The sequence below is a fragment of the Gopherus flavomarginatus genome, chromosome 1 (assembly GCF_025201925.1).
Source record: "Gopherus flavomarginatus isolate rGopFla2 chromosome 1, rGopFla2.mat.asm, whole genome shotgun sequence".
NCBI lineage: Eukaryota > Metazoa > Chordata > Testudines > Testudinidae > Gopherus > Gopherus flavomarginatus.
This window is the reverse complement of record NC_066617.1, coordinates 28,434,078-29,558,369: the sequence shown is the minus strand read 5'-3', so window position 1 is coordinate 29,558,369 and position 1,124,292 is coordinate 28,434,078. Positions and strand designations below refer to the sequence as shown.

The window sequence follows — 1,124,292 nt, the reverse complement described above, 5'->3', positions numbered from 1 at the left end:
TGTGGCTGCTGCAGCACGCTAGTCTAAATGTCCTTCACTCCCCCCTTACACTCATGGTCCCTCACTCTGTAGAAACTCTGCTGTTACAACGCAATACAAGCCACCTCTCCTCCGCTCGCCTTACCAGATATGAACTTCTATTGCTGTCGGCCTCATATATCACCATAAAGCGCTGTTCTCAGTTAAATCCTGCCACTCTCCCTCCATTGTCTAATGACGGTGATCCTCATGACTGTCTTGCAACTGTCTCTATCACCATCCTGTGCTCTGACCTTTCTGATGTCCCTCTCCCTAACTCTGACCTTGTTTTGTTTACTGATGGTTCCTGTTTTCGAGACAACCAAGGTCGTCTCCTTGCAGGATACGCTGTAGTGTCACTCTCTGAAACCCTAGAAGTTGCACCTTTACCTTCTGTAACCTCAGCACAAGTTGCTGAATTAGTTGCCCTCACCCGTGCCTGCTTTTTGGCGGAGGGACGCTCCGCCACCATTTACACTGACTCCCGCTATGCTTTTGGGGTTGTACATGACTTTGGTACACTCGGGCAAGCTCAGGGTTTCCTTACATCTGCCGGTACCCCTATTAAGAACGGCCCCTATATCACTGCTCTCCTGTATGCAGTTTTACTTCCCTCTGCCCTGGCTATTAAGTGCCCTGGCCACTCGATGGCAGACACTGATGTTGCTAAGGGTAACGCATTTGCTGATGCCTCTGCTAAACATGCTGCTGCCATAGAATCTTCCCCAGATGCATTTCTAGGTTCCCCCTCTGTTTGTATACCACCACCATCCCTCACCGACCTCACCCTGCTCCAGGGCTCTGCCCCAGAAACCGAAAAAGGCTCCTGGGTTGCCCAGGGTTGCTCTCTACATCCTGATTCCCTTTGGCGTTCGTCCACTGGTACCTTTGTAGCCCCCTTTTCATTCTACCTATCGCTGGTTGCCCTGCTACACAGTGTTTCGCATGTCGGAAAGGAGGGAATGGTCTCTGCTCTAACTAAGGCGGGATGGTGGGCTCCCCATTTCAGCTCTTTTGCAGCTCGCCACTGTGCCGCCTGCACCACTTGCCAAAGCCACAATATTGGTAAACCTGTAAAAGTGGCTCAGGGATTCTGGGGCTTGCCCCAAGCACCCTTCTTGCATTGGCAACTTGATTTTGTACAAATGCCTAAGTGTCAACCATTTGAATTTATTTGGTTATGGTATGTTTATTTTCTGGTTGGATTGAAGCCTTTCCTTGTCGCAAGGCTGACTCGCTGTCCATTGCTAAATGTTTGTTAAACCATATTATGCCTGCCAAGGGAATTCCTGCCACTCTGTCCAGTGACCGGGGTACACACTTTACCGGACAAATTGTCCAACACTTGGATCGTATATTACATGTCACACACCTGCTGCACTGTCCCTACCACCCACAAAGTGCAGGTGCTGTGGAAAGGCAAAATGGTGTACTTAAGAATAAACTTGCTAAGATTTGTGACTCCACAGGGTTAAGCTGGTCAGCAGCTTTACCACTAGCCCTTATGGAAATGTGATCCACTCCATCCCAAAGGCATAAACTTAGTCCTTTTGAAATCGTTATGGGACGCCCTATGCGAACTGTGGCTACCATTACTCCAGTCCCAGACTTGAACTTGACTCACAGTACGCTCCTTCAATATTGCAAGGGATTAATGCAAGCTGTAAGTCACTTCCATTCACAGGTTCGAGCAGCCCGGCCAACGGAACCCACCTCTGACGCCTGCCACAGCCTTGAACCAGGTGACTGGGTCTACGTACGGCATCACCATCGAAAACACGCCTTGGAACCTCGGTGGAAGGGTCCTCATCAGGTACTGCTTACTACCCAGACAGCTGTTAAGCTATCTGGCATCGCAGCGTGGATACAGGCTTCACAATGTAAGAAGACACCCTCCCCGGCAAACCATTCAACACCTCAGGACTGCGCAGAGCCAGTTTTGACTCCAGAAGAAGACGTAGAGGAACAGCCTGCAATACCTTACAGTCTATGCTCTCATAAGGGTTGCCAGAAGCAGACGCCGACCTAAAGCAAGGCCCAAGAAGCAGCAGTACTGAGCCTAGTGCCTGCTGCCTGGTGGACATAAAACCGCGACTGCGGTTCCCTCAGTTGAGGTTGTCAGAACCAGAAGGGCCTTGCCTCCAACATGCACCTCTGGTGGCGCCTGTTCCTTGGCTGCTGATATCTTAAGATCTGGGGAGCCCACAATGACAGTTATTTTATCCAGCAGCAACTGTGGATAGTTCAGACTATTAATATTTCTAAATGCTGGGTCTTCAGCCACATCCCAGCCCATTCTCAAGCTGGTGTTCCTGTCCCGCCTATCCCACTGAATTCCCCAGACCTCACTGGAGGACCTCGTCCATTTAACAAAACATGGAACAGCAATGACACTTGGGAAGCAGTGGGAATAAATGTATCTAAATGGATAAGTGTGGTGGGGGGAAAAGTTCATTGGTATTGGGTGTGTAATGGGACAGGGCTGGATCTGGGAAAAAGCCGTTGCCTTCAGCATATTGTGGCAAATGGTGTATGGGACTATTCAAACCAAACTAAAGAGTGGCAAGCTGGGTATGGGGATATGAATTTTTTCTCAACCTGGGATCAAACAGAAAAATCAATCTCATGTTCCCCCTACAGTAATCTTAGTAAAAATAATACAATCTTCCAATGCCATACAAACACTACCACTCCTCATAAGGAGGATTACCCTGTGCCCTTTGGAGGATATTACTCCTCGTTTGTAGATACCTATGTAACAAATGGATGCAATCGACCTCTCCCCGGCCTTAATAGGCCATCATTGGGTTTGTGGAACCAAAGTTTATACTGTATTACCAGTTAACTGGTCAGGTATCTGTTATCCTGCCCAACTCTTCCCACAATTCCAGGTACTAGAGTCCCTCCCACGAGAACGCCTCCGTAATTTCAGGCGAAAAAGAAGGGACTTACTAGATGCCCAATTGTACATACATAACATAAGCCCCTTAACTTGGGAAGAGGCCATTGGCACTTTCTTTATCCCACTTGGGGGAGTAGTACACCACGCAAAAAGACTCCTAAGGTTACAAGCAGTGGTTGAAATAATGGCAAATGAAACCGGAGAAAGTTTTAAAACCCTGGCCAAAGAAACAGGGGTGATCAGACAGGTGGGCCCTCCAAAACCGTCAAGCATTAGATATAGTGCTGGCGGCCAAAGGAGGGACCTGTGCTCTCATTGGGAAAGAATGTTGTGTGTTTATACCTGACAATACCAATGAGGTAATAGATCGTGCTAGCCACTTAGAACAAATCGCATATCTTCCTCATGAAGAGCTGAGTTCTTTATGGAAGTGGCTAAGTAACCTGTTCAATTTCTCTGGTATAGGAAACTGGTTGTTTCAGGGAGCCCTAACTATCCTGTTTGGAATCTTAGTGATTTTTGTATGCTTTCAGTTAATCTCCTGTTGTATCCAGAATTGTGTCACCCAGATGACTGCCCCAAAACAGAGTGCTAATATGATGATTTTGAATATCACTGATGAACAAAGAGATAAGGAACGGTTAATTTGTGGAACCCCGTAAGGGTTGGTCATGGCGTACGCCTGACCAAAACGAGGGATTGTGAAAGTAGAATAAATTATATAGTAAGAATAGAAAGGATTAAAGAAACGTTGTCTGTACCTTTTAAGCAAAATTGTTGGAATGTTGCAACCAGGTGTCAGGAATACAGACATTAACATAGAACAATTGCACCGTTTAAGGGCAAATGATGAAGCATTAGCCTTAGATCGATAACAGTTAGTAAGGAAATAGGATATGCATGCTGTGCCCCAGGTGAATTTTACTGTTTTGCTTTCTTTGTCCCTTTGTCTAATTCCCGCTCTTTTATCTGTATAAATAAGACTGTTTGGGCCTTGCATGGCCACTCACATATTCTGAATGTTATTGGCGGAGCACTGCGCTAATAAACAGAGTGGTCTGACAAATTGTGAGTCCTGATTCTAACTTTGACAGAATAAAGCTGCTGAAAAGCTTGTTCAGAAGCACATTAATCATCCCCATCAAAAATGTAATGTAAATGCTTATGGAGCAAAATGCATATTCCCAGACCCCTAAATTAAATGCGTTAAGTATAACGTTTTCTTAAGAATGAAAGAAAATGTCACTTTGGAATCCCCTGTGCCCTACCTGCAGAAGCTTAAAGAACTGATGAGCATGCCCTATGATTACAAGCTCTCTTAATGAGGCTGTACGGAATTTTGAAAAGGGGTAGCCCTGATCTTAGTGACTTCTCTGGCCTACAATAACAGGCTGCTTATTGTTAGACGTTTCAGTCTTATGAATATGGTTTCTCAAAAGAATATATGTACTATAAACTGTAGCTAGGACCGCACAGCTGACTGTACAGCTGACTGTCTTGGTAAGCTAGTTAAGCCATCCCATTACAATGCTCCAGGCTTCTGATTCCATCATAGTCCCATTTTTTGTGAGCTAAGTTACTTGTTCCCAGATATGTAAAGTGTTCTTTGTGTTGAGTGTCCTCATAGAGTAGCTTGTGATTCACTGTATGAAGGAGACTCTCAGAAAACTTCTAACCTAAAATAGCCCTAAAAATGGATGTGCTTTTTCCCCTGCTTCCCCAGCCCTGACATAAAATATAAAATAGTACGTAAACTGAGTTGCTTAAGGTAGGAACCTTGTCTATTTGTCAAAGTGTCCATTACATACTATATTAATGATTAAGAATAATAGTGTCATACATGCCTGGGGTATAAATGGCAGGAAAAATCAACCGAGTCACTCTCTCTTTCTGATTTATACCCTCCCTTTTTTTGGGAGGAGGTAATAAGTGGAGTGGGTCAGTTGAATTATAGGATCATTAAACCAGTTTTAAAGTAAAGCTATAAAGAGCATAATGAATATACAGTTTAAGAATTGAGATGGTTGGCTGGCTTGTTTTTCTAGCCCCTGTGTTTTTATGAGCCCTGCAGAGTCAGGCTCACGTAAATGTATATACACTTGCAACAGTGCCTTAAGAACCAAAACTAGACCCCAGAGCCTTCAGATTGGAGCACTTCGTGGCTTCAGTGCTATAGCAACAAGAGCTCACCTCTTCAGTGTATGTTTCAGGTGCATTTTTCCAAGAGGAGCAAGGCTGATGCAAAGGCAGCTATGGAAGCTCCTGCAGAAATGGGATGGCTCAGCTGCTGTTCTCAGCTTGTCCATTGCAAGCCCCTGGCCACGCTGTTGACAAAAGCGACCAAAGGGCCTCTTTGTTGCCAATTAAGACTTTGAGGAAAACACCAGGCCAGAGACCAACCGTGACACACAAAAGGGGAGATCAGAACATCATAACTTGTGTGACCTTTTACTTCTAGGAAGCACCTGGCTTATCACTTTGGCCAAGAAGAAGGAAATAAGTGGATCTGGGTAACAGCTTATGACTGTCTAAAGCTGTATGGCCTTCTTAGACACATTTCCTGAAAGATCTCCACCCTGTTCCTGTTTCATGTACCCTTGCCTGAGTCCCACATCTGTAGCAACCAGGCTCTACCATTTACAAAGCTGCTAGCATTTCTAGACTCAAAATTGAGTCCATTGTAATGCTAGCTAACAAATAAGTGTTGGAATTATTCTCTGTGCAAGGAGGCTCCATTCCATAGAGGTGTTTGGGGGTCAGAGATGTACGGATTGTGGGAGTTTGTATTCGTGTCATTGCAATGGGGTTAATAACGGCCCCTTTTTTTTCCTGCCTATTTTCAGATTCTTGCCTCTTGTTTAAACTCATTCAGGGTGAACTGCCCGCCTTGTGTGGGGGGAGGGAGTCGGAAGGGGTGTTGCTGACTCCCTTACACTGTAACTGTTGCTCCAGTTAATGTGCATGAGCTACTCTTGGTTTTCCTGTGATGTTTTCTGGGGGATAGAAAACCTGTATTCAAGTTGTGAAGGTTGCATCTCTATGTGGAGGTTCCGTACATTCTTCAGACCCGACAGAGTCCTATAGACCCTAGTCTCCTGCTTGAAGCCTGAAGATTGTCTCCTGAAAGACTGTCCTTGCCCAGAGAAAATGGGTAGAGTCCCTATGAGGGAGACTTTTCACTGAAGAGTATCCATATCTCCTGTCTCCCAAGGCACATAATGACAGCCTCATTCCGCTTTACAAGAAATGTGACTCAGATTTATTGTAATTGCAGTTGTGAGCGCTAAGCATTCTGTTCAGTTAACCTCCCCTTACTGGTAGTACAGTTAACCTCTGGTGATTTTTAAATGGCCCATCAGCCCCCGTGTCTGAGGACCTCAGACACTCTCTGTTCTTTTTATAATGGATGGTTTTCTCCCCTTTATTTGTAAGGGAAGAGTTTTTCAATCTGCAACAGTCTTCTGTTCAAAGGCCCCTGCGTGGTGCAGCAGACGAGTCTGAGCAGCTTAATGCAGTTAGGGAGGCTTCTGTTGAGCTGAAAGGCTTGTTCGATTTAATCTACGCTGTTTATCTTTCATTTAAGTATTCAATAGCTGGTTTTTAAATATACTTTTTATTGTCTCCGATCATAGTGTCAAAACTGCTAGTCTCCCATTTGTCAGAAGCATGGAGTTTAGGAATCCAGTCTCTGATTAGTGGGGAAAGCAGCATCTCCTCTCTCTCCTCCAGAAATAATTTAATATTATCCTCCCTTTCCACCCCCCCAGCCCTCTTGCCCCAAAAGAAGAATTGGATCTGTTGCTCGTCTCTCTTTGGACCAAACTGAGAAATGTATGAGTTGGTGTAATTTATACTTTCTAGTCTCTACAATTTGGCTGGGACAGGTTTGTTTATTCTAATTTATTCACACCCATTTACTAATGTGTAATTATTTGCATTTCCTTCAGTATCACTGATGGTTTTGGCCCATGAAATCTGAAGTTACTCTGTTCCTGTGCTTTGGTCAAACGTGGAAGGGAGGAGGCAAACATGGCTTGTGCTCCTCATTCCCTAGGTCCTGCGTGCCCCTTTGCTGTAAGCTAGAGCAGCCTCAGAGAAAGGTAGTCTGGATGCCCTCCCGGAAGACTTGCTGGTGTAGTTTGGTGCACCCTAGTGAAATGTATAGGACACATTTTATAGCACTGGAGCAATTGGCCCCTGTATGTATACCTCAGGTAGAAAAGCTCTTCTGTTAAATTATCAGGTAAGAATGCTACATAGACAAAGCAATTTTTAAACCTTTGACTTCATTTTCATGCACTTTCTTCAGGAGTTGCTGTCCCAGTAACAGAAGCATCACTGTTCACCCATCTGCGTGCCCCAGTGTCCCTGGACACTCACAAATGAACACTCACAAGGCTTATAAGTATTGGAGTATGTTTTTAAAATCCCAAGTGTGTTGGACTATTACCAGGATTTTTATTGTGGAGCAGTGTGTATGCTAAAAGAATTTGCTATGGGCATGGTGCTTTTTTAACTTTGCTAACTGTTACATTGGATGTTGCCAGATAAATTTGACAATCTATGAAAATATTTTCAGTCTTCCACAAGTGATGGCACTTGAGGAGTACAAGAGAAAATATTATGGGAGGGATTTGACGTCTCAGGGGATGGACTGATGAAATATGAAAATTTTCACCTATTAGGTCACCAATTTAAATCTAGAATGTTAAGGTAGTTGTTAGAAGTTTTCATGAGACAGCTGTTTAGTTGCCTGTATGAAAGGGGATGTGGTCTTGGTCCATTTTGTCATGGATGAGTGTTCACACAAACCCATACCACAAATAGCAAAACTTGGAAAATGATCTACTATCATATCTGGAGGTGGTCCTTCCAGAACATGGATAATCCATTTTGGCTCGGTGATGTGAGGAAACCTCTGCTGTTACTGACACTATTTCTCTTGCTAATAAAGAATATTAGTCTCTAAAATGTCCATTCCCGCTCCCCCTTCCCAAACATTAAATTTTCTTTCTAAAACTATTTTCTTTAACCAAGGATGTGTGTGTGTCAGAGAGTTCCAGGTTACAGTTTTCCAGGTCTGCCCCTTGGAAAGAATAGAGCTGAAGTGTTCTTTTCTCCAGGGTGGAAGTTCTCCAGTCTGCAGAAGATGTCACCTTAGTTTAAGCATAAGACTGTTGCTGGTGTAAAATGTGTCAGAACAATTGTTAATTTCCAAATTTTCCAAGAGGATAAATTGGTGGTCTGAAAAACCTTGTGAGTACCTGTGAGTACGAGAAAAGAGTGCTGAGAGAAGGTCAGGGTGTGTTTAACTAACCTTGAACTAATCAGGGCCTTTTCCCTAACATTGAATGTATTCCTGTGCCTTTTACTTCAATTGAACTGCTTGACGTCTACCCTAAACATTCCCCTAGAATATGTTTGGACCTGCTCAACTGATGTTTTAATGTGTCCACACTAGGAAGAAGGTGGTAATTGGTTAACCCACCCTGATCTAAACTAGACCCATTTTTTTCAAGCCCTCTGTAGGTACTCATTTGTTTAAAAAGAAAAGACAGTGCTAAACTGCATTAATAATACCATTCTTCCCAAATATTTTGGTTGCCCCTGAATTAGTTAACCTCTCTCACTGATTAGCCTTTTGAACAATGTTACTTCAGGACAATCATCTGTCTTCGTAACAGTCATAATTCTCCACAGGGCAAAGAGGAAAGTTGCACTTATGTATAAGATTCTGCAGTCTTTTCTTCTGCAGACAAAAGCAAATGTTCAAGTTAAAATGAAAGAGAGAGCTGACCCCTTGCCTTGCTAAGGGGCAGCTGAATGTGAGAGACAGGAGATACCAAGAAGGGTTTGCTGTCTTTATATAAGCTCACTCATCCTCTTTGTGTAAAAATAACTTTTTAAAAATATATGAAAACAATGTTAAATTTACAGCCATTTTAGTACATGACAAAACTTCCCTGAAGACTCCTGCATTCATTTCCGAAGTGGGCACTTCCTGAGTTATAAGATCTGGGCCTGATCCTGCAAACTTGACACAGACACACAATCCCATCAGTCAGTTGGATGCTCATGCTGCAGGATTGGGCCTTCTGTGAGCAGGGAAAGTATTAAAATGCTGGCACTGTATGTTAAATAGCTGCTGTCACTGAAGCCAATGGTAAAACTTGTCTTCTTTTGGACTTACAATGATACCAACTCTATTCACAGCAATGGAGACTACCATTGTGACAGTTGTATCTTAAGACAAGTTATGCATGTTCAGCTTTTGACCCATTCTTTACAGTAAATATTTAATTATCTCATGTACTGGAACTAATTCCAGGGGTTTTCCTCTGTTACAATGGGTTCCTGCCTACAGGCAGGTTAAGACAACACCCTGCAGTGTGCCAAAGGAAATCTACTTTCCAGTGAATACAGAACTGCTCAGTTTGTAATGCTGTTATTCCGCTTCAATTGCCCACAATCACAATGCTTATTTGTTAAAAGATAGTGGTGGTGATACAGAGCATTCTGTGTGACTGTGGCAAAGGTAAATCTGTCAAGGTGTGTATTGACCTAAGATTATCAACACCTCTGCTGGAATCTGGTATTTTCTTGTACCTGATTTTTCCCTTAGTCACAAGCCTCGTACAATATCCTGGAGTCCTTATGATCCACTGGCAGCCAAGTATGACGTACCCTTACAAAGATTTTAGAAATCTTTCTTTAAATCAAGAAAACAGAGGACGATGATGACCATTTGATCTTGCCGTGTTTGACTGTTTTAGTTCTTTGAATGGCAGATGTTGTCGCATTGTGATTAGCACTGCATTTTTGGGGTTGGAGGAGGGAATCTTATAAAATGTCTCATTTAAAATACTGCACAACTCAATATGCTGCCAATTCACACTCAGAATCTTGTCTGTGTTTGCATTTGCAGTAGGGCTATATGAATGTTTGTGAACTTCATGATATTTGGTGAACTCCATTATGTTTCAGGGGCTCTACTTTGTATTATAACCTTCAATTTGGAGTGTGAATATCATGTTGTGTTGCAAAATCCTTTGTCAAAGCAATGTTGAAAAGATGTAAATTGTTATCCACTGCAGCTAATGAAGTTCCTAGTCACTGTGACCTTTCATGCCACTGGTCTTCAACTTCAGCAGCCAAGGGCGTAAGAGTGCCCCTGCACAATGGTCTTCTCACTTAAAAACAACAAAACAAAACCCTTGGCATTCAGGCATCACTAAGACAGACAGTTCTGTGGCGATAGGCGAGTGCTGAAGTGACAAGTATAGCTGAATACTGGGAATCATAGTCATAAACCTGCATGCAGGCGACCTGGGCCGCCGGTCACTCAGACTTGAATCCTGGGCAGCAAGGATGTTCAGCAACGCCCCATGTGAGTGAGCAGCCCTTGTTCAGGCCAGCACTGCTCAGCCAAGTAAGGGAAGGGGTTAGAAAAAGTGCCCTAAACATTGCCTCCCACCTTTAATCTGGCCAGGTCACTACAACTAGTGGACCATCCACACAGAGGTCGTTCTCTTAAAAAAAAAAAAAAAAAATCAAGAGCCCTCATGTGGGATCATGGAACATATGGATCCTAATGGACAGAAAGATCAGAAAAATATACATTGTTAATTGCAAGGGACTGTGCTACATACAGCATTGATATAGCTGCCCTCAGTAAAACCAGACTTGCAAATGAAGGCTCCGTAAAGGAACATCTACTTTTGGAAAAGGAAATCAGCAGAGGAAGACCAAATTTATGAGAGTGGTTTGCCATTAAAACAGTTTCCTAAAATCACTGAAGGACTTACGTGTGGGCAAAAATGAATGCCTAATGATTATATGACTTCCCACTGGAAATTCACACTTTGTGACTCTGACTCTTGTCAGGGCTTATGCACCAATCATAAACTGTACAGAAGAAATAAAAACTGTTTTGTTCTGATTTGGATGACATAATAAAGCTACACTGTAGATTTCATCTATAGTTATGGGTGTGACTGTGACGGGTTGGATCACAGAAACTCCCCTGGGAGGTGCCAAGACTACTTCTATCCCTGTTTTCCCGGCCAGCTCAGGACTTCAGCACCCTGTCTTGCTGAGCCAGACACTCTTGTCTACTTCAACAAAGGCCCAGAGTCTGAATTACCTGCCCCAAAACTGCAGGGTTACTTGAAAACAGCTCACAGAAGTGTGCTTGTCTTTAGCACCGACATACCCAACTCTCAATGGGGTCTAAACTCAAATGAATCTGTTTTACCCTGTATAAAGCTTATGCAGGGTAAACTCATAAATTGTTCACCTTCTATAACACTGAGAGAGAGAGATGCACAGTTGTTTGCTCCCCCAGGTATTAATACATACGCTGAGTTTAATAAGTAAAAAGTGATTTTATTAAATACAGAAAGTAGGATCTAAATGGTTCCAAGTAGTAACAGACAGAACAAAGTAAGTTACCAAGCAAAATAAAATAAAATGTGCAAATCTATGTCTAATCAAACTAAATACAGATGAGATCCTCACCAGTTCCAGAATGCTCCCTTTTACAGGCTAATCTCCTTTTAGCCTGGGTCCAGCATTCACTCACACCCCCTGTAGTTACTGTCCTTTGTTCTAGTTTCCTTTCAGTATCCGGGGTGGGGGTGGTGGAGATGCTCCTTCTTTAGCCAGCTGAAGACCAAATGGAAGGGTCTCTCATGGGTTAAATAGACTCTCTCTTGTGGGTGGAGACCCCCTTCCTCACTCTTATGCAAAGTCCAGCTCCAAGATGGAGTTCTGGAGTCACCTGGGCAAGTCACATGTCCATGCATGACTCAGTCTTTACAGGCAGAAGCCAATTTCCACATGGTATCTTGTATGTCTCCAGGAAGGCTTCTTATGTGGATTGGAGCCTTCCAAGCTCTTTTGTCTGTTAAGTGCTTACGGTTTGAGCACTCAATTTGCACATTCCTTTCCCAAGAAGTGACCAAATGTTCTAACTAAGGCTACTTAGAAATCAAGCAATTATACAGCCAATGTTCATAACTTTGAACACACAAATGATGCCTGCATACAACTAGGATGAACATAACCAGTAGATCATAACCTTTACATAGATATGTTACATGGCTTATGTAGCAAAACCCTATTCTAGTTATATCATACATAGATTTATGAGCACCCCCACCCCATAAAGCCTTATGGGGTACACTGTCACAATGGATTACTTTAACCAGTTACCCACCCCATGCTGAGGGTTTACACCTATGTTAATCTGTGAGAGTTCAGCCCCAAGATTGACTACAGTAGAGAAGTTATCAATAGAGGGAACTCAGTGGCGCACAACGGAAGATACATCATGGTCTTTCTATAATCATTACTTTTATTAGCCAGCCAACATACACTCACACTCACTATCTACCTATCCTGGCATCTCTCCCCGCTTTCCCACACAGGCATGCAGGTTGGGATACGGCTTTTGTAATGTGTTGCACTGACACCCACTGGGGTTCATACATATTTATGAAGGTTTTAACCCCTTTTCTTTATCTGAACTTCCACACCCCCACTACTTTGAAAGTGCTCTGTTTTTCATAGGCTAATTTGTTTGTTCCCCTTATATTCATTAACATTTGTTATCTTATCACTGTAGTAATAGGAAGTTTCTGACTTTTCACCCCAGCTGCCAACTGTCATCTTGTGGTGTCTACTGATATCTCGTATACATTATTATCCAAACTCAGCCATTATTTTCAAACCATCAGCATATCACAAACATAGACACAAGGTTAGCAGATTTATTAATTTACTTATCTTTATAATACAGCTAATTTATTCTAAGTTCAAAGGACTAATTTGGCTAAACTAAATATCTGACAAGCCTGTAGGCTTTGTGTTACACCAAGAATTAATACTTATATTTCATCTCTATACCCTAATATCTTTTCTCCTGGGCTACACCATCCAATGAAGACAAACTCATATTTCTGGGAGACTTTGGGTATATATACAGTTAAAACACTATTAGTGGCACTACTGTAGACACTACCTATTCCAATGGGAGGGCTTCTCCCATCAGCACAGGTAATCCACTTCTCTCTGAGAGGCAGCAGCTGGGCTGACCGAAGAATTCTTCCATTGACCTAGCACAGTCTACACCGCTGGTTAGGTAGGTATAACTATGTCACGCAGGGGTGTAGATTTTTCACAGTCCTGAGAGATATAGCTATCATAGAATATCAGGGTTGGAAGGGACCTCAGGAGGTCATCTAGTCCAATCCCATACTCAAAGCAGGACCAATCCCCAGACAGATTTTTGCCCCAAATCCCTAAATGGTCCCCTCAAGGATTGATCTCACAACCCTGGGTTTAGCAGGTCAATGCTCAAACCACTGGGCTATCCCTCCCAATAGCAATGTAAGCTCCTAGTGTAGGCCTTGCTTCAAATCCCAGAGTTGGAAAAGACAGTGAATGGTGGTGTAAGAAAGAACAAAGGAGTCAGAAAAGTGAACAGCACTGGTCTTCTACTCAGCAAATGTGATAAACATTAACTCATTATTACCAACACACTCTCTAGGCAAGCCCACAAATACAAAACTTCATGGATGAACCCAACATCATTGCTTTGGCACCTGATTGACTATATCATTATATGACAAAGAAACATCACGATCACCAGAGTAATGTGAGGAGCAAAGTGTTGGACTGACTACAGGATGATCAGAGCCATTTTCTGTTTACATGTTGATACTCTTCAGCAAAACAATGCTAAACAGTGTAAACCAAAATTGAATATAGTGAAGTTGAGATATCCATTTCATAAACAGAAACTGAGGGAAAACTTAAAGGAAAAATTTGACAGCATTACATCATCACCCTAGTAATGCACTTGAAAAGTAGAATATATTCCAAGCAGCCATCTTTCAAGTCTCTGAATAATCTAAGGCTTGGACCACACTACAAAGTTAGGATGATGCTAGTCACCTTGTGGTGATCTAGTTGTACATGTGTCTACACTCAAATTTGTCTCCCGCCAGAGTATGCACCCCATTATGGTGATGCAGTAAAATCACCTCCTCAAATGTGGTTGAACTGTGCTGACCTGCTGCCATTGACACAGTGCGAGTGTATGTTGACCCTAACATCCCTTCAGCAGCTGTTCCACAATGCCACATTCCCTGCAACTGTGATTTCTCTGGCCACAATTGTGAACTCCACTGCGCAGGCGCACAGACACCTGAAGCCATCTCCTCTGTCTTAAAAAACCCAGCATATTTTTGAAATGTCTTTTCCTGATTGACTTGATGAGCACACCTAGCAGCACTCCCTGGTTGTGTGCAACTGCCCATGCTAGCTCCACACACTCGCTGCATGTGTGAGGGTGCTTGAGACACCCAGAGTTAGCAACAGTGACCAATCACTACCTGTCTCAGACCAAGGCCTAGAAGCACAGGGGAATCCAGCAGTTAGACCCACACATAACAGACTGGTGTCTGGCCAGAGAATGAGATGGGGCCAATTTGTGACAAGCTTTGCAAAAGTTTTGTATGGAGCCTCCCTCTCCCACATCAGGTGTACTGTCACAGTTGGGCTGCTTCTGTCTGAGCATCCTTAACTCCATCCCTTAACCTCCTCATCCATCCAGGCAGTTCATTATTTGCTCTCCCACACCCCCTGAGCAAGTTGTGTAGGCCACAAACCTACCAAAACAACAGCCTATCTTGTGTGGGAGAGTGTCTATTTGGTATCCTCCTAAAGAATAATGAAAGCCACCTAGCCCCATATAAGATGTGCTCAGCAGAAACTGGGGCACACATTCTATGTGGAGCCATGTCCTATTTATTTTACTTTGGTAACACTTGTAAATAAAAAAGTCTGAACTTCATTGAAATGGACAGCCACCCTCTGCGTTCAGCTGGGAGCAGGGAGGGCTGCAGTCCGTATCCCAGCCTCTTCCCAGCACCCCATTTAAGAAAAGGAATATGTTTAGGCTGAGTACCTGGGAGAGAGAGCCATCTGACTGTGGCATAACCTCTCAGAGGGTGCTGGAAGCTACCTGGCAGCTAGGGAATGTAAAGCTGCAGTGGACAACTCTGCCCAAGAATGGTCTACAGAGAGGACAACTGCTCTGGCCTAATGTCCTGTCCTGCCCTAGTTTGTGACAGCCAGAGGGAAAATGGCAGCAAGAATATATGCAGTGCCATAGTCAGCGAATAGTAATGAGGAGGCCTCATCGGTTTGCCCAGCTCCTAAGAGCCTGGAGCTCCATTATATGAATCGATCAAATGTATATTTGGAGAGGGAAAGCAGGAGGAAGATAGAAGATGGCTATAGTGGGCCTATTTCTCATTTCCACTGAGATCTCTTTACACTGCTCAGGCAATGTTGATAGGGCCTTAAAATGGATGTAAATATAATCAGTATTGTTCAAATGTTCAACAATCATGAGATTGGCTTTAAAAGCATGCCATTGTGTAAGAGTAATAGATTTGGAGTTCTTTTTATTTGCCTTCTGCTTTTTGGGCAGCTAGGGTGTGCTGGCATCACATTTTGAAGCTTTCTCCACAGCCACGAGGGTGAGAAACTTACTTTTTCTTTAAGAATGACAGCTGCAATCATCACATATCCACTTGACTCCAGGAGCTGGGGCTTTAAGGAAAACAATAATTACCATGAGACACATAACAAAGTCATGAGAGTTGGAAACAAGGCAATAATGCACACACGTTAAGGCCCCATATGTTGCCAGAGTGGTCTAAAGAGTTCTTAGTGTAAATAAAAATCCGATCCAGTGACCTCTTGGTTGTCTGTGGCCTAGTTGCAGGCTCAATACCCCGTCTGCACCCACATTGTGCTAATATATTATATGAAGCCAATTGCAAGAGCAGGCTGAATAATAATCACTACCAATTTAGGCCCTTTACTTTCCTCTCACCCATGGGGGGCCTATTGACACCTTCAGAACCTGCTGCACCCTCAGTCCCTACAGTGCTGTCCATCTTGAACTTGCCCACCTATTATCTTCTCTGTGGGTCAAATCTTCACCCTTCTACCCACCTTGCATCCCCCACGCACTCCCTCCTATATCCTTGGTCTGGTGGCTCATGAGGACGCCAGATAAAGGAAGGGACATCCTAGCTGGGTAGAAAAGTAGCATATGATGCTGGCTAGGCAGGCAGAAGGTGGTCAGGACACGTAACTGTTGAGCAGGTTATGGTGGGGGATGTACAAACACGTAGGAAGAGACAGAATCATTCAGCTAAGCCCTGAGATAGGTAAAAGTAAACCAAAATTTCAAGGTAGCATTAGGATTCCACCCAAAAGTAGTATACTCATGTTACACTTTCACAGGGATCACTTGTTACCAAACTTAGCCAGTTTTCTGCCAGTGCAGCAGTAAATATTAATGGAGCTGGGTCCTTTCTACCTCCTACTTCTATATTTCTGAATAGATTATTTCTGCTGTGCTGCATTACTTGGGGTGCTGAGTGTGTACTTTCAGATAAATTGCCTATGTTAAATGTGTTGCCTTCCTGCATACTTCAATTACGCACGCTTCTAAAAAAGATTTCTTTTCTTTTACAACAGTTTTTCTCTTATACTGACAATAAGTGATACAGGACTGTATACAAACTATGTTACCACCACTGACTTAATGAAGGGAAAATTAATTTCACAACTGGCAGAAACTAGGAATCTCATCATATAAGCCAGCAGGCCAGAGCGTTTGTAACTAAACCCTTCACAATATTTTTAGCAACTGATCTATGAGATCATTTTGCTATTTTCTGTTGTTTGTGACTCAAAGTGTTCCAAAAGAACCATCCTGAGTTGGAAAGAAATATGCACTGCAGGCTTCCAGCCTAGGCATGACCAGAGGCTAAGCACACATGCATTATGCTCCTTTCCTGAGCCATGTTACCCTGTGCTATTCTATTGATAAAATCAGAGCATCAGCAATAGCTATAGAAGAGGCTGCCTATTGCTCTTCTGAGACAACTAGAGAGCAGATGCCAGCAATAAGGAAGATGAAAAGCAGAAAAAGTTTATAGAATTTATAGACTATCAGGGTTGGAAGGGACCTCAGGAGGTCATCTAGTCCAACCCCCTTCTCAAAGCAGGACCAATCCCAGACAGATTTTTGCCCCAGGTCCCTAAATGGCCCCCTCAAGGATTGCACTCATGATGCTGGGTTTAACAGGCTAATGCTCAAACCACTGAGCCATAGGCATGCGCAGCACATTTCATTAGGGTGTGCATTCAGGGAATTTTTTTTTTAAAGGCAAACATCATAAAGTTTGGGGTATGGGAGGGAGTGTGAGGTGTGGGAGGGGGTGCAGTGTGCAGGAAGAGGCTCAGGGCAAGGGACTGGGGCAGAGGAGGGCTTCAGGGTGTATGAAGGGGCTCAGGGCAGGGGATTGGGGTGCAGGAGAGGTGCAGTGTGCGTCAAGGGGGCGGAGTGCAGGCAGGGGGCTCAGGGCTGGGAGTTGGGGTGCAGGAGAGGTTCAGGGTGGCAAGGGGGGCAAGATGCAGGCAAGGGGCTCAGGGCAGGGAGTTGGGATGCAGGAAGGGTGCAGGGTACAGGTAGGGGGCTCAGGGCAGGGGGTTGGAGTGCAGGAGGGGTGCGGGGTACAATCAGTGGGCTCAGGACAGGGAGTTGGGATGCAGGAGGGGTGCAGCAGGGGGCTCAGGACAGGGAGTTGGGGTGCAGAAGGGGTGCAGCAGGGGGCTCAGGACAGGGAGTTGGGGTGCAGGAGGGGTGCGGCAGGGGGTTCAGGGCAGGGAGTTGGGATGCAGGAGGGGTGCGGCAGGGGGCTCAGGGCAGGGAGTTGGCGGGCAGGGTGCAGGAGAGGTTTGGGCTTCAGCCCAGCAACACTTACCCGCAGCGGCACACTCCCTGCAGGCCTGCCATGGCCCCATGCTGCGCTGCTCACCACATTCCAGCACGCCACCTGGGGGAGGGTACAGAGCTCCGCGTGCTGCCCTTGCTGCACCTCCAGGAACCTCCCCGAAGATCCCATTGGCCACAGTTCCCCATTCCCAGCCAATGGGAGCTGCAGGGGTTGGCGCCTGGAGCAACGCACGGAGCCGTCTGCCCACTCCCCACCCCCAGGGCCCCAGGGACGTGGTGCTGGCCGCTTCTAAGAGCAGCGCAGGGCCTGCGGCACCACGGGGGACAAATCCCGCGGGCCGGATCCAAAGACCTGAGGGGCCAGATCCAGCCCGCGGGCATTAGGGTGTGTCTGGGCACACCCGGTACACCCTGTGCTCATGCCTATGCACTGAGATATCCCTTCCCCCATCTTTCCTGCCTTCAAATCAATGTTCCTATCACAGCTAGTTTACTGGGCTTGGTTTATGGGGTGCTAGACCATACAGTATGTGGTGGGAATATAAATGGATTTGTTGCACCATAATAGTCAAGAGACAGTGAGTATGATCTTCAATGCTTGCAGGGCATTTTTGGTAGAGAGACCACAGCTATGGAACGCACTACAGCTTGAGCTCATGCTGAGTCCAAGTGTATTTCCACATTTAGCACAAGGTGGAATGCTCACTTCTTTGGCATTTCCTAATTGGCTATGACATAAGTTGCCCTGCCTAGGCTGTCTTGGAAGCTGGCTGCTAGGATCTGACTACTTGAATGTAATGGCTGTAACTGTCAGAGAGGAAGGGAGCTCTCTCATTTAGTGGGATAACAGTGTGGCTGAGTTTTGTAGGGTGGGTAACAAACCTAAAGAGCCCTGCACGTTTATATTCATTTTAGGAGATTTAGACTTGTTAGTGTATACAACTGCATCACACAGTGAAATGTTTAGTGACAGTCAGACTGGTGAACAAAACGTTCCTACTCCAGATGAGCAGAGATAGGGGGATATCAGCATTCTAAAATGGCATGGTGCAGGGGTTTGCAAACTTCTTTGCACCTTGACCCCCTTCTAACAACAAAAATTACTTCATGACCCGCCCCAGAGGGGGAACCAAAGCCTGAGCTTTGGCTTTGGCCCTGGGCAGTCGGGCTTGGGCTTCAGCTGCGGGCCCTAGCAAGTCTAAGCCAGCCCTGGTAACCCCATTCAAAGGGGGTTGTGCCCCACTTTGGGGTCCTGACCCACAGTTTGAGAACTGCTGGCATAGTGGTTTGAGTGACCTGAATAGTTGCTAAACTAGAACACACAGCATTGCAAAAGAATGAAAACTTGAAACAACTCAATGATACTTGTGTGATGGTTCCAGGGGTACCAAGGACTGAGAGTCACCGTGTTACCCCTGCCTCCACTGTGAAGGAGTCTTGCTTGGGCTTGGCTGGGTGTCAGTTCCCTGACACCAGCCCGTTGGTTGCTCAAATGTTGTCCTCTGGGCAATGCCAGCCCTTACTTTGCCTTCCAGGTAAACAGCAGGTGCACTTGAGTCCCGTTGAAGCCTTCCCTTGTGGTATCCAGCCCCTGTCACTGGCTACATGCAGAATGATCAGGTCTGCTGTTCCCAAGGGTACATTATACACACCAACCTGTATGATCCAACTCAGGGTCAGCACTTTGCTGAATATCACAATACTTAGATATATTTACAGTGAGAACAAAAATAAAAGTTTATTATCAAAGACTAAAGAAATAGTGAGTAAGGATAATGGAAACAAACAATTACATCTAAAACAAAAACCAGCACGTGCTTTCTAGAGATTAAACTTAACAAACAAGTTCCTCTCTTGTCTAAATAAACTTATCTCACCCAAAATGTTCTGCAGTGTCTTCAACCAAGGTTGGCTGAGATCCCATTTTCATGAATGTAAATACATTGCCCATTTACTTTCTAGATCCAGGATGCTTGAGTGTCATTTTTGCCCTCCCAGATATAACCCAGAAGTTGACTGTCTTTGCACACAGCCAAGACAATCACCCATGACTTCTTGTTCCTGTGTGCTGTTTCCCTGTTGACTTCTTATCTCCTTGCTAGCTTCTGACTTTGTATGTCAATGGGACTCCATTGTGTTACATCCTTACAATGAGAGCTATATTTCTTGCCTCTTGTCTAGAGGAAAACTTGTTTTTCACTCTGCCTGGACACAGACTTTAACATGTATTTTTGGTATATATACATAACTCCTTACATAGCATCTGTACATATATGTTACAATGCTATTAATGACCTGTGTAACCTTTAGCTTTCATTTAAGACCTCACATGACTTTCTTTGGTTAACCCCTGTGCCAGCTGACATTAAGGCATTCTTGAATCACAATTCTGTCTGGCCTTTAGACTTGCATGACTAGCATGACTAAATACCAGTATAAATAATTCATTCAATGATGTGAGAAGCTTCTCAGCCTCTGATTACTTTGCTTTGGCTATGATCCCATGGTGCTAAATCACAGTATGTTTACTCTGCTTGTCTGGGAATTTTACTTTCTGTTTGTACAGAATAATGGGGCCCTGATCCTGGCTGATACCTCTGGGCACTCCTATGATATAAACAAAGAACAATAAAAATTAATTGGATAGCAGTTCAGCAGAGGTTGTATCTATCTATAAAAGCCTAGGGCTTTCCTCAGCCAGTTTAACATGTGTTAAAACCACAATTTGCCTTGTCTACACTAGGATTTTAACTGATGGCACGTGGCATACAATAGTAACTAACTCTCAATGCTAAAAACGTGTCCCTTAGTTTAAGTTTGAATTTTTCTAGCATCATCTTCCAGCCATGGGATCTTGTTAAGCCTTTGTCTGCTAGGTTAAGGACTTCTCTCTAGTATCAGATATCTTCTCTCTGGCCTGGTCTACACTAGTCTGTTATTTCGGAATTAGCCAAGTTAAGCTGAAAAAAAAATGATTCTGTCCACATGACCAAACCAGCTTTTTCGATTTAAAGGGCTCTTTAAATCAATTTCTGTACTCCACCTCAGCAAGTGGAGTAGCGCTTAAATCGAGATCGCAATCCCGAGTTAAAGGTATTGTGGCCACAATTCAACTTTATTGGCCTCTGGGAGCTATCCCAGAATTCTTCCTTATGACCACTCTGGACAACACTCTCAACTCCGATGCACTAGCCAGGTGGGCAGAAAAAGCCCCGTGAACTTTTTAATTTAATTTCCTGTTTGGTTACCATCAGCACAGGTGACCATCAGTACACTCCACCATCACAAGTGACCATGCAGAGTCCACCATCACAAGAGATCACGCAGTCTCAGATTCGCAGATGAGCTCCAGCATGATCCGAACAGGAGGTACTGGATCTCATCACATGCTGGGGAGACGAGTCTGTTATGGCAGAACTATGTTCCAAAAAAATAAACGCAAATATGTACGCTAAAGTCTCCAGGGCCATGACGGAAAGAGGCTACTCCAGGGACACAGAGCAGTGTCGTACAAAAATCAAGGAGCTCAGGCAAGCGTACCAAAAAGCCAGGGAGGCAAATGGGCGGTCTGGGTCACAGCCCCATACATTCCGTGTCTACCGTGAGCTCCATGCAATTATGGGAGGTGACGCCACCACTACCCCACCACTGTCCGTGGACACCTGCAAGGAGGGAGTTGCATGGAGCGAGGAGGAAGAGTCATTGGAGAACAAAGAGGAGGAGGAGGAGAACATTGCACATGCGGCAAGTGGGGAATCTGTTTTCCCCACTAGCCAGGAACTATACTTAACACTGGAGCCAATAGCCTCCCCCTACTCCCAGTACAGCCTCCCGGATCATGACCCTGGAGAAGGTACTTCTGGTGAGTGAGAGCCTGATCGGAGCCACGAAGTGGTGGGGGGGACCCAGCAGCGCTGGGCTGTTCACATATAGTTTAAAGGGCTCATCCCTGCTCAGAGCCTGATCAGAGCCAAGCGGTGGGTGGGGGAGGGTGTTGGGTGTTGTGCAAAGTGATCATCCCAGAGAGCCCGTAGGCCCTCCTTTATAGCAAACCCACCAGACATTGCTTGCTATGGGAAAGGGGTCCCAGCAGTTTGAAAACATTGAAATGAATGTAGAAGAAGCAGAACCTCGCGTACCCCTACAGGCTGCCTGCAAGCTGAATTCTGTTGCCCTGCTGTGTGTAATGGGTTGCTCATACCAAAGTGTCCCCTTTGTTCTCCGAAATGTACATTTTAAAATACTACCCTACCTTTTTCTCCTCCCACAGGTGCAAATGTTTCAATGTGGCCCCTATCTACTCTGTCCCAGAGGCTGGTCCAGATTAGAAGGCGGAAAAAACAAACTGAGGAAGACATGTTCACCAAGCTCATGCAGTCCTCCCGCACTGATTGGGCCTAGCTGAATGCATGGATGCAAACAATTGCAGAGTCCAGTAAAGCATTACAGGACTATGAACAGAGGAGGGACGCGTACAATGAGAGCAAGCAGGATGCTATGGTCAAAGTCATGGGGAAGCAAACTGACATGCTCTGCTGTATGGTGGATCTAGTGCGGGAAAGGCAGCAAGACCACAGACTGCCGCTGCAGTCCCTGTATAACCGCCCACTGTCCTCCCAAGTTCCATAGCCTCCTCAGCCAGATGCCCAAGAACACAGGGGGTAGGCTATGGGGACCCATACACTCAACCCCAGAGGATCACCCAAGCAGCAGAAAGCTAGCATATGTGAACTTTTTATTTGGTTTCTCGACTTGTCCTTCCCTCCTCCTCCATCCCCCTAATCCAACCCCCTACCCCCAGTCTGCCTTCTGATTTCTCTCAATGTGTTGTGCAACAAATAATAAAGAACAGTTTTAAAACAATTTAGACTTTATTTCCTTTCTTATATATAGGGGGCGAGTAACTTCAAGAGAAACAAACACAACTGTCGCACCGTACCCTGGCCAGTCATGAAACTGGCTTTCAAAGCTTCTCTGATGTGCAGCATGCCCTGTTGCGCTCTTCTAATTGCCCTGCTGTCTGGCTGTGCAGAATTGGCCACCAGGCAAGTTGCCTCAACCTCCCACCCCACCATAAATGTCTCCCCCTTACTCTCACAGAGATTGTGCAGCACACAACAAGCAGCAATTACAATTGGAATATTGGTTGTGCTGAGATCTAACCGAGTCAGTAAACTGCGCCAGCGTGCTTTGAAACGTCCAGAAGCACATTCTACCACCATTCTGCACTTGCTCAGCTTATAAATGAACTACACCATCTGCTGGCAGAATGGTGTCTGCCATAGCTTTCACGGAGGGAGGAGCAAGTGACTGCACACACCTAGAAACACCTGCGAGAATGTTTTTGCCCCATCATGCGCTGGGAGCTTAACCCACAATTCCAATGGACGGCAGAGACTGCGGGAACTGTGGGATAGCTACCACAGTGCACCACTCCGACATTCGATGCTAGCCTCAGTACTGTGGACACACTCCTCCGAATTCACGCACTTTTGTGGGGACACACAACACCGAATGTATAAAATCGCTTCCGAAAATTCGAATAAAATAAGTTTGAATTAATTTCATACTGTAGATGTACCCTCTGTGTATTACTTCTGAACCATGATCAAGTTGTTTCATAACCCAATTGAGCTCCTTCAATCTCCCATTGTAAGGAGTTTTTCAGAGCTTGAATTATTCTTGTAATGCTTCACAGAACCATCTTCTGTTTTTCAACATCCTTTTAAAAATGTGGCTATCTGAACTGGACATAGTATTTTAACAGTGGTTCTCCAGTGTGATGTATACTTCTCTACTTCTATTCAGTATTCCCCTGTTTATACATCCAACGATTCTGCTAGCGGCCTTCCCCAAAGTATCACACTGGGAGCATATGTTTAGTTGGTTAACTCCCATGACCCTTAAGTCCTTTCCAGGGACACTGTTTTACAGAATACAGTTCTACTTTGAAAATTTACTTCTTACTCTGAAAATTAACTATAAAATGCGGGGGAGGGGGAAGAGAAGAGACACACCAATAATTTAACACACCAATAACTGAGTTAAAGGTAAGCTTCAATTCATTAAAATGAACTCATACCCCATGGTATGTTTGATTCAGAGTCTAACCTCTTATTTCCAGAGAGAGCAACTTTATTTGACAGATTGTTAGATAAACTATAACACGCCAGTAACTCTTTATAAGCAGTAGACTATAAAGCCTCATAAGAATCTTGAGCTGAAGTACAATTTTAAAAATCACATGGATCTGGTTTACTCACCATTCAGAGATTTATACTTTTCAGAGCATTGGTTTGACCAGCACAATGCATTGTGAGCCTTCCAGTTATGGTATTTTTTAATTGATTAGGTACTGTTTGTACAGCGCTTTGAAGGCATAAAGTTTTACAAAAGCCCTCAGTATTTTTACTAGGGAAAAAAGGTGAGGTTTTTGTTTTGTTTTGTTTTAATTTTGTAGTGGGAGGGAAGGACCAAACTGTTTTCTCTCCAGGGAAACTAAACTGAATTTTTGGGTGCTATAAAAGTTACTATAAAATAATTTAGGCAGTGAACAGCACTGGTTAGGAATTTTCTAACTAACCTATTTTTTTACCAAAAATAAAATAAAGTCATGATTTATCAAAACAAAATTGTTGGGGAGAAAGGGTCAGTTTTGACAAATCTCTCAATTCTTAAAAACAAATGTTTTTGAGGAAAATGTTTCAAAATTGCTAAAATATTCTATTTTGACATTTTTTAAATGAAAAGTTAATTTTTTGCTTTTAAACAACTTTATATTTAGAAATTTTAGTTCATTTACATTTTAAAAGGTTAAATAGAAAAATGGTTGAAATCAAAATGAAACATTTTGAAATTATCAAAATAAAATGTTTTAATTGACCTAATCTAAATTTTTTTTGTTTGCTTTGAAGTATTAGTTGGTGAAATTTTTTGAAAGTTTGTCTTTTGGGCCCAATTTGGGACAAGAAAAAGTTTCAAAATCTCAAACACTCATGGGATGGGAAAACTGTTTCCCATCCAGCTCTAGCAATGAGGTGGTAACAGGGATAGTATTTAGTATATGGTACATCATCTACATGTTCCAGAACAGAGTGGTGAATTATGCCTTGATAGTTATTTATTCCTGCAGATGTCTTCAGCAAAATAGACCTCATTATCGGATTCTTGCTTGGTTTAAACAATTTATGATTATGATCAGTCATTGTGGAAAGGCATGAATCTTCACTGTCTTTTGAGGGAAGTAATGTCTGCATAATAGCTTCCCCATAAGACATGTGTGTGATTGGGCGCCTGCCCCACACTGGGCTGTAAGTGGTTAATAGAGACCTTGGAAGGCTGTGCAGGAGGCAGCCAATCAGAGAGTGGCTGCAAGGAGCAGCCAGTCACGGCTGGGCTGGCTGATATAAGAAGAGCTGCAGAGTCGTACTGCTTTAGTTGTTCCCTGGAGCAAGAGGAGGGAGGTAGACTGGCTTTCTAGCAAGTTGAAGGCAGTGAGCACCCTTGACAGAGCAGTGCTGTAGGCAGGGACCCAGGGAGCTAAAGGTAGCTCCTTGCAGGCTACAGGGAACTGCAGGCTGAGGCAAGGGCAAAGAGGGTTCTGGGGCCACAGAAAAGTGGTCCAGGGAAATCTATTGAGGAATCAGAGGGGGCGCTGCAAGCAGTGGCCATCTTACAGGGTCCCTGGGACGGGACCCTGAGTAGTAGGTGGGCCTGGGCCTTCCACCCCTCCCCCTCTTGCCACTGAGGAAGTGGCTGAACTAAGGAACTGAGACATTTCTTCCCCCCCAAACAGAAGGGAGGAGCACAGAGTGTGGCACAGCCCAGGGGCTGTGTCACTGAAATGGACACTGTGGTCCTGGGAGTGATGTGGGTGCCACAGCAGAAATGATAGTGGCAAGGCACCACCAGAAGAGGGTGCACTGGCAAGAAGAGCTAATTCCCATGACAACTGGCAGGAGGTGCCAGAGTGGTGAGTTCCACCCTGTCACAATGTGATAGACATATATATTCATATATAACTAGAAATAGTGAAGTAAATGACATAGATGTGACTAGTTGTCTACCACAACTAGAAATAGTGAAATAAAATTACAATGAGTGGAAAATCTCAGTTTGGGGTGTGTGGTGGCTGGGTTTTTGTTTTTTTTCTCACATATTTTAATATGTATCACAGATGTTCTTGTATCTTCTTGGAGCCTAAATCCAACCGGGCTTTTTCATTTGTTTTCAGATTTTCTAACTCTTATCTTGCTCTGGAAACTTCTCCAATTTTCTCTCACTTCAGTGCTTCTGAATTCACTTTAATTAAAATTAATCACCTAAGTCAGCAGCTGTTTGAAGTTTCCATTTAAATGTGTTTCCTAATAAAAAGCAAGAACTCAAAGTGACACATGAATCACTATTAATCTCTGCTGCTTCCAGAAAACAGTGGACAATCTAAAAAGCCCAATTCATTGGGTGAATAAAGGCTACTAAGGTAGGCTGCTCCTGAAATCAGCCTAAGCAGAGAGTGTTCTGGATTGAATAATTAAAGAACATGCCTAGGTCTAGCCACTGTTACACTGAAGAGCCAGAACAGCCTGATACAATTAAACTTTAAAATGAGGGGAAGAGAAGGCAATAAAAATAGGAGAGGAAAGGTTTAGCCACCACCTTTTTTTACTCCATTTTCCTGCCCTTTACTATGAACTGAGTTTCACACCAGAAAAACACACACCAATGCTTACACTGAACTAATATTGAAAAAGGTGGGGGGGAGGGTTGTTTTTTTTTTGTTTTCCTAAAATACCAAAGGATTCCTCTTGTGATAAGGCTCTCCAGAGCTGGCAAAGTTAAGCCACTAATGTATGTATCAGCTGGTTGATCACACTTGCCTTTGGTCTTGCACTTCACAGCATACTTAAGATATGAATCAATGGCTCATTAAAGCACCATTTCTTGTATCTTATGGCCACAAAGACAATGACTCACATTCGCCTTTCATCCCCTATCAGAAGTTATAACAGAGCAGATTGTATACAGGTAGGCCCTTCTATTCAAATTTGTAAGTAACAAACTAATGTGCTGGGGTTTTGGCTGTTGGAGAAAACACTAAATGGTCCAACTCCCTCCCTCCCCCACCAGTGCATAAGACTTCCTTTTGTTATTAAGAGCTGATGATGATGTTTCAGCCAGAGGAGACCAAAAAACATTTTAAAACTAGAGAGACAAGGTGGGTGAGGTAATATCTTTTACTGAACCAGTTTCTGTTGGTTTCAGAGTAGCAGCCATGTTAGTCTGTATCCGCAAAAAGAACAGGAGTACTTGTGGCACCTTAGAGACTAACAATATCTGTTGGTGAGAGACACAAGCTTACACAGAACTGTTCTTCAGGTCTGGGAAACATGTTTACTACAACACTGCATATTTTAAAACTAGCCAGCCAGTGTATAATCAATGCAACCCTGCCCTGGATTGATTCTCTAGATGGATCAAGAGACTTATTTATTTGAAACCAGAAAACACACATTTCCCTCTCTTCTATTTGATCAGTTCTAGGCTGCTCTTGCAGACAGAATTATGTTTGGGCCTTTGACTGGAATTTATGGCTTTTCTTTAGAAAAGAACTGTTTTGGGGTTTTTTCACCCTTCTAACCTGGCACAAAGTATCAAAGAATGTTGGGCCAGTCCCCGAGCTGACATAATGGTTGAGAGGCTCAGCTGCAGTCATGTTATGTTTAAAAACATCTAATAAAGCTATTGTGTAGGAAAGGTCTTCAGGCTTTCCTGCATCTCAAACACATAATTGGAATGTCAAAATCACAAATGGAATACAGGGAGCTGAAAACAGCAACTAAATTATGCTGTAAAATAACATCAAGGCTGTCCTCAAGCCCAGTGGGAGATCTGAGCTGGCTCTTGTGTTTATTTTAAATATCTAAAGGGCCACAACTTTACCACTATATTTTACAAAAATTAATAAATAATAAAACAAACCATAGAACCAACAAGAAATGTGCCAAGCTAAACAAGTCAAACTATGTGGTATTGCTTCCTGCTTTCCTTTGCCTGCATGTCTGTTCTTTTGTTTTATTATTTGTCAGAAGGTACTTACTCTGCACATATACATTCTAATGCTATTCTACATAGGTTCTTTATTGTCCTCATCAGTGTAGTGTCTGAGCATGTCATGAAGCACTTAATGTGTTGTATAAATAATACTTAGCACTTGCTTAGTGTTTTTATCCATAGATCCTGGCAATTTCTGCATATTTGTTCAGGGATTTCCCTTATTCAGAGTTGCTAACTCTTGTGACTTTTATTGTGAATCTTGCAATATTTGGTGCTTTTCCTGAAAAGAACCATTACATACCTTCTAGTCACTGTGGTTCTTTGAGACGTTGTCATCCGTGTGGACCCCACTCTAGGTGTGCATATGCCTCATGCAGAAGCTCAGAATGTTGTGACTAGCAATGATGTTTGGGGACACACCAATGCAGAGCATGTCCTTGTGCCTCCACTCTGAGGGTGTAAAGGCAGGACAGACACAGCTGCCCTCTAGTTTCCTCACTAATGCTGAACTCTGGGAAGTGAGAATGGAGGGAAGGTTGTGGGATCCACACTTCAGGTGACAGACAATCCGCGTTCAATTAAGACAACCAGGACTGCTCAGTCCCACCTTCCAGAGAACAGTGATTGCAATACCGCTGTCCTGAAGCTAGCATCTGACCTTGCAGCTAGATTACAAGCACTGTGTTTAACAAAACTCACAGGTATACTCCAGTATAACTGCCTGACATATTTGTAAAATAGAAACATTATTGAAACTGACACAGCTTGCACTCTTCTGAAGTGAGCTTCCCCATTTGGGGGAAGTGGTGCATCAGTGATCTGGTAGGAAAGTCGAATGTGCTGTGTGATCTGTTCAGGTATTCTCTAGGAGGTTTGACACAAGCCTCTCCATGTGTAGAATGAGGGGGTTTTTTTTTGTTTTTGTTTTTTTTTTGCCCGGGGCTGGGGTGGGAATCCAAAACCACCTTAGGAGTAAACTCTTCTCCCTGTGAAACATTGTGTAACAGGGATCAGCCATACGAGCTTGAAGCTCACTAAGTCTCCTGGCTGATGCAATGGCAACTACGAAGACTGTATTAAAAGTAAGGTGGTGTAAGCAGAACTCTGCAAGAGGCTTGAATCAGAACTCCATGAGGTGACCCACACAGGGTTCCTTAACTGGTAGGTAAGCATGAAACAGACTCTTCAGAAATCAAGATAGCCTAGGATGTGAAAAAATTGAGCAGGAGTGTGTGTGTGTGTGTGTGTGTGTGTGTGTGTGTGTGTGTGTGTGTGTGTGTGTGTGTGTGTGTGTGTGAGAAAGAGAGAGAGACACACATGCTAATGAAATAAATGCTTGATGAAATTTGATGGAGTTGAATGACAGTCCAGACTATTAAATGTAGGGGTTATTTCAGGATCTGTGGTATGGAAGCCTCCACTGGGTCGACTGCATTGGATTCACCCATATTGAAAATCTTTTTGCACTTGGAGCAATAAATCTTCCTCTTCGAAAGCATCCTGTGTTATAGGAAAAGTTCTCACACCTGATGTGAGCAGTCTTTGTTGGTAGCACTCAAATAGCTAATATTCAGGCTTTCAGATGCAGCGACTTAGGTCTGAATGAAGTATCTGATCTCAGTTCTTTGATTTTACGTCTGGACAATCTGGAAGTGAAATGAGAAGCTATATAGACATCTGGAGAAGGTCAAAATTTTCTCTGATAATACAGAGCTATTAACAGAATTGACCAGAGGATAACAATTCTGTTTCACAGAATTTTTTGGGTTTCTAAATTTATTTTCATTCCACACTGGAACAAAAACAAAAGTATTGGCTTGGGGTACTTGGAGCCCAAGGCTGAAGTGACAGCTCTGCCTGATTCAGAGCAGAGTGTTTCATCCCAGATCACTCTAGCTCGAGCAGAGATTTGAATCTGGGTCTTTAACTTGGGTCTCCAACAGCCCACACCAGTATCCTTACCACCCACCTATAGCATGTCTTTCTTCCCCCCCAAAAAACCTTCCAAATGAAAGTTTTGTGAAAACCAATACATCTCTGCTAAATATTTCAGTGAAAATATTTCAAACTGTTCTAGCTATAAAAATTATCTTGGCTTTGTCCTGCCTAGACTTGCATGTTGTTCTGGGAAACAGAGGAATCAGTGCAAGGGTATGCATGAGTGTGGGGATCCACAATATGAAGAAGGCATTTTGTAGTGAGACTGGGTTCATGCTTCCCCGAAACAATGCTGGATGTTTCTCGGTGTCCTTTGGGGAAAACAAGTGCCCTTCATTGGAATATGAGATCTGTGATGGACCTCCACAGTGACCATTTGTGGCTGATGTATTGTCTGCTTAAAATGTGTGTTGCTGACTCCTGGAAGGTGGAGAGATGTTGGGATTATCTCATAACGATGACACCATGTCCATACTTTAAGATACCCTTGACACAGGAGTGATGAGCAAGTGCCTCCTTGTTTGTTTATGTGGCATTGCAGATGTGTTGTCCATCAGAATCTGCATGGTGAAATTTTGTAGAACAGTACAGAAACCATATACTAACCTTATAAGATAGTATGATCACTCCTAGCTCCAACACGTTTATGTGAAGGGTCATGTCTTTCTGGGACCAGATTCCTTGTTGTTGTAGGTATCCTTAGTGGGGGCTCCCTGACCTGTGCCTGATGCATCCATTATGCCAGCTTTTGTTGGAATGAGGGTAGAGACGAGCATCCCTCTTTGAATCTTCTTGTGCTGATAGTAGTGGTCCCACAGTACCTCCTGTCTTGCTCATATGATGTTTTGTAGGCGAATATGCTGACCTTAGCCAAGCTTGTAGGGATCGCAGATTAAGTCAAACAATGTCATGTAGATACAGGCTGATATGTGGTCTAGAAATGCGAGGCAACTTCAAACAGCCATGGTTGGGTTCAATTTAATAGTCAGTACGTATTGTAGTGGCCAGAACCTGTCTTCTGGAATATGTGCTTTCACTGACTTGGAACTGATCAAAGTTCATAAATTCTCTTGTCTGTGAGGGGATGACAGATGGTTTTTCATTGTTTACCAGGATACCTCCCTGGTTGAACAGCTGGAGGATGTAGTCACTGCAGCCTGAGACTATCTGTTGGGATCTGCTCTTGATCAGTCAGTTGTCTGACATGGGTAGACATGAATACCCTGTCTCCTCAGATGAGCTACCACCATAGCTAGGCATTTTATCGAGACCCTTGATGTAGTGGAGAGACTGAACAGTAGTATCTTGTGTTGGTAATTATTAGGCCCCCATGATAAACTGGCATACTTCAGTGGGCCAGGTGGCTGGCTGTGTGAGAGTACACATCCCGCATGTGGACAGCCACAAACTAATCTTGAGCCTGAAAAGACAGGATGATTGAGGCAAGTGTTGCCATCTGGAATCTGAGGAGGTATATGAATTTGTTCAGTGTCCTCAGATCTAGGATAGGACAAAGACCCCTCTCTTTTTGGGGAAAAGGAAATACTGGGAATAGAAACCTCTTGCCTTGAACTCTGAGGTAGTTTCTCTATGATTCCTAAATGAAATAAAGAGGCCACTTATTTTTTCAGGTGGCTCCTGCGAGAAGGGTCCCTGAAGAGGGATGAGGAAATGCATAGGTAAGGGGTAATGGTAGGAATTGGATAGGGTAGCCATGGGTGACTACGTCTAACACCCATCTGTCAAATGTGATGGCAGACCAACTCTGGTGGAAAGGGGCAAGGCAGCTTCTGAAGGAGGTGTTTGGTTCTGGAAAGTCTCTGCTGTTGCTCTTGACAGTCCCATCAAACCTGCTGTCTCAGATCAGGTGCAGAATGGGTTACCAATAAGGCTGATTGATAGGTCCCTAATAGAGTACCTAGACTTTTCCTAAAAGGATAATCGTGTGTGTGATGCTAGAGTTCTTGAAGGTATGCAATTAATCATAAAAACATAGGGCTGGAAGAGACTTTGAGAATTCATCTAGGCCTTTCCCCATATTGAGGTAGTAAACCTAGACCATCCCTGATAGATGTTTGTCTAGCCTGTTCTTAGAAGCCTCCTATGACGGGGATTCCACAACCTCCCTTCGAAGCCCTATTGAAGTATTTAACTATATAATTTAGAAAACTTTTTCATAATATCTAACCATGACAGGATAGACTAGGCCCAGAGACCCCTGTTGGAGGCTTCAGGGTCCTGCCACACCCATCCCAGGAAAGGAGCAGTGGAGTTAAGTCCTCCGAGCAGCCTAGAGTGGCTGCAGGAAAAGCAGCCAATCAGGGCCCAGGAGGGCCATATAAAAAGGAGCTGGAGTGCTAGAGATAGGTAGTTTCTTGCAGGAGCCTGAGGAGTGCTCCTGGCTATCCAAAGGGAACTGCAGCACACAGACAGCTCAGTGCTGTTAAGGACGGGGGGAATGAGAGAGAGCTCCTGTCTGGCTGCTGGGCCTGAACACAAGAGTCTTGAGGTAAGGGTGAAACACTAGTGAAGGCTGGGGCCATGGGGAACTGAAAGCAGTTTAATTAAAGGGACATGGTGGTGTCTGGCAATCATTCTTACGATCCCTGGGTTGGGACCCAGAATAGTGGATGGGCCCAAGTTTCCTCCCTCCCCTCTCCTCCCCCCAGTAGGCCACTGGGGAAGTGCCCTACAATTGGACAGCTATTAAACTCCCAGAAGGGCTCTGAACTACATAGTGGCCCATTTGGAGAGCTGGGGCCAGAAGGGCCCAGAGAGGGTAAAACCATTGCCTCCAAGCAGAAATCCCTGGGGGTCTGGCCTGATACCAGGGCTGGGACAGTTTAAAGACTGCAGACACACCCAACCAAAATGGGGTGCTCATGAGAGGTGGGTACCACACTGATACACTAACCTCCTTTGCTGCAGGTTCAGCTGATTACCTCTTGTCCTACCTTCCATGGATATGAAGAACAATTGATTACTGTCTCTTTATAGCAGTCCTTAACATATTTGAAGATCATCCATTCATTCACTGAACAGCTCCATCTCATTAAATGGCAGTTCTTCTACAATGCATTGCGTTTCTTTAGGGTTGCCCAAAACTTGCAGCCACGAGGTGGGTAACAGTCATGGCCATGGAACTATCAGTTGTGACAAAGGAATCCATGGCCATCTGCAGGAATGTTTTGAACACCAAATGGCTGCCTTATATTATGTTCCTCCCTGGTGTCTTGCAGGACTGCATCCAGCAACGGTGACACTTTGTCCCATGTGAGGAAACGATACTTAACAAAGAGGGCTTATTAGTTTGCAATGCCAGGAGACAGAAGAATATGCCTTTCTTCCAAAGAGGCCTAATTTTGTGGGGCCCCTCTCTTTTTTGGGACACTCTCTGCTGATTTAGAATTTTCCTGTACCACAGGTGCAGCCAGGGATGCTGGATTGGGATGATCATAAAAGAGCTCAAATCCCTTCTGTGGGACTGGGTACTTCTCGACACTCTTGGCTGTAGGAAGAATAGTGACAGGTGTTTGCCATAGCACTTTTGCAGGGTGAAGATTTCTATCATTTGTAGGGAGGGTTATCCAGGCTGAAGCTGAGGAACTCAGAATGTCAAAGTTTTTTGAAATTTTTCTTGAATTACTGAAGTCTCAGTATTCAGGTTCTTTGCAATTCTAGCCAGTAGCTCCTGGAATGTTTTGAAATCATCCAGTGCTTGTACCAGAGCTGGGGCCACAGCCTCCTCTTGCGATAATGGTTTCTTAGCAGCCTCCTCTTCTTTTGCTCCTTCATGTGCTGCTCTGTCCTGTGCTCAACTCACACTAGTGTGGGTGGTCTGGCTAGAGATGCTGATGGGGAGCGGGATCTCTTCTGCTTCCTTGACAGGGGTAAAGGGGATAGACTGTTGGAGGCATGGGAGGTGATACCCAAAAAGCCCAATAGAGCCAGGGGAGCATGTTGTACTGGTAGTGCTGTCCTGGTTGTGGATGACTAGCCCATGGCCATGTGTGTCAGGCTTGCGATGGGGCTCTAAATGAGGAGCCTCTGGTATTTTACATAGGGTCTCTTCCTGATCTTAAGGAAGCTGTTTCCATACTCAGTGCTGGTGAGAAGACGTACCACAGTGACGATGAGTAAAAGTATATCTTCCTGAGGGGTCGTGCTGGGACGTAACGTGATGTTGGTACTGGGATGATGGCGTGCACTAGGCCGACAAAGATCTTGGTACGGAGAGAGTCTGGTGGAGATGCAGACTCCTCTGCCAGTATATACCCTGATGAACTCTGATCAGTGTACACATCAGGATTTGTATTGCTGGCATCACGGTGAGTGCTTTGCCAGCACCAACCTTGCCGCTGAGCCTGTACCACCAGCCCTTGATATGGTGGTAGGTTTGTCTCTAGAGGAGAGGTGTCTTGAACTCTCTCTAGGAGAAACACTTAAAAACATGGCTCCAGACACCAGTACCTGTGTTCCAAATGTCCCTGACTCTCAGGACCAGGGTTGTCAATGGCAGAGCCTTCAGTTTCAAGTCCTTCTTTTATGTCAGTTTCTGTTTTGTTTCTCTCTGTGCCAGACCTCAACACAGCAGTGGGGGGATCCCACTGAAGATGACTTCTTAGGCACATTTCTCCTTATGGTGCTAAGTGACTGTAATCAATTAATCTAAGAGATGGAGTTTGAGATAAGAACTTCTCAATTCATGAGTCTGAGAGAAGAACAAGCAGCAGATGGAATACCAATCAATATGTGTGTCTCTGAGACAAACCAAGCATTGGCTGTGGCCATCAGTGAGTAGAATAAGGCTGCTGCAGCATGGACAGGGTCTGAAGCTGGAGCAATTAGTCTTCCATGAGGGATGATAGTGGCCCAGAACACCTAACGGTGTTGTACCAGGATTGGTTGTTTGTCTTTTAATGGTCCAAATTGATCAACAGGTTTGAATAGGATTCTTTAAATGTAGGTAAACAATTGTTAATTAACAATAGGAAATGCTAAGGGTTAGCAGGTCAGGCACTGCTGTTGCAGCTTGCTGCCATGGGCAGTAAAAGGGAACTGATGGAAAGTTACTGCTGTCTTGCTTATGCCCTCATAATGGAGGCACAAAGACAAGTTCTGTGCTGGTGCAGCCCCAATTGACAGGGCTATTCAAAACATACTGAGCTCATGCACAAGGCACGTGTGTCTAGAGTGGGATCCGCACTAACACCTGCTCAAAGAAGCAGCTTCAGCTTCTGGAATCTTTTGATTACGTGAGACTCTCAGCTATCATTTAAAAAAAAACCAAAAAAAGACTCTAAAAATTGTTCCTAATCCTTCTGGAGAATCTGACCCAAGTGCACCCTGGAGGCTCAAAAATGAAAAGCAAATAAACAGAACTCCCAATTTTAATTTTAATTTTTAAAACTTTCGTGGTTAAATAATCTGATGATTTTTGAATATTTTGGGTCGGCAATATTGCTCATTATGGTGAACATTCTATAAATAACAGAATTATTCTCTCACTTAGACTAGTGTAAATCAAGAGTAACGTTATTGAAGCAAATGGAGTGGCATTACTGTAAATAAGAAGGGAATCAGGCCCCTTGTATCACTCTTTTCTCTGTCTCTGTCAACAGCTCATAATCAATAATGAACTGTTTATGCCTATAGCAATTCCCTTCTTTTATATGTTTTAAAGAGAGTGTGAGAACTAGGGCTGTTGATTGATCACAGTTAACTCATGCAATTAACTCAAAAAATTAATCCACTGTTAAACAATAGAATGCCAATTGAAATTTATTAAATATTTTTGAATGTTTTTCTACATTTTCAAATATATTGATTTCTATTACAACACAGAATACCAAGTGTACAGAGCTCACTTGATAGTATTTTTATTACAAATATTTGCACTTCAAAAATGATTTTTAAAAATTTCAGTTCACCTCATACAAATACAGTGGTGCAGACTCTTTATTGTGAAAATTACACTTTCACATGTAGATATTTTTGTTACATAACAGCACCCAAAAACAAAACGTAAAACTTTAGAGCCTACAAGTCCACTCAGTCCTACTTGTTGTTCAGTCAATCACTAAGACAAACAAATTTGTTTACGGTTATGGGAGATAATGCTGCCCGCTTATTTACAATGTCACCTGAAAGTGAAAACAGGCATTCATGTGGCACTTTTGTAGCTGGCGTTGCAAGGTGTTTATGTGCCAGATATGCTAAACATCCATATGCCTGTTCATGCTTCGGCCACCATTCCAGAGGACATGCTTCCATGCTGATGATGCTTGTTAAAAAATGTGTTCTTTTAAATTTAACTGAACTCTTGGGGGAGTGAGACACATGGCTAGAAAGCGTTAAACATCCTGCAAAATAAATAACCCTCAGAAGACCTGGGAGATAATGTTTGTGTATTTACATATGTATGAGTAGGGTGGACTATGTAATCAACAGTTCCTGTCTATGCTGTATTCTGATAATTCAGAGGTCAAAGGAACATCCTATCATGTAAATGAATTGTAAACATGGGACATCTCAGTATTCATCTTTCTTTGAAATGTACTATGAATGGTGGAGGAACAAGCGCATGGCTTTATGTTAATTCATATAGTTAAGTACCAGTGATGGCCCTCCTTCAGTTATCTTAATTACTTTTTGTTCCCTGAGGAATTCCAACTTTTCAAAAGACACGAAATTGTATAAAAGATTTTTGGGTCCTGATTCTGCCATCTCAGATCCGCTTAGATTTCATCAAGGGTAGTTTGAGTTGCAAGACTGAGGTCCCAGTTATGCTGATATGCCCTGCATTTGAGATTTGGTCATTAGTCTGTCCTATGAACTGGATTCTAAAGGAACTCTTTGCAGCTACAAAGCTCATTATTTCTGCTGTGAATCTGAACCTCAATGAATTGAGCTCGTGTCTGTATGTATATTAATCTTTTAACCATAGTGTCTTTTTTTTAAAATAAATTTTAGTTTAGTTAATAATTGGCTGTAGCGTATATTTGGGTAAGATCTAAAACATTCATTAACCTGGGAAGTAATATGTCTGATCCTTTTGGGACTGGTAGAACCTTTTCTTTTCTGTAAATCTTATTTCTTCATATAAATTTTCATCATATTTGATATGGGTACCTGAATGGAGGCCTGAGGCTGGATCACTTTAAGGGAACTGTGTTGTTTAGACTTCTGAGTAACCAGTGAGGTAATAAAGAAGCTGTCTTATGCCGGCTTGGTAAATCTAAGTATTGCAATATCCACCAGCTTTATGGGGACTGTCTTCCCCATTCTTTGCAGTTCACCCTAATTGAGTGACCACAGCTGGCTCCCCACTAGGAGCCCGGTCACAGGGAGAAAAGTATGTCTCTAGTTCTGTTTTTACCTGCATTCTGCCATATATTTCATGTTGTAGCAGTCTCAGATGATGACCCAGCACATGTTCATTTTAAGAACACTTTCACTGCAGATTTGATAAAACACAAAAAAGGTACCAATGTGAGATTTCTAAAAATAGCTACAGCATTGGACTAAGGTTTAAGAATCTGATGTGCCTTCCAACACCTGAGAGGGACGAGGTGTGGAGCAGTTTTCTAGAAGTCCTAAAAGAGCAACACTACGATGAGAAAACTACAGAACCAGAACAATCACCAAAAAAAAAAAAAAAAAAAATCAACCTGCTGGTGGCATCTGACTCAGATGATGAAAATGAGCATGCATCGGTCTGCTCTGCTTTCAGTCGTTATTGAGCAGAACCCATCATCAGCATGATAGATGTCCTCTGGAATGGTGGTTGAGGCATAAAGGGACATATGAATCTTTAGTGCATCTGGCACATAAATATCTTGCAACGCCAACTACAACAGTACCATGCAAACACCTGTTCTCACTTCCAGGTGACATTGTAAACAAAAAGTGGGCAGCATTATCTCCTGCAAATTGTAACCAAACTTGTTTGTCCGAGCAATTGGCTGAGGTAGGACTGAGTGGACTTGGTTTTACATTGTTTTATTTTTGAATGCAGTTATTTTTTGGTACATAATTCTACATGTGTAAGTTCAACTTTCATTATAAAGAGATTGCACTACAGTACTTGTATTAGGTGAACTGAAAAATACCAGCTTTTGCTTTTTACATTGCAAATATTTGTAATTAAAAATATAAAGCAAGCACTATATACTTTGTATTCTGTATTTTTTTAAATCACACAACAGCCCTAGTAATAACTTGTGTCTGTAGTAAAACAAGCAAAACAAGAAATGTTTGCAGAAATAACAAAAAAATTGCCATTAACAATAACTGGAAATTTTACTATGGCAAAACAGCATCTGGAAACAAAACCACTGCTTGGTGTAAACAAGACTATTGAGTTATTTTGGTGGGGAACATTGATATGCCTCTGCAGTCAAATGCTACAAGACACTAAGCAAACTTTTCCTGCTTCTGATTTTGTTCAAAAGTTAAAAGTTGCTTAGATTATTGGTGAAAGGTTTGACTAAACATTAGGCTTTTTTCTAAAACCCAATGAGAGTACACTAAAACAAACACATGCTCCACCCCTGCCCAGAGGATAATTTTAGTGTGTGTCCCGTATGAGGCTATATTTTCCACTGAGTACACAGGAAGATCATGAAGAGAAACTAAAACTGAGCCAACTCCAGTACCAGGAAAATATCAGGTTTTCCAAAATTTCCTGCCAAAAGTAGTTTTGTCCATCAGTGGACTAACTTTCTGGAAGGCACCACGGGATTTAAGAATCCAAGCAGTTGCTGTCAAGTGACCGAACTATGAATCTCCGTCTTAAGAGCACTGGAAACGAAACTAAGTATTGATGGAAAACCCCTACTAGTTTCTTTCTTAGTTGAATCAGAACTAATTTTTCAGAACTCTGCATTTTGTCAATAAGAAGCTAGACATGTTTAGGGCTTGATTCTCCAGAGCCTGGCACCTTGTGTAGCTATTTACACTTGTGCAAAGTGATTGTAAAATGTTACCCTTCAGAGTGAAATAAAGGATGAAGCTTGAAGCTATTTTCAGTGAGGTCACATTTTTTCTGACAACCAGAAGAGGCTCCAACATCAACATTGTTGTTTCAAAAGTATAAGGAAATAAGTGATTTCCTGTTAGAATGTGTTTCCATTGCTCTGCACTTTGTACTATACTGTAACTACTCACTAAGCTCCATCCTGAGCAGTAACTTTTCCCAATCATACCATGCCACAGGAAAACCAATGGTCAAGAGAGGGCAGAAGCAGAGGAGGAGGAAAATTCCACAAGATGCTCTCCTGGAGTTCTCACTTCCCTCTAAATTATTCCCCAGAGGGTCAGAGTTTATTCTGGAGCCCTGAACCTGCGGAAGGTCCTCATGAGATCCAAGGCTGGAAAACAGTGCTGAGAAGGTGATTTCTCAAGCTTGTACACGCATCGGAGGAGTATGAGTCATATACTGTGATTTTCTGTGCCTGCAAATCTAGAGCATACCATTTGTCAAGTATAGACAAAACTGCACTGATGACTGGCTCAGAGTCCTGTGTTACAACAGAGCTGTCCCTGAAGGATGATTCAAGCAAGCTCCCATGGGAGGGCCAGTTCAAGCAAATGAAATAGAAATGGGGTGCAGCAGAGCATCTGTTACTCTGATTTCCCCAAGGTGCGTAAGTTAATATCTGCTGAGAGTGTTAGTTATCACAAAGCAACTAACACTACACATGATGTGGTCCTAGAACATGAGCTGTAAATAACCCCTTTAGCAAGGCTACATTTCAGTCACTGGTATTTTTAGTAAAAGTCAGGTCACAGACTGTACACAAAAATTCACAAGCCTGTGACTTGTCTATGCCTTTTACTAAAAATATCCACCCTGACTAAAACTTGGGCTGGGGCCTTGGGTGCTCTGGCAGGTGGCGGTCCAGGGGCATTGTGGGTGCTGGGGGAGGTGGCCCGGGACCCCTGCTGGTACTGGGAGAGGCCAGGCCATGCGGCCCAGGACTCCTGCTGGTGCTGGGGGAGGGGTTGGCAGGGCTTCCTACCTGGCTCCACATCCTTGCAGCTCCTAGGCAGCGGAGACAGTCAGGGGCTCTGCTGCCCCCACCACAAGCACCGGCTGCTGTAGCTCCCATTGGCCACCTAGGAGCTGCAGGGGGGCAACACCAGTGGGAGCTAGGGAGCCCCCCACCCTGAGGTAAGTGCCCTCCACACTCCCCAGTTCTCTGCCCCTCGTCCTGAGCCCTCTCCCACACACCCAAACTGCTGCTGTTGGCCCCGGGGCTGCCTGCCCCAGCCACTGCAGAAGTCATGGAGGTCACAGAAAGTCACAGAATCCATGACCTCTGTGACAGACTTACAGCTTTACCCATTAGAATTTCAATCTATTGGGGGGTGGTTTCCCCAAGCACCTTGACTGAAGTCACCCAGCCACTCTTGGTGGCTACAGAAATTGGGTTTGCTACTGTTCAGTTCATTCTTTAACTTTTTTGAATGAGACTTAAATATCTCCCATTTTGACCCATCTCTGTTCTCAGATACCCTTGCCCACCAGGTCCGGCTTCATTCTTATATATTAGAATAAATCATCACCAACATCGAGGTGTCTTACAGGCAAGTATGAAGACAAGGCCACTACCCCAAAAAAGCTTACACTCTAAACAGAGGCCAGCAATATAATTTTCTGCACAGTCTTCACCCAGGGATTTCTCCGTGTCCTCTGATAACACTGGTCTACAATTTTTGAGAAGTCATCTGCTTCAGAGATAAAATGTGATATTTATTATGTATTTTGATGTGCTGAATTCAAATATGACAATTAAAACAACTGGCTACTGTTTCTAAGATATTTAAGTTTTTACATTTTATGTCTATGTATATTGTGTAGATAGTAGAGTTTTAATCATAAATTGTAAACCTAGGTCATTTCATGTGTTTATGGTTGTTTTACATGGTAATATTTCACCTGTCCTGTTTATGTAACACTTTAAAAATCAGCAAAAGGGTTATATAAATATTTATTATGAAACAAAAGGCAAAAAACTATTATGTACATAGTTTAGTCCTATTCAGTGTCTACTCGGCACTTCTTGGCTTGTCTCTTGTATTCATTAAATGGAGCATCTCTTGTCACTGTCCAGCAATAGTCTGCAAGCATTGAAGGGCTCCATTTGCCCTGATAGCCTGCCAGGAGATTCCACTGCTGTAGTCTGGAGGCCAACAGCTCTGCCTTACTCTTGGGTAGTTCCAAATCCCTGACAAGGTCATTCAGTTCACCTTGTGTTATGAGGTGTGGTTCAGAGGAGGAGGATGGGAGAAAATGTGGGTCCTGTGATGTTGATGGTTCAGGACCAGAAGTTTCATCCTCTTCCTCTTCCTTTTCCTTGTCTGACTCAAGTGAGAGTGATTCTGGTGCATCAGGAACCGGCAGTCCTTCTCCTTGGGGTACTGGGCGTATAGCTGATGGAATGTTTGGATAATGCACAGTCCACTTTTTCTTCTTTGACACACCTTTCCCAACTGGAGGCACCATGCAGAAGTAACAATTGCTGGTACGATCTGTTGGCTCTCTCCAAATCATTGGCACTGCAAAAGGCATAGATTTTCTTTTCCTGTTCAACCACTGGCGAAGATTTGTTGCACAAGTGTTGCAGCATACGTGTGGGGCCTACCTCTTGTCCTGATCTCCAATTTTGCAGCCAAAAGAAAGGTGATAGGCTTTCTTAACCATAGTGGTTATACTGCGCTTGTGTGATGCAAAAGTCACTTCACCACAAACATAGCAGAAGTTATCTGCACTGTTCACACAAGTACGAGGCATCTCTGCTCACTTTGGCTAAACAGAAATATGTCCCTTTGCAAAATCAAACACTGACAAATAAGAGAGCATGACCCTGTATGATTTCTAGAGCTGATATAGGGCAGTTTGTTCAGCAGAGTGATGTAAGCTTCGTTATGATTACATCATCCATGACTTCTAGGAATAACATGATGCAATTCGTATCATGTATGACGCAATACCAGCTTCAGATTGCATCATTCATTGTTTTGCCTAAAAAACAAGTACTGTCCAAACCCAGTCATAGATTTATTCAAAGATGTATTTTAGTCATTTCTGGTTTAAATTGAGATCCCTTCCCTTTATAACTCACTTATCCTCCGCCATTCCCAAGTCAAGGGTCGTATATACTGACCCAATAGCATAACTTGAAAACTAGAGCCAATCAACAATTTTAAGCATCATTTTCGTTCTCAGTGACCCAGAATTAGTAAAGTTGGACTACATTTATTTCAGAAGCATTTTGGCTGTAGAGCAGTGTAATGAAAAACAACTGCCCCGGCTGCTTGCTTATTTATTTACTAGCATTAGGGCAGGCTTGCAGTGTTTCTTACCCATTGCACTCCCTTTCCAAGATCTTATAAGGCAAACAGGCTGTGTCATGTCCCAGAAGAAGTGGAATTTGCTTGTGGGCCATGTTTTGTATGCTGCCTTAAACATATGCATCCATCACTTTTTAAATAAACACCAGAATGTAAAAAACACACCACTGCCCATTGCATGCAAAGCTCGCAGCCATCAACAGCCACCTTTTGGAAAAACTGAAAGTAAAAATCAATGTGCCCTTGCACCAGTTCAAACAGGATAGAATTTGACCTTCTGTACAATGAAACAACTCTTGCAGAAACAAGTCTCTAATGACTTTGCAGTGCCACAGGGCAGTTGTGGAGACCACTGTCTATCTGAACCCTTGCTCTGCAGAGTTCCATGGAAAATCCTTTGTACTGCCAGCCTGAGGCCAGTGCCTGTGTTTGGTTCTGCTTTCTCAGCCTCTGTGCAGTGGTTGGCTGTTCTGAATTCACCTTGAATGGATTTCATACCTGTGCAGTGTCAACACAAGACCTTTGACATTGCGTATAAGGCTACATCTGCACTACAGCAGCATAGCTCTGGTGCCATAGTTACACAAATGTAAACCTGTAGAGAAGATGCAGCCTGTAGTGACCAGAAGGGGTTTTCTGCCACTGTAGAAACACCACCCCCCTGAGCAACGGTAGCTAGGTTGACTGAATCATTCTTCTTTGACCTGGCTGCACCTACATCAGGAGCTACGTCAGCATAGCTTCAGAGCTCAGAGCTGTGGATTTTTCACACCATGAACACCATAACGCTGTCGACCTGAATTTCAGGTGTAGACCAGGCCTAAGTCTCAAGTAATACCTACACATCACTGGTGTAGGTGTTGTTGTGCTGGCACTCTGCACAAGGGTGCATGCCACCCTCTGTGTGCTCCTCCACTTCAACTGGGACCTTTTCCATTATCTCTGGGGAATCAGTCATTGCAGGGTTGAGCTTCCATAGGCAATCACTGCAGTGTTGCCAACTCTTGATCATATCTCTCATGGTATGTGGTGGTCTTCTCAAAGCCCCAGCTCCTGGTGTCATGGGATTATGTGAAGATATCCGCTTTCATTAAAAGAGAAAAGTACATTTTTTTTTGTTTTCTAGTCCTTGTGGCTGCAAAGAAAAGCTTTAAAATGTGAACCCCAAAGGCTCAACAACCAGAAAGCAAATAAAAGGAACCCAAAACTTATTTTGAAAATCTCATGATGGGGTTTTGGGGGGAGAAGGTTGGCTCTTGACTTCTGTGAATGACTGGGCTTAGCACTTCTGCAGTGGGATGATTGAACAGTGAGAGAAGGTGGTACTCTTGGCCCTTGCTCTTTCCTTCTTCCTTGCCTCCTCCCCTTCCTTTTTCCTCTATTTCTCTGGGATTTTGTTTACTTGTCTGTATGGCTATCAATTTATAGATGCTACTGGAGGAGCATGTTGTTGACCGGTCATATGTGGTTGGAATCCTGGAGATTTTTCCAGTGTTACAAAATGTTTTCCTTGCATCTGCCAAGGCTGACAGCCACTGAATGTGTGCCAAGTATGCAAAGTTCCTCTGAGAGGAATGTCAGGGTTCTGTAAGTGTGAAAGAACACAGCACATTCAGTGCCAGTAGGAAAGAACTTTGGGCAGAACCATAGCATGTGACATAGAGATTGTTACATTTTCGTCCTAGAGGCATTGACTAAGAGGAGCAATCTTTGCCTGCAGAAATCTCCATCACAAGTGTCTGAGCCTCACATTTAAATGAGAATCTTAAAAGTAACAAGGGAGAATGTGGAAAGTATGGCATTTTTATACAGAAATTATGGCCCAGATTCTGAGGTCCAGCTGACCTGTGTTCAGTGCAGGACTGAGGGGAGAGGACAAAGGTGGCTTTATACCAATTTTGCAGAGCTAGTCAAGCCAGAGCAGTCTTAGGGCTCCTCTATATTGCACCTGGCTGCTTGTGACCCCAAGGGGCTGTTCCAGTAGCAGAGGGATGGCCAGAGCATGGATATGTTTTAGCTATAGCCACTGTTCCCCAGGAATGCTGCTGGGGCCAGAAGGTGGTGGTGAATAAATGCTATTCCAGCTCTGTGTCACCTGGGGAAATCCTTTGGAGGTCAATCAAAACTGGTTCCATGGCCCCTCGGCACTGCTGGAGTGTTATAGAAGGGCTGACAATCTGGCCAATTGTGTTTTAATTATATGTGTGGCACCTAGATTCTGTGGTAATGGGCACATGAGAGCTAATGCTTATCACAGCACTTCTTCATCCAGGGATCTCAAAGCACTTTACAGAAGTAAGTACCACTATCCCCATTGTACAGAGAGGAAACTAAGGTGCAGACATTTGCTCTCTATTGCACTGCAAGTCAATGGCAGAACCAGTAACTACAGAGGAGCCAGTAGCAAGACTTCCCTTCCAAGCCCTGTTTTCTATTCCCTGCTATCTTTTTACTGGAACAAATGCTTTGTTTGTGCAGTATGATAAATAGCTAATGAAATGGTTTGCACACTGGGATGCTTACAGGAAGTTTTATTCTGAGAAGTTGGGCAGCATTGCATTAAAGATGTTTATTGGCTACTTAGTCTAAAATCATGTGTACCAAATCTCTACCTCATAGCTTACACCAGGGTTTCTCAAACTGGGGTCACCGCTTGTATAGGGAAAGCACCTGGCGCGCTGGACCAGTTTACCTACCTGCCCCATCCACAGGTCCAGCTGACTGCAGCTCCCAGTGGCCGTGAATTGCTGCTCCAGGCCAACGGGAGCTGCTGGAAGCGGCACAGGCCGAGGGACATACTGGCTGCTGCTTCCAACTGCCCCCATAGGCCCGGAGCAGCGATCCATGGCCACTGGGAGCCGCGATCAGCTGAACCTGTGGACTGAGCAGGTAAACAAACCCCTATTTTGAGAAACCCTGGCTTACGCTATGTGGCCTCTGGGTTCTCATTGGTGAGGAGTTTTCGGAACCCCAACCATCCCACTCAGAGGCAGTTTTTTGAGCCTCATGAATAGAGCAGTTTTAACTCATTGGAGATTTTCATGGCTAGAATTATTTCAGAATTTTCATCTTTATGGACTGCAGTCGTAGAATAGGAAGGGATCAGGCAGACAAGACAGCTTCATTAGCCTGGGAAGGTGTCAAGTATCAGAGGGGCAGTCATGTTAGTCTGGATCTGTAAAAGCAGCAAAGAGTCCCGTGGCACCTTATAGACTAACAGATGTTTTGGAGCATGAGCTTTCATGTGTGAATACCCACTTCATTGGATGCATCCAACGAAGTGGGTATTCACCCACGAAAGCTCATGCTCCAAAACGTCTGTTAGTCTATAAGGTGCCACAGGATTCTTTGCTGCTTTAGCCTGGGAAGTGTCCTACCTGTTTGCTACTATTAGCTCTTTCTGGAGGACTCCAACGTTCTCCAGTGTCACAGAATGGGGCGGGGGGGGGCTCTAATCTCAGAGGAACACTTTACACCCTCATGTTCATATTTATAAAATGATTGTTTGGCATCTAATGCAAAGTTTGTCATTTTGGGTGTCTTCGGAAGGCTCATAATGCACTGAGCATGGTTGTTATAGTGATGTTATAGTAACTTACAATAATGTTATAGTAAGATTATAGGGTATAATTTCATGTATATAGTTATGAGGCTGAAAATGTATCCTCATGGCTTAAAGCAAGCCTATGCAAAAACTCTCCAAGAACAGAGAGGCAGTTCACACCTCATCGGGGCATGGATGGGACAAACCCAGGCCAGCCTCACAGGAACAATGGACACTGGCCTAGGCAGCAACAAAGAATCTGTTAGACACTCAAGGGAGTCACCCCCTGTCAAGGTATGATTCCCCCACTCTGAACCTTAGCGTCCAAAAGATGGGGCACCTGCATGAACCCCTCTAAGCTTAATTACTAGCTTAGAAATGATAGAGCTGCCACCACCCAAAAATATAGTGTTTTGGGGCACTTCTGGCCCCCAAACCCTTCCCTGGGGACCCCCAGACCCAAACTCCTTGGATCTCAAAACAAAGGGAAATAAACCATTCACCTCCTTTCTCCCCTCCCTGGGTTACACTGGGAGATCTCTGTGATTCAAACTCCTTGAATCTTAAAACAGAGAGGAAATTCACCTTCCCCCCCTTCTCTCCCCCTCCCAGACTCTCCCTGAGAGAGAGACAGTGATCCTAACACAGAGAGAAAAAAGGCTTTTCCTCCCCCCCTTCTCTCCTTTCTTCCACCAATTCCCTGGTGAGACCAGACCCCGTCCCCTGGGGTCTCACACAAGAATAAAAAAACAATCAGGTTCTTAAAAAGGAAAAGCTTTTAATTAAAGAGAGAAAAAAAAGTAAAAATTATCTTTGTAAAATCACGATGGAAAATGTTACAGGGTCTTTCAGCTTATAGACACTAGAGAGAAGCCTTCCCCCAGCACAAATACAAGTTGCAGCAAACAGAGATACAATCCTTCCAGCAAAATACACATTTGCAAATAAAGAAACAAACATAAATCTAATCCACTTTCTACCTATTACTTACTCTTTGAATAGAAGAGACTTTTTCAGAAGATTGGAGAGTCTGTATGCATGTCTGGTCCCTCCCAGACCCCAGAGAGAACAAAGAAAAACCCAGAAAGCACAAACAAAGGCTTCCCTCCACTGAGATTTGAAAGTATCTTGTCTTCTGATTGGTCCTCTGGTCAGGTGTTCCAGGTTTACTGAGCTAGTTAACCCTTTACAGGTAAAAGAGACATTAACCCTTAACCATCTGTTTATGACACCCCCTTCCTTTGGGCAGTTTGGGACTGTGATGAGGTAATGCTCACCTGACTCTGAAGGGCAAAGCCAAGAGGAAAGAAAGGACATGTTAAAAGGGAGAGACATTTTGCCATGCTGTCTCTTCCACCTACATCTAGAGAAACCACCACCACCAAGTGACTGAAGCACTGATCAAAGGGGAGAGCCTGACTGAAAAGTAACCAGCCAGCCTGTGGTGAGAAGCATCTAAGTTTGCAAGGACATTGAAAGTGTTAAGATCAACTTAGAATACATTTTGCTTTAATTTCATTTGACCAAATCTGACTTGTTATGCTTTGACTTATAATCACTTAAAATCTATCTTTATAGTTAATAAATATGTTTGTTTGTTCTACCTGAAGCAGTGTGTTTGGTTTGAAGTGTGTCAGAGACTTCCCTTGGGATAACAAGCCTGTTACGTATCAATTTCTTAGTTGAACTGATGAAATTTTATATAAGCTTGCAACGTCCAGCCAGCATAACTGGACACTGCAGGACAGAGGTTCCCAGGGTTGTGTCTGGGACCGGAGATATTGGCTAGTGTCATTTGCTTGCAAGTAGCTGGGAGCAGCTTACATGCCAGAGGCTGTGCGTGAACAGCCCAGGAGTGGGGGTTCTCACAGCAGAGCAGAGTAAGGCTGGCTCCTAGAGTCAAGGATTGGAGTGGCCTAGCAGATCACTGGTCCAGACAACACCAGATGGGAACGTCTCAGCAGGGAATTCCCTGGGAAGAAGGGGCAGGGGAGAGGGATGAGAGTATAAAGGTTGGAGAAGTGAATCTGATGGGCAGAGCTGGGCCATGAGAAGAAAGGAGGAAGTGGAGAAAAAAGGGTTGACTGGAGAGGGAAACTCAGACCTGTCAGGATTGACAGGCCTAATTAGGCTCCCTGAGTGGCTGAAGAGCCCAGTCAGAATAATTGAGAGCGTAAGAAGGTCCTGTGCAACACTGACCCTTTCCCTTCTCTCCTTTCTGCATCAAGGAGATGCCCCTATCTGGAAGGCCTTGTAGAGTGAAAAACCCATTTTACCCAGGTCTGCTTTGTCCTGTTGTGGCTCAGGCTACCTGCTGGGGCCTGAGGGAGTGAAAACATCTTCAAAACATTTAGAAATTAAGAAGATTCTCAGACACAAAGAGTGGTTATGCTGGAGTCATTTCTGCACAAAAAAACTTCCAGGAACATTGTACTTATTATTATTTAACCCAAGAATTAGAGGCTCTGGGCCTGCCTGGCAGGCAGCAGGGTGGAAGATTTTTCTCTCTGCAATATTGCTTGCTTGCTTCAGTTTTCTGCCAGGTTCCTTTCCCAAACTAACGAGTTTAAGTAGCTTTGTTTGCTCCATTTTGTCAAAGATTTTGTTTTCTTCCCACAACGTGGAAAAGGAGTGTGACCCATAGGAGTGCTGGTAAAGAACTGATTTCTATTTCCTGGCTCTTTTCACATGATGTGGGTCACATTTAAAAAGGTTTTACCCAGTCACATGGCAAGGGTCAATATCCATTTACTTCCCTGTCTACTGTTACACACATCAGGGGCTGAAGCAATCCTGAAGGGAAGTCATTAGCCTATATCTGCCAAAAGTACAGTTTGTGCTTTCTGTATCAAGTTGCATTTCTCAAAACCCTTGGTTTGTATCCAAAACTGAAAGTACTCTTTCATTTTGAAGTCTAGACAGGATCTCCTGAACTGTTGTCATGTGGTAGCACTTGTGCTTTATAGCTGTATTCAAATCTCTTAGGTCTACACAATTTATAGGGAGTTTTTTATTCTTGGTTGTTTTTTGCTCCTGGTGATTCTATCTTGAACCTACTTGGATATCTGAATTTTCTCAATAACAAATAACATATGGAGATATTCCTATCTCACAGAGCTGGAAGGGACCTTGGAAGGTCATTGAGTCCAGTCCCTTGCCTTCACTAGCAGGTATCAAGTACTGTCCCTGACAGATTCCCTCCCCTGGCCTCCAAGGATTGAACTCACAGCCCTGGGTTTAGCAGGCCAAAACTCAAACCACTGAGCTATCCCTTCCCCTTGACCCCCAAAACACCTAATTTGTTCTTCCTAGTTCATCTTTTGATTTATTTGTTAGTACTATTGGGACTTTAATTTTTGCAAACTGGATCATATATTATACTATTTTCAGTGCATCCCATTCCTTTAAACACTTCATCAGATTCTTTAAGAATACTTGGTGCATCCTGTTCTGTAGACAAACTATACATTCATTGATCATCTGCATTTCTAGACAGCTCTTCAACCCAAGTACATGAAACCTAATTTCCCACTATTTTAAACTCTTCAGTAAGATATTTGTGCTGTTTCAGAGATTGGTCTTTGTTTGTTGACTCGGCCTCATGACATTGGTTAGAATTATAAAAGGTTGTAACTGTTACATGGCAGAAGTCAGTATCCACGTTTCCAGTGGTTATTGTTACATGGATAAATTTAGTTGTAGAGCTGGTCATGTTATTCATTGTGAATATTAGTTACTAAAGTCCAATATACAGCCAACATCCACTATCGTGTGTGTGTATGTTTATCTGTATGTATGTATATAAAAGCAGGGTCTGAATGAGTTCTCCCCTGACAGCTAGCTGGGAGGGGGAGAGACTTCAGGAGCAAACTGTATTTACATGAACACATCTACTCTGCCAAGATATCCAGCAGATAGATCTGTGTTGCTCAAAGTGATCAACTTTAGCTGGTGTTGAGTTACAAATCACTTTAGTACTAATACAGGGGTAGTGAAATTCTGTCACCAATGTTGTTGTCTTTATTGTATGAATAAAGGGGAGCAGAACTGCGCTTAACCTGTCCCAAATGAAGGGGTCACCCTCAGATGAAAGGTACTCGTTAAGCCAGGGGTGTGAATGTCAGAGCCCTGTGAAAGTAAGAGGGGGTGGTGACAGGTGTCCCAGCCAAGTGGTGTGGACTCTCCCTAAGGGTCCACAGTCTGGTTTAACCAGTTCCTCCTTACTGTTCAAAGGTAGAGCTAAATAGGCTTCAGTATGAGCCTTTTGTTATGTCAAGTACTCAGTAAGAGCTGAAATCACTTGTGGTGGGGCAGTGTTTCTGCCCAGCTGAAAATCACTAAGACACTGACCTAGAGAGGTCACAGCAGAGAGGCAGGTTGTTAGGGGCTTATTCCTTCACTCTTTCACTTCCCTGGTCCTTCTCACATGAACAGAGAGCAACAATACCCGAAGTCCAAAGGTGCAAACAATTCAATGTTTATTGGGGTGAACTTCCAGCAAGCACGGTTCCAGTTTCCTTCCTTAGTGTCCCCCTTCCCAGCTCTGACACCACAGAGCCTTGCCTGTGTCCCTGTTCCTGTTCCCATCCCCTGTTCCCGTTTTCCTCTTTAGCAAGACATGATTTTAATTCCCCCATCCCCAGTCCCTGTTCCCATTTCCCCCCCACTTTCTGATTGACTGCAGACTATATAGTAAAACCTGAGTTTTGCTTGACTATTCCTTAACCAATCATTTTACTGAAATTTAACTAACCAATCCTAACATATTGTAAGATGGTTATTTAACCAATTATACCCTACCACCTTAATTGGTTTACACCCAACAAAATTAATTATACAGCAGACAGAAACAATTACAGAGCCAGACAGAGACCATGCAAATAAACATACAAAACAATACAGAAGTGAGGATTTCACAACTACATCTATACAGACATAAGGGTTCTCCAGCTGTGTCTATTGATAAGTAAGTTCTTGCCAGACAGGATGCGATCAAACTTAAGTTTCCTTTTACATCTTCTAGGCTCTTCCCTTTCTCTGGAGGTGATAGGAATATCAGGACAGGATTGTATTCCTAATAGCCCAATAGCACCTTATTTCAATGTGACTAGTTTGGAATGTGAGGATGTGACCATACACTTCCCAGCTTATGGCTGCCTAACTACATCTTAGCTGAAGGCCTTAGCCTGTCACAGTAAGAGAAGGCCATTTCACAGACAGTGATCTTTGATTCTTTCTTTTATACCTCTATAACTAGCTAAGTGATAAGAATGCACCTAAATTCTTAAAGTATAGGCCTTTGCAGACAGGCCTGAATATCTATATCCTAACACTCTATCCCTTTTTTTTTTTCTTTTGGGATCCTCCTGCCCAGGTATCCCTGGAAAAGCATAGTGACACACTTCCTGATAGGGCCAGGCATCAAGGTGGAAGGTGTCGATATTCCATTTGTCCCACTGCCCCTTGTGTAGTATAGTGCCCTGCACCTTCTCTCGTATGGGCGTACCACACCTAGTCCAATTAGTGTCCCAGACTTCTCATTATATTGGGCCCGAGAAGGTTGGGTCCAGGTTGTCTTGCACACTGCGGGGTGGGGAGGGCTTACAACATTACTTATAGGTTATGCATATGCAGCATAACACAAGTACTGTTAACAATATACAATGCACAGCAATACCGAGTCCTGACCGCTGCAGTATGGTCCCACGTCCGAGCCACGACCAGAACACTGTCTCTCTTCCTTCAACAGGGTTAAGATCTTAATGTGTCCAGTTGCTGGCAGTTGCAACAAGCTGCCCCTGCAGGTTTTACGTGCTTTTGTTCACATCATAAGTCCACTGAATGTCCACAGAGAAATGGATTATTGTCCAAACCAACTTAACCACTTGGTATGGAATCAGGCAGTATGCCCTGGTTTGATTATTCACCGCAGTAAGATTTACAGATCCATTTGTGCACCAGAGTCCAGATAGCAGCGTGTAGATGTGTGTAGTTTGGTTGGGGGCTGGTGTAATTGTACCCCCAGTAATATGTATATTTTTAGCAAAACACCTCATACACAGTACACCCAATTGTCCACTCCTTGCCATAGGCCATTGATCCTGTTCCTCCATAGTCATAGGAGAGGGGCACAGCCAAACATTTTGTTTGATTTATGCCCATTTTTTACACCTCTTCATTGATTGTCAGTGAGCTCCTCCCCTTCTCATTATTCGCATAGGGCTTGTGGGGCCCACCTTAGCTGCTGTTCTATTTCCAGGCACCATAGTAGCCATTACACAGGTGCTGGCCTCCTAGCTGAGCATTTTGCATTCCCATACACATCTTCCTTTCCCCCCAGGTCAGCCTTTTGAAGCCATCCCCCACCCTCGTCATGCTAGCAACAAGACAAACACCACAGACAAACAACACAAAACATAGATCCATGGTATTCTGGATTATTCTTCCGCTGGCGCCAGCTTGCTTGTAGAGTGTCTGAAAAACAAAAGAAACAATTTCCACCCCCCTAGTGGGGACAGATTATTGCTTAATAATAATACCAATTCCTTTCACAAATTTCCTCGCTAATTGCAGGAAAAACAAGAAATACCTCCAGACTGTCCTTATTTTGTTCTATAGTCAGGCTAGTGAATTACCCCACTCACTGGTCTTTTATGAAATTTATGAGGTTGTGTGCCTCCGTTTCCCCTCTTGTACAACAGACCAGGTTTGCACTAGTTTCTTTGCTGTACCAAGCTTTACGTTTATTCTCAGGTAATAGCTGAGAGACAGCTTTAGATTTCTGCTTTGTACACACACCCCTACACGCCTTAGGGTTAACCTGTTCCCCTTGTTTTCAGGCTTGACTTGTTTTTTCACCTCCCTTTTCTGGAGGGCCATAATTTGAGTCTTCTAGTAGCTTGTTTGCTGACTATATGTATTCATTATTCTCAGGTTCTTTGTGCTGCAAAGGGCAGTTTCCTCCTTCCCCCATCAGCTAGGTAATTTGCATTTACACAGAGGCTTTCTTGGCTTGCCTCTGGATTCAAAGCTATTAGCAGCTCAGAGACTGTTTTAAAAGGGACTGATTACTTTTCACTTTCATCTCCTGCTCCAAAACACACAGATCTGAAAAAGAAAGCACAACCTATTGTGGCTCCTTTTGGAGCCCTAACAGGATTTTAATTAAGTACCATGTTTTGTTTGCATTTCTTTCACCCCTTTTCCAATATACACTGCACATGTCCTGGGAAATAGTTTAACCTCAATTATATTAGCCATATTAATTTTACACAAGGTGTAACTGCCTTCCCCATGCCCACAGTTTTTATGCACCCCCAAAGTAACAGTCTGATCCTCCAGAGCCACCCCAAGGCTCAGTGTACCCATCATTGCTCCCCTTTTCCTTTTCCTGTGCGCACACACAAAATTCTATTTTGTCTGACATTCCTTGCACTGTGATTACTCTTTTTACACAACTGTACCCCGATTACACTCCCATCTTGTACAACCAGAAACAGCCAGGGGCAGTCAAGTTAAGTTACAATAGAAACCCCTGACACTCCTTTAGTGATTTTGATTACATTACCCAATAGCGAAATAATTTTGATCAGATTAATCCTCCACCTGCTGCCTGCAGCAGTCCCCTATAGACCATTTCTGGGGGGAAAGGGCCCATTTTCCCTCAAAATAGCTGTAAAGGCTTCTGGGGACAGAAGCATAGTGGTGGTAATAGCCACTTTACCTGACCCCCTGTATAATTTAATTACCAAGTTTCCATCCAATGTGACTGAACAGAGTTGCACATACAGTTACATTTATATAACTGGGTTTTATTATTAAACCAAAAACTTGCTTCTTGTAACACCACAACTGTTACCTGTACCATTTTCCAACTTTCAAATGTTTACTTTCCTCCAAACCATGTATTATCAATTTTTGCAAAAGGTATTTTTAACTTTTAACTTCCTTTTTTAAATAACTTACTCCTACATTTAGTTCTTTAAGGTAGTGCAATTTGTCTGTAACAACTCAGCCACCAAGTACAATTATTGCCACACAGCTGCCTTAACCTGTGCTGTCTTTACCCTGAGACTGTTTAATAAGGCAGTAAAACATTTGTCTCCATGGTTGCCCATGGATCTTTTCCTCCAAAAAATTCCAGTGGAATACAGCAGACCTGTCATACTTTGTCCAAAACAAAAAACAAACAAACAAAACCCAAAAACATTTCACATAAGTATCCAAAGTACCCTCCATTAAAACTTCAGAAAAACAAAGGTGTGGAAAGGCAAGGAGAGAAAGAGGGAAGAGTTGGAAAGAAACCAATTAAGTCTGTTAGGTCAGTTTAAAGTACAGGCTACCAGGAGCAAATTAAGTAAACTGAGGAAAAGAAGGAGGAAAGAAAGAAAATGATATAGTTAGCTTTGAACCAAGAGTAGGCTCCCCAGCTTGAAACAGCTGGGAACCCTCACCCCCAGGTTCTTATTCTGGCTCTGGGAGAAGAGTGGGGGTTGTTACCTGCTTTTGCAAACCCCACCATTTTTCACTTTGAAACCTCTTTTTTTTCCCCTCCATTCCCCCAGGACCAAGTCCCAGCTCCTGTCTCTAAAAGTGGTCTGTTAACTGTGCTTCTGACTCTAAACTCTGTTGTGCCAAATCATCTTTAACCACCCTAACTAATTTACAACACTTCAGCAGCCCCTGCTGAAACAGCACCAAACTTGAAAGATTACTGGTAGCTTCCCATACTGCTGCCCTTACTTCAAACCTCTCACAAGTGGACTGAAGTGCCTCCTTTCCCTGGAAGGCATCCAGTCCCCATGGGCAGGGACCTTCTTCCACTACCCGTATACCAAAGGAGGGTGGGCTCCTCGGCCACCCCTCATTCCTCGGGGTCCCCTAACCTCCATTTCCTTTTTAATCTCATCCCAGGCTGACCCCTGCACCTGGTATGGGCCCTGGTTCTTCCTTATCCAAAAAATCCTTTACCCTGGCTTGCCAGAACCCGCAACTACCATAACGAGAGTTCACTATACCCCCTCCAAGCAGCTGCGCAGACTGTTGGGGAGGGGGACTTACAGGCTGCCACTCACGTATCCGATGTGATGCATCTGAGTCACCGGCACCAAGATGTTAGGGGGCTTATTCCTTCACCCTCTCACTTCCCTGATCCTTCTCACATGAACAGAGAGCAACAATACCTAAAGTCCAAAGGCGCAAACAATTTGATGTTTATTGGGGTGAACTTCCAGCAAGCATGATTCCAGTTTCCTTCCTTAGTGTCCCCCTTCCCAGCTCTGACACCACAGAGCCTTGCCTGTTCCTGTTCCCATTCCCTGTTCCCATTTTCCCCTTTAGCAAGACATGATTTTAATTCCCCCATCCCCAGTCCCTGTTCCCATTTCCCCCCCACTTTCTGATTGACTGCAGACTATATAGTGAAACCTGAGTTTTGCTTGGCTATTCCTTAACCAATCATTTTACTGAAATTTAACTAACCAATCCTAACATATTGTAAGATGGTTATTTAACCAATTATACCCCACCACCTTAATTGGTTTACACCCAACAAAATTAATTATACAACAGACAGAAACAATTACAGAACCAGACAGAGACCATGCAAATAAACATACAAAATAATACAGAAGTGAGGATTTCACAACTACATCTATACAGACATAAGGGTTCTCCAGCTGTGTCTATTGATAAGTAAGTTCTTGCCAGACAGGATGCGATCAAACTAAGTTTCCTTTTACAATTTCTAGGCTCTTCCCTTTCTCTGGAGGTGATAGGAATATCAGGACAGGATTGGCAGCAAAGAATCCTGTGGCACCTTATAGAGTAACAGACGTTTTAGAACATGAGCTTTCGTGGGTGAATACCCACTTCATCAGATGCATGTAGTGGAAATTTCCAGGGGGCAGGTATATATATGCAAACAAGCTAGAGATAATGAGGTTAGTTCAATCAGGGAGGATGAGGCCCTGTTCTAGCAATTGAGGTGTGAAAACCAAGGGAGGAGAAACTGGTTCTATAGTTGGCAAGCCATTCATAGTCTTTGTTTAATCCTGAGCTGATGGTGTCAAATTTGCAGATGAACTGAAGCTCAGCAGTTTCTCTTTGAAGTCTGGTCCTGAAGTTTTTTTGCTGCAGGATGGCCACCTTAAGGTCTGCTATAGTGTGGCCAGGGAGGTTGAAGTGTTGTCCTACAGGTTTTTGTATATTGCCATTCCTAATATCTGATTTGTGTCCATTTATCCTTTTCCGTAGCGACTGTCCAGTTTGGCCGATGTACATAGCAGAGGGGCATTGCTGGCATATGATGGCGTATATTACATTGGTGGACGTGCAGGTGAATGAACCGGTGATGGTGTGGCTGATCTGGTTAGGTCCTGTGATGGTGTCGCTGGTGTAGATATGTGGGCAGAGTTGGCCTCGAGGTTCGTTGCATGGATTGGTTCCTGAGCTAGAGTTACTATGGAGCGGTGTGCAGTTACTGGTGAGAATATGTTTCAGGTTGGCAGGTTATCTGTGGGCGAGGACTGGCCTGCCACCCAAGGCCTGTGAAAGTGAGAGATCATTGCCCAGGATGAGTTGTAGATCCCTGATGATGCGTTGGAAGGGTTTTAGCTGTGGACTGTATGTGACGGCCAGTGGAGTCCTGTTGGTTTCTTTCTTGGGTTTGTCTTGCAGTAGGAGGCTTCTGGGTACACGTCTGGCTCTGTTGATCTGTTTCCTTATTTCCTCATGCGGGTATTGTAGTTTTGAGAATGCTTGGTGGAGATTTTGTAGGTGTTGGTCTCTGTCTGAGGGGTTAGAGCAGATGCGGTTGTATCTCGGTGCTTGGCTGTAGACAATGGATTGTGTGATGTGCCCGGGATGGAAGCTGGAGGCATGAAGGTAGGCATAGTGGGCGGTAGGTTTTCGGTATAGGGTGGTGTTAATATGACCATCACTTATTTGCACCGTGGTGTCTAGGAAGTGGACCTCCTGTGTAGATTGGTCCAGGCAGAGGCTGATGGTGGGGTGGAAGCTGTTGAAATCGTGGTGGAATTTTTCCAGAGTCTCCTTCCCATGGGTCCAGATGATGAAGATGTCATCAATGTAGCATAGGTAGAGAAGGAGCATGAGTGGATGAGAGCTGAGGAAGCGTTGTTCCAGGTCGGCCATAAAAATATTGGCATATTGTGGGGCCATGCGGGTGCCCATAGCGGTGCCACTGATCTGGAGATATATATTGTCATCAAATTTGAAATAGTTGTGTGTGAGGACAGGATTGTATTCCTAATAGCCCAATAGCACCTTATTTCAATGTGACTAGTTTGGAATGTGAGGATGTGACCATACACTTCCCAGCTTATGGCTGCCTAACTACATCTTAGCTGAAGGCCTAAGCCTGTCACAGTAAGGCCATTCCACAGACAGTGATCTTTGATTCTTTCTTTTATACCTCTATAACTAGCTAAGTGATAAGAATACACCTAAATTCTTAAAGTATAGGCCTTAGCAGACAGGCCTTAATATCTATATCCTAACACAGGTGGCAACAGAAGGTAACTGACAGGCAGCCAGCCAAAATGGCAAGCAGTTGGCTGGCAAAATGGCTACCCAGAGCAAGTGCTCAGATGGCAAAGCAAGCTAGATGCCTTCTTCCTTGTATGGGAGGTGAACTCACACAGATGCACCTCTGAACCCTGGGTCATCACTGACCAAGGACAACCACTGTGAGTGGGGTATAGTGAGGGAGCAGAGAGGGGCACAGTACAGGAGCTTTTGGTTGTAGAACTCAAGAACATGAGGCAGAAGACTGCCCTATGTACTCTTGGGGTGGGCATTCTGCTCACAGTTTTAGGTTTATGAATTCTGCTTGTGGCATTTTCCCTAATTAACTGACTTCCCTCCTTTCACATTAAAAGTTTCTTTTCTACACTCAGACTCTGTGCTTGCAAGAGTGGAAGTGTTGCCTCTCAGAGGCACCTTGGGGTGATGAGTAATTTTCCCAGGTTACTGGTGGGGGCTTGAGCCACTTCTGCTTTTATCATTGAAAAAGAACCCCTAGCTATTGAACCTGGTCCTGCTTGCCACTGGCTCCACCTGGCAGAGTTACATACAACTTGATCGTCCTCAAAAACCTTCAGCTTTTTAAAATCAGGAATATGTCATTTCAGATTCAGGATACTTCTCTACACTTCTGTCACAAATTGAAGTGTTTTAAAAATATCATTGTATGTTTTAAAATATTAGGTTTACCATATTCCGGCCTCTGTTGCCAACACTATTTCAAGACTGTCTGAAATACACATGCTATTTATACCCTCAGGTTGATGGGGTTGGTTTTTTGTTGTTGACATAACATTAAGTATTTAGATATTGTTTCAAGATAATTGGTCTTGAGCCCTAAAATGTTCTTCTTTTTTAAGTTCAATAATGTGTTAAGAATATTTTCATATGGTAGTAATAGTCCTGTTTGCTCTGGGATATCTTGGTTTATTTATGCCTCTGTGTCACATACTGTTTCGAAATCATTCAAAACAGAGACTACTATGCCAAAGTCAATAATATTACTCATAGCAGAACAAAACCATAAACAACATGACTTCATATTGATGCCATTAATCCATCCTTAGTCAATTGCGGGGATATCTATGATCTCAGAAAAGACAAACTAATGAATTTAACTCAGCTGTATAATGAAATTATAAATAAACTGCCAACAGATTTGATTTGAAATGCAGGGAATGTTCATAGCAATATCAGCCAATGCATAAAGTGGATGCTAAATTTTTTTTTCCAACCACCTGGATAGTATAAAGGTGCTTGGAGATGTTGGTGGCTTGGGATATGTAAGAGGTCAGACTACATGACCTGGTGGCTGCTTCTGGTCTTAAACACTATGATTCTAAATACATTAAAATGCAGCTACTTTCAAGCTTTCCTAGCCCAAAAAGCTAGTATATTATGAGAGGATATTTGAGGCCTGAAAGTTGTATCTGTGAATCAAATAAAAGTTATATAAGCCTTTAAGCTCCTCAATCTGTCTTATTGTGTGTGCACAGCACTTTGTACTAGGGAATAACAGGCTTGGATGGTACTTTTATGAACTACTGTAATACAAATAATTAATATCTACTTTGTATGAAGTTGCAAACGAAAAGGTATTATGCAGGACCAAATGAACAGATACAGCATGTGCTACCCATAGTGCATTTTAGAAACAGAGGGACACATCTAAAGTTTCTTAGGACCAAGCAATAGAGTAATTGAAGTACTGATTTCAAGAGCTAAAAAGAGACCAATTCTAAAAAACAAGCATATTTTAAACAAGCTTCTATTAAACTGCAATTTCCAGCCAGACCACCTCTGCCTGTGATCTTACAAACTAAGCAGAGTTAGACTTGATCAATACTTGGATGGGAAAACCCAAGGGTGCTGGTGCTATTTAAGGAGGTGGTACTCTTCTTTCTGACTCAATACTGATCCTCAATGTAATCTCTGGGGGAATGTTGTGATCTCCAGGTGCTGCCTTTTATATGAGAGGTAAAATAGAGTCTGACTGTTGTAGTTCTTAATGCTCGCAGGCTCTTTATGTAAGAATAGTGTTCTTAGCCCTGAAGTGCATACCAAATGCCAATCTGCCATTCTGAGTTCCCCCTGTGCTTGGAGAAAGATACCAGATTCCCCTTCACTCCCCTGGATATGAGTCAACAGTGTGCCCTTGTTGCCAAGAAGGCTAACGGAATTTTGGGCTGTAAAAGTAAGGGCATTGCCAGCAGATTGAGGGATGTGATCATTCCCCTCTATTCGACATTGATGAGGCCTAATCTGGAGTACTGTGTCCAGTTTTGGGTCCCGCACTACAAGAAGGATGTGGAGAAATTGGAAAGAGTCCAGCGGAGGGCAACAAAAATGATTAGGGGCTGGAGCACATGATTTATGAGGAGAGGCTGAGGGAACTGGGATTGTTCAGTCTGCAGAAAAGAAGAATGAGGGGGGATTTGATAGCTGCTTTCAATTACCTGAAAGGGGGCTCCAGAGAGGATGGATCTAGACTGTCCTCAGTGGTACCAGATGACAGAACAAGGAGTAAAGGTCTCAAGTTGCAGTGGGGAGGTTTAGGTTGGATCTTAGGAAAAACTTTTTCACTAGGGTGGTGGGGAAGCACTGGAATGGGTTATCTAGGGAGGTGAGAGAATTTCCTTCCTTAGAGGTTTTTAAGGTCAGGATTGACAAAGCCCTGGCTGGGATGATTTAGTTGGGAATTGGTTCTGCTTTGAGCAGGGGGTTGGACTAGATGACCTCCTGAGATCCCTTCCAACCAGGGCCGGCTCTAGCCATTTCGCTGCCCCAAGCACGGAGGGACTCCATGGGGGGCGCTCTGCCGCTCACCGGTCCCGCGGCTCCGGTGGACCTCCTGCAGGCGTCCCTGAGGAGGGTCCGCTGGTCCCGCTGCTCCGGTGGACATCCCACAGGCGTGCCTGTGGGAGGTTCACTGCAGCCGCTTGCCACCCTCCCGGCAACCAGCAGAGCGCCCCCTGCCACATGCCACCCCAAGCACGTGCTTGGCCTGCTTCTAACCCTGATATTTTATGATTCACTTTGTGCCCTAAATTCTTGTTTAATGTTGTTCTGCAAAACAGGCATTTTTCTCCCTCATTGCAGGCAGGGAGAATGCTGGATCAGGCAACATATCTGATTTGGGTTTGGTTTGGGGTTTTTTGCTTTGTGTCTGTCTCTCTACCCTTTCAGCTGGGCTGAGGAGACAGAAGCAAGTTGGGCCATGGAAACAAGGAAAGGTGGCAGAAACAAAGAATAAAGGGCCTGAAGATATAAAATTGGTCAAACTGTTGTTAAGTGTAGCAAACATTTTCTAAGTGGGGAAAATAGTGAGGAAAAAAGGAGGCAGGACTTTATGGAGAATTATAACAAGGCAGTAGAAGTTCAGGGTCTCTGCCTGTAGTCTCTCACTCTCACAGCTCTGCCTCTTCTCTGTACTTAGTGGAAGAGGACCCTCAGATCAGTTACTGGACAAGCAAACATGCTATTAGGAGATGTTGCCATGTACATCCTCCACATGCAGATAACAGATTACTTTCCAAATTAGAAGTGTGATTATTTTTCAGAGATTATTGCCAGACAACATAGGAAAACTTGAAGGGAGGAGTTAACAAACGTCTATAATTCATTACAAAAGGCAAATAGGAGTTCCTTAACTCAGTGGTGGCGTTAGTCACCTGCAAGCCATGCAACTGCAGGGAGCCCCAAAGCCGTGAAGGGCCCCTGAAAGCCAGCTAGGTGTCAGCTGCTCCATCCTGGTTAGTGCTACCCAGGGCTCAAAATGTCATCTCCTCACAGTGTGGCCTTGCATACATTGTATATGCAAGTTCTCTAGTAGGGGCCTCAGAATTGAGCTCTGCAGGGGGCCCCTCCAGGACAAACCTCACCGTTGCCTTAAATAAGATATTCTTTACTAAAGATACAAATTATTTACACATGGCAGGCAAGAGCATGCAGCTGGTGCAAGCCCGGGATGCAGCGACAGCTGTCAGTCAGTGCCTCTCTGAGGGACCCCTGGCAGTCAGTACCTCCCTGGTCAGGAAACAGACTAACTGGGGCTTTTTCTGAGCTGCAGCTTATCTGCTCTGCAAAAACTCTGGACATTGCCTGTTGTTCTTAAAATCCCCCTGGACAGAGAAAGAAGGCTAAAAAAAGATGCTGTGTAGGCCGGGGAAACCCTGGATGTATGGTCATTCTAAATATGGTAACAAAAAAACATTCTGATGTGCTTTTCAGCTGCACATGGAGAGGCAAGAGATCATGGATTAGGGAAGTGGTCGTTTTTCTCTATTTTGAATTTATGAGTCTGCCTCTAGAATACTGCATGCAGTTCTGGGTATCTCAATACCAGATCTCAACCACTTGGAAGGACTTCAGGGAAGAACAACAAAATGAATGAAGGACTGAAAATGTTGATTTTAAAGAAATCTTAAACTATCTTAACTATGCCCTTGTTAGCTAAATGACAGTTAGGAGGGGAGAGGGATAGGATAAGGGAGAGGTATTGTTTAGCGGGGTCCACCTAGAAGTTTTGGGATGAAAATGAGTGAAGGAAAATTTCCTAGTAGAGAGGTCTATTAGAATATGGACTAGGCTTTCAAAGCAAGTGATAGAAGCCCCATTGCTCGAGTCATTTAAACTAGACTAAGACTTTATATTCAGCATACATTCAGAACAACCCCGCATTGGCCGGGGCAGGGGATGACCATAATGGCCAAATAGATCTCCCATCTCTACTTTTTATACTTCTGCTTAACTCATTAAACATAGTGGCCATTTAGCTTTAATATTCCAGAGCAAGGGTAGGCAACCTATGGCATGCATGCCGAAGGTGGCACCCGAGCTGATTTTCAGTGGCACTCACACAGTCTGGGTTCTGGCCACCAGTCCAGGGGGCTCTGCATTTTAATTTAATTTTAAATGAAGCTTCTAAAACATTTTAAAAACCTTATTTACTTTACATACAACAATAGTTTAGTTATGTATTATAGACTTATAGAAAGAGACCTTCTAAAAATGTTAAAATGTATTACTGAAACGCGAAGCCTTAAATTACAGTGAATAAATGAAGACTTGGCACAGCACTTCTGAAAGATTGCCCACCTCTGTTCCAGAGGGTCTGAGTTCTCAGCAGTGCATCTCCAGTATTTTTTGTTTATAGGCTTAATGTGTGATGTAACCACAAGAGGGCACAGATACTCTTCCATAGGAAAGGTCTGTCAGTCTCAGCTACTGTTTAGCTAACTGAAGGTTTATGAAGGGGTCAGAAGCTATAGGTTGGAATGTGATAAATTCTTAAAAGATGTGAATGGACATTCAGATTCTATATCAGGTGATTAGTACTTTTTCTGTTTTCTTGTGGGGGGGGGGAGGGGAGGAGGTTGCTTGTAAAGAGACAAAATCTGCTTCTTCCCTCCAGGCACAATTGTTAACTTTCACATGCCCGATTTTCATAGTAAGCCAAAAATCAAGCTAGTCCCATGTCAAAACAAGGCCAAAATAAGCCAATCCATAAGAACCCCAATACCCTATGTGACTAGATTCCTGCCCCCGGTGTGCAGTCTGAAACTGTGGTGGGCCTACTGTGCACCCCTGAATCTCTCCCCCTCTTGCCCCTGCTTGCCTCCTGTGACCCCTGCTTGCTGGGAGCTGATTTTAAAAAAAAAAAGAAGCTACAAGTCAAACAAGCAACAAGCTAAAAATTAGCCAACCAGCAACTCACAAGCCAATTAAGCCAAAAACAAGCCCAGTTTCTGTTTTTTGTTCTTTGTTTTTTTCCCCCACAGGTTTGGCATGTCTGCCTACAGGTTGTCTTTACAGAATGTACAGGCTGCAACAGAATTCCATAACATGGTAATGAATATAATTTGGTCCCATCTAAACAGGCAAGACCAAATGGAGTTGTTACACAGTTATGGCATTATTGTGTTGATCTGCTGTGTGGATGGCTCCAAAGAGACTTTCAGGTTTCTGTTGTGGGTTTGTTCCTATAGGGCTAAATTTATCCATGGTTTAACTCGATTGATTTTGTTATGAGGGTAATTATATACAAGGACTGTCCTCCATGCTCTACACTGCCTTTCCCCAGAATGAGAGTCAAGGTCTCTGTCCTTATCTTCAAGGTGCTCAATGGCCTCGCTCCAGCATATCTAAAAAATCAGCGGAAGCACTGGGCTGAAGACCATGGTTGACAACTCTGATCCTCAGCCCTAACGGAACTTTCTACCATAAGGGTATAGCTTGTTTATGTAGGAAGGTTGAGCTTCCTCAGGGGCCAGTCTGGGACTGTAGACAGGGCTCCCTGAGGATCTAAGGAACATCATAACCCTCAGCACCATCTGCTCCAAGTGCAATGTGCACTTCTCTAACCTTGCCTGCTCTAACAAAAACCCAGAACATCATGTGCCTAAAACAAAACAAACAAAAATTCTACCAGAACAAAATCCTACGTAGCACATATCTTCTCCCCAGGGCAGAAGTGTGAGAGGAAGAACAAACCATTTGTGACCAATGTTAGTCATATTGCTTAATATGCAGTGGTGTTGTAGTCATGTCAGTCCCAGGATAGTAGAGACAAGGTGGGTGAAGTAATATCATTTTTTGGACCAACTTCTGTTGGTGAGAGAGAGAGACAAGCTTTTGAGCTACAGAAATCTGAGACCCGAAGAAGAACTCTGTGTAGCTCAAAAGCTTGTCTCTCTCTCTCTCTTTCTCTCTCAACAACAGAAGTTGGTCCAATAATAGGCATTACCTCACTCACCTTGTTTCTCTAATAATGTTTAATACAAAACTGAAAGGCAGTCAGATACTACTATAATGAGGGCAGTACAGGAATCAAAATGGAATGTAATAGAGATGACAGTACAATACACTAAAATTTTGACATTTCTGCCAATATTACCAAACAACAAATGAAGCCTGCTCTATACATATTCATTCCTGTGCTGTGCTAATTAGAATATAAGAACGGCCATGCTGGGTCAGACCGAAGGTCTACCTAGCTCAGTATCCTGTCTTCCAACAGTGACTAATGCCAGGTGGCCCAGAGGGAATGAACAGAACAGGTAATCATCAAGTGATCCATTCCCTGTCGCTCATTCCCAGCTTCTGGCAAACAGAGGGTAGAGACACCATCCCTTCCCATCCTGGCTAATAGCTATTGATGGACCTATCCTCTGTGAATTTATCCAGCTCTCTTTTGAACCCTATTATATTCTTGGCTTTCACAACATCCTCTGGCAGAGTTCCACAGGGTTGACTGTGCGTTGTGTGAAGAAATACATCCTTTTGTTTGTTTTAAACCTGTTGCCTATTAATTTCATTTGGTGACCCATAGTTCTTGTGTTACGAGGAGTAAATAACACTTCCTTTTTTACTTTCTCCACGTCAGTCATGATTTTACAGACCTCTATCAGACCCCCCCTTAGCTGTCTCTTTTCCAAACTGAAAAGTCCCAGTCTTATTAATCTCTTCTCATAGGGAAGCCGTTCCTTATCCCTAATCATTTTTGTTGCCCTTTTCTGATCCTTTTCCGATTCCAATATATCTTTTTTGAGATGGGGCGACCACATCTGCATGCATTATTCAATTAGACAATGGCTGGCGTAAGTTTCCCTACTGCATTGCTTCACTGCAATTACCATAATGCATGAAAATACCCATATTTGATGTATTCCATCCTTTAAATTAACAGTGACTGATATGGCCACTTTCCAGAGGCTAGTTTTAATAATTTAGGTACATGAGTGCTTAATTTGTGCCAGAGTTTGCCAGGGCTGAGTCCAGGCACTTCTAGGCTTGGCAGTTCATAGCCCCAGCATCTCTGGGCGTGGCCCCTCAGTTATGAAAGTAAAAAACTTGCTTGAGCCCCAGCACCTCTTGCACTACAAATTAAGCACCGAGGCACATCTATTAACACTCTTCCTGGGGCTTACCTTTAAGCTTACTTTTGGACTTACCCAAATGCTTCAGCTAGTTCAAAATGAGCAGGACAGACTGAGAAGAACATGTTACACCAGTGCTCTATACTGGCTGCTAGCTGTAATTCAAGGGCCTGGTCGCAAACTAAAAAGATTTTAGGTGTTTGGGTCCCCATTATCTCAGAGGTTGAGATATGTTTTTGGAGGGAACATTTTGGCTATCTGTCTCATAAGGGTGAGGGACAGGGCTTTCTCAGCAGCAGATTCTTGCTTTGGGAACTGACTTCTACTAAATATCTGAGTCTGAACCCAGCAAACTTAACAGCACTCTGTAAGATGAATCTCTTTGTCTTGGCTTTTCAACAAATGCAGTTCTATTAATAGTATCTACGTCACCAATTAGGTTTCCTAATTTAGGTTTCTGTATAAAATCGTGTTGCTTATGCTGAAGACAGAGAGTATATGTTGCCAAAATATCTCCAGGGGTTGAATGTAGGATTAGCAGAGGAAAGATCTTTTTTAAAAGTCACAGGGAAGTATCCCATGTAGATCGTCAGGACATATTAGTTAGCACATTCTTTGCTGGAGGCACCAGGCAGAGAGGTGTACAACCAAAGTTCATTATGGGTTTTTGTAAGCAGAGCTGAGGCCAAATGCAAAGGAGCCATTCTTCACCTTGGGACTTTGTCTACAATAGCATTTTTCTTAAAATTTCCCAAGGGTGGGAATATCTACAGCATTGCTTTAGTAACAACACTGGCATGCCAGGAATTAAACCAGCTCCAATAGAACTTTATAGATACTAACAGAAGAATAATACATCTACAATATCAAGCCTCACGTGCATTTCATGTCAAATGATCCTACTCTATTCATTTTTTGAGCTGTAGTGTAGGCACGTATCTCTCAAGGATAAGTACATCAAGTGATGACACATAGGGATAAATTAAGTGACTTCATATACTATGTTGTGTGTGAGAGAGAGTCATTATGCTCAGTGGCATAAGTGAGGGTGAATAGGAAGGTGCCAGACGAGGAAAAAAGTGAGGAGGCTGCCAGGCCAGGCAGCTATTTTTGTAAAGCAGGCAGAGAAAAAAACATCTTCATGGCTTCAGGCTTGGACTACTTCCAGGACCCAGTAGCGGCACACAGAGCGCACAAGCTCTGCATCCTTTCCTTGCATATGAGAAGAAACTCAGGTGTCCCTGGTGCCCGCTCCTGCAGCAGTCCAAGCCTGTGCCTGTGTAATGATTGGTTCTTCCTCCCTGCCTCCTGGCCTGGCAGCTTCCCCTTCTCCTTCCCTCCCTGGATGGATCCTTGTGCCTTTGCATGATAGAAACACACCAGTCATACCCCCCGAAGCAGGTAGGGTGGCCACCTCTGAGGTACAAAAAACTAGGACTTCCAGCGTTATTCTGAGCCTATAAAAATGGACAGCTGGCAGTTGGTACCAAGCACACTTACATTTTTCCCAGAACAGCTACCTCAGAAAAGGGACAATTCTGAGAAAACCAGAAGCATGGGATTTCAAACTCAAGGAAGTGTTGAGCATTGCATAGGCTACATTTGAGGGGGATTATGTTAAAGATTATCATAATTTTTGCCATTATTCTTCATAACTGTACATTTATTCTTCAGCAGAAGCTGCAGTTATAAAATCTTCTCATAAAGAATTGCCCTTTTTAAAAATGGCTGTCGTCTTCCATTGTTCTCAAAGGGACTGAAGCCACAGGCTGTTCTCAGTTAAGATGGTTAACGCCTCCATTCACCAGTTCCTCACAGAGTTCTTCTCCATCTCCTGACACCACAAGTGGAAAATTCAATTCAGCCTTACATATGGAGCTGCAACTTGTGCCTCCATAACAATAATACACACCTTATCTCCCCAGAAGCACAGGATTGCAACCCCTCTATTTCCAGGCAGGTAGTCCTCCTTAAGATGGAGAAGGCAAGGGACAGGGTAGTGGAACATTTACCCAGTGGACTGTCCCATCATGACTGCCTCTGCCCACTGCCCCACTTTTTGATTCATAACCAACAAAATCCAAATCTTTTGCTTATAGTGGGTCATGGGATGATTTTTTTCAGCTATTTTATGACTGAATAAAGCTTCTGAACCACCAGCCTTCACACCCATAGGGAGCCCCCTAAACCTGCAGTTCTCACACAGTCACTGGGCTCCAGCTGGGGCCTAAGTAAGGGAAAGAAGAAGTAGCTTGTTGCTTGCAACTCCCTTCTATAGCTGTGGCTACAGTGACCATTGCCTTTATTCCACTCCTGGTGCCCTTCATCCAGTCTGAGTGGGCTGTTATAGAATATTAGGGTTGGAAGGGACCTCAGTAGGTCATCTAGTCCAATCCCCTACTCAAAGCAGGACCAATCCCCAGATTTTTACCCCCAGTTCCCCAAATGGCCCCCTCAAGGATTGAACTCATAATCCAAGGCTTAGCAGGCTAATGTGCAAACCACTAAGCTATCCCTCCCCCCTAAATAGACTGTTCACTTTGCCCACAAGGTTTGGCCCTGAGACAGGTCTCAGATGGAGCTGTCTTTGTTACCCCTTGTAGTAGTGGCACTTTTCAACCCCTGGAACTGAATACTGTGCAGGGACAGGGCCGCCCAGAGGATTCCGGGGGCCTGGGGCCATCGGCGGCAGGCGGCTCCGGTGGACCTCCCGCAGGCGTGCCTACGGAGGGTCTGCTGGTCCCGCAGCTCCGGTGGAGCATCCGCAGGCACGCCTGTGGGAGGTCCACCAGAGCCGCGGGACCAGTGGACCCTCCGTAGCCATGCCTGCGGGAGGTCCACCGGAGGTGTGGGACCAGCAAGCGGCAGGGGGCCCACAGCACGGCGAAATGTCTAGAGTCGGCCCTGTTCGGCGGCAGGGGGCCCTTTCGTTCTGGGACCCGCCGCTGAAGTGCCCCGAAGACCCACGACGGGGGCCCCTCGCCGGTGAATTACCGCTGAAGTGGGACCCGCCGCCGAAGTGCAGCCCGCTCTTCGGCAGTAATTCGGTGGCGGGGGGCCCCCGCCACGGGTCTTTGGGGCACTTCAGTGGCATGTCCCAGAACGGAAGGGCCCCCCGCCGCCGAATTACCGCCGAAGACTGGGCTGCACTTCGGCGGCAGGTCCCGCTTCGGCGGTAATGCGATGGCGGGGGGTCCTTCCGCCTGGAGCGGAAGGAATCCCCCACCAGCAAAGAACGGGAGCAGAAGAAGCTCCAGGGCCCGGCTCCGCAAGAGTTTTCTGGGGCCCCCGAGCGAGTGAAGGACCCCACTCCAGGGGCCCCAAAAAACTCTCGTGGGGGCCCGTGCGGAGCCCGGGGCAAATTGCCCCTCTTGCCCCCCCCCGGGCGGCCCTGTGCAGGGAGAAAGGGAGGGGAGGGAGAAACCTCCCCACCCCAGGAATACCAACGTCTCCTTTACTCCACAAGCCACCCACCTCAGGCCAGCAGCCCCTCTTACCCCCATTCACTTAGGGCCACATCTGACAAGCTCCAACCTCCCCCACATTTTGTCTGACAACTCTCACAATCGCTGTGACCCTAACTCTACCATCCTTTAGATATGTCAGTGCTGCCTCAAGTGACAGCAGAGCCCTCATGCCCATAGAAGGGCCCTAACTGGCAGTGGGATCCTTGCACACACCCTGATGCCCTAAGCCTTTAAGCAACAGGGAGGCTCTCCCCACCCGAGTGTGCCCCGAAGGCAGCTCCCAGCCAGGTAAGTAGAAGCCTAGGAACAGGGAGGCAACTCTAGCACTGGGCGGGGCCAGCTGCAGCTGCCACTCACCCAGCCCCATTGTGAGGTGACAGTTGGGGTGAGGCAGGACTGGCTGCAGGTTGTGGCTGGGCGGGGCCTGGTCAGGCAGGCCCTATAGGGACCAGCAGAGGGCCCCTCTCTGGCTGCCAGCAGTGGGTGGTTTATGTGTGGGCTGCTCAAGCCAGGGGGTTGCTTGCAGGCCTCATTGTCTGTCTCTCCCTCCCTTCTTCACTGATCTTTCTCCCCGGAAAATGCTTGGCCTTCAAGTCAACCTCAGCTCGCTGCTGGAGCCTCTTGGCTTCATTAAGGTGCTTGAGTGGGTGAGTCTGGGGTAGGGGGAGCTGGGGGGTTGGTTTTTCTTAAAGCAGCTGAGCCATAAGGGAGTGAAAGGCCAAGAGCCTTCACCTCAGGGCTCTCCATTCCCCTTGCTGGTTTCAAACTCCCCTGCTGGGCTGGGCTTGTAGGGTAACAGCAGCCTCTTCTATGGGGTAGGGATGTTGATGAGGCCAAGTGCTTGCAGGTGTGGGCTTGGGCATGGCTTGGTTGGTGAAGGGTCTCCTGGCTCTCCAAGCTGGTAGTGCCTCTAAGAACTAGCCAAATCTATTATCCGCTAAAAGTATTTTCACCACAAAATAACTTCTTATCTGGTATTTGGGACAGAGCTGTGCCTGCCTCACTTGTTTAAAGACAAGCGGGTATAACTGCAGCATATTTGTACTGCTGGGGTGTCTGTGTGGTGGGTCTTTGTTTTGTTGGGGTGGAGAAGGGGAAACAAGGACTATTGACTAAGATCCATGTAGAAACTGCTTCCTGTCAGTGGAAGCCTTGGGCCTGTGTTTTTATTGTTTTTTTGGGCAGTGGAGGTTGGGAAGGGAATGTTAATAAATAATGTTCTAAGCATAGGTAGTTTTCCATTGACTTGAAGTTGGAGTTGTGGAGGGCTGGTATCTCTCTGAAGCAGGTCCTGTTTCTCTGGGTAATTGCCATGTGTCTTGCTATTTCACTGATGCAAATTAACAAAAGGCAGTGAAAGATAAAAATAATTCTCAATTTTAAAAGCAGGCCTCTCTAGGTGTGACAAATGCCTTGGATTAGTGAAACTAAAACTGAAAACTTGTTTTACCTTTTTGCACTCACCAACTTTAAAGAAAATAAAGAGAGTGAAGAAAAATAAGGACTATTAGTTTTCACTTTGGAGTTAAAGTTAGTTTCACATTTTTCTTTAGATTCTAGGGGAGTGCTTAAATCCAAACCACATCTCTTTGAAGTGAAAAGAGAGTAATTCTGGTTAAATGAATGACTGCACTACTTGTAGAAAAATGCTGTGGCAATGACCATACTCATTTGAATCAGAACATAGCTACTGGAGCACTATGCACTAACCCTTATTTGGGAATGCTGAAATCATTTAATGGGAAAGTGAATAAATGGTGTCTTCCCATTTTCAATTGTACTAGATTTCATACAGTCTGAGAGCACTAATATATTGTTTCAATTTCTATAGATTTTTTCCATCTTTGTTTTTGCCAGCTGTGGAGTTTATAAAGGTACAACTACAATTTTAGTTTCTTGTAAAGGTGTTGTGAACAAAACAGTTACAGCTGCTTTTGCTTATCCATTCAGGTGAGCCTATTCTTTTACTTCCTTGCTGTCATCACCACTGCCCACTAATTTTATTGGGTTCACTTGTTTCCTCCATATTATAGTGGTTATCATTTTTTTTAAGTGCATATCTTATTCTAATTCAAACATCCTGCAATGTATGGTCTGTTTTTGTGAAATCAGGAAACTGTACTGAAAGCATGTTTGTCTCCATCTCTCTGCAGGCTATGTGGATGGGACAAAAGATTATATTGCCAAATTGATATATATGGCTTCCTGATGACTGTCATGAGCTGAAAGCATGTACTTTAGCAGTGCATGAATCATTAAAACTATCTATAGACTTTTTTAAAAAAAGTTTACCCTTCATGTTATCTCAATATTACAGTATTGCTGATTCTTTAAACAGAATTCTAAGGGAATTCTAAAGTCTTTAACAGATGCTTTCTATTGAATAATTCTACTTCCATTGAGGGATCCAGTTTAGACATTTTTCCTTTAGGTATAGCATTTTGCTTAAGTATTGAATAGGAAAGCTCACCTGGCATTTTGTGCCAAGGCACCTGATTTCTATATGAATATGGTCAATTTAAGCTTGGTAGTTGCCCATAACAAATTGCAGCAAAGACAGAACAATATTTGTGTGGGAATAGAAAAGGGAGACCAAAAAACATGATTGGAATCCCAGCCAAATATAAACAGCAAGGTTAGGAGAAAAATAGAGAAGGAAGAAGAGTGAAGTTTCTCCCTCTTTCCCAGCATCCAGAAGGAGTCCTCATAAACATAGGCCTCAATCCTGTAAATATGCTCAACAGGTATTGAGGACTGTAGCTGTGCAGAGCAGGCTGTGGGACTGGTGCTTTAGCAGATGCTGATGGCTAGTATAAAAGATGCAAGACTCCTTGCCCCAAATCAACATCCAGAGGTGGTACATCTATTGTGCTGTCCATTCAGTAACCCAGGAGGGTTGAATTGAATCTCTCAGCAGAACTGTTGGGGAGCCTAAACACTTGCATTTACCCTACAGCTAATCATAGATTATTAGGGTTGGAAGGGACCTCAAGAGATCATCTAGTCCAACCCCCTGCTCAAAGAAGGACCAATTCCCTAAATGGTCCCCTCAAGGATTGAACTCACAACCCTGGGTTTAGCAGGCCAATGCTCAAACCACTGAGCTATCCCTCTCCCCCTCTGATGTAGTCCTGTGGCTGGCAAGCTCTCCTCTAACTGTTTTAGCTTAGGCTGGAAAACTTAAATTAAGTACAGTTAAATTAGGCTTATTTCCAAATCTGAGTGGCTTAAACTTCAACTTTCAGGTTCTGAGTTAGTCTTCATTTGTAACTTGTATTAAACAGTGTGGCATGTCTTGTGGAAAAATCTAAGTCTTTAAGGTGGGGAGGGGGTGTGTATAGAGAGAGTATTAAGCAACTTGATTTGCTAGTCAATTTATTCATCTAAAGAATGCCTTATGCAGTGGGAGTGTTGATGGCATTGTTCTCATAAAACGCTAAGATACTGAGGTTTCCACTTGTGTGACAAAGTCTTGCTATGGAAAATGCACTGTTTTTCCACCCCCCCACAGGTTGAATACAGCTGTGTTTAGTGCACCAGATCCAACACGATGCAGTGGCACTTGGACTGACTTTCACCTTGTGGGCAACTTCTCCTCTTCTGCACAGTTCTTTGTTACTTTTGCAGTCTTGGTATTCCTTTACTGTATTGCCGCCCTTGTACTATATGTTGGGTACATGCACCTGTATCGAAACACTGGCAAAATCCCATTGATTGTAAGTAACTAACACTAAACTATTTTAGTCTTTTTTTTTTTTTTTAAACCATTGAAAAGAAAAATGATTTCTGCCCAGCACAGGCATGTTTTAAATAATCCATTTAAACTTAAATTGTCAAGTGGTGTATAGTGTGGAATGGTTTTAAAATCACTTGGGTTTATTAAACCTCACTGATTTTTAAAAAGAATCAAGTTAGTTACTTCTCTGTAAAATTAAGTTGAAAACTGTTGCCACTACAACTTTAGATTAAAATATAAACTAAACTTATAAATGGTATGGCATTTTAAATGCTATACCATGTACTGGAAGAGGTTCTTTATTAAACTTCACAAAATGTAAGTGAAAAGGAAAACCGAAGATTAAGGCACAGATCCTGCAAACTCTCTAACTGGTGTGTAATTTACTCCCATGAATTCCTCTGACTTCAATGGGACTGCTCATGCTAAAGGCTAAGTACATGCATAAGTGTTTAGATTTAGCCTCATAGTGGCAGAAAATATTACTTCAAAACAAAATAGACTTTTATAACTTTTTAGTGCTGCCACTAAATCAATGACACTACTATGAATTTGGTACAGAAACAGGCAAACACAAAGACTAATGTTTGGTTTGTAAAGATTTGTGTTGGGGGAGGTGTCAGATAGGTAAGGGTTAATGTCTCTGTTACCTGTAAAGGGTTACAAGCAGTGAACCTGGAACACCTGACCAGAGGACCAATCAGAAGACAAGATACTTTCAAATCTCAGTGGAGGGAAGTCTTTGTTTTGTGTTTGTTTTTCTGTTGTTCTCTCTGGGTTCTGAGAGTGACCAGACATACCTACAGGGTCTCTAAATTTCTGTTCAAGTAGTTAAGTACAAGTAGAAAGGCGGTTTAGTCTTTTTGATTGTTTTCTTTATTTGCAAATGTATATTTTGCTGGAAGGATTTTAATTTGTATTTGTGCTGGGGGAAGGCTTCTCTATAGTGTCTATAAGCTGAAAGACCCTGTAACATTTACCATCTTGATTACAGAGACAACTTTTTTCTTTCTTTTATTAAAAATTTTTCTTTTTGAAGACCTGATTGATTGATTTTTTTTCCCCCTTGTTAAGGCTCAAGGGAATTGAGTCTGTACTGACCAGGGAATTGGTGGGAGGAAGGGAGAGAGAAGGGAGGGGGGAAGGTAGAATTCCTCTGTTTTAGATTCACGGAGCTTGAATCTGTATTACCTCTTGGGGAGGGGAAAAGAGGAGACAGGAAGATGCATTCCTCTCTGTTTTAAGATTCAAGGAGTTTGAATCACAGTGATCTTCCAGGGTAACCCAGGGAGGGAAAGCCTGGGAGAGGCAACGGTCGGGGAAAGGGTTTACTTTCCTTGTGTAAGATCCAGGGGGTCTGGGTCTTGGGGTCCTCTGGGAAGGTTTTGGGGGGACCAGAGTGTACCAGGCACTGCAAGATCTAAGCTGATAATTTAAGCTTAGGGGGATTCATGCTGGTACCCCGTCTTTTGGACACTAAGGTTCAGAGTGGGGTTATACCATGACAAGAGGGTGTTTGGTTCGTGGTGGGGGTTTTTTTTTCGGGGTGGCCAGGGGTAGTGATAAGTTACTTGGATGTCTTGTTTTAACACACCTAATAACACAGGTTGCACTGACTTCAGACTGCAAATCTGGACAAAGGAGCATAGCCTGGTCAAAGCATTTCAGATTTCTTGATTTGAAGTTCAATGTATTGAAAGGAGTTGTTGGCTGCAGACCAACTTTATTGCTTATCAATCTTGTCTGTGCTTATCACAGTAAGGACATTAGTGTGGCCCTGGACTTGTTTTATTTCAGTACAGATAAACACTTCTCATTAAGAGAACTTCTAATTTGAAATTCTAACAACTGGGAGACATGTAAAGAACTTCCACTCTTCCTTCTTCTCTTTTCCATTTTACAGCCTTTAAATTGCTAAAGAACTAACATGTAAATAAAAACTTAAGCCAATTTTAGTTTTAAATTATCCTCCTTTAACTGAAATCTTCTGACAGTCAGCTGTAATCAGGAATTGGCTTCAAATACTTTACCAGATTGGGAATCTTACTACAAGAATGGCTCACAGAAAACAGGCTTTCCTCTTTATTGCTGCAGATTAAATGACTAGGAATATAGGACCTTAATTTCTGCATTTGGGTCTACAATGGTGGCTGGCTGGAGAGAATGGGACTTTGTGGTTTCCAAAGTTCACATGTACATTCTGACTGCGGAATGAAGGCCTAAGTCTGCAGTGTGAAATGCATGCAGTAAGTTTGATGCTTACGTTTTAAGTGTGCTTGTGAAGGTCATCTTATCTTTGATCTTTGCAACGTGGCTATAATCAGACTTTTGGTTTTTGGATCTTGCTGCTTAAAGTAACAAAACTAGTAAATTAATACTTAGTTTAAAGGGTCACAGTCAATTTAAATCTAATTTAAATATGAAAATATTTCCCCTATTAGTGTTGTTTTTAACACCCAACGCTACAAAAAAATATTTTGGGCAGCTTGACAGCTGTCTGGATATTGTCAATTCTGCAGTTTCCTTTGTGCAGGCTTTTTCACCCTGCAATGCGAGACATGCTTTTTTTGTTTTTTGTCTTGTTAAAAGCAGAAAGATTTAGGGGTCAGATATACCACCTAAAGCATGGATGTTAAATTAAAGTTAAAACTACTTCTAAGTTTTACTACCCAAACTTAAGGCGCCATTTGGACAAATTGGAAACTGTGAGACACAGTGCAAGGGCTTGGTGGCCGGAGAGACTATCTGTAAAGGAAGGCCTTGTGGCTAAGGGCTAAACAGGAAAAAGAGCTATGTTAGTATAGTTAAATGGCAAACCTCCCCACCTACCTCCATATGTGAATGCAATTTTAACAGTATAAAAACACTTCTATAGGTATAGCTTATTCTATTTTGGGAAGTGAAAAAAGCTATATCAGTATAAGGCACATTGTGTTAACATTGTGCTAGCGCTTAAACCAGTATAACTGCATTACTATGTTTTTTTGGGTTTTTTTTGGTTTTTGGTTTTTTAAAAAATTATTATACCCCTAATTGACATGCTATTCTAAATCTTCTAGTGGGTCAGACCTGGGACTTGGCTTGGAACCCAGATATCAGCTTTTCTGTAGACTTTGTGACCTTAGGCAAGACACTTAGTAACACTCTTCCTGCCTCATGGGGATTTTGTGAAGATAGTCACTAATGTATAGACAATTCTCTGAATAATTCAGAGTCTACATATTGGACAACTTAAAAACTGCAGCACTTCAAACAGCAGAATGACATTTTTCAGCTCTGTGTACCAAGACATCTAATATTAAAGAGATCAGTACTGCGTTCTCAAGCATAAATTGATTCTCCTGAGCCTCTGTGCCAATTCTGAGTAGGGGTGAACGTTTAGGATAACTTATCACACCAAACTGGACCAAACATTCTGCCATGTTTTAAATAACTTTTTTGGAGTGCGGGCCTCCAAATCAGAGAGAAGTGGACTCATCCTATTTGAACTGTTGACAAATTGTATAGTTAATTGCCTGACTACATTTAGTTAGTTCATTATGAAATATACTTAAGAGACCAAATAACCAGTATCAGTTTATTAATGTAGTAGGTACAGGAAAAATGTTGTATACAACACCAATCTCCCCAGAACAGTCCCATGCGGCGATGTTATGTTCACCTTACATAAAAGGTGTGCTTCCCAAGTTGCACATTTCAGCTGGTGGTATTTGACTTTACATACTTCTTTACATGTCACTAAAATCCAACCCATCAGTTTGTTCCAGTTCCCTAACTTGTTTTGTTCCTTATTTTTCTTTTGGATTCTAGCATTTCAGGCACTGATCTGTGAGGGTATTTCCATCTCTAACTTGATTTTTTTTGACAAGTTTCCTGTCTGCTTATTCCAAATGCTTGCTTCAGCAAATGCAAGGTGTTATTGGAGACTTGGCATAAGTGAACAGGATTATGGTATAGGAAATCTAGGCTATATTACTGTTCCAGTATTTATGCATTAAGTGCACTCATGAGGTGGATAATACACGCTGTATTATAATATCTTTATATGCTAGCCAGCATATTTTAGTCAATAGCTGCTAAGTTAGAGGCGTATAACCTTTTTAGTATTGAGGGGTGTAGACAGTTCTGTAGTCAGTTACAGTACTGGTTCTGTAACTTGTATTATGTTCACAAAGAAAACTAGTATCTGAGACTGCCTAACTAAATTGGCTTAATATGTTTGCACAGGTAAGTCAATAGGTACAGAGCTGAAGAAGAGCTGTTGAGCTCAAAAGTGTCTTTCACTAGCAAAGTTGGTCCACTAAAGAGATTACCTCACTCACTGTCTAATTGCATATGTAGCTATGTTGTATCTTGACTGTAAGTCTGATACATTTTTTTTAAATTTTTTTCCCTTAACTGGAAAGTGTTTAATTCTGTTGTGGAAGTGGTAACTGACTAACAGTTGTCTTTTGTTACAGGACTTGGTTATTACTGTCATGGTTGCTTTTCTGTGGCTGGTTAGCACTTCAGCCTGGGCTAAGGCACTTACTGATATAAAAATATCTACCGGTCCCAGCATTGTTCAGGAAATTGCATCTTGCAAATTACCAGGATCAACTTGTTTGTTTGCTTCTGTTACCGGCATGGGAACTCTAAATATGTCTGTGGTACGTATGTTAAGACTTATAGCATCCTTACCTTGCTTGTATTGCACTTGAACTTGCAATACACACTTGATCTTCTCTGTAGTGCCTGTTTTTAGTTTTACTGAAATTCCATCATGGGATACCAGTCACGTATGCTATTCATCCTAAGGGAAAGCACTCCAAGGCGGATTAAGGTTTCCTAGGGCCCTGGGCCAGAGCAAGTGGGAAGGGGGGCCACCCCACCCCTTCCACCTGTGGTCTCACCCCTAGTCAGCACTCATTCCACCCCTTCCACATATGACCTCGCCCATGGCCCCACCCCTTTGTGTCCATTCCACCCCCAAACTACGGTCCCAAGACCAGAGAAGCTCTGTCTACCCTGCTGTGGCCCCAGGCTACAGCAGGGTAGACAGAGCTCCTCCAGTCCTGGGGCTGCAGCGGGGGTCACTGTTCTGGGGCTTCCCTTGCTCCCCCCCCAGCATCTGCTGGGGATGGGGGGCACTAGGTGCTTCCCCTGCCCCACACCTGGCCTGGCCACCAGGGAATGGAGTTGGGGGAGCAGGGTTGGGAATGTGGGGGTTTTCCCCCACCTGCCCAGGGCTTTGTTGTCCCCCAGGCGGTGGAGGCCCCTGGGCAGAGGTGCAGTTACTAATCTGCTGCTGAAAGCACTAACCAAAGTAACATTTGTTTCCTCTTAAACTGTTTTTGGCAAAGCTGTGTAATTTAACTTTCAGAAAGATGGCTTTAAAAGTCATTTGGGAATCTCTCTTCCAGGCACCTTTCTCTTAAGCTTCCACATCACTTCTCTCCATAGCCACTCTCAGCGAGTGCAAAGAAGCCCCCAAGTGGATTTATTTTTTAAGTTCATGTGTGGTGTCTCCAGCAGGAGTAAACTAGATATTGCCTGACTTCTATATCTAGGTGTAGAACCTCGCCTTTGTAGAAACTGTTAAACTTCTCCACATATCCCAAAACAAAGACTTAAGGAAAGCTTTTTTTAGGGCCTGGGAATTGCACAGTATTCTTGTGGTGATGAAGAACAAGCTTCTCCCCCTTTATTAAAGTATAAGGAGTGTGGCCAAGAGTACATTGTATTAAACAGTAAGAATCTGGGTTCAAAAGTGATCTTGCACTTGCTCACTAGGCCAGTGGAGATCTAGTATGCATTAAGGGATTAAGCACGTGCAGTTTCTATTCAGTAAATGGAGGAACTGCATAATTCCTTGCATATTGGTGACCGTGGTCCTACATCTCTATAATGAGGATGCTCATTAGCCATAACTCTCACTGCTAACTCATGGAGCAATTGGCCTACTAATGAGTAGATCCCTGTAGAAAGAGGATCAATTAACTTAATATTGAAAAACAATTTGCCGGTTTAAATCTCTAAAAGAGTGTTGCAAGCAAACAGTTCGGCTTGCTAGTTTCAAATTTGTGCTCCACAAGCGTTTAATACTATTACTATATATAATTTTTTTTTAAACCCCTGCTAGGTTTCTGGATTACTTAACATGATTCTGTGGGGAGGAAATGTTTGGTTTGTATACAAGGAGACCAGCTTGCATAACCCATCAAACTCAACTCCCCGAAGCTCAGGAATCTATCCACCACCAACAGGAATATAATTAGTAAGGTGATGATGATACTTCATAACGAACATCCATCTTGCATCCTGCTGCCAACAACGTGGAGTCCCTGCAGTCACTGCAGTTTATTTTAGTAGTACCAAATAGTTTAAACAAATTAGTGGGTAAACTTCTGCTCTGTACTTAAAGCATGTCTTCCATAGAAATATGGATGTAAATATTCAAGTGTCTTACACTGAAATATATTATGACTCTAAAATGAGTGCAGTTTCTTCATTTAAAAATAACATTGTTCAGACCCTCCTAAGTATCTTGGCAAATACTCCCTCAGACATACACACCTTTTCAGGAAGTGGTTCTAGTTAACATTTGTGGGAAGAAACTGATTTGAATTCTGTAATGTGACTGACTGATTTTCTCAACTGAAAAGACTACTTAGCTTAGGATTTTTGGAATTCCAGTATTAAATTTGTCATTCAGAGATTACCTGCTAATAACTTTGCACAGATAAGCTTTCTAAAAAAAATTTAGTCATATCTGGTAGCATGATTCTGGCATCATTCTGTAATTTTCTTGTATATTGTTGGGGGAGGTGGAATCTAGTATAGACACTTAAGAGTCTATCTGCAAGTACAACATTAGAGACACATTGGGTGTTTACATATTCACTGTAACTACTTCATAATTTGGGACAATCTCCAAAAACACTTAGTAAAGCTGCAAGTCAAACTCTTTTGTGGCATAATTTAAGAATAGACTTGTTAAGATATTAGGTTGGGTGGGGGTGTTTAAGTGCATCTGAGCTACAAAGCATTGTTGTAAGTTTCTGAGTTACTATAGACACTAAAGCTGACCCCATCAGTAAACTTATTGTTTTTGATTCATGGAAATGAGTCCAAGCAGAACAATGGGAGGTGCATAGGACTGTTATCTACCTAGTGACACAACAGCCGGAGATGTCTGCCTTAATATGTACAGGTCTTAGTTAACACTTGTTTAATAGTCAAATCTTGATCTTGGTAAATAGACAATCTTCCCATGAGAGATGTACATATTCAGACCCATCTGACTTACTATTACTTCATTTATTTCTCCATGTGAATTGTCCAATAAAGACATATGTCATGGTTTTTGTAAACTTAATAAATATTTAAACAGTTACTAGGGCTATACACTCCAAACAGCAAATATTTCTATAAGCTTTCTTCCTTTTAAAGCCAAGACAGGTTTAATAGTATGTACATCTCTTGATCTTTCAGTGTCTTGCCTTAATTGTCTCTTGCCATCTGTAAAGATTTTAAAACAAAAAAATGTTTACTGTTGCAAGAACGGTCTCTCTAATAAACATGGATTGCTGTAACTTTTAGTCTATGTACTCGTTTTTCTTTCTTACTTGCTTCTGTCAGCAGACTTCCCTCACAATTCTACCTCTGGCTCTGTAAAGGAGGAAGCTACCTGAAGGAATGTAGCAGTAAGAGCAGAAGGTTGGCCAGTGCAGGATAGGGTAGTGTGGTTGGATGGAGAGCGCTAAGTGGTAGACTTTGTATTCTTAATGTTCTTTTAAGCTAATACTACTTTATATGTTACACACACAAGTACACTAATGAAAGTTTCTTGCCTAAATCAAAGACAGCAAGTGTCAAACTAAAGTATAGGTAGTACTCAGTTCATACTACAAAAATACCCTGTGCAGTCTGAAAATTGTATTTGGGGGAAAAAGTGTCTTAAAATGCCCCCCCCTCTCTTCATGAGCCTATATACCCTGCCCCCGCTACACATGTAAAATCTATTCAGCCCTCATCCTCTCCCTCCAAGGAACCTGGACTCCTACATGAGCCCTGCAGAGCAGTGGGGATCTGGGGCAAAAATCAGTACTTGATCCTGCTAGTGAAGGCAAGGGGCTGGACTCGATGACCTTTCAAGATCCCTTCCAGTTCTGGGAAATAGATATATCTCCTCTTATTGTTATTACTGGCTCTGGTAAGTTTACATAAATGGAATTTATTTCTTGGTGAGCACTGAGAGCAGGGGTCCATTAGCCGCACACACTAGTGGATTGTAGGTGCAGCAGTACTACAAAAAGAGACAGTTTGAAGTCACCAGGACCCACCATTTCAGACTTCACAGGTTAAAAACCATGCTTTAACTTTCAGCTGGAGGCCAGGACAAATGGTGGGGAATAAAGTGGACAAGCTACTTTCTGCTTCAGCTGGAGTTTGTGAGTGGGCTTGAACAACAGTCCTGCATGGCACAGTAATCCCATGCAGAGGTGATGGATCATTATGCTAAGGTTCAGGTCCAAAAGTTACAACTGTCTTGTTGGGTATAGATAATAAAAGGTCACCTTGGTCACTACCACTGTTGCCTTGCCATTGCCATTGTGGTGATATATAAATACATGGCAAATTATGTGAAAATTGTGTATATTACAGCATACTCTTGGAGCTTAGATGGTGTTAAGTACAGCTTTGAGTATCTTTATTAGAATTAAAAACTCACAGCCAAATATTTTGATTATAAATATAATTGGACAATATTTTCAGTGCTCTAACTTCAGCAGGCCCCAAGAGCTCCTTAGAGATATGATTTCTGTGCTGTTGGGCTTCTCCTTCCTCACTTCACCCCTTCCACAACTTAATTTTCCATTTGCCATACTTAATCTAGCACCAGCTCCATTCTTTCCAAGCCTGGTTCCATTCCCCTTCATTATTCACTCTTTGATATTTCACAGATGATAGTCCTATCTCAACCATTTTATATATAGGAGAATGAATGAGAACTTGAGCAGAGTGTAAAGGAAATCACTTTAGCAACACAGTTGTGGCTCTTTGATTCACTAAAAGAAAGCTATTCAAAGGCCATAGTTATTTTCCCTGAATAGAACTATTTATTGGCTGCGGAAAACCCTAGGCAGACACTTCTCTAAATCAAACTGGGCCACATTTGAAGTAATCAAGCACTCCTACAGTCAAGTAATCTAAGCCAAAGAAGCAAAGAGTCCTGTGGCACCTTATAGACTAACAGACGTATGAGAGCATGAGCTTTTGTGGGTGAATACCCACGTCATCAAATGCTTGACTTCAACAGTTGGTATTATTATTCATTCAGGCTCACTGCCAAAGTTCAGTTCTATCACCACCTTTTCTATATATACACCCATTAAATGTTTGCAGGTTAAATATCCTTTTTCAACTTTAACCCAAGATCTCTATTTGTATAGATTTATATTTTAAAATCTCCCTTAACAAAGCCTAACACCAATGGAAAAGTTGTCATGAATTTACCTTAAAAAGATTCCAAGGGGAACTTTTTAAAAACAAATATTCCCCTGACATCTTTACATCTTAAGCAGTGCAGTAGTCTGCTGGTAAATGAGAATTTACTTCCATATTTTTTGCTTAAACTGGTAGATATGCACAAAGGAAACAAAGTATAAACAATGAAAAGTGAAGACAAATTTTTAAATTCATTGTTTTTATCCTGACTGTGTCCCTGTAAATTTAATCCCTAACATTTACCCAGCAAGGCCCCAAACCTGCAAACACTTACACGTGGGCTTAACTTGACCATAGTGAATAGTCCTGTTGAAATCAATGTTCACGATAATGTTAATCAGCATGATTACAGGACTGGTCACAAGGAAGTAGGATTTCTTAAATTAATGCATGCAGCATTGGCATTTTGGAAATAACCTGCAGGTGGAATTAAGCTGAGTGTTGTCCAGAGTTGATTCTTTCACTAAGGAAATATGGGAAAGAAACTTGCTGTAACTCTGTTTTAAAATGCTTCCCTAAAGAGTCACTACTGTTGTTTATTGTCAGTAGCACCCACCATTAGATGGGCACTTTTCAAATATAAGAGAAGCCATGTTCCAAAGAGTTTGCATGCTCAAAGATGGACAGAAAAACAGTAGAGGAAAAGGCTTAAATTATTTATTTTTTTAAAATAAATAGATTTTCACGAAGTGCCCATAACCTAGCCTTAATTAGTGGGTTGTGACAAAATGAAATAATGTTCTTTTGGCCTCAAACATTAACTGCTAAATATAAATGCACATTGTCAAGGAATCCCAGGCACCAAGTAATTCAGCTGCCTAAGTTGCTTATTTTATTTTTAAGAAAACCAGTTTATTTTTAAACTAATTACTTCAGGACACAAGAAGTTTTATACAACTAAATGTCAATAGGTCACAGCCCTCACAGATTTTGATTCTTGGCTGTAATGAAGTCTGCTCAGTGTGACATTTATTCCAGGGTAAATAAGACACGTTTTAACAGAGGCTTTTATATAACAGGGGTAAGTGGATCTGAGTCACTCTCTCCTTCCTAGGATAAACATCAGCTGCTTAGCTTTCCATGGCTTTCTGTTCCCCTTGCAGAGGGGAGTGGCTGATGCACAACACTGCTTGCACTGGCCTCTCTGGTGGAGTCCTGCAAATTGAGAAGGAAGAATTCAAGGCATCATGCCACAGTAGCAGTGAGCCTCTGGAGGGTTGCTGGATGGAAAAGGAGCTGCCCTCATTGGCCCAGAAAGCTCACAGGTGGTGGGAAGCCAGTCCTTGTCATTTTGCCTTTGAAGTTACATCACCTTTGTGCTGGCAGCTGTGAAATGTTTGTATGTCTTGTTTACGCACTTGTAAAAAGGACCCTTATTTATATTTTATATTTTAGCTTTTTTTCTGACTGCACAAGAAGCACTGGAACTAATAGGAAATGTATAGAGGGCCTGATTGTATCATTCTGACAGAACAAAAGAGCTGGAAAGCTGCCAGATCTCTCTGGGTGAGATTCTCTCAGCATAGGGTATGTCCAGCTGGCAGCAATTTCTCCAGCATCTGTCAGGGTAGGGAGGCTTCTTTAAAAACAAACAAAAAAAAACCAACAAGGAGTCTGGTGGCACCTTAAAGACTAACAGATTTATTTGGGCATAAGCTTTCATGAGTAAAAAACCCACTTCTTCCAGATGCATGGAGTTAAAATTGCAGATGCGGGCATTATATAATGACACATGAAAAGAAGGGAGTTACCTTGGGTTTTTTTGGTCAGGAGGGTGAAAATCCTCTTGCTCATCACCTTTGTTCCAGCTTCCTTTAGTGAATCATCATATTAGGGAACTAATGCTTATTAAGCACCTTTAAAAGAGTGAAACAGAAGATCTGAGGTATGAAAACACTTCGAAAGAAAGGGAGATTGGGATGACAGTTGTAGAGGGAAAAAAGAAACTCCATGGTCATTCATTAAAGATCTGGGAAATGATGGATAGTGTTATGAATGGTATCACCTGTTTAGAATGTTCATACTATTGATCTGAGAGCTGGGTCTGTCCCAAAATGATTAAAAATTCACCTGTGCCACTAATTGATTCCCAGAAAAGATCCCTGGGCCTGCTTCACCTGTGGGGCCAGTAAATCCTATGTCTGTAAATTGCTTGCTAAGATTTTTACCACCATGCTGCAGTCAGTGTTGCAACAGCTTAGCCAGGGAGATTTGGCAAGGTCAGGTTGCCAGTTGCCATTTCAAGGAAGTTCCTGAATGGAATGCAATGGGATAACTGTGCACTGGCCCCCAGCATTAGTCAGACCCCTTGTCCCAGATATATAGCAGGAAATTCCAAAACACCCAGCAAAAGGCTTGTGTTAATAGCAGTTATTTATTTAGACCTATTCTGAGTGGTGTTTCTTGATATAATGGTAAAATCATCTGAGCTTGGTCTACACATGCACTTCCACTGTTACTACTACCAGTGAAGTTGCAGTGGTGAGAGATTTCCTAAGAAAGGCTAGTGTAGATACAGCTGGGGAGGCACTGTACATGCTCATCTCCTATTTCCTTGCTCGTGTTGGAGATTGTGACTAGTCTCCTGGTTGGGAAAGCCTGAGAGGGTACAACCTCTTTCCCACGGCCCCTAGACTCAATCAGGCTTCTGCTGCCAGGGAACTCAGCCTTGCTGTGCTGCACTACACTTCCTGTGGGTGCACAGTGACCTAGGATTTGGCGCCTGACCCAGCAGCAGAATCCTGGGAAACTGAAAAGAGAATATACCCCTTGGGGAGGTATTAAGAGAAATCACTGCTGCCCCCACTAATGAGCGAGTCTAAGCAAAGCTGTTATTTCCCATTTAGGCATTCTGCTATTCCACTGAGTTTATTCTCTACTTCATTTCTTGTGTCAATATTTAGTCTGAGTTCATTTCTAGCAGTTTTGCATGGCCCTGTATAACCTAAAACAGATTAGTTATTGCCACATGTAAGGACAGTCCTTACTATTAATCATTGTTAAATATTAACCTGAATCATGATAAATCATGACAATGATTCAGGAAAATGTTTACACAGGAGCATTGTGTCCCCACAGTTAGGTGTTCCGTTGTGGAGGCGGTGTGCAGGTTCCTTCAAGTCTCAAAACCAACACTAGAGAATACGTGACACCTTTCTTTTTTACTGTATCAAGTATGTTTCAATGTCATTGGTAATGAATACACACACACACGTGTGTGTTCTAATGGTTATAACAGGAAACTAGGAGTCAAGACTTCTGAGTTCTATTCTGAAATACACCTCTACCTCAATATAACGCTGTCCTCGGGAGCCAAAAAATCTTCCTGCATTATAGGTAAAACCGCATTATATCAAACTTGCTTTGATCCCCGGAGTGTGCAGCCCTGTCCCCCTGGACACTGCTTTACTGCGTTCTATCCAAATTCATGTTATATCGGGTCACGTTATATCGGGGTAGAGATGTAGCAAGTTTCTTTCAGTTCATTGGATGGGGTGCCAGTTCCACAGGGTTTGCCAGAATTCATCAGGGCTCTTTCTACCCAGAAGTTTTGCTATACGTCACAGGTTTCGTTATGAAACCCATCCAGAGCCAGGAAACACTGCTTTAAAACCTTTGTGTTCATCTGGGGACAACAAAAGGCTTTGTTTTTAATTTCAACCACAGGATTACGGAACCCAAAAGAGTTGTATACTAAATTTAACTAGTTGCTTTTCCATTTCAAACCCCAAACTAGCAGAGCATCACATGAGCTGCAGTTTTTTGAAGGAGTCCTCCAGTCAGGGCCTCTGACCCCTTTTGAGACTGCTCTGATGTGTAACTGTAGCGAGTCAGTGTGGCTCCCCTCCTGCCAAGGGGAGGGAGCGCCCAGCCAGAGGCCTGAGTGGGCGGGGCTAAGGAGCGGTGAGCCCGCCCCTCAGAGGGTCAGGCGGCGACCCGGAAGTACAAAAGCCGGCAGTCAGAGCTCAGTCAGGGCCCAGCCACTGTGGGGGGTAGACTTGCTGCAGGGAGCTTGAGACTGGGACCCCTCTAGGACCCAGGGCAGCTGCCCTGACTGGCTGGAGCTTCCCCGTGCCTGCTACTTGGAGGAGCTGCCAGAGCTTTCCCGGGCATACTACCCGGAGGAGCCGCTGGAGCCTCCCCATCCCTGCTGTTACCCGGAGGAACTGCTGGAGCAAGCCTGGCCAGACTTCCTGGAGGAACTGCTGGACCTGCCACCCAGCCCTGGTCGCGAGGAGCCCATGCTGCTGGACTTCCTGGGGGGTGACCCCACAGACCAGGTAGGCCCTGAGGGGGAGGTCGGAAGTAGCCCGGGGGCAGCCAACTCCTGTCCGGCTGCAGACATGTCGGAGCCTATGTCAGTGTGTTGCGGGCAGGATCCCCACTGATGCAGCAGCGGACTGTCTGCTGCTGTTAGGGCCCTGGGCTGGGATGCAGTGGAGTGGGAGGGCCTGCGTTCTCCCTGCCACCCTTCCAAGGGTGGCAGATTCCCCCTCTTGTGGGCCTGAGGAGGCCTTTCTACTTAAGCCTCCTAAACTCTGTGCTTTGCTCAGCCCTGAGCCAGAAAGGCCTGAGCTTTGCCTCTGCGTTTGCTGCCATGCCCGAACTTAGGGCTGGGCCCTTTGAAATGGTATTGTTGCTCAGCCCTGAAACAGAGGGCTTGAGCCCCCTTTGACTCTGCGGTGTTGCTCGGCCCCTGACCCGGGGCCAGAGCCTTGTGCCTTCGTGTTTACTACTCCAGGACCTGCCCAGACCAATAGCGTGTAGGGAGCCGGTGTGGCTCCCCTCTGCCCCTCAGAGAGGGTTGAGCCCCGGTCACACATCTTTTACAGTAACAAAGAGGGATCTCCTGCTGCAAGAGAGAAACAAAATCATTACATTCCAGAGAACCCATTTTCTATAGAAAGGGGGCATCACACATCCCCAGGTACAGGAGGCTTGGGTAGAAATGGGCTGAGACAGAGCCTGATTCACTGTTCCCCTGCTCCTGGTGTGGTCACCTGGGTCTAAAACAGAACAGCAGAATTGTACTCTTTCTGTGTACTGGTGTAGATGACTGCATAAGGCACAGGGCGACTGACAATTGCTTTTGCAACTTTTATGGCTCATTTTGATTACATTTCACATGTTCTCTGTTTCTGCCAGGATAAATAGCTTCTCTTCTTCTTTTTTTATTCAATTTTTTTATATTATAGTTTGCATCTGTGAGATTCTAAAAATTCCCTATATGGTTGCTGGTGCTTTTTGTTATGACCAACGAAGATCTGTGGGATCGTTTTAAACCACCACTCATCCCCCCCACAGCTTCAAAAGCAGACATTTCCTTCTGTTGTAAATCAGTGGAAACCACTCATATGTTGCTTTGTTGGCAGATGCACCAGACTGCATGAAGATGATTTTGTCATTAAATATTAAGGGCCAGATCCTCAGCTAGTGTCAATTGGCATGGCTCCACTGATGGATTGATGCCTGCTGAGAATCTGGCCTTAAATATTCTAGTGCTAGCAAAGCATGAAACTGGGAAAGCAGTAAAGGAAATCTAGCAAGTAGCTGGAAAAAACACATTGTCTGATGCTGTGCAGTTTCTCCTGTGTCTATAAACTTGCTTTGAATAAGAGTGTTTCATCAGGAACATCCTTATTAGACCAGACATTCTGGTTTAGCTCCATCAGAAGAAATGTTATGCATGGAACTCCCTGTCTGAGCAAATCTGATAGGCCCTTGTCTATTGGATTTGTGCAAATCTGATAGGCAGCTTAGTTGTCCGAGCTGTATAAATAGATGCTATTATGACTTCAAATTAAAATGGTCATGTTCTTGCACAAACATCTATTATAATGTTGTACAACAGCAGCTACACAGTTCAGAAGGACCACCGCTGGCTTAGGAAATTGCACAGATATGAAGTAGTTAATAGTCTCACTGGAATAAGACATATTTTGCATCAGGAAAACAGCACATTATTAAACTGCATGTTTCGCTTTAATGCATATCAAACTAGATAACAGGGAACAATTCCCTGAAAGAAAACATACAGTTCTGAGAAGAGATAAGGAAGTAATACACTAATAATGGATTCAATGCAGAACCACAGAGATGAGCCCCTTTGAACTCTGGAAAAGTTCAGGTCTAAACTCCTGATTATGTTTCCAGTAGTGTCCTCAATGTGATAGGTACTTTCAAGACACATCTAACCACAGTGGGGAGCAAAATATCTTCCTCCTATTAAATGATCTGGTATTTGTACAGCCCGTAGCACAATGGGGTTCATTGTCCATTACTGAGGTGTCTTGGCATTATGATGATACAAATAACAATGACTCCTGAAAGGAACTCCTATAAATGCAGGAGATCATTGCTGTTGATGCCCACCAACACGTGATCCTTATTTACCTAATGAGGAAGAGGCAGGTATGAGCCAAAAGTACAGTTTTGTGCATTTAATCTGAATTTTAAAAATCTATAACTTCACTGCAGCTGTCTGCTTTCTAGCATGTGGCCTAATTACTGCCTCAGCTGTCAGTAGTTGCAGGGCCTCTGCAAACAAAGTGGATTCTGTGGCTTTTTTCTTTCACAGACCTTGAACCTATTGCACCGGTGTCCCCCACCAGGTGCAGATATTTACAGTGATTGTAGAGTGGCTGCAGTATGTTACCAAAGCAGAATGGAAGCATTTACAGCTACATTTCATCAGTGTAAATGATGTGTGAGGTACAGCGCTATGGGAAATCAAGCCCTTTGTCTGTAATATGGCTGACATCATGTGTAACGCTCTACTGCTACAGAGAGTTAAAAGATACATAATCTGCTAGGCACCAAGGTAAGACTCTGCAGAATTAATTAAGACTGAGTTCTTGCTGAAGGATGTAGAACTACTTTCCTGTTTTGCTGAGTGGATGAGTTTATACTGTTAGTTGTGGAGAGAAACTGTAATGCCCCAGTATTGTTATTCCCTTTCCTGATGCAACAATAGTGCATGATCCTCCCACAATCAAGTGATGTCACTATTAATTCAGCCCAGGCTGTGTGGGAAACCTCTGAGCATATCTGCCTTTGCTCCAGCTTGCTTCTGGCATTGTATGGATGAGTGTCCACCCCCATGTGCAGATATTCCTATGTCTATATTAATGTAATGAGACTTACTTTCCTTTTATTCCTCTCTCTCTCTCTCTCTCTCTCTCTCTCTCTCTCTCATATCTATCACTTCAGATGAAATCTTGTTTCTTAACAAAGATTTCTTAATACAGTGTAAGCTGCTGCCAGGTTTCTTCTCTGGGACTAAGGATGTTGTCAAGTGGCTAAATTTACCCAGCATAGCTAAGAGTTGCTGTTGAAGGTGAAACTGTATTTCCACAGATTAGGGAGGCATTGAAACAAGTTTAAATTCTGAGAAGCTGATTCACTGCAGCAGTGGCCATGCACCTTGTGCACTCACACCAGGGCAAATAAAGTGTAAAACACTCATTCAGATTGTGTAACATTTTACACATACTTTGCACTAGTGTAAGTGGCTACACAAGGTTGCAGAGCAATAGTAAATTAGGCCCTAAATCACTGTGTCCTCACATTCCTGGACTAAAACAAGAGCTGACTGGCAAGGTGATTTAGGACCTGATCCAAAGCCCTTAATGGAAAGACTCCCATTGCCTTCTGTGAACTCGGGATCTGGACTTAGATCATCCGAGTACGGGTTTTTATTTACCAGAATTTTAATTAACTAATTCTATGTAAAATGTCTGAGAAACTGATGGCCCTTTAAGAGGGTTACTGTGCACCTTGTTCCCCTTGCAGTGCCACAAACTGAAGTCAGGTGATGGGGATATGGGCTTTTTTCCAAGCGTGCTGGAAGGATGTTTGTTGTATTAGATTTTGAAATGTATAATATTTGACTATTCCTAAACAAAAGAGATCAATATTAAAAAATGGGAAAGATGTACAGTCTGTAAGAAGAAGGAATGCATGGTAAGGTTAGATCTTATGGTGACTAGTGCTCTAGAAATATCAAGACAGCTAAAGTCTGGTTCTCAACTATCTTTGTCTTGCTTAGGTTACGTCTACACTAGACCTTTTGTCAGTTTTCTTCCTGTGGTGGGGAAAACACCACAGAAGCCCAATACTTTAGCATTTATTTTCAGAAAGGGGGACTACACAAAAATGAGGAAGTTAGTGAAAAAGAAGTTAAAAGGTACAGTGCCAAAAGTGAAATCTCTGCAAGCTGCAGGGAAACTTTTTAAAGATATTGTAATAAAGGCTCAACTTAAAGGCTCAACTTAAATGTATCCCGCAAATTAAAAAACATAGTAAGAATCAAAGTGCCACTGTGGCTAAACAACAAAGTAAAAGAAGCAATGAGAGGCAAAAAGGCGTCTTTTAAGAAGTGGAAGTTATAGTGAGGAAAATAGAAAGGAGCATAACTCTGGAAGTATAAAATCAAGTGTAAAAATGTAATTGGGAAGGCCAAAAATGAATTTGAAGAACAGCTAGACAAAGACTCAAAAAGTAATAGCAAAATTTTGAAGTACATCAGAAGCAGGAAGCGGGCTAAACAACCAGTGAAACCACTGGGTGATTGAGATGCTAAAGAAGCACTTAAGGATGATAAGGCCATTGTGGAGAAACTAAATGAATTCTTTGCATTGGTCTTTATGGCTGAGTGTGTGTGTTTACACACACACATCTCATAGAGCTGGAAGGGATCTTGAAAGGTCATCAAGTCCAGCCCCCTCCCTTCACTTGCAGGATCAAGTACTGATTTTGCCCCAGATCCCTAAGTAGCCCCCTGAAGGATTGAACTCACAACTGTGGGTTTAGCAGGCTAATGCACAAACCACTGAGCTGTCCCTTCCCCCTAAGACTGTGAGGGAGATTTTCAAATCTGAGCCATACTTTTTAGGTGATAAATCTGAGGAATGGTCCCAGATTGAGGTGTCATTAGAGGATGTTTTGGAACCAATTGATATATTAAACAGCAATAAGTTACCAGGACCAGATGGTATTTACCTAAGAGTTCCTTCAGAACTCTTATATGAAATTGAAGCACTGCTAACTGTCAGTAACCTAACATTTAAATCAGTTTCAGTACCAAGTGACAGGAGGATAGCTAATGTGACACCAATTTTTGTAAAGGGCTCCAGAGGTGATCCTGGCAATTACAGACACTGGTAAACCTGACTTGAGTATCAGGCAAATTGGTTGAACCATAGAATACCAGGTTGGAAGGGACCTCAGGAGGTCATCTAGTCCAACCCCCTGCTCAAAGCAGGACCAATCCCCTGACAGTTTTTTGCCCTGATCTCTAAATGGCCCCCTCAAGGATTGAACTCACAACCTTGGGTTTAGCAGGCCAATGCTCAAACCACTGAGCTATCCCTTCCCCCCCTGAAAACTATAGTCAAGAACAAAATTGTCAGACACATGGATGAACATAATTAGTTGGGGATGAGTCAACATGATTTCCCTTTACAAAAAACATGCCTCACCAATCTGCTAGAATTCTTTGAGGGGGTCAACAAGCATGTGGACAAGGGGGATCCAGTGGATATAATGTACTTAGATTTTCAGAAAGCCTCTGACAAGGTCACTCACCAAAGGCTTTTAAGCAAAGTAAGCTGTCATGGGATAAGAAGGAAGGTCCTCTCGTGGATTGGTAACTGGTTAAACGATAGGAAAGGGTAAGAATAAATGGTCAGTTTTCAGAATGGAGAGAGTTAAATAGTTGTGTCCCCCCAAGGGTCTGTACTGGGCCCAATCCTATTCAACATATTCATAAATGATCTGAAATAAGGGGTAAACAATGAGGTGGCAAAATTTTCAGATGATACAAAACTACTCAAGATAGTTAAGTTCCAGGCAGACTGTGAAGAGCTACAATAAGATCTTTCAAAACTAGGTAACTGGCCAACAAAATGGCAGATGAAATTCAATGTTGATTAATGCACATTGGAAAACATCCTAATCATATAAAATGATCCGGTCTAAATTAGCTGTTACCACTCGAGAGAGAGATCTTGAAGTCATAATGGATAGTTCTCTGAAAACTTCCACTCCATGTGCAGCAGCAGTCAAAAAAGCAAACATGATGTTGGTAATCATTAAGAAAGGGATAGATAATAAGACTGAAAATATCATGTTGCCTCCATATAAATCCAAGGTATGCCCACATCTTGAATACTAAATGCACATGAGATCACTGCATCTCAAAAAAGATATATTGGAATTGGAAAAGGTTCAGAAAAGGGCAACAAATGATATTGGGGTAAGGAAATGCTTCCCTATGAGAAGAGAGATTAATAAGACTGGGACTTTTCGGTTTTGAAAAGAGACAACTAAGGGGGGATATGATAGAGGTCTATAAAATCATGACTGGTGTTGAGAAAGTAAATAAGGAAGCGTTATTTACTCATAACACAAGAACCAGTGGTCACCAAATGAAATTAATAGGCAGCAGGTTTAAAACAAACCAAAGGATGTATTTTTTTCACCCAAAGCACAGTCAATCTGTGGAACTCTTTGCTAGAGGATGTTGTAAAAGCCAAGACTATAATAGGGTTCAAAAAAGAACTAGATAGATTCACGGAGGCTCGGAATGAGTGACAGGGAATGGATCACTTGATGATTACCTGTTCTGTTCATTCCTTCTGGGGCCCCTGGCATTGGCCACTGTCAGAAGACAGGATACTGGGCTAGATGGACCTTTGGTCTGACCCAGTATGGCCGTTCTTATGTAAAAGTTTTGTCAGTCCCTCTCCCGCCTACATAGCTACCCCCACTGCTTGGTTTAATTATGCCAACAGGAGAGCTCTCTGCTATCAGCACAGAGTGGCTGCATGAGAGACCTTACAGTGGTGCAGCTGCAGCAGTACAGCTGCGCCGCTGTTAGATCTGTCATGTAGACTGTGACGCTGTGATCTATATGATTTTATAAAAATATGCTAACAAGTGTGAATATAATGTAACTGGAATATGCTTTATGCAAAAGGTCTCTTGTAAGGTGTTATTACAAAACTTAGAATCTACTGAGTGCAGTCTTCCTATTTATATGTATGTATCATTCTTGTATCTGAAACTAGAAATATGGAATATAACTCTGAGGGCCTATTGTAATTATGCAAAGTGTGGGCCATTAATGGTGGTTTGGAATTTTGATGGCTCCCATTAACCAGGACAATTGACGGTAGATGACTTTGATTACTTGTAAGTCTTCCTGTATACCTGTGTGCTGGCAAGTCTTACAGTGACGTGATCATGTCACCTGAACTGGAATCCATCTTTAACCTAGTGCTTTTCCATTTAGAAGGAGTGGTGGGAACCTGGAGAAGGACAAAGGATTTCTGCCTTGTGCAGAAGATATATAAGGGGGTGGAACAGAACAAAGGGGATGTGGTTGAAACCTAGGTCTGTGTTTGTAACAGGCTCAAACAAGGCAGGGTTCTGAAGTTCCAACCTGTCAAGGAAAATGGGCTCAGAGGTAGTCTCAGCACATCAGGTGGCAATTCCCAAGGGGGGTCTCTGTGATCCATCCCGTCACATAGACATTACCTAAGGCCTTGTCTACGCTACACGGTTTTGAAAACTGGAGACGTACACACTACAAAGGTACTTTTAGTGTTAAACCTCTGCTGTTTTGCCAACAAAACAAAACCATCTCGACGGAGGCATACAGCTTTTTACAGCAAAATTAAAGCAACTAAGCATCAGTGTAGATGCTGCTGTTTGTTATGTCACTATAACTGGCCTCCCCCAGTATCCCACAATGCCAGCCGTGACCACTCTGCTCACCGTTTAGAACGCGGCTGCCCTGCACCTCGCTACTCTGGCTGTCATAAACAGATAGCTAAGGGTTAATGTCTCTTTCACCTGAAGCACCTGACCAGAGGACCAATCAGGAAACCGATTTTTTTTTTCAACTTTGGGTGGAGGGAATTGAGTGTCTTTGTCTTTGTTTTCCGTCTGCCTGCTTTCTCTGAGCTTTGGAGAAGTAGTTCTACTTTCTAGTCTTCTGGTTCTAAGTGTAAGGACAAAGAGATCAGCTAGTAAGTTATATGGTTTCTTTTCTTTGGTATTTGCATGAATATAAGTGCTGGAGTGCTTTGATTTGTATTCTTTTGGAATAAGGCTGTTTATTCAATATTCTTTTAAGCAATTGACCCTGTGTTGTATCATCTTAATACAGAGAGAACATTTGTACTTATTTTTCTTTCTTTTTATATAAAGCTTTCTTTTAAGACCTGTTGGAGTTTTTCTTTACTTCAGGGAAATTGAGTCTGTACTCACCAGGGAATTGGTGGGAGGAAGAAGTCAAGGGGAGATCTGTGTGTTGGATTGCTAGCCTGACTTTGCATTCCCTCTGGGGGAATAGGAAAGTACTTTTTGCTTCCAGGACTGGAAACAGAGAGGGGGAGTCACTCTGTGTAGTTTCACAGAGCTTATGTCTGTGTATCTCTCCAGGAGCATCTGGAGGGGGGAAGGGAAAAAGGATTATTTCCCTTTGTTGTGAGACTCAAGGGATTTGGGTCTTGGGGTCCCCAGGGAAGGTTTTTCAGAGGGACCAGAGTGCCCCAAAACACTCTAATTTTTTGGGTGGTGGCAGCAGGTACCAGGTCCAGGCTGGTGGCTAAGCTTGGAGGTTTTCATGCTAACCCCCATATTTTGGACGCTAAGGTCCAAAACTGGGACTAAGGTTATTACATGAGTGGCAGCTGGTGGGATATAGACAGAATCCAGAAGCCAGTAGGAATATTATATTTTTCTTTTCTCTGCTAAGGGCTTTTTAGCAGAGAGAAACAGTTGGTTTTAAAAGGGAACCAGAGAGAATTTTTTTTTCTCTGCTCTCGCTGGCAGTTTGTGGCTTGCATGTTAAGCGAGAAGCATTAAGAAACTGTTGAGGGTCTTTTGTCATGCAATAGCCCTCCCATTAGGAGGCAAGTACCAGCACTTATATGCATGCAAATAAAGTGGTTTTTCTGGTTTCCCTTCATTGAACATTAGCTAGAGAGAGAAAAGGAAAAAAGCACTGTTGCTAGGCAGACTCCAGGAGGGAACAGAGCCTGCAGTTCAGAAGATAAACACCGGAGGGCACCCCAACACAAGAAAACAGGAACCATGACTTCTAAGGCAAAAATTGACGCCGAAGAACAAATCAAAGAAGCTGAACACAGGCGACAACTGGAAATAAAACAAAAAGAGATGGAGATGAAAGAAAGAGAAGAACAAATCAAACAGGCAGCACACAAAAGAAAACTAGAGGAAGAAGAGTTCGCCCACCGAAGGAAACAAGAAGAAGAAGAAGAGTTGGCCCACCGCCGAGAAATGGAAAAGCACCAAAAAGAGAATGAAGAGAAGGAAAAACAGAGAAAACATGAACTGGAGTTGGCAAAAGCTGGGCTGCCTGTGCCAGCCAACCCTAACAACCCGGCGCCAAATATTGCTCCACAGCACAGGAAATTTCCCACCTACAAGGCAGGTGATGACACCGAGGCCTTCTTGGAAAATTTTGAAAGAGCCTGTCTTGGGTACAACATCCCCAAAGACCAGTACATGGTAGAATTGAGGTCACAGCTCAGTGGACCTTTAGCAGAGGTGGCAGCTGAAATGCCTAAGCACCAAATGAATGACTATAAACTTTTTCTAACCAAGGCCAGATACAGGATGGGGATAACCCCAGATCATGCCCGTCGGCGCTTCAGAACCCAAAAGTGGAAACCCGAGGTGTCATTTCCCAAACACGCCTACTACATTGCAAAAAACTATAAGGCCTGGATAACAGGAAACAACGTTCAAACCTTGGAAGAACTGAACCTCCTCATACAAATGGAGCAGTTCTTGGATGGTGTTCCTGAAGACATCACACGGTACATACAAGATGGAAATCCCAAAAATATCGCTGAGGCGGGGGGAGATTGGAGCCAAATGGATGGAACTGGCAGAAAGCAAGAAAGCTACTGTCAAGGGGAATGATTAGCCCAGGGGGCACACAGACCATAAACCCTACAACCGAGGACAGCCAAAGACCCCACATACCACCCACGTAAAGCCACAGATACCCTACCCTTCAACCTCACCAGTCTCCAGTAACTCACCTCGGCCCAGTGACCCATCAGATGGAAGATGCTTTAAGTGTAATGAACTGGGACATATCAAGGCCAAGTGTCCCAAGAACACCATGCGAGTGCAATTCATTACACCACCATCACACCAAAGATCCCCAGGCCCAGATGCCTCTCAAATACCCTTGGAGCGAAGGGAAAATTTGAGAGTGGGCGGAAAGAAGGTTACTGCGTGGAGAGACACGGGGGCACAAGTGTCAGCTATCCACCAATCCTTCGTTGACCCCAAATTCATCAACCCAAAGGCCAAAGTTACAATTTACCCCTTCATGTCACCAGCTGTAGACTTGCCTACAGCTCAACTGCCTGTCCAGTACAAAGGCTGGTCAGGAATGTGGACTTTTGCAGTCTATGACAATTATCCTATCCCCATGCTACTGGGGGAAGACTTGGCCAACCAGGTGAGGCGGGCCAAGAGAGTGGGAATGGTTACACGTAGCCAAACCAGGCAAGCTTCCAGACCCATTCCTGTTCCTGAGCCGTCCACAGAGGCCCCGCCTGTGTTACCAGAGACCCAGACAGAGGTAGAGGACCCAGATTCCACGCCAACCACTAAAACAGCCACAGCATCTCCAGTCCCAGGCCCGGAACTGGAACAGCAACCAGCACCAGCAAGTGCAACTACATCTTCAAACTCAACGCCAGAGGGCGCCAGCGAGCCACAACTGGCAGAAGCAACAGACAGCCATACCCAAAAGGCTCAGCCAGAGCCTGAAATACCCTCAGGTGCACCAGCGGAGAGCGGTTCACCAGCAACGGAAACAACCCCATCACCTACATCGCTTCCAGAGGGACCAAGCCCAAGTCCACAGTCTGAGGAAGAACTGGTGACCCCAGCCTCAAGGGAACAGTTCCAGACTGAGCAGGAAGCAGATGACAGCCTTCAGAAAGCTTGGGCGGCGGCACGGAGCACCCCACCGCCTCTCAGCTCTTCTAATCGATCCCGGTTTGTTATAGACCAAGGACTTTTATACAAGGAAATTCTTTCTGGTGGACACCGGGAAGAATGGCAGCCGCAAAAAACAGTTGGTGGTTCCAACTAAGTACCGGGAGAAGCTCTTAAGCTTAGCCCATGATCATCCCAGTGGCCATGCTGGGGTGAACAGAACCAAGGACCGGTTGGGGAAGTCCTTCCACTGGGAGGGGATGGGCAAGGACGTTGCCAAGTATGTCCGGTCTTGTGAGGTATGCCAAAGAGTGGGTAAGCCTCAAGACCAGGTCAAGGCCCCTCTCCAGCCACTCCCCATAGTTGAGGTCCCATTTCAGCGAGTAGCTGTGGATATTCTGGGCCCTTTCCCAAAAAAGACGCCCAGAGGAAAGCAGTACGTACTGACTTTAGTGGACTTTGCTACCCGATGGCCAGAAGCAGTAGCTCTAGGCAACACCAGGGCTAACACTGTGTGCCTGGCCCTAACAGACATCTTTGCCAGGGTAGGTTGGCCCTCCGACATCCTTACAGATTCAGGGTCTAATTTCCTGGCAGGGACCATGAAAAAACTGTGGGAAACTCATGGGGTGAATCACTTGGTTGCCACCCCATACCACCATCAAACCAATGGCCTGGTTGAAAGGTTCAATGGAACTTTGGGGGCCATGATACGAAAATTCATCAACGAATTCTCCAATAATTGGGACCTAGTGTTGCAGCAGTTGCTGTTTGCCTACAGGGCTGTACCACATCCCAGTTTAGGGTTTTCACCATTTGAACTTGTGTATGGTCACGAGGTTAAGGGGCCATTACAGTTGGTGAAGCAGCAATGGGAGGGGTTTACGCCTTCTCCAGGAACTAACATTCTGGACTTTGTAAGCAACCTACAAAGCACCCTCCGACACTCTTTAGCCCTTGCTAGAGAGAACCTAAAGGATGCTCAAGAAGAGCAAAAGGCCTGGTATGACAGACATGCCAGAGAACGTTCCTTCAAGGTAGGAGACCAGGTTATGGTCTTGAAGGCGCAACAGGCCCATAAGATGGAAGCATCATGGGAAGGGCCATTCACGGTCCAAGAGCGCCTGGGAGCTGTAAACTACCTCATAGCATTTCCCAATTCCTCACTAAAGCCAAAAGTGTACCATGTTAATTCTCTCAAGCCTTTCTATTCCAGAGATTTACAGGTTTGTCAGTTTACAGTCCAGGGAGATGATGCTGAGTGGCCTGACGGTGTCTACTACGACGGGAAAAAAGACGGTGGCGTGGAAGAGGTGAACCTCTCAACCACCCTGGAACGTCTGCAGCGGCAACAAATCAAGGAGCTGTGCACTAGCTTCGCCCCATTGTTCTCAGCCACCCCAGGACGGACTGAACGGGCATACCACTCCATTGATACAGGTAATGCTCACCCAATCAGAACCCCACCCTACCGAGTGTCTCCTCATGCCCAAGCTGCTATAGAACGGGAGATCCAGAACATGCTACAGATGGGTATAATCCGCTCATCTACCAGTGCATGGGCATCTCCAGTGGTTCTGGTACCCAAACCAGATGGGGAAATACGCTTTTGCGTGGATTACCGTAAGCTAAATGCTGTAACTCGTCCGGACAACTATCCAATGCCACGTACCGATGAGCTATTGGAGAAGTTGGGACGTGCCCAGTTCATCTCTACAATAGACTTAACCAAGGGGTACTGGCAAGTACCGCTAGATGAACCTGCCAAGGAGAGGTCAGCGTTCGTCACCCATGCGGGGGTGTATGAATTCAATGTCCTTCCTTTCGGCCTTCGAAATGCACCCGCCACCTTCCAGAGGCTGGTAGATGGTCTACTAGCTGGGCTGGGAGAATTTGCAGTTGCCTACCTCGATGATGTGGCCATTTTTTCAGACTCCTGGCCCGAACACCTACTACACCTGGAAAAGGTCTTTGAGCGCATCAGGCAGGCCGGACTAACTGTTAAGGCCAAAAAGTGTCAAATAGGCCAAAACAGAGTGACTTACCTGGGGCACCAGGTGGGTCGAGGAACCATAAACCCCCTACAGGCCAAGGTGGATGCTATCCAAAAGTGGCCTGTCCCACGGTCCAAAAAGCAGGTCCAATCCTTCTTAGGCTTGGCCGGATACTACAGGCGATTTGTCCCACACTACAGCCAAATCGCTGCCCCATTGACCGACCTGACCAAAAAGACCCAGCCAAATGCCGTTAAGTGGACTGACGAGTGTCAAAAGGCCTTTACCCAGCTTAAGGCGATGCTCATGTCTGACCCTGTGCTCAGGGCCCCGGACTTTGACAAGCCATTCCTAGTAACCACAGATGCATCTGAGCGTGGTATAGGAGCAGTGCTCATGCAGGAAGCAACAGATCACACCTTCCATCCTGTCGTGTTTCTCAGTAAGAAACTGTCTGAGAGGGAAAGTCACTGGTCAGTCAGTGAAAAGGAATGCTATGCCATTGTGTACGCCCTGGAAAAGCTACGCCCATATGTTTGGGGACGGCGGTTCCAACTACAAACTGACCATGCTGCACTAAAGTGGCTTCATACTGCCAAGGGGAACAACAAGAAACTTCTTCGTTGGAGTTTAGCTCTCCAAGATTTTGATTTTGAAATTCAACACATCACAGGAGCTTCTAATAAAGTTGCTGATGCACTCTCCCGTGAGAGTTTCCCAGAATTCAGTAGTTAAAAAGTGTTCTTAAAATGTAGAAGTCTGTTAGTTATATACTTAGGAGTATATGTAAAGGTGTATGTGTTGTATTAATCTGTTTATTTTCAAGTTCTAGAAGGAAATCGCCGCCAGTGAGCTTCCCCACTGTCTGCAATTTGGGGGGCGTGTCATAAACAGATAGCTAAGGGTTAATGTCTCTTTCACCTGAAGCACCTGACCAGAGGACCAATCAGGAAACCGATTTTTTTTTCAACTTTGGGTGGAGGGAATTGAGTGTCTTTGTCTTTGTTTTCCGTCTGCCTGCTTTCTCTGAGCTTTGGAGAAGTAGTTCTACTTTCTAGTCTTCTGGTTCTAAGTGTAAGGACAAAGAGATCAGCTAGTAAGTTATATGGTTTCTTTTCTTTGGTATTTGCATGAATATAAGTGCTGGAGTGCTTTGATTTGTATTCTTTTGGAATAAGGTTGTTTATTCAATATTCTTTTAAGCAATTGACCCTGTGTTGTATCATCGTAATACAGAGAGAACATTTGTACTTATTTTTCTTTCTTTTTATATAAAGCTTTCTTTTAAGACCTGTTGGAGTTTTTCTTTACTTCAGGGAAATTGAGTCTGTACTCACCAGGGAATTGGTGGGAGGAAGAAGTCAAGGGGAGATCTGTGTGTTGGATTGCTAGCCTGACTTTGCATTCCCTCTGGGGGAATAGGAAAGTACTTTTTGCTTCCAGGACTGGAAACAGAGAGGGGGAGTCACTCTGTGTAGTTTCACAGAGCTTGTGTCTGTGTATCTCTCCAGGAGCATCTGGAGGGGGGAAGGGAAAAAGGATTATTTCCCTTTGTTGTGAGACTCAAGGGATTTGGGTCTTGGGGTCCCCAGGGAAGGTTTTTCAGAGGGACCAGAGTGCCCCAAAACACTCTAATTTTTTGGGTGGTGGCAGCAGGTACCAGGTCCAAGCTGGTGGCTAAGCTTGGAGGTTTTCATGCTAACCCCCATATTTTGGACGCTAAGGTCCAAAACTGGGACTAAGGTTATTACACTGGCATGTGCCCCTCCCCTTTCAAAGCTCCAGGAAGCTTTGACATTGCTTAGCATGGAGAGCTCACAGAGCTGCTGAGGATGCCACTCTCTCAGCAGCTGAGGAGTCTGTGGGAGAAATTGAAGGGAATCACAGAACCATTAATGCAGAATCCTGCTCTCCTGGCACTAGGAGCATGGAGGCAGGTAGAGCAGGCTACTGGAGCGGAGAGGGCTGGCAGGGGTGGGGGGAGAGACCACTGCGCTGTGCAGAGCTGGGTGTGGGGGCAGGCGGGTGTTCCCCTCCCGCTGTCTCAGGATTGGTTGCTCAGGCCAGTGGTGCCAGAACAGAGGGGTCCAAGAGGCCATGGCCCTCCTATTTTTGAAAGTGGATAGGCCTGGCCCCTGTCCCTCCTCTTAACCCCCAGCCAGGTCAGAAACTGGAGCCTGGCCTGGGAAAGAGGGGCCTTGGGGGAAAGAGGAGGGGGTTGGGCCACACAGGGGTTAGGACCTCATGGCTTCCCCCCCCACTTTTAGGAGAGTCCGTCAACCATGGCTCAGGCTGCTGTCTGAATTTAGAGGAAGCATGCCAACACACTCTCCCCCAACACACACACACACTCTCTCTCTCTCTCTCTCTCTCTCTCTCTCTCACATACACCCCTCCCACACACACAATCTCTCATGCATTTCCCCAACACACACACAGAGTAGCGTAGTTGGCGGGATTCAGCGGAAGCAGCCGCTTCCCTTCAGGCCAGCAGGTGCGGAAGCGGTGCCTGCCGGTCGGCGCTGCCCACCACACAGCCGAAGGAGCCGCGGGACGGCAGGCAGGCGTGGCAGCTGTGCCTGCCAGCCGGTGCAGACACAACCACGTGCTGAGACAGGAGCCACGGACAGGCGGCAGCGCAGGAGGGAAGGGAGTGGGGTGGGGGGGGTCCGGGCTGGGGGTGTGGCCAGACGGGGAGTCAAGGGGGTGTGGCCAGAGGGAGAGCCAAGGGGAGGTGCCTTTTTTATGTATTTTGCTCCCCTACGCTGAAAACCTGGCTACACCACTGCACGCACACACACACACTGTTTCTGTATCTCCCCTCCCTCCGCCCCCCACCCCCACACACACAACCTGTCACACACTCTCCCCCTTCGCCCCCCCATATACACTTCAGTTGAAAAGCAGTTGGCAATTTGGAACGACGGGATTGAGAAACCTGCATGATGTGATGCTATACCTTCCCCAAGAGGCATTGCAAACCCTTCCCAATGCAGCCTATGGCCAGTTGAACCACAGGATAGCTACTCACAGTGCACTGCTCTCTGTATTAATGCAAGAGCTGCTAGTGTGGATGAGCTCTGCCAACAAAAGGAGCATAGTGTGGACATGCAACAGCAGTTTAATTAAAGCTGCAAAACTTTTGTTGACAAAACTCTGTAGTGTAGACATTAGTCTTTTAACCCTGTGAAAATTGGGTGTGGAACACTTCCATGCTGGTCCAGTAGAGTTTTACACCTCCTTTACACAAACGATAAAAAATTAATTGGTGGCACATAGGAGGAAATCTTAATAGAATGTTGAGAAAAATATAAACACTTGCTATATCACATTAGTGAAGGTACCCCAGAATAAAGTGAATTATCTAATGGGATCACCAGTTCACGGAAGGCAAAGAAAGACTCTGTTTTACTGGCTGCCATCTCTTGGTATCCAAAGCCCCTTCATTTTTCCCAACTTTTTTTAACAGGATGATTCTAGAGATTTCAGCTCACGTGATAGCCATGGAAATCATGGTGAACCTACATATTCATCACTTCCTGCCTCTCCACCACCAGATGCACACCTTGGCCTTTCTTTGTCTCTCATTGGGTTACCTCTCAAGGGAATGTGTTACATGTGGCATGCCTTCCATATCTAATTTTACATCTACACATTCTCCTTTTTTAAATACAGGTCTGTCGCAACTTACACGCATTTAACATGCGTGATTTCCGCTTTACAATATAAGGGTGGAGTCTGGGGGGGCATGGCCTCAAGATTTAAAGGTCCTAGGGCACCAGCTGTGGCTGGGAGTCCAACGGCCTTTAAATCACCCAGGGGGCTCCCAGTTGCAGAGGTGGCTGGTAGCTCCTGGGGCGAACTAAAGGGCCTGAGACTCCAGCCACCATGGTGCTCCGGGCCCTTTAAATGCCAGCCCCAGCCCGGCTGCCAAAGCTGCGGATGGGATTTAAAGGGCTCCTCCAGGCTCCCCACCACATCAGAAAGCCCAGCGGAACCCTTTAAATCCTGCCCGCAGCTCCGGCGGCTGGGCCAAGGCTGCGTTTAAAGGGCTCCTCCGGCCTTCCCACAGTGGGGAGGCCGGAGAAGCCCTTTAAATGCTGCCCCGGCCCGGCCACCGGAGCTGCAGGTGGGATTTAAAGAGCTTGGGGATATACTCAAAATTATATGCAGTTTTCGCTTTACATGCTAACCCCGGAACAGAACCCCCACGTAAGATAAGACTCGCCTGTAGAAAAATGACTGATCAGTTTCTTCCATCATTAACCTGGTGTACCACTGGGGGTCACCAGTGTTCCATAACTTAAATCAACTCAGTATTTGTGGGTGCTTGCCAGTCACTTTTCCATCAGCATTTCTCATATCTCTGGCAGTACCACGGGCACCCTTGGGTTACAAATTAATTCCTGAGAAATGCTATGACTCAAACCACAGGGTTACTTCCCTCAAAATTTGTAAAGATCGTTCTGTTTCCTCCCCTTCTGCTTCAAAGAGCAGTACGTTCCCTAGAAGGGAATGAGTGCAGCAATGCATGCAGGGTGAGATGAATATGTTGGTAACATTAACTTGCTTTCCCTGAGGTTGTTGGGTAGTTCTATCATGAAGCATTTGGTGCCTGCTTAAATGCAGCAGGATAAATGTGCTTTTACACTGAAGTACAGAGTGAGGCACATCAGTTCCTTCCCGTATCTCATCTGGCACATTTGTAACCACAAAGACAATACATTCTGAGATCACAGTTCACCAGGTGGTGCTGCTGTGGCATTTCAAGCCTCTCTGCTTTCTAAATATCTAAATATTTTTCTTTACAATTCGTTCAGAACTGTCCATCAGGGCTGCCCGAGGGCGGCTGGGGACAAGTGGGGCAATTTGCCCTGGGACCCGCATGGGGCCCCACGAGCAGCTCCAGGTTTTCAGCGGCACTTCGGTGGCGGGCCCTTCACTCGCTCAGGCAGGGCCGGCTTTAGGCCTATTCCATCAATTCCCCCGAATTGGGCCCTGTGCCTAAGAGGGCCCCACACCCAGTGAGAATCCCTTCCCCGGCTAGAGGTGTCTTTTTAATTTTTACTCACCTGGCAATGCTCCGGGTCTTCGGCAGCACTTTGGCGGCGGGTCCTTCAGTGCCGCCGAAGACCTGGAGCAAGCGAATGATCCACTGCCGAAGTGCCGCCAAAGACTTGAAGCACCGCCCAGTGAGTACAAGCCCCACGTGTCTCTTTACATGTTTAGGGTTTTTATTTTTGCTTTTTTTAGTCATCTCTGCCAGGGCCCTGTCAAAACTGTTTGAACTGGGCCCCACACTTCCTAAAGCCGGCCCTGGGGGTCTTCAGTGGCAGGTCCTTCTGTGTAGCCAAAGCCTTTTCCGCAAGCAGAGGAGAAAAAAAAAAAGCCATGATTGGTAGCACTTAGGCTGCTCTACTGCTGCCGCTTCATTCTTCGGTGGCTATTCGGCAGTGGGTCCTTCCCTCCGAGAGGGACCTGCTGCTGAATTGCTGCCTAAGACCCAGCCCTGCCCCAGGCCCCCTGAATCCTCTGGGCAGCCCTACTGTCCATCTCCTGCTTGGAACAAGAACTTGGACTTTAAAATGTAGAGATGGGAGTCAGTCTGTGGGACATGGATGAAGAGCCTGATCCTGAAAGGACCTGGGCAACTGAAACTCCCACAGACCACAAAGGAAGCCACAGAGGAGCTCAGCACATCTTAGAGTCAGGCCAAACCGTAAAAAAGGCCTGCTACCCCAAAGGCTTTAGGGAACTACTTCCTTCAAAAGTTTAAGGAATTGAGGGAGGATTGTGTGTATGCGTTTGGCTAAAACAGTGCAAAGGATTACAGGATATAGTGTCATGAGGTGGGGGAGGAAGGTGGTGTGAGTCATGGGTGGGAAAAGGGTGGGGACACCTAAAGGGATATGATCAAGAGGTGGGAGGAAATAAAAATCTGGTTTCGGGGAAAAGTAATTTCTTGTAGATGAAACTCATTCATGCGGAGAGGGCCAGCCAAGGCCCAGGCTCCATATTTTGGGGTGTGAAATGGTACTTGAATTGTGCATGGACATTGGCTGGAGCTTTGCACAGAGGTGAATTACACTTCCCTGTGTTACTGGTAACTTAAGGCTTGTCAGGGCCACCCAGAGGATTCAGGGGGCCTGGGGCAAAGCGGGGGAGCTGCGGCGCATGTACTCACCCAGCGTTGGTCTGGGTCTTCAGTGGCATTTGGGCAGCGGGGGGGCCCTTCATTTGCTCCGCATCTTGAGCAGCACTGAAGGGCCCACCACTGCTGAAATGCTGGCCGAAGACCCAGACTGCCACAGGGCCAGGGCTTGCGGGACCCCTGCAGGGCCCAGGACCTGGGTCAAATTGCCTCACTTGTTCACTCCCCCGGGCAGTCTTGAGGCTTAAATCTCCCTCCCTCCCACACCTCTACCCCGGGTACATATGAGTGGTTCATAGTTTGCACATCAGTGCATCCATGGACAGCTACACTAGGAACCAGGAGTCCACCATGAAAGAAAATGCTGTGGGATTGGTACTGTGACACCTCCCCAAGTGGCCTTTCCTCCACTGAGTGCCTTCTGCCGAAGTTCCGCTGGTGGAATCTGGCCCTTGGACTAAGTTTTGAGACTGTCAAAGACATGAAGGGGATATAGATGACTGTTTCCCATTAATTTCCCAAATCCCCCATCTGGCTCTGAAAATCTTGGTCTAAACTAGAGTATTTAAGATCTCTTCCATTTATGCAGTATGCTTAATTTCGCATTTGACTCTTCTAGGACAACAAACCTAGCTGAGTCGATCTATATTCAATGTCATATCCCCGTGGCCTGTTCCCATGGGCTATCACAGTGCTGCAGATATAAGTTACTCCTACCACCAGGGAATGTTAAGCTCTGGGAGGTGAGGGAACTGTGTGAACTGAAATGTACTCTTTTTGAAAAAAACAAAACACAAAAAACCTTACGCATGTTTTTATTCAGAGCAGCTTTAGTAGTCCCCTTCTCGAAACCAAAACCTAACCTTTGGTCTTAAATGACTTGTGCGCATGTTTGTTTTCCCTGTAGTTCTAGTGTCATCATCAGATCTGATCATGGTTGTACTTATCTGAAAGAAACACCCAACAAAGGAAACAGCTGCACAGGAGCAAAAAAGATTTTTAGTTTGGTCAGAAAAACCTCTAGAAACCCTACCTGAAAAGAACCATGGCTAAGCCACACGAAATAAGAAGTGTCGCTGCTTGAAGAATGGCCGATGCTTCACCACTGTAAGAGAAGCAACTCTGCAGACCTCTGTGGTTTTTGCTTGGGGGTGGCTTTTTTGCGGGCAGGGGAGAGACTTGCAATGTTCCTCGTTAAATACAACGCTATGCCATTGCATTAAAACTCGCGCTGTGTCTACACTACAGCCATCTGCTGACAGCTGTTGGTCAGGGGTGTGAAGAAGTTTGTTCTTTGAAATACCCTTAGCGTAGAAACTGCACATTTACCAGTACAACCTGTTTCTCTCATGGGGGTGGTTTTGCTCTGCTGGTACAAAGCACATCCACAGTAGAAGCACTGTGCCAGTCTAGTACACCAGTAAGATGTTCCTAGTGTAAATATTGCCTTAGCAACCATCTAATTATCTCCACCTATAGTCCACTGAAAGGTATTGGGAAAATAAACAAAACTCTTCAAGTGGAGTATGGCCTTGACAAGAATATGTTGCCAAAGATCAGCCTCTCTTGATTCCAGTAACTTAATTTGGGACTCAGGTCTGATTTTAAACACCGGTTCACTGGGTCACTTAACAGTGGAAGGAGCATATGAGTAGTGGCCATTGGCTGGAGCATCCCAGATGGGTGAGGGAACCCCACATCAGACTATTTCGTAGCCCAGTGGTGAGAGCAACCCTCTGAGAGGTGCGAGATCCCTGTTCTTGAACCTGGGTCTCCCATATGCCAGCTAAGTCATCTGTCTGCTGGGCTAAAAGTTTATAAGATGGGTTCCTCTTCCAGCCATTTATTGTAGAGTGAGGCAGGCACCTTGCTCCTACTCACAAGAAATGACTTACGTGACTCACTCCGGGAGGGGTCATCCTGGCTGTGGATCACTAAGCAGAGACATGCACCTCCCTGAAGCCTCGACTTTGGCTCCAATCTCAGAGAGGACAGAGCTTATGACACACCCCTTTGGTTGGCATCTCCCATAGGTTAGTTTAGGCAGCTCCCCACATAGCATGCTGGCTTTTGTGGATTGCATTCGTAGATACCTATCTCTCCTAAATAGGGAACCTAGGCACTTAACTCAGGCTTTGGGGATGGTGTTCCTGTGACTTTCTAGATGCTGAGCATTGCCATGTGTACATCCCTTTGTGGAGCCAGACCATTGTGCTTTTCAGATGTGGCTTTCCTTCTATGAAGTAGGCCCCCTGATCCTTTTATGGAAAGGCAAGCTGAGCTACAACGAGGTTAAAATGACTTGCCCAACAATCCTACAGTAACATCAATAACGCTGATAGCCAGGCCTGTGCTCTAACCCCAAGGCAGCACTGACTGTGTTCTGCCACTCATAAGAATGTATTGCACATCATAAATGCTAGTTAATCTGCTTTTTGGCAAAGAGAGCTACAGAGTTGTTCTTAAGAGGACATTTAAAATTGCAGACATAGAAACAAAATGACTATTGCTGAATAAATCATAGAATCCTAGACATGTAGGGCTGAAGGGACCTCAAGAAGTCACTAAGACCACTCCCCTGTACTTTTGCAGGGCCAAATGAACCTAGACCATCCCTAACAGGTGTTTTTTCCAACTTGTTTTTAAGAGCTTCCAATGACTGGGTTGGACACTTGGAAGTCTATTCCAGAGCTTAACTAGCCTTATAAGAACATAAGAATTGCCATACTGGGTCAGACCAAAGGGCCATCCAGCCCAGTATCCTGTCTACCGACAGTGACCAATGCCAGGTGCCCCAGAGGGAGTGAACCTAACAGGTAATGATCAAATGATCTCTCTCCTGCCATTCATCTCCACCCTCTGACAGAGACTAGGGACACCATTCCTTACCCATCCTGGCTAATAGCCATTAATGAACTTAACCTCCATGAATTTATCTAGTTCTCTTTTAAACTCTTATAGTCCTAGCCTTCACAACCTCCTCAGGCAAGGAGTTCCACAAGTTGACTGTGTGCTGGGTGAAGAGAACTTCCTTTTATTTGTTTTAAACCTGCTGCCCATTAATTGCATTTGGTTGCCCCTAATTATTATATTATAGGAACAAGTAAATAATGTTTCCTTATTTACTTTCTCCACACCATTCATGATCATACCTCTAACATATCCCCCCTTATAGTTAGAAAGTTTTTCCTAATATCCAACGTAAATCTCCCTAGCTGCAATTAAGCCCATTACTTCTTGTCCTATATTCAATGGACATGAATATAGGACACTATAAAAAGGACATTGATCACTGTCCTTTTTATAACAGCCCTTAAGATACCGAAAGACTGTTATCAGGTTTCCCCTCCATCTTCTTTTTTCAAGACTAAACATGCCCAGTTTTTTTAATCCTTTCCTCAGAGGTGAACTTTTCTAGACCTTTTAGCATTTTTATTGCTTCCCCTCTGGACTGTCTCCAATTTGTCCACATCCATCCTCAATTGTGGCACCCAGAATTGGACACAGTACTCCAGCTGGGAGTACTTGGCAAGTGGGCAAGGTAGTTAATGTGATCATCTTTTTTTAAGATCAGCAAATAAATAACACTAGCTATGAGGTCCAAAAGGTCACTTCTCAGTAGACTACTATGGCCAGACACATTTCAAACAGACCATGGATAAATACAGTAAAGGCATTTTTGCATTCCTTGATAACTATAGTTATTTGGCCAGCAGCAAGCTGAGATTTATCATGTTTGTATTATAGTATTTGCATTAACCATGAAAGCAAAGTATTTATGGGTTATAAAACTTTTTTCCTCAAGAGAAAAGACCAAAAACTGCGAATCTGACCACAAGCAAACTGTAAATCCTCATCAAGAGAACTGATTTGTGTTCTTGTTAGAACAACATTTGCAACAAGTTTAATCCAAAGTTCTCAAAGCACTTCAGCAACATGAATTCAAGCGCACAATATTCCTGTAAGGTATCACCCTACTTACCTTGGAGATCAGGAAACAGAGGCACAATGACTTGAAGCTCAGTGCAAAAATATTGTAATAAATAGCAAGACTCCCATTGACTTTAGTGGGTGTTGGATCAGACTTTGTGCATGATCACAGCAAATCACTGGTCAGGAGCTCTGACTCCCATTTCCCACTATTCTAGCCATTAGATCCCCCTTCTTCTCGCTATAATGTCTTGTAGCTGCAATCAATGGTATCTGTCAGAAATAAATTGTGGCAGAATCTTCCCTCCACCCTCTTATACCATATCCATCACCGTATATATTAATAAATGTGTAAGGCCAAAAGCCACAATTACAATAATCTAAACTGACATCCTGCATAGCACAGACCATAGAATTTCACCCAGTAATTCCCACAGCAAGCCCATAACTTGTGGTTAAGCTAGAGTATATCTTCTAGAAAGAGACAGACACTCTTGATTTAAAGACTTTTGAGTGATGAAAAATCTGTCACATCCTGAAGTAAATTGCTCCAATCATTAATTAAAGTCATTGTTAAAAAATTGCACTTTAATCCTAGTTTGTTTGTCTAGCTTTAGCTTCCAGTCATTGGCTCTGTAGTATCTGAATGCCTCCCAAATAGAACAAATACAAGGATTAGTCCAATGTGTATACTAGATGTCTTCCTCCTCCCCAAAATGTGGCTAGAAGCTTTATTACATAGTGTATTGTATATTTTTAAGGTGTATACCTCTTGTCTTCATCCTACTGCCTTAGCCTTAGAACTTTTGCTGTGGCAAAGATAGGCTAAAGAATTGGATTTTCCATTTTTTTCCTGAAAGTGAGGAGACCCATGGTCATTCTCAACTCCTCCTAACAGGGAAAGAGTTCCATAGCACTGGGCCAGGTGCTGGAAAAAGCTCTGTCCCCTTAGCATGACGTTGACACTTTCATAGTCCCAGTGAAACTTAGCTCCTGAAGGAACTTGGGGTTCCTGAGCAAGAGGCATTTTTATGTGGCTTGGTCCATGGTCATGGAAGTCCTTAAAGATGAGGACCAAGTTGAAGTGTATATGGAGTTCTCTATGTGGAGCCAGAGTAGTGAGCAGAGTACTGGGATGAGGTATGTTCACCAACCATGGTGGCTAAGGATGTTGTATTCTAAAGCAGTTGGAGCGTTAAGGTCAGTTCACTCGTTCCCACGTACAGTGAGCTGCATGGGACTCACAAAAGCATGTCTTCCACTGTGCCCAAGTCGCGGCCCAGCAATATAGGGCCAAACCTCAAGCCAACCTCAGATGGTAGGAGGAGTCCTGGGAGCCATAGCTTGTAGGGGAGCTGCTGTTTCAGTGACTAAACCTTCAAAACATTTATGGCGTCCCACCAACACAATTCTATCTCGCTCAAGCCGAGTTTCAGTCTGCTGCTTTTCATGCAGTTGCTGATCTAGGCAATGAGCTATTTGCATGATGGTTCTATTAGTGGTGGAGGTAAGCAAGACAGAGCTTGATGTCATCCGTTTTGCTGTTGCAAGCATAATTTTTGACAATTTTCTCCCTAGAATGGAGGAGTCATGTGGTTCAGGCACAGGACTAGGCACCAGGAGAGCTGATTTTTACCCCCAGCTTTGCCACAGGCTTTCTAAGTGAAGTTAGGAGCTATTTGTGCCTCAGTTTCTCCATCTGTAAAAGGGGGATAATGATTCCCTATCTTCCAAAGGTGATGTGAGGGACATTCAGAAACTATAGTGATGAGCACCATAGGAATGCCAATAAGGGCAGACTGAGAAGTTCAGGCTGTCTTCTTATAATAAGTATTATGCAATTCATTTCTGTGAGTGATGAAGATTTTGAAGTTGCTTTATCAGTGACAGGTGTACCTGTGGGTATCTCCGAACCATGCTGATGAAAAGATAAGAGTTACAATGCCAGTACCAGTTACTGCAACACTTCTTATTCCACTGGAAAGCTGCTCATGCAGAAATGGGATGTGTTTTGTTTACATGAAACCACTACAAACAATGGTGGACTGGAGCTCTGAATAGGTGACTAGTAATGTTGGTGCTCAAAGGTCAAGCAACACTATAACAACCAGCACAGGCACAGTAACTGGTAACATGCCCAGACTGTGCAAAGACAGTGAATCACTCTTTCCTATCTCTAGCACTGTGGTATTAAAGATAAATTTGGGTTTCTAATTGCTAAGTGAAATGTTGTCATGACTGAAGAGCTTTTCCCTGCTTTCTTCTTTTCCAATTGCAGTTGGTGTTTCCTAATAAAATAGTTCATGAGCCAAATCCCTCCCAGGCCCTCAGAAGCAGTGTGCTAATGCAACACCACAAGGGACAGCCTTACAGTTAGTAGGAACCCAACCAATGAAGTTGTCATAGCTCTCCCACAGCAAGGGAATTGAATCAAGTCTTGTGTGCTTTCCCAGTCACTCCGGGAAACTCAGACTGTTACTAGATTGGGATCTGAAATAAGGGTACTTCCCCATAACATGGTACAGACTGACACACTGGAAAAGTTAAGATAAAATAAAATTAGAATTTAAGATCCTCATCTAACTTGAGCCCGAACATTTTCTGCTGCCATTGAGCTGATCAGATCGTTCCCGTTGTGTTTAAAAAAAAAAAAAATGCAGAGGATTTCTGAAAATTAATTCATTATTCATAAATATTTTTGTTTGCAAACTAGCAATTTCTTGCAATGATGTAACACTTTTTTTTCCTGTTTCAGTATTGTGCACAGCATAAACATCATACATTATCACACTGGACCAGTTTTGTAACATACATTATGAAATCATTTTTCTTCTGGGTATATTCAGCTTGATTTTGCAAAATACAAAAAGCACAGAACATGATGAAACTGAACAGTAATAAAGTTACAAAAGCAAAATAAACTATGAACTGTAACAGGAGGACCTAATACAACAAAAGAAGCTAGAGATTTTTCCATTCAAAAATATTTTCAAAACATATTCATTTCTAAGTCACAAAGGATGGGGTACAGATAAAAATCCTGTGTGAAAAGCACTTAGCTCTTACCAACAAAATACTAGACTATTTAAACTGAATGTGTAAATTCTAACTTTATGATGATGATTTTCTTTTAGCCACTCACTCAGTTTGGACAATGAAACAAACTTGTTCAGTTTCCTTTTTTTTTTTTTTTTTTTAAGTCAGCTTCATTTTGTGCTTTTCTGGCATTTTTGGATGAGCTCGCAGCTGTGGTGTTTGGGACTCCTCCGCCATGGCAGAGGGAAGTTCAGACACAAACTTGTTTCCACTTTAATTCATAAAAACTTGTGACAACCCTTGTTCACATTTACATCCCCAACCCCCCATCATTTTAATGCAATTCTGGGTGCAATTCTGCCTTTCAGGTACTGGCACACGGTGAGGCAGAATAGAGACACAACACTTTCTGAATCTCTCTCTCATACATGCATGTAACACCAACAGACCACTGTTGTTGGTGGACAGGATTGAACGGGGGACCTCTTGCGCTAAATGCATGAGCTAAAAGCCATATGCCCCTTAGCTAAGGCTGGAGAATAGACTCATTAATCTCTCTCTCTCTAAGTGGTCATGGTACCACTAGATGGGACAGATTATCACACCCAGGAGGTGTGTGGGTCACACACTCGCATACACGCACACACTCAGTGTGCCAGCGGCTACATGCCCTAAGAACATGTTCTAAGATGGCCATGGCCTCACCTCCCGCCCACCCTGCTGGGGTGGCTCATGCTTCTAGCTGCATTAGCCAACAGTTTTTGTGTTATGGGGAGCATGAGGATTGCATTTATGGTTTGGTCCTATGTGGAGTGACACACAGGGGAATGGAGAAGCTCATTGTACCCTTCCCTCCTTCCCCAAGTTCATGCATCCACACAGGCGCAGGGACAACATGGCCCTACATTTGGGTGTAATTTACATCGTTCTGTCCATTCACCACATCCCACACACTAAGAAAGGTGTTGAGTAAGAAGCACAAGCCCCTCTTGTCTGTGGAATCTGTTAATGTTCTAGTGACAGGGTGAAGGTTTTGGGATGGCTCCCAAAAGCTTCACACTACATTCTTTGAGGCTGGTTTTGGCTGTAACTGAGGGTATATTTTGGGAGATGGCACTGGTGACCTGCCTGGTGAGGATGATCCCCTGCCCCCAGCTCCATCTTTTGGCTTGTGTAATTTCAGGCTATCCTGGCTAGAAGTTTCTGCCTTCCCTTCTGAGGGCTTTGCTGCCATGTTATTCTCTGCTGCCAGCTCTCTGCCAGTTGTTCCAGCTTCTTGCTTGCTTGCAGTCCCTGTTCTGTCTTTCCCTTCACTGCTGTTTGCTGGGGCAGTTGAAATTACCTGTGCAAGCGGATCCTTTATTCCTGGCTCCATTGATTCCTTTGTATCTTTCCATCTTCGGGCCCCAGATTTTGAATTGTATTCATACATTTTGCCAGTGACTGGGTAGGGGGGAAAACACAAACAGTTAAACTATTTCTCCTTTTAGCAAACCAATGGGAGGAAGTTCCCCTCAGTGTGTCAATTAGCAAGGAGTAAATCTCATCAAAAGGTCTGGCAGCTCTGGTCAGTTTGGCAAGCCCAACTTCTTCATCTAAGTCCTAGATTTTCTATTTTAACTATACAGGTCTAGTAAAGCAGCAAAACTCCTCTACTGTGGATTCAGTTATAGAGGTGCAGAAGTGTAATTATAGGCAATGCCTCTTTTCCCCTGGTCCCCTGTCCACTTAACAAGTAAGGAGTAATTTAGACAATATGGTAATTACACTGGACACCAGGAAATTTCTCTACAGATCTGTGGAGAGTAAATGAGCTGAAGTAGTGGATGCCTGTTTCCAGTGTACAAGGGAAGAGTCACTGTTAAAGTCTACAGAGGGCTAGAAGTACTTTCTAACAAAGCACTATTGCACAGTGCACAAAAGTACCAGAGATTTGAGACTGCAGGATCTGGAACTATGAGTTCCCCCCAGCATGTAAACAGAGAGATCACATTGTTCCATTCTCTTTCACTGCAGTATAGAGAATCTGTCAGGGAAAAAGCATTCTAGGCAAATTATAATTCAGTGACTAGCCCAGATTTTGGGGATACCTGATCTCTGAGCCTGGGGTCAACTTGGACCCACTAACCTAAGTTTAAAGGTATTAAACGATGTCTACAATAGATGCCATGTGGCATTTCAAATTTGTTTTTTCAAATAGGTTTGCTATCTTAAAGCAGCTAACTATCACACACAGTCTTTCCTAGTCTAGACGATAGTATGTTTTAGGGCTGGTCTACACTACATCGTTATACCAGGATATGTACATCAGTTAAGGGTGTGGGATTTGATGTGTTTTTGTTTGTTTGTTTTATTTTAAACCAATAAACTACTACAAGCCCTAGTGTGGACACAGCTATAACCTTACAAAAGTGTTTAATACTAGTATAGCTTATTCAACTTCCTAAACCTGATGCCCGTCTGGAAATGTTTTTCAGAAAGAGGACTGAAACTATAAAAAGGAAGGACAAACACCCTAAGGCACCCCTCTCTGTTCCTGCCCATCGCATACATGGTACCTGAAGTAACAAAAGAAGCATTCATTGAGCACTAGGAAAAGGGAACCGGACCTAAGAAGTTTGATCAGCAAGACTGCTGAAAGCATGTGGTGAGAAAACTTTTTACTTTGAATTTAACATAGTTTAAGTTAGGCATCAGTAGCATTTTATCATTATTATTTTTTACTTTTGTGCCTTGTTACTTGTACTCAAAATCTTTTGTAGTTAATAAACTTCTATTATTATTTTATCTAATTCAGTGTGTTTTAAACTGAAGTGTCCGGGAAACTCCATTTGGGGTGTGTCTAAATTCCTTTTAAAGAAATAACAAACTTAATATAACTTTCATTGTCCAGGAGAGGGATGGGCAATATAGGGCATACATTTCTGGGGGGAAACCTAAGATTGGGAGTATATTGGGGGTACCGCACAGTATAACCAAAGCTGGGGAAAGCCAGAGTGTAACCCAAGTGTGTCTGGCAGGCTGCAGGTACATGTAGACACTCTGGGTGTGGCTTGCATGCTGGAAGGCTGTTTGTGAGTGGCCCAGGTGGGAGCTACTTCAGCAAGGCAGTGTAAGGCATCCAAGGTTGCCGGGCAGGGGTGATACAGCTGCTCATTAGTCTGGATTGTACCCTGGTATGTCACAGGTGGAGATTCCAGTACCGGGTTTACCATGGCGCCGGGCCAAAGCTCCAAAGAGGCCCTGGCCTGGCCGGCTTTTCTCCTCCCCCCCACCATGCAGGGGCAGTGGTCAGAAGCTTGGTCCTGCCAGCCCATGCTGCAGGGCAGACTCTGCCTCTTCCCCAGTGTGCCCACGTTCCTGCCCCTCCCCCTCCCAGCGCTTCCCCCACTGTCAAACAGCTGTTTGCTAGTGCGAGGGAAGGGGAGGAGCGGGGCTGCAGTGCACTTGCTGCTCTGGGGAGGAGGCAGAGAAGAGGCAGGGATGGGGCCTTGGGGAAGGGGTTGGAATCAAGGCATACCCCTTCCAACCCCCTGCCTTAAGCCACTCAGGGAAGGGGGCTGGGAGCACCCCCAGCCCCCTGCCCTGACTCCTGCACCCCCCCACATTCCCATATGCACCCCTTGCACCAAACAGGAGCTGCCCCAGGTAAACGCTCTACACCCCAACCTCCTGCCCCAAACCTGAGCCCCCTCCTTCACCCTAACTTCTGGCCAGACCCTGCACCCCTGTCAGCCATTCTCTGTGCAGACAGCATCACACCTGTCTAGGGCTCTGCAACAATCACACACCCTTATCCCACCACCTAGATACTTAAGAAGTGCATAGGGGAAACTTAGGCACCCACACAGTATTCAGAGAAAACATTAAGAACATTCCAACTTCATCACACTGGAGGAGGGGCAGCTCTGTGCAGAGAGAGATTAAAGAATGGGCTAGAAACAGGGAGGAGGTAGGTACCTGCTCTCTGTGGGCAGGGGGGGGGGTCCTGTTTACCCACTCCCCAGCCCTGCTGCGCTTGCAGTTTACCTCCAGCCCCTCCCTTGCTCCAGGGACCAACTCTAGCTCCTGCCCTGCTGTGCTTTTGCCCCCGGTCCCAGCCTTGCTCCAGTCAGCAAGGACTAATCCTCCCTCAATGCCCCACTCTGCTCATCTTGCCCCTGGCTCCTGCCTCGCACCAGCTGGGGACCAGTCTTCCCCCCCCACACCCTGCCCCGCTGTCAGTGGATAAAAATCAATTATTATTTTTTTTAATCAAAAAATCTGATCTTTTTTTTAAAATTTAAATCAGGTTTTTCCTCAAAAAGCATTTTATCAAAAAAATCCATCTAAAGGTAGTTTTAATTTAAGATACATTATAGCTTATCATGAAACAGGGATTATAAATTCTAATTCTATAGTATGACACAATATATTCATGTAATGTTTAAGAAAGGTTTTGTAAATGAATTCCAATAATTCATGGATTAGGGACCCAATCCTATGGGGTTCCACAGACTTCTGTATAGATTATTTAGGTTAATCTTTCTATCTACCCAATGGGACTCAGTGCTCAGTCTAGAAGATACTACCAGCGGTGCTTAGTTTTGCAGTTCTCAAACTGGATTTGTGTCTCCAGAGGTAACATGCTTGTTAACAGCAAAAATGTTTTTAAATAAATAAATAAATATGTAGAGGTGAGAAATAACAGACCTCAACTTTATTGTCCCTCTGCAAATTTGTGTACACAGAGTCAATCCCTTACCTCTCTCTAAAAGTGCAAAGTTTCAAAAAGTTCAATGAACAGAAGATTGTTGGGGGCAGAATAGATCTGGACAAGGAGAAGTCCTGAGATAAATGTGAGAAGCGAGGGACGTTTGCTTTTTTTGTTAAAATATTGTTTGCTGTTGAAGAAAAAAATCCAGAATACTTAACGTTGTTGTTTTCGTTAAATAAATAAAACATTTAAATGTCTGTTTGGTGATGTTCTCCTCCTAATACAGCATGACAAGAAGATCCTCCAAATATTAATGATTAACCTGTTGAATTGGAGATAGTTCACCTCCCAATGACTTCATAAATATCTGTTTCAATTACCTTTGGTAAATTAAATAACCAAATAATCATTCATTTTCTGATATAGCTGTAAAACTAATCTGAAAACTTTTCAAAATAAATCATTGTTTAAAAATGTATAGTGTGTACCTTCTAAAAATGAAACCTACATCTATCTCTGAGTTGTGAAGAATATGTATCAAGGTTATAACAAACAACCAACAAGAATGCACTTTTATGTAGAAAACCATGATTACATTGAGTCTCCCTGACTGGTGATTTAAATCACGATTTACATCAAATCCACCCTGCCTGCTATGCTCTTGCCCCTGGCTCCTTTACTCCCCAGGGGGGCCCACAAATACATTTGGCACCAGGCCCACAAAAAGTTAATCCGGCCCTGGAGCTTCCATAACCTTCCTAGGTAATTTGTTCCAGTGCCTAACTACCCTGACAGGAAGGTTTTCCTAATGTCTAACCTAAATCTCCCTTGTTGCAATTTAAGCTCATTGCTGCTTATTCTGTCCTCAGTGGATAAGGAGAACAATTTATTATACTCCTCTTTATGGCAACCTTTTACATACTTGAAGACTATTATGTCCAGGCTCAGTCCTCTATTCTCCAGGCTAAACAAATCCAGTTTTTTCAATCTTTCATTATAAGTCATGTTTTCTAGGCCATTAAACATTTTTGTTGCCTCCTCTGGACTTTATCCAATTGGTGCACATTTTTCCAGCCTTTCTGGGCATTAAGGTATAGACCTCACAATGGCCACTCGTTTAGGAAGATCAGTGCTACAGCTTTTGACTCATCCTGTTGCATCTAGCTTTTGCCTCAATTCTTTCAGTCTTCTTATCTGTTCTACTGTTTCTGAGAAGCAGCCTGACCCATAGGTTCTCCTGTTTTATACAGTCGGTAGTCCCTGGATGCAACGGCACCAGTGCATTTCTGCTGCATGAGATGAAGGTGGGCTCACAGCAGCTGTGCAGGAGTGAGACCCATTGACCCCTGCTGTGCTCCCCTGTGCAGATTTTGGAGGTGGCATCAATACATCTACTCCTAATCCACTAGCCCGCCTCCTGAATGTGGGGGAGCGGTGCAACTACAATCACAGTCATGGAGCAGTCCTGCTACCCCTCCACACACATGGGGAGGGGAAAGGAGGGGATTCTTTCCTCCCCACTCCCTGTGCTAAGTCCATGTATTCCTGTTTGGCAGAAGTGGCACCAATTCAGATATTTCCAGGGGGAAAGGCTTGGGGGGTGGGAATTCTGGTCTCCCCACTCTCACCCTCCTCACAGAGACTCTCTGTTCTGGTCCCCACTCGTCTGATCCCCTTCTCTCTCAGGCTAAGAGCCTCCCCTCGATCTTATCCACATAGTGCATAAGATGGTGCCACTAGGAGTCAAGTTCTCAGCGCACTCCCCTGTGCTCTGCTTACAGGAACACACTCCCCATATACCACGTACCAACAGCATTTGGTCCAGCCACCCCTCCATCTGTATAGAAGGGTGGGCAGGTCAATTTTCAGTGGTGTTGCCACCATGCAGCCACAGTGACTCTCTGGACCCCTCCAGCAGCAGCTGTACCGATTTATTACAGGACTACTGCTTAAAAGTGGTCAGGCCTTCCCTCTCCCATCCCCAGCTCTGCCACCTGTAGAACTTTAAACAAATGTAAAAATCTTGGGGGAGGGCTTTGCCCCTCCTGCAGCCCTGCCACCTGGTGCCACTGCTTGGCAGGAGGAACAGGAGTTGCCCCATAAAGTGTACATGCTTTCAAGATATTTAGATATCTTGGCTCATTTACAAATGTTACTAGGGCATTGGCGTGATTTTCATAACCTGTGAACATAAGACCAATGGTCCATCTAGCCCAGTATCCTGTCTTCTGACTGTGCCAGTGCCAGATGCTTCAGAGGGAGTGAACAGAACAGGGCACTTTATTGTGTGATCCAACCCCTGTCGCCCAGTCCCAGCTTCTGACACTTGCAGGCTTAGGATACCCTGCACCTGAGGTTGTATCCCTGAACATCTTGGGTAATAGCCATTGATGGACCTATCCTGTATGAACTTACCTAATTCAGTTTTTAACCCAGTTATACTTTTGGCCTTTATAACACCCCTGGCAATGAGTTCCACAGGTTGACTGTGTGCTGTGTGAAGTTCTTCCTTATGTTTGTTTTAAACCTGCTGCCTATTAATTTCATTGGGTGACCCTTTGTTCTTCTTTATGTGAAGAAATAATATTTCCGTATTCACTTTCTCCATAGCTTGCATGATTTTATAGACCTGTATCATATCGCTCCTTATTCATCTCTTTTCCAAACTGAAAAGTTCCAGTCTTATTAATCTCTCCTCATATGGAAGCTGTTCCATTTCCCTAATCATTTTTATTGCCTTTCTTTGTAACTTTTCCAATTCCACTATATCTTTTTTGAGACGGGGCGACCAAAACTGTATACAGTATTCAAGGTATGGGCATGCCATATATTTACGTAGTAGCATTATATTTTCTGTCTTATTATGTATCCTTTATTAATGGCTCCTAACATTGTTAGCTTTATTGACTACCACTACTCATTGAGCAGATGTTTCCAGAGAACTATCTACAATGACATCAAGATCTTTCTTGAGTGGAACAGCTAATTTAGAAGACCCCATCTTTTATATGTATAGCCGGGTGTATATTTTCCAATGTGCATTACTATGCATTTATCAGCATTGACTTGAAATGTAACTCCCATTCTCCTTGGAAACAAGAAGCCGTAAATATGAAATGTGAATATCTAACCAGGGTTAAACTGGATTAGTTACCTTATTTCAAGCCAAACATTTAAATTTACTCTCAATTTTTGTTTACCTGGATCTCTGGCTTCTCCATCAAAGACAGCGTTTATCTTGGTCATTTCCTATGAGGAGACACACAATGTGAAATCAGCCTGTAAAATAATTCGAGGAGGAGGAGCAGTGATTTGAACATTTTTACCTACATGGATTGAAGCAGATTTGTATAACCGCATGTTGCATTAGGGTGAGTCTAATCAGAACTGGCAACAAAAGCCATTGTGGATTATGGTGTTGCTACCAAATGTTCAAAGGAGAATTAATCGGTTCTGACATGCTAAATGACTCCCAAAATAATCACAAGAGGGGCATTTCCAGTAGAGAAGGGGTTTGGGAATTCCTTATGGCAGAGCAAAGTTCAGATCAAGATACACACTTGTTTCCATTCTAATTCATAAAAACTGTGAAAACCCTTGTTCACATTTACAAACCCCTCTCCCCATTATTTTCATGCAACCAAAGGGTGCAATTCTGCCTTTCAGTTCTGGCCCATGTTGATGCAGAATGGAGGCATGACGCTTCCTGGAGAGAGAGAGAGCATGAGTGCGCGCGCGCGCACACACACACACACACACACACACACACCTATCTATACCTACAACATGCCAATGCTATTTACAGATGTGTAGCGTGTATCCTTTCTGTGGCCAGGGGCTCACCTCCCGCCCACCCTGATGGGGTGGCTCATGCTTCTAGCTGCATTAGCCAACAGTCGTGTTGTGGGGAGCATGAGGATTGCATTTATGGTTTGGTCCTATGTGGAGTGACACACAGGGGAATGGAGAAGCTCCTTCCCCCGAGTTCATGCATCCACACAGGCTCAGGGAGAACGTGGCTCTACATTTGGGTGTAATTTACATCGTACTGTCCTTTTTCCCTCACACTAAGAAAGGTATTGAGTAAGAAGCACAAACCCCTCTTGTCTGTGGAATCTGTTAATATTGTAGTGCTGGGGTGAAGGTTTTCCCACGGAGCACACAGTTGGGATGGCTCCCAAAAGCTTCACACCACATTCTTTGAGGCTGGTTTTGGCTGTAACGGAGGGTATATTTTGGGAGAGGGCACTGGTGACCTGCCTGGTGAGGATGATCCCCTGCCCCCAGCTCCATCTTTTGGCTTGTGTAATTTCAAGCTATCCTGGCTAGAAGTTTCTGCCTTCCCTTTTGAGGGCTTTGCTGCCATGTTATTCTCTGCTGCCAGCTCTCTGCCAGTTGTTCCAGCTTCTTGCTTGCTTGCAGTCCCTGTTCTGTCTTTCCCTTCACTGCTGTTTGCTGGGGCAGTTGAAATTACCTGTGCAAGTGGATCCTTTATTCCTGGCTCCATTGATTCCTTTGTATCTTTCCATCTTCGGGCCCCAGATTTTGAATTGTATTCATACATTTTGCCAGTGACTGAGTAGGGGGGAAAACACAAACAGTTAAACTATTTCTCCTTTTAGCAGACCAATGGGAGGAAGTTCCCCTCAGTGTGTCAATTAGCAAGGAGTAAATCTCATCAAAAGGTCTGGCAGCTCTGGTCAGTTTGGCAAGCCCAACTTCTTCATCTAAGTCCTAGATTTTCTATTTTAACTATACAGGTCTAGTAAAGCAGCAAAACTCCTCTACTGTGGATTCAGTTATAGAGGGGTGGAAGTGATTATCTGGCTCACGAAGATGAGTAAGCTCTACCAGTACAAGGCACCTTTACAAGGTTATAGCTGTGTCCACACTAGGGTTTGTAGTAGTTTATTGGTTTAAAAAAATCCCGCCCCCCCCCCCCAACTGATGTAGATATCCTGGTATAATGATGTAGTGTAGACCAGCCCTAAAACACACTATTGTCTAGACTAGGAAAGACTCTGTGTGTGATAGGTTTGCTACCTCGAAGTAGCTAACTATTTGAAAAAACAATTTGAAACACCACATGGCATCTATTGTAGACATAATTTAACACCTTTAAACTCAGGTTAGTTGGTCCAAGTTGACCCCAGGTTCAGAGATCAGGTATCCCCAAAGTGCTGGGGGGAATTCATAGGTACAGATCCTGCAGTCTCAAATCTCTGGTACTTTTGTGCACTGTGCAATAGTGCTTTTTTCGAAAGTACTTCTAGCCTTTTGTAGACTTTAATAGCAACTCTTCCTTTGTACACTGGAAACAGGCATCCACTACTTCAGCTCATTTACTCTCCAGAGATCTGTAGACCAATTTCCTGTGTCCAGTGTAATTACCTTATTGTCTAAATTACTCCTTGCTTGTTAAATGGACACGGGACATGGGGAACTAGAGGCATTGCCTATAGTTAAATAAACATTATTTTTACCAGGTATTGTGAGACAAAAAGACTTGTAAGGATTGGCGAGAGAAGTGGTGGTTCTATGCTATAGTTAGTATCAGGATTAATGGATCCTGACACATTAGTGTCATTTGGGCAATTAAAGATAAAATTTGGATCTCTCCTCACATGATTTGTATGGCTACTTGCAGATTAGGCACTTTAGAATAGAAAAGAATAGGGAATGTCTAATAGCCCTAGATGTAGTTACCAGCACAAAAGGTGCTGAGGTGATAGCCTGAAAATGTGGATGGGGTATCATGCAAGGTTTAATTATTGCACCAGTGGAGTTTGAAGGACACCTTACCCAGCTCCTCTTGAGTCTGCTGAACTGAGCACTTATGAATCCAAGTCTTGCAGGTGGGATGTTGTGGCACTGTTCCCAGGATGTGCTAATTCATCCCAAAAGAGCACTCACTCTGAGAATAACCCCAGTCTGCATGGCAGGTCTCATTCTCACCAGCACACATGAGAAGATGACTTCCCAGAACTCTTCTGAGATACTAATGTCCCCATACACAGCCAACCTCCTCAAGGCTGCAGGAATGCGCTTCTAGGGTGCACACACATCTCTGCTGCCCCTGCAACATTGTACTGCAGCATAACGCTTAAGTCATGGCATAGCACAAATGTCATCACACTGTGGTGCATTTCAGATCCTCTGAACTCTGTAGCTAGAGCCTGAGCCCAAACATCTTTGTATTCGTCACCTTTAGATCCAATGTTTGTAGACGTTGTTCTCAGAGCTGTGTCAGTCCCAAGATATTACAAAGGCAAGATGGGTGAGGTCATATTTTTTATTGGACCAATTTCTGTTCGTGAGAGAGACAAGCTTTTGAGCTACTTGGGAAGAGGCAGAGCTCTGTGTAGCTTGAAAGCTTGTGTCTCTCACCAAAGAAGTTGGTCCAGTAAAAGATATTACTTCAACCACCTTGTTGCTTTAGAGCTAAGGCAGTCAGGAAAGGACATGTCATGTATTTGTGCACAATAGGTTGCAGGGCTGCTACAAGCAGGTCAGGCTCTTGTAGCAGATATGGACTGTCTATTGAACTTCCACCCCAGACAGACACATGCAGGGCCAGCTCCAGGAACCAGCGCACCAAGCAGGGGCTTGGGGCAGCCAATGGGAAGGGGTGACACCTCCGGCTCTTCGGCAGCAGGTCCTTCAGTCCCTCTCAGAGGGAAGGACCCGCCACTGAATTGCCACCGAAGAGGAAAGCGGCGGTGGTAGAGCTGCCGCCGAAGTGTCGCCAATCACGTCTTTATTTTTCTTTCTGCTGCTAGGGGTGGGAAAAGCATTGGAGCCGGCCCTGGACACATGAGAGGCATCCTCCATAAGATCCTTTAATGCAGTGCTGGCTATAGTTACTACAAGCTCAGATAAGGGATGTTACACATGACGCCACCTAATGGCTGAGTAGTATAATAGGGTTTAGCAGTCCATGACAACATGCATGCTCTTCTGCAGGGGAACAATTGGAAGTTGCTCTTATAGGTGCCTAATCACTAGTGTGCACTCCTCTGGGTACATTTCAGACCCACTGCTTTGCCTGCTTTGGTGGGCTCTCAACGGTTGTGCAGGAGTGAGACCCATTGACCTCTGCTGTGCTTCCCTGTGCAGATTTTGGAGGTGGCGTCAATACATCTACTCGTAATCCACTGGCCCGCCCCCTGAATGTGGGGGAGGGGTACAACTGCCACAGGGATTCCTGCAGCCCTAGCACTACAGTCGCAGTCATGGAGCAGTCCTCCTACACCTCCCACACACAGGGGAGGAAGGAATCTTTCCCCCAGCTTCCTGTGCTAAATCCACATAATCCTGCTTGGCAGAAGTGGCACCAATTCAGATATTTCCAGGGAGGGCGGGGGGATTTAGGGAAGAAAATTCTGGTCTCCCCACCCTCACCCTCCTGACAGAGACTCTGTTCTGGTCCCCACTCGTCTGATCCCTAGCAGGGCTTCCCAGGTCTCTCTCAGGCTAAGAGCCTCCCCTCTCCCTTATCCACACAGTGCACAAGATGGTGCCACTAAGAGTCAGGTTCTCAGCGCACTCTCCTGTGCTCTGCTTACAGGAACACACTCCCCATACACCAGATAGCAACACCATTTGGTCCAGCCACCCCTCCATCTGTATAGAGGGGTGGGCAAGTCAATTTTCAGTGGTGTTGCCACCAGGCAGCCACAGTGACTTTCTGGACCACTCCAGCAGCAGCTGTACCAATTTATTACAGGACTACTGCTTAAAAGTGGTCAGGCCTTGCCCCTCCCACCCCCAGCTCTGCCGCCTGTGGAACTTTAAGCAAATGTAAAAATCTCGGGGGAGGGCTTTGCCCCTCCTGCAGCCCTTCCACCTGGTGCCACTCCTTGGCAGGGGGAACAGGAGTTGCCCCATAATGCATATTCTCTCTCTGTATATTCAATGTACATGCTTTCAAGATATTTAGATATCTTAGCTCATTTACATTGTTACTAGGGCATTGGTGTGATTTTTCATAACCTGTGAACATAAGACCAATGGTCCATCTAGCCCAGTATCCTGTCTTCTGACTGTGCCAGTGCCAGATGCTTCAGAGGGAGTGAACAGAACAGGGCACTTTATCAAGTGATCCACCCCCTGTCGTACAGTCACAGCACCTGGGGTTGCATCCCTGAACATCTTGGGTAATAGCCATTGATGGACCTATCCTGTATGAACTTATCTAATTCATTTTTTAACCCAGTTATACTTTTGGCCTTTATAACACCCCCGGCAATGAGTTCCACAGGTTGACTGTGTGTTGTGTGAAGAAGTTCTTCCTTATGTTTGTTTTAAACCTGCTGCCTGTTAATTTCATTGGGTGACCCTTTGTTCTTGTGTTTATGTGAAGAAATAACACTTCCTTATTCACTTTCTCCACACCGTCCATGATTTTATAGACCTCTTATTCATCTCTTTTCCAAACTGAACAGTCCTAGTCTTATTAATCTCTCCTCATATGGAAGCTGTTCCACTCCCCTAATCATTTTTATTGCCCTCTTCTGTAACTTTTCCAATATAACTTTTTTGAGATGGGGCAACCAGAACTGCATACAGTATTCAAGGTGTCAAGTATCAGAGGGGTAGCCTCTGATAACGAGGTTCTAGACTGATTCTTTCCTGCATATTTATACCTGCCTCTGGAAATTTACACTACATGCATCTGACAAAGTGAGTATTCACCCACAGGAGCTTATGCTCCAATAAACCTGTTAGTCTATAAGGTCCCACAGGACTCTTTGTTGCTTTTTAGTATTCAAAGTGTGAGCGGATCATAGCTTTACACAGTAGCATTATGATATTTTCTGTCTTATTATCTATCCCTTGCTTAATGGCTCCTAACATTGTTAACTTTATTGATTACCACTGCACATTGAGCAGATGTTTTCAAGGAACTGTCCACAATGACTCCAAGATCTTTCTTGAGTGGTAACAGCTGATTTAGAAGACCCCATTATTTTATATGAATAGCTGGGTTTATATTTTCCAGTGTGCATTACTGTGCATTTATCAACATTGTAATTCCCATTCTCCTTGGAAACAACAAGCCTTAAATGAAATGCAAATATCTAACCATAGTTAAGGTAACCAATCCAGTTTATTTCAAGCCAAACATTTAAATTCACTTTTAATTTTTCCTTACCTGGGTCTCTGGCTTCTCCATCAAAGACAGTGTTTATCTTGGTCATTTCCTATGAAGAGAGAGACAATGTGAAATCAAACCTGTGAAATAATTAAACAAGAAGGAGAAGCAGTGACTTGGACATTTTTACCTACTGGACTGAAGCAGATTTATATGACCCACATATAGCATTAGGGTGAGCTTAATCAGAACTGGCAACAAAAGCCGTTGTGGCTTATGGTGTTGCTACCAAATGTTCAAAGGAGAATTAATAGGCTCGGACCTACTAAATGACTCCAAATATCATGTTAGACGTACACAAGTCTTTATTACCCTGGAATTAATCATGTCATTTTGCTGCATCAGAATGATCAGAACTAAAAGAATTAGAGCCTGAGCCCTGGTCTACACTACAGGATTAGGTCGAATTTAGCTGCATTGGATCGATTTTATAGCAGCCCCATTCCATTGAACTAAAGGGCTATTAAAATTGACTTCTGTACTCCTCCCTGGTGAGGGGAGTAGCACTAAAATCAACCTTGCTGGGTCGAATTTGCGGTAGTGCGGACGCAAATCGATGTTATTGGCCTCTGGGAGCTATCCGAGAGTGTTCCAATGTGACCGCTCTGGACAGCACTTTGAACTTCGATGCACTAGCCTGGTACATAGGAAAAGCCCCAGGAACTTTTTGCTGTTTGGTCAGCATGGGGAGCTCAGCAACACAGGTGACCATGAAGTCCCCCCAGAATCACAGATAAGCTCCAGCATGGAGCATGGAGCCAACGGGAGACACTGGATCTGATTGCTGTATGGGGAGAAGAATCTGTGCAGGCAGAATTCCAATAAAAAAAAAGAAATGCTAATATATATGCCAAAATCACACAGGGCATGATGGACAGAGCTACAACAGGAACAAACAGCAGTACCACGTGAAAGTCAAGTAGGCAAGCCTACTGAAAGACAAAGGAGGCAAATGGTCGCTCTGGGTCAGAGCCCCATACATGTCGCTTCTATGATCAGCTGCATGGCATTCTAGGGGGGACCCTACCACTACCCCACCACTGTCTATGGACATCTGCAAGGGAGGAGTCTCACGCAACACGGAGGAGGATTTTGTGAATGAGGAGGAAAAGGAGAAGGAGAATGTGCAGCAGACAAGCGGTGAATCCGTTCTCCCCAGCAGCCAGGACCTTTTCATCATCCTGGAGCCAATACCCTCCCAAGGCAGGATCCCCGACCCTGAAGGCAGAGAAGGCACCTCTGGTGAGTGCACATTTGTAACTACAGTGCAGGGTTTAAAAGTAATAGTGTCTAATGTTCAATTTGCCCTGAAGAATTGGGATGCATTCGCAGCCAGTACAGCTACTGGAAAAGTCTGTTAACGTGTCTGGGGATGGAGCCGGAATCCTCCAGCCCTAATGACAGCATTGTGTAGCCTGACTAGCTGAAGATTCCTTATTTTCAATGTCTGCTTTCTCAGTGTTTAATATCACACATTGGGCCAGATTTAACAGGTCACATTGGTTTTGTTTTTCCAATGTCACTAAATAAAAACCCTGACCTGGTTCACCTCACTTCCATCTCCTCATCCAATCCCTCTGTAAATCACAATTCTTCCAAAATGCCTTTCACCATAGTCCTTTCCTCAGGTAGGAAGGTAACAAGCTAGACAGTTGAAAATCCTTATCCTAAAGCCCCATAAACAAATTACAGACCTAACAAGCCCTGTTGTTTTAGAAGGGAAAATTGGGTTTCAACTAAAGCAAACACAGTTCATGAAAAATTTTGTTTCCGTAATATATTTTGACTTTTCCTTAAAACAAAAAACAAACAAAAAAAACCCCCACCCAAATATCAAAATGTTTTTGGCCAACACCTGAAAATGTTATATTCAGAAATCCCACCATGGTGCCTCATGGGAGTTGTAGTTCAGGTGCATCATGCCTCCATTCACCTCTATAGACTGGGCTCCCCAGCCAGACTACATTTCCCATCCACCTATATCAGACACAAGAGTAGTGGAGTCGCGGTGGGGGTCAGAAGGGAGATTATTATCCAAAGACCAAGCAGAAGGAGAACAACAAAAGGCCTATTTCTCCACTCAAACCAATTTTACACAATGTAAATACATTGACTTCAACAGCATTACTCCTGACCAGCAGCAGTGTAACTGAGAGGAGACTCAGGGTATGTCTACGCTATGAAATTAGGTCGATTTTATAGAAGTCGATCTTTAGAAAGCAATTTTATACAATCGATTGTGTATGTCCCCACTAAGCGCATTAGGTTGGCGGAGTGCGTCCTCACTACTGTGGCTAGCATCGACTCACAGAGCAGTGCACTGTGGGAAGCTATCCTACAGTTCCTGCAGTCTCCGCTGCCCACTGGAATTCTGGGTTAAGCTCCCAATGCCTGATGGGGCAAAAACATTGTCATAGGTGGTTTTAGGTATATGTCATCAGTCTTCCCCCACCCCTTCCCGTGAAAGCAATTGCAGTCAATCATTATAGGTTTTTATTCCTTGGTTACCCATGCAGATGCCGTAGCATGGCAAGCATGGAGCCCGCTCAGCTCACCACTGCTGTTGTGAGCATTGTAAACACCTTGCACATTATACTGCAGTATGTGCAGAACCTGGCTAAGAGATGGCAGCGTGAGGAGGACATGGACGCAGATTTCCTGAAAACATGGGCTGCTTCCCACTGCATCCTGTTACTCTCACTGTATTTTGTGTGTCTGTCTGGATTGTAAATCCTTTCAGACAGGGATTTGGGTGAAATCTTGGCCCCACTGAAGTCAATGGGAGTTTTGCTATTGACTTTAATCAAGCCTGGATTTCACCCCTCCTCTATAAAACACTCAGCACATTGTTGGTGGATAAGGAGCTTCATGCTAGGTAGACAGGTCACCAGACTGGGAGTGAAGACCTGCACCTATTTCCATCTCTACCACGGACCTACTGTGTGATCTTGGACACATCACTTCTCTCTGATTCCCTTCCTACTCTTTGCCCGTCTTGTCTCTTTAGGTTGTAAACTCTTTAGGGCAGGGATTGTCACTTATATATGGACAGCACCTAACACAACAGGGCACCAGTCTGAGTTGGAATCTGAGTGTTACTGTTATATTAGTAATAATCCTACAGTCTTTGTTTAGACCAGATTCTCATTGGCTGAGTAAGATCTGTGGGACCAGGATCTAATATAAAACAACTATGAGTCCCGTGGCACCTTAAAGACTAACAGATGTATTGGATCTAATATGGCATCATTGATCCACTTGCTAAAATTCCCATTAGTATTTCTAGTGATTGCTTCCAATTTTCCCTCTGTATATATGAAAAAACATCAAGGATAAGTCTACAATTAGAAAATAGCACTATTCAATATTTTTGAAATAGTGGGTTTGTAGAAAACATGTCCAGTGGCAGAAACAAACTATGCCAAGAATTCTATCTTGCAATCTCCATCATTGGCATCATACAAAAATCCCACAGGTTCTGTGACCATACTGTAGGACTGGTATGGGCCAAACACTTACTTTACTTTGTGACTTACAGTACTTACCCAAACCTCTTCTTTCTTAACTTTCTTCTTTTCTACAGGAAAGAAAATGCATATTCTAAGGGCTTGTCTACATTATGCGCAGGATCGACAGACAGTGATCGATCCAGGGGGTCGATTTATCGTGTCTAATCTAGACATGATAAATCAACCACCGAGCGCTCTCCTGTCGACTCTGGTACTCCACTGGAGCAAGAGGCACAGGCAGAGTCGACAAGGGAGCGTCAGCCATCAACTTACCACAGTGAAGACACCATGGTAAGTAGATCTAAATATGTCGACTTCAGCTACATTATTCATATAATGCATAACTTAGATCGATTTCCCCCCACCCTTAGTGTAGACCAGGCTTAAGAAATCAGAATTTTTTTGACTGTGACACGTAGATATTAAAGACAAGATTTTCAAAAATGACTAGTGAGTTTGAGACACCTTTAAAAGTGCCTGACTTTCACAGGATAGGTGATCAGAACTTTCTGAAAATCAGTCCGGTGTTTCAGGTTGGCCACCCAAAATTGCTAGTCACACTTGACAGTCTTGCCCTAGAAGTAGAGGTGAATAATTTGCCACAAATAATTTCCTCAATGAATTTTTCTTTCCATTGATTGTTTGAAAAGATTTAGAAATACACATGTATTCTTAATTCAAAATTACTCAGACTTTTTGACAGTGAATTATTTGCTTTGAGGAAGAAATTCCCTTCTGTGCAGACAGACAGCACTAGGGCTATGCATAGCTGAACTCCCAATCAAGCCATATTCTGAGGATTCAGCTGCTCCAAAGCCCTTGCGCTGGCCCTCTGCAGGAGAGTAAATTTTACCTGTGGGGAATATTTGAACTAAAATGTAGCTTTCATGAGTATTTTCACTTGTAAAGCTCGTGCACTTGCAAGTTCATGGAAGTCAAACAAGAAAGTGTTGCAAACTCAATTAAGCAAAATTCTGATTTGAAAAATGGATTGGATATTTACAATCTCCTTCCCCCACCCGACCCCCATTTTCACTCATTCTGAGTTAGTAGTGAGCATAGGCGCCAACTTTCTAATGTGCCAGGGGGGAAGGGTGATCCCTCCGGCTTCGCCCCAGAACCCCCCCACTCCACCCCGTCCCTCAAGGCCACACCCCATCCCCGCCTCTTCTTGCCCTATTGCGACCCTTGCCCCAAGCACGACCTATCTGCCAGTGGCAGCCGCTAATCAGCGCCTTCCCCTGCCCCCCAGCGCCTGCTGCATGCCGCAGAACAGCTGATCCACAGCGGCAAGAGTCACTGGGAGGGAGGAGGAGGTGTTGATTGGTAGGGCTGCCAGCAGGCAAGAGGCACTGGGGAAAGGAGGAGGCGCTGATAGGGGAGCTGCCAGTGGGTGCTCAGCACCTACCTTTTTTTTCCTATGGGTCAGAGTCAGTGCCGATAGTAGGGAGGCTGGGCTTCTTTACTGTACAGACCCATGGATGCTGCCCAATTTCAAGGGTGCATGCTGCCTCTACATTTCTGCATTTCCGTTTTTGTTCCCTCCTTTGAGGCTTTTTTAAAAATCTCCCTTCAAACAACACCTCCAGCCACCAACAGGCTCTGTTGGTTGGCATGTGATGGCCTAAAATGTATAATTACTACAGATGGGTCTGAGCCTGAACAATTACTTCAAACCATCTTCCTTTTCCCCTCACCGCTTCAACTTTTGGGTGCTCAACTTGAGACAACTTGAAGGAACCCAATTTTTCAGAAAGTACCAAGCATCCAGCCTCTGAAAAATCAGGCACCTCTAAGGGTCTAAAACCAGGCACCCAAAATCCTTTGTTATAGGTGAGAATCGTGACTTCCAAATTGGGAAGCCTGGTTGTGTATCCAGTGTCCAGAAGCTGGTTGTTACTGAGTCAGCTCAACCTGTATTTAGAAAATTGAACTAATGAAAAGTGCTGGTAAGGCTAATTGGAAAACAGTTAATAAATTCCTGCCCCACCATGCCAGAGCACTAGGCTACACCAGGCTTGTTCTTTACTCAACAATTTCATAGATTTTTAAGACCAGAAGGGGCCATTAGATCATCCATTGTGACCTTCTGTATTAGCACAGGCCATATAATTTCACCCAGTTATCCCTGTACTTGGATTATTTATCTGAAAATGGAATTACAAATTTCTCTGACTAAGGTTATGTCTACCCTACACGCTCGGGGTGTGGATCCCCAGCTTGTGTACACATACTAGTGCTAGCTCTCATCTGAACTAGCATGCTAAAAATAGTAGCATAGCCATGGTACCATGGGCAACAGCAGTAGCAACACCGGCTAGCAGTGCCAAGTGCAAACTCGCCTGATCCCCAGGACACACTCCCGGCACAGCTAGTCCATGCCACTGCTGCCACTGTCTAGGTTACTACAGCCACAGTACTACTTTTAGCACGCTAACTCAGATGAGAGCTAGCGTATGTGTACAGGAACTTGGAATTACACCCTGAGCTGCTAGTGGAGATGCAGCTTATTAAGTGGTGCACTTGTTCTTAAGAAGTAATAAAAGCATTAAAAAAAGATACATACCTGGTGTGTTTTTCCTGTAATAAAAATATAGTTATCAATATAGTTAATATATGCAATACCTGTCTACAAAAAAAAAATCATGTTCCAGTTCTAGCCCTAACAAATCTGTTCTTTTTTCATTTGGCAAATGGATTTTTTTTTGTGTTTGACCTTTTTCGGTTTGTTTCATTTGGGCATGTTTGTTCTGCTGCGCCTCAGCATTATTAACTACTGCTATTGAGCTACCAGGAGCAGTAAAACAGCCCTGAATATTGTTCTTGCGACTCCCAAGAGAATGGCTGTATATTTTTTAATCTTATCAGTAACAGCATAGTGGAGTTATACCACCCTCCAAAATTATACTTTAAAAAATTGCACTCCCCATCCAATTCTAGGGCTGAGCTAATATCTTTTAAAATATTGGAAAGGTTTAAAATGTGACTTGAAAATATCAAGATTGCTTTTTAACGTGGCCTAGTTGAATCATTGGCACCAATTAATAAATAATAACAATAGCCAGATTCTATGCCACTGTATCCATTTGTCATTTCTACCACAAATGGCTAAACTCCTTGCACACACCTCTAGACTAATAACAATAGCTTTCAGTTAATATTTTATTAACTGCATGTCTGTCACAGAGGTCATGGAAGTCATGGATTCCGTGACTTTCTGTGACCTTCGTGACTTTTGCAACAGGCGGTGCGACTGGCTGAGGAGCTACCCAAGGCAGCCCCTGGCCCAGCAGCAATAGCAGTGTGGGAGGGAGCTCAGGGCTGGGGCAGGAGGTTAGGGTGTGGGGCAGTGCTTACCTTGAAGGGGAGGCCCCCCAGAAGCAGCCAGCATGATCCTGCAACTCTGACCTAATCAGAGAGGCCAGGGGGCTCTGCACGCTGTCCCTGCTTGCAGGCACCGCCTCCACAGTTCCCATTGGTTGCGGTTCCTGGCCAATGGAAGCTGCGGAACCGGAGTTTGGCGGGGGAAGTGTGTGGAGCCCCCCTGGCCTTTCCTCCCCCTAGGAGCTGCAGGGACACGCAGAGCTAGGTAGGGAACCTACTTGCCCCACCAGCCCAACCCCAGCACCAGCGGGGGTCCCAGGCCATCCCCCCAGCACCCACGGCATCCCCAAACTGCACCCTTCCATACGCCCCAGAGCGCCCACAGGCCCCGGCCCAAGTTTTACTTACAGATAAATAGTACAAGTCAAGTATACGTCATGGGACATGAATTTTTGTTCACTGACCATGACCTATCCAGGACTTTTACTAAAAATACCCATGACTAAAACATAGCCTTAGTTATCTCTCATTCTGAAAGATCGTCGCACAATTTTGCCAGGATCCTGATTGGGACTTCTGGTGGTAAGAAACAATTATTATTTTTTCTGCTTGTGATGTTCAGCTAAAACATTTGACTAAAGTATCAGTAAATCCACCAAGCATTTCAATTTCATTTTGATTTGACTCTTGTCTCTTTAAATAATCAAAATCCTATTCCAACAACTAGTGAAGTTTATTACAGCAAACAACATATTGCTCTAAAATATTCAAAGTATAAATTCCATTAACACTCAGAGCATCAAGCTGTCTTTATAAGTAGCAGGTATTTCTCAATAGTAATAACAAAAAACTCACTCTTTCTCAAGAAAATTAGTGTTTATGTTCTTTTTTTGATTACTTACAGTGGTCTTTTATCTGCTTTGGGTTTTGGTGGACAGTAGGTACGGATATATTTTGCCAGCAGGAAGGCTAGGTATCCAAGGAGTCCAAGTAGTAGCATGCTGCCAACAGTAATGAGGAACGGCACATACCAAGCTGATTCAGAATAAACGTTTTCTGTTCTGATCAGAAGCGTAATGGCAGGCTTTGGGAAAAAAAATATAAAAGGTTCTTAAATGCTGCAAACTCTGAATTTTGTTGACACCTAGTATAAAAGTATGTTCCTGATTGTGCTCCTGTGTTTTTCTATTAAAACATGCATGCAGTGGTTGTGTTTAAAAATTCTGGATTGCCTTAGGATATGTCTGCACTGCACTCAGGAGGTGTGACTGTAGCATGTGTAGGCATATCCGAGTTAACTTTGAAGCTAGCTCAAGTAACAATATCAGTATGGCTGCAGCAGCAGGGATGGTGGCACAGCCCCAAGCCATTTAAGTATGTAGCCAGAGTCCTGAGTGGGGTGGTATTCGGTAAGGTAGCCTATCTTGGACTGCTGCCCCCTCCACTGCTGTTGTTACTGGAGCTAGGTTTGATCTAGCTAGATCAAAGCTAGCTCAGGTATGTTTACCCACGCTGCAGTCGCATCTCCCGATTGTGGTGAAGATAGATATACCCTTAGACAACTAGAAGATTCTACCTCACTATCTTTGTATATGGAAGTACAGGAAATACTATTCAGTGTTGAGGTTATAGTTTCCAGTTATCTAAGGCAAAACTGGAAAGTTTTAAAGCACTACCATTGTATGCAGTTCAATGCTAATGTAGTAGTAACACAATTCCCTTTCTAAAAATGCGTTGATCCTAGAGGAATCGGGAACATTACATAAAAATAAGTGAAACCTCAAATTCTCATGTGACATTCCTTGGCTCTAGAAAAAAGCCTAAACCACAAAGTTGCAAGCTATATCTGAGGTCCCCCCAAAATGAGAGGTATTCAGAAACATTAGTGTTTTTTCTCTACTGCGGTGTCCTTTCCGTTTGAAATTTTGCACTATTCATTTTCATTGCCTTTGAGTTTCCTATATCGTTTTTATAAACTTTTTAATTGGTCTCTGCACTAAATTCATTAGGGTTTCTGGCTATTCCTTGTTGACTGATATCTTTAAAATAACATTGAGTATCCACACAAAAACTGTCAGATACATGATTCTTGAGTAGATCTGGTACAATGTGTAGTTACTGGAAGAAAACATTTACAGTTAAAGGTAATCTTTTTCCATTATTCTTCATCATAAAGCTTATTAGCCAGCAGGGTTGGGCACATAAAATCTTCAAAGAAACTCACCAGCAATTGCCCTCTTTCAAAATGGCCACCATCTCCCACTATTCTTGATGGGACTGAGGCCATAGGCTGCCCTCATTTAGGATGATCCTAGGATACCTATTGGGAATGAGGATTTGCAGCAGTGCCTGCCCAATCTCCCGGCAGCCTCTGAGTACAGCTGAGCCACAGCAGGGCCATCCAACTGACCACCAAACTTCACCAAACTATTACCCCAAATGGACACAACTAATAGTGTTGGAAGCAGATGAGATAGTGCAACTCTTGTGATTTTTTTTGTAACTCGAGCGATTTTTGGAGTCAGGTTTTTTGTCTGTCTCATGAAAACATGATGAAAGGCACCAACTCATGGTGACCGTGTTGAATAAGGGACATTTCATCTCCTATTACTGTCAATGGGACTGAAACCAGCAACATGGCCACCATTTTCATACAGTCTATCTGTATGTGAAAGTGAGGCTGCCCTTAATAAAGTTGGCTGCAACAGTCCATTGTTTTCAGTTAGATTGAAGCATCACCCACGGGGAAAATGGCTTCCACTGCATGGTTCAGGGGGCTGGACAGGAGATGGGCTGTGAAGATCAGCAGAGACACTATCTCATATATGAATGATTAAACATATCAAAATTCTTTAATATGTGTAGTTAACCCATCAACCCTAAAAGAAATACAAGTTCTAGGTATGAGTGTGAATCATGATGTATTAATTAGATCAGTAGTTCTTCAACTACTACCTTCCAGTCTTTCTTTTGTCAAAGGAGATAAGCTAGGAGGGGAGAAAGTCAAGACAGTAATAGGGAATTGATGACAGTTTGTCTATCTTAGGAGAGAGAGAGGATAAATGGAGTCTCCATTTGAGCAGCCAGGGAGACGTATGCATTAAAGGTTGACTTTTCCATTAGCAGAGAAGTAGAGGGGTGTTAAAAAGTCAAAAAAGACAGACTGAAAAGCTTGATTTGTTGCTTTTTTTAAATCTCATAATGTGCGGGGTCTTACTCATGATCTCTGAAGGCTGGCAGTACTGAGTGAAAGTGGAGTCCAGGAGAGAAGATGCAGGAGTAGCCTAGTGCTGAAAGGCTGGTAGCATGAGGGAAGCAGAATTGAGGTTGTGGTATGTGATCTGTGGTGCATGGTAGTTTGTGGTAATGGTAAAGTGTGTGGCTGTGGGAGAAGGGGTAGAGCGCAAGTACCAGTAGGCAGTTTAACATCTGATTTCTATGGATTGGGCTGTGTGTGGCAATCTTAACTTTCACTACAGGGTATTTTTGTATATTAACAGAGATAGGAGTCAGTTAGGAAGTTTGGATCCAGGCATTTCCAAAGCAAAGCTCCTGTGATTTCAAACACTCCACATGTGAGATTCTAGGTTTCTGATCCAGGCCTGTCTCTACTTGGCTCATCTGTGGGTTTACTTAGGGCACAGCATGTAAGATTCCACTCCCTTGTCCACCCTCTGCAACCTCCCCGCATCTTGGCTCAGGTGCGCTGGGGAGAGCAGGGGCTGATGCCACCAAGCAGGGGGGCAGAGCAGGATGAAGAATGAGGCAGACCCGTGGCTGCACGCCCCTCTTTTTTAAAACACCAGCCAGTAGAGCTGACATGGTGCAGGATGACAGAAGCAATCTGCATCTGGTAAAGTGCTGGCACAAATTACCTCCCTCTGAGAGAAATGATGGAGACAGGGAAAGAATTGTGACTCTGAACCACAGTTCTTCCTGAGGTGGCTCGGCTATGGAACTTCCCATATTTACAAAAGCAGATTGGCCCAAGGACCTGGGAAACCTTAGAGCAAGTGGGATGCTCCTCTGCTTCCCTTCTGCCTGTGGCCCCACCCACAGCCCCACCCTTTTCTGCCCCTTCCCTGGGACCACACCCCTGTTCCACCGAGGGCCCCCTCCCATTCTGCCAGCCCCACAACCTGTTTGCTCTTTTCTGCCCCACCCCCATGGTGGCCCCAAATCCAGAGAAGCTCCGTCCTCGTGACATGGCCCCAGGCTGCAGCGGGGAGTGAGAGCTCCTCCAGTCCCAGGGCCGCAGTGGGGGTCCAGGTGCTGGGACTTCCCCTGCCACCTCCTGCACTTCTGGGGAGGAATAGGGTCGGGGTGCTGGGGCTTCTCCTGACCGGCATTTCTGCCAGAGAGCGGGGTTGGGCATAGGGGCTCCCCCTGCCATCCCAAAGCTTCTTCCAGACATGGGGTCAGGTACTGAGGGGGCTTCCCCTGTACCCGGCTTCTGCCGGGGTGGGGGTGGGGCACTGCAGGTTTTTTCTCCCATCCCGCATCTTCTGCCCGGGACAGGGGCAGGGTGGGAGAAGGGCGTGCTGTGTGGTTTCCCCCCATCCCGCAGCGTCTACCAGAGACACAGTCTGAGGACCCGGCAGTGGGCTTTCCCTATCCCGTACCTTCTGTCAGGGATGGGGTCGGGGATGCTGGAGGAGGGGGCTTCCCAGCCTCACCCATCAGATGGTAGAACCCCAGGGCCCCTAATTGGCCTGGACCCTGTGGGCCCAGTGACTAACTCCCACTGCATATGTAGGGCATTGATCAAAGACTCCATCCCACACTTAACATTTATTTGCAACTTTGTGTGTTTGAAACCCACGAAAACATTGGATGAGGGTGAGCGGGATATGCTAGATGTGTATAGAACAGCTTGAATTTTTGCAATGGACAGTCACTGGGTGTAATATTTGGGTGATACAAGTGATGGAGAAATATCCCTTCTGGCTGGCTGAAAGCTAGTTTTGTGCTGCCTTTTTTATTATTATTATTATTTTCACACACAGAGATTAATTTGTATTTTCTCATTAGAGAAACATACAGATGTGTGAGCCAGCCAAAGCAGTGTTTAGCTAGGAACCAAAAACCAGTCTCTGAGAAATACGTGAAGAAATATTAATATCCCAGGCAAAGGTTAACTCCTGCTCTCTCCTTATCAATGCAGCTGCCAAAGTCTATAACTTCTCACTTGTATGCTGTGCACATGAGACTCTGTGACAGTCTCCATGTGGTAGGCTCCACGACTCAAGCAGGGCCATCTGTTTTTTCAAGCTTGCAGGGAGAGTGGAAGTCAGAGGGGATGGGGTATAGAGCACTGGTTCTCAAACTAGGGCCACCGCTTGTTCAGGGAAAGCCCCTGGCAGGCCAGACCCATTTGTTTACCTGCCGCATCCACAGGTTCAGCCAATCACGGCTCCCACTGGCCACAGTTCACTGCTCCAGGCCAATGGGAGCTGCAGGAAGCAGTGCGGGCTGAGGGATGTACTGGCTGCCGCTTCCCGCAGCCCCCATTGACCTGGAGCAGCGAACCACTGCCAGTGGGAGCCGCAACCGGCCGAACCTGCAGATGCGGCTGGTAAACAAACCGGCCTGGCCCGCCAGGGGCTTTCCCTGAACAAGCAGTGGCCCTAGTTTGAGAACCACTGGTGTAGAGTATGCTGCAAATGGGGTATTTTTAATCAATTACACCTCTACCCCAATATAATGTGACCTGATATAACATGAATTCGGATATAACGCGGTAAAGCAGCGCTCCAGGGGGGCGGGGCTGGGCACTCCGGCGGATCAAAGCAAGTTCAATATAATGCGGTTTCATCTATAAAGTGGTATGATTTTTTGGCTCCCAAGGACAGTTATGTCAGGGTAGAGGTGTATTTTATTATGGACTGATGTTTTGACAAGGTGCTAGGCTATTTGGGATCCTTTCTTGTATTGGCTGTGATCTTAGGTGGCGGTAGGGTACCTGGACCTTGGGTAAGTGCCTTTTTTGTTGTAGAGAGTGAAATAAAAAATAAACATTATGGGTTTGTATACCGGTCCAATCCTGCAAGGCACTGAGCTTCCTGTCTCCCACTGACTTCACTGTAAGTGAAAGATGCTTACCCTTGCCCAGGATTGGGCCCACAGTAATTCTTGTGTTCTTTGGAGTGCACTTACCCTCAGTTGTTTTAATTGTCCCACACAGACCCACCCATGCAACAGCCACAGAATTAAGTTGAAGATTCAGAACTTCAGTGAACTTACTGTAGTAGTGGTGGTAGTAGTCGGGTTCGGGATAACTTTGATGCTTAATGTCACTGTCCCAGTTTCAATGAGGGCTGTAGCTCTGTTAGAACCCGACAGCAAATTGTCATCTGTTATATAGACGTGCAGTCTGTAGTCCCAGATTGTATCCAAACCACTGTCATAGTCAAATCTAGATGCAAGAATCAACTGAGAGATGTTGGAGCCAGCGCTTGGTGAAAAAGTGAAATGATTATTCACATTACCTAGAAGTAGAAGCAAAAAAATCAACATAAAACAGATGCACAAAACAATGTGAAAAGGGCCACCTATTTCACTTCTTTCTGCAATTTGTTACTAATCCATTATGCAATCATTTGGCTGTACAGCACTTCCTTCAGAAACCGCTGAAAGGAATGATGTGCTCTAGCAGCATTAGCACTAGTCTATTCTACGACATGGCTCCAGTTATTAGAAGTTGATTATCAGGACTACTATAGAAAATAATACCATAACTGAAGCACCAAAGGTAGGAAATAAGCACCTTTAGTGAAACATACATCTGAGAACAGACTTTTGCGCAAGGTTTAATGTTCAACATCTTCATTAATGATCTGGGTGATGGGATGGATTGTACCCTCAGCAAGTTCGCAGATGACACTGTGGGAGAGGTAGATATGGGGAGATAGGGGAGAGGTAGATATGCTGGAGAGTAGGGATACAATCCAGAGTGAAATAGACAAATTGAAGGATTGGGCCAAAAGAAATCTGATGAGGTTCAACAAGGACAAGTGCAGAGTCCTGCATTTAGGATAGAAGAATCCCATTCACTGCTACAGGCTGGGAACTGACTGGCTAAGCAGCCGTTCTGCAGAAAAGGACCTGAGGATTACAGTGGACGAGAAGCTGGATATGAGTCAACAGTGTGCCCTAATAGCCAAGAAGGCTAATGGCATATTGGGCTGCATTAGTAGGGGAATTGCCAGCAGATCGAGGGAAGTGATTATTCCTCTCTATTCGGCACCAGGGAGGTCACATCTGGAGTATTGCATCCAGTTTTGGGCCCCCCACCACACAAAGGATGTGGACCAATTGGAGAGAGTCCAGCAGAGGGCAGCGAAAATGATTAGGGGGCTGGGGCACATGATTTATGAGGAGAGGCTGAACGAACTGAGGCTTATTTAGTCTGCAAAGAGAAGAGTGTAGGGGGATTTGATAGCAACCTTCAACTACCTGAAGGGAGGATTCCAAAGGGGACAGAGCTAGGCTGTTTTCAATAGTGGCAGATGACCAAAAAAGGAGCGATGGTCTCAAGTTGCAGAGGGGGAGGTCTAGGTTGGATATTAGCAAACACTATTTCACTAGGAGGGTGGTGAAGCACTGGAATTGGTTACCTAAGGAGGTGGTGGAATCTCCATCCTTAGAGGTTTTTAAGATCAGGCTTGACAAAGCCCTGGCTGGGATGATTTAGTTGGGGGTTGGTCCTGCTTTGAGCAGGGGATTGGACTAGATGACCTCCTAAGGTCTCTTCCAACCCTAATCTACTATGATTCTATGCTAAGGGCTATTGCAAGAGACCCTCACAGCATCTGAATGAGTTGGTCTTAACAATTCTGCATAAGATCCTGTGCTACGCCTCCAACAGACACAGCACAGAACTCACAGCCTTGGGTGAGGGTTAAGGTGGCTTTAAGACATCTTTTTGTACCCTCCCAATCCTGAGCTGTTCTGGCTCATCGACTTAATTTAGGGCTCGTCTACACTTTAAACACTAGAGCAGCACAACTGCACCGCTGTAGTGCATCAGGGTAGACACTACCTTAACTACGCCACTCAGGGGTGTGGATTTTTCTGCTGATCTACTTTTCTAGTGTAGCCTAGGCCTTAAACAGCACCCCTATCACTGCACTATGGGTCTCAGCACTGCCTTGTATCTTTGCAGACCCACCAATTGACATGCCTCTTTCGCTTCCAGCTTCACCCTCTGCATGTCCCCTATACAAGGCTTTGCAAGGGGGTCCTCAGAACTTAACCTTACTGTTTTTTCCTCAGTGCCTGTACCAGGAGATTCCTCCCGTGGCCAGGACCAGGGCTTTTAGAGCCCCTTTATGCTACTCTGAGCCTTTTATGTTGCATAAAGGGGCTAGGGTGGGGGTGAGGCTCTCCCTCTCTCTGCTTAATATATTCGTCTGTATCACCTGTTCAATCATTACCCCATTCTCTGCCTCAAAAGGAGAAGTTTTTCCTAAGTTAAAACGGCTCCCTTTTTGTGAAATGAGGCAACACCAAATGTCACAGCACCTGGCTTATAATTGATTTTTGTGTCCAAGCACATGTTCTTACAAAGGGATTTTAATGAGCACAGCATGGAAGTAGGACACAAGTTTTGTAGAGTAGTTTTGAGCAGTGCCCCAAATTCCACTCTGTTACACTGAAAGAAATCTAAAGTACTGGAACTCCATTAAGTCCACTGAGGTTATTCCAGTTTACGCTGTTATACATGAAAGTACAATTTGTCTCTGTGTACAAGAGGAGTAGCAGTCTGGCTGGCTCCAGTGAGCCAATGTGAGTTTGCCATTAATTTAAATGGAAGCTCTAGGTAGCTAATCTTTAAGTTATTTCTAAAGTGCTTGTCAATCACCATGGTATTAAACCCTAGCCAATATCAGTATTAGCTTGTAACATGTACTAGACTTTTTTGTTCACAAAATCAAATGGACTGTCTATATCCAAGCATTTCCCCCATGCATCAGGCATGCAACAATGAGATTCAAGAGTCAAATTAGTGCAGTACCTGAATTAATGAAGTACCGGAAAGATCTGGGACTAGAATCGCGATCAACACACTCTATCCTGAAACCCTCAATGTTGGTCCCAACAGTTAGGTCTACCGGAATTGCCAATGAATAGGTATTGGCTGAACAAACTGGTTTTTCATCATTTACTTCAAGAACATTGATGGTTACCTGAAAGAGAGGCAGCTGATCAGGTGTGATTCTTCCATATGCTGTGCCAGAATATTGCCAGCTCTAGTAGCCAGTAAGATCTGTTGTTCTTTCTTTTGATTGACAGTAGTTAAACAAGAGTGGCAGGGAAGGTCCATTAATTTAGTTTTTGCCTTGAACATGTTAAAGTTCAAGAGATCATGATCTTATGTTGTGACCAATGTCCCTTTTAGAACTCCAATTCCTTAAGGCAAATTATGTTCTAACATTGCACTTTCTTTTATGTGGGACTTTTGATTTTTTTGAATTGCCTAAAGTATGTCATAGTCAGAATGGGAAATAATACTTTACACTTATTAGATCTAGCCCAGGGGCAGGCAAACTTTTTGGCCTGAGGGCTGCATCAGGTTTTGGAAATTGTATGGAGGGCTGGTTAGGGGAAGGGGTCATGGCCCAGCCCCCTTCAACCCCCCTGTTCCCAGACAGCCCCCCCGGGACCCCTGCCCCATCCACCCCCCTCCCCGCTCCCTGTCCTCTGACTGCCTCCGGAACCTCTGCCCCTAACTGCCCCCCACCACCCCATTCAACCCCTCCTCTCATTCCTGACTGCCACCCCAAGACCCCTGCCCCCATTCAACCTCCTTGTTCCCCGCCCTCTGCCCGCCCCCTGCCCACTCCTCCAAACTCCCCTGCCTTCTATCCAACCCCTCCCCACTCCCTGCCCCCTTACCGTGCTGTCTGGGTCACCGGCGGCTGGTGGCCCTATAGCTACGCCGCCTGGCTGGAGCCAGCCACGCCGTCGCCACTGCACAGCACAGAGCACCGGGGCTCTGCAGCAGCACTGCCCCAGAAGCTCACAGCCCTGCCGCCCAGAGCATTGCACCAGCAGCGAAGTGAGCTGAGGCTGCGGGACAGGGGGAACAGCTAGCTTCCCAGGCCAGGAGCTCAGGGGCCGGGCAGGAGGGTCCCGCGGGCCAGATGTGACCTGTGGGCCATAATTTGTCCACCTCTGATCTAGCCATTCAAGGTTCTCAAAGAGCTTCACAAATGTTAATTTAAGCTTCCCGACATTTAATAATAATTCAAGGACTGAGGTTTTTATATCCCAGCTTGACAAAGCCCTGGCTGGGATGATTTAGTTGGGGATTGGTCCTGCTTTGAGCAGGGAGTTGGACTAGATGACCGCCTGAGGTCTCTTCCAACCCTGATATTCTATGATTCTATGACCGTTCCATGCATGAAGGGAGCCCATGTGGAGATGAGGGGCAGTGAGAGGGTAAGCATTCTCCCCTCAACCCCTCTTGTTCCTTCACCAAGCAGTTACTGGCTGGGAATGGTAAATTGGGCCTAAAATTTGGAGATAATACAATTTTTTTGAATAGCAAAATCAAATGTAATGCAAAAATGGGGTAAACAGAGATGTTAACCACTGAAGGAAACAGTTTATATGCACAGAAGTTCGGTGTTCTCCGAAACATATGTGGAGTGAATGTAAGCTTATGTCTGCACTTAACAGCAGCGTGTACAGTACAGGTACTACACATGTAGGTATACACCACAGTGAAAGGCAGGCTGCATCCATACTTGTCACTGTGCTGTGTAGCTACATGTGGCAGTGAAAGGCTCCAGCAGTAAGGAAAGGCTCCAGCAGCTCCCCACTGCCAGAGTCTTTCACTGTTTCCAGGAAAGGCTCTGGAAGATGGGAGGCAGCAGAGAGAGGCTCTGGCAGCAGGAAACTGCTGGAGCCTTTCCCCACTGCTGCCAGCCTTTCACCATGATGGGGAAAGGCTGCTGCAGCAGGGAGACAGCAGGAGACTATGCTGCTAAAAATAGCCGTGTAGACATGGGAGGCATTGCTTGGACATGTAGAGTGTATCTACCCTAGCTTTCAGGAGTGCTGGACACTCTACTCCATTCAGTCAAGCTGTGCCTCACTGTCTACACAGCTCTTTATACCTGTGCTAGCTGGGCATGCAGTATCTGTACTCAACATGCTGCTGTAAGTGTAGACATGCTCTTTACAGCCTTTGTGGATACACAGAAAGCTCTCTTACTGCCCACCAAAAATATCAAGAATGAATAACAGGCAGATAAAAGATAGTGTTGAAAGGAAAAAACAACAAATAAAAACACTGCTTTTTTCTTCTTTTTTTTAATGCCAGGACTCCCTGCTCCCTCCCACTGTATCCTCCCTTTGTTTGAAATTCAGCCCTGCGTAGAGAGCCAGCCCACAGCCTTAATATCACTTCAATGGGAGTTGAGTGGTGCATAGGTCTTGGGATGACCGTGGTCATAGGCTAAATTTTGCCTCAGGTTGGGGAGACATTTGCAGAAGTGATATAGTTACTCACAGACACTGTAGCAAGCTTCTCTGTGTCAGAAGCTTGCACTGTGAGGATGTACTTCTGCGTTGTTTCATAGTCTAATGTTGCTATAATCTCCAGATTTCCTTCATTTGGGTCAATCCAAAATATATTTGTGTAAGAAAGGGTACCTCCTCCAGCTACAATAGAATATGTGATTCCAGTAAATGGTAAATCCTTGTCTGTTGCCCTCACTTCTCCAATGCTGGATCCAGCTGAAAAGAAGAGTCATGTTATTTTAACATTTAAAAAAAATTAAATTCAAAATGAAATGTAAAGACCATAAGGCTCCTCCTAAGTGAGTTTCTTAGTTGAAATGACGTAGGCAGATTTTGATGTAACTCTGATTTGGGACTTGTCTATACAAGTAGTTATTCCAGAATAGTCATTCCGAATTAACTGTTGGTATGGATGTTCTTTATTCCAGAATAATAGTCCCTTATTCCAAATTAGTGTAATCCATTTCCAAAGGTATTCTTATTCTGGAATGAGTGTGTTCACACCAGGACTTAGTCAGGAATAGATGCTGTGCTTGAAGTTCACATGCTACCTTAATCTGAATTAACTTCTTGGTATAAACGAGCCCTCAATATTTGTTTTATTTCTTTTTTTTAACCAAAAAAATTTTTAAAAAAAAAGGAGGAGGAAGAAGAAATACAAAACTTTCCTATATTTTGGCTGTCAGTTTCCCCATATATGATTTTTCATATGTGAAGCGAGAGTGACTTCTATGCAAGAGTTAATTTCACCCTAAATGCATATTTAAATAACCTGCTTTATATGAATTATGGATGTAAGCAGAGTCAGGATAAGCTCTACACTGACATCTGGTGGAAAGAATTTCAGAGAGTGTATTTGCATAGGCACGCCTACCCTATCCCAGACTCCCAAGCTGTGGGACTGCTTGGTGACAAATTGCTCACCCTCAGTTGGGTGGTACTGGCTGGACATGGGTTCCAAAACCCAGAGAACTGAGAGAGGCTGGGGACAGGTGTTTGTGCCTGGTGGTGCAGTCTCCTTGTGGAGCCAGAAGCACCAGTTGCACCCTCTCCTCTCTCCACTGTGGAATATCAGAGTTGATTTTTTTATTCCCTTAAGAATTTAAATACAGGTTACTGAGCTGAAATCACTTTGGGCTAGTGGTGCACTTGCACTGGGGCTCCCCCACTAAGAGCTGAGATCACTAAGAGTTGAAATCACTAAAGAGCTGAAATAACTGAGCTGAGAGCACTGAGTACTGTGCTAACTAGTGGGGGAGCCTGAAGATATGCTGTGGAACAGAGCGGCTGGCGGAGTGGAGCAGTTGTGGGGACGGCTGGAGCAGATCACGGGACAGCTGGTGGCAGCAGAGTGGCTGACAGAGCGGAGTAGCTGTGGGACGGGTGGAGCGGCCCACAGAGCGAGCGGAGCCGAGCAGTTTGCAGAGAGAACTGGAGCAGCTCATGGAGCAGAGCAGCTGGTGAAGCGGAGCAGTTTCTGAGGACGGCTGGAGGAGCAGCGTGGAGCGGCTGGTAAAGCGGAGCAGTTCGTGGAGAAGGCAGAAGCAGAACCCACGGAGAGGCAGGGCAGTTGGCCCTGGACCACGTAAGGTGCCCCTTTCTATCCAGGCTGTGGGGGAGGGACCTCTACAGATAAACTCTCAAACTCTGGGGTGGCATTGACCAGATACTTTTGGGTTGTTGGACTTTGGGGTGATTGGACTTAAAACCCTAAGGGAAAAAAGGACAGTGCCAAACGTACTTGGAGGTGGGGTTTTGTTTATGGTTTGTGTTATAACCCTGTTTGTGGTGTTTCTCCAATGGGATGCCGCATTAATTCCTTCCTTTATTAAAAAGATTTTGCTAGACTCAGACTCCGTGCTTGCGAGAGGGGAAGTATTGCCTCCTAGAGGCGCCCAGGGGGGTGTGGTATGTGAGTGTCCCAGGTCACTGGGTGGGGGCTCGAGCCGGTTATGCATTGTGTTACTGAAACGGAACCCCTGGATACTGAACCCGGCCCTTGTTGCTGCCAACTCAGAGGGGCAGAAGGGTTACATTTTTGGGGGCTCGTCCGGGATGCCTGGATCAGTACCCCTCGCAAGCACCTGTTGAGTGTTCCACTGTAATGGGAAATAATTGTGTTTATATTTTGAGGAAACTACTGTTTGTATAATGGCTAATATGTCGGGTTTGCTGGGCTCCAGTCCTGCAGCCTCTAGCTCAGGGGCGGCAGATTCAGCCTATGATTGGGCAAACGCACTGGGGCATATATTGGAAAAGATTGTGTTGGCCTATGCTACGTCGAACTCTTGTCGTAAGTTAAGGTTATTTGATGGGGAAGAGGAGTTTGAACTCTGGTCGGAGCATACTACTGAAATGCTGCGGGATTGGGCCGTACCCGATGTAGAAAAGCGACGATGTCTAATAGAGAGCCTTAGTGGCCCAGCATTAGATGTAATTCACACCCTGAAGCTCATTAACCCTGAGGTCAGTGTGAAGGACTGCCTAGAGGCCCTTGATAATACCTTTGGGAGCATAGAGGGCCCTGAGGACAGTTACTGTAAATTCATTAATTCCCAACAGCAAAGGGGTGAGAAAATTTCAGCCTATATACAGAGGCTGGAGAGACTACGGGCTTGTCTACATCAGAAAGTTGCAGCGCTGGTGAGGGAGTTACAGCGCTGCAACTTTGAAGGTGTACACATCTGCAGGGCATCACCAGCGCTGCAACTCCCTGTTTGCAGCGCTGGCCGTACTCCCGTTTTGTCTCGGGTGTAGAGGATCCAGCGCTGGTGATCCAGCGCTGGTAATCCAATGTAGACACTTACCAGCGCTTTTCTTGACCTCCGTGGAAGAAGGAAGCCTCTGGTAATCAAGCTGGTCTCCTTTCCCGGTTTGCTCTCTCGTTCCCGGCACCCCGAGCAAGCAGGTCTCCTTCCCTGCGGTTTGCTGGGTGGCTCCGGGAACGCGAGAGCAAACCGCGGCGAAGCTGGTCTCCTTTCCCGGTTTGCTCTCTCGTTCCCGGAACCCCGAGCAAGCAGGTCTCCTTCCCTGCGGTTTGCTGGGTGGCTCCGGGAACGCGAGAGCAAACCGCGGCGAAGCTGGTCTCCTTTCCCGGTTTGCTCTCTCGTTCCCGGAACCCCGAGCAAGCAGGTCTCCTTCCCTGCGGTTTGCTGGGTGGCTCCGGGAACGCGAGAGCAAACCGCGGCGAAGCTGGTCTCCTTTCCCGGTTTGCTCTCTCGTTCCCGGAACCCCGAGCAAGCAGGTCTCCTTCCCTGCGGTTTGCTGGGTGGCTCCGGGAACGCGAGAGCAAACCGCGGCGAAGCTGGTCTCCTTTCCCGGTTTGCTCTCTCGTTCCCGGAACCCCGAGCAAGCAGGTCTCCTTCCCTGCGGTTTGCTGGGTGGCTCCGGGAATGCGAGAGCAAACCGCGGCGAAGCTGGTCTCCTTTCCCGGTTTGCTCTCGCGTTCCCGGAACCCCCCTTGAAGCCGCCCAACAGCGCTGCAGTGTGGCCACATCTAACACCACTTGCAGCGCTGGTTGCTGTAAGTGTGGCCACTCTGCAGCGCTGGCCCTATACAGCTGTACTAATACAGCTGTAACAACCAGCGCTGCAAAATTTTAGATGTAGACATGGCCTACTTCAGAGAGCTGTTATGAGGGGAGCAGTGACTGCTGAGCAGATGGATCAGACCAGACTGGCTCAAGTTGTAAGAGGGACTCAGTATCAGAACCCGATCCTACTTCACCTCCAACTAACAGAACGGCAGGAACATCCCCCAAGTTACTCCCAGCTGATAAAGAAGGTCAGGGAAGAAGAAGAAAGGCAGGCGGCCAGCGAGTGTTGGGAAGCCCAAACATTGGAACCAGCCAGCACGATGCCACAGCCAATGGCCAGTGTACTGATGGTGAGCACCACAGAGGAACTTGCCAAACAAATGCAAGTCCTGACAGAACGGATAGCTGAGCTGCAAAGCATCATTGACCAAGCTAAGATTTCCAGGAATAAGGAGCCTCAGACTATGACGATAGAGAAGTCAGTATCTAGAGTCACCGTCCCACCTCGCCGAATGGGGAAAGGACAATTCTTTTGCTACCGGTGTGGTCAGGATGGGCACAGTGCTGCTAACTGCCATAAGGAAGAGAACCCCTCTTTAGTGTATGAAAAGCTGAGGATTAGTTGGAAGAGATCCAGTAGCTGTCAGAAGGTCCGGGGACAGAGACCACCTAGGCCTAGACGATTTGAAGATTCCCCCAGAAGAGACCATCCAGCTGGGATCCCTGCAGGACTGATAGGGCCTCGAGCAGAGGTCATGGTGAGGATTGAAGGGGCGGAGTGTAAAGCCGTGCTTGACACTGGATCTCAAGTGACTATTATATTTCAGTCATTCTATCAACAGATGCTTAGGCACCTGCCCATACAGCCACTGACTGGCATTGGTCTGTGTGGCCTCAGCATGGATGAATACCCCTATCAAGGGTATGTCATAGTGCACCTGGAATTCCCAGAGGAGGTTGCTGGGGTAAGGCAAGAGGTAGACACCGCTGCCTTAATATGCCCTGACCCGAAAGGGACCTCTGATGTGTCTGTGCTGATAGGGACCAACTCCAGCCTCTTTAGGATACTGGCCGATTACTGCAGACAGCAAGCAGGAGACCAATATTTGAACACCTTGGTGATACACACACACTGTGCCGCGGCTTACAGAAAAATTGAGGACACAAGAAAAGTGATGCCTGATTTGCCAGTAGGAGCACTGAGGTATGCGAGCCCGGTCCCTTTAGTGGTGCCTGCCATGTCAGAAAAGGAGGTGATTGTCAGGAGTACCTGCCTAAAAGGCAGTAAGGGAACATTAGCTGTGGTAGAGCAGCCAACCAAGGGAGGGCTCCCAGAAGGAGTGCTGGTTCTCAGTGGAGTCATAACCCTACCTGTTGAAGCCCAGGAGGAGGTGACGATACTGGTTGCTAATGAAACACGCCGTGATGTGTTTGTAAAACCAGGGCAGAAGATTGCAGACATCTTTGAGCCTGAAAGCGTTGTGAGACCCCAGTGTGAAGCTGAAGTTCCAATGATAGATCCTGCGAAGTTTGACTTCGGGGACTCACCGCTGTCTGAGGAGTGGAAGGATCGCCTGAGGAAGAAGCTTTGCGAGAGATCCAAGGTGTTCTCACTACATGAGTGGGACGTGGGATGTGCAAAGGGAGTGGAACACCATATCAGGCTACAAGATCCCCGACCCTTCAGGGAGAGTTCTAGGAGGATTGCCCTCTCTGAGATGGAAGACGTGCGCCATCATCTTCAAGAGCTGATCGCGAATGGTATCATCACAGAGTCACGAAGCCCCTATGCCTCACCCATTGTGGTTGCTCATAAGAAGAGTGGAAAAATCCGGATGTGTATTGACTACCGCACCCTAAACAGGCGCACTACAGTTGATCAATACACCATGCCTCGAGTACAAGATGCCTTGGACTGTTTGCTGGGAAGTCAGTGGTTCTCTGTGTTGGATCTTCGGAGTGGATACTACCAGATCCCTCTGGGAGAAGAGGATAAGGAGAAGACAGCCTTCATCTGCCCGTTAGGGTTCTACCAGTTCGAACGCATGCCACAAGGGATTTCTGGGGCCCCTGCCACATTTCAACGACTTATGGAAAAAGTCGTGGGAGACATGAATTTACTGCAGGTGTTAGTTTATTTGGATGACCTGATTGTGTTTGGAAGAACCCTGGAGGAACATGAAGAAAGACTTCTTAAAGTGCTCGATAGGTTGGAGGCATACGGTTTGAAGCTTTCAATCGATAAATGCCAGTTCTGCCAAACCTCAGTGAAGTATGTAGGTCACATCGTGTCCCAAGAGGGTGTGAGTACTGACCCCGATAAAATAGAAGCACTCACTGCCTGGCCACGTCCCAGTAACTACAGAGAACTCAAGACGTTTCTTGGATTTAGTGGCTACTACCGCAGATTTGTGAAGAACTATGCTACGATTGTAAAACCTCTGAATGATCTTACCAGGGGATACCAGTCCAACAAGAACAAATCTAAGACCCAGAATAAGCGGAGGCCTCCAAAGCCTCCTTTGCAGAGACACTATGGCCCCTTCGAACCATTTGGGCCGCGGTGGGATGAAAGATGTGAGAGGGCTTTTCGGGAAATCATTACTTGCCTAACTCATGCTCCCATCCTAGTCTTTGCTGACCCAAGCAAACCGTTTATCCTGCATACTGATGCCAGTTTGGAGGGTCTGGGAGCAGTACTGTATCAGGAAGTGGAAGGCAAATGCAAACCGGTAGCCTTTGCCAGCCGAGGACTGTCTGACAGTGAAACTCGCTACCCCATCCATAAGCTGGAGTTCTTGGCCTTGAAATGGGCCATCACTGAGAAATTTCGAGACTACTTGTACGGTGCTCAGTTCCAGGTGTGGACAGACAACAACCCACTGACCTATGTGTTAACAAGTGCTAAATTGGATGCTACAGGCCAGAGATGGGTGGCCGCCTTGGCTAGCTATGAGTTCAGCATTCAATACCGATCGGGGAGGAGCAATGTAGATGCAGATGCCTTGTCCAGACGTCCGCAGGCACCTGATGTCGCTGTGATACCCACGGATGGCGTGAGAGCTATCTGCAGTGTGAGTCGCCGAGAGCTGGAGGCCCCTGAGAGCCTTCATGGATGTGTTGCTGAAGCTTTGGGCCTGCCCCCTGAATGCGTGCCTTCTGCTTCAGTGAACTATATTGCTTTGGACCAATCTCCCTTGCCCATGCTCAATGCAGCTGACTGGCAGGAAGCCCAGCTGCAAGATGTTGACATTTGTGATACACTACTTGCCAAAAGAGAGGGGCGAGGCCCATCTGCGGTTGTCCCACCTACCCCAGAGGGTAAACTACTATTGAGAGAATGGACCAAACTGAAACTGATTCAGGGAGTGCTACACCGCGTGACCACAGACCCTCTACAAAAGCAACGGAATCAACTAGTGCTGCCAAAAGAGTACAGAGCCCTGGCCATGAGGGCCCTGCATGATGACTTTGGACATTTAGGGATGGAGAGGACCCTGGAACTTATCCGCAGTAGGTTCTATTGGCCTCGGATGGCCGAAGATGTTCGCAGAAAATGTGACACCTGCGCTCGATGTGTTCAAAGGAAAACTCCCCACAGGGGCCGCATATCTGAAGAACATCACCAGCAACAAACCTCTGGAGCTGGTTTGCATTGATTTCTTGTCCTTAGAAGTAGACAAGAGGAATATTGGGAACATTCTAGTAGTGACCGACCATTATACGCGATATGCACAGGCATACCCCACACGTGATCAGAAGGCCACTACCGTCGCTCGAGTACTGTGGGAAAAATATTTCTCAGTTTATGGATTCCCAGCCCGGATACACTCAGATCAGGGACGAGATTTTGAGAGTCACCTTCTGAAGTAGGTGCTGAGGATAGCAGGTATTAAAAAGTCGAGGACAACGCCTTACCACCCACAAGGTGACCCTCAGCCAGAGAGGTTCAACCGAACCCTATTGGATATGTTAGGGACGTTGCGGCCAGAGCAGAAGGCAACCTGGAGCCAACATGTTGCATTTCTGGTGCACGCCTACAATGCCACAAAGAACGATGCTACGGGGGTCACCCCATATCTCTTGATGTTTGGGCGAGAACCAAGACTACCCATAGATTTGTGCTTTGGTGTATCAGAGGATGGCGATAGCTATGAAACCCATCAGCAATATGTATCCCGACTACGAGAAAAGCTACGGGATGCTTATCACTTAGCTACGTCTGCAGCTCGGAAGAACGCAGACCGCAACAAACAGCGATATGATGCTAGGGTGCGTCTGCAAGAGCTCCAGCCAGGGGACAGAGTCCTGCTGCGAAATTTGGGTATTGCTGGCAAGCACAAGATAGCTGACAGATGGAAGGCAATACCTTACTTAGTGATGGAAAAGCTAGGAGACCTGCCGGTCTACAAGATCAAACCTGAAGAGGGTCCTGAAGAGGGTCAAAACCGTGCATAGAAACCTTTTGCTTCCTGTGGGAGAATTGGTAGGCAGCCCTTATGAGATGGGCCACAACAGGGCAACTGGGCAGAACGAAGGTGCTGTACCAAAGCCGCCTTCCAACGTGGACAGCCGGCCTCCTGCAGCTAACCTACCCCTACTCAGCACATCTGACAGTGAGTCTGAGGAGGAAGACACAACCATGGTGTATCCTGGGATGAAGACAAGATTTCAGTCTCGATCCGCTGAATCAGAAGAGAGCACACCCTCTTCCGCCCTAAACCCTATGGCAGAAGTATTTAGGCCCATTCCTGACACTCCTGAGCCACTGGTGGGACCCCCGTGTAATGACTTACACAGACTATTGGACAGTGGTGACATACAGATGGAGGATGTCCAGAGCTCCTGCGACCCTCCACTGTTAGAACTAGAAATGCAGGGGCCTATGCCAGTACCCGAGGGGAACTCACAGGAAACCTCCCCATCCGTTACTCAAGAGGATGTCCCCTCTACCATAGCAACAGAGATTCTCAATAGGCGAGACAGGGTAATAAGACCAGTGAAACGGTTAACTTACGATGCACCTGGGGTGATTAGTGAGGAGCCTATACATTTAGCACACAGGTTTGTGAAAGCTAAAGTGGGCTATCTAATGCCCTTTGGAGGGGACCAATAAGTTGGTATAGTAGGGAATGTGATTTGTCGGGACGACAAATTCTTGGCTGGGGGGAGGATGTAAGCAGAGTCAGGATAAGCTCTACACTGACATCTGGTGGAAAGAATTTCAGAGAGTGTATTTGCATAGGCACGCCTACCCTATCCCAGACTCCCAAGCTGTGGGACTGCTTGGTGACAAATTGCTCACCCTCAGTTGGGTGGTATTGGCTAGACATGGGACATGGGTTCCAAAACCCAGAGAATTGAGAGAGGCTGGGGACAGGTGTTTGTGCCTGGTGGTGCAGCCTCCTTGTGGAGCCAGAAGCACCAGTTGCACTCTCTCCACTGTGGAATATCAGAGTTGATTTTTTTATTCCCTTAAGAGTTTAAATACAGGTTACTGAGCTGAAATCACTTTGGGCTAGTGGTGCACTTGCACTGGGGCTCCCCCACTAAGAGCTGAGATCACTAAGAGTTGAAATCACTAAAGAGCTGAAATAACTGAGCTGAGAGCACTGAGTACTGTGCTAACTAGTGGGGGAGCCTGAAGATATGCTGTGGAACAGAGCGGCTGGCGGAGTGGAGCAGTTGTGGGGACGGCTGGAGCAGATCACGGGACAGCTGGTGGCAGCAGAGTGGCTGACAGAGCGGAGTAGCTGTGGGACGGGTGGAGCGGCCCACAGAGCGAGCGGAGCCGAGCAGTTTGCAGAGAGAACTGGAGCAGCTCATGGAGCAGAGCAGCTGGTGGAGCGGAGCAGTTTCTGAGGACGGCTGGAGGAGCAGCGTGGAGCGGCTGGTAAAGCGGAGCAGTTCGTGGAGAAGGCAGAAGCAGAACCCACGGAGAGGCAGGGCAGTTGGCCCTGGACCACGTAAGGTGCCCCTTTCTATCCAGGCTGTGGGGGAGGGACCTCTACAGATAAACTCTCAAACTCTGGGGTGGCATTGACCAGATACTTTTGGGTTGTTGGACTTTGGGGTGATTGGACTTAAAACCCTAAGGGAAAAAAGGACAGTGCCAAACGTACTTGGAGGTGGGGTTTTGTTTATGGTTTGTGTTATAACCCTGTTTGTGGTGTTTCTCCAATGGGATGCCGCATTAATTCCTTCCTTTATTAAAAAGACTTTGCTAGACTCAGACTCCGTGCTTGCGAGAGGGGAAGTATTGCCTCCTAGAGGCGCCCAGGGGGGTGTGGTATGTGAGTGTCCCAGGTCACTGGGTGGGGGCTCGAGCCGGTTATGCATTGTGTTACTGAAACGGAACCCCTGGATACTGAACCTGGCCCTTGTTGCTGCCAACTCAGAGGGGCAGAAGGGTTACATGGGCTAAATGCCAAAAGTGAAGCAGGGAGGGGGGGTTGGGGAGCTGTTGTCACTGAGGCCATCAACATTTCATTTATTTCTCCTCCTGGCTCTGAATTCCAGCCCTGCTGCAGATTGCTAGCTCCTAGTTGGTGTGACAACCAGCATGCTTTCTGCTGGCACTACCCCATCCCCTAAATCCCGTTAGAGCCCACATCTGTATTTTCTCCAAAAATGTGTGCTGTTTTGTAAAGGGTTTTTAAAGCAACAGTATTTAAAGGTTTACACTAACACTTGTTTAACTCGTATAAGCATTTTGCAGAATCCAGCAAAGCTCTGTGATGGACACAGAGGTTTATAGTCACACGTGTTTCAGAGATTTATTTAAATAATTACATTACAAAGGTCTGAATCACACAGGTGGGAGGAGGGAAGCACATGCAAGACAAGAAACTCCATGAGGTTCCCCATATCGTGCCTACAGAGAGGCTGTGTATGATGCCTAGCCTTACCCCTACACTATGGAACTAACAGGTTTCTCAAAACCAAAGCATTCCTGATAGCTGCATGAATCTACGGGGAACAGCTGAAGATCAGGGCCCTGGCTCTCTACATGGGGACCTGTGCATCCACACTTTGGGTATGTCTACACTACTCGTCAGATCGGCGGGCAGCAATCGATCCAGCGGGAATCGATTTATCGCATCTAGTATAAACGTGATAAATCAACCCCCCCCCCGAGCCCTCTCCCATTGACTCCTGTACTCCAGCGCCAAGAGAGGCGCAGGCAGAGTCGATGGGTGAGTGGCAGCAGTCAACTCACCGCAGTGAAGACACCACTGTAAGTCAATCTAACTACGTCGACTTCAGCTATGTTATTCACGCAGCTGAAGTTGTGTAACTTAGATTGATTCCCCCCCAGTGTAGACCAGGGTTAAGTCTCTGCTCTCCTTGATTCCCATCAGCAAATTGACATTTTAACTCCTGCATCAGAGGGGTAGCCATGTTAGTCTGTATCCACAAAAACAACGAGGAGTCTGGTGGCACCTTAAAGACTAACAGATTTATTTGGGCATAAGCTTTCGTGGGCAAAAAACCCACTTTTTCAGATGAATGGAGTGAAAATTACAGAAGCCACACTGCCAGGGAATACTAGCCAGCCAAGCCACCAGAAAACCTCTCTTCTGAGGAGACACAACTGAACCCACATCTCCTGAGTCCCAGTCTTACCATTACACCAGCCTTTGTTTTGCAGTTTTGCTTGAAAAGCCTGTTTGAGCATTGCTGAGCTCAAACAGGCTCTTTCAAACCACACAAAGCTTGTAAAGTTTCAGAAGCAGCCTCAGCATGTTCCCACCCCGAATGCAGGCCAGGTTTTGGTAGGTATTGCAGGCCCAGTCTTTTCTTGCAATTTTGCTGTAGGCCTGCATACTTTTTTCAAGTGAGGGTTCTGTGCATTGTCTTTTGTCTCCCTAAAGTTGTGGCCATCTTGAGCTGATATGACACCTTGTCATAGGGTATATAAACCCCACCCTGGCTGGGAAGAGGTTAATGGCAGCCTGTGAGCTTAGTCAGCCCCACCCTTTAAACCTGCCAAAGGTGGCAAGCCTGAAGGGAGGAGTCAAAGAGGAAAAGCTCAGCTCAATAGTGGCGGACCAGGACAGGTGGCTCTCTTGTGCTAGGCCCTTGATGGAAGGCCTGGCTAAGGCCAGAGGAAACCTAGAAGCTGCCTGAAGGAAGTCTGGGCTGGGACCCAGGGCCTGTCCAGAGCCTTCTAGATGCCAGAGCCTCCTGGGGTAGCCAGGGACCTTTCAATTTGCTTTGTTCCCTATAACTGATCTGAGACACAAGATGTAGACCAGGCCTTCCTTGAGAGGTCCACATCTCCTTCTGGTCAGTCACTAGTGAGCTAGACTCTTTCCTCTTTTAACTCCTTTCTCCAGGCTTGGCACCTCTCACAGGTGTAACAGCACAGGGCTGATGGAGCCCACAGGCTCTCATCAAATCCTTCCCAGCCTGGAGCAGCTGTCAGTAGGGGACACCAGCAGAGAAGACCCTGCTGAACAAGCTCAGCTATGAAGGGGCACCTGGTGGTGAGTTACCCTTCTGCTTTACTGTATATTTAGCCAGTGGGTAATGTATGTCTCAATGCTGCTGGGAAAAAATATCAGGTTTCACGGTCCCAATATGTGGGTCATTTTTTAAAAATGAAATATGGTGGTGGGGAGGGAGGGAAACACTACAGTGTGTGGTGGGAGAGTGGATTTAAATAGACTACAGCTTATATTTGGAGGATGAGGTTTTCTTTTTTTACTTCTAAATTTTTGCTGCCTCCAATTTAAGCCTGGTTTAATAACATGTTGTAATAGAAAAGTTCCATAGCCAAAGAAAATTGGCTGTGCTGTACAAACTAGGAAAAAACTGGCCCTTTAAACCCAGTGAAAATGCCTGCAAATGGTTGTAATTTCCATCTTTTACCCTCTCCCCTCAAATTCCTGATGAAACTCTGTCTGTTCCTCTCAATTACTGTACACTCCAAGTAAAAAGATTTAAAAAGCCAGAGTTAAATGCAGCTGAAGGTAAGGTACATTGTAAACACACAGGTGCCAGGCACTCTACACAGAGGAAGAAAACACTGCAGAGAAGTTGCTTAGGAATAATGCAGAACAAAAGGTCCAGTTAGAGCAGAGAAGCTGGAAGGTCCATGGAGCAAGGAGAAGTGGAAAAGGCAGTGGGACATCTCAGGGAGGCTGAGGCAGCCCATGTAAAAGAGGTGCAAAAAATTCTCAGATGGCATGAGTGGAAAAACTCATGCTTGAAAGTGTTCTGCAAAATTGTTTAACCTGCAAATTTTTGCTATTGCAAAAACAGGTTCCTCACAAGAAATATGTTTTCCCCCACTCCAAAGTGAGTGCAAGTCTAACTCTGTTTCCTTGTATATACTACTCTGCTAGGCGGGAGTGGATGATCTTGTGCTTACAGCATTGCCCTGGGATTCAGGGGCATGATGACACTCCACCCACTACAACAGAGGCTTCAAGGGCTCCTCAAAAGGCAGGTTTATGACTGTCATTCACAGTGCCAGATACAGGGGAATCATCCCTCAGCTGAAGCAAGGCTTTTTGGACCCATTTATGCTCTTTTAAGTAGTGTAAAGTGGGGAGTGAGGATCTTGCCCAAGAAATGTGTGTTCAGTTCTTGGTTCTACCACAGAATTGCTATGTAACCTTTGGCAAATCACTTAATTTCTCTCCCCCATTTGTAAAATAAATACTTACTTCCTTTCTCCCACCCTTTGCCTGTTTTGTCTATTTACATTGTAAACTCTGTACTATGAGGTTGTGCAGTCAGGCCCTGATCTTGGCTGGGGCTTTGAGGCACTTTTGTAATACAAACTAATATATTTTTGCTCCAAAATAATTATTTTACACTGTAACAACCTTACATCTATAGGATAGCCTTTACTTACTGTACCTCGAGTAATCTCTGAAACACTGAATACGTATGATGGGCTATTGAAGACTGGGAAGAACTCATTCACGGGAGTTATTTTGATGTAAATGTAGATATTATCTGGAAACATAATGAAAGATTAACTAATGATTAAGTATGGCTATGAAAACATGTGTTGAACATAAACGTATTTTGAATATCATTGCTCCTTCTATGCAGTAACAGCATAGGGAAAAAAAATCTCAAAGAAGAATAAAAGGGATACTTGCTAGTATAGTAAGGCTGGGCAATGTCTTGCACCACAACTGTCAAAGTATATTCCTCAACTGCTAGATTATCTGGATTTTCGAAATCCAGATCTCCAATCAACTAGATTAAAAAAAGAAAACTGTATTTATACCTCATTACATAAAGTCACAGCACACACCAAGCAAATTATAATTTCCAGTGTTCTGTCAATGTGCTGGCTAAACACATATACCACTGCCCTCTTTGAATTATACAAGCAATTAATAAATTACAGGTGAATACGCTGTCTGGTGTCTAGCTGTAATTCCTAACTCCACTACAGCCGAGAAGATTCTTTCTCCTTTAGCTAAACTTGTAGGGGCCCTGTGCTACATGTAGCGAAAGTCTTGATCTTTTTATCTTTTGAGTTCAAAGTGTGAGTAATATGCTGGCTAAGTGTAACAAGTCCCTTATCTCATGGTTGGTCCATAAAGAGGAAAAGAACCTACTACCACCACTACCAACAAACAATGTTGATCCTTTAGATCAGAGGCTCTCAACCAGGGGTCTGGGCCCCCCTGGGGGGCCACGAGCAGGTTTCAAGGGGTCCTCCAAAATAAACCAGAGAGCAAGGCCATCATTAGACTCACTGGGACCCAGGGCAGAAAGCCAAAGCCCAAGCAACTTAGCTTTGCAGGGCCCCAGGCAATTGCCCTGCTTGCTACCCCCTAATGCCAGCCCTGGTTTTTTATCTACTGGATATGCAGTGGCACAGGTGGGCCATGGAGTTTTTATAGCATGTTGGGGGAGTCTCAGAAAGAAAAAGGTTGAGAACCCCTGCTTTAGATCATGGGATGTAGGCCTATGCCGAAGGTCTCAGGTTCAGTCTCTGATGATAATCCCTGGAGAGAGTCATTACAAAGTAGTTGCCCAAATGGGGAATTAAAACCCTGTCTCTTGCATTGTGCCATACTTTGTAGCACCCTCACCGGGGTTGTCAGCACTAAAACTCAAGTCTCTACCATTTGAGTTAAAATAGTAACTCCTTCAGCCGGTAGCAGTACTAGGCTCTTATCCTCTATGAAATAGCCAATGTAGGGGAAATGGCACATTTAGCCAGAATGTTACATTATACAGCCAATGTGAGCAGAAGAGATTAGGACCATAAATTCCTGTGTTGTCATGCAAATGTTTCCTAGACTTGTAGATGAGGAAGTTTGTGGTACATCATCATCCATCATGCTTCTGCAATGTTCTCTTTTGAATGGTATAGCTAGGTGCTTGCTGGTTGGTATATTGCAGTTTTTTATCCACAAAACAAGCAACATTACACATGCCAAGCAACTGGATAGAGTTCTTGTAACTGCAGATCTGATATCGGCACAAGGAATCCATTGTTCTGTCATGTGAAATAAACAAGTGCAAATCCCAAGATGCATTTGTATGAAATGACCACCTTGAGTAGCTCTACAGTTCTTACCAGTGGAGTCAGGAGGCAGTTTTGAGTTGCTTCTCTGGTATGTCAGTCTTTCTTCTGAACAGCCAAGATCTCATGTAGTATGTTACAAACACTTGTGTGAATTGGGATTAGTCTGGCACTGTTTAAATTGCTGAGACCTGCCCCTTGTTGCTTTTATTATGCCTCCATATCAATGTTAAACAGGAAAGAGTTTCAAAGCACTATCTTGACATTCATTATGTGTCCTCACACTCCTTAGAAAGGAGATTTCGAACAAGTCTATGGCTTTGGGATTTTTCACCAATTTTAACCATTCTTTCAAATTTTAGAATAAAGAGCAATTGTGCATCATGATCTCTCGACTCCATAGAGAACATTGTCACCAAAATAAATCATGCACACATTTTATCAACAGGTTCAATAGACTTCACCCTAGCCCTATGTGAATAACAATTTTTCCTGAAAGGATAATGAATGTAGAGCATTGGAAGATACCTTAATTAGATTTAACAAACTGCCATCTTAATTGAGACTTCCTAAAACAAAACAATTAACTAACCACAATTCTTCCCGAGCCCGATGGATTCAGTGTGAATTTGTTACTTCCAAGTCCAGACAATCCAGTGAAGTTAAATTCATTATTTGATGGTTCAACATCTATATCCTGGCAATGATCTCGCAGGCCAAGGAGAAGTGTCCCAGAGGTGGCTGTTTCATATACCTCAAGTCTGTCAAAAAGAAATGTTTCCCATCATGCCTCTTTACAACATTGCTCTTAACAGCTTTTGAAGTGTACTGCATATTGACTTCCGCATACTTTTCAAACCAAAATCCCAGATTCTAACACCCCAAACTTTAGGAGCAGAGCTGGAATCTGATCTGTATCTTGTGGCTAACCCCTTTCTCTCTTCAATGGGCTGAACCAAAACCCTTAGACAAACCCAGACCAAATGCTTGGAACACCTCTTAACTTTGGAACTAGCATCAGGATCTTAGTTTGATCCACCTCTAATTTTAAATGAATATCTTTTAAAAATCCACAGTTCAGTACTCTATCTACATGCTGAGACATGCTAGTCCATTTGCACCTTAATTGATACTTGGCCTTGTTTTTTCTTTACTGAACAAAATACTTAAGTATCTGCTTAATTCTACTCATTTGAGTAGCCCCATTAAAGTTGATGTGGAACCAAAATCAATCAGACTACATGCATGCTTAAAGTATATGTTTATGTCCTTTGTTGGATCAGGGCCTAGGAGGGCATAAGATTACTTTCAAACACTGAAATTAGTTTTTATTCTTTATCTTAGGACAGCATGTGATTTATTTCCAACTAAACTAATTACAATAACCCATGATCTGTCAGCTGAATCTGATATACCTCAATCAAAGCAATTGTCATTCATCTCACATCAGTTTTGCAGAACTGAAGAGTCATTTTCTCCATGAATGGAATAGTAGACAACCATAAAGTTGGAGTGAGTTCCAGATGCTCTGTTGTGGTGATTGTCATCTTGACAACGTCATCTTCTATTGATGAAAGGCTCGGATACCCATATTATAATGCAATGTCAAGAACCTGATCCACAATGATTTTGCAGCTTTCTGCAATTCTGTTTCCCACAATATCTCCTCCATCTCCCTACTTCCTTATTGCTTACAGGGATGGAGTGGAATCATGACAGCTCCAGTCACTTCACTCAATACTCCTTGAGCAGCCTTATATATTTCAGGCAAGATGGGAATAGCTTGTGCTTTGTCTGAGACATAGATTTGTGGGGATTTATCTACAGGATGTGGGGCTCTATCCTGAGAAGCAGGGACCTTGAAAAAGACTGTGGGGTTATGGTGGATAATAACTGAATATGAGCTCCCAGTGTAATGCTATGGCTAAAAGAGTTAATGTGATCCTTGGATGCACAAACAGGAGAATCTTGAGCAGGAGTAGGGTCAACAGGGCTGGGTCTAGGCACCAGCATCCCAAGCATTTTTTCAAGGGGCAGCACTTTTCAAGGGGCAGCACAACAGCTTTTTGTTTGCTTTCTTTTTTGCTTCGACAGTGGCACTCTGATTTTTTTTTTTGCTTGGGGTGGCAAAAAACCTGGAGCCACCCCTGAGGGTCAATCTCCATATTTGCCACTGGTATGACCACGACTGAACACTGTGTCCAGTTCTGGTGTCCACAATTCAAAAAGGATGTTGATAAATTGGAGAGGGTGAGGAGAAAAGACATGTGAATGATAAAAGGATTAGAAAACATGCCTTATAACGATAAATGCAAGGAGCTGAATCTATTTAGCTTAACAAAGAGAAGGTAAAGGATGACTCGATCGTGGTAAATAAGTACCTACATGGGGAACAAATATTTGATAAAAGGTTCTTCAATCCAATGGCTGGAAGCTAACATTAGACAAATTCAGACTGGAAATAAGATATAATTTTTTTAACAGTCCAAGTAATTAACCATTGGAGTAGTTTACGAAGGGTCATGGTAGATTCTTCATCACTGACAATTTTTAAATCAAGCTTGGATGTTTTTCTAAAGGACCTGCTCTAGTTCAAACAGGAATTATTTCAAGGAAGTTCTATGGCCTGTGTTACATAAGAGGTTGGACTAGATGATCAAATGAGTTGCTTCTGACCTTAGAATCAATGAAAAATGTCCCAGAGGGCTACAGATTAAGGATCATGATGTTTAAAAACACAGGAGAAGGAGATACCTTATAACTACAGGATTTCTTCCTAACTGGGTGCTTCGTGCCATCCTTGGAACCTCGAGTAGATTATTCAGATCAATTTAATAGTTTCTCAATTTAGAGAGAAACACTTTCCTGTCACTAAACTACTTTTGCTGGGCTGATTTCCCATCTCACTTAATGCTATTCTGTTTTTTTCAATATGCTTTAATTGGAGAGCTATTCTCTCATTCCCTGAAGAATGACTAAATATCTAGGAGTTCAATCTAGTCAGAAGTGACTGTTTTTAAGTGGGTTTCTTGCCTATCACTCTGATTCTGTTATTTTTTAAAACTGTAGCACAGATTTAACGAAAACAAAGTGCTTCGGGCTCAATCCTGCTCTCAATTACACCAACTGACTTCAGAGGTGTCACTCTTGAATTCAATTGAGTTATACTGATATAAAACTAGATGTGAGATCAGACCCTGGGATCTAACTCTGGAGTCCTTGTTCTGTCACAGATCCCATTGACCCTCGCTGGAGTTTCACAAATAACGGGTTTCAGAGTAGCAGCTGTGTTAGTCTTATCCGCAAAAAGAACAGGAGTACTTGTGGCACCTTAGAGACTAACAAATTTATTTGAGCATAAGCTTTCGTGGGCTAAAACAGACGGGTTACAGGACTGGGTCTTTTAAATGTGAATTGAAAAGATTTGACAAAAAATACATCCAATGGGCCTTACAACTGGAGTTGTGTGAATAACTGATTTTTTGGTTTCCTGGCAGTTCTGAAAAATTATGGAATAAAATTCAGTTTGTAGCATACTGAAAAATATCAGCAAATCAAAAAATTTAGTGGCTGGGGAGGGTCTCACATCTCAATGAGTAACCTAATCACTGGGCTAAAGATTACAAGGGAGCTTCCTCCTCCTACAGCTGGTTTGTGAATGATGCCAAATCCTCCTTGTGAATCCAGCTCTCCTCCCCGCCCCACCAAATTTTTGATTAAAACTGGGAAATTCCTGTCCAATTCATGAATAGTTTCATGTTGCCCAAAGCTGCATTTTTTTTGGCAAATAAATGGTGTGAAAAATTTCTCCCAGCTCTGTTGACAACAGCACAAAAATGGAATAACACCGTGGTCAGCCCCATGAACTATGAAAGTTTCTAAATCCTTCATGACACAATCCCACCTATCCCCGCTCACCACCCACATGCAGTATGAATGGCAGACATCCCGAAGAAAATAGCAGGACTGATGGTAATTTATAGTGCTTGCAACAGCACACCAAACATGTATAATGGCAGACTGGTCTATGCCCTGAAGCATTTGCAGGACAAGAACGTGAAGATAGCAGCAGACAAAGAAAGGGAGTTGGGAAAGGAGAGGGCAAAGGTTAAAATTAATAACAACTGGAAGGATCTGAAAGTCAACCATTTAGAATGAACCCATTTAATAAGTTCTCATGAAATGAGAGGGGTGAAAAGTCTGCCCCTGTTATGGACAGAAATTATGCTATTTTAAATTATATACAGTCTATGGCCCCTCGAAGCTGTGGTGACTGCCATCTGAATGGGAGAAAGAGATAAATAAAACCTTGATTTGAAACAGATGTTTTGGGCCCAATTTTCAAACCTGAACCAACAGGATGTTTGAGCCCTGCATCTTAAGACACACAGTCAGCACTTACCAGTAGGAGCCAATAGGGACTGCCCATTTGAACACACACATGCAGGATCTAGGTGCCTAACTGGGGTGCCCTACATCAAATACTGGCCCCATCATATTGGTGAGAGACATTGTGAGTGGCTTAGTACCTGAAGTTGTAGAAGCTACATTCTGGTGGGTTGTCATTGAGATCTTCAATAATGACTGTTACCTCCATTTCATTCATTTGCCCACCACTGGGATTGTCCTCCACACGAATGACCAGTGAGATGTTAGGATGTAGCCGTAAGGGAGCAGCATCTCGATCTATTCGCATAGCCACGTAAATCACACCAGTGACTAAGAGGAAAGGAATGAGAGGTTAGATACTCACCACTGGAAAGGAAATGACAAGTATTCATATTTAAATGTATAGTTCTCCTCAAGGACTTGATGGCTCAGGGAACTGGTGGTAAATATAGAGCCTTCCCTACCTCCATGTCACAACTGTTTGTTTAGTGATCTGAAATAGACTGATGCATTTTACCTAACCCTTAGCAGATAACTGATGCATTTTATCTAACCCTTAGCAGATAACTGTCCGCAGCACAAAACTACCATAATGGCTGACAGCCTCAGCAGAGAGGCCAATAACTGACCAGGCATGGAGACTGACCTACCTTCTCACCCCTAGTAGGGGTCTTTGTAAGTCAGGGGTGAGGTACGTTGGCAGAGTAGTGTTGGAAAATGTGCAGTGCTAATGTTCATGCTGTCCCTGCCCTGTAGCTAAAGACAGAACTTCATTTTCTAGTGCTCTCAAGGTAGCTCTAGATCTACGTATAGTAAGAATCATTCTCAACTATGACGTAGTGTGTCAAGTTCAGTCTTCACTCATTCGCTTCTTGGTTATATGCCCTTTCATCTGCCATTGTTCAAACAGGATAACTTGTCAGCCATGTATTACTATAGGCAAAGAGCCAGAAGAGGGTGACAGAATGTGTTTATACACTGTCTGTGTTTCTTAGTGTACTAATGGGGAGTGTAGCACTGTAAGCCCGGAAGGCACAGGGAAGCCAAAGCATTTAGAAAGAAGAAAAAGAGTCACTGAGCCTGATTCTACACTGCCCTGTGCTTTGTGTCGTCATGTACAACTGTGCCAATCAGACTGAAGGTGCTACCAGTTCAGAAGGGTGACATTCACTGACACAGCTGTAAATGACTCGAGGAGAACCCGGTGTGCATGGACAGAAGGTGAATAGGGTGCAGACGTGTTTCTCTCCTGTTATATGAGCTTGATAAGTCTTCTGAGATGTCTCACCTGGGGGAAAAAATGGATTTACAGGCCTTCTGTAGGTCTTATCCTGGGAGGGGATTCAGCCTGCACCATGAAGGACATTAAAATCTCGGTCCTTGGCCCCCTGAGCTGACCATTTTGTGTTGCTCTCACGGCTCAAAGAGGCATAAAACTGCCCTAAGAAGGCAACTGAAGAGTCCTCTCGCCTAGAGGAATCCCAGGCTGGCATAAAGGTCTACATTACTCCCTCCTAGCCCACCGCTGGCGAAGTACGCATGTTGCAGGCAGGACTGGGGGTGGCTGGAGTGTGCCCTGAAAATCTCCAGCTGGCGCAATAGCCCGTTGGGGAATTTTGCAGCCAATGCAGATTAGGAAAATGGTGAGGCTACACTAATTTATTCTGAAGGTGCCGGAAGGAACAGCCCTCAGGATCAGATGAGTTTAAGCCATTTTTGCTGCCCCCCACCTTTTCATTTCCATGTTGAGCACAGCTCAGCCACACCCAAGGACCCAGCCCTAAGAATGTATTAACCCAATATAAAGTATGCTGCTTCTTCATAAGGGCAGCGACAGAAGGAAATAAAATAACTTAAAACTGGAGCCAAAGGAGTTTCTCAAACCTGGATTGTTTCTTGTCTTGTACCAAAAGGCACAGCTAGATTGAAGGACATATCGTATTTTTGTTTGTCTTACATGGATTTATGGAGAAATGCATATTAGGTGGACTGATGCTGTAGACAAGTGTGCTGACAATGCCTTCACCATCTGGATCTTTAGCTGTTATATTGCCAACAACAGTTCCTGGGCTGGTTTCCTCTGGAATTCTGTAGACTTTCTCTTTCCTAGAGTAGACCAAGAAGTTCAACAGAGGCAAATAAATGTTCTCCCACGCCCATTGCTAAGTGTCAATATTGCTTGACAATGATAGAATTGTAGATGTCGGAAATAGAAGAGACCAGTTAGATCATCCAATCCATCTCCTGCAAATGGATTAGCTGTTTTCATTCCATCCACATGCAGGTTAAAAAATAAAAATAGCGGCAGCAGTATAAGGAATCTTGCTATGGAATAAACACAGTCACTGCTTCCAGGACAATATTATTTTAAAGAGCTTGTCTCAGTGGTGCAATAAATTTTTAAATGACAGGGTCTGCTTTCCCCTGACTGAGCATGCCCAGAACTCAAGGCAACATTTGATTCACTTTATTTATAAAACTAGCTCAATATATTCACTCTGGTAGGGCTTGATTTCTCCTGAATGAGTTTATGACCCAGGTATTGTTTTACATGCAAATTTGCATGGTTACTTGTGATTATTGCAGCTGCATGTACAAATGAGTATTCGGATGTGCAATTGCAGTTATTGCGTTGCAAAGGTAGGCATGGCAGAGCACCTAAGTCTAGGCTGCAGGGAAGCACTTATCTCTACATCAAGATATCTCTACATATGTGCTCTATTCAATTATTTATCCAAAATGGAACAGCATCAACGGAAGAGATTGATGGAGCCACACATCATAATATCCCATAGCTCAGTGTTTAGAGCACTCTCCTGAGAGGTGTGGCAAACCTGTGTTCAAATCCTTTCCCCTCAATCAGGCCAGGGCTGCCCGGGGGGGCAAGTGGGGCCCCCACGAGAATATAGTATTGCAACTTTTTTTATGGAATGGGCCCCCAAATTGCTTTGCCCCAGGCCCCCTGAATCCTCTGGGTGGCCCCGACTCAAGCAGAGGGGCAAACTGAGCCTAAGTCTCCCCCATCTCAGGTGAGTGCTCTAACACAGTGGTTCTCAAAGCCAATCCACCGCTCGTTCAGAGAAAGCCTCTGGTGGGCCAGGCCAGTTTGTTTACCTGCCGCGTCCACAGGTTCGGCCGATCATGGCTCCCACTGGCTGCAGTTCACCACTCCATGCCAATGGGGGCTGCGGGAAGTGGCGCAGGCCAAAGGATGTGCTGGCCACCCTTCCCAGAGCCCCCATTGGCCTGGAACAGCGAACTGCGGCCACTGGGAGCCACGATCGGCCAAACTTGTGGACACGGCAGGTAAACAAACCAGCCTGGCCCATCAGGGGCTTTCCCTGAACATGCGGTGGACTGGCTTTGAGAACCACTGCTCTAACCACTGGGATACAAGTTATAAGGGAGGCACCATATCCTCCTGCTCCAGCTGGATTTTGAATGGCCCTGATCTGGCAGGCATGCTCAGGGTGTCTGCCAGATCAGGCCCTGCAGGGAAGATAGGCAGGTGAATGTCTATCTTCCCCCAGTTCATGGATCATGCTGGGAGTTAGGCAGGAGACAGGTGTCCAGACCCCTAGAAGAAGGCAGCAGTGCACATGCCTAGTGGCAGAAAAGTAACTAGGGAACTTTTACAGTAGATGTCTAGGTACCTAAAGGCTGCCACCTGAGCAGGGGGCTTATGAAATGCAGTGGACCCTAAAATTGAGACTTAGGGCCCAGATTCATAAAGATATTTAGGCTCCTAACTTCCAGTTAAATCAGTGGAAGCAAGGAGTCTAAGTACCTTTGTGGATCTGGACCATAGACCTTATTTTGACCTTCTGCATAGGGGTGAGTTTCAGACAGAGTGTATGTCTTTATGCTTGAATTAGCATTAAACACGAGCTTTGAAAATTAACTGTAATAACATATACAAAGATAATGGAAAGAAATGTCCAACAAGAGACTAATAATTCAAAACAAAATCAAAATAAATAGCTATTATAATAGTTATTAATGTTTGCCAGAAGCTGGGAATGGGTGACAGAGAATGGATCACTTGATGGTTTTCCTGTTCTGTTCATTATCTCTGAAATACCTGGCATTGGCCACTGTCAGAAGACAAGATACTGGGCTGGAAGGACCATTGGTCTGACCAATATGGCCATTCTTATGTATTATTATTTGTTTGATTGTGGCACCTCAGAGCCGTCATGCGGCAGGACCTCATTGTGATAGGCTCTGAACAAAAAGATAGTCCCTTCCCCAGATAGCTTATAATCTAAGTTTTAAGAAAGATGGATATAGAATCATAGACTATCAGGGTTGGAAGGGACCTCAGGAGATCATCTAGTCCAACCCCCTGCTCAAAGCAGGACCAATTCCCAACTAAATCATCCCAGCCAAGGCTTTGTCAAGCCTGACCTTAAAAACCTCCAAGGAAGGAGATTCCACCACCTCCATAGGTAACCCATTCCAGTGCTTCACCACTCTCCTAGTGAAAAAGTTTTTCCTAATATCCAACCTAACCCCCCCCCCTGCAACTTGAGACCATTACTCCTTGTTCTGTCATCAGGTACCACTGAGAACCATCTAGATCCATCCTCTTTGGAACTCCCTTTCAAATAGTTGAAAGCAGCTATCAAATCCCTCCTCATTCTTCTCTTCTGCAGACTGAACAATCCCACTTCCCTCAGTCTCTCCTCATAAGTTACGTGCTCCAGCCCCCTAATCATTTTTGTTGCCCTCTGCTGGACTCTTTCCAATTTTTCCATATCCTTCTTGTAGTGTGGGGCCCAAAACAGGACACTGTACTCCAGATGAGGCATCACCAATGTCGAATAGAGGGGAATGATCACATCCCTCAATCTGCTGGCAGTGCCCTTACTTATAAAGGCCAAAATGCCGTTAGCCTTCTTGGTAACAAGGGCACACTGTTGACTCATATCCAGCTTCTTGTCCACTGTAACCCCTAGGTCCTTTTCTGCAGAACTGTTTCCTAGCCATTCGGTCCCTAGTCTGTAACAGTGAATGGGATTCTTTCATCTTAAGTGCAGGACTCTGCACTTGTCCTTGTTGAACTCATCAGGTTTCTTTTGGCCCAGTCCTCTAATTTGTCTAGGTCCCTCTGTATCCTATCCCTACTCTCCAGTGTATCTACCACTCCTCCAGGTTCAGTGTCATCTGCAAACCTGCAGAGAGTGCAGTCCACGCCACCCTCCAGATCATTAATGAAGATATTGAACAAAACCGGCCCCAGGACCAACCCTTGGGGCATTCCACTTGAAACCGGCTGCCAACTAGACATGGAGCCGTTGATCACTACCCGTTGAGCCCGACAATCTAGCCAACTTTCTATTCACCTTATAGTCCAATCATCCAGCCCATACTTCTTTAACTTGCTGGCAAGAATACTGTGGGAGACCGTATCAAAAGCTTTGCTAAAGTCAAAAATCCACTGCTTTCCCCTCATCCACAGAGCCAGCTATCTCCTCATAGAAGGCAATTAGGTTAGTCAGGCATGACTTGCCCTTGGTGAATCCATGCTGATAGATTATAGAAAGAGGGAGAAGTACATGGACACAACGAGACATTGTATCAGTTAATGGCTATATTACAGAGTCTCCCAAAAGGTTGAACCAATGATGCTGGGGCTGAAAAGTCTGAGAACCATTTGTATTTTTAGGGTACAAAGTGAATGTTTCACTTACGTGGTAAAGTAAGGTGTTTCATCATTGATGTTAATGATGTTGACTATCACTGTCCTGGTAGTGCTCAGCCCTAGGCGGTCTGTCACTGTTACGTTTAACACATAGCTGTTAAATAAAAACAAAATCAAACCAGAATCACTCTGTGGATTACATGCAGTAGGTCTCTGTTAATAATGAACAACAAGAATGATCAGAGGATCAAAATGAATACTTACGTATGTGGATCTCTCTCAAAATCAAATTCTTTTGTGGAAGAAATGGTTCCAGTTTGAGAGACAGTGAATGACTCTGACACAGGAGTACATGAATACTGGAATAAAAGGATTGTGAATTAGCCTCTGTATCTTTTAAAAACATCCAGCCATTCGTTCACGGGCTTACAGAATGGATCAAGGAAACATATGCCCCACATATATAGTATTGTCACAAAACTCTGTGTAAGGAGATGTACAGGCATCATGGTCATCAGCAGGATCGAACCCAGGACATTCATCACCAGAAATACAAGCCACTGTCTCTTGAACTATAGAAGTAAGTCTGTGGGTAAACAGCAAGCAGGGCATGACAGTGGTCCCCATTAGAAAGAGACATGGTCACACAACAAGCTAGTCATTGTATCACATTTGTATCAGAATAATTCTCACCCCCTCTGGTATCCTAATCCATGAAAATAATGTAATTTACTGGCTAGTGTGTGTGCACCCGCCACTACCCATCTAGTGGTTGGGCAGCAGGAGATACTTAAGCAAGTCTGACATTTATCCAGAAGACAGCAGTGGTGCACAAATATTTAACCAGCACAGTATAACCTCCATGTCTCAGGTACATCATCTCTTTCTGCATTTAACTAATATTCTGTATGCCAGTTGATATGCTCCTCTACACTGTTACTAACAACACACCACCCAGGTCCTCATTTTGTGTAAATCAGCATGGATCTATTGTCTTTAGTGGAGTTATACAAGTGTTTTTTATAAACGTTGAGGTTACAGCCATTATCAAGACAGAGCAGATATGGGGAGGAAGGGAATCCATTGTAGGACAGGAGTTGCAAAGCTTTTTGCTCTTCATCTCTTGGAGGTCTGTGCAAGATAGATGGAGAGGAGAACTCTGACACACAGTGCAGTTGTACAGTGACTTTGTGTTTTTATTCAGGAAACTGCTCCCAGCTTGCAAATTAATTCCAGTGTGAATTAATCTACCAATGTGATATATGCCATCATGTGCCAGCAATGCCCCTCTGCCATGTACATTGGCCAAACCAGAAAGTCTCTATGCAAAAGAATAAATGGACACAAGTCTGACATCAGAAATCATAACATTCAAAAACTAGTAGGAGAACACTTCAGTCTCTCTGGTCATTCAATAACAGACCTAAAAGTGGCAATTCTTCAACAAAAAAACTTCAAAAAACAGACTCCAACGTGAAGCTGCAGAACTGGAATTAATTTGCAAACTGGATACCATCAGATTAGGACTGAATAAAGACTGGGAGTGGTTGAGTGATTACAAAACCTAAACTTAATTTCCCCAATACTAATTTCTCCCTACTTGCATCCGATGAAGTGGGCTGTAGACCACGAAAGCTTACACTCAAATTTGTTAGTCTCTAAGGTGCCACAAGTACTCCTGTTCTTTTTACTGATACAGACTAACATGGCCACTACTCTGAAACCTTTCTCCCTACTGTTACTCACACCTTCTTGTCAACTGTCTGTAATGGGCCACTCTCATACTGTTATACCAATATAATAAAAACCAGCAGAATCTTTTATTATATTGGTATAACAATACCACTTCAAAAGTTATTTTTCCTCCCTTGGTATCCTGCTGTTACTTGATTTATCTTGTTAGACTGACCTCACACTTGGTAAAGCAATCCCCATCCTTTCATGTATTTATACCTGCTCCTGTATTTTTCACTTCATGCCTCTGATGAAGTGGATTTTAGCCCATGAAAGCTTATGCCCAAATAAATTTTTTAGTCTCTAAGGTGCCACAAGGACTCCTCGTTGTTTATCCCACAGTGCAACTCACCACTGTCCAGTGCAGAGTCTTTTGGGAAGTTTTTGCAATGCCTGATGGGCCAAAACAAATTGTGGAAGGGTGAATGGGAGCATGGGGTCAACTTCCCATAATGCACTGTTCTCCATCCCATAATTTCATCTGCATACCATAATTTTCGTGCCTTCTTTTCAAAATCCTATAAACCCCCATATCTTCCCTCACTCTCGGCCATCACTGAGAAACGCATAGAGCCTGCACAGTTCTACGCTGTTGTCATGAGCATTGCAAGCATAAGGTGCGTGATCCTGCAGTATTGCAGAGCCTCAGTAAGAGCTGCAGGGAACATAACAATTCCTTGGAGGCTAAATTGCTGTGGGACATGGAAAACAACAATTGAAGATTCTTGGTGGCATTCATGGAGCAGCTGGAGATGGTAAATTACTGGTTCTGGGATCTAGAAACAAGCACAGACTGGTGAAATTGCATCATCATGCAACTTCAGGCTGATGAGCTGCAGAACTTTTGGATGCGCAAGGCCACTTTCCTAGATCTGTGCGCCAAATTTGCCCCAGCCATCCAATGCAGGGACACCAAAATGAAAGCTGCAGTGACACCTGAGAGGTGATTGTACCCTGGAAACCAGATGGCTACAGCCAGTTGGGAATCAATCTGGAGTCAGGAAATCCATCACAGAGGCTGTTGCCATGCATGCATGCAGGGCCATTAATCACCTCCTGCTATGCAGGATTGTGACTCTCGGCACTGAGCAGGACATAGTGGATGGTTTTGCAGCAATGGGGTTCCTGAACTGTGGTGGGGTGATAGCACACCTATTAATTTTTTTGGAGTCAGACCACCTTGCCAGAATACGGCAACAGAAAGAGCTACTTTTCTATGGTTAAGCAACCACTGCGGGATAACTGGGGACACTTTACTGTCAGCAGTGTGGGCTAGTCAAGGAAAGTTCATGACACATGCATCTTTAAGAACAAAGGACTGTTCAGAAAGCTGCAAACAGAGACTTTCTTTCCCAACCGGCAGATTGCCATTGGCACTGTTGAAAATGCCAATAGTGATCCTGGGAAACCTAGCCTATCTATCCCTTGCTCCTATGGCTCATGAAGCCATACTCCTGCCCCCTCAACAGCACCAAGGAGCACTTCAGCTACAGGCTCAGCAGGTGCAGACCAACAGGAGGATGTGCCTTTGGTCATTCCCAGGGTAGCTGACATTGTTTCCTTACAAGATTGGACCTGAGTGAGGAAAAACATCCCCATGGTTATAGCTGCCTGCTGTGTCCTGGGAAGCAAAGGGGGAAAAGTTTCAGCTGGGGCAGAGGTGGTGCAGCTGTCTGCTGAATTTGAATAGCCATATACAAGGGCTATTAGAAGAGTTCGAAGCAGACCTATATAGCTCAGGGAGGCTTTGAAAGACCATTTTGATAATGAGCCCGAATAGTGTGTGTTTGCTGTAGTGTGCTCCCCCTGGCCTTGCTCTTTTGTGGCCCAGTATGAATCTTGTAGTGATTGCTATGTCTGTAGGAATATAACATTGTCAATGCACCCGTTAATATTGTATATGAATGGTGCTATGGGTTGTGTGACACTGTGCAGTAACAGGTAATTGGTTGCTGTCCAACCTGCTAAGCACCAGCCAGCATATGTTGTGAATTAATGAAGATTAATTTTATTACAAAAAACAGAATTTTATTCTGTAACATGAATGGGGCAATTAAAGAATACCTTTTAAAATTTAATAAAAATTACTAAATTAAGGGAACAGAATTTATGATGTGGAAAAAAGTCATGTCCATTTTAGGCACACGTACACCAACCATGGCTTTCACAGGTCAGTGTATATGAAGCTGTGATTGTCTTCAATGTCCCCTGGGTGGAGTGATAAGGGTAGTGCACCAACCCCTGACGCCACATGGAATGTTGAGTAGAGACATAGGAAGGCCCGATAGTGAGTTCTCAATGGGCTGCAGAGGGAAGCGAGCATGGAATTGTTGAATATGCAGCCCCACCAGAGTCTGCAGCATCTATGTTTGCTGTCTGAGCAGAACAAGCATGTTCTGCTGCATGCCCCTCTCCTTTTCCTGCACCTCCCTCTCCTTTTCCTGCACCTTTCTCCTCTCCACTCTATCCTTCTCCAGGTTATCAGCAACGCTTATCCTCCAGGCCCTGTGCTCATTCTCTGATGCAGCAGTGGCTTGCAGGATCTCCAGGAACATGCCATCCTTAGTCCTCTTTTCCTCCTCCGTATCTGGCTCAGGCATTCCATGAGTGGGGATGGGGAGATCCTACAGGCTGCAATGGCAGCAGCTGCAGGTACAACACACAGAGGTGCCTATGTCAATATATTCATGATGGAAATTGAAACGTAAAATGTTGAACTCACTCCCCTTGCTCCCCAAAAGTTGTATGTGCTGCTTTCCCACTTTTGCTTGGGATTGATCGAGCATGGCACCAGCTATGCTGAGTATGGCCTTCTGGTGGTTGGGAAAATGAGAAGGGAATTACTCTGTTGCATAATTCTGGTTGTATAGGGCAATGGAACTGAATGCTGGCACCATTTCCCACAGGGACTGGTGATTTTAGCTGCTATCTCATTCCTGAGGGTAACAAAGGCAGAGAGAGCGCAGCTGCTGCTGGCATCCCGATGCCACCCAGGCCCATAAGCTGCTAGCCTGTGTACTACAATGGTGCCTGTTAAAGAGGAAATATGATAGACGTATATAAAATAATGAGTGGTGTGGAGAATCTGACTATGGAAAAGTTATTTACTTGTTCCCATAATGTAAGAACTAGGGGCTACCAAATTAAATTAATGGGCAGCAGGTTTAAAACAAATAACAGGAAGTTCTTCTTCACACATTGCACAGTCAACTTGTGGAACTCCTTACCTGAGAAGGTTGTGAAGGCTAGGACAATAACAGGGGTTTAAAAGAGAACTAGATAAATTCATGGAGGTTAAGTCCATTAATGGCTATTAGCCAGGATGGGTAAGGAATGGTGTGTCCCTAGCCTCTGTTTGTCAGAGGGTGGAGATGGATGGCAGGAGAGAGATCACTTGATCATTATCTGTTAGGTTCACTCCCTCTGGGGCACCTGGCATTGGCCACTGTCAGCAGACAGGATACTGGTCTGGATGGACCTTTGGTCTGACCCAGTATGGCTGTTTTTATGTTCTTATGAAGTACTCGCTGAGTGGCATGGGAAAGTGTCCTACTGTGGTGGAATAAATAAGGCAGCCTTCCCAGAAACCTTCTGCAGAGGATTGCAGATATCTCCAGGGAACTTTCATCAAGATCTCTCCAAAGGATTCGCAGGACATCAGAGTGCACATGAGTAAACTGCTCTACGTTCCCCCCTTGTCAGATCTAGAGGAGAATGAAAAGCAGATAGAAACTCTGCATCTCTTAGTTGTCTCACTACCTCTTCTAGCACAAGTAAAAAATGAGTAAATCAACAAATGTGTCCTGCTCCTTTGGGGCTTCCTTCCCTGTAATTTCAAAGCAAACTGCATACTTATTAGAGGTTCCTTCCCCTGCATCAGGCTCACCTATGCTTGACAGTCACGACTGGCTGGACTCCAATGGAGACAAAACCAGGTCCTGGCTCACTGAGCAGATAGATCCCCCAGTCACCTGGCCCCTATACTCCTCCTCCTCGTCCACTCCTCCTCACAGTTCATGGCTGTGATTCGGGCTCCTCACAAGTATCCACAGTGCTCTTGGGGGTAGTGGTGGGGTCTCTGCTAAGGATGGCATGCAGCTTTCTGCAGCTCAGCACCAGATTGATTGTTGGCCTCTCTGGCCTTCTAGTACTCCTGCAGCAGCTCCTTGGCTTTCACATGGCACTGCTCCTAGTCCCTGTTGTAGCCCTTCTCTTGCATCTGCTGAGCAACCTACTCATAGATGTCCACATTTCTGTGGCTTGTTCAGAGTTGTGCTTGCACAGCCTCTTCTCCCCAGAGACCCAGGAAATCTATCACCTCCTCTCCCCTCCAGGCAGGAGTGCGCCTGGAGTGTGTAGCCAGCATGGTCACTTGGGCAGTTGCACTCAACAGTGGAGAGCTGCTAGGTGTGCTCGCCAAGTCAGGCAATCAGAAAAAGGAATTTCAGAAATTCATGGGGCTTCCCATCTACCTGACCCCAGGGCAGCGAAGTTCACAGCAGTGACCAGAGCAGTCACTGAGGGACATTGTGAGATAGCTGCTGGAGGCCAGTAATGGTTGACATAAGTAACAGAGTGTCTATATTCACACTGCATCAGCCTAACTACAGCCTTGGCTACACTGGCGCTTTACAGCACTGCAAATTTCTCACTCGGGGGTGTGGAAAAAACACACCCCTGAGCGCTGCAAGATACAGCGCTGTAAAGCGCCAGTGTAAACAGTGCCGCAGCGCTGGGAGCACGGCTCCCAGCACTGCAAGCTAAACCCCATCAGGATGTGGAGCATGTGCAGCTCTGGGAGAGCTCTCTCCCAGCGCTGGCGCTGTGACTACACTCGCACTTTAAAGTGCTGCCGCGGCAGCGCTTTGAAGTTTCAAGTGTGGCCATACCCTATGTTGACCCTGACTCTATGTTGCTTGGGGAGATGGTGTTACTAAATCAGTGTAGTGGGGCACTTAAGTCATCAGGAGCCAAATTTAAGTGGAGACACATTACCAGCTAGGTTAATGTAAGGTGCCTTGAGTCAACCTAACTGTTGATTTAGTTGGGGATTGGTCCTGCTTTGAGCAGGGGTTGGACTAGATGACCTCCTGAGGTCCCTTCCAACCCTTATATTCTATGTGTAGTGTAGACCTGGCCTAACTTAATAAGTGATAATTCTAGAATATACAGAATCAAATAATGATAAGCCAGGTAATCAGTAAAGTCTTCTTTAAAATTCTACAGCCTACTCAGCTGGTGCTACTACTCTTGTGTTAGTTCTTGGGCTTGTCTACACTTACATTATATAGTGCTCTAACTTGCAGTCTCAGGGGTGTGAAAAATTGCGCACACACACACACACACACACACACACCCCCAGAGCGCAGCAAGTTTGAGCGCTGTAAAATGCTAGTGTGGACAGGCGCAGAGGGCTGGGAGTATGGGTCCCAGCCTCTGAGCTGTTCCCCCCCGTGGACGTGGAGCTCTCTCCCAGCACTCACCCTCGACCACACTCACACATAAAAGCGCTGCCGCAGGAGTGCTCCCGCGGAAGTGATTTGAACTCTCTAATGTAGACTTAGCCATGTGACAAATAGGAATGAAATAGAATCGAGTGTAACCAGAATTCATCTCCTACTGTGATATGTTTAACTGAAGTTGATGAAAAAGCAGCTGAGTAATCAAATCAATTAAGCTAACAAATTCTTGTCAATGGACCACTCTAGTTTTCCTGCTGGGAGTATTATTGTATTAGTATTATTGTATCACAGTCCATCATTTCTGCATTTGCATCTCCTTATTATGGCTGGGATTTATCACAGATTCAAAGACTTTTGCTGATGAAGAATTCACTGCAGTTATTTTTTTCTTTCGTTGGCAGTAATAATTAATCATCATCATAATAATTAATCTAGAGCTAAATCCTGAGGCCTTTACACCTTTTCTTATTCAATCAAACCCACATTGATTGCACTGGGAGTTTGACTGAGAAAGGAGGTCAAGAAAGCAGCTCCTAAAATGTAATTGCTCTTTTGAGTAATGCTACAAGCTGAAGTAACACCTGAAATGTCTGTCTGTGATACTGTTGTATCTTTCACCAGTTTCTCAGGTAAATGCACTTATCTTTTCCAGATCTGCAAGAAGTGACTTTTCAGAAATTCCTGCTGATACCCAGAACCTTTTCATATCAGCTAGTGCCATTTTTTTTAAGCTGTTGGCCACAAATCACACTGTATTGCTTTCCAGATAGCTAACTGCTGACGTTTCATTGCATGAAGAGTTATTTCCCCAATGTTTCATTTAAAAGAAACTTCATTGTAATGTAAAAGATTAAAAGCCCCATTTAACCATTACTCTGCAAAGGGGTTTTGGAGACAGTTTATAAGAAAGACCCCGTTACCTGCTATAGCTATGATGGGTCATAGCAAAACCCTGTCTCCAAACTCTGACTTCAGGGTGTTGAAAATTTAAAACCCACTCCATACCCCAGTGGTGAGGGATAGGCCCCTTCTTAAAAAATAACATTCTGCTGGTCTAGTTTATTTTTTAAAATGTTTCATTTCAGCTGACAATATACCTTTTTCTATATGCTCGATTAGTGAGCTCAGAGAAGACAGTTCCTGGGAATTCATTATATTTCAGATGCAGTGGATTGCATTGTCTCTCTATCGTTTTTCCTTTAATTAAACTTACTGTGAGTTGTGACTGTTCGGGATCAGATGCATCAATCTGGTAAATAACTCCAGGAGGCGTTCTATTTCCCTCCAAGATATAAATCATTACAGCTGGATGAATAAAAATATAATCAATGTTAATTCTATCTTTAAAAAAAGACACAGATGTACTGACTTCATCAGAACACCTGATGCATGTACTCACTCTGCAACTCAGTCTAATTCCAAAATAAACAAAATACCCAAACACACACCAAAACAACACACAGCTGGGGCAAAAGAACGTGTCCCCATGCTGTAAATAGACAACCATCAATATTTGTGATTGTGAACGATACATCACTGACAGACTGAGCCCCACATAAATCATATCTTGAACTGGTCATTGGTAAATGGCCTGGGCTAACCTGAATTTTTATGTTGTTGAGGGATTGTGACCAGTACCACCCACCTGCCTCACTGGGTGGGAAACCTGATGGAGCCAGCAGCAACTGGGACAGGCCCAGTTGAATGTGGGAAGAGAACATGTGTTAAGAGGATGCAGGACTGCCCCTTCCCTTAAAAGTCTCTAGTCACTGGTTGGCAGGCTTGGGGTGGAAGGGATCTGATTGGTCCCTCACTCTCCTCTTTCATTAATTTAAACCCTAGAGTGGACCTTGTGAAGCCTCTTGCTTTTTGCTCCATTCTAGCAGCCTCATCCTCTCTTCCTTGTACTAGCAGCCATGAAGCAGTGTTTTGTGGTTGTTGTAGCTCTGATTGTTTGCCTGTTTTGGAGTCAGGAATTAATTTTTTTCTTCCTGTAGGGGCCAAACTGGCAGAGGGCTGGGGAGTTTTTTGCCTTCCTTGCAGCATCCCAGGGGCACAGTTAAGTTAAATAAGAGCAGAGTTTAATAATTAATACTCAACAAGGATGTATTTAATCACAACTTTTGAGTGTGGTTAAAAGGATAAAAGGAATGGTTTACCGAAGTAAAAGACCTGCCATTTTACTGGCCTTGTGTTCATGGGATAAGGGGAGACTCTGAGGCCTTTGTGGGCTGAGGTCCCCCCCTTTTAGTACCCTTGGTCCCCCTTGGGGGCAGGAGTAGGACTCAGAAAAAGCTAATTGAGTCCTAGAGGTAAAAAGAAGAGAGTCTACCTGAGTTGTGGGTTATTGGGTAGGGAATCCCTTAGCCCCCACACTGGGACCACTTAAAATGCCTGGTAGGTGAGAGTATAGCACCCTGTCCATGTATTAAATTTAATAAAGTTGTGGCCTGCTGCTTTAAAATCCATCCCCTTGTTTGTCCTTTTTCTTCGCTGTGTCTACATCAATTCAGTTCATACCATGAACGCCTAGGACTAGAATCTCATATGCCAGCTTTCTTAAGTTGTATAGGAATTATTGCTAGCATGGGCAGTTAATGGGTAAGCGAACCTTTAAATCATTATTTACTGTAGACTTTTTTATGTCTGCTGTGTCCTGTGCTTATAGAACATTAATCTGTCCCGTGACCCTGACTGGCTGCTCGTGCCGTAAGTAGCAGCAGTAATCCCCAAACAGCAGAATGAGGATTCCTAGATGACAATTATATGAATATAAAGTTTAATGAGAAACAGACACATTTTAACAACCAGTGAATGTGCCATCAGTGTTAACTGCAGCTGGTATTGTTAACTAACCCCACCCAGTTAGACAATTCATATGTCTGTGTTCACTGATTTACTGCACTCTAGCTAAGTGTTAAACTGATAAATTTATTTTTAACAAGCTCCCAAGTACAGCATGTTTCATGCTGCGCCCATCTCCTGAAGTGTCATCATGTCAAAGCTAATTGTTATTTTTTACAGTCACACCCACAATGTGCTAGGCACTATCTATGCTCAGAAGACCCAGATCCTTCTCCAAGGAGTTTATTTTGTCTCTTGTACAAAGTATAGTATAGAAGCAAGAATGTCAGGGATGCTTAAATGTTATTTGTTAAATTGACTCTTTTTCAACTAGAAATGAGCCTGAACCAAAACCTGCACAGGCTCTTAATCCTTAACTTTGGCAGCGATCAGTATTTAAACTTAGATCCAAACTTCATCCCTGGCCTCTGCCAGTGAGCCAAAACCCTGAAATAACATTGCCATCCTCCCAGCTAGTGAGGTGTTCCTAAGCCAGAGCTGGATCCACATTTTGTGGCTCTGGCCTATCTGTATTTTTGGGTAGGAAAAAAAAATCTTTGATCGTTTAATGATTCATTGCTGTTCCATACAAAAAACACACAGTGTTAGAACACTGAAGTTTCAAAATGAAACTCTCAAAAGTCAGGAAGTGACAAAATTATGATTTCTCTTGTAACCTTAATTCTGCCCCTTTGTATGTGTATATGTTATACAGCCTTCAGTTACATGATGTCATGGTATAAGTTCTGCAGGTCCCTTCGTTACTGAGTGAGCTAAATGGGTGCTCAGTGAGCCAGGCAGTTGTTTGATATTTACTTTTATCCTCTTTGAGATGTGGGGCCACGTACTGAACATACACTGCTCTTCTTCCAAACCCCACCCTGAATGAGGAAGGAATTCTGTGAACTCCAGCCTCATTCTCAACACCCTGACCAATTGCTGCAGCAAATGAAGCAGAGGTGTCCAAGTTCCCACACATTGCACCCCTTACACAGATGGGCCAATATCACCGATCACACAGAGGTCACACAGAGTATTTTTTGGAACCCTGCCTCTTTCCTTATGCACTATCACAGATCATGATCCCCATGACCTTACATTTAAAATTGATTTCCCACTTAAATTTCTCTCACACACATGCAAATTCACTGTACTGCTGTGCAACACAGGCTGAGCACTAGCTTTATTGTCTTTCAGAAACTCTTGCACATGCTCAAAGTACATTTATTTAAACCTTTGTTGCTTCTCCAAATCCAATTCAGTTTTCAACAAGGCATTAAACAGTATGTCCATAACCAAGTGACTATGCTTGGTTCCATGAAAGACTGTAGAGACACTCAGCATCACAATGCCTAACTTTTAGGTGCCTAGAAAACACAGGAACAACAATGCAATCTGAAAGGCCTGGGTTAGCCACTGGGCTCCTATATGAGGATAGGGATAGGTGCCTTAGAATATGATCCACAAAAGCCAACGGGCTAGGTGGGGATCTGCCTAAGATAGCCAATGGGAGATGCTGTTGGGGGGGTCGTGTCCTAAGCCACACATCCCCAGCTCAGATGTCCATACCTAAATCTGCGCTGCTAGGAGGTGCCTATCTTTGCTTGTGATTCACAAACTGGGAGAAGGTGGGTGTTTGGCTACCTAAGTCACATGCAGGGAACAATCAGAGGCTGCCTAAATCCACACACAACAGGCAGGCATGGGCAGGAGGAGGAGCTCCCTTAATATTTAACCCAAGGGTAAAGGTATTTGCCTGGGATGTGGGAGACCCCTCGTTCAAGTGCCTAATGAGGAGAAGGGATTCAAACAGGGATCTGCCATCTCTCAGGGGGGTGCCCTAACCAGCAGGCTATAGAGTCATTGAAACTCTTTTTCTGGCCCAATTAATATTTAATTGTTCAATTATTTAAAGTGGAACAACTTCAACAAGCGAGACTGAGGGAGACTGCGTAGCCTAGGGCACTCACCTGAGAAATGGCAGATCTCTGTTCAAATCCCTTCTGCTCAAAGGCATCCATTTTTCACTTTTCTGGGTGGATGCTCCACCCCCGCTCTACCCAGAGGCCCCACCACTTCCCCCCAAACCCCATCCTCACTCTGCCTCTTCCTGCCCCCATTCCGTCCTCTTCCCCCAAATGCCTTCTGCCCAGCCCACTGCCAAACAGCTAATCGGCGGGTGGGTGCTGAGCACCCACTATTTTTGTTCCGTAGGTGCTCCAGCCCTGGAGCACCTATGCAATCGGTGCCTATTCTTCTCCTCAATGCCCAGAGAGAGGACTTGAACTGGGCATTGCCCCCATCCCAGCTCAGAACCCTAACCACTATGGTGAATGTTATAAGGGAGGGCCTCTTTTCCTGCCCCCACCCCAGCTGTTTTGTGTGGAATAAGGCAACCTCTAATCAGGCCCCACCAATGATTTAGGTGGCCAAACAGTTTGTCTTTCCCCTGATCTGTCAATCACTATGGGGCTTAGGCAGGAGATTGGCACCCAGATGCCTAGAGAGATGCTGCAGTGTGTATGTTCAGATGCAGGAATTTAGGTGTCAATAGAGTTTAGGTGCCTATAGGGTTAGGCACAGCCAAGGGGAGTTTTGTGGATTGCAGTGATGCCTAAAAATGAGACACAGATGTTTATGTACTTTTATGGATCCCACTCTACCTAACTCAAATGGGAAGTCTCTAACAGCTGCCACTAAGGCACTTCAGTAATAAAAAAAAAAGGCTCATAAATATTTCTAAGCACTAGCACTGCTTTCTTTTCACTCTTTTGGTATTTGAAAATGCCTGACCTACATTTAGCAAAAGTCTCGGGGGTGGGGGGTGTCACTCCCTGCATGAGATCAGTCACTGGATTTCTTCTAAAAACATAAAACATAGGTGACAAACAACAGTGACCCTCCAGAATGGAAATATTTGGCCAAACTTAACTATAAGCATTGCTAGGCATTCTGTCTATAACATTTAGTGGTTAAGGTTTAGTTTCCCAATGTTGTAATTTCAAGCATTAGCCTCTTTTGTTACTTCCAAGCAGTTCTCTTACTTTGGTCTGCCAAATTGCCACGAAACACAGGAGGTTCATTAACATCTGTTATTTGGACAGTAAGTATTTGAAGGTCACTTGCCCCAGCTGTATCATTAACATAAATCTGCAAATCAAAGCTGTTTGGCATAGTTTCATAATCTAGAACAGGATCTCCAGTGGTAACAACCTGAAATGTAACAAATTATTAGTAGCACAGTATGCAATCAAATCTGTAATTATTGTATATAGGAATAAAGACATATAAAAAGGTGCCATGTTGGACTGGTTAAAGACTAAGGGCTACAGGAAGACGCCCCAACTGAGGAGGTAGTGCTCTAGGCCCCTGTTGGACTATTAAAGACTGAGCAGAAGGAGGGCTACAGGACATTGTGGACTGTATCCCCCTGAAGGGCTTTGCTTGTTTTGCACATAGAGAGCATGTGACTTGGCCGGAGGTTCTGAGTCACTGAAGCCCCTCTTGACAAGCACAGTGGCTGACAGGGATGGCCGTGACCGGAGGAAAAATGGCAGGCATGCACACCCTCGACCAGGGAGCACTCATGGGAGGTGGGTGCCACCCTGTCACACAGTCTAAATGAGAATCTAGATGTTTTTAAGCAGATTGAGTCCTGCTTAATAGAAATATACCTTCAATTCACAACAGTTGAACACTTTCACTGATTTCATGAACAGTGTGTTAAGCTACATATTCAGCTTTGCTGCTGCTGTTTTTTAGATGCCTCTCCAGTGAATAGGAAGGAGATGCTCCATTGTCCTTACAGAGCATGATGGAGAAATACAGCATGTCATATGGAGGTGAGCTGGACCACACTCTGCATCTCTGAGCAGGAATAATTCTACCTCCAACTACCGATTGCTGCTGATAGCAGTATGTGCTCTTGCCAGCTGTGGGCTTGGAGCAGGGGAGACCAGATATACTCTTAGCTATACGCTGCTCAAAGCAGGAGACTTGATGCATGGGCTAGCATGTTCCTGCATAATGTGTGAGGAACCCGCTCCGCTGCTTTTGTTCTGTGGGTGGAGGGTAGGTAAGAATCTCCCTATGCTTTCCTCCCGGTCTCACACCACTGCAGCAGAGGGCAGTGAAAACAGAGAACAAGTATCATCACACCACCATCAAGGGAGCTTCAGCCAACCGATAAAGTTTTCAGTTATTCCAAATGTCCTCTGCTGAATGGGAATGTTCCCTTAAGACTAAGGGTTTGTCTGTGCAAATAATACGTGGGCAAGCTGGGGTGTAAATCTACACTAGCATGCCATGCATTCAGTGTCCTGGGGGACCTGCTGATGCACACTAAAAGCTCAATAATGCAATTGCACTTTGACCTAAGCCTAAGTGAGTAGTAATGCAGACTACTTTGACTTTAAAAGTGTAGCCTGTAGTGTGGAAAGGAAATCAAGCAGGAATGCTACACATAAAAGCGGTTCATTTATCAATGACTGTGGCCTCCTCAGAAATTCCCCAATAAATCAAAAATTTGTTATCATGGTTTTAGGACTGTTGCAATGGGAGGAAATGTGCTTCACAAAGCAAGGTTCTAATTGTCAGCCCCAATAATTCATGCATGAAAACAGCCTTTCCCCATATCTCAGCAAAGAAAGACTCTAATAGAAGAGTAAAAAGAACAGGAGTACTTGTGGCACCTTAGAGACTAACAAATTTATTTGAGCATAAGCTTTCATGGGCTACAGCTATTCTCTTAATTAATTTGCCTCTTACAGTTGGTATGAGTACTTCCACCTTTTCATGTTCTCTGTATGTATAAATAATCTTCTTACTGTGTGTTCCATTCTATGCATCTGATGAATTGGGCTGTAGCCCATGGAAGCTTATGCTCAAATAAATTTGTTAGTCTCTAAGGTGCCACAAGTACTTCTGTTCTTTTTGCTGATACAGACTAACACGGCTGCTACTCTGAAACTTAATAGAAGAGTGTAGTTCTACGGCATCTCAATACTAAACATTCATTAGAATACTACACAATAGCATAAATAATTAACACTAACTATGCTTATCAACTAAATAAGCTAATTACATTTGTGCTGCATCATCCTAGCTTTTTAAATCATGTTTGTTCACTTGCCTGCTAGTTTGCAGAATTTAGTAATTCACAATGGAGTCATTGGGACAGATTTCAGGGCACATCTACACTACAGCAGCACAGGTATGGTTCTGCAGTGTAGATGCTTCACACATCAACAGAAGAGGGTTTTCCCTTTAGGGTGACCAGATAGCAAGTGTGAAAAATCAAGACACTTTTTTCAGGTGGTGGGGGGGGTATAGTTGCCTATATAAGATTAAGCTCCTAATATCAGCATGTCTGATCACCCTATTTTCCATCGATGTAGGTAATCCATCTCTTGGAGAGGCAGTAGCTAAGTTGATGGAAGAATTCTTCTGTTGATCTAGCTGCATATACCATGAGGATTAGGTCGACCTAACTACATCACAGAAAGTGTGAAAATTTTCACAGCCCTGAGCGATAAAGCTAGGTCAATCTATTTTTTAGGGGTAAACCAGGCCTCAATCTGGCGTTGCTTCACCTTTCTGCTTTAAGCTAACATGTTGTCCCTCAGATCCTGCAGCTGATCTGTACTGCCCTCCAGTAAGTTAGGGAACCCTGAGAACTGCTCTAGTTTGTTCCAGTTGTGCTGCTGTGCAGAACCCCCAAGCAGGGCCAGCTCCAGGCACCAGCGAAGGAAGCAGGTGCCTGGGGCTGCCAATAGAAAGGGGCAGCACTTCTGTCGGTTGTTGGGGCAGCACATCCCAGTCTGCAGCAGCAATTCGGCGGCACTCCTTCCTTCCTTCTGCTTCCTCTTCTGCGGTAGCTCAGTCACCCAGCTTTAGTCTTTGGCGGCAATTCGGCAGCTGCTCAATCAGGTTTTTCTTTTTCTTTTTTCCCTTCCCCACTTGGGGTGGCAAAAAAGCTGGAGCCAGCTCTGCCCCCAGGGGCCCTGCCAGTAACTGAGAATATCTGAGGCCCCAGCTATACCTCCCTTCCCCAAACATACCATCTGCATCAGCAGCCAGGAGGGTGGCAGACCATCCCTATGGCAGCTCTATGCTGCCCAAGGATTCCACAGTACTGAGGAAGCCTTCAAGGGGCCGATTAAACTGGATTCAGTTGTTAAGTGAGGTTGACAATCTTCCCATTAAGATGAGTTAGTAAGATTCTGTTATAGTGCAACAAGCTGGATTCAATGGGGGCTGATTCTGAATTTACATCACCGTAATCCACACCAGGGTAGGTAAAATCAGAATCAGGCCCCAGGTGCTTTTATTCACCTTAGCATTTTTTAAAACAATGACTTCTGTAATACATGGAACAAATGTGGTGGGTTTTTTTCCCCTACACCAATCAAAAGGCTGGATTCACTATCATCTATTCATGTGCTATAAGAGTTGAATTTCCTGTAATAAATATCTTGATCTGCTTTTGCAACTCTTGCAGTTAAATGATACATGAATAAATACTGTACCAATATCAGGTCTCAGTAATCCAAAGAGTAAGCATCAGTCTACAGACTAAACACATTGCCCAAGCTGAATTGAAAACTTACCTTGTAAGTATGTGTAGCTCCAGGATCAATCCGAAAAGCTTTTGTAAGTGGATTTGAGTTTATTATTAAAGGATATCCTGGAGCCACTTCAGAAGGTGATGGTGATAAAGTAACACTAAACGTATAAACCAAAACATAAGCTGAAGAATTTTCTGTCACATTGCCCGTAGCAGGCAAGCCATTAAGTGACAGCGTTTCCCTCCCTGCAAATTTGAAAAGGAAAGTAAAATTACACTTCTGCAGTGATTTCCCTACACTCCCCTGAATTTCCCCAACATCCCCCTCCCCCTAGTTTTGTGAACTAATTACATGCCAATCTAGTGACTGTTTAGAAATTTGAATTGAAATTGAAATATTATTACACACTTAAAGCGTATACAGTGTATCTGAAAAAGTATAATAGATTTGAAAAGTATGAACTTAGGCTAGCCTCCTTATACAGCTGTTGTTTTTTATGACAATGTCAGTGTATTCATTTCAGTGATATTGGCCAACCTAATAATTTCAAATGATGATTTGTAAGCGAAATCTAAATGAGCTCTCCCTGACAGCTAGTGATGAGCTAGGGGTGGGGGGAAAGGCTTCAGGACCAGATTGTATTTACATTCACACCTAATCTACCTAAGTGTAAGCTGGGGAATGGTCCCACTATTGTGGGGAACTTTCCTGGCTTCTGCACTACCGCGGTGAAGTGGGCTGGCGAAAGGATCTGAGTCCTCGCTCTCAATTCCATTACCCAGAGGCCTCCCTGCCCTTGAGGACTCCCTTTCCACTCTCCTGTCTGGCAGAGTCCTTGAAACCCCAACAAGGCTGGGCCCAGGATTCCTGGGGGGCTCAACCCCCAACCCTGTGGTCACCCAGGACAGGGGCTAGGGTGTCCCCACTCCGGAGTACTTTCTTTGCACTGCGCACCTCCCTGACCCACTGATCACATCATACAATTTAAAGCAAATACAAGTTATTTAATTAACAATTAATTTTAAAAAAAGAATAAGGAAAATTGGGAAAGGTTAAAGGAAAACACATCACCCCACCCATCACAAACAGTGCCTCTGGACATCAGGGCACTTCAGTCTGTTCCTTGTAGGTCCCAGGCTTCCTTCTCAGGCTGTGCTGCAGGGACGCTGTGGGCTGGACACTTGCTCTGGCGGTGGCCACACACTCTCAGGCTCTGGGTGGCAGGATCCTTCTCCCCAGTGTCACCCCCGCTCCGTCAGGGTTATGATCCCCCTCCAAGTCTGGCCTGCAAAGCCTCTTGGCTAAGGCATTTCCCTGTGCTGGGCCCACTGCCCAGGGTCCCCCTCACTCTCCCCAGCTGCTCAGCACACCCAGCTCCGGACTGCTCCAGCCCCAGCCCCAGCTCCAGCTCCAACTCCAGCTCCAGCTCCACTCTGCCTCAGCACGGCTGCTGCTGCTGCTCTGCCTTCAGCTCCCTGGGCTGCTTCTCTGGCCTCTCTGGCTCCAGTTGCTACAGCTCCGCTCCCAGGGCAGGTCTGCTCTGCAGGCTGCTTCTGTGACTCTGCTTTGAGCTCTCACCTGCTTCCTGGGCTGCTTGTCTGGCCCCTCTGGCTCTGGTTGCTGCAGCTGTCCTCCCAAGGCAGGTCTGCTCTCTCTGGGTTGTGCTCTGGCTTTCTGGGCTGCAGCTCTACTCCCAGCAGCTTAGCTTGGGCCCCTGCTCTCTCCTTAGCTTGGCCCCACTCCATCTGACCCAGGCAATTTCAGCTCACACGGAGGATGGGACCCACCCTGGCCTTCTGTCTCTTTGATTAGCCTGCCCGCCCTGTCAATCAGGCTGACCTGGAGCATTGGCCTCTCGCCATTGTTCCTGGGGACTGTCAGTCTCATGGTCCTGTTTTGCCATAGATCTCTCCCCTTTTAGTGCTGGGAGCTAGCAACCAAACACCCCCACTGAATGTTAGTAAGGGGATAACAGTCCCCTTAGATAAGTATCCAGCAAACAGAGCTGTGTTGCCCAAGTGATAGATTTTGGCTGGGGTTGGGTTACAAATCACTTGAATGTGGGGGGTGGAGAGGGATGAAATGTTGTTGTTCTTATCGTATGAGTAAAGGGGAGTAGGACTGTTCTTAGCCTGTGCTGATTGAGGGCATCAACAGAGAGGGTGGGGACCTAGCCCTCTCCACTGTTTAAAGACAGAGCTGATTAGGCTCCATAGATAGTCTTTTGTTCTGTTAAGTGACCACTGCAGCTGAAATCACTGATAATCATGTCTAAGTGCTTAATCCTGCTGTGGGGACAGTGTTCCTGTGGATATAGTGTTTTTGTGTAAGAGACAGCCCAGACTGCACTAGCAGCAAGGTTCCCCCACTGAGAGCTCAGCTGCAATCACTGAGAGCTGGTGGAACCTCAAGAGATCAACTTGCAGAGGTCACAGTGGCAGGTGGCAGAAGAAGGTAACTGTGCAGGGCCTTTGGCAACAGAGTGGTGGAGTGAATGGTGGCAAAACGAACAGCCATGGCCAAAGCGAACAGTGAGCAGCTGGAGAAATGAGCAAAGTGCCTTCTTGCCCCCCACCTGGGAGGTGTACTCATGTGAAAGCACCTCTGAATTCTGAGTCGCCACTGACCAAGGACAACACCGGTGAGTGGGGTGTGGTGGAGGGAAAAGTGAGTGGCATGTTAAATAAACATTTGTTTGTTGGACTATATTTTAGTGACTTTACTCCAGAATGCTAGATTTGTAACTGGGAATGGAAACTTATATAAATATGTTTCCTAGTAGGCCAAGATTTTTAGAATTATTTGCCAAGGTTGTTATCCCACATTGTTGCTATCTTGAGAGGTCATTATGTTGGGGAGTTTCTGTACTAAACATTATTATTATTATTATTATTTATTATTATAATTAATTTTTATATAAGAATGGTCATACTGGGTCAGACCAATGGTCCATCTAGCCCAGTATCCTGTCTTCCGACAATGGTCAAGGCCAGGTGCTTCAGAGGGAATGAACAGAACAGGTTCATCAAGTGATCCATCCCCTGTTGCCCATTCCCAGCTTCTGGCAAACAGGCTAGGGACACTCAGAGCATGGTGTTGCATCCCTCCCCATCCTGGCTAATAGCCACTGATGGACCTATTCTCCAGGAATTTGTTTAGTTCTTTTTTTAATCCTGTTATAGTTTTGGTCTTCACAGCATCCCCTGGCAAAGAGTTCCATGGGTTGACTTTATGTTGTGTGAAGAAGTACTTCCTTTTGTTTTTTTAAAACCTGCTGCCTATTAATTTAATTGGGTGACTGTTAGTTCTTGTGTTATGTGAAGGATTAAATAACATTTCCTTATTGACTTTCTTCACACCAGTCAAGATTTTATAGACCTCTATCATATCCCCCCTTAGTCGTCTCTTTTCTAAGCTGAAAATTCTGTCATTTTAATCTCTTCTCCTGTTTCATACCCCTAATCCTTTTAGTTGCCCATCTCTGTACCTTTTCCAATTACAATGTATCTTTTTTGGGATAGGGTGACCAGATCTGCACACAGTATTGAAGGTGTGCACGTACCATGGATTTATATAGAGGCAATATGATATTTTCTGTCTTCTTATCTATCCCTTTCTTAATGATTCTCAACATTCTGTTTGCTTTTTTGACTGCCGCTGCACATTGAGAGGATGTTTTCAGAGAATTATCCACAATGACTCAGACTCATAGACTTTAAGGTCAGAAGGGACCATTATGATCATCTAGTCTAACCTCCTGCACAACGCAGGCCACAAGATCTCACCCATCCACCTCTATAACAAACCCCTAACCTATGCCTGAGTTACTGAAGTCCTCAAATTGTGGTTTGAAGACCTCAAGCTGCAGAGAATCCTCCAGCAAGTGACCCGTGCCCCAAACTGCAGAGGAAGGTGAGAAACCTCCAGGGCCTCTGCCAATCTGCCCTGGAGGAAAATTCCTTCCCGACCCAAAATATAGCCATCAGTTAAACCTTGAGCATGTGGGCAAGACTCACTAGCCAGCACCCAGGAAAGAATTCTCTGTAGTAACTCAGATCCCATCCCATCTAACATCCCATCACAGACCACTGGGCATACTTACCTGCTGATAATCAAAGATCAATTGTCAAATTAATTGCCAAATTAATTAGGCCATCCCATCCCATCCATAAACTTATCAAGCTTAGTCTTAAAGCCAGATATGTCTTTTGCCCCCACTACTCCCCTTGGAAGGCCTTTCCAGAACTTCATTCCTCTAATGGTTAGAAACCTTTGTCTAATTTCAAGTCTGGACCTTATCCTTATGGAACACTGTGTATGGGGAAAGATCTCTTTCTTGAGTGTTAACAGCTAATTCAGACTCCGTTATTTTGTATGTATGGTTGAGATTGTTTTCCAATGTGCATTACTTTGCATTGATCAACATTGAATTTCATCTGCCATTTTGTTGCCCACTCACTCAGTTTTGTGAGATCCCTTTGTGAGTCTTCACAGTCTGCCTGGGACTTAACTATCTTGAATAGTTTCGTATCATCTGCAAATTTTGCCCCCTCAACATTTACCCATTTTTCCAGATCATTTATGAATATGTTGAACAGTAATGGTCCCAGTACCGACCCCTCAGGGATACCACTATTTATCTCTCTCCATTCTGAAAATTGATAATTTATTCCTACCCTTTGTTTCCCATCTTTTAACCAGTTACTGATCCATGAGAGGACTTCCCTCTTATCCCATGATGGCTTACTTTTCAAAAGTCAATTTAAATTAAATACATTTTTTTAATTTATATTTTTTTAGAAATCTAGACCTGTTATGTGTTTTGGTGTAGCTTGCATTATCCTGATGTTAAATTTGCATTTTCCTAACAAAACATTTACTTTATTCATATCTCTTTTGTATGTTGCATGTCAAAGTGAAAATGAAAAGACAAAAAATAATACAACAATTTTTCCACTCAAAGGCCTCAAAAACTAACTAAGGTGAAGAACACATCAAGAACCAAGAATATATCAACATGTCATCTGAAGGTTCAAGTGGTGTATCTACATCTGACCAGCCCGAAGCACAAGTACAGCTACCTACTGAAGAAACAGTGTCTCCAAAACCTAAAGGCAGTTCCCGATGTTTGTTGGCCAAAGTGTTCCCATTTACTGAAGTTACAAAAGATGGCTACTGGTGCACCTCTTGCAAAAAAGCTTACAAAGAAGGAAAGCTTTCCAGTGCTATAATTGGTAAAAGTGGAGGAGCTTGGTTTGTCAAACCAATCAGCAAAGCCAATGCTGACAAACTACGTGAAAAGGCTGCAAAACACTAGGCCACTGGAGTGCATCAACATGCAGAAAGCTGTATAAGCCCACTTTAGAAGTACTTAATGAGGCTGTTAAGAATGCTGGAGACACAACACAGTTCAAGTGAACAAACATGGTTATAGCATCTTACTTTCTGTTTAAGCAAGAGATACCACACACTACAAACTGGAGGCCAATGTTAAGTGCATTGTCACTTGTTCATCCTGAAGTGAAATACTGGTTCTGAACAAGACGAGCAAATGCCCACTATCTTTCTTCAAGAAACTCAATTGACTGGCTAGAAGCATGCAGTGCAAGAGTAAAAGACTCAACAGTTGAAAAAGTAAAGAACTCTCTCACCACATTCAAAAAATTTGCATACGTGGCTGATGAATGCACCGATGCAAATGGGCATCAAGTATTAAGTCATTGTGTATGTTATCTTGATGTCAGTGGTAGGCCAGTAGATGTATTTCTTGACGTTCAAGTTATAGAAGACACACATCTCAGAAGAGTTAAATGCTTGTCAATTGGACCGCAAACAGATGGCTGCTTGTGCATTTGATGGAGCTTTAAACTTCTCTGGAAGACATGGTGGAGTACAAGCTTTGGTCAGAGAAAAGTGTAACCCTAATCTCTCCTATATACACTGCAGAGGCCATCTACTCCAACTAGCACTAGTACAAGCTGAAGAATCTTTAAAAGACATTTTAAAAGCTATATATTTAATGTCTTCATTATATTCTTTTTTCAGCAGGAGTCCAAAAAGACTGAATATCTTGGAAAATATAGAAGATACACTGGGACTGAAGTTCAAATTAATCCAACCTGGGAAAACCTGCTGGCTTTCTCATGAGTGATCCTTGGCTGTTGTCTTAAAATTACTAAAGCCATTATTACTGGCTTTGGAAAGTATCTACCAAGATGGGATGGATCTAAGTAGTGAGGCTGGTGGATTACTTTTGCTACTATGTTCAGAGAAGACTATTGCCATTCTCTCTCTCGTAAGTCTACTGTTGAAACCACTTGGGTCATTAAACAATGCCATCCAGGCATCTGCTACAACAGTAGTAGATCTTTGTCCAGCAATAGAAGCTACATTTGGATCAATCAGAGAGCTATCCATTGAAAAAGTACTGGAAGAAGCAAAGACTTCAGTCCAGAAGTTGACTAATGAAGGTATTTCTATTGAAACCTTAAGTGAAGAAGACAAGAAGTGTTTGCTAAGACAACTGAAAAAGTACACAGACTTGATTCTTAAAAATCTGCAACAGCAGCTTCTAGATTCTACTCAACCTCTACCTAGCTTTTACAGATGCCTCAACCCGATCTTTGTGTTCTGTTTCCTGGGATGAAAGAGGTAGGAATTTATCTCTTGCTACTCCCAGTCACAGCAGCTATGGTTGACTGTTCTTTTTCATCACTGAATAGAATTTTGTGTTCTGAAACAAGTTGCCTTCTGCCTGATCATGTGAATGAACTAATGAGCCTATCAACTGAAGGAATGGAAGTACCGAACACACGAGAAGCCACCTAAGATGAACGCATTGCATTCAAGAAGTTCATTAACAGAGTTGTGCAAAATTATTACAAGAAACCAAGAAGGATGTAGACGTAGTGCTTCATAGAAGGCTTGAGTAGCCAACTTTAATTTGTGTGATGATTTTAAAACATGAGTTAAATCTAATAAAATGGTCATGAAACATTTTTCAGTTTTTACTATGGTGCCATACAGCCCACCTTCACTCTCACAGTCTCACCCCTCATCGGCCCTGATACCCCCCACTGTAAATTCAAACACTCTGCCTAATTTCAATTCCTGGGGAAACCACTGCACTTCTGTGAAGCTGTCTCTGTGAATATTAGCTGGGACACAGAGCACACACCTTCTCCCACTGTCTGTGAACACAAATGACCTGATTTTCCTCTCATGCTAATATGAATTGTGATGTTACACAGCTGTTGAACCCATGCAAGTGAAAGGAGACTCAAACCATCTATTTTCTGTTTAAATGCTGTAGGTGCTGAGCAGCTCCTGAAAAGTTCAGAGTAATCTCAACCCCTCAGTGTAGTTAGCACCTTGCAAGATACTGCTAATGTATTGCAATCCGTTCAGGGCCAGGACCTGGGCCAACATTTAAAAAAAAAAAAAAAGTCTGCAATGCCATACACCAGGTCACAATGCCACTCACTCAGATTTTTTTTTGGTGGGGGGAGAAGGGGGGTATGGGAATAGGGGCTTCTGGGCCGGGGGGGGGGGGGTCAGCCTGCTGGTGGCAGTTGAGGGCATCTAAGAGGGGAAGAGGAGGCTCAGGTTGGGGAGGAAAAGGAAATTTATGTCTCTCCCCACTTTAAATAGTGCTTTAAATAGTGCTCTTCAGCCCTTGAGTGTGTTACATGTCCCACTCTCTTCCCAATCCAATGTGACTCTATTGCAGCTCTTGTCTTGAGAATCTGGATCAAGCTGTGGAGGCTTCTGCTTTTAGCTCTGGAGGTCCCTTGTTCATGCCTTGGTGTTGGCCAAGATAGAGGCTGTCATAATGGCCAGTGCAAAATGTCTGGAATGCTTGGAACTAGCAACGAACAGTGATTTGGAAGAGCCCCATGTGAGCCCCTTGTTAATGGAGCCAGGCTCTGGGCTCTCTAGGGATGTGTGCTTACAGCTGGGGTGCTTTTAAAACATATGTTCTAATACAGAATCTGACAATGACTGTATCTGACGCCTGGTCTACACGGGGGGGAGGGGGGGGATCGACCTAAGATACACAACTTCAGCTATGAGAATAGTGTAACTGAAGTAGATGTATCTTAGTTCAACTTACCTCGTGTCCTCACAGTGCGGGGTTGATTGCCGCGGCTCCCCCATCGACTTTGCTTCTGCCTCTTGCCGAGCTGGAGTTCAGCAGTCGACGGGAGAGCAATTGGGGATCAATTTATTGTGTCTACATTACACGTGATAAAACGATCCCTGATAGATTGATCGCTACCCGCCAATCCGGAGGGTAGTGTAGACGTACCCTTAGTACACTTCCTTTAAGCACACCACAACTTATAAAGGAAAAGTATTTTAAAGTAAGTGAAGTATTTATAATGTTTTCTAGAGTGATAGATGAGTTCCTACATTTATATTAACCTCTTACAGTTTTCATGAGCTGAATAAGAAATGTTTATTCAGGCATAATTCTTTTAAATCAGGGTTAATCAGATTTTTCAGACCACATTGCAACAGAGTGTGGTTACTCTTTTCTTATTCATGATCCTCCTCCCTCCCCGTTTAGAAACCAATGAACCACCTGCTTCCCATTTAGGAGCACAAACATCCCTCTGACTTTGCCTTCTGATTTCTGAGCCTTTACGATACACTCAAATTTAACTCTCTTGAAAGCTGAGATCCTCATGCAATCTACAGAGTAAAGCAGTTGGGACTTACAGGGGAAAAGTATAAGGAGACTCATGAGAGTTGGCAACACTGTTTTTAAAGCAATTTAGTGACTAGAAAAAAGGAGGAGAGCCAGCAATGTGTGACCAGCCAGCTCTCTGCAAGCACCAGCAAGTGCTTAATGGTCCATGGACAACAGTTTAAGAAATCTCTGCTGTAAGAAATCCATTCTTCTTTGCTGCTTGCTAGAAGGTTTATCCTTTGTGTATCTGTAATGCTTTCATGCTGAACCCAAATACTGATATTGCCAAGCTAACATTCCATGGTCTGAGTTTTGTGGGGAGGTTTTTTGGTTGCTTGCTTTTTAATTCACCAACTGTTAAAGTTACCACTAACATCAACCTAGAAAAAAAGTCTAAATTCTACTAGCCTGATTCATATCACTTTGCACCTGGTACAATCATTTACATATGTGCAGAGTGGTTATAAAACACTACCAGTCTGATTTTTAGTATAAATGACTAAATGAGTGTTTAAAAAGCTACCAGATCAGAAGAGGGTATAAAATGTTACCATTTACACAAGGTTTAAGGTGGTGGAGAACTGGGCTTTATACCTGTCTTTATGGCAAGGTCTTCGTAAAACTTGTTACGAGCAAAGCTCAAGTTCATGCAATTTTAAAAACTCCTCCAATTTTTTTTGTTTTTTTTTAATTCAGTTAACCCACAAATGAAATGTGAACAAAGCCTGAAGCTGCCTAAAGTGAACTGACTTGCTTCTTTGAAAATTCACCTGCTTTCCCACCCCAATACTCTCACCTTGAACAGTGGATTTTATTTTGGAGCGCAGCATCCAGCATAATATTATTGTAATGGTATATAAATCATCACAACGAGCTGAAATCTCCTGACAGTTATACTGATGCAGCCCCATGGCTCAATGCAGTTCAGTAACAGAACAGCTGTTCCTTGAATTCTTTTGTCAAAAAGTTCTGAGCTCAAAAATATAATTTAGGACCCTTAAGAGAAACTAATAACAGACAAGAATGATTTAAATTTAGCAATTGAATAAAACTGTGTTCTTACCAGATATTCTTCCTAACAAAACCAAAAGAAAAAAAATATTCTGCCTCTTCCCTAGAATCCTGCCATCCATTGTCCTAGGATGTGAACTGAAGGAAGAGCTGGGTCTTATTTGCCTCAGTCTGCTTCAGCTCCACCTAAATTTTTCTTCCTTGTCATGCTGTCCAGTAAGAAATCAAACAAAGGTTCTGCCGTATCTAAGGGAGTTTCTAAACACCATCAGCCTGTTTGCTCTTCAGTGGACTGCTCCTTGCTGACATACCATAGAATAGCCCTTGAACTGCAATCCTTTTAGAAGGACAAAGAAGGAGGGGATCGGAATAGCTAATACAATGCTGGCTTGATAATTCTAAGAAATGAGGTGCTCTCTCTAGAGACTAGGGACAATACTTAGTGCAGCATTGCATGTTTCCCCATGCTGACTGTGTGTTTCACATGTGTTCTGGAGTGTCAGAGTCATTTAGGACTGGTCTACACTAGAAGGGTTTTGCCACTCTAGTTATACTGGTATATCCATTCTCACAAAACCCTCTAGTGTGCACTCACTTGTATCATTATTGCTTATGAGAGCACAGGGCTTTTTCCTTGCCTCTGTTCTGCAATGGCATGAGCAGGTCCCCCTGTCTGCCTCCCCCCGTGCTCTGTGTCATAACTTTTGTCCTTTATTTTCTCTCTTCTTTAAATATATATTTGAACCTGTTTGTTTGGTTCTTCCGTTGTCTGAATGCCCACACAGATCCTGTTGCCAACAATAGCTCAGTGCTCATGTGCACAGTTACATAAATCAGACTTCTCCTCATACATCAAACCTTTCATTTTCTGTGACAAAGAAAAGATAAGAGTAACCTGGTACACACCTTTCAATGAGACAATCTAGTCTTGTGGTCAGGGCACAGTATTGGGATTTGGGAGACCTGGGTTGGAATGGAATCTGGTATATATATTATATATATATTAGGGCCTTCCCTCAGGCACAGTGGCAAATTAATGTCTCCTGGGTTCCTGGGCCAGAGCAACTGGGGGGGCCCTGGCACCAGAACCATGGTCCCATCCCACCCTTCCGCTTGCTGACCCTCCCCTGTCCTGCCCCTTCTGCCTGTGGCCCCACCCACAGCCACACCCCATTCTGCCTCTTCTCCTGCAGCCCCACCCTCATTCCTCCTACAGCCTCATCTCATTCTGCTCCTTCCCCCACAGCCCCACCCCCCGCTCGCTCCTTTCCACCAGTACACCACTGCGGCCCGAAGACCAGAGTAGCTCTGTGCCCCCAATGTGGCCCTGGGGCTATGGCGAGGAGAGATTTTTTTCCAAGGGCCCCAAATTTACCAGGGCCCTTGGGCCCCCCATAGGCAGGGCCGGCTCCAGGCACCAGCACAGCAAGCTGATGCTTGAAGCAGCCCATGGAAGGGGGCGGCATGTCCAGGTCTTCGGCGGCAATTCAGTGGCGGGTCCCTCGGTCACTCTCGGAGGGAAGGACCAGCTGCCGAATTGCCGCCGAAGAATGAAGCAGCGTGGTAGAGCAGCCGTCAAAGTGCCGCCGATCACGCCTTTTTTTTTTTTCCTTCGCCGCTTGGGGTGGCAAAAAAGCTGGAGCCGGCTCTGCCTGTAGCCCCATGCAGTAATATGCCACTGCTCAGATAGGCCTCTCCTCAGTGCAGAAGCCTATTATTTGAATGCTTTGTGAAAAACAAATCCTTGGGTGGTTGGTATTTGTTTGCTATTTCAATATGTTTCTAGGGTTGTCATTTTGTCACTGACAAGCCTCCTGGGACAAGTGTGTTTTGAGCAGAGAATGTGAGTGTGGAGAAGGAGATAGGTTAATGAGCAGGGAAAGGAAAGGAGTGCAAGTACTGGGCGCAGTGTGGGACTTCGTGCAGAGGCGAGTGATGGATGGACAAAAGAAGAGGTCAAACACGAGGAACATATGCAGGAGGAAATGAGTGAAGGTGATGAAAGGAGAAAGTGTTGCCTTATATAACAAAAATGTATACACTTAGACTGAGGTTGAGATGGAAATAGGAGACAGACTTGTTGAAAGGAAACTACAGACCAGTTAGTTTAACTTCTGTGCCAGGGAAGATAATGGAGCAAGTAATTAAAGAAATCATCTGCAAATACTTGGAAGGTGATAAGGTGATAGGGAATAGCCAGCATGGATATGTAAAGAACAAATCGTGTCAAACCAATCTGATAGCTTTCTTTGATAGGATAAGGAGCCTTGTGGATAAGGGAGAAGCGATGGATATATACGTAGACTTTAGTAAGGCATTTGATACAGTCTCGCATGATATCCTTATTGATAAACTAGGCAAATACTATTTAGATGGGGCTACTATAAGGTGAGTGCATAACTGGCTGGATAACCGTACTCAGAGAGTAGTTATTAATGGCTCCCAATCCTTCCTGGAAAGGTATAACAAGTGGGGTTCCGCAGGGGTCTGTTTTGGGACCGGCTCTGTTCAATATCTTCATCGACCACTTAGATGTTGGCATAGAAAGTACGCTTATTAAGTTTGCGGACGATACCAAATTGGGAGGGATTGCAACTGTTTTGGAGGACAGGGTCAAAATTCAAAATGATCTGGACAAATTGGAGAAATGGTCTGAGGTAAACCGGATCAAGTTCAATAAAGACAAATGCAAAGTGCTCCACTTAGGAAGGAACAATCAGTTTCAAACATACAGAATGGGAAGAGACTGTCTAGGAAGGAGTATGGCAGAAAGAGATCTAGGGGTCATAGTGGACCACAAGCTAAATATGAGTCAACAGTGTGATACTGTTGCAAAAAAAAGCAAACGTGATTCTGGAATGCATTAACAGGTGTGTTGTAAACAAGACACGAGAAGTCATTCTTCCGCTCTACTCTGCGCTAGTTAGGCCTCAACTGGAGTATTGTGTCCAGTTCTGGGCACCACATTTCAAGAAAGATGTGGAGAAATTGGAGAGGGTCCAGAGAAGAGCAACAAGAATGATTAAAGGTCTTGAGAACATGACCTATGAAGGAAGGCTGAAAGAATTGGGTTTATTTAGTTTGAAAAAGAGAAGACTGAGAGGGGACGTGATAGCAGTTTTCAGGTATCTAAAAGGGTGTCATCAGGAGGAGGGAGAAAACTTGTTCACCTTAGCCTCTAATGATAGAACAAGAATCAATGGGCTTAAACTGCAGCAAGGGAGATTTAGGTTGGACATTAGGAAAAAGTTCCTGTCAGGGTAGTTAAACACTGGAATAAATTGCCTAGAGAGGTTGTGGAATCTCCATCTCTGGAGATATTTAAGAGTAGGTTAGATAAATGTCTATCAGGGATGGTCTAGACAGTATTTGGTCCTGCCATGAGGGCAGGGGACTGGACTCGATGACCTCTCGAGGTCCCTTCCAGTCCTAGAGTCTATGAATCCATGAAAGTCTGTGGGTAAGGATAAAAGGGGTAAAAACAAGGGTGATGTCATGGTAGGTGTTTACTACAGACCACCTATCAGGAAGAAGTGGTGGATGAGGCTTTTTATGAAAAACTAAAAAAAATATCCAAAGCATGGGACTTGGTGGTGATGGGGGACTTTAACCACCCAGACCTCTGTCGAGAAAATAACACAGCAGGGCATAGATTATCCAATAAATCCTTGGAATGTATTGGACACAATTTTTTATTTCAGAAGGTGGAGAAAGCCTCTCCTCTAGGAGCTGTTCTAGATTTGATTTTACAAATAGGGAGGAACTGGTTGAGAATTTGAAAGTGGAAGGCAGTTTGGGTGAAAGTGATCATGAAATAATAGAGTTCATGATTCTAGGGAATGATAGAGGGAAAACAGCACAGTAACGATAATGAATTTCAAGAAAGCAGACTTTAGAAAACTCGGGGAGTTGGTAGGTAAGATCCCATGGGAAGCAAATCTAAGAAGAAAAGCTGTTCAAAAGAGTTGGCAGTTTTTCAAAGAGCCATTATTAAGGGCACAAAAACAAATTATCTCACTGCGCAGGAAAGATAGAAAGTATGGCAACAGACCACTCTGGCTTAACCAGGAGATCTTCAATGATCTGAAACTCAAAAAAGTGTCCTACAAAAAGTAGAAAATAGGTCAAATTACAAAGAATTAGTATAAACAAATAACCCAAGTATGTAGGGACAAAATTAGAAAGGCCAAGGTACAAAACGAGATTAAACTAGCTAGAGATAGAAAGGGTAACAAGAAAACATTCTACAAATACATTAGAAGCAAGAAGAATTACCAAGGACAGGGTAGGCCCATTATTCAATGAGCACGGAAAAACAATAACAGAAAATGTGGAAATGGCAGAATTGTTAAATTATGTTTTTGTTTCAGTTTTCACCAAAAAGTTTAGTAGCAATTGGACATCTAACCTAATGAATGTCCGTGAAAATGAAGTAGGATCAGAGGCTAAAATAGGGAAAGAACAAGTTAAACATTACCTAGACAAGTTAGATGTCTTCAAGTCACCAGGGCCTGATGAAATACATCCTAGAATACTCAAGGAGCTGACTGAGGCGGTATCTGAGTCATTAGTGATTATCTTCAAAAAGTCACGGAAGACTGGAGAGATTCAAGAGGACTGGAAAAGGACAAATATAGTGCCAATCTATAAAAAGGGGAATAAGGACAACCCAGGGAATTACAAACCAATCAGCTTAACTTCAGTACCCAGAAAGATAATGGTGCAAATAATTGAGCAATCAATTTGCAAATGCCTAGACGATAATAAGGTGATAAGTAACAGTCAGCATGGATTTGTCAAGAACAATCATATAAAAGCAATTTAATAGCTTTTCTTGTCAGAGTAACAAACCTTGTGGATAGGGAGAGCAGTAGTAGATATGGTATATCTTGACTTTAGTAAGGCTTTTGATACTGTTTCACATGACCTTCTCATAAACAAACTAGGGAAATACAACCTAGATGAAGCTACTATAAGGCGGGTGCAAAGCTGATTGGAAAACTATTTCCAGAGAGTAGTTATCAGTGGCTCCCAATCAAGCTTGAAGGGCATAACGAGTGGGGTCCCACAGGGATCCGTTCTGGGTCTAGTTCTGTTCAAAATCTTCATTAATGATTTAGATAATGATGCAGAGAGTACACTTCTAAAGTTTGTGGATGACACCAAGTTGGGAGGGGTTGCAAGTGCTTTGGAGGATAGGATTAAAATTCAAAATGATCTGGACAAACTGAAGAAATGGTCTGAAGTAAATAGGATGAAACTCAATAAGGACAAACAGAAAGTACTCCACTTAGGAAGGAACAATCAATTTCATACGTACAAAATGGGAAATGACTGCCTAGGAAAGAATACTGTGGAAAGGGAAATGGGGTCAGCATAGTATTGGCTCACAAGCTAAATACGTGGCAACAGTGCAACACTATTGCAAAAAAACCAAACATCATTCTGGGATGTATTAGGAGGAATGTCATAAGCAAGACATGAGAAGTCATTCTTCTACTATACTTTGCACTGACTTCAGGGACAATGTGGCAGGAAAACAAGGTTTAGCAAAGGAATTTCTTAACCACAGTCACTTTTACTTTTGAGAGCATTAGATAGTTCCAGTCTTTGAAAAACAACAAAATTCTGAGCACAGCCCACTCGCCCCCCGTTTTGATTTTACCCCCCAGGGCGTTGTGCTGAAATCCGGGGTGGAGCTATGCTCTGGCACTTCAAAAAGCTGTTCTCCAGCAGCTCTGCCTTGTCACTCTATGAGCCTCATGGTACATCTCTGATAATAATGATGCCCACACTCCCCTCCACTCCCTCCTGCTCTATCAGCCCCCTGCTGTGATGGGACACACTCCCATACCACTGACAGCAAGCCTAAGAAGCGTCCCTGCACTCAGGTAGTGCCAATTAGGCAAACCTGTAGCGGATGCTCCTCTTGGAGAAGGGGAGCTTCAAAAGGTGAAGCAGGTCACAGACCATGTGGGGCAGTTTGCCCAAGAAGAGAGGCTGCTGGAGACCACTAGGGAGCCCAGCAGCCAGGGGAGTCAGTCCAGCCCAAGGCAGTGACTAGCTTTTCCCTCCTGCCCCCTCTCAGCATAGGGCAGACAGACACTGGAGCCCTGAGAAGGGATCTGATGTCCACTCTCTGTTAGTGTCCTGTAGCTGGACCTGGGGAGTGTTGCCAGGAACAGGAGGTATTTAGAATCAGAAAGGACCCTGGAAGTAAGCCCAACTCCCGCAGGGAACAGTGATCTTGCTCTTGAGTGGGGGTTCCAGAAAGGACCCAAGGGCACAAGTTTTCAAGAGATGATGACTAAGCCCAAGCTGCGAGGCAACTGACTACAAGTGGTGGCAAATGTTTGATTAAGAAATCAAGCTACCCAGCAAGAGGAAAGAGACAAAGATTTATCATGTACATTTTCTCAAGTCATGGAAGACTCAGGAGCCTTCCTGATAGATCCCTGGCCAGTGAGCCCTGAACTAGGACGTGAGGTAGCTGCTAGCCCAGAGTCTGGACTCATGCCATTGAATGGGGCTCTTGCACCAGAATAGAAGGCCTAGTTGGTGCAAATGATCTGACCCTTCAGTATGGTGTTCTGCACAAGCCTGGGAGAACACACATCATACAGCATCATCTGGAGGCTGCACCAGAATGAATGGTTAGAGAAATCCTCAACCCTTACCTCCAGTCCTGGGATTCCTCAACCTCCCTTGGAAGCCTATTCCAGAGCTTAACTATACCCTATAGTTAGAAAATTTTTCCTAATATCTAACCTAAATCTCCCTTGCTGCAGATTAAGCCCATTATAAGGAGCCAGGCACTCAGGCAGCGGCACAGTCAGCTGCAGTGGCACAGGAGACGGCGAACAGAGCGGCTAACAGGGGAGTTTCAGTGGGAGTTTCCAGGGGGAGGTTACAGGGGAGACCAAGGCAGAGAAACCAGGAAGCCAGACGAGGGAAGAGGCAGGGGTCTACCAGCAGCCCGGCGCTTGTTGGTGGCCTGCGGTGCAGTGTGAGGCGTGGATTGCCAGGCACAGAGTTGGAACGATACGATGGAGGCGGAGGTAGCAGGTGCAGACACACTGAGGATGACCGGATGCGGTAGCTGCGGCATGTACATGGTCCTAGAGGGGGCACCTGAAAGGAGTTTCATCTGCATGAAGTGCCGCCTGATAGAGCTGCTGGAGGAAAAGGTAAGGGGACTGGAGATGCAAGTGGAAACTCTGGCTGAGTTTAGAAGGGGATTTGAGCGGATGATGGAACACAGACATGATGAGGCACAGGGGACAAGCTCAGACGAACGGATAGAAGCAGGACCAAAGGACTCTGAGGAGGGGCTGCTGGGTGAGGAAAGTGGACGGTGGAAGCATGTGACTAGGAGAACCAGGCAGAGGAAAAGACGGGCCAGCAATGGAGAAATAGAACTCAGGAACAGGTTTGCTGAGTTGGAAAATGAAGATGGAGCACAGCAGGCTGCTGAAGGAGAAAGGGCGAGGAAGAAGAGGCGAGCAGCTAGTCCTGCAGAAGGAGGGGAGGAGTCAATGGAGGCGACACCAAGCACGAGCCCTAGGAGGATTGTAAGGGTGAAAACAAATCAAGAGGAATTGTGGCCAGCTGCTGTGGGGGATAATCCGCAGAATCGCACTGTCGCCAGCAAAAAGGCAAGTCTACCTGATTGGGGACTCTTTACTGAGAAGAGTAGACAGGCCTGTAACTAGACCTGATCGGGAGAACAGAAGGGTGTGCTGTCTGCCAGGGGCTAAGATACAGGATGTGGACCTGAGGCTGAATACGATCTTAGCGGGAGCGGGAAAGAATCCGTTGATTATCCTTCATGTGGGAACGAATGATACGGCTAGTTACTCGCTGGACTGTATCAAGGAGGACTATGCCAGACTGGGGAAGACGCTCAAAGAAATTGAGGCTCAGGTGATCTTCAGTGGGATTCTGCCGGTTCCTAGAGCGGGGCGACGAAGGAGTGACAAGATTATGACGATCAACAGATGGCTCAGGGAGTGGTGTTATAAGGAGGGCTTTGGGATGTACGGTCACTGGGAAGCGTTTACGGATAGACAACTGTTCGCTCAGGATGGACTTCATCTAAGCAAGGAGGGAAATAGAATTCTAGGATGGAGGCTCGCTGACCTCATCAAGAGAGCTTTAAACTAGGAAGTTGGGGGAGATGGTTGGGAGATGTTCGGGAGATCTCCACGCCGGAATATAACCTGGAGAGGGACGTAAACAAAGTGAGAGGGGACACCCTTGCAGTCCAAAGAATTGATCGAAGGAGGAATAGTGGAGTAGAAACCAGAGTCACGGGTGATGCTGGTGGTAGAAGGTCTGTGCACGACGGGGGAAAGAATGTCACTGACGCCAAACGCCGAAAATTAAAATGTCTGTACACTAATGCTTGGAGCCTGGGTAACAAGATGGAGGAACTGGAGCTACTGGTGCAGGAAGTGAAACCGGATATTATAGGGATAACCGAAACCTGGTGGAATAGTACTCATGACTGGAGCACGGGTATTGAAGGCTATGTGCTGTTTAGAAAAGACAGGAAGAAAGGCAAAGGTGGTGGAGTAGCCTTGTACATCAATGATGAAATTAACTGTAGCGAAATAAGAAGCGATGGAATGGATAAGACAGAGTCTGTCTGGGCAAAAATCACACTGGGTAAAAAAGCAACTAGAGCTTCCCCTGAGATAGTGCTTGGGGTGTGCTATAGACCGCCGGGATCTGATTGGGATATGGATAGAGACCTCTTTAATGTCTTTAATGAAGTAAACACAAAGGGGAAATGTGTGATTATGGGGGACTTCAACTTCCCGGATATAGACTGGAGGGCGAGTGCTTGCAAGAATAATAGGGGTCAGATTTTTCTGGATGTGATAGCGGATGGATTTCTTCATCAAGTAGTTGAAGTACCTACAAGAGGGGATGCCATTTTAGATTTGGTGTTGGTGAGCAGTGAGGACCTCGTAGAAGAAATGGTGGTAGGGGACAACCTTGGTTCGAGTGATCATGAGCTGATTCAGTTCAAACTAGATGGAAGGATAAACAAATGTAGATCTGGGATTAGGGTTTTCGACTTCTCGAGGGCAAATTTTAAAGAGTTAAGGAAATTAGTTAGGGAAGTGGATTGGACAGAGGAACTAGTGGATTTAAATGCGGAGGAGGCTTGGAATTACTTTAAGTCGCAGCTACGGAGATTGTCGGAAGCCTGCATGCCAAGAAAGGGGAAAAAAACCATGGGCAGGAGTTGTAGGCCAAACTGGATGAGCAAGCAACTCAGAGAGGGGATTAGACAAAGGCAGAAAGCTTACAGGGAGTGGAAGAAAGGCAGGATCAGTAAGGAAAGCTACCTTGGTGAGGTCAGAACATGTAGGGATAAAGTGAGGAAGGCTAAAAGCCGCATTGAACCGGACCTTGCAAAGGGAATCAAAACCAATAGTAAAAGGTTCTACAGCCACATAAATAAGAAAACAAAGAAAGAAGAAGTGGGGCCGCTATACACTGAAGATGGAATGGAGGTTAAGGATAACCTAGGCATGGCCCAATATCTAAACAAGTACTTTGCCTCAGTTTTTAATAAGACTAGTGAGGAGTCTAGCGATGATGGAGGGATGATAAACGGGAATGTGGATATGGAAGTGGATATTACCGCAACTGAGGTAGAGGCCGTACTTGAACAGCTCAATGGGATGAAGTCGGAGGGCCCGGACAACCTCCATCCGAGTATATTAAAGGAACTGGCGCGTAAAATTGTGAGCCCGTTAGCGAGAATTTTTAAGAAATCGATAAACTCGGGGGTTGTGCCGTATGACTGGAGGATTGCTAATGTAGTTCCTATTTTTAAGAAAGGGAATAAAAGTGATCCGGGTAATTATAGGCCTGTTAGCTTGACGTCTGTAATATGTAAGGTCTTGGAAAAAATTTTAAGGGAGAAAGTAGTTAAGGACATAGAGGTCAATGGTAATTGGGACGAATTGCAACACGGATTTACTAAAGGCAGATCGTGTCAAACCAATCTGATCTCCTTCTTTGAGAAGGTGACGGATTACTTAGATAAAGGAAATGCGGTAGATATAATTTACCTAGATTTCAGTAAGGCGTTTGACACGGTTCCGCATGGGGAACTGTTAGTTAAATTGGAAAAGATGGGGATGAATATGAAAGTTGTAAGGTGGATAAGGAACTGGTTAAAGGGGAGACTCCAGCGGGTCGTATTGAAGGGTGAACTGTCAGGCTGGAACGAGGTCACTATTGGAGTCCCTCAAGGATCGGTTTTGGGACCGATCTTATTTAACCTTTTTATTACTGACCTTGGCACAAGGAGCGGGAATGTGCTAATAAAGTTTGCGGATGACACGAAGCTGGGGGGTATTGCTAACACGGAGAAGGACAGGGATACTATTCAGGAAGATCTGAACCATCTTGTAATCTGGAGTAATAGAAATAGGATGAAATACAATAGTGAGAAGTGCAAGTTCATGCATTTAGGAATTAATAATAAGAATTTTGGATATACGTTGGGGGCGCATCAGTTGGAAGCGACGGAGGAGGAGCAGGACCTTGGGGCATTGGTTGATAGCAGGATGACTATGTGATCGCCAATGTGATACGGCTGTTAAAAAAGCAAATGCGATTTTGGGATGCATCAGGCGGGGTATTTCCAGCAAGGACAAGGAGGTGTTAGTACCATTATATAAGGTGTTGGTGAGACCCCATCTGGAATATTGTGTGCAGCACTGGTCTCCCATGTTCAAGAAGGATGAATTCAAACTGGAACAGGTTCAGAGACGGGCTACTAGGATGATCCGAGGAATGGAAAAACTGCCTTATGAAAGGAGACTCAAAGAGCTTGGCTTGTTTAGCCTGGCCAAAAGAAGGCTGCGAGGGGATATGCTTGCTCTATATAAATATATCAGGGGGGTTAACGTTAGGGAGGGAGAGGAATTATTTAAGTTTAGTACTAATGTAGGCACGAGGACGAATGGGTATTAACTGGATATTAGGAAGTTTAGACTTGAAATTAGACGAAGGTTTCTAACCATTAGGGGAGTGAAGCTCTGGAACAGCCTTCCGAAGGAAGTAGTAGGGGCAAAAGACTTTTCTGGCTTTAAGACAAAGCTTGATAAGTATATGGAGGGGATGTTATGATAGGATCGTTAATTTGGGCAATTGATCTTGGATTACCACCAGATAGGTCTGCTCAATGGTCTGCGGGGAGATGTTGGATGGGATGGGAACTGAGTTACTGCAGAGAATTCCTTCTTGGGTGCTGGATGGTGAGTCTTGCCCACATGCTCAGGGTTTAGCTGATCGCCATATTTGGGGTCGGGAAGGAATTTTCCTCCAGGGCGGATTGGCAGGGGCCCTGGAGGTTTTTCGCCTTCCCCTGCAGCGTGGGGCATGGGTCACTTGCTGGTGGATTCTCTGCAGCTTGAGGTCTTCAAACCAATTTTGAGGATTTCAATAACTCAGTGCAGGGTTAGGGGTTGTTATAAAATTGGATGGGTTGGGTTCTGTGGCCTGCCTTGTGCAGGAGGTCAGACTAGATGATCATATTGGTCCCTTCTGACCTATGAGTCTATGAGTCTATTTCTTGTGCTACCTTCAGTGGACATGGAGAACAATTGATCATTATCCTTTTTCTAACAGCCCTTAACACATTTGAAGGCTGTTATCAGGTCCCCTGTCAGTATTCTTTTCTCAAGGCTAAACATTCCAGTTTTTTTAACCTTTCCTCATAGTTCAGATTTTCCAAACCCTTTATCATTTTTGTTGCCCTGTTCTGGACTCTCTCCAATTTGTCCACATCTTTCTTAAACTGTGATATCCAGAACTGGATACAGTACTTCAGCTGAGGCCTCATCAGCAATGTTCCCTCTAATTTTTTCCACCCATGTGCAGAATAAATTTTGTTATGTGCACCAAGGTAATGTGAGGATGCGCGCCACCAGTAGAAACAAAAATCCTAAGTATAATTTTTTTAAAAAGTTACCAGTAGGGATAATTACTCCAGCCCAGGACAAGTTAGGTATTTTAGAACTCACTACTAAAATAATTAAATTTAAGTGTAAGAGAGAAATAAAAATTATGAAATGCATAGACCAATCAAAAAAATCAAATAACAGCACTTTGAAAGAATAAAATTATGGAGAATATATGTGCATTGCAGGAAGTACCAAGAAGTAGCAACAACAACAATAGTGTTGGGAGGTGTGTCACACACTGTGTGTGTGTGTGAGAGAGAGAAACGCAGACTGTGTGTGTGTGACACAATGTGTGTGTGTGTGTGAGAGAGACACATAGAGACAGCATGTTTGTCACACAGTGTGTCTGTGTGTGACACACTGTGTAAGACACACAGACTCTGTGTGTGTGTGTGAGACACACAGATGTGTGTGTGTGTGTGTGTGTGTGTGTGTGTGTGTGTGTGTGTGTGTGTGTGTGTGTGTAATAGTGACTGTGTGTGTGCTGGCTGCTGGGGAAGTTTCTGAGAGACATCTGTCCGCTGTTTCCTTAATGCACTCATTGAAAGCTCTCCTCCTCCTGAACCATGTCCCACTCCCGCGCTCTGTCAAGATGGTGTACATGGGTGGGGGGTAGAGGAAAGACTCTGTGTGTGTGTGTGTGTGTGTGTGTGTGTGTGAGAGAGAGAGAGAGAGAGAGAGAGAGAGAGAGAGAGAGAGAGAGAGAAAGAGATTGTGTGCTGGCCGCTGGGGAAGTCTCTGAGAGACCATGCGCTGTCTCTTTCAGGCACTCACTCATCTGAAGTCTTGTTCAGACTTCAGAGCTGCTGTGAGTCCTGAGTCCTGTCCCCTCTACCCTACTCTGTGGAGATGGAGTACAGGGGATGGGCACACCGTGACATCAGCACCCTCCTTCCTCCCCCCACCCTCGCTCTGCACAACCAGCAGGAGGGTCCAGGAGCAGCTGCAGGAACAACATGGCTGCAAAGCAGCAGGGTGGGTCAGGAGAGGCTCCTGAACACATATGGCCAGCTGGATGTGCATGGCTCTGATAATCAACTGCACAGCACTTGAACCTCTGCTGGACAGCCACCCAACTGCACAGCTTACAGGGAACACAGCTCACCAGTGGTGAGTCAAGCGAGACAGATATCTCCTGTGTCTTACATGCAACATTCCTGTTAATACACCCCAGAATACTAGCCTTTTTTGAAGCTGCATCACATTATTGACTCATATGCCATTTTTGATCCACTATAACTCCCAGCATCCTTTTCAGCAATCCTACCACCTAAACACTTATTCCTCTTTTTGTAGTTGTGCATTTAATTTTTCCTTTTCCATTTAATTAATTTTAATTTTGCAAAGTGAAGTACTTTGCACTTGTCTTTATTGAATTTCATCCTGTTGCTCTTCAGGTGTTGCAGTGACACTCTCTGAGTCAGTTTACTTTTCTGTTTCTAAGACTACCCTAGGGAAGAGGACATTTTGTACTTGCTGTGGTAATTGTCCATTGAAATTTAGGTAGCCACTGCTCTTAAATAAGTGAGAGATTTTTGCAAACTTGATTCATAGCCATCAGGGAATATTTATTATTGTTATTACAATGACAGTTTTGGTAACTTACTTAATCAGTTTTTATCTTCATCTCCCTCCTCTTAAAAACTGATCTGATTCTCATCTAGCTGAAAATTTCTACTTGTGTCTGCGCTAAATAATATGTAAATTAAGATTATGTCTCGCATAGTGTGTCTGATGTCAATGAAATCTCACTAGGTGTTTCATATGAATCCAAATAAATAAAGATACAGCTGGCTTAATTCTTTTCATATGAAAAAGAGAGAGAGAGATGCATAAAGGATTTCAAAATGATTCTGCATCCCTTCTTTTCCTCTTGCTTCGTCCTCCCTCTGCATCGCCTTTCACAATTTTAATTAAAAGTATGGACTGGGGTGTATTGATTTTATTATATGGAAGGGAACAGCCCAACCAAATGGGTTCACGGGGTGCTGTGTGATGGAGTATATAGACCCCACACAGATGAGAGAGGTGCCAGAGTGCCCCTGAAGATAGAGAGAGCCCCTCCTATCTCGGGTTCTGTCAATCATTCATGACAGGGAGGAGGCCTTTAAAAGGGAAGAAGTGGAGGGGAGTGGGGAAGGAGCCAGATTGCTTTAAGCAGTAGACTTCAGGAGTGACTCCTGAAACTGCAGCAGGAATGCCTAACCAGGAGACCTTGATCCTGCCCCTGAGGGGCATACAGTGGACTCCCTGGGTAAGACAAACAGGCTGAGCCTGACTCAGCAGCCCGGCCAGAGCAATTTCCACAAAACCTACTACATTGGTGCTGGATTGCTGACAGCACTGTAGACTCACCCTGCCCCTCCCCCTTTTGCTCGGGCTACAAGGCAGGATTATCCCTGAATGTGGTGGGGTTTGTCATTTTCATTTTGAGCCCCCATCTAGATAGACTTAAGAAAGCCCACAAAGGGCAGAGCACCTCCCTTGCAAATAGTAAGGAAGTGGAGCCTGTGCTGGAACTCCCCAGTGTAGATAACTGGGCATGGTCAGTTCTCCCATCTTCAGAGTGAGGAACCAACAAAGGTTCTGTTACACCCTGGCTGTGTTTGAATCAGCCATTCAGAGATGTCAGGTGACTCACTCAAGGCCACACAGCAAGTCAGCAGCATAGCTGGAGCTCTTAGTTCCCAGCCCCAAGCTCACACCGGGAAAAATGCTCCTTCTAAAACACCATGCAGGTAAGGGGCACATCACTGAGAAACATGTTTCAGGAGGAGTTTCTGTGTTGATTTCAGATTTTTTTTAAACTATTTTAATGAAACATAAATTTCAAAATTTAATCCACCTTAACTAGAACAGATGTGGCAACAATGACTTGGTGAATTGTGGTTCCTGATCTTCAATAAGTATTTACAGATTTTTTTATAACATACAGATCCTGCAGTGCACAATAGAAATATTTGACCATACACTGCATTCAGCATCTATATGGAATTCCCACTGATGACCATATCAGTCATGAGTGTGGCTTGATATGTGACTGTTTGATTTATTTTAAAATCTAAAGGCAACAAAAGGCCTGGTTCAAAACACACTGAAGTCAATTGAAGTCTTTCCACTGAATCCAGTGGCCATTAAATCAGGGTTAAATTGGAGAGAGTCCAGCGGAGGGCAACAAAAATAATTAGGGGGCTGGAGTGCATGACTTATGAGGAGAGGCTGAGGGAACTGGGATTGTTTAGTCTGCAGAAGAGAAGAATGAGGGGGGATTTGATAGCTGCTTTCAACTATCTGAAAGGGGACTCCAGAGAGGGTGTATCTAGACTGTTCTCAGTGGTACCAGGTGATAGAACAAGGAGTAATGGTCTCAAGTTGCAGCAGGGGAGGTTTAGGTTAGATATTAGAAAAAACTTTTTCACTAGGAGGGTGGCGAAGCCCTGGAATGGGTTACCTAGGGAGATGGTGGAATCTCCTCCCTTAGAAGTTTTTAAGGTCAGGCTTGACAAAGCCCTGGCTAGGATGATTTAGTTGGGGATTGGTCCTGCTTTGAGCAGGGAGTTGGACTAGATGACCTCCTGAGGTCCCTTCCGGCCCTGATATTCTATGATTCTAAATCCATGTGGCCATCCTCTGTACCTCATGCTACAGCACTTGCTGCATATTTTATTTATTGCTGTAATTGTTTAGCCTCCTGAACTGATAAGATTTGTAAATATACAAATGTCCCTTTGAAGTAGCTTATGATACAAATGTCACAAGGAAGAAAGCACTGTATGATTCCTGGTACAGAAACTCTAAGGTTTCTATGTACATAAGGTGATGCATGGCGTGATCAAATAACTTCCTATCGCACAAGGAACAAAATAAATAGTCTCTTCTATTATGCAATTATATTTTGCATTTAAAATATTAAATAGGTGGTTTTACAGGGTATTTTAACACAGCAAGAATATTTTCCTTTGTCATCTGTGAAATCGTTTGCATTGTATTTAGCAGAACAGAGTGTGACCTAGTAGAAGATTGGCAGTTGGGAGTTCTGGGTTCCCCATTCCTGCCTCTGCCACAGACTGACTGTGTAACCATAGGCAAGTCACAAATTCTTTATGCCAAGTTTCTCCACCTGTTAAATAGGGAGAATGATACATCACTGCCTCACAGGAATGCTGTGAGACTTAATTCATTAACGTTTGTTAGTATGTTGGGGTCCTTGGCTGGAAAGGTTATAGAAGTGGAAAATATTATTTTTATCATAAGACCAGGAAAACAAGTTCCCTTAAAATAAGTCACAACTCAAACCTTTCCTCAACCATCCTGAAGGCTCAATTGTGCCTAATAGGCACAGTTCTGTGTTGAAGATGGTCCAGAGCTTCATTGGCTCTGGGAAGGACTGTGCCTCTTGAAGCGCAAGCTGAAAATAACATGCATGCTCTTGGTGCCACCTTTCTACTCCTACAACTAAACCTCTTGCCCGGCTCCTCCTTTCTTGATTACAGCAAGCTCCCACTCTGTAGCCTCCCTGAGACCTGTCCTCCATTCCAACCCAGAGAACACTTGCTAAAGTCATTTTCCTAGTCTGTCAATCTGATGGTGTCATTCTGCTCTTTGTATCCTTCCATTGGCTCTCTTTCCCCTACCACACCAAATTTAAGCTTCTTGTCCTTGCCTTAAAGGCCCTGTGTAGCTCTGCTCCTTCCTGCTTATCCATCCTGGTCTCTTTTCCTATTGTCCCCCAGCCAGTGATGCCACTTTGACATGAATTTATCCTCTAGCCCCACAGCCATCTTCACACCACTCTTGTGTACCGAAAAGCCAGGGCCACGACTCTTTCTGCATTCAATTCCACTTGAAGGCCAACTCATTTTGGGCTGCATTCTGGCCCCTTTACACCACTTTGCCAGCACAATGGGGCTGGAAAGCAGCCCAGTTTCCCCAGCACAAACTCGGGTGGGGTGAGGGGGTTCCCTGGTCAGCATATGGTTGGGTCCCTGGGCAGCGTGGGGGTGGGAATGGATTTGTTGTGGGAAGAAGAGGCGTGTCTACAGTGTTTGAGGCTCAATTATTCTTGGACTGCTACAGCTTACGCTGAGGACTGAACCAGCTCCTGGTAAGCTCAGTGGGGACAGTAAAGCCATCTTTGCCTATTTCCTCCCTGCCGCTCCTGGGGCTATGTTTCCTGAGAGGCACAGTTCAGCAGCTGGGCCTACGTATCTTACCACAGTTTTATTTGCTTTATTTTTTAATCAGGCATTGTGTTACCAAGTCATGTCCAGTCGCCACCTTGACCACTTCACTTGTGCATTGTTTCCTGTTCCTCCTACCTGCTGTCTATTTATCTTATCACTTTAGGCCTTGATTGTGCTTTGCCACAAGCCACCAACAAGGGGCAGCAAGTTTTCGCTTCCCTTGGAGCAGACTGGAGGCAGACCGTGACTCTGAGGACTCTGCCACACCCTGTACCTGGTGCAGCCAATTTTCCTAAGCACACTGATATTAACTGGCATGTTGCGGGGAAGAAGCCAAGATTTCACCCACTGCCTGGCACGTCCCACCTACTTGCACAAGGAGGGTAGTGGGGATATAGCGGTCTATGGAGGCCTCCCTGTGCTGCCACTTGTGATCCAGGTAACTAGTGCAAGGGAATAAGGGGAGAACCTTACACTGTGTTGTGCTGCTGCACAATCCAGGCCACAAACTGGCCATTATATTATAAGGTCTCTGGGCAGGGAGTGTGCATCTTCCTATGAATTCTAACAGATTGTGTGTCCCTCCCACCGGAAACAAATAATATGCCAGCTCTCATTAGACTTACAGACTTTAAGGTGAGAAGGGACCATCATGATCATCTAGCCTGACCTCCTGCACGTTTCAGACCACAGAACCTCCCCCACCCACTTCTGTAATAGACCCATAATCTCTGGCTGAGTTAATGAAGTCCTCAAATCATGGTTTAAAGACTTCAAGTTACAGAGACTCCATCATTTGCATTAATTTTTAAACCTGCAAACAATCCATGCCCCACGCTGCAGAGGAAGGCAAAAAAAAAAAAAAAAACAACCCAAGGATCTCTGCCAATCTGACACAGGGAAAATTCCTTCCCAACCCCAAATATGGTGATCAATTAGACCCTGAGCATGTGGGCAAGACCCACCAGCCAGACACTTGGGAAATAATTCTCTGTAGTAACTCATATCCTGCCCCACCTAGTGTCCCATCACCCGATAGTGGAGATATTTGCTGCTAGCAGTCGTAGATCAGTTATATGCCATTGTAGGCAGTCTCATCATATCGTCCCCTCCATAAACTTATCAAGTTCAGTCTTGAAGTCACTTAGGTTTTTTGCCCCCACTGCTCCCATTGGAAGGCTGTTCCAGAACTTCACTCCTCTAATGGTTAGAAAACTTCATCTAATTTCAAGCCTAAACTTGTTGATGGCCAGTTTATATCTATTTGTTCTTGTGTCCACATTGGTACTTAACTTAAATAACTCTTCTCCCTCACTGGTATCCCTTTGATGTATTTAATAGATACATTGAGGTCCATGACAAAACACAACTTCAAGGGGAGCAGGACTAGGCCCTAAAAAAAGTGATCCTAAGGCAAGTGGAATCTTAATTATGTAAAGAAATGGAGACAGGGACAAATGTGAACACTGCATCCAACTTCCTTGCCCACAAACTCTGTGGCTAGGGTTCACCTCTAGAAATACAGTCCAGAGGGATCGCTGACAAATTTGAAAAGATTTGGTCTAACTTTTTAGGAACTTTTGATTAATTCATAGCAGATGAAACAAGATGTCATCCTCCTTTCCTCTTTCTTTACTCTTTCTGTTCTTTTGACTTTTTTCTGTTCTCCATTTATTCTTGGGGAGAAAAAATTCAATTAAATATATAAAAAGAAAAAAAATGTCTGCTCTTAATTACACTGGTGTGAATGCAGAGTTGCCCCATGCTAGTCAGTGGAGTAACTCCGATTACACTGGGGTAACTGAGAGGAAGTCTGAAGAAGTGACACAGGTTCAGATGACATGAGGCAAAGCTCTCTTGGAGGAGTGAGTGTGACTTATTCCATCTCTAGATCAATATTTAAAATGCATCAGGAAAGCAAGAGTGATATTCTGGATGAAGACATGCCTGTCCAGGGGAAGGTTTTGGTGCAAATATTATGAGATCAAGCTTTTGTAATGAAACAGCAACTCTTATTGCTACGTGCTATTTGTTCAAGTAATGTTCTGAGAGTTGTTAAGTCCGAAGCTAAATGAAAGAATATAAAGAGAGAGAGAAACCTCTTTGGACCAAATTTCTGATATCACATATAAAACCCACTGGTGTAACCAGAACTGCCTCGGGGTAAGTGAGGGCAGAATTTAATCCTGTGCTACACTCTCTTGCCATGACTCTGTTTTTGGAGCTGAGGGAATATTGCCATCTAGTGCCACACAGAAATCCAACACAGTAAATATAATCACACGGTACATTTTAGACAAATGTTACAGATCACATTAAAAATGCACCAGAGACAACATTGTGCTTACAGTCCTTTGCATAAATATCTTTGTAGAAAGTTTTACACTTTTCTCATTTAAAAAAATTATATCAGGTAATGGGAGCTGAGAGAGAAGGCATTGCAAAAGAGACCAGTGTGGTTGCTTGGATGTTCTTCAGCCACAGATCCCTTGAGCTATTAAAACATAAAAAAACACATAAAATATTAGTAAATTGCATTGAGAATTATGTGAGCCTGTCCTTCCTGTGTCTTGTTTGACACAAAGGCTACCATTTACTGATCATATATCTATATTGTCCGTTCTGGGTTTGCAATAGTTCTCGTGGGTCTGTTTATTGGTAGGTAAAATATATATATCTCAGTTTTCCTGAAAGCTATGAATGTAACCGTGTCACCCTTCCTCATGTTGGTGAGCACTTATTCACATGAGTAGACTCATTGACTACATTGAAGAAATAATTACATATATACCTATAGATATTCTGCACTGCATTTACCATTTATGAAAGCTGCCAGAGTAACACCACTAGCATTTATACAGAGAAAGGAAAAAACACCCTGGGCAGCAGCAATATAAACTTCCCCACACTGTCCCACCAATTACAAGGGATCTTTTTAGGTCAGATCTAAGGGTGAGATGGTAGTTCAGTGCCCCTGCTCATTCAACGTTTACCTCTGAGTTGAGCTAATTATGATTTTTTTTTTAATACGGACCTATGTCTGAGATGCTTGACTGAGACCATCAGCTCATTTAAATAGGTGACCAAATATATGTCAGATTGTAATGATTTTCTGTCATTATGAAACAGATTCAAAGTGGTGGAACCTAGAGGTAAATACATTTGTTGCTTTTGAAACAATTAGAAAATAAATCAATTTAGCAGTCAAAACTTACAGCTGCAAACAATATCCAGATCTTCTAGCTAATAATGTAATTTTTTTGTGTATGCTGCTTTAAATTGCACCACCAATATCTTTGGGGTGTGGCATGTTACTGTCTGGGGTTGTGGCTTGGCTCCTGTTTCTGTCCAATAATATTGTAAAAATAAGATTCAAATCACAGATACAGCCTGACTGTGTTGTGGGAAAGAATGAAAACGAATGAACTCAAATTAAACAAGAAACTGAGAAAGTCACATACATGTATATAAAAATTTGTTATTGACACAGTCAACGGTAAGTCCTGTTCTGGAATTTCTCCCACCTTGGGAAGGACTTTGAGTATGACACACAACATGTATCATAAACCACCAAAGAAATGAAGAAATGTTTAGCTAATGGGTGTAATACCACTTCCATATAGTCTATAAGGACTCCATTTCCCATCTCTTCTGCGGGTTTGAGGGGGAGAGGGGCAGTCAGGATGTTTTGGCAACATGCCATGAACTGCAGGTGAAAGGTCCTAGTGTCTTCCAAACAGAATGAAAATGCCTTACAATATGTGAAAGACAGGCAGGGGAGAGATTAATATATTACAAAACCCTGTCTTCCCTCATGTACTCCCCAATGGCTAAGATGCTTGAACTAACAGCTTCCCTAAATATAAATGTCAGGGAGCTGATGACCAGTGTTGGAATTTGCTTCATCCCCATGGTCTGACAGAGTGTGAGCTTGTTGACCTCTTGTAAATATTGCTAGGCCCAACTGTTTACTCAGGCTTTTTGCCTGAAGTAAGGGCTGGACTAGCTAGTTTGGTGCGTTCTGTGTGGGTGGCAGAAGATTTTTGACACGAGTTCAATTTGTTATGTAATTGGGGTATTTAAATGTTTATATATTTGCTTAGGGCCTGATCTAGCAGCCAGTGAAGACTCTCATTGACTTCACTAGGCTTTGGATTAGGCTCTCAGAGAAATATGGGGGCAGACCCTCAGCTGATAGGGTGTGTCATAGCTCCACTGAAGTTTACATCAGCTTATGATCTGCCCCAGGACATGCACATTTTTATAAAGCTAAGAAGTGAATGTAATGCATAAATAAGTTCCCCACCTCTAGTGACAATGGAGCGCTCGTTAAATGTAATGCCACATCTCTTCTCAAATCAAGAGACTCCAGAATGTTCAGCCAGTTGGATTGCTCTATTGGCTGAACTGTCTTCAGTGCAGGCAAAAAAGATGTTCTATACGTATCTATTTATTTACCGCCATAGCATCTAAGCAACACCCACTTCAATTGTTACTAATGCAAGACATCATTTTTTCAAATACTTAAAAAAAAAAAAGAAGTATGTGTATCAGTAACTGCAAAACCACTAAAATGTTTCAGGCACGTGTCCAAAGGATCTGAGGTAATGCTTATGAGAGTTGAGGGACAGGCCACAAATTGGCATTACTGTCTCATTTATGATTGTTAACCTTGCAGCCTCTGCTGTTTCTCTCCTTTGTGGGGAAAGACAGGAGTATACCAATGTCTCTGGATTTGAATGTAATTCTCAAAACCTCACATGTGTAATTCCCTTCCATTTAAATGGGACTATATTGGGGGTGGACAAACTTTTGGCCCAAGGGCCACATCTTGATGTGGAAAATGCATGCAGGGCCATGAATGTAGGGCTGAGGCAGGGATTTGGGGTGCAGGAGGGAGTAGGGGTGCAGGAGAGGGTGTGGTGTGCAGGAAGTGATTCAGAGCGAGGGGTTGGGGTACAGGAGGGGGTATGGAGTGGAGGAGGGGGCTCAGGGGGTTGGGGGCAGGAGGGTATGGTGTATGGAAGGAGGCTCGGCAGGGGGTTGGGGTGCAGGAGGGTGTGAGTTGCGACAGGGGGCTCAGGGCAGGGGGTTGGGATGTAGGGTAAAGGAGGAGTTCGGGGAGTGGGCTCTGGCCCAGTGCCGCTTACCTGGGGCGGCTCTGGGTGGCAGTGGCATATAGTGAGGCTAAGGCAGGCTCCCTGCCTGCCCTGGCCCTATGCCGCACCCCTCCTGGAAGCAGACGGCACCGCGTCCCTGCGGCACCTGGGGGAGGGGAGGAAGATAGCTCCGAGCGCTGCCCTTGCCTGCGAGTACCTCCTCCGAAGCTCCCATTGGCCACGGTTCCCCATTCCCAGCCAATAACTTCAGAAAAGAGCAGTTGACCAATACTATCCACTATAGGTGGCTTGCATTCATCTAACTAAGTCTTGCGAGCATGTTACTGGAAAGATGTTGTGTCATCCTTTCAGGAAGTGCTGCCTAGATAGGCTTGTTGCTGTCATCCATTCATTCCATCAGGATATGTCTGAAAGGATCAGTTACAGTGGTTATCCATCAGATCAAGACAGATGTCAAGCAAGGATGTGTGTCTGCACTTTACCTGTTTCGCTGCTGCAGTTAATGCTGAATCCACCAACAAGTTCCAGGCAGAAAACAACTTCCATGTGCGATAAGGTAAATTCTCCAGTCTATCATGCCTGAAGGAAAAACGAAAGTTTCCAAACAGCTCGACCTCCTTAGGATGATGTTCTTGTTGCTCAGTCTGAGCAGGAACTCCACACATTGGTAACTCATTTTAATATAGCAACAATCAACTTTCTTACTGTTAGATGAAGAAAAGACAGACTTGCTTTGACAAGCTCCATCTCTCTGTCCCTTCACTGAACATGAAATTTTCATTAGTGATGCCACTTGGGAAGTGTATCTGACAATGCTTTTTTGTATGGATGCTGAAATCTCCATCCAGGTTAACAAAGCATGCAATGTCTTTGGCAGGTCCAACAAATGTGTTTAGAGAAAGATCTTAGACTTCAAAAGGACACCAGCTTTAAAGAATATCATGCAAGCCATGTTGCCTTGTGGTTGTAAATCTTGACTCTGTAAGTGTCAGAGCAGCCTGTGTAATGCCTTCCTTAAGAAAATTTTGCACATTAGAACTGTAAAGGTTGTATTTACTATTAATGGTTTTGATCATTCAAAGCTACCATGTGCTGCTGCTATCTTTGATTAAATTAAACTGCACTGGTACATTTTTCCAAACATTAGCTCCTGTAGTCAACTATGGAAGGTTCATATTGGCATGGTGGATAAGCTTCTCCGTTTTAAAGACAGTCTCTAACAGTTACTTAAAGATGCTAACACTGCAGCTAACGCCTACAAAATCCTGCCAGCTGGCCCACATGAGTATCTTCTATATTTGCACAGTGTCAAGCACACTAGCAGTACTGAATAAATAATAATCCTAAAGACCTGTAGTCAGTCAGGGAATAGCTATGGATGGGGAGTTCATACTGGGAAATCTGAAAATGAAAAATTCTCTGGTTATATTTCTGGGAAAGCTCTTCTCCTCCTTTTCCTTTTCATTCATTGATCTGTTTTCCTCAATAACGAGGGGCAAAAGAATTTCTTTGTAAGATGATATATTCTCTCAAGTAGGAAATTTAAGCTAACATCTACACCAGTAGTGTCATACAGACATAATTTGTAAGATCATGGAGCGGAGTAGTCAGTAATAACTCAAACTTTTGATTCCAAGAACCCATTTAAAACTTAAATTAAAAAAAAATGGAAAGCAAATATTTTATACTGGGGGGAAGCGGGGTGGAGAATCACTGGGAAAAAAAATTCATGTCACCATCTTCTTTCAGAGGATGAAAGCAACTTTCTCCACTTATTGTGAAAGTTCCCAAAACACATAGGTGCTGGTCACAAATCTTTGAATTGATTGACAAAATTCATGGGGGAATTCAATCATCAATTCTATAAAAATGTCATTAAAGGCTAAGTTACTTCTGCAAAAAGCTCTTTTTCTTCCCGTTTTTGCTAATGCTTATTTCATTCAGACTCCTGACAAACATTTGGGAGAAGACCTTTCTTTGAGAAAAAATCAATGCTGCCTCCTCTTCTACTGAGGGTGAAAAATTATCCCATTCTCGTCCCTTAGTAGACAAAGAGTAATTCAAGATTTAAGAGCAGTTAAGAACTGGAATAAATTGCCTAGAGAGCTTGTGGAATCTCCACCATTGGAGATTTTTAAGACCAGGTTAGACAAACATCGGTAAGGGATGGTCTACATAATACTTAGTCTGGCCATGAGTGCAGGGGACTGGACTAGATGACCTCTTGAGGTCCCTTCCAGTCTGATTCTATAATTCTACAGGTAAAAAAATAGGTGGAAATGTTTTTTGTTTTTTTTAATTGTCTGCCTTTACATATGAAAAAAGGGGCAGTAAAGGGCACAAATAAAAATGATTTCACCCCCCTTTGCTGTTTACCTTGAATGTAAATAAAGAGGCAAAGGGAGACTCAGTGTAATGAAGTTAGTCTTAAGGGACATTTTTCAAAAGCTTGAAATAAAACATGCTGGAAAGAAGCAAATCTTCAGGATCACAGGAGAAAAGAATAAACTGAAAAGTGCCAAAATCACCACCTGTTGAGATGATAGAGTATCATGCTCAAAGCTGTTAAGGTGTTAATAGAGCTGTTCAGTGTTACCTTAAAGAGTTAATTGTAGATCAGGGGTTTTAATTAAAAGGACTGGGGCCTGCTTTTATCATATTAACCATAGAAATCCTTTAAAACATATTAAACACAAAACCATATAACATGAAAATGACAAAATAAAAATATGTGGAATTTCCCTCTTTAATTTACATTTTGGACTGACCTATGAAGGGAGAAACATTGATTAAAAAGTGTCTTACAAGTACAAAAAGTCTTTCCTCAGGGTGGGGGGAAGAGTCCAATCAGCTGTTGCAGTTTGACTCAACAATTATCGTTAAGATTATTCCTTCTGTTTAAGAAAACACACACACAAAGTGAAGAGAATGGGTAGAAAAGAAAGCAAAAGTTCTGTCTTGCTGATGCTTGATCATTCATGTTGCAGGCACGATAGGGTACAGATGAATCAGTCATGATCAGATGCACATTAGCTTTTTGACACTGACTCAGTTTTTCTTCTGAGATGACATCTGGATGGTACACACAGGTCTCCTCCAATCTTCCTTCTACTGGGGCAAGTCTGCTTATGCTGTTTTAACCAGTTGTGCAGGTTATGGTAATAATTACATTTCATGATGTTAACTCCAGGACTGGTCAATCTTGGAATCGGTTAGATAAAAATGACAAAACAAAATAAAATGGAGATAATATAATACACAAGGAGGGAATAACTTAGGGTGACCAGATGTCCTTATTTTATAGGGACAGTCCTGATATTTGGGGCAATTTCTTCTATAGGTGCCTATTACCCCCCACCCTCACCCCACCCCGTCCCAATTTTTCCCACTTGCTGTCTGGTCATCCTAACTGTAATCTTAAACCTTCATCCCAGAAGTTACATAATGTAATGAACCTGCTGGACATAGTGCCCCATCAATCCCAGTGCAAAATGCATCCCATAGAGGGCGCCATAATCCTTGGAGAACAGGAAAGGAGAGTACCTGATGTCAGCAGAGAGAGGGGATCAGATTCAGGAGGGAGTTCAAAGCAGAGATGTGAATGGAAGTTTCTATTTGTGAAGGATTTAGAGATTTCACATTTTGCTTTGTTCTGAACTGGAGCAAAAACTGAACCTTTCTGAATTGTCTGTAAAGGAAAATTCTGGACAAAAAATAATTTGGGGTCAATTAAAATGTTTTGTTTTGATAAGTTTTAAATGTTTCATTTTAATTCAGATTTTATTACAATAATACAAAATTTAAAACATTTCAGAATGAAAAGTTGCTTCGGAATGAAAAATTATAAACGTTCAATTCTGATAAAATTGAAATGGTGATCAGAACTTTTTCCCCATTTTGTTCTGAAATGAAATTCCAGTGAAATCAACCTGATTTCACAAAGAAGTCTGATTTTGATGGAGCCATGTATTCTGGCATAATATAGTTTTGTCACAGTTTCTCTGACTATTTCCAGGCTAAAGGCTGGATGAGAGCAGGAGCAGCAGGCCAAAGAAGCAACATGGGAACTACCTGTGGAGGACAGGCCAGACCACAAGCTCATGAGCAGCTGGTAGAGCCCTTCAGCAGGGAGGCTATCCCCCCTGGCCTCACCCGTTCTGCCCAAGGCCCCCTCCACAGCCAGAGCCCCGAACTCCCTCTCCTGGAGAAGCCCTGAGCCAATCATCCCACACAGCTGGAAGAGCCCTGAGCTAGCTGGAGGCCCCCTAACCATGGCGTGCCTCCCCTCCTAAGACCCCCAAGCCACTCTGTGGGAAAAGCTCATCTCTTCCAGAAGAACCTGAGCTTTTTATATGTGCCTTGCAGGTTCCAGGGCAGCTGAGGAGGTGGTATGTATTACTCAGCTTCCTGGGTTCATCAGTAATCTCCCTGGAGTCCATAATAATAATAATAAGCAAAAACTTCCCGTACAAATCCCTCAACTGGCATCCAGGGGCTGCAGCTTTGCCAGGGCAGGCTTATATCCATCACCTAGGCAAAGACTTCCTGAGAACTGAGATGGGAACCTTTATACCTCTGAACTGTATTGCCCCAGGAGCTGTTAGGAACTATTGTTTTAATCCTTTCCTGTAACTATTAAAAGCAATTGTGTCTAGGAGATTTGCATTCTCTGCTTTGCCAGACCTCGTAAAGCATTTTCTGTTACTTAACATGTATGTGTATCGGAACCCAAGGAGAGCTAGAGCCTAGTGCTTGGAGCACCTGGCCTCCAAAGTTCCTGTACACAGAGCATGCTACCAGACACCTAGAGGGCACTGTTGCATCCCACAACACCCACAGGGATACTCTGCACTGGGGTTGGTTACACAGGCCACCCACCTACATCGATGGGTGGGAGAAATTGATGGAGCCGGCAATGAAAGGGGGACAGTCCCAGTAACAAGGGAGGGAGGCACTTAGCAAGGAACAATAGGTAGCTCCTCTCACGGGAGTCTCTGGCACCCACTGGCCGGGGGGGTAGAGGGGTGCTGATTGGCCAGCATTCCCCAGTTCCAAGGGATTTAGCCCAGGACAGGGGCCATATGGAGCCTCTTTCAGCTCTGTTCCAGAAGCCCACCATTCCCACCTGAACTAGGAATGGGAACCTGCACTGACAGATGCTGTGGGTCTAGCTGATCTTCTGTTTAGGGGGTCAGGAAGGAATTTTTTTCTCCCATGAGTCAATTGGCGGAGGACCAGGGAGTTTTTTGCCTTCCTTGCAGCACCTGCAGGCCACAGTGGGTTAAGTAGGAATGTTCATGGTACCTAAGGAGTGGTGCTGCTAACTAGTCACAACTCAAGGCCAGTTTCCATTGCAGTTAAGAGAATAAAATGAACCGTTTCCAGAGGTAAAAGACCTGGGATTTTGGTGATGGGCCTTTAGCTCATGTGATTGGGTGAGACCCTGTGGCCCTCATGGGCTGAGGTCCCCACCCTGCTGCACCATCTGTCCCCCTTGCAGGGTGAGGGTGCTAGGACTCAGAAAGAGCTGAGTCCTGGGACATAAGCTGAGGAGAGCCTACCACGTGTTATGGTTATGTGACAAGAAGCCCTGTAACCCACACACTGGAAACAATTAAATGCCTTGCATAGGAGACTATGGGTGATGGGTGGGTACTGCCCCTATCTTGTGTTAAAAGTTTAATAAAAGTTGCCACCTGCCACTTAATTCCATGCATGTGTCTGTCTTCATTTTCCTGCTGTGTCCACATCATTAGGATTCAACTGATCTGCTGCTGATAGCCTGAAATTCCTATTGTCCATTGATGTTTCAAGAGAAGTCTCCCATTGTCCACAGGAAAAGATGTTTAAACTTGGATAAGGTGAGGAAATTCCCCCATATTTGAGTATCTCCAGGGCCCCACAGATGCCCTTTGTGTTTCTTTAAAATATCTAGAAGGAGAATGGTCAGACACATCTGCCTCAGTTGTCCAAAAAAGATCATTTCCAGTGTCCCAAATGTAGGCATTTTTTTCTGTTTCAGGGAATTTGTGGTCCAGTGTTATGTAAACTTATGCTTTCATAAGACTGCTTGGAGGTCTTTTTACCATCATATAGCATCACAAACAAACTTAGTTTACACAAAGCCTTTGACTCCATTTTATGCTGGTTTATATCAACAATTTTACATATGTTTATAGGTCAAGAAGACCATTTTTCCCTTTTACCAAAATTGACTAGGCAACAGTTTTTGAAAATGTTTTAAAGCCACTGCCATTACATGTTTCAACTCATACGCAGTGAAACTGCGTATGGCACTGGAGAATTTGGCCTAGTTTGTGTGTTTATGAGCAGATTATTTTCTGTTCTGTTTACAATCCACTCTACAGCAGGTCTTCTGATCTCATTGGGTTTTCCTGTAGAGTGGGTTGCAATTTCAGTAATATTTCTGGCCATTAGCTGGTGTGATAGTGAGGAGAAACAGTTCTCTTTAGTGCAGAAAGGGAAGCTGGTATTGCATTACCAAATGATTACAAGTTTCTTATAAATAAGTATGAATTAAAAGCAATGTTACAGTACACATTGCGCACATTTCAATATACACAAAAATAAGAATTCAACAACTCCACATGAGGGAGCAGAGGCTTTTGTGTTTAGTAAGTTGGCTGAACTTGAGTATTTTGATTTGAAATTATTTTTATTAACTGAATTAAACATACACGAATAGAGGGAATATACTGATGCCCACCGTCTCGTAAAGGAATAGCATATTTTATGTCTGTCAATTAAAGGAAGTTTTAAAAAACAACAGCCAGTACTGGGCTGAATCCTGCTGTCATACACATGCGCACAACTCCAATTGATTTCAAATGTATTTGACTGTAGAACTGTGCCCATAGTACTTAATTAAATACTCAGTTTATAATGTTTTTGGTGGTTGTTAAAAAAAATTTCCCTGGGACTATGTAGTTTACTTTTTCATTAGTGTTATATTCTGTCTGTACAAGATGTCACACACCATCTTGTATACATAAAAATCTAGAATTATTTTAGTAAGATGCTGCATTACTAGATGTTACTAGCCAATTACATAATCTGATGGCCTTAGATCCACCAAGATTCCTTTGAGTCCCAGACGAACAGTTGGTGAACAAGTGCCATTCACTTCATTAGGATTTGGGGTGGTTCAACACTATTGAATCAGCCCCTTTATCAGTAACATTACATTTTAATAATGTGTCAGGTTTTTAATTTTCTTTTCTTTACTTAGTTTCATTTCAGAGGGTCATTAGTACTGTGCAGTTATATTTTGTCTGCTAGAGAAAAACAGTTCCTTAAGGACATTTAAAAAAAAAACATTCTTTCTCAATAAATACGCCAGTAGAGGAGGGTCTGCTTTTATCATGTAAAGAGGAGGATTTGATTCAGAAAGCATTATATGTAAATGACTGCTTAAAACACACATTTTTATATTTCAGTCATTTTACCTGTCGGGCACATTGTTAACTGTTCCTAAATAAACATAAGGCATTTGTGTTCCATTCAGCTTGGCATCCAGAATTTCAGGTGCTTATCTGAAGATTATTCACTATCTAAGCTCCTTGAATCTGTAAGATTGTGCTGAGGAATTTATTAAAAACAGTCTTTAAATTTAGCATGTAGATGTTAGGGTCTATAAATGCTCTGTAAATACAATAGATTAGAATTGATTGATTTCTGGCACACTTGCTACTAGTCTTAGCCAGAACTACAAAAAGAACAGGCTTTTTCATGGGATCTTAACACTTTTGGTTCCTGTACAGGCTGGAAATAGGATATACAGTAACAGCTATCAAAACATTTCAGAACCTGAAGCAAAGTTTCGTTTGGGTTGGCTTCTAAAAGTGGGCAAGGTTTTGGCAGGGGGTGAAGTGGGGGATTTATTTTATCCACATCAGTTTTGTCAATTAAGGACCAAAATACAACCTATATTAAAACAGTTGTGTTTAGAGAGAGGCCTGAGCATACATCCAGGCAGTTCCAAACTTTTGGGAGTTTTGACCCAAATCCAAACTTTCCAGGTACCCCCTCCCATCTTTTAAGAGGTGGAACCAAACCCTGGCTTCCTTCAAACACTGGAGAAGTTCAGATCCAAAATAAGAAGTTTTTTTTGTGGCTTGAGCCCATCTCTAGGCTATAGGAGGTGCTAATTCCCCATACACCTGAGCTGTCCAGTCTGGCTCTTAGCACTGAGCTGGGGAGCTGTGGTGCAGTTCCTGCCTTGACTCTAATGGCTGCTTTTCTCTTGCTCTGAGCACCTCATTACAGGGAAAAGCAGACAGACTGTAACAAGCCTCCCCAGCAAGGGAAGACTGGAGCGAGGGAGTTCAGAGACACCCCCTCCCACCCCCAGCCTGGGAGCACTGGGTTGGAGGAGACCAGAGACTCCTCATTCCCCATCAAGAAAGCTCTGGGGTGGGAAGACCCAGAGACTCCCCTCCCTTCCCCAGCACTGGGGCGGGGGAGACTTGCCCTCTACTATTATGGGGATGAATGGGAGAGGAGATGCAGAGATACCCTTCCCCAGCAAGAGGGGATTGAGGAAACATGCAGACACCCTCTTACCTCTCCCCTTCTCCCTCCCCCAAACCAAGCGGAAGGAGAAGTCAGGTCCTGAAAAAAGAGCTCTGTGTAAGCTTGAAAGCGTATCTCTCTCTCAATAGAAGTTGGCCCAATAAAAGATATCACCTTACCCACCCTGTCTCTCTAATATCCTGGGACCAACACGGCTACAACAACACTGCATACAAGAGAAAGACAGGCACAGACAGGAAAGAAAAATGTGGGATTAAAATTGACAGAGAACAGAAATCAAGGGACATACAGTAAGTTACTATTAGTATATATTTTGTGTAGCCTCAGTATCATGCTAGGTGCTGTACAGCTTGGTATAAATAGAAGATACCTGTCCTGAAGAGTTTACAATCTAAATGGACAATGCACAAATGAAGGGAGATGAGAAGCAAAAACAAAAATAACAAAAAAACCAACACAACCGAAAGATGAAGTACAGTATGTAAGCAGTTTGTTTGGATTTTTTCCTCCCAAGATGTTTAAAAAAATTGCAAAAGTTTGGTGCCAAAATATTACCACATGTACTTTGTTAGATTTCCTATACCTCCAGGTGAAATGATTGTGCACAACTAGGGGTATCTGAATGCACTGGTTGTGGATCAGTGGTGTGCATAGGAGACCAAAAGGCCTATAAATGAACAGAGAAAACTTTTTTTTAAAGAAATTTTTAACAGCAGTGCAGGCTCTTTGATGAGTATCTTTCTTGCATGCTATTGTGTGGAAAATATGCCAGGGTGCTAGGAGCTTTGTGCTTTTATTAGTTTTGTTCTATGTATATTAGCATTTTAATGTAACAACATTTGGCAAAGTGGCAAGTTACATGTGCACAGACATAAGATAACCACCAGCTTGTCTTACTCGTTCTGCTTACAATTTTTTAAGTGTGTTTAAAATCTTTCATAATCCAGAGAAATGCGTCATCAGTTGGAAGTAACAGAGGAGGAGAAGGACCTCTGAGTACTGGTTGATCCCAGGATGATTATGAGCTGCCAATATGATATGGCTGTGAACAAAGCTAACGTGGTCTTAGGATGCATCAGGTGAGATATTTCTAGTAGATATAAGGAGGTGTTAGTACCTTTATACAAGGCACTGGTGCAACCTCATCTGGAATACTGTGTGCAGTTCTGGTCTCACATGTTTAAGAAGGATGAATTCAAACTGGAACAGGTACAGAGAAGGGCTACTAGAATGATCCGAGGAATGGAAAACCTATCTTATGAAAGGAGACTCAAAGAGCTTGACTTGTTTAGCCTAACCAAAAGAAGACTGAGGGGAGATACGATTGCTCTCTACAAATATATCAGAGAAATAGATATCAGGGAGGGAGAGGAATTATTTAACCTCAGTACCAATGTGGACACAAGAACAAATGGATATAAACTGGACATTAGGAAGTTTAGACTTGAAATTCGACTAAGGTTTCTAACCATCAGAGGAGTGAAGTTCTGGAACAGCCTTCCAAGGGGATCAGTGGGGGCAAAAGACATATCTGGCTTCAAGACTAAGCTTGATACGTTTATGGAGGAGATGGTATGATGGGATAGCCTAATTTTGGCATTTAATTGATCTTTGATTGTTAGCAGGTAAATACGCCCAAATATGCCCAAATATGCCTGTGATGGGATGTTAGATGGGGTGGGATCTGAGTTACTACAGAGAATTCTTTCCTGGGTGCTGGCTGGTGAATCTTGCCCACATGCTCAGGGTTTAACTGATCACCATATTTGGGGTTGGGAAGGAATTTTCCTCCAGGGCAGATTGGCAGAGGCTTTGGGGTTTTTTCACCTTCCTCTGCAGTGTGGGCATGGGTCACTTGCTGGTGGATTCTCTGCACCTTGAAGTCTTTAAACCATGTTTTGAGGATTTCAGTGGCTCAGAGATAGGTTAGGGGTTTGATACAGGAGTGGGTGAGTGAGATTCTGTCGCCTGCGTTGTGCAGGAAGTCAGACTAGACGATCCTAATGGTCCCTTCTGACCTTAAAGTCTGTTATCTTTTTCAGAAGGATGGTGGTTTCAGCCTCTAGTGTCTTGATTGGCTTGCTACAAGTCTGCTTCTAGATCTTACTTTTTTTAAAAATTCACCGTTCAATACTAAAATAATGATTTAGATAAAAATAGCCACCATCTTGGGTTTAACTGTGTAAAATACAAATGATTCAGGGCATCCACACTAGCTGTGCTGAACAAGCTTAAGAAGGCTTGCACTGCAGCCCCACATACACACTATATGCTTTCCTAAAATGGTTCAGCTGCAGTGCCTTTTGGTTACCAATCTCACAATTCACAACACAGGAAAACAGAATTGTACACATGCAGGTACTAGTTTGAGCTGTGCCTCCCATCACCCTGAAAAGCCCTATTGTCAAATATCTACATGTGCATTTTCTATGATGAATGTATTCCTCAGGCTCTGGCCCTCTTCCCAAGCCTTCCTGACAGCAGCAGCCTGATGAACCACCTGTGTTTCTCAAACCAGGCCTCTCAGATGGTGAACTGAAGAAGTTTGCTGGCTGCAAGCCCTGGTTTGATTAAACTCTGGTGATTTGTCAGATGAGTACTTGCAGCTGACAGATCAACTGTAGCTCACTGCTGAAGATGGCACTGGTGGAGATGGCGTGAAGGGACATTTTTAGGGGAGGGATGGAGGGATGGTCGGGGGCACAGAGGGCAGCCTCAGCCAGTGAACACTAGGCTACAAGGCTTGCCTCCTGAAAAAACCACAAGAGAAGCAGAGTGGTAGCGTGTCTCTTGATAGTCACGAAGTCACCTTGTCCCTGCTCCCAGACAAGTGACAAAATCTTAACAATGCTGAGACAGTCCTTAAAGGACTGTTAGAACCAGATTGTGAATGAACTCTGTCCACATTTGCACGGTTCAAACTGCACCAGTTAAATTTTAACTGATTTCTTAACTTGCTGAAAGGTAACTAGTTCCTCTACTATTTTTAGACAGTGTGGGGCATTTTGGGATGTGGATGCAAAGTGTCTTACCATCTGTAAGACTGTGATTATGCAAATTAAATTTGTATAGCATAGACGAGGCCTAACTGTTTGGGGGATATTGTATATTTGTGTGAGTTTATAAATTATATAAATACGTTTTCACTATCAACTAAGTACCCTACACTGATGAGGGTAGGTGTAGGTTTACATACAATTTGTGATATTTCCTTCAGTTAGACTGATCTTGGCATGATAAGCTATACATTTGCCCAAATGTAAAAAAGACCCTCAGAGGTACATACAATTTGTCCAAAACATGGCTTTGGACACTAATAGAAAGTGTCTCTCTCAATCTTTCTTCTTGCACACTGGTTCCACAGTTGCTCTTCTTTTGTATGAAATGTGCATTAACTCATATCATTTCTAGTGTATGGTCACTAATTCTGTATTTGGTGACATACTTTAGCTTTTCACTTTTTACTGTAGTGATATAGCCTGCTAGTGTGATTGTTCTGTGCAGGGATCAGTGGCATTTTAGTTTTTTTGTTGTTTTTTTTTAATTTGTCTTCCCACTGATTCATATATTGGTGTTTTAGATATTGGTCTTCGGTCTTGAGCATCATTTTGATTTGGGTGAGGCTGTTTGGATCACATGTTGGTAGATCAGTATTGTTGAGATCAGGGAATGATGCTATGTAGGGCTGAATTATATTTTCATTTGGATTTACTTTTTGATCCTCCAGCTTTCCGCAATCCAAGGAGTGTTGGCTGCTTTGCTTGAGATGGCACCAGAAGTTTAGTTTTGTTTTCTGTATAGTGTTTAGGGGAGGGCATCCATCTAGTTCTCCTCTACAGCAAATGTCTGTTAAATTCATCTATCTAGGTTCTTCCATAGCAGCCCATCACCGAATATCTGAGCACCTCCTAGAATTATGACAAGTACACAGATATATTTCTCATTCTTCCTTCCAGTCAGAAGGGACTGGACTTCTGGCTGGTGTAGGGTGAGGGTGAGGATTTCACTGTAGGAAAGCTGGGTCAAATAAGTGGATATTGTTATGGAGGCGCTGAGTTGTTGCTGAAATTTCTGTGTAGTATTTGCTTACAAAACTGTAGGTGTTTTACTGAGGTTTTATCTCATTCCATGCAGGGGCGGGTTTAGCTTTTTTGCTGCCCCAAGCACAGCAGTCAGGCAGCCTTTGGCAGCGCACCTGCAGGATGTCTCTGGTCCCGCAGATTCAGTGGCGTGCCTGCAGGAGGTCTGCCGGTCCTGCAGCTTCAGCATACCTGCCACCGAATTGCCGCCAAATCCGCAGGACCAGCGGACCCCCTGCAGGCGCGCTGCCGAAGGCTGCCTGACTGCTGCCCTTGGAGGGACCGGCAGGGCGCCCCCCGTGGCTTGCCACCCCAGACACACTCTTGGAGCGCTGGTGCCTGGAGCCGCCTCTGATTCCATGTGGATGAGCCACAGATTTAACTACCACTTGTAGAAAGAGTATGCTGTAAAATAGTCTGAGCAATAATTTTATCAGAGTGTTGCAGGGTTTTGTGATGGGTTTTGCAGCTTCTCACTCCTGAAATCTTTTCCCGAGATGGAGCTTTAAACTTAAGTAGAATTTTTATGTTCCCAGCCAGGATATATAGAATCTTTATAAAAAGATAATCCAAACCTCAAGTAAACTCGCAGGAGTATAAATATAGACTTTAAAGAGAGTGCAAGCAAGTAAAAAAAATTCTAATTTTATGTTTTCCAAAAATTTGGTATGGGATTGAGGTTCCTATCCTTTCCTGATTGAGAGCTAGTTTGCTTGCCAGTGCTTTCCCTGTAATAGAGTCATAGTTAAATTAAATAGAGTTTCACAGGCAGCAGACAACCAGCCAGGCCTCTGAAAGTAATCCATCCTACCCAGACAGGACTAAGTTCCTCTTATGGCAAACACATCCTTAAGTAAGATTCCTAGAAATACAGTACTAACAACGCTCTTCCTAAACTACTAAACCATAGTGATTCTGTTACTAAAAGATTGCATGAGTTTCTTCACGACATTGGAGGCTCACATAGCTGTTTCTTGTAATATTTTATAGCCAATTTGGAGCCCCCCTAGTGCATTTATATCAGGTATATTGCAATATGTGTAATATATTATAAATAGGTGTATTTTCTATATCTGTTGTATTTTAAGTCTGGATCCTGCAAGATGATCCGTGCAGAGGAATCTCCACTGAAGTAGAAGACTGAAGTGCAGAATTGGGGCTTTAATTTGTGTTGGTTGTTTTCAAGCCTTTTCTGAAGTTTCAGGATTTTTATTTTTTAAGGTTGCCATGTAAAGCCCAAGTATTGCATTATATTTCTAGTAGGTGTATTGACTAAGTCAGCAGGATATAAGCTTCTCTCTCAGCTGCCTCGTGGAGATCCTAGGTTTGGTGACAGCTCTAATAGAATTAAAAGGCCAATGTGTTCAAAAGGGTAGGGTTAAAGTTACCTCTGTATTTTACTTTTTTGTACTTGAAGGACTTTGCATGTAGTTAATTTTTATCCTACATTATGATTGTTTTGTATTACTGTATCAGTGAGGAGCCACAACCAAGAACAGGGACTTATGCTAGGCTTTGTAAAAATATATAGTGTATGTCTACGCTGCAATTAAATACCCCTGGCTGGCCCGTGTGTCAGCTGACTCAGGCTTGCAGGGCTCAGGCTGCAGGGCTATAAAACTGAAGAGTAGATTATATGCCCACAACGGGCAGGATCCCAGAGCCCAGGCTCCAGCCTGAGCCTAGATGCTTACACTGCCGTTTTATAGCCTGGCAGCCTGAGCCCCATGAGCCCAAGTCATCTGACCCAAGCCAGCTGCGGGTACTTAATTGCAGTGTAGACATACCCATAGTGAGGGACAGTCCCTGCCCTGAAGAGCTGGTAATCTAAGGAGACAAGACAAAGGGTGGGGAAAGGAAATATAGTTATGCATATTTTTACAGGGGAGCTGAGAGATTCAGGCCCAGATCCACAAGTGGACTGGAGTACTGTACCTAATCCCAGTTTTAACTACCACTGTGATCCACAAAATCCCCATTTGGCTGCTGACAAATCTTGCAGGCTATTAAACTCACTAGCACCTAATTTTTTGCTGTAAAAAGTCCCCTAGGTGCCTACAGTTCCATCCCTAGGCATGTCCACTGCTGTCTCACTTGAGGTGTCCAGATACTTATCTCACCCTAAGCCCCAGTAGGATCCTCAAACCAGAGGAAGATTGTGGGTGGAACACTTGTCTTGGCTGCGGGGTCCAATCTGTTAGGTATGCTCATGCCTCCTGGATAGGGTCCTGTTCAAAATCCGGAGGGGAGGGGGTCATTGGAGCAGGGGAATTGGACCATAGGTATCCAACCTTCCAGGTGGTTGCCTTAACTACTTGGGTATAGAGAGACAAGGTAGGTGAGGTAATATCTTCTACTGTTGGTGAAAAACACAGGGTTTTGAGCTTACACAGAGCTCTTCTTCGGGTTTCTGTGTAAGCTCGAAAGCTTGTCTCTTTCACCAACAGAAGTTAGTCCAATAAAAGTTATTACCTCACACACTTTGTCTCTTTAATATCCTGGGACCAACATGGCTCAACTCCACTGCAGACAACTTGGGTACAGTGTGGTTCTTTCTCTCTGACCCAGTGATTTTTAAAAAAAAATTATCCAAAGTGAAACAGCTTCAACAGGAGAGATCCCATAGCCCAGTGATTAGGGCAACTTCCTGAGCTGTAGCTGACTCCTGCTCAAATCCTTTCTTCCCATCAGGCAGAGGGTGGAATTAAACCTGGGTCTTCTACATTCTTGGTGAGGGCTACAAGGGATAATGGAGGCACTACCCACTTCACAGGTCAGGGCCGCCAAGAGGGGGAGGCAAGTGGGAAATTTGCCCCAGGCTCCTAGGGACCCCCATGAGAATATAGTATTCTATAGTATTGCAACTTTTTTTAATGGAAGGAGCCCCCAAAATTGCTTTGCCCCAGGCCTCCTGAATCCTCTGGGCAGCCCTGTGTCAGGTGACTCTTGTAATAATGGCTTAGGTGCTTGACTCTTGATTCCAGGAAAGGAGTTCCAAGCTGTGGATCACAGGCAGAGATGGGCACCTCCCTGTGGCCAAGACGTCCATACCTAACTCCATAAGAGGGGAGCAGTTTAGGCAACACCCCTGTTATTGGCATCTCCACTGGCTAGCTCAGGTGACTCCCTACCTAGCATGCTCTTTTTTGAGGATCCCATTCTAAGATGCCTATCTCTCCCCATTCATTGTATAGGGAGCACAGGTGCCTAACTCAGGCTTTGGGATCCCATTGTTGTTCCAGTGATTTTCTAGGCACCTAAAAGTTAGGCAGTGAAACACACAAGGCCCTTTGTGGATCCAGGTCTGAGTGACTTGTCCAAGGTCATATAGGAAGTCTGTAGCAGAACCAAGAACCAGACCCATATCATCTGAGTCTTAGCCCAGTGTCTTATTTACAAGGCCATTTTCTTCCACATTTAATGGGTTGATATGTGGGTTTAATTATGTTACAAATGTATTTCACCAGTTCTATTCTGTAGCAACTTAAGTTTCAGTAATGAGTGCCAGATTCAATCAAAAGCTTTTAAAATATCTATAAAGCAGACAATTGTATTCCTTTTTAATACATATATATTAATGAGCATCTGCAGTGTAAATATTTGATTGGTTGTTCATTTCTCAAGCAAATCTTACTTCTATGTATTATGATGTTGTTAGTCAGATATTGAATTATTCTCTGATTGAGAATGTTACTGAGAACAGCTTATTGTTATTGCTAAAGCAGATGTGTCTGCAATTGTTGGGGCTGAGGACACCTCTGCTTTTGTGTGTTGGAGTAATTAGTTGATCTGATGATTAGGTTAAATCACTTCAGAAGTGCTTACTGAAAGTGATCAATACTTTGTTTCAGCATCTTATTTGCTATTATCAGGTCTAAGTGATTTCCTGATTTTAAGCTTCTCATGGTTGTTCTTTAAGTTCCTGTTTTGTGATAAACATGGCCAGGAGGTTTAGTGGTTTCTAGTGGGACCTTCAAGTGTAGTAGTGTCTCTCTTTTTAATAATGCTGAGTGCATTTGATGAGGATAAGGGATTGAATTCCTTTGCCCAAGCCTGGGCAAACTTTCTGGCCAAACTTCTCCTTTCTGTGTGCCTGTGGTTTGTTCCTTTCCAGGTTTGTAAGATAGATTCAGTATATATTGCATCTTCAATTTATGCTAATTTTTCCTTCATATGGTCTGATTTTTGTTTCTGCTAGAGCATGGATTGTAACTCTGCAGTGTGACATGGTAAGCAGCATGTAGATTAGTGCCATGTGTTAAAGTTGGAAAGGTCCCTTGCTTTTTTCTTAGTTTGTGGCAGCTTGTATCAAACTGTTTTTCTTCCCTTTTCTTTCCTTTACATTTGAAGTTTTCTCCTCTCTCCCCCCCACCCCTCTCCCCAGTTTTGCGGTTAGGAATTACTTTGCTGCCCTAGGATTCTTTGTATACCTTGTGGCAATGTTTAATGTTGTTTGCTATTTTGGCAATACACTTTGTTCAAAAACTTTAACTTTAATTATTGGGGTTTTCTGGGTGCTCTCATATCTTTCTTTTGAATCTTGTCCCCAAAATATATATCTTAGGTAATCCATAGAGGTTGTGTAGTGTGATATATGGCTTGTTTAGATAGGACTAGTTGGCTGCTTTCTGATAAGTATGACTTTCGTTTGATTATTAACACACATATCACTATCGCCTAAGTTTGTTATGCAATAGTCAATTTTGCTTCTCTCCTTTATTGAGCAAAAGATATATCTTAGGGAATCTCATCTTGCTTTCCCACTGAAACCTTGACTAAGGCTTTTTACACACACCTAGTACTTTCTTTCCATTTGTGGTGGCAATCGGGGCGGCTCCAGGCACCAGGGCAGCAAGCATGTGCCTAGGGTGGCAAGTCGTGGGGGGCAGCCTGCTGGTCACCCTGAAGGCGGCAGTCAGGCAGCCTTCAGCGGCGTTTCTGCGGGAGGTCCTCCGGTCCCACAGGTTCGGCGGCAATTCAGCAGCAAGTACACCGAAGGCTCAGGACCGGCAGATCACCCGCAGAACCACCGCCGAAGGCTGCCTGGCTGCCATGCTTGGGGCGGTAAAAAACATAGTCATCTCTGGTGGCAATGCTGTTGAAACTATGACTGAACTTCAGAAGCATGTTGTAGTGAGGTACTTCATTTTCAGATATGTTCTTATTTTCTTTACTAGGGGCTGAAGATTTGTTCTTTCTGAGTTCTGATTGCATGCTTGGAAAATACTCACAGCCTTAGTACATGAGTTTGTAGTTGGCAATGTATATTGCACAGAAGCATACAGGAAGTCTTCGGATATTTTGATCCACTGCTGTTTTTTATGCATTTAACTACATTTCTGCTTTGAGACGTACTCTTCCACTTCCCTGATTCTTTTGTGTGTGCTCTTGTAGTTCCTTGTAGCCAATGTGGTAGTATCTAGGGGCATCTTTGCCCAGACAGGTCTCATAATATGATATGACAGATTCTGAATAGACCATAGACTTTAAGGTCAGAAGGGACCATTATGATCATCTTGTCTGACCTCCTGCACAACGCAGACCACAGACTCTCACCCACCCACTCCTGTAACAAACCTCTAATCTATGTCTGAGTTATCGAAATCCTCAAATCACGGTTCAAAGATCTCAAGGCGCAGAGAATCCTTCAGCAAGTGACCCGTGCCCCATGCTGCAGAGGAAGGCGAAAAACCTCCAGGGCCTCTGCCAATCTGCCCTGGAGGAAAATTCCTTCCCAACCCCAAATATGGCAATCAACTAAACCCTGAGAATGTGGGCAAGACTCATCAGCCAGCACCAAGGAAAGAATTCTCTGTAGTAACTCAGGTCTCACCCCACCTAATATCCTATCACAGACCATTGGGCATATTTACCTGCTAATAATCAAAGATCAGTTAATTGCCAGAATTAGGCTATCTCATCATACCATTCCCTCCATAAACTTATCAAGCTTAGTCTTGAAGCCAGATATGTCTCTTGCCCCAACTACTCCCCTTGGAAGGCCGTTCCAGAACTTCACTCCTCTAATGGTTAGAAACCTTAGTCGAATTTCAAATCTAAGCTTCCTAATGTCCAATTTATATCCATTTGTTCTTGTGTCCACATTGGTACTGATCTTAAATAATTCCTCTCCCTCTCTGATATTTATTCCTCTGATATATTTATAGTGAGCAATCATATCTCCCCTCAGCCTTCTTTTGGTTAGGCCCAACAAGCCAAGCTCTTTGAGTCTCCTTTCTTATGACAGGTTTTCCATTCCTCGGATCATCCTAGTAGCCCTTCTCTGTACCTGTTCCAGTTTGAATTTATCCTTCTTAAACATGGGAGACCAGAACTGCACACAGTATTCCAGATGAGGTTGCACCAGTGCCTTGTATAAAGGTACTAACACCTCCTTATCTCTACTGGAAATACCTCACCTGATGCATCCCAAGACTGCTTTAGCTTTGTTCATGGCCATATCACACTGCCAGGTCATAGTCATCCTGTGATCAACCAATACTTCGAGGTCCTTCTCCTCCTCTGTTACTTCAAATTGATGTGTCCCCAATTTATAACCAAAATTCTTGTTATTAATCCCTAAATGCATGACCTTGTACTTTTCACTATTAAATTTCATCCTATTACTATTACTCCAGTTTACGAGGTCATCCAGATCTTTCTGTATGATATCCCAGTCCTTCTCTGTATTAGCAGTACCTCCCAGCTTTGTGTCATCCGCAAACTTTATTAGCACATTCCCACTTTTTGTGCAAAGGTCAGTAATAAAAAGATTAAATAAGATTGGTCCCAGAACCAATCCCTGAGGAACTCCACTAGTAACCTCCTTCCAGCCTAACAGTTCACCTTTCAGTATGACTCGTTGTAGTCTCCCCTTTAACCAGTTCCTTATCCACCTTTCAATTTCAACATTGATCCCCATCTTTTCCAATTTAGCTAATAATTCCCCATGTGAAACTGTATCAAATGCCTTACTGAAATCGAGGTAAATTAGATCCAGTGCGTTTCCTTTGTCTAAAAAATCTGTTACCTTCTCAAAGAAGGAGTGTCACAACCTAGTCCCAGATTTGGACCTTAGCGTCCAAAATATGGGGGTTAGCATGAAAACCTCCAAGCTTAATTACCAGCTTGGACCTGGTAAAGCTGCCACCACCCAAAAAATTAGAGTGTTTTGGGGCACTCTGGTCCCCCCAAACCTTCCCTGGGGACCCCAAGACCCAAATCCCTTGAGTCTCACAACAAAGGGAAATAAACCTTTTCCCTTCCCCCCCCCAGGTGTTCCTGGAGAGATGCACAGAAGCAAGCTCCGTGAATCTAAACAGAGGGATTCCACCCTCCCCGTTTCCAGCCTTGGAAAACAGAAGTACCGAGAGCTAATCTCTCTTCCCCCCTCACCCAGAGGGAATGCAAAGTCAGGCTAGTAAATCTAACACACACAGATTTCCCTCTGACTTCTTCCTCCCACCAATTCCCTGGTGAGCACAGACTCAATTCCCTGGAGTTCCCCACTAAAGAAAAACTCCAACAGGTCTTAAAAAGAAAGTTTTATATAAAAAGAAAGAAAAAGTACATAAAAATGGTCTCTCTGTATTAAGGTGACAAATACAGGGTCAATTGCTTAAAAGAAATATGAATAAACAGCCTTATTCAAAAAGAATACAATACAAAACATTCCAGCAACTATACCATGTAAATACAAAAGAAAAAAACAATAACCCCTATTGTATTATGATCTCTGTACTCACAACTTGGAAACAGAAGATTAGAAAGCAGGAAACAGAAATCCTCCCATAGCCGAGAGAGAGACAGGCAGAAGACAAAAACTCAGACACAAACTTCCCTCCACCCAGATTTGAAAAAGTCTTGTTTCCTGATTGGTCCTCTGGTCAGGTGTTTCAGGTTACTTCTTTCCAGGTGAAAGAGACATTAACCCTTAGCTATCTGTTTATGACATGCCCCCAAATTGCAGACAGGGGGAAGCTCACTGGCGGCGATTTCCTCGTAGAACTTTAAAATAAACAGATTAATACAACACATGCACCTTTACATATACCATTAAGTATATAACTAACAGACTTCTACATTTTAAGAACACTTTTTAACTACTGGATTCTGGGAAACTCTCACGGGAGAGTGCATCAGCTACTTTGTTAGAAGCTCCTGAGATGTGCTGAATTTCAAAATCAAAATCTTGGAGAGCTAAACTCCAACAAAGAAGTTTCTTGTTGTTCCCTTTGGCAGTATGAAGCCACTTTAGTGCAGCATGGTCAGTTTGTAGCTGGAACCGCCGTCCCCAAACATATGGGCGTAGCATTCCTTTTCACTGACTGACCAGTGACTTTCCCTCTCAGACAGTTTCTTGCTGAGAAACACGACAGGATGGAAGTTGTGATCTGTTGCTTCCTGCATGAGAACTGCTCCGATACCACGCTCAGATGCATCCGTGGTTACTAGGAATGGCTTGTCAAAGTCCGGGGCCCTGAGCACAGGGTCAGACATGAGCGTTGCCTTAAGTTGGGTAAAGGCCTTTTGACACTCATCAGTCCACTTAACTGCATTTGGCTGGGTCTTTTTGGTCAGGTCATAGACTTATAGACTCATAGGTCAGAAGGGACCAATATGATCATCTAGTCTGACCTCCTGCACAAGGCAGGCCACAGAACCCTACCCATCCACTTTTATAACAGGACTGAGTTATTGAAATCCTCAAAATTGGTTTGAAGACCTCAAGCTGCAGAGAATCCACCAGCAAGCGACCCATGCCCCACGCTGCAGGGGAAGGCGAAAAACCTCCAGGGCCCCTGCCAATCCGCCCTGGAGGAAAATTCCTTCCCGACCCCAAATATGGCGATGAGCTAAACCCTGAGCATGTGGGCAAGACTCACCATCCAGCACCCAAGAAGGAATTCTCTCCAGTAACTCAGTTCCCATCCCATCCAACATCTCCCCGCAGACCATTGAGCAGACTTATCTGGTGATAATCCAAGATCAATTGCCAAATTAAACTATCCTATCATAACATCCCCTCCATATACTTATCAAGCTTAGTCTTAAAGCCAGATAAGTCTTTTGCCCCCACTACTTCCCTGGGAAGGCTGTTCCAGAACTTCATTCCCCTAATGGTTAGAAACCTTCGTCTAATTTCAAGTCTAAACTTCCTAATATCCAGTTTGTACCCATTCATCCTCATGCCTACATTAGTACTAAACTTAAATAATTCCTCTCCCTAATTCCTCGGTTAGTGGGGCAGCGATTTGGCTGTAGTGTGGTACAAATCGCCTGTAGTACCCGGCCAAGCCTAAGAAGGATTGGACCTGTTTCTTTGACCTTGGGACAGGCCACTTTTGGATAGCATCCACCTTGGCCTGTAGGGGGTTTATGGTTCCTCGACCCACCTGGTGCCCCAGGTAAGTCACTCTGTTTTGGCCTATTTGACACTTTTTGGCCTTAACAGTTAGTCCGGCCTGCCTGATGCGCTCAAAGACCTTTTCCAGGTGTAGTAGGTGTTCGGGCCAGGAGTCTGAAAAAATGGCCACATCATCGAGGTAGGCAACTGCATATTCTCCCAGTCCTGCTAGTAGACCATCTACCAGCCTCTGGAAGGTGGCGGGTGCATTTCGAAGCCCGAAAGGAAGGACATTGAATTCATACACCCCCGCATGGGTGACGAATGCTGACCTTTCCTTGGCAGGTTCATCTAGCGGTACTTGCCAGTACCCCTTGGTTAAGTCTATTGTAGAGATGAACTGGGCACGTCCCAACTTCTCCAATAGCTCATCGGTGCATGGCATTGGATAGTTGTCTGGACGAGTTACCGCATTTAGCTTACGGTAGTCCACGCAAAAGTGTATTTCCCCATCTGGTTTGGGTACCAGAACCACTGGAGATGCCCATGCACTGGTAGATGAGCGGATTATACCCAGCTGTAGCATGTTCTGGATCTCCCGTTCTATAGCAGCTTGGGCATGAGGAGACACCCAGTAGGGTGGGGTTCTGATTGGGTGAGCATTACCTGTGTCAATGGAGTGGTATGCCCGTTCAGTCCGTCCTGGGGTGGCTGAGAACAATGGGGCGAAGCTAGTGCACAGCTCCTTGATTTGTCGCCGCTGCAGACGTTCCAGGGTGGTTGAGAGGTTCACCTCTTCCACGCCACCATCTTTTTTCCCTTCGTAGTAGACACCGTCAGGCCACTCAGCATCATCTCCCTGGACTGTAAACTGACAAACCTGTAAGTCTTTGGAATAGAAAGGCTTGAGAGAATTAACATGGTACACTCTAGGCTTTAGTGAGGAATTGGGAAATGCTATGAGGTAGTTCACAGTTCCCAGGCGCTCTTGGACCGTGAATGGCCCTTCCCATGATGCTTCCATCTTATGGGCCTGTTGCGCCTTCAAGACCATAACCTGGTCTCCTACCTTGAAGGAACGTTCTCTGGTATGTTTGTCATACCAGGCCTTTTGCTCGTCCTGAGCATCCTTTAGGATTTCTTTAGCAAGGGCTAAAGAGTGTCACAGGGTGCTTTGTAGGTTGCTTACAAAGTCCAGAATGTTAATTCTTGGAGAAGGCGTAAACCCCTCCCATTGCTGCTTCACCAACTGTAATGGCCCCTTAACCTCGTGACCATACACAAGTTCAAACGGTGAAAACCCTAACCTGGGATGTGGTACAGCCCTGTAGGCAAACAGCAACTGCTGCAACACTAGGTCCCAATTATTGGAGTGTTCGTTGATGAATTTACGTATCATGGCCCCCAAAGTTCCATTAAACCTTTCCACCAGGCCATTGGTTTGATGGTGGTACGGAGTGGCAACCAAGTGGTTCACCCCATGCGTTTCCCACAGTTTTTGCATGGTCCCTGCCAGGAAATTAGATCCTTGTAGAACTGATAAATGAAATTGTTTTTAATTGTTCACTTTATTAATGTAACTTCTGTTCACCATTCATTACACTTGCCTACACTGTAACTTCTGTTCCATATTGTAATTCAAACCCCATTTTAAAACACTCACTCCATTTTGTAAAAGCTTCCTCCAACCTTCATTTTTGCAAACCCTGCTGTAATCTTATTAGTTTAGTTTAGATGTGTGAATGAGGTATGTATGAATGATGGAATCAACCTCCAGACCCAGCCTGTCCTGATGAGATAAAGTTCAAATACCAACGGCTGAAGACCTAGACAACAGCCCTAAACAAAGTAAGAAGCATCCATCCTAAAAAGAAAAGGACAACAGAACAACAGAAGGAAGATCAAAGCCAGGTCCAAGGCTGAAAGTCATGCCTGCAATTGATGGGTGATCAATCTAAACCCAGAGGCAGCGTGACACAGCAAGACCTATAGACTTTGAATCCAAACTAAAAGCCTATAAAAAAAGAAGGGTGAGATGACAGACTCTGGGTAACATTCTGCTGCCAACATGGAAGAACATCGGTGCCTGCCCAACAGAGATCCAGCTCAGCCTTGTGCCCAGCTTTCCTGGCCAGTTAGCTGCCACAAGCTACGAACCCAAGCTGCAAAATCAAGCCATGAACTTAAGCTATCTTCAGGACTGGTAACTATGCAGCAGCTGCAGAACACCTGATGAATGTGGGTGTGGGTGTGTGAATGTGTGTATGTGTGTGTGTATAGGTATTAGGTATTATAATGTGAATGTGTGTGTGTGTGTGTGTGTGTGTGTATAAGAATTAAGATATTAGTTATTAGTCATAAATTGTTATCATAATAAATCTGGCATCTTTGCCTTGTCCCCTTTAATAAGATCCTGCTGGTTTTTACTGGTCTAATATAATTGGTACAACATCCTGAATCAGTAAGGATGTCGGAGGGCCAAAAATGTCTGTTAGGGCCAGGCACACAGTGTTAGCCCTGCTGTTGCCTAGAGCTACTGCTTCCGGTCATCGGGTGGCAAAGTCCACTAAAGTCAGTACGTACTGCTTACTTCTGGGTGTCTTTTTTGGGAAAGGACCCAGAATATCCACAGCTACTCGCTGAAATGGGACCTCAATTATGGGGAGTGGCTGGAGAGCGGCCTTGACCTGGTCTTGAGGCTTTCCCACTCTTTGGCATACCTCACAAGACCGGACATACTTGGCAACATCCTTGCCCATCCCCTCCCAGTGGAAGGACTTCCCTAACCGGTCCTTGGTTCTGTTCACCCCAGCATGGCTACTGGGATGATCATGGGCTAAGCTTAAGAGCTTCCCCCGGTACTTAGTTGGAACCACCAACTGTTTTTGCAGCTGCCATTCTTCCCGGTGTCCACCAGAAAGAATCTCCTTGTATAAAAGTCCTTGGTCTATAACAAACCGGGATCGATTAGAAGAGCTGAGAGGTGGTAGGGTGCTCTGTGCCGCTGCCCAAGCTTTCTGAAGGCTGTCATCTGCTTCCTGCTCAGTCTGGAACTGTTCCCTTGAGGCTGGGGTCACCAGTTCTTCCTCAGACTGTGGACTTGGGCTTGGTCCCTCTGGAAGCGATGTAGGTGATGGGGTTGTTTCCGTTGCTGGTGAACCGCTCTCCGCTGGTGCACCTGAGGGTATTTCAGGCTCTGGCTGAGCCTTTTGGGTATGGCTGTCTGTTGCTTCTGCCAGTTTTGGCTCGCTGGCACCCTCTGGCGTTGAGTTTGAAGATGTGGTTGCAATTGCTGGTGCTGGTTGCTGTTCCAGTTCCTGGGACTGGAGGTGCTGTGGCTGTTTCAGTGGTTGGCATGGAATCCAAGTCCACTACCTCTGTCTGGGTCTCTGGTAACACAGACGGGGCGTCTGTGGACAGCTCAGGAACAGGAATAGGTCTGGAAGCTTGCCTGGTTTGGCTACGTGTAACCATTCCCACTTGCTTGGCCCGCTTCACCTGGTTGGCCAAGTCTTCCCCCAGTAGCACGGGGATAGGATAATTGTCATAGACTGCAAAAGTCCACATTCCTGACCAGCCTTTGTACTGGACAGGCAGTTGAGCTGTAGGCAAGTCTACAGCTTGTGACATGAAGGGGTAAATTGTCACTTGGGCCTTTGGGTTGATGAATTTGGGGTCTACGAAGGATTGGTGGATAGCTGACACTTGTGCCCCCGTGTCTCTCCATGCAGTAACCTTCTTTCCGCCCACTCTCAAATTTTCCCTTTGCTCCAAGGGTATTTGAGAGGCATCTGGACCTGGGGATCTTTTGGGTGATGGTGGTGTAATGAACTGCACTCGGATGGCGTTCTTTGGACAGTTGGCCTTGATATGTCCCAGTTCATTACACTTAAAGCATCTTCCATCTGATGGGTCACTGGGTCGAGGTGAGTTACTGGAGACTGGTGAGGTGGAAGAATAGTGTGTCTGTGGCTTTACTTGGGTTGTAGGTGGAGTTTTTGGCTGTCCTCGGTTGTAGGGTTTATGGTCGGTGTGCCCCCTGGGGTATTCGTTCCCCTTGACAGTAGCTTTCTTGCTTTCTGCCGCTTCCATCCATCTGGCTCCAATCTCCCCCGCCTCGGTGAGATTTTTGGGTTTTCCATCTTGTATGTACCGTGTTATGTCCTCAGGAACACCATCCAAGAACTGCTCCATTTGTATGAGGAGGTGCAGTTCTTCCAAGGATTTAACATTGTGTCCTGATATCCAGGCCTCATAATTTTTCCCAACGTAGTAGGCGTGTTTGGGAAATGACACATCTGGTTTCCACTTTGGGGTTCTGAAACGCCGACGGGCATGATCCGGGGTTATCCCCATTCTGTATCTGGCCTTGGTTTGAAAAAGTTTATAGTCGTTCATGTTCTCCTTAGGCATTTCAGCTGCCACCTCTGCTAAAGGTCCACTGAGCTGTGGCCTCAATTCTACCATGTACTGGTCCTCAGAGATGCGGTACCCAAGACAGGCTCTCTCAAAATTTTCCAAGAAGGCCTCGGTGTCATCACCTGCCTTGTAGGTGGGAAATTTCCTGTGCTGTGGAACAATCATTGGCGCAGGGTTGTTAGGGTTGGCTGTGTTTTGCTTAGCCTTTTCTAATTCCATGGCCTGTCGGTGGGTTTCTCTCAGGAGTTCCAACTCTCTCCTGTGGGTAGCCTCTTTTCTCTTTCCCTTAGCTCCATCTCTTTTTGTTTTATTTCTAGTTCCTGTATTTTTTTTCCATATCTCGCTTGTGTTCTGCGTCTTTGATTTGTTCTTCGGCCTCCATTTTTGTCTTGGTAGGCATGGTTCCTGTTTTCTTGTGTTGGGGTGCCCTCCGGTGTTTATCTTCTGAACTGCAGGTTCTCTGTTGCCTCCTGGGGTCTGCCTAGCAACAGTGCCTTTTTCCCTTTCTTCCTTTAGCTAATCTTTTTAGTGTAAAGTAAACCAGAAAAACCACTTTATTTGCATGTGTATAGTGCTGGTAATTGCCCCCTAATGGGAGTGCTATTGTCTGACAAAAGACCCGTAATAGCTCCTTAATGGTTCCTTGCTTAATATGCAAGCCACAACTGCCAGAGAGAGCAGAAAAAAAATTCTCTCTGGTTCCCTTTAAAACCAAACTGTTTCTCTCTGCTTAAAAGCACCTAGCAGAGAAAAGAAAAATATAATATTCCTACTGGCTTCTGGATTCTATCTTTCCCATAAACGCTGCCACCATGTCACAACCTAGTCCCAGATTTGGACCTTAGCGTCCAAAATATGGGGGTTAGCATGAAAACCTCCAAGCTTAATTACCAGCTTGGACCTGGTAAAGCTGCCACCACCCAAAAAATTAGAGTGTTTTGGGGCACTCTGGTCCCCCCAAACCTTCCCTGGGGACCCCAAGACCCAAATCCCTTGAGTCTCACAACAAAGGGAAATAAACCTTTTCCCTTCCCCCCTCCTCCAGGTGTTCCTGGAGAGATGCACAGAAGCAAGCTCCGTGAATCTAAACAGAGGGATTCCACCCTCCCCGTTTCCAACCTTGGAAAACAGAAGTACCAAGAGCTAATCTCTCTTCCCCCCTCACCCAGAGGGAATGCAAAGTCAGGCTAGTAAATCTAACACACACAGATTTCCCCCTGACTTCTTCCTCCCACCAATTCCCTGGTGAGCACAGACTCAATTCCCTGGAGTTCCCCACTAAAGTAAAACTCCAACAGGTCTTAAAAAGAAAGCTTTATATAAAAAGAAAGAAAAAGTACATAAAAATGGTCTCTCTGTATTAAGGTGACAAATACAGGGTCAATTGCTTAAAAGAAATATGAATAAACAGCCTTATTCAAAAAGAATACAATTCAAAACATTCCAGCAACTATACCATGTAAATACAAAAGAAAAAAACAATAACCCCTATTGTATTATGATCTCTGTACTCACAACTTGGAAACAGAAGATTAGAAAGCAGGAAACAGAAATCCTCCCATAGCCGAGAGAGAGACAGGCAGAAGACAAAAACTCAGACACAAACTTCCCTCCACCCAGATTTGAAAAAGTCTTGTTTCCTGATTGGTCCTCTGGTCAGGTGTTTCAGGTTACTTCTTTCCAGGTGAAAGAGACATTAACCCTTAGCTATCTGTTTATGACAAGGAGATCAGGTTGGTTTGGCACGATCTACCTTTTGTAAAACCATATTGTATTTTGTCCCAATTACCATTGACCTCAATGTCCTTAACTACTTTCTCCTTCAAAATTTTTTCCAAGACCTTGCATACTACAGATGTCAAATTAACAGGCCTATAGTTACTTGGATCACTTTTTTTCCTTTCTTAAAAATAGGAACTACGTTAGCAATTCTCCAGTCATATGGTACAACCCCTGAATTTACTGATTCATTAAAAATTCTTGCTAATGGGCTTGCAATTTCATGTGCCAGTTCCTTTAATATTCTTGGATGAAGATTATCTGGGCCCTCCAATTTTGTCCCATTAAGCTGTTCAAGTTTGGCTTCTGCCTCTGATGTGGTAATATCCACCTCCATATCCTCATTCCCGTTTGTCATCCTTCCATTATCCCTAAGCTCCTCATTAGCCACATTAAAGACTGAGGCAAAGTATTTGTTTAGATATTGGGCCATGCCTAGATTACCCTTAACCTCCACTCCATCCTCAGTGTTTTGTGGTCTTACTTCTTCTTTCTTTGTTTTCCTCTTATTTATATGGCTATAGAATCTTTTACTATTGGTTTTAATTTCCTCTGCAAGGTCCAACTCTACATTGCTTTTGGCCTTTCTCACTTTATCCCTACATGTTCTGACCTCACTAAGGTAGCTTTCCTTGCTAAGCCCTCCCATCTTCCACTCCCTATAGGCTTTCTGCTTTTTCTTAATCACCTCGCTGAGATGCTTGCTCATCCAGCTTGGTCTACAACTCCTGATTATGAATTTTTTCCCTTTCTTGGGATGCAGGCTTCTGATAGTCTCTGCAACTTTGACTTGAAGTAATTCCAGGCCTCCTCCGCCTTTAGATCCACAAGTTCTTCAATCCAATCCACTTCCCTAACTAATTTCCTTAATTCTTTACAGTTAGCCCTTTTGAAATCAAAAACTCTAGTCCCACATCTATTTTTGTTTATCCTTCCATTTAGTTTGAACTGAAGTAGCTCATGATCACTCGAACCAAGGTTGTCCCCTACAACCATTTCTTCTAGGAGGTCCTCACTACTCACCAAAACCAAATCTAAAATGGCATCCCCTCTTGTTGGTTCAGCAACTACTTGGTGAAGGAATCCATCAGCTAACACATCCAGGAAAATCTGAGCTCTATTATTACTACTAGCACTTGTCCTCCAGTCTATATCTGGGAAGTTAAAGTCTCTCATGATCAAACAATTCCCATTAGTGTTTACTTCATTAAAAACATGAATAAAGCCTTTATGTACTTAGGACCAGGCATGTGTGTTCCAACTGCTTATAGAAAAACTGTATGTATATTTTGACATTGTATGTGTTTGATATTGTGTGTGAGGCAGAGACTCCTTGTATCTTCCCCCAAATACGCACCCATATAAGGGCCAATCAGAATCTGGTCCTAATAGGTTAAATTCTAGAAAATTTTATGTCATTTTAAATCTGCAGTACCTCCATTGATATTACTATGTTGTAAAACTGGTGTAAGAGAATTGGGAACTAAGGACCTAATCTTGCTAAACATATACATACGGGAAGTCAAAGACTATTTACATGAGTAAAATCATTTACATGTAGTGTTTGCAGTATTTGGCCCTATTAATATAAATTGGATCAATAGGTTTGCATGGTATGCCTTAAAGATGCAATAGAATTCCCCACCACTCTCAGAGGGGAAAAATAATTAAGAACCACAAAAATGTCAGAATCCTGTAATCAGATTGAGTCCATATGCTTCCCATAGATTTACACATACAGGCTGAAAATCTCAGGATTGGTTTAGAGAATTGGAGTCTAAGGACCTACTTGAACTGATTTGTTGGCAAAATTGCAGACTAAGCCCATGTCTACACTATAGAGTTAAGTTGACTTTAATTACGTCGATGATCCACTTTAATTAAAGCCACTTTAATTACATCAGTTGTACACATCCACACAATGACCCTTGCGTCAGCAGAGCATGTCCACAGTCAGTGCTCTTGCACTGACAGAGAGAGCGTTGCATTGTGGGTAGCTATCCCACTGTTCAACATGCCACTCTCTACTGCCTGGAGCTCTGGGAACAGATTGCGGTGCATCACGGGAGAGTGGTCACCATCCCATGATGCAGTTCTTTCCATCCAATCATTCCATTGGCTTCCAACTTAATTGTATGCCATTTTTCAACAGCCCTGGTTAACTATGCGCCCACAACTTGACAGCATGGATCCTGAACTGTTGACCAATCAGGTGATGAGTGTTATGAACTCAGTGCTGCTGGTCCTGGAGTATTTCATGAGCTGCAAATCAGAAAATCAATTGGTGGTGTCTGCCCTGCTGCCTGCCAGGGAAAGAAATAATTCAAGATTGCTGCTGGCATTCACGGAGCAGTTGCACATGGTGGACCATCAGCACTTGGACTAGGAAACAAGCACTAAATGGTGGGATTTATTTGGTGGGATCGCATCATGATGCATGAATGGGATGATGAGCAGAGGCTGCAGAATTTTCGGATGTGCAAATCCACCCTCCTGGAACTGTGTGCAGTTTGCTCCAGCATTGCAGTGCCAGGAGACCAGAATGAGAGCTTCCCTCACTGTGAAAAAGCACGTGGTGATCGCTGTGTGGAGGCTGGCAATTCCAGACTGCTACTGGTCAATCGCGAATCAGTTTGGACTTGGAAAGTCTGCCATGGGGGCTGCAGTGATGCAAGTGTGCAGGACCATTAATCGTCTCCTGCTACGAAGGACTGTGACTCTTGGTAATATGCATGAAATACTCAATGGCTTAGAGGCTGGGTGATGAATGGAATGCATATCCCAATTTTGGCCCCAGACCATCTTGCGATGGAGTACATCAACCAGAAGGGCTACTTCTACATGGTCTTGCAGGCACTGGTGGATCACCAGGGCCATTTCACTGACATCCATGTGGGGTGGTCAGGGAAGGTGAATGATGTGCACATCTTTAGGAACACTGGACTGTATAGAAAGCTGCACACTGGGACTTTCTTTCCAGACCAGAAGATAAAGGGGGATGTGGAAACGCCCATAGTGATCTTGGGACACCCCGTCTACCCCTGCTCTTGTGGCTCATGAAGCCTTACACCGGGAGCCTAGACAGCTCCAAAGAGTGCTTCAACAACTGGCTCAGCAGGTGCTGAATGACTATTGAATGTGCCTTTGGCCGATCAAAAGGTTGCTGGCACTGCCTTTTTGTCAGGATAGAATTCAATGAGAAAAATATTCTGATAGTCATTGTAGCCTGCCGTGCTCTGTGTAACATTTGCAAAGCGAAGGGGGAAAAGTTTCCCAAGGTATGGATGCTGAGATATAGGCTGGCTCTGATTTTTGAGCATCCAGATACCAGGGCAATTAGAGGGGGACTGTTTGAATTAGGGAGGCTTTGAAGGAGCATTTTGACAATGATTTCTAGTAGTGTGCATTTATGTAATGCATTCGGCCAGGCAATGTTTACTTGCCACCTTGAATGACCCCTGCAGTGCTTGCTTCCTGAGCGTTAATTGTACTGAGCAAATATTCCTGCCTATAGCCACTGCATTTGAATGTTAGCACCAACTAATGTGTATGACACAAATAAAGACTCATTTTATTTCAAAGATTAAATTTTAATAAAAAGACAAAACATAAACATTTTATCAAACAGGGATCATAATAATGAGGAACAGTCTCTTAGTTATGGCTCTCACAGCTGCACGTAACTCCAGCTTTCATTGTGAAATCAGTCCCAAGGAGTGCAGTGGATGGGGTACTCCAAGGGACCAGGAACATGCAAGGAATGTGGTGGGGGAGTTTGGGGAGGGCATAGAATGGAGTTCTGTATTGATTGCAGGGGCACTCAGGTATGGATGTGCTCAGACTGCCGTGTAATGAGGGACTGGAGCATCTCTCTATGACCCTCCAGTAGCTTTATATCCGCTTCTGTCCCTGTGTCCTTTACAAGCTATCCAGCCTGAGTCTTTCGCTGATTGTCTCTCTCCATGCTCTTGGTTTGCTATATGCTGCGTCTGTTGACTGCAGCATTTTGTGAAATATACATTCCTTACCAGCCTGGTTCACCACCTTTTCTGACAGAGGTGCTCTGCCAGTGTGGAGGAGTGGGTCCTCAAGGGCGCATCTGCAGAAGCCAACGAAACAATGAACAGAAACAGTATTGTGAGTTCACTCACAGCAGTGAATCACACAAGTTACATGCACCTATTTTCACTGTCCCTTTGCTAGCACACAGCCGGCGGGAGTCTGGAATATGGTGAGCTCAGGGGTGGGAGGAGTTGGGAAGGGGGAATGGGCAAGAAAGGACAAAGGGGCTGGATGGTTTGCCTAGGGAGAGTATTCTGAGTATTGGTACCTTTTGCACAGGCTGGGGTAATCAAATCCAATTTCTCACTCCTGCAACCCAGGATGCAAGGGTGCAACTCCTGCATGACCAGGTCTGTATGCTGCTTGCTTGTGTGCTGCTCTAGTCCCTGCAGAAATAATTGCTGTTTGGCACTGCAAAATTCCCTACAGTGGGGAGAGAAACAAGGCAGCTCTGCCAAGAAACCTTTGGCAGAGGATTGCAGAATACCTACAGGAAAGTTTCCTAGAGATCACTATGGAGGCTTCCTGGGTCATCCCAGTGTACATTAACCAATTTTTCCACTGGGCATAGTCACTGGGATAGCCAGGTGGAGGGAACAGGTACCACTGCCGAAGTGCTGCCGAAGACCTGGAGCGCTGCTGGGTGAGTAAAATAAAAGCGCCGCAGCGGGTGGCATCTTTTTTTTTTTTTAAATTGCTCTCCCGGGTGAGTACAAAGGTGCCAGGAAATTGACAAAGTTCCACTTGTGCCCAGTGGGGGAGCAGCTCCTCCCCCTGCTCTTCCTTAGCTACGCTACGGGGCATAGCTGCATAGGCTCTGTTGTTAATTTCTATCCCTTATCCCTCCTCTACCATATAACAAAAAGTAAATGAGAGCTCAATCTCTCACTGTGCAGTCATAGGCGCCAACTTTCTCCTGTGCCGGTGAGTGCTCTTGCCCCTCGCCCCGACTCCACCCTTTCCCCGCCCCCATTCCAACCCCTTCCCCAAAGTCCCCACCCCAACTCTGCTCCCTCCATGCCCCTATTGGACCCCTTCCCCGAATCCCCACTCCAGACCCACCTCTTCCCCGAGCGTGCTGTGTTCCCCCTCCCTCCCAGCCACGTGAAATGGCTGTTTCGCTGTGCAAGCGCTGGGAGCTAGGGGGAAGAAGTGGGCATGTGGCATGCTCAGGGGAGGAGGTGGAGGCTGAGAAGAGGTGGAGGTGAGCTGGGCGGGGGGGCAGGGAGCTGCCGGTGGGAGCTAAACACCGACCAATTTTTCCCCGTGAATGCTCCAGCCCCGGCGCACCCACAGAGTTGGTGCCTATGTGCACAGTATCAAAGCAAAATGTGTGCTTACTAGAGCTCATGTCTCCTGCCAGAGCTGCAGTGCTGGGACTGAACAGGCCCCTCTCAAGTCAAAAAGAAGTCCTGACTCACCACCCCACCGGATGACACTGTCGTGTGTTCCACATCCTCCTCCAACTCCACTTCCTCATCTATTACTTTGTCCTCGGGATTGACTCTGCTGACCACTGCTTCCAGTCCCCCAAAAGTATCCACTGGGCTCTTGGTGGTCGAGGTTGTGTCGCCGCCAAAGATGGTGTGCAACTCCTTGTAGAAGTGACATGTCTTCAGCGCCGCACCAGAGCGACAGTTGGCCTTCCTTGTCTTCTGTCTTCCTTGTCCTGCGTCAGCTCCTTGATCTTAGCATGGAACTGCTGCATGTTCCTTTCGTGCCCCTTCTCCTGCATGCCATTAGCAATCTGCCCTAGGTATCAAAGTTCCTATAGCTGGAGCGAAGCTGCTACTGCACAGCTTCCCCTCTCCACAGACCCAGCTGATCCAACAGCTCCAGTATATTCCATACAGCAGTGCATCTACTGCAGAAAACTGGCATGGTCAGCAGGGCTGGCTTTAAGCCGATTCCCCGGAATCAGGTCCCATGCTGAAGAGGGCCCTGCGCCCGCACCTAAGGGGGCTCCGCTCTGGGGGGTCTTTGGTGGCATTTCAGCAGCAGGGGGTCCTTCAGTGCCGCGGAAAACCCGGAACGGACCCCCGCCGTCAAGTATTCTAATCGGGCCCCGCGAGTCATAAAGCCAGCCCTGATGGTCAGCTGGGAAGATGCTGTATGAACTGTCCATGCTAAGCAAACGAAGAAGAATTTCAAAAATTCCCTGTCCTATAAATCAGGGAGAGGCACATGCCTATGTACATTCAGGGCAGAGGAGTTCAAAGTGCTGACAGAGTGGTAAAGATGGGCATTGTGGGACACCACCTGGCAGCCAATTAGGGCAACTGAAGCAAGCACAGTATCTGCACTGACATTGTGTCGATTTAACTTTGTTGCAAAAAGCTCTACACTTCTTGTTGAGGTTGTTTTATTTGTTGGTGTAGCAGGAGAATTAAATCAGTGGGAGGAGCATTGTAGTGTGTACACCTCCACTGTCTTGTCCACAAAAAATGACTTTTCTCAGCAAAACTGTGTAGAGTAGACAAGGTCAAAAAACAATAAATTTGAAAACAACAAAAATATAAGAGGCTCCAATTCAAACTTAGCAATGCCTAGCACTTATACAGACGACAAATCAGTGGTGATAATAGTATTGTCGTTGTACTTTGGTCTGTGAGAAGCTATGTGATTAAAAGTCCTCAACACTCGCACCCCCCCACACACATACTATTAATTGAAACCCAAAGTTTTTGTGCAATCATAGGCAAGCACACCCGGTGTGCATGCCTGGTGTGCCCAAGCACACCCTAATGCGGGGTGGGCAAACTATAGCCCAGATCTGGCCTGCAGGACTTGCCACCAGCTCTGCTCTCACAAGCAGCCAGCACCATGTCCCTGGGGCTCCGGGGACAACACACCTCGCACTCCCTCTCACACCCCAACCCTGCATACAATTTCCCCACCCCAATGTGGCCCTCAGCCCAAAACATTTGCCTACCCCACCCTAATGTCGCAAAAAAACCTAAAGAGTCCTTGCATTTTAATTTAATCGCATGATACGCTCTTTTAGTTGTAAAGTATGGATTGTTGTATTATGCAATAAGCGCAGAATTGCATAATATAGATGTTGTAGAAATGTATAGAAAGCCTGCGTTCGCTCGCAGCATGCATCCCCGCTCTGCGGCGTCGCATTACCATTGGTCCTCCTCACCCCCTCTGACTACTGTTCTAGAAAATTCTTTGACCTATATAAGTGGCTGCATCAGGCATGCCCAGCCCAGTGTCTACAGTGTTTGTAATCTCTGTGGCGTGTATGCTACTGAAAGCATAACAAGCCTGTGGCTTTCTGTTTTAATTCAATCATATGATACCCCCTTTTAATTTTAAAATATGGTTCATTGTTAAGATAAGAAAAGGAGCAAACTGAATTATAATGAATGTGCTGATAGTGCAAATATCTCAGACTCCTCTGTTAACAACTGGGTCTCATTTTTTAAGTAAAGTTTAGTTGTTAATTTAAAAAAAATAAGTTTAGTTACGTTTTAGTTTCTTCAGTTTGAATAAAAATAATGTTTTTTATGATTGAGTATTCAATAAATGCTCGCCTTTAAAAAAAATAATAAAATTCCCTGGGTGTACACCCTAATGAAATGTGCTGCACACGCCTATGTGTGCAATAGTAGATGTCTGTCATTTAGAGATGCCAATATTACACTTTGTAGTCATAAAACAGTGCTTTGCACATGCATTTAAACACATTAACACAGTATACACAAAACGTGAATGAATGTTTTGTTTTCCATGTAGACTGCATCTTCACTGGGCACATTCAATGATTGTCCCAACATTGGTGCAGCTCCAACCCCTGCTGCTAGATCAGTGTTTCCCAGACTGGGGTCACCACTTGTGCATGGAAAGCCACTGGCAAGCCGGTCCTGTTTGTTTATGTGCCTCGTCTGCAGGTCTGGCCGATGGCGGCTCCCACGGGCCGCGACTCGCCGCTGCAGGCCAATGGGAGCTGCTGGAAGAAGCCGCCAGTGTGTTCCTCTGCCCATGTCGCTTCCAGCAGCCCCCATTGGCCCAGAGCAGCGAACCTCAGCCAGTGGGAGCTGCCATCGGCCAGACCTGTGGACGGGCAGGTAAACAAACTGGCCCAGCCTGCCAGGGGCTTTCCCTACACAAGTGACAACCCCAGTTTGACAAACACTGTGCTAGATGCTCAGAGCCAGCCGGGAACTTTGCTGGAAAAACTCAGTGAAGACAAGGCCGTGGGGCCCTGAATCATTTGCCATGTAGAGGTTGAGCCATGTGTCCCTTGAGCACGTTTCTGATCCCTGTTACCGCAGATACTGCCGGGGAGGGCAGTGCATTGGGCACTGGCTTTAAGAAAGCCTCCTGCTCCGTGCCTGGTAAAGCCTCTCAGCCCTGCCTCCTGAGGCTCCCCTTCTGCCCCCCGCTGTGGCTGATTTCCAGGCTTGCCCTTTACAGACAACCCTCCCCCCAGCGCCGACAAACGAGGGGCCCCCTGCAGCCCGCCGTTCGTCCACACAGCCCCTAGCGCCGGCTGCTCCGGCCGAACCAGCACCCGCCCGGGGACTCCCGCTTCCTCCCGCCCTTGGGCTGCACTTGCCCCTTCCGCGCCAGCTCCCTCCTGCCCCGCGCCCCCCGCCCTCTCTGGCTCAGGCACACTCCGGGCAGGGGCAGAGGCTTCGCCGTGGCCAGTGCGCAGGCTCGGCTGCGCCGGGCATGCGAGGCGGGGAGCCCGATCTGATAGGGAGCAGGGGCTGACACTACCCCCGTGTGGGCGGCGGAACGTCCCGAGGATGACGTGCGGCGTTCTCGAATCCCGTGGCTGGGTCGCTCGCTCGCTCGCTCGCTGCTGGTGCCGAAGGAAACGGGAAAAGCAACAAGAAGGCAGGAGCAGGAGCGGCGCCATGGCGGCCCTGGAGCGGCCCGTGCCCAGTCCCGAGGCGTTCCTGGGCCAGCCCTGGGCCGCCTGGGTCCGGGAGGCCGCCCCCCCGCACGCGCACTGCGCCGCCCCCCCGCACAGTAAGGGCACCACCAGACACAGAGCCCTGCCCGGGGCTCCCCTCCCCCTGGATACACACATGGAGGAGGGGGACGGGGCTCGCCGCCCGGGGTGATGGGGGCAGCGGGGAGGCCCGATGCTCTGCTGTCCCCCGCTGTACTCGGGGCTGCCTTCTCCCTCACACGCCCACTGCACAGATCTCCGTCCCCATGCGTGTGGGGAGGTGCTGGGTACGCGGTGTCTGGTGCCGGCACTGTGTTGGGTACAGCTCTGCTGGGCCAGCTGCATGGGGTGAGGGGCAGGAGCTGGTTGCTCTTGCACGGGGGGCTGGAGGAGCCGGGGGATGCTGTTGCGTGGGAGGGGGGTTGGGGAGGCAGGAGGATGTTGTTGCTCTGAGTGGGCTGGGGCAGGAGGTTGCTGTTGCATGGGGGAGAGTGGTGGAAGAGAAGATGCGCTTGCATGGGAGGGAGGCAGGAGGATGGCAGGTGCTGTGACAGTAGTGATAGTTGGGTTTTTGCTGTTAAACATATAAACACTGTTAACTCCTTCCCCTCACCAATAAACACATCTCCTTTGACCCTCTTTGACTTTTCTTCTCTATTGCAGGTGTAGATCTAGAAGAGACTGGAAAAGAGGGTGGAAAAAGCAGGGAGGTTATGAGGCTTAATAAAGAAGGTAAGTGCAAACCACTGGCACACCTCTACCAGTCTGTGTCGTAGTGGTTGTGAGTGAACGTGGTATGGTCTTAACAAGGTATCATCATATCATGTGAATTGTTCTGCTGGGTAACCATGAAGAATGCTTATCAGGCTTGAGTACACACAAGTGATTGTCACTATGTGTCAATTTCTTTTAAAGTATAAATATAACTGATGTGTGCATAAGTGATACATGTTAAAGGATAAAATACATTTTTAAGTCAAAGGATCATATGACATTTCATATTGGATTTCTTTCTAAGAGTCTCTATCCTTTTTGGTACAACACTTCCTTCATTTCAGTATGGAAATACACACATGCGTACATCTGGGTACCAGCTTCAAGCAGCTTAATTCTAAACCTTATTAGCAACTGCAGAGACAACAGTATGGGCTGTTTTTCACTCTTGCTGAAAAAATTGGTTTGTGGTAATACTTAAATCAGTTCCTATTATCTCAAGTTGCATTTTGGTCTCAGATTGTCATGTGGTGAATGTGGTTACAGATGGCTATATGGATAATTCGCAGTATTACATTTTATTAAGGCCAGCTAATGTATATATAACCTGAAACCAAATCCAATGAGTTGTTTGAGAAATCCTGGGTGTAAGGCTGCAGTTTGAAATATCAAGTTTCTAGGTGCTATGAATGTGAATATGCAAATAAATCCCAATATACTGCCATTTCCAGGTATGCCAAGAGGCCTGCAAATTGGTAAAAGAAACCACTTTAGTGTGGCTGCAGGCACTCAGATTGACAGATTTGTTTGTGACAGGACTTGCTAAATTAGCACTTGACTATGTATAATGAAATTGGTGAATTGTATTTGGCTCATTTTGAGGGTGACTCTATACTGAAGAAATTCTTTTAGTTTGTTATAGTATGAATAAGGTTTTATAAACTCATAGCCAGACCACCACCATAAAATACAGTTGGTGTGAAATTGGTTCATAAGAAGCAGTCCCACAGTAGTGAAACTTACATAACATACTAACATTGAGAGCGCTCAGATTATTAATAAGGGATACTCAAGCATTGTAACTAGGGCTGTCAAGTGATTAAAAATTTAATTGTGATTAATCATGCAAGTAAAACAATCACAATTAAGCGTGTGATTAATCACACTGTTAATAATAGAATACCATTTATTTAAATATTTTTGGATGTTTTCTACTTCTTCATATATATTGATTTCAATTACAACACACAATACAAAGTATACAGTGCTCATTTTATATTTTTTTTTATTACAAATATTGGCACTGTAAAAAACCAAAAGCTAGTATTTTTCAATTCACCTCATACAAGTACTGTAGTACAATCTCTTTGTCATGAGAGTGCAACTTACAAATGTAGATTTTATTTTTGTTACATAACTGTACTCAAAAACAAAACAATTTAAAACTTTTAGAGTCTGCAGGTCCACTCAGTCCTACTTCTTGTTTGTCTTAGTGATTGGCTGAACAAGTTTGTTTACATTTGCAGGAGATAATGCTGCCTGCTTCTTGTTTACAATGTCACCTGAAAGTGAGAACAGGTGTTTGCATGGCACGGTTGTAGCCGGTGTTGCAAGATATTTATGTGCTAGATGCGCTAAAGATTCATATGTCCCTTCATGCTTCAACCACCGTTCCAGTGGACATGCACCCATGCTGATGACGGCTTCTGCTCAATAACAGTCTAAAGCAGTGCAGGCCAATGCATGTTCATTTTCATCATCTGAGTCAGATCCCACCAGCAGAAGGTTGATTTTCTTTTTTGGTAGTTTCCACATCAGAGTGTTGCTCTTTTAAGGCTTCCAAAAGCAAGCTCCACACCTGTCCTTCTCAGATTTTGGAAGGCATTTCAGATTCTTAAACCTTGGGTCGAGTGCTGTAGCTATCTTTAGAAATCTCACAGTGGTACCTTCTTTGCATTTTGTGAAATCTGCAGTGAAAGTGTTCTTAAAATGAACAACATGTGCTGAGTCATCATCCGACACTGCTATAACATGAAATATAAGTCAGAATGTGGGTAAAACAGAGCAGGGGACATACAGTTCTTCCCCAAGGAGTTCAGTAACAAATTTAATTCACACATTATTTTTTTAACGAGCATCATCAGCATGGAAGTGTGTCCTCTGGAATGATGGCTGAAGTATGTCCCTTGGAATGGTGGCCAAAGCATGAAGGGGCATACAAATGTTTAGCATATCTGGCACACAAGTACCTTGCAATGCCGGCTACAAAAGTGCCATACAAATGCTTGTTTTCACTTTTAGGTGCCATTGTAAACAAGAAGCAGGCAGCATTTATCTCCTGAAAATGTAAACAAACTTGTTTGTCTTAGCGATTGGCTGAACAAGAAGTAGGACTGAATGGACTTGTAGACTCTAAAGTTTTACATTGTTTTATTAGAACATAAGAACGGCCGTACCGGGTCAGACCAAAGGTCCATCTAGCCCAATATCTGTCTACCGACAGTGGCTAATGCCAGGTGCCCTAGAGGGAGTGAAGCTAACAGGCAATGATCAAGTGATCTCTCTCCTGCCATCCATGTCCATCCTCTGATGAACAGAGGCTAGGGACACCATTTTTTACTCTTCCTGGCTAATAGCCATTTATGGACTTAGCCACCATGAATTTATCCAATTCCCTTTTAAACATTGTTATAGTCCCAGCCTTCACAACCTCCTCAGGTAAGGAGTTCCACAAGTTGACTGTGCGCTGTGTGAAGAAGAACTTCCTTTTATTTGTTTTAAACTTGCTACCTATTAATTTCATTTGGTGACCCCTAGTTCTTGTATTATGGGAATAAGTAAATAACTTTTCTTTATCCACTTTCTCAACATCACTCATGATTTTGTATACCTCTATCATATCCCGCCTTAGTCTCCTCTTTTCCAAGCTGAAGAGGCTTAGCCTCTTTAATCTTTCCTTGTATGGGACCCTCTCCAAACCCCTAATAATTTAGGTGCCCTTTTCTGAACCTTTTCTAGTGCTAGTTTTGTTTTTGAGTGCAGTTATGTAACCAAAAATAAAAATAAAAATCTACATTTGTAAGTTGCACTTTCATGATAAAGAGATTGTACTATAGTATTTGTATGAGGTGAATTGAAAAATACTATTTCTTTTGTTTATCATTTTTACAGTGCAAATATTTGTAATAAAAATAATATACACTTTGATTTCCGTTACAACACAGAATACAATATATATGAAAATGTAGAAAAAATCCCAAATATTTAACAAATTTTAATTGGTATTCTATTGTTTAGCAGTGTGTTTAAAACTGCGATTAATCACGATTAATTTTTTTAGTTAATCATGTGAGTTAACTGCAATTAATCGACAGCCCTAATTGTAACAGTGTGTATCTTTAGAGTATATTATGTTACAGAATTATGTTAACTAGATTTTTATCACATTGACATTAACATTAATTCTGTGACAATGGCAACATTGTTGGCAACTTAAATGAAAACTAAAGACAATGTTTCTTTTCCAGACAAACCTTAACTTATTCTGTGTTTCAAATCAGATGGTCTTCAGTGTAAATTTGTATGCTTTACCATGCTTTAGAAATTTGTTCCTGCTTTCAGGTAGCAACTTGCTGGACTTTTAATCCACTTGAATATATTAGTATGAGTTGAAATATTTTTATCTTACTCATTTAATCAGTCTGTTAATGTAAGTTGTTATATCATAGTCATCATTGTGTCTGAGTACCATTTGTAAATTTTGAATGAGCCTTCACTCCCCTTGCTAAAGGTGGGAAAAATCTGAAGTGTTAGTGTCAGACGTACAGAACTCATTGCCCATGTATTTGCAACAGTACTTGTAGATGTGTTCTGATCTCACATATGCAACAACTATTGCATGGTATGACAGTGTTTTTGTTATGGCCAAAGCTTGTGGACCTGGAAGGTCTTCGGTGCAAACCCAGCTTGATTTTCTTTGTGACCTCATATAATTCAGTTAACTTCCTTATATCACAGACTACCAAGATATAAAACTAGGTTATAAATTGGGCCCTATCAAATTCACGGTCTGTTTTGGTTAATTTCATGGTCATAGGATTTTAAATATTCCAAGTTACATGATTTCAGCTATTTAAATCTGAAATTTCAGTGTTTGTAATTGTGTGGGTCATGACCCAAAAATGAGTTGTGGGGGGCTTCCAGGTAAGTGTGGGGCTGCGGAAGGGTGGGGTGTTGTAATACTGCTGCCCTTACTTCTGCACTGCTGCTGTTGGTGGCATTGCCTTCAGAGCTGGGCAGCTGGTAGAGCGGCAGCTGCTGGCCAGCTCTAAAGGCAGAGCCGCTGCCAGCAGCAGTGCAGAAGTAAGGATGGCCTGGTATGGTATCACCGCCCTTACTTCTGAGCTGCTACCTGCAAAGCTGGGCCTTTGACCAGCAGCCACCACTCTTTGGCCGCCCAGCTCTGAAGGCAGCAGCACAGAAGTGAGGGTGGCATGTTAGTATAGTATTGCCACCCTTATTTCTACACTGCTGCTGGTGGTGCTGTCCTCAGAGCTGGGTGCCTGGCCAACATCTGCTGTTCTCTGGCCACCCAGCTCTAAAGGCAGTGCAGAAGTAAGGGTGGCAATACCATGACCGCCCTTAAAATAACCTTGTGACACCCCCCCCAAAATTCCCTTTTTGGTCAGGCCCCCCAGATGATAAACATTGGTCTCCGCCATGAAATTTGTATAGTATAGGGTATAACATAAAAGACCAGTATTCACAGGGGGAGACCAGATTTCATGGTCCATGATGCATTTTTCATGGCCGTGAATTTGGTAGGGCCCTAGTTATAAATAGGACTTTACAAAATCTGAGACTTCATGTGGGTTATGATAATGTTTATTGAATGATAGTAAATTATTTTTAAATATTGAAAAAATCCAGAAATCCTAGTTTATGAAATTTGCTTTTTCGTAGTATATGGTTTTTGTCATGATGATAAATACCAAACGTATATTTTAAAATATGAATATTTTAAGTGATTGAAATAGTTGCTTAGCAGGAGATTGGTTAGCTACTTTGTTTTTACTCCATAAAGCACTCATCAGATGTTGACTAAGGTCCTCTTATCAATGAGAAAAAATAAAACGATATAAAAAGTAGTAGGGTTTGTATTTCCATTTGCGCACGTGAGATAGATGAGGAAAGAATATTTGAAGGGGTCGTCATCATGATGGATCATTTGGTGATGGTATGATAGTACACCATTAAAGGCTGCTACCCTCACTCATTATGGCCCAGTTTACATACCACTTTCAGTGGTAAGCAGTTACATAGAATAGTTCCATTCAGGTCAGTGGAGCTACTTGTGTGAATAAGTGCTCACCATTGAGGGTAAGAGTCTAACAATCTGGTCCTATTATGTAATTTCGGTAGTGGAAAAGGTGCAATGAGGCCATGTTTAAAAGAAAAAGAAAGAAACTGGAGACTTACAAAAGACCACTTTGTGTACTGCCCCTTGTTTTATTATTTGTATAGTGAGAGAATAGTGAGGAGGGGGAAAAAATCATGAATATTTGCAAATTAACTTGCTTTGGCCATGATTGTGCCCCCTTCATGTTTACTTTTTGTGAATATGTTTGAGCTTTACTGGTATGTATGTTTATAGAAAGTGGATTTCAAAGTTACATGCTCAAGTATTCACAGGAAAATGAAATTTGCTTGAATAATTTCACATGCCAGAAAAGCTTGATTACTCATCTAATCAGAAAGCAGTATCATGTGACTTATCTGACAAATCACAACTAATCAACGTAGCTCAAATAGTGACTATCAAAGACTTGGAGCATTTTGAAATTTATACTTAGAATTGACTAACAAATTTGAGGAAATGAGGATTTGGTTATGGATAGTTTATATACAATATGAGGCAAAATCATTAGGTCACTTATTTGTTGTGAAATATTCATTAAGTTGTAATTATGTGACTATGAAGTTGATGGTAAAAGACCACCATTTCCATAGTAACCTGTAATTGATTTTAAATACATTACGTACATCAGATATTTTCACTTACTCTTTTTCTTATGTGAATTCACATGTATAAAATAGGAGTGTATTTTCTTGTGTACATAAATCTTTAACATTGAAAGAGATGTGTGCTTTGCTACACTGTGTGTGTATTGAGATCTGTTAAGCAGAAGCATTACCAGAAGCTGGGAATGGGCGACATGGAATGGATCACTTGATGATTACCTGTTCATTCCCTCTGGGGCACCTGGCATTGGCCACTGTCGGAAAACAGGATACTGGGCTAGATGGACCCTTGTTCTGACCCAGTATGGCTGTTCTTATGGTCCTATGTACACAACTATTGACTGTATGGGATCAAAGACATCCTGATTTAACTTTACTGACTTTGCACCAGGGATGAATTTGGTTCATAGTGTTTCAGTCTATATCTGGTGGCTCTCCAGATGGAAGTTTAGATTCAGTGGAACGCCATACAAATTGAAAGGGTCAAAGGTTAAGCTTGATGTCATAGTCAATTTACACTTTCGTAGTTTGAACCAGATGACTGCTGTGTCTGTCTTACATTGTCTCTTCACTACCAGTTTCTAACTTGTCGCTGTACAGCAGGATAGCTGAGTATAAAATTCATTATAGCAAAACAAGTCATAATCTATGTTAAAGTCTGGGTTTATCTGGTTCAGCATCACACATGCCCAGTCGCTGGGTTCAGACTTGGTGACTACATTTGGAGATGGAGTGCTGAAAGGATAGAGTGGGGAGATAGATATCAGGGGAAGGATTAAATTGGGTTCAGGATTACAAGTATCCAAAATTTTTGCTCAGAACAGGACCACAGTAGCACTAGAGTAAAATTAATGGAAAGTCTAGTCAGCTTTACTCTTAACATCTGCGCTGTGCATAAAATGAAAATGATGATTCCATTAGAAAAGATTCTGTTCTTGTTGGAAGCGAAAGAAGGAAAGCAGTAGGGAGATAGCAGAGGATGTTTTCAAAAAGGGGATCGTAGAATATAAACTTGAGTGGGGAAAAAAGCCTGGGGGAAAGAGCAAAAAAAAAAAAAAATGCATCAGGAAGTGGAGTAGTGAGAGAAGATCAAACAAATTAGTTTATGTCAGATGGAGATTGTATCTTAATTTCTTTTGGTCCCAATCTCCAGGAATGAAATGTACCTCTAACATTTTAAAATGTTTCTTTTTCTCCTCCTACTCCATCTTTTTTCGGAAAAACATTTGGGAAGAGTTCAGAAATTAAACATACCAAAGAAGAAAACAGAAATCAAGCATAGTCAGTCAGCAGAGGGATTGCATGTATGTTCTACAGTTCTCATGTGTAACTTTCCTCCATTTGCCCCCTAATGTGTATAGACTAATAACCTGTTCTAAAGGCAGAGGACCTCCCGTGGATATAATTATTCCATTAGAGCTTGGTATATGGAAAAGCTGGGAACTGGCTTGAGACAAGGCATGGTTGATGTGAAGCGGAACTGTTCTATATCAGTATGGGGTTAGGTGTAGGAATAATTTGTGCCATCTGTTTCTGATTACTTAAATTCTCATTGTGAGTTCTCCTTTGATGATGAGGCTGACCATGGAATTGGATTGTGCATGTTCTGATGTTAAATCCCAGATCTGTTGGATATACAATCTTTTGGCTTCTTGATGTTTTCTAGGATTCTGTCCTGATCTAGCATGCAATATTGAGGCACTGCTGGGGACTAACTCTGGTCCTAGCTGCATACTACACTATTATTGCTTAATACATTTATTATGATAGTCCCCAGAGATTTAGTCAGAATTGGGGCCCAGTTGTGCTAAGGACTGTACAAAACACATTCGAAGACGTGGATTAGGTTTCAAGAAAGCTTACAGTTTAGGTGTGCTATATTTCATCAGCCCAGGTTGGGTGGAAAAGTGGATGATGATAGTGGGAAAGGTGCTTTCTGACCACAGATGTTCAAATCAGGATTTTGGATCCTTAAAATGTATGATCTTAAACTGTCACTCTAGGGAAAGACCGTTGTTAAAAATTCTTTCAATATATAAAGGCAGCAAATTCTTTTAAACTAGAACTTCTTTGATTTGCTTAGGTTCTCCTTAGAATCCTTGAGATTGTAGGTGAATTCCTTTCATCTAGCGATGTTGACAACTCCTCTTAATTTGCCAAAGATCTTTTTAGATAGCATAGGTTCATACTCTTCTTAATAAGTTATTCTACTGAGGGTACATATAAAGCAAGTCCTAAGATAGATCTGCATTTAGAGGCTTCAGGAGTTGCCTGATGCCATGGAAAGATCATCATCTTGGTATGAGTTTGAGATTGGGGGATCTAGGTGGTATCTGGTAATTGTCCTCAGAGTTTGTGCCTCAGGGTTTCTGGAGATCAAGAAACCAACCTAATATTCTTCAGGATAGAGATTTTGAGTTTAGTGGGAAGCTGTATGTGGTTTTCCATTTACTGATGGAATTGTCACAAAAATACTTTTCTATATGACATTCTTTGTACTCACTGCAAATTATGGTAGAATTTGAGATGATAAAAAGATAGGAAAGGACGGGTGTACAGGTGTCTACTAGGGATATCTCATATAGCAAGACCCCAAAGTTAATCCCAGAGAATTGGTAAAGTGGCATGATGCTGATAGTTCTGTCTCTGTGCTTTCCAATTGCTTAACTGATGGGATGCAAGTTTGGGAAAACATTTAAAGAACCATTTCCCCCCCCCTCTGTCCCCCACTCCTCTTCCCCTTTCGCAGCCATATGTATTGGTGTATGGTTGACAGTTTCAGAGTATATTCTATCCTAGGGTGATATAATGTTTGTTTGAGGCTATGCTTGTAAACCACCTGAGTTATTTCAGAATGAGGTTTCATGATTCCTCAGGTCCTTTTATTCAACAAAATGTAAGTTGTCTGTATTCTGTAAGCTATCTTGATTATTATTTAGCAATTTTCTTCACCTTTTACTATCAATATTTAAAATCTTAAATAATATACATTTTACACCCAGCATGCCTTCCTGTGTCACTTTATAGCAATTCAGTTCACCAGAGTTTAGAACTGCATGCTCTTACTTCATGGTATAGTGCTTTTTATTTTTCATTATTGTGTGTGTCAGGGGAAAGAAGCTGGGTTCTCTGTGTTAGAATAAGCATTGTGTAGTAAGAGCAAGGACTGCAAGGCAAGAGTTCTGCGTTCTTTTCACACCTCTGATACTAAGTTTCAACTTGTTCAAATAACTTACTCTCTGTTCTTCAGTTGATCCATCTGTAAAATAGACATAAGCATACTGTGGTGACAGGGCTTCGCATAGTCTGCAATGCACGAGGGGTTAACTCTAGCTTCCTTTGGCACGTGTTCAGGAGACGGGATATAAGAAGGGCTGCTGAAGCGACAGGGACAGGACAGTGCATGGAGGAAGGCAAGACTCCCTATCCCACCTTTGAGGATGGGGTTGATCCCTAATCTGTGGTGGCTTGCGTTTTACTGTACAGACGCTCCCCGACTTATGCAATCATTCTGTTCCAGAAAGCCTTGCGTAACCCGAATTTTACGTAAGTTGGAAATATATATTGTGTAAGCATGAAAAACAAACAATTACAACAAAAGTATTGCATTTACCTTAATCCTATTGTTATCCTGGCACACTGAAAGCTGCTTTTTGGTGGTGGATGACAATGGGCTTAATTTGTAGATGAGGGAAGAAACAGGCATTACATCATCGGGGTCGTCAGAGGGTGCTTTGGAGGTTGAAGGCTGTGGAGATGTGGACGTTGCAGGCCTTTTAGTCTTCCTTACAAACTTATCGAGAGATGACTGGATAGTGGCCTTTTTCTTCTCTTTGTATATCTGTCTGTAACAGGCCAGTGTTTCGTCAATGCCTCTGTCCACTTTCAAGAATCATGAGGATTTGGGGTCCATCTTCTCAGATCTTGCCATTGCAGAGTCACGAGACTGAGAGGCTGTGAGAGAGCAAAGCCTTCCCTTGTAGGAGATGCAACTCAGGGCCGGCGCTACCATTTAGGCGACCTAGGCAATGGCCTAGGGCGCCAGAATTTTTGGGGGGTGCTATTTTGCCAGAGGGGCGGCACGCGGGTCCGGTGGACCTACCGCAGTCATGCCGGCGGACGGTCCACTGCTGGAAAGGCTCTGGTGGAGCTGCCACAGTCATTTTGGAGGACGGTGCTCTGGTCTAAAGGCTCCGGTGGACCTACCGCAGTCATGCCGGCGGACGGTGCACTGCTGGAAAGGCTCTGGTGGAGCTGCCGCAGTCATGCCGGCGGACGGTGCTCTGGTCTAAAGGCTCCAGCGGACCTACCGCAGTCATGCCTGCGGCAGGTCACCGAAGCCTTTAGACCAGCGGTCCGCCCGCCGGCATCACTGCGGCAGCTCCACCAGAGCCTTTCCAGCAGTGGATCGTCCGCCGGCATGACTGTGGTAGGTCCACTGGACCCGCGAGGGGCGGCGAAATGGCCGTCCGCCTAGGGCGTCAGAAACCCTCGCGCCGCTCCTGATGCTACTGATGTGTTCCTCTGCACACTACACTACAATACTTTGTGTTTCCGTACATTACCCAATATTTTCCACAACTCGAAAATTTTATTTATGCCTTATGGAACTTTTTGTGCAAGGTTGAATTTGCGTAAGTCAGGTCTTGTGTAACCCAGGAAGTGTCTGTATTTGCTTGTTACTTTGTTTTCATAGAGTTTAAAGACAGATGAGATTATGAGAACATCTAGTCTGACCTCCTGTATATTACATGCCATCAAATTTCACCCTTGTACACCTGTGTTGAGCCCAGTAACTTGGGTTAGAGTAAAACATTTCGGTTCTGAGGAGACTAAACTACTGTGGGCCACTGGCATAGAACAAGAGAGACCTTGATGCCACTTGTCACAACTGGAACCTAGTCAAAGCAGGAGTTGGAAATCAGGCCGTGTCAATAACCAGGAAGTCAGAGTCTGAGACAGGCCAGAGGGCAAACAGAGAGTTGAGTGTCAGGAGGCAGACAAGGTCAAGTTACCAGGAGATCAGAAGCAGGAGACAAACTTGAGAGCAGAATCACAGCTCAGTAACCAGAGCCAGGCCGGGTTGGGATACCAGGAAGTCAAGCCAGGGGAGCAGAAGCAAGGGAGCACGAGGCACGCAGGCCAGAGCAAAGTGGATCTTAGCTGCAAGGTCGACTTCCTGTTCCTGTGCTGGGTTTAAATAGGGGCTGTGGACCACTCAGTAGAGCCATGCAGATCTGCAGATATCCACTTTATATCTGCATCTGCGGATACAGTTGTACTGTTTACCATCATTACGGATCAGATGCGGATCCAAATTTTTGTATCCGCACAGGGCTCTAACAGTGAGATAGGGTGCTGGGGTGGATCGTGGATTGGATACAAGTTAATTATTGTGGATGCGGATCCAAATTTTTGTATCCGTGCAGGGCTCTACCAATCAGAACTCCCAGCGTTCTACCAATCTGCTCCCAGGACTGGTCCTCTGAGTTCAGCTCCTGTTCTGACAACAGTTAGCAAATCCCTGGGAGCAGCTTGGAATTTGCTAGCTCCAAAGAGCCAGGGTTCAAGGCCCGAGGCCCTGCAAAGGCAGGAAATTGATTAGGTGGGATATGCCCAGATGATCCATACTCCATGCTGCAGAGGAAGGCAGAAAATCCTCAAAATGCCTGCCAATCTGACAAGGGGGAAATTCCTTTCCAACCCTAAATCTGACAATCAATTGGACCCACGCTCTCCCAAGCAGCTGGACCACTCTCCCCGAGCACCTGCGGGGCGCCTGGGTAGTTCCCCCTCCCCAAAGTTTTATTCACTAGTATTTTTAGTAAAAGTCACGGACAAGTCACAGGCCCTGAATTTTTGTTTACTGCCTCTGTCCTGTCTGTGACTTTTACTAAAAATACCTGTGACTAAAACGTAGCCTTAATGAGTCCACCACCTCCCTGGTAAGATGTTGCGATATTTAGCTACGCTCTCTGTTAGGAAATCGTGTGTTATTTTAAGATTGAATTTGTTTAACTTCAACTTTCTGCCATTGGATCTTGTTATGTCTTTGTCAGCAAGGTTGAAGAGCCTCACTATCAGAGCTTTTCCATTTTTAAGTGCCTATGCACAGTGATCAAGACACCTCTCAACCTTCTTTTTGATAAACTGAATAGTTTGAGCTGTTTAAGCCTCAGATTGTAAGGCTTTTCTTCCAGTCCCTGGTTCATTTTTGTGGTCCTCCTTTGAACTCTCTCCAGTATTTCTACATTATTCGTGAAGAGTAGATGCCAACTGAACATGATATTCTAGTAGTGATCTTACAAATGCTTTGTACAGAGTTAAGATTATTTCCTTATTTGATTTTATTCTTCCCCTTTTTATACATTGAAGGGTAACATTAGCCCTTTTTGCTAAAGCATTTTATTGGATTGTGGCTATTAAACTAGGTAATCCAAATGATTCTGTAACAATCTGTTGTAATGGGGGGCACTCACCTCTTGAGTGCCTCCTAGGGGTTGGGTGTGGTACTTCAGTGCTTTTATCACCCCTTGTGCCTCCTGCAGGCTGGCAGCTGACCTTCGTGGATCTTCCATGGTTTGACCCTCCAGCCAGGTCAAAGTCCAAATGAACCTCTTCCAGGTTAGTAGAGAGTCTGATAAAGGAACAATCCTGCTGCCCTTCTGTGGTCTTCAGCCCCAGCTCTGGGTGCTTTAAATTCAGCCCTCAAATAAGCTCTGTCCCCTTCTTGGGCTTTATGCCACTATGTTCCAACCCAGGGACCCTATAAACAGCATTTAGTCACTGCTCGTTTTCAGTTTGTTGCTGATTCTTCCTACCTGGCCCCTTTTAACTTCACCTTACTTGACGGTGTCGGAGAAACTTCCACAAGGGTTGAAGATCTTAGGTCCTCTCTCTCCCCGAAAACCCAGCTTTAAGCAAATACAGGCAGAAACAAACATTGGTTATCCCAAGAGATCCTTTGGCCGGAGTGGAGTGGAGCACCCTGCTTTGCCTCATCTCTCTGATCCCTGCCAGGAACTGACTTGCTAAGGCTTTGCAGCTCCTTTTTGTCTGAGCCTGCTGGGCTCTGATTGGCTGCTTCCATAAGACCTTTCTAGGCAGGCCTGGAGGACCCACCTTTCCTGCTCCTTTCCTGTCACTTCAGTGCTTCTTGGGGTGGGGTGTAGTAGGATCGTGGGGCTTCCTGTAGGGAGCAACATAGGCCAGGTACACCCAATCATACCTGTTTTCATTATATGGTACTCCACCAATCTTTGTCATCTGCAGACTTTGTCAGCAAAGATTTTATATTATCATCTAGATTGTTGAAAACAATATTGAATAGCACTGGAACAAGAACTGCTCACTGGAGGACCCTTAGAAGTGATCCCGCTCATTGATGCTTTCCCGTTAACATCTGCACTTGCAGATCTGTTGGCCAGTTTTTAATTTATCTACTGTTAACAATGTTGATTTCATATAATGGAAGTTTTTAAAATTTAAACATCATATGGTACTAAGTCAAATGCCTTCGAAAAATCCAGGCATACTGTATCAAAATGTTGCTTTTATTACCCAGTTCTGTAGTCCTGTCAAAAATAAACAGGTTTGTTTGACAAGACCTACTTTCCATGAAACAGTGCTGTCTGGCATTGGCTATATTTTCAGCTTCTAGTTCTTTGTTGATAGTGTCCTGAATAACTGTCATATTATTTTGCCCCTGATCGATGTCAGGCTAATTGGTCTATAGCTCCCCTTTATCCCTGCTCAACAGTTCTTATTATCTGTTCTGTATATTTTCTGACCAGTCATCTCACCAGTCGTTAGGAGGGATCAGAAACACTGTCTAGTTTTTCTTACCAAGCTTTCTGTGGATTTAGCTTCTGACAGATGTAGTGCAGTTTTCGAAACTCCCACAGATGTTACTTGTTCACCAGAAAGAAAAGCTTCCTGTTTTGCAGCCCTGAACAAGGGATAGAATACCACCAGTGGCATTTTGCAATTTGTATTGTTGTTTCTTTCCTTCCCAAATCCCTGCCACAGTTTTTGGCTGCTGACTCCAGAAACATTTTGACAAAGTAGTGCTAATGTGAATCCTCAGAGGGATCCTGGAAGGTCAAACTTTGTTCCAAAGTTGGATTTTGTAAAAATAAGCTTTTAAAAATAAATACTTTTTGAAGGATTTTTATTTATATATAATACCAACAGTATGCTTGTCATTTTATAAACAAATAAGAGAACTTGGCCCCCTTCCAGGGAGCTTACAGTATAGTTGAGATGCAAATAAAACTGACAAGAGCAGTATATGGTGTACAGGTATGAGTTAGAGGTGGTAAAAATCTAATACTAGTGAGTGTTGAAAGGCTTCATGGAAGAAGCTATTTTAAGAAGGAGTTTTGAAGGAGGAAGAGTAGATTGGTGTGAGAGGAGGGGACTATTCCAAGTTTAATGGGTGGTTTGGAAGAAGGTTTGAAGACAAGAATGGGGAAAGATATAAAGGAAACAGATGTTTATTTCCAGTGGAAGCCATTTTTTAAACTGTTCCTGAAATATTCACAATCTTGTGTTAATGCAGAAGAACCTGAAAGCAAAAGAGAAATAAGGACAACCCAGGGAATTACAGGTAAGTCAGCTTAACTTCCGTTTCAGGAAAGATAATGGAGCAAATAATTAAGCAATCAGTTTGCAAACATCTAGAAGATAATATGATAAATAACAGTCAGAATGAATTTGTCAAGAACAAATCATGTCAAACCAACCTGATAGCTTTCTTTGACAGGGTAACAAGCCTTGTGGATGGGGGGAAGCAGTAGATGTGGTATATCTTGACTTTTAGTAAGGCTTTTGATACTGTCGCACATGACCTCATAAACAAACTAGGGAAATGCAACGTAGATGGAGCTACTATAAGGCGGGTGCAAAACTGGTTGAAAAAACATTCCCAGAGAGTAGTTATCAGTCGTTCCCAGTCATGCTGGAAGGCATAACAAGAAGGGTCCCTCAGAGATCAGTTCTGGGTCCAGTTCTGCTCAATATCTTCATCAGTGATTTAGATAACGGCATAGAGAGTACACTTATAAAGTTTGCAGATGATTCCAAGCTGGGAGGAGTTCCAAGTGCTTTGAAGGATAAGATTATAATTCTAAATGATCTGGACAAACTGGAGAAATGGTCTGAAGTAAATAGGATGAAATTCAATAAACACAAATTTAAAGTACTCTCCTTAGGAAGGAACAATCAGTTGCACACATACAAAATGGGAAATGACTGCCTAAGGTGGAGTACTGAGGAACGGGATCTGGGGGTCATAGTGGACCACAAGCTAAATGAGTCAACAGTGTAATGCTGTTGCAAAAAAAGCGAACATCATTCTGGAATGTATTAGCAGGAGTGTTGTAAGCAAGACACAAGAAGTCATTCTTCTGCTCTACTCTGCACTGATTAGGCTTCAGTTGAAGTATTTTGTCCAGTTCTGGGCACCACATACCAGAAAGGATGTGGACAAATTGGAGAGAGTCCAGAGAAGAGCGACAAAAATGATTTAAGGTCTAGACAACATGACCTATGAGGGAAGATTGAAAAAATTGGGTTTGTTTGGTCTGCAAAAGAGAACACTGAAAAGGGACACAATTACAGTTTTCATGTATATAAAAAGTTGTTACAAGGACGAGGGAGAAAAATTGTTTTTCTTAACTTCTGAGGATAGGACAAGAAGCAGTGGGCTTAAATTGCAGCAAGGGAGGTTTAGGCTGGACGTTAGGAAAAACTTCCTAACTGTCAAGGTGGTTAAGCACTGGAATAAATTGCCTAGGGAGGTTGTGGAATCTCCAGCATTGGAGATTTTTAAGAGCAGGCTAGAAAAACACCTGTCAGGAATGGTCTAGATAATATTTGGTCCTGCCATGAGTGCATGGGGCTGGCCTAGATGACTTCTCAAGGTCCCTTCCAGTCCTATGATTCTATGATTAGCAACAGCTCAGTTAATTGTAATTGTCCAAGCCAACTGGTAAAAGTACATTTCCTCCTCTGATTCTATTCTCCAAGCATTCTCTGTCTTTTCGTCCAGGTCCCTTCTTAAAATTAATCAGTTTAATCAGCTTTCGTAGATTCCAAGGCTAGAAGGGACCAGTGTGATCATCTAGTCTAACCTCCTGTATAACGTGCCCTAGAACTTTCCAAAATTAATTCCAAGAGCACATTTTTTTTAGAAAAACATCCAATCTTGACTTTAAAGTTGTCAGTGATAGAGAATCCACCACATCCCTTGTTCCAATGTTTAATCTGTGTTAAAAATGTACATCCTATTTCCAGTCTGAATTTGGGTAGCTTCAACTTGCAGCCATTGGATCTTGTTATACATTTCTCTGCTAGATTGAAGAGCCCATAATTAAACATTTGTTCCCCGTGTAAGTACAAATAGACTGTAATCAAGCCATCCCTTTTCTCTTTAAGATAAATTGATTGAGCTCCTTGAATCTGTTAGTATGAGCCATAATTTCTAATTCTTTAATCATTCTCATGACTCTTCTCTGAACCCTCTCCAGTTTTTCAACATCCTTCTTGAATTGTGGAGACCAGAACTGGACACAGTGTTCTGGCTGTGGTCGCATAGTGCCAAATAGTTGCGTATAAAAATGGGAGGCGGAAAAGAGAGAGAGAGAGAGACAGGCAGTCAGTCAGTCCCCCATCCTATAAGTATGTCCTACATTTTTAGTACCTGGATGTTTGCATTTACATTTAGCTATATTAAAACACAGATTGTTTGCTTGTGCCCAGAGCAATTTGGATAGCTTGCTGAACTGTGTTGGTGACCTGTCCTCTTAATTATTTACCATTGCCACAATTTTGTGTCATCTGCAAACTTTATCAGTGATGGATTTTATGTTTTTCTTCCAGGTTGTTGATAAAAATGTTAAATAGTATAGGGCCAACAACAGATCCTAGAGGGACCCTACAAAATCAATGATTCCCCTTTACAAGTGCATTTTGAGATCAGTCAGCTAGCCAGCTTTTAATTCACTTAACATGTGCCATGTTAAGTTTATAGTCTAATTTTTAAATCGGAATGTCTTGTGGTATCAAGTCAAATGTCTTTCCGTCTCTGGACTCTACTCTACCATTTTTCATGAGTTGTGCCCTGATTTTAATGTTAACTAAAAAACAAAGAAGAACTAACAAGGTGTGTATACAATAGTAATCCTATGTTGTTGTGACCTTCCTAGTGCCTTGCAGGGTTGCAGCCATGGTTTCTGTTTCTGCTGCCATTGGAATCAGTGGGAGTTTAGTCATTGATTTCAGTGGGAGCAGGATCAAGCCTTTGGACTGTAACTGCCTCAGACTGGGTTTCTAAAGTGCCATGCACACACTTGTTATGATATAGAAATAATGCATACAGTTTTGATTTAGAGTCATTTTCCGTTTAGTAGTCTTGATGTTTATAATATAAGGACATATTAAAAAAAGAGAGATTTTTAACACATCTATTTGAAGTGTCTTACCCACAACAATTAATATCAGAAAGCACCAATATGTGGCATGTGTTTTTGCATGTATATTTGAAAAAAAGAATGTGAACCGTGAAATTCATGTCTGTGGTGTATATATAGCTATCATGTTTGGCAGTGGGAGGGAATGAATGGAGAGAAGCAGTGAGCTTAGGCGAGTTGACTACTAAGAATTACCGTTTATTAATCATCTTTCATCCAGAAAGGTCCGAAAGTGATTTGCCAGCTGTGTGCAGTAATAGCTTCCTTTACCTCTGAATTAAAACATGGCAGCTGTTAAGGGCCTGATCCAGCCTTCATTGAGGACGGTGAATGGACTTCGAAAATCTTCAGTGGGAGTTGAATCGGGCCCTAATAGCAAACACAAACACTACGTAATGGTTTGGAAATGAAATGAAGGGTACCATATCTGTTTGAAATTGCAGAGGGGATATCGGAAGGCATACACTGGAATTTGGCCAAGACACTAAGGGCTTGTCTGCACTTACCGGGGGATCGACGCAGAGTGATCAATGCATCAGTGGTCAATTTAGCGAGTCTACTGAAGACCCGCTGAATCAACCACAGATCGCTCTTCCGTCAACTCCTGTGTTCCACCGGAACGAGAAGAGTAAGGGGAGTCGACGGGGGATCATCTTCCGTTGACATTGCGTCGTGTGGACCCCGCAAGAAACAGATTTAAGCTACGTCAACTTGAGTTACGCTATTAATGTAATTCAAATTGCATAGCTTAGATCGACTTTCATGCATAATTAGACAAGGCTTAAGATTAAGATCTTTGTGAGAAGTGTCAGCATATACTTTAACCAATAGTGAATACCACAGTTTCAGATCTACTCCTAAAGAAGGCACCAACTTCTATCACTAAGATTAGGCATCTGGCAAGAGTGCCACCTTTTGAAACACCTTTGCCACTTCCTGCAGCATTTAGGTGAGCCTTCCTTCCAAGTAACAGCATTTCTTGGACCACTTAGTATGTGAGATCAGGCCAGCTTTTACTTTATTGGAAAATGCGCAGACCTAGCAATCTTCCTCCATTTCTTTGTGGAACTTATTTTTCCCAGTTGTTACGTTGTAGTATTATTTATTGTCTGTATTACCATAACACATAGGAGCCCTTGGCATGGACTAGCACCCCATTGTACTAGGCATTGTACACACCTAGAACGAAAGACAGAATGCAAGCTCTTTGGGGCAGGGACTAAGTATAAGACAAGAGACAGCAGATGGATACCGACGGAGGGGGAGTACAAAGGGACAGTAAAATAATAATGTTGTTTCTCCCTCCCCTTCTCCTGAATATATTAGTAAATTAGCTAGAGGGCCAGTAAAACTGGAGATCTTAACTGTGACTTCATTTTCACTAGATTAGTGGATTTTAAAACATTAGCAAATACTTTCAGGCCAGCTTGCAGCATTGCCTCTTGCCTGTTCCTAGAGCACTGCCTGTGGCCTACAGCAGTCTCGTGTTCTGCTGTGTTTTTGGTGAAAATTAGGTGTACTGAGGCCAGCCAGCATCATAAAAACATAGTGAAAAATAAAACAGGAGTGAATATATTATCGAATCATAGAAATGTAGGGCTGGAAGGGACCTTGAGAAGTCAAGTCCAGCCCCCTGCACTGTGGCAGGACCAAGTAAACCTAGACCATCCCTGACGGGAGTTTGTCTATTTTAAAAGCTTCCAGTGATGGGAACTCCACAAGCTCATGGGGAACCCTGTTCCATGGCTAAATTACCCTTCTAGTTAGAAATGTTTTCCAAATATCTAACTTAAATCTCTCTTGCTGCAAATTAAGCCCGTTACTTCTTATCCTACCTTCAGTGGACATGGAGAAGAATTGATCACCATCATCTTTATAACAGTCAGTGACATATTGGAAGACTATTACCAGGTCATCCCTCTGTCTTCTTTTCTCAAGACTAAAATGCCAGTTTTTTCAGCCTTTCCTCGTAGGTCAGGTTTTCTAAACCTATAATAATTTGTTTGGTCTCCTCTGGACTCTTTCCAGTTTATCCGCATCCTTCCTAAATTGTGGTGCCCAGGATTGAACACAATACTCTAGCTGGGGCCTCACTAGTGCTGAGTAAAGTGTCTGTGATTTTGTTTTTGAAGAAAATAATCAAACAGATTTTACCAGTAGTTCAGTGGTAATTTTGGGGTGTTATATTTTGTTACTGTGGTTCTTTATAAAAGAAAAGGCTAAAGAGCCTGTTGTGGGTTTGCGATCATCCCTCCGCCTCTGGTTCAGTGGGAGGTCGCTTCACTTCTCTACATCACTGGGGTACCACCCATGATCAAGGAATTAGCAAATTGAGCATGAGGGCCCGATTTTGGGGCAGGGCTGAGCAATAACAAGGCCTTGGCCATCAGGGTGGGCAGAGCAAACAAACAGACCTCTGGCTCAGGCCTGAGGCAGGGCAGAGCTATAAGAAGTCTAGGCACTCAGTGGGTCTCTGACCTTTTTATGCATGGCAGAGCAGGAGGCAGTCTGATGTCTTGGTTCAGGAGCAGCCAAATGCAGGCCTCCTGGCTTAAGGTGGGAGGCTGCCACCCCGGGGGTGGGGTTGGCAGCAGGAGGTAAGGGGACCTGGGCCCACCTTCCTCCACCGGGTCCCAGCCCAGGGCTCTATCAGTGGCAGAATGTTCTGCACATTAAGCTCATTACTGCCACCGATTCCGTGGGAATCGACCGCAAAATGCTGACTTGGTTTCTAATAGCAAAACCAGACCAACGTCTGGTTTCCCTGGACTACTTCCTACCAGAGTCTGAGTGAGGGCTTCTGTAGTCCAGAGGTCCTCCATCTCTTCAGGGTGTATGGCAGCCAGCTCCGCCCCTTCCCCCCAGTGCCTCCCATCCACTAGTGGTTCCACCAATCAACTCCTCTTCCTCCCTTCCTGCACCTCCTGCTCGCAGTTACCATCTGTTTTGTGACGTGCAGGAGACACTGGTGGTGGGAGGGAGGAGCGGGGATAGAGTGTGCTGGAGAAGGGGGCGAAACTGGATGGGAAGAGGCAGAGTGAGGGTGGGAAGAGATGGGACAGGGTAGGGCCTTGGGAGAAGGAATGCAGTGGTTGCGGGGTCTGGGGCTGAGCGGAGGTTGAGCACCCTCAGAGAATGGAAGAAGCAGCACTTGTGCCATGTTTTACATCCGCTTGCTTGACGAACTGTTAGTAAAGCTTTATGCAAATACAATTTTGCAGATTGAGACATGGATATAAGTAGTGGATCAGCAGCACTCACAAAGGTTAAAAAAGCAAGATTCATAGACTCTAGGACTGGAAGGGACTTCGAGAGGTTATCGAGTCCAGTCCCCTGCTGTCATGGCAGGACCAATACTGTCTAGACCATCCCTGATAGACATTTATCTAACCTACCCTTAAATATCTCCAGAGATGGAGATTCCACAACCTCCCTAGGCAATTTATTCCAGTGTTTAACTGGATGAAAGGTGTCATTACATCTTTGACTTATTTTTTTTTTTAGATACAGAAAACCCATGATCTTTACAGCACATTTCCTAAAAATATTTATTAGAACACTGCATATAATGACGTGGTATCTGTTGTCTTTAAGTAAAGACATTGTCATCTGAAACAGTGATTTTTAAAAAGCCCTCTTTTTTGTTAGGTTACAGAAAAAATTTCCAGTCTAACTTGACAATTGTAGACCTTTATTTATGCCAAATGAAAGCTGCTCCTCAGCTATGATATATTGAAGAATATTGTCCTTCCTTTACCTATGCATGCTTAATAAATTACAACACCTTAATTCGCTCATGTAATTTTAAAGTCTTGAGGTTCCTTTAAAGCTGTGGCACAATTCTTAGTGAATAGATAGGTGGGTTTTGTTACAGCAATGTGTTCTTGTAGCAATTGTGTGTATGTAACTACAAAGTCGTACGTGTGTGCATTTACATGAAGGCTTGCATTTTTTGCCTGCTGGACGACTGGGATGGAATGATGTTGGTATGTACCAGACACAAGAAATATTTTTAGATCCTTGCTTAATCTCCCGTATGTCCATTTACATGCATTGTTCCTCCCTTACCACCGCTAGCTTTTTGGAGTTTTCACTAGCATTATAGTAAAATGCATACATATTAAATAATGGATGAGTAAAACTTGGTTTGTAAAGATATCAAACCTCTGAGTTGCTCTTTTTTGTAAGTGAGATCCAGTGCTTTAATGTCATTCAGCACCAGGGTCTCAAAAGCTTTCTTTTGCCAGCGTCCAAACTCTTTTCATCCCTAGTGGGAGACCTCTGATTGACATCTGTTGTCAGTTCGAGATTACTGACGGCCTGAGTGTACAGAGGGCTTCCCCTGTGAAACTGACTAGGCACTTGTATCTTTCACTTAGTGCCACTGCAAATTCCCTACCCCCTCTAGGATTGTCCGGCAAGCTAATTATAAATGGAGAGAAGGGGATAGGGAAAAAGGCATGATACCCCACAATGCTGTACTGAAAATAAATCACCAAAGTATGGAGATTTTTTTCCCTAAAGATGCGTGGATTAAATATCTTTCTTTTAAAATATGTTTAATTTAGGAGAACCAGCAATACAGTTTACTGTAAGATACAATGAAACATAATAGTTTAATACCTTTGTAGCTCCTTCTAGCTGATAATCTCAGAGGATTTAGCAAACTGGTCATGAAATAAGGCTTCACAGTCTCCTTGTGACCTAGATACCTAAATATTATTTTACAGATAGAGAAACAGAGGAATAGAGAGGCTAAATAACTTGCTCAAAGTCATATCGCAAGACTGTGGTGGAAGCAAGAACATAACTCAGATCTCCCAAGTTCCACTTCTGTAGTATTAATCACTATGTCATGCTTTCTCCCATGGTAAATAGGAGTTGGACGAGTATGTCCAGGACACCAAGAGCTTTGTATGGCGTTCCTTGTGTGGAGTCTGCATAGGATGGAAATCTAAAGAAATGAATACAAGTTTAGTTTGATTTATAATTGCAGTATTCAATATGTTTACAATAACATAGAAAATTTACTTTATTCTCAATTTTCGTGCAGCATGTAGTCAGTTACAGTTGTGCAAAGATGGTGTAAAATGGTACCAAAATAGAATGAAAGCATTTTACGCCCTGCTTTGCATTTACTTTATGCTGCTATAAATGACTACATAAAGTATAAGGCAGTGGAGAACCAGGTCCAGTGTTTTTAAAGCAGATCTTCCAGAAAAAAAAATGTATATTTAACTTAAGCTCCTCATCATGGAATGCTCCCTCCAGCCAGCCTTGGATCCAGGCCCAGATGTCTCCCCAGCTCCTCTGCAATCCCCCACATACATTGATCTCCGAGTGAGCACAGCGTCCAATCAACCTTCATATTCCACTGGCCTAAGTTGTTTGCAGGATGAGAACACAGGGGAGGGTACTGGTAAAGCTCCCAAGAAGAGGAGTCCAGAATCTTCTTACAGAGTGCCTACTTCAAAAAAGCCTTTGTCACCCTCTCAGAGACCTTGGACCCTGGGAAAAGTACTGCTGAGGCTCCAGGCTTCTCTGGTACTGGGAGCTCCTCAAAGACCCGTGGTTCCAAGCATACCTCAGCACCAAAGTTGTCTTCTGTACCTTCCAAGCATGAGAACTCCTGCAAAAACCCTGAAAGATCTGTCTCTAGAATATCTTTAACATCAACAGACTTTTCAGTACCACTTCTGGTACCTAAATAGATGACCCAGGCTCCAACATCAGTACCTTTGAGGTCAGCATCTTCAGTACCAGCGCTATGAACTAGACAGATACTCTTGAAAATATCAGCATTCTCTGCAACCTCATCTGGTCCTGATAAAGGTTCATCTGAGACCGCAAGAGTTTAGATTCTCCAAAGACTTGTTGGTGTCTGATGAGCTGAAGTCTCTCTTTTATTAATGGGTACCAAATTGCTATGGGTACTGAGATCTGCAGGGTCTCTGAGACCTTACCTTTCTCCAGTACCCTCGGGTTCTGTGGTATCATCTGCACCAAGAGGACAGCCATCCTTACCTTCAGTGTCTATTCCGCCTCTGACCTATGCTGAAGACTCCTCTTCAGCTTCTCAGATAGAATCGTAGCTATCTGTGCAGGGATCCACTACATCTCTCCTAACTCCTTAACTGAAAAAGAAGCCCCAAGAGCAGAACAATCTTGTGCCCTTCTCACTGGTATGACCGGCACTGGATTCCTCCCCCTCTACCTTATGCCTCCATCCATGACCATACTGGGACCCACCATCAGCTTTCAAGAGCTCCTAGTTATACCTTTTGAGGATCATCATGGAAGGCAGTCTCCTGCTCCATCTCTTGCTCCTAAACAGCACCAACCACAGGAGGAGTCGTTTGAAGAGCAAGAGTCTAGAGCAGACAAGGAGATGACAACACATACTATTATCTCCTCATCTTCAACAGTCGAGGCTATGATGCCTCTTCTGTCTTCTTACGCTGATGATTTTAGACAGTTTCATGAACTGATGAAATGCATTGCTGACTCGCTTCAGATCCCACTCGAGGAAGTCCAAGAGTTGCTACATAATCTCTTGGACATCCTCTACAATACAACCTCTAGGCGAGTAGCTTTACCAGTGAATGAGGCTCTACTGGATCCTGGCAAGACTCTCTGTCCGAGTACAACTACCTCACCACCTACTGCACCAGCTACACAGGCCAATTAGAAAGTACTATGTCCTAGCAAAAAATTGAGTGTTTATTTTTGCACACTCCACCTAACTATCTAGTTGAGGCTGTAAATGTGCCTGGTAGACAATACTACACTAAGTCTACACTGTACGGTAAAGACCAAGAAGCACCTCAACCTCTTTTGGGCCTAAAAGCTATTCTTTCATGACCCTTCAGTTTAGAATGGGGCGTTATCAGGTTCTGATGTCAATTATAGTCAACTCAACACTTCTATTGATCATCTTCGTCTGGAATACCAAGAACAGTTCCAGGCATCATAGCAGAGGATCAGCTCTTAGCAAGGATAAAGTTGCAAGCCTCTCTAGATGCAGCAGACACCACAGCTCATTCCATCTCTACCGCTGTCACGATGCATCGAGCATCTTGGTTGCAGCTGTCAGGATTTCCTGGGGAGTTCCAGAATACCATAGAAGACCTTCCTTTTGACAGACTGAAACTTTTCAGTGAGTCCAATAATGAATCTTTGCACACCTTGAAGGATTTGGGGGCCACTGTGGTTTCTTGGTGTACATATACACCTGCAAGCAGGGGCGGCTCCAGGCACCAGCATGCCAAGCAGGGGCGGCAAGCCAATGGGGGGCGCTCTGCCGGTTGCCACGAGGGCGGCAGGCAGGTTGCCTTCGGCGGCATGCCTGCGGAGGGTCAGCTGGTCCCTTCATTGGCAAGGAATAATTATCTTTCCCTTGAGATACTTCTCTCAAGATTACAAGTGAGAACTGGACTCTTGGATCCTCAAACAGATTTTCCTGATGTGAGGATTTCTGGAGGTGGATATCTTTGCTAACAGAAATTGCAAGAATTTCTGCTTGAGTGACACAGGTCATCACTCCTTGGGTTATTCCTTGGACAGGGGGCCTTCTCTATGCATATCTTCTGATTCTGAGAACATTGAACAAGATCAAACAAGGCAAAGCCAGAATCATTTTATTTGCACGAACTTGACCAAGACAAGTCCAGTACCCTTACCCGAGTCTTCTTGCTTCCCGTCCAGCTTTGGAACTTTCAACCATTTCCCATCCGCTGTCTCAGTACTCCAATTGGACTCTCCATTCCAACCTGGCTATCCTCCAATTCAGAGCTTTGTTCCTGAGTAGTTCTTGGGGATAGATGTTTCCTGTTGGACAGTGGTACAGTAGGTCCTGTAAAACAGGAGAAAAATCTCAGCTAGAAATATTGACCTTTTTAAAAGTGGAAGAGATTTCATCTGTAGTTTTTCTCCCTACTGTGTCTAGGAGCTTATCCTGGCTGATTAGTTTGCCATTTTGTATAATTTGCATAGTTTATGTGAAGGTGAGTCAAATATGTCTAATAGGAATGCCATAGAGGTTTGCAGGTTATCAGGATCCGTTTAATGCTTTGCTATATTTCTTTTATTTTACTTTCTGCTCATGAGGTGTTTCTCATTTCTCCCTCCACAGTCTGCTTTGCAGATAAGAGTTCTGCTTGTGTCTGGTCCACCAGTGAAGTTGATTTTGACCCATAGACAACCTGCACATCTGATTTGATTTTCATTATTTTTTCTGAATATCCAACTTTTGCTTCTCCAGGAGCCTGAAATCATTTCACTTCACTGGGGAGCCTTTCACAGCCTATAAAACAGTCTTACAAGATAATCTTACATATGTTTGCATTGCTTCCCATTAAGGCCTGTTCCTGTACCTATTGAAATAGATGGCAGCACTCTTTATTGATTCCAGTGAATACAGGATCAGGCCTATAATGAGCCACATCACTTGCCTCCTTTGCCAATGACTCTCTCTCTCTTTTATATATATTTTTTTTTACTGGTTTGGGCTTTTTTTCATTTAAAATGGGAACAAATTTTCAAATTCAAGTTTGAGGGCTTAGTAGTTCAATTCCTGTTAATGTCACTGGGAGTTGTACAATTATATGGGTGCACCTCACTTAGAAGATCTGTACCCTTTTGTACAATTGTCATGATGGAATCATACAGCTCCAGTCATCAAATTATTAGATTACGTCTCAATGTTTGCATTCTGTAAGTATGGTGAAGTAGAGTGATTTGGATCTAACATGTGACATCAAACTTAATGTTAGAATTGGAAGAATACTTCTTACAATAGTAGGGGAGGAAAAGTACTTGAGATTTTTTTCTACAGCTTGCTCTCTGGTAGAATTTTAGCAGATATGACTTTACTCATAACTTCATCAACAGTTTTGCAATATGTTTGATATTTTGTAAAGCTCTGTTTCCAAAAAAGGTCCTTGTAAGTTTATTGAAACATCCAGTTTTAAATTGCTTGTAAATTATCTTGGAATGTAAACAATGATTCCAAGCCAGCAGTGAGAGCGAGCAAGCAGGAGCATTATTTTAGTAAGAATTCAGATGTAGTTTGATAATGAATAATTGGGCATTAATGCCTACCACATTTCTTACATGAAAAAGTTGCCAGTAATGTAAACCTCTTTTTCTGGCAAGGGGAGGTGTCATTATAGTTTTGTTTATGATAGAGTGACTTTATCGCTGTTGAACTTCCTACTTGTATTAAACCTGTATGAACTAGTTGGGAATATGGAAGATAGTCATTTCCATTTGATGTGTCACTTTGACTTTGAATTGCACCATTGGTATCAAAAAAATTATTAGAGTGGAGTTTGATTGATGGAACATGATCGCATTCTCCTTGCTGTGCATTACACTTCTAACCAAAAACTAAACCTTTTCAATATATATAACTATGTTTGTAGGCTGAGATTTCAAAACCAACTACAGGATTTAACCACATGCAGCTCCACTGAAATTACTGTGAATTGTGTGGCTAAATCACTAATTAGCTTTGGAAATCACAATAATATTGCCCAGTGAAAAAATATGAAAAAAAACCCCAAATTTCTCCCACTTAAAAAAATTTGTAAGCAATTGCAATTGAAATTAGCAAGTTTTGGTTCTTATTTTACAACCAAACATTTGTTTCACTCAGTTATCCCCAGACATAAAACTAGGTTAAAATAGAGTTAAGGTTGAGAGAGCACAGTGGTATCTGGAGGATTAAAAACATAAGAGGAATTTGTAATTATCTTGCATATGAAGGAAATTTGGGATAAGGTATTAAGGGAAATTCAAACATGTTTGGTTATGGAAATTCACAGTTAAGGCATCCAAATAACCTTAACTTTGCCCTGTAGTAATGCTATGCAATAACTATACACCTATGAGTAATGCCTTTTTAGTGTTTGTGGTCTCTTATTAAGTAATTCTAGTTGTTAAAGGCATAATTTTTTCATATTTTTCCCTCAAGGAAAAAAATTCTTTTTTCATTAGAGGAAATGAGTTCGGTTAAGTTAATGACAAAGAAAGTTTGGTTTCCTTGAAGTCCAAAACTGTGAGCCCAGTTTCAAAGTGTGGCCACTTGAGTCCCACATTTAGTCTTCATATTGAAGACCCTAATAGACCTTAGTAGAATAAAGGTTACTATTGTGGACTTACAAAGCAAACACATTGTTCACTATGAAAGCTGGCCTTAGACACCTTCCTCCTCCTCCTCCTCTTCTGGCCATTGCTAACAAGGTTTGTTTAATCTGTTAGCACTGATTGAGGGAAATCCACTGGTTTTCATACCATACCATAACTACCAAATCTCCTGTCCAGAGCGGAGAGGAAGGAGAAGACTGCTGTTTAAGCCTGTGATACAGTTCTGGTCACCCCATCTCAAAAAATATATATTAGAATTGGGGAAGGTACAGAGAAGGGCATCCAAAATGATTAGGAGTATGGACTAGCTTCTATACAAGGAGAGAGTAAAAATATGGGGATTGTTCAGTTTACAAAAGTGGCAACTAAGGGGAGATATGATTGAGGTCTGTAAAATCATGAATGGTATGGAGAAAGTAAATAAGAAAGTGTTAGTTATCCCTTCACATAACACAAGAACCAGGGGTCACCCAGTGAAATTAATAGGCAGCAGGTTTAAAACAAACATAAGGAAGTACTTCTTCTCTGAACATGCAGTCAACCTGTGGAACTCATTGCCAAGGGATATTGTGAAGGTCAAAAGTGTGACTATAAGTATTAGATAAGTTTGTGTAAGATAGGTCAGTGAATGGCTATCAGCCATGATGATTAGGGATGCAAACACATGTGCAGGGTATCCTTAGCCTCTAACTGCCAGAAGCTGGGGATGGATCACTCTATAATTGCCCTGTTCTGTCATTCCGTCTGAAGCATCAGAAGACAGGATATTGGGCTAGATGGACCATTGGTCTGACCCAGTATTCCATTTTTATGTTCTTATAGTAATGAAGTTGACAGTTTTATAACACATAAAACCCATCCTGAAGTGACTGCAATATGTCCCTGGTGCCATTACAGAGCAGAAAACAAAAACAATGTTATGCAAAAACACTGTGTGTGGTTGCAAGCTCACTTGCATCAGTCATATATTTGTATAAGGTAAAATTGTGAAACATCAAAAAAAAAAAAGTTTTCCCATTGCTCTTTGTTACTGATTTGAGAATTTGAAACTGTTGTGCAGTTCTTTGTGTGTTAAATAAAATGGCAAGAATTGTATAGGTGAGTGTCAGGAAACTTGTTTGATGTGTTTGACAAAATATGGCAGGCTAGAAGTTCAAATCAAATAATAATGTAATTGAGTATTAAGCTAATTGTCAAAAGCTACTTCTTCCCTACAGTAAAAACACTCATATTACATGTTAGTATGTTTTTAAAAAGGAACAATCCTCCGGTCTGAATGATTATACTAAACTGGTGATTTGTGCGGAATGGGTTAGAAACACATACCCTTCAGCATAACAAGTACAGAACGTTTTATTCTGATTTAAACAAGTAGGACATATCTGTGTTTTCAAGTTTATTTCCTTTTCTTCTTCTTGCTTCCTCAGCATTACTATGTAAGGAATCTTGCTCAAATTGTCTCGTAACATGTTCTGAGTCTTCAAGGTGGATGTTCACAAGCGGTTCAGGGGGGAAGATAGCCTTATGATAATTCTTTAATCTTTCTTAGCTAATAAAATGTCTGAGTTTTTTTTCCCTGACTTTACACATCTTTTGAGTTGATGCTATGCCTACTCGTGTCTAAAAATGAGTGAATCTTATCCATGCAGGATGAAGTTCCTTCCACGATGAGCACTCTGTTTTTGCAGAGTTATAGTCTGAGTCATTTACTTTTCTTCATATGGTTGTTGATGTCTGTAGCTTAGTTAATAGCACAAATGAGAGAGAAGTGGGGAAAATAATGTGTGTGAATGCAACTTTCCTTCACATTTTGGAGCTGGCAAACTCTGATCATGCATTTTGAGGCGCTGTAGATTATGAATGACATTTAGACTCTTGAGAACAAGAGACTATGTATAAACCTTATTGTAAAGCCAGAATTTGAAAGGTGTGCTTATTCGGCCAGACTTTTAGCTGCTTTGATATCTGATGTACGTACTTAGATATCATATTGTTTGGAGAGCAAGTTTCTCTTCTCTAAACACAACAGCTGTTGTAAGATGGTATATATTCTTAGAACCAAAGACAGTCTGAAACTTGTAGTCGTTAATTCGTGAAGATCTGTAAAGTTTATCTATCTGTTGAGTATTAAGGGTGAAGGTCATCACGGGTGTAAGAGTGGTTTTGGATTCATAACACAAACTGAATATTCAACTGCTGTGTGAGACCCTATTGGATGAATCTTTTTGGTAGCGTTTGTCTTCAGCACCTGTAGCCTATGCTCTGTGCAGTGACACTTGGATAACATCAAGTAGTTTATCCCATATTTGACATTCCAATCTAGTGGGAAATATTGTTTGAATTTTAACTGTCTCTTATTTGGGGTTGGTTTTATTTTATTTTATTTTTTTAGAACTTACGAGAAAATAAATCTCCTTTATTTGCATTAGCGTTATTAGCTTTGCATTAGTAAACTATTACTAATTTTATTCCTTATTTGTATAATGCCTTTACAGTGAAGTAAACAGTACAGTTTAGAGCTTGAACAGATGCTGTTGTTATATTGGTATGTAACAAAGGAAGTCAACAAAAAAAAACCCCACATTTTAATTTCAAGCTGAAAAACATTAAGGGAAAACTGTATATTTTTTCCCTCTTCGGAAAAATATTAATCTTAACTAAAACCTGCCAGTTCTCACATTTGTTGTTTGTGTTGCAGTGGCACCCATAAACTTACTCAGGCTTGGGACAGCATTGCGCCAAGTGCCGTATAAACACTAAGGAAGACCGTGAAGTACTTGAAATCTAACACCCAAAATACAGAGTTACACAGAGTTCAGTGTTTAGCATTAAGTTAAGCACATGCATAAGTCTTTATAGAATCAGGATCTGAGAATACAAGCAATACATGGAGACTGCAGGGGATGCATACACTAAAGTGTAGAAAGGCTTTATTTGTATGTGTTTTTATAAAATCACATTGGCAATATCCAACTGTTCTGGACATCTTTGTACCAAATGGATTTAACTAATTGGTGTAAGTTTGAAGAGAGATTAAAATGACCCCAAGGGACTAGAGGGATTGATTTATTGAAAACTACTTACCATAGCTTGGTTAAACTATTAATTGGGAGGGGGGCATAAATTTGCATATATTTGGAAGGTGTAAACATCCAGGAGGGAGCAGAATTACTGACAATAATGCACTATGTAATTAAGAATAATGGCTAATTTAAGTAATAAATATTTAGGCTATGTATGATGGAGGGAAATTGGGGGAACATCTAGTATAGATCTCAGACTGTGTAAGTGGTGATAGAGCTCCTTTTGGAAGTAGTGGAAAGTGTGTCACTTAAAGCGCCCTAACATTAGACTAAACAAAGCACTAAAGGATGTACTATATGAACTGTCCTTTTCTGGGGGAAATAGGGACTAGATGACTTGATAAGAATTTTTGAAGTGCAATAGCTACTCTTTCCAGTGTCAGGGTTCTTTATTCTGCTGAAAAGCAACATTGTGTGTGCTTGTAAAATATAAGTGGTATTGGTGAGTATCCATATGAGATCTAGGTATTTCAACGATAACTTTATTACATTCAGTAAATTTGTGTATGTATCACTTTTATATGAAGTATCTGTTTTTTAATAATGAGAAGTAAAATGGAACAGTACTTACCTAATGTGGCATGTAAATTCCTCTAGAGATGCCTTCGTGTGTTTGTAAAAACTATGGTGCACATTGTGTTTTGTGCACCAAAAATAGGTTGGCGCAGTATTTGGTGGACTAATACAAGAACATCCCTATTCCAAAGAGTTGTAATTTGAAGGTCCCAATCCTGTAATTTATTGAACACAAACAGGCACTTGTGTGGTTTGTCCATGCGCCCTATATTGCAGCACTGGGACTTTAGTTTAACAATGTACCAAGAAAGGAGAGGGTGGGAATGGTTGTAAAGAAGTTGTGGTGTTGTGTGTGTCTGTGCTTCTTGTAGTTTTGGGATTTTTTTAAAGTATATTGTAAAATTATATTTCGTTGCAGGGAAGAGAGAGGGAGAGGAGAGCTACTTGTGGAAGGCCAGCTGAAAGTGATATTTTAGGAGAGACTGAAAGGATAAGCGGTAGCTAAGCACTTGGTATCAGGAAGTCACTTCTGAAGTGTGCTCCGTATTTAGGGGACAACATGAAAAATGGCCCAGAGATGCGAGTGGGATGAGTGGGAGGGGATGAACTAGCATACAAGACATTATACTTTAGATAAATAGTAGTATAAACACTTTTATATAGTGTGTAGCTATTAATAAAGAATGAATGGGCACATAGGAGTTAATCATGGTCACATCTTAGAGAGGAGGAAGATTTTGAAGCAGGAGCTGAAGACACTTTGTCTTGGGGGATGGGAGGGGAAGAGTTCCAAAGCAATGGAGCAAGGGAGGAGTACCACCCTCACCTATGGAAAGTCTTGGGGTGGGGAAAGACAGGAGGTCAATATTGAACGAGTTTGACATTGAATTTGGAGATGGGCCTCTTAACACAGTCATGTGTTTCCCTTAGTCTACAGCTTGGCTGGTGTATGAAATACGTGTTACAAATATCAGGACTAATACAGTTCCAGAAAACATCTCAAGTTGCTCTGAGATACGAATTGCTCTTTTAGCCAAGGTTATGGTTGCTTTTTAACTTGTGTATGTGATTTTATGCTTCTGAAAGGTTAACAGCCCCAGAGACTGAAAGTTCTCAGTGGAACAGGTAATGTACAGTATACAAATTAACACATACTCCTTTTCAATGTACTTCAACTCTAAGCTGGAGGATTCACCTCTGGGTGTGTGAATAGCTCAGTTTCCAGGCCTGCTCAGTTCATATATATGGCTATCAATAATAGTGTGTTAGAGTCAGTTGTGGTAGTGTCTTTTTAGAATGTGAAAACTTTTCCTGCGGGAACTTGACTTAGACAATTCAATCATTTCATGTAGGACACCAAACATCTGTTGCACAATAACAGTTGTTAGTCATTGGGTTTAAAGTGCCTACCTAGAGGTAAAAAGCTTTATATCCCATTATAAAACTCATAATTTTGCTAGATATATTATCCTGATTTTTGCAAGTGTGATAATCACATTTTAAATAAGACTCACTAAGTTATTTCTCTTATGGAGATAGTAACTTAATCAGAAAAATGTCCAGCACACCTGAGAAGGGAAGAATTAGGTCTTTTGTATAAAGAGCTGCTTTGCTGCTTGAATATCGTGGTAAAATAAATGAATATAGAGATAAAAAACTGTTTGCTTTATTTCCACAGTGTTTACCAGCAGTCTTTTTTAATAAAAAATGTTATCTTTTTTTCATGCCAACAACATTTTCAAATGGTCAGCTTTCTTTGGAAAAAGATCCCTTTATATTCCTTGGGGATTTTGGGGGGGGGGTTGTTATTTTGAACCATTGCTGGATGAAGATCTCTTTATATTTTCCCTCTCCCCAATTTCTCCTACTCTGGCAGAATTTGGAATGAGGTAGATAAGGTGGGAAAGACTGAGGATGTTGTCATCCTGTACTGGCTTGGGGGAGAAAAGAGATTTTCCTCATTAGGCAGCAGTAGCGGAATCATTTTCTCTTCTTTCAGATTTAGTCCATATCTAACGATAAAAGAAGAGGACAAACTAAATTGAATTTTCTATGAATTGCCTGATGGCCGAGTGGTGGAATATAAGGAAATACTGGCTTTCTTCAGCAGTATTGGATATTCTGACAGCAGTAAGTAAAGGAATCCATAATAACGCTTACTGAAGTGGGAACACTCATGGGTTTACAGACTCTTTCTATATAGGAGAGCATGAGCATGCTGAGCTTTTTCCAAACTCACAGATGTAAGGTGAGGATATTTCTTTTTCTAGTAGGTGTCTTTTATTAGTAATTTTCTTTGCGAGAAGAATTGGGAGATTGCAGGCACTTACTGTTGTCCCAGGAACGTTATCCTTTGAAAAGAAGTCATTTCAGAACCTAGTTTAGTCGTCGTCTTGATAGAGAATATCCTTAAGACATTAGGATAGAAATCCATGAAAATTGTGTTTTATTAAACTTGACATCCAGAAGAAAGAAGATGTTGTTCATCTTTTATTATGTTGTTGTGGGATTGAGGATTCTGTTACGTATTTATAGAAGATTACCTTTATTTAAGGAGGAGCCTATGCTCAGCTGAAGATAATCTTTCTTCTCAACTGTGTCTGCCTCCTAGACTAGAAGTTGTTAATGTGGGGACAGTTAGGAAGGATTTCTTTATCAGATCTTTGTGATAGCATCATAGTCATCTTTTTCAACATATAAGAATTGCTGTAAATTATGTATTTATATTAGTTTTAGAGGTTCCAGTTAGATGAAGGCCTCATTGTGCTAGGTATTGTACCGATAGATACATGGTAAGAGAATAGAAAAAAGCTACCATCTAAATAGGTAAGGTATACAAAAGAAAGTGTTATCTCCATTTTAGAGTTGGGGTGTGGGAGCACAGAGAGATTTCCTCCAGGTCACTCAAAAATTCTGTGACAGAACCAGCAACGGAACTCAGATCTTGAATACTATTCCATTGCCTTAACCCAAAGGCCATTATTCTTCTCTGAAACATGAGTGTAGCTTCCCAAGCTAGTTTGTGAATGCTGTCTGGGTCTTGTCTGATTGCTTAAAAGTCAGTTATCCACTTGGAACTCTGTACATAGCATAAAAAGTAGTGGCACATTTTCTGCGCTTAGGTTCTCTCCTTAGGTTTTTAAGGTCAGCTTGACAAAGCCCTGGCTGGGATGATTTAGTTGGGAATTGGTCCCCCTTTGAGCAGGGGGTTGGACTAGATGACCCCCTGAGGTCCCTTCCAACCCTGATATTCTGTGATTCTATGAAGGTTGGTTGACTTAAGAGTCAGCATAAGTGTAACATTTTAATCAATTTGTATTAATTTGAGGAAACAAGAGTAGGAGACGTGACATACTTGCAATATTTCTACTGGAATATAATCACTGCAATAAGTAAATTGTGGATTTACCAAAACAGGAAGTTGCCTATGCCAGCCAGTTAACTAAATGCTCACCACTCCATTATCCCAGCAGAGACTTCTGTGGGGTTATCTAGTGGAAAACAGGGATTGAGCTGGAAAACCTCAGTAAAGTTTGGCAATAGCTAGTGAGGGATAGCTCAGTGGTTTGAGCATTGGCCTGCTAAACCCAGGGCAAAAATCAGTACTTGGTCCTGCTAGTGAAGGCTGGGGGCTGGACTCGATGACCGTTTGAGGTCCCTTCCAATTCTAGGAGATAGGAATAGATATCAGCCTTTCAGAGGTTTAACCTACCTAACAGCTGCAATTTTAGGAAATGGGAAACTTGATGAAAGAAGGAGCACCAATAGTCTGGACAGTAGGTGATGGTTATGTACTACGCTTTTTGATACAGTATTCCTAAGAGAAAAGTGAATTAGCTTTGTCTCATTTTAGAATGTTTTTCCATAAATGGATTTCTCATAATGCATATGTTAACAGAGCATTCCTGTTCCAAGAAGGTCTGTGTAGAAAATCCTTGATGGTTTTGGGATGCAGTAATACTACACCCGCATTGTTAGTATGTGCTTATTTCTTTAAAACCTAGTGCTACTATGGCATAAGAGAGAACACTGACAAAGGTTTGAACTACCTATCTACACCCCTTCAGCCAATCAAATGAGTTTCTCAAGTCAGTCTGATTCTCTCCTTCCCTTCTCAGCCTCTTCCGTTGCTTCTCATATAGCCTGATTTGGCTTTCCAAACCTTGTCAACAGACTTGCACATCTTAATTACAATGTTTAGAAACATTCCAAAGATCATTTGCATGAATTGTTTTAATGTGAAAAAGGCTCACATTTCCTGTAGAATAGAATTTCTTCTGTTTTTGATACCTGTTTAAAAATGAAACTTTGCTCTTTTAATTACAATTTTAAAAAAATTAAAATCCTGAATTGTCTCCTAAGGAAAAATATATCACTGTTTTGTAGGTATAGTTTCTTCTTTGACCAGGGATCCCACTGTAGATTCATGTGCACATCATGCACACAAGACTAGATTTTGATTAGCAATGCCTGGAGTTACGCATGTCTCGTACCGCCTCATGCTCTTATATGAATGTGTAAACAGTGGGTGGCCACAACCCTCCCTTGGTTCCCTGTTACCCCCCAGGACAGCGAGATGGGCTGCAGTGAATGTCTAACCTGCAGGTTCTTAGCTTAGGCTAAAGATCTTTGAAATCTTCTGCAAATTTTCAGAACCACTTCTGATCTTCTGTTGTGACTTCCATGAATTGACCATGAACTTCATTAATTAGATCCCCTCATTCCATGTACAGGGATTCTCAAATGGCAAATTCAAAACCTGCAGACTTCCAGCCCTATCCGTCCTGCAATGAAATAATACCTTTGAAAGACAGACATAGTAGATGTCTCTTTTGCCTGAGGGAATCACATATTCCAAGCAGATGCTTATTATGCTTATTTTTCTCTGCAAGGACTCATTTTCCCCCAAGTCAGATTATTGGTGATGGGATTTTTTCTCCTTCCTCTGCAGCCTGGGTCACATGCTAGGATTATCTGGGTATATCTCTCTTAATCAGTTCCCTGCCATTGCAGGGGCCTTGGTCATAGGTGCATCTCAGTTCCTCCTGTTCTCTGTCTGTGGCAAACAGTAGTTTAGTCTCCTGTGGGCTGCAACATTTTGGTCTAATTGTGGTTGTTGGGTTTGGTGTGTGGGTGCTGGGTGGTGTTGGTTGGCTGTGAGTTACAGGACCAAAAGCACCTTATACATGGGCATCCCCTCTGGATGGGGAGAGGTCTGTTCCTCCTCACTGTCACTGGGGCATACATTCTCCCCATCATTAACTAGTGAACCTGCCCCTCTGAGGTCTGTAGTCACTCCTATAGGTTCCAGCCATCACTGGCCTGTCAAGTCTGGCATTGGTCCAGCCAACAATCTGTTAGTCATCTGTACTCATATATAGGTATGATACCATGGCTTTATTGGGGGTACTGGGGTCTGTCTTTACAAGCACCAAGGACCCTGTCTCCACCACTGAGAGAGAAAGAAACAAGTGTCTCTCCCCAATGGCCAGATCACTGATGCCAGAATATTAAGAGACGCCAGATCCTGGGCTGATGGTGCCAGCACCTCATCTCTCTAACGAAGTATTTCTCCTCTTCATTGCCAGATGAAGCAGTATCTTCAGTACTGGATGACTTTAAGGAATTCCAGGAGCTTCTTGTGTGGACTTCGGTAATCTCGGAGAAATCTCACAAGCAGTCTGACATCCTGTCTGGATTGCCCTCCCCATTAATGAGGGCCTATTACACACAGCTGAAGTCCTGTGGCAGATGCCAGATATCATGACATCATGGCCACATGAGTCAAGAAGAGGTATAGGTACCCCTTTCAGGGTTTGAGTACTTCCACACTCCCTACTGGATAGGCCCTACTGTCCAAATGACTTTCTAGCCTGGAGCAGGGTAACACCTTTCCTCACAAAGCTCTGTCATGACAACAGAGAAGAGCTTAAAGATATAATGAAAGAAGGTTGACTGTTGGCCAAGATGGCTTTGCAAGTGGCAATGGATATCGCAGACACTGCAGCCAGGTCTGTGGCCATCACGGTGACTGTGTGCAGAGCATTGTGACTTCAAGAATTGGACATCCTGAGGCACAGGTCACAGGTAGGATTTGCACTTGAAGGGCTCAGAGCTGCTGAACAAGAGGACAGACAGTGCTCTGCACTTGCTAAAGGACACCAAAGCTATCCTGCATTCTCTGGAAGTTTACACCCTTCTCCGTACTGCAAGCTATACCATCCTCGACCACAGCTGAGATAGTGCACACCATTTTACCACCCCAGATTAAACTGAATATCGCTCCAAAAGACACTTGAGATGCCACTGGAGGTCCCAACCTTCTTCCTTGGCAAAGCCCAGTGCTGCTTTTACATGTCAGCGGGTTTGATGAGGCAGTCAGGAGCCTTTGTGTTCTCTAGGCTGAGTCCAATAACTTCAGAAGCTGCTTTGTCTCATTCCACTGGCCATTATCTGTTCTGACATCAGACAGATGAGTGTTAGAGATAATCACCCCTGGCTACCTCATACAATTTGACTCTTTACCCTCCTTCCTTTCCCTATCTCTCTTCAGGGATCTTTCAAGACTGTTACAGTCAGAATGGGCCTTGCTACTTCATTTTGGAGCAGTAGAGGAAGCTTCTCAGGCATACAAGGAAAGAGACTTCTATTTTGGTATTTCCTCATTCCAAAGAAGAAAAAAGGGGTCTTCATCCTATCCTATCCTATCCTATCCTACACCTGAGGAGATTAAAGAAATACAAAAACTGTTTCAGGTGCAGGATGGTAACGCTTGCCTCCATCATCCCATCCCTCCAAGCTCAAGACTGGTTTGTGACTTTCAGAATGCATCCTTCCACCTAGCTTTCCACTTTGCTCACTAGAAGTATCCAAGATTCAGAGTGGGACCCAATCATTATCAATACAAGTTTTTGCCCTGCAGACTCTCCTCAGCACAGAATGTGTTCACCAAATGCCTGATGGTGGTAGTAGTGGTGCATTTAAGGAAATAGAGAATCCATGGCTGCTTGTATTTGGATGACTGGCTGATCAGGGCAGGTTACAGCAAGAGACCAAGACAGCCTTGAATTGCATCTTTTCTCTGTACTGACAATAGGACTCCTTGTGAGCCACAAGAAATCATCTTTCACACTGTCTCAGATTACAGAGTTCTTAGGAGCTTTAATCCTAACCTGCCAGAGGACAGGTTCTAGTCTCTTCAGTCAGAAGAAAGGGATGACTGTATCTGTCTCTTTCCTAACAATGATGATTATTGCTGGGTGCTCACCTGAACCACCTTTGGATGTAAAACACCTGGTCTCAGGACAACTTGGCACTAGACATGACTGTCCTGGAGTTCAGGGCCATTGGACTAGTCTGCATAGCATTCCTGCTCATTCTGCAGAACTTCACAGTGCAAATCCTAACAGACAACATATCAGTGATGCACCAAATAAACAAACAAGGAGGTGCTCGATCATTCCCTCCTTGCCAGGAAGATATGAAGTTCTGGGACTTTGAGTGAGTCATCAGCTTTGAGTGACACAACTGGTGCTACATTTTCCTGGGGTCAGCAATAACATGGTGAACTCCTTGGGAAGAAATGTGGTAACCAACCACATGTGGTCTCTGCAGGAATCCATCCTAGACCCAATATTCTGTCAATGGAGAACTGTGCTCCAGAGGAGGCATGAGCCCAGACTGTGTGCCAGGCAACTTCCTTCTCCAATGGAATCCTTCCTTCCTCCCTCTATCCTCCACCACCACTATCATAGTGATCATTGCTAAGGCTATGATTTAGTCACGGAGGTCAGGGAAGTCATGGAAGTAGTGACTTCCAGCGATCTCCATGACTTCAGCCCATGGGGATCGGGAGCTGCAGGATTCTCCGCTGCCCCCAGGGACAGGAAGCTGTGGGTACCCCCATTGCCTCTGGCAGCCCCCTGAGCTCCAAGCTGCTGTGGGCAGCAGGGGAACCCATGCAACTCATGGCTGATGTGGGCCCCTGGAGTTGTGGGTGGCAGGGATACCCCACAGCTTCCAACCCCCACTGGTAGTGGGGGCACCTCACAGCTCCCATCTGCTGCGGGGGAACCCTTGAGCTTCTGGCCACTGTGGGCCCCTCACAGCCCCTGTGGGCAGTGAGGAGACCCCTGGAGCTGCAGGCAGCAGGGGTATCTTGCAGGCCCCAGCTGCTGCAGGCGGCTCCGATCCCCTGCGCAGCTGCCCTGCTTCAGGCCATGTGCAGACCCGCAGATCCCCATTTTGCCCCAGATATTTTTAATAAAAGTCACAGATAGGTCATGGCTTCTGTGAATTTTTCTTTTTTGCCAGTGACCTGTCTGTAATTTTTACTAAAAATATCCATGACAAAATCTTAGCCTTACTCTTTACACCACCATACCATCCAGGCAGTCTTTCTCATGTCATTACTTCAACATGGAAAGTCAGCAAACTCCAAGCTTTTATGGTCAGACCACCTTCCACATCCTTCCTTGGGGCAACCACATCTTGGAGTCCTCCCTAAGATGGTCTCAGAATTCCAACTGAACCAATCCACCATTCATCTGCCTGAAGCCGCACTCAGTGCAGGAGAGAAGAAGCTGTATACTTTGGACATCTCCAAATTTCTGCTCTGCTTTGCACTTTTATCTTGGGACCAAGTCTTTCAATGTGCTAGATATAACCATAAAGAGGCAGGGAGAGAGCATGAAAGGCCAAGCTATCTCTTTGTATAGAATCTCAAAGCTGATCATGCAGTGTATTTCTGCCTCCTCCTCATCAGCTGGTGATCCCCTCTCTCTCTCTTTCTGTCTCTGTATGTCAACACACACTTGACCAGGGCATAGGCGGCATCGTCCACCTGTTTCAGAAAAGTACTATCTGAGTTCTGCAAGTCAGCTACATGGAGCCACTAACTTTTGTTGCCACATCAGATGCCAAGTTCAGGAGAGCAATGCTTCAGTTTCTGTTTGACAGACTCTCACACTGAAACTCCCACCATCCAAGGAAGATGCTTGCCAGTCATCTACAGGGGGATTCAGACTGACACACATTTGAATAATGAACATTTACTTGGCCTAGGTTCGTCGAGATGTTGTTGTTAGTGCAGATCCCATGACCTCCCCTCCTTCCACACTTCATAGAGTACTCAGCAACATGAGCTTTGACTTGAGAGGGCTGTGACTGCCCCACCCTTTATGTCCTTGTATGGGAACTCAAGGAGGCAGAATGGTGTGTGAGCATCCCTGATAGACGCTGCTTGTCGAAACAACTTCTCTTCAGCACATCTGGCTTGTGCGCATCTGCAGTGGGATCCAGGCTGACTACATCTCAAAGAATCACGGTTACTTTGGGGTAAGTAACCGTTCTTGCTGTATGCAGGCTAGTACAAAGAGGTCTCCAATGAAGGATCAGAAACCTATTGTGATAAATTCTTTACAAATGAATAAAAGAAGACTGTGCCCTAGAGAGCTCATAATCTGTGAGGATGCAATAGGTGGATGAAACACACAGAGAGGGTAAGGACTGGAAGGATACCTTAACGGTAGAACAGGCTTGCTACTTACCTACCCATTGTCATTATATAGTGGGCTTTCCTGATAAGATTTACAAGTGGATCAGTGTCATTCTCCCTGTTCTACTGCTGAGGAAACTGAGGCCAGGTCTACACTACAGATCTCTATTGGTATAACTACGTCGCTCTGAGGTGTGAAAGATCCACACCCCTGAGTGACATAGTTATGCTGAACTAACCCCTCATGTGGACAGTGCTATGTTGGAGGAAACCTTCTCCCGCTGACATGGCTACTGCCTCTCAGGGAAATGGATTAACTATGCCAATGGGAGATGCTCTCCCGTCAGCATAATAGCGTCTTCACTAAAGTACTACAGCAGTGCAGCTGCAGCGCTGCACATGAAGACAAGCCCTGAGGTACGGATGTAGAGAAGTGATTTGTCAAATGTAACTATAGAATAAAACTTCCAGTGCTGACTGTTGCTAAGTCTTTCCGTGAACATTGTTTGTAATACAGTACTGAAGTTCGTTGTAGTTTCTTAAACTAGTCTATGAATTTTTTAAAAACCAGGGACCAAGTCACCCTCTTCCAGGAAACTGACAGGTAATTAACATTAGGAACTGAACATGGTATGCCTTACTGAGTTATCAGGAAACTGTCCTTTTTAGAGGGAGAAGTTAGCCTCCTCCTTGTTCTTGCTAAGGTATTTATTACGTGTGTGTCTGTTTTGCCTGGGTGGTTTTGCTAGGCTTCCCTTTTCACCAAACCCCAGTATCTTAGCTCCAGAAGGGTGGCTAAGCACCCTATGGCTGCTCACTGAGGCGACATAGAAGGCATTACTCCACTGCTGTAAGTAGCATTAACTCAAGTATGAATAATCTGCAGGGTTCACTATAGACCATGTCACAGAGCAGCTAATCCCCAGCTCCAACTTCTTGTGCCCAGGCCTTTTCCCTGAAACATCGCCAGTTCCCGTGGGAGTTTCTGTGGGGCTCCAGAGACAAAGAGGGGAGGGGGGGAATAAAACATATTTCTGCTGCTTCCCTCTTGTGCTGGATCTCAGTCGTTTCTAGTTGTGGATATGGAGGGGACAATCTGGACTCATATAAATAAATGAATAAATTTATTTTCCTATGTTACAGCTATCTTTAACATTCCCTCAGTTTCACTAGTTTAAGATCTAGCTGCCTATTCAGCATTCATACTGTTTGCTTTTTCTTTGTATTTTACATGCATTGGAATTGAAACTTAACTTAGTTTTGTTTACGTAGGACACTGGTATCAAACTGGCCTGTGGAGCATGGTGGTGGTGCTATCCAGAAAGCTGGCAGGTCACGTGGTGCAAACTCTTATTTTGAGCTGCAAACTTCCATGAGAGAGTTAAAAAAACCTTTCTTAGTATTACTTATCCATATAAGTAATTGCTCTAGTTGCCACAGGAACTTTGTCATTGCTAATGGAAGAAGTGAGAGAGGTGGTACATACTCTTTATTAAGGTGTGGTCCACAGCATAAGAAAGTTTGAGAATCTCTGAATTTTGGATTTGCAGGTTGGCAACAGTTGCAATCCCCTGCCCCCAAAACTCTTCCATGTAGGCTAATGCAGTAGGTGGTTGCTTTTTGCTCTGTCTGCCTCCTCCTTCAGGATTACCCTAGTGACACAACCAACCTTGTGCTGCAAAGGAGGATGCAAAAATAAAATAAAACATAACATTATTAACATTTTTATAACAGCTAAAAGTGTGAGTCCTTGTGGCACCTTGGAGACAAACAAATTTATTTGGACATAAGCTTTTGTGGGCTAGAACCCACTTCATCAGATGTCTGAAGTAAAAAAATACAGGAGCAGGTATAAACACATGAAAGGATGGGGGTTGCTTTACCAAGTGTTAGGTGAGTCTAATGAGATAAATCAATTAACAGCAGGATACCAAGGGAGGAAATATAACTTTTGAAGGGTAAGAGAGTGGCCCATTACAGACAGTTGACAAGAAGGTGTGAGTAACAGGAGGGAGAAATTAGTATTGGGGAAATTAGGTTTTGTAATGACCCAACCACTCCCAGTCTTTATTCAGGCCTAATCTGATGGTATCTAGTGTGCAAATTAATTCTAGTTCTTGGTATCTTGCTTTAATTGATTTATCTCATTAAACTGACCTAACACTTGGTAAAGCAACCCCCATTCTTTCTTGTATTTATACCTGCTCCTGTATTTTTTACTTCATACATCTGATGAAGTGGGTTCTAGCCCATGAAAGCTTATGCCCAAATAAATCTCTGAGGTGCCACAAGGGCTCCTCCTCTTTTTTTTGCTGATACAAATTAACACGGCTACCACTGAAACCAGTTTAAACTTTGATATTTGTCTCACAGGAATTCACTTGCAAAATACAAAGTCCAAAAAGCAAATGCGAATTAGCAGGCCTGAACACCAACACAGGCTCCCAACAATGTGTGTACTGTATTTTAAGTTGCTGTGGCAGTCCCAGTGCTGCCTTGGTACCATCACCTCCACTCATGAGAGCGAAAACAGAAGAAGGATCATTAATCGAGGGATACACATCAAGACTGCGGTCATGCATGGGATCCAGAAAGTGAAACTTAACCAATCTAGTTTCACTGTCCAAGTTCAATAGAATGAAAGAAAGTAAATAGTAACGCTAGCATTAAAAAAAAAAATCAGTTGTGTAATCGAAGATGTTAGTAAAAATAATTATTTAAAATGCATGACACTGCCTTTCTGAATCTGTTGACACAGTATAAATTAATAGTTTTGATCACTGCTAATTTTGATTGCCAGATAGAACATTCAAATATATGTTTATTTCTAGAAGGCTGTTCTCTGGAGCCAAGTATTTCTGCATGTTCTGCTGAGATGAACGTAATACAAAATGTTTATTATGAACCCTAGTATGTAGTTGGGAAGCTGGAGTACAGAAGCCTTTTTGTCAGAGGTAGTCATTTATACTTCTCTGGCATAGATGAAGAAATGAATTTTGTCACGGACCCTCTCACTTAGAGACTCCCACTGAAGTCAATGGAAATACTTCATTTGATTTTAATTGTGCTTTGATTGTGCCCTATATTGCATCTCTCGTAAGGAAAGCTATATATTGAGGTTCTCGGTTTTGCCCCTTTTGGTCTGACATCTTTCCTTCTTGGCAGGATTATTTTTAAAGTTTTGGTGTCGTTCAGTTTATTTTAAATAAACAGACATCACTACAGCCATTTAACTAAAGAGAGCATAAAAGCTGAATTTTTATCTGGAAAACAATTAGAGAAAAATATACCGTACAATAATAGGACTTTAGATGACTGTATGTACATATAATATATACCAGTGGTTCTCAAACTATACCGGGGTGTCAAACATGACCCATGGGCTAGAGCTGACCTGAATTATGTATTTTTGGCCCACTAGACACATTCAGTTTGTGTGGAATGTCAGCTTTCATTTTTTAAAAAGTAAGTTTCTAGCCTTGGTAGCTGCAGAGAAAACTTTTGAAACATGAACCAACTATAAACTGAAGTCATGATGTTGGTCTGAATCTGCACAGAGCCTGAAACAATGACTGTCTCCTAATCTCACTGCAACATCTGCACTAAAGCCCAGTGATAAATACTTGGTAATATTAACTATTCCTTTGCTGATCACTGTAGCAGATAGAATGGAAAATGGGGAAAAGAAAAGCCTGAAAGGGTGGGAATTGGGGGTTGCTCCAGGAAGACTGACAAAGACGGAAAGCAACGTGGGAAAGAAGAGAAACAAAGGGCAAAAGTAGCAGTGGCCGAAAAGGAAGCAGATTTTCTTACTATGTGACAATAAGATACAGAGTAAATAGTAATGTAGTTACTATGTAAATACGGTTTTCTCCCATTAATCTCTGTGCATAAAGGTTGGTGGGAGGGGGCTCTCTTACACCCTGTAAGGAGTTCAAATGGTGAAGTAAGGCCTCCATAAGTAGATGATCTCCCTCTTATGCACTTTTGGACACCTGCACAAGTTATGTTGTTGGTAAACTCCTAGGATAAAATAAGTGAGTACTAAAATTCCTTAAAATTCTGTGAGGGAAAATGTGCATTTAGTTGTTGCTTCAGCCTCTAGATCTTTTAAGACGTGAAGGAGTTGTGGGGAGGAGTTCTCATTGTCTTTATTAGGTGTTCAGGATGCATCCTAAAGATGTGCGTCTTTGAGAATCTCTTGCGGATCTCCTAAGGTATCTGTGGTACTAGAAGTTCTGGTGCTGTTGAGCCAAATAGTTCCAGATTTTGAAATGTACATGCACCATTTGTAATCCAATAGACCTTCAGAGTTCTGGAGAAAAATGCCTTTTCAGATATTTTTTCATTTAAAAAAACCTAGGACATTTCAGGAAAAAAGAGTTACTGAAATGATTGATTAGTTGTCCAGTTTGATCCAAACCAATTCAGATTCGAACAGGTTGTTATCACAGAAGGCATTCTAGTGCTATGAATCCAAAATATGTCTCTTTACACCACTGAGTCCAGTACCAGAATTTTCCTTGCTTTGCTGGCACTTGGAACTGGTAGGGCACAGGTAGTCAAATTTTTTTGTCAAGGTCCAGATTTCTTTGTCAAGGTCCAGACTCCAGAGGAAATTAAAATAAACCAATAATGCTAATAATAAGTAAATAAAAAGATTTTTGGGTCCATTCTAAAGCACCTGGCAGTCTGGATTTGGCCTGCGGTCTGCCTATTGACTACCCCTATGGTAGGGTCTCTGAGAAGATCAATCCACTCCCACCTTGGATACTCTTCACAAGTATGTCTAGCCATTCCCAGTCAGACAGTGCAATAATTAAACCTTCAGTCAGTGTTGATATCTGTTTCTGTGTAAACTGTAATTAATGGGAAATTCCCAACATCATTTAATGTCTCCAACACCCTAAATTGATTTAATTAGCCATAGCACCTGGGCGGCAGCATACCGTTCTCAGTTATTTATGAGTCACAGATGTCACCACCCAGGCTCTTCTATACTGGTGAAGATTACTTGCCTCTTCTTTCTTCATGGTCGTTCCCTTCCACTCTCCTTGGTCACTGTTCTGTCTTTGGCTTCTTAGGGCTTGTCTACACTTACATTTTATAGTGCTCTAACTTGCTGGCTCGGGTGTGAAAAATCACCCCCCTGATCAGAGCAAGTTTGAGCACTTTAAAGCGTAAGTGTGGACAGGCTCTGAGCGTTGGGAGCCGTGCTCCCAGCACTCGGAGCTATTCTCCCTGTGGAGGTGGATTACCACGAGTGCTGCGAGAGCTCTCTCCCAGCGCTCACGCATGACCACACTCACTCTTCAAAGCAGTGCTGCGGGAGCGCTCCAGCGGCAGCGCTTTGAAGTTTCTAGTGTAGATGTAGCCTAAATCTATGTCTACACTTGACAGAAGGGGTTCTCCTGTCACTAGTAAATCCACCTCCCGGACATGCAGTAGCTAGGTTGATGGAACAGTTCATCAACCTAGCGCTATCTACACTGGGATTTCAGTCGGTTTATCTACATTCCTCTTAGGTGTGTGGTTTTTTAACATGGCTGAACAAATGTAGCTGGGTCAATCTGATTTTTCTAATGTAGACCAGCCCTCAGTGCCTTTATTGAAAAGTCATTTGTCCTCTGCTTTCTTCTTCTTAACTACTTGTGTATTAACTTGCATTGTCTTTGATGCTTTGATTTATTTGTATTGTGTTAGCATCCAAAGGGTCCCAATCAGGACTGAGAATCAGCTGAACCAGGTGCTGTATGAATACCTGGTCTCTTACCTGAAGAAGAAGAACTTGGTCTATTTCATATAATTTTGTTTCCTTGATTTCTACACTAGTGACTTCAATCTTGCTTTACCTTGGTTGCTCAGAAAAAAAAACCAGCTTGCATTTGATTAAAATGTAGCTCACCTGGGATGGGATTTTCAAAAGCACTAGGCACCTAAATAACTTAGAACCACAAATCATATTGACTTTTGCTGGGACTTGAATTCCCAAATCAAACAAGCACTTTTGAAAATCACACCCATTGTCTTGTCACTTGCCAGAGCTAACATTTCACAGTTTGAATTACCTTGATTACTATATCTCTTGAGTAGCCACATTTCTTCTCTTTTTTGGGACTTAAGGCACATCTATACTGCCCAGCAGTTCGGACTACAAAGGTGTGAATAGTGGCACACACCAAAGTGCTGCCCTGTAATTCCCTTGAGTGGGTGTTGTGGGCATGAACTAAAATGTTCCTAGATCTCATTAACTTAGTCCTCTTCCAACAGCGGCAAATTACTGAGAAATAGGAACTTTTTAGCGCGAACCTGCAGCATCTGCACAGAAGAGTTACAGGGCAGCACTTTGCGCACTGCTATTCATACACCTGTAGTCCATTAAGGGCATATCTGTGCTGCCTTTAATGTCCCAAACAATTAGGCCTCTTACCCTCTGAACTACTTGAACTCGGGTCATCTCAGTGTGCTGCTCATGTCATTGGCTTTCTCAGGTGATGCCCTGTACCTCTTCAGCGATGGGCATTCTGTCTCAGGAAAATTAAGTTCTTGTTATGCTATTTTGGTTTATATAAATAAGACAAGTCATTTTTTCCCCTTAAATCTTAATTTTACTCAGTTCATAAAAATATGTGGTTTTGGTAACAAGGTGATTAACATTTAATCTTTATAGTTGTCCAGTCCCTGAACATTCATATAGGATCTGGCATTTTCAAGAGTAATATGAAACCAGTATCAACTAACTACTGAAGCAACTTCGCCTCTTTTCACAAAAGGAGAATGTTACTTGTATTAAAACTTATACTAGATAGAAGGAGTGGACACTTATTTCTAACATAAGACTACACTACCTGTTCAGGGAACAGCTAAACATACTTGCATAACACAGCGAAGTTGCCTTTGTATTGTGTTTCGGTTTCAGGTTTCAATCTGCCTCTCAAATCACTCAGAATAGATTTTTGTAAAAGTGATCTTATGTAGTGATAGGGGTTTTCTCTTTCACTGTCATTGATCTAGAGTGGGAGAGAATATAGCTAACAGATTTCTAGCCTTAGAGTTTTTCAAATCTATAACTTGAGCTGAGGGTTCAGGTTAATGGATGTTTTTGAGCATACCTATCAATGCGACATTTTTGTCAATCTAAACAAGTTTCACTTCAACACTGACTTATTAAACATGACCAAAATTAATTTTTAGAATATAATTTTACTAAATGTTCAGCGGAGCAATTATTACATATGGTGGAATATATGTTTACAATTTACAGGGGAGCATGATTCCTATATAATAAAATACAACTTCTCTAGCAGTCAGCATTGTGAGGTCCGTGGTGCTGTGATCACCTTAACTCTGCAGTGGCGGAATCATTCCTTTCCTGAGTTTTTCTGTCCACTTAAATGCAACTGATTATGTGTATTGTGTTCTACGTGTAGAGAAGGAACTTCATAAGTCGTTTGACCCTGATTGTTACTACAAGTAATCCTTACTTTCTAGGTGTATTATGATGGAAAGTTAAAAATTATATCTGACATCTGCATTAGCCTTTGAGTGTTCGTGCCACACTCCGCAAAGGCAACATATTTTCTTTGTTTTCTGTGATTTCTGTTTTTTAAATGCATCCTTTACTAAAATAAAGTCTGGCAAAATTGGATCATGTTATGGATACAGCTATCTTATTGTTTACAGATGTTACTAATATAAAAACTATAAACACAAGAATTCCCTGGTACAGTGAGGCTTATTCTCTGAAAAATGCAATAAAATATGTTAATAGAAATATTGATCTTATGACTTTTATTCTATAGAAGTCAGGATTTCTACAGTTAACTTTTACCATCCCTTCACGCTTCTACCTTTGCACACACTCACATGGGTATGACACATAATCATATAATGTCGGACAATATTACATGCTATTACTCAAATATTTAGTTTTCAAACACAGGCTGTGGTCCTATATAAATAATTTACCACAATTGCCATAGAACGTATCAGATGATAAAGGTACATTAGTGTGTGAAAGGTTTACCACATTTGTAACAAGAAATGTTTATCAAAATATGCTCGTTTTTGAGTTTGACAGTGGAGGCAATTTTATAGACGTTTGTATTTCTTGAGTTAAAATTTGTGCAAAGAGTTTTGTTCTCCTTAAGATGTCTGAAAATATATTGTGACAAATGTTTGTGCTATTTTTTTTAATTAAGTTTTGAGCTGGACTGATTTAGGTACAACTGGTTAGATAAGTTTAGCACGGTGATTGCTCTGGTTCTTTGGTTGGTTAAGCCTATCCATGTTGTCAGAAGAGTTAGCAGACTTGATTCCCCATTTTTTCTTTCTGAAGGAGTGGCTGTATTTCAGGTGCTCTCTCTAAACTCTTAAAAGTAGGTTTGGGGGCAGGGAGCAGATCTACCTTTGGAAAGCCATAGGCCACGGGGAATACAGGAAATACGTAATTTTCTTTCTCTTTTACCTCTCCCACTCCTAAGCTGGGGCATATCCGCAATAAATGTTCCATCTGTAGGTCTTTTCTAAAAGAACCAGAAAGCTTGAGAGGCTGACCTCAGACTTTTGGATAGCTCTTTGTGGCTTGCCTTGGACCTAGGCAAGCAAGACCTTCCTGTACCAGCTCAATCTGAGTTCAGAAGTGCCCTGAGCCCCAGATCAACAGCTAGCTCCCAAGTGTGTCATCTGTGATAGCCCTGGTTGCAGATGTGATAGGGCAGTTAGATTCCTGAGACAGGGGTGCAATTTGGGGGGGCGGGGGGCAGTGGAAGGCTCTAGCCCCACCCCCCATTTTGTAGGGGAGGTCTACTCATCCTATCCTCATTTATATTCATAAATGATCTGGGAAAAGGTGTACACAGTGAGGTGGTAAAATTTGCAGATGATACAAAATTACTCAAGATAATTAAGTCCAAAGCAGACTGCGAAGAGTTACAAAGGGATCTCACAAAACTGGGTGACTGGGCAACACAATGACAGAAGAAATTCAGTGTTGATAATGCAAAGTAATGCACTTGGCAAAATATAATCCCAACTATATATACAAAATGATGGGGTCTAAATTAGCTCATAGACTTTAAGGTCAGAAGGGACCATTATGATCATCTAGTCTGACCTCCTGCACAATGCAGGCCATACAATCTCACCCATCCACTTCTATAACAACCCCTTAACCTATGTCTGAGTTACTGAAGTCCTCAAATTGTGGTTTGAAGACCTCAAGCTGCAGAGAATCTTCCAGCAAGTGACCCGTGCCCCATGCTAAACCCATCAACAAAGAGATCTTGGAGTCACTGTGGATAGTTCTCTGAAAACATTTGCTCGATGTGCAGTGGCAATTAAAAAAGCTAACAGAATATTGGAAATCATTAGGAAAGGGATAGATAATAAGAGAAAAATATTATATTGCTCTATATAAATTCATGGTGTGCCAACATATTGAAAAGTGTGTGCAGATTTGGTCACCCCATCTCAAAAAGATATATTAGATTTGGAAAAGGTACAGAGGAGGGCAACAGAAATGATTAGGGATATAGAGCACCTTCTGTATGAGGAGAGATTAGAAAGACTGGGACTTTTCACCTTGGAAAAGAGATGACCAAGGTGTGGAAAAATTGAGTCATGAATGGTGTGGAAAAATTGAATAAGGAAGTGTTATTTTCTCCTTCACATAACACAAGAATTAGGGGGTCATCAAGTGAAATTAATAGGCATCAGATTTAAAACAGAAAAATATGTTTTTCTTCACAGTCAGCATGTGGAACTCTTTGCTAGGGGATGTTGTGAAGGCCAAAACTATAACAGGGTTCCAATAAGAACTAGATAAGTTCATAGAGGATAGGTCCAGAAATGGCTATTAGCCAGGGTGGGCAGGGATCCAACACCATGTTCTGCATGTCCCTCGCCTCTGTTTGTCAGAAACTGGGACTGGGCAACAGGGCAATTTGATGATTACCTGTTCTGTTCATTCCCCCGGAGCACCTGGCATTGGCCACTGTTGGAAGACAGGATACTGGGTTAGATGGACCACTGGTCTTACCCAGTATAGCCATTCTGATGTTCTTATATAGAACCCATATATATCTGCTCCCCGCTGTAACCCGTAGACCCCACTCAACTCCCAGAACTGGGATAGAACCCAGGGGTCCTGACGGGGTCTCTCTCTCCACAGAGTTAGTAATAAAGTAAGAATATACGTTAAAATTTTAAAGCCAACCAGTATCCCTTAAGTGACTTGGCATAAGATGTCAGAACATGTTGTTCAAGCTGAGTGGGTCTAATATTTATTAATATTTTTTTAAATAAAGGAATTAGATACAGGGCTCCTGTCAGTTAATTGCTAAGTTAGCTTCCAAAAAACTAGAGTTTTCAAGTGCTTAAATAGCCTCCGGAATCACAGTTCAAGTTGCCGCCCTCACCCCCCCCCCCCCCCCCCCCCCGCAATCTGAAATGACGCCCCTGCCCTGAGAAAAGCTTTGGCTAGTGCTAGAAAGGAGCCATACTCCTCTGGGAAATATAGGGGTAGATCCCCTTCAGCAGACCCAAGCAAAAGAGATTAAACTGCCTCACCAATCTTAGTCTATGTGGACTTAATGGCCCGAATTGGGTGCTGTGGAAGTAGATCTCTAGGTATAAACTGAGCTAGAGTCATCATTGCTATCTTAGGTGCTGAACGTCTCCACTACAATGCTGGCTACCACCACTGTCTTGGTACTGAGTATCTCTTAGGCACCGGTCAAGCCACAGTTGGAAGTACATCCAATAATCAGTAATTTGAGGGGCAGCTGGTAGCCAGATCATCCTTTCAGGCCACTCTAGATGCCTCCAATACCATAGCAAGATCCCTGGCAATTTCTATTGCCAGGAGAAGAGCATCCTGGCTAGTCTTCAGGCATCTCAAAGGAAGTTCAGACAACAATTGAAGACCTCCCATTCGAAGGCTGTGAACTCTGGTATGAAAATGGATGACACTGCGTTCATTGAAAGAATCGCAACCTGCTCATTGGCTGCTAAGAGCATACACGCTAGAGAGTTGTGCACTTCATAGCTTGTGTAGGCTGAGCTGATTGCACGTACCAGTGGCTCCTTGCCTCCCTCCATTTCCCCCACAAGCTCCCTGTGTGCCATCCTCCTCTGTTTTAGAGACTCACTGTGACTCCTGATCTCCTCCATACCAGGGGTTCTCTGTGACCCCCATGTCTGCCTCCTCCCCTACCAAGGTACCCCAATCCCCCCCCCCCCAGCTGGGGGTTCTGTCTGTGCCCATTCCACCCTCTGCCATTTCCCTTCATGACAGGGGCTCTCTGTGCACCCCCTTTCATACCTTCCTTCTATGCAAGGGACTCTGCGTGGCCCCCTTCCTCCTCCTCCTCCTCCTCCTCCCCATACCAGGGTCCTCCAGTCCTGTCTCGTCCCCCACTAGGAGCTTGGTGTGCATGCCCCCATTCCCCATGTTCCCTGACCCCTTTCCCTCCATTATTATTATTTATTTATTTTATTTTATTTTTTATAATTTTTTGTCTGAGAGAGACATCATTCTGCGTGTCAACATGATGAACTCCAGTGGGAGGACAGGCAGAGAGGAGATGGGGTATTGTTATGCTGAGGGGCCATCAGCCAGCTGTTAGATCTACAGAGGACTGTTGAAGTGCTTGAAGCTGTGTATTTGCTAACAAGATGACATGGGGCTCCAGTTAGCCCCCATTTTTCCCATCTCAGTTTTCCAGTTTTTCTCAGAAGTCAGTAGAGTTCTGGCCACTGATGCCAAGAACTTTCTCCGAACCTTTGGAATTGATTAGATGCTGTGTTCAAAAGTTATTGTCATTGAGTTGAGTGTAAGGCTTTTGCAAGCTTGGCCAACCAGCTGCCAGAAGGAAATGGAAGTCTGCAGTCTTGTTCCAGACAAAGACAATGGCCAAGTGCATTTATCCATCAAAGAAATAGCTTGATTTTTGGCAATCATGGTGTCACTATCGGGGCATGGGTGGTCTGACCTCATCGTCAAAACAAGAGTCATGAATCAGGCTAGGTCAGATACCAGGAGGTCAGAATCCTAGGCAAATCAGAGGATAAAATCAAGAGTCAGGTGTCAGGAGACAGAGTCAGGTTACCAGAAGATCAGTAGCAAGTAGAAGGAGCAGGTATTGAAGGGGAAACAGTCTGATGCAGGGAGATCCCAGTTGCATGGTCAACTTCCTGTTCCTGTGCTGGGTTTATAAAGAAGTTGTGAATCAATCAGGACTGCCAGCATTCTGCCAATCAGATTCCATGTCTGGAGTCCTCTGTCAGAGTTCAGCTTCTATTCTGGCATCTGCTAACAGGTCACTGGATAGCAAATTGGAATTTACTAGCCTCTAAGAGCCCGATGGACCAGAGGTCAAGACCTGTTGTCCCTGACACATGGTTATTTATGTCAAACGTGGTTATTTAAGTTGAAAAAAGAAAATTCCTGTTCACACTAGACCACCAAACTATGCAAGCTGCCTCTGTGTTTAAAAATGTTTGAGACACAAGGTGGGTGAGGTGGTATCTTCTATTGGACCTCATACACTTTGAGTGCCTTTCCCAGACCTGAAAAAGAGCTCTGTGTAAGCTCAAAAACATGTCTCTCTCACCAACAGAAACTGGTCCAATAAAAGATATCACCTCATCCACTCTGTCTCTCTAATATCCTGGGACCAACTCAGCTATACCAACACTGAAAACATTCAATGTTTCTCAAGCACATTTCCCCCTTTGGTGCCATAGGAGGCATAAGACTTTTCTGTCTCTTTCCTCTGCACTTCCTGTGCAACTCATTTCACCCTTTTCTCCACTTTTTCCGTCTCAGTACTACAAAAACTGCTGTTGGTGCAATGTACTATTAATAGTCCCCTCATTCCCCACTTTGCCTCCCCAATATTGTGTGTGGTGGAGATGCAATTGCTTCTGTGATACTGTGACCTGTCCTGGTTTCCAATTCTATCATGTCCTTGGATAGATTCTTGGAGTATTAACTCCTTATGTTTTTTAGTAATTTCTCACAGCTGGACTTCTACTAACATAGGTCCCAGAACTGGGCAAGTTTTGAAGGCCTAGTATAAGGGATGTATTCTGAGGCTTAAAAAAGCTTAAAGAATTTAGAACAGTGACAAAATGTAACTCTTAAATATTATTTATACCTTCTTATTTGCCAAGCGATAAGTCTCTCTCTCTGTGTGTCTGTTTTTTAAAGTATTTAGTGTTGTTGTAGCCATGTTGGTCCCAGGATATTAGAGAGACAGGGTGGATGAGGTAAAATCTTTTATTGGACCAACTTCTTCTGTTGGTGAGACACACAAGCTTTCGACCTTAAACAGAGCTCTTCTTCAGGTCTGGGAAACTCAGAGTATCACAGCTCAATACAAGATGGAATAGTGTGTTTAGCACGAGTAGTTAACATACATTTCAAGGGATCATGCAAGGTGAAGTGGTCCATTAACACCACTCCAGACATAAGGGGGAAAGGAGGCGGGGAGGAGGTTATTAGTGGGTTATAGATTGTTGTAATAGGCCATAAATCCAGTGCCTCTATTCAGTCCATGATTTTTAATGTCTAGCAAAGTTATGCATTGAAGCTCTCCGGCTCTCAGACTTTGAGGATAAGGACTGGTAGGTCAGATATAGAGTGACTGCTTTTTGGAAAGTGTTCACTCACAGATGATGATTTTATCTTTTATCATTTTCCTGTGTGAGTTCATTTGATAGCTTAGTGACTGTCTGGTTTCACCCTCATATTTGCTATTCGGGCATTTAGTGCAATGGATGAGGTACATCACATGTTGTGATAGGCATGTGAAGGACATATGGAGTTTGAACGCTGTGTTGTGGAGGGTGTTGATTGTTGTAGCAGTGGAGATATGTCTGCAGGTTTTAAATCAGTTGCTCTGGCAGGGTCTGGTGCTGCTTTGAATTAGTATATCCTGGTGTGTTGGGAGCTTGCTTCCAATGATGAGCTTGGAGAGGCGATGCAAGAGTAAGAATAAATTTTTTTTTCCCCCAAACTCTTATAAACTTTATAACGAGGCTGAAACATTTCATAAATTTAATGCAATGGATGATTCTTGAGCTGAGAGCTTGTGCCAAGTTTCAGACTGGTGAGGGAGGGAATCCTTATCATGGAGTTACAAGGTTTTGACAGTGTGAGTCTACAAATGGAGCACCAGTAGCAAACCCCTGGCTTTAGCATTGCTATATCTGTACTGCAATGTAAAGTGTTTTTAAGATCAATAACTTCAACCTCCAAGCTAAAGCAGAAGGAATGGTCTCCGGAGTTCTTAAAATTATATAACCGTATTAGATGTGAGATTAAAATAAAATGGCCTGCCAAATTGTTCTTTGGTCAACCAGTAAAACAAATAGCTGTGAAGAGGAACAAGGTTTAGTATGCAATGTTGCTCCCATCTGCACTAAAACTGTAACTAGTTAGGGGGTTAAATCACAACATGGTTTATTTATAGTGTGGAGAGGGTCTAACTATGTCCCAGTAACAAGGCTAAAACCTTGGAAAGTATAAGGCTTTAGCATGGTTAAGGGGCCACGGTTAGGTTTCATCTGAACTATAACCTTTGACCATGTTGTAACCAGAACTCGTGACTCTGTAATAGCAGTATAGACTGGGACTTTTGCTTTCCTCCACATCCTGGCCTTTAGTATCTCTTCTTGCGAGGGACCTGGTTCTGGCCAACCATAGCTGAATCAGAACACTGCTCCTTTATTGAATCATGGAGAGACTGCTCTGCTCTTCCCCATCCCTTGCTCTCTGAGAGACTGAAAACACTCACTCCCAGCTTTTTCAGCCTGAAGAGTGATATTAGTCCTAGGCATCGAACTGTGGGCTATCCCACAGGGCAGTGCAGAACATGACACAATTTTTAATGAAAACATACCATTCTGGCACTACCATTATCAAGAAACAATAAAACAACTTTGGTAATATAGTCACCCACTGAAAAAGCTACTTGTTTGAATGAACATAAGTTATAAGACATGCAGAGAAGTCACATATATTAGAGAATTGATAGTTAAACATTCATCTGTTTATCATTCTCTGCTGGTATTTTGAGTGTTTCCGAGCCATTTAATTTTTGTGGTGGTCCTGCACTAGGTTTTGTTTTTTTTTTTTTTAATGTTTAATTTTAGTTTAAGTAAATGGAGTTTGTCATTTAAATGGCAAAACAGTGCTGAATTGAAAGCTACCTTTCAAGGAACCTGTATTAGAAGCAGCATTTACAAGCTTTTGAGTAGATCTTTCAGATACAGTACGTAGTACTAAGGCACAATCATGTGACATCTTTGAATAAGTCATGGATCTGTGCTGAGGAGTAGCATGGACCACAGTTGACATTGTTGATACTCAGAGAGGCATTTGACAGTCCAGCAGTGCATTTATTGTTTGCCCAAAAGAATCTACCATTACCTACCTACGAGGCCTTTCATTTTCAGTCGTTTTTTTTTAAACTTCAGAATGTTATCAGTGTCTGTTACAAAATTTTTTGAAAATAGGTGCACAGTTCTCTGGGTAAATATTGAGGTTAGTGTTGGGGGTGGGAGAGGAGAGAAAAAAGCCACAAATAGAAAAAACTAAGAGTATTAGGTAATTTAATGCTGTGATTTATTTCATGGACTGCTCATTAACTGTATGTACAAGTACATGTGCATGTGTGTATCTCTTCCAGTACATTTGCTTACTTTTAACTGACAGCCTCGCCTTTACACTCAGACTAATTTATTATTAACATAACCATGTCTACCTAATGTAACGTTTTGGATTGTCTTAACATAATCAATATTTTTGTGTACTTGAGCAGTGCAGATTTGGGTGAAAATGGGTAAAAATAGTAGCTTTTGTCAAAGCTGGGAATTTTTCAGTAAAACTGAAAACAAAAGGCCTCATTTACCTAACGCTGATAGATTTAATGGAGTTTCCCAGTTGGTCAATGGAGAATGCTGTTTTGGAGATCCTTGGCTCCTGAGACCTCTCTCTAATTCTTAAAAAGCAGAATCTACTAATAGTCTACAGAGAGCCAAGCTCTTAAGTCATTAGCTGCTGTAGAACTCATGCTCCTTGTTTGCTGAAATAATAACAGAAATTAGAGATGGGAAAAACCTATAAATATTTCATTTTGTGAGTCCTTTCCCAGTGCAGGACTGTTCCTTACAACGTGTTCTTGAGTGCGTTGTTGAGTATTATATTTATTTCCATTAAGTATTTAGACAGAGGTGCTGCTTCTTGTATTCTGATTGTCAGAATAAGATGTTCTGTCCACAGCTTAAATAAAGGATCATAGAAATAAGAGCTGGCAAAGATCTATTTTGATAACATACCACCAACACTGTCCTTACAGAGAATATTACATAGTTTTTGTTTTTACAAGTATAATACTAGTAATCCTACAGTATCTTTAATTTCTTTTAAATATACTCTTAACGCATAACTTCTAATTCTTGTATATATTTTTTAACTTTCCCACAGATATGCACTTATTTGGCCATTATCCAGCTCATGACGATTTCTATCTAGTAGTGTGCAATATCTGCAATCAGGTAGTCAAGCCACAGGTTTTCCAGTCGCACTGCGGTAAGTGATTATTTTCATTCCTGGATTACAGTGCCAGATCAGTGTATGGTTCTCATAAGAATCATGGCGTACAATCATGACAGAGGCATTGCAAAGGTAATCCTCTTGTCATCATGACTGTTTTCAGTGCAGAATGTCACAAATGCTTGAAAGCAGCTATGAGTTTCTTATAGGGAAAGTTAAAATAATTATCCCAGAAGCTAAACTTCTCAGATTGAACCTATTATAACAAATTAGATAATACCTGTAACTAGATACTAACTAGACCAAAACTATTTTGATGTAACCTTGAAATGGTCTCTGTCAAAGTTGGGCAGTTGGGTCACTTGTAACCAGAACACAGAAGAAAAGGTCTCAAGGATTTATATTTAGGAAGTTTGAAATGAAGGTTGATCTGTTGCAGGTTGCTTGTATACAACAAAAGCTTTAATAATACCAGGAGTTGTAGAAATGTGCAAATACTTTTTCTAAATTAACCTGCTAATGATAAGATTGCAAAATGTATCCTTATTTTGATATCTGAAATCAGAGCTCATTTTGCTGAAAAAGCATTTTTTATTTTGCTCCAGCAAGCTGCTTTTGGGCATTTTCTGCAAATCTTCACCCCAAGTTCTAGTCTCATAGTTTATTATTTGTCCATTGTTTTCATTTATATAAATAAAAGGGAGTGACAGGGTGTGGCCGGGATTGGCCAGGACACTAAACTGATGAGCTTTATATGAATTCCTGAAAGTTTCTTACATTTTCCTCTGAAAACTTCAATTTAATCAAGTTAGTATTTGAGAGAGAATTGCAAAACAATGAAAAGTAGCTAGTACTGAAGGAGGGATAGGTGAAAATGCATCAGAAAGCAAAACTGAAGGTAACCCAGTCAGAGTTCATAGATCCTGTGTATTGTTCAGTCTTGTATGCAGGAAGCGATTCAGTAAGTGGAATTCTGCAGCAGATCTGTAGAACAGGAAATGTAAAAATACTACCTCCACTTTGGAGGAGCACTTACTAAAAGTTAACTGCAGAAATTCATCTGTGTAAGACCAACTGAAAGCAACTGAAGTCATGTTGCAGGCAGTTAGGTGCCACAGATCTGCATGGTAGGTACTTAGAATTGTGAAACAAAGCATAATAAATGAATGCCGCATTGAGTATCTTGTGGAAAGGACAAGATCTGAAATCATGAGTATCTTGAGGCTCCAATACCAACTTCATGAAAATTCAAAACCTAGACGCATAGGTCACAAACGTAATTATTTTTAAAGGACCAATTCCAGGGTTGTAACTAGTAATTTTTCTTGAACGAACACACTTCCCGCCCCCACCCCCACCCCGGTAGCCTCCAGCCTACATTATATTTGTATTTTCCCAAGGTAAACAGACCTCTACACACATGGTCACTGATAACATGGATACATTAACTGTAAACACTTTATCAGTGTGTTTAATAAAGGCTTGATGCAGAACAAACAATTGTGTATGCTGCAGAATTGCCACACAAGGATAATTAAAAATTATTTGCTGTGGAATGCATGATACATGCTGGCCTTCAGCCATGACATGTTTACCTGAAGTAAATATGAAAGATGGCCGTCTTTCTATTAAGCAAACATACATAATCCCTGTCAGAAACAAAATATCCCCCCCAAATCAATAATCTGATTTCTCCATCTGATCACTGAAGTTTCAACAGAATTATGCACAGGGCCAGCTCCAGGCACCAGCAAAAGAAGCAGGTGCTTGGGACGGCCAATGGAAAGGGGCGGTATGTCTGGGTCTTCGACGGTAATTCGGCGGCGGGTCCCTCGGTCCCTCTTTTCCTCTTTGAGCTGCCGCTGAATTGCCGCTGAAGAATGAAGCAACGCGATTGAGCTGTCGCTGAAGTGCCGCCGATCGGCTGTCTCTTATTTTATTTTATTTTATTTTATTTTATTTATTTTATTTTTTCTCTCTCCGCTTCGCCACTTGGGGTGGCAAAAACACTGGAGCCGGCCCTGATTATGCAGCAGCAGTTTTTGAAAGGAATTGAATGTGAATGGCATAAATCTAGTGTTAGCCTGCATGTCGGAGAAAACTAACCAGATTAAGAAGATTTTTTGCCAGAGAAAGTAGTAGAGTCCTGTGGTTTCCCCATCAAGATGTGAGTTACACATCATTTTTTCAAATATGTATCCTTAGGGACAGGGGTGCAGCAAACTGTATGAGGAAATCTAGTAGAGTAAACAAGGGAGGAATCTAATAATGACAAAAATACTTTAAAATCAAAAGCTACATTCAAATCCTTAGAATTATTAGGGGATATTTAAGCATATGATACTACCATAACAGAAACTATGGCCTATGCTTCTCAGCGAAAAGGAAGGCATTTGTCATTATCTGGCAAGATGCACCAGATTTTACGCATGTCTGAAGGGCATCTGTCACCTGGAAATCCAGCATGGTGAATTCAGTAACAAGGAAAGTAAACTATGACAGGTAAATTGTAAAATGGAAATTAGGGGGGTCAAGAGGGAATTTTAACAGCTAATAGCCAAAGCTGATCAGCAAACAACAAGAAATTCTTCAAGTATGTCAGAAACAGGAAGCCTCCATGCAGGTCAGTAGATGTGCTAGACTACCATGGAGTAAAAGAGAGAAACCCTGTGTAGTTAAGGACATTGCTGAGAAGTTAATTAGTTTTTTGCTCTGTAGTCACTGCAGAGGAATTTTGAATACCTATCCAGACCTATTCTTTGTGGATAAAGATGAGTGACTGCAAGAAACTGAGCTGACAAAAGGTGCTGGAACAAAATGATCATTTAAAAAGCAACAGGTCGCTAAGGCCAGAATTCTGAAGGAACTTAAGAACGGAACGGCTGAGCTGGTAACAAAAAAAGTATATATAATTAAAATCATGTACTATACTCAAAGAGAGAAGGTTAGCCAAGCTACTTTTCTTTTAAAAAGGTGCTAGGCATGCCTGGGAACTACAGACTTTTGAGCCTTACTTCAGTACTAGGTATAGTACTGTTATAGGTATATAACAAATAAAATTATAAAACACCTTGTATTGTAAAGTAGACACAAACCAGCATAGCTTATATAAAGAGTTTTTGCCCCATCTTTTGGAATGATTTAAGACAGTCAGCAAAATAGTTGACGAAGTAAGGATGGTCTTATGGTTAAGGCACAAGATTGGGACTCTGGATATATTGATTCACATCTCTGGCACAGACTTCCTGTGTATCTTTGGGTAAGTCTCTTAAAATGACTCTCATCCTTGCAATAGCCCTGTGATGTAGAGAAATAATATCCCCATTTTACAGATAGGTAACAGGCAAAGTTTACTGTTTTGAGGTGCTCAGATAGTATCTCTGTATGTTCTCATTTTTTTCTATTGTGATGATTTTTAAGAGACGTTTATGGTCGCTCGCAAGAAGTTAAGAAATCAAGTCACAAAATGAATGGTGAAGTTGTTTCGTAGATTAAAAACTGTCTCTGAGACAGAAGATATATATCAGGAAACGTGGCCGATTGTAAACATGCAGGAAGGTTAACAGCGGGAAGCCTCAAGATTCCATAACTAATATCAGTGTTTAGTTTATTAATCATTGAGCCAATGATGTGAAGTTGGCAGAAGTTGCAGATGATGCAATTATTTAGAAAAGTCAACTAGAGAATAAGGAATTCCGAAGAGACCTAAAGCTAGGCAATTAGACAACATGATGGCACGTGAAATTCACTGTAGATAAGTGCAAGGTAATGCTCATTGAAAGGGGTAATTTGACTCATGGTGCACTTTGGGTCCTAGTAAGTTATCACTCATGAGAAAAGAACTGTGTGTCACTCTGCATAGCTCAATAAAAACTTCCTCTCAGTGTGCGGCAATGATCTAAAAAAGCAACAAAATGTTTAACTCCATTATAAAAAGGAATGACACTATTTGAAAATATTATATCACTGTCTAACTTTCCAGTGTGCCATCACATAGAATACTGTACTTGATTCTGGATACCTCCATCTCAAGAAGGATATAAATGAAATATTGTAGAATAGGCCTATAGAAGGGCAACAGATAAATAGATGAATGTGAAGATTTCCGTGTGAGAAGAGACTAAAACTATTAGGACACGTTTGTTTAGAGAGGAAATGCATAAGAGGTGGTGTGATAGAAGTATATATAATGAGTGGCATAGAGAAAGGCAGTTGGGAGCCCCAGGTCATCCATATAATAAAAAATCTAAGAAAATGAAAAACAAATTTAAAACTCTTAAGTACTCTTTTATACAAGGCATAATTAACATGTGGCCAGTAGTTCAAAAAAAGGTTGAATTTATGTTAAATATACATTTACACTAGCTAGGATAAAATTGATTATAAAATCTCGTGTGATTAGACAGAAGGCATCTACTACCTACTTGGAGCTAGGAAGAGTCTTTTCCAAAGGGCATGTCATTGCAGCATTGTCCATTATGTGGGGGTTTACTCTTTCCTCGGAAGTATCTGAAACTGGCCACTGGCAAACGGGAAATTGAAATAGACGGGCCATTGGTCTGCTCTGGTATTGTAAATATTTACCCTTTTTCAATATTACTTTATTTTGAGTTCTGGAAAGCCTTGGAACTAATTTGATGAATCAATTTTGTTCAATTGCAGTGTGTAGCAGTGTGCCCTGTTCTACTGTGTCTGAATTCACAGACACCGAACACCTCAGTAGGAGGATATGAGGATACTTTACACTGTTCAATTGAGTTTGAAACATAGGGTCTTGCATGTCATGAGCTACAACTCTAAAGGTGTGGAGAAGGCAGAGAAAGAGGAAAACAAATCACCGTAGAAGCCACTATTATTGGCTGTCCTAGGTATGCAGGAAAAAAACCAGCAAAGCGTTGGTTTGTAAGTTTTGCCTTTTTTCTCTTTACTCCTCCTCTACACTAACTGTAGGACATCTGTATAATGTAAACCCTGAATTTTATCAGGTATTTTTGCATTACTAATTTTCTAATCTGCAGATTCATTTGAGCATTTATTTTTTTAATTGTAATTTTAGATTATTGTAATGTGACCGACTGGGAGAACCCTCTCTTTTTCACATGGTGGAAAAACTGAAAAATACTCACTTTTGCATTTTTATTTAAAAATCTTAGTAAAAAGATTTGGGTGTTTTTGTTTTGTGTTTTTTAAATGTTAGTAACTATGTTGTTGTTTTCAAATAAATAGTTCAAAGGCATTATTATAATGTTAGGTTCAGAGAGTGAAAAAGGCAAGGCCAGTTATAGTTAAGGTGTTTAGTTTTCTCTTCTATTTTTGGATTTCTTTAGGAGTCTCTATTACTGTAGGGTTTGCCTTTTAGTGCTGACATAGAAACAGAATGAAGCTTGGTGTTCTCACAAGGTTTTTTCTTGTCTTGTGTTTCTGCTAGTTTCCTTCTTTAGTATAATTTCAAAAACTAAATATCAGAGGGAGTCAGAGTTGCAGGCGTTAGGGTTGCAGCAGACCATGATGTGGAAGTAATGGAGAGGAAAGTACTATCTGGATGAGAGAATGTGCATGTGAAACTAAAGCATAACTGAAACACAAAAATGGCTTTCATTGACAAATGCATAATAGCGTATATAGCTACATAATTGAAATACATTTTTGCTTGAGTTGCTCTTCAGTTTCAGTACTCCAGATACCGAGGTTCATGCCAGTTTTGCTCTGAAACCATTTGCAAGTGGCATCGTATCAGTCAGAATGTGCCTTCAATCCAGGCATTGAGCCTGGGGTCTATTCGTGAATGCCGTTGTCCTGAATAACAAGTATGTTGTACTATTGCACTGAGTTATCCAGCTTTAGACTTTTAAAACTATTTAATCTGTGTACGTTTTATATGCATGAATATCCAGTGCTGCAAGCATATAGTTGTGGCTGCTTCTGCAAAAAGTAGTTTTAAATGATGTCATCTAGTTGTGAGACTGGTAATGTAGTTCAGTGCACTTTACCATATGGAAGACAGACGTTTGAGACTGACATCTTGGCTATTATATGCTGGCCTTAGTGGCATCTTGGAACACACTTGGGGGGCAACACAGTACTCCTTGTGGTGATGGGTGGATGGGCGGGCGGGCGGGCATCATGTCCTCAATGCGCTCTCTTTCTAGACATCTCTTTTTGTAGAAGATTTTTTTGAGCTAGTAATCCACCGTGTGAGAGGTTTGTCCACATGACTTTCATTAACTAGAATCCTGTTCATATGCCCCTTATTAAATAAGATTGGATTCTTGCAGTTCTCCATTAGATACCTTTCTCTCCCTTTCCCCTTTTCTTTCCCGTTCTCAGCCAGTTTTAAATAATAAAAAACTGGGATTATAACAGAAAATGAAAGAGAAATAAATGTAGTTCCAATGATCAAAAACAATGAAATGATGATCCTAACAATAACAGCCCTGTAAGTCAGTCTTTCCCTTTTAAATGAAAATCTGTCTTAACAGGTGGCAGTGGAGCCATGAACAACAAGCAGAATAGGTTTATAAAAAGAATAGAACTTGTCAGACCAATTGGATGACTTTTTTTATGATAAAAGAAACTTAGTGAGTGAAGGGAAAGTGGTAGATATAAAATTACTGGAATTTAGGAAATTGTATGATATAATGTCAAAATCTTACATTCAAAACTGACTGAAGGAACTTAGTGTGGTGATAAATGGTGAAGTATCATGTTTGGGGAGATGTGGAGTACTGCAGGGATCGGTTTGGGTTAGCAATGGTCTAGAAGAAGGAACTACTAGCAAATTAAATCTGTAGATGGTAATAGTTTACAGATCTATAGTGCCTTCCATTCAAAGATTTCAAAGCACTTTACGGAAATGGAGGGACAGAGAGGTAAGGTGACATGCCCAAGATTACACAGGAAGCCTGTTGCATAGCCCCAGACAGAGTGCAGCTTTTGTGCACTTCAGTTCTTTGCTGCAACTGCAAGAATACCCTATCCCTAAAGGGAGATGGGCAGAAAATAAAATTAGCCTCAACTTGGAAGAGAAACCAGCTAGTAACATGTGAGGAAAAACTAAATTGAAGCATAGATATTCAATTGGAGGGAGAAATTTAGAAAGCAGTATAATGAAAGACTGTGGATAATAACGCTGGGGGAAAATGAGGTATACATTTGTTAAGCTATCTGAAGTTGTATGCTGTGGAGTAGGAAGATAATTGTTCAGTATAACTACACCTCGGCTGTGACTGCCCCTGGAAGTACTAAGAAGTTTGTTATCATAAATGTATTGATTAACTGGAACACGCTCAGAGAAGAGCAACAAAACTTTGTAGGGGGTTGTGGGGACTGATTTGAGGAAAGACTGAGTTACGGTAAATATATTTTTCTTGGCTGAGCTCTGGATAGGTGCCCCTTTTAACTTTTGTACGAATCTAAATAATATATAAATACAAATATATTTGTAGACTGTAAACACCAAAGAGGAACATGAAATGTTTAGGCTAATAAATGGTGGCATATTTAGGAGTTGTTAAACTGAAATTTAAGAAAGCAAAATTTAGGCAGGCAGACTGTCAAGAAAAGCTTTCCAGCAGTGAGTTTGGAGGCTGGGAAGTAGGTTCCAGGGAAGTGGTGGAAGTCCCATTACTTAGGTAATTACAACAAGGCAGGACAAAATATTAGTAAGTACACCTGAGAATAATCCTGCTTTGGCAGAGAAGGACTAGATGACCTAGAGGGTCTTCTCCATTATTTACTTCTGTGGTGTGATTTTATTCTGTGCTTCCTATCTGCAAGGTCATTTTACCATATGCCTTTAATTAGGGGCAGAGACTCTCATTATATAAGAGTATGGTGACAGGTCGGGGAGATCATGCACACCTGATTTGTCACTCTCTAATTATGAAAGCTAAGGTTGGCATACCTGTTTTTTCACAAGATGTGCGTAGGGGATAATCTTTCATTTGATCTCTTTACTACAGAAACATTTTTTAAAAAAATATCTAGGATACCCTACAGTAGTCTAGAATATAAAATCCTTTCTCCCTTGAAATAATTACTTATATCTTCAAAGAGATTATATTCTGAATGCATGTAAGATTAGCTATTTTGCAGAGTGATGGTGGTACAGTAGAATTTAATGAACTGTGATTCAGAGGAAGAAGGCTGAGCTGTAAAGTGAATGAGAAATGGTTCACTCGCCGTACATTGAACTAGAACAGTGACTCTCAAGTGCATTTACTGTGACTTCTGCGGTCCCAGAGCCCATTCTCCAAACTCCTTGCTGCGGCCCCTGGCTCTGCTCCTTAAAGCAGTTCCCAAGCCCAAGGTAGGCCTGGTGATATTTCGTTATACTTTATGGGGCTGCTGCCTCTGGCTGTGGGAAGGAACCTGCCCTCTCTTGCTACCCCCTTTGGCTCATTGTCAAGGGGGCGCTGGCATGCCCTGATTCACCAGACATCATTGTTTCCCTGCTTGCCTTCCATTGAAGGGGAGTGTCACTCACTAAGGTACCACCTGACCAGCTCTGAAATAGTCACCTTGTAGGGGGAGGAGCAAGACACAAGTGGGAAGATGTTGTCCAGGAGAGACTGCACAGTAGTGGCGGTGCTGCTGCTGCTGCTGCTGCTGGGGAGCTGAGCCCCAGAAACAGCTCTGGGGCAGTGTCAGCCAGGGAGTGCAGGTGCAGGACTGTACACGCTGCAGTGAACTTAGGGGTCCAGCTGGGAGAGAGCGCAGGTGGCAGATGTTGCAGGGACACAGAGGACCATGGAGCACAGGAACCAAGGACAGGCCCAAGGAGCAGCCTGAGTGTGTGGCCTCCAGAAGCCTCCCCAAGGGTTCCAGCTCAGAGGAACCCACTAGTCAAGGCAGCCCCAACCACAGTAGCAGCTTCACATTCCTTGTGTACCACTATGGACATAAAAAACCTTCCTGCTGAAAAGGAAGCATAGAAGTGACCAGCTCACACTGAATCTAATATCAGTGACAAAGGTAACTCTGACTTGTCAGCACCACCTTCTGCAAACCATAACCGTGACATACACGAGGAAAAGAGGGTGTTTTAGAGTGAGTGGGAAGACAAGTATTTAGTTTTTGTTGAAACAAAATTCATCTGAAACTATAATGATTTGTGCAATATATAAAACAGCACTTCATCAGGTGAAATCGTACACTGGGCAGCATCATTATAACACTCATTAATCAGAAGTGAAGAAAAACTATGGTGACATTTTTTCCTATAAAAAGCTCTTGGGTAAAATCAGAAGTGAGACACTTCAAGAACAAAAGAAACGGAAGGACTTTCTTCCCCAAAATGATGAATTCCATCTGGCAACACTCAAGGCAAGTTATTGCATTGTGTTGCATCACAAACCATTTTCAGATGGTAAATTCGTCACACCTTTAGTACTTTTTGTTCAACAGGAAAATCAACTGTTTTGTGATATGGCCCTATATTTCATTAATTAAATACATATTATTCTTTACAATTATTTTATTTACAACACTTCCAAATGACCATGTCACTAGGCTGTCCCTAATATAATATTTTAACTGTCAAAATGGCGGCCTCAGCAAACATTCATTTGAGAGCCAGTGAACCAGAACATAACTATTTTTTGTTTCTCATAAGCATTCTGATATTATCAGTGTCATATTTTATTAGAAACAGCATCGAAACTGTGAAAAAGTAAATCTATCAAGTGTATCATCTCTACTAATGAAATTACTGTTTTCTCTAATTGTTAATGTTTTGTCCAGTGTATTATGACCTTTGTCAAGGAAAGAAAAGCGCTTGTATTCTTGATGAAAAAAGGAAGTTTGATGGTTTCTCATTCGTACATGGTGTTTTTCACTAATACATATGATCATTTAATTACCTTGTCAAGACTTGCAATACAAAGATGTTAAGCATATGCCAATTTTTTTCTTTTTGTATTGTCATGTTGAGGCTAGATTTTCACTCCACATAAGACTGAAATAACAAAAACTAGCCTCATTCCACTTGCTTTATGTCAAGTCTGGCAGAGTTGGCTGACATTTAGTTAGCTGCCAAGAGCATGCCCTAACCTTACTTTTTTTTGGTGTATTAATTTTTACGTTTATGTATTCTGGATAATTTAGTACACATAGAGGTTTTGGGGGGTGTGTATGTGTTTTGGTTTTTGTTGTTTTTTTGCCCACTATTTTTCATTTCATTTACTTTGAATTAGGAATTGCACAAGCAATTTCTCTCTATGAGAGACAGATTGAGAAGGTGATATCTGCTCCTGCCTGAGGCCAAGGCACTGGGCTGCAGCGCAAACCCCCCACCCACTGCTCTAATATGAGGTTAGAATGCCAGCTAGAGGGGTGGGGTGTTTAGGACCGCTACATCTGCAGAATCCCAGATTGCATGACCTCTTATTTTGACTGGTCCCAAATCAGCCCTCCAAGCTGGCCTGCATAAAACAAAAGCCACTTGCTTCAAAACCCCCATTCATGCATAGCCTGGCTGCAGGATTTAAGTGATCTTGAAAGCCTTGCACAAGCCATCCATATCTGCATTAAACTAATATGGGGCATGTTTGAACTCTACATCATAGTAATTGGGTGAGAGGGAGATAGATATCCCTAGTAATTTGTGTCTCAGGCAAGGTTTTTAATAGAACTGTAGTTTTAAATAGTACCTGGCAAAAAGGATTGCTCTCTGAAGGGGTATCCGTTTATAGGACTCAGCTGTTGAACTTCAGGGGTAGCATTAGGTTTAAGTTTAATCTCTTGTACATTATAATTTACAGGCTGAGTTTAGAGCATCATACTTTCAACTGTTGTTTGACAGAATAACTATTGCTTTTGGGGAAATAGAAATAAAATTCTCTGGCAAATATTGAATTATAGGTTGGGCTGTTGACACCTCTATTAAAGTTGCACAATACACCACTTTATAAGACTGATTTCAGATAATGCATGCACACAAGTAGGCCAAATTAAGTTTGCACAGACAACCTCAGTTTTGGCATTTCTAGCTTTTGAATGCTTGACTTTGCAAAGTTAATGTTCTTTTAATCTAGTTGTTGTGTAAAAGGTTACAAAAGTCAGTGCAAGCTTCAATTTTAAAGGCAGAATCCCATTGAAATCCCTGTTTTCTTTAGTTTAAAATTTAATCACTTGCTATGTTTTACACACCAAATACATTCTTTCAGATATCAATTATTTGGAGTATATATATAAAAATGCATACTGTATTTCCAGCAAGTAGTCCAAATAGCACTTTTGTTTTGAGACTGAAAATGTGAACCCCTATAATATCCCATATTGTTATGTTGAGAACTCTTGGTGGATTGGTTGTGTTGTGACAGCACTAGTAGAACCACCGATATAAAAAGGAAGAATTTCATTAATTTGTTTAGTAGTGATTTACAAAATTTATTTTAAAACTTGGATTGTGAATTTAATGCTGTGAAAGATGTTGGATTTATATCACTAGAGTCTGAAGCCTTGTGTTTATTGCCATAGCAGGTACAGCACATGCAGGTTTTTTAACATGATTCTGCCAATGTGCCACCATACCGGCCTGGTGAGATTCACGAGGAGTTCATTTTCCAATCCTTGGCCTCTCTGCTGAGACTGCCAAAAAGGATGTCCATTAATTTCCAGTTGTAGTGGTTTTTGTGGTATGGACTTGTCCACTATGAACTAGACTGAGATCACCTGGGCATAGATGTATTGATGTATAGCACGATAATGGAAGATACTTGTTTTCCCATCTCTGGTCTGGTGCCAACATCCATCAAGATGTCTTTTTAACATACAGCAGAACTGTGTTGGGTTTTTTATTAATAGTTTTGTGAATTCCTGACTTGTGAGAGCATAAAATCATAAATAGATACAAGTTAAAAACAAGCCAGATCAAAACATTATATCAAATTGAAACATACTGTATAGAAGGTGACTCTGATCCTGATTTTGCATTTGCTAAAGACCCAAGTATGAGATCATTATTTCTACTGTATGCAGAGATGCTAAGTTTCTTCAAAGCAAATGTACTTTGTCCTTCCATCCTTTTACTTACCTTGTATATGATCAACATAAAAGATTTGGTCCTTGCTCTGACAAACTGTGCAGGTGATAGTTTGACAATGCAGGAAATATAGTTAGTATTTGGATTAGTCACTAATGTACATTGCACACACGGGTTACCCTCGAATTCCTAGTAAAATGTTACGTGCATATAAACCTGGAAATAGGAATTTGTTCGGCAGTTTTCTAAACTGTATTTCCTGGTTCGTATGCTGAGTGCTATTGAAACAGAAATGCATGGTGGCACTACAACCCATATATTTTATTTCCCACAGAACATATGTATGAATTCTGGTCTACCTTCCGTCTCAGTGCCCGATCACCAAAACTTCTACAATATACAATGGTGAGTGGAGAGAGAAGTGGGATGGTGGTTTGTCCCCACCCAGAAACATCTTCTTTGATGGTCTGTTATGCAGTAGGCAATGCTAGGTGCTACCACTTCCCTTACCATTGCCAACGTCTGCAGCCCAGTTATGGTACACTGTGAGGGAAGAAGCTACTTGTTACCCTCTCATCCATCGAGTGTACTTTTGCAGAGATAGGTGTGATTAGACTCAAATCAAATAGGGAAACACACCAAAATTGAGAAAATTACTTTAATAAAAATACACACACAACAGAACTTTAAAAAACAAAACCAAACCAGAAGCAGTTCTTCATGCTTTTGGGTGATGTCTGCCTGATTTACAACAAAATATTTTACTAAGTCATGTCTTTCAAACATATTGTAAAGCAGGTAAAACAGCTTTATTGTAATCCACAGAGGGCTAGCTAGAACAAAGCTCAATGGTTAAGTGATAGTTTTGTCCTAGTTGGCTATTGGTGGATTACATTTTTCCTTTGAGAAGGCTGTTTTACCTACTTCAGATTATTTTTGCTCTAAGTGCGTAAGAAATGGTCTGTATTGCTGGTATTTTTTTTCTTTGATCACAGTAAGATTGATTTATTTCCTGCCTCATACAAATATGTATTTTCTAAAGCTAATGGGTTCTGTTTATTCCACTAGTACTACATTAGGAGTTCTGAGTACTGCCAAATATATGCAAAACATTATATTTGAATGCGTGAAATACTGTACTTAAAATTTGCAATATTTTACATGCAACTAATGCTGCTCTGTCTAGTTATTATTTCAGAATCCTGCAGTGAATCATATAATTGGTTTAATAGCTTAATGCTATTTTGCTTAGCTGTTGATATTAGTGTAATAAATCATAGCAAATTTTTAAAAAAATATTGAATTGGGACTTTTGTTCTAAAATATATTCATTAGAGACAAGCTAGAAAATACTGTAGGCCAGGGTTTTTAAATAAAATTGCTACATTTATCTAAATAAATTAAAACATAATTCATTACATGATATATAATGAGAGAGCTTTTTAAAAGATAATGTTGAAGATATTCCCCTGACTGGTTTGTATTTTTGAGCATTCAGCTTCACACAACCAAAACCGCCTCTATTTCTAAAGCTGTCTCAATTGAATTTAGAAAATCTTCCTCAATGATTGTTTGAATTTGTGTGACTGGTGATACCTTCAACCTGGAATATTTGTTTACTATATAGTGTTCTGTGGAATTAACAGAGATTTCTGGGAGGCTTATTCAGAGCCGGTGCTACCATTTAAGTGGACTAGGTGGTCCCCCCAGTTTTTTTTAAAGTGTTTGAGCAGCCGCTGCCCTGGGAGGGAGAGGGAGTCTGAGCTGCCGCCGGCAGCCCAGGGGTTCCCCTGGGTCAGTGCACAGCCCAGGGGTTCCCCTGCGTCAGCACACTGCTGCCGGCAGCCCAGGGGTTCCCCTGGGTCAGCACACAGCCCAGGGGTTCCCCTGGGTCAGCGCACTGCTGCCGGCAGCCCAGGGGTTCCCCTGGGTCAGTGCACAGCCCAGGGGTTCCCCTGGGTCAGCGCACTGCTGCTGGCAGCCCAGGGGTTCTCTTGGGTCAGCGCACAGCCCAGGGGTTCCCCTGGGTCAGCACGCTGCCAGCAGCCAGCAGCCTAGGGGTTGCCCTGGGTCAGCGCATCGCTGGTTGCCCGGAGGTTCCACCGCGCAGTCGCCGCTTCGCTTCTCCCGCCTCCCAGGCTTGCAGCGCCAATCAGCTGTTTGGCCTTGCAGCGCCAATCAGCTGTTTGGCCTTGCAGCGCCAATCAGCTGTTTGGCCTTGCAGCGCCAATCAGCTGTTTGGCCTTGCAGCGCCAATCAGCTGTTTGGCCTTGCAGCGCCAATCAGCTGTTTGGCGCTGCAAGCCTGGGAGAAGAATTCAAGCAGGACAGCGTGCTTGGAGAGGACGGAGCAGAGGTGAGCTAGGGTGGGGAGGTACCGCAGGGCTCCCCGGCCAGGGGGCGGGGAGCTGCCACGGGGGGCGGGGAGCTGCCACGGATGGGGTGGGGAGCTGCTGCAGAGCTGGGGGGCGCAAAGTGGAAGTTTCGCCTAGGGCGCGAAACTTCCTTTTACCAACCCTGGGCTTATTGCTTCTAAAGCATAGTGTATGAAATGTCACTGTGTACAGGGAGACTTTGGCAAACCAGTAAAGTGCTTGAAACCACTATGGCTTATTGTTAAAGGCGGCCTAGTCAGCAAGCTGTAAATTGGCCATTCACCAATCTCAGCTTGACCAAGGCAGGAGGGGAGGGAGTTTTGGCTGCCACAGAAAGGACAGCTTGACCCCACGTCCTTCCTGATAAGAATTGTGTTGAAGTTGCTGATACATTTTAAAAGAGCAGGATGTGCCCCAGGAATGTCTGTTGGGGTCTCAAGGCTGCAAACTCTGGAAAAACCCACACCTGGTTAATCAATAATCAGAAGGAACCTCTCGCTTGATCATTGAAACTGCTTACTTAACAAGTTTTCTTTAAGGGACGTGTCATTCTATTACTAATGTATAAATAAGGGGGAAAAGCTTGAGATGGGAGGACTCTTAGGTACTGGTCTCTCGCTCTCGCTCTCTCTCTCTGGATACATCTTGTGTTCCCCACCAGCAAGCAGGCTGCCACTGTGCCACTCAAGAGCCACTCTCAGCTTCGGTAATTATCAAGGGTTGGAGGAGTGTTCCTAACCTGTTGTGGACGTGTGTAAATGCTTGAAACTAAGTAAAGGTTTAGCTTTAAGTGAAAGCACTCTTGTGTTGTCCTGTTTGTGCCAGCCATCTATCGGTCGGATGGCCGTGTCTCTCCTGATTTATTTCCTGACACCACCTCGCACAGAGTAAAAGTTACCAAGAGCTTTGGATTGAAAGAACCCTGGGTAACAACTGTATCTACTAGGGTATTTCTAATTGTGCTCTAATACGGAACAAGCAGTATGTGTGCTTAAAACAGTGGGAACAGTGTGTAAAACAGCAGTGAAACTCTTGGGGGCGGGGGGCGGCAGGGCTCGGGCCAGTCCCCATGGGTAGGTGGGAAGGAAATGCCATGCTTCCAGCCAGGCTCTGCCACCAACCTCATTCAGCCGCCAGGCCAGTCCTGCTCCACCTCCAGGCCAGATCCGCCACCAGCTCCACTCTGTCCCCTGCTCTGCCCTCATTTCCTCTCCGCCCCCTGCCAGGCTCTGTCTTCATTGCCTCTGTGCCCCAGGCCAGCTCCACCTTTAACCCTGGTTCCTCCCCCATCCCTAATTAGGGTGGCCAGGTGTCCAGTTTTCGAGCGGAAAGTCTGGTCAGAATGCGGACCTGAGGGTGTCCAGTCAGATCTACCGACTGGGCACCCAAAGGCCAGTTACTGCAAGTGGGAGACTGTGATCGGATCACTCATACACTAATATATACTTGCATATTTCCATATTTGGCTGTGGTACCCTAGTATACTACTGGAATTACTATTGGGCTCAGTTGCTGCCCTTAGGTAGAGACAGATTGAGGGGGAGGGAAGAAAAACCGTGTTTTCGGTTCATGCCTAGGGCAACAGAAGAGGTTAGCCCATCACAGTTTTTAATAGATTTTTATGTCACTACCTAGTGCATTTAGCTGGAATGTTGAAAACAGAGTTAAAACGTTCAGATGGACAAGAAAGGCATAGAGACTGTTGCTAAGAGATGTGAGGAACAGCATAGTACAGAAAAATAGTATAAGAAGGGGTCTTTTGTGATCTATTAACTAGCTTGGTTGAGTTAGAGAGAGGAGTGCAGTACACAACTCAAATGTACAGGTAATGTAAAGCTGGGAGGGATCACTGATACTTTGGCAGATAGTGTTATAACAACATGATTAGTAAATTATAGAAATAAATTATCCTGGGGTTAAAAATACTCTTTGACTTCATGGATTGCTACCCTTAGGCTGTTCCACGATAGATTTCTGTGGTTCTGAGCTTTCCTGACCCAACATATAACAATAATGTTAGTAGGGTGAACTGGGAACTGTTCGTACGGGTCTTAGAGCTGTTGTTTCAATCATGTCTGCAGACTTGGAACACTGCATCAGTTTATATTCATTTCACATTTTCAATTTTCAGTCTAAGTCTAAAAACATTTAAAAAAAACCAAACCCTAAAATTGTAATTCTGGGGCATGTTCAGGGACCAGGAAATACACGCGGCCTAGGTCATGCCAGTATTTTTCTGTGAAGATTGAGAATACTCAGGGTTCGTTGTCTTGACTCCAGGGTCTCTCCTTTGATCAACTTATTTTCCTTCAGCTTCTGTAAAGTTCTTTTGACTTTCTACTCTCACTCTAAGTGCCGTATCCTGTCCCCAACTGGAGGAGTCCCCTAAAACTCAGTAACTGGTGACGTTCCACTCTATATACATAGAGTGAGTGGGAAGGGGTAAGATGTGTGGCATCAACTCAATGGTCCACACACTATGCATGCCATGGAGGTCAGCTTCGTGAGGACTCCTTGGATGTGGGGTGTGGGAGAGGAGCAGAGGGGCAGTGGATTGATCATCTAGTGTGAATCCACGATACCCTGTGAATTGGGAGAGCAGGAGCTGCCAGGGAACAGCACCACTGCTGCTCCTGTGCTAAGATCAGCTGCTCTGGCTTGGTGCAGAGGGAAGGATTTGGGTTTAAAATCTGTCACATTACTTGATACCTGCTGCATATATATTAACCCCTCTCTTTATCAGACCAGCAATAGCTGTTAAGATATTTCTTCTTGGGTTTTTGACAGCAGCTGGAATGCTCCAGACAACACCCAGCAGTGTTAAGTTTGGTGATACTGGGTCAGCTATTATATATATATTCACAAAGTTTCCGCATCTGTCTAAGTCATGTCTCATCACCATTTCTGAACTACCATCCAATGAACTCCTTAGTTGTATAGGCCGTTGGGTTACCATACACTGAGTCTGTTAATACTTCACTCTAACACAGACATACATAATTCTGATATAGCTACAGAACCTAGTTATATGCACATATATACAAGTTAAGTGTTTGTGTATTCAATTTATCAGTCCCTAAAAGCAAAACCTTTTAAATTTAGAGTTAAGGTTGCTCAAGCATAATTCCCACCAGCACAATTTCTCAGCCTAGGAGATCCCAGTCTGTATACCTTCCTAGCTCCTCATAATCTCTGAGAAATAGAGCAGCAAGTCAGGGAGATTGGGCTGGCAGTGTACAGAAATGGAATTAGTTGACAGAACTTGACAGCAGTCATCTACTCTTGGCACAGATCAATTCAGTTATGCCAAAAAAGGGAACTGACTTTGTTTAATTGTTAAATTTCAAATGTGGCCTGTGTCTCAGATGTTAAAAAAAAAATACGTAGGTGTGAAGTTTGGAGTTTGTGGGGACTGCATTTGTTTAGCTGGAGGAACCCCAAAAAGTGAGATGTTCAGAGCAGAATTTCACAGAATGGAAGAATTTTTAAATGTTAGCTCAGCAAAAGGAAATAAACTTTTTACTAAAAAAGTTATATGGGAAAATTGTGGAGTCACTAAACAACAGCACCATAATAAATTGATTTCCAATAAAGACAAATGCGAAATATTTCAAGAAGGAAGGATTAGTTAAATGCACAGATACCTGATAACCATACTACCTAGCCAGTAGTATTGAGCTGGAACAAAGGTTAAAATAAACAATACATTAAATGGGTCTACCATGTGATTCTGTTGCATACAAAAAATGGCAAATGATATACAGTTGAACCCACCTGAAATCATCTTGCTTAATGCAAGCTCTTGCATAAAACTAAGCTATTTATTAATTTAATATAGATGTTTCACTTCTACAAAATAGTTGGTTCCAGCCAGACAGTTAAAGTCAATTATTGCACAAAACGGAAACAGGTTTTCAGTTTTTTAAACTGAAACTGATTTTAATTTCATTTCATTTTTGCAGAATGGTTTTGTTAGTGAAACAGCTGCTGTATGTGAAACAATGACATGATAAGATTGGAAAAATATTTGGATTCTGCCACTAAAGAGTTTGGAAAAAACTGCACATTTTAGCAAGTTCATTTAGAGTTTATCACTTATTAGAGAATCTTGGTTAATGGGAGTAGTATGTAAAAACTGGTATTAATATTAAGTAGTTTTGTCTGTGCAAAGTTAATAGAAACACAGGTAAAACAAATTAAATAATTGTTCCCCTCTACTTGTGTGTGATCCACCAAAACTATCATCCAAGCCCACTCATCATATCATGTCTTGACTGCTACAACCTTCTCCTTTCTAGCCATGACAAAAGCAAACTTGTCCCACTCAAGTTAATTCAAAACACTACTGCTGGGGTCATCTTCTTGGCTTTTTACTCTGACTATGTCACTTCCACTTTTCATCCCCCTAGTGGCTCTCATTTTTCTGGTACATGGAACACCAGCTACTTTGTTCACCTCTGAGGCCCTGCATAACTTGACTCACGCCTACCAACCCTAATGCACTGTCTGTTTGCCTGCTCTGCCAAAGATTTGCCTTTCATCCATTTTTCCCTGGGGCACCTTCATGCTTTCTCCCAGGCTGCTGTTTATGTTTGGGAGGAACTCCCTGTTTAAAGGAAAAGCAAAAAGTCCACCTCCTTATCTTTCTTCAAATCCTTTCTTAAAACCTGAGGAAACCTCTGCCTTTCTGAAAGGCATAGGCAGAGTGGACAAAACCTTTATCTACTGTTGAAAACCACTGTGTTGTTAGTACAAGGTCTTCAAAGAGAAACTTACACAATAAATGTAATAGTACTTATTTGAGCTGTGTCAGAAGGATGAAGTACTGAGTCAGTTTTGCCAGGATTTGGACTTGCCATGGCAAGGAAGTATTCCAAACCTTATGATTACGCTACTCAAGGTATTTCCTCTGGCTACACATGTTCTGCAGAGCCAGTTGTTCCTAAACAAAAATGATCAAAGTGTACCCAAAAGCCAGTTTTTGAAGCATAATAAAGTCAGAAATCAATTTTAAAAAATAGTAATTTGGCTTTGATGAACATACTGGTCTGGGCCCTCAAATAATGTGCATCTGCATAGCCACTTAGCTGAGAATCTGGGCCAGTGTGTATTCTGTGTCACTGAAACAAATGAATCCATGAACATTTCCATGAATTTATATTTGTAAATACCACCCTTCATATGTTATTTCTCTTGGGGGGTAGAGGGAGAAGGATAAAAAAAAGAGTATGGAACTAGCAAGATGTTTGTTTATCTGACTTCGTGGGTGTGTTTATTATGTTCCCCTTGCCTTCATTTGTGTGTTTTCTTTTCAGATTGTAAACTTTTGGGGTAGGAATTGTATCTTCTTATGTGGCTGTAGAAGCAATCATCTCAGCAGAAAACAGTCTTAAGCTAAGAGTAAAATAAGGAGTAAGTGATACTCAATTGCAAGCAACTTTCTGTCCTCTTGCAAAACCAACACAAAAAAGATCTTGCTGTACTTTTTTTATTCAAAAGTATGTCTTGTATCTATTTTGAAATAGTGTCACATTCAGTATAATTTCCAATAAGAAGGTTCACATCAATTTTCATTGTTTCTTATTAACTATACTGCAGTCGAGTATATTTGTTTAAATTTAATGTTTATGGAATTGGTTTTCGTTTCTTGCTGCCAGCAGTAAACATTTTAAGTAATAATGGATGATTGTGAAACAGGAAGAAATTTAGAACTTTGCCTAATTTAAAGAAGGAACCAGTGACTGTATTGCCATTGGTGTTGTCTTGTAAGGTTAATGTTCTCTCTTGTCAGTCAATCAGATAGTACCAATAATGAAATAAATTTTTTTGTCATCCAAGGATTCATTTCTTAGTGCATTCCCAGGGGAATTACTACCTCTGGATGACATTGGGTATGTCTGCACTGCAGCTGGGTGGTGTGATTCCCAGCATGGGTAGATAGACTCAGACTAGTGCATTAAAAATTGCAGTGTGGCTGTTGCAGTGCGTGTGGCAGTTTGGGCTAGTTGCCCGAGCTTGGACCCAGAGGGTCGGGTGCACTTAGACTCAGGCAGCTGACCCAAGCTGCTGCCCATACCACAATGTCCACACTGCTATTTTTGGCATGCTAGCTGAGGTAGCAGGAGTCTATCTACCTGCACTGCGAATCCAGCTGCAGTGTACACGTACCTATTGTGTCTGAAGGTCGTGTAGAACTAATTTTAGTGGTTTAACAGTTTACTTCTTTGTAATGCTTTTGCTTTGAGGCTCTTGTGGTGTTTGGTTGCAGTGCATGAAAGGTCCCCCATATATCGGGATCTTGTTTGGCTTACTTCCTCTGGCCTCTTAAAAAACCCCAGCCACCTCAGTTTATGGAAGCCAAGAAGTAAAGGAGCACCATAGATACACCTTTTGCAATTACAATCTGCCAGTTACTCCAGCAAGAATCAAGGGTCGTATTTAGTAGAAATCATACTTTAGAACATCAACTTGAGCTCTGTTAGGAACACCCATGTCCGATTGTAGGGTTTACTCACCATCAGCTGATACAATATTGAGCTCACATGGTTACTGCTTACATTGTTGTGGTCAACCTGTTAGTTAACACAATTCTTCAAGGTCTAGTTTTTTAGTGAAGACAGGCCTCAGAGGCCACTGTGCAGATATCACGTTTGTTCACCATACCATCTCAACCTATGTTTGAGTTCCTCAGCCCAAACTAATCCCAGAAATTTGGAAGAGGAGAGACTGGCAGGACAAGTTTCTCAAACACATGGAGGGTAGATTTGATTCTTAAACCTGTCATCAGTACTTAGCTGAAGATTTTGAAGATTCCCAAAAGTCTTTGCCAGAAGGTCCAGTAGAGGTAGGTTTAGGCAAAGACTAAGAATTCTACCAAGAATTTGTCTAGTAATTTCAGGGGGACTATTTACCTTCAAAGGTAGGAGACACACACACAGCCCCTCTCCCCATTCTGAAGTTTTGGAAAGGGAAGGTGAATCAGAGTTATTTGGAGCCAAAAAAGAGGCCCATAAGTCCTTCTGTAAAGTTACACAAGAGGATTAAACTAAGAACATTACACAAACATGTCTCCAGGAACCCTGGAGACCTGCATTCTCTGTAAGGAAAGGTCTTGCTTTGTTCCTAGATAAAGGTAAAATCAGAATTTATGCAGGTTCATCTGCCTTTCATACTTCACAGGAAAATAGCTGGCATTCTCCTGACACAGTTATTCTAACAATTTAAACAAACAGCATAAAATGACCAAATTACGTTGTCTGGAAGTTTCTATAGTAGATCCGGTAGTGGCTTCCTGCCCTGTGCATCTCTTCCCATGGGGAGATGCATCCCTCTCAGATGGACACCAGAAAGGAAAATGGAATATGTCTGATGTAGAAAACTTGAGTTGACCACACCACCGGTAGGAACACCATGCAACTTATATCTTGAAGTCCAGTATTGAATGCATGGATGACTTAATGTATTCTAATAAGAATTTTTGTATGTAACTTCCAAAAGAATGTCAGATTACCCAGTAACCTATTCACCTTATAAATGTTATCAGAGAAATCTCCTAGGGTTTCCTTAAGTTAGTTGTCAACAATCATGGATGTCTGTCTTTTCTTGAAGTGTATTCTGGCCATTAGTTGGCAAAGACTATTCCCTAGGTAAAGTTAAAGTAAGGATTCCCTGCAGAAGAGGAAACTGAGGGATCCAGGATGGTCATGTGTAGTTTTTCATTCATACTGTCCTATTTCAGTTGCATCTCTTGAAGATTACTAAATATATACAATTGTGATAAAAATTCTGGAACCATCCCTTTTGAAAGCCAGGTCAATTTTCATATTGTTTGTAGCCAGTTTAACCAGCCAGGAAAGAACTCCTTCTGACAACTATTACACTTGTTTTCAGGCATCAGTCTTCATAAGATATGGTCTCACATCAGGGACCATCAGATTTGATGGTTTCATGAGGTCATCGTTACTCCTGTGTCAACAAGGGCCATACTACTCATAAGGCCTTTGAGACCGTAAAAGAAGGGAGCTGCTTTGAAAGCCGTATTTCCTCACTAGCCATAATAATCATCTGCCTCTTGTATTGGGGAAAGAGGCCCAGTGGGTCTGGCATGCTCTGCTCCCTGTTGACCGTCTAGTCAGACTTCACACGCTTAATTTTGATCATTAATGGTGGGAATATCAAGGTAAATTTATTCCTGAATTTATGAAGATGTAGAACAGTTTGAGTCTCCAACAGTGTAGTTATGATATTGCACTTACTGTTTATGTCCAGTATCACAATTAACTCAGATCAGTATTAATTACTGGGAGAAATGAGCAAGAGGGGGCAGTATATCTTATATTTTATGTAATTCGGTTTGCTTGAGGATCAAGTGCAAGGTAAAATTCATACAGGGTTTCCCCTTTCCAGAATCAAAGATGATATAATCAGTCACGAATACGCTATTGCCAGAGTTATCCTATTGAATCCTGTCTACAAACTCTAACAGAAGTCATATTTATTTCTCTTGCAAAGAAAAATCAGTCTAGCTTGTAATTAACTAGAGAAAATGTTCATTGTTTTCAAGCGGCTGTTAAAGTAGCTGGGAATTGGCTGTATTAGTTCCCTGACTAATATGCACACTCCCTTCCTCACCCCTTTGGCCAGGTGAGAATCAGTGTGGGAGCAGTTTACAAGCCACTAAAATGGGCTTGTGCCCTCTGGGGATTCCCCTACACTGTGGGATTTCTCAGGTTGCTGGTTATATGGGCTTTCCAGCTACCAGAGTAGCAAAAAACAGCAAAGGCCAGGACTTGGCCCAAAGTTTCAGAAAGTTACGAGAAACTGCAAACAGGGTGAGAACGGAAACTGTTATGCACATTTAATCACAGCAGTTGCTTCTGGCACCCACTTTTTCCCCCTCTTTAATTTACTGATTCCCCGTCCCATTTATTTTATATTCTTGTCTTCTTTGAGAGACAAAGTCCTTAGTTTTAATCCCATCTCTACCATTGCTTATTGTGTGTCCTTGGACAAGTCATTTAAAATCTTTCTGCCCTCTGCAGCATGGGAATACTTGTCTCTGCCTCTATGGGGATTTAAAGAATTAAATGCATTTTCAAAGTGCTATGGAAAATTAAAGCACTATTCAAATGACATGCTTGCTTTTTCAAGGTTGTGGCTGTATTTCTTTCCTCTTCATCTGTTGTCTCTTCTCCCCTCATTTGTATGCTCTTTGTTCATTCATTCTCTCTTCCTTTTCCCTTGTCTTTTTTTATCCTTCCATCACCCACGCTTTTTAGCAGAATACTGTACTATACTGCGAACGTTAACCAGAACAAAACTAACTTGAATCATTAAACTTTACTGTGTGGACTACTGCACTTCCAGAAACCCTAGAGAGAAGAGTGCCTTATGGATCCATATTAGGAGGGAAATGGATTAGCAGTTGTGTAAGTGAAATCCTAAAGGAAACCAGATATGCATAATCCCACTTAGTCCTAAATCCTTAATTCACTGTGACTGCTCTAGCCACATTGGCTAAACTGTTGTGTATTCTGTTTGCTCCTGGGAGATTTACACTATTTCTTGGACTAATACACTAATAGAAAATTGACCCTTGAGATATTATAAAGTAAAATACCATCTCTCCATCTCTTAGCTACAAGTAATGTGTGTCTCAGAACAATGGAGGGTAATGGAGGGTCATACTGTATGCACCATATGTGCTATAAACTTACAATATAAAAATTGTTCAGATTTATGATGGAAATAGCACTTCTTTGATTTCATGAGCTCAGGTTAAACCTAGTGCTATAAGTTCCAGTCACTGTGCAAGACTTTCTGCACCTCCAATTAAAGTGAAAGGAGATCATACTGCTAAAACTCTGTACAAGTGTTTGAAAATGTAGAAGTTAATGTTTCTTTAACTGCTTTTTTCTCATCTGTTTTATAGGAGTAAAACTCCTTTTGGAGATGACATTTGGCGGCTGTCATTGGGTATTTGAGAAATGTACATTCAGGTTAAGTGTAGGTTCCAATGTACATGGTTGTTAACCTCAATTTCTATACCCCCTGTTACCCTACTCTCACAATTGCCGCTGAGTTGCAACAGATTAGATTTAAGGCACTTAAAGTCTTGAACTAACAAAGTTTTAAGCAAATGCTGTTCCAGTGAAATAGAAAATTATAAAACAAACAAAATGTTAATACTGAAATCCTGCCTTCCTCTTGGTACCTGTACTGATCTTTAACTGCTGGGGAAAGACTAACACTCTGAATAATACTTTATTCTTAGAAACAGTTCAACTTGTCACCATATGACAATGTAATTATTTTTGTGTGTGCCTGTATCTGTTTATCGCAGTAGTGACTGCAAGGGCAGAATTTACCTGGCAGGTAAGGCCCCTTCACTTCACTTTCGGCACTCTGCTCTCCAGCTGGTTATAAATTGTCAGGCAATGTCCCCTTCCTTTTATGATATGTCTACACTGCCCATGTCACAGCGTGGCCACGGCAGCGCTGTGACATGGGCAGAATAGTCACACTTTATTGCCAGGGGAGAGCTCTCCTGACGATAAAATATAACCACCCCGAATGACTAAAGTTTTCACAGCTCTGAATGACTAAAGTTTTAGGACTGAAAGTGGCAGTGCAGACACAGCCTAAGTCAACATTGTTGTCTCCTGCTGAATACTTGAAGTACCCGGAAGCAATTTTTTTTTCTTTTAACAATCATATAGTAGTTAATTCTTTAAGATTTTTGTTTCATTGTGTTTCAGAGCATTAGTACCTTGGCTAAGTATTTGCCAGAGTCCAGGTTATTGAACAAGTGACTTTCATATGGAATTTAAAAAAGCCTCAGAAATAAAACCCTGTTTATTTCCTTAAATCTAATGAGAAAATTGTTGAACTATTTTTTTAAGGTTTTACAAAACCCAGTGCACTGAGATTGAGTCCTTTTCCATGTTAGATAAACCCTAGAAATCATATTCCAAACCCTGAAGTATAGTTACTCAAATGATTCTGGAACTTTGAGTTAATATTCAACACTAGTTGCAGTTGTTTTCCTAACAAAAAATAGCTTACATCCATTAAAATTATTTTAACAGATTACATTGATGGCCAAAAAGACAAAATGATGTTAAATGTAATTACCATTATTTTAAAGACACATACAGTGCATCATGTTAGTCTGAGGCTAGCTCTGTGCTGCCCCGCATTTCAGACTACAGGTTGTGTGAAGTAACAGTGTACACCAAAGTGCTGCGCTGTAACTCCCCCATGTGGACATTGCAGGCACAAACTAAAAGGTTCCTTCATGTTGACATAATCCTCTTCAAACAGGACTACATTAATACAAACTAGGAACCTTTAGTTTGCACCTGCTGCGTCCACACAGGGGAGTTACAATGCAGCACTTTGCACACTGCAATTCTTACCCGCTTAGTCCAGACTGTGGGGCAGTGTATTTATTTATTTATTTATATTACCAGCCCTAAGTTGGTAATATAAATGTGAACAAATGAATTGATTACCATACTAATATAGTTTTATGCTATTGAGTATCATACAGAGTCTTTTTAGTGTGCAATACCCATGCATGCTAAAGTTTTTCATACTGTATTATTTCAGTTTCACAGTTTCGGCTGTAGCTGCATGTAATATTTTTTACTTCGTAAAGGTTTCCTGATTTCTGCTTCTACACAACATTTTCTTGCCATACTGTTTATAAGATGTCATTTGTTCCATATCTTTGGAATGTTGTAAGAAATGTAGAATCTATTACATCTTTCAATGCAAATGAATTATTTCAATATTTACATTTTAATGTCTAGCAACATTATACAGTAAAAAACAAAAACAAAAAACAAAAAAACACACCAACAACGCAGTATGAAAGACGAGTAACCAAAGTTGCATATACTCCATGGCAAGATTCCTGGATTCTGTGGCACTCTAGTGTTGCATGCTGGAAATTCTGTGGCAGTGTCATCTAAGTTAAATTGAGGTTTTTAATGAACTAACTATGAAAATGACTAATGCAATTGTTATAGTAGCCCCTCTGTTTGTTTTAATTTTACTTTGTCCCCACACTCTCATTAAGCAGGACATATTTTAAGGATTGCATCATTGAAGTTGTTGGGATGGAGAGCTGGGAATAATGGCATTAAGGAGGGAAGAAAGTTAGAATTTTTGCCTTTCAGAAAGTCAGGAGAGGCAGCGTGGGACTGTGAAACAATCACAGTTGTATGTTTCTGCTAAAATCAAGAGTGAAAGATTTGTTAAGATTTAAATTGTTGTCATTATTCTTCAGAGTTAACTTCGCTGAGATGAATAGTGCTGCTCAGATCTCTGAGTTATTGTTCTAGGCCAGGGGTGGGCAAACTTTTTGGGCCGAGGGCCACGTCTGGGTATGGAAATTGTATGGCAGGCCATGAATGCTCACAGAATTGGTGGTTAGGATGTGGGAGGGGGTGAGGGCTCCAGCTGGGGGTGCGGGCTCTGGGGTGGGGCCAGAAATGAGGAGCCCAGGATGTGGGAGGGGATTCCAGCTAGGGGTGCAGGCTCTGGAATGGGGCTGGGGATGAGGGGTTGGGGGTTCAGAAGGGTGCTCCAGGCTGGGACTGAGGGATTTGGAGGGCAGGAGGGGGATCTGGGGTGAGGCAGGGGGTTGGGGCATGGGACAGAGTCAGGGGTGCAGGTTCTGGGGGGCGCTTACCTCAAGCACCTCCTAGAAGCAGCAGTATGTTCTCGTCCTCCGGCGCCTACGCAGAGTTGCAACCAGGCAGTTCTGCGTGCTACCCCATCCATGGGCACCAGCCCTGCAGCTCTCATTGGCCGTGGTTCCCAGCCAATGGGAGCTGCAAAGGTAGCGCTTGGGTCAGGGGCAGTGTCTGGAGCCCCCTGGCTGCCCATATTCAATGGAGCCGGCTAGGGGGCATGCTGCTGCTTCTGGGAGGAAGGGCAAGCCCCCGACCCCATTCCCTGGCTGGAATGGGGCAAATCCTGGACCCCGCTCCCCGGTGGAAGCTCGAGGGCCAGATTAAAATGTCTGGAGGGCCAGATGCGGTCCCCGGGCCTTAGTTTGCCTACCCCTGTTCTAGGCTGTCTACATACTCAGAAATACAATGGCTTACGATTGAGGTTTCCACCGAGTTTTTTTGTAACCATAACTAGTAACTTTTTTTTTTACTTGAGAGCTTAGATTCTGGAGCACAGTTCTGTGGCAGATGGTGGATTCTGTTGGAGAATATGCTGGGCCTTGCAAATAACATCATAATTTAAGGTGGCATTGAGAAGTGGCAAAGTTAGGAGTTTCTGAATATGTGGTCATAGAAGATCCATTGTGTCTACATATATTACAGCACATTTCTCTGCTGTGATATCTCAGAATAATGGATGCTCTTCCTTAGACATGCTGAAATAACCAGCCATAATGGAGTGCTTTGGCAGCCTTGATTTGTTCATTCTGTGTCTCAGCCTTCCTTTCTTTAAAATGAAGCCGATTCTTGGTGGAAATTCAGATAGTGGGATGAAAGTTTTGCTCTCATTTCCTTTCAGAAATCTTTAAATCAATATTCTTAAATCTGATTGTGTTCTAAATGTTGAAATTAGCTATACAGAAAGTTGGTCATTCTTTTAATTTTATTGCACCATGTTTACTATGTGAAGGTTTTAGTTAATACGGACCTCTAGCTTATTTTCATTATTATCAGTGTTTATGGTACAAGGTATCTTCTGATTGATGTTAGATTATTTATGTTAATAGTTGATACATTTTAAAATAATATTACAGCAGATCAAAGGACTAGTTTAAATTATGCTAATGTGGAAAGATCATTTTGGTCTTGCTAATACATTTCCATAGGTTGAGAATTTTTTTATCATAGGTGTCTTGCTGTTTGATCAGCTGTATGAGAGGCACTTACATTGTAGTCATTACCAGATTGTTGTGCTTTTCCAGTGTGTACTCATCACACTGCAGTGACAGTCATATGATTGTAAAATAGATAAATAAATCTATTTCAGTAGCTTTAAGACCTCATCACCCATCTGGGGTTTTGGTCTAGTATCCAGGCTGGTGTCCCTTTTTACAAGTACATTCTTTACTACAACTAGGTTATAAAGAGTATTTTTTAGGAGGGCAGTTGACCTCTCCGAGGAAAGAGCTGGATGTGAGTGTGACTACTCCTGATCTAAGAGCAATATTCTGCTGTTCTGTATTGATTCAGATTTGGATACTTTCTTGCTGGTCGAAATCAGAATTGATACTAGAACCTCTTGTGGCAAGGCACCTTCTCAGTCTCCCCAGTCTCTGCTGCTTTTAGCCCTGGTGAGACAGGCTCAGGTAATGCAGTCCCCCTTGTGACACAAGGGAAGTTTGCTCCCCGTATCTCCACTAGTCCTGGCTAGTGAATTCTTACCCCCTTGTGGGAGAAAGTACTGCCTCTCCTCCTGGAGGGTCTCGCTGTTTTTCTGCTCCTGCATTCCTGGCAGCAGGGCTTCTTCTCTCTCTACTCTCCCCTCCTTCCTTCCACAGGGAAGGGTTTAAAAAGGTCTCAGGCAGCCCCAAGTTGGAATCAGCTGGTCCCAATTAACCTCAGGTAGCTCCCCCCTCAGCTGATTCTAATTTGCTACCTTGGTAACCTTTCACAGCTGAACCTGATTGACCTGTGGTTGCCTCTCAGTTGATAAGGAGGAGGGCCTTTTAACCTTCTGGTACTGATTCCTACCCCTCCCTTGCAGCTGTCTGTCCTGAGTTTATCACACTCTGCAGATTGCTGGAGATGCCAAAGAGTAAGTGACAAAGTGGATTTCTTTATCCTATGCATCTCTTGAGTAAAGGCCACACAGAATTCATGGCATCTTCATTTACCAGCAGTAGAGGGTTCTGAAACAGCTCTTAAAATGCTTCAAGTAGACAGACTGCAGTTATTAATGGCCTCTTGTGAAATCAAGCATGATGCTTCAGAGTAAACAAGATGCAAAGAATCTAGAAGCCCTTGGATTTGGCTGAATCAAATGCAGAAAATGAGGAAAGATGTAAATGAAAGGAATAAGGGTGTAACTGAGATTTTAGTCAAAAGATTGACAAGGACAGCTAAAAAGAATGGAAGATCAGCAACCCAACCAGAACATTAGGATTTGCAGAGTTGAATGTGAAAAGGAAGACAATGACACTAACAGGTGTACAGAGAAGTTTCTTCCAAAATTTAGATATCGACTTGGTATAGTCAATGAACAAATATATCTGCTGAGACCTTGCTGGTGATATTATAATACAACTTTTCAAAGTAGAGATAAGAACAGGTCTTTACTGAGGGCTAAAAACAAAAATTGAGTTGTTTGGGCTTGAAGTGAGTTCTTAACATATCTGGATTTAAAACAATTACACAGTTTGTCAGACTTCCTGAGCATTAATGTCTTCATCAGCTCTAGCTCCTTCTGAGTTCTGCAGTGTGAAAATATATATTTTCTGGAGCACAGACGTAGCACCTACAATGCTAGAGAAAATGTTAGGGAGAAATTGATGTATAGGATTCAGAAAGCAAGTGTATAGGAGATAGTTAATGTTCAGTTTGATGAATGCATGTGACTTTAAAATTATTTTTTCTATATTTGCTTAGAGGTTGTGATCGATGTACATTTAAATAAACTCTCTGCTGTTTTTCCTAGTTAGATATTAGTGCACATGCCTGCTGGTTAAAGAGCAACTGAATACTAAACTCCATTTGATATTTTTCTCAACAATGTAAGTAATGCTTTTATACGTATACATGTGGTTTGTGTGGACACAGCCCTATATATAAAATAATTCTAAATTAAAAAAAAAAGTCAATTGTAATGCAAGTTTAAGAGCCTGATTCAACAACCCTCAGAGTCATAGTTCCACTTCCATCCATGGCAATACTCATGTTACTAGAGATTGTTGAATCTGGTTGTGAGGCTGGGAAATTAAGCATAACGTTTGGGAGATTAAAAAGATGAGATTCCTATAGCAATTTAAGCTCTGCTTTGTTGCGCATGTACTGTCGCTATATTTGACACACATTTAACAAATTAAAAAGTAATATGCATTTTTGAGGTACACATTAGCAAACCTAGGAATAGACAATGCTGTGTGTGGCAGAGCTATTTTGCTGTGGGAAATTTACCTCTTCCAATTTTTGACTTGTACATTAAGAATTAATGTATAATTCATGTGAATTTTACATTTAAATTTCCTTTAAAAATGTTTCAGAATCTCTTCTAGTTCTGTGAAAGGAGATTATTGAGTTTCTTTAGCATTAAAGGATCTGTTGCTTCAATATCACAGAAGAAACCTCAACCACTCCTCAATTTAGAATCTGATCCTGGAATCACTTAGGCACATGAATAACTTTATGGCCATGGCAATATCACTAAACTTAGTGATACTACTTTTATGTCAAAGTGTTTGCAGGATTGGCACTGTCATTCGTAAGCTATTCAGAACAATGATAGTGTTCTTGATATGTGTTTGTATTGTACCTAGTACAATGGGGTCCTGATCCTGATTGGTGCTGTTGTAATATAAAAACTACATAATAATAATGGGTCTGGGAAGAAAATTTGATCAGCCTCCTAACAGCCAAACCTATTTAAGTGCAAATAAAGTTGAAACTTTTTTTACAGTAAGAAAACTTCATGCTCAATTTAAATTGCTCAAAAATTTCCTTTTCTAAAAAGGTTTTTTATATACTTTTATTTTGAAAAATGTTTAGAAGAGTGTCTCTTGTTAAAAGAAAGGATTTATCTGTATTAAGAGAGCTACCTAAGGACCCCTATCAAGGAGCAGAGCCTCATTGTGTTAGACATCTGTATAAATGCATATTAAAAAGAGATAGTGTCTTCCCCCCAGCCTAGAAATTGGAGAAAAATTAGACTAGAGTTTGTCATCCTTTGTACTTTCTAGGTATCTGAAGGTATTAAAAAAATCAAGTAGATGTGGACATCTAGATTGACACAAAGCAGATAAAATGTCACTTATAGATTCATAGATTATTAGAGTTGGAAGGGACCTCAGTAGATCATCTAGTCCAACCCCCTGCTCAAAGCAGGACCAATCCCCAAATGGCCCCCTCAAGGATTAAACTCACAACCCTGGGTTTAGCAGGCCAGTGCTCGAACCACTGAGCTATCGCTCCCCCACTTGTTATGAAAATTAGTTTTATTTAATGTTATAGTTAGTTCTTAGAGTAACCTCTGCATAGTCCCCCTTGCATCAAGCAGTGGAGTTTTTCTAGCCAGCAGCATTAATTGAAGATATGATAGTGAGATATGTCTGTATCAGATTATGATCTACATTTTGTATTATGAGTTGAACTCTCATGTCTAACCTTGCCCAAGACAAGGTCGTTGTAATGCAGAGGTTCTCAAACTTGGTTCATGGCTTGTTCAGGGGAAGCCCTTGGCGGGCCACGAGACACTTTGTTTACCTGAGCATCCACAGGTACAGCTGCTCGCAGCTCCCAGTGCCCGGGAATAGCAAACCATGGCAACTGGGCGCTGCGAGAGTCCATACCTGAGGACGCTAAGGTAAACAAAGCGTCTCACGGCCCTCCAGGAGCTTGCCTTGAACAAGCCGCAAACCGAGTTTGGGAACCCCTGTTGTAATGCATTCCAGACAGGTGGCCTGCCCAGAAAAGATGTTTGACACCTTGTTGAAGGGCCATCAACTGAGAAGCTACCACAGAGTAGTCTGGAGCCACTAACTTTGATTGTCCCTCAAATACTGGCCCAGCCCCATTGGGCAAGGAATTTTAGATGTCAGCATAGCTGGTTTATCTGCAGTTTCTTAGCCTGGACATATGGCAGAAGAAGGGTGCTGTTCTGAGCAGGGGTGGGCAGATCATCACCAGATGTAAGCAGTACTGAATGAAGAGAAAGGGCAGGAGGGATTCTGTACAGCCTGAGTCAAGATTTGGAGCTTACACAGAGCTCTTTATCAGGTCTGGGAAGTTTACTCAGAGTGTCACAGCTAAAATACATGATGGAACAGATTGTTTAGCATAAGTAGTTAACAAATATTTCAAGGGACCATTCAAAGTGAAGTGGCCCATTAACACCCTTCCATTCATATGGAGGAAAGATGGAGGAAAGGAGCTGGGGGGTTGTTAGTGGATTATAGATTGTTGTAATAAGCCATAAATCCAGTGTCTCTATTCAGTCTGCATAATAATAATAATAATTGGAGATATACCAATCTCCTAGAACTGGAAGGGACCTTGAAAGGTCATTGAGTCCAGCCCCCTGCCTTCACTAGCAGGACCAGTTACTGATTTTTGCCCCAGATCTCTAAGTGGCCCCCTCAAGGATTGAACTCACAACCCTGGGTTTGGCAGACCAATGCTCAAACCACTGAGCTATCGCTCCCCCCCATAAGGGGGGGCATCTCATGACTAATATTTTATAAAGCTCTGTATCTCTCAAGTGCTTTATAAGAGTAAAATTTCTGTGGTTAAGAAATTCCTTTGCTAAGCCTATAATCCTGGCTTTCCTGCCACCTTGTTACCAGAGGGCTTTAACTAGAATCCCAGAGTGTCCACAGCTAGGTGGATCTCTACAGTAGTGTGTGTGAGGCCTTGGCTACACTGGCTCTTTACAGCGCTGCAACTTTCTCGCTCAGGGGTGTGAAAAAAACACCCCCCCTGAGCGCTGCAAGATACAGCGCTGTAAAGTGCCAGTGTAAACAGTGCCACAGCGCTGGGAGTGCGGTTCCCAGCGCTGCAAGCTAAACCCCATGAGGATGTGGAGTACTTGCGGCACTGGCGCTGCAACCACACTCTCACTTCGAAGTGCTGCCGTGGCAGCGCTTTGAAGTTTCAAGTATAACCATACCCTAAGTGACTGAAGGCACTTGGGAAAGTGAAAGTACTGGTTTTAAGGTATGTGGTGGCTGGACTGCAGAGTCCCATGTCTCAAGGAAAGGCTCAGACGAAGCCTTAACTAGAACTGTGCAAATAACCAATGTTTCAGTTTGATGACTGAACCAAAAAATTGAAAAAACTTGTTTCAGGTCAACCCAAAACAAAAATTGAATTTTCCAACAAACTGAAAAAAATTTGTTTTTGAGTCAAAGGAAATAGTGCTGAGGGTTCAGGACAATTGACTCTGATGAGCCACTTACTTAAAAGTGCCATTAAAGTCAGCCTTAGCTGAAGTGACTCCACACCCACTCAAGTGGCAATAGGATCCTATGATCCATCTGAATCAATGTAGTTCAATGGCAAGATCCAGAACTGTTAACTTGAGTAAACCACTTGGAAAAGTTTTTGTGCTCGTGTCATAAACAGATAGCTAAGGGTTAATGTCTCTTTCACCTGAAGCACCTGACCAGAGGACCAATCAGAAAACCGGATTTTTTCAACTTTGGGTGGAGGGAATTTAGTGTCTGAGTCTTTTGTCTGTCTGCCTGCTTTCTCTGAGCTTTGGAGAAGCAGTTTCTACTTTCTAGTCTTCTGTTTCTAAGTGTAAGGACAAAGAGATCAGATAGTAAGTTCTATGGTTTCTTTTCTTTGGTATTTGCATGAATATAAGTGCTGGAGTGCTTTGATTTGTATTCTTTTTGAATAAGGCTGTTTATTCAATATTCTTTTAAGCAATTGACCCTGTATTGTATCATCTTAATACAGAGAGACCATTGGTATGTATTTTTCTTTCTTTTTTATATAAAGCTGTCTTTTAAGACCTGGTGAAGTTTTCTTTACAGGGAAATTGAGTCTGTACTCACCAGGGAATTGGTGGGAGGAAGAAATCGGGGAGATCTGTGTGTTGGATTTGCTAGCCTGATTTTGCATTCCCTCTGGGGGAATAGGAAAGTACTTTTGTTTCCAGGACTGGGAACAGAGAGGGGGGAAGGGAAAAAGGATTATTTCCCTTTGTTGTGAGACTCAAGGGATTTGGGTCTTGGGGTCCCCAGGGAAGGTTTTTCAGGGGGACCAGAGTGCCCCAAAACACTCTAATTTTTTGGGTGGTGGCAGCAAGTACCAGGTCCAAGCTGGTAACTAAGCTTGGAGGTTTTCATGCTAACCCCCATATTTTGGACGCTAAGGTCCAAATCTGGGACTAAGGTTATGATAGCTCGGTATCAACAATGCTGAAATCCCCAGATTTGCTCAGGACAGCTGGATCCAGTGCCAGCATGGTCCATGGTCTCTATACTACCACTTGATAAAGGAGTTTTAGACCTACATCATTTTCACCAAGGTTCCCTGATTTGTCACAGAGTCAAGAGAATCTCACTGTGATACAGCATGGCCAGAGGGCAGCAGGAGAGTGTTAGCAGGGAGTCTTATTCTCTGCAGGGGGAGGAAGGTTTGCTATAGATTAATTAGAGCACCTGAAGCCAATTAGAGCACCAGCAGTCAGTCATGTGATAAAAACCGTTGCTTCAGTTAGACAGTGTGGGAGTTGGAGCAGGAAGGTTTGGTTGGAGCAGAGAGCAGTCTGAAGGAGTTGCAGCAGAGAACAGTTTTGAAGAGAGACCAAAAGGAAAGTTTGGAGGAGTACTGCGGTGGGCTGAGAAATGCAAAAAAACCCCTAGGTAAGGGGCACCTGGCTTATGTAGAAGGAGGGCGAGAAGCCCCTTCACAAGCTGAAGGGCAGGAGAGGGAAGTAGTCCAGGGGAAGGAACCGCTAGTTCAAGTGGTTCACCACAAACCTCAGGGCCTCTGGGTTAGGACCTGGAGAAGAGGGTGGGCCCAGGTCCCTCCCTCTCCACTCCCCTCCTCAAGGACACTAGTGGGGTAATTAAAATACCGATTCAGAGGCAAGCAATGGCGCCCTGAACCTTCCCCAAAGAAGAGAAAGCGCGAGACCCAGCATAACAGTACCGGCAATTTGCCACACTCACATTGATATTTTATGTCTAACATAACTGGCTCATATGCTATATTGTCTGAGTGTAGTTTTGAGAACATAGATCCACAGACTATTTTCTCTTGTAGGTGTCACTAGAGTTCTCTGATCCTTTGGGATTTGCTGTTAGCAACCCTAAAAAATCTGGGTCTACTATCCTACTCTCATTTAAATACTACTGCAAAGTGTTATCTACCAATGCTTTACTCCAAGAGCCTGATTGTAGACATTCCCTTTCTGGGAGTCCTTCCAGATAAAATCAGTAGCATAGTTCAGGTTTTCCAAAAGTTCTGTCTAGGTCCTGGAATAACCTCAGTGGGCTTAGGGAACCCAGACGAAGGTTTTCAAACCCAGCATCCCTTGAGTGCTAAACAGCATTGGTACTAAATTTTCATAAACATGTTCTCAGGCCCAGATTGAGAGAACTCCATTCTCTACTGATTCTCATTCAGAGCCTCACTACTCGTTGGCTCTGCAAATGGCTAAAACGCCTAGTCTAAGGCTAAAACTCCAGTTTTAAAAATGTCCAAGTCTATGATAAAGCATCAGCGGTCTAAACATGGGCATCAGTGCTTTGTTTCTGAAGTCATGTGTGGTGGGTAAGTGTCACAGGACCTAGAGTCAGAAGGAAAGACTACCTGAAAAGACATGCAGACAGATTGTCCAGTGGGACTTTACTCTGGAAGGGGAGAACTATATAGTGACCTGACCAGACAACCGAGTCACAAAGAGGGAACACCCCACGTCCCAAAGAGAGCAGCCAGTGGACGAGCAACCACGAGGAGGGGGTGCCAGACAGGACAAGAGCTAATTCCCAGACCTAGTCACAAGGAGACACATCTGCAGTGAGTGAACACCTTCACATCAGGTCATAAAGAGCTTCTGCTCCACTGTCATCTGCCAGTGAAGGATCAGTGGATCTGCAGACTATTTTTATGTGAAATCAATTGCACAGTGATATCCCTCAATATAGCAGGGAACAATAATAAATAAATAAGTACTTTTTGCAGCCACTTCTGAGACCACATTGTCTTAGCACTGAAGTTCTTGGTTCGAATCAGATTCGGCCCAGATTGATCTCACATTAGGGTTCTGCAGTTGAAAACTGTTTTTCTACGTTACAAGACTTCCTTTGATCAAGGGCAGAGACTGGTCTGTCAAAAGCACTTAGGACTTTGTCTGGCAGTATGTACTATTTAAAGGGAGCATGCCTAGGTTAGGCCACTTTGGATACATCTATGCTGGAATAAAAGACCCATTGCTGGCCATTGTCAGCTGACTGGGCTCTTAGGGCTTGGGCTGAGGGCTTGCTGTGTAGATGTTCAGGCTCGGGCAGCCCCTCAGCCCAAGCCACACAAGCCTGAGTCAGCTGACCCAGGCCAGCTGCAGGTGTTTAATTGCTGTGTAGACATACCTTTTTTGGTATGTCTACGTTACAATGTAAGTTCAGGTTCGGCTGACTCGGGGTTAGAGAACCCAGGGCTTGAGCATCTATGCTGATGGTTAACCCTACGTTTAAGAATTTCCTAACCCAGGCTCAAATCTGGGGCTCTGGTTTCCACATAACAGAACGTAGATCCAAGTCAAACTAACCATATCCCAGACTCCCATTGCATCCTCTTGAAACGTGGCCATACTAGCCCTTTGATCATGGTGCACTTCAAGAAAACTTGACCATCCAACCACACATTATAGGAAATTCGAATAGCCTGCCCACTCATCCTGCTGAGCAGTCATTTTGCTCTGTGTGCTCCCAGCTATCAGAGCCAGCAATGTGGTGGAGGAGCCCTTTGAAGACCTTCTCTTGTGTGGACTTTCACTTCTGTGTCAGGAAACAGGCAGAGCTTCTGTGTGATGCTGGTGGACATGGCGGTGTTTTCTGACCCACCAAAGGCAACTGATAGTTTTTGATGCAGGGAGACACAGACATGGCAGACTTGAAGTGGCTGATGCTCATGACACTTGGCACAGCTGTTGATGCCCCCTACCTAACCTGGCACTTCTGAAGCAGGGCCACAAACACAGACTGATGGGATCACATCATCCTACAGATCTGGGATGACCGGCAGTGGGTCCAGAGCTTTCGCATGAAGAAAGCTACATTTTTGGAGCTTTGTGAGCAGCTTGCCCCAACCCTCCAGTGTAAAGATACATATATGAGGGCGGCCTTCTCAATCCAAAAGCAGATTGCCATAACCATCTGGAAGCTGGCTAGCCCAAGCTGCTACAGGTCCATTGCCAACCAGTTTGGTGTTGGAAAGTCAACTGTAGGCAATGTGATGATGGAAGTTTCTGAGACAGTCAGGCATGTGGTTTACCCTAAGGTGACAGGCATCAAAGATATTCGTAAAGTAAATTCTGGCTTGGAGAAAATAGGGTTTCCAAACTGCACCTGGGCTATTTATGAGACGCATGTGCCCATATTTTGCTGCCCTCAAGGAGCACTTGGATACATAAACCAAAAAGGGTACTGCTCCATTGTTCTGCAGGCTTTTGTGGACCCCAGAGGTAAATTTGTGAATGTCAGCATGGATTGCACTGGGAAAGTTCCTACTAGAGCTTTTCATTGTTTGGGAGTTCTGTTTCCAGGCTGGGACATTATTCCCACCAAATGACATTATAATAAATGAGCTATTGTCTCCACCATTATTCTGGGGGACTCTGCATACCCCCCTTTTGCCTTGGCTTATGAAACTGTACCCTGATTTCAGAGGCCCTGACAAAAGATGTTTTAATTACACTCTGAGCAGATGTAGAATGGTTGTTGAATGTGCTTTCGGCCAATTGAAATCATGTTGGAGATGTCTACCGACCCGTTTGCATGCCAGTGTCATCAAGGCTGTCCGCACTACTCTGCCTTGCTGTGCTCTTCACAATCTTTATGAAACAAGAGAGGAGCCATTTCCTTCTGAATGGATCTATGACAGCGGGTCCGCTGAATCAGTACACTAAACCAGAAAGAGCACCTACCACAACTGGAGCTGGATGCACACCCAGACAACAGAAGTCAGGAATGCTTTGTTTTTCCTGCATTATGGACTTGCATGGTCCAATGAAAGAGGGAGACTTGTACCTTTATGAGTGTGCTGGGGTGGGGGTGGGGAATGGGCCTCATTGTGTGGGGCATTTTCAGTGCTTGGCAAGGGTGTGATTTATGAATGACATGACTACTTAGCTCACTCTTTGATGATTCACAGTATGGACTGATGTAAGGAAGTGATTGAAGTATGGATTAATGTAGACAACTGTATCTGTGAATAATGTTTGCATACTAATTCCTAATTTTTCCCTTCTCATTTATTTTCCTTTATTATTTCAAATAGACGCTGTATGATGTGATGCAGTGATAGCAATACACTTTCTTGATAAAATAAAAAGCTTATTAATAAACTTGTATTAGGGAAGTACAACATTAACCCATTTCCTCACCAAAACACCAGTAACAATAGAACCTTAAAAACCAAACAGTGCAAACAGTGGAACCATGTATGAGACAGAAACCCCTACTCTTGCATATTCCCTGCCCTGCCCCTGGTTCTCCTTTCCCTTCTTTCCCCATTTGCTGTTCATTTGGTGACAGGGAAGAGGGATGGAAGCATCCATAGGGGAGGTGGTCAATATGGAGGGCAGCATGGAGCAAAGCTGCCCTACCAACCCACTCATGGGGGGCTGATTGCATGGGTCACCCAGCCATGGAGTTTTCTAAGCTGTTTCTAGACTATATCACATGGTACCACATGGGGGACTCCGGCTGTGGTGTGGGTGATGCAGCAGGAGCTGCTACTTTTGTGGCCATTAGTGATATCAGCCACAGTTCTCTCTGCTGAGCTCTGTCTTTCTCCTTTAGCCGCCATTCCTGTTCCAGGAACTGAGAAGCAAGTGCCTACTCCCACACTGAAACCCTGTCCTCAGGCTGTTCAGCCAGCCTGAGACTTCCTGCTGGCCTCTTGCCATGCCTTTCCTCTAGCCGTAAGTCGCTCTGTCTTTGTGACTGGGCCTCCCTGTTGGCCCTGTTCAGAACTTCAACCATAAATTCGTCACAGAAACAATTCCTCTTGGAAAGATCCATGAAGATATAGTCACCCAGGTTCTGCTGCAGTGTGGGCGAGCTGTCGATGTACAGCAGCCAGTAGAGGTCAAGGGGCCCATAATAGTACAAGACATAGAGGGTTACTGTCTCAATAGCTCAGTGCAGAGGCACAGAAGAAATCCTTGTGGAATTTCAAGGTCTTAAAATATTACTTTTCCAAACTGAACCTCAGTATATTATGACAGGGATGCTTCAGATCACAGAAACTCCCTGGACATGTCTGGGTTAATCGCAGCAAAAGAAGTCCAGAGACCACACTAAGTTACAATTTTAAAGTTGTTTTGTGTTTTCTAGAAATTACAGCACTACTTGGGTTGGGGGACATTTTGGAGGACATAAGTTGTTGTGATGCCTACTGGCAAAGGGAGATGTTATTTCAAGCTGCTGATGGGAAACCTGCAGTGTGTGCAAGCAAAGTATTCAAATGTATAGTGACTGAACAGAAAATCTGAGTGGAGTGGGCTGATCAGTTACCCTCCCCTGAAATGTGACTCCCTATCTGGAGTTCCTGCTTCAGGAATAGTTTGCAGCTATCAGCCTCCAATTTGGGTTAGAATTCATGAGGGAATCAACAGGATGATATGTTAGTTTTCGTGTGACCTGTCCTGTTATGGCTGCATGCAAACATACAGAACTCCATGACTATCCCCTCACTCCCCCTCTCCCTCTGCCACATTTGTGGAAAAGAATTCTAATCTCAGTCAAATTTGGCACAAATGATTTTGTCACCTGCATGGACTACTTCTAACTGAAATGGACTAGATTTGTAAATGGAAAATATTTTCACCTTCATTCCCTTTCCCCGTCCCATTTACTCTTTCTAGGCAGCTCGTTACACCATTCAGTGGTTACAGAGCTGCGTATTTCCAGGCATGGCAGTGTAAGGTTATTGTTTTTAAGAAACAGGAATGCCCTAGCAAAAATCTGTACCTTCGCAAGTAAGGATTCACTTTCAAGGCATTTTTACTGTTTGTGTTTCCCAGTCACCATTTTGAACTACACGTGGTGAGGGAAGCCAAGCCACTGGTACCATACAGTACGCCACTAGCAAATACATGCTGCTAGCTAGGGCTTCTAACAACTTTTTAATTGGTTCATAAAACAGAAATCCCTCCCATTATTATATTAGTAGACTTGAAAATGGACCCGGAAACTTACCAGCTTCTGTCCCTTTCATGTGTGCTACAAGCTCTGTGACAGGCTGTTCCTTGGGAAAGAGCATCAAACAGCTCCTTCAAATACGGCCCCTGGGTGTGCTCCTGCTGCTCCTGCTCCAAAGCCTCCTCTGAGGCTGGTTTCAGCAACAGTCTCATTTCACTGTCCTCGCTCAACGCCTCCTGCTGGTTCCCATCAGTCCCCATGCTGGATTCTGGGGCCAGCAGGTCACCATCCTGGCTGACTAGATCATCATGCACCTCTGTTGGTGCTCTGCTTGGTGCAGTGCACCCAGTCAAACCCATCATAAAATGGGCATAATGTCAGCAAGTTGCCTGAGGTGCAGTTCTGGTCACTTAATCCACTCCCTGCACTGGTCAGGTAAATTTGCAACGCTGCCAGTTTCTTTGCGGTTTGCTGGTATGCATGGTCATTTCTGGTATTTTCACTAAAGTCCACTGTTTTGCTGGCTTCGCACCAGGAATTTACCAAAATCTGGCTGTGCTCCAGTCACCATGAAGCAGCATGCTTTGCAAAATGCTTGTCCTGTTCAGTCTCCATTACAAACAGAGAATTGCACCATGAGGACCTGAATCTATTTCCTGGGAGCTGACTGGAGATTCTTGGAATAGAGAGGACAGAGGAAGTTGGCTCATGGGTTTATGGGATAGTTTTGGCGAATTCCCAGGATCCGAGTCGGAGGGCTGCATCAGCACTGCAAAGGAATAAGACTTGAATCCTGGGTCCCAGCTTGACTTGGACTCAAAATCTCCAACCCTGCAGGATCCTGGGTCTGAGCCCAAATCTGAGAGATTTGTGTGTAGACAGAAGGTGGGTGTGGACTCAACCCTTAGTCCAAAACTGGGCTTACCTTGCAGTTTAGACTTACCCTTTATTATCAAGGAGAATACTCATTATCTCCATTTCTGCTGAAAGGTGACTTCAGAGTAAAACAAGACCCTGCATCATTGAAAAACTTCCTTTTTCAGACTGAAATAGGGAATTATTCTCTGTTCCTTCTGAAACTATTGGTTCGGGAGATTTGTCTGCAGATCGCTTGAGACACATCCAAGATGATGATGTAGGTGTAAGTGGATTGGCAGTAGGAGCTCAGAATGCAAGTCAGTACACCTCCACTGTCTGCTATTGAATTTATCTGCTCAAAATGAGGTTTAGTGGATGAAAAATATCTGTTGTGCAATGCTTCCGTCTGCTGCTGGTCAGAAGGGAACTGTGCAGTCTCCAATAGTGGTCCAATATGGGGACCTGACCATTGCTACCTCCCCACAAAGAGCTCTGTTGCAGCAGAAGCTGGCTGACTTGTATCTTTTCATTGATTTTTAGCAGTGACACCATCATTGTAGCATCTGAACACTTACAAGGGGGGAAAAAACACAAACAAATTTAATAGCAGAACAGCGTTGGCCTATGTGTTTTTTAGAGCACCTGGAATAATGAGGCCCTGATCCTGACTGGGGCTTCTGATGCTATTGTGTAATATGAAAATAACAAAATCCCCAGAACTTAATGTTTGAGCCACCAGATATGTCTCGCAATACTCCAAGAAGTTAATCAAATATAACAATTGATCTTTTATAGGGACATAGAAACTCTGCACATTAGCTTCTTTGAAATCACCCAACTATATGGTTAACATTTATTTTATATTTGCCGTTCACTTTGAGGCAAATACTGACATGCTTGCTCAGTTTTCTGTTCTGACGCAGGCGAACTCCATTGAAGGCATTGTGGGCTTGCCTGAATAATAACTGAGTGAAAACCTGAGCAAGGACCTCAGAATTAAAACCGTAATATATTACTTGGTGAGGTGGAAAAGAATGGGTTAAAAACAGTATGGGAATGTGCATCATATAACATGTCTCTTGTTTACTTCTATCTTTGTACTCAATGTTGTCAGAATAGCTCAGGGTATAGTATTTTAGGTTCATTGCTTATGTAGATCCAGTAGGGGGAGCTCACAGCATTGTTTTGTCAGCTTTAAAATTTCTCTCTTTCATAGGTGATTGAAGTAGATTTTTTAAAAATCTAGAACCTGCAGGGCTGCCCAGAGGGGGGGGCAAGTGGGGCAATTTGCCCCAGGCCTCGGGCCCCGCAGGGGCCCCGCGAGCCCTGACTCGGCAGCAGTCCAGGTCTGCCAAAGTCGTGGAGCAACTGAAGGACCCCCCGCCGCCAAAATGCCCTTCAAGCCCTGGCCTGATGGCGGTCCGAGTCTTCAGCGGCATTTCACTGGCAGGGGGCCCTTCAGTCGCTCAGGGTCTTCAGTGGCATTTCAGCAGTGGGGGGGCCCTTCAGTGCTGCCAAAGACATGGAGCTACAGAAAGGCCCCCTACCACCGAAATGGCACCGAAGACCTGGACCGCAGCCGGGTGAGTACAAGCGCTGTAGCTCCCCCACTTTGCCCCTGTATCCTCTGGGCAGCCATGAGAACCTGAAGAGTATTTTGCAACAGATTGGAGGGGACACATACTCTACTCTATTCTGGGCACATGATTCTCATTGTCATTAATGGGAAAATCCTGCCCACAGGTGAACAGGAGACTGTCGCAGAATATTTTAAAATTGGATCCAAATTTGGGCCTAAATTGTCTGAGAGTCTCTCTGCTGTTTGCCCTCTGGTGACTAGAAAGAGTGGCATTAGAATGAAGAGGTCTGGAATGTTTCAGTTGTGCACATGTGCTTGAATCCTGTTAGCTTTGGCTCTTTTGCTCAGTGTAACAGTTAAAACAACCTCCTACTGAATGGAGAATGATGTTGGTATGTGTATACATGTGTTAAGACAAAGATCTCTAGGGCTATAGAAATCTGCAATGTCTAAGTGGAACGCAATGAGGACAACAGATCCTCACATGCAATCCATGTGTATGAAAAAAACCTGTCCTTTCAGTAAGGATTCATATAAATGCCATACTCTGTGCTGTGAAAATCAAAAAAATGCCTTTGAAAGAGTCAGTACCATAATAGCAGGACCTCTTGAGGAAAGATCTAGGATCTTTCTAGGTTCCTTTATACCAGGTAAAGGGTCTCTCTAAGCCATTGATATAGCCAGAGCAAAAACTGAGGGAGATAGATGTAGGCTATCTTTTTAGGACCTCCTCTTGAGCATAGCACCTTGGAGATTCTGAGCAGTGCTGCAGTTGGGGAGAGAAATCCATAACTTAGACCCGTGTTCTCAACCTGCAACCTGAGGGCGGCTTGCAACCCAATCATCACACAGCTGTAGTAGCCCATGTGACACTCTAAGGGCCATATTGGTAGTATGTAGTATGGATGCAGCCCACATAACACATATGAGACCCGCAATGGTAAATAGGTTGAGGACCTCAAATTTAGACTCTCCAGGGCTGTCTAAGGTGTGCTAGGTACTGCTTCATCCACCAGAACTGCCTAGCATCAGTAGGGTGTAAAAGTGGCTTAAAGCTACTCATTCCTCTCTTCCCTCTAGTTGTGAATTTGTGCTGTGCCTCTTAGAGTATGTCTTCACTGCAAGTGAAGGTATGTTTGTAGCATGGAAAGACATGTCCGTGCTAGCTTTAATTTAGCTAGAATAGATAACAGTATGTAGACATGATAGTATGGGCTAGCAACCCGAGTAGAAACCTGAAGTCTCCATCAGGCTTGTAATCAGGCTGTTACCCCAAGAACAAGCCTGTGCCACCATATCTTCACTACTACTGTTACCTGCTCAAACCAGATTAAAGCTAGCATGGAGATGCAGAAACAAACAGACCTTTACTTTGCAAAGAAGACATATCCTTGAGGGTGCACACCATAGAATCTCACCACCATTATTTTCCGGGGGTAACAGTTTTCATGAAGGTTGTAGTCCTTTCTTAAAACTGGTCTCAGTAGCTCAGTATTTCATGATGTTGTGAGTGAACTAATGCAAAACAGATTACTTTGTATATGACATAGAATTCCAGAGAAGACAGCAGATCAGTGGTCCATTGCTTTATACAATATTGGCTGTGAAAATAATATATTTAATTCTTTTAAAAAATGAGATTAGTTACAATCTCAAATCAGGAAATGCCCCAGGTGATATTGCATGTTTAACCTGAACTTTGACCCCTGGTGTCTGCACTCTAATTGTCTTTAGCTAGGTGATCATATTATTGCTCAAATACAATAATATAGTTTTTTCCTACCACCTTAGGGCTTGTCTTCACAGTGCCTTAGTCTGCACTGGCAAAGATGTAAATTCTGATGTTCACCAGCATGTCGGACATTGCCTGTTATAACAAGATCCAATGGCTAGAAGTTGAAACGAAGCAAAATCAGGCTGGAAAAGGCACAAAGCTGGGGAAGGAAGGTTGAAATTTATGACTCGGACGACAAAAGACAGAATACATGAGATGCTTCATTGAGACAGACAATGAGAAGCCAATAAAACTAGATGGTATAGAGTTAAAGTCTGTACAATTTAAATATTTCAGTTCAGTGTTAAGCTGTGATAGGGATGTGGATGTTAGGAGTCATACGAAGCGCACTTGGTGCAAATGGAAGGAGTTGACAGGAATTCTCTTCAATAAGAATATGCCAAGTAAACTAAAGAACAAAGCATGTAATACCATGATTAAGACAGCCTTGATGTATGGGTTGGAATGCTGGCCAAAAAGGAAGAGGGAACCACTGCTTTATACTGTTGAAATAATAATAGTCAAGTGGATGCTGGGTAAGATGAGAGCTGGCAGGCTACTCAGTGAAATAGTGTGAGCCATGATGCAGGTACCCCTCATGGAAAAGCTGAGGGAGCATCAGCTAAGGTGGTTGGTCACATGAGACGACAAGATGCGAGATATGTTGGTCAAAGAGTATGTGATCTAGTGGCCACAGGACAAAGACCACAAGGAAGGTCCAGAAGAAGGTGGTTTGAGTCGCTGAAGGAGGACAGAAAGAAGACTTGTGTCTGCTTGGAAGACACACTCGACAGCAGTGCTTGGAGACAAAGAACAGGAGCCGCCAACCCCAACTAGCAGGACAAGGCAAAGGCAAAGAACAAGAACAGCATTGAAATTTAGTATAGCAACAATCTACGCTGAGGAAAGTGTCTTGGACTGTATTTGGTCAAACTTTAGCAAAGCTGAATCTTGGGTAGAATTCTAAGTTTGCTTAATGGTTTCAGTTCTTAACTATTGCAGACACTGTCATTCTAGCTGTAATATAGCTGTTTTCTCCTGATTTCCTGCCTGCTACCATAAATTTGAGTTGGAGATTTAGCAAGAGAAGGAGGAAACATTTTATCACTTTCCCTTCCCTGTTTCTGTTGGAGGTCTTGTTGGAGAACCTGAGAACTGGGAACTTTTTCAATGCTATACTGATGGAGTTTTTTGAATGTTTAGCAGAGATCTTTCATCTAAATTGTTCAGCAGGTATTAGAATTAAGTTAAAATTAAATTTTTCCCTTTTATATTCTCAAATTTCACTTTTTTAGTACTTGTAATATCATAATCCTACTAGTTCTCTAGTCATCCTTAGTGTTACAAGAAAAAGAAACAGATGAAACAGTTTGATTCCTTTTATATTTTATTATTCTGTTTGCAGACGCATCTAAAATGTGCTAGACTCTAAATACAAAGAAGAAATAGTTCCTGCCCCAAAAAACATATAGAAAAAGAGCAGTACTCCTCCCCTCCTCCTTCCAGGTAAGGTCCAAGGGTATGTCTGTGCTGCAATCAAAGATGTGATTGCAAGTGTGGGTTGGTATACCTGCACTAGCTTTCATCTAGCTAGCATGGTTAAAAATAGCTGAAAAGACATGGTGGCACAGGTTTTAGCACAGGCTGGCAATGCAAGAATGTACCCACAGTCCTCAGAGTGTTTGTACAGCCCATGCTGAAGCCCACACCATGGCATCTTCTTCATATTTAGCTGTATTAAATAAAGTTACGTAGTGTGGGTACACCAACTCATGTTGCTCTCACACCTTCAATTGGATTGTGGGTATAACCTGTGAGTTAAAAGTTCCATAATCCCCTATGACCTGAACAGGGATGTATCTTGACAAACCTGCAGTTACAGGTACGTAACCTCCTCTTCCTAATTAAACCTCACATCCCCCTTTGTGGGGAGGTAAATAAGTGTTTGTTAGTATCCCCATATCACAGATGAGAAAACAAGGGTTAAGTGACTGCCTACCCATCACACCAAAGCTAGGTCTTCTGGCTCACCAGCCGAGTGCCTTCCATTGCCATTTATGCAAGTTACTCACCCTTTGTGTGTTTGTTTGTTTGCCTGTCTCTCAAATGAGCTTGTTAAAAATGCTTTGCACTTTCATCTTTAAAAATCAAAGCACTTACCAAAAGGGGTAAGCAAGCATGAACAGTCCAATTTTACAGACAGCATAATTAAGCACATTGATTTGAAGCGATTTTTCTGTCATTACAGGAGCTATCCTTATCTATCTTTTCATTTTGTTGACACATTTGTTGAGTATTATTACTGTTGTATTTCTGTCATCTCTGGTCTTTTTAGATTAACTAAATAGCATCATATAAGGTATCTTAAATGAATTGCACTAGGTTGACCCAACAAAAGATTTTGCATTTCAAGTTATCAAAAGCTACTCTTCCCTTGTACATAGAGGTACATCACTAATGTTATTGCCTCTGAGTAAACAAGTTTGCCAATAAAAACACCCCCAGAATTCGAGGAGGAAAATGTATGCAAGTTCCCTAATTCCTGTCAATAAAGCCCTGCAAGAAAAACTTGTAATTAAACTTGACCTTGTGCAAGAATAAGGTTTGATTAATCATGGCGTGCTACTATTAACATAGTAAAATGGGAAGGAAAAGGGACTAGGTTGTCCACAACCTTCAGACCAATCTGTCTCTAATTACCTATCTACTTTTAATTAATAGAAGCTTCAGTGAATGTCTGCAATAGTCCTATGTAATCTGCATAATAAATATTACCATAGCTTTTCCATTCACTATTTAAGAATCCTCTCACATATCACTGAAATGCATCCAGCTCTGAGAGGAAATGTAACTGTTTTTAACAGGCGCATCATGACAGTTTGGACTATAATTGAATACCACCTTATCCACGTGAAACTATAGGAACATTTAGGTCAGCAGATTGCAGTTACCCAAGCTGTCACTTGGCCAGAACATCTCTGTTCTTGCAGTAAACGCTGCAGGATTTTTAACTGACCCCTCCTGGTTACAGCTTCATTCTTATGTTTAATAAGAAGATAATAAGCAGATAACAGGAAGTGCAATGCTTCCTAGCACTATGCTGAGACATACACTATTTATTTATTTCCATTAGTGACCTTGGTGTGCTAGCTGCTTTCCAAACAGAAAAGAAGGGAATGTCCCTGACTGACTTCTTGGGAAGCATAGCCTACTTTAGTCACCTGAGTTTTACCTTGTAGATATCCTTCTACACCAGTCACTGAAGATCCACCAGCCAATCCTGGTAAATATATGCTGAGCACATGTTCTTCATATCACTTTATTTTTTTGAGGAATTTGGCTCTTACCAGTAATTTAGTAGTGAGGTTCTAGACATTTTATCTACTGTCTCTTGTGCAGTTATCCTGCATAGTTACATACATAAAAGATGCTCCAAGGGAGCTCCGGTTTCTCCTGTTAACTACTACAAAACATCTCCCCTGACCATATAGCAAGTGTGAAAAATTGGGACGGGGTAAAGGATAATAGGCACCTATATAAGAAAAAGCCCCAAATATCGGGACTGTCCCTATAAAATCAGGACATCTGGTCACCCTACCCCTGCCTTAAAAAAAAAAAAAATAATAAATAAATAAAATCTTTATCCACAAATATGTATATCTGTTACTCCTGCTGCTTTAATTTTGTACTTTGTTTCAATATTACTTAGTTACTTGACTTGTATAAATAGTTTTTTAAAAAGCAGCACTTTTCAAAGTGCTTGTTGTTCTTGGCACAGGTTCAGTTCTGGTGTCCAACTGGTAGGACCTGAAACTTGTTGTTTAATAAGTGCCTGTAGTCAAAACAGTTGGTGTATGCAACGACTGATCTGATATTTGTTGCAGCAGGTCATCTGCCTGATTTCTAACACATGCACAATACCTAATCACGTTGCTGTATTTCTCTGACGGAGTCTGTGGTAATGTGAATCATTTCACGTTCCAAAAGTACAACATGTTTACAGTCATCGTGGAATCAGATTACGTTGGCAGCGCGTTCTTCTCTGTAAGTGGTTTCAGTTTACATTTCGTCTTCTAGTAGGGTATTTGCATAATTTTACTGATCCCACTTTATTTGTAGACCTATTTAGAAACTGGGAGTCGTTTTAGCTGTTTAATTTTAGGAAGTGGAACTTGTATCTGTTGCAAATGAAGAAACGTGCAGCTCAGAGGTTGTTTTAGCACTTGGTAATTAATTTCCAAATAATGTCATTTGACCTAGTCTGGAGTGTATACTGTTTGGACTGCTTTTTAGCAAAGCAACAGTACTTTTCTTTGAATTGGCTGTTTTATTTCCTTTGTCAGTTTACAAGAAGGATCAAAATGAAACTGACTGTGCCATTTCCTTTACTGCGCACAGTGTAAGGGTGGATACAGTTTGCGGATATTGTTTCCAAACGTTTCAACTGGACTTGAGACAGTTATTTTGTCAAACTCTCACTGGTAAAGTTATCCTTGGATCGCACAACACTCTGCTGTGGTTTGTTGGCATCGAATCTGAGTTTATTTTTATCTAGCCTCACATATTTGGTTTTGCAGGGTTTTTTTTAGATTGTTGCTACAAAATGAAAGTGCTTACAAGGTGATTATAAGCTCTGGTTATGAAGCAACTGCCAGTTATTGCAAGATGACACTCTCTGCCAATACTTCAGTTGTTCAGTTTTCTGGCTCCTAACTAGAATTGTTTCAGGGAGGGGGAGGTGGTTGTTGTTGTTGTTGTCGTCTTTAATTAGAACTAATGCCAAGCACATTTTCAAATTTTGACCTAGAATTAGTACACTGTAGAAGATTTCATACAATATTTACTAAAATAGTAGGTAATAAATTGCTCAACTTTGCACAGTGAATAGCTGTGTAATTAAAATTCAGAGTATAGAACTCAGAGAAACAATATTTTGTGTGTGCACACTGTATGGAATTGTCATGAGTAAGTAGCACATTAACAGTTATGGCATAACAGTTTAATAGATCAGAATCAGATTGTAAATGAGATACAACACTTCATTGAACCGTTGGTTAAATATTTTAAACAAAGATAGATAAATAGCATTTATACTATACTGAAGGTCATCTGATTATTCAGTCTGACCTGATGTAAGTCATTTGACCACAAACGTTGTACGGCTCAAGAAAGAGAACTTAAAAAAAAAGACATTTCTGTAGTGATAAATGTGAACACTAAGCTGAGTCTTACCGTATTGTAACTGTTTACTGCCAGCAGAATATTTTAATACATTTTTTTCAGCAGTTCACTTCTGCTTATTCTAATGGAATGTAATACAGAACTATAAACCAAAGTGCCGAGTTTACAGAATTATTCATGAATTAAATTTAGAATGAATATACTATTTTCACCCTCTTTGGTAGATTGCCTTTTTAGTTGACTTTGAGAATTATAATCTTGAGACTGGAAAGTTTTTAAAAAAGAACACACCAAGTTTTTGCTTTAGGCTCTGTCTACACAGGAAGTCAAATCATGGTAAACTGCAAATGTGTTTGAACACGACAGTTGCTACATAAATAAAGTTCTAGCATGTTTTCTCTGACTTTGTGCACAGGGATTTTTTGGCCTGATAACTATTTCCAGGCAATACCAAGAGAGACTGATTGAATTTGAATGTCCTTATTGATTGTCATTTTGTCAAAGTGATTATTAGTGTATTTTTAAAATTATGACTCTGTATATAGGTTGAGCACGTGCTATAGTTAAAAATGTCACTAGGTAATTGAACTCATTCGCTTCTGACCAGGAAATTGAGATGTTTCTCTTCCTCCAGAATAGCTGTTGTTTTCCAAAGACCAGGCAATGCATTTCCAGTGGAATTAGCAAAGTGGTTCAGAGACCAGAGCTTGAGGACTTGAGCCGTTGCAGCAGAGGGTTTGGGAAAAGTAGAGGATTGCATCATGTGGTGGTGCATGAAAGAGAGCTGGACACTGAGAGCAGTGCTGGAGATTCAGGGATCATCCAGACTTGCGCCCCAAACAGCATAAAGTCATCACATCTGGTGTGCACAAAATTCTGCTTTGGCTGGAACAATTGGATTACATCCATGTTTCCATGGGACATGGAGAGTTTGCTGGAACAGTTTAATGATCATTTGCAGTGCTTTTCTGAAAAGGGAAACTTAGTTGTATAGCAATAAAATGAACTTTAGGATCTCGTAATAAAATTTTAAATAAAACAAGCTTCAAGTGGTTTATTATATTTTCTTAAAATGCATGTACGTTAATCTAGTGGAGGAAAGTTGAACTCTGTTCTCAGAGATTAATGCTGCCAAGATGTTAACTCCTTGGCAGCAGAAGTCAAACTTTGTTGCTGTGAAGTCAGTTGCCGCAGTGAATGAGCAGAAACCCACAGGCAGGCAAAAGGATTAATGCTGTAAAGAGGATTGCAGTTCTGCTTGTGTTCTATCTGACAGATCACAAATGCTTGTGGATTTGACAGTAGTTCTTTTATAAAATAATTGCACTATGCTTAGTTATTTATGGGTAATGCGAAAGTATCAATTTACAAACACTCCAGTAAATTTGTGATGTTGTCTCTCAAATTTTATACCTACTCAGGTGAACAAATGTATTTATAGCATTGCAAGTTATCTGCAGAAATTGCTACAGGTGTGGAATTCAGTTTAGCATTATAATTACTTGTATTGGTTTATCAGAGGCACATATCTAGCATTAGTTACTTGATAGGATTTTTTAAATAAAAATAGAAGTGTACTTGCTGGGATGACTAGGTTATTTGATGCATGTACAGTGATTATGCTATTTAACGTGAACATCTAGGACCTTATTTTCGACAGATTGTATGCATATAAATTTACTTGCGCTTCTGTGCCTAATCTGCATGCACAATTACCACAGGTGCATGTAGAAATCCCATTTTTACATGGACAAAATGGCCAGTTACATCCTTATTGGATATTTGTATGTGCAAATACCTAATGGGAGAGTACAAATTGTATGTGCATTTTTGTGTGTGCAGTTGTGGTTTTTCTTTTTTCTGTTCTTTTTATAGGCTATGTATTGGCAAATCAATAGAAATTTAATCTGAAAAATAAAACAAGCTTAAACAACCAAGTTTAATTTCCAGGAACTTGCAAAGGAAAGAATGCAGCCATTCTATTTTGGCAACTGAGTATGACAATGGACGTGATACTTGCTTTTTGTATAGTATGTGTATGTATAGGGAGGTATATATTTTTCCATTTATTTCCAGCAGTCCTTAAGGTATTTTCAGCAGAGGCCAAGTAATATTTCTGGTTATTCTCAAAGTACCTGCTGAAAATGAGGAAGGTTATTTATAGCCATGTTTTGTTTGTAGGTATTCAAAGATATGGAAGGAAATGGCAGATATAGCTGTCCGTACAGATCACAAGAAAGTCAGCCATTCTCTTATGCTTTAGGTAAAACATTAAAAATTGCCCTAGTAACCTTTCCTCCCTTCCCCCAAACACATACACATTTTAAAAATGGAGGGATAAACTATTATATATTAACATAGTGCTTCTTATTTCTGACACTTCACATGAGTTACAAGTTCCATTGTGAATGTGTTGCTTTGCCCTTGGGAATTAATCGATTGGGAAAGTTTTTGATGGAACAAATCAAACTTGCTTGATTGAAAATTACATATAACGAGGACTATATAAAAAAAATCTGAAGTTGTTCACGTATGTGATTCTTTAGATGACTCTGAAATACTGATTATCTTAAATGGTCAATATCTGTGTCTGTAAATTAACCTAAGTGTCTTTCTTTCCAGAAGATTTATTTTAATTATCAATTAATGGGATATATCACCCTCAACTACTCCAGCCTTAGGTATAATGCTTAAGGTATCATTTTCTAGAAGACAGTCAGTCTTGACAAGACTAATAGCTAAATTGATAGTCGGAGCAGTCCCTGCTGAATATTTAAGGAGGAAAAGGTTTTACCAACAGTTTTAATTCACAGGGAGTCTGTCGTTGTAGAGGTTCTTGGTTGGTTACATAACAGTACCTTGTCATCAGAATCTCAAGAGGGTAGTGGTAAAATTTAGAATATAATTCAAACTTGTTTTGTTTAGCAGGACAAGGTAGATTAAATTAAAACATTTGCAGTAAAAGAGTTACAGGATGTTACACTGGTCCACAACCAAATTGCATAAAATAATTAATATGGTTTAACTAAATAAGAAAAGGAACAGTACCTTTCAAAAATTACTTATTGCAAGTAAAACTATTGTCAGAAATCTGAAATACAAAATCTGAAGAATAATAAAAGGTGATCTGACAAGGATATTTTTGAAAAATTGAACTTATCCCCTCTTTTTACTTATTGATGTTCATAAGTTTTTTCTTTTACTGGGTGACCAGATAGCAAGTGTGAAAAATTGGGACAGGGTTGAGGAGGTAATAGGAGCCCATTTAAAAAAAAAAAAGCCCCAAATATCAGGACTATCCCTATAAAATTGGGACATCTCGTCACCCTATCTTGGCGGTTTCAAGGCATATTTATCATGAGTCTGACAAGTTACTTGAAAGGGTGGGGGGTGGGGTATTGAATCTTTAAGAGAGGCTTCCTTTATTCAAAGTGTTGTTTAGTCATTGATGTTAAATAGGTTTATAACAAAAACAAAAAAGTTTAAAACATTCTGACTAAAACTCTCCATTTCTTTGAGCTCTTGTAATATCACCATTGCACTGGTTTTCCAGGAATCAGTCTTCTAAGCTAGACAGAACCTGAATGGCCACTGTAAAAAATCATGCAAGGAAAAAACTGGGGTGGATGGAAAAGAATATTTTTCTAGCCACTTTTATACATGCTAAAGAAGCAAAAAGGAGTATAACTCTAGAGAAGCAAAAAGGAGTACATCTCCACTTTTGTCCCCCTTTGCACACCGCCTTTAAGTATTCAGCATATAGTTCCCAAGCACTGCATAGATGTCTGTCTACCATAGATATTATTTTGTTCTTTGCTTCTTCAGTAGAGGGCAGTGCCATTGGTTATTGGAAATTAGCAGTACTGGCGACATTTAGGAATTTGTCTTGTTTCCAACTAAATCCGTGGTAAAATTCCCATGACTTCAGTGAGAGCAGGATCGGGCCTTTGCGGGCAGAGTGAGTGTGGGGAAGGATGTGGAAACAACTTGTCTGACATTCCTATTACAATTTAAGTCATAGATGAATCTTCCTGACAATGGTAGATTTGTACTTGGGCATACGGCAGCCAACGTATTTTCATGTTTTGACCCTATCCTAGAAAGCTCCGCTTAAAGATCATTGAAATACCAAAAACAGAAAGTGTACCTCTTCATATGCACAATTAGTCATTCAAATGCAAATCATTTAGTTTGAGTAGCATGACGCTATCAGCTCCTGTTATATACTTTTGGTTAATGGAATGGCCTTGAGTAGTAGTGCAATAGGTAGCATTCTGCTGGATTTTTCATTTTAGGTTTCTTATTTGATGGGTTTAGACACAAACTATTTCCCTGTATTCTGGGCCAAAACATAACTTACAGGTTCTCAGCACAGAAGCAAATAATTACTTTAGTTGACTGCTGTAACTAAAATTTAGGGTCTCTTTGTTTACATTGGAGTGAGGGAATTCTTTGTACTATATGGAATGTAAGAGCAACATCTTTATATTATTTTAATAATAATGGTGCGAAGGGAAAGGAATTGTGGATGAGTAGCTAGAGTTTGGGATTAGGAACCTAAAAATGTTAGCACTGTTTCTGGCCCTGTCATTGATCTGCTGCATAAAGCTAGGCCAGTCACTAAGGATGAGAGGGTTCCTTCTAGGTAAATTGCAGGGAGCTACTGAGAATGAGAACTCTTGTCTCACTCTCCTCTTCACTGCATAACACTCAGCCCACCCTTTTCTTTCTCCTACGTCTCTGGTCTTCACCTGGCTCCTACTAGTGGTGCCGAAACAGGATCCTGGGATCTGGTGAAGTAGCCCTCGCTTCCTGGTCAGCCAGCAAATGCTGGCAGGCTGCGTTTCAGCACAAAACTGCTCTGGCTGGAAGGTTCCCACTAGCCCCAGACTCTGTTGCAGCAAGTGCATGCCTTCTGCTTTCAGGATGAATGAGGGCATGGGAGCAGGCAGCGCAGGGAGTTGGCTCACTGTGAGATAGCAGGCCAAGGAAGGGGGTGACTTCCAGAAGCAAGAGGAAGGACCAGTCAGGCCTTAGTGCTGACAACAGTTACAATATAGCACCTCTTCTAATGGGCCAAGGACCAACATGTGCTACTTCTTCTAGAAACTACATTTAAGTTGGCAATGTCAAGGTGACAGGGCTAGCCATCCCAGTGGGTGAGTCCTGAATGTCAGGCTGAACAGTTCCCCAACAACTGCCTGACTTCTGGACAGAGTCTTTCTAACTGTTTATAGTCCTTTTGCTCATCTGGCTCCCAGCATTGTCCCCCACCATGGCAAACACAATTTTGTAACTTGGTTGTAGCCTGGAGGTAGAATCTTCGCTGCCAATAGTTTGGGCATTGTCTCTTTGTAACCCTGAAGTGTTTTCTGCAGAGATGGCTTATCTTGAGCTATTCTTTGTTCTTTCTATTTGTTTTCCTTGCAGTCCCTAATTAAACCAACATATTCATACAGTAAACATCCCAATAACTAGATCACATATAGTATTTGTAAATTATTATAAAGCAGCCTCACGTCCATCACAAGGAGCTCCCTAGGAAATTAGTAGATCCTTAGGTGGGTAATCTGAGAACTGAACAGTTTATTAAGGATTAACATTTCAGTGCCTCCATTTCCCCTTCAGTACTAAAAATTAGTACAGTAATGTTTGCTTACTGTACTTTACAAAGGTGTTGACAGTTTGTAAAACATTTGTAAAATGCTTTGAAATCTCCTGATAAAATGTTAGGTAAGTGTAAAGTGTTGCTATTTAGCACTTAAGTAGTGTTTTACAATCTTCAGAGCACTGTACACAGTTGTTTTTGTGTTTCATATTTACCCATTGGCATTATGAATGATTTCAACAATAATTAACTAGCGTAATGTGTGCTGAAAGCCACATGATTTCAGCACCGAATGGTATAACTTCATCTTTTCTAACTGCTTTTATTTATTTATTTTGCCTGTGAAATGCTTTAAAATTTATTCTTTGTCCATTACAGAACGAAGACACAATTCAATGTGTAAACCTTCCCCATCTCCAGCTTCTCCGCCCTCCAATTCCAGGACATCACTAGTACAAATTAAACAGAAATCCTGTATCAGCGGCCACAACCCTGTCAGCAGCAACTCAAAGCCATTCAAAACTCCCAAAGACAATCTACTTACCTCCACTAGCAAACAGCACACAGTCTTTCATTCAAAAGTATCAAGGGATAAACCATGGTAAGTACCATTAGAATGGATAGCTGATTTGTCCACGCTTGTTTATTTGTTTGTTTATTTTAAAACCTGTTTGTGTATCTCATGGTCCTCTGAAAAATGTATGTGTTCTTCTCTTCTGAATACATAACCTAAGCCCAGTGATTTCCTCTGAGGAGAAATGAGGAAAAAGTGTTGTGTTGTTTATATACATATTTATATAAAACCTGACCCCCAGGTGTGTGGCGATAGATAAAAACTCTAGGAGGAAAGAGGAAGATTGAAGGTTCACCTTCCTAATGTACTACAAAACTTTTGCTTCTCTGAGATATAGACCAAGAAATATGTCTTTTGAGTTTGGTAACTTAGATCCATAGACCCTGTGGACCATCTGACATCACACATACTTCAATAGTAAGAACAGGATTTTCAGTAGTGCTCAGCATTGGCTTTGCTGAAGTCAGTGAGGGCTTGTCTTCTGCAGCCCTACCACTTGTTTTGGGCACCCGCTACCACTGAACCTCATTGTTTAAGTGCTGACAGTATGTTTCATGCTCTGTGAGACTGCATAGAGCAAAGTACAATCGGTAAAAAGCGCTGTTCTCTAGGTCTTTCAGCGTGGATGATTTTGTATATGCATTTAGACTGTGAGATCTTTGAGGCAGTCCTCTTATGTCTTAATGTTACACTGTCAGTGTTTAACAAACAAACAGTGGAGTTGTGTGAATGTAAATGAAGGGTAAATTTGTATTTTAAATCTTAAGAAACTAATTTGTCTGAAGTTATATGGAAGAAGGATGCTCTTGTGATTAAGGCCTCAGACCAAAGACATCTGGATTTAGTTTCTGGCTCTTAGGATATGTCAACACAGCAGAGGGAAAGGTACTAGCTCTGCTTGAGCTTACATGCTTACAAGTAGCAGTATGGCTGCAGCAGCTAGGGTTAGCTTCCTGAATTCATACCTGGGGGTTAGTCAGGATTGTAGTCGGACAGCTAGCCTGAGCCGCCACCCAGCCATGCTGCTATTTTTAGCATGTTTGCTCAAGCAGAGCTAGTGTGTCTGTCTTCCACATGGGAAGCACCCTCTTAGCTGCTTTGTAGACATTGCCTTACACAATTGTGGTTTTTTGTGTGTGTGACCCTGCGCAAGTCACTTAATCTGTTTGTGCCTCAGTTCTCCATCTATAAAACTGCCATAGTAGTACTTTTTCTCTTTGTCCTGCCTACTTCTGTTTTAAGTTCTTTGGGACAGGAGCCTTTCTTATTATGTTCAGATATAGGACCTAGCATAATAGTGTCCTCATCTAGGTTGGGGTCTCTGGGTGCTGTTGTTACACAAATAATAATTAATAATCAAATGCAGTTTTTCTTTCTATGATCTACAAACCATTTGTGCAGTGAGACAGAAAATATCAACCCATCCAAATCACTTTAAAAAATACCAGGTCACATTTTTCTCTCTGATATATTGTGAGCGATTCACATTGAATTCAAAGGGAGCTGCTTCCATATATCTTCAGATTTTAGCGTATTCCAATTATTTTTAACAAACTTGGTTCAGTTTTGACTTTTTTAAACGGTTAAATCCTTGAACTCTAAGAGTGGCGAGTGTCCCAAGCAGTTATGGTGCTAACATTGACTGAAAATAGTAAACTTGACCTTTTAGTTTACATATAAAAGAGATGAGGTACAGGTTATCCCAGATCGAATGTAACTGCTTTCACATACTGTGACAAAATAATACTACTGATCTCATGCTGACATTTTTAGTATCCGTACACAAGAATAAGACTTTTTAAATATTGTTTGAGATTTAAAAAAAAAACAAAAACCTCTTGTAAGCAAAAAAAATACAAATGGCTTCAAAGTGTTCACATTACAGACCATTGAAATGTTTCTAGTTCTGGTGTTACAAAATAGTAACCTACACGGAAAGATTTCATCTCATTAGCTCATCTTGTGCAAGCATGTTAGCACCCACCCACATACGCACCCATGGTGAGATGTGGAATTACTTTAACCTGGCTCCATCCATTTTATGTCCTCAGGCCCAAGTCTGTGTTTTTTATGACAGAAGAACTCCTGGAGGGGTCCTCAGTAGTCTCTGCCCCTTTCAGGATTTTGGGGAGTCAGAGGTTTCGTGGCTCTAGTGGGGGCTGATCAGCCCTAGGTTTCCTGGATTTAAGACTTTTTTTCTCCAAAAGCCCCTGTCTGGAGTTAGTAGTGGAACTAGGGTGACCAGACAGCAAGTTTGAAAAATCGAGATGGGGGTAGGGGATAATAGGAGTCTATATAAGAAAAACACCCAAAAATCGGGACCGTCCCTATAAAATCAGGACATCTGGTCACCCTAAGTGGAACCCAGGTCTTCCCACTCCACTGGGTTTCAGCTCAGGGACCTTGTTTGGAACAGCCAAAACCAGTCCTCCTTAGTCCCTTGCTGCTCCCTGAGTGTCTCCCTACCTCTCCTCGGCTCTAGGCTTCCCCAACCTTGTCCTGCTTCCCCCTCTTTGGAGTGTTGGTTTATCTGACAGCTTCTCACCAGTCTGCAGAAGGAAGCCATGCCTGTGCCTCTCTGGTAGCTGGCCTGCCCTCCTCCCTTGCAGCCTTCCTATCTTCAGAGCTGCTATGGGGCTGCCAGTCAGTTCTGGCTGAGCAGACAGGCAGTTACTTCGTTAACTCTTTGGGTGCCAAACCAGAAGAGGTGTATAGACCTTGTGACAAAATATTTGTTAGCCATAATTCATGTCCTTCACAGTGCTAGCAGATGGCCTTCCATAAATCAATCAAAGCCCAATGCAGAACAGCATGCCCAGTGCATTTCGTCTGGCTGGCTTTATTCAAAAAGTTCTAAAGCAAAATAAACATTTCCACTAAAGCAGAATAGAAAACATTTATTGAATATCAATTCATTTAATGAAATAGTGTAGTAGAATTTGATAACACTTACTGTTTCTATCTAAAAAGCAGCCAACGTGTTCATTGACTAGTCCTCACAACATTCCTGTGTGGTGGTAAGGAAGTCTTGTGTAATCTCATTTTACAGATGGAAAAACTGAGAGAGACTGAGATTAAAGGATTTGCCCAGTATCACAAAGCAAGTCAGTAACAGAGTCAGAATTAAAACTCATGAGATTTTTTTCTCCCAGTCTTGTGTGTAGCATGCAAGATCACACTGCTTCTCCAAAAAACAAAAAAACAAGAATAACAATAACAACCCCCCCTTCTCTGTGCCCCCAAAACCCATGCCCACTCCACGTTTTAACACTGGTTTTCCTGTCCAGGTTCCAACCTCTTCCATGGCAAAGTTGCAAGCTTCAGCAAAGTGAGGGCTGATTTTTCTTTTCATTTGGAACTCAGGAAAAGAAGGCCTGATTATAAAGTATTAGAAGATGCTGAATATTCATTCAGTAGATAGTTTTGATTTTTTTAAAGATAAATTATTCATACAGATTTTAAGGTTAGACAGGACCATTTACAGTATTCTAATCTCACCTCCTGCATAACATAGGCCATAGAATTTCAGTCAATCCTGGATCAGGCCAATAACTTGTGATCAAACAAAAGATATCTTGTAGAAAGAAATAGCCAATCAAGAAAAAATAGTAAAAATAGTTTTAAATAATAACTTTTAATAATTGTAAAGACAGTCACTAGTCTCTTCTAAGTCAACCCAATTGTTAATCACCTGGGTCTGGGCTGAATCTATTCACTGTTGATAGCTCAGGATCTGTAGTACATGATCCTAGGCTCTGACCTCTTATCTGACCCTTTCTTGGGATACTGGGCGCCATTGCACAGTTGCAGTAGGTATCTGGATATCACACATATTTCCTCAGAGCTCCACCTACAATATGGACACTCTGGGGGTATGTCTACACTACTCGCTGGATCGGTGGGTAGTGATCGATATATCGGGGATCGATTTATCGCATGTAGTGTAGATGCGATAAATTGATCCCCGATCACTCTCCCGTCAACTGCTGAACTCCAGCTCGGCGAGACGTGGAAGCAAAGTCGACGGGGGAGTGGCAGCTGTCGATCCAGCAGCGCAAGGATGCGAAGTAAGTGATTCTAAGTCAATCTAAGATACGTCGACTTCAGCTACACTATTCTCGTAGCTGAAGCTGCGTATCTTAGATCGATTCCCCTGCCCCTAGTGTAGACCAGGCCCGGGTGTCTAGTTAAACCCCTTCTGTGATAAAGTGGCAGGAAAGCAAGGAACACAAACTTAGCAGAAGAAACTCTGAAGCGGAGACTTAAGTCTTTGAATGCCTGAGAGTTACAGATCTTTGAAAACAGCAGAAGTTCTGAGACACATCCTCCCCTATTCTTATCTCACTCTTCTTGTGAGTCTGAGCTTTGTTAGGCTGGGATGAGTCCATCCTGCTCACTCTTTCCAGCAAGTTCTCCTTATGTGTGGCAATGGTCGACTGCCTTGCACAGAGCAGAACTTATTCTTAAGTAGAATGATCTCTCCTCTGTGCCACATGTCCAACTGAGAAGCCCAGCCCCATATCCACCTTGTCATGCTTGCTCCATCTACAGACCCCCTATATAGGGAAATCATTGTTCCAGCGGGGTGGGTCAGCAGTTGAGAGACAATCTAAGTCAAGGCTCTGGATTACCCATGTTGATAGTTTTTTTGTGATACTCCTTCACAAGGTATCAAGAATCTTTCCTGGATAGGAGCATTGTCTGTAATGTGGTACAATATGCTGCTGTCAGGCAAGATTAGACATCTGTTCAATATATAATACAAAATGCAGTTCATAATTTAGACTTATCCCATTCATTCACAGTCTCACTAATGCTGTATACAGAGGTAATACCACCTCCCTGCTGCTACTCCACATTCCCCTAGGATCACAGTAGAGGCAGTTCTTGATTCAGTCCTACGTGGAGCACAGGATCTGGTCCAAGAGGTCAGTATAGATGAACTGCTGAGTAATAGCAATCATAATGTAATTAAATTTAATATCCTTGTGGGGGGGAAATACCAAAGTAACCCACCACAATAGCATATAACTTTAAAAAGGAGAACTATGCAAAAATGAGGAAGCTCATTAAAAGGAACAGTGAGTGACCAGATGTCCTGATTTTATAGGGACAGTCCTGATATTTGGGGCTTTGTCTTATATAGGTGCCTATTACCGTCCACCCCTTGTTCTGGATTTTTCACACTTGCTGTCTGGTCATCCTAGAACAGTCACAAGAATGAAATGCCTGCAAGATGCATGGAAACAGTTGGGGCCTCTATTATGGTGTTTTTAAACTAAATGTATTCCCCAAATAAAACAAAAAGAGTAAGAGGACCCAAAAAAAATGCCACCATGACTATGCAGAGTAAGAGAGGCAGTTCTAGGCAAAAAGGCATCCTTTAAAAATTGGATGTCAAATCAAAGACCGTGTCTACAGTGCTACTTATGTTGGCAAAACTTATCTCTCTCAGGGGTGTGAAAAAACACATCCCTGAGCGACATAAGTTTCACTAGTATAGGTGGTAGTGTGCACAGCACTCTCTATATAAGCGGGAGAACTTCTCCCACCAATATAGCTACCTCTGCTTCTCTGGAGTGATTTAATTATGTCAATGGGAAAGCTCTCTCCTGTCGGCATAAAGCAGCTACATGAGAGAGCTTCCAGCGGCATTGGTACAGTTGTGTTGCTGTAAGTTCTCTAGTGTAGACATAGTCTTAGGCCTCATCTACACTACAAAGCTTTGTCAGCAAAAGTTATGCTGCTTTAATTAAAGCATTTTAATTAAAACCACTGTTGCATGTCCACACTAGCTCCTTGTGTTGGTAGAGTACATTCACACTGAGAGCACTTGCATCGACACAGAGTAGTGCACTGTGGTAGGTATCCCATTATGCAACTGGCTCACAGGGTGCTTTGGGAAGGGTTTGCAATGCCTTATGGGGCAGGTATAGCGTCACATGATGTAAGTTTCTCAATCCCATCCTACCAAGGGCATTCTAAAAGGTTGTCAGCTGCTTTTTCAACAGAAGTGGGTGTGCGGGGAGGAGAGGTGAGTGGTTGTCTGGAGCTGGGGAGACAGCAGGCTGACCGACGTATTCTGAGGCAGGAGGAGGGGGACACCCCCCCCCACGTCAGCCTCCAGCTCTGCTCGGCACAACAGTCTCTCCCGAAGTAGCCTATTCTGCCTGCCTATGGTTCTGTGTTTCCTTCTGAATTCTCCCACAGCCTCTTCAGCTGTCGGGAATGGCATCCTCAGCTCTGTGAGCTCTCCACACTGAGGAATGTCAAAGCAGCACGGCTTTGTGTGTCATTCCTTGTGTGTCGTTGTCTTCCTCTCTCTCTCCACTGCCCCTTACGCCCTCGGCTCCCTGCAGCAGCAGTCTGCCTGGCTCTGTGTTTCTAGTGCAGGGGAGCATTCCAAAGATTTTCCCTTTGTTCCCCTAATGGAGCAGCACACTCAGCTGTCAGATATTTCCTGGAGCTTTGAAAGGGCAGCAGAGTTCAAAACAAAGAGCACAGTGGTCATGGCAGGCATTGTGGGATACTGGCAGAAGCCAGTTCTGTTGACAAAACAAACAGCAGTGTCTGGACTGATGTTTTGTCCCTTTAACTTTGCCACAAAAGACTTTATGCCTCTCGTTGAGGTTTTATTTTGTTGTCCAAAAGTAGCTTTGTAGTGTGTACACCTCTTCTGTATTGTCAGGCCTCAGTGAGGAAAAAAGAGATGAATGTAAACTACAGTATGTCAAGTGTAAAAGTATAATAAGGCAGGCCAAGAAAGAAGTTGAAGAGCAACTAGCTAAGGACACGAAAACTAACAGCAAAAAAAAAATTGAGCTACATCAGAAACAAGAAGCCTACCAGACAATCTGTGGGGCCATTGGACAATCGGGGTGCTAAATGAGCACTCAAGGAAGACAAGGCCATTGTGCAGTATCTAAATTAATTCTTTGCATCAGTCTTCACTGCGAAGGTTGTGAAGGAAATTCCCACACTTGACCCAGACTGAGATCTCAGTAGAGGAGGTTTTGGAACAAGTTGTTAAATTAAACAGTAGTAAGTCCCCAGGACCAGATGGTATTCAGTCAGGAGTTCTGAGGGCACTCAGTTACAGAATTGCAGAACGACTAACTGTGCAATGTAACCTATCACTTAAATTAGCCACTGTACCAGATGACTGGAGAAATAGGTAACGTAACACTGACTTTTTTGAAGTCTGCGGAGGTGATCCTGCCAATTACAGGCTGATAATCCTAATTTCAGTACCAGGCAAATAGTTGAAATTATAGTAAAGAACAGACTTATTGGACACATAGATAAACACCATATGTTGGGAAAGAGTAAACATGCTTTCTGTAAAGGGAAATTATGCCTCACCAATCTATTAGAATTCTTTTGAGGGCATCAAAAAGCATGTGGACAAGGGTGATGAAGTGGATACAATGTACCTTGACTTTCAGAAAGCCTTTGACAGGGTCCTCACACCAAAGGCTCTTAAGCAAAGTAAGCAGTCATGGGATAAGAGGGAAGGTCCTCTCATGGATCAGTAACTGGTGAAAAGATAGGGCACAGGGTAGGAATAAATGGTCAGTTTTCACAGTGGAGTGAAGTAAATAAGGTCCCCAAAAGGATTTGTACTGGGGCCAGAGCTGTTCAACATATTCATAAATGATCTGGAAAAGGGAGTAAAGAGTGAGGTGGCAAAGTTTGTAGATTATAAAAAATCACTGAAAATAATTAAGTCCAAAGCTGACTGTGAAGAATTAGAAAGGGATCTCACTGAACTGGCTGACTGAGCAACAAACCAGGAGATGCAATTCAGTGTTGATAAATGCAAAGTAATGCACATTGGAGAATATAATTCCAACTATACGTACAAAATGATGGGTCTAAATTAACTGTTAATACTCAGGAAAGATCTTGGAATCATCATGAATAGTTCTCTGAAAAAATCTGCTCAGTGTGCAGTGGCACTCGTAAAGGTTAACACAGTGTTAGGAACTATTAGGAAAGGGATTAGATAATAAGACAGAAAATGCCATAATGCCTCAATATAATACTGCATGCAGTTCTTGGCGCCCTAACTCAAGAAAGATAAATTAGAATTGGAGACAATACAAGGACAACAAAAATTATTAGGGTATGGAATAGTTTCCATAAGAGAAGAGATTAAAAAGGCTGAGCCTGTTCAACTTAGAAAAGACACAGCTAAGGGGGGATATGATAGAGGTCTGTAAAATCATGAATGGTGTGGAGGAAAACGAAAAAGGAAGTATTATTTACTACTTCACATAATACAAGAATGAGGGGTCACCTAATCAAATTAATAGGCAGCAGGTTTAAAACAAACATAAGGAAGTATTTCTTCACAGAATACACAGTCAATTTGTGAAGCTCGTTGCCTGGGGATGTTATGAAGGCCAAAAGTATAATTGAGCTCAAAAAAGGCATTAGATAAATTCATGTGGGATAGGTCTAGCAAAGGCTATTAGTCAGGATGGTCAGGTGCACAGCCCCATTTTCTGTGTGTCCCTATACCTCTGGCTGCTAGCAGTTGGGCCTGGACAACGGAGGATGGATCACTCAGTAAATTGCTCTGTTCTGATCATTCCTTCAGGAGCATCTGGCGCTGGTCACTGTTAGGAGACAGGACACTGGGCTAGTATGACCATTCTTACGTTCTTAGCCACAGAATCACTCTGGGAACTCTGTGTTTTTTGGTTATCCCTAAGTCCTTTTTGGAGCTGCAGGCTTCCATGATTCAGTCTCCTGTCAAACAAATATAGCCTACGTTCTTTGTTCTTAAATTCATGACCTTGCATTTGGCTGCATTAAAACACATGTCCAAATAGCCTAGCTTACCGTGCAATCCACATCCCACTGTAAAACTTACCTATCATTGTTTACTACTCAATTTTTGTGTTGGCTGCAAACTTTACTAGCAGTGATTTTATATTTTCTTCCAAACTGATAAATCTATAGCTTAGTATTTCACCAATAACATAACTTGCATGACCCCACAGGAAACCCCTGATGGATAATGATTTTCCATTTACAGTGACATTTGGAGTTCCATCAATTAGCCATTTTTAATCCATTTAGTATGGACTGCAAAGATTTTGTATAGTAATAATTGCTTAATCAGAATGTTGTACAGTACTAAATCAGATTATATTATGTTAAGCAGTAATCTTTGTCAACCCAGTTTATAATCTGATCACTGAACAATATCAAAGTTGTTTTCAAGGCCTCTATTTTCCATAAGAAATATGTTGACTTGTGTTAATTATGCTATCTTTTAATTCTTGAGTGATTTACCCAGAATCAGTGTCATTGACCAGTCTGTACTTCCAGGGTCATCCTATTTATCCTCTTAAATATTGGTACAGCCTGAGCTTTTTTCCAGTCTTCTAGAACTTCTCCGCTATCCCAAGATTTGCTGAAGATGAGCTTCAGTAGTTCAAAGAGCTCTTCAGCCAACTCTTAACTCTTGAGTGAAAGCTTGTCTGGTCCAACAGATTTTAAAATTTTTAACTTTAGTAGCTGCTGTTTAATATCCTCTGGTAGTGACTGTTGGAATAGAAAGTATTTGGTGATCACTGTAGGATGTGAATACGTCATTCAGCTACTTTCCAAATACAGAATAGAATATTCGTTACTTTTGCCTTTTCTGAATTATTGACAATATTTTTGCGTTATTGTTGACAATTTTACTGTTCTTTTCTTGTATTGTAAGGTCTTGTCTATATGAACAATTAGTGGTTGGCACAAGGGGATGTGACTCTACCCCACACTACCCTGCCACGGACTACCTATCCATATGGACTCTGCTGGCACTCGTTAACATTTAATTAATGTGCTTCGGTCTAACACTGTTTCAAAGAGTATTAGTGCAGTAAGGCCCAGAGCTCCCATCAAGATTACAGCCTCGTTGTGCTGAACAAATCTAAAATAAATGACAATGTCCCCAAAACCTTGCAGTCTAGATTGGAACCGGTTGTAACATGTGGATGAAGATCGCAATGCAAGTGAGTGTGGGGAAACAAGTGTGGCAGTAATAGAAAGCCAGAGTTGTATATATTAGCTAGTTGTATAATTTTCTGACATTGCAGTTCTCTTTTAAATAAGTGAACAAGAGATCTTTAATGAATCGCTAATCATCTGTCAATCTGGCCATCTTTAAGCACTTTATTGTGGGCATTAAGCTGGGTACAGATTGGTCTTAAGAAGAATTTTGTGGGAGGACAAGAATAATGGCTCTCCCCTCCAAATACTTAAAATATACTTTCAAAAAACATCTTTAAAAAAAAATTGCAAGGGGAGACTTTATCCACCTGCTTTTTAGAATGTATACTTCAGCCGGGTGCCAGATATTTTCTTTTGTTAAGTTTCAGGAACGTTAACAATTAAAATGTAAAGCTCTCTAGCATAGGAAATTGGGTTCTGTGCTGCTATGCAGAAACTTTGGCTGGATTCTTGATCCTAGGGACTAACAGGGCCCAGAAATAAAGTGATTGGTGCTTAAAGTTCTGCAATGTTGGGTTACAAAATGATGTGTGAAAGGCTGGAAAAATAGTCCTCTGGATTCTGACATAGATGTGGAAGGTCTCCTGGTGAAAAGTGTTTCTGAAAAGTAGGAAATAATTTTTTTAATATAGACATATAGATTTTAAGCCCAGAAGGAACCACTATAATATCTAGCCTGACCTCTTACAGAACCAGGCAAGAAACTTTATCTTCTAATTACTGCCAAAATAGTCCTAAAGTCTTTTGAGGATAGAGGTTTTATTTATTTCCACTTCAGCTTTCCACATTAGAAAAAAAACTGTCCTAAGTGAAGTAACAAAAAGTACCTGAGCTGTTACATAGATATTGATTTTTTTCTCTGCTTGTACACACCAATGTGTCTGCATGATACATGCACAAAAATCATGGCACAGTTGTAGATTCAGTCCTTGTTATTGAGACTTAGGATGTGTCTACACTGCTGACTTTTGCCAGTGCACATTACATCAGCATAAAGCTGCCACAGTTAGCATGTTGCTTGTGTACGTGCGTGTTTGGCTCTTTGCGTCGGCGCTGCCCATGCTCACCACACGTGCTTGTGTCAATGCATAGTGTGGTGCGCCATGGGTAGGTTGCCACCATCCAGCATGCTCATTGGAAAGTTTTGGCAATGCATGTTAGAGCAGAAACAATTCACACAGGGATGACTGAGAGCCCCAGAATTCAACTTCCCAGCATGCAACTCTCCATCCCATAATATCATCCGTAGCCCATAATTTTTGCAACATTTTTAAAAATCCGATGAACTTATGCATCCCACCTCGCTGTCTGCCATCTCTGAAAGAAACATTGAGCCTGCAGTGTGCTGCCCTATCGTCATGAGCATTGCAGGCACAGGGACACATGATCCTCTATTATTTGTAGAGCCACAAGAAAGAACCAAATCAATGGGGAACATAACAAATTTGTTAGGGACTGATTGCTGTGGGACATAGTGAGAACTAATTCAAGGTTGGTGGTGGTATTCATGGAGCAGCTGCAGATGGTGGAGTGCTGCTTCTGGGCCTGAGAAATAAGCACTGACTAATGGGATCACATCATAATGCAGGCTTGGGATGATGAGGAGTGGCTGCAGAAATTTCGGACGCATAAGGCCACATTCCTAAATTTGTATGCCAAGCGTGTCCCAGCCCACCAGTGCAGGGACACCAGAATGAGAGCTGCACTGACAGTGGAGAAACAAGTGGTGATCACACTTTGGAAGCTTGCCACACCAAATTGCTGCTGATAAGTGGGAAATCATTTTGGAGTTGGAAAATCCACTATGGGGACCATTGTCCTACAAATGTGCAGGGCTATTAACTGTCTCCTGCTGTGCATAACTGTGACTCTTGGCAACGTGCAGGACATTGTGGATGGATTTACAGCAGTGGTTGGGCGTTAGCACTCATATCACTATTTAGGCACCTGCCCACCTTGCCACAAAGTACATCAATAGAAAGGGCTACTTTTCTCTGGTTATTCAAGCATTGGTGGATCACCGAGACACTTCACCGACATTATTGTTGGGTGCTCAGGTAAGGAGCATGATGCTCACATCTTTAAGAACACAGGAGTGTTCAGAAGGCTACAAGCAGGGACTTTCTTTCCCAACCGGCAGATTACTATTGGTGATATTGAAATACCAGTAGTGATCCTGGGGAACCAGCCTACCACTTGCTCCCCTGGCTTATGAAAACATACATCAGCCACTTGGATAGCAGCAAGGAGATATTCAGCTACCGGCTCAGCAGATGCAGAATGACAGTTGAATGTGCTCTTGCTAGATTGAAAGGATGCAGGTGGTGTTTTCTCACAAGATTGGGTCTCAGTGAAAAAATCATCCCAATGGTTATAGCAGCCTGCTGTTTCCTACATAATATCTGTGAAGCAAAATGGGAAAAGTTGCCGCTAGAGTGGAGTGGGGTGGGGTGGGGTGGCTGTCTGCTGAGTTTGAACTGCCAGACGAAAGGACTATTAGAAGAGCTCAGTGTGGAGCTATTGGGCTCAGGGAGACTTTGAAAGAGCACTTTAACAGTGAGCCAGAGTAGTGCATAGTGGTGTTTTGGGGCCCAATAGAAATTGTGTGGAGCTTGGTATGCACCTATGAATATAATGCAGTTAGTGCTCCTATTAATTTTGTGATGCATGCTGTACATTTATGATTATTATGCTGTTTTTTTCACTGATCTTCTGAGTTGTCACGTTGTACAATAACAAGTAAGTAGGTGCTTTCATTACTGCAAGGCATTCTGCAGCATATGTTGTGAACTAATAAAGATGAACTGTTTTCCAAACAATAAAATTTTGAGTAATGAAAACACTGCAAAAAATTCTGTCCAAGTTAAAAGTAAATACATTTAAAACTTAATAAATTTATGGATAGAGCTTAAGAAAGGGAAAGAACATTTATGGCCATTTTCACTACATTTATAGCAACTGTGACTCTGTCAGGTCAGTGTATGTGAAGCTGTGGTTGTCCTTAATGTCCTTAGGTGTGGAGTGGTCGAGGTAGGGATGTGACCCCGATGCGACGTGGAATGTGGAGGAGGGGTGCAGGGAGGTGCTATAATGGAGTTCTCTGTGGGCTGAAGAGGGAGGTAAACCTGTGGTTGTTGAATCTGTTGGTCCACAAGAGTGTGCAGAATCTGCGTTTGCTGCTGGAGAATCCCCATTGCGTCCTGGTGCATATCCCTCTCCTTTTGCTGGTGTGACTCCTGGGCCTTTCTCTGTGTACTCTTTTCTTCTTCATACAGTTTGAAACATTCACCTTTCAGGCCCTCTACCGTTGTCTGATGCAGCTCTGGCTTGCAGGATCTCTCTGAACATGTTATCCCAAGTTGTCTTCTCTGTCCTCCTTATCTGGTTCAGGCATTCTGCGAGCGTGGAAGGGGAGCCTCCTCAAGGCCGCAACAGCAGCAGCTACAGATAAAACTCACAGAGGTAACATGGTCAATGTAGTCACAATGGAAAGCGGAAGTTAAGATTCAGAACTCCCTTCCCCTGCTCCCCATTTGTTTTAAACAAGGCTCACTTATTGACACTTCTGCTTGGGATTGCTTGTGCACCGCGCCACTCACCGCTCCTGCCGTGGTGAGTATGGCCCAGCAGGGGCAAGGGAAATGAGGTGGGAATGGCTCAGTTGCATGAAGCCAGTTGCATGAGAACAGGGAAATGGCACTGAGTACTGGCACCATTTTCCACAGACAGTGGTGATTTTAGCTGATATCTCACTCCCAAGGGTGACAAAGGCACCGAGAGCACAGCTGCTGCTGTCATCCTGAAGCTGCCTGGGCCCATATGATGCTAGCCTGTTTACTGCAATGGTACCCGCCGAAGTTATCTCTGAGTGGTATGGGAAAGTATCCCACCAGGGAGGAAGAAATAAGGCTGCCATCCTTAGAAACCTTTGGCAGTGAACTGCAAAGAACCTCCATGAAAGTTTTATTGAAATCTCATGGGACATCCCAGTGTACATAAATAAACTGCTCCACATGCCCCAGCCACCTAACTGTACAGGGAAATGAAAAGCATTTGGGACAAATGGGAAATACATTACACGCTTACTGGAGGTTCCTTCCCCTGCATTGGGCTCACCTATCCTCAACTCCTGGTACTGACTGGACTGCATTAGAGTCTCAAACAGGTCCTGGCTCATGGCATAGCTGGACCCCATCCTTGGTCTCCTGTTCCCCGTCGTCCTCCTCCTTTCTGCTCCTCCTCCTTGTCCTCGCTGTTCATGACAGGAATGTGTGAGTCGGACTTCTCAGAGGTATCAACAATGTTGTGTGGGGTGCTGGTGGGGTCTCTGCCAATTATGGCATGCAGCTCTTTGTAAAAGCAGCAGATCTGTGGCTTGTCACTGGATCAACTGTTGTCCTCTCTGACCTTACTGTATGCCTGCTGCAGTTCCTTCACTTTCAGTCGGCACTGCCGCTGACCCCTGTCGTACCCCTTCTCCTGCATCCCCCATGGCATCAGCTCGTAGATGCCAGTGTTTCTATGACTGATCTGTGGCTCTCTCTGCACATCCTCTTCTCTCCACAGGTCCAGAAGATTCAGTCAATGTCTCTTATCTACTCCAAGCTGGGGGTGTGTCTGGAGCATGTAGCCGACATGTTCAGCTGGGCAATTGCCCACAACTATTGCAAGCTGCTAGGTGTCTCGCCAAGCTGGACTATCAGGAAAAGGCATTTCAAAAATTGGCAAGATTTTAAGGGAGTGGAGGGCTTCAGGTCTCTGTGACACCTGCACAGTAGAGTTCACAGTTGTGACTAGAGTGGCCAGTGTTGGGCACTGTGGGGCAGCTATCTGGAGGACTCTTAGGGTCAGCATAAGTAGCACAGTGTCCGCACTCATGCTGTGTAGACCTCAGTACATCAACCATGGCTCAGCACTGCTCAGGGAGGTTACTGCATCACAATAACAAGACATATCAGTGGGAGACAAATTTAAGTGTCGATGCATGCACAGCTAGGTTGACACAACATGGCTTGCATCAACCTAACTTTATAGTGTAGACCAGGCCTTAGGCCTTAGCCCTGGTCAACCCTTGGGGGCGGGAGGGTGGGAACTATCTAAGATACGCAACTTCAGCTACGAGAATAGCGTAGCTGAAGTCAACATATCTTAGATCGACTTAGAATCACTTACTTCTCATCCTCGCTGCGCGGGATTGATGGCCACCGCTCCCCCGTCGACGTTGCTTCTGCCTCTCACCAAGCTGGAGTTCAGCAGTTGATGGAAGAGCGATCGGGGATCGATTTATCGCGTCTACACTACACACGATAGATGGATTGCTACCTGGGTAGTATAAATGTACCCTATGTAACCTACCTCCACAGCCACATTTTTCAGGCAGAAATGTGTTACATAGCTGCTTTTATTTCTCTGGCACAGTGAAGCTGAATCTCATGTATGGAGTTCAGTACTAAAAATAATATTAATTCCATCTTTCTACATGACAACATTTGATGATTAAGGACAATAACATTTTTTGCTCTTTTCTTCTCATAAAAACAGGTCGCAGTGGACGTATCTACACATAAAATTTGCATTCATTTAATTAAACATGGAGCAAAATCAGCTTAGCTAAACTAGTGCAATTTTGGCCTGCTCTATGCTTAAAAAATTAGATTGACCTACCTAGATCACTCAGAGATGTGAAAAATTCACACTTGTGAGTAACGGAGTTATGCTGGCCTAACCTGCAGTGTAGAAACAGCTAGCTCAACTGAAGAGTTCTTCCATTGACCTACCTACTACCGCTTGTAGTGGTGGATTAACCTCAACAACAGAAACTTCCCATCCTTTGCTATAGTAAGCATCCAGCACTGAAGCTGAGCTGCTGTATTGTCTGTAATGTAGACATGACCTTAGTATGTGAACACTCTGCTTGGTTTAACATGGGACAAGCTAAACCAGTGGAAGCCAGGTTTAAACCAATGTGAGGGTACATCTACACTACGGGATTATTCCGATTTTACATAAACCGGTTTTTATATAATGTTTTATAAGTTGAGTGCACGCGGCCACACTAAGCACATTAATTCGGCGGTGTGCGTCCATGGTCCGAGGCTAGCGTCGATTTCCGGAGCATTGCACTGTGGGTATCTATTCCATAGCTATCCCATAGTTCCTGCAGTCTCCCCCGCCCCTTAGAATTCTGAGTTGAGAGCCCAGTGGCTGATGGGGCAAAAATCATTTTCGCGGGTGGTTCTGGGTAAATGTCGTCAGTCATTCCTTCCTCCAGGAAATCAACGGCAGACAATCATTTCACGCCCTTTTTCCCTGGATTGCCCTGGCAGACACCATAGCATGGCAACCATGGAGCCCGTTCAGCTTTTTTTTTTTTTTAAACAGTCACCGTATGTGTACTGGATGCCACGGACAGAGGCGATACTCCAGCGCTACATAGCAGCATTCATTTGCTTTTGTATGATAGCAGGGATGCTTACCAGTCATTCTATACCGTCTGCTGCCAGTGTAATTTGGCAATGAGATGACGGTTATCTATCCTTCTGTGCTGTCTGCTGCTATCATGGGTGCCCCTGGCTGAGATCGGCTGGGGGCTCAAAAGCAAAACTGGGAATGACTCCCTAAGTCAATCCCTCCTTTATGGTTTCTAAAAATAGAGTCAGTCCTGCCTAGAATATGAGGCAAATGTACTAGAGAAGCAGTGTATCGGAGAATACAGCTGCTCCATGTCAGATCCCGCAGAAATAATGAGCTGCATGCCATTCACGAGGGGTGCCCCTGCAACAACCCCACTCGTTGCTTCCCTTCTCCCCCAACTTTCCTGGGCTACCGTGGCAGTGTCCCCCCCATTTGTGTCATGAAGTAATACAGAATGCAGGAATAAGAAACACTGAGTTTTTAGTGACATAAAATGAGGGGGAGGCAGCCTCCCGGTGCTATGATAGTCCAGGCAGGACATTAAGCAGTGTGAGGGAGAGGAGCCCAGCATCCCACTGCTATGATAGTCCAGGCAGTACAGAATCTTTTCTTTTCACATGAAAGGGAGGGGGCTGATTGAAGCTCAGCTCCCAGTTGCTATGATGAAGACGGTTACCAGCCGTTCTGTACCATCTACTGGGAATGACCGGGAGTCATTCCTATTTTTACCCAGGCGCCCCCGGCCGACCTCACCTGAGGCAAGCCAGGAGCACTCATGGGCTGATGGTGACGACGGATATCAGTCATATTGTACCGTCTGCCACCAGGGAGGGGAGAGGAGCAGATACTGCTCTTCACTGCTGCAGCATTGCGTCTACCAGCAGCATTCAGTAGACATAAGGTGACATTGAAAGAAGTCAAGAAACGATTTCTTTCCCTTTTCTTTCACGGGGGGAGATGGGGGTGGAGAGTAAATTGGCGAGCTATACCCTGAACCACGCCGGACAATGTGTTTGAACCTACAGGCATTGGGAGCTCAGCCAAGAATGCAAATACTTTTCGGAGACTGCTGGGGACTGTGGGATAGCTGGAGTCCTCAGTACCCCCTCCCTCCCTCCATGAGCGTCCATTTGAGTCTCTGGCTTCCTGTTACGCTTGTCATGCAGCACTGTGTAGCCTGTAGATTTTTTTTTCAAATGCTTTGGCATTTTACCTTCTGTAACGGAGCTTTGATAGAACAGATTTGTCTCCCCATACAGCAATCAGATTCAGTATCTCCCGTATGGTCCATGCTGGAGCTCTTTTTGAATTTGGGACTGCATTGCCACCCATGCTGATCAGAGCTCCACGCTGGGCAAACAGGAAATGAAAATAAAAATTTCGCAGGGCTTTTTCTGTTTACCTGGCCACTGCATCCGAGCTGAGATTGCTGTCCAGAGCGGTCACAGTGGTGCACTGTGGGATACCGCCCGGAGGCCAATACCGTCGATTTGCGGCCATACTAACCCTAATCCGATATGGTAATACCTATTTTAGCGCTACTCCTCTCGTCGGGGAGGAGTACAGAAACCGATTTAAAGAGCCCTTTATATCGATATAAAGGACCTCGTAGTGTGGACGGGTACAGCGTTAAATCGGTTTAACGCTGCTAAAATCAGTTTAAACGCGTAGTGTAGACCAGGCCTGAGAATGTGTCCACACACAGAGTTGCAGAGGTTTAGCTAAACTGGTTTAACTTTATCTCTTTAGTTCACATGCACAACTTTGTGTGTAGTATAGGCCTATAACTGCCCCATCAATGGTGCTGTTAGAAAAGAGCCATTGCTCCTTTGTATCTGACAAGTAACGAGTGGTGGCTTAAGATGCACTTTTTTCCCCCCAGAATGATTGAATTTAGTACATTATATTCACTTTGATTTTTATTTTGAGAAAGGACAAAGTGTGTGGGGGGGGGGGAGGGGGAGTTGTATATTTTAACCAGATTTTTTCTTTAGTAAAGCATCACAGCCCCTAAATTATGTAATATGAATTATCATTGCTTCTGTGTTTTTTTATAAATGTTCTTAGTTTAGAAATATAATGCACAATAATTACTAATCAGTGATTCCAAGCACACTTATTCCTTGTTAGCACTAAATATATTAGTGTTAAAGTGTGTTTGGCTGTGTTTTGCATGAAAACAAATGTTTTTTACGTTATGTTCTGTTAACAGAAAAGGACATGGGAGATGGGTGGGGATCAGGAAGGTGGGAGAGTTTAGGCAGAGAGGTGGAAAGGCTTACTGCCCCATCTCCTCCATCCTGCCGCAACACAGCAGGGCTTCTGGCAACTATGACAGGATTACAAAAACACAGGGATTTTAGTAAACTGAACTGGGAGAATGGAAAGTCCCTCAAAGTCTGGGGTGTTCTTGGGTTTCTGGAACATCTGGTCACCTTGCCTGCTGGTGTGGGGGAGCAAAGGGGAGGGCAGAAATATTTGACTGGTCTTATGAATGATGTTGTCTGAAGTGCACCCATTTAGCAGGTATCAGTTTCATCAGGTCACCTACCTGATAGCTCTTTCAGTTGGTGTCTGCAGGGGTCACAAAACTGGAACAAAGCAGCTTTTTTTTTTTTAATTTGATTGATTGTAAAAACTAACAGGGACACCCAATCGGCCCCTGAAGACAGGAATGTTTCCAGTTTTCTGGGACACCGTGTAGCATAAAAACAATTGATTGTTCCACTTTCTCAACCGCATGCCCAGCTACTGGATATTTCTGAAAAGGAAGGGAAATTTAGCCCAGAAGAAAAGAACAAAGATTGGATTTCACTGGAAATACAGTAGCTGCTTTTTGTCAACTATAGCTAATCCTTGGGTCGGCGAAATCTAGATGTGAACCAGAAAGAAAGCCTTCCTGAAGCAGAATATTAAATAACACTTTAGGCTGTTTGCAGAGAGCCAGACAACAGTGTATGACTTGTGAATACCAGAATAATTATATTCCATACAGCAAGACAACTTTTTATGCTAGTAACAGCAATTAATATTTCAGACATGTTGCAAGAAAGATATATGGCTAATAGAGAAGCACGAAAGGAACTAATGGAAGATAATCTTTCTCTTTGACAAAACAGTTTTTATTGTGGGGAACCCATGTTTTCTGTAGCAGTACTGAGGAAGGATTATCCCTTACTACGCTCTCTATGACAGCATTGCAAAGGTACAAAGATACAAGGTGTGATAACTACTCCCAATTCATTACACGCAGCAGGGGAGCAAACTGCTGCCCAGGGCTCTCGTAAGAGTGTGTTACAAGTGAATAAAAAATAGCATTATAAAGCCAGCAGGTAAGATAGGCTCCACCACCCTTCTTCCTCAATCTCTGTTCCCAGTGAAAAAATACAGAGGGGAAACAGGTTAATTTTGATACTTCCAGACGGAAGCAGGAAGCCCTGTTTAATTTGAAGGAAGGAATAGGTGTAGTGTAGGTAAGACATACAAGGGCATGTACTGGGGCAGTCTTCTTTTTGTTCCTCTGCACCTGAAGAGCTGTTGGGTATTCACCTCTCTCTGCTGTCCTCTCCTGGTTGTCACTGGCCTGGGTCTGACTTCTCTTCTCCCCCGCAGCTCAGTTCTGAGCTTCCTGAATAGTTTACTAGTGTCTCCTCCCAGTCCTGCCAGCAGTCTGGGGACCCCGCTCATGATGGACTTGCACAGGTTCACTCCCACAGCACCTCTGAATGACGTTCCTCTTCCCCCATCACATGTATGAGCCGTGTGGAGCAAACAGAGATAATACTAAAGCAAACTGAGAATATGAAAAACGCACAAATAGCTCTCCCATACCCTGGCATAATTAAGGAGAGGCTCCAGTGCCTGCCAGGCGAGCTGAAAAAGAAGGTAAAGGGATAGCCTAGTCAAAATCAGGGAAGCTGGCAGCCTTCCTATCAATTGAGGAAGAGGGGGGAGGGATAGCTCAGTGGTTTGCGTATTGGCCTGCTAAACCCAGGGTTGTGAGCTCAGTCCTTGAGGGGGCCACTTAGGGATCTGGGGCAAAATCAGTACTTGGTCCTGCTACTGAAGGCAGGGGGCTGGATTTAGTGACTTTTCATGGTCCTTTCCAGTTCTATGAGATAGGTATATCTCCATATAAAGAATACAAATCAGAAGAGATCACAGAGGTACCTAGAGCTGATAAAAACATACCTATGCTGCTATAATATATTATAATTTGAACTTATAATGTTGTTTTAAAGGGTTTTCAGAGCACTTGTCTGTTAGTGACATGTAAACATCCTTATTGCCAGTTTAAGGATGGGGAAACAGGCTAAACAAGGTTTAATGATTTACCTAAATTAACACTGCAAGTCTGAAGCAGAATTGGAAGTACCATTCAGCAGTACAGATTCCCAGTTTCCTATATTAACCACTAGAGCACATTTTGTGTGCTCTTTTGGGGGTTATATAACGGGAAGGCTGTAGACAAACTGAAAAGTGCAGAAGAACACAAAAAATGTTTGGGTTTTTAAAGATTACTTTTAGGTATTTAAGAGGTTTGAAAAATAGTTTGTATTAATTTTAAAAAATGAGATTAAAAGGGTTTGAGATGAGGCTGAGACTTGAGAATAAAACTAGATGGCTGACAAAAATAATAAAATTGTGAGACTGTATCAGGCAAAAATGATTTAATGGTAAAACCTGAAGAGAAAGAGACCAATGGTATGATGTGAATATAATAGTCTACAAATATCTGAGAAGTATTAAAGTAGAGGGGTTATTTGTGCTTGAGAATGGCATGACAAGGAACAATGGCTTGGAACTAAATGACAGTTAAGAATTTTCTCTTCCATTATCATCTTAGGTTAACTGTTAAAGCAGTTTGTCATGGGAATAATCTATTTAAGGTGTGCCAACGGTTGATGTTTAGGCATAGATTACATAACATGAGAAAATAGCATAAATCGGAAATCCTTTGTTTCATGCATCAGGATGCTAGAAGACCCAGTAGGTTCTTGTCTATGCAGTTCTTATGGGTAATGTACTAAAAGCACAGTAAACTGATTCAGGGGCCATAAAAGGCTTGAAAGCAGATGTGCACTAACTGAAACAAAAGAGAGCATGAAAATTACAGGTGTTCTAGCACAAGTCTTTGCTTAGTGGTAGGAGAAACTTCATCTTCAAAAGTATACAGAAAGGAAGCAGCATTACTTGAAACAAATACTGGGCCCTGTATTTCAGAGCCCCACAGGAGTAATCAATATATATATATTTATAAAAAATTGATTACTCCTGTGGGGCTCTGAAATACGGGGCCCAGTATTCGTTTCAAGTAATGCTGCTTCCTTTCTGTATACTTTTGAAGATGAAGTTTCTCCTATATATATGTATATATATAAAATTGATTACTCCTCTAGGGCTCTGAAATACAGGGCCCGTTATTTGATGTGTATATATCATCTAAGGTTTTGATTTTTTTTTTAAATAAACCTTAGAGTTTAAGGCCTGATGGGAGGCCATTAGTTCATCTAGCTGACCTCCAGTATATCACAGGTCATTAAATTTCATCTGTGTTTAACTAAAGCATAATTTGTATTTGGCTTAAGCATATCTTCCAGATAGATATCCAGTCTTGATTTGAAGACATGAAAAGATGTCTCCACCATTTCCCTTGGAAGTTTGTTCCAATGGATATTCACTCTCACTATTAAATTGTGTGCCTAATTTTTAATTTGTCTGTCTTCAGCTTCCAGCCACTGGCTCTTGTTAGGTCTTTCTCCACTAGTTTAAAGAGCTATTTAGTACTGAGTATTTTCTGCCTGTGTAGGTAGTGTAGTTATGCGCTATAGTAAAATCACCTCTGTCTTCTTTTTAATAAACTAAACATACTGAGCCCTTTTAATCTCTCACTGTAAGGCATTTTCTCCAGCCTCAAATCATTTTTGTGGTTCTCTTCTGCACCCTCTCCAGTTTTCCAATATCCTTTTTAAAATGTGGACGCTACAAGCAGACAATGTACTCTAGTATTCGTCTCACCACTGTCATATACAGAGGTAAAATAACCTCCCTGCTCCTACTCACTATTCCTTTGTTTAGCCAAGGATCGCGTTAGCCTTTTCTGCCACAGCATTGCACTTGGAGCTCATGTTGAATTGCTCATCCATTTTGACCCCTAAATTCTTTTCAGGATCTCTGCTTTCTGGGATACATTTCCTCATTCTGTAGATATAGTCTGCATTCCTTGTTCTTAGATGCATGTGGCTATATTAAAATACATTTTGTTTCAATGAGCCCAGCTTACTATGTGATCCAGATAATTCTGTGTGGCCGCCCTGTCATCATTTATCATTGTGCCATTTGCAAATTCTATCAGCAGTTATATTTACTTCCAGATCATTGATGAAAATGTTGAATAGTATCAGTTAGCCAGTTCTTAATCATTTAATGTGTTTTATCGATAGTTTGTAGTGCTATTTTTAATTAATGTTGTTCAGTATTAACTCAGTGACTTAAATAAGTATATTATATCTACACAGTTACCATTATCAACCAAACTTTGATTACAAGTTTCAATCAAAGAATGAAATCAGGTTTGTTTGACAAGACCTATTTCTTCCTCAAGTGGTTGCTGGTATGTATTCCACTTGGGTATATATGTGCCCAGAACATCAGTTAGAGAACTTTCCTTAGCAATACTCCTCGGGGTGGCGCTTGCACCCTTAGGCCCTGTAGCCCCTCCCATGGCTACCCGCATAATTCCTTCTCACTGCCCACAGGTTGAGTTGGCACATTCAGTGTGGTGTTTCACCTCACTTTCCTCTATCACAATGTTTCTGTGGTTTTCTTATATAAATAGTTAGTTTAGTAGTACCTTAAGATTTTATTTAGTGTAGTAAGTAGAGTTTTTGCCTGATGTAATGCCTTTACCAGGTTTTAAGCATTGTTTGACACCTCGGGTAGCTATCCCTACTGGTGACTCCCACACAATGTTTATTGTGCCTTTTGGAAGGGCACATTAAGGAAAGGTGCTCCATCTGCAGGTTGTTCAATAAAAGACCCCGGCACAGCTGCTGCTGGCCCAGGTCAGCTGACTCGGGCTCACAGGACTTAGGTTATGGGGCTATAAAATTGCAGTGTAGATGGTCAGGCTTGGTCTGCAGCTCAGGCTCTGAGACTCTACAAAGCAGAGGGTCTCAAAGCCCTACACTTCAATTTTATAGCCATTCAGCCCAACTCCAGTGAGCCCAAGTCAGCTGACCTGAGGTCTGAGGCTCAGTGCTATGAATTTTTTTTATCACAGTTTAGACATACCGAAGAGAATTCAGGTGGCTATAGACTTGTGCTTGAAGAAGCACCTTATGGAGCAGGCCATGAGATCCACATAGGCTCTCTAGGGACTGCCACAGATCATCAGGCCCCCAGAGACCACCTGAACTGCTACAGGCTGGGGCTTCACAACCGGATTTGGATTCCTTACCCAGGAAGAAGGGAGATAGTTCTGCTGCCTCTGTTCCTCTAAGGATAAAGAACCCACAAAATGGACTGAGGCTGTTCCAGAGCTCAGCAAGATTCCTCCTCCCTGTCTTGGAGGAGTGCAGACCAGCAATGTGAGTCTTCAATACTCAGGATAGAGCTGGACAACCCACTTGCTCTCTGATACTGAGGCAAGATCAGAGAGATGCCATACCATCAACACCAGTACTGTCCAGAGGGCGTTCATTGAGTCTGGTTCCAGTGACAGTGGTGATGGCACCGACGGTTTCTGCACTGGCAGCATCTCAGGCCTCAATGGACTTGCTGTGCTTTTCTGTTCCTGATTCACCACTTACCCAGGAACATTTGATTGGTGGCAGCTTCTTTGGTGTCCTCAGCGCTGCGTGGACTGGATCTAGATTTGTTGGTACTGTCATCCATACAGCCTCATATCTAAGGGGCAGGGTTGCAGTCAGCTTCCTGCTTGGTACCAAGAGCGCTGCCAGCACAGTGATTGCAGTAGTCTACATCTGCGGGTCTGGTATTAATTTTATCCTCTGTACAGGTACCAGCTTCAGTAATGAAAGTGAGTGCAGTGCCTTTGTCAGTACTCAGTGCCAAGTATTGTACCATCGTTGGTGCCGATGAGACCTGTGTATAGGGCTGTGGATGACACGCGGAGTTTACGGGCTCCACCTGGAGCAGCTCCTCCATTACCATCAGGCTACTTGGAAGGGTCTTCAGGTTTGAGTTTGGAGACTTTTCTTTCACCATACCATTCTTGAAGGTTGTTGAGACTTCCTGGAAATCACCCTGGATACTGCTCCGGCAGGGATAAAGGTTCCTGGCTTAGCTCCTACTGGCCACCAGTGCCGTATCCCTATCGACAGTGGCCTCCTTGGAAATCCGTGGGAGATTCCTCATTCGCTGAGATCTGAGTCTTCCACTCATTCCAGAGTGAGGTCACACATTCCTCTGGTAGTGTCCCCTCCTGATCCACCTGTGCTGCAGCCACAAACTGAGGTGACTCCCTATAAGTTGGTGCAGATTGATCCTATATTAGTCATGCATTGCCACAGGAGATTCCATTGATCTCGCTTCCCTCTTCTTCCTCATCACCAAATGAGGCTGCAGTGCCAGATTATTCTTCTCTGGTGCCAGAGGATTTTAAAATCACATCAAGATCTCCTGAGACAAATAGTGTCCACCTTGGGTATTCAAGCTGAGTTGTTCAGCAGAACACCCATATGTTAGTGAATATCCTTCAGTCCTCTGCTCCTGCCGGAGTCTGTCTCTCTATAAATGAAGTGATGTTAGAGTCTGGCAAATCTCTGTGAAATATCCTAGTGTCTTTAAAAGCAGAGCATAGTGATAAGAGGTATTATGTCCACAGGCAGGGTTTTGAGCATTTTTTTCTCACATTCAGGTCCTAATTCTCTTGTTGTGATAGCGGCAAACAAGAGATTATGACACAGGAAATATAAATCCGCACCTAAAGAGAGAGAGTCTAAGCGGTTAGTGTTGATTGGGAGAAAAGTTTATTCAACCTCTTAATTACAAGTGTGCATTGAGAAACACCAGGTGTTATCATTTAAGTATGATTTTGTGAATTGGGATGCTATGCCCAAGTTTATGGATAAGTTGCGAGAATCCTCCCAGGAAGAGTTTAAGGCAGGGGTCTCAAAGTCCCGGCCTGTGGTCCATCTGCTGCCCAAGAACCTCCCCACTGCGGCCCGCGGAGGAGAGACGCCTGCAGATACGTTGCAGACGTCTGCTGAAGGTGCTGCCCCCCCCATACCCCGCAGCATTATTAGTTGCCAGACAGAGTCAGCCATGGAGGCAGTATCACTTTTTTTCCACAATGAATATAAACAAGTCAAGATATGGAACACAGCTGTCTGATGCGCACCTTGCTACAATCCTGAAGGTTTCAACTGCTCAGTCACTGAGGCCAAACATCAACAAACTGACAGAACTGCAGCGTTGCCAGGTGTCTGGCAAACACTAAAAACTCTCTGGCAGGCGAAGAATTGTACAAAGTAGTATGACAGTTTTATTATTTCTAAGAAATTCAAAATAAAAAATACAATATAAGCGTTTTCTTTTCTGAACACCATTATCAGTGACATTGTTGGCCCGCTGGGAGGATTTGAGGACTGGCACTGACCCTAAGGTAAATTGAGTTTGAGACCCCTGGTTTAAGGCATTCACTGCAGAAAGCCATTTGGTGGCCAAAATGTTGTTGCATTCAGCACTGGACAGCAGATCCTTCATCCAGATTTATGACTGCCTCTGTAATAAAGAGAAGAACCCAGTGATTACAGAACCCCGGCATAGCTCCCGGGTCCAATAGAGCACAGAGGAGTTACCTTTCGAAGATTGTTTTTTGTTTGCTGAGAAAACCAACAAGACATTGCGTCCTTTTAAGAACTCTTGTGTTATTCTGCAGTCACTGTGGGTTTATACCAGGCCACAAAGAGACATCATTATGAGAGTTAACAACACTAGCAATATCATCCACAGCCATACTTGTGACAGTCGTATTAGCCTGCTAGGCAGCAAGGCTCCCCTAGAAAGAGGCATAAATCACCAGAAGAGAAGGTCCAGATTTGATCAGCCAGTCCTTTCTCCACCACCTTTGGGCAACCAGCCTATTCAACTTTTGTACTGAGAGCAGCATACCAATGGTGAACTTATTGATCACATCTCCACAGTTCAAGGACAGGCTTCTAAAGTGGTTAGGAAACAATAACTATGGACAGGGTGATCCTAAGCACTGTGGGATCAGTTTATACCATCCTATTTCTCAAAAAGAACAGGAGTACTTGTGGCACCTTAGAGACTAATAAATTTATTTCAGCATAAGCTTTCGTGGGCTGCAGCTCACTTCTTCAGATGCATAGTCAGCTTATGCTGAAATAAATTTGTTAGTCTCTAAGGTGCCACAAGTACTCCTGTTCTTTTTGCGGATACAGACTAACACGGCTGCTACTCTGAAACCCATCCTATTTTTGTCCGTTCTCCCCTCCTACCTCCTTCAGCAGGTCCAAATTCTGTGTGCTCTGGGGGCTTTTAGAGAGGGAGTTCATCATCAGGGAAAGGAATTCTGCTTCCGTTACTTCCTGATCCCCAAATCCAAAGGAGGGGTGAGAGCTATCCTAGATCTCCATGGTCTCAACAAATACATCAGATACGGAGATTCTGCATCTTTCCTTATCTGGATGATTGGTTACTGAGGGGCAAGTCCAAATACCAGGTTCTCTGCCACATCCAGTTCACACTTTTCTCTCTTTGATCAGCTGGGTCTAATTTAGAACAAAGGGAAGTCACACCTAATACCAACTCAAAAAATAGAGTTCATTGGGGTCCTACTAGGTGATACAAGTTTGAGGGCTTTCCTGCTGATCGAGAGATTTCAGGCAATTCACCAACTGTGTCTATCCCTCCAGTCTCATGATCACCCATTAGCTACAATCTGTGTGTGCCACATGCACTTAGGTAGTTCAACATGCAAGATTGCATTTGTGTTCTCATCAAAGCTGGATGAAACTAGTCTACCTCCCAGATTGTCAGTTGAAGGACAGCTTAGTATGAGTACCACCAAACATCCTGGACTCCCTACAGTGGAGGACAGATCAGCTCAATGTTTGTAAGGTGTTCCTTTTGTCTGCCCTTCTCCAGCCAGGACTATAGTTACCAATATATCCACAATGGGCTGGGGAACACATCTAGGGTTATTGCAAGTTCTCATTCTGTGAGCAAAACTGGAAGTTTCCCTTTGTATCAGTTTTCTGGAACTTTGCACTATTTACAGTGCATGCCTGGCCTTTCATTCTCACATCAGTGGTATAGCGGTTCATATCCTTAATGACGATATCACTGAAATATATTATGTGAACAAGCAGGGAGAGGCTAGTTCCAACCCAGCTTGACAGGAAGTGATAAAATTTTGGCATCTGTGCATCAAGGAGGAGATTACTCCCACAGCGGCTCACTTACCAAGTGTTCAGAATCAGTTAGCTGACCACCTCAACAAGAGTTTTTTTTTCTAGAATCATGAGTGATCCTTGAAGAACAACATATTGAGATCTATCTTTAGAGACTGGAGTATTGCAGTGATCGACTTGTTTGCAACAAAAGACAACAGGAAATGCAATCAGTTGTGATCTCGAATGGGGCCCAGTCTAGGCTCTTTAATCAGTGCCTTCCATTTGAATTGGGGATCAGAGCTGATGTATGCTTTAATTCTTCACGTTATCCTGACACTGAAGTTGGATCATACCAAACTGATACTCCTATCACCAGCTTGGCCGAGACAAGGTTGGTTCTCTGATCTTGACCTTCCTAAGACATCCCAAATATTTTCTCCTCCTCCCTTCTGACACACTTAGCAGTCTGCATCTCTTGACGTGGATGCTACATGCTTAGATGGGGGCGGGGAGGACATTGCTTCAAAGCAGTACACTGAGTCTTGCTCGACAGCAGAAGGCTTTCTACTAGAACTACATATTTCATGAAGTGGAAGCATTTTTCTGTTTGTTTGCTAGCTCTGGGAATCCAGCCAAAGCAAGCATGCATTCAAGATGTTTTGGATTATCTGTTGCTTCTTAAGTCATCAGGTCTCTCTCTCTCAGCTCCTTGAGGGTCCGCTTAATGAAGATATCAACATTCCACTGTTTTAAGGGAAGATAATTTTTTCTAACTCCCTGATATGTGGATTTGTTTTAAAAGGATGTCTGCCTCCAAGTCATCAGTAGTCTCGACTTTGTCTCTTATTTCAGAGTAGCAGCCGTGTTAGTCTGTATCCGCAAAAAGAACAGGAGTACTTGTGGCATCTTAGAGACTAACAAATTGTATTCCTGTTCCTTTTGTCTCCTTTGTGGATCATGTGAAGGGTCAGATGGTTTCCAAGCAGACAGTTCTCTAATGGATTACTTCCTGCATTATGGCAGCCAGGGCTGGCTTTAGGAAGTGCAGGGCCCAATTCGAACATTTTCGGCGGGGCCCTGGCAGGGATGACTTAAAAAAAAAAAAGTGGAAAAAAAAGCCTTTCATTTCTTTCATGTATTATTTACTTTCCATAACTATATAAATAATAAAATTATAAATTATGTACATTACATCATATATGCTGTTGATTGGTTATTAATGACTGCTGTTTCACATGTGTGGGTCCCAGCTGCTCCCTGCCCACCTCATTGAAGCAGGTGTGCAGGGTTACTGTCCTGGAACTGCAGGGCAGCAGTGGACATGGGGCTGGCTGGAGGCAGGGCAAGGGTTGTGGGGCTGGTTGGAGATAGGGGGTGCGTGGGGTGGGCTGGTTTCAGGCAGGGCCGCGGGGGGGATGCAGCAGGGGTTGGCAGGGCTGGAGACAGAGGCAGAGACTGGATGGCTTCAGGCAGGGGGGTGCAGCAGGGGTTGGCTGGAGACAGGGCAGGGTATGCAGGGCTGGTGCGGGCAGCAGTCTGTGTGGGGCTAGCTGGCTTTGGGCAGGGCCCTGGGTGTGTGGCAGGGGTTGACTGGAGACACGGCAGGGGGTTTGATAGGGACTGGCTGTGGGCACGGGGTGCAGAGCTGGCTGCAGGCAGGGGGAGCGGGGCTGGTGTGGACAAGGCAGAGGGTGCAGCAGAGGCAGCTGGAGCCCCAGCCCTTTAAATAGCCCACAGGCTCCCTGCTATCCCAGGGCTTTGGGGGCTATTTAAAGGGCCCGGGGCTCCCCAGCTTCTACCCCGCCCTGGAACTTTTAAATAGCCGCTTGAGCCCTGGAGAATGCATGGGGGTGGCGGGGCTCTGGCGGCTATTTAAAGGACCGGGGTGGCAGAGGCAGGCAGCTGGAGCCATGACCCTTTAAATAGCCCCCGGAACCCCTCACTACCCCAGGGCTCTGGAGGCTATTTAAAGGCCCAGAGCTCCAGCTGGGAGAGCAGGGCCTCGGGCCTTGCTGCGCTCTGGCTGGAGCTCCAGCCGGGAGAGCAGGGCCTCGGGGCTTGCCACGCTCTGGCTGGAGCTCCAGCCAGGAGAGCGGGGCCTCGGGGCTTGCCGCGCTCCGGCCGGGGCTCCAGCCAGGAGAGAGGGGCTTGCCGCGCTCCGGCCGGGGCTCCAGCCGCGGCTCCAGCCGGGAGAGCGGGGCTTGCCGCGCTCCGGCCGGGGCTCCAGCCGGGAGAGCGGGGCTTGCCGCGCTCCGGCCGGGGCTCCAGCCGGGAGAGCGGGGCTTGCCGCGCTCCGGCCGGGGCTCCAGCCGGGAGAGCGGGGCTTGCCGCGCTCCGGCCGGGGCTCCAGCCGGGAGAGCGGGGCTTGCCGCGCTCCGGCCGGGGCTCCAGCTGGGAGAGCGGGCTTGCCGCGCTCCCGCCTGCGCTTCGCTCAAGGGAGTGGGACCACGGAAGACCCCTGAGCAGATCGCAGCCAAGGACCCAGGGTAAGTTTAAAAAAAAAAAAAATGTCTAAGGCGCGGGGCCCGATTCCTGGGAATCAGGCGAATCGGCCTAAAGCAGGCCCTGATGGCAGCATATGGAGTGGCTCAGTCAACACTTCCTCAAAGACCAGTGGCTCATTCAACAAGGGCCCAAACAGCTTCGGTCACATTCCTCAGCGATGTTCTGTATTAGACATTTGCAGAACAGCTTCCTGGTCTTCAGTACATATTTTTACCAAGCATTATGCTAGGACAACTGCATCAAGGTCAGATGCAAACTTTGGGAAGGCACTTCTGCAATTGTTCTTTAGCCCCACCTCTTTCAGTTACTGCTTGTGAATGGCCTTAGTTGAATACATGTCTGCAACTACTCGAAGAAAGAAAAAAAACAGTAGCTTACCTGAACTGTAACTGTTTTCCTTTTAGATGTGGGTGCAGACAGATATAGATTCTACAACCCACTCTACATCCCCTCCTCATCAGAATTGTTAGCTTTGGATCCTGGTGCAAAGGAACTGAAGGGAGCCAGGGCAGCATTGCCTTTATAGCAGGAGAGGGGCCAAGGACTGAAAGGCATGAGTGCCGCCCCGACAGGTACTGCTAAGCAAAGTTCTCAGATTGTGATGCACTGAGCACACGCACACTTTGAGTGGAATACTGCACATCCGCACCCACATCTCAAACAAGTTAGAGTACAGGTAATTAATTTTTTTCCATAAAACTATGTTGACCGGCATTAATCATATTCCTATCCTTTAATTCTTTATCAGGTGAGTTTAATATCAGCTCTTCCATTATTTTGCTCAGGCTAGGCAACCTATATTAACCCTTTTTGAACATTGTCACAACATTAACACTCTTTAAGTCTTCTGGCATTTCCCCAGTATCCCAAGATGTGTTAAAAATTAACATGAGAAGGACCAGAGATCTCCTCAGCCAACTCTTTTAGGACTCTTGAATGCCAGGTATCTGGGCATGCTGATTTAAAAATATTTACTCCCAGCAGATGTTGTTTTACATCTTCCTTAGTTATTAATGGGCTGGAAGGTACTTCATCCTCAGTGATAAGAGTACATAATTCTGCTTCTTTCCAAATACAGAACAGAAATATTTATCTAACACTTCTGTCTTTTCCGCATCATTATTAACAATTCTAGTAATGGGTCTATACCCTTGTTGGGATTTCTTTTATTATTAATACACTTTAGAAACTTCTTATTGTTGTTAGTCCTGCCAGCTATGGATTTTTCCTGACGTATTTAGTTTCCCTTATTGATTTTCTATACTTCATAACTTTGAATTTATATCAATCACTTTTTTAAATTTGTTCTGTTGGGGTTTTGTTTGGGGTTTTTTAAGGGGGTGGGGTGCTGTTTTTCTATTTGCTACCTTCACTTTACCACTGAACCAGGAATGTGCTTTTAGTTAAAGTTGTCCTCTTTCTTGTTTGTGGAATCATGGCTTTTTTGGCCATCTAATAAACTCTTCTTAAAGAACTCTCAATTTTCCTCCCCAACAAGTTAATTCATATTTTTCCTCAGCTTTGGAAAATTAGACTTTTTGAAGCACCAAGTGTATACATTACTGGTTGGGATTTTCTTTTGTTTGTCTATTCTGAATGTAATCAAGGTCGTGGTTATATTTCTTCTTCTGCCTCTCCCTCGCCCCCCCCCCCTCGTTCATTCAGTGAAAAGATAGGACATCATTTATATCAGTGATCTCTTGGAGAAAAACTAAAGTTTTCTGGTCCCTAAGAAACCAACAGCTTCCAGCTCTGTTACTGATTAATCGTTATCTGTCATAATGAGGTCCAAGATAATTGCCTTGTGTTGAATGCAATACTTTTAGTGTTAGAAAATTATGTATAATTTTTAGAAACTCTAATGATGTTTTACTTCTGGCTACATGATACCTCCAGCATGTCTCCAAAATTAAAGTCCCCCATAACATCATAAGTTTTCTTTCCACACATTACAGACAACAGGTGTTTAAGGAGTAACTCATCCTATTCTCTGGTTTGATTTGGTGGTCTGAAATTGACCCAAGCCAGTAACCCCTCCTGGGCTTTGTCAGTTAGCTCATTAGTCCATATGCATTCAAGACTCTGTGTAATTCTGAGTTAGCAGTAAGTATAAAACAAGTGAGTTCTCTGCCATTATTCTTGTTTTAGCATATTTACTCCATTATCTTTAATACTAAAATAGAGAATCTATTTTGGGGGACACTTTTCCCCTTTTTTATTGCTTATCAGTGTTTTTAAATTTATCTATGTAAAAATGTGTCTTGAAAACTTACCCAGCTTTATTTTTACATAATAAAAACTACTTGACTCTGAGTTGAATTGGCCATGATTTCCTGTGTTCATAAATTACTGTAGTTCAATCGTCTGTAAGAAGACTATAGCTTTTCTCCAAGAAGTAATTTTTATATAAATGGTGTCTTATCTTTTCACTGAATTAATTCAGGGGGTCGGGGAAGGGAATACACACAGAGAGCCAAATTCTATGTCAATGTAGAAATGAGACTATAGTAGGAAATGCAGGTATAAGGGATATGCTTTTTCTTACACCATTCTGTTGCTTTTGGTGCAATCACCTTGTAACTTATACTGGTTTCGCATACCTGTTGAATGCAGAGTGGGTTGAATGCAGAGTGGGTACTAGTTAAACTACAGTTTTGCCCATTTTCTGACCAACTTACAAAACCATTTTTTCCACCACAGAATTTCCTCTTTGACTGTTGCATCTAATTAATACCAGATCTGGATATTGCTATGCTACACAATTCTTTTTTGGTTTGATATGTGTATGATTTATACAAATCTCAAGGCTCTGGATGCTTTTACCATGTTAAAACCTACAATCACACTGATAATACAAAAATTCCCAATTCTTCAAAATCAGGGAGCGGGAAGGTGGATGTGCTCCAGCCACAGATCCCAGCCCTTCAGGCACACATTCCAGCTTTCCACTCACCTTCCTCACAAGCCTGGAGAAAGAGAGAGAGGTTTTGCAGCATACACTGAAGATCAATAGACTTTTGGGCTATTTTGGACCAAAGTTCCAAAGTTCAGAGCCCCTCACAGAGAATACCCTGTCAGCAGCTGCTACTCTTTCAGACTAAGGGAACTCCAGCTCTGGCACCTCTGCCAGCTGCAGCAATGCAGCATGGGAAGAGGCAGTTTCTCAAACAGGTAAGTTCTAAGTCACTTGGTGCTTTGTATAAAAAAATCCAGTATTTTGAACTCCACTCAAAGTCAGGAGGTAGCCATTGCACATCTCAGAGCACTGGCAACTTATGCTCCTGGCAAAAAAAAACTCCACTTAACAGACATATTATGTTAGCATATTTCAGTTTCTATCTTGATTTAGTAGGAGATGCGTGGTTAACAATATAAAATTTTTGGGAATCAGCGCAATTGTTAGCATTCTCTGCTCTCATAAAATGTTTGCAGTGATAATGTCCTTAATTAATAAACTTGATTGTGCTTCAAAAGAAACATTTAATAAAACTGTGATGGGGAAACTTTGCACTGTACCCATCCAGTTAATGCATTTTCTTTTTATCTATAGTATGTACACAGTTTAAAGGTCTGTAAGACAATGATTAGACTAAACAACTTCTTATACTCTGACTCATCAGAAGTATGTGTGTCCGGGATGGCCTGGTGCTCTAAGTTATCCTGGGGTTGAAATTAGAGGCTAGCTCAGCCTTTAGCACCCATTAGTGAATAACTAATGTGATGCTGATTTTTTTTTCAAAACTCTCCAAAGGCAGTTCTGGCAATTAGAGGGCCAGTAAGCCTAACTTTAGTATCAGGCAAATTGGTTGAAACCACAGCAAAGAACAGAATTATCAGACATATAGATGAACACAGCATCTGGTGGAAGAGTCAACATGGCTTTTCTAAAGGGAAATCATGCCTCACCAATCTATTAGAATTCGTTGAGGGGGTCAAAAAGTATATGGACATGAGTGATCCAGTGGATATAGTGTACTTTGATTTTCAGAAAAGCCTTTGACAAGGTCCCCACACCCCTGGCTCTTAAGCAAAGTAAGCAGTCATGGTATAGGAAGGAAGGTCCTCTGATGTTTAAAAGGTAGAAAACAAGGGGTAGGAATAGACAGTCAGTTTTCACAGTGGAGAGAGGTAAATAGCAGGGTCTCCCAAGGCTCTGCGGTGAGACCAGTGCTGATGAATGTATTCATAAATGATCCAGAAAAAGGGGCACACAGTGAAGTGGCAAAGTTTGCAGATGATACAAAATTATTCAAGATAGTTAAGTCCAAAACTGACTGCAAAGAATTAACAAAAGGAGTTCATAAAACTGAGTGACTGGGCAAGAAAATGGCAGATGAAATTCAGTGCTGATAAATGTAAATTAATGCACATTGGAAAATATAATCCCAACTATACATACAAAATGATGGGGTCTAAATTAGCTGTTGACTCCAAGATCTTTTTCTTGAGTGGTATCAGGTTAGTTCTTGGAAAACATCAGCTCAATGTGCAGCGGCAGTCAAAAAAGCTAATAAAACATTAGTAACTATTAGGAAAGGGATAGATAAGACAGAAAATACCATAATGCCACTATATAAATCCATGGTATGACTATGCCTTGAATACTGCATGCAGTTCTGGTTGCCATCTCTCAGAAACGATGCATTAGAATTGGAGACGGTACAGAGAAGGGCAGCAAAAAAGATTAGCGGTATGGTACAGCTTCCATGTGAGCAGAGCTTTAAAAGCTGGGGCTGTTCATCTTGGGAAAGAGACTACTGAGGGGAATATGACACAGATGTGAATGGTGTAGAGAAAGTGAATAAGGAAATGTTATTTACCCCTTCACATAACACACAAACCAAGAGTTATCCAATGAAATTAATAGACACCTGCTTTAAAACAAACATAAGAAAGTAATTCTTCACACAATGCACAGTTAACCTGTGAAAGTTGTTGCCAGGGGATGTTGTGAAGGACAAAAGTATAACAGGGTTCAAAAAATAATTAGATAAGGTCATGTAGGACACGTCCATCAATAGTTATTAGCCAAAGATGGTCAGATACACAACCCCATACTGTGGCTGTCCCTACACTTCTGACTGCCGGAAGCTGGGAGTGGATGACAGCGTATGGATCACTCAGTAAATTGACCTGTTCTCTTCTGGAACCGGCCACTGGTGAAAGAGAGGTTATTGGGTTAGGTGGACAATTGGTCTGACCCTGGATGGCTGTTCTTATGTTCTTAGCCAAGCAAGCAGAAGCTGAGAAAGCAGCAGAGGTGACACTTGTACTTACTGGTGAAGATTTGGTCTGCTACACAAATATCCCCTTCTATTCGTATTTAGGAACAGCTCTTGAATTTCAAGGACAATCTATCTGTTTCCTCAGTGTGGAATAATGCCCCGAGAGCATCACCAGAGAATTTGCATGCCATCTGGATGTGTATTTGCCGAAAAAGTAGTTGATCACACCCTGTCTGACAAGAGCAGTGCCTCAAAGAAGGTGGGGGAAGGAGTGGAATAATGGAGATGTTTTCATTATGGCCTTTTAACAAGATCTGGGCTTAAAGCTCTGTGCCTCTGTATCGTGAATGTTATCTATCTGGATTGGTTTTCCTGGGAGGGCCTGAGCTGGAGGCAGGAAATTGGCAGGTAATATGAGGGTGGATGTTGGATGGACAAAGAAGTGTGCGTCTTCACTACTTATCTGCTCATTTGCATGTCAGCCAGTAAAGTCAAAGCATTTTAGGATTAAAATAAATTTCTTTATCAAACTAAAATAAATCCAATCTTGCTCACCTCTTGCTATTAAATTGAGAATGTTACATTTGTTAATGCCATAAATATACTATTAAAAAGTCAAATAATACAGAGCTCATTATTGCTGAACTTATTCTAGAAAGGAAAAATTAAGCTAATTGTTTATTACTTCTTAAAATTGTATTAAAATATATTTTAGGGTTTGCTAAACTCATTAGGGTTTGTAGTATATTTTATGGGAGACTGTTAAAGTTGCCAGGTTCAAAATGTGACTTTTTTCTCTAATCCCCAAAATGTCTGTATAACCTTTTGGGACCCTTCTAAGCAAGAGAATGTTTTATGAATATTTATTAATTAATGTTAATACTGCCAATAGGAAAGCTTACAATCATAACGCTGTATAGAAAAAAAAAGTGTACGCCTATTATTGGAGGAATAAAATCTTTATATATAAAGACTGATTTTAAATTTCAAGATTCCAAAGAGGAATTATAAATAATGGGGAAAATGGATCTTAAAAAGCAAAAATACATACCTTGACCCATATAATTGGTTCTCAAAACTTCCATGCTTTGAAAAATAGCCATTTATGTAAATACCTGATTGAATGAAATATTACATGTTTGCAAAGTTATCTCATTTTCAGTCTGGTCCCAGATATTATGTGACTTAATTCAGAAGTTCTTATATAACTGTGTCTAATTCATAATAAAATGTAGAAGTAAGTCAAACTGTAAATCCTGTGGTACAGAAAATACAACTTTTGAAGACTCTTTCTTTGGTTTTGCAGTGTTCCTGTTCCTGTAGTCAGTCTAGAGAAAATTCCTAACCTAGTGAAGGCAGATGGTGCCAGTGTTAAAATGAATTCTGCAACCACTACCACCATCACCTCCTCCTCAGCCTCTTCATCCACCATACCTGCTCCAACTTTGGTTAAATCTGCTTTGACATCTAAGTCAGTGTCACCATCACCAGAAAAGATTCTGAACGGCAAAGGAATTCTAGCTCCTTCAATAGACAAGAAACACCAAAACGGCACTAAAAGCAGTAACAAGCCTTACAAAAGACTTTCAGGTGAGTGATGATGTAGTGCGCCTTTTGAGATAGTCCGTCATTCTTCATTAATAATTTTTGTAGCTGAGGACTAATATATTGTAATATGCTGTAGCTATGTTTGACTTTAAGATGCTGCTTTTCATATGAATAGGTCACCTGTAAGCCCTTGCCATATGGATAAAATATTTCCTTTACAAAAGACTAGTTCATTTTGGCTCAGAATTAATCTGGGTTGTTAACTATTTGTCCTCAGTTGGCCAGCAAATGAAGTGTAGACTATCTAGTGAATAAATGCAGTACAATAAAAGGGCAACAGGCTCCTCCTTTTTAATTTATTTTTAGCCATATTGAACAAATTTGCTGCAGACCAGTATAGTAACAATCAGCTTACCAAGATTTAGTATATTGTTCTCAAGCTACTCCAATTTAATGCCTCAAATCTCAAGTATTCATGTATATCTTGTAGCTGAAGGCCCATGCTGCCAGATGGCTATAATTCATAAAGTTGTGTGTAAAAAAGCCAAAAAAGCCTGAGAACTTAAATATTGGACAGTAACAGATTGTGAATCACAGTGATGATTGAACCTGGTGATATTCTAAACAGAAAAAGCTCTCTACTTTGCTTGTAGCTTTTCCCATCACTTCACACTGACTCAACAGACATTGTAGGCCGTCAGAGTGGGGTTACTATGTGTGCTGGTTTTGTCGTTGTGTGAGTGATTGTGGTAATTTGTGTGTGTTGTGTTGTGCTGGGAGAGGTGTGTGGATTTGAGTGCGTGGAAAATGGGTGTATGCTCTGGCAAGAGGCTGCCTATGTGAGTTTCAAATAGTTGTGTGTGCTGGTTGTGTTGTGTAAATGGTGTTGATTTGTGCAAGTGGCAGCTGGGCACATGGTGTGGCAGTTGGGCCACATAATCTATGCAGTCTCCCTCATTCAGCCATTGGAAATGTGCATGCAAATTAGCTATAGAGTAAGGGTGGTGATTGGTGGAGTTATTTCTGGTATCACAATGGTCTGGAACTCTTGAAATAGCATAAATACATGCCATCTCTAGTTGTACACTGCACGGGTGTAATTTGTAAAGTCAGAATGGCTGAGAACTTAAAAACTGGACAGTAACAGACTGCAAAACCCGGTGATGATTCACCCTGGTGATAATCTGAACAAAAGGAGCTCTCAGCCATGTTTCTAGCTGCTTCCATTGCTTTGCACTGACTCAACAGATGTTTTAGGCTTCAGAATGACTCACGGTGACATTCCTGGACTCTTATTATATACATGTGGTTAGTTCAACTGAGAAACGTAACTTCTGCCACTTGCAAGATGTCCATTGAATGTGCCATCAGTAAGTGTCTTTCATGTTAAACATCATGCCTGTACTAATGAATGGGCTTTTCAGGGGTATTGTTATGTGGATCCAGTGTGTTAGTTGTGTAGCTGTGCAATGCAGTGGCTAATCTTACTCTCTGGAAATGGTTACAATTTTGCATTGTTATACCTTTAAAAGGGACAAAAACATAGAGTATGTGCTGTGTACAACATTCTGTTTTTAATTTTGGTAAGAAGGCAGTATGATACAAACATCACTCTAATCTGATGGGACTTCACCCTATCACATTGTAAAATAATTTTTAAGCTTTTATTTTTTCTTAAATATCAGGAAATACTACACAGATTTAGGGGAGAGACACTGATGCTAGGTAAATCTTGTCGCTCATTTCCTCTTCCACCACAACTGAAGAGGGCTGCACTTGTGCATGTACACACACACAGAGCAAAACCAGGGTCTGGTTTCTCTTAATGGGGAGGAGGAGGTAGGATTTGGGGAAGCTGCACAAACTGTGGTCATGACCTGCACAGCCTTGGATCTGTGGTTATGAAGGCAGAATATGGGCCTGTTGATCTGTCACTTTGCAGATCCACCAACGGAACAAGAGGATAAACATCATAGAAGAAACTGTAGCTCAAGGATGCAGTAGCAATTACAAAGTGCCCACTGCTTTACAGCTGGGGGTGGGAGGAGGGATTTTTCCCCAGAGCTGAGAAAAACCAGTTGCAGGACTCTGGGCAGAGAATTTGCTGCCAAAAGCAGAAAATACATTTTTGTTCTGAATGAAGAAAAACAAAATGTCTGAGTTAGATTTTCCAGCAAAAGTAACTGAATCAACTTTACTGCATCAGAAGCTGCACAGGGCCTATTCATCCATTGGCAGCATGCTGAGATTTGGGCAGGAAATCTGTTGCGTGAATTGAAAGTCTAATTTTGCTATTGGCAGTGCTATCCAGATTAGGCTGTGCGCTTGATAGAAAGTTAATTGATTCTGTTTCCCAAATGTGTGTTGTGACACCACTGATTAGTTATACAATAATTTATAAACATGAATGCTATTATTTGTAATTGAGTTTAAAGTATACCCAGGTTTTTGTAGACTGAATATCGGTGGTTTGGTTTTTTTCTCACATTTGGCAGTTAGTATTATGGCCTTGTTAGAATGGCTTGACTCCAAAACAGTGCAAGGTGTGTTTTCTAAGACTGGGGTGGGTATGGAACAGTGCCATTGCGCTGAAGCATTTAGTGTGGTGTCTTCTTTCTTAACTAGTTAAAGGTGGCACATAGGAAAACTTTTGTCCTAAGAATTTGCAGTTGACCATACCAAAATTCAACAAAGCTGAAAATATTTAGCATAAATGACTCATTTATCTTTTTTAACCTAACGTTTCATTTAATAAGATCTAATATATAATTCAGATGAACAAATATAGGGCACTGTGTTCTACCAGAAAACAGTTTAAGAGACCAATGGAAAGAATGGTTTAAGAAAACTTGAAAATTTTGAGCGGCTGAAGTTCAAAATTCAGTTTAGATCTCTCTTCCCTGGACAATGGGAGCTTGTCTTCACTGCATTGTTAGTTCCAGCTGTAGGGTTTTGCCCCTAGGTAGACAACAGGACAGACACATGTGTCTCTAGCTCAAGTTAAGTGGTGCTTTAAGCTTGAGCTACTGGCCTGTAAGGGGACTGGATTGAAGCTCCGGTGCTGCTGATGCTCAAACAATGCAGTGGGGATGCAGCAGCTCACAACTCATCTGCTAATCTGATCATTTTGTGTTGCTTGAGTGTTGTTTTGCAGTGTGATTGCTCTCACTCCACTCTCACTTGACCTAGGCTGGCTCCTGTGGAGTAACTCAAGTGTGCTAATTCAAGCTAACTCTTGCAGTGAAGACAAGCGCTAGCTGATGTGCTCGGTCTTTGAGCTACCAGCCTTGCTCCACAGATGACTGTAGGTGTTGTATACACTGATGTTGTATTTATAAATATTTACTGTATATGCAACAGTCATTAGAGTGAATAATTATTCTGAAGAGGTCATCACAGTATGGGGCCTTCTTTCATATTGCTTAACTAGGGCTATAGTAGTGCTTGGGCAGGTCCACACTGGCACTGACTCAGCAAATGTTGCCAGTTCACCATATCTGCCAATATATGAAAATTTGCATGGGGGAAATCTCCAAATAGATTAGGACTCTGTCGTAGTACCTTGTCATTCTGGTGAATGTTAAGCTATTTTTTCACATGAATATCTTGATTGCCAGGGCCACAAAACTGATAGTTTTTAGGTTGTTCTTTAAAGATCTGTTCTGTTACCAGACCTAGAATCCACTAAATCCTGCCTTCTCTGCCCCACTTATTGATGCAGCACCATGATACAGTTTGTGATTGTTCATCACAATGATGCAAGTAAAATAAGTTGTGAGAACGTATAAATGTTTTATACAGGTTGTCCATCAACACAGTTGGTTTCTGACTATTATTATACACAGTTCAGCACAGGCTGAGCTCAAGATCTGAGGGTTAGTAAATGATTCTTTGGACTATACCCAGGACTTAATATACTTGTTTTACACACTAAGTGGACAGGGGAATTTTTAGGTTAATCTCTGTCTCTTGCTGCAGAAGTGGAGCCAACTGCCTGTGGTTTTCAGTCCTGGCAATGGGCTTAAACTGGTTTACATCAGTTTTACTTCCTTCTCAGAGCCCTGCCCCCTCTCTTTACCCTACATCCTTGAGTGAGGCTGAAGCGCTTTCTGTGGCTGAAGGCTGGTTCTTGTTGGGGGTGGTCGGGGATGCTGCCCTCCTCCCTGTGGCAAAGTTTGAGCAGGGAGAGAGGTAGCCAACCTGTCTCGGGGATCAATGTCCCCTAGTGGGGAACTGCCTTTTTCCGCATACTCCACCCTAGTAGTTTTTGACCAGTCAGGATTTTTTGACAGTTCCCAGTTTTCTGTGTTCCTTGTGCTGGAGGGCTAATGTTTTTAGTGGAGCACTCTTGGTTGTTGAATTTGCTTCCATGTTGGTCCTACAGTTTGAGCTTATGGGTGTTCAGGGCATATAGCAAGGCATGTCCATTCACTCCAGCTTTCTCTTGTGGTTCTTTTTAGTTACAATCTTGTCAGTATAATTTGTTTTAATTTTGGGGGGCAAAGGAGGAGCTTATGTAAATGAGCCTAGAACAACACATTATATACATTTAACAGCATAGCTTAAATAATTGACTCATACAATTGGCCTGTGAACATACATTTTGATGTATTAAGTATTTCTGTAGTTTCATCTTATTTACTGTACAAGCCCTTTAGTGTTGGCTATGCTTCAGGAGCCACAGCAGCATCTACTATTCAGGACAGATTTCATTGCCATTGTAGTTTTCCAATAGTCATGGTGCTGACGACCATTTCAGGGGTATGCACTTGCTCTGGAATGCATTGTTATCCCCTCTTTCTGCCATGTCTCTTTATCCAGGGGTCAGCAACACAAATACTTACTTAACATTTTGTTTACTATTAAGTTCTAAAAAATATGTATAACTCAGTACTGAGATCTGTCAGTCACTAGTACATCTAGTGGCAAGTAGTGGGAGTCAGAAATCAGATTCTACTCCCAGCTCTGCCACTGACATGCTGTATGACCTCAAGCAGGTCCCCTGACGTCATTGTGTGCCTTGGTTTACCCATCTATAAAATGGGAGTAATAATTCATACCCTATTTCAGCAGGGATGTTGAGATTTACTGTGTGTAAAACATTTTTGGATCTTAAATTAAAGGTTCTATATAGATTGGAAGTATTTACTAGTGGCATTCAGAAAACTGCACAATTGTACAAACATAGAGTTGAGGGAATTGTTAAATGACAGAGCTATTTTTTCCATTATTTCTGTGACAGTGGAATTGTGATAAATGAAAGGGAGGCAGTAGCTCCCTTTTATGGACCCAGCCAGCCAGTTAGCTATAGAAATACCGCTGAGTAGCTGTTCTCTACTTGATTTACCTGTAAAAGGTTAAAAAGTCTCCCTGCATAGGTAAACAGAAGGGAGTGGGCACCTAACCAAAAGAGCCAATGGGAAGGCTAGAACTTTTTAAAATTGGGAAAAAATTCCCCCTTTGTCTGTCTTTGTTCTCTGGAGAGAGGGGGACAGCGCAGCAATGCTGTAAAAAACTTTGGGCCAGGTATGAAAAAAATGAGTAGAAACTTCTTGTTTGAAATCCCAGATATGTAAGTAGGTCAGGAAATGTCTAGGAAGACACAATTAGGTTTATCTCTTTTTATTTCTCTATGAGTTGTGGACTCCTCTGTGCTAATCCCAGGTGCTTTTGTTTTGCTTGTAACCTTTAAGCTGGACCTCAAGAAGCTATCTTGATGCTTAATCCTTCTAATTGTTTTCTTTAAAAACCTAGCAAAAAGCCTAAATTCAGATGTATTTTCTTTCTTTTAGTTTTTAATAAAATTTACCTTTTTAAGGACAGGATTGGATTTTTGTGTCCCTAAGAGGTTTGTGCATGTTGTTTAATTAGCTAGTGGCAACAGCTGATTTCCTTTGTTTTCTTTCTCAGCTCTTTCCCCGAGGCAGGGGTGAAAGGGCTTGAGGGTACCCCACAGGAAGGAATTCCCAAGTGTGCCTTCCTGGGTTCTTTTTGAACTTGGGTGGTGGAAGCATCTACCCATCCAAGGTCAGAGAAAAGCTGTAACCTAGGGAGTTTAATACAAGCCTGGAGTGGCCAGTATTAATTTTTAGAATCCTTGCAGGCCTTCTGCACTCGAAGTGCCAGAGTGGGGAATCAGCCTTGACAGGAATACAAATAGCTATGCTTATATCTATCAAAACAGTGGGGAGGGAGGAATAAACGAAGTATGTGTTCAGGTTTCTGCTACAGTGCTGTAGCATAAAACTAAAACCTATGTTATACATAAATTATGGGTGAGACATACAAAATTAAAAATTGTAGTTAAAATATATAAATCAGGTACAGTTAGCATTAAATATACTAAAACGAATCTCTCAATGGATGTTTACTATTGCTAATAATATTTAGAACTCAGGTAAGTTCTTTCTCTTTTCAAAATGTATTACAAACTTCAAGTAAGCTTCTCAATGCCCCTATGAAATAGGAAAATAAGAATTATTAAACCCATTTTTACAACTGGTGAAGAGGGGACAGATTTAGGCCAAAACTTTCAAATGTAACTGGTAATTTTGACTGATTCAAATTTTTAGTGTAAAGTTTGAGATATCTATGGCCTGATTCTTCAGAGGTTCTGCTCACCTGCTACTCCAAGTTGAAGTAACTGGGAGCTGTGGCAAACAGTTAGTAGGTGTCTTAAGCTGGGCACCCAAATACTTGAGACACCCAAAATCAATGGCCATATATGGAAAATTTTTGCCTTACTGGCCACAGTGGTAGTTATACAGTAGAACCTCGGAGTTACGAACGGATCAGTCAACCACACACGTCATTTGGAACTGGAAATACACAATCAGGCAGCAGCAGAGATTTAAAAAAAAGGTATACATAATACAATGCTGCATTAAATGTAAAATACTACAAAAATAAAGGGAAAGCAGCATTTTTCTTCTGCATAGTAAAGTTTCAAAGCTGTATTAAGTCAATTTTCAGTTGTAAACTGTTAAAGAATAACCATAACATTTTGTTCAGCATTACGAACATTTCAGAGTTATGAACAACATCCATTCCCGAGGTGTTCATAACTCTAAGGTTCTACTGTAGTTGAAATTTAACTCAAATACTTGGCTTAGTCTGGTGCTTGGACCCTTCTATCAAGTCTCATTCTTTAGCCTATATCTCTGAATGCAATAATGACACAGGCCTGATCTACACTGGGGGGAGCGGAGGGGATCGACCTAAGATACACAACTTCAGCTACGAAAATAGTTGAAGTTCATGTATCTTAGGTAGACTTACCTCACGTCCTCACGGCATGGGGTTGACTGCTATCGATCCCCGTCAACTCTGCTTCCGTCTCTCGCCGCAATGGAATACAGGAGTTGATGGGAGAGCAATCAGGTATCGATTTATCACATCTAGAGTAGACACGATAAATCAATCCCTGATCGGTCACTACCCGCCAATCCGGCGGATAGTGTAGACATACCACAGCCTCCTTAACTGCTACTCCCAAAAGACCTTTTGTCAAGTGAAGCGTTCCCTAGTGTAATAGCAAGTTCTCTGAATTCTGTAAGTGAAATCCTGCTTTTAATGATGGGTGCCATGTGCAGGGAAAGGAGAGAACAGAATTGTCTCAGCCATGCATGTGGTACAAGAGATGCTTTGCTGGTATAGGTCAGGATGGTTCAAATTGGACTTGGGTGAATAACCAGGGACAGCTTACTGCAGCCCCTTTAAAAAATATGTATTTTCTAGGAAGTAGTCTTAATTGACACATCCATTTAAAAACATGTATTTTTGAGACAATCTTTTCTTTTCTTTTTTTTCCCAAACAGAAAGAGAATTTGACCCAAATAAACACTGTGGAGTACTGGATCCTGAAACAAAGAAACCTTGCACAAGATCACTCACCTGCAAGGTACTTTTCTCAGAAGATAAAATATCAGATGCTTTGTTGTAGTTTAAAATCCCACCACAGTAATTTGAGAGGTCATACCTGCTCCTGTCTTACAGACAATGGGTATGGTATTCAGACACTATCCACAGGTAATTCTTGCTAAAGTAATTCTATTCTATTTCTTTGATGAATCAGAGCATCTACATCATTCCACTGATATTTTTGACAAAGAAGGTTTTCCTTATTTGTGATGCAAAGGGCATTACAATTTATTTACATGCACTCAATAGCATTGCTTTAAACACTGATTTTTGGTTAAAGTGCAACTGCACTGTTACACAGTCTCCTTGTAGTAAAGATGAAATTCATTTTCTTATAAATAATTTGAGATCTGCTTATATGGCTGAAAGACTCACATTACTCAAACAACAGTGTAAGACACACATATATCTATGCTGTTGGTCTGTAAAGGGGAACAGGGCAATGTGCTTGAATATCTACCTTATCTATATTTATACATTTGCCAGTCCAACCAGATCTAATTATTTATTGTAGATTAAGGGCTGCAATTACAATGCTCTAGATAGAATATTAGTAATACTATTGGGATACTATTTGTCTTGGAAATGGTAAATGGATAGTTTCCATTATGAAAATTTGCCCCTAAAGATAGTTTTAAGATAAATTGGACATTTCCCGAGAATAATTTTTTTAATTTATCCAGGGCAATGTGGAATAGCAACTTTTTATTGCCATGACTATATCTGAAGTTGTTTTAAGTGGAATTTTTTTCTTAGAACTGTGTTTCAGAAATTTAGAGCATTCACAAACATTTTATACACAAATTCTTTTTAACCACCCTATTTTTAGACTCATTCACTTAACCATCGACGAGCAGTTCCAGGTCGCAAAAAACAGTTTGACATCCTTCTAGCTGAACACAAGGCTCGATCCAGGGAAAAAGAAGTTGCAAAAGACAAGGAGCATCCACAGTCTATAAGGGAAACCCATCAGAGCCATCCCACACCAGCACAGGATTCTTTGCCAGGATCTTCACTGAACTCTGGGCAAGAACCTAAAGTAACATTTCCTGCAAAATCTAGACCACCCAATTCTGTACTTCCTAGGTGAGCAGCCTTCTCAAATGTATGAATGCAATATTCTGAAACTCCAAATGTCCCTCTGTGTCTTGTGTACAGATAATGCTATATTTGTGTCATATTTATATGGATTATTCCATAATAAACTATTAATATACGGTTCTTCTCAGGAGCTGGAAATAGATAACACTGATAGCAGTACTTAAATCACTGTATAATAGTCAGGGCTCTGATTGGGGTGGGGGAGAATGGTTATTCCATAAGCTCTGCTGTCAGTCGCAGAGTAGCTGAATGTTTCAGCTAAAATGGTCAGTAGACAAATATCATGAATAGGTTTTAGAGTCATTTCATTTAAATGAATCAGGGCAATTCATGCCTCTTGGTTAAGTTTGTGAAGGAAGGTGCCGTTTAATAATTCGTGTTCACTTGAATGGGACTGCTTGTACAGGAAGGTGCACTTCAGTGTAAACAAAGTGATCAGCAGCTGGCCATTAGCAGTGTTCTTTCAGACTATCTGTCTGTAGCTCATCATTTCTTATTCAGGTTTTCTGTGCAATCACCAGGGCTAACAACCCTTCTTAGAACGGAAGCCCAACTTCTAAAGAAACTGATGAACCCCCTCCACAGAAGTTCTGGCATAGTATACTGGGTCAGCTGAAGCCCAGTAATACTCTGGTAAACACCCCATGTGGTCTAGTTTCTATCATATAGCTCAGCAGGCCAAGTGACAGTCACTTGTATATCTTTTGAACTGGAGCACCAATTTTGTATAGGGTTGAAGGGGTCAGTCAAGTCAGATTGATCCATGTTTCTTTTATTATTTCATATTTCACTTCTTCTGAGAGGTCCCAGTTAGGATTGAGCCTCTAGTGTACTTGGTATTGTACAAACACATAGAAAGATACTGTCCATGCCTCAAAGAGCATATCATCTAAAATAACCAAGTGACATACAAAGGGTGCAGGAAGAGTGGTACAAACAAGAATATGGAGTTTTTATATGCATATCTGCACTTGCCACTTTAGAAATTATTCTGAATAAAGTAATTGCCAGTGCTCCTGTCAGCTCCTCAAGCCATTGATAATTGGCTAATTCAGTTCAGGGCAAGGAGCATGGAAGAATGTGTGTAGATGTTTGGGTGAGATTGACAAACTGGCAGATGAGGCTGGCATCACTGGTGAAGAGGGGAGACTATACAAAGAGATGGGCAGAGAGGCAGGAAATTACAAAGTTGTGAAGAGACTTAAAGGCTTGCACTTACTGTGGTGAAAGCCAGTGGAGGGTTTCAAAGAGAAGGGTGAAGCGATCAGAACAGGCAAGGAAGATGAGCTTGCCAGTTACGCTTTGTAGTTCTACGCATTAAGTACTCCTTTCTGCTGCAGTGCCTGCGTTTACCATCATAGTGACTGTTAGCCTCCCTAGATCTCGTTACAGTTACATGTATAACTGGTTTGAGATTTTTTTTAGAGTTGCAGCCATGTTAGTCTGTATCCGCAAAAAGAACAGGAGTACTTGTGGCATCGTAGAGACTAACAAATTTATGTGAGCATAAGCTTTCGTGGGCTACAGCCCACTTCTTCGGATGCATACAATGGAACATATAGTGAGGAGGTATATATACACATACAGAGAGCATGAAAAGGTGGGAGTTGTCTTACCAACTCTGAGAGGCCAATTAAGTAAGAGAAGAAAATTTTGAAGTGATAATCAAGATAGCCCAGTGCAGACAGTTTAAGAAGTGTGAGAATACTTACATGGGGAGATAAATTCAGTGTTTGTAATGGCTCAGTCATTCCCAGTCTCTATTCAAGCCTAAACTGATTGTATCTAATTTGCATATCAATTCGAGTTCAGCAGTTTCTCATTGGAGTCTGTTTTTGAAGCTTTTCTGTGGCAAAATTGCCACCCTCAGGTTGGTTATTGAGTGACCGAACAGGTTAAAGTATTCTCCTACTGGTTTTTGAATGTTTTGATTCCTGATGTCAGATTTGTGTCTGTTTTATTCTTTTGCGTAGAGACTGTCTGGTTTGGCCAATGTACATGGCAGAGGGACATTGCTGGCACATGATGGCATATATCACATTGGTAGATGTGCAGGTGAATGAGCACCTGATGGCATGGCTGATGTGATTAGGTCCTATGATGATGTCACTTGAATAGATATGTGGACAGAGTTGGCATCCGGCTTTGTTGCAAGGATAGGTTCCTGGGTCAGTGTTTTTGTTCAGTGGTGTGTGGCTGCTGGTGAGTATTTGCTTCAGGTTAGGGGAATGTCTGTAAGCGAGGACAGGTCTGTCTCCCAAGATCTGTGAGAGTGAGGAATCATCTTTCAGGATAGGTTGTAGATCTTTGATGATGCGCTGGAAAAGTTTTAGTTGAGGGCTGAAGGTGACAGCTAGTGGTGTTCTGTTATTTTCTTTGTTGGGCCTGTCTTGTAGGAGTGACTTCTAGGTATTTTTCTGGCTCTGTCAATCTGTTTTTTCATTTCAGCAGGTGGGTATTGTAGTTTTAAAAATACTTGATAGAGATCTTGCAGGTGCTTGTCTCTGTGTGAGGGATTGGAGCAAATGCGATTGTATCTTAGCGCTTGGCTGTAGACAATGGATTGTGTGGTGTTTCCTGGATGGAAGCTGGAGGCATATAGGTAAGTATAGCAGTCAGTAGGTTTCTGGTATAGGGTAGTATGTATGTGACCATCGTTTATTAGCACAGTAGTGTCCAGGAAATGGACTGCTTGTGTGGATTGATCTAGGCTGAGGTTGATGGTGGGATGGAAATTGTTGAAATCATGGTGGAATTCCTCAAGGGCTTCTTTTCCATGAAGATGAGATTGTAAACCTCAGTGCAGTTAGAGGTATAAACAATTCTGCAATTTCCACGAAACAGAGGCAGATTGGCTACAACTAGTGATATTTTAGGGGGGCTGCTTCCTCTTATGTTAAGATTCTCATCAACTCCAATGTAATTTTAGAGAAAAATCTGTTAGGCACTGAAAACATGCCTGTATTAGCAGCAGCATGTTTTTATTGTAAGCACTCAACAAATGTGCTAGATAGAATGGTTATTTCTCTAAATCTACATTTGGACTCTGGATTGTTGCACATGTGACTTCTCAGAATCAGAGAGTACAAAACTGAGGGAGAAACAATTTAGCAGTAAATTCACTTGACTAGAGAAGTGACAAAATCAGGCTACCAGTTACAGACCATTTGTTTCCCTCTACCTTCAGACTAGCACACTTATCCACATAGGGTGCAAGTCTTCCCTGACTATAACTGAATTCCCCCAATAATTGTTTCTAGGCTGCTTTTGAAGCGCATACATTTGTTGCTAAAGACCCTATCATGCACTGGAGGCGGGGATTGTTTGGGGGGTGGACGCGGAGTGACTAGCACAAAACCTGCACTATTCTGGATGGTCCCGCCTTGATTTTTTTTATAGGGTTTTAGAGAAAGGCCAGATAACTTTATCTACTGAGAAAATCCTACAATATAGAGCTATCTGGGTTTACTTAGCTAGCTAGAAATAAACTAAGCCAGGCGTTTTATTACGTTTACTAAACTAGTTGACCTTCTACTGGTAGGAATTTCATAGCCTATAAAATTGCAGAACTGGATACCTAGTTTTTTGGCAAGTAACAGAGTAATGGTTTCATGTGTCAGCCTTTCAACTTCTTTCCCATTTATTTTTGTTTTTTATTCAAATATACTTTCTTTGCCTTTCATACCACTTAAACTGACCCTCCTTGTGAGCCCCAAATGTAACTTCATCCAACATAAATTTAATTGTGAAAGGCTGAACTGTGAAAGTGATGTAATTTTAAAAAAATCTTAATTACCCCACATCATTTTTATGCTGCTTACACTGTCATTTCTTGTGCCATTTACTTTGGAGCTTGAACAGATGTTGTGCTGTACAATGCGGTTTTAGCAAGCTGGTTATGGAGCGTCTTCAAACACTGAGACTGTAAATCTTTTTTCTCTTCTTAGATCATCATCTGCAAATAGTGTAAACAGCAACAGTTCTTCAAACCACAGTGGCTATGTAGCGGAACTGCCACTACCTTCCATGGGAGGAGATTTAGCTAGTAGACTTTCCAGTGATGAAGGAGAAGTGGATGGAGCTGAAGAATCCGAGAAATTAGACTGTCATTTTTCTGGACACCACCCGAGGCCTCTTGGGGTATGTCTGTCTTTTTACAGCATTGCTGCTGCTGGTGTTTATACTGTGCCATTGGTGTGTATGGCATTCTACAGACATATCAGAAATAAGGATCCTGCATGCTAAAGCTTTCAGTCTAAATAAGACAAATATGTCTGATTCTGATAGAAGACAATGATGGGTAGGGGAGGAGGGGAGAACCAGGTTAGTGCACATGACATATTAATTGTACAAGGTTATGGCACAATAAAAGGTCAGCTGTAGAAAAAAAAAGTTTTAGGGCTAGATTTCCCTCTCATTGACATCAATACAAACCAAATGTAATTCTGATGTAATGAATAGTTACACTTGTGTAAAACTGGCACGAGAGACAATTAGCTTTTATATCTTGGGAAGAGCTAATGTCTTAGGTTAAATGACAACATCTAAATGTCCTTGAAAATCTTATAGCAACAAAAAATCTATCTAGTGATTAAGCTGCTTTATATTCTTGAGTATGTGTAGTCCACTTTGGAGCAATAACACTTCAGGAGTGCTATTTTCATATGAATGCACTTGTGCATTGATCTCATTGCCTTGTTCATCTAAAAATGGAGTGTCCTCTCCTGAGTGAGGCTTAATCCATCTGCTCTGGAAACACTCTGCCTCAAGTGTGTGCCAGTCTGGCTGCTCCTGTTGTCTTTCTCCTCTGCTGGTTTTCAGTTTTATTGTTGTTCATAAGTTCAGCCATATGGCACCAGAACTGAAGAGTGTATTTCTTTATCTAGTACAATGAAAGCAGTAATCAGGTAATTCTTGAACTCCTGAGCAGACAGCTCTCATAACAATCAAGCTATCACGCTAAGAAAATTAATGACAACGAGGAGTTTTCATCAATTTATTTTCTATACAATTTGTGCAATTAAGAGAATGTGCTTATATATCACACCACAGTAATACACTGAAGCAGTATGACGACTGCAACATAGTCTAATCCTCAGATTTAAATGTGCATAATTCCCATTGAAGAAATGAGGAATTTTACCTGTGTTTCTCCTGGACTAGGCACATAGATGCCCCAAAAATTAACATATGTTTACACCGATTTTCAAATTAAATTTAAATACCATTCCATCTATATGTTTTGTTTCCCCGTGTTTTAATGGATAGCCAGCATTAGAATTTATCCTACTGTAATTATCATGTCCAGAAACTACAACGACTTGTTTGATGCATCCTACTATGTGTCTGTCAGTTATCCAATGTTGCAGGTGGCACTTTCTCAGATCACATAGAAGTGATTTCAGAGTCACTGAACAGTAAAGAAAAGCTAAAATTCTTTTTAAAAAAACCTACAGAATTAGTTGTCCTATAAACAAGCTATGTAATGTAGCATAAACTCTCCAAAATGTGTATTAATTTTGGATGGTCTCCTAACCCAGAGGCAGAGTGAAGTGGAGCTACTCATAAGTGAAGATGGTATCCCTAACTTGTGAAAAAATTTCTCCTATCTCCATCCAGCATGTGCTTCCCTTCCTCACAACCATTGTATTTGAACTTATGCTAAGGAATTCATAATGTTAAACTATACCCATTGTCTGGGTACTGGCATTGAATACTGCAGTTGATGGGTGTTTATATAGGAGCCCAGATGGGGTAGATAGCATGTCTCATTTCATTAAGTACTATCCTTTTCATGTTGCACGAAGCAACACATAAGACAACTATAGGAAAGCTCTTGTCACCAGTAAAATTGTACAATAAAGAAATCTCTATAAAACATTGGGTATCTGTCTGTTTAGTATTCTCTACAGTGTCACCAGCAGACCCACGTTGAATTGTTTTCTCAGCCTTTTATAGAGGATTGGTGTGGGCTTGGATGCAGTGAAAGAAGTGTGAAAGAACCACTGGATATAGAATGCATTGTTACTAAATAGCCACCCTGCTGAGTGTCAAAGGAACAGCGTTCATGACTGTGAAGAGACAGTGACTCTGTAATAATGAATGTTGGCCTGGTTAATTGGATGCATAGTATATGGATATATTGGTTTAGCTCAACCTAGGAATAAATCTGTTGAGTTTGTCTGACTAGGAGAACAGGCAGAAAGAAAAGACTGGCTCAATCTAAGCCACTGCTCAGGAAATACTTGTTGTTAAGAGATAGTGGCAGAACCGTCAGCTCTGAAAACTCCGGCTCAATCTCCTGCAGAACCTACAGGACTGGTTTTGATCAGAAGGCTACGGACCACAATGTGATGGGTTCTTCCCCCTCCCCCCCGCCCACACCTGGGGTGCCACCTGGAAGTGGGATACCACTGAGCCCTCTGACTCACCAGCCTGGGCTCCTTCTCGCACTGTGCTGCTGTGACAAGCTGCAGACGTGCTCCCGATCTTACACTGCCACCAGCATTCACACAGGTAGGGACACACCCAGCTGCAGTTACATGCAGGTTCTCCGACCAGCCACTGCCTAAACCAACAATAGAGAGCCTACAGCCAAAATAACCATTGACTTCCCAGCCTGAGACCCCCCCCCAGTGAAGTATAAACCCAGAATTATATCGTCTTGCACTGCACAGGAAACTGTACAGCATAAAGTCATAGAGTTCACACACACACACACACACACACACACACACACCCCAGTGTGAAGAGGAATATGCAACAGCCTTGAGCTACGATTTCCCATACGCTTCACTCCAACATACTGGTTTAGATTAAGCAAAAACAGGTTTATTAACTACAAAAGATAGATTTTAAGTGATTATAAGTGAGAGCAAACAGATCAAAGCAGATCACTTAGTAAACAAAAACGCAAATTAAGTCTAAGATATTAGAAAGATAGGATATGAATTAGCAAATTCTCACCCAGGCTGATGATATAGGCAGGCTGCAAATTTTCAAGGCCCAAGCTGCACTTGCTTTACAGCCTGGAATCCCCAGGTTTTCATACACAGGCTAGAAATCCAATTAGCCTGGGTCCAGCACTTCCCTAGTTCAGTCTTTGTTCCTCCAGTGTTTCCAAGAGTCTTCTCGTGTGGGGAGTAAAGAAAACGTGATGATGTCACTCCCTGCCTTATATAGCTTTTGCATGTGGTGGGGACCTTTTGTCCCAAACCTCAGTTTTTGGAAAAACACTGGTATCCAAAATGGAGTCCAGAGACAAGGCCCTTACAAGTTATAGAAGCCATTACTTACTTGTTTCTGGAGTGTTCTCAGGAAGGCTCACCAGATGGGAGAGAAGTTTCTCCTAAAGGCTATTGTTTTCCCTAATGATTCATTACCCTGAATAGACCCTTCCCAGCCAGATATTTAGACTGAAAGCGTCTTGCCTAGTGGGCATCACTCAGGTGCAATTACATTTGAAATACAGATACATAATCAATATTCATAACTTCAGATACAAAAATGATACATGCATACAAATAGGATAATCATATTCAGCAAAGCATAACTTTCCAATGACACCTCACATGACCCGTCTTGTACAAAATGCATCATATTATGCCGTAATTATATCCTCATAATGCCATTGTGAAGAATATGGGGTGCAGTGTCACACACACATTCGGAATAACAAAAGAACTGTAACAGGATTTAAAAAGAACCCTCTCTTAAGAGAGGTAGTGGGCATTTGGGGGAACCAGTATGAGACACAGGGATCTCCTGGAGTGTCAGAAGAAGATAGGCCTGCCTAACTCTAACCATCCTAGGGGATGGTGAGACTTTTGGTAAGATAGACATGTGTAGATTGTTGATTTAAAATCTTTTTTTATCTAAAAGCTTTGTTCCTTCTGCTAAAATAAACAGAACTTTGATTTTATCTTGTATACCACTGGCCACAGACTCCCAAAGGGAAGAACCACAAGTGCCTGAACTCGGTAAGACCTGCTGAGTTGATACACTGGTTACTGTAGCATGGGCCTGGTCTAGGAGGGGGCAAATTGCAATATTCCACCCCAGGGTAGGTAAAAGCACAAGGCGTAGCACCTTGAGTGGATACTCTGAGAGAGATCAGAAAAGGAAGAGAGGTGCAGGTAGTGTTGTAATTATGTCACTGTATTTCAATGCAGCCATCTTCATCCAAAATAACAGTAGCAGCAGTATGCAATCTTGAGGGTAAGGTTAAGTATAACTGGAGAAGTGAGGGAATGTTCAAGATTCATCAGGGATACACAGTCACCTCCCTCCTCTCTTCCCTTCCACATATGCTTAATAAATATAATGTGTTATTTCATGTGAAATAAACTTTGTTTGCTCACACGGTGACCTGTTCATTGATTCTGGGATTTGATGCAGTCACCTCAATCCATGTAATCATAATAACAGCTGTGCTCTGAGAGGCGGTGTAATCTGGTTTTACTCCACCACTTTTGTGTTCTTTTTACCCTCTCTTTAGCAACTAGTACAAAATATTACTTTTTATTAGGGTGGGCAGCTGCTGGCCTGCTGCAGTCTGAGAGTGGTGTGTCTTCCATCTTCTTCCAGATGTGTAATTGCTATGGTGCATGGGGGCTGCACTGGCAGAGAGTGAGAGTTACAAGACTGTCCTGAACATATATATCACTGGGGCCACAGCATGCTACTGGACCAGTTTGGAGTGTGCTGAAACAGAAAGACAGAAAAAACAAGATAATTGTATGTAGTAATAGTGTTCCTAGGATATTGGCTGTTGGAGTTAGGAGCAGGAATGAGGGCTAAGTTAAATAAAGATGACTACAGAGATAAGTGTATCACGAGGCTAGAAAAGTGGTTCCATTGTTTTCTGATGTTGACTTCTAAGAGGAATCTACTCCACAGAGATCTGTCGCTCCAACCCCTTGCCACGTTAAGGATCTGGAATGGTGACCAAAAAGAAAGCAGACAACCCAAAAGCCTGGAAAGCTTTCAGTGATGCCCTTTCAGTGGTTTTTAAATGTATCCCCAAAAGTCTGTAGAGGTTGTGGTGCAAATACACCCTTTCAGAGTCTTCTGTAGAATTCCCACAGGGAGATAGTACCCACTAGTCAATGCATGTGCAGCCAGGAGAATGGGGTGTTGTGCACTCTTCTATACAGGATGTACTGGTGGAAATGCTTTTTCTTCTCTTCCTGAAGTGTCATCTATTCAGTCCTTTGTGAAGTAGTTTATTAAGGACAGTGGTACAGTGCTTTTCATTTCTTTTCTTTTAGGAAGATTTTTATTCTTGCTTAATGAACTGTGCTATTTAACATACATTGAATAGTATAGCTGATTGAGGCAATTACGGTATGAGCAGGAATTACTTTGCTAACATTTCAGGTCAGGATTTACATGATGTGTGAAAGAGAAAGTATGACTCTGAGATTAGACTCAAGCCCTTAACACATACAAGTGAGTTTTTAGCGGATGTATAAAATACCCCAGACAACAAGCTGAAATGTTAAATATATCTCATATATCATGCAGGAAAGTAACTGATGATATTTTCTTCTGTCTATAGCTGACTTTTAAAAATATTTATATTTCTGTGGTGCAAGTACGTGTGTGTGTGTATATATATATTATTTTCTCTATACATTTTGTACTAATTTATTAGTCTATTAGCAACATTGCAATGTCTTTTCTTTCAGTTTTGTTCATTTGGCAGTCGCTTAATGGGAAGAGGATACTATGTATTTGACAGAAGATGGGACCGTTTTCGATTCGCACTAAACTCCATGGTAGAAAAACACTTGAATTCACAGATGTGGAAGTAAGTGAGAATTTTGCACCATGTGGTTGTTTTATTATTTTATAATAGTTAATGCTTACAGTCTTCTAAATTAACCACTTCCATTCAACTTTTTTTTTTTCAAGTTACCTGGCACGCTAGGTAGTGACAGTTACATGAATACAATTTTGTTCTTTGTACTCAAGAAATACAGCTAGCCTTTAGGAGCTTGCAGCACAACAGAATAATTTTTTTGTCACAGTTCCAAAGTAGATTTCTACTTGGTGGCTGCTGATGATCTAAACAGACTTGTACAACATCTAGGTTACTTGTCCCTCTGTACCTCTAGGGTAGGGTAGTTCCCTTAGCCTTCTAACTGCATCTGTGTCATTTTGTTGTAGAACCCATTTTTCCAAAATTTGTGTCTGCTTCATGCAATTATATAGATTTATTATCTATCGACATGGCTTTCTTTACCTTTTATTTTGCCCTGGCTTCACTGAGAGGCCTGTGTACAAAAGATCTTTTTATTTGGCTATCATTGAGATGTGGTGGTGGTAGTGGTGGTTTAGGGATACACTAGAGCAATGTATTGATGGATTGAATGCTCATTGCTTGAAACTCCATGAAAACCCACAGTAGTTTTCTCCATACAGCCTGAAATACCCCTGACAACAAGCTGAAAAGGTCAAGGTGATGTTTTTCTCTGTCTAGAGCTGACTTTTAAAAATATATGTATTTGTGTTGTGCAAGTGTCTGTGTGTGTATACACACACACACACGCATACATATAATGTGAGAAAAAGTCAAATGAAAAAAGTCCCATTCAGTTACATCATGTAATGGCAGACAGCTAAAAATTGACAAGTTTTTAAAGTGCTTATATACCAATGCTAGAAGTCTACATAATAAGATTGGTGAACTAGAGTGCCTCGTATTAAATGAGGATTTTGATATAATAGACATCACAGAAACTTGGTGGAATAAGGATAATCAATAGGACACAGTAATACAGGGTACCAAATATATCAGAAAGACAGAACAGGTCTTCCTGGTGGGGGAGTGGCACTATATGTGAAAGAAAGCATTGAATCAAATAAAGTAAAAATCTTAAATGAACCAAACTGTACCATAAAATCTCTATGGATAGTAATTCCATGCACTAATAATAAGAATATAGTGGTAGGGATATATTACCACCTGACCAGGATGGTGATAGTGACTGTGAAATACTCAGGAAGATTAGAGAGGCTATTAAAATAAAAAATTCAGTAATAATGGGGGATTTCAACTATCCCCATATTGACTGGGTACATGTCACCTCAGGATGGGATGCAGAGATGAAGTTTCTTGGCACCTTAAATGACTGCTTCTTGGAGCAGCTTGTCCTGTAACCCACAAAAGGAGAGGCAATTCTTGATTTGGTCCTAAGTGGAGCACAGGATCTGGTCCAAGAGGTGAATATAGTGGGACCACTTGGTAACAGTGACCATAATATAATTAAATTTAACTTCCCTGTGGCGGGAAACTTTTTAATGACACCATAATAGAGGCTTAACTTAAATGTATATCCCAAATTAAAAAACATAGTAAGAGAACCAAAAAAATACTACCGTGGCTAAACAACAAAGTAAAAGAAGCAGTGAGAGGCAAAAAGGCGTCCTTTAAAAAGTGGAAGTTAAATCCTAGTGAGGAAAATAGAAGGAGCATAAACTCTGGCAAAGGAAGTGTAAAAATATAATAAGAAAAGCCAAAAAAGAATTTGAAGAACAGCTAGCCAAAGACTCAAAAAGTGATAGCAAAAAAAAATGTAAGTACATCAGAAGCAGGAAGCCTGCTAAACAACCAGGGGGCCACTGGACGATCGAGATGCCAAAGGAGCACTCAAGGACGATAAGGTCATTGCAGAGAAACTAAATGAATTATTTACATCGGTCCTCATGGCTGAGGATGTGAGCGAGATTCCCAGACCTGATCCATTCTTCTTTAGGTGACAAATCTGAGGAACTGTCCCAAATTGAGGTGTCATTAGAGGAGGTTTTTGGAACAAAGTGATAAACTAAACAGTAATAAGTCACCAGGACCAGATGGTCTTCACTCAAGAGTTCTGAAGGAACTCAAATGTGAAATTGAAGAACTACTAACTCTAGTCTGTAACCTATCATTTAAATCAGCTTCTGTACCAAACGTATGGAGGATAGCTAATGTGACGCCAATTTTTAAAAAGGGCTCCAGAGGTGATCCAGCAATTACAGGATGATAAGCCTTACTTCAGTACCAGGCAAACTGGTTGAAACTATAGTCAAGAACAAAATTGTCAGACACATGGATGAACATAATTTGTTGGGGAAGAGTCAGCATGATTTTTGTAAAGGGAAATCATGCCTCGCCAATCTACTAGAATTCTTTGATGGGGGTCAGCAAGCATGTGGACAAGGCAGATCCAGTTAATATAGTGTACTTAGATTTTCGAAAGCCTTTGACAAGGTCCCTCACCAAAGGCTCTTAAGCAAAGTAAGCTGTCATGGGATAAGAGGGAAGGTCCTCTTGTGGATTGGTAACTGGTTAAAAGGTCAGAAACAAAGGGTAGGAATAAATGGCCAGTTTTCAGAATGAAGACAGGTAAATAGTAATGTCCCCAAGGGGTCTGTACTGGGGCGAATCCTATTCAACATATTCCTAAATAATCCGGAAAAAGGAGTAAACAGTGAGGTGCCAAAATTTGCAGATGATATAAAAGTACTCAAGATAGTTACGTCCCAGGCAGACTGCAAAGAGCTACAAAAGAATCTCTCAAAACTGGGTGACTGGGCAACAAAATGGCAGATGAAATTCAGTATTGATAAATGAAAAGTAATGTACATTGGAAAATGTAATCCCAGCTATACATATAAAATGATGGGGTCTAAATTAGGTGTTACCACTCAAGAAAGAGATCTTGGAGTCATTGTGGATAGTTCTCTGAAGACATCCACTCCATGTGCAGTGGCAGTAAAAAGAGCTAACAGAATGTTGGGAGTCATTAAGAAAGGGATAGATAATAAGCCAGAAAATATATTGCCACTATATAAATCCATGGTACGCCACATCTTGAATACTGCGTGCAGATGTGTTCGCCCCATCTCAAAAAAGATTCAGAAAAGGACAACAAAAATTATTAGGGGTATGGAATGGCTTCCGTATGAGGAAAGATTAATAAGACTGGGACTTTTCATCTTGGAAAAGAGATGACTAAGGGGGGATATGGTTGAGATCTAAAAAATCATGACTGGTATGGAGAAAGTAAATAAGGCAGTGTTATTTACTCCTCATAACAGAACTACTAGGGGTCACCAAATGAAATTAATAGGCAGCAAGTTTAAAACAAACAAAAGGAAGTATTTCTTCAAACAATGTACAGTCAACCTGTGGAACTCTTTGCCAGAGGAAGTTGTGAAGGCCAAGACTATAACAGGATTCAAAAAAGAATTAGATAAATTCATGGAGGATAGGTCCATCAATGGCTGTTAGCCAGAATGGGCAGGGATGGTGTCAGAATCATAGAAGATTAGGGTTGGAAGAGACCTCAGGAGGTTATCTAGTCTAACGCCCTGCTCAAAGCAGGACCAACCCCAACTAAATCATCCAAGACAGGGCTTTGTCAAACCAGGCCTTAAAAACTTCTAAGGCAGGCCTGCACAACTCGTAAAGCAGCGAGGGCCACATTACTCCAAAGAAAACAGCTGAGGGCCGAAACCCCCCGGCCCCACGGAAACACCCCCCCCTACCCCCGGCCCAGCGGAAACACTCCACCCCAGCACCGCCCAGCCCTGCAGAAACAAACCCTCCTTTCCCAGTGCCGCCCCACCAAAACAGCTGTGGGCCAAAAAGGAAGGTTGGGGGTGGGGAAGTGATACTTGATTTTAAATCAACCAGGGGCTCCCAGCTGAAGAGCTGGCTGGGAGCCCTCAGGGTCAAATTAAAGGGCCCAGGGCTCCGGCGGCTGCGGGAACCCAGAGCTTTGTGGGGCTGGGGCAAGGATTTAAAGGGCCCAGAGCTCCTGCTGCTGAGGGGAGCCCGAGCCCTTTAAATCCCAGCCCCAGCGTATCCGCTGGAGCCGCCGCCGGGATTCAAAGGGCTCTGGGTTGCCCGTAGCGGCGGGGAGCCCTGAGCCCTTTAAATCTCAGCCACAGCCGAGAATCTCTGCTGGCAGCTCAGAGCCCTTTGAATCCCGGTCACAGCTGAGATTTAAAGGGCTCTGGGCTCCCCATGGCTGTGGGGAGCCCAGAGCCTTTGAATCCCGTCCGCAGCTGGCAGGGCCGGCTTTAGGAAGTGCGGGGCCCAATTCGAACATTTTCGGCGGGACCTCGGCAGGGATGACTGAAAGAAAAAAAAAATAGCCTTTCGTTTCTTAGCAACCGGTTCCCTATAAAAAGTTCTGCCACAGTATGTATTTTTTGTACCAGTAGGGTTACCATACGTCCGTATTTTCCTCCTGGATGGCAATTTAAGATCCAAAAAGCCTGACATGTCCGGGAAAGTACAGATGTATGTTAACCCTACCTAAAGTTCTTTTTTAAAAAGATGTGTCTGAACTAGAAATGAGCTCTGCCACTCCCTGAGGGTGTGCTAGGGTGCACGTGTGGGTCCCAGCTGCTCCCTGCCCACCTCATTGAAGCAGGTGTGCAGGGTTACTTCCCTGGGAACTACAGGGCACCAGTGGACATGGGGCTGGCTGGAAGTGCGGGGGAGGTGGCTGGAGGTAGGGTCTGGCTGCAGGCTGGGCAAGGGGTGTGGGGCAGGCTGGAGACAGCGTGTGGGATGGGCTGGCTGGCTTCAGGCAGGGCCACGGGGGGGTGCGGCATGGGTTGGCAGGGCTGGAGACAAAGGAGTGCAGGACTGGCTGGCTTCAGGCAGGGGGGTGCGGCAGGGGTTGGCTGGAGACAGGGAAGGGGGTCCAGGGCTGGCTGGAGACAGGGGTTGGTGCAGGGCTGAAGGCAAGGCAGGGGGTGAGGGGCTGGCTGGAGATGGGCTGGCTGTGTGCAGTGGTGCAGGGCTGGCTGCAGACAGGAACTGGTGCAGGCAGGGCAGGAGGTGCAGCAGGGGTTGGCTGCAGGCAACTGGTGCAGGTACGGGGGGTACAGCCCATCCTGTATGGTAAGTGCCCCCTCCTCCTGCCTCACCCACCAGGGTAGCAGTAGCAGCCCGTGGCTCAGGAGCTATTTAAAGGGCCTGGGGCTCCCCTGCTTCCACGGCCACAGCCCTGTAAATAGCTGCAGGAGCCCTGGGGAAATGGTGGGGCTCCAGGGGCTATTTAAAGGACCAGGGCAGCAAAGGCATCTGGAGACACACACACACACACCCGCTACCCCAGGGCTCTGGGGGCTATTTAAAGAGCCTGCGGTTCCCCTGCTTCTACCGCCCTGTAAATAGCCGAGGGAGCCCTGGGGAAGCGATGTGGCTTCAGCGACTATTTAAGGACCAGGGCGATAGAGGCAGCTGGAGCCCCAGCCCTTTAAATAGCCCCCAGAGCCCCCCGCCACCCTAGGGCTCTGGGGGTATTTAAAGGGCCCAGGGCTCCCCTTTTTCTACCGTCCCAGCCCTTTAAATAGCCAGAGGAACCCTGGGGAAGTGGTGGGGCTCCAGTGGCTATTTAAAGGGCTGGGGCAGTAGAAGCAACGGGAACCCTGGACTTTTTAAATAGCCCCAGGGCTCTAGCAGTGGTGCTCTGGTGGCAATTTAAGAGGCCTGGGAGCCACAGGCCTTTTAAATTGCCCCCTGGGGAAGCTGGGCCACCCTGCTACAGCGCACTGGCTTTTGCCGGTACACCGTACTGGGGCTTGGGCATGTGGCCCTCTTAGGGGCAGGCTGATTCAGGGGAATTGGTTGAATTGGCCTAAAGCTGGCCCTGATGGCTGAGATTTAAAGGGCTCTGGGCTCTCTGCGGCTGCAGGCAGCCCAGAGCCCTTTGAATCCCGGCTGCGGCTGAGATTTAAAGAGCTCTGAGCTCGCGGCTGCCTGCAGCTCAGAGCCTTTTGAATCCGGGCCACGGCTGGGATTTAAAGAGCTCTGAGCTCCCCCTCACTGCGGGCAGCTCAGAGCCTTTTGAATCTCGGCCGCGGCTGAGATTTAAAGAGCTCTGAGCTCCCCGCCGCTGCGGGCAGCCCAGAGCCCTATGAATCCCGGCCGCAGCTGAGATTTAAATGGCTCTGGGCTCCTCACCTCTGTGGGCAGCCCAGAGCCTTTTGAATCCGGGCCGCGGCTGAGATTTAAAGAGCTCTGAGCTCCCCGCCGCTGCGGGCAGCCCAGAGCCTTTTGAATCCCAGCCGCAGCTGGGATTTAAATAGCTCTGAGCTCCTCACCGCTGCAGGCAGCCCAGAGCCCTTTGAATCCCGGCTGCGGCTGAGATTTAAAGAGCTCTGAGCTCGCGGCTGCCTGCAGCTCAGAGCCTTTTGAATCCGGGCCACGGCTGGGATTTAAAGAGCTCTGAGCTCCCCCTCACTGCGGGCAGCTCAGAGCCTTTTGAATCTCGGCCGCGGCTGAGATTTAAAGAGCTCTGAGCTCCCCGCCGCTGCGGGCAGCCCAGAGCCCTATGAATCCCGGCTGCAGCTGAGATTTAAATGGCTCTGGGCTCCTCACCTCTGTGGGCAGCCCAGAGCCTTTTGAATCCGGGCCGCGGCTGAGATTTAAAGAGCTCTGAGCTCCCCGCCGCTGCGGGCAGCCCAGAGCCTTTTGAATCCCAGCCGCAGCTGGGATTTAAATAGCTCTGAGCTCCTCACCGCTGCAGGCAGCCCAGAGCCCTTTGAATCCCGGCTGCGGCTGAGATTTAAAGAGCTCTGAGCTCGCGGCTGCCTGCAGCTCAGAGCCTTTTGAATCCGGGCCACGGCTGGGATTTAAAGAGCTCTGAGCTCCCCCTCACTGCGGGCAGCTCAGAGCCTTTTGAATCTCGGCCGCGGCTGAGATTTAAAGAGCTCTGAGCTCCCCGCCGCTGCGGGCAGCCCAGAGCCCTATGAATCCCGGCCGCAGCTGAGATTTAAATGGCTCTGGGCTCCTCACCGCTGTGGGCAGCCCAGAGCCTTTTGAATCCGGGCCGCGGCTGAGATTTAAAGAGCTCTGAGCTCCCCACCACTGTGGGCAGCTCAGAGCCTTTTGAATCCCACCGCGGGCCGCACAGTGAGCCTCTGCGGGCTGCGTGTTGTGCAGGCCTGCTCTAATGATAGAGATTCCACCACCTCCCTAGGTAACCCATTCCAGTGCTTCACCACCCTCCTAGTGAAATAGTTTTTCCTAATATCCAACCTAGACCTCCCCCACTGCAACTTGAGACGATTGCTCCTTGTTCTGTGATCTGCCACCACTGAAAACAGCCCAGCTCCATCCTCTTTGGAACCCCCCTTCAGGTAGTTGAAGGCTGCTATCAAATCCCCCCTCTCTCTTCTCTTCTGCAGACTAAATAACCCCAGTTTCCTCAGCCTCTTCTCATAAGTCATGTGCCCCAGCCCCTTAATCATTTTTGTTGCCCTCTGCTGGACTCTCTCCAATTTGTCCACATCCTTTCTGTAGTGGGGGGCCCAAAACTGGATGCAGTACTCCAGATGTGGCCTCCCTAGTGCTGAATAGAGGGGAATAATCACTTCCCTCAGTGTGCCTACTAATGCAGCCCAAAATGCCATTAGCATTCTTGGCAACGAGGGCACACTTTGACTCTCATCCAGTTTCTCATCCACTGTAATCCCCAGATCCTTTTCTGCAGATTGCCACTTAGCCAGTCGGTCCCCAGCCTGTAGCAGTGCATGGGATTCTTCCGTCCTAAGTGCAGGACTCTCCACTTCCTTGTTGTTTGCCAGAAACTGGGAATGGGCAGCGGGATGGATCACTTGATGATCACTTGTTGTGTTCATTTTCTCTGGGGCACCTGGCATTGGCCACTGTTGGAAGACAGAATACTGGGCAAGATGGACCTTTGGTCTGACCCACTGTGGCCATTCTTTTACTGAACAAAAATATGGATAACAGCCCAGTCCTTCTCTCCAATGCTGCTTGGCTAGCAGCACATCTTTGTTGACCAATCTGCAGAGCATCATTGGTGTCAACTTTGCATGATGTTCATTCTTTCCCCTCAAAACTGGAAGGAAAACTATATATCTGTGACAACCCTGGAGGAGACTGAAGGTGTTTGGAATAAAGGGGAATGGTGTCAGTACCATACATTGAGCACTTGATACAGTGTGTCAAGGTTTCATAACATGAGGTATTCCTGGCAGCACACAGGTTTCATGAGGCTCATTGGCATTGAGGTCTTAACATGTCCATTTGCAATGCACTATTAAACATATTTCACCATTATATTTTGCAACAGTGTCCTAAGCACTGCATATGGGTATGAGTTGCACAGATGCATTAAAAATAGCCAGCATTACTAAAATTTAAGAATTTAGAAAACAATGTAAAAACAGCACATGGGACTTGAAGATATGACTGTGGGATTGTACTGCACAGTGTGCATACTCCATCCAATATAACTACATTACTCTGTAATGTTTCATGTCACTCCATATATCAGAGCTGTTATAGGCCTTATATAGCAGTTATTAGATAAACCAGTTTTAATTTTATTTAAATATATTGCTGTTGAAATACTAAAGCTCGGCTTGTCTGACTTACCTTGTGGTCTACAGAAGATAAGGCTGTTGTGCTGGGAGACAGTTTGGAAACAGTGGGCTTGTTGCCTCAGGGGTTAGTTTCTTGCATAGCTGAGACACAGCCGGTGTTTGCTGCACAAGTGTTTCTCATCTTCCAGTAGAAGCTGTAGCAGTTCATTAGACCAGCTTCCTGCTCAGAGCTATAGTTCCATTACTTTTGCCACCCAGAGGGAAAGCTGTGGATCCCCAGAATAGAAGCTCAAAAGATTTGTGAGCTACTAATTTTGTTCATCCGGAGATTCAGCACTCAGGTGGCTGAGAGTGTGTGTCACTGGCATCGTGACTACCATGAAAAGTGTAAAAAACCACTGCCTCTGTCAGTACTGTGAAACATATTAAAAGGCACCATCCTGCTCCCATCGAAGTCAGTGAGAGTTTTGCTTTGCATTTCAATGAGAGCAGGATCTAACCTTAAATGTTTTACCCAACTACCAGCTCAGCCTCTTTATGAAATCTCTACATATGTTGAATATTTCTTTTTTCAGTTAATTCTGTCAGCACTTTATTTACCATATAACATTAAAAGTTCATGATACTGGTCCCTAATTGTATCCCTTTCTTATCCTCTCCTTCTTCCAGACTGAGCTTTTCTCATCTTCCCCAACTGACTGCATTACAGTCTCTCTAAGCAGGGGCATTTGTAAAGCACTACTCTAGAACTGATGCTATTGCAGTCCCATAGCTATGGATCATGCAGCAGAGATGAGGGGTGAGGTGAAGCAGTGTGCTGAGAATATGTTCCCCAGAATAATAATACTCATGTAGTACTTTTCATCTTACTCACAAAGGTGGGTAAGAATTAGCACCCCCACTTTGCAGATGAAGAAAGCGAGGCACACAGAAGCTAAGCAACTTGTCCACAGTCACACAGCAAGTCATTAGCAGAGTTGAGACTAGGGGTACGTCTATACTACCTGCTGGATTGGCGGGTAGTGTTCGATGTATCAGGGATCGATTTATCACATCTCGTCTGGACGTGATAAATCGATCCGCTAATCGATGTCCATACTCCACCTCGGCAGGAGGAGTAAAAGCGCAGTTGATGTGGACGCCGCGGCAGTCGACTCGCCGCCATGAGGACAACCAGATAAGTTGAACTAAGATACTTGGCTTCAGCTACGCAAATAGCATAGCTGAAGTTGCGTATCTTAGTTCGAAACACACACACACACACACACAGTGTAGACCAGCCCTAGTTCTCATTAATTCGTCATTCCCAGGCCTCTGCATAATTCCATCCCCCTCTCTAACATAAGCATTCTGTTCAGTGCTAGGCCCTTCAATTCCAGATAGATACTGCAAATAGGATGTAGTTCAGAGAAGATCAATGAGAGTACTTAGGAAATCAGAACTACTTTATAAGGAAATACTCCGTTGAGAGTTTTTATGTATATTTGTCTGAGTGACCATTCTGGGGCCAAAGAGATCTGAGTCTATTAATCCATGAAGGGTGTAAACATGGCTCGAAAAAGTTGTATTTGAGAGGCTGATACAAAGGAGTGTAACTTGGAGAAATTGAGTGAGATTAAGAAAGTTAAACTTTAGGCTGAATGGCAGGGAAAGGACATGTAATAGTTTCCCAGAAGAAATGACAGAAGCCCAATTTCTTGGGACACTTAAGGTAAGACTAGATAAAGCAATAAAATATATGCTAGAGTTGGCTGAATAGAAAACAAAATTCAATATAGATAACTAATTTCACTGGTAATTATTGAATAATATATTCTCCAAGTAGTATTCAGCCACCTATAGAGCTGATTAAATATCACAAAAAATTGACAAGTTATTCAACAAAAATCAGCGAAATTCATCAGATAGGTATTTGACTAATCCTATCTGGCCAGCCCTAAAATGGGCTATAGGGAACAATCCTGCACTGACAGAGTGATGGACTATGCTTTTCTAACTGCGCTAATCCTGTGATTCACAACTCAGAAACCAGCCAAGTGCAAGAGCTCGCCACCCTCATTGATCTGACCTGTAAATTCAGGTTAATGTTGAATTGTCCCACTAATCCATCCTTTGGATACTTTCAAGAAAAACAAATGTAATATTTTTAAACATTATGGTTAGAGGTTGAGAATCATGTGATTGAGCTTTTTTGTATCTCTGCGTTATTTTGTAAGGTGGGGCAGGAAACAGGAAATTAAATTTGGAATAACATTATTTAATTGAAACATTGAACTCAGAATTTTCACTTAGCACTTTTTGCTGAAGTGAAGCCTGGATCTACATTAGCAGGTGTGTTGCAGGCAGGATTAAGAGGCATTGGCAGTGTTGTTTGAGGAAGTTTACACAGCATAATTCTCTGCTCATGTCTGTGTATTACTCCCCCACTTTCTTCAGCATCAGATCAATACTCCTGATTTGAAACTACGCGTTGGGAAAATATAATTTTAAGATCCATGTTTAGGAAATTATTATAGTCATAAAATGTGTGTGCATATTTATTTTAGGTTGAATCACAAAGCACTTAACATTAGAACTATGAGTTTAAAAAAGATAGACATTTTAAACTGACACAAAATGTGCAATATAGTCTGTGGTATTGGAGTTAAAATGTACATGGTCACTAGGGATAGTATTCAGAATTAGAATGTCTTTGGTTTGCTATTTTTTCATAGTTTGGTCTATCCAGAAAAATTGTTCATATCTGCATTGCTCAAATTGAACCTATCAGATTGAATGAAAAATTAAAAATCTGAACCTCAATGTTTTTCTTTTTCATATTTAGGAAAATCCCTCCTGCGGTAGATAGCCCCATGCCTTCTCCAGCAGCACATATCACCACCCCTTTTCCGACATCAGTTTTACAGCCTTTCAGCAACCCCAATGCAGTGTATATTCCTTCAACACCCATCAGCTCAAGAATCACTTCTTCTTACATAATGACATCAGCCATGTTATCAAACACAGCCTTTGTGACAGCATCGGATACGAATTCCATTGTGTCACACACCACAACTTTTCCTCATGTGGCCGCAAGTTTAGGTATCATGGACTCAACTTTTAAGGCACCATCAGCTGTGTCACCAGTGCCAGCAGTCATCCCTTCCCCATCCCACAAGCCATCCAAAACAAAAACCAGCAAATCCTCAAAAGTCAAAGACCTGTCGTCTCGTAGCGATGAATCTTCAAGTAACAAAAAGAAAAAGTCACAGTCTTCTTCCTCTTCATTATCTTTGCAAACATCCTCCTCGTCTTCATTTTCAGGGTCCCACAAAAAGAACTGTGTCCTGAACTCAAGTTCAACTTTGAACTCCTATCAGGCTACATCTTCCTATAACAGTCTGTCTGTACACAATACAAACAATGGAACAAGCCCACTCAGTGCCAAATCGGAGCCCTCAGGACGGACTTCATTAGCAAGTAGCTCAACTGACTCAGTAAAACACATGAGCATGGTAGTAAGCAGTATTGACTCCTCTAATTTGCCTGTATCCTCCTTTGTGCACCATTCAGGGGACCATTCCCTGGCAGCACATAATGCAGTGTCTTCTCTACCCCTTTCTTTTGACAAATCAGAAGGAAAAAAACGTAAAAACTCTAGTACTGGTAGCAAAGCCTGTAAAATCACTAAAATGCCTGGTATGAATAGTGTTCACAAAAAGAGCACTGCCAACCTTATTTCTACGGTGCCAGATCCTCCAACCAGCTCGCTCTCTCGGCAGGTAAGGGATTCTTCCAGTTACTTCTCTGCAGGTCTTGTTTGCCTTATTTGAAATATACTGATTTGTGGGGGAACTGGTTTTACAATTGTCTCAGACTCTGTTTTTCATCTTCTAACTTACTGTTTAGGCTGATGCAAAAATGTTTTTGCATTTGTTTTGAACCCGGTGTGGAAAGGAGGTTCAAGTGTGCAAAACACCTTTGTGATACTTAATTCAAATATTTTTGTTTTACGAGTTATAACAGTCTTAATGCAACTATACAACTAGCCAGTTATGTTTTAGAAATCAAACTGAGGGGGAAGGATGGGGAAGAATTTTCAGAAGTTAATTCCTGCTCTTCGTTCATGGCTTGGTACAGTGTGTGCAAATTCAATAGGTAATCTATCTCAGTATAGCGCATAACTGCACAGCTCATCTGATTTGTTTCTTTATATACAGATGTTTTGCTTTTGGAGTGCTATTTTTTTTCATAAACATATGCAAAATAAAGGTCTGCTCCTGAAAGGTGTAGAGTACCAGTCACTCCCATGGATTCAGTGGCTGTTTTGTGCTCTCAGTGTCTTTCTGATTCCAGACCTAAACCAAACTCGTTTTCCCCTTTGAGCAGTACTGCTCGTTCACTCCCTTTTTAGGGGTTTGGCTCCTAAACGAATTGTTCAAAGACTGGTGATGACCTCAGTTCTGCGAATTAGGATCCCCTTTATTAGACAACAGTCCTTATTCTGGAGTACAGTAACTTTTGGATTGGTGAACTCAATAAAGCTAAAAAAAAATAGACTTATTTCATAGTTGGAACCAGGAGAATGGAAGTTTGCTTCACATGTGGATTTGTTTTAAAAACACTTTTATTTGTTTTTATTAACGTTCAAATAATTTTTAAATGGTATGCGTTACACACAAAGCATAGTGACTGCTTTAAACATCATGACTGGATAATTCAGATCAATACGTTGAAAAGAGAAGGAACAGTAGTTTTCACGGAATACTGTGGCTATTGGAACAATCCACAGTGCACTTATTACAGAAAACAAAGTAGTAAAAGGGCTTAAAAGAAACGTGTTTGAGCCCTATGTGGTATGGACTAGTTCTCACCGTAGGGGGTCACAAACAAGGCTGTGGGGGAGATGGAGGAGTTATGGCCATCCTCTCTTTCTTTATGGATAGATGGCAGTGTGGGAACCCAACGCTATTTCTGTTGTAACATGGGGTCATGGTATTGAAAAAATGGTGATGCACTACTTAATTACAATAGCTAGTTTAATATATTGAGCTGGTATTTGTGAAATTAGCACTTATTTCCACAATAACCTGTATCTTCTTTTGATTATAATTTCTTTTATAAATAGCAGTGTTCAGGGGTTTTCCCTTTCCACTTTAATTGGGTGACAAATTCTGGACAGTTTGTCTGTTAGAACAGATAGCTGATGGTCAGTCCTTCTAAGTTCTGTTGCTGGGCTCTGTTTTCTGCCAGATCTGTCACTGATTTGCTTTGTGACCTTAGGCAAATCATCAAACTTCTGTGCCTGATCTGTGAGCTGCCCGTGTCTTCACCATCTGTCAAATGGTAGTATTTACATTTTTCAGTGGGGAGGGGGCGTGTGGTCAGAAGCTTTTCTCTTCTTTGCTTATACTGAAACAATGGTACAGCCACCTCCGGATCCCTGAAGCTGTTCCCCAATCAGAAGTCGGAAAACTTAAGTCAAAGTAAAATAAATTCATCTTAATCACAGTTCTGTGCACCATTCATGGCTGTTTAGCAGCACAGTTTCCCCTTGACCTTGCTTCGTTGCCACAGACTATGTAGTACAGATTCCACCAGAGGGCTCCAAAGCAGCAGAGCTTCCAAGGAGGGTATTTCATTGAACATTCTGGTAGCCAAAGCCGAGGTGTATGAGACAATTTCCAAAGCACCTTTATTGAGCAGTTGGTTATTGTTTTAATGTGCATGTGCTCAGAGCACTGAATTCAGTGCAGTTTTTAAATATCTAAATAAATAGAATCAAATAAAGGTGGTTAGGATGCCCCACCTAAATCATCTAGGATGGAGAATTGCTACTGATTATAGAGCTTTGAAATCCTGGGAGAAAATGGCGCCATATGTGGGCAAAAGTCTAAGATGTGAGAATAAATAATTGTGGCCAAATGCATACCGATAAAACCTTTATTATGATTTATTATTGATATGCAATGCACACAAACAAAGCTGGTCCCTGCCCTGAGGGGTTTTAGTCTAGAACAGTGGTTTTCAATCTGTGGTCTGTGGACCGCTATGTCTAAGATTTCCAAAGGGTCCGCACTTCCATTTGAAATCGTTTAGGGGTCTGCAAGTGAAAAAAAGGTTGAAAACCACTGGTCTAGAAAGGAGAAAAAGCTGTAGAAGGCGGGACACGCTGCAAAACCCAAAGGTAGGGATAGCTTTGTGTGTGGCTGTTTGTTTTTGTTTTAAACGAAAACTCTCCCTCCATATGGACATTGCAGAAGTGAGTTTTTAAAGGGAACGTGAATGGAGAGAGGATGGTTTGGGAAAGGCATTCCATACATAGGAGCAGCACAGAAATGGGAAAAGAGGACGAACAGGGCTCTCAGACTGGTGTAGTGGACAGAGTAAAGAGCCCCAAGGGAGGGCACCATTATGTATTTTCTCTCTCCTGCTACCAGTAGAGAAAAAAAATTACATAACATACAGAGAGATTATTTATTTTTGCTTTTGAAAATGGATAATTTTGTTTCTTTGCAGGGAATAATGGCATTTTGTTTTTCAGTTGTGGTTGATCGCATGGCTTAGTCATTTAGCTGTGTCGAGGTGACCTGGATTTAACCTCATCCACACACAGTCATTGGAGCACCATATATATCAGCCTTACCATCCCATCTCCATGCCAGTGGTTTCAAATATGTGCCCCAAAAAATAGTAGGATGCCTTAGATACAAGAAATTTTCAATATCTCAAAAGGAAGGAAAGTCAGACTATAGATGATATTACCAGGGTGGATTTGATTTAAATCAAATTGATTGACCCTGGTAATGAAGGGGTAAGCAGGGTGCAGGAGCAGGGGGGAGGGAGACACCCTGACATTAGCGCCCCCCCCCTCCCTCCTGCACAGCAAGCAGGAGTCTCTGGGAGAAGCTCCAAGGCAGAGGGCAGGAGCAGCACATGGCAGTGAGGGAAGGGACAGCTGAGCTGCTGGAAATTGAAAGCCTGCTGGGTAGCTGCTGCACAGGGAACTTAGGGGAGCTGGGAGCTGATAGTGGGGCTGCCAGCCCACCCTGGTTCCAAGCCCCCACCAGCTAGTCCAGTGGGCTGCTCTTTCTGCAAATAGTGGACAAAGCAGGCAGCTGCCAAACAATGTTAGCAGGAAGCTTTGCACAACTTTAAGCAAGCATGTTCCCTAGTTGATCAGCAACGTAACAACAAAACAACGTTAACTGGGACGACTTTAAGTGAGGAGTTACTGTATAGCAACTGAATAACTTTATTAGCCTTACGTGTGAGTGTTGAAAAAGCTGGGTGATGAAGTCTTTTGTCTGAAATGTTCAAAGCCAGGTTAAAGCTGAGTTGAATGTTGACAGGCTGGGTTCTTACAGTATTTGTGTTTCTAGAATTCTACAACAGATTCGTGCAACTGGGAATCTTGCTGCTGTTCCCTGATGTAGAGTTGACATTTTGTAGGTCTCCTCTTATAATAAGAGAGCAAGGGGCAGGGCTCTGAAGGGCTCAGGTGACTGGTGATAGGGTGTGGAGCTTTTCACCTCTACCTCAAGTCCAGGCGAGGGAGGCAGTATCTGAAAGCTTTACTTTTTGATGGCTGTGAAATAGACCAGTTTATAAGTGGAATAAATTGATAGCTGGCCTCACTCTAATTCCTATGTAAAGTTGTCCCCATCACCAAGAAAGCACCACCATGATTGGAACCTTTTTATTACCCATCTCAATAGAGTGCCAAGGACCAGATGGGCTGTGACTCTGAATTACCCTCCCACCCTTGGAAGTAATCCCTCCAGATCAAAGACAAGCGCTACCAGCAGAGCTTTGTGAGGAAGCTAATGCTGCTGCAACCCATATGGTTAATCTGTTCTGTTTATACACCGAGGGATTCCGTCTCCTATGTTATCACATTCTCATCATTAAATGAATGGGAGCCCAGAGGCCTGGGTTCTACTCCCAGATGTGCTACTGATTCCCCCTAGGACCTTGGGCAAGTCACCACACCTCTCAGTGCCTGTTTCCTCATCTGTAAAATGATCACCCACCATTGTAAAGAACTTTTGAGACTTACCAATGAAAAGGGCTTTCTAAGTTCAAAGCATTGTAACTGGAGGAGGAGTTAAACAGACTCTAGTTTAATTGGCTATAATGAATTTTTCATATCATTCTCCTCGTAATAGTATCCTACAACTCCCTACTGTGGGCTTGACATGATGATGCCTTCAGTGGCTAGGAAAAGTGTTTACATAGTTGCAGTACTCTGTAAACAACTCACATGGCACATTGCTCCGGGACCCAGGGCAAAGACAGCCCCAGTATACAAACAGAAGGCTAAAGGAGGAATAGCGGTGCATGAAGCTTAGTTTATTCCATCAGTGAGTGTAGATGTCAGGCACTGGTTATCTGCATGCACGACTGGGAAGGTCTGTTACCATACGTCAGCCTTGTCTCTGATACGAGTAAAAGAGAATTTGTTTTGGATAACGTGCATAGAGGCACCAAGATTGAGTCAAAACTGCCCCGAGGAAAAAGATCAATGTCATGGACTGGTGGGACTGGGACAAAGGCCAAGCCTGATAAGTGTGTGGAGTGGAAAACAACAAAAGATAGGACCTGGGGGAAAAGGAAAAAGGCCACAAAGCTGGTAAAAACCCAACCCAACTCTGACCAACCCCATGCCCTCTCATATCCCTTCTGCCACGAGCAGCAAGGAAACAGTCACTGGTCTTCAGTGTGTGTCTCACTCCACTCAGGAGAGAGACCTTTGCTTCTTCCTCAATGAATATTATAACATTGAGACTGACAATGAAATTCATTGATCTGGTAAATTACCTGTTCCAAATATATTTGTCAGCCACCGGTACCAGTCAAAGATAAGCATATGTGATCCCTGCATCCTCAGGCGTAAGAAGACAATGAGGCGTAAGAAGACAATGTTCCCCAGTTCTGAGTGGTTATAAATGCCTGGACACTGCACTGCTGGGCCCGTACAGAAAAACCTAACAGAGAGAGAAACTGCTGGCATCCAGGCAAACCCTGGGATGTGCAATGGACAATTTTATAACAATATTTTGACTAAATTTTATCTAAATATATGTCTGTACATTATGTTGCACTGGCTCTCAAAAAAAACTCTGTGGTCCAGTAAATGGATCTCACTGCAAATTTACACCCCTGGCATCAGATCCTCAGCACTGGGTTCTGGAGGCTTTGTGCTGCCCTAATCAAGCAGCTGGTGATACTCTTTGTATAGGAAAGACTTCAAATGGTGTAATTCCATGTAGCTGGCTCTATCCCACCAGTTCTCAGTCTCCCAAGCCCAGCATAAGGATGTGGCAGGGAAGGGCGGGGTGGACTGAGCAGGGTGTGCTCTAGCAATGCCCAAACACCTGCGCTGCTATGCCAGAGTCCAAACCAGGACCCAGCCAGCTGCAGGATATGAGGGAACAGAAAGGTGGCTTGAGGCTACCTTTCTGCCCTACCCTATCCTCCCCCTGCACCAAACACAGCTCATGTGGACACAAGGATCAGGTTTGTAGTTTGTTGTCATCTAGCTGTGTCTGCCTCATACTCTCGTACACATACAACTTCCCTACATTTGAAACCATTTTCAAACCATTTGAAAATCACTAGCGGGGTCAGAGTTAAACAGAAAGCACACTAGGGATAGAATAGTGAAGCCGTGTCCATAGCTCAGCCCTCTGAATCTAGGTATTGTAAGGCATGGAATAATATGGATCAGAGGCTCCAGTTATGGGGTGGATGGAGAAGAGATTTAATACCTCTTCTCTCTCGCTTTTTATAATCAAATACTCTAACATATTCTGTGCAAAAACCTGCCCTGCCATTAAACAACTCTGCCCCACTAGATAGAGGCAGAAGGAAGCATTGGGTAGGTGAGCAGGCTCATACAGCTTATATATTCCATGTGTAGAAGAAAGCATGTAAGTGTCCCTCTCCTCAAATGCAATGTAAACTCCCTGTCCACTGGGCTAATAAATTGATCTGGCTTCCTGTGCACTATAGAAGGACCATGTCAGTCTGATTGAAAAATGCTCTCTTCCCTTTTTCCTCTGACCAGCTGGCAGAGAGGAGGATTTACTCTGAATCAATCTGTGTGTTATGGCTTTGATCCTCAGTACAGGGAAATAAACATGTAGAAGGAAACAACAAACATGATAGAGAGGTCTCTGTGCAGTTGAGATAACCTATATATCTATGAGAAATAGCTAGAAAAGAAGCAATTGCAAGGGTGCATAAAGTGTTTAAAATGCTGAAAGGTACAATATAAAGGAATGGATGCAACAAACCTATTTATGAAAGTAACAGATTCAGGATGCAAACTGAAGCTAAAAACAAGGACAGGAACTTAAGGGGCATTGGGAAACCTTGCTTTACACAGAGGGTGATTAATATGTAGAATAAACTATACAAAAGACAGCAGTAAAAGCTGCAACCTTGCCTGTAAAAGGAGTTTGTTAGACAACACTTAACAAAAGAGTGTTTAAGGGTATAAACATTAAACTAGGGGAATGCAACGTAGGTTCCTCCATTTAAAATAGTCATAAGTGTCCTCCTGCACAACAGTTAGAGGTACCTGTGTATAATGCAGCACTTCCCATGTGCAGCTGTTAGGGCTGCGGATTCACAGGGACAGGTGCTGGAAGTTGACCATGACACACAGCAAAATGGAATAAAGTTTAGGTCAGAAATCCAAAGGACTTCTCAAGACTCAGCAGCTTGAGGCCTTCGCAATGTGTCCACTAGCTTGAGGTGCTGCAATAGATGAGCTGCAGCCCAGGGCATCCGTCTGAAATCAGTCTGTAGCCCACAAGTCAAAGTTGGGTCACTGCAGAGCTAGACAGAGGGTCCATCTGATTTGTTGTTTTTCCATCTCATACTGTTCCAGTTAGTGTTTCCTATGTGCTTTGTGAAATGTAACTACATTTGTCTGCCTTTAACAGGTTCCCTGAGATCACTAGGATTATATCTAAAGAAACTTGTTTTTCAATAGACAGTAGCAGTTACTTCTGTTTTCTAAATAAATGTAAAACATGCTTTCAACGTGAAAGAAAACAAGGCCAATACAGGCTTCCCATGCATCTGACAACAATGTGCTTTTTAATACTATTCAATTAATGTCTTTCAGATTGGAAAAAATAACAGTGTAGCTTTGTCACAATCCAGTCCTTCAAGTACATCAAACCCAGTACACAACAGACAAGTAAGTTTTGGGGTGGTTGTTCTTAAGCAAAAGTTCACTTCAGTAGTCCAACAGCAGATACTCTGTCAAGTAATGTTTGAATCATTTTATGTATTAAATTATATTTTTAAGCTTTGTCCTCTGTAGATTTAATCCTCCTTTTATAAATTATTAGATTTTCCTCCCTCATTAAGATTCTTTTTGCAGCTGTTTATTGCTCCCAAAGAGTGTGTGAATGGTGAGTTTCCTGCATATTGTTGGCCACCCACACCACTGCCCAATCAGTTTGTCGTTTGCCTGGCCACAGCTGTCCCTGATGTGGTGGAACACCAGGCAGCAGCAGCTGAAACAGTGCTTTACACATAAAACTCACTGCAAAAGGAAACTGACTAGCCTCATGCAGTAGCAATCAGAAGAGAGAAGTAGGGCAGAGAAATATTTTGTTTACCTAGAGCATTCCCAAGCATGAAGCCCCTCAGCTCCCAGCATTGGCTGGGAACGGGGAACCGCGGCCACAGGGAGCTGAGGGGCTACATGCCTGCAGACGCTCCAGGTAAACAAAATGACAATGTATTAGATATTCAATTCAGTGATTACATAGAGTTTAAAATCATCAAATTTTGGTGTAGACCGGTTTATAAGCCGACCCCCGCTCTTTGCTGTGTCACTTCTTTACCAAAAATATTCGGCTTATGAACGAGTCTATATGGTACTCTGAATCTGACTCCTTCCCACACCATCAGATATCGCTCAGGACATGAACAACGCTCTGCCATCCCTGTCTATCCTACTGTTTGCTGGAGTGACTACGTTGTTGTGTTTCTGTAACGCAGCTTGTTTGAGAGGGCAGATCGTTGGCCTGTTGCTCAACCTGGAGGACTTGTGGACTGCTTTTCATTTGGTCTCCACCCTTTGACATGTCCAGCTTGGACCGGCCCTACCAGGAGTTAAACTCCCACCAGGCTCTCTCTCAGGGTCATTGGAACACACAAGCCTTCCCATTGTATCAAGTCCCCAGGGAACGATAAGGTATTCCCCCGTAACTATTCCCCATATGAACAGTCTACTTCAAAATAGAAGTGACTTTCTTCAGGAATAAGTACGCCACTCACAAAGCAGTCAGTGCTGGTCAATTTTCCCCATGTAGACAAGGGAGGAGAGAAACAAACAGCAGGAATAGTGATAGTCCTAATGCTGATAGCTTGCATCATTTTCCCCTATTGACAATAATCTGAATCACCATCATTTAGAGATGAACTGCCAAAATATGACCTAAAATAAAACAATTTATTTCTCCTTGCTTGCTGATTTAAAGGAGGAAGTACATGGAGGAAGAAGTACTATTAATAAACAAATGCACTGGAAAATCGCTCCTTGCACACTGGCTTTTTGTTTTGAGAGAATGACATCCAAATACCAACAGCAGTCAGGGGTGAAAGCTGTTACAAGGCGTAATACAGATGTTTGGTTGATTTAAGGGGCAATTCCTGTTTTGTTCTTTCAGCTGCATCATCTATACACAACCCCAGGAATAAGGCTTGTTAGTTAACTGCTGTACTGGATCCACCAGTGAGAAGCCAAGAGTACAAAACATTGATTCTGTGGCAGTTGTACATAAGCAGAAGCTATTGCACTGTGGCCAGCTCTTGCCGTTTTATCAAGCATTGCAATATTTGAAGCTTGAAAACATGAACCCTAAATGCAAAAAAACCAAAATATATTGTTGTTTTTAAATGTCATGATTTAGTGGGGCCTGACTCAGGGTCAAGGCCGGCTCCAGGCACCAGCATTCCAAGCTGGTGCTTGGGGCGGCATTCTGCAAGGGGAGGCAAGTCCCTGTTGTTTTGCCCCCAAGCAGCGCGCCAAATTGCTGCCCCGGGCGGCGGGGGCAGTCCGTGCGCCCCTAGGGCAGCAGGCACGTTTCCGTGGCAATTCAGCAGCAGCCTCTATGTTTAGCTGTCCGGGGCGGCTTCAGCTAAACATAGAAGCTGCCGCCGAATTGCCGTCGCCGCAGAAACACGCCTGCTGCCCTAGGGGCACACGGACTGCCCCCGCCGCCCGGGGCAGCAATTTGGCGTGCTGCTTGGGGCGGCGAAAACTGTAGAGCCAGCCCTGCTCAGGGTTTTTGAATGATTGGGGTTAATACTGATCATATGAATTGGCAACAGAGTGCTCTGGAAGTCAAATATTAGGCTTATGCTACATGGCCACGTCTCTTTTTGTAAGATTTTTGTCAATTACATAAACTGATCTGGTATGTGCAAGTTGCAGCAATCAGGATATTGTCACAGTAGCCTGCACTGTGTGGTTTTTAATAAATCATAATGGAGCTGGTAAAATGATGACTTTACATGAAAATGTCTTTTACCTGTTGATGTCAGCTGCGAACTAAAAGCAGACTTCCCCAGAATTACTGGCCATAACATCCATCCCTGCATTAGATTTATAATTAATCATTTTTTTGTCTTTGTAATATTTGTAGGTACCTGACTGTTTTAATATTTCAAGCCCTCGTATTATGTTTTTTAAATATGTATAACCAGATCACTGTAGTAAGAGGTGACAATGCATTGTATGTCATTTGGGATTACAATAGTTTTTCTGCCTCAGGCTAGTGGAGATGTGATGTATAAGGAAAAGATTATTTAGAACTGCCTCCTGTTTTTGTTATTTCAGATTTGCCCTGATTCTTGTGTTCATTAAGTCAGTGTATCACTGAACCTCTTTTTTTAAGCCCTACACACAGTCTCAACAAGAAACAAACAGCATATTTGATACAGCTTCTTTTCATTGGAGTCTAATGTAATGAGTTTATTTATTTCTTAGAAAAAGAGAATGTATTTCTCAAAAGGGATTAAACTTTATTTGTTATGAGATTTAAGAAAAACAAATTCCTTTTCTAGCCTTTGCAGGTGCATTATTAAAGTTGTTACAGTACTGAATGAACAAGCACATGTACTGGGAAATGTTTCATGGTTTTGAAACTGGCTCTGGTTTCTCTTTTAGAAAACATCAAATCGGACTGGTAGGATAAGGACTCTTCCATAGCAAGGAAAAGGAAGCAGCCTATAATCTCTAGCTCTCAGCAACCCTACACCACAGAGTTTTTATTTTCTGTGTCCTGCAGGTGGATTTAACCTTTTATCAGTTTGTGGTTCTAAACGAAATTTACAGAAAACTGCTATAATAGTAGATTGTTTAGTTTATCGCTTGTATTTGCCACTGATCTGTGCATTCTGCTTTGTTCTGTTTCATGCCTTCTCAAGCTGTTAATGTTGCTTTGCTCCCTTTGTTTCTTGCAACAGTAACAGTGGACATTCCAAAATAATCTAATTCATGGCTTGGATTTTAAATTGTCCCCCAAAATTGTTGTCATTAATTACAAACTACAGTAATCTCTGGATTTATGCTTGTCTAAATATTACCTAGTGCATTTCTCAGCAGTTTGTAACAATTGGGGCATTGCAACTTTAAGAACTAATTTTGATGAGTGTGCTCAGCACCCATAACTCCCATTGACTCAGTTGGGAGTTCTGAGTGCTCAGCATCTCTCAGGATCAGGCTCTTAAGGAGTCTGTACTCCAGTCAACGCATGGAGGATTTACACATCTAACTCCTGCTAAAGTTAGTAGGAACGCAACATAAAAATTCCCCATATTGTGGTGGGAGTTGTGACCCCTAAGATCATACTACTGGTTTGCTTCATTAAACAATTTGGGTTTGCAAGGACAGGAGTTGAACAAATTGGTTTGCATCAATAGAATTGCACTGACAGTGTTTCTTATAGGATTACTGATTTTTTTATATAAAATGTAGATTTTATAATCAGAAAATTGATACCAGGTACTGGAACATTAGTACAGAGGAGTTAATTTTTATTTCTACAGTGTTAAAAGTGCACTTACATGCTGGTTTATTTACATCTTGGGGGAAGGAGAGACTGCAGATAGTAAGGAGATTACTTTTTTCTTTTTTTAAAAAAGAAGGCTTAAGGCAGATTTTAAGAATTATAAAATGTTTAAGGAATTGTAAACGAGGCTAGCCCCTTTGAAAAAAGTTTAGAAGATATTCTTAAAGTAATTTTTTATAGTGTTAATTTTGTAATAATTTATGTTTTACTGTATTTCGGAGCTAGCTGACCGGAATAGTTTCAGAAACAGTATGAAATGTAGGAAAGTTTAAACAATGTTTATATTTTTAAAATGTTCTTTGAATTATGTTTTTATTGAACATTTCTTCAGACTGAAAAATGTGTACATATCTTTGTTATTTTTGCACAGTTTTTGTCTTGTTCAGTTTTAGAAGCAGAACTATGTTTGTTTTTTAATTTATTTTGAGTTGTAAAACTGCAGGAATTTAAAAATCTTAGTAACAAAGTTACCCTCTGTAATTGATGAAGTGTCCCTCTGCTTCCAGAGGAAAAACAGTACTTGTGGGATTCAGTGGCTGCTTCTGAGAAATAATGCTTGTCAGTAACTGAAGGAGTAATTCAGTAGTTTTAAGAATGTTTAGCTCTTTACATGCATCTTTTAATTGGAAAGCTGGAACATGAAGACTAACCTTTGAATGCTGCTTAAATTTGTTTTCAACTGGCTTAGGCCTGACAGCATTTGGTGAAAGCTAAGTATCAAGTGAAAACCCATGGTATTTCTCCCTTCATTAAAGAAGCATTATTTGATTTTATATGTATTTAAAACTTCAGCCTGAAAAGTGAAATGGAAATAAACCTTTTTAAAAATGGATATAAACTGGACCAGCCTATAATGCATCATTAGTGTAGCATTCACTTGCAGTTCTTTTTCTCCCTCATTTGCCTGAAGATCTTGTGATTTGTTTCCAGCAATCTAGGCTCAGAAGCTTTGGTTGTTACACATACGCAATGCATAGGCCTGTCAGCCATAAAAAAAATTAAAAAAGCGACTTGGATAACTTGTATGCCTTCTTTTGTATTGATGTAACAATTGTAAATAGTGCTGATCGACCTTTGTAGAGAATAGTTTATACAGCATATTCTATTATTGCTGATTCTCAGTGATCTATTGTTTTAAAAAAAGAAAAAAAATGAAATTTTTCTATTTACACCTTATATTTTGTTATGCTGTTGACCCATGGCACTTTAACAAAACTCTGTGGGTTTTGCATAGCTGGTCAGTCATGGGGTATATTAAATAACTGTTGTTGCACAGAAATGAATTTGCACCTGCTATATTGTGCTTTCCTACTTCAGATTTTAGAAATTTTTCCAGAAAATTTTTGAAGAAAGCATGTCCAATCATTCTAAAAAAATAATGCCATACTTGTACAGTCAATTTCTTTTTTACAGTCCATATTTTGTAACACTAAGTATTTTCATTCTTTGTCCTGCACCTTTCTCTGTTAGCAGTATCAAATAGAATTCATTCCATGCTTGTGATAATTGTAAGCAGAATAAATGTCTAAAGTAGGTGTAAATAGTAAATTCTATGGCTTACAGTTTTAAAAAAGGAAAAACAGAACAAACATGTATCTGATTGATACTGCCATGGTTCAACACCGGGCCTGGAGATATTCTCTAGTGAGCGATTGTATTTTTTGTTTTTTGCTTTATTATTATTTTTTTTTGTAACATGGCTTTGTAAATAAAATAATTTATATGTTTGTAAGAAAAAATGTGCAGTGTCATTATTTAACTTTAAAAACAAATGTGTATATATTTTGAAATTGTACTTTTCTTCATTTCACAGGGTAAGATTAACTCCAGTGCGGAGAACCAGCCAGTTGGACTAACGGGGTTCTGTGATGCGTTTCTGAGGTGCCCAAAACCGTAAACCTGTTACCCCTCTGCCTCAGCAGGTGAGAGCTTTGGCAGAGCTTAAACTGTGACAGCTCCCTGCCACACCAGTCGGTCGGCCTCACTAACAAACTCCTCAAGAATTTGCCAGTCTAAACCTTACCTTTCAGGTAAAATGCAGTGAACCCGTTTCCAAGTTCCCTAGAGACATCTCTCTGCAATGTCCAGTCCCTGTGACTGGACACACTCAGAAATTAGTAGGTCCATTGTCTCCAAAGAGACAGAATACACACCAGCTTGCTGGTTCAACTGAGGATGAATGCCTTATTTAACAGCACTGGGACGAATTTATAATAAAACAAAAATAAGTTTATTAATAAACAACATAGATTTGTGATACCAAGCAAGAGAAAAAGAGAGACAGGGATGGTTACAAACAAAACAAAAATAACACATTTTCTAGTGACTAAAACATAACATTAGCAAGCTACAGTCCTTGCCTGCTAATCATAACCCCTCTCCAGCCCTTCTCCTAATGGCAATCAAATCCTCCCTTGCCCTCAGCAAAGCAACCCCTGACAGTCTCACCTAGACACTGGAAATTAGCCAGGGTTTTTACCCAGGAGGGAACTGGAAATTATCGGGTTTTTGTCCAACAAGGAACTGGCCAGTTTGAGAGACTGAGTTTTGGGGCAGAAAGTAACACATCCTGTTGCCTATGTTTTCCTCTCACCCCAAAACAGTAAATAAAATATTGGCATAATATCTGATAATAATTAATCAAGTGCTAACACTTTTCACAAAGTGATTGTTCCATATCTGACCTCTGTCCTCATCTTCAAAGGAAGCCAGCACAACATCTTCAAAACAGGAGCCTGGGAGCTTAAATTCGTAACTTTACTAGACACTAAAAATAATGGATTTAATAAAGACACTGTAATCTGTAACCCACTAACCCCCTTTTTTGTCTTATGACTGCAGTGTTAACTGGCTACTTTACCTTGAATGGTCTCTTACAATATGTTACTCCTGGGGGAATTAGGCATCACTGTGCACATGCAGAATTCATGTCGTCCCCCCACTCCAATATTTTTTTCTCTGCAGAATATAGATTCTGCTGAAGAGGCACTGCAGTTACACTTTTCACCAACCTGGGGCTGCTGTGGCACCAGAAGAGAGAGCAGCCAGCCAGCAGAGAGGGATGGGGAGAGTCTGCATTCCTCACAGCAGGGCCAGGTGAGGAGGCACAGAACAGACAGAATGGGGCTATTGGGTGGGTCACAGAGTGGGGTTCAGAAGGACTCGTGTGGTGGGGACAGACTGTGGCGTGGGCTCAGAAGCTAGTGGGATAACAGCATTGAGCCAATGGCTGAATAGGAGGGGCTGCAGGGCCACATGGGGACAGAGCTGCAGAGACACATGGGGATGTGGGTAGATAGGCTGGAGGGCCATATGGGAACGGGGGAGGGGAGGCTGCAGGGACACAGGTAGGAGGGCAGTGTGGGGACTCATGGAAGGTGGGAGGTATGCTGCAGGGATACACACAGATAGGGGCAGATGTGCCTGACTGAATGATAAAAGCTAGAGGTCAGCCAGGGCCTGCAGGGGAGGCTACCCTGTTCCATATTTCTCCCGCCCACACCCAACAACCCTTCAGGTTCCCTCCCAGGCTCCTTCCTCCCTCAGCTCCTCCGTTACTTCTGACTCCCCCAAGTTTTTGCACCACTTCTGATGGGTGCAAGAAATATGTTTCTGTATTGCAGTTTAAATGAATTACTCAAAACTCTGTATTAATACACCTAGTAAGGAATCTATTTGTCAAAAAAAAAATCCTGAATCTTTTTCTTGTTTGTATTGTTACAGACATACTGGCTGATAGGTATTTTGAAATGAATTACCAAGATAATTGAAACAGGAGTGATTATATTGTGTTATTTTGACCAATAAAATATACAGAATTTTGCAGAATTTTAAAATATTGTGCACAGAATTTTTTTTTGGTCAGAATTCCCAGAGGAGTTCACATAGGTGTTAACTACTTATACTAAACAATCTGTTTTACCTTGTATTTAGCTGTGACACTTAATATTTTGCCAGAGCTGAAGAACGCTGTGTAAACTCAAAAGCATCTCTCTTTCACCAACAAAAGATATTTCCTCAGTCAGCTTCTCTAAGGGCAGGTCTGTGCCTAAAATGCTGCATCAGTGCTGCTGTGCCACTGTAGCATTTAATTGAAGACACTCTGTGCCAACAGGTGAGATTCTCCTGTCGTCATAGTTAATCCACAGCAGCAAGAGACGGTAGCTATGTCAACAGGAGAAGCACTCCCACTGACATAGCACCATCTACACCAGGAGGTAGGTTAGCATAACTACGTTGCTCCAGGGTGTGAATTTTTCACAGCAATATGTCTCTATATTGTAGACCTGGCCTAAGAGCTAGCAAGGCACTCAGCAGAAGCAGAGACAAAAAGCAGTCGGTATTAAAAGGAGTCCCCAGGTAGGGGCAAGACAGATTTGGAGACGTGCAGCTTTCTCAGTACAATTGCTCCTCTCCTCTTCCCCATGTCCCCTGGGACTAGTCTGGCTCCTGCACCCTGATTTAGGAAATGCTATTTCATGAACCTACTTCCGAATCAAGCGAGCACCTGCAGTGTGTCCAGCCTCAGCCCTCAAGCCACTATCCTTCTCAGTTACACCTTTTAAATCCCTGGGCAGTTTAGGCTCATGCATCACTAAGAGATTAAAAATGTGAAGTGACAAAGTTCAGCTTCATTGATAGGTTGTATACTAACTTTCAGCCAAATTCAGTTTCCAACAGCAAGACACTCTAAATCACTGAAAATACACTTTATCCTGGAGCTGCTGACAAACTCTTAGCCACAAGCATCTCCATATTCCACACATTGTGCAGCCATGAAACTTTGTTAAATCCTTTTTTCCCAACTCACCCAATGTTTGGCTTCTCTCATAATAGTTTGCTGTACAAGCTTCTCGCAAACCTCCCTCAACAATCCCGCTTCCCTGGCTCATACACATCAAATCCTATGGTGATGAGTAGGGATAATGAACCGCCGTATAAGGCATTGCCAACCTAAGCATTCAAAATTATAAACTCTACTCCCCAAAAATCATAATTAAAAATTACAAATTAAAATAATAAATCACCTTGGGGTTTCCTCTGCTTTGTCATTTTGGAGCATTTAGGTTTTCCCCATGAAAGTGTCCCCCTCGCCCCCCAATTTGTGTGTAATAATTTAGATTTAAAATTCTACCTTAACTGTACCAACAAAGATGAGTGTCTCCTCTGGCTTTCTCCTAACTGCTGGGGTGGGGGAAACTTCTTTTTTTATTTTTTTTTTCCCCTTCTCCATTTCCTCACCAAACATTGGCCTCCCTTCCTGTTCCTGTCCCTTACATACATGTTCCCTTTTCCCTCTGGCTTCTTGCTCCTCATGGTCTCCCTCTCTGCCCTTCCATATTACCCTCTCTGAAGTTTCCCCTCTGCCCCCATATTCTCCAGCCCTCTGTTCATCCTTGTTCTCCTCTTATTACTGTAGTTATGTGCATTTCCCTGCCCCTCAGGAGCTGCTTTGTTCCCAGGTTTCCTCCCCTCCTCCCAGAAAACAATGTGCAACTTCTCTGCAAAGCCTGAACTGCTAATTTTACTGAAAGGGGAAGGGAAGTCAAGGATTAAAGTGGCCCTAGTATCCCCTTCTTGCTTCTGGGAGGAAGAGGCAGCTCTCAGCAGGTATGTCTTCTACACTGCACTTGGACACCAGCAGCTGGCTAAGGGGCTGTTTAACTGTGGTGTAGACATTTGGGCTCGGGATGCAGCCTGGGCTTTGGGACACTGCCACCTTGCAAGATCCTAGAGCCTGGGCACCAGCTCCAGCTCGAACGTCTGTACTGCAATTAAACAGCCCATTAGCCCAAGTCCCACAAGCGTGAATCAGCTGGCACAGGCCAGCCATGGATTTTTAATTGCAGTGTAGATATACATGCCAGGACACCAGCCACTGGGTTCAGGTGTTAAAAACCTGTAATGACTGCTGGCAGGTATGATGATAGGTAGAGAATTCTGCAGAATACAGTCATGAAGAAGGTGGGTTGCCTCAGTAGTTTCTAAAGCCTGCTTTCTGACTGTATTCCTTTATCAGACTAATTCAGAGATCTTTAGTGCTCTAACACGATATACTAGGGTTGGCAATGGATTCAATACAGATAGGTCTAGAACAGAGTAATAATAGGCTTTTATCCCACATGCCCAGTAATCACTAGTGTCTGTGTCTGATTTGGGGGCCAGCTGGTGCATCTTTCCACTCTTGCTTATTCCTTCCAGAGCTATACTCAGTTTCTTTTGTTTTTTAATCTTACTCTTAAGCATCTTTTTCCTAGTTCATATTTTGGGGGAACAGAGAGACTGTTTCAGTTTTGATCTTCCCTGTCACGCTGTTTACGAAGACATTCATCCCTAGGTTTAACTGGAACATCCTGTTCCTTATTCCTGGTTGTGATAATTGATTCTGTATGTGAAGAGAGGGTTCCCTGAGTCATCCACATTTCACACGTTTGTTTAGGCATAGCAGAGATCAGACTAACTGAAATATGGAGCTGAAGCAGCGCTCTAGATTGGGCAGCAGAGGAGAGCAGCAGTCATCCTTTTAAAAATCTCAATGCCAAATTTCACAACCTGTAGCTGACCAAGTCACTTCAGTGGGAGGGTGCATGATTAAAGACCCCAGGAGGTAACAGTGAGAAGCTGTCAACATAGCACTAATAATATTGAGCCATATACTTTTCTCAATTTCTGCCCCCTCCGCCGCCCCTCCCCGCTCCGATTTGCCCCCTTTGCCCCTTTTTATCCCCTGTAAAGCTCAGTTTGCAGCACTAGATGCCAAGGAAGGGCAGTGACTTCAGCAGCTGTTACTGAGCATGCTCAGAGCCCCCAAGTAACACATTCCTGCAGCTAAGAGCTGCTCGCACGAGACGGGAACCCTGACGGCGCAGCAGCAGCAGGGGGCGGGGCCTGCCCAGCTCGCGCGCAGCCACTTCCCTCCCGGCAGGCCCGGGGCCGCAGCAGCGCCTTCCGCCAGGCGGCGTTTGGTTGGGTCTCAGGGACTGGACGCTCCCATCGCGGGGGCGGGGCCTGCGCGCCCACCCCGGGCGGGTCACGTGGTGGAGGTGTGGCCGCGTGGTCGGTCTCCTAGCAACACGGGATGGCGGCGGGCGAGCAGCGGGGCCGGGAGTACCTGGAGCGCTACAAGATCCCGGAGCTGCTGCACAACCTGAGCGCGCTGCTGCTCTACCACCGGCCCGGTACGGCGGCGCCCGCGGGAGGCTGACGGGGCGCTGAGCCCCTGGCAGGAGGGAGCGGGGCGCCATAATGCGCCGCTCCCAGCAGGGACCCAGGTCCGCCGGGGACGCGTGACTGGGCTCGGCACCGGGCCAGCTAGACCCATGCACAGCCGGCTGCAGCGCCGTGCGCGGGCTGTGCGGCTTTGCGCGCCTACCGCGTGGGGGGGTCGGGAGTGGAGGGGAGGGGAAATCTTTGGTGCCCCCCCCCGGGCCACCCGTGGTTACGACAGGCCCGGATTTATGGCCGTAAGGGCCGCCGAGGCGTGAGCGGCGCAAGCTGCCTCTCCTGGCCTCCGGACTCATCCCCTGCAGCTGGGCAAAGCCAGCGCGGCGGAGCGCTCGTGCCCCTCCTGATGCCTGCAGGATGCTGCCATCGCCGCTGGAGCTGATGCGGCCGCTGGGTGTGTAGGAACCTCACGTGCGCTAATAGTCCTGCATCACGTCTTGCCCCACCCTGTTCAATGCATCTGTTGCAGGCAGGGGTGGCACGTTTGTAGAAATTTTGGTGGTGCCCAGAACCCGTCCCCCCCCCCCAACTGCCTAAGGCTCTGGGAGGGGGCTTGGACGGGGTGGGGGGGGTGCACCCTCTGGGAGTTGGAGTGCAGGGGTGGGGGCTGAGGATGAGGGATTCATGATGCAGGAGGGGGCTGAGGATTAGGGTGCAGGGGGATGAGGGCTCTGGCTGGTGCTAAAGAGTTCATAATGCAGGAGGGAGCTCAGGGCTAGGGCAGAGGGTTGGGGTGCAGGGGATGAGGGGTTCATGATGCAGGGGCGCTCAGGGCTGGGGCTGAGGGTTTGGGGCATTGGAGAGGCTTGGGGCAGGGTAAGGGCAGCCTGCCTTAGCATTAGTAGAAGCCAGGCACTAGGACCCTGGAGCAGCAGACAGCAGTTCTGCCCGGAATCGCTCTGCTCCGACAGCATGAGCAGGCAGGGGAGAGGCGTGCGCTCCTTTTTGTCAGGCAAGGATACGCGCGGGGGGGGGGGGTTAGGGGGAGGGGTGGCAGGCGGGGGCTGGGACCTGCTCCCGCAGCAGGAAAAGCCAGCTCCAACTATTGCTGGAGCAGGGCACCCAGCCCTGAATATTCCTGGAGCCCGAGCACTACAAATGTATATAACCTGCCGCCTGTGGTTGCAGCTTGTCGTACACACAGATTTCTAGGCAAATGGCGTTGTATTATTCAGTTGTACAGCACCTAGCACCGGGGCCTTAGGTGGGGCCCCCAGGCAGAACTATAATGAAAATGACTAGCTCGTGCTTGTCCACATGCAAGTAGTTGTTCAATGTGATTTGTTGTACATTATTTACTGCATCCCGCCTAGTGCATGTTTATCAGTTGTTGATGCAGGATATCACTAGACTGTAATTAACCATAAATTCCATTCTTCAACCTAAAGGCTGAATAATATTTATACAATTGCTCTAAACCTAATAGCCTAGGTACTGACACCGTTCCCCATTGCCTCCCCCCTGCATGAACCTTTCACTGCTGCATGTAGCTACACGCTACAGTGTGGATGCAAGTTGCTTCTTCTTGTGGCATATAACTCCATATAGTCTACATCAGGGGTAGGCAACCTATGGCATGCGTGCCAAAGGTGGCACATGAGATGATTTTTCAGTGTCACTAACACTGCCCGGGTCCTGGCCACTGGTCTGGAGAGCTCTGCGTTTTAATTTAATTTTAAATGAAGCTTCTTGAACATTTTAAAAACTTTAGTTACTATACATACAATAGTTTAGTTATATATTATAGACATATAGAAAGAGACCTTCTAAAAACATTAAAATGTGTTACTGACACACACAACCTTAAATCGGCGTGAATAAATGAAGACTCAGCACACCACTTCTGAAAGGTTGCCAACCCGTCTACATGTTGCCACAAGTGGTGTGAAGTGCAGCCGTACCCTTAGCAGATTTAAGGTTCCACACAACTTCTATTAAACTATTGTAAATAGTTTTTTTTAATTGCATTACTTCCTCTAAGATACCAGTACCTTAGCTGTAAATTTAACAAGAATCGTTAATGGGCAATTTAAGATACCATTTAATTGAGAGAAGAGCTTATTATATGTACATTATAATTTTTCCAAAGACTGTCATGCCTGAGTTATGCAGGAATCTGATATGGTTCAAATTTTATTATCGACAGTAGTGATACATTTTCACATTTCTTTTTTATAATTCATTAAAACTGAAGGTTAAGTGCTTATAAAGTCATTCACTTTGCTGCAGAATTCAGTATTTTGCTGCTAAATAATTCTGAGGGCTTTGGCATGTAACTTATGTCTAAAGTGCCATAAAGCGTACATAAGGCCTTGGTTATAAGCCAGCAGTTTGCCCAACTGCCCTTTTGCAAGGCTGTAGGGCAGGGGTGGGCAAACTTTTTGGCCTGAGGGCCATATCGAGGTGGAGGAATTGCGAACAGGGCCATGAATGTAGGGCTGGGGGTTGGAGTGCGGTGTATGGGAGGGGGTACGGTGTGCAGGAAGGGGCTCAAGGCACAGGAGGGGTGTGGGGTGTATGAAGGAGCTCAGGGCAGGGGGTTGGGGGGCAGCAGGGATTCAGGTTGCAGGCTCCAGCCTCGCCCTGCTTACCTAGAGGGGCTCAGGGGTGACAGCAGCACACAGCAGGGCTAAGACAGGCTCCCTGGCCCCCCACTCCACTTGTCCCTGTGGCTCCTGCAAGGGAGGGAGGAGGAGAAGAGGGCTTCGCGTGCTGCCCTTGCCTGCAGGTAACTCCCCCAAAGCTCCCATTGGCCATGGCTCCCCATTCCCAGCCAATGGGAGCTGTGGGGGGAGGAGGGCAGTGCCTGCAGGTGAAGGTACTACACAGAGGCCCCTGTCACCCCCAGGGACCACTGGGAGGTAGTAGTGCCAGCCACTTCCAGGAGCAGCGGGGGGCCCACAGGTGGCAGTCCCACAGGCTGTAGTCTGCCCACCCCTGCTCTAGGGGACAGTCAGTATATGTTTATAAAGTAACAAAGTAAGCTTCAGAATGAAGTGATTGATAGTTAAATATTTCAAAACTTCATTTTTTTTTCTTAGTTGCTAGTGTGTATACAAAATACAAATAGCCATATCTTTCTAGTGATAAAGCTAATATAGTCTATAGGCCAACTGTTAAAATCAAATTCTATTTAGTATGTAAAGTAATGTAACACCTTTTTATACTCAAATGGTGAAAATTTGGCCCCACTGAACATAAATGGGAATTTTTTGCCATGGACTTAATTGGGGCCAGGATTTCAATCAAGGTGTCAAAGAATTTTACAATGTAATGCATTAAATTCAGGGCCTTTAATCAAATGTGGCAGCTAACACACAATTGCTCACATGAGCCTTGGATATTAGAATCTGTTTTACTGAGAGGTGGAACTGTGGTTGACAACCAGCAGTTGATTTATAGGTAATTAATCTAGATCACTCAGCAGTATAGTATATGAACACTTGTTTGTTCCTCACCCATTTCATTAACTGCTACTGCATCTTAAAAAGTGCAATCTCTCCCAGTTATAATTGAACACAGCAACCAATGGAAGATAACCTCTAATAGAACAGCAGCCCCTTCCTATTCTGTTAGCATTGTGCACCATCAGGCAAGTTCAAGTCTCATGTCAGATTCACAGTACAATGGTTTTGTCATAATTTATATTTCCTTGAGATTGTCAAACTTTATATTTCCAGAATATTTTGCATTAATTATAGGGTTGAAGAATTAACTGATAACTACATCACTGAATATACACCAGTGGAAAAATAAATGTAAAGTTACACTGCTAGTACAGTAGAGGTAAAAACGGAATTAATCCTACTGTACTATAGTTCACTGTTTTTGCATTTAATGGTAAGAATTAGTAAACCCAGTTTAAAAAATGTATACTAGCAACAAGATTTGTTAACTTTATTCTTTTACAGAAAGACCAAGAGAGTTTTTGATACATGCACTGGAAAGAGTGAAGTTTGCAAAACTAACTGATGTGGAATATCCTTATCTTGTGGATGAATCAAATTTGGATGCTATGTTTGAAATGCTGGACACTACAAGTCAAGGCTATATAACCTTAGTGCAGTACAAAGGAGGTTTGTCTTCCTTGCTTAGCATTTTTTAATTAAGATGGATTTTTTATTTATTTACAGATGAGAACTTTAATACAGCAGAGAACATTTAAGCTATAATATGCAAGTTGTTGCTCAAAAGAATGTGAGAGTTTCATTAAAGAAATTTCTCAACCCATCAGAAATTAGCATTGATAGAAAAACAATTTACTTGTTGCAAAACTTTTTTTATTACGCAAAATGAGACACCCCTCTGCTTCCTCCCCCCCCCAAGCTTTTGTACACAATATTTGACCAATAAGATCTGAAAATAATCTACAGTAGAGCTGGCAACTTTAAAAAGTTATATTTTGTTTACCAGCCAGATAGCGGTGGGCAAATGTTTTGGCCTAAGGGCCAGATCTCGGGGGCAGGGGAGGGAATTGCGTACAGGGCCATGAATGTAGGGCTGGGGCAGAGGGGGCTCAGGGCAGGGGGTTGTTGGGATGCAGGGTGCGGCAGGAGTGTGAGGTGCAGGAGGAGTGCGGCGGGGGCTCAGGGTAGGGGGTTGGGGTGCAGGCTCCAGCCCAGCACTGCTTACCCAGAGCAGCTCTAGGGTAGCAGCAGCACTGGGTCAGAATTTGTGGATGTAAAACTAGACTTCTGTAGGTTTGCACTGCAAGGTTTAAAAGGATTCTCTTTTTTAAAAACCTTTGTAGCTCTTAAAAGCTTGGGGTTAAGTACTCAGGATTTGCCTTATGAAGAAGATGCAACTATCACACTGGAAATATTCAAGAAAGAAGTGTAAGTAAAGTGACATTTTTACCCTTTGGCTTTATGTGGAAAAGAGATTTGTAGCTAATTGTAATTGCATGAATTTTGTATTAAGCGGTTTCTAAAAATATCATTATGCTTTTGAATATTACTTTTTAAATCAGGTCTTAAATCTACAAAGTACTCAATAGTCACAGCTACTCGACTTCAGTTTGAATATCAGGCACTCATCACCTTATGTTCATACCTTTTAATTATGTTAAAGAATAAAAATGTCACTAGAAAGTCAAATTTAAACTAGAAGTGATTGGATTACATTTAGTTTTCCCTGTGAGATGGATAATAAACAAGTAGTGATAAACTGGGGAAAAGTTTAAAAATATAATGTTCTAGTTTATGGAGTATCCTGGGGAGCACTAGCAAAAAAGTTCACAGTTCTGAAAAAGTGATCATATTTCCACGAGTAGATCAGATATTTTGCTATTGGTGCCACTATTCGCTCTAAAGGCTATTTGTACCAACTGCAGAGCAGCAGTGATTTTCTTGTCATTTCTGAAAGCAGTCTCCTTGAAAGCTGTATGTGGAAATGACACTTGCATTAATTTTTTTTTTAAACCAGCTGACATTTATTTGGGAAAATATCCCAAATATCAAATCAATACCACAGGGAATTGATCAGAATAACTATCTGCAGCTTGGATGAATATTCTGGGGATACAGAGTAGTGCTGGTAATCTCCACCTATACACACAAGCATCTGTGTTTGACTGCAGTGATAAACCTTTCAGTTATAATTAACCATAGAGGGTGGTATACTCAGTCAATACATGTATGTAAAGCCTCAGTATTATCTACTTAAAACTACTACTGTATTTTATAGGAAGCCTGGTAATTTAATTTTTTTTCTTTTTAAAAAGATTAGAACAACCAGTACACCAGCAACTGAGCCAATAAAATTTGTGTGGTTTGGACCAACATTTTAATCAGGTCAATGCAGCAAATTCACTGGCTGGGTAGCTGGATGCTGAGATTCTGGAGTTGCGCTCCAGAATCTCAGCATTTAAATTACGAGAACAGAGAGAACCTTGAAAATATGAACTAAGTATAACCAGTGCAGTGTCACCTGCCTGCTTAGCACCTGATACAATTAGAGGAATTAATTTCCTCCATTCATTTCAAAACCTTATGGACTCTTGCTATCAAGGCTATGCAAATTGGCATTTTTCCAAAGAATTGAGCATTTCTGCACCGAATTTGACATTTTGCTGCATGCAGATGACCAGCATTGTTTCCCCCATCTCTGTCCTGTAGAACCTGCCTGTACTGCCTCTTGCTGTCTACAAAGGCAAGTTATTTGAGTTACAGTGCAGTCTCTGCCATGTTCCATAGATGTAGGCAGCAGGAAATTAGGATTCCAGAGCTAGAGTCCAGTTTACAGCCAGGGATCAGAAGCCATAGCGGTGGACTGCCAAGCAAGTCAGCCTGGACACTTTTGTAGGAGCCTAATACCTATTTTGAGCCTGTACAAGTTCCCCCTATCCCAGGCACACATTTGGGAAGAGGAGAGCATACCAAGATATGCCTCAAGTGTAATTAATTTTACATAAGTGTCTTCAACTTCAGTTTGGCATATTTGTGATTGTTTGGGAGGAGGGGTACAGAATTGGAAAACTAGATTGTTATTTTTAAATGTGTGCTGGACTTAGTTACCCAGTTCGCAAGTCCATCTTTACTTCCCACATATGATGGAGAATAACTATGGTGGTTTGGGAAGGGATAAGAACACCATGTACTGAAGCAGCAGCAAAGAGTCCTGTGGCACCTTCGGACCGACAAAGTGGGTCATCACCCAGGAAAGCTCATGTTCCAATACATCTGAGAGTCTATAAGGTGCCACAGGACACTCTGCTGATTTTACAGATCCAGACTAACACAGCTACCCCTCTGATACACGTACTGAAGAAAATTCTATATTGAAATCTCATGTGTAATGAACATCTAACTAGATTTCTTTTCTTCTATAGGAAGAAGTTGTTGCAGGAAAGCTGGGCAATATATCAACCTTAAGCAGCTGTCTGCTAAAAATTCTCTAAAGTCTTCTCTTTGAGTTTTTTTTTATTTTAATTGCCTTTTGGCAACTGATAGTTTCACTTATCCAAAAATAAACTTGAGTAGCATCAGCATAGTAAGTAAAAAGTTGAATTATATGGTACTAGTTTAAATAATCAGAAACTACTCAATACACCTTCCTTTAGGGAAAAAAATTCAAAAATATTAAAAAGATGCTGTGTATCCACATCTTCCCTAGCAAGAATGTTTTGGGGCCATACAGTGATAAAAATGACTTAAATCAGAGCAGCTCAAGGCAATATTTTGACACTTGTACAGAAATAGCTTTATATTTGAACCAACAAAATGTGGTTCTAGTATGCAACAAATGTCAGCCATTATGGGATTGAAAATTAATTTCAAGTCAGATATTTCTTTAAGACTCTTGGGTGAGGGGGAGGGGGAAGTTTTAAACAACCTGAAGATACCCAATTTCCAACAAACCCATTATTTCCAAACATAAGCAATTTGAAATACATAATATTTCAATAAATGAATCAGTTGTGATGGCAATTTTAAACAAGTTTACTAGTCAAAGTATGCAAGGGCTGTTCAGAACATTTTGAAGAGGACAAAGGATTTGGACATTCAAGGGAGAGACAATTCTGAAGTTTCCATAACAGGACTTAGTTTTAAAAGTTAGCATGATCAGAGAAAACAGAACATGGAAACATGCTTTCACCTCATTCAACACCCTCTGCACACACATTAAAGTATGTAAATGCCCATGTGTGGAAATTTAGGTACATAACTGTCCATATACCAAAATGAGAATCAACCAATTTGACTGGAATGTTTACCACTGAATGCAGTACCATATATACCCAGAGTTTACTCCATATTACTCTAAACCATAAAAGTTTCTTCAGCATGACCATTATCGGCTTACAGCCATCATCAACTAAACAGATCACTCACTATTCAACAAGGACTACATTCTCCACTCTAGGTCTGAGCCTGCTGTGCTCTACATGCCTCTGGGTAGGAGGTATTACAAAACAGGCAAAGTTAGATAATCGTGATTAAAACAGATTTCACTAAACTATACCAGCTTAGAAACCAGTTCAGTATCTCAACTGTTTTAAAATGGCTATGTACAACATATAATCTGAATTATAAAAAGATTAAGGCATAAGGCTAGATCAAGTCAGTATTTTACAAAGATGTACTAGTGGCTTGTTTGTGTTTAAGAACTAATATACAATAAAAGTATACTAATGTAATAGCTTGACTTCGCTTTATACAACAGATATTTTAGTTCTAACCATTTTCCTTGAAGATCTTTATTTATTTTCCTATATTAGGCCAATTTGTTCTCAAATTAAGTAAAATCTCAACATCCTGTTGAGCTAATTTGTAAACTCCAAGTTCATGTAACACTGCTGTGGCAGAGGGCTGGTTTGGATCCAAGATGGTTCCGTTTTCTGAGGCTGAATGTAGTGCATCTTTCAAAAGGAGGGCAGAGCCAACATTTAGATTCAAGATAATGCAGGCTTCTTTTATGCTATAAGGAAAAAATACACACACTTTACTGCCTGAAATGAAGAGTGCCCATTTCAACTTCATGCCAGGACACAGCATATTCAGTCTGGTTTTTTTTTTATCCCATTAATAAAATACTAAGAATAACCTCCCCTTTTTGGATAGCTGAAGAGAGAAAGCAGCCACAGCTTTCAAGGTATATAGTAAACATCCACCTTAATGTCTTTATTGTTTTCAGTGAGACAAATTTGAGTATAACCATTTCGGATACAGAGTGCTTCCAGTTACCCAGGTCCTTGCATTTGTTTTTTTAAACTTTAGTTTCCCCATGGAGTAAAGTAATAAAAGCCAATACTTTTTCACATTTTAACATTGGTAAAAAGTTAAGCAGGAAAGCAAGATGAACTACCTTCTCATTCAGTATACTTAAATAAGAATACAGTATGATCTATAGGTAACAACTGCTGGAATCTGAATGCATTCCCTGTCAGAAGAAGTCATCAAAAAGCAATACGATGCCCTGTAACTGTACTTTTCTGTGCCTACACTTTCCCATTATAAATGGGGATAATACACATGAAGGGAGTGTGAAGCTTAATGTTGGAGAAGTACTTCAAAAGCCTCAACAAATAAAGCATCTTCCATTGTAGTACCAATGTGTCACCTTTATCCTTAAACATTTCTGGACCCACTCCTGCACTCTTTATTCTGGCTGAAATCCTATTTGATTTTGTAGGACAAATAGCCTCAGTAGAAATCACAGAACTGCACCCTTAGTCCTCATTTTTTGGTGGTTTGTCCTGCTATGGCTTCTTGTGCTGTTTGCATGCTTTACCATCCAACTAACTTAACCATCCAACCATCCAACTTTCCCTAAATGTGCAAATGCAAGACTATGTAACAAACCTATAAGAACGACAGAGACAATGGGAACTTTGCTTAAGTATGAACTGCAGGATCATACCTGATGTAGTGGTACAGATTCTTTCCACTTTCAGCACCATAATTTTAACAGATTTCTCATCCAATTAATCCAAGCTGCACCCATGAAAGATGCTGATTTATACAAAATGTAAGAACTTGGTATGATCAGTTGGATACTTGCTACTGAAATACTAATACTTTAGAAATTGGCTTACTTACTGTTTGAAATAATTTTCTGGCCTTTTGCAATAGTGGGAAAATAAAGGGAAAAGATTCCTAGTCATATCAAACTGAAGTTGTGCTGCTCCTCCTTCATTGAAGTGATTAGCCAGAATTACCTAAATATGTATGCAAACAGATGCAATACGTTAATTTAGGTAAGTCAATTGCACTTTCATTGTCACAGCACATCTCACAACTGCAGATGCTTACCTCCTGATAGATGAACATATCCACTTTCTCTGCAAGCATTTGCCAGAAGATTTTAAACAGAGAGTAACAGAGCTGCTGCTCTAACTGCAGCAAACGATCTCTTAATGTCAACAACAGTGGGCAAGCTGTACTAGATAAGGACATTACTGCCTGCTCTGCCTGGGATGGCAAAGATAACCACCTGAAAAAACAGATGTACAACATGATGTTACAGTAAAGTTATTCACAGGAAAGCAGTAGCAATGAAGCTCATCTTTTTCAAAAGTCCACAATCTCATCCATTTTTAATTTTCTTAGGTTTCGGCTACCCCTCCACTTTCTCAAATATCCAAAAAAGATCAGTCCGCATTATGGATTACTCTACACCAGTGGTTCTCAAACTTTTATACTGGTGACCCCTTTCACATAGCAAGCCTCTGAGTGTGACCCCCCCCTTAAATATATAAAAAAAAGTTTTTAATATACAACACCATTTTAAATGCTGGATGCAAAGCAGGGTCTGGGGTGCAGGCTGACAGCTCATGACCCCCCCACATAACCTCGCAACTCCCTGAGGAGTCACAACCTCCAGTTTGAGAACCTCTGCTCTACACCAGGTATCATTCTAATAATATCAAGCCTATATTTTAGTTAAAGGAATGCAAGATGGGACACCAGAAATCAGAGAAGAAAAAAAAAAAAAACACTCCAAAAATGCATAGAAATAAATCAGAAAAGAGCATTTATTTTAGAAAGCAGCCTACCAGTTTTACCCAGAAGCAAGTATTCATAGTTACATTAGGACTTCTTGAAAATGGAGGTAGCTCTTAAAGCCTTATCACACTTGATTGTTAATATTCCCAAAGAAACAATTATTGTCAGATAAGAGTCAGCAAGAATTTCTTCTGCGAGTCCTGCTGCAGTGTGCCTCCGCTATTTGCAGGACTGTGCTTCAGAAAAGTACAATCTAGTTAAAAACATTTTTTTTAAAAGGAATTGTGAAGAAATACCAGAGACAACACTTCCCAATTTACTACATTTATCTCATTTCATTCATAGAAATGGATTTTTACATAGCTTTTTGCCAAGTCTTAAAATTGTATAACAAATTGTTAGAAGACGTTAACACAAAGACTCGCCTCTCTTTTTTGTACAGCTTTGCAGCATCTTTGACCTCCCTGAAGACATGGTCTACTTGGCGGGTCAACATATCATGTTTTAGGCGTTCTAGGAGGTTAATCATGTCATCAAAGACAGAGCTTTCCATACAAGCTAGTTGTCCTAGCTGTAGCTTACTGAGAGCATTACTGTCTGCGCAAACCTCCAGCGCAGCCTGCTGAAGCTCCAAGAAGAACTACAGAAACAAACAGATTTGGTTATAAATACTAGAGCAAAAAGGTTTCTACCATGATAACTTTTTATTTGTACTTTAATATGCATAGCTTCAGCTGATCATGTGTTTCCCTAAGGTTTTTATAAACTAACAATTTGTTTTCAAAGAGATTTAAAAAAAAAATCTGGTCACTCTTTTGTCCCCAAACGAGTATAGAAGTATGGTGTTTTAACCCCAGTGATGGATATAGAAAGCTGTTGTATCTCATCTGACTTCACAACAGTACTAAAAAAAAAATAAAAAAAAAAAACAAGCTGAAGGGTCAAATTTTTTTCTGGCCTAAGTGACACAGGCTCCTAAATTCTATTCTCAGAAGTTCAATGGAATTTTGGACTTCTAACTACCTGAGTCACTTTTGAAAATGAGACTTAGGTGCTTTGAAAATTTTACCCCAAAATCTCAAATTTTCTGATTTCTCCAAAGTCTGACAGACATACTATTTTTAACCTACTAAGAAAAACTACAGGTTAAGACTTGGATAGCATTTAAATTTTAATAAATGTTTCCTTAACTAAAAAAGATAAGTTTCTGAATTAAATTTTATAAAGAGAGAAAATTAAATGGAAGTGTTCATATTATGGTGATAGCAGCTAGATATATGTTAGATCTAACATATTAAGCACTGAATTTCAACATTTCCAGTTTTTTAGTTAATCATTTATTTTAACAGGTATTCATTAAGTATTCAACTTCATTAAATATACAGAAAAGGGCTTAGACTCTGAATTAAGACACATTACCGCAAATCTCTGAGGCTATGGAGAGCCCCACTGAAGTTAATAGGGCTCTGCACAGGTCTCCACTAGCAGACTCCAATAGAGAATCAGGGTTTGTAGGTAGGTAAAACAAGAACACTCTCATGGCTGCTCCAAATCCACACAGACCTGGCTGTCAGATGTGTCTGGCTTCTCAATTTTACATGAAGGATCATTAACTCACTATCAACTATAGGTGCATAGATGTGTGCTGAAAGTAATGTCTTATGGCATTAGGTAAAGATACTTAAGAGCAAGAAAAAAAAACCAAGCAAATATGCTTCAGCAGAAAAAAATCCTAAAAATTAGAACCTTCATATATTTAGAAGCAATGGATGGATCATCAACCAGAAAGATAGGCGGACCTGGAAATTTAGCATCTTGACTATAGGCTTTAGGTACACTTTACTTTGCTGAGTATAGCACAGTCTGGGAGTCCTGCTTCCTCAGCTGACTGAGGCAAGAAAATTAGTGAAGGTTAGCGTGACACAATGGTGCTTTCTTTTTACAGATAATGGAGCATTCTGCAGGTGGTAGGCTACAAGTAGGAAGAGAACTGTTGGCTGTAAGAGAGAAGTATCGCTCTAAACATAATGGGTGAAATAATCCTTCTCCTACTAGATTCACCCTGTTTTCAGGGAAAGTGACCACTCCTACAAATCTTACACATGAGCAATCTCATTGACTTCTACCAGACTACTCATGTAAGAGTTAAACAGAATAGGATCCATAGGTGGTCTCCCATGTAACAAGATGCTGCAGAATGGCCATGGTGCAGTGCCAGTTTACAGGAAACTGATCTGCTTTAGGTGTTTTGATATAGTGCACAAGAATGGCAGTATTTAAGCATCGTTTAAATTATAAGTAGTAATTTATCCTTAAATTAAACATCTTTCACTGAATTAGAATTTACTTCTGGTTCTGTTTTTCAGAACTCATGATTAATTCTGCATCTTAAGATACTGAGATGAATGAAGGGTTTTAAGTTGAGCACCACATGAAAAGCTAGTTTATTTCTTTATGTAAAAGAATAATTACTCACAACATTGTCAGCCCAGTCTGCTAATACTGTTGCTATGTAGTTAACAGCATTAAGAATGGCACAATAACGGAAGGCTAAAGAAGCTCTAGTCTCTTCCTTCATAACTTGAGTTAACCGGATTCTGAAGTCATCAACCAAGTCTTTTTGTAACTCCAAGAACTGTAGTTTTCTAGATGCTGTAGGAAGATTCTTATACCTGTCTGGAGAGAGAATTGTAAAAATTTTAAATTTTCCAGAGTAAATAAAAACAGAAACTTTTTTAAAAGTTAAGTATTGTGGTTGCCTTGCAATTAAGGCCACACTCCTGCAAAGACTTACATGCATGCCTAATTTTACACCTTGAAAGTAGTCCCATTGAAGTCAATGGGACTACTTACAGTGCATAAAGTTAAGCACACATGTAAATCTCTGCAGGACTGGGGCCTAAATAAATGGTGGTTTTACTGATTTCACTACAGCATTTGATTTTAATTTTTTTTCCTGAAAGCAAACTTGAAAAACAGTCTGGTAACACTAGGTGGACCTCAGAAATCTTCCGACAAGATGTGACCAGGGCTGAGCTGGGACCAGTTGTTAAATTTTGAAGCGATTTTAGAACCACTTGTTAACTGGCTTGCCTGCGAGGGAAGCTTTGATGGGCTCTGGCCGGGAAGCGTGTAATTCCTCCTCCCGGACGCCGGGGGGGGGGGGGGGAGGCACTGCACTGCGGGAGCCATGTGGGCTGCCTCCTGGCCCTGTTGTGGCTGCTGCTCCTTGGACCTCTGGCCCTGTTGCAGCTGCTGCTACCTGGTGGGTTCCTGGCTGCTCTGCTGGGTCTGGGCTGTGTCCTGCTGCTCCCAGCCGCTCTCCCCGTGTGAGTACCTGCACCCCCTGCCCACAGCCAGCCCATGTCACGCTCCCTGCCTCCAGCTAGCTCTGCCCCACACCCCTGTCTGCAGCCAGCCCCATGTCCACTGGTGCCCTGCAGTTCTCAGGGCAGTAACCCTGCACATCTGCTTCAATGTGGGGGGGCAGGGAGCAGCTGGGACCCACACATGTGCACACCCTAGGGTGACCAGGACAGCAAGTGTGAAAAATCGGGATGGGGGTGCGGGGGTTAATAGGAGCCTATATAAGAAAAAGACCCCAAAATCGAGACTGTCCCTATAAAATTGGGACATCTGGTCACCCTAGGACATCTCAATGGAGTGGCGGGGACCCATACATGTGAAACGGAGCTCATTTCCAGTTCAGGCCCATCTTTTTTAAAAAGAAAAGAACTTTAGGTAGGGTTAACATACATCCGTATTTTCCTGGACATGTCAGGCTTTTTGGTTCTTAAATCGCTGTCCGAGCGGAATTTTTAAATTTTAAAAATTCCTCCCGGGAAAATACGGACGTATGGTAACTCCATTGATATAAAAAATACATACTGTGGCACATCTCTTAAATCAGAACTTCTTATAGGGAACCGATTGTTAAGATTTTAGCAGCTCATCACTGGATGTGACATGTACACATTTAGTACTCAAATAAAAATCATCTTGATGTTCATCTGCTCTTACTCACCATGTAGAAAGGCTAAAGTTAGTATCTAAGTTTTCAGGAATTCATTGTTGGTCACTCAGCCATTCCCTGGGTGAATTCCTCAAAAGGGGTAACAGGACTTTTTTTTTTTAATTTAATTTTTACACATAAACAACAAATATGAATTCAATTTATTTTCTTTCAAATTTAAACGAATTTCTAATGGTAATCATCAGGTGTATCTCTGTAGAAATTAGTACAAATATAAAAAAGTTTGATCATTTCTCTAGAATTATTCATTAAAGTTCAAAGGGAAAAGAAACAAAAGTATTCCATTTATATGTTAAAATGCAAACCAAACAACATTTCTACTTCTTACTCCTTTGATGACTCCATAACCACTATAAAAGCAGCAAAAAGAGTCCTGTATTAACCCACGAAAGCTCATGCTCCAAAAAGTCTGTTAGTCTATAAGGCGTCACAGGACTCTTTGCTGCTTTTACAGATCCAGACTAACACGGCTACCCCTCTGATACTTGATTCCATAACCACTGACTTTAATGTATAGTTTCTTATTGAATTATTCAGGAGAATTCATCTTAAGAAGTGTCACAAATTTTATCATTACCTGTGATAACCTGTAACAGGGTTGTAAAAGTTTCAGCACAGTCTGGGACTTTCATTTCATCTACATCAGTGATATCTTTATATTGCGATACCCAAGCAGCTTCAGATGAAAGTATAGAGTCCATCTTTTGAAGAGCAACTGACAGGTACACAAAAATGTTTAATAATTTAAATATGCATATATTTCTTAAACTTGCTTTGGGGTTTACATATTTAAAATGTCTTCTAATAGACTATCATTTTTAAATTAAAATACCTTAAAAATCCTAAAATATAAGATTTAATAAAAAGTAACACTGACTAAAATACAGTTCTTAAATTTGCAAATTAAAACATCAATTGCTTCAGTTAAGATGAAGTATGTTAGAGCAATATAAAAATAGCTTATTGAACATCATCACTAATCATAATTTTTGAAGTACTTATCAACCCTGTACAGGTGTATTTTTCCTTTATCCAAAAAAGAGTCAGAAAATTCATAGCCTATTTCAGCTGTTCTTATTTTTTACAATATAACACCTAGACACTATCATCACCATCACTACTTGAAAATTTACTAACATCTACTATCCTGAGGATTAAATCTACAAAACAAGCTGAAAAGCATTGTGTGGTCAAATACTCCAAAGCCAAACCCATGCAATTTAATGGAAAAAACCTTTAGGTACTGCATTTAACATTTTCACTCAACTATCTTTTTAAATGTAGCCTACTACACAAATATATCTGCCAATGAATTTCACCTGTCTGTCAAATAACATAATAGCCCTTTATGAGATAAAAGAGATAAAGCTGTACAAATATTCTTTTGCAATAACAGATATTTGACTAATACCCTTGAAGTCAAATAATACATTCACTGAACAATATTCAATCAGCTTTATTTACTACAGCCTGAACGCACGAAAGGTGTTAGGTGCCTAAGTCCCAGATTTGGGACCAATGGGATCCACAAAACTCCCATTGAAACTCTGTAGGCACTGTGACAAAGTTCCTCCTCTACCTTCGTGGGTCCTGCGCTTATTGGCAGATTTGCTCGCCTTATAGATTCACCCTGTGGTTCGGGAATCAGTACAGAGACCTTCCCTTCTGGTAGAAGCCACAGTCCAGGTCAATTCCTGTGTTTAATCAGGAGTTGGGAGGTTTGGGGGGAACCTGGGCCCACCCTCTACTCTGGGTTCCAGCTCAGGGCCCTGTGGACTTCAGCTGTCTAGAGTGCCTCCTGGAACAGTTGCGTGACAGCTACAACTCCCTGGGCTACTTCCCCATGGCCTCCTCCCAACACCTTCTTTGTCCTCACCACCAGACCTTCCTCCCGATGTCTGATAACACTTGTACTTAGTCCTCCAGCAGTATGACTACTCACTCTCAGCTTCTTGTGTGCTTCTTGCTCCTAGTTCGTCGCACACACTTCCTCTCCTCTGGCTCCCCATGGCCTGACTGGACTGAGCCCTTTTATAGCAACAAAAGGGCCTTAGAGAGTCAGGCGCTTAACGGTCTCACCTGACTCTTAGCAGGTTAATTGGAGTCAAGTATTCTCATTAGCCTGGAGCAGCCCCTGCTCTGGTCACTCAGGGAACAGAAAACTGCTTATCCAGTGGCCAGTATATCTCCTGTCTGCTACTCTGCTGTTCCCAACTGGCCTGGATCTATCACAGCACCTAACCTCACTAGGCGCCTATGTTTTTTAAGTAAAAGTTCTGCTTCTGTGCATGTGTGCTGCTGCTAATCTCCCACATTAGCCCTAGAGCGATTCATAACCTCTTTTCCCCGGTTTTTCTCCTGTCTAACTTGCCTGAGTGGCCCAATATGGTAGGCAACTTCTGAGCATACTTATTGGATTGGGACCTCAAACGTTTACACAAGAGAATGGGGGGAGGGGGAGGCAAGACAAGCCTCCAAAATAACTTTTGGCCCACTGGTTAGGGTACATTTGGGAGACCCCCAGTTCAATTCCCCCCTCCACCTGCAGGGAAGAACAGATCTGAACTGGGATCTGCCAGTTCTCAGGTGAGGACTCTAACCATTGAGTTATAAGATATTCTGACGTGGGGAATTCGTCAATCTCTCCTACTGAAGCTGTTACACTGTGGAATATTTAAAGAGTCATTGGAGCAGGGGGAGAGTGTGTATGCATGCACATCTGTGTAAGCATGAGTGACTCTATAGCCTTGTGATTAGCACATCCACTCAGGATATGGGAGAAAGAGTATCTACTCCTTGCCATGACTCTCTAAATATTTAGCCACAGTGCAATAGCTTCATCAGGAAATTGAGAAATTCCCAACATTAGAATATCCCATCGCTCATAAGGAGGACTTGAACCAGGAGTCTACCACATCCCAGGTGAGTACCCTTGTCACTGGGCTAAACGTTATAAGGGAGGTGGTCCTTCCTTCCCAGTTTCTTGCTAAAACAGCCTAAGATACCAAACTCGAAAGAGATTTCCTGGCTGTGAATCACAAGCAGAAACAGAAGACTGTATGTATTTATCAATACATTAGAAGCAAGAGGAAGACCAAGGACAGGGTAGGCCCACTGCTCAGTGAGGAGGGGGGAAACAGTAACGGGAGACTTGGAAATGGCAGAGATGCTTAATGACTTCTTTGTTTCGGTCTTCACTGAGAAGTCTGAAGGAATGTCTAGTGTAGTGAATGCTTACGGGAAGAGGGTAGGTTTAGAAGATAAAATTAAAAAAGAGCAAGTAAAAAATCACTTAGAAAAGTTAGATGCCTGCAAGTCACCAGGACCTGATGAAATGCATCCTAGAATACTCAAGGAGTTAATAGAGGAGATATCTGAGCCTCTAGCTATTATCTTTGGGAAATCATGGGAAACGGGGGAGATTCCAGAAGACTGGAAGGGGGCAAATATAGTGCCCATCTATAAAAAGGGAAATAAAAACAACCCAGGAAACTACAGACCAGTTAGTTTAACTTCTGTGCCAGGGAAGATAATGGAGCAGGTAATTAAAGAAATCATCTGCAAACACTTGGAAGGTGGTAAGGTGATAGGGAATAGCCAGCATGGATTTGTAAAGAACAAATCGTGTCAAACTAATCTGATAACATTCTTTGATAGGATAACGAGCCTTGTGGATAAGGGAGAAGCGATGGATGTGATATACCTAGACTTTAGTAAGCCATTTGATACGGTCTCGCATGATATTCTTATAGATAAACTAGGAAAGTACAATTTAGATGGGGCTACTATAAGGTGGGTGCATAACTAGCTGGATAACTGTACTCAGAGAGTAGTTATTAATGGCTCCCAATCCTGCTGGAAAGGTATAACAAGTGGGGTTCCGCAGGGGTCTGTTTTGGGACCGGCTCTGTTCAATATCTTCATCAACGATTTAGATGTTGGCATAGAAAGTACGCTTATTAAGTTTGCGGACGATACCAAACTGGGAGGGATTGCAGCTGCTTTGGAGGACAGGGTCAAAATTCAAAATGATCTGGACAAATTGGAGAAATGGTCTGAGGTAAACAGGATGAAGTTCAATACAGATAAATGCAAAGTGCTCCACCTAGGAAGGAACAATCAGTTTCACACATACAGAATGGGAAGAGACTGTCTAGGAAGGCGTATGGCAGAAAGATCTAGGGGTCATAGTAGACCACAAACTTAATATGAGTCAACAGTGTGATACTGTTGCAAAAAAAGCAAACATGATTCTGGGATGCATTAACAGGTGTGTTGTAAACAAGACACGAGAAGTCATTCTTCCGCTTTACTCTGCGCTGGTTAGGCCTCAACTGGAGTATTGTGTCCAGTTCTGGGCACCGCATTTCAAGAAAGATGTGGAGATATTGGAGAGGGTCCAGAGAAGAGCAATAAGAATGATTAAAGGTCTTGAGAACATGACCTATGAAGGAAGGCTGAAGGAATTGGGTTTGTTTAGTTTGGAAAAGAGAAGACTGAGAGGGGACATGATAGCAGTTTCCAGGTATCTAAAAGGGTGTCATCAAGAGGAGGGAGAAAACTTGTTCACCTTAGCCTCCAATGATAGAACAAGAAGCAATGGGCTTAAACTGCAGAAAGGGAGATTTAGGTTGGACATTAGGAAAAAGTTCCTAACTGTCAGGGTAGTTAAACACTGGAATAGATTGCCTAGGGAAGTTGTGGAATCTCCATCTCTGGAGATATTTAAGAGTAGGTTAGATAAATGTCTATTAGGGATGGTCTAGACAGTATTTGGTCCTGCCATGAGGGCAGGGGACTGGACTCGATGACCTCTCAAGGTCCCTTCCAGTCCTAGACTCTATGAGAAGACTCCCTGTAGCTCAGACTTAGGCTCCTATCTCAGCAAAAAGGGGCAGGGCTGAACACAAACCACCTCTGGTCAGTATCTCCCTTTCTAGTTTAGACGATCCCTGCCTACCATACACACTACGGCATCTATTTTTCCCTATTCATTATATATGTGCCAACTCAAGCTTTGTGTATTGCAGTTATTTTCCCAGGGACTCACGTCCTTTTCTGCATTCAAGCCTGCATTTCTCTTGCTTTTCTTGTAGCTTCTTTCACTCACTCCACTTTCTCTTCCCCTATAATAGACCTTGGTGTGTCTCTTTCTCCCTATAGTGTCCTTTACTTGCTCCCCTGTACTTCTGTCTCTATTTTCCCTGTTACTCTTCTCCGTAAAAATCAGTAACCTCTTTTTCTTTCTGCTATATTTTTCTTTCCTAACTTATCCCAGCAATTTAAAAACCCACCTTCACCCAGGCACATACACAGAGAATATGGACAATTTATCTGAGGAATAAATCCCCACAATCCAACAAGCATACCAATTATGGTAGCATTAGCAAATGTTGTTTTAAAACTAAACAGGACAGTCTTGTATAAAAATTAGGGGCCTGATCTAATATTCCTTATTCATGTGACATCCTAACTTAATGGAACTATTTGTAGATTAAAGTATTACATGATTAGGCCTTCAAAAAAAATTTAAACAAAACCAATCGTATTAAATCTTACATTTTCTTTCCACAGTTAGCCACCTTTGAAAACAGGTTTCTTCTGACAGAATATGCATGCAACTGGGAAAGCTGCTGAGATATCCATGAGTAGCATATAGCTCTCTTTCAAATAGAAGCACCTCATCCACGAGATGACAAAAGAGATTATCATCATACAATAGGCAAGGGATATCAGCAGCCAACTTCTCCAAAATCAGCATTACCAGAGCACGGGAAAATTCAAGCTTCAAGAAAAAAACAAAAGTCACCAAAGTAGATAGAAACTGCAAGTTAAAATTGTTAATATTTATGCATTTTTAAAACTCTTTCTGAACTAACTTCAGCCCTATTACAAATTCAGTAAGGTTAATGAAGTTGTGTTTACTTACACCACAGCTAGAATCTGGCTGTATTATCATTGCACATACAGCAACTCCTTACTTAATGTTGTAGTTATGTTCCTAAAAAATGCTACTTTAAGCAAAACAATGTTAAGCGATTCCAATTTCCCCATAAGAATTAATGTAAATAAGGGCAGGGTTAGGTTCCAGGGAAATGTTTTTCACCAGACAAAAGACATATTATACACACACACACACAAACACACACACTATAAGTTTTAAACAAACAGTTTAATACTGTACATAGCAATGATGATTGTGAAGCTTGGTTGAGGTGGTGGAATCAGAGGATGGAAGAAGGTGGGATATTTCCCAGGGATTGCCTTGCTGCTGAATGATAGCACTCAGCTGAGTCCTCAAGGGTTAACATGTTGTAGAGTGTGAAGCTACATTAACAAGGCAGCATGAATGGAGGGAGGAGACACATGGCAGTGGCTGCAAACATTCCCTGCAGAAACCCACGCTATCCCACTGGAGCGCCACCACTCCCTCCGCTTTCCAAAGTGCCAGGGGTGCGTGCATGCATCTCTCTCTCTCTCTCTCTCTCTCACACACACACAGGTGCATTGCCCCTTTACGTATGCTGACCCCACCCTAAGTACACTGCCTTTTTAAGCAGATCAGCAAGTTGAGACAGCAACTGCTGCCAGCAAGCTCCCTTATCCTGAGTCCTGTTATGTCCCTCCTGCTCTGTGGAGATGGGATACAGAAGCTGCACAGCAAGCAGGAGGCTCCTGGGAGCAGCTCCAAGGCAGAGGGCAGGAGCAGCACATAGCACTGGGGGGAGAGACACCTGAACTGCCCGGCAATTGCCGCACTGGGAACTTAGGGGAACTGCCGGCCAACCCTGGTTCCAAGCTTCCACCAGCTAGCTCCAACAGCTGCTCTTCCTGCAAGCAGTGGACAAAGCAGGCGGCTGCCAAACAACATTATAAGGGACTATTGCGCAACTTTAAACAACTATGGTCTCTAATAGATCAGCAACATAACAAAACAACGTCAACTCAGTTAACGTTGTTTAAGTGAGGAGTTATTGCAACATATTTGCTTACCCTTGCATTGACTGAAGAGCCTGTCTTGTCCAATATTGGCTGGATTTTATCATCAAGGAATTTTGCGTGATTTCCAATCCACATGAGTACCTGGGTTAGGTACCATTCAGGCTTGTACAAAATAAAGAAAAAAGCAAAACACTCAGAACATTAAAGTTAACGCCACCCAAAACACAACTGATATATGAACAGGAGTATAGATTTCACCTACAATACCCACTACAAACAAATATGTAACATAAAAGGACATAACTACTGACAAGTCAGAAAGATCATCACACTTTATATTAAGGGTACATTTTAAAAATAGTTAAGTTACTAAATCAGTGGTCTCCAAAGTGGGGTGCGCAAGATGATCCACTGGGGGGCGCAGCGGGAGGAGCACCACCGGAGAAAAAGGGCAGCGTGGCAGAAAGAGCACTGCCAGAGAGGAAGAGAGAAAAAAAAGGGCAGCCAGAGGAGGGAGGGAAGGAGGGAGCAAGCAGGAAAGCTGCCCCTCCCGGCCAGGCAGGGCCACCCGGAATGCTGGGGCTTTAGGGGCTGCAAGGCCCTGGGCTAAGGGGGCCCCAGGACCCTGGCCTGCAGCTCTAAAGCCCCTTTTGGAATGCAGCCCTGAGTCCTCCAGCCCATGGAGGTGCAGGGACAGCCCTGCAGCCAGTGGCTGGAAAGAAGCGGCCCTCTCCCCTTCAAAGCCAGCTGGAGAGAAGTAGTGCTTTAAAGAGGAAAGCGTCGCTTCTCTCTAGCCACTGGCTGCACAGCTACCCCTGCTCCTCCTGAGCCATCCAGCCTGTGCTTGCAGCACCACATTCTGAAAAGGGCTTTAAAGCTGCAGACCAGAGCCCCAGGGCCCCCTTAGCACAGGGCCCTGCAGCCCCTAAAGCCCCTGAGTTCCAGGTGGCCCTGCCTGTCCCGGGAGGGCGGGGGGGGGGGGGGCACCTCCCAGAATTGTAGCCATGAGGCAGTGCTGTGCTGCGCAGAGCCACCTGCACACCCCTGCACCAAACAGGAGCTGCCCCAGGTAAGTGCTCTGCACTTTTGCCTGCCCCAGCCCTGAGCCTCCTCCCGCACCTTCACCCTGAGCGCCCTCCTGCACCCTAACTCCCTCCCAGACCCTGCACCCCACCCTGAGCACCCTCCTGCATCCTAATCCTAATCCAGATCTTCTAATAAATGTTAAACCAAGATCTTCAGAAATAAAGAAGCATATTCAATCACATTGCTCACTAAAAATATTTTTTTTTTGACAGAAAGGTTTTTTGTACCGTTAATAATTTTTTTTAAATATTGTTTATTTCATCTCTCATCCTTTTTTAATTTATATTTTTGTATATGTTTTATAATGTACATAATATATTAGTACATGTATATTATTTATAAATAAATAAAGAGATATATTGGGGGTGCGTGCTCAAAAATTTTTTACTGGTAGGGGTGCGCGATCAAAAAAGTTTGGAGACCACTGTACTAGATGTCTCAATAAATGGTTTATCAACTGTTATAACCACCCATAACACATTCTACTCATGTCTGTAACATGCTTCTAACATCTATTCAACACTGTTAACTCTTTATAAACTATTTATAAGTGTAGCAAGATTACAAAGCATGACCAGAAAAAGCATTTGGGGGGAGGGGTGAAGGGAGAGTTAATGAATGCCAACTTTAAATTGGATTTTGCAATTTAGAGCAGTTTATTTTACAACAGCAGCATCACTTAAAACCAGGGTAGAGGTTTTGGCTTTGGGTGGGAAGGGAGTAAAAATAGAGGACATGTGCATGCTTTAAATTGAAAGCATTGTCTTTTCTGTCCCAGTAGGTCAAAAGTCCTCAAAAAAATATATATATTTTTTTTAAATCATGGACCTTCTCTCTATTTATGATCACATAACATCCCTACGGCAACTAAGCAATTTACATGGCAAATTAACATCAGAGAACCATTTGTGTACTTGTACTATCTCTAATGCATTAAATGATCAGTCTTTTCTGAAAAAAGGAAAGAAGCTGCCTACTTTTGTTCTTCATTTATTTCCCCTTCCATTAGCTCTATTACTCTCTTTCCGACAAATACTGCTCTCTCACCACGCCCACTGTCTTCTCTCCCTCTCCACTGCATATGCCTCTTCTGGCTGATAGGGAAAGGACACACTACTGAGAAGCTAGTTGCTCTCATCATCCTTTTATGTAGCATCCACCCCTACTGGAAACAGCTAGGCTGGTGGCTCCTCCTACCTTCCAGCAGAAGTAATGAAAACTCTGTAGAAGTTATTGAAAAAAAAATGCAAACTAGCCCTTCACAGACCACCAGTGAAATAATCTGGGAACTAATGCCAAGGTGAAATTTATTTACAGTTTACCCAAAAATGTTACATGCGACCACACAGATTAACCTTAAAACATTGTTACTACAAGCAGTTTATATACATGCTAAATATCAGCTTTTCAGTCTCTGGCGCAGTTGTATTGGAACAAGAAGAAAAAGGAAATAGTCTTATAAAAATGCACCTGTATTTTAACCCCCGATGAAAGCTACCAAACTTCGAGGGCATTTAATGCACACGCACATGTTTCGAAGTTTGGGGGGAAGGGGAGGATTTACACATCTGCAATTTAATGCAAGTTTTTTGTTTTAATTTAAAATTAAAACAGAAAACTAATTATAGTCCCAAGCCATTGTCAGTTAGATTTTAAACCAAGAGCCTATTTTAATGCAGAGTCTAACACTTGTACCACCCAAACTTAAATAGCCAGGACTGGTAAAAAGGGGTTTTCCATGGGGACGAAGAGAAATGAACCCATCCTTCTCAGACTATGGAGTCCACCCAAGGCTACAATAGGACCGGCTTCAGTGCCACCCCAACAAAGTGATCTGGCAGGTGCAACAGAGGAATATCCCACTGCCAAGAAATCACTGCACTGCAGCACTTTGCCAAGCAGGGGGTAGGACTTGTGAAGGGTCTTCAAGTGTTTTTTCACCTCCATACACATACAAGCCCATGGTCCTCCATGCAAAGAGCAATATTTGGGCCACAACTTTACTACAGCAATGTATGTTTTATACTAAAAGGGCTGGGAGTTTTTTTGTTAAGTACTGCAGTTAAAAAGTAAATCAAGAAATGCTTTCCCCATACCTTGCTTAAAACATTAGTTTGTCTATTCCCAGTGAAATGATACTTGAATCTTTTCTGAAGAGGGTTCAGCATGATTTGCATTGGAAGGATAATAGATGGTGACGGAGGTAGAGAATACTTCTCTGGCAGTTGTTTTGGTTTAGTTAGTAATTCATCTCTAAGGTTTAAGAGTCAAAGGTCAAATATTTTATGGGCATATCATTGTTATAGAAATACTGAGTTCTCTCAACATCATAATTTGAGACATCTAAGAAATGTTACATTCCATTTCTATAGTCCCTTTCTTTACTGCAGTCACTACACATACTATAAAATTATCAAAAACCTGCAATGAAAAATGTTTCTATATTTAGAATAGTTCAACATTAAACCTGTGTTTAATGTAACAGGCTGATTATGACTGTTTGTGATAGCAGCAGGCAGTCAATTTGGTTTACAAAAAAAAATCACCTTTATTCAGGATTACCAAGACAAATGTGGGTTGTCCTATTCTCCCATAGACACACACAGACTTTTCATTATGATACTGAAACAGAGAAGCAGAAACTCAGACGATTAGTAATACAAAACAAGAGCTTCTTGGTCTCTGATTTGTATGTGACCCAAACTGGCAGAGATCAAAAGCTGTTTTTACCATCTGAAGGATGCTCAATGGCTTATGTGAAAAATATTAGTGGTCTCAGTCCAGTTCCAGGGAACAGGTAAATGTATCACCACAATTTTCACCTTTGTCGCTAATCTTGCCAGAGGGTCCAAGGACTGAATACCATGAAGGTTAAACTATCTTTCTCACTTCCCCAGATGCGAGTCCACTAGAATCGTGGTTGGCACAGCATTGCTGCTGCCAAAGCTACACTTTTTCTATTGGCAAAGAACTTCAATTTCTGGTACTGTTAATTGGGCACTATGTTATTTTTTTTCTTTTAATAAAACGAGAAATACTAAACCCGCAAACCTACTTCAAGAGAAATGTCTAGTTTAACAATGATTTAAAATAATCAGTACACTGGATGACTATCACACCTTTCTTCTTTGGAGTGTGATCTCTTAAGTTTGTTCATTATTCTTACTGAAATTCCCTGTGACTATAAGACATTAATTGAAAAAGGATACGATGTTTGCAATTTCAGAAGCTGAGAAAACAGAGTCTCCAAATTATTGTATATTTCTGGAACATTAGCCGGTGCAGCAAGGCCAAAAACCTGACACTGTGGTGGCCCAACAAATGGCCAATGAAGGTGAGTTAATATTTCTTCAAAATCACTGTAATACAAAATATACACATCAACATGAATCAACAATACAATGCAAAGATGAAAGAACTATGATGCATTTCCTACCTTGACAGTTTGTCCTTAAGAATTTTATGCCAGAATTTAACAGTAGACCTCACAAAAGTAAGAAGATGAGAACAAGACGACTCCTGAAGCTTAATATCCAATTCTGCCATGGATGTCAGAATAGTAGCTGCCTCTGGCACATTGTTGGTCATGAGATACTGCTGAATATTATCACTATAAAATATATAAAGCAAAATCATGACTAGAATGCACTGAGGCAGTTTTGATAGTTCATTGTTGTTTACTTGTCTTACTGTATAATGGAAATGAAAAAAGCAATTTGGGATAATTTTTTTTGGTTGTTTTTCTTTGTTTTAACATGTAAAATATTTTCCAGGTTGACAGCTAGGTGACCTTGCAGTTAGTGCTGTGCATTGCTACCTGAGACACCTAGATTTCTGATCCATGCCTCTTGCTACCCATGTTGAGGGTGCACCACTGAAGAACAAGAGGATAGCTCGATGAGAAACTGTATTCAAATCTGCAGTGCAACTCATTTAAATAACTTTTCAGATAAACATTTTATTCTCACTAAAATGATAAAGAGATGTCAATCTACATAATGCAAATACATCTTTTTCTGCTCAAACACCTTCTTTCAGTATTCTTAGACTCTATAAAGTTATGTGTTAAAAATAGATAGCAAAGATACAGGATTTATATTTACACTGACAAATACTTCATTAGAGGTGCATCTTTCAGATTAGATGGTAAACTACGATTCCTTTTATCCTCATATCCAAAATATAGTAAATCACCAAATTTAGTTGCAAATGAAAGCAATGGTAGATCAAAATTAGGTATGAATTTTTCGTCAGTAGGTGAATTAACAAGGGTTATAACTGTTTGCATTTAAAAATATAGATTTACAGCTCCAAAAATGTCTCAAATTTATTTATTACCACCTAAGCCCTAAACAAGACTGCAGGAAAAAGATACTTAGAAGTCCAGGTGGGCCTATTTTACCTTAACTCTTCTATTTGTGAAATCCATTTTAGATAAGCAAGGTGTCGTTCAACCTCTTCTATTTGACTAATCAGTACACCAAGATCCTCCATCCATGGCTGGGCTGTCAATAGGTGGCTATTAATTGAATCAAATAAAACAGTTTCTTCCTGCAGGAGCTGATTAAGAGAATTCTTAGAATCTTCTGCATTCTTTAAGGCATTCTGAATTCTTCTGGGGACTTCTGATGAAACTGTAAGTACCTGTATTTAGGAAGGAGTAATACATCTGACATAAAAGTACTAAGACCCCTCTTTCCATGATTAAACAAATGTGATCTTTTACAGATTTCCGTGCATAGTAAAGCATAACAGAAAATCAGAAAAGGGCAGCTTAGCTGACATTGTGTAGGATGTTACCAAAATGTGCTGATGTAATTAGATGCATGCAATTCGTGGTACATTTTTAATGTTTCAAGGAGTTGAGAAATAATTAACAGAATGCTTACCTGTTCCTCTAATTGCTTTTTATTTTCCGATAGCTCCTCTATAAGTTTGCCAAGTTTCCTTAGACAATTAAGGTCAGTTCCAACTTCTCTTTCTACAAATTCAGCTACATAGTAAGGGATGTCACAGCGATCTGTGTCTCTAGTGACTTGTATCCTTCCAACATTAATGGCTGCCATGTTTTTGTCACCTGCAGGACTGAGTTAATGAGTCTGTAGTTAGCCACCACCCACAGGCTGGACCCCTGCGCCCTAGGGAGTCTGGGGGGCTCCTCAGCCCGCCCGCCGCATTCGCCTACGCCCCGCACGCCGTTAGCGTTGCCATGGCACCTGGCCCCCAAAAGCAGCCCCTCTCCTTACTAGGCCCCCTGCCGCCCACTCAGCCTGCCACGAGCTGGGGCCCCTCACACGCCGGCGTCGGGAGCGGGCAACAGAGGCCAGGCCGGCTGTCCCGGCCCGCCTAGGCCGAACCAGGCCACTTACCGCTACGGCAGGGGCGGACCCCAATTATTCACACACCGCCGAGCGCCTAGGGCTCTGCCCCGCCCCCTCAGCCATCCCAGCGCAGCAGAAAATCCCGAAGCTGCTCCGAGTCCCGCGAGAAGTGGCAGGAAAGAGGGAGACGGTAACGTACCCAGGGCTCTGTCCCACCCTTCAGGATCACGTGATGTCATCCCTACCGCAGAAGAAAGCGCATGCGCGCGCCGTGGTGTCGGCTGTAGGGCTTGGATTTGCGGCGCGAGCCAACGAGGCGGTTGGTGCGTCGGTGTTGGGGCGACATGGCTCCGAGCTGAGAGCCTGGCGCTGGGAGGGAGCAGCCCGCGCCCTGCTTCGTACTGCTGCAGAGTCACCGTCTCACGAGGCCTGTCCACCTCAAGCACTGCGGGTTGGCTGGGCTGCCAACTTTCTGGCTGCAGAAAATTGAACACCCTTGTCCTGGCCCACCCTGCCCCTTTTCCAAGGCCACGACCCACACTCACTCCATCCCCTTCTCTCCCTCGCTCACTTCATCAGGCTGGGGTACGGGGTTTGTGTGTTGTGGTGAGGACTCTGGCTGTGGCTTTGGCCTCTAGGGTGGGGCTAGGACAGGGGGAGGCAACCTATGGCATGGGTGCCAAAGGTGGCATGCATGCTGATTTTCAGTGGCACTCACACTGCCCAGGCCTGGCCGCCTGTCCGGGGGGCTCTGCATTTTAATTTAATTTTAAATGAAGCTTCTTAAACATTTTAAAAACCTTATTTACTTTCCATACCTAGTATAGTTTCGTTATATATTATAGACTTATAGAGAGAGACCTTCTAAAAATGTTGAAATGTATGACTGGCACGTGAAACCTTAAATCAGAGTGAATAAAGGAAGACTTGGCACAGCACTTCTGAAAGGTTGCCGACTCCTGGGCTAGGGTGTAGGAGGGGGCTCTGGGCTGAGGCAGGAGGTTGACATGTGGGAGGGGTATGGGCTTTGGGCTGGTGGGTGAGGGCTCCAGGTTGTGGCAGAAATGGGTTCAGGGTGAGGGAGGGGGGCTCTAGGCGGGGGCAGGAGGCTGGGAGTGTGGGCTCTGGAATGGAGCCAGGGATGAGGTGCTGGTTGGGGCAGGAGATTGGGGGTCAGGAAGTGGGTGCAGGCACCGGCTGGTGCTTACCTCTGGCGGCTCCCAGGAAGCTCTGCCTCCTAAGTGGAGGTGTGACCACGTGGCTCTTTGCGCTGCCAGTGCCTGCAGTCACTACTCCCTCAGCTCCCATTGGCCAATGTTCTTGTTCCTGGCCAATGGGAGCAGCTGAGTTGGGGGCGGGGACAGTGAGCAGAGCCCCCCCGGCCATCCCTCCACCTAGGAGCCAAAGGGAGATGCCAGCAGCTTCCTGGATGTCGTGCTGAGCCATGTAGGGAACGTGCCTGCACTGCCAACTGGACTTTTAATGGCCCAGAGCTGTGCTGACTGGAGCCATCAGGGTCCCTTTTTGACTGGGGTTCCAGTCAAAAACCATACACATGACAAACCTATTGCCTGCCTGCTGCCATTGATGTCAATGGGAGGCAGGTGGGTAGGATTGGGGCTCTATGGGAGCTGTAGGGAGAATCAATTCCTCTTTCCAGTTAGCTGCAGGCTCTGCAAGGGGTGGGTGCTGGATGCTATCCACTGACGATCAGAGCTCCCTCAGCCTCAGGCCAAGTGCCAAAGTTAGCAGACAATATGCATCAAAATCATGGGCAGTGCCTCCCCCCCCCAACTGCAAGCCTGTGGCATGGCAGGTGCAGAATTTGCCTCCCTCACATGCAGCCCCATTGGCCTGACTGGAACTGTGCCCTCAAATATAAAAGTAAAACTATGGCTGTGCAAAATAGTTAAATCCAGAGCTGGCTGCAAATAATTAAAAAAGGAGCTCACTAAACTGGGTGACTGGGCAACAAAATGGCAGAAGAAATTCAGTGTTGACAAATGCAAAGTAATGCGCATTGGCAAATATAACCCTAAATCTACATACAGAATGGTGGATCTGAATTTGCTGTTACCACTCAAGAAAGATCTTGGAGTCATCGTGCATGAGTCTCTAAAAATATCTGCTCAATGTCCAGTGGCACTCAAAAACAGAACATTAGGAATCATTAGGGAAGGGATAGATAATGAAACAAAATATTTGAACACCACTATATAAATCCCTGGTACACCCCCAGCTTATATACTTGATGAAGTTCTGGTCACCCCCATCTCAAAAAAGATGCACAAGAATTAGGTTACAGAGAGGAACAGGGTTACACAAGAATAAAAGTTTGGCCGCTTTTGGATGGGCACTTTCTGTGCTCCCCTCACCTGCAGCTGGAGGAACTGGCTGTGCCCCCAGGGCTGGTGGTGCTCTCTCTGTCAGACCCATAAGAGTTTTGTGCCCCTGCTGATTGGGAAGGCCAGTACCCCTGCTTCCCCTCACTTGGTGCATGCCCCTGGGCAACAGAAATGATTGGGGGTGCAGAACAGCTGCCGTATGAGGAGAGACTAAAAGGACTAGGACTGTTCAGCCTGGAAAAGAGATTACTAAGGGGGAGTATAATAGAGGTCTATAAAATTATGAATGGTGTGCAGGAGGTAAATAGGGAAGTGTTATTTATGCATTCACATAACACAAGAACCAGGGGTCACCCAATGAAATTAACAAGGAGTAGGTTTAAAACAAACATAAGGAAATATTTCTCCACACAATGCAGTCAACCTGTGAAACTCATTGCCAGAGGATGTTTTGAAGGCCAAAAGTATAATTGGGTTAAAACAATAGGTAAGTTCATCAGGATAGGTACATCAATGGCTATTAGTCAAGATGGTTAGGGACACAATCCCATGCTGTGAGTGTCTAAACCTCTGACTGCCAAAAGTTGGGACTAAATGATGGGATGGATCACTCAATAAATTGCCCTATTCTGGTCATTGCCTTTGAAGCATCAGGCACAGGCTTTGCTGGAAGACAGGATGCTGAGCTAGATGGACCATTGGTCTGACCCAGTATAGCCATTCTTATGTTTTCAGAAAAGGGTGGGTGCAATTCTCCGTGCAAGGGCAGAGCACTATTATTACAGATGCAGGAAACTGAGGCACAGCTGGGTTCTCCTCTATATTTACCACAGGGGACTTGGCACACAGAGGAGCCAAAAATAATATAAAAAACATTCTTCCAGACCCAAGGAACTCACATGGCATCCAAAAGAATCTGTACCATCTCCAGATCTAGCACATCAAAATGCAACAATAGGTGGGGGAGGAGGGAAAAAAAACAGGCTCAGAAAGATAAAACAGCAAGAGACTATGGTATATGGGGCCTTTACATGCAGAAAATAGCTGAAAGTTTTAAGGCTCAGATTCTCCAGTTCATTACGGCCACTGTGCATGGTGGAAGTGGCACAAAGTGGCCTCAGAATGGCTGGAGGGAGTATATGTAGAATGCTAGCAGATGGTTCTCATGCAAAGAGGGCAGAGTCAGCTTGACCAGTTGCCTACCATCCCAGGTATAAGTGAAGGAAGGGGGGATGTGAAGTGGAGCCCCAATATGCCTGTTTCACCACAGTTGTAAATTAAACTGCGCCACTGCTGAGGTTAAGAGGGCTGCAAGAGTCTTCTGGAGCCTGTCCAAGGCACAATGAGAAAAATGGGCAGGGTAGAGAATCTGCCCTCTACTAATTTAGCCTAGGAGGACAGATTAATGCGCTATAGTCTCTTTTTTAACTACTTATTTAGGGTTTAGATTTGTTTACAATTATTTTTACAGAAATAGCATAATCAACTTTCAATCAGATAAGAGTTACTCATTCTCTGGATCTATTTTCAGTTTGTCTGGATCAGTAATGGCAGAGTTCCCTCATCTCCCATTGTCTACATGGGTAATTCTGGGTGTCCAGCAACTGAAAAAATCAGGCTACTTAGGACGCTTAAGTTTAGACAACTATGCTTTGAAATGTTGTCATTAATATATTTAAAGTAGCAGAATGGGATAAATATGACTGAAGATAATGAAGTAAACTCATAAGCTACCAAATTTTAAAAATGCATTTATTATTGAAATGATCTCCTGATCTGAAAAAAATGGGAAGAAACAAAATGGTCTTTCCTGAGAGAAAGAAAAGAGGTATCAGTATAAAGCTGATAGTTAATTTTCTAATTTATGTCAAGAATATTTGTCATAACAGATCTACACACTGACGGTATAAAGCCTAAACTGGCATATAAATATGAATCAAATGCATCACCTAAATTTCTGCATCAATAAAAAACATATTTCAAGACAGGCCGAGATATACGAGCAGAGTCAATGCTCCTTACGAACCTGAGAGGAAGAAAAAAAAGTTTATATTTTTTACTCAAAATAAGCTGTTTGGTAGGTACTATGATGCTGGCAGACCAGGTACCAGCGCATGCCAAGGCCCCAGGCCTCACTGAACACTTATAATTGCATTGTTGGAAACCAGTCTTGTTTACTCGTGTGTTAGCATCCTCAGATGCTGTTTAGACTTTATAAAATGCTTGTAGGATGCTGCGTGTATTAATCTAATTCATAATCTCTCTAACCCAGGGTATAAATGTATATTGAGTATTTGCATTGTAAACTTCTGTTTAACTCAACAAAACAGGAAAACAGCATTGATTACGGTAAAGTATTCCCCCGGCATGCAAGAATGGCCAGTTGAAATATTGCACAGCATCAAAGGACAGAGATTTTGTTGATTCCATTCCTAACTCGTGTCTCTATTCAGTCCATGATTTTTACTGTCTAGCAAAGCTATGAATTTAAGCTCCCGGGCTCATCTTTTGAGTGTCTTGTGCAGATTTCCTTTGAGGTGAGAACTGATATGTGAGATATAGAGTGATCATTTTGTGAAACGTGTTCATCTATAGGTGATGTAGTGTTTTTGTCTTTTATCATTTTCCTGTTTGACTTCATTCAAGAGTGTAGTTATTGTCTCATTTCACATACATCAGTGGTTCTCAACCCAAGGACCATGGGCCGCTTGTGGCCCAATCAGCACACAGCTGCAGCCCATGTGACATCCTCAGGGCCATACAGGTAGCATATATATTGCAGGGATGGGGCCCACATAAAACAGTTGCATATGTGACCCACACTGGTAAATAGGTTGAGACCCACTGGCCTACATAGTTCTATTAGGGCATTTGGTGCAATGGATGAGGTACACCCCATGTTGTGACAGGCATATGTAGGACCCATAGATCTTGAAAGGTGTGTTGTGGAGGATATTGACCATTATAGCAGTGGAGATATGTCTACAGGTTTTGATTCTATTGCTCTAGTAGGGTCGGGTGCTTTTGAGTTGGTGTATCCTGATTTGTGGGGAGCTTGTTTTTGATGATGAACTTGGAGATGTTAGGGGATTGTTTGAAGGTCAGAAGAGGGGATTCAGGAAATATTTCTTTGATGATACCCCATATGGATTCCAGTGGGAGGTGATAACTAGAGGTGTGAGGTCAGAGGGGTTTTTATTTCTGTATTGAAACAGGATCTCTCAGGATATGTAGGTGGCAACACTGCATATTTTCTAAAAGTGAGATACTGACATTTTCATATTGTTGGTATGCAAAACCCTATTCATTTTTTTTTATAAAAATGACAGTGCAAAGTGTCTCATATTTAACATAATTTATTAACACACGCAGCACAAACAGGTTTCTTATTTGTTTGGTTTTAGAAATTATAAAGTCAAAATGCAACCTAACTGCTCTCAGTTGTTTTAGAATGGCTTTTGAATCCTTTCATGCCATGATACAGATTTGCCTTGCTCATCCATTGCCAGCAATGGACACACTAAATATGCTGGTGCAAAGGAGTTAGTTGCTGATACAAGCTCTCATCTAGGCTTTTTGGTTAACTTGTTTTCACTACCTGTTCTTTGATACAGGTAGTAGCAGAGCTGGGAAAAATGCACATAAACATTTTCATAATAAAATTTACAGTTCAACTAATAAAAACAGATGTACATGTTTATATCACATAAAAGGCATGAAAAATTCTGCCAGTAGAATCCTCTACCACATCAGTGCAAAAGCTATTGGCCTTCCAAGGTGACATAAATGTACTCCTTTAATATATTCATCGCCTAACTTACTCTAGTTAGCACTCCTCATCTGTAACGTTAGCACGCTTGCAAGAATTTTTATTCTGTGCTGAATTTATGAAAGCATGTTGAATACTCACTGTACTTCTGGAAAGGCAATTACTGAAGAGCTGGAATTGCTGTCCTAAGCCCATTTCTTCTGAAGATGTGGTTTTGCTACAGCTCAAGCACCTTATTTAACTAAGGTCATTTAAAAAAACCCAATCTAGTATTTTTATTATTTTTACTAACACCATTTTGCATATAATCATTGAAGCTAATAAAAACAACTTAAAAAAAATACAAATCTTTTACTACAAATCTTCAAAATCAAAACTAGGGTTTGCACAGAACAAGTAAATATGAAACCACTTTTACATCTTAAAATCTTTACATGACTTTAGAGCATTTGTTCAGCGTAGCCATATAGTATTCAGCTGTGTCTGTTTTTTTATGCTTGTGTCCATTTTTAGCACTTCTCTAATTGCCATGGTAGCGTAAGTGGATGGAGGAAGAGAGAATTCCATCTTCAAGGCCTTGAATTTACCTTCTATTACATAAGAAAGAAGACATTAAATTGCACATATAGTATACCTCCTCTGGGCATTATTTAAATTGGGCTGAAGGGCTCACACAATTAAAGAAATAAAAAATTAATTTATCAACCATGGAAATGTTTTGTGAAATGTCAATTCATGCTACAATTTTCGCATATGTGGCAGAAGTGAGACATGGAGTTTGCCCACAATGGGAAAAGTAAAGTTTCACTATTTATGTAGCAAATTTTATTTAAAAAAAAAAAAAAAAAAAAAAAAAAAACACCTTTTAGTCACACTAAAATTTGGTATTTCAAGACTGCCTTCCTCTCCTCCTACAACCCTGGATTGTAAAGTAGTAAGGCCTATATGTTATAGCTAGCTGTGCACTTTATTCAAAAGTTTCCATCACACAATCTTGACATGTTAAAAGTTCTTAAACTTTTAAGCTATACTAATTCTCCTAGAAACAAATATTACACTTACTAATACCAGTTTTAACAAATATTTCTGATGCTGTTCTGCTAACATGTCATCAGTCTAATTTTAAACATTTTCTGTTATATTTTTAGCTCCAGTTAAGCAAAACACTAAAGCATGCACTTAAAAGCACATCAGTCTGCCACTGAACTTCAATTAAACACATAAGTAGTCCCAATGAAGTTGAAGGTGAATATTCACATGCTTGAAATCAAGCACATGGTCAAGTGCTTTGCTGAATTATGGTCTATGTCTGTCCCTCTTTAGTGAAGCACTTAAATAAGCATATGCTTAATGGTAAGCATATGCTCATTTGATTCTTTAGATAGCTAGACACAGTATAATGTAGTCAATATGATCTGCTGAGCAAATGCTTGCACTTCTGAAAAATCAGGTTACTTATATAAGAGCCTACTTTTAAGCACATCCTTTTGAAAATTTTAGCTTGATGTCTTGTCAAATGTAGCCTTTTTATTTATTTTTACATTCAATGTGTGTGATATGTAGCAGTTACAACTTCAAAGCAGTAGTTAAGTCAAACTTTATTGTTTACAGTGTACAAACATCTGCAGAAAAGTTGTTATCTTACCTGTAGGAAGAATAGGTGGTGGCTTTCCTTCCAGATTATCCAAATCCGTATTAAATAATGGAATTCTAGGATCATCATATGCAACCACTTCCCTTTATGAAACACGGGACGAAGTTTTTTAAAATTTTGAAATACTCAGTGTGACCGAATGCACCCCTGTATTCACACCCTATACATTACTGTAATAATCTCTGTACAAAATATTGTGAGGTATCATTTGAAAACTAAACTCACTGGCCAATAATATCATGATGAAATGTGCATAGCAACATTATATGTAAAGTTATAAACAAACTGAAATTAGGTCTGAAATATGTTTACCAGACAAATCTGAGTAAACCAGTTTCTCAAAGACAAAGGACAAGCTGACACCTCAAACCAGGTGTCAAAGTTGATGGACAATCACCTGTCAAGTGGCCACACTTTGGAAAGTGGGAAAGCAACAAACTGATCTGCATTTTAGCAAACAATAGCATGGAACCTCTTTCACCATGAGGCTCCTTGTCTTTGTCCTCACAGCATGAATGAACTTTATTTAAGAGTAACCCTCAGGACAGTGCATTTCAAAGGGGAACTAGACTATAAAAGTGATGGGCAAAAATCACCCCACGGTATCTCTCCCACTTTCACTTAAGATGACAAAAGAAACAGCCTTTTGACACAGAGAGCAGATCCTGGCCTGAGAATTTGGTCAGCAACACTACTGGGAACATGTGGTAAGGGATTTCACCTTGAACCAAGTCTAGTTTGTTAAGGTTTAGTTACTAGAAAACATTTTATGCTTATTTCTCTTGTAGCCATTTCTGACTCTAATGCCTTATATTTGTACTCGCTTAAAACTTCCTCTTTGTAGTTAAATAAACTTTGTATTCTTTAAATCAAAATGAATCCAGTGTTGTATTTAAACTAAATTGTGTGAGTAACTCCATTTAATATTGGAGTTTGATCTTGATCCCTTTAGAGGGGCAACAGACCTAAAATATCTGAACTGTCCAGGAGAGGGCTGGACAGTGCAGGATACCAATTTGGGGAGGAAATTTCAGACTGGGAGTGAGTTGGGGTCACCCTACAAGTGGTAACCAAAGTTGGTGTGTGGGGGGGGAGGCTGGAATGTGAGACTGGAGTGTGCTGGCAGGCTGCAGCTATACAGAGAGACTCAGACTGTGACCTGCATGCTGTTTGGCTGTTTGAGAGGGGCCCAGGTCGGGAACTACAGCAGCAAAGCACTGTGAGGCACCCCAGGTTGCAGGGCAAAGGTGACAGTCCCTCACTGGTCTAGACTGGACCCCGGAATGTCATACTCAACAATTAAAAGTTTTTTATTTCTAGATTAAAGAGAGATACCACATGAGATGTGTTTTAATCAGAAAATCAGCCTAAATTAGGTTTTATTCACAAAAACCACCACTGATGGACACAGACAAAAGATTTAATGCAAACACATATGCTAGTTGGTGAAGTTGCTCTCCACAGGATTTTTCTTTGTAGGTTTTGTCAAGATTTCTAATTATACAATAAACCTGGTTATTAGTGGATGGGAAATAACTATGCCAACTATAAGAAAAATAGCATTCTACAACAATCAGAAGTATCTGAACTTCTTCATGGCTGGATTAAGTACATACTCTATTTTTCCTCTCCAACCACATCATAGGAAGTCATCCAGTGTATAATGGCTACACTGAAGAGCAATCTTTTAATTGCCCTCATCCCAAACCCTGCTTATAGTTCTCATCCTCTTAGACCAGAAGCTCTTCAGAGATCGTGTCTGCCTGTTTTGTATAGCACGTAGCGTTAAGAGGGCAGTGATCCTGGTTCTGGTCTGTACGTGCCACAGTAATAGGGATTTAATAGATAAACCATAATTAATAATAATGTGTAAACAACTGAACCTTTCATATACTTTTTGTTCATATGCCAATCTAAGAAAGAGGTTGAGACTATTTCCTTAAAATAAATTGCTAAGATTAAAAAATAAAACAGCCTCCCCCACACACACACACCCCACAGGTTTTTGGGGTTGCAAATATTAATCTACATGATTTACTGTCTACAGATTATCTTGGGCAAGTCTAAAATAGTCACATTCCTGGTCAATAATTTTACTTTTCTCGTATTCAGAACATTGTATTTTATTTTAACTGCTTGACTGAAGATGCAGAAAGAGTTTCTTGATAAAATGTATCAGGACCAAATCCAGTTCTTCTACCTTCCTGTGGGCATCCTAGGCTCGAAGTACAGTGGGAGATGTCACATTTATGCTGTGTGTAGGGGGATGCGCATAACTCTCAGTGGAATACAATAGGGACCATCACTCAAAGAAGAATCCACGGTATCTCGAGTGTTAGTACACAGTGCTCCACAGCAGATCAGAGCCAGGGGACCAGTGAAGCAATGGGGCCTATGCCTTACTGGTCTGTGCACAGTGTGTGTGGTACAAAGATCTGTATCTACTGCTCCTGCCTACATACTAGTATTGATCATGGCCTAGCTACACGAGACCAATGCTCGCCAGTCCTCCTGCATGTATTCTGGGGACATCCTATTATTTCCAAATACATTTCACTGTATCCAGTGTTCCCTCTAATTTTTCCCACCCATGTGCAGTATACATTTTGTTATGAGCACCAATATGGAGGTGATGTGTGACACACGATCTTCATATTGGTGCCCATAACAAAATTCATGTGGTGGGCATGGGGCCAACGGGTTCGGCGTGTGGGAGGGGACTCAGGGCTTGAGTAGAAGATGCGGGGGAGGGGCTGAGGGCCCTGGCTGGGGATGCAGGCTCTGAGGTGGGGCAAGGGAGGAGGGGTTTAGGGCTGGGGAAGAGAGTTGGGTGCAGGGGTGTGAGGGCTTCAGCTAGGGGTGTGGGCTCTGGGGTGGGGCTTGGGATAAAGGGTTTGGGATGCAGGAGGGTGCCCCTGCAGGGACAGAGGACTTCCCCCAGCTCTCTCTCCCCGCAGCAGCACCTGCGCTGCTAAGGAGAGGTGCCTCTCCCTGCTGCAGCAGCTCCAGGGCTGGGACTACAGGATAGGCGCCCCTCCCCTAGCCCTGTCCAGTCCAGACTGGGTTCGGGCAGGAGGTGGGGTGCCTTGGCCACGGCAGGTTGGGTGCTGGGCTAGCTTGGGGATAGAGGAGGGGTACCCCCCTCCCGGCTGGTCCCCAGGCGGGTTCCCTGAGCCCCTGCACAGTGCTAAATAGGCTGCTGCAGATTACAGGGAATTTAGCTGTATACTATTACTTACCATCTGACATTCTGGGGTCGAATTATGATCTTTCTGTATGCTCCAGATAACGAATAATCTCGAATTTTATGTCTCATGTTGCTGATGTCAAGGTTGTCAGCAGACAACATTTCCTTGTAAGCATCACCAACTACAAGAAAAGAAAATATTTAAAGAAAATTAAATCTACTTAAAATCTTAGTTCAGATTAAGTTTTTAGTGATCGTACAAATTAAAAAGACTTACTTTTATGCTTCGGATATATAACATCAAACCCAGGTAAAGGCATCACTATATCATGGACAGTATAAACGTCAACATCTGCTTCTCCAATATGAACAGCTGTCCCTACAATTCAAACAGTTTTCTACTTAAAATACATAGGTATGTGACATTTTTCAGTCACAGGAATCTACTGTTAACTGAATTTTAAAATAAAGTTCTTGATTTAAACATATCTGACTATAGATAAATGAAGCAAATGTGTTGTATCTTCATTTACTGATACAATTTCCCTAAAGAAAGGTGTAACCGTCTTTAAAGTATACAAAGAAATCATGCAAAGCAACAAGGATCTGAAGTTTATTTTACCTCCTTTAAGTACAAGGTCTCCCGATACAACTTTAAGTCCATATTCTTCTATTCTCTTGCTCACCATGTTATTCCAGATATAACTCTGATAGCTATGAATGTACATCAAACGATTATTCCTTGGTATCTGTAGGTGAAAAATGTTTAACTGAATAATAGGTGTCTTTAGTTACTTTCATCACTCAGCCACACTTAATCGATAAACATTGAAACAAGTCATTTTTCCCAGTCACACAGTTAACATGCAGGTATTTGGTTTGTACGCTACATTTCTGGTCTTAATTTGAGAGGGATTTAGGTAGAAAGAAGGCAATAAATAAATAAATAAATAAATAAATAAAAAGGATGCATTATCCTCTCAGTACAAAAAGCCCATATTTTCATTTTGTGTAACAGTTTGCCAAGTGTTTTGTTGATGTAGACACAAGTGCCATTTTCAACATTGTAAAGCAGTACTTAATTATTTTTCATAGATTTGTAGGTCTTGAGGAACTGATAAGACCTTTCAGTATGACCTCCTGCATAACACAAACCATGAAACTTCACTAAGTAATTCCTGTGTCAAGCCCAGTAATCCGAGGTTGAAATAGAACTATTTTCAGAACAGATCCAATTTTATTTTTTTAAATCAAGACTTCAAAGTGATGGCAATTCTATCACATACCTTGTCAACCTATTCCAATGGCTGATTACCCTCACTGTTAATTTGATTTGATTCTCTAAAGGCACAAAGAAAATCTGATCTTAAATCTTACACACAAGTCACAGATACCTATATAATTCAGATGAGTTTAAGTAACCATACAGCTTCCATATTAGCATGCAATTACATTTAGAATTCTGTTCTTCCATAATGTGCATTAATAGGAAACACCCAAGTTTATTCATTACACATCATTTTGAGTCTGGACCTCTTAGTAAACAATGGGACAGTACTTCAGGGAAACACAGAAGAGAGGAATGGATGGATTTAAGAGGTTTGTACATAGTCCATTTAGAATGTAGTGTAACACCACAAAAAACACACACACACACACACACACACACACACACACACACACACACACACACACACACACACACAGACAAAAAAAACTTCAACCTTTTTACACTCACTATGCCAAATGCAGAGACTATATTCTTCAGTCCATACTTCGAAAGTCCACGTAGAAGTTGGCCTTCCACACACCTTTTTACAGGCAGTTTCTTGAGGGCTGCAGCTGGATCTTTAGTCTTTGCCCACTCTTCTCTGCATTTAACTAAATATCCTTTCTCAGCTGTAACAATAATTTAAGATTAACATTGTAACGACAAAACAAAAAATTCAAGTTGATTGAAAATATTAATGTATCTGAAAATCTCAGTGCAACTAGCAGGTTTATGTCTTAGTGGAAGTTGTTTATTAAAAAAAAAAAAAAAAAAAAGCCAAAGTCTTCTAGATTTTCTACTGGAACAGCTGGCTAATTTGTTAACCTCCCTTTAAAATGCAGTAGGAGGACAGGACTCATGACGTGGCTAATTTAAAGCAAACGTACAAATATGTAAATAAAAAGGGTTAAAATACATTTAAAAGATATTCCTATTCAATAGTATTGTTGGTACAGAAATCCACCTATAAAACCTAATGTTTACTATCTTCTAATATGCATTCCGTGGCTAAAATGGAAGATGCCCTTTTGAGCACAGAATCACAGGACTTGAGAGGTCATCTAGTCCAGTCCCCTGCACCCATGGCAGGACTAAGTATTATCTAGACCAGCAGCCTAAAACCTTTCAGAAGTGGTCATTTATTCACTCTAATTCAAAGGCTTTGCATGCCAGTAATACATTTTAACGTTTTTAGGAGGTCTCTTTCTATAAGTCTATAATATATAACTATTGTTGTATGTAAAGTAAATAAGGTTTTTTAAATGTTTAAGAAGTTTCATTTAAAATTAAATTAAAATGCAGAGCCCCTGAGACCGGTGGCCAGGACCCGGGCAGTGTGAGTGCCACTGAAAATCAGCTTGCGTGCCGCCTTTGGCACATGTGCCATAGGTTGCCTACCCCTGATCTAGAGCATCCCTGACAGGTGTTTGTCTAACCTTCTCTTAAAAATCTCCAGTGATGAAGAATCCACAACCTCCCTAGGCAATTTATTCCAGTGCTTAACCACCCTGACAGTTAGGAAGTTTTTCCTAACATCCAACCTAAACCTCCCTTGCTGCAATTTAAGCCCATTGCTTCTTGTCCTGTCCTCAGAAGTTAAAAAAGAACAATCTTTCTCCTCTTCCTTGAAACAACTTTTTATGTACTTGAAAACTGTTATCATGTCTCCTCTCAGTCTTCTTTTCTAGACTAAACAAACTCAATTTTTTCAATCTTCTATTGTAGGTCATGTTTTCTACCCCTTTAATCATTTTTGGTTGCTCTTCTCTGCACTTTCTCCAATTTGTCCACATCTTTCCTGAAATGTGCCACCTAGAACTGGACACAATACTCCAGTTGAGGCCTAATCAGCGCAGAATAGAGTGGAAGAATTACTTCTCGTGTCTTGTTTACAACACTCCTGCTAATAATACCAAAATGATATTTACTTTTTTTTGCAATAGTGTTACAGTGTTGACTCATATTTACTTTGTGGTCCACTATGACCCCCAGATCCCTTTCCGCAGTACTCCTTCTTAGGCAGTCATTTTCCATTTTGTATGTGTCCAACTGATTGTTCCTTCCTAAGCAGAGTACTTTGCATTTGTCCTTATTGAATTTCATCCCATTTACTTCAGACCACAGTTTGTCCAGATCATTCTGAATTATAATCCTATCCTCCAAAGCACTTGCAACCCCTCCCAGTTTGGTATCGTCTGCAAACTTTAGAAGTGTAATCTCTATGCCATTATCTAAATCATTGATGAAGATATTGAACAGAACCAGACCCAGTACTGATCCTTGTGGGACCCCATTCGTTATGCCCTTCCAGCATGACTGTGAAACACTGATAACTAATCTCTGGGAATGATTTTCCAACCAATTATGCACCCACCTTATAGTAGCTCCATCTAGGTTGCATTTCCCTAGTTTGTTTATGAGAAGGTCATACAAGACAGTATCAAAAGCTTTATTAAAGTCAAGATATACCACATCTACCACTTCCCCCCATGCACAAGGCTTGTTACCTTGTCAAAGAAAGCTATCAGGTTGGTTTGACAAGATTTGTTCTTGACAAATCCATGCTGACTGTTACTTATCACCTCATTATCTTCTAGAAAACAAACTTTCTACCTATTGAAGGATTTCTACTGTGCCCTTCCCCATCAACTTTAGCTACCTGAGCCCGCATTACCCCCTATTTAAATCTGTGCATGGATCTCCCCAGGACCATCCCCTCACTCCCCACCAGACCAGACCCCGCTGAGGGCTCTCTGTCCACCGTGTGGTCCACACAAGAGGAAGGGGAGAAGGCTGCAGCCCTTTTCAGCCCAAGAGGAGCTGTGTTGCCAGGGAATGGCAGATGGGAGACTGCTAAAGGCAGAGCTGATGCAGAGGTTCAGGTTGGGGGGTAGTTTTTCCATGGCAAAGGTAATCCTGCACAACCCACAACAAGATGTTCAGGGAATCTCTAGAAAAAGATCCCCACCAAGATACTCAGACAACGAGTCCCCTTCCAGTTGTTTTGTTTTTTTGTTTTTTTGTTTTTTTTTTACTACAGGAGGGGGTGATCCAAGCCATCAACAATGGTTTGTTGTTAAGAGCTTGCTGAAAGTTTTTAAACAGAAAGTACAGTTCCAGTGCTGACAAAGTTTACCATATGCAAAAATGTGAATGTCCATATGCACTTCAATTTAAAAAGTTCAACTTTCCCTCCATAAATACTGTTCAATTATGTGTAAAGTATTTCTTAGAACCTACCTCCAGGCCGTGGTTTTAATATTAAATCCATTACTTCATTCCAGTTGTTTTGCAGAATAGCTCTAAAATGAAACAGAAAATTTATTAGCTATTATTAAAACAGGAACAGATTTTAGGGATACATTTCAGTTCTCTGAAAACCAAAATATTCTATACATTTTACATTTCATCTACAGACAATATCGCACAAGACAACTGATACAGCTACTTACATAGATTCTGTTCCTGATGCTAATGTTAAATTTGACACACAATATCATGACTGAAACTTTTCAGAGAGGAAAAAAAATAAAATTAAAAAAACATACCCAGATGTAACATTATCTTAAGATACAAATTTCAAAATATGATTCTTTAGTACACACAATAAAATCATCAATTATTAAAAAAAACCATACCTTCCAACTTGATATGTAGGAACAGCTGTGGTTCCAAATCTTTGCATTCCATAATAATTAATAAATCCAATTTCCCTGAGAGAGTGCATTGCTTGCTGTACTTGATCATCAGTTCCTGTTATATTTCTAGTAACATACAAAATTATTTTTAAAAATCCATTCAACAGTAAAACCATCTCAAATTACAGCCATCAGATCAGTTCGAATTTGTACTCTTGTGCTCGTGAAAGCAGTCATTATCAATGTTAAAAGTAAACATATTGTATACTGCTTTTCCTAAATCCAGCAAGTTCCCTCCTCTCCACCTTGATTGAGAAAAGTTTCAGAGTAGTAGAAAAGTAGTCTCAGATCCCCTGGTATCCTCCCTACTTTATAGCTGAAGAACTCTGAATTGATTAAGAAAGTCATCAATGGCAAAGTCCTGGCAGATAGCAGCATTTTACCTGAGAACAACTGTGAAATGGTTCCCTTGTAGTTCTCCCAATTTCAGCGGATGGTTCTTGTAACTAAAATTTCCCAACTTAAAGTTCATCAAACATTTGTTCAAATGAGCAAGTCTTTGTGCAGTGATTCTAAAAAGAAAAGGAAAAAAAAAGTGACCAAGCTACTCTCGAAAAAGCTCATGGATAAGTATTTATGGAGATGCCAGGGTTTCAAGCTAAAACACCATTACAAGAAACAGGAGTATAATTCCCTTAGTTTCTCTTCTTTTTGTATACTGCCTCCAAAAATATTCTAAATGAATCATCTAAAAGAATAGGGCACATTATTCTCAAGACCCATCTACACAGAGAACTAATCCATTACTGACAAAGCTATATCAACAAGTTTCCTGGGACCTATGTTGGAAGATTGATTGGCAAAAAAAGTTAATACGAAGTTCTGGTTGCCCCATGCTCATTCATGCCCTTCCCTTTCCCATGGAATTGTGGGAGAACTTGTCTGTTCTTCTAGGTACACAAAGGGGCAGGGGAAATGTGGGAAGGTATTATCAGCATAAATGATTTAGCCTAAATCCTCACAGCAAAATGAGCTTACCACCAGCCTGAAAGCACAACTCAGGCTTTAGGGTACAGCTGGAGTTCCCAAAATTTTTGCCAGCATGACCCCATTTTGATTAATTATTTCCTTCAAACACTCTAGCATGGAGGACACCATTTTATCCTCTGCACTGCATGACCCCATACATATGGTGCATGCAAGGTCATGCAAAATGGCGTCCTCCATACATTGTGACCTCACATGCACTGTACATGCAAGGTCATGCTATGCAGAGAAAAATGGCATCCTCTGCACACTAGGGATTGGGAAGACTCCATCTGGGGTCATAATCCAGTTTGGGAACCACTGACTAACAGGCCTCAACAAGCCATGTAGTCGGGGACTGAAAACACCACTAAACTTGAATGAGAGAGCTCTGTGTGTGTGTGTATGGAACTGGGGGTCAGGACAACACCCAATTTACCTCTGCAATGAAGACAAACCCTTACAGATGTTACAGAATGCTTTGTGAACAGAGCACATGAATACCATAGGACAAAGTTTTACACCCTCTAAGGCAGAATTCAGGTTTAGGTCACAAGAGATCTGACCACTGCTGAAAAATGCTGTCAAGAAAAATGCTATCCCCCTGAACTTGCATTTGAAAATGATTAAGCTGCCAGTACAGATGAGACAAAACTGTTTTCAAACACATACAGAAAGTATGACTGAGACTGGGTGGATCTAGGAATCCTTGGAGAGTTCAGTGTACTGAACTGAGAATCAAGCACGCAAATCCCACTAATGGTTACAGGCATTGTAGATATCTTTACTTGAGCAGCAAGATAAGCACATCCCCCACCCCTAGATGTCAATCCCAGCTTTTACTTGTCTCTTTACAAGAAACTTGACTAATATTGAGAAACGTTCAGTCTAACTAGAGAAGTGAATAATTTGGGGTTACAAGGCAGAAGCAAGAAAACAAAGAATTCTAGAAGGAAGACCTCAATTAATCATATTTTTGTACTCTGCTTTTTAAAATCTAGCACTTCTGCCCTGCTACAGAAGCAACTGTCTAGTGCAGAGGTGGACAAACTACGGCCCAGGGTCTGCATCTAGTCTGTCAGATGTTTTAATGCGGCCCTCGATCTCCCGCTGAGAAGCAAGGTCCAGGGCTTGTGTGCCGTGGTTCCATGCAGCTCCCGGAAGAAGCGGCATGTCCCCCCTCCAGCTCCTATGCACAGGAGCAGCCAGGGAACTACACACGCTGCCCCTGCCCCAAGTGCCGCCCCTGCAGCTTCCATTGGCTGGGAACCATGGCCAATGGGAGCTGCAGGGGCGACACCTGTGGACAGGGCAGCATGCAGAGCGGCCTGGCCACACCTCCGCGTAGGAGCCAGAGGGGGGACATGCCGCTGCTTCCAGGAGCTGCTTAAGGTAAGTGCCACTCGGTGCCTGCACCCGTAACCCCCTCCTGTACCCCAACCCTCTACCCCAGCCCTGATCCCACTCCTGCCTTCCAAACCCCTCAGTCCCAGCCCAGAGCATCCTCCTGCACTCTAAACCCCACATCCTCTGCCCCAGCCCAGAGCTCCCTCCCAGACCCTGAACTACTAATTTCTGACCCCACCCCAGAGCCCACACCCCCAGCTGGAGCTCTCACCAATCGCGCACCCCAACCCCCAATTTCGTGAGCATTCATGCCCAGATTTGGCCCTTGAGCCAAAAAGTTTGTCCACCCCTGGTCTAGTGCCTCTGTCTCTCTCCAAGCCTCCATTCCAGTCTGACTGCTCAACAAACTCTGTGCCCCTTTTCCTACCATTGCCCCCAAGTTTTACACCTGAGAAATCCCTGGTCCAAGACTGCACATACCCTGGAACAGCAACCCGGGGCTAGGCATCCCACCCTCTTTTTGTGCAGATGCTCTGCAACAAAAGGAACCTCCAAGCTTTAACTGCAGACAAATGTGACTGCATCTTTGGCCAGGTCTATACTACAGGACCAACCCTGGGGGCACCCCGCTTGATACTGGCTACTAACTAGACATGGAGCCATTGATCACTACCCGTTGAGCCCAATGATTTAGCCAGCTTTCTATCCACCTTATAGTCCATTCATCCAGCCCATACTTCTTTAACTTGCCGGCAAGAATACTGCGGGAGACCACATCAAAAGCTTTGCTTAAGTCAACGAATAATACGTCCACTGTTTTCCCCTCATCCATAGAGCCAGCTATCTCATCATAGAAGGCACTTAGGTTAGTCAGGCATGACCTGCCCTTGGTGAATCCATGCTGACTGTTCCTGATCACTTTCCTTTCCTCTAAGTGCTTCAGAATTGATTCCTTGAGGACCTGCTTCATGACTTTTCCAGGGACTGAGGTGAGGATCCTCCTTCTTCCCTTTTTTAAAGATGGGCACTACATTAACCTTTCTCCAGTCATCTGGGACCTCCCCCAATTGCCATGAGTTTTCAAAGGCTTGCCCTGGTTCAGCTTCTGTTTCAGGTTTTCCACGTATTGGCAGTGGATGGCATCCTGCAGGGTCCTCTCCAGCGTGGTTCTAGCTTTTGGAGTGAGGACTGCGTGCTCTGCATTCTTCACCTGTGGTACCAGGCCTCCCAGCTCCTGGCATTTCTTGCACCACGTCCAGCAGCAGCAGATACGCTTCTCCAGTTGTCACATAGCATTGTGGGCATGAGTCCAGAGCGAAGCAAAGTCTCCCCGGTCTCTTCCAAATTTGCCTTCCAGTGAGCTGCTCAGGTAGGTGGCGACATCTTGATTGAAGGGGGTCCTGACAATTCGCTTCTTGATGACATCCCGCATGGCAATTTCTGCAATGTTCCTCACAAAAACATCCAGGCACGTCAGAAGTGATCACTGCAATGTCGCACAGATCACCATATGAGGAACACTGGTGCTGCCCTACCTGTGCGAGATGTACACCAGTTCACTGCTGGCTCTCTAGGGAAGAAACTCCACTTCTTCACTAGCTGCCTGGTATGTTGTCTGCCTTGTTCAGAGGTACCTCCGCCACAGTAGATTCCCTCAGGACGAATGAGATACAGGGGATCAGGAAGGTGTTCAAGGCATTGATCTTCTGCCATGATGCCAGTAGGAGTTGATCCTGGCCACATCTCATTGTATCTCTGCAATGGTACCCTCAGGTGTCTGCTGGATGTGGAAACCCGTGGGCATGCCGAGATGTTGGTATGCTTGCCCATCCTCGAGGAAGGTCAGAGATTCATCCTGGATCTGAAAAGGCATCGCCTGGACCGAGTCCCTTCTACTGCCATTGATATGGAGGGTTGCGCACTTCCTAGCATTGAAGCAGAGTCCCATCCAGTTGGCAGCCTGGCTGGTGATGTTGAGCATTTGTTGGAGACACTCCGGGTTGTCTGCGACCAGGACCAGATTGTCTGCGTAAGCCAGGATATTCACACTGTTGCCATACAGGTCAAAACCGCCTAGACCGCTGCATGGCTAAGTTGAAAACAATGGGGCTGAGGGGACAACCCAGCTTTACGACACTATGGATAGGAGTGGGTGGTGGTGGTGCAGTCTTCAGAAAGTTCCCAGATCAGTTGGAGAGTTTTCAGACATCCTGAATTCTCGCAGCGTGTCAAAAATATGCTGGTGGGGCATCGATCCAAAAGCATTAGCCGTGTCGAGCCACACTATGGCACATTGCTTCCGTGCCCTCCTGGCTGTATGGATAACAGTCTGAAAGACAAAGTTGTGTTTGTAGCAATCTTTGCACAACATGAAGCGTTTCTGGATGGAGCTGATGGCTCCCCTGTTCACAGACCAGTCTGTGATCCTAGCCACAAGGCAGTTGGCATACAGTTTGTACATGATGGAACAGAGAGAGATGGGTCCAGTTGCTGGGCTCGTCTCGCTCACCTTTCTTGTAGATGAGCACCGTCATAGATTTCTTCCAGAAGCCTGGGGTATGGCAGAATTGTTTGCATTTATTGCAGTTAATACCAGGCAGCCAGGGTCTCGTTTTTTCAGGATGCTATAGTGAATGCCATCTTTTCCAGGGGCTGTGGTTTTGGTCTTTGTAAGTCTGATCATTACTTCCTGTAATCTGAAGTCTTGCTCCAGGTCCCCTGCACAGTCAATGAGGGGTAGAGGACGAAGGCACCCTGGATGCTGCATGTCGTTTTGAGCTAAGTGGTCGAACACACCCTTCAAATACAATAGTCCCTCCAACAGGACTAATCAGACTTGTAAACAACATAGCTATTCTGACAAAAAGCCCCCTAGGGAGACACGTCTTATACTGGCAAAAAGCCAGTATAAGATGCATCTCCACTAGGGGGCTTTGCTGGTGCAGCTATACCAGCAGAACTAATGTAATACAGATAAGCCCTTTAATTCTTTCTATGGGGAGTTTCATTCTGGGTGCTTATACATCAACAGCCCTCAATGTGCAACTTATCGCCACCCTTCACCATCACGCACAGAATAACTTGTCAAAGGTAATTTACCAGAACATTTAACAATTGGTCCCCAAGAAACACCACCACACTTCTGTAACAGCTGAATAACATAATCCGTCTTCTCTATGGAGATCAGTTTGGGAACCTCTAGTTTAAATTTAAAAGCCCCATAGTTATTGAATGCGGTTGCAAAAAGCCACAAAACAGTCATGACATGGTCTCCAAATGTTGCATTGTGATAAATGTATCCACGCAAGGCTGCTACATTGTGGTACATCTTCATTTTTTGATGCAATATTACAATGCAATGCCAAAGAACCGCACCATTGTTTTGTGATTTTCGGAGACTCCATCCAATTGCATCTCTCCCTCCTAGGCTTCTTCTGGGAGTACATTACAGCAGAGCACCAGCTCTGCTATAGTGAAGGTTAAGACCGGCTTCCTGTTTAAAACTAGATTCTAAGTGTTCTAAAATCTGCAGAGATAGTAAGTTATATTGACCTAAGTGCCAGTGTAGACAGTTTCTCCCACCAACATAGCTACCACCTCTCACGGAGGCAGGGGTTATTAAGCTGTCAGAAGAGTTCTCTCCTGTCAGCATAGAGCATCTTCACCAAAAGCACTACAGTGGTGCAGCTGTGCCACTGAAAATGATGTTCTCACATCTATGTCTACACTACAATTATCTAAACAATCATTAACTACTAACACTTCTCTTTCTGTTCAAAAAAAGGGGGGAGGGACAAATTAAATGGTTAAAAAAAAATTAAACCACCAAAACACTTTGTTAATGCAGAGTTAAGGTTGCCAGAGATAACTCATGCCCTCCCAGAACGTGAATCCAGTCAAGCTCAAACTTCTGAAAACCCAGCACACACAGAGTTAAGGTAAATGCCCATATAACCTTAACTCTGTCCTCTGAGCGGGATACCACCTAAACCTAGACTCTCCTCTACCTATCATTAAATTCACAGACTGCTGTCATCTCCCACCTCATTACTAGCAATACCCATAGCAAGCAGGCTGCAGTGCCCTGCTACTGATACCACCTACGCAATTTTGTATCGAAATGATGCAGACTGGAGCCTCAGGTACACATGAACCTGTTTCCTTTGATAACACACTGCAGAATGAGGGAGGGGCTCAAACCAAGATCTTCCAATATCAGAGACCAAAGTGTCCCACCTACCTCCTCAACCATTCAGTGGCTACCTCTAACACAGTAATTCCCAGTAGCTATTGCCAACTCCAGCAGGGGGCAGAGTTAAGGCTATGTGGGATTTACCCTAACACTGTACTTCCTGGTTTTCAGGAGTTTTGTTGAACTCAATGTTCTGGAAGGGCACAAGCTATTACCAGCAACCTTACCTAGGTGTTAACAAAGTTTTTACCATTTAATCAAGGAAGGAACTGTTCCTCCTATTCTTTCTTCACCTTGGAGCAAGGAGCAGTTCTGGTTCTCCTTCCTGAATGCTCAGAGGGAACTGGGTCGGGAACGAAGAAGATGGGTTCCCAGTGACAGAGTGGATCACATTAACAATGGATAGGTGGGTCCCACAACACCACTAAGCATCCTTCTGATATCTTGCAAGGGTAATATAGCATGGGAACAGTCCTGTGATCAACCCTCTGCTCACTATGTGTCTCAGATCAGGTGCAGATCCAGTCAGACCAATGGACCCCATGCAACCTACAGATAACTCAGAAGCTGCAGCCTGAGTACCACCGGTTTTACAAGATAAACAGTTACTGTACAACTCTTCTTGAAATAAAAGAGTTCCATAATATCAACAACATTAACGTTTAGTGACTGTGGTCCTGATTCGGTCGGTAAAGCAACTAGAGCACATGCTTAAGTGCACTGCTGAATCAAGACCTGACTCTGCAACTTCTGTTTGATACGCGATAGTGTTTTCTCCATGTAAAGCTAACCTATCTTAAACAAACTCCATGCTATTGATGAACAAAATAAAGAGAGTGCACATAGTATCACTTAATAAACCAACATGTTTTACATGTGCTACAAGATTCTTAAATGTTTATTAAGACAGCCAAGTTACCTTGTTATAAGCATTTACTTGCAGCATACTTTCACTTACCTAAGAACAGCAATCTCTTGAACTGTAATAGCTCTTTTATCTTTGGTCCCCATGTAGGAAAATATATTTGGCTTAACTCTTAAAAAAAAAAAACAGTTATGAAAATTTTAGATTTCATAGTTAAGGACACCCAAGCCCCATACAATTAGGCCAAAGATAAATTGTAATCTCACTAGCATATTATATACAAAAAACTAAATTAACACAATTTTTATGTTAGATTTTACATGTACAAAAAATGGAGAATTTTGAAGTTACAATCTCCACACAAGTTGTAATTATATATGTAATATTTTCTAATACTGTATATGGCATTATTATAAGGCAGGAAAGTTACCATATATTTTGTTAGCAAATACGGTAGAACTTCAGAGTCACAAACACTCGGGAATGGAGGTTGTTCATAACTCTGAACAAAACATTATGGTTGTTCTTTCAAAAGTTTACAACTTAACATTGACTTAATTCAGCTTTACTGCTGCTTTTAACCATCTTAACTTAAATGAAACAAGCCCAGAAACAGTTTCCTTACCTTGTCAAATCTTTTTTTTAAAAACTTTCCCTTTATTTTTTTTTAGTAGTTTACATTTAACACAGTACTGTACAGTATTTCTCCCCCGCTCCCCTCCCCCCCCCCCTTTTTTTTTTGTCTCTGCTGCCTGATTGCATACTTCTGGTTCCAAATGAGGTATGTGGTTGACCTATCAGTTTGAAACTCTGGTGTTCGTAACTCGGAGATTCTGCTTTACTGCCTATAAGCAAGTAGACTTCTTTATGATTGTTACTCTCACTTTCACTTTGAAGTGTGTGTGTGTGTGTGTGTGTGTGTGTGTGTGTGTGTGTGTGTGTGTGTGTGTGTGTGTGTGTGTGTGTGTGTAGTAAAAAATTCAATGGAATAATGCACAACAATCAATCACTATTTAAAAAGCCCTCAGTGCAGGCCTATTTTTCTGTGTGAAATTCAAATAGTGCATTTATCTCTATGTGCAGCTATCTGTATACTGAACACATACTCATGTATGCATGTAGTCAGTGCACTTCAATATTGTTCCGTTTCCATAACTGTTTCTTTCCCTCTCAACATTGTAGTTTTCGTTTGCACTTCATGCAGAACAAGAGAAATGCTGCTGTCAGTAGATTCCCTGCTATCCCACTTGTGTACACCACCAGGTGGTAGCACTATTGCCATTACATGCATATTCTCTATCAAGCTCTGCATGAACTGCTAGAATAGCATGTTCCCAGCATCCTGTTTTCCAAATACAAGTACCACCTTCACCACAGTGGTGCTAATTTCTCAGAGCCGAAAATTCAGAAGCTTGGATTGTGAACTCACACTTATAAAACAGCTCATGAATAGTGTCACTGATGGGAGTGGGAGGACAAAAAACACAAAGACTTGTTTGGCCACAAAGAAAGGCAGAAAGCCAAGGCTTATTGACTGGTGAATCCCTCACAGCAAGCAGAGGGAGACTGGTCACCACCTACCTTTCACAGAAAAAGAAGTTACAATGATTAGGACAGGACAAAGAAAGGAAAATCAGTTACAGCATGTCTACACATGAGCTATTGCGTTTTAAAGTTTACACCCTACCTTAATCTGAACTAACTGCCCAGAATGCAGCGGCTACAACAACTGATTTGCATATGAATGACCACAACAATATTTTTAAGTACATCCACTGTATGTTTGGACAACTGCACATTTAAAATCCTTAAAGTAAAAGATATACTGCATGGCCTGGTCTTCACTGGGGCTTGGTCTACACTAAAAAGTTAGGTAAACCCAGCTACATCACTCAGGGGTTTGAAAAATAGTTAAGCCAATCTAACCCCAGAGTGGACAGTGCTAGATCGACAGAATTGTTCCATCGACCTAGCTATTGCCTCTCAGGAAGGCATATTCTGTACACCAACGGGAGAACCTCTCCCATTGGGCTAGGCAGCATCTACACTCAAGTGTCACAGCAGTGCAGCTGCAGCACTGCAACTGGGCAGCTGTACTGTTTCAAGCATAAACAAGCCCTGAGAATAAAAGTGCACACTTAACTTCAGTTAAGAATGCACCAACTCAAGGTGAAATCCTAGTGAATACAAGGTAGTTTGAAGTCTTCACATAAGTTAGGAGGTCAAATACACATCTTTCCCTCAGTGAAGATGAGGCCTGAAAGCATACCTGAAAGTATGCCATTTTTGATTATTTACAACTATTTTCTTAGCATAGAAAAGTATTTCAAATTTGACCTTCTAAAACAAAAATATTTTGCAGTTACTAAATATATTGTGATAATACATTTCCTTTGTGGTTTTCGCATAAGGATTTTAAAGCAGAATGTTTACATTAAATATTTAGTTGTTTTTGTTGTGTCTCAAAGCTACAAAATAATATTCTTACCTTAAAAATTTGGATAGTACATTAATAGCATCCATTGTGTCCTTGTTTTCCTTGTATAATACGAAGTGGCAGTAGCTTCCCCTAGATTTTGGCCATGAATGTTTTCTTGGATCTTTAAAACAAAGAGTTAAGACATACAAAAGGACAATTTGTAAACTATGTTATCAGTTGTTATTCTCTTTTGCAAACAGGGTTCATTTAATTGCCACAGTAGTTTCCATTTTCAAACAAACACGTGACTCTCAGTGACTTCAATTAGCTTCCATCTGCTTCTTTCTTAAGAAAAATAAAAGTTCTGAATGGAAAAAGTTGGTCCAGTAAAAGATTACCTCACCCACCTTGTTTCTCTGGCAGTTATGAAGTATGAAAAAATGCACTTTCTGCAGATCCGCTGTGGTGTAAATTTATACTGCAATACAAGATTTTAGCCATGTGACTTACACAAACATTACCAGGAGTTGCATGACAAAAGAAAGTGTCCTCCTGTTGGAATATTTTCCCAGTGGTTTATTTGTTGCCACAGCCCCAATCTCATTCCGACTGAAGTAAATCCAAGTTTTACCAGTGACTTCACTGTGAACAACATCCGGCACTTTGGGTTTGATGCAATGCTTGTTGAACCAAATCAGAAGACTCCATTGGTCATTGGATCAAGCAAGCTCTTTATATTCTTCACAAAAAGCAAACTATGTTATTTTAAAGATGGCATTAATAATGTATTATTTATTTCTACAGCATTGTGCATGCAACACTAGAGCTTGGGTTATATCACACACAAATTTTAAGGGCTTTATAATTGGTAAGAATTCACTTTGAGGTGAATTTGGTAACAAAGTCTCACAAGGGAGTTAAATTTGGGCCAGTTTTCTAAATTAATGAATAATTCAAGCTCACCTTGGGTATTTTCAAGTTATGTAATGTGTCTCTAGTCTAAAACACAGTTCATTATATTGTTTAATCATTTTTGTTTTCATAGAAAGGGAAGCAAGACTGTCAAAATATTAAAAAGTCATTACTGCACAGTAACATTTTCAAAGATAAATATGCATTGCATAATCATTTATCATTGTAGGCCCAATCCTCCTCCCAGAGAGGCCAACAAGAGTATGGCAATTGACTTAAGTGGGAGTAGGAACAGGCCCTTTGGGGTGGTTGTTTTTTTTTTTATAAAGGTATATAAGGAAATTAAATACTAAAAACTAACAGCTTGTCTAAATGGGAAAGTTTTACACGTATAAAACCACCATGTGGACACTCTCATATAAGAGTGTCTTTTTCATTTTATCCTAAACCCCTTCCCAGGCAACAAAAGCTAAACTGAAAAAAGTACTCTTATTCCAGTATAAGTGTGTCCACATAGGCGGGAGGAATAGTGGTGGTGGTGGTTTTACACATAGTAATAATCTTTCTTTAAATTAACATTTTAGGTTATACTGAAAAATACTTATCTCCTGTAGGGAAGGCCTCGGTTTAAAATATGGATTTTTTTTTTTAATAAAAAATGACTAAAGCCAGAAAGAAGAGTTGGTGTTTCTTTTTAAGGAAGCAATATCATCAGCCCTAACTCCTCACTGAAAGATAACTCCCCACATGGAGTACTACAATATTCAGAGAGAACACAAGTAGAGCTGTCTCTATCTCCCTTGGGAAAAAAAAATACCAGCAACATTTGTATGCAAACCATGGACTGTACTGGCCATCAATGTTTAAGCGAAGTCTCCACTGAAACCAAAAAATTCTTCATAATATTAATGATATGGTCCACAGTCTTTTTGTTAGGAGTTCACTGGCTCCTACTTATTCTCCTTCTGAAGTCATCAATCCTCCGTGATCTCAATTTATTCTTGTACAAATTATAACTTTAAAGTAGCAAATTAGGTTTAAAGAACAAAGATTGCACTAAAATTTCTGTCATTAAAATAAGGCAAGGGGAAAAAACAAATAAAGTGATTCACATGGAGAATCATTTCCAAGTTGAAAGTTTCTCCACAATGCATCGATTGCTCAATTTTGCACACTTTCAAAAACACCAGCTCTGATCAAAACCAGAGTAAGGCAACTCGGGAACCTAGGCACACACCATGACATCTGCTATTACAACCCCATGCTCGTGCCATGGTCTCATCCATACCACTTGGAGGAGTGGTGGCTGGAATCCCCTCTCTCCCCTGCCAGAGAAGCAGAGATGGCACCAAAGCCCACAATACTTACCCCCCGCAGCCAGCATGTATCTACTTGGATAGGTGGGTGGAGCTATCTCCACTCTGTTTCTCCTATTGCATATACAGTCTTCTGCTGGGGTGTTGTCATCACAGCCTTCCAGATCAATGGGTCTTGGAGTCAATGCCCCATTGAGATTAATAAGACAATTCATACCTCTCAGAGGTATTGCTTCAGGCTATCTGCACATTCAGGCAGACATTGCTGCATCACTTATTCTTGATTCATGTTTTCAAGCTTTTAATTGAACCACAAGGGCTAAAAACGTGGTGGTGTTTTTTTTAATGAAACCCATGACTCTTAGATCCTGATGTAAAACTCACATGACTCTGGGAATTGGGACTCTAAACATAGAACTATGAAGCGAAATCCTGCCTCACTGACACCAAGGGGAGTTTCACCATTGATTTCAATGGGGCCAGGATCCATTAATCCAGCCCTGGTCCTGATCTTGCAAGCCACTGCATGTGGGTGGACTACTGGGTCCACATCAACTTACTTGCAAGACAGAAGCCCATAACTGCATGTGTGAAGGGTGCAGTGCCAGCCTCGTTACTTTCTGTCAAAACTTAACGTTGCTTATACATAGATTTTATATTTAATTCTTGTTTGTCTGGACAATGCCTTCACTATTTAGTGTGTCTGAATGGTTGGCATTTCATTTTACCACCATGAAATACCAACATATCTTACCTGTTGCAGTTCTGACCTCTGTCCCAATGTATAGCATAAAGAGCACAAAAGAGCAATGTTTAATTTTTAGACTATTGAAGGGTTTTAGAGGTGAACATGCAGGTTTATGGTTATGATTGTTTATGCTGTAGACTTCTATAGCATCCAACAATTATGTGGCTGGTGACAGTGATTTAGATGGTTATGTGATGGAATCGTGCAGAGGCAAACAGTAAATATACGGAAAGTTTCAATCAGAGGTACAACAAACTCCACCATGGACAATGATGGGCAGCACTGCCAACAAGTTACTGAGGTAATAAGTCCATGCCTGAAATACTCTAGATACCACACATACAAAAGCACTTGCAATTTAGTGAGATAGAAAACATTCTTGTAACCCTTATCCCCACAAGCATACCTCATCATGTTTCTCATGTAAGAATAGATTATTAAATATTTCAAGTGTTTGTTGCTCACTGACCACATTCAGGATTGAGTCCCCGTGTGTGTCACTGCACATATGCAAGTCTTAGATATAGTCCATGTCCCGTAGAGCCTATAGTCCAGTATCCCCATTCTGCAAGCATTTATGCATGTTGAGTAATATTTTGCACATGGGTAGTCACTGAACTTACATATGTAAGTATGTTTGCGGGATCAGGGCCTAATAATCTAAGTTTAAAACACATTAAGTCCTACTGCATCATATGAAGTTATCCAGAAAAGATTTTTCCTCTAGAGAAATACTTTTTTTTTTTTAAATGGACGCCAGTTAAAATCTACGAATCCTATTTGTAAGGTACCTTTTAGTTATAGTTGTTCAACTCAATACATGCACCTTGTTGTAACAACAGTTAAGGAACATAAACATCAGCAGGGCAAGATGAGGAAGACCATTATAACCCAAAGGAGAACAGGATTTGTTTGGAGATTACTTTTTGTACTTGTAAGTATGCATACTCCATGCACAAAGCATGCAACCATAGGATTAATTTGACACAGTTAATGTGATAAATCATATACGTATAATAATAAATTGATTCCAAGTTTTTAATACTTTAAATACTCTACCATGTAGCAATAGACTTTTACATTTGCTTAAGAAAAAGTTTAAATAAAATATAATTTTATCTAAAATAAATAAGTAGTCCCTATCTAATTTGCATTACAAAATTTTGGAGCCCATCTACTGGCAATGAGATATAATTTATCTTAAATCGGTTCCTAATTGACTTCAGGTAAACTGAAATAAGCTTAATTTAAACCAAAATAAGAGCATCCATACAGCATATCACACTAATTTTAACTAAATCAGTTTATAAAAGCCTCACACCTTGAGTTAAACTGGTGAAATGCTGTGTTTAGGCAAAGCTTTAGATTTAAAATCAATTTGCCAATGTGTCGAAAGTGTCAGATAATGGGAAACAATGTTTTATATACTTGTATACCAAATATTGATGTGCCCCAAAATAATTAGACCACCAAAATGCTTTGGAACATATAAAGTTATTTACTTTGATACTACCAAGTCCATCATTATTCTTACTACACAAAAGCAATTCCTATAACTGATGATGGATACAGACAGTTTTCTGCTTATAACTTTAATTTTGGCAAAGCATAGGATTGCCATTAACTGGAAAGCAGAAGCAGGTTCAGCTATTTTAAAAAGATCCTATCTTTGAGAAGAGTTGCTACTGGACATATATTCATATATTATTTATATACAAGATGTAATTCTGAACGGTAGTTAACAAGTTGGGATAAATTCTGACCCCACTGAAATCAAAGGGGTGTTGCCACTGACTTTAGTGAGGACAGGATTTCACCCTCTGAATTTATTATTATTTGTATTACCATATGGCTAAGAACTCTAGTCACAGACCAGGACCCCACTATGCTAAGCATTGTATAAACACAGAGGAAATTTGGAATTCTTAAATTGTATGATTGTGATAACTTAATTTGGATCCAATTAGGTTCACATGGTCTACATTTAAACAGTAACTATACAATAAAAGAAAACAAACAAACACACATTCCAATGTTGTCTATTTGGCACTTAGTGAGAATCATAGAGCCAGCCCTCTGTGCTGAGGCAGGACCAACCTAGACCATCCCCGACAGGTATTTGTCCAACCCATTCTTAAAAACATCCAATACTGGGGATTCCACAACCTACTTTGGAAGCCTATTCTAGAGCTTAACTACCCATATACTTAGGCTAGATATTAGACTTCTACCCTAAGTCTCCCATGCTGCAGATTAAGCCTGTTACCGTGTATACTTGTTCATTAGCCTGTTCACTTATAAGCCAACCCCCCAAAAATGAGGTAAAAATAGCAAAAATTGTATGACCCTTTCAAAAGCCGACCCTACATTTCAGGGGTTGGAAAACTTTGGCATCCAGCCCATCAAGGTAAGCCGCTGGTGGGTCAGGACATTTTGTTTACTTGGAGTGTCTGCAGGCATGGAGCCCCTCAGCTTCGTGTGGCCGCGGTTCACCGTTCCCAGCCAATGGGAGCTGCGGGAAGTGGGGCCACTTCCCACAGCTCCCACTGGCTGGAAACAGCAAACCGCCGCCCTTCCTGCAGCTCCCATTGGCTGGGAATGGCGAACCGCGGCCACAGGGAGCTGAGGGGCTCCATGCCTGCAGACGCTCCAGGTAAACAAAACAACAATGTATTAGATATTCAATTCAATGATTCCATAGAGCAGGGATCGGCAACCCTTCAGAAGTGGTGCACCAAGTCTTCATTTATTCGTGGTAATTTAAGGTTTCATGTGCCAGTAACACATTTTACATTTACAGGGACTGGCAGTTGGGACCCCAGGCCAGCAACAGGCTGAGCGGTCCTGGCAGCGGGGACACCAGGCTGGCAGAAGCATGCCACAGTAAATCAGCTCACGTGCCGCCATTGGCGCACGTGCCATAGATTGCCGACCCCTGCCATAGAGTTTAAAATCATCAAATTTTTATGTAGACCTGTTTATAAGCTGACCCCCGCTCTTTGATGCGTCACTTTTTTACCAAAAATATTCGGCTTATGAATGCATATATACGGTACTTTTTGTCCTACCTTCAGTGGACATGGAAATCAATCAATCACCCTTTATAACAGCCCTTAACATATTTGAAAACTGTTATAGTTCCCCTCCAGCAAGTCTTCTTCGGTACCAATACCTCTCACTTACTATAAAGCCAGTAAAACAACTTCACATTTGCTACTCAATTTACTTGATTAGTGGTTTGAAGAAAAAACAAACAAAAAAACCCACACTAATATCTTTTAGCATACCCAACAGGTAAGCCTCATGCCCTGTGCCATTTAGAAGTAACATACTGGGTGAATTGGTACAGAGGTATGCAACAGCCTCCAAATCCAAATTATAACATACCCCCTTGTCTGAAGTATTACGTAATTTTAATTAAACATTTTGTTTTTAAATTGTTGTTCAACTTTGCAATATGAAATGATGGCGAAAGTAACAAACTCACTTGCCAGCGCTTTCTTTCCAGCAGCATGGTAAGCAACAATGTATTTTTTCCCATCTCGGTCCTCTGTTTTCGTCTCTAATCCAGGAAACAAGGATTTCACAGCGTGGTGAATAATAGTTCTTTTTTCTTTAGTGTCTTCAATAACCTATATTTAACAAAGAAAATTGTCTCACAAATACGATCTTTTTTTGGCCTTGTGTACGTATCTTTTTGTTTCTTTGTTTTTAAACACACAAAAAATATCATTATTCTGTTCAAAAACCAACCTTAAGAAAACATGGTCTGACTATGCTTTAAAGGACACATTCTACTTGCTATAATTAATTCATAAAGAGAAATATACATAACTCCGCTACAAACTCTGAATCTGATATTTCAAAAATAAAAACCACGACATTTTTTAATTCACTAGTTCAATTCTTAGCCAAATTTCACTGCCTGAATGGTGATTATATCCAAACTGTGTGTCTTTAGTGCACATCTGTATAGAAGCTATACAACTAGATGAGAAGAAACAAAATTTAATGTAGGAATGCTTATTAATCTCAAACCAAATTTTTGCCCTAATTCAGCTCAGCAGTTATTCATATTTGTGTTATTTAAAAATAGCCACAAAACTCTTCTTCCTCTTGTACCTTTTTTCTTCTTATTGTGGAAGATCAAATTCACTGTCTTCTATTAAATCAGCACAGGCTATCCTTGGAAACATTCTTTCTTCAAAGTGCGTGTTTGTTTACAGGGCCAGTGCAACCATTTAGGTGACCTAGGCAGTCGTCTAGGGCACTAGGATTTGGGGGGTGCCATTTTCTTCGGCAGTGACCACGGTGGCCGGATCTTCAGCCGCCCCGGTCACTGCTGGCATTTAGGCGGAGGGAGCTCGGGGAGGGCCGCCTGCAGCAAGGAAGGGAGGGGCAGCACGCAGGGGAACTCCTCGCCCCAGCTCACCTCTGCCCTGCCTCCTCCCCGAGCACACCATGGCAGCTTCACTTCCCCCGCCTCCAAGGCTTGCGGCGCCTAAGGAGAAGTGAAGCGGCGACAGTGTACTCGAGGAGGACGTGGGGTAGGGGTGAGCTGCTTCATTTCTTCCGCCTCCCAGGCTTGCAGCGCCACTCAGCTTAGGTGCCGCAAGCCTGGGAGGCGGGAGAAGTGAAGCAGCGATGGCGTGCTCGGGGTGAAGGCGGAGCAGGGGTGAGATGGGGCGGGCGGGGTGCCTCAGGGTGGAGGGTGGGGAGCTGCTGCAAGGGGGGCGCCTCAGGGTGGAGGGTGAGGAGCTGCTGCAAGGGGGGCGCCTCAGGGCGGAGGGTGGGGAGCTGCTGCAAGGGGGCGCCTCAGGGCGGAGGGAGGGAGCGCCTCAGGGCGGGGGCTCAGGATGGGGGAAGGCGCAAGGTGGAAGTTCCGCCTAGGCCGCAAAACATCCTTGCACCGGCCCTGTTTGTATAATCCCTTGTACATAATCATTCTATAAAATACTCATGCACTGAAAACCCAAATACTGCAAACTCTTAGACATGTGCTTAATTTTATGCAAGTGAGTAGTCCCAGTGAAACCATGGTGAGTGCTCACATGCATAGTTCAGTACACTTATAAGTCTTTGCAGGATCAAGTCCTAAATTTACAAGTTTTCTACATCACCTATTCTGATGTAAAGCTCAAACTACTTGTATACCTAGCATTTAGTTTCCATGCATACACCCATCTCCTTCCCCAGAAAGGATATGTTAGCCAAGTCCTTTGTATCATTTTACCATTTTACCTCTATGGCAACACTGGTTTCTTTGTTCTTAAAAAGTTGGAGCTCTTCTAAATGCTGTTTGTCTTCATTTGACAAAACTGTAAATATTTCTTCAGAAGGCTCCTAATACACAGAAAATAACAGTAACTCACACAACACAGTCAGAACAAGTTTTCATCAGTGACTTAATTTAAAAAAAAACAAAAAAAAAAAAAACACATCTAGCCATTTCTGAAAGCTACTCAGAATTTACCTCATCATCCACTGGAACAGAAAAGTCATCTAAATGGCTTATGTGCCCATCTTTTCCTATTTCATGAACGACAAAATCTGAGTATCTAACAGAAAGAAACACAAAAGGTTCAAAAACACAGACAGGGAAGACTAAAGGCTTCTGTGAACAGAATGCTATTTTCCAATAGACTTTATTCAGTTTCTAGATTAAAATTTCAGCCATTATGTACAAAAAAAGCTTTCTTCCCTCCCCCAGAAAATTATCCAAAAAACATACTACATACTTTCCAGAATCATCTTCAATAATCTCTTGAAAACTCAATATGAACATGATACCTATTTTTCCCCTCCATAGTAGAGGCACAAATATTGGTTTGTTATTGTAGAATTATTCATGAATATTAAAGCCACTAGCATTTAAAAAGAATCATAGAAATGTAGGACTGGAAGGGACCTCAATAGATCACATAGTCCAGTCCCCTACATTGAGAAAGGACGAAGTACAGTAACTCCTCACTTCACATTGTAGTTATGTTCCTGAAAAATGCTACTTTAAGTGAAACCATGTTAAGCGAATCCAATTTCCCCATTAGAATTAATGTAAATGAGGGGATTAGGTTCCAGGGAAATTTTTTCCACCAAACAAAAGACTATATACAGTACAAGTTTTAAACAAACAATTTAATATTGTACACAGCAATGATGATTGTGAAGTTTGGTTGAGGTGGTGAAGTCAGAGGGTGGAATACTGGGATATATGGACCTTCGGTCTGACTCAATATGACCGTTACATTCTTACTGCTAAATGATGAATTAACACTCAGCTGAGCCCTCAAGGGTTAACACATTGTTGTTAATGTAGCCTCATACTCTACAAGGCAGCATAAATGGAGGAAGGGGAGACAGTATGGCAACCAGAGAGACACAACCCATGTGAGAGAGAGAGATGCACACTGCCCCTTTAAGTACGCTGACCGCACTTTAAATACACTGCCTTTTTAAGCAGATCAGCAAGCTGACAGCAGCTGCTGAGAGCAAACTCCCTCCATCCTGAGCCCTGTTGTGTCCATCCCCCACCACGCCTCTATAGAGATGGGGACAGAGGGGGCAGAAGCAGGGTAGAGAGGGACACCCTGACATTAGCCCCTCTCACTGCCTCCCTGCACAGCAAGCAGGAGGCTCCCAGGAGCAGCTCCAAGGCAGAGGGCAGGAGAAGCACATGGCAGTGGTAGGAGGGACAGCTGAACTGCCATAATTGGTAGCCTGCTGGGTGGCTGCAGCACAGGAAACTTAGGGGAACAGGGAGCTGACAGGGGAGCTGCCAGCCCACCCTGGTTCCAAGACCCCACCAGCTAGCTCCAATGGGCTGCTCTTTCTAGCAGGCAGCTGCCAAACAACGTTTTAAGGGAGCACTGCACAACTTTAAATGAGCATGTTCTCTAATTGATCAGCAACGTAACAATGAAACAACATTAACCGGGATGACTTTAAGTGAGGAGTTACTGCATTATCGAGACCATCCCTGACAGGTGTTTGTCTAACTTGTTCTTAAACACCTCCAATGACAGGTAATTTGTTCCAGTGCTTAAATTCCCCTACAGTTAGGAAGTTTTTCCTAATGTCGAACCTAAAGCTCCCTTGCTACAATTTAATCCCGTTACTTCTTGTCCTGTCCTTTCATTCAAAAAAGAACTAGATACATGCATGGAGGATAGGTCCATCAATGGCTATTAGCCAGGATGGGCAGGGATGGTGTCCCTAACCTCTCTTTGCCAGAAGCTGGGAATGGGAGAGAGGGGATCGATCACTTGATGATTACCCGTTCTGTTCATTCCCTCTGAAGCAGCTGGCATTGGCCACTGTTGGAAGACAGAATACTGGGATATATGGACCTTTGTTCTGACTCAATATGATCGCTCTGTTCTTCTGTTCAGTGGTTAAGGAGAACAATTCAGCACCTTCCTTTTTATAACAACCTTTTACGTACTTGAAGACAGAAATCATGTCCCCCGCTCAAATCTTCAGTTCTCCAAACTACACAAACCCAATTTTTTCCATCTTTCCTTATAGGTCATGTTTTCTAGACCTTTAATCATTTATGTTATTCTCCACTATACTGTCTCCAATTTGTCCACATTTTTCCCCACACAATACACCAGGTGAGGCCTTATCTGTGCTGAGTAGAGTGGAAGAATTACTTACTTCTTGCTTACAATACCCCTGCTAATACACCCCAGAATGATGTGGGGGTTTTTTGTTTTGTTTTTTGGCAACAGTATTACACTGTTGACTCAATGTATTTAGTTATTTAGTTTGTGATCCACTGTAACCCCCAGGTCCTTTTCTGCAGTACTCTTTCCTGGAGTATCATTTCCCATTTTGTACTGGTGCAACTGATTATTCCTTCCTAAGTGTAGTACTTAAAATTTATCCTTATTGAATTTCATCCTATTTAATTCAAAACATTTCTCCACTATATCAAGATCATTTTGAATTTTAATTCTGCCCTCCAAAGCACTTGTAACCTCTCCCGGCTTTGTATCATCCGGAAACTTTATAACTGTACTCTCTATCCCATTATACAAATAACTTATAAAGAAATTGAATAGAACCAGACTTAGGACAGATCCCTATGGGACCCCACTTGACATGCCTTTTCAGCTCGATCGTGAACCACCGATAACTACTCTGAGTACGGTTTACCAGTTACTAGCCAGTCACCACCTTATAGTAGGTTCATCCACAAAGGTATCAGACAAGAGAAAGAGTATATACAAATTAGAAAAGAAGGGGAATGTAAAAAAAGTGATTTGAAATTAGAGGAATGGTGCAGTTGGACATTAAAAAAAAAAAAAAAAGAGGGCGTGTGTCAATTCTTGAGCCTTCCTTTACAGATCACCATTTTAAACTATATCTTGACTTTTATCTGTTTACTCAAGAATTTTTATAAACATCAGTAACTAGATAATTTGATCTCTATCTGTCATTCACACACAGAAGCAAGCAGCCTCTCCCTACTTCCCAACAATGGTAAGAGTAGATCACTGTTGTGAATCTTCATGCTCCTGAGGCCTCCTTATTTAATCAAAGATACTATAACATTTATTAGTGAAAATAAGTAGCTAACTAGGCTCCTCACGTAGATGAACAATGTACATTATATAATGTATTCTTTTGAATCAGTTGATTACTTGCTAAGTTGCAGAGCTCAGAAATTTACTCTCTCACCCCTAGTTGTTAATAAAAGCAGCAAAGAATCCTGTGGCACCTTATAGACTAACAGACGTTTTGGAGCATGAGCTTTCGTGGGTGAATACCCACTTCCTCAGATGCATGTAATGGAAATATCCAGGGGCAGGTATATATATGTGTGCTAGCAAGCAAGCTAGAGATAACGAGGTCAGTTCAATCAGGGAGGATGAGGCCCTGTTCTAGCAGTTGAGGTGTGAAAACCAAGAGAGGAGAAACTGGTTCTGTAATTGGCAAGCCATTCACAGTCTTTGTTCAATCCTGAGCTGATGGTGTCAAATTTGCAGATGAACTGAAGCTCAGCAGTTTCTCTTTGATGTCTGGTCCTGAAGTTTTTTTGCTGCAGGATGGCCACCTTAAGGTCTGCTATAGTGTGGCCAGGGAGGTTGAAGTGCTCTCCTACAGGTTTTTGTATATTGCCATTCCTAATGTCTGATTTGTGTCCATTTATCCTTTTCCGTAGAGACTGTCCAGTTTGGCCGATGCACATAGCAGAGGGGCATTGCTGGCATATGATGGCGTATATTACATTGGTGGATGTGCAGGTGAATGAACCAGTGATGGTGTGGTTGATCTGGTTAGGTCCTGTGATGGTGTCGCTGGTGTTGATATGTGGGCAGAGTTGGCATCGAGGTTTGTTGCATGGATTGGTTCCTGAGCTAGAGTTATTATGGTGTGGTGTGCAGTTACTGGTGAGAATATGTTTCAGGTTGGCAGGTTGTCTGTGGGCAAGGATTGGCCTGCCACCCAAGACCTGTGAAAGTGTGGGATCATTGTCCAGGATGGGTTGTAGATCCTTGATGATGCGTTGGAGGGGTTTTAGCTGGGGGCTGTATGTGATGGCCAGTGGAGTCCTGTTGGTTTCTCTCTTGGGTTTGTCTTGCAGTAGGAGGCTTCTGGGTACACGTCTGGCTCTGTTGATCTGTTTCCTTATTTCCTTGTGCGGGTATTGTAGTTTTGAGAATGCTTGGTGGAGATTTTGTAGGTGTTGGTCTCTGTCTGAGGGGTCAGAGCAGATGCGGTTGTACCTCAGTGCTTGGCTGTAGACAATGGATCGTGTGATGTGCCCGGGATGGAAGCTGGAGGCATGAAGGTAGGCATAGCGGTCGGTGGGTTTTCGATACAGGGTGGTGTTAATGTGACCATCACTTATTTGCACCGTGGTGTAAAGAAAGTGGACCTCCCGTGTAGGGCCTCATCCTCCCTGATTGAACTGACCTCGTTATCTCTAGCTTGCTTGCTAGCACACATATATATACCTGCCCATGGATATTTCCATTACATGCATCTGAGGAAGTGGGTATTCACCCACGAAAGCTCATGCTCCAAAACGTCTGTTAGTCTATAAGGTGCCACAGGATTCTTTGCTGCTTTTACAGATCCAGACTAACACGGCTACCCTCTGATACTTGACACCATGCAAGGCACTGCATTTAGCCGTATGGAATGGAAATCCATCAACCTCATGAAGAACCTTGCACAAATACAGACAGATATCATCTTCCATTCCAAATGCAAATGGATGGACATCATACCAAATGGACTAAAGGTAAAAAATCCACTGCTATCTACATACTACACAGACCAGTGAGAGATTATGTCATACTCTATCAAAAAAACTGAGGAACCACCTGATCAGCATCCTATACAGCAAACAGGAAAACATCAAAAAAGAGCTCTCCAACCTGCTGTCATTAATAACCAAACTTCTATACAAACAGACTTCACTAGAATAAGACAGGAGATCTACATTACTCACTTCACCTCTCTTCAAAAGGAAAAAGGACTGTAAGCTGTCTAAACTCCTACCTGCCACATGGGGCCACAACAGTGGTACCCCTAACCCACCCAGCAATATCGTCAATCTATCCAACTACACACTCAGCCCAGAAGAAAAGTCTGTCCTATCTCGGGGACTCTCTTTCTGCCCTGCCACCCCCACCAACATGATACAGTTCTGTGGCGATCTGGAAGCCTACTTTCGCCGTCTCCGACTCAAAGAATACTTCCAGGACAACACTGAACAGTGCACTGATACACGGGTGCCCTCCCACCAACAGCATAAGAAAAAGAACTCCACATGGACTCCTCCTGAGGGTCGAAATGACAGCCTGGACCTATACATTGAATGCTTCCGCCGGCGTGCACAGGCAGAAATCGTGGAACAAAAACATCGCTTGCCTCACAACCTAAGTCGTGCAGAACGCAATGCCATCCACAGCCTCAGAAACCACCCTGACATTATCATCAAAGAGGCTGATAAAGGAGGTGCCGTTGTCATCATGAACAGGTCTGACTATCAAAAGGAGGCAGCTAGACAACTCTCCAATACCAAATTCTACAGGCCACTTCCCTCAGATCCCACTGAGGAATACACTAAGAAACTACAGCATCTACTCAGGACACTCCCTACACTAACACCAGAAGAAATCAACATACCCCTAGAGCCCCGACCAGGGTTATTCTATCTACTACCCAAGATCCACAAACCCAGAAATCCTGGACGCCCCATCATCTCGGGCACTGGCACTCTCACTGAAGGACTGTCTGGATATATGGACTCTCTACTCAGACCCTACGCCACCAGCACTCCCAGCTATCTCCGCGACACCACTGATTTCCTGAGGAAACTACAATGCATTGGTGTCCTCCCAGAAAACACCATCCTAGCCACCATGGATGTAGAGGCTCTCTACACAAACATCCCACACACAGATGGAATACAAGCTGTCAGGAACACTATCCCTGATGATGCCACAGCACAACTGGCTGCTGAGCTCTGTGCCTTTATACTTACACACAACTATTTCAAATTTGATGACAATATATATCTCCAGATCAGTGGCACTGCTATGGGCACCCGCATGGCCCCACAATATGCCAATATCTTCATGGCCGACCTGGAACAACGCTTCCTCAGCTCTCGTCCACTCACACCCCTTCTCTATCTACGCTACATTGATGACATCTTCATCATCTGGACCCATGGGAGGGAGACTCTGGAAAAATTCCACCATGATTTCAACAGCTTCCATCCCACCATCAACCTCAGCCTGGACCAATCTACACGGGAGGTCCACTTTCTTGACACCACGGTGCAAATAAGTGATGGTCACATTAACACCACCCTATATCGAAAACCCACCGACCGCTATGCCTACCTTCATGCCTCCAGCTTCCATCCCGGGCACATCACACGATCCATTGTCTACAGCCAAGCACTGAGGTACAACCGCATCTGCTCTGACCCCTCAGACAGAGACCAACACCTACAAAATCTCCACCAAGCATTCTCAAAACTACAATACCCGCACGAGGAAATAAGGAAACAGATCAACAGAGCCAGACGTGTACCCAGAAGCCTCCTACTGCAAGACAAACCCAAGAGAGAAACCAACAGGACTCCACTGGCCATCACATACAGCCCCCAGCTAAAACCCCTCCAACGCATCATCAAGGATCTACAACCCATCCTGGACAATGATCCCACACTTTCACAGGCCTTGGGTGGCAGGCCAAACCTTGCCCACAGACAACCTGCCAACCTGAAACATATTCTCACCAGTAACTGCACACCACACCATAATAACTCTAGCTCAGGAACCAATCCATGCAACAAACCTCGATGCCAACTCTGCCCACATATCAACACCAGCGACACCATCACAGGACCTAACCAGATCAACCACACCATCACTGGTTCATTCACCTGCACATCCACCAATGTAATATACGCCATCATATGCCAGCAATGCCCCTCTGCTATGTGCATCGGCCAAACTGGACAGTCTCTACGGAAAAGGATAAATGGACACAAATCAGACATTAGGAATGGCAATATACAAAAACCTGTAGGAGAGCACTTCAACCTCCCTGGCCACACTATAGCAGACCTTAAGGTGGCCATCCTGCAGCAAAAAAACTTCAGGACCAGACATCAAAGAGAAACTGCTGAGCTTCAGTTCATCTGCAAATTTGACACCATCAGCTCAGGATTGAACAAAGACTGTGAATGGCTTGCCAATTACAGAACCAGTTTCTCCTCTCTTGGTTTTCACACCTCAACTGCTAGAACAGGGCCTCATCCTCCCTGATTGAACTGACCTCGTTATCTCTAGCTTGCTTGCTAGCACACATATATATACCTGCCCCTGGATATTTCCATTACATGCATCTGAGGAAGTGGGTATTCACCCACGAAAGCTCATGCTCCAAAACGTCTGTTAGTCTATAAGGTGCCACAGGATTCTTTGCTGCTTTTACAGATCCAGACTAACACGGCTACCCTCTGATAGTTGTTAATAAGAATTTCAAAGATTCTCCTGTACTGTTATTTCATGAATTAGTACATTAACTCTGTCACTTCAACCAACATTCTTCAGTGCTAGCAGTGTATTATAGCTCAACTCATCCTTTTCCCAAGGAGAATGAGTCAGATTTCTGTCCACAGCTCTGCAGGTGGAAATACAGAAAACTCCACTGAAGTAAGAGTTCCTCTGGATATTCACTACAGTAGCAAAGCAGATTCTGATCCAGTCTTTTAAAAAAAGAAAAAGAAAAAGAGAGACAGTGAATTGGTGCCAATAAAGGGAACATAAAGGACTTTCTTTCTACATTAGTAAAGCCAGGATAAGTTGTATTTTCTAAAATAAGAATTTTAGAACAGCTGAGAGAAAAAGCTGTCAACTGATCGTGAAATGCTGAAAGTAAGATGGGAAAATGAGGCTTCACTGTGAGATGTTTCTATTGCATTACATCCAAATCCACACATGCATGCATCACACCTCTATAAAGTCACGTCAGTTTGGCAAAATACCTTCTTTATTATTTTCCCATAGACACTATGGTGAAGGACACATTACAAATGCCTCAGTTAGATATGTTTATAAAAGTCACAAGAGTCAAAATGGGGGGTGGGAAGACCATAATGAGACTGCAAACATCTCTGTCAAGACAATATCAAGGTTATGTTTTGCCAACTAAGTTTAAAAGCAGAGATGTGATGAATCCACATTTTTTAATTTGAACAAAACTATCAAACACTTCTCACTGGTATTCACCCAAAACTGAATGCAAGTAAGTGAGGCTGTCGTTATCTTGCCAGATCGCTCAAAAGAAACATCTTTCATATGGATAAGCAATAGCCACCAATAAATAGGGATAACAGAGTGTCTTTTTTTTTTTTTAATTATGTTGTATCTGCAGTTTCAGAGAAAAAGTGCATAACAATGTCTATTTATGGTAAAACTACAAACAGACCGGATGACTTTAATTTGAAACTGATTAGGCAAAAATATGCTTAAGTGATTTGCTGAATTTGTGCAATAATTTGTGCACTGTTTCTTCAGAAAGGTTTTGAATTTATATTTTGAGATTTCTGGTGAAAGTATTTATTTTAAGTAAGCGTTAAGAATGCTGTGCTGTAATGAAATAAGAATGAGTTTATTATGTAGGCAGTGTAAGATTTCTGATATCCTCAATTATTTTCAAGTTCTTTAGTTTTGTACATAATGTTATGACTGGCAAGATTTATAAATTTTAGCACCAGAAGAGACTATCAGATTATCATATAGCAACTTAAACTTGTTTTTTCAAAAGTTTTTTTACTTTGGGATCATAAATATTTTGTCACGTCTTTTACATAGGTTAGCAGTACTTTTAGTGTGTATAGTACGAATTGTAACTAGATTGTATGTTTTGTACAATTGGCTGAAAGTCAGTTAAATTGCAAATTAATATAAGATTATCTTCCTATCATTTAGAGTACCTTTCCTCAGTTTTAGACAGCAGAACACAAAAACTTTAGAAAGGCACCAACCATGTACAAATTGAAGCTTTCTCAGAGCCCTAGCTTTAAGAAAAGAAAGCAGTGAAGCACACCTGCAGATAATCCTACTGTATTTTGATACGTGTTGGTGTTATACCAGAGATGATGGTATCTGACTCCTTGGCTAAACAGAGAAGGAAAATGGGGAATAATTGCTAATACAAGGAATTAAAGTACAGAGGATTGCAAGATGAAAAGTTACCTCTCTTTTAAGATTCCAGAAAACCCTTTGTGAGAGCTAACAAACTTTGTAATGCCAACATCAAGTTCTATTAGTCCATGCTTCATCATGTCTGCAAAGCTCTCTGGGTCCCCTTCTTCATCACTTTCCTCAAGTTCATTATCTTCCTCCTCACCTTCTTCATTCAGGATATCACCTTTCTTGTCCTCAAGCAAAGGTTTCCCAGGTTGTTCAGTTACAATGTCAACGCTTTGCTCAGAATTGCTTCCTGTCTTAGAAGACTCTTCTGAGATCTTTTGCCTTTTAATTTCATCCACATTAGCCACATCATCCTCAGAATGAGGTCGTTTCAAGGATGTCATTTCTACAGCTTCCATATCGAAAGGCACAGAGTGGTACAAAGTCCTGGGGGAAAAAGGACCATTTAAAATGGTGTATTTCCAAATCTTTTTGCTTTTTTAAAAAATTATATTTTTAAACATACAACACACACAAACCGAACAAAAAACAGCCAATTCTGCATCAAATAATACCTAGGCAACCCCAGATTCAATGGATTTGCACAGGTGTAAATTAAACTACATGAAAAGATACAGCTACCAAGAAGATACACTTGGTAAACTCAGTAGTCTCAGTAGAGGAACAACGCAGGGAAGGGGGAGTAAAGGATTAGGATTAGAGATCCTGACTGAGAAAGACAGAAAAAGTGTTCCTGACAAACAATACATTGTGTCAGGCTCAGGCCTGGTCTATACTTGAAAGTTTTGCTGCATAGCTACGTTGATACAGAGGGTCAGGGGGAGGGGGGGGATCACACCCCTAACCAACATGTTGTTCCGGCAAAAGCCAGGGCTGACCTTACCATGAGGCGAACTGAGGCAGCAGCCTCAGGTGCCAGACTGTGGGGGGTGGGGGCACCACTAGGACTCAAAGTGTAGAAAATTGTGTCTGCTGCTGGTGCATACGTATTCTCTCTGCTCTAGATGCACGGAGATGGTGGAGTGCTGTGCTGGAGGAGGGAGGGCACAAGAGACACTACAGGCAGGCAGGAGAAAAGGTGAGAGGGAATAACAGAAAGCAGCAGGAGCTGCAGAAAGAGAGAGGAGGAGGAGCCTCTTATGTACCTCCCTAGCACTCCCAGGAGCCTAGACTGATTAACACCAGCTTCTCAGGGAGTTTCCTGTTTCCAGCTGCTTCCCTGAACCCACTTGTGGAGAACAGACAGTCAACTGAAGTAGCAGGAGCCAGTTAGGCCCTTAGGATGCTAATATCTTCCCTCACTCAGGCCCTGCTACCAGCCTGCTTATTTGTCGCCTTCAACTGAGTGTTGAGAGCCACTATAGCTGGCACATAACAGCAGTCATGAGTGAAAGAAGAAAACTCCCCTCTGGGGCAGCATTCAGAAAAAGCAAGCAAGCAAAGGAAGCTTTTCTATCTAAGCAGGAAGGCGCTCTCCTGAGATACATAGACACAAATGTTCACGGTGGGCCTTCCGGCCCCACCGAGGATGTGAGTGGTGAGGAAATGCTTGATCTTCCAGTTAGCCAGAGTGCAGGTGACCTGGCAGCTACTGCAGCATCAATATCTCCATCTCAAATGGAAGTAACCATGCACATTCCTGAAGAAAAGTGTAGATCAGAGAAGAGTGTGGTGGTGGTGCAAGAAACAGCTGCTGCTGAGTTTAGTTCCTTAAGTCTAGATGATCCAGGACTGTGGACCCACTTGAGCAGTAGCCTGAGGGACTTCCTTGTATGGCATGGGCCACAGGAAGTGAAAAACTTCATGTTCCCCAAAGACAATGAAAATAGAAGTTTCCATCCAACACATTACTGGCATGAAATCCCCAATGGTGACAAAGTGGAGAGACCATGGCTTATGTATTATAAAATGCAGAATGCTGCATACTGTTTTTGTTGCAAACTCTTCCAGTCTAATGTTCCAGCCACATTGGGTTCTATAGGAACAAAGGACTGGAAAAATCTGGCTATAAATCTGGCATGTCATGAGAAGGCAGCAAATCATCAGAGAGTATTTGATAGGTGGAAAGAGCTTCAGATGAGAATAAGGTTAAAGGCCACCATAGATGATCAGCATCAAGAGAAGATTGCATCAGAGTCTCTTTACTGGCAAAATGTTCTGAAAAGGCTCATTGCCATTGTGAGAATCCTTCCTACCCAAAACCTAGCACTGCATGGCACTTCAGATCAGCTGTATGTGCCAAACAATGGAAAATTCCTTAAAATTGTGGAGCTGATGGCTGAGTTTGATGCTGTACTCCAGGAGCATCTAAGAAGAGTCTCCACCTAAGGAATGTACACACAGCACTACCTTGGAAAAACAATTCAAAATGAGATCAGACAGTTACTGGCAACAAAAGTCAGCAAGATATTATTCTGTTATTCTGGACTGCACACCTGACATCAGCCATATGGAACCAATGACTTTAATGGTACGTTTTGTAACAACAACAGAACCTAGTGAAAATGTCCTTGCAATGGTGACTGTCACAGAGCATTTTCTAGAATTTATTGACACTGATGATACTACAGGACCTGGTATGACAAATGTGCTTCTTAAAAAGCTGGAAGATACGGGAATTGCGATAGCTGACATGAGAGGTCAGGGCTACGATAATGGTGCCAACATGAGAGGAAAAAACAGAGGAGTGCAGAAATGGATCCGAGAATTAAACCCTCGAGCTTTTTTTGTCCCAGGCAGTTCTCATTCATTGAACTTGGTGGTCAGTGATGCAGCATCAGCCTCTAGTGAGGCTGCTGAATTTTTTAATATAATTCAAAGCATCTATGTATTTTTCTCTGCATCAACTCATCGATGGCAAATTTTGAAGCAACATCTGGGAACATCCTCTCTGACACTGAAACCACTGAGTGCCACACGATGGGAAAGTCGAGTGGAGGCGATAAAACCTATCAAACACCAAATTGGGAAGACAGATGATGCCATAGTTGCCATTATGGAGGATAATGCTATGACAGGAACTGTTCGTGGGAGAACAGTGGCAGAGGGAAATGGAATCACCAGAAACATACATAACTTCACATTTCTGTGTGGCTTAGTGTTGTGGTATGACATACTGTTTGAAATAAATGTTGTAAGCAAGAGACTTCAAGGCTTTGACCTTGATATATCTGGAGCAATGGAACAACTGGAGAAAGCAAAGTCACACCTACAGTCTTACCAGTCAGATGAGAGATTTCAAAATGTTCTGAAGAGTGCACAGAAGTTGGCAGAGGAACTTTACACTACAGCTATTTTCCCATCTATTCAAGAATACAAGAGTCACCAAAGAAGAGGACATTTTGATTATGAGGCACAGGATAATACCTTAAGAGACCCCAAACAACAATTCAAAGTTGAATTCTTTAACCAGGTGCTAGATTGTGCAATACAGTCAACTGAAGAACGTTTCATGCAGCTCAAGGAACACAGCAGTATATTTGGGATGTTGTATGATAGTCCAAAACTCCTCACTATACCTGAAGAAGCCCTACACTAGCAATGCAGGGCACTAGAGACAGTGTTGACACATGATGACATGCGCGATATTGATGCGAGTGATTTAGGTGATGAACTGAAAGCTTTTTCAAGATACATTTCAGCAGGATCAACTCCAAAGGCTGTTCTGGAATATATGTGCACAAATAAGATGACTACCCTCTTTACAAATGCTTTTGTTGCTCTGCGCATACTTCTAACACTTCCTGTAAGAGTTGCCACTAGAGAAGGCAGCTTCTCCAAGCTGAAGTTAATAAAAACACATCTAAGCTCCACGATGACACAAGAGAGACTGGTCCATCTTGCAACCATCTCAGTAGAGCATGAGCTAGCCCAGACTGTGGACCTTCAGGAAGCAGTACAAATCTTTGCAACCAAGAAGGCACGGAAAGCACCACTTTGATTATTCACACAGCTAAAAATGCCAGTGTTTACTATGCAGACAAGAAAAGTTAACTTTCAAATGCCTGACAGCAAATGTAAGTGTTACTTAAAATTTTTGAACAAGGCATTTTAAGTTGTTAGTTCTCCTTTATTGGGTTAGATAGCAGAGCAGTACCATGAGAGGAGCAGAACAGGAAGAAGGCAGAACTGAGACCTTTCAAAGTTTTGGCCCAAACGACGGGGTATGGGGGCATCATTTGAGGTCCCCGCCTCAGGTGCGAAAATGTTGTGGGCTGGCCCTGGCAAAAGTCCTGGCATAGATGCAGTTATACTGGCAAAAAAGTCCTTTTGCCAGGATAGATCATTTCATTTAGAGAACTAGTATAGGATATACCAGCAAAAGAACTAATTTGCTGGTTTAAAATGCATCTCCAGTCGGGGAGCTTTCCTCTGTCGCTATCTTGGCATATTTCTAACGGCAGACATTTTCTAGCATTGACAGGGTCTTGCACAGGAAAGGACAACTTCCAGAAAAGACTTTGGGGTTATATAAGGAAATGAGAGTGAAAGGATCAGGGAAGATACACTGTACTCCACCAAGGGGAGAAAAAGTTTTATGGTTGTCTTTATGAAAGACAGGGGAAGGAAAGTGGTCACATTTTTAGGGAGCATCAGTTTTTCGAAGTTTTCCAAAATGGATACTCCTGGAATCTCTCCCAGCTGGCACTGGAGAAGAATGATGCAACATCTCCAGCAAATCTGGCCTCTTCTCTTGCCAGCTCTCCTTTCTTCATTATTTTCAATTGCTATGATAGTGCCAGTGCTCAACTATCATACAGCTGTCCACATGAGCTTTGCTGCTGTCAATTGGGGGCCTAAGAAGCTTCTAATCCATATCTCACTACAGCTAAATCTGACCACTTTGTATTATTTCCCCTTCCAAAAAGGATGCACACAGGATGAAATAATAATTCAGACACAATGGTTCAGTGCGCTGCTCCCTCCTCCTGCCCCCCGCCCTCAGTCTGTATATTATTTCATCTCTTCTGTTCCCAGAAAGTGCTCCTATTCTTCTTCCTTAACTCACACAGTTCTGAACAATGAGTCGCCAGGGGTGAGGTAAAGGAAACCCTGAGTGGGGAGGGAGTGAGCAGGGAGTGAATGAAATAAACCCTGGAGGGCTGTGTCTACTCACTCTTATAGAACTGAGTGCTTGATTCTCTTCACTGACTGCTTCAGTGTCCACTTGTGGGCCAGCAGGAACAGAACTTTGGGAGCTGGAGAAGAAAGGGATAACTATTTGAAATTATAATAAAAACTTATTATAACACCTAGGATGTTAAATGGTCAAAAGTTCTCCACAGATCCCAAGATCTATAGTATTGCCCCGAAGTACTTGGGAAACCCCCACAGATCTGGAATAGTATGCTCCTTACTCATTCCAGAGGAATGGGAGTATGGGCGGGAAAAATCACATACCTCCACTGATTCTATAAAAACTCCACAAATTGAAATACACAGATATTCCTAGCCCTTCTGTGCAATTTTCCCCATGGAAGCAATGAGCTGAGCCTGAACTTGTGGCTCAGTGTTTAGGATGCCTATAAAAGCTCTTCCCACACTCCTGAATGTAAATTATCATCATAAATAGAACACAAATAGAGGTAAATAAGGCACTTTACAAAGGACTTCCTAGTTCTGTGCATCATAGTATAGAAAGGATATTGTGTAACTGGATAACAGTTAAGATTAAAAAAGAGCACTGATGCTTAGATATAAAAAGAAGCTGAAAAAATAATTTTGTATTACTAATAAGACAAAAAACAAAACACACACTCATAACTGGGATGCCTACAGAAGTTGGACGCTATGAAACTGTAAGAGAACCACCACAGAAACTAAGAAACAGCCAGACAGAAGTTAAGAAAGGCACAGAAAACATAAAAGACACACCATGCAGAATAAATAATAGCGAGTTAGGTGGACACACTAATGGGGACCTTTATTAACCTCAGTGCTAGCCTATAATAAATTAATTTGCTCAAATACCACAGAATCTGCAACAGGTAACTAAATGCAAGGTTAGCTCAGAGTTTTTGATTGATTATATAGTTATTATTTCTTTTAAGGGATTTGTATGTGAGATTAGTGCTTGTGAAAGGTGCCAGATGAATAGCCCTGGAGATCAATATCCCCATAACTGTACACAGAACAGATACAATACCTGGTTCCCTATATCACCCCAGCAATATACACACAGATTTTTGAAGAGAAACAAAAATCACTTGTTGCCAGTAAATAGTTCAGTCAGGTCACAGACCAATCTTCTAGACACTTCCTCAAACATTAGATAACATCTCCCATTTGAAAATTTTAAAAATCTGTAATTTAAGGAAGACTAACATTACAGGTTAGATACATCTTGTCACCTATTGAATTGTCAGCTGTCCTGAAACTGACCATAACTAGCCATGCATAATACAAGTACTCTCAGAAACTTAAACAGAACAATCACTTTTCCAGCCACTACTTGTTTCTCCCTAATTAGATTCAAAAAAATTTTTAGCTGCAAATGTAAATGTAGCTGTAAAAATAAACAACCAAAAGGATTGTATTAAGGTACAAATAAATCAGAGAGAAAGCTGCTTCACAAACATTTAAAATAATCAACTCAAATGAAGAACTAATAAATAAAACAAAGAATGAACAACAAAAGTGAAACAAGAAAGGGATTGTTTATTATTATTATTGTTATAAAACTATAAATAATAACAAATAATCACAAAGGAATAAAGACCACTAAAGGAAAGAGTGGAAGAAAGCAAACAAAATAGAATTACCAAACCATGTATTTCTTCATACCTTTCAATGGATAACATCAACTTCAATCCAGCCCAAAATTTAAACTTTATAAAAAGCTTTTATAAAATCATAACCAATAGAAGTGACTCTACTTTTTAAAAATTCTCATTAAAACTATTTTAAAATAAAGTTTTCTTTAACATTGAAATGCTAATATCTGGGCTACAAACCAAAATTACATCCATTTAATAAACTGGTTTCTAAATTTATGTAGTTAAATTGGTGTGAACTCCTTGTATAGGTACGCTTAAATAGGTTTAAGAGAGGATGATATTGATTTAGCTTTAGCTGATTACCACAGAAAAGCAGCTCCCTTTACATGGCAGGGCATTTGCTAGTATCTGTAGGAGATAAGAGCATGTCTGTTAATTCAGATTTCCCCTTCCTGAGGTGTGGAGAGGGGGAAGTGCTCACCACTTACAATGCACTGAAACCTTGCAGGGCTACAATCCACTGGGAAGCCTGCCAAAGGATGTCGACCTATTAGTCTGTTAAGTATCTGTTAGGTATTTCCTACACTCTAAAACACATATACCCTCGACCCCCTAGACAGTTATCATAGTATCAGAGGGGTAGCTGTGTTAGTCTGGACCTGTAAAAGCAGCAAAGAATCCTGTGGCACCTTATAGACTAACAGACGTTTTAGAGCATGAGCTTTCGTGGGTGAATACCCACTTCCTCGGATGCATGTAATGGAAATTTCCAGGGGCAGGTATATATATGCTAGCAAGCAAGCTAGAGATAACGAGGTCAGTTCAATCAGGGAGGATGAGGCCCTGTTCTAGCAGTTGAGGTGTGAAAACCAAGAGAGGAGAAACTGGTTCTGTAATTGGCAAGCCATTCACAGTCTTTGTTCAATCCTGAGCTGATTGTGTCAAATTTGCAGATGAACTGAAGCTCAGCAGTTTCTCTTTGAAGTCTGGTCCTGAAGTTTTTTTGCTGCAGGATGGCCACCTTAAGGTCTGCTATAGTGTGGCCAGGGAGGTTGAAGTGCTCTCCTACAGGTTTTTGTATATTGTCATTCCTAATGTCTGATTTGTGTCCATTTATCCTTTTCCGTAGAGACTGTCCAGTTTGGCCGATGTACATAGCAGAGGGGCATTGCTGGCATATGATGGCGTATATCACACGATCCATTGTCTACAGCCAAGCACTGAGGTACAACCGCATCTGCTCTGACCCCTCAGACAGAGACCAACACCTACAAAATCTCCACCAAGTATTCTCAAAACTACAATATCCGCACGAGGAAATAAGGAAACAGATCAACAGAGCCAGACGTGTACCCAGAAGCCTCCTACTGCAAGACATACCCAAGAAAGAAACCAACAGGACTCCACTGGCCATCACATACAGCCCCCAGCTAAAACCCCTCCAACGCATCATCAAGGATCTACAACCCATCCTGGACAATGATCCCATACTTTCACAGGCCTTGGGTGGCAGGCCAGTCCTTGCCCACAGACAACCTGCCAACCTGAAACATATTCTCACCAGTAACTGCACACCGCACCATAATAACTCTAGCTCAGGAACCAATCCATGCAACAAACCTCGATGCCAACTCTGCCCACATATCAACACCAGCGACACCATCACAGGACCTAACCAGATCAGCCACACCATCACTGGTTCATTCACCTGCACATCCACCAATGTAATATACGCCATCATATGCCAGCAATGCCCCTCTGCTGTGTACATCGGCCAAACTGGACAGTCTCTATGGAAAAGGATAAATGGACACAAATCAGACATTAGGAATGGCAATATACAAAAACCTGTAGGAGAGCACTTCAACCTCCCTGGCCACACTATAGCAGACCTTAAGGTGGCCATCCTGCAGCAAAAAAACTTCAGGACCAGACTTCAAAGAGAAACTGCTGAGCTTCAGTTCATCTGCAAATTTGACACCATCAGCTCAGGATTGAACAAAGACTGTGAATGGCTTGCCAATTACAGAACCAGTTTCTCCTCTCTTGGTTTTCACACCTCAACTGCTAGAACAGGGCCTCATCCTCCCTGATTGAACTGACCTCGTTATCTCTAGCTTGCTTGCTAGCATATATATACCTGCCCCTGGAAATTTTCATTACATGCATCCGAGGAAGTGGGTATTCACCCACAAAAGCTCATGCTCCAAAACGTCTGTTAGTCTATAAGGTGCCACAGGATTCTTTGCTGCTTTTACAGTTATCATAGATTGCCTAGTCTAAGAACAGGGGACAAACAAATACCAATTGGAAAATGCTGTCCACCATATGAGAAAATATTTGAAAAATGAATTACTTGAGGGACTAGACGGCTCAAAACTGATTAAGAGAGAGACAGTCTTTCACTTGTATAGGTCACTAGTGAGAAAAGGTTGTTACTATTTGACAGCTGTTTGATTGTCTTAGTCCAGGTACCAGTGGCTGTGGTGTCCACATCACAGAGCCTGCAACCTTGTTGGCAATTTCAGTAGAGGCCACAGTTTTATGGAGACTGAACTATCCCTTCATCATTAAAACAATGGGGCTTCTTTATTCCTTGCCAGTGAGTAAACTTATGCTGCTGTGCTTGCACGCTATATGTTCTGTAGATACACAGAGAACTTCAATCAGGCACTTTGCACTTTAAAGAGATAAAATGAATAACGTTAACATTCATATGTAAATCACAAAGCAGGCTCTCCGCAAATGAAGCAGGAAATTAGATCAGACAGTAAATGGTATCATGGTAGAATGATACAGGAGAATCTAGGAAGCAGATGCCTCAGTCAACTGCAGGAAACAGTGTGGAATCCATATAATTTGAACATTATACTTAGCAAGGCTGGCCCAAATATTGCCCAACTAAGGGGAACAAGTTGCCAGGTGTACAACTGCTACTCCTATATTTTCAGGTGGCCAATGGAGGGGTCAACAGGCGCAACTGCCCAGGGGCCCAGGCAATTTAAAAGGGCCATTGCCAGCAGCTCAGCGGAGCTAAGGCCTTGTCTACACTACAAAGTTGCAGCGCTGGTGAGGGGGTTACAGCGCTGCAACTTAGGATGTGTACACACCTGCAAGGCATTACCAGCGCTGCAACTCCCTGTTTGCAGCGCTGGCCGTACACCCGGTCGTGCCTCGGGTGTAGAGGATCCAGCGCTGGATCACCAGCGCTGGTCATCAGGTGTAGATGCTCACCAGCATTTTTGCTGACCTCCATGGAATAAGCAGGTATCCCCGCGGTTTGCTCTGGCGTTCCCCGACCGCCCCTCCAAGCAGGTCTCCTTCCCCGCGGTTTGCTCTGGCGTTCCCCGACCCCCCCCTCCAAGCAGGTCTCCTTCCCCGCGGTTTGCTCTGGCGTTCCCCGACCCCCCCTCCAAGCAGGTCTCCTTCCCCGCGGTGTGCTCTGGCGTTCCCCGACCCCCCCTCCAAGCAGGTCTCCTTCCCCACGGTGTGCTCTGGCGTTCCCCGACCCCCCCTCCAAGCAGGTCTCCTTCCCCGCGGTGTGCTCTGGCGTTCCCCGACCCCCCCTCCAAGCAGGTCTCCTTCCCCGCGGTGTGCTCCGGCGTTCCCCGACCCCCCCTCCGAGCAGGTCTCCTTCCCCGCGGTTTGCTCTGGCGTTCCCCGACCCCCCCTCCGAGCAGGTCTCCAGCCCCGCGGTGTGCTCTGGCGTTCCCTGACCCTCCCTCCAAGCAGGTCTCCTTCCCCGCGGTGTGCTCCGGCGTTCCCCGACCCCCCCTCCAAGCAGGTCTCCTTCCCCGCGGTGTGCAACAGCGCTGCAGCGTGGCCACATCTAACACCACTTGCAGCGCTGGTTGCTGTAAGTGTGGCCACTCTGCAGCGCTGGCCCTATACAGCTGTACTAATACAGCTGTAACAACCAGTGCTGCAAAATTGTAGATGTAGACATACCCTAAGGCAGGTTTCCTGCCCGCCTTCACTCTGCACCGCTCCCAGAAGTGGCTGACATCCCAGTGGCCCCTGGGGAGGGGGTCTCCATGCGCTGCCCTCGCCTGACTCTGCAGCTCCCATTGGCCGAGAAAAGCAGCCAATAGGAGCTATGTTGGCGATGCCTGCGGGCAGCAGTGAGTGGAGACCCCCTGGATCACCCACCTAGAAGCCGCTGCCAGAGAGGTGTGCCAGTTGCTTTTGGCAGCCACCCAAGGTAAGCGCTGCGCTGACCCTGACTCCCTCCCGCACCCCAGCCCCCTGCCCCAGCCTGGTGAAAGTGAGTGAGGGTGGGGGAGAATGAGCCACAGAGGAAGAGGGATGGAGTGAGCAGGCGGTGGGGCCTCAGAGAAGGGGTGAGACAGGAGCATGGTCCCAGGGAAGGGGTGGGGCAGGGCAAGGGTCTCTGGGTTTGTGTGATTAGACAGTTGGCAACCCTTCTGGATGGGCATGTGGAAGCCCTAGCCATGCCAGAAGAGCACGCCTAGCAGCTAGCTGGGCACCAGCACTGCCCAAATGTCAGGCAGACTGCATCCGTGTGGGCATGGCTTGTGCATGCATGAGGGCTATTCACTGTTTGGAACTGCTGTTGGTGGACCTGTATATTTTGTAAAACTGAAGTGAGTTCAGTTGTGTTAATCTTTTCTAAAGAGATGCAAGTGGCTAAAGATCCCAGCATGCAATGCTCCATGCTCCGGAAACCACTTGCATCAAAAATAGAGCCAGGATGATCACTGGGAAGGATCTAAGCCCCTCATTCAGTGAGGAAGGGCAGCAGACAGCTCATTACCTACTGACAGATTTCTGAGGGGGTGGGGGACTCAAGGAAGAGAGAGAGGAAAACAAGGTAAGAAGGGTTGATTCCAGAGGGGATGGGATCTATACTGAGGCCTCTGAGCCCTAGCACTATATAGGCAATTTATACTAGAGAAGTGGGGTTACAGCAAGGAGCTTAATGAGAATGGAGGGAAGTTTTTTTGGAGAGGAAGTTACGTTTTGGAGTAGGAGAGTTGTTTTCATCTATCCCTGGCCACGGAGGCGCACAGGGCAGGATCTGTCTGTACTCTGTGGGCCATGTCTGCGCACTGAAGGTAAGGGGCAGCCATGGGGTGCAGCTTAGAACTCAGTGAGCCAAGATTTTGTTCACCCCCGAGCAAACACGTGGCAGTGGCAAAGGGGGAGAGGCGGCGGCGGCGGCGGCGGCGGCGGCGGGGGGGGGGGGAATCTATGGGCCCGCCCAACACTGATGAAGAAACCGGGCACATACTCTTCCCCACAGCGCCACGAGGAGTCTGGGAGCCACACGGAGCGTGGCCAGGCAGGAAGCTGCGCGCCTACAGGGGGGAGAGGCTCCTCCCGCTTAGGGCAAACAGTCCTGCAGGACGAGCGTCGCCCTCCGGGCCGGCTCCCACGCGGGCGGCGGGGCAGGCAGCCCCGAGGCCGGGCGAGGCGGCGGCGGGGGACGCTTACCCGGAGCTTGACTCTGCCGCTGGCAAGGGAGAGCGAGCGGCAGGAGGCGGCGCCCGGAAGCGGCCAGGAGGCGGCAGCGGCCGCGGGGAGTCAACACATGGAGCAGGTCCCCGGCCGGAGCTGGCGCACGTGTCCGCCCTGGGCTCGGCCTCTGCAGCGGGCGGCCTCAGTCAAGGCGCTGCTGCCGTGGCTTGCCTGGACCGGAGCGCGCGTCTGTGACTGCTGCTCCCGTCCGGAGCCGGGGGAGGGCGCAAGCGGGAGCCAGCCCCCTTCTCAGTGTCATCGGCCCAGCCCCCTGCGGACACCCACACAGCCCGGCCTCCTGCCGTCGGGTGCCGCCGCTGCAACGAGCCGGCCGGGCCGGGGTAAACAAGGCGCCGCGGTGCCCAGCCTCCGTTCCTGCTGCAGCCATTTCAAGGTAGCACAGCAGCTCCCCGGAGGAAGGGGTTTGCTGCGAGTGTTTCCCTGAGACATTTACAGTCTCCTTCTCCCCTTCCTCTGGCTTGTTTAACCTTCCCGCGCGTCAGCTCGGGGACAAAAGCAAATAATCCCCAGATGCTCCCACGTGCAGGTTGTTACCCATTCAGGCGGCGCGGGGAGCAGGGAACATCCTGGCGGCCTTGTCAGAGCTGCAGGGGGACTGCGTGTCTGTAAGACCCGTTTCCAGTATTGACTTTTGCCAGTTGGATTCAGTGAAAGCCTTTTCCTGCCTTGGCGCTTTGTGGCAATGGTTTAGCTGTCGCGCAGTGCGGGGAGGGGAGGTTGTTAAACAGCCTGAAAGATTTCGAATGTCTCATTGGCATGAGTGAGAATTTCCAGGTGAACTTTGAACAATTTAACCCCATCAATGAAGACGTGTGAGCATGTTACGGTGTTGGTGGGGCCTGGGTGTGGTGATATCTTTTATTGGACCAGCTTGTACTGGTGAGAGAGACAAGCTTTCAGGCTCATGCACAGCTCTATTTCAGGTTTGGGAAAGGTACTCAAAGTGTCACTGCTAAATACAAGGTGGAACAGATTGTTTGGCATAAGGCGTTAACACATGTTTCAAGGGACTGTGTAAACTACTTATGCTGAACAATCTGTTCCACCTTGTACTTAGCAGTGACATTTTTGAGAACCTTTCCCAGGCCTGAAGAAGAGCTCTGTGTAAGCTTGAAAACTTATCTGTGTCACCAACTGAAGTTGATTCAATAAAAGATGTCACCTCACCCACTTTGTCTCTCTAATATCCTGGGGCCAAAAGAGCTAGAACAACACTGCCTACAACAGGGGTTGGCAATCTATGGCATGCATGCCATTAAAAATCCTGCCCGGCCTGCTCTTCTCCACCTCCACCCGCCCACCCCCTTCTGCAGAGGTAGGGGGCAGGAGCTTGGTCCTGCTGGCTCCTCTGCCTCTTCCTGCAGTGTGCCAGGTTCCTGCCCCTCCATCCCTTCCTCCCCGCCGGCTGATCAGCTCATGGCCCTTGCAAGGGAGAGGGTGTGGGAGGAGAGGAGTCAGCATGCTTGCTTCTCCCGGCAGAGGCAGAGAAGAAGTGGGGGCAGGGCCTTGGGGATGGGGGGGGGTTGGAATTGGGGCATATCCCCTCCAGCCCCCTGCCATGGCCACCCCTCCAGCCCCCTGCCATGGCCATGAGCACCCCACAACCCTAGCCCTCTGCCCTGGCCCCCCCTCACACACACCCTGCCCTGAGCCCTGCCCCCCAGGCCTCTGTCCTGAGCCCTGTACCCCCCTCACACACACCAAGCCCTCTGCTTGACTCCTTCACCCACCCCCCAGACCTCATCTCTGACTCTGGCACCCCCACACATACCCAGACCCCCCACAGCCCATGCCCTGACACCTGCACCCCCTCACATGCCCCCATCCTTCTGCCCTGACTCTTGCACCCCCCACACCCCATGTACCCCCCACATCCTGACTCTTGCACCACCCACATACCCAACCCCACTCTGAGCACCAAACAGGAGGTCCTGCACCCACCCACCCCCATTCCCACCTGCACCCCTCACACCAAATGGGAGCTGCCCAGGTAAGCACTCCACACCCAAACCTCCTGCCCCAACCCTGAGCCCCCTCCTTCATTCTAGCTCCTGGCCAGACCCTACACCCCAACTTCCAGCCTGCTCCTTCACCCCCAGCCCTGTGCTTAGTGCACCCCCACCCTTAGCTCAGTGCAGAGAGGAAGAGAATGGGTCAGAACCAGGGAGAAGGTAGGTACCCACTGTATGTGGGCAGGGCCGGGACCCCAGACTGGCAGTGGGCTTAGCGGCTCTGGCAGCCGGGATCCTGGCTGGCTGGAGCTGGCGGATGGAACCCCTGAGAGGCAGCAGGCTGAGCCACTCGGCCCACTGCCGGTCTGGGGTCCTGGTCACCAGCCCCGCACAACCTGCTGCCAGTCTGGGGTTCTGGCTACTGGCCCCTTGCCAGTCGGGGTCCCAGCCGCAGGCCCCGCTCAGCCCGCTGCTGGCCTAGGTAAACAGAACCCCAGACCAGCAGCAGGCTGAGCAAGCTGGCGGTGTAAGATCAACATTTTAATTTAATTTTAAATTAAGCTTCTTAAACATTTTGAAAACCTTGTTTATTTTACAATACAACAATAGTTTAGTTATATAATATATAGACTTATAGAGAGATCTTCTAAAAATATTAAAATGTATTACTGGCACATGAAATCTTAAGTTAAAGTGAATAAATGAAGACTCGGCACACCACTTCTGAAAGGTTGCCGACCCCTGGCCTGCAATCTAGCGTTTTTGTCTGTGCACCACTGCCCTCTGTAGCCCAGCATATAAAACAGGCACAGACCCTCAGGCTGCCTTTAAACGGAATAAAAACAGCTGCATTCAGAACAGCAGGACCTGAATTCTGTCCCCACTAGGGGTATGTCTCCAGTGCATTGAATACCTGGGTCTCTGGGACATGAGCTTGTGGACTCAGTGTTTCCAAGCCTGAACTTGAGTGACCACATTGCACTGTAAGCCTGGGCTTACAATTGCTGGACCTGGGTACGTCTAGCAAGCTCCCAAGACAAAGCGTGTGTAGTTTGGGCTCTGAGGCCTGGGGTGGTGGTCTTCAGAGCCCAAATGTCTATACAGCTATTCTTAGTGCTGTAGCATGAGCACCAGTCTGTAGACCCAGGCTCTGAGACTCTCTACCACAGCATCCTGCTTTCTATATAGATGTACCTGTAACCAGGGCCATCCCTAGCCATTTTGGTGCCCTATGCAGCCTCCTCCCCTGCTGGGGGTGTGTGGGGCCCCAGGCCTCTGCGAGGGGGAGGTTGGCCCCAGGCCTTGGGGGGGGGCAGGAGCAGGCTTGGGGGGCAGAGGGGAAACAACCCCCCAGCACTCACCGGTGGCATGGCTGGGAGCCAGCAGCACAGAGTAGGCTGGGACCAGATTGCTCCACTTACTGCCGCCGGTGAGTGCAGGGTGCCCTACCCCTGCTGCAGTCCTCAAGGGAGTGGGGGCAGGAGTGGGAAGAGGTGGGGTGGGGGCAGGGCAGGGGTTTTGGGGAAAGGGTGAAGTGGGGGCAGGGCAGGGGCAGAGCAGAGTTGGAGGCCATGGGGAAGAGGCAGAGCAGGAGCTGGAGCAACACACAGCTGTGTACTTTGCATATGGGTAGGGACGGCCGAGCCTGTAGCTGTGCTAACGCATGCTTATTGTACTACACAGACTTTCTGACTCAGGTCTGCGGCTTGAGCAGCATCCACACTGCAGAACTACAGAGCTTAGTCACAGTGGACTCTGGCACTGACCCAGGTCCTGAGTGCTTGCTGACTGATTTGTGTGTGACTGGAAGAAGGATTTGGGCTCAAACCTGGGTCAAAGCCAGGGCTTAGTGTGCAGTGTAGAGATGCTAGTCAGGGACAAAGCATCCTGATTGACTGGCTGTGGAAACATTTAATGGAGGAGATGAAACTGAGCCAAAGTCTGACTTATGGTAGAATACACTGCACAGTCCAACTCCCTTGCTAAAGCTTTCTCAGTGTAATCAGTCAAGAAAATAATAAAATAAAGTAGAGCTTTCCAGAACCCAGAAGAAATAATGTCCAGACTCCACTAGTTAGCCCTATACAACCAGCCAGCAGGCAGAGCTAATTTAACTTGTTCAGCACAGACACACTATGGTGAGGGCAAAAATAGAAATATATGAGAAATGGATGGTCAGTCAGTCCTGGATGCCATGCATCAGTTACTGTCCACAGTGGCCCTCTGTGAATCATATCAGATGCATCTAACATTGGAAGGAGGATGGATAGCTCAGTGGTTTGAGCATTGGCCTCCTAAACAGGGTTGTGAGTTCAGTTCTTAAGGGGGCCTTCAAGAATCTGGGAAATAAACCATGTTTAAATTAAAGAGATTTGAACATCATTTCAAAAACTTGCATCATGTGGAAGCAAACTATGCTACTTACTTTTAAGTTGTGTTAACTGAAAGTGTGGACAGGACTAAATACATCCTCTTTTCTGGCCTTGGTAAATGTAATCTTGCCCCTGCCCCCACTCCATTTCACACACTGCTGCTAAGATCATCTTCATGGCTTGTCAAGCCAACTACATTACTCCTCTCTTTGCCTTTCTCCACTTGTTCCCCTTTTCACTGCATCAGAAACAAACTACTGTATTTGTCTTCACTCTTAAGGCCCATCATAGTATATCTTCACCCTATCATCTTTTATTTGTTATCAAGCCATTGATCTCTGTCTGCACTTTGCCCATGATGCCAGCCTTCTATTCTGTGTAGGTTCTTATGTATGTTCATCACAATAGTATCCAAGTACTTCCTAGTAGTGCATTAAGCAACATGACTGATATCTGTCCCGTGTTTGTTCTGTCATCCTCTCCCCATGTACAGAACTGTGTGCAGTGGAATTTTTTGTTATACTTTTTAAAATTTATATATATTTATTTGTTTCATAATATTTATACAGATGGTCTTTTATGTATGTTAGAGGAGGCAAGGTCAAAGACATATGCCTTACACTTAGAGCAGAAAATAGGGAGGTTTGTTGTGGTCTTTAGTTCCTGGTGCAATTCATTCTGCAATTGTGGGCCATCCCCCTGAAAAAGCTCTGCCTCCAGCACAAACAAGCTTTACCCTTTTTGCAGAAAGTTTCATGGTGCCAGAGAAGTAGAGTTGTCAATCACAGTCTTCATCCCAGAGCTTCAGTTGTTATGTTAGAGACCCTGGGCCTCTAGGCCATTGAATGCTTTGAAGATAAGGACTGAGACCATGAACTTCATTTGATATTCCATGGGAAGCCAGTGTAGGGAGCAGAAGACAAGTTTGATGTGTTTGCACTGGTGGATTAACGCAGGGGCCCATGGGGCCCATGCCCAGGGCTCCTGGTCAATTTGGGGGTTCCTACAGGAGCACTGGAACTTGGGTAGAAGTGGGGGGGGGGCACCGGAACTGTGGCCTTGCCCCCTGTTTCTCCTCTTCCCCCTGGCATCCAGCTCCCCTGGCCAAGGCAGGCAGTGGTAAGAGCTGCCCAGGGAGTCCGGTCTGCAGTGGGAAGCTCTGGACCCTCCACCTGCCCTGGGTGGGGGCCAGGGTGCCTGAGAGCATGCCCATGTCCCCTCCCCACAAGATGCACTGCCCAGGGCAAGTGGAGGGTCTGGGGCTTCCCACAGCTGTCTGGGCTCCCTGGGTGGCTCTTACCACTGCCCTGCTCTGCCTTCTGGCCTGGCCAAGGGGTGGAGTCTCAGGGGGAAGAGGAGGGGCTGGGTGGTGAGGGGGAGCTAAGGCCCAGCTCAGCCCCCCAAAGGGAAAAGGCTTGTGGCGCCACTAGCAGGGTCTGGGCCTTGTGGCAGGGAAGCTGATCACTTTATCAGCTCTGTCGCTGCGAAGCGCAGCCCCTTCCCAAGGGTACTACACCCATGTTAAAAAGTTGGGGGGATGGTCCTGGACCTCTCAATTCCGGTACTCCTGGGCCCCCAGGGTGTGGGGGACCCCATATGTTCTTTGCGCCCAGGGCTTCAATAAATCTTAATCTGCCTCTGTGTGTTTGTGGTGGCCAGTATTGTTGAAGAGACATGCTGCAGTGTTCTGCACCAGCTGGAGTTTCCTAAGCAACTGAAGGTTTCATGCCCAGGCATATTACATTGCTGTAATCTAGCAGTCAAAGGTGACAAAAGGCGTGAATGAGGCCAGGTCATTGTTTGCCATGGTGGGACAGTGTCTGCTAGACAACCAGAGATGGTACAAAGCATTCATCACAGATGCTGCTTTGTGAGAGCTTAGCATCTGTGAGGAATGAAGGAGCGCTCCTAAGCTACTAACTGACTTGACCAGTTTTGGGGATGTATCTTCAACCAAAGGCCCCAAATGGGGCCTCAAAAGAGATGTGACTGCTAACTCTTCAAACTATTTTTCTCTCCCCAGTAGTATCACCTCTGTTTTCCTTGGGCTCAGCTTCAATCAGCAGTTCTTCATCTATGAGCTGCTCTCATCCAAGCACAGGACCACCTTGGTGGTAGTGGTATAGTTGTATGCAGTGAAGGGTAGGTAGAGCAGTGTGTCAGCTACATATTGCTGTCACCTGAATCCATGTCATCTGATCAGTTGTCACCTAGTGGCTTCATGTAGATGTTGAATAGGACCAGATAATTGATCCTTGTAGCATTCTACAATGGAGGGATCTAGTGGTGAAGGTGCAGTTTCCTATCACTATTTGTTGGGTTCATCTCTCCAGGAAGAACTCAAACCATTTTAGTGTATGGCCCTGGCTACCTCTCTCAGGCAAGACCCCAGTATCTTATAGTCAACAGTGTTGAATGCAGCAGAAAGGCCTTCTTTGGCCATCTGTTCAGTTTTCCTTCAGCCACTTTCCTGTTTTTTCCTTTGCCACCCTCTATGCATGGAAGAAGATTCACATAAAAATCCACAAAGCTGCTACCTTGTCCTCCTTCAGATCCCTCCTTAAAATTCCTCTCTGTCATGATGCCTACAAAACTCTTGGCAATGGCTAGGCAGCTTGTGTGCTGTGACCTCTGCTTATTACACTAATCATAATTACAGTAGAAACCTCAATTTTACAGACACCAGTCTTACCAATGACCAGTTATACAAACCATTTTTCCCAATGGAAAAGAAAAAAAATTGCATAACAAAATGATGCATTGGAAATCACTTCGCAGTGGTTTGGAAGACAAGAAGAAAGCAATGCACAATGCAGCAACTTAAGGATCTACTTTAATTCTGAGATGTTAAATTTTATGAACTTTTCAATTTTATTAACTCCCCGATCCCCAGTTAATTCATAAAAGAAGGGTTCTACTGTATCTCACTGTCAACATGCTCCCGTGGCTCTCGGTTATTTTTACCTGTTGTCCATTACCATTTACTTAGATGTAAGCCATCTGGAGCAGGGACTGTCCTTGGTATATGTATGTACAGAGCCCAATACCTGATTGAGGGCTCTAGAGGCTACCACAATACAAATAACTAATAATATCAGTTTTCTAATAAACTCAGGAAAGAGAGTTTAGAGCTCCCCTTCTATCATTAATGTGTTTTCTGTAAAATGAGATTGTAAAGGAATAACCTGGTGCATGCCAAGAATCAATAGGCCAGATCCTTGAGACTGGACTTTCCATACTTTGTATAGCTCAGTGGTGGAGGATCCCTGATCCTGATGTTGCTGGAAGACTGGTCTGGTCCTGAGACTCAATTAGGAACAGCTGCTCTAAGTTTAATTGGCTGCCAGAGTCACCTAAGGAGCTATTCTGGCATCTAGAGGACACTGGGGCATAGAGATGCCATGACCATTCTTCTCTTCCCCTGACATGCCTCCTGCACCACAGAATGGAAAGGGGCATATAGGAACCACTACACTGGTTCCACACCACTCATGTATTCCACTTACACAAGGGAAATCTTCAAGGGACTGTTAAGATGGCTTTACAGCTGCTTTGCACCACTGGAGCGGAACAGAGTAGTTGTAGCAGGGCTCAGAATCTGGCTTAATGTGTATAGAACAGACTTAAAAAATGTATTCATGATGGAAAAATGTTCAGTGAGCTATACTATGAGAAAGTAATTGTTAATAATCTTTTTCCAATTCCAGCCATCTGTCATAATTTACTTTAGCAAAATAACTTTAAGAACTCTGCAGGAAAGAGAAATGTAAAAAAAAAAAAATCCCTAAGTATATTACAGAACACAAATTGCTACCAATCTTCATAGACCTCCTATCAGGTACCCAATATGAGACATGATGTGGAAGAAAGATCTCAGCTGAGAAACACAAGAAAATTATCAGTCCATCATATTTAAAGTTCTGCTGGATTAATTTCTGTAATATAAATATCATTTTCTGTTAGATCAATTCCATGTCTTGGTGCATCTGAAATTTGGGCTGTCCTTTGAAATGACAAAAAGCTTTTTGTCTGTCTGAAAATGAGTGTCTCTTCAGTTTTAATCTCTGTCTTTTCAAATTCCGTGTCTCAGACTTTTGATGTTTGTTTTCCTTTTCACATGTTACTATTTCTGCTGTCATACTTATTTTTCTAGTATTCATTAAGGCCCAATTCCAGGGATCCAGTACCCAGTCCAGGACAAGCGTCTGGGTGCAGGGCATCCCCATCGGGGACCAAGGGGAAAATGCTCTTCCCAAAGTCATGAAGCTTTTAATATTATTCAAACTCTGAATGTAGGAAAACACAAAATAAGAATAAAAACTTTCTTAATCATCTCAATTTATTTGTATTTTAATTTCAAATGACGCTTTTAGTTATGTGGTGAATACAGGTCCATTTATTGTAGTGGACAGAAACAAGAGGCTTTGCTTCCAGGACTTTATTTCAGTAGATGAGGGTGGGTAGAAACTGGGCAATGAGAGGATACTTCAGCCCGGTTTCTCTCAGTTCCATCGAGAGAGGATGGTTGAGTAAAGGAGCTCCCAGAGGTCCACGCTCTGCCCACTAATAGACTCATAGACTTTAAGGTCAGAAGGGACCATTATGATCATCTAGTCTGACCTCCTGCACAAAGCAGGCCACAGAATCTCACCCATCCACTTCTATAACAAACCCCTAACCTATGTCTGAGTTATTGAAGTCCTCAAATTGTGGTTTGAAGACCTCAAGCTGCAGAGAATCCTCTAGCAAGTGACCCATGCCCCATGCTGCAGAGGAAGGCGAAAAACCTCCAGGACCTCTGCCAATCTGCCCTGGAGGAAAATTCCTTCCCTACCCCAAATATGGCGATCAGTTAAGCCCTGAGCATGTGGGCAAGACTCACCAGCCAGCACCCAGGAAAGAATTCTCTATAGTAACTCAGATCCCAACCCATCTAATATCCCGTCACAGACCACTGGGCATACTTACCTGCTGATAATCAAAGATCACTTGCTAAATTAATTGCCAAAATTAGACTATCCCATTATACCATCCCCTCCATAAACTTGTCAAGCTTAGCCTTAAAGCCAGATATGTCTTTTGCCCCTGCTACTCCCCTTGGAAGGCCATTCCAGAACTTCACTCCTCTAATGGTTAGAAACCTTTGTCTAATTTCAAGTCTAAACTTCCTAGTGTCCAGTTTATATCCATTTGTTCTTGTGTCCACATTGGTACTAAGCTTAAATAATTCCTCTCCCTCCCTGATATTTATCCCTCTGATATATTTATAAAGAACAATCATATCCCCCCTCAGCCTTCTTTTGGTTATGCTAAACAAGACAAGCTCTTTGAGTCTCCTTTCATAAGACAGGTTTTCCATTCCTTGGATCATCCTAGTAGCCCGTCTCTGAACCTGTTCCAGTTTGAATTCATCCTTCTTAAACATGGGAGACCAGTGCTGCACACAGTATTCCAGATGAGGTCACATCAGTGCCTTATATAACGGTACTAACACCTCCTTATCTTTGCTGGAAATACCTCGCCTGATGCATCCTAAAACTGCATTAGCTTTTTTAACGGCCATATCACATTGACAGCTCATAGTCATCCTGTGATCAACCAATACTCCGAGGTCCTTCTCCTCCTCTTTTACTTCCAACTGATGTGTCCCCAATTTATAACTAAAATTCTTGTTATTAATCCCTAAATGCATGACCTTGCACTTTTCATTATTATATTTCATCCTATTACTATTACTCCAGTTTACAAAGTCATCCAGATCTTTCTGTATGATATCCCAGTCCTTCTCTGTGTTAGCAATACCTCCCAGCTTTGTGTCATCCACAAACTTTATTAGCACATTCCCGCTTTTTGTGCCAAGATCAGTAATAAAAAGGTTAAATAAGATTGGTACCAAAATGATTCGTGAGAAACTCCACTAGTAACCTCCTTCCAGCCTGACAGTTCACCTTTCAGTACAACCCGTTGTAGTCTACCCTTTAACCAGTTCCTTATCCACCTTTCAATTTTCATATTGATCCCCATCTTTTCTAATAGGGAGGAACCAGAGTGTTGGAGGCTCTCTTTATTTCTTTTCCAGTGGGGATTATAATGCCAAACACAGCCATGGACCCCAAAAATCTTCAGTAATATTTTTATGATTTATTACTTACATTCTGAAGTGCCCAGAAGCCCCAGTCAAGATCAGGGACATGTCATGCTAGGCATTATACAGACACAAAAATAGATATGGTTCCTCCTAGCCCCATCAACAGTTTTCTGATGGAAATCTGTTCTGTTGGAAAATTTCAACTATCTCAAGTCATGCCCCAGAGTCAGCTCAGATTTACATGGGCTTCCCAGACACAGGGCTCCAGGGACAGAATCCACTGATTACATCAGGAGAGGGGTACAGCGGTAGTAGGAATATAATGCTTTTCTTGGAAGGTGACATGCACAGGGAATGTTCTGAACCTGCTCTTCTAGTGATGCTTCTGCAGAGCCCATAGCATGAGCTAAAGCTGTCTGCATAAATTGGAAAACTCCAAGGGAGGAGAGCAGCAGTAACACCACCTGCCATTCCTCAGTGTGAATCCCCCTGGGGCACAGAGAACTAGGTTGATTAAGTGTAATTTACACATCTTTGCATCAGCTGGTATCAATTGGCTTGATATTTTTCACTTATATAACTAATAATGTAACCCCACAATTTGACATTACTGCAGTCAGCTATTTTGTGTGTCTAGCCACCAGTAGCTGAAAACCAAATACCACATAGCTAGGAATAATTTTTAGGACCCTGAGAGCCAAGGCCAAACAGCTGTAGTCTGCAGTTTTGTAAATCAGAATGGGAGGAGGGGAAAAGTTAACAGACCATGAGAATGGAAGAGAGTAAATGGATGGTGACCTTGGATTTGGGTGCCTCTGTCATATAAGTTTATTATGGCTAGAAATACCAGGAATGTTTTTTTGATAAAAGATCATGAGCAATTTGCTGAAGCTAGAAGAACTGGTGACCCGCTAGGGATTACTATGAGTTAGGTGTTTTGTGAGAGTTAGCTATATAAAATTAAGTAAAAGTAAACACTTTGGAGCAGTCCAAGGAAGCTTTTCTTGAGGCAAGGAACTGACAGCTAAACTCCCCAGCAGCTGGGCCGAAGGAGGACCCTCGGAAGCCTGACCTAATGAAAAGTACTTTTAGGTAAAAGCACTCTGGTTTGTATCAATCATTTATCAGTGCACACTGGAATTTATACCCCTGCGGTGCAGACTAGCACACCATATAGACAAGTCCTAAAAGTGCAGCGGCATAGGAATCCTATTACTTTTAGAGCCAGAAAATTTAATGAATAGGTTAAATAGTTTAAAGAAGGATGTTCAAAAGTCTGTAGCAAATAGCTCCAAAATTAACCATGCAGCTTTCCAAAGTGATCATGAAAGGCAATAGTTTTAATAGATGATGGATTAATAAAACAAATAAGGTGTTTATAGACCAAGTCATTTCTGAGAGATGAAGTCTTGACCCCAAGTCTGCAGGAGCAGCCACGCTCCAACCGTCCACCCAGCAGCCTGTTGACAGCTGCTTACCCAGGACCTTAGTGGTTCTACTCTCCAGTTTGTCTCCTGCATCAGACTCCTGGTATCCTGACCTGGCCTGGCCTGGCTGGTTCCTGACATGTGGTCCTGATCTCCAGTTTGTCACCTGCTTCTGATCTCCCATTATCCTGACCCAGCTGAAACTTGATTCCTGTCACATGAGTGGGGATCTGGCTCTGACCACTAGGTATGGCTGCCCACAACCTGGCTGTGACAGATGTTCCCAAAATATTTCAGAAATCAGAAACTTCTGATTTTTCAAACTCTCATCTCTCCAAAGCCATTGGCCAAATATTCTGAAACTTTAAAAAAAAATCCTCTGAGAATATACCAAACATGAGAAATTTCAGGCAGAGATTTTTTTCCCCTAGGAAGTTAAAGAGATATGGAACAGATATTCAAAGGTATTTAGGCAGAGGGTGAATGAATAAGCATAAGAATGCAGAGATGAAGTTGCACCTAAAAAAACTATTTCTGGACTGGATCCAGGATCTGCGGCGATCTGGAAGCCTACTTTCGCCGTCTCCGACTCAAAGAATACTTTCAGGACAACACTGAACAGCGCACTGATACACAGGTACCCTCCCACCAACAGCACAAGAAGAAGAACTCCACATGGACTCCTCCTGAAGGTCGAAATGACAGTCTGGACCTCTACATTGAATGCTTCCGCCGACGTGCACAGGCAGAAATTGTGGAAAAACAGCATCGCTTGCCTCATAACCTAAGTCGTGCAGAACACAATGCCATCCACAGCCTCAGGAACCACCCAGACATTATCATCAAAGAGGCTGATAAAGGAGGTGCTGTTGTCATCATGAACAGGTCTGACTACCAAAAGGAGGCTCCCAGACAACTCTCCAACACCAAATTCTACAGGCCACTTCCCTCAGACCCCACTGAGGAATACACTAAGAAACTGCACCATCTACTCAGGACACTCCCTACACTAACACTGGAACAAATCAACCTACCCTTAGAGCCCCGACCAGAGTTATTCTATCTACTACTCAAGATCCACAAACACGGAAATCCTGGACGCCCCATCATCTCGGGCATTGGCACTCTCACTGAAGGACTGTCTGGATATGTGGACTCTCTACTCAGACCCTATGCCACCAGCACTCCCAGCTATCTCCGTGACACCACTGATTTCCTGAGGAAACTACAATGCATTGGTGACCTTCCAGAAAACACCATCCTAGCCACCATGGATGTAGAGGCTCTCTACACGGACATCCCACACACAGATGGAATACAAGCTGTCAGGAACAGTATCCCTGATGATGCCACAGCACAACTGGCTGCTGAGCTCTGTGCCTTTATCCTCACACACAACTATTTCAAATTTGATGACAATATATATCTCCAGATCAGTGGCACCACTATGGCCACCCGCATGGCCCCACAATATGCCAATATTTTTATGGCCGACCTGGAACAATGCTTCCTCAGCTCTCGTCCACTCACGCCCCTTCTCTACCTACGCTACATTGATGACATCTTCATCATCTGGACCCATGGGAAGGAGACTCTGGAAAAATTCCACCACAATTTCAACAGCTTCCACACCACTATCAACCTCAGCCTGGACCAATCTACACGGGAGGTCCACTTCCTAGACACCACGGTGCAAATAAGTGATGGTCACATTACCACCACCCTATACCGAAAACCTACCAACCGCTATGCCTACCTTCATGCCTCCAGCTTCCATCCCGGGCACATCACACGATCCATTGTCTACAGCCAAGCACTGAGGTACAACCGCATCTGCTCTAACCCCTCAGACAGAGACCAACACCTACAAAATCTCCACGAAGCATTCTCAAAACTACAATACCCGCACGAGGAAATAAGGAAACAGATCAACAGAGCCAGACGTGTACCCAGAAGCCTCCTACTGCAAGACAAGCCTAAGAAAGAAACCAACAGGACTCCACTGGCCACCACATACAGTCCCCAGCTAAAACCTCTCCAACGCATCATCAGGGATCTACAACCCATCCTGGACAATGATCCCACACTTTCACAGGCCTTGGGTGGCAGGCCAGTCCTCGCCCACAGGCAACCTGCCAACCTGAAAAATATTCTCACCAGTAACTGCACACCGCACCATAATAACTCTAGCTCAGGAACCAATCCATGCAACAAACCTCGATGCCAACTCTGCCCACATATCTAAACCAGCGACACCATCACAGGACCTAACCGGATCAGCCACACCATCACCGGTTCATTCACCTGCACGTCCACCAATGTAATATACGCCATCATATGCCAGCAATGCCCCTCTGCTATGTACATCGGCCAAACTGCACAGTCACTACGGAAAAGGATTAACGGACACAAATCAGATATTAGGAATGGCAATATACAAAAACCTGTAGGAGAACACTTCAACCTCCCTGGCCACACTATAGCAGACCTTAAGGTGGCCATCCTGCAGCAAAAAAACTTCAGGAGCAGACTTCAAAGAGAAACTGCTGAGCTTCAGTTCATCTGCAAATTTGACACCATCACCTCAGGATTAAACAAAGACTGTGAATGGCTTGCCAATTACAAAACCAGTTTCTCCTCCCTTAGTTTTCGCACCTCAAATGCTAGAACAGGGCCTCATCCTCCCTGATTGAACTACCTCATTATCTCTAGCTTGCCTGCATATATATACCTGCCCCTGGAAATTTCCACTACATGCATCTGACGAAGTGGGTATTCACTCACGAAAGCTCATGCTCCAAAACGTCTGTTAGTCTATAAGGTGCCACAGGATTCTTTGCTGCTTTTACAGATCCAGACTAACACGGCCACCCCTCTGATACTATTTCTGGACTGATACCAAGAACAAAACTTGTAGGCCAAGTGATAATTGTCTTGTAAAGTAGCAAGACACTGAAAATAGGATCGTAAAATGAAGGTACTATCACAGTCCTCCTCCTTATAGGAAGAGTAGCTATAATTAAAAGAGGAACTATAAGGATGGAACTATCTTCAGCTTCTGAGTGTTTAAATATATGTGGTGAATTGCTGACATACAAACAGTGATTATTCCTTTAACTGGAGGACAGGCCTAGAAAGCCCACACAGAGGAATCACTGGAGAAAGGGGGAATGAAAGGTAATCCTCTTTAGCAGTGTTTCTCAAATTGGGGTCGCCGCTTGTGTAGGGAAAGCTCCTGGTGGGCCGGACTGGTTTGTTTACCTGCCCCATCCGCAGATCCGGCCGATCGCGGCTCCCTCTGGCCGTGGTTTGCCGCTGCAGGCCAATGGGAGCTGCTGGAAGCGGCAGCCAGTAAGTCCCTCAGCCCGCGCCACTTCCAGCAGCTCCCATTGGCCTGGAGCAGCGAACCGTGGCCAGTGAGAGTCGCGATCGGCCGGACCTGCGGACAGGGCAAGTAAGCAAACCGACCCGGCCCGCTAGGAGCTTTCCCTACACAAGCGGCAACCCCAGTTTGAGAAACACTACGCTTTAGAATATGAGGGGAGAAATCTGAAATAGCTATGTTGAGTTTTACTGTCTGCCGAGCAAAAGCAATTGAATAATTTGATCACTTTAAAAAATAAATTGTTAAATTTTAATATACACAATATCCAACAAATCTATTGCTATTCTAACAAATCCAAGCTCTCACCGTGACGTAGGTGGTCTAGAGCCACTGCAATATGCTGCCCCATGGAAGATCAGAGATAAGGTCCTAGACCAGCAGGGACTAGTAGCACTGCAGATACAGATATATAAACCCTAAGAAAGGAGTTTTTCATATAAAGAGTAGTACTGAGGGTCTCTACTGGGAGCCCGAACCAACCTTTTCAGAGAAGGGAAGGTCATTGTTGCACAGGGCCTTTGATATAGGGAGGAGGACACATGACTTACACTGTCTCTTTGCCCTAGAAGGCATGCTATGAAATCTTTGAAAGTTTCTGTCCCTTGTAGGTATATCTTCACTGCAGACTTAACCCAGATTCTTTCCCAGGTTTTAACCCAAACTCTCCTACCATCCACACATAAAAAACTTTTACCCTAGTTTATAGACACTTTGAGCTAGTGATTTATTCTAGCTAGGATTTATCTAGTAGCTGCTGACAATCTTATTCAAAGCTGGGATGACAAGCTTAGCAAGAATAAGTCCATAGCTATGTAATTAACTCTCTTTGTAACTATGTTATACTGGTACTAGTGTAACACTTCTGCCAGTCAGAATTGGCAGCAACAAGGGCCAGGTTCAGTATCTAGGGGTTCCTTTTCAACAATACAACACAAAACTGGCTCAAGCCCCCACCCAGTGACCTGGGACAATTACACACCACCCCCTGGGCACCTCTGAGAGGCAATACTTCCCCTTGTGCTTGCAGGCACAGAGTCTGAGTCTCACAAAAAAAGAATAATAAAAGGAGGGAAGTAAAACTTAATTAATTTGGGAAAACATCACAAACAGGGTTCATAAACATAAACTGTGAACAAAAGACCCACCCCCAAGTAAGTTGGGCAGTATCCTTTTCCCCTCAGGTTCTTAAGTCCAGCAACCCAAAGTCCCTTTAATGTGCCCATCCCTTCTCTACACCCCACTCACAGTTCCTTTCCTTGGTCAGTACAGACACAGAGTTTAAAGATGCATCTGCAGAGTTCACCTCCCACCCTGGGTGTAGGGGGAAAGGAGGCACCTTACTCATGCTGCTGCTTAGGCACTTACTTGCCATCCTTCTCCACCAGCCACTCTGCCAACCACCTGCTCACAAAGATGTCTTCAAAGCCCAACCCTTAACATAGTTCTCAGGTGTTAGTGGGGAAACCTAACTGCTGATTCACATTGGACTGTCTCTTGCATCAGTGACATTGACCCAAAGCAGTCTAATACTTAGACCTAGGTATCAGTGATTTCAGCTCTGCATCATGTAACAAGGCTCTCAATTTGAGTCTAAATTAATTCTTTTATTACACAGTAGAAAGCAGAATCAAATGATGTCTACACCCCTTTGACAGAACTACCTCACCTCACTGGCCTTTGGAACCCATGCCCCCTGCCTAGTGAGTGCCATTTAGTTGAGGGTGAGTCCATCAGGGTATATCAGGTACAGTTCTGCTGCCCTCAATTAACACAACAAGGATAACAATGCTTTAGTGGTCCTGCCCTAATAAGAAGGTGACTGGGGTTCCAACACCAGCCAAAAGTGATCATTTGGGCAAGCAATCCCATCATGCTGAGTACCTAGGCAAGGTGGGTGTGCCCATGCAAATGAGATCAGCTCCTGAAGTCCTCTTCCACAGCTCATCACTAGATGTCATTCAGACTGCTTACATCAGCATTAAATAATGTCCTACATAGCTAGTGGGATTTATAATTCAGGCTGCATTAAGTGGAAAATCCCTTGGTGTGTTAGCAATGCTTGGGCGTCTGGTGCTTTTGGTTCATGTCCGGGCAAGGAGGTGGGGAGATGCACAATGGAAGGATGAAGGAGCAGGAGCAGCAGAAGCCAAGGAAGCTGTTTGAGTGGGTGCTGTCCTTAATGTCCAACACCGAAAGCACCAATGCCAGTGGATTCTTCTCTATGCTAGCCTGTCCTGCAGCAATTCTGGAATGGGGAGGGTTTGACCCTAACAATATCCCAATGCCAGAGGTCAAGGAGCTCACTGGTTTCAGGCAGTGGGTTTCAGCTGGCCTGACCAGTTCAATATACCCCAATTCACTCATGTCATAATCTGTATCTGATAGGTGTTGTGTGAGGTATCACTGGAAAACCAATAACACGCTGATCATTAATGTTCTTGTGGGGTGCCTGTATGGTAAATACCCAAAGGACTGTACAAATGTGAAGAAAATATGAGGCTAAAATGTGTTTGAACCACACAAGTCTGAAGAGTGGGTAAACAGTTTTTTTCAAAAGAAAGGCTAACACCTCCATCCAGGTACAAGCACAGACAATTGGCAATCACAGTCAAGTGGCCATTCGTTGGCATATCAGAAGCTGAAGGGACAGATCAATGTGCATTGTAGAAAGCACTGCCGGGGAAGAAACCAGCATGGAACCTTCTCCGTCAGACTCCATGACACCTTGCCCCACAACAGGGGCACTGAACATTAAGGATACATTTCAAAAGTTCACTGGGCTATAAAAGAGAGGAGTTAAAAACAAGAAGTTATCTTTCACATAAGAAGACAAAGTTACTGAGCACTTTGGACTTTGTGAGAGTTCCTGACCAAGGGGATGGTCAGCCATCTTGGAGGAAGAAAGTGTGGTAAGAATTTTACCTTGAATTAAGACAGTAATTTTGTTAAGTCTTAGCCACTAACAAGAGTTTTTCACTTTTATTTGATTGTAACCATTTCTGACTTTATCTCTTACACTTGAACTCACTTAAAATCCTCTCCTTTTTGTTCGTTTAACTTTTAATTTCAACCAACCCAGTGCTGTGTTAGAATTTAAGCAATTGTGAACTTCAGTTAAAGCAACAAACTGCTATGAGTTTTTTATATCTTTAAAGGAGCAACAGACCTAATGACTTCCCTAAATGTTCCAGAACAAGGCTGGACATTTCAGGGCAGACAGTTCTGGGAAAATTTGGGACTAGGGGTGTGTTAGGGTCACTTGGCTAGTGGTAACCAAGCCTGGTGAAGATCAGAATGTGGCTGTGGTGGAGTCAGAGTTGCTGATCCAGGGCTGCTTAACACACAGACACTCAGAACATGTCTACATTACAAAGTTAAGTCGACTTAATTTAAGTCGACATCCAGCCCTACAGTAATTAAGTTTGCTGGGCGTGTCCACATCATGCTTATTGTCAGTGGAGTGTGTCCTCACTAGCAGCGCTTGCATAGATGCACAGAGCAGTGCACCGTGAGTAGCTATCCCACAGTGCAACTAGTTGCAAGGGGTTTTGGGAAGGGCTTGCAATGCCTCGTGGGACCAAAACATCGCAATGGGGAATGGGAACATGACTTCGACCTCTGATGATGCAGTTTCCTCCCTCCTTTCCTCCCCCATATCAACGGCAAACAGCTCATACTTGTCCGTGCCTTTTTTTGAAAGACTGGCTTAGCCGTGCAACCGCCATAGCCTGAAAAGCGTGGACCCACTTAGCTGTGCACTCTTGTTGTGAGCATTACAAACAACTCACACCTTATCCTGAAGTATTTCCAGAGCCATGACAGGAGCTTCTGCGCAGAACATTGCGATATCATTCAAGTAGCCATGCTGCAAGCCATAGAACTAAACAGTTCCTGGTAGCTGCTGGCAGTTGCACACTGCCACTGAACACAGTGGAGCATCATTTCTGGTTCTGAGAAACAAGCATTGACTGATGGGATTGCATTGTTATGCAGGTATGGGATGATGAGCAGTGGCTGCAGAACTTTTGAATGTGGAAGGCCACTTTCCAGGAACTTTGTGTAGAGCTTTCCCCAGCCCTGATGCGCAGCTACACTAAAATGAGACCTGTTCTGACAGAGGAGAAGCAAGTGACGATCATCGTGTGGAAGCTTGCAACGCTAGACTACTACTGGTCAATGGGGAATGGGTAAATCCACTTTGGGAGCTGTTGTGATCCCAGCGGGCAGGGCCATTAATCGACTTCTGCTAAGAAGGGTAGTGACTCTGGGCAATGTGCAGGATATAGTGGATGGTTTTGCCATGATGGGGTTCCCTAACTGCAGTGGGGCAATAGATGGCATGCATATCCCTATCTTGGCACCAGCCCACCTTGCCAAAGAGTACATAAACTGAAAGGGATACTTTTAAATGGTGTTTCAAGAGCTGGTGGATCACAGGGTGACATCAACGTGGGGTGGTCACAAAAGGTGCGTTACGCGTGAATCTTTAGGAACACAGGTCTGTTCAGAAAGCTGCAATCAGACTTTCTTTTCAGATCGCAAAATAACAATTGATGACGTTGAAATGCCAATAGTGATCCTGGGAGACCCAGCCTATCCCTTACTCCCATAGCTCATAAAGCTGTACACCAGCCACCTGGATACCAGTAAGGACCAGTTCAACAATAGGCTGAGCAAGTGCAGAATGGTGGTGAAATGTGCCTTTGGACATTTAAACAGTCACTGGCACAATTTGTTTACTAGGTTAGACCTCAGTGAAAGCAATATCCCTATTGTTATCACTGCCTGCTGTGTGCTCCATGATATCTGTGAAGCAAAGGAAGAGAAGTTTCCACAGGGGTGGGGTGTGGGTGCAGATAAGATGGCAGGTAATTCTGAGCAGCCAGAGATCAAGTCAATAAGAAGAGCCCAGCAAGGAGCTGTGAGTCTCCAGGAGACTTTGAAAACCCATTTCAGTAACGAGCCACAGTAATGTGTGCTGCTTATCTGCTTTGTGCCTTACCATGCCAGACCCTCCAGTGCATCAGTTTCCCTGTACCTCCCCTGCACCCCCCTCCAACTCCCATGCTTGGAATACATAAAGAGTATTTCATTCTTGCAACCTTAACTTTTGTTGTACAAACATACAGAAACTGGAAAAAGAGGAAAATAATTTAACTTTGGGCAAATGGTGTGATAAAATTGTGAGGGGAGGAACGAACTTAGCTTGTCTGTGAAGGCACAGAAGTCTTGCCCATCAATTGTCTTCGAATGGCTGCCATCTGTTCTTAGTACTCTCCCCTGGTGTTGAGTGGAAGGGATACTGAACTTCACACGCACGCACGCACACACACACATCCTGCCTCCTGGAACGTTTGGGGGAAGGGGATTGGGAACAGGACAATGTTTGCAGGCTGTTCTGCAGAAGCTGCAGAAGCAGTCTATCCTCAAGCAGTTTTTCTTGAAGTTCAACCAGATGCCTCAACATGCCTGATTGGTCCTTCATAATCGGCAGCATCTTATCCTGTGTGGCATGCTCATGCACCTGTGCTACTCTCCTGCTGTCCATGTCCAGTTTTTCAATGAAAGCCTCCAGGCTCTGAGCTTGGTGTCAGCTGTTCTAGAGGTGTTCATAATCTTGTTGAACATGTAATCGCTTGCTCTCTTTTTCCGTCTTCTAATCTGCAGAAGCCTCTCTGCCAGTGTGGAGGATGTGCTGAAGGCAAAGCTTTCCACTGTAAGATATGCAAAGCACAAGGCAATCATTGTCAGTGCATGCCCTGGGTCTAGTACAGGGGTCTCCAACACGCGGCCCGCGTGGGGTTATTTTCTGAGGCCCGCAAGCTCCTTGTGGGCCCCCGCTGCCCTCCTCCAGCATTTACCTAGAGCAGCTCCAGCCTGACGCGCACCAGGCCAATGGGAGCTGCTGGGGGTGTTGCCTGAAGCAACAGCCACACACACCCGTGCACCCCTCCTTCCCCAGGTTGTGTCAGCTTCCCGGAGCAACGCGGGGGCAGGGCAGGCAGGCAGGCAGGGAGCCTGCCCTGCCCGCAGTGCGTGTTGGGCCAGAGCCCGCCCCACAAACCTCTCCTGCAGCCGAACCCTCTGCCCTGAGCCCACGCTGCAGCCCTCCTGCACCCCAACCCACTGCCCTTAGCCCCTGCTGCACCCTGACCCCCTGCCCTGAGCACCCTGCTGCATCCTGCACCCTGACCCCCTGCCCTGAACCCGTGGCCTCCTGCACCCCGACTCCCCACCACACCCCACACCCCTCCTGCACCCCCTAGAGGCAGAGAGGGGGCGGAGTTGGGGTGGGGATTTCAGAGAAGGGGTTGGAATGGGGGCAGGGAAGGGGTGAGAAGAGGCAGGGCAGGGGCAGGGCCTCATGGTAGGGGTGGAGTGGGAGCAGGGCCGATGGTGGTGAGGGGGAGGTGTCAGTAAATGCGGCCCTTGGGCCAATGTATTAGTCCTCATGTGGCCAGGGTGACCAGACGTCCCAATTTTATCGAGACTGTCTCAATATTTTCTTGTTTGTCCTGCGTCCCAACCAATGCTAGGTCGGGACACTGGACAAACAAGCAAATGCTCCGGAGCCTGGAAGGGCTCGCGCCCTCCCCCGCCCCGACTCCGCCCCCATCGGCTCCCTCTCCAAATCCCCACCTCTTGCCAAGCACGCCATGGCCAGGAGACGCAGGGGAGCGCGGGGCCGAGGTGAGTGTGAGTCCAGCTTGGCCCCGAGCAGGCAGGACTCGGGCAGGGAGAGTGGGGGGCGGCCCGCAGGGCCGGGCGGTGGCTGTTCTTCCCACCTGGGCAGTGGGACTCGGGAGCAGCCGCTGCTGCAGCTCCCACTGCCGCAGGGGGAGGAAGTGGCCAAGCACGTGGCGCTCGGCGGCTGCGGCTTTGGCACACGGGCCCGAACCCCGGCCTACTGCGGGCACCCAGCAGCACGCACGCTGCGCCCAGCCCCTGGCCAGTTGCATCTGGGCTGGCTGCCCAACTGGTGCAATCCCGCGGCGGAGGCATCAGCAGCCCAGCCCCGTTCGTTCCCCTGCAGGACCCAAGTGGGATGGGGGGGCTGGGGCCTGCTGCCCCCACTCCGGGGCCGCCCGCGGGATTGCATCAGCTGGGCAGTCAGCCCAGATGCGACTGGCCAGGGGCTGGGAGCGCACAGCGTGTGCGCTGCTGGGTGCCCACAGCAGGCCCGGGCTCAGGGGGTTCGTGGGCACCAGAGCCGCCACCGCCGCCAAGCTTGGCCAGCGCCACTTCCTCCCCCTGCGGCAGTGGGAGCTGCAGCAGCGGCTGCTCCCGAGTCCCGCTGCCCAGGTGGGGAGAACAGCCACGGCCTGGCCCCGCAGGCCATCCCCTACTCTTCCTCCAGGTGCTGCGCCTGAGTCCTGCGTGTTCTGGGCCAGCCTGGACTCACACTCACCCCGGCCCCGTTCTCCCCTGAGTCTCCCAGGCCTCCCTCCAGGGCTTGCGGAGGGAGGAGGAATCGGGGTGGGGGGTTTTTTTGTTGTTTTTTTTTTTTTGCTCTGCTGCCATTTTTTTCCCCACTGCCCCTGCCACCCCCTCTCTGCCTGATATTTGACCTGGGTGATCTGGTCACCCTATATGTGGCCCTCATGGTCATTTGAGTTTGAGACCCCTGGTCTAGTACAAGGTTGCTATTTAAAAATCACTCCTGTTTTTACACTCTAGTGCAAGCCAGAATATAATCAGAGTCCCTAGATATTCAATGAACCGGTTTGCTGTTCCAGCCGTGGTGAGTATGGCCCAGCAGCATAGGTGATGGGCCCTGTGCTGCAATGTGTGAGGAACCTGCATCGGAGCACATGTGGACAGATGCACATAAAACTCTCCATGCTGATCAATCATGAAACAGGAATTCAAAACTTCCCAGGGCTTTAACAGGGGAGGGGCTGTTTCCTGTGTACCTGGCTGCTGTGCAGCGGAGTTGAAAAGTATCTACAGAGCGGTCACAGCAGAGCATTGTGGGACATCTGGAGGCCAATTCAGTCAACTTACACAACGTTGCTGTGACATGTTTGGTCACAAGACCCCCTTGGGACTGTCCCCTGACATGCTGAGATTACCTCTGAGCCCATTTTCCCTGCAACCTTGGGATTTCAGAACCCTGTCTTGTTGAGCCAGACATGCTAGCCTGCTGCAACACAGGCCCAGGGTCTGGGCCACGCCCTCAAAGCTGCAGACTAAACTGTAAACAGCTCAGCAGGTTTACCTGTCTCCAGCGCCCAGACACCCAGCTTCTAACGAGATCCAAACCCCAAATAAAATTGTTTTACTCTGTATAAAGCTTATACAGGGTAAACTCATAAATTGTCTACCCTCTATAACACTGATAGAGAGATATGCACAGCTGTTTGCTCCTCCAGGTATTAATCACTTATTCTGGGTTCATTAATAAACAAAAATGATTTTATTAAGAATAAAAAGTAGGATTTAAGTGGTTTCAAATAATAACAGACAGAACTAAGTAAATCACCAAGCAAAATAAAGCAAAAGTATGCAAGTCTAAGCCTAATACATTAGGAAACTGAATACAGGTAATATATCACCCTCAGAAATGTTCCAATAAGCTTCTTTCCCAGACTAGATTCCTTCCTAGTCTGAGACCAATCCTTTCCCCTGGTACAGTCCTTGTTAGTTCCAGCAGTCATCTTAGGTGGAAAGCAGGGGTGTTCCCAAGACTGGCCGCCTCCTTTGTTCTGTTCTGCCCCCTTTTGTAGCTTTGGCACAAGGCAGGAATCTTTTGTCTCTGGGTCCCCACTCCCCTTTTAAATGGAAAAGTACCAGATTTAAGATGGATTCCAGTATCAGGTGACGTGATCACATGTCCTATGAGACCCCAGCCTCCATTCTTCCTGGGCTGGCCCACAAGTACACAAGAAGGTTTGTAAGTAAACAGAGCCATTTACAACCTAGTCAATGGAAGCCATCAAGGTTCTAAACCACTGTTCATGGCCCACACTTTGCATAATTATGTTAGAGAATGAGCAGGCTGACCCAGAGGTGGATTGAGTAAACAGGCTTCTTTACTGTGGTATTTGTTCCCCTCGACCCATTTGTCGAGTAAGCACTGAATTAGTTACAGCACACTGTTTATATCTAAGTTAGTATGTAAATATCTACATTTACTACAACACCCCCAACACCTTCATTGAGTAATATGATTGGCAGAGGCCCTGGAGATTTTTCGCCTTCTACTGCAGTGTGGGGCATGGGTCACTTGCTGGTGGATTCTCTGCAGCTTGAGGTCTTCAACCACAATTTGAAGACTTCAATAACTCAGACATAGGTTAGGGGTTTGTTATAGAAGTGGATGGGTAGGGTTCTGTGGCCTGCTTTCTGCAGGAGGTCAGACTAGAGGATCATATTGGTCCCTTCTGACCCTAAAGTCTATGAGTCTATGAATACCCATACAATGAATATTAATAGCTATATACTGAATATAAATTATCCCCACCCCGATTAGCATATTCTACAGATAATGTTTACTTTGAAGATACATTTCTTTGCAATAATTGCAGCCACAAATTCCCTTAATCAGCAGTTTGCAGGGAAGGGAAGAAAGGGCCATGACCCCGAGCTCATTTATATAGCTGGGAAAGGAAGGGAGGAGGGAGATAATATTGCTTTACACAAAAGTATCCTTTAGATCCCCACATTCCTTATGCAGTGGCAACGCTTATCAATCCTTAACAAGGAGAAGGGAAGGGAGAGAGGTAGCACTTATCTATCAAGTGGAGAAATAGAGCTTGCTTGTGCCTTTACTCCCTAATACCGTGCCAGCACACTAGCGATTTCCCAGGTCTTTACTTAACCCTTACATATCCTAACAAATTACAATAGGACCTCAGAGTTATATTTCGTATTTCTAGCTTCAGATACAAGAATTATACATACATACTAATAGGAGGAATATATTCAGTAGATTATAAGCTTTGTAATGCCTTACAAGAGACCTTTTGCATAAGGCATATTCCAGTTACATCGTATTCACACTCATAAGCATATTTCCATAAAACATATGGAGTGCAATGTCACAGCTGCATCTACACTGCCTCTCTGTCGACCTATCAACATTTAATTAAGCACTACACGTCTCATGGAGGTGGAGTAATTATGTTGATGTTGCAGGTGAGTTAGGCTGGCAGAAGGGACCTGGTAGTGTAGACATATACATTATTAGATTGATGTAAGGCAGCTTCCATCTAATTTCCTACTAAGTTTGTAGTGTAGACCAGGCCCAAGTACATGCTTGTATGCTGGCGGGGACTGTCCAGAAAGGAGCTACAACAGCAGAGCATTTTAAAGCTCTCAGGGTTACACAACACACTTTCTCACTGATCTGGGTTGCACCCCAAAATGTGGCAGTAGGCTTTGAGTCAGTCAGTGCACTCCTGGGATAGAAGTGTGCATGAGCAGTTGTATCCTATTCACTTGACCCCCATGTTACTATAGGGTAAGGAGAACAGTGATGTGTCAAAGTTAGAATCAGGACTCACAATTTGTCAGACCACTCTGTTTATTAGCGCAGCGCTCCGCCAATAACATTCAGAATATGTGAGTGGCCATGCAAGGCCCAAACAGTCTTATTTATACAGATAAAAGAGCGGGAATTAGACAAAGGGACAAAGAAAGCAAAACAGTAAAATTCACCTGGGGCACAGCATGCATATCCTATTTCCTTACTAACTGTTATCGATCTAAGGCTAATGCTTCACCAATTGCCCTTAAACGGTGCAATTGTTCTATGTTAATGTCTGTATTCCTGACACCTGGTTGCAACATTCCAACAATTTTGCTTAAAGTTACAGACAACATTTCTTTAATCCTTTCTATTCTTACAATATAATTCATTCTACTTTCACAGATGTGAAATTCAGTTACCATGGAGATTGCACTGATTGGCTTCACTGTTAGTCATCACTGCCCATAACACTTTTCAGTTTTGTGGTAGTTTACGCACTTCACTTATGTGCAGCTGAGCTACCTGTATAAGTTTTTATAGTATTTTTATTTAATAATTTTTATTTTTAATAAAGTTATTGGTTTTGCATTATATTGGCCCATGAGTGCTTGGAAAACACAGAAGACACAGTGAGTCTTATCCAAACTTCAATAGGTCACACAAAATCACATAAAAGCAGTAACAAATTGATAAATTAGTATGTGTACTAAAACATTATACACCATCACAATTCCCTATGTGTCTCCTCCTGCAACACAAGGATGTGGGCACACAAGGTGTTATAAACAGATAGTTAAGGGTTAATGTCTCTTTTACCTGTAAAGGGCTAAGAAGCTCAGTAAACCTGGCTGACACCTGACCAGAGGACCAATCGGGGGACAAGATACTTTCAAATCTCGGTGGAGGGAAGTCTTTGTTTGTGTTGTTTGTTTTGTTCGTTGTTCGCTCTTGGGGCTAAGAGGGACCAGACGTGCTCCCCAGGTTTCTCCAATCTTTCTGAAACAGTCTCTCATGTTTCAAAATAGTAAGTACTAGCTAGAAAAGGCGGATTAGTCTTATGTTTGTTTTCTTAACTTGTAAATGTGTATTTTGCTGGAAGGATTTTTACCTCTGTTTGCTGTAACTTGAATCTCAGGCTAGGGTGGGAGGAAGTCCCTCTAGTCTATATGAGCTGAATTCCCTGTAAACATTTTCCATCTTGATTTTACAGAGATAGTTTTTACTTTTTCTTTCTTTAATTAAAAGCTTTCTTTTTTAAGAACCTGATTGATGTTTTTCCTTGTTTAAGACCCAAGGGGATTGGGTCTGCACTCACCAGGGATTGGTGGGGAGAAAGGAGGGGGGGGAAGGTTAATTCCTCTCTGTTTTAAGATCCAAGGAGTTTGGATCAGTGTAGCCTCTCAGGGTAACCCTGGGAGGGGGAAGGGAGGGGGGATGGTTTATTTCTCCTTGTTTTAAGACCCAAGGAGTTTGGGTCTTGGGTTCCCCAGGGAAGGTTTTGAGGGAACAGAAAGTGTGCCAAACACTATATTTTGGCTGGTGGCAGCGCTATCAGAACCAAGCTAGGAATTAAGCTTAGAAGGGTCCATGCAGGTCCCCACTTTTGGGCGCTAAAGTTCAAACTGGGGGAAAAATACCTTGACACAAGGCATCCCTTGCTCCCCTGGATCCAGCCACAGTGTTCAGAGGTGCACTTTCTGGTTCCTGTAGTGGGCCTGTAAACCAGCAATTTTTTTAGCCCATTTGTGGTGAAAGCTCTTATCCTGACAAATGTTGTACAGCACATCTCAATAATATGAACAACATTGGGCATATTGGCATTCAGATGGGTCTGTAGTCAACGCCATCTCACCTTCAGTTAGCCAAATGCCCATTCTACCACCATCCTGCAACTGGTTGAGGTGTAATTACCCCATATTCTTCCAGGTGCTCTGAAAACAGGGTATGGCTTCATGAGCCAGGGCAGTAGAAGATTGCCTGAGCCCCCTAAAATAGCAATGGGAACTGACATCCTGTTGATAACTATATTATCTGGAGGGAATAAGATCCCTTCTTGGTCAAACAGGTAAATGCCAGATCCCCTGAATATCCTGGCTTTATGCATCCTGCTGGTACATTCCACACTGGTGTTCATGAACCTGCCTTTATGGTTGACCAAGGCCTACACAATGATTTTGTAGTATCCTTTCCATTGATCTATTTATGTGCTCCTTGTTGTGGGTGTGGTTTAGTGAGGACTGTATTGGAATTGCAAACTATTGCTTTAAGAGTGGGATGGGGAAGAGAGGAGAAGGAATTCTCTGGTTCTGCTTGAAGACTAGGGGTCTCTGTAGCAAAACATGTAAACAATTGGCCTTGGCTAACCCAGGTGCCTACACCTGGTTCCTGGATCTGGGTAAACTCTGCAATGAAGACATAGTTTTAATATTTACACTCTTAATACACAGTGTCAATATTAGGAGTTTTCAGTTATGAAGTCAAGAGTATACACATATTTCCTAACCTTCGTTGTCCTGCACTTTACGTAGTCATCTACACAAGTACAAAGTAAAGTAAAATGGATATAAAACATTACTACATCAAAATGGAAGAATAAAACCCACTGTATTATCTGTAAGAAACAGCTGTACAAACACAAAATGGAATTGTTCACTCTGTGCTTCTGGACATGATTAAAATACAACTGACAATGTTTAAAATGTTTTCAATGTTATTTGATGTTGTGGAACTTACAGTAGGTGTAAAGAGAATTTTAAATGCCTGGAGGTGGATAATTGATCTTTATGCAGTTCTGTAACATTGACTGAGTTCATAAGTGCTCTCTATAAAGGCTGCAAAGAGTTGTTAATCCTGACTGGCTAATAAGCCAAGCAGTTCTATTTCTACACTAAAAACTATCTGTGAGGTCATATGACAATTGTTTCTTCTATAAAAGTTCATTTTATTTCAATATAATGGGTTTATCTTTCATAGCTATAGTATGCATAGAATTAAATTTAAATGGGTTCTCACACATATTATGGGTAGGGCTGCGAGCACTGCTTGTTATTAAGATTGCCCTACTCTTTCCATTATAAGACCATGTTTTCAAATGCTCATAACTTGATGTAACTGTGATTGCTTGGAGAGAAAACATTCCAAGATGGATGTCTGCCTCAGGCTGAATTTTTTGGAAAATTTCAGCCAAAATGGATCAGTCATTTCTGAGAGCCAGGCTAGGGAAAAATATATTGTTTTGAGCATGTTCAAAAATTATTGAGCCCTTTTAAAAAAGCACGCAAGTGCCCCTATGCTGTAGTGCGGGGACTTGAAATTTGGCATAGGGGTGATTGTTATGTCAGGGATGTGCCTTTTGCAGTCCCTGTGAAAATCTGCCCAAATGTGGCCAAATTATAAGCCTTTGAAAAATCACAATTCTCACATGCTCAATAGAGATATAAAGGATAACAGAAAAAATGTCAAAAGATGCCATCCTCATGGAACATGCTCCATCTCCTAGTACTGACCAGAACACATGCACCATCCCCACACAGCAACTGAGCATGCTCCAGCCCAGAACTAGGGAGAATCAAGAGGACTTTCCCTGAAATTCCCTGTAATAGCTGCTCTGGGCCAGGAAGGTATTGAGTATTAGAGCTGAGAGCAGAAAGCCTGTGTCTTCTTTGTCCTCAGGGCCCTTCCCCTGCTGGCACCCAGACAGCGTGGAGGAGGAAGCTTTGATCTGAACACAAAAAGCGCAAAAGCCAGACTGAAGTGAGGGATAGGAATAGATAGGGACAGGGAGGCTGGTGATACTGGTATTGGAGGGGGAGGGGGCAGAAACTGGGACTGGCTGGGCAAGGAGACTGATACTGGGGGTGGGAAAGAAGGCAGGGACTGCTTGGGAAAGGAGATTGGGGACCAAGTGAGAAGAAAAGTCTGGAATTGGGAGTTAGAAAGGAGTGATTCACAAGTGTTAATTAATTTGTCTTCATAAAGCTCCTGTGAGGTGATGGGGTATTACCTGCATTTCACAGGACCTGAGGTACAGGGAGATTAAAGTCAAAAGTATCTGCTGATACTGGGTGCCTACTCTAAGACACCAAGGATATGATTATTCAGCCTTATATTATTTAGCATTATATAGCACTTTATATATTCAAGGGCAGCTCCCGATGACATCAGCTGCAGCTGTGAAAGCCCAGCACATTTGCAAATCAGGCTCAGTGATCTCAGGTGGGGTCCCCAGAAAATGAGAAATACACAATTAATGACACCCTCTGAAAAAATTGTTTCATGACTTTATGAACATTATATAGGAACTCTGTGTTAGATGCAGGGATATAATTCAGTTCTCTAGGGCAGCATTCAGCTGCCTTAAACATAAGACCCTCCTTTCTCTTCCTGCAGTCTGCTGACTCATTCATTTCACACCATCCAGCTTCTGAAACAAATGAAGCAGAATTCCTGCAGACAACATCCTTTTTTACTGCACAGCCCTGATTCATCCCCAGAGCAGGGCTGGCCTGTTCACTGAATAAGGCAAGTGTCCTATGGAAAAAACCAGCATGTGATCCTGTAATCAAAGACTGTATCATAATACATATGCATGAAGGGGCTGAATTAAATTGCACAGGCAACCTTAATTCCAGCATTTCCTGAGTTTTGAGTGCTTGGCTTTAAAAGAACATTTTTAATGTTGCAATATAGTTTTTGTTTGTGTAATACACATAAAGTGTGCATGTATATGTATATAATGCAATTATTAATTTATATTTGGGTAAAAATACATGTCATGTGGCTTCTTCCCTTATTTGGTATGTTCATGCAACTCCAGTTAATATTAACAAGCGTTATGTATGTTTATCAGCAGGAAACTAGATTATCTACAGCTCCAATTCTGCTAGTGGTAGATACCCCTGAAGATACCACAGTGGGGAACAAGCCTTTTGTTCCTTCCTGAATAAGCCAGAGGGACCCACTGCAAGCATGCACCTGTGCATATACGCATACATGCAGCTGCCTCAAACTCACAACTTCTTCACAAAATTGTTCTAGGATTTTTTTTTTAATATTTTATGCTTCCCATAGTTTCGTTTCCATTAAAGTCTATGTCAGATCTTGCAGTGATACACTGATACTGAGTTTTGGGGAATTTGTACTTCTTTTAAATAATCCATGTGCATGCAGACACCAAAATCTTAAATCAGGCAGGAATTCTATCTGCCTGCCTGGGACCCTTACTTCCAGCTGTTTCTCTTCTAGACAGCCACTGCTGCTGACATCAATGAAGTAGAGATGGAGGCTGGCTGGAGAACAAGTGGAGGTATTCAGAGACTTCCCATGTGCCATCTGGCTCGTTTTTGATTGACAGACCTTGGGGCTAATTGAGTACAGACAAAGATAAAAAGAACAGGAGTACTTGTGGTACCTTAGAGACTAACAAATTTATTTCAGTATAAGCTTTTGTGGGCTACAGCTCACTTCTTCGGATGTATAGAATGGAAGAAGTGGGCTGTAGCCCATGAAAGCTTATGCTGAAATAAATTTGTTAGTTTCTAAGGTGCCACAAGTACTCCTGTTCTTTTTGTGGATACAGACTAAAATGGCTGCTACTCTGATACAGAACACAGATAGTAATTGTTCAGTTTTTACTCTGGGCAGACACATGGGGCCAGATTTTCAAACGTGGTTTAGCTCCACTCCTTCAGGTACCTAAATAAAAGTTAGATGCTGAACAGTTTGGAAAAATCTATCAACACTCTTTGTCACAATTATGGACAGATTTTCAAAAGAACTCAGTATCCAATGTGCTGAGATATTCTGAAAGTCTGGCTGATTAGGGCTTGTATACATTTGGGATTTTTGCACCAGTTTATCTAACACCAATGCAAATCCCTAATGTGGAAGTGCTGCAATGGTTTGACTAATCCTGGTTTGAAGATGGGGTAATCATGCCAATGCAAGCCCTGTGTTACACTCTTGCAATGCATCTACACTCTGGGTTTGTACAGTGAATTTCAGTGATTTTTTATAAAACATGGGACATGATATTTACTACTAGATACTTGCCTTCACAGTCATTTAAATAACTATTTATTTTATTTTATTTCTTTTCACTAATAATTATCATACTATTTAGTACTTGGTAAATCTTTCTCTGCTATTATTATTGGTATTTACATGATGAGTTGCAATTTAAGAGCTCTTAACAAACATTAACAATCCTCACAACACTCCTGGGATACATTTTATTATCCCTATTTTACAGATAAACAAAATGAGTCTTAGGCACCAACTTCCTCTCTACCAGGGAGGTGCTCAACTCCCCCCTCCGCCGCAAGCCCCACCCCCACCCTACCTCTTCCTGCCCCCCCCACTTCACCCCTTCTCCCAAGGGCCCAACTGCCCTGTCTACTCCCCACTCAGTTCTGCACCCTCCTTCAAGTGTGCCCCATCCCTGCTCCTTCCCAGGTCCTCCTTCATGCCTTAGAACAGCTGATCACGGGAGGTGGGGGGCCCTGGGAGGAGTTCCTCAGTAGGCCCGTGCCAGATTAGAAGTGATGTAGGCAAGAGGAGAGGGAGGAACTTGGCTGCTGGTGGGTTCAAAGCACCCGCTAAATTTTTTCATGTAGTTGGTGCCTATGAAATGAGTCATAGACAAGTCATGAAACATGTATAAAGGAACACAGTAAGTCAGTGGTAGAACCAGGATTTGAACTAAGGAGTTCTTGGCTTCCTGCTTTAGTTTATTGAATTCCACCTAGCACTTCCTGCCACATTTTTCTCAACTCACAACACTGAAATGGCAAATGTCTGTGTTTCTAATTTGTAATTTGAACATATGTGTGCATTGCTCCTATTAATGTTAATTGCAGTTACACACATGCATTGGAGGGCTAACAAATCCTTTAGCTTTGATTGCAAACCTAAATAATCAGTTAATGTCGCTTAATGCTTCCTATTTCCAAATGTGTCATCTGTGTTGTTCAAAATCAAGCTGAGAATTGTCCTCTCTCTGCCGTTTACAGACTATACAAGCAAGCAGGCTTGTATCCAGAGAAAAGCATGTTAAGTGAAGAACAAGAAAATGATAGACTAGTTGTCAGTGTGCAAACAGAAGTATCATACTATTAAGACATAAGGGAAATGAAAGAAAAGGAGACAGATAACATGGATGAGGAGAGAGAGTTGGATTTGCATGTTAATAAGATCCATACTTTATTTAGGAAACTCCCTTTCTCTGCATTGTCTCTTTCGTTCCACTACCCCTGTTTTCTTTCTTCCCCCTTCTCTCGCTATGTTTCTTTTCTATTCTTGTTAGTTCCATTCTGTGCAATACCAGCAGTGTGACTGTGATACTGGCTAATATCCTGATCTCTGAGTGCTAGGCCTATTTGGTTCCCATGTATGTGATGGATCCCCAAAAGGGATCCAGCTAGTACACTAAAAGGATCTCCCCTTCTCCAGAGGGGAAGTACCAGAAAAAGCACAGGGATCAGCTGATCCCAGGAGACAACATATGAAAAATCAGGAATGGGATTTACAACCAGGGTTCCAGAGGGGCACACTGAGCAGAGAGCCCTGGACAGTGCCCACTGGTCCTCGAAGGAGGCTAGCAGATGCCTCCCAGAAGAACTCTGTTCAGAGTCATGACTTCAGAAGGGAATGGAAATAGGACCCACAGTCGCAGAGCACACCCTCATCCAATTGCTTCCTCCTGGTATGGTTGATGGCTATCATGGCCAGTGCCAAAAGGAAGCTGATACGGAGATCACATGACTGTGTGTGTAGTTCACAGACCAAGATGTCAGTTATTTTCATAGTCAATGCTACTTCACACAGAAAAACAGCACTGACATTAATTGGTAAATAAAATAGAATTCTGGGGCTTTTAACATCCCCTTGCTCAAGTATGGGTCTCGTAATAGCCTCAGATCAGAAGTAGACAGACCACATTAACAAAACTACTGCTAGATTTGTTTCTTCTGTAAAAAATGTATCCCAAGGTATATCCAAATAACTGAAACCTCCTGATATAAGTCAGACATGTCAAGGTTCAAGGAAAAGAAAACCCAGACATTATGTATCATAACCTTAGTCCCAGATTTGGACCTTAGCGTCCAAAATATGGGGGTTAGCATGAAAACCTCCAAGCTTAGTTACCAGCTTGGACCTGGTACTTGCTGCCACCACCCAAAAAATTAGAGTGTTTTGGGGCACTCTGGTCCCCCTGAAAAACCTTCCCTGGGGACCCCAAGACCCAAATCCCTTGAGTCTCACAACAAAGGGAAATAATCCTTTTTCCCTTCCCCCCTCCATGTGCTCCTGGAGAGATACACAGACACAAGCTCTGTGAAACTACACAGAGTGACTCCCCCTCTCTGTTCCCAGTCCTGGAAACCAAAAGCACTTTCCTATTCCCCCAGAGGGAATGCAAAATTAGGCTAGCAAATCCAACACACAGATCTCCCCCTGAATTCTTCCTCCCACCAATTCCCTGGTGAGTACAGACTCAATTTTCCTGAAATTTCCCAGTAAAGAAAACTTCAACAGGTCTTAAAAGAAAGCTTTATATAAAAAAGAAAGAAAAATACATACAAATGGTCTCTCTGTATTAAGGTGATAAAATACAGGGTTGATTGCTTAAAAGAATATTGAATAAACAGCCTTATTTAAAAAGAATACAAATTAAAGCACTTCAGCACTTATATTCATGCAAATACCAAAGAAAAGAAACCATATAACTTACTATCTGATCTCTTTGTTCTTACACTTAGAAACAGAAGACTAGAAAGTAGAAACTACTTCTCCAAAGCTCAGAGAAAGCAGGCAGAAGACAAAAGACTCAGACACAAACTTCCCTCCACCCAGAGTTGAAAAAATCCGGTTTCCTGATTGGTCCTCTGGTCAGGTGCTTCAGGTGAAAGAGACATTAACCCTTAGCTATCTGTTTATGACATATGGATTCAGACTTCTTGTTCAAACTGTACTGTTGAGTATAACAAACAGGTAAAAATGCATCTCACAGCTTATTTCTACCTCCTCTCCCCTCCCATATCCATACAAACTGAAAAATCGCTAGAGTGCCATGATTTTATTTTAATTTTTTATAATTTTTTTGTTTTATTTTGGGGGAATTTAATTTTATTGCATTGTATTACAGGAAGCCCTACGGGGCGTGGGGGAGGTCAGGTCCTGACCCTCGGCAGTGGGAGGGTCTAGAGGGGCTTAGGTCCTGCCCCTGAGGAGAGGTCCGGGGGTGGAGGGAAGAGGGATTGCAAAGAGAACCCAACCTACATTCATCATGTAGTGGTGACTGTTGTCCTCCAGGGCTGGGCCTGGCTCCCACTTCCAGGTGTGCAACCAGGCATAGACAATCACAGTGCTACTCACTCAAATCTGGCCTGGCTACCCCCTTGTTCTGATGGAGGGGCAGCTGGGCCAAACCTCGAGTGGTGCTGTGACCCCATATGTCAGGTCACAATGCATGTAATGGGCAGCAGGGCCCAGCCCTGGGGAACAGAAGCCACAGGAGCTGCTGCTGCAAGGCAAGATTTTTTTCTTTTATTTCTCATTTGCAAAATACATAGGTCTCTAAGGATAACTGTTACTAACAGTGGTCCCTCCTAACTGGGTAGCTGTGCTCAGAGGCTAACTCCACACAAAACAGCCTAGGGGCAGGGGAGAGGATATTATAGCATTTAGCACAGTGGGAGATGGGAGATACTGCTTCAAGTTCTCCCTCTGCCTGAGGTGAAGGGATATGAAAAGAGCTCTGTCACCTCTCAGGTGAGTACACTGGGATAATCTGATGTGGGGCTCCTGCAAGCTGTCCTATTAAACTTGTTCCACTTTAATTGAATAATTAAATATTAATTGGGCCAGAAAAATTATTCGAATTATTCTATATTCCAATGGTTAAAGCACAGGGGAAGCCCTCCTCCTTCCTCGCCTCTGGCTGTTTTGTGTGAAGTTAGGCAGCTTCTGAGCATGCTTATGGGATTGGGGCTGGGCCTGGGCCTGCATGAGATTTTGGCACCCATACACCTATTTTTCCCCAGTTCATGAATCACAGCAGAGATTTGGTGCCTCCCTGAAGCTTGAACTAAGGAACCAAACTCTGAGAAAGGGGCAGGGCTTAGCACACACCCTTCTCACTAGCATATCCCATTGACTACTTTAGGTGGCTCCTCACCTAGCATGTTGGCTGTGTGAATTGCATTTTAAGGCACCTGTCCCTCCCCATTCATTGTAATGATGTCTAGGCTACTAACTCAGGCATTGTGGATTGCTGTGTTATTCTTCAAGTATCAGAGGGGTAGCCGTGTTAGTCTGGATCTGTAAAAGCAGCAAAGAATCCTGTGGCACCTTATAGACTAACAGACGTTTTGGAGCATGAGCTTTCGTGGGTGAATACCCACTTCATCAGATGAATCTGACGAAGTGGGTATTCATCCACGAAAGCTCATGCTCCAAAACGTCTGTTAGTCTATAAGGTTTTCACAGGACTCTCTGACGAAGTGGGTATTCACCCACGAAAGCTCATGCTCCAAAACGTCTGTTAGTCTATAAGGTGCCACAGGACTCTTTGCTGTGTTGTTCTTGTGATTTTCTACATGCCTAAAAGTTAAGTGTTGCGTTGCTGAGCATTGCAACGCCCAAGTACCTTTGTGGATCTAGGCCATGATAATTTTACTCATGTGAGCGGTTTCTTTGACTTCAGGGGCACTACTTACATGAGTAAAGTTTTACAAAATCTTAAGTGTTTGCAATGAACGCTATATAATTATCCTTCCATATTTACCCACTATTACCATTAATTTACCTACTAATTTAGTTCAGTCCACATCATACTCCTCTGTGCACATGCATACATTTCCAGTTCTCCCATTTATTTAGTAAAATTTGTGTGTGAGTATATTATACCCATCCTTTGTATTGATAAATTGTATAAACTGTATGACATACTCAAGAGACCAAATAACCAATGTCAATCAGGTTTATGGCTATAAGCCAATAATAATATAGTACAGGTAAAAGGTTCTCTAGGATACCTGTCTCCAGGAAGCTGTTTTGTGCAATGTTGTTATATTCACTTTACACAGAAAGTTTACTGTTTACAAATAAAAGATATTGTTTATATCATCTGAAAGTAGATTTAAGCAATCAGCTTTCTATCTTGTTTTTCTGGTATCAAGGTGTACCCCTTGTCTCTTTGTTCTGAATATTTAATCAGGGTCTGACTGAGCTCTCCCCTGACATCCAGTGACACACTGAGGGAAAAGGCTTCAGGAGCAGCCCTTGTTTGCATAGACATGCCTACTCTGCTTAGGTGCCCAGCATGATGGATCTGCTTTGCTAAAATGATCAATTCTGGTTGGTTTTAGGTTACAAATCACTTTGAATGCAGGGGTAGCGAAATTATGTTACCCTTATTGTATGAATAAAGGACAGCAGAACTGTGCTTAGCATCCCCTGATAGCTAGGGTTACCCTAAACTGAAACTCACTTGCTGAGCAGGGGGAAAAGATGCCAACTCCAATTGAAGGGGGGTTGTTTTTGATGTGGTGATATAGTATCTGCCCAAAGAACCCTAGATATTATTTGGTCTTTTCTTCTTCAGCATAACAATAGAGCTGATTAGGCTCAGTTAAGAGTTCTTGTTTTTCAGCTGATGATTCCTAATGCTGTCCTCATTGTTGAGTAAGTCTAGGGGCTAAGTTTTAGATGTGGTGTGGGAATAGTGAAAGGTAACACAGAAGTTGCATTGGCAGTAAGGTCCCCTCCTATTTGCTGAAATCATTAAGAGCTAGGGTAAATGGTGGAACCTCAGAATGTGATGTTGCAGCAGTAGCCAGTGGCAGAGACACAGGGGTAGCAGAGAGCAGTGGCAGCAGGATGGCAGACAGTGGCAAAGAGAGTGTGGCAGCAGAGGTGGCCAGTGGTGGTGGAGAGTCAGCAGCAGCTGTGAGTCAGTTGCAGAAGGGGTTGTGTTTACATCAGGGGTTCTCAAACTGGGGACTGGGGACCCACTGGAGACCCCTCAGGGGGTTGCGAGCTGTCAACCTCCACCTCAAACCCTGCTTTGCCTCCGGCATTTATAATGGTGTTAAATATATAAAAAAGTGTTTATAATTTATGAAGGGCTGTCACACTCAGAGGCTTGCTATGTGAAAGGAGTCACCAGTATAAAAGTTTGAGAGCCACTTGTTTACATTAATGAAAACAGGATCTCAACCACACTCGGTTGAAGCACTGCAGAGGACATATGGGGTGAGATAAAATCGTTTCGGTAAGAGGTTAGCCTGTTATGTTTAGTTTTTAGAAAGTGTTTTATGATTTTGTTTTATCTGTAACCCTTTTGTTTCCATTATACTTACTTGCTATCTCTTTAATTTTTGATAAATATATTTTGTTTTCACTATAAATATATATCTGTTCTGTGGCATTTAGGGTGACCAGATGAGAGACGGGAAATATCGGGATGTGGTGGGGGTGGGGTGCCAGAGGAGCAACAACAACAACAACAAAAAACAAGAGCCGGTGGCTGAGGAAAAAACAAAAGAAAAAAAAAAAAGAGCTGTCGAAGCACAGAAAAAATTGGTGGGGGCTGAGCACCCACTGGCAGCTCCATGCTCTGCTCCCCTGCATCAGCTTGCCTTCGCTCTGCCTCCACCTCCCCTGAGCTGGCTGCCGTGTCCTGCTTCTCCCCCCTCCCTCCAGTGCTTGCACCACCATACAGCTGATTAGTGCAAGCCTGGGAGGGAGGGGTGAGGAGGACGACTGCGGTGTGCTTGGGGAAGAGGTGGGGCCAGGGCATGGATTTGGGGAGGGATCCAACAGAGAATTGAGGGAGTGGGGCTGGGGCTGGGGATTTGGGGAGGTATCCAATGGGGTGGAGTTGGGGATGGGACAGGTTGGAGTTGGAGTGGGGGGGCGCAAGCCCCCTCTGCCTGTGCACTGGAGAGCAAAATATCGGGACAATTTGCGTCTCGACCGAACATCGGTTGGGACATGGGATAACCAAGTAAATATAGTGACAGTCTCAATCAAATTAGGACGTCTGGTCACCCTAGTGGCATTAAGCAAAGAGCTTATCCCAAGTTAATTCATACAAGCTTCTGTGTACATTGTTCCTTTGGCAACAACTAACCTGGGTACACCTTATATGTTCAGAGGAGAAGGGCCTCGACACTATAGGGGAATGGTTCAAAGAGACTTGGGGACTGAGATATACCGATTGTTAACCTGCAAGGCAGAGTAAGGTCTGGCATACCTCAGAGGAGAGTGCATGGATAGCTAGCAGTCTGGTGCTGTCAGGGAGTTGACACTCAGTTGAGCACAAGTAAGTCTCTCTGATGGTGGAGGCAGGTGGGTCACAAAGTGACCCACAGACTTGGGTACCCTGAAAACTGTCACACTAAGACCCAATTGTCCCATCACTTCCACATGGTCAGCTCCCGTTGAAGTAAATGGGAACTGCACATGAGTGTCTGAAAGGATGATGTGGGCCCCTGACCTCATTTCTACCTTAAAGCACCTACAATTTACCAACCCCTGCATGGAGCCCCACTGACTTTTAGTTACAATATTGCCAACCCCAAGCATTACAAAATAATGAGTCAGCCTCCCCAAAAAGAATACCTTTGTGGTCTTTTTTATTAGCCCTCTTGCCTTGGAGCCTTTTCTAGTCAACCTTTTAAAAATGTACTTTTTTAAACTTAAAGTTTAGATTCTAATGTACTCACATGAATCCAAAAGCTGTGTAACCCGGTATGATTGACATTTGGTGTGGATGAATAAGTGCCCAATGTCACTTTTTGGGACCTCTCCAGAAGAAAGGATGACTCAAGAGTGACCCCATTCAAGTCTGCTGGCATTGGCAAATGTATCAGCCACACCTCATGGTCAGTACTATTAAAGGAAGCTGATCTGAAAGAATCAGTGTATACACCTGTTCTTTCTCCATTTCTAAAAGATCATTGACCAATGCTAAATAAGGTGTATATTGAATGAGGCAGAACTCTGAAACGACTTTGCTTCATTTAATATGAAATATGAAGAAGAGTATTGGAGCTCAGGGAACTTTAAATCTAGCATTTCCTAGCTTTTGAATGTTTGACTTTGCAACCTTAATGACATTATTTTAACATAGTTTCTTATATGCAATTTCCTAGGTGTTTTTTAAAGTAAATTCTATTCTATATAGGTTTGAATACTGCGCTTATCACCGTAGTATATGAAGGCCTTCAAGCAATGCCTTAAACAACATGACTATACATATGTCATGTGGTATTTGTTCTCTCATCCATTCTCCAGAGGGAGAAGCGTGTGAGGTGCAGTGTCTTGTTTTGGTATCTGTTTTTTTGTTTTTGTTAAATATACTAGTTGCTATGTGTTAATATTAGAGAAGGCAAGGTCAAAAAATGTCTTGCACTTGGAGTGGAAAGTAGTGAGGTTTGTGATAGTCCTTAGTTCTAAAGGGAGTTAATTCTACACTCCCAGACCACCTGCAAAGGTTCTGTCTCCCACACGGAGAGGCTCTACTCATATTGTTGAGAATTCCACTGCGCCACAGGAGAGAAGCTGTTGACCATGGTCTTTGTCCAAGAACTGTTAAATGATCTTTTAGATATTATATCTCGAGTGTCCGAAGAAATGAAACTGAAGCAGGCACACCTGCCTTGCTTTTGCCTGCTGCAGGAGGGTGCTCCAGGAGGGGCTGCCCTGTGACAGGTTGTTATATCCTGGAATGCAATCCAGACCTGTGAGTTGTGGTGTCTCTGTCTGCCCTGTAATCCTGAGTGCCCAAAATGCTCTGCTGCTGTAACTCTCTTGTGTGGGTTCTTCCAGACAGCATACAAGCATGCACTGTGTGTCTCTGTGTTAAGGAGCTCTGACTCAGGAGTTCTGATTCCAGTAGCCTGGTTGTTACACCACTGCCACACTCTGGCCTCCACCAGCCTTGGTTATACCTGACAAGATGACCCCAACAATCCCCAGTCCCAAATTGTCCGAAAACCATGTACTGTGCAATGTTTATCCCTCTCCTGAACCATGCAGAAAGATATTAAGGTTTGTTTGTTTCTTTGAAAATACAATACCTACCAGCTTGCCACATTTACTGGAGTTAACATTCACTTTAAATCAAACACAGCACTGGGTTTGTTTAAATTAAAAGTAAAACAAATTTCTTAACTGAAGAAGATAGTATTTTAACTGAGTGTAAAGGATAGAGCTAGAAATGGTTACAAGCAAATAAAGATGAGAAATGCTTTTTTAGAGGTTAAGACTTAACAAAACTAGGTACAGCCTTCATTCAAGGTAGTTTCCTTACCAATCTACCTTCCAGCAAGAGGGCTGATCACCCGTTTGCTCAGAATCTCCCACAAAGTCCAAAATGTTTGGTTTCTTTGCAGGGGCAGCTCCAGGCACCAGCACACCAGGTGCTTGCCTGGGGCGGCAAGCCACGGGGGGCGCTCTGCCGTTTGCCACGAGGGCAGCAGGCAGGTTGCCTTCGGCAGATCTCCCACAGGCGTGCCACCAAATCTGCGGGACCGGGGACCTCCTGCAGGCAAGCCACCGAAGGCAGCCTGCCTGCTGTGCTTGGAGTGGTAAAATACCTAGAGCCGCCCTTGTTTCTTTGTCATCTTTGTTGACAGATAACCTGAGGTTCTGTGCACCTTTGAAATATATTCTTCCAAAGATTAACCCCCTAAGTAAAATTCATTCAAGCTGTGAGGAAGACAACATGGAGTTTGGTGGTGAAGGAAGTTCCATGCTGGTTTCTTCCCCTGCTGGTGTTTGCTAAAATGCAAATTGATCTATTCCCTGAAAACTCAACCTCCGAGCATCACAGCAGAAGGAAATCTCCTCACCCTATCTGCTTGATGGTCCTGTTTATCTTCTATGTAAATTGCATCCCATTGTCTGTTAATGTACCTTGGAAATACCTTCCACGTGGCAGAAGCACATTTCTTTGTCTAGAGTGTAGTAACTTTAACCTTTCCTGGCAGACACATTTTGATAACATAATTTTGCATGTTTGTAATTATCCTCCATACATATACCACACAATAATGTTAACGATCAGTATGTTGTTAGCTTGCTGTTGCATTGTGATGCTGTTAGGATAACGGAAGTATCCAGAACTTCTTGATGAGTGGATGTATTAAACTCTGAGAAATCAGATGGGCTGTTGGTGGGCAGTTGCAGACAGAGAGGACTATCCTGTTTGACAAGGCTTCCTGAATGTGTGTGATCTTTTCAGCAAAGTAGGATGATAGTTATTTGCACTGTTTGGTGCTTAGCTCTGATGCAGACTGTAGGCACTCAGGATTAATGAAGCAATTTACCACCCTAGATCGCTCCTTGTGGCACGATTTGGCAGCCTCAGTAGAGGTCAATAGGAACATTCTCTTGGCCAGTAATACAGGCTTAGCATAGGCTTTGAGGAATTTGTTGTTTCATACTGTCTGAATCAGCCTTTGTTTTAAGCCATCAGTGCTTGAGTTTCTGCTCTTCACCCACACAGGATATCTGAAAACCAAGGAGATCTGTGTGAGTGATGGTGAAGAAGGGGCCATTTGTAAGGCCAGTGTGTCAATGGCTGAGAGCACTGTAGAATGGTAATGATTCTCCAAGTCTTTGACTGGTTATGATTTATCTGGTTTTAGAATTTGTTGGAGTCCTTAAGGTTAAATCAGGATCATTGGTCTTTTCTGTTTCTAGAGTGCTGGATGGTCTCTTCCCACTCCCTGTATGGGGTGATGGTGTGGCCAAGACACTGGGTAGGTTGGAATGTCTTCTATCATGATAGCTAGGCTGGAGATCATGTCCAGGATATGACCAGCTGTGTGGGTTGGACTAGAGATGACCTGTGAAAGTCCTAGTGGGACAAGTGAGATGAATGTTGCAGGTTTTGCATCTGCAGCCTTGTTAGTGTGAGCATTGAAATCTCCCAGGATGACAAGTGTGGGGTATTTCACCATGACTGACAAAGTGTCAGTGAACTCTTTTATGAATCTTCTTGTCTGTGGTGGTCTGCAAATAAGCATAAAATCTATGTTGACTTTGGTTTCTATTGTCAGATGAATGAATTCAAATGAAGTTGTCTTACCTCACCTGAAGACATCTCTTGCTTTTAATATTTGCGGAGATGATGAATGCCATTCTCACCTGCTTTCTTATCCTGTCTAGGTCTGTGGTGTACTGACTGTCCTGGAGGGTGGGGTGTGTGTCTGAGGTGGGCTAGCACGGGGCCTGCAGTGTCATCCAGACAGGTCTCATTGATTAACATTATATCAGGCACTTCATCACTGATGAAGTAATGTATTGTTGGTAGTGGCAGATCTTGCATTGATCAGCATCAGCTTTAGTTGTGCAGAGCTGTCCCTGATCATGTGTCAACAGTACCTGAATACAGAACCTTCAGTAGTAAAGTACAGAGTTCCACCACTTGATCCACCAGACTAACCATATGGGATTGTAAGAGAGATGTTTTTTCCTACATGAGAAACACTAGAGGAGGTTGAATAACACTTTGAAACAGTGGGTGACCTATGCATGAATAGAAGAATTGGTTGACATTTCCCTGCCTCATGGAAATTTTTGACTTTTTGGCAAAAACTAGAAAACCAAAATATTTAAAATTAGAAATGTCAGCACAGTGCCTTATGGAAGTGGTAGTCCAGGTACCTCATGTTCCCAGTCTCCTCTATGGGCTGTGTTGTTTCATCAGACTACAACTTCTATTATGCACCACAGTCTCCTCTTTTCGGGTTCTTGTCCAGTTCTTTCTTCATGTGATATCCCAAAAGGGAAATGGTCAGTGTCTTTCTTTCCCTGTCCTACTACCACAGCTAAACTGGCAGCAGCTGGGTGGACCCTCTGCTCCTAGGAGTTCCCAGTGCAATGTAAATGTGACTCATACAGTGTTCGAGCTGTGTGTGTAATGCTGAACTGAGTGCCTTCACTCTGCTCAGGGTTTGGAGCATACTAGGAAAAAGGGTAACTTTCTGCAGTTTATAATTAGGCCAACTTTGAATGGGATTTCATCTCACTAGCAAAAGGCATCTCTCTGATCTCAGGGCTGTTCCGCTGCCAAAATCCAAGTCCTCCTGCAAGTAATGGAGTTGTTAGAGGTTCTCAAAACAAAAAAGGTTGCAGGAATATATATTAGACAGTGTTAGGAAACATGAATGGAGAGCACTGCTTAGAACCTTTTTCTAATATGAAAGAGAGAGTGGTGTAGAGAGGGAAACAGTGGGGTCCAGCAGCCAAAGTACCAGGGTAGGGGGTGGGAGAGTTGGGTTCTGTTCCTGGCTGTGAGCCCACGGGCCAGGTGGGACAAGTAGCTTCCCCTCAGCAGCCTGGTCTTTCCTCTGCCTCCTTGTGTGTAAGGTCCCTGGGGCTGGACCTGCCTAGCGCAAAGGCCCCCGGTCTCCCTGGGGACGCGAGGTGTCGCTCTCGGGACCCTGGGGGAGGCTGCGAGGCACTAACGGAGCCAGTAGCAAAGGGAGGACACTGGAGACCTGCGGCCTGGGCGGCACCTGCCCGCCCTCTCACCGGCCCGCCCCTTCTGTCCCTCGCCGGCCCTGCCGGGGGGGCTGCGCCTGCGCGCTCGCTGAAGGGGCTGCTGCTGCTCCGCGCCCGGCGCTCGGACCCGGCTGGCTGGCGGGCGGCGGGTGAGAGGCCGGCGGCGGGGCAGAGCTATGAGCTCCCGGAAAGGTACCGTCCCGGGCGGCTGCGGGAGCCCGGCAGCGGTAGCGGCTCCTCGGTGGGGGGCTGAGGAAAGTCCCCGCGCGCCCATTAACCTGTGCCCGTCTCTCCCCAGTGCTGGCCCTGCAGGCCCGGAGGCGGCGGCCCAAGCAGCCCGCGGCGGCCGGCAGGAGGGACAAGCACAAAAAGTGAGTGCGGCGCCTCCCGCATAACCCGCCGAGCCCCCCATTCCTCTAGGACGGCCCCTTATATTCGCCGGGACTCCCCCCCTGCGGGACTCCCCATATCCCGACGGGACATCCGGACCCCCCCATCCCTTCCGGACAGTCTCCCCCCGCGGGACCCCCATAGTCTGCCGGGATGCCACCCCATGCGACTCCCCATATCCTACTGGGTAGGGACTTCCAGACTCTGTATATCCTTTGGGTACAGCCCCCTCACGGAACCCCCCATTTCTCTGGGGCAGCCTCCTCCCTGGGACTCCCCATATGCTTCCAGCATGGGGCTCTCCCAGAACCCGTTGACATCCCTTTGGGACAGCCTTCCCCCCACAGGATCCCCCCATTCTGCTGTCATCGGGTCCCCCACAAACCCTCACCCCCACACGACTCCTCATATCCCAATGGCATTGGGTCTCCCAGGAACCCTCAACATCCCTTTGGGACAGCCTCCCCCCCCCCAGACTCCCCATATCCTGCTCGGATGGACCTCCCATGGGACCCCCATATCCCTCCAGACAGCCCCTGGTGTCCCCAGATCCTACTGGGAAACTCCCCCCCGACTCCATCTCCCCCATATTCCTCCAGATAGCGGTCTCCGAGCCACCTCATATCTCTCTATGATAACCTTTCTTGTTCCCCCTATATCCTGCCAGGATAGCCCCCCACCACGGGGCCCTGAAACCCCCCATATCGTACTGGTGTGGGCTCTTCCATATCCTGCTGGGACAGACCTCTGTCTTTCTGGAACAGCCCCCCCTGGAATCTCTAGTATCCTGTGAGGAGAGTTCTCCCAAGATTCACCCCCCACCAATATTTCTCCAGAACAGCCACTCCAGGGCCCTCCCATATCTCCACTGGGCACACTTCTCCCTGACTGGGCACCCCTCCCATGTCCTGTAGGGGAATCCCTCCTGACTTGGGTGCCACCCTTCCCACCAGAACATACCCCTGCTGGGGCACCCAACAGTTCCCCTAATATGCTACTGAGAGAGATCCTCTCCTTTGCCCCAGCCAGCTGGAACAGGGGGTACCCTGCCTACATAGCCCATTGGGACAAGGTATCTCTTTCTGTGCACCTATCCCTCATCCTGCTGGGACAGAACACCCTTGGACACTCTTTCATCTTTGCAGGGCACGTCCCTCCCATACCTCTGAGATCTGCCTGGATAGACACAACCTCTCCCCCCCCTCCCCATTCCCTCTAGGGGACACAAGGAGAGATGGCCCCTCCCAGCGCTGGCCGTAGTACTCCCACTGGGATACCAGTCCGCCCCATATTTCCCTATACTTCCCCAGAGGACCAGACCAAATGGGATACCTACTCTCCCAATAGCCCCTTTTACTCTTGGGACCCACTAGAATATATGCTCCTCCATGCTTATGGGCATCCCCCATCCAGCTCTTCATATCACCCTCATATAACCCACAGCCCCATGGGCTTCTCCATAAAATCCCATCAGACATTACATGTCTTTATTAGATTACTTTTTTGCCACGTTCTTTATCTGCCCCCCACCCTCCTCTCGGTGTGCCGTATTTCCATGGGTCTCCTCCCAGGACATGTCTCTCATCTTCATTTTTTTCTTCTGGATTTATGTAGAAAGTTATAAAGAAACAGATTCAATCATTCTGGTGCAGTCTCTTCCTGCCCCTTCAGGGATGGGTAAAAGCAGCAGAGGTTTAAAACTTTTGCTGTGTTGTTCTTTAGATGTGGATAGTAGCTGTGCATCCTCTTCCTGTTCTGCTTCTGCTGTATGTTTCCAATGCTGTGTGAAAAAAGCATTGTGCTTTCAGTCATATTAAACATTTTTTTAATGTAAGAAACAAAGTTTGTGGCACAGTTGTACTATGTGGTTGGTTCTGTTATTTCCAAAAAACATTTTGGAAGGAAAGTTTGTGATCATCTTATACAGAGTTTGTATGCTTTTGTTTATCACTTCAGAAACAAGTATTTCTCAGAAATGATTTGACATTGTGTAGAAACTTTGTTACTTCTAGATTTTGTACTTTGGTTTTTTACAATTTTCATGAGTCAATATCTGTTTAGATGTGATAACTACAAAGTGGATAACTTTAACTGATGCTTCAATAAAAAATTACAATGGTTAGTATGCTTTTGGTGAGTGCTGCCTTGTGACTTTGTTTTAGTGAATGAATTAATTAAATGACATTATGTTAAAACATACTTTTACTGAGCACAGAAGTAGAATATTTTTTCCCTGTTAAACCACGGGGCAAACTGGGTGCTGGTAAGTATGAGTGTCCAGTGAGTTGATGGCACAATCCGTTCCTGGCCATTTGCCATACCGAGTTGGCATTTCCAGATGCAATGCCCCAATCTATTCTGTTGCCTTGGGAAACAGTGGCTTTGCTACAGTAAACAGTTTTTTCATTTCTTTTCTGCTGTGTATAATTTCTTGTCCCTTAACCCTTTTACATTATCTAGTCCTTTTTTTTCTGGCTTACTCTTTTGGGTAACAATAAAGCATCTCAACGTAAAATTCTGAACGATGTCGCTCTTTTGAACACTATGGTGTAGTTTTGTCCCAAAATTTTGTTAACGCTAATATTCAACTTGATTTTGGGAAATAATAATAATACACTGTGTGGATTTTCACATTCCCTTGGCTTGCTTTTAACCCAAACACTAGAGTATTGTGATCTCAGAATAATGGGTGGATTTGGTATGCACGACATACAAATTGCATTTGTAAATCCCAGTGTGTGAGGCAAGGGAGTCATCAAAGCTGTTGATAGAACTTTGTGTGAAACAGTTTGTGTTGAACTGCAGGTCTTACTTTGCAAAGGGACTGTGAAATGATACCTTCAACTGATTTTCTCCCTATATGCTTTGTAGTAAACGTACTTGTTTAGTGTTCTTTATTTCTCAGCATTACAGAGCCAGCATAACTGTGTGGGAGACCTGGGTTCTGTTTGTCTCTCAAATACAACTGAATTGTAAGGCCTTGTAATCCTGCTGTAGTCCTGCAATATACTAAGGACAAAATTTTTAAACTTGGGTGTTTAAATTTAGCACATGGATACAAAGGTTGTTTGTGGAATCCATGCAATGTACAGTAAACCTCATAGTAAAAAGCAGCATATGTCTGTTGCAGTGCATTGTTCTGTTTGCTGAGACTTAGAATCCTAGAACATCAGGATTGGAAGGGACCTCAGGAGGTCATCTAGTCCAACTCCCTGCTCAAAGCAGGACCAATCCCCAACTAAATCATCCCAGCCAGGGCTTTGTCAAGCCTGACCTTAAAAACCTCCAAGGAGGGAGATTCCACCACCTCCCTAGGTAACCCATTCCAGTGCTTCACCACCCTCCTAGTGAAAAAGTTTTTCCTGATTTCCAACCTAAACCTCCCCCACTGCAGCTTGAGACCATTACTTCTAGTTCTGTCATCTGCTGTCACAGAGAACAGTCTTGATCCGTCCTCTTTGGAACCTCCTTTCAGGTAGTTGAAAGCAGCTATCAAATCCCCCCCTCATTCTTCTCTTCTGCAGACTAAACAATCCCAGTTCCCTCAGCCTCTCCTCGTAAATCATGTGCTCCAGCCCTCTAATCATTTTTGTTGCTCTCCACATCCTTCATGTAGTGTGGGGCCCGAAACTGGACACAGTACTCCAGATGAGGCCTCACCAGTGTCGAATAGAGGGGAATGATCACATCCCTCGATCTGCTGGCAATACCCCTGCTTATACAGCCCAAAAATGCCGTTAGCCTTCTTGGCAACACGGGCACACTGTCGACTCATATCCAGCTTCTTGTCCACTGTCACCCCTAGGTCCTTTTGTGCAGAACTGCTGCCTAGCCGTTCGGTCCCAAGTCTGTAGCAGTGCATGGGATTCTTCTGTCCTAAGTGTGGAACTCGGCACTTGTCCTTGTTGAACCTCATTAGATTTCTTTTGGCCTAATCCTCTAATTTGTCTAGGTCCCTCTGTATGCTATCCCTACCCTCAAGCGTATCTACCACTCCTCTCAGTTTAGTGTCATCTGCAAACTTGCTGAGAGTGCAGTTCACGCCATCCTCCAGATAATTAATGAAGATATTGAACAAATCTGGCCCCAAGACCAACCCTTGGGGCACTCTGCTTGATATCGGCTGCCACCTAGACATGGAGCCATTGATCACTACTCATTGAGCCCGATGATCTAGCCAGCTTTTTATCCACTGTATAGTCCATTTATCCAGCCCATACTTCTTTAACTTGCTGGCAAGAATACTGTGGGAGACTGTATCAAAAGCTTTGCTAAAGTCAAGGAATAAACACATCACTGCTTTCCCCTCATCCACAGAACCAGTTATCTTGTCCTAGAAGGCAATTAGGTTAGTCAGGCATGACTTGCCCTTGGTGAATCCATGCTGACTGTTCCTGATCACTTTCCTCTCCTCTAAGCGCTTCAGAATTGATTCCTTGAGGACCTGCTCCATGATTTTTCCAGGGACTGAGGTGAGGCTGACTGACCTGTAGTTCCTTGAATCCTCCTCCTTCCCTTTTTTAAAGATGGGCACTACATTAGCCTTTTTCCAGTCATCCGGGACCTCCTCGGATTGCCATGAATTTTCAAAGATAATGGCCAATGGCTCTGCAATCACATCCGCCAACTCCTTTAGCACCCTCGGATGCAGCGCATCCGGCCCCATGGACTTGTACTCTTCTACCTTTTCTAAATAGTCCTGAACCACTTCTTTCTCCACAGAGGGCTTGCCATCTCCTCCCCATATTGTGCTGCCCAGTGCAGTAGTCTGGGAGTTGACCTTGTTTGTGAAGACAGAGGCAAAAAAAGCATTGAGTACATTAGCTTTTTCCACATCCTCTGTCACTAGGTTGCCTCCCTCATTCAGTAAGGGGCCCACACTTTCCTTGACTTCCTTCTTGTTGCAATGTCTCATCCTAGGAAATCATTCTAGGATGCAACCATTGGCTTTCTGAAATAGGAAATGCTCCAGAAGTTGTAACATTTCATATAGGGCCACTATGAGGTAGGTGTGTTGGAACTAAATATGTTGCTTTTACAACTATAGGCTGGTTCAGCATAGGTCCACTAAAAATGCATTATTTCGATTTGCCTTTTCAGGCAGAGGCACTCCTTTTCACATGCAGTTGGACTGGAGGGTGAATCCATCATGGTGAAGGGCAGGAGGCATTAGTGTGCTGCAGTGGTGTGTCCCCTATTTTGTTCTGATTTCTCTATTTTATTTTCCTATGCTGTTTTCTAAAAGAGTCTATAGAATGATGTAAACTGCATGGCCAGGGTCTGTCTGACTGTGGATTTTGAAAGCTTCTCCCATCCATCTGTAATGCCTTCTTCTGCCTTTCCCCTCCAGAAGAGGACAGTTGGAGTGGAAGCTATTTCCCTTCTAATTTATTTATTTATTTTTTTAGCTACAGCAAAGTATCGTGGAATGGGGGAGAGTATCTCACAACCTCTGTTCAAACAAAATAAATCGGATGGATAGCAATGGCATGTTTTAGCCATTGGATACTCAAGAACTACAAGCTATGGAATGTGCAGTAGATAAATTAAGGTGGTCAGACAATGTATCTGACAATGTCTCTCTTTCATGAATTCTTAAATGTTCTAATAGATAAGACGTTTATATCTGGCCACATGCCGGTTTGCTTATTACAATATGAAAATATACTTTTTGATCACTTCAGTAAAATTTGCCTTGGATTGTAGGTTGAATGGGGAGCAGAACTGTCTATGGCCTTACACAGATTATCAAGACAGTGTGTGAACACTGGATTCTGAAGGTGCTCCCACTTCCAAAGATAAATGTTCCATACTCTGCAATTTAGTTGCTTGTCTGCATGATTATGCTTGTCTCAGATAAAAGTTTCAGTCCAAATTTCAGACATGTTGTGTCTGCTGATACTGGAGAAACACATAAAGCAGGGGTTGGCAACCTTTCAGAAGTGGTGTGCCGAATCTTCATTTATTCACTCTAATTTAAGGTTTTGCGTGCAGTAATACATTTTAATGTTTTTAGAAGGTCTCTTTCTATAAGTTGTATGTAAAGTAAATAAGGTTTTTAAAATATTTAAGAAGCTTCATGGAAAATTAAATTAAAATGCAGAGCCCCCTGGACCGGTGGCCAGGACCTGGGCAGTGTGAGTGTCACTGAAAATCAGCTCGTGTGCTGCCTTTGCCTACCTCTGAAATAAAGTAAACCAATCAGAACAATGGAAGAATGGATAATACCAAGTTTTCTGAACCCGTATGTTCTGAAAAATACCACATCATACTGACCAATGTCAAACAAGTTTCGCCCTACCTTCCCTTCAGCCAGAAGAGATAGTCCTTACACCATGCTCCAAAGATGATCTTTCATGATCTGTTAGATCAAATAGAGAGGTTCTGGAGATAAGAGGTGTCCAGTATACATTGCCCTACTTCCACTATTATTTTCATCTCCTGGACTGTCTGCTGTGTACTAGATACTGTGCAAATGTTAAAAGAAGGGATATTTCTTGTTTCTTGCCATCTAAAAAGATATAGACAGTGGGTTCAGCATAAAGTAAAGTAGCCCTGGCCTATCAGAAGGAGCAGTTTAGCTGTTTTAGTCTTATAGAAATTGACTGAGGCGCTCTCTGGAAAGCTAATGTTAATTTTTAATGAATTGTGAAAAACTGGGGAGGAAGGAAGCCAATGTTATGTCAGTATTTAAAAAGGACTTATGGGATGATCAGGGTAATTATAGGTTGGTCAGCCTAACACTGATCTCGTGCAAAAGAATGGGACAGCTGTTGTGGGACTTTGTTGTTAAAAGATGGAAACATAATACCAGCCAGCCTAGTTTCATGGAAAATAGAAATTAACTCAGCATTCATTTCCTCTTTATACACATCTCTATCATAATATTTCCCCTGAGAATATTAGGGGTAATAACACTCAAAAGTGTGCTGAGATCTTCAAAGACATATAGTAAGGCAGGGCAGCTCAGAGGACCTCACAAAAATAACCAAATGTAGATGAAGGATTTGAGAAAAAGATGCATCACTTATTTTTGCATCCCTCTATCCCGGTTCTAATCCTGCCTAGCTCTCATCTTTTACTTTTTTCCCCCTGTGCTATCATTTCAATAATTACTTGTATTGCAGTAATCTCTAGAGGCCACACTCAGGATTGGGGCACCACTGTGCTAAACAATTTTAAAAATTTTATACATTTCTCTGCCCTCTCTCCTTGACTTTAATCTGTGTACACAGTGTTCTAGCCATTCCTAAATTTAATTCTTTATTTTACAATTGACATCAGCTTCTGTCCATTTCAACTGACTTACCCAGCCTCCTGTTCTCCCCTGTTGTTTTTCCACACAATCCCTAACTTCACTCTCTGGTTCCTCCTTATGGCTCTGCTAACCATCATCCCTCTAACAAGTTCAAAGAGGAGTGGCTTTGTTAATGTTTCTGGAGCACTGGCGTTGTGAACAATTGCGCTTGCCACTGTCTAAACTGCGAAGGTGCCCCTGGTGTCTGAGCCCCACCCTTGGGAGTTACTGTCCAGATGGTGTAAGGAAGGTAAGGTAGAAGGGCAAGAATGGGATAACATATTACATACCTTATTGTAACATTATTACATTACAACAACCAATATGTACTGTAACATGACAAAATTGCAATCTGACAAATTTTTGTCTAGCAGTGTTTGTTTGGGAAGACTGAGATTTTCAGACTAAATGTGTACTTAAGGTTAGTAAAAGTACTTTGTACAAATAGTATCTTGTTACTGAACTGCATATTTTCTAAATGTTTCATAGACTTTTAGCCAATAGCTGTTTGTGATAATAGTGGGGAGTCAGGTTGCTGAAACTCAGTGTGTTCATTAGAAATGTACCCCTAGGTTTTGTTCATGTCATGCTTGTCCCTTTTCAGCAAATAAATTGGCAACTTTTGATTTGGTATAGAAATTCTGGATAAAGAACAAATGTTTTTCAATAAAATGTCATGTTTAGTGTCACTTCTGAGATGATCTTGTTTGGAAGGTGCCTGTAAAAAGCAATCTTGAAGAAATCTCTAACTCTTGAGAAATAAAACTGCTTATTGATGGTGTAGTTGTTTCACAGTTTTTTCTCATCCAAAAAACTATTAGTAAAAACACTAACTTTTCTAAGATACGGGAGACTGAGTTTTTCTTTGTCCTCAGGGATAGGAAAATAACATTGACTTTAAACTATGGTATTGAGTGTCTCATTATCATTTTAGAATTCTGGCAAACAGTAGGCAAACCTTGCATTGACTATAGCCCAGGGTTGTTGAAGTCCTTGGTTTTGTTTTGTTTGTTTTTTGTAACCTTTCTGTTGTAGTTGCAGCAGTGATAAAAGCCAGAATTTTTACATTTACAAAATCTGCGTGTTAATTTGTAATATTGGAATCACTTATATGAAAACTAGCAAACACAAACCTTAATAAAAATTGTACCATATTGTCTGTATATTCTGTTAATTGTTCAAAAGAGTTGCATCTTCCTTGTGCCATTTCGTGAAACAGTTGCCATTTTCGCCTTTCTCTTTCTCCTTTGGCCTTAACCTAACTAGTTTTACGATGGAATTTGATGAATTTATAAACAGGATTATATGACTGCGATAGCAGGGGACTGGACTTGATTACCTGGGAGGTCCTTTCCAGTCCTATTTTCCTTTTCTGCCTTCTTGTCTCATCTTTTGTTCATACATTTCCCCCACCCTGTTTGTCATCTTTGCTTGTTCTTTGTTTCCCCCTGTCACTCAACTGAAGGTGACATGCTACATGGGGACGCTACTTGTGGCCCCTTGTGGGCTGTATGTTTTTGTGGCAAAGTGCCACAGGAGTAGAGAAGAGAACGTTAGGTCGTGAGCTGATCTTGCAGCCCTATGTGCTTGAGGTTCGCCTGTTGTGTACTGTGCCTCCCTTAAAGGTTGCTACAAGTGCTGGAAGCATATTAACAGAGGAGTTTATAGGACAAATCCAGCGTGATGTATTTTTCTCTATTCTTTCTGTTCTCTGCGCTGTGGCTCTTCCTCTTTCAGGCTGTTCAGTAGGGAAACCATGCCTTATTGTATGCATTTATATAGTGGAGCAAAGTTAAAGTTGCTGTGGGATCCTTAATTCTGAATTTCCTGACTTTTTTCCCTTCATTAAAATCTCAACCTAATTATTGCTTTAACATAGTCTTTGTATATAACTTACTTTATTCTGGCACAAAAAATTATATTTAAATTGGCTTTGGTGATCTAACCCTGACACGTGCACTACATAATTAAATGAAAATCTTTAAGATGAGGCATGAATATTCCACACAATTTATACATCAGTGAGTTAAAATACTGATGTAAAATTTCAGCTGACACATTTCAAAAATAGACTGACCTATGAGCTACACTACGCACTTATGAATGCTTTCATTATCCCCATTACTAATTATGTACTTTGTAATACAGGAGCAGACTGGTAAATTCTTAAGGTAAAATCTGTAGAAAAATATTAATCCGGGAACAAATCTTGCAGTATGCAGTAAACATCTTTGTAAAACTTCAGAATGGACTAATCCTGTGAGAGTTTTGTTATGAAACTTTGAGCAGAATAGAGTGTTAAGTTATGCAATTTCAGATCATAAATATAATAAGGTCCTGTACTCTTTCTTTAGACCAGTATATCAATGGCTCATCAGTATGCTTTTTTCTACTTTGCTTATTCAGAAATATTTTCACAGCTAATGTGTAATTTTCTGTTAAATGCTCCAGAAAAGGGCGAGAGAGAAGCTCACATGGACATAATTTGGTAGTGTTTTGCTTTAGCAAAGTTTAGGCTCATGTATAGGGAAGCATGAATGTGACTACTGGAACTGTCCAAAGTAAGTGTTTTTTGGAAAATTTTGTACTTAGGCTGTCATAACCTAGTCCCAGATTTGGACCTTAGCGTCCAAAATATGGGGGTTAGCCTGAAAACCTCCAAGCTTAGTTACCAGCTTGGATCTGGTAAAGCTGCCACCACCCAAAAAATTAGTGTTTTGGGGCACTCTGGTCCCCCCCAACAACCTTCCCTAGGGACCCCAAGACCCAAATTCCTTGAATCTTATAACAAAGGGGAATAAACCATTCCCCCCCCCTTCTCCCTTCCAGGTGTTCCCTCCCTAGGTTCCTGGAGAGAGACACAGAAGCAAGCTCCGTGAATCTAAACAGAGGGACTCCACCCTCCCCGTTCCCAGTCCTGGAAAACAGAATTACTTCCCTCTTCACCCAGAGGGTATGCAAAGTCAGGCTAGTAAATCTAACACACACAGATTTCCCCCTGACTTCTTCCTCCCACCAATTCCCTGGTGAGCACAGACTCAATTCCCTGGAGTTCCCCACTAAAGAAAACTCCAACAGGTCTTAAAAATAAAGCTTTATGTAAAAAGAAAGAAAAATACATAAAAATGGTCTCTCTGTATTAAGGTGACAAATACAGGGTCAATTGCTTAAAAGAAATATGAATAAACAGCCTTATTCAAAAAGAATACAATTCAAAACACTCCAGCAACTACACACATGTAAAATACAAAAAAACATATAAATCACTATCTGATCTTTTGTACTTACAACTGGGAAACAGAAGATTAGAAAAGCAGGAAACAGAAATCCTCCCATAGCCGAGAGAGAGACAGGCAGAAGACAAAGAACTCAGACGCAAACTTCCCTCCACCCAGACCTGAAAAAGTCTGGTTTCCCGATTGGTCCTCTGGTCAGGTGTTTCAGGTTACTTCTTTCCAGGTGAAAGAGACATTAACCCTTAGCTATCTGTTTATGACATAGGCAGATTTCTTAGTTTTATATGTGTGTTATTTCATAGCTGATATCTATTTTTGTTATTTATGACAGTGTCCCTCTGAATGGCCTCTTGTTTCTCTTTAGGTAAGATGTATTGAAGGCAGACCACATTAGTCTAAATTTCTTGCTTACCTTTAATTACATCAGCACTTGCTGTATAACACGCATGTAAGCTCTTGTTCTATTTCTTTTTCTTACAATAGAGTATACAACCCATAATAAGGGAGCAAACATATGCAATTCAGGAAACAGTATCAGATAAAGTAAAATGTTCATAGTGTGTTTAATACTCTCTAAATATGATAGAGAAAATTTTATTCTCAAACCACAGATCTGCTTGTCTTTAGGAGCTTTGACATTTTGCCAGTTACTCAGACCTTCAGCTAGGGTTTCTTCAAAAGTACTTTGACCTCTCTGTGGCTCTTTGGGGTTATGAGTATGCACGTCTCAATTTCTCAACCTCTGGGGCTCATACTGTTAATTAAGGGCCAAAATCAGACTTCAACTAACAGACTATGCATGTCACCAGACCTTCACCACTGTTCCACTCTATCACATATATAGGGCCCTTTGTTTTTGGTTTCTATTTTATTTAATTTTTCCTGGGAATTTATCCGCGTTTATTACTACAACAAAAACAGGTGAAAATCGGTGGAAAAAACTATTAATATTTTTGTGGGTAAATATTGAGGTTTATTTTGGTGGATGGAAGGATAGGGAAAAAAGTATTCAGTAGATTGTGCTTTGATGAATGGAATTCAATGTGGTTTGCTGTAGAACTAAAACAGAACTCAAAATACAATGCCACCTCTGAGTTTAAGAAAGCAATACATCTCTAATACCCAAATACAACTTCTCATTTGTATAAAGAGTTTACTGTTGTAGACTTAGAACTATTAGTCTATACATATTTACATTTAATAATTGGGCTGCACCATTTGCAGTGCATACACTCAACTTCATCCTTTTCTCCTTTTTTAAAAATCTTTCAAATACTTGTGTTCTGAAACATATTCTGATACAGATTTTCGATTTCTTCCCATTTTAGTATGTCAGATCTTTAAACTGTAATCTGGTAACAGCTTGAAATGTCTGTGTGATGGGTCTGAGGTTCATCAGTATGTTCAGATGTACATGCGCTTCAGAGCTTGCATGCATGCCTGTTTGTGTGTATTGTTTAGACTAAGACATAACCTTATTTCAACATGCGGCTTTGCGTACACACACAGGGCTCCCATAAGATGGATTTATAGACTGCCCTTCCTTCTTTTGGCCTTAGATAAAGCTCCAGTCAGGATGAAGAATTTTTTGTTACCTCCCTCCCTACTTCCTTGTATTTATTAGGAGCAATAATTAACTTTATCAACAATTAACTATGATTTTGAGAACAGAATGAAATAATACATAATAATATTTACAATCAAAATAGTCCCCATACCATTGTGAGAACACAACCCAAATCCATTCCCCATGGAATTTTTGTTTCCACAATAGCAAACCCTTTTATCCACTTAATCACTATAATTGCCTTACCACTTCTTTCATAATATTTCTTAAAAGGCTTAACACAATAAGAAGAACGAGATATTTAAGCAAGGCTTGCCTGCCAAAGTTAACCACCCAAATCCACACCAGATAGTGGAATCCTTCCTCACTGCTATATCATCCATTAAATCAAACATTAAATGCACCATTAAGTCAGGTCCCAACATTTGAGATAAGGCTTGTCCTGACTTTAGATTTCCCATACACAAAACCCATCCTCCAGGATGGAACATTGGTCCCGTGGGAAAGCCATATAGTTATCTCCGGCCCTTATTCTACACAGGTGTCTGTGACATGAGAATGGGAGTGGATGCACTGGCTGAGCCTCCAGTTCAGAAATTAACACTCCTCCAAGGATGCAATGACCATCTCAACATACCTCTGTTATTGATAGGGACCACTCCCCTGCCACCATCCAAGGCAAAGACATTCAGTTCTTAAGAACCGCAGCTCTCACCCAACATGGCACTTGTGGCACGAGTGAGTCTCCTATCAGGGCTGCAACTTTCATGTTGAACACCAGGATGATACCATGCCGGGATGATAACAATTTTTCCACATGCCTAGACCAATGCTTGCTTATACATTTGAGTAGTTTTTAATAGGTGGCTGAGTACAACAGTGAGGACCTGACCAACTGTTGCTGAGTTAAGATAATTTCTAACTTGATTAGACGTGCGCCCCACTCTTACCACAATAAACTGTCATTCCTGCTACTAACAAATTTTAACCCAGTCCCTAGTATTAGATTTGAGTAATGGTATTTACAACTGATCCAGTTGCTCCTCCCCAGGTGATTACATCAATAAAACACTGAGAGCCACTGCAGCATTATTAAGATGAGACTGCTTAAAAAAACTTCCAAAAATCACTCAAAACAATTAGTAGACTACATTTCTACATCAATTTTAAACTGGGAATATCAAATGCATCAGTAGTTTAACTACATCAGATGCAGTGGCCTTGGCCACTGGGAAAGCTTCTACCAACTTAGTAAAGTGATCCATGATCACCAGAACATATTCTTTTCCTCTGCCCCATGGCAGGGGCCCAATGAAACCTATTTGTAACTGCATGAAGGGTTGTGTTGGTCTTGGCTGATGTTGCCTTTTCATTTTCACTATGGGAGCAGAATTAAATTGAGCACATGTTACACACCTCCTCACATAATCATGCATATTTGCATTAAGCTTAGGATGCCACCAATTGTTTGACATACGGTGGATCACCCTCCGTGCCCCATCGTGTTTCAACATGTGATACACTTGTATCATTGATTCCATTAGCACATTTGGTAACACTAGTGTGTTCCCTGGCCCTTTCCAAGTGTTATCATCACACAGTTTGCCCCCATTATCCATCCATAACCACTTCTCTGCCCTTGGTGCAGTGTGTTGAATGTCCTGTAATTTAAAAAAGTTTGGGGTTTTTATGAGAGGCTGTGTTGCAGCAATCAACTGTATCTCTTTACCTTCCACTGCTGCTTGTTTAGCTAGTTCGTCTGCCCTTCGGTTCCCCTCGCTATGAGAGTCTGTTCCTTTTGTGTGGGCCCTCACTTTTATCACTGCTGCTTCGGTAGGTTTCTGCATGGCTGCATGAAGTTTCTGCACTATTCCCCCCATTTTGTTTTGGGGATCCTGTACTTGTCAGGAATCCCCGATTTACCCACAAGTTAATATAATCATGTACAACCCCAAATGCATATCTAGAATCAGTATATGTGTTTACAGCATGACCTTCTGTGGCTTCACATGCTGCAGCAAACACCTGTAGTTCTGTTACTTGTGCAGATGCCCCAAGTAAACTGCCATGTGCCAACAGCTACCCATCTTGCGTACAAACGGCCCATCCTGTGTGTCGCTTGCCATCCACATAGAAGGAAGAACCGTCCACGTATAGGCAAGAGGCACCAGGTATTTCAGTTTCTTTTACCAATGGAAGGTCCGTGGACTCTTCCTTAAGGCAACAATGATGCAGGTGTCCCCCATCTGGGCTAGGCATGAGGGTGGCAGAGTTTAGCGATGATGCTCGTTGCAGATGTACCAAAGGCATTAGCAAGCTCATTTCCCATCAAGTCCATCTTGCTACATGGACTGCCGAAGATTTCTTTCCTGATAAAATAGCAAGGACAGCGTGAGGCATGACAATATTTACAGCCTGCACATCAATAAGTGGTGAGGCCTGACATAGGGCCAAGGAAGCTCCTTCCACCGCCTGGAGGCCTGATGGCATTGCTTGAGTGACAGCATCTAGTTTAGAAGAGTAGTATGCTACTGATTGCTGTTTGTCCCCATGTTTTTGCGTTAACACTGCTGCCATATGTCCCTCACTGACATGCGTGTACAATGTAAAAGGTATTAATGGTTTAGGAAGTCCCAGCCCTGGGGCAGTACTTAGCCTCTGTTTCAATGTGTAAAAGCAGCAAAGGATCCTGTGGCACCTTATAGACTAACAGACGTTTTGGAGCATGAGCTTTCGTGGGTGAATACCCACTTCCTCAGATGCATGTAATGGAAATATCCAGGGGCAGGTATATATATGTGTGCTAGCAAGCAAGCTAGAGATAACGAGGTCAGTTCAATCAGGGAGGATGAGGCCCTGTTCTAGCAGTTGAGGTGTGAAAACCAAGAGAGGAGAAACTGGTTCTGTAATTGGCAAGCCATTCACAGTCTTTGTTCAATCCTGAGCTGATGGTGTCAAATTTGCAGATGAACTGAAGCTCAGCAGTTTCTCTTTGAAGTCTGGTCCTGAAGTTTTTTTGCTGCAGGATGGCCACCTTAAGGTCTGCTATAGTGTGGCCAGGGAGGTTGAAGTGCTCTCCTACAGGTTTTTGTATATTGCCATTCCTAATGTCTGACTTGTGTCCATTTATCCTTTTCCGTAGAGACTGTCCAGTTTGGCCGATGTACATAGCAGAGGGGCATTGCTGGCATATGATGGCGTATATTACATTGGTGGATGTGCAGGTGAATGAACCAGTGATGGTGTGGCTGATCTGGTTAGGTCCTGTGATGGTGTCGCTGGTGTAGATATGTGGGCAGAGTTGGCATCGAGGTTTGTTGCATGGATTGGTTCCTGAGCTAGAGTTATTATGGTGTGGTGTGCAGTTACTGGTGAGAATATGTTTCAGGTTGGCAGGTTGTCTGTGGGCAAGGATTGGTCTGCCACCCAAGGCCTGTGAAAGTGTGGGATCATTGTCCAGGATGGGTTGTAGATCCTTGATGATGCGTTGGAGGGGTTTTAGCTGGGGGCTGTATGTGATGGCCAGTGGAGTCCTGTTGGTTTCTCTCTTGGGTTTGTCTTGCAGTAGGAGGCTTCTGGGTACACGTCTGGCTCTGTTGATCTGTTTCCTTATTTCCTCGTGTGGGTATTGTAGTTTTGAGAATGCTTGGTGGAGATTTTGTAGGTGTTGGTCTCTGTCTGAGGGGTCAGAGCAGATGCGGTTGTACCTCAGTGCTTGGCTGTAGACAATGGATCGTGTGATGTGCCCGGGATGGAAGCTGGAGGCATGAAGGTAGGCATAGCGGTCGGTGGGTTTTCGATATAGGGTGGTGTTAATGTGACCATCACTTATTTGCACCGTGGTGTCAAGAAAGTGGACCTCCCGTGTAGATTGATCCAGGCTGAGGTTGATGGTGGGGTGGAAGCTGTTGAAATCATGGTGGAATTTTTCCAGAGTCTCCTTCCCATGGGTCCAGATGATGAAGATGTCATCAATGTAGCGTAGATAGAGAAGGGGTGTGAGTGGACGAGAGCTGAGGAAGCGTTGTTCCAGGTCGGCCATGAAGATATTGGCATATTGTGGGGCCATGCGGGTGCCCATAGCAGTGCCACTGATCTGGAGATATATATTGTCATCAAATTTGAAATAGTTGTGTGTAAGTATAAAGGCACAGAGCTCAGCAGCCAGTTGTGCTGTGGCATCATCAGGGATAGTGTTCCTGACAGCTTGTATTCCATCTGTGTGTGGGATGTTTGTGTAGAGAGCCTCTACATCCATGGTGGCTAGGATGGTGTTTTCTGGGAGGTCACCAATGCATTGTAGTTTCCTCAGGAAATCAGTGGTGTCGCGGAGATAGCTGGGAGTGCTGGTGGCATAGGGTCTGAGTAGAGAGTCCATATATCCAGACAGTCCTTCAGTGAGAGTGCCAATGCCCGAGATGATGGGGCGTCCAGGATTGCCGGGTTTGTGGATCTTGGGTAGTAGATAGAATAACCCTGGTCGGGGCTCTAGGGGTATGTTGATTTCTTCTGGTGTTAGTGTAGGGAGTGTCCTGAGTAGATGCTGTAGTTTCTTAGTATATTCCTCAGTGGGATCTGAGGGAAGTGGCCTGTAGAATTTGGTATTGGAGAGTTGTCTGGCTGCCTCCTTTTGATAGTCAGACCTGTTCATGATGACAACGGCACCTCCTTTATCAGCCTCTTTGATGATAATGTCAGGGTGGTTTCTGAGGCTGTGGATGGCATTGCGTTCTGCACGACTTAGGTTGTGAGGCAAGCGATGTTGTTGTTCCACGATTTCTGCCTGTGCACGCCGGCGGAAGCATTCAATGTATAGGTCCAGGCTGTCATTTCGACCCTCAGGAGGAGTCCATGTGGAGTTCTTTTTCTTGTGCTGTTGGTGGGAGGGCACCCGTGTATCAGTGCACTGTTCAGTGTTGTCCTGGAAGTATTCTTTGAGTCGGAGACGGCGAAAGTAGGCTTCCAGATCGCCACAGAACTGTATCATGTTGGTGGGGGTGGCAGGGCAGAAAGAGAGTCCCCGAGATAGGACAGACTTTTCTTCTGGGCTGAGTGTGTAGTTGGATAGATTGACGATATTGCTGGGTGGGTTAGGGGTACCACTGTTGTGGCCCCATGTGGCAGGTAGGAGTTTAGACAGCTTACAGTCCTTTTTCCTTTGAAGAGAGGTGAAGTGAGTAATGTAGATCTCCTGTCTTATTCTAGTGAAGTCTGTTGTATAGAAGTTTGGTTATTAATGAGAGTCTCCAGGTTGGAGAGCTCTTTTTTGATGTTTTCCTGTTTGCTGTATAGGATGCTGATCAGGTGGTTCCTCAGTTTTTTTGATAGAGTATGACATAATCTCTCACTGTGGTCTGTGTTTCAATGTGGTAAATGCCTGTTCACATTCAAGTGTCCATTCAATTGCATCATGTGGTCCACCAGCATCCTTCAGGAGATTATTAAGGGGCTGGACAATCCTTGAATAATTTGGGATTTGAGTTCGGCAGAAATTAAATAGCCCCAACTCTTTCCTAATTCCCCTGACCGTAATTGGTCGTAGGCATGCATTAATAGCCTCAATGAGGTCAACAGTTAAACGCTTGTACCCCTTGGATATTAGATACCCCAGATAGGATACTTCCTCCTTTGCGATCTGAGCCTTTCTAGCATTACATTTTACCCCACTGTCTGCCAAGTGCTGCAGGATCACTTCTAAGTCTTTCATGTGCGTTTGACCGTCTGATGAGGAGACAAGAAGATCATCAACATACTGTACAACACAAAAAGTCATGTCTGGCAGCTTTGCCAGCACATCAGCTAACACTCTATGAAACAAAGTAAGTGAGTTATAGAAACCCTTGTTTAGGCGAGTAAAGGTATATTGCTTCCCTTTAACAGTGAATGCAAACCAAAATTGACTGTCAGGGTGCACAGGAACAGACCAAAAGCCATTACTGATCTCCAAGGCTGAAAACACTATGTGATCATCAAAAGCATGTAAGCCTTCCTCTACTATCCACTCCTGTACCTTTTCCCAGAAAGGTAGGTTTGGGTTATTAAGCTGCAAAGATGGCAATTCTTTTAACATGCTCCGCAAGTCAAATGGGCTCATAGGAGTGTGCTCTAGGCAACTAACAGTAGCAGGGTCTCCTTCCCCTGGATTAGGGATAGTGTGCACTCTCACTGGAGTCATGAAACTAGACTGATAGCCGCATGTTCCATATGTAGGGTCCAAAGGTGCTGAGGGACAAGATCTCTTTCCCTGCAAGTCTGCTTCTTTATACTTTTTTGCTTCTGCTTGCAGTTTTTCAACCTCTGCTTCTAACTCTCCTACCCTTCCTTTTAGCATATCACTCTTTCTAACCAGCTGTTCATAATCAACAAACACATATCAGTCATTTTGTCCTTCTTTATTTCAATCATACAGCCAAAATATCTCCACAAGAAAACTAATAAACTTACTGCTACAACAGTTATAAAAACACTAATCATATACTCTTCATATTGTGGATCATTATATTCCTTCATCTTTCCCTTTTTTTTAACCTAAATATCCTCCAATCTCCAAATTTTTAAACACAATCCTGTTTACAGACTAATAACAATGTATTCAAATCAAACACCCCAGACTAAAATGATCAATCAGCAAATTAATCCTTTTTCCAATTTATTTGATCTGCACAATTACAATGTCCAGTTAGGCGATCTGGGCCAGCCAACACATTAGCTAGAGGTACTTATGGCTATACCTGCCCCTACACTAACTGTTGGTCCTTACAGCCTCTTTGATTTCCCACTTCAACAATACTTAGAGGAATTTACAGCATAGCCAGCCCCTGCACTAAGTACGATGTCTGAAGACTGCAACAACCCCCCTGAATTCCCCAGCACCTAGACTTGCTTACTACAAAAGGTATGAGAGTCACCAGTCAGGTCAGAGACACACAACCAAATAAAAAAATGAACAATCTCACCCTCTAATTTGTTGGGATTTTGTGGTTCCCAGTGAGTCTGATGCTGGGTAGAAGCAAGGGACTTCAATTTGATGCGATGCGATTCAATACAATGCGATTCAGTTCAATTCAACAAGCCTTTATTCAATATGTGCACAAGGAGAGCCCCTGGTACAAAGAATCAGGCAGAGTCCCTCCAGTAAGGAGCCCCTCCCCTCACTACTTTATAGCACATGGCACTTATATAACAAGTTACATAACAACTTACATAGCATGAACCTCTAACCAATCAGAGTTAAACAAACCCATATATGTGTTTATCACATGCTCATAGTGCTCCATTCCACATGTTGAGCTCACCTCCTTCCCCCTCGCTTTCTCTAGAATGTTCCTAGGCTCGTAAGCCACAGCATGCTTCACTATGCATAAGCACCCTGCAAACCACATTTTATCCAAAATGAACACAAACATACCCTTCAGTAAAGAGGTGAGATGACAGTTTTCAAATGATTCAAAATTATTCAAGATAGTTCTAAAGCTGACTGTGAAGTGTTACAAAGGAATCTCACAAAATTGGCTGACTGGGCAAGAAAATGGCAGCTGAAATTCAATGTTTATAAATGCAAAATAAACATAATCCCAACTATACATACAAAAGGATGGAGTCTAAATTTGCTGTTACCACTTGAGAAATAGATTTTGGAGTTGTGGTGGATAGTTCTCTGAAAACATCTGCTTAATGTGCAGCTGCAGTCAAAAAACCATTCTGAGAGGGATAAATAATAAGACAAAAATCATAGTGACACTATATAAATCCATAGTATGCCCATACCTTGACTTCTGTGTGCAGTTCCGGTTGTCTCATCTCAAGAAATGGAGAAATGGAAAAAGTACAGAGAGAGGCAACAAAAATGATTAGGTGTATGAGGAGAGATTAAAAAGACGGGGACTTTTCAGCTTGGAAAAGGGATGACTGAGAGGGATATGACAGAGGTCTATAAAATCATGAATGGTGTGGAGAAAGTGAATAAGGAAGTGATATTTACTCCTTCACATAGCCCAAGAATCCGGGTTGCTCAATTAAATTAATAGGCAATAGGTTTAAAACAAACAAGGAAGTACTGCTTGACACAATGCATCTCAACTTGTGGAACTCATTGCCAGCAGATGTTGTGAAGGCTAAAACTGGGTTAAAAAAATAGATATGTTCATGCAGGATAGGTCTATCAATGGCTATTAGCTAATATGGTCAGGGACTCAACACCATGTTCAGGTGTCCCTAAATCTCTGACTGCAAACGGTGGGCCTTTATGACAAGGGATGGATCACTTGATAAATTGTCCTATCTGTTAATTCCCTCTGAAGCATCTGGCACGGACCACTTTTGGAAGAGAGGATACAGGGCTAGATGGACCATTGGTCTGATCCAGTGTGATCTTTCTTATGTTTTTATGAAGCTACCAACATGTAGTTCCATCTCAAATTCAGAGATAAGCCAGGGCTCTCTTTCTGTCATTGTTGATATACTGGAGAGCATCATGGAATCCTGGGAAAAAGCTTGATACTTGACCATCTCTCCCTAAGGACATTTTGTTGGCTCCCTAAATATTGCCATGAGACTTGAGTATTGCTCCCTTACATTGTGCAGGGGGTACCTTTGTCACTCAAGAAATCCATCGTAATGCGGAGAGTTCCATCTTTCTGAAGGGTTCATATGAGAGAAAATGAGAATCTTAGTTCAGGGGGAAAAAAAAAATCTTGGCTATAGTTCCCTTCAATAAAGCATTGGCATCCTAGCGTCCTAGGTCTAGATTCGATCCCCTCCCCTGCCTGCAATGTTCCATAATGCCTCTCAGAGTAGGGCGGCTTGGCAAATTATATTCCTGAAGTGGAGTTTTCCATACAACAGCTCTCTGTATTTAGTCACCCAGGGTACTTGAACTGACAATGGACAAAAGAAGACTGGTCCTAAACTCCTACATGAACTTTTCCCCTAGTAATGACATGTTAATGTATTTAACCTCAATGTAGCTGGTTGAATTTGACCCTAGGGTGGACCTCAACTCCTAAATCTAAGTTAAAAAGTGTTAACTTTAGGGAAAAGTTTGGAGTGGGCTAGCAGTGCATTAGCTACCCTGACCTAACCTCAGCTGCTTTTCCTAACTTAAACGAATTCTATTTGGGATGCTTAATTGCTAAAATTAAGTGAGGCTATTTCCTTTCTGAAAATAAAAATCAAGGAAATTAAATAAACCTACACTAATGCAGTTTTTAGGTTATGAATTTAAATGTGTGGTCAGGAAATGAACAAGTTGTTTTTCTCTGGTAAACTACTGTTGTGATGATCTGTAAGAGAATTATTCAGATTACTATGAGAACCTTCACTTAATTTTCTGATACTATTTGAATTCCAAGTCAAGCTACTATAAATCTAAAATGGCATGATTATAGATTGTGTTTTTTGCAAAAATTTAATTTTAGCATTATTTAACTGTAATAACTTGAACTTAGGGGGGAGGGATTGGCCTGCTAAACCCAGGGTTGTGAGTTCAATCCTTGAGGAGGCCATTCAGGGAACTGGGGTAAAAATCTGAGGATTGGTTCTGCTTTGAGCAGGGGGTTGGACTAGATGACCTCCTGAGGTCCCTTCCAACCCTAATAGTCTATGATTCTACAGCAGCTATATCTGAGATCGCTAAAACACCATAGAAAACTGAACATTTTACAAATCTGATTTATTTTTCACCTTTATTGCTGACTGTTTACTTTTTGCATTTCAGTCATTTTGGATTAAATAAACTAATATTACTTTGTGTTTATATAACCTTCATTGTGAGGACGTTGAAGTGGTTTAGAAATATTAATACATTAAGCCTCTCAACATTTTTTGTGAGTTAGAGTAAATATTATCATCCTCATAGTACTAATGAGGAAATTGAGACACAAAGAGGTTAAGTAACTTGACTGAGGTCACACAGGAACTATTTGGGAATGCCGGGATTACAGATGCCCTATATCTTAACCAAAACCCACCTTTCTTGGTGAAATTTCAAATATTTGCCTTAGTATCACCTTCTGGCTCACATGGACATAAAAATGTTGCCATGTTTATGTTGTAAACACAGCAAAATATTATTTAGGCACCCAGTCAACTTGAAAACCAAAGTTTTGTATGAAAGAAAAGTTGTATCTGCTGATAACGTCAGTAGCACCTGAAGTTAGCAGAAATTGTGTTCCTTTTTTGTCAGTTTTTCTATGCCAGAGGTGGGCAAACTATGGCCCGCAGGCCACATCCAGCCCGCAGGACCCTCTTGCCTGGTCCCTGAGTTCCTGGCTCCGAGGCGAGCCCCCGGCCCCTCCCCTGCTGTTTCCCCTCCCCCGCAGCCTCAATGCGCTGTGTCACCGGTGCAATGCTCTGGGCGGCCGGGCAGCACAGCTGAAGAGCCGCGGCCTGACCCAGTGCTCTGTGCTGCATGGTGGGGTGGCTGGCTCCAGCCAGGCTGCGCAGCTCTAGCGCCACCAGCCACTGGTGCTGCAGGCAGCGCGGTAAGGGGTAGGGAGCAGGTGGGGTTGGATAGAGGGCAGGGGAGTTTAGGGTAGGGGGCAGGGGTGTGGATAGGGGTCAGGGTGGTCAGAGGGTGGGGAAGGGGGGGTTGAATGGGTGCAGGGATCCCGGGGGGCAGTCAGGAAGGAGGGGAGAGGGGTTGGATGGGGCAGCGGGAGACAGGGGAAAGGGTTCCGGGGGCAGTTAGAGGACAGGGAGTGCGGGGGGTGGTGGATGGGGGCAGAGGTCCTGGGGGGGCCATCAGGGAATAGGGGAGCTTGGATGGGGCAGGAGTCCTGGGGGAGGGAGGGCTAAGGGGGTGAGAAGCAGGCGGGGGGGGCGCAGGCGGGGGCCAGGCCACGCCTGCCTGTTTGTAGAGGCACAGCCTCCCCTAACCGGCCCTCCATACAATTTCCGAAACCCGATGCGGCCCTCAGGCCAAAAAGTTTGCCCACCCCTGATCTGTGCACTTAAACATGTTGTGTATAGTCAGTCAGTTTTTCCCTTGACATTAAGGTGGGAGGAAGAAAAACCTTGAACCTTTTTTCTAGAAGAAGTTACTTAAAAAATATAGGGCACGCTATTTTGCTTAATTAGGAAGTGGATTTTTTTTTAAATTAGTCCATTCAAGTTTGCAATGTCCTTTTGGATCCAAACTCCTTATGTTAGCATTAAAAATTATGAAATTATTACAGTTATGGTTTTGAAAAATAACAAACTAAATTTTTAACATGCGTGGTTTAGCCTGATAGTTTCTCTTTAACTAGGGGACACTTGTGGAACAAACAGAGATAAGTTATTTATATGCTGGTTTTTTTTTTTCAGTTTTTCTTAGATACAATTACCTTCATAGCCAGATAGCTGATGTGATGATTTCTTTCATGCCTACCAAATATATATTTTATGCGTGGATAATCAATGCGGTAATTAATGTTCTTGCTTAAATGCTGTAATTGGGTATTCTATTAAATTATGGTTAAAGTTCTTGCAGCACACATTTCAGCTCAAGCTTGAAATGTCAGTCACTAATAACTTATACATAGGAGCATAGGCATTCCATTCCAGATCAAACCACTGGTCCACATAGTCCAGGATCCTGTCTCTGATAATGGCCAATACCAGATGCTTTACTGGAAGATGCAAGAAATCCTGTAGTTAACAACTATGAAATAAACAATTTATGGGAAAGTTTTTTCATACTTTCCATCAGTTATATCTGTCTATACTTGTATGGTCTCTGTCACCACAGTATCTCAGCACTTCCTAAATATTTTAAAATAGAAATAGCAATACCAGTTTTTTTTTTCTCAGCTTGTAGGAGAAATAGCTTGAGTGAATTATAAGAATTTGCTTTCTTGTTTGTTTGTGGGTAGATGGATGTATTTTTGCATGAAGAAATCAGTTTAATGATTAATTCATGACCTAAAGAATATTAGTATATATCCCTTACTAACATTTATTTTATTCTAGCTACTGTAATTAATTCTCATTATCCATACAGATATCTAATCCTTTTTGAATCCTGCCATGATCTTGAACTCAATGATATGTAGCAGAGAGTTCCACAGATTATTGTATTTTTTTTTAAATCCTTTAACAAGTGTTTATTTTTTCATTGACTATTCTCATTGTCTTGTGGGGTGAAGTGGGGCGTGAAGTGCCTGGGGCTGGGAGTTGGGGAAGACTAGTATGCATTGGTCTGAAAGGACTGCAGGATATGACTGGGTTGGAGTAGGTGGGTGGGTGGGAACATTGCACCAAGAAGTTCCTCAGCAGGACTTTCTGCTTCTCTATCAATTCCAGAAGCTTTTTCTGCATGTCCATATCTTTTCCCACATACTTTGTTGTCAATTCTCTGTCCTTTTCTCTTTTTATAAGGAAACCTTTTCTCTAACCTTCTGTCTTCAAATCCATCTTTTGGGGTGCAGACATGAGCTCCTCAGACATTTCTTCCTTTTTTCTTCCCTGGAGATTTGTCAGGCATTCAAGGATAACACACCTGTCCATGGAGGCTGTGGCACTTCAGGTGTAGGAGCTGAGAAGCAGCATGGATAGTCATTGTACTAATCATAGCCTTCCTGGCAGCAATGATGACATTTTGCTTCTTCCTGAGTTTTGGAATACCATGCCCTTAGTCTCTTTCTAATCTAGGGTGAGTGTGAAGTTGAGACATTTTCCACCTTGGGTCTCCCTTTTACAGATAGAGCCCTGCAAATCTGTGGATATCTGCTTTATATCTGCAGACCATTTTTGCGGTTTGGATGCGGATACAAATTTTGTATCTGCACAGGGATAGGGCCCCTGTACTAATCCTGGTTTGATGGTGCACTGTGGCATTTGAGGGGGGAAGGAGAGGGCTGGTTAATAACAGTGTGCAGCTCCCTGGGTCACTGGTCGACTGGACTGGAGGGTTGGGAATCTGGAAGAGGGGTGGAGACAAGTTAGTAATTGAATGTGCATCCTATCTTTACTTTTAAGGATGTTACCTTGAAGCATGTTACCAAGATTTAGAGAAGGGTCTTGTTCAAAAGACTAATGGGCAAACCAGCAAAATACGTAATGAAGTTGTTCACTACGATGTTGTCTTCCCCTCCCTCCTGGAACCGGTGGAGGAGTGGAAAGGCAACACTACCTATATAGGTGGCCCCGAGCAGGCTACATTGCCTTTGAATGTTTGTGTCAAAATAGAGCACTATCTTTAACTTAAATTCTATCCTATAATTTTTGATCAGACAAAAATGCACTGCAAAGTACAGACTTTTGCAGTACTTGTTCTGAATCCAGTAACTGTGATGAGAGTCTGATTAAAAATAGTTATGAATGCCTTGTAAACTCTGTGTTGGGAAAAACAATGAGGAGTCTTGTGGCACCTTAAAGACTAACAAATTTATTATACCTCATAAAATGGTATGGTAGCTAAAGACTCAGGACATGGCTCAAACTAAAGTAAAGTACTTTTTTATATATAGTAAGAGCAAAAGCATTTTCCATTTCAGTAAACATGCCTGCATGCCAGTGTGTTTGATTTTTAACTCCTGTCGTGCTGCCAGTTTGAATGAGAGGGAAAGAGTGGAGTGGCAGTCAAGCAGGAGGGAGAGGAACATGGGGCAGAGGAGGTGCCAGATTTGCCAATGGTTGGGCATTTGATATATCAGAGAAATAAACATGGTAGATCTTAAATTCTTCCTGGCATGGATGCCATTTTGAGCATGGGGGTGGGGTAAGTGGAATAACAGTTCACATGCTGTCAAGAATGAGGGCCTGCAGCTGTGCTTGTCCAGTTGTCAGGCAGCCAATGAGCACTGCTGGAACACAGCAAAACCACCTGATTGGGTAAGGCTGTCAGGTGGCTTGCTATTAAACACAGCAGCTGCAGTTGATAGCAGGTTCTCAATGCGTGTGTCTATGGATTTTCTGCTTCCCTGTGCTCACTTTACTTCAAGCCTTGCTCAAACCTAGACCCTGCCCTGCACCCAGCCTTGCTTGTGTCTTGGGATCAGTCCTGCTTCTGCCTTCCCTGACTCTAGGTAATCTGAGTCTGACTCTAGGCTCTGACTCTGTCTTGATCCTTGGCTCTGGCATCTGGACTGACTACAGATCTGATCCTTGGACCTGGTTCAGAGTGTACCTCGACTCTTGGTTCTGGCATTTGGACTTTGACCACTAGGCATGACCACCCATGACCCAGTCTCCTGACATATCCTCCCAAGATGATAGTGGCCATCAAATACTCAGAACAAAAGCTGTTTAACTCTCTGATACAGTTGTGTTATAGCACATAATATTTATTGGAAGAGATGCTATCCCCAACACTGTCCTGCTAAGTGTCTGTGTGGGTTTTGGGAACCATATCTGATGCGGTCTGTGTCTTTGGATCTGCCTTGGGCTCTTGGTGAGGGGTGAGATCCTGGCTTTCCAAGGAAATTTCCTCCTTGTTGGAGGTCAGGTTACTCAGTCTCTTGGGTGCCTTTGGTGCTGCCCACAAAATACTAGGGTTTAGGATGGCTTTACAGAAATCTAGTCCAGCTTGTGATAGTAGGGGCAGGCACTGGAAGCATTACTGGAGGTCTTAGTGGTGGGTTTTTTGTTTTTTAATTGTTCCAGTACTGGAACTTTCTGGTGTGTGTTTGTTTTCTGTTTGATATATGCTCTTATATGCATTCTAGTGGCAACTTTTAAGGCAGGACTGAATAGGCTTTTCTCACTAGGTCTTAAGGAAATCCAAGATCACTGTGTGGATCGATGCAGAAACACGAGACTTTGCTGCTATAATGCTGAGAAATGTTATGTGTTTCCAGGAGTGTGTACTCACAAATCGGGTGCACTTGGCTTTGGATCACATTTAAATGGTGAAGGTGACATCTGGTCAGCATGACCCCAGAGTGGTAGAGGGTGCACAGATAAACAGACGGGTTGATCCAGTTATGAAGGTGGATGATGATGTGATGGAGAAACCGCCTTTTTAAAAAATGTAAAAGTTGTTGAGAACCGTTCAGTCAGTATTTGAGCAAAAAAATAAAAAACTTTCCTTTCCCACCACCCTGTTCTCTTCTGCTGATCACAGGTATAATTTTCTTGTAAATGTCAACTTGTATTAGCAGCAAGGGGAGGCAGCAGCAGCAGCACTTGCTATAGAAGTCTTCTGCAGTTAGAAAACCAGAAAGACTGGTATATATGGGCCTTTTTGCTCCCTATAAGAGGGATGTGTGTAGTGTAAACAAGCTTTCCTTCTAGCTCCATGCAAAAATAAATAAATACAAAAATCAGCCAGCCAGTCTGCTGCTGGGGTGCTAGGTATGAACCAGACCCCTGGCACTTCCAAGAGAATCTTGGGCTTGTCTACACTACTGCTTAAGTCAATGTAAGTTGTGTCGCTCAGGAGTATGAAAAAGCCAACCCCTTGAACAACATAAGTTACATTGACTAAAAGCGGTATCTACACCTTGCAATGTTGGTGGGAGACGTTCTCTCATTGACATAGCTTCTGCCTCTTGTTGAGGTGGAATAATTATGCCAATGGGAGAGTGCGCTCTTGTTGGCATAGCGCATCTTCACTAGATGTACTAAAGCAGCTCATCTGCATGATAGCGTAGACTAGCCCTGAGAAGCCTGCAGGAACTGGTGAGATGAAGAGAGCGTTCTTGTTAGTGCCTCCAGTCCTTATCTGCTAACTCCTTTAATGCATCTTTTTCTGTTATAAAACACCAGCAAGCAGGGACATAAGTACTTGGGAGCTTAAAGCAGGCTGCTTTTCCCCTCCAGCCAACTGAATTGGATTCCCTTAAGTGGCCCAGAAGAGCTTGTTCCTGGCCCTGACTGCAGTCTGACTTCCTCTGGGGGTCACAGGGGAGCTGATTTCCAGTTTCCAGTAGGCTGACTGTAGCAGAGATACAGATAACCTTTTTTTTATTTGGGGTGGGGGCTAGACTTAACAATAATTAATAGTTGCTGAATATTGCTTTAATGAGTAGTTTTACCATGACTAAATTTGAACGCTTTTAGTAAAGTGAGATAAACAAGCTTCTATTCCAAACTCAGTGTTTTCTTTGTTAATGCAGTGCCTACACTTTTTTTGGGGGTGAGGGGAAGAGATTAAACACTCTCCTTCTCCCTTGCAAGACTCCAACTATCTAAGCCTATGCCATCGGTATAATTTTGAATGGCACAGCTTTGCTGATCTAACTGCGTACCGAACTTTCCTCCACAGTAAATGCTGTTTTTGCCTAGTGGATGACAGCATAGTCAGAAATGGTGCCAAAGGGAATGGAATTTCTTTCTGCAACTAGAAAGGAAAGAAGAAATTTCAGGAGGCCAACTTATGAGTTCATATGAAAATATAAAATTTTTAAAAGATAAACAAAACGATTTGATCTTAACTTTGATATTCACTTTTAAAAAATGAGTTCACAGAAGGCACCTACAATGCTATAGAGTAGGAAAATACAAGACATTAAGCTATGATGTAAATTAGTCTTGTCAGGTCCTTTATAGATTGAAAATCTTTGTTACAATGCTGATAGTCTGTGCAATGGCTTTTGGATTTATTTTCGTACATAAAGTAGTTATATAGAACTTGATTAGAAAATTTGTGTTCATTCTCATAAGAAAACATTCTTTGTTTGGATCTGCCTTAGTATACAAAGCACGAGACGTGTTTATATTCAGAGTTGACAAAGCTATGTTGCATTGCATACTGAATAGTAATCTTTCTCTAGAAGAGAATTGAAATTGTATTTAAATAGCAAGTTACCTGTATGGTTTAAAATACTTTATTTTCATTCTATAAATAAGTTCTGTAAAGTTGGTCAAAGAAGCAGCTGGAAATAGTATATACCTTTTATAACACTATTTTCAGGCATTTTATACAAAGATTGCTTAAACTGTAGACAGTATTCCAGTTAGGTCTCAGTGTAGAATTCATTTTTAAAGTATGTGATGGATTATTTAGAATATTTTGATTTAAATATTTATATCAGTATTTCCTCTACCTTTGGGTATAACTTATTCAGTCACTCATCTGGTTTGTGGTATTACCAATTTGTACATTTTGCATAATATACCTTGAATTCCCTAGAACATACTTACTAGATAAGAAACCTGCTATGACAGTGCCAAAGAGATGATGATAAATAATGCACAAATTACAAGATACTGTAAATCCCCAAATATTCAAAAATTATGAGAATTATATTTGAGCACTAGAAGAAACACTGTTTAATACCAGAACTACTGGATGAAATATGCTGGCTGTGGGTTTGTTTGTTGTGGATGTATTTGTATCTGGCTTTCTACTTGCATTATTTTATTTAAGTGTGGTAGTGATGGAACCTGTAAATTGTTTATTTCTTTGTGGAAACAAACATGGAAAACAGGATTTCTTATTTTTTGATGAACAAAATGTAGCTAAAATATCTGTTCTGTCAACCAATCCCTACACAAAGGGACATTTAAAAAGGATAATGGTAATGGAGAGTGCCACCCAGTTTATGCAATCAGCTGAGTACCTTTAAATGCCACATAATTTTCTTGGTTACCAAGAGATACCAAAAGCAGAGGTAACTTCAACTGGAGAGCAAACAATTAAGTCAACAGAAACAATACTCATTAGCTATAATTGTGTGTGATGTGGATCAGAATGAAAAGGACTGTTTGTAGGAGCAGACACAAGGCAATTTAAAAACCTCATAAATATTAAGGAATCATTTTCTAATTTATTTTTACTCTTCAGTTATCTAACCAAAATTGCTAGCAAAAATATCTTTACATTTGTTCCTCTTTTGCATTGCTTAAGATATATATCTCCATATTCTATCTTGTTTTTTTGGAGCGGAGTGTAAATTTTTCAGGGCAGGGATTGGTCAAGGTGGATTATCTATGGATCTTGGCCCTAGGCTGCTAAGGAGTCCACTACAGAACCAACCTTGCAAGGTTTGCTGTTGAGTACAGCTGTCTAATTGGTTGTTTGGACAAAATGAAGACAAAAAGTAGACTCCTCAGATACACACATGCCCGGCCTACACTACAAGAAAGGCTGTTCTAAGAAATAAAATAAATACAATTTTAGTAACTTTTTCACCTAATACAATTTTTGCCCCCAGCCTGGTCAGAGGGTAAGGTACAGTAACTCCTCACTTAACGTTGTAGTTGTGTTCCTGAAAAATGCAACTTTAAGTAAAACAGTGTTAAGCGAGTCCAATTTCCTCATAAGAATTAATGTAAATATGAGGGGGTTAGGTTCCAGGGAAATGTTTTTCACCAGACCAAAACTAAATACGCGCACGCGCACACATGCACATGCACGCACACACACACAGTATATGTTTTAAACAATTTAATACTGTTCACAGCTATAATGATTGTGAAGCTTGGTTGAGGTGGTGAAGTTAGAAGGTGGAAGAGGGTGGGATATTTCCCAGGGAACACCTTACTGCTAAATCAGTGGTTGTCAAACTTTTGTACTGGTGATCCCTTTCACCTGAGCAGGCTTTAGGGCTATTCTCCTGATTCCCGGGAATCGGGCCCCGCACCTAAGAAGGCCCTGCAGCATCCAGAAGAGGGGTCCCGCACCCTCCGCTGAAGTGCTGCCGGAAACAGCGGCAATCAATTGAGCTGCCACTGAATTGCCGCCCCTTTTTTCGGCGGCAGCTCAATCACTGCCGCTGTCTTCGGCAGCATTTCAGCAGCAGCTCTTTCGAATCGGGCCCTGCATGTCTTTCACATTGCAAGCCTCTGAGTGCAACCCTCTACAGAAATTAAAAATACGTTTTTATATATTTAACACCATTATAAATGCTGGAGGCAAAGCGGGGTTTGAGGTGGAACCTGACAGCTCACGACCCCCCACGTAATAACCTCATGACCTCCTGAAGGGTCCCGACCCCCAGTTTGAGAACACCTGTGCTAAACAGTGAACTAGCACTGGGCTGAGCCCTCAAGGGTTAATACATTGTTATTAATGTAGCCTCACATTCCACAAGGCAGCAGGAATGGAGGGGAGGGGAGATAGCGTAGCAGACAGAGACAGACATACACTTTCTGTGTAGGTGAGAGACAGAGAGATGCACCCTGCCCCTTTAAGTAAGCTGACCCACTCTTAAGTGCATTGTCTTTTTAAGTGGATCAGGAAGTTGAGAAAGCAGCTACTGCCCCAGGCTCTCTCTGTCTCTCTCCCTCCATGTCCCCACCCTGGTCTATATGGAGAAGAAGGGGTAAGTGTGGTGTAAGAGCGGTGGGGGAGGGGGACACCCTGACATTAGCCTCCCCTTCTTCCCCCCTGCACAGCAAGCCGGAGGCTTGGGGAGCAGCTCCAAGGCAGAGCGGGAGGGATAGCTGCAATTTCTAGCCTGCTGGCAGCTGCTGCACAGAAAACTTAGGGGAGTGGGGAGCTGATAGGGGGAGTGTCATGGTATAATTCCCCACTCTGAACCTTAGCGTCCAAAAGATGGGGTACCAGCATGAATTTCTCTAAGCTTAATTACCAGCTTAGTACTTGTAGCGCTGCCACCAACCAGGAATTCCAGTGCCTGGTACACTCTGGTCCCCCCAAAACCTTGCCTGGGGACCCCAAGACCCAGACCCTCTGGCTCTTAACACAAGGAAAGTAAACCCTTTCCCTCACCGTTGCCTCTCCCAGGCTTCCTCTCCTTGGGTTACCCTGGAAGATCACTGTGATACAAACTCCTTGAATCTTAAAACAGAGAGGAAAATCCACCTTCCCCCCTCCTTCTCTCTCCCTCTCCCAGACTCTCCCTGAGAGAGAAAGTAATCCTAACACAGAGAGAAAATAACCTTTCTCTCCCCCTTCCCTCCTTTCTCCCCACCAGTTCCCTGGTGGATCCAGTCCCAGTCCCCTGGGGTCTCACCAGAATAAAAAAACAATCAGGTTCTTAAACAAGAAAAGCTTTTAATTAAAGAAAGAAAAACAGTAAAAATTATCTTTGTAAATTTAAAATGGAATAAGTACAGGGTCTTTCAGCTATAGACACTGGAAATACCCTCCCAGCCTAAGTATACAAGTACAAATTAAAATCCTTTCAGCAAAATACAAATTTGAACTCCTTCCAGCCAAATACATACACATTTGCAAATAAAGAAAAGAAACATAAGCCTAACTCGCTTTATCTACCTAGTACTTACTATTCTGGACATATAAGAGACTGTATCAGAGAGATTGGAGAGAAACCTGGTTGCATGTCTGGTCACTCTCAGAACCAGAGAGAACAACCACCAAAAACTAACAGCACACACAAAAACTTCCCTCCCTCAAGATTTGAAAGTATCCTGTCCCCTGATTGGTCCTCTGGTCAGGTGACATCCAGGCTCACTGATTTTGTTAACCCTTTATAAGCAAAGGAGATATAAAGTACTTCTGTTCTATTAACCCTTGATTATCTGTTTATGAGAGGGAGTTGATAGGGGGGCTGCAGGTCTACTCTGGTTCCAAGCCCCCACCAGCTAGCTGCAACAGGCTGCTCTTCCTGCAAACAGTGGACAAAGCAGCGGCTGCCAAACGACATTAGAAGGGAGCATTGCACAACTTTAAACGAGCATGTTCCCTAATTGATCAGCAATGTAACAATGAAACAACTTTAACCGGGACGACTTTAAGTGAGGAGTTACTGTATTGTTGCCAACTTCAAGAGATAAAAAATCATGAGTTGGATCCCCCAAAACCATGAGATTATAAAAAAAGATTATATTGTGTTTTTTAGGTCAGTCTCTTAATATTTGAACTTCCGTTGCCCATCCCCAAGGTATGTGCATGTAACAATTAGTGTCGGCCACCCTCCCATGTGTACTATATAAGGTGATATTGGCTTTTGTTGCAGGAGCTCTCACCCCCCACATCAGTCCATCTCCTAGCCAGCAATTAAGCCTTTCCTCCAGTCCCCCATCAGTTCTGTCCCCACCCAACCCACCTCAATTCAGCCCCTCCCCTCAGTTCAGTCTGCTAGCCCATATCATCACTACCCCATCAGTTCAGCCCCCCTACTCCATCAACCCCCACTGCCCTCAGTTCATCCTCCCTGCACTCACTCCACCCACTTCAGCCCCCCTGCAGCCCCCCAGCCTTACCTCTGTTGCTCTTAGGGTTCTTCATTCTCCCAAGGCCTGCAGGAGGGGGCTTCAGTGGGGTCCCTTTCTCACTTCCTAGGCTAGTAGGAGAGCACCTAGTTGAAGCTGTCAGCCAGAGCCCTGGGTGGCGGGGCTCTGGCTGTCAGCCCCCAGCAGCGGGGACAGGGGAGGCTGATAGTGGGAGCCCTGGCCACCTGGGGCGGCCAGTGATTTCTAAGTAAAATTAAAAGTAAAATTCTCCTGATAGAACTCTTAAATGTAAGGGTTTGGGGTTTTTTTGAGTTGTAACACGAGATCACGAGTGAGGCTTAATTTTACTTAGAAATCGCATCTCTTGCGTTACATTTGTGAGAGATATGATATGTCTGGTAATGTGTTGAACATACTGTAGTTCTGAAACCCATTCAAGACTAGGTTACTGCCTAGCCTTAATAATTTTTTTCAAAATAATTTTATCACATTATGTCCTTATTCTGCTTGCCCACAGGAAGAAGTTTTTTTATTTGGGAAGTGGAGCGTACTTCTTTAGGTTTAAATACTTCAGCATTTCCTGCTAAAGTACCTTTATTAGTTATGTTGTTCAGATCAGAAAAGAACATTACAAAAAATGTTTGCCTCCCTTAAGATGCTCCTCTGTAAAGTCAATGATGTTAGCATTTTTGGTTATTAGAATGCTTAATAATATTGAAATAAACCACCAGGTGGCAACATATAAATTTTTAAAAATTATTTCAAAAGGAACTAAAACTCTATTGAATAAAATGTGACAGTAGAACAAAGTTTTGAGGAAAACAGAAACAAACTGCTTTGCATCCTTTTTTTTTATTGTGATCGAGGAAGCAGGCTCTCTAAAAAGTGGTGTAGGGGAAACTTCAAACTCGCTATATGTATTTCTACTCATTGATTGGACAAGAGTATTTTGGATTTGTGCTCTGGAATATGTGTGCAAACATTTAATGGGTTTTAACATAGCTTTCTTGTATGATGGTATTTGTTTTAGCATTCCAATTAGGAAAGTGTCAAACAGCACACAGGTAAGCAATGGCTTAAAAGACAAACACTTTTTATAACAAGAAATGTAAATGTTAATGAAAATGTAAACACTTTATAATTAGATATTTGAAGAACCAGATAACGTAAACACACTGTATTTAAATATCTTTAAGTAAATTATCCATAGCTATTTAGAAACATATGCCTGATGCTACGAATATTTATTATGGAATGTAATGCTTACTACCATGTGTTCTGTCATTGAAGTCTGTGGGACTGCTCAAGTACTAAGTGCTCCCCCATGATGGTTGTGGCGGGACGAGGCCTTAACTATCATTGGCAGCTTACTTAATATACAGCACACCTGAGAAGCAAGATCAGGAAAGTCAGATTCTATGTTTGGTGACTGCAATGACAAGACATTTCTTTGTGTGATATATTTTTGTTTTTCTTAGACAAAGAATGGAGGATGCAGTTTGGATGCAGGGAATTATGACTCATTTAGCTCATATTGAATATAGACGAGTAATTTTTTTATGTATTGAACATTTCTGTTGCACGTGTTTTAGTTCAGATTTTTTTTTAATAAGGACATTGACAAATAGTTTAGACTAGTGGCTCTCAGCCTGTCCAGACTACTGTATCCCTTTCATGAGTCTGATTTGTCTTGCATACCCACAAGTTTCACCTCACTTAAAAACTTCTTGCTTACAAAATCAGACATAAAAGTACAAGTGTGTCACAACCCACTATTACTGAAAAATTTCTTTTTTACACATTTTTGCTGTATAATTATAAAATAAACCAATTGGAATATAAATATTGTAGTTAGATTTAATTGTATAGTATATAGAGCTGTATACATCAGTCATGTGGGGTGCAAGAGGAGTGCGAGGTGTGGTGGCCGCTCAGGGTAAGGGGTTGGGGTGCAGGAGGGGAGCGGGAGGGGGCTCAAGGCAAGGGGTTGGGGTGTAGGAGGGATGCGGCAGAGGGCTCAGGGCAGGGGGTGGGGCAGGAGGTACAGCAGGGGTTTGGGGTGTGGGTGCCGCTTACTTCCCCTGAAGCTCCCATTAGCCGTGGTTCCCTGTTCCCGGCCAGTGGAAGCTGCAGGGGGAAGTGCCTGCAGGCGAGGGCAGCACGCGGAGACCTCTGCCCCCGCCTCCCCCAGGGGCCAGAGGGATGTGGCTTTGGCTGCTTCCGGGGGCGGCATGGGGGACCGCGACGCCATGGGGGTGGCAATCCCATGGGCCGTGTCCAAAGCCCTGGCAGGTCGGATCCAGCCTGCGGGCTGTAGTTTTCCCACTCCTGCTTCAGCCCCTTCTGTACTGGCTAGGCAGCCTTTTTATTCCCCATAAAGTGTGTTGTGTTTTGGCTACACTCCTCCTTCCTGACCCTATCTATATCTATATCTATATCTATATCTATATCTATATCTATATCTATATCTATATCTATATCTATATCTATATCTATATCTATATCTATATCTATATCTATTTCTTTCTTTCTTTCTTTCTTTCTTTCTTTCTTTCTTTCTTTCTTTCTTTCTTTCTTTCTTTCTTTCTTTCTTTCTTTCTTTCTTTCTTTCTTTCTTTCTTTCTTTCTTTCTTTCTTTCTGTTTTGGTTGGAGAGAGGATTCTTTAGACTAGAGTACATAGCTCTTCTCTGTTATCTGAAATGGTGCTGTCAAGTTGGGAAGTTCTTGTATCTTCAGGCCATGGCTTATTTAAAATTCTTTGCTAATTTGCTCCCAGATAGTTAGCAAAGGAAGAATTCACCTTCACCGTAACATGCTAAAGAAATAGAGTTAACTCTTTATGACCCTGTCCTGACTTCCTGTCAATCTTGCTAGTAGCCAGATATGGGCCAAGGATGGTTTTTAACTACAGAATGTCTGCTACAGGTATATTTTGTAGTTACTAGAGAGGAGTACTTGTCTCTTCAGAAGAGAGAGCAGTCTCTGTGGTTGCATAGTTAAGAGAGCTTGAAAAACTTCCACTGGACCAGCTGCCTTGCAGGCAATATTTTTCTTCCTGGATAGGGCCTTATTACAGTCTCAGCTTTCAGATGGAAAGCAGATCTCTCCTGAGAAATCAGAAAGGCAGATTAATGTGTGGTCAACACACTAACATTTTCTTTTAATTAAATCAATGTAACTTAATGATCTGGTGTAATGTGCAGTTTCAGTGTTAACTTCATCTTAAAGGTGATGTGCCAAAAAAAGGAAGGGGGCTTGAGCCCTCTTTTGCTTCTTTATTATATATAAAGTATCAGGAATGCCAAATTTGGTCTTCCTTTGTTTTGGTTTTGGATTTGGATTTCTAGGGATGTTTATTGTGATCTCTACCCCCTTATTTGGAGGAATGAGGGTGTTAAATTGTTACTAAAGATTTGTTTAAAAGAGCTACAACTTCATTAAGCTAAACAGGTGTAAACAAAAAAAGTTTAAAACTGTCTGACTAAAAATTTGTTCTCCGTTGCTCAATTTTCACTGCCTTGGTACTTGAGATGTCATAGTTTCACCACTTCTCTACCCATTAGTCTTCTAATGTAGACATGACCTGAATTTCTACTGTATAAAACAAGCAGTCAGGCCCCTTCCCAACTTCCTCCTTTTTCTCCCCATCAGAGAAAACTACTCAGGCTTTTATTATGCACCATAAGGAAGCAAATAAGGACAAGCTCAATTTTTTCTTTCACAGATCACCTTTATTTATTTTTTAAAATCTGGTTCAAAATTGGAAGTCTGGAGGTATTTTTTCAATTTCCTACTCTGCCACTTTATCACTGTGTGATCTTTAGTAAGTTACACAACCTAGGTGAGTTGCTCAGGGGTGTGAAAAATTCACACTCCTGAGTGCTATAGTTAAGCCACCCTAATCTGGAAGAATTTGATCTGGCTATCGCCACTAGGAGAGACAGATTGACTACAGTGACCCAACTACAGTGGCTGTAGTGCAGGCGTGGCCTAAGGCCATATAGATGCTTTCTCTAGTGTTGGTACTGGGGTTAGGTTGAGTTAATTACAGCACTCTGGGATGTGAATTTTTCATACATCTGAATGATGTAGCTAGGCAACTCTGATTTTTAATTATAGGCAAGGCCTTAATGCCTCTATCTCAGTTTCCTCTTAATTTCCAATAGTTGCTTTTGATTTTTGATGATGTTTCTGCATTTGGTCCTAATATTGCAAGAGTAATTAAAAAGACAAGGAAAATGCTGGCATCTGATAAAATGTGTAGAATCACTTATATGTTCTTACATCATTACTGTTGAAACCAAGATGGCAATAATTAGGAAGAATTTTAATCCAGAATCTAGAACATTAGAATCTCTCCACCTGTCTTCTAGAACAGATGATGCAAAACAGGTAGTCATCTTTTAGTGAGACCTTGAAGAATGAATGAATGAATAATGTTGTAAGAATAGACATTAAATGAACAGTATTTGAACCCTTTTCATGCTATTTTGCTAGACTAATTTGGTTCTTGAGTTTTAGAGATTTGAGTTTTCTGTCTTAGGTATCTCATTTGTGCTGGCTAGCCAGCATGGCTGGGCTCAGGCTTTGTTGGATTAGTATTCCAAGGCTGAGTTTGCCATTGTTTGTTTACTGGGTTAATTTTACTCTTCAGTCAGGGATTGCAGTAATTACTAATTTTCCATAGTTCTTTATTTTGAGTGGTATAACTATGTGATAGGGTTTATAGAAATGAATATTATGAAATGGTATTAGTATAGGGTTGGACATAGAAATTTGTCAGTTCATTATTCAAACTTTCACATTTTTTAATGTAATTTTGAAAAAGCCATCCTCTGAAAGTGGACTCCATTCAACATAGAGGTGGGAAGTGCTAAGCTAGGTAGGAATATTTCAAAGGATCGTACTTGAAGCCCGTGTGATTTTGCCCTAGTGTGTCTTAGCGCATTCAAAGTGACAGGTTTACAATATAGTATAACAGCTCCAAATGGTACAATAGGACACTGCTTAATTTTAATAACAGAAGAGTAATGAGAGGAAACTAATTTTATTGCAATAAATTAGATTACTGAAGGGGTTACTTGGGGATTATTTAAAATATTGTCTATCAAGTTAATGATAGAAAATGGCATATTAAATTTTTCTGGGTCAGATTAGGAAAGGAAGTTTTAAAACAGTACATAATTTGAATGTGAGCTCTGATTTCTAACTCTTGTCACTTTTGGAAGTGGGGACATAAAATTAAGGGACTAAGAACTCCTAGTTTTTCACCATTGTGGGAATGATCAGAAAAACCATGTCCTGGGTTGTCTATATTTATAAAGAAAAAGTCTTATCAGCAGTTTACAAGCAGCCAAAACATGCCATGTATGTCTAAAATGTGAAATCACAATGGATTATTCCAGCACAAGCCTAGTTCTGGTTTACCTATTTCATTATTTGATTTTGGTATTGCTAAGATAGAACCAAAATCAAGGCTTCTGATAACCTAGCAGATTCAGTTCATGATAACCGATATGATTAGATTGTGTTTTATAAGCTGGATGTCATTATACTAATTATGAGGTACTATAGCTAGCAAATTTGTTTGACTTTGGGTTTGAATGGTTATACTTTTTCTCCTTAAGGTTTCAATCGAGACAGTGTTTAATTGTGTGACACCGACATTCAATTTTAATTCAGACACTTTAAATTGTTTGTTTTTTGTTTCCTGTAATAAGTAATCTATATTAATATCTAGAATTTGTATAGAAAAGTTTGCATTTTATATAGCACTTGTTCATCTGTAGATCTCAAAATCCTTTAGAAAGGTCAGTAAGTGTCATAATTTGCATTTAGCAGGTAGGAAACTAATGTGCAGAGTGGTTAAGTGACATGCCAAAGGTAACCAACAGAAAACCAACTCTCAGGAACAAAATATACATTTCTGTATGAGTCTAACACAAACGTAAGCTAGTAGGGCTCTCATAGAATAATATAGTGTTTTTTCTTGCATTTACACATCCTGTTTGTGAAGTTTGACAAAGGTGTAAAATGAATCCTAGGATGCTGTCTTGTGCAGTTGAAGTTGCTATACAGTATGATCCCTGGCAGAACAGGAATCTCATGTGTAGAGGAAGACAAAAGGCTTGATGATCCTGATTTAAAAAAAACTTTTTGGATATAAAAGCAAAATAACCTTCACAAAGAAATTAAAAAGTCTCTCAGTTCTTGAGTCAGGAAACCCTGCATAAGTGGGAGTGATCAGTGTCCAGCAGACGTTTCTAATTATCACTCGTCAGGAAAAGAACACATTACTGGACAAGCCAAGCTGATATACAAACGACTCTTGTGAGGATGCCTTGGACTGGAAAATGGTGCGTCAGATCTTTCTCAGACATGAGACAGATCTGTGTACTGTTGCTCTGTAGTAAGTATTAATTTTCTGTGTGAGGCACTACCACGGGGTTAATTTCTCACTGCTGTGGTGCCTGTTTGTGGCCCATCTGGAGAATTAGCTCATGACCAGTTTGACACCCCCCTCCCTCGGTTTCTCACTCCCTGATCTCATACTCTCTCTCTGGAGTCAGGTTACTTCTTCTTCATCACTCATGGTATTCCGTCTTCATAGCTTGGCCCACCGGCCAGGTCACTGTAGTCTTCCCCTTCTGGGGTATCAAAATCCTGCTGGACAAACTGTCGCAGGCAATCTTCTGCCCAGTCTGTGGCACTTCCCCAGTGTCTGGTAGTGAACCCGGACATGCCTGCTACTCCAGGTTCCAGTCTAGAGACCCTATGCCCAGAGCTCGAGCTCTGACCTGGTTGCTGTTTCCCTGGGCTCCTTCCTACCTTTCCTTCTGACCCTACTCTAGGTTATCCTTGGAGCATCCTCCGTTCCCTGGGGTTATTTTACCCCCTCTCGGGTTTTTGCCAGAGTCTATATTCCAAGGCAGGATCTCAGAGCTTAATCCTCCCTAGAACTCTTCCTGGTTTGTTGTCACTTCCCCTCCTCTCTAGGGAATGATTGCAGAGTTCCTTCCTGTAGCCTTTTCTTTTCTTTTCCTGTCGTTCTATGGCACAGCGGTCTAAGCATGAGGCTATGACCACCACCTACAGCAGTTTTCTTGTAAGCAAAAATCTATATTCTTTCAGCCAGTCTTGTATCCTTAAAAAAGCAAAGTACTCTACTACCCTCTTTCCTGGTACTCTCACCAGTCCTTTCAGACTGTAGTCTTTCAATCCTTCATAAATAGTCTTTCCTTCTGTATAATTCTCCCAGCATTGCCACAGAAGATGCTCAACTATTTTTTTGGACTTTGTGTTTTTGTTTAGTAAATATAAATTACTATTCAGGTGTCAGGGCTGCTTCCTGGTATTCAGGCGTACTGATTGGAATGGAAGTTGAAGCCAGATGTTGGGTCAGGACTAGGACAAGGATGGCACTGGAATTGAGATCTGCGGACAAGCCTGGGTCAGAATTGAGATCAGAGTCCTTAGTCAAGTCAGAATAAGCGCTGTAGCCAAAGTCCAAGTGGTCAGTTGAGGGACAAGCCAAATCCATACCATAGTTGCAGTCCAGGTGCAAGTCAGGGGTCAAAGCCAGGTGGTCAGGAGTCTGGCAAGAAGGCTGAGTCACTGCAGGCTCTGTGGGAAGTAACTCAGTACAGCTGTGTTGTTGCCACATATCTGAGTGATGACTCGCTGTTGGAAGGGCAGCTAAGCGAGCAGCCCTGGTTTGGCTGTGGGTTTGCCTCACATCAGGTCACAGTGACCTTTTAGCACTCTAAGGGCTTGTCTACATCAGAAAGTTGCAGCGCTGGTGAGGGAGTTACAGCGCTGCAACTTAGGAGGTGTACACATCTGCAGGGCACCACCAGCGCTGCAACTCCCTGTTTGCAGCGCTGGCCGTACTCCCGTTTTGTCTCGGGTGTAGAGGATCCAGCGCTGGTGATCCAGCGCTGGTAATCAAGTATAGTCACTTACCAGCGCTTTTCTTGACCTCCGTGGAATAAGCAGGTATCCCAGCATACCTGAGGAAGCCTCTGGTAATCAAGCTGGTCTCCTTCCCCGGCTTGCTCTCGCGTTCCCCGAACCCCGAGCAAGCAGGTCTCCTTCCCTGAGGTTTGCTGGGTGGTTCCGGGAAGGCGAGAGCAAACCGGGGAAGGAGACCAGCTTCGCCGCGGTTTGCTCTCGCGTTCCCCGAACCCCCCTGCAAACCGCAGGGAAGGAGACCTGCTTGCTCGGGGGTTCGGCGAACGCGAGAGCAAACCGGGGAAGGAGACCAGCTTCGCTGCGGTTTGCTCTCGCGTTCCGCGAACCACCGTGCAAACCGCAGGGAAGGAGACCTGCTTGTTCGGCGAACGCGAGAGCAAACCGGGGAAGGAGACCAGCTTCGCCGCGGTTTGCTCTCGCGTTCCCCGAGCAAGCAGGTCTCCTTCCCTGCGGTTTGCAGGGTGGTTCGCGGAACGCGAGAGCAAACCGCGGCGAAGCTGGTCTCCTTCCCCGGTTTGCTCTCGCCTTCCCCAAAACCCCTTGAAGCCGCCCAACAGCGCTGCAGTGTGGCCACATCTAACACCACTTGCAGCGCTGGTTGCTGTAAGTGTGGCCACTCTGCAGCGCTGGCCCTATACAGCTGTACTAATACAGCTGTAACAACCAGCGCTGCAAAATTTTAGATGTAGACATGGCCTATATATAGTAGCTTCACTTCTTTTGTCATAGCTATGAAGTATAACATTATCCTCAAGTTTAAGACATGTTTAATAGAATCTTTGTGTCCTTTTTTTCTCCTATGTCCATAGTTCTTGCCATTCCTTCTTAAGTCTTCTTAACCAAATGTGTGAAGTCCTGTTTCTTAAAAGGGACCTTTAGGTTAATCTCCACATTTCTAAGGCATTTTTCGCTGCTTTCTCTGCCATTTCATTGCCCACTATCTCGACGTTTGCTGGAATCCACACTTATAACTATATGTATACTAATTGTATTATCTCTGTAGTTAAGAACAATATTTCATTGATTAAGTTATTGCTGCTTTCCAAGGCTCCTTTTCTAATCACCATTATATCCAATAAAGAGTCAGGTAGGATAGCAATTGTTGTCAGATGTTGGCTGCATGTGTGTGTTTTCTCCGTGTGCTGCACTGGCTCTGGGCAGTTAGCCCATACAGCAGGCGCCAGTCGAGCTGCTCAATAAGACCACAAGACTTGGTTCAGTAGCAAAGGCACCCAGCTAAGTTTATTGTCAACGAAGCATGGTCCTAATGCCCTGGCTTAGCAGTTACAGGTACATTAATACATGTATGCCTGTGATAGTGGAATCTGCTCAGGTAATGGTGGGACTTTCCATTCTCTGCTAGGCTGGCCAGAGAGACTCCCTCTGAGGCTCCTTCTTATACCCTGATACAAACAAGTTACATATTTCCCCTCTGACATATTTAGTTACTGCCCCCCGACATGATTTGTTACTACCCATTACCTGGTACATGTTGGTTTGATCAAAACATCTCTAGTCATCACACTGTCATCCCAACTTTATCTCTAAATGGGGGCCAGTGTGTCCTTGTATCATCTTTGGGGAATGTGTTTGTATCATACTTGATATCGGGTATTCTGGTACTCCCCATTCTGGAATGTGTTTTGCATGAGTGTCCTGTGCCTAGCACTTCTCAGGAACTTGTGTGTTTTTGCAATACCAGCCCTGTTGTTGTCAGATTCTGTGAGCCAGCATGCAGGCAGAGCCTGACTTCTACTCACAACCTGTCTCTTGCTAACCTTGCTTTATATTAGCAGGGCGTGACCATTACTTCAGTTCAGGCCTCATACTGGGCCACTGATTCAAGGACTCATTTCTCAAGTTCTCTTTCTACTACAGCAGTCATAGTTGGGTGCACATCCCTTATCCAGATCAGTGCTGACGGTATGCCTGTCAATTCTGCTTTCATAATGGCCACAATCCAATGGATAGTCTCATAGATCTCTTAATTCTATATTCAGGGGTACAAAAGGCCATTCCCACTCTACCTATGTTGTCGTCTCTAGAGCTGTCAGTGTAAGTTTGGCAGTGCTGAAGCCATTTGCCATGTATAAACTTGTAAATCTTATCATAATTTACAGTACTGCTTTTTTTGTTTGATCATATAATTCCAAATACACAACTAGAGAGAGAGCTGTCCAGCTGCAGGTTGATTTCCCATGACTAGATTTCTTCTAGACCTTCCTTTTCACCCAAGTCTTTTTACCCATCATTGGACTTTGTTAATATCTGGGAGTTTGTGGCATCCAGTTATGTCTTGTCCACTTAATTTGCAACAGGCCTTGCATATTTGTTTAATAGCCTTATCTGCACTATTTCCATTAACCTTAGCGCAAAAGGTTATATCTTAACAATTTCATCCTTAAATATGTAGGCATTTCTCCAGTTGCTACCTGCAGCTCACACAATGAAGTTGTAATACTTGTACCATATGTGATTTGCAGAGCTTGGGCTTGTATCAATTCTAACTTCTATTAGTGTTGATATAGAAGCTGAATTAATGGGTTGGCATCCATAATTTGTAACTGGTTTTAGTAATGCCTTATATAGCATCAGGAATGTGTTTTTATCTGCACTGTAATTGTTCCCAGAAATACTTTTAAGCAGATTTATTTTATCTTTACATTTAGTCTTGATATTATCTATGTGACCATTTCAAGTTAGTTTATCAAACATAACTCTTAAGAATGTAAAATTTTGATCTAACTGTATTTTTTTTCTGTTTAAAGATACAGGTTCTATTCTTCCCCAATCTTCATTTCTATGAAGATCATTTCCTTTGCTTTAGCAAGTGAAAACTTGACTCCCCAAGTATGTCCGCATTCTGAAATTCCCTGAGCACCTCTTTGCTTCTCTCTACAGCTATCTTAAGTCTTCTGTGTTTGGCTGATATAGCTAGAGCCCTGTTGGATACAAAATTTATATATCCGCGGAGCTGCAGCTCATTCATAGCACATTCATCTGCAAACAGAGTAATGCCCATTCCTGTTCATATACTCTCTGGAAAATTAATAATCAGGGTTAGGGTGATGACATTTCCCTGGGGAGAGCCATTAGTACGTTTATAAATATTCGATAAAGCAGCTCTTACCCTGACTTATATGGTTCTGTCATTTAAAAAGTCTCTTATCAACCAGAATATTCTTCCTCTTATTCCAATTTTGGCTAGTTTGTACCGCAAGCCCTCCTTCCATAACATGTCCAAAAAGCTATTGTAAACTCTCTGTTCCTCATGGCTTTTTATGTTTTTCTTTCTGATCTTATAGTATGATCAACTGGGCTTCTTCCTTTCCTGAAACTACTTTGTACACAGTTTATAATTTAATTTATTTCTGAGTATGCCAATGATCTGATGTTCCTTCAGCCAAGGCAAATATGGTTCTCAATTTCTTAGAGGTGATGGTGGTTGATTATATTAGACTGAGAGTTTCACCGCATATAATCACACAAATCACATATCTGCCTCCCAGGGTTGAAAAAGTAGAAAAGTCTTACATGGATCCTTTTATTATGCGTGCCTTAGAAACTATTTGGATATCTTTCTTTACCTGTCAAAGCTTGCGCTATAGACTACTACATCAGAGTAAGGACTTGTCTACATGGAGACACTCAGGAAAGATAAGGGAAATCAAGTAAATTAAATATAAGTAGCCTTAGATCTCTGTAACTTAATCTTCCTCCAATGCTGAGTGTACGCAACTGATTTTTGTCAGCATAGCTCTGTCTGCTAGGAATATAAACTACATCACTCCTCCAGCCAACATAACTATTGTAGCAAAAACCCGAGTGTAGACATAATTATACCGGCAAAAGAATCCTTTTTCTTGTATAGTTTGTTGTTTGAGGAGATGGTTTAACTATGCTGATAATATAATTCATTTTGTCGAAATAACCTGTGTTCCCACGAGGGGCTTTTGCTGGCAAAACTATACCAATGTAGCTGTGCTGGCAAGGGATTGTAGTGTAGGCAAGCCCTAAGTTACAGTGAACTAAGATCACTTTACGACTGAATGAGAGTGTCCAAGTGGTTTTTTTTAACATACTTTGACTTAAGTGCACTGACATCGTACCTTTAGTTGATTTGCCTTAACGTCCCTGAATAGACAAGCCCTAAATGTGGCAGCTACTTTGGCCTTCTAGGCATAGGTGCCGACTTTGTGGGTGCCCTAGCCCTGGAGCACCCATGGAAAAAAATTAGTGGCTGTTGAGCACCCACTGGCAACCAGCTCCTCCTGCCTCCCATATCCTGCCCCCCACCGCAATCAGTTGTTCCACAGTGTGCAGGAGGTGCTGGGGGGGGGGGCAGGAGCGGGGACTGGGCATGCTCTGTGGAGAGGATGAAAGTAGGTGAGAAGAGGTGGGGTGGGGGGAGAGTAGGGGCAGGAAGAGGCGGGGGGTAATGGGGGAAGAGTTGGAGTGGGAGTGAGGCCTGTGGTAGAGCTGGGGTTGAGCATCCCTGGGGAAAGGAGGAAGCCAGCGCCTATGCTTTTAGGATATGTCAGCATGCCCTGAGTCAGCCGACTTGAGCTTGTGGGGCTCAGCTGTTGGTTAAAAAAAATTGCTGGGTAGATGTGAGAGCTTAGGCTCCAGCATGATCCTGAACATCTACCCAGCAATTTTTAGCCCCACAGCCTGAGCCTTATGAGTCCAAGTCAGGTGACCTGGGCCAGCCGTGGCTGTGCCATGGGGCTTTTATCCTCGTGTAGATGTAACCTTAGTAACACCTAAAGTTCTTCTGTAGCTGATATATTTAGAAACCTGTGTCCTGGGTTACTAAGGTGGTGTGCTTAAAGGTGCTTAAAGCTCCTTTTGAGACTCTCAGTCCTTCAAGTTTCTTACATGGAAGATTATTTTCCTGGTGGCAGTGATTTCAGCTTGCAGAGAGCATGCACTTTAGGCTTTATAGTGACCTACCTTACATTAAATTTTGCAAGGACAACATTGTGCTCCAGATGGATCTTGAATTTTTTCCATAGGTGGTAATCAAATTTAGTAGTCCCAGGATTTTATCTGCCCACCTACTCTTTTTCTTTCTTTTTTTTTTTTTTTTTGGACATCAGTAGGTTCTGCTGTCTATCACAGAAGCAAGTTGAAATATGTGTCTGATGGGATCTCTGATAGTCATAAACTGCCAAGTCAGAGATTCAAAGCCATGTCAAGGATCATAGAATCATCATCCTCTGTGGCCAGTTTCCAATTTCTCCATCTACAGTGTTTGTATGTGGATTTTTCTGCAAAATCCTAGTGGTTGGGCTTATCCTTAAATAGATGCAGAGGTTTGGCCTATTGGTGTTATACAAGTAGTCTAGGTCTAGGAAACTTTATTTTATATTTTGAATGTCTCTGTTGTGTTTCTACCATTTTATTTTGAAAGGCAACATCCAACAAATAAACATGTAACCTGTTAGGTATTTTAAGCAACACCTGTTTTCCAGATATTATTTCTTCCCTAGTGTCTAGGATAATATCTCTTTTACTGTTATTTTTTCCTTTTTCAGAGATACTGCTCTGGTGCTTTTTCTAATAGGAGAAATCTGATGTGATTAATATCTTACAGACAAGAGAAAATTGGCCTGTAATTGTTTTTCTCTGAAGATAGTACTTTATATCATAACAGCTCACCACTTGCTTACCAGTCTCCTCACAGAGCAGAAGATTCTGTAACATCTTAAATTACATACTTTCAGTAGCTTTTTATATTCTATCATTTGCCTTTTCCTAGAAAGTAACTGATTATTGGAGGCAGTATGGGGTCACTATGTTGTTCTTCAGGACTGGCTTATGAAACCTCTCTTAAGGAACTCTGGTTCTGAACTTTGAGGGGGTACCTGCCCTCTAGTTTTTTCCACCTGGGAACACATTTGAAGCACAAACCCAAGGGTGCAGATTTTTTGTGAGGAATATCTTCAGAGAGTAAGAATCACAGATAGTTTTGTGTTATGAACATATGTAAGATATAATAATTAAATGTCCAGCAATCCTTTGGCATCTCTTCTTCTCCCTGTGTGGCCCCTCCCCCGCCCCAGTAGCTGGAAGCAGCTTGTCCCTTCCTGCCCACACATTGTTGAAAGTCAGTTAACACCTCCAGGCTGCTGCTGGTCACAGACATAACACAGTCACCTCCTGTCTCTCCCTTTTCCTCCCTCCCCCGCTATTGCATGGGCAGGAAGGGGTTAAGCCCTAAGGATGATTGTGCACCAGGTCCCAGGCAGCGGCGGATTAATGATTTTGCTGCCCCTAGGTCCTGAAATAATTGCCGCCACTGGCCCCATATGAACTTGTTTTAGTTTTTTTTACAAATGTTTGAATTAAAATGAATCTAAATATCATTAAAATAATTGAACGTTTACAAGTTTTATTAGAAATAGAATTACAAGTGCAGCGGACCCTCGCTTGAATGCGCATCGGTATAGCATGAATTCACTTATAGTTCGGGACAGCACGTGGATCCAAACCTGAGAACCGCTTAATTTCTTCCTTCCAGTCATATTATTAATGTTTAGGATTCTCACGAGTATGTTTACTAAATGGCGTTGCGCCATCATTGGTGGTTTCAATACGTGCTATGGTTTGTAGAATCACGGCATCACTGATGCTGTGATTACAAAAATGCTGCTATTATAAATTTACCACCTTGTTTGCCTAGGTGATAATACGCTGCTGGTCCCAGGGAACCTGACCATGTGGCTCAGCAGGGGAGGGGGCCTAAGGGATGGAGCAGTCCTGTGCTCCCTGGAGGCAGGACCCAGGGTGTGGGTAAGGGGTGAAGTGGTGCTAAGGAGGGCAGCTGTAAAGCCTGCAGGCTCAGGGCGTGAACAGGCTGGAAATTGCTGCCCACTCCAGAGCTTGGCAGAGGGGCTTCGCGGTGTCAGTGCTGTGTGAGGCTTTGGCATATGCAGGGCTTGGCTCCTCCTGGCCAGTGCCCTGGGCTGGAGGGTCTTGGGCTTTCCTGAGGCGCCAGCGTTGCATTTCATCATGCCTCGGGAAGACTTACCCTCATCACACCGTCCATCACTGCACTGTGGGAAACTTAGCTTAAAGAATCATGACATCTCCAGTGCCATGCCTGTCCTGGGAGTGTGAGTATTTGAGTGTGAATGTGACCCCCCCCACACCCTTTTGAGATTAGCTGTCAGAATAATAAACGTGCTGCCAAACTCTGGTGGGTCATTAGTCCTCCATAAGCTTACTAGGTGGTCCAAGTTTGGGTAACAATAATGGTGAAGAATGCGGGCAGCTTAGTGGAGGACTTGACCCAAGAGTAGGGGTCCCCTGGTGCCCCCGGTGTCTCTTGGGTGGGTCTGGCTCTGGTGATTTGTTGCAAACAAACCAAACATTCATAACCAGATGAATATAACTAAAACTATTACAATTGACTAACACCAGATATAATATAAACACAAATGCAAACAATCACAATTATAATAATTGGGAATACAATAAAACCATCACCAATACAATAATTGGGTATATTGACAAACAAAACGAGACCCAAGTTTGATGCTGCAATAGCCATCAAACAAAAAAAGTCAACCCTAACCCTTAAGTACACACAAAAAATAATATTTGTAGAAGTACCAGTATCAGTGGCAAAACTTAACAACAAAATGATTATTAGAGAACCTAACAAAAAGTAAACCTGATGTATTGGGAACCAAAGTCTTTTGGACAGAGGTAGATGTGATTCATAATTTGGCTGGAGATGGGGGAAGTAGAGAGAGGAAAAGGCATTTACCCTGTCTAGTGTAGTATCCCCTCTCTCTCTCTGGACCCAGTGCTAGCACAGGACACCCACCAGAGACAGACACAGAACATGCAACATGGAACACAGAACATGCAACACGGGACACTGAACACAGACTTTTGTCGTGACACTATAACCATGATATTTCTGTAACTCTTCAGCTGGTACCAGCTCTCCTGATGTTTTGGTTTAGAGGCTGAAAGATAGAAGCTCAGAAACAAATTAGCACAGTGCTCCCACTGCTGCAGACTCTGCTCGTTTGAGTTGTCCGTGGTGTACCCATTTTCCCTCCGGGATCCCATGGCCGGTCAGAGAGGGTCAAGGTATATAGGGTGTTAGTCACGGCCTGGTGGGCTAGCGTGGGGGAACTGTGGAATCCCTGGGGAACCTGGGTGAATGTATACTGGGTATTGCAAAAAGTAATGGAAAATTGGTCTGGGCTCTCTGGAGCCCGGGGAAGGGCAAAGAAGCAGTTTGCTAGATCAGTCGCTGAAAACCACTTTGCCTCGGGCGGAATACTTTCCAACAATGTGATCATGTCTGCCACCACTGAAGCCCGCTGTGGAGTGCAAGCATTGATCAGGAGGTAATCTATAGTTAGTCTCCAGGTCTTCCCGTCTGCCTTGCGGACCGGCCAGGTGGGGGAATTGAAAGGAGAGGTAGTTAAATGGACCACTCTCTGGTCTATCAGGGCATCCAGTATCTCACTCACAGCTTGCTCTGCCTCAGGAGGATACTTGTATTTTTTCTGGGGCGGCACCAGGGGACCCTGAATGACAATGGGCTCCCCCCCTTCCAGAGACCACAATTGTATTTATCCTTAGCACAGACCCTGGGAATCTGCTTTTTCCATGCATCTGTCTCTGGAACCTCCACAGCTGCCACCCCCAGCATAGAGCAGGTTAGCACTTCAGAGACTCCTCCTTGTATATCTTCTCCCCAATCCATTGTGGGGACCTGCCACATGCAGTGATTGGCACAATCTACCAGCAAACAGAGCTCTCTGAGCTGATCAATCCCCAGAATAACTTAGCCTGCCATCCGCAAATGAACCCAGGGGAGGTTAGCCACCAAATCTGCCAATTCCTACCTAGTTGCTGACAACAAGGTTCCTCTCTTCTCTCTCCTGCTGGCCCCCATAAGCAGCCAGCACAACTGACCTAGCTTGCACACGTTCAAGGGGAAAAATGGGTAAAAGTGAAACTGCTGCACCAGTATCCAGCAGTGCCACACAGGGGGTATGTGTCATTTCTACCCCCATTTGGGCTACTAGATCTCCCCCCCCCGATTGGGGGACAGGGTGGCTACCCATCGCCACTTGTCCTCCGTGCTCCCCTAGGGGACTTGCACTGGCCGATCCAAGCCAGCTGGTGCTGCTCCTGACGGGGCCGGGGCACCCCTTTGCTTCCCTGCAGGAAGGGGTATCCCCAACTGCATGCACCGGAGCATGAGCTCCCCGGTGGGTTTCCAATGCCAATTGTCCATATCCTCCCCGTGTTCCAGCAAAACCCACCAGAGGTTATTCCGCAGGCAGGACTGCCCTCTGCACTTTCCAGATCAAAGGTCTGGTCTCCTGAGGTTTCTGCGGTCTACTGCTGCCACCCTAGAAGCCTTGCCCACCAGTGGTTGTGACACAGGCAGGATGATGAGAGCAGCCTGCCAGACTGCATCCAGCAGGGCTTCCACATCCTTGGGTTCCCCAGGTCTCCACATCCCAATCGCCTGCTGTACATGGACTTGAAGAACCTGGGCGATCAGCCTCAATTCCTCTGGTGGCAGGGCTATTTGAGCTACGGTCGGGGGTACCTGCCCTCCCCCTGTGGCAGCCACACCCCGGCACACAAACATTTCAGGAAAACCATTCTCTCTATGAACCGGATGGGGTCTTCCCCAGGCGCAGCAGCTGCCGAGACAAACTCTGCCAACAACGCGTGCCGCCCCACTGAAGGCATGTAGAACTGTGTTTGCTTAGACTTCCATTTGTCACACTTGTGACGCTGTTTATTGATGCTTGCTGACTAGGAGCGAAAAATTGATTTCCAGAAAGCCTTTGACAAGGTCCCTCAGCAAAGGCTCTTACGTAAATTAAGTTGTCATGGGATAAGAGGGAAGATCCTTTCATGGATTGAGAACTGGTTAAAAGACAGGGAACAAAGAGTAGGAATAAATGGTGACTGTGAAGAACTTCAAAAAGATCTCACAAAACTAAGTGAGTGGGCAACAAAATGGCAAATGAAATTTCATGTAGATAAATGTAAAGTAATGCATATTGGGAAAAATACCCCAACTATACATACAATATGATGGGGGCTAATTTAGCTACAACTAATCAGGAGAAAGATCTTGGAGTTATCGTGGATAGTTCTCTGAAAACATCCACGCAGTGTGCAGCTGCAGTCAAAAAAGGAAACAGGATGTTAGGAATCATTAAAAAGGGGATAGAGGATAAGACGGAGAATATCTTATTGCCCTTATATAAACCCATAGTACGCCCATATCTTGAATACTGCGTCCAGATGTGGTCTCTTCCTCTCAAAAAAGATATACCGGCATTAGAAAAGGTTCAGAGAAGGGCAACTAAAATGATTAGGGGTTTGGAGAGGGTCCCATATGAGGAGAGATTAAAGAGGCTTGGACTTTTCAGCTTGGAAAAGAGGAGACTAAGGGGGGATATGATAGAGGTACATAAAATTAAGAATGATGCGGAGAAAGTGAATAAAGAAAAGTTATTTACTTGTTCCCATAATATAAGAACTAGGAAGCGCCAAATGAAATTAATGGGCAGCAGGTTTAAAACAATAAAAGGAAGAAGTTCTTCTTAACACAGCGCACAGTCAACTTGTGGAACTCCTTGCGTGAGGAGGTTGTAAAGGCTAGGACTATAACAGAGTTTAAAAGAGAACTGGATAAATTCATGGCGGTTAAGTCCATAAATAGCTATTAGCCAAGATAGGTAAGGAATGGTCTCCCTAGCCTCTGTTGTCAGAGGGTGGTGATGGACGGCAGGCGAGAGATCACTTGATCATTACCTGTTAGGTTCACTCCCTCTGGGGCACCTGGCATTGGCCACTGTCGGTAGACAGGATACTGGGCTAGATGGACCTTTGGTCGGACCCAGTACGGCCATTCTTGTATTCTTATGATCTTTTTAACAAATTCAGCAAGCATAAATTTGGCCCCGATTTAAAAAACTTGTATGTTACATGTATTTTACATTATTTGCATATTTTACTTCATTATGAATGTTTATAGAGGTATACAAAAGAGAAATCAAAATTGAAGGAAGCTCAGTGTCAGTAGTTTGGGAAAAAAGTTTTTGTTTCAGTGCAACACAGCAATCCATATTCATCGGGTTATTTTTCCTCCACCTGTCATTTGGGCCGTCTCCAGTGGTAGAGTCATTTAAAATGATCTCTTCTGTATTTATATGACATGAGACAGGGGTCATAATTACCGGCTCTGCATATAGCATTTACTTCAAAATTCAAAACAAATAATTTCAAAATAATGAGTTCGGAACTGTTACTAATATTTATTTGTATTGTGGTAGTGCCCAGATCCTCCAGTCAAAATCAGGGTCCCGCTGTACTAGGTGCTGTGCAAAATGTAGACTCAGTACCTGCCCCGAAATGCTCACTATTTAAGAACAGAACAGCACAGTGACTGCATTTGTTGACCTCCTGTTATGTTGATTATAGCAACAGGATTATCCTTGTTGAAAATGTAAGCTCTTGAGGGCAGGGAACATGAACTAATGTTTTGCAAAGGTCTCCAATACATCTCAAATCTTGGAATAATTAGCGGTTTGGATATCCAGAAATTTCAGACGCTTGGAGCTTCAGAGCTAATACGTGGCCATCAGAGTTTTACAGAGCTGAAGTCTGTGCAATCACAGGGGACCTAACTGATGTATCATTAATCTCAAATTTCTGTTTATTAAGAGGTCAGTTAATCAGGGTTTATCTCTCTCTCTTTGTGAGTGTATGTGCTTCCATATTTTCTTAAACAGTCTCTTGGGCCAAACTTACCCCGTGTAGTTTAACAGACTTATTGAAGTTACATTAGTAATGAATTTGTCCCATGCTGTTAAGCAAAATCAGCTATGTGCATTTTAGCATAACATTTTTCCTTATATTTTAAATATTTTTTAAAATAATTTACACTTGCATCCTTGTGCTTTTTTTCTCCTTTCCTTTTCTCTTCCTTCCATTCACTTTTCTTTACCTATATACATTTCTAATCCTTTTTTGAAAAATTTCCTGTTTGTTTTTCATCTATTAAATTTTGCTATAATAATTCTACTACAATTTCTTTAGGGCCATTTATTTTTCTTTTTGCTTCTTTTAGGTATAAATAGGACTTCTTTTTGGGGGGAAGTTATTAATATAATTTTTGGGGAGATTATTTTTAGCAGTTTTTGAGTTGTGTGCAGATACCCAAAAATCTAGGGGGTTGGGGGCTTTTTCTTTGAATATACTGTAATGAGTAATGTATATTTTATACATTACTCATTACAGTAGTACATACTGTAATAAGCAATGTCTTTGTAATGTTCCCCAATATGCCATAATCTGTATTTCTGCTGTGGATAGACAAGCCCTTAGCTACAAGTAACTATTTCTGGTGTTTTTCCAGTATTGGACAAACGCGAATTTCATGTTTTTTTTTGTATTGGAGATGTTTTATTGTGTTTATCAGGTACAACAGAAAATCAGAAGCCCTGGGTATAAAGGAAGCTTGAAGGTTTGCTGTTCCCCCTTAGAAATATCAGGACTGTCCAGTCTTATCTTCCTTTTCTTGTTGTTGGAGGACTGGTTTGATTACTCAGCTATGCATTGGGAGCTTTTCCAGCTGTTAATTGAAGGGGTGGAAGCATTGAATCCTTAAAAAACAAAGCAAGTTTTTCTTCCAAGTGTTGTATTTAAATAGGTATTAGCAAAACAATAACTACCAAACAGGGTTTTAAACAGTCAGAATAAAAATCCCTAAAGTTTTGCTTGCTTAGTATTTATGATGTCATTCTACTGCTCCATTTGCTAGTCTTCTACAGAATATTCCAGGGTAGACAAAAATCTAAATTTCAGATGTAATAGAGTAATCAGATTTTTTTTTTTCCAGGGGACACTTTAAAACATATTTTACATTGTCAGGATGCACAAAAGAGCTCAAAGCTTGAATTCTTTTGTATGCTTTTTTGTAAGACCTCTAGAACAGTGGTTCTTAACCAGGGGTATGCGTACCCCTGGGGGTATGCAGAGGTCTTCCAGGGAATACATCAGCTCATCTAGATATTTGCCTAGTTTTACAACAGGCTACATAGAAAGCGCTAGCTACGTCAGTACAAACAAAAGGTCATACAGATAATGACTTGTTGGTACTGCTCTATATATTATACACTGAAATGAAAGTACAATATTTATATTCCAGTTGATTTAGTTTATAATTATGTGGTAAAATGGGAAAGTCAGCAGTTTTTCAGTAATAGAGTGCTGTGACACTTTTTGTGTCTGATTGTTTCAGCAAGTAGTTTTTAAGTGAGGTGAAACTTGGGGGTATGCAAGACAAATGAGACTCCTGAAAGGTTGAGAGCCACTGCTCTAGAACATGAGGATTTGGGAGACATGATGAGAGAGACTGGCCACCTTAACTTTCGAAAGACTTTTCAAAGGCCCCTTTCTTTCCTGCCCTCTCAACCCTACTTGCCTGCTGCTCTCTCTTACCAGTCCTCAACAAACATCTCATGCTTTTGCTTCTTTCCTTAAAAGTTTGTATCTTTTATCTTCCTATCCTAGTCCTCCTTTCTCAATACCCCATACTCTCTACCTTTGTTTCCTCTCTTTCTGTGTCCTTTGAAAAGATCCACTCGCACTTCACCAATACACCTTTTCTCTCCCAGCACATCCCATCTACTCTTTCTCTCTCTCCAACCCAACAACAGCATCTTATTCTCTCTCCTCCCTCTCACTTTTCCTTTCTCCCTTAACCACGCCTGTAAGTTCTCTTTTGTCCTTCCATGTATGCCACATGGAGTCCACTTCACTTTCCCGTCGTTCTCTGGACTCTGTTGCCTCCCCTTATCTTCTCTACCCTGATTCTCAAGATAAATGTTAGATGTAAGAGGAATCTGTTTTTTTTGAGGAAATTATTAGATTATTCTATGTATTATTAGAAATTGTAGATGGGTATAAGGGGTAATGTTTGTAATTCCAAATAATATAACCTTGTTATTCTTGTATGTACATATTGGTTATTCCAACATTCCTGCTTCATTTCTTCTTTCTCTTTTTTGGTAACATATAAGTATTATCCATTACTGGTGCTAAATGCTGTAGATAGTTAATTTTATTTATATGTCTATCCTCCTTAGAGGAAACTGACTTAGTTAAAATAAAAGTAGTAGTATTAAAAAACCACATGTGAATACAGTTTTTTGTGACTGCCTTTGGAGCATGCAACCTTCAGAGTAGCAGGAGTCAGGGGAACTAACCTTAGGCCTTGCCTAGACAAGACTTTCTGGTGCTGTTGTAACTTGAGATTACTGATTGCCAACACAGCATTTTTGACTGAAAATGCAGATACGTGTTATGGGGTGAAGATAATGGGACTAGCTGGGAATAGTTCAGAAGATGGCATTTTTATTTGTTACAATGTCTTTGATTTTACTTAATTTTGTTTCTGTAAATGAAAGTCTGCTACACTTATAAAATGACATACTGTAGATATAGCATGAAAGATCACTTATTGCACTGAGATCCTTGAAATACCAACATCATTAGATGGGGAAGCAGCTGTAACTTTGTATTTTCTTGCTTTTGATGTCTGTTGGAATATCTTTGTTTTTAATATTAAACAAACCAGACAAAAAAAAAATTAAGTTTTTAATAATTCCTTCTTCAGTTGTAACTGTTGAGTCTATACAACCTTTCATATTGTTTTAAACAAGTTTCTAAGAAAAACCCTTGATCTTAATAAATCTTACCAGCTTCCAAAACCATGACTACAACATTGTTAAAAACCTTTTTTTTTTTTTTTTGAGACATCCTGCCAAAAAAAAATTCTAGGTGCTAAATATCCTTTGGTCTATTTAGAGAAGAAGGGATATATATGTACAGACATGCACATTTGACATAATTTATTGACTCGCTTCAGTTTAACAGTTAGTATTATGAATTGAGGAAGATCACAAGGTGGAAATGGAGTAGAACATTGAGGGCTGGGTGAGCAGAGCAAAGGATATGTGTGTCAGTATTATCACTGAGGCCATGTCTCACTACAGCTGGTACAGTGGCACAGCTATGGTGCTGCAGTTATGTTCCTGTAGTGATTGGATGTTTCCAGCATCAACAGAAGTGATTTTTCTGTCTATACAGTTGGTCCACCTCTCTGAGAGGCAGTAGTTAGGTCTGTGGAAGAATTCTTCCATCAGCCTAGCCATGTCCACACTGGGGTTAGGTCGACATAACTACGGAGCTCAGAGTGTGAAATTTTTCATAGCCCTGAGCAACATAGCTAAGTCAATCTAACTTTTAAGTGTAGACGAAGAAGCCTCAACAAAATACTTGTGAAGTAGTAGAAGAAAAGAGGTAAAGAAGAGGAGAAGTGGTTTATTACCTAAGTCACCCTGCCGCCACTGCACAATAAGAGAAGGAGGGGTGATTACTTACCTCTCATGTCACAATGTCTACACTGAACAAGGAACTGTTTGTAGGCAACTGTTCAGACAGGTGCAATAAGGAGCTGCTCATACAGTTGCTGAACAAGTCAGTGGGAAGATAGATGGAGAGGGGGAGAAAGAGAGAAGGAAGGAAGGGTTGGGGAGAAGGAGACGCATGGACAAGAGACATGGGAGCAGTCATGAATCTCAGAATGCCACGCTTACAAGACAACAAAGTACTCTGTGAAATGTTCATAGGTAAAAGCTAGTTATATTATGTGTCAGCTAAGTCATAGAAATATATTATAAAAATTAGAGATGTAGAAGTCCATCTCCTTGTTACTGCAAGCACGATCCTCACAGCATGTCTTCCGATGCTTTGTCCAGACTATTATTGTTGTTTCTATCATGCCACTCCAGGAGATTATTCCATAAACTGATATTTTATGGTCAGCAAATTTATAGATTGTTCTCAGATGCACCTCCACCCTATCTCTTAGCCAGCCTGTACATATCTTTTCTCAGAAGTCAATTTCCTGTTTATTCAAAAGAACAGAGTAGAGGTAACCGAGCGGTGTTGTGACATGTTTGCATCACATGCTTGTGTATGCCTGCAATTCAGAATATAATCTACGGCTCTCATTGTAGACCTGAAAGCTTTACTGTATCCTGTTAACTAATTTGAAGCATTTCATTATATTTATATTTTCTATTTTCATTGACTCCAGCATAGTAAGTTTCTTTCACAATGTATTCCTTTTAATGATACTACACAATACTTTTCTATTTCCATGAGAAACAGAAATAACTTCACTTTTAAATATTCAGTTAAAATTAGAATGAAAGAAAAGAAATTCTGTGGACAAAGATTTTTGGGTAAATGCCATTTTTAATGCGAGGAAGGCATTTAGCCAAACCCTTTGATACAGTAAAGTATGAAAATCTCACCTCCTTTTACACCATAACTTCCAATGTCAATGTACAGATTAGCTTAGCATGTAGAAAAATGCCTGTAGTGATTTCTGATGTGGTATGTAAAACCAAGAGTCTTACATCTTAAAAACTGTAAACACCAAGAAACTTGGTTAGAAAATTGCTAGTTTCTTGTTCCTGTAGCACTCTGTGCATTATTTAAAATTTGCTACTGGGGCAATTAGTAATTTTCATTTTTTAACTATCTTGCACTAATATACTTTTTACTGTAAAATTCAGCTTCTTATAGTTTAAAAATATTCTGCTTATTGATATACCTATACCTATCTCATAGAACTGGAAGGGACCCTGAAAGGTCATCGAGTCCAGTCCCCTGCCTTCACTAGCAGGACCAAGTACTGATTTTGCCCCTCATCCCTAAGTGGCCCCCTTGAGGATTGAACCCACAACCCTGGGTTTAGCAGGCCAATGCTCAAACCACTGAATTTTTTTTAGGAAAGGAAATAAAACAATTCGGATCTCACAAAGAGTAGTGTACCAGTGCTCAACTACTACAGTGATGAGCATGGTATGAGAATTTATATAGAACAAATGGCAGAATCTAGGGTTGGATGCAGCTGCCACAGATAGTACATCTATGCAACAAAAAAAGACCCATGGCAGTGAGTCTCAGAGCCCTGGTTAGCTGACTTGGGCTCGCACCGTAGGACAAAAAATAACAGTATAGGTGTTTAGGTGCAGGTTGTATATAGGGGGGTTTGTTGAGATTGTTACCTCAGAGATGCTCTTAACCTCCTTCATGGTCTCCCAGCACAACTACATTTCACAAAAAATGATGCAGCTGGATAGACCCAGGTTCCTACTATTGGCACTGTGAACAAAGAATTTTCAGTGGTAACGCTTGCTATGAACTCCTTGCCAAAATATACAGACTGAATCAAAGTCTGGCTGTGTTCAGGCTGAGCTATAAAATACCTTTTTGATAAAGTCTGTTCCCAGATTTGATCCTCTTCAAAACAAAACAAAAAATTGACAAATCTAGTCATGCTCCTCTGCCTTTGAGGAAGGGAGAATGAAAAGCACCTTTTTGTTCTAGGCTTTTATATCCCTTAATTTTGTGCAACATAAAAATATCACTGTGGTGGATGCAATATGGAAGCCTAACATAGATTCATTTACCAAAGGCAGGTATATAGATACTATGGTGATGTGCACAATAAAAAAGAATCTGAATAGGACAGATTAGCAGTCTGTGATGAATCTAAGGGGGGAAGAAGTCTGAAATAAAATGTTTTACTATGAGAATTTTTAATCTCATGATTTTTTAAAAAGAAATCTGTATTGTATTTGTGAAAAAATTGATTAAAGGGAAATTCTGATCTCTTGAAGTTTAGGGTTATAACATTTATCTAAGAAACCTTGCTCCAGTTTAGTCTTTTTGGGTTAATCACGTAGCATCATCTACTGGGAGAGACAGAATCAGAGTGTATACAAGTTTTTTTTTCATAGCCAGTCCATTAATCCTTGGAGTTAGCATGTATCTGGCTGAGTTAGTTTGACTGAATCAAATCTACATTTTTTTCAAAAGCTGTGATTAAATTTGTCATTCTACAGCAGGGATCTCAAACTCAAATCACCATGAGGGCCACATGAGGACTAGTACATTGGCCCGAGGGCTGCATCACTGACACCTTTTCATATAATGGTACAAAAGTCCCTGCCCTTGGCCCCACCCCTTCCATGAGGCCACAGCCATGCTCCACCTCCTCCCACCCCTTCCCCGCCCCCATTCCAACCGCTTCCCCAAAGTCTCCACCCCAACTCCGCCCCCTCCCTGACCCTATTCCAACCCCTTCCCCAAATCCCTGCTTCCTCCCCTGAGCGTGCAGCTCCCCGCTCCTCCCCCTTCCCTCCTGGAAAGCGCTAAGTGCCGCCAAACAGTGGGAAGCACCTGGAGGTAGGCAGAGGAGCGAGGATGCGGCGCGTGGTGGGAAGGGGAGCTTGATGGCCGCAAGAAATAACTCGAGAGGGCGGAGAGCGGGGGCGCGGGGAGCTTGGCAGGCCGCAGGAAATAACCCTGTGGGCTGCGTGTTTGAGATCCCTGTTCTACAGTATATAATAATCTGAGTTGTGCCTGAGCTTTGAGAAAAATAACACAGTGCAGTCTTAGAAAATGGAGTGAAAAAACTTCATGGTATTTTTAAATGCTTAACTCTTATTAGCATTTAGGTGCATTACAAAACTGAAGGGGTATGTGATAGCCAGCAGAATCATAGCACATTATAATGGTTGTATAACTGAACATTTATTGCAGATATTCATCTTATGATCTTCTTTAGCCAATGATTAAATCTGTAGGCCTCAAAAGTAAAGGCCATGTAAAATGACTTTTGTTAGTAATAAAGGCAACTGGTTACAGTCAGAACAATATGGAGGACTGAGGGATAATCATATAAACTTTGTTAGGCAATTGTAATTTGTTTTAGCATAGTTAGCCATATCTCCTTCACTTTTTTGAGAAGTAGAAAGAGAAAGTAGGAATAAACTTTCACATATAAATTCTATTACTTAGCAGTTACAAGACATTTAAGAAAAACAACTTTGCACTCTAATAGGACAGCAACTTCTAGCAGGAACAAAAAACAGAACAGTGGTGATATTTAGAAATATACAGTGCTTTTCCTCTTCTATGTGTTTTACAAACAGTTAATCTTCATAAGAACATAAGAATGGCTGTACCGGGTCAGACCAAAGGTCCATCTAGCCCAGTATCTGTCTACCGTCAGTGGCCAATGCCAGGTGCTCCAGAGGGAGTGAACCTAACAGGTAATGATCAAGTGATCTCTCTCTCCTGCCGTCCATCACCACTCTCTGACAAACAGAGGCTAGGGAGACCGTTCTTTACCCATTTTGGCTAATAGTCGTTTATGGACTTAACCATCATGAATTTATCCAGTTTTCTTTTAAACACGGTTATAGTCCTAGCCTTCACAACCTCCTCAGGTAAGGAGTTCCACAAGTTGACTGTGCGCTGCGTGAAGAAGAACTTCCTTTTTTTTGTTTAAAACCTGCTGCCTATTAATTTCATTTGGTGACCTCTAGTTCTTGTATTATGGGAATAAGTAAATAACTTTTCCTTATCCATTTTCTCAACATCACTCATGATTTTATATACCTCTATCATATCCCCCCTTAGTCTCCTCTTTTCCAAGCTGAAGAGGCCTAGCCTCTTTAATCTTTCCTCATATGGGACCCTCTCCACCCCCCTAATCATTTTAGTTGTCCTTTTCTGAACCTTTTCTAGTGCTAGAATATCTTTTTTGAGGTGTGAAGACCATAGCTGTACACAGTATTCAAGATGTGGGTGTACCATGGATTTATATAAGGGCAATAATATATTCTCAGTCTTATTCTCTATCCCCTTTTTAATGATTCCTAACATTCTGTTTGCTTTTTTGACCGCCTCTGCACGCTACGTGGACATCTTCAGAGTACTATCCACTATTCAAAATAAGGTACACAGAGAGTCCCAAGTTCATCCCTAAGGTAGTCTTAAAATTCCATCTAAACCAATCAGTTGCCTTCCAGTCTTCTTCTCGAAGCCACATTCAGTGCTGGGAGAAAAGAAACGGCATACTTTGGATATATCCAGAGCTTTGCTGTTACCTTAACAGGACCAAACCTTGCAGCATCTTGCAATCAAGGCAATCTCTGCCTTGTGGCCATATCTGGCTCATTGAAAGACCAACACATCTCATCACAGAGAATCTCCAAGTGAATCACACAGTGCATTTTCACCTGGCTGGTGAGACTCACCCTATCTGAATGTCAAGACACAGTCCACCAGGGCACAGGCAGCCACTTCCATCTGCTTCAGGGCTGTGCCAGTCTCTGGGATCTTTTAAGTTGGCAACATAGAGCAATCCACTGAATGTTGTTAAACATTTTGCCCTTGATATGGCACTAGATCAGGTATACTTCAGTGTCTTTTGACTGACTGATACAGTTGGAACTCCTTACTTCCATGGTCCAAGGAGGATACTGCTTGCCAGTTACCTGCAGTGGGATCCACCCTGACACATAGTCAAAGAAGAAAGAACGGCTATTTACCCTACAGTAACTGTGATTCTTCTTCAAGTGCTTGCTTATATCCAATCAGCTTAGGTGTATGTGCTCGCCACATGCACTGGTGCTGGAAGCTTTTCCCCTCAGCAGTATCTGTAGAAGACCGGCTCTGGCGCCCCCCTGGAGTGACGCGCATATGCTGCAATATATAGGGCGCTCCTGGCTCCCCTCACCCTCAGTTCCTTCTTGCTGCCAGTGATGGTGCTGGAACTGTTGATGCTTCAACTAGTGCTGTTGCTTTCTTGTTCGTACGAACTCGTAATTCTTGTATTATAGTGTATATCGTTTTCTGTTAGTGTTAGGAAATCCCTTAGCTATAGTTAGAGACTTCATAGGTCCCGAATGGGACTTTGCCTCGGGATGTGGCATGCCCTGGTCCCCAGGCTTTAAGCCCTGCGATTGCTGCAAGAGGCTTAGTGAACCACACAGCAGCTGTCTGTGTTGCTTGGGTGAAGGGCACATTAGTGAAAAGTGCAAAATTTGCAAGTCCTTCAAGCCAAGGACTAAGAAAGAGTGTGATATTAGTTTATGAGTGCTCCTTATGGAGTCGGCCCTCACCCCAGCACCGGAGCAATGCTCTGACTCAGTGCCGAGCACCATGACCTCAGTACACGGGGCCCAACCGGGAGAGTCCACTGGCTGGCACCAGTCCCCATCCATGGCTCTGACCAAGAAGCCCAAGAAGATGGTGCAAGGTCGATCTCCAACCTCCCATAAGGGAAAGGATAAGACTGGGTGCAAGCAAGGTCTCAGGCTGGGGAACTCTTCACCCCCAGGGTGGGATCTCGGGCCCAAGAGATGTAGCCCAGCCCGCTCCCTGCTGGCCACCCTGGTTAGTGGCTGAGGCCTCTGTCAGCTCTGGGTACTGTTCACGCCGGAGGCCCTGCAGGCACTTCCCGGCACCAGGCCCATTCCGAATCTTGGTCCTGCTCCTCATCCCGGTACCATTAGTCAAGTGTGAGACATAGATCGCCGACTCTGGGCTGTTGTGGATCTGTCGAGTGCCACCGGTTCCCAAGACACCATTCCAGATCGGACTCCTGGCGGAGTGACTGCATTGGTCAGGGCAGAGCCACCGTTCCGCTCTGTCCTGGTCACCTGGGAGTGACCACTCAGGATCCAGCCCTGGTTTGGAGCGAGGTTCCATGATGGGAGGACAAGCTTCGGTACCAGTGGTACCAGCTATATTGTCGGCACTGGAACTGGCCCCGATGGGCAAGCCCTGTTTGCAGAACAGATGGATAATAAGCTCCGTGGCCTCAAGAACTCCCACATGACCCTTAAAATGTTGGGCCTGTATATTCCCAGCCCTGCCCGCAAGCAGTTCAAGGCACAGCAGCCTCAGGGCCAGGGGAGCCACCCTCACCAGGAGCCTCTCCATAAGAAATCCAGAGGCCACAAGTGGCATCCTAACCACCAGCCTTCGCAGGCTTCTCAGTTGAGCTCAACTTGCAATAATCAGGCAGCCAAGCACCCGTTTTAAGGGTATGCCCAAGGGCAACCTACCGGACTGTTCCCAGGATCCTTCCTCCTCTATTTTTGCCAACTGCCTTTTTCCTTCCCTTCCTGTGTGGGCATCTGTAACATCAGGCTGATGGGTCCTCAGTATGGTGGTGCGGGGTTACACCCTTCAGTTGCTTTCTACCCCTCTTTCCTATCCCCTCCCGTCTCTCTGCAGGGACCCTTCTCACTAGAGTCTCCTCAAGCAGGAGGTAGATGGGTTACTGCAGCTAGGTGTGGTGGAGGTTGTTCCTCCAGAGTACAGGAATAAGGGTTTCTATTCCCGATACTTTTTAATCCCAAAGGCCAAGGGCAGTGCATGTTAGTTCTGGTACAGAGGATAGAGTTAATTGGAGCAGTGCTCACCTCTACCTGCGTCAGGGCTTTCCTGCCACTGGAGAGATTCAGGGCATTGACAGACCTCATCGTGGAAGTCTTTGCGTTTTCTCTGACCACAGCCAGGGTTTGCCTGTGCCTCCTAGGTCACATGACAGCGTGCACATATGTGGTACACCATGCCAGGCTCCGGAAGCGACCCCAGCAGCAATGGCTGGCAACGGTCTACTCCCAGTCCAGAGACCACCTGGAAAAGGTCATTACCATCCCTGCAACAATACTTACCTCGCTGCGATGGTGGACCAGATCCGGGAAAGTCCTGGAAGGAGTTTCCTTCGACAGCACTCCTCGCGCAGTCAAGCTGGTTTTGGATGCCTCGGACCTCAGCTGGAGGGCGCAGAGGAAATGACGCTACACATAAACATCAAAGAGCTCAGGATGCTACATAGAGCCTGCATGGTCTTCCTGCCTCACTTGTCAGGCAGACTAGTCAGAGTCTTGATGTATAACACAGCCTCAATGTTCTACAACAGCAGACAAGTGGGAGCGTGATCCTCTGCCATGAGGCACTCCGTCTCTGGGACTTCTGCATTGACCATGGAATCCACCTAGAAGTGTGTCACCTCCTGGGTGCCAAGAACATGCTAGTGGATCACATAAGCAGGGACTTATCCTCTCACCACAAGTGGGTGCTCCACCCAGAGGTAGCAGGCATGATCGGCCAGAGGTGGGGAACTCCTTAAGTGAATTTGTTTGTCACCAGGCAGAACAGGAGGTGCCACAGGTTCTGCTCCACATGGGGTCTTGGCAAGAGCTCCCTCTCCGACACCTTCCTCCTACCATGGGCAGGAAGCCTGATGTACGTGTTCCCTCTGATTCCACTTATCAGTAAGGTCCTTGCGAAAATCAAGAGAGACAAGGCTCAGGTGATCATGATTGTCCTGGCATGGCTTCACCAGCACTGGTTTGGGACGTTATTGAGGCTGGCAGAGAGCCTGATGAACTGACGGGATTTGCTGTCACAGGATCACAGTCAACTCTTGCACCCCAACCTCGCATCCCTCCACTTCACGGCATGTATGTTGCATGGCTGAACCCTGAGGAACAGGCCTGTTTGGAAGGAGTCAGGAAGGTCCTCCTCGAGAGTAGAAAGTCCTCGACTAGACAGACTTACCTGGCAAAGTGGAGGAGGTTCTCCTGCTGGGTGGCTGAATGGGGCATCTCTTCTTCGCATTCTTTGGTTTAGTCAATTTTAGTCTACCTGTTTCCATTTGAGGAACCAGGGCCTGGCATACTCTTCTGTCAGAGTGCATCTGGTGGCCATTTCCGCCTTTCATGACGGTCTGGTTCCTCAGAGGTCTTGAGAGACTTTTCCCATAAGTTTGGTCCCCCGCCCTTTGAGCCTTTGGACTCATACTCCCTGTCTCACTGATTGTGGAAGATAGCTTTCCTGGTGGCGGTGACGTTGGGGGGGCGAGTCTCCGAGCTGCAAGTCTTGGCCTCAGAACCGCCGTACACAGTCTTCTATAAGGGTACGTCTGCACTGCGGGATAATTCCAATTTTACATAAACAGGTTTTATAAAACAGATTGTATAAAGTCGAGTGCATGCGGCCACACTAAGCACATTAATTCGGCAGTGTGCGTCCATGGTCCGAGGCTAGCGTCGATTTCCGGAGCGTTGCACTGTGGGTAACTATTCCGTAGCTATCCCATAGTTCCCGCAGTCTCCCCCGCCCCTTAGAATTCTGGGTTGAGAGCCCAGTGGCTGATGGGGCAAAAATCATTGTCGTGGGTGGTTCTGGGTAAATGTCGTCAGTCATTCCTTCCTGCGGGAAAGCAACGGCAGACAATCATTTCGTGCCCTTTTTCCCTGGATTGTCTTGGCAGATGCCATAGCATGGCAACCATGGAGCCCGTTCAGCTTTTTTTTTTTTTACAGTCACTGTATGTGTACTGGATGCCGTGGACAGAGGCGATACTCCAGCGCTACACAGCAGCATTCATTTGCTTTTGCATGGTAGCAGAGATGGTTACCAGTCGTTCTGTACCGTTTGCTGCCAGGATAATTTGGCAATGAGATGACGGTTATCTGTCCTGTGCTGTCTGCTGCTATCATGGGTGCCCCTGGCTGAGGTCGGCCGGGGACGCAAAAGCAAAAAGTGGGAATGACTCCCTGAGTCAATCCCTCCTTTATGGTTTCTAAAAATAGAGTCAGTCCTGCCTAGAATTTGGGGCATGTGTACTAGAGAAGCAGTGTATCAGAGAGTACAGCTGCTCCGTGTCAGATCCCGCAGAAATGATGAGCTACATGCTGTTCACGGGGGGTGCCCCTGCAACAACCCCACCCATTGCTTCCCTCCTCCCCCAACCTTCCTGGGCTACCGTGGCAGTGTCCCCCCCATTTGTGTCATGACGTTATAAAGAATGCAGGAATAAGAAACAGTGACTTGTTAGTGAGATAAAATGAGGGGAAGGCAGCCTCCCCATGCTATGACAGTCCAGGCAGGACATTAAGCGGTGCGGGGGAGAGGAGCCCAGCATCCCGCTGCTATGATAGTCCAGGCAGTACAGAATCTTTTCTTTACACCAGAAAGGGAGGGGGCTGATGGAGCTCAGCCCCCCATGGCTATAATGAAGACGATTACCAGCCGTTCTGTCCCATCTACTGGGAATGACCAGGAATCATTCCTATTTTTACCCAGGCGCCCCTGAGGCCAGCCAGGGGTATTCAGCAGTTATCAAGCATGTACCGTCTGCCACCAGGGAGGGGAAAGGAGCGGATACTACTCTTCACTGCTGCAGCATCGCGTCTACCAGCAGCATTCAGTAAACATAGGGTGACATTGAAAAAAGTCAAGAAACAATTTCTTTCCCTTTTCTTTCATGGGTGGGGGAGGGAGTAAATTGACGAGCTATTCCCTGAACCACACTGGACAATGTGTTTGACCCTACAGGCATTGGGAGCTCAGCCAAGAATGCAAATACCTTTCGGAGACTGCTGTGGACTGTGGGATAGCTGGAGTCCTCAGTACCCCCTCCCTCCCTCCATGAGTGTCCGTTTGAGTCTTTGGCTTCCCGTTACGTTATGCAGCACTGGGTAGCCTGTAGATTTTTTTTTCAAACGCTTTGGCATTTCGTCTTCTGTAATGGAGCTCTGATAGAACAGATTTGTTTCCCCATACAGCGGTCAGATTCAGTATCTCCCATAAGGTCCATGCTGGAGCACTTTTTGGATTTGGGACTGCATTATCACCCGTGCTGATCAGAGCTCCACGCTGGGCAAACAGGAAATGAAAATCAAAAGTTCACGGAGGCTTTTCCTGTTTACCTGGCCACTGCATCTGAGCTGAGATTCCTGTCCAAAGCGGTCACAGTGGTGCACTGTGGGATACCTCCCGGAGGCCAATACAGTCGATTTGCGGCCATACTAACCCTAAACCTATATGGTAATACCGATTTTAGCGCTACTCCTCTCGTTGGGGAGGAGTACAGAAACCGATATAAAGAGCCCTTTATATCGATATAAAGGGCCTCGTAGTGTGGACGGGTACAGCATTAAATCGGTTTAACGCTGCTAAAATTGGTTTAAACGCGTAGTGTAGACCAGGCCTAAGAACAAAGTTCAGCTCTGACCCCATCCGGCGTTACTTCCCAAGGTGGTGTCTACTTTCCACATGCGCCAGGACATCTTCATTCCGGTCTTCTGCCCCAAGGTGCCTGAAACTGGTGAAGAGAGGCGCCTTCATGCTTTGGACATAAGAAGGGCCCTGGCTTTCTACCTAGATTGGACAAAACTTTTCCATAAGTTGATCCAGCTTTTCACCTCTAGAGCTGATAGGATGAAGGGTCTCCCAGTGTCCACTCAGAGGATTTCTAACTGGATCACCTCTTGCATTCGGACCTGCTATGAGCTGGTGGGAGTCCCTCCGCTGCTGATCATCAGAGCCCACTCGACCAGAGCTCAGGCATCTTCGGCGGCCTTCTTGGCACACTTCCCAATCCAGGATATCTCTTGAGCCATGACTTGGTCCTCGGCGCACACGTTCATGACCCACTATGCCATCACTCAGCAGGCCAGGGATGACACTGGTTCAGCAGAGCTGTGTTGCAAATTACATGTCCGTGAACTCCTACCCATCTCTGAGGGGTGCTTCTTGGGAGTCACCTAAGTTGAATGGACATGAGCAAGCACTCGAAGAAGAAAAGACAGTTACCTTTTTCTGTAACTGGTGTTCTTCAGTATGTGTTGATCATGTCCATTCCACAACCCACCCTCCTTCCCCACTGTTGGAGTTTCTGTAAAGAAGGAACTGAGGGTGGGGGGAGCTGGTGGCACCCTATATACTGTGGCATGTGTGTCCCACTCCAGGGGCTGCCAGAGCTGGTCCCCTATGGATACTGCTGAGGGAAAAAGCTTCCGGCACATGTGACGAGCACACACACCTAAGTTGAATGGACTTGAGTGCCACATCTTGAAGAACACCAGTTACGTAAAATGGTAACTGTCTTTTTTTCAAGATGTTTATATTCAGTGTGGATCCCATGACCTGCCCTCCATCCCCACTTTTTGGAAGTGCTCAGCAATATGGACTTTGAACTGTGAGGATGCTGGGGGAAAATCATGGCCACCCCATCCTTTATGTCCTTATACAAGAGTTTGAGGAGGCACAGTGCATATGTACCCTGAGGGACACTGCTATTCAGAAGAACTCCAATCTTGTGCAAATGAGGTGCGTGTGCACCTACAGTGAGATCCACGCTGACTACAATATCTTGAAGAACCACAGTTACTCTGGGGAAAGTAACCATTAAAACTCACAGGTTAAACAGGATTAGGCTTGGTCAGTATTTGGATGGGAGGTCTCCAAAGAAATCTCAGCAATGGTAGCACCTGATGTAGACAATTTCAGTAGCTGGAACTATTCCCTGGTTAAGTATCATTGTTAGTTATTATGTCTCTGTTGTGTTACACTGTATCACAAGGATGGAGAGCAAGAACAGGCTCCCACCATCTTTGCTGTCAATTCTAATTTCCATCCATAAATACAGAAGCCTTATTTTACATTATAGTTGGCTGGTTTATGTCCTGTAAGACAGAAGTAGACAGAAGGCTTTTAAAATGTAGTCTGTCTTTGAAGGAGCATGAGTAACATCTGGTTACTTGTGTGCCGCCTTTATGTATTCTATCTAATCTGTCAATTGTTTTGTACTGCTGCTCATCACCATAGCATCTGAGCACTGCTTCTTCGAGTGATGGTTCCAATGTGTATTCCACACATGGGTATGCATGCACACCATACGCCTGAGTCCAGAAATTCTTCAAAGCAGTGCCCTTTGCCCTGTACATTAGCAGGAGCTCTCCTTGCGCTTCTCACTGAGAGTATAAGAGAGAGTGAGGGTCGACACCTCTCCAGTTCCTTCTTACCACTGCCTAGCCTGAGTTGGAATTGTGTCCTCTTTTACTGTAACCTATAAAGAAAACATTTGTAAATAGTTATATTATTTGTAGTTAGTAGTTAAAGTTTATAGTATAGCAGAGAGTGTTTTCTTTCTCCTCGGTTTGGGAACCCTTTCCCAGCTCTGGGACTATCCTCAGAGACCTGGGATTCAAGAATCTTGTCTTCTGCCCTTGATTCTTCTCCACTGGTGATGAACTCAACGCTGCCTATACTGTATGGGTGAGGAGCATATCTCTGTGAAGTGCAGTATCTGTCACTCCTTCCCACCCAAAACTCAAGAGGCCCAGGAGCTTTGCCTCTGGAAGCATGTGATGGAGAAGGCTATGAGGTTTCTCTGTGATCTGGGCCAAGGAGACCTCCCTGTACATCAGCCTCAATTGACCAGCAGTGGCCCTCCAAGCACGTGCCTTGGAGCAGAGCCCTCAGCATCTAAGCCCAAGGACTCTTCTTCTACAGCGTCACATAAGAGTAAAGGGCATTCTCATAGGTGCAAGGATAGATACCTGTTGAAGACTCTCCATAAGAAACATGTTTCCTCCCTGAGCCTATCATGGTCAGGTGAGACATCACGTAGGGAACCTCAAGATACAGCTCCAGCGAAGACTCCTAGATCGGAGGGTAAGATACTTAAAAAGTAAGATCAGCCGGTTCCATTGGTCACCTTGGTACTGAAGTGTAAAGATAGATGTTTGCCAGTTCTGCCTACGAATGCAGGTCTGGACCATTGTTGGTACCACTTTGTCAATCTAAAGACCATCCGGTTGCAGCAGATGCAATGGATCCATCAGACTTAACTGTGGGAAACCCTGAGACACCAGGGCATACTAAGACTTATATAACACTGTAAGATATATTCCTCCCTTTTAAACAGTCTCTACTTCTTTCCGGCCTAGGCCTTCTGAGGGATGTCCTTACTCTGGAGCAGGTACCTACATCACTTTCCCAGGAGCCATCTCACCTCCACCCATCTGGTAGAACCGCCCTGGTACTAACAGCACTGCCACTACTGATGGAGTAGTTCTCGGACTCAGATGGATCAGAGGAGAGGGGCACATCAGTATCCGCAGAGGCAGCTGAGCCCTGATAAACAGTCAAGGGGTTATGCTTGCCATTCCGCTGGATACAACCCTCCCCCCTCCAGGACTGCTGGTACTGATTTCCTTGGAGACCCCTGCAACCAATTGATTCCTCTTTCTGACCTTATTGGGGTTCATGGGATCCTTATGATAGGTATCCAGGCCCTCTGGAGACTCGTACTGCTTCTCTTCCTCTTATCAGCTGGTTCCATCGGTGTATGAGGAGGAAGAGGTGGAACCAGAGCCACGAGTATGAATGGATGCAGTTTCCTCATTCCTGGATGAGTCAGTCACTCATCCTTTGCCTTCTCCACCGGATGACCACTGCCAACACCAGGAGTTGTTATGAAGAGTTTCCAGTGACCTCTAGATCCTGTTAAAGGAGGTCCAAGACCCTCAACACCAGCTTCTGGACATCTTGCAGCTGCAGGGACCGAGTAAAGTGGCCCTGCCCATCAATGAAGCTATACTAGAACCAGCAAGAGCAGAATGGCGCACTCTGGCATCCTCTGTCCCTGCACCGAAAAGGACTGAGAGGTGATTTAGAAACAACAAATCCTGTATCTTGTTAGGGAGTTAGACTAGATGACTCCTGTGGTCCCTTCTAACCTTATAATTCTATGTTATTTTGTTCCTGCTAAAGAGGCTAAGTTCTTATTCTTCTATCCTGCCCCAAACTTGCTGGTAGTTCAGGTGGCTGCTGAAAGGGCTTGGTCATACTATCAAAGGACCACCCCAGCAGATAAAGGCTTTAAGAGACTGGAACTCCTGGGGTGGGAAAGGGCTTCTCCAGAGGTTTGCAATTTCATGTCGATAACTACCAAGCGTTGTTAGCAAAACATAATTTTAATACCTATTCCAGGCTTGCAGACTTCACAGATAGGCTTCCCACAGAGAGAGGGCCCAATTTTGGTCTCATTTAGATGTGGGGAAGCCAGTGGCAAAAGTAGCCCTCCAGGCTGCAGTGGATATGGCGAACGTGACTTCCAGAATTTTGGCTGCTGGTCTAGTCATGAGGAGGGATTCTTTCTGCAATCATCAGACTTTGTACGGAGGTGCAAAACATCATCCAGAACCTCCCTTTTGATGAGTTGAATCTCTTCAATAAGAAAATACATGAGTCCTTGCATTCACTAAAAGACTCGAGATCGACTGCGTTCCCTGGGGATTTATATTCTAGCCGCAGGCGGAAACACCAGCGGCAATCCTGTAGACCAAGACCACCGCCGCCTGATGCATCTTATTACCAGGTCACAGGGAGCCTCTGCGCAAATGCCAGAAGATTCAGAGGCCTTGCTTCTAAGTCCCCTCTACTGTTACCGCCTCTATTCACTCTTAACCAGTGTCCAAAAGCCATTTTTGACGTGTTGGTTGAGATCCACTGATGGTAACCAGCCCATTCCCTATCCTCTTTGGGGGTCTTCTTACACGCTTCGCCTGCAATTGGAATAAGATCAGCACAGACAGCTGGGTTATGGAGATTATCCACCAGGGATACTCCATAGAGTTTCTCTCCTCCCACCTCACAAACCCTCTTCCCAGTCCCCCTTTGGGGACTACTCTCATGAGGTACTTTTTCAGTGAAAAGCAGAATCCCTTTTACACTGAGGGGCAGTACAGCACATCCTGTCTCTTACCATGTGAGAGCGTTCTACTCCCCGTATTTCCTCATCCCCAAAAGAGATGAAGAGTGGAGACCTGTCTTGGACCTTTGGCAACTCAACATTTTAATTCAGAAGCTAATGTTCCGGATGATTACACCGATATCTATAACCCCTCCCTTCAGGGAGGAATGTGGTTCATGGCTCTTGACATGAAGGACACATAATTCCATGTGGACATTTGCTCATCATACAGGAAGTTCCTGCATTTCATGGTATGCCAGGAACACTTCCAGTTTTTGAGACTTCCCCTTTGGGCTGGCTTCAGCACCCAGAGTATTTACAAAAGTTTTTCTCTGTGGTAGCAGCCCAGATAAGATGCCAGGGCTCTACAGTATTCTCATACCTGGATGATTGGCTCCTGGTAGACTGATCTCGTCAGGTTGGTGACAGGATTTCTCATACAACTTTTAACAGTCCTAAGTGTTTGCATAAATGAGAAAAATCTGTTTTGTTACCCACAATGTCAATAAACTTTATAGAGACAAAGCTGGATTTGGTTTCCATGAGAGCATTCCCCTCCTCAGAAAGGTATCTTGTAATCAGCAACCAGATTTCACACATCGCCCAGAAACCATGAACCACAGTGCACAAGTGCCTCTCACTGTTAGGCATGCACCTACGTGACTTCTTTCGCCAAACTCCGCTGTTAGGGGGCTTATTCCTTCACCCTCTCACTTCCCTGGTCCTTCTCGCATGAACAGAGAGCAACAATACCTGAAGTCCAAAAGTGCAAACAATTTGATGTTTATTGGGGTGAACTTCCAGCAAGCATGATTCCAGTTTACTTCCTTAGTGTCCCTCTTCCCAGCTCTGACACCACAGAGCCTTGCTTGTGTCCCTGTTTCTGTTCCCATCCCCTGTTCCCATTTCCCCCTTTAGCAAAACATGATTCCAATTCCCCCATCCCCAGTCCCTGTTCCCATTTCCCCCTACTTCCTGATTGACTGCAGACTATATAGTAAAACTTGAGTTTTGCTTAGCTGTATTAACCAGTCCTAACATATTGTAAAAGACGGTTACTCACCTTTGTAACTGTTGTTCTTCGAGATGTGTTGCTCATATCCATTCCAGGTAGGTGTACGCGCCGCGCGTGCACGTCTGCCGGAAACTTTTTACCCTAGCAACTCCAGTGGGCCGGCAGGTCGCCCCCTAGAGTGGCACCAGTATGGCACCAGATATATACCCCTGCCGGCCCGCCCGCTCCTCAGTTCCTTCTAGCCGGCTACTCCGACAGTGGGGAAGGAGGGTGGGTGTGGAATGGATATGAGCAACACATCTCGAAGAACAACAGTTACAAAGGTGAGTAACCGTCTTTTCTTCTTCGAGTGATTGCTCATATCCATTCCAGGTAGGTGATTCCCAAGCCTTACCTAGGCGGTGGGGTCGGAGTGAGAGGTCGCGGCCTGGAGGACTGCAGAGCTAAAGGCCGCATCATCTCTGGACTGCTGAACCAGGGTGTAATGGGAAGCGAATGTTTGGACCGATGACCAGGTCGCCGCCCTACAAATCTCTTGGATTGGCACGCGGGCAAGGAAAGCCAGCGATGATGCCTGTGCTCTGGTGGAGTGAGCAGTCACACGGCCCGTCGGAACGTGGGCCAGGTCGTAGCAGGTCCTGATGCAGGAGGTAACCCAGGAAGATAGCCTCTGGGAGGAAATCGGCAGTCCCTTGACCCGGTCCGCTACCGCCACAAATAACTGGGGGGACTTGCGAAAGGGTTTGGTCCTGTCCACATAAAATGCTAGTGCCTGACGGACATCTAGCGAGTGGAGCTGTTGCTCCCTGTGGGACGAATGGGGCTTTGGGAAAAAGACTGGGAGGAAAATCTCTTGGTTAACATGGAAAGCTGAGACCACCTTGGGAAGAAAGGCAGGGTGAGACCTCAGCTTTACCTTGTCTTTATGGAAGACGGTATATGGTGGGTCCACTGTGAGGGCCCTCAGCTCTGACACTCGTCTAGCTGAGGTAATGGCCACTAGGAAGGCGGTCTTCCATGAGAGGTAGAGCAGGGAGCAAGTAGCTAATGGCTCGAAAGGAGGGCCCATGAGCCGAGATAGGACCAGGTTGAGGTCCCATGAAGGGGCCGGAGGGCGGATTTGTGGATAGAGCCGCTCCAGTCCCTTCAGGAATCTCGCCACCATAGGGTGGGAGAAGACAGAACATCCGTCTGTTCCAGGATGAAACGCGCAGATGGCCGCTAGGTGGACCCGGAGGGACGACAACGCCAGACCCTGGGTCTTGAGGGACCAGATGTAGTCTAAAATAGTGGTGATGGGAGTCTCCATAGGGCGAAGAGCTTTCTCTGAACACCAGCAGGAGAAACGCTTCCACTTAGCTGAGTAAGTCGCCCTGGTGGAAGGCTTTCTACTGCCCATGAGAACCTCCCGAACCGGGGTAGAACAGCGCAACTCGGAGCCTGTCAGCCACGCAGGAGCCATGCCGTAAGGTGTAGAGACGGAAGGTCCGGGTGACAGAGTCTGCCGTGGTCCTGAGTGATCAGGTCCCGATGAAGGGGCAGGGTAACCGGATTGGCTACTGAGAGGTCCAGCAACATGGGGTACCAATGCTGTCTGGCCCATGCTGGAGCTATGAGAATCACCCGGGCTCTGTCTCTGCGCACCTTGAGGAGAACCCTGTGTATCAGCGGAACGGGAGGGAATGCGTAACACAGGTGGGCTGTCCATGGGATCAGGAATGCATCTGCTAGAGACCCTGGTTCCCGACCCTGGAAGGAGCAGAATGCTCGACACTTCGTGTTGTGCCTGGACGCGAAGAGGTCCATCCGGGGACGACCCCACCTCTGGAAGAGTGAGAGGGCGACGTCCGGACGGAGGGACCACTCGTGCGAACGGAAGGATCTGCTCAGCCGATCCGCTAGAGTGTTCCGCACTCCCGGGAGATAGGAGGCGGAAAGGTGAACCAAATGGGCTATGCAAAACTCCCAGAGACGCATTGCCTCGAGACACAGGGGAGAGGACCTGGTGCCGCCCTGCTTGTTGATGTAAAACATGGTCATCGTGTTGTCGGTGAACACCGCAACACAACGACCTTGAAGGAGATGGACAAACACTTGACAAGCAAGACAGACCGCTCTCAACTCTCGTATGTTGATATGGAAGTTGATCTCTTGAGGTGTCCACAAGCCCTGAGTTCTCTGGGTGCCGCAGTGTGCCCCCCAGCCCAGATCTGAAGCGTCCGGGGTCAGGGATGCCGAGGGTTGGGGCGGATGGAACGGGAGCCCCGCACAGACTACGGACTGGTCCAGCCACCAGCGAAGAGAGTCCAGCACCTGCTGAGGAACGGTGACGACTGTGTCCAACGAATGTCTGGCTGGCCGATACTGCGCAATGAGCCATGATTGAAGAGGCCTCATGCGGAGTCGGGCATATGCCGTTACGAACGTACAGGCTGCCATGTGGCCTAGAAGGGCCAGACGTGTTCGTAGAGAGGTCAGCGGGGCCGCCTGCAAACGTAGAATGATGGCCGACAACGACTGGAACCTGGGCAAGGGTAGCAAGGCCCTGGCCAGGGTAGAGTCCAGAACGGCCCCGATGAACTCTATCCGCTGCGTGGGGAGCAGAGTAGACTTGTCCACATTGATGACGAGGCCCAAGGCCGCAAAAAGGGTGCTGATCCTGTCGACATGGTCGCGGACCTGCAGCTCCGATGTGCCTCGGATCAGCCAGTCGGCCAGGTAGGGGAAGACGTGAATGCGGCAACGTCGAAGGTGTGCGACGACGACTGCCATGCATTTTGTAAACACCCTCGGGGCCATAGAGAGGCCAAACGGAAGGACCGCAAATTGAAAATGCTGGCGGTCGACCACAAAGCGGAGGAAACGCCTGTGTTGGGGGGCAATGGAGATGTGAAAGTAAGCGTCCTGCATATCGAGGGCGGCGTACCAGTCTCCGGGATCCAGGGATGGGATGATGGTTCCAAGGGATACCATGCGGAACTTCAACTTCACGATATACTTGTTGAGTTCCCACAGGTCGAGGATGGGCCTGAGGCCGCCCTTGGACTTGGGGATTAGAAAGTAACGGGAATAAAACCCCTTGCCCTTTTCGTTTTCCGGAACCGCCTCTATGGCTCCCTTGACAAGGAGCGCGTGCACCTCCTGACGGAGGAATTGCTCGTGAGAGGGGTCCCTGAAGAGGGACGGGCATGGTGGGTGGGAGGGTGGGGGCGAAGAAAACTGCAGGCGATAACCGGCCTGCACCGTACGCAAGACCCAACGGTCCGACGTTATTCGGGTCCACGCCGGGAGGAAAAAAGAAAGGCGGTTGGAAAACTGCGGGGAGGGATCCGGAGGGGAAACTAGTACTGCGCCCTCGGGCGCACCTTCAAAATGAAGGCTTAGGCCCTGGAGGGGCCTTGGCGGAGCCTTGGTTCTGCCCCGTTTGACCACCAGACTGCCTGCGGCGGTTGTTCCTGCCTCGGCGCCTAGAGAGGTCCTGCCGCGGGCGGAACTGAGGGTGCGGCCGCCGCTGCTGCTGCTGGTTCTGCTGCCGGAATGGCCTGCTCTGTGTCGCCGGCGTATGCATGCCCAGCGACCGTATTATGACCCTGTTGTCCTTGAGGTCTTTTAGTCTAGGGTCTGTTTTATCCGAAAATAGGCCCTGGCCTTCAAAGGGGAGGTCCTGGATTGTATGTTGGAGCTCCGGTGGAAGGCCAGAGACCTGCAGCCAAGAAATTCGGCGCATCGTGAGCCCCGAGGCTAGGGTCCGAGCGGCCGAGTCGGCAGCATCAAGGGAGGCCTGTAGCGATGTTCTTGCTACTTTCTTGCCCTCGTCCAGGATGGTGGAAAATTCCTGGTGGGTGTCCTGAGGCAAGAGCTCCGCGAACTTCGCCGCCGCTACCCACGAGTTGAAGGAGTAGCGGCTGAGGAGGGCCTGCTGGTTTGAGACCCGGAGCTGTAGCGCCCCCGCCGAATAGACCTTGCGGCCCAGGAGGTCCATTCGTCTCGCCTCCTTCGACTTGGGCACTGGGGCCTCTTGTCCGTGGCGCTCCCTGTCGTTCACCGACTGGACCACCAACGAGCAGGGTGTCGGGTGAACATATAGGTATTCATAGCCCTTCGAGGGGGCCATGTACTTTCGTTCCACCCCTCGAGCGGTTGGAGGGATGGAGGCCAGTGACTGCCAGATGTTAGTGGCGTTGGCCTGGATTGTCTTTATAAAGGGCAGGGCCACTCTGGTGGGCGCATCGGCGGAAAGGATGCTCACCACCGGGTCCTCAATTTCAGACACCTCCTCCGCTTGCAAGTCCAGGTTCTCTGCCACCCGGCGGAAGAGGTCTTGGTGTGCCCTAAGATCCAGTGCGGGAGGACTGGAGGACGAGGTACCCGCCACTGCCTCATCCAGAGAAGAGGACGAGGAAACCCCCGGCAACAAAGTGTCCACGGGGGGTTCCGTGTGGGGCTGCACCTCCGTTTCTGGAGGGAGCTCTGGGTCCCGGTGACTGGACCTGCCGTCTGCTTCCGGGGAGTGAGGGGGTCTAGATACCGTCGCCTCCGGTGGTCTGCGTTCCCCCACAGGGCGGGGGGTAACGTGTTGCGGACCCTGGGCTTGGGAATACGCCCATGGGGTCCAAAACCCCCAGTGTTGAGGCCCTCGCTCTTGTGGTGGAGGGTCCTGGAACAGGGCCGAGTGTCTGTCCTGTCCCATGGCATAGGCGCTGTCAGTCTGGGAAGAGACCGATGGCTCCCTAGAAGGCCACGGAGGCGCTGAGCTTGGTTGGTATGCAGCTCTGTGCGCCGAGACCGACTCTCCCCTCGGTGCCGAGGCCCGGTGCCACGACCCACATCGGTGCCGGGATCAGGACCGGGAACAGCGTGATGACCGGTGCCGAGATCGGGATCGGGATCGGGAGCGATGTCGGTGCCGGGAGCGGGACCGCGACCTTCGATGAGTGCGGTGCCGGGACGGCAGCGGAGACTGGGACCTGCCACCGGCGCGGTGCCGGGAGGTCGACCGGGATCGGGACCTACCACCGGTTCGGTGCCAGGAGGTCGACCGGGGAGCCGAACGCCGAGGTGAACGGCTCTTGGAGTCTCGGTGCCGGTGGTGAGACGAGCTCGACCAGGACCGTGCAGATGGTGATCGGTGCCACGAGTACGACCGGTACCGCCTGGGAGAACGGTGCCAGGACTCTGAGCGGCGCCCCGAGCGCGAGCGTTCATGCCTCCAGGGTGATCGGTGCCGGGACTCGGGAGACAGCGCTCGAAGCATCGGCTTACCCCTGGAGGTTACCCGTCCCGGGGGTGCCGGCTGAGGCTGAGATGGCTCCGTCAATGCGATCATGTCCCGAGCCGAGGCAAAGGTCTCCGGCGTAGACGGTACCCGTAGCTCGACCCTTGATCTTAAGGGGGAGCTAGGAGGGGCTGGACTCGACGGACCTTCTGGGCCCGGAGTCAACAGCAGTCCTGTAGGCGGTGCCGCGGCCAGGGTAGGTGCCGGGCGCTCCACTTGGGCCTGCCTGGATGGTGTTGCAGACGCCGAGGGACGTGAGTCTGCTCCCAGTGCCGGAGATGGTCGGTGCCGGGGAGTCTTGCCGGTGCCGGCGCGGTCCGGTGCCGGAGTAGAACTGGCTGACTGCGCTGCCGGTGCCGGAGATAGAGCCGCTTCCATAAGGAGAGCGCGAAGTCTTTGGTCTCTCTCCTTCTTAGTGCGAGGCTTAAAAGCCTTGCAAATGCGGCACTTGTCGCTGATGTGCGATTCCCCCAGGCACTTAAGGCACGCGTCGTGGGGATCGCTCGTAGGCATCGGCTTCTTGCATGCCGAGCACTGCTTGAAACCCGGCGAGCCAGGCATGGGCCCGGTGCCGGGTGCCGGGGAGGGCAACGGCCCACCCGCAAGCGATGTTAGATAACTATTTACAAGATTCTAACTAACTACTATGCTAACAGTCTATTTACTACTTAACTAAGAACTATTTACAACTAAAAACGACGAACAAGAACAGGAGAGCTAGGGACGTGGAGGTCAGCAAGCCGCACTCCACAGTTCCAGCAACCGACACGGCGGTAAGAAGGAACTGAGGAGTGGGCGGGCCGGCAGGGGTATATATCTGGTGCCATACTGGTGCCACTCTAGGGGGCGACCTGCCGGCCCACTGGAGTTGCTAGGGTAAAAAGTTTCCGGCAGACGTGCACGCGCGGCGCATACACCTACCTGGAATGGATATGAGCAATCACTCGAAGAAGAACGTGGTTATTTAACCAATTATATCCCACCACCTTAATTGGTTTACACCCAACAAAATTGATTATACAGCAGACAGAAACAATTACAGTACCAGACAGAGACCATGCAAATAAACATACAAAACAATACAGAAGTGTGGATTTCACAACTACATCTATACAGACATAAGAATTTTCCAGCTGTGTCCATTGATAAGTGAGTTCTTACCAGACAGAAAACTATCAAACTAAATTTCCTTTTACATGTTCTAGGCTCTTCCCTTTCTCTGGAGGTGATAGGAATATCAGGACAGGATTGTATTCTTAATAGCCCAATAGCACCTTATTTCAATGTGTCTAGTTTGGAATGTGAGGATGTGACCATACAGTTCCCAGCTTATGGCTGCCTCTGCTGCTTAGCCGAAGAACCAGGCCTCAGACTGTCTCAGTAAGGGAAGGCCATTACACAGACAGACAGTGATTTTGATTCTTTCTTTTATACCTCTATAACTAGATAAGTGATAAGAATACACCTAAATTCTTAAAGTATAGGCCTTTGCAGACAGGCCTGAATATCTGTATCCTAACATCCATTTGTGATACTTGCAGGGTTGGCTCCACTTGATCTGTCAACCATGCAAGAACCACAACAACTCCAGAGTGGTTGTGTCCGACAGAGTAGTCACCTCCTTAACTTGGGTGGTTGAACCTGGAAAAGATCATGGTGGGAGTTCCCTTCAGCCTTTTGCCCCCCGGGCCACCATTGTGACGGATGCCTCCCTCCTTAGGTGCAGTGCTCACCTGGACAACCACATTGCTCAGGGTACCTGGATCCCATGAAAGGCCAGACTACATGTAAACTTACTGGAACTGAAGGCCATCTGCCTTGTGTACAAGGCCTTCCTTCTGCTTATACACTCACTCCATATATAGATAATGTTGGAAGATATCACATGGTGGTCTATATAAACAAACATGGAGGAATGAAATCTTGTCCCCTCTGTCAGGAAGCTGTAAGATTTGGAACTGGTGCATCAGGCACCGCATCATGATACAGGCAGTGTATCTTCCCAGTATTCACAACTGTCTGGCAGAGAAGTTAAGTAGAAGCTTCTTGACAGACCATGAGTGAGAAGTTCATGACTTACCAAGCAGGTGCTTAGAGCGGCAACTCCGGAGTGGGGCGGCACTTTAAGGTATTTGGCGGCAATTCGACGGATGGTCCCTCACTCCTGCTCGGAGCAAAGGACCTCCTGCTGAATTGCCACAGATCACGATCGCGACCTTTTTTTTTTTTTTTTTTTTTTTTTTCGGCTTCTTGGGGCGGCAAAACCCCTGGAGCCGGCCTTGTTCATGACACAGTCCTAAGCAAAATATTTACACAGTGCGGTACTGTGCTATGGGACCTATCTGCATCCCAAATGAATGGAACGCTCACCTATATTGCTCCAGGGAAGCCATGGGTTGTAATTTCCATGGTGATGCTTTGCTGGTATCTGGGATGAACAGACTCAGATATGCCTTTCCTCCCATTCCCCTGCTTCCTCAGGTCGTAGGGAAGATATGCTGCAAAAAAGTCAACATTCTCCTAGCACCTCTCTGGCCCAGATAGTTCTGATTCATGGAACTTCTAACAATGTCTGCCCACCAATCAGGATCCGCCCATTCCCAGCTCTCCCAACCCAGGACAGGGGGAAAGACTAAGCATCCCAATCCAGGCTCACTCCACCTCATGGCCTGGTTTTTGCATTGTCGTCAGAAATAGAACACTTGTGTTTGGCCCCGTTCAGGTGGTCCTTAAGATAAGTAGAAAAGAGACTACTAGAACCTGCTGTCAGGCTCAGTGGATATGCTTTTGGCCGAGCATGACTATATCCTGGGTTTCTTCCCAAGATTGTTTCTAAGTTTAATATCAATCAAATAATACTCATGTATTTTTCCCAAAACCTCACACTTCCTCTGAAGACAGGATGCTTCACTCCCTTGATGTCTGGCATGTCCTGACATTCTACCTGTAAAGAATCAAGTCCATTAGGAAATCACTGTGACACTCTATCGCGATTTCTAAGTGGGTCTCCGCATGCATCTTACAGTGATACAATATAGCGAACATTCTTCCCCCTGGGAGTATCACAGCCCACTCCACAAGCTGCCTCCACGGCATCCCTAACAGACATTCTACTGCACGACATCTGCAGAGCGGCCACCTGGAGTTCAATACACATGTTTGTGATTCCCTATGCCAGAGGTGTCCAAACTTACCCTCCCAGCTGCATACAGTACTCTTCAGAAGTTCGAGAGCCACAAGTCACGCACAGCCTATTCGATGACATAAAACTAGCTCTGGTTATTTTGTCATCTTTCTTACTGAACACCAAAAATAGTGTCTGTTGACTGTTTAGGTGTAATTTTAATGCAGTTAGCTTGTTTTTCCTTAATTTTGATTCAGGAGGCTATTTAGACAAAAAGTTATTGTAATTCGTTTCATAGTGATGATTCAAGTTGCTCGCTTTGTAATGAGTGAGTGATGCATTGCAGGTGAGGCATAGGGATTTGCCACCTTTAATAGTGAATGCAAAATCTTTCTCCCGTTCTGGTTTAAAACTTTGGTTTTCTTCTTCATACTTGCATTTCTTACATTTTAAAGATGTCATTGTCATCCATGAAATTAACGTAAGATTAACACTTAAATCTAAAACTTTTCAAAAGCGACTGTAACCTTTCTGCCAGGTGGTGTCAGCAGCAACAAGAGATGGGTTCAGTATTCAGGGGTCCATCTTAATAATACAATACAGAACCAGATTGAGCCCCCACCCAGCAGGGGCGGCTCCAGGCCCTAGCACACCAAGCGCTTGCTTGGGGCGACAAGCCGCGGGTGGCGCTGTGCTGGCACTGCGAGGGCAGCAGGCAGGCTGCCTTCGGCAGCTTGCCTGCGGAGGGTCCGCTGGTCCCCCGGCTTCGGGGGCGGGGGAAGGCACCTTGCTTGTTATGCTATCCATGCACTTGCTCTGGCATCAGCTGCCCTGCCAGCCACTCGCTGCTCCACTCTGTTGGCCGGGGGGCCGGCCTTAAGGGTGGGCGACATGGACAACCGCCCGGTGTGACTGCCAAATCACCTACGAGTTTTCCCTTTCTTACTGTTTGACTGCAATAATCTAAATTTGACAGCAGTAGACGTATGTCACAAGAATTCAATGAGTGCTTCTCCATTCTTTCTACGTGTGTTATGTATGTGGAAGAACAGAGCTTGTACTTAGCTTTAACAGTTTTTCCACGTTCATGTCTAGCAAAAAAAATTAATATAAATTATTTTAGTTTTCCCTGACTCTACGTAATTGATTATGTTGTTAATCTAGAGAGCATTACAAAAATAAAAAGATATAGTGAAGTATCTCTTGTATTCTAGGCAGTCAGTAGAAATTCAGTTCTGTTTCTAAGTGCTGCTGTTACAGAAGATTTCACCAGTCAAAGTGTTTTTGGGTATGCTGCCCTCACCCTTTCAGGACCATTACAGACTATTAGGTCATGTGGAGGGGCATGGGGCAGGCAGCAGATGCCCCTTCCTCTTTGCAGCAAACATAAGCAGCATCAGGAAAGGAGAGACCTCAATAAAAATGTTATGTCACACTCCCTCATTAGCATGGAACTTTTTATATTCTCAGCAAGGTTTGGCTCTGTGTGTGTATTGTGAATGGGATTTTTGTTGAGAGGGGGGAAGTGGGGGTTTGTTTACATGGGCATTTAATGTGTGGTGTTTGCTCTGTGGAAAGTTGGGGAGTTAGAGGGAGTTTAATAGCTGTGAAACTTCTGTTTGTTAAGGAAAGACTTAGTGGCTGTTCATCTCCCCCTACCCCCACACCCTCATGAGTTAATTTCTTCTAGTTACAGGTTACATTGTAAAATCTTTATGGCAGGAGCCATGTCCTTTAATTTGTTTTGTAAACTGCCATTTACATTGATGGTCTAGCATACAAATAAAGATATATATATACACACATATATACATACACTTTGTTCTAGAATACTCCTGCCAGTCAAGATGCTCAGCTTTCAATTAGTTTACCTCTTTCCCAACAGATGGTTGTAAAATGAGTGATCAAGACATTTAAGTAGGCTTGCTAACAGATAGCACCATGATACAATCATAAGGTAGGCTGCCACCTACACCAGGGCATTCTTGCTGGAATATTTGACAATATTTGACTGGTTAAAGAATAGGCGATCAGCTGCTTGGTCATTTGACATTATTTGACAGCTCAGTAGACTGGCTTACCAGTCCTATCTGTTAGTACTATATTTATGTTGGCTGCTGTGTTTAATTGTGTCTCTATTTTTTTGTCCTTTGACTTGCGTTGAAAAGCTTGTTTGTTCTCCTAAAGTTTATCTTAGAATGATGGCTAAGTAAGTGGTGTGGGAGTTCTGGTTTCAGAAGGTTTGATAGCATAGCAGATGTGCAAAATGGCTGTTTAAAAATTGGTGGCATCACTGTGGTCTAGAATCTAAGCTTTCATTTAAAAAGAAAATTCTTCCGCAGTGTTAATCTTCAGAATGTGAACCACATGTGAAACAACATAGTGATGTGTGCCTAAATCTGGAGATGACTTGAGACAATAGCTGTGAGAGAAGCATGAACTGCTTTCATTTATCCCAAAGAGAGTTGACTCTGAAATTCAATGATGTTTAAGTTTTAACTTAATCAATAATGAATTATTTAACCATGTTAGCAGGAAGAAAACGCGATTTCTGCTTACATGTCATTGCACACAATGGCAGATATTGAGATACTTAGTTGTCAGAGGTTTGAGGGTGGTATATTAATTCTGCTTCCTCTTCCAGATTCATCACTTTCACCTTTATCCAAAAGGGGGAGTTTATATGTTCTTCCCCAGTAAGGCTATGTCTACAGTTGAATTGCTACAGTGACAGTCACCACCGCTCTGGGGTTTCCACCATCGGCTCCTGCCAGCTGGGGTATTAGCCCGCTGCCAGCCTGGGATTCCTTCCTCCAGGCTAGCAGTGGGTGCTGAGTGGGACCTCGACTGGCAAGGGGTCAGCAGCGGGATCCCCAGAGCGGCTGTGTGCTGAGTAGCTCATCCCGCCGCTACTCTGGGGCTTCCACCACTGCTGCTCTGGGGTTTCCACCACGGGTTCCTGCCAGCTGGGGTCTCAGCCCACTGCCAGCCTGGGGTTCCATCCCCCAGGCCAGCAGCTGGTGCTGAGTGGGACTGGCGGCGGGACCCCAGCTGGCAGGAGCTGGCGGTGGAAACCCCAGAGAGGCGGCGGGCTCAGCAGCTTAGCCCGCCGCCGCTCTGGGGTTTCGGCTGCCGGCTCCTTGCCAGCTGGGGGTCTCAGCCCGCTGCCAGCCTGGTGTTCCTTCCCCCAGGCCAGCAGCAGGTGCTGAATGGGACCGGTGGCGGGACCCCAGCTGGTAAGGGGCCAGCAGCGGGAAACCCAGAGCGGTGGTGGGCTGAGTGGCTCAGCCTGCCCGGCATGCCATCAAAAATCAGCTCGCATGCCACCTTTGGCACCTGTCGTAGGTTGCCAACCCCTGCTGTAGGTAATCTACCACCCCAGGAGGTGGTAGCTAGGTTAATGGAAGAATTCTTCTGTCAAGTTAGTGATGTTTATACGGGGAGTTACGTTGACTTAACGGTGTCTGTCGGGTTGTAGAATTTTCATACCCCTGAGAGATGTAGCTATGTTGATATAACTTTTTAGTGCAGACTAGCCCTAAGACTCCACTGTCTCCTGCATACAAAAATCACTGCTCAATCTTACTTGCTGCTAAAGCCCCAACTGTCTCCTACTCAGCTGTCAAAATCTCCAGCTTCCTTCTCCTCCCAATAATTTTTACAATGGTTATTAATTTTCAATACAGACAGCATAAAATAAAGTTAATTTGATATCCAAATTAAACAAGGAAAATGTGTACTAGATTAAATTATTGTAAGGTTGAGGCACAACTGGTTGAAAAACCATGTTCAAAAAGTAGTTTTCAATGATTCCCTGTCAAACTATGAGGCTGTATCTAGTGGGGTGTCCTGGGTCCAGTACTTTTCAATATTTTCATTAATCACTTGGATAATGGAGTAGAACATATATTTATGAAATTTGTGGTTGACACCAACCTGGGAGGGGTAGCTAGCACTTTGGAGAATGGGAATAGAATTCAAAATAACCTTGATAAATAGGAGACTTGATCAAAATCAACAAGATGAAATTCAGTAAAGATAACTGCAAAGCATGACCAGTTGAGGGGGGGGGGAGAAATCAAATGCATAAATGCAAAATGCTAGTTTGTAGTACAACAGAAAGGGATCTGGGGGTTATAGTAGATCACAAATTGCATATGAGTCAACATGTGGTGCAATTATGAAAAAGGCTAATATAATTTTGGGGTGTAAGACCAGGAGTGTGATATGTAAGACACTGGAGGTAACTGTTTTGCTCTATTCGGTACTAGTGAGGACAAAGCTGGAGTACTGTGTCCAATTTTAGGTGTCACAGTTTGACAAATGTGAGCAAATTGGAGAGAATCCAGAGGACAGCAAAAAGTGATAAAAGGTTTAGAAAACCCGGCCTATGAGGAAAGGTTAAAAAACTGGAAATATTTAGTCTTGAGAAGAGAAGTCAGACCTGATATCAGTCTTCAAATATATTAAGGTCTGTCATAAAGAGTGTGATGGGTTGGACCCCCCATCCAGGATGCCACCTGATATACTGAGTCCTCCCACTGAGACCGCCCATGCCACCAGACTTCTCTAGCACACACACAGGTAAAGCCACACCCAGCTGCAGACACAGACTGAAATCAGTGTGTGTGGGAGGACTCAGCTCGGGAATGTACTCAGCACTCGTGCACACCTCCTTTCGTGTGTAACCCCAAATTATATTGACTTGCAGTAACTCCTCACTTAACATTGTAGTTATGTTCCTGAAAAAGGCTACTTTAAGCTAAGTGATATTAAGCGAATCCAATTTCCCCATAAGAATTAATGTAACTAGTGGGGGGTTAGGTTCCAGGGAATTTTTTTTTCCCAGACAAAAGACATATACACACAGACAGTTGAAGGTTTAAAACAATTTAATATTGTACACAGCAATTATGATTGTGGAGCTTGGTTGAGGTGGTGGAGTCAGAGGATGGGCTATTTCCCAGGGAATGCCTTACTGTTAAATGATGAACTAGCACTCAGTTGAGCCCTCAAGGGTTAACACATTGTTATTAATGTAGGGAGGAGGCACAGCATGGTAGAGAGAGAGCCAGAGACACACACTATGTGTGTGTGAGAGAGCCAGAAAGAGACACACTGTGTGTGTGTGTGTGTGTGTGTGTGAGAGAGAGAGAGAGAGAGAGAGAGACGTGCATTGCTCCTTTAAATATGCTGACCCCACTTTAAATACACTGGCTTTTGAAGTAGATCAGTAGATCAGCAAGTTGAGACAGCATCTGCTGCCTGCAAGTTCCCTCGGTTCTGAGCCCTGTCTTGTCTCCCCTCCCCCCCTGTGCAGAAGGGGTAAAGGAGCGGGGGGCAGCAGGAGTGGGACACCCTGACATTAGCACACCCCCCATCCCCTCCGCGCAAAGCAATCAGGAGGTTCCCAGGAGCAGCTCCAAGGAAGAGGGCAGGAGCAGCACATGGCAGTGCAGCAAGGCTGCCCACAGGGAACTTAGGAGAGCTGATATGGGGGCTGCTTGTCCACCCTGGTTCCAAGCCCCGCCCAGCTAGCTTCAACAGACTGCTCTTTCTGCAAGCAGTGGACAAAGCAGGCGGCTGCCAAACAACATTATAGGGGAGCATTGCGCAACTTTAAATGAGCATGTTCTCTAATTGATCAGCAATGAAACAACGTTAACTGGGACAATGTTAAGTGAGAAGTTACCGTATAGTCTTTAATTACTTGATCATTTACTATTTGTTTCCCTTGCAGGACTCCTGCCTCGTTCAGTTAATTGGTAGTTACTCAATATGTCTTTTTGTCGTCCTCATTCAGTTTGTGGCCCCAGATCTTACTTTTGTTTGGGTGTTTTATGGTGTTGTAACCCTCCTGTTTGAGTGATTTAGAAAATACTAATGAATTTATCTTAACACCTCTGTAAGATTAAACAATAGTATTATTCCCATTTTACAGCTGGGGAACTGAGCCACAGAGATAGTAGGGGCAAAATTGACCCATGTCCACTAAATTTGGGTGTCCAACTTGAAATACTTATAGTCTATATTTTTCAGAATACTTATCCTATTTTTTTAATAGAACATTATATATTCAAAGTACAGCTCCAGTTGACTTCAGTTGTAGTAACTGGCATTTCTGCAAATCTGACCCCAGGTGTCTCACGTTGGGCACCCACAAAATGGGGAACACAGAATTAGTAGACAGCTGTGAACATTTTAGAGAATTATTCAGCATCACATAGTGACTGTGTGGCAGAGACAGGGATAAAATCTAATTATCCAGGGTGGCATTCAACTTCCTTAACCATAAGACCATCCTTTCTCTTCCTGTGGTCCCCTGCCTCAGTCACTACCTACCTTCCAACTTCTGCAACAAATGAGTAAGCAGTCCTATAGATAACTGCCTCCTTCATTATACCAGCATGATTCATTCCTAGAGCACTATCCATTCGGGGTAGGGGGCGGCAAAATATGTGACATGAGTCTGTATCATAATGAATATGCATATAATGAATAGGGACCAAATTAAGATTGCACAGGCAACCTGAATTCTGGCATTTTCTAGCTTGAGCACTTGAGTTTGTAATCTGATGTTCTTTTAACATAGATTTTTGACTGTCATCTCCTCAGGTGTGTATTTTTATTTTGTTTTTAAACAAACTGGAAAAACAGAAATTCTGCAATATGGAACCATACTGATTCCCAGCTTGAGTCATCAGCAGATTTTGGACCTTCCGATCCATAGTGCAGAGAGACCTCTACTGCTTGAGCTAACAGATTGGTAGAAGTAATTGGCTGTTGTCCTATCCTCTATGTGGACAAGCCGTTGGAGGGGATTGAGACACATGCTTTACCAGTGGGTTTCACTTCTGTTTGCTGACAGCAGAGAGGTGTAGAGACTTAGAACCTGGGTTCAATCCAGGTTCTGTCCGGAAGGGTTCTCTAATGGTTCTAGATCCTTCTGCCCCTGCTTTCCCTCTCCCCCTCCTCAGCCTGTCTCTGCTCCAATATGCCCCATCCCAACACTCCTGTCCCTGTACCCATTGGATCCTGTCCCTCCTCCCTCTGCTTTTATCCATACTCTCACACCTTGATTTCTGCCTTCTTCCATCTCTGCTCCTCTCTATCTCCTGCACAGGTCCCAGCTCTTGTCCTTCTCTGCTCCTGTGTATCCCAGCTGCTGCTTCCCTTCCCACACTGCCTGCTTCACCCCCCCCGCCCCCTTCATCACTTCTGTCCCATGATGGAGTATGCTTAGTGCAGACAGGGACTTTGGAAAATTTATCTACCAAATTCTAATCTACTGAGCATGTGTAAACTGAGACTTTTTGGAGGCTTATAACTTAGTCAAATTTGTGCAGTTTGGGGAAAGCAAAAGTCACATCCCAGACAGCAAGGTGACCCCCACCCTACTTCTTGCTAAATTTCAAGCCCTTGGTCCAAAGCATGGTAATTAACATGGGAAAAACGTGCTTTTTCTTAATCTCGTGCTCAGAAATGGCTGAACTTTTTTTCAGCTGAAACATAAATGCAGTACCCTGAGGCAGATCCCTGTCATGGAAAATTTCAGCCTGAATAGTTAAAGTTTAGAAAAGTTATAAGCAATTGAAAACAGGGTCTTAGAATGGGAAGTGTCAATCAACATTAAATATAGGTAGTGCTTCCAGCTCTGCTATAATAGGATTTTAAGATTATAATCAGTCAACTTTATTTTATGATAGTACCATTTGGTTTTCATCTAAAACATTTAAAAGAAGTGGGTATTCCCCCACAAAAGCTCATGCTTCTATACGTCTGTTAGTCTATAAGGTGCCACAGGACTCTTTGCTGGTTTTGAGATCTCATGAAATAGAAATCACAGATGGTATGGGAATACCCCCTGTAGTCTGTTAGTAAAATTGATCTGGCTCTCAATATTTCTGTTCTGAATGGCATTGTTAGGACATTTCTTTTAGAACCAGTATTATGTATCAGCCCTGCTTGGCTAATGGGTGTTGCAGTTCATTGGTTGTGAGCATTAGGAGGGGCAATTAAGGTATTAGGAATAAAAAATTGAAGGTAAATTTAAATTTGGCCTTCAAAGTGTATTTGAAAGAGCACCCTGTAATCTTAATTTAAGAAATTCAGATATTAGTATATGCTGTTTATGATTTCTGATCCATATATTAAAGTAGTGATTAAATACTTCATTCTTTGTGACAAAAATAATTCAAAGAGCCATATTTTTCAGGGCTTTTGGAATGAAGATTCAGAAGGGTAGTAAATATGTTTAGGTAGCAAAGCTGCAAAATAATTTACTCCCCAAACTATTTGTTTGATTTTTTTGTAGAAGCTGGAATTTGTGCATCTGTTTGTAATTTGTTATGATAAGAATCATCTAGTAAATATGTTAGCTCAACCTCAAAAGAGTAACCACCCCTCTGCTTAAAAGAAATGGTACTTCCTGCTTTCATAAACAGTCATGTGCATAGTTTAGCAAGGCCTGATGCCTCTGGAGCTTTTTCGTTCTGATCACTATTGAATCAGTCCTTACAAAAGTACTGTGAATCTTGTGGCCTCATTCTAACAAAAGGGATTAGGAAAAAATCCTTTGATAATAAGACTTTGGAAAGCAAGGGCAGGCAATCTTGGTTGTGAATATTTTTTGATTTTTCCAGAAATCAAGCAGAAGATTGAGCTGCTGATGTCAGTTAACTCTGAGAAGTCGTCCTCTTCAGAAAGGTACAGCTACATCTCTTGCATGAACAATTAATGGTGTAGCATTGCAAAGAAGCAGCACAGGGCATTTTTTTTGTTGTCAGTTTGCTAATATTCTTGATGTATTGCATGCTGGTTATTGTAATGTATTGACTGAATCTGTGTTTTTGGTTAAGCTTTGTGTCTTTTTGCAAAGGGTTATTGATTTTTGTTTTTAATGAAGTCTAATCATCATCAGCATGCAAATCATAATACAGCAGACTACTGGTTTATATATACTCTTGTTGCAGTCTGTGTTCTAATTTTTGTTTTCACCCAAAAAGCATCTTGATTTCTAAATTCAGTTTCAAAAATTAGATTTTTTTTGTTTTGTATTAGAGGAAATCATTTTACAGTTACCAAAGTTGCTGTTAAATTTAGGTTAGTAGAAAATTATAATTTGGTTAACCATTAAATATTCTGTTATGTTGAAAGGGAGTGGCCTTTGCAAATAGTTTAGGAATTGCAAACACACAAATTAGTCACATTCTGTAAGATAGATGTGATGCTTCTTCAAGTCTGTGCTAGGAAATGGAACAGTCACTGCATGCAGTAATAATGGTTCATGCCTGCAGGTAAGGACAAAATGACTCAAGTGTTTTTAAAGCAATTATTTTATCTGTCAATCAGATTATTATAATTATAAGTAGCTGTGTTGTATTACATATATATTTTTAAATATTTTTTTTTAATTTTGACATTCAGATTTTTGACATGCAATGTCCTCTTAGTGACTATTTTGGTGCTTTTAATAACCAAATCTGTTCACTCCTGTTTTGCTTGAGATTTAATTTTAACAGAAACTTGTGTTAATAAAATTATTTCAGCTGAGGGCAACATAAGATCAATTCAAATAAAATATTATTTGAATTAAATCATTTAATCTATGTGCTGCTGAGTATTATATATTTTGGAAATGAGTTGCCAGATTTGTAATTAGTAATCTAGTACACCTGAGCAGGCATTTTTAGCTGAAATGATGTTATCTAAAATGTATTTGAATGAATGGGTAAACATAATAAAGCATAATGGCAGTGCACTGGAAATCTAAGGTAAGGGAATATAGGATAAAAGACAAATAATTAAAAAGGAGAAAGTGATGTGGGGCAAACATGGCTTTAAAAGCAATATGAGCAGTTTAATTGGATTTGTGAGACTAGTGAGGGAAGACATGAACTAAACCATGATATTGCTTTTCACTAGCTCTAGCATGACAAAATATCAGAGCAATGAGAGATACAGAAAATGGTGGGGGGAGTGGGTTGTTTAAGTCACCTTTCCAAAATGGAGAAATTGTAAGAAAAGCTTTGGGTTATTCTTGCGAGTATAAATTGAAAGTCATGAAGAAAAGGCCTAAGATCTATAAGATGTTTTATTTATTCATCCCCCTGCACCTCAATATCATATAAACTGTAAATGTTAGGCCAAATAAGTGGTGGTGGTGATAGGAGAGAGGATGATGGGGTGAAAGTAGTACAGGAAACAGGTGTTAACTGTGATTTTTAGAGCTTCTGTGAAGGGTACGGCGATGAAGTGGTGAATCCAGTTAGAATATACTTTTAGCAGCTCAAATGCTTTGACGAAACTGGTGGCTGATCAAAATATATTGTTGCTCAAAATGTGTGTCAAAATACAGTATGAACTCTAGGGAGAAACTGATGGCTGACCAACATGAACCTATGTCTCTAAAGTATTGTTATATATAATTAGAAAAGGAAGAAAGGATTTTAAAGATGCATTTTATGCTCATGATCCATTAAAAATGTCCTTGATTTAAAAAAAAGTTAAATTTGGCAAATGCATAGTTCATAAGTTGCTTCATGGTTTTAAGTATTTTGAAGGGAAAAGGTAAATCTGGAAAGGTCAAGATAAAGATTAAAAATTGGATATTGTGCATGCACAGTAAACATTCTACAATATTCAGAGATTTTTGAGCATTGTGAGATACTACTATTTTAGTGATTTGAGTTGACATTCATTAGTTACGCAGTTTATAGGGTCAGAAATCAGCAAATAAAGACTTTCACACAGTCTGTCAGATACAGTTTTTCATTATTACTATAAAATATCCATCTTCTTTTCCCTGAATCTAAAAATATACTGACTTTATTCACTACACAGTAGGAAACAATATTATCTATCTATCTGATATTATCTATCCTATTAACTTTCCTTCTATGACAGAGGTGGGCAAACTACGGCTCGTGGGCTTTGTCTGGCCCATGGGACCCTCCTGCCTGGCCCCTGAGCAATGCTCTGGGTGGCAGTGCAGCTGCAGAGCTGTGGGCTGACCTGGTGCTCTGTGCTACACAGTGGCGTGGTTGGCTCTAGCCGGGTGGCGTGGCTGCCTGTCCTGGTGCTCTGGGCGGCGCAGCTGTAGCGCCGCCAGCCACTGGTGCTCCAGGCAGTGCGATAAGGGGGCAGGGAGAAGTGGGGGGTTGGATAAAGGGCAGAGGAGTTCGGGGTGGTGGTCAGGGGGCGGGGGTGTGGATAGGGATCAGGGCAGTCAGAGGGAAGGAAACGGGGTTGAATGGGGGCAAGGGTCCTGGGGGGGCAGTCAAGAAGGAGGGGGGGTTGGATGGGATGGTGGGGGGCAGTCAGGGGATAGGGAGCGGGGTGTGTGTGGATGGGGCAGGAGTCCCAGGGGGACCGTTAGGGGATGGGGGGTTGGCTGGAGCAGGAGTCCCGGGGGCCATCGGGGTGAGAAGCGGGGGAGGTTAGATAGGGGGTGGGGGCTGGGCTTTGCTGTTTCGGAAGGCACAGCCTCCCCTAACTGATCCTCCATACAATTTTGGAAACTCGATGTGGCCCTCAGGCCAAAAAGTTTGCCCACCTATGTTCTATGACCTTTAAAAATTACAATATAAAAAAGCTGTTTTGTAAAAGAAATCTATACTAACAAATGGGTGACATTAAACAATAAAAGTAAGAGCATTTAAAGCAGGGCTTCTCAAACGGGGGGTCAGGACCCCTCGGAGGGTGTGAGGTTATTACATGGGGGGTCGTGAGCTGTCAACCACCACCACAACCCCTCTTTACCTTCAGCATTTATAATGGTGTTAAATATATAAAAAACAGTGTTTTTAATTTATAAGGGTGGGGTCACACTCAAAGGCTTGCTATGTGAAAGGGATCACCAATAAAAAAGTTTTGAGAACCACTGGTAAAGTGTTTGTGAAACTCTATCCTTAACCTATTATGTTTATATGTAAAGTTACTGTTTAGGCACACATTCAGTCTTATGTTGTATTTTGTTTCCATTTTCACTTATGAATATGGGACTCCTCTGGTACGTTGAGCTGTCTGGTGGAAGATCTAAATTAGAATCTCTGGTTTGGTCCCATGTTTTCCAGGCCAGGAAGGGTTAATAGAGGATGCTTGCACCCTGAGGGGCAGGGCGAGGGGGAGGAAGGGAGGGGAAGGAGAGGAGAGGTTAGAATTTGTGCATTGACACAAACTACCCAGTGTGAGTGGAAGGGATGAGGGAAAGATTGACCCTCTGCCTCTCTTCTCTTTGAAAAAGATGCTTTGGTGTTTGCAGATTCTACCTGAGGAAAAGGAATGTTCTTTTTTCAGGATCAATATACTGTCCTGTCAGGCAGGAGTAATCCTTAGCAGGAAGAAGGTGGGAATAAAAATGAAAAAAAAATTGCTGTGTTTTAAGAAGGCTCAAATTCTTAAAATCCTGCTTTATGATCCTGGGTTAGTTACTATCTCTTAGGTTTCCTTCTTTTTAAGAGGCCCTGATGTGAAGCGAAACTAACAAGGAACTGTGTGATGATGGAGGCTTTAGGACAGGGAGGCCTCAAGTTAATTAGAAGGCAACAACCTCAAAAAGGAAAGTAATACAAATACGAGACACTTTTTCCCTATGATTGGAATTATGTAGTTGGGATTAGGGGGCTAATACATCAGCATTAAAATATTTTTTTTTCTGTATGATCTTATTAAACACATTTCATTTAGTAGATTCACTTAGATATAAATTTAGAAATGTAGGATAGGGCGATAACTGCCCTAAATAAAGGGAAGTTTCAGCATATCCCCTGTGTTAACATGTATGTTTTTTATTTTGCATGATTTTGAAGGACAGTCCTCCTTTAAGAGAAGATAACATTAATGAGAAAATATATTACAAAATTATATAGTATTGGGAATACGCTCACTTACTGTACCTCTTGCTGTATTCCCTCTCTGCAGGTAGCCTAAGGCCATGGCTACACTGGCGCTTTACAGCGCTACAACTTTCGCGCTCAGGGGTGTGAAAAAACACCCCCCTGAGCCCTGCAAGATACAGCGCTGTAAAGCCTTAGTGTAAACAGTGCCGCAGCGCTGGGAGCGCGGCTCCTAGCTCTGCAAGCTACACCTGTAGAGGATGTGGAGTACGTGCAGCGCTGGGACCACACTCACACTTCAAAGCGCTGCCGTGGCAGCACTTTGAAGTTTCAAATGTAGCCATACCCTTAGCCTGCAAGTTCTTTGGCTATTCAGTAGTGGATACATGAAGTTGCCAGCAGAGTTCTAACTGCAGCCATTAGAGAGCTGGGACCAGCAGTCATTGGGGGGGGGGGGCGGGGGGAGTCTGCTTTTCAAGAACCAGCTTTTCAAGAAAAACATCATATTTACATCGCAAATTCCTGTCCCCCTTTTGTATTTATTAGGTACATTCAGCACTTCACGCTACAGCTGTACTTTTAGAAGTGTGGATGTGCGCATGTTTGTGTGTGTGCCTGTGTATCTGTACATGGACCTATTCTGTAGAATTCCTTTGAGAGGATGCCTGCGGACTTTGCATTTTAAAGATAGAAGAGTCACTTCATCCACCTGTGTCACTTTACAATCACTGAACATTCCCTAATAAATTTAACACACGGTATATTAATCTTTCTCGTAAATTAGAACAAAGTGCTCGGTAAACTATATTTACTGCTGTGATTTCTGAACCTGGAATTTGTGATCTGTCTTCTCATTGATATAGTTAAGAAGTCAGCAACCTTTCAGAAGTGGTGTGCCAAGTCTTCATTTATTCACTCTAATTTAAGGTTTCACGTGCCAGTAATACATTTTAACATTTTTAGAAGGTCTCTTTCTATAAGTCTAAAATATAAAACTAAACTATTGTTATATGTAAAGTAAATAAGGCTTTTAAAATGTTTAAGAAGCTTCATTTAAAATTAAATTAAATTGCAGAGCCCCCCGGACCGGTGGCCAGGACCTGGGCAGTGAGAGTGCCACTGAAAATCAGCTTGCATGCCGCCTTCGGCACCCATGCCATAGGTTGCCTGCCCCTGATGTAGTTTGACAAAGGGTGTTGTGTAGCTAAAGGTCACTGACAAGGTTAATAGTTCTAAAATATTTAACCTACTTTTTTCCTTATATCTTTTCCAGACCCTATATGTGTATTTTAATTGAAAATGAACTCACACTTCAATACTCTTATTTTCTTTTTTTTCAAAAGATCAATATTAGGCCTGTAATCACGAGCAGTCTTACAATAGCAAACCAGTGTATACGTATAATGGAAGAATAGTGTTCAGGTTCCAAGGTGTTTTATAAATAGCGAGAGGAAAATATTTTCAGATCATAAAATATCTTGACAATGTCTTTTTTTAAAACCCCAAATGTGCAGTATTATTGATGGGGATTGTGTAGGGACAGCAACTGATTCTTACTTGTATTTTATTTCCATTCTTTTTGTAGCCTTGAGCCTTTTTCACTACTCTCTCTTTTTGTAATTGATCTATTCAGAGCAAATGAAATGTATGCTCTTGATGCATTTACATTCTCCCTAGATTGGTCCATCTCCAAGAATTCTGTTAGGAAGAAAGAGAAGTGAAGAGGAGGAAATCTAAAATAATGAAAAAGAAGGTGGAGGCCTAGTACTGTCTCTATTCTCCTTACTTAAAAAAATAACTTATGCTAGTTGTTGCATGATTGTGTTGTGAAAGGGGGGAAAGATTGTAGTGTTCTTTCACGAATAGCAACCAAGGTTTTAAGGGTCCATAAAGTGAGTTATGTGTTGTATGTATGTACAAGTTTCCCCTCTTATACAGTATTGATGTAGAGTAGTGTCATTTGCTGATAACACATAGTAGGGCTATGACATTCTCACAAGTGGATAAGTAAATTTCAAGCAATATTCAGCTTACTATCTTTAATATGACATAGCATCAGTGTTAATGTGATATAAATATGTTTTGGAATAAGTGCTGGATAATGGTGCATTTCATGGTTATAACTATACTGGAGTTTTCTGACATTATAATAAGATTGAAGCCAGAATGATATATCATTTTCCTGGAAGTATGTGTTAGCTTTATTTTGACTTTCTCTAATTTTATTTAGTGTGATATATACATATTAAATAGACAGTGTTCACTTTTCCTCTTGCCCCTTTTTATCCTTTTGTCTTTATACTTCTTCCATGGTGGTTGTTCCATTTTTTTATCTAGAGTAATAAACAAAAGTAAGTTTCTAACTGGTTTAGTTTCTAATTCAGAACAATTCCAATTTGTTTTAAGAGCACTTTGCTCTTTGCTGTGCTGCTTTTAACTTTCAGTTTTTATTAAAAAATAGCTTGGGAGATGTCCTCTTCAACGCTTAGCCAAACGGTTGGCTTTAGCGATTGTTCACCCTTTGGTCCATTCCTGTGCAGCCACACGGGCTTGATGGCCTGAGAGTCCAACATTGGAACAGACTTGATGAACCCATTTTAATAGGGCATCTGCCTCTGGGCTACCTCCCTCCCTCGGTTGGTGGAATTTTATCCCAGATGTTACAAGCCACCGGGAGAATGGCATTCGTCGGAACATGTTGGGCATTCTCGTGACGTGTCTGAAAAGTGTAAGATGCCATCTGCGGACAATGGCCCTAGTAGTCTGTAGGCCGGAGCGGCTGTAAACATCTGCATTACAAATGAACTCATTCCGCTTTGTGCCCAATATATGTTGTTGGCATTTTGTGTCCACTGTGATTATACATTATATTTCACTTTTCCTTTTTAAAAATAGTGAACTGACGTTGCTTTTAATAGCACTTTATGTTGGGTTGCTTGACATTTAGTGTATTTTTCACATTAAAACAATCAGCCTGTGATACTATTAATGTGCCAGATTTTTAATGTTTATTTTAAGCGAAATATGAAAGGAGTACAGGCATGAGCAGTTCTGTTGTAATTAGCAATTGTGCTGATGTGAAAAAGCAGTGGAAATTGCATGATTGCTTGGTAAAAAATAGTAATTTATAGATAATGTGTTCCATCCATGAACTAAAAACTTTCTTAGACATCACATCTGTGATGGGTCTCCTCCCCCCCCTGGGGTGCCACCTGATGTACTGGGGTTCCACTGAATCCACCCATTCCACCAGCCTGGGCTCCCTCACCTTGTCTTGCTGCGTGCACACACAGAGGTAAGGACACATCCAGCTGCAGAATGACACAATACTGAAATCGGTGCTTCATGGGAAGGCTTTCAGCTAGGGAATTGCCCAGCACTCAGGTGCACACACTCTGTGGAGTATAAACCCAAAATTATGTTGTCTTGCACTGTATAGAGATCTGTACAGCGTAAGCTCATGAAATCCACCCCCTCCTTCAATATGGAGGAACATATGCACAGTTTCCCTCCACCCCCCGTTATGAATTGCACAAACTGGGTTTTAGAATAAATAAAAAACAAGTTTATTAACAGCAAAAGATACATTATAAGGGATAGCAAACAGATCAAAGCAGACTACTGAGCAGATAAAACAAAACATGCAACCTAAATTTAATACACTAAATTAACTGGCTAATGGTAGCCCAGTCTCACCCTAATTGTTGTTTTGTGCAACTTGCTGAGTTTCTTGAAGGTAAACTGCCCTGCTTGCAGATTAAATCTCCAAGTATTCCTTTCACAGGCTAGAGCTTTCTCTCATGGATTCAGTCCCTGCCTTTCTCCCCACCCAGTTTATTTCCTTTGTCTCTTGATGTTTTTTTCAACAGCCTTCCTTCCTGGGCAGGGAGTTGGTGGAGAAGAACCTACATTAACTTACTCTCCAGCCTTCAATAGGATTTGCATATGGCGGGAATCCTTTGTTTCCAAGTTTGACCCCCATCCCCTCCTAGTGGAAAAATACCAGCTGTCCAAGATGGTGTCCAGTATGATGTGACGTGATCACATGACTTTGCAGAGTCAAAGCATCATCCCAGGAAACTTCTCAGGAAGGAGGGAGATTAGTATTTTCAGAATTCTATTTTTCTCCCTAATGGCCCATTCCAGGCTGATTGCATACTGTCTGGTGGGCATTCCCCAGGTGAAAACACAGTTTTAATTGTTACATAGTCTATATTCCTAACTTCAGATACAGAAATGATACGTGCATACCAATTAGATAATCTCATTCAATAAATCATAACCTGTCCATTGATACTTCACATGACCCATCTTGCATAAAACATATCTTAGTTATGCCATAGTCATATCATAAGCATATCTCTATGAAGAATATGGGGCATAGTGTCACAACATCCATTAGTTGTAACTTCTTAAAGCTGCCAGTCTCTTCAGGACATAGACCGAAATGCACTGTGTATCATGTTTCAAAAGGTAAACATTTAGAGATTTTATTTTTTCCACTAAGGTCTTGTTTTCCTATGTGTATTTTTGTCCTCATTGATAGAATTTCACTTAATTCCTGGTTCTTACTGGAATCTTTCAGCTATGACTTTAACATCAAAACTTATAATTTTAATATTTTTGCTGTAACTATGTAAGGATTGTTTTCATTAACATCTTTGATATTGAGATGCTTGTTTGTGAACCACTTTGGCATTATTTTTTCCTTTTGATTTGGAATTGTTTTCTTCTCGAAAGGGCCTTCAACGTAACCTTGTTCATGAAGTAGTTTCATTACAGGGGAGCACAGTTTCTACTTTCATAGAAATACAAAGCACAGATAGGATGCTTATTTGTATGTATAATTGGAGCCAAGATGACAAATTATCTTGGGGGAGACATTGGGGGCTTGTACAAGACTGTCCTTCATAAGTATTGTTCTTCACTAGGAGTTAATGCTGAACAGAATTGTGATTGTGTGGAGGCAATTAATGATTGAAAGACATTTGTATAAATAGGTTGGATGGAATGATTTGAATGGTGCATCTTTCTTTTCCCAATTCAAGTTAGATTTGTATCTGATTCATTTTTGTTACACTAAGGGGAAAAAAACGTGGTTGGTAATTGAGGACTCCAGCACATAAATATACTGTATTTATAGCCTGTTTTAATGAATTGAAACTCTTAGCCTAATAAGTGACTTAATCATGACTTCACTTAAATCTCTAAATATAAACTTCCAAACAAAGTTTAGGGAAGTACTCTCCTGCACATCGGTGTGCATTGTTGTGTGACCTGTGAAATCATTGCATTTCCGTGTGCAAGCTGTATGCAGTTGCTAATATTACAGGATAACTAATGCTGAGCTCTTGTGTATCTGAGCACTGTCTAACTATTTAAAAACAAATACACAAGTATGTTTGGGTACACATATCTATATTATTATACAGACCTCAATGAAGTAATGTAGTGTAAAGCTTTTACAGGTGTAAGTTTGCAATACATTACTAATGAGTAGTGAAGCCACAAGTAAGCTAAGCAAGTCTTCTAAATAAGTGCTGATAAAACCCTTACACTGATGCATACCATCATGTATTCTCTTTATATTATATATTATGAAAGTACTGTACTGTCTTAGAGAAAATATACTGTGGTGTCTCTCCACCTGTGAAGCCCAGGTGTCTTATTTGCCATGAATCTTACTGTAGGTTCAGAAGAAGCTATAAAAACCTCTAAATTTGACTTAAAATAGTTTTTTTGTAGGTAAAAATAGTGTGACCTTAAAGTTTATCTTGAGGTCTCTGGGAGTTTTACTAACCATGAGTCAGGCCTGGTCTACACTGGGGGCCGGGGGGGGGTGTCATTGATGTAAGATACGCAACTTCAGCTACGGGAATAGCATAGCTAAAGTCGACATATCTTATTTCGACTTACCTCCTGTCCTCACGGTGTGAGATCGATGGCTGTGGCTCCCCCATTGACTCCGCTTCCGCTGCTTGCCCTGGTGGAGTTTTGAAGCTGACAGGAGCACGTTCGGGGATGCGATATATCGATCCCTGATAGATTGATTGCTACCCGCTGATCTGGCGGGTAGTCTCTACGTACCCTTAGCTTCTCCCTTAAATACTTCTGTACTTTCTCCTATACAACCCCTTATGCCTGGGAAAGCTCCCTGATAAGATCAAAACAGCCACTAGCTCCTCTTCTTTCAAGTCCATGAGATTCATCTCAGTCCTGATGCCTACGATACCCAGAGTGGTGATTCTGGCTAGACAGGTCATGAGCTTCAACTATTTCTCTTCTCCTTTCCTAATTCTTTCCTCTTACTCCCAACAAAAAACAACCTGGCCTAAACCAAACCGAAACCACATCTACAATACAAGAACAAAGTTGTTCCAATTCTTCACCATATTCATCTGCATTCCCACCCCTTCATCTAGTTGTGTCTTTAGAGCAGAGGTGGGCCTGCAAGCTGTTTTAAGCTGGGCCCTGCTCTGGCTGGGGCACTGGGGCGGGGCCACAGCAATGGCTCGGCCCCGCTCCGGCTGGGACTCTGAGTCGGAGGCTGGACTGCGCAGCTTGGCCCCACTTTGGCCAGGGCGCAGGGGTGGGGCCAAACCACGCCGCTCGGCCTCACTTCAATCAGGGCGCAGGGTGGGGGCTGTACTACGCGGCTCCTGGAAGCTACAGCATGACTCTGCTCCGGCTCCTATGCACTCCAATGGGAGCTGCAGGAGTGGTGCCTACGGATGGGGCAGCATGCAGAGCTCCCTGGCTGCGCATTCCCTTAGGAGCCAGAGAAGGGACATGCCATTGTTTCCAGGAGCCACTTGAGGTAAGCGCCACTTGGAGCATGTACCCCCTGAGCCTCTCCCCACGCCCCAAACCCCTCCTCCAGCCCTGATCCCCCTCCCACTCTCCAAACCCCTCAGTCCCAGCCTGGAGCACCCTCGTGCACCCCAAACTTCTTATCCGCAGCCCCACCCAAGAGCCTGCACCCCCAGCTGGAACCTGTACCCCTTCCTGCACCCCTGCCCCAGCCCTGATCCCCCTCCCATCTTCCGAAACCCTCAGTCCCAGCCCAGAGCACTCTCCTACATGCCAAACTCCTCATTCCCTGCCCCACCTCAGAGCCCGCACCTCTACCCACCCCCGCACCCCAACCTCTATTTTGTGAGCATTCATGGCCCGCCATACAATTTCTATTCCTTGATGTGGCCCTTAGGCCAAAAAGTTTGCCAACCCTTGTCATAGAGAGTAAACTCTTTGGATAGTGATTGTCTCTTTTCTGTGTTTGTACAGAGTCCGGCACAATGGGCTGCAAATCCTACTTAGAACTCTCACTGAGGGTGAATATTTTGGGCAGTATGTTTAAAGGGCTTCTAAAAAGGACTTAAAGTAACATTTCTATGCATATAAATATCTATCTTAAAATCCTTTATCTTGCAGTCTTCCAAGGGTAAAAGTAAGCCATTGGAAAGTTGGGGATAGCCACTTTCTAGGATTGATAGTTCTGAAAGCTGGTAAGATATCCAGATTGTGAAACCTGTAACTAGTTCAGGACTGAATATTGCCTAACCTAGGGCTTCAAATAGTGTAATTTTGAGAGGTAAGAAAAAACAACGTTTTTTGCAGGTCTTCTCTTCCTAAATTTATTCTGCCTCCTGACAGCTTCATGGATGATATTCAGACTTCTTGCCACCTTAATCTGCTGAGCATTAAAAAATAAAACCCAACAAAATATTGAAACATTTCTCTGAAACCTTTTCTATAACTAATTTTTTTATTAGCCTGTTTCAGTAGTCACCATCCAATGACAACCCTTCACATTCTTCTTGGCCCTGCCTCATCCATGATAGACATTCAGCACAGGGAGCCCCCAGTTGCTGCCAACACTGCATATCAGCCAGAGGTAAAACAGCCTTCATTTATTCTAGCCCAGCACCCAGTTTCTCTCAGAGATAAAATTCAGAAAAATCCCTGTAAGTGTCTTTATTCTCAAATGTGGCTCTTCTACAAAACCACAATTTTTTCACTCAGAGCCCTTTATTCAGAGTAGGTGCTCTACCATCTTCCTTGTGATTAACCACAGCAGATCTATCTCTTGATTGCTACTTACTTATTCAATTCCTTAAGTCACAAGCAACAAGGGCCTTGGCTACACTGGCTCTTTACAGTGCTGCAATTTTCTCGCTCGGGTGTGAAAAAAACACACCCCTGAGCGCAGCAAGTTACAGCGCTGCAAAGCGCCAGTGTAAACAGTGCCCCAGCACTGGGAGCACGGCTCCCAGTGCTGTAAGCTAATCCCCATGAGGATGTGGAGTATGTGCAGCGCTGGGAGAGCTCTCTCCTAGCGCTGGCGCCGCGACCACACTCGCACTTCAAAGCGCTGCTGCGGGAGCGCTCCCGCGGCAGCGCTTTGGAGTTTTGGGTGTAGCCAAGCCCAAGGACTTTAATCACTCAGGAATTCATCCATCCCCTCGTGCCTCTAAGGTAAACATTCCCTCCTCCCCTCACACACCTCCAACCCCTGCCCTCTGGGATTTTAGTACATTAAAATATTTCACATTCTAATATGAAAAAGAGAGTCCAAACGTTGTCCCCATATGGTTAGCCTCAAATTTTATCTAACTGCTTTTCACGTAAGGATTATTACAGAGCCTTAGTGATCTAGAAAACCATGTCAAAGAAAAGGAATCTATCATTATTCTTGGTTTACTCTGGTTTCTTCCAGAGGTAAAAGAAATGAAAGTCCCATAGAAAGAAATCCTCTATGCGCAAGAAGCAAATCTTTGTCTTTCTCTTTATCATTAGAATTCCAAAGTCGAGGAGAACATAGAAAAGATCCAGAAAAAACTCCTCCAAATATGTATGGCACTATACTGCACATGGTTGTAAAAGCCCTTGTCATCTGGCCAGATATGCTGAAGATATAGACTCAAAGCAGGAGACGAGGATAAGACAACCTTATGGTGTTCTGTATCATCACCGAAAAAGGCTTAGCACTCTTTTACATTCTGTCTTTGAGAATGTAATTCTGGTCTGGTCAGAGTGTTCCTGCAAACACAAACACGTCAGAGGACAGAAATTTTATAATGTATCCAAACAGAAAGCAGATTGACGCTTCAAATTTTGAGGTACTGGTCTTGAAAAATACAGTGAATCTGGTTAATTATGTTCTTGTGTTTGGAAGGAAAATTCCTTCCTCAAAGGCTGATAGAGAGAAGGACGAAGCAGCATCTACTGCTCTCAAGCATGGCCTTCTCTTGCTTTGCTGGCATTATTAGAGAGACAAGGTGGGTGAGGTAATATCTTTTATTGAACCAACTTCTGTTGGTGAGAGTTACAAGCTTTATCTCGAGTGAGTTAAGAACTCTTGGTTGATCTTTTATTGTAACCATTAAAGCAATTGTGATTTGCGTAATGACTACACAGCAAAGAGAAATCCATGACAGGCCCGTGTTAGCTGACTCAGGCTTGCGAAGCTCAGGCTGTGGGCATAGGCTCCAATTTTTCCTGGCACCGGTGTGTGCTTGCCCCCGGCCCCACCCCGACTCCACCCCTGCCCTGCCCCCATTCCAACCCCTTCCCCAAAGTCCCTGCCCTAACTCCGCCCCCTCCTTGCCTCTATTGGACTCCTTCCCCAAACCCCTGCCCCAGTCCTGCCTCTTCCCACATTCCCTCTCCTCCCCCACCCTCCCAGCGCTTTCCGCCACAAAACAGCTGTTTTGCAGCAGCAAGTGTTGGGAGCTAGAGGGAGAAGTGAGGACGCGGTGTGCTCAGGGGAGCAGGTGGAGGCGGAGCGAAGGTGAGTTGCGGTGGGGGGGCGGGGCACCCACCAGTTTTTCCCGATGGGTGCTCCAGCTCCAGAGCTTGCACGTAGTCGGCACCTATAGCTGTGGGGCTATTTCATTGCTATGTAGACTTCTGGGCTTAGCTGGAGCCCGAGCTCTAGACCCTACTATTCCGTAGGGTGCTAGAGCCTGAGCTCCAGCCCGAGCCTGGAAGTCTACACAGCAATGCAACAGCCCCGCACCCTGACCCTCATGATCCCAAATTGGCTGGCATGGGCCAGCTGCGGGTTTTTCTTTGCTATGTAGACATACTCACAGAGCTTTTCTTCAGCCTTGGGAAAGGAACTCGCAGCATCACAGCAAAATGCAAGGTGGAAAAGATAGTTTGGCATAAGTTCTTAGCACATATTGTAAGGGACCATTCAAGGTTGTGTGGCCCGTTAATACTTCTGTAGTCATAGAGTGAAAAGAGGGGGTTAGTGGGTTACAGATTATTGTAATAAGATATAAATCTAGTGTCTTTATTCAGTCTGTGATTTTTAGTGTCTAGCAGAGTAATGAATTTAATGGGCTACTCTACCTTGCATGATCCCTTACAGTATATGCTAAGTACTTATCCCAAAGAATCTGTTCCACCTTGCATTTTGCTGTAATGCTGGGAACTCCTTTCCCAGACCTGAAGAAGAGCTCCGTGTGGCTAGAAAGCTTGTGACTCTCACCAATGGAAATTGGTTCAATATAAGACATTACCTCGCCCACCATTTCTCTCTAATAACCTGGGACCAACACAACTACAGATGCATTGCTTATGTTGTGTTAGTACTGTTTAAAGCCCTCCCTCTGATAGAAGAAAGGTGTTAAAGACAGCCCTGGACAAAATTCTCCTACTTAGCTCCCTCTGCTTTGCCTCCAGGCAAATGGCAACAAAAATAGTGATTGGAAGATATATGTGTATCAGATCATGGAAGTTTCTGACCAAAAGAAATCTTTTCCTTTTTCCAAGACCATTATTAATTTAGACATTTTTCTGTTTTTCTGCCTTGTCACATTCCCAATGATCTTTGCCAATGTGTTAATGACAGCAGCAGCTGTCAGAGGAGGCTTCACATCAGTTCCTTTCTTGACAGTGTCCTGATTTGAACTTCTGAAGATCTACAATTACCTCAGGATATAAAATCCATGAATCTCTTACTCCAAGTTTATGGTCTCCTTATAAATTCCCAAAAGAGCCAGTTTATTTTGAAGTGTTGTACAGTTTGATTTAATCATTACCCCAACTCAATTTATAGAGAGATTTGTCTTTGGAAAGGAAGACTCAAGATTCTTTCACTAATCCACCCTATGCATACTCGACCTTCCTCCACACTCCAGACACACTCAAACCTGTTGTGGATGTTCATCTCACATTTATATTTACTGTCTTGGGCAAGGCCCAATACACAGCACCCATAGCCATTGCTGCTATCTAGTTCTCCGAACACCTGCTCCTGCACTTGTCACAAAATTTCTGTTTATCAAGAGTTGATCTTATTTCTAGAGTAGTTTCTTCCAAGATTTGATTCAAGCTAGAATACCCCATCCTGGAATCAGATGTCAAAGTAACAGATGTCATACACTTCTGATGCAAAACCTGTTCAACTCAACATACAGTATAGAGACAATGATATGTATGATATGTGTGGCAGGCATCCTGGAGCATAAATTGGCTGGAGTTAAAGGTGATCAGTTTAGTCCTTCAAGCCCCATAGATAAACGTGGGGAAAAAACCAGGAATAACTGTATTCAGAAATAAAACAACGTAAAACTTTAGAGCTCACTAGTCCACTCAGTCCTACTTTTTGTTCAGCCAATCTCTCAAAACAAGTTTGTTTAAAGTTGCAGGAGTTAATGTAGTTTTGCAGCCCTTCATGCAGTGTTGCATGCTGCCTGCTTCTCATTTGCAGTGTCACCTGAAAGCGAGAACAGGTGTTCAGATGGCACCGTTATAGCTGGCTTTGCAAGATTTTTACATGTCAGAGGCGCTAAAGATTCAAATATCCCTTCTTTGAAAGAAAGCAATGTCTTTGCTAAGCTGGACTGAAAGAGCCCAACATCCATCTGAAGTTTGATTGTCAAGGGAAAACTCAGCTCCATTTATGTTTGGAGTTCCAGGCATGGATCTCTTAATTTCATAGGGGAACTATAGGATAGTTATGAAATTACAGAATTGAAGTTAGTTTAAGTTTGGTTATGAAAATAATATATTGTAACAGCTTTGTCATCTGGCATGTTGAGGGAATGGGGGGTGCTGGTAAGTCAAAAATTCCAGTTAACTAAGAGGGAGGAAGTTTCGGTATGGGAGGGGGTTGGGACATGGGAGGCATGGGGGCCTGGACTCTGGGAGGGAGTTTGGGGGTGGGAGGAATTTTGGGATGCTGGATCTGGGTGGTGCTCACCTTGGGTAGCTTCCCACAAGTGGCGACATGTCCCTGCTGCTCCTAGGCAGAGGTGCGGCTAGGCGGCTCTGCATGCTGCTTCTTCCCACAGGCGCCACCCCTACAGCGCCCATTGGCCACAGTTCCCAGCCAATGGGAGCTGTGGAGCCAGTGCTCGGGGTGGGGCGGGGACAGCACACAGAGCCCCTATGGCCGTTCCTCTGCCTAGGAGCAGCAGGGACGTGTCGCCGCTGCCAGGGAGCCATGCGGAGCCAGGTAGAGAGCCTGCCGGCCCTGCGCCATCCAGACTATAAACTGAAGTTTCAGTGAAGATCAGAAATGCTGGTTTATAGAGCTTTCCGGTTGGTAAAGTGCTGGATAACACAGCTTTTACTGTATTTGCTTTATAGTTTGTGGCAGGTAAGTAGAGAAAAGCCCTAATCAGCAAGTAAAGGAAGGCCGTGAGAATAGTAAGTTGTGAGACCAGCATTTAGTGGCAAGGATGAATGTGTTAAAAAGTAATTAATAAAATAAAGGAAAGTTTTCTCTCAACAATAGGGGACTGCTGTAATAAGGCAAAGAAAAACTGTCTTGTAAGAAACAAGCGCATACCTTCCCCCATACCAGTGTTATCTTGAAAATGAGGTCATGTCAAACCAATGGCAATGGAAATAAAAACAGTGGGTTAAGAAAAGGGGGGAGGGGAGATTATAAGAGAAGACCTCGAAAGAAGGAAAGTAACAAGGGTAAACTGTCTCAGATTGAGATTTAGCTGAAGGGAGCAACTGGGTTTTAGTTGAAGGTAACAATTATGTATTTAAAATGTATAAAGAGAGCCATGAATCTGAGGGTTTTTATCAGATTGGGTCCAGTCATGCTGGGGCCATTATGAAATGACTCTTCTCTGGTCTGGTGCGGTCCATTTGTAAGTATGAAACTGATCAGATACTTATAAATATTTTATTATTTTATTGGATGTAGTAATGCTTATTATTTAGACTTTAGACATGTGTAGAGCAATTGTATAGATATCATTTGGCTTTCAGATTAAAGAAAGGAATTTCTGATTAAGTTAATGTCTGGTGATGCCCTATGTTTTTAATATTCATTAATAATAATTCCGACAGAATGGTGACCATGAGGGGACCCCACAGATACTAATTTCAGTTGCTCTGAATTCTTGGAAACATACAAGATAGCTGCCAGAAAGGTCTCTGTGGCCTCTGTAGGGCTTTCAAATTAAAGGGAAACACAGTAACATAAAGAGAAGTGGTTGGTGTGGTAAATACTGGGGTGGTGGAATTTTTAGCTCAGCATGGTGGCAGTCTACTAAGTGCTGCTGAGATTTTAAAGAGTAAGAATCTCTGGGTAGCCATGGAGAATATGGTATCTCTGGTACTTTCTTAAGTAATCACAAGACAAAGAAAGCCCAGATCAAGCTTTGCATGCAAAGTGTACTGAGTTGATGAATGAATGCAAAAAGCATATAAGATAAACTTAAAGTTGTTGAATTTTACACTAGACACCAGAGACAACGAGCAGTTGCCCTGGATGCAGATTGTCAACCCTAGCCAAGACTGCTGTATTCATTTCTACCAATAATGCTCTTTTCTAGGGCTGTTCACCGGCCCTTTAAATGCCCCCCCCCCCGCCCCACCGCTGGAGCTGCGAGCGGGATTTAAAGGGCTTGGGGTTTTTGACTATACACGGTTTTCGCTTTTCACTCTATGATAACCGCGGAACGGAACCCCTGCCTAAGATGCGACAGACCTGTGTAGACTAGATACAACAGATGGAGGCAAACAGGGGAGTACAAGTTTCAGAATAGCAGCCATGTTAGTCTGTATCTGCAAAAAGAACAGGAGTACTTGTGTCACCTTAGAGACTAACAAATTTATTTGAGCCTAAGCTTTTGTGGGCTACAGCCCACTTCATCGGATGCATGCAGTGGAAAATACAGTAGGAAGATATATATGTACACAGAGAACATGAAACAATGGGTGTTGCCATATACACTCTAACGAGAGTGATCAGTTAAGGTGAGCTATTACCAGCAGGAGAGAGAAATTTTTTGTAGTAGTAATCAAAATGGTCCATTTGCAGCAGTTGACAAGAAGGTGTGAGGAACAGTGTGTGTGGGGGGGGGAATAAACACGGGGAAATAGTTTTACTTTGTGTAATGACCCATCCAGTCCCAGTCTTTATTCCAGCCTAACTTAGTGGTGTCCATTTTGCAAATTAATTCCAATTCAGCAGTCTCTCTGTTTCTGAAGTTTTTTTCTTGTAATATTGCCACTTTTAGGTCTGTAATCGAGTGACCAGGGAGATTGAAGTGTTCTCCGACTAGTTTTTGAATGTTATAATTCTTGACGTCTGATTTTTGTTCATTTAGTTCTTTTACGTAGACACTGTCCGGTTTGGCCAATGTACATGGCAGAGGGACATTGCTAGCACATGATGGCATATATCACATTGGTACATGTGCAGGTGAACAAGCCTCTGATACTGTGGCTGATGTGATTAGGTCCTGTGATGGTGTCCCCTGAATAGATACATGGACAGAGTTGGCAATGGGCTTTGTTGCAAGGATAAGTTCCTGTATTTGTTGTGTGGTGTGTGGTTGTTGGTGAGTATTTGCTTCAGGTTGAGGGGGCTATCTATAAGCAAGGCCTGGCCTGTCTCCCAAGATCTGTGAGAGTGATAGATCGTCCTTCAGGATAGGTTGTAGATCCTTGATGATGCATTGGAGAGGTTTTAGTTGGGGGCTATAGGTGAAGGCTAGTGGTGTTCTGTTACTTTCTTTGTTGGGTCTGTCCTGTAGTAGGTGACTTCTTTGTACTCTTCTGGCTCTGTCAGTCTGTTTCTTCACTTCAGCAGGTGGGTATTGTAGTTGTAAGAACGCTTGATAGAGATCTTGTAGGTGTTTGTCTCTGTCTGAGGGGTTGGCACAAATGTGATTGTGTCATAGAGCTTGGCTGTAGACAATGGATCGTGTGGTGTGGTCTGGATGAAAGCTGGGCACGTAGGTAAATATAGCGGTCAGTAGGTTTCTGGTATAGGGTAGTGTTTATGTGACCATCGCTTATTAGCACTGTAGCATCCAGGAAGTGGATCTCTTGTGTGGACTGGTCCAGGCTGAGGTTGATGGTGGTTTGGAAATTGTTGAAATCATGGTGGAATTCCTCAAGGGCTACTTTTTCATGGCCCTTCCAGATGAGGAAGATATTAGTGTAGCGCAGGTAGAGCAGGGGTGTTAAGGGACGAGAGCTGAAGAAGCATTGTTCTAAGTCAGCCATAAAATGTTGGCATACTGTGGGGCCATGTGGGTACCCATAGCAGTGTGGCTGATTTGAAGGTATACGTTGTCCCCAAATGTGAAATAGTTATGGGTGAGGACAAAGTCCTGCCACCAGGTTTGCTGTGACATTATCGAGGATACTGTTCCTGATGGCTTGTAGTCCATCTTTGTATGGAATGTTGGTGTAGAGGGCTTCTACATCCATAGTGGCCAGGATGGTGTTTTCCAGAAGATCAACAATGGAATGTAGTTTCCTCAGGAAGTCAGTGGTGTCTCGAAGATAGCTAGGAGTGCTGGTAGCATAGGGCCTGAGGAGGGAGTCTACATAGCCAGACGATCCTGCTGTCAGGGTGCCAATGCTTGAGATGATGGGGTGATCAGGATTTCCAGATTTATGGATATTGGGTAGCAGATAGAATACCCCTGCTCGGGGTTCTAGGGGTATGTCTGTGCAGGTTTGCTCTTGTGCTTTTTCAGGAAGTTTCTTGAGCAGATGGTATAGTTTCTTTTGGTAACCCTCAGTGGGATCAGAGGGTAATGGCTTGTAGAATGTGGTCTTGGAGAGCTGCCTAGCAGCCTCTTGTTCATATTCCGACCTAATAGGAAGGTGATCTTCCTGAAAACACCATCCTAGCCACTGGCAGATCTCTATCAAGCATTCTTACAACTATAATACCCACCTGCTGAAGCGCAAACAGCCTAGCATGAAGAGGGTCCTTTTACTGTTCTCTTACAAAAATTCCCCTGTTTCAACCAGGTGACCATGAATGATATCACCCTCCTCAGGCTAACACCGAAAGATCCAGACCAAATGTTGCTTGAATGCAACCAAAACCCAGGACCATTAGCTGCCATGCTTTGTGCTGCAGTGATTCCAGACTACTTGCTATTGGCTTGGCATGGTAAAGTGTCCTACCGTGGAGGACGAAATAAGGCAGCCCTCCCCAGAAACCTTCTGCAAAGGCTTTCAGAGTACCTCAAGGAGAGCTTCATGGAGATGTCTCCGGAGGATTCCTGCTCCATCCTCAGACACGTTAACAGACTTTTCCAGTAGCTGTACTGGTTGTGAATGCTCCCAATTCTTCAGGGCAAATCAAACATTAGACACTATTACTTTTAAACCCTGTACTGTAATTACAAATGTGCACTCACCAGAGGCGCCTTCTTCGGCCTCAGGTTCAGGGATTCCGCCTTGAGAGGGTATTGTCTCCAGGCTGATGAAAAGGTCCTGACTGCTGGGGAGAACAGATTCACCGCTTGCCTGCTGCGCATTCTCCTCCTCATCCACAAAATCCTCCTCCATGTTGCGTGAGACTCCCCCCTTGCAGGTGTCCACGGACAGTGGTGAAGTAGTGGTAGGGTCCCCCCCTAGAGTGCAGTGTAGCTGATCATAGAAGTGGCATGTATGGGGCTCTGACCCGAAGTGACCATTTGCCTCCTTTGTCTTTTGATAGGCTTGCCTGAGCTCCTTAACTTTCACGCAGCACTGCTGTGTCCCCCTGTTGTAACCTCTTTCCATCATACTCTGTGCGATTTTGGCATATATATATATATATATATATATATATACATATATATATATATATATATATATATATATATATATATATATATATATATATATATATATATATATATATATATATATTAGCATTTCTTCTTTTTGACTGGAGTTCAGCCTGCACAGATTCTTCTCCCTATACAGCAGTCAGATCCAGTGTCTCCCTTTCAGTCCATGCTGGAGCTCATTTGTGATACTGGGGGGACTGCATGGTCACCTGCGCTGCTGAGCTCACCACACTGACCAAACTGGAAATGAAATTCCGAATTTCCCGGGGCTTTTCCTATGTACCTAGCTAGTGCATCGGAGTTCAAAGTGCTATCCAGAGTGGGCACATTGGAGCCAATGTTGTCAAATTGTGTCTGCACTATCCCAAATTCGACCCAGCAAGATCGAATTTTGCTCTTCTCCCCTTGCTGGGGAGGAGTACAGTAGTCGATTTTAAGAGCCCTTAGTGTAGACCAGGGCTGAGAGTCAATGCCCAGGAATTGTGCCAGAGATGCCAAGGGAGGAAACAGTGCTGCAGTCTGAGCCCCAGGGAACCTTAAAGCACATGGGGATTCAGTGTCTGGATCCCCTCCCAGCACTATGAATAGCTATCCTCAGTGGGAGCCTGACCAAATTTGTGACAGACTATCTTCTCTTGGAAGAAATTGGTGTGTTTCTGTGCAGAGAGAGAGGGGGAGGCAGAAGGAGCGCAGAGGGTTTGAGGAGTGAGTAAACAATGGTGAAAAGGCAGCTGGGATTGTGGGCATGGGCTTCGATTAAGTTGGAGAAGTAGAGTTGTTTATCAAAGAGAATGGCAGAACTGAAGATGAGAATGAATTAGTAGTGAAAGAAGTCAGCCTAGTTGCAGGGCTTCAGCAAGAGTTGCTTCACAGCATGAGAGCAGGAGTGGAGGAAGCAGATGTTGTGGGGGAGCCAGGGCTGGAGATAGGCGAGGCAGACCCTGTGTCAAAAGGTTTCTGTGATCATGGGGGCTCTCTCCTAGCTCCATAAACTTTAAATTTTCAGACTTGGTAATTCTAGCCACACAACCACATCTTCATTTGCTTCTCCATTAATATCTTCTAACATAAGGACCACTGACTAATTCAGATCCAGGGAATCTCTGACTAGCAGCCAGGATGGTAGAAGGAGACAGTTGGCAGAGAGACGTTATTTTGATTCAGAAACAATATATTCATATACTAATGGAAAAAATTAGTGGCTCAGAAGGTTGACGCCAATAATACTTACTTAGTCCTGCCTCAGTGCAGGGGACTGGACTAGATGACCCACTGAGGTTACTTCCAGTACTACATTTCTATGATTCTAATGTAGTAAAGATTGAGTAAATTAGGTGCTTGATGCCCCCAGATCAGCTAAAATTCCATATATATTAGATTTCTTTAAGGATTTTTGTGTCATGCTCAAAATAAGCATCTAATGTAAGAGTGTCTTGGCCATCTCTATTATTATAAAAGTAAACAATCACACATTTCTTTTAGCCCTCAAATTAAAAGTATTTTTTCTGCTAAATCTCAAAGAAGCTCATGAAACAGGACAGTGGAAGCTCAACCATGTTTTAGATGTGTTAAAATCTCAGTTTGGGAACCCTTTCATCAGTATTTTCCTTTCATCAGTAGGAATTTCATTTTTAGGAGCAGTTAAAACCAATAAATCTCCAAAACTAGGCACTCTGACATGGAATCCCAGTTTTACACTTTCCATTTTGTGATGGTGGAAAGCCTTTATCCCCAACATAAAAACTATGTTCTTACATATGCAAGTAACAGTCCTTCCCTCCTCCTGTCGCAAGCCATTATATCTCAGGGAAGAAGAATGGTATTTATTCAGTGTGTGCAGGGTGATTAAAAATACTTAATCATGAAAGAAACATTAGAATGTTCTCTTTGTTTTGTACCGTCCAGCAGTAAGGGCAAACAAAGCATCAAAATCCTTGATCTCTACGTGTCTGAATTGTATATTAAAGAGGCTTGCAAAGCCAAGGGCTTTACGCTAAGTCAATCACAGCTCATTAAACTAGAGTAATCTTCATTCTCTGAGTACAAAAATCCTTTGCTTTCTTTGAAAAATTTTGTAATGTGGCCACGTGGTCATCCCTACCCACAGTCTCCAGACACCGTGTTAGATGTTCAGGCCTCAGTGGATGCAGTCAAAATAAATAAATCTAATTTTCCAAATAGACTTGCAACCTTTGGGGTTTCTCTTTCTACTTAATGCTTTCTATGCTCTGAATGGCCGAGTTTGCCATTCTGTTGCTCCCTTGGTGAGAATCAATTCATTTCTTAATCAGGCTTTTTTGAGTTTCTTATGCGCTGTCGAAATATATCTTGGGGATTGTGTTTTGGGAACCAAGTTATGTAATGTATTAAGTTTTTAAAGTATTGTATATTTCAGCTTTGGAAGCAGTCTCATGTGGAGGTTTTCCCAGTTGGGCAGAGCCAAGCCAATTTGCTGTTACTGAGAATTCTGGTCATATGTCCTAAACTGTAGTAGGAAACACAGCTTTTGGAATTGGCTTTGCTGCTCATGATTAAAATGGCCATCTCAAATATTTGCCTATAAAACCTTTATATCGCAGTACATTTCACTATCTTGTTATATATATATATGTGTGCATATATATGCATACATTCTAGTGCACCTTTCTATGCAGACATTTCAGTGTCCCATAAACATTAACATGTTTATCTCTATACCACCCTTGTGATGTAGGTAAGTAGTAGTGTCGTCATTTTATGTATGGGAAAACGGATACAGAGATGTAATTTATATCTAAGATCATCTACTACATGTATGGAAGAGCTGGGAGTAGACCATGGGTCTTCTCATTCTCAGGCCTATGCTCTGCCTATACCACTACCTTTCTTCTCAAATTTAAAAACACAGTAACTATGTAAGCTTATTAAAGGATGGTTTATATTCTAATTTCTTAGGTAATTGAAAGGACCTAGTGTTTTAGTTTTTCAACTAACTTGAGCATTGCTATCAGAACACTAGGAGGTCTTTACCAAATCGATTTAAGAAAAGAGTCACTAGATTATTATCATCTACCTTGATATTTCAATGACATTCACCATGAATGTACCATAAAGAACAATTAAGAAAAGTAGAGATCTCCCGAGTGGTTTCTGTTCTTCATCTGTCGTAGGTTCAGCAGCTTTACTCACTGATTATTAAAAAAATATTTTTTCCTTTCCTTTCTGTTGTAAATCCATGTCTTTAATTGTTACAGGAAGACTTTTTTGCAAAATTATAAAACTATTAGATTGTGGTGATGTAGTCTCTCCTAGCCCCATGATTCTATTACCTAGCATATGCCAGCCAAGCTAAACAGAATTTATGCCTTTTCTAGGCATTCTCCATCTTTGTTCACTGGTAATTGTTGGGTTTAAATAATTCTGTAGTGTATATTTCTATAGAAACTGCTGTTGTGAGGTAACAGGCAAAGTGTAACAAAGAGTCATTTTCATAATTAGATAAAAGCAACTGTCAAAACTAAAACAACGAGAAGTCCTTGTGGCACCTAGAGACTAACAAATTTATTTGGACATAAGCTTTTGTGGGCTATAACCCAATTTTGTAGTGCAGACATGCCCTAAGCAAAGATGCCAGGGGTACAACTTATAGCAGAAATTATAGATATTATTCAATACACCATTTTCGAACTGTTACAAAGAATGTTACCATTAAATGAGAGAGAGTGTGTGTATATGTGTTAGGTTTAAAAAAAAAATAACAGTGATAAATATCTTTGTAACTGACTCTTTTCCCTTGGCGACTATGAACATTATGCCTATAAAGTTGATGCAAATGTAGCTTTAAACTAGATTTTGGTTACTGCTGGTCTGATATATCTGGCAGATATAGTTAATTTTAACAAAAAAGCTTAATAGTCAAGGTTGTATTTAAAATTGTCTTGCTTATCTGGGATGATTTTCCAGTCTGAAGAATGAGAAAGTGAAATTTAAAAAAAAGAGTACATTCTTATATTAATTTTACATAACAAACCATGTTTAAAACAAAACTAAAAAGAAAAACCAAATGAAAAATGGCCTGATGCTGAGACAAACTCATAACCCAAACAGAACTAATATTTAAGGTTTAAACTCATAGACTTAGCTACTGGTGGGCCCAGACAGTCAATGTAAAGAATGCACCAAGTTGTACTTCGTACTTAAATGTGAACTGAAAGGCTCGTTAAGACCTCAGTGTTGGATGCCCTTGTGCCATTCCATTGGGGCCTAAAACAGTAAGATCCGCATCCTTTACATGACTCTAGGAGAAACCAAATCTTCTCTCTTGTTTTTTGTTTTAAAACTTAATTGTTTTTTCTTCTGTGCGCATATGTACAGATATACAGTATGTTCATATAAATATTATGTAATTATCACACTATGTATCCTCTATTAATTGAGTTTATAAGCAGGTTTTAATTTTGGAATTAATTTAAGTTGACTCAAATATTGGAAATTAATGTGAAATTTCTACTGCAATTTTTGTTGTGGATTTTTAAAACTGTACTTAACTGAGTGTTGATATATTGGTATATTTAAGACCATAATGCACATGAATGTAATATTTTAAATGGAATTTGTAAATAATTAAGTTGATGTGATGTTATGATGTAATTAGGTTCAGTAATAATGTAAACATGAAGAGGGTAATATACTACACACAAGAGATGCTAATGTTGTTTTGTTAAAAGATTTTCTAAAGATTTAGCTTTTCTTAAGGACAAGTTGTTTGTAATATTTTTTTTTCCACGTGGAACATACAATGTACCTTGTGTTTTTTCATATGATTAGTGAAAAGAGATATTGCACATGTAATTTCTAAAGAGAAGAGTCTTTTACATGTTCAGTCTTTCCGTATTAAAAGAATGTTTGAAGAATAATAGACTCATAGACTCTAGGACTGGAAGGGACCTCGAGAGGTCATCGAGTCCAGTCCCCTGCCCTCATGGGAGGACCAAATGCTGTCTAGACCATCCCTAATAGACATTTATTTAACCTACTCTTAAATATCTCCAGAGATGGAGATTCCACATCTTCCCTAGGCAATCTATTCCAGTGTTTAACTACCCTGACAGTTAGCAACTTTTTCCTAATGTCCAACCTAAATCTCCCTTTCTGCAGTTTAAGCCCATTGCTTCTTGTTCTATCATTGGAGGCTAAGGTGAACAAGTTTTCTCCCTCCTCCTGATGACACCCTTTTAGATACCTGAAAACTGCTATCATGTCCCCTCTCAGTCTTCTCTTTTCCAAACTAAACAAACCCAATTCCTTCAGCCTTCCTTCATAGGTCATGTTCTCAAGACCTTTAATCATTCTTGTTGCTCTTCTCTGGACCCTCTCCAATTTCTCCACATCTTTCTTGAAATGCGGTGCCCAGAACTGGACACAATACTCCAGTTGAGGCCTAACCAGCGCAGAGTAAAGCGGAAGAATGACTTCTCTTGTCTTGTTTACAACACACCTGTTAATGCATCCCAGAATCACGTTTGCTTTTTTTGCAACAGTATCACACTGTTGACTCATATTAAGCTTGTGGTCTACTATGACCCCTAGATCTCTTTCTGCCATACTCCTTCCTAGACAGTCTCTTCCCATTCTGTATGTGTGAAACTGATTGTTCCTTCCTAGGTGGAGCACTTTGCATTTATCTGTATTGAACTTCATCCTGTTTACCTCAGACCATTTCTCCAATTTGTCCAGATCATTTTGAATTTTGACCCTGTCCTCCAAAGCAGTTGCAATCCCTCCCAGTTTGGTATCGTCCGCAAACTTAATAAGCGTACTTTCTATGCCAACATCTAAATCGTTGATGAAGATATTGAACAGAACCGGTCCCAAAACAGACCCCTGCGGAACCCCACTTGTTATACCTTTCCAGCAGGATTGGGAGCCATTAACAACTACTCTCTGAGTACGGTTATCCAGCCAGTTATGCACCCACCTTCTAGTAGCCCCATCTAAATTGTACTTTCCTAGTTTATCTATAAGAATATCATGCAAGACTGTATCAAATGCCTTACTAAAGTCTAGGTATATCACATCCACCGCTTCTCCCTTATCCACAAGGCTCGTTATCCTATCAAAGAACGCTATCAGATTAGTTTGACACGATTTGTTCTTTACAATATAATATAAGTTTTGAGGAAAATGCACCCCTTTCCCTTGCTATAAAATGCAAATATAATGGATTATGTGAATGTAATGCATTAATTTCAAATTTAGCTGTTGAATATTTCTTTTATTAAGACCTGGAGAATAAGCTGTGCCATGTTCTGAATTAAATAAGGTGCATTAGTTTGTTACTACCTTTGTTTGAAGAAAAAGTGCCAGATTAAGATACGTATTTCCATGTTACTACCCTCACGGTACTGGATCATGATAATGTCTAACCAAGGAAAGAGTGATGTAGCTCTCTCTAGAACTCATTAGTGCTTTATTTGAATTGTCCTGAGGGCATTCTGCAGAACAACAAAAGACTTCACCTTCCCTCAGGGCCTGATTGTGCTGTCTCTGAAATGTTCATAGCCCCTGACAATGCCAAAACAAAGATGTCTAAAGTGTTACCTGTGTGATGGGTTCCCCGTGGGGTGCCATGTGGAACTAGGGTACCACTGAGCCCTCTGACTTACCAGCCTGGGCTCCCTCTCATACTGTGCTGCTGTGACAAGCTGCTGACCTGCTCCCGGTCTTACACTGCCACCAGCATTCACACAGGTAGGGACACACCCAGCTGCTGTTACATGCAGACTCTCTGACCAGCCACTGCATGAACCAACAATAGAGAGGCTACAGCCAAGATAACCCCTAGCTCCTCAGGCACGCACCCCCACTGGAGTATAAACCCAAAATTGTATTGTCTTGCACTGTACAGAGAACTGTACAGTGTAAGCTCATAGTTTGCCCCTCCCTCAATGTGGAGAAGAAATGCAACAGCCCTTGCCCGAGCTAAGATTCCTAAGCACTTGACTCCAAACTTACTGGTTTAGATTAAAACAGGGGTAGGCAACCTATGGCATGCGTGCCAAATGTGGCACACGAGCTGATTTTCAGTGGCACTCACACTGCCCAGGTCCTGGCCACCAGTCTGGGGGTCTCTGCGTTTTAATTTAATTTTAAATGAAGTTTCTTAAACATTTTAAAAACTTTATTTACTTTACATACAATAGTTTAGTTATATATTATAGACTTATAGAAAGAGATCTTCTAAAAATGTTAAAATGTATTACTGGCATGCAAAACCTTAAATTAGAGTGAATAAATGAAGACTCAGCCCACCACATCTGAAAGGTTGCTGACTCCTGGGTTAAAACATAAAATAAGTTTCTTAATTACAAAAAGTTAGACTTTTTAAAAAAGTGATAGCAAACAGATCAAAGCAGATTACCTAGTAAATCAATAAAAACGCAAACTAAGCCTAAAATACTAAGAAGATAGAGTATGAATTAGCAAATTCTCACCCTGGCTGCTTGGGATCCACAGGTTCTTCTTCGAGTGCTTGCAGATTACCTAGTAAATCAATAAAAACGCAAACTAAGCCTAAAATACTAAAATACCATTCCAATAGGTGTGTGTGCCGCATGCACAGTCGTTGGAAGGTTTTTCCCGTAGTGGTACACGTTGGGTTGGCTGTGAAGCCCCTGGAGTGGTGCCCTCATGGTGGTGTATATAGGACACTGCCAACTTGCTGCCTACTCAGTTCCTTCTTACTCCCAGTGACGGTTGTTGGAGTTTCCTTCAGTCTCTTTCTTCACAAGGGCCTACCTAGTGGTTACTCCCCGGGCTCCTCCCTCCCTAACTCTCCTGACCGGGTTATGCCTCAATCTCAGGGGTTTAAATCCTGCAAATGCTGCGGGAAGCCCTTGCCCAAGAGGGATCTGCATGCGTCGTGCCTGAAGTGCCTTGGTGAGGGCCATCAAATAGATTAGTGCTTCATTTGCAGGAGCTTTAGACCCAGCACGAAGAGGGAGTGGGACTATCGCCTCAAGCGCCTTTTTAATGGAGGCTGCTCTTTGCCCTCAGCTGGCACCGGAAGCAGCAGCGGCGACATTGGTGCACAGTGCAGCTTCGGTGCGGGATGCCTCGGCACCAAAAAAAGACTCCCTTCAGGGAGCATCGATACTGCACCCCTGCTCAAAAAGGGGGTTTGAGCATGTGGCACCACTCTCAGTCCCCAGTGCTGCATAAGAAGAAGAAGGTGGACAGGGGTCGTCTCTCGTCAGGAAACAGCACAACGATCCCAATGAGGTTTGTCTTACGTTAGGGCACTCATGGTCTGGCCCTCAAATCCTGGCACTGTCAACTCCGGCCCTGCGAGGGCTCCATCGAGCACGGTGCTTGTGGTCTCCCTGACTTGAGAGGAATTGGAGGACAAGATTGATCTTCCCTTGACGCCTGATACTTTTGAGGCCGCTTGGGACCTTATTGCCATGATGGCACAGTTCCCAGCCCTGCAGGTGCGACCAGCGGCACTGGTCCAAGCAGTGGTGCAAGGCGACGGTGCAGTTTATGGCACCTTTTGTGGCACCGATGGGACAAACCAACGATGCTGCGACACCACTCCCTATCACTGCAGTGCCGTTGCCTGGCTCTGTCGGGCTCCACCCCTCCATGGTCTGACTCAGACTATTCAGATTCCCGTAATGAATCATTGATCTTCCAGCATAGTTGGTACTGGTCCCAGCACCGCAGATCCTGGAATGTGCCAGCTCCAGTGGTATCCTGGCCCCCACAGTGGCAGGGGCCAGTAAAGTGGTCCTTTTGACTTCTTGGGCCTACCATCAGGCTCAAGGGCAGGGCTCCAGGGCTGCGTCCATTGTGTCTGCACCCTGTGCTCCTTCAGCCACATCGGTGCTGCACCATACTCCCACAGCACCTGAAGACCCACCTTGTGACAAGGACCCTGGGTCTTTGCAAGCAGGTGCAACTCTCGAGCCAGCACTTTTTCCTAATGTCCAACCTAAACCCTTGCTGCAATTTAAGCCCATTGCTTCTTGTTCTGTCCTTAGAGGCTAAAGTGAATAAGTTTTCTCCCTCCTCGTTATGACACCATTTTAGATACCTGAAAACTGCTATCATGTCCCCTCTGTCTTCTCTTTTCCAAACTAAACAAACCCAGTTCTTTCAGCCTTTGTTCATAGGTCATGTTCTCAAGACCTTTGATCATTCTTGTTGCTCTTCTCTGGACCCTCTCCAATTTCTCCACATCTTTCTTGAAATGCGGTGCCCAGAACTAGACACAATACTCCAGCTGAGGCCTGACCAGTGCAGAGTAGAACGGAAGAATGACTTGCTCACAACACACCTATTAATGTATCCCAGAATCACGTTTGCTTTTTTTGCAACAGTATCACACTGTTGACTCATATTTAACTTGTGGTCCACTATAACCCCTAGATCCCGTTCTGCCGTTCTCCTTCCTAGACAGTCTCTTCCCATTTTGTATGTATGAAACTGATTTTTCCTTCCTACGTGGAGCACTTTCCATTTGTCTTTGTTAAACTTCATTCTGTTTACCTCAGACCTTTTCTCCAATTTATCCAGATCGTTTTGAATTATGACCCTGTCCTCCAAAGCAGTTGCAATCCCTCCCAGTTTGGTGTCATCTGCAAACTTAATAATACTTGCTATGCCAATATCTAAGTTGTTGGTGAGGATATTGAACAGAGCCGGTCCCAAAACAGACCCCTGCGGTACCTCACTTGTAATACCTTTCCAGCAGGATTGGGAACCATTAAGAACTACTCTCTGAGTATGATTATCCAGCCAGTTATGCACCCACCTTATAGTAGCCCTGTCTAAATTGTATTTCCCTATCTAATCGATAAGAATATCATGCGAGACCATAACAAATGCCTTACTAAAGTCTAGGTATATCACATCCACCGCTTCTCCCTTATTCACAAGACTCATTATCCTATCAAAGAAAGCTATCAGATTGGTTTGACACGATTTGTTCTTTACAAATCCATGCTGGCTATTCCCTGTCACTTTACCACCTTCCAAGTGTTTGCAGATGATTTCCTTAATTACTTGCTCCATTATCTTCCCTGGTACAGAAGTTAAACTAACTGGTCTGTGGTTTCCTGGGTTGTTTTTATTTCCCTTTTTATAGATGGGCACTATATTTGCCCTTTTCCAGTCTTCTGGAATCACTCCCGTCTCCCATGATTTTCCAACGATAAGAGCTAGAGGCTCAGATCCCTCCTCTATTAGCTCCTTGAGTATTCTAGGATGCATTTCTTCAGGCCCTGCTGACTTACAGGCATCTAACTTTTCTAAGTGATTTTTAATTTGTTTTTTTTATTTTGTCTTCTAAACCTACCCCCATCCCATTAGCATTCACTATATTAGGCATTCCTTCAGACTTCTTGGTGAAGACTGAAACAAAGAAGTCATTAAGCATCTCTGCCATTTCCAAGTTTCCTGTTACTGTTTCCCCCTCCTCACTGAGCAGTGGGCCTACCCTGTCCTTGGTCTTCCTCTTGCTTCTAATGTATTGATAAAAAGTCTTCTTGTTTCCCTTTATTCCCGTAGCTAGTTTGAGCTCATTTTGTGCCTTTCCCTTTCTAATCTTGCCCCTGCATTCCTTTGTTGTTGTATGCCTATATTCATCCTTTGTAATCTGTCCTATTTTCCATATTTTATGACTCCTTTTTATTTTGTAGGTCATGCAAGATGTCGTGGTTAATCCAATGTGGTCTTTTGCCACATTTTCTATCTTTCCTACCCAGTGGAATAGCTTGCTTTTGGGCCCTTAATAGTGTCCCTTTGAAAAACTGCCAACTGTCCTCAGTTGTTTTTCCCCTCAGTCTTGATTCCTATGAGACGTTACCCTATCAGCTCTCTGAGCTTACCAAAATCCGCCTTCCTGAAATCCATTGTCTCTATTTTGCTGTACTCCCTTCTACCCTTCCTTAGAATTGCAAACCCTTATGATTTCATGGTCACTTTCACCCAAGCTGCCTTCTACTTTCAAACTGTTAATGAGTTCCTCCCTATTTGTTAAAATCAAATCTAGAACAGCTTCCTACCTGGTAGCTTTTTCAACCTTCTGAAATAAAAAGTTGTCTGCAATGCAGTCCAAGAACTTATTGGATCGTCTGTGCCCTGCTGTGTTATTTTCCCAACCTATATCTGTATAGCTGAAGTCCCCCATCACCGCCAAATCTTGGGCTTTGGATGATTTTGTTAGTTGTTTAAAAAAAGCCTCATCCACCTCTTCCACCTGGTTATGTGGCCTGTAGTAGACTCCTAGCATGACATCACCCTTGTTTTTTATCCCTTTTATCCCAACCCAGAGACTCTCAACACTTCCGTCTCCTATGTCCATCTCCACCTCAGTCCAAGTGTGTACATTTTTAATATATAAGGCAACACCTCCTCCCATTTTCCGCTGTCTGTCCTTCCTGAGCAAGCTGTAGTGGGTGTCAACAAGGTGTGACTACATGCGAAATATAGCTACATAGTCAATATTCATAACTTCGCATACAAAAATGATACGTGCATACAAATAGGATAATGATATTCAGCAAATCATAACTTTTCCAATGACACCTTACATGACACGTCTTATACAAAATGCATCATAATATGCCATAATCATATCATATCATATATAATAATATAAATATGAAGCATATGGGGTGTAGTATCACAACCTCTGTTAGAGTTAATTACTTAAAAGCACAGAAATTGACTAAAATGTGCAAAACTAAGGTGGTTTTAGGAGCAAGGATTATACTCCATACATACTTTCAGTCTTCTCTGTGAGTGGATTTAAAAACAGAATTCTGTTATAGTAGTGCCCCAGAGGCCCCAGCTGAGACTGGACCCCATTATGCCAAGTCCTGAATAAAAACTTAGCAAAAGATCCCTGCCATGAAGATGTTACAGTTTAAATAGTCAAGACAAAAGATGTGAGATAAAAAGTAAACAAGATTAAATGATTTGCTCAAAGTCATACTGGAAGTCTGTGGTAGAGCTAGGGACTGAACTCACGTTTCCTGAGTTCCAGCCCAGTGCCACAAATACATCTTTCCTCTTACCTATGATGTTTTTAAATTGGTAAATTTTTATAAGTGAATTTTGGTGCTGTTGAAAAGTGCTGAATGGCTGTACTAGATAGAAATTAAAATCCCCTGAGTACAGGAGCAGTACATCCGGGGTAGTGGCATTGCAAGCTTATCTAAACCAATGGTTCTGAAACCAGCAGGTTTCAGGGGTTTTGTGAAACAGGGCCGGTTTTAGATTCACTGAGGCCCAGGGCAGAAAGCTGAAGATGGAGCCCTGTCCTGACGGGGCTGAAGCCTGAGCCCGAGCCCAAGCCCTCCGGGGCAAACTTAAGCTGGAGCAGTTTAGCTTTGTGGGGCCCCGCTGTGGTGTGGAGCCACAGGAAGTTGCCCTGCTTGCTACCCCGTAATACTGAACCTGACTTTTATATGCAGAAGAACAGTTGTTGTTGCACAGGTGGGCCGTGGAGTTTTTATAGCATGTTGGAGGTCCTCAGAAAGAAAAAGATTTAGGATCTAAACCACTCTATCCATGTGCCTCCCCTCTAACACGGAGGTATAAACAAGTAGCTCAGTTTCCATGCCCATTCAGTTGCTTGTTCCTCTATGTTAAGGGTACCAGTTATGTAGGTGCCTTTTCTGAGGAGGATGTGTTTCCTCTAGAAAGTTGACTGATACTACCAGTTTAGATTGCATTAGGGGATCAACTGGCTCTCAGACGATAACATTAGGTCGCTAGTCCGTATTCTGTGAGTTATCCAGTTCCTTTTCTTTTTTTAATTGGCAACAGCATGAGTGTTTGTATTTTAAAAAAAACTTAATTAAGAATTCCCTTGCATTTGTTTACCTCAAACTTAATAATACTTTATCATTGTTTTGTGGGCTTTTTATTATTATACTCTCCCATTGTTGTTATGATTACTGTTTGCAAACATTAAAACATTTTCTCTGAGCTAATCTTGTGAATCAAATTTTAGCACATAGCAGAAAATAATTGGCAGAAAAGAAATGTGTTAATTAGTGTCTTTGGTTAATTCTTGTTTAATTTTATATGCACTTCTAAATCCTGTCACTTACTGAACATATTTAATCATTGAATAATAAATAATAGGGCTGACAGAGACCTCCTTGGCAACTGAGTCCAAACTCTAGCATGGGCCATAAATTTTCTTTGCTGGTAATTCTTCAGTTATTTTCTCTTAAACACTTGTAGCAACAGGTCCTCAACTTCTTTCATAGACAGATCATTCTATTGCCTTAATGGTAATGAGGTTTTTTAATTGTTTAGGGGATTTGAGTGATGAGTTTGTGTGTTTATCTGAAAAAAGCCTAGTAAGAAATACTGTGATCAGATCTCCTTGGATGTATAACTACAAGGCTTGAAAAAAGTTACCAAGGCATCTAATACTCAGAGATAAATATGAAAGAGGAGGATGAAGGTAGGCCCTACCAGTGAGATACAGGGCAGTATCCTGGTGAGAAAACCAGCCCATCAGATATATCCTATTCTAAGAATAGGCAAGGAGACTGGTGAGATTTGAGAGTTTCCATATTTACGTATTATTTTCTGGCCTGTAGTTGTCTAAGACGGATGAAGCTCTATCCCAGGGGTGGCCAAATGTAGTGACCCTCTAAGCTGCATACAATAATCTTCAGGAGTTCCAAAGCTGGGTGTGCCTTTTGGGGCTTGGGGTGTCTGCCACACGCAGGAGGTGCCTGCGGGGGTTTAGGGCTTGTGCCCCTCACGGGAGGTGCTTGCCCCACTCCTGCTGAAGCCTTGAGCCCTGGCAGGCACTCCCTGCAGAGCTGAAGCTCTGAGACCCCCCTCCCTGCTGGGCAGAAGCCCACCACCCCACAGCAGGGCAGAAGTCCCGAGCTTCCCCCACCCAGTCTGGTAGGCCGGAGAATGCGGGGGACAAGGAGAACTCTGTGAGCTGCACTTTAATGGTAAAAGACCTGCAGGGGTTTGACCACCCCAGTTATCCCATTCAGGAAGAGAGAAGGAATTTTATGTCACGTCTCCCCATGTGTGGTGTTAGAGGTGGAGGAAATGACTCTAAACTGACAGATCTGTTACTCTAGTCTTCCAGAGGTCCTTCTCTGCCATTAATAATTCCAGTGCCAGCCTCCTCTGCTCAAAGAGCAGCAACGCTAATAAGAGCATCGGTTTGCTATAGGACAGTGGGGACAGTTGCCCAGTTTTTTTATAGTTCTATATTCTCCATTATGTCATCCATGTCCCTCCTCCCCCAACTTTGCAGGATATAATATAATCACATGGAATGTTGTATGTGCTGCAACAACTCCTCTCCATACATTTTTCTGAAATGATGCCGCAGAACACCACCTAATGGACATGGTTTGAGATTGTTTAACTGCTTCCCATGGGTTTTTTTTTCTGTTAATTTCAGTGTGCTTCTGCTTGGCAAAGTTATGAGCAAAGCAGAGGCACAGGTCTTCTTTGTCTGAGTCATGTTACTATGGGTGCTCCACTTCAGGTGTGCCTGTGCTTCTCAATTGGAGATTTTTCTGCTAGCAGTGCCAGTTTGGCCCACACATGCATCCAATGCCTCTTTGTGCTGGACACTGAGACTGTATAGGGATGTGTGGACAAACCACCCTACGTTCCTTCTCTACTGTACTGGCCTTGAGCTTGCCTTGGCTATATGATATTATTTTTATAGTTGTTTGTTAAGATTAGTTAGTATAGTTAGTTGTTAGTAGTATTTCCTCCTCTCTTTATCCTTGGGGAGCCTCAGGACTGGCCTTACCATGAGACAAACTGAGGTGGCTGCCTCAGGTGCCAGACTGTGGACGGGTGCCACTAGGACCCAGAGTGTAGAAAATTGTGTCTGCTGCTGGTGCATATGTATTCTCTCTGCTCTAGATGCTCAGATATGGTGGAGTACTGTGCTGGAGGGAGGAGGGCACAAGAGACATAACAGGAGAAAAAGTGAGAGGGAATAACAGAAAGCTGCAGGAGCTGCAGGGAGAGAGAGGAGGAGCAGCCTCTTATGTACCTCCCTAGTACCCCCAGGTGCCTGGACTGATTAACATCAGCTTCTCAGGGAGTTTCCTGTTTCCAGCTGCTTCCCTGAACCCACTTGTGGAGAACAGGCAGTCAACTGAAGTAGTAGGAGGGATAGCTCAGTGGTTTGATCATTGGCCTGCTAAACCCAGGGTTGTGACTTCAGTCCTTGAGAGGGCCATTTAGGGATCTGGGGCAAAAATCAATACTTGATCCTGCTAGTGAAGGCAGGGGGCTGGACTTGATGACCTTTCAAGGTCTCTTCCAGTTCTAGGAGATAGGTATATCTCCAATTATATATTATATATATTTTAGGAGCCAGTTAGGCCCTTAAAATGCTGATACTTCCTCACTTAGGCCCTGCTTATTTGTTCTCTTCAATTGAGTGTTGAGAAGCACTATAGCTGGCGCAGAACAGCAGTCATGAGTGAAAGAAGAAAACGCCCCTCTGGGGCAGCATTCAGGAAAAACAAGCAAGCAAAGGAAGCTTTTCTATCTAAGCAGGAAGTAGCTCTCCTGAGATACATAGACACAAATGTTCACGGTGAGCCTTCCGGCCTCAGTGAGGATGTGAGTGGTGAGGAGATGCCTGATCTTCCAGTTAGTCAGAGTGCAGGTGACCTGGCAGCTACTGCAGCATCCATATCTCCATCTCAAATGGATGTAACTATGCACATTCCTGAAGAAAAGTGTAGATCAGAGAAGAGTGTGGTGGTGGTGCAAGAAACAGCTGCTGCTGAGTTTAGTTCCTTAAGTCTAGATGATCCAGGACTGTGGACCCACTTGAGCAGTAGCCTGAGGGACTTCCTTGTACTGCATGGGCCACAGCAAGTGAAAAACTTCATGTTCCCAAAAGACAATGAAAATAGAAGTTTCCATCCAACACATTACTGGCGTGAAATCCCCAGTGGTGACAGAGTGGAGAGGCAATGACTTATGTACTTAAAAACCCAGAATGCTGCATACTGTTTTTGTTGCAAACTCGTCCAGTCTAATGTTCTAGCCACATTGGGTTCTACAGGAACAAAGGACTAGAAAAATCTGGCATGCCTGAGAAGGCAGCAAATCACCAGAGAGCATTTCATAGGTGGAAAGAGCTTGAGATGAGAATAAGGTTAAAGGTCACCATAGATGATTAGCATCAAGAGAAGATTGCTTTAGAGTCTCTTTACTTTCAAAATGTTCTGAAAATGCTCATTGCCATTGTGAGAATGCTTGCTACCCAAAACGTATCACTGCGTGGCACTTCAGATCATCTGTATGTGCCAAACAATGGAAAATTCCTTAAAATTGTGGAGCTGATGGCTGAGTTTGATGCTGTACTCCAGGAGCATCTAAGAAGAGTCACCACCCAAGAAATGTACACACAGCACTACATTGGAAAAACAATTCAAAATGAGATCATACAGTTACTGGCAACAAAAGTCAAACAGAAGATTGTGACAGATCTGAAGTCAGCAAGATATTACTCTGTTATTCTGGACTGCACACCTGACATCTGCCATACGGAACAAATGACTTTAATGGTACGTTTTGTAACAACAACAGAACCTAGTGAAAATGTCCCTGCAATGGCGACTATCAGAGAGCATTTTCTAGAATGTATTGACATTGATGATAATACAGGAGCTGGTATGATAAATGTGCTTCTTAAAAAGCTGGAAGATACGGGAATTGCAATAGCTGACATGAGAGGTCAGGGCTACGATAATGGTACCAACATGAGAGGAAAGAACAGAGGAGTGCAGACACGGATCCGAGAGTTAAACCCTCAAGCTTTTTTTGTCCTTGGCAGTTCTCATTCATTGAACTTGGTGGTCAGTGATGCGGCATCAGTTTCTAGTCAGGCCGTTGTATTTTTTAATGTAATTCAAAGCATCTATGTATTTTTCTCTGCATCAACTCATCAATGGCAAATTTTGAAGCAACATCTGGGAAACCACTGAGTGCCACATAATGGGAAAGTCAAGTGGAGGCGATAAAACCTATCAAATACCAAACTGGGAAGATAGATGATGCCATAGTAGCATTATCCTCCATAATGGCAATGACAGGAACTGTTCGTGGGAGAACAGTAGCAGATGGAAATGGAATCACCAGAAACATACATAACTTCAAATTTCTGTGTGCCTTAGTGTTGTGGCATGACATACTGTTTGAAATAAATGTTGTAAGAAAGAGACTCCAAGGTGTTGACCTTGATATATCTGGAGCAATGGGACAACTGGACAAAGCAAAGACATACGTACAGTCTTATCAGTCAGATGAGGGATTTCAAAACATTCTGAAGAGTGCACAGAAGTTAGCAGGGGAACTTCACACTGAAGCCATTTCCCTCCCCCCCCCCCATTCAAGAATACAAGAGTCACTGAAGAAGACGACATTTTGATTACAAGGCACGGGATAATCCCATAAGAGACCCCAAACAACAATTCAAAGTTGAATTCTTTAACCAGGTGCTAGATTGTGCAGTACAGTCAACTGAAGAACGTTTCATGCAGTTCAAGGAACACAGCAGTATATTTGGGATGTTGTACGATAGTCCAAAACTCCTCAGTATACCTGAAGAAGACTTACACCAGCAATGCAGGACACTAGAGATAGTGTTGACACATGATGACATGGGCGATACTGATGCGAGTGATTTAGGTGATGAACTGAAAGCCCTTTCAAGATACATTTCAGCAGGATCAACTCCAAAGGCTGTTCTGGAATATATGTGCACAAATAAGATGACCACTCTCTTTACAAATGCTTTTGTTGCTCTGCGTATACTTATAACACCACCTGTAAGAGTTGCCACTGGAGAAGGCAGCTTTTTCAAGCTGAAGTTAATAAAAACACATGTACGCTCCACAATGACACAGGAGAGGCTGGTCGGCCTTGCAGCCATCTTAACAGAGCATGAGCTAGCCCAGACTGTGGACCTTCAGCAGGAAGCAGTTCAAGTCTTTGCAACCAAGAAGGCGTGGAAAGCACCACTTCGATTATTCAAACAGATAAAAATGGCAGTGTTTACTATGCAGGGAAGAAAAGTTACATTTGCTTCAGGCATTTGAAAGTTAAGTTTTACTTAAAATTTTTGAACAAGGCATTTTAAGTTTTTAGTTCTCTGTTTTTGGGTTAGGTAGCAGAGCAATACCATGAGAGAAGTAGAACAGGAAGAAGGCAGAATTGAGACCTTTCAAAGTTTTGGCTCAAGCGAGGGGGCATGGAGGCATCATTTAAGCTCCCCACCTCAGGTTCCAAAATGTTGTGGGCCGGCCCTGGGGAGCCTTATCTTCCTGGCAGGGGATGCTTGCCTCTCCAGCTTCGAATGCTGCTTCTCCTGCTGAGAAGCTATACCTGTGAATGACGGCCACTCTAAATGTGGCTCTTGTTTGGTGGCGTTTCACATCTCCTAGAAGTGCAATTTCTGCAAACCCCTCAAAACTAGGGCAAGGAATAACAGGGAGATTAAAGTCAGACAGTTAATGATGGAGTGCTTACTTCAACCAGCATCTGAGTCAGATCAGGAGACACAGCGATCTTTGAGTTATTGTGGATAGTTCTGTGACAACATCCACTAAGTGTGCAGCAGCAGTCAAACAAGTAAACAGAATGTTGGGAATCATTAAGAAAGGGACAGATAAGAAGACAGAAAATATCATATTGCCTCTATATAAATTCATCTTGACTAATGCATGCAGATGTGATTGCACCATCTCAAAAAAGTTGTATTGGAATTGGAAAAGGTTCAGAAAAAGGCAACAATGATTAGGGGTGTGGAATGGCTGCGATATGAGGAGAGATTAATAATACTGGGACTTTTCAGCTTGGAAAAGAGACAACTAAGAGGGGATATAATAGAGGTCTATAAAATCATGATTGGTTTGGAGAAAGTAAATAAGGAAGTGTTATTTACTCCTTCTCATAACACAAGAACTCGGGGGTCACCAAATGAAATTAATAGGCAGCAGATTTAAAACAAACAAACAAATGGAAATATTTTTTTGTCATACAGCACAGAGTCAACCTTTGAAACTCTTTTATTGTGTTACTAGCTGCAAACCTGTACTATTGTGTGGGTGTATTTCATAAAGTCTTTTGAAGTGATAGTCGTTGCGGGATGAAAATATTAGGCAACAAACGTAGAAAGAATATAAGCGCGAAACAAAATTATCAAATTGCACAGGTGACAATTTTGGCTCATATCACATCTCTCGAAAATGTCCCCCCCCCGTTGTTTGTTAAATTACTTAGGATATTTCTCCATATTTTCACAAAATGTTGACCCATACATTTAATTAATGTTGAAAGCGTATAACAATTTTCATTCTGTGGCAGACATATGCTTGAATCCTTGAGTATCTGACACGTCTGTTTTGAAATCAGTGTGAAAGTTACTTATTACCAAGCCACATTTCATGTCTCGCTATTATCATTGTCTTAATAACATACTTATTGCTAAGATATGTTTCCACCTTTTGTCTTTGGACTTTTTAACTGCTCTCTATTCAAAATGTCAAAAAAACATGATTAATCGCGCAATTTAAAAAAATCACGATTAATTGCACTGTTAATAATAGAATACCATTTATTTAAATATATTTGGATGTTTTCTATATTTTCAAATATATTGATTTCAATTACAACACAGAATACAAAGTGTATAGTGAAATCTTTATCTTTATTTTTTATTATAAATATTTGCACTGTAAAAAAAACAAAAGAAATGGTATTTTTCAATTCACCTAATACAAGTACTATCAATCACTTTATCATGAAAGTTGAACTTACAAATGTAGAATTATATACAAAAATACCCTGCATTCAAAAGTAAAAAAAAGTAACATTGTAGAGCCTGCAAGTCCACCCCGTCCTACTTGTTCAGCCAATCGCTCAGACAAACAAGTTTGTTTACATTTGCAGGAGATAATGCTGCCCATTTTTGTTTACAATGTCACCTGAAGTGAGAACAGGTGTTCTCATGGCACTGTTGTAGCCAGCGTTGCAAGATATTTATGTGCCAGATGCACTAAAGATTGATATGTCCCTTCATGCTTTAACCACAATTCCAGAGGACATACATCTATGCTGATGACCGGTTCTGTTCGATAACAGTCCAAAGCATGTTCATTTTCATTATGAGAGTCACATGCCACCAGCAGAAGGTTGATTTTCTTTTTTGGTGGTTCAGATTCTGTAGTTTCTGTAGCGGAGTGTTGCTCTTTTAAGACTTCTGAAAGCATGCTCCACACCACATCCTTCTCAGATTTTGGAAGGCACTTCATATTCTTAAAACTTGGGTCAAATGCTGTAGTTATCTTTAGAAATCTCACTTTGGTATCTTTGTGTTTTGTGAAATCTGCTGTGAAAGTGTTCTTAAAATGAACAACATATGCTAGGTCATCATCCGAGACTGCTATAACATGATATATATGGCAGAATGTTGGTAAAACAGAGCAGGGGACATACAGTTCTCCTCCCCACAAGGCATTCAGTCAGAAATTTAGTTAACACCTTATTTTTTTAATGAGCATCATCAACATGGAAGAATGTCCTCTGGAATGGTGGCCGAAGCATGCAGGGTATATGAATGTTTAGCACAGGCTTGCCTGCGGAGGCTCACTGTGTGGCCTGTGGGGGGATTCTAAATCCCACGCACATGGCGCTCTGCAGGCAGCCCAGAGCCCATTGAATCCCGACCACGGCTGAGATTTAAAGGGCTCAGAGCTCCCCGCTGCTGTGGGCAGCCCAGAGCCCTTTGAATCCCGGCCGCGGCTGAGATTCAAAGGGCTCTTTGCCGCCCGCCGCGGCGTGGAGCCCAGAACCCTTTAAATCTCAGCCGCAGCTGGGATTCAAAGGGCTCTGGGCTGCCCGCAGAGATTCCCGGCCGCGGCTGAGATTTCAAGGGCTCTGGGCTCCTCATGGCTGCGGGAAAGCTCTGGGTTCCCCCAGCCGCTGGAGCCCCGGGCCCTTTAATTTGCCCCTGAGGGCTCCCAGCCACCTCTTCAGCTAGGAGCCCCTGATTGATTTAAAATCAAGTATCACCTCCCCATCCCCAATGTTCTTTTTTTGCCCACAGCTGTTTTGATGGGGTGGCCCTGGGGAAGGAGGGTTTGTTTCTGCAGGGCTGGGTGGTGCTGGAGCAGGGTGTTTCCGCGCGGCCAAGAGGTGCTGGCTGGGGTGTTTCCGCAGGGCCGGGGGGTTTCGGCCCTTAGGTGTTTTCTTTGGAGTAATGTGGCCCTCGCCGCTTTACGAGTTGTGCAGGCCTGGTTTAGCATATCCGGCATGTAAATGCCTTGCAATGCTGGCTACAAAAGTGCCATGCAAATGCCTGTTTCTTCTTTGAGTGCTTGCTGATATCGATTCCAATTAGGTGTGCATGCGCCTCGTGCATGTTCGTCGGAAGATTTTTACCCTAGCAACACTCAGTGGGTTGGCTGGGTCGCCCCCTGGAGTGGCGCCGTTATGGCACCGGATATATACCCCTGTCGACCCAACGGCCCTTCAGTTCCTTCTTACCACCCACGATGGTCGTTGGAACTGTGGAGCGCGACTTTGCTGATCTCCACGTCCCTAGCTACTCATAGTTCTTTGCTGTTTATTGTGTGTATAGTTCGAGTTCTTGTAGTTATAGTTAGTATTAGTTGTTGTATTTATAGTTAGTGTATATAGTTTAAGGGGGAGATTGGGGATTAGCCCCTTTCCTCCACCCCAGTACGGGCCCATGCCCAAGGCACCGGGATTCAAACCGTGCTCGGCGTGCCAAAAACCGATGCCAATAGGAGATCCCCACGACTCCTGCCTCAAGTGCCTAGGGGAATCCCACCTTACCGATAAGTGCCGCATCTGCAAGTCGTTTAAACCAAGGACGAAGAAGGAGCGGGACCTTCGATTGAAACAGCTCCTCATGGAGTCGGCACTTAGTCCTGCAGCATCGGTACCGAGCGCCCAACAGACTGCTTCTGTAAGGAGCACCCCTTCGGCCCCGGACCGCTCTGGTACCAAGAAGGAGCCCTGGCACCGAACCCCCCCGGCACTGACATCTGCTCGGCACCGCTCCCTGTCCCCGAGACCCAGGAAACAACATAGCGCTCCAGCTGCTTCAGCTCCACAGAAGGAGCGCTCTTCGAAGACGGTTCATCCGGCACCGTCCTCTGCCGTGGCACCGTCGACTGTGGTGCCGCCGAATGCGGCTCCACTGAGTGCAGCACCGTCGATTCTGATCCCACAAGGGCCGTTGAGCCCAGTGCCTGACAGCTCCCCGGCTCATGCTGTGGTTGAGCTTGCCCTCCCTTCTACAGCGGAGACCTTCTCCACGGCAAAGGAGCTCATTGCCATGACGTGGGAATGCCACTTTCTGTTGGTCCAACAGAGAAACATCGTTCAAGATCACGATCTCACAGACGCTCTCGATCACGCCGTTCCCGCTCCTGGTGCCGCTTGCAGTCCCGGCACCACTCTCCATCACAGTACCGGTTGCACTCGCGGCACCGTTCGACATCTCGTTCACTGGCCGGATACTCCCGGTACCGAGCCGACTCACGGCACCGCTCTCGGCACCGTGTATCCCACAGTCGCTCCAGATGAAGGGACTCGAGATCCCAGTTGACCTCCCGGCACTGCTATGGTAGAAGGTCCTGGTCTCGCTCGCGGTACCATTATAGCTCCCGGTACCGCTCCCGAGTACCGCCCCGGGACTGAGCATCCAGAACAGTGGCGCCCTCCCAGGGTCTATCGGCACCGCCATGGCCATCGAGACACACATCGGTGTCATCGCAGGCTGATGGCGCATCCTATCCTCAGGAGTGTGACTCTGACATCCCCAGCCATATATTCCCAGAGAGCCAGAGCCACGAGCAAGGGCCTCATCATTGGTCCTTCTGGACACCGTGGGCATACCACCAGGCCCAAGGTGCTCCATCAGTGGCTCCACGGTCGGCCCCGTCAGAACACCGGGTACCAGAGGCGATAGTAAGCTCCCTCCCCGCCCCCACGGGCACAGATGAGGCTCCGATACCATCTGCAGACACTCAGGTTCCACCTGACACAGATGACGCTTCTCAAGTGCAGGAGCCCCCACAGGACCCCCTGATCCCGGGCCTCTCCACCTCCTCCTCGCCTGACAAGGAAGTGGCAGGAACATCCTCAGGCCCTCCACCAATTGATTTCAGGGCCCATCAAGACCTTTTGAGACAAGTGGCTCAGAATGTGAACTTACAGGTGGAGGAGGTCCCTGAAACAGAGGACCCTGTCGTGGACATCCTATCGGCTGATGCACCTACTAGAGTGGCTCTTCCATTTATCCACACCATACAGGCTAATGCGGATACCATTTGGCAATCCCCAGCCTCGATTCCACCTACAGCAAGGGGAGTAGAGAGAAAATATATGGTCCCCTCGAAGAGGTATGAATATCTCTACATTCACCCACGTCCTTGCTCTTTAGTGGTGCAATCGGTGAACGAGAGGGAGTGTCATGGCCAGCAAGCCCCGGCTCCTAAATCAAAGGAGGCTAGACGCATGGATCGCCTAGGCCGCAAAATATACTCGGCCAGGGGGCCTCCAACTTAGGGTGGCAGACCAACAAGCCCTCCTAAGTAGATATAACTTTAACACGTGGGTGTCCTTGGGGAAGTTTACGGAGCTTCTTCCCCAGCAATCCAGTCAAGAATTTACGGCCCTACTAGAGGAGGGTAAAAAGGTAGCAAGAACCTCCCTCCAAGCCTCTCTGGATGCAGCGGACTCTGCAGCCAGAACTCTGGCATCAGGAGTGACGATGAGGCGTATCTCCTGGCTCCAGGTATCAGGCCTTCCCCCTGAATTACAACAAACTGTTCAGGATTTGCCCTTCAAAGGCCAGGGCCTGTTCTCAGGTAAAACTGACCCCAGATTACAAAGTCTGAAGGACAATCGCATTATAATGCGCTCGCTGGGTATGCACACGCCAGTGACCTAACAGAGGACCTTTCAGTGCCAGCCCCACCTCCCTAACGCCCCGCCTAGGCCGCATCAGGACTTTAGCAGAAGGCATGGTAGAGGGAATAGTCGGAGACAGTCTGGCCTTCAAGGAGGTCAAAATCAGGTGCCCCTAAACCACTAGCGGGGCCCAAGCAGAACTTTTGATGGGATGCCCAAGGGTGGCCCACCAGTTGCTCTACCGAATCCTTCTCCTCCCTTGTTCAACCGCCTCTCACAATTCCTCCCTGCCTGGTCCCAGCTAACTTCAGATCACTGGGTCCTGCACATGGTGGAAGTGGGATACTATCTCCAGTTTGTTTCAACCCTGCCTTCCCACTCTCCCTCCCCGTCCCTCTTCAGGGACCCCTCTCACGAGCAATTCATCTTACAAGAGGTCCAGTCATTCCTAGCCATGAGAGCCATAGGGGAGGTGCCAAAAGACATGAGGGGCAAGGGGTTTTATTCCCACTACTTCCTAATCCCCAAGGCAAAGAGAGGTCTACGACCGATCCTAGACCTGCGAGAACTCAACAAATTCATGATAAAGCTGAAGTTCCACATGGTAACCCTGGGGACCATTATCCCGTCCCTGGGTCCGGGAGACTGGTATGCCGCCCTCAATATGAAGGACGCGTATTTCCACATCGCAATTTACCCACCACACAGACGGTACCTCAGTTGTGTGGTCAACCATCAACACTTTCAGTTCACTGTACTTCCATTTGGCCTTTCTGCAGCTCCGTGTGTGTTCACAAAATGCATGGCTGTGGTCGCCGCCTCCCTCTGGCGTCCTTGGGTACACTTCTACCTGTATCTCGACGATTGGTTCATTCGAGGGACTTCCCAGTTACAAGTGTCACAGCACCTGTGCATCGTCAAAGACCTCTTTGGGAGCCTAGGCCTGATGATCAACACAGAGAAGTCTGCTATGACACCCACGCAGAGAATAGACTTCATAGGAGCGGTTCTGGACTCCACATCTGGCCAGAGCCTGCCTCCCGCAGTCACGTTTTCAAGCAATAGCTTCAATTATTCGAGGTCTTCAAACCTTCCCGACAAAGTCGGTGTGCACCTGCCTCAGCCTAGTAGGTCACATGGCCTCCTGCACCTTTGTGACCAAGCACGTGAGGCTACGCCTCCGTCCCTTTCAAACCTGGCTTGCTTCAATACCACGCAGAGAGCCTGGACTCGGTGCTCACTATTCCCCGGAAGATTCTGGGCTCCCTAACCTGGTAGCTAAACCCCACTCTGATCTGTGCAGGGATGCAGTTCTACCCACCCCAACCCTCGATGGCCCTAACCACGGACGTGTCATCTCTGGGTTGCCTCGAGGGCCTTCACACTCAAGGCCTCTGGTCGCCTCAAGAGCTGGCCTTGCACATCAATGTGCGGGAGCTGAGAGCAGTCCGTCTAGCATGCCAGGTGTTTCGAGACTATCTCCAAGGCCGTTGTGTATCAGTGTTCACGGACAACACAGCAGCCATGTTTTACATAAACAAGCAGGGTGGAGCACGCTCCTCTCTCCTTTTGTCAAGAAGCTGTCCACCTCTGGGGACTTTTACATAGCCCACTCGATCAATTTGGTAGCATCTTTTCTCCCAGGAGTCCAGAACACTCTGGCAGATCACCTCAGCAGATCCTTCCTGTCTCACGAGTGTTCGATTCATCTGGACGTCATCCATTCTGTTTTCCGGAAGTGGGGGTTTCCCTGCATAGACCTCTTTGCCTCCCGAGAGAACAGGAAATGCCAAGTGTTCTGCTCCTTCCAGGTACGCTCCCCAAGCTCCCTCTCAGACGCATTCCTGATCCCATGTAAGAGGCACCTACTCTATGCCTTCCCTCTGTTTCCGCTCGTCCACAGAGTCTTACTCAAGCTCCTCAGGGACAGCGCCCACCTGATCCTGATTGCTCCAGCGTGGCCGAGGCAGCACTGCTACCCATGTTGTTCAACCTCTCAGTGGCAGACCTGATTCCTCTGCCACTCTGGCTGGATCTCATAACATAGGACTTCGGCAGGCTTCACCATCTGGATATGCAGTCTCTTCACCTCACAGCATGGTTGCTGTGTGGTTGAGCCAGTCTGAGTTGCGTTGCTCTGCCTCAGTCCAACAGGTGCTCTTGGGCAGTAGGAAGCCTTCCACTAGGATGACATATCTGGCCAAGTGGAAGTGTTTCTCCTGCTGGTGTGTTCAGCGTAACTCAGTCTCCAGGCAGGTGTGCATTCCTACTGTCCTGGACCACCTGTGGTCCCTGAAAGAACAGGGCCTAGCGATCTCTTCCATAAAGGTGCATCTGGCAGCCATCTCCGCCTTCCACCCAGGGGAAAATGGCCGATCAATCTTCTCTCACCCCATAGTTTCAAGGTTCCTCAAGGGATTGGAACGTATGTACCCTCAAGTCAGACGCCCGACCCCTATCTGGGATCTCAGCCTGGTGCCAGCCAAGCTTATGGGTGCTCCTTTCAAACCACTGGCCACCTGCTCGCTGCTGTAGCTCTCCTGGAAGACAGCCTTCCTCGTCACTATTACTTTGTTAAGACGAGTATCTGAGCTTTGGGCCTTGACAGTGGACCCCCCGTATACAGTATTCCATAAGGACAAGGTACAGCTGCGACCAGACCCCTCCTTCCTCCCTAAGGTGGTGTCCACCTTTCATGTCAATCAAGACATCTTCCTCCCAGTCTTTTTCCCGAAGCCCCACCCATCGCGGCGGGAACAACAGCTGCACACCCTAGATGTTCGCAGGGCTGCCTCCTTTTATATCGAGAGAACAAATCCCTTCCGAAGGTCACCTCAGCTCTTTGTAGCTGTGGCAGACCGGATGAAAGGCCTACCGGTCTCATCCCAACGAATTTCATCTGCCGTCTTCCTGGCCCATGTTCCCATCCAGGAAATATGTCGGGCAGCTACCTGGTCATTGATTCACACCTTTGCCTCACATTACGCATTGGTTCAACGGTCCAGAGATGATGCCGCATTTGAGTCAGCGGTTTTGCATTCTGCAACAACTCACTCTGACCTCATCGCCCAGGTAAGGCTTGGGAATCACCTAATTGGAATCGATATGAGCAAGCACTTGAAGAAGAAAAGACGGTTATTCACCTTTGTAACTGTTGTTCTTCGAGATGTGTTGCTCATATCCATTCCAAACCCGCCCTCCTTCCCATCTGTTGGAGTAACCAGCAGGAAGGAACTGAAGGGCTGTTGGGTCGGCAGGGGTATATATCCGGCGCCATAACGGCGCCACTTCAGGGGGTGACTCAGCCGACCCACCGAGTGTTGCTAGGGTAAAAATCTTCCGATGAACGTGCATGCGGCGTGTGCACACCTAATTGGAATGGATATGAGCAACACATCTTGAAGAGCAACAGTTACAAAGGTGAGTAGCCGTCTTTTCTCACTTTCTGGTGACATTGTAAATAGGAAGAGGGCAGCATTATGTCCTGTAAATGTAAACAAACTTGTTTGTCTTAGCGATTGGCTGAACAAGAAATAGGACTGAGTGGACTTGTAGGCTCTGAAGTTTTACATTGTTTTTTTTTGAGTGCAGTAATGTAACCAAAAAAAAAATCTACATTTGTAAATTGCACTTTCATGACAGAGATTGCACTAGAGTATTTGTATGAGATTAATTGAAAAATACCATTTTTTGGTTATTTTTATAGTGCAAATATTTGTAATAAAAATAATATATATTTTATTTCAATTACAACACAAAATACGATATATATGAAAATGTAGAAAAACATCCAAAATATTTAATAAATTTAGTTAGTATTCTATTGTTTAACAGCGCAATTAAAATTGTGATTAATCACAATTTATTTTTTAATTGTGATTAATTTTTTTGAGTTAACTGCAATTAATCAACAGCCCTACTTTCTATTTCTCTGCAAATGTGTATATATGATAATTTCAGGTTGAAAAGTCAGCACACACAATGCACACAAAAATGCATGCCTCTCTCTCGCTCAGATGAAGACTTCACTTCCCCTTTCCTCACCTTGTAACATAGGGGAACTGCTGTCCATTTTTTATTTCTGTCTTGACCTAGCAACAACACTTCCTTGCCTCATGCTGCCTGGGATCATCTTCTCTGCCCAAGTCCCAGCAGGACCATTTCCCCAACTTCTGCCTCTCCTGCCTTTTGCTGCCCCGGTACCCTCTCTCTCCTCTAGGGCCATACATAAAGGCAGGGTTCGGTCATGGCAGGTCTTTGTCTTCAGCCCCAGGGCTCTCACATAGAGCTCTGACTTATCTGAATGAAGTCAGGTCAGTGGGCTCAGATGCTATTCGCCCCAGGATGCTGTAGGAATTAGAAGAAGAAATTTCAGAGCAACTGGCAATAATAATTGTAAACTCACGGATGACAGGAGAGGTCCGGGAAGACTGGAGAAGAGCTAATGTAGTGCCCATCTTTATAAAGGGGGAAAAGGAGGAGCCAGCAAACTATAGACCAGTCAGCCTGACTTCCGTACCAGGGAAGCTACTAGAGCAGTGTATAAAACATTCAATTTGCAAATACCTGGAGGATGAAGCAATGATCACTAGCTTCCAGTGTAGATTTACTAAAAACAAATCATGCCAAACTAACTTGATTTCCTTGTTTGACAGGGTAACTGACTTGGTGGATAGGGGGAATGCAGTGGACAAGTGGAGTTCCACAGGGATCTGTTCTGAGTCTGGTGTTTAACATCTTCATTAGTGACCTGGATATAGGAGTAGAGAGCATACTGATGAAATTTGCAGATGATACAATGCTAGAGGGGATTGCCAAACCTATGGAGGATAGAGCTAAAATTCAGAGAGATCTTGATAAATTGGAGAACTGGGCTATAGACAACAAAAAGAAATTCGGCAAAGACAAATGTCAGGTTCTCCACTTAGGGAAGAAAAGCCAAATGCACAAATATGGAATGGGAGATAACTGGCTTGGCAGCAGCATAACTGAAAAGGATCTAGGCGTTGTGGTGGATCACGACCTCAACATGAGTCAACAATGCAATGCTGTTGCAAAAAAAGCAAATGCAATTTTGGATTTAATTAACAGAGGGATAGCATGCAAGTCATGGGAGGTAATAGTACCGATCTACTCAGTGATGGTTACGCTTCAGCTGGAGCACTGTGTCCAGTTTTGGTCGCCAAATGTATAGAAAGAGTGTAGAGAAAATGGAAAGGATCCAGAGGCAAGTAACAAGGATGAACAAAGGAATGGAATGCAAGCCATATGAGAAAAGGCTGAAGGAACTGGGTATGTTTAGTTTAGAAAAGAGCAGATTAAGGGGGGCACATGATAGTGGTCTTTAGACCCTTGAAAGGCTGCCATTAAAAAAGATGGAGAAAAGTCATTTTCTCTTGCCATGGAAGACAGCACAAGAGGCAATGGGTTCAAACTACAACATAGCTGATTTAGATTAAATCTCAGGAAAAACTTCCTAACTGTAAGAACATCAGGAATGGAACAGGCTGCTAGAGATGTCGTGGAAGCTTGTTCATTGAGGTTTTTTAAAGAAGGCTAGACAGCCATCTGTCTTGGATGGTTTAGACACAACAAATCCTGCATCTTGGAAGGGCGTTAGACTAGATGACCCTTGTGGTCCCTTCTAACCCTGTGGTTCTATGATTCTATCTCAAATTCATTTTGTTTGCTACAGGTCTGGGTTTATTTTGACAACTTTATTGTAAGAACCTTTGAAATTAGATTTTTAAATGAAGCACAATTTTCTTGTTTTTGTATCAAGTTTTTGCACTATGCTTGTTTACAAATGTAAAGTTTCATATTAAGAAGTAAAAAGAAAAAGTAAGAAAAAGAAAAATACTTTGGATAAATAGTGCTAGGAGCTCTGTCAGAGCTAAACAATCTTTTAAAATACTGAAAACAATTTTTTTTAAATGTGGGTGTTATGCATCTCGGTTTTTCGGAGCAAGATTGAGAGGGTTGTGGTGAGGCACTCTGGCAATATCATGGGTGAAATCCTGGCCCCACTGATGTCTGCGGCAATCTAATTAGCATAACGCCATTAAAGATTTTGCAGTCCATTTCCACTCACCCTTTTACCCATTTAGTATAACTCGCTACAAAATTGATTTGATACTGTAGGATTGAAGGTAATAGAAGAGGTTCCTTTTAAATATAGATGGAAGAGTTTCTACTTTTTTTTTACTTCCTTATCCCAAAAAATATAGTAGGAATACCTCCCATTTGGTATCTCTGAAAGCTAAACCACTACATCAGGAGTTTCAGATTCCATAACTAGAATCAAATTCTTTGAACCCAGGGTTTATTTGTGACTCTTGACTAAAAAGATGTACATTTTCACATTTTAGTCAAGTGAACTCAGAGAGAGTAATTTCTGGTCTATGTGGAAAACAAGCAGCAATGCAGAATTCTGCTGTTTGGCCTTCACATGACTCCTAGGATTCTACAAATACCTGCATGTGGTAGCTGCACATGTTCATTAGGTTGGATATTCACAGGTAACCAAACTTGGATAACAGGCAAATAGAAAATCAGTCTGCTGAAGAGGTCTCAAATTCACTTTAGATATGTGCTTTCTAGTTTGGAAATTCTGGATTTTGAAAAAATGCACAAAAATCTGTTCTTATTTGAACCTAGAAATGAATATTAATTGGGGCAGTCTTTGACTCACAATAGCTCTCTTTTAGGGAGATTTCCAGACCTAGAGTTGTTAGATGTCTACTGGATCAAAATCCGAGCAGATAATTTCTATTTTTCCTCAGTTATTTGGGTTTTGCAGTGTTCTTCATATTTGTGATTCCTTTTACTCCACTAGGTAGTGGTGAAGAGGACTAATACTTAAGTGCAACATGCACTTTTTTGTACGGCCATCTACTCAGAAGTATCAGTGTTGAAAAATATTCTAAATCTCTTCTCTGGCAAGCTCTTTCAGAGACTATGCTAAAGGATGTTCTGGTACTCAGCTGTCCCCATCTGGAGAGGAGGTGATAAATGACTTAAGTCTGGGCTTAGGGGCTCACACGAGTTGTCTAATTATACATGGATTGTGCTCATCCAAAGGGAAAAAATCTCCAAAGGAATATATTACAATTCAGTGATGTGTCTGGTATTAAAATCCTTTCTGACAAAACTCATTTTAGCTCATATTTTAGCTATTTATCCAAAGTATTTTTCTTTTTTTTTTTTCTTTTTACAGACAGCACCACAGCAGTGTATTTTATGAATAGGTAAGGAGGAGCATACACCTCAAAGATTTTGCCAGGAATCAGTTATACTGTGTGAGTGAGGCATGCTTTTTCCAACAGTTCTTGACACTGGTGAGAGTAGAACTTATTGGGCAGATAACTTGAGTTTCAGATTTCAGGATCAGCATGAGTGCTCTCTGATATATTCAGTGGGTCAATTCATATTCATCAAGTAGATCGACCCGTTTTCCAGAAAAGAAAACAGTGTACAAGAAGTACAAGAAGAGATATAGCCTCTTTATTGGATGCCTCCATGTTGAATTTGAGTCAATTTTCCAGATGCCTTCCAGCTGTAACTACTTTGCCCTCATATCATAAACAAGTTAAGAAGGAAAAGAATCCATATATTTCAGAAAGCTCCATTTTAATCAGTTTTGTTCTCAGATATCCCAGCTCTGATGTGGGAACTTCCATTTTACTTACTGGTGGAATGAGATTTTAGTTTAGAATCATAGCTAGATACTCATTTTGAATTAGAAGTTTTACATTTGTTTGCATGGACTACAGAATCTGTTAGGACTTGACAAGGGTGTGTTCTGAAGAACAAGAAGTTACTTTGCAGTAATGTCAGCCTTCAACAACAGAGACTTATGTACTAATATGAAGGAGGCTTTTTATTTTGTCATTCAGTAACAATAGCAGAAATTCCTTTACTTGATCATCTTGATCAAATGTGTGTGCTGTATCTTAGTCAAGATGGCCTTTAGTCATTTTCACTGAAAGTGCATTTGGTAGCCATATTGTGCATCCTTCATTTATTGAACTATATATCTGGCATTAAAGACTGCATTTCTAGCTGCCATAACATCTGCTCGGAGACTGATCTACACATTTTGAGAGCAGGTCCTCCATTTACAATTTTTCATCAAGTGGTTCTTCCATCACCACCCAAAATTTCTACCTACCAGTGAGGTGGTCGTGAACTGTCATTTAAATCTGTCACCTTTCAAAATTTTCATAAATTAGCTGGCTGGTTAGTCTTGCCTACATGCTCAGGGTTTAGCTGATCGCCATATTTGGGGTCGGGAAGGAATTTTCCTCCAGGGCGGATTGGCAGGGGCCCTGGAGGTTTTTCGCCTTCCTCTGCAGCGTGGGGCATGGGTCGCTTGCTGGTGGATTCTCTGCAGCTTGAGGTCTTCAAACCAGTTTTGAGGATTTCAATAACTCAGTCCTGGGTTAGGGGTTGTTATAAAAGTGGATGGGTGGGGTTCTGTGGCCTGCCTTGTGCAGGAGGTCAGACTAGATGATCATATTGGTCCCTTCTGACCTATGAGTCTATGAGTCTATATAGATAAGACAAGCCATTTGAGTTAGGAAAAAATCATTTTGAAAAATCGACTTTTCTCTGGCCTTTTGAAGTAAGTCAGTAGGGGAGTGTATCTAAAGGCTAAGTGAACTAGACTGCATTCACATGTTATGATTTGACAACTGTCCTTATTCAGGAAGGATTGAGGACACATTCTACTTGATTGAAAGCAGACTTGCAAATCTGTCACTAATGTTCTAATCATAAATTCCTGCAGCAGTATATATTTTTTAATCGGACATTCCATTTTAATTGTTTTGAGAGATCCATTATGCAAAATGTCTTTTTGTGAGTTGGACAGCTGATTAATTTGTCAAAATGAGGTCTGCAGGAGCAGTTCTTGTAAAAAGAAAGATTTGTCATTCTCTGTGTTTTCAAGTATATCATCTCCATAAATCTACACTCTACTTTTTAGGAGTCCTTAGTAACATTTTAAATTAGAGGGAAAGGAATCAGAATTGATTTGGTCAATGATACATTTTATATCTTTGGCCCCAAACATTCAGCTCCATAAGGGAGCACTCATCCACACCCAGTGGTCACTTTTCCAGAAGGTTCCAGATCAGCAGTGGTTCAGTTTCACAGTGCAGATCTTCAGAGACACTACACTCTCTAAAAACATAGTTTAAAGTAAATACAGGCACTTCCCAGGTTGCACAAACCCGACTTACGGAAATCTGGACTTATGGAAAAAGTTCCGTAAGCATTTAAAAAAAATAATTTTTTTTGAATAATTGTCAGAGATATGTTCCCGATTTATGCAAAACTCGACTTACACAAGCCATTCTGGAACGGAATGCTTGCATAAGTCGGGGAGCTTTTGTAAAGGATAACATACATGATTTGCAATAAAATCTTTATGAAGCCTTCATAAACTTTTTTAGGTCTCCTTGAATGATCTAGCTATAACTCTCAATCTTTAAGATGGGGTACTGGATGGTTTTGATATAAGAGCATGAGCTCCTTTCTGTAACTTTATTTGCAATCTTAGTCTAGGATTAATGTTCTTGCACGCAAGCTTTTTGAATAGTATAGTTGGAAAATCACATCTGACCATTTGTAAGACTTATGACAGCTTAGGCAGTATATCCATGTTCATAGAGCTGATCCTTCCCATGAACGAAAAGAGGAAGATTTTCTATCTCATTAATTATCCTGAAAAAGATGGAAAGTAATTTAACTGAAATAATTTCTTGAGAGATTGACCTAGGGGTTGTCTAGATAGACAAACATCTGATTATTTCAGATTTTAAAATCTGTGCCCATAAAACTATTTTCTGGCAAATTTGAAAAAAGATCTTGAATCCATGTTTTCCGTCATGGAATCATAGGTTCAGTAATTCAGCCTTACGAAAGTGTCACAAGTTTTACCAGCTTTGGAAAAATATCTGGATACTCCCCTTGCATATGCTGCTAATTTATTTTTTTTTTTGATGGGGGAGGAGAAATGCGTGGCTGTTGGCTTTGGGAAATTGGAAGGGCTTGCAACTTTCCATCCTGCCCTCTACATCCCTGATAATAGTGAAACACCAGTAGAAGGTCACCTCCTGGTCTCTAAAGAGACAGAGCTGTTTGCAGTCAGAGGTGGTTCCATGTGACAGTCACAATGTTACCAGATCAAAGGGCGAATTTTCAGTCATCTCAGGTGAGTTGATGAGTGGTAGTTTGCAAAATTACAATAATTACAGCCTGTAAAGGGGCAAAATGGAATAACCATCTAAAGTCTCTAGACTGTTTTACAGGGCTCATAAGAGATCCATTTATATACAATCCAATACACTGCAAGAACATTATGTGGTAGTTTTAATGAATAATAATAATTGCATCCATGAGGCCAGGATGCATTCACATGAGTAACAAACAGGTTGAAAAATTTTAAAGCTTTGGCTTTCTTTTGGCTAATGTAACTTTTTTCAGGGGTGTGGGTGAGTGTGTGAGAGAGAGAGAAAGATGGGGAACAAGGGTAGTAAAGCCTCTCTCCCCAGCATTGTGTGGTTCCATGTTTCAGTTAGTACCATGTCTCTATCTAAGATGTACTTAATGAGTGTGTTACATGTTAATTGGCTGATTCACGGTTGATTGTTGTGCATTTAGTGACTGCATATTGATCAGTCTGATCTATTTTTCAGTTCCTTGGAAGTCTAAGGCCATACAGTGAACTTAGTGTTCAGGGAAAATATGTGCTTTCTGATTTCCTGAATCTCCGGTTTTCTAAGACCTGTTAATTCTCATTCCTAATAAAGATTTTGTGCTTTTAGTTGTCATAGCAAGGAAGGTGCAATCGATAAAGAAAGTTGACAACCAGCTATAAAGAGCATGTTTGCCTGCTAGGCTATTTCTCTCTGTTAGGTATTGGCCAGAAGTAGAAATATTTAGTAAATAACTATTCTTTTGCATACCAGTATTCTGCTTTTGAAAATCATCTGCATCAAGTTATTTTTCTGGGACCCACACACTGTCTAGGGCACCCCACCTGTACCATACCATGGGCTCAAGGTATAACCCAGTTAATTTGTCCTGGGCTTTGTGCAAAACATGGTCAATTTAAATACCCACCCATCCTGGGCTCAGGGCATAACCTTGTGGATTTGCGGGACCTTTTCCCAGTGAAAGAGCCTTATACAGTAGTATCCTTAACCTATATTTATTAATAATTGATCATCAGAATACACATGCTAAGCAGGCAGTGCTCGCCACTCCCAAAAAGGCAGACAAACTTTTCTTGATGGCCAGTCAAGATTAAATCATGTGGGGACTCCGGCTTCTGCACAGTATGGTTTGAAGGGTGTTGAGGTCTGGCAGCTCTGATCTTGGGCCGTGTCCTGGAGTGAGGTGCCAAAGAATTTCCTTTTGGACCCTGGTTCATATAGTTAAAACTTGTATTTTACTTAGTTAAAACTTAACCAATCATTTAAACTAAAGCATTACACCAATTTTTCACCAGTTTTAGCCCATTACGTAACAATTCTTTAAGCAATCATACCCCATCACCTTAGTTGAGTTAAATTTTGACAAAAATAAATTAAAGAATACAGTGATATCTGTAGGAAAACAAATGAAGTATTACAAATTAAAGAACAGACAAAAGCAATCAACGGTGTCTTTTCAACCGAAATTGCTGATAAGTGGTTTTGCTAGACAGTGTTATCTTTCGAAGTTCTGTTTACACATCTCAAGATTTTTCTGTTTGATTGGTCACTGTTGGTGCTAGTAGGGCAGAAATGCTCCTTAACTACCCAATATTGTATTGTGACTCCCTGCTTCTTAGCTCATGGCTGCTGCTGTCCTACTATGGCTGTTGCGTCTTACTGCAGAAAGGCCTTGGCCTACACCAGGATGGCCAACCTGTGGTTCTGGAGCCACATGTGGCTTTTCAGAAGTTAATATGCGACTCCTTCTGTAATCACTGACTCCGGGGCTGGAGCTACAGGTGCCAACTTTCCAATGTGCTGGGGGGTGCTCACTGCTCAATCCCTGGCTCTGCCACAGACCCTGCCCCAACTTCACCCCTTCCCACCCCCTCCCCGAGCCAACCATGCATTCACTCCTCCCCCAGAGACTCTTGCACGCCACAAAACAGCTGATGGGGAGGCGCTGATCGGCAGGGCTGCCGGTGGGCGGGAGGCGCTGGGACGGGGAGCTGATGAGGGGCTGCTGGTTTATTACTGTGGCTCTTTGGCACTGTATATTGGTAAATTCTGGCTTCTTCTTAGGCTCAGGTTGGCCACCCCTGGCCTACACCATACTGTCCAGTGCTTAGTGTTCTCCATTGCCTTGATTTAGCTGCAGGCTTCATTTTAATGCGTGTTGCATTACTTCATACTGCTAGTTGTTTGCATGTATATTTTCATAATGTGCTTTATTCCAGCCTAATTATTTGCTAGGAATGCCAGGGTTTTGAAATTTCACATTACTTTTCAATTTGACCATCTGTTTAATTCTTCAAAAAAAAAAAATCTGTCTAGCGAATGAAACAACAGAGAAAAGCTCATACATCATGAATAAAACAAACATTATATGCTTGATTATGTAGAAACTACAGATCTTATCTATATGTTATTTTTTGTGTATAAATCAAAAGCAATTCTTCAGGTAGAATTGCTTTAGTTATCTGCTCAAAAATATGCATTTGTTTCGTATACAAAGATGATATTTTATTTCTTTTTTGTATTCTAGCTTTTAAATTATGTTAAGCTTTCTGAATAAAATCTATATAGAGTTTTTAAATGCTGTATCCATGGTATTGAGGCTGCTTCTTCTCATGGCCTCTGCATTGGTTATTCCATTTATTGACAGGACTTAGGTGCTCAGGACAGAAGGCATAAATACTCCAATAGGGAGAGTCATATGAAACCAGCCAGGAATATATGGAAGTATCCTTTCCAGTATCCTCCAGCTCTGGAAAACTAGGTAGGTTCTAAAGAGTTATGCTGCCTAGAGCTTCCTGGCTTCGGCTCATTTATGAATGTTATATGTAATTTGACATCTCCAGGTCTCTGAGGGTATAAATGGGAAAATATGACTTAAATAACTTCCCTTCTTTTCAAGTATATATTGCAAAACAAACATTTCTAAAAATCATCAGGATGTGCTTTTCCTCTGGGGCAACTTCATCCTCATAGCATGGAATATTAGTTTTAAGGGCCATCTTTATATCAGTTTTCTTAGGCTGAAGGCATGTGAGTTGCCTTTTGAGTCTACATTTAAAAAAAGTGAACAAAATTGTAAAGTAATCCATTCTAATGTGCATGAAAATCTCTTGTGTATTTCAAATTATTATTAAGAACAGATAATGTGGTGTGTAGTACAAAATAGATCATAGAATATCACGGTTGGAAGGAACTACAGGAGGTCATTTAGTCCAACTCCCTGCTCAAAGCAGGGCCAATCCTCAACTAAATCATCCCAGCCAAGGCTTTGTCAAGCTTGATCTTAAACACCTCTAAGGAAGGAGATTCCACCACCTCCCTCGGTAACCAATTCCAGTGCTTCACCACTCTCCTGGTGAAAAAGATTTTCCTAATATCCAACCTAAACCTCCCCCACTGCAACTTGAGACCATTACTCCTTGTTCTGTCATCTCCCACCACTGAGAATAGTATAGATCCATCCTCTTTGGAACCCCCTTTCAGGTAGTTGAAAGCAGCTATCAAATTCCCCTCATTTTTCTCTTCTGCAGACTAAACAATCCCAGTTCCCTCAGCTTCTCCTCATAAGTCATGTGCTCCAGCCCCCTAATCATTTTTGTTGCCCTCTGCTGGGCTCTTTCCAGTTTTTCCATATCCTTCTTGTAGCATGGGGCCCCAAACTGGACACAGTACTCCAGATGAGGCCTCATCAATGTTAAATAGAGGGGAATGAACACGTTCCTCAATCTGCTGGCAGTGCCCCTACTTATACAGCCCAAAATGCCGTTAGCCTTCTTGGCAACAAGGGCACACTGTCGACTCATATCCAGCTTCTCATCTACTGTAATCCCTAGGTCCTTTTCTGCAGCTATTCAGTCCCTAGTCTGCAGCAGTGCATGGGATTCTTCCTTCCTAAGTGCAGGACTCTGCCTGTGTCCTTGTTGAACCTTATCAGATTTCTTTTGGCTCAATCCTCTAATTTGTCTAGGTCTCTCTGTATGCTATCCCTACCCTCCAGCGTATCTACCACTCCTCCCAGTTTAGTGTCATCTGCAAACTTGTTGAGGGTGCAGTTTACATCATCCTCCAGATCATTAATGAAGATATTGGACAAAACTGGTCCCAGGCCCGACCCTTGAGGCACTCTGCTTGATACCGGCTGCCAACTAGACATGGAGCCATTGATCACTACCTATTGTTCCTGACGATCTAGCCAACTTTCTCTCCACCTTATAGTCCATTGATCCAGCCTGTACTTCTTTAACTTGCTAGCAAGAATACTGTGGGAGACCGTATCAAAAGCTTTGCTAAAGTCAAGGAATAACATGTCCACTGCTTTCGTGTTGCCTTTAGATTTATAAAGGCAATCCCTGCCTTAGAGGTCTTAAACCTGAAAGAAGATGAGACACCCCCTGGGGGTCTTGCAAGAGAAATGCATAGGGGCAAAGGGGAATATGTTCTAAAGTTGGGAGGAAAAGAACATAAAGAGGCATCAACACATCCATTGTTGATACAGTGAAAAGGAGAAGGGGAGACCAGTTACAAAATGAGATGTAGGCTGGCGGAGATTTGTGCAGCTATTTGAAAGCAAATAAGATGATAAATATAGCAGGCAGGGGACAGTCAGAAAAGTGAATTGAAAAAAATTAAGAAATAAAAAGGAAATTAAAACATTCACTGTATAAAGAGACCCTTAGTTATAATGCTCTCAGATATTATTTTCTAACTTATATTTTAAAAAAATACATCAAAGTAAAAGGTATGCAGTACATGTTGTTAGCAATTTGATACAAATACAAGAATTCCATTAAAAATATTGAGTTATGTTCCCAATTACTTTATAGCTGAATAGTGTCACCAACAATTATGTGCCACCCTTGCACTCTGCCCTGTTTTCCTTGGTAATCAGAGCAATACTAGTTATATATTATATACCAAGTGAAAGTTTTCTCAGAAGAGTAGAGTAATATAAATAGTTTCAGTATTCATATTAAGAAGGAGAGAGAAAATTAACACATAGAAGAACTAAATATCAACTACAGTTGTCACATATAAAAAGATATTCTGTGTACTGTAGGTATGAAAACAACATTTTAATAGTGAACAAAGGAAAAAGGATACAACACCTTAGCCTATGGTCCCATAAAATATTAAAACTTGAGATAACTATTCCATGAGATTTAATTGGGAATGGTATTGTACCCTTGCAAAATCATTAACCTCCAAATAATTAGCTATACATAACCTGCTGTTTTCAAGAGCATAATATTTTGTACTTCCTAGTACAATATAGAACAGAACATGGGAATTTTATACCAAATGAAGAAAAAACTTAATCAACCAGAAGTGATCCATTAAACTTTCACAATATCCAGCTTAGCTTTCCTTTTATCAACAAGAATACTTATAAAGTAGCTTCAGAAATCAACAGTGTTCCATAACAGCATCATATATCTTGAATATAGGTATAAAATATCTAACGAAAGGATATTAAAAAAAGAGAAAAAATATCATTTAAGAATAGAACTATTCAGCACATAATTGATGGATGTCTTGAAGTCTGCTTCCATAGTTACTAAAAGTAAGTGGCAGATTGTTCAGGCTTTTGTGTTCAGGCTTTTGTGACAAGTAACCTGCTGCCACATTCTTGATAAGCTGCTAGGTGAAGTATTGCTTATTTGGGTCTCAGGCCTTAAGTTTCTGAAACACAGCAAAAATCTGTTGCTGCTTGATGGATATGATCTGAGGGGCAAAAAGATGACCTTGGCATCAACAATCTAAAGTTTGATTTATCTTGCCATGGGTTCAATGTAGCTGGATGACAGAGAGCAATGCTAAAATTGCTCTCAAGTCTAAAAGTTCACCAAAGTCTGTGTATTGCTTCTGTGGGTTGAGGGGAAAAAAGTATTAAAAAAAAACCCATATCCTTTGAAGTGTTCATATTTGTGTGTATATTTCACTATCACTTTGTGTGGTGGTATATTTTGGCATTTCTTTTTTATTACAGTTGTACCCCATAACACTACTATAAATCTTTTACATACTCTAATTATTTTTAAGAACCACATTTATGCACTTCATTTTTACTGTAGACTGTTGCTTGTTCTTTCTAAATGTAACTGAGTGAATAAATTGACTTTGAGAGCATTCATGGTTCCCTGTGAACAGTGTTGTACTTGTTCAATTTTTAACTAAAGATATCATCTGTTTTCAGGTCCATCAGTTTGAATCTACATAAGAAGCAAGTGTTATTTTTTTTAACTCCTGTTGACATGTACGTTATAATAAAAATGCACTAGGATATCATTGATAATATATCTTCTAAACTCAGGATATGTCAGCCCCACTACACAAAGAAAAAGGATACTGTAGAACGGTGTAATATTAAAATTGGTTGCCCCAAAGCAGAGAGACCTTTAGAAGTCTTGGGGGAATTCAAAGATCCATCAACACAATAAAGATATGTAGAGAGAACACATGGCACCGTGGAACATTAAAGAAAAATCCCAACCTGTAATAGTAACCAAGGATGAGTCAGACTTTTTTCTTTTATTGACTGAGCACATTTTCGATAAAATAAAATGTTGAGGCATTTTTTAGAGTAAAGTAGTTAAACAAGTTATCTTTCATAATTTAAATGTGCTGAACCTGAAAAAAAAAGTTTACCAAGCTGAATTTTGAATATTTCACCTTCTAAACTGGAGTTCAAAATGTAAATAAAATTTGAAAAATTAGTAAATTTCTGATTTTTATTTGAGTGCAGACAGTTACTGTATGTTATACACATTGTTTAGACAGGAATAATTTAACAGTTCCACACAGCGAACAGAATGTTGGGAATCATTAAGAAAGGGATAGATAATAAGACAGAAAATGTCATATTGCTCCTGTATAATTCTATGGTATGCCCACATTCTTGAGGAAGGTGACAGAGATGAAAACCAACCTCATCAAATGTGTGCAGATTATGGATGGAAGTAACACCATGTGACCATGATAGCAATGGTTAATATAGTTAATACTGCATGCAATTGTGGTCGCCCCATCTCAAAAAGATATATTGGAATTGAAAGGTTTAGAAAAGGGCAACAAAAATGATTGGGGGTATGGACCGGCTGCCATATGAGGAGAGATGAATAAGACTGGGACTTTTCAACTTGGAAAAGGGATGACTAATGGGGGATATGATATAGGTCTATAAAATCATAACTGGTGTGGAGAAAGTAAATAAGGAAGTGTTGTTTATTCCACCTCATAACACAAGAACTAGGGGCCACCAAGTGAAATAGGCAGCAGATTTAAAACAAACAAAAAAGTATTTTTTCACACAATGCACGGTCAACCTGTGGAACTCCTTGCCAGAGGATGTTCTGAAGGCCAAGACTATGACAGGGTTCAAAAAATAACTAGATAAATTCATGGAGTATAGGTCCATCTATGGCTATTAGCCAGGATGGGAAGGGATGGTGTCCCTAGTCTCTGTTTGCCAGAAGCTGGGACTGGGGTGATGGGATGGATCACTTGATGATTACCAGTTCTGTTAATTCCCTCTGGGGCACCTGGCATTGGCCTCTGTCGAAAGACAGGATACGGGGCTAGATGAACGTTTAGTCTGACCTAGTATGGCCATTCCTATGTTTTTATGTGCCAACACATCCCTTGCATTTACAGGCCCCAGTACATGCTGCAGTGGCATTTCTGCAGCTACAGCACTGTGATATGCTCCTTTTGACATATCCACAGGTAACACATTTCTGCACAGCTGCTGGGGATTGGCTACAGTGACATTAGCTTGGGTACCAGTTCTCCACTGTGTGTGGTCCAACCCATATTCTCTGGTGAGGGTAATGTCGAATTGTAGCAGTTTGCCTGCTTCCATACTATGACTGGAATGCAGGCTCTTTGGATATGACAGAGCAAAACATTGCTTTTTGAGGACAGTGCTTCTGATTGATAGATACTTGGTGAACAATATCATCTGTGCTTTCTTGCAGTTCTCATCCTCATGAGTTTAATTGTAAGCTCCAATCTGCTCCCATTCACAATCCAGATATATATGTAAAGGTAGAGACATTGAATTCTAGATGAGTGACCAGGACATGGTAGATGGAGCAGTGAATTAAATATTAATTCATATACTGCAAAAATAGTAACTTACATGCAGTTTAAATGTTAGATATTCCTACTAAAGTTCTTTAACATGGCTAACTTCTACATTGCTATTTATGCAAGTATAACTTCAACACTGCCACAGAAAGTTTCCCATGATTCTCAATAGTACTAATTGTATGGCCAAATATTTAAAAACTTTGGGTGGGAAATGCAGGAAATGAGGAAAAAAGCCTAAAAAATTAAAATTATTCCTGTTGAACAAGTACTTACAGGTGAGAAAAAGGTTTTCTAGACAGCTTTCATGTGTCCGAAATAACTAATAACTGAGTCAAACTCTTCTGATTCATTATTAACTCATTCTTCTTTGGTCCAAAAACCTTGGGTGGAGATGATGAAAGCTATGATTGCTAATTATAATCCTAAACCTGGCAAGAAAAAAAATGGGGTAAATTTAATTTCCAGTGCGTCTTTTTTTTTTTTAACTGCCCTAAATACTTTTCTGTTTGTTAGCAGTCAGAAGCTGTTCAGGACACAAAAGAACATGGTTTTCTTTTTAGAAGATACTCTACTTCTTTTGTGTTTCTTCAAAAATATTATTCCAAAGGTTCTTACTTGGAGCTTCTAGCACTATGGGCTCCCACTTTTATTTGTGAACTTTGTGTGCAACCACAGTACAAATAGTCATATTAATGAAGGAAGTCCCTATTTTAAAAGTTTAATAACTTTTACTCCAGACAATGTTAGAAAATGAAGCATGTTGTCATTATATAATTATGCTTCCCTACACTGCCACATCAATATGCTTGTGCTCCAACCTAGAGAGATCACTGCTAGGCCGGTGGAGACAGTGAAGTCATCAGAATAAACAAGGCTTGAAATTGGACATCACTGTCTTTTCTTCAGACTTACCATCTAACAATTAGAGTTTGTTGTGGTGATAAGATGGAGTCAGTGCAAGTCAGTTGATAAGATGGTACAGCTAGGATTGCCAACTTTCTAATCACACAAAACTGAACATCCTAGCCTTATCCCTTCCCCAATGCCCTGCCCTTTTCCTTGAGGCCCCGCCCCCCCAATCACTACATTCCCCCTTCCTCGGTGGCTTGCTCTCCCCCACTATCACTCACTTTCACTGAGCTGGGGCAGGGAGTTGGGGTGTGGGAGGCGTGATGGCTCTATCTGGGGGTCAGAAATGGGTTCAGGGTGCGGGAGGGGGCTGGGGTGTGGGAGGGGTGAAGGCTCTGGCTGGGGGTGTGGGCTCTGGGGATGAGGGGATAATTGCAAAGCAAAGTCAGTGCAAGTTATCCTGTCTAAACTTTGTAAGGAAATTTAAATGCAAACCAACATTTTAAATTTGAGATATAAAGTCACAAAAGCCACATTGTTTTCATTTAACATGCCATGACCTGTTTGAGTTGCGATGTGCGTAATCATGGCAGCAGTCTTGGTGCTTTACCAGAGGCTCCTCGAAAAATGCATGACTGGAAAAATACATTTTGTCAATTATGTAAAGATGCCATTTTGTGCATTTCTTTATGAATAATACAGTATCTTTGTCGAGAACTAGACAGAACAGTTAACATAGTATGTAAAGCTACCACTTCTTACTAAACTGATCTATATTCAAAATTTGAATTATTTCAGTACCCATTTTCCAGGCATCCATATTTCATCAAGATACCTTCATTTCCCTAATTTAATTCATTTGTAAACTATATACTATTTTGAAAACAATCTCTTCTCCATAGAGAAACTTATAAAGGCATGTCTTTTAAAATCAATGGATAGTTTAAAATCAATGGATAGTTTCACGTTTCAAGCTGCTGCTGCTTTACTGGAGTCCTTACTTGCATAAATCATTACCAACCGAAAAATAAAAAATACAAAAGTAAAAAATGACAAAAGTCATGTTTTCCACATAGTCATAAGAAATGAAACCGAAGCATGTTGGGTTATGGAATTTAATAAATATTTTACATTGGCCTTGCAGTCACATTTTAAAATTAATATTCACTGTACACACCATGTATTATCGAATGATTTCTATGGTTTAAAAGTAATTTGTTGAATCAGCAAATGTCAGTTTTAAGTCCTAAGCAACATGTACTATATTGGTTCAAGAGATTGAAGGCTGCTCCATATACATAATTATATGCAGTCAGTGGATTCACCACAGAAATTAGTTTTTGTTAATTCACCCCGGCAGTTTGTTAGGTGTGGCCATTTAAAGTACGATTCTGTGCTGAATAAACTTTCAGTCATGTGTTCAACCCACTTCCTTCATGATATATGAATACATACTTGTAGTGATCATAGAAAGAAAAGTCTAATTAGTTTATTTTGTCCATACCTTGACAACGGAGAGAGCCAGATATGTTTGTTTATAATAAGTGGTTCTACGAGTGAAATTAGATGTCTACTATATTGAAAATAATAGTTTAACTATTGCATTTTGAAGATAAATTACTTGGTCTTCCTGAATCTTTTTCAACTAATGAACCATCTCCTGACTGCTTTTTGTTCTTCAAGGCATTTCATGCCCTGCAGGGTAAGCACCATCAACAAACAGAGTTCTTGTTTAAAATGTAAACAAACAGGCAAACAAACCACCACTACTTTCTTTCAGCACAGGTGGAATTTTAAGGCTTCTGGGCTGTACTGATGATTACTTTTGTCCTGTTTCAATTTTTTCTGTAGTCTTTCTGCTTATTTTGAATTTGATGCTTTCTAGATTACCACATTTGGCAGTGACACCCTATGTGACAAAGCTCTGTCCTTGACTCCATGGGTCCTGCGTTTCCTGGCAGATTTTGCTAGCCTCAGAGGCTCACTGTGACCATCTGCATAGTCCTTCTCTCTCTAGAGGAAAGGGTCACAGCTTACTGAGCCGTTTTCATCATAAGCCAACAAGGAAGGTGAGGAGAAGCAACCCTCCCTCGCACAGTCTCTGTTGTCTCCCAGTTTCAGTGATTAACCAGGGAGGGGAGGTGGGAGCCCAGACCCACCCTCTACTCAAGGCTCCAGCCCAGGGACCCTAAAATTAGCAGTTATGGTAGCTGACTTTTTGGCAATAGGACATGTACAATTCTCTGGGCCACTTCCCCACAGCAGCCCCCACTCAATATCCCCTTCACCGTTACCTCAGTGCCTCCTTCCTTGCACCTGGTTTGGATTTGTGCTGCTTCATTCCTCCAGCAGCACAGCTTCCTCCTATGGCTCCTGACAAACACACACACACCTCACTGACTAGCTGGGAGGCTTTTAACTAGTTCCAGCCAGCCCTTGATTGGCTTCAGGTGTCCCAGTCAATTTAGCTGTCTTCACTGCCTTCTAGAAGGATCTTAATTGGCCCCAGGTGTCTTGACTAACCTGTCAAGTATCAGAGGGGTAGCTGTGTTAGTCTGGGTCTGTAAAAAGCAACAGAGTCCTGTGGCACCGTAAAGACTAAAAAATGTATTGGAGCATAAGCTTTCATGGTCAGATGCATGTGAATTAGAACTCTCGGGAGAGTCATAATCATACAGATGGAGCATCATAGCCTCCAGTGTTCCTTGTTCTCCATGGAGATGAGAAGAGCATCCTTATGCAGCTATATCTTAAATACATTCAACAATTTGATATTTTCATACTTAGCATAGCCTTTATTAGCTATAGGGCCAAATCCTTTTCTCCAAACTCACGTGAGTAGTGCACTGAAGCAGGTGGGATTATTCATGTGAATAAGGTGAGCATACCCACCAGTCTCCTTTCTCACTGTTAGTAGAACTATCTGGAGGATGAGGATTCTTCTTTGAGTGATGATCCCTATATGTATTACAAATGGGGTGAGCATGCGCCAGAGCTGGAAGTTTTCAGCAGCAGTGTCCGTTGACATGCACGAGTGTCTTCCATTGCTTCATGCTCCAGGTGAGGTTATAAGAGGCTGCACAGGAAGATACACTCTTAGTCCCTCTTACCGCCGCATGATCATAGTCGGAATCTTCTCTCTCCACACTTGTAGCCTACATGAGAAGAATCATGCACTGTATATAGTTAGTTCAGTTGTTTCTCTTAGTTGTGTACATATCTTGTAGTTAGTATCAATAGTTGCCCTGTTCAGGGCCCACCCTGATGTCATCAGGTTACTGTGCCCTCATATCCTGGGATTTAAGAACCCCTCTATTTCCTAGAGGGAGTGCATCTCACAGTGTGTTGTGACATCTGCAGGTCCTTTCTATTGTGGATCTGCAAGGCTTGTCTCCTGCTTCTCTGCAGATTTCTCATGGAGGAAGCACTCCAGCCCCGTGCAGTGTCCCAATTCTGGACTGGTGGTACCGGTGGTGAGCGCCCCACCCTCTTCATCCCTCCTGCCCAAAGCACGAGAAGGCCAAGAAGGAGAGCTGCAAGTTATCCCATGGACATCGCAGCAGGTCTCCATCCTGGACTGCTTTGATGCATCGCGTTTCCTACCCGAGCTGTGCCCAGTTGGGTGACATGTCGCATGCAGAACCCACTATGTCACTCCCTACGACTACACATGTGGCAGGAAAAAATTCAAAGAGGAAGAAAGAGGCACTGGTACAGTTGGCTTCTGTGCTGGCTGTGCAGCGTGACAGCCTTCCGAGGCATGTTTCTCCACCTTAATGGGAATCCCCATACTCTACTCTGTGCATCCCCTTTCCATGCTTTGGCAGTCAGGGGGATGTGTCCTGGACACCTGGACGGGTTGAACCGCTGCTCCCAAAGGCGCACCTCAACTTGCTGCATCCATTATCCCTGCTCCTTTTGGCTCCACAGCCACCTGCATCAGCGGATGTGCCACTCCTCCTGGGCTGGGATCCACACCCAACGGTCGCGGGACTGCTCACATTGATGGCCCTGCCGCAGGCCTCTTCAGACTCAGAGGGCTTTTCAGAGGAAGAGCCATCATTCTCCCCAGTATCCCGGTGCAGTTCAGACTCCTGGACACATTCGCCATACCAGATGGGCTACCCCCGGTCCCACCACGGTGGTATCCCTATTCTTGGGGCCCATAGTACCCACTGGACCTGACCCCATGGCAGAAATGGCCCACATAGGACCTGTATCACTGGCCGTACCCACCTTCACAGGCCTTGTACCCTTTCATCTGAGCCCTGCTGCTGGAACCATCCAACTTGGACCCAGAAGTGACCAAGTGTGGCTGGCCTGATGGCAGCATCCTCCTGTCAGGACGAAGCCCTGATTCCCCCAACCTTCTTGCCTCCTGATTATCACCGCCTATAGTGGGGCTGCTGCAGAGGATGGCCATTGTTTTGGGTATCCCCTCAGAGGAAGTCCAGGGCCAACCCCATCAGCTGCTGGATACCTTCAGCTTCAAGGACTAGCACACATGGCTCTGCCCATCAATGAGGCCATCCTCCACCCCTTCGAGCGATCTGGCACAACCCAGTGTCCTGTGCCCCAACAGCTAAGAGGGTAGAACATCACTACTTTGTGACATCCAAAGAAGCTGATTTCCTTTTTTTTCTCACCCTGCCCTGGCTTTGCTGGTGGTGCACACAGCAACGGAATGGGTAAGTCAGCACTGCTCTACCTTCACCCCTCCAGATAGGGTAGCAAAGTGCCTGGATCTGCTCAGATGCAAACTTTACTCATCCACGGCCCTGCATTTCGCATTTTGAACTACCAGGCTTTGCTGGCAAAGTATGATTTCAATAATTATGCTAAGCTGTCAGAATTCTTGGAGGATATCCCACAGGATGAATAATACAGGCTCCAAGCCCTGGTGGAGGAAGACCGCTTTATTGACAAGATCAGTCTCCAGGCAGCAGTGAATACGGCAGACACATCCTCCTGCTTGTTGGCCACAGATGTTGTTATACCCTGAGAGGCCTTCCTGGAATCTTCCGTCTTTCCCAGGGAAGTCCAGTCCACCATCCAGGACCTCCCCTTAGACGAGGACAAACTGTTCTCTGCTAAGATGGATGAGGCCCTTCACTTCCTGAAGGACTCTAGGGTGATCCTCTGGTCTCTGGGAATTTACAACCTAGCCCCCTGCTGCTGGCAGAATAAGCTGCCATTCTGTCCATCTTCCTACTCCCCATACCAGCCCACCTACACCTGGTACCAGAAGCCTGCTTGATGGTGCCCCAGATCCTAGCTTCTGTGCCCATCAGCCACCATCACCTCCTCTGTCGCGTCATGGCACCAACCAAGTTCTGTATGGGGACGCTCACATCGATCATTTCCTCCCTTCCCCAGGAGGTGTGGTTCAAAGCCCTTGACAGGAAAGACATACACTTCTATTTTGACACCCACCCAACTCACTGCAAGTTCCTCCACATCTGTCTGGGAGACAACCACTGTCAGTTCAGAGTACTCCCCTTGAGCATTGCCACGGCCTCAAAGCTCTTCACCAAGGTCTTCACGATTGTTGCAGCCTACTTTTGTTGTCTGGGACACTCTGTGTTCCCTTGCATGGATGACTGGCTCCTGTGGCACCAACCTCGCCAAAACAACATCAGCTGTTGTTGGTCTCCACTTGCTCCTTGCCTCTCTCGGCATCTGTGTCAACAAGGAAAAATCCATGCTTCTCCTGATGCAGACAATCCATTTCATTGGGGTGTTCCTGGATTCTGAAGCAACTTGGGCCCTCCCAGCGGATTGCTTTGCTGCCCTCATGGTTAACCTGTGCCACAACTCGTGCATGACAGTACACTGCTGTCTCTTCCTCCTTGGTCACATGGCGCCCTGCACCCATGTGACACCTCATGCCTGCTTCCACATGCACTGTCTACAACTGTGGCTCCTCTTGGTCTGAAGTTCCCAAATCAACCACCAGGACTCAGCCCTGACTCTCCTGCTTTCAGTCTGCACCTCCCTCACCTGGTGGATCGATCCCGGCAACGTGCTATGCAGCTTCCCATTCACCACTACTGTCCCTATAGCCATCCTTACCATGGATACCTCCCTAGCTGGATGGGGTGCATATCTGCATGACCACAACACAGAAGAGACATGGGCTCCCAACGAGGTGCACTTGCATATCAACGACTTGGAACTGCATGTGGTCTGCCTAGCTTGTCATGCGTCCCTGCCTCTTCTCTGCGATTGGCACAACCAGATATTCTCAGACAATATCACCTCTGTGGCATACATTAACAGACAGGGAGACCATGTCTCTGTTGCTCTGCACAGGGGCCATCTGCCTCTGGAACTGGTGTCTTTCTCACAGGGTCATGCCCTATTCAGTGTACCTTCTGGGGACGCGGAACTCCTTGGGAGAAGCACTCAGCTGGACCTGGTACCTCTACCACGAGAGGGAGCTCCATGACCCCCACCCCCCCGCATGTATGTGCAACCACTTTTGGAATATAAATAGGGATCACACATCTCCAAGAACCTCCAGTTACAGGTAAGTAATAGGGATGTAAATACCGTTTAAAAATTTTACTGTTTAAACGATTTAAAATATTTCATTTAAACAGTTAACTGATTAAAGGGCTGGCCAGCCAGCATGTCTGGAGCCAATCCAGCCAGTGCGGCTGGGACTGGGGCTGCTCGGGCTGGTGGGGCTGGGGCTGTTGCGGCTGGGGCTGCTTTGGGTGGCGCGGCTGGGGCCGCTCCAGGCTGGTTGGAGTGTCCAGGGGTTAACAGTTAAGGTGGGTTAGACTAATACGTACCGATTAGACTAATATGTAACTGGTAAGACTAATATGTACCAGTTATGCATTTAACATTTTACATCCCTAGTAAGTAATCTCCTCTGCTGCTTCATAGCAACCTTTGGGTGGGTGGGTGAGAGGAAGAGACTGAGACTTTTGCACTCCATAGCCTGGTAATTAGGGCACTGGCCTGGAATGCAGAGTCCAGTCTCTTCTCTCCTTGATTCAGAGTAGAATACTTCATCTCACATCACTCTGAATCAGGCGGAGCAGGGACTCGAACCTGAGTCTCCCAGGGCTTTGACCTAGGCACCAGGCTATCAGAATATGAGTCTTTCTCAACAAAACTTCACAATGCAAATGTTTTTTTAAACCAGTATATGTCCATGAGATGTTTCAACGTTGACTAAAATGTTTTGACGAGCTCTAATGATTAGATTTGATAGAGACAAGATTACATCTATGTATCTCACTATATAAAGTCTTACAACGGCATTCACTGTCCACAAGTGCTTTAGACAATGATGAAAAACGCGATTCTAACCCTCCTTTTTGGAAGTTTGAGTTAATTTTGTTTCTAGCCCTCAGTCCTGAGACTGAAGCCTAATTGCACCAATCCATTATTCATAGTATATTCAGAGAACAAGAATTAGAGGTACATTTTTGTTTGTTTTAATTGCATTGATTTCTGCAGTCAATTCATTTTAAAAAAAAGAGAGAAAAAGAAACAAAATAAAAAAAAATAAGATGTCATCTAGTTAATTCACTGAGATTCCAGATAATGCAAGTTCTTTGTGTTGGGGTGGGAGAGCTTTCCTATTCCAAGAATATTTTTAGCTTCTCGCGGCTTTTATCTGAGATAAAGCTTAGAGGTAGTCTCGCTCTCTAAGGATAAAATAGTTCAGTTTTGCCCTAGTGGAGTGCAAGGCTTGTCCATCTCTATGACTCAGAATAAAACAGACAAGATTATAATAAGGTCCATAAATATATATATTTCCAATGCTATGGTTTTTGAGGTTAATAATGTTGAGCTAATTTAGAAGTTTGACAGAAACAAGCTGAAAAACCTTTGTGCAAGTTTAATGAGGCCTCAGGTCTCCAATAAATTTTAACGATCATAAGCCTAGTAAGTTTTTTCTATTACATATTATATAAATGTCCCTAGTCTCTGTTTTCCAGAAGCTGGGAATGGGGGACAGGGGATGGATCACTTGATGATTACCTGTTCTGTTCATTCCCTCTGAAGCACCTGGCATTGGTCACTGTTGGAAGACAGGATACTGGACTAGATGTACCCTTGGTCTGACCCAATACGGTTGTTCTTGTGTTATTATTTAAATGATTTTTCCACTTACATACGATGTATACTGGCAGCTGGTGATGGCAGTAGAAATCATAGCCAGTTGCCATGGCAACATTATGAAGTACTGCAAGAAGTGCAAATACTGTACTGTGATCAGTTGGTGTATTATTCCTCCTATCTTTCTGCATGGAAGAGATTCAGACCTACATTTTTAAACATAAAATGTATTTCTACTTGTAGTCCTTCTTTTGCAGCAGCCTCACATTTCATTCCTTAAAGATGTGTGTCTACAGAGATGCTGTCAAGAGACTAGTAGAATCATATACTTCAAGTAATCCCTGAACTTTCTTTTAATAAATGTATGAAGGAGTATTCCTGTAACTTTCTATTCAGTGTTCTTCCTGTTAGCAGTTACATTGGTCAGGAGAGTTAGTAAATTCAGGGGATTTATTCATCTGGAATCCTTATATGCAATTGTTCCCAGAAGTGGTGATTCTCAGGCCTGCACCAGAATTTTCTGTCCCCCAAAATTCTTTTTACTTCAGCCAGTCTGTTTTCATTCTGTGTGTACCAAGCCCTTCTACAATTAGGAGAATCATATGCGTACTTTAGATGTGATCAGGTCATTCAAATTTTGTTTACATAAAACTAAATAAAATTGGATGCAATTTCAGGATTAGTTGAGGGACATAAAGGGTACAAAGGCATCCATGTCCACTATTTTCAGATGGATAAATTCAATAACTTGTCAGATCTACAGACTGTGCATATAAGATTGCCCTCCGTCTGTGAGGGCTCACTTATTCAGACACGTGGCCATTCTCCATGCAGAACAATGTTTCCTTCAAATAACTTCGCTGTATGGTTACCTGGTGTTCAGTGTATTCTTATCCATCACTTTAAAGAAGCTGTGTTGTCTTTGTCTGACTTTTGGACAAAGGGTTCTAGCGTCTTTCTTGCTTTTCCTTTATTAAAACTCTTCATGTGGTGTGGGAAGAAAGAGGAAAAGCAAAAAATTAGCAAACAAAAAATCCTCTCAAACGAAAGCTATTTATACTTTTGGTTAAATTTTCCTGGTGTTTTAAATTTCTCTCTCATTTGAGAAGATTGGTTTTCATGCTGGCTACTTCCCAGTTGTAAGGGATCTTGGAGCACCAGCTGCCCACAAGAGAGGACAGAAAATTTTACTTACCCATCCATAATTTTTCCTTCTCTGAAGTGGGCACTTGGTGCTCTACAGGACCACATGCAGGCTATCACCAAATTTTGCATTACATTCAAGCTGCAGGGGAAATACCTCAATGCTTCCTTTTTCTCTTTTGGAGCATTCCTACAGAGAGATTGAGAGCTTGGGATCTGACTTTGCTGTAATTCTTCATTTCTATTTTTTGTATATAAACAAATAAGATAAAGTATCCTGCCTGGAGATATCTAATCTGTTGTAATGATATTAATTAGAATTGATAGTTTGTCATCTTAGGTTGGGCAATTGACAGGGGAGTGAAAGGGAGTCATTTCTCCGAAGAGCTCCACCTGCTGGCAGAACATTCTAAAGCTAGAGTGTTTTTCTGTTTTTTTGTTTTTAAAAAGAGGAGCCTCCAGGCTTTGAAAGTTGAGGAGGAATAATCCAGTTATAATGGAGCGCAGGGTGCCCCGTGTAGAAAGAAAAAATTACAATGAGTGAGTACATTTTAGTGTGTGTGTGTTAGATTCGTATTTGGGATGTTATAAAAGTGCAATAATGTAAATAATCTTTAGTTAGAAATCTTACTGCATTACATAAAAAAATTGATAATGCTGATTTTAAAAATATTCATTGAAGTTCGTATATGTGCTTTTTGCTATAATTAAAACGTTAGCATTTTGACTCTTTAATGCCAAAGGTGTTTTAAAGTCCACTTAACAAATGTAAATACAACATTTTTAAAAATTAGCATTTTGGTAGTCTTTATAGTTATAAATAAAATCTCAACAATAACTAATTTTATATTTATTTCATACATCTCAAAGAGGAATACAAGAGTAGCTTTCATAGTATCTGTTTGTTCAATAAGAGGACATGTAAAGTAACCCTGTAAGTGCTCCTTCATAAGCACTGGCACAGCTGAGTACTGTGAAATATTGTAGTAGAGGGAGAACAAAATTTAACATTGGTAAAGTATCATAACTAGTTTTTATTAAACTATTTGACCAAAATTCAGGCAGCCAAATGAAGTGGTAGATATAGTTACCATTTTTATGTGATCTGTAGCATGTGTTTAGTTTAAAAACCCCACAAAAGTGGAGAAGTGCTTTCATAACTAATCACCCAGGTGTTGTCCTTCCCCATCCCCTTCTCAGGCAGCAAATAAATTTAACCTCTCCAGAGATGCCAGTCTCACAGACTCCATAGACAAAACAGAACTCTCTAATTTTAAATCAACACTTTATACCTTGTAAATAAAATACTAAATAGCCAGACAAGAAACTATTTCAAGAATCCTCCTTCCATCCTTCCTTGTTCCAACGATTGCTAACATAACATACACAAAGGTCAATAAGAACAACCTATCCTTGAATTCCCAGCTAGCAAATATAGCAAGGATTGCAACAGAAAAAAAAATCTCCTCTTAAAACAAATCAAATATAGTAAGTTGTAAAAGTCTCAAATGAAGCTTCATTTTGTTACACTATTTCTCCAGAAATATCTGCTTTTTCAAATTCTAAAAATATGGACTACTTTTGGCCTTTGGAGAGAGGTTCTTGATATCCCTTGGTGTTTACTTCAAGATGAGTAATGAAAAGTTAGAGTCCTATTTCTGAGATAACTCCCAGTTCTCCCTTAAGTACTGTCAATATCTGGTGCAGAAATAGAACAGTAGTTCCTTGCTACTAAATCACTGTAGATTCATTGTAGCTTTAGCATCTTGCACAGTTCTCTCCCTCAGAGAGAGGGTTTAGTGAGTAATGTATTGCTGAATTTTATAGTGCCAGAACCCTGTCCTCCACTCCTGACCTCACAGCTGCCCCCGATCCGTCTCTTCTCCACCCACCCTTTCCACTCTACTGCCCACTTCATACCTTCCCCCTTCCTCCTTTCCCTCTTCCTCCTCTCTCCTCCTTCTTTCACCTATCACCTTCCCCAAACACACTTTACCTCTGCACCCAACACTCTGCTCTACTTGCCCTTTGGCATAGGTGTCTGGTGAAAATATTCTGTGGTGGTGGTGGAGGGATGAAGGGGGATGGAGTATATTCTACCTGGCTATTATTGCCATACTCTCTGAAACATTATCCAATGTAGAATCTTGTGGCTGAAGTTAGTTAGTATAGTTTCTAAAGTCACGTAATCCAATGTGATGATTCCAGACATTCAGAAATATGCCCTTGTTACCTGACTCACTGTTTTCAGGTATGCCAACCAAGTGCAAGTTCATGATTGTGCATTTGTTTTCTAGCTCATCAGTCTTAATGTTGAACTGTTTACAGTCCTTGACCACGGTATCCAAAATGGCCTCATGTCCAGAAGATGAAGTTTCAAGGTTTGTGACATGGAGCTTTACACTGTGAATTCTTTTTTAAAATGGATTAGAGTTTTTTGTCAACATCCAGCTGGGCTTAATGCTATCTGTTCATTTATGTCATAAATCCAGGTTTTTGGAGATGGTAGATTTCAGGTGCATTAATTGATCTTGTAGTAAGATTGATGGTGATTGGGCTGAGAATGGTTTTTGTGAGACCAAATTCAGTTTTACTTTCAGTCAAAAATTGCAGTACAGAGATGAATGACACTAACAAAAAAGGAAGAATAAAAGGAATAAAAATTAATCCAATTCCTTGAAAGAAATATTTAGAAACGCAATTGCTATATGTAGAGCCTTGCATATCTGCGGATATCTGCTTTATGTCCTCGGACCATGTTTGAAGATCATGGATTGGATACAGATACAAATTTTATATCCACTCAGGACTCTAGCTATATGACTTATGCATGCATTTTTCCTCCCCCTGTTTCTATTCTCTCCAATTCAAATCTTTATTTTTTTTTAAATTGTTAATTCCTGCCTAAAGCTTAGCAAAAAAGATGCTGAAAGATATTCAAATTTGTTTTTCTAAATCTCAGAATTTACTCAGAACGTAATTACACTTCTTCTATTTGTTTCTGGAGGAGGTGGAGGGGGGATAAATTGGATATTCATGCAGGTTCTAATATTGCTTAGAGCAAAGGCATAGCAGCTGGTGTGCAAGCTGCCCCATATTGCCAAGGAAACTTATTTCTGACCAACTGTACCTTGCTATTCCAAATGTTGTATTTTCCCAAACAGACTGTATGTTGTGCAAAAAAGTGGAGGGGTATGTGTTGTGATATGAATACATGTAGGACTGAGGTAAATCCACTTAAATACTTTTTTGTTATGATCAAGGAGCAGTATTTGAATTTAGATTTCCAGAGTTGAAAAGTTAACATGTTACACCAATGTATTTTCCTGTCCTCAATTCTTGTGGTTCTAATGGAGAGACACTGGTAACTTAAATGAGATCTTTCAGAGAGCTGGGATTTGCAATAGATGTGAAAATAAGCATAGTTATAGCTGATGATGGAAAGCTCAGATCAACCTTACCTACAGCACTATGATATATTACTGATCTCGTTTTTTGCAAATAAGATTTTCTGTATATATGTCTGACTACACCCCCGCCTCCACAACATCAACCTATTTGAGAAAGAGGAAAAAAACGTTTAGCAGATAGGTATCTAAATGTCCTTTTTCTTACGTGTATAACTAGTGACAGCCAAAATGTGAAAATCTGACAAAACTCTGAGCTTCAAAATACTAACTGTAATAATTCTAATTATCGTATATGAAATGTATTCTAAATAGCTAAACCAAGAAGACATCTCACTTGTAGGATATCTCTTATCTTCAGAAGCCAGAACATTTATCAGTGTACAAAATGTCTTTAACAATTCACTATTTCAAAAACTATTTCAAAAACATATTTGTTAAATATTTGTTAAAAATCTGTGGGTTTCCATTGATTGATTCCATTGCATATTTTGAGCAAAGACTAGCTAAGAAGCTTAGTCTTTTCTTCCTATTTACTACTACTCGCTCTTTCCATATTGAGGGGATTTTCTACATTACTGATAAAAATTAGATATGAAAAAAGCCTATTGAGTCATCTAGTTTATTTCAATAGCCGTTGGAGGATTGCTCCCTGCAATATGTTCTTGAAACTTCTTTGTTTGCTGTCACAGAGAAGACTTGGTATAACTTGTCCACGTTGGTCATCTTTGAGAAATATTCTTTCTTGATTCCAAGTACTTCAGACTCTAAAAGCATATGTGCAGTATTTCATGTATTGGTTAGGAATTTGTAATATTTTTATATATCTAATTATTCCTGATACTGTAAACCTTTTATGAACTGTTTCAGTGTTATGGTCTGTCTTCATGTCTCGTCTTGCCAGCTTTACCTTCATACAATTTTGGAAATACCTGGGGCATTACCAAATAATATAAAGAATAACTGTTGGAAAATAAATGAGATGTATTTCACTAAAATTCGAAAGATGGATTTTGTGGCTAAACTCTCAATTAGCGTCCTGACCAAGCTTCTCAGTAAATGTACTTTCTTTTCATTTTCAGGCCAGAGCCTCAACAGAAAGCTCCATCTGCACCACCACCTCCACCTCCGCCCCCACCTCCGCCTCTGCCAGAGCCAGCACCACCAGAACCAGAGGAGGAGATTCTAGGATCTGATGATGAGGAGCAAGAAGACCCTGCAGATTATTGCAAAGGTTTGTGTAATTAAGCACTATATAAAAGTTGAATGTTAAATAGTAAACATCTACATAGCCCTTGACAACTTTGGTCCTCAGGAGCCACTTGAATGGTCTTCTTTTAGAGTGAAGCTTATGCTTTTGTGTGGTAGAAACAGAGTTTTCTTAGTGCTGGTCCTAGATTATAGAATTCACTCCTGCAAGAACCAAGGGTATGTCTACACTAGAGAGACTATACAGGCATTGCTATGTTGCTTTAGCTATGTTGGCGTAACCCTGTAGTATAGATGCTGCCTATATGTTGATGTATGAGCACCACCTCCCTGATTAGCTATAAGTCGATGGAAGCGTTCTTCTGTTGAGATAGCTTCATCTATACAAGGGGTTAGTTTGGCATAACTGTGTCAGGCAGGGAGTGCTCTTTTTCCACACACCTGACCAACGTAATTATGTTGATCTAATTTTTAAGTGTAGACCAAACCTAAGAATGGCCACAAAAGCCACTATTATCTGTCTGTGCAATGTTTATCACTTTTATTTTTATTACTTTCCCCTAGGCAAAGGAATGGAGAAAACATTTTTGGACCAACATTAGACACATTATTTTTTAACTCTGCAAGGCTTTCAAATACTTTGGTAATTGGGGTGATATAATAACCTATACTTAGAATATAATTTATTTCTTTGATTCTTCGCTCTAACATCTCTGCACCATTGAGACTCACATTCACTCACTGAAAATCTTCTGATCCTGTCCTTGTACACTATATGGAAACTTTACTCATGCCGTTATTTTTCTGCTATTCTGCCTGACTCATGATGTGTATGGGCTAATTAGATCCCATCAGCTAGTCCAATTGCCCCGACTTCTGCAGGGAGTCTTGGCACCATATTTTGATGCATTTTTGCTCTAAGTCCCACAACACTGGGAATCTGGTAAAGTATAAAATATTATTTTAGTGGAGAATGCAGATAAACTCAAGACAAGTGAAAGACAAGTAAATGTTGAACAAAAAACGTTAATGTGAACTGGGAGCAATCAAAAAACTGCACATCTATTGCCCCATGAGAACTCCTGTTCTTAGCGTTATGCATGTTACATCAAATAGGTGCATAATTTTGTCAAAGCATTCCATACACCAAAGAATTTCTAAAAAATATTCTTTGAATTTGGATAAGGCCAGAGTAAAGTCTTGTAATTGTTGAAGGTGTGTTTTGGTTGCTGTCAGTCTTTCTCTAATTCTACCAGTTGTACAGTAAAATTATGAAGTTTTACTTAAAAACCTAAACCAGTTTTTGTGTAGCTTAGTAAATGCCACACTGATTATTCTTACAAAAATATTCCAAATACCAGGCTTTTCATGGGATGGAGGAGTTCTTTAAGCTCCAAAGATACCATTTTTTTTAACCAACTTTATTTCACTTCAAACCTTAATGCTCTTCATTTTGATGACCACCATTCCTGTTTAGAAGAATTGGATGCTGTTCCGTCTGAAACTGTCACTACTATCTCCAAATCAGCCAGGAGGACTACTGTAAAGCAACAGAATTCATACGCTGTTCTCCTAAGGGCTGAGTGCAGTGACTTGACAGTTTGTTCATCCGCTTCCAGTCAAGCAAAAGAGGACCACGTTCAATTCTTGATCTGATCATACATCTGGTCACTTACTGAGCTGTCAGTAAACTGCCAGTCCATCTATTTATAGCAGTGGTCCCCAACCTTTTCATCTGGCAGGCGCCAGACGAAGGACCATGGCGGCGGTGGAGCATCTGCCGAAATGCTGCCGAATTTCAGCGGCTTTTCGGTGGCGACGCCTCTCAATGATGTCACTTGTTGGTGGCAAGTGGTGTCATTGAGAGGCGTCACCGGCGAATTTCTGCTGCGTTTTGGCGGCGACGCCTCTCAATGATGTCACTCGGCGGCGGCAAGTGGTGTCATCGAGAGGCATCGCCGCCAAATTTCTGCGGTGTTCTGGCGGCAACACCTCTTGATGACGCCACTTGCTTCCGACGAGTGATGTCATCGAGAGGCATCGCTGCCGAAATGCTGCAGAAATTCGGTGGCATTTTGGCGGATGCTCGACCGCTGGCCAGGATGCGGGCGCATTTAGTCCGCGTTGGGGACCCTTGATTTATAGGCTTCAAAAACATACGAATGGCCATTCTGGGTCAGACAAATGGTCCATCTAGCCCAGAATCCTGTCTTCTGGTAGTAGCTGGTGCCAGATACTTCAGAGGGAATTAACAGAACAGGGCAATAAGTGAGTGATCCATCCGCTGTCTTTCAGTCCCAGCATCTGGTAGTCAGAGATTTAGGGACACCCAGAGCATGGGGTTGCATCCCTGTCCATCATGGTTAATAGGCATGATTTCTCTTTACAAAAGCCGTGTTGTCTCTTCCCCAACATGACATGTTCATGTGCTTTATAATTTGTTGTTTATTATAGTTTCAACCATTTGCCTGGCACTAAAGTTAGGCTTACCTGCCTGTAATTGCGAGGATTGTCTCTGGAGTTATTTTTAAAAACCAGTGTTATCCTCCAGTCATTTGGTACAGAAATGATTGAAGTGACAGGTTACAGACCTCAAGTTAGGAACACTGCAATTTCATATTTGAGTTCCTTCAGAGAACTCTTGGGTGAATTCCATCTGGTTCTGAGGACTTATAATTCTTTACTTTTTTCAGTTTGTTCCAAAACCACTTCTACGGACATCTCAATCTGGGAAAGTTCCTCAGATTTGTCACCTAAAAAAAATGGCTCAGGTTTGGGACTCTCTGTCCCATCCTCTGCAGTGAAGACCGATGCAAAGACTTAATTTAGCTTCTCCACAATGGCCTTGTCATTCTTGAGTGCCCTTTTAGCACCTAGATCATCCAGTGGCCCCACTGATTGTTTGGCAGGCTTCCTACTTCTTATGTACTTAAAAATTTTTTTTTCCTGTTTAATTTTTGTGTCTTTTACTAGTTGCTCTTCACATTCTTTTTTGGCTTGCCTGATTATATTTTTACACTTATCTTGCCAGAGTTTATGCTCCCTTTTACTTTCTCCAGAAGGATTCAATTCCAGTTTTTAAAGGATGTCTTTTTGTCTCTAACCACCTCTTTTACATTGTTGTTTAGCCATGGTGGCACTTTTTTGGTCCTCTTGCTGTTTTTTCTTTCTTGGGTTATAATTTAGTTTGAGCTTCTATTATGGTGTGTTAATTTTCCATGCACTTTGCAGGCATTTCACTCTTGTGACTGTTCGTCTTAATTTCTGTTTAGCTAGCTTCCTCATTTTTGTGTAGTTCCCCTTTTTGAAGTTAAATGCTACTCTTTTGGGTTTCTGTGGTATTTTTGCCCCTCGCAGGAATGTTAAATTTAATTATATTATGGTTGCTATTACTGAGCAGTTCAGTTATATTCACCTCTTGGATCAGATCTTGTGCACCACTTAGGACTTTTTCAAGAATGCTCTTTGTGGGTTCCAGGACTAGCTGCTCCATAAAGCAGTCATTAATGGTGTCTATACATTTTATATCTGCATCCAATCTTGAGGTGATATGTACCCAGTCAATTTGGGGATCGTTGAAATCCCCCATTATTGCTAGGTTTTCTGGTTTTGTAGCCTGTCTAATCTCCCTGAGCATTTCATAATCACCACCACTATCCTGGTCAAGTGATCAGTAGTATATTCCTACTGCTATCCTCATTATTGAAGCATGGACTTCCTATCCATAGAGAATCTGTGATACAGTTTGATTCATTTAAGATTTGTACTATATTTGATGTTATGCTTTCTTTCACATGCTGTGCTACTCCCTCACCAGTATGACCTATTCTATTATTCCTATATAGTTTGTACCTTGGTATTGCCATGCCCCATTGATTATCATTATTCCACAGAGTTTCTGTGATCACTATTATATTCAATATCTTCATTGAATACTAGGCACTCCCATTCACCCATCTTAGTATTTAGACTTCTAGCATTTGTATTCAAGCACTTAACATAATTTAAATATACCTAGCTTAAATATGCTGTACTTAAAATACATTTCAAGGATATTTGACTTCCACTTTGTTTGCTTACTTCATAATGGTGTAGCCTGATAACTGTAAACCTGTCAATGATCCACTTATTTGTCCTGTTATCTATTCACAATGGCATATAAATGTGCAAATCTTTGCTTGCTATTTTAACTTTTGGCTACAAAATACATGCATCTTTTCACATGCTATCTTAGACTGAGTTCTCATTTTTAATGTCTCCCTTCCATGTTGTTAGCTTTCTTTTTCAGGTAAACTTCATATTTAAGCTAGGATTTTATTGATTTTTGTTTTATAATAAAAAGTATATTTTAACAGCATGTCATGACAATGCAGCCATGTCAATACATATACATCATATAACATTTGATCCTGTGCTAATACAATTCCTAACAGTTAAGAACCTACTCTGACTAAGTTAAAGCAGTATTGCAAGATGTGGGAAATAATCTAAATATCTAATATTGGTGTTATTCCATCGTGATGGAAATAAATTCTTCATTAATGCCAAAAAAGGGAGAGGGAGAGTTAAATGGAAAAGAGAATGTAATTAAACCAGTTTGGGCATAAATAAACTATATAAAAAGAAAAAGCTCATTCTAAATATTCATCTGTGTATCAAATAGAGCAGTTCCAAAACATATCTAATATCTTTAGGGCTTGATCCTATTCCTGCTGAAGTAATTGGGATCCTTTCCATTTACTTGTTGAGAGTTTTATCTATATCTTCTGGGAATATAAATGTTTTCTTATCAGAATAACTGTACTTACAAAGAAAGTTTCCTTTGGTTAAATGATTTGATATAAATGTTAGTCCTGGAGAATGCTAATTTTACCTCTGTTGAGCTGCATTGGCTTCCTTTGGGATCACATTTTGGGTACGTAGATTTTAATAAATAGACAGGAAGGAAAAAGAATACCAGATTTCTTTCTAGATAGCATAAGTGAACTATCTTATTCCTAGAAGATGAGTGTATTTAACTCAGTTGTTCAATTATCTGCCTCAGCATCCTGTTTTTCAAACGGTCCCATAGCTTAAATGTGTAGTAGATTTGATATATCCATTTCTGAATATTCGCTTAGACTTTAAATTTATCCAGTAAGAGAGTTCAGACTGCTCAAAATAGTAAAGGAACTTAACCTTTGAGAACAAATAGAAATACAAAAATTACACTGTATTTTCGGAGAAATGGCTAACAATCATCAGATGCCCTTGGCTTAAAATCTTGAGCTAGTCCAGATACTATGGAAGCAACCATTAAAATCAGGTCGTATCTGAAGTACAGGGGAAAGAAAATTGAGTAATCAAAACATTGTTCGTTATTGAAAATTTTATATATTTTGCAAAACTATCATATCTGTCCACGAAGATGACTTTTTCTATAATATCAGACATAAGTGAATGAGCTCCAGGTTTTGTAGTTTTAATTTTTTTTACCAGTATTTCATAGAAACAAAGTGATCTTGTGTCCTGGCCCAAAATTCGTTCCTGACATAGTAACTCAGTTTAATCGGAAACATTGTATTTTTCTCTGTTTTCAGTTTTCTTTCCAAAATGTCATCATCTATCTGGGGACGCTAGATCAAATAAGTTCCTGAATATCTAGTTAAGACAAAAGTCTTCCAGAAGTCACCTATCAGTTGATATTTTGTGACCTGTGGTAAATAATCAATAGGGTTGTTTGTCTCAGCCACACATTTAAAATGGATTAGACATCGTATTAAAACTTCTTATAGGTATTCCTGGAAGATTAAAGGCTCTTTCCACATCCTTAAGGCAGCTTACATGGCCAACTTAGTTTTAGAACTCTGATTTTGTGGAATGACATTGAGGGTGGCAAGGGCTTTGGTCCCAAATGTTTGGTTCAGTGATGATGGTGCTTACCTGGCTACCAATAGATCCAGATTTCTCAAAAGTTTTGGACCAGCTGACTGAGTGCCAGCACCCCGACAGTGTGACTCAGTCACACCAATATCTTTGAAGTATTAGTTATAAGTAGGGCTTCATGTTTGTCACGGGGAGGTTGTGGAAGTCACGGATTCTGTGACTTCCTGCAACCTTCCTGACTTCTGCAGTGGCTGGTGTGGCTGACCCCAGAACCGCCCAAAGCAGCTGGCCCTGGGAATCGCCCAAGCGGTGGCTGGTGCAGCTGGCCGCCTGAGTAGCAGTCCCGGGACAGGTGGAGCAGCGGCGGGGCCCCTGGGGCTCTCCCCCTCCCAGCTGGTGCTGTGGGCCCCCGGGCTCACCACCTCTCCCCAAGATTAAATCAGGGATATTTATAGTATAAGTCATGGACAGATCATAGGCCATGATTTTTTGTTTCTTGCCCGTCACCTGTCCATGACTTTTGCTAAAAAATACCTGTGATTAAATCGTAGCCTTAGTTACAAGTAACTTTTCTTTTAGTGTGTTGGGACTGAATTGCAAGGAACGACACCTTTATAACATCTTATGTACAAGAACCTGACTGAATGGATTCGGTGGTGTGATATGGAGCCCTATAAAAATAAATTTCTCTTTTGTTATCCATTCACTCTGTGTTTTGAGATTGAGGAGAATATGTCTCTGCACAGGGAACCCAGCCTGGAGGAGGTAATTTTGCTGAGGAACCTCAAAGTCTGCTTTTTCTTATATTGATTCCTAACTTGCTTGTGAGTAATTTTATTAGTTTGAGAGTATGTATTCTGTCATGTTGTCTGGAGTTGCTCACAACTGTGAGTGCCTACCTTAAGGCAGACTGTCATAAAACAAGGGCAGACATCCCTAACTAGTGGTTTATTTAGATTTTACCACAACAGTAACAAATATGAACTCCTGGATCCAGAGCCATAACTAGCTATTTTTGCGCCTGAGGCAAGAATATAAAATTGCCCCCCCCACCCCCACCCAGCGCTGCCTGGCCCCCCTGAAACACACATACACACACCCAGCACCGCCTGGCCAGCAGAAACAATCCCCTCCCCCTACCAGCGCCACCCGCCCCGTGGAAACAAACCCTCCTTCCCCAGCGCCGCCCCGCCCGCCCGAAACAGCTGTGGGTCGAAAAGGAAGGTTTGGGGTTGGGGGGGGAAGAAACAACATGCATAGAGTGACCAGATCACAGCAGTAAAATAGCACATAAAAAGATTATGTAGAAAGCAATAGGCCCCCTCCTCCCCGCTCGGCCCCACCATCACACCCCTCTTCAACCCCTAGCCCCCCGCTGGCTTTCTGCGTCCCTCCTAGTCAGTCCCCCACCCACTACTTGCCTCCTTTCACCTTCACCCTCCCCTGCCAGAAACCCCCATGCCAGCCCCACACCCCCTGTCTCCAGCCAGCCCCTGCTGCACCCCCTGCCCAAAGCCAGGTAGCCCCACACCCCCTGCCTTGCCTCCAGCCAACCCCACACCCTCTGTCTCCAGCAACCCCTGCCGCACCCCCCTGCCCTGCCTCCAGCCAGCCCCTGCCGCACCCCCCTGCCCTTTCTCCAGCCAGCCCCTGCCGCACCCCCCTGCTGGAAGCCAGCCCCACATCCCCTGTTTCCAGCCAGGCCCTGCCGCACCCCTCTGCCCAAAGCCAGCCAGCCCCGCACTCCCCTGTCTCCAGCCAGCCCCTGCCACACACCCCTGCCCGAAGCCAGCTGGCCCCACACCCCGTCTCCAGCCAGGCCCTGCCTCAACCTCCTGCCCGAAGTCAGCCAGCCCCACACCCTGTCAGGTTATTCATTTATTTTCATTAAATATGTAGACTAAATAATGAAATTAATAAATTTTCAAGCCGAACGTGAATTAATTCTAGTGAACAACGCCATACTATGCAGTATTCATTTCTGAAAGTTTATAATAAGTGATGCTCTGGGAGAAGGGGTAGGGGTGGGGAGCGCAAGGTGGAAGTTTCGCCTAGGGTGCAATATCCTTGCACCGGCCCTGTGCACACAGGGTGGGGTGCAGGATGGGTGGAGGAGTGCAGGCTCTGGGAGGGAGTGTGGAGGGCTGGGTGCAGGCTCTGGGACAGAGTTTAGGGGCCAGAGAGGGGGTGGTGAATGCTAGGGGGGGAGGGAACTGCCATCACATGTGGCTTCTTTCCTCCCCTGCTGCCCCTTGCCATAACCTCACTGGGAGTGGGGGATGGGGCTGCCCCTTGCTCAGTTTACAGGAGTGGTGGCTGCAGGGGGGGGAGGGAGGAGGCAGATCACAGGGTCAAACACTCACTGGAAGCCCCAGCAGCTGCTCAGGTGAGTGAGGCCCGCTGCCGATGATCCTGTCTCCCATTGGAAGCCCCCTTGGCATCTCCTCCAGGTTGGTGCCGGGGGAGCGGAGGGCTGTGAAGCATGTGTGTGCCTCCCTCCTCCCACTCCCCCTCGTGAAGTGCTATTGCTGGCTGCTCGCCCTCAGCCCTCTGCCGGCCAGCGTCTGTTGTTACCATAGAGGCAGCAGCAGCTGGGAGAGCCGCAGCTTTTCTTCCGGCAGGGAAGGCTTTTTCTGCGCCCTTCGGCTTTCTGTGCCCGAGGCAAATGCCTCACTTGCCTCGCCCTCGTTACGGGACTGCCTGGCTCGCTATACCAGTCCTACCATGGAGTCACAGACAGTCACCTTAGACTCTCTAGCCTATTTTGCGCTAATAGTCACTTAAAGCAAAAATCACACATCAGGTTTCTCTCAATCCCAAGAGACCAGTCACTTACCCCAGAGCAGTTGGTACTCTGGATCTTACACCAAAGACAATGCTGGCAGCCAATTCTATAATAAACTAACTAAGGGTTTATTAGCTAAGAAAGAAGAATGAGAGTTACTGAGAGATTAAAGCAGGTAAAATATGTGCACAGGTGAGTCACAGTTTGTAACTTCAAATGGTGGCAGAGATGTAATAAACTGCCAGTTCCCCAAAAGTCTTTCAAGGTACCCAGATTGTCTTTTGAATCTCCAGTTTGCATCTGGCACACTTCCCTGTAAAAGTCCAAGCAGTTCGGAGATGAAGGATCTTTCCTGGAATCCATTTTTATATTTTATTCTGTCAGAAGACAAGCTGATAGGGTCTCTATTCACATGGGCTTTTCCTTTGATGACAATGGGTGAGGAATGCACTTTGAATCTCTGACCTCAGTCATCACCACAGTGGCCATTTGCTTTGGAATTAGCAACTTTTCTGATAGTCCTTCATTAGCATTCCCCAAGGCTTCTTTGATGTCTGAGTTATTTAATTACAGGGGTATACATAATCTAAATATTTGCTATTACATTATAACAGGAACAGATAAGTGAAAACAATGCATGTAACATCCCATTAGTTTTATGAAGTTTAAACACCCAAAACACTAATTGCTTTGATCTATACTAATACACAAGAGAGAATAGTCTCTGACATGACCTGGTCTGCAAGCATCACATATTCACCTTTTGCTACCTTTTCTGTTTCTGTTAATCTTCCCATACCTTATATTAATGGGGAGGAATATAAAAATTGGAACTTACTGTGTTCCATTAGTGTGTCTCCTCTTCTCTTAACTCCATCCTCAAAACCATCTGAGACTCCTTATTAATTTTTCAGTGAAACATTACCATACTTTGCCAGTAAATCAACTTTGATCTGAAATCCCAAAGTGGGCTGCTTTGAGGATTGAGCAGGTAATTTGACTTCCATACACATTAAACACTTGAACCTCTATTAACTGTGCCAACAAATGTACATAGTCAGTGCCTAATTGATTTTATTTTTAATGCTTCTGCTAAGAACTTTACTTGGGTCTCTAGCTCATTTCACATTGGCCAGCAAACATCTCCCAGGTGGGAATGATTTTTTCAGTCTCTAGGCTAGGATTGATTTGAACTAGCACTAACTAAAGTGAAAGAGCGCAGTTATCAACCTGACGAGCCTTACTGTACTCTTAGGCCATCAGTATAGAATTGGGGCTGATTATCTTCTCTGATTTAAATAACATAAGAGGCAGAAAAGCATTTCTAAAAGTATCTACTGAGGGAAATTAAAGAAGTAGACAAAATATGAAAGTATCTATTAGCACGCACATAGTTCATAGAATACCATGACTAGCTTACTTGTTCCTAATATATATGTATAGTTAAATTAGGCCTCTTACATTTTTCTGTGAGGTCATAGTCATTAGTTGATGTAATATCATTAAAGGGGAGAATGTCTTTTGTGTGCAGGAAATTGATTTAATTAGATCAGGCACTGTTCCCCGAAGACTTGATTCAAAGCCCAGTGAAATCAGTGGAAAGATTCCTCTTGACATCAGTGGGTTTTAGATCAGGCCTGTTTTAAACGTCCACTTGTCTAGAAATGTAATTAAATCTCAAAATTCCAGCTACTTGATTTGTGAAGGCATATATGAACCATGATGCTATTGTTCTCCTATTTCTGAAAAACCTTAAACATTTGGAGATTACTCTCAAGAGACTATCATCAGTTGGAATACTTCGTCTCTCTGATTTTCTAGTTTCTCTTCCAGAGATGTCTCCCATTCATTCAGTTCACAAAGGGGATAATTTCCTACACAGCAGTGGAATTCATCAGCTACGATTACCAATACATTCAAGAGACATTAAGGAATAATGATCTCTCTTATTTTCTCTTTCTCTCTCTCATGCGTTCAGCAGTTGCATCAGAAACATCATTATTTTCTGTGGAGAACTGAAAAGCACAACAGAGCTTTTGTTATGATCTGAGCAGTACTGCTTAAACACTGAATATTTACAAATCCTGGTGTTTGTACCACCCAAAAGTACACAATTTCATTAACCTCCCCCACTCCCCGTGATTCGGTGCCCCACTCATTGCTATGCTGGTACCTCCTTCTGGCTGCTCTTGGGGTTAGCTCACGAGATCGATGCCCCTTCCCGGGATTGCACAGTGTCACTCTGTCTTTCCCTCTGGTCTGTAGCCCCGCTCTCGCTCCAGGAATTGCAGTATGCTTTTTGTGACTCGGTCCTCTGGCTAAGTCACTCAGCATTACCCCCTTCCAGAGTATAGGCTTTCAGAGTCTCTGTCAGTCCTGCAGTGATCCAGGCAGTTCACTGTCCTGCTGGTGTCACTTTCCCAGTGACAGGAAGGGGAATCCAGGCCCACTCTCTACGCCAGGTTTCCAGCCCAGGAACCCTACAACATGCAGCCAAGGTCTTCAGTTGCCAACCTTGCTGCTTATATGCTGGGCTGCTTCCTATCCCCCAGGAAGTCAGCCTCTCTACTGCCTCCTCTCAGGGAGCAAATGTGGGCTAGTTGTCTCTGTAGCCACCAAACACACCCCCTTCTCCCAGAAAGTGACTGCAGACTACTTTCCTGCTCTCAGCTCCCCGGCTTTATGGAAGCCCCATCTGTACCCGCACAGTTGAGCTTCCCCTAATTAGGGCTTTCCTCTCAGATTTCAGCCTAATAGGTTATTTGGCCATCTGGCCTCCATTAATCCCTTCTGGGCGAGCATGGGGTGAACACCCCAATCATACCTCCTAATTCCGTATGAATGTTTATTTATAACTCACTTGCCTTTTGCTTTCTAAATAACCTTTTTTTGTGCTATGAAGCATTGAAATACATCCCACTAATCACGGCAAAGGAGACACCAATATTTAAAATCCCTTTTTCCTAGTACTGGTGTTACCTGGTGCTTAAGATCTGCAAATTAGCACCCCAGTGCTTCAAACGTGAACAGGAATAACTTTGCATGTGTGGGTGGTGTCATTGACTACTCTCATGAGTGAAGTTACCCCTGTGCAAGTCTGCAGGATTAGCGCCTGGGGCAACAGAAAAAGGTGCTGTGAAAAATGCAAACAGAGAAACAAAGCATTTTGAATTCTATTACAGCAGTAGTTTTGGGGGTGAGGTAGTGGTAAAGTAAATAAATTTTGATATGAAACTGGCACTATTCTAATAATGTGATCCTTATTTAAGGAGAAGAATAATTTTGAATCATATAATCACAGTAGGACCCATTTATACCACTTTAGTAGTGAAAAGAAACATTAAAATTGGCACCCATTTGTGTTCATTGGTATGTTTGATGACTATTAGGGAAGGTGTAAGATATTTCAGACATTTTTCATTTTGTCCTGTTTAATTACAAAGATTTACTGTGTAACTTAAAGGTGCTAAAACTGAGTCTTAAATATTTTCAGCTTCTAAAACTTCAGTGAGGAAAATTGTATCTTTTGCCAAGAGAATGATTGCTCAGGAAATAATGTTTTATGCTTCTCATCTGTTTCATGCAACAGATGGAGTGTGCATAAGAAAAGAAATGATTTAGTAAGTTGTATGTTAGTGATGTACGTAATCTTGGCTGTCAGGTCAAAAGATTTAATTCTTCTCAGAAATGCAAACCCTTTTAGGAATAGGAAGTGGTACTGCTCTTTCCTCCCTTTTCCACTATCCTGCAAATGTCTCTTGAGATCTGTCTTTCTTTATTTTATCTAATTAGTAGTTTAAACCTAGATTTATGGAGAATTGGTATGAATCCTTTGATTGTAATCCAGTTCTGTAGTTGTTAGGAAGCAAGTTAATATTTATCCGGATCTTCAGTTTCTAGCCTTCGAGCTATACAGTTAGGTCTGTTAGTTAAATGGTCAAGCTAGTTCTTTGGTTTTGTTTGTAAGATGATTTCTTCATCAGTGTGTGGTCCTGCAGTGTATTTGTGTGTGTGGGTTGACCAGATGTTTAGAATGAAATGCATAATATTGGTAACTGCTATAGACAAAACCTTTGGACTATGCATAGGCATGGGCAGGATCAGGGCTTCCCATCTTAAGAAGCCTAAGCTATCTGCTACCTTTGAATATGAAGTGGATAGCAAAGTTTCAGTATTTCCTTTTGAGTAAATATGCTCTAGATTTTTTCTTGAAGAAATCTGGTCTGATCCAGATTTGGAGTGCTATTTAACAAAAAAATCTGTTGCTTGAGAGTTAAGAATCTAAGGTTTGGAAATGAGACATGTCTTTTTTTAGTTACCACAGTGCATTTTTAAAATCAAGACATCATGTTCCCAGTTATGGAGTGTCATGGACCACAAGGTGAGCTCTACCTTGTATCTCTCTTCAGTGCATCCCTCCTACTGATAGGCCCTGGGCCTCTACCTCACTTTAGGGAGTGTCCCAAAATTCTGCCATTCTTAGACTGAACCACTAGGCTTCAGAACCCTTCTTTCTCGCTGTGGCTACTTTAGCAGGGCCAATTTGAATTGGGAGCTTTGTGACCAGAAAATATATCAGTGACACATTGCAGCCTTTTAAAAACAAAGTATTGTTTAATAGTCAACAGGAACGAACTAGTCAGAGTCTTGTATTAAGATTATGAATAAGGCCTACACACGTGAATATTACCTAAACTTTATTCTTTCCTTACAAGTTTTGGGTAAGTTCCACTGAGCCTCGACACCCGTGCTCCTGGCCTTGGAGAGACAGACAGCCACTGCAGCATTCTCTCAGGCCTGGTCTACACTTACAATTTAGATTAACCTAGCTATGTTTCTGAATGCCATAGTTAAGCCAACCTAACTCCTGGTGTAGACACAACTAAGTCAATGGAAGAATTACCATCAATCAGGGAAGTGGATTGCTTGAATTGATGGGAAACCCCTTTTTGTCAATGTAGGAAGCACCTGCACTGCGGTGCTATAGCGGCATAGCTACACCACTTGTAGTATAGACGTAGTATAGATATAGCCTCAGTGCCTCTCTGTCAGATACTCCCTTCCAGCCAGTGCTGCCTGCTCACCCTCCTAACTTCCTGGGCTGGAGTCTTTAAGAGTTTAGTGCCCTTTGATGTTAGGCATGGGGCTAGGAAAAATAAAACTGCAAGCCTTGCAGGAGGGCATTTTCCAATAATAATGGCCCCATAGTTCTCTTGAGTACCCTTGGTAATCTCCTGGGAAGTTTTGTCTCCTGCTTGTTTTTCCCAACAGCTTCCTTTGATTTAACTGTGTGCAGTCATATAGAATAATATCAAGCTGGTAAACTAAGGCATATAATTTTCATAGAAATACAGAAATCTCCACATTTTCCACAAGGGAGGGTGTAAAGAATGTGTTTAGAAGATGTAGAACATTTTTGAGGCAAAATATTGTAATTGTAGAAAAAACTTATTGCAATTTCCTGATTTATAGTTTAGGATGACATGTTTAAAAGGTCTTTAGTATTAAAGGAGTAAACAGGTAAGTAGAAGTATCTGCTTATTTTTCTGAATGTACTTCTTTCTTTATTTTATTTTTTTTGAAAGGTGGCTATCATCCAGTGAAAATTGGAGATCTTTTCAATGGCCGGTATCATGTAATTAGAAAGCTAGGATGGGGACACTTCTCTACAGTTTGGCTATGCTGGGATATGCAGTAAGAGATCTACATATATATATACATTTATATATATATATATATATATTTACCTTTAAACTTTTTTTTCCCATTTCTAATCAAGTAAAAGCTGATTTGTTATATGTGCAGTAACTTTTGTTCTAGATACAGGCTGAAGCTATCCATGTGTTTCGTTGTGTCTTTGTTGTTGTTTGGTAAACAAGTGTATATAGAGATGTCCACAGTGTTTTTCGCCTTTTGGTTAAGGATGTATTTTATAAAACTTGTCAGAAGTTGAAGTCTAAGTTTTATTTTGCTTAACAAATTGTCAGTGCTTATTGAATTCACATGTTTTCTTGAGCTGGAGAGCAAGCTAATGTTTTATTCCTCCTGTATCCTTAATAGTAAACCTATTAAATGGTAGAATAGAGTTGAAATTCCTCTCTTAAAGCCATTACCATTTAAAATATTAATAGTTCTGTGATTTCAATATTGTAGAAACAATGCATAAAATATAGTTCTAAAGGTATCGTTATTCTCTGTCAGAATGCACTAAATTATGTTAAATATTTTTACTACTATATTATTGAGAATTTAGGTGTTTCCCCTTAATTTTAAGATAAAATTACCAAAATTTTCCAGATATAATCCTCTGAAGTATGCTTCGTAACATCTTTCAGCTCTGGTCATTTGTTGAATAAGTTTTTATTATTTTCAAGGGGGAAGAGGTTTGTTGCAATGAAAGTTGTGAAAAGTGCCCAGCATTATACAGAGACAGCCTTGGATGAAATTAAGTTGCTCAGATGTGTGAGTATTATACTGAGTCCTCAGTACTAATAATGGTAAATTATGTATAGGTGCAATGGAAGTAAATGCATTTGAACATCATCATTTTTCCTAAATCTGTTTTCTAAATATATGCCATTACTTCGTTGTTATTATTTGTAAGGCTCTATAATCTTGTTTAAATTTTTAGAAAAAAATGTATTACCCTTCTAAAAAGATGAAATATTTCCAATATCTTCTTTCTTTGCTTAGGTTCGTGAAAGTGATCCTAATGATCCAAACAAAGACATGGTTGTACAGTTAATTGATGACTTCAAAATTTCTGGGATGAATGGAATACGTATCCTTTTTTGGCTATTCTTCCTACATTAAGATTAAAATGAAGGGGATAAATGAGTATTTAGTTTTTATATATTAATCTCTTAGTGTATGCAGAGTGAAGTAATTTTTCAAAATAATCTGCTTTCTTTAATTTTTTTAATGTAAAATTTAAGACCATCACAGTGACATTTAGTCATGCACTGTATTACAATGTGTAATTCGCTTTCCCTAGTGAAAATAACTTAATAATTCTGAATATAATGAAGAATAAAAGATAGATAAACATTTTAAATTTGTTCCTTGATGAACAGACTTGCCCACTAGATCATCAGAAGACAGGGATCTTTTTAAAAAATTGAAATTTTATTTACAGTGAACATTGTTTATGGTTTATCTAACCTTTCCAAATAACATAGTTAAGGCACATGTTGTGCATTAGTTAGTGTACTGTGCTTCATTATTATTATTATTATAAATACGGCAGTACATTGAATTAGTGTAGGTAGAAAAATATTTTTTCTAAAAACAAACAAGCAAGTTATGTTGAAACATTATTAGATTAGATTCCAATGCGTGTTACTGTAATAATAAATATATAGAGAGAAACTTAAAAAAGAAGGGGTAGTCACTCATTTTAGATAAGGAAGATTCATCAACTAATCAGTTATTTTGTTTCTATCCTTTAAATTGTTTATTAATATAAAATGTAGTTATGTGATCGGCTGGAGTGTTCTTTAATTCCTGTAACTGTCTAGAGGATGGATTCTGAGTGACAAATAAAAAATACTTGGTAACTGAATCTTTATGATACTTTCTAGAATTATAATCTGTAACAATTCTGCTGAAAAGCCATATAGTAAAATATAGTAAGGATAGGAAATAATAAATGTGGAAGACTGGATAGATTAGAGGATTGGTAATAGAGTCTGGAGCCTTTTACCTCTAAATCATTGGTTGAAATCCAGCCCAGAGCGGTAGTGAGTTTATGTTCCTCCTGTCTGATGGAGGCAAGTGGGGAGATCCCAAATTGGCTCCTGAAGAAAGTGTTATGTGTCTCCTACTGAGAGGTATAAGTACATGGAGTTTCTCCTGTTGCTTATGTGATCCTCTGATCGAGTTACTGACTAGACGTTAACCTCTTTTTTTGTTTTGTTTTGTTTGAGAAATGTTATTGAAAAAATATCTGCCAGCACACCTGGACTTGATAGATTTTTCTGATGTATTTCAATGAGGCACTAAAATGAAACAGTCCTCATTAATATGCTTGGTGATTCCCTGCTGCCGAGCTATCTTCGTTGATCATGTTAGTTCTTCTTCAAGTAGTGTCCCTGTGGGTGCTCCACTGCGCCTGGAATTGGTGATCTTTGGTAGCAGTGCCTGTTGGGCTGCGTATGCGCCTATATAGTGCGTGCGTTCCAACCACCCTCAGTTCCTTCTCAACCACCTTTGGTGTGGGACGGAATCTTGAGCAGAGCCCCCCCATACATCTGTAGCCTTCAGTAATAGTAGTGTTTCTGTTATAATTTTCTAGATATTAGGAATTTCCTTTATTTTTCTCTCTCCTCTGGAAAAAAAATATTGTTTTCCATTTGTCTTCCCTCCCTGTTATTCTTTACCTTACTGTAGGTTTCCTTTTTTTCTGCACCCTTCCCAAGTGGGAAGTCCTCCCTTTCTTGGGGTTATGCCCAGATCCCCTGGGTTCAAGAGGTGCCTGTCCTGCCATGAGGCCATCATTGTGAGCGATGGGCACTCACAGCGCATACGCTGTCTCAATGAGGAACACGTCACACAAAAGTGTACCCACTGTTTCAAATGTAAGGTTCATGCCTCTTCCCTGGAGACACAACACCACTCCCCTTCATCACTGAGGACTGCACCACCCTTTTCTAATGAGGAAGAAGAGGAGGAAGAAGAGTACTGCATTGCACTGTGCACTCCACCCTCATATCAAGGGCAGCTACACAGAGAATTATCTTCTTGTCCTCAGTACCCAGAGACCAGAAGCAATCCAGGTCTCTGGTACAGATCCCCGTGGATGCAACCCCACATGCCAGTTCCTCCACATTGGCCCTGTTGGGACCCAGGGGCTGTGTGCGTGTAGGGTGCACTTTCCCAAATCATCCGCGGAATAGAGACAGAGACAAATATGCTTTCTGTCTTCATCAGTGTCTAGACCGCCTAATACTGAGCCAGAAGCACTAGAGGAGCAGGAGGAAGAAATGGAGGAAGAGATTCTCCAACTTCTCCTCATCTTCCCTGATGAAGCCATAATGCCACCATTGCCAACATCGGAGGATGATTTTAAACAGTTCCAAGAACTGTTCTACAGGATTGCAGATTCTCTCCAGATCCTTCTGGAGGAAGTCAGAGAGCAACAGCACAAGTGGCTCAATATCTTACAGGCCTCTACATTGGCAAAGATTGCACTCTCAAGCAGTGATGCCTTCTTGGATCCCGCCAAGATGATCTGGTAGACCCCAGAGTCAATACCATCCACCTGCAAGAGAGCAGACAAGAAATACTATGTCCTTGGTAAGGTTGGGGAATTTCTCTTTTTCCATCCTACTCTGAATTCCCTGGATTGTTAATGCAATACAAGTGAAGTGGCAACAACACCACTTTAGGACAGCCCCCTATGACAGGGACTGAAAGAGGGAAGACATCTTTGGTTGTAAAGCATACTCTTCAGCTACACTCTAGTTCCATATTGCTAAATATGAGGCACTTCTGGCCAAATATAATCATATAAACTACTCCAAATTCCAGGAATTCTGTCAACACCTACCAGATGAGAAGAAGGAACAGTTCCAGGCACTAGTGACAGAAGGACAGCCTCTGGCCTATACGGTGCTACAAGCCTCTGGACTCTGTAGACACAGCTGCACAGCTCTCCAGGTTCCCCAGAGAGGTGCCGACAACTGTCGAGGATCTACCCTTTGAAGGCTCTAAACTCTTTGCAGAGTGCATAGATGAGTCGTTACATTCTTTAAAGGACTCTAAAGTGACACTCTGTTCATTCAGCATAATATGTAAACCACTGCCGAACAGAAGACAGGGTAGATACCAGCCTACCCCAAGGCTTCAATCTCCACATTTCACCCCTCTGCGGCAGTATGATATGCAATACAGATGACAGAGGCCTCCTCCTAAGCACAGCAGACACCAGCATAAGGGGCTATGCCTCACACTTCCACCTCCAAATAACAATTTTGAAGCTTTGGTCGAGGCCCCGAGATGCCTCTGGCTGATGCAGTTGCTGCAGCCATCTTTACTTGCCCATCAGTTTAGTGGCCACTTGGTTCCCTTCTACCCAGCATGGTGACAAATCACCTCAGTCAAAAGGGTCTTGGAAATCATCAACAAAGGATACTCCATTCTGTTCCTCTCTCCCATCCACCCATCCCCCCTCCCCATTCCCCTTCAGGGACCTTTCTATGAAAAGAAATAAACCACCTTCTGTGACTGGGAGCTGTAGAATTGGTCCCATTCCAACACAGAAGGAAAGGTTTTTAATCTCACTATTTTCTATTCCAAAATAAATCCAGCAGTTGGAGACATAAACTTGAGGAACCTCAACAAGTTCGTCAAGCTACAACATTTCAAGATGGTCACACTATCAACAGTTATCCTGGCACTGGAACAGGCCCACAATCTCCAAGATGCGTACTTCCATATCACCATACACCCTTCCCACAGGCAATTCCTCAGATTCATCTGGGGGTCCGACCATTACTACCCTTTGACTTTTCTACAGTGCCCAGAGTATTTTCCAAAGTCCTCGTGGTGGTGGTGCACCTATGCAAACAATGGATTGTAATATTCCCATACCTACATGACTGCCTCCTCAAATCTCCTGTCCAGAGTCAACAAGGTCAAAGCAATAAGAAAAACGATGGACCTTTTCTCAAATTTTGGCCTCAGATAAACATACAAAAGTTTATACTGATGCCAGTACAGCATCTAAAATTTATCTGGGGCCCAGCTAGGTGCTATATAAGCCACAGTCTTCCTTCCAACTCACAGATTTTCAGCAATAGGCAGTTTCATCTCCAACATGAGAACCAGCTTGCAGATCTTCTGCCAGGATGTGCCTACAGCTGTTTGGCCTATGGTAGCGGCCACATTCATGGTAAAACACGACAGATTACACATGTTCTGTCTCCAGGCATGGCTACAGACAGTGTATGTACACCACAGACACAGGCTAACCCTTCTCCAATTGATACCAGTCAAGATCAAGGACTCATGAGACTGGTGGACACAACCTCAAAATGCCTGCATGGGGGTCCTCTTTCTTCAGTCCACACCGTCCTTGATACTGACAACGGATGCCTCCCTTATCGGTTGAGGAACACATTTACAGACCTGTACTGTGCCGGGCAGGTGGTCTCCCTAGAATGTATGTTGCATGTCAGTCTCCTAGATGTATGTGCAGTTTGCAATGCATGCCAACAGTTTCGACCGTTGATCAGACAAAGGACCATAAGAGTAATGATGGACAACATCGCCTGCATGTTCTATGTCAACAGACAAAGGGGAGTGAGGTCAGAATCCGTGTGCTCAGAAGCACTAAAATTGTGAACTAGTGTATAATGTGACATCAACATCTCAGCCTCATACCTACTTGGACACTAGTACACCACAGCAGACTCACTGAGCAGGAGAGTCTCACAAGACCACAAGTGGGAGTTAGACACAAGAGTCCTGCAGCACATTATTCAACTGCTGGGAATTCCCAGGCATAGATCTCTTTGCCACATCCAAAAATGCCAAATGTCCACAATTCTGCTCAAGAGCAAGTCTGGGTCACTGGTCTCTGGGGGGACACCTTCCTCCTTACATATTATACAACCCTACTCTGTCTTTCCACTCTTCACTCTGTTCAAAGTGCTTCACAAGGTACAGGGTGGAACAAGCTAGTCATTCTCATAGTCCTAATGTGGCCATGACAGGTTTGGCATCCTTACCTCGTGTGTCTAGTGACTTGTCCACCAGTCACCTTAGAGTTGGCTTCACATCTCCTCTCTCAGGCCAAATCCTCCATCCCAATCTAGAACTCCATCTGAAGGCATGGCTCCTTCATGGTTCCAGGATTTGGAGATGACCTGTTGTAGAATAGGTAAAAGAGATTATTTTAAATAGCGGGTTTGATACAGCTCTCTATACTTATCTCTATAAATGGAAAAATTCCAGACTTGGTGCGACACCAAACATGTCTCCACAATAAAAACTCCTTTATTACTCATTCTAGACTACATTCTAGAACTTAAAAGATCAAGATTGTCCACAAGCACCATTCGCATACACCTACAATCACTGCATTCTACCTCAAGATAGAAGGTCATTCCATGTTTACCCGCCCACTAACAAAAAAATTTGTAACAGACCTTCAAAACCTGTACCCTCAAATATGAGACATCATCCCACCTTGGGATGCCAGCCTAGTTTTGCACTGTCTCACCAGTCCCCCGTTTGAGCCCTGGGCAACGTGCTTCTACATACACCTATCAAAGAAAACAGCATTTCTCATCACCATCACATCCCTGCAATGGGTAGGAGAAATAAGCGCTCTCATGGCATACCCACTACACACAATCTTTCACAAAGACAGGGTCATGTTACGACCATGCCCAAAATTCTTACCCAAGGTGCCATCTTCTTTCCATCTAAACCAGTGGTTGCCCATACTTCCTGTTTTGGCCCCCGTTAGCAGTAATGGAAACTGTCCATGCCCCCACTCCATTACTGCACGGCCAAGGCTTCTTCAGCAGGGGAGCTTGGGCGGACGGTGGAACTGTGGGCAGAACTGAGAATGTAGGAGGAGATTGTGCTAGAGGCAGAGCTAGCCTGGGGGCAGAGAGGGAATGAAGGTAGAACTGGACTGGGGGCAGAGTAGGGGGTGGAGTGGAGCTGTATATGGGGCCGGAGATGTTCTGGGGATGGAGCAGAACTGGGTTGGGGGCAGAGCGGGGCTTGGTAGTGCTCACTCCCCACCACCCCATGGGGGCTGGCTTGAGCCCTGCCATGTGACCCCCTGAATGTTCCTCTGTGCCTCCGTAAGGAGGTGCCCCACAGTTTGGTTTAGATCAGGGGTCCCCAATGTATGTACCTTCCTTCCTTCTTCTCAAAGCCACATGGCAACCAACATGAAGCCACACTACATTCCTTGGGTGTCAGAGGAGCATTAGCCTTTTATCTTGACAGAACTAAATCTTTCAATCAATCACCACGCTTATTCCTCTCTGTTACTGAAAGATCAAAGAGATCAACTATATCCAAACAATGTCTTTCCAAATGGATCTTGGAGTGCATCCATCTTTGCAACCAACAACGCAAACTGCAACCCCATCTAGAACTCAAACTCATTCCACTTGCTTGCTGTCCACCTCGATTGCCTTTATAAACATCATGCTGATTACTAACATTTGCAAAGTGGCCACCTGGATATCCACGGAGACTTTTAGCCAACAATATGTATTACTCAGAGCGCGGCATCAAATGCCCTGCTAGGATGTGCTGTCCTATCATCTTTGGTAGACGTCATTCTGAAGCCCCAGCCTTCCATCTAAGAGCATTGCTCGCCAGTCACCTAAAGTTGAGCACCCATAGGGAAACTACTTGAAGAAGAGAAGGTTACTCACCCTGTGCAGTAATTGAGGTTCTTCAAGATGCTTATCCTTGTGGGTGCTCCACTACCCGTCCTCTTTTCATTTGCTTTGGAGTTCAAACGTGGATTCTGTTGTAGAGAAGGAAGTGAGGGCGGTTGGAGCACACAGCGCTATATAGATGCCTTTCACAACACAAGATGGGGGAAAGGACATGTGTGGAAGATCTCCAATCCCACGCACAGGGGGTCACACCTACAGTAAAGCACCCATAGGCGCACACATCTCAAAGAATCTTTGTTACTGCACAGGGTGAGTAATCTTCTCATCTTTCAGCAGTCTCAGATGTCATTGACCTTCTGTTGTTCTTGTCGTGTATATTACCATAGCGCCTAAGAACTATAGTCATGGATCAGGACCCCGTTGTGCTCAGTTCTGAACAAACACAGAACAAAGAAACAGTGTCTGTCCCTGAGAACTTACAGTTTAAGTAGGTGTTGATGATGAGGCTGGCATGCGTCAGATGGATCTGCTCTTGATTTTCTGTATTTGTTCTTGAGGAGAAGATTCAGAAAGTGGCTGTGAACACATCTGTCTTTACCTAAAATCTTCCCTAGAGAGAGGTGTATGTACAGATTTCATCCCATCCCACTTGCTTTTCACGTTGCATGCTGAGGCAGTCACAGGGAGACGGAGGATGTAGTAACAGTATGCTAGTTAGGTACCTCTTGCCTCCTTTCCTGTTGACCCATTTTGAACGATTTCTTGACTGTTGGACTGTCCAGCCAGCATTGTTTGGATGATAGAGAGAGAGTTAAAACTCAGACCAGGTAAGATAGAGGTGGTATGTGTGGGTTGGGGAAGCACCATGAAGTGTTTAATAGTGGCTTATGCATGCTTATTCAGGAAGTAACTATGGAATTGTGGGTGTCACCATTGACTCTTTCTTAGCATTGGTCAAGAGTGGCTTTTACATCTGGAAATACTGCCTATTTCTGTAAGGTCACATGCTACTTGTCAGTTATCCATTTCTTTGTCCATCCAGGCTAAAGTATGGTAACATGCTCCTAATGAGCTTGTACTTCAAATTGATTTGGAGGCTTCAGCAGTTGCACAATCTATTCTGTTTGATAGGAGTGAGCGGGGTACTTATCTTCCCACTGTATTCTGTGCTAGATTCTGAGATGTCAAAGCAGTACCTAAGCAATCACTTCCTGGCTCTGTGTCCTTTCCTGGGAGTTACAATGGGCTATGCAAGTTTACTATGAGCCAAACTCTACTTCAGTTTGGCTCAGGACTTCTTTGTGGAAGTGTCTTTGGGTGTGGAACTTTTATATGGAGTTGGTATGCAGGAGTTCCTTTTTAACTGGCTTAAGGGCATTATTTTGGCAGGCTGCCTTTTTGTCCCTTCCTTTGTTTCTGGATATTTATATTTTCTAACCTATTTCATTCTTATTATGTGTATTGGGAATTTATCTTGTTTGTCCTGCTGTTGTGTCTTGACATAAGATTGCAATCTCTTTAAGACAGAAACTGTCATTTTGCTTGAATGTCTGCACAGTGCTTAAAACAGTGGGCTCTGGTCACTGATTAGAGCTTCAGATGCTATTGTAATAAAAATAAATTATCATAACATTATGTATTGGCTTTATTGCATGGTGCATAGATGCCTATTTAGAAGTACCTTTATAAAGCAATTAAATAAACAATAGTATGACTGAAGCATAAGACACTTTGGCTTTAGCTTGCAATTGCTATTGTTGGCTTTCAAGAGGATGGTAAAGTGCTGCCTAGAGCTGACAACTGTACTATGTGCAGGTTCATTTAAATTATCTTTAATAAGAGTCTTTGACTTACTTATTGTTCTCGTTGCTCAGATTAAATTTTTAAATAAGTTTTGCCTTAACAGAAAATAGAAAGACAAATTGATTTAAAAGATGAGTATGAGTATTTCCTTTGTTTACTGTGTAGGAAAGGATTTTCCCAATGTTTTTTACACTATTAATAATTTTCAGGTATATGTAAATTTATTTTATAGATGAAAAGCTCTTTTTAATGTGTTAAATATCATTAATCATACTAATTTTATACTATGTCCAGACTTGGCATGGTATGTTTGGTTCCTCTCCCCCACAAAACAAACAAACAACAAAAACACTTTGAGCTGACAAAGCCAGAGTACTACTTACAGTGTACCTTTCACAAAAGCTAACTGTTAGTCTGAAGTCATTGAAACACTACATTAAAATAAAGAACATTCACTTTCAGTGAAAATGGAGTGGTAAGATTCTTGCACTGTCACTAGAGGCTTTTGCTTATTTTTGTGCAGTCACGAGAGGTTTTTAGTAGGGCTGTCGATTAATTGCAGATAACTCACGTGATTAACTAAAAAAAATTAACCGCGTTAAAAAAATTAATCACGATTAATTGCACCGTTAAACAATAGGATACCAATTGAAATGTATTAAGTATTTGTGGATGTTTTTCTACATTTTCAAATATATTAATTTCTATTACAACACAGAATACAAAGTGTACAGTGCTCACTTTATATTATTATTTTTGATTACAAATATTTGCCCTGTAAAAATGATAAACAAAAGAAATAGTATTTTTCAATTCACCTCATACAGGTACTTTAGCGTAATCTCTTTACAGTGAGAAGGTAACTTACAAATGTAGATTTTTTTGTTATATCACTGCACTCAAAATTAAAACAATGTAAACCTTTAGAGCCTACAAGTCCACTCGGTCCTACTTCTTGTTCAACCAATCGCTAACCCAAAGAAGTTTGTTTACATTTACAGGAGATATTACTGCCTGCTTCTTATTTACAATGTCACCTGAAAGCGAGAACAGACGTTGGCATGGCACTTTTGTTGCTGGCGTTGCAAGATATTTACATGCGGATATGCTAAACTTTCGTATGCCGCTTCATGCTTTGGCCACCATTCCAGAGGACAGGCTTCCATGCTGATGATGCACTTTAAAAAAAATAATGCATTAATTAAACTTATGACTAAACTTCTTGGGGGAGAAATGTATGTCTCCTGCTCTGTTTTACCCACATTCTGCCATATATTTTGTGTTATAACAGTCTTGGATGATGACCCAGCATACGTTCATTTTAAGAACACTTTCACTGCAGATTTGACAAAACGCGAAGAAGGCACCAATGTGATATTTCTAAAAATAGCTGCAGCATTTGACCCAAGGTATAAGAATCTGAAGTGCCGTCCAGAATCTTAGAGGGATGAGGTGTGGAGAATGCTTTCTGAAATCTTAAAAGAGCAACACTGTGATGTGAAAACTACAAAACATGAACCAACAAAAAAGAAAATCAGCTGATAGCAACTGACTCAGATGATGAAAATGAACATGCATCTGTGTGCTCTGCTTTGGATCGTTATTGAGCAGAACCTGACATCAACATGGACGCATATCCTCTGGAATGGTGGTTGAAGCATGAAGGGACATATGAATCTTTAGCACATGTGGTACGTAAATATCTTGCAATGCCGGCTACAGTGGTGCCATGTGAATACCTATTTTCACTTTCAGATGATATTGTAAACAAGAAGTGGGCAGCATTATCTCCTGCAGATTTAACTGAACTTGTTTGTCTGAGTGATTGGCTGAAGTAAGACTGAGTGGACTTGTAGGCTCTAAAGTTTTACATTTTTTAATTTTTGAATGCAGGTTTTTTTGTACATAATTCTACATTGGTAAGTTCAATCTTCATGATAAAGAGATTGTACTACAGTACATGTATCAGGTGAATTGAAAAATATTATTTTTATTGCTTTGTACAGTGAAGTATTTGTAATCAAAAATAAATATAAAGTGAGCACTATATACTTTATAATTTGTGTTGTAATTGAAATCAATATATTTGAAAATGTAGAAAACATCAAAAAATATTTAAATAAATGGTATTCTATTATTGACAGCCCTAGTTTTTATTAATATTTAGTGAAGTCTTATCTCTAAAATATCTTAAACGTTGTCACTTCAAATATTTGCATTTAGAAGCGCTCATAATATTGTGTTTCACCGTTACGTAAGACATACAAGATAGTGACAATAGAATGAAACTGTTTCAAGAGAAGTAAATTTTATAAAAATTCACTGTGTGCCTTTATAAACTTTAAGAGTAATGTGTGTTAGAAAAGACATTTTGAGATAACTAGATATAAAGGTAACTATGTCCTAAGACATCCTTATTAGGAAACAGTACTGTATTCTTTTATAAATGGGAATCTGCGAGCAGTAGTTAACATATATTACATATAATTTTGATGAACATTATTTTTGATAAGGCATCAACTTCTCTCCATCCCTCCAAAAAATATTTTGGTGTGATTCCTATTGTATTTGATAATGCATATTTTCCTACTATTTATTCTTACTTTTAAAAATAAATAGCAGTAATAGTACCATGGACTCAGCATTGTTTAGTAGATTAAGCAAGCGTGGTGGTGAAAGACAAGAACTTTGGAGTTCTGATACTGACTCTGTTGTTGGCCCATTCTGTGGCCTTGGATGAGTCACTTAACATCTATAGCTAAATTTTTAATCTATAAAATTAAGGTAAAATATACTTATCTACTTCAAAGGAATATTTTGAAGATTAATTAATTATTGTTTATGAAGCATTTTGAAGAGGTAAAGTGATGTAAAAGAGCTAATATAATTATCTATGGCCCTGATCCAAAAACTAGCTTGATATAGCAGACCCCAGTGCCCATACGGACCCACATCAAAGTCAGTGTGCTTATGGCTCTGTATGTGTGGGGTGGGTTGGATTATCAGGGTCAATGTCATTAATGTGTCTGAATAAAATAATAGTTTTTCTAAGAGTTGTGATAAATGTTTATATAAAATGTGTTGCCAAAATTTGTTTGTTACTTCTGGGTAGTATTTTTGTTACTATACCTCTACCCCAATATAACGCGACCCGATATAACACAAATTTGGATATACCGCAGTAAAGCAGTGCTCCAGGGGGGTGGGGCTGTGCACTCCAGCGGATCAAAGCAAGTTTGATATAATGCGGTTTCACCTATAATGCGGTAAGATTTTTTGGCTCCCGAGGACAGCATTATATCGAGGTAGAGGTGTACTTATACATTTTAAAGTGGCTGAATTATGGTTTTTTTGGGTTGGTATTCTCAACCATAAGGCTGCATTAATATAGTTCTGTGCTTTGGATATTCCGAGAGAGTTTTAAGAAAAAAAGTGTTTCCTAAAGTGGTGGTTGGCAGAGAGACACATTTATTTTTATGTGATTGACACTGGTTAGGCCTCAGTTGGAGTACCGTGTCCAGTTTTGGTCAACAGTGTAAAGAAAGGATGTAGAGAAACTAGAGTGGATTCAGAGGCAAGTGACAAAGATGATCAAAGGAATGGAATGCAAGCGATATGGGCAAAGGCTGAAGGAACTGAGTGTGTTTAGTTTGGAAAAGAGGCGATTAAGGGGGGCCATGATAGCCTTCTTCAAATATTTGAAAGGCTACCATAAAAAAGATCGAGAAAAGTTCTCTTGTCATGGAGGACAGGACAAGAGGCAGTGGGTTCAAACTAGAACATAGCAGATTTAGATTAAATCTCAGGAAAAACTTCCTAATTATAAGAACCCTGGGACAATGGAGCAGACTGCCTAGGGAGGTTGTGGAAGCTCCTTCACTGGAGGTTTTCAAGAGGCAGCTGGATAGCCATCTGTCTTCGATGGTTTAGACACAACAAATCCTGCATCTTGGCAGGGGGTTAGAGCAGATTACCCTTGTGGTCCCTTCTAACCCTATGATTCTATGATTCTAAATAATTTAAAATACACTATAAATAAGGGATACATTTAGAAATTTTATTTTTACTGTTATACAGTGAAAATGAAAACAAAAAAGAATTTCCTTCATTTTCTTTTCTTAAACATAGCTACTAGTTAATCTTTTACTGGTAGAACATACCATTTCCAGTGGAATGGTGGTATTGTAGTTACTTTAAAGATAATTGACAAAAATTGCATCATTAACATTTTGATTATCTGGTTAATCATTTAGGGCCTGATTTTGCAGATATTTATGTTCATGTTAACTTTAAGCATTGGAGTAATCCCATTGAAATCAGACTACTCGTGCTTAATATTGAGCATAAAGTTATGTTTACAAGACTGAGACTTGCATTATATTTTTATCAGTTAAAGAATCAGTTTGAAAGCACCTAGAGCAGGAGTCGGCAACCTTTCAGAAGCGGTGTGCCAAGTCTTCATTTATTCACTCTAATTTAAGGTTTCCCGTGCCAGTAATACATTTTTACGTTTTTTAGAAGGTCTCTCTCTGTAAGTCTATATATTATATAACTAAACTAGTGTTGTATTGTAAAATAAACAAGGTTTTCAAAATGTTTAAGAAGCTTCATTCAAAATGAAATTAAAATGTTGAACCTACACTGCCAGCCCGCCTAGCCCACTGCTGGTCTGGGGTTCTGTTCACCTAGGCCGGCAGTGGGCTGAGTGAGGCCTGCGGCCGGGACCCCGGCTGCCAAGGGTCCATCAGCCAGAACCCCAGACCAGCAGCGGGCTGTGCGGGGCCAGTGGCCAAGACCCAGAGGGCTTGGGACAGAGGGCTGGAGTCAGGGCTGGGGTTGTGGGGGGGAGATGGAGTCAAGCAGAGGGCTGGTTATGTATGAGGGAGGTACAGGACTCAGGGCAGGGGCTGCTGGGGTGTGTTGGGGGCTCAGGGCAGAGGATGTGGTGTGAGGGGGGGTCAGGGCTCAGGGGACAGGGATGGGTGACTGCCCCCCGAAGAACTCCCAACCCCCCTGCTCCTTGTCCCCTGACTACCCCCTCCTGGGACAATTGCCCGCCAGGACCCCACCCCAATCTAAGCCTCCCTGTTCTTTGTCCCTGGACTGGACCCTACCCCCTACCTGTCCCCTGATTGCCCCGACCCTTATCCACACACCCCCGTCCCCAGCCAGACCCCTGGGACTCCCATGCTATCCAAGCCTGCCCTGCTCCCAGACTGTCCTAACCCCTCTCCACACCCCTGTCTCCTGACAGGGCCCCCAGAACTCCCAACTCATACAACTCCCCCAGCTCCTTGTCCCCTGACCATCCCCTCCAGAGACCCCCCCCCACCTTAACTGCCCCACCAGTACCCTCCTTGCTCCCTGTCCCCTGCCCCCTCACAAACCCTGGGACTCCCATGCCGCATCCAACCCCTCCTGCTCCCTGACTGCCCCCTGAAGAGACCCCCACCCCTAGCCATCACCCCCCAGGATCCCACCTCCTGTCCAACCCACCCTGCTCCCTGTCCCCTGACTGCCCCCACCCCTTATCCAACCCCCCCAGCCTTGGGCCCCTTACCATGAGGCTCCACACACAGCTAGATATGCTGCTCCACGGGAGCACACAGCCCCGCCCTGCAGAGCGCTGCGTGCGGCGGCGGTGGCAGAGCTCCGGTTGGGCAGGGAGTGTTTCTGCCTCCCTGCGGAGCCAAATGCTGCCCTGTGGGAGTGTGCAGCCCCAACCCCCAGAGCGCTGCGCATGGTGGCAGGGCTCCAGGAGAGGGGAGAAGGTGGGGGAGGGGCGGGCCGGCAGCTTACTGCGCTTGGCCCGGGAGCGCGGACCCTGCGGCTTGCAGTGCTGGGAGAGTGGGGCCATTTGTTCACCCCACGCGCATGGCTATCCTTCTGCTCCTTGCCCCCGTGGTGGAGCAGAGGACAGCGGACCAGGCTGGGCAGAATTTTTAATGGCATGCTGGAGCCTCGGCAGGCTCCAGCGTGCCATTAAAAACTCGCTTGCGTGCCATCTTTGGCACGTGTGCCATAGGTTGCCGATCCCTGACCTAGAGGATAATAGGGTGATAAGTAGTAGCCAAAAAAAGGGTAAACTATCTTTCGTAACTGTTGTTCTTCGAGATGTTTTGCTCACGTCCATTCCATGCTACATGTGTGCGCACCCACGTGCGCGGTCGTCGGAGATTTTTGCCTTAGCAGTATCCGTAGGGTCAGCTGTGGCACCTTCTGGAGTGCTGCGCTCATGCAGTGGTGTATGAGGCACTGCCAACCCTATGCCCTCTCAGTTCCTTCTTACCACCTGGGGTGGTTGTCGGAGTGCCTTTCCTTGCTTATCAGGGGCTAGCAGTTTTTCTTGTTTTACTGACTTTGAGTCTTAGGACCTTTGTAAATAGTTCGTTTACAGTAATTAGTTATGTAGTTGTTAAGTATAATTGATAGTTAGACGTTAGAGTCCCAATGGGGACTTCACCCCAGGCGGGGTATGCCCCACTCTCCCGGTTTTAAGCCCTGCGTGGACTGCAACAGGCCTATTCCTGTGAGTGACCCCCATAGCAGCTGTCTTAAGTGCTTGTGGGAATTGCACATCATGGATCAGTGCCGGTTCTGTAGAACTTTCGTCCCAGAACACAGAGGGAGCATGACATTTGTTTGACGGCTCTCCTGATGGAGTCTACCCTTCAACCTGCTTATGAGCTGTCGTGCCAGGTCGCACCGAGCGCCTCGGCCTCTGTGTGCACCGTGCTGTTGGCACTGGGCTGTATCCGGCTCCACTCCCCATCACCGGTGTTTAAGAAGAAAACGAAAAAGCACAACTCCCCGGCACCGAGGAAGAAGACCTGAGGTCATCTAGTAAGGGATCCGGGCCAGGCCACTCCTGAGCCATGCGTTCATGCCTCTCCGGTTTGAGCCACTAGCCTCTTAAAAGGTCCGCCATTGACTCTCGGGAGTGGTATGGGATCCGAACCCCTCCCAGCACCATCGTCCTCCCAGACTCCCCTGGTGCTGAGAGAGCAATGGGCTTAAACTGCAGCAAGGGAGATTTAGGTTGGACATTAGGAAAAAGTTCCTAACTGTCAGGGTAGTTAAACACTGGAATAGATTGCCTAGGGAAGTTGTGGAATCTCCATCTCTGGAGGTATTTAAGAGTAGGTTAGATAAATGTCTTTTAGGGATGGTCTAGACAGTATTTGGTCCTACCATGAGGGCAGGGGACTGGACTTGATGACCTCTCGAGGTCCCTTCCAGTCCTAGAGTCTATGAGTCTATGAGCACAGATCTCCACCAGGTAGCAGCCCGATAGATCTCTTGGATTGGTACCTGTTCCAGGAAGGCTGCCAATTACGCCTGTGCCCTAGTCGAATGTGTTGTCACAATCGCCGGCAGAGGCACCGTTGCCAGCTCATAGCAATAATGGATGCAGGCTGTGATCCAGGACGAGATTCTCTGGGCAGACATTGGACAATCTTTCATCCTATCTGCAACAGCAATGAACAACTGCATTGACTTACGGAAGGGCTTTGTTCTATGTGTGTAGAAGGCCAGCGCCCATCTGATGTCCAGGGAGTGCAGCCTACATTCCTCATCTCTTGCATGATGGTTGGGACAGAAAACTGGTAAGTGTATGTCATGACCAATATAAAACTGGGAAACTACTTTGGACAGAAACACTGAGTGCAGGCACAGCTGGACCTTGTCCTTGTAGAGGGCTGTATAGGGCGGCTCTGTGGGTCGATGCTATGGAGACCAAGAAATAAACTTTCCAGGAGAGAAGCAGGAGAGAACAGGAAGCCAAGGGTTCGAAGGGCGGACCCATGAGCCTGGACAGGACAAGATTCCAGTCCCAAGGGACCTGTACCCTTGCTAACTGGTATCCCAGAGGATCATAGAGTGATAAGTAGTAGCCAGTAAGGATTTGTCAACAACAAATCATGCTAAACCAACCTAATTCCCTTCTTTGACAGGGTTTCTGGCCTAATGGATGGGGGGAAATAATCAACACAGTAAATCTTGATTTTAGCAAGACTTTTGACAGTCCCACATGACATTCTCATAAGCAAACTAGGCAAATGTGGTCTAGCTGCAATTACTAGAAGAAGGGTGCACAACTAATGTAGTTGAAAAAACATATTCCAAGAGTAGTTATTGATAGTTTGCAGTCAAACTGGGAGGACATATCTAGTGGGGGCCTGGATCTAGTACTATTCAAATATAATAACTTGGGTGATGTAGTGGAGAGTTCACTTATAACATTTGCAAATGACACCAAGCTGGGAGGACTTTAAAGGACAAGAGTAGAATTGAAAATGACCTTGATAAATTGGAGAATTGTCTGAAATCAATTAGATGAAATTCAGTAATGACGAGAGCAAAGACTACACATAGAAAGGAAAATCAAATGCACAACTAAAAAATGGCAAATAACTGGCTAGATGGTAATACTGCAGAATAGGATCTAGGGATTTCACAAACTGAATATGAGCCAGCAATATGACACCTTTGCAAAAGACTGATATAATTCTGAGGTATATTATCAAGAATGTCATACGTCAGACATAGGAGGTAATTGTGCACAGTAGAGTGGAACTGGTGAGGCCTCATCTGGAGAATTGTGCCCAGTTTTGAGGACCACACTTTAAGAAAGATGTGGACAAATTGGAGAGAGTCCAGAATGGAGCAATAAAAATAATAAAAGGTTTAGAAAACATAGTCTGTGATGAAATGTTAAAAATGGCCATGTTTAGTCTTAAGAAAAGAAGTCTGAGCCGGAACCTGATAAGTCTTCAAATATGCTAAGGGCTGTTAGAAAGAGGATGGTGATCAGTTGTTCCCCATGCCCATGAGGATAGGACAAGAAGTAATGGACTTAAACTGCAGCAAGGGAGATTTAGGTTAGATATTAGGAAAACTTTCTTTCTATAAGGATAGTTAAGTACTGGAATAGTTATTGAGGGAGGTTGTGGAATCCCTGTCACTGGAGTTTTTTAAGAACAAGTTAGACAAGCACCTGTCAGAGATGATCTAAGTATACATAATCCTGTCTCAGCTTGGGTGGACAGACTAGATGACCTTTCAAGGTCACTGCCAGCCCTGCATTTCTATGATGCTATGATTTTCATTCTGTTCATGAGGACTATATTTTTGGAGGGACGATGGGCACTTTAGCTAAAATGCATAAAAGTATTATGGTTGAGCTAAATAAGAAGTTACTTTGCAGATTATCCTTATTTAAATCCCAGATGTCTGTATGGTCTTTGAAGTTCTTGGACATCATCTCTTAAAATGGATAATCAAGTCCAACTATCAAGGCCTTCCTATCCGTTGCGTAAAAAGTATAATTCGACAGGTAAGATTTGCTAATGTTTTTTCTACAGTGTTGCGTTACTTTAATGTTAATGTGTTGATACTTCAACTGCAGATCATACCAGGAAATATACAGTAGGTATTCATTTCATAGGTGTTGAGAGTATCTTTTCCTATAACATGGATTTGTGCACATTGCTTGCTTTGTTTGTGTAGATACTCCATTGGCTACTGAGCTCTTTCACAAAAAATATGCTTACATTTTTAAGTCAATCTGTTTCTTACAAATTTAAGAGTATTTGTGAAAATGAGGAAATCAGTTTTCTTGATTGATAAATCAACCACAATTTCATCTTTCCTACTGAGCCACCTTCAGAATATACAACGTCAGATGAATGGAAAAGAATATAAACATAATATTTAAAAAATTAATACCAATTGCATCTCTCTCTGAAAAACAGATCCTCAGGAGATATACATTAAAAAACCAAGGATAGGATTTTTAAAAGTATCCAAATGATTTAGGAGCACCGATCTGAAGATGATTAGGCACTTCTAAAATTCCTACTATTATAGAGTTTTCTCTTATATGTGCATTCCTACATTGCACCATACAGACCGAATTGCTGTTGAGATGATCTTACAGAAGTGATGTGCCAGAAAGGGAAAAGATCATACATATTATCTTATTGTTAGGACCCTACCAAATTCATGACCCATTTTGGCAAATTTCATGGTCATGATGTTTTAAAAATCATCATAAATTTCATTATTTCAGCTGTTTATATCTGAAATTTCACGGTATTGTAATTATAGAGGTCCTGACCCGAAAAGGAGTTGTGGGTGGTCACAGAGTTTTTGTAGGAGGAGCTGCGGTACTGTTACCCTTCTGTGCTGCTGCTGGCAGTGGCACTGCCTTCAGAGCTTGGCAGCTGGAAAGTGGTGGCTGCTGGCTGAGATCCCAGCTCTGAAGGTGGAGCTGCTGCCAGCAGTGCAGAAGTAAGGATGCCATGGTATGGTATTGCCACCCTTATTTCAGCACTGCAGCTGCTTGCAGAGCTGGGCCCTCAGTCAGCAGCTGCCACTCTCCAGCCGCCGAACTCTGAAGGCAGCAGAGCAAAAAAAAAAGATGGCATGGCATGACATGGTATAGTATTGCCATCCTTCTGCACTGCTGCTGGCAAGGCACTGCTTTCAGAGCTGGATGCCCGACCAACAGCCTCCTCTTCAGCCACCCAGCTCTGAAGGTAGCGTAGAAGTAAGTGTGGCAATACTGCGATCCCCCTAAATCGACCTTGTGACCTCCCTGCAACTCCCTTTTGGGACAGGACCCCCAGTTTGAGAAACTCTGGTCTCCCCAGTAAAAACTGTATAGTATAGGATAAAAGTACATAAGACTAGTTTTCACAGTCTGTGGCGCGTTTTTCATAGCTGTGTATTTGGTAGGGCCCTATTCATTGTGTTTTTTTGGTAATCATTATATCAAATCTAGTGATGGTCCAGATCTGGATGATTTCCAGGAGAACCGAAGTCTGTGATGCCAAGTACTTTTTTGCAGTTTTTCACTTATGTAAATTGCTAATATCAACATTGTTTTTTATTGTATTATTTTTAAATAATAATCTTTTGAAATAATTCTTCCAGATTATTTTCCTCAAATTTCTTGCCATATTATAACTGACAAGTCTCAACATTTAATTAAATAGTCTGAGTGAAATAGAGGCCCTGATGCTGCATTTTCTTGTATAGGGGTGAACCTTATGCTCATATAGAGTTGGTTGTAGAATGAGAGCCAAAATTATTTGCTAAACAGCAGCCTAAGATGGGTCAGTGTAAGGAGTGATCCGCTTTAATCTTTTTAAAATCAGTAATGCAGTATTTGATAGATACATATTTCTAAAAGAAATTAAACCTAGTGATTCAAATATCACAATGCTTTTTTATAACTTTTATCCTTATATGATTTGAATAAGGAAAAGGTACATAAAATTTCAATTAAGACAAGTGTAATACAATAATGTATTGTACATATAAACAGTGCAAAGTATAATTAAATTATAATTGAATATGAAGGGAAAATAAGTGAAGAACAAAACAAAAGAAAACTGAATACAAGGGGAGATGTAGCAATCTGTATAAAAATGCTTTCTGCAAAAATACCACCTGTGCAGGATTCTCACTACTTGGTCTCAGTTTCTTCAAATGATGCATATATTCCCCATGCTTCTCAAGGTGTTTTGGCCTTGAACTTTCTACTCAGTTCGTTCTTGACCATAGACAGCAAAGTAGCTCCTTATGTGAACTCTACCATGTCAGATGCCTCTCCAGCTCTGTATCCCATTGCAGTTTTGCAGTGCTTTAGGTAGCCTTTAAAGAATGTCCTTGCCTTCCAATCATGTGTGATTGTTTATTTCAGACTAGTGGTTCATGAAAACAGTCCCTGTTCCTGAGAGCTCAGGATCTAGGTTTGTAACAAGATGTGGCAAGATTCTTATTACTCATATTCCTTCAAAGATGATATTTTTAGAGAAGGGAAAATTACTTGTGTGTAATTCTTCTTCTCTGAAGATATCGTCTTGCAGGATTCTTACACACACACACCTTTGCCCTGGGAGTTCAGAGGAGTTTTCTTTAACCAGTCGTGATGTATTTACATCTATGTGTTTTTTTCTGCCTTGGAAGAAATTTGTGTGTGTGAGAGATCAGCTTGGCTTTATGCGGAGTCTTCATTTCCTGCTGAATTAGCATCAGACTGAAATGTTAAAGTGAAATTGGTCGTAGTTGGTGATGATTCAGGGGATTTCGGGGCCACCAAGATGGGAGGAAGTTGACAGATGCACTTTGCCACAACTGCTGCTCTTTGGGGCCAAAAACTTCCAGAGCTTGTGGTTTTCCACCTGTGTCTCACTAGGAAGCTGAGATCAAAGAGTGAAAAAAATTTAAGATTCAGAAAAGCAGAATGAAGGTAAGTATCCTTTCCTTATTAACATGATAGGAATAATCTCCATAGGGAATTAAATATTTATTCTTTACAATGTAAACTTTATTTTGTACTCTCATACAGAGTTGTTTCAGATAGTGATATGATCTATTCTTTACATCTAGGTTTTGAGTTGGATTTGTACAGATGTGGATTACTTACTTTGATCCATTTTAGACATTCTTTTGTTGAGTTTTGCTTTTTATCCCTGTTATGTAATAGACATAATTCAGAAATAATTGGCAATGTATGACTAGTATTATGGTTTGTTTTCTCTAGCATATATTCCCAATATCTTTTTCAGAGTAAGGCATTGCCAAAACAGATGGCCTGCACACTTTGCATAGAATATACTGGATACAGCTAATTGTATTGTATCCATTTCAGTTAAATGACATGTTCTTGTTTTAGGATGTCCATCTATAATCTCAACCAGATGAGATCAATGTGTATTTTTTCCTAGGATAATTTCCCATTGGCCTTGTGAGGTTGCTTGCATAAATTGATGAATCAACACACACATTTTTGTGCATGATCATTGTTAATCTTGATTTCCTTAATAGGTTATCTAGGGATGATTGAACTGGTTCTGGTAATACAGATCCAAGTAACTTTTGAGAACAGTCTTTCAATATTAAATAGGTCTAAAACTAGTTTAATCCAAATTTTGTCAGAAAAGAAGGCAAATCCCTAGACTTTGAAATATGACAAAGTATGAGCAAAAAAGTCAAAAGCCAACATACTTCCAAAATGAAATTACTAAAAATTAAATTCAGAAATAATACAAATAAATTAAATGAACCCCTACTAAAAATATACAGTGTAAAGCTAAGTTCCAACAAAGAAGCTGAAACAATCCACACACACATCATAAAAAAAAAGAAAGAGTAGGTGAACAATCAGTTACAAAATGCGGGGGAGAGTTACATATAGTGGAATTGGGATGAATGGAGTATGTGGAATTGTACGGATGGTACGACTAGCGAACCACAATGCTGCCTGGTGGTTTATCTCTTAAGGTATGCAGCTTTTCATCCTCTCTTCTGTGGTTTGGCATAGATAAATAGAACTTGTGCAGTAGATATACTGAAAGTTTAATTTTGTTGTGAAACAATCTAGGTGTTGCATTGTTTGCTGGACAATAAACATTTGTATTTAAAACAAATTCTTTCGCTGTTTGTTATAATAGAGACATCTTAGAGGACAGTCTAAAAAACCATATAAATCTGTACTTTTCAAAATGCTTTGTCAGATTTAGAATACTGGTTGAAAATTTGGTTATAATCTTATTCAGCTGCGTAATTCAGAGCTAGTTCTAATCAGTAACTGCTGATTGAGTTGTTTAGTAGGAAACTCAATTTCATTGTTGAGCAGCATTTAATCTATTTTCTTCCCCCAGATCAGAACTGTATGAAATGTTATACAAGAGCTGATTCTGTAGAGCTGCAAAATGGTCTGTTGTCAGAAGGAAAGTCCTGTTGTTCCAGTGGGAATGATTGGAAGTGCAGATTTACTAATGTTGAAGGAGTCTGCCTTTTGACAGTAAAAATTAAAGCACTAGCCCAGAGATCGGCATCCTTTAGCACACGGCCTGCCAGGGTAAGCACCCTAGTGGGCCGGGCCAGTTTGTTTACCTGCCAAGTCCTTAGGTTCAGCTGATCGCGGCTCCCACTGGCCGCGGTTCCCTGCTCCTGGCCAATGGGGGCAGTGGGAAACGGCGGTCAGCACATCACTCAGCCTACACCGCTTCCCGCAGCTCTCGTTGGCCTGGGATGGTGAACCGCAGCCAGTGGGAGCCACAGTCAGCTGAACCTGTGGACATGGTAGGTAAACAAACTGGCCCGCCTGCCAGAGGCTTACCCTGGTGAGCTGCGTGCCAAAGTTTGCCGATCCCTGCACTAGCCTATCTGACAGGGAACATGCTCTGAAATTGAAATGATCCAAAATTAGCATCTTGTATTCTATGTGTGAACATTTCTAATTTTTGTTTAAATGAACCATGTGTAGTGAGTAATCAACTCTCAGAGGCATAATGGTCTGCAATCCTGGCCCTGTGGATGGAGGGAAGGTTAGCTGTCAATGAGAGAGAATCGGATAAGTGGTGGCAAAGTATCTCTTGATATGGAGCAGTAAAATTTTTATATACATGCCCTTTCGAAGTGATAAAATATACCACGGTTTGGATGCCCCTAAACGACATATATAGGGATATTAACAGAATATTTCCTGTCTGCATTTTTTTGACACCTGGGAAAAAGTTGCTTTTCTTATCCATTTCAATCTTTCCCTTGCCAGATGATATAAAGAAAAACCAGGGATTATGCCCAGTCTTGGTCTCAATCCCTCACAGATACTTACAGAATTTGATATTTTTCTCACACAGATTTAGTGCAGCATCATATCTTCTATTTTTATAGGTATCTGATTAAAGTTGGGGCCAAGAACCTTCTTATCTATAAATCCTAACATTAGTATAAATCTTTGTCACAGATCATGAAATTCACTGTTATTTATATCATAAATAATAATTTGAAATTGTCACAATAATAGAAAGGATCACTGTGCCAGCATGCCTCTTAAATACATTTGATTTAATTAAAGCTTTTAAGACTCTTTGTGGGTGTGTGAGAATTATTTTCTGTGTAATGTATATGCCCTGCTAATGCAACAAAAAAATTTTGTATTGTTCATGGTTTTTATCATCAAAATTCTATAATAATTGTCTATCACTTGAGCCTTTCAAATTCCTCGTCAAAAATGTTTTTTAGATGGATTAGTAGAGAACAAGAACCAAATAAATAAAATAATAATAGTTTAATAATTATCAAAAGATGTGATTCAAAATATGTATTTATTTTAAAAGAAACCCCGAGCAAAATTAAATCTTAACAATACAAAGGTCCAATAAAAATTTGAGCTTTTTGGTTTTGTCTTCTACTTCCAGAACTGGGCAAAAATCCTTAACTTTATCAAGTGTGCAATTGCAAATTTTTTAGCCCTATGTCTGCGAATCAGTTACTTAAGCTTCACTGAATTCCTTATCTTTCTAGCATTAAAGCAGATCTTTTTTTGGGGGAAAAAAGACTTAGGGCCTTTAATATATTCTGAGAATCTTTGTCTTGGTCTCTGTGTTATATAGAGATTGTTAAAATGAGGAGCTGCTGTAGTAGATGAAGTAGAGGAATCGTGAGTAAAGCTGGTCAGGAATTTTTCATTTAAATGTTTTTTACTGGAAAATGCTGATTAGTCAAAACCAAAACTTTTCATTGGGAAAGTTTGTCAGGTCAAGGATAGAATTTCTGGTGAAAACTGGAATGGTGTGGGAGAGAAAGAGAGAGGATTGACCCTATAGCCAAGTGGTTAGGGCATACCTGGGATATGGGATAGACAGGTTCAAGTCCCTGCTCTGCCTGATGTGGAGCAGAGACTCAAATCTGGGGGTCTCTCACATCCTAGGTGAGTGCCTGAATGACAAGGCTATTGACAGTTCTTGGGTGGACAATGTCTCTCCTGTTTTTGTGAAAATTTTTTGAAAGTTCTCAGTTTCATTCCAGTGCAGAGCAAGAGAGTTTTTTTAAACAAATGTTTGCATGATGGGAAAACCATTTCTCAACGAGCTCTAATCATGAGCACTTTGTTGATGTGGATGTTACTTTTAGTGTCCTTTCTCTAAAACTTGGACTTCTTGTCATCATATATCCTTTGAGGATAAACTGGGGTTTATATCCTTTAAGAGAAAAATCTCTGCTCTTTCAGTTGCTTTTCAAATAAACAAGCAAGTTTTGGAATTTAGTGAACCAGACTTGCATGCACAAATCCAGATTAGCGATTCCAGTATTAGGTTTTTGAACCCACACATATAACTTTTAAAATTGATCATATCTTGAATGATTCTGGGAAGAGTTGGATTAAGAATGTGCTGTGTAATGTCTTGATAAAATTTTTAGAGGGGCACAGGGTTGTTGTGGATAAAGCACAGGGATTCTATTTTCCACACTGCCATAGACTTCTTCAGCGACATCAGATAATTCACTTAATCTGTCTGTTCTGAATGGTGTTCTGAGGCCTAGTTAATTTGTGATTGTAAAGTGCTTTAAGATTTTTTGATGGACAGTGCTGTAAGAGTGCCGATTAATATTATGAGGATGTAATTTTTTCCTTGTTACCAATTTTACACCAGCATTTATGTAGATTTGTGTGATAATTTACAGGGTGCTTCCTGCATATAATGTAAAAAATGTTCCCTGGGCTAAATAATCTGTGATGGCCAAGATTTTATAATAAATAAACTTGGAATGCCAAAGGTGAAATAGATAAAAGTGGACAAATCATCATAACATGTTGGTCACGTTGGAAGCTAAGATAATATTGTAAATCTAAGGAAAATTACCTTTTGTTTAAAACAATGCATAAAATATATTTGACTGTCTGAACATTCAGAATATTAACATCTTATAAAATACTTATATACTACATTGAAGTCAAGTTTTCATATTTTACTGCATTTTAATTAGAATAATTATTTAAACAGTAAAACAATGTATGTATTTATCTTGGTCAGATTATGAAATTATTTTTCAACTGATTTTGTTGTATACAGGTCCTTCAGGGTTTAGATTATCTACATAGCAAATGCAAGATCATCCATACAGATATAAAACCAGAAAATATCCTGATGTGTGTGGATGATGCTTATGTGCGTAGAATGGCTGCTGAAGCTACAGAGTGGCAGAAAGCTGGTGCTCCTCCTCCTTCTGGCTCAGCAGGTACAGTAATAGAGTTAAACTTGCTGTAAGTAAAACTACATTGGAAAACAGATGATAATCATATTTACCTTGTTCTAGTTAGTGAATATTATATATTTTAAATGACTGAATTAAATATGTGAATGTTAATTACTTCAATATATTCCTAGTTTAATGTAAGTATTAATTTAGACCACAGGAAAGCCATCTGAAGGATGTTTTCTGTTTTTCACATTGGTATGCTCCCAGTATTCAGAGTACTGTAATATAGGGAAATGATGTGCCTAAACAATCTTTCATATTTTTCAAGTTGGGAACTCAAATGACAACTTTTAGCTGCATTGGAGCCCAGCTATACTGCAATAGTCACAATAGTTAGTAACTTCAAATTGTTTTCCAATTCTGTCCCAAGTTCATTACCTTAAATTTCAATTTGTCTGACTTCTAATCTAGGCGTTATAGTTAGATCTAGTGATGTCACAGAAGTCTTGGAATCCCTGATCTTTGACCTTTGAAAAGTGGATGTATTGTACATACATCAGTGTCCTCTTTTAGGTATTCTTCCCACTCACATATAAAATAGCTTGTGAAATTTGCCTGGGGTTCAGATTGGACTGTACCTTCTTTTCCTGATAAGGATTTGCACAGTGTGGATGACTAGAAGAGTTCTCAATGAAACAGTAAAGGGATACTTAGACAAAATGTGACTTTCTAATGGTCATCAGTCTTGTGGCTCCTGGTCATTTATCAGTCCACCGTATCAGCCACAGGAATGGGGAAAAGATAATATTTAAGACAGTTATTATATAGCACTGTGGAAAAATGTATAGGGAACAATAGTTGAGTTGTATTTTAATAAATGTAGTCGGTTACAGCAGGAATCTAGCAACCTTTGCGGTTAAGGTTCCATAAATGTTTCCACAGTCAAGCACGTTGTTTTCAGGTCTTCACAGTTTTCCAAAATATTCACAATTTAGACTAAAACTTTTCAGGCTTAGTCTTTGCCTGAAAATGATTTTCTTTTTTTTTTTTAAGTTTGAGTAAGAGTGAGTCAGCCATCTGGAATATTATATGCTTGATTTTAGACATGTGTAAAGTTTTTTTTTTTAAATGTGTTGGTTTTGAAATAATGTGTGATCATGTAACTAAAGGCTGTATAGTAATTGCACAGGGAGGCAATATAGATTGTGCTTGCAACCTTGCTGCTGTTTCCTGACTTTTGAGTGGCTCACTGTGCAACCTTAACATTCTCTTCAATGAAGATATTTGATTGAATTATTTATATAGTTGGTTCTTAACCAATGGGAAGTGTTATAAGTAACAATTACCCGGAACTGACTGAAGATGAGTGTAGTATTTAGCTCTTTGCATAGTTCTGCTTCTGAGCTACATAGTGTGATAGTGTTGAATTCTGAGAACCTGCTAAAAACCAGTACTCCTAGTAGATCCAGAGGAGCACTCTTGACTCACAGGTGCCAACTTTCATTGGCGCCGGTGGGAGCTCGTGCCCCCCGCCCCTTCCCAACTCCACCTTCTCTCTGCCCCATTGGATCCCTTTCCAACCCCCTGCCCTGGCTCTGCACCCTCTGGCCCCACCCTGACTCCGCCCCCTCCCTGCCCCATTGGATCCTTCCCCAAATCTCCGCCCTGGCCCCACCTCTTCCCCAAGCGCTCTGCATTCCTCCTCCTCTCCCCACCCTCCCAGGCTTGCGCAAAACAGCTGTTTTGCTGCACAAGCACTGGGAGGGATGGGGGAGAAGCAAGATGCGGCAGCCCGCTCAGGGGAGAAGGCAGAGGTGGAGGTGAGCTGGGCGGGGGTCAGGGAGCTGCTGATGGGTGCTCGCGCCCCCTCCCTGCCCCATTGGATCCCTTCCCAAATCCCCGCCCTGGCCTCACACCCTCCGGCCCCACCCTGACTCTGCCCCCTTCCTTTCCCAAATCCCCGCCCTGGCCCCGCCTCTTCCCCAAGCGCTATGCATTTCTCCTCCACCCTCCCAGGCTTGCACAAAACAGCTGTTTCACTGTGCAAGCGCTGGGAGGGAGGAGGGAGAGGCAGGATGCAGCAGCCTGCTCAGGGGAGAAGGCAGAGATGAGCTGGGGCGGGGGTGGGGAGCGGGTCGGGGAGCTGCCAGTGGGTGCTCCGCACCCATTAATTTTTCCCTATAGGTGCTCCAGCCCTGGAGCACCCATGAAGTCGGTGCCTATGCTCTGACTTAACCAACTGTTCAGAACTGAAGCTGTAAAAGGGCTTTGCAGTCTCCATCTGCCTCAGTTCTTTTCTTTGCCTAGTTAGCTGCAATACTGCGACCTTTGCTCATGTCCAGAGAGCTTTTCTTAGTTTTTTCCATTTTCCCCCCAGTAGTTACTTTGTATTTTCAGGAGTTTTTAGACTTTTCTTTTTCTTCTGTGCCATTGCATAATTATTTCCAGGCTCAAAGTGGACTTAGTACATGGCTAGGGCCCTACCAACTTCACAGTCCATTTTCGTCAATATCATGGTCATAGGATTTGAAAAATAATAAATTTCATGATTTTAGCTATTTAAATCTGAAATTTCTTGGTGGTGTAATTGTAGGGATCCTGACCCAAAAAGGAGTTGTGGGATGGTCACAAAGTTATTGGAGAGGAGGGGGTTTGCGATAGTGCTACCTTTACTTCTGTGCTGCTGCTGGCGGTGGCTCTGGCTCCAGAGCTAAGCAGCTGGAGAGCGGTGACTGCTGGCTGGAAGCCCAGCTCTGAAGGCAGACCCCCACCAGCAGCAGCACAGAAGGTAGGATGGCCTGGTATGGTGTTGCCACCCTTACTTCTGTGCTGTTGACCGCAGAGCTGGGCCCTTAATCATCTGCCACCACTCCGGCCGTTCAGCTCTGAAGGCAGTGCAGAAGTAAGGGTGGCAATACTGCAACCCTCCCTAAAATAACTTGGCAACTCCCCTTGCAACTCCCTTTTGGGTCAGGACCCCCAATTTTAGAAATGGTGGTCTCCACCCATGAAATCTGTGTAGTATAGGGTAAAAGCACACAGAAGACCAGATTTCATGGTCTGTGATGCGTTTTTCATGGCCTTGAATTTGGTAGGGCCTTACACGTGGCTAATCTGGCTCTCAAAGACCCCGAGAAGAGTTTATGATGTGTTTTGTGCCCTCTCTGTGTTCATAGTGTCAGATGTTCATATAGATTTATTTGTCTTGGGGAAGCTCATTCCCTCTGCTAATACTTGGACCCTTTATTCCACCGGCCTTCCGAGATACCTACACCACAAAATTAGGTCAACTTTAGTCAAGTCAACCTACAGCCACCACAGCAATTAAATTGGCTGTTGTGTCTACACTGCCCTCCTTCTGCCCGTGATGTGTGTCCTCACCAGGAGCACTTGCACCATCTGAAGTGGAGTACTGATAGCTGAATGGGGGCTCCCAGCTGAGCCCCCCTGCCCTGGGGCTGACAGCCAGAGTGCAAGATGAAATGTGAAATAATAGCAGTTGTGAAACTGACTAGAACAGGGGTCGGCAACCTATGAAACGCGTGCCAAAGATGGCATGCGAGCCCTTAAAAATCCTGCCAAGCCTTGCCCAGCCTGCTCTTCTCCGCCCTCTGCTGTCCCCTACTGTGGGGGCAAGGGGCAGCAGACAGAAGCTTGGTCCTGCTGGCTCCCCTGCCTCTTCCCGCAGTGTGCTGGGTTCCTGCCCCTCCTCCTCCTCTCCATCCCTCCCTCCCTCCCTGCTGGCCAATCAGCTGAGGGAGGAGGTGGGGGAGAGGCGGAGTCAGTGCGCTCACTGCTCCCGGCAGGGAGAGAGCCTTGGGGAAGGGGGGTGGAAAATCGGGGCATATCCCCATCAGCCCCCTGCAGTGAGCACCCCATGACCCCAGCTCACACACCCAGCCTTCTGCTCTGACCCCCCACACACCCAGCCCTCTGCCCTGAGCCCTGTATCCCTCTCACACACACCCAGCCCTCTGCTTGACTCCTTCACCCCCACCCAACCCCAGCCCTGACTCTGGCACCCCCACACATACCCAGACCCCCCACAGCCCATGCCCTGACACCTGCACCCCCCTCAAATGTCCCCAGTCCTTTGCCCTGACTCTTGCACCCCCCACGTACCTATCCCCCATGCACCCCCCACATCCTGACTCTTGCACCCCCCCCACATTCCCACCTCCACCCTGAGCACCAAACAGGAGCTCCTGCACCCCCCACTACATTCCCACCTGCACTCCTCGCACCAAATGGGAGCTGACCAGGTAAGCACTCTACACCCAGACCTAGTGCCCCAACCCTGAGCCTCCTCCCTCATTCTAGCTTCTGGCCAGATCCTACATCTCAACCCCCAGCCTGCTCCTTCACCTCCAGCCCTGTGCTCAGTGCAGAGAGAAGGGAAGAAAATGGACCAGAACCAGGGTGAAGGTAGGTACCCACTCTATGTGGGCAGGTCTGGGACCCCAGACGAGCAGCAGGCTGAGTGGGTCCGGCAGCCGGGATCCCAGCTGGCAGGAGCCAGCGGATGGAACACCTGAGCGGCAGCGGGCTGAGCCGCTCAGCCCACTGCTCGTCTGGGGTCCCAGTTGCCGGCCCTGGGCAGCCTGCTGCCAGTCTGAGATTCTGGCTGCCGACCCCTTGCCAGCCGGGGTCCCGGCCGCAGGACCCGTTCAGCACACTGCCCTCCTAGGTGAACAGAACCCCAGACCAGCAGCAGGCTGAGCGGGCTGGTGGCGTAAGATCAACATTTTAATTTAATTTTAAATGAAGCTTCTTAAACATTTTGAAAACCTTGTTTATTTTACATTACAAATGTATGACCGGCACGTGAAACCTTAAATTAGAGTAAATAAATGAAGACTCGGCACACCGCTTCTGACAGGGTGCCAACCCCTGGACTAGAATGTCAGTTACACTGCTGGTAGGCTCCCTGCTGTGAAATTGAGCCCCCTACTGGGCTCACAGCTCGGTCAGTGCTGGGGTGGTAATTGGCCCTAGCTCTGAGCCCCTCTTCATTGACTTCAAGAGGGCCCCATACCTTGTCTCTGTGGAAGCCTGCTCTCAAGCAAGAATTGGTTTTTTTTCTGTTCAGTCCAACACCTTATTCAATTTTGTTGCTCTTCCCTGAACTACTACAGATTTGTCAATATTTTTTTGGAAATGAGCAGTGACACTTTCCATCGCTAGTTCTCTTTTTCTCTGTACTGCCCTCCCTACTGCTGATTGGTCACTCTTCGTGTTCTGGCTTCAGTCCACTTCCCTTCAAAGCCCCAGTGAGCACACATTTCTGCCAGTTCACTGCCTCCTCCTCCTCCAGCCTGGTGGAAAGGTCAGGAACTGGTCATGGGGAGTTGAGTTGCTAGGAGTAGCTGGGATCCATGCAAGTTTCTGGCCGCAGGGAGGCTAGACTGGACTTGTAAAGAGTCCTGACCTAACCCAGCTAGTGGAATAATTTTGTTTAAACTGTGTTATTCTGAATAAGAGACTTTTGCTTTATTCTCATAGTATATTGATCACTATATTTAGAGGGACAAATTTTAAAACTAAGTGCTTTTAAAGTGGGAAAATGAGTAGACTGTTAACAGTAAGACAGTATGAGTTGGGCAATTGATTGTAGGTTCATAGATTCATGGGTAAGACCAGAAAGAACCACGGTATTCATCTTGTCTGACTGCCTGAATAGGCCACAGGATTTCCCTGAATTAATTCCTGTTTGAACTACAGCAGATCTTTTAGAAAAACATCCAATCTTGCTTTAAAAATTGCCTGTAATAGAGAATCCACTGCATATCACCTCTGTTCCAATGAAGACAACTAATTGTTTTAGGTTTGTGGACACTTTTAAGGAGATAAAATACTACTGTACCGATAATAAAAAAAAGTCAATATATTCTATTTTATATTTTATTTCAGAATCTTTTTGTAAAAATGTACTTACATCATCCTGTGAGTTTGACTTTATTTTTTCTTTTTTAGTGAGTACTGCCCCACAACAAAAGCCTGTAAGTATATCTGTATAACTCATATATAAACATGTTGCTATCCTTTGTTATTATTAACTTATTAGACTACTGACATTTTACATTCTATACAGAAGCTCCTCTGACTATAGCTTTTGTCCTTAAATGAGCACTTTTTGTGCAGTTCTGCAGTCTTTGTTCATTTTTCGTGATTGTGTAGCAAGTTATATCAAGAGTGGTCTAGGAGTTCTTTTCTAAGATACATTTTTTCTTTCATAATAATGATACATTTATGTCAAAAAAGAAATATGAAATATAGGCAAAAATACATAATTGCAATTGTTAAGCACAATATTTACCCTATCATGACTATTGATGCATTTTTTAGCAGTCTCCAAAGCTATAATAATAGCTTCTTGGGGAATGAAGTTGAGGAATTGCCATTTTTCATTTTTTTTTAATGGAATAATCCTGATCCTGCATGCTTACCATTATGCAGTGTGAGCAGTCCGATTGACTTCAGTGATCTATTTCTGACTGTGCTGCACAGTTGCTTGAAGATTATGGGGTCTATTCATGAACCTTTCAGAGCAGAAATTTGCCCTTCATTTCGTACACTTAAATCAATTATTTTGAATGACCACAAGAAGAAAACTTGCATATATATTAGAAAACTCAAAATACAAAAGATGCCTTATTAAAATTCAAAATGGAGTCAAAATTTTACAGTACAACTACATCAGTCTGCTGTCTCCAACCTCTTAATTTTTCTTCTGCTTGCTGTTACTGTACCTGGAAGTTCCTTTTTTCATTCCTTTCGGTATATAAAATTAGAGCTTTTATCACTTCCTTCTGCCGTTAGTGATGCTATGTTTTTGACATGAAGTGTGTAATAAAGCTGCTTTTCATATTTATGAAGTTTTAACTAAACAGCACATAAAATATTTAAAATAGCGCATATACTAGATCATAAGCTGATTCGTTTATAAGCTGATCGCTCCAAGATAGATAAGAAAAATGGAAATATTTTATGACCCGTTCATAAGCCAACCCTATAATTCAGGGGTCAGCAAACTTTGGCTCCCAGGCCATCAGGATAAGCCGCTGGTGGGCCAAGATGGTTTGTTTATCTCGAGCGTCCACAGGCACGGAGGTAAACCTAAGTAGACAAAGTGTCCCAGTGCACTAGCTGCTTACCTTGATGGGCCGGGACAGCAACTGGTGGGGAAATTTTTTGTGGGGGAGAAGCTGGGGCTCAGGGGAGGAATCTCACTCTCCCCATCCCATCCCATCCCATTCCTTCCCACCTTATCTGGGGAGGGCCAAGGGAGGATATCTCTGGCCTGGCTGGAGCTGCTCTGGCAGGCTGGGCAGCACGGCCGCAGCATGTTCCAGCAGGCTGGGCCAGGCAGCATGGCTGCAGCCTACCAGCCCTGGAGCTGCAGCTGCTTTGGAGAGCAGCGTGGCCAGAAGTGGAGAGACTCTGGCCCCCCCGCCTCTTCCCATCTGGCTGTGCTGCCTCTCTTTGCTCCTTCTGTTGGGGGCAGGGGCTGTGTCCCACCTCTCCCTCTCTATACCCGTTCATAAGCCGACCCCCTTTTCTGGTGCTTCCCTTTTTTACTAAAAAATTCGGCTTATGAATGAGTATATACGGTATTTCTTCACCTTTTTACATTCATTTTTTGATTGTTAGCAGCTGTTCTTTCACTGAGTTGGAATACCAGAAGAATAATTAAAACATTTGTACATTGTTAGCAGAGTACCTTCCATATGCATGAACGTGATCAACGGTAGTCTAAAGATTAAGGATGTTGCAGTTGAGTAAGATTAAATGAATCAAGTCAATTTTACTGTACCATTTTCCATATAATTTGCTTTTTAGTTTCATTAGCAGAGTACTCCTGGCCTGAGGTAATGTCCTTTTTTTTTTTTTTTTTTTTGCTTTACATAATGTGAAGTGCTTTTTGAGATGAAGATTAAATGGAGAACAGAAATACTTTAATATAATACATGATATCCAGAATTTGCAAATAGAAAGCTATCAAAAATTATTTACACTTCGATGTGAGATGCTTGGAAGAATAATCAGTTGACATTATTTATCTTTGTTAAATGTAGGCTGGGAAAATATCTAAAAACAAAAAGAAAAAACTGAAAAAAAAACAGAAGAGGCAAGCTGAGCTACTAGAGAAACGCCTGCAGGAAATAGAAGAACTGGAGCGAGAAGCTGAAAGGAAAAAAATAGAAGAAAATGTAACCTCAGCTGTACCATCAAATGAGCAAGAAGATGAGTACCACCTAGAGGTCAAGCTAAAAACAGCTGACTTAGAAGAGGTAGCAGACGAAGAGCCTGGGAATGATGATGGTTAGTAACTTCTATTTTATTGATACTGAAACTAATTTGTAGTCTGAGATGGAACTTGAATTGTACTTTCTGAGACTGGTTTAGCTTAATTATGAATTAATCCCACAAAATCTCTAAAATGAATAGGTTTTCTATTATACACAGTGTAGTTGTAACCATGTCAGTCCCAGGGTATTAAAGACACACGGTGGGTGAGATAACATCTTTTACTGGACCAACTTCTGTTGGTGAGAGAGAGAAATTTAACATTTTTACTTTGCTGTTCTTCAGGTGCTTGTCCATATGTGTATTCAGCTATAGCTGCACATCTAAATTCCTTCTAAGCTGTCCAGCTGCGCGGCTGGCCAGCAGTCTATCAAGTGCCATGCACTTCAGCTGCCCCTGTCCCCACTGCTGCACTACTCCTTCCCTTTGCCTTGGAGCCCCTGGCCAGCGGCTCCCAGGAGTCTCCTCCTTGCTGTGCAGAGTGGGATGGAGGTGGGGTTCTCTGATGTCAGGATGTCCCTCCTCCCCTGGTTCCTGTACCCCATCTCTGCAGGGGGTGGGGGTGGGGAGACACGATAGGGCTCAAGAGTGGGATGTGCTGGTGGTGGCTGCTGCTGTATCTGAAGCAGGCTTCAGATTGGTGAGTGCTGATCTAATTTAAAGGGGCAGTGCGTGTCTGTCTCTCTCACACACACACACATACTCTCTCTTTCACACTCATGTCCCAACACATACTTATATTATTGTTGTTGTTACATCTTGGTACTTCCTGCAATGCACATATTCTTTCAAAGTGCTGTTATTTGAGTTTTTTGACTGGTCTATGCATTTAATAATTTTTATTTCTCTCTTATGCTTAAATTTAATTCTTTGAATACTGAGTTCTAAAGTGCCTAACATGTCCTGGCTGGAGTAATCATCCCTATGGTAACTTATTAAAAATATATATTATATCTAGGCTTTTTGTGTCTACTAGTGGTGCACATCCGCACGTTACCTCGATATTGGTTCACATAAAATTCATTCTGCACATGAATAGAAAAAATTAGTGGGAACATGCTGCACATATATCCATGCATGTGAGATCGCAGATATATATTTTGTTAGGAGTGTCCTCTTGGTCTATGCGTGCGCCCGGACTGCTCTCATCACTCTACTGGGGATATGGAGGACCCCAACTGCTACTTCTTTTCCTTCTCATCCCCCATTGGCCTGAGATGGAACCCTTCTGTGTCTGCATTCCTTAGCTTTGGCTTTCTCATTGATGTGGACGCAGCAGCAAAATGAGGACAGACACATGCATGGAATTAAATGGCAGGCCACAATTTTTATTAAACTTTTAACCCAAAAGAGGGGCACTACCCACCCATCACCCATAGTCTCCTATATCAGACATTTAATTGGTTCCATTGTGGGGATTACAGGGCTCCTCACTATAAAACCTGTAAGTGGTATCAGGGTTACAGAGCTTCTTATCATGTAACCCCTAATGTGAGATAGACTCTCCTCAGCCTACCCCCAGGAGTCAGCTTTGTGAGTCCTAGCACCCTTCCCCCCATGAGACCTCAGCTTGCAAGGGCTACAAGGTCTGACCTTGGCCCACAAAGACCACAAGATCTCACCTTATCAGATGAGCCCAAGGCCCTAAATGCCAGGTCTTTTACCTCTGGGAAACATTTATTTTAGTCTCATGACTGCACTGGAAACTGTTCGCGAGTTGCAATGAGTAAGCAACACCACCCCAGTATCTTAGTTAGGTACCATGCACATTTCTGCTTAACCCACTGTGGCATGCAGACACTGTGAGGAAGACAAAAAAAACTCCCTGGTTCTCTGCCAATTGGCCCATGGGAGAAAAAAATCCTTCCTGACCCCCTGAACAGGTGCTCGACTTGACCCACAGCATCTGTCAGGCAGGGTTCCCATTCCTAGTTCAGATGGGTAGGGTGGGCTGCTGGAATGGAGCCAGAAGAGGCTCCATATGGCCCCTGCACTGGGTTACATTCTTGGATCTGGGCCAATCAGCACCCCTCCCCTCCAGCTGGCCAAAGGGTGCGAGAGACTGCCATGGGAGGAGCTACTTATTGTCCCTTGGCAAGCGCCTCCCTCCCTTGCTCCTGGGACTGTCCCACTTTCACTGCCAGCCCCATGAATTTTCCCATCTGTTGATGTGGGTGGGCGGCATTTTGTAAATACATTTAGGTAGTGTTAGGATAGTTTTCTTTGTATATAGTATAGTTAGGCTTGGAAGAATTGGATTTTTATTAATAAATGTTCGTAAACATCAGTTTCACTGTCCACACGCTAACAAAAATGATTAATTGATAATCACAATGTATAGATAGGCAAAGTAAGAAAAATGCTGCTTGAGTATTTGTCACGTGTTTGATTTAAGATATTTTGACATGATGTTGACAATTTGTGTTTTAATAGTTACAAAGCTTAACTGTATGAGTATCATGTCTACTGTCATTACATAATTATTGTCTGACACCCCCCAACTGTGAAAATTTAAACTGATAAGAATAAAAAAAGCTTAAAAATAAACATTGATGATATCTGTTGAAATTATATTGAAAAAATCAAATTCTGCCAAGCCTAAGGAAAGTTTAATGTAAGAGTTGGCTGCTTGGCTGTATATGTAAATAGTGTAGTTTTATTCAAGGGTTTTACTTCTCCCTGATTTTTTTCCCTGTCTTTCATTTATTCTTTTAGTCAGGGAAGTTTTCTTTAATGATGCCAAAATCCACTGGCTTTAAATTTTGTGACTTTTGTGTGCTTGTGCCCTCAATGACTATCACATCAAATTACAGAGGATGAATATAAACCAGGGGTTGGCAACCTTTCAGAAGTGGTGTGCCGAGTCTTCATTTATTCACTCTGATTTAAGGTTTCGTGTGCCGGTCATACATTTTAACGTTTTTAGAAGGTCTCTTTCTATAAGTCTATATTATATAACTAAACTATTGTATGTAAAGTAAATAAAGTTTTCAAAATGTTTAAGAAGCGTCATTTAAAATTAAATTAGAATGCTGATCTTACGCCGCCAGCCTGCTCAGCTCGCGGCAAGCCTGAGGTTCTGTTCACCTAGGCTGGCTGTGGACTGAGCAGAGCCTGCGGCCGGGACCTCGGGACCCCAGACCTGGGGAGGTTCAGGGATCAGGGCAGAGAGCTGGGGTAGGGGGTTCAGGGTAGAAGGCTGGAGTTGGGGGGGTTCAAGGGTCAGGGCCGAGGGCTGGGGTTGTGGAGGGGTGCAGGGCAGAGGGCTGGGTGTGTTGGGGAGTTCAGGGCAGAGGGATGGGAATGTGGGGATGCAGAACAGAAGGCTGGGTATGTGTTGGGGTGCGGGGGTTCAGGGCAGAGGGCTAGGGGGTGCAGGGCAGAAGGCTGGGTGTGGGGGGGTGTCAGGGCAGAGGGCTTGGGGGTATGGGGTTGCAGAGCAGAATGCTGAGTGTGTGGGGGTTCCAAGGGTCAGGGCAGAGGGCTGAGGGTATGGGGGGTGCAGAGCAGAATGCTGAGTGTGTTGTGGGTTAGGGCAAAGAGCTGGGGGTATGGGGGATGCAGAGCAGAATGCTGAGTGTGTGGGGGGGTCAGGGCAGAGGGTATGGGGGGTGCAGAGCAGAATGCTGTGGGGGGGTCAGGGCAGAGGGCTGAGGGGTATGGAGGGTGCAGAGCAGAATGCTGTGGGGGGGTCAGGGCAGAGGGCTGAGGGGTATGGGGGGTGCAGAGCAGAATGCTGTGTGTGTGTGGTGGGTCAAGGCAGAGGTATGGGGGTGCAGGGCAGAAGGCTGAGTGTGGGAGGGGCAGGGCAGAAGGCTGGGGTGCTCGGCTCGTGGGGGTGCTCCCAGCCTCCTGCCCTGAGCGGCTCATGGCAGAGGGCTGGAAGGGAGGTGCCCTGTTCCACCCCTTTCCCCCAGGTTCCGTCCCTACCTCTCTGCGTCCTCTATGGAGCTGCCTGCATGCTGCCGCTCTTCCCCCTCCCTCTCGCAAGGGCCATCAGCTGATTGGCTCAGGGATGGAGAGGGGGCGGGGCAGGAAAGCACCACACTAGGGGAAGAAGGGGGGAAACGGGAAGCTTGGCTGCCGCAGAATCAAGCTTTTGCCTCCTGCCCCCGCAGGGGAGAGCGGTAGGCCAGGGGGGCTGAGTTAGGCTGGGGGCTGGGACGGCGGCAGGCAGCTGCCTGCCGCTCAAAATCGGCTCTCGTGCCGTGCCACAGGTTGCCGACCCCTGATATGAACAAATAACACAAGTATGTAGGGACAAAATTAGAAAAGCCAAGGCACAAAACAAGATCAAACTTGCTAGGGACATAAAAGGAAGCAAGAAAATATTCTACAAATACATTAGAAGCAAGAGGAAGACCAAGGACAGAGTAGGCCCATTACTCAATGAGGTGGGGAGAGACAATAACAGAAAATGTGGAAATGGCGGAGATGTTTAATGACTTCTTCATTTCAGTTTTCAGCAAGAAGGTTGGTGGTGATTAGACATCTAAAATAGTGAATGTCAGTGAAAATGAGGTAGGATCATAGCCTAAAATAGGGAAAGAACAAGTCAAAAATTACTGAGACAAGTTAGATGTCTTCAAATCACCAGGTCCTGATGAAATGCATCCTAATATACTCAAGGAGCTGACTGTGGAGATATCTGAGCCATTAGCAATTATCTTTCAACAATCATGGAAGACAGGAGACACTCCAGAAGACTGGAAAAGGGCAAATATAGGGCCTATCTATAAAAAGGGATGGTCTAGATTAGGGGATCTCAAAATTTTGTACTTGTGACCCCTTTCACATAGCAAGCCTCTGAGTGCGACCCCCCCCGCCCCGCATCAATTAAAAACACTTTTTAATGTATTTAACACCATTATAAATGCTGGAGGCAACACAGGGTTTGAGATGGAGGCTGATAGCTCATGACCCGCTCCCATGTAATAGCCTTGTGACCCCCTGAGGGGTCTTGAAGCCCAGTTTGAGAATCCCTGGTTTAGATAATACTTAGTCCTGCCATCAGTGCGGGGGACTGGACTAGATGACCTCCCGAGGTCCCTTCCAGTTCTATGATTCTATGATCACTGCCTTTTTTCGTTTAGGAGAGTCACACATCCCTGCCAATTGCCATGTCTGCAAAATGTTCTCTATGGCCTGGTCTACACTTTGGAGGGGTGAGGAGAGGATCGATCTAAGATATGCAACTTCAGCTACGAGAATAGCGTAGCTGAAGTTGACGTGTCTTAGATCAACTTAGAATCACTTACTTCCCATCCTCGCAGTGTGGGATCGATGGCTGCCGCTCCCCAGTCGATTTTGCTTCTGCCTCTCACCAAGCTGGAGTTCAGCAGTTGACGGGAGAGCGATCTGGGATCGGTTTATCGCGTCTACACTACACACAATAAGTCAATCCCTGATAGATCGATCGCTGCGCGCCGATCTGGCGGGTAGTGTAGACGTACCCTAAGAGAACCAAAAAAATACAGGGAAGCAAGGTTAAAAATGTATTTGTTAGCTTGCTCCACATGGACAGCCTTAGATCTGAATCCCTCTGACCCCCTGTACAATGGACACCAGAATTGAAGACCGACTCATTGAACACTATATCCATCCAGGGCACAGTCCTGAAAGGAATATGGTAGGCAGTCTCCAGGGTTGTTAAGAAAGGGTGATGGGAGACACTCTTCTTAGAAGATGAGGAGCAGACCCCCCCCACCCCCCTCCCCAAAATCTTCAGGGCAAGAGGGTGAAATTCTCTGCTGCTATGGAGACGTAACATCCTAGTAAGGGTACTGATGAAGCTTTGAAGGCAGAAGATACTGACAGTTCGGTATTGGCACAAAAATTTGTCTGCACACAGAATCCCACTGAGCACAGCCCCCATCATTACTGAAGAAGTTGATGCTGACTGCATCTGTTCTGTTGTCATCGGGAAAACCTTCTCCACTAGGTAAACCATTGGTTCTGGCAAAGTCACCGACCCTGGGTAAACATTCTGCACCAATAATGCTCTTGGCTCTGGGGAAATACTTGGCACTGATAGACTTTTGGCACCATGTACACTGGTACTGAGCACTTCATTTCAGGGACCACACATCTTTGCCAGCACTGGTACTGAGTGATTTGCAGGTATCTGGTGAGCCTGAACCCCATTTTGTCACGAAGTATACATTTATCCCAGCTACAAGTTACAAGACTTTCACCATTACTAACTGACTCTCTGGTACTGATTGTAAGTCAGACTCTACTGCTTACCACTCTTGCCTCTGCTTCTCCTCCTTTTGAGTCTGAGGTCTCATAGTTTTCATCAGATTGACCTCAAGGTGGTTTTAGATTTGCCTAATTTCTCCCTTTGGGAGCCATCCCTTGATACTCAGTTTGAAAGAGGATCTAGGATGTAGCACGATTCTGTGGGTGGAGTTTTCTTCCTTACCAAGTGCAATGGTACCCACCTGCTTGGGCCCCATCTCTTTTCATATAGTACCCCCCACTAGCCTTTTTTGAATCCCTGGGCTATTTATAGGAAGCATTACCTCATATATCTTCGTGTTCTTGGTGGGGGGTGGGTGACTCAGAGATGTCAGCCCACTCAGTCTCAGGAATGACCAGTGCAAACCCAACAATTAGAGGAGCAGTCAGTGGAGGAAGAACATCCCATAGAGGAAGACATGTAAGTTCCACAAGCCGTTGCCACTGCCACCTCCTCTTCACATGAGGCAATGATTCTTTGACCACTACCATGTCCGAACATTTATAGGATTTTTCAGGACCTAATGAAACGAGTAGCTGAGACTTTCCAGATTCCTCTGAAGTATATTCAGGAAGCACCTCATAAACATTTCGACATCTTACATACTACCATGCTAGGATGAAGTGCTCTGCCTGTTAATGAGGTGCTATTAGAGCCTACTACATCTGTCTGGCAGACTCCAGTAATTATTTCTCCAGTGTCCAAGAGAATGAACAGAAAGTATTGTGCCATCTTAAGGGGGTGGGATACCTCTTTTCCCACCTGGTCCAACATTTACTAGTTGTAGTGACCACAAATGAATGGAGTAAGCCGCACCACTTTAAGGTCTTGTGTACACAGTGGGAGAACGTGCTGTGTGTGTGTGTGTGTGTGTGAGGGGGAGATTTCTAAAAAATACTAACATGTGATGCATTAATTGGTCTGTGTAGACCTTACTAATGTGCTTTAACATAGTGCTGTTTGAAACAGTACTATGTTAAAGCATACTAGGAAACTTTTAATGCACACCAGCAGGGTCAACATGGACCAATTAATATGCAACACATTAGTGTACTTATGAAATCTGACCTCTGTGTAGCATGTTACTCCACACTGTAGACAAGCCCTTGGATAACACCATATGAAAAGGAACTGAAATGCTTGGATGAAAAAATTATTCATCTGCAAACCTACAACTCAGGATTTTGAACTGTCAGGTTCCCAAGGCCAAAAATGATTTTAATTATAATAAATTCATAGACTTTATTGATAAATTGCCACAGGAATACAGAGAGCAGTTCCAGTCTTTAATCACTGGCGGTCAGCTGAGGTCCTTGTTGCAGACAGTGTTGTATGCTGCCGATACAGCTTCCCACTGGATAGCAACATCAGTAGTGATGCATCAAACTTTGTGGATTCAGTCATCTGGAATCCAGAGGGAAGTCCAAGCCATAGTGGAGGATCTTCCATTTGATGGCTCAACCTCTTCGGGAAGAAGACTGATGAGCCCCTGCACGTGCTCAAGGATTTCCTATTGATACTATGATCCCTTGGTATTTTTATCCATACAATAAAGAGGAGAGATAATAGATCTCAGCCCTTCCCTAGAGAGAGGATTATTAATAGCACTAGAGGCCTTCTGAGCCCCAAAGGAATCTTCTACTGCCCTGGCTCCTTGTTGTATCTGTCTGCAACTACTAAGTTTTCGTTTTGACAGTCCAGTTAGGAGCTGCGAGTTGATCATTCTACCAGATCTCCCATCTCTCGTCTTGCCTACTATTTGGGAAGTGTATTTTCCTATTTTGGGAGTATAGATCGGTAGCTCACTGCCAGCGTGTCCCCTGGCAGCTGGGTGTAGCATAGCAGCATCTTCCCTGCCTACAACCATTCTGGCCCTGCAGTCATCTACTTCCTCTCATGACTTGGCACTTCAGCCAGGTCACGTGTAGTCCCACGCCTTCCAGGGTAAACCAAGTCCAGCACAACAGTAGTTTAGTCACAGGCCTGGATCCTTGCTTCCAGGGATCTTCACGTCACCATCCTCAGTGGGCTGATAGGGGAACGTAGGCCCACCCTCTGTTGTTGGGTTCCAGCTGGGGATCCTGTAATAAGCAGGTAAGTTCTGGCTATTAAATCCTCCCTCTTCCTGTCTCTAGTCCGTTTCTTACAGGGCCTTCTTGGGCTCACTCCTCTACAGATCCCCAAAGGAAAGTAGATTAGTTACAGTGAAAAAGGCAAATATAAAGGTCCTGCACCAGATCTACCTACCCCAAGGAAGCTCTGGCATCTAGCAGTTTCAGGATAGCCTCTGGCATACCCTGGCCTTGCTCCAGGCTGTCGGTATGTTTCCTGTGGTCCCAGCCAGGCCCTCCGACTCCTGTGAGTCAGCCCCTAATGAACTGGGCTTTTTCCTCTTTTAATGCCTACCTCTAGGCTTGACACTTCTCGCAGGTGTAATGGAGTTTGGGTTACTGAGCCCACAGATTCTTATTAACCTCTTCCTGGCCAATATGAGTTATATAGGAGGGCATGATGGAACTGACTAAAATTGGACAAACTGGTCCTAGCATGATGATATTTGGCTATGGGATTCATTTCCATACTTACACCTACCATTCACCCACCTTCCATTTCCTTTTTCAGAAACCCTGTCATAATAAGCTTTTTTTAGAATAAGATTCTCTCCTAGCTCTCAAAGCAATAGAGGAGGGTCCTTGTCCTTACAGAAGGTCAGGCTTCTGTTCTAAGTTTTTCCTTATACCAAAGAAGATCCTAGTCCTCAGAATGCTCAGCACCTTCATTGGATTGATTGCAGCTTTCAACCTCTAGGATGCTTGTTTTAACATTGCCATGCTTTTGGCACACAATATCAGGAGCTGTGGATGTGACAAAGAATGAGTTCCCTGGAAAAAGGGCCCCATGAGTGTTTAGATTGACCTCACTCGACCAGGACTGGCTGGACAGTAAAGTTGAGATGCAAAAGGTGTGATCCCCATTTTGATCCAAAGATTACTGAGGTGGTCTGTCCTCTGGGAAATTATCAGCTTCAATTTCAACTCCAAAGGACCAGATAAACAAGGAAGAAGTGTGCTCCTCCTGAGGTCACCGCCACAACAACCAGATACTTCTACTTTCCCTCCCAAAGAAAGTGGAGTCAAAGACATTGCAGACCAGCCAGTTGGTCAGCGAATAATACACACTGCGTGACAGTATCTGAGCCAGAAGAGCAGATCCTTTTTCTTTTTCTGAATAACTTTGCTTCTTTTTGTTTCCTTAACAGATGCAGGGATGCCTGTCAGAAAAGACTTGTCTTAGCCATTTTGCAGGGTGTGGATTAGGGGTGCGGAGTCAGTGTGTGACTAAATAAGTCGTTTAATCATTGATTTCAATTACAACACAGAATACCAAGTGTACAGTGCTCACTTTATATTATTTTTATTCCAAATATTTGCACTGTGAAAATGATATGTATGTACTCATTCATAAGCTGATTTTATTTAGTAAAAAAGGGAAGCACTAGAGAAGGGGGTTGGCTTATGAATGGGTATAGATAGAGGGAGGTGGGACACAGCCCCTGCCCCCAATGGAGGGAGCAAGAAGAGGCAGCACAGCCAGCAGAGCCAGAAGGGAAGAGACGGGGCCAGTCTCTCTCCACTTCTGGCCTTGCTGTTCTCCCCCCAGGCTCTGAAGCAACTGCAGCTCCGGGGCTGGCAGGCTGCAGCTGTGCCACTCGACCCCACCCCACAGAGCATGCTGCATCTGTGCTTCCCGGCCCAGCCCACTGGAAGATGCTGCGGCCATGCTACCCGGTCTGACCCACTGGAGCAGGATGTGGCCGCACTTCCCAGCCTGCTGGAGCAGCTCCAGCCAGGCCAGAGACATCCTCCCCTGGCTTTCCCCAGATAAGGTGGGAAGGGATGGGATGGGGAGAGTGTGGGGGTTCTGGGCTAGGAGTGGGGTCATCTGGGGGGTAGTTACAGGGGTTACTCCTCTGAGCCCCAGCTTCTGCCTCCTCCCCCCCCCCCCAAAAAAAATATTTCCCCACCAGTTGCTGTCCCAGCCTGTCAGGGTAAGCAGCTGGTGCGCTGGGACACTTTGTTTACTTAGGTTTACCTCCGTACCTGTGGACACTCGAAGTAAACAAACCATCTTGGCCCACCAGCGGCTTGTCCTGATGGCCCTGGAACCAAAGTTTGCTGACCCCTGAATTATAGGGTCGACTTATGAACGGGTCATAAAATTTTTCCATTTTTACTTATCCATCTTGGAGGGGTCTGCTTATATACGAACTGGCTTATGATCGAGTATATATGGTAAGTATTTTTCAGTTCACCTAATACAAGTACTGTAGTGCGATCCCTTTACTGTGAAAACGTACCTTCCAAATATAGATTTTTTTTGTTACATAACTGCACTCAAAAGTAAAACAATGTAAAACTTTAGAGCTTACAAGTCCACTCAGTCCTACTTCTCGTTCAGCCAGTTGCTAAGACAAACAAGTTTGTTTAAATTTACGGGAAATAATGCTGCCTGCTTATTTACAATGTCTCCTGAAAGTGAGAACAGGCGTTCGCATGGCACTTTTGTAGCAGGCATTCTAAGGTATTTACGTGCCAGATATGCTAAATATTCATATACCCCTTCATGCGTCAACCATCCATTCCAGAGGACATGTTGTTCCATGCTGATGATGCTCGTTAAAAAAATCATGTGTTAATGAAATTTGTGAATGAACTCCTTGGGGGAGAATTGTATGTCTCCAGCTCTGTTTTAACCACATTCTGCCATCTATTTCATGTTATAGCAGTCTCTGATGATGATCCAGCACATGTTGTTCGTTTCAAGAACACTTTCACTGCAGATTTGACAAAATATAAAGAGGGTACCAATGTGAGATTTCTAAAGGTAGCTACAGCACTTGTCCCAAGGTTTAAGAATCTGAAGTGCCTTCCAAAATCTGAGAGGGACGAGGTGTGGAGCATGTCTTCAGAAGTCTTAAAAGAGCAACGCTCTGAGGTGGAAACTACAGAACCCAAACCACCAAAAAAAAAAAAAATCAATTGTCTGCTGGTGGCATCTGACTCAGATGATGAAAATGAACATGCATTGGTCCACACTGCTTTGGATTGTTGTCGAGCAGAACCCATCATCAGCATGAACACATGTCCTCTGGAATGGTGGTTGAAGCATGAAGGGACATATGAATCTGTAGTGCATCTGGCATGTAAACATCTTACAACACCAGCTACAACAATGCCAGGTGGATACCTGTTTTCACTTTCAGGTGGACAATGAAACAAGAAGCGGGCAGCATTATCTTCTGCAAATGTAAACAAACTTGTTAGTCTGAGCGATTGGCTGGACAAGAAATAGGACTGAATGGATTCGTAGGCTCTAACGTTTTATATTGTTTTATTTTTGAGTGCAGTTTTTTTTGTACATAATTCTACATTTGTAAGTTCAACTTTAATGACAAAAGTATTGCACTACAGTACATGTATTGGGTGAATTGAAAAATACTATTCCTTTTATTTTTTACTGTGCAAATATTTGTAATAAAAATAATATAAAGTGAGCGCTGTACACTTCGTATTCTGTGTTGTAATTGAAATCAATATATTTGAAAATGTATAAAACATCCAAAAATATTTAAATAAATGGTTTTCAATTATTGTTTAACAGCACAATTAATCACAATTAATTTTTTTAATCGCTTGGCCGCCCTAGTTTTCTCTGATCAAATGGCCTTGAGGTAAAAGCAACCTTAATTAAAGAGACTTTAATTAAATATTAACAAATCATTTGGCTTAGGTCCTGAAAATCTATTATTACTACAAGCGCTGACATAACTATGCATCCTGAGGAAGTAACAGGACAACAAGCTGTATCTTTAGTATGTAAAATTAATGTAGCTATAGAGTCATCTCTGATTCCACCTCTCTTTCTGTGCACATCTAAGTAATTTATTACTATTACTGTTATCTGCAAATCCTGCTGCTTCTTCCATAACAATTCTAAGATAAGCCTTTTGTTTTTCTTCCCATGTTGCTAAAAACTCTCTTTCAGGCCCTCATTATGTCTTGATTACTGTAACCCAGTGGTTTTCAACCTGCGGTCCATGGACCTATGGTGGTTCACAGACTTTGTTTAAGATTTCTAAAGGGGTCCCCACCTACATTTCTACAGGGGTCCGCAAAGAAAAAAGGGTTGAAAATCATTGCTGTAACCAACTTCTCTCTGGTCTCCCCAGCCTTCACATTGCCCCTCTCCGTTCCTGATAAAATGCTGCTTCTAGGATCACCTTTCTTGTCACTTGCTCTGGCCATATCTTGCATTTCTTTGAGTCCCTCTACTGGCTCCCTGTTTGCCACTGTATGAGATTCACGGTTCTCATTCTTACCTTCAAGGACCTCCATAACTCTGCCCTTCCCTGCTTATCCACTCTTTACTCATTGCCACCGCTCCCTTCATTCTGGCAGTGATGCTAGCCTCGAATGCCTATTTGGCCTCATCTCCCTCAGCTTTACTAGGGCTTTCTCTTACCTTGCCCCCTACACATAGAATGTTCCCCTTGAACTAATCAGTAAGAGCATTGCCCTCTTCTTCAGATCCCTTCCTGAGACATATTTGGTCTTTATGGGATGGTCTTTATAGGATGCTTTATTTGTTTATATCAACAAATAGAGATTAGGAGCCACTAAGTTGTACACATAACTATGTAACTTTATGATCTTATTTATGATTATCCTTGTCTTTCCTCCCTCATTCTCTCCTGCTGTTTGCTATGTCCACATGTGTCTTGTTTCAGTGTAGACTCTGAGCCTGCAAGCTGTCCTGATTGGACAGACCTTTATGCCTAGGGTCTTATCAAATTCACAGCCATGAAAAATGCGTCACAGACCGTGAAAACTGGTCTCCCACCTTGAAATCTGGTCCTTTGTGTTCTTTTACCCTATACTATACAGATTTAACGGGGGAGACCAGCGTTCCTCAAATTGGGAGTCCAAAATTTATGATTTTAAAAATCCTATGACCATGAAATTGACCAAAATGGACAGTGAATTTGGTAGGGTTCTCATTATGCCCATGCAGAGTCCCTTTGAATTCAATGGGGGTTCACACAAGTACAGCTGTCCACACATGTGTAACAGCCTGCAGGATCAGGGCTGCAGACTGTGAGCTCTTTGGAGGTGGACCATCTCTCCTGAGTGTTAGTGCAGCACCTAGCATATTGTGACCTTTGGGCATTACCATAATACAAATTGTGAATAATAATAATAACGTGTTAGCTTTGCTGAAAAATATTTTTTTTAAAACATGAAGATGAAATTGGAAAATAATCAGAGTTGTAATAGACAAGCATTTCCAGATAAAAAGTGAAATGAGATGCCTAATAAATGAAAGGACTTTAAGTTAAATTTGGAAATCTTTGTGGATTCAAGTAATATTCAATGTTTCTTTACATTGAAGTCCAGTAGTTATTGAGGAGTTAAAGATCATGAAAAATCATCTTTTCAAAAAGGTATATTGATGTATTATCTAATATGTTGTTCATTACATTCTTAAGGTGAAGCAGAAGATCAGGAGGAAAAAGAAGACACAGAAAAAGAAAACACTGAGAAAGATGATGATGTTGAACAGGAACTTGTCAACACAGACCCTACATGGATAGAATCCCCCAAAACAAATGGCCATATTGTAAATGGCCCATTCTTACTGGAACAACAGATTGAAGATGAAGATGAGGAAGAGGAAGACTGCCCAAACCCTGAGGAGTATAACTTCAATGAGCCAAATGCAAAAAGTGATTATTCTTATAGTAGCTCCTATGAACAATTTAATGGTGAATTGCCAAATGGACGTCATAAAATTTCTGAGTCACAGTTCTCTGAATTTTCAACTTCACTGTTCTCTGGAGCTTTAGAATCTGTAGCTTGTGGTTCAGCTGTTTCTGAGGGATCATCTGTAACTGAAAGAGACGAGAGCAGCCCATCTCAGGATAGGAGCAGAACAGTTTCAGCATCTAGTACTGGAGATTTGCCAAAAAGTAAGTACTTTCCTCCTCTTGTAAATGCTTCTGTGTTTCTCAGAATTGTAGATGAAATCCTATTTTGGAATGGAATGATAGGTTTAAATGTTGTATGTTGTACCATAATTCTTTTCAGTGACGTGTGCATTGAGAGCTTACTTTTTATTTAGATACTGATGAAATTATTTTAAACTAGCCTCTTTTGCTTATTTACTCCATATATTCTGTTAATAGTAAATCTCAGTTATAATTATTTTAAGTTTAATATTTCATCCATTTGGCTGGTTTAAGTTGTCATATGTCTTAACTATAAAGCCAGAAGCCAGAATAGGAAACTTTCTTCACTTTAACTCCTGCATATTTATTGTGTTTTTAAGAATAGGTTAAACTGTTGTATAGGTTTTCAGACATACAGGATGAGGAATCATATAAGTACCTAGATAGATGTGCCGTGTAAATTAAGCAGACACATGCATAGATATTTCTATATTTTGCAATGTTTACCTTACTGTAATGCATGTTACTAAAGTCAGTATGGTAAGTGCTTTGCACTGAGATGGAGGGAGCTTGTAGGATCTCCTTGTTAACTGAGCCAGTCTCTGGTTCCATGAACTAGCTTTCATTTTTTTAAACAACAAAAATACAATTAATTATAGTTATAATTAATAATAAATTACGTTTCTGCTCCTTTTAATTGTGGAGATTACCCCCCAAAAGTAAACCACTCGCTAGGGCCAAAAGGTGGTGGTGGCGAAACCCTGTGGCTCTACTTTCACTTCAGTAGGTTTGGGGCGCTCTCTGTCCCTATCCTTCACCACAATTTATAAAGATGCAGTCAATTAAATTTAAGAATCATGCCATTAATCCTTCCCAAGATCCTTGAGCCACGGGGATATGCAGTTGCCAATACTGCAGGAGCCGCCTAGTGTTCCATTCATGGGATTCTGAGGAACCATGGTTGGGAGCATTATTGGGCTGGGATGGAAGTGGAAGAAGTTAGATTTTGGGGGGGAAGGATATAGAAATGATTATTTTGAGGAGGAAGTATATTACTGAGGGATTGTCTCATGAATAGTCCTCTGTGATGGAACGTTTTTGTGGGAGAGCTCTTTATGAAAAGTTTGGTAGTACATCATAAAGTATAAGTGCTTTACAAGTGCTCATAGGTAGTAAGCCATTCTTTAGAAGTGATTGTTAACAGCTGTTTGCTAAAGAATGGCTCTGTTGATTCCGTAGTTTTGCCTTGTTATAATACAGGGTATCATATCAGCTGTACATCTGGGGTGGGTGTGCAGTTATTCCACCCTGCATGCCCTCTCCTCTCTTTTTCACCACATTTGAAATTCCCTTGCAGAAGAATCACACTTGCACTGTTGCTCCTGCACATGGCACTCAGCAATAGTAGTAAAACCTGAATGGGATTTGCCTCTGGTCACTTTCACTCTAGTTTTGCTGTGCCATAAAATGTGTTATGTGCAGGGGCAACACAGCCCTAAGGAAAGATTCTGTGCTTCATCTTCTGCACAGTCTGGGGGGGGACATTTTGAAGTGTGAGCGCTGGTTAGTGACTAATAAACATATGAATTAAAAACAATACAATAAAGGTCAGACAGTTAGCTTGGTTAGCATTGAGCAGATGACCTCAGATGTGCCTGTGAGATGTGGGAAAAACAAGTATACGGTCTGTATTTTCTGTATGAATGGCTGACATTAAAAGTGCTGGTTTGGTGAGGTTTTTTTAGGGCTAGTTGTGATCTGTTTAGCCGTCTTCATTTAAAAACTGTGTGGGAGGTTAGAGAACACCAGGAGGTTTGTGAATGTTTACAAATGTGAGTGTGGAACACAGCCAGGCATAGCAGTCTTTGAGCATAGTGAACAGCAAATAAATGAGTTCCTGAGAATATTCTGCACTTGCTGAGTGAGAGGATAATGAGACTGGGGGGAGGCAGAGAATACTAGTCTTAACTAGTGAAGGAAAAGTAAGCATTGAAAGATGACCAGTCAAGGGGAAGGAGAGAGAAGTGGTTTTGACACGTGATTTAATAATGAAATCATGGCTCAGAATTGATGCTTAGATACTACAGTGATGGGCACTATAAAAGAACCATAGATCATTTGATGCAGATAGAGAGAACGGAATGGTACACTGCCTCCCAGGTGCCAGGACAAGAAAAGTATAAAGACAGAAGAGATCCCCTACTGGCAAAGAGAGAGACTAGATAACTTTTAAAAGGTCTTTTCCCTCTTTAGAATCTATGCTCCTAGAAAATGCTGGTGAATTTCCACTTAAAACAAATATTTGGAAACTGACACAAGAAAAAAGATTTGATGGGCTCAAATGACTTTAGGGAGAGAAGAGAAAACAGCGGCCTGTTGATGAAGGTTTCTTGTCAGAGGTCTATTGCCAAGAAAAAAAGACCACATTGACATGGATGAATGAGGTGATAATGTAGAAAAGAAAGCTTTGGTTTGACAGAGCTTTGAAATGCCTTCTGCTAAGAGGCAGAGACTTAGATTATATAGTCTTTACTTAAGTAAAGGAGGTACCAGTTTTCCTTATTCAAAACTGAAAGGGCTTTAAACTATAATTTGGAAAAGAGTTCAGGAGAACTTTTTGCAAAATTTAAAAAATCTGGCATATACTTCCAGTTTGAGTAATTTAAAAAAAAATGAGAGAAAAAAGAAAGAAAGAAAGAAAGAGATGTCTGGAACTTAAAGGAACTCAAGATTGCACTGGGAAACTTGAGTTACTTGTCCATTATGCTCTCTAAATCTTTTTCAGAGTCATTGATTTTCAGGAAGCAGTTACCCATTCGATAGGTATGGCCTGAATTCTTTGCTCGTAACTTTGCATTTGACTGTTTTAAAATCATTCTGTTTGAATGTGCCCAGCTTACCAAGTGATCCAGATCGCTCTGTATGACTACTCTGTATGACAGTGGCTGGTGCCAGATGTTTAGGAGAGAATGAACAGAAAAGGGCAGTTATCAAATGATCCATTTCGTATCCTCCATGAACTTATCTAATTCTTTTTTTTAACCCAATTATCCTTTTGGCCTTCACAATATCCCCTGACAACGAGTTCCATATGCTTAATTTGTATTGTGTGAAGTAGTACTTCCTTATGTTTGTTTTAAACCTGCTGCCTAATAATTTAATTGTGTGACCCTGGCTTCTTGTGTTATGTGAAGGGGTAAATAAACACTTCCTTATTCACTTTCTCCACACCATTCATGATTATATTGCCCCTACCCTTAGACATCTCTTTTCTAAGCTGAACAGTCCCAGTCTTTTTAATCTCTCCTCATAGAGAAGTTGTTCCATACTCTTGATCATTTTGTATCCGTTCTCTATACCTTTTCCAATTCTAATATACCAGGCAAATTGGGTGAAACTATAGTAAAGAACAAAATTATCAGGGCATATCAAGTGGGGTCCTGCAGGGTTCGGTTCTGTTCAGTATCTTCACCAATGATTTAGATAAAGGCATAGAGAGTACACTTATAAAAGTTTGCTGAAGATACCAAGTTGGGAGGGGTTGCAAGTGCTTAGGGGGATAAGATTAAAATTCAGAATGATCTGGACAAACTGGAGAAATGGTTTGCAGTAAATAGGATGGAATTTAATAAGGACAAATGCAAATTACTCCACTTAGAAAGGAACAATCAGTTGCATACATACAAAATGAGAAATGATTGCCTAGGGAGTACTCTAGAAAGGAATTTGGGGGTCATAGTGGATCACAAGCTTAAATAGGAGTCAACAGTGTAACACTGTTGCAAAATAAACCCAAACATCATTCTGGGATGTATTAGCAGTAGTGTTGTAAGCAAGACATGAAAAGTAATTCTTCTGCTCTATTCTATCCTGATTAGACCTCAACTGGAGTATGGTCCAGTTCTGGATGCCACATTTGAGGAAGGATGTGGACAAATTGGAGACAATCCAGAGAAGAGCAACAAAATTTATTAAGTTCTAGAAAGCAAGACCTGTGAGGGAAGATTGAGAAAATTGGGTTTGTTTAGTCTGAAGAAGAGATGACTGAGAGAGGACATGATAAAAGCTTTCGAGTTCATAAAAGATTGTTACAAGGAGGAGAGAGAAAGATTGTTCTCCTTAACTTCCGAGGATAGGACAAGAAGCAATGGGCTTAAATTGTAGCAAGGGCAGTTTAGGTTGGACATTAGGAAATACTTCCTAACTGTCCAGATGGTTAAGCACTGGAATAAATTGCCTGGGGAGGTAGTGGAATCGCCATTATTGGAGATTTTTAAGAGCAGGCTAAACAAACACCTGTCAGGGATAGTCTAGATAATACTTAGTCCTGCCATGAGTGCAGGGGACTGGACTAAGGGGAATCTCAAGGTCCCTTCCAGTCTTACGATTCTATGATTCCGTTAGCTTTTTTGACTGCTGTGGCACATTGAGCAGATGTTTTCAGAGAACTATCAACGATGACTCCAAGATCTCTTTCTTGAGTAGTAGCAGCTAATTTAGACCCCATCATTTTGTATGTGTAGCTGGGGTTATTTTCTGCACTGTGTATTACTTTGCATTTATCAACAGTGAGTTTCATATGCCAGTTTGTTGCCTAGTCACCCAGTTTTTTGAGATGATCCCTTTGTAATTCTTCACAGTCAGCTTTGGACCGTACTATCTTGAGTAATTAATATTGTTTGCAAATTTTGCCATGTCACTGTTTACACACCTTTTTCCAGGTCATTTATAAATAAGTTGAACAGCAATGGCTCCAGTATACCTCTCTGGGGAACCCCACCATTTACCTCCCTATTTACCTCTTTCCATTGTGAAAACTGACCATTTATTCTTACCTTTTGTTTCCTAACATTTAACTAGTTAGGGAGCCATGAAAACACCTTCCCTCTTATTCCATGACTGGTTAATTTGTGTAAGAGCCTTTGATGAGGGATCTTGCCAAAGATTTTCTGAAACTCCAAGTACACTGTATCCACTGAATCATCTTTGTCCACATGTTTGTTGACTCAGAGAATGGTAATAGATTAGCAAGACATGATTTCACTTTACAAAAGCTGTTTGACTCTTCTCCAACATAGATTGTGTTTGTTTATTTTTATATTTTATTTATTTTATATATTTATGTGACTGATAATTTTATTCTTTACTATAGTTTTGACCAATTTACATAGTACTGAAGGTCTGACTGTAATTGCCAGTATCGCCTTTGAAACCTTTTTATAGATATGAACATTACATTAACTATCCTCCAGTCATCTGGTACAAAGTTTGATTTAATTGATAGGTTACATACTGCAGTTAGTAATTCTGCAATTTCATATTTGAGTTCCTTCAGAACTCTTGATGAATACCATCTGATCCTGGTGATTTATTACTGTTTAATCTATCCATTTGTTCTAAAAACTCCTCTTTAATAACACCTCAATCTGGGACCGTTCCTCAGATTTGTCACCTAAAAAGAATGGCTCAGGTTTGGGAATCTTCTTGATGTCCTCTCAGGTTTGGGAATCTTCTTGATGTCCTCTGCAGTGAAGTGGATGATAAAAATTTTTTACAAAAAGGTGAGGCACAATTTTATAATTCGGCGACTATAACAGCAAAACATTTTGGATAAGGTTGCAGGAAATTAAAAACAAAGGAGAGACTTTGCTTGTTTTCTAATCCAGACCCCAAACCAGAAATTCTTCTTCGAGTGATTGCTCATATCCATTCCAGTTAGGTGCGCGCGCCGTGCATGCACGTTCGTCAGAAGATTTTTTACCCTAGCAACTCCAGTGGGCCGGCAGGTCGCCCCCTAGAGTGGCACCGCCATGGCGCTCGATATATACCCCTGCTGGCCCACCCGCTCCTCAGTTCCTTCTTACCGCCGTGTCGGTCGTTGGAACTGTGGAGCGCGGCATAGCTGTCCTCCACGTCCCTAGCTCTCCTTCGTTTCACTGTTCTCATAGTTGTAGATAGTTGTAAATTGTAGTTAGTTATTGTTAATTGTAGTATAGCTGTATATACTTATTAGCGGGTTTGGGCTGTAGCCCTTCCCTGCGCCCGGCACCAGGCCCATGCCTGGTTCGCCGGGGTTCAAACAGTGCTTGGCCTGCAAAAAGCCGATGCCGACCAGCGATCCCCATGACGCCTGTCTGAAGTGGCTGGGGGAATCGCACATTTTAGATAAGTCCGTATCTGTAAGGCTTTTAAGCCTCGGACAAAAAAGGAGAGGGACCAGAGGTTAAGGACTCTCCTGATGGAAGCGGCACTTAACCCTATGGCCCCGACGCAGAGCGCCGGACCGCGCTGGCACCGGAAAGACGCCCCGGCACCGACCTTCCCTGGCACCGGGACCTGACGCAAGGCCATCGACGTCTGCGACTCCATCCTCGCAAACTCAAGCGGAGCGCCCGGCACCTACCTCTGCCGCGGCACCACGAGCAGGGATTCCGTCGAGTCCGGGCCCCGGAGGTCCGTCGAGTCCGGTCCCTCCTAGCTCCCCTATAAGATCTGGGGTTGAGCTGTTGGTCCCTTCGATGCCAGAGACATTCACTTCGGCGCGGGACCTAATTGCTCTCACGGAGCCTACCCAGCCTCAACCCCCGATACCCTCGGTGCGGGTTATATCTAGAGGCAAGCCTGCGACAATGCGAGCGCTGTCTCCGGACTCGCCCAGCCGGCACCGTGGACGTTCTCGCTCCAGGCGCCGCTCGCAGTCCCGGCACCACTCCCCTCGGCGGTATCGGTCGCACTCGCGGTGCCGGTCATCTTCCAGGCGGTCTCGCTACTCCCGGCACCGGTCTGGATCGAGTCACCGCTGCTGGCACCGAGACTCCAGGAGCCATTCCCATCGGCGGTCAGCACCCCGGTCGACCTCCCGGCACCGAGCTGGTGGCAGGTCCTGGTCCCGGTCGACCTCCCGGCACCGCGCCGGCAGCAGGTCCCGGTCGACCTCCCGGCACCGCGCTGGTGGCAGGTCCTGGTCCCGATCCCGGCACTGGTACGATTCCCGGTACCGGTCCCCGGCACCGAGAAGATCATCGACATCGATACCGAGGGAGCCCTATCAGCCATGTTTGGCCCCACCATGGCCTTCCCGGCAGCCGTCTGTCTCATCGCAGGCAGACAGCATGTACGCCCTGGACGCGGACAGACCTGCGGCCCTCTTCCATGACCCTCCTCCGCAGGATCAGGGACTGCAGCAGTGGGGTTTCTGGACACCCTGGGCTTACCATCAAGCCCAGGGCCCTCAACACATTCCACCTCAACCAGTGGCATCTGAGCGCAGGGCTCTGGAGGCCTCATTGTCTCGCCCTCTCCCCTCTCCGGCGGGGGAAGACCGATCTAACCAGCAGGACCCTGAGCTCCCTCCAGAATCAGAGGCGCTGGTACAGACAGAGCCCCCCGTGGACCTGCTCCTACTGGGGGTCTCCTCATTGTCCTCCCCCGATGAGGCAGTGGCGGGAACGTCATCCTCCAGTCCTCCCCCACTCGACGTCAGGGCGCACCAGGACCTCCTCAGGCGTGTAGTGCAAAACTTGAACTTGCAGGCTGAGGAGGTTTCGGAAATCGAAGATCCTGTGGTGAGCATTCTCTCAGCAGATGCTCCCACCAGAGTTGCCCTTCCCTTCATCAGGACTATTCAAGCCAATGCTAATACCATCTGGCAATCACCGGCCTCCATCCCTCCTGCTGCACGTGGGGTGGAGCGCAAGTATATGGCACCCTCCAAAGGATATGAGTACCTGCATGTCCACCCAACCCGGTGCTCCCTCGTCGTGCAGTCTGTGAACGAGAGGGAGCATCACGGGCAGCAGGCCCCAGCACCGAAGTCCAAGGAGGCGAGGTGCATGGACCTGCTACTCAGCAAGCGCCCTCCAACTCAGGGTCTCTAATCAACAGGCCCTCCTTAGCCGCTATGCCTATAACTCCTGGGTAGCAGCGGATAAGTTCAAGGAGTTATTGCCTCAGGATGTGCGTCAAGAATTCGCGGCAATTCTTGATAAAGGCAAGAAGGTCGCAAGAACTTCATTGCAGGCATCCTTGGACGTGGCAGACTCGGCCGCCAGAACTCTGGCTTCGGGGGTTACAGTGCGCCGCATCTCCTGGCTACAGGTTTCTGGCCTTCCTCCGGAGCTCCAACAGACCATCCAGGACCTCCCGTTTGAAGGTCAGGGCCTGTTTTCAGAGAAGACTGACCCCAGGCTGAAAAGCCTGAAAGACAATAGGGTCATCATGCGCTCTCTAGGGATGCACACGCCCGGGATGCAGCGCAGACCCTTCCGGCCACAACAGCAACAGCAGCGCCGGCCCTATCCCCAGTACCGCCAGCGGCAAGACTTTAGTAGACGCCGAAGCAGGAATGGCCGGCACAGACAATCGGGCAACCAAGGGGGGCAGAATCAGGGCTCCTTTAAAGACCCACCTGGCCCAAAACCTTCATTTTGAAGGTGCGCCCGAGGACGCTGTACCAGTTTCCCCCACGGATCCGTCCCCCCCATTTTCCAACCGCCTTTTGTTCTTCCTCCCGGCGTGGACTCAAATAACTTCCGACCGTTGGGTCTTACGCACTGTGCAAACGGGATACCGTCTGCAATTTATTTCACACCCTCTCTCCTGCCCCCCACCCTCGTCCCCCTTCAGGGACCCCTCTCACGAGCAATTCCTCCTTCAGGAGATGCGGACGCTCCTCGACAAAGGAGCCATAGAGGCGGTTCCGGAGAACGAGAAGGGTAAGGGGTTTTATTCCCGCTACTTTCTGATCCCCAAGGCCAAAGGAGGCCTCAGACCCATCCTCGACCTGCAGGAACTCAACAAACATATGGTGAAGTTGAAGTTCCGCATGGTATCCCTGGGGACCATTATCCCATCTCTGGAACCTGGAGACTGGTACGTCGCCCTCGACATGCAGGACGCTTATTTTCATATAGCTATTTTTCCGCAACACAGACGCTTCCTTTGGTTCGTGGTCGACCGCCACCATTATCAATTTGCGGTCCTCCCGTTTGGCCTCTTTACGGCCCCAAGGGTATTCAGGAAATGCATGGCTGTCGTGGTGGCATATCTTCGACGCAGTCGCATACACGTATTCCCCTACCTCGACGACTGGCTGATTCGAGGCATGTCAGAGTCGCAGGTCCGCAACCACGTCCGCAAGATCAGCAGGCTCTTTGGAGCTTTGGGCCTCATTATCAACGTGGACAAGTCCACTCTGCTCCCCACACAAAGGATAGAGTTCATCAGGGCCATTCTGGACTCCACCTTGGCCAGGGCCGTTCTGCCGCTGTCCAGGTTCCAGACGCTGTCGGCCATCATTCGGCGTCTACAGACGGCTCCCTTGACCTCTATAAGGACGTGCCTAACCCTCTTAGGCCACATGGCGGCCTGCACCTTTGTTACGGGTTATGCGCGGCTTCGCATGAGGCCCCTCCAGTCCTGGCTTATCACACAATACCATCCGGCCAGGCATCTGCTGGACGCGGTTATCGCCATCCCCCAGGAGGTATTGGATTCCCTCCGGTGGAGGCTAGACCAGTCCGTAGTGTGTGTGGGGCTCCCGTTTCATCCGCCCCAACCCTCGGTATCCCTAACAACGGATGCCTCAGACCTGGGCTGGGGGGCCTACCTCGGAACCCTGAGGACGCAGGGCCAGTGGTCTCCTCAGGAAGTGGCCCTCCACATCAACATACGGGAATTGAGAGCGGTCCGCCTTGCTTGCCAAGCATTCTCCCATCAGCTTCAAGGTCGCTGTGTCTCGGTATTCACCGACAACACGACGACCATGTACTATATCAACAAGCAGGGCGGCACGAGATCCTCTCCCCTATGTCAGGAGGCAATGCGGCTCTGGGACATTTGTATAGCCCACTCCATTCACCTCATGGCTTCCTTTCTCCCCGGAGTACGGAACACGCTGGCAGACCGTCTGAGCAGATCCTTCCCTTCGCCCGGACGTCGCCCTCTCACTCTTCCAGAGGTGGGGTTGTCCCCGGCTGGACCTCTTCGCTTCCAGAGGGAACAGGAAATGCCAGATGTTCTGCTCCTTTCAAGGGCGGGAACCAGGGTTAGTAGCGGATGCCTTCCTTATCCCGTGGACGACGCACCTGCTCTATGCGTTCCTTCCATTCCCGCTTATCCACAAGGTCCTTCTGAAGGTGCGCAGGGACAGGGCCCGCTTGATTATGATAGCTCCAGCGTGGCCCAGACAACACTGGTATCCGATGTTGCTGGATCTGTCTCTGGCCGACCCAGTCCCCCTGCCTCTTTACCTGGACCTGATCACCCAGGACCACGGCAGGCTCCGTCACCCGGACCTCCAGTCTCTACACCTCATGGCATGGCTGACCAGTCGGAACTACGGTGCTCTACCCCTGTACATCAAGTACTACTGAGCAGCAGGAAACCTTCCACTAGAGCGACGTACTCGGCCAAGTGGAAGCGTTTCTCCTGTTGGTGCACGGAGAGGGGTTCCCTCCCTATGAAGGTTTCTGTCGCCAGTATTCTCGATTACATCTGGTCCCTCAAGCAGCAGGGCCTGGCGATATCGTCCCTTCGGGTTCACCTGGCGGCTATCTCCACCTTTCATCTGGGGGGAGATGGCCGTTCGGTTTTCTCTCACCCTACGGTGACTAGATTCCTGAAAGGACTAGAACGTCTCTACCCCTAGGTTCGACCCCCTGCCCCTACCTGGGATCTCAACCTGGTTCTGACTCGGCTCATGGGCCCTCCATTTGAGCCGTTAGCGACTTGCTCCCTGCTCTCTCTCTCCTGGAAGACTGCTTTCCTGGTGGCCATCACCTCAGCCAGACGGGTGTCAGAACTGCGGGCCCACACGGTAGATCCCCCGTATACGGTCTTCCATAAAGACAAGGTGCAGCTGAGGCCACACCCTGCATTTCTCACCAAGGTGGTCTCAGCCTTTCACGTCAACCAAGAGATCTTTCTCCCCGTCTTCTTCCCAAAGCCCCATTCATCCCGCAGGGAGCAACAACTCCACTCGCTTGATGTCCGCCGGGCACTCGCGTTTTATGTGGAGAGGACCAAACCGTTCCGCAAATCCCCCCAGCTCTTCGTGGCAGTAGCGGACCGAATCAAAGGACTACGCATTTCCTCACAGAGGATCTCCTCGTGAGTGACGTCCTGTATCAGGACCTGTTATGACTTGGCTCACACCCCTACGGGCCGTGTGACTGCGCACTCCACCAGGGCACAAGCATCATCGATGGCTTTCCTCGCCCGCGTGCCCATCCAGGAGATTTGTAGGGTGGCGACCTGGTCCTCCGTCCACACCTTCACTTCCCATTATGCCCTGGTCCAGCAGTCCAGAGATGACGCGGCCTTCGGCTCTGCAGTGCTCCATGCCGCGACTTCTCACTCCGACCCCACCGGCTGGGTAAGGCTTGGGATTCACCTAACTGGAATGGATATGAGCAATCACTTGAAGATGAAAAGACGGTTACTCACCTTTGTAACTGTTGTTCTTCGAGATGTGTTGCTCATATCCATTCCACACCCGCCCTCCTTCCCCACTGTCGGAGTAGCCGGCAAGAAGGAACTGAGGAGCTGGTGGGCCGGTAGGGGTATATATCGAGCGCCATGGCGGCGCCACTCTAGGGGGCGACCTACCGGCCTACTGGAGTTGCTAGGGTAAAAAGTCTTCTGACGAACGTGCACGCGCGGCGCACACACCTAACTGGAATGGATATGAGCAACACATCTCGAAGAACAACAGTTACAAAGGTGAGTAACCGTCTTGTCTCTACAGGTTCCTTGTATAGAAGGCACATAGGAGGAAGACGTCAGGTAAGATCGTGGCCCCATTCCATTCATTGGGAGTTTTGCCACTGACTTCAATGACACCAGGATTTTACTTGTGGATGTTTTGATCTGTTTCAGTTACCTAATGGTAAATCTACTGGTAATTTCAATCCTAATAAAACAGTGTAAGAGATAGTAAGAGAATAAATCTGTAACCAGATAGGGGAAAATATGAAGGGTCATTGGGCACGAGCATTAGGTTTGCATGAGCATCATCCCAGGCATAGGTACTCAATTTAAAAATTAGTGGATTAAGTGACTACAGTACGGTAGATATTAATTCAAGATTTATGTAAGGTAACTGACACAGAACCTCACCGTAATAAATTAATTCAGAGGTCTGTGAGAAGATTAAAAGAAAACTAAGCAAAATTAAAGTCGAATAAGGCAACATACCTAGAAAAAAAGTCCTAGGCCTTAATTAATAAGCACCCCCATTTTACCTAGTTTAACACAGCTGAACCAGGGAACTGTTACATGATACTAGTATCTTAGCAGCCTCTTAATCTTAACATTCTTGTAATGTAGTTTTGTGTGTGTGTGTGTGTGTGTGTTATTTCTTATGTTTTTTAAAAAGTAAACTGAAAAAGCAGAAATTCTTCGGTGCTGGTCCCTACGTGTATTGCACTGTGCTCCATGCACCTGGAGTCAGAGAATTCTTGAAAGCAATGTCTGTTGGTCCTTGCATAAGCCCTCGCTCTCTGTGTGCCTCCAACTGAGGAAAAAAAGGGAAGAGAGGACCTACCGCCTCTCCTGTTCCTTCTTATTGCAGTATGGCTTGATTCAGAACCTCCAGTGTCCAGAGCTTTGCCTTGTTGTATTCTTCGAGTTGTAAGGGTGTGTATGTGTGTGTATAGTTTAGAATTTAACTCTGTAGTTTTAGCTAAGTTTTACAGTTAGATTCCCTATCCCGGGGAAAACCTCTCCTTTCCCCCACCCCCCCAAAAAAAATCCTTTTATGAGTACTGTACTATGCCCAGGACTCCAGGCTCCAATATTTGTGTTCTTGTCCGTTCTCCTTCTCAGTCAGTGATGACCATCAGCCTTGTCTATACTGCCTCAGGGAAGCTTACATCACAGCATGGTGCAGTATCTGCTGCTCTTTCTCCAGTTGTACCTCTGAGGGGCAGGAACTTTACCTCAAGTAACACCTAACACAGAAAGCCATGAGTCTGCAGTCAGACCCAGGCTGGGAGATTTGTCCCCCGCTGCCCTCGTTCATCAGCCTGATTCAGAAGGAGTGCATCTCTACTTAGCAGCAAAGGATTCTATAGATCCCCCATTTGGGTCTTGCCAGGAAGGCAGAGAGAGTGCTCTCATAAATATGTAAGCAGATTCTCCTCTAAGTCCACTTCAGAGAAGTTGAGTGCAACTCTGCCTATGTTGAACAAGTCTTCCTTCTCAGTCCATAAGGAGTTAGAATGTCCTACATCTCGGGGTCATGACAAGAATGCCCCAAAGTCCAGGGCTCCGTCGGTACCAGACGATGTTCTTGTGGCAATGACACCTACGATTTCAACTAAGCCTAAACATTGGGAACCGCAGCACTGACAAAAAGCATCCATAGGGAGACTCAAGCACCTTTGGTACAGGCTCTGCCTCTTCTGGCTCTGGTGCAAACTGTAACTGCTGTGGCTCTCTCAGTTTGAGGGGAATAGGGGACAGGACCAGGGAGAGCAGAGACTTAGGCTATACCTGATGTTATTTTTATCTCCCTGATCCCCAGTCTCTATCACTGTCAGGGCTTTTCCTCATGAAGGAAGGTTCTAACTCCACCAGGTAGGGTTGCCAGGTGTCCAGTTTTTGACTGGAATGCCCAGTTGAAAAGGGACCCTAGCAGTGGGCCACTAAAAGTCCAGTTGGCAGGACTGGCAGGCTTCCTATCTGGCTCTGTGTGGCTCCCCAGAAGTGGTGACATGTCCCTCGGCTCCTAGGCGGCGGAACGGCTATGGTGGCTCTGTGTGCTGCCCCTGCCCTGTGTGCTGGCTCTGCAGCTCCCATTGGCTGGGAACCACGGCCAATGGGAGCTGAGAGGGTGGCGCCTGCATGCCGAGGCAGCGCACAGAGCCGCCTGGCCGCGCCTCTGCCTAGGAGCCAAGGGACAGGTTGCTGCTTGCGGGGAGCCGTCCGAGGTGAGCGCCGCCCGAGGTGAGCGCCGCCCAGAGTCCACACCCTTCACCCCCTCCTATACCCCAGCCCTAAGGCCCCTTCTGCGCCCCAACCCTCTATCCTACCTCGGAACCCCATCCCGCACTCTGAACCCCTCATCCACAGCCCGGAGCCGCCTCCTCCACCTCAAACCCCTCATCCCTGGCCCCAGCCCAGAGCCCCTCCCACACCCCAATCCCCTGCCTCAACTAGAACCCCCTCCCACATGCTGAACCTCTTGGCCCCAGCTCAGAGCCTCCTCTTGTGCCCAAACCCCTCATCCGCATCCCCAGCCCAGAGCCTATACCCCCTCCCACTCCCAATCCCCTGCCTCAGGCTGGAGCCCTCTCCCACACGCCGAACCCCAAGCCCCACCCCCTGCACACCAAATCCTCATCCCTGACCCCAACCCAGAGCCCACACCAGCAGCTGAATCCCTCACCTCCTCCTGCACCCCAACCCACTGCCCCAGCCTGGTGAAAATGAGCTATTGAGGGAGGGTGGTAGAGAGTGAGGGGATGCAGTGAGTAGGGGCGGGGCCTCTGAGAAGAGGTGGAGCAGGGGCATGGCTGGGACAGGAGGCGGGTCAAGGGTGTTCGGTTTTGTGCAATTAGAATGTTGGCAACCTGACCACCAGGAGATACAACTTATGGCAGGAGTCTGTCCCCAGTTCCATCGTCCAGTCATGGTTTCCCTTCAGCGGAACCATCAATAGATCCATTCCTTGCAGAACAACCTGAAATTTTAGTCATTATCTTCCTGCTCACCATCACCAGTGTTTGTCATACTGGCATCTCACTGGCATCTCACAGGCGAGGATACAACTTTTATAATTTATTGTGCTAACACTACTATGCATAGTTCAGTAGAGATTTCTCCCCTTTTCCTTATTTGTATTTCCTCATCCTACTAATGTTGGAGTGCCCTTCTTCCATAGGTTTCAGTGGTAGCCGTGTTAGTCTGTATCAGCAAAAAAGAGTCCGTGTGGCACCTTAGAGACTTAAGAAATTTATTTGGGCATAAGCTTTCATAGGCTAGAACATCAAAAGAAAGCTCTCTACAGACTGGGACACACCAACTCAAAGCGTCAGCAGACCCTGCCAGAATAACCGATTCAAAACCTGCAGCATTATCTCCACTACTACAATATTCAACACCTCCCACAACACAACAAACAAGCTCCATGGATTCTACACATAACTATAACATGTGGACTACCTCATCCAGTGCACTAAATGCCCCAATAACAACTATATGGGTGAAACCAGACAATCACTACGCTCCCAAATGAACTCTCATGGAAAAATGACCACATCACCCATGAGTGAACACTTTTCACAAAACAATCACTCTATATCTGTCTTACCAGTCTTCATCCTCAAAGGAAACCTGCACAACACTTTCAAAAGATGAGCCTGGGAATTTAAATTCATTACTCTGCTGGACACTAAAAATTATGAACTGAACAGAGACACTGGATTTATGGCTTATTACAACAAACTGTGGTGGGCGATCATAGAATATCAGGGTTGGAAGGGACCTCAGGAAGTCATCTAGTCCAACCCCTTGCTCAAAGCAGGACCAATCCCCAGACAGATTTTTGCCCCAGATCCCTAAATGGTCCCCTCAAGGACTAAACTCACAACCCTGGGTTTAACAGGCCAATGCTCAAACCACTGAGCTATCCTTCCCCCCGATGATGATGATGGGCGATCACTTGTTACCATGTATGATCTTCCTTGGGAGTTATGGCTCCTCAGGTGGCTAATAAAGCCAGTCCTTGAACCACAAGTTCTTCATCGAGTGATTGCTTATATCCATTCCAGTTAGGCGTGTGCGTGCTGCGTGCATGTTTGTTGGAAGATTTTTACCCTAGCAACACTCGGTGGGTCGGCTGGGCGCCCCCTGGAATGGCGCCACCATGGTGCCGGATATATACCCCTGCCGAACCAACCGCCCCTCAGTTCCTTTTTACTGCCCGTGTCGGTCGTTGGAACAGTGGAGCGCGGCTTAGCTGATCTCCACCTCCCTAGCTTCTCGTAGTTCTTTCATCGTTATTGTGTATATAGTTCAATTTTCTATATTTCTACTTAGTTTTATTAGTTCTTTAACATAGTTATTGTATATAGTTAAGAGGGGTTGGGGATTAGCCCTTTCCCCTCACCCGGTGCCGGGGCCCATGCCCAGTTCACCGGGTTTCAAACCCTGCTCGGCTTGTCGCAGCCGATGCTGACAGGAGATCCTCATGACTCCTGCCTTAAGTGCCTGGGGGAATCCCACCTCGCAGACAAGTGCCGCATCTGCAAGGCCTTCAAGCCGCGGACGAAAAAGGAGCGGGACTTTCGTCTCAAACAGCTCCTGATGGAGGCAGCCCTTATTCCTCTGCCCTTGGCACTGAGCGCCAGATAGTCTGCACTGAGGAGAAGTGCATCTTCAGCACCGGAGTGCACCGGCACCGCAAAGGCCCCTCGGCACCAACCGTCGCTGGCCCAAAAGCCTGCCTGGCACCAATCTCTCTCCCCGCGGGTCAAGAGGCACAAGACTCCTGCGACGCCCATGCCTACATTGCAGTCACAGCACACGCCTAAGTCGGACCGCCTGGCACCGACAACTGCTGCGGCACCAACAACTTCAGCGCTGTTGATTCCGGCATCGCAAGAGCCATCGAGTCTGGTGCCTTACAGCTCCCCGGCATATGCCGTGGTTGAGCTTATTGTTCCCACCATGCCGGAGCCATTCTCTACGGCAAGGGAGCTCATTGCCCTGACAGACCCTGTGCTGCCTCAACCCCCGGCACCACCGGTGCGGGTTATCCAATCAGTAGGCAGGCCTGCTCTGCTGAGACCATCCTCGCTCGGCACCGCTGAAAGGCACCCGACACGATCGAGGTCCCGCCGGCGTTCTCGGTCCCATCACTGATCCCGGTCCCGACGCCGCTCGCAGTCCCAGTACCGCTCTCCATCTCGGTACCGGTCATACTCGTGGCACCGTTCAAGATTGGGCTTGCCGACCCGATACTCTCGGCACCGATCCAGCTCCCGGCACCATTCACGGCACTGCACCTCTCGCAGCTGCTCTCAACGTAGAGCTTCGAGGTCCCAGTCGACCTCCCGGCACCACTCCGGTCGCAGGTCCTGGTCTCATTCCCGGTACCAGTATGGCGCCCGGTACCATTCTCCGGTGCCGCGTGGAGATGAATCAACCAGATGCAGAGACCCTTCCCAAGTGGTTTCAGCTCCTCCATGGCAGTCTCGCCATACATCAGTATCATCACACGCGGACAGTGCCTCCTACGCACACAACCGTGATTCAGATACTCAGAGGCGAGTCTTCCAAGAGACCCACGGCCCAGACCAAGGACCTCATCAGTGGTCCTTCTGGATACCTTGGGCATATCACCAAGTCCAAGGTGGACCCACAGTGACATCACACTCCATTCCATCGGAACACCAGGTGCCAGAGGCCACTGTCAGCCGCCCCGCTCCTGCGAGTACGGAGGAAGCTTCCATCCACGCACCGGACCCTCAGGTCCCACCGGTCCCTGACGTCCCCCATGACCAGGAGACCATACAGGACCTACTCGTCCTAGGCCTTTCGTCTTACTCTTCCCCGGATGAAGCGATAGCGGGGACATCCTCATTGGGCCCGCCTCCAATTGACCTCAGGGCACACCAGGACCTCCTGAGGCACGTCGCTCTGAATATAAACCTACAGGTGGAGGAGGTTCTGGAGGTTGAGGACCCCATGGTAGATATACTGTCAGCAGATGCACCAACTCGAGTGGCCTTACCGTTCATTCGATCGATTCAAGCTAAGGCAGATACCATCTGGCAATCCTCGGCATCTATTCCGTCCACGGCCAGAGGAGTGGAACGGAAGTGCATGGTGCCCTCTGAGGGGTACGAGTACTTATACGTGCACCCTGCTCACTGGTCGTACAGTCCGTAAATGAACGGGAGCGCCATGGGCAGCAAGCCCCTACCCCAAAATCTAAGGAGGCTAGGCGCATGGATTTATTGGGCCATAAAATCTACTCCGTGGGGGGCCTCCAACTCAGGTTGGCGAACCAGCAAACCCTACTTAGCAGGTATAATTACAACACCTGGGAGGCAGTAGGGAAATTCACAGAGCTGGTCCCGCAAGACTCCCGCCAAGAATTTAAGGCACTATTGGAGGAAGGAAAGAAGGTGGCAAGAACTTCTCTCCAGGCCTCGCTGGACTCTGCCAATTCGGCAGCCAGAACTGTGGCCTCTGGAATTGCCATGAGGCGTATATCATGGCTTCAGGTGTCAGGCCTGCCAGCTGAACTTCAGCACACTATCCAAGACTTGCCATTGGATGGCCAGGGTCTTTTCTCCGAGAATACGGACCCTAGGCTACAGAGTCTGGAAGATAATTGGGTGATTATGCGTTCGCTTGGGATGCATACACCACAGACTCAATGAAGATCCTTCCGCACCCACCCTCAACGCCCTTTCCCCCCCTGCCTAGACCAAGACAAGACTTTGGCAGGAGGCAAGGTCAAGGCAACCGCAGACGACAGTCTGGGCCTCAAGGGGGTCAGAATAACAGTCCCTCCAAGTCAACGACGGGATCCAAACCGAACTTTTGAAGGTGCGCCCGAGGGCGGTGTACCAGTTGTCTCGCAGGATCCTTTTCAGTTTTACAATCGCCTTTCCCCTTTCCTCCCTGCGTGGACCCAATTAACCTCGGATTGTTGGGTCCTACGCATGGTAGAATTCGGATACCACCTCCAGTTTATTTCACTCCCTCCCTCCCTCCCAACCCCCCTCCTCATCCCTCTTCAGGGACCCCTCTCATGAGCAATTCCTCTTGCAAGGCGTACAGACGCTCCTTGCCATGGGAGCTATAGAGGAGGTACCAAAGGACTTAAGGGGCAAGGGGTTCTATTCCCGGTATTTCCTAATCCCCAAGGCGAAAGGAGGCCTCAGGCCTATCCTAGACCTGCGAGGACTGAACAAGTTCATGAAAAAGTTAAAGTTCCGCATGGTATCCCTGGGGACAATCATCCCATCTTTGGATCCTGGAGACTGGTATGCCGCCCTCGACATGAAGGATGCATATTTCCACATTGTCATTTACCCTCTGCACAGACAGTACCTCCGGTTTGTGGTCAACCATCAGCATTTTCAGTTTACGTTCCTTCCGTTTGGCCTCTCTGCAGCCCCTCGGGTATTCACGAAGTGCATGGCTGTAGTCGCTGCCTCCCTCTGTCGTCGTCGAATACATATCTTCCCATACCTCGACGATTGGCTCATTCGGGGGACCTCCGAGGCCCAAGTCACCAGTCATGTGGGCATCGTAAAGGACCTCTTCATGCGACTAGGCCTGATGATCAACCTAGAGAAATCTACTCTAGTGCCCACGCAAAGAACAGAGTTCATTGGGGCCATCCTGGACTCCAATCTCGCAAGTGCCAGTTTACCACAACCCCGATTTCAGGCAATAGTATCAATTATACAAAGCCTTCAAAACTTCCCGACAACTTCGGCTAGCTCTTGTCTCGGCCTCCTCGGTCACATGGCTGCCTGCATGTTCGTGACCAAGCACACCAGACTGCGTCTGCATCCCCTTCAAACTTGGCTCGCCTCAGTTTACCACCCAGGCAAGGACACCATAGACATGGTAGTCACCATTCTCCCAAGCATCCTAGGCTCCCTTGACTGGTGGATGATGCCCTCCCTGGTGTGTGCAGGACTGCCGTTCCATCCACCACAGCCCTCCATGTCCCTGACGACGGACGCGTCATCCCTCTCCTGGGGTGCTCACCTCAGACATCTTCGCACTCGAGGCCTTTGGTCATCTCAGGAGCTGGCGTTACACATAAATGTCCGAGAACTAAGAGCAGTCTGTCTGGCATGCCAGGCGTTTCAGCAACACAATGGCCATGTACTACATAAACAAGCAGGGAGGGACACGATCCTCCCCCCTTTGTTGGGAGGCGATCCAACTATGGGACTTTTGCATAGCCCACTCGATAGACCTGGTAGTGTCCTTTCTCCCAGGAGTTTGGAACACTCTGGCAGATCAACTCAGCAGATCCTTCCTGTCTCACGAGTGGTCGATTCATCCGGACATTATACATTCTGTCTTCCGGAAGTGGGGATTTCCCCACATAGACCTCTTTACTTCCCGCGAGAACAGGAAATGCCAGAGATACTGCTCCTTCCAAAGTCTCTCCCGGGGTTCGATCTCGGACGCCTTCCTGATTCCGTGGAAGAGCCATCTACTTTATGCCTTTCCACCATTCCCGTTGGTTCACAAGGTCCTACTAAAGCTCCGTAGGGACAGAGCTTGCCTGATCATGATCGCCTCTGCGTGGTCCAGGCAACACTGGTACACCATGTTGCTCGACCTGTCGATAGCCAACCCAATCACCTTGCCTCGTCATCCAGACCTCATAACTCAGGACCACAGCAGGCTTCACCACCCAGACCTGCAGTCCCTTCACCTCACGGCATGGCTCCTGCGTGGTTAACCCAGTCACAGTTACATTGCTCTGCCCCAGTGCAACAAGTACTTCTGGGTAGCAGAAAACCTTCCACTCGGTCTATGTATCTGGCCAAGTGGAAGCGTTTCTCCTGCTGGTGCAAAATGCAAAATGTTACTCCCATTGAGGTCTTGATCCCCACCATCCTGGTCTACCTCTGGTCTCTCAAACAGCAGGGCCTAGCGGTATCATCATTGAGGGTGCACTTGGTGGCCATTTCTACCTTCCACCCAGGAGAAAGTGGCCGCTCCTTGTTTTCACACCCTTAGGTTTCCAGGTTCCTTAAGGGCTTGGAACGCCTATACCCCCAAGTACGCCGCCCTGCCCCTACCTGGGACCTCAGCCTAGTCTTAAAACAGACTTATGTCTCCACCATTCGAGCCCTTGGCAACTTGCTCGCTGCTATACCTGTGCTGGAAGACAGTTTTCCTCGTAGCCATTACATCGGCCAGACGAGTCTCCGAGCTTCGGGCGCTCACAGTGGACCCACCGTATACAGTCTTTCACAAGGACAAGGTGCAGTTGCGACCACACCCAGCGTTCCTCCCTAAAGTGGTATCGGCCTTTCATACCAATCAGGACATCTTCCTTCCGGTCTTCTTCCCGAAGCCACACTCATCACGATTGGAACAACAGTTGCACTCCCTAGATGTCCGTAGGGTGCTCGCATTTTATATCGAATGGACGAAGCCCTTTCGTAAATCACCCCAACTCTTTGTTGCAGTGGCAGACCGAATGAAGGGACTACCTGTGTCCTCCCAGAGGATCTCCTCTTGGGTGACGGCATACATCCGCACTTGCTATGACTTGGCTCATGTTCCCTCGGGCCATCTCACCGCACATTCTACCAGGGCTCAGGCTTCATCTGCTGCCTTCCTGGCTCACGTACCAATCCAGGAAATATGTGGCGCAGCTACCTGGTCCTCGGTCCACACCTTTGCTTCGCATTATGCTCTGGTTCAACAGTCTAGAGATGATGTAGCATTTGGCTCAGCAGTTTTTCATTCTGCCACATCTCACTCTGACCCCACTGCCTAGGTAAGGCTTGGGAATCACCTAACTGGAATGGATATGAGCAATCACTCGAAGAAGAAAAGACAGTTACTCACCTTTGTAACTGTTGTTCTTTGAGATGTGTTGCTCATATCCATTCCAAACCCGCCCCCTTCCCCACTGTTGGAGTAGCTGGCAAGAAGGAACTGAGGGGCGGTTGGGTCGGCAGCGGTATATATCCGGCGCCTCTCCAAGGGGCGCCCAGCCGACCCACCGAGTGTTGCTAGAGTAAAAATCTTCCGTCGAACGTGCACGCAGCATGCGCACACCTAACTGGAATGGGTATGAGCAACACATCTCGAGGAACAACAGTTACAAAGGTGAGTAACCGTCTTTTCTATTACAATGAGGGAAGATGTTTTCAGGTCAGGAGGAAGTTGTTGGCCATGACTGGAGAACAGTTTCTCCTTCCTCCTGCGCCTCTTGTCCTCTTTGGCTTTTCGGCGAGCAAGTTCAAAATGCAGGGGACCATCACGTAGAACTTCACTCCATTTTAAGCAGTCCTGGGCAAGTGTCTCCCAGGTATTAATGTCTATATAACATGTTTTTAGATTGTTGTTCAGCAAGTCCTTATAGCGCTTCCATTGTACACCCACGTTACGGTACCCTTCTTTCAGCTGAGAGAACAAGACCTGTTTTTGGAGGCGATGGTGTGCTATCTGGCAACGTGACCAGTCCAGCAGAATTGCTGATGTATGATTATTGCCTCGATACTGGTGGGCTTTGCCTCTTCAGGAGCACTAATGTTGGCGCACCTGTCTTCCCATTTGATCTTCTGAATCTTACAAAGGCAGCAATGATGGTGCCCCTCAAGGATGTTCAAGTGGTGTCTATAGGTTATCGAAGTTTTGGACCCATACAGCAGTGCTGGGAGAATAACGGCTCGATAAACAAGAAACTTTGTGTCTGTTCGAATGTCATGATCTTCAAAGACCCTGTGCTGTAAATGAGAAAAAGCTACACTGGCTCAGGTCAGGCGATGTTGAATTTCTGCATCAATATCTGCCTTGGATGAAAGATGACTTCCAAGGTAGAGGAAATGATTGACATTTTCCAGTGCCACTCCATTGATTTTGATAGATGGGGCATGTAAACCTCATTTGGAGAGGGCTGATAGAGCACTTTAGTCTTCTTGATATTAAGAGAGAGACCAAGACATGTAAATCCCTTGACCATTCTGCCATGGGTGACCCTAAGGGAGTACATGATTCCAGGCAGCATCGCTCTTGAGGTCTGTAATGGGGCGGAACTCACCCCAGTGGCACCTCCTGCTGGTTGTCTCTGAGAATTAGCTTGTCCAGCCTCTGGAGCGCCCTCTGCAGGCCGGTGTCCCACTGCCGCTTGGGCCCCATGTTCCTCCCGGACCTGGTGCCCCATTATCTGGGGTGCTGTCCCTTGCAGTAACCCCTTTCTCTCAGGGTCTCCCGTTCCCGGGGAGCCCTCACCCACTATCCCCACCTCGCCTCAGTATAAGGCTACTGCCAGTCATTGTCTAGCCCCCCACCCTGGGGCAGACTGCAGTATCAGCCAGTCATCACTGGCAAGGTTGGGTTTGGACCTGCTGCCTTTGCCTACCCCTGGATTGCCCTCTGCAACCCTCAGTACCTGTTTGCCTTCTGCTAGGCTGTAGCCTGGGGCTTTCCAGGCTGGAGCCTCCCCAGTTCCTCTGCCTTTCCCCAGCCCTACTCCACTCAGGTACTCTGCTCAGGTCTCTGCAGCCAGGTCGATCTCCCTCTACAGCTAGAGAGAGACTGTGCCAGCTCCTGGCTCACTGGCCTTTTATAGGGCCAGCTGTGGCCCGATTGGGGCATGGCTGCAGCTGTGGCTGTTTCCCCAATATGCCGAGACTTGCTGCTTTCCTAGCAGCAGCCCTCTTGCTGTCTCAGCCCTCTCCCAGGGCTGATTTAAAGCACTTCAGGGCAGGAGCGGATGACCACCCCGCTACAGGGTCATTGAGACACGCAAGCCTCTCCACCACTACAAGGTGGTGATCTATGGAGAGGACAACAAACTATAACCCACTAACGTCCTCATTTTGTCCTATGACTTCAGAGGTGTTAACAGGCCTCTCTGTCTTGAATAGTCTGTACAGTATGTGCTACGTACTTACGCTGCAGCTAAATAATCTGTTCCACCTTGCATTTTGTTGTGATGCTGGAAATTCCTTTCCCAGACCTGAAGAGCTCTGTGTGGCTCGAAAGCTTGTTTCTCTCTCCAAAAGTAGTTGATCCAATAAAAGATATTACTTCACCCACCTTGCCTCTCTAATATCCTGAGACTGACATGGTTACAACTACACTACATGGGCAACAAAATGGCAGATGAAATTCAGTATTGTTATAGGCAAAGTAATGCACATTGAGAAAAAATAATCCCAACTATACATACAAAATAAAGGTTTCTAAATTAGCTGTTACCACTCAAGACTGTCTGTAAGCCTGTGATTGCCAGAAGCTGGAATTGGACAACCGGGGATGGATCACTTGATATATTGCCCTATTCTGTTAATTCCCTCTGAAGCATCTGGCACTGGCACAAGGCAGGATACTGGGCTAGATGGACCACTGATCTGACCCAGTATGGCCCTGGTTATGTTCTTAGTCTTTGGTTCAGAATAGCTAATTACCAAGCGCTGTTGGCTAAATATGAGTATTTGAACTATTCCAAATTCCTGGACTTTATTGACAAGCTTCTGCACTAAGATAGAGCACAATTCCAGATTCTCATTGAGGACGGCAAGTTGATTGCGAGGACCACTTTTCAATCAGTGGTTGATGCAGTAGATACATCTTCAAGGTCAATGGCAGCAGCCTTTGTGATGTGCCGTGAATCATGGCTTCACTCTTTGGGATTTCCCAGAGAGGTCCAGAACATCATGGGGTATAACACTAATGGAGGAGATGGATCACTTGAAATTGCCCTGTTGTGTTCATTCCATCTGAAGCATCTGGCTCTGGACATGGTGAGAGACAGGATACTGGGCTAGATAGACCTTTGGTCTGACTCAGTATGACCATTCTTATGTTCTTATGACTCAGGAATCTTGGCTTGTCAGTGACCCTTCTACCCATCCCCTTCAGTCTGTCCTTCTGCCAGTCATGTCTCTCCCCCAGTCCCAGTCTCCTTACTCAGCCAGTCCTAATTCCCTCCTGAGAGCTACTTGGTGAGTCCCAGTCTCCTCTCTCTAGCTCCCAGGGTCATCCCACTTTCCTTCCCAGGCACCCTGCTGGGAATTCCAGTCTCTTTCTCCTAGGCTCCTTCTCTGATCTCAGTCTCCCCATCTCTGTGCTTCCAGTCCTCCCACCCAGGTTCCTTATTCCTCAATGCTTAGCCAGTCCAAGTGTAATCCCTCTCCCTCCACCCCAGCTCCTCATCTGATCTGACTCCTAGTCATTGTTCTCCTTCTTCTCCCACTCGTTCATTCCCAGTCTCCCCTGCCTCCCACTGTCTGCTTGTCCCAATCATTTCTCTCTTCCGCGACCCCCATGTTGAAGTCTTATCCCCTCTGCTCTGGAGTCATGCTGCAATTTTTTCTATGCTGTTCAGGAGCCAGGAGGTGCGGGGCATGCATTAAGACACAGACAATATAATCTCCCTATCCTCTATTCTGATGCTGCAGTAGCTAGGAGCAGCAATTGCATGATAAGCTTCTGTTCATCTCCTGCATTCCTGGGAGGTATCATGCTTAGTGCAAATGGAAAATTGTCAAAAAATTTAGCTACCAAAGTAAACACTGTACTGAGGAGATGTGAACTAAGATTTTTCAGAGGGTTATGAGTTGGCCAGGTTTTGGTGCTTTTTCACTGAGACAGCAAAAGGCACATTGCCAAAGTGTGGTACAGCAGTCAATACTCAAGCCTTAATTTGTCAGAAAGTGCCTTAGAGTGAGGTTAATTGGAAGCTTCCTATGGTATCCAACCCCCAATTTGGAATACAGTATGAGGATTTCTACCAAACTGAAAGATGGATAAAGGCTCTGTTAAATTTTTGGCCCTTATATTGGAAGTTTAAAATTAAACACTTCTGCCAAGGATTTCTGAAGTAACTTGTGATTTTGGGGGCTTCATTATTTGGGTGCTCTTGGAACAAAAGGGGCATTCTCTGGACTTTTAAGTATCGTGCCACTTGATGGTATCACAAGTTTGGCACATCGATTAAATAGTTTTGAAAATTGTGACCTGGTACTATGAGTGCCTATGTGTGTATCCTGATGTGAGCTTTTGAAGAATACTACCCTGATTTCTATTAGAAAAGTGAAAGAAGATGGGTCCTTTGGGAGCACTTTATCTTTAGATATTTTCTGGACTTTTTAGCTTTCTTTTCTCTCTGTATGAATACGTTCATTCTAGGGCGGTCGATTAATTGCAGTTAACTCACACGATTAACTCAAAAAAATTAATTGCGATTAAACGCACTGTTAAACAATAGATACCAATTTAAATTTATTAAGTATTTTTGGATGTTTTTCTACATTTTCATATATATTGGTTTTAATTAGAACACAGAATACAAAGTGTACAGTGCTCACTTTGTATTATTATTTTGATTACAAATATTTGCACTGTAAAAATGATAAACAAAAGAAATAGTATTTTTTTCAATTCACCTCATACAAGTACTGTAGTGCAATCTCTTTATAGTGAAAGTGCAACTTGCAAATGTAGATTTTTTGTTTGTTACATAGCTGCACTCAAAAACAAAACAATGTAAACCTGTAGAGCAGTGGTTCTTAACCTTTACTGCAACCTGCACCCCTTTGGTTCTCAAAATATGTTCTCGCACCCCTTATCAAAAATCGAAGTAGGTCAGTTCTTTAAACCTAGAAATATTTCTTGTTTGTATATTACAGTAATCGTTAAAAAAAAGACGGTTACTCACCTTTGTAACTGTTGTTCTTCGAGATGTGTTGCTCACATCCATTCCAGGTAGGTGTGCGTGCCGTGCGTGCACGTTCGTCGGAAACTTTTTACCCTAGCAACTCCAGTGGGCCGGCAGGTCGCCCCCTGGAGTGGCGCCGCCATGGCGCTCGATATATACCCTTGCCGGCCCACCCGCTCCTCAGTTCCTTCTTGCCGGCTACTCCGACAGTGGGGAAGGAGGGCGGGTGTGGAATGGATGTGAGCAACACATCTCGAAGAACAACAGTTACAAAGGTGAGTAACAGTCTTTTCTTCTTCGAGTGATTGCTCACATCCATTCCAGGTAGGTGAATCCCAAGCCATACCTAGGCGGAGGGGTCGGAGTGAGAAGTCGCGGCATGGAGCACTGCAGATCCGAAGGCCGCATCCTCTCTTGACTGCTGGACCAGGGCGTAGTGGGAAGCAAAGGTGTGGACCGATGACCAGGTCGCTGCCCGACAGATTTCCTGGATGGGCACACGGGCGAGGAAAGCCAGCGACGACGCCTGCGCCCTGGTAGAATGCGCAGTCACACGGCCCGTAGGGACGTGGGCCAAGTCATAGCAGGTCCTGATACAGGACGTTACCCATGAGGATAACCTCTGTGAGGAGATAGGAAGCCCCTTCATGCGGTCCGCTACTGCCACGAAAAGCTGGGGGGATTTGCGGAACGGTTTGGTCCTCTCCACATAGAACGCGAGAGCCCTACGGACATCAAGCGAGTGGAGCTGTTGCTCCCTGCCTGAAGAGTGAGGTTTCGGGAAAAAAACCGGGAGGAATATCTCTTGGTTGATGTGGAAGGTCGAGACCACCTTGGGGAGAAAGGCAGGGTGTGGCCTCAGCTGCACCTTATCTTTGTGGAAGACTGTATACGGGGGGTCTACCACGAGAGCCCGGAGTTCCGACACCCGTCTAGCTGAGGTGATAGCTACTAGAAAGGCAGGCTTCCAAGAGAGAGAGAGTAGGGAGCAAGTAGCTAACGGCTCAAAGGGGGGCCCCATGAGCCGAGACAACACCAGGTTAAGATCCCAGGTTGGAGCAGGGAGTCGGACGTTAGGGTATAAACGTTCCAGCCCCTTCAGGAATCTAGTCACCGTCGGGTGAGAAAAAACGGAGCAGCCATCCCCACCCGGGTGAAAGGTGGAGATAGCTGCCAGGTGGACCCGCAAAGACGATATCGCCAGGCCCTGTTGTTTGAGGGACCAAATATAGTCTAAGATATTGGCCACCGAAACTTCCATAGGGCGGAGACCTTTCTCCATGCACCAACAGGAGAAACGCTTCCACTTGGCCGAGTATGTCGCTCTAGTGGAAGGCTTCCTGCTGCCCAAAAGTACCTCCCGTACCGGGGTGGAGCAGCGCAGTTCAGAACCGGTCAGCCACGCAGGAACCACGCCGCTAGGTGCAGCGACTGCAGGTCCGGGTGACAGAGGGTCCCGTGTTCCTGGGTGATCAGGTCCGGGTGAAGGGGCAGGGGAACTGGGTCGGCTATGGCCAGGTCCAGCAGCATGGGGTACCAATGTTGCCTGGGCCACGCCGGGGCTACCATGATCACGCGAGCCCTGTCCCTGCGCACCTTCAGAAGGACCCTGTGGACCAGTGGGAACGGGGGAAACGCGTAGTACAAGTGGGTCATCCACGGAATAAGGAAGGCATCCGCTATAGACCCGGGCTCCCTGCCCTGAAAGGAGCAGAACGCCTGGCATTTCTTGTTCCCCCCGGACGCGAAGAGGTCCACACGGGGATAACCCCACCTCTGGAAGATTGAGAGGGCGACGTCCGGGCGAGGGGACCACTCGTGTGATAGGAAGGATCTGCTCAGGCGATCCGCTAGCGTGTTCCGTACTCCGGGGAGGAAGGAAGCCGTGAGGTGAATGGAGTGGGCTACACAAAAGTCCCAGAGTCGCATCGCCTCGTGACATAGGGGAGAGGATCTGGTGCCGCCCTGCTTGTTGATATAGTACATGGTCGTCGTGTTGTCGGTAAACACCGCGACACAGCGACCTCGAAGCTGGTGCCAGAACGTTTGACAAGCAAGGCGGACCGCTCTCAACTCCCGCATGTTGATGTGCAGCTTCACCTCCTGCGGGGACCACAGGCCCTGTGTTCTCAGGGTTCCCAATTGGGCCCCCCAGCCGAGATCTGAGGCATCCGTCGTTAGGGACACCGAAGGCTGAGGTGGGTGGAAAGAGAGCCCCGCACACACTACGGACTGGTCTAGCCACCAGCCGAGAGAATCTAACACCCCCTGGGGGATTGTGATCAGCATGTCTAGCGGTTGCCTTGCCGGCCGGTAATGTGCAATGAGCCACAACTGGAGGGGCCTCATGCGGAGCCGAGCGTAACCGGTCACAAATGTGCATGCTGCCATGTGGCCTAACAGGGTTAGACATGTCCATATTGATGTCAAGGGGGCTGCCCGCAATCGTTGAACGATCGCCGACAACGCCTGGAACCTCGGTAACGGCAGAAGAGCCCTGGCCACGGTGGAGTCCAGGACGGCCCCGATGAACTCCACCCTCTGCGTGGGGAGCAGGGTGGACTTGTCTATGTTGATCATGAGGCCCAAGGTAGCAAACAGGCCGGTGATCCTGCGGACGTGGCTGCAAACCTGTAGTTCCGACGTGTCCCAAATTAACCAATCGTCTAGGTAAGGGAACACGTGGATACGACTGCGCCGAAGATGTGCCACAACGACTGCCATGCATTTTGTGAATACCCTCGGGGCCGTAGAAAGGCCAAATGGGAGGACTGCAAATTGGTAGTGAAGGCGGCCTACCACGAATCGAAGGAAACGTCTGTGGTGTGGCCAAATGGCAATGTGAAAATAAGCGTCCTGCATGTCGAGGGCGGCGTACCAGTCTCCCGGATCCAGGGATGGGATAATGGTCCCCAGGGATACCATGCGGAACTTCAACTTCACTAGGTATTTGTTGAGCTCTCGCAGGTCGAGGATAGGCCTGAGGCCTCTCTTGGCCTTGGGGATCAGAAAGTAGCGGGAATAAAACCCCTTGCCTTTCTCGTTTTCCGGAACCGCCTCTATAGCTCCTTTGTTGAGGAGCGTCTGTACCTCCTGTCGAAGGAATTGCTCGTGAGAGGGGTCCCTGAAGAGGGACGAGGAAGGGGGGCGGGAAGGAGGAAATGATATAAACTGCAGGCGGTATCCCGTCTGCACCGTGCGTAAGACCCAGCGGTCCGATGTTATTTGGGTCCACACCGGGAGGAAAAACGAAAGGCGGTTGGAAAACGGGGGGGAAGGATCCGTGGGGAAAACTGTTACTGCGCCCTCGGGCGCACCTTCAAAACGAAGGCTTGGGCCCAGGCGGGGGCTTAGAGGAGCTTTGATTCTGCCCCCCTGGTTCCCCGAATGTCTACGCCTTCCATTCCTGCCACGGCGCCTATTGAGGTCCTGCCGTTGGCGGAACTGGGGGTATGGCCTGCGCTGCTGTTGCTGCTGTGGCCGGAAGGGTCTGCGCTGCGTTCCCGGCGTGTGCATCCCGAGGGAGCGCATAATGACCCGATTGTCTTTGAGACTTTTAAGTCTGGGGTCTGTCTTTTCTGAAAACAGGCCCTGGCCTTCGAATGGGAGGTCCTGGATGGTGTATTGGAGCTCCGGTGGAAGGCCAGAGACCTGAAGCCAGGAGATACGGCGCATCGTTACCCCCGAGGCGAGGGTGCGGGCAGCCGAGTCTGCAGCGTCCAAAGAAGCTTGCAACGAGGTTCGTGCAACCTTCTTGCCCTCGTCCAGAATGGCCGCAAATTCTTGGCGGGCCTCCTGTGGCAGCAGCTCTTTGAATTTGTCCGCTGCCACCCACGAGTTAAAAGCATATCTGCTGAGCAGGGCTTGTTGATTTGAAACCCTGAGCTGAAGGGCCCCAGCCGAATAGACCTTGCGGCCGAGGAGGTCCATATGCCTGGCCTCCTTGGATTTGGGGGCTGGAGCTTCCTGTCTGTGGCGCTCCCTCTCGTTCACCGACTGCACCACCAGGGAACACGGTGTCGGGTGGACGTGGAGGTACTCGTAGCCCTTGGAGGGGGCCATGTACTTCCTCTCGACACCCCTCGCCGTAGAGGGGATGGAGGCCGGTGACTGCCAGATTGTATTGGCGTTGGCCTGGATCGTCCTAATGAAGGGTAGGGCGACCCTGGTGGGAGCATCAGATGAGAGGATGGTGACGATAGGGTCCTCGATCTCAGAGACCTCCTCGGCTTGCAGGCTCAGATTCTGAGCTACACGCCTAAGGAGGTTTGGTGTGCCCTGAGATCCAGCGGAGGAGGGCTACTGGAGGAGGTGCCAGCCACCGCTTCGTCGGGGGAGGAGGATGAGGAGACCCCCGGCAAGAAAGTGTCCAGTGGGGGGTCCCCCTCAGCCCTCGCCTCTGTCTCAGGAGCAAGAGCATGGTCTTGCTGCTTCGACCCTTCCTCTCCATCCGGGGAGGGAGGGGGGCGAGACAACGAAGCCTCTGGCACCCTGTGCTCCGCCGTTGCAGGCGTAGCAGGAAGCTGTTGGGGGCCCTGGGCTTGATGGTATGCCCAGGGGGTCCAAAACCCCCACTGCTGCGGACCCTGGTCCTGTTGCGGAGGGTCCTGAAACAATGGCGCCTGCCTGTCGGTGCCCAGCGCATACACGCTGTCTGCTTGAGACGACACTGACGGCTGCCTAGAAGGCCATGGCGGGGCCGACCCCGGCTGATAAGGGTCTGCGCGGGTCGGCACCGAAGATCTTCTCGGTGCCGGGGATCGGTACCGGGAGTCATAGCGGCGCCGGGATCGGGACCGGGTTCTGTCTCGGTGCCGGGATTTGGAACGGTACCGGCCGCTGCTTCGGTGCTGGGATCGGGACCGGGACCTACCACCGACGCGGTGCCGGGAGGTCGACCGGGACCTGCCACCAGCTCGGTGCCGGGAGGTCGACCGGCGCGGTGAGTGACGGCGAGACTGGCTCCTAGAGTCACGGTGCCGGTATCGACGGCTGGAGTCAGACCGCGACCGTCTGGAGGTCGATCGGTGCCGCGAGTGCGACCGGTACCGCCGAGGGGAGCGGTGCCGGGACTGCGAGCGGCGGCAGGATCTCGAGCGACCGTGGTGTCGGGACCTGGATCGCGAGCGCGAGTCCCGAGACAGTGCCGTCATCATGGGCTTGGCCCTAGATGCTACCCGCACTGGAGGTACCGGGGGTGGCGGCTGAGTAGACTCAGTTAGGGCGATAAGGTCCCGTGCCGAGGCGAAGGTCTCCGGAGTGGATGGGACCAATAGCTCAACCCCAGATCTTATGGGAGAGCTTGGCGGCACCGGACTCGACGGACCCACCGGGCCCGGAGTTGACGGTGCCGGTAGTGCCGCGGCCGATGTCGATGCCGGGCGCTCCATTCGGGTCTACCTGGCTGGAGTAGCAGACGTTGACGGTCTCGCCTCTGCACCCGGTGCCGGGGAAGGTTGGTGCTGGGGAGTCTTCCCGGTGCCGGTGCGATCCGGTGCCGGCGCCGAGATCACGGCCTGTGAAGCTGCTGGGTCAAGTGCCGCCTCCATTAGGAGAGTCCTGAGTCTCTGGTCTCTCTCCTTCTTTGTCCTGGGCTTAAAAGCCCTGCAAATGCGGCACTTGTCCGACCTGTGCGATTCCCCCAGGCACTTCAGACACGCGTCGTGGGGGTCGCTGGTTGGCATAGGCTTTTTACAGGCCGCACACTGCTTAAAGCCCGGCGAACCAGGCATGAGCCCGGTGCCGGGAAGGGCTACAGCCCAGACCGGCGAACAACTATATACAATACTATTTACACTACAACTAATTAACTAACTATACTTAACGATCTAACTAACAACTGTAATAATAACGGTAGTTAACAAGGAGAGCTAGGGACGTGGAAGACAGCTATGCCGCGCTCCACAGTTCCAACGACCGACACGGCGGTAAGAAGGAACTGAGGAGCGGGTGGGCCGGCAAGGGTATATATCGAGCGCCATGGCGGCGCCACTCCTGGGGGCGACCTGCCGGCCCACTGGAGTTGCTAGGGTAAAAAGTTTCCGACGAACGTGCACGCGCGGCGCGCACACCTACCTGGAATGGATGTGAGCAATCACTCGAAGAAGAATGTATAATGTTAATAAATACATAGGTTTGATGAAACAAAGTAGTTGTACTTACGTGCCTGTGCTTAATTTGTGTTTTCAGTTATTTACCTTCTAAAAAAAATCTGGCATGTCTCAGACCTCCAGAAAGGGCATCTTGCACCCCCAAGGGGTACGTGCACCCCAGGTTAAGAACCACTGCTTTAGAGCCTACAAGTCCACTCGGTCCTACTTCTTGTTCAGCCAATCGCTAAGACAAACAAGTTTGTTTACATTTACAGGAGATAATGCCCTCTTATTTATAGTGTCACCTAAAAGTGAGAACAGGTGTTTACATGGCACTTTTATAGCTGACATTGCAAGGTATTTATGTGCCAGATATGCTTAACATTTGTATGCCCATTCATGCTTCGGTCACCATTCCAAAGGACATGCTTCCATGCTGATGATGCTCCTTTAAAAAAATAATGTGTTAATGAAATTTGTGGCTGAACTCCTTGGGGGGAGAAATGCATGTCTCGTGCTCTATTTTACCTGCATTCTGCCATGTTATAGCAGTCCCAGATGATAACCTAGCCCATGTTGTTCATTTTAAGAACACTTTCACAGCAGATTTGACAAAACACAAAGAAGGTACCAATGTGAGATTTCTAAAAAGAGCTACAGCACTCGACCCAAGGTTTAAGAATATGAAAAGTGCCTTCCAAAATCTGAGGAGGAGGTGTGGAACACACTTTCAGAAGTCGTAAGAGCAGCACTCCAATGCAGAAACTACACAACCCAAACCATCAAAAAAGAAAATCAACCTTCTGCCTGTGGCATCTTCCCCAGATAATGAAAATGAACATGTGTTGGTCTGCATCGCTTTTGATAGTTATCGAGCAGAACCAGTCATCGGTATGAACGCATGTCCTCTGGAATGGTGTTTGAAGCATGAAGAGAAGTATCAATCTTTAGTGCATCTGGCACATAAATATCTTGCGACGCCGGCTACAAGAGTACAACGCGAACACCTGTTCTTACTTTAGGTGACACTGTAAAGAAAGAAGCAGGCAGCATTATTTACTGAAAATGTAAACAAACTTGTTTGGGCAATTGGCTGAACAAGAAGTAGGACTGAATGGACTTGTAGGCTCTAAAGTTTTACATGTTTTTTTATTTTTGAGTGCAGTTATTTTTGCACATAATTCTACATTTGTAAGTTCAGCTTTCATGATAAAGATACTGCACTTCAGTACTTGTATTAAGTGAATTAAAAAATACTATTTCTTTTGTTTTTTTATAGTGCAAATATTTGTAATCCAAAATAATATGAAGTGAGCACTGTACACTTTATATTCTGTGTTCTAATTAAAATCAATATATTTGAAAATGTAGAAAATATCCAAAAATATTTAAATAAATGATATTCTGTTATTGTTTAACGGTGCGATGAATCGCGATTAATTTTTTTAATCGCTTGACGGCCTTAATTCATTCTGTATACTACAAAATGGATTCAGAATGAAGTGTGTAATAAACTGAAAAGGTTAGTCAAACACCTGTTAGGAATTGTCAAGATAATCATAGAAATGTAGGACTGAAGGGACCTTGATAAGTCATCTAGTCCAGTCCTTTTTACTGAGTCAGAATTAAGTATTAGCTCGACCATCTCTGATAGGTGTTTGTCTAACCTGTTCTTAAAAACTTCCAATGACAAAGATTCTACAACCCCCTTAAGTAATTTGTTCCAGTGCTTAAACACCCTTACAGTTAGGAAGTTTTTCCTAATGTCTAACCTAAATCTTCCTTGCTACAATTTAAGCTCATTACTTCTTATCCTGTCCTCAGTGGTTAAGAAGAACAATTTATCACCCATATCATTATAAAAACCTTGTACATAGTCGAAGACTGTTATGTCCCACACCCCCCATCTTCTCTTTTCTAGACTACACAAACCCAATTTTTTCAATCTTTCCTCATAGGTCATGTTTTCTGACCTTTAATAATTTTAATTGCTGTCTTCTTGCCTTTTACCAATTTGTCCACGTCTTTCTGAAACTGTGGTGCCCAGAACTGGACACAGTACTCCAATTGAGGCTTTATCAGTGCTGAGTAGAGTGGAAGATTTACTTCTGATCTCTTGCTGACAAAACTCCTGTTAATATATTCCGGAATAACGTTTACTTTTTTTTGGCAAACATATTACATTGTGGACTCATATTTAGTTTGTGATCAGCTATAATTCCCAGGTCCCTTTTTGAAATTCTCCTTCCTAGGCAGTCATTTCCCATTTTGTATTTATGCAGTTGATTATTCCTTCCTAAGTATAATAATTTGCATTTGTCCTTATTGAATTTTATCCTATTTATTCTAGACCATTTCTCCAGTTTGTCAAGATCATTTTGAATTCTAATTCCATCCTCCAAAATGCTTCCAGCCCCTCCCAGTTGGGTATCATCCACAAACTTTATAAGTGTACTCTATGCCATTATCCAAATCATTTATGAAGATATTGAATAGAACTGGACCCAGGATTTATCCCTGCAGGACCCCACTTGATATGCCCTTCCAGCTTGATTGTAAACCACTGATAACTAATCTCCTGGTATGCTTGTCCAGCCAGTTGTGCACCCAACTTATAGTAGCTTCTTCTAGGCTATATTTCTCTAGTTAGTTTGTAAGGTCATGTGATACCGTGTCACAAACCTTACCAAAATTGAGATACATCATATCTACTGCTTCCCCCATCCACAAGGCTTGTCACCCTTTCCAAGAAGGATGTTAGGTTCATTTGACATGATTGTTCTGGCAAATCCATGTTGACTGTTACTTATCACCTTATTGTCTTTTAGGTGTTATAAATTGATTGAGTATTTTCTCCATTATCTTTCCGGATATCGAAGTTAAGCTGACCGGTTTAAAATTCCCTGGGTTGTCCCTATTCCCCTTTTTATAGCTAGGTTCTGTATTTGCCCTTTTCCAGTCCTCAGGGATCTGTCCCATCCTCTACAAGTTCTCAAAGATAATCGCTAATGGCTGGCTCGCAGATCTCGTCAGTCAGTTCCTTAAGTATTCATATATGGAGATTAGTTAGACTCTGATCATGTAAACAAGAACCAGCCAGCCAAGTACCTGAGAGAGAATGCTCGGAGCTCTGGCCCTCCCTGTCCAATATCCCATCTCCTGGTGTGGCCATCCCTGATGGTCCAGAGGAGGCAGATTTAAAGAAAAAAACAAAAAACCCACCACCCTTACAGAATACATGGGAGGAGGGAGGAATCACTACCTGAGCCCTGAAAGGCTGTAATTTGTTTGCAGTAGATGAAAACCATATACACATTTTGATTGATGATTTTTTCCATAACAGGTACAAGTTATGATTTGTCGTTTTTCCTCTCAAAAAAGATCCCTGTAATTATTTTTACCTTTTCACCCTCAAAGGTCTGGGTGCTGACTGTCTTCTCAGGAGAGCATCTTGAGGCTCCTGCTGGAACTTGCAAGTGCTAATGATTTGAACAAATGATTGACTGCAGAGATGTGAGGCACTTTTCCCTCAGTTCCTTCCAAGGCTAAGCACAATTCCTTCACAGGAATCTCAGTTCTTGTTGGTCCAGAATGCAACACCAAACATGAATTCCAAACTCCAGTTCCCACATGCTAATACATCTGAGCTACTGATAGACCACAGAGTTAATATTTTGTTCTTAGCACATAGAACCTAGCAATTTATAATCTGTATGAGAATCTTTCTTGTAAATTTTACATCTTCTATTTTCTAAACTATTTTCTTTAATCTGCAAATAGCAAAATTATTGTGGAAAGAGAGTTGTACTTGTAAATGGATGCTTAGCAGTATCTTAATAAAGTATCTGTTACATATTAGATATCTTCTGTCTTGAGTGAAATATTAGGAAAAGATTAAAATCATAAGTAAAATGTTTCACTGGTGGTACAGGATGGGAATGGGTGAATTTTCAACTTCCAAAATTCTGCAGGCTATAAAATGTTTTAATAATCTAATGTAAGGTAAGGAAACCTGAGTGTCACTTTAAATTCTCATAACTGTCAGCTAATGATTTTGATGCCTCCAAGTTTTTAAGAAACTGGATGAAGTGTCAAACTAGTGTTGTTTATTGACAATAAAAAGCATGCCATGGGTACTAACTGTTCTACTTCTTGTTTGTACTAGCAAAAACCCGTGCTGCGGACTTATTGGTGAATCCCCTGGATCCAAGAAATGCAGATAAAATTAGAGTTAAAATTGCTGATCTGGGAAATGCTTGCTGGGTGGTAAGTATAAAAATCTTATTTTAAGTATTTATCCTTCATTGTTGAGAACAAGCCTTTTTATTGTTCATTTTTTTTTCCATTAATGCCATTCTTTCCATTTTAGCATAAACACTTCACTGAAGACATCCAGACAAGACAGTATAGATCCATAGAGGTTTTAATAGGAGCAGGTTACAGTACACCTGCTGATATCTGGAGTACAGCCTGTATGGTAAGAACAAGAATATGGTATTATTTTATTATGTCAGTCAGACTTTATTTTACTAAATAAAATCCATTGAGAAAAATTGCTTATTTACAGTGGGGACCTGGCTATAATGGTTCTTATTACAAATTATGTAATCACAGGAGCAGTGCTATAGCTGAGATAATAAACATATTTTCAGTATAAGTTTGACATTTTTTCCCACCTCAACTTCTCCAACATTCTCGAAGTAGTATCCTGCAGTAATTGTCCATGCACCGTCTTTTGGCACAGAGGAATGTTTTGGGGAAAGTTTTAATTCCTGTTCAAGTAGATGCAGCTGTGTATTCTATGCTGGTGTGTGTGCCTCGCATACTGGAACCAGCGAACTTAGCCTCTAGCAGTATCCGTAGGGGCGGAACTGATGTTCTGTGGCCATAGCCTCTCCTCATGCCATATAAAGGTGACACTACCCTGACTCCCTCAGTTTCTTGTTATTGCCCATTGCTAGAGTCAGAGCTTTGTGTGTTGTCTTCACCTCACACTTTTGCTTTCAGTTTTCTGAGAACTTTTCTTGTATAGATTTAGTTTAAGTATTAGTTTATTGTTAGTAGATTAGTTGGTTAATGCCGTTTGATGTCCTAACAAGGGTTTAAGCATTGTCCATTGTGTAGCGGGGCCATCCCTAACCGTGACAACAAGGTGCTTGTTATTTCTTGGTGATGAACACAGAGAGAGGTGCTCCATCTGCAAGTCGTTCACAAAGAGGACTCAGGTGGCAAGAGACTTGTGGTTGAAGCAGCACCTTTTGAAGCAGGCCAGGAGGCCCCCTTTGGCACCAAGACCTTCATCTGATCAGCAGCCACCTTCGGATGTGACAAGTGATGCCACTCCACGCTCGGACACTAGTGTTTCTCTCAAGAGGAAAAGGTCATTTACCCTCCTCTGATGCAGCAAGGAAGAGGTCCCATAAAATGAGTTGGGACCATTACAAGTATCATGTGAACAACTCCTCCACTTCTAGGAGGAATTCTGACCAGAGCTGTACTCACTCTGGCAGGTGGGGTGGAGCAGGTCTGTCTAACTGCTACCCAGTACCATGCTAAGAACAGCGAGGGATTGTCCCGTCGACTCCAGTTCTGGTCATGGGGCATCTGTTGAGTCCAGTACCAACAACACTGGCAACATTACCAACCATCTCCATGCCAGCAGCATACCAGGTGACATCAGACCTGCTTTGCCTCTTGATTCCAGACTCTCCACTGGTTCAGGAGTTCTCTGGTGCTATGGCTTCTACCAGCATGTCCTCTGTTCTGCCCCTGGTACCTTCTGGCTGTGTCAAAAAGCTGCTGGGTCCATCAACACCGCAGCTCACCCTGCCTCAGCCGCAGACTATGGAGTCGAGGCCAGGCCCTGGACCAAAGGCTCCCTCAACTCTGGTGCATCCTTTGGCAGCGTCATTGTCTTGGTGGCAAATCCCATCATTGACATTGTTATCAGCCTTGTTGCCAGTGCCTCTTTTGGTATCGTACGGAGTGTCTCACAGTTGGTGCATCTGGTGCCGATTCCCCATTCGCCTTTGGCACCGATGCTGTCTCCTTGTTGGGCTTTAGATGATTCTGATTGGTGGCTTTCCCCTTGGGGCTGACTCCTGCATTGTTACCACAACACCTCTGGGATTCCTCAAGATCCAGGTCGAGGTCATCCTCCCCATCCTTGTCAGATAGGTGCCAGAGATCGCCCTCGGATCACTGTTGGTACTGTCAAAGTTAGACACAGGACTCACAGTTTCTCAGACCAATAACACCCAGATAATGTAAGCACCATGCAAGACACAAACTATCTTATTTATACAGATAAAAGGGCGTGAACTTAACAAGATAACAAAGGAAGCAGAATCTGATAAGTTTACCTGGGCTAGACATGCATAGTTAATTTCCTTACTAACTTTTGCCAATCTCTGGTTAATGTTTCACCATTAGCTTAAGTGGGCTTATTGTTTATGCCTTAATGTTTCTTTTCCTGGCACCTGTATTTCAACATTTATTTCTGCTTAAAGGTACATACAGCATTTCTTTAATCCATTTTTATTTTTACAATATAATCTATTCTACTTTCACAATACTGAGATTGGCATCTGTCCCGCAGTCAGAAGAGGGCTCTTGGCCCGGTGCCTAGCAGCCATCAGAGCCTTACCTGAATGCCCAGTGGCCTCCTGGGAATCAAGAGCAGCAATACCGCTTGTAATGTTGCTGCAGCGGGTCTACTCCAGAAAGAGTCATAGATCCCAAAGAAGAAGGCCTTCTGATTGTTGGTTTAACCAGCCGCCACCTCCCCCTCTGCAGCATCTAACAAGTGCCCATTCTGGCTTGTGTCAAAGACAGTGATCCAGTGGTAACCTCCCCCTCTTTGTCCCGTTCCCTCCCTGCCCTCCATTCAGGGACAGGCTGGCCTTCTTTTCATAGTGTTTGGGACTCGGTTACAATGGTCAACTGGGTCCTAAACACCTTCAGATCAGGTTACGACATATAGTTCCTCTCCACCTCCCTACCCAGTCCCTTTTCAGGGACCCCCTCTCATGAGATACTGCTCCTTGAGCGGTCCATTATTTACTGGTTTTAGGGGGCACAGAAGTGGTCCCCTTGCAACACTGAGGGCAGGGGTTCTACTCCTAGTATTTCCTGGTTCCCAAGTCCAAGGGAGAGATGAAACCTATTGTCAGCCTCCGTGATCTCAGGAAATACATCAGACATGTGAGATTCTGTATGGTCACTCTAATAACTAGCTTCCTGGCCTTGAATCACAATGACTGGTTTTCAGCCCTGGACCTGCAGGACACTCATTTCCACATAGCAGTCCTCTTGAGCCACAGGAAGTTTCTCAGATTCATCGTGGCTGGCTGCCCTACCAGTACATCATGCTACCTTTCAGCTTCTCTTCCATTTCCCTGCTTTTCATCAAGTGTGTGATTGTGGTAACAGCATATCTTCAGAAGAAGGGAATTCATACCTTCCTGTATCTGAATGATTGGTTACGAGGGCAGGTCCAGCAAGGAAGTCCTCTCTTATGTTCACTTCACGCTACGCCTACTCAATCATCTAGGTCTGGTCCTAAACAGCGGGAAGGCTGAAGAACTCGAAGAATCAAGTTAATTGGGGCCCAGATAGACTCTACAAGGTCAGGAGCATTTCTGTCGACTGAGCAATTCCAAGTGATCTACCACCTGTGTTTTAAGCTGCAGTCTCAACCCTCAACCACAGCCTGAGTATGCCTGAGGTTGCTAGGCCATGTGGTCACATTTACCCAGGTAGTCCAATGTGCTAGGCTGCACCGGTGTCCTCTTCAGATTTAGCTGAAGTTGATCTATCGTCCAAATGGCTATACCATGGGCACTCTGATCTGACTCCTCCCACCAATCCTGGGTTTCTACAGTGGTGAACAATTCTTGACACAGTGTGCCAGGGTGTTCCTCTCACTTGGCCACCATTGACCAGGACTGTAGTCACCGATGCCTCCTTAATAGTTTGGGGGTCACATTTCCACTAATTGAAAGTTCAAGATCTGTGGTCAGAGTGAGAAGCTTCTCTGTATATCAATGTTCTGGAGCTTCATGCCATCTACAATGCCTGTCAGACCTGTCAGGTTCACATCAAGGGTGCAGCATTTCTCATATTCTCTGGTAATACTACCATGATGTATTACGTGAACAGTGAGGGTAGCACATTCCAAAATGCTTTGTCAGAAGGCAATCAGTCTCTGGCACTTTTCATCTGGCAAAACATCCCTCATGGCTGATCACTTACCTGGGTTACAGAATCAATTGGTGAATAACTTCAGCAGGAATTTCTCGTTGATTCACAAGCTGTCTCTGAAGCCCCGCATCCTGCAGTCTGTCTCTGGGGTATCCTGACGATCAACTTGTTTGGCACAAGAGAAAACAAGAAATGACATCTGTTCTGTTCCTGAAGTCGTCTGTCTGGACTCCTTGACCAATGCTTTTCACCTGAGCTCCTATGTGCCTTTCTTCTAATTCCAGACATCCCACAGGTCATTTTCAAGCTGAAATTGGACCATGCCAAGCTCATTCTTATTGCTCCAGCATGGCCAAGACAATGCTGATTCTCCGACCTCCCCACTATCATTTCAGCCTCCGATATTCCTTCCTCTTCATCCTGACCTCCTGACTCAGCATCACAGTCAAGTTTTGCATCCAGCACTCATCTCCCTGCATCTCTTTGTGGGTGCTGCATGATTAGATGAGGAAAAGGAATATTGTTCGTGGCAGTCTGGCAGCTCTTGCTTAATAGTTGGAAGCCCTCAACCAGGGTGGCCTACTCAGCCAACTAAAAGCTGCTCTCAGTATGGTCATTAGCCCTGGGAGTTCAGCCAACACTGGCTTGTATCCAGGACATCTTGGAGTACCTGTTACACCTTCGGTCTTCTGGTCTTGCACTTAGTTCATTGCAAGTCCACCTGGCAGCGATTTTGGCATTTCATCCACCTATCTGTGGGAAGTCAGTGTTTTCAAACTCAATGGAAGTGAGGTTCTTGAAAGGAGTCACTTAACTCTACCCACTGGTTAAAGAGCCGGTTCCTTTGTGGGTTTTTAATACTGTTTTGGTGGCTCGTATGGGACCTCCATTCGAGCCTCTGGCAACTTCTCCTTTATATGTCAGAAAACTGCCTTCCTGGTGGTGGTAAAATCTGGAAAGAGTGTGTGTGAGTTTCCGGCTTTGATGGCAGAGCCTCCTTACGTGCAGTTTTCCAAAGGCAAAGTAACCCTTCAGCTGCACGCTTCGTTTTTATCAAAGGTGGTTTCACAGTTTCACTTGAACCAAGTTATACATCTACCAGTTTTCTTCCTTAAGCCTCTTCCAACCCCAGAGGAGCAATATCTTCAACATTACATGTCAGGCAATGTCTAACTTTTTATCCGGATAAAAGTAAACCTTTCTGTCCCTCACCTCGTCTGTTTGTTTCACATGGAGACCAAATAAAGGGTCAAGCAGTCTCTTCACAGACAAGCTGTGTGGATAACTTCCTGTATCATGACAGCATATGAAGTAACCCAGATTATGTCTCCTCAAGAAATACCAGCTCATTCCATGAGAACTCAGGTGATGTCAGTGGCATTTCTAAAGGAAGTCTCTTTAGACTTAGGGACAGGGCGGCGACTTAGTCCTCTGTGCACACTTTTGCAAATCACTATGTCATTATAGCTGTGTCCAGATCAGGAAGGCAGTCCTGCAGTCCTTTAAATAGACTCCAAGCCCCACCTCCTGCGAGTACTGCTTCCAAGTCACTCACTTGGAATATCCAACTACTCGAAGAATTAAAACACATTATCTACCTGTAACTGTTGTTCTTCGAGATGTGTTTCAGACTTGTATTCAGACCTTTCCTCCATCCCCTCTGCATCGGAGATTTGGTGTGAAGGAACTGAGGGGGTCGGGACGGTGCTGCCTGTACGCAGCCAGGAGAGCAGCTATAACTGCAGGGTATAAGCACTGCCCCTATGGGTACTGCTAGGCAAAGTTCTCTGGCTCCTGTGCGTGGTGCACTCATACCCACACGGAATACCCATCTGCATCACAACTTGAAGAACAACAGTTACAGGTAGGTAACCATTTTTATATTGGACAAGACATTTTTGAAATATGAGAGTTTAGGAAAAAATCTTTCATTTTTCAAAAAGTCACAAATTAACCGAATAAATCCAATAAGTCCAATAAACTAAATTTAATTTCTCTCCTTTCTTTTTTTCCTCTATAAAGTGGCAAAAACCACTAGATTTTTGAATTCTTGTTGACTTCAGTGAGATTACTTATATTCATATAAGAACATAAGAATGGCCATAATGGGTCAGACCAATGGTCCATCTAGCCTAGTATCCTGTCTTCCCACAGTGGCCAGTGCCAGATGCTTCAGAGAGAGTGAACAGAACAAGTCACTTTATCACATGATCCACCACCTGTCATCCAGTCCCAGTTTCTTGCAGTCTGAGGTTAAGGGACACTCAGAGCATGGGGTTGCATCCCTAACCATCTTGGCTAGTAGCCATTGATGGACCTCTCCTCCATGAACTTAGCTAATTCTTAAAGTCAGGGGCTTGGATTGCAAAATCTGATGCAAATAATTTATTTTGCTATACATTAGGTCAATTATTATACTGTAGAAGTGATTTTAAAAACAAATTAAAATAATTTTGCAGAGACCTGCTCAAGGAGCAAAGGGTAGGAAATAAATTCAAAATTAACTTCTCAACCTTTTGGAAGGTTCTGTGCACAAGATCTCTTTGAGAACAAATAAATCAATCAAATCTTTGTTTTCTAATCTAAGCCATTTTTACACACACATTTAAAAATAACCTCACACATGACTATTTTTCCCCAGACCCTTGTATTTCAAAAATACTTTGTCCAAAGATATTGGGTGTGTGTGAGGGAGAGGGTTGAATTTTACACTCAGTTTGTAATCCTGGAAGATGAAAAGGATTGTGGAGCTCTCATGCAAAGAAGGAAAATATAAACATTAAAAATGTGCAGAGATTAGGATTTTAGTAAATCTAGTATTTGGAATAGTCATAGTAGTCCTAGCCAATTCATAGTTAAAATTGCAACTCAGTTTCCACTATAAGCCTGATTCTGGCCTCTACTCTAAAAGCCACAACAGAGTATGAACCCTCCACGCCCACCCTGAATCGGTATGTTGATTTTGAGGAAAAATGTGATTTTTTTTCTGCTAAATTGGATGTGAATTGGACCAACAGAACCTGGAATTACAAGATCCTACAAATAGAAGTATTCACCAGTGTTCAAAATAAAAAATAGTAAAGGAGAGAGATCAGACTTAGTTGTTTCCTGGGCGCATATCAGTTAGATCAACTGTAGAAGGTAGAGTTCGGGTAATTTAGACATTAAATCCGTAATTCCATCTTTTCAAATACCTAGGTTCTTGTAAATTTAACCTTAACTCTGAATTCCTTGCTCTTTAATAGTTGTTTTCTTTGCTACCTATAAAATTCTTGTAGGAATTCTCTAGATACTGGTCTGTCCACTGAACCCTATTTCACATTAACATATTTTTTGTCTTTAAATAGTGATTTTTCTTTACCTTAAGGAGTTAAGATTAGTAGGTACCACTCATCTGGCTGACTTCATGGTCAGCTTTGCAGGTGACTTTTCAGACTGCTATACAGCTTACAAGGTCCACAGGCTGTCCGTGCCATATTTGCTACTATGGACTCCTTGTACCTTGTATACTGAAAGCTCTGTAGGCAACACCTTTGGATCCTGTGAGTTCTGTCAGTTATGCTGTTGTTCAAGGAATTTAAAAGCTCTGCCATGTCTGTCTGCATCTGAACACCTTGCAAGTTTTATGAGACAAACAACTCCTGTGTAAAACATATCTACCTCTGCTCTGTCTGCTTGGTGCTTTAGACTGTCGATGTATGGGCTGTATCCTGAGAAGTGCACCACATGTACAACTTCCATTGAATCTAGTGAGAGCTGTCGGTGCTCAGCAGCTTGCAGGATCAAGCCTAGATAACATACAGAAAAGAGAGGAGATGAGACAGTAGAATAGCATGAAAGATAAGCATTTTTGATTGTTTGGGTTAGGCATATGCTTTCTGTAAGTTCCAGAATTTTTAAAAAATAATTTTTACAAAATATAATGAAAAGAATATTTGTCATACTTTATATAATCAAGAGGTGGGAGGTTAGTTGTGGAAGGGAAACTGATAAAAATGAGTTTTAGAAAGTATTTAAAGGAAGACAGTAAAGAAGCTTTGATAACAGGAGAAGGAAGGATAATTCAGGTTTAAGGGACCGGATGTGTGTTCTGGCGAACAGCGGAAATGGTCAGGTGCTTTCCTGAAATGTTTATTTTCATCTCTGCCCCTCTCCCCCAAACATACTGTACACTCTTAACAAGCTTCATTCACCTCACTATAAAAGTATTAAATCAACTAAATTGCCTTAGAATATATTATTAGGACTCATACAAATAGTTAGTAATTTGCCTTTCCTAGGATATCTTTTCTAGTTAAAAGAAATCAGAATAAAATCGTAATCCATGTAAATAATATCAGAGCACTATATTTCACAGTTGCATATTGTCATCAAGTATCTGATTTTATTTTAGTGTGATGAAAAAAATAGATTTCACTGGTTTTGTTTCCCTCTACTTGTGCTTTTTTCCTTTTTTTTTTTTTAAATTTACAGGCTCTAGCATGTGCTTTTGAATCAGGATCCTGAATAGTGCGCTGTGTTCACATACAGCATTTTCACATAGTTGTGCCAAGGAAATCTCATAATTCACACATTTTTTATCTTCAATTTTATTTTTTAGATAAATACATAATGAAATAAAACATATTCATGCGCAAGATGGAAATACCGTATAAATAATAAAATTAAATGTTCATTATTTGTAAAACCTGGAAAAAAAACAAATTAAACTGGAACCCATAGAGGTCATGCAAGGCATCAATTATTAAGATGACTAAAAGATAAATAAATGAGAACATAGGAATATCGGGATCTAGTATATACTAACCTGCAAAAGTATGCAGTTTTTTCATGTGTGACCAGACGTCCCCATATTTTTTCTAAGGTGTTTGTATTAGACAGTCATTTTTTCCATTAATGCAGTAGTAGAGAGCTCACTCTCTTAGACAATCAGTGTATGAGGGAGGAATTGCAGATTTCCATTTTCTCAAAGTAAGTTTTTTGGACACTAACATAGTTACTGGAATCTGTTTCTTAATGTTAACTGGTAATACAAACCAGCACCTCTAAAATAGACAAGTGTGGAGAAGGAAAGATAGCAACACAAAGTTTTTGAGAGAGCACTGAAAATGGTGTTCCGGAACACATGCATTTTTTGACAGATACGGAGGATGTGTGAAAAGTTGGCACATGGCTCTTTGAATCTCCAACATTCACTATGTATTGCCAATCTGGCCTTAAACAAACATTCTGGAGTCCAATAGTTCCTGTTATCTTGTTCTAGAAGAATCACAAGAATAAAGAACTTGAAGTATCTGTCACATTAAGCCAAATATCCTCCCAGATTTCTGTTATGATAGTAAGGCTAAATTCTTTTCCCCATTTTTCCTTGAGACTGCGTTTGAGAAGGTAATGCAAAGCATTAAGCCATCTAAAAGTAATTCCTACAAAGTTACTCTTGTTTCCATATTTCTTGTGTTTTAGATGTGAAAGAGTTGAAACAGACCAATTGCTCCCTATCCTTGCATGAATCTGTGAACATAGCTTCTGAGGCTTTGGCTACACTGGCACTTTACAGCGCTGCAACTTTCGCGCTCAGGGGTGTGAAAAAAACACCCCCCTGAGCGCTGCAAGATACAGCACTGTAAAGCCTCAGTGTAATCAGTGCCGCAGCGCTGGGAGCGCGGCTCCCAGCACTGCAAGCTACACCCGTAGAGGATGTGGTTTACGTGTAGCGCTGGGAGAGCTCTCTCCCAGCGCTGGCGCTCTGACCGCTTTGAAATTTCAAGTGTAGCCATACCCTGAAAGAAGGAACTGTGAGACAATGTTAGCTGATATTTACTTGTAATTGAAGGCGACTAGTCTATCACTCTGTATTATAACTTTAATTTTTGTTAATGTTTTTTCTATCCAAATTGTCTTAAGTGTGGAGTTGCCTTGATCCTGAAACATGGGTTCTCCCACCATGGTATAAGAAGAGAACTAGCAAGATTGAATGCTGTAATTGTCTTAATAGGTTGCAGAATGCCCCATGTAGATGCAAAATTTTAATTTTTCTTTTTGGGTCTGGGTAGCCTCTTAAGGTATATCAGAGAAGAGAAGAAACAAATGGCATAGCTGGTCAAACCAGTCTGGTGTGTATGCAGAACTGCTGGAAGGGAACCATCTTACAATAGGACATATTTGGAATGCTAGATAATGTAGATACAGGATTTTTTTAGTCTTGTGTGACAAATGGGGCTGTTTTTTATCCCACATAAATTGGGGATAAGCCTATTTATTCACAAAGAGCAAAGGAGAGACCTTGAAAGGCAATAGACTAATTACACAAATCATTCTTGAGCAGATATTCATTGTGGCTATTTCTGTTCTCCCTCATAAGGATAGCAGGGAGAGAATGTCACCTCTCTACCTCCTTGGAAATTTCTTTTAATATATAGTCCATATTTATAAAAATAATTTTGGGAAGATTAGGACAAAAATTAATATCTAAATAAGTTTATTTCCTTGCATATTTGAAATGGAAAATGCTGAAACTCAGAAGGATTCAGTCTTTTGGATCTATCCATTGCATGTGATTTGTTCCAAGTAATTTGAGAGCTTTTTCCAAAAAAACTAGAGCTTTTTCCAAAAACACCAACTATATTCAGTAATGATGGGATTGATGAAGCTGGATTCTTCAATAATACAAAAATGTCATCAGAATATAAACTGATTTTATATCCTTTCTGGTTTATAGTCACACCTTCAGTGGCTGAGTTCCGACATAAGTATGTTGCCAGTGGTTCGAGAGACATTGAAAAGGAGGAGTGAGAGGGAACAGCCCCGTCATGTCCCTCTTTGTAGTTGAAATGTGTGAAAGAATTCCAGCAGTTAATAGTGAAGTGAGGGAGAGTTGTATAATACACTGATCCAATTCAGGGAATATTGATCCAAATCCAAACTTTTTTAGGACAGCCATTAGATAAGGTCATTCAATCCTATCAAAGGCTTTCTTTGCATCTAGAGATAAGGCTCTGGAGGAAATATTTGACCATCTGAGCTTGCTGGATCAAGTGATTTTTCTTGTATTATCAGCAGCCAATCTTCCTTTAATGAAACTAACCTGATCTGTGTGTATAATTAATGGGCTGATCGCACTCACTCATGTCACTAAAATTTTTGCAATTATTTTGCAATCTGTATTCAATAGAGATATGGGATGGAAGTCATCACAGTTGCAAACATCTTTGTTCTTCTTCAGTATTAAAGTCATTAAAGCATTTCTCATGTCATGAGACATGGTTCCTTTTTGGAATGTTTCAGTGAAAAGCTTTGAAAGAATAGAAGATAACTGATTACAAAATGTTTTGTAGAAGTCTGCCAGAAAACCATCCATCCCAGAGGCCTTGCCGTATTTTGTATCTTTTTATAGCCAGTTCAGTCTCTTGCATTGTGATAGCTTTGTCCATAAACAACATTTGTTCTGAAGTTAGGGCATTAAAAGTTAAGCATTCAACAAAATAATCAAATGTATTATCATCAGACTGGTTGTCTGATTTATATAAAGCTTGACAGTACTGTTTAAATTGATCAAGTATATAAAAAGATCTATAATTAAATATCATGTGTCTTCCAAAGTATATTTGTAATAGAAAACCAAAAATATTTTTACAGACTTAAAACAAGCCAGTGTGGGCACATTCAGACCCCTTGTGGCTTCAGTTCCATCCGCTCTTCCCCTCCCGGTATTATCTAATAATAATCTAAACATCTCTAAATACAAATGTATTTTCTAGTCAAATATTGCCCTGTAAATACGAATGGGTATTTTAGAATATGTATAATACATTCCTACAGAAGTTTTTATGTATTCATATGTACACATTATATGTATATACATGTGTATATACTCACACACACAGATACAGACACATATCACATGTAAATTTACAATTTGGTAAATCAAATATAAATTAGTACAAAATCTAAATATGAAAAGTACAAAATATGAAAAAAAAAGTCATAGTATGTCAAATGCCCTGCACAAACTGAATAGCTAGTGTTATTCATGGTTTAGGTTATTGTTTACTTTACATGCCGGGAGTGTTGACTGTTGCTAGTGAATTGTGATCACCATAGCACAATCCATCAGAGACAGAGTTAGTGAAGCGATCCTGTCTAACGGTGCAGGTTGTGATGATTAGTGCAGATCATACTTCAGTCAGTAGATGGTGCTATAAACCCCAGCTTAGTGTTAAAAAGTTACTCTATTCCAGAGGTAGTCAGTTATTTTTTGTCAAGGTCCAAATTTCTTGGTCAAATATACTCAAGGTCCAAACTCCAGAGAAACATTTTTCACACCACAATAATGATGATGATGATAATAAGTAAATAAAAAGATTTCTTGGTCCATTCAAAAGCATTTGGCAGTCTGGATTTGGCCTTTGGTCCATCTATTGACTACCCCTGCTTTATGCATTGCAATGCTATACAGTTGTTATTGTTCAATTCCAAAGGAGCTCAACTGAAGAGTTTCATCTAACTGGTTAGCTGCTAGGAGCTGGAAGATTATGTAAGGGAGCAGCTTCTGAAGAAGGCAGATAATATCCTTACCCTCTAGACCCTCAGTAATGCCCAAGAGACAAAGGTGGTTTCTTCACAATTTGTTTTCTGAGTCATTCTGTTTTTCTTCCAGTTTGTCCAGTCTAAGCTTTAAGGAGGCAGTTTCTTTAATTTCACTGGTTTCAATGGCAGTCTTTTGTAGCTTGTTTCCCAAGGCTAGGACTATAACAGCGTTTAAAAAAGAACTGGATAAATTCATCGTGGTTAAGTCCATAAATGGCTATTAGCCAGAATGGGTAAGGAATGGTGTCCCTAGCCTCTGTTTGTCAGAGGGTGGCGATGGACGGCAGGAGAGAGATCACTTGGCAGGAGGGAGCACGGGCTATAATGGCAGAGAGGAAGGAGGGTCAGGGCAAAGCTGGGAGGCAAAATCAAACCAGTATCTTAGATGCCTTTATACAAATGCAAGAAGTATGGGTAATAAGCAGGAAGAACTGGAAGTGCTAATAAACAAATACAACTATGACATTATTGGCATTACTGAAACTTGGTGGGATAATACACACGACTGGAATGTTGGTGTGGATGGGTATAGTCTGCTCAGGAAGGATAGACAGGGGAAAAAGGGAGGAGGTGTTGCCTTATATATTAAAAATGTACACACTTGGACTGAGGTGGAGATGGACATAGGAGACGGAAGGGTGGAGAGTCTCTGGGTTAGGCTAAAAGGGGTAAAAAACACAGGTGATGTCGTGCTGGGAGTCTACTACAGGCCACCTAATCAGGCGGAAGAGGTGGATGAGGCTTTTTTCAAACAACTAACAAAATCATCCAAAGCCCAAGATTTGGTGGTGATGGGGGACTTCAACTATCCAGATATATGTTGGGACAATAACACCGCGGGGCACAGACTATCCAATAAGTTCCTGGACTGCATTGCAGACAACTTTTTATTTCAGAAAGTTGAAAAAGCTACTAGGGGGGAAGCTGTTCTAGACTTGATTTTAACAAATAGGGAGGAACTTGTTGAGAATTTGAAAGTAGAAGGAAGCTTGGGTGAAAGTGATCATGAAATCATAGAATTTGCAATTCTAAGTAAGGGTAGAAGGGAGTACAGCAGAATAGAGACAATGGATTTCAGGAAGGCGGATTTTGGTAAGCTCAGAGAGCTGATAGGCAAGGTCCCATGGGAATTAAGACTGAGGGGAAAAACAACTGAGGAAAGTTGGCAGTTTTTCAAAGGGACACTATTAAGGGCCCAAAAGCAAGTTATTCCAATGGTTAGGAAAGATAGAAAATGTGGCAAAAGACCACCTTGGCTTACCCTTGAGATCTTGCATGACCTACAAAATAAAAAGGCGTCATATAAAAAATGGAAACTAGGGCAGATCATGAAGGATGAATATAGGCAAATAACACAGGAATGCAGAGGCAAGATTAGAAGAGCAAAGGCACAAAATGAACTCAAACTAGCTATGGGAATAAAGGGAAACAAGAAGACTTTTTATCAATACATTCGAAGCAAGAGGAAGACTAAGGACAGGGTAGGCCCACTGCTCAGTGAGGAGGGGGTAACAGTAACGGGAGACTTGGAAATGGCAGAGATGCTTAATGACTTCTTTGTTTCGGTCTTCACTGAGAAGTCTGAAGGAATGTCTAGTATAGTGAATGCTTACGGGAAGAGGGTAGATTTAGAAGAGAAAATAAGCAAAGAGCAAGTAAAAAATCACTTAGAAAAGTTAGATGCCTGCAAGTCACCAGGGCCTGATGAAATGCATCCTAGAATACTGAAGGAGTTAATAGAAGAGGTATCTGAGCCTCTAGCTATTATCTTTGGGAAATCATGGGAGACGGGGGAGATTCCAGAAGACTGGAAGGGGGCAAATATAGTGCCCATCTATAAAAAGGGAAATAAAAACAACCCAGGAAACTACAGACCAGTTAGTTTAACTTCTGTGCCAGGGAAGATAATGGAGCAGGTAATCAAAGAAATCATCTGCAAACACTTGGAAGGTGGTAAGGTGATAGGGAATAGCCAGCATGGATTTGTAAAGAACAAATCGTGTCAAACTAATCTGATAACATTCTTTGATAGGATAACGAGCCTTGTGGATAAGGGAGAAGCGGTGGATGTGATATATCTAGACTTCAGTAAGGCATTTGATACAGTCTCGCATGATATTCTTATAGATAAGCTAGGAAAGTACAATTTAGACAGGGCTACTATAAGGTGGGTGCATAACTGGCTGGATAACCGTACTCAGAGAGTAGTTGTTAATGGCTCCCAATCCTGCTGGAAAGGTATAACAAGTGGGGTTCCGCAGGGTTCTGTTTTGGGACCGGTTCTGTTCAATATCTTCATCAACGATTTAGATGTTGGCATAGAAAGTACACTTATTAAGTTTGCAGATGATACCAAACTAGGAGGGATTGCAACTGCTTTGGAGGACAGGGTCAAAATTCAAAATGATCTGGACAAGTTGGAGAAATGGTCTGAGGTAAACAGGATGAAGTTCAATAAAGATAAATGCAAAGTGCTCCACTTAGGAAGGAACAATCAGTTTCACACATACAGAATGGGAGGAGACTGTCTAGGAAGGAGTATGGCAGAAAGAGATCTAGGGGTCATAGTGGACCACAAGCTTAATATGAGTCAACAGTGTGATACTGTTGCAAAAAAAGCAAACGTGATTCTGGGATGCATTAACAGGTGTGTTGTAAACAAGACACGAGAAGTCATTCTTCCGCTTTACTCTGCACTGGTTAGGCCTCAACTGGAGTATTGTGTCCAGTTCTGGGCACCACATTTCAAGAAAGATGTGGAGAAATTGGAGAGGGTCCAGAGAAGAGCAACAAGAATGATTAAAGGTCTTGAGAATATGACCTATGAAGGAAGGCTGAAGGAATTGGGTTTGTTTAGTTTGGAAAAGAGAAGACTGATAGGGGACATGATAGCAGTTTTCAGGTATCTAAAAGGGTGTCATCAGGAGGAGGGAGAAAACTTGTTCACCTTAGCCTCCAATGATAGAACAAGAAGCAATGGGCTTAAACTGCAGCAAGGGAGATTTAGGTTGGACATTAGGAAAAAGTTCCTAACTGTCAGGGTAGTTAAACACTGGAATAGATTGCCTAGGGAAGTTGTGGAATCTCCATCTCTGGAGATATTTAAGAGTAGGTTAGATAAATGTCTATCAGGGATGGTCTAGACAGTATTTGGTCCTGCCATGAGGGCAGGGGACTGGACTCGATGACCTCTCGAGGTCCCTTCCAGTCCTAGAGTCTATGAGTCTATGAGTCTATGATCATTGCCTGTTAGGTTCACTCCTTCTGGGGCACCTGGCATTGGCCACTGTCGGTAGACAGATACTGGGCTGGATGGACCTTTGATCTGACCCGGTACGGCCGTTCTTATGTTCTTAAGTGAGCCATTTGGGATTTTACATTACATACATCTTTAGAGAGGCCACAAATATCTTTTCAGATTGAATTTGGTCGGTTTGTGAGGAATTTTTTCAATGCCACTCTATCCTGGGCTAGATTCTTCAGTAGCCTTGCGGTCTCCCTCTTCAGATGCTCTGTGATTCAAGCTTGGGTTTCTTGTTGCCTCATTTTTTCATTGGAATCCATATTCAACAGTTTGAAGTTTGTGCAGGGGATTAATTAAATTTTTATGACAGAAACTTATTGCCAATTAGCTAGGAAAGTAATTATTAGAGACAAATTGGTATGTGAGGAGTGAGAAAATCTGGCACTAGGCAGCCATCTTCCTAATGAGTATCATGTGACATTCCCACCCCATACACACGTTTTGAAGAACTTGGGTTTGTTCGAATGAGGGTAGGATGCCATACTGCTCCCACCCCAGAGACAAACATGTAGAGTCTGTTCCCACCATGGTTCTGGGAGATCCTGCATTCCCTCAGTGTATGAAACTATATGTGATTATTCTCAGAGGATGGAACATTCTTTTGACTGCTGTCCCAGCGGGAGCAGAATTATAGCTAGATGTGCCTTTGACAGGACCTACATTGTCATTGACAACATTCCTATTATTTCAGCAGCCAGAAATCCATGGGATACAGGGCTTCAGTGTTGCCAATTACAGACAAACTAATGTGGTAAGGGCTACCCTCTGCCATTACTTTGCTTGTACAGCTGCTGGAAATGGGAATGAGAACTGTGATTGCACTGCTTGTCTTTGTTTATGCTCCTTGGACTTGAGCAAGGGCAAGTGTCTGAAACGATAACATCCTTGCTGACTAACTTGTGTTGTTGCACTTTGAATCCAGGTGGTTAAAGTGCCAGGAGGATCTTTTTCTGTTATGTTTGTTTGGATCTATTTTGGCACTCAGTAAAATGGCTTTCAGGGAGATTTGGATCACTCAAGAAAAACAGCACCATTGCATTTATAAACAAAAACTTTTAAAAGTAAGCATAACAAGCAAAACATAGGCAGGAGGAATTGGAGAGGAGGAAACTTGTACTTGGCTTTTTGCTTCCCCAGAGAGAAACTGGGTGGGAAGTGGGAGTGTTTTTGTGGATTGGACACCCTTCTGAAATGAGGAGAAAATTCTATTAAATAAATAGTGGTATTACAGTCTAAGGTACCAATTCTGCAAACACTTATACAGGTGATTAACTTTCTACTGCAAGCAGTCCCGTTGAAATTAATGGGATTACTCACATTACTAAAATTAAACATGTGTAAGTGTATGCAGGTTCAGGACCGAATATATTTACTCACATTCTCTCCTCTAACAGATTGCAGTAAATAGTTCTCCTCTCATATTCTTCCTATCCAGTGTTTTACAGAGAGTGAATGTGTCCCCGAAGGCACTGTATGAACATGATACCATCGTGCTGGTGCATGTAAGAAGCACATACCAGGATGTGTAACAAATCATCTTACTCTGCACTGGAATTAGCATCTTAAAAACACTGGAGAATTACATGTCTGGTTGGAAAACAAATGTGACCCTCATGGTTTCTCAGGTAGTGGTAGTAACATCATTAAGGGGAAAAATATATTTAACAAATATAAAAATGGCAGAGTTAATATTGTTCTGTAGGAGGACGGCAGATATAGAAGGATATGGGATCAGAGAAAGCAGCTTGCCTTGCATTTTGAAATGGAGGAAAGAAGGTGCAAGCTTAATGTCACGGAACCAAGGCACATTTTGGTAAACAGTTTAGAAAGCAATTAAGTGAAGACACTATTTAGATTCCAGTAAGAGATGCTTTTCACAAATTAAAATACCCATGTGCCATTTTTCCATCAGTAGGGATGGAGAGTATTTATTGCTTTTATTAACTACTAACTGCTGCTTTGCTTTGAAGAATGCAGTACACATGCTGAAATATACTAAAGAAAATTACCTTCCAAAGGTATCATAATGGTAGATACAGTATAAGAACCAAAATAGAGCAGAACAGAGAAAGATGCCTAATGAACAACCACTCGTGGCATTAGCATGGCTTTGAGAGTAGGCTGTAGGGAATAATAGAACCCTAGTTTCCTCTCTGATTGCCTGTGTTTTGTGTATCAGGCCTTACTTATCAAGCTAAGATAAGGCAAAATACTTTTTGCATGTTTGTCCTTTTTATTGCCTGACTTTGTAGAGAGAGTTTTACAGGGAACAAACTGTCATAGTGCACTTCCGTCATAAGCCATTTTGCCCTTTCTTCCACGCCTCCCCTCACACATGGAATGCCTTCTCTGAGCAAGTCCTGCTACTAAAACCACTAGCTCCTTCAAACCCTTGCAACTAGACCAACTTCTCTTGTGATACCTTTGGGAAATTGCCAACAGATAATTCCATCTAGAAAGTCAGTGAAGATAACTAGCTTTTGGGAATCAGTAAAGATAACTACCCTTTGGGAACTCACTGAACTTTCCTGTGTCTCAGCTAACTTGTGTAAAATGACATTAACTAGACATAAATAGACATTAATTTCTACTAAAGTGAACATCAAGATGTATTGATCCAAGAGATAAACATCGATCAAGGTAAACTCAAGGTCTGTATTTACTTCAAGGAACAACATTATTCAAACATTATTCTGACGAAGGGGGTATTCACCCACAAAAGCTTATGCTCCAATACATCTGTTAGGCTATAAGGTGCCACAGGACTCTTTGTCGCTTTTTTCAAGGAACAATGTAATCTTAGGCTCTGTGATGGGGTGGGACTCACCATGCTAGCACCCACTGCTGATCATCTTGCAGATCAGCTCCACAGGTCAGTACGCTGACTCCCAGTGGTGTCTCACCTGTCGTCACATCTGCTCCAAGGACCACGGTGTCCTCTTCAGGAATCCAGCTGTGCCACACTCGGTGCTCCCCACTTCCAGGGGAATTGCAGTCCACTGTCCAGCCACTTCCCTCAGTGGCAACTGCAGCCCAATGTCTGGCTATTTCCTCACTGGCGAGTGGACGTGTGTGAAATTTAGGCCCGCCCACTTCTCTGCATCCCGGCCCAGCGACCCTGTAGATGTGTAGTTGGCCGCCACTTGCTGCGTCCCCTCTGACTCTTCAGTAGATTTCCCTCAGCCACTTCCCCGTGTATGCCTTGCCTCAGGGCCTCAGCCTGCAGATCCCTGCAGCCTGCCAGGAGCTGCCTTTAGCTCCCCAGGTCTCTGCCTCCAGTACTGCTCTGTCCATGTTGCTTGCTGCCTTGAGCCTGCAAAGCAGCCAGCCCTCCTCCTCAAACTCCAGGGAGTAACCAAGCTGCTCTGCTCTGCAGCCCTTCTTATATGGGCCAGCCTGACCCTGATTGGCTGCTCCTTGCAACCCCTCTCTTAATTGGCTGCCTACTCCACAGCCTCCCTAGGGCTCTATTAACCCCTTATGGGCCAGTGTGGAGCAGACACCCTATCATAGGCTCTGTCTATGCTATGAGCTAAGGATGATGAGATTCCCCTGCTTGTAAACACATACTTGTGCTAACTCTCCTCAAGCTAGCACAGGTGTAAATAGCAGTGCAGCCACAGTAGCATAGGTAGCAGCAGTGGAGGCACAGTTTGGCTGTGCTGACTATGGGCATGGCTACACTTGCAGATGTAGAGCGCTTTGAGTTAAACCAGCCTTCGTAGAGCGCAGTAGGAAAAGCGCTGCAGTCTGTCCACACTGACAGCACACTGGCATGGCCACATTAGCAGCTCTTGCAACGGCCACAGAGAGCAGTGCATTGTAGCTATCCCAGCATGCAAGTGGCTACAGTGTGCTTTTCAAATGGGGGGAGGGGTGGAGTGTGACAAGGAGTGTATGATGTGTATGGGGGAGGGAGAGAGTGGTTTTTTGGGGGGCTGAGAGAGCATGTCAGCATGCTGTCTTGTAAGTTCAGACAGCAGCAGACCTCCCCCACACAGCATTCCAGAGTAATGGTTGCGTTGCCTCGAAGCAGATAAACATGCCAGCTGTCAAATGGAGCTTTCAAAGGGCATATCCAAAACAATGGCAAGAGTGGCCACTTGACTTAAGGGGATTATGGGATGTTTCCAGATGCTGATCAGAGCGCAGTAATGCAACACCTCGTTCCCACTGACTCTGGGGCGCTCCAGCGGGGGCGCATCAAACATTATTCTACTTGCCGAGGTGGAGTCAGAGTGCTGTCCGTGCCTTGCCAGTGTGGATGGGTAGTGAGCTAGTGCACCCGGGGCTCCTTTAAATGTGCTGTAACTCACAAGTGTAGCCAAGCCCTGTGGATCCACCTGTTTCAGGTTAATGTGAGCATCTGTATGGAAGTAGGGGAATTACCCCCTATCTTGTAGAATAGACATTGCCTTATTTTAAGTATTGATAGCACAGTTTCCCTCACTTGGGAGCACATGCTGTCTTGGCACTGAGCTATTGTGGCTCTGCACATGGTTTCTGGGAAACCAACCATTTGGATGTGCAGTTATATAAGGAGAAGTAAGTGTGACCCAACTCAAGAGCCTTTTGTCTGCTACAGACTAAAAACTTTGAATCCTCTTTCTTTTTGTGGCCACTTGTTTCTTTGCTAATATAATTAGCTTGTTTTTAATTGTTATTCTGTTTGTTTCTTGTTGGATGTTTAAAAATGTATTTTAGTGTTAGGCTCAGCACCACAGTTTGGCCTAGTCAACACCATTCACTTTGTGTTATCCAGTCAGTATACTCTACAAACAAATAGAAACCGGCATGGTTCAAAGCATGGAGTCAAAGCTACACAAGAAGACGAAGGGAGAAGCTGAATCAGTTCTGAGGTGTCATCAAGTTTCTGCTCAGCACTGAAGTAGAACAGGTACCATGGATCTGATGAGACTTGAGGCTCATATTGAGTATTCCCACATCCAAAACCCTTCTGCCTGACACTTCAGTATCTTAGGTCTCTGTCCCCACACTTCTGTAAATAGAGTTTCTGCAAGTCAGTTTGTTAATCCCACCCAGGTTTATTCTGCTCCAAGAGATTAATTTTAGCAAACCACATAATCCCTTCCTATATGGACTCTATCTGAAGATCAGTTTTTAATAAGATACTAATCTTTTGAAATCCGCAAAGACCAGCTACCTTGCACACACACTCTCTTAAGAAATCTGGCCCCAGCTATTGCATCATTGAAGACGTCTCCTCGGGTCCAAGTGGCCATTGATGGCTTCTCACTCTCATCTGATTTGGATAAGGATTTTCTGAAGGACCCTAGTAAGAAGGAGTCTCAACCCATTATATTTTCCCTATGATGCCAGTGTGGTATTCTCTTTGATTTCACCTCCACGTAACTTCTGGAGCTGCTGAGATTTCTTTGCATATATGACGGGAGCTCTAGATCTTGAACTTTCCAGGGTCTGTGTATAAATCCACAAATCTGTGAATCACAGTGGTTTCACTTTTTAGAGTTCCTTCAGCAGGGCTGGGTAGCAGTTCAGTTTAATAGATATTGGAACCATTTGAGACCATTTTCAGCCATTAGTGACTATGCCTTTGAAAATAACTATCTCCCTGGCATGATGGACAAAAATGTCTGCAGGGGACACATTATTCTGGTATGGTCTGTCATAACATTTTTCCCAGATCTGGACCTTAGCGTCCAAAATATGGGTGTTAGCATGAAAACCTCCAAGCTTAGTTACCAGCTTGGACCTGGTAAAGCTGCCACCACCCAAAAAATTAGAGTGTTTTGGGGCACTCTGGTCCCCCCAAAAACCTTCCCTGGGGACCCCAAAGACCCAAATTCCTTGAGTCTTACAACAAAGGGGAATAAACCATTTCCCCCCCTTCTCCCTTCCAGGTGTTCCCTCCCTGGGTTGCTGGAGAGATACACAGAAGCAAGCTCCGTGAATCTAAACAGAGGGACTCCACCCTCCCCGTTTCCAGTCCTGGAAACACAAGTACTTCCCTCTTCACCCAGAGGGTATGCAAAGTCAGGCTTAGTAAATCTAACACAAAGAGATTTTCCCCCTGACTTCTTCCTCCCACCAATTCCCTGGTGAGTTGCAGACTTAATTCCCTGGAATTCCCACTAAAGAAAAACTCCAACAGGTCTAAAAAAGAAAGCTTTATAAGAAGAAAGAAAAATACATAAAAATGGTCTCTCTGTATTAAGGTGACAAATACAGGGTCAATTGCTTAAAAGAAATATGAATAAACAGCCTTATCCACAAAGAATACAATTTAACACATTCCAGCAACTACACACATGTAAATACAAAAAAACAAACAATATAAACCTACTGTCTTATTTCTTTGTACTTACAACTGGGAAACAGAAGATTAGAAAGGCAGGAGACAGAAAGATCACTCTCAGAGCCGAGAGGGTCAGACACAAGACAAAGGACAAAGAACTCACACCCAAAGCTTCCCTCCACCCAGATTTGAAAAAGTCTTGTTTCCTGATTGGTCCTCTGGTCAGGTGTTTCAGGTTACTGGTATTACCCCTTTACAGGTAAAAGAACATTAACCCGTAGCTATCTGTTTATGACATGGTCTCATTTGGATCACTGGATCCCTGTGCAGATACAGAATTTGTATCCGCATCCAATCCACAATCTTAAAAAATGGTCCACAGATATAAAGCGAATAGCCGCAGATTTGAAGGGCTCTTTGGATCAACATGGAATTCAAGGCCTGTGGAAGTCAAGGACCTATAAATAGGTTAGAGTTACAGGTAATTCATCTATATTCAAATCTTACATTCCATGAATTATTTTGGGGAAGTTCTGAATGTATGGCATGTATTATACAGGAGGTGAGACTCAATGATCACATTCCAGCCTTTGAATCTGTGAATTAGAGGCAGAACAGTATTTTGCAGACACCATTGCAACCATGGAGTAAAGTGAACTGACAGAGTGGATCTCGCTCTCAGAACTATATCAAAAAGTTGTCAGACTCTTGATGTATCCCTCCTCTTGCCTTCATCTACCCAGAAAAAGTAACATCTTAGAAGATAACTTAAATTGGAGATACAGTGCTTAGCACAAGTGATCATTCAAGTAATTGTAGTATTCAGAAGTTTGGGTTCTCTTTAAATAGACCTGCTTTCAGTAAGGGAAAATATGACATACCCATGGTTTCCCTCCCTCAGGATGAGGATTCAAGCAGTTGACTTCATAGGCTGGAGTCAGGAATTCTCGTATGCCTCTTTATATCTGTTACCAAGAGTCTTTAGGACAGTCAGGCATGACAGAGTTGAGGTGATGTAGCTCCAACTTGATCTTGCCATTTCTGGTTCTCAGAGTTCCTGCCTTGACTTTGGAACTTCCCGTTCATTTTACAGCTCTTCTGGATCTCCCTTCACAAACTCAGGGCCAGATTATTTATCCAGATCTGAAACCTCTGAATTTTGTGGCTTGGAATACAGTATGTTGCTGGACAAGTGTGAATCACTGACCTACTGTGAAATTCAGTTTACTGATCTTGTGCAATGCAGTTTAATGTTTTTATTGCCTCAGTTTTCCCATCAGTAAAATGTGGCTGATGTTTCCCTACTTAGAAAGAATTAAATTTTTCTGTAAATTGCATAGGTTACTTGTAGACTGTTAGGATAAATTCAGGGGGGAGACACAGTTTTTGCCCAGGGATTGTCTAAATGGATCCAACTTTGTATACAAACATGTATGCCCTTGCAGGTGTTTCTGTGCCTTGAAAGTTTTAGGATACATTATATTATAGATTCATGGCATGAAATCTTGGCCTTGTAGATATTATGAGGAATTTTGCCACTGACTTTAAGAAGGGGTCCTTCATCCATAGATTTTAAGGTCTTGAGGAACTATTACAATCATCTAGTCCAGTAGTTCTCAGACTTTTGTATTGGTGACGCCTCTCACACAGCAAGCATCTGAGTGTGAACCCCCCCCCAATAAATTAAAAACACATTTTTTTATATTTAACACTATGATGAATGCTGGAGGCAAAGCGAGATTTGGGGTGGAGGCTGACAGCTCGTTACCTCCACAGAATAACCTCGCAACCCTCTGAGAGGTCACGACCCTCAGTTTGAGAACCCCTGATTCTAGTCTGACCTCTTTCATTCGTATCATAAGACACAGATTTTCACTCAGTGATTCCTGTATCTAGATGAATAATTTCTAATTGAACTAGAGCATATTTGTAGAAACACATGCAACTGGATTTAAAGAGCCCAAGTGATGAAGAATTTATTACATCCCTGGATAATTTGTTCAAGTGGTGAATTACTATCATTATTCAAAATGTGCATCTTATTTCCAGTTTGAACTTTACAGAGTTCAGCTTTCAGCTGCTGGATCTTGGAAAGCTACAGTCCTCCAGATGAAACTGTGTGTCTCAGGCCATGTCTACATCTAAAATTTTGCAGCGCTGGTTGTTACAGCTGTATTAGTACAGCTGTATAGGGCCAGCGCTGCAGAGTGGCCACACTTACAGCAACCAGCGCTGCAAGTGGTGTTAGATGTGGCCACACTGCAGCGCTGTTGGGCGGCTTCAAGGGGGGTTCGGGGAACGCGAGAGCAAACCGGGAAAGGAGACCAGCTTCGCCGCGGTTTGCTCTCGCGTTCCCCGAACCACCCTGCAAACCGCAGGGAAGGAGACCTGCTTGTTCGGGGAACGCGAGAGCAAACTGCGGCGAAGCTGGTCTCCTTTCCCGGTTTGCTCTCGCGTTCCCCGAACCACCCTGCAAACCGCAGGGAAGGAGACCTGCTTGCTCGGGGGTTCGGGGAACGAGAGAGCAAACCGGGAAAGGAGACCAGCTTCGCCGCGGTTTGCTCTCGCGTTCCCCGAACCACCCTGCAAACCGCAGGGAAGGAGACCTGCTTGCACGGGGGTTTGGGGAACGTGAGAGCAAACCGGGAAAGGAGACCAGCTTCGCCGCGGTTTGCTCTCGCGTTCCCGGAACCACCCAGCAAACCTCAGGGAAGGAGACCTGCTTGCTCGGGGTTCGGGGAACGCGAGAGCAAGACGGGGAAGGAGACCAGCTTGATTACCAGAGGCTTCCTCAGGTATGCTGGGATACCTGCTTATTCCACGGAGGTCAAGAAAAGCGCTGGTAAGTGTCTATACTTGATTACCAGCGCTGGATCACCAGCGCTGGATCCTCTACACCCGAGACAAAACGGGAGTACGGCCAGCGCTGCAAACAGGGAGTTGCAGCGCTGGTGGTGCCCTGCAGATGTGTACACCTCCTAAGTTGCAGCGCTGTAACTCCCTCACCAGCGCTGCAACTTTCTGATGTAGACAAGCCCTCAGAAGTGATTGTCTCTGAGAAGCATAAATCTGGTAATTGCAGTTTGATACACACTTCTTCTTCGAGATGTGTTGCTCATGTGTATTCCGCAGTAGGTGTGCGTGCTCGCCACGTGCACCAGTGCCGGAAGTTTTTCCTTTAGCAGTACCTGTACTGGGGGAGCACTGCTGCGACCCCTGGAGTGGTGCCTCTGTATCGCGCTAGAAGGGGAACTGAATGCTCCCCCCACCCTCAGTTCCTTCTTGCCTCCAGTGAAGGTGGTCAGAACTTTGTGCTTCAGCTCTGCTGCAGCCTTTCTAATTGACCTTAGTGGTACCATTGCTAGAGTTAGTAGTTTCAGTTGTTACAGTGGGCTTGGGGCATGCCCCGTGCCTCAGGTTTCAAGTCGTGTGACTCCTGTCGCTGTTCCATGCCAAGGAGTGATCCACATGCTGAGTGTCTCCGCTGCTTGGGTGAAACTCACGTGAGTGAGCACTGCAAGATCAGGTCATTCAGGCAGCGGACTAAGACGGAGAGGGACATCAGGCTTCAAGCGCTCCTTATGAAATTGGCGCTGGCCCCAACTCTGGCGCGCCGAGTGGACTCGGCGCCCGGCACCACATCATTGGTGCACAGCAAGGCCCCCCTCCACCAGCCGGCACCACTCCCCCTCCAAGAAGCAAGGGAAGGGCTTCACCTCGCAGCGGCACCAGGAAAAGGAAAGGGGAGAGGCTGGTCCCACATCGGGCAGCCCTCGGTCCCCCTCGGGCCCAAAACCTCCGACTCATGCTGAGCGGAGCAGCCCAGCGCCATCTGCACGCGTCTCCTGCAGTCAGGACGCCATCGATGCTGGAAACTCTACAGGCTGCATGGGACATTCTGAGCCTACCGGTATCCGGGGCGCTGCCGGTGACGGGCCTTGGGTCCCACGGAAAGCTGCCACTGGGTACTCGTCAGTCCCCCTCAGCACGGCACGCACAGCTCTCTCTCCGAGGACCGCTCCCTGCCTCATTTGACACACAGTGGCCGGTCAACTCACAGTTTACGCCCACCCTCGATGCCAGTCAGGCTAATCGGTTCCCTCCCGGGCAGGAGTCTCGAAGTCCCTCCATGCCATGTGGTGGGGGGCGCAGGCACCAAGACAGACACTGGAGACGCTCCTCCTCGCAGTGCAGTTACCGTAGCCGGTCCCGACACGATTGACATTGATGCTTCCATTCGGGTTCCCGCATTGTCAGACGTTACACATGGGACTCCCCTCACGATTCTCCGGCACCGGAGCACTGAAGCTCCTGGCACCGAGGAAAGTACCGGAGCAGCACTTCCAACAGGTCCCAGTCCCATGGAAGACGGTGTCGCAGGCACCGCTGCTCCTGCTGCTCCTATGGGACCACATGCTCGACGGCGACCTCAGCTTTGGCACCCAGCTGCCCACCTCTTGACTGCACGGCTCCACTGGACCAACCAGCACAACTGGGCCCTCAGATTGGGCAGTGGCAAGGGGCCCCATGGCAGGGACAGTAGTGCCAATGGGCACCATGGCCACCGGTGCCCGCCCAGATGGGAACCCACTTGGTGGCAGAGGCATCCCAGGCTCCCTCGGCCTCCCCCTCTCAGCTGAGGAGCAAATCGGCAGGCCATGAGTTGGCAGCTCTGCGCCCAGACTCCGACCTGGGATCGATTCCCCCAGTACCGACCAATGCCCATGGCTCCGTGCTGTCTCTCTCACCGATGCTGGAGGACACCATAACAACACCTCTGCCCTCTATCTTGCAGGAGGATTTTAAGGCACATCAAGACCTGCTATAGCGGGTGACGTCCAACCTCCAGCTGCAGGCTGAGGAGATGGAGGGCCCGTCAGACTCCCTTTTTAATGTACTGTCTTCCTTGGCACTGGGCCGTGTGGTGCTACCCCTCCACCAGGGGGTGGCCAATATCTCTAACATCTTGTGGCAAACTCCTGCCTCCTTGGCCTCGATCTCCAAGAAGGCTGAGAGGAAGTACTTTGTGCTGGTCAAGGACTATGAGTACCTCTATTCCCACCTGGCACCTAACTCGCTAGTGGTGGAATTGGTAAACCACCGAGAGCAACAGGGCCAGCCCCAAGAACAAAGACGCCAGACGACTGGATTCCTTCGGTAGGAAATTTTATTCCTCTGCGAGTTTCCAACTCAGAGTGGCCAATCATCTGGCCTTGCTGAGCTGGTATGACTTCAGCCTATGGGAGTCCCTGCCGAAGTTTGAACCTCTCCTCCCGGAGCGAGACAGGACTTTAAGGCTCTGGTGGATGAGGGGGTGGCAGCGGCCAAAGTGGCCCTTCAGGCAGCGTCAGACGCAGCCAAAACAGCAGCCCATTTGATGGCGTCCGCGATATCTATGCGCAGGGCATCGTGGCTCCTCCTGTCCGGGCTATCGGCGGAGGCCCAGTCCCTCATGGAGGACCTACCATTTTATGGGAAGGCTCTGTTCGCAGATCAGACAAACGTCAGACTGCATGGGATGAAAAATTCCCATACCATTCTGAAAACCTTGGGCCTCTACATCCCTCCGGCTAAGAACAAGGCCAAACCGCAGCTGTTGGCTCAACCTGCAAGAAGCAGATATGAGCCCTGTACAAGAGGCCGAGAGACCAGAAGCGCCGGTCTCAGTGGCAGTCCCGCTCTGCCCCGCAGCCAGGGCCCTCTAAGGGCAAAAGGCAGGGAAAAAGGCAGTTTTGACTATTTGCAAGGGGGTACCAGGGCAGTTGCCAGGGAGACTCCCCTATTAATAAAGTTTCAGTTCTGCAACCGTTTGTCTGCCTTCTGCAGGGTGTGGTCCCATATAACTTCAGACCAATGGGTCCTCAACACCATTTCCAAGGGCTACATGTTGCAGTCCAGCTCACCCCCACCCAACCTCCCCCCCTCCCTGATGGGTCCGGGGGACCTGGAGCATGCCCACCTCGTAGGGCAGGAGGTGGAGTGAGTACTACACCTGGGGGCGGTGGAAAGAGTTTCAGTAGAATTCCAGAGCAAGGGTTTCTACTCTCGTTATTTTCTGATCTCAAAGGCAAAAGGGGGTCTCAAGCCCATCCTGGACCTCAACCATTTTCTGGTCTGCTCCAAGTTCCGCATGGTATCCCTGGCCTCTGTTATCTCCTTCCTGGACCCGGGAGATTGGTATGCTGCCCTGGACCTTCAGGACGCATATTTTCACATCCATATTTTCGAGGGGCACAGATGCTTCCTCCGCTTCCTAGCGGGGCTAGACCACTACCAGTTCACGGTCCTCCCTTCGGCCTATCCACAGCGCCTAAGGTCTTCACAAAGTGCATGGCTGTAGTAGCGGCCTACCTCAGATGGAAAGGGGTCCAGATCTTCCTATACCTGGACAATTGACTTCTCAAAGGCAGCTCTCAGTCCCAGGTAAGGGCCCACGTAGAGCTGCTCCTGTTCATGTGCACCGATCTCGGCCTAGTGGTGAACAAGGCCAAATCAACGCGAGTTCCAGTGCAGCGCATAGAGTTCATTGGGGCACTACTGGACTCCTCAAGGGCCACAGCCTCTCTCCCGCGGAGCAGGTTCAAGGCCCTGAAAGATCTCATCTCCTTGGTCACGGCCTTTCCGGTGACAATGGCGAGAGCGTGCTTTCAGATCCTGGGGCACATGGAGGCATGCATGTATGCGGTCCACCACGCCAGGCTCCGAATGAGGCCCCTCCAGCTCTCGTTAGCCTCCCAGTTCTCCCAGACCCGGAACGGGCTAGGCAAGGTTCTCAGGGTGCCGTCCCCAATACTTGCTCCCTGCAGTGATGGTCTTACCCTAGCGACATGCTGCAAGGAGTTCCTTTTCGGAAGGTGATCCCGTCTTTAGGCCTGGTGTCCGATGCGTCGGACTAGGGCTGGAGAGCTCACACAGGGAACATGCAAACCCAGGGGTTGTGATCGACCTCAGACTTGTCACTCCACATAAATGTCAAAGAACTCAGGGCGATATGGTTGGCATGTGTTGCCTTCAACACGCACCTTCGCGGCAAAGTGGTCAGAGTCCTGACGGACAACACCGCCGTGATGTAATACATCAACAGGCAAGGTAGGACTCATTCCTCAGCCCTGTGTCAGGAAGCCCTGAGCCTATGGGAGTTGTATATAGCCCACAATTTCTCCCTGAGGGTGTTCCACTTGCCAGGCATCCGCAATACGCAAGCCGATCGCTTCAGCAGGGTTTTCTCCCCCCAGTAGGAGTGGTCACTCCACTTGGAGGTCACTCACCGGCTCTTCCAAGACTGGGGAGTTCCCCAGGTCAGCCTCTTCGTAACCCGCCAGAACTGGTGTTGCCCCTGGTTCTGCTCCTGGGGGGAGTGGGAAGGGTCGTGATCTCCGATGCCTTCCTCCTGCAGTGGTTGAGCCAGCTTTTCTACGGTTTCCCACCGTTACCCCTTAGTGGCAAAGTCCTGCAAAAAGTAAAAGGAGACAGAGGCCGTGTCATCCTCATAGCCCCAGCTTGGTCCCATCAACACTGGTACGGGACCCTACTAGACCTTCTGGCGGCCCCTCCAAGGAGGCTATCGCTATGCCTGGACCACCTCTCCCAGGATGAGGGCCGCCTCCTTCATCCCAATCTGACTGCTCTCCACCTGACAGCATGGCTGCTCAGTGGCTAGATGAGGAGGAGAGGAGGTGTTCTGAGGAAGTCAGGCAGGTCCTCCTCAAAAGTAGGAAGCCGTACACACGCCGCACGTACCTGGCAAAGTGGTCCAGATTCTCCAGGTGGGCAGGGGAGCAGGGAACCTCCCCATTGACCGCACTGCTCTAGCTTATCCTTGTGTACTTCCTATCCCTTAGGACCCAAAGGCTGGCACCTGCCTGTATCAGTGTACACCTGGCGGCCATATCGGCCTTCTACCTGCCGGTGCAAGGGCACTCGGTCTTCTCCCATACTATGACCTCCCGCTTCCTGAGAGGCCTTGACCGTTCATTCCCCTATGCTAGAACCCCTGTGCCGCAATGGGACCTAAACCTGGTATTGTCCCGCCTCACGGGGCCTCCCTTTGAACCCTTGGCCACGTGTTCCTGGTCTCACCTCTCATGGAAGCTAGCAATCACCTTGGCCCGCTATCTTTCTGAACTCAGGGCTCTGACCTCGGAACCCCCATATATGGTCTTCCACAGGGATAAAGTCCAGCTTCGCCCACATCCGGCATTTCTCCCGAAGGTGGTCTCCACCTTCCATATGGAACAGGACATCTTTCTTCCCGTGGTCTGTCCTAAGTCCTATTCCTCCAATGAGGAATGCAGCCTTCACACACTCGATGTGCGTAGGGCGCTAGCTTTTTGTCTGGATCGAACCAAGCTGTTCCAGAAATCCTCGCAAGTTTTTGTTGCTTCGGCCGAGCGTGGGAAGGGGCAGCCTATCTCCACCCAGTGTCTTCCCAGCTGGATTACCTCGTGCATACGCACGTGCTATGATCTGGCAGGGGTTTCCCAGCCTCTGATCATCAGGGCACACTCAGCGAGGGCTCAGGCCTCATTGGCTGCCTATGTAGCTCATGTCTCTATCCTGGGCATCTGTAGGGTGGCCACTTGGGCCTCAGATCACACGTTTACTTCGCATTATGCGATTGTCTCCCAAACTAGGGATGACACCGGGTTCAGCAGGGCAGTACTGCATCCTGGGAACTCGTAAATCCTACCCACCTCCAACACGCATAGCTTGGAATCACCTACTGTGGAATACACATGAGCAAGCACTCGAAGAAGAAGAGACAGATACTTGTTCTGTAACTGGTGTTCTTCGAGATGTGTTGCTCATGTCTATTCCACATCCCGTCCTCCTTCCCCTCTGTCAGAGTTGCAAGAAGGAACTGAGGGTAGGGGGAGTGCGCAGCTCCCCTTATAGCGTGATATAGAGGTGCCATTCCAGGGGTCGCAGCGGTGCTCCCCCAGTACAGGTACTGCTATAGGAAAAACTTCCAGTACCGGGGCACGTGGTGAGCACGCACACCTACTGTGGAATACTACTGTAGAATAGACATGAGCAACACATCTCGAAGAACACCAGTTACGGAACAGGTAACGGTCTTTTTGACGGCATTATTGTCTTGGTTTGGCTTCAGAATCTTGTGTCTAATTAAGGTGAGCACTCAGCAATCTTTATTTAACTGGTTTTCTTCAGAATCACCTCCTTTAAGGGTTGATGCTGTTAATTAACTTCCCAACAGAAGGGATCTGTGTTGACGTTACTCACAGGTGACAGATTTCTTACCAAGTAAATTCAAACTCCGGGAATTACCAGATAGATTGATAGCACAGATCCACACTCCCTATCTGTTTCTCCAGTTCTTCAATCTAAGGCATAGATTCTGATTAAGTACAAAAAATGGACTGGGGTTAAGGCTTGCTGCTCCTTTTGAAGCCTTGGATATGAATCATCAATGCTGCAAGGGAGCATTCTCTCTACAGCAGAGGTTCTCAACGAGGGGTCTGGGGCAGTGTTCCCGCTAATTTTTTGTGTGACACATCACCTCCATATTGGTGCACATAACAAAATTCATGTGGTGGGGGTGGGGCCGAGGGTTTCGGCATGTGGGAGGGGGCTCAGGGCTGGCGCAGAGGGTTGGGGTGTGGGGGGATGAGGGCTCTGGCTGGGGGTGCGGGCTCTGGGGTGAGGCTGGGGATGAGGGGTTTGGGGTGCGGGGAAGGGCTCAGAGCTGGAGCAAAGGGTTGGGGTGCAGCGAGTGTGGGCTCTGGGGTGGGGCCAGGGGTAAGGGATTTGAGATGCAGGCTGCCCCAGGACTGTGATGGGGAGAGATGACTCCCCTCAGCCCTCTCTTGCTGCAGCGGCTCAGGGCTGGGGCAGAGGCACCTCTCCCCAGCCACAATAGCTCCTGCAGGGCTGGGCCGGGCTAAAGGAGAGGCTCCTCCCCTGGCCGAAGCAGGTCCGTGCTGGGGCTGGCTGGGAGGGGCTCCTTTCCCTGCCACTGCAGATCCATGCTGGGGCCTGTGGGGAAGGGCACATCTCCCCGCTGCAGCCGTGAGCTCCTGCGCGGGGCTTAATAGGCAGCAGCGCAGCTTAGAGGGAACATAGGTCTGGGGCCCCCTGGGGGCCACGGACAGATTTCAGGGGGGCTGCCAAAATAAACCAGAAAGCAGGGCTGGCATTAGACTCACTGGGGCTGAGAGCTGAAAACCGAAGCCCAAGCAACTTGGCTTCAGAGTCCCCTGTGGTTTGGGGCCCTGGGCAATTGCCCTGCTTGATATCCTGTAACACTGGCCTTGGCTTTTAATCTACTGGATATACAGAAAAACTGTTGTTGTGGCAGAGGTGGGCTGTGAAATTTTTATGGGGGGGGCCTCAGAAAGAAAAAGATTGAGAAGCCCCTGCTCTAGAGAGTTCTGACCATGACACCAAGAGCACATGCACTTTCTCCCAAGACTGTACTCAAGGAACTTCTGTTACTAGGTAAGTAACCTTTAAGAGATTTAAGTTTAGTTATACGTCCTTTGGAAACACTTGCTTTGAAAGTAATTCTCTCTGTTTTAACATTTGACATTTCATTGTCAAAATTCTAAGATGGATTATTTCTGAAATACCTATAAATGTGTCTGTTATTTCCTAGGCATTTGAGCTTGCAACTGGAGATTATTTGTTTGAACCACATTCTGGTGAAGACTATTCCAGGGATGAGGGTATGTGTCTTCTGAGATGTTTGAACAGTTTACAGTAGTGTTTATCTGTGTACTTGAGTAAACTGTTGATAAACATTGTGTTTTGGTATCAGATTGTAAATTCAGATTTTTTCTTTTTAAGTCCCATCGGTAGCATTAGGTGGGCAAACGCCCGTCAGCAGACACATTCATCTTGCTTAACAGCAGCCTGAGGAAATTAGACTACTTTCTTGTAAGATTTGCATATGTGTGGAAACGTGATTGTGAAATAATAGAGCATTTTAGTTACAAAAAGCAACACAATTGAATTTTAATGTATCTTCTGTTTATTAGAATAGATGTTTACATTTGTGTATATATTGTTTGAAGTAGCTGGTTACTAATTAAAAAAAAACAACAGAATTAACTCCTGCTTCCATCTGTATACCTGTCCATTTCCATGCTTGTGTGCTTGTAATGCCCCTTGCAGCGGTAACATGGGCATCATTCTTTGTTCCTAAATGCTACTAATGATGCCAGAGTTCTGCTGATCCTGGAAACCTGTGCATGGGTTTGCTGCAAACATTGTTGATTTGAAACTATTTCTGATTTTTTACTAATTCCAGTTTCTTTCCTCTTCTTTTTATCCCATCCTTTCCCTGCCCTTCCCACTCCTGTGCCCCTTTTTTCTCTCCTTCATAGACCACATAGCACACATCATAGAGCTGCTAGGCAATATCCCAAGGCACTTTGCTCTATCTGGAAAATATTCTCGGGAATTCTTCAATCGCAGAGGTAGTACCTCTTCTTTTTGAAAGGCGCCGTGATGCAGACAGAAGTGGAACAGCAGTTGCTGGTTGTAGCACATACCAATAAGGAGCATTTTCTCAAGTCATATAACAAAAATCTATCCCTGCTATATAAACATTAACAAATTAAAAACAAAAAGCTATGAAGAACTCCTTTGCACCAATTTAAAGGGAACAATTGATGACATCTTTTAAATCACTTTATTGGTAAAATCTTATCTTTAAAGGCTGCACCTCAGTGTTTTGGATGAAGAAGTTTTGCTGGTAGTGCCTTTCCAAATTAGCCATTAAAAGTGTCTTGTCCACACACACTAGTTTTCTTACATTTTTTGATCAGAATCAATCTATTTCTGTCTGTACCGGGCCAGTGTTAGTGTGTGCATGCAATGTACTGATTAAACTGTTGTATGTTTCTGTTTTGCTGGCAATGTTCTCCAATGCAGATCACATAGCATTGATCATTGAACTGCTGGGAAAAATCCCTCGAAAATACGCTATGTTGGGGAAATATTCCAAGGAGTTTTTCACCAAAAAAGGTAACGGTATTTATGCAACACTAATTTAAAGCATAGTACTATCCAAAAGGAGAAATTGTACGTTCATTTATGATTACTGAAGAAATATATCAATTTAAGTGAGGACACAATGTTAAAGAAGAGTCCTGATAAATGTGAAATCACCATTCTTTGAAGAGCAGGAAGTTGCAGAATAAAAACCGTTTCCCTGTATCATTTATATTACATGGTGTACTCAACAAAGTCATGGATATTAAGTAAAATATCTATGAAACCCTAGTGAACTGCTCAAATATGTGCAGTGTATCAAATACATCCTAATGTTCAATCCATTTCAGTTGATGTTTTATATGAAATAACTGTCAGGGAATATGCACTTTTTGGTACCATGGAAAGGAGTTAAAATACTTTCTGGAAAATATCAGTTATCTGGTTTTCATCTTATTTAGTGTTCAAGCAAACCCTCTTTATATGTGTCAAACTGAGGGATGGGATAAATGAGCACTCAACACAGAGATCATGTATCCTGCCATTATCTTACCATTTGTGTTTAGACTTGAGTGCAGAAAGGATAGTTTTGTGACACAAGGGTGGGTACAGCTTCCATCTTCTGTCTGGATAGCACTGTTTCACGTTAAGTATCGCAGCACATTTAAAACAAATATTTGCCCTGTGTATGGTGTGGCACAGGGCAAAAATGTTTTTAATGTAATATGGCATTCCCTTGATTCCATTGCCTCTTTGTCTTTGATTAGGTTAGAAGAATTAAACTAATATAAGTTCCTTTTTTTCAATTTGTGGTAATATGGGGGAGTCATTCTGTTGTCAAGTTGCGGTATCTCCTGTGTCTCTTGCTAGTTTCTCTTCTCATTCCGTTGACCATATTCTTTTAATTATTTGTGAAAAAAAATGGATAATCTACTTGTCTAAAATTAAGTTAATACTAATAGATATTTTTAGAAGCTCTCTTCAGCAGGCCATGGAAAACACCAGCTTAGAATAGCACTTATAATGGCAGAGCATTAAAAAATCTAATTTAAAAAAATTAATCAAAACATTAAAAAAAGACCTCATAATTAAATTCATGGTGATAAGTGGTGATGTTTGGTGGTTAAGCAGCAATAGCGACTGCTGAGTTCTATTCCCAAATCCAGCACTGATTCATTGTGATGGTGAGTTTAATGCACACATAAACTGCCATTTCAGTTATTGCTCTCTTCATAAGGATTGTGATGAAGGTCATGTTGGCTGAAATACCAGTTTAGCACAGATTGACCATCTTTTTGTTATGAAGGAATTAAAACCTTAAAATTACCTAGAAATTAAGTCATTAATTCCAGTTGTCTGTGCTGTACAGAAGAGGAAACTTGACTATTAAGGACATCTTAATCCTTTGGGGCAGTTTGTAAAAGTAATACAGTCAGAATACAGTCAGCAGTGTTAAAATTCTTTCTAATTCATTCTCCTTTCTCATAGTTAATTGGCTTGGTACTTTTTATTTTTTTTATGTTTGATGATAAAACTAAAAAGAACCCTTAGTCCTATAGAGGAGTGTTCTGGTGGCCTTTTTGTAGGAACCATTTAATTGTGATTTGTTCTTCTCTATTAAATAAGCTGTTCATTACCAATTGATGATTCTGATTATATCAGTTAGTATTGTTCATGGTCATGGCTGATCCTGGCAGGAAACTGGGCTTCAAACACTGCTCCAGCTGTGTAAGGTAGATAAAAGTAATGATTTACTTTTATTTTTTTAATTTAAATCAATGTAGGTTTAAATCAAAATTTTTATTTACATGTTAAGTCTTTACATTCTTTCCAGTGCTAGACTGGATGTATGCACTTGTTATTTTAATTAATTTTCAAATAAGAATTTCGGATTTTACATAGATTTTTTTCCACTAAGAAGTTTTCACACTTAAAATGCTCAGGCTGAAAAATACAAGTCCCAGGCTTCATGAACATCCTTACTGTGAAAATAACATGAACCCATATACAAGACTGATAAATAGCCAGACCATAGAAACTGCAGATTATGATGGATGAGCAGTCAGTGGGGCTTGTGCACCTGAGTCACTTAGATGCTTGTGAAAATTTCACACTTATCTAAATGTGGGCTTAGAAGTCCAATTTTAGCCTCTTGTTTTTACAAATATCCTCTGTGTATCAAAAAATACAACTGTAGCCTCTGTTGCTGCAAATAATTATTCACATATTTAAGTACTGAAGTAGTCTAATTGAAGTCAATGGCACTGTTCATGTGAATAAAATTTATTACTTTGTGTTTTTAGGCTCAAGGCCTTAATTTTCTATATTTCGATTTTTTATGGTTTTGTAAAAATCCGACGAGACTTTTGCATTAGTAGAATTTAAAAAAAAAAAACCCTAAAAACCCAGCATTTATAATTTGGGTCATTGTCAGTTGAAGTCCCAATAGCCCAGATCAAATTTAGGTTTACAAAGCCTGAACTGGATTTAAATCGATTAACAAAAATCAAGTGATGTAAAGCAATTATTTAAATCACTCTCCCCTGCAGCTGTGGCCCCAGTCTGTATACTGACGCCCTCGAGTGCCATCTGTGTTCTTTACCACTCAAGGAAGGCCCAAGCTGCTTGTTATGGAGGAGGCATTGAAAGCCCGGAATGTCTGTTGCCTTCTCCATGTCAAATACTGTGGTAGAACTGATCCCCCTAGACTGGGACTGCCTCACATCTAAATGCTGTGAATCAGTCTAGCCAGTCAATTAGATCAGAGGGCACTGCTGAAGCACACACTGGTTGGAAAGTCATTCACAGCAGAAGAATATGAAGAAGGTTTGGGGAGAAGAGTTGCATTTAAGGATTGAATTTAAAGGGGTATTTTGTTTCAACTGTCAGCTAGACTGAAGAAGAGAAAACATGCTTACAAACTATCTGACACTGGCCAGAAAGCATCAGAGGAGCTAGAGGGTTGGAATTTTTAATAATATTTAACATTATTAATATGGGAAACCACAAACATTAATTAACCATAAATTATGTTTTTAAAGCCAGAGGCCAAATGGTATTTATATAATTGCCATAAACATGCTTAAAAAGCCTACATAGTAAGTAATTTACTACATCCAAACAGCAACAAAACAGGTTTAAGCATTTGATCAAGATACTTACAAACCGGGCTAAACCCAGGGGTGTTTAGACCCATATTGGTTGGCTCCAGTGTGGTCAGGTAGGTATTAGCAATGAACCCTTTAAAAAACAAATAATGTCATTGCCAGTTACTGACTTCAGCTAAAATCTAGTTTGAGAACATTCACTCCTATTTTCAGTCTTCATCCAGAGAAGATTTACAACCTCCTTTCTTCCCAAGGCCTTTTCTCCCTGCTGACCAACAGTACAGTGGAAAGGTCTGAGCTTGTTTCTTTAAAGTCAGTTTTTAGAACATAAGAACAGCCATACTAGGATAGACCAATGGTCCACCTGTCCCAATATCTTGTCTTTCAACAATGGCCAATGCCAGGTGCTTCAGAGGGAATGGACAGAACGGGATTCATCAAGAGATCTATTCCCTGTTGCCCATTGCCAGCTTCTGGCAAACAGAGGCTAGCAACACTTCAGAATATAGTTCTGCATCCCTGCCCATCCCAGCAAATAGCCATTTGATGGACCTATCCTCCATGAACTTATCTAGTTCCTTTTTGAACCCTGTTACAGTCTTGGCCTTCACAACATCCTCTGGTAAAGAGTTCCACAGGCTGACTGTACGTTGTGTGAAAAAATACTTCCTTTTGTTTGTTTTAAACCTGCTGTCTATTAATTTCATTTGGTACCCCAGTTATTATGTTACAAGAAGGAGTAAAAAACACTTCCTTATTTACTTTCTCCACATCAGTCATGATTTTATAGACCTCTATCATATCCCCCCTTACCTTAGTCTTCTCTTTTCCTAGCTGCAAAGTCCTAGTCTTATTAATCTCTTCTCATATGGAAGCTGTTCCATATCCCAGTCATCTTTGTTGTCCTTTTCTGTACCTTTTCCAGTTCCAATATATCTTTTATGAGATGAGGTGGCCACATCTACACGCAGTATTCAAGGGGTAGGCAGACTATAGATTTATATAGAGGCAATATGATATTTTCTGTTTTCTAATCCCTTTCATAATGGTTCCCAACATTATGTAAGCTTTTTTTGACTGCTGCTGTACACTGAGTGGATATTTTCAGAGAACTATGCACAATGACTCCAAAATCTCTTTCTTGAGTGGTAACAGCTAATTTAGACCCCATCATTTTATATGTATAGTTGGGATTATGTTTTCCAATGTGCATTACTTTGAATTTCATCTGCCATTTTGTTGCCCAGTCATCCAGTTTTGCACGGTCCTTTTGTAACTCTTCACAGTCTGCTTTGGACTTAACTATGTTGAGTAGTTTTGTATCATCTGCAAATTTTGTCACCTCACTGTTTACCCATTTTTCCAGATAATTTATGAATATGTTGAACAGTACTGAGCCGAGTATAGGCCCCTGGTGGACACCATTTACCTCTTTCCATTCTGAAAACTGACCATTTATTCCTACTCTTTGTTTCCTATCTTTTAACCAGTTACTGATCCATGAGAGGACCTTCCCTCTTATCCCAGGACAGCTTATGTGGCTTAAGAGCCTTTGGTGAGGGACCTTGTCAAAGGCTTTCTGAAAATCTAAGTACTGTATCCACTGGATCCCACTTGTCCACATGCTTGTTGACCCCCTCAAAGAATTCTAGTAGATTGGTGAGACATGGTTTCCCTTTACAAAAACCATGTTGATTCTTCCCCAACAAATCATGTTCATCCATGTGTCTGATAATTCTGTTCTTTACTGTAGTTTCAACCAGTTTGCCTGGTACTGAAGTTAGGCTTACCGGCCTGTAATTGCTGGGATCACCTCTGGAGCCTTTTTTAAAAACAGGTATCAGATTAGGTATTCTCCAGTCATGCTACAGAAGCTGATTTAAATGATATATTGCATACCACAGTGAGTAGTTCTGCAATTTCACATTTTGAGTTCCTTCAGAACTCTTGGGTGAACCATCTGGTCCTGGTGACTTATTACTGTTTAATTTATCAGTTTGTTCCAAAACCTACTCTAACGATACCTCAATCTGGGACAATTCCTCACATTTGTCACCTAATATGAATGACTCAGGTTTGGGAATCTCCCTCAAATTCTCAGCCATGAAGACTGGTGCAAAGAATTCATTTAGTTTATCCATAATGGCCTTATCTTCCTTGAGTATTCCTTTAGCATCTCAATCGTCCAGTATCCCCACTGTTTTTTTAGAAGGCTTCCTGCTTTTGATGTACTTTAAAAAAAATTGCTGTTACTTTTTGAGTCTTTGGCTAGTTGTTCCTCAGATTCTTTTTGGCCTTCCTAATTACATTTCTACACTTCACTTGCCAGAGTTTATGCTCCTTTCTGTTTTCCTCACTAGGATTTAACTTCCACGTTTTAAAGGATGCCTTTTTGCCTCTAACTGCTTCTTTTACTTTGTTTAGCTAAAGTGGCACTTTTTTGTTCCTCCTACTATGTTTTTTAATACATTTAAATTGAGCCTCTATTGTGGTGTCTTTAAAAAATTTCCATGCAGCTTGGAAGGTGCTGTACCTTTTAATTTCTGTTTAACTAACATTTTTGTATAGTTCCCCTTTCTGAAATTAAATGCTACCATGTTGGGCTGCTTTGGTTTTGCCTCTGCTCCCTACAGGGAGGTAAAATTTTATTACTGGTCACTATTACGAAGGGGTTCAGCTACATTCACCTCTTGGAACAGATTCTCTGCTCCACTTAGGTCTAAATCAAGAACTGCCTCTCCTCTTGTGGGTTCCAAGCCTAGCTGCTCCAACAAGCAGTCATTTAAGGCAGCGGTTCTCAGACTGTGGGTTGGGACCCCAGAGTGGGCCGTGACCCCATTTTAATGGGGTTACCAAGGCTGTCTTAGACTTGCAGGGGCCTCAGGCCAAAGCCTGAGACCCACCACCTGGTGCCAAAGCCCAAGGGCTTCAGCCTGGGATGACAGGACTGAGGTTACAGGCTTGGGCTTCTGCTTTGTTTCTCCTCCCCGGGCAGTGGGACTCAGGCTTTGGCCCCCCTCACCCAGGGCAGTGGAGCTCGGGCGGGCTCAGACTTCAGTCCCCCCTCCTGATGTCGTGTAGTAATTTTTGTTGTCAGAAGGGGGTCACAGTGCAATGAAGTTTGAGAACCCTGATTTAAGGTGTCAAGAAAGTTTATCTTTGCATCCTGTCCTGAGTGACATGTACCCAGTCAATGAGAATTTGAAAGTAGAAGGCAGCTTGGGTGAAAGTGATCATGAAATCATAGAGTTTGCAATTCTAAGGAAGAGTAGAAGAGAGTACAGCAAAATAGAGACAATGGATTTCAGGAAGGCGGATTTTGGTAAGCTCGGAGAGCTGAGGTAAGGTCCCATGGGAATCAAGACTGAGGGGAAAAACAACTGAGAAGGGTTGGCAGTTTTTCAAAGGGACGCTATTAAGGGCCCAAAAGCAAGCTATTCCGCTGGGTAGGAAAGATAGAAAATGTGGCAAAAGACCACTTTGGCTTAACCACAAGATTTTGCATGATCTAAAAAATAAAAAGCAGTCATATAAAAAATGGAAACTAGGACAGATTACAAAGGATGAATATAGGCAAACAACACAGGAATGCAGGGGCAAGATTAGAAAGGGAAAGGCACAAAATGAGCTCAAACTAGCACGGGAATAAAGGGAAACAAGAAGACTTTTTATCAATACATTAGAAGCAAGAGGAAAACCAAGGACAGGGTAGGCCCACTGCTTAGTGAGGAGGGAGAAACAGAAACAGGAAACTTGGAAATGGCAGAGATGCTTAATGACTTCTTTGTTTCGGTCTTCACTGAGAAGTCTGAAGGAATACCTAACATAGTGAATGCTAATGGGAAGGGGGTAGGTTTAGAAGATAAAATAAAAAAAGAGCAAGTTAAAAATCACTTAGAAAAGTTAGATGCCTGCAAGTCACCAAGACCTGATGAAATGTATCCTAGAATACTCAAAGAGCTAATAGAGGAGGGATCTGAGCCTCTAGCTATTATCTTTGGAAAATCATGGGAGATGGGAGAGATTCCAGAAGACTGGAAAAGGGCAAATATAGTCCCCATCTATAAAAAGGGAAATAAAAACAACCCAGGAAACTACAGACCAGTTAGTTTAACTTCTGTGCCAGGGAAGATAATGGAGCAAGTAATTAAGGAAATCATCTGCAAACACCTAGAAGGTGGTAAGGTGATAGGGAATAGCCAGCATGGATTTGTAAAGAACAAATCGTGTCAAACCAATCTGATAGCTTTCTTTGATAGGATAACGGGTCTTGTGGATAAGGGAGAAGCGGTGGATGTGGTATACCTAGACTTTAGTAAGGCATTTGATACGGTCTCGCATGATATTCTTATCGATAAACTAGGCAAATACAATTTAGATGGGGCTACTGTAAGGTGGGTGAATAACTGGCTGGATAACCGTACTCAGAGAGTAGTTCTTAATGATTCTCAATCCTGCTGGAAAGGTATAACAAGTGGGGTTCCGCAGCGGTCTGTTTTGGAACCGGCTCTGTTCAATATCTTCATCAACAACTTAGATGTTGGCATAGAAAGTACGCTTATTAAGTTTGCAGATGATACCAAACTGGGAGGGATTGCAACTGCTTTGGAGGACAGGGTCATAATTCAAAATGATCTGGATAAATTGGAGAAATGATCTGAGGTAAACCGGATGAAGTTTAATAAAGACAAATGCAAAGTGCTCCACGTAGGAAGGAACAATCAGTTTCACACGTACACAATGGGAAGAGACTGTCTAGGACGGAGTATGGCAAAAAGGGATCTAGGGGTTATAGTGGACCACAAGCTAAATATGAGTCAACAGTGTGATGCTGTTGCAAAAAAGGCAAACATGATTCTGGGATGCATTAACAGGTGTGTTGTGAGCAAGACACGAGAAGTCATTCTTCTGCTCTAACCTGCGCTGGTTAGGCCTCAACTGGAGTATTGTGTCCAGTTCTGGGCACCACATTTCAAGAAAGATGTGGAGAAATTGGAGAGGGTCTGGAGAAGAGCAACAAGAATGATTAAAGGTCTTAAGAACATGAACTATGAAGGAAGGCTGAAAGAATTGGGTTTTAGTTTGGAAAAGAGAAGACTGATAGGGGACATGATAGCAGTTTTCAGGTATCTAAAAGGGTGTCATCAGGAGGAGGGAGAAAACTTGTTCACTTTAGCCTCTAAGGATAGAACAAGAAGCAATGGGCTTAAACTGCAGCAAGGGAGGTTTAGGCTGGACATTAGGAAAAAGTTCCTAACTGTCATTGTGATTAAACACTGGAATAAATTGTCTAGGGAGGTTGTGAAATCTCCATCTCTGGAGATATTTAAGAGTAGTTTAGATAAATGTCTATCAGGGATGGTCTAGACAGTGTTTGGTCCTGCCATGAGGGCAGGGGACTGGACTTGATGACCTCTCAAGGTCCCTTCCAGTCCTAGAGTCTATGAATCTATGAATATGGGGATAGTTGAAATCCCTCTTTATTACTGATTTTCTTTTATTTTTTTTTTTAGCCTCTCTGATCTCCCAGAGCATTTCACAGTCACTATCGCCATCCTGGTCAGGTGGTGAATAGTATATCCTACTGTCTATTCCTATTATTCAAGCATAGCATTATGTCCATAGAGATTTTGTGGTACAGTTTGGTTCATTTAACATTTTTACTTCATTTGACTCTACGCTTTCCTTCACATATATTGCTACTCCTGCACCAGTATGACCTGTTCTGGCCTTCTGATATATTTTGTACCCTGGTATTATTGTGTCCCATTCATTATCCTCATTCCACCAAGTTTCTGTGATGTCTATTATATCAATATCCTCATTTAATTTGAGGCATTTAAGTTTACCCATCTTAGTATTTAGACTTCTAGCATTTGGGTATAATCACTTTTTAGCTGTCTGCTATTATGTGATGTACTTGAATGGGTCTCTTTTTCATTTGACTATTTCTTGTCACATCCTACCCATATTTTATCGTCTGCCATCCTCTCCTCCTCACTAGGATATAGAGAAAGTCCATTAATAGATACTCCCCTAAGGGATGTCTCTGTCAGAACCATGTGCTACTCTGCACCCATTGGCTTTCCCCCAGCCCTTAGTTTAAAAACTGCTCTATGACCTTTTTAATTTTACTTGCCCGCAATCCAGTTCCATTTTGGTTTAGGCGGAGCCCATCCTTCCTGTATAGCAGAGGTCCCCAGAGTGTGTTGCGCATCTCCTAGGGGGGTATAGAGGAACCTCCAGAGGGGCGGGTGCGGTGGTGCTTGGGCCAGCTCCCATGGGGGCAGGGAGGGAGCATCTGCCCACCAGGTCCTCTCCACCCCCAGCCCTGCTCTGGGCCGCACGCCTGGCCCTGTCCCCAGCCTCGGTTGCTGGCCATGGCTCCATCCCCGAAGCTGGGAGCAATGCTGGGTGCAGAGCTGCACCTGGCCATGCAAAGGTTCCTCAGTTGCTAATAAATCTTCACCCCTCCTCTGTACACCATTGTCTCATCCATGCACTGAGACTCTGCAGTTCTGCCTGTCTAACTGGCCCTGTAGGTGGAACTGGAAGCATTTCAGAGAATGCTACCATGGAGGTCCTGGACTTCAGTCTCTTACCTAGCAGTCTAAATTTGGCCTCCAGGACCTCTCTCCTATCTTCCCTTTGTCATTCGTACCTACATGTACCATGACTACTGGCTCCTCCTCAGCAGTACACGTAAGTCTTTGTAGATGTCTTGAGAGATCCGCATCTTAGCACCTGGCAGGCAAGTCACGATGTGGTTCTCCTGGTCATCGCAAATCCAGCTGTGTAGTTTCTAATGACTGAATCCCCCATTGCTATTACTTGTTTATTATTTGCTTAGTCTTGCTGCTGCAGCTCTAACCATACATCTTTCCCACACTGCAAGTAACAGTAATGCTGGTTATCCTCACCGCCGCCTTTTACTTGCTGATTGGGCCTTTTCCTTACTAGCCACAAACCATAAAGCAGACATTATTTTCTTAACCAAGCTTAAAATAATGTTAATTCTTTTAATTTCACAGCCATCTCTACATTCTCCACCTTAAAACCCTACATACTATATGAGTTTTACATTAAGCATTTCAAACATTCTTCTACGATTTTGCAACATCACATACAAAATCAAAATAACAATTACCACAATCACATAGAGAACTAACAAACTTTTGAATGACAGCCCTCACCATGGGTGTAATCCCACTTTGTGTGCTTCTTCCCACCAGGAAAAGTTAGTTAACTCCTGAATTCCCTGTTCTTGGCTATTAAGCTTTTAAAATCCAGGCTTAAAGGAGGAATACAATGCCAAGACTTGGATACTGCTTTTAAAGCATACTCCTGTAATCTAAATTCAGCCTGTAATTTAGTTATATTATGAAAAATGGGTTTGGGAAGTAAGGTCTTTCCATTTATCACCGCAGTGAATTTTGGCCAATGAAAATAACAGTTTTTGGGTCCATATCAAAAGTGGTTACTTCCAGCCACAACCCAACATTTATCTTTGCCAGCATAAGCAGTTTTGACTTCCCTGGTTCCCCACTATCTGTACTGTACTGTATGGAGATTACTTTTGATGTCCCCCAAGTGCAAGCAACAGGACAAGTCTGGAGCTTTCCATACTGTGTCATTATCTTGCAACAGTATTTGAGGAGGAGAAACAAACTCTTTTAAAATCTTATGTCTTCCAGTACTCCTACTGGTAATACTCTTAACAATGGTTTCAATGACCTGGTGTTCTGCAGTTTACTGGGATGGATAGCATAAGTGGCATAAGGACCCATGTGTCTTTTCCACAATTAACATGATGGTATTAGACCTTTGTGAGGTTTTTGTTTTGTTTTAGCAGCAAAGAGTCCTGTGGCACCTTATAGACTAACAGACGTTTTGGAGCATGAGCTTTCATGGGTGAATACCCACTTCATCAGATGCATGTAGTGGAAATTTCCAGGGGCAGGTATATATATGCAGGTAAGCTAGAGATAATGAGGTAGTTCAGTCAGGGAGGATGAGGCCTTGTTCTAGCAGTTGAGGTGTGAAAACCAAGGGAGGAGAAACTGGTTCTGTAATTGGCAAGCCATTCACAGTCTTCGTTTAATCCTGAGCTGATGGTGTCAAATTTGCAGATGAACTGAAGCTCAGCAGTTTCTCTTTGAAGTCTGCTCCTGAAGTTTTTTTGCTGCAGGATGGCCACCTTAAGGTCTGCTGTAGTGTGGCCAGGGAGGTTGAAGTGTTCTCCTACAGGTTTTTGTATATTGCCATTCCTAATATCTGATTTGTGTCTGTTTATCCTTTTCCGTAGCGACTGTCCAGTTTGGCCGATGTACATAGCAAAGGGGCATTGCTGGCATATAATGGCATATATTACATTGGTGGAGGTGCAGGTGAATGAACCGGTGATGGTGTGGCTTATCTGGTTAGGTCTTGTGATGGTGTCGCTGGTGTAGATATGTGGGCAGAGTTGGCATCGAGGTTTGTTGTGTGGATTGGTTCCTGAGCTAGAGTTCCTATGGTGCGGTGTGCAGTTACTGGTGAGAATATGTTTCAGGTTGGCAGGCTGCCTGTGGGCGAGGACTGGCCTGCCACCCAAGACCTGTGAAAGTGTGGGATCATTGTCCAGGATGGGTTGTAGGTCCCTGATGATGCGTTGGAGAGGCTTTAGCTGGGGACTGTATATGACGGCCAGTGGAGTCCTGTTGGTTTCTTTCTTGGGTTTGTCTTGCAGTAGGAGGCTTCTGGGTACACATCTGGCTCTGTTGATCTCTTTCCTTATTTCCTCATGCAGGTATTGTAGTTTTGAGAATGCTTGGTGGAGATTTTGTAGGTGTTGGTCTCTGTCTGAGGGGTTAGAGCAGATGCGGTTGTACCTCAGTGCTTGGCTGTAGACAATGGATCGTGTGATGTGCCCGGGATGGAAGCTGGAGGCATGAAGGTAGGCATAGCGGTCGGTAGGTTTTTGGTATAGGGTGGTCTTAATGTGACCATCACTTATTTGCACTGTGGTGTCTAGGAAGTGGACCTCTCGTGTAGATTGGTCCAGGCTGAGGTTGATGGTGGGGTGGAAACTGTTGAAATCATGGTGGAATTTTTCCAGAGACTCCTTCCCATGGGTCCAGATGATGAAGATGTCATCAATGTAGCATAGGTAGAGAAGGGGCTGAGTGGACGAGAGCTGAGGAAGCGTTGTTCCAGGTCGGCCATAAAAATATTGGCATATTGTGGGGCCATGCGGGTGCCCATAGCTGTGCCGCTGATCTGGAGATATATATTGTCTTCAAATTTGAAATAGTTGTGTGTGAGGATAAAGGCACAGAGCTTAGCAGCCAGTTGTGCTGTAGCATCATCAGGGATACTGTTCCTAACAGCTTGTATTCCATCTGTGTGTGGGATGTTCGTGTAGAGAGCCTCTACATCCATGGTGGCTAGGATGGTGTTTTCTGGAAGGTCACCAATGCATTGTAGTTTCCTCAGGAAATCAGTGGTGTCACGGAGATAGCTGGGAGTGCTGGTGGCATAGGGTCTGAGTAGAGAGTCCACATATCCAGACAGTCCTTCAGTGAGAGTGGCAATGCCCGAGATGATGGGGCATCCAGGATTTCTGGGTTTGTGGATCTTGGGTAGTAGACAGAATAACCCTGGTCGTGGCTCTAAGGGTATGTTGATTTGTTCCAGTGTTAGTGTAGGGAGTGTCCTGAGTAGATGGTGCAGTTTCTTAGTGTATTCCTCAGTGGGATCTGAGGGAAGTGGCCTGTAGAATTTGGTGTTGGAGAGTTGTCTGGCAGCCTCCTTTTGGTAGTCAGACCTGTTCATGATGACAACAGCACCTCCTTTATCAGCCTCTTTGATGATAATGTCTGGGTGGTTTCTGAGGCTGTGGATAGCATTGTGTTCTGCACGACTTAGGTTATGAGGCAAGCGATGTTGTTTTGTTTTGTTTTACACCAATCAGTATGATCTCTGTCATACTTGTGGTGATAAAAGTGGGAAATTTACCTTTCTCTATATCTGTGAGGGTGCCTTGATTTTGCGTAGTGCATACCCTCCGTACACAGAACATGTTATGGCCCTGGCTATTGTGCTGCTTTGATGATATTCATTGGTTTGGTTAACTATTTCTTTTACTTTATGCTGTACTTCCGGAAGCAAATTAACGATGTATATATGCATATTATATACATTCAAAAGTTCTTAATTAATGAGTTCTTTGCTTTGCTCATTCACTGGGCTCAATACAGCTGCAGCCAGCTTGTGCTGCAATGCTCAGTTGTGTTCCCACCAGGTCTCTGCGTCTGCCTGGTTTGAGATTAATGCTCTGCCTTCAAATGACCCTGGTACATCACTGGCGGATAGGCCCCACTGGCTTCACTTTGAATTGATTGACGTGCCTTTACCTCTGCATTTTTATTAACAAGATCTTTCCCATAATCCTTTATCATTTTGCCATAAAATTGGCTAACCTGTTGCAGGCATATTCCTTTTGGCAAATGCAGTTAAATCAAATTAAACACAGTTACATGTATAAAATGAACATATTGTACAGCACTTCTTTAAGGAGCCTTAATAGCAATTCATCACTGGATCCTGCCTCCAGCTTGGGGCATTCTGGATTTATTTCTTTTCAATGTATGGTATTTGTGCCATCCTTAGTTCTGCCTTCCCTGATTCTCAAAAGGGTATATATCAATAAGCCTTTGTTTGATTAAATTTTACAGGAAACACAAAACATGCATTATACCTAGTATATACATATAGAAAGTTCAAGTTACTATTCCCTAAATAGGGATTGATGCTGTGATTGTCAGTTCTTACACAGTCACCCTGTTTTTGCTTGTTCTCAGGTCACTTGCAGAATTATATGTGATATCCAGTAGCATTGTTTATTTCACACCGTAACTGAATTGGACTTTCAGCTGTCATTTCAATACATACTTAGATTGGGATTGTTGTTTCTGCATTTTATTGAGTCACGTTCTCCAAGCACAATCACACCCGCCTCTGTACACTACCAACAGCCTGAAAAGCAAAGCACAAGTTCTGATGTTCTCGTATTGGGAACTCCTGAACAGTTTTAACTGAGTAGCATGTAACCCTTGCTTTTAGGTCCTGATTCTATTCGTACTAGATCAATTGCAGCACTGGCAATTTGTATTACGTAGTAAGGGCCTTCCCATCATGATGCTGGAAACAGGGTTTTTTCTGGGATTAAATGCTCCATGACTCTGCTGTTTTTCTTGCTCGCTTCCTTGTGTCTGGAACAAGCTTTTACTTTAACCACATATACCACTGAATTACCCAGTTTAGTTGCTTGTTTTCATACATAGCACAAAAGGGCTTGATAGCGTAAAAGCTTGTGATCTGCACTGCAAAATAAATTCATACTCCACCAAGGAGGAATGTTATTAAGGCATTACAGATCCTTTGAGAGTCTGAGCATATTGCACCAGCCAGTACTTGTTCTTTTTTACAGAGTGATAATGCCTCCCACGCCAGCAGCCAATTCCACATACAGCGCTGAGTGTGTACTGCACCTGCACTGCACAGGTTCAGCCTAAACCGAGGGAGCCCAAACTGCAAATTCTGTGACTGGGGTCCCTTTTTCAGATGACCCTTCAACATATATTGTCAGAACCTCAAGCTGCAGCCCTTCAGAATTTAAATTAAGTACTGCATGTGATGGGTTGTCAGCCTGGGGTGCAGTCTGGGAGCCATGGGAACTGCTGTGCCCCAAAGCCCCCCTAGCTGGGCAGGCCTCACTCTCCACACAAGAAAACTCCTGAAAACTCTTGAGGAACAAAGAATGAATTGGGGGAGGTGCCTGGGGATTTCTAGCCTGTGTATGGGAACTTCGTGGACTGCTTGTATCATCAATCAGGGTGAGAAATTGCTAATACATGTCCAATCTATCTAGTGTGTTAGGCTTAGTTTGCGTTTTTGTTTATTTGCTAGGTAATCTGCTTTGATCTGTTTGCTATCAGTTATAATCTCTTAAAACCTATATTTTCTGTAGTTAATAAACTTGTCTTATGCGTTACCATAACCAGTTGCTGTGTCACACTTAACGTTATAATAGGAGTGAGGGCCACTTTTCCAGGACACTCATGTGGAGTACCACAATTAACAGTCCTGCAGGCAAAGGTGAAGGTTGTTTCAGAGGACAGACTTCAATTTGGTGCTCTTCCAGTGGCAAGGACCACTGTGTCAATCTAGGACTAGACACTGTACCATCTTTGATTTTACTAGTCAAAAAGATACTTTAAGGGAGTCTGAGCAGTGAACAGTTTTGTGTGTCCTAACCCTATCAGATATCTAAAATGTGTCAAAACATGTTTTTCACAGGGGGGTATCCTAATTTTCAACTCAATTCAGTACCTTGTAAACATAAGCAATACTTTTTTTTTTCCTGTCATGATCGTTCTGAGTTAACACAGCTGAAATGACTGTGTCCCTGGTTGCTACAAACAGTGCAGAAGGTTTTGTATCATCTGGTGTGAAGAACTGGAGTTTGTGTTAAAACCTCTTTACACTGCTTGGGTATGCTGGGATGTGTCAATTCCCACCTCCCTTTTCAGGAGCTAGTACAGGGGTGCAGCGATTGCTTTGTAGTCAGACATGAAGCCTTGACAAAATCCTGTCATGCCCACCAGGGGATAGCAGTGCTGTTTCTGAGGTAGAGATGGGTAGCTCCAAAAATCACTTAACTTTTTGTTTGTCTGGAGCTTGCTGGCCAGGTTGCAGGCTTAGTCCCAGAAAGGAAAACACCTGCAAACAGGGTTTACAGTGCTTTTAAGTGGCTTTCCCTGTCAGCAGTATGCATCTGTCATTGTATCTTTCCCCAATCTGAACCTTAGAGTCCAAAAGTTGGGGTACCAGCATGAATTCCTCTAAGCTTAATTACCTGCTTAGATCTGATAAGCTGCCACCAATCAGGAATTCCAGTGCCTGATACACTCTGGTCCCCCCAAAACCTTCCCTGGGGACCCCCAAGACCCAGACCCCCTGGATCTTAACACAAGGAAAGTAAACTCTTTCCCTCACCCATGCCTTTCCTAGGATTTCCCTCCCTGGGTTACCCTGGAAGATTACCGTGATTCAAACTCCTTGAATCTTAAAACAGGGAGGAATGTCCCTTCCCTCCACCTCTCCTTTCTCCCTCACCCAGAGGCAAAACAGATTCAAGCTCCGTGAATCATAAAACAAAGGGATTCCCCCAGGTGCTCTTGGACCGTGAATGGCCCTTCCCATGATGCTTCCATCTTATGGGCCTGTTGCGCCTTCAAGACCATAACCTGGTCTCCTACCTTGAAGGAACACTCCCTGGTATGTTTATCATACCAGGACTTTTGCTCTTCCTGAGCATCCGTTAGGTTTTCTTTAGCAAGGGCTAAAGAGTGTCGGAGGGTGTTCTGTAGGTTGCTTACAAAGTCTAGAATGTTAGTTCCTGGAGAAGGCATAAACCCCTCCCATTGCTGTTTCACCAACTGTAATGGCCCTTTAACCTCGTGGCCATACACAAGCTCAAACGGTGAAAACCCTAAACTGGGATGTGGTACAGCCCTGTAGGCAAAAAGCAACTGCTGCAACACTAGGTCCCAGTCATTGGGTGTTCATTGACGAATTTACGTATCATGGCCCCCAAAGTTCCATTAAACCTTTCGACCAGGCCACTGGGTTGATGGTGGTAAGGGGTGGCAACCAAGTGATTCGCCCCATGAGTTTCCCATAGTTCTTTCATGGTTCCTGCCAGGAAATTAGATCCTGAATCTGTAAGGATGTCAGAGGGCCAGCCTACCCTGGCAAAAATGTCTGTTAGGGCCTGGCACACAGCTTTAGCTCTGGTGTTGCCTAGAGCTACTGCTTCTGGCCATCGGGTAGCAAAATCCACGAAAGTCAGTATGTACTGCTTTCCTCTGGGTGTCTCTTTTGGGAAAGGACCCTGAATATCCACAGCTACTCGCTGAAATGGGACCTCAATTATGGGGAGTTGCTGGAGAGGGGCCTTGACCTGGTCTTGGGGTTTTCCCACTCTTTGGCACACCTCACAAGACCGGACATACTTGGCAACGTCCTTGCCCATCCCCTCCCAGTGGAAGGACTTCCCCAATCGGTCTTTGGTTCTATTCACCCCAGCATGGCCACTGGGATGATCATGGGCTAAGCTTAAGAGCTTTTCCCGGTACTTAGTTGGAACCACCGACTGTTTTTGCGGATGCCAGTCTTCCTGGTGTCCACCAGAAAGAGTCTTCTTGTATAAAAGTCCTTGTTCTACAACAAACCGGGATCGATTAGAAGAGCTGAGAGGCGGTGGGGTGCTCCATGCTGCCGCCCAAGCTTTCTGAAGGCTGTCATCTGCTTCCTGCTCAGTCTGGAACTGTTCCCTTGAAGCTGGAGACACCAGTTCTTCCTTAGACTGTGGACTTGGGCTTGGTCCCTCTGGAAGCAATGTAGGTGATGGGGTTGTTTTCGTTGCTGGTGAACCACTCTCCGCTGGTGCACCAGGTGGTATTTCAGGCTCTGGCTGAGCCTCTTGGGTGTGGTTGTCTGATGCTTCTGCCAGTTCAGGCTCGCTGGCACCCTCCGGCGTTGGGGTTGAAGATGGGTTTGCAAGCGCTGGCGTCAGTGCTGGTTCTGGTGCTGGCTGCTTTTCCAGTTCCTGGTCTGAGACTGGAGGCACTGTGGCTGTTTCAGTCGTTGGTAGGGGATCCGGGTCCACTATGTCTGTCTGGGTCTCTGGTAACACAGACGGGGCCTCTGTGGACAGCTCAGGAACAGGAATGGGTCTGGAAGCTTGCCTGGTTTGGCTGCGTGTAACCGTTCCCGCCCTCTTGGCCTGCTTTATCTGGTTGGCCAAATCTTCCCCCAGTAGCATGGGGATGGAATAATTGTCATAGACTGCAAAAGTCCACATTCCTGACCAGCCTTTGTACTGGACAGGCAGTTCAGCTGTAGGCAAGTCTACAGCTTGTGACATGAAGGGGTAAATTGTCACTTGGGCCTCTGGGTTGATGAATTTGGGGTCCACTAAGGATTGGTGGATAGCTGACACTTGTGCCCCCGTGTCTCTCCATGCAGTTTGCGGTTTGCTCTCGCGTTCCCCGAACAAGCAGGTCTCCTTCCCTGCGGTTTGCACGGTGGTTCGCGGAACGCGAGAGCAAACCGCGGCGAAGCTTTCCACCCACTCTCAAAATTTCCCTTCGCTCCAAGGGTATTTGAGAGGCATCTGGGCCTGGGGATCGTTGGTGTGATGGTGGTGCAATGAACTGCACTCGGTTGGGGTTCTTGGGGCAGTTGGTCTTTATATGTCCCAGTTCATTACATTTAAAGCATTGTCTAGCTGACTGGTCACTGGGCCGAGGTGGGTTACTGGAGACTGGTGAGGTGGAAGAATAGGGTGTCTGTGGCTTTCCTTGGGTTGTAGGTGGGGTCTTGGGCTGTCCTCGGTTATAGGGTTTATTGTCGGTGTGCCCCCTCAGGTATTCGCTCCCCTTGACAGTAGCTTTTTTCTTTTCTGCCACTTCCATCCATTTGGCTCCAATCTCCCCCGCCTCAGTTACCATTTTGGGTTTCCCATCTAGGATGTACCTCTCTATTTCCTCAGGAACACCATCTAAGAACTGCTCCATTTGTATCAGGAGATGCAGCTCGTCCATATTGTTAACCTTTGTTCCTGATATCCAGGCCTCATAATTCTTTGCAATGTGGTATGTGTGTCGGGGGAATGACACATCTGGTTTCCATTTTAGGGCTCTGAACCGCCGACGGGCATGCTCAGGTGTTATCCCCATTCTGTATCTGGCCTTGGTTTGAAAAAGTTTATAATCGTTCATGTTCTCCTTAGGCATTTCAGCCGCCACCTCCACTAAGGGTCCACTGAGCAGTGGCCTCAGCTCTATCATGTACTGGTCTTCAGAGATGCTGTATCCATGGCAGGTCCTTTCAAAATTTTCTAAGAAGGCTTCAGTGTCATCACCTGCCTTGTAGGTGGGAAATTTTTTGGGATGTGGAACAACAACTGGTGCAGTGTTGTTAGGATTGGCTGTGTTCTGCTGCTTAGCCTGTTCTAATTCCATGGCCTGCTGGTGGGCTTCCCTCTGGAGCTCCATCTCTTTTTCTTTTAGTTCCAGCTGTTTTTGCTGCTTTTCCATCTCTTTTTGTTGCTTCTCCATGTCTCTCCTGAGGGCAGCCTCTTCCCTGGCCATTTCTGCCTGAATTAGTTCCATTCGTCTTTTATGTTCGTTGTGTTTGTTTATTGCTTTTAATTTAGCTATTTTTAGTTTGCTTGTTGCTGCACTGGTGCTCATTGTTCCTGCTTTCTTGTGCTGGTGCGCCCTCTTCTGTTTACTGCCTGAAATGCTGTTCCTCTGCTGCCTGCTTGGGGTTGCCTAGCAACAGTGCCTTTTTTAACTTCTTCTACCTAATCTTTCATGTTTACATTAAAACAAAAGAAAACCCTTTAATATGCAAATATGTTCTGCTGGTGTAGCTGACTCACAGCTGGAGTCCTATTGTTTAACAAAAGACCCTTGTTAAACTTAATGGCCTTGCCTTAGGCAATCTCTCTCCACAACCAGAAAGGAGAAAAGAAAAAAAAGGTTTTCTGGCTGTAGTTTTAAACAGACCAAAGAAAGACAGGTTAGACAAACCTCTCTTGATGCCCTACCAGGTTAGACGCTCCCTGGACTGGTGGAAAGATCCAACAAATGTCTGTACAGGGGTCCTGTTTACACAGCTCCCCCAACATTACTTCTGATTACGGATGCATCCCTAATTGGCTGAGGAGTGCATCTCAACAACATCAAGACTTAGGGGAAGTTATTGCCCACAGTGACAACTCTCCATATCAACCTCCTTGAACTCAGAGCAGTCAGAAATGCTTGTGCTCACTTTCTTTCACTGATCAGAAGTACACACACAAAAATTCTGACAGACAACGTAGTATTCCTGTGTTACAGAAATTGTCAAGGGGGAGCCAGATCATCCTCCTGTGCACAGAAGCACTAAAGCTATGGAAATGGTGTGTTTGCCACAGTGTTTCCTTATCAGCAGCCTACCTACAAGAATCGCAGAACATAACAGTAGACAGTGTCAGTCACAAGTTCTCACATGATCACGAGTGGGAAACAAACCCAACAGTGCTCCACAGTATATTCTGTCAGTGGGGGACCCCGACGATAGACTTGTTTGCTACTTACCTGAACAGGAAATGTCCACTCTATTGCTCCAGGGCCAGCACCGGGAAACACTCATTAGAGGATGTTCTCCTTGCCTCATTAGACAAGGGCATCCTGCACGCTCTTCCCCCATTCCCCCTGCTGCTGAAGGTCCTGATAAAAATAAAAAGAGAAAAAGCAAATGTCATACTGATTGTTCCTGGCCGAGACAGATGTGGTACCTGTACCTGACACAGCTGGCGATATGTCCACCAATCCCCTTCCCGCCTTTCTTCCTCTCTCAGAACAAAGGACAAACTCTCCATCCCAGCCTGCGGATCCTCCAGCTCAAGGCTTGGCTCCTTCATGGTTCCAGCACATAGAGAGCTGCTGTTCCAAGGAGGTGCAGGAAGTGTGACTACACAGTAGAAAATGGCTACCCAACACACTTACCTGCAAAGTGGATTAAGTTTCAGGTTTGATGCAATTCCAGACAAATTACCCAACGTCTTCCACCCTCCCTGTGGTATTGTACTATATACTGGATCTGAAGAGGTCAGGGCTATCCCTCAGTTCGGTAAAGGTACACCTTGCAACTATAATAGCTTTCCCTCAGCAAATAGAGGGATACTTGGTTTTCACCCATCCAACCACAAAGAGATTCCTCAATGGCATAGTGAACCTCTATCCCCAAACCGGACACCTCACCCCAACATGGGATCGAAGTCTAGTTTTAAAGAGCCTGACTAGACTGCCCTTTGAACCTATGGTCACTTCTTCACTTACATACCCGTCAATGAAGATGGCATTTCCAGTGACCCTCACCTTGATGAGGAGAATAGGGGAGATAGCAGCACTAATAGCATTCCCCCACCCCCTTCCACAGTATTCTTTAAAGGTGAGGCTACTCTTAGGCCACATCTGAAGTTCACCCCCAAGGTGATGTTGTCTTTTCGCATAAACCAGCTGATTCATCTCTATCCGGGCAGCTATACTGCCTACACTAGATATTAGGAGAGCCTTAGCTTTTTATCTGGACAGAAAAAAGGCCTTTTTCTAATCTTTTTCTCTTCATTGTGGAAAAGTCAGAAGGCGCAGTAATATCGGCCCAAAGATTCTCCAAATGGGTCTCAAACGTGAGAATGGCCATACTGGGTCAGACCAATGGTCCATCTAGCCCAGTATCCAGTCTTCTGACAGTGGCCAATACCAGGTACCCCAGAGGGAATTAACAGAGCAGGTAATCATCAAGTGATCCATCCCGTCGCCCATTCCCAGCTTCTGGCAAACAGAGGCTAGGCACACCGTCCCAGTACATCCGGCTAATAGCCATTGATGGACCTATCCTCTATGAATTTATCTAGTTCTTTATTGACCCCTGTTATAATCTTGGCCTGTACAATGTCCTCTGGCAGGGAGTTTCACAGATTGACCGTGCATTGTGTGAAGAAATACTTCCTTTTGTTTTAAACTTGCTGCCTATTAATTTCATTTGATGATCCCTAGTTATTGTGTTATGAGAAGGAGTAAATAACACTTCCTTATTTACTTTCTCCACACCAGTTATGATTTTATAGACCTCTATCATATCCCCACTTAGTTGTTTCTTTTCCAAGGTGAAAAGTCCCAGTCGTATTAATCTCTCCTCATACGGAAGCCGTTCCTTACCCCTAATAATTTTTGTTGCCCTTTTCTGAACCTTTTCCAAGATGGGGTCACTACATCTGAATGCGGTATTAATTGTATTAACCACTGCTATCATAGTCGCACAGTGTTACTTCCATCCATAATCTGCACACATTTGATGAGGTTGGTTTCCACCTCTCTCGTCTTCCTCAAGAATGTTCCCATCTTGGAAATCTGTAGGGCAGTGACTTGGGAATCTGCTCATACCTTCGCAGAACACTTCTGCAATTACTGGAGACTCTGCTTCCGACACTATCTTCAGCTCCACAGTGTTACCATTCATAACAGACTCGACTCCAAAGCCCCAATCTCCCACTGGGGATCCTGCTCAGGAGTCACCTCCAGTGCAGCACCCACAAGGACATTACTTGATGAAGAGGAGGAAATTACTCACTGTGTGCAGTAAAGATGGTTTGAGATATGTTCCCCTCTTGGTGCTCCCCAGCCCACCCTTCTCCTCTCTACTTTGGAGCTGTCAATAGAGGCTTCTTGGTAGAGAAGTGGTTTGCCTATGCAATGCTAACTAGCCTCAAGGCACAACACAAAGGAGGGAAAGAGCATGTGCGGGCTGAACAGACACTGCTACCAAATATCTCCAATCAATAGTACAGTGGAGCACCCATAGGGGAACACATCTCGAAGAACCATTGTTACTGCACAAGGTGAGTAACTTCCTCTTATGATTGTCAAGGCTTTCTTTTATCTGCTGACTGGGGCATTTTCCTTTCTAGCCACAAACCATAAAGCGAACGTTATTTTCTTAACCAAACTAATTGTTTTAATTTCATAACCATTCCTACATATGGATCTTGAGTGACTTGAGTGCTAAGTTTCTGTCTGTCTGTGAGAAATTGAAAAGTTCTATCTCTGACTTAGAGTCCTCTGGGTCTGGAAGGAGCTTTATTCTTGGTGGTTCTGCCCACAGTACTGATGATAGACTGTTATCGAGCTCCTGTTTTGGTTTCAGCTGAGGTTCTGGAGAGTGTTGACCTCTTAGGCTTTGCAGGTCATCATCTTTAGAATCTTCATGCTCCAGCGGTTACATTTCTCCCCCTGACTCTTCCTACTTCAGTTGCCAGTGCATGGATCTGGGAACCTTCTTGGTCAGGCTTTGATTCAGTTGGGATGGATCCATTGACTTAGCCTGGGGTTGCTGCTTCCACTAGCCATCTTTTGGACCTGAGGAGCGGGGGAGGGATAGCTCAGTGGTTTGAACATTGGCCTACTAAACCCAGGGTTGTGAGTTCAGCCCTTAAGGGGGCCACTTAAGGATCTGGGGCAAAATCAGTACTTGGTCATTCTAGCAAAGGCAGGGGGCTGGATTTGATGACTTTTCAAGGTCCCTTCCAGTTCTAGGAGATAGGATATCTCCATTAAATTTAATTTATTTATAAGTGAGATTCTTATGCTGCAGGCATCAGGTCTTCAGTCAAATCTGATGACATGTTTGACAATCCCCATTGATTGCCCCCTGTCCTTTAGGGTTCTACAAACACTTTAATGAAATTGATTTTATTCATCATGGCCCATATTAAGTGGTCTCAGTGTGGTCACCCCTTAGTGCCAGGCATCTCACTCGTCGTCCTCTTAAGAGGTCAGTACCCTCTCCATTAAACTCCTTCTCCATTCACAGTTTGGGTAGATATTTTTTTCCTAAAGATGACTGGGTATTTGGGATAGAATGTGAAAAAAGCCTTGTGTTGTTCAAGATCTGAGTCTCAGCCCCTCCCCCTCCCCCAATCATGGATGAGCTGGTATTTACTAAGGCTACATTTCCTCATGAGTTAAATCTATTTCATAAAATGCTGGCTAGGCTAGCATAACTGTTGACTATGCCTTTGGAGGTTGTTAGTGAAAAAAATACCACTAGCTCTTTGACGAAGTGGAGGGAAAGGAATAATGCAAAAACAGGTGGACCCTTGCCCCAGAACATCCTCCCTTACTCCTTTTGCAGAAAGCTCTTCAGACATTTGGGGGAGCCGAGGCTGTGCAAAAACTTATGTACAGCTAGGGATGCGTGACACAGGAGTTTTCTGGCAGGTGTGTCTGCACATGGCCCTGCCAGAATTAATCCTAAACCTTTTGAACAAGTCTGTTTTTAGGAGTGTATGTGTTTTCAAGAAAAAGTGCATGATCAAGGAAATTTCAGTGAGATGGTTACATAAAACCCCTGCTTTATTGCTGCTGATTTGTCGTGCCTTTTACAGTTATGGATTGCCTTTCTAGGAATTCTTTTTTCAGCTTTAATTATGAACATACTTTTTGTGGGTTTAAATTGGACATTCATCACTACTTAATTCAGGGGCAGGCAACCTATGGTACGAGTGCCGAAGGCGGCACACGAGCTGATTTTCAGTGGCACTCACGCTGCCTGGGTCCTGGCCACGGGTCCGGGGGAGCTCTGCATTTTAATTTAATTTTAAATGAAGCTTCTTAAACATTTTAAAAACCTTATTTACTTTACATACAGCAATAGTTTAGTTATAGATTTATAGAAAGAGACCTTCTAAAAACATTAAAATGTATTACTGGCACGCAAAACCTTAAATCAGAGTGAATAAAAGAAGACTCAGCACAGCACTGCTGAAAGGTTGCTGACGCCTGACTCAATTGAAGAGGAAGGGGAAGAAGTTTCCGTTAAATTATTGGACAGGTGATGGTCTGGGTGTAGTTAAAGTTGAAGCCAGTCCTGTTACAAACCCAGTTTTCAACATCATTTTTTCTTTCCTAACTTCATCAAAACTAAAATAATCCTGGGCCACAGCTCGTTTTTGGGCAGAATATTTCTGGCAAGCTTGGGGCCCATCACAAGGCATTTGAAGGATGCTCTAAAATGTCCTATTATTCACTTTTCATAGATTTTCCTAATACTACTTTGACTTGTCATATCTCTGAAACATTCACATAAAAACTTCAAATTTCAACCCCTCGGGCATCCCTAATGAGTAGAAGAGCTTGTCCTAGGTTTTGCAAGAGAACACGTAGCTATTTAACAGTATTCTTGTGAGAATACAAAAGCACGTACATAGATATCTGTATGTGGTTGGAAGTGTATATAATACACACAAGTTAGATAGTACATACCAGTTTGATGCATGGGTAATACATGCACATCAGTTTGATACACACTTTGAAGTGTGCATGGTCCATGTGCGAAAGGATGTGAGGCTGGGCGCAGTTGGTGGGAAACCCTAGGAGATGCAGGTAGGTTTTTTCTGGAAGGAGAAGCGAAGGGAAAAGGAGTTAGTATGGAGAATAGAAATGAGGAAGCAAGACAGTTTAGGAAAAAATGGGGTCCATTCCTGATTAGCTTGCAAGCTCTGCCAGTCATGTCAGAGCTTGGAACAGCAGAAGGGATGGATACCTGTCACTGAGCAATTCTTAAAACATTTAAAAAGTCCTAGTGGAATTTCTTGCAGAAAACTTTTACCTAGAGTTAGTGATCACCGTATCTACCCCTCAGCCAAAGACCCATAGAGAATGTTATTGTTTCCGCAGAATGCACTAACCCTGAGGCTTGTTACGTCAAATTCAGGCTCCATTTTACAAAAACATCCAAATGTTGGGAGTATGCAAACAGCCTTTGTTCAGCCTCCATAGTGAGACCATGGGAACAGTCAGAAACCTTATCCTGCCATCACACAAATTTATTGAGAGAAATTTTGTGTATTTTGTCACTGGTGATGTATCTGAGTAATGGATAAATAAGAATATGAAGCTGTATTGGGATAGTATGAGAAGGGACAGAGCTAAAGTTGTTTGTGTGACCACATCGGCAATTGCTAATGTTCCAAAAAAATGTGTGTGTGAAGTCAATTCTTAGTCTGGGCTTTCTAATTTTTGTTTTGTTTTTTGATGATATATAATTGTCAGTTTGACAAAAGAGAGTCAATGAAAACTATTTTATGTAAAGACAAGGTATTCTCATTTTGTAAATAGTAATATTCATAGCAATACTCAGGGAACTCACCAGTATAAACTGGAAAAGTGTTGTCTTAATTTGCTTCAGTGTCATGAATGATTAATGACTCTTTCAGATAGTCTTTGCATACAGTGTTACCAATAGGACTTACTGTACCTATTGATACCAAACTAAAGTGCATTTCATTGTGTTTGATACTAGAAACCTCCACTGTTGCAGATGATTTTATTAGTATTCACTCTAATTGTATTTAGCTTTTCTTTGAGAGGTTAGGTTTTTTTTTAAATCCAGAATCACTAAGTATATTGTAAGTACATGCTTTCTTTTATAAAAGGAAGGCAGAATGCATGAAGGTAGGAATATAATGGAAGTATGTTTACAGTGGTTTTCAGGTCTAGTATACTAATTTCAAAGGAAATAATGCCTTCAGAATGTGCTTTAAGAAAAGGTTTTTACATTTTTGTCAACTGAATAAAACACCGGATGGGTTTATTTTCAGGGAGAACTGTAGTAACATACTACTCTAGCAGGCAGTGGGAAGAGAAACGGAACAATAATAAAGGATAATGAGAGCTAACAGAACATTTTTATATGCAGGAGAACTCCGGCACATTACCAAGCTAAAACCTTGGAGCCTCTTTGATGTGCTTGTGGAAAAATATGGTTGGCCTCATGAAGATGCTGCGCAGTTCACAGATTTCCTGATCCCCATGCTAGAAATGGTTCCAGAAAAACGAGCTTCAGCTGGAGAATGCCTTAGGCATCCATGGTTGAATTCTTAGCAGAATCTTCAAATGTAACATTGAACCAGCAACCACTTCCAGTGCATCGGACCTAAATGGTGACTGTCACAAATTCTTTAACGGGATCACAAGTGAGCTGGCTTCATCCTCAGACCTTTATTTTGCTTTGAGGTACTGTTTGACATTTTGCTTTTTGTGCACTGTATTCTTGGGGAAGGGTAGTCTTGTCTTCAGCTGGTAGTTTACTGACCCACTCTCTTCAGAAAACACTTAACGTGTTTTTAAGCATCATTTCTTGTGTTGTGTGGCATTCAAATGTCAAACTTTTGAACAAACTATCCCCCCCACCCCTCTGTGTTTTGGCAGGTTTTGTAACTATTTATGATGAAATATTTTAGCTAAGTATTATATAATTTGCAAGTTTGACATTATCAAGTCAGAACTGAGAAATGGCAAGGAATTGTACAATTTTATTTTCTGACAAAGGGACATCATTCTTGTATTATAGTGTATGTAAATGCACCCTGTAAATGTTTATTTCCATTTAAATATGGGATGGGGACTCAGATTTCAGAGTAAAGCTACTAAGTTTAAAGAGCTTTGTAGCATACAAATTGCATGTAGCGGACTTCAAGCTGCTTTAAGGATTTGTGTAAACTTTCCATTTTGTAGAAGTTCCTGTACATTAGATTATAAACAAAGTGGCTCTGGTTTACAAGACTTCATTCCACAAATGGCACTTTAAAGGAAGGCTAGACTTCTTTCTAATGATAAAGTATGTATTATCATTTAGCACTCCCTTTTAGAATTTTTGCCTATTTTAAGTGCTTTTAAGGAGAAAATAGCAATTTCCCTTACAATGTGATAGTGAAGACATGGTACCATATGGTGTTGCCTTTTTATAAGCACTGTAATTTGTACTATACCCAAAAGATTAAAAGTGAGCATGAGAAATATTCTGTCTAGGATTACAGATAATATGTGCTTGGGATACAAAAAGGATCAACCAAAAAGCAAATATAATTTAGAGGACAAAATAATTAAACTTTTGAAACAGCTCATGTTCATTCCAGTCATAGCTTTACATGCTCCTAAAACAAATTGCACTGGCTCCCTCGCCCCCATGAATTGACATATATAGCAATTAGTTTGCCCTTTGTAGATTGCACTCAAAATTGTAAATGTTTGAGTCTATTTAGCTTATTCACCCCCTCCAAAGTCATAGGCAATGCAGATTTTAGAATGTAAAATATGGAGATGTATTTTGCCCTCTTTTAGAAGTCAGTGGGATGAATGTAAGTTTATTTCTGGTTTTACATAATTATGGTGCCACTTTTTTGACTGTCCGTTTTAAATTTATTCACATGCCTTTGCAATAACTAGATTGTGAGAAGATAGCTCTGTGTTGTAACAATAACCAATTGTTTGAGGTGCTTGCAGTTGTCTAATTAAAAGTGTTTTGTTTTTTCAGACATTGTGCTGGTCATTCAAATGCTTGATAATGGTAAATCCAACTGTTCGATAGTCACATTTCTCAGTAGGTTTTTCAGCCTAGCATACTGGAAATGCCAGTTAACAATTCTTTTGTAAACTTTCTGTATACTTGCTGAAAATATTTTACTTAATACATTAGAGCTAAAATTGCACCTGCAACCGTTAACTCATTGCTTGTTCAGACTCAGAAATGGTATTCCATAGAATTTGTTTAAGTTAAAGTAACCTTTGCTTGCTTTTTGCCCTTCTGTGTATACCTCCAATAATTAAAAATGAAGATTATTTAAAACCTATTGCTAGAGTACAACACAATATGCTATTCAAGAGACTTTCAGCCACATTTGTCACTGCTAACATTTGGGTTTCAGAGCACTGGCAGCCACCTACTTAAGGACTTCGTATTGGAAAGCCTTTTTTTTTTTTTTTTTTTTTTTTAAATAAAAGAGGCAGCAAGGATAATATTGGTAGCGCGAAGACAGGAGGTAAAATTTTCTGCTTCACTGTGGAGTTGCCTTTAGGTTCATCCTGTTGCAACAAGTGAAAAAGTTTCAATACAGGAAGAAAAGAAAAACTTAATTGAAATATTACTTTAAAACGTGTCATTTTCTAGGCACCAGACCAGATATTCCAGTATATTACAGCTCTTTGCACTAATGTAGCTATTTTTACAGAAGTTACTGGTATCCTAACATTCAGTCAATGGTGGTAACTTAAAAAGTACCAATTCAGACATTTACTATGATGTCTTTTACCCATTTCTTTCAAAAGCTGTAGCTACTCAATTTAAACTGACAAAATATTTTTGACTTTGTCTTGTACAAAATATACGTTCGTGCTTCCAAGCTAGCTAATGATCCACTCACTTATTTTATGAATGCAATGGCTTTGAACATCACAGTAAAGTAATAAATTGTGGATCTATAGGGTTGGGATAAGGAGGTTATTTGTACAAAGCTCTGGTCATTGGCGTTGACTGTAAGCTATCTGATTGTTTAATTAGTTGATGGTCTTGGCCGCTAGACTCAGGAGAAAAAACAAGGATGTGAATAGTAATGGAACTGAATTATCTTTCCTGGAGTAGTAAGAAAATAAATTTCTAATGCTGTTACCAGTCCAATGCCTTCTTTCACTAGCAGCAGTTGCACATAAAGACAAAGCGACAGTTCCTCTTTACTCAGTCTGATATACTAGCTTTTTATAAACTGATGGATGTTCCTGATTCTTAAAAAATTTAATGTTAAATAAACTTAACATCCACAATCAGCTACAGTAGAAAAGTTACTTGACACATCAGTTAGTTTCACAGGGCTAATTAAACTTGTACTGTTTCTGTAAAATTACATATAGCCAACTAACTGAATTAGTTTTAAGATCTGAAATAATTGGTCCTACTACCAGACTGGTATTTAATAAGATGATTAAAGGCTTGTCTTTGTGTTCTGTAGCATAAAAATTGGTGCACACATTTATTCTGTATTCAAGCATAGTGGCCGAATCTTAGCTACCATACAGATATCTTATCCTAGATATATAGTCAAATTAAAACACTGAATTTGCATTTTAACAATACATTTTCTGACTGTATTTATTCATTTTTGTGAAGTCTATTACCTCCATGTTATTCTTTAGCCACAAACACATACCCATCTCCTCTCTTTTGGTAATAAAGTTCCTAAATCTTTCATTTTTATGTTGAAATGTCTTCTCTTCGCAATGTAGGTAGGTCATTTGTTGTAAGTACTGCACTATAACGATGACTTTGTGCATTTCAGGAATTATTTTACAAAATCTGACAAACCATACATGTTGGAGTTCTATTTTGAACTTTTAGAATAGGAAACATACCTAGATAGGTACTAAAATATGTGCAAATGTTACTGTGGTCTATCTTCAAGATCAGAATAACCAATATTTGAAACATGTTTGGTATGGATCTGGTCTGTAACTGTACCACTGTGTGAATATTTATCACGTATAATGTTAACACGTTTCAGTAAACTGACAGTACACTGATATTCCAAGTAGTTTTCCCTCATCTCTAATCACTAAGATTAGCAGGAAAAAACACACTAACCTTTGATGCAGTGGTTCTCAAACTTATTTCATCATTGCCCCCTCTTTGTGTCTGTAGTAGTTTACATCCCCCACCTTCAGAGCTGGGCAGCTAGAGAGCAGTTGCTGGCTGGCACCTGGTAGCTGTGAAGGCAGCACAGAATTAAGAGTGGCATGTATTGTCACCCTTACTTCTGCACTGCTGCTGGCAGTGTTGCTATGTGCCCATCCAGCTCTGAATGTGCACAGCAAGTTCCCCATCCGTCCCCTAACGCTTTTCATGTTCCCCCAGTTTGAGAACCTCTGCTTTAATGGACAGATTCACAGATGGAATAGGCAATTGGTCAGCTTTCCTCAGTCAGTTTTTCATGCAGGAGGAATAAAATGTCCACAAAATGCGAACACAGATTATTTTTGAAGAGGAAATAAATTACTACCATCACTTCTAATTAGAGCACTCACAATCCTGGCAGACTTTAAATAGCTGCACACAGTCACTTATAACCTTACTTTTCCTTAAATACACAACCCTCAGAACAGAGTGTTAAAACTGACATAATTGTGATTTATTAACATGAATTAAAATGCCCAACCAGTGCTGCAATGTGACAGTATATTAAAAAATTAAAGATCATATACTGTACTACTTCCACAAAGATCACACATTTTTGCAAAAGAGACTTGTCATTATGTACAGTACTATATCAAATGAAAGAAGCCTTAAGCAATTTTACACGCAAAAGAAATACACTATTTACAGCAGTTGTCAGAGATATTAGAAACAATCTATACATTAAATTACATTTCTGCAAATAACTGATGAAACAAAAGTCATGTCCACACCAAACTATAAAAAAAATCTGTATTGCATTGTTTTCTAGCTATATGCACACAAAGAACTGCTGACAGGAGAAAATGAAAAACCTATTCGTGCCATCTCTATCAGTGTACTTATTTAATTACATATGTATAAAAAGTAATATAGAAAACATTCACTAAATGAATTTAACTGCAACAATAAAATTTAAAGATTATGCAGCATCAAATCTACTGCCAGAAAAAACTGCTGGAATGTTCACTTACAAAATAAAAAGAAATACCTAATACTGGCTGAACAGCACATTTTCAGGAATTTTAAAAAAAGCAAAAAAAATGGAAAGAATACAATGAAAGAGCACTGGTGTTTGCTTTTATACAAAGTATCATGTACAAGCTTTAAAAAGTACCTTGAACAGGTACATATGAAATATACACAGTTTATCTTACAGAAACATTTTTAAAATGTTTAGGAGCAAGGGTCCCATTTTAATGCCACCCTGAACCATGGTAATTATTTTGAAAAGTTGGTGGCACCTGTGCTCTGTGAATAGGAATTTGTCCAGGCACTGGAGATGCCTGCTGAGGTCCTTGCACCCCATGAGGAAGGGTTACAGAGCCAGGATGAGGACAGAATCCTGAAGCTGTAGGTGTTGGAATACTGTTTGGTCCTTGAGGTTGGATATGAGGACCTTGACCTGGTAGTGGACAGTGAGGTCCTGTTCCAGCAGGCTGATGTTGAGGTCCAGGTCCCAAAGTTGTATGATGTGGGGCTTGTGATGAATAGGAAGATACACTTGAAGGAAAATGTGGGGGTCCTTGATGTGATGGATGATGTAACCCTTGTGCTGATGCTGGGTGATGCCCAGAGCCTAAAACATTGGAAGGTGGAGGTGGTGGGGGTGGAGGAGCTGAATTTACTACATGCTGGTGTTGTGCTTGCAGACTTTGATGCCCTGTTGTGGAATGAGGAGGCTGATGGTGGGGTAGAGGACCTGGAGGTGGAGGTGGTGGTGGCAAATGATGACCAGCAGCTTGAGAATGAATGTGTGATCCAGGGGCTACTGCCACAGCATGAACTGGACCTACTATGTGTGCTACAGAATGCTGCTGATGGGAACTTTGCTGCTGTACAAGATGAGGTCCTGGAGCAGGTGGTGGTGGTGGAGGAGGAGGAACAGCAGATGCTGAAGTCTGATGATGAATACTGGAGTTCTGAGATGGCAAAAAATGCCCTGCAGTTACATGGTGTCCTGGAACTGCTTGCTGGCCTGTAGTGCCAGGAAGTGCTTGATTTGGTCCAGAGGAGAAAACAGTTTGTTGGGGTATGCTACCCTTTAACTGACTATAACTCTGAAAGTTTCCAGAGGGCTGCTGGTTTTGATAGTAAGTAGAAGAAGAAGGGGGTGGGGGAGGGGGTGGGGGCGGTGCACTGCTGTTCAAATTTTGTTGGTTAAACTGACTATAAGTTGCTGAAGATTGTCCTGAAGGTGCCTGGGTGAACAACTGTCCACTAGCCTGCTGCTGACTACCAGGCTGAAGGTTCTGTGCTGCTGGATAAAAACTTCGGTGTGTTTCTCTCTGAGGTGTTCCAACTTGAGGTGACTGTGAATGATGAGGTCTGTACGGAGACCCTAACTGTTGTGAGTGAGGCTTTGGTGAAAGATAACCATGCTGTACAGGTGTGTGAGGAGTAGATGACTTGGGAGGATTTTCTACATGAGGTGAAGGGGGACAATGCAGTTTCAAAGGTGCAGAAGGCAGCTTTTGTGAATGGGAAAGTTGCTCTGTTGAACTACGCAAATGTGACTGAGATGGGTGAGTTTTTGAAAGTACTTGGACATTATTTGTCAGTTGTTTTTGTTGCAGCTCAGATTTTGGATTATTCACATTCTCAACCTCTGGAGTATTAACTGCAGTTTCCCAGTGAGAATCTGGTTTTGTGGATGTTCTCCCAGTTGACGGTGCTGAAACTACAGGACCAGGTGAAGAAGGCTAGATAGATGAAGAGAAAGAACAAAGTCAGTGTAACTTTATATCAAGGTAGAGGTGTATTTTAAAATATTTTGAAGTAATGCAGTAAAGCAGTGCTCCGGGGAGGGCGGGGCTGTGCACTCCTGTGGATCAAGCAAGTTCGATATAACATGGTTTCACCTATAACATGGTAAGATTTTTTGGGTCCTGAGGACAGCGTTAGATCGAGGCAGAGATGTATTAAAAACCACTGTTTCTTAAAAATAACTTTCACTAAGTAAGTGTTTTAGAAATCAAAAAGATTTTGTTTCCCTTTGGCAGGTGCACAGGATGTATGTTCCTTATTGGGGGGGGAGGGGGAATAGATACAGCTGGAAATCTAAGCTCTCTTCATCATGAGGATAATGCTACCATTAAGTGTTACCAAAATGCACTGAAGCTTATTATTTATACAGCATACAAAGTGTCACAGGTTTAAAACAAAAACAAAAACCACACCCGAGAAGATGTCACTACTTGAAATATCTTATAATCTATGTTATTTATAAAAGCCCTAGACTGCTGATACTAAGGGATTTCCTTCAAGTTCTATACAAAATAATTTACAGGTTTCATATCAAACTTCAAATCGGGATAATGTGAACAAACGGACTACACATTACAACCTGAATTCCTCCATTTAATGTTATGCCAGTAGCTACTACACAGCTTTCTTCCTATCAGTGTTAATTACCCTCACTGTTAAAAATTTGACACTTTATTTTCAGGATGAATTTGAGCATGTAGATTAGAGTTCAGATTCCTTGTAAAATTATATAGTGATCTATTTTGTTTTTTAAATAGAAATGCAAAACATTGAAACAATTTGTCTCCAAAATCACTGCAATTGTGACTTTCGTCACTACCATAACACATACCAAATTTTAATTGAACTGAGACAAAGCCAAAATATTCCAGTGAGCCTGTGATCTATAATAATTGAATAGATTTTATCTGTTCATACTTCAGAGAATTAGCATAAAAAACAGATGAATCAGTCTGGTTATTCTTTGGAATTATCGGAAAATCTTGACAAACAATACCACTTGTACTATGCTAAGGTATAAGGATCCTAAATGTGTGTGTTAGTGCTGACAAGTCCTTTGCAATTGAGAATTCCTATCATGAATGAAAGCAGTTTAACTTTTTACTTGGATTTTTAGATGAAAAATGTCTTACGTGGCATATTACATGGTTGAGATTTGGCTAGAGTTACTGCCGCTCATATTCAACACAGATGTATATTAGGTAAAAGAAAAAAGTTCTTGACAACTACTTAAGTGAAAAGCACTTCAAACAATCAAGAAAGGCATTCTCAAATGTACTACATACCTATACATCCTAATGTAATCGAACTACATATCAGTGCTGCGTGCGTCTTATTTGCACGCGCACACACACACACACAGTATTACCTTGCTTGCTTTTGAAGGACTCTTGCAAGTCTTTTGAGAAGTATCTGGGGACGGACATTCAGTTGTGGACTCTGGATTTTCAGGATCAGGGTCTACAAACAAAAACACAGTAAAATGTAGCAATTTGATAAACAAGACTTTTGGAAACACTACTACTAAACAGTTTATGTTCAACTCTAAAGAACTATTTTTCAAGTTCTAAATGATACGATTCAACACTGCAAGCATGATACGAGGTCATCTGCTTACTGATCTTCCATTTTTCAGTGAAATAAAGGACCTTAAGTTGCAACTGAGGAATGATATTTGAATGAGATGGTGAGTATGGACTACAAAGTGATTCTCACCCTACAGATGAAGCAGATCCAAACATAATATTAAAAAATGGCTAAGAACTATTATGTGGATTAATTCAATGAATCCATTTTCTGGACTGATAGTAAGCCAACTTACCACTGTCCTTGTCTTTCCTATGATCACTGAGAAGTAAAGCTCTTTGATAACTTCGCTCCCTCACTTGTTCCACTGACGTTGAAGCAGTCCTTTAAAAAACAAACAAAATATTCTTTACATTAAAGAGGTCTAATTCCACACGTCATATGTCAGGATGCATATAATTTACACTCAAATATAGGACAAGAGAGCAGCTGTTTGGGCAAGAATACTATGTAGCAAACTCACCTGCTCTTGTATAGACAGTATACACAAAAGACAAAGGATGTTCCTATCTACATCAATGTAATCAGTTAATTAGGCTGTTCATTTTAGTAGATTCTCTCACTTTAAAAATGGATTAAGTTCAACAATTTCTGCAACATGTTCATCTTAACAGAAAAGGAAGTTAGAGCTAACAGAATTCCTGTTAATATGAAGAGAAGAGAGATTGGGATCCTTTTTTCTTACAACAGAAACTACATGGATGAGAAAGGGAAGGATGCTCTGCCACTGACAAACTGGACATTCAAAGTTGGTGGACATTTCTGAAAATTTAGGCCTCGTGCTCTGTGATTCCGTTTTACAAATGGAGAAGATAATATCACACAGGGTGATGTAATGACTAGTTCATTGTCATTTGTAAAGCAGTTCTCGAAGGTGCTACATGAGCACAGGTCTTTTTTTTTGGGCAGTGTCCAAGTCATATGGGCTAAAGTTGAGAGCAGTGCCAAGCCCTGGCAGGGGCAGTGGACAATACTGGAACTCTTCCTCTGCATTGTAAAATGTTTTGATTAGTTACCAGTGATGAATATATGGCATTACTCTACAGTGGTCTTGTTGGCTTCTGAAAAACATTTGGTTTCTTAAGTCTTGTAAGTAGATGAATTAATCATTAGGTACCACATGAACAGGCCTAAGTGTATTTAATGGATCATATATATATCACATACTAATTAGTAATACATTAAGCAAATGCATAATCAATATAAATTTAAACTTAGTTTAGTATGGTTCATCAAACTTTTGAATAACCATTTTCTGAGGAGTGCAAAATACCATTTTTGACTTACTAAGTATCCCTTGTTATTTCTCTTCTTGAAACATCCCTAATATTTGAGTGCAGAACAAGGATGAATTATCAATGAGGGATCACAATGTCCCCACCAAATATAATCAGGATAAACAAAGAAAGTCGTTGTCAAATATTTAAGATTGATAGTTATGTTATTGATAAAATAGATAAACACTTTATATAACCTAATGTGTATTGTGGAATCTTACATTTGGTCATAAATATTGTTAATCATTATTATATAATGAATCAAAGAAGAGGAGTGTTGCTAGACAGCAGGGTATAAAAGGGTGTACGCAGACTTAAGTTTTTGCCTTTGTCTGTGTATAGCCTTGTCTATATATACTCAGCGAGATCACTGACCAACCACACCTCAACTGATCACTAGGGTGTGGCACTCTGTACCTATGCTGAATTAAACCTGTTCCTTGGATCTGAACTCCGGAGTCAGCAGTGGTTTCTTCTGCCATCACCAAGCAGTATTTGTCTGCTTTGCTAGGTTTGTAAGATAACCCTGTAGACCTGGTTGGTAGTCCTGAAAATATACTGTAAGGTCTCTAATAATGCTTAATGGGGGGAAAATTAAGCAACATACAGTGTTCAGACTAGTACTTCTTTCTATCCTGTTTTCTCTTCCCCCATCACTCTATTTCTGCAGCCCAGCATCTCCCAGAGTTCTGGATATCTCAGTTGCTCTGCTATCTCTGCAGCTCTTGGAGGTGGATTAGTGTTATAGCACCACATGATCTGGTAAACACTTCCTCTGTTCCTGCTTGCTGCCAGACTCCGCCTCCACAGCAGCAGACAATAGTGCTTTCTTTTACTCCCACTCATTCTCCTATTTTAACTTTTCTGTCCAGTTTTCTTAGGCAGTGGAGGCAGTGTTCTCCCTCCTGTTCATTCTTCGTCCTGCTCCCTGGGTCAGTTAACCCTCCCTGAGCCTCCACTGCAGTCTCTCCTTGCCGGCTAAGCAGCCAAGAAAGCATTCAGTCAAATCCAAGTAGTGCTCTATATGTAAGGTAGGCTTCGCAAGCAGATGGTGAGTTGCACCCAGACTTCTGTCCCTAACTGTGTTAGGTCCCAGGGCTACAAGCTGGACAGGCAAGTGAGGTCCTCTACCCATCAAGGCAACTGCGACTCCAACGGGGGGAAAATGGACCAGGAACCCCAGAGTGCAGAGCAGGAAGAAACTCCAAAAGCAAAAAGGGAACTCTGCCCACTCGACTCAGGGGATTGTACAGAACATTCCTTCCTGAGCCAACCAGGTGGAATCTGACAAAAAATTCCCCACTCCAAGGGGGAATGGGACCCAATAGGAGAGGATTCTGAGACCGACCTCTCAAGAGGGCTCCAAGCCCTAAGGAAGGCAAGTTACAAAAGGCCTCACCAAAGCTGCAGCAGAGCTTTTACACTTCCAGAAGACACTAAAAAGATTTTTTAAAAAGAGAAAAAAGCACAAAAAATTCACGAGATAAAGTCTTCTGCCTTCTCCTCCTTCCCCACTGAAGAAGGTGAGCTGTCTGGATCTGAAACCTGAGCAGACTCCTGAAAATAAACCTCACCTTTCAAAATCCTCCTAAGGCTTCAACAGCCCTTCACCTCCTCCTTCAAGGAAGTGAAGGAGAATTAATGGAACAAGCCTGATAAGGGCAAGCATGTTAACAAGAGCAATCTCGGGCTCTATAATGTTCAAGAACCAAAGGATGATGCACTATAGCATCCTCCCTAGTGGAGGAATTCAATCCTAAGGAAGCCATGGATAGAAAGATGGGCTTTGAAGCCTCTTCTATCACCATCTGAGCATCCCGGGCAGCTACTTGCTTTGCAAGAGCATCTCCTTCCTGGCTGGAAGATCTCAAAGCCCTTAAGGACAGAGATCACCCTGAGTTTGGCTCAAATTTAAAGAGTCTCCCTAGCAAAAGCATTTATAGCTGATACCTCAATGGATTCAATAAGGTTCGCAACTCAAGCCATGGCTTCCAGCTCATCAGCCAGGTGCCACGTATGGCTCCGACCAGGGTGGATAAAAATAAGTGATTTTTAAAAATTTAAAATTATAAGTTTTTCTTTTTAAAAATAAACCTGTTTTAAATGAAATATGAATTTAAATACAAAATATGTTAAGTCCTAAACTACTTATAATCTCTTAAAACATCCATGAAGCTATCAAAAACTTTGACTTAACTTTTTTCTGTATAAAGAATGAAAAGTCTGACTTTTGAGGTCAAGTTTTATAAATATGGCATAAAATGTCATGTGCTGCATTAAGGGCTTGACCCTGGGGGGACCCAGAGGCTGTCCTACTAGGTATGAGAGACTAGCAAAGTCATCACAGGCATTGGGATCTGACCTCTGAGTCCCAGAGACACCATCATATCTCTCATCAAAATCATCCACTGAGCTCACCTGAATGGTTTCATAGTCCTATTTTTTACCTGAGCTCAAATTGGTTTACTCTCCAGCTCATGGAATAACAATGAAGTTGATGTACTCCAACCATTTAAGGTTGTTTTGTTTAATAAAAATAAATTTTTATGCTCGTGTGTGTTTAATTAAATTTTAGTTACAATCCAAATATAGCTTGACACAAATAAAGAGCAAAAAGTTAATTATCTAGTAAATAACCAGTATTATTCACTATTTTCTAACATACTAAAATGTACAATTAATCAGAATCTGAAAATATTAAGTTCTACCACATCCATTTTTCATCCACTCACCCAGTTCAATGACCACGTTAAAACAATCTGATTCAGAACAAAATATCTCATCTACATATGGAAGTGACAGAAAGTGTTTCCTCACAAGAAAGGTGTTCTTGGTTCTTACTCCATCTTTGCCATTGTACAGAAGCGCAAGGGGGGTGGAATCAGAGCTGTTCTCCATTTCAAAAGGCTCAAAACAAGTGGGTAAGAAAACAAGTTTTGGATGGAGACCCTATCCCTGTCCTAGGGAGAATTCTTAACTTCAGTAGATCTAGCAGAAGCATATCTCCATACTCCCATCATAAAGTGTCACTGCAGTCTTCTGAGGTTTGCCTATGGCAGGATACAACATTAGTACCGAACACTCCCATCTGGCCTGTCCTCAGACTCCAGGGTTTTTACAAAAATGGTGGTGGTGAGAATAGTGAGACTCAGATTGAAGGAACTCCCCTTTTCCCTCCTGACCAGAGCTCCAGTGCAGTAAGCAGTGCACAGGGCCACGTCTCAGACAATGAATCTTTTTAAGGCCCATGGCTTCATCATCCGTGCTAAGAAAAGTTCTCTGGTTCCATCCAGGAATTAATTTTCTTGCTCTAGAGCTGCAGATACTATGTTCCTAACTTCTAGGACTCCTGGTGTCCTGGATAGGGATCATTCCATGGTCACAATCATGCATCAGAAGTCTTCTAGTCTTCATATTAAGAGGTGTAGGACCACTCCCCGAAACAAGAGAGATCATGTACACGTTCTGACACAGGTGATCAACTCCTTACAATTGTTGTCAGCACAAAGCAATGTCTTCAAAGGTATGCCCATCTGTCTTCCAGATCCTTTAGTCTTTGCAATTGAGACCACTCTGGAGGATTGGGGAGCTCATTTAGAGATCCAGACACCCCAGGAAACCTGGAGCAAGGAAGAAATGGCTCATAGCATAAACCTAGAACTGAGAGCAGTTAAGCTAGCTTTCCTAAGGTTCCTGCTCAACCTAAGGGTGAACCACATCCTGGTTCAATCAGGCAACACTACTACCATCGCATATTTAAAAAGCCACAAGGGAACTACACATGGAAGCAATGGAAATAATGAGATGGGTAGAACAGTTCCTCCTTTCCCTCAGAGCACTCCACATTAAAGGGGACCTGAACCAGCAGGCAGACTGGGTCAACGGGTGCAGGGTCAACAACTTCGACTGATGTCTGAACCAGATGTTCAGCCCCCCTTCAACCGAGCTGTTCATGGATCATACAAACACAAAGAGGCCAAAATACTTCACAGTGGAGGCAGACCGCAGAGCCTTGGGGACAGATGCCTTATCGCACAGCTGGCTCCAGGGCCTCTTGTATGCATTTCTATCCTTTCCACTACTGGGGAGGGTGGTCCAGAAAAGAAAATGAGAACAGACAATGGTAATACTGATAACTCCTTTTTGGCCAAGGAGACCTGGGTTCTCAGACCTGATGCTGACACTGGACCCCCCACTCCAGCTTCCGCAGAGATTGGACATCTTCTCACAAGGTCCTCTTCTTCACCTGGACTCAAAGCAGCTTCAGCTAACAGCCTGGGTAGTGAGAGGTCTGTCCTCCAGAGTCATTAAGACATTGCTTTATCTAGAAGAGTAGAAGTGCTAAAAGTGTACTTTTCTATCTTGTCACAGTCAACAAAAGCCAAGAGCACAGTGCAAAATCCCAGAATTCCAAGAATACTAACCATTCAGGATTTCCTATAAGAAGGCATAGACCAAGGTCTTCAGCCCAGTACCATTGTGCCTCAGGTGTCTGCTATTTGCAGGAGCCTAAAACTCCCTGGAAGATTGAGCAGTCCGGTTAGCCAGATGTGTGGTCAGGCCACTCTTCCCAAAATGGGACCTTTCGCTAGTTCTGAGTGCCTTGACAAGCCATCTTTTTGAGCATCTGATGTTAGAGATGGCCTTTTATTTATCCATTGCAACTTGTTTCTTAGTAGCTGCCACATCCACCAGGAGAATGTCAGAGTTGCCAGCCTTATCTATACAGGAACCTTACTGCATGTTACATAAGGGCAAGGTGATGTTCAGGACACCAGAATCCCTTCTTCTCCTAAGGAAATGCCTCCTTCTGTGCTTCCCAAGAGGTTGTGCTTTTTTGTTCGGTCCAAAACCACAAGATCCAAATGAAAAGATGTGGCACACCTTAGATGTCAGAAGAGTGTTGAAAATCCCTCAAGCACACAGATTCCACACAAATCCTAAGACTCCCTATTTGTGCCCTTCCACCCAAAATGCCAGGGACTCAGAGCTTCCAAGTCCTTCATCACTAGGTAGCTTAGACAATGTATTGTGGAAGCCTACAAATCATCATCGGTTCCTGTGTCAGAAGGCATAATGGCATGCTCCATGAGAGCCATAGCAACCTCATGACTGGAACAAGCGAGCATGTCCACTGGAAATATATGAAGCAGCCACATGGTTTATAGCTAGCACTATTATCTTCTGCAGAGGCCTACTTTAGCAGGAAAGTGCTCCATACAGGGGCTTGGAAATCAGAGACTTTCAAGTGAACTCTCAAAAAGGATGGTACTTCTTTCCTACCAAACTTTTTTTTCATAACCCTCCCTACATCTTTTCATTGCTTGCTATTTCCCAGATGTCCTGAATTGTGGAAGATACTAGGTTGCAGAACAAAAAATGTCTTACCAATAATTTCCTTTCTGCTATCAGCATCTCCTATTATTTTACCCACTCTGGATGGTTCAGGAGTCAAGAGTCAGATATTATGTGGAACTGTTACCATATGACCATCTTCCTTGGTCTAATGTATATAGTTATTTCATCATCTCTGGAATATTTATTAATGATGTTATGCAAGTTTTATAGCTTGGGAATAACTCATCTGGCAGCAAGCAGGAGCAGAGAGGGCAGGGCCAGACTGGATGGTGTCAAAATGTCAATCCGCCTCCATGAGCTGTAGAGAGAGGAGAGCACCCCAGAATTGTGGGACTAGCAGAAAGGAAATTATTGGTAAAAAGTTGTCCATTCTCCCTGTATCTTCAGTTTTTGCTGGTTGATTGCTTTATCTTTGCGGTTCTTCAGGTGCCTCCCTTTACATCCTAATACACTAATTTATGCATGATCCCCCATTGCTAAGTTAATTTTTAAGTACTCCTTTAAAAACCTGCCTAAAGTTTTGTGAAGTCCAGCTGTGAGAATTCTGCTGCTCAATAGAGGCAGCCTGAGTACCTTCTGAGCAGAAGTGGATCTTCCAGCTCAGCTTCTCAGCCCATGGTCAGCTGAAGCTTTGGGGGAACTTCTCTACAGTAGAAAAATGTGATGAAAGTTCTCCATTGTTGCTAACACCAGATCACCATTACCTGTGCTAGCAACATTAGGAACCCTACTGTAGATGAGATGCTGCTCTGTCCAAAAAGTGTAGTTTAAAAATACTCTATTTTATGTGGAAAGTTACAATCTTGACCTTTCCTCCTGCCATCCTATCTAGACTTCTATAAACACAGAAACAAGAAATATTGATTTGTTTCACCTCAGCTAAATATGACTATTTACTAACACACCTCCTCACCATACTGCATTTTAAAATATTTAAGTACTGAATAATCCACGTGCAAACTTTCAGTGACAGGACCGACTGTGTATACATTATTCTAATCACTTCCCTGAGGAATCTATTCTCTGTGATTGTAAGGAAAACGGAATTAAAATATTTGTTCAGTCGTTTGAAAGCAAGGCTTCTGGCCAAAACTTATTTTGTATGAAGTAAATGTAGATTAGATATTCTGTTCAAACATGTATCATTTATTTATTTATAAATTGTATCCCATTGCCTTAGCTCTTAAGTTATCCAACCGCAGCACACTAACAAAATACAAAATATCAAAATACATGTTTGACAAAATTAGATTCTATAAAATGCCCCCATATCTGTTACTAAAATAAACTGTTGCTATCAAGAATTCACAGCACTTACAATTTTACATAATGCATATGTAGTATTTCCTAGACACACTATAAATTTAGAGTGAAAATGTAGCAGATTGCTTCTTCAATTGTCTATTTGGCTACACAAACACATTTTCTGAACATGCAACCTGTGCTAAATGGCTTACCATTGAACTTCTGGTTCATTCTTCTCACTGGAAGAAGCTTCTTTAGTTGGACAGTTGTTGCCAGTTTCTTCTGGAGTTGTATTATAAACAGTAGCTGGCAATGGTAAAGGTAGATTAGCAGTGTTATCAATTTGCTCCCCATTTTCACCACTGTTATACCCATCATTAGCACCATTGTTACTGCTTATACTTCCTCCACCAGGAGCATGAGGAGATACGGTAACCAGAGAAAAGCTCTCGGTCTTGGAACCACTTTTTCTAGCTTCTCGTTGTCTCTTTCGGTATTCTAATAAAGACACCTATGGAAAAAACATAAGAGGAAAAGTTTACTCATTTTTCTTTACAACAGTTATCTTCTGATTGCTGATAAAATTAAAATAAAATCTACAGAGCAGTTCTCTTTAAATAACTTCAAATGGATATACCGCTTGCATTGTCTCTAAAATATAAGAGGAGGTAAGTTAGTAGGGCTAATGATACTCTTTTCTGGAGATTTACAGAATTATTATTTACTTTGGTTTCTAGTGAATAGAACAAGAGTACAGGGAGAGGAAGCATGTATTTCTTACCCTAGGAAAAGGGGGAGAATGGATCTGGGGCAGTGAGTGTGGGAAGGTCCCGCTATGCAGAAGCTGTACTGTTGTGGACTGCACTGTAAATACTGGGACTTCAAGCTACCATGTGATAGTAGTGGTGGCCATTTTAAACTATTTTATTTTTACGGTTTTACCCCAATGTATTTGCATTTAAAACAAAACAGCAGGCTGATGGTTTGTTCTGATATACGTGTGTTGCAAATCTTTGATTTGTAACACCCGTATTTGATTGTCATTATTTAAAGAAAAAGTTATGGAAATCTGAATTATTTCCAATTCATGCCTTTTATTTTCAATTAACCCTTTATTACATAATAAAAGTAAAGATTCAGCATACATTATTACACAACATTTTTTGTCAAAATTTGTTTTATTTCATTACTGAAGAACATGATGTACATTAAAGAAAATTTTAAAGTTTTTATATATATTTGCAACTTTCGAAAGTCTCCTTAAAATATAATAGCAACCAATAAATTTTTAAACAGACAGTGCTTTTTACGCTTCCTCCTCTTCAGGAGGAAAATCTGTGCAAAGCTGCTTTTAGTGTGCACCTTTGGGTTTGAAACAGAAAGCTGAAATACTGATATTAAGGCCTGGACAGTATTTTTTTCCATTAAGAAATCAGCCTTCTGTGCAAGTTAGGTTTAACCCCTTTATGCTTTCATGTCTATTAAGGCAACCTGCGCTAAGCCTTATCTTCATAAAACCCAAACCCAGGGAACAAAAGTGCCACAAAAGAAAATGCGTCAGATACTGGGGCAAATTCTCAGCTGGTATAAATTGGCATAGTACCACTAAAGAAAATAAAATTACTGAAGCTACGCAGATTTACAACTGTTGAGATTCTGACCAACTATATATACACACACACACACAGATGGCCAAGATTTAAAAAAAACCCAGAAGCTTAAAATTAGTATCCTGAATCCATATTTGGGCACAACTGATTTTCAAAAATGCTGAGTACCAACAGCTCCCACTTAAGTCATTGTGAGAGAGGAGGAAGCAGTTGAACTATGGACATTTCCACTAAGTTTGACACACGGAATTAGGGTTTGTCTACACAGAGCGCTGCAGTGGTGCAGCTGCACTGCATTTGGTGAAGACGCTCTATGCCAACGGGAGACCACTCTCCCATCGGCATAATAAAACCACCTCCGCAAGCAGCAGCAGCTATGTTGGCAGCAGAAGTTCTCCCGCTGACATAGCGCTGTCCATACCAGCGCTTATATTGGTGTAACTTATGTTGCTCGGTGGGGTAGTTTATTCACATCCCTGAGCGACATACACTATGTCTACCCTATAGTGTAAGTGTTGCCTTATCCTTCTTCATGTGTTTACTGTTTTGTAAATTAAGAGAAATGGTGGGAAATTAGAAAAGACTGTGACCAGTGATATGATTCATCCAAGGAAATTAAGGTCACTTTATTTTGAAAAAGATGGATAGTCTCAGCATTTAGTTGACTTGCAAATGGTTCCAATGGTGAAGGCCTCGTATTTTTTCCATTAGGATATGAAGACTGAGGATGCATTCTACCTGGGGAGGGAGTGAGACAGGGCAAGACTCCCTCCCCAATACCCAAACTCATAAAAAAACTAAACAGAATCCAGATACTCATTTTGCTCAAAGTAGTCCTTTATGCAAGAATCTAATTATGCAGTAGAGAAGCTTGAGGCCATCAACGTCCTCTGCATGATAACAAGAGGAATGGTCTCTATCCATAACTGGGCTTAAAATTTTCTCTCCATATGTCACAATTCTACCACAGCCAGAGGATTTCTGTAGGTAGTGCACCAGTGATCTTCCCCAAAGTTCATCTGCTTTCCAAAGTAATTTTTCACCATCTCTCATTTTCATACTTCATTTAACAAATATTTGATTCTTCAGATGAGATCCCAGCTCCTTGATGTAAGAGCAGTACAACTTGTGCCAGAACAAGAACAGTTCTTGAGGGTATACTCCATATTCTTCATCAGGAAGAAAAAGTCAGAAATGTATTATGTTCTAGAGCTGATGGAATCGCAACATGTATAAGAAAACTGCTTTTCTGGACAGAGACCCTATGCTTACCACTCATTATAATGTTGCAGCATCTCTGTTACCATAGTATATGAGTGTCTCAATCTTTAACTTGCTTCTCCTCACAGCACATCTGTGTGATAGGGAAATCATATTCCCAGTTTACAGATTGGGAGCTGAGCACAGACCAAGTGACTTGCCTGCAGTCATACAGGAAGTCTGTGGTGGAGCATGGAATTGAAGTGTGCCTTGTGAATCCCACTCTAGCACCCAAACTACTGAACCCTCCATATGTCTAACAGAAGTGTAATTTAATATATCGGTCCAGAATATGGTAGCTGTTTCTTCAGGTTCTACTATGGTCATGAACACTATCAATACATGGCCTCTTGGTCTTCTATCTGCATCCAGAGCTTTCTGAAACATTCTATTAATGATAGTAGCCAGTCTTAAGGGTCCCCGAGCATACACGTACTCTTGCCTAGGTAATATATAAATCCAGACATTGTTCAGCAAAACAGTTCTCTACTCTGAAGATGCTCGTGAATTTAGAGATCTGAGAGCTTGTCTACGCATGACCCTTACTATGGAATACGGTATGGTTTGAATGTAAAGCAGAATAGTTGTTCTGAAATAACTTATTTTGGAATGAGTGTCTACATATGGATTTCTCCAGAATAACTCTCGTTGACATGCCCTGATCCGAAATGTACAACTTGGGAGGAGAGAGAGATACCAGTAAGGAAAGACTTACCAAGATCTCCTCCTATATATACACATCATTATTAGGATCTGTTTCCATTATTTGGAACTGAGTGTTTTGTTTAGGGGTAGTCTCATCTACACATGAGGAAGATTCAGAGATTACCATTAGCAGAATGGGATATGCTTGTATTCCTTGGGCAATAAAGTGCAGATTCTGTAATCCCATCAGTTATGATGTCAGAGGTGAAGTCTGATCAGTCATCCTCTCTAGAGAAGAGTCCTCAAAATTCATGCAAGTCTTCTAGTCTGAGAGTTCTCTTTCAACTGGTGTTGAAGTTGAACTTAAGCATACATTTTTCTAGAGTTGAGGGCAATCTAGCTCTCTTGACCTTTCAAAAGGAAGCCTTGAACTCCCATGTTGTGATACAGTTGACTAACATGACAGCAGTATTGTATACCAATCAATACATGAGAAGCTCCATCATCCACGTAGAAGTCATTTCCTGGATTGGCCAGAATCTCTCCTAACCTCTTCTCTTAATGTCAGCAATCAATAAGCCAGGTAGGTATTAGAAAACCTGTACATTTGGAATAGTCATTTGCAGTTCAAGGGTATAGCTAAATATTGCATTTGGCAATGTGTTGAAAGCCCAAGGTTTTGCAACAAAATGCACTGTATCCACAGAAACCGTGACCATTAAAGATACCAGATAAACATCAAAGCATTTTCTTGTTCTAGACTGGTGCAATCTGTGGTCTGGAAGTTATTGTACCATATCATGAAATACACATGGATAAAACCACTGGCTGCTTTAAGACTTGACATCTTGTCTTAGTTTTTTTAAATTTTCCTTTGGAAAGAAGTTCCCTTATGGAGGGGATAAAGCATGTATTTCGCTGATGCCACCTCAGTATGTACTATCTTTGGGTTCCTGCATTTGATAAAATTTTGGAGTCTGCACAGTGAGCCTCTTGCCCATGTCTAGAAACTCTTAGGCTGCCACAATAATATTGAACAAGTACACACCTATGACTACTTTGATCTTAGAAGTAAGGTACTTAACTTGACCCTCCTATTAGTGTGCTTCTACAAAATGGTCTTAGATGCCTTGATTCCAGTTTGGTAATGACTTTTCTCCTCATGACAGGAAAAGATTTTCCTGCAATTCTCTCTCAGGACGCTCTTCCTCAGTTTTTATGAATTTCTCTCTTTTTTGATACAGAAGGAAGAATAAAGAAATCTGATGTTTCTTTGATTTCTTTTTGTGCTCTTTGGACTTTTTAGCCCTCCTTTGATTTCTTAGCTTTGGTGGGAGAGAAACAGGGGTTGCAATTTTGTCTGCTTTTTTTGGAAATTTCTCTTCTGTGAAACTACATTTTCTTTTTCATCAGAAGATGAGTAAGTGGTATGGTAGACATAAACCTTACACTACAGTACTTTTGAGAACATTCCTCATCAGTGAAAGGAGCGGGTAGGAAATCAGCATACTTTTTTAAAGTTGTAAACACTGATTTTAGGACTGTGGATGGAGTAGAGAAATCCCTTTGTTGCATAGCTGGCTATGCCTGGATTTAAAGACAATGAGGTTCACTTAAGCATCAGATGAGGATGAATGGCAAAGTAGTTGCAGGAGTTTATAGCTATTTGGCTTCAACTGAGATCAGGTTCCTTCCCTTCATCTTCAAGGTGCTTTGGAAAGAAAAAGGCTGTAGTGACATGACTGGGAACAACCATGCCTATCAATGTCAGAGTAACACAGCTCGCCTTCAGTATCTAGCTGCAGATGTATCTCGCAATCTGAGCACAGCCTGGACTCAAATTTCCTTTTTCCTGAGATGATCTGCCATGTTGGAGGGGGTAAAAAAAGAGGAACAGAGAAAAGCGGGGTTTGAAAAAAGGAAGAGGAAATCTATAACAGCTACTGACTATGGGGGCAGAACTTCTGGCAGGTTGCCAGGTGAGAGAGACCATCATGCCCAGTGTTCCTGTTCCCCATTCTGTAAGGAGAGAGAAGGGGTATAACTCAACACAGTAACATCTACCGAAGACATTATGCAGGAGAACTTTTAGTGCTGGTAATGGCTGACAGTTATAAATGGCCCTATAGCCATACATACCCTAAATGTACTTTAACTATTTCATTTAAATATTCTTTAAAATTTAAAAATGAGTAGTTTTGGTTCATGTCAATTTAAAATTTAGCTCTAAACCTGAATTTTCTAAATGTACATTTTTTACAAAATCTAAAACCAACAGAACAGTTTCTGTGAAGTTTTCCCTGAAGTAACTGCAGCACTAAAAGCCTTAAAGTAAAACTGATCGGTGTCAATTGATTTTCATTGTCCAAGCTGAGAACCAACAAATTAAGTAGTGAAATGTAAACTGGACTTCTAAAAGTCTGTTTTAATAAATTAATACTGTGAGTTTGTTTCTTTGTTTGCTACATATGATTTTTAAGCTGACAGAATCCCTTCAACTACAGTATTGTGATATTTTGGGATATAAGCAGGTATATTGATTTTCAGGTATGAAAATCAGAGGTTCCTTTTTAAAAAGGTAATCTGTCAATCATATAATGAAAATATCATCTGCATTGTAATACCTGTAAAAACTGATCGATAATAAATTTGTTTTTATTAATGTGGTTATTTATTCTCATAACAGTTATGCAGGTACTGGACTATATAAAATAAATCATGAATGATGCTTAAAGTTGTAACCTTTTTCTTTTGTGGAGGATTCTGGGGTGTGCAATTTCCATCCATCAAGATGTCGTTATTGACAGTCCTTCCAAAGCCAGATGCAATTCCATCTTCTGAAGTACAAAAAACAGATGCTTCCATAAACATGCCTCTTGCATCATCTTGAATCAGGCACTTTGACTCACTTATTCTGAATCCACCTCCTACTTCCAACTGATGTGAAGGTGTCAAGTCCCTCAAATTAGAATTCATTGAAAAATGTATACCTGTCCTGTCTGGGCTTTTTACCCATGTAGAATAAATTGTACCCCGACCACACTGAGCAGTTTCTAGTTGGCTGTTAGAATCAGTCCTATCATGTGAGGGGGCTTCCAAGTTTTTATGCAGTGTACTTTGCTCAATTACTTCGAGTCCCAGCTGAAGGTCTGATGCAGATTCCTTTTCTCCAGTGCACTGCCTGGTGACATCGGTCCTATTCCTTGGACTAGAATATCCAATAGTCTTTATTTCTTGCAGGCCCATTTCTGTCAGACTGGAATTTCTGAAAGAATTTAGTGCTAGAATTGTGGATGATCTGTCAAATCCCTGCATGAAAAAATAAAAATAAAAGAGTATATAGTAGATATTGACTATTTTTTCCACAAGGTAACTTTTCTTCTTATACTATTACATGTAATATAATTGAAGCTTCACTAGTGACTGCATCCTTAAAGCAGAATTAAATCCCTTTTAGTTACGGAAACAAATGTTTTTAATCAGAATTAGACCATTTACTCTCAGAGGGCACATTTAAGAGGCACGTTCAAAATTACCCATCCCCCTCCCTTTTTTTTTTTTAAATTCCTTCCTTACCACCATCTTAACGCATGAACATTTCAGAAGAGAAACAAACAAACAATCTCATGGATAAGCTAGTTTTTAAATCATCGTGTTTCTACTTTTGCTATATATGTTGATAGATATAACTTTTTAATCAAATAAAGATTTCTGAATTTGTTTGCAACGTTAAAATACTGGTGTTAAATTTTAGATGTCAGCTCTTATGACAAAGAAATCTTAACAGAAGCAGGATTCCTGGTCCTAAAGAGCTAAAGTCACATATGGCAGGCTCCTTTCTAAGTAGTGCTTTACCTAACAAGTGCAAGAGGGTTCCCTACTACCAGGCCCGCCAACAGGGAGGTGGGGGTCAACTGCACCGGGGCCCAGTGATTTAAAAGGGCCCACGTAGATGGGATAGATAATTTTTATTAAAAACATACGTATGATTTAAAAAAAAAATCTGTTTTTTCTGCTGCTGCTACTCTGTACAGAGTGCCATTCCTCATTGTGACAGTAACAGTTTGCCAGAGCGCTGCTGCACCCTGCTCATCTGGACAGGGAGACTCTGAAGAGGAACAAGGTCCTTCTGTGCTACCAGATTTCCTCCCTCAGGGCTGCAGCTCCTTGCCAAACACAAGCCAGCCAGTTCAGCCACCCAGTTAAGCCATCCTAAGTTTCCCCCTTCGCTGCTGATAGCACTGGCTCATGAACTGCTACCATGAGTGCAGGATGAGGGACAACCTTTACTGCTCAGCCATGGAACAAGATGCAGGTTTTCCCTCAGTCTTCACCCCTGGTTGCCTCCCCGGAGATCTCCCGGTAGATTTGGCACACCATGCCTGCTATCTCCTCATTGCTCTGGGTGATGATGTCCCAAGTCTTGTATTGTATATTTTAACTTTGTTGGTCATATTCAGTTACATTCTGTATATCAGTTTTTTCCTTGTCTTTTACACATGAATCACAATTAGGTGTTTAATTAGCCTACTTGATACTTTAGGTGTTTTCTTTCTTTGTGCTTCTTTAAATGTTTTATATATAATTAATTTCATTCCATAATGTATTTCTTTAATTTAAATATATAATTCAAGATAACAAATTCTACATCTTATATTTAGGATCACGATTTGTTTAATACTGATACTGTAACTGGAAAAAAAAAAGTTCAAGCAATGCCACAACTTATGCATAGAGCGTTCTAATGTGTTATCAATAGGATAAAAAGTAGTGTCATAAACCCCAGCCATCCCTTTCTAGAGAGTGTTCTGCCCTGGGGCCTGGAATTGCTATCGCAGACCTGCCTACTACCACTGACAGTCTAAATGTTTTCAAGAGAGAAATACCTTTCTAGGCATCACAGAATACCACCTTATGCGAAAACTATACAAGCCCCGTGTCTAAGAATAATCAGTTAAAATATGAAGTACTCATTTAAATGAGCTTTACAGTTTATATATTTAACTGACATGAAAATTCGACAACCATGTAAAAGCAGCAAAGAATCCTGTGGCACCTTATAGACTAACAGACGTTTTGAAGCATGAGCTTTCGTGGGTGAATACCCACTTCGTCAGATGCATGTAGTGGAAAGTTCCAGGGGCAGGTATGTATATGCAGGCAAGCTAGAGATAATGAGGCAGTTCAATCAGGGAGGATGAGACCCTGTTCTAGCAGTGAGATGTGAAAACCAAGGGAGGAGAAACTGGTTTTGTAATTGGCAAGCCATTCACAGTCTTTGTTTAATCCTGAGCTGATGGTGTCAAATTTGCAGATGAACTGAAGCTCAGCAGTTTCTCTTTGAAGTCTGCTCCTGAAGTTTTTTTGCTGCAGGATGGCCACCTTAAGGTCTGCTATAGTGCGGCCAGTGAGATTGAAGTGTTCTCCTACAGGTTTTTGTATATTGCCATTCCTAATATCTGATTTGTGTCCGTTTATCCTTTTCCATAGCGACTGTCCAGTCTGGCCGATGTACATAGCAGAGGGGCATTGCTGGCATATGATGGCGTATATTACATTGGTGGAGGTGCAGGTGAATGAACCGGTGATGGTGTGGCTGATCTGGTTAGGTCCTGTGATGGTGTCGCTGGTGTAGATATGTGGGCAGAGTTGGCATCGAGGTTTGTTGCATGGATTGGTTCCTGAGCTAGAGATACTATGGTGCAGTGTGCGGTTACTGGTGAGAATATGTTTCAGGTTGGCAGGTTGCCTGTGAGCGAGGACTGGCCTGCCATCCAAGGCCTGTGAAAGTGTGGGATCCATGCAACAAACCTCGATGCCAACTCTACCCACATATCTACACCAGCAACACCATCACAGGACCTAACCAGATCAGCCACACCATCACCGGTTCATTCACCTGCACCTCCACCAATGTAATATACGCCATCATATGCCAGCAATGCCCCTCTGCTACGTACATCGGCCAAACTGGACAGTCGCTACGGAAAAGGATAAACGGACACAAATCAGATATTAGGAATGGCAACATACAAAAACCTGTAGGAGAACACTTCAACCTCGCTGGCCACACTATAGCAGACCTTAAGGTGGCCATCCTGCAGCAAAAAAACTTCAGGAGCAGACTTCAAAGAGAAACTGCTGAGCTTCAGTTCATCTGCAAATTTGACACCATCAGCTCAGGATTAAACAAAGACTGTGAATGGCTTGCCAATTACAAAACCAGTTTCTCCTCCCTTGGTTTTCACATCTCACTGCTAGAACAGGGTCTCATCCTCCCTGATTGAACTGCCTCATTATCTCTAGCTTGCCTGCATATACATACCTGCCCCTGGAACTTTCCACTACATGCATCTGACGAAGTGGGTATTCACCCACGAAAGCTCATGCTTCAAAACGTCTGTTAGTCTATAAGGTGCCACAGGATTCTTTGCTGCTTTTACAGATCCAGACTAACACAGCTACCCCTCTGATATTCGACAACCATGTTAATTCTAACCTACAAGATGTACTTAACATCAACACGCATCACTGAATAATTGTTTCCACACGTTCAGAGGTACATTTTAAGTCATTCTTAAGACTCCGATTAGAATATACAAGGTGAATTTCTCAAGAACTACTTTTAGCTGAATGTGTAAGACATAACAGTATTAGAAGTATGTATAAATAACCTTTACTGATCATATCTAGACATTTCAGTGCTTAGGGGTTTGGAATTTTTTTAATATTAACACTGTAGCTAATTATTTAACCAACTTCAACTCTTAAATTTTGTTGCTGGTAAGCTACAAAATAATGCACTGTTTATGATTGTCTTCTTCTGGAAGAAATTTCATTTATATGTTCTCAAATGTACGGATCATGTTGCCCTCTAGTGCCTCTAGTCTACAAAGAATCTAAGCTCTAAGTGGGACAAAGAAAGGAGGAACAAATGGAAGGTAAGTGGGAGAATATGGAAGGATGGGAAAAGGATGAAAAATAGGCAGCAGATAACAAGGAAGGGGAAGGGATACATAAAGAGAAAAATGGGGAATGTGTAGTGCAGAAGTGGACAAACTGAGCTCAAAGAAAAATTATTTGCCACATTTTCACCAACTGACCAATTTTTGGTTTGTTTACTATTGGTCTTGCAAAATGAGATTTTTCTGCTAATGAATATGTACAGATGAATCAGCAGACTTTTCTACAGTTTCTCACAAAAATTCTTACCTCTTGACTGTAAGCTCGCCTCTTAATTTCTGGGGAACTGTCAGGTGAGGAAATATTCTGCACAAATAAGAAATTTAGTAAGATTCAAGTTCAATCTTAACATAGGGTGACAAGGACATATGAGAAATAAGAATGAAACAACTTAAGTTTCCATTCTTCAAATTAGTGTAAGAAGTGGTTCTGTTTCAATTTAATGGCATAAAAGCAACTGTTCAGTAACTCTTGTTGACAGTAACCACAACATACAAAAGTTAACAGGCTATTAATTATATATTACAAAGAAACACAAAGAAAAGCACATCTCTGCTTCAATACTGTTGACCCTTCATTCTTTTCAGATTTTGAAAGTAAACTAATAATATCTAGATCTTGTTGGTAATAGTACAATTTTTAGGCCCTGATTTTCCAATAAGATGTGTGCAAGTGGATGTGCCCAGAGAAGACCCACGGAAGTCAATGGGGCTCAATACAAGCATAAGAATTCACCCAGATGGTTCTGATTGCTGAACCAGGACCTTTAATAGTAACTTACCGTGTAGTCTTAATGAGCAGTTTGGGGTTTATCTACATGGCACTGGTAAATCATGCCAGAGGGGTGTGATTTATAAAGGTCTTATAAAGGTAATGTGTTGCACTCTAACTGCCCCTTGTAGACTCTGCTGGCACACTCTAAAAACCCAAACTAGGTACCTTTTAGAGCATGCCAGCAGGAACCACATGGGGCAGTCAGAGGGCAACATGTTAGAGAGCTTTACAAAATCACCCCCCAGCCCCAGTGCACTTTGCTGTTCCATGTAAACAAGACCTTATGTTCCACAAATAGAAACCAAGTCTGATAATCTTGGTGCTTAAAGCAACTGGCTAATGAGTTTTAAGTGCAAAACAAGACAGTAATTTTTATATATATTAAATAAAATCAGAAAATGTCTTATTTATAAAGATGGGGGTGGGGGGAGAGTACATATTCATGTTCATCTGAAAATCTCACCTCAAAGTGCATGGCATTTCCATGTATACATGGAGTCACGGGGGTAACTGGTGAATATATGGGTTTATAACCATTCCTACAAGTTTCATCTTCTGCTTTTATCCTAGGAGGAGTAGCGAACAATGATGGGTCTGTGGCAGTGGTATCAGCATGTGTTGGCGTGGCATATGGAGAAGGAGTAGGTGTGGAGGTTTCTGAATAAGCAGAATCCAACAACTGATAGAATCTTCGTTTTTTTAGTGGTGTTGTTAGATCTATATGTTAAATAGAAAAAAGAAAGACTAGGAAACAATATTTTGCTGATCTTATAGTCATTCTTCCTCATTTTGTAAAGACTTAGGCATGCAATAAAGTTATAAATATAACACATTAAATCAGTTAGGCAATCAAATTAAAGAAATGCCTCCACGAAAAGTCTTAAATGTGAAAAATCAACTATAATCCTAACAAATTACTGAAGGCAACATAGACTTTAAGAACTAAAAAATTGTCAAAGTTAACTAAAATGATGGAAAAAATATTATAAATTACCAAAGATACAAACACACATCAGTAATTACATCATGAAAATTCTTCAGCTCAAAAATGAAAACTATCAACATGTTTATAACTTTGGATAGGAAACATTTCACAGACTTCATATGCCAATGTTGCTTAGTTTCACGACATTCTCATTTTATATTAAATAAATAATTTTAAGACTAGGTAATTTTTCTGTTAATTTTTTGTTCAAGCAACTCCCATTTAAATTAAATAGGAATTTTGGATAATACAAAGACTGCAGGAATGGGTCTATAACCTGAAGTGAGCAGAACAACATGAAATACTTCCTCTAAACCATATTTTCTCTCAGTGAAACCCTTAAAATTCCAAAGATTAGAAGATATTCATATATATGTGTCAATTTACACTAGGTGGAATAACAAACTATAGTATACCACAATTATTTTCATCCCATATTTCAAGTGTTCTAATATGACAAGAACAAAGAAAAGAGTGCATATTACTCCATATTAAGTAGGATTTTCCTACAGCTGTCCACTAGAATATTTGTTGTTTATATGGGGCATTTATAGTTTAAAAACCATTTCCTCAGTAATTTAAAAAATATTAAGCCACTTCAAAAGATTAAGGAAATCTTATAATATTTAGGTGTTAAAAACTTCACCTGGTAAGGAACAGCTGTCGTTCAATAATAATGGACTTTTATTTTCACCATTGATCACAGGACTTCTAGATCTTTCTTGAGATGGAGAATTAAATCTGTCTAGCACTGTTGAGTTTTCTTCTTCCAAAGCTTGCTTCAACCAACGCTGTCATAAAAAGAAAACGTTCAAAAATTAGATGTAATTTCATTTCTAATTGAAACTAGTTCTGAACACGTTACAGATGGTAGAGCAGTTCCAAACACTTCAAGTTCCAGCACAGGATTCATGCTTACAAACAAGAATTGAGATTAAATAAGAGGGAGTTGGGGGAAAAAAGAAAACCCACAGAAACAAGCAATTTGCCTTCTGTTTTAAAGCCAGGTTAAGTCAAAGGATTCATTACCTTCTTGCAAGAGCCAGTAATGTTTTCCATGGGTTCTTTTCTCCTCCTTTTTTCTGAAAGGAATGGTGAAGTAAAACGAATATAGTGCTTAGGAGTAGAATATACATGTGGACTGTAAGTGAGACCTGGTAAAGAATTCAGTTGCGTAGCCAGAACTTCAGGATCTGTAGTTATACGCAGAGGCCTTTCAGAAATGCTGTCTATAGGCTTTCCTGTCTTCTCATTCTTCTCACTTAACCATTCACTGACCAAGTGCTAGAGAAAAAGGGGAAAATGTCAATGCTTATAAAGTTGTACATAAGAAATTGCTAAATGCAACTTACTAAACCATTTTGTATCTCAACCCTTCTGCATTTGATAAATCATATGTGCTTTTTGGCTCATACAATATATGGATATCTAGTTTTCTGGACTATAAGCTTACAAATCTTTAACATCTAACATACAGATCAGCTTGCAATTTCTCATTGATAATTTTCTTCACACTTCCTAAAATTCTAGGTAGCTTGCATGTTTCTTACCATCCTTGAGATGGTTCTTTTTTATAAGCTACATTATCAGTTTATGTTGGAGTTTATTTTTCGTAGTGAGTATGAATGAAATGAGTTTTCATTTACATAAGGCTTTTTACACGTTAAAAAGTGTTGCGTGCAGTTTGCTTTTTCAGCAGATTCTGTTAATAGTATATAAAGCTTCATTAATTTATCATCCAGCAAACGGTCTGGAATGAGACTAAATCACATCGTTATTTTAGGCTAAATCATAAAGCTGTCTTTCTACTGACAGCAAGAAACTCCCATCTTTTCATGTGCTGTGTATTTATACCTGCCTACCTTATTTTCCACACCATGCATCTGATGAAGTGCATTTTAGCTTATGCCCAAATAAACTTGTTAGTCTCTAAGGTGCCGCAAGGACTCCTCGTTGTTTTTGCTGATACAGACTAACACAGCTACCACTCTGAACCCTTTCTACTGATGGTAACTTCAAATGTTCAATTTACATTTCATCAAAATTTGGAAATTGGTTCTTCATTTACTCTATTATCCTCCCATCTCATCTAATAACACTGAGTTTGTATTCAATTACAACATCAGCACAATTATATACATGTGCAAATTCATGAGGCCACCTAAAAGGCCAAAGATTATCATAATAAAATGCATAGTTTTGATAACTGGTGAAATAATTCAATACAAAAAGATCTAGATGTTAAATACTGCTAAACTAACAGTGGAATTATTTACATGATTTTGAACTAGGACCATGGTGCTGGTTCTTTCATTAATATTATGCCAGATACTTCTGTGTGCGGGGCCGAAAGTTCTTCAGCACTTGTCTCTAATGTATGACTCTCCTAAGCACTTGAGGCAGCTGCTATGGGGAAACAAACCTGGGAGACCGGGACATACCCCGCTTGGAGCAAAGTCTCTGCTGGGACCTTAACAGCTAACTATTAACTACATTTAACTACTTAACACTAACTGCTATGAACAAAACTATTTACATGGCCCTACGGCTTAAAGACAATAGATGGAAAACTGCTAGCCTTTGCAATGCAAGGGAAGGTGCTCCCACTAACCACTACAGGCAGTAAGAAGGAATTAAGAGGGCATAGTGTCAGCGGCACCTGATTTACAGACACATGAGCGCAGAACTTGAGGGGGTGCCACTGCCAACCCTACGGATATGGCTAAGGCAAAAATCTCCGATGACTGTGCATGTGGGCATGTGCACCCCTAGAATGGAATTGACATGAGCAAGCATTCGAAGAAGAATGTATTTTATCAGCTGTAACCAAATTGTTGTAGAATTCCATAAATTATTTTAGCCTCTTAGATTACCAACAGTGACATGCCAAAAATCTATGATGTTCATATCAGTGAAGTCAAGGAGTTGCATAACATACATCACATTAAGCACAAATTTTGGTATCTTTCTATAAAAGTTTTTTAATTTTTTTTTTGTTTTTCCTTAACGTTCCTCTTTTTATAGATGTTCCTTTTTATAGACAGACATACCTTCTTTGTTTTAGGATACTTAGCAGGGCATTTATTAAGTGCTGGAACTTCTGTTTCAGTAACTATTTCTGCAATAGTAGTTTCTGTTTCAGGCTCAGCTGCAAGTGCAGAGTTCTCAGGTTCATTCTGTTGTGAAGCAACTTCCACATCTGGAGAAGATGGCTGGATATCTGAACATGTGCTGACAGTTCTGTGTCGTCTACGCTGCTGTCCAATATGTGTTCTGCTCCGAGAGAAGCTTTTTCTTTGTTTAGCTCTATTAACTTTGGCAGGGGTTGGCCTGGTGGCAGTTTCCTCTTTTGCTGATTCCTGGTGCAAGATATAGCAGCTAAAGTAGTTACTTACATGACTAAAAATAAAACAAAATTGATTTCCCTCATTCTTAGAGGTTTAAAAGACTAACACAGTTTCTGGCTTTAAAATGGAAATATTTAATGCCAGTACCCCATGTGCATGGGGTTTCCTGTATGTTTATATGAAATATCAGGCACTAGCTACTGTCAAACAGGAATCTGGAGTGGAAAAACAACTGGTCTAATTGACTTGGTAATTCCTCTGCTGAACTATGATAGTTTCTAACTACATTGGTCTATAGTGAATCTATTTATCTCATAAATCTCTTTCAGGGCAAGGGCCTTGTTCCCTTGTTTGTCTGAAATGCCCCAGCACACCTTTGGTGCTACATAAATAATGCTCCTAAATATGTTAACTGAATATTTTGCACTTTTCCTTGTCTCTGTTATAATATCTGCATACTAAAGAAAGGCAAAATATTTAATACAGAGAATACAGTACTATATAGCAAGGAAAGTATTTCACACTGGTGATTAATGCTTTTAACCATGGCTGTTACAAACAGCACAGTTATATTTTACATATACCTGACAAAGTTATTACTTTAAATCTAAGCAATTACAATGGCATGCATAATATTTAATATAATATAGTACTTTCTCTTTGAAGATCACCATGTGTATCAGACATAACAAACTAAGCCATACAAAACGCTTGGAGTTAGGATTAGAGTGCAGTCTGACTCTGTCTTGAACTCTAAATACCAGCCAATGCAGTCTCTATGTAACCTTTGTGTGTACACAAAACTCTTAATTTAGCTGCTGTTCTTCAACTATGGTTATACTAATTTATCTATTCTTGAAAGATTTAAAAAAAATATACCATGTCATGTCAAAATTTGAAGTCAAATCCAAAAAACAAAATATGCAATTAAGATTTCAAAAATTTTAGACTAAAAATGTATTTTGAATTCCAAACTTAATTTTTAAGAAGGTAATATTTAATACTTGTTTTAAGTTACAGATAGCTACCTGAATAAACTCTGTGTCACTGATAATCTGTGATTCCTTGCATTCCGATTTAACCTCCGTTTTAGCTGTGCTGATTCTTTCCAAAGCCTGTTCTCTTCTTTTTTCTCTTTTCTCTAGTCTGGCAAAAGCTTGCAGAATAGCTTCCATTTTCCGTTCTTCTCTTGTCTGAAGGATATAGTAAGGATTTATCAGATATCAGACATCAGTTTCATATACAAAATGCACACATTTTGATTTTTAAAAGATGCTTAAAAAAATACAATATACATAATGTCTTCATGTGTGGGTCATATTCAGCCAAAGCTCAGAGACAATGACTGTTAGTACACCTCTACCTCGATATAACGCTGTCCTCGGGAGCCAAAAAATCTTACCGCATTATAGGTGAAACCACGTTATATCGAACTTTCTTTGATCCATCTGAGTGTGCAGCCCTGCCCTCCTGGAGCACTGCTTTACTGCGTTATATCCGAATTCGTGTTATATCAGGTCACGTTATATCGAGGTAGAGGTATATCATGAGAATTCTTACCAGCTCCATCACACACATAAAGTAGGGTTTCCGGTTTTGGACTAGAACCAATAGCATTTAAAAATAAGCATTTACCAGTAATCAGTTACACTAGAAATGTAAAAATAGCATGTTGCTCCAGGTCTCAAGCCCTCTGGCTATTATTTGTCTGGCCAGTATTTGTATGTTGCTCCAAGTCAATTTCACAATAGGAATACTGCAAAACTGATGGCCAGAGGAAAATGAACATTACTTATCAGGAACAATACAAATAAACACAGAGTTCTTCAACATTACATATGCCAAAGCAGTATTTTATTTTTTTAATTTAAAACAATACATATGTCAAAATAGGTTCCCTTAGGTTAATATACCAACATTTCCATACAGAGAAACTAGATTCTCGGTATGAATGCATGAATAATTTAGGTCCTGATCCTTGTGCACAGACAGACCTCTTGCACCCACAGAGAGCTCCATTTATGTAAATGCACAAGTTACAGGATCAGATGCTTTGATTAAAAGCTCTGAGTCAAGGACTTGTCTTTTCAGTTTCTGTGAAGGGCCATACATACCTATGGCAAGGTATTTTTATTACTACTACTAACATTAATCTTGCTCCAGTAAAGACTGGGCACAATAGAGAAATACATTTTATGTTAAAGAAAGGGGAAACTTACAAATAACTATGCTGTTCCTAATAGTGAAACAAAGGGGCAAAATAAAGCTCCAGCTCTGCACCTGTTTTACTAATACACTAACTACTCGCTTAATGTTGTAGTTATGCTCCTGAAAAAATGCTACTTTAAGCGAAATGATATTAAGCAATTCCAATTTCCCCATAAGAATTAATGTAAATGTGTGTGGATGGGTGTTAGGATCCAGGGAAATTTTTTTCGCCAGACAAAAAAGACCACACAAAATTATACAGATATATACCTATCTCATAGAACTGGAAGGGACCTTGAAAGGTCATGGAGTCCAGTCCCCTGCCTTCACAGCAGGACCAAGTACTGTCCCTGACAGATTTTTGCCCCAGATCCCTAAATGGCCCCATCAAGTATTAAACTCACAACCCTCAGTTTAGCAGGCCAATACTCAAAACCACTGAGCTATCCCTCCCACAGTATAAATTTTAAACAAACAATTTAATACTGTACACAGCAATTATGATTGTGAAGCTTGGCTGAGGTGGTGAGGTCAGAGGGTGGGATATTTCCCAGGGAATGCCTTACTGCTAAATGATGAACTAGCACTCTTCTAGCTCTCAAGGGTTAACAAATTGTTGTTAATGTAGCCTCACACTCTACAAGGCAGCATGAATGGAGGGAGGAGACACAGTATGGCAGACTGTGTGTGTGTGTGTGTGTGTGTGTGTGTGTGTGTGTGTGTGTGTGTGTGTGTGTGTGTGTGTGTGTGTGTGTGTGTGTGTGTGTGTGTGTGAGAGAGACACACACACACACACACACACACAGGCATTGCCCTTTTAAGTACGCTGACCCCACTCTTAAGTACACTGCCGTTTTAAGTAGATCAACAAGTTGAGACAGCAGCTGCTGCCAGCAAACGCCCTCCTGAGCCTTGTCATGTCCCCCTGCTCTGTGGAGTTGGGGCTGAGGAATGGAAGACACCCTGACATTAGCACCTCTCCCTGACCCTCAGCTAGGGTGACCACATGTCCGTATTTTATAGGGACAGTCGCGATATTTGGGGCTTTTTTTTAAAATAGGGGCTCCTATTACCCCCACCCCCTGTCCCGATTTTTCACACTTGCCATCTGGTCACCCTGCCCCCAGACCCACACAGCAAGCAGGAGGATCCCAGGAACAGCTCCAAGGCAGACAGCAGGAGCAGCACAAGGCAATGGGAGGAGGGACAGCAGAACTGATCGGCAACTGATAGCCTGCTGGGCGGCTGCTGCACAGGAAACTTAGGGAAGCGAGGAGCTGATATGAGGGCTGCGGGTCCACCATGGTTCCAAGTCCCAACCAGCTAGCTCCAATGGGCTGCTCTTTCTGCAAGCAATGGACAAAGCAGGCAGCTGCCAAACAACAATATAAGGGAGCATTGTGCAACTTTAAACGAGCGTGTTCTCTAATTCATCAGCAACAAAACAATGTTAAGCAGGACAAGGTTAAGTGAGGAGTTACTGTATCTGAAGGTAAAGCTTTATATTTTATATACATTATTTTATATGGGAGGAAAGATGGCTCAGTGGTTTGAGCATTGGCCTGCTAAAGCCAGAGTTGTGAGTTCAATCCTAGAGGGGGCCATTTAGGGATCTGTGGGAAAATCAGTAGTTGGTCCTGCTAGCGTAGGAGTTCTATGAGATAGATATATCCGTTTATTATTATATTTGCAATTATGGTGATGGAGCTGTAGTTAGACTTAATTCTATTCTGATTGTGCAGGATTATTATGCAGCCCTATCTGCAGCATAGTTAAAGTTACTATACAGAGTTCAGCTTTAAACTTTCATTCTGTATACATCTAATTGAATGGCAAAACCAAAATAAATATAAACTTGGTTACTACTTGCATTTTTTTCATGGTAGTTTGATGAATAATAAACTGACATAGAATACAGTTCAAAATTAACCTCTTTTGGTGGTCTATATTTCAGAACTTTTTAACCATAATGGAAAATGTATGCTAAGACAAATGTGCTATATTTCATTTGATGACAAATCTGCCACTACGTCAATCTTGACAAAAATTTTAAAAAAAAGAAAAAAAAGAAAGAATCCTTCACCATACATCACTGTGTACTGCAACTTCAAGGTTGCACTTTAACAGTTGCCTCAGCCACATTAAGGCAGAATAAATGCCCAAATGCATGGGATATGAGACAGTCACATGTGCTGATCTGTTGATATAAAGCATATGAGATCTTAAAAGTTTTGCATTAAAATGCAAATTCAGTAAAGTTGGGTTACATATTGCTTTTTTATATCAATTGGGGATGGAAATGAAAACCTAACAGAGTGTTGTAGTACCTCATCCATAGCTTTGCAGGCAATATGAAGGTGGAAAGAAATGCAAACATCTTTTCCCTCACCATCTTCAAATTTGTTTAAGATTATGGGAGGATGGAGCATATCCTGCTGCAACCTGAAACACCACTAAACATAGTGCTTTGGTTGCTACTTAAACAGAATTCAGTGTCAAATGGTGTTCACTTGCATAAAACTCATCATGCAAAGATTGAGCACCTGATGGTATAATGTGTATTTTAGAAAAAGAATACACATTTCTAAATTTCTCTCAGTCTCAGATTTTACGTTTTTAAGAAGAAATGATAGATCAAATATGAATACTATATAAATCACTTAGGTTTTTTGGGCAAGGCAAAAGATATGTAACATTAAACCATTCCTATTCTGTCATACCCTAAGGAAGTGGTTTTCCAGCACAATAAATACTTGTTAACACAAAGTTACATTTAGGCAGTATAGAACATAATCCATAAACTGGCCACCACAGGTCTTCTCCTCATTAACTTAGAGTTAGACTGACTTAATTGCCTTTTATCTCTTCCTTATTTTAATCTGAAAGAACTTAAAGAGAGATGCTCTCATCCTCTCTTAAAATATCTGGTATTCGATCTACAGAGCAAAATTACCTTTGTAGGATGTCACTTGTCTTATGACCCTACCCAAAGGCAAGGTAACATCATGGCACTCACTAGAAGTTTATGAAGGACATTTTTTTTCCTCTATAATAAAAATCTTCAATTGCACTGAAGATATTTACTTCTCCCTAGCTAAAACAGCAACAGTTTGAGACTAAACCACATAATTCATATTTTATAATCCTCATTTTGGCAAACGTGACTAGAAAAATCAAAAGGCTAACTACTAACAAATGTCATAATGCAACACTGAAAATTAAACAGATTATATAATACTTTCAGATGCATATTCTAACTTTGCATTGCTATGTTAGTAAAAATCTGGCAGGATACTAATGCATCTAATTTAAAGTAGGTATTTCAAGTTGTGGAAGGTGGATCAGTCATTTAAATTTGGATTTCAGGGACTCAAAAAAAAAAAAAAAAAAGTCTGGCTCAGGGCAGTGATGAGGTACGAAGTCCCCATTTCTTCAAATTTACCTTCAACAGGTAATGGCAGAAGTTAGTGATAGAAAGAGACCTATATGATCAACTTGTACACTATGCCCATGCTAATGTAGAATTACTCTCCATAGTACATTTTCTAGTGTTTTGTCCAATATAGGTAAATGTCTTAAAGCAATGGGCCACCATAATTTTCTCTCAAAGCCTACTGCTCATGTTTATAGCTGTGTTTAGGAAGCATTTCCTGATGTTCAGGGTATTTTCCTTTTCATATTTGTACTCCTATGTGTCTTCATTAAAATATTTTGGACAGAGTTGTTTCACCCCGTCACTTCACAGCATTTAACTAAGATACACATGAATTAATTCAGTCTTTCCTCATAAGCAACTGTATGTGTATTCTGTAATTCTGTGGCATCCACTCCTTGCTGCAGAATTATGTTCCAGTTTCTAAGCCTTTTTTTTTTTAAATGAAAAAATTTCTAGCTACTATGGTGGTGAAGATTAACCTTGAAAACATGATCAGAGTGTAACAGTTTTGTCTACGGACAGCCTGAAAGAGATCTGAGGTATGAAAAGCCTCCAAAAACATTAGTGGGGTGCTAACTGACCCCAACAAAGACAATTTTAAACGTCAGTGTTGTTAAAGACAGGGTCAGCTTTCATCTGAATGTTTACCTATTACTGTCATATGTTAAAGCTAAAGTTTCTTTAAATATTAGAGTAAATCTGGTATTATTTACTTTGTACATTTTTACTACTTGGCATACAGTCCATTTCATTGTGTTCCATTTACATGAGTCTTCTGCACAGCAACATAGCAGAGAAAAAGATATTACAAAAACAAAATGTGATTTTAAAACCACAAAAATTGGCCTTACAGGGATCAACCAGTCTCATATCACTGAAGGTGCCAAAACTGAACCTGCAGGAAGAAAACAGTTCACATGGAGAAAGTGATGCAAAAAACCTAGTGAAGGGCCCATACACAAAGACACGTTAGCTAAATAAAAGGGGAGTAAGTCCACAAGCAGTAGAGAAATTAAGGTGAGTGAGGTGGGAGATAAACCCAAGTTCCTGATGTCAGTGGCAAGAGACAGACTGACTGTAATTGCCAAGTGTAATACTAATTTTTAAACTACCTCATCTCCCGTCTCTACCTATTACATTTTCAAACATGCTCTTTGGTGCTTTCTGCCAGGCTGCCCCCCATGCTTGGGAGGAGCTCCCTGTAAAACATCTGCAAAGCTACCTCATTATCCTCCTCTTCCAAGATGCCTACAAAAAACTGGATAACAATTAGGCTGTGGTATGCTGAGATCATTGCCTTTCATGGAAGACCAAAAATGTTTCACTGTTTCCTTGTACTCCCCAGCCATTTGTATTGCATTCATCTGTGGTCTCTACCTTATATTTAGACCAAGTTCTCTGGAGCAGAGATAATCTTTGTTTTGTGTTTGTATCAGACCTAGCACAATCGGGTCCTGGGTCCATGATTGGGGCCCACAGGTGCTACAGTAACACTGCTACTACTACTAATTAACAAAGGACCCTCTGACAGATATAGTTAAACTACATATTAAAATTTGAGGGCTCAATCTTTCTCATGTTAGAAACTCAGGCCCATAGCGTCTGCATTAATGCATCAAGATGCCCAGTTTTGAAGCAGACAAAACATTCAGGCTCAATGTAATTAAAGCCAAAACTATAATATAGTTTCTTAACAATTTGGCATTCAAAAGCTTATATTACACTTGAGAAGATCATAAACCCAACAGAATAGTTAAAGGAGATTATGCAGGTCAAAAGATAATGCACCCTGCCACACAATTCTATGACACTAAAAGTACTAAGGAGATGAGGAGTCCACTTCACATTGGTAGTTCCCAGCAGAGAGAGTGTAAACATGGCACCTCTTTACACATTAGATCTGTTCCCTGTAGATGTTCAGGATAAAATTTGTTTAAATACCAAGACTGACTTATTAGCACTGAAGAGCAGATACAGCTTTGAGTGACAACAGAAGTCTATTCTTGCTCATAAATCCACAGAACTTAAGTAGATGCTAACTGTAGGGACAAATTCTGATCTCAGTTATACTCATATATAGGGCCCTACCAAATTAACAGTCCATTTTGGTCAATTTCACAATTATAGGATTTTTTAAAATAGTAAATTTCATGATTTCAGCTATTTAAATCTCAAATTTCATGGTGTTGTAACTGAAGGGGTCCTGACCGAAAAAGGAGTGGCGGGCGGGGAGGGGGGGATTTGCAAGGTTATTGTAGGAGGGTTGTGGTACTTCTACCCTTACTTCTGCATTGCTGCTGGCGGTGGAGCTGGGCAACTGAAGAGCGGCAGCTGCTGGCCAGGAGCCCAGCTCTGAAGGCAGAGCTGCTGCCATCAGCAGCGCAGAAGTAAGGATGGCATGATATGGTACTGCCACCCTTACTTCTGTGTTGCTGCTGGCAGGGCGCTGCCTTCAGAGCTGGGTGCCTGGCCACTAGCTCCATTGAAGGCAGCGTAGTAGTAAGGATGGCAAAACTGCAGCCCCTTAAAATAACTTTGTGACCCCCATGCAACTCCTTTTTGGGTCAGGACCCTCAATTTAAGAAATGCTGGTCTTCCCCATGAAATCTGTATAGTATAGGGTAAAAGCACACAAAAGACCAGATTTCATAGAGAGACGAGATTTCACGGTCCATGATGAGTTTGGTAAAAAACCTGAGTTGCACAGGTGTACCTGATGGCAGAATTCAAACCAAAAGATCTTTACTACATACAATATTGACTGAGTAGATGAGCCAAAAAAATTCTTCTTTTTAGATCTTTGGCAGAATTTACTGTGCTGGCAGCTAAAAATAATTGTTTAGTCCTTGCAGACCAAGCAAATTTTATTCAGAAAGTAATGAAACAAAACAAACAGAGCCTCAAAAATGCTGTTTTTACAGTCACTTCAGGATAGAACAGTAATCAACTTATTACTTCAAAATGAAGGTGAATAAAGACCAGAAAATTTACGTGCAGAATTCCCAAGAGTATGCTCTGGTTTCTTTACTGCATGGTCTTAGCTCATGGAGTCTTTCAGCTTGATATTCCATCTGATGCTCTATTCCAGCTGTGTCTGTTCTTCTCACTGTTCTATCAGCATGGAAGAACACAGGCACAGGTCTTATTGGGTAAAGAACAGCTGTCACCGAAGCATCATCTCTGCATCTTGCTAAGGACAGGGCTCAGTGGAAAATAATTTTAGGACTTTCATAGAATATCAGGGTTGGAGGGGACCTCAGGAGGTCATCTAGCCCATCCCCCTGCTCAAAGCAGGACAAATCCCCAGAGAGATTTTTGCCCTTGACCCCCTCAAGGATTAAACTCACAACCCTGGGTTTAGCAGGCCAATGCTCAAACCACTGAGCTATGGATGCTGTGATTGTCCTTCCCTTTCCAGTGTTAAATTTGGTCTTCTTGGCTATGTCAGCAAATGTTCTGATGCCAGATTTCTTGACTGGGCTGATGAACCTCTCACAAATGTCCCCATTTGTTTTTCACCAACATCTGCTATTTGATGTTACATGCACTCAAGTAGGTAGCTGGATAAAAATCCACTGGATGTGATTTGCACCCAAATAGGTTTATCGTACTTTTCATGACATGGCTGGTAAGAGCTGTATCATGGTCTCCATCCGTCTTCAGTACAGAAGCAAGAACTTGTTTGTGGAGTTTGTCTCCACTACTTCTTGTTAGGCTACTTCTTTCTTCCATAGCTTTTGCATATTCATAATACAAAGCTATGTACTGTCATCTAGAACTATTACTGACTTGTGCGTAAGTGTCACTGAATTAAAAAACTAGTTTCTAGAATATTTCAAAGGCTAGTACTGCATACATAGGCAATTACAAATTAAAACCTTTTAGCAGTCAGACGAGGTGCTACATTGTATGTACAAAAGCTTACAAGTAGAGAAGCATTACATTAGGATTTGATGTAAATTTGTATCTACCCACTATGCAGTACAAAGTATGAGCATGTAATCTACTACTATTGGTGCACAATCTTAGCGTGAAACTGATCTGGTCAGTATACTTCAATAGTTTTCTATATTTTCTATTACAATCAATGGTTTAAGATGTGAAAACATTTTATGTTAATTTACTGCAAAAAATTGATATTTGCCATTTCTGTCACAGGCTAAACAGCTTCATTGTTTCTGAAAAAAATACTTGCCCGCGCAAAACCAATAAAAATATTTTAATTACAGCTGTTGATTAATCACAGTTAACTCAAAAAATTGTGATAAAAAATTAATTGCAATTAATTGCACTGTTAAGCAATAGAATACCAATTGAAATTTAAATTTTTGTATGTTCTTCTACATTTTCAAATATATTGATTTCTATTGCAACACAGAATATACAAAATGTACCGTGCTCACTTTATATTATTTTTTATTACAAATAAACAAACAAAAGAAATGGTATTTTAGTTCACCTTAGACAAGTAATGTTGTGCAATATTTTTACGGTGAAAGTGTAACTTACAAATGTATAAATTTTGTGTTACATAACTGCAATCAAAACCAAAACAATGTAAAACTTCAGAGCCTACAAGTCCACTCAGTCCTACTTCTTGTTCAGCCAATCGCTAAGACAAACAAATTTGTTTACATTTGCAGGAGATAATGCTCCTGCTACTTATTTACAATGTCACCTGAAAGTGAGAACAGGGATCTGCATGGCACTTTTGTAGCCAGCGTTGCAAGGTATTTACGTGCCAGATATACTAAAGACTCATATGCCCTTCATGCTTCGGCCACCATTCCAGAGGACATGCTTCCATGCTGATGATGCCTGTAAAAAAGTGTTAATTAAATGTGTGACTGAACTCCTTGGGGGAGAACTGTAGGTCTCCTGTTCTGTTTTAGCTACATTCTGCCATATATTTCATGTTATAGCAGTCTCTGATGATGACCCAGCACATGTTTAAGAACATTTTCACAGCAGATTTGACAAAACGCAAAAAGGTACCAATGTGATATTTCTAAAAATAGCTATAACACCTGACTCAAGGTTTAAGAATCTGAAGTGCCATCCAAAATCTGAGAGGGATAAGGTGTGGAGCATGCATTCAGAAGTCTTAAAAGAGCAACACTCTGATGCAGAAACTACAGAACCTGAACCACTAAAAAAGAAAATCAACCATCTGCTGGTGGCATCCAACTCAGATGATGAAAATAAACATGCATCAGTCCGCTCTGCTTTGGATCGTTATCGAGCAGAACCCATCATCAGCATGCACGCATGTCCTCGGTAATGGCAGTTGACACATGAAGGGACATATGAATCTTTAGCGCATCCGTCTGTAAATATCGTGCAAAGCTGTTTACAACAATGCCATGCAAACGCCTGTTCTCACTTTCAGATGACATTGTAAACAAGAAGCGGGCAACATTATCTCCTGCAAATTGTAACCAAACTTGTTTGTCTGAGTGATTGGCTGAAGTAGAACTGAGTGGACTTGTAGGCTCTAAAGTTTTACATTTTTTGTTTTGTTTTTTAATGCCTTTTTTGGGTACATAATTCTACATTTGTAAATTCAACTTTCATGATAAAGAGATAAAGAGATTGCACTACAGTACTTGTACTAGGTGAACTGAAAAATACTATTTCTTTTATTTTTTACAGTGCAAATATTTATAATAAATATAAAGTGAGCACCATACACTTTGTATTCTGTATTGTAATTGAAATCAGTATATTTGAAAATGCAGAAAACATTTTTGAATGAATGGTATTGTATCATAGTTTAACAGCATGATTAATCCCACTGTTAATTTTTTTTATTGCTTGACAGCCCTAATTTTCACACATTGTTGTTTGGTAGCTTTGACCAATAAACGCTATATTAAGGTGCTGAAATTATCTTAAACAGTAAAACTGTAGTCATAGTCATGTTAGAGTATTTCTGGAACTGTGCAACAACAACAACAAAAGTTACCTGGCTTTCATAACTGTTGTTCTTTGAGATGGGCTGCTCATGTACATTCCAAGTCGATTGTGTACGCAGAGCACACACCTTCGGAAGATTTTTCCCTAGCGGTAACCATCAGGTCAGCTATGGAGCCTCCTGGAGTGGCACCTTCATGGCCACGTATATAGGTCCCTGCCGACCTGCTGCCTCTTCAGTTCCTTCTTGCCGGGAACGCCAACAGAGGGGAGACGGGTGGGTCTTGGAATGGACATGAGCAACACATCTCAAAGAACAAGAGTTACAAAAGGTAGGTAACTGTTTTTTCTTCGAGTGATTGCTCATTTCAATTCCAAGTAGGTGATTCTCAAGAAGTTCCCCCAAAGGAGGAGTCAGAGTTCACCAAGTTGCAGACTGAAGCACTGCTCTACCAAACATGGCATCATCTCTAGCCTGCAGTGTGATGGCGTAGTGTGAAGTAAAGGTATTAACTTATGACCATGTCGCTGCCCTGCAGATGTCCTGAAAGGGGCCTGGTGCCAGGAACGCAGCAGACAAAGCTTGCACTCACGTGGACTGTAGAGTCAACACTGGGGCTGGTATCTTTGCCAGGTCATAGCACATCCTGATAAAGGCCGTGATCCAAGAAGACATTTGTTGGGATGAGACTGGCAGTCCTTTCATTCTCTAAGCAATGCCAATGAAGAGTGGCATCGACTTCTTAAACGGCTTTGTCAGCTCAATGTAAAAAGCCAGCGCCTAACATCTAAGGAACGGAGCCTGTGTCCCCTGTCATTAGCATGTGGCTTCAGGAAGAACACTGGTAAAAAGAAGTCCTGATTTGCGTTAAATTGTGAAACCACCTTAGGGAGAAAAGCTGGGAAAGGCCGCAATTATACCTTGTCCTTACAAAACACTGTATAAGGGGGCTCAGACGTTAAAGCTTTGAGCTCAGACACTCTTCTGGCTAATGTTATAGCCACGAAAAACACCACTTTCCAAGAGACGTAAAGCAGGGCACTATGAGCCTTGAGAGGACCAGATTAATGTCCCATGAGAGGGCCGATTGCTGCATCTGGGGATATAGTCTGTTTAGCCCTTTAAGGAAGTGCCCAACCATGGGGTTAGCAAATACCAACCGCCCCACTGGGCCTGGGTGGAAAAGTGAAAATAGCTACCAGGTGCACCTTGATTGACAAGATTGCCTGCTCTTGCCACTTTAAGTAGAGTTAATAGCCCACTATAAAGGGGACTGAGGACTGCAATGGAGGGGTGCCCTTCTGTGCGGACCAAACAGAGAACCTTTCCCACTTGGCTAAATAAGTGGCACGAGTGGAGGACTTTCTACTGCCAAGAGAACCTCCTCAACTAAACTAGAGCACTGGAGCTATAATAGATTTAGCCATGGATTTTCCAATCAGTGAGGTAGAGACTCAGGGTTGGGATGCTGAAGGTAGTGGTCCTGCGTGATGAGGTCTGGAATCATGGACAAAGTCATCGGCATGTCCACCAAGAAGTTCATCAGCGTAGAGAACGAATGTTGCCGGGGCCATGCCGGCACTATGAGAATCAGCAAAACCTTGTCCTGCTGGACCCTGAAGATGAGAGGGAACAGCAGGAATGCATACAGCAGGGGTCTTGTCAACAAGAGGAGAAAGGCATCCATGATCAAACCAGGGCTGTGATTCAGGAAGGAGCAGAACTGCTGGCACTTCCTGTTGCCTCGTGTTGCAAACAGGGCTACCTGGGGAGTTCCCCACCTCAGGAAGATATTGCTGACAATGTCCAGTTGGAGAGACCATCCATGGCATTGGAAAGACCTGCTGAGACAATCGACTTGTTCATTTGTGCTCCTGGCAGATACGACATCTCCAACTGTATCGAGTGGGTGATGTGAAAGTCCCACAACCTGCAGCTTCCTGGCATAGGGGAGAGAAGCAAGTACCACCCTGTTTGTTTATATAACATCTCTGTGCTGTTGTCTGTCAACACCGATATAAATTTGCTCTGAAAATGGAGCATGAAATGTCTGGCAAGCTCCCTGATGTTGATGTGCAGTGATAATTCTGCTTGGGACCATAGGCCTTGAGTTCTGAGGGGCCCAGGTGTGCTCCCCACCCAGCACTAATACATCCATGACTAGCAACAGATGAGGTTTGGAAAAAGGTACCCCCGCATGACTGTCTGTGGATTGAATCACCACTGGAGGGACTCAAGAGCCCAAGGATAAAGAATGACCAGACTGTCCAGATGGTCCCGGTTTGGTCTGTACATTTGGGCCAGCCACGCCTGGAGGGGATAGAGGCGCAGCCTTGCATGCTGCACCACATAAGTCTACGCTGCCGTATGTTAGAGTAATTTTAGGCAGTTTCTGGCTATTGTGGTGGGGAAACGGTGGAGACCTTGTATGATGGCGCTCATGGCTAGAAAATGAGATTCTGGCAGGAACGCCCTGGCGTGGGTGGAATCCAGGAGAACCCCAATGATTTCTATTCCTTGAGTGGGAGCCAGAGTCAAGTTCGCCACGTTGAGGATGAGACCGAGACTGAGGACTGCTGCTCTGTCCTCAGGCTCACTTTCAAGTTTGGCTCTGAGCCCGAGGGCTGCTTAGCCGAGCCCTGCCCTTGTCAAGAGGAGGACTGAGATGAGCACCTCCTATTACTTCTGCCCCACTTCTTACTGTAGTCCTGTCTGGAAGGGGCAGGGTAGAATCATTGGGCGGCCTGGGACTTATATGCCTTTCTTTGTGGAGCTGGTGTGTGCAGACCCAAAGACTTGAGGGTCATCCACGAGTCCTTAAGGCTATGCAGCCTTGAATCTGTCTGTTCTGCAAAGAGGCTAGAGCAGTCAAAGGGAAGATCCTGAATTCTGTTCTGGATTCATGCGGAAGCCCTGAGACCTGTAGCCAAGAGCTGCATCTCAGTTATGGCCATGCCCATAGTGCAGGTGGCCGAGTCAGCTGAGTCCAGAGCAGCCTGAAGAGAGGTCCTGGCAACCACCTTTCCTTCCTCCAGAACCACTCCAAAAACTCTTGAGTGGGAGTCAGAGCAATTCCTGGAATTTGGCCAGAGAACTCCAGGAATTAAAAGCATAGTGGTCCGAGGCCTGCTTGTTGATTCGCTATGTGAAGCGGGAGCCCCCCAGTGGAGTAGACTTTCCGACCGAAGAGGTCCAGCTTCTTAGCATCCTTGGATTTGGGGGTAGGCCCCGGTTGCCCCTGGCACTCTTTATGGTTCACCACCTCTATCACCAGGATCCCGGGTTGAGGGTGGGTGAAGAGGTGCTTGTACCCCTTGGAAGGCACAAAGTATTTGTCCTCTACACCCTTGGCTGTCAGTGGAATAGAGGCGAGCACGTACCACATTGCGTTGGTGGTATTCTGTGTGGTTCTCATGAGGGGCAGAGCCAACCGAGGCCTGTCGGGGACCAGAATATCCACCATGGGATTCATATCCTCCGAAACCTCCTCTGCCTGCAAGTTCAGGTCCTGGGCCACCCTCCTGAGCAGAATTTGATGAGTCTTGGTGTCCATAGCAGGCAGAGTGGTGGAGGTCCCCACTACTGCCTCATTTGGGGAGGATGACATCCTTAGAGGCACATGGTCCTCATGCCCCTCTGGCTCGCAGGGGATCTCCTTGCGCCACTTGAGAGGTACAGGAAATGGCAGTAGCATCCAGTGCTGCAGCTGTTTCAGTGCCTGTGCCAGTTCTGATGTCATCAGTCTGGGCTTGTGCATCCCTACTCCAGGAACGGTGCTGTCTCCATCTGGAAGCACAGGACATTGCCTCCGACTCCAAGAAGAAGTCCAAATCTGAAGAGGGTGGTGCAGATCGAGACAGTGCCAGGGACTGGTGCCATGGCAAAGGCGATCGGCGTCACATCACAGCAGGCTTGCCTCTATGCTGGATAGGAGTTGGTGCTGATGATGCTGCAGTGCCGGAGCGTGAGCCGGTGGGGTGGGGAACTGCACCGTCATGGCAATCAACTCCTTGGTCACCTCGAATGTGTCCGGCATGGAGGGAGCATCCAAGTCCTCCTCTAAATCTTCCCGCACCAGGGGGTTCACTGTGGCCAGTCTCAACAGACTTCCCAGAGAAGCCAGAGTCGATAGCATCAGCCTAGACAGACCCAAAGCTGGGTATCCCAATGCAGGATGCAGCCCTGAGACCGAGGCATGTGTCGGTCCCCGGGATAGGGAACAAAGTGGGGAAGGGAGGAGGGAGAACCCCCAACTATAACTTAACTGAAAGCTTTAGTTAGTGATAAAGTTATAAACTATTTACAGGAAAAAAAGGAGAGTCCACTAGGTAATTGCTTGCTAATGCAAGAGAGGAGCTGCTGCAACGACTGTCACTGGTGGTCAGAAGAACTGAAGAGGCGGTAGGTCGGCAGGGATCTAAATACACGGTCATGAAAGCGCCACTCCAGGGGGCTCCACAGCCAACCCGATGGGTACCGCCAGGGAAAAACCTTCTGGCAATCGTGCATGCAGCATGCACATCTCCTTGCAATCACTCAAAGAACAACACACTCATTTGTAGTAGCACTGTTTCACTTCTCCTACAGATTTACAGCACCACTTGACAGATCTACATCATACCTCATCTAAATGCACATAAAATAAGCTTTCAAATTACATACTACATAGAGATGTGTAGGGTGGGCACATTAAACTCCAAAAATATGCCCTGTTTATGGAGAACTGTTGCACTTCTAACACCATGCCACCATCGGCTATTCAACTTTGGCTGAGGGGAAATGTGATGTGTGGAATCCCGCCTTTAGGGTTTTGTACTCTCAGTGGTGTGAAATTATAATTGCAAATTCATACAAATATCCTGAGTGATAAACCTGCCAATTCCTGCCCCTATTACCTCTCCAATGTGCCTGCCAGTCCCTACCTCCTCTCAAGGAGGAGTGGTTTTATGACACAAACATTAAAACATGAAATAAAGACTAAATATGTGATTGTGTACCTAAATTCCACAATAAACTATATGTCTATGTATTAGTTTCTATACACACACGCTAAGACTCTTACAGCAACCCAAAGGTATTAGATATACCATATATGCAATGCAACTGGGTCAATACTGCAATAGGAACTACTTTAATTGATGTTTTCAACTTTAGTAATGCATTAACATTTTAACTGTATATTAAGACTCAAAGAAACAAGAATTTTGAATATGTGCCTTTCTATTTTATTATCAGTACTAGTTTTAGTATCAATCCTCGCTTTATTTTGCTTTTGCTTTTATTTTTCTGTAACAAATTTGCACCAAAATGTCTACATTGTTTCCAAATGTTGAGGTTGGCAATATCCCATTTCCAACCCATTGTTTATTGTTGCGGTCTGCAGTATTAAATTTGAGTTAGGCTGTCAGTTCCTTGGAGCAGGGACCTGCCCGTTACATTTATCTGTAAAACACAAACCCTAGACCTCTCCTGCTGTACAACTAATAAATATCACTACAGGTACACTTCACTATAATGTGTAATTGGAAGGCTTAAGTTATGGCAATTCTAGTATCTCAAATTAAATGTTTGATTATTAATCTTAAAGCGAAGAAGACCTAGTTCTGTAAACAAATCTTGTGTCATTAGCATTTGAAATAGTATTCAGATTCAACCAATGTAATTCCATTTCTTAAAAGGTCAAGTTTTCATAAAGTCCCCAACCACTTAAACGGTAGGTACATATTTTTAGTAGCACATTGTCTTATGACTAAGATTGTGCCTGAACAATAAATAAGCCTTTATGCATACTATCTGTATTTATGAACAAATGTGGTAGCCATCTAACCATATGTTTGAGTGAACATTTCCCCTACCCCCCCCATCACCAAATTTTTTGCAGGCACAAGAATTGTGCGTGCGTGTATACACACACACACACACACCACATTTTCAATACAAAAATCAAATGGTTAAGCCTCTATCTAGCAAATTCATTTTAGACACACATCAATGCTTTTGTGCAGGCAAAAAATAAAAAAAAAATAAAAAAAACTTATATAATGGTCACTCAAGCTTGTCTGTAAAAGACAGCAGCCAAAGTTTTGAAGGTTACTTTTGCCTTTAAAATAAGATTTATATACAGCAAGGATAAATAAGGAACTTTTCATACTATTATTTAAATAGATTAAGTATGTCCTGGCTGAGATTTTCAAAAGTGAGTAGTGACTTTAGGCATCTAAATTTGAGTGTCCAATAGACAGCATGTCTAAAAAAGGCCTACCTTTCAGAAATTGTTGAGCAACCAGCCTCTGAAAATTAGGCCTCTTTAAAGGTATCTGAAGTTTGGCACCCAAAATCACTAGTCAGTTATGAAAATCTTGGCCCCTGATTGTATCTTACAAATAACCAACCACTGTAGTGCACAATAATAAAAAGGAAATCTTAAAGTCACAGCTACGCATTTTCTACGAGTGATGGCACCTGTGCAGAAGCAATAGAAAATTATACACATTTAAAAACAAAAGCAGATTTGCACGTTTGTCAGGAGGTGATGATCAAGCCAAATGGAAATGCTCTCACTCAACAAGCAAGCCTTGGATTTGAAGTTAAAGTGTATATGAGGTGCTGGCTTCATATATTCTCAGATTCTAAAAGCCCATAAAAAGGCAGCAAATTAGCAATGGGAAGAGCAGCCATCACTAAGTCCTAGTGACAGCTTTAAGTAGCTACTTGCTTCCCAACTTACCATCTTCCTTTTCCTTTCTGCAATCTGCTCCTCTGATTCCATTTCTACTTCATTGCTAATAGGAGTTTTTTCTTCTATATCATCAATAAAATCTGGCTCCTGAAAGATGGAAATGACTGCTTTACAGAAGCTCTTCTACTACTCTTTCAAACTAGGGAAATCTAAAGGCTACACAGAGCAAAGTATCCTCAAATCACTACTTCAGAAGCTACCAGCCAATTAACCAATGCAACATGTAAAAACTACATATCATCCGCTTGGACTCTTATGACTCTAGAAATATAGCCTGACTCAAGTACCTTCTCCGATCCAAACAGAAACATCCACGTCATTTTCTTTAATTGTAATCTCACGCGAGTTTTTTCAGCCAAATAATAAGAATTAAGCTTCCAAACTAATGGGCACTACAGGGCACACAACACTTATGAACATCAGGCCACTTATTTATGCAGCTAAATAAGGAATTTTGACCCTAACTTTAGACATGCATTTTGAAAATCTTAAACCTAATTTCTTCATAAAATCAAATGTATATTGTCATGTCAAACAAGATAGGTTATCATATTATATAAATTTGCAGTCAACTCAAACCTATGTAACTGTTAACACAACCCTTTCTACTGATGCTGTATAAGTCTCCACTATAATCTAACATAAGTGACTTACCATAGGGAACACAAAAGGTATCTGATTAATAAACACTGAAAAATGCTTGGTATGGGAATGCTTCTGGGTTTTTCAGGTCTCTTACAATAGAAGGATAACATTCAAAAATTTTAAAAGTTACAGCAGAGTCAATAATAATTGATCTGTTACCAGTGATCTACCACTGTGTTCTTAGATGTGGTTACCTTAATAATAAAGTTGAAATTATTACATTAGTTCCTTAATAAAACTGCTATAAAGCGGAAATTAACAGTACAATTCATGAGCATGGCACTAAAACAATTAGACAAAGTACATACATAGGTGTTATTTTGAATGACTGAACTGCTTTTTTAAAGATCAGATGTTATTTTACTGAGCCTCTTCTAGGTTGAAAAACTTTTAGCTCGGCTGTGACAATTCTTATAAAAATTACATAGGATTCTGTGTGCCCAGGAATGGGTTCCAAATACCAGTTATTGCTAGTGGCAGCCTGGCTGGAAAAAGAAAAGTAACTTACCTGTAAAACTGTAGTCTGAATATACTGCCTTTGTAGCTCTACTCCTGTAGAAATCACTTGCCAGCCCTTATGAACCCAGAAACATTCTAAAGCAAGTTAGCTGTTTGGGTAGGTCAGTCTACTATGTCCCATGAAAGAGACCACAAACCTAATGTAAACTTTATGCAAAAAATTTCATAATCAATTGCATATTCATCACCAATTCCCTGATCTCCATCTCTTAACCTTTCCTCCATGATGTTTCCCTTTATAACGCTCTAGGAGGATGGAGAGAATTTTGAAAATGGCTCCCACCAAGTAACCCCACACCTTACACCACTCGTTCATCCTTCAAACTACCCTCATAATCCCATCAAGTATTTACACTCAGACACAATTCTCTCCTCCCACAAACAAACAACAACAACAAAAAATCAATCCATCGTTACGGTATCTCTTGATTTATTTGAATAATTTCTCTTTACTAATTGCTGTTTGCGGCTCCTCCCAAATTAGGATCTGTGAAATTCATTACTTTCTCATCTACCTGCTCTTCTATGCCAATAAATTAAGAAGACCAAACCTATAACCAAGACCCCTGGTACCTAACTAGAACACTCATTCCCAACCATACTCAATAAATACATGTTTATCATTACCCTCTCAACTTACCATCTTTATGCCAGTGTTCAATCTACACAAAAACATACAACAGGTACATGGAGGCTATTAGTATGAGACCTGAACATCTTTTTTGGCCTGAAATCTTGATAGAAGAAGTTGTTATGGAAGCAAGCCTATTTATAATTGTGGCTTAAAAACACCAGAACTGTGGGGACAACATACGTGTGACTAACACTGCTTCAGGATGGTTTTGGGATCTTGGAGCATGGCATGCAGTTTTTACACCACAGATCTGCAAAGAATTTTAGGAAGCAGAATTTCTGGTTTATGTTGAGACATTTCAGTGAGAAACAGCTGGTTAAAGAAAACCAAAATATCTTTAAAAAAAACAACGTCATTTCAAAAAACTAGGAATAGTATAAATACTTCAAGTAGCTAATCCAACACTAACATTCACAAAGAACAACTCTTTCCAATAACTTGTAAGATTAAGAATTACTCTACAGCAGGGAATCTTCTGGTTTGTAAATCTGACCATCTAGTGGTTTTGTTTTAATACCTGATTATTGGAAATGGATAGCCTGAGGGGAGAAAGTCTCCTCTGCTTATTATCAGGAATCTTCATTTTGGTGGCTGCTCCTTCACAATCGAGTGTGATGTTCTGATTTTGTGTTTCCTTTTCTCTTGAAATGTCCTTCTCTTTCTTTCCCTTTTTCCTTCTGGTCTCATATCCAGTATTTATGTTTTCTGTAGGTTCGGAACCATGTTTAAGAACCGGACATTCAGGATTTTCTTTGAGGCAAGCGCAATCCACTTTGTATTTACTAAAACAATCAGTACAAAAAAATACGGTGTAAAAATATTGAACTGAATGCTTTTTGAAAGTTAAACCACTCATTAATTTACAGTGAAATGAACATCTGCCATGATAAAGATCCAGTATTGTAGCATATTTGAAAAGGGTTAATTTAAACTTTTAACAAGCTGTGCAATGTTACATTTTATTACTCTCAGCCACAGGTTCTTAAACCTGTTTCCCAGTTTACAGTTTGGAACGCCATTAAAACAAATAAAAATCTATTATAATAAAAAAAGCCAAATAAAATAAAAAAGCAAAAACAGAGACATACTCTGGTGCAAAAATGAACAGAAAAAATTAGAGCAATCTGGTTTTTGTACAAAATAATTTGTAAAAATCTTATGCTTGTCTGGATAGGACATTTGGAAACACAACCCAACAGATATTTATAAGCTAACTGAGTTACTTTTATGCAGTGGATCTAATTTACCTCGATTTCAGTAAGGCATTTGATACGGTTCCACATAGGGAACTATTAGTTAAATTGGAAAAGACGAGGAACAATAAGAAAATTGAAAGGTGGATAAGGAACTGGTTAAAGGGGAGACTACAATGGGTCATACTGAAAGGTGAACTGTCAGGCTGGAAGGAGGTTACTAGTGGAGTTCCTCAGGGATCAGTTTTGGGACCAATCTAATTTAAACTTTTTATTACTGACCTTGGCACAAAAAGAGTGAATGTGCTAATAAAGTTTGCGGATGACACAAAGCTGGGAGGTATTGCTAACACAGAGAAGGACGGGGATATCATACAGAAAGATCTGGATGACCTTGTAAACTGGAGTAATAGTAATAGGATGAAATTTAATAGTGAAAAGTGCAAGGTCATGCATCTAGGGATTAACAACAAGAATTTTGGTTATTAATTGGGGACATCAGTTGGAAGTAACAGAAGAGGAGGAGGAGGAAGACCTCGAGTATTGGTTGATAACAGGATGACTACGAGCTGCCCATGTGATATGGCTGTTAAAAAAGCTAATGCGGTTTTAGGATGCATCATGCGAGGTATTTCCAGTAAAGATAAGGAGGTGTTAGTATTGTTACACAAGGCACTGGTGAGACTTCACCTGGAATATTGTGTGCAGTTCTGGTCTCCCATGAATTCAAACTGGAACAGGTACAGAGAAGGGCTACTAGGATGAACCGAGGAATGGAAAACTTGTCTTATGAAAGGAGACTCAAAGAGCTTGACTTGTTTAGCCTAACCAAAAGAAGGCTGAGGGGAGATACGATTGCTCTTTATAAATATATCCGAGGGATAAATATCAGGGAGGAAGAGGAATTATTTAAGCTTAGTACCGATGTGGACACAAGAACAAACGGATATAAACTGGACACTAGGAAGTTTAGACTTGGAATTAGATGAAGGTTTCTAATCATTAGAGGAGTGAAGTTCTGGAACAGCCTTCCAAGGGGAGCAGTGGGGGCAAAAGACGTATCTGGCTTCAAGACTAAGCTTGATAAGTTTATGGAGGGGATGGTATGATGGGATAGCCTAATTTTGGCAATTAATTCATCTTTGATTATTAGCAAGTAAATATGCCCAATGGTCTATGATGGGATGTTAGATGGGGTGGGATCTGAGTTACTACAGAGAATTCTTCCTGGGTGCTTGCTGGTGAGTCTTGCCCACATCCTCAGAGTTTAACTGATTGCCATATTTAGGGTCGGGAAGGAATTTTCCTCCAGAGAAGATTGGCAGAGGTGTTTCGCCTTCCTCTGCAGCACGGGGGAAGGGGTCACCTGCTGGAGGATTCTCTGCACCTTGAGGTCTTTAAACCATGATTTGAGGACTTCAGTAACTCAGACGTAGGTTAGGGGTTTGTTCCAAGAGTGGGTGGGTGAGATTTTGTGGCCTGCATTGTGCAGGGGATCAGACTAGATGACCATAATGGTCCCTTCTGACCTTATGACTATGGATCTATGATGTCTAAAAGAGATCTTGCAAGTTATACAAGTTTCAGTAATATAAAACTTTCTCTAGTAGCATTTATAAATAACCAGAATATCCAGATTGGTGCCAAAAAGCTCTCCGAGTACAATTCAATCTCTTGTCAATAGAGTTTTGCCCATTTGCTCCAGCAGAGAGTTTGCCCTGAGTCTTGAATGGTACTAAGTGCTTCGTTAATCAGCTTTCATGGATTTTCAGCTTATATTTACTTCCCAGTAAAAAAAAAATTCCCCCCTCTAATTACCAGCCTTCTATACTCAACCTGGGATATGGAACGCAAGCTGTTTTCTTTCTGGTTTGCGCAATCACCAAGTGATGAGATGTTATGGGTCAAACTCTGCTGTCAACTAAATTTGTAATACATTCCTACCTCCAAATTAAGCCCTAAATTACACTTGTGGAACTAGATTAATGGCTAATGGGGAAATCTATTTAACAGAGTTTAGTTTTGTCTGCAGAATATTTATTTATAGTAATGACATGACAAAAGGAAAGTACTCCTCATGTCTTTCAGAGATGATGCAGTGTCTGTAGAGGTCGCAGGTAGAATATATTGAATAAGTTTTCTGGTAAATTGAGCACATTTCATATGAACTCACTAGATCACTGGAAGCACTGAATCCAATCACTTCTTGTTTAAAAAAAAAAAAAGTAAGAACAGTCAATTTTCAGGGAAACCTCATTTTAAGAGTAATGACTGAGGAAGGCATTAGCTATATCGCCGAAAGACAAAATTTTGCACTCCGTAGTCAATGGAAATTGTTCATGCATATCTGGGAGCAGCACTTACCTAATTACTTTGCCATTTCAAAACAATAGCATCTATCTACCAGAATATTACACAATTCACAAAAGAAGAAATAAGCTGTACCCAGGAGAACATGTGAATCGATAGCTTATAGAATTTAAGGTATTATTTTAAGGAAGAACTTAATAGAGCTGAACATCCTTCTTTAATGATGGGTTATAGCATGAACATAATTTATTCTCATTTCTACAGAGATTTATCTTAGGTCTGATTTTATTCCTTCTAAATTATATCAGCTATTAACTATGGTATGTAAAATTGTAAGAAGAGTGGATTAAAAAAAATAGCAGATTACTGAATAACTCTACATTAGTTTACATTAAATATCAAATCGTATCAATCCACAAAATGAATGAAAGTTTGAAGAATTTTCACTGTAAATCCACATCTGTAGTATTGTGGAGATATAAAATTCAGTTAAATTTACATTGAAATGATCTATCACTAATCGCAACAATAATAAAACATCCCTTAAAGAAAAACCCTGCAATGGCATACACTCTTATCATTGAGGACTTTAAGGGCACCATGCTATTAAAGTGTATGAAAAGAATAAAATAAAATAGGAATATCTGTGATAACATGATAGCTCCAATTAATATATTACTAACATTTTAGAAGTACACCTCTACCTCGATATAACGTGACCCGATATAACACGAATTCAGATATAATGCGGTAAAGCAGTGCTCCGGGGGAGCAGGACTGCGCACTAAGGTGGATCAAAGCAAGTTTCATAAAACACAGTTTCACCTATAGAGTGGTAAGATTTTTTTGCTCCCAAGGACAGTGTTATATCGAGGTAGAGGTGTATATTGTCCTAAAATACAGGATGTTTCATACAATTTAGAGATACTTACCAATTTCCATAATCAAAATCAAATGCGATAGTAATTTCTGTTCCCCTTGGAATGTTTTGGATGGAGTAAATATAAAGATGAATTGTTCCATCTTCAATTACATGTCTCACCTAAATCCAGGAGAAAAGCTATACATTAGTTTATAATGCATTAAAATGCACACTCATTCTTAAAAACCCAGATATGCTTGACCACTTTCTACAGGATATTACCTCCACCAATACCATCAATTGGCAGAGACTGATAAAACAGTAGAAGAAAAGATTATGTTTTTAATAATAAGCAAAAATGCATATATATTTCTTGATGCTGCCCTGCACAGGTTCATAAAGAAATTATTCTTTCAAAATGCCTTAATGATACTAAAACACGATCTACTATTAATTCTTTATATACATTTCCCCTTATTCTTTGCACAGAGTCAATGTCCTGGTGAAAATATTTTATTAGTATGTAACATGCTAGAGTAACATGATAAATGTGAAAATACGTTTGTTTTATTTTCATTTCCAAAAGTGTATCCCATCCTTTTCATCCATTAGAGACAATGAGAGGTGAAAGTGCTCAGCGCTTCACACAGTACTGAGCCTGAGTGTTTAGGCACTTTACAATGAAAGAAGACTAAAAAAATCAGCATATATAACTTGTTGACCGGAAACAATATTGAAAGATTAATCCACCATTATACTATATATCACCTCTATATTAAAGCCCCTCAGTCCAAGAACTATGAGAACAGATGGGCTGTACATCATATCCTGCAAGCCAAGCAAAAGAAATAAATATCTCGGTTAACTAAGGAATTATTTCCTACATTTATAAGCTTACCTCCGCATTGGGTGTACAAGACCGTCTAATGAATCGAGCTTCATTTCCAAAGGTTCTTGCATCAACACACATTTCTAGTCCATGGAATTTGGAATAGAACAAAACAAAAGGGTATGGCCTAGAAAGAAAAAAAAGGAAAACCCTAGTTTAAAATTTTTTAATACAGTAGACAGGATGTTTTTCCCCTTTAAAAGCATTAAGTGTTCTTTTTCACATTTACTGATTTTGTATCACTATGCTGCATAACATAGTATTGATTTTATATTGCAATTCTTGCAGGTCAGCAATGAAGAACTCTCAATCTAAATCTATTGAGATTTATAAGACAATAAACATCTTTAACACAAAACTTTTCTCAGTTATGGAGGCCGAGTTGTGTACATAAGAAGAGCAGGAAAGGAATGATAGTCTCATGGCTAAATCTCAAGATTGGAAGTCAGAAAGTCAAGTGTCTATACCTGGCTCTCTATATAATCTTGAGCAAGTCATTTAGTCTCGGAGTCTCAATTTGTAAAATGGGAACAATATTTACTTACACTTACTAGGTGTTTATAAATTTAATTGACACCCAAGGTGGAAGCTGTTATACAAGTTCAAAAGTAGTTGTATTATTTTCTTGGTGTACTAGAAGTAACATATGCCAGTAGTTGGCACAAAAAGAGCAACAAGATAACTGCAGAAAAGGAAAAAGTTTGTTGATAAAATAGCACATTTAAGAAAGTTAATTTATTAAAAAAAAAGAGTTCTTAAAATAAATATACCTTTTAAAGAAATACCCGTTAGCTTCAAATTGTTCTCTCAGCATGAACTTTCCTCTATATTCAATAATAAGCGCATCTGGAGGCAAGTCTTTGGCAGCTTTTAGAATTTTCTTGTTTTTTTGCACATAGCTCTACAAAAGACAAAATGAATTTAAAAAGCATAATTAAACTCATTGTATTAGTGTAATTAAACAACAGATTATATGGCTGCAACCCTTCAAGCAGCAACTTGGTAACTGAAGCCATTTCCTTCTTGGAATTTAAAAAAGAAAAAAAAAAAAGCTATTGATCTTATAAGCCTTTTCCTCCTATCAATGCACTTATCTACAGATTTAAATTATAAGGAAGTTATAACTACAATTCCCTAAAACAGGACTGAGAATCAATGTAGCAATGCCCTTATAATTCAGATACTATGTTTAATAATGGACATCTGACGTGTTAGTCTTTTTTAAGTTTTAACTAGTAACTATGCCTTTCATTGTTCCTATCAACTCAACTCCACAGAATCAAAGACCAAAGTGTTCATCTACACAGTAGAACATTTCCAAGATATATCACTGTCCTTGATCAAATAAAGACACAAACAGAAAGGATGCATTTTAAAACAAAAAACTTTTGAGAACAGGAAAAAGGAAATTGTAAATTATTTAACGTATTTCTATAGCTTCAGATGGGAGGATGCCCGTTAATAAAAATCTAATATATACTCAGACACAACAAACTAAAGAACTCACACTTCTTGTAATTATGTCATCTCTGATCAAAACTAGATTGGCCTATATCTAGGCAAAGGTCTCTGCAAGCAGTGGCCTTCCTCCAAGGAATGTGTCATGTGTGCCATGCTGGTGCTAGAGAGAGAGAGGCAAAGATGCTTCTACTATAAAATCTGATAAGGTACGTTTTCCTTAAGATTAGCCTTTCCCTCTCAATAGCTTGCAGATTCCTTCCACAGAACTCCTGTAAGGCAGCTGATGTTTCTCATATAGTATTTTCTATATGTTTTCTCTTTTGTAATTTAGGTGATAATCAAATTAGATAATAGAAATAATGTCATTGTCACTGGTAGTTTATTTTGGAAAAAAACTGTACGACATCTGTGAAGATACCGCTGACCTTATGCTCTGACCTGGTATGAGGCTTAATGAGAGAACTGGGTAACCAGTTCATAAGAAGAAACATTAGGAAATCACAAGTACACGAGTGAAACAACTGAAAAATTAATAAATATTGTAACACCATCCAAATCTTTTTCATAAACTTAAATAAATATGAATGTAGTAATGGGAAAGTCTTGTGGGGGATACAGGATTACACAGCTACAGTGATCTAGCCATTCACATGTGTGTTTATGAAAGGTACAAAAATTTTGTCAACATATATTTTATGTAAATGCTAGCTGGATTCGGCAGACTACATTTTCCATCTTGAGTCTTTTTTAACTAAGTGTTTTTTGTATGAATCCTAGGTTCTGGGACTTGCTAACATAAAACTGAAAATACCCTTTGTTTTCTATGGGTTGTGTTGGAGTAAGAACTGTTGGACTGGGCCTTAAGTTGATTTCTTCTAAAGGTTAAGACAGAACATACACAGATAATATTAAAAAGAATAATGTTCCCAGTAGAATGCTATTCCATACAATATAGAGCTTCCCACCAGTCTGATGCATTCAGCAACATTTCATTTGATGAATCAATTAATAGAATTCCTACAGTTAAAATCTTTTAGAATGCAACACATACCATAATATTTTTAACACATTTGATATGGGTATCAATGAGAACCTTAAAGATTACTAGTCCTATCGGTGTCTCACTAAAATTCTTAAATGTAACCCAAAAGGGTGGGCTTTGTAACCCTTTTGGCTTCCTTATGATATATAAAGGTCTGAAAGCTTTAACTTTTTGTAACAGAGGGGAAGAGGTGTTTAGGGGGCTCAGACTTGGGGTTTTGTTTGTTTTTTTAATATACTTGAATGATTTGAATTTGATTGAATGATTAGGGATAAAAAATTTCAGAAGTGCCTAAGTCCCATTTTCAGAGACGTTAGGCACTTTGGGTATGTCTACATCTACAATTTTGCAGCGCTGGTTGTTACAGCTGTATTAGTACAGCTGTATAGGGCCAGCGCTGCAGAGTGGCCACACTTACAGCAACCAGCGCTGCAAGTGGTGTTAGATGTGGCCACACTGCAGCGCTGTTGGGCGGCTTCAAGGGGGGTTCGGGGAACGCGAGAGCAAACTGGGAAAGGAGACCAGCTTCGCCGTGGTTTGCTCTCGCGTTCCCCGAACCACCCTGCAAACCGCAGGGAAGGAGACCTGCTTGCTCGGGGGTTCGGGGAACGAGAGAGCAAACCGGGAAAGGAGACCAGCTTCGCCGTGGTTTGCTCTCGCGTTCTCTGAACCACCCTGCAAACCGCAGGGAAGGAGACCTGCTTGCTCAGGGGTTCGGGGAACGAGAGAGCAAACCGGGAAAGGAGACCAGCTTCGCCGCGGTTTGCTCTCGCGTTCCCCGAACCACCCTGCAAACCGCAGGGAAGGAGACCTGCTTGTTCGGGGAACGCGAGAGCAAACTGCGGCGAAGCTGGTCTCCTTTCCCAGTTTGCTCTCGCGTTCCCCGAACCACCCAGCAAACCGCAGGGAAGGAGACCTGCTTGCTCGGGGGTTCGGGGAACGAGAGAGCAAACTGGGAAAGGAGACCAGCTTCGCCGCGGTTTGCTCTCGCGTTCCCCGAACCCCCCTGCAAACCGTAGGGAAGGAGACCTGCTTGTTCGGGGAACGCGAGAGCAAACCGGGGAAGGAGACCAGCTTCACCGCGGTTTGCTCTCGCGTTCCCGTAACCACCCAGCAAACCTCAGGGAAGGAGACCTGCTTGCTCGGGGTTCGGGGAACGCGAGAGCAAGCCGGGGAAGGAGACCAGCTTGATTACCAGAGGCTTCCTCAGGTATGCTGGGATACCTGCTTATTCCACGGAGGTCAAGAAAAGCGCTGGTAAGTGTCTATACTTGATTACCAGCGCTGGATCACCAGCGCTGGATCCTCTACACCCGAGACAAAACGGGAGTACGGCCAGCGCTGCAAACAGGGAGTTGCAGCGCTGGTGGTGCCCTGCAGATGTGTACACCTCCTAAGTTGCAGCGCTGTAACCCCCTCACCAGCGCTGCAACTTTGTGATGTAGACAAGCCCTTAGAAAACTTAAGTTTCATTGAAAGACAAACAGGCTGTGGATTGTAATTTTGAGAGTATTGTATGTTAATATTAATGAGACTCACTTATCCAAATATAAAGTTAAAGAAACCATTTTGATTTACTGTGTTCTAAATATGCTTTTATGATGAAGTTTACTATATGAATTTTCTAATAGTACAGAACTTGAACTGTATACAAGTAATCTGCCTTAGTTTACAGCTGCGAATTTTCTAGCCCTCCCCACACACCTCACAGCAAAATGGAAGTTTTAGTGGAAAAAATTTGTTTTATAAGCCTATTTAAAATTGTAGCTTATGAGGTAAGGCAGATATAAAGTAGAAGAATATTTACCTCTCACTTCAAGTTCAAAATCAGGCACAAGTCATTAGTGACTGGGACATTCTGCCTTTGCATGTATAAATAGAGATCCAACTGGAGCCATAAACCAGTCTTCAGTTCATTGATCAAGAACAGACAAGCACCAGAGATGCAACTACCTTCTTAACAGCAGAGGTGTTCCTTCCAGAAGTGGGTTAGGCCAAACACTTTTTGGTAAAAATATGGGTGTTGGAACTTTTTCTCCGTAAGCAGAGGAATTATGTTTCCGGGGCTGACAATATCACCATTTGCTAGCAGTGTATTTGTAAAAAATTATAATTACAGAAAAATATACTGTGTATTACTGGGAAATTCTGAATGTTATCTGAAAGAATTGGAAAAAAAATGCTCAGCACTTAATTTGGAGCCGTTGACAATCCTGGCAGAAAAATAACCAGCAGAGCTAGAGAATTATCTATTCTCACTTCTACAAGTATTCCCCCAGGTCAGAGATGAGGAACGTTAGCGGAGCACAATGGGGAAGTTTACTTTATTACAGTCTGTGTGGAAACTATTCTGTGGATAAACAGAGTAATTCAATCTCCATGCTGTCAATCTGGCAATTTTTATGAACACTAACATTCATCTAGCAGTTTTTAAAAACAAAGAAAATTGGAATGTTATGAAGCACACAAATGTATGAATATCAACTGTGATTCATTATTTAAGAAAGTTATAATTTCTTAAAAGTATTACTGCTAACATGTTCCCAATTGGTAGAATGAGCTAGAGATTAAAAAATAAACCTAAGAGAAGAGAAGAACGCTGACTACAACACTGGGAACTGTATCTCATAAAAGCATACTAATTTTAGTGCTACTTTAATGAGTTATGAATCAGAGGGGTAGCCATGTTAGTCTGGATCTGTAAAAGCAGCAAAGAGTCCTGTGGCACCTTATAGACTAACAGAAGTTTTGGAGCATGAGCTTTCGTGAGTGAATACCCACTTCGTCGGATACCCACTTTGCTGCTTTTAATGAGTTATGCATTTCTTTCCCTTTTTACACGGGTCCCTCTTCACTTATTTACCTCTACTGGAGGTTTGAAGATCAGATTGCTGGTGCTAATTTCTTTTTTGTCATTTCCATTGCCTAGTCTCAGAGCTATTCTTTGTGCCTCTCTCTGAACACCCTCGCTGTACTGGTTATTATTTGCTTCTTCATAACGATCCATCCATGCCTTGATCTTAGTTTCCCATCCAAAGTTTGAACTGTCAGAAGGATCAATCTCTGGAGCTGAACCCTACAAATCACAATAACCAGAAATTAAAAATCATGTATCTTGTTTGTAATAGGGTAACATTTAATAAGTTTACAAGTTCAAAAGCCAAATATAAAATAGCTGGCACAGGATAAAAGGAAAGGCAAACATTTTCTACCAATTCAGTACAATCAGTTAAAAAGTATACAAAGGAGGGTTGTGGCGGGGGGGTGGAAGAGGCAACCAACACCTCTGGATCTTGTCATAGTTATATCTCATTCATTTATTTTACATTAATCCACTCAACAATTTACTTACAGAATATTCCATTTTTAAAATTCTGCAGTACCTTAAGACCATTTGATTAATCAAACTATTCTCTTACAAAATAATACCACTTCATAAAAATCACCAAGCTCAGTATAGTTCAGAAATAGATATTATTCCTGAGGAAAAATTAATATAACTGTCAACAAGTTTAAAAAAAAATTAAGCCAAAACAAAAATAAGTACTGTATTCACATTAAGGAGGAGCTAGGAATTTATGTTAATGTTGTTTTAAAACGGGCATAAGTCAACTTAAAATTATCTGATTTTACTGAATACTGCACCAAGAGTATTTTTGCTAAAAAGTGTATCTGCTTCTGAAAATGCTTTGAAAGTGACTTATTTAGACATAAAACTCCTCCATTTTCCAATTTTGTTTCTCACTACTAATATATGTGACCAATACAAACAAGCCAGAGTGCACGTGCAGAGCAGGGGGTGTCAGGAAATGTGAATCAGAGCAATGAAACACTCCACCCCCACCCCCCGCTGTGCAAGTGTCTCATGGAAAAACATCTAGAAGTAAATTCCTGGCCCAAGCTTGTGGTTGGCGTCTAGAGAAGATATACTGAGAATGCAGGAAACTCTTGCTGTTGCTTCCTGGCCCCAAGGGGGCAGGTGCTGGAAGTTAATTCCCCCTTCATTTTTAAACTCTTATGAAAGGGGTCAAATGCAGAGAGTATCCACCTGCCCCCTTCCCTCTTAGTCCCAGCTAGGGTGACCAGATGTCCCGATTTTTTAGGGACAGTACTGATTTTTGGATCTTTTTCTTATATAGGCTCTTATTACTCCCCACCTCCTGTCCCGATTTTTCACACTTGCTATCTGGTTACCCTAGTCCCAGCTCTGCTTTTCCTGCCCAGATCCTATGGTCCTTCCTTGCTTGGCTCCACAGTGGAACCACGGATGCCTCAGGATCCTTACAGTCCCAGTGTCACTCTCCATCTCCACACCACAACTCCATAGAGGGGCCTGAGGTGACAGGTGTTTTCTGCCACTCCCCCACCATCCCTACATGAAAGACTTTTTCCTTCTCCCAAAACGATCTCAGAGGTCCTTGTTGCTCCATGTGCTGTTGCTCCTCTCTTCTACCTGACCTGGCACAGCAACTGATGGAAGCTAATAAATTAGTAGCATCTGAATTCCTGGTAGCTGAGTTTATCCATGATGCTGCTTAACACAGGTGTTAACAGATCATGCACGAGAGCTCCTAAGAAACGCATAAGAGTGATACCATAATGCAGTGCATAGAACTAGGAAGTGAAACTTACCATCAGTAAAACTGCTTTTCCAATTTTATTCATTTGCAATATTACTTGTCACAATGGTAAGTAGAACACTTTCAGACAAATGATTTTTAGGTTGGCTGTGATGCTTTTTTGTATGTTTATACTGAACAGGACGAATAGTTAGGATCAAATAACTAAAGAACGAAATAAGGGAAGAATTCTGTAGTCCTAATTTACACAACATGGATCTTTTGACGTCCTCTAAGACCAATTAGGTTTTAAGTTAAAACTGTCAAAACAATATTACAGCTAACATCCCCGATCACTGTGACTTGCTAGAGGCATGGGAAACTCTTCCTCAGGCTGCCTCTTCTAAATTCTCATCCATCTTTTGAAATTTAATGTATTTCAAAGGAAAGAAAATTCTAGACAAAATTGTATTGCCTGCACTTGCAGAGCCGGTGCCAACTGAAAAATAAATTGGTCATTTTCTAATGTGCTTTATTTAAACACTACCAGAAAATATTTATGCAGTAGTTATTCTGCTAAAAAGATATTTTAGCACCGACACATGTTATGCAGGTGTATTCTGGATAAATATAAACACCAATATATAAGATGATATTCTAAATATACAAAAACATGTTCTCATATAAACAAAAATAAGATTAGTTAGCAGAAAGTTCAGAATGTAACTGAAGTAACATCTATATTTATCTAGAATTATCATATATTTACACTTACCTTAACTCTTGAAGATTTCCTAGATCCTTCGCGAAAAGCCTAAAAAAAAAAATGCAGTTGTCATTAAAAATTTTTTAAGATTAACAAAGTTTTTCTGCGGGAAAATGATCTCATGCTTTTTTAAAAAGGCTAAATTCTTAATACAACTGTTCTCATTAAAAGCAGTAACAGGAAGGGAAGAGAATGACATTAAAAGACCAGTAAAAAGGAAGGCCACTTGTATTTTCATATTCTTGAGAACATTATATAAAGATTGCCAATAAAATGAAATCCAAGGTTTCAAAGCTAGTAGTCCAATGGCACTTGGTGGCATAAAATTTGCATTTTTCAGCATTACAACCTCACCTTTATGCCTCACTCACTGTGCCAGTGATTCAGCATTAACCTAGAGTGCTCTGTGGGCATACAAGGTAAACCCATTAAATGGCACACACATAGGACAGCCTATGGATGTACATTGTATATCCTGTAAAATTATGGAAATTTTCTCAAAACACAGTATTTTCCATTAAGTTTGTCTTTTACAACATCCTCTTGCACTATATTAGGAGGTAACCACTGAGTATCAGCACTTTATATTAAGAACTGTCATTCAAGTGATATTTTAACAACTGATCAGATATTTCTACAACTGCATTTGAAACTGGTTTTAAAAAATAAATTAAATTAATGACCTTAAACATTTCTTTCAAATGCCAAAACACTGCCTAACCATTGAAATTCTGGTTTTCAGCTCCAGTTTCTTTTAATATTTTTGCTTGACTGCAACAGTTCTTTATTTTAACCTGATCACAAACAGAGCATTTTTTTTAAATCATGGAAAGATCTCATTTCTCCATTGTGCTAGTATCCAGTAAGTGTTCGATTTTTGTATGAATCTAGAAAATCAAGGTGTCATATTTCACAATGCCAGTGTATTATCATTCTATTGTGGTTCCTCAATACAGTTACTTTTGAGCTTTTTTAAATTTTCTAAATGCAACATATTGTTATTTCCTTGGTTAAAAATTATATTTTCAAAAAGGATTTTGGAATAATCACACTTCACTTACTAAATTGTGTTGAAGAGATTACTTTCAGAGAACAGTTTTCTACAGAACTGACACTTCAACTGAATGGAATGGCAAGTCATGTCAGGGAGAACTGACAACACCATCAATCATTTCTGAATTTTAATAGCTAAAGAGCACTATAAAAAGATTTGCCCTTTATTAGCAGCAGTGGGAAGAAAAAAAAATGAGGGAGAAATAGTGTAGCTATAACAGCATGAGGCAAAAAAATGCCCAAATATATTTATAAATAATAGACTCCTCACAGGACACCATATAAGCCTGTACATATTGTATGCAAATGTGTTATAAGTTTAAAAAGTTACTATCAATCCATTTCTAAAGGGATTCCACTGTAAAGAATACTGGATAGCTAGAAAAAAAATAATAAATAAAATGTCTGATACATCACTTTCCATGGATGAGTCCTGCATACCAATCTAAATTCAGAAAGTAAAAACCTCTACACCAACACGAGGCAAATGTTAAAAATGTCACATACCAGTAATTCATTCCATTACATGAAAGCTATGAAAAGTAAAGACCAATTAAATTAACTTACCTTTTTACATTTTGCAATGTTCTGCTCTTTCTCCCCACTTTTTTTCCTTTTCTTGTCATTAACCTTAGTAACCCTTGTAGCAGTTAGAGTAATTGTAGTTGGTGTGTGTTGAAAAGCAGTATACAGTTCCACAGGAACTTCATCACCACTTTCTGTTGCACTTGTATCCCCATCTATAAAAACAAAATAAAACAAACACTGTAAAAAGAATCAGGTATTCAGTAAGTGTTTAACCTATAATACTGGGTTTCCAAAATTAAAGTAAGTGCTGTCCCAACCTATAAGCTGCTGCAAGTATCCACATGCAGAATTCAGCAAGGTGGCGTGACAGCAATGAGTCTTTTGGTGTCCCCACGAAAATCTATCGCAATATAGCCAAGTTAAAAGACTTTGAAAAATCTGAGTTCACACACGCTCAGTAGAGACTTAAAAATTTAGCAGCTAGAGTCCTTGAAGATTGTCTGAAATAAGCATGCTTCACACCACAGCTGAGCAGGACTTTCACTCCAAGGGCAACTCTGGGCTGCTGCAGGCCATATGGGGTCTGGGCACCTGAACTAACTCTCTCATATTCCCAATGACCTGCCTCCTGCAGTCACCAGGAGGAAGTTGCCAGACACTGAAAGGGAAAGGACATTGGGTCAAGGAGCCCCAAAACCTAGGAAATTACACATTTAAAAAACATGTAGGGAGTTCTGTGCACTTGGTAGGCATACTGCTGGGAGAGTTATGTGGTTACTGTTACATCAATTCCAGAGGTTGACTGTCTCTACACACAGGGAAAGGGATCTCATTCTCTCTTTGTTTATGGAGAAGATAGTCATCATATTGTCCAACATTATCTGGAAATATTGGGACTGGATGAGTGGAAGGAATGTATTGCATGCTCAATACACTGCTCTTAATTCCAGTAAAGTGATATGCATTCTGGCCTCCAGAGGGGACCAAGTTCCTTGTGCAGTGTGCTTAACCATATGGGCTCCCCAAACTAAGAGGGAAGCATCTGTATGTAATGATGCTCACTTTAGGTGTTGGTGTGAGGGAAGGAACTCCAACCCGAATATTTTCTGGGTTTGCAAGAGAGACTGTAACTTTTTTTTTTTTTGTTTAAAAGAATATCAGAGTTGGAAGGGACTTCAGGAGATCATCTAGTCCAACCCCCTGCTCAGGGCAGGACCAATCCCCAGACAGATTTTTGCCCCAGATCCCTAAATGACCCCTCAAGGATTGAACTCACAATCCTGGGTTTAGCAGGCCAATGCTCAAACCACTGAGCTATTCCTCCCGCCTTGATTGTAACCTGTTACTCTGGAACTGATGTTGTCTTTGTCTGATGAGTAGACAGTCTGAAGCCAGGCTTACAGGTAACAGAAATGGAGCCTAGCAAATGGTGTAACTAGATGTATGAGGCCACATGGCCTAGAAAGGAAAAGGAAACCCTGACTGTAGTCTGAAGTCTGAGGGTGATCTGTTTTATCAAATCACTTGGGGTGTAGAATCTCTCCATCAGGAGATGGACTCAACTGCAGCAAGAGCCTAAGGTCACACCTATAAAATCTCTAGTCCTTGTGGGAGTGAAAGTGGATTTTTTGTGGCCGACACAGATTCTCAAGGAAGACAATAGGCAGAGTAGGAATATGGTTGCCAACTGGACTTCTCTGCTGGATCTCCCCACCAGGAGCCAGTCATCAACATATAGAAAGGCAGTAAAAGCCGTTTCTTCTCATCTAAGCTGCAACCACTGAAAAAGACTTCTGTAAAAGACCCTGGGTGTCATAGCTAGCTCAAATGAGAGGATTCTGAATTGGTAACAGTCTTGCCAAAGGAAGAAGAGGAGGTTACTCCCGGTGTGCTGTAACTGATGTTCGTTGAGATGACTGTTTCTGTGGGTGCTCCACTCCAGGTGTTGGTGTGTCCCTGCACCTTCGCTAGCAGATTTTTGCAGCAGTACTCATACAGGCCATGCATGCGCAGAGCCTGCCCCCCTGCTCTGAGTATACCTTAATAGTACGCATGCGTGGCTGGTGGTCTCAGTTCCTTCTCTACAACAGAGGCTACCCCAACTCCGAAGTAGAGGGGAGGAAAGTGGGTAGTGGAACATCAACAGGGACATTCATCTCAAAGAACATCAGTTATTGCACAGAGTGAGTAACCTCCTCCTCTTCAAGAGATATCGCTGTGGGTGCTCCACTCCAGGTGGCTTAAAAGCAGTGTCTCTCAAGGAGGTAGGGACTTTGGATCTGATAGGAATGCAATAGATAATACAGCTCTGCCCAATCGTGTATCAGAGAGAGGGCCTTGAGCAAGGGCTTAACAAATGTGTGTTCAGAAGACCATGTGGCCACTTTACAGATGTCAGCCAGGGAAACTTTGCATAAGAAAGCTACAGAGGTAGTCACAGATCAAGTGAAATGAGTTCTGATACAGGCTGGAGGTGTAACTTTCTTTATCTCATAGCACAATCGGATGCAGTCAGAAAACCAGTTTGAAAGTCTCTGGGTAGAAATAGGTGTCCTTTTGGAATGCTCCGCAATGGAGACAAAAAGTCTAGAAGAGTTTCTAAAAGGTTTGGTTCTATTCAAATAGAAGGACAAGGCTCTGCGTACATCTAACGTATGCATTGTGGCTTCGAAAGAGTTTGCATGTGTTTTCAGAAAGAAGGTCGATAGGTGTATTGGCTCATTAATGTGGAATGAGGAATGAACCTTTGGAAGAAATTTGGGGTGTAATCTAAGGGTAACCTTGTTCTTGAAAAATAGCGTATATGGTGGCTCTGCCATAAGAGCTGCTATTTCTCCTGCCCGTCTGGCGGAGGTAATTGCCACTAAAAATGCTGTTTTCATAGAGAGGTGTAAAAGGGAGCAAGTGGTTACGGGATCAAATGGTTGTTGAGTTAGGTAGGTTAATATTAAATGAAGGTCTCACAGAGGGGTAGGCAGTTTAATGTCTGCGAATAGGGTTCGGAGTCTCTTGAGGAAACACTTGGTGATTGGATGAGCAAAGAGAGAGGTATTGTCGATTCTGTCATGAAAGTTTGTAATAGCAGCTAAATAGACGCTGATGGAACTGAAAGAGAGGCCAGATTGCTTAATGTCCAGTAGGTAGTCAAGTATGAGCAGGAGAGGTACCGACGTGGGAGAAAGTTGTTTAGGTGAACACCATTGCGTGAATTGTTTCCACTTTTGCAGATAGGTGGTGCGAGTAGATTGAGCTCTGCTGTGTAGTAGCACTCTTTGAACTTGGTCAGAGCAAGCTAGTTCGTTTTGGGAGAACCATGTAGGAACCAGGCTTTGAGGTGAGGCATGGACAGGTTGGGTGAAGAAAGGGCAGCGTTGCTATGATAAGAGGTTCGGAGTGAGGGGCAACAATATTCATGATCTTATTGATATTCTGGTGAGGAATGGAAACCACGGTTGTCTGGGCCACGACGGGGCAACCAAGATCACCGTGACACGATCTGTTCGTATCTTTGTCAGAACTCTGTGGAGAACCAGTATGGGGGGGAAGCACAGAGTAAGTTCCGGTGCCATGGGACCATGAATGCATCTCCCAGGGAACGTTTGTCGAGTCCTGCTCTGGAGCAAAATTTGGGATATTTCGTGTTTTTTGCAGTTGCAAAAAGGTCTATGGTTGGGTGACCCCAAATGTGGACTGTGCTGCAGATGATTGTCTCGTTTATCTCCCATGCGTGATTCCAGGGAAAGCGTCTGCTTAATTCGTCTGCTGTCGTATTCGTAACTCCGGGAAGATAGGCGGCTGATATCCAGATGTTGTTCGCAAGGCACCAATTCCAGAGCTTCATAGCCTCTATGCAAAGCGAGTGAGAGCGAGCTCCTCCCTGCCTGTTTACATAGAACATGCAGGCAATGTTGTCTGTTATTACGCGTACATGTTGATTCCTGATTAGTCGGAGGAAGTGATGGCAGGCATTGCGTATGGCTCAACGTTCTAGGACATTTATGTGCAGGGAGGTTTCGGCTGAAGACCATAGACCCTGGACTGTGTGGTGATACATGTGCGCGCCCCACCCTGTGAAGGATGCATCGGCAGTCATTATGAGGGATGGATCGTCCTGGAGAAAGCGGACTCCAGAGCAGAGGTTGGAGGGAACTGTCCACCACAGCAGAGAGTCTTTGACTTGGAAGGGTATGGACAGAGGCTTGTTTGGAGCATGCACATTTGGTTTGTAAACTGTGGCCAACCAGGCTTGGAAGCACCTCATGTACAAGCGTGCATTTTGGACCACGAAAGTGCACAAGGCCATATGACCTAGTAGTTGTAGACAGTCTCGGGCAATGACCTGGGGACTGTTGTGAAGTTTTGGGGCCAGAAGTTTTAGGGTGTTGAATTGGTCAGGTGGGAGAGATGGCAACCCCTTTCGGTAATGGAGGTCTGCTCCTCTGAACTCCAGGTGCTGGGAAGGATGTAATGTGGATTTGTTCTCTTTTCTGTTAATAAATTAAATAATGGGAATAAAAGCCCTTCCCTCTGTGTTGTTCAGGCACAAGTTCCACTGCTCCCAACTGAAGGAGATGTTGTACTTCTTGGAAGAGCAGTGGCTCGTGAGAGTGGTCCCGAAGAGAGATGGGGAGGGTGGGTGGATGGGAGGCAAGGAGAGGAAGGGAATAGAGTAGCCAATTGTGACGAGCTCTATAACCCACTTATCAGTGGTAATGCTCTGTCACTGGTGGGAGAATGGCCATAAGTGGTGTCAAAAAATAGGGACATGGGGTGTAAGCACTGAAGTGGGAATGTTGTTTTCTAGGTCCTTGACCAAAACTTCAAATCTGCTTTTTAGTTGGAGGGGGTTGAGGCGTTACCGAAGAACTGAGATAACGACGCTGGTATCTGGGTCTCTGGCATTGCTGTTGTTGCTTCTGTGATCTATGCAAGTGCTGTGTATATGCGGGGTTGTGTGGACAGTGGTAAGGTTGAAAGCTATATTGTCGCTTTCTGGTTGTAGGGGTTTGGATTCCTAAGGACCAGAGGCTGCCCTTGAGTCCTTCATTGAATGAAGTATGTTGTTCGTGGTGGAAGCAAAGAATTTGTAACCATCAAAGGGAAGCTCTTCAATGGTACTCTGGACCTCTCATGGAAAGGAAGAGGAGAGCCATGAACCTCGGCGCATGACCACTGCTGTGGTGGTGGATCTTGCTGCAGTAGTGGCTGCATCGAGGGCCACTTGAAGAGCGGTACGGGATATGATTTGTCCCTCAGAGACTAGAGCGGTAAATTGATGACATTCCATAATTTGCAAAAACTGCAGTATAATTAGCAATATGAAATTGTAGCATTGAAGATGCATATACTTTATGTTCAAGGAGGTCCAAGTGTTTACTATCTTTGTTGGATGGGGTGGAGCGGGAATACTGCTCTTTGGCCCTTTGGATGGCTGCGTCTACCACCAAGGAGTTTGGTGTTGGATAGGTAAAAAGGAATTCAGAGCCCTTAGAAGGAATAAAGTACTTGCGATCCGCTCGTTTACAGGAAGGTAGGCTTGTAGTGGGGGTCTGCCAGATGGCCTTAGCAGGTTCTAAAAGGGCTGAGTAGACTGGTAATGCAACCCTAGAGGAAGAAGAGGGTTGTAGGATGTCCATTAACTCATGCTGTTGTTCAGGGACCTCCTCCAAATTAATTCTCAACTCACTGGCAACTCTTTTAAAAAGGTCTTGAAATTGTGAGAAGTCATCCAAAGATGTTGTGGGAGGGGGAAGTAAGGCTTCTTCAGGTGGTACTTCCAGGTCTACTGGAATAGGAGCAGGATGTGATTGATCCTGCAGTTGTGACGATGCTGCCTGGTGTCTTGCATCAGCAGCAGGTACGTCAGCTGGTGGTGCTAGGCAGGTGTTGCGCCCGGTCGAGGTGGAGTAACGAGTGTGTTCGAGGATACGATGCCCATGGGGCCCAATATTGCCACGGCGGTGGGAAGGGCATAGGTGGTACCATTCAGGGGTTCACACACCATGGGGCAGGATCTTGAGCGTAGGATGAGGTAATTTTTCTGTGACCTCTGTTGACAGGGGTCTGAGGATGGGAATCTTGATACGGTGAAAAATCCCCTTGCAGTCCAGATTCCTCATCACTGGAGGAAGGCTGTCCAGACCCTGAGTCAGCCATTGTAGAGAAGCAGGCATTCAGTAGGGGTGACGGCAGGGTAGGGGATACAAAGAGGTCCCTTGACTGAGTAAATTGCAGTGCTGAGGCTTCTGTGTGAGGTGAAGGCTGTGCAGGAGGAATCTGCTGTCAGGAAAATTGCCTCTGCACTGGTGTTTTGAGCCTTAACTCACTACTGGCCAGCTCAGTGGATGTCGGTGCTGGAGCCCAGAGATCAGTATCAGCCTACGGGGGTCAGGCAGGTCCAGATATGTCGGCACCGTGTCCGTCGCGGTGCCAAATGGTACCAGAAGAAAGGCAGGCAATTGGAAGCCTGAAGCCTCGGCACCGGAACTTTGTGCTCCCACCACAGCCGCAAGCGGGTTTCACGCGGTGCCAGAGGAGCCCGGCGTCTCAAACGTGCTCAAGCGGGAAAGCAGTGGGAGGGAAGCGGTAGACCTGCCCGGAGAAATCTTAACCCGCAGGGTTTCCTTTGCGGATGACAGAAGGTGCCCTTTTTTTTGAATTTTTTTTTGTGCTTCTTTGAGGTGGGGGGGCTGTGATGGGCAGCGGAGCCGGAATCAGCACCTGGGTCTGAAGCTGACCCTAGCGATCTCTGGAGGAGGAGCAGTTTAGTCTAAGCTCCCCATCCTTCCATGCCCTGGAGCTAAATTTACTGCAGTGGGCACATTTTGGAGAGATGTGGGTCTCCCTCAAACATTTTATGCATTTTGAGTGATCATCTGACAGGAGGACAGGCTCCTTGCAGGTAGAGCAGCGCTTAAAGCCTGGGGAGCCAGGCATGTCAGAAGCAGCTGCGGCTGACAGGAACAAAGGGTGGGGGGGGAAGGTTTAAGTGAAAAAGGTAACTATCACTAACAACAAACTAACTAACTAGAAGGGTAATTTTAACAAGAGGAAGAAAGTTCTTAGCGAGTGTGCTGAGCTCCGTCTCAAGCTGGGGACGGCAGAGAAGGAACTGAGGAGACTGGCCACCGGTGGAGGGACGGGGGGGCATGCAGGCTCTGCGCATGCGAGGCCGGTATGAGTACTGCTGCAAAAATCTCTGATTGAAGGCGCAGAGATGCATCGATACCTGGAGTGGAGCACCCACAGGGACATCTCTCGAAGAAGAACCTGAAGAACTTTCTGTAGGATGGGTGCATATCTATGTGAAACTAAGACTTTTTTATGTCAAAAGCCACAAACTATATGTCCTCTTCCAGAGGGGAAATTTTTGATCCCAATGTGATCACACAGAATTTTAATTTTTGGGTTAATAATTAATTGGCATTGGTCAAGAATCAGTCTCCACTCTTCGTTCTTTCTGGGGGACTAGGAAACATGGGGAGAAGAATCCCTTCCCCTGATGTTGAAGTGGCAAAAGGTGCACCTCTTAATGTAGGATTTCCTTATGAGATTAGTCCGTGAAAAGGGATTGGGAATGGGGTTGGTGGTAAGAGGTAACAGAAACTCGATCAAATAGCCAGAGTGAATAATTTTCAGCACTCACTTGTCTATTATTTTCCCTCAATGGCAGGCAATGCTTTTTTTAAAACCTCAGGTCTTCACAGACAAGGTCAGCTCCCAGACTGCTGCACTGGGCAACACAGTATGGGGAGGAGGTGAGCAGCCCTCAGCGGTGAAAGAACATGGTATGGACTATTTAGAAAAGCTGGACATATACAAGTCCGTGGGTCCAGACCCAGTGCATCCAAGGGTGTGAGGGAGTTGGCTGATGTGATTGCAGAGCCATTGGCTATTATCTTTGAAAATTTGTGGCGATAAGGGGAGATCCCGGATGATTGGAAAAAGGCAAATATAGTGCCCATATTCAAAAAAGGGAAGAAAGAGAACCTGGGGAACTACAGACCAGTCAGCTCCACTTCAGTCCCTGGCAGAATCATGGAGCAGGTCCTCAAGAAATCCATTTTGAAGCACTTGGAGAAAAGGAAGGAGATCAGGAACAGTCAACGTGGATTCACCAAGGGCAAGTCATGCCTGACCAACCTGACTGCCTTCTATGATTAGGTAACTGGCTCTATGTATATGGGGAAAGCGATGGATGTGATATATCTTGACTTTAGCAAAGCTTCTGATACATTCTCCACAGTATTCTTGACAAAAAGTTAAAAGAAGTATGGATTGGATGAATAGACAGATTATAAGGTGGATAGAAAGCTGGCTAGATTGTCGGGCTCAACGGCTCGATGTCTAGTTGGCAGCTAGTATCAAGCGGAGTGCCCCAGGGCTCAGTCCTGGGGCCGGTTTTGTTCAACATCTTTATTAATGATCTGGATGATGGGATGAACTGCACCCTCAGCAAGTTCGCAGATGACACTAAGATGAAGGGGAGAGGTAGATAAGCTGGAGGGTAGGGATAGGATCCAGAGTGACCTAAACAAATCTGATGAGGCTCAACAAGGACAAGTGTAGAGTTCTGCACTTAGGAAGGAAGAATCTCATGCAGGCAGAAAAGAATCTGGGGATTAAAGAGGACAAGAAGCTGGATATGAGTCAGCAGTGTGCCCTTGTTACCAAGAAGGCTAACGGCATATTGGGCTGTATTAGTAGGAGCATTCCCAGTAGATCAAGGGAAGTGATTATTCCTCTCTATTCTGCACTGGTGAGGCCACAGCGGGAGTATGGTGTCCAGTTTTGGTTCCCCCACTACAGAAGGGATGTGGACAAATTGTAGAGAGAGTCCAGCAGAAGGCAACAAAAACAATTAGAGGGCTGGGGCACATGATTTAGGAGGAAAGGCTGAGGGAACTGATCTTATTTAGCCTGCAGAAGAGAAGAGTGAGGGGGGATTTGATAACAGCCTTCAGCTACCTGAAGTGGGGTTCCAAAGAGGATGGAGCAAGGCTGTTCTCAGTGGTGGCAGATGACAGAACAAGAAGTAATGGTCTCAAGCTGCAGTCAGGGAGGTTTAGGTTGGATACTAGGAAACACTATTTTACTAGGAGAGTGGTGAAGCACTGGAATGGGTTACCTAGGGAGATGGTGGAATCTCCATCCTTAGAGGTTTTTAAGGCTCGGCTTGACAAAGCCCTGGGTGGGATGATTTAATTGGTGTTGGTCCTGCTTTGATCAGGGGATTGGAATAGATGACCTCCTGAGGTTTCTTCCAACCCTAATATTCTATGATTCTAAGGTATCAAATCAGGAACACGGATCTCAAAAGTCTTGTCAAAAGAAAACCTTCAGCTGTGGGTTGGGGTGAGGTATATCAATAGATGTTGAGGAAACTACAAATCTCGGTCTCTGTATCCTCTGTCATTTGCACAGTGGTTTGTGAGAGCACTGATGATAAAACAGTTGAGGAAGTAGTCTTTTTCTGTACCCCTGTTTGTGATGTTCTCTCTTTGGGACAGATGTATAGATACTCAAAGATAAATGCTATCAAGCCTTTACAAGAATGAAGAAACCAATCAGTCTTTTCATTAAAATAGTTAACTGAATCAGAGGTCAGGTCTTCAATGGTACTTTATACCTCTCCAGAAAATCTGACAAATGCAATCAGGATCATCTCCTCATAGCCGCAATAGCCATCGCTCTGGAAGCAGTATCAGCAACAATTGACAGCCTGAAGATTTGTTCTGGCTAGTGATTTACCTTAATCAATTACGTTCTGGAATTTGATTCTACCCTAAGGGAGTTTGTCTTTGAATCCTAACAACTTCACATAATTGGTGAAATTGTATTTTGCTAACAGGGCCTCGTAATCAGCAATTCTGAATTGGAGACTTGTGTAGGAGAGAGGGTACCAGTACAAGGTTCAATTGGTTGGGGCATTGGGAACCATCTGTCCCTTGGAAAAAGTCACACCTGGGTGGACAACAGAATCCCAATCGCCTGGAGCTTCCATCCAGACTTGCTCCTCATGCAGGAGTAGAGGCTCATCTGGGGCCTCCAACTCATTCAATGAGAAAGTTGGTTCTCAACTGATCATTGGTACCAAAGTATGGGTACTCAGGTCTGCAGATGGAAGATTATCTTACTCTGGTGCAGTGGTTGTTAACTTATTTATAATTATGGCCTGAATATGCGGCCTACAATGTGTTACCTGGGCCGCAGGGGCCAGGTGGCAGGGCAGCAGCCCTCTGGAGCTCGCAGGGCATGCCGGCTGCCTCAACCCCGGACTCTACAGGGGTCTAACTGCATCTTATCTCCCCCGTGCTGGGCAGCCAAGAACCTGGACCCCGCCTTGCAGGCCAGCCTTTAGCACACAGCTGAGCTGAGTTCCAATTGGGCTGCATGCGGCCCACAGGCTGCTCCGGTATAATGTCTCTAAAAAAGAACAGACCTGAGAGAAGAGGGGATTGAAGGTAACAGAGCAAAAACATCCTTTGGGAAGATGCAGGTCTCAGACCACTCTGATGTAGGGTGAACTGGTGGTCAGAGCAGTCGGATCAGACACTTCCCTGGTCACAGCAGATGTCAAATCCCTCTGGGGCCTTGTTGGTACCAGAGCACAGTCTCATCTGGATGTTGAAGAAAATGGCAGTGGAGGTCTTTTTTGTGATTTATACGCTGGATCAAAGATTGGAACCAATGGAGCCTTACTCCTGCATGTTGCATTTTCCTGCCGGGGAGGTTTACCAAGACTTAAGTCCTTAGGACCATATGTGAGGACTTGTCTGACTTGGGAAAGGGATCTTTTCTCTTCAGGCTAGATTCAGAGTAGGATCTGCCTCTGTGCTTGTGAGTGTGTCACTTATTGTCATAAGACTCCTTGGACTTAAAGCTTGGAAGTTGCAGCCTCAGCTCCTGAGGTCGCATTCACAGGGGTGCTACCTCTTGACCGAGGCCGATGTTGTGATCCAACTGTGGGCTAATGGCTCTATCCATTCACTGTTCTCTCCCCCCCTCTGAGTCTGAGCTCTCAACCCTCACACAGTCAGGGAGGGAAGGAGAAGCAAATGCTGCACTCAGTGGAGAAGTGAGCCTTACCAAGATACTAAAGGCAGTGTTGGTGTTTGTCACTCACTGGAAAGGAGCAGGGGCAAGAAATTCAATTCTTAAACCTGGGACTGTAGGCATAGTCCTTGCCCTCAGGGGAGAGCTTCCCCACAGTGGGGAGAGAATTAAAGCTACACTTTACTAAATACTAAAAGTTATAAATCTAAGAGTGAAATTCTAAAATATTAATTAGAAGCAACAATAGGAGAAGCTGCAGACACAGAAGATTGAATGAGACCATGCACTAGTAAGAAGGAACTGGAGAGGTGTCAGTCCAGACTGCCTCTTATACTCTCTGTTTGGAGCACAAGGAGAACAACTGTGCACATGAAGGCCAAGGGACATCCCTTACTAAAAATCTCCAAACTCAGGCAGATGGTGTGTGTGGAACACACATGGAGATCATCCCTCAAAGAAGAAACTTGTTTCTTACAGAGTTTCATAACTGACTAGTACATATATAAAATCAAGATGTGCTGTGTTTGATAAGATAAAATATGGTTAAAATATTTCATTCTATTCCAGATTTTATATGGAAGAATGCTAGTTACAAAGCACTTGGAAGGCTACAAACTGGAGAACTATAAAAATATTCTCAGGGTCTTTACAGTTCATTGAAACATTCAGTACATTATATGAAATTTTAATAAATATTACATTTTCTTTGTACCCACCTGACATGTTTTCCCTTTTTCTTCGCTGCAGCAGCACTGCCCTTTCCTTATCTAAACTTCTGCATAAAAAACAAAATTTTCAAATAACAGTTTAGTCAACATGTCAGAACATTTCTAAGTGGTTGAACCTAGGTACGAAATGGAGCCAAACATGAAACAATTACAGTAATCAGTGCACACACTACTTATTTATTCTGTAATCATCAGTCAGTAGGTGGATGCTGTAATGCATAAAAATGTAGTTGGTTCACTGTTTCATTATGCAACAGTATGATCTATGCATAATAGTATCCAAAAGTGCCAGTCTCATCTAACTCACTTCACAAGGTAGTAAATGTTGTATCTCCATATTTAGAACCTCTTAAGCTGATCCATAGAATTACAGAATTCCCATCTTTAAATGGGAAGTTGGTCAAAACAATGATTAAAAATGGAATAACTAAAACACCTGGAAGACCATGATGTGATAGGGTTCAATCAGTTTTGGCAAAGGAAAATCATGACTCACTAACCAGAATTCTTTGAAAGTGTCAATAAAATAGCAGAGAAAACAGAATCACTTGACATAATTTATTTAGACTTTCAAAAGGCTTTTGACAAGATACATCAAAAGAAACTTGAAGAAATTAAGATGTAAAGGGGGTCAAAAGAGTTCAAGATAAAAAGGAAGCAAATATTCTCAAACATTTCAGAAATGCCAAATCTGGTTTTCTATGGTTTTGCTGAAGAACCACCAGATCTAACTGCATGTTTATTATAAACTCTACCATTTATCTGATGGGGTGGAGATGTTGAATTTTTAAGACATACTTTATTCACAAGTTTAGTCAGTCATGAAAGTTGAATAGATGTTAAAACACAGTTTTGAACTGTAAAAAAATTCTTCCCTATCTCAATTGTTCTGTTTTTATCATCTTGACTTTTGTGATACAGCTTCTCTAGTTCTCCAGCTACCATGGACACTTCAGGCTAGATTCACAAGGGACTTAGGTTACCTAAGTCCAATATTTAGATGCCAATGGCATTCACAAAACCACTGCATGGCTGCTGCCCAATCCTGTAGGACAGAGGTGGGCAAACTAGGGCCTGCGGGACCCTCCTGCCCGGCCTGAGCTCCTGGCCCGGGAGGCTAGCCTCCGGCTCCTCCCCCGCTGTTCCCCCTTCCCCACAGTCTCAGCTCACTGCGCCGGCGGCACAATGCTCTGGGTAGCAGGGCTGCAAGCTCCTGGGGCAGCGCAGCTGGAGAGCCTGGCCTGACCTGGTGCTCTGTGCTGTGTGGTGGCATTGCTGGCTCCAGCTGGGCAGCACAGCTGTAGCACCACCAGCACTCCAGACAGCGTGATAAGGGGGCAGGGAGGGGGAGGTTGGATAGAAGGAAGGGGAGTTCGGGGTGAGGGTCAGGGGGTGGGGGGATAGGGGCCGGGGCGGTCAGAGGGCAGGGAACAGGGGTTGAATGGGGGCAGGGGTCCCGGGTGGGCAGTCAGGAAGGAGAAGGGGGGTTGGATGGGGTGAAAGGGGGCAGTCAGGGGACAGGGAGAAGAGGTGGTTGGATGGGGCAGGGCTCCCTGGGGGTGGGGGCAGTCAGGAATGTGAGGAGAAGTTGGATAGGGCGGCAGGGGGCAGTCAGAGGAGGGGGGTTCTGGGGGCTGTCAGGGAACAGGAAGGGGGCGTGGATGGGGCAAGGGTCCCAGGGGGTCCATCAGGGAACAGGAGGGGTTGGATGAAGCAGCAGGCCGGGCGGTGTGGGGGGGGAGAGGAGAACCGTCAGAGGCTGAGAAGTGAAGGGGGGGGTGTCAGATAGGGGGCAGGGCCAGGCCACACCTGGCTGTTGAGGAGGCACAGCCTCCCCTAACTGGCCCTCCATACAATTTCCGAAACCCAATGTGGTCCTCAGGCCAAAAAGTTTGCCCACTCCTGCTGTAGGAGCCTAAAGACCTAGGTGGATATGTTACCAACAGTAAAATCCTCAAGATGCCAAAACTTCAACAGCTGGGCCTGCACGAAGCTGCCTAAGTCCTGACACCATCCAGCAGCTCAATGCTTAATTCATGCCTATGCTCTAGTGGTATTCACAAACTTCCCTTGCCTATCTTATCTTCAGGGCCCAATCCACTAGGCGCACTCAAAGCAAGCCTAACCCAAACACAAGACAGGTGGGGCTTGTGCCCCACTATAGCCCAGTGGTTACAGTATTCACCCAGGATGTATGAGACTCAGGTTCAAATCCCTACTCTACCAGATGTGGAGCAGAGATTTGAACCCTAGATGACTGCCCTAACCACTTGGCTAAGGGGTATTCTGGGGTAGATATCTCAATCTGCCTGCTGAAGTTGTTCCTCTTTATAGAAAATATTTGAACACTCACTGGAGAAAGGGGACTGGAACCTGGGTTTCCCAACTCCCACATGAGGGCCCTAACCAATGAGCTATAGAGAGTCACTCATTTTCTCTCTGGCCCAATGAATATTTAATTATTCAGTCACAGTGGAACAGCTCCAGCAGGAGAGATTAAGAACCCCCAACCCAGAATACCCTATAACCCAGAGGTTAGGGCACTCATCTGGAAGCGAGAGACCTGGGTTCAAGTCCCTACTTAACGGTCTCCTCTGCAATTCCTACTGCTAACTTAGGCACTCTCTGCTCAGCATAATGGCTTTTGTGAATCTCCTTCTTAGGCACCTAACTCTCCCTAGGCATTATATAGGGAATACAGGTGTGTAACTTGGGTTTGTGAATTCAGCTAGGAAGCAGGTTACCAAAAAGTTCAGTGCTCCAATGCTAATCATTGCCGCACCTAAATTCCCCTTGTGAATCTCATCCTTCCAGCCTGGAAAGGATTTGAATTTCCAATGTAATTGGAAAAAAAAAAAAAACACAGTAAAACACACAACAAAAACCCATATCCCATTTACAGGCACAAACTCCATCCCCTCCTTTAAAAAAACAAAAAAAACCCTCAGATCTATTTAACACAGCAAAGAAGAAAAAAAGCCTAATTTCTTCCCCTACTCCCTTCACAGCCTTTTGTGAGGAACTTTGAAAAACCTTTTGCAAGTCCAAATAAATTAGATTTATCATTTCTCCTCCTCTTAGCCACCATTTTGGGGTGACATGATTTACTTTTTTACAAAAGCTGTGCAGTGTGTGCCTATCATAGCACATTTCTTTCATTATTCCCTCAACCAACATACTTGGACTGAAACAGGACTCACTGTTCTTTAATCCCTATGTCACAGGGTGAGTAGGCACTTAAAGAAGGTTGGTCAGCTGTACCTGTGCCATAGATACTTGCCATGGTGCTCAGCTTAAGATGTGGGTAAAAGACACTTTCTGTTGTTTGCACTTGATACCTAGAAAGCATGGACTTTTCATGACTTGGGTGAAGGGCTAAATCACCTCAGCAGCCAAACCGTGGTGAGAGAACCACGACAGCTAACAGGTCCAGAATCATATATCAGGTAGGTTCCTATTATACTCCTGGATCATCCTCAGTAAAAAGTAGTTCTAATATTTGCTGTCCTCCAACTAACTAATACAATTTCATATTTGTTACCCATTGTTAGGTTTATGCCATTTAGTCCTAGTGACCTGTTGCCCTTTGATTTAACAGCTTTTCCAGCATCTCCTCTTAAAACCCCAGTTTGACAATGTCTGATCTTTATCACCTGAGAAGAGAAGGTATTTTCCCACTACACACTCTGTAATGAAGCCTGAAACAAAGAAATAACAGTGGATGAGGTATCTAATTAGTCGTTTTACTTCCAGATGACCTAGCAACAGATGCAATTCTCTTTCAAGTTTTCTGCTTAACACTTCAAGAATTTTATTTGTTAACATGTTTGGTATGCTTCTTTATAACACAGAACCTGCTTGCTACTTTGTGATAGACTCACTTTCAATAAATCAACATATTAAAAAGGCAACTTATTCATTTTATAGTCTCTAATATTCTAGTTAGAGTTTGAAATTGCATGCACACACCATTATTAGCCATATGCTACTCACCTAGGTTGACAACGTTCACACAGATAGATATCAGGAATATGCTGCCTGTCAATCCCCATGCAGTCAATGTGCTGCCAAACACTGAAAAAAAATAAATATTCCATGTGTATAGTCTTCTGAAATTAATGCATTTAAGATTGACGCTTTTTTAGTGACTATGGCACACTGGACATGTTCGGTCAAAAGAAACAGTTACTTAACGCAACTTTGGTTCTTCAAGATGCGACCTAGCCATGTATTCCACTTAGGTGTGTGCATGCCCAGCCCATTGGAGCTGAATAATTTTGCCTAGACATACCAATAGAGGGTCGACACTCGCGCCTCGTGACCATAGCCTCTCCCCTGGCTATATGAGGTGACGCTGCCCCAATTTCCTTCCCCACTCCCCTAGTTCTTTCACACCAAATTCCCAAAAACTAAACTACAATGCGAAGAGGATAGACAGTGGGTCATGGAATACATGTCTACATCACATCTCAAAGAACCACAGTTACAGTAAGTGACCATTTCTTCTTCAACTAGATGCAGCCATGTATTCCACTTAGGTGACTCACAAGCAGTACCCATCCTGGGAAGCAGGACTTGGAGTCTACCAAAACAACAAGTGCAGGACTGCCTTATCAAAACTTGCACCCGCCTTGAAAAATGCAGTAAAGGAATAATGGTTCATAAATGTATGGATGGATGACCATGTAGCACTCTGAAAATGTCCAGTACTGAGATATCATTAAGGAACACTACTGATGTTGTTTTAGCTCTTATTCAATGAGCTCGCATCTGCTGAGGAGGCATAGCTGAAGCTATTTCATATAGAGTTTTGATACAGGATGTTATTCATTTAGAGACAGTCTGTGAAAGGACCACTTGACCCTTCATACAATCCGCATATGACAAAGAGGCGAGGCAAGACAAAGCATGAAATGGTTTAGTCCTGTCCAGACAGAAGGCTAGACGTTGCCTACAATCTAATGTATGGACACACTGTTACTCCGGAGATGAATGTCGCTTTTGAGAAAATACAAGTAAATACAGCGCCTGGTTCAAATGAAACTGAGAAACCACTTCACAATCACACCCAAAATTTTCGTCTAAAGTCACTTTACCCTTAGAGAACTGTGTGTAAGGAGGCCCTGCTATCAGAGCCTGCAACTCACACAATCTTCTTCTGGATGCTATTGCTACCAGGAATGCAGTTTTCAGCCACAAAAGTGGACACAGACAAGATGCCATAGGTTTGAAAGGAGGTCCTATTAAAGCCGTTAGTACCACATTAACTTCCCACAGAAGAACCGGTACTCCAGATTGGAGAATGGAGACAAAAGTAGTCCTTTTAAGAATCTTGCTACCATATTATTGGAGAAGACCAAACTTCCCTGAAGAGGAGAATGAAAAAATATCGCTGCCAGATACGCTTTCAATGAATTAAGCACAAGTCCCAACAACTTGAAAGCATAGCAGGTATTCCAAGATATTCTGGAGAGAAGCCAATGTCGGTTGAATTCCATGGGCAAATGACACACCAAACCAGCTTCCATTTCACTGACTAGGCCATTCTGATAGAGATCTTTCTACTTTTGAGTAAGGCCTGCTAAACAGCTTCCAAATACTGCTCTTCCTCTTAATTTAGCCACAAAGTAGCCACACCATGAGATGCAGGGAGCTGAGAACTGGACGTAATGTGTGACTGTGATTCTGTGTGAGTAGTTTGGGGTGGAGAGTAAAGGGCATGGGAGGTTGAATTGACAGCACAAGTCAGAGAACCAGCACTGCCTCAGTCACACTGGGGAAACAAGAATGAGCTTGGCCTGATCTGCCTTCAGCTTGAGACTGACTAGTGGGATGATTGGGATTGGGGAAAAATGTACAGGAGAGCCAAGTGCCAGCTGAGATAGAAAGGGTCAGACAGGAGCCCAGACTAAGGACTCCTTGGGAGCAGAACAGGTGACATTTCCTGTTGTTCCTCACTGCAAACGAGTCAATCATCAGAATGCCCCAATTTGCAAAGATGGCCTAAAAGACACTTGTCTTCAGACCACTTGTGACTCAGGAAGAAATTTCTACTGAGATGGTCTTCAAAATGACTTTGGAATCCAGGTAGCTGACCATCAGTGAAATGCTCTCCTCAATGCAAAACTGTCACAATCTGATTGCCTCTTGGCAGAGCATCCTGGAGTGTGCTCCCCCTTGCTAGTTCATATAATAGAATGCAGTGATATTATCAGTAAGTATGAAAACCACTGAGACCCTGAAATAGTCCAGAAAACCAGGACATGAATTGTAGATGGCCCGAAGCTCCACCACGTTGATATGCAGTGAGGACTTCGGCTCTAACCACAGACCTTGAACTTTCAGTGACCGCAGGTGTACTCCCCAACCCATTAGGGAGGCATCGGCAACAGCAAACCTAGTTGACAAGGACCAGATGAAGAGAACACACTGGCAAATGATCTCCAGACCATGTTCACCACTGCGGGGAGTCCATGAACAGTTGAGGAAGGCAGACCAATCTGACGAAAAGCCCCTGGTGGCCGCATTTGAGAAACGCTGGACTAGACTGAATTTAATGGATAATGTGAATGGCCTGCAAAAAGCCCCACTACTGACAGAAGAGTAGACTCCTAAATATTTACAATGGAGCAACCAGACACAAAAAAGCAGATTGGAACAAAGGGGTAAATAGTTGGATAGTAAACCATCCTAAGCCACATTTGGAGGGGGCAAAGCTGCAACCCTGTGAACTGGCCCACCTGTGTGCAAGTGGACATGTGGCCCAAGAGCCCCAAGCACATCTGAACTGTCATGGAAGGCTGAGACTGCAGATTGAGGCAAAAAGTGGCAAATCACTTGAAAACAGTCAGTCAGAAGAAAAGCTCTTGAACTTGTTAAGTCTATTAGGGTCCAATGAATTCGATTTTCTGAGTGGGAACCAAAATTGACTTCCCAGTGTTTAGGATAAGAACCAGATGGCTGAGCAAGCACAGTATAGTGTTGATATGACAAAGCTTCCTCTCTGGACCTGCCCCTCAGCAACGAGGCATCCAGATACAGGAAGATATGGATTCCTTTCTTCCTAAGATACACCATCACAACGACCATTCACTGAGTTTTCTGTGAATCATCTGCAAATTGAACATCGCTCCTTGATGTAGGCTTCACTTAGGCACAGCAAGCACCACATTGCGATCACTCCTGGGGATCACTCCCCCATACAACAGACGATGTTTAAACCCCGGTGAGGGCATCACCAGGGAAATACTTAAATTACAGCTAACACACACGAAATCCAACTAACACTATTCTAAGGATACTAGTTAACTATATACAACTAAAAAAGTGAATAAATAGAGGGATTGTGGGATGAAAACCACACAGAACTCCGACTCCAGCCACGCGTGGTGAGAAGGAACAGAAGGGGGCCCAAGCAGCAATTCCTCATATAGCCAGGGGAGGGGGCATGGCCACAATGCGCAAGTGCTGCCCCTCTATGGGTACTGCTAGGCAAAGTTATCCAGTTCCATTGCACTGAGCACGCACACATCTAAGTGGAATACATGGCTGCATCAACTCAAAGAAGAAGTGTATTTCCAAAGTCATTTTCTATATGGCTTGTGCTATCCCTAAAGCAACACACAAATTGCTTTCTCTGAACTATCGCCCTACCCCACCCCCTGATCCCACTACCTGACTATTTATTTTACATTCCACTGATCCCTCTGCATTTCCATCCCAATAGTTGTTTTGAGTCTCACTGCACCTTCAGCCACATTTCTCCTCTACAAAATGCTCCTCCTTCAGCACTTTAAAAATATAGAAAGAGTAAGTGTTATTAGAACAGCCAGAGGGTAATACACTGCACTGAAACTAAGTGAATGCTGCAGCAGAAACCAGTTTTTAGCAAATTCATTCGTTCGTCTCAGCAGGTCTTGATAGCAATGTCTTCATAACACAACATGTTTTTTTAAATTGTTCTTAAAATATTTCTTGTCAAGTGTTACACGTAATATTCACCACTAACAGAAATATTTAGTTTTAGTGTACAATATTTAGGTTGATAAAATAGTGTGCTAATATTTTGCATTAACCAGAACATGAAAGTATGCCTTCCAAAGGACTAGACCAAGCAGTGTCTCAAGAAATATTTTGGTGGCCTCAGAGTGTGGCCCCCAATTCTTGCTGATGGCTGCTCTGACAATTTTTCCTAACTACTTCATTAATTTTAGGAAAAATAAATAAATATGCACATATACACATGTCCAAATTGTAATTTAAGTAGATTTTTATTGCAGACTCTATAATAAAAATAATGTACAGTTGTGTCTATTCTTTACTGGATCTAAACAAAATAAAAACAAATAACATGCTTTGCAAGTTCTTGTCTTCTGTTATTTTTTTTTAAAGGCAAAAGACTTGCTAGCTAGTAAATCCATTCATGTGAAAAGTGGTATTTGTATGTTTGTTTTCCTCACCCCTACCTCCCTCTACTCCCCACCACTGCTCAGGAGGCTGTGGCTGCACGAAAAGCCCCTGGTGGCCGCATTTGAGAAACGCTGGACTAGACTGAATTTAATGGATAATGTGAATGGCCTGCAAAAAGCCCCACTACTGACAGAAGAGTAGACTCCTAAATATTTACAATGGAGCAACCAGACACAAAAAAGCAGATTGGAACAAAGTGTGAAACTCTTTCCCTCCTTGAACTTCTGTTTTGTCAATTAAGACAGTTACATGGCCTATATTACACTTGGAAGAGCCTCTGTTTTGATGGCGGTTCCCTTACCCTAAAATTGAACACAATCTAAAGCAATTAGTTATTTCAAAACTGCTTACTACTACAGTTTAATTAAAAAATAAAAACATGTACATATGTATTAACATCTTAATTCATATAAAATATTTTACCTGCATTTGTCACAACAAATCATGTATCCATCATCATGGGTAAAACCACAAATGCACCTGGTAATATCAGTTCCATAGCTTCCATCCTCTGATGTGCTGATGGTAGTAGCACTGGAAGTTTCATCAAAATTGGGAGTGGTAAATATGCCTACTTCATTCTTGCTGATAAGAACTGATGGAGGAGGAGATGCTGGAGGTGTTGGAGGAGGACGAGCACCATAGTTATGGTCCTGCATGATTTTTTGAAAAACCCACAGTTATCTTGACATGGATCGACACAATAACCAATATTCATTTTCAAACTTCTCAGAAGGATTCCTATACCCACTTTTGTTTGGAAGTCAGGTTTCTAAATTCATAGCCAGAATGAAAACATTCAAAAACAGAAGCCCAAAGTTATGCTCCTAAATTCACATTTAAACACCTACATAATGCCCTACACTTCAAAAATGCTGTGATTCCAGCAGCTCCCACTGAACTTTTTAAACTAAGACCAGTTATGTAGGTTCCCAGATATCTAAATCCACATTTAACTTTACACAATCAAGAAAACGGAGATAAAGCAGCTTGAAAACTAAGTGTCTGTTTATGTACTAATATCAAATCATTCTGGAAGCACAGTTGCAAACACTAGATTTTACTACTACTGCATCAGCAGCAGTATTGAACATTGCCTATACAGGCTCTATATACATCCACTCAGAAGCTCATTTGAGCAAAGCAAATGTTTATTCAACAGAAAACAACAAAACTGGAATGGAAAGTTTAAGATTCTGAGCATTATAAACAGTAAAAGAGCATTAAACAGAACTCTAAAAACTATGCTTGTCTTTTTGTATATCTGGCTTTTAAGTGACCCCCTCTTCCCCGTCCACATACAATACAGAACTTTAAATGTGCTTCAAAAAAATTTGATTAAAAAAGTTGGAACCTCACACAAATAATCAAAGTTCTAAACTTACCGCATAAGGCAAACCAATGTAACTGTGAGAGTGATGAGAACTGCTGGTATATAACTGGTGTGGATAACTGTTTGATTTTTCGACTACCACAGGGCTAGCTTCTACAGATTCTGGTCTGAAAAGCAAGATGTACATCATTACGTACAATATTTCATATTTATTTGCTTTTACTTATAATTTATAAAATCAAAAAATACAAGTATTTAGATTTTGTTCCTGTGAGAAGGTAAAAAACAAACAAACAAACAAAAAACATTTTCATAAGAAGTGGCCTCAAAGGAAACATAAAATATGTATCACCAAGAAAGAAGTTTCTAGAACATCAGACATATAGCTGAAATGGATCTTTGACATATGAGATCTTGTTATAGGCATTAGCCCCAAGTAAATTCTGCAGCAGTTCAGACACCCTGAACTTAAAACTTGGTTTATCATTAGATAAGGCTGTGCAATACCACATACAGTAACTCCTCTCTTAATATTGTAGTTATGTTCCTGAAAAAAGCAACTAAATGAAAGGATGTTAAGTGAATCCAATTTCCCTATAAGAATGAATGTAAATGGGGGGAGGGGGCGTTAAGATTTCAGGGGAAAATTTTTTGCCATGCAGTACAGTAAAATAGTTGGGAGGTGCCCCCGCCTTACCCCACATGGGCACAGCCCACTGGCACTGGAGACAATGAGTCAGGCAAGGAGGCTGAAGGTGCTGTAGGCTAGTAGAAGCACGGTGCACAGCAGCAGCTTCCCCTACTCTGCAAGCACCAGGGGCTCAACCCTCAGCCCCCCCACACCCCCCCTTTCCCCAAGCGCCCACCCTTAACCCGCCTCTTCTCCCCCCACCCTTTACTCTGCACACCGCATCCTCACTCCTCCCCCCTCCCTCCTGCCCACAGCAATCAGCTGGCTTGTGACGGGGGCAAGAGGGGGCGAGGGAGGAGTGAAAACTCGGCAAAGGCTCTCCCCCGCTGCCCCCTGCGCACAGCAATCAGCTGGTGTGCGGCATTCGGGAGGCAGGGGGAGCCTGCATGCTGAGTCCTTGCTCCTCTCCTCTCCCTCCTGAACGCTGCAAGCCAGCTGATTGCCGCAGGCAGGAGGCATGGGGAGGTGGTGGTGGAAGGCGCTGATCCACAGGGTCTGCACGGTGGGGAAGGGGGGGTGTAGGGGAGCTAATGGGGGGCTGCCAGCTGTGGACAAAGCAGGCAGCCAAAGGACATTACAGCGAAGCATTGCACAACTTTAAATGGAGCATGTTCTATAACTGAGCAGGGACGCAAGATCAAAACAACGTTAAGCGGGGAGTTACTGTAATTGTACAAAGCAGGGGTCATCAACCTTTCAGCAGTGGTGTGCCAAGTCTTCATGTACACACTCTAACTTCAATGTTTTTTAGAAGGTCTCTCTATAAGTCTATAAGCATAACAGTAGTTTGGATATATATTAAAAGTAAACAAGGTTTTCAAAATGTTTCAGAAGCTTTATTTAAAATTAAATTTAAAATGACGCTCTTATCAGTTTAATGTCTGGCATGTGTTTGGATACTTTAAGCTGCACACAGGTTTCTGAGTGATCAACTGTTAACTGGCTGGAACCCCAGATCGGCAGCTAGGTGAGTGGAGCTGGCGGCTGGTAGGGCTGAGCAGGGCCGGAGGCCTGGACCCTGTCTGGCACGGTGCCTGCGCTGGAACTCCAATCAGAAGCAAGGTGAGTGGGGTTGCAGTGGGGGGAGGGGGACCCTGGCTGGCAAGGGGCCAGCAGCCGGAACCGCAGAGCAGCGACTGAGTGGTTTAGCCTGCCACCGCTCTGGGGTTTCGGCCGCTGGCTCCTGTCAGTCACGGTCTCAGCCCGCTGCCAACCTGGGGTTCCTTCACCCAGGCCAGCAGCGGGCGCTGAGTGGGACTAGCATTAGGACCCCAGCTGGCAGAAGCCAGTGGCAAAAAGCCCCAGCCCGCGCTGCATGCCAAGCGGCTCAGCCCGCACTACGTGCCATCAAAAAATCAGCTTGCTGCTCTGGGGTTCCGGCTGCTGACCCCTTGCCAGCCGGGGTCCCTCCGCCACCACCACCAGCCTGGGGTTCCTTCACCAGCAGTGGGCGCTGAGTGGGACCGGTGGCGAGACCACAGCTGGCAAGGGGCCAGCAGTGGGAACCCCAGAGCGGCAGCTGGCTGAGAGGCTCAGCCTGCCCTGCTTTGGGGTTTCCGCTGCCAGCTCCTGCCAGCCTGGAGTTCGGTCACCCAGGCCAGCAGCGAGCACTGAGTGGGACCAGCGGTGGGATCCCAGCTGGCAGGAGCCGGCGGAGGAAAGCCCCAGAGCAGCGGCGGGCTGAGCGTCTCAGCCTGCACTGTGTGAAATCAAAAATTGGCTCATGTGCCACCTTTGGCACACATGCCATTGGTTGCTGACCCCTGGTATAAAGTGACTGCAAGAAGAGGCACATTAGCATCATTAATAATGACAGAAGCAACAAGGGACAATACATATGAAACTACAGAAGTCTATCAATATATTCATATCACTACCCGCAACTTCATTAAGTTCCACAATGACAACTAGGGAGAACATCAGTGCAGTGCCAATAACCTCCTATAGAGATCTGTGGTGCCAATCAGGTTCTACAACACGGTTTTTGATTGGGAAGGAAAGAACATGCACACCGTGAATCAAAAACTAAGGCTCTTGATACTCAAAACAAAATTGGAAGAAAAATTAAAAGGTGATACTACTCAAGAAAAAATTGCAAAAAAGGAGAAAATAACGTAGAAAGAGGGAAAGTGCGAAACGAAAAAGGTTATTTTATTGCCTTTTCCTAGAAGTTTTATAATATTTATAGACACACTTGAGTATGAGAGCTAGAATTTTTGGCCCTACTTCTGGAATTGCCCAACACATTAATTCTGACCTCATTACATATTGGGAGTAACTTACTATTTATTCATCATTTCATCTAGGGGCTACATACCACTTGGGCAAATTTCAAAGGATCTTGGAGCTCATAAATGAAAGCTCTCTACATTATAGCAAATCACTGCCAGGGCCAGACAAGGCAAGATGCCGACTCATAACTAACAAATAGCAATCTTAGTCTCCCACTATTCTCTAAGAAGTTCACAAAAGCTCCTCTTATTTCGAACAATTAAAATGAAAAATCAATGAACTCTAATATACTGATCATTCAAAAGGAGGTTTAGTGATATGTGTTCAAAAAATTATTTAACAAAACATGGAAGCATAGTAGAAAGAATAGTAAATATGGCAGGTGACCAGCTTGGCTTAACAGTGAAATCCTTGCTGATCTTAAACACAAAAAAGAAGCTTACAACAAATGGAAAATTGGACAAATGAAAAGGGAGGACTATGAAAATATTGCTCAGGCATGCAGGTGTGAAATCAGGAAGGCCAAATCACACTTGGAGTTCCAGCTAGCAAGAGATGTTAAGAGTAACAAGAAGGGTTTCTACTGGTATGTTAGCAACAAGAACGTGGCCAATGAAAGTGTGGGCCCCTTACTGAATGGGGGAGGCAACCTAGTGACAGAGGATGTGGAAAAAGCTAATGTACTCAATGCTTTTTTTGCCTCTGTCTTCACAAACAAGGTCAGCTCCAAGACTACTGCACTGGGCAGCACAGTATAGGGAGGAGGATACCAGCCCTCTGTGGAGAAAGAAGTGGTTCAGGACTATTTAGAAAAGCTGGACAAGCACAAGGTCAGATGCACTGCATCCAAGGGTGCTAAAGGAGTTGGCAGATGTGACTGCAGAGCCATTGGCCATTATCTTTGAAAACTCATGGCAATCGGGGGAGGTCCCGGGGAACTACAGGCCAGTCAGCCTCCACTCAGTACCTGGAAAATTCATGGAGTAGGTCCTCAAGGAATCAATTCTGAAGCACTTAAGAGGAGAGGAAAGTGATCAGGAACAGTCAGCATGGATTCACCAAGGGCAAGTCATGCCTGACTAACCTAATTGCCTTCTATGATGAGATAACTGGCTCTGTGGACGAGGGGAAAGCAGTGGATGTGTTATTCCTTGACTTTAGCAATACTTTTGATACGGTCTCCCACAGTATTCTTGCCAGCAAGTTAAAGTAGTATGGATTGGATGAATGGACTATAAGGTGGATAGAAAGCTGGCTAGATCCCTGGACTCAATGGGTAGTGATCAATGGCTCCATGTCTAGTTGGCAGCCAGTATCAAGCGGAGTGCCCTAACGGTTGGTCCTGGGGCCGGTTTTGTTCAATATCTTTATTAATGATCTGGAGGATGGCAACTCAGCAAGTCTGCGGATGACACTAAACTGGGAGGAGTGGCAGATAAGATGGAGGGTAAAGATAGGATCCACAGTGACCTAGACAAATTAGAGGATTGGGCCAAAAGAAATCTGATAAGGTTGGATATTAGGAAAACCTTTTTCACTAGGAAAGTGGTAAAGCATTAGAATGGGTTACCTAGGGAGGTGGTGGAATCTCCTTCCTTAGAGGTTTTTAAGGTCAGGCTTGACAAAGCCCTGTCTGGGATGATTTAATTGAGGATTAGTCCTGCTTTGAGCAGGGGATTGGACTAGATGACCTCCTGAGGTTCCTTCCAACCCTGATATTCTATGATTCTATGGATTGAGGGCACTTAAAGCTAGTTTAGGGGGCTTGTGTTTTTGTTTTAAACAAACATTCATATTGTGCATATTTTTTCCTCTGGTTTACTTTGTAATTACAAATTACCAACAGAAAATAGTGTATATACACACACTCTTTTTGCCCTGTGCCATGAAAAAAAGGAGTTCTACAAAGTGAGTTTTGGTAGAGGAACACTGACTACTTAAGTCATACTTCTGTATTATTTTAACCTTTTGTTATAAAACAGTCATTCTCTCTCATCTTTATGTTTTTTCTAAAATATATAGTCTAGGAATAATGTTGGGGATGTTCTATAGACTGTGTTATACAGGTCAGGCTAGATGATCACAGTCGCCCCTTCTGGCCTTAGTATCTATGACTGTATTAATTTGTTTACTTCATGAATATATGAGAACTTTTCATCTTATGTATAGTTATCTGGTTAATCAGTTTCCCTTTATGCAAGCAGGTTTTCCCCACACAGTAACAGAGAAAAGAAAAACAAACAAACAAACAAACATTAAAGTTTGTACAGCCACAAAAAATTAGAAGGCAACTTTAGAATAAAGGGAGATTAGAATACTGTAGAGCTTTCATAGACTGTAAATTCTTCAGTTCAGGACTGTCTGCTGCTTTGGATATTCCACAGAACCAAGTCTATCATCAACAATACACAATCAATCACACAGGCACCATGTAAATATTTGAAAATACTTAGATAAAGGTTCTTTCAGAACTTCAACATTTATCTTTAAAACACACGAATACTATATCTCCTCAACTGCACCACTATTTTCCTTTAAAAGTAATGACAATTGAACAGAATATTTTTCACAGAATAATGGACTCTTGCTACTAAATAAATGCTGAGAATGGAAAAAATGTGTTAAGGAAGAACACAAACATTTCCTAGGCGGAAGATATTTACTCTCTGACATACCTTGCACTACAATAACTTTCTACCCACTCATTGCCTTTTCATTTTGGAAAAGGAGAGACGAAAGAGGTTGTTCAGTAAAGAAACCAGAGGGGGGCAGCAGTGGTCCTCAACCTTTTCCATACAATGTAACACACATTTTGGGGCATCCCTCCCCCATCTGGGGAATTGTAATCTCCCATCGCCCCTAGGTTTATGAACATATGTTCTAGAACGAAAACAGATTTGAAAAGGTATGTCAGATTCTCCACTACCCTCATAATGCCACGTTGAAGGTACAATATTTTCTGGTTGGGGTCCTACTGCAATGGAACTAAAACTAATCCTGAAGATCTGTATACTCAAAACTCTCACAAGGAGCGGATATTTGCCCAGTACAGCCCAGCTACGTTTCCAGAATTCTAGTCACTTTTATATCCTCCTCTCCCAATTCAAGAGACTGCTGTCCATCCTTTAAGGCAGGGGTTGGCAACCTTTCAGAAGTGGTGTGCCGAGTCTTCATTTATTCACTCTGATTTTAGGTTTCGCGTACCAGTAATACATTTGACCATTTTTAGAAGGTCTCTCTATAATATATAACTAAACTATTGTTGTATGTAAAGTAAATAAGGTTTTTTAAATGTTTAAAAAGCTTGATTTAAAATTAAATTAAAATACAGAGCCCCTCAGACCGGTGGCCAGGACCCAGGCAGTGTGAGTGCCACTGAAAATTAGCTCACCATAGGTTGCCTACGCCTGCTTTGTTTCCTAGCAGAATATTTTTAATACTTTTTGAAAGTGAAAGGAGGTAGCATGTCTATCCTGTTTTCTACTAAATAGTCCATTTTTCCCAGGGATTATTTGGATCTTGTTTGTTTTCCCTAGTAACTGGAGAACTATTTGGTCTAATAGGCAATCTGAATACCAAAACTCCCTGGAAAAAAAGATTTTAATATGCAGTCTACATTTCAGTAATGTTAAAGTTTATTACAGAAGCTTTCCTTTGTTAGATACCGTTATTGTGAGCCACAAAAATAAAAATGTCCAGTTCTTAAATGTGAGATAATTCAGTGAAAGATACTGATATTAACATATACTTAATCAAAAGTCCTTAAGAGCCTAATCACCAAAATTTCCTGCTCTACCTTACAATATATACCCTGGAGGTGGCAGTCTGTGCATTCCACACAATCAATTTGGAGTCCAAAGAGTAACTGGGCTTCGCAAGGTATTTGAAGTGCTCTTTTTTAATTCAGACAATAAATCCCACTTTCTGTAAGTGTTGGCTATTTATTGTAGTTCTTTAGGGATAATTGGTGGACTTGGCTCCCATAATGAGACTGTCCTGATAACAAGCATCCATATAATCACATAACTACCAGAAGCCTGCATCCCAAGAAAGGGGAAAAAAACCATAGGCAGGAGTTGTAGACCAAGCTGGATGAGCAAGCATCTCAGAGAGGTGATTAAGAAAAAGCAGAAAACCTACAAGGAGTGGAAGATGGGTGGGATTAGCAAGGAAAGCTACCTTAGTGAGGTCAGAATACGTAGGGATAAAGTGAGAAAGGCCAAAAGCCATGTAGAGTTGGACCCTGCAAAGGGAATTAAAACCAATATTTAAAGGTTCTATAGCCATATAAATAAGAAGAAAACAAAGAAAGAAGTAGTGGGACCGCTAAACACTGAGGATGGAACAGAGGTTAAGGATAACCTAGGCATGGCCCAATATCTAAATAAATACTTTGCCTCAGTCTTTAATAAGGCTAATGAGGAGCTTAGGGATAATGGAAGGATGACAAATGGGAATGAGGATATGGAGGTAGATATTACCACATCTGAGGTAGAAGCCAAACTTGAACAGCTTAATGGGACAAAATCAGAGGGCCCAGATAATCTTCATCCAAGAATATTAAAGGAATTGGCACATGAAATTGCAAGCCCATAGCAAGAATTTTTAATGAATCGGTAAACTCAGGGGTTGTACCGTACCACTGGAGAATTGCTAACATAGTTCCTATCTTTAAGAAAGGGGGAAAAAAGTGATCCGAGTAACTATAGGCCTGTTAGTTTGACATCTGTAGTATCTAGGATCTTGGAAAAAAAAATGAAGGAGAAAGTAGTTAAGGACATTGAGGTCAATGGTAATAGGGCCAAATTACAACATGATTTTACAAAAAGTAGATCGTGCCAAACCAACCTGATCTCCTTCTTTGAGAAGGTGACAGATTATTTAGACAAAGGAAATACAGTAGATCTAATTTACCTCGATTTCAGTAAGGCATTTGATATGGTTCCACATGGGGAATTATTAGTTAAATTGGAAAAGATGGGGATCAATATGAAAATTGAAAGGTGGATAAGGAACTGGTTAAAGGGGAGACTACAACGGGTCGTACTGAAGGGTGAACTGTCAGGCTGGAAGGAGGTTACTAGTGGAGTTCCTCAAGGATCAGTTCTGGGACCAATCAAATTTAACCTTTTTATTACTGATCTTGGCACAAAAAGTGGGAATGTGCTAATAAAGTTTGCGGATGACACAAAGCTGGGAGGTATTGCTAACTCAGAGAAGGACCAGGATATCATACAGGACAATCTGGATGAACGTGTAAACTGGAGTAATAGTAATAGGATGAAATTTAATAGTGAAAACTGCAAGGTCATGCATTTAGGGATTAATAATAAGAATTTTAGTTATAAATTGGGGACACATCAGTTGGAAGCAACAGAGGAGGAGAAGGACCTTGGAGTATTGGTTGATCACATGATGACTATGAGCCGCCAATGTCATATGGCCGTTAAAAAAGCTAATACCTCTCCTGTTGCATCCTAAAACTGTATTTCCAGTAAAGATAAGGAGGTGTTAGTACCGTTATATAAGGCACTGGTGAGACCTCATCTGGAATACTGTGTGCAGTTCTGGTCTCCCATGTTTAAGAAGGATGAATTCAAACTGGAATAGGTACAGAGAAGGGCTACTAGGATGAACCGAGGAATGGAAAACCTGTCTGAAAGGAGACTCAAAGAGCTTGGCTTGTTTAGCCTAACCAAAAGAAGGTTGAGGGGGGATATGCTTGCTCTTTATAAATATATTAGAGGGATTAATACTAGGGAGGGAGAGGAATTATTTAAGCTTAGTACCAATGTAGACACAAGAACAAATGGGTATAAACTGGACACTAGGAAGTTTAGACTTGAAATTAGACGAAGATTTCTAACCATTAGAGGAGTGAAGTTCTGGAACAGCCTTCCAAGGGGAGTAGTGGGGGCAAAAGACATATCTGGCTTTAAGACTAAGTTTGATAAGTTTATGGAAGGGATGGTATGATGGAATAGCTTAATTTTAGCAATTGATGTTTGATTATCAGCAGGTAAGTATGCCCAGTGGTCTGTGATGGGGTGTTAGATGGGATGGGATCTGAGTTACTGCAGAGAATTCTTTCCTGAGTGCTGGCTGGTGAGTGTTGCCCACATGCTCAGGGTTTAGCTGATCGCCATATTTGGCGTTGGGAAGGAATTTTCCTCCGGGGTAGATTGGCAGAGGCCCTGGAGGTTTTTCGCCTTCCTCTGCAGCGTGGGGCATGGGTCACTTGCTGGTGGATTCTCTGCAGCTTGAGGTCTTCAAACCACAATTTGAAGACTTCAATAACTCAGATGTAGGTTAGGGGCTTGTTATAGAAGTGGATGGGTAGGGTTCTGTGGCCTGCTTTGTGCAGGAGGTCAGACTAGATGATCATATTGGTCCCTTCTGACCCTAAAGTCTATGAGTGTATGAGTCTATAAGACAGTGGAAAGCAGCAACTTCAAAATAAAAATATGAAAAAGTTAAAAACCAAAGAAAAAGAAATCCAAGGGTTATTGTCATCCATTTTAATACTAGTAACCCAGGTTCAGGCTGTGACTACTCCTATGGATTTAAGTTGGATAACTGAGGTTTGAAGTTCAGCATGTATATAAGTGACTGGAGGATAAGGGACTAAGGGTATGGCTACACTTGACATTTCAAAGCGCTGAAGTGTGAGTGTGGTCGGAGTGCCAGCACTGGGAGAGAGCTCTCCCAGCGCTGCACGTAAACCACATCCCTTACGGGTGTAGCTTGCAGCGCTGGGAGCTGTGCTCCCAGCGCTGCGGCACTGATTACACTGAGGCTTTACAGCGCTGTATCTTGCAGTGCTCAGGGGGGTGTTTTTTCACACCGAGTGCGAAAGTTGCAGCGCTGTAAAGCGCCAGTGTAGCCATGGCCTAAGTTTCGTGTGGGACAGAACAAGAGAGGGTGATACAGGAGTAGGGGGTGGATGCAATGTGCATAGTCAAGAATAACATCAATGAAGAAGTGAGGAAGGAGTGAGCATGTACTTTGTGAAGGTTCAGTTAATTTTTTAAAAAATACTGGATTTCAAGGACTCTTATTGTGGGTATCTTGCAAAAATTTGTTTTCTCAAGAGGAAAAAGGTCAAGAATATATGACTTGGAATTCCTCATTTGTGTTCTTGATATCAAAGATATGCACCTGAGGCACTATATTTAGAAATCTTTTGAACAGGCCCCATTCTGTAGCTTCACAGTACCATGCATCTCTCCTGACCCATCAAGGCAATACTTTAAAAAACCAACCAACCACCACACACAGCATACTCCTGGTGTTTATAAACAATGGAATCATCTTATTTTTACTGTTTACCTCTCTAGTACTTAGGTACATTCAAACTTCACAACTGAAACGTGTTGTAATGTCGTTTGTCTATACACCCGCACAGCATGAGACACAATGTCACAGGGTGGTTGGCCCTTTAAGGAGAGTTGGGCTCAGCCTCAAGTTTCTCATAAGCAACCTCCCAACTGAGATGGTCAAGTAGCTCAGCTGGAAAGGAAAGCTAGATAAAGCAAATGGTCTCCTGGGGAAGGCCCTGGAGCAAGGGGAAAGATTCAAGGAAAAGGGGCTTGCAGAAGGTTGGGTTTGTGTGTGAAACCCTATGTTGAACTGATTTATTGTATTTGCTGAATAAACTGTACCCTGAAGGAAGAGCCTGAAAAGATTGTGACCATCCTGGGATGTGGAAACAGGCCAGCAGCCTACACAGACTTTAACAACAATTAAACAAACCAAAAAAAACCCAACAAATTAGCACTCAGTATTATGGCCTAAATTACAGGTTTTTAATGATCTGAGTGGGATTCTGACCAAATTATTCTTCCCCATGATGTACACAAAACCCCTCTGGTGAGGTCATGTACATGTAAGTGGTCTACAGGGGAGTTGCATCTTACGCAGGGGTTAGGTTCTGAAGTCAGCACGTAAGGCAAAAATTGCATATAGTCAAACGCTTATTGAGCGGAATGGCCCTCAGTACAGGTACAGTATTTAAACTATACCTCTCTAGCCTGCTTCTTACTTGCACATACATATATATCTGCCCCTGGAAATTTCCACTACATGCATCCGACTAAGTGGGTATTCACCCACGAAAGCTCATGCTCCAATTCATCTGTTAAGTCTATAAGGTGCCACAGGACTCTTTGCTGCTTTTACGGATCCAGACTAACATGGCTACCCCTCTGAGTATTTAAACTGTTATTCCCCCCCCACTTTTTTTTTGTATTGCCGAGCGCGTAAGTTAAAAGGCGCCTATGATGCAATTCCGCTGTATCAATAGACAGACTGCTACGTGGTTAGAAACTGTTAAACATTCAGAAGCGTTCAGGCTAGAAAACACGGTCACCAAAACCCAATCTTCCAATGGGTTAAAGGATTTTCTCCTGTTAGAAAACAGTGCTAGATTTTCTCAGCTACATGGGAAAAAAAAATTAAGCCACATTTAAGAGTCTCAGTTCTGGTGCTGGGTCAGAGAACTTGCATATCTAGAACTAGATCACTTGAGAAACTAACACAATTATTATACAGCCTTAAACTACCCCATTTAGCAGCAAACGGTCCTAGTGAAATTAAATAAAAATGATTAGTAAGAAATAAACCAACATACAACAAGGCTGTTAAAGTTATCAGTCAAGATTTCCATAAACTCTGTTTTATGGGCTTATGGCTCAAATTATCTACAATATGAATCATGGTTAAAAGTTTTAACTAAAGATAATCGTTTTCTTCTAAGTGGTTTGAAAAGGGGGTTAAGCGGACAGTTTCTTTCCACGATTGTTTTGACTATTCATTATAAAAAGTTAATCTGAGTGGTTCTCACCCTTAACATCAAAAATAAAGTTTATATGAAAGCTGGGGGCTCAACAGGTTGTTTGGTTTTTTTTAAATTGTGGATGTCAAAATACTGTGACACTCATTAAGACAGGTTTTCAAAGGAGCCTAGGGTAATTAGGATCTCAACTCTTTTAGACTCCTTTGAAAGTCCCAGCCTAAAAGTTTAAGGTCATTTATCATAACATTATAAACTCAAAAGCAGCATTTACTTATAAAAGGGAAAGGGAGGGGAATTATTTGAAAACCACTTGTTCCTACTGTGCCTCAGCAGCTTTGCAAATTTCTGGAAAAACAAGTTTTTATTATAGTATGTACAACAATGTGACAGGTTTTTGCAGTACAATTCATATGAACATTGGTTGGCTAAAATTCAACCCAGATAAGAAAATATGATGTATAACAATGTATTGTGTTTCACACAAAATGTATTGCAAGACTTAAGTTAAAAAATACAAAACAGCTGGTATTGGATGGGCAAAACTAGTTAGAGAACATTGCCTGATCTTTGGCAATTGTTTACTGATTTCTCTCATGGTTTGCAAGGTAGGTATACTACTTTTTATCATGACCTGCACCTGAAAGACCAGATTTCCACATTAGTTATGAATGAGTTTAAAGTAAAAAAAGAAGTCATCTAAAGTGTCAAAGTTTCCTTTTCTTCTAGATGCAGAACTTGCTACAGTGACCCATGTACAGTGACCACTAGGCTAAACTACAGTAAAGCCTTTTATTTGGGGTTAACTCTGAAAGCTATCTACAGAATGTGGAACATGGCAGTGACTTCCCAAGCACTTGACCATGAATATTCAACATTGATACCTGAAACTACACTGACTTCCTGTAAGTCAGCAAGAGCATTTCAGGCCCTTAATATGGCCACTCTATTCAACTGCTCTCTGTCCCTTCATAGCAAGAAAAATTAGGCTAGACTCTTACTATCCCAAGATCCTTTTCCACTAAAGGCACATACTTTAAAAATTCTCTTCTCCTGAATACTCACTTTCAGTCCATCTAGTGTTCTTCATATCAAATTGAAAAAACTGTTTACAATGTCTATTGTACTCTGGATATTAAAGCATGTTGTCTTGCATTTGCACAATTGTGTGTGTCAGATTTTGTAGAGGCACTCAGAGGAACTCAGATATATACCCATAGCACAGATAATGCCTTTTGTTATATAGATTCTCCATTAGTATGGCCTAACAAGGCAGTACCTTTACAGTGCTTAACTATTTCTGAGTACAGGAGGACATGCAGTTTATTTCACCATCAACTGTGATTCCCTTTTAATTTGGGGGGGGGGGAACCCACAACCTTAACATTTAATAGGTTCAAAGTGAATAGTATAATAATTATATTCAACTTTATGAGTACTGTTCTAGTAACTAACTACAACAGTGTTCCTTTTACAGGCCTCAGCCCTCTATTTGGCAGGGTAGGAGAAAAGATGATTAAATTTCCAGGTCTCCTTTTTTAATGAAGATTTTTCTCCTAGTCAAGTTTGCCACCTCTTGTTTTCCCCCATGTTTCAGCATCTTAGGAAGCAGAAACAAGCCCGTCAAGTTACAGGGAACTGGTTTGACTCCTTTCACTTAGGAATAAGCCCAAGGTATATTCAGTAAGGATCTATCTTTGTTATTGATGCAATCAATGTCCAAAGCGTCAGTCTCTAAAAAAAAAGCTGTGTTTGAAAAAAAGGTGGTTATGTCAACCTAAAATTTCCCAGTGGTCCTTTTTTACAATACTAGAATAGTCAACAGTTAAACCCGTTCTCGTGTACCAACTATCACGTATTCCGTTTTTCCCCTTGATTGTAAGTTGACATAATACAAATTAATTATGATGTGCACAAGCTTTCACCCAGTATGATCAAAGAACACTAAATAAAACTACTTTCTATTTCTATATATTCTATAGCTTCTTCTTTCTTGGCTACTTATTTTCCATCTGTTGAACCCTATTTAAGAGCTCAGCAATTGCAAGTCAGAGCTAATCAGTTTTTACATTTGCTTCTTTCAATAAGGGGCATAGGTACTGCCCTTATAGGATGGAAATCCACTAGAGGTTACCTGCCTCATGCTTCTCAGCAGTCCTCTTCTGATAGTGATGGGGAAGACTGTTCCTACATTTTATTTTAAAAACAGAACTTTTTTGTGCATGATCCTGGACAAATCCACAAAACTAAATGAATTTTGAAGTTCAAATTCAAGAATGGCAAATTTTAAGTTATTCCAGATGCCCCACAATGCACTCAGCAAATCAAGAGTTTAAAATCTTGTCCCTGACCCCCCAGAAGCCGTTGCAACCGTGATAATGTTGATGAACTTAACTGCTATCACCAATGAACACGTGAGATCTCATCAGCCCAACTAAAAACAGATACCTAATGCTCCTAGAGTTTGCAGAGCACAAATACAAAAACCAAAACAACAAAAACACAGACAGACAGCTGTTTTCTTTGGCTCTTTGCTTTTTCAAAACCAGGAAAATCTAGAACTCTTTTTCTGCGCTCTGGCTATTGGAAGCCTCTCTGTTTTGAACTCTGGCTCAAGCAAGTCTTGGATTCCCTGTTGTCACTAAAACATCAGGGTAGAATCCTTTGGTTTTCCCGACAAACAGTGGCATGTCAACCAGCCGACAATACTGACTGCATATGCTTGTGCATCTCTTGCCACTTATTCCCATTACAGGGTCTTAAGTATAAAAGGATAGATTACAGATGTCTTCTTAGGCCCAGTCTGCAAAAGCTTTCCAGGTGAAAGCTAGACAACCCATTTCACTCTTCATAGAAATTATGACCAATGCTTGTGTTTTAGGGAGAATTCCCCCCTTGATTCAAGAAATTTTAATGTTAAAGGACTCATGCGAGCCATTTTTCAAGTTTACAATGGCCAATTCATCCATCTTGATAAAACCTAACTCTACTGCCTTTATTTAATAAAATATTACTTTGGAAGTTCTTCAGGAGACCTGAAGCACGAAAGAAAATATGTAAAAACAAATTCTAGTCTATATTTCCAACACCTAAACCATGCAAATATGTTCTTAAACTGTCCAAAAACATGAAAGCTGTATGGTTTCAACATGACAAAATTAAAACTGTGTGTGTAGGAGGGTGGGGGCAAGACTCCTAAGGAAAGAGATTAAGAACATTTAATCTATATTCATTGTGACTGACAATCTATTGGCAAGTTTCAAAATGCAAGATCTTTCAAAAGACTAGAAAGATAAACAACTAACAAGTTATAATTTACAAGTTATAAATTTGCAACTTGTAAATTTGTAAGTTACAAATTTTACTTTCCTATTGGATTCTAAATATAATTTACATTTGACCTAATATTTTTTAAAAACTAAGTGACTAAAGTTTGGCTTTGAAATGAACAGTCTGACGGTCAAAAATGCTGAATAACTAGCATCTCCCATTGACTTCATTTTTTAAAAATAACCATGGCTAAGATTTATAAGCACATATACTATACTGTGCATTACAGAGACCTTCTCTTTCTTTAAGGGGAAGATTCTTTTTTTGTTTTGGGTTACTTCTCTCACCTCCTGCCAAAACCAAAATCAAAACCCGTTGCATTGCTACATACTCTGCTAATGCGAAGAAAAAAGAGGAAACACAAAAATCAACAAATCCTATTCTTAGACATGCTGAGATTATTGGGATGGTCCTGATACTACTACATTGTGTAGATGAAAGAAAAAAAAATTAAGTCATTTGTACTCCATGGAAAACATTTTGTACTGTATTTCATCCCAAAAGAATCCACAAACATCATGGATATGCAGCTACCTTTGGTGTGGAGAGTGGCAACCAGGCGGTCAGCACACCACACAACAGGGACATCTTTTTAATCAGACTGGCGAGAATACAACAAGTTAGATGTCTTCACGTCAGCAAGGCCTGATGAAACACACCCTAGAATACTCAAGGAGCTGACTGTGGAGATCCCTGAATCATCAGCAATTATCTTCGAAAAGTAATGGAAGATGAGAGAGATTCCAGAGGACTTGAAAAGGGTCAAATGTAGTGCCAGTCTATAAAAAGGAGGCGGGGAGGAGGACAACCCGGGGACTTACAGACCAATCAGCTTAACTTCAGTACCCGGAAAGAGAATAGAGCAAATAATTAAGCAATCAATTTGCAAGCACCTAGAAGACAAGGTATAAAGTGACACTCTGCATGAACTTGTCAAGAATAAATCTTGTCAAAATAAACCTATAGCTTTCTTTGACTGGATAACAAGCCTTGCAGATGGGGGAGAAGTGGTGGATGTGATATATCTTGACTTTAGTAAGGCTTTTGATACTGTCTCACACGACCGTCTCAAACAAACTAGGAAAATTCAACCTAGCTGGAGCTACTATAAGACAGACACATAACTGTATGGAAAAATGTTCCCAGAGAGTAATCATCAGTTGTTCACAGTCAAGCTGGAAGGGCATATCGCGAGGGGTCCAACAAGGATCAGTTCTAGGTCTGGTTCTGTTCAATATCTTCATCAATGACTTAGATAAAAGGCATAGAGTACACTTCTAAAGTTTACAGATGATACCAAGTTGGGAGGGGTGGCAAGTGCTTTGGAGGATAGGATTATAATTCAAATGATCTGGACAAACTGAAGAAATGGCCTGAAGTAAATAGGATGAAATTCAATAAGGACAAATGAAAAGTACTCTACTTAGGAAGGAACAATTAGCTGCACACATACAAAATGGGAAATGACTGCCTAGGAAGTAGTGTGGAAAGGGATCTGGGGGTCACAGTGGATCACAAGATAAATAGGAGTCAACAGTGTAATACTGTTGCAAAAAAGACAAAAACATCATTCTGGGATGAATTAGCAGGAGTGTTGTAAGCAAACACAAGTAGTAAGTAATTCTTCCACTCTACTCCACGTTGATTAGTCCTTAACTGAAGTAGCGTGTCCAGTTCTGGGCGCCACATTTCAGGAAAGATGTGAACCAATCAGAGAGCAACGAAATTATTAAAGGTCAAGAAAACATGACCTATGAGGGAAGATTGAAAAAACTGGGTATGGAGAAGAAAAGACTAAGAAGGGACATACTAACCTTTGATGTACTTGAAAAAAGTTGTTACAAGGAGGAAAGAGAAAAAAATGTGTCTCAACTTCTGAGGATAAGACAAGAAGCAATGGGTTTAATTGCAGCAAGGGCAGTTTAGGTTGGACATTTGTAAAAATGTTATGTCAGGGTGGTTAAGCACTGGAATAACTTGCCTAGGGAGGTTGAGGAATCTTCATCATTGAAGATTTTTAAGAGCAGGTTAGACAAACGTGTTAGGGACAGTCAAGATCAGGGGTTCTCAAACTGGGGGTTGGGACCCTTCAGGGGGTTGCGAGGCTACTATACAGGAGTGGGAGTCATGAGCTGTCAGCCTCCACCCCAAACACTGCTTTTTCTCCAGCATTTATAATGGTGTTAAATATATTGAAACATGTTTTTAATTTATAAAGGGGGTTGCACTCAGAGGCTTGCTATGTGAAAGGAGTCATCAGTACAAAAGTTTGAGAACCACTGCTCTAAATAATACTTAGTCTTGCCATCAGTGCGGGGGACTGGACTAGATGACCTCTCAAGGTCCCTTCCAATCCTATGATTCTATGAACATAGGACTCTTAAGAGGAGAGCAATGAGGTCTTCAATGTCTATAAAAGACAGACTGGGCCAGACTTTAGGTATCATCTGATTGACAACCAATAAAGCAAATGGATTTTTGAGCAGTTTATCTACCTCAGAAAGATGAAGGGTCGAGTTGAACCTGTGATTTCTAGGCGCTTGTCTAGTTATTTCACACATATACCTAAACCTTTAAGCTAGCCACTTCAGCTATAAAAAGCAAAAACAATGGATTACCAAATAGAAAGATTAAAATATTGGGAGAGAAATAAATGTAATTCGGATGCATTATAACAAAATTAAGAATATTAACTATAAAAATGTATTTTTTAAAACACTCTTCTGGATTACCAGTATTTCATGGACATAATTCCATGCAACAAAGAAGACATTTGTGACTCTAAACACAACCAAATAGGTTTTATTGCATTCTTTAAGGAAGCCAAAATGATCAAAATGAGAAAAAAATTTAAAGCAGTAAAGCATATTTTATTTAAAACTTTCGCCTTTGATAAACTGAACTGCTGACAAATACTGCTTTTTTTTTTTATTTTAAAGAAAGGAGTACTGATGTGAAGAAAAAATAAAGCTACAGAAGATGAACAAAAATAGCTATTAAAAATTCAAACATTTAAGTAAAAACATTTTGGAAGTCTGCTTAGCTCTATTCAAAAATGCCAATCACAAAAAGAAAAAATAACTAAGTTAGCAGTTTTGTTAAAAATACTTACTCTGAGCCTGCAGCCATTTCCAAATAAGAAGTTTCTGCTGTGTCAACCCCAAACGGGATCACTATGCTCATGACGTTCGTTTCTGATAAATTCGATTACTACGGAGTCCTGTGCATTGGTATCCAAAACACTGGGGCATGCCAGCCACAGTGCTCATTGCAAACATCTAAGTGCATCCACAAACCCTGTATAAAAATAAGAAAAACAATGAAGACAAATCATTTTAAGCAGGTAGTTCCATATTGTTTTAAAATGGCACCCTGTGCTAAGACATCTTATAATAATTTCATTTTGTTATCAGAATGAAGACAAAAAATATTCAGATTATGGCAAACATTATAAAGCTTGAAAAATTTGCTTTAGTTTAGTATATTACCCTATCAGCATGGATTTTTTTTAAACAAACAAACATACATCTTCAGTAGGACAGCTCTCATATAACTTAAAATACTTCTGAAGGAAGCTGTTTTCCCATACTTTCAATCAAAAAATCTGAGGCAAAAATCTAAACATGAACACAGAGAGTATAGGATCAAACCTCAAATTTTAGAATTAAAAAGTAAAGGACTGCATACAAAACAGATTATATAAATGAACAAAACTATCACCACTCTGTTTGAATAACTGTTATTGTTAAAAATAAAATCATTCTGTTCATATAAACACCTCTACCCCAATATAACGCTGTCCTCGGGAGCCAAAACAATCTCACTGCATTATAGGTGAAACCGCGTTACATCGAACTTGCTTTGATCCTCCGGAGTGCGCAGCCCAGCCCAGCCCAGCCTGCCCCCGGGGCACTGCTTTATTGCGTTATATCCGAATTCATGTTAAAAAGGGTCACGTTGTGTCAGGGTAGAGGTGTACAATTATACGTACCACCACAAACACTCAAAATTGGCCATTATTAGAACAGACTGAGTACATCACCAGATAACTTAATGTGGCCACAAATCTCATCTTACCCACTCAATTTTCAACAAATAACCAAACTAAGGAAGAAGAATGTTATTAATGTGGTGGATAACTGATAGGTATCCTAACTCTTCCAAATTCTATGTGATAATTTAAGACTCAGAGAGATCTTTAAAAACAGGACAATGTTATTTTTAATTATTTTCATTGAAGAGCTTTCATATACTTTCAAGTATCAGAGGGGCAGCCATGTTAGTCTGGATCTGTAAAAAGCAACAGAGTTCTGTGGCACTTTACAGACTGGCACATCTGTTAGTCTATAAGGTGCCATAGGACACTGTTACTTCATATAGTCTGATTATAGACATAGTTATGTAACATTTCAGATGGAATAATAAAATGTTAACACATATTAAAATGACTGCTGAACCTTTAGGCTCAATGTTACTACTGTACTCTTGGTTTAGAAGTAAATAATGCGAAACTGAAAAAGTGAAGCTACTCAGTTTTAATGAGGAAGAAGGGAGGTGAGGTAACTCATGAATGCTTAAGGAACAGAGATCAGATTCTTCAGGTGATGAGTTAGACAAGAGTTTTTGACTATTAACAAAATGTCTCCTTGTTATTCAAGTACAACTCTGAATAGTATATATTGTACAAATCTTCCTATGGGTTCTAATTAAAATAAGTTTGCTACATTTTACTCTGGCAAGCACTGAAGAGTCAATATGGCTAACAAGAGTGAGAGAGAATCTATTTTGACTCATACATAACGCAAAGTCTGACCTCCATGACACTGCTCTTCGAACTTTCTCTTCTTCCCCTCTACAGGGGAGCCACAAAAGTACAGAGTATGAGCAAAAGAAGGAATGAACAGAATTATATCACTGTACTGTTCCTACTCCACAGAACTAAAAGTAGTAAGTTAATATGTACTGAGTCAGCAGTAACTTATGCAGCAGTGATTAGCCAAGTGAGGTGAGATCTTAAACTCAAATTGATGGCACTTCTCCATTTATCTGTCTTTATTTTTAGCTATATACTTCAGCACACCTAGCCATGTCTTCCTTACTTCCACACTGAACTACTGCAATGCACCTGTAGACTAGCCTCAAAAATTTGACTGTGCAGAATGCAGATTGCTGAGCAGTGCTTCTGGATGAAGCATATAATCCCTGTGCCCAGTAAATTACATTTGCTTCCAGTTTGTTTAAGAGTGGTTTGAGCTGTTGGTTTTGACCCATAAAGTCATAAAGGTTTGGGGCTCTGGCTATTTTTAAAACCACTTTTCTCCTCATGGGATACCACAACAATTAAGCTCAACTGAGCTACTTAAAACAACTGGCCTTTGATTTGAAGGGAGTGTACTAGTGACCAGGCATTTTCAACAGAATCGAAATCTTAATTTATTGACAAGGATAGTTTCCAAAGAATTTCCCTGAGGTGGACTGGGAAGGACTTCACATTGATGTTGACATAATTAGAATATTTTGTATTTTTAAAAGTGCACATGCTTGGAACATTAGAAGGACACATTTAATAAGCATGAAGAAAAAGTCTAGAGTAGATCATATTAAACTTCCTTATGAGATGAGTAAGGCCTCTGGATATTTTAGCATTCCCAATTCTCGTGTTCTTGTTGGAGAAGATGATGTCTTTTTTAACCCATTAGACAAAATACCAAACATACTAACTGTAGAGAAGTCAGATCACCTACTTCATGGAGATAATTCCTAGTATTTACAGAAGTATAGTAGGTTATGTTTTGTCGGATGCCATGGATACCAAACTGTACTTTATGCAGAGACAACACCTTAGGAACAGTAAGAATTTTTACTTTATTAAAATGAATTTATTGTTCCTGAGAGACCAAGAAAATGAAGTCCTATAACCAAAGAAAAAGTACATCAAACTTTACAGCGATGGATGCACTGCAAATTCGTAAGATAGACAGATAACAGGCAGCAGCAGCAAATTCTCACACTATCTTACTTTTATGCTAGAACATTAAACTGGAGGGACCACCTCTCCAATTGAACTAATTCAATTTCCACTTACTTACCTCCCTTCTGAAACTCAAAAAGAGTGCCAACTCATACCTAACTCGACTGACACAATGATCCGCTCATTTAAACTAGACAGCCATCAAATGGTAACAACATTGGGTTGGGTCTCTGCCAATCTCAGATTGATCTGAACTAGCAACTACAAAATGAAAGGCTTCACATTACCTATGCCCTGAACCAGTCTGACCCCAGGCAGCAATACTGATAAATTAACATTAGAATGTAACTAGGAAAACCTATCCTGAAAAACAGTTTGGGACAGAGAGGTTCAGTGGTAACATTTTAGAGTTGTTATAACCTGGATGTGACTTTGCCTTAACTGTCATTTTCAGTGTTGTTGAGCCAGCCAGTCAAAAAATAAACCTTAAAGATTTGGAAAAGCACATGTCAGCAGAGGCTGAAACAAAAGAGGGGGTGAAAAGGATGTGGAGAAGAACTATGCCACCTGATTCACGTGCTATCATGTCTATTTTCTTGCACAAAGCAACTAAGATTAATTATCCAACAATAAACTCATTGTGTACACAAGCTATCTGGATTGGACTAAGTGACCAATGTCTGGACAATGGTTATAAGAGGAAGTATAAGATGTGGCTGGCAAAACTGAGACTTAAGAAAATAAAAACTACTAACCATAAAATGTTCAATAAAGCAGGTAGATAACAGATTCGTTTTCTGAAGATGTACAAACCTACAGGATTTATGCCAATGTGTGTCCCAAAGTCACAAATGTGACTACCAGTGACTAATGACCTAGGCTGATTTTTGTTGTGATTGTGGCATTAATTCAAGGTGCCCAAATAGTGCAGAAAAGTAACTGGGAGGGTTGCAGGGGGAATATTCAGCAGTGATGTAAACAGAAAAGGCAGTGTGGTTCAAAACCATTAAGTTCAAAATTGCTGTAACAGGGTGCGGAGGGGGACGACACAAGTCAGGTGACATTACACACACACACACAGATATATTTATAGGTCTTTTAGTGGCAAATTAGTCATTTAAATTCTTGGCCCAATTTCAACCACTTTGAATAAAACCAGAAAACTGATGAACTTCAATAAATTTCACTGATTATATAACAGCCAAAGAACTTTCCTTTTAAGAGGAAGACAGATCTACTTATCCACTTTGTATAACTGATCTAAAACTCTTATGTTATACTTTCCACAAAGAGAGATTCTTCAAGATCCCTTCATTATTTACCACCACTATTTAAAATTACAGGACATAGCAACCTTCCTTATTTCAGCAAAGACAGCTGTAGTAGTATTTGAGTGTGGTATGTTCAACTACTCCTCCAGAAGTGTAGCATTCCATCACCAGGGGCTGAATGCACTGCCATTGCAACACCTGCATATCCCCAGCTAGCTCAGGAGAAAAACCTGTGTTGCTTGTGAACAATACTCAAGGAATTCTTCATGTTGTAACAGCCACGGATTGACATTTCTGCCCTTACTCTGGGTAGATACTCAGCATGGGGGAGGGAAGCGGGGAGGGAAAGGTAGGCACTCATCTGTACCAGGCAACTAAACTGGCGCAGGTATGGTTGCACATTTTGTAACATCACATCACGTCTCAAACAGTCATTTCAGACTAGTAAGGGAATCTTGGAGAAGCAGAAGGAGAAATTATTTACACTATGTCCAGATTTAGAAATTTCTTCATCTGTTACACTGTGATATTCCTGATATATCCATCTGATGATTCTTTATGCATCTCTTCAGAGTAGATGCTTGGACTACAGGAACTAACACACAGGATCAAGCCAGTAGTCCAGTGAATGTTTCAGATAAAGGAGAAAGAAACCATGCAGAGGATAACGAATAACCTACCCCTAGGGAAAGCTTTTTCCTAACTCCTGTCAGTTAGTGGCTGGCTTATTCCCTGAAGTAAGGCGGCTTTTTTTTTTCCATTTAAAAAAAAAAAAAAAAAAGTTACCTAGAGTCACAGTGACTGTTCTCAATATTGTGAACATTCTCATCTATTGAGTGTTTAATTTGCTTTGAACCCTAGGAGGATCTCAACTTCAGCATCTTAGAACAATAGGTTCTATGAGTTACCCATAAGAGAGTCATTATGCGTTGTTTTTTTTTTAAAGTGTGGGGAGATGGTGTGATGCTATGTCCTTATATTACTGATGTAATGAAGCGATAGCAAAAAGTAATCTGAACCCTCTTCTCCCACTATCTTTTAACCTGGCACTACTGTAAGTGCTTGAGGCAGCAAGCAAACTGGTCATATCTTCTGAAATTGCATTAAACTTTTCTTTTAAAAACTGTCATTGGTTTAGGACTCAATTTGAATGTCCCATTTGCTTTGATGGGACTTTGGCTGAGTGGGGACTGCAGGCCTGCTTTTTCAGTTGGGCTAATAGTTTTTTCTTCCTCGTGTGTTCCTCTCAGGACCATTAAAAGAGATATGTTCCTGCCCCTCAGAAGGCAAGTGGTGGGAGGAACATCTATGGGGCAGTAAGTCTGAGATACAAGATTTTCTTTTTGGAGGTGGGTGGAGGGAAGGCATTTTCTGGTTTGTGTTCTTATGGCATTTCAATAATGTGCCTTAATTCCCCTCCCACCTTTCAGGTGTCCAGTGCATGGGAAATGCATCTCTGTCATCTTAGATTTTCAATGTAAGTTTTTTTAAATGGTAATGTAGTTAGTGTTCTAAATTTACTTAGATTTTGTTGTATATTAGCAGAAGACAGGTCTGTTTTGATGTTCACTAGATTTATATTGTTACTCTTTTCTAATAAAAATTTAAATATTTTTATTTTGTTGTGTCATATTTATTATGCATGGTGTTTCAAAAGTAGTCCAAGGAGAACCTGCTATACTGGTGAGATTGCAACCTGCGAGGTTTCCAATTCATCTCTGTAGGATGTACCAGTACAAGTGGTGTAAAAACTTGCTCAAGTCAGTGCACTCTATATGTTGCAATACCTGGACTTTCATTTGTATATAAGAATATAAGGCTTTTTGGAGATGGCAGTGATACGTGTTGGTAGTACCAGTGATTTATTTATTTTTTGCCCAGTGTATGGAGACCTTAAAAGGAAGTAAACAGCACAATCACCTCAAACACAAGACTAAAACTGAAAAAATTAAGGAAGTTTATTTTTACATTTTACTTAGTGCATTTAACAGCACTTTGTACAGGCTGTTTCACTGTTTCCCCCGCCTCCGACATAGTTAAACTTCAGAGGGGACTCAATACCTCAAACTAGTATTCTTTGTTTAAAAAAAAAGTTGATTAAAGTTGATGTTCCTCTAAGTGTATAATGAGGTATATCCTACCAATTTTAAGATGACATAAGGCACTCAACTCTAAATAAGAGTTTCCACAGAAGGAAGTTAAACTAATTTAACTATATCAGTTTCTAAATTACCACAATTTTCTCATGTAAGCAAGACCTTAAAAATAGGAATGTTAAGTCTTCTCCTTCCATGTTTTTGTTGCAGGACTCAATGACACAGATATACACTGGGAACTTTCCAACTCTCTCTTTTCATAGATTTTAAGGCCAGAAGGGACTACTAGATGATCCAATCTGACTTCTCATACAACATAGGCCATCAAATTTCAACCATTTACTCCCATGATGAGCCCAATAACTTGTATCTAACTAAACCAAATCTTCCAGAAAGACATCCAGTTTTGATCTGAAGGCTTCAAGAGATGGAGAAAGTACCACCTTCCCTCAGTAGTTTGTTCCATTAGTTAATCACCTTCACTCTTCTAAAAAAAGAGTGTCATTTCAATTTGCCTAGTTTTAACTTCTAGCTACTGATTCTTCTAGTACTTAAAGGGGCTGTAATACTTAAGGATTTTTGCATCATATGTCTTAAATAGAAGTTTAAAGCTTTAAATAGCCTGAATAAAATTCATGTTTCACATCTTTAGCACATCATAAAATTAGTAGTTCTCTATCCAACCAGTTTTCAAGAACAGTTTGCAAGATCTGAATATCTAATGTAAAAATGAAGCAGAAACAGAAAAGCTTTCAAACCTTCTGCTTATTCATACATCATAAAAAAAGAGGGGAAAAAGCCAAATTATTTTCTCCTTTGCAGGTCATTTTAAATAGCAAGTTGGTAGCATTTTCATTTGTCATGTAGATTGAAGACTGGACTTCCAACACTGGGCTTCTAAAACTCAGAGCTGGTAAAGACTTGAGTTGCAGAACAACGTGGTTGGCCTTCGGTTGGAAGAAACTGCATTCTTGGCAAACATAACTGAAATCACATGCAACTGCTACCAGACTCTTTGTAAATCACCACAAATAGATACTGTGATTATGTAACTCATGTCCAAAAAAATCTGAGGATATTTTGCCATAATAAAAAAAAAAGAATGACTTGCACTTGTTATGTTCCAAATGGTGGAACTACATGTAATAAAAAAAGGTCACATTAAAAGGTTCTAAAAGGTTGCGACCACAATTAATATTAACAACAAGAGGGAAGGAACACACAACATAACATAGCAGGAGCAGGCTAGACAACACTTAGATAAGTTAGATGTATACAAGTCAGCAGGAACTGAAAAAATTCACCGCTGGATACTTAAGGAACTGGCTGAAGCAATCTTGGAACTATTCGTGATTATCTTTGAGAGCTCATGGAGGACCAGAATGGAGATGGGCAAACTTAGCATCAGTCCTTAAAAAGAGGAACAAAAAGGACCTGGGAAACCACAGACCTGTCAGCCTAACTTTAATTCCTGGAAAAATACTCGAACAAATTACCAACCAATCAATTTGTAAGCCTTAAAGAATACCAGAGTGATAAGTAATAGCCAACATGGACATGTCAACAACAAATCACACCAATCCAACCTTATTTCTTCTTTGAGAGGGTTTCTAGTCTAGTGGATGGAGAGGGAATCAGTAAAAGTGATACATCTTGATTTCAGTTAGACTTTTAACACAATCCCACATGACGTGCTCAGAAACAAAGTAGGGAAATGTTGCCTAGCTGAAATTATTATAATGTGCATGCATAAGTAGTTGAAAAACTATACTGAAAGAATTATAATCAATGGTTTGCTGTTAAACTGGAGGGATGTATCTAGGGAGTACTGCAGGGTCTATCCTGGGTCTGGAACTATTCAATAGTTTCATTAATCACCTGGAGAACACAGTGGAGATCATGCTTATAAAATCTGTGCACAACACCAAGCTGGGAGGGGTTGCTAGTACCTTGGAGGACAGGATTAGAATTCAAAACAACCTTGACAAATTGAAAACGGGTCAGAAATCAACAAGATTCAACAAAGAAATGTGCAAAGCACTACATTTTGGATGGAAAAAGAGCAAAAGCATAACTACAAACAAGGGAATGACTGGCTAGGTGACAGTACTGCTGAAAAGGATCTGGGGGTTATAGAGGATCAAAAATTGAAAACAATCCAACAATCTGATGTAGCTGTGAAAAAGGCTAATATTCTGGGGTGTATTAACAGCAGTGTGACATGGAAGACACAGAAGGTAACTGTCCCACTCTACTCAGCACTAGTGAGTTGTCACCTGGAGTAATATCAAGTTTTGGACACCATACTTTAAGAACAATGTAGACAAACTGGAGAGAATCCACAGGAGAGCAATAAAAATGATAAAAGGGTTAGAAAACCTGACCTATGAGGAAAAGTTAAAAAAACAGGGTATGTTTAGTCTTAAGGAAACAAGACTGAGGGAGGTAAGGGGGAACATGACAACAGACTTAAAATATACTAAGGGCTGTTATAAAGATAATGGTGAGCAAACTGTTCTCCAGGTCCACTGACTGCAGTAAGGGAGATTTAGGCTAGCTATTAGGAATATTTTCCTTTCTGAACACCATCTTCAGTGACATTATTGGCCTGCTGGGAGGATTTGAGGACTAGCCCTGACCCTAAGGTAAATTGAGTTTGAGACCCCTGGGCTAGACTAACGCTTTTCCAGGATGGTCTAGGTCAGGACTGCACAACTCGTAAAGCAGCGAGGGCCCACATTACTCCAAAGAAAACAGCTGAGGGCTGAACCCCGCGGCCCCGTGAAAACACCCCGCTTCAGCGCAGCCCAGACCTGCAGAAACAAACCCTCCTTCCCCAGCGCCGCCCCACCAAAACAGCTGTGGGCAAAAAAAGGAACATTGGGGGTGAGGAGGTGATACTTGATTTTAAATCAACCAGGGGCTCCCAGCTGAAGAGGTGGCTGGGAGCCCTCAGGGGCAAATTAAAGGGCCCAGGGCTCCGGTGGCTGGGGGAAACCGGAGCTTTCCGGGGCTGGGGCAGGGATTTAAAAGGCCTAGAGCTCCTGCCGCTGAGGGGAGCCCGGCCCTTTAAATCCCAGCCTCAGCCCATTCGCTGGAGCTGCAGCTGGGATTCAAAGGGCTCTGGGCTGCCCGCAGCACCGGGGAGCCCTGAGCCCCTTAAATCTCAGCCGCGGACAGGAATCTCTACAGGCAGCCCAGAGCCCTTTGAATCCCGGCCGCGGCTGAGATTTAAAGGGCTCTGGGCTCCCCACCACTGTGGGCAGCCCAGAGCCCTTTGATCCCCGGCCACGGCTAGGATTTAAAGGGCTCTGGGCTCCCCCCAGCTGCGGGGAGCCCTGAGCCCTTTAAATCTCAGCCACAGCCGGGGATCAAAGGGCTCTGGGCTGCCCGCAGAGTGGCGTTTGCAGGGGATTTAGAATCTCCCGGCAGGCCGCACAATGATGCTCTGCGGGCTGCATGTTGTGCAAGCCTGATCTAGGTAGATACTTGGCCCTACTTCAGTGTGCAGGGATGGATTGGACAAACTCTCGAAGTACCTTTCAGCCCCACATTTCTATAACTGATAAATCCACAGCTTGAGGAATAAAATTTTATTTGCTTGTTGGATGCAAGTTAAGCGGACAGAAAGGTAGGCAAGAGCCTCTAATTTTGGTAGAGCCTATCATCAATAATAACAACACACACACACACACACAAAAACCCCACTTTCTCCAAATAAAAGTGACTATAAAATACAGCAAAAAGAGGACCATTACATTTTAAGTGTTTTAAAACTTGGGGATCCAGTAACATTAAGACTGTCTGCACTTTCCATTGTATATGCAGAGGGAATCATAATACATGATCACTGGAAGGTATTCCCTGAGCAACACAGAGTGAAAGTCTGGAGAGGGGAGTCATATTTCTAATTGCAAATTTGAGAAAGGGAAGGGAAAAGGTGTAGGCTGCAAGTAGAAAATTCACCAGTTCTTATACATACATAAGCAACAATGCAATTTTGCTTCCCTAATTTAAGTCCTGGCATCCATACCATTTGAACAGGAATTTGCTGATACACAAAGCAAGTTATCATCCTTACTCCACATGTCTAACCAGCACCTTTACAGAAAGGAGCATACCATCCAAAACATTTCATTAGTTGAAAAATAAATAAATAAATAAATAAATAGGGAAAATTGAAGGAAACCCTCCATTCTCAGCTCCCTCTTTCAACAACCTTTCCTCATAGGTGCCAAGGCTAGACTGCAGTTTCTAGAAGCATTTTATAAGAAAAATATTTTACAAGATAAGAGTTAATGTGCTTATTGTAATTAATCTACTCATACTTCGTAGGCTGAGTAGACATTTTAAGTCTTTCCAGCTGAGAATAATATTTGCTCCTAAAATTTTGATATGCTACATTATGCGTTTTGTGATCACTATGGAGAAGCAAACTGTTTATGGAATGTTTGAATGTTATACTTCTTCCTCTGTACATGTGCTCCAAAGAAATTAACATGTACAACTGAAACCATGGGTAAAACTACTGCCAAAGTTATGTTAATTTTAGGGTAACTAGAGTGGTAATTTCCTGGATGTAGTCTATTTGTATAATAGTCAAGGAGCACAAACAAAAAAGGACATGCACTCATTTTTAGAGAATGTGAACAAATCAAAAGAAATAAGATGAATTTCACTGGAAGAGATGTGTATTTCTCTCCATGTTATCCAGTCCTTACTCCCACTCCTGAGCATGAACAAACAAGCTTCCAGTGCAGAAAGTTACCCCCTCTCCCAATTTATTTATAATTATTTTCAATAGGTTGGTATGAAATTTAGCAAAAAAGAAATCCATTCTATACTACATGTTAGTGCTGGTGCTCAGCGTTACACAACTTAGCCAAAAGGCATAAATCATTACAAAAAGACTGAAAAAAGACCCAACCATGCCTTATACTAAAATATGTAAGTGAGGAGAGGGATCAGGGCACCTACACAAAGCGGAAAGAAACCATACTTTAAGCACAAATATTTAAAAATTCTCTCTCTGGGTAAACTTTTTAAACATACCAGAACATAGGTAACGTGAACAAACATTTTCCTAATTTTCCTCCACATTAAGCACTTTAATAAATAGTTTCATACCCAATAGCACAAACAATTTTTATCATGGCCTCCTTCAAAGCCATAGTAGTGGCAACACCATCATATTATACTCTTATTCCTGACCTTTAAAATATTTTGTTAGCTATTAAAAAAAAAGCTCTTCTTGGTTTTCCTATTAACTGAGTCCCGATATTCAGAAGCTACTTCACCACTGTTTACACGGAGGTTTGAAGATGCAAGAGCAACATTATCAGTAGGTTGTAATATTAACAATACTAAACTCCACACTTGAGATGAGTTTCCATCAGGCTTGGAAAAACCACCAATCCACTAGCAGCTGCAATAATAAGTTTGGAATGGAGGACCAGCAAGCCACAATTTCAGTGGCACCTTCAGAGAATTCAAGACTCTTGTGCAAGGAAAACTAATAGTAAGGTCTCCATCTCTCAAATGTCCAATCTGAAGATGGTCTCTGGAGCTCTCAAAGAGCTCATTACATAGATTATGCCAACCCAAATAGTTGAGAAAAGAAAAGACTCCCGTATCAGTACCATCCAGGAGTCATTTTGTCTATTAACTTAAATCCTGACACAAAAGGAAGCTACTCTCCACTAGGCCTCACCCTGCTGGTGAAGGGTCGGAGAGTGCTCCAGAGGCCCCCCTGGCTTCCTTCTAGAGGAGGCCAGAGTGGTAGAAGGGGATCAGTGTCCCCCTTTTCCCAGAGACTTCTGCAAGTCCACTAGAGAGCCCTCTGGGTTTCCCTTTTTCTCTCCCTTTCCCCCCTTTTTCTCCTTCTATCTGCGTGAAAGTGAGAGAGCATGGAGGCTAGGAAGAGAAAAGATACAAGAGGAAGAAGGTGAAGAATGGTAATGAGGAGATAAAAATTAATGTAGATTTTGGAATTAATGTGAGTTAAATGAGAAGGAATCAATTAATAAAAGGGTAAACAGGTTGAGGAATGAGACAGAGCTCTGACAGTCGCTTATACTACATAAGCGAGGGGGGGGGGGGGCGGAAGAGACAGTGAACATGATGCTCAAATACCTAGTCTCAAGCTGTAACTACTAAGACCACACAAAATGGGAAGAAAATAATTTGTTGTCTGTCTTGAGGGAAGAGAAAAATGCTACTTACAGGAGGGTCTATCTATATCCATGTCACACCAGACATTTCGAAAGAGTCAGGAATAAGAAGGTAAAATGGGGGGAAAACCAATGAGCATGGTAGAAAAGTTTATTCTTTTGGCATGGGAATTCCAACATTCTGTTCTTTATTAGTTGACAAGAAATACTGGTTGGTTTGTATTAAACAGTGTCTGTCACCTCATTCACACTAATTCTGTATCAGAACTATTACTGTTACATGAAAAACTGATTTAGGAAAACAAGTTTTGTTCTACCGTGACACTCTTTTACTAATTCTGTTAGTTTGATGTGTCCTATGAGATCTTACCTAAAATATTTTTCCTACCAGTTGTTTCCTTCCAAACATGTGACCTGACATACTCATTGAACAGCGGATTACAGTGGGATATTTTAAAGATGTTCATGAAACAACTGTCTATGAAAGTGTACTAGAGTCAAAACTGCCGTAGATCTCAACATTCATTAGCATATAACACCGTCAAAATTCACAAAGAGCATTTCAAATAAGTAGGAGTATTTTTGTATTTGTGTGTAATCAATATTCAATAAGCATGCTCAATAGGTTACATCTCATCTAGTGGGGTGGTCAGGTATGGATTTATTTTCTTTGATACGTGACAGTTTACTTATCGCTAGTTCATCCACTGAAAAGTCTTGATTATAACAAATCTTTTAAGAAACATATTCTGAATCTCTGTTCTGAATGCAATGTTTAATTCAGTGGTAGGGGGTTTTGTGCATTTTTCTATTATAGGCAGAAGAAAGTAAAAAACTTTCAATATTTACTTCCTGTAACTGTGACAAAGGCATACCAAATGTTTTACTGCGTTCACCAGATACTATTATACGACCATTTGATAAACAGCATAGAAAAAACACTTGGGTAGTGGGAGATTCTGGTGCAGTTTTTGTTCCACTTGGTATTATAAATTTGTAATAAACAGAGGATAAATTATTTCCTTTGAGTCGAAGACTGACCTGTCAGCTAAACTCTATTTTATTGTAAATTTTTTCACCGATGTAGGATTCCCACACATGTAGTTTTCCCCCACGTTCATATGTTGCATTTGGTCTGAATGGATGCTGGATTAGAGCTTCCACTTGTGTCTTGGGCAAACTTGCAGGAATTGGAAGAAGGTTTGATTTCCTTATGCTTCAGTCTGGGAATCCAAACCCAGGAATACTGGAAGTTTTTTTAATCCTTCACATAAACAGGAATTTTTAATTTCTCCTCAGTGGTGGGAGTTTCCTCTCTATATTGAGCAACTACATTAAATACAAAAAATACTGTTTTACCACAAGCCCAATCTGGGCTAGATTTCTTGGTTATAATATAATTATACATATTTCTACATGTTTTAATCATAAGAGTTCTTGTAGTCATGTTCAGGAAAGTCACAGCACACAGAATTTAAGCATTTTCAATCCCCTTCAAACTACGGTTCCCATTTTCAAGACACTGCACTGATCACTAATATTTTCAGTTGCAATGTCCATCCAAAACTCAATTACTCCATTTGCAATTATGTTATATTTAGGGATTCTAGTTTCTATTTATTTTGGTAGCTTGGTGCTTTCTCTTCTTAGAGAAGAAATGTTGATTTTTATAGGGTTGGTTTTTGTTTTTTAAATTGTGACAGCATAATACTGAGCTGGCATCTGTTGTATCATTAGCCCATGATGGTTTTAACATTCATTTCCAAATGACACAGGCAGGAGTTGTGACTTTTGACCATTCGGTAACTTTGTTCGATGCAAACACAAACATGCAGAAAACTTCCTAAGCAGTTGTTGTGTGCGACTTGGAGTGAATAAAAGAAAAACAGCAGGGACAGGAAGTGAATGACTTAAAAAAATTCCTTGAGGAAACATTTCCAGTTTCTATTTTTAATTTATTTTTAAAAATATGCATAATTATTAAAATATTAGAAGTGGGGTTTTATCAGTTGCTTAAAGTTTATACTGAAAATTGACACACACACCCCAGATCACTAAATGTTCTGCTATTAAAGATGGAACTCTGCCCTAACATACATTGAAATTACTGTACTTTTAAGTCAAAAGTTGATTATAAGAATGCTTAGTTTTTCAGATTTCTTATATATTCAAACAGTCTCATTCTGAAACGGTATTCTGACAAGACTGATAGCCATGATAAAAAAAAAAAATTGTGATCCCACTTCATTTTCCCCAAAAATACTGAAATATGTGAAAAACCTCATAACACTTCTCTACTGTAAGTCCTCTGGATCCTCAACTTCAAAATAAATATATCTACAGTGAAAAGTATTTTCACAGCATTTAAAGTGTCTCTCAAACCAACTGCTAAGACATGATCAGCTGTCTAGGCATAGAATATCAGCTGCCTGATGTAACAGCCAGATGGCTCTAAACATTGCCCGATTATAGCCACCCCTACTGGTTGAGGAGTAATCTTCCACTGACTAGTCAAGACATAATGGAACTTAACAAAATTGTCAATTATATCCAGCATAATATTTCTAAAACTTAAGTTAGAAAAATTTAAGGAAAAAAATCAATATGTTGGAACACCTTAAAAACTTAAGCTATTTAAAATACTCATAGTCCTTTGAATAGAGGGATCCAAGGCATTGACATTTTGTCAGTGATTAAATAAAGGAAGTGAAACAGTAAAGGAACCAGGTATCTGACAAATAATAAGTTGCAGTTTATTCTACTAAATGATGTCTCTACTTAAGGCTCACAGTGATCATAAAGATGAACTTTTCCTATTAAATAATAAAATGGTACAGGACAGTTTTAGAAATTTATCTAAGTAATTGTCTACCAGCACAACAATCTTTATGAAATTTGAAAGAGAAAAATCTCAGTGATCTCACAAATTTCTAGTGGCCAATATATGAAAGCCCAGCAGCATTTATATGTATGTTTTTTTAGAAATTGTTGCTATACTCTATTTTAACAAGACTATGAAGACAGCATTAGTAGAGTTCCATCTTGAGAAATTACAGCAAAATTACAATTTTTTCCTTTGCAGTGTGAAGGGGATCCAAAATTTTGTGCAAGAGACAATCTGGTGTTATTTTAGGAAGCAGGATTAACTTTTGTTTAAATCTTTAGTTTGTGGCTGATAAGAACAGAAACAAAATAATACATAAATAATTGTACTTTGAGAGAAACCTGCTTCTCAATGAAGTTTATGTTTTCCATAGTTTGAAAGCTAAAATACAGATTCTCAAGAGATGTATTCAGAATTCAACTGAAGTCCACATAGGTAGGGCATCCCTATAAGACTGAAGATATACTTTCAATCTTACTATCAGTTCTGACTTACTGTATCTGTATCCTGGTTTGTTTAAATGCACTACCTGTTCCTGGGTCACAGTCCCACAGAATTAACAAACAAATGTAAATAAATGTGCTGACGTCAGCACAACCGCCCGCAGCATCCTGAGGGCCCACGTCGCTTCCTGCAGGTCCCATTGGCCGGGAATGGTGAACAGCAGTCACTGGGAGCTGCGAGTGGCCATGCCTGCAGAAGGTCAATGTAAACAAACTGTCTCGCAGCCTGCCAGGGGATTACCCTGACCAGCCGTGGGCCACAGGTTGCCCACCACTGCTTTATGCTTTTCAATTAATCCTACTGAAGTCATATTAGACAAAGTTAAGCATGTGCTTAAATCCTTGGGGAGTAGGGTGCTAAGGATAATCCTGCTGACCTTTAAGGAATCTAAAATTTTGAAATCAATTTCTATATTCTTGCTGTTTCTCAAAGTCCCAACTAAAAATAACGTACCTTTAAATAAAAAAAATTGCCAGTAAGATTCCAATGAAAGTTGAGTTTAACAAATAAGAGGATCTCAAAGTATTTAATAAATATCAATCCTCAACAAAATATTAAACCAATTATACACACAAGAAAACTGAACCACAGAAATCTAATCCAGAGAAATAATCTGAGTGCTAGTACTGTCATGCAAATATGCTAAAAAGTATTTACCTTCCCCAATATTTTTCTCTGATATCCTAAAGTATTTCCCAGATCACTAAAGTCATTCCAAATGCAGATGATCAAAAAAGATATAGATGGCCTTAGTACATGGAGTCCAGATTACTGACGGCCTACTCATATATTAAGTTTGACACCTGGAAATAAATCGGTACACATGGAATTTAAAACAGAGTGCCAGAAATTTTGAAATTTCAAACCAAGTCTCACAGACAGTTTTGGGATTTTTTTGTAATCTATTTTTTAAATTTAAAATTTGCTGCATTTAATTTATTTATAGATTTTACTGTGGTACTCATCCTCATAATATCCAAGCGCCTCAAAAACATTAATGAATTTAGCCTTAAAACACCCTTGCGAAGTAAAGTATTACTATCCCCATTTTACAGATGGAGAAACAGAGAGAGGTAAAGTAATCACATAAGGTCAACAAGAAAGACCTTCTGATTCCCAAGGAAGTCTAGTGGTAAAGATGTTACTTACACTACTGATGCTTTTCAGAACACCTTTAAGGTATAGGATATTGCTTGTTTTAAACCAAGTGTTGCAGAGCATACCTCAGATTCTGCTTATGTGACCCTAGTCATATTGAAACTAGCACCTAAAGGGGCAAGATATACCCCTTTGCTTCTCGATATTTGCACACAAATCTTATTAGCATTAGAAACTTAGACAACAGAATCAAAAATAGAAACCTATGGAAATTATCAGAATTCTAATCAAGATGACCCTATAAGTTTATCACAGACCCTTTAGCCAGCCCAAAATTATTAAAAATATATAATTGAGTGAAATAATATATGGATTTAAATTTTAAAAATTCATATTATAGCAATATGTTGGTCCAGTAATACATGCCCTGTCCTATTAATGCACTACTTGTGTGGTTTAAGTCACTCAAGCTTTCGTCCTCACCAACACAAGGTATGCCTTGTGGGGCTGTTAATGCATACGTTCAAAGTCTTATTGCTTAGCTGATACAGATATAAAGAACAAATTATCTATTCTTCCATAGCAGTGCAAGGTAATATTCGTAAAGTTAAAATTATTCATGCACTGAAAAATGGTTTGCTATTGGAATAGTATTTCACATTTGGCTCTTAAAATCAAGAAGGTTCCAATAATATACTAAAATGGTAACATGCATCTTATTAAAGTAGAGAGAGCAGGATTTTGAATTTACAAAATTTCTATTTACCTTTTGTAATTTTAGTTTAATATATTAAAAACATGACAAGTTTCCTGAGATTTGTCGCTCTCAATTGCATTCAATATATCAACTACTAAAAGAATGCTTCGTTGCTTCTCCATCCCACACAGCCTCACACCATCTTCTTTATGATGATACTAAAAGGCTCATATGTCATTTGGGACAGGAAGAAAGAAAGACTAAGTACTGTAGTTTCATTTAAACATTTATGTACATTATCAGACAGACAGTTTTTACACTTTACAATATATATTTAATGAGTTAACAAAAAAAAGATTCTCATGCTGAAAAATTACACATGGGCAAGAAAGCTCTACACCTGAAGAAGCAAAGTAACAGGTTTTAATTTGGTCTGGATATTTCCTTAAACAGTAACATCAAAATGTTAAACTAGTATTCCCAAACTATTCATGTTAGATTACCACCACCATCTCCAGAAAAGGAAGTATTTTGTCAAAGATTAACCTGACATTCACAAAGGCAATGACTAAGAATTTAGTTAGGACTGTTTTAAGCTTTTGTCTTTTTTGATAAGAATTACTGGTCCTTGTGTTAGTAACAGATGTATTGTGAAACATATCTAGATTAACTAGCATAGACATAGGAATTATTCCAAAACACTATTAAAACAAAAGTGAAGCGATTAATATGGCATGCATATCACATCACACAAAGATACAAACACACACCCCCCAGAAGCTACTTGAGTCTATCATCTCCCCCACCCCCAACGGTAAGAGTGGTCTCGTTCATTTGCCTTTCACACACATAACCAATAAAATTAATCAGCTGGGATACAGTATTTTATTCATAGTAAAGTCAAGACATGTTTTGTACATGATTTGAAGAAAACAGCTTTTTCATTTAAACATAACAAGCCAGTAATGTGCTGCAGACAAACGCACTGCATGGGGTGTGGAGGACCCGAGCTGATTAGATTACCACAACATCAGCCTGGGGCCGCCATTTTTAGAATCTCTAAAGGACAAAAGAGGGAAATTACAATTTTTACTCTACATTTACCATAAGCAGCTTAAAAAGTACAATGTTTATGATGAAGCATTTACGTATTTTACTTATGGTCATAGCCCTCTCTTTCAGTTCACTGAGGTAGGTCTCAAAAAAACAAAAAAAGCCTTTTCGTTACTAATCCCTTTAGGATGATGTAAATAAACTAAGGCTAAACATTCTTAAGTTTCGACTTTAATCAAATGTAGCGTATACAATTTTAGGAACCTCAGGGCTTTTAGCTACCGCACATTCCTAAATGACTGAACATAGGGGAATACAGGACCTTTATAATCAGACCATATTACATTTCTTCTCCCCTATCTATTTAGTACTACACAGTGGACCGTTTGTTTCTCCTCCCGTACGTATGCAGCAGTAGGGTCTACTCCACTAATGCCTTTCCATAAAAAAGGATTTAGATATGCCACACAAGGAAACACGAATGCTAGATTTAAAAACTAAAACAAGGGGGCAAAGATGAGTATTTTAAATATACCTCAGGCTCCAGATCGTCTCTACAAAGGGGGTGGGGAGAATCATCCCCTTTTAAATTGACACAGAAACTCTTTAGAACTGTTTTCCGTTTGTCCAGGTTACACCACAGGAGAGATGTTAAAAGGGAGGGAGGGAGGTGGGGGTGTGGAAAGGAGAGAGATCAGGCCTATAACGAGCCATTTTAGTATCACAAAACAAAAATATACAGGATAAGGGAGACTATTTTCTAGGCTTCATGCATACAACCCAATATGCAATCATACTATTACCCATGCCTGCTCTTAGCCTCTGGATCTACATAAATTTATGTTGTATGTCACATAATATCCCCTCCTGGGTTTGTTTGGTTTTAATCATAATGCCAAAAAAAATCCCCTCGGCGCCTCCAGTTACAGTAACCCGCCATATTCACAAGATATAACGACTCCCTTTTATTTTCAAACCAACCCATAAAATACGAAACACAAGCCAAAGCAATTTATACAGAATCAGGCACGGTTTAGACGGGAGGGGATCTCACACCCCACCCCTCCCAGATATAAAGGGATGCCTCCCTAACGTTTTAACCCTTACCAGAACCCCCCCCTTCCCCTTCGGCAGGAATGATAATCATAACAGGAGACTCACCTGTAATGATGACAGGCCAAGCAGCAGCTCCCCCTTAGCTGAGCCCCTTTCCTATGCCAACCAAAACAATGCAACGGCCCCACTGCGGATGTCCCTAGCCTGGGCAGGACGCAGCCCTCAGCTGACCCTGGGGAAAAGGAGTGAGCAGAGGGGTCCCCCAGACCGGCCTGGCACTCAGAACCCTGCAGGGACCAGCTGGGAAGCGCCTTTGCCTTAGGACCTAAGTACAAACCCCGCTGCCGCTGCTGCTCCCGTCTCCCTCCTCTCAGACTCCTACACTCCCTCTATGTCACTGCCTCTCTCTGGGAAAATGGCGTCCTCCGCTCTCCCCTCCCTCCCACTACACGGGGCTCACCCGTCCCGCCCGGCAGGGGCAAGGTTACCAGGGCGAAGCCAAACAGCCGCCATTTTGCTTGTGGGCTGGAGCGCAGTCTGTGTCCGTTAAGTCCTCCCTCGTGCCATGTCCATTTTTACAAAGGGAGTTTCCTCAGGAGATTAAATTGTTCGAGGGCCGGGGCCAGAGAGCGCGCCCCTCGATCGGAAAATGCTAAAAAAAAGGGGCAGCCGGAACGGCAGGGGCGAGAGGAGTGTGTCTGGGTGGAGACTCGGGGCGACCGTGCAGCTAAGTGCACAGGAGCGGGGCCTCGGGCCCAAAATGATGCTGCGGGTGACCTAAAGCGCGTAGCGAGATCCTGTCTTCCGCAGGGACGCAGACACCGAAACCTGTCTTCAGCCTAGCCCCAAGCAAGCGAGTCCCTGCGCCAGCCTCCTCCCTGACCTCTTGTGAGCCTGGGCCAGCCGCACTGACACACACGGGCTTTGGGGGAGGCTGCCAGACCGAGGCAATTGCCCCCACCCACAGTGAGACGGGGGATAAGGGACTGAAGTCCGTTCGGTGAACTATGGAGGGTCGCTCGCTGAGAGGGATGTGCCCCTCCGCAGTTAGTGGAAACCCGAGGCGGGTCGCTACGAGTGACCGAGGTTTAGCGCAGGCCTATCTAGGGGAACCTCTTCCAAGGAACGAGACTGAGGGACTAGGGCCACCTCTGCCTGCGAGGCTCCCCTTTACCGAATGAGACTGGGGGGGGGAGGTCTGGGGCTGCCCTGATCTGGACGAGTGACGGGCAGAGCAAGAGGTACGTGTGTGTGAGACACGGGCAGCCCTCTGTTTATGCTGAGCTCCTTCCCTTCCCCCACACGCCTTCCCTGCGTGTGCTGCCCACACACCGCCCCGCATTCCCCGCCTGGCTTCGGCCCCTCCGGCGATGGCTGAGGGAGGGAGGGGAGGCGGCGGCTGGGGTTTCATTCGACGCCCACCAGGGGCTGAGCGAGCCTCCTTCAGTGCGCAAACTCGGGGCATCACATAAAAGCTGGGCTGGCAGCTCTTTACCCTGCCTTGATGGAGCCGCCACAAGCGGGTGACGTGAGAAGCCGCTAGCAGCGGCGCCATAGCCTAGGCTTCCCCATACCTTGGGCACAGAGGGGCTGTAGAGAACCGCTGCTGCGGCAGGAAGGAGTCGGGATGAAGGGCTCTGGATGCAGAGGCGGCGGCTGTAACGAGGCATCGAGTATTGGGGGAGGGAGTGATTAAACGTCTTGTGGCCATGGCGGAGTCTGAGGGTATTTTTTCCTGTCTAACTCGTGTATGTGTCTCTGTCTCTCTCTTTCTCTTTCCATAGGGCGCTTGGTTGGGCTGCTCGCTCGGGTTCTGCCTGTGTTGCGCGAAATGGCGGCTGCTATCTTGGTGGGTTTGGTTTTTTTTCTTCTTTCCCCTCCTATTCCCCTCCCCCACCTCTGCCTTGGCCACTTCTCCGCAGCGAACCGCGGTGAGGACTGAGTCAGGAGGGGGGGGGGGGAAGCGGACCGCATTGAAGCCAATCTCCAGGCTGGCTGGGCAGCCCAGGCGCGCCCGGATTGGCTGCTGCTGACATCATCTTGCAGCAGGGGCAGCCGCAGCTGGGCAGGGCTGAGGAGCTGTTGGGGGAGGCTGGTGCAAAGGGAGAAAACGGGCGCCATGTTCCCGACGCTGGGGAGTCTGTGAGGGTACGGACAGTGAGGCAAGGTCATGGGATGGAAACGAGAAGGCCTTGACAACCATCACCTAAGCGGTGCCGAGACAGAGGAGCTAAGCAGGGGGAGCGGGCCAGCCTGTGCCTGTATTTGTAACTGCGTCAGTACAAGATGGCGCAGGGTCTCCCTGGAGAGGGACGGGAGCTGCACGTCCGCCGGAGGTCATGTGACCGCGTTGCATTCTTGTGGGGTTGTTTGGCTGCAGACCAAGCTGGCGGAGACGGTGGCTGCTGCTGGGGAGAGTCCGCGCTTCCTTCCCCGCCCTAGCTGGAAAGTCGGGGTGGATTTCTTTATTTCCCTTCCCTACTACCCGTCTGCAGAAGGGTGTAGCTGGTACTGCTGAGGAAGGTTCTCGCTTCTGGTCCTATTCCCCACCCCCAGAATGTGGCAGCTCCTTCTGGGGAAAGTTCATTCCTCCTCCCTGCATTGAGCTTAGCTGTTTCAGAAGAAAGTTCTCGTTCTTCCTCTCTCTGACCCAGCCCCCGCTTTCCGGGAGAATATGAGGGCGGAGAGTAATTTTTCCACAACTCCCGGACAAGGTTGTAAGGTGTCCGATTTCTCCGATCTAAATTAGGTCACATTTGTGATCCAGTTTGGGTGACTAAAATGTCTTTGATTCCTCATTTCACTTGTAAGAACAACTCTTTCTTTTGTTAGTTAGGTTTCCTGTGGTAGTGTTTGTTGGAGTCTCCGTCTTAGTGAGGCACTTACCTGTTCTAGTCCACGTCTGCACAGCTTGCAAATATGCTCATTTTGTGTGCTGCTCTGTGCTCCTTCCCAACATTGGAACCATTTGCAGAGGTGGCTTACTAAGGAAAAATGTTGAGTGCTTCATAGGATTGACCAGTCTTGAAAGTTGACTAATATTTTTTGGGGTGATACCCACTTTTCCAGTGAAACAGCCTCTCGCTCAGAGAACATGACACAGTTAAATGACTGGTAGTTCAGACCATAGATATAAAGAACAAATCTATGATTTGAAGTATTGCGATACTTCAAATGTATTTAACAATTGGATTTGCTTATCTATATGAATATGGTGACCAGATGTTAAGGGGAGACTATCAGAACCATTGCAGGGAGTGTGTTGTTTTTTTTTTTTTCGTTACACTTCACCTGTCCGGGAGTTTGGTAGCAATTCTGCGGAGAGCCCTTCGGTCATGGATGGTCTTCAGCGGTATTTCAGCAGCAGGTAATAAACCTTGCAGCCAAAGACAGAAGCACTTGCCACTGAAATACCGCCAAAGACTGTCTGCAACTGAAGGACTGCCAAATTGCTGCTGAAGACCAGGAAACAAAATATTGGGACTAATGGCGTCCTAACCGTACTCTGGTTGGGAAGCGGGACAAACTCCTCGTCTCTGGAAAGTTATGTAATCCTGGTAGTCTTTTAAAGATGCTATACTTAAAATGAGACTGAACAAAGAATTAGGAAATTTTAAAACTAAATGACTCTATGGTTTCTTCATAGACTAATATGTTATTCCTCTTAAATTTTTCATTTGTATTCTGTTTGCTTCTACCTGTCTTTCTGGACAAATAGTGAGTGCGGAAGGGGAGCTTACAAATGCATTGTCTGACCTCTTATCCTGGAGGTTATGTACTGTCACATTAAAAATACTATTGCAAATATTTATTTGCTACCAACTTGTACAAATCAATGCTTATCTGATCTGTAAGTCACATGGGTGAATTGGAGTCTAGTTACATAACTAAATGTTCCAGTTACAGCCTCTTAGCCTGACATTTTACCTTGGAGTGACTGGCATCTGTGCCACTTTGAGAGGTACTTGAGTAGTTTTGCATAGCTGCAAATAACTTCAGTAAGGCAGAAGGGCCTCCTTTCTATCCAACATAAAATAGCTTTTTTTTTTTCTTGAATTACATGTAGGTAACTTAAGACACATGCAGAGATTAAATTAGCCATCTATATTTCAGAGTCTAATCATTTGAGGCTCAAAGGTTTAAGAACTTGGACTATCAGACTTAATTTATTGTTAATCCTGGAAATGCTGTTTTAACTTCTGTATTGTTTGGTCTTTTTTATGAAAAGATGCAGTAAGTTTGAGGCTTTCTTTTAAGGAGCATGTCAGCTGAATGTCTGGCAATGACACTGATTGAAGGAAATGATCTAGTATACATATCTAAAATATTTTTGTTCTAGAAACTTGTGATTACATTTACAAAAGCGTACTTGTTTAATTTAGATACTTGAGGCTAGTGGAGTTGATCTATTTGTCAGAATCCCAGCAACTTTACTATTCCCCTCTCCCTGTCACTGGCACCACAATAACAGAGAATGCCTGTGCTGTTCTTACCCACGGTTCATGTCTTGCATTGTCATAGGAGCACAGTGAAAACAAATATACTTACATCTATTTGATTGTGGTGCTTTGCTATATACACTACAAGAGCTGTGTAGAGCCCATATGAACAACCTTGGCACAAGCTATGGGGGGAGGGAGGCAGAAAAATAGTAAGGCAGAAGCAGAGTGTTACAAAAAGGGCAACAGGACGGGAAAAGAGGGCCAGATAAAGGAATTTGCTCACTTTCACAGTAGAGACTATCTTTTTAGACTAAATAACTCAGGGCATGCCTCCTACTGCTTGCATTGCTCAGGAGGGTGAAAAGCTCTTTGCTTCCTGCCCCCAGAAATGTGACTTTCGCACTGTCCACACTGATGCTATTGCAGTTTCCACTTCTTGCTGAGGTGGAGTAATTATGGTGAAGCACTCTCCTGTCAGCATAGCGTGTCTTTACCAGACATGCTACAGTGGTGCGCTGCATCAGCATAGTGTAGCCTTGCCCTCAGTCCCCTTAAATTCAAATTGTACCTCTTGTATTTAGTCATTTCACATTAAATAAAACTTTATTTGGTGAATGAGGTGCACTTGGGACTAGCTGGTGCCCCTTGGGTTTCACGCTGGAGCTGAGGGTTCTGCTGCATGTAGACTTACCCCGTTCTTTGATAGGCAGTGTTGCCTGCACAGCACTGCCCTCCATCCAGCCGTTGTAGAGGGATAGTTGGAGAAGATGAGGGTATGACAAATAAAATATATGGAGATAGGCCTATCTCATAGAACTGGAAGGGACCCTGAAAGGTCATCAAGGCCTTGCTAGTGAAGGCAGGGGGCTGGACAAGTACTGACTTTTGCCCCAGATCCCTAAGCAGCCCCTTCAAGGATGAACTCGCAACCCTGGGTTTAGCAGGCCAGTGCTCAAACACAGAGCTATCCCTCTGCCCATGGATACAAGGGTCCACTAACTCTTCTGTACTGTATAGCATAGAGTCCTGGGGCCACTGTTGGCTGGGGAAACTTTAGTGATACAGCTCCTCTGGAGTAATGGAGACTTGGATGGAGTGGTCTCTAGAACTTGAGAGAGGGTGGGGGGGAATGGGAGTACTAGAAAGTAGGAAATGAAGCCTTAAATGCTCAAACTCAATAGTATTCTGGAGTTGAGCATTAACATTTTTAGTTTAATATAAGTCATAGCTTGGATGTAGTAGCCTTATTAAAAATAGCAATTTTGTAGTGTGACTTCATATTATAGCAGGGGTTCTCAAACGGGGTTGGGACCACTCAGCAGTTATGAGATCATTACATGGGGGGGCATGGTTTGTGAGCTGTCAACCTCCACGCAAACCCTGCTTGCCTTCAGCATTTATAATGTTTTTAATTTATATGGGGGGGTCACATTCAGAGACTTGCTGTGTGAAAGGGGTTGCCAGTAAAACCAAAAAAGTTTGAGATCCACTGTATTATAGAAACCTTCAGTCAATTGTTTAACTGTAGGCTAAACTGAATACAGCTCCTTCCAACAAAAAAGGAAGAACCAGGCTAATGGAAGAATGGGTTGTTGACTTAACTGTGGTAGTATCTTGGTTTGAAACTGGATGGTTACACTGCAACCTGGTAGTGAATAAAATAGAATCTTGGCAATTACCTGCACCCGTTGAGGTGAGGTGCAGCTAGTTGCGAAGAGTTGAGCAGCTAGCTGCACCTCACCTCAAAGAAGAATGGATAGTAAAAAGAGGGGAAAGATAATCTGATACGCTGTGTATTTTCTCACATCTCTGGATCAGATCGGGTGTCTTAAAGACATGGTGGGTAGAAGTGACCAGTTCCACAAATAGCTGCAACTGGATTTGTGAACCTTCTGTCCAAAGTTGAAGTACCACTTAACTAATTGTTCTTGTTTGTTTCTGCCATTAGGCAAGATGTTTGGGATTGGGTTAGAAAGATGTCACTTTCGTTGATAGGAGCATTTTGCCTGAGTTCAAAGACATACTGTTGAGGTTCTGACTCATGTGATTAACACTCAGGATATACTGGGCCTCAGGAAGATTTGAGTATGCTCGAGCCTAATCTAATTGCAATAGATGGTTTTTGGGTTTTTTCTTTGTTTTGACAGCAAAACATCTTCCATGTTGTATCACATCTTAGAAGTGATGCAGTTTAGCAGCTTCAACCTGTTAACAGCTGCAGAAGAGACTAAGAAAACTTAATCTGTTTTACTGTAGTTTTAAGCAGTCTGACATGATCAGATAACTCTTCCTCAGCATGGTTTATTTCTTAATGCTTGATAAGTTTACACCAGAGCTCCATGTATAGTGATTAAGTTTCTGTGTAAGAAATCTGCCTATTGTTAGCTTGCTACATAAAACACAAATTGCTGCTTCTGCTCTTGCACATCTCTACTTGACACTTCTTCCCCTCCCCCTTTTTTGACTGTTTCACAAAGGGAGTTCAGTGAACTTCTTGTGCCTGTTTCCATGCTGCTGCACTTAACTGAGGGAGACCCTTCCAGAATAGACGCTATAAACTTGACACTGCAAGACACCCCTCCACATACTTTTCTGAAGGCTAAGTGAGGAGAGACTTGAGCAAGAGGTTGTAAACGGTCAGCAGATCTCAGCTAGCTCTAGTGCTCTGCAGGTGATACTGAACCCCCTGCACACCAGTGGCTGATTATCTTTTTTTTGAACTTGCATAAGGTAGTGGCAGAGCTTCTCTGACCTAATACAACTGTTTGAACCTCTTTCCTTTACAGTATCTGTATGACCAAGACCAATATTGGTTGAAAATCCAAACATTTGCCCAGTTTGGTAGCATTTTGCCAAGTGTCAGTGCTTAATTATAATGTGAACATACTATAATTTATGGTGTTCTAGGAATATTTCAATAAAATTTCTTTTTAGAAACTTCAGTAAAAGAGTAACTTAAAGTTATTCCAACGGGGGATAACATTTGTCAAATTGTGTGGATCTGTAAAAGCAGCAAAGAATCCTGTGGCACCTTATAGACTAACAGACATTTTGGAGCATGAGCTTTCATGGGTGAATACCCACTTCTTCAGATGCATGTGGTGGAAATATCCAGAGCCAGGTATATATATGCTAGCAAGCAAGCTAGAGATAACGAGGTCAGTTAAATCAGGGAGGATGAGGCCCTGTTCTAGCAGTTGAGGTGTGAAAACCAAGAGAGGAGAAACTGGTTCTGTAGTTGGCAAGCCATTCACAGTCTTTGTTCAATCCTGAGCTGATGGTGTCAAATTTGCAGATGAACTGAAGCTCAGCAGTTTCTCTTTGAAGTCTGGTCCTGAAGTTTTTTTGCTGCAGGATGGCCACCTTAAGGTCTGCTATAGTGTGGCCAGGGAGGTTGAAGTGCTCTCCTACAGGTTTTTGTATATTGCAATTCCTAATGTCTGATTTGTGTCCATTTATCCTTTTCCGTAGAGACTGTCCAGTTTGGCCGATGTACATAGCAGAGGGGCATTGCTGGCATATGATGGTGTATATTACATTGATGGATGTGCAGGTGAATGAACGGGTGATGGTGTGGCTGATCTGGTTAGGTCCTGTGATGGTGTCGCTGGTGTAGATATGTGGGCAGAGTTGGCATCGAGGTTTGTTGCATGGATTGGTTCCTGAGCTAAGAGTTATTGTGGTGTGGTGTGCAGTTACTGGTGAGAATGTTTCAGGTTGGCAGGTTATCTGTGGGCAAGGACTGGCCTGCCACCCAAGGCCTGTGAAAGTGTGGGATCATTGTCCAGAATGAGTTGTAGATCCTTGATGATGCGTTGGAGGGATTTTAGCTGGGGGCTGTATGTGATGGCCAGTGGAGTCCTGTTGGTTTCTTTCTTGGGTTTGTCTTGCAGTAGGAAGCTTCTGGGTACACATCTGGCTCTGTTGACTGTGTGGATCTAATGCATCACCTGTTGAAAAGGGCCTGGATTCATATTTTTGTGTAAGTAAGAAACTTCTGCATTCTCCAGCCCTGGGTGCTGAATGCTGGTTCTGAACTAGGATGGCAGAGCAGCAGATCAAAATCTTGATGCATTCCAGTGTGTCAATTTGTAGCTATGGTGTTAAGGATTTTTGATCCTGAACATGGCCTCATTCATTTGACTGATAGACATCCCTCTTCTCTTCCTCCTCCACCTTAAAACTATCTCACTTTGAGACAATTTTGTTCTCCCTTCCACCTTACTACAGGGCTGCAGTCTAATTCTGGGCTCTCAAGTCAGCCTATTCCACAAAAAAAGGAGCTGTGGCTCAAATTAAGGACAGCTGTGCAGCTTTCATTTTGTTTAGCTAGTGGTGTCTAGGCAAGACACTTTCACGCTCACATCATCTAAAGGCAAAGCGACAAGCTTCTAGGCCCTGTCTTAAACTAGAGAACTATAGTGGTTTAAATAGTTAGCATGGCTCCTATAGTTCAGTGTGACTTGTATTCTGAGCCAGACTTATTTTACCCCAGTGTCTACATAAGCACTGTTTTAAACAATTCCTGGCACACTGTAACTAGGACTTTACCAGACAAAACTGCTCAGGCTCTTAAGGTTTGTCTGTAGGGGGACATTCAATTGATTTACCTTAACTTTCCTGAAGGTGTGAAGTCAGCACATAAATGAGAGGATTTCAAAGCTGTGTATGCTGTCAGGGATAAAGTGTCCTGAACTAAAAGTACTTTATTCCTGAATGAGAGATCCACTCAAGGGTTTAATGTATGTGTGCATTAACTTCATACCTTCAGTAGACAGGGCCTTAGACTTTGTCTACATTAGCACTTTTGTCAGTAGGGGTGTGGAAAAAACACCCCCGATTAACATACATTTCACTGACACAAGTGCCAGTGTGAACAGCACTATGTCAGCAGGAGACATAGCTACCACTTCTTGTTGGAGGTGATTTAATTATACCAGCAAGAGAGCACGCTCTGTCAGTATAGCACAGCTGCATGGGAGACCTTACAGAGGCACAGCTGTACTGGTACAGCAGTGCCTCTGTAAGGTCTCTAATATAGACACAGCCTTAAAGTGGTAACTTAAACCTAGTTAAATAGTGGCATTTTCCACTTTTAAAATCTCATTAAATTTCAAATCAGCAGTTATTTTAGTGAAAGTGATTTTCACTTCCAAAAGATAATTTTTGAACTACAAATGCAAACTGTATGCATTAGTGAAACAACTTTAAAACTACTTCTCATGACTACCATTCCAGAGTGACATGCTGGAACAAAATCACATGCATATAAAGGCATAGCCTACAGTTGTTTTAGGCTCTATTTTTAAACTTGTTCTAATAGGTTGAGCAATGTTTAACAAGTTCTATTCAACAATCCTGTTGGTTGAAGGGGAAAAAACACACTTCATGAAGGAGCCACAGTGTCTGGATTCAGCTAGCTATCTGCTCCATTTCCTTAACCTATAGCGCTGGGATTACTGATCATTGTCCTCAAACACAGCAACTAGAAGAGCCATGTTGATTTCTAGTATAGAAGGGGAGAATGACTGAACAGATACTGTTGTCTCCTACCAGTCAAGTGACTAAAACTTTATTCTTAAACTCACATCAAACTGTGCTGTGTGCAGAGTGCCAAATCTTGCATTTAGATAAGTAGCTTTGTTCTAAAAGCAAGGGAATTCCTTTGTTATTGTTACTGTCACCAGTTTAGCATGCATGCTCATTTCTCTAATAATCCACTGATACCTGTGTTGTGGATCTGAGCTTTATTTAAAATGGTACCTTTCCATCCTAATGAACCTTAAAGCACTCCATTTACTCCCTAACCCAGATACTAAAATGCAGTAACTATTAATGTGTGGCATGACTGCACAACAAACTGAAGACTTAATGAAGGCTACCTCATTGAAACTTCAGTGGGAGGCTAAGTGGACAGACTGTAAATATACATACTGATTCCTGTCCTGATACAGTTTTTTGTGGTATTTAAAAAAATGCATAGCATCTATGTGGGTGGTTAAGACTTTGATTTAGTGTCAAATCTGAATATGGACCCTAGAGTAATGTAACCTCTATCATCATTACTTCAAAGTAGGAAGACTTCTATGGATGTACTGTTCAACCTTGCTCTAGGCCTAACTGCTGAGATCTGAGTGAATATCATCACAAGGGGAGTTACTGTCAGATCTCTAATGTGTTCTGGAGAGTTTGTGGTAAGAGGTTTCTGTTAGGCTTCTATAAAGTGAGCAGAAAAAATGACTGATAGCCGTGCCACTTAAGCAGACCTGAACAACTTCACATTTAAGTTCTTCTTGTAAGTAACATGCTGACAATTCTCAAGTGAACCTATCCTTCCCCTTATTCAGGTTTTAAAATCTCAATGAAAAGAAAAGCTTCATTTCTTAACTACACCTAAGACATAACTCAAGCTTTGCTGTAGTGATAAGAGGAATAAATCATAAAATTGAAGGTCCAGCCTAGAGAATATTTAGCCTCAGTGTGCTCTATTCCAGTGTAACATGTGTTACCATAGTCCTGAAGATGCCCTAGTCATGGAACAGTGCCCTGTTCGTTAGGGGCTGTACAAATATGGATAGAACTTGCTTCTACTTCCATTTCAATTGCACAACTCTAATGTTAGCTACTGGTACAGATGAGCAGCTGCTAACACTCATGTAAGCCAAATGTTAGTGCTTACACAGGGAAACTTGCTATTGGGCCTGCTGTAGCTGTTGTGGGCAAACTAAAATGAGAGCAGGGGATTTGGGGAAAATCTAAGTATTTGTATGGCCTATATATAAAGCCATCTGGAAATTTATGAATTGTCTATTTTAAAAGTATAGACAAGGTACATTGAACTCCATCAATGTGGCAAGCTATGCAAACAATATATTGTTTAAAATACCAAACATTTTATGAATGAGTTCCTTTTGTCTTCTAACTTCTCTAATGGAGGCCATCAAAGCTGAAATGTTCATGACTTTGTAATTTTGAATGGATTGCTCTGTTAGTGGTTACAAGAGTACTCTTTTTTCCAAATTTCAGTCTATATTTCTTAAAAATATTTAACTTATGCAAAAGAAGTAGGGAGAGGGATTTAAGATGTGAACAAGTGTACTTTTTCAGACCTGCTATCACATGTTCCAATGTATAAAGTTAAGGATTTTTAGTAGGTTACTATCTAATTAAATAACAGGAAGCATGTGGCTTTTTGTATGGTGGGTTTTTTCTACAGTGAAATGTTAAGCACCAATTATGCAGATGTAGCTACTGCAAGGAAAGTTGCATCCTGTTTACAATAGCAAGTACATCTAAACCTGTTCAGTGAACATCTGCTACATGTTTGCAACTAGCTATTTCTAAAAACTTCTCAGATATTTTAATGTCACATCTGTTCGTTGTTGGCCTTACTGTACAATCTGAAACCTTTAAGGATGGCAAGATTACACAACAGCAGTAAAAATTTGGTGGCGCTTGCAACTAAATGCCTCTAGTTTGTACATGGGGCATGAGGGAAATAGGACCTACTTGAAAATGATGTTCTTTGGTAATATTCCTTCAAGTAATGTGAGTGCCCTTTAAACATGGTTCTCTGAGGGGAACTCTAGATATGGCATTTGTTATACCGCATTCAACACTAACCTACAATAGAATAAAACCAAAAAACAATCATACAAAAACTGCTAATCTTGTGGATTGGTAATGGTAGCAGAAAAGATGTCCCTATATCAAACTAGATTTCTGATTCTCCTTTTAGTTCATTCCCTTTTGGGTGCTCTTCTCCAGTCTTGAGAGTCTAGTCCGGCAGTCCTTGGCCTCGATGGAAATTTTTATCAAAGTAAAGACTGCAGTCAGGCTCAGGGTCTGGAGGGCCATAGCAAAACAACTCAGTGTTTGATCTCTTAATACAGAGGTAGAATTTTTTTTAATGAAGTTTTTCCAACAATATAAGGCTGACATTTAGACAAGTCATTAGCTGTCACATGCACTAACTTTTTTGCCCTCTTGCCACGTTGTCATTCAAGTCCTTTTTTAGTGTGTAGTTCATTGATACAGAGGACAAACTAGTGTTTGTAATGTAGCTATTACAGTGGGGATCAGTCATCTGTATTTTAAAAAATACCTGTAGACCAGAAAGGCTTCAAAGAAACCATTAGGGTCTATATACTCTCATATCATTAACTGAAAAATCTTATCTAAACAAAAACTCTCTGAAGTTCTTTGGCTGTGCAGATCACTTTAATTTTATTACAATAGAGTATCTGATTGCAGTCCTTTCAGGGTAGGGTAAGCATGCTGTCAGTCATTAACAAAATTACTTTGGGCCACATTGTACCATCCATTGTTGGGGTGCATGATACAGTTAACCAGAGAATCCTGACCTTAAGGGTAAGGGGTGGAGGGGGTTTGTAGCCCCATCTACACTACAAACTTTTTAGCTGTTTTGGTCAGAGGTGATCTACATAGTTCTGCCAGCAAACATCCCTAGTTCAGCTATAGTGATACTGGCAAAATGCAGTTTTTTCTGGTATAGCTTATTTTGCTGGAGTGGGACTGGGATAAAGAGCAATTTGGCTGTTATAAGCTTTGTACACACTAGGACTGCTTTGCCCATTCTAGTATAGACTTGGCTTGAGTCATTTTAGTAGGGTTGTTCCATCTTATTCCTCAAACTCCTTTGTGATCCAGGCTAAAATAAAGTGTAGATGAAGGGGAGTGATGCAAAAAATATCATTTTCCTTCCCTGCCTCAAAACATTTGTAGTTGCGCTGAGGTAGGATGCTGGGTGTAGCAGCTGGTTGGTAGCTCCTCTTAGTGGCTTCTTCAGGAGCCCTGTTGCTAGATCTGGGAGCTGGTGTGAAGACACAGGGCCTCAAGTCTGTTAATTTATGCCTCTGTGGTTCTTGAACTGATCAGGTGTAGACTTGGTTCACCAGTGCATATTGTGATATAGTGCTGCCTTTATAAAAGGAACTCCTGATACTATGAACCAATTTAGTTTTCAGAGTGGTATACATATTTTTTTGAAGAGACACTGGACAGCCACTTTTGGTAGCTTAATATTAAGGGGAAAAAACAACAAATGTTGATGGAACACTTTCAACTTCTTAGGCCTCCAATTTTGTGGGGATTTAATTCCTAATATTAAGGGAAGTGCTTCCATTAATGTATGTATTATACACTTCTCTCTCTCTCAAATAATTTCATCCAGCTAAATGCTGAATGGCCCAAATATCAAGAATGAGACCGCATTTAAGGGTAGATTTTTCAAAAGGCTCAATTCTCATAATCAGGAATGGATTTTCAGTATAACTTATGCCTAACATAGTAAGTTCTTGAAAACTTGCATGTAAGTGTCAATAGGAGTTTGTGGATGCTGAGCTGTTTTGAAAATTTGGCCTTTTATATAGATGTCTGAAGTGAGCTGAGGTCTTTAGAAAAATCTGGCTCTCACTGAATTATTTTCCCTGATGTAACTAATTTAATTTATTCAAGGTAGTGCTGGCCAGCTTTGTAGTGATACCCCAGAATGCATAAGTGAGATGTCAAAGACAGAAGGAAGTATTGCCCTAAAATGAAAGTGTATCATTACTTAAACATCTAACTACCTAAAGTATAGGGCCCAATCAGTATAGTAATTAAGTGCCAGCCATGGACTTGCTCAGCAGTCCGGTAAGTCTGCCTAGCAGCTGTCGCATTCCTATGTAATATTCCACTTGCAGTGGAGCTGTGTGGCATGACTAAGTTTCTCCAAAGAGGAAAAACTTGGATAAACTTACCGATGGACTTCCTTTTTAGCTTTGCAGTCTGGGAAACTGCTGTATTATATAGCACCATGAATCATGCATTCTGTCTAATGCTGAAACATGTCTGATTAGGCAAATAGCTAACAACTGCAAAGTTACAAAGCTTACTGATTTTTAAAAACATTAGCTAGTCACTTAAAATATTTACTGCTTTGGAAAAATGAACTTGCAAATAGCAAAGGCTATGCCCTACCCATCGATGAACAGCAATGTAGCTATCAGAATATTACTGAGGAATAAAAAAGAATGTACTGTTCTGCTCCTTCGGGGAGGCTAAATAAATTACCTTGGCATAGTTGTATAGGGAAAAGACTCTGCCAAGACAGTGTTGGAATTGGTAATACTAATATAACTTCACAAAGTCATCAAGAGCTTCAAAACTTCCTCATGTTCCAAGTCCATGCATGCAGGGAAGAGGCCCTGCTGCAACCATCCCTCTTACTTAGCCGGCCCTGTGTTTTCTGTTCTCGGGAAGTTCATGGTTTAAGTGCAACTCACCTTGCCTCTCCCTGCAAGGGGTAAAATGATGCAGGGGTGTGTGTGACAACAGTGGTTTGTCTGCACTAGCAGATATCAGTGTAATGTAATATAACAGCCTCTCACTAAACAAGGACTGTGGTGTTTAAAATTGTCATGGCTAACACTTGTTAACATGAAAAACATTCAACAAACATGTAACAATGAAGTTTTACAATACAGAGAAGCCCAAGTATAAAGAAAGGGGAAGAAGGTGTAAAAACTACAGGATTTAGGATTAGTTTGCTAGGGATTTAATAGGCAAACAGGTGAAGACACAAGAAGTAAGGTTAATAGGACACTGGAGTTACTTGTGTGGGTAGAACTCTGCAAGAATTTTGATCACTGTTGGAAGATGGGCTGCAAATTAGAACAGCTCTTTCCTGAGGTGGGGGATTAGACATTTAATTGACATCCCGGTGTTTGGAAGGGAAGCAATGGCTGGTTGAGGTGGAAAGCAAGATGGATGTAAATGTAGGCAGAAATATAGGAAGCATGAAAATGGAGTAGCATTGTATTGGTTATGTCATTGAGAGCTATATGTGGAAGGACTCTTGTGCACAAATATTTTCCTCCCCCTCTGATGAAGTGTCATTTAATTTGCAAAAATGTCATTTCTTTTACTCAGATGTGAATGTCAGTCAAAATGATCTGTGGGGGGAGGAAATAAATGATCTGGGGCATACAAATTATTGTCTCCCCTCTTATTTCTCTGGAGTTCAGGGATGAAAACTAACAGCATGGGCTTGTATTACTTTGCTACATTCCTGTTTAAGAGGGATCCTGCGGGAAGTCATGACCACAGTACTTCCTGACAGGGTGGCTCCATTTGAACCATGCTGCCAAGGAACAGGGCTGGAGCCACTGCAGAACCATGTAGGAGGTTTTGGTCTCCTGTTGATCCCTTGGGAGCCCTGGTATTTGGTAGTCCTTCCAGTCTGTTCAATGCAGTGGGGTGGGAAACTCCACTCCCTCCCTCCTTGAGAAAACGAATAGGAAGACAGCCATTTTAGTTTCTCTTCCCCTCTCTTCTCCAACCCCACCCAATCTGATGATCAGGCTCGCTGTTATGATAGTGACATCATAATGCATCATTGTGTCTAAATACAAAACAGCTATTTACCCCTTCTCAGATATCATACTGGTACTTTGAATTTCTATAGCACCTCCTATTCAAGGATATCAAACCACTTTATAGACATTCATAATGCATGTCTCCGCACAGTGTGCTGTGAAGTAGGTGGTGGTATCCCCAATTTACAGATGAGGAAATTTGGGGTACAAACATCAAAAAACTGGACAACTGTGGCAAGGCTGCAAACAGTACCCAGGTTTCCTGACTCCAATGCTTGTGCCTTAACCAGATGACCATCCTTCCTCCTTTGTGAATAGGCAGTGTACTTGCACAATCTATGTACACTGACTGTATTTTGGTCCTATGTTCAGAGGAGTGAAGAAACTGCTCTCTTAGTGCACCTAAAGCTATGGAGAAGGGAGAGGGCATGCCCCCCCCCCTTTCCCCTGCTGCACACTTGGGTGCAGAGAAAGGGGATAGTGCAGCTTGCAGACTCTGTGTGCTCTATTGAGCTCTGGGGGATTGTGCCTCTCTGGCAGTCTTTTCAGGAGGTCCCATGGGATATGGCAGGTCTACACCATCATCAGTGCAAGTTTATATCTCAGGCACAATCTGGCTCTTATAGCTATAACTGTACTAGGAGCCTGGCTGCCATAGTTATAAGTGGTACAGATAAATGTACATTCTCTTCTATTCACATGAGCATGATCACATATTAGCACACAAGACCTGTCAAGTACCAGCTAGCTGTACATATGCAACCATTCAACATGTCTGAGGGGGAAAATAATTGCAAAATAGAAATGCTTTGATTTACTTTTTTCCCAGAAGTCGTGTAGGTTGTTTTTGGGGTTTTTTTTTTTTTTAACCTTTGAGAGTCATATTAGTAACACATCCTCACTACAAAATTAGGGAACGGCTTTGACTGACAAATAGGAGGCCTGGTTTTCCCTCTCACGTATACATACTTGTCTCTCACACCAGTGTAAATCCATTGACTGCAGTGAAGTTATTCCTTATTTACATCAGCAGGTGAGAAGGGAATGCAGTCCAGGGCATTTTAGAATGAAAGGAATATATCCACTTGAAATAATTTTAAATCACCTTGTCTTCCCCGATGAGGCATTCATGTGGCCCATTAACCCTGTACCCCACAATAATCTTGGAACCTACCAGGAGTGCCTCAGAAGCATCGCTCCAATCTGGGCCTTGAGATGGAGGTGCTCGAAGAGCTTGCAGACCCCATCTCTTGACATTTTGGCAGCTGTAAGTCCTGTGAAGGTGGCTCTGCCTATGCACCAAGGGGTGCTCAAAATGGTGAAGGTGCTGTGGCAAACTCCCGCATCTCTGCCCCCAACTTCTAAAAGGGCAAAAAAAGTATCACATGCCCACAAGGGGGTATGAATGCATGTACCTCCCTCCCCCAACCCAGGTTCATTAGTGGTCACCACAGCCAATGAGCACAATAGGCATGATCAGGCCAATGCCACCCAAAAAACAGAGGCAAAATGCTTGGACGTTCATGGTAGAAAGGTTTATTCTACTGGGAGCCTCCAATTACATATTGCAAACCAGCATGTGCTGCTGGAGCAATACAATTTCAGTGGCTGGGACTCTATGGTTTGATTTAAGGATTCACTGCCCCAAGGTGTGCAGCAGGAATTCTCATCCATTGTGGAGGAAGGAAAGACAGTGGCTAGAATCTCCCTCCAAGCTGCCTTGGATGTGACGGACTCAGCTGCTAGGTCAATGGCATCAGCGATTCCCCATGAGGAGAGGCTCATGGCTGCAGTTTTCAGGGCTGTTGCAGGAGGTGCAGCAACTAGTACAGGACCTACTGTTTGAAGGGTCCTTGCTATTTTTGGACCAGACACACAGCTGCATGTGCTTAAAAGACTCCAGAGCCATATTGCAGTCCCTGGCCTGTATACTCGTAACCCAGGGATGACACTAGTTTTGGGAGAGCTGTATGGCGATCAACATGCCTGTGAACTCCTAGCCCACCGCCAAGGACACTCTGAGAGTCACCTGACATAGAATAGCCATAAGCAAGCACTTGAAGAAAAAACCATTATTAACCTACCATAACTGTTCTTTGAGATGTGTTGCACACATCCATTTCATGACCAGCCCTCCTTCCCTGCTGTCAAAGTTGATGGCAAGGAACTGAGGGCACAGAGCCAGCAGTGCCTCTTAGACTGGTGCATGAGCACAGGCCTCCGGGGGCAATAGAGCTGGCTCTACGGATATTACTGGAAGAAAAAAAATCTCCAGCAATGGTGCACACGGCATGTGCACACCTGACACGGAATGGACATGAGCAACACATCTTGAAGAATAACAGTCACAGAAGGCTAGTAACGGTCTCTTCTGAAGCCACTGAGCCGCTCAGCACTCTAGCTCATGCCTAAGCCCTGGTAGGATTCTGACCTACAGGACCTGTGGGGTACACAGTGTCCCAGAATATCTGCTGATATGGGAGACCTGTTTTCAAATCAATTTAATCACATCTATAAGTATTTCCAAGTTTGAGGTTTTACTGTACACTCACATGTCTATAATGGCCATATGTTTGTTTTTTCCTAAAGGATTTGATTATAGTTGTCTGGTAGGCCCACCTATTTACGTTGCCTGATTCCTCCCATCATGAAACTGTTTTCAGTTGGTTAAAGTTTTTTGCAAAGTTATAGGCATTTGGGCTGAAATTTTCCATCCTGGGTGGGTTTGGGTTTTGTTTTGTTTTAAATTTCAGCCAAAATGGTTCAGCCATTTCCAACAATAAGGCTAGGGAAAAATGTTTTGTACATAAGACCTTTTATTTGAAATACTCTAGTGTGCCTGTGCTTTGGAGCAGGGATGAGAAATTTGTCAGCCTTTGTGTCAGGTGTAGGCCTTTGGTGCCCTCATAGATGGGCAAGGAGAGAGTGGGCCAGTTTGCTAGGATGGGGGGAACACAGATTGGACAAGGAGCTGAGGGAAACTGGAACTAGCTGGACAAAGGGAGTGGGAGTAGGAGGCAATAGGTGAAGAAAATTGTCACGGGATAGTAGAGACATACCTGATAGGGAGATGGCATGCAGGGGGATAATTGGGACTGGTTGGACAAAGAGCTGGTGGGAGGGGAGAGGTACAGACAGAAATTGCATTAGGAATCCAGAGACAAGGGAGGCGAGGTAACATATTTCGTTGGACCAATTATCAGGCCTTACCAAATTCACAGTCCATTTTGATCAATTTAACTGCCAGAGGATTTTAAAATTGGTCAATTTCATGTTTTCAAATGTTTACACGTTATAATCATTGGTATAGCTTTTCTGACAGTGAGGACTTCGGTGGGGGTGCTCCTAGCAGCAGCGGGAGATTAGACCCACATCCACAAGCCTCCTTTAGCTGCAGGAACCTTCAGGGCTGCTGGCAGCACCAGAGCTTCCTACAGCAGAGGGAAGCACTCAGAGGTGGGTCTGATCTCTCCTTTCACCCTGGAGCTGCTATTGGTTACTCAGCTCAAGAGTCAGGGGTCTGTGCAGTGGATCTTAAGGTTCCAATCCTGTTGGTGAACCATATAGGTGTCAATATAAAGCCACATATGGAATTTCTATTTTTAGTCTATTTTTTAAAAAACCTAGGCTATTACATACACCAAACTATGTGAAATAAAAGAACACTGAAGGTTGCAAAGTCAAGCACTGAAAAGTTAGGAAATGCCAGAGTGAAGATTACCTGTGGAATCTTAATTTGAGTCGATGTCCCTCTTCTTCCCTCACCCCCCTCCCCCGCCGCCACACACACACAATTTTTTATTGCGTGATGCCGTACTGTGTTTTTCCTAAGGCCCCTGTCTCATTCAGTGGAAAGGGTGGACTTGCACTGGGGATCAATCTGAGTTGCACAGTAAAGGAGGCTATCTGTAGGACCCCTGCCTCATACCTTCCAGGTTCTGCAACAAATGTAATGCGTCAAAAGATGGCAGGAACAGAAAAGAGGGTCCCATGGTTAAGGTTTTTGAATGCTGGTTTTGAGAACTGGATTTTATCCCTGCCTTTGCCACAGTGTTCCTGTGTAATGTTAAACAAGTGACAAACTGTTCTTCATTTTCTTGGTGCCCAACTTGAGACCCTGGGGCAGGATTTGCAGAAGTACTGTAAAATCACACTCCCACCGACTTCAGTGGGAGCTGTGCTTGAATAGATGAAGTGCTATATATGTTAAGTACTCTGATCATGTTCTGGGTGTCCCAAAATTAGTGGATACTTTTGACCTTAATCTTTTTGACCTTTGACTCCCCATCTTGTCAGACAGGGATAAAACTGCCTCACCTCACAGGTTTTGAGAAGATATGTTTGTGTTGTACTTGGATACCATTCTGATGAGCTGCATAGAAAAGGCACTGAGTAAATTAATAATTCAATCTCAGAGAAGGGTTAGAATAGTGTGCAGTAAATAAGATCTAGGGCCATATGTTGTTCAATGAGGATAAAACAAAATTATTAAATAGCTACTCAATAAATGAATACAATCCATCTTGTGCACTGAATAAGGCATGGGTCCTGTGGGGAAAAATAGTATGTTGATCGTGTATGTACAAGGGGACCATGTTAAGGTTATACAGGCAACATTAATTCTGGCACTTCCTAACATTTTGAGTGCTTGACTTCGCAATCTTAACATAGGTTTGTTTGTTTTTTTGAGTGTAATATATGTAGAGATGAGTAAAATTTGACTTTGCATATGCACTTTTTAAACACAAGACACAATGGATGCTTTCCAGAATGATCTTGTTTAGTCAGTTAAAACAATGAACTTACTGATGGAGTTAGCTTTACTTTTATAGCAAATTTTTATTGTAATTCCAGTATTTTTTTAAGTTACCAATAATGCTAGCAGTGGAATTTTTTTAGAATTAAAATTTTTTGAAGTTTTAGAGAAGTTTGAACACCGTATTCAAACAAAAATAGAAGTAAGCTGCATGGAATTAATTCTTTGTGGTTTATGATGTCAACAGAACTGTTTTTTCATTGTTCCTTTTGGCTGGGAGTTAGTTTGTATCTCATTCTAGTCCAGTCATTGTTATGTACAGTGTTTGCTCTGTGTGCCAAGGTAACTCCCATAAATCTTGGGTGGAGTCACATGCACATTGAAAAGTTCTGCTTTATTGTTAACTGCTTCACTCCTGCGAATGTGTCTGAAAGTGATTTGGGTTAACAATACTCCTTTCATGCATAAAGATCACAAACTGACTCAGTGTATAGAGAGGAATCATTTCACCAGTACAGCTACCTCTGGGGTGAAATGTTGCAGCTGTCTAACAGCACATAGTTTAGAAAAGAATCATGTCTAAATGAAAGTGCAAGGAGACTTCAGTAGATAGACTGGAAGTTGGAATTTGGCCAGGACAACTTTTGTTATTTATTAACTAGCTTATGGAATAAAACCTAGTTCTTGTATAGTGTTTTTCATCTGTAGATTTCAAAGCCCTTTATGAAGGAGGGTAAGGATCGTTCTCCTCATTTTGCAGATAGAGTAACTGATGCACTGGGAGATGAAGTGACTTGCCCAGTGTCACCCAGCAGGTCAGTGGCTGAGCTGGAAATAGAGAGCCCAGGTCTCTTGAGTCCCAATCCAGTGGTCTGTCCTCTGCCTCCCTGTGCCTGTGTATGGGGCCTCAGATTTTGCATCTCATCAGAAAGCCTTTGGGTTTTCCTTGCAGCTTTCCTATCCACATACACATAAGACCCAACCCTGCACGGCATAGGATTTCTGGCAAGTTCATAGTTAAGTTGAAACATACATTCTACGTTGTTTAGCTTGTTTTGTAATACTTTCTAATTGCCAGACTGTGAGGTGATGCTGAATGAAGAATGTAGGCTCTCTGTTCTGCCTCTAATATTACAGAGTACTTTAATTCATATCTGGGATAATGGAATAGAGCATATGCTAATCAAACTCAATGATACAAAACTGGAAAGGATCACAGACTTTGAGAGATTCCTCATCCATTTTAGAAGTTTTTATTAGTGAGAAAAAAATAGACTTCATTGTGCTAGAAAAGTGTTTTTTGTGTTTTTTCCCCCAACTGCCCAATGGCTGAAGGGATTTCCTCTCCAATCTTTCTAAAAAAAAAAAAAAAAAATCACTTCTTGGAACAGAACAAAGTTTTCAGCTCCAAAGCAGAATTCTTCAGAAAGTTGTGAGCATGGGAAAATACCATTATAATGAAAGCCTTAACATTAAACTCACCTACCAGTGAAAATGATAGTGAAGATAATGCGTTACAAATCCTTATTATTACAAAAGCAATCCGTTTGGTGATTGGCTGCATTGATAGAATATCTAGTGTTAATTTTTAAATTGATACTAATGTGCTTTAGTACAATCTGAGCTCTGTTATTGACTATATTTTTTTAATTTAGGAGAAATAACCTTACAGTTTCTGTAACAGTACTATTGTTTAACTGTATATTTATTCTATATTTTGTACTTGTACCACACACAGCTAGGGACAGATTATAACGGAGAAGTCCTTAAATACCAGAAGATTCTCTGCAGCAACTAATTGTGATCACACAAACAAGAAATTAAAACTTCAATAAAAATATGCAGGAGAAGCAGGTGAATTCCTAAAGTCATGTTTTCATACAAATGATGCTAGCAATAGACTTGCAGTTTTTTTTCTTTTTAAATGTTTAAACTGATATTTTATGCTTGAGTGGTTGCTTGGACTAGGTTTACTCTCTCTCTCTCTCTCTCTCTCTCATATTATATATATAATATAATGAGACAAACCCTCAGACCAGTCCAGGGATGACCTTTCTCTCCACAAAGAAGTATGTTCATTTGGGCCTTGATTCAGAGCCCATTGACATGAATGCAAGCATTTTCATTAACTTCGTTTATATTTGGTTCAGCCCCTGGAAACATTACCTGTACAATATAATTATGGCCCTACCACATTCAAAGTTCATTGTGGTCAATTTCACAGTCACAGAATTTTAAAAATAGTAAATTTCATGATTTCAGCTCTTTAAATCTGAAATTTCATGGTGGTAGTATTGTAGGGGTCCTGACCCAAAAAGGAGTCATGGGGGTTGCATGATTATTATAAGGGGGTTGTGGTACTGCTACCCTTACTTCTGTGCTGCTGTTGGTGGTGTCACTGCTTTCAGAGCTGGGCAGCTAGAGAGCGGCGGCTGCAAAAGTAAGGATGGTATGGTATGGTGTGGTGTGGTATTGCCCCTCTTGCTTCTGTGCTGCTGCTGGCAGGGTGCTGCCTTCAGACCTGGGCGCCAAGCTACCAGGTGCTTCTCTCCTGCTTCCACTGAAGGAAGTGTAGAAGTAAGTGTTTCAATCTTCAATGCCCTGTGTAACTCCCTTTTGGGTCAGGACCCCTAGTTTAAAAAACACTGGCCTCCCCCATGAAATCTGTATAGTACAGGGTAAAAGCACACACAAGACCAGATTTCACAGTCCGTGATCCATTTTCCATGACTGAGAATTTGGTAGGGCCCTAAATATAATGCATGCCTTTTGATCATTTTCCATAGCTCAGTAAAACTTCCTCTTTCCCCCAAATCAGCAAAGACAACATTTTCAAGATGAATGAAATGTTTTTGAAATAAAACAACAAAAATCTGCTTCAATGTCTGAGGGTGGAATGCTGTGAAATGGAGGAATGGGCTGTATGCTGCCTCTTATGAAGGTGCTGCACTGCCCACTCCTTTGCTTCATTGGGAGCAATGGTCATAGTTGTAGTGCTGGATTCACATTGCACAGGACTCTACACCCCTTCATAGCCTCCTAAGTCTTGCTCCACATGTTGCAAATAGGGTTGCCAACTCTGACTGAATCTATTCCAGGAGATTTTTTTTTTTTTTCTCAGTGACATGTCATTTTCTTAACATATTCTGTTAAAACCGCTTGGATTGTTTTCAGTAGTCAGCAGGAGACTCCAGGCCAATCCTGGAGGTTGCCAACCAAACTCATTCTAGTGCAAGAGGGCCCTCCACACTCTCAGAGCAGGGGGGCAGAATTTGCCCCTAGCAAAATATTCGGGTTGCTTTTAAAATGACATAAAAGTACATCTTAAAACAGGGTGTTTGAAAACCATGTCCTCTTTAGTGTACCAGCAAGAACATGTAATTGGGGTTTAGTGTTTTTACTAAACAAGGAATAACTCCCAATACCTAAGCACCATCAGGAATAGCAGCTCCTTGGTCTGCTTTAGGTATGCGAGGAATGGATGTATTAAAAAGACACTGAACACAGGTCTTAAAGGTTTAAAAAAAAAAAAAGCTTTCCAGTTTCTATTAAAGTTAATTTCTTGTAATTTAGGGCACAACATGTACAGTCTAATGATTTAAGATCTTAATAAATAAAAGTATTTTAAAACATACATTGTTCCTGATAGTTTATAAGGCAGTATTTCACTAAACAAACATAATGGCCTCCTTATTGTGTGAGTATTCATTTAAGAAAAAGCTTGTTTTAAGAGTGTGGTTTTGGACTTCCAGATGGATTACACAAGCTCACTAGGCCTCCACCCTATATCCTGTACAGAGAAGCAATTCACAGGACTGCCCATTGTTCTTTTTGGTTTCTGCATGCACTCTGATCTTAAGTATGGGAAAGTGTGGAATATGGAAAATACTAATGCAAACGAACTTTAGCAGCTCAAATAATGCTCACTCCTGCAAGGTGCTGAACCTATGGAGGTTCATGGAAGTTGAAGGAAACTCAGCACAACACTGAAGTGGGCCTTTTGAATAGAATACAGCATAACTGGTTCCAGTAAAGTACCTTTAGAATATTTGATGCTATTGATAATTCAGCAGTGGTGTTAACTGTATATACACTTGGAATGTAACAATTACATGTACACAACAGTGTCAGTAGGAAAAATAGAGCTTTTTATTTCTTGAAATTCCAAAATAAAATAATTGACTGCTCCTACGCATATAATTACTGCACTGTTGGTGCTCAGTTATTACACTGTAAAGCAGGTCGGGGATTTAGAGAACATCATGCACTGTGTAAAAAACTGTTGGATATCAATGGATCTGATTCTGCCACTCTTACTTATGCCAAGAAGTATCTTACTCAGTAAGCAGTCCCATTGAAATTAATGTGCCTACTCACAAAATAAGTTGTTCTCCAGCCCAAACAAGCAGTGATATCCATGAGATTATTCACGGGGGGCAGAGGGGGGGGTTGTTTTTTTCTCTCCCCCACCTGTTTTTATCTTTTTGGACAGTACATCTTAGGAATGAGGTATTGCTTTTAATTTTGCCTGTTAAAACTGAAAAAGAAAAGCCAATTTTAGTGTGGGTAAAAAGCAATAGCACAGTTTCCCCTGGTTTACATGAAAAAAAAGTCACAACTTGTATAGTGCAGTTTGTTACCTGCTTGGCTTATTTGTCTCTGTCTTTGTTGGTCAAACTGATTCAAGCAGTTTTAACATACTGAGAGCTCAAGATTGCCACAATAATTTTTAAGCTGTGTTCTCTTCCAGCAATCATCTGAAAGGACTAATCCTTTAGTGCCAGTCAGATTGTTCAGAAATCCCAGAGTTTATTGCACATAACATAGGATTAGATAGCAGCAATGTTCCCTCTAATTTTTTCCACACATGGGTGGAATAAATTATGTGCACTAAGGTAATGTGAGGATGTGTGCCAGCAAGGGAGACAAAAAATTTTTTTTTTCAGGTTACCTGTAGATAACAGGACAAGTTAGACATTTTACAACTCACTACTCAAAGAATTAAGTTTAAGTATAAGAAAGAAAGAATTATGAAATGCACAGACCAGTCAAAAAACTAAAATGACACACTTTGAAAGAACAAAATTACAGAGAATATATGTGCATTACAGGAAGTACCAAGAAGTAACAACGGTGGTGGGAGGTGTGTGACGCACTGTGTGCATGCGTATGGTGGCTGCTGGGGAAGTTTCTGAGAGATGCCCATCTGCTGTCTTTTTAAGGCACTCACTGAAAGCTTTCCTCCTGAACCATTTTTCCCGCCCTCCCCTGCTGTACGGAGATGTGGTACATGTGGAGTGGGAGAGACGGACAGAGAGAGAGAGCATGTGTGTCAGACAAGAGATTGTGTGTGCTGGCTGCTGGCGAAGTCTGTCTCTTTAAGGCACTCACTCATCAGAAGGCTTGTTCAGACCTTGGAGCTGCTATGAGTCCTGAGCCCTGTCCACTCTACCTCTGTGGAGATGGGGTACAGGGGGCGAGGGACATTCTGACATCAGTACCTTCCTTCCTTCCCCTACTCTGCACAGCCCCCAGGAGGGTCCTGGGAGCAGCTGCAGGAGCAACGTGGCTGCAAAGTAGTGGGGTGCAGGGGTGGCAGGTTTGTAGAAATTTTGGTGGTGCCTAGAACCCGCCCCTGCCCAAACTCTGCCCCCCACCTGCCCAAGGCTCTGGGAGGGAATTTGGGTGGGAGAGGAGGTCTGGGGTGCAGGCCATAGGCTGGGATAGGGGTTGGGGTGCAGGCTCTGGGAAGGAGTTTGGGAATGGGATGGAGTGCAGAGGTATGGGGTGTGGAAGGGGCTCAGGGCTTGGGCAGAGGGTTGGGGTGCAGGGGGTGAGGGCTCTGAGGCTGGGAATCAGGTGTTTGGGCTGTTTGGAGAGGCTCAGCACTCGGGCAGGGGGTTGGGGTGCAGCGGGATGAGGGCTCTGGCTGGGAGTGAGGACAAGGTGTTTGGGGTGGGGCAGGGGTTAGGGCTGGGATGGGATAAGATGTTTGGGGTGCTGGAGGGGCTCTGGCAGAGGATTGAGGGTATTGGGGGTGAAAGCTCTGACTGGGGGTGTGGGCTCTGGGGTGGGGTGGGGCAGGGCTTGGGATGAGTTTGAGGTGCAGGCAGGCTGCTCCAGGAGAGGGGCCAGAGAAGAGGATTCCCCCCAGCCTTTTCCCTGCTGGCAGCAGCAAGCTCTGGGGGGACGAGGAGCCCCCTTTCCTGCCCCCTCCCAGTAGCACACGGTCACTGCATGTGCTCCTAGGGCCCCTCTCAGGTCCAGGAATGTCCCTTGCCCCCCACCCCAGGGGTGCTGCCTACACATTCTTCTCTGCTGTTGCCCTTGACTGTAGCTTCACTGGGGAATGAGGGGGGGGGGGCTGCCTCCTTGCCCAGCATGGGGCAAGAGCGGTGACTGAAGGCGAGGGGGGACGGGACACCCGTGCTGCTGGAGGGTCCTGCTGGAAAAGGGAAGCGTCTGAGGGGAAAGGGCTGGCTCAGTCAGTCTACCATGGCAGTTGAGTTGGGGGGCACTAAGACCCTGAGGCAGCAGTTGCTGCAGGGAGGCAACATGGAGCTGCATGGAAGAGACAGTCTGTCAGTTTTCAGAGTAGCAGCGATGCTCCCGAGCCCAGGGAAGGCAAGAGGGGGACAGGGGAGGTGGGGCTAGGGAGGACACTCGGCCCCAAATATTAGTGGAGCTGGGCCCCTGGGCTCTAAATGTTGCTGGTGCTTAAGTACCACATGGCTATGGAACTCGCCGCCCGTGGTGGGGTGGAGGGCACCTGAACACACTCAGCTGAGTGGGTGTGCGTGGCTCTGCTCATCAACTGCGCACCACTTGAATCTCCTGGGCGGCCGTCCAACCGTGCATCTTACAGGGAACACATGATGGCAGGTCTTCAAGTGAACAAGATAAGATTTACTTTTTAAATCATTTAGAACTCCTGTATGTTTCTTACTAAATGCTTCACTCACATCCCGTTCCTTCGTCTCCCTCACCTCTTTGCATACAATGTTTTAAACAAATCTTTGTGAAAACCAGGGACTTCAGAGGTTCCTGCAGATAGCTTCAGTTTTTAGTTTGAGTCCGTGAGTTTGCACAAAATGCCATCCCCCAAACTTCTGCTTTCAGTTTTGCAATTAAACAAACCCACTCAAACAAAAATCTAAAACCAAATGTATACCCACTGAGTTTTAACCTAGTTTTATTTAAAAAAAAATGTTGCAATTTGCAAGCTCCATGCAATTTCAATAGAAAACTATATATTGGCCTAGGTTTACTGGAAACTGACCCCAGGTTTGCTTGGCAGGTAGGTGAGTGAACCTTAGCAAGCCTTTCAATTAATGTAGACTACATTTTTAGTTTTGTAACTAAACTTCCCATGTCCAACTCTGGTGTCTACACTTCAAAAAGGATGTTGAAAAAATTGGAAAGGATTCAGCAAAGAGCTACAAAAATGATTCAAGATCTGGAAAACTGCCTCAGAGGGAGAAGTTCAGTAAGCTCAATCTATTTAGTTTACCTAAGGGAAGTTTAAGAGGTGATTTGATCATGATTTACAAGTACTTAGATAGCTAAGATCTGATAGTGATGCTCAGGCTCTTTAATGTAGCAGAGAAAGGTACAAGATCCAATGGTTCAAAGCTTAAAGCTTGACCGATTTGAAACAAAATAGGGCATTTTATTTTTTAGCAGTGAAGGTAATTAATGTTTGGAACAACTTACCTAAGGACTTGGTGGATTCTTCATTACTTCAAGTGTTTAAATGAAGATTGTAAGAGTTGCTGTAGCTCAAACAGAAGTAACAGCTTTGATACAGAAGTTTGTGTGTGTATGCCCTGTGTTATGCAGGTGGCCAGATTAGATGACCATAATGGCCCTTTATGGCCTTAAAATTTATTAAACAAAATGTGCTTCCATATGTCAGCTGGCCCAAGTTGCTGTTTCTTTTAAGCATCTCTGAATATAGAGCATTAATGTTTATAATAACCCTTCACAAACTTTTACTGTAAGAAGTTCTTTCTCATGTTAGTGTTTTGAAAATGAAATACACACACACACACACGCGCACACCCCAAAAGCCATAATGTACCTGACTTCTGCACAGGTACTGAAGTGAGGAATGGGGTCTAAGGTACCCTCTTCACAGGGCCTAGGGACAACTGTACTCCTAGTGCTTACCTGAGCTCAAACACTATGGGACAAGCAACACTAGCTACCTCAAACAACCCTGCTCCTCCCTTGTACTAAGCAGAGATGGCTGTTCATGGATAGGAGCATATACTGCACATTTTAAAGGCTGCAACAGCACCAGTACAACCCATGTGTAGGAAAAATCTGAGTAGTGATGAGAAACTGCATCTCCACTACTAGACCTTTCACTTGTAGAATCCAAAAGGGACCATTTCTCTCTGTGGTCCTATTCAACATATACATGCAGCAACTAGGTGAACTGATCAGATAATGTGGACTCAAATGCCAGCAGTAGGCAGATGACACACAGCTCTGCTTATCTTTCACTACATATGACTAAGGCTTTGATTTTGTCATGGACATTTTTTGTAAAAGTCACAGACAGGTCACGGCTTCCATTAATCACGGCTTCTGTTAATTTTTGTTAATTGCCTGAGACTTTTACTAAAAATATCCATGACTAAAAGAGAGAGAGGAGGGTCCAGCACCTGCCCTGCTGTGGCTGGGAGCTGTGACCCATGCTCCTATCGCCCCTGTCACCCAGGGACTGGGGAGCTGTGGGGGATTCACCACCGCCACTCATGGTGACTGGGGAGCAGCCAGGGACCCCTGCCACTCCAGGTGGCAAGGGTACCCCAAAGCACCCAGCCACCATGGGAGAGGGGTAGCCTGCAGCTCCCATCTGCTGTGGGCTGAAGTCACGGAGGTCTGCGAAAGTCACAGATTCCATGACTTCTGTGACCAAATCGTGCCTTACATATGACACCTTTACTACCAAGGTGGCCCAGAACTTGGTAAGTTCAGCTCATGGACGAAGAACAGTTGATTGAAGCAGAAACTGAGTAAGACACAGGTGATGCTGATGGGCAAAGGAAGGCATTTTGAAGTTTACAGCCACAGTACAATCTCCTTTAGTTGAAGGCAGATACCCACAATTCGTCAATTCTATCTGTAGCTTAGATGTACTCCTGGATTCCATACTGATGCTAAGCTGTCACATAGCAACATTCACAAGTATCATTTTCTACCATCCCTGGTTGACTAGGATACTTCATCCCATCTTGGTAACCAATTACCTGGCCTTAGTCATTCAAGCCTTTGTCACTGCTCGGCTGGACTAAAGCAATGCAGTATGCAGCTGGGCAGGATTGAAATGAACTCTCACAGGAACCAGGGACTGTTGGAAACCTCAATACCTTCTACTCTAAGTACAAGGTGTATTTCTTTTACTTTAACTACTATAACATATAGCAACATATGTATGTATATAATATATATTGTTGAAAATTCAAAACCAAAATATTCCTTTGCACAGTCATCTCTTCCTGGGAAGAGGATGAGAAAACAAATGCATTGTTACAGCCCTGGTTGAGTCCCCTTTGTGGATGGCCACCAATCTGCTGGAGTTCAGGCATTACTCAGGTCATGAGCATGGTATAAGAAACTACATTGAATAGGATGCAGATCAGTGCCATTAAGGCACAATACAGCCTTCTACATTATTTTATTTATTTCTCTTTACAGGTGCTTCAGAACAGCAAGTGTTATAACAAATTTTAATTAGTCTTTATGTAAGCAGAGTCAGGATGAGCTCTGCTCTGACATCTGGAGGTGAATTATGGCGAGTGTGCAAAAGAATTTCAGAGGCTGATTGTGTTTGCATAGGCACACCCACTTCGCCTAGTATAGCCCACGGCAGCCTAAAATGGTTACTTTCACAGCTGTGGGATCCCCAATTTCTTTGTTATTGGGGCAGGAGGAATAAAGTGTTGTCATCCTGATTAAGTAAATGAGGAACTACGAAACTGTTTTATGATAAAGAGTTTCACTATCAACTAAATAGCACTTGCTAGACAAGGGACATGGGTTCCAAAACCCAGTGAATTGAGAGAGGTTGGGAGTAGATATTTGTATCTGGTGGTGTAGGTGCCTTGTGTGAGCCAGAAGCACCAGTCCTATCTACTCCTCTCCCCACTGTGGAATATCAGAGTTGATTTTTGATTCCCTTAAGAATCTAGATACATGTTACTGAGCTGAACTCGCTTTGGCTAATGGTGCACTAGCACTGGGGCTCCTTTACTGTGAGCTGAAATCACTAAAGAGCTGGAATTGCTGAGCTGAGAGCACTGAGTACTCTGCTAACTAGAGAGGGAGCCTGAAGCTATACTGCAGAGCAGAGCAGCTGGCAGAGTGGAGTGGAGCAGTTTGTGGAGCCACGGAGTGAGTGGAGCCGAGCAGTTTGTGGGAACGGCTGGAGCGGATCATGGGACTGCTGGTGGAGCAGAGCAGCTGGCGGAGCGGAATGGAGCAGTTTGTGAGGATGGCTGGAGGAGCAGAGTGGAGTGGCTGGTAAAGCGGAGCAGTTCGTAGAGAAGGCGGAAACAGAACCCCATGGAGAGGCAGGGCAGTTGGCCCTGGACCACGTCAGGTGCCCCTTTCTACCCAGGCTGGGGGTGGGGGACCTCTGCAGATAGACTCTCGAACTCTGGGGCTGCACTGACCCGGGACAGAGACTTTTGGATTGGGGGACTTTTGGGACTGTGGGTGATCTTTGGGTTGCTGGACTCTAGGGACATTTGGGGTATTGGACTTTGGAGTCTTTGGGTGATTTGGGGGTTGCTGGACTCAAGATCCCAGGGAAAAGGACACGGTCCAATTTCCTGGAGTGAGTCTTTGCTCACAGTTTGGTCTATGAACTCTAGTTGAGGTTTTTTCCCAATTTAATGCTTGTTGTTTATCTCATGTAATTAAATCTTTTCTGCTACACCGAGACTTTGTGCTTGCAAGAGAGGAATTATTGCCTCTTCGAGGCACCCAGGGGTGTGTGTAAGATTTTCCCAGGTCACTGGGTGGGGGCTCGAGCTGGTTTTGCATTACGTTGTAGGGAAGGGACCCCTATGTATTGAACCCAGCCCTTGGTACTATCAATTCGGCCTGGCAGAAGGGTTACATTTGTTTTTACCATGCTTTGAAGATATCTATCAGTAAGTGCCAAGTATTTATAAAGTTTACCCAGGAATACAAGCCAAGATCATGGAAGTTTGGACTTGATTAGTTAAATGTGCACCTTCTGCAGGAGCTGAAGCACAGCATTGTTTACATTCTAAGATAAGTTATTCTCATTTGGTCAGTAGATGGGGAGATTTGTGTGTGTGTGTGTTTGTGTGTGTTTTAATTTAGAATTTGGAGGAAACTTACAAAAACTCAATTCTCGGCCAATAGTACAGGCCAGCAGTAATTGCTAATATATCAGGAATATTTGTCATATTTTTAAGCAGGTTTTTCATTCAGTGAGTCTGATCTCCCCCCCACCCCTTTATGTTTGTATAAATCAGCAGTAAGTGAAAGGAGAATCAGACCTTCTAATTGGGATTTCAGAACATTCAATAAAATTATCTATGATTATTTCATGCCGTTTGATGCTGAAGCCTGTTTTGAAGGCAACTGATTCCAAAATTCATTTAACATGAAAAGCTATTTAAAACTTCACCCTGAATTCATAATTAATTATATTTGCTTCTGTCATAAACAGATGATTTACAGGTTAATGTCTCTTTTAACTGTAAAGGGTTAAGAAGCTCAGTAAACCTGGCTGACACCTGACCAGAGGACCAATAGGGGGGACAAGATACTTTCAAATCTTGGTGGAGGGAAGTCTTCGTTTGTGCTTTTTGTTTGGTTCGTTGTTCGCTCGCAGGACTGAGAGGGACGGGACATCATTCTAGGCTCTCCCAATCTTTACGAATCAATCTTTCATGTTTCAAAATTGTAAGTAATAGCCAGGCAAAGCGGATTAGTCTTATGTTTGTTTTCTCAACTTGTAAGTGTGTCTTTTTGCTGGAAGGATTTTTACCTCTGTTTGCTGTAACTTTGAATCTAAGGCTAGGCGGGAGGGTCCCTCTAGTCTATATGAATCTGAGTATCCTGTAAAGCATTTTCCATCCTGATTTTACAGAGATAATTTTTACTTTTTCTTTCTTTAATTAAAAGCTTTCTTTTTAAGAACCTGATTGATTTTTCCTTGTTTTAAGATCCAAGGAGTTTGGATCTGTGTGAAGCCTCTCAAGACAACCCAGGGAGGGGAAAGTGTGGGGGGGAAAAGGAGGGAGATGGTTAATTTCTCCTTGTTTTAAGACTCAAGGGGCTTGGGTCTGGGTTCCCCAGGGAAGGTTTTGGGGGAACAGAAAGTGTGCCAGACACTAAATTCTGGCTGGTGGCAGCGTACCAGACCTAAGCTGGTAATTAAGCTTAGAAGTGTTCATGCAGGTCCCCACTTCTTGTACTCTAAAATTCAAAGTGGGGAAAAAACCTTGACAGCTTCCTAAAATATCTTTTCACCATACTCCACCCATATCCGAACTTAAAAAAATTAAATACTTGCTGTATCAGGTTTCCTACATTTAATGTAGTTTAATTTCATTTTGTTTTTTAATTTTCATCATCTGGGATTTAAATATCTGATTGTTATGCTGAATTTGAAGTGGAAATAATGACTTGCATTTTTACAAGATAAATGTAATTACTGCATTTTCCAAACATTAGATAGGAGATATTAAATTAATAGACTGAGAGTCTGTTGCAGTTAATAACAGCAACAGTTGAATGCATGTTATTACCTAATTTTTATTTGTTTGTATTTGATTTATATATGATGCATTATAAAAAAAATCCTACAGTAAAGAAACTTTTCTTTTAGAAATTCATATGTAATTTGTTTAGACATTCAACATATACATTTTTGTATTCAGTGCCAGATCAAGGCATAACCAAATATCTAGGGTCACAGCTCCTGGAGTGATGTGAGAATATCAGTTTTAATTTAAAAAAAGATAGATCACAACAAAATGATTACAAAGCAAACCTTGAAAACATGAACCAAGTGTAGTCAAAGCATTGATGTCTGCCTGAAACTGTAGACAGTCTGCTACCGGTTCTAAAAGGAGTTTTACCAGAGTTTACTTAGTAAACTGGAAGACATAAGTGAAGCAAGTTATTTTGTTCTCGTTCTTTTGTGTTCATTTATTTTGTATGTCTAACAGCACTTTGACTAGTACGTTTCACTGTTTTGTGGATGTATGGTTGCACATCCTGTCTCATGCACTGCTCGGGGGGAGCTATGCTCATCCCAAACTGTGGCAAGAGGTCTTTACCTCCATCCCAGCAGCAGGCTTCCTGCTGTATGAGTCTTGGGTCCATAAAGAGTCTCTTTTTCAGGCACAGAGCTAGGGAGCAGCAAGAGTAAGGGGCCAGCTGAGGGAAATCCCTTTTTTCATTCACAAACCTGTATAAGCCTGGGGAGCAAATAGCTCCCCCTCACTCCTTGGATCCCTACACAAGGCCAAGGAGCAACTGGAACCTGTTTGTTACTCCACAGTCCCTATATGGATCTTTGGGGCAATGGAAACTGAAGCAGGATCGTGGAGCCCCAGACTCCTGCACAGAGCTAGAAAGCAATGGAAGCCTGGGGCCGGTAGCCCCCAGCTTCCCTTAGAGCAGTGTTTCCCAAACAGGGGTTGCCGCTTGTGTAGGGAAAGCCCCTGGCAGGCCGGGCTGGTTTGTTTACCTGCCGCGTCCGCAGATTAGGCCGATCGCAGCTCCCACTGGCCATGGTTCACTGCTCCAGGCCAACGGGAGCTGCTGGAAGCAGTGCAGGCTGAGGGACATACTGGCCGCCGCTTCCAGTGGCTCCCATTGGCCTGGAGCAATAAACCGCGGCCAGTGGGAGTCGCAATTAGGGTGACCAGACAGCAAGTTTGAAAAATCGGGACAGCGTGGAGGGTAATAGGAGCCTATATAAGAAAAAGACCAAAAAATCATGACTGTCCCTATAAAATCGGGACATCTGGTCACCCTAGCCGCGATCAGCCAGACCTGCGGATGCGGCAGGTAAACAAACTGGCCCGGCCCGCCAGGGGCTTTCTCTAAACAAGCGGCGTCCCAAATTTGGGAAACGTTGCCTTAGAGAACTGTACAGAACCAGGCAACAATGGGAGCTTGGGGAGGACAGCTAGAAAGGATCCCTTCATCCCTCCTCATATCTCTCCATGGAGTGGGGAAACAATGGGAGCAGGGCAGTAAGGCAGCAGAGAAGGAAGGGTTCTTCCAGAGGTGAAAGTAAGCCGATCCTGTCTGGTACGGTGTACCAGGGCTGGGGCCGGGATTTAAAGGGTTCGGAGCTCCCCGCCGCTGCAGAGAGCCCAGAGCCCTTTAAATCCCAGCTGGAGCTCCACGGAGGCCAGAGCCCTGGGCCCTTTAATTTGCCTGTGAGCCCCGGGGGTTCCCAGCCACCTGTGCAGCTGAGAGCCTCAAGTTGATTTAAAAGTCCTGGGGCTCCTAGCCACAGCCGGTGCCCCAGGGCCTTTAAATCTTGAGAGACCCCGCCTCTTCCAGATGAGGCCACGCCCCCCTAGGGCTCTGGCACTATCGGTAAGTCCTGTAAATTACTTTCATCCTTGGGTTCTTCACCCCCATGATTCCTCTACAGGTTTCAGGAAGGAGTTTGGAATCTGAGAAGCTTTGCCTTAAGAGTGCTGCTACCAAAGAGGCAAGAATATCATCTTGGTGGAACGGTAGGAGAGAGGCCCCGACACATTTGTTGGTGTTACTCACAGTCCTGCTCCTCCTACCATATTGTAAAAATGGGGTAGAAAGAAAGAAGCTGTGCTATTTAAAGGATATTATATCAAAAGCTTAAAGTGTTTTGCAAGTAATTATTAACAAAAAAAAAAAAAAGGGCAGGTGACCATGTCTCTTTAAAGCTAATTGAAAGGGCTCTCCTAGAGTGAGTCATCTGCAGCTGTAGAGGAACCCTCAGAGGCAAACTTCCACTAAAGCTTGTCTTCTCCCTTGAAACTGAATGGAGCTGTCAGAGTTCCCAGAGACAGGGGAGGAAGAAAAATACCCTGATTCATTTCTTCTGAGTTAGATATTAATGAGAGAATTCCCTAGTGTGCCAGTGGTGTTTTGTTTTTAAATCACGCAGATCTATACAGGCAACATTGTGCAGCTTCAAACTTTTACCCAGAAGACTGAAATACCCAAAAGCCCATCCCCAGGAAATGCACAATAGTGTTGATATGCCTGTTGCTATTAAGGAAGTGGCTTCTGTTATAACCAAACAGCAATCTGCCAAAGCCCAGAGTTTGGACAGTTGCCAGGCTAAATCATACTAAAAGTTTGTTTCCTTTTTAGCTCCCCTCTTAACAGATCTTTAAATTATTGCTGCATCTCTCTGACATTTTAAAACTACCTACAAATGTCAGGACTTTTGAGCTTCAATAATCTACCTTTTAAATTAAAAAAAAAAAGACAAGGCCTCAGAGAATCAAAATTTCTAATAATAAATGGAAATTACTCTGAAATATGCCTTAGTCTTCACCTCACCACTGTATCATATGAGGCTCAGGAATTATTCCCAACTGGTATCCCTCTCCTGTCAGTAATCCTTTTTTGACCTGTCGTTGGCACTAGAAATATGACATAGTACTGCAGAAAATGCAGTATTTTACACCAGGCAATGTTTTGACCTTTGAGACATCAGGCGCCCCCTGGTGTACTTTTTCCTTTGAACATTTGAAACACAAACTCTTTCCAAAGAGGACTGCATACTGTACATATTACAATATGGCTGTCAGTTTCAGAGCCATTTTTAGTTTGCATGTAGAATAATGACATATGCTTTGAGTTTTATCTCACTAGTGTGCACATGATTCTTGTTTAATTTTTTGACATATGTAGGAATTATATTTCCCCATGCATAGCTTACATTTTATTTCAAATATATCATACACACCATCCAAATGCAGTTCAGTTCTCTTGGACACACAGAAATGTCTTGTCTCACAAATAGAGAAAATAAGATTGGAAATCTACTCAACAGTAGCAGTCATTGTTTAATATCCGATTTTAGTGGTGCGCTGAAATCAAAGGATTCACCACATCAATTCAATTTAATGTTAAGAATATAACAAAAAATTTAGACTTCACATTAACCCTTAAGACATACACACAGATTCCATTATCAGATATATGTGCTATATGCTCCAACTTAACACACTGGGAGAGGCATTCTGTCCGATAAATAAGTGTAAACTAAATTTAAAACATTTGTTATAGATTACATTTAGTCTGTCTATTATAGGTTCATAGTTGAAGGCCCAGAATGCATCATTTCTACAGGTACATTCTTAGTAAATAAAGGTGCAGCACTCCAAAGCAACTGAGATAAGTTTATTTACAGAGTTAACAATAGAGCAGAAGACAAACACACAAAGCAAACTCTTTTCAGTTAAAATGAAATAGATGGACTATTGGGCCTTTCAGTGGCTTATTGCCTACTGCAATAGTTTGTATTGATCTTTATAGTGCTGTATCTCCACACACTCATAGCTCTTAAGGCTGTTTCTTTATGATAATAACTTTTCACTGTCATGGTGACAGGCATGATAACATATAAAATGTATGCTGTTGCTCCTGCTGGCATTATTTTGTCTTCTTGGACTTCCTTCAGGGATTTAACTGTGCCTGTTACCTTAGACCGAGCCTCTTACTCCTTTGCAGGGGTTGATCAGACCCAGCGCTGTCTCAGGCATCCTGACATTATGTAGTGCCACTTTTGGCCATGTGGTGACTGGCAAATGGCAGTTACTCTGCAGCTGGTTTTGTGAATGTAACTTTCAGATTGAAGAGCTCCTGAGAATGTCTCTTGCATCTTGCTTCATTTCAAACTGTAGCAATTGCAAGTAAACAATGGCTTACAGGATCGCATCATGAGTCTTGTATGTTGTTCCATGCAAGTGCCTCTCTTGCTTTCTGTATCACATGGACTCTGTCAGAGTTTAAGTTGATTTGATACGATTCCTTTAAGATGATGTCACAGTCAGTGACTCATTGAGGGTAAAGATTACATGGTAAAGCAAAAGCCTAGCAGCTGTTTAAATAGATTGTCCTTGGTACGTTTACGATAAAAATGCATGTTCTAAAATTAATGTGGTATTAGGATAGGGAATCTGGTCTAAAGCACAGCACTGGAAGTCCAGGCTCTGCCAATGACTAGGAGACTGCTTTGTGCCTTGGTTTCCCCTTTGTAAAAATGGTTATACATACCATTTCATGGGGTTTTGTAAAGATTAAGTAACGTGAGATGCTTTCAATTAGAAAATGCTACAGAAGTACAGGATATGATAAGAACATTTATTACAGTTCTAATAGCAGTAGTCATTAAGCACAACAACATAGAAGAGAGTCCACACTAAGGATAGGATTACAAATGGACTTAGGCACCTAGCTGTACTTGAGATGCCTAAGTCCAACATGTAGGCACCACAGCTATTCACAAAGTTCCTGCTCAGCTGCCACCTAACCCTATAGGTGCCTAAAGTTCTCTAGGTACCTATGTTTCCCTGTTAAAGTTTCCTCTCTTAAAGTACCCATTGTTACCCGGGTGTATTTTTAGCCCAAAGCTCTTGGTAACTTTTACTCTGTGCAAGGTAGTGTCAGGAAATAAATCAAGGGAGACACGGTCGTCCAACTAATAGATGGCTGGCACAAACAGAACAACACAAGAGTGCTTTTACTTAAAGCTAAACTTTACTTAGTCTCAAGCATTTACACACGTCCGCAACAGGTTAGTAAAACACTCCCAACCCTTGATAATTACCAGAGCTGAGTGTGGCTTTCAAGTGGCACAGTGACAGGCTTCCAAGTTGGCAAAACTTCTGTCTGCCGGTGGAGACCCCAAGATGCGTCTGGAGGGCATGTCCCTGAAGAAAGGTAGACTCTTCAGGAGGCTATCTCAACATTTTTTCCTTGTTTATACATTAGTAATACAATGACATATCACTTAAAAGAAAATGTGCTAAGCAAGGAGTTTTTAAAGGTCAAGCAAAAGGGTTTTTTTTATGATTGTCAATTAACCAGATTCTTTTTTCGGAGTGTACATGCCTTGGGACTCTGACAGACACATTCCTAAGGGCACATTATAAGCAAACTTTCTGTTTTTCTAAAATACATATATCATCAATTTCAACATTCTTAGCTGGAAGGTCGTGGGATCAAGCTGTCCTTTCTGTGGCACCTGAAACCCCCTCCCCTCCTGCCTTGGTAAAGTTAAGGCCACCACGTGGCCAATTTATGGCCTGCTGACTTGGCTACTTTTAGCAATAAGCAGTAGTGGTTTCAGGCACTTTACTGGTTTGCCAAAGTCTTCTCGTACACCATGGCACCTAAATTTCAATAACTGACCATGTGCACAGCTGTGAAAGTCCTGATATGACCCAGTAGCTTGGCACCTAACTCATGTCTAAGCTTCAGCAGGATTCTTAAACTGGGCATTCCCGTTTCTCTTACATTTGGGATCCGAGCCAGTAGGCATGCTCAGAGCACGTCTAAACCCATACAAGATGGCTAGAGAAGGGGCAGAGGGAGATGGGAGAACCATGTTTCACTCCCCCTGCTCCATTTTTAATTATTTATATACAGTGGAACAGCTTCCACAGGAGAGATTAAGAGAAAACAGCCCTGGAATATTCCATAACCTGGTGGGTAGAGACCTGGGAGACTTAAGCTGAAATCCCTTTTTCACATCAAGCAGAGGAGGAAACTGAAAAAGTCTTCCACACCCTGGGTAAGTGCCGTAATCATTGGGCTAAAAGTTATGGACGTGTAGCATCACCACATCATCCTGCTCCTTGACTCTTTTTCAAAAAGAGCTGACCAAGCTTAGGTGCCTACCTGCATGAGAGGGTTTATGGCTGTTGTCAAAGTTAGACTCAGGACTCACAGTTTGTCAGACCGCTCTGTTTTATTAGCACAGCGCTCTGCTAATAACACTCAGATAATGTGAGCACCGTGCAAGACACAAACTATCTTATTTATACAGATAAAAGGGCAAGAACTTAACAAGATAACAGAGGAAGCAGAATCTGATAAGTTTACCTGGGCTAGGCATGCATATCTTATTTCCTTACCAACTATTACTGATCTTCTGTTAATGTTTCGCCATTAGCATCATTGTTTATGCCTAATGTCTCTTTTCCTGGCACCTGTATTTCAACGTTTCTTATTTCTGCTTAAAGGTACATATAACATTTCTTTAATCTATTCTTATTTTTACAATATAATTCATTCTACTTTCACACTGTGAATCCTGAGTGGAGCCAGGGGCCTCCCTCCAACCTTGTCATAGGCACCTATCTCCCTGAGGGGGATGAGGTTTAGGACAGATCCTTCTCAGCATTTCCTACTGGCTAGCTTAGGTGGCTCCCTGCTCAGCATGCCTTTGTGAATTGCATGCTTAGGCACCTAACTCTCCCCATGCTTTGTACAGGGAGCTAGGCACCTAACTCAGGGATGTGACTTCCACTGAGCGTTGCAACACCATTTAGCCCTAAGGGTCTAATTCTGACTTTAGCTATTTTTGCACAATTCCCATTGAAGTCAGTAGGAGTTATATACACATGCCGGAGGACAGGCTAGAATTGGCCCAGTGGCGGTTCCTGGCTCCCTTGGTCTATAGGTACTATTTTCCTAGGCCTTAGTTGCACCAGTTCCTAGGCCTCCCACCTTGAAACAGCAGTAAGTTCAGAGGAAAGGGTGGTTCCCAGCAGATCAGTTCAACCTTTTGAAGTTATATTATCACTCTGCTCATGAGATTGTTTATATTGTGAGATTCTTAGCTTCTTTGTTCAAGAGAATGCTTTGTGATCACATCTAATGCTGTATAATACATAAGCAGTTCATGGGGAACTCTCAGGGGAGGAGGGAAAAGCAGCAGATTCCCTTTCTAGGACCACTGGAGTCCCTGTGCCTGCTTTCTTCCCCCATGAAGAGATTGTAGCTAAGGTTCAACACAGTGGTGAATATAGGAGCATGATTTATCCCATAATGGCTTGGGCTATCATAATGTATATAATAAATGCCCTGAAGTAGGGTGACCAGATGTTCCAATTTTATAGGGACAGTCCCAATATTTGGGACTTTTTATTATATGGGCACCTATTACCCCTCACTGCCCCCCTCCTGATTTTTCACACTTGCTATCTGGTCACCCTACCCTGAAATGACTTGTGCTGTTTGCACAGCAGAACCAACAAAGGTAAATAATTGGAGAAAGAGAGATAATTCCTCTAAGCAAAATCTGTCATTTCCAAGTGTAGGATGTTGTCATTAATAATTTGAGCTAAGTGTGTGGTTTCTTGTTCCTTCTTGAAATCAACCTACTTTCAACTATCCACAAAAGACTCCTTATGGTTGTAGGTCTTAACCTCACTGCTGGAAGCCCTGACGTTGCCAAGTCCTGCTCTGGCTGCTTGTGAAAAATCATTCAAGAATTTAGCTCTAAAGTATAAAGCCAAAACAAGAAAAGTAAGAGCAGAAAAAGCCCAGCAGCTTGAAAGCAAATCACCTTCCTTAGGTTATCAACTGCATCTGAATTAGTTCAATTAATAATGCAATTAGTTTCCAGAATCTTAGAAGCTTTATTATAACATTTAGAGGAAAATAACAAGTGTACTTACCACATTAATGTGTGCGTTTAAATCTTTTGATTGAAATGGGTATATTGAAAAGGGTATATCTAACAGACCATACACAAATACTTGATTTATATGTGTACTATAAGCGTATATTAGTTAGGTGCTCACAGATGTAGATAGACAGCTGCATATGCCTAGCTTTGAAAATTCAGCCCATGATTTTTTTTTAAATGTTTTGGGATCATTTGGATGCAAGACATTATTTATTAGAAGTAAATTCCCAGAACAGAGAGTAGAAAATCACATGAAACAAATTCAGTTTGTTAGTTACACTTCCATCTCTTCCCCACTTGCCCTCATCTTCTGCAGATTATTCCATAGACTAAAAAAATTCCTTTTAGCGTAATTTAAATGTAAAACTTAAGGGGAGGAAAGATGACATTTAGAATAACTTGCCACAAAGAACACTTTATACTTCAATAATATATAATTAACTACAAATTTATGCATTGCCAAAAATGAATTTAAATTCTATTTCCTTCTTTGTAGAAGCTTAGTCTTGGCTGCCCCAGATATAACATTCTAAGAACATTGCATTTGTTAATTAGGCTCTTAGGGAAACAAAACCTAACAAGGTTATATGCAGATATCACAAACCATATCTTTTCAAATCTCACTTTCATCTTGCAATATTTGACTTAGGGAAGGTTTAGAATTCACTTTAGATATCTTTACAGTGGATTACAGAGAATCGCTGTATCACAGATAAAGAGAATCACTTTCAAACTAAACAAAAAAAATGAGTCATGACAATTTGTCTTTACTAAGCTATTTTTTTCTCTTTTACACAAAGAAGTTAACTGTGAGGAAAAGCGGTTTCCCAACTGTGACTGTTCTGTAGCATTTAATGTTAAAAAGAAAATGAGAGAAAGCACTCAAGCCATACATTTGTTATAATTTCATTAGGATACAGGTAGATTTAATTTATGTAGAGATCCTGTTTCTAAGATTAGGAGCAGTACTACTAAACGAATCTCCTCTAACAGACAATTGAGTTAGAAAGACCTCCCATTAGAACTGAGCTCCAGTAGAATGTAAACATGAAATTTTTTTTAATAAGATCAGTGCTATAATGGAGAGCTAAACTATGGAAAGATTTATAGTCAATAACAGATAGGTAGGGCTACCTCCTCAGCTAGTGTAAAATTAGACTACAATAAAACAATGATGATTTACACCAGTTGAGGACTTAGCTCTCAGATTATCTCTTCTAGGCACTCAGAAAACATTAGAATTAAGAGGAGTCAAAGGAAATAAATTCAGAAACCTTAGTAGGAATACAGTTGTGTGTGGAGACTTGGAAATGCTCTAATTTATCCCAGAGATTTAGGGATCGTTTCCCTGTAATGCTATACTACAATCAATCAGAAAACCTTCCATGAGTATCCCAAAGAGAGGAAAATTTAAGGATGAAGTAAAAACCTTAAGGCTTAATTCCAAGTCTACAGCACTGGAAGACCACACTGACTTCACAATTGGAAGTAGGGTGACCAGATGTCCCAATTTTATAGGGACAGTCCTGATTTTTGGGTCTTTTTCTTATATAGGCTCCTATGACCCCCAACCCCCATCCCGATTTTTCACACTTGCTGTCCAGTCACCATAATTGGAAAGCTGGTGTAACAAAATGGGCAAGATAGCATCCCTTTCCAGTGCTAGGCAGCCTTAAACAGTTCTAAAGTGTCTATTTTGGGATTGTTTTTTACAATGACAGGGAATTGCTTCCTCTACTACACAAATGACTTAGCTGGAATTGCCCATGACAAGTCAGACACATCTTATTGTCAGCATTTGCTCCTGATCTTTCCTCTGATTTGTTTAGTGACCTTGAGCAAATAAAGATCCATCTACACAAGCTCCTGAAACAGTCCCTTTGTATATCTGATAACAATAGTGTCCTGCGTATATAAGGACATGATTTGGGCTTGCCTGTTGTCATAAACAGATAGTTAAGGGTTAATGTCTCTTTTATCTGTAAAGGGTTAACAAGCTCAGTGAACCTGGCTGACACCTGACCAAAAGACCAATCAGGGGACAAGATACTTTCAAATCTTGGTGGAGGGAAGCCTTTGTTTTGTGCTTTTTGGGTTGTTCTTTGTTCTCTCTTGGGATTAAGAGGAGCCAGACATGCAATCAGTTTTCTCCAATCTTTCTGAAACAGTCTATCATGTTCTAAATAGTAAGTACTAGATAGGAGGCAAATTAGTCTTTATATTTGTTTCCTTGATTTGCAAATGTGTATTTTGCTGGAAGGATTTTATCTCTGTTTGCTGTAACTTGTATCTTATGCTAGGGGGGAGGGAGTCCCTCTGGTCTATGTAAAGCTAAGACCCTGTAAACATTTTCCATCTTGATTTTACAGAGATAATTTTTACTTTTTCTTTCTTCAATTAAAAGCTTTTCTTTTTAAGAACCTGACTGATTTTGTCCTTGTGTAAGACCCAAGGGGACTGGGTCTGAACTCACCAGGGATTGATGAGGGGAAAGGAGAAGGGGGGAAGATGAATTTCTCTCTGTTTTAAGATTCAAGGAGTTTGAATCACAGTAATCTCTCAGGGTTACCTAGGGAGGGGAAAGTCTGGGAGGGGAAAGGTAGGGGAGTGGTTTATTTCCCCTTGTTTTAAGACCCAAGGGGTTTGGGTCTTAGTCTCCCCAAGGAAGGTTTTGGGGGGACAAGGAGTGCACCAGACACTAAAATCTCTGGTTGGTGGCAGCGCTATCAGATCTAAGATAGGAATTAAGTTTAGAGGAGTACCTGCAGGTCCCCACTTTCTGGATGCTAAAGTTCAAGGTGGGAAAGAGACCCTGACACCTGTATATCCAGGAGCGAACCTTGTTATAAGGTTTGTTCTTTTTCCTCCACTCCCTTTCCCTGGTATATGGCACTGGCTGTTAGTTCCACTGATCCACAGTGATGAGTTGCATCATTTAGATTTTATTTGTTACAGGTCTGGTACCAATCACCTATCCATAGTCTTTTGTGAAAAACCTAGCACGTAGTAACATAGCAGAATTGGGTTACAGCTCCATGATGACCAGGGATGGTATTCTGTCTACCCACTCAAACAGTCTGCAAGGTCCTGGGAGACTTTCTCTGGTCCAGACACTTTTTGGCTGCTCTAGTGGGCTCTACATTGCCCACCTGCAAGCCCTGGTGTAAGGGGTCATGCTGGGAAGATGAGAACAGGTGCTGCAGGCTTAGGATTTCTACCTCTCCCTCCTCTGTGTTCATCTCACACAGTGCCAATCTTTGTCTGATTCACCTATTGCCATGGAGACCGATTTTGCTTCCCTTGCTCTCAGGCTGAAGTCTTTATCTTTCACAGAAGACATTGCCAGCGGCTGAATGACCTGCTTGGCTTTGATATTCCAAATATAAAAAAATACCCATTTGAAAGCATGATACTTAATTAGATCAATCCTGTTTGTCCCTTCTGCAGCTATGTTAATGTTGGCCATCATGGGCCACTTAATTCAAGGATGGATTAAGGCTAAATGTGTTATAGACAGATAAAGAACACAAGCCTCTCCACCAGATCATTATCTGGTGGGGATGATGAGGCTGGCATCAGATGAACTGTCTCATCACGCCTTAATCCACCACTGTTTATCAGAAAATATAGACTGAGGTATCTGTATTTTGATCCAGAATATAGTTTACCTCAAATATTTGGCCAGGAAATTTGCTTATTCTTTTGATAGGAGTTCCTGCTATCTCTTAAATGGAATTTAGTTTATGTGGCAACTGGAGACCCAAAAGCATAGGAGTTGCCAGACTGGATTAGACCAGTGGTCCATCTAGTGTAGTATCCTATCTTCAACAGTAGCCAGTACCAGATGTTTCAAAGGAAAGTGGAAGAAACTGCTTAGCGGACAATTATGGAATAAACTGTTATTAGGAGATTTTCCTTCCTGTGATTCATCAGTGGATTATACCCTGAAGCATGAGGGTTTATACCTCTTCTAAAAATATTTTATCCTATCTAATGTAATCGATAATTTTCTTATTATCCTTATAGATGTCCTTTTAGAATCCTGCTTAGCTCTTGGTCTCAATGATACTTTATGGCAGTGAGTTCCAGGGTTATTTAAGGGTGTTTTCCCTCCTTACATCAAACTCATCAATCTGAAATGTGTTGCCTTTCAATTTCATTGAGTGTCCCCTCAGTCTTCTACTGTAAGAATGAATGAGAGGGAGCACCCAGTTTACTTTCTCTGTATAGTTTCTGTATGTATTTCTCTGTATAATTAATTACTTTGTATACTTGTGCTTTGTCCCCTCTTATTTGTGTCTCTTCTAACCTAACTAGCTCCAGTCTTTACAGTTTCTTCACACGGAAATCCTTCTATGCTGGCAAATTACAGCGCTGCAACTATCTCACTCAGGGGTGTGAAAAAACACCCCCCTGAGCGCAGCAAGTTTCAGTGCTGTAAAGCGTTAGTGTAGACAGTGTACAAGTGCTGGGAGCCATGCCACTGGTGGAGGTGGGTTTTTTTAAAACACTGGGAGAGCTCTCTCCCAGTGCTCTACCGCAACCACACAGGGCACGTTAAAGTGCTGCCAGTGTAGACTAACCCGTAGGGGCTTCTGATAACTCCATGCATATTTGAACCTTCTCTGTTTCTAGTATATCCTCTGAGATAAAATAATCCTAACACTCCAGGTGAGCGAATACCATCAGTTTATATAATGGCATTATAATATTTTTCCATATAATTCTCCGTTTCATTCCTTATTCATTCAAACACTGTTTGCTTTTTTGGCCACTGCTGCACATTGAACAGTTTTCATTGACCATTCACAGTGACACCCCGGTCTTTTTTCCTGAGGAGTTACAATTAATTTAGGACCAAGTAAGGTGTCTGAGCAGTTCAAATGATTCCTTCCTATGTACCTTACCCTACATATTTGTCAATAATGGCTTACTCTGCCTTCATGCAACCTATTCTTCTAGCTTTGTTAGATTACTCTGAAGTTCTTCAGAGTGTTCTAGTCTTGACTATCCTAAATAATTCTTTCTAACCTGCCAATTTTGCCACCTCGCTGTTCACTCAACTTTTCCAGATCATTGATTAAAATATTAAACATCACCGTTCTTAACATGAAAGCTTAGGGTATCATGCATCTGACGAAGTGGGTATTCACCCACGAAAGCTCATGCTTCAATACGTCTGTTAGTCTATAAGGTGCCACAGGACTCTGTTGCTTTTACAGATCCAGACTAATATGGCTACCCCTCTGATACTAGGGTACCTTTTGTCCATTATTCAAACTTAGCCACTGGTGTCTATAATTAGTGCTCAAAATGAAGAGACTTTTTGATTACTTGGCTCAACAGTCATTATAAGTTTGTAGATAACTATGAAAAATATGAAGATACAGCGCAGTGCACCAGTGCCCTCTCATAAACTGCATTGGAGGCATCTGTTATAATCAGAAATATCCATAAGTAAAATAGTTTCTGTAGAAGGGTTTGGGAGCAGACCCAATCACCAAGAGGGGGGCACCAGAACATAAACCAAGTTTTAACTAATGGGGGGTGTGACAGATGTGAGACTTTGGAGGCATGAGAACTTCAAAAGACTGCTATAGAGAGATGTGCCAAGAGATTAGCCATAAATGTTGTCTCTACACGTTATATGCATAGGTGCCGACTTCTAATGGTGCCGGTGGTGCTTGACGCCCCTCTGCCCCCAGCCCTGCCCCGACTGCGCCCCTGCCCTGCCCCCTCTGGCCCTCATTCTAACCCCTTCCCCAAAGTCCCCACCCCAAATCCGCCCCCTCCCTGCCCCTCTTCAACTTGTTCCCCAAATCCGATAGCTCAGTGGTTTGAGCATTGGCCTGCTAAACCCATGGTTGTGAGTTCAATCCTTGAGGGGGCCACTTAGAGATCTGGGACAGAAATCAGTACTTGGTCCTGCTAGTGAAGGCAGGGGGCTGGACTCGATGACCTTTCAAGGTCCCTTCCAGTTCTAGGAGATTGGTACATCTTCAATTATAAATATAAATCCCCACCCTGCCCCCGCCTCTTCCCTGAGTGTGCCATGTTCCTGCTCCTCCCCCTTCCCTCCCGGAACTTGCTACAGCTGTTTGGCTGCGGCAAGCACTGGGAGGTAGGTAGAGGAGCTGGGACACAGCGCACTCAGGGGAGGAGGCAAAGGAGGAGGTGAGGTGGGATGGGGAGGTTGGGTGGGGAGCTTGGCTAGCAGTGGGTGCAGAGCACCCACTAATTTTTTCCAATGAGTGCTCCAGTCCAGAGCACCCACAGAGTCAGAGCCTATGGTTATATGTATCTTTGTGAGCTAGGGATTGTATTCTAGTCCTATGTGGGAAGGTTACTGAGTTTTCCCCAAGAGCTGAAACCAGTGGATTACTGCAGATCCTGGGACTCTGGTAAACAATTCCAGAGAAATGCCACCCTCTGGGATGAATTACATATACTGTGAGTGAACACTTTTCACAAAGTGATCACTCTATATCTGACTTATCAGTCCTCAGCCTCAAAGGAAACCTGCACAACTCTTTCAAAGGATATGCCTGCGAGTTCAAATTCATTACTCTGCTAGCAGGGGCAGCTCAATGTTTTTTGCCGCCCCAAGCACAGCAAGCAGGCAGCTTTTGGCAGCGTGCCTGCAGGAGGTCCGCTGGTGCTGTGCCAGAATTGCCACCGAAACCGCGGGACCGGCGGACCTCCCACAGGCACGCTGCCAAAAGCAGCCTGCCTGCCCCCCAAGGCTTGCCGCCCCAGGCACGCACTTGCTGCGCGGTGCCTGGAACTGCCCTTGTCTGCTAGACCAGTGGTTTCCAAACTTATCTGATCATGCACTCCATCAGTAAAATTGCCATGAGAGGGGGAAAAAAAAAAGCTGCTCGGACTCCTGGCTGAATTGCCGAAGGGGAAAAAAAAAAGCAGCGTTGTTCTGGCAGCGCTCCTCCTGCCATGCATCCTGAAGGATCCTCTTGTGCACCTCCTGGGGTGCGCGCACCCCACTTTGGAGATCACTGTGCTAGATACTAAACATTATGGACAGAACAGACAAACTGGATTTGTGGCTTATTACAACGATCTGTAACCCACTAGCCCCCTCTTTTTGTCTTTAGTCTGTAGTGGTGTTAACGAGCCACTCTACCTTGCATGGTCCCTTACAAGATATGTTAATTACTAATACTAGACAATCTGTTCCACCTTGCATTTTGCTGTGATGCTGGGAGTTCCATTCCCAGACCTGAAGAAGAGCTCTGTGTGGCTCAAAAGCTTCTCTCTCACCAACAGAAGTTAATCGCATAAAAGATATTGCCTCACCCACCTTGTCTCTCTAATATCCTAGCACTAACATGAGTACAATTACACTGCATAAAGTAACATAAATAGCCATGACAGAACCGACGAGGAGATCTTGAAAAGCATGGCATTCAGCCTGTAGGACATCTTTTTGCATGGTAGCTAAATTTTTAGTCTTGAGGTAGCAGACCAAAGTTTCCTGTGTATGTAAACAATTCTGCAGATCATAGTTACACTAGCTCAGCTAGAGAGGAACATAGTCAGGACACTAGCCTGGGGCTTAGAAGAGGTGGGTTTGTTGATGGATAAACACCCAAACCCTAGTTAAGAAAATTTTGTAAGTTAAAGCACTCTGTCTGGAAGTCAAAGCTGCAAGGCTCTTTTGTACTGCAAAGCAGCTGCTCAAAAGGAGAATTGATACCCAGGCCCACCCTGAAAGTCCATGTGGTCCTTTGAGCTCATAGACTTTAAGTTCAGAAGGGACCATTATGATCATCTAGTCTGACCTCCTGCACAATGCAGGCCACACAATCTCACCCATCCACTTCTATAACAAACCCCTAACCTAAGACTTTCTAGGTGTCAGGCTCAGGGACTCAGGTAGGAAGAGAAAATTGTTAAGCAACCTTATGGCTTGTCTACACTTGCAAGTTTTGTCACCAAAAACTGACTTTTGGCCAGAAAACAGTGATAGCGTACACACTGCAAAATCACTTTTTTCAGAAAAAACCCCCACCTAGATTTGGCAACAACAAGCTTCCACCCCTGTGAGAGACTTTTGTCTTTTCCCTCCCCTTTATTGTCAACTAACAGCCAGTGTAGACACCACATTTTTTTTCCCCGATTTTATTGGCTTCCAGAAAGTATATCACAATTCCCATGCTGCCGCTCTGGTCAGTGGTTTGAACTCTGCTGCCCTGCAGCCAACCTGCCCCTCCCTCTTGCAAGCCCTGGGAATTTTTAATCTCACTTCCTGTTTGCTGGCTTCTCAGAGGAGCTTCCCAGGTGGCTTCATAGGTGACCATGGCTGGCTATCGCACCAAATGTGCTCCTACTTGGACCACTGCTGAGTTGTTGGATCTGATCAGTATATGGGGAGAGGAGTCTGTTCAGTCGCAGCTGCAAGTGACCCATAGGAATTGGGACACAAATGGGCAAATTTCTCGGGGCTTGTGCAAAAAGGGCTATGATCGGGACACGCAACAGTGCAGAGCAAAGATAAAGGAGCTGAGTCAGGCGTACCATAAGGCACAGGAGGCGAACCATCGCTCCGGTGGTGCACCTAAAACCTGCTGCTTCTGTAAGGAGCTGAATGCTATCCTCAGTGGTGACCCCACCACCATCGCTGATTGCTCCATGGATACTTCGCATGCAGCTGAAAGGGGGGTAACCCGGAGGCTGACGTGGATGAAGAAGTCGAGCTAGAAGAGGATGTGGTGTTCCCAGCGGGGTCGCCCAGTGGGGCAGGCAGCCAGGACTTTTCTCCACTCCAGAAGTGCTCAATGGGGAGCAGGAAGCAGATGAGACTCTGGGTAAGTTGCTGTGGCTTGTGTAGGGAATCGAAAAGTGGAAGGCAGGTAGTGTTTACTGTGAGCTGGATATTGCCCTGTGTAGCTAATCTGCATGGCCAAGCAGGGGGTCAATGGACATCAAGACCTGCAGGGAATCCTCCAGAGAGAGGCTCTGGAAAGTTTCCAAGTGGTACTTGTTAATCCTCTGCCGCAGATTCAAGGGATTGCAGCCTTGTTAGTTCCCTTATTGTAGGAAACTGTACCATGCTATTTAGCAATCACTGGAGCTGGGACCAAAGCAGCACATAGCTGAGCTGTATATAGACCGGGGTGAAAGCCGCAAGCATTTAGCAGCTGACCCCTAGTTTCTCTGGCCACCCTCAGCAGCAAGCTGTCAGCCAGCAGCTTGGCTGCCTGTGAAAAAGTATGGGACAATTTTAGAATGCGATCCCTGCAAAGGTACCCTGCAAGCTGTGGCCTTTTTGTGGATACGCACTACTGCCTTCCCCCCACTCCCAAAACTCACCATGATTGGGGTGCTCGCGGAGCTGTGTGCCTGCCTAGGGTCTGAGAGAGAAAGTGATTTCTACTAGCAAAATGCCCTTTTTACTAAAATGTTTCATTTGTTTGCTGGAATGTAACAATCCCTCTTCTGTTCAGCACAGACCTTGAAGAACATAACAGACACCCATGTGGACTAGCTGCGGCAGATAAGAAAAAAACCTAGGTGCAGCAAAGAAGACATGTTCCACAGCGCAATGAGAGACAGACTGGGGAACAGAAAGAGTACTGGGAAGCCGAAAGTCAGGACAGAAAAGAGAGTGCTGCTTTTGCTAGGCAAGCGACAGAGCGGATGGTGAAAGTTATGGAGGATCAGACAAAGAGGCTCAAGTCTCTGATACAGCTGCAGACTGAGCAGATCTGAGTTCGAGCGCCACTGCAGCAGCTGCACAATTCTTTGCCAGCCTCACCCCCCTCTATGCTCACACATTCCTTTTCACTTCACAGCACTCCTGAGTTTCCCCACCACTCCACCCCCTCTCACAGCTTGCACAATGATAGCTGGAGCTACACACAGTTGTGAGGTTTTACCCTTTTTAACAATAAATAAATAATAGTACAGCGTTTTTATTCTGTCTTCTACAAAAGCGTATAGCAATCAATTCACCCTCAGGAACAGGTTCCTAGAGCAGGGGTCGGAAACCTTTCAGAAGTGGTGGACTGAGTCTTCATTTATTCACTCTAATTTAAGGTTTCACGTGCCAGTAATACATTTTAACATTTTAGAAGGTCTATTTCTATAAGTTTATAATATATAACTAAATTGTTGTTGTATGTAAAGTAAATAAGGTTTTTAAAATGTTTAACAAGCTTCATTTAAAATTAAGTTAAAATGCAGAGCCCCCCGGACCAGTGGCCAGGACCCAGGCAGTGTTGAGTGTCACTGAAAATCAGCTCATGTGCCGCAGGTTGCCTACCCCTGTCCTAGAGCATAATGTTGCACAGATCTTGGGGCCCCAAAATTGTACATGGATACAACAGGGAAGTAACTCCAAAGCAGGTGTGTTACTTCCCCTCACTGTCAAAGTGGTTCCTCAAAGCCTCTCTGATGTTAATAGCAGCCCTCTGGGCTCCTCTGACAGCCCTAGCATCTGGCTGTTCAAACTGTGCAATCAAGCGCTCTGCCTCCACACCTGAGCAAACATATCACTTAGATTCACACAGATTATGCAAAGTGCAGCATGCGGCTATGACCACAGGAATATTATCCTCGGTAAGGTCTAGCCTGCATTTAAACACCTCCAGCGAGCTTTCAAACAGCCAAAAGCACATTCGACTACCATGCGGCACCTGCTCAGCCTGTTGTTAAAATGCTCCTTGCTGCTGTCCAGGTGCCCTGTGTAAGGTTTCATGAGCCAGGGCTGTAAGGAGTAAGCCAGGTCTCCCAGGATTACTATGGGCATTTCCACATTCCCCACTGTGAACTTGTGGTCTGGAAAGAAAGTCCCTGCCTGCAGCTTTCTATACAGGCCACTGTTCCTGAAGATGCATGCATCATGCACCTTTCCGGACCAGCCTGCATTGATATCCATGAAAGGCCCATGGTGATCCACAAGCGCCTGCAACACCATGGAGAAGTATCCCTTCCTATTGATGTACTCAGAGGCAAGGTGGTCTGGTGCTAAAATTGGAATGTGTGTGCCATCAATCGCCCAGCCACAGTTAGGGAAACCCATCTTTGCAAAGCCATCCACTATTTCATGCACATTTTCCAGAGTCATGGTCCTATGCAGCAGGATGCGATTGAGTGCCCTGCACAATTGGAGTAATACAGCCCCAACAGTGGACTTTCCTACTCCAAACTGATTTGCAACTGACTGGTAGCAGTCTAGATTTGCCAGCTTCCACACAGCGATAGCTACATGCTTCTCTACTGGAAGGGTAGCTCTCAATCTGGTGTCCTTGCGCTGCTCAGCACATAGCTCAATGAAGGTTGCTTTACGCATCCTAAAGTTCTGTACCCACTGGTCGTTATCCCACACCTGCATGACAATGAGATTTCACCATTCAGTGCTTGTTTCCCTAGCCCAAAAGCAATGGTCTACCATATGCAGCTGCTCTGTGAATGCACAAACACTGATAAGTTGCTGCTGTCCATATCACATTTGTGTGCCTGCGATTCATCCTCTGCTAACTTTGCAAGTAACTTGGAGAGTAACTGTGCTGCCACGCGCAATGTCCTCACGACAGCTAACAGTGCATAAGAGAGTAGTGCGGGATCCATCCTCTCTCACTGGCATGCACTACAAAAGAATAACAGTTGGAAAAACAGTGCGAAAGGAAGCCAGAGACCTTTGGAGGGGTGGGACGCAAAGTGGTACATGACGGTACATTTTGCACATCCCAGGATGTGTCGCACTCTGTTTCCGCATTCCCACAACACCTAGTGATGGATGTTGTCGCGAGACACTGTGGGATACATACCCACAGTCCATTGCTCTCACTGTCGACAAAGTGCCCCAAATGTGGACATGATCTGTCGACAGAGGGAGCAAATGTAGACACACTTTGGCGACTTTGCTTTTGTTGATTTTTCCTTGGCAACATTAGTTTCATTGAAAAAACTTGCCAGTGCAGACAAGCCTTTAGTTTTGTGTTAAATCCTAGTGAGAAGCAGCTCAAGCCAGCTGCTTCTTGGGACATGGCAGCAGTGTTTTACCCATGGTTTCTACAAAAGGGAGTTGTTGCCTGTGTGCCAGTTGTCTCCAGCTCTGTTCGAGAAAACAGGATTAGCGTTGCCAACTTTCTAATTTCTGAAAACAAGACACACCTCTTTCCCCAGGCCCTGTCCCTCCCTCTCTCCCCCTCCCCCATCGCTTGCTGCTCTCCCCTCTCAACTCCAGTGTGAGCAGCCCCAAGGGACTTACAAACCCAGCATCAGTAGGTTACCTGGGAGTGCAAGTCAGAAGAGTGCCGCAGCTGCATGGGAACAGCTAGGAAGCCCCGCTGTAGAGGTAGGGTCCTGCTTCCTGCATGGCAGCCTCCTGCCTCCCTCTGTGCTGCCTGCCCAGCAGCCCCCTTCCCCACCTGCTTGAGCCCTTCATGCCCCAAAGCTCCCTGAGAGCGCTACCGGGGGAGGTGCATCCCTTCCCTTCAGGGGAATGGTTCATGCCCACTGGGAACCCCTTAGCCACTCGCTATTGCCCCTGCACGTAGTCCTCTGCTACAAACCATGCTCCTCAAAGGGGCCACCTGAGCCGGTGCAATATGTACTGCCATGGGAGCCGCAGCTTCAGGGCTAAGCAACAGACTGCCACTCTCTCCCTCTACCTCACCTGCAGTAACCGGACTTTTAGTGTCTGGTCAGTACATCTGACTGGACATTGCCTGGTCGCCTTTTTGACTGGACTTTCTCGTTAAAAAACCAGACACCTGGCAACCCTAATGGATACATCCACATTTTGTAACTGAGCTACATGAAGAAATTACGTGACACTGTCTGCTTCCCAAAATCTGCTACCAGTCAGCAAAGTGCCAACATTAGTTTATTGTACAGGGCCTGTTTCTGGCCAACTCTTACATGCAGGAGTAAGATGTTAGGGTGGAAAGAGCTCCCTCTCCCTTCTGCTTCCCTGCCAAGGGGCTGGTAAGAATCCCATTACGGAGCCTAGTACCTACTCCCCATTAGCACTCCCTAGGATGATAGCTATCTGAAATGAGACAGGGATGGCAATGGTGAAGAAAAGGACCCAACAACAGCTACTGGCTGGTTGCAGAGCAGGAAGTATGGAGTCATGTCAGAATTCCTCCTAGGGGCTCCAGCAAAGCCTAGACCCTCCAGACCCTCCTTACTCTAGCATCTTGCCCAGAATGATTTACCATTTTATTAGTGACCACAATTATTTTCTCTGCTCATTGACAATGGCATGTGGATTACCCTTCATTTATTTCGTTCATAAACTCTGCTGATCAGTAGTTCTCCAAGGCCATGTACCATAAACCCCCACATACTATAAATAACAGCTTTACAAACTGCCCGATTGAAAGGTAAATGCCCTCCCACAAAAAGGAAACTGCAGACCCTGCCTAATTATCCCCTTCAGCAAAAAGCCTGACCAAACAGACGAGACTTGTAGCAAGCCTTGAAGGTCATCCTGGTTCTGTCAGATCAGAGGGTCCCATGACATAGAGCATTTGCGCAACTATTTACAAAGTGTCCCATTATTACTACAGATGAAACCTTCTCCATTTCATAAACAGTCTTCATGCACTTTGTTGGTTTTGTACAAGCAATGTTCTGAATGATCCCTTGTGCAGATAAGACTGACGCGTAATGTTGCTATGCTATGTATGCAGGGTCTATTTTCGTGATGTCCATCCTGTGGTTCCTCAGGGCAACCTTGTCAAGAAACTTTGCATTTGGTTGTTAATTGAAAGTGTTTCTGAAATCTTCTCCTGAAAAATTTAAACTAATGTGTTTGAACCAGCCCTGTTGCTTCAGGGAGGTGGCAGGTTGCATTGCTAACAAGCCATCTCCAGGTCTGAGTTGGGCTCATTCCAAGTCACTGCTGTTGCTTCCCAGCTGCAGCTGTTCAATGGCTCCCCCACAGGCTCCCTGGTGCATTACAGGAAAAAGGGGGAGAATGGCTGTGGCTACTCCATTGCCTGCTTCCCCATTGAGATGAGGAAGCCGCAGAAAGCAGGGCAGAGGCTCAGTCAGCTCTACCCATGTCCAGGAGAGCACCAAGCACATGATGTCTCACCTCCCCTACAGAGCTACCCAGAGCAGCCCAGAAGATGGGGCAAAAGAGAAGCAGAGAACCAACATCCAGTTTTGGCTCCCTGCTCTAGCCTGGGGTTGCTATAACTTGCACCAGCTGACAGCCGTCCTTCAGGGACTATCTGCAACTGGGGCTAGCCAGAGAACATGTTCTGACCACTCCCTTCCTGTGTGCTGATGGCTGCAGGGGGAGAAGCACACTGGCCACTGGGGACTCCAAAAGATTGGAAGTGCTGCAACAAGGGGGGGACATGACGATTTCTAAGGGACATAGAGAAAAACAATTCAAACAGAACAACTGTGGATGGTGGAGCAAAGCTTCTGTGTCCGAGAAACAAGCAGTGGCTGCAGGACTTTCAGAGGAGAAAGGCCACATTCCTGGATCTGTGTGCCAAGTTTGCCCCAGCCCTCCAGTGCAAGGACATCTAAGTGATGATGGAGGAGTGAGTAGGGATTACACTCTGCAAATCATTCTGGAGTTGGACACTTTCTCCCAACTAGTGGATTACCCCTGGTGGTACTGAAAATGTCAATAGTGATTCTGGGGGAACCTGCATACCCTTTGTTCCCCTGGCTCAGGAGGCTGTACACTGGCCACCTGGACAGCACCAAGAAAAGATTCAACTACTAGGTCAGCAGGTCAGACTGACAGTTGAATGTGCTTTTGTTAGATTGGAGGGAGGGTACTGGCGTTTACACACTAGATTGGATCTCAGTGAGAAAAATGTCCCAGTGGTTATAGCTGCCTGTTGTGTCCTGCATAACATCTTTGTCACAATGGGGACAATGTGGGTGGTCTGACCTTAGTGGTCAGAGCAGGAGTCAGACCATGTCTAATATTGGGAGGTCAGAGTCTGAGCCAGGCCAGAGGGCAATCTAAGAATCAGGTGTCAGGAGGCAAGCTGGGTCAGGTTACGAGATCAGCAGCAGGCAGTAGGAGCAGATAGCACAGGGGAAGCAGTCCAAAGCAGGGAAAATCCAGTTGCATGGACAACTTCCTATTCCTGTGGTGGGTTCATATAGAAGCCGTGAACCAATCAGGACTGTCAATTGGATTCTAGGACTGGAGTCCCTGGTCCGAGTTCAGCTCCTATTCTGACACTGGTTAGCAGGTCACTGGGTGGCAGGATAGAGCTTACTAGCTCTGAAGTGCCCTGTGGGGCAGTGTTTAAGACTCATGGTCCCTGACAATCTGTGAGGCAAAAGCAGGAAAGCTGTTGCCAGTGTGGAGGGCAGAAGTGGACCTGCTGTCTGCTGGCTTTGAACAGCCAGACACAAGGGCTCTTAGAAGATGCAACATGAAGCTATTGGTTGAGAGAGGCTTTGACAGAGTACCTTAAGGGTCAGCCCCCGTAGTATTCTCTGCTGGAGTGTTCTCTGGGGTTCTGAGCACTGATACAAATTGTGTAGTGCTTGCAATATATTTATGTAGTGCTCACTGTACATTTACAAGTACAGTTTGCTTTGACAACAGCTATGCGTTTTGCAACATTTGTTGTGAACTAATAAAGGTAATTTGATTCTCCAAAAATAGAACTTTACTGAGTGAGAAATACAGGACAGAAAAACAATGTGCAAAAAATAAGTCAATTCAATATAATACAAATTTTTAACATAAGTTAACAGTGGAACTTTAAAATTGGAAAAGGAGTAAACATTGCTGTACATTTGAGTGCACAAAGGTAGCCTGTTGTGGCTACACGTACATCAGCCGTGGCTCTCACAGTTCAGTCTATGTGAAGCTGTGGGTTTCCTTGCTGTCCCTTGGCATGGAATGGTAAGGGTAAGGATGTGGCCCATGATGCCCTGGGGTGGGAGGAGGTTAGGGAGCAGCAACCATGAAGTTCTCCAAGGACTACAAAGGGTGGAGAGTCCAGGATTTTTGGACTTGTAATCAACCGGGTCTGCAGCATTTGTTTCTCCCACCCGAGAAGACCTGTTATGTCCTGGTGCATTTCCCAGCCATGGTGAGTGTGGCTCTTTATGGGCAGCTGGGGAGTGATGATGGTGGGTGGGGGGGCTTTTCTCTTTCATGAAGCTATAAAATTTTGGTCCCTATGTGATGGTTTGCCCCCGGGATGCACCTGGAAGTGGGGTACCACTGAGCCCTCTGACTCACCAGCCTGTGCTCCTTCTCGCACTGTGCTGCTGTGACAAGCTGCAGACACACTCCTGGTCTTACACTGCCACCAGCATTCACATAGGCAGGGACAAACCCAGCTGCAGTTACATGCAGGCTCTCTGAGCAGCCACTGCATGAACCATGAACCAGCCAATTGGGCCTCCAGAAAAACAGGCACCCTTGCACCCTGACTTGTTCTGCCTGCCCAGCCCTCTTGCTGGGGAGCAGGGTCAGTGTGTGGGGGCTTTCTCCCCTCCTTCCACTCTCCAGCAGGAGCACTGGGAGAGTGGGGGAATCCCCTCTCCCAACCCCATTTCCCTGGCAGGAGCGCTTGGGGGGGGGGACCCTGGCAGACTTCAGGTGGAAAGTGTGGGGAGGGGCCCCCATTTGCTCTGGCCCAGGGCCCCACAAAGCCCTAATTTGCCTCTGGTCTTGCTGCTGTAGCCTCCAACCTGGACTGCTCAAGCCTCCAGCATGTAGTTACCCCCAACTATGTCTGTGTGTGCTGCAGCCAACCAGCCACACCTTGGCTCTTATCAGCCTTAAAGATTATCATACACACTCCCAGTCCCAGATTTCCCCCCAGAAATGTGTGTCCTGTGCTACCCAGCCCTCTCTTGGACAGTACAAATATATTGAGTCCATTATTCCTTTAAGGAAATAATATGCACATACCTTGTTAACCCAAACAGGGTTATCCAGACACTTCAGCTTGAACACATTGTATTAGATAAAACAATAAAGCAAGTTTATTAACTACAGAGAGAGATGTTAAGTGAGTACCAGTAACGAGGCAGAAAAGTCAGAAATGATTAAAAGAAAAATAAAGATAAAATGCTTACTGGTGCCTAACAAACTATATTAGATTCAAAGCAAAGTTTTCTCACCCCATGCTTTCAGCAGTCTTACTGAGCAAACTCTTTAGGTCAGGACCCCTCCCCAATAGTCCAATGGTAGCTTCCTTTGGCTCTTCAGGTGCAGTGAATGCGTTGGGCAGGAAGAGAGGGAAGGGGTCTCTTCCCCTGCTTTCTATAGCCCTGTCCTCCTTTTGAGAAGCATTCCCTCCTTTTTTACACCTGACTGAGGTATCAGCTTTCCCTTTGTCTCCAAGGAACTGGTTTAGCCACTTCCCAGACTGTAAAATATACTTTTAGTCATTATTTCGGTTTATAACTTCACATATTATGCTGCTATGTGCATTTTGCCATATTATTGATCAGAAAATTATGAGGTTTTAAATGATACCTCACAAGACATGCCTTGTACAAAAACTATTACAGTAATGTGTCGGATGTTAACACAGGAGTATATTCTGTCACATATACCTCTACCTCTTCTTGTATGAGTAAAACAATTAAAAGTCAATACCTTTGTCTTGTTAACTTGGGGATGGGCCGGGTGCCATATTTAAATTTAAACACTATAAGGAAAAGTTCATGCACATACTCATCTGTGTTTTCTTCCTCCTCATCAGGCACGTCAGTGCTTGCCTGGTAGGACTGGCTAGACTGTGGGTGAGTCTCAAACAGGTCCTGGCTCATAAGCCTGTGCCATGTCTCCCCTCCCACCCCCAAAAGCCATTCACAGCAGGAGTCTCTGTCTTAGGGTCCACTGAGGTATCCACAATGGTCTGCAGGGTGCTGGTGGTGTCTTCACCAAGTATGGCATGCAGTTCATTGTAAAAGCGGCAGGCTGTGCGGCAGCACAAGATCTATTGTCGGCCTCCCTGGCCTTTTAGTATGCCTGCCACAGTCTCTTCACTTCCATGCAGTGCTGCTGATCTCTGTCACTCCCCTTTGCCTGGATCCCTTGCACAATCTGCTCGTCGATGTCCATGTTTCTTTGGCTGCCTCTTCTCTCCATAGACAGGAGGTATTGGATCTTCTGAGCCTGGTCCAGGCATCTACTGGGTGGAGCAGTTGTGGTTGGTTGGAAAGTCACACACAAAGGAGAGTTGCTAGGTGTGCTCACCAAGGTGGGCAATCAAGAAAAGTCATTTAAAAAATATGCTGGGTGGGAGTTTTGGGGGGGAGGAAAGGGGTAGTGGCTTCCAGTCTCCATGACCTCTGGGCAGCGGCACTAACTGTCACCAAAGCAGTCCCTGTTACAGGGAATGGGGCATGTTAGGGTCAACAAAGATCATGCAGTGTCTACACTTGCACTGCATTGATCTCAGTAGGTCTACCGTGGCTCCAAGCCACTGGGGGAGGTGGTTTTACTGCAATGCTGTAATTGGGCACTTACATTAGCCAATGACAAATGAGAGTATAGACATATGCACAAATAGGTCCGTGCAAGGCGACATATGTCAACCTAAGTTTGTAGGATAGACCAGGCCTCAGACAGTAGCTTTCAACAATTGCCACTTTCCAAATCTAGCTCTTCCACAGCCACAGAACTTCTGTACCACACCATTTGTAGTTTAATGCTTCACAAGCCTTCAGGCAGAAACAGCTTTAGCTGTAACTCTGTTTAACCCATTCCACACTGAGATTTGCTTGGTTCTGTGATTGTTCTGAACCTGTAGTTACTATAGCAACATAAGCGACACTTTAGCATTGTGGTAAATGCTAATTCATCAGTCTGTGCTGCTGCCAAAGGTAAAATACTAGTTCTGTCTCCAGCTAATACTCTGTTTTAAATGAAATCACTGCTCATCTCAAAGGTGTGAAGTTGATAAAAATATAATTTCCAGCGAGAATTCATTTGGCATTTGTATATGTTTGCTCTAGGCCAGTCCTGTAAATTCCTATTTGAATGCATATTTCTGGTGACTCAGCAGTGTGGATAAAAGCAATGCCAAGAGATTCAAGGCTGAGATTATCAAAGCCTTGTACCAATGTACTGACTGAATTTGCAGAGATCTCTATGGCAGGTTTGATAAGGAAATCTAGAGTTTTGGCGAAAGCAAGGTTCCCATTTGTACTTAAGTATTCTGAAGTACTCTACACACCTGTACTTAAGTACTTCATATATCCTGTATTTGTATTTACATTTTAAAGGTACTTAGAGCACAAGTAATTTTTTAAATCTGTAAGTACTTTCCTAAAATTATTTCAAAAACACATTACATCTCTCCAACTGTCCTGGATTCTGGTTGTCCCCCAGAACCACTGTCCTGGCTTGGGAGCTCCAGGCCCTGAATTCTGGCTGCCAGGGCTCTTTTATGTTGGCCTCACAGTTGCACCAGCCAGTGAGGGTGGCAGTTCTGCCCCCTTCATTCCTGATTGGTCACGCAACCTGCAGTGGGGAGACTCACGAGTTGCTCCCTGGCCCAGCTCAGCAGCAGAGAGACTGCCTGGCTCAGCGAAGGGGTGAGCTGCGCCAGGGCAGAGCAGGCAGACACATACCTCTCAGTGCCCTGGACTGAGCAAACAAACACAATAGTTGCAGCTCTTTCTTTCTCTTCCACTGTGTGCTTATTATTTCAGCAGTTATCCATATATTGACCAGACACTTGCAGGGAATACAGGAGCTAAAAGCACTTGCGCTTATAGCTGTATTTTTACTTCGTATACATGGAAATAGTACTGAAAATATGTACAGTTGTACTTGTAAGTACTTCTGGAACCGTCTACTTGATATTTATACTTAAGTCCATTCTATCAGTACTTACGGCAACACAGTGGGTGACAATAATTATCCAAACCTATTATGATGCCATACTGAGTAATTATGTCATTATTTAGTTCCTGTAAAAAACAAGCCACAAAGGATCTCATATTGTGGTTATGGCTTCTTTGTACTCTGCAAGAATAACAGTGATGATGATTTTGACATAGTCTTGGATTAAATGCAAGGCACTAAAGTGCTTAGTCAAGCTTTATAAGCCTTTAGACCAGATTCATACCAGCTTCTTCCAGCATAAACTGAGGCACAGGTAGGCTCTCATGGAGGAAAGTCTGCCAAGAGAAGGCTGCAGTGAGTCAGTCAAGGGTCCTGCCGTACTGTGACAGAGCCGCAAGAATGGGTAGGGCTCACTGAGATGGAGTGGGGGCTGGGTGGCCAAATTGCAAGCTGAGGTAGTGTATTAACCCCAGTAGCAGCCTCTGCTATTGGAGGTTTCTGTGGAGCACAATGGCAGAAACTGAAGTGGTCCTTCGCAGAAAAAACACCAACTGTTCCATCTGCCTTGCCTCAGGAAGGAATTCCTCTTCCAGTACCTAGGTCCTCATCAGAGCAGAGGGGATCAATTTGCATCGACTTATGCCAGGCAGAGTGATTCTAGTCTTTTATCTTAAAATATCATTGAACCACCATTAAAATGCAACCACCTCTGAGAGAAATATGGGAACTGTTCAGCAGCACACTGTAAAGTTAGGATAGATAGTAGTCCAAACTGTTATTCAATTGCAATGACCAAAGTTGATTTGAGGTCATTAGAATGTGGGCTGTAGCCCACGAAAACTTATGCTCAAATAAATTTGTTAGTCTCTAAGGTGCCACAAGTACTCCTGTTCTTTTTTTAGAATGTTTTCGCCAAGTCGGACATTGGCTAAGATATAAGGTTAACACCCCTGCAAAGAGGGACTGAAACACTGTGTCCATAGAAGAGGGAATGTTCCATGTTTTGGCCATTGCTCCAACATTGCCCACTGCGTTGGAAGTTCAGAGATATTATCAGCACCAGACAAAATGGGTGCAAAGTGGGCTGGTCAAAATACATCACCCCAGTCATAACACTGACACTTACTCCTGGCTAGGCTCTGACACATTTGGTCCTCCCACCACTATTTTAGACCTTAGGGCTAGGTCACACTGGCAACGTTAAAGCTTCCAGCGCTCTAAAAAACCTACCTCCAAAAAGGGGCACAGATACCAGTGCTGGGAGTGAGGCTCTCAGCACTGGTGCACTGTCTACACTGGCACTTTACAGCGCTGAAACTTGCTGCGCTCAGGGGTGTGTTTTTTCATACCCCTTAGCGAGACAGTTTCAGTGCTGTAAAGTGCCAGTGTAGACAAGCCCTTAGAAATACACCAAGATAAAATTCTAATGAGCAGAGGGACAAGAAATTTACTTTCTACAGGATCTCGGTGAAATGGGTGTGCTACACAGGGGATTTAATCAGAAGCTCTTTGATATGCCTCAGCTAACTCCCAGTAGTACACATCACACTTATAGTGTGCACACAGAATGCCTGTTCCATTTTCATGAACACGTGAAGCAGTTTGCTGTGAATGGCGGACATAGCATTCTCAGGGGGTATCCCATGATCCTTTGCTTTGCTTTCAAGCTGTGTGCAGCCTGAGATTGTTTTCACTGAATTGTGGACAGTCAGGTGGGTTCAAACACATTTTTTAATCTCATGTTTCTGCTGTCTCCACCACATACTTCCTTTCTGGGTGGGCTCATGCCGTATTCAAATTACAGTCTGCCAGTAGGACAGCAACAACGCTCCATGGTGCCAGGTGTGAATATGTAGAGGTTGCTTAGGTTGTATTACAGTAGGCAAAGTCGGATGAATTTGGCATTGGACCTCACCTGTCACACCACCAAGCAGATGATGCAGGAGCAGAATATTCTATGGCGGCAGCAGCAACTCCTCTGGCAGCAGGAAGAGGACAATGCTGAGCTATTTAAACTAGAGGAGCAGGTTCACAGCATTCAGCGCCATTTCTTGGCCCAGGAAACCAGCCTGGATTGGTGGGAGAGGATCGTTCTGCAAACCTGGGATGACAAGCACTGGTGAGAGAACTTCAGGGTGGAGAGAGCTACCTCTTTTGAGATCTGCACAGAACAGATCCTGGAGTTTTAGCAACAGAGTATCCACATGTGGTGTCCATACCTGTGGAGAAGCAGGTCACCATTGCTGCCTGGAAGCTGGCCAGGCTGGAATGCTACTAGTCTGTATCCAACCAATGTGGCATGAGGAGATCAGCCACTGGGGCCATTCTCATTCAGGTCTGCTGTGCCATTGATAAGGTGCTATCTGATGGGGACCTCAAGCTGACTAATACTCTGAAGATTATTGTTGGAGTTGTATGCATGGGGCTCCCAAACTGTATTAGGGCAACTGATGGAACCCATGTGCCTATCCTTCTCCTTCCCCACAGCCAGGGTGCAGAATTTATAAACAGAAAGGGGTGTTTATCCAGGGTGCTCTAAGGACTGGTGGGCCACTGTGGCAGGTTTACAAACAAATGCAGCGTGATCTGGAAGGGTCCATGATGCTAGGATTTTTCGGAAGTCAGTTCTATTTAAAATAATGGAGAAAGGACTCCTCGCCCCTAGGAGCACTCTGGATATTAATGATGTGGATGTTGGCCCAATTATTTTGGGAGATCTGGCTTATCCTCTGATGCCCTGGCTAAGGAAGCCATACACAGGCCAGTTGGACAGAAGTCAGGAACATATTAACTATCATCTGAGTACTGTAGTTGCAGTCGAGTGTGCATTTGGCCATCTGATAGGCAGATGGCGCTGTTTGTGGAATAGGTTATAAGCAGCAGAAAAAAATATTCACACCATTACTGCTTGTTGTGTTCTGCACAATATTTGTGAGAGCCAGGGGGAAAGCCTTAATGATGGGTGGGAAGGTGAGGTTTAGAGACTTGCAGTTTGAGCAATCAGCAAAGCATCCTGCAGAAAACTTTAACACTCAGGTGAGTATTGTCAGGGTTACCTATTGTTCATAGTTTAAATCTCATGCCTGAACGTGTGCAGCTGTTAGCCCATGGAGGGAGGGTTAGGACAGATACATTTCAAGCATTGGGGTACTAGGCATAAGTGGTGGAAGTGGAACTTTCTCTATGTACTTTTGTAAAACCCTATGAATTATTTCAGATTTATAGGATTTTCTGAGTTAAATGCAATAATGACTCATAGTGGATGGATTGTAAATGGTTTTTATTAAGAATGAACAACAGCAAAACCAAAAATAAAGTGTTAATTGAATCAGTGGAAAAATAACTAGGTTTTTATTTTTGAAAATACATTTAACTAAAAAATCTACTAACTAACCAACTATAAACAAGCTTTCAATAAAAGCAACAGTGCAAACAAAACTGGAAATGTAACAATACTAACAGTGCAAACAGAACAAAGTGTATGTGTGTAGAGCGGGCAGTGGCCTTAAAGTCACAGGTAAATATATATCTTCCCTCGGCCTCTTCTTATCCAAAATGGGTCTGGGGTTGAGTGCTGTGGTTCAAAATTGTCAGAGGCACTGCTAGGCTCAAAAGTGCTGGGTTCCCAAGAACCAACATTCTCAGGGCCTAGAGGCTCATTCTGAGAGAGGAATGGCTGCCGGTAGGATGGCTGTGTGGGGATGGCAGAGGGGAATTGTTGCTGGCCCCATTATCCAGTTTTGTCCAGGGACTGAAGGACATGCCTGGGTCCTAGATTATGGGATTGCAAGACCTGTTGACCTAGCAGGACTCAGGAGCACGTTTTGCGGGAGGGTACTCTGGCATCCATGAATTGCCGCTTCCTTTCCATCTGCCAATGCTCACCTGAGAGAGCTGCATTTCTTTCTCTTTCTATAAAAGCAGCAAAGAGTCCTGTGGCACCTTATAGACTAACAGATGTTTTGGAGCATGAGCTTTCGTGGGTGAATACTCACTTCGTCAGATGCATGTAGTGGAAATTTCCAGGGGCAGGTATATATATGCAGGCAAGCTAGAGATAATGAGGTAGTTCAATCAGGGAGGATGAGGCCCTGTTCTAGCAGTTGAGGTGTGAAAACCAAGGGAGGAGAAACTGATTCTGTAATTGGCAAGCCATTCACAGTCTTTGTTTAATCCTGAGCTGATGGTGTCAAATTTGTAGATGAACTGAAGCTCAGCAGTTTCTCTTTGAAGTCTGGTCCTGAAGTTTTTTTGCTGCAGGATGGCCACCTTAAGGTCTGCTATAGTGTGGCCAGGGAGGTTGAAGTGTTCTCCTACAGGTTTTTGTAGCTCATGCTCCAAAATGTCTGTTAGTCTATAAGGTGCCACAGGACTCTTTGCTGCTTTTACAGATCCAGACTAACATGGCTACCCCTCTGATACTTTCTCTTTCTAGGTTTTCATGTACAGCCTTCACCTCTCAACCAGGCTGGTTTGCCTCTGGGAACCTGTCATGAGCTCTACAAACATCTCATCCCAAGTCTTCCTTTCTTGCCCCCTCAGTTTGGCCAGCCTCTCAGCAGTACAAAGAGGCCCTGTCCACGACAGTCTGGCCGCTGCAGGTGCTGTGGCTGTGGGAAAAGGTGAGTGGGTGGGAGGTCACTTATTGTTCATGTTCCAGACAGGTCGTAATAGTATTTTTGTAATATATAAATGTTACTTTTCCTCCTGAAACTCTTCTTTGTCTTGGGGAAACCTCAGAGATGGTAAGTGGTCTTTGTGTGAGGAGAGTGCTGACAGCATTGCGATTTCTGTCTGCTGCATATGCTGTTAGGGAGGTTTGGGGTGGGGTGGAATTATGTTATGGTGAAGGTGGGTTATGGGAGCACAGGGGAGGGGTTCCAGGGGAAGCAGGATAGTAATCCCCTCTGCATCCCTTTGAGGCTGTTTTCATAGAATCATAGGACTGGAAGGGACCTCGAGAGGTCATCTAGTCCAGTGGTTTTCAAACTTTTTTTCTGGCCACCCAGCTGAAGAAAATTGTTGATGCCTGTGACCCAACAGAGCTGGGGATGAGGAGTTTGAGGTGTGGGAGGGGCTCAGGGCTGCGGCAGAGAGTTGTGGAGGTGGGAGGGGGTCAGGACTTTGGGCTGGGGTTGCAGGCTCTGGGGTGGAGCCAGGGATGAAGGGTTTGGGGTGCAGGAGGAGGCTCCAGGTTTGGGGGGGTCTCAGAGTTGGGCAAGGGGTTGGGGTATGACAGGGAGTCAGGGCTTTGAGCTGGGAATGCAGGCTCTGGAGTGGGGCCAGGGCTGAAGGGTTTGGGGGGGCTCAGGGCTGGGCAGGGGATCGGGGCACAGGCTTACCTGGCAGCTCCTGGTCAACAGTGCAGCGGGGTGCTAAGGCAGGCTTCCTGCCTGTCTTGGCACCGCGGACCGTCCTGTGCCCTGTAAGTAGCCAGCAGCATGTCTGGCTACTAGGCAGGGGCACACAAGTGGCTCTGTGTGGCTCTCACCTGCAGGTACCGCCCCCCACCCAGCTCCCATTGGCCGGTTCTCAGGGTGGGGGCAGTGCGTGGATCCCAGTGGCCCCCGCACCTAGGAGCTGGACCTGCAGCTGGCTGCTTCCAGAGCGCAGTGTGGTGTCAGAACCAGGGGCTGCTCCAGGCACCAGCATGCCAAGCATGTGCCTGGGGCGGCATGCCATGGGGAGCGCTCTGCCGGTCGCCGCGAGGGCGGCAGGCAGGTTGCCTTCGGCGGCATGCCAGTGGAGGGTCTGCTGGTCCCGCGGCTTCGGCGGACCTCCCACAGGCTGCTGCCGAATCCGCAGGACTGAGGACCTCCTGCAGGCAAGCCATGGAAGGCAGCCTGTCTACTGTGCTTGGAGCAGCAAAATGCCTAGAGCCACCCCTGGTCAGAACAGATAGGGACTAGCCTGCCTTAGCTGGGCAGCACCACCGATGGGACTTTTAACGGCCCGGTCGGCAGTGCTGAGCAGAGCTGCCACAACGCAGTTCCTGACATTCCACGACCTGGTATTGGGTCGCAAGCCGCAGTTTGAAAACCACTGATCTAAGTTGTATTTCCCTAGTTTGTTTATGAGAAGGTCATGCGAGACAGTATCAAAAGCATTACTAAAGTCAAGATATACCATGTCTATCGCATCCACAAGGCTTATTACCCTGTCAAAGAAAGCTATCAGGTTGGTTTGACACGATTTGTTCTTGAGAAATCCATGCTGACTGTTACTTATCACCTTATTATCTTCTAAATGTTTGCAAATTGACTGAAGAACAGATTGAACTCGCAGTGTGTTACTGGGGTTGTCCACATAAACCTAACGCTGCCTCTGTGTAATTATTTGCTCTGTTATCTTTCCAGATACTGAAGTTAAGCTGACTCTTTTGACTCTTGATGTTACACTGAGGCAGGTAATCAAAGCATGAACTTATTCAAAAAGGTAGACCCCCAAGCTATGCTGTGAAGTTATTCACCAGGATGGTCCCCATAGAAGTGCCGCAGGAGTGGAAAGGGCTTGCAAGCTATACTGGGGGATACGGGCATGCCGTTGTTCCCTGATAATGCAAAACTGAGTAATTTCTCACTCTTTAGTTCTGCTATATTTCCCATGCAGATATGTAGAAAATGCAGAGAAAAATAGATAGGGTCCTGCAGTGATTGTTAGGTAGAATGCATGTGTCAGGGCATTCATACCTCGAGGGGAGTTTGTGCCTTTTCTGGACTTGCAATGTCCATTTATTCTTCATGGAAACTATGAACAATAACCAGATTTCTTTTCCTGTAAGCGCTGTCTCAATAAACTGTTAAATTTTGCATAAATGAATGCTTTAGTTATTCAAATCTGCTGCGGGAGGACGGGGTAAAGACAGGTTGGTTTCCTTGGTGGGCAGCCGCCATTTTGGAAACACATAGGTGGGGGGCAAGTGGACAGCATGGGAAGGAGGAAGGTAGAGGAAGGATACTCAGAAGGGCCCCTAGCTCACATCTGTCTACAATGGCTCCAGCCATGGGGCATCCAGAACCAAAGCCAGAACCACAGTATAGCTCAATAATAATAAATTGAAAAGATAGGTACTTACATGCTGAAGTTCCCACCATGGGATCAGTCTCCTTGATCCCAGTCTGGGTTTCTGGCTGGGATCCATGCTCAGCTGATGCAGGGCAGGATTTATGATCTGTTGCAGTAGGGCAGGACTGGGGCTGGCTTACCAGCTGGCTGGTGTCAGGGTTCCATGTCTCAAAAAGATTCTGGCTTTCAAGGACAGCTTCTCTCCAGCATCCTCTTGCTCATCCTCCCATGGGTCTGGCTGGTCATCCTCAGTGGCAGGGAGAGCACAGGCAGCAGGCTTTGAATGGTGTCTTTGATCGGTTGTACTATTATTGTGCAAAATCCTGATCACCTCATCAAAAAATGGACAGGTCATATGTCTGCTGCCAGATTGTCTCCTTGTGTCCCTCACTGAGTCCCCCTTCTTGTGAGCTGCTTGCTCTTTGTCTAGCACTGCTCACCATCCTGGTAATGACTCCTCCCAGACATCTGCTTTGCAGTGTCCATAAAAAGGTCTTTATTCCAGTGGCTGGCCCGAGAAGCTTCATGCAAGGACATTTCTCACTCCCCCGATGGCAATGAGATCCAAGGTCTCAGTACAGCTCCAAGCATCTGGGAGAGACATGCTGTGGGGCTTCTCGGAGCTACCATGGTTATGCTGCCAGAATAATGATACACTGGTGTGATGGGTTCGGTCACAGAGACCCCCTTGGGACTGTCACCTGATGTACTGAGATTACCTCTGAGCCTCCCTGCCATCTTGGGAGTCCAGAATCCTGCCTTGTTGAGCCAGACATGCTAGCCGGCTGCAACACAGACCCAGGTCTGGTCCATGCCCTCAAAGCTGCAGACTTTATCCAAAAACTTCTCAGCAGGTCACCTCTCTCCAGCACCCAGACACCCAGCTCCCAATGGGATCCAAACCCCAACTAAATCCATTTTACCCTGTATAAAGCTTATACAGGGTAAACTCATAAATTGTCCGCCCTCTGTAACACTGGTAGAGAGCTGTGCACAGCTGTTTGCTCCCCCAGGTATTAATCACTTATTCTGGGTTAATTAATAAACAAAAGTGATTTTATTAAGTATAAAAAGTAGGATTCAAGTGGTTTCCAGTAATAACAGACAGAATATAGTAAGTTACCAAGCAAAATAAAATAAACATGCAAGTCTAAGCCCAATATATTAAGAAACTGAATAAAGGTAAATCTCACCCTCAGAGATGTTCCAAAAAAATTCTTTCACAGACTAGCCTCCTTCCTAGCCTGGGTCCAATCCTTTCCCCAGTACAGTTCTTGTTAGTTCCAGCTGAAGTAGTAACTAGGGGATTTCTCATGGCTACAGTCCCCTTGTCCTGTTACACCCCCTTTTATGGCTTTGGCACAAGGTGGGAATCTTCTGTCTCTCTGGGTCCCTACCCCGCCTTCTAAATGGAAAAGCACCAGGTTTAAGATGGATTCCAGTACCAGGTGACATGGTCACGTCTTGTGAGACCCCAAGCTTCCATTCATTCAAGCCTGACTCACATGAACACAAGAAGGCATACAAGTAAACAGAGCCATTTGCAACCAATCGTCCTGGTCAACGGGAGCCATCAAGATTCTAAACAACCATTAATGGCCCACACTTTGCATAATTACAAGAGGATTTCAGAGTAATACTTAATATTTCTAGCTTCAGATACAAGAATGATACATTCATACAAATAGGATGAACACACTCAGTAGATTATAAGCTTTATAATGATACCTTACAAGAGACCTTTTGCATAAAGCATATTCCAGTTACATTATATTCACACTCATAAACATATTTCCATAAACATATGGAGTGCAATGTCACAACTGGGATCTACGAGCAAAAGCTGGCTCTGTGCTACCTTTTAAAGGAGGAAGGTGTCATCTTGGGAATTTGACACAAAAGCATGGGAGGACACACAAGTAAATGCACAGGTCAGTAATGGCCGACCTGCAAAGCACTGTGTGGAATAGCCATTGGAAGCATGCAAAAAAGTGGTGTGCAGCAATTGCATCCACACAAACAATATACCAAACTAATTTAATTAGAAGCAAACCTAGTCCACTTTGCAAGAGGGCTCCAGAGTTCATGCTAAATGTGGAATTAGGGCACAGTGATGAATTGCATCAAGTGTTTTCAAACTGAATTAACTTGATTTGATCAAGTTTAAAACTCCTTTGTAGACAAGTGCTAAGTGAACACTTGATTTATAAATATAGCCTGGAAGCAAGGTAAATGAACTAAAAAAAATGTATTACACAAAACCCTATTCAGATTGACAGCTGGGCAAATGGGCAAGCTGAGAATGAGCAACAGCAGCTTGAAACTTGTTACCTTCAAAGAACAGCCCTGATCCTATGTGGTGGAAGTTGACAATCTGAAATAACTGGAGATTTACTTGAAAAACCCAACAGATCCCAGATGCCAGTAGATTCAGGAGAAAAAGGTGAAAACTAGATACCTCAAGAAATAACCCCAGTCCTGTGATTGGGACTGCCCAGGGAGTGGGGAGGAGGAAATTTGTTCCAGGACCTGTTTGAGAGGGTCCCCAAACTCATGGGACAATATGATAGAGGGGGAGACAGGCTAAATTTGAGTGAGTGGCATTGCAACTTGGTGCATGGGGTCATGGTGCCACTAAAGCTTGAGAGACCCCTGCCTGCAGCAGGGTGTGTGCCAGGCCCTCATCTGCCAGCTGCCAAAACCAGCAGCAACTCAGCACTGGGGCCCAGCCAGGAAGCAATGTGGACTCATCCCTCATGTGAGGCCAGCAGGGAGGCAAGGTAAAGTAAGGAGTGGGGTGAGGGAGGCTCCCTTGAGGGCTGAGATGCCTCAGTTTCAGATTTTGCCTGGAGCCTCCAAAAACCTCTGTGTGGCTCTGCAGATAAGGGACTGAAAGGACCTATGCCGTTACAGACAGGACTGCTACAGACACCGTCAGCGCTAAAATCAGCTTCAGAACTGTTACAAACACCAGCATCATCAGAGCTGCCAATCACAAGCAGCACTTGGCTGGTGCCACCACCGAATCAGCCTAGCCCCAGAGTCCATCATGTTAGTGGCAGCGTCTTGAGGAAAATAAGCCAGGTAAGCACAGGACTGAGAGAAAAAGCAATTGACTAATAGTTTTAAAAGTTTTTCAAAATCCATGTTATTTCAAAGTTGGATGTGCCGCCTTGGAGGAGTTAAAATTTCTAACATGGGGATGTAAGAATAGGTATCACGTTACTAGCATGGGAGTGATTATACAGACTAGACAGTATAATGTCAACATGGGAGTGACTGTGCTTATGTCAATTATAAACTAAGGACTCAGTCCAAAGTCCACTGAGGTCAATGAAAACACCCTCACTGATTTCAATGGGCTTTGAATCAAGTGCTTCCTGAAGCTTCAAGTAGATTCTGTGAACTTGTAGTGTTAAGAAAAAGTGCTGTGCCTTCTGTTCAGGTGATCTGACTCCTGAGTGCGTTCTAAACATTACCGCTGAAGGTTAGTAATATTGAGTTCAGAAGGAGAGTTTTTGAATGCCACTCAGTGTTTATATTGGCCTGGACCCAAAAAAGCACTTGGAGAAGCAAAAGTTTCCAGTTAAAGAAGGTGGGGCTCTGCAAGGGAAGGAACTGTTATTTCCTGTACTTGGTGCAAGGGTTGCAGCCAAATTCAAAATATGAGGCCAGACAAATAGATAGATACTGGGATTCTTGGTGAACAAAGGTCACAGGTGTGGCAACAGTGAGACCCTCCCAACCTCTTTTCCAGCACCCCTATATTCTCATCATTTACCTAGGGACAAGCCAGACATTGGTGAGAGCATAGGCTAAAAGGCCAGGCTTTTCGGTACTACAGTGCGGTGTGAAGCGTGTGGTCAGGAACTCTCCCAAGTTTCCTCCTGGTTTGGAGGGGTAGGAGGCTGAGGTGACAATTTTTCTGCAGCCCAGCTGATATTGGGAAAAGGGTGTGGAATCAAGTACATCCTATGGGGACAGTAAAGAAGGGCTATTGCCCACAACAGTGGGAAAGGTCAGGTCTCTTCTTCTGGGACAGTTGAGAAGGGCAATTTGTATCCTGCCGAAAGCTGGGACTGTTTCAGAGTTTGTCTTTTTTATGCAGGTGACATTTTTATGCAGGTTGATATTTACAACATCAAAACGCGTATAGCTGTTCAAGGCATAACCATTGCTTCCCAAAGGGCAGGATCAACAACTCCTTCTGACCTCTAGAGCTAGATCTGCCAGTCCAGCTGAGCTGTGTTCAGTGCAGGGCCAGAGACAATTAGGGTCAGAGGCTAGGTAAGCCACTTTTATATCTACTCCCTAATCCTGGGGCCTGGTCTGGTCCAGAGTGCTAGCTGCCTCAAGAGACCATTCTTGCAGCTGATAGTATTGGGGGGACATGGGGCTACCCCAGTCACACCCTCTTTCACCCAAGAGCCTAGCAGGGGGCAGGAAATGTGGGGTTAGAGTTATATGAAACCTAGGAATTATCTCCACTAGATTTTATCAGCCAGGTGCAACATGGGTCTAATTTGCATGTAGTATCCTAAGATGCACAAGCCTCTCCAAAACTCCACTGCATAAAAGGAGGCCAAAACTCAAACACAGAAGATCTCACATTTGTCTCCTCCAAGACCCAGGCACACTGAAAGCCTAGTCTAGGGCTGGGTGATCTTATTCCCCACAGTAAACTGTGGCAAGATAAAGTGGACTCTGCTAAAGCATACAAGCAGCAAGGTTCCATCAAGCCATTTGTCACCCTGAGCATTTCCACTGTAGCTTATTGAGAATGTAATGACTGCCTCAGTTCTCTTGCTGTGGCTGCTGTAGGCTAGTAGGGTGACTTGTGCGTTGGCCCTTCACACGAAGCAGAAGTCCTCTTCTGGCACAAAAGCCAAACAAAAACAGGCCTTAAACAAACATGCCCTTCATTCCTTATTTGAAGGGCCTCAGTAGTCCCCCCCATCTCAGGAGAGAGGTTCTTCTTTTCCCCTTGGAACATGGATCAAACCTTCACATTCTCCAGGCCACAGCTTCACTTTTTCCACACCAGTCTAGGTGACATCATAAATGAGCCCAGGCCCTCCCTCTACTCCAGGCTCTGGCCCTGGGACCCTCCTGAATAGTAGCTGTCTAGGGTTGCCAACTTTCTAATCACACAAAACTGAACACCATTGCCCCACCCCCTGCCCTGCCCCTTCTCCGAGACCCCATGCTGCGTTCACTCGATCCCCCCTCCCTCTGTTGCTCACTCTCTGCCACCCTTACTCCCTTGCTCATTTTCACTGGGCTGGGGCAGGGGGTTGGGGTGCAGAAGAGGGTGAGGGCTCCAGCTGGGGGTGTGGGCTCTGGGGTGGGGCCAGAAATGAGGGGTTCAGGGTGTGGGAGGGGGCACTGGCTGGGGCAAGTGATTGGGGTGCAGGCTCTGGGTTGGGCCAGGGATGAGGGTTTTGGAGTGCAGGAGGGGGCCTCAGGGCTGGGGCAGGGAGTTGGGGTGTAGAAGGGGGTGCAAGGTGTGGGCTCTGGGAGGGAGTTTGGGTGCAGGAGGGGGCTCAGGAGGAGGAGTTGGGTGCAGGCTGTGGGAGGGAGTTTGGGTGCAGGAGGGGACACAAGGCTGGGGAAGGAGGTTGGGGTGCAGGAGGGGGTAAGGGATGTGGGCTCCAGACTGCGTTCACCTTGGACGACTCACCACAAGCAGTGATACATCCCTCAGCTCTGTGTGCTGCCTCTGCCCACAGGCCATGGGCAGCAATATAATAGGCCAGAGAAGGCTTCCCTGGTGCTGCCACTGACCTGCCTCTGGCCCCGGCCCTTCCCCGAGACCCCCACCACCTCCTTCACTCCATCCCCTCCCCCCAGGTCCCCACTGCTCGCTGCATCCCTACTCCTCAGGATGCAGCAAATGAGGAAGGATGTGGACAGCCAGCGGACTGTGGAGGCTCGGCCAGGCACTGGGGCTGGCAGCTCAGCAGGGAGAGGAGGGACAGGGTCTTCAGAGCAGGAGGAGATAGTGCTAGGGGGCTGGCAGGTCAAGGGGGCTGGCGGCAGCAGCGACTCGGCCCAATGTGGTTGGGGTGGGTGGGCCGGGGCTCCTCCCATCGCGGGTGCCCCTCAGAGTCAGGGCTTCTCCTTTTATGGGGCGGGAGGGGTTTGGGGGGCTCTGGTGTGTGTGTGTGGGCATCGGGTGGAAGAGGCAGGGCCAGCAGGCTAGCCTCCTCAAAATGGTGGTTCACCCGCTACTCATGCCGCAGGCACTGCCCCTGCAGCTCCCATTGGCCGTGGTTCCTGGCAAAAGGAATTGCAGAGCCGGCACTTGGGGTGGGGCAGTGCATGGAGCTCCCCTGGCCACGCCTCTGTCTAAGAGCCGGAGTAGCTGCTTGCGAGAGCTGGGTAAGGAGCCTGCCAGCCCCAATCCAACTGGACTTATAACTGTCAGCGGTGCTTTTTTGGTGTCGAAAACCAGACACTGGCAACCCTATAGCTGTCCCTCTCAAACGAGCAGTCTTGCTTCACAGGCAGAGATGGGGAAGAGGTGAGGGCAAAAGGGGTAGTTTGCCACAAAGCCCTCATTTGAGGGGGCCCCTAAACTCATGGAATTTGAGTGCATGGCGTTGCAACCTGGTGCACAGGGCTACACATGCGCCACACAGATTTGGCCTGGACAACCCTTCATTTACCTGAGTGGCTCTGTGAACCAGCGTGCCCAGTCACATCACCTGGAGTGAGGAGCTGAGCCCAGCCCCAGGGGACAGGAGCCGCTGCTGTGGGGTGAGTGCAATACAAGTTTGCTCTCCATCCTCCCCCCACAGCTTCTTATCTCCCCAGCAATTGTTTGGAAGGGTAGAGGGCTCAGTTTCAGGGCCACAGCGACCTCTGTGAAGCCCTAGTCATGGGAATGCTTCTTACAATGCTTGTCTCTCTTTAGGGCCTTGTCCCTAGCAGTCCTCCATCAAGGCCCTCCCAGGTTCTGTTGCTGCTTCCCTCTGTTCAAGAACTCATTGGTAGTCTCATGTCGTCTCCTGGTCTCAGAAGAGCTCAGCTGACACACTGCGTTCTCTAGGCCCCTGCCACAGGCCTCTTTGTTCCATATCACAGACTGTTCATTCACAGGGACTTCCTGAGTCACCAGATCTAGTCCTCTGCAATCACAGGTAACCCCATCATATAATCTTGTTTGGAAATTTAGCGAGCTCCAGTTTCGCCTCTTGTGCTTCTCCTTGCAGGCCTTGCTTCCAGCCTGTAGTTACATGACCCTCTGGAAATTACAATTTTCATGATCCAGAAAGAAAACCAGGTATAGGTGAAGGCTTGGTTTGAGCCTGAACCCTAGGTCCCCTTAAGGGCCCAGCCCAGCAGGGCCCAGAGGATTCAGAGGGCATGGGACAAAGCGGGGGAGCTGCGGTGCTTGTTCTAACCTGGCAGCGGCCTGGGTTTTCATCAGCATTTTGGCGGCGAGGGGCCCTTCAGTTGCTCTGCTTCTTTGGCAGCACTGAAGGGCCCCCACCGCTGAAATGCAGTCGAAGATCCGGAGCGACTGAAGGGCCCCCCGCCGCTGAAATGCCACCGAAGACCCAGACCACCGCCAGCCCAGGGCTCGCAGGGCCCCTGTGGGGCCTGGGGCAAATTGCCCCACTTGACCCCACTCTGGGGAGCCCTGCAGCCCAGTCTGTGGAGAAGACTGCAGAAGTAACAATCCAGCAACCTGCCAAATCTTAGCATGGGAAATTCTCTCTTTTGGGAGTTGACTGGATGACTGGAGAAGTTGTAAATAAATGAATATCTCCTGAGCCTTCCGAATATGATGGATCCTGAGCTGGATACTAAAGTGTTAAGTCTGGACATTTGCAGTGTTAGTTATGTTAAGAAACTTCTCCCTGATCCACACAGATATTTATGTTCCTAGGAACCTGAAGACTTTCACTGATCTCCTCCTACTCCCTTGCTACCAGGGGTGGCTCCAGACCCCAGCACGCCAAGTGCGTGCTTGGGGCGGCATGCTGCGGGGGGCGCTCTGCTGGTCGCCGGGAGGGTGGCAGGCAAGCAGCCTTTGGCTGCATGCCTGTGGAGGGTCCGCTGGTCCCGCGGCTCCGGTGGACCTCCCGCAGGTGTGCCTGCGGAGGGTCCGCTGGTCCCGCAGCTTTGGTGGAGCCGCAGGACCAGTGGACCCTCTGCAGGCATGCCTGCGGGAGGTCCACCAGAGCCACAGGACTGGCGACCAGCAGAGAGCCCCCTGCGGCATGCCACCGTGCTTGGGGTGGCGAAATGTCTAGAGCCGCCCCTGCTTGCTACAGTCCATCACCAGAATCATGGTAGAATACTTACTGAACTATTCCCAGTGCTGTTTACTACTTTTTAGCATGTGGTTTATTTGCTAACTTTTCTATAAAGATAAGGAAGTGTAGGGCTCAAGATCAGAAGGTGACATGATTGGGGGTAACTCCCTTGGTTTCAGTGAAGTTATACATTAACTCTGAATCTGACCTGGTCTCTTTTATGCTTCTAATGTGGTTTAGCTAACTCACATTTAAGAGCAAGTTCAATGAACAGAAATGTAACATGTTCTAATGGGGGAAGAGCTGATCAGGTAGGTCATAAGCCATGTGTAGGTCTTTGGAATATGTTGCTTTCCATTAAACAATTTCCAGTTGTGCTGCCCCAATTCCCCTCTCTTTCCGCTGTCTGAGGATTAGATTTACACTAATGATTTCTCACCCTTTTATCAGGAAGGCAGGGTGGTTGTGTTTGATTTTATGTTAAATATGGAATTGCAGGTAGTTTGGAATGAGATGATACTTGTTATCATGTGAAGCGAATCCTGCTCTGATTTGGTAGTTTTGTAAAGGGCCAAAATGCATAAGCAGAAAATAAGGAAAGTGCCAGACATGTTAGGCAGTTTCCCATCCCTCCCTATCACTTCTTCCTAGCTGCATTCAGGCACAATCTTTTCATAGGTTAGTGAGCAAAACCCTCCCTTCTCCCTTAGTCTGTTTTATTTTCCTGTTATACATTAGCTAACGATGCTCAGTCCTTCTGCAGCTACTGAAGAGCAACAGGCCAGCAGGCTGCAGTATTGCTCTCCATGTGCAGTTTCTGTAGCTGTTATCTGTCTGCACATATGCTCCTACCTGGGAATTTCAAAGCAGGGGCACCATTTCAGATTTTGGTGGTCGGGCGGGGTGCGTGTCTGTGTGCAGGGGGGAAACAACTTTAACCATGATTCCAGAGGCTTGACTACAGACAAGCAGATTTAAAAAATAACCAAACACCACCACTGCCCTTCAGGCTAACTATTTTAAACCTTGTGGTACTGCAACAAATAGAATGATGCACATGAACAATATTTTAATCACACCCGAACTCAAAGATTGTTTCATAGTGCCCCACAATCACTAGCACAGTAGCTAGTTTTTGACCAGAGCACACTCCAGAAAGGCATCTAGTCTTCATTAGAAACATCAAGAGGTGGAGAAATCATCACCTCTTGGTAGTTTGGAGGAAACTGATGCAGTGAGGGAAAGGGAATTGATCCCAAGGCCACACTTGTGAGTCTGTATCAGAATACATATGCACAATGGAACAGCACTAAGTTGTACAAGCAGCCTTCATTCTGGTGTTTTCTAACATTTCAAGGCCTAGTCTACACACAGTTCTTTGTACTTATATAACTACTTTGGGTAGAGATGCATTTGTTTATTTATTTTTACCTAAATAGTTGTCCCGACACAACTTCTCGTGTGGAGACAGTTATATCTTTATAAAAGGGCCCTACACTGATATGATTTATTCCCCTCCCTGTACTGGAATAGCTATACTGATATAAAGCAGTACAATCCCCCTAGAATGGACACAGTCATATCAGTATAAATTTATACTGATATGACTGTGTCCATACTAGGGGGATTGTACTGCTTGAGCGCTATTAGTAGAGCTCAAGCAGTACAACTTTTTAGTGTAAACATGCCCTATGCTCCCCAATACTCATGCTCCTTTAAATTGAATTCAAACAAAAAAGTCAGGCTCTTGTTAAGGGGGAAGAGAGATTGCCTGCCCACAGGAAAAAATGTGATACTTGGCCCTCAGATATTATAGCGATGGCCACCAACTGAAAAAGGCAATTGAAAAAAACCTCCCACCTTAACCTAGGGTTTTCCGTGCCTAGAATTTGGCTGGCACTAGATGGTTCAAGCTGAAGAGGTACCAAACTTCTCTGAGGCTCTTACCTTCTCAACAAGGATGTCTGTTTTCTAGCAATATCAGTAGTGGGAAAGGAGAAAACTCCAAAGAGACAGCTCCTCACACTCATGTATGTGAACCTGAATTCTCTCTCAGTTCTCCAGGAGAGACCTCGAGAAGGAGCCTTGCTGCAAGAAAGCCCTGGAGGTCTCTGAGATTGCCTCTGCCCTGCAGCCCTTTCCTACCTGGCCATTGTCAGAGGCTCACTGTGAGGTCACCGCCTCCCGACCTCCTTTGACCAATAAGCTGAGGCCCTGCAAAAGGCCCTTGTGATATCACTGCCACACCCAGGCCTGCCCTCCAGGGCTAATGTCCTGGCTCTGGCCAGCCCCTTTGGATGTTTGAGCTGCTCCCCCTGTATCATCCCAATCACTCATTGTTTGTTTTGGGGATCAAGCAGGCTACACATGACGAAAATATCAGTGGCTGCTCAACGTACCACACTCAGTTTTTCATAGATTTGTTCACTTTTAAGGCCAGAAGAGACTGTTAGATCATCTAATCTGACCCTCCTGCACATCACTTTTCCAAAGCACAAATGATTGATTGAAATTCTAAATTTAGTAGAATTTCAGTGAACCTCAGGTTTATATTAAGGAGGTTAAAATATATTGTTCAAAATCTTTATCAGTAAGGTCAAAACTAAAAATGAAATAAGATAGACCATATTCTGGTCTTATTTACACAACTCCTAATTCAGAATAATGGTTGAAGGCCTTGCAATTACTCCAGATTTAGAGCAGCGCTAAGGAGAGCAGAATTTGCCCCCTTGTGTTTGTTAGTTGCAATTTAGGTTGGAAACTGTGCTACAGATAGGGAACATTCTATTGAAGAATTCACTTAGCACAATTTACTTAAGTATTAAAGTGCATGTAATTGCTAGAATTTACTTGATGATGTTTCTTTGTAAAACTTCTATAAAGATTCAGCCAACATTGCCTCCCAGTAACATTAGACCCTTGAGTAGGACCAACTGCAATGAATTAACTATGGAAAAAAGTCCATCTGTATGGCGATCATCCACAACGGAACCCTTTCATGGGAGTGTGTGTGGCGGGGGAGAAGCAAGCCGTTTTACAAGGGGGTACATAGATAGAACTTTAAACTGAGGGCTAGCTCCTTAAACATATACATCACAAGTTATCATCCAATACTTGTGTTTAGGTAAATGAAGGGGCATTCTGGAAGTAGCTCTTGCTCTTTTTGTTGTAACGTTGGAGCTGAAATTAGAACCTGAGGAGAGCTGAAAAGAAGCCCCTCTGGATAATTCAGAACTACACCACTGTCTTGATGCTCAGCATCATTTATGCTATCTGATCTTTTTCCTTTAATTTCTTTAGGGCACTGTCCTATGCATTTTAGAAATAATGCTACATCATATCAGTAAAAGCACTGGTTTTTACTGACATGATGATTGCATGGCAGACAGCAATATACTCCAACAGAATGTGCCCCTGGGCCATGGTGGGGGCAGAGAACCTGGCATAGATGACTTTTGCCTCCCAATACTGGGGGGGCACAACCTAAAGGTGAGGACATATGACTGCCCCACGTCTCCTCTGCCCAGCGATCCCCCCACCCTGTGTCCAGCCCTGGGGCCACTGTGCTCTCCCCGCCCCATATTACCTGCAGGGGCAGAAGGGGCTCTGTCCTTCTCCCACTGCATCTCCCCCTGGCCAGTGTCCCCAGCACAGAATTGAAACAGGTGGTGGGTGCCTTTGGCAGTTTGACAGTCCCAACCCAAATGTTTACAGCAGAAGCTGGAGATAGCTGAAAATCAACAGGCAAAACTGACCAAACAAGGGGAACTACTCGGAGCTAACTTACTGGAGTAGGTGAAAAGCCTGCTGTATCCTACTTCAAAGAAAGTACAGAAAGCCTACCCAGCCTGTGCTAGGAGGCTCTGAAGCACCGAGTCTGTCTTTCTGGAGCTTCTGTGGCCAGGCATGGGAGAAGTCACAGAAAGAAAGAAGTTACAGGATCTGACTCTGCTGGCTGCATAAATCAGGCAAATTCCTTTTAGCTTGTAAACTCTTTGAGGTAGGGACCGTCAATATGGACTTCACAATGGGTGGTGAAGCTGGTTGGGGCCCTCAGCCCAATAGACATGCTAATAAATAATAAACTCCAGTGACATCCACAGTGTAACCTGGGCATGAGTGGGATCAGATTCAGGCTCAGCAACAGAAAAAGCTTCAGAGATCATTCAGTCTAAATCCCAGTCAATACAGGGTGTTCTCAGTGCCCTTTTTAGTGGTTGATGTCTTGCCTAGATTTAAAATCCCTATATGCTGGGACTTCTAAATCACTTTCCAAAGGAGATTATTGCTCAGTTTAATATCTCTCACTGTCAGGAAGATATTGTGAAATTTGTATAAATTTCCCCTTCATCAGGGTTGGAAGGAACCTCAGGAGGTCATCTAGTCCAATCCCCTGCTCAAAGCAGGACCAATCCCCAACTAAATCATCCCAGGCAGGGCTTTGTCAAGCCTGACCTTAAAAACCTCTAAGTAAGGAGATTCCACCACCTCCCTAGGTAACCCATTCTAGTGCTTCACCACCCTCCTAGTGAAAAAGTTTTTCCTAATATCCAACCTAAACCTCCCCAACTGCAACTCAAGACCATTACTCCTTGTTCTGTCACCTGCCACCACTGAGAATAGTCTAGATCCATCCTCTTTGGATCCCCCTTTCAGGTAGTTGAAAGCAGCTTTCAAATCCCCCCTCATTCTTCTCTTCTGCAGACTAAATAATCCCAGTTCCCTCAGCCTCTCCTCATAAATCATGTGCTCCAGCCCCCTAATCATTTTTGTTGCTCTCCGCTGGACTCTTTCCAATGTCTCCACATCCTTCTTGTAGTGTGGGGCCCAAAACTGGCCACAGTACTCCAGATGAGGCCTCACCAATGTCGAATAGAGGGGAATGATCACGTCCCTCGATCTGCTGGCAGTGCCCCTGCGTATTCAGCCCAAAATGCCATTAGCCTTCTTGGCAACAAGGGCACACTGTTGACTCATATCCAGCTTCTCGTCCATTGTAACATCGTCCTTTTCGGCAGAACTGCTGCCTAGCCACTTGGTCCCTAGTCTGTAGCAGTGCATTGGATTCTTCTTTCCTAAGTGTGAGACTCTGCACTTGTCCTTATTGATCCTCATCAGGTTTCTTTTGGCCCAGTCCTCTAATTTGTCTAGGCCCCTCTGTATCCTATCCCTACCCTCCAGCGTATCTACCACTCCTCCCAGTTTAGTGTCATCTGCAAACTTGCTGAGGGTGCAATCCATGCCATCCTCCAGATCATTAATGAAGATATTGAACAAAACCAGCCCCAGGACCAACCCTTGGGGCACTCTGCTTGATACCGGCTGCCAACTAGACATGGAGCCATTGATCACTACCCATTGAGCCTGATGATCTAGCCAGCTTTCTAGCCACCTTATAGTCCAATCATCCAGCCTATACTTCTTTAACTTGCTGGCAAGAATACTGTGGGAGACCGTATCAAAAGCTTTGCTAAAGTCAAGAAATAACATGTCCACTGCTTTCCCTCATCCACAATTATATCCCCATGTATCACTCTCCGTAATTCATCCTAAAAACCAAACTGGGGTGTGAACATGGCAACTAACACTGTAAAAGCACTAACAAAATGCCACTTTTAATTGTGAACTTTATTTTCCGGTACAATTCAGTTTATATAGCACCGGAAAAGTTTCAAGAAAAAGGGTGCAGATTGGCTTTAAGGACGCTTTCTATTGTTTTAATCTTTTCCTCTTGCATTAAATAGGAAAACCTGGGGAAAATAGTTTCTGACTGGGACCCAACCTTGCATTCCTTGTGCATCTGCACATTTCCATAGTTTGAAGTTAGAGGACCCATTAAATCAAAGTTCAGGAAACATAAGAAAGGCAGAATCGGTTCTCTCAAGGATAAACAGTATTATGCTGCAGTTCACTTTATCCTTCCCAACTAAAGAATGCTTGTTGCAAGATACACAAGTAATCTCACTAGCACAAATACAATAGATAACTTTGTTTGACAAACATGTGCATTAAACCCCCAACTATTTTTTCCTCATATAAAGAATTCACAAAACCAGTGTTTATTTCCATATAAAACTGTTTAGTCTGGAAACAATTTGCAGTTAAGTAATAATGATCTTATGTTTACACAGAAACTGTCATCAAGCTGGAACACAAAATGCTTTGCAAACCATCCCTAGATTTCAAGCTGGATCATCTAGTCTGTCCTCCTACTCCAGGGAATTTTACTAATTGATTTCTGCATCAAGTCCCAAAACTTGTGGCTGAGAAAGAAAATCTCTTTTACAAAGATATCTAGTTTTGATTTAAAACTCCAAGTGATAGAGAATCCTTGGTAAAATTGTCCAGGGGTGGATTAGCCTCACTATTGAACATTTTTTTGCCTTATTTGTCTTGCTTCAAGTTCCAACTACTGGAACTTGTTAAGTCTTTGTCTGCTAGAGTAAAGTACTGACCATCTCTTCTCAGATCTTGAGCTAGTCATCCATTAACCTCCTCAAGTCTTTCTGTATTAGCTACTTGCATATATGACATGCTGTAGTTTTGCTTTCAAGGCACAGCCTAGACACAGGACTGCCCTCCCCTGGGACGAGCACTAGAGAGATTGTGCGCAAGAAGCAGCGCTAAGAATATGCAGACTGAATGGTGCAGTTTATCTGCTGCATCCATTAGTATGGAGCAGATTGTGCCCCTGATGCAAAGGCCCTGCTCCATAGGCTAATGCAAAAGGAGGGACAAGGCCATGATCCCACCTTCTCTTTGCCCCTCTTTTGGGGAGGAAAGTAGAGTACACTGGTCCCTGCACAAATGCTGTGGCATAAGAACATAAGAACAGCCATACTGCATCAGACCAAAGGTCCATATAGCCCAGTATCCTGTCTTTCAACAATAGCCAATGCCAAATGCCCCAGAGGGAATGAACAGAACAGGTAATCAGCAAGTGATCCATCTCCTGTCGCCCATTTCTGGTTTTTGGAGGGGATAGGGACACCATCCCTGCCTATCCCGGCTAATAGCCATTGATGGACCTATCATCCATGAACTTATCTAGCTCTTTTTTGAACCCTGTTATAATCTTGGCCTTCACAACATCCTCTGGCAAGGAGTTCCATAGGTCGACTGTGCGTTGTGTGAAAAAATACTTCCTTTTGTTTGTTTTAAACCTGCTGCCTCTTAATTTCATTCGGTGACCCCTAGTTCTTCTGTTATGAGGAGTAAATAATACTTCCTTATTTACTTTCTCCACATCAGTCATGACTTTATAGACCTGTATCATATCCTTCCCTTAGTTGTCTCTTTTCCAAGCTGAAAAGTCCCAGTCTTATTAATTGCTCCTCATATGACAGCTGTTCCATACCCCTAATCATTTTTGTTGCCCTTTTCTGAACCTTTTCCAATTCCAGTATATCTTTTTTGAGATGGAGCGACCACATCTGCACGCAGTATTCAAGATGTGGGCGTACCACGGATTTATATAGAGGCAATATGATATTTTCTGTCTTATTATTTATCCCTTTCTTAATGATTCACAACATTCTATTCGCCTTTTTGACTGCTTCTGCACATTGAACGGATGTTTTCAGAGACTGTCCACAACGACTCTAAGATCTCTTTCTTGAGTGGTAACAGCTAATTTAGACCCCATCATTGTATATGTATAGTTGGGATTATGTTTTCCAATGTGCATTACTTTCCATTTATCAACATTGAATTTCTTCTGCAATTTTGTTGCCCAGTCACCCAGTTTCATGAGATCCCTTCTGTAGGTCTTCACAGTCTGCCTGGGACTTAACTATTGAGTAGTTTTGTATCATCTGCAAATTTTGCCATCTCACTGTTTACCCCTTTATCCAGATCATTTATGAATATATTCAATAGAACTTGGCCCAGTACAGACCCCTGTGGGACACCACTATTTACTGCTCTCCATTGTGAAAACTGACCATTTATTCCTACTCTTTGTTTCTTATCTTTTAGCTAGTTACTAATCCATGAGATGGCCTTCCCTCTTATTGCATGGTAGCTTACTTTGCTTAAGCGCCTTTGGTGAGGGATCTTGTCAAAGGCTTTCTGAAAATCTAAGTACACTATATCTACTGGATTCCCCTTGTCCACATGCTTGTTGACACCCTCAAATAATTCTAGTAGATTGGTGAGGAATGATTTCCCTTTACAAAAACCATGTGGGCCCTGTGTGGCCACACTGTTGGACCTATATCATCTGGCTCATTTGACCAGTCTAGGTATTTTTTCTAGTGCCTTGCAAGTTGCTGGTCAGAAAAAGTGGTATGGCAGGTTTTTTTTTTGCTGTGTGTAGTGTGGCAGTATGCACAGCTATCTTAACTACTGTCCGTGCACATAGCAGCTGGGAATGTGCTGCCCCTGCCCAGCTGGCACCTGGGTCCGTCTCTGCCAGGGGCAGGCACCAGCCAATGTGGCCACAGACCAGCTGGTTTTTCTGTACCTCAGAAGTGGCGACCCTAGTATAAATCCAAACCAGTGCAATTACTGTATATTTATTCCTGCTAGCTACTGGATGGAATTACTACCTGCTCCCATTATAGGATTATGTTGAACTCTAATAGCTTTAATACATAAAGAGAATAAATCTTACCGCTGTAGCTACTATATTTTCTCCTTTCATTCAAGTGGTAAAGGCCTGTTTCTGTTCTCTGTCCCAACTGACAGTCTCCACAGTAGCGGTGTGACGCATGCCTAATGACCATGAAGTCCCGAGTGGGTACAGAAGCATTACACTGCTGCCACAGCTCAGTGTCCTCTAGCATCATGCTGGGCATTGGCTCAGTGCTGATTAGCTTTTGGGGCTTGGAGGTGCTCCTGGATCGCTCTTTCGACTGTCACAACATTAAAATAGTTCATTTTGGTTTGTCAGCTTTTGTAAGAGGACTCTGGACTCCACTGTCACAATCACTCCACAAGCGACAAAAAGAAACAAAACAGAAACTTTACACAACTTAATCATTCATTTTGGAAAGGTTCCCTTTGTTTCCTGTTACAATCAATAAACTCCTTTGTTTAAAAAGATGCTTATAATACCATGTGTCTGTCTCGGGGGGGATAAAGGAAGGACAGTCAGTTAAATGTTGGATTTTGTAACTGTCATGTTTGTAAGTTCAACTTTATAAAACAAACATAATAAAAGTGCACAAGAGAAAAAAAAGGTAAGGAAGAAATAATGAATCTTCTGTCTGAGGCTCTCCTTCCCCCCGACACACTGCCAGTCCTCCATTGTACAGTGAGAGCCAGGAACACACACAAATTACTTTCACTTCTGCACCCTGTGTTCCTATATGGTCTGGGATGGTACCTGGCTGACATGGTCTCATACCAAGGCAAAGCCACTAATAGCTTTTGTAGCTTTTCACACTAATTACTGTGTTTGTTGCCCCCAAACCTTTAAAGATTTTGAGTCAGACCCCAAAGTAGCATGCGAGGGGTTGAAAAAACCCATGAGATTTAAACAATCCATTTTGCATTCTCTTTATCTGCCTTCTTGGTTTTGAGCCTTTTGGCTGCGCTGGTGCTACATTTTCATTCTTTTCTCCAAGACTAAGGGCTAGAAGTTTTGTTTAAAAAAAAAAAAGAAAAGAAAAGAAAAGAAAGAAAGAAAGAAATCTGAGAACCGCACATATTTTCATGATTCCAGGAGCTGGGGCTCCAAGAAAAACATCAGTTCTCATGAGACTCAATCTCAACAAAATCAGACTGAATGAAGTAATATACCAGGAAAGAGGTAGCTGGAATCTTAAATTGTACCTTCAAGAGGTTGTTTAAGCTACAGCAGATCTGGTAGCCATGATAAGAGCTTGGAAAATAATGCATTTTTGGGTCACATATAATGCTTTGGCCCCCAGTGAAACATTTTGATTTTGGGCATCTTTAACCTTTTAAAAAATAAATAAAAGTGAAGGAAATTTGGAAACAAAAGGC

The 1,124,292-nt window shown here is 43.3% G+C and overlaps 10 protein-coding genes across 41 annotated transcripts; 5 read left to right on the top strand and 5 right to left on the bottom strand.

Moving 5' to 3' along the window:
- Nucleotides 1–69,102: 69,102 nt before the first annotated feature.
- Nucleotides 69,103–78,513, top strand: SYPL1 (synaptophysin like 1). Of its 4 annotated transcripts, none has more exons than XM_050926170.1 (5): nt 69,103–69,159; nt 70,356–70,474; nt 72,036–72,240; nt 76,721–76,909; nt 78,382–78,513. In XM_050926170.1, the coding sequence occupies exons 1-5, from the start codon at nt 69,103–69,105 to the stop codon at nt 78,511–78,513; spliced, it is 702 nt and encodes a 233-aa protein (XP_050782127.1). The 4 variants fall into 4 exon arrangements, with proteins under 4 accessions (XP_050782127.1, XP_050782118.1, XP_050782135.1 ...); XM_050926161.1 differs by having other exon boundaries at nt 69,103–69,171; XM_050926178.1 differs by lacking the exon at nt 76,721–76,909 and having other exon boundaries at nt 69,103–69,171.
- A 33,411-nt stretch (nt 78,514–111,924) lies between these two features.
- CDHR3 (cadherin related family member 3) lies at nt 111,925–195,658 on the bottom strand. Its single transcript, XM_050926221.1, has 21 exons — nt 195,497–195,658; nt 185,784–185,986; nt 182,220–182,388; nt 177,545–177,636; nt 169,400–169,494; nt 169,185–169,289; nt 165,449–165,597; nt 163,632–163,821; nt 159,695–159,863; nt 157,718–157,817; nt 157,470–157,568; nt 144,053–144,279; nt 141,551–141,722; nt 138,778–139,022; nt 133,437–133,618; nt 131,777–131,790; nt 129,247–129,278; nt 125,702–125,750; nt 121,022–121,122; nt 119,748–119,796; nt 111,925–113,294 (listed from the first exon to the last, which is right to left on the bottom strand). Exons 1-21 carry the CDS (start codon nt 195,564–195,566, stop codon nt 112,906–112,908), a joined length of 2,901 nt encoding a protein of 966 aa, XP_050782178.1. The 5' UTR covers nt 195,567–195,658; the 3' UTR covers nt 111,925–112,905.
- A 59,007-nt stretch (nt 195,659–254,665) lies between these two features.
- On the top strand, nt 254,666–452,235 carry ATXN7L1 (ataxin 7 like 1). 15 transcript variants are annotated; one of them, XR_007769808.1, is made up of 13 exons: nt 254,666–254,958; nt 255,545–255,613; nt 312,821–312,925; nt 368,672–368,894; nt 405,713–405,996; nt 413,772–413,854; nt 414,704–414,960; nt 418,923–419,115; nt 424,665–424,786; nt 436,160–437,096; nt 444,452–444,526; nt 450,229–451,511; nt 452,139–452,235. XR_007769808.1 is itself a non-coding variant. In XM_050925341.1 (13 exons), exons 1-12 carry the CDS (start codon nt 254,733–254,735, stop codon nt 450,310–450,312), a joined length of 2,658 nt encoding a protein of 885 aa, XP_050781298.1. In that variant the 5' UTR covers nt 254,666–254,732; the 3' UTR covers nt 450,313–450,337; nt 451,380–452,235. The 15 variants fall into 15 exon arrangements, 13 of the variants coding, with proteins under 13 accessions (XP_050781298.1, XP_050781290.1, XP_050781331.1 ...); XM_050925341.1 differs by having other exon boundaries at nt 450,229–450,337; nt 451,380–452,235; XR_007769810.1 differs by lacking the exon at nt 452,139–452,235 and adding an exon at nt 447,512–447,632 and having other exon boundaries at nt 254,667–254,958; nt 450,229–450,326.
- Nucleotides 452,236–455,444: 3,209 nt separating this feature from the next.
- Nucleotides 455,445–462,627, top strand: EFCAB10 (EF-hand calcium binding domain 10). 2 transcript variants are annotated; one of them, XM_050926198.1, is made up of 4 exons: nt 455,445–455,593; nt 459,551–459,715; nt 460,390–460,474; nt 462,469–462,627. In XM_050926198.1, the coding sequence occupies exons 1-4, from the start codon at nt 455,494–455,496 to the stop codon at nt 462,509–462,511; spliced, it is 393 nt and encodes a 130-aa protein (XP_050782155.1). In that variant the 5' UTR covers nt 455,445–455,493; the 3' UTR covers nt 462,512–462,627. The 2 variants fall into 2 exon arrangements, with proteins under 2 accessions (XP_050782155.1, XP_050782164.1); XM_050926207.1 differs by lacking the exon at nt 455,445–455,593 and adding an exon at nt 455,839–456,033.
- A 427-nt stretch (nt 462,628–463,054) lies between these two features.
- On the bottom strand, nt 463,055–483,646 carry RINT1 (RAD50 interactor 1). 2 transcript variants are annotated; one of them, XM_050925589.1, is made up of 14 exons: nt 483,515–483,646; nt 483,035–483,230; nt 482,548–482,789; nt 481,582–481,755; nt 481,355–481,504; nt 480,242–480,398; nt 477,111–477,221; nt 475,677–475,902; nt 470,695–470,832; nt 468,561–468,760; nt 466,510–466,724; nt 465,392–465,572; nt 465,179–465,297; nt 463,055–464,057 (listed from the first exon to the last, which is right to left on the bottom strand). In XM_050925589.1, the coding sequence occupies exons 2-14, from the start codon at nt 483,209–483,211 to the stop codon at nt 463,841–463,843; spliced, it is 2,307 nt and encodes a 768-aa protein (XP_050781546.1). In that variant the 5' UTR covers nt 483,212–483,230; nt 483,515–483,646; the 3' UTR covers nt 463,055–463,840. The 2 variants fall into 2 exon arrangements, with proteins under 2 accessions (XP_050781546.1, XP_050781553.1); XM_050925596.1 differs by lacking the exon at nt 483,515–483,646 and having other exon boundaries at nt 483,035–483,260.
- Nucleotides 483,647–489,151: 5,505 nt separating this feature from the next.
- On the bottom strand, nt 489,152–539,217 carry PUS7 (pseudouridine synthase 7). 2 transcript variants are annotated; one of them, XM_050925695.1, is made up of 18 exons: nt 539,015–539,217; nt 531,961–532,042; nt 526,887–527,270; nt 517,628–517,712; nt 517,396–517,497; nt 515,642–515,786; nt 512,161–512,178; nt 509,248–509,359; nt 506,853–506,930; nt 499,773–499,901; nt 499,330–499,455; nt 498,932–498,993; nt 496,160–496,320; nt 495,044–495,170; nt 494,699–494,800; nt 494,474–494,603; nt 491,226–491,317; nt 489,152–490,170 (listed from the first exon to the last, which is right to left on the bottom strand). In XM_050925695.1, the coding sequence occupies exons 3-18, from the start codon at nt 527,240–527,242 to the stop codon at nt 490,034–490,036; spliced, it is 1,962 nt and encodes a 653-aa protein (XP_050781652.1). In that variant the 5' UTR covers nt 527,243–527,270; nt 531,961–532,042; nt 539,015–539,217; the 3' UTR covers nt 489,152–490,033. The 2 variants fall into 2 exon arrangements, with proteins under 2 accessions (XP_050781652.1, XP_050781662.1); XM_050925705.1 differs by lacking the exon at nt 512,161–512,178.
- LOC127035616 (uncharacterized) lies at nt 522,638–669,836 on the top strand. Its single transcript, XM_050925683.1, has 2 exons — nt 522,638–525,092; nt 669,816–669,836. Exon 1 carries the CDS (start codon nt 522,804–522,806, stop codon nt 524,949–524,951), a length of 2,148 nt encoding a protein of 715 aa, XP_050781640.1. The 5' UTR covers nt 522,638–522,803; the 3' UTR covers nt 524,952–525,092; nt 669,816–669,836.
- SRPK2 (SRSF protein kinase 2) lies at nt 583,402–914,210 on the top strand. Of its 8 annotated transcripts, XM_050925616.1 has the most exons (19): nt 673,146–673,372; nt 731,382–731,495; nt 747,344–747,433; nt 749,191–749,274; nt 751,383–751,534; nt 765,745–765,853; nt 766,534–766,621; nt 766,853–766,940; nt 784,563–784,669; nt 792,207–792,372; nt 798,307–798,332; nt 800,409–800,655; nt 814,428–814,907; nt 851,533–851,633; nt 851,737–851,844; nt 884,352–884,421; nt 885,082–885,174; nt 885,632–885,724; nt 912,154–914,210. In XM_050925616.1, the coding sequence occupies exons 3-19, from the start codon at nt 747,390–747,392 to the stop codon at nt 912,336–912,338; spliced, it is 2,241 nt and encodes a 746-aa protein (XP_050781573.1). In that variant the 5' UTR covers nt 673,146–673,372; nt 731,382–731,495; nt 747,344–747,389; the 3' UTR covers nt 912,339–914,210. The 8 variants fall into 8 exon arrangements, with proteins under 8 accessions (XP_050781565.1, XP_050781590.1, XP_050781608.1 ...); XM_050925608.1 differs by lacking the exons at nt 673,146–673,372; nt 731,382–731,495; nt 747,344–747,433 and adding exons at nt 583,402–583,465; nt 583,572–583,644; XM_050925625.1 differs by lacking the exons at nt 731,382–731,495; nt 747,344–747,433 and adding an exon at nt 583,576–583,644 and having other exon boundaries at nt 673,309–673,372.
- LOC127035900 (uncharacterized) lies at nt 858,568–911,136 on the bottom strand. 3 transcript variants are annotated; one of them, XM_050926125.1, is made up of 4 exons: nt 910,719–911,136; nt 905,991–906,122; nt 888,854–888,931; nt 858,568–859,357 (listed from the first exon to the last, which is right to left on the bottom strand). In XM_050926125.1, exons 1-4 carry the CDS (start codon nt 910,963–910,965, stop codon nt 859,122–859,124), a joined length of 693 nt encoding a protein of 230 aa, XP_050782082.1. In that variant the 5' UTR covers nt 910,966–911,136; the 3' UTR covers nt 858,568–859,121. The 3 variants fall into 3 exon arrangements, with proteins under 3 accessions (XP_050782082.1, XP_050782093.1, XP_050782103.1); XM_050926146.1 differs by lacking the exon at nt 858,568–859,357 and adding an exon at nt 885,720–887,415; XM_050926136.1 differs by lacking the exon at nt 888,854–888,931.
- A 2,179-nt stretch (nt 914,211–916,389) lies between the features above and the next one.
- On the bottom strand, nt 916,390–1,038,396 carry KMT2E (lysine methyltransferase 2E (inactive)). Of its 3 annotated transcripts, XM_050925270.1 has the most exons (25): nt 1,038,064–1,038,395; nt 1,018,271–1,018,455; nt 1,000,167–1,000,281; nt 999,205–999,434; nt 994,306–994,386; nt 990,301–990,359; nt 978,569–978,741; nt 976,958–976,996; nt 974,487–974,699; nt 969,891–970,021; nt 969,130–969,247; nt 968,302–968,411; nt 964,384–964,648; nt 962,057–962,155; nt 944,800–944,964; nt 943,475–943,783; nt 941,454–941,708; nt 941,071–941,215; nt 939,903–940,156; nt 938,915–938,971; nt 934,445–935,011; nt 928,400–928,698; nt 920,543–920,631; nt 920,090–920,181; nt 916,390–918,656 (listed from the first exon to the last, which is right to left on the bottom strand). In XM_050925270.1, the coding sequence occupies exons 2-25, from the start codon at nt 1,018,339–1,018,341 to the stop codon at nt 917,151–917,153; spliced, it is 5,442 nt and encodes a 1,813-aa protein (XP_050781227.1). In that variant the 5' UTR covers nt 1,018,342–1,018,455; nt 1,038,064–1,038,395; the 3' UTR covers nt 916,390–917,150. The 3 variants fall into 3 exon arrangements, with proteins under 3 accessions (XP_050781227.1, XP_050781236.1, XP_050781246.1); XM_050925279.1 differs by lacking the exon at nt 962,057–962,155 and having other exon boundaries at nt 1,038,064–1,038,396; XM_050925289.1 differs by lacking the exons at nt 994,306–994,386; nt 999,205–999,434; nt 1,000,167–1,000,281; nt 1,018,271–1,018,455; nt 1,038,064–1,038,395 and adding an exon at nt 993,966–994,009.
- Between the last annotated feature and the right edge of the window lie 85,896 nt (nt 1,038,397–1,124,292).

Coding starts and splice junctions, on each gene's coding strand:
- RINT1 (XM_050925589.1), bottom strand. CDS start 483,211: ATGGCAGCCATTAATGTTGGAAGGATACAAGTCACTAGAGACACAGAT. Junction 481,756..482,547: donor TCACAAATAGAAGAGTTAAG/GTAAAATAGGCC, acceptor TATATTTTATAG/TGATAATATTCAGCAGTATC. Junction 475,903..477,110: donor GCTCTTCAGTCAATGCAAGG/GTAAGCAAATAT, acceptor TTTTTCTTGAAG/CTTGAATTTTCCCGTGCTCT.
- PUS7 (XM_050925695.1), bottom strand. CDS start 527,242: ATGGAAGCTGTAGAAATGACATCCTTGAAACGACCTCATTCTGAGGAT. Junction 494,604..494,698: donor TATATATCCGAAGCATAAAA/GTAAGTCTTTTT, acceptor CTTTTCTTGTAG/TTGGTGATGCTTACAAGGAA. Junction 491,318..494,473: donor CGACCCCAGAATGTCAGATG/GTAAGTAATAGT, acceptor TGTTTCATAAAG/GGAAGTGGTTGCATATGATG.
- SRPK2 (XM_050925608.1), top strand. Junction 583,645..749,190: donor AGGAGGGACAAGCACAAAAA/GTGAGTGCGGCG, acceptor TTTGTTTTCTAG/CTCATCAGTCTTAATGTTGA. Junction 765,854..766,533: donor TGGCTATGCTGGGATATGCA/GTAAGAGATCTA, acceptor ATTATTTTCAAG/GGGGAAGAGGTTTGTTGCAA.
- ATXN7L1 (XM_050925341.1), top strand. CDS start 254,733: ATGACGTGCGGCGTTCTCGAATCCCGTGGCTGGGTCGCTCGCTCGCTC. Junction 368,895..405,712: donor GTATCAAGGGATAAACCATG/GTAAGTACCATT, acceptor TTGGTTTTGCAG/TGTTCCTGTTCCTGTAGTCA. Junction 414,961..418,922: donor CCCAATTCTGTACTTCCTAG/GTGAGCAGCCTT, acceptor TTCTCTTCTTAG/ATCATCATCTGCAAATAGTG.
- EFCAB10 (XM_050926198.1), top strand. CDS start 455,494: ATGGCGGCGGGCGAGCAGCGGGGCCGGGAGTACCTGGAGCGCTACAAG. Junction 459,716..460,389: donor CTTAGTGCAGTACAAAGGAG/GTTTGTCTTCCT, acceptor AAACCTTTGTAG/CTCTTAAAAGCTTGGGGTTA. Junction 460,475..462,468: donor GAAATATTCAAGAAAGAAGT/GTAAGTAAAGTG, acceptor TTTCTTCTATAG/GAAGAAGTTGTTGCAGGAAA.
- KMT2E (XM_050925270.1), bottom strand. CDS start 1,018,341: ATGAGCATAGTGATCCCGTTTGGGGTTGACACAGCAGAAACTTCTTAT. Junction 970,022..974,486: donor TCTTCAAACCTCCAGTAGAG/GTAAATAAGTGA, acceptor TGTCTTTTGTAG/AGCTATGTGCAAAAAAACAA. Junction 968,412..969,129: donor CTTGTACACCCAATGCGGAG/GTAAGCTTATAA, acceptor TCCTGGATTTAG/GTGAGACATGTAATTGAAGA.
- LOC127035900 (XM_050926125.1), bottom strand. CDS start 910,965: ATGACTGGCAGAGCTTGCAAGCTAATCAGGAATGGACCCCATTTTTTC. Junction 906,123..910,718: donor ATTACCCATGCATCAAACTG/GTATGTACTATC, acceptor TATTTTTATCAG/GACCTTCAGCAGCAGGGGGA. Junction 888,932..905,990: donor AGTGGACATTTCCTGTTCAG/GTAAGTAGCAAA, acceptor TGTTTTTTAAAG/GGTTCATTGCTAATACCTAC.
- SYPL1 (XM_050926161.1), top strand. CDS start 69,103: ATGCTTGGCCTTCAAGTCAACCTCAGCTCGCTGCTGGAGCCTCTTGGC. Junction 69,172..70,355: donor TCATTAAGGTGCTTGAGTGG/GTGAGTCTGGGG, acceptor CAATTTCTATAG/ATTTTTTCCATCTTTGTTTT. Junction 70,475..72,035: donor GCTTTTGCTTATCCATTCAG/GTGAGCCTATTC, acceptor ACCCCCCCACAG/GTTGAATACAGCTGTGTTTA.
- CDHR3 (XM_050926221.1), bottom strand. CDS start 195,566: ATGGATGGCAGGATTCTAGGGAAGAGGCAGAATATTTTTTTTCTTTTG. Junction 119,797..121,021: donor TAAAGGATCCACTTGCACAG/GTAATTTCAACT, acceptor GTCTCCTCATAG/GAAATGACCAAGATAAACGC. Junction 113,295..119,747: donor TGGAGAAGCCAGAGATCCAG/GTAAACAAAAAT, acceptor CCCCCTACCCAG/TCACTGGCAAAATGTATGAA.
- LOC127035616 (XM_050925683.1), top strand. CDS start 522,804: ATGATACAGTTCTGTGGCGATCTGGAAGCCTACTTTCGCCGTCTCCGA.